The 1,039,217-nt window shown below is 37.5% G+C and overlaps 1 protein-coding gene and 3 long non-coding RNA genes across 15 annotated transcripts; 1 reads left to right on the top strand and 3 right to left on the bottom strand.

Annotated features, from left to right (window-relative positions):
- Window positions 1-53,923: 53,923 nt before the first annotated feature.
- On the bottom strand, window positions 53,924-77,475 carry LOC311608353. The gene is made up of 3 exons (XR_014782917.1): window positions 77,357-77,475; window positions 55,792-55,897; window positions 53,924-55,340 (listed from the first exon to the last, which is right to left on the bottom strand). It is a non-coding gene; the product is annotated as an uncharacterized lncRNA (long non-coding RNA).
- A 50,238-nt stretch (window positions 77,476-127,713) lies between these two features.
- On the top strand, window positions 127,714-623,581 carry LOC311609153 (uncharacterized protein). 12 transcript variants are annotated; one of them, XM_084801967.1, is made up of 9 exons: window positions 215,568-216,006; window positions 246,838-246,894; window positions 317,408-317,455; window positions 375,453-375,522; window positions 443,845-443,890; window positions 483,219-483,851; window positions 485,537-485,597; window positions 618,729-618,809; window positions 621,353-623,581. In XM_084801967.1, exons 4-6 carry the CDS (start codon window positions 375,464-375,466, stop codon window positions 483,522-483,524), a joined length of 411 nt encoding a protein of 136 aa, XP_084658093.1. In that variant the 5' UTR covers window positions 215,568-216,006; window positions 246,838-246,894; window positions 317,408-317,455; window positions 375,453-375,463; the 3' UTR covers window positions 483,525-483,851; window positions 485,537-485,597; window positions 618,729-618,809; window positions 621,353-623,581. The 12 variants fall into 12 exon arrangements, 9 of the variants coding, with proteins under 9 accessions (XP_084658091.1, XP_084658092.1, XP_084658093.1 ...); XM_084801965.1 differs by lacking the exons at window positions 215,568-216,006; window positions 618,729-618,809; window positions 621,353-623,581 and adding exons at window positions 127,714-127,984; window positions 128,623-128,906 and having other exon boundaries at window positions 485,537-488,759; XM_084801966.1 differs by lacking the exons at window positions 215,568-216,006; window positions 618,729-618,809; window positions 621,353-623,581 and adding exons at window positions 127,989-128,003; window positions 128,623-128,906 and having other exon boundaries at window positions 485,537-488,759.
- Window positions 579,372-587,303, bottom strand: LOC311609154. Its single transcript, XR_014783290.1, has 3 exons — window positions 586,431-587,303; window positions 582,732-582,845; window positions 579,372-579,817 (listed from the first exon to the last, which is right to left on the bottom strand). It is a non-coding gene; the product is annotated as an uncharacterized lncRNA (long non-coding RNA).
- Window positions 623,582-851,949: 228,368 nt separating the features above from the next.
- LOC311608781 lies at window positions 851,950-1,015,465 on the bottom strand. The gene is made up of 5 exons (XR_014783158.1): window positions 1,015,204-1,015,465; window positions 1,009,219-1,009,290; window positions 976,718-976,770; window positions 973,616-973,727; window positions 851,950-852,437 (listed from the first exon to the last, which is right to left on the bottom strand). It is a non-coding gene; the product is annotated as an uncharacterized lncRNA (long non-coding RNA).
- Window positions 1,015,466-1,039,217: the final 23,752 nt, after the last annotated feature.

Here is a 1,039,217-nt window from a genome sequence, read left to right as displayed (position 1 = left end):
TGGTTAATATCCACTTATAAGTGAATACATACCCTGTGTGTCTTTCTGGGTCTGGGTTACCTTACTCATAATGATTTTTTCTAGTTCTATCCATTTGCCTGAAAAGTTCATGGTTTCCTTGATTTTTAACAGCTGAATAGTATTCCATTGTGTAAATACACAGAGAATCCAGTCCCCTTGCTCAGATATAGCCAATGGACAGCTAATTCTCCATGTGGCAGGGGAGAAAAAAGACTGCTTATGAGCCTCTGACATGCACAGTGGTGTCCAGGATTTGATCATCGCCCATTGGCAGGGCAGTCTTGCAGGCACACAGAGGAAAGGGATGCAGGCTATCCTTATGAGACTTGATAGGCTGTGGCCAGATTATGTGGGAGGGGGGATCCCCTGTCAGAGGTCTAGGGAATATGTCAGAAGAAGGATGGAGGATAGTAACGGGTGGATAAGAGTGAGGGGATAACAATCAGGCTGTAATGTGAGGAAATTATAATACATAAAAATTGATGTTAGGAAGCTAAATATTTGAGAAATTATTAGACTCACTGTGAGGCATTTGCAATGATAATTTTTAACCAGTTTTGACATTAAGTAGAGATAATTTCCTATCATGACAGAAAATAAGAACATCTTACTAACAGGTAAGGACATTTGAAAGAGATTATAGACTTTTTTGATACATTTTTTTTACTTAGCTTTTGAATTTATGACAATTCCTCAACAGGATCACAAATATGGAAAACATCAATTCAAAGGGAAACTTTCACTGGGCTAGTACTCGTGTCTGAGAACAGTACTTACTATCCCATGTCACAGTTGTGCTTCTTCCTGCTGAGAGAACTAAATGATAGGGTATGAGAAATATAGTCAAAATCACAATATAATACATTTTTATTAAATTGATGCTTAATATTTTCTCAAATTTCAAATGTTGGATTTTATAAGAACAATTTTCTTCTGGTAAATAATATGCATAACCATTTCCCAAAAATGCATACAACTAGCCTCTCCTCAAATTTATATACATAGTGGTCCACTTAAGACTAGCCCTGTTAGAACTTACTGAATATAATATGCTCTTAATTTATAAATGGACTTCCCTAAGTATATAAAAATATAAGCACGTAGGTTACACATACAGAATAAAAATGTGAAATGAAGGTGAAATGAAAAAAATAGAAAAGAAAGTGCTTTATCCTGTAAGATATAGACAGGAAGCCATGATAATTAGTGTGATGGTGTAAAAGACCTGAATTTTTAAAATTTTGGCAAACACTATTCAAAAAATATCCAAGCTATGAGAACAGCAAATCACTAATAATTCTTTGGATGTTTCCATTGAAATATTCAGTGACATTGTGGTCTTCTAATATGTAGAGAAGAAGACATCTGATCTGTTAAAAATCAAACAAGCAGAAGGCCACTCATTTTGAAGAAGTTGGCAATAGTCCCTTCCTCAAACGTGTAGTAGAGGAGACCAAATCCAGGTCCACCAGCATCTGAATATACAGGATGGCAGATTCCAACAGACAGGATACAAATTTACCATAGATCTTGGCCAGAATAGCATTGGACATCATAATACTGGAGGGGTCAGCCCCAAAGGTGGCTGGCCCATCTGTTTGTTTTGTAGTAAGGAAATAAGAAAGTAATACTTCCTAATTATTTTGTTTTATCATTTCAGCATGGAAAATATTAATGTTAATAGAAAAACTTTTACTTGCAACTAATGGCAGATTATATTTCCTGTTTTGATTGTGCTGGTCCTAATTATTGAATCTGCTGGGTTTTACTGATATGGCTGCAATTTAAGTGGCATAAATATAGAAGGGTACTGTGAATTTATTATGGGACTGATACTTTTAAGCTAGTTATAGTTCTACAAAGGCAGGTTGAGCTAATTGTAAATAATGGGTAAATCGCTGTTCCAGTAATTTTAGGATAACATTAATTTTTCTACAGAATGAAAGATATATCCATGTATGAAAGTGTGCCCATTGATAATTAATGATAAATTTGCTTAAAATAAATTGACCCCTATTTCTTATTTACATTTCTCATTTACAGATAAAAATTAGGTTAACAGAGGTTGTTCAGCAGACACAACCGCCTTTTATTTAGCACCCGCCTTTTATTTAGCACTTGTTCATGTGTACTGAGGAGCTAAGTAAAAGCAGAAGTAGGTTCTGGAATGGTAAACACCTCCATCATTCTGTTAGAACAGGCTAAACGGTTTCTATCCAGAAAATACAGCCTCTGCCTTTGTCTACCTCAGTTAGTCAGTGAGGTCTGGGCATCATTGTTCCTTCATACTAATGCCAACATCTCAATATTTTGTTCTCCAACTGATCTGTAAATTCAATAATGCATTAAAGAGGCATTGGTTTTTTATTTGTATATGTGTGTAGGTACATGCCTATTACAGAAGATGGCGTCAGATCCCCTGGAACTAGGTGCAGGTAGTTGTGAAGCAAATGGGAACTGAATGTGTGGCTTCTCGAAGAACAGCAGGCATTGCGATCTGCCAAGGCATCTCTCCAGCTGCAGGAAAGACAAAATGTCCCTAGAGGTGGAGATGTGGCTCAGCAGAAATGTTTGCGTCTGTGAATGAAGCAGTGAACACAATGCCCAGCACTGCACAACAGCAAACAAAACACTCCCCATAGATAATAACCTACTATATCTGCGAGACATACAAGAATCCCGCTCAGTTAACAAAACTTTGAAACATAGATTTGGGTAAGATCATTATGCCATTTTCTCTGAGATGGTCCCAGGTTGTCGCTTAGAGAGAGCAGAGATGATAAACTGGTTGTATAAACATAACTCTCAATAAATAGAGAATGCTTTCTCATAAACCATAAAATACAATTATATGGTGCCAAATGCAATCAGCTACAGTATTTTTGAGAGACTTTGTAAGTCATAGAAGACATAAAGTACCAAAGGAAATAAACAGCAAGGCAGAAAAAAATGCATATCTAATTTGAAACACATTTAAATCTCCAAAAATGCCTGATAATTTAAAAAAATAAAGTATACTCAAACAGGGAGTGTTTCACAAAAACAGAAATACCCAAATGATGATAACCCTAGAAAGAGCCAGCTTCATTAGCAACCAGGAGAACTCAGTTAGGCCATAGGGAGAAACAATAAGCACATGAGATTGACAGCAAGCTTTGTTGTTCCTGCCAAATGCTGGGGAAGGATGTAGTATTGGGAAAATTCACCTTACATAGGTGAATGTCTAAATCAATGCAGCCACTCTGTAAGCAAAATACCTAAAGTTGATAGTACATTATTTAGGAATTCCTATGTATTCTTCTATATGCAATATATTTAATATACTTGGGGGTGCACACACATGCCTCAATTTATATGTACAAAACATTCTTAGAGATAATGTTCAAATATGGACACAACCTAAATCTGTCAGCAGTAAACTGAAGACTTATGCCATATGCATGCAGTGGACTGTGGTGCACCAGTAAAAGCACACAAACTTATATCAATGGGAATAACTCATGAATGAATGAAGCCAGCCAAAATTGTACCCAACATAGCTTCATTTATTAAATGTTCCAAAACCCAAGTCAAAGCCGAATTACAAGAAGGCACTACTCACAGATGGTTAATCTAAATTTAAATGGGTGGGGAAGAGATGACCAACTGTTTCAGGAAGTGGTTCCATTTAAGGGTGCTGTGTGATTGGAAAGGGATGTGGAGAGTCCTTTGGGATCGCCTCAACTATGTGGATTCATTGCAAACGTTTGGTGAGCATGCTTGCAAGTGGCACTGCCAGTTTGAAGAATTAGATGAGAAGTGTTAGCTCTGGGATGCACCAAGGTAATTGGGATGGATGCAACTTAAGATGATGGGACAGAGACAAGGAGGGGCAATAAGAGGCCTCGCCTCTTCACCACTAACTACAGGTTGCCCAGTATCAAACTGTAAGCCCTGAAACACATATGCAAGTAACATTACACAGACTGAACAGGTTATATTGAGGGATGTATATGCATGCACGCATACATGTTCATGCAATATCAATTAATGAAAAAACAGGTCACGAATTTGAAAGTGAGCAAGGCGGTGGATTTTTATGGGTAGAAAAAGAAAGAGAGAAATGATGTGTATATTTTAATCTCAAAAAGAAAAAGCAAAGTAAGAGGCCTGTCTTGGAAAGAAATCCACAGAATACAGAGGAGCAAATGAAGTAGGTAAAAATCTGAAGTCTCACTTTAAGAGACATTATTTTTTTTTTCAGAAGTAGGACATGGTCACCCTTGAGTAAGAGCACTGAGATGAGAGAAGCTGGTGACCTGGATGGTGACAATGAAGTGTAATGAAGTGGCTTCAGCAGTTCAGGGGTTGTGAGGGAATTAGTAACGACAGGATTGCTGACCACACAGCAAGAAAACAAGATGCTTCACGTGCTGGATAAAATGTTAAAATACGTCTAGTGCATCATCTGCCTTTTCAATGTCAGAAGAAAGGCCTGACTGTTTTCTAATAAACTGCTAAAAGAACCACTAAAATGTTCTATTCTCCACATTAAAAAACAGATTGAAAAAAGGGGCAGAAATGTGAGGAATATATTTCTGATAATAATCTGTTGATATTTGTCATCTTTTTGTAGTTTTTAATTTTTTCTTAAGTAAACATCAACCCATACTTTTCCTATTTTTCATCTGACATCCTTTTCTTTCTACAAGCTGGGTATTGGGGCACGTAAAACAAAAACATAAAGCCAAAGGCTCATGAAAAACGTACTGTTGGAAAGCAAATGGGGAGAAAGAATAAGTGACACTTTCCTCATTCCTGAGTTCTTCCAAGTGGAGGGAGTGATTTGCCACCATCAACCAAGTAACGGGAGATGTGGCCTTCAGGCTCTCATCTGGGACAACAATTCTCTCAGGTGATACCTTTTTGAAAAATTATGTGGTTCCAGGTTGGTGGTGATGTCAGAAACCTGGACACGGAGAGCTTAGGTTCTTTGTGGGACAAACAACCCATATGAACAAAGGTTGAAAATAAAAACTGAATAAATTTTATTCATGAGAAATTTAGTGTTGCCTTTGGTTTTTAAATAAATAAGCCATAACCAACAGGTAAATATAGACATCTGTGAAAGCCAGCATAAAGAATCCATGCAGATGCCAATGCGTAAAAGCTAGCCCTATACTGTGATGCAGACAGCACAGTGAAGGAACTCCGTAGACAGAAACAGCAGAGTAGATATCATGTTTATCAGACTGATGGATCTTACAAGATCATAGCTGAAACTTTAGATCCTCTCCTAATGCTATGTTGCATTTGAGTTGGAGAAGTGTCCTCCAGACTCGGTGACGAGAGAACTTGTAGCTGAGCTGTTTCAAGGATAGATTTGGCCAGAAGGTCAATTCAACGTGGCATATGGACTTCTCATATTCAACTATATCCTGGGTCCAGGGTTACATGGAAAAAATGTCAAGCCAATTTCTCTTAATACAGGACCAACATGCTTCAGAATTTTCTACTGTGTTCATTGAGCTTTGACCATAACAGTTGCCCATCTTTCTCTACTCAATCCCAACTTTCCCTTTTTTGCCTACAGGTGCTCATTGAGGTTGCTTCTTCTTCGGGGGTAGCCTGGGCTACATATTATGTTCATCCTGGCAGGGTCTTGTAATAAATTTCCTCATGTGTATTTTTGATATAGTAGCAAATTAACCATAGAAACAATTTGCTCTCATTGTTTAAGTCGTCAGATAAACAAACTGATTACCAGGTTTTTAAAAAATGTTATACGGAGTTTCTTAAATGACCATGAGGGGTGGGGAGAAGGAAAAGGGGAAAGGGAAAGGGTGCCCCAGAGAGAGAGAGACAGAGAGATAGAGAGAGAGAGAGTGAGAAAGAGAGAGAGAGAGAGAGAGAGAGAGAGAGAGAGAGAGAGAGAGAGAGAGAAAGAGAGAGGGGGTGGAGGAGAGAGAGCTAGAGAGCTCAACTACCAATTTTATTAATCTCGACTTTTTAAATTTGCATAACGGTGATCGATAATACTTGAGAATAAACAAAGTGGAAAGGAGATGGTTAAACTAGAGGCTTAACTAAAATGTAGATTAATAGGTTTGCCAAATTTCTCTATACCATTGTCAATATGTTTGTTGGTCATTCCTTAAATTTCTAACAACTAGGAAACCAGGAAACCGTTTATAGTTTGAGGAAAGAATAGTTACGCTGAGATATCTTGACTGTAGTCTTCTAAATTCCCAGTAGGTGGTGGTGTAACACTGCATTCAAGAACTGAAAAATTAAACCGCTCTGCTTTTAGTCTCAAAAGCAGTTTTGTTTATGTAATCAAACCTACGAATATTTTAATCCATGTATATTTATTTAATTTACATTTTTAAGTGTCTGTGCTTTGTTCCTTTATTCTCAAGGGTTATAAAAGCTACTTAGTGGAACAAGATAATCAAGAGAGTTGACAGAGTCCATTTTCCATGATCTTCTTGTACCCATGTATCTCGGCTGTAGTTAAAAAGACGGATGCCTATCCTGGAAATCAAACAGCAAGGCCGAACTTGCCCTCCTCACCATCGCACCCCTGTTTTGCTCACAGCCCAAGAGTACAGCAGTCAGATTGCTCTTTCCTAGAAAAGACGGCTCTCTACTGCATCAGTCTGTGTAGTAACTTGAACTGCCATCTCCTCATGACACTCTGCATTTTATTCTAAAGTCTATTTCATTTAAAAACTATTTCAGTTCTCTCCTTTTCCTCCCAACAAAAATCAAATATCTTTATTTCCCTTCCTGCAAATTCATAGCCTCTTTTCATTAATTGTTGTTACATACATACATACATACATACATACATACATGCATGAATGCATGCATATTACACACACACACACACACACACACACACACACACACACACACACACACTTGTTCCTAAATATATAAATACAAACTCCCAGGCTGTATAACATTGCTTTGGTCTTTGATACCCAGTTGGTGTGCCCTTCCCTGGGCACCCTTCGTTGCTCTCTGCTGGTAGTGCTGTGTGGAGGGCAGAAAACTCCAGGGCTCACCCTGTCCATGTCAGTTGTCTATTGCTACTGTCTTCATGCCACCTCAGAGCTAAAATCTATTGTCTCTGGTTAGTTGGTTAATTGTACTATCTTCAGCACTTTTAAAAGATTTATTCCAATATTTTTGAAGATATATGGGCTTACCTTAATATATGGGAATAGAGGTACTTCACTATGAAAGAAAGAAAATTTTGGTTGTGTAAAGCTACCAAGAGTTTGATAATTTCTGCAAAGCCACAGGAAACCAGTGACTCAGAGCATGCTTAAGATAATCTGAACAGGGTTTTGAGTGTGTAAAGTGACTACAGGACAAAACCAGCCAATGCCCATGGAACCTCCACTTCTATTATCCTGGAAAGGGGGGGGACCCTTTAGTTGAGGGTGGCACATCACCATGCCTGACATTTTTTGTATGATGGGATAGTGTTAATAGTAGTCTACCATGAAAAACTCAGAAAAGAGTACTACTTGAAATGCCTTTCTAGTCTTTGGTGGGAGGTTGCATAGTCCTTTTTTAACATACATACCAATAAGAGACTACATTCAACATATCTTCAAATATTATAGCCAGTTATTGTTTATGTGTTTTCTACAGGAGACTTAGACATTTTAGAGTGTGTACAGAATGGTATTTGATGCAAATGGCCATATGATCTGAGTTGAAGAACTGGCTAACCCTCTGAGGAGAAGGGGGTTTGAGTGGAAGGAGTAAAGGATAAAGGAAGGCTCCCAGCAGCCCATTATTTTCTAACAGACCAGTCCAACCTAGCGTTATTTCCCATTATGTCTTAGCCGACTGGTCCAACAGTGCCTGCTTCCCGGATCTCTGGAGGAGTTCTCCTTTGGGTCCTCCTGAGCTTCGCTCTCCAGGTCTCCTGTCAACTCCACATGACCTGAATACATTTTCATTTGTGCCTAGGCTGGATATCAGACAGGGGTGTTGCTTTCAAATAAATAACCATACATCTAAGAAGTTATGAAAATAAACTCTTGATTTTTTTTGTTTGTTTTTCAAGATAAAGTTTCTCTATATAGCCTTGGCTCTCCTAGACTCGCTTTGTAGACCAGGCTGGCCTCAAACTCACAGCAATCCTGCCTCTGCCCCCCAAGTGCTGAGATTAAAGGCATGCACCACCACACCTGGCCTAAACTCTGAAATCTTGAATGAATTCTGTACCAGACAAGAGAAAGAACGTACATTTAAATAGAAATGGATATGAAAGAGTTGATTTTAAATATGTGAGAGTGCTCTTTAACACCTTTAAATATTATCAGGATTCTTTTTACCTCAATGGTTGAAATGGTAGGGCATGGATTTAAAAAGTAAAGGTGTTTTGAACTAATATTCTAATGCAGAGAAACATACTCCTTAAAAATACAGTTAGTTGACAGGTTAGGGATGTAGCCAGTGGAAGAAGAGCACCAGCTGTCATGTGTAAGACCCTGGGTCTGATCTCCAAAACTGAGAAAGCGAATGTCAATCAACTTGCCATTTTTACTGATCTATATCTGTATGAATATTTTAGCAATATTTTCACTAAGGGAAATTGCTTCCAAAATGTGATAAGTTTATTAGTTTAATAATACATATTAGATGGCACATTTTTTTATTAAATAAAGATACTTAAGATAATGCCTACTTAAAGTTGTGGGACAACACTTTTGCTTAAATTTATTTTTATCAGATGCTAAATTTTAAAAAATGTGTTATATATTTTCTTACTCACATATTACATGTAATACTGTGACACATATTTCCATCGTATGTTTTAGCATTTAAACTAGTGTGAATGTGTATCATCTCAACTATCTTTGGTAGGATTTTTGTGAAAGATGGGGAGGAAGGATTGGAGGAGCAAGAGGCTTCAAGGATACCACAAGAACAGGGCCTACAGAAGCAATGGATCAGGACTCAGGTGGGATGTCAAAGATCATGGTCTGACCTAGGTCCTCCTACTATTTGTTCTGGTTGTGTAGCTTGGTGTTGTAAGTGTTTTTGTTTCCTCAGATGAGAGGATGAGATAAGAGCCATTCCCAAGCCCTTGTAGCTCTTTTTGAACTCTCCCTGGCTGGTTCAACTCAGCTGTTCTGGCCTAAAATGCTCCCTAAGCTGACTAATTAAAACTGGATTTTCTTGGCTTCTGACTGAATTTCTCTACCTGGCCTCAAACTAATTCTGGCAATATTTTTGAATATCCTGGCTTCTTATTCTGTGTCATCCTGCCTTCATCTGTGTCTAGTTTTTTCTCTCTGCAGCCTGTCTTTGTAACACTGTCCCAGTAAGAAATGCTTAAGTTTCTCCCTGAGCTGCTCTTAAGTAGCTTCTCTTTCCTGTCTATTCTCATGAGAACTGGGTGTATCCTATCTCTGACCCTTTCTGTCAAATCTTTCTCTGCTTGATCCCTTTGTCCACCTCTCAAGTAGATGCCACTTTCAAACGTGACTTCTTCCTTCTGTAAAATGATCATGCCTTTATTATTTGGAATTAAAGATACATACTAAGGGAGTGTCTGTATTCCAGCCAGGTCATACTGTAATCCAGAGTTTGTCTTCATTCAAAATGGATTATATAGACCTAGAAGGTCTTTGGATGTGATTCTTTGCCACAGCAGCCATGTTGCTGGATTAAAATTCCACTACAAGAGTCCATGTGGGATTCCTGTGGGATCTGTGGGAGCTGCCTCTGGCTCTTTCGCCTGCCTGCATTTGCCATCTTTTTCCTCCTCTTGGGTTGCTTTGTCTAGCGTTGATGGGAGAATATGTGCCTGGTCTTACCCTGAATTGATGTGAGACTATGTGTCTGGTCTTATTTTAGTTATTCCATATTAGGTTGATGTCAATGGAAGGACCACTCTTTTCTTAGAGGAGGAGGTGGAACTGGGGAAAAGGGAAGGAGGGCCAAGGATAGATGGAGGGGAAGGGAGGGAAAAGAAACTGCAGTCGGGATGTAATGTATAAGAGAAGAATAAATAAAAAATAAAAGTAATGTCTTTTTTCTCTGTCTAGCTGTGTGCAGTACACTGCTCAGTGCAGTCATGTTGCACCTGCTGTATTCATCTTGATGTTTCTTCTTCCTCTGGGATTTCTTCCTCTGGGAACTTGCTGCCTGTTGGTCAGCCTTCCTGTCTCCCTATGTTCCCCAGCCTCATTACCACAACTCTAATCTCAACTCCCTTGAGAAGAGACCACAGTATTTCAAAGTAATGCTTTATATTTTCTACATTATTGTAGTTTATAAGTGACACTTAAAATGATAAGCTTTGTACTTATTAAACCCATAGTGGCTTGGAGGCATGTATTGTTCAAGATCCAATCAGTAGAAAGAGACCATTAACATTATTTTTAAAAAGTTAAGGATAAACTGCTAAGTACGGTCTATACACATTCCACATCGATGGAGAAAAGAGCACTAAAGGATATTAAATCACGGATGTAGTGAAGAGCCATCATCTCTAGCCTGAGGCTCAGCAGCTGAAGACAGTGTAGTCTGATACCTCTTCCTTCTGTGGAGCATCATAGCCGTAGCCTATTATGACCATGGTCTGTTGGGTGGTAGAGAAGTTCTCCAAGACACATTGCCAGCAGAGATTGCTAGGAGACCACTTTCTCTGGTGCTTGGTAACTGTTACTTTGTACAGTTCCCTGGGATGGAATCTTGGGAGGCTGGATTCTAAAGTGTCAGTGATGTTGCCCATGAGAAATCCTGAAATGTAGCAGAACTCATGGGCAGGTCCCTAGTGAGCATTCTCATAGCCAAGGTGCGATGTGCTGCAGCACAAAGCAGAGACAAACACACTGGAAGTGACCCTCTTCTCCCTGGGTTGGCCCCTGGAGTGACCTGCTCACCCAGAGAAATACTCCCAAGGTTCACCTCCCAAGCGGAGCAATGGAGGATGGGCTTGGATGTGGTAGGCACTCAGTTTACAATTGGCAAAAGGCATGTGGGGTTACTTTTCCCTGTGCAAGGAAGGGGTTTAGCAAGACATAGAATCTACTAATTCTTGAATCCCGCACTATCATTTGGTGGGCAGCCAATTTTACACATTGCTTCATAAAGTCTTTAAACTGCATAAAGTAGAAATAGATAATGTGTCATTTTTGTAACTTGCATTTGAAATATTTAGTTACCTTTAGAAAGCAGAGACATGTCATAATTCTCATGTTCAGCCTGTGAAAATGCTCTGCTGGAGCATAATTTTCTTACAAAATAAACCACCGAGCCACAAACCGACCCTTCCCTGAAGGAAAAATCTGTGGTTTCTCAAAAATTGAGTTCAGATTGCAAAGGGACGGTAAGGGCCAAGATGATTTTCGTGTGTTGCTGAATCATCTAAGACATGGAATTGTACTCACCCGGTCCGATTGCATAAGAAAAAAAAAAAAGGGCCACCAGTTAGGGTTGCATGTGTAATACATTGTAAAGTAACATATGAAAGTTATTCCAGAACAATTTCTGTTTGCTCTACTTTTCCTAATGCCATTTAATGCCCATAAATTTTCCTCGTCTGTTTGGGAAGAGAAGTCTTCAGAGCCCTTGAAATGACTGAATCTGGACAGACAAATGCTCTTGGTAAGTCTCTATGATTAGAGAGATTTACATAAAAGAATGACTGTTGATGTCAGTGAGAGGGAAGGGAACTGTTTCCTGCCTCCATCTTGATATTAGTGGAACTTCACACAGCTGTTCATTTGTGGGCATTTTTGCACAAATCCTGTGCTGTGGATAGTGCCCTCATAATATCCTGAATTCTTACTGTTATGGGTATGTTTCGGGGTGGCCTCACAAACGATCAGGGAAGAATTAATTGGAAGCAATACTTGCCCCACATTGTATTACTCAGAATCTAACAAGTCATAAAAATAACATGAATATACTATCCAAGTAGGTGAATTGCTATGTTAAACTCCTGGAGCTTATGTAAGATTTCAGCCATATCTCATATTTTATTTTAAAAGGTTCAGCACTTTCTATATATTATTACTGAGTTTTGCAATCATGCATAACAAATTTGTAGTTTAAGCAGAACGGGAAAGGCAGTGTCATCAAAGCTGAGGCATTCACATGCCCTATTTTTCCTCTAAACTTCACAGATCAATGTGTATATGAATCTAAAACTACAGTTAATCACCAAACAAACCAGTGGCTACTTCTTTAAAGTTTCTGTTGTATAGTTCTTATCTGAATACCATAGATATTTATTCTAAAATCCCATATCTGTAAATAAAATAAACATTAGCTTCATTTTGTTTATAATTGATTTTTCCATTCCCTGCATTTTTGTGATTTGCTAGTTTTGGAATAATTATAATTTGTGTTCTTTACCTCAATTCTATGTAGTCTAGCAAAATGAAGTTTGATTTCCTATGCTTTGGATAATTCTTCCTTTTTGTATGGTAGAGTTTTTTATTTCTCTTCTCAGATAAAATTCTTCAGGAACACAGTAACACATTAGAACTTGACTATTAAGAAAAATCAACTTTCTTCTTTTGTTCTTATTAATAGTAATATTGAAATCTCCCTTCCTATTAAGACCCATTCTTGAGATCTATACACCTTCAAACAAAACCTACAGAAGGAGAAATTGGTAACTTTATATTATTTGTATTTGTTAACATTTAAAAATTAATCATCCAGATTTTCTTTGCTTTAGAAAACAGCAGTAGATGAATCTCATCAGGAGAGGACAAAGACTACACAGTAGAAGACACCACATGGCTCAAGGTCCACTGAGGTCAGCCATGTTTAGCTGACCCTCTGTAGTCTCTTCTCAGGAGAAGGAAAATTCTCAAGGCATGCCATTGTCCCCTCAATAAAGGCTTGATAAAAAATGAGTTAAAAAGAAAAGTATCGTAGGGCTGTCAAACTCATTTATATAATTTGAGTTTGCTTTTAGAGGAACCAGATCTGAAGGAAGCCCAAGAGTTTTGAATAAGTTAAATAGTTCATGGTAGACAGAAAACTACTCAAGTTTCTATTTTGATTGACTACTTTTCCTCACCTGTAGGCTTCATAAGTAATAGGAATAATTGTGCTTGATAGTATTTGAGTAATATTGATTTGTGAGCACTTAGGTATGTACCTATAGTAATTGCAATTATAATGATTATGAGATATATTTGTACAAGTTAAAAGGGTGGAAAAGAAAAATATGTATTTTTGAGCAATGAATGTTATCTATAATTTAGTTGAAAATAAGGTATGTGGATGAAAGCAAATAAATAGTTTATTGCCCTCATAGTTTTGTTTCATTTTAGTTTCTAAAAAGCTGTTCTTAATTGCTTCTCTAAACTTCTTTATGCTTTCTTGTATAGTGACTATTTTATAAACATGTTTTATAAAATATTAGTTTAAATTTATTAGATATCCTTTAAATCGAGTAACTTCATTACACTGACAAACCAACATTTATATTAAATCTTGCACATACAAATTATTACATTCCTTATCCATGATTCAACATCTGTACTATATTAGTATTTGCATCTGTTGGTTGTTTTTCCTAGTTCAGGTTGATATTTTTCTACTTCTTCTTAATGTGAGTGGTTGTATCTTAAGCATTTCTATACAGTTTATTAGAGGGGTGGACATTAGACACTGAGATATATCTGGTTAGCAGGCCAGCTCTGATGCTGAAGAGAACCCTGGAAACACCTTGTCATTTGCGAGAGGTGAGAGTTGAAATCTGGGCTCTCTACTGTGTAGGCGAAGGGAGTGTTTGGGAAGGGGACCCCTCATTTCCGAAGGAAGGGTGAGGGAACTTACATTATCTTGCTCCACCATTTTTAATCTCTCATGGCTAGAAGGCTTTCTTGTTACTTCCTCATATCCAGTACTAACACAGACTGTCAGAGGGGCGGTGGTGAAATTTCTAACCCTCTAGTAGGCCTTTTTAGGTGAAGCATGGAGAATGGAATTTCCTTCCTTCTCTCCTTTCTTCTTTGCCCCATTTTCTCTCTCTCTCTCTCTCTCTCTCTCTCTCTCTCTCTCTCTCTCTCTCTCTCATTTCTATCTTTCTATTGGTTCTTATCTTCATCAGGTAGTCACTGTGTAAAATGAGGAGTTCCTCTGTAGCCTTGTCACACATGCATATTATGAACTTTTTCATTCTTTATCAGCCTTTCTTGTTCTTCATTTCCTTTCCTGCTGGCCTCCCTTTCAACTTTCATGTCTTATTTATTGGTTTCATTACAACAGAACTGGGGAGAAAAATCAGACTGTGGACCACATGGATACAACAGCATTCAATAAAGCATGGTACAGGTGGGCTTTCCAGTTCCATTGACATTCCTTGACTTAGCACAGAAGAAGTCAGTTATGGAGGACTGCCTCTACTGCTTAGCCAGGTGAGAGGGGGAATTGTGCTACTGTGGAGTAGGGAAGTCATCTCCGATCGTTTGGAAAGAAAAAAAGCAGCTTTGGCTAAAGCATTATATTGACATTAGTAAACATTTCCAAATTGCATCTTCAGTTTGAGTCTGGAGTATAGGAAGAAAAGCAAAAGCAGTAAGCTCACTACAATGTCGTTGCTTAGGTTTTTGGGTTCATCATTCTTTCCAATCTTTCTCTACCCCTTTGATACCTGGTGTGTGTGTGTGTGTGTGTGTGTGTGTGTGTGTGTGTGTGTGTGTGTGTGTGTGTGTAAGGTGGGAGAAAGGGAAGGTGCCTGTCTTCCATTTCTCCAAACTAAGAATGAAGTTTTGGTAGATAAGGAGGAAAACATGGAATTTGTAGGAAAATCTACAGAAGTAGAGATCATTGTGTTAACAGAAGCCACACTCAGACAATTGCTTCATGCTTTCTTTTGTACAAATCTATATTTACATGCATATGTATATGTGCTATAGTTTATGAAACTAAAAATGGGACCTCAGCAAGGACAGAAAGACATCTTAATATGGGTGGCAGTAGAGAAATAGAATACACATGACGTGACATCAGATGTGTAAGGTGTATAAGTGTAAGGAAGAGGACCAGGAAGAGAACTTTGGGAATAGGAAAGGGAAATGGGGGAAAAGGATGAATAAGAACAAAATACCAATGTTATACATGTAAGAAAATGCCATAAAGAAGTAAGTTGCACATATGGTAATTCTAAGCAGTAAAAAAGCAACAATAAAAGTAACAAAAAGAGATTGATTGAGCATAATGAAGAAAAGGAGGAAGCAAAGGAGAATAAAAGCAGACTGGTACAAAATGCAAGACCTTGAGGCTATGTAGATCAAAGTGCATGAGTCTGGCTCTGTGGGGAACTGCATGTTGTCACTTACTCCCATCATATATTCCCAAAACAATGTCCTAGCCTTGGTCACATTGTCCCCACATGTATATTTTACCCTTTTACCCTCTCACAGATGAAGGAACATGAGTGTCCAACTTTGGGGGGGAGTAACTGATTGAATCAGTAGAGGTGGCTCATTGAACTTTTCTCCAGCAACTTTAAGCAGAGGACGCTCCACAGTCTGGGCCTGTGTATACCGTGGGTGTGTGCTAAGCAAGCACCACTGGAGGGATTATTTTCTCTTTACTCCTGTTGCCAAGTTGACATTTTTTTCATTATAGTATCAAGTGTGAGAAATGCAAGGCTTTGTGTTACCAGAAATTCCATTTAAGACAGAACTCTGTGACTCTGCCAGAATTGTAAGCACCAAGATTTCATTTCACACCACCGCTTGTAACCTCAAGTTATTCCAATCCAGGCAAATCAAGTTGTTTTACAAAGAAGTAGTTCTTGGGGAAAAAAAAAAACTTGATGTTTCAGTTTTCCAAAGTCCTAGTGTGGGGCTCTCAATCTGCAACCTTATTATATAATGATTGTATCTGGCTTTTGTTTTCTCATTCTTTAAGCTTCTCTAGCTCCATGAGATAGTGCCTAGGTTGCATAGTTAAAGCCAAGATAAAATTATGACCAGCTAAGAGTTATCTCAAAAAACTTGGTCCCCACATGCAACCTGGGATCAGTGTTGAAATGTGCTCTGTGTGTTTAATCAGGAAGCCTTCTTCAGTTGTGCGCTGAGTTTATGGTTTGACTATGTGCTCATTTGCCCCAGTTTAATGAAAGAGGCAGGCCTTGGGAACTCAAACAGTTACCATTTTCCTGAGAGGTCTGCATTAAGACAGGTCATGAATACTTTCCCCAGAGTGTATTTATAAGTCAAGATCTGACTAGAAAGGCTCAAAAGTATTGATAGCATTCCAACAGCATCATAGGAAGCCCCACTTATCTTTGCACACATCAGCCATCAGTTTGTAGAAACATCCATGGAGAATGATGGATGTCTCCATGCTTGAGGAAGGAAGCATGTCTCTATCAAGTATTTATATTTGGGGAAACTTAAAGCTATTATTTGACTTTCACTGCACTTTAGAGTATCATGTGTGTAGTGGACATTCAGTTAACATTTGTGGTTTGACCAGATTCTCTAATATTCTAAAGAAATAATAATTACTTTCAGTGATCATACTCTCCATGCTGGTCACAGACCCCTGGCAGATAAAGCAGTTCTTGTATCTGTGTTCTATTTGGCAGTGATCTGATAAAGTCATGGGGCACTAACTTGAATTTCTGTATTCTTTGCCACTCACCCAGTTAATAATCTGATCATTATTAATTTATTTCCAAAATATTTAATCAGTAGTGGTTTAGTCTCTTCAACACTGATTTTTGAATACGAATATTTCACAAGGAACCCAGGACTATTGACTTGTTTAGTAATAATAGATGTTTCTGGATCTGGGCACAGGAAGAGAGTGTGATGACAATACAGTGGGTAAATATATAATATCAGTCGTTGGGGGAACAGACACAGCCTTCTCCAGAATGATAGCAATGGGACATTAGAGCACAAGGGTTATATGTCATGTGTGTCCTATGCAGCCATCAGCCTTTCAGTAGAAGCCACACATTGGAGAGGTGGTTCAGAGATTAAGAGCATTGGCTGTTCATCCAAAGGTCTTGTGTTCAAGTCCCAGGAACCACATGGTGGCTCATAATCATCTGTAATGAGATTTGGTGCCCTCTACTGGCCTGCGCAGAATACTGTATAAATAAGGTTAAAAAAATAAAAAGACTTCCCAGAGTAGAAACCACTATTTAAATCACATAATTCTGTGAATTAGTTAGAATACTTTGGTCCTGGTAATAAACTGAATTACTCTAGAATTTTCTAGACAGAGTTTTATTTCTTGGTTCATACTAGTCATAGTGAATGTTCCATTGAAGAATTCCTGCTCTATTAGCCCAACGGGCATGTCCCACAAAAGCCTCCACTTACCAGGAAACTGCGACAGAGGAGAGGACATTCTAGTGGGACTCTAGATGAGAGAATCATGGGAGAAAGGCAAAGTAGAAGGACCCAGAGGGTCCTAGAAGCCTACAAGTAGAACATTATGATAGGCAGATTTGGGCACAGGGGTCCTGCTCAAATTAAGGCACCAGCCAAGGACAATACAGGTGGTAAACCTTAAGCCCCTACCCAGATCTAGCCAATGGACAGAACACTCTCCACAGTAGAGTGGAGAGTGGGATACTACTTTCTCACATACTCCGGTGCCTCACCTTTGACCATGTCCCCTGGACGGGGAGACCTGGTGGCAATCAGAGGAAGGACAGCAGGTTACCAAGAAGAGACTTGATACCCTATGAGCATATAGAGGGGGAGGAAATCCCCCTCAGGAACAGTCATAGGGGAGGGGAATAAGGGGAAATTGGGAGGGAGGGAAGAATGGGAGGATACAAGGGATGGGATAACCATTGAGATGTAACAAGAATAAATTAATAAAGGAGGAAAAAAATTGAAAAAAAAAAAAAGAAGAATTCCTGCTCTATCATTCAGGTAGGAACGTCCTTCCCAGCTTCTATAGTTGACCTGTAGGGTTTTGTTTGTCTCTTGGCAGAATAGCAGAAGAGTGAATAACATAGTGCATGTCAGAGTTTGGGATCCAAACTACAGATTCAGTGTGCATTATTTCTGCTTAGATCAGTGCCTAAAACTCAGATACATGTCTTCACATGTCAATTAAGGTGGAAGGATTATTAATTTGACTAAAAAAAAGTGGGCTTAAATGAATAAGGACATCTACTCACCTTATGATAGCATAATTCATTTAGTTCCTAGAGTTGGCACCTGAGGAACACACACACACACACACACACACACACACACACACACACACACACACACGTGCATACACAGAGGCATACACACACCAAGAAAATAAATAAGTTACAAGTATCTACATAGTATTTCTGATATGTTTATCAGGGATGTTCTTTACTATTGCTGACTTTAAGTATTCTATTTTGGAATTGGCAGCCCATGTAAGAACACATGTTTTCATTTGGAAATTTATGGATTAACCAAAGATAGCCTTGTGCTTGAAAATGATTGGAATATTGTCTAATACTAACCAGTAGTTAATTTCAGAATTAAAGTTAACTGTGACATTTTCTTAAATGAGATCTTTGAACTCATTGGCACAGGAGACAGCTTCTTGAACAGAACAACAACAGCCCAGGTTCTAAGGTCAACAATTAATAATGGGACCTTATGAAACTGAGAAGCTTCTGTAAGGCAAAGGGCACTGTCATTAGAATAGAACATCAGCCTACAAATTGGACAAAGATCTTCAACAACCCTACATCCACAGAGAGCTAATATCCAAAATATATAAAGATTCAAGATATTAATCAGCAAACCAAACAATCCAGTTAAAAATGAGGCACAGAGCTAAACAGAATTCTCAACAAAGGAATCTAATGACTGAGAAGCATTTAAAGAAATGCTTATTGCCTTCATCATTGGGGAGATACAAATAAAAATGACTCAGAGATTCTGTCTTATATGACCAAAAACGCAAGTGATAGCACATTATGGAGAGGATGTGGAGAAAGGTGAACACTCCTCCATTGTTGGTGGAAGTGAAAATGTGTGGAAATCATTCTCACAGTTTCTCAGAAAATTGGGCATAGTTTCACCTCAACACATATCACTCCTGAGCATATACTCAAAAGATGCTCGACAATACTACAAGGACAGTTGCTCATCTATTCATAGCAGCTGGAAGCAACCTAGATGTCCCTCAGCTGAAGAATGGATGAAGAAACTGGTACATTTACAGAATGGAATACTACTTAGCTACTAAAAACAAGGAATCTTGAAATTTGCAGGCAAATGGATGGAACTAGAAAGATCATCCTGAGTGAGGTAAACCAGACTCAGAAAGAGATACATGGTATGTACTCACTTATAAGCGATATTACCCATGTAGTACAGGGTAACCATTCTACAATCCTCAGACCCAAAGAAGATAAGTAACAAGGAGGGCCCAAGGGGGTATGCTCGAATCTCACTCAGAAGGAGAAATAAAATGGACATTGGAAGTGGATGGAAAGAGAAATGTGTGGGGAACAGGTGTGGGGAGAGTGGGGTAGGAGGTGAGAGGGCTGGGAGATAGAGGTGAAACCAATGCAGGAGACATCTCTGTGACTAGCTGGAGACTTGCCATGGGATAGGCAACTGAGAGTATATGGGGGTGACGCTTGCTGAGACTCCTAGCAGAGGAAGATATGGAGACTGAAGTGGCCATCTCCTATAGCCAGGGAGGACTTCAGTGAAGGAAAGGGGATACCAATCCAACCACAAAATCCTCAACCCTAAAGTTACCCTGCCTACAAGATGTCCAGGGATAAAGATGCAGCAGAGATTGAGGGAAGGGTCTACCAATGACTGGCTCATCTTGAGACCCATCCCGTGGGAGACAGCCAACCAGTGACATTATTAATGATACTCTGCTATACTTACAGACAGGAGACTAAGATCGCTGTCCTCTGAGAGGCTCCACCCAGCAGCAGATCAAAACAGATGCAGAGACCCACAGCCCAACAATTAGTGGAGCTCAGGGAGTGCTGTGGTAGAGTTTGTGGAAGGATCAAGAGAATCAGAAGGATCAACAACTCCCCAAGAGGTCCAACGGTCTAACATAGGCCCATGGGAGCTCACAGAGACTGAACCACCATCCAAAGAATGGGCACAGACTGAACCTAGGCCTCCTACACATATGCAACTGATGGCCAGCTTGTTCTTTATGTGGGTTCCCTAGCAATTGAAGTAGGAACTGTCTCAAGCATAGATCCAGTTCCCTGCTTTTGGATCACTTTCCCCCAGCTGGTCTGCCCTGTCTGGCCTCAGTGGAAGAGAATGCCCTTGAATCCTGATGTAACTTGATGTGTTGGAATGGGTTGGTGCTGGAGGATGATCCCCTTTTTCTGAGGAGAAAAGGGGAAGAGGGTGTAAGGGTGGAACTTGCAGGAGAGGAGGAAGGGGGATTTGAATGGGATGTAAAGTGAGTAAATAAGCAAATAAATGAGAAAAATTTGTCAAGACTTGTGTTTCATGAACTTAGAGTGTCAGCAGCTTCACAGCAATGAGTTTTGATGAGCAGGAGGACAGGATTGGATGCTAGTGGATGTTCCATGCCATTCCTACATGGGACAGACAATTAAGGCAGTCACAGGGATCAACAGTGTCCATGCAGAAGAGGAAGAGGATGTGCTACCTAAGGAATAGTCACCTACTTTCTGAGCCCTAAACTGTTTGTTACCATAGATTCTTCATGATACAGTAGGAAATTTCATGTACAGTCGTTCCTCCAGCTTTTAGAAAAAGATTCTAACCCTAATACAATTCTAATGGAACTTGTAAACAGCTTCACTGATCTGGGAACCCTGAAAGGCAATACATGTCCTGAAATTAAAGCTTAAAAAACATACACACACACCATAAATTGCAAATCTCATTTGTCTGCTGAGTGGTTGGACAGAAAGTTCTCTCATGGTGGGTAACAACTCAGATGACAGCTGACTTTTCTCAAGAGAGTTCTTTTATAGAAAAATACCATTAAAATACAATATACTTAGTAACTTTCTCTAATATATCAGACATTACAGTACTTCATAAAATTATGTTTTATATATACATTGGAAAATTTCCATAACCACACCCATCTACAATCACTTGCAACTGAAGTCATAGCTCGGAATTTATTAACACACAATCACAAAGATATTAAATATTTGTGCAGATAAGGAAGGTTAAAGATTAACTACTCTGTCAGTTGAATTCCAGTTGTTATTTTACTTTTCTTTTTTTTTTTTTTTTTTTATTATTAATTTATTCTTGTTACATCTCAATGGTTATCCCGTCCCTTGTATCCTCCCATTCTTCCCTCCCTCCCATTTTCCCCTTATTCCCCTCCCCTATGACAGTTCCTGAGGGGGATTACCTCCCCCTCTATATGATCATAGGGTATCAAGTCTCTTCTTGGTAACCTGCTGTCCTTCCTCTGAGTGCCATCAGGTCTCCCCATCCAGGGGACATGGTCAGAGGTGTGGCACCAGAGTGTGTGAGAACGTAATATCCCACTCTCCACTTTACTGTGGAGAGTGTTCTGTCCATTGTCTAGATCTGGGTAGGGGTTTAAGGTTTACCGCCTGTATTGTCCTTGTCTGGTGCCTAGTTTGAGTGGGACCCCTGTGCCCAAATCTGCCTATCATAATGTTCTACTTGTAGGCTCCTAGGACCCTCTGGGTCCTTCTACTTTGCCTTTCTCTCATGAATCTCACATCTAGAGCCCCACTAGAATGTCCTCTCCTCTGTCTCTGTTTCCTGGTAAGTGAAGGCTTTCGTGGGACATGCCCGTTGGGCTAATCAGGACCCAGCTATTCCACTCCTTGGAATATACCCAGAAGATGCTCCAGCACACAGCAAGAAAATTTGCTCAACCATGTTCATAGCAGCCCTATTCATAATAGCCAGAACATGGAAACAGCCTAAGTATCCCTCAGTAGAAGAATGGATAAAGAAACTGTGGTACATATACACTATGGAATACTATTCAGCTATTAAAAACAAGGAATTCCCAAAATTTGTGGATAAATGGATTGAGCTAGAAATGATCATAATGAGTGAGTTAACTCAGAAGCAGAAAGACTCAAATGGTATATACTCACTTATATCTGTTATTTTACTTTTCTATAAAAAAGTATTTCTAAAAATTGTTTGAGATTTTCTAGCTTTCCATACATGCATACGTATAGCTATTTTGATGAACTGCACCTCAGACCCTCTCCACGAGTTCTTGCCATCCCCACCACCACCACTATTTCCCAGTTTCATATATTCTTTTCTCAAACCCAATGAGTGCACTGTTTGTTCAAGGCATAGGACGTCTTCTAGGGCATATGTGGAATCTAGGAGCCATATTCTTGAAGAAAACAGACTCTCCTCTCAACATTCATTTTACCTATAGCTCCTCATCAAAGGAGGGACTTCATGACCCCCTCCTTTATCCATGCTGGGAATTTGAGGTTTTATCTTCCTCCAATTGCACCCAAGTCATGTCCCCTCAAAGCACATGACAGGGTTTGATTTCTAGATGATAGTATTTTGGTGAGGTAATTAAAGCTTTAGGAAGTGTAGGAAACACAGAAAGTATGACTGGCAGCACACCCTAGAAAGTTACACTGGGACCCTGGCCTCTTTCTGCCTCTTAGTCCTTGTTTTCTGGTTGCTGGAAGGTGAGCAGTTGTACTTTCTCCAACAATTTTCATGATGATTTCATGTCTTTCCAGAGGCCCAAAGCTGGAAGGACAAGCAACTATGAATTGATGCCTTGAAAACTAGTAGACAAAATTAAAGTTTTCTTTTTATAAGTTGGTTGTTTCAGATAACACATTCTTATTTAACATAAGACTGCTCCTAGGAATGGCACATTCATTGGTACTTCATCTACATTCTTTAGAAGCTTTTAACCCTGGTTTGTGGGAGGGATTTAGAAAAAATATAAGAACTTTGTGAAGTGAGATTAATGATCCATTCTGATGGGGGGGTGTGGATTTGGAAGACCAGAATGCTTGTAGGAATATGAACACTAAAGACTGTGCTAATGATGAAAGTAAAGGCATTGGTTGAAATTAGATTAGAGGTTACTGGGGGTTCAATTTGACAAACATACTTGTAGGTAATGGTATCAGTGGTCTTGCCCTTAGAGGGAGGCTGAGTTTAGATGTCCTGGACTAGTGTGTCTAACAAAATTTCAGGGAGGCACAGAATTCATGCAGTTGCATGGTTCTTGCTGGTTGCTTTGAAACTGATTTATAGTGAGGATCTACGTAAAAAGTCAGGCCAGGATTATTTGTAAACCTTGTGGTTTCTCAGAAAATATTGCAGCACTGTGGTGGTTTAAATGAGAATATCCCCCATAGGCTTATATAGTTGAGCATTTGGAGGCATGGCTTGGTTGGAGGAGGTGAGTCCTTAGTGGTGAGATTTGAGGTAGCAAAATTCCATGCCCTTTCCAGTTAGTGTTAATGTGCTCTCTGTCTCTCTCTGTCTGCCTCTGTCTGCCTCTGCCTCTGCCTCTGCCTCTGCCTCTGCCTCTGCCTCTGCCTCTGTGTCTCTGCCTCTGCCTCTGCCTCTGCCTCTCTCTCTCTCTCTCTCTCTCTCTCTCTCTCTCTCTCTCTCTCTCTCTCTCCTTTCTGCCAGGTGTTGTGGGTCAGATGTAAACTCTCAGTGCCATGCTGGCCTGCATGCTGCTATGCTCACAACCATGACAGTTATGGACTCACTCTTTGAAACTGTAAGCAAGCCTCCAATTAAATGTTTGTTTTGATAAGTTATCTTAGTCATGGCATCTCTTCAAAGCAACAACTAAGACAAACCCAAAAGGTGGCAGTTGCTAAAATGAGCACCACACAAAAGAAGAAAATTGCTTTTCCTTGTAGAATAGAATAGATTCCTTGGATGTATATAGAGTGTATGTTTGAGAAAACTCGCCATTCGTTGGCAATAGTTCCGTTTGCGTTTCTAATGACGTGATCCCTGCTACCACCGTGTCTTACTGGAGGGATACCTCCAGATATCTGTAGGGCATTACTCTACTTACAAGTGGTTGTTGCCACTAATGTCGTGGAGTCTTCCAGGGAATGATTCAGAGGTGACACCTTTGCCCTCTTTGAATCGAGGTCAGTAATAGGGGTACTACAGGAATAGTACAGTATGCTGGTGTTCTATGAAGTAAATTGGGAACAATTGTGTGATTAGGGTTACTTTGGTGTGATGGAACACCATGACCAAAAGTAATATGGACAGGAAAGGATGTATTACATCACTGTTTATCGTTGGAGGTAACGGCAAGAACTAAGCCAAGTAGGAGCCTGGAGGCACAATGGTGTGGAGGAATGCTGCTAGCTTGTTCCACATGGCTTGCTGAGCTTGCTTTCTTACAGCAACCAGAACCAGCACACAAGAGTGACCCCACCCACAATGGGCTGTTCCCTTCCACAATCGTCACTACTTAAGAAAGTGCTACAACTGATTTTATGGGGACATTTTTTCACCTGAGGCTCCTCCCTCTCTAATGAGGCTAGTTTGTGTCAAGTAGACATAAAACTAGCCAGAGAAACAATGTAGTCTAAAGTCATTTGATGCACTGTAGCCATCTAAACAGGTGTTCATAAGAAACTACTCTTATGTGGTATTAAATAGCCAATTCAGGTGCAGAATCTGGTCTTACAAAGTTAAAGAAAGCACTAGAAAGATGCTCCAGAACCCAGTTCAACACAACGAAACAGAACAAATAGAGATCACCATTTGTTATGAAATGTGACTTTAAGAGAAGACAATAACACAAGAGCACTTGATTTATGTCAATCCAATTTTCCCCATAAAATCACCATGTGTCTCCTGCACTGTGGCCTAGGCATCCATCTTGTTTCTGACTCTTTATTGAGTTCTGTTTTTTTGGAGGTTAAATTGGAATATGGGAAATTGAGCTTTTTTTTTTTAATAGCATGTCTTGGTTAATGTAGAGTTCTCTTATCAGAGCAAGGCTTTTATTGTAATGTAAAGTTCAGATTAAATAATATTTTGTTGTCCCTGTGGATTCCATTAAAGCTTCTATGTTTTCACTCATATGGTACAGTAGGTTCCTGATGACACAGAGTGTTGAGTTGGTATTTAGTCATATGTTTCTCAAGGTTTCTTCCAAAGATGGGTACACAAGAGGTTTGGGTGTATATTAGGTATCCCCAGAGATACTACTTTTCAGGCAATTAGAAAAAAAATTCTCACAACTCTTTTAATGCTCTCTGGGTTGTCATGCTTTAGCATCCAGTGCTGGCTAAACTTGGATGTCACATTGGTCTTACCCCTGGAACTCCTGGTTTATTTTGTCTGCATCTGTGATCTCATATCTTCCCCATCATCGCTAAGTTCCAGCTGACAACACTCCCATGGCAGACACAGTCACAACACTTCAGTGGTTGAAGCAATTGTTTCACTCTAAACACACGTGGGTTTTCCAGACCACCAGAGTAGAAGTTTACTGGGTAACAATGAGCTTTTCTTTAAAAGAATGTCTTATTCCACCCCCCACCCCCACACCTGCTTTGGTGGTTTTGAAATAAACTGCGTCGTTCCTCATGCCCAAACATGTCCGCTTTCAAGCTGGCCTTCTTGTGTGTCTGTTGTGAGTTCAGCTTTAAAGGAAAATTGATTGTTTCCTTTTTTAATTCTTAATGTGAAATTATGTGACGAGATTCATTTTCAGCTTCCAGGGAAGAAAGCATGTCTGAACTATCTGTTATTTAGGTTGCAGTAGCAGGCAGAACTGAAAACAGCTGAAGCCTCATGGAGGTGAATTGAGGACTGACTGTTTTTCCACTTGCTGTGGTTGGGTTTGAGTCAAAGTTTGTCAGTCATTGACTGAGCTCTACGGATGTTATTTGCTCTGGCAACTCTGGCTAGACTGAGTCTACCACTTTGGGCAGGATGCTTACTGTGCTTATTCTTACTGGTTGACAGTTTTATTTGTAACTCTCATTTAAAATAGAGCAATTGAACCCAGCCCTTAGACATTTGGCTTTGGTCAATCTGTTTTGGACAAGATACAGAAGGCTAAAGGAGGAGAGGGTGAATTTTTCCCTTCATAAACCTTTCCTCTGTGAGCTTGGCAAATAGTAGCCTACTAAACGGTGGGCAGGTTGAAGCAAGTTGTGCAATGCCAGCATGACCAAAAAAATTCTTTACCAGAAAGCACACTAGCTTCTTGTCATAGACTGTTTGGGTACTTTTCAGCCCAGACATCCCAGAAAAACCTCATTAAACTTTTGAAGTGTTATAAATATCAATTTGTGGCCTTGCTCTATGTAGGTGCTTTATAGTCACCGCTTGAAAACTTTTTTTCCTGCTAGGAACAATTTAGAATAATAAATCAGCAATTAGAACATATTAAAGAATATCACTAAAGCAAGCCACTCATATCTGTAGCAACGAAAAAGAAAATTTTCTCTGATTTTTGTGATTTTCTTTCTTCCTCATGCTCCTTGAACATCAAAATCAAAATGATTTTAAAAGGAGTCAAGAGCTAGAGAATTGTTGCGGTAGGCAAGAGCACTCTCTTTACAGACAAAATGATGTGTCCCAGAGTGTATGGAAGGAGGCAGAGACAAAAAAATTGCTGGAGCTTGCCGGCCATACATGTGTTAATATGGAGTTATCTTCTGCAGCATGGATAACCTATGAAAGTCTATGCCCCTGCAGAAAAATGACACCTCCTTTCCAATAGCCATCACCTGCCATAGTCCTTGGCTAATGGCAGAGTCTCCTGATGCCCTCTCCTACCCTTGCTGCAATGCTGACTGGCTTGGTCTACTGCAGAAAACCACAGGTGCTGGCAGTTCATGACTCAGTGGCCTTGCCATGTCCCAAAGTAACTATTGTGTAGCCACCTTGTCCTCTCTGACCTCTGACTCTTCCAGTCTTTTTTACTCATCTTTTTTTATTTTAGTGAGCTTGGAGGAGTCATATGAATGCCCCACCTGGGGTTGAGTACTGCAAAGTCACAGAAAATCCAAAGGATTGAACACTATCCTGTTAAGGGCACAGACCTTGTTCAGTCATCCGGATTGTACTAATCCTTCTCTATATCCTATCTTCCCAGTTCCCTCCCCCACTTGACAACCTCACCTATTATTTTTCTTCCCTCTTTCACGTTGTTTGCAGATATTTTTATATTGTTCTAAGGACTTCCAGAATGTGAGTGGGAAAGCCATCTGGGTATGTGAGTGAAACTTGTCCTACACAGAGGAAAGGCCACCCATGTGGTGTGGAATTCTAAGTTCATTCACACGGAGAGGGATATCACAGCATGCAATGAGGACTCTTGGACCTAAGAATACTCAGTATACTTCTGATATACAAAGACACATAGAAGACACAAAATCATCGTAGTGAAGTAGTAGAAGGGTTGGTAAGCGCTTGTGTGTTAATAAGTGCTTGTGTGCGAAAAAAATGCTATTAATACAATATTGTTAGTCTTAAAAAATAGATTTTTTCTGAAAATTTTCTTATGCACATTAACAATAATAATAATATACTACTAATAATAATCATAATTATAATATATGAGCAGTTTTTCCTCAGGTATTTTCTATTGGATAACAAACTGTCCCAAATTTAGTGTCTTATGCAACACCAATGAATATTATCCCAGTTTTGTGGGTGACAAGCCTAGAATTGTTTAGTTGATTTCTTTGCTCTGGGCTTCACAAAGCTATTTTCTATGTGTAAGTGGCCTAGAATTGTATCTGGAACTTCTGAGGGAAAATCAGCTCTTGAGGTCTCTTAGAATATTAACAGAATCCAGTTTTTGATGGATATAGGTTTCACGTACCCGTCCTGCACTTCTCCCATAGCTCTGACTGTCTTTCTCAGGCCCTCCATGTGGGTTCATGGTTTAGCACCAGAATCAAAATGAAGTCAAATTCCTTTTTAGAATCTCCCTGGCCTCTTCTTTGTCCCATGTTTCTATCTCCACATTGGGATTTCTTGCCTTGTGATCATGTCCAGACAATCCAGGACAAAGGATATTATTAGGAATTGTGATATTAGAAAGCCCAGTTGTGGTCTTTGTCCATAGTTCTGATGAAACTCTTGGCATTCTTGGAATCAATGTAGTGGCATGAATGTCCTCAGTCTGATATTCTTAGAACTGGTAGCTGTGGTTCTCGAGAGCCTCAGGGCAGGGGCATGGACACAAAAAGACTTAGTGACAGTTGCAAGGTTGGAACTTTCAGTCCTGTCCTGACACCCAGCTTTTCTGAGGGAAGTGGGAATAAAGTTTGAATTCACAACCCTGTAGTTGATAACCTACCCAACTATGTCAATGTAAGGATACTTCTACAAATCCTTAAATGAGTGAGTTGGAAGGAATTCTGAGCACATCGAGGTCCATGGAAGTTGACTTAGCCATAGAGGGCATAGACTTTCCATACTCTTTCACATTTACCTTGATTTCATACATCATCCATGCAAGCTGTTCCTTTATACTCTTGGTAACATCTTTGAAAAGAAACTAGTTAAGCATATTGGTACCCCAAGTTCTGTGAGTTACTCTAGAAAATTAACTGATGGTTGTCATAACAACTCCAATTTGTAATAGATCAAAAGAGCACACAAAAAGCAAGTTGGACCTGGAGATTGGCTGCTAAAATGATGTGTAGTTGTGGGACCAGTTCTGATATTATCTCCAATCACTAGCGCTGAGCTGGATGACACCTAGCAGTAATTCTTCTAGAGATAAATCTGTATAATTACTCCCTCCCTGGATCACTTCTTCCCTTCCCCTCTCTGTAAAATTCATACATATTGAGAGATAGAAATGTTGACTTAACAAGAGAATGGGTGTGGACTTAAAATAGTCCTAATTATATACATTACTAGTGCCTAGTATTAAAATACGAGTAGATGGATATCTATCTATCTATCTATCTATCTATCTATCTATCTATCTATTTATCTATATTCACTTTACATTGCAATTGTAGCCCCTCCCTTGTCTCTTTCCATCCACACCCTCCCTCGCTCCCTCCCTCTTCTGCCCTGTCCTCAGAGAGGGGGAGCCCTTCTCTACTATCAACTGACCCCAGCCTACCAAGTCTCATCAGGACTGCCTGCATCCTCTTTCTCTGTGGTCTGGTAAGATACCCCACCAGGGGCAAGTGATGAAAGAGCAGGTAACAGTCCATGGCAGGGACAGCCCCTCCTCCCTTTACTAAGGGATCTCTATGGAGACTGAGCTGCCTATGGGCCACATCTGAGCAAGGAGCCTACATTCTCTTGATGAATGGTTTTTGTTTGGTGCATCAGTCTCTGCCACACACCTCCCCCTGGACCCAGATTTGTCAGCTCTGTTGGTCTTCTTGTGGAGCTCCTGTCCCCTTAGTGTCCTTCTATCCCCTCACTCTACCATAAGACTCTCCACCCTCTGCCCAAAGTTTGGCTGTGAGACTCAGCTTCTGCTTTGATCCCTTGCTTGGTGCAGTCTTTTAGAGAACCTCTGAAAGTAGTCTCCCATACTTTTCCCTCTCTTCAGCTGTGTCTAGTGTCTATTCTATTTGCCCTTCTGAATAATATCTAATCATCTTCTACATGGTTCTCCTTGTTAATTAGCTTCTTTAGGTTTCTGGATTGTAATACTGTCATCTGTATGATGTGTCTAATATCCACTTACAAGTGAGTATATATTTTGTGTGTCCTTCTGGATCTGGGTTACTTCACTCAGGATTACCTTTTCCAGCTACATCAATTTGCCTGGAAATTTCGTGATGTCCTTGTTTTTGATAGCTAAATAGTATTCCATTGTGTACATGTACCAAAGTTTCTTTATCAATTATTTGGTTGAGGGACATCCAGATTGTTTCCATATTCTAGCTATTATGAATAAAGCTGCTATGAACATAGTTGAGCAAATGTCCTTGTTGTATGGTGGAGCATCTTTCAGGTAAATTCCCAGGAGTGGTATAGCTTCGTTTTGGGGTATCACTATTCCCAATTTTCTGAGAATGATCCAGATTAATTTCCAAAGTGGTTGTATAAGTTTGTACTCCCACCAGCATTGGAGGAGTGTTTTCCTTTTTTCTACATCCTACCCAGCATGTGCTCTCACTTGAGTTTTGATCTTAGCAATTCTGGTAGGTGTAAGATGGAATCTCAGAGTTCTTTTGATTTGCATTTCCATGATGGTTAAGGGTGTTGAACATTTATTTATTATTATTTTTTAATTTATTATAATTATTTCAGATTATATCCCAATTGTTATCTCCTCTCATGTATCTTTTCATTTCTACTCTCCCTCCTTCTTTTGCCCTTTTGCCCTCCCCTAGACATCTGACAAAAGGGGATCTCCTCTTCCACCTTATGACCATAGCCTATCAAGGTTCATCCACATAGCCTGTTTCTCCTTCCTCTGTGTGCCTTCCCAGCCTCCCCTCCAAGGGAAAGTGATCAAATCTGGGAAACCTGAGTTCATGTCAGGGGCAGTCCCCACTCTCCCCACAACCGTGAAGAATGAGCTGTCCATTGGCTAGATCTAAACAGGGGATTGAAGTTTATTTCCTTGGTTGGTGAAGTGGTTTGTGCAGGCCTCCCTGGGTCCAGATCCACTGGTCTTGATGGTCTCTTAATGGGTCTCCTGAACTCTCTGGATCCTTCCATCCCCCCATTCTTCCATAACACTCCCAGTGTTCCATCTAAAGTCCACCAGGGAGTACCAGCATCTGTTGTGATCTTGCACTGAGTGGAATCTCTCAGAGGACATCTATTTTGGACTAGTATCCACCTATAAGTGAATATATACCATGCATGTTTTTATAGGTCTTGGTTACCTCACTCAGGGTGATCATTTCTAGTTCTATCTGCTTGCCTGCAAATTTCAAGATTTCCTTGTTTTTAATAGTGGAGTGTTATTCCATTGTGTAAATTTACCAGTTTTTTTTAATCCATTCTTCAGTTGGGGAACATCTAGTTTATTTCCAGATTCTGGCTATTATGAATAAGGCTGCTATGAACATAGTTGAGCAAATGTACTTGTTGTATGGTTGATCATCTTTTGGGTACATGCTCGAGTGGTATGGCTAAGTCTTGCAGTAGAAGTATTCCCAATTTTCTGATAAAACTCCAGATTGATTTCCAAAGTGGCTTACAAGTTTTCACTCTCATCCACAATGGAGGAGTGTTCCCCTTTCTCCACATTCTCTTTCTCCACATTCTTGCCAGTATGGGCTGTAACTTGAACTTTTTTTTTATCTTATCCACTATGGTATGGGTTATGGAATCTCAGGGTTGTTTTGATTTGCATTTTCCTCATAAGTAAAGATGTTGAACATTTCTTTAGTTGTTTCTCGGCAATTAGATGTTCCTCTGTTAAGCATTCACTATTTAGCTCTGTACCTCCTTTTGAAAATTTGATAATTTGGATTAGTGATGTTTTGTTTATTGAGTTCTTTACATATTTTGGCTATTAGTTCTTTGTTGGATGTAGGGTTGGTGAAGATCTTCTCCTAGTCTGTAGGCTGTTATTTTGTTCTGTTGAGAGTGTTGTTGAGCATTTCTTTATGTGTTTTTTGGCCATTCAGTATTCTTCCATTGAGAATCTTAGCTCTGTACTCCAGGTTTAATCAGATAACTTGGTTTGTTAGTGTTTAATTTCTTGAGTTCTTTTTATATATAAGATATTAGTCCTCTGGTAAATGTGGGGTTGGTGATCTTTTCCCAGTCTGTAGACTGTTGCTTTGGTTTAAGGACAGTGTCCTTTGCCTTACAGAAACTTTTCCGTGTCATGAGGTCCTACTTATTAATTGTTGATCTTTGTCCCTGAGCTGCTGTTGTTCTGTTCAGGAAGTTGTCTCTTGTGTCAATGAGTTAAAGCCTCTTTACCACTTTCTCTTATAATAGATTAAATGTTTTTTGTTTTATGTTAATGTCCTTAATCCACTTGGACTTGAGTTTTGTACAAAGTGATAAATATGGATCTATTTTCTAAGTGTAGACCTCCAGTAGACCAGCATCATGTAGTGAAGATGCTATTCTTTCCATTGTATGCTTTTGGCTCCTTTGTCAAAAATCAAATATCTGTAAGTGTGTGGGTTTATTTCTGGATCTTTGATTCTATTCCATTGATCCACCAGTCTGATGCTGATGTCATGCAACATCAAGCTTCCTGTACAGAGCTCTTCCCATCACCCCAAGAACTCTAGAGAGCACCAAAAACTACCAGCCATCACCATAAACAGATGGCAAAAGGCCAGTGTAAAAACACAATCAACAAAATCCAGAGCAAGATAGGATCTCAGGAACCCAGTTTTCCACTGGCAAGCAACCCTGGATACCATAACGCAACCACGACACAAGAAAATGGCATTAAAGCTATGCTAATTTAAATGATAACATCCTTTAAAGAGGAAGCCATTAAAGAAATACAGGAAGATATAGTCAAACAGAGGCTTCAAGAGAGGAAATGAATAAATCACTCAAAAGATGCAGGAAAATACAAACAGGTGAAGGAAATCAATAAAATGGTTCAAGATCAGAATATGGAAGTGAAAACAATAAAGAAAGCACAAACTGAGGAAATCCTGAAAAGGGAGAACTTCGGAAGAAAGTAAGATACTGCAGAGTAAGCATCACCAACAGAATACAAGAGTTGGAGGAAAGAATATCACGTGTAGAAGATACAATTGAAGAAATTAATGCATCTATCAAGACAATGTTAAATCTAAAAGAATTCCTTGACACAAAATATCTAAGAAATCAGGGACACCATGAAAAGACGAAACCTAAGAATAAAAGGTGTGGAGAGCCACAGATAGCAGCGCCCCTTATGCGCATGCGCAGTGCGCCTTTGTGGAAGCCCCTTATGCACATGCCTGATCCAAACGCACCAACCAAGAGCGACAATGTGGCAGTCTCTCATAGGACCAAGCACACTATAAAGGTTCTGTGGGAGCTTTTCCCAGGGTCACTCTGGTAGTCCAGGATCCTGAATAAACTGTGGCAAGAAGAGTTCCCAGTGTTGGTGTCTTTCCTGCTGGTTGGGGGCGGCATCGACATTTTGGTGGCCCATACGGGGAATCTCAGAACTTGTGGCAGCCAGGACAGCTAGCTGGTAAGTTCCCGGTCAGTGGGGCATAACTGTTAAGTTCTCAGGCTTTGAGACAATAAAGTTCCGGGACTTGGACAAAATGGGGAATTATATTTCGGGGAAAGTGAAAGAGGATCGGTTTGAAGGGGATGATTCTGGCCCCGAGGGTGAAGAATTAGAGGAGTTGGCTGAATGGCTAGATAGCATTATTATACCAAAAAAGAAGGAGATCAAGATTACGCAGCTCCTGAACTAGAGCCACATAAATCTCCAGGCGGAATAAGACCCCTGCCCCAGATACCAGGGGGAGGTAGGTCTACCTGTCCTGAGGTATGGAGGCAATTTCATTTGCAAAATGCCCCTCATTGTTACCCAGTTTTTCAGAATGCACAAGAGAATCGTTATCACAAACCCTTGGATTTTAAAATTGTCCAAAGACTGGCTGAGTCTGTTTGTGCTTATGGCACGACTGCAGCCTTTGTTATGGCACAGTTGGAGTCCCTAGGGAGATATTGCATGACACCCTCAGATTGGCAAAATTTAGCACGAGCCTGCCTTTCACCTGGCACCTATTTAGATTGGAAAGCTTATTACATTGAGTTCTCAGCTGAGCAGGCAGCTGCCAATGCAGCTAACGGACAATCGGCATGGGACCAGGATATGCTTATGGGGCAAGGACGTTTCGCTAACCAACAGACAGGATATCTGGTGCAAGTTTTTGAGCAAATTAATTTTATTGGCACAAGGGCATGGAAAGCCCTTCCTAAAGGAGGGGAAATATCTGGAAATCTCACAAAAATTATTCAAGGAGACAATGAAATATTTGCCGACTTTGTGGCCAGATTAGTTGATGCAGCTGGAAAGATCTTCAGCGACCCAGATACTGCAATGCCTTTGATAAAACAACTTATTTTTGAGCAATGTACCAAGGAGTGTAGACAAGCCATAAATCCATACAAACATAAATCTTCAGATGTGTGGTTAAAGATCTGCAGAGAGATAGGAGGACCATTATCAAATGCAGGATTGGCTGCAGCCGTGATGCAGGCAGCCCAAGGAAGGAATAGAAATGGAATTACTGGTCCTCAAAATTGCTTCAAGTGTGGCAAAGAAGGACATTTCAGATGCCAGTGTCCCAAGGGGATTAATCAGACTAGTCAAAATCCTCATCCACGTATGCCTGGCCTCTGTCCCAAATGCGGGAAAGGAAATCATTGGGCTACTGAATGCTGGTCAGTAAAAGACATTTATGGTCAACCACTAGCAGCAGGATTTGGGGGAGCACGGCCAAAAAATGGGACACGGGCCCTCGTCCTCAGGGCCCTAAAATATATGGTGCAATGGAGGAGACCAGAGCTCCAGAACAGTGGCCGAGTCTGCATTCTCCCATAGAATGGCAATTCCCCGGAGAGCTACTAGAGGGAGTGCAGGCCTCGACCTCTGTTCCACCACCAGACTCGTACTGACCCCACAAATAGGGCCTCAGTTGGTAGCCATTGATTTCACTGGCCCTCTATCAAAAGACACAGTGGGACTACTAATTGGCCATAGTTCTACTATATTGCAAGGCCTTATTATTCATCCCTGTGTAATTGATTTAGATTATACAGGCACTGTAAAAATTATGATCGCATCTCCTCGTGGGGTGAGAACAATTTTACCCAGTGACCATCTAGCGCAGTTGCTCATTCTTCCTAGCTGTCATAATTTATTCCCGGCAAAAGATCAAACACGTGGAGAGAAGGGATTTGGATCATCAGAAGCTTCGGTTTACGTGGCTATGAATTTACAGAATCGCCCCACTCTAAAACTTTGTTTTTCCTTTTTTTTATTAATTTATTCTTGTTACATCTCAATGGTTATCCCATCCCTTGTATCCTCCCATTCTTCCCTCCCTCCCATTTCCCCTTATTCCCCTCCCCTATGACTGTTCCTAAGGAGGATTACTTCCCACTGTATATGCTCATAGGGTATCAAGTCTCTTCTTGGTAACCTGCTATCCTTCCTCTGAGTGCCACCAGGTCTCCCCCTCCAGGGGACATGGTCAAAGGTGAGGCACCAGAGTATATGAGAAAGTCATATCCCACTCTCCACTCTACTGTGGAGAATGTTCTGACCATTGGCTAGATCTGGGTAGGGGTTTAAAGTTTTACGGCCTGTATTGTCCTTGGCTGGTGCCTTAGTTTGAGCAGGACCCCTGTGCCCAAATCTGCCTATCATAATGTTCTACTTGTAGTTTTCTAGGACCCTCTGGATCCTTCTACTTTGCCATTCTCCCATGCTTCTTTCCTCTAGAGTCTAATGTCCTCCCGTCTGTCTCAGTTTCCTGGTAAATGAAGGCTTTCATAGGACATGCCCTTGGGCTATTATGCAGATATAAGTGAGTATATACCATTTGAGTCTTTCTGCTTCTGGGTTAGCTCATTCATTATGATCATTTTAAGCTCAATCCATTTATCCACAAATTTCGGGAATTTATTGTTTTTAATAGCTGAGTAGTATTCCATAGTGTATATATAACACAGTTTCTTTATCCATTCTTCTACTGAGGGACACTTAGGCTGTTTCCACGACCTGGCTATTATGAATAAGGCTGCTATGAACATGGTTGAGCAGATTTTCTTGTTGTGTGCTGGAGCATCTTCTGGGTATATTCCAAGGAGTGGAATAGCTGGGTCTTGAGGAAGCCCTATTCCCATTTTTCTGAGATAGCACCAGATAGATTTCCACAGTGGTTGTACTAGTTTGCATTCCCACCAGCAATGAAGGAGTGTTCCTCTCTCCCCATATCCTTGCCAGCATGTAGTGTCGCTTGAATTTTTGATCTTAGCCATTCTGATGGGTGTAAGATGGAATCTCAGAGTTGTTTTGATTTGCATTTCCCTGATGACTAAGAAGGATGAGCATTTCTTTAAGTGTTTCTCAGCCATTTGATATTCCTCTGTTGAGAATTCTCTGTTTAGTTCCAAGCCCCATTTCTCAATTGGGTTATTTGGTTGGGTGGTGATTAATTTCTTGAATTCTTTATATATTTTAGATATTAGACCTTTGTCAGATGTAGGGTTGGTGAAGATCTTTTCCCAGGCTGTAGGCTGTTGCTTTGTTCTCTTGACAGTGTCTCCTGCCTTACAGAAGCTTCTCAGCCTCATGAGGTCCCATTTATTAACTGTTGACGTTAAGGCCTGGGCTGTTGGTGTTCTGTTCAGGAAGTTGTCTCCTGTGCCAATATGTTCCAGGCTCTTCCCCACTTTTTCTTCTAAGTGACTTAGTGTCTCTGGTTTTACGTTGAGGTCTTTAATCCACCTGGATTTGAGTTTAATACAAGGTGACAAATATGGGTCCAGTTGCATATTTTTACACATAGATATCCAGTTAGACCAACACCATTGGTTGAAGATGCTATCCTTTTTCCATTGACTGGATTTAGCTTCTTTGTCGAAAATCAAGTGACCATATGTGTGTGGATTCATATCTGGGTCTTCGATTCGATTCCACTGATCAACCAGCCTGTTGCTGTGCCAGTACCATGCTGTTTTAATTACGATTGCTTTATAGTACAGTTTGAGATCAGGTATGGAGATTATGCCAGAGCACCTTTTATTGTACAAGATTGTTTTAGCTATTCTGGGTTTTTTGTTTTTCCATATGAAGTTCAGAATTGAACTTTCAATGTCTTTAAAAAATTGGGTAGGTGTTTTGATAGGGATTGCATTGAATCTGTAGATTGCTTTTGGTAGGATGGCCATTTTTAATATGTTAAATCTCCCTAACCATGAGCAAGGTAGATCCTTCCATCTTCTCATGTCATCTTCCATCTCTTTCTTCAGAGTTTTGAACTTTTTTTCAAACAAGTCCTTCACTTGCTTAGTTAGAGTAACTCCTAAATATTTTATATTGCTTGTGGCTAATGTGAAGGGTATGGCTTTCCTAATTTCTTCCTCTGCAAGCTTGTCATTTGTGTATAGGAAGGCTACAGATTTTTTGAGTTAATTTTGTATCCAGCCAATTTGATGAAGGTGTTTATCAGCTGTAGGAGTTCTCTGGTGGAATTTTGAAGGTCAGTTATGTAGACTATCATAGCATCTGCAAATAGGGATAATTTGACTTCCTCCTTTCCCATTTGCATACACTTGGTCTCCTTTTGTTGTCTTATTGCTCTGGCTAGAACTTCGATTACTATATTGAAGAGATATGGAGAGAGTGGGCAGCCTTGCCTTGTTCCTGATTTTAGAGGAATTTCCTTGAGTATCTCACCATTTACTTTGATTTTGGCTATTGGCTTGATGTATGTAGCCTTTATTATGTTGAGGAAAGTTCCTTGTATCCCCTATCTCTCTAACATTTTAAACATGTATGGGTGTTGGATTTTATCAAATGCTTTCTCTGCATCTAAAGAGATGATCATGTGGTTTTTTATTTCCAGTTTGTTTATATGGTGGATTACATTGATGGATTTCCATATATTAAATCATTCCTGCATGTCTGGAATGAAGCCTACTTGGTCATGATGAATGATATCTTTGATGTGTTCTTGTATTCATTTTGCAAGTATTTTATTTACTATTTTTGCATCGATGTTCATAAGAGAAATTGGTCTGAAATTCTATTTCTTTGTTGAGTCTTTATGAGGTTTGGTATCAGTGTGAGTAAGGCCTCATAGAATGAATTTGGTAATAGTCCATCCCTTTCTATCTTTTGGAGTAGCTTGAAGAGTATTGGTATTAGCTCTCCCTTGATGGTCTGGTAGAGCTCTGCCCTGAAACCATCTGGCCCTGGGCTTTTTTTTGGTTGGGAGACTATCAATGATTGCTTCAATTTCTGTAGGGGAAATGGGACTATTTAGCTTGTTTATCTGTTCTTCACTCAACTTTGGCAAGTGAAATTGATCAAGAAAATCGTCCATTTCCCTTAGATTTTCAAATTTTGTGGCATATATGCCTTCAAAGTAGGATCTTATGATTCTTTGTATTTCTTCAGTGTCTGTTTGTATGTCTCCCTTTTCATTTCTGATTTTGTTGATTTCAATACTGTTTCTCTGCCTCTTAGTTTGGCTAATGGTCTGTCTATCTTGTTGATTTTCTCAAAGAACCAGCTCTTGGTTTTGTTGATTCTTTGGACTGTTTTCTTAGTTTCTAATTTGTTAATTTCACCCCTGAGTTTGATTATTTCCAGATGTCTACTCCTTTTGGGTGTTTTTTCTTCTTTTTTTTTCTAGGGCTTCCACTTGTGTCATTAAGGTGCTTATGTGTGCTTCTTTTATGCCTTGCACATGCTTGGCTGCATTTTCCTGCATCTGATTTCGAATTTTATTTGTTTCCTCCATTATCATCCTCATTACCCAGGATTTGAGGTCATTTTCTTGTGTTTCCGGTGTATTTGAGTTCTCTGGGTTGTTTTTTTTTTTGGGATAGCTGGAAACTGGAGAAGCCATGTTGTTTTGGTTTTTTTTGCATATGCTTTTACGCTGTCCTTTAGACATCTTGCCATCTCCGTTTTTGTTGGGTAACTTCCAGTGTTGGGTGGAGGGAGTCTGATGATAGATTCACTTGTTTTCTCACAATTTCTGTAGGCTGGATGCTCTGATACTTCTCTGGTGTGGATGGCAGGAGGTTAGCCCTGTCGTTTTGGGCTCTCACAGCCACTGATCCTCAGCTCCTTTTTGCTGTGGGTCCTGTAATCGTTCTGGGCCTCTGAATGAGCGTTGGATCAGGCCAAGGTATCCACAGCCTTTTGGGTCCCGTGCCAAGTCCAGCCAGGGATACTGGGCCCAAACCACGCGTCGAGCTCAGCTAGATTCTCAGGGACTGAACCATCTGCCACAGCATGAGAACTGTGGCTGTGCTGAGCTGATGCCTCCGGTGGGACTGAACACTCTGCCCAGCCTACGTCACCACAGGAGAACTGCGGCTGCACTGAGTTAGTGCCTAGGGTGGAATTGAGCTCTCTGCCCAGCCTGTGTCATGGTAAGAGAACTGCGGCTGCGCTGAGCTGGTGCCTAGGGTGGAACTGAGCGCTCCGCCCAGCCGGTGTCACAGCAGGAGAACTGCGGCTGCACTTGTAGCTGAGCGCTCTGCCCAGCTTGTGTCACAATAGGAGAACTGCGGCTGCACTGAACTGGTGCCTAGGGTGGAACTGAGCGCTCATCTCAGCCTGTGTCACAGCAGGGGAGCTGTGGCTGCGCTGAGGTAGTGCCTAAGGCAGAATTGCTTGCTGAGCTGAGCCAGCATCTCCACGGCACAGTGCACTGAGCAAACCCGGGACTCTGGGGCTGAACTGTCTGCCAAGTCCAGTTTGGGTCTCAAGGCACCACGAGACCCAAATCCTGTCCACACTCCCCTCTCCTGCAGCAACTCCCACCGTCCACCACACCAATTGCCTCCACTGGAAGGCTCTGAACTGCAAACCTCAACCACCACCGCTGGTGTCACTGGTGCCGCTGGTGACAGTGCTGTCTCTGCTGCTGCTGCTCTGATCCGAGAAAATCCGTGCTCCTCCCGTGTGCAGGGGCAAGCAGGTCCTCTGTACCCTGGTCCCTCCGAACCGTGGAGTACTTCTGCTGCCGTGGTGTGGGGACCTTGGTGTTCCTGGCTCAGAAATCTGTGCAAAAATTCCCTGAATTGTTCACTGGAGCTTCCAAACGCGGTCCACACTGCTCGCCGCCATCTTGGATCTCCCCCACTCTAAAACTTTTAATAGAAGGAAAAGCAATCAGTGGCCTTATGGCTTCCGGGGCAGACATAAGTATAATTGCAAAAGGTGATTGGTCCCCCGGATGGCCTGTTCAAACCTCTAGTCACTTACTCAGAGGGCTGCGTTTCAAGAAAACCCCAAATATTAGTGCCAGAATGCTAAATTGGGAAGATGAGGAAGGACATGGAGGAGTTTTCCAACCCTATGTATTAGAAGTCCCCATAACCTTGTGGGGAAGAGATTTATTGAATGCAATAAGATATAAAATCACTAATCAGGAGTCCTACAGCAGACAGTCCCAGGAGATGATGAATAATACTGGATATATTGGAGGAAAAGGACCTGGAAAAAATTTGCGGGGACGTCCAGAGCCTATGGCTGGCATTGCAAGGCTTGACCATAAGGGATTTGGTTTTTCCTAGGGGCCACTGAGGATACAATTCCCATTACATGGAAAACTGAAGAACCTGTATGGGTTCCCCAGTAGCCCCTGCCCTCAGTAAAATTGCAAGCCATTCATGACCTGGTTAGGGAACAGCTGGAACTAGGTCATTTACAGGCCTCAGTTTCACCATGGAATACACCCATCTTTGTTATAAAAAAGAAATCAGGCAAATGGAGGTTATTATATGACTTGCAAGCTATTAATAATCAGTTGATGCCAATGGGGCCAGTCCAAAGAGGCCTCCCGTTGCCATCTACTTTACCTGAAAATTGGTATATTATTGTGGTAGACATCAAGGATTGCTTCTTCTCCATTCCTCTGTCTCCAAAAGACACAATGAGATTTGCTTTCACAGTACCGTCAATAAATCATACAGAGCCTGATCAGAGATTTGAATGGGTAGTGTTACCACAAGGCATGGCTAATAGTCCTACAATGTGTCAGTTATATGTTGCTGATGCCATTCGAGGATTTAGGAAAGAATTTCCTCAACTTAAGTGCTTTCATTACATGGATGATATTTTGATTTGTGCAAAGAGTGAGGAAGTTTTAGTTAAAGCTTACACCTGGCTAGTCCTGAGCTTAAAGGTAAAAGGATTGTTCGTTGCTCCAAAGAAGGTGCAGAAGGCTACAATTATTGATTATCCAGGAACAAGAATATGTCAGGATAGAGTTACCCCACAAAAAATTACATTAAGAACTGATAGTTTGAAAACACTTAATGATTTCCAAAAATTGCTGGGGGATATACAATGGCTGTGACCCTACTTAAAACTCACTAATTCCCAATTACAACCACTGTATAATATTTTGCCTGGGGATCCTGCCTTAACTTCCCCTAGAATTCTTACCCCTGAGACAAGAGTGGCCTTATCCCTTGTTGAGGATGGATTAATTACTGCAAGTCTTACCAGATGGAATCCCAATATAGCATTCCAATTATTAATCTTGCCCTCATATAGACAACCTATGGGTGTGTTTTGGCAATCGGCACCTTTATTATGGATTCATCCTAAGATTTCCCCAGGAAAAACACTCAGTCATTATCCTGATGCAGTATCACAATTGCCTTTGTAGGTTTACATCAAAGCCTTCAATATTTTGGATAATGGCCTGAGAAGCTTATTATACCTTATACAGCTCAACAATTTGAAGTACTTTCTCACACTCTGGATAATTGGGCAATACTTTGCTGCAGTTATACTGGTGATATTGATAATCACTACCCCAAAGATCTCATTCTCCAGTTTGTCTCAGAGCATCCTGTTATTTTTCTTGTGGTCACATCTAACAACCATTAAAAAAATTGCCCCACTATTTTTACTGATGGATCTAAAACAGGGCGTGGAGCATATTCAGTTGATGGAGGCCAGCCAGTAATAAATAAATTTGCCTCTGCTTCACCTCGAATAATTGAATTACAAATTGTCATCACTGTTTTTCAAGAATTCTCACAATCTTTTAATCTTCTCTCTAACTCCAAATACGTGCTTAATGTAGTCAAAGAGTTAGAGATAACAGGGAAAATTAATATGAAAAGTGTGATTGGAGAATTGATATCCCAATTATAAACCCTCATTTGGAAACGTACTCAACCTTTCTTTATTCAACATATTCGAGCACATACCGGGCTCCCAGGGCCTTTATCAGAAGGTAATGATATAGTGGGTAAAGCCACATGGGCCCATTTAATGCTAATTGCTTTGACTAATCTGGAACGAGCCCGTCAATTCCATTCTTATTTCCATGTTAATGCGAAAACTTTAGCTTCCCGCTTTGCCATTACATGCAAGGAGGCACGAATCGTGGTGAAAGAATGTCAAGCATGTGCTCCTTTTAGGCCTCAACTACCCCTGAGGGTAAATCCTCAAGGCCTATGTCCCTTGCATATCTGGCAGATGGATGTCACACATATACCAGAATTTGGGAAGCTAAAATATGTGCATGTTTTGATTGACACTGCCTCAGGTATTATATTTGCATCCCCACATACAGGAGAAAAATCTCATCATGTTATTGATCATTGCTTTGCGGCATGGAGTGCCTGGGGCATGCCAAAAACTTATAAAACTGATAATGGTCCAGCTTATACATCTGCTACTTTTACCTCCTTCTGTGCACAGATGGGTGTTACATTACTTCATGGCCTCCCTTATAATCCTCAGGGACAAGGCATCATTGAAAGAGCACATCGCACCCTTAAGGAATGCTTTCAAAAACAAAAAAAGGGAATAAGGTATAAAAAAACACCTAGAGAGTGCCTTTCTTTGGCTATGTTAACCATAATTTTTTTTCAATTAGATAAGTCCGGCATGATGGCCGCCAAGCATCAAGAGAGCTGAGACTCTACTTATAAAGGCACAGTCATGTGGAAGGATGTCCTTACAGGGCAGTGGAAGGGCTCAGACCCAGTATTGGTCTGGACGAGAGGATCTGTTTGTGTGTTTCCACAGGATGCAGACCAACCAGTGTGAGTGCCTGAAAGGTTAACTCGACTTACAAAAAGAAAAAATGATGATGTTTCAAAGCCTCTGGCAGAGCCTGATCCCATAGATGGGAATCTGGATGATAATGGTGGGAAACATTCCGGGCTCCATGACACAGCCTGAGTATAGGTGGGGAATCTTGTCGGGTTTTCCAAAACCATTACCAGGATTACATACAACCGCAATTTTCCCAAGAATCTTCACCACCAATGTTTTGTTAACAAAAGAGATTGCACCTGATACAGAAAATATGGGCTTTCCCCTTAAGGGAAGCTTATGTTTTCAGATTATTAACTTGTCTAGCAGTCTCTCCCAGTATCTTGCAGGTAACTGGAGCAGAAGCCTGGATAGTTCCCTGCAGGAACTGCATCTCTCCATGGTGCATATCAATTCTACACAAACTGACGTCTCCATGGTCTCTGGGCTGTCGCAGTGGTTCCAGAACACCTTCTCTCATCAGCAGGAATGGGCGGGAATAAGAGCTTTGACAGTGTGTCTGGTCCTTGTCAGTTGCCTAGCACTCTGGTGCATATGCAGGATGCACGCCCGCCAACATCGCACACAGGCCTCTATGATGCAAGCATTTGCTGCACTGGAGGCTGGGCAATCTCCTCAAATGTGGCTTGGCATGATAGAGAAGTAGTCAGTGATGGGTATAGATCCTCCGTTCACTTGGCAGACCAAGGCCATGACACTAATGTGCTTCTGTTTCCCCTTCCTTGGCATGGTGAGAATGGCATATACTCAGATATTGCCTGCCGTAAGGCATGGGCACCTGCAAGTGGTGTAGGACCCGATTGTCCGACTCTGAGTCCCTCAAGAAGTAAACCTGATTGCATAGAGGTTGATGTCAGAAACTGTCTTGTTTGCTGTATGTTGGGGATGCCCACAGACAGCAGATCAGGACCTCTCTCTCCTCCTCACAAAGACATCTTGACAGGCCAATGTGGCCCCAAGAGGATCAGGTCAATGCTTCCCTCCTCTGGTTAATGCCCACTCCCTCCGGGGACACAAGCTTACCTGTATATGATGGATCCATCTACCTCCTTTTCTAATAAAGAGAGGGAGGAGAAGAAGAAGATGTTGGGGACGGGCTACATGGCCAATGTTCAACCATCTTGTCAGCCTATTTCTCCAGTGCAGGGGTACAATCTACGAGGCATTCTCTGTGCCACTTGCTCAAAATTTAATGAATAAGGGGGAACTGTAGAGAGCCACAGATAGCAGCGCCCCCTGCTGCTTCCCTGGCACAATGCGCCCCTTATGCGCATGCGCAGTGCACCTTTGTGCAAGCCCCTTATGCGCATGCCTGAAGGCATAGCGTGAGGTGGCGTGATCCGAACAAGGCGTAGCATGAGGTAGTGTGATCCAAACGCACCAACCAAGAGTGACAATGTGGCATTCTCTGATAGGACCAGGCACACTATAAAGGTTCTGTGGGAGCTTTTCCCAGGGTACTCCAGTAGTCCAGGATCCTGAATAAACTGCAGCAAGAAGAGTTCCCGGTGTTGGTGTCTTTCCTGCTGGTTGGGGGCGGCATCGACAAACAGGAATAGAAGAAATGGGCATCTTTTAAATTCTTCCTACCTACCAAAATGTCCTACTGTGGGATGAGTCATGTGTTAACATAGATAATCTTTCTAGAGGAGGACAGAACAGAAGGAAACAATGGGGTCATCCAACTCCTATTCTTTAGAGAAAGACTGTTATAGTTGTAAGTGACTGTTATAGTTGCTGATGGTAAAACACACCAGGTTGGGGGACTCAGTATGAGTAGTATTTTAGTATAATTTTACATTCAGGTCAATGATGAGTAAATTGGAAGGCAGAGAATGCTGAGCGCCAAATGGACAGATGGTCATTATTGGCAGCATTGACCTGTCAGTAAGCATGCATCTCCCATGCTGGGAAATGCTCAGGACCCAGTTTTGTTCTTCAGGTGTCAAAAGACTGTATCAGTGAGCCTGGAGTACCAGGTGTGATAGAGGGCCAAATTAATTATAAGACTAATAACAGAATAAGACTACATAAGAAACAGAAGTATACTAATGGACATTTAGAGCTAAAGTGAGTTTTTCGTTCTAGTTTCTAAGAACTTTAAACATTATTCTTGGTACAAAAGGGGGAATATGAGTATATCTGGATGACTGAGAAGGATTCTTGGAAGAAGGCTCCGGAGGGAATATCTTAATTGTTCTTTTGGAGGAAACATCATCAATAAACCTGAGGAAGCAAGTAAAGATGAAGATTTCTAGGGTCTGGCTGAGAGCCATTTCTTGGGTACATTGAATCTGTACTCGTTTTGTGACCAAATTTATGAAAGATATCTATTTACTCTTAAATGTGAATGCTTAGGGAGACAATCTTAGGAGAGAAGGTAGCAATTATTGAGCACTTTACTCTCTTTCTTAGTCAACTTACAGCTCTGTAATGAGCAAGTTTCTGCTTTATTTTTTCCAGTTAGCTCCACTGGCCAAAACTTAATGTAGCAGATGATTGAGCATGACATTAGCCAATGCCGGACTGCCTCCAGCTTTCTGTCCTGGGCCTCCTGTCCTGGGATTATTATATTTCAAGTCTGATTCTTCTCCAGCTGGCTCATTACCTCAAAGATTGCTTTAACTGTGTCATGGACAGATTATAGTATGCATCAAATTTTAGCAATGTAACAACCTCCTTTTCTGCATCTCTTCACTGCTGGTCTCTTGCAAGTTACACAACCATCTTGTGTGTGAATCCATATATATTTATATTAGGAAAAATAAATGAGTTTAAAATACATTTTTAATTAAAATGGAATTACATTATTTTCTCCTTCTTTTCCTCTCTTCACCCCCTACCAAGTATCATTTCTCCAAATCCTCCCATGTACGCCAATCTGAAACTGATAGCTTTCATGAAGGCATGAATGGATAAAAATTATCACATATTTTCACAATGAAGTATTTATCAGTTAATAAAAATGATCTCATGGAATTTTCAGGTAAATAGATGGAGCTAGAAAAGATCATCCTGAGTGAATAGGAATATAATATTCTTTCTTCTTAAGCATATCTAGAGTTTATAAATAATGTTAGTTCAGAAATCTATAGTATATGTATTACAGAATTTTTGTAATTAGATAATATTTTATAGAGAAAATAAAGTGCTTGAGAAAAAGCAAAAATATATTTTGGCTTCTGGTTTGGGGTTTTTATCTGATTGCTGTGTGTGTGAATGTGTGTGTCTCTGTCCATAGCTCCACAGGTAGAAAGGACCTCATAGTAGGAGGTTGAGGGGCCCAATCATGTTCAGGAGACAACTGCCACTGTGAGTTCACAATTAAAACACTCATGTCATGTCCAGATGATAGCATTTTCACAGTTGAGTCAGCACCATCTATCAGTTTCTCAATTAGGTTTGAGTTCATTTAAGCAAGCATCCCATCATGTGGGTAAAAGGAGTGGCAATCTTTAAAAAGGCACCAAAAAAACATTCTTGTCACTATATGACCTCTATGTTCCCCACAGAGATGCTGAACTGCTTGTACCAGTTGGAAGATGTGTACTCATTTAGGTGCCTTCTCACACTGGACTGGGGGATTTGCTCACCCATGCACTAGAGATCTCACTTATGACTTATAGATCTGCAGAAGCTGGGATCAGAAATAGTCATTTTACTTGTTATTTGAGAAATGTGATGAGCATATCCTGTCCTAGAGATCTCAGCCACTTCACTGTACAAACATATCAATGCCTTTCATTGATGATCTTTTTATTACCTTTAAAATGTAGGCACATTAATTTGTTTCAAAATTATCTTTAATAATTAATATTTATAAAAATATTACGATTGTTTATGTAGTGTGCAGATATGAAGTTTTCTTGGTAATGCAATGTTATTTAACACATACCAAATGTTTCTGTGCACTTTTATGATGTATGATTACACTTAAAAGATAACTATGTAAGAAAATCTTATACTATGTCACATTAAAATTGTTTTAGATTAACAAACTTGTTCTGAGAGATTCTGACTTTCTGGAGAAAAAATATTATAATACACTAACTCAATTCATGGATGCAAAATGATAAAGCACTAAGTTCTTACAAATAAAGCAGCTTAGGTAACATTTGCTTCTTTTGTCAGATGTAGGATTGGTGAAGAGCTTTTCCCAATCTATAGGCTGTCATTTTGTTCTGTTGACAGTGTCCTTAAGGCCTTACAGAAGCTTTTCAGTTTCATGAGGTCTCATTTATTAATTGTTGATCTTAAAGCCTGAGCTGTTGGCATTTTGTTCAGGAAGTTGTCTCCTGTGCCAGTAAGTTTAAGGCTTTTCCCCACTTTTTTCTTCTAACAGATTTAGTGTGTCTGATTTTATGTTGAGATTTTAATCCATCTGGACTTGACTTTTGTGCATGGTGATAAATATGGATCTATTTGCATCTTTTCATATGTAGACATCCAGTTAGACCAGCACCATTTGTTGAAGATGATATTTTTTCCCCATTGTATGGATTTGGCTTCTTTATCAAAAATCAAGTGTCCATAGCTGTGTGGATTTATTTCTGGGTCTTCATTTCAATTCCATTGATCAACTAGCCTTATTTCTATCCTGGTACAATGCCATTTTTATTACTGTTGCTCTGTAGTAAAGCTTAAGATCAGAGAGAAATCCCTCTGGAGGATCCTTTATTGTACAAGATTGTTTTAGCTACTCTGGGTTTTTGTTTTTCCATATGAAGTTGAGAATTGATTTTTCAATGTCTGTAAAGAATTGTGTAGGTATTTTGATATGAATGAATCTGTAGATTGCATTTGGTAAGATGCCCATTTTTACTATGTTGATCCTCCCAATCCATGAGCATGGGAGATCTTCCCATCTACTGATATCGTCTACAATTTCCTTCTTCAGAGACTTGAACTTTTTTTTCTTACAAGTCTTTCATTTGCTTGGTTAGAGTTACATAAAGATACTTGATATTATTTATGGCTATTGTGAAAGGTGTAGTTTCCCTAATTTCTTTCTCAGTCTGTTTGCCATTTGTCTACAGTATGGTTACTGATTATTTTGAATTATTTTGTATCTGGACACTTCCCTGAAGGTGTTTATCAGCTGTAGGAGTTCTTTGCGGAATTTTGGGGGGTCATTTTTGTACATGACCCTACATTCGATAAAGCACTAATATCCAAAATATAAAAGCAACTCAAGACTGAACACTGCCAAACCAAAGTATCCAGTTAAAAATGGGGTACAGAGCTAAACAGGGAATTCTCAACAGAAAAATACTGAATGGCTGAGAAACACTTGAAGAAGTACTTACTGTCCTTACTCATCAGGAAAATGCAAATCAAAATGCCTCTGAGATTCCCTATTATACCTACCAGAACGTCTAAGATCAAAAATTCAAGTTCTAGCACATGCTGGTGAGGAAGTGGAGAAAGGGGAGCACTCCTTCTTTGTTGGTGGGAGTGCATACTTGTACAACCACTTTGGAAATCAATCTGATGCTTTCTCAGAAAATTGGAATAGTGCTACCCCAAGACCCAGCTATACCACTCCTGTGCTTATACCTGAAAGACTCTCCACCATACAACAAGAATATTTGCTCAACTATGTTCATAAAAGCTTTATTCATAATATTTAGAATCTGGAGACAACCTAGATGTCTCTCAACCAAAGAATGAATAAAGAAAACTGTGGTACACTTGCACAATGGAATACTACTCAGCTATTAAAAACAAGGAAATATTGAAATTTGCAGGCAAAGGGATGGAACTAGAAACGATCATCCTGAGTGAGATAACTCAGACCCAGACATGCTTGTATATACTCACTTATAAGTGGATATTATCTCAATATTGATGTCCTCTGAGAGACTCCACCCAGCAGGGGATCTGGACAGATGCTTCCAGACTCTGGGGTGGAGTTCTGACAGAGGTATGGGAAATGGGGTATAGAAGGACCCAGAGGGTTCAGGAACTCCATGGGGGGGAACCCAGGGGGAGCTGCACAAACTATTGCACCAACCAAGGACAATGCATGCAGTGAATCTAGTTCCCCTGTTCAGATATAGACAACAGACAGCTCACTCCTCAAGGTTGTGGGGGTAGTGGGGACTACCTTTGCCATGAACTCTTGTGCCCCTGATTTGATCACTTCCCCTTGGTGAGGAGGCCAGGTGGGCACCTAGAGGAAGAGGATGCAGGCTATCAGGATGAGACCTGATAGGCTGTGGTCATATAGTGGAAGAAGAGGTCCCCTTCTATCAGATGTCTAGGGGAGGAAAGTAGGGTGGAAGAGGAAGAGAGGACTGGAACAGGAAGATACCAGGAAGGGGATAACCATCAGGATGTAATCTGAATAAATACTAGTACAAATAACAAAACAAAACAAACAACAACAACAAAATCAATTTACTTCTTTGATTAGCAAAGCCATTACTAGGAGAAATAATTTTGAAAAGCAGCACAACTGAATACACAAAATACTTTCAAGGAGGTTAGTTTTTTATGTGATAAAAAAAAAGTGATTTTAATCAGTGTTTTTAGCCAAGCTTCAGGTGATTTCTAATTAAGTAATGGTCCCCAAACAGCTCATGCACTACATGGGCCTGTCACAAGCCTATTTCTGTTGGAAATAGCTACAGAGAAGTGAACTTTGTTTTCTAAAATGGAGTCAGAATATAGAGCTTATTGATTTTAAACATTTAATTCTTCAACAATTTCATGTATTTATACATTGAATTTCAGCCATTGTTTACAATTTCTCTCTCACCACTCTCCTACCTTGATTCCTTTACCCATCTTTTCTTTTTTTGGACGCATTAGATCCTCAGTAAGGCCTTGTGAGACCCTCCACCATGTATGATGACATGGTCGTGGGGCTAGTCTTGCACAGATATGGCCAAGATAATCTCAGATTCAATGAGTTTATGGGTACAGTGGTTCTCATGTGTGGAACTCTTTGCAGCACTCTTTCCTAACTCCTGGGTCTGTAATTATGATCTTTCTCTTCCCTCTACTGCAGTGCGTTCTGAACTGGAGGCTGTGTTATATAAATACCCCATTTAGGACTAGTATTCTAGTTACTTATTTTCCATACATTGTGCGGTGGTGAGTCTCAGCATTAATTTCTACCTACTACAAACAGAAGCTCAGGAAGGCTGAAGACAGCATTAGGGAATGAACGTAAAGATAAGTATTAAGAAGGTAGTCTGACACAATGCCTATTTATCATAACAGTAGTAGTCCTTTCCTAGGGTCAGTATCTTTTCAGACGCTGGTTCTTGACCAGATTTTCAGTGTCTACGTGAGTTCTCTTCCATGGAACAGGATTCAAAATCCAGTCTTAACAGCTTGTTATCTCACATGTCATGTCAATATTGTACCAGTGGGCATAGCTTGCCTGGTAGACCATGGTTGTAACTCCTGAGGTGCATAGCTGAGGTAGGATGTTGCAGCAGCTTCCACGGCAGCTTCAAGTGCTATGAAAGTTAACTATCATAGAGAAACTCCCAGCTCAGATTCAATGTTTTGCTACCCAAACGTGTAGAACCTTCTTCACAGTAGGGTCTTGCTTGTTCTGCTGAGCAGTCAAGAACACTGACAATAACCTCTAATATTTTGGGAGTCTACAGGGCCTCATAGTGATGTATTCCATGCTTTGGCCTCTTGCAACAGCACAACCTACCCATGCAGGGTTCTTCCATTCAAAACCTTAAACATTGCAGGGGAGGGGATGGATTATTGGTGTACAGGATTTATTTAGACTGGCTTGGAGCTCCCTCAGGTCATGCCAGCTTTGAACTTACAGCCCTACTGTTGGGTTTCCAGTACTGGGATTACACACATGTCATTATGCCCAGCATGTTACTTATTATTTAACTGCTTTGTACATATACATGTACATCAGAGCATGTTGCCTAGATTTCATCTTCTTCTAAAGCTTGTAATTGTGTCGCATTGACTTTATATCACCGAGAGGGACCTTCCACAGGGTCTGTCCATGCTACAGTTCTTTCCAAAGGTTTGAGGAATATACATGGTGGGAGATTGGAGCACTTCCTTAGGTGAGCTATAAGTCACTAAACATTGATTTGATAATGGTAAAATGTTTGCAAAACTTTGCCCCACACTTTCCCTTTTCTTTAAGGAAGGTTAAATCTTACTGTCATACTCTTAAGTTTAAGACCAAATACTCCATGTTCACTTTCTGAGCACAGAGAAGAAAGCTGTGCTGATCTCTTCGAGGGGATCTGCTAGCTGGTGTGAGGAAGCATGTCTGGACGGGTCTTTACATTGAGAATGGCTGAATTGAAGGGCGCTGGCAATTTTCCTCATTGGTGTTTGTATTGTAGTACACATGAATATATTGAATCTTCATTAAACCTTTCCTTGCCATGGCCAATCTGATAACATTCTCATTTAAAACACGGCAGTATTTGTTCATAGACATCTCACATCTCATTGGATTTTTAAATTTCTCTCTCTCTCTCTCTCTCTCTCTCTCTCTCTCTCTCTCTCTCTCTCTCTCTCTCTCTCTCTCTCTTCTTAAACTTCTGAAGTTATTAATGGTGGTAAAACATAGACAGAACATTTGCCATATTAACTGTTTTAAAGGATGCATTTTGGTGGCATTAAATACCTTTATAAGATGTAAATTCTAACACCATTCATCTTTAGAACTCATTGTCTTATAAAACTGTAAATCTGAAGCATTTAATAGTAACTGCACGTCCTCTCCTCCTATCCTACCTCATTCAAAAACTGTTTCATTCTTGATAATTTCATTAAATTATACAATCAACTTTAACCTTATCTACCCAGAATTTTCTCCTCCAACTTTCCATCGTCTGTCCTTACATGTCTTCCTCCCAATTTCATGTCTTCTATTGGTCTTTCTTGTTACTCTGATGAGATTCCCCTTTTCTTCATAATGTATCCACTGTTTGGTTACGTCCTTACACACGTTTCTAATAGATGTTTTGAAATTGTCTGTTAGCTTCAGGTTCCTGAAGTGAGGGAGTCCTTGGCCTAGTGCTTACACTTTCTCCTGAGGGGCTTTGACTTCCAGAACTTTCTATTGAGGTGCTTTGACGTTTGTCTTACTATGTAGTTAACCTGACCAGATTTTAACTCTACCTTCTACCTCTATTTGAGATTGTCAGCTCCTGACACCACTCAGTCCTTTAGTTTTCCTAGCTTTGAATTTGATATAAAATGAAAATTTACTTATTTCATACCTGGGCATACATGATGGTCTCTCAAAATGTTTGCAGAGTTTAAAAAACTTTATTTATTCACTTGTGTGTGTGTGTGCACATGCATGGGTACATGAATGTGTGTGTGTGTGTGTGTGTGTGTGTGTGTGTTTGTGTCTGAAGATATGCATGGAATCCAGGGCCAGGGGTTAACAATTATTTTGGGGGAGTCTCCTACTGAACTTGAAACCCAGTACTGTACTAGGCTGGCAGGCCAGTACACATTTCCAGCTCTGGTATGCTATGTGTGCCCACAGTATGCAGCTATTGTACATGTGGTCTGGAGATCAGGCCCAGGCCTGTGGCTTGAGCAGCTAACACTTTACTGGCTGAGCTATTTTTCCATCTCTGTGAGGTCTCTTGAGAGGAAATGTCAACAGTTTATCTGTACTATTGAACATATGGAGCCCTAATGTATGGCTGGGAGGGTGTTCCTTCACACCACATGAGCATAGCCTTTAATATAACTCAACGTCATCTGTGGATAGATTTTTCTAATATAAAGTACTTTGTCTTTCTCAATGAATATGCTTTTTCGTGAAGGTTCTGGATGTGCTTCATCTGGGAAAACTAAGTGTAACAAAAGAGCAAAAGATACAGTCTCTGGGAATGATGTCATTAAATTATTTCTCCAGTAGCAGCACTACAGTTTTTCTGAGAGAAATTTAATGTTTTTTGTTTTGCTTTTCTTTTTATGTTTTGTTTTGTTTTGTTTTGAGACTGGGTTTCTCTATGTAGCCTTGACTGTCCTGGGCTCACTTTTTAGACCAGGCTGTCCTTGAACTCACAGAGATCCATCTGCCTCTGCCTCCCAAGTGCTGGGATTAAAGGCATGTGCCGCTACCACCACTCAGCTGAGAAATTTAATTTTAATGCATAGTGATATGTTTATTGAAATGTGTTTGTTTGATTTAATTAATAGCATATGCAAAATAATTAGTTTAAGTGGAGAAAAGTTAGGAGCTACAAGTTAAGCAAACAGTCATTTACTGAATGTATTCCTATCTTTACAGTGTTTCATGAGAGTTCACAATGAGAAGTTTTTTTTCCTAAGTCCTCTTCATCATCCACTTAATAAAGACAAAGCAAGCTGAGATTTTGGGAAATAGCCTGGTTTGGGTTCTTCCTGAGTGTTGGCAAAAATCCAGAGTAGAATCCTAAATGAGCTCCTACGACCTCACATGCAGGATGGTGCATGAGGCCCAAGAGGCTTTCTTCTCCTCTATGGTGGCCTTCATGCTAAGCCTTAACAGCTTCCTTCCAGGTCAAGGGTTTGCACTAGGAGAGAATTCTAAGAGTAAGATACAGACTGAACAGGCTAACAATGGCAAGGTCAGAAAAGTCGTCGCAAGACTCAGGAGGTAGCAAGTTTTTGTTTTTTTGTTTTTTTGTACAATGTGCAAGCTATATTATTATGGATCACATTTGTTAACATATATCTCCTTCTTACATTTTCTTACCGATAGCTTTTTTTCTTATTTTAAAAACATCTACATTATTAGATTGAAGGCAATTAAAAAATAAGTCTGAAACTCGTATTTATTTCCTCTGCTAAAGTCTACCTTGGTTGAGCTAGGTAAAAAGGGAAATGGGATACCAAGAGACTCAGAGCCCTTATAACAATCACAAAGCAACAACAGAGGGCACCCTAGAGCCACAGAGCAGGAAAGACAGGCATCAGACCTTACCAAAAGAGAGAAGCTTGTTTTCCCTAAATGAGAAAAATTTACAATGTTGACTTGAACCTAAAAATAATTATTACAAATTAAACAAACGGGCATCAGACCTTACCAAAAGGGAGAAGCTTGTTTTCCTTAAAAGTGAAAAATTTAGAATGTTGACTTGAACTTAATAATAATCATTAAAAATTAAACAATGCATGCTATTTTTGCATATTTATATGATGTGGTATAATTCAGGACATTTCTATGCCATGCAGTCATCAAGTCATGAAGTCAGTGTTGCTTTACCCTTGAAGTTCTATTATTTTCATTTCTCCCAGGTATTTTGAAATGTATCACAGCTGTGCATTAATGATTTGGTTTAATATAGGAAAAAAGGAGCAAAGAGAATCAGAACTTCTTTAGAGATTAAGAAAAACTCAGAAGTGACTGGGTTTCACAGAAACTAAAGCTGAACTCTAATATTTCAAAATGTAATCCATTAAATATAAAAGAATTAAGGCTAAAAATGCATAAGCAATAAAAACCCCAATGATGGAAATACAAAAACACACTATAACACACTACTCTGAAAAATAAAATCTTGTCATCAAGGCTTGCTTTTTATGTAGACACACAAACATATAAATATAAAGGAGTTGACTGTTTATTGGAAGCTAATTTAAGTGTATGGCCATGTAAACATATAAAAGAAATCCTTCGTTTGCTTGTATCCAAGGTCAGAACTCTAGAATATACACAGATGTCTTAATTTTCTGTTATATCCCTTCTTATACCATGCATTTTGTCTAAAAATTTCCTGTTCTTCTTTGTTGTGTGTACTACATGAACTGGAATTTCTTTTATAAGGTATTTTCTTGAACAGACAGATACTTGATAACAAAAAAAGTATAGATTCAGAAGCTTGAATAAATTGACTCTGTTTCTAATAAACAAATCATATAGGAAGGATAGATCTTTCTCTTATCCATTTTTATTTTATTATTGTTTTGATAAAATCTCAAGGGATGATTAAATCTACCGAAATTCATCAAATTTATCATTTATCTGAAAGATGACCTTTTCTAAACTATTCTCTGCCCTAAACCCATTATATGAATGTGCACCATTCTGGGAGGAAAGGGTTTCTATTTTTCTAATATTACCTTCTTGCAATCAATGTTATTCTCAAGAGGATTTCTGTTTCTTACACTAGATGTTCTTTGTAAATTCTCAACATGACCTAATATAAAAATCAATGCATCTTTAGGTAAGTTCATTTCTATTATTAGATCTAGCTGTAGCTTCTTGCTAACGTGTTTTGAAATACAAGTAGCACCCAACTCCAGGGCATGGCTTTTCCCTGGTAATGCATCAAACTCCATTATGGTAAAAACCATTACAACAACAATAAAATTTGCCATAGGTTTTAAGTCTCCCTCTGCCAGCCAATTACAGGCAATGCTTGTCCCTTAATGTTCTCATTGAAATATTGGTCCCGATTGAGTTAAGGATGCTTTTGCCAAAGCTGTGTCTTTGTTAGCAAACTACCCTCACAAAGGTAGAAGCCGGAGTTTCTGGGTTAGCCAAGACTAAAGGAAACACTTCTCCGTGATGTTGGGGATGCAAGGGATAAACAGCTGACTGCAAGCCGAGAGACGACGCCCGTCAATGCAGAGTGTTGCTTACAGGACTGCTCAGTGTGAGGAATGCATCACGGAGTAAAGGGATGATGGTCCATTCTGCATTTGGCATCTTCATGAAGGGCCTTGTGCAAACAGAAAGAAAGATGGATGCTAAAAACAACAACCGGCTAGGCCATTGGAGGGGTGCCATATTTTGTTCACATTCTTACCAAATGGATGATAAATTACCCTGCCACTTGGATTTTTAGCCACCATAATTAGAATAGTCTAGCATGAGGAAAGGGTTTAGATCCTTTGAAGTGTTGTACAAAAATTTCCCTTCAATATGATTTTTTTCTACACTATAGCATTCATGGAGATCTGCTGTAACTGTGTTTTGAATTTGACTTTACTCTTCCAACAGATCACAACTTTTCATAGTCTCACATATATTTGAATTTCTGTGTCTATTAGTCACCCATATTTTTCATTATCCCTCAAATTCACTTTTATATTCTAGATATCTTAATTATGTGTTTGATTAAAAGCATCATATTATGCATTTTACATTTATTCTAAGGAGAAAAGACAAACCTTTGAAGCAAAACTGTAAAGAAAATGGTTGAGGGGTTCCTGTGACAGGACCTTAGTGCCAGCTTGCCAGGTGCTCTCAAGGTCAGTTGGGAAGTGACATAGAGAACTATATAAATACAGTGAAGAAAAAAAAAATCAATCTTCGAACCTCTATGGTAAAAAGCTTTGGGCTTTATTCCCTAGAAAAGTATAGAGTTTAAATGATTCTTGGATTGTGCTCTTTAACTATCATTTACAAAACAATAAGGTTACTGTTCAGTAAAGTATATTTTTCTTTTTTCTCTGTGATTACCCAATATTTAGAAGCTTATGATAACAGCTTAAATCTCTCAAGTGTAAGAACATAAAACATCTGTGGCATCTTCAATGTAAAGGGCTTACCTTCAAACTTTGAGATGCAAGGAAGGACTACAGCCTCTTGTTTTGGGAGTCTCATGGACTAACCTGGCAACAACACACAAGAAATCTTACCTGGTCCAGGATTTTTGTTATTCCACAATTCTATATAGTCAGGCCAAGTGGCACAGTTTCCTTTAAGGTGTGTGTGTGTGTGTGTGTGTGTGTGTGTGTGTGTGTGTGTGTGTGTGTGTGTGCATATTTAAATGTATTCTGTATAATTTTAGGTATATATAAAATAATATGAGTCCTCAAAGATATATTAAACAACCTCGGTATAATTTATCCCCCTTTCTCCCTATCTATTGACTGTCCCCACAAGGTATAGTTATACTTTCTGTTTTTTGTGGTTATTCCATGGTATATGCTCATATCTGAAGATTTAGAGCTAACAACTACAGATGGGAGAGAATGTGTAACATTTTTCATTTTGGGTCTGGACTTAGCTCACTTGATATCATGTTTCCTAGGCCCATCCATTTATTTGAAAAGTTCAAGACTTAGTTTTTCTTCACAGTTTAATAGCATTCTATTGTGTATACGTATCACATAGTCATTATTCATTCATCTCTTTAAGGCTATTTAAGTTGTTTCCGTGCCCTAGCTATTGTGAATAGGGTAGCAACGTACATTGCTGAGAGGTATATTTGGAGCAGGCTGTCAACTTCTTAAGGCCCATACCAAGAAGTTATATAGCTTGGACATATGGTAATATATATTCTTAGGTTTTTTTTTTTCCATACTGGTTTCCAGAGTGGCTGCAAACATTGTCATTCCCTCCAACCCGTGAGGGGTAGTTCATCTTTCCCCATAACCTTCCCAGCATTTGTCATTATCCCCAAAGGATACATCGACATCACAGATCCTACATCTATGACCCAGGGAGTGTCACAGAAGCGGGGCCAAAAAGATTGTAAGAGCCAGAATAGCAGGAAGTGTGTTGTGTAATTGTCTCTCTGAGAAATGTCTGTGCAAACAAGACCTGAACAATGGCAATGCTGACACTGAAGGGGAAAAATCAGAAGCTCACCCATAGACAAAGAACTGCAGGCAATGAATGACTGGTGAGAGAGGGAGAGCTAGCCTATCACAGAAATTATGCCCTAGTTTTTGACTCAAAGCAAAGCCACACACAGTCAGCAAAAATGTATGCAACAGGTTATATTTATGTATACCCATACATATATGCACATGTATACATAACAACCATACTTGGAAAGATAAGCTATCATTTTAAAAGAAATGTGAGGGGAGGGATCTAGGAGAAAGGGTACTAGGGGAGGAAAGGGGGGGCAATATGTGGTATAATTATATTTTAGTTAAAATATATAAAATTTAAAAATAGTAAAAATGAGTATAAAATATGTGATAAAGTTTGATTGTTATATTTTATGTGCAGTTTTCTTTAAAGCCACTTTATGTCCTATTTTATTTAAGAGAAAATCATTATCTTAAATTTTAGCATCCAGAGAGAAACATGCATTGTTTCTTTAATCCATCTGCATGGCTGTTTTCCTAAGTAAGGACCTTCATGCCTGCCGTAGGATAGTGACTGCCCTGGTAAGGGAATAGAACAAAAGCAAGATTTTTCTTGCCTCTCTTAAAGTTCTATGGTATAAATAAAGTCTCTCTGTCTGAAGATAATAGTAACTGAAATGATTGCGCCATGACTCTAACAGAAGATGTCAATATGATGCAAACGGATGTTGTGAATCAGTAAATGTTAAGTCGAAGCAGACGTTGGAACCTATGCAAACATATACAGCAGTCAAGCCTTCAAAGAGTACTGCTATCCAACAAGCAAGCCAGATAGAAGATTAGCAGTAACTATTTTTTAAAGAAAAGCACTTCCTGGCAAAAAGATACAAGTAGGCGTCAGTAGTGCAGCCATTTAAATCCTAGGTTCCCTGTTATCAATGACATGATGAGGATAAAGTTCTCAGTGTTTTATGATCTTCACTGTGGAACAAGAAGATGGGGAGTTCGCAGATGATTTCATCATAACATCCACTGAGGGCTTTTTATTTTAAACAGACATAATCTTAGAGAAGTTGTATATTTTCATTGGTAAGTGCAGACGACATTAATTTTATTTAATTCATCTAAGGAGGTTTTGTATAGAGCAGTGTGCAGCCTAAACAGCCTCAGAGAAGCCATTCAGTCAGCGTCTCTCCTGAACTCTTTATAGGTGTATTTATGAGGTTAAAAAAGAAAACCACGAAAATAAACATGCTATTCGGGTTACTTGTCTTTTAGTGTCAATGAATCATTGAGTAGTTTGAAGATGTTTTCCACCAGAATTCTTGTCGGGTCAGAAACTTTTTTTTTTCTTGGAAAAATAATGTCTTTTGTGCTAATCAATGTTCTTTGTTCAACTCCTGGACAGAAATCTTGGCTCTTTAATAACAGCCTTTTCTAATTCTGTTTTGTAATTGCAACAAGCCATGTTGGAGGATTTATCTGCAATGATGCACGCCAGCAGTATGTGGCCTTTTCTTGAACCCATCAGGATTGTGCCTTTTCTTTGAACTCTTGGCTCCTTGGTGCTACTGACCCTGTTGCTCATTTATAACATGGGTGCTATTTATCACTTCCAGACTTACAGATATTGTTGTGGAGAGAGACTGAATGCAATCATTCATGCCATTGCTGCTTTCTACTGGGGCCCTGCAACTTCCTTCCTCACAGGATACCTGATAGGGAGAGATTAGTGACGAGGCTGTAATTCTATTGAGGGATTGGGATGTAACTGGATTGTAAACTATAAAGTGACACTCAAGAGATTTGGGATCACCAGAATGTGGAGATTAAGTTACAGCAGCTACAGTCCATCTCTGTCAACATGTGTGATGTGATGGTTTGTAATCTGCCTGTAAAATATTTGCTACCTGTAGAGAGAAAAAAAAAGACTTCTTTTTACAGTACAGATATTACTATGGCTTCTGCAGTTTCAGAGCTAAAAGGAAGCATTGATGCTTCAGTTTTACAGATACTTACAGATATTTTAGAGCCCATTAAGTAAAAAAGCTTCTTTCTTGATAATATGTTTTTAATTATGAGAAACTTACTGTTGGTTTCTCATATAAAGAGTGAGATATTTGTTTTTTTTTTAATGGGATGGAATTATTTTTGTCCATATAAAACTAGGAGTTTTAAGTTGCTGAGGAAAAAATTTATTTGAGTCTTAAAATTACAAAGTGAAGGTGGTCACTGCAGTCACAGTGTTGCATAGCCAGCATCAGTACCTTATTCCTCAGTACTTTTCCCACTTAAGATTGTATTAAACTCTACACTCCTTTAGCTTTTCCTCCAACTTATGCATCCTGAGTGCGAATTGTGCAGAGTAAAAATAAACCAATTAATTGTCTGGACACTTTACGTAACCCCTAGAAGGGACTAAACCATCATCTCCAAGTTAACAGTTTCACTAAAACCCTGCCTCTGTGCCTTTAGCAACGCTTTCACATATAATTTTTCAGGAAGAGGTTCTCTGGGCAGTATTCAATCTTTGGCGTTACTAACGGTCATCATTTTTAAAGTGTGGTACAGAAAGTTTAGATAAGCTTGTGGAAGCAGATCTACTTACTGCAGACATTTCTAGAAACCTTGTGTATCTTGATAAACTCTGCCTCTCAAGACCAAAGGCATAGAATATATAGCACTTCCTGAGCCCTTTGCCTGGGCTTTTTGTAGCTTCTCAAGTTCTATATTGAGCCCACTCTGTGGCTTACTCGTGAAGGCCTAATAAGGATACTGCTAAAGCAGGAGACTTTTCACTCCAGGCATTTAAATGTACAGGTAGCTCACTAGGACATCATAACCTGTAAGAATGTGCAAGACTCAGGATTTAAAAAATCTTCTATTAAGTGAATACAGCAACTAACCTATTTTTAAAGCATTTTAATACATAATTTCTATATATTCAAGTCACACTGAAAACTTCTTATTGTCATCCTAGTCTTTCAGATGGATAAACTAAAATTCACAAACAGATTAGTGAACTTCAGATATGTCACAATCCCCTATTGGGGGCTCAGTATTCTTTTTTAACATTTCACATTTATAAAACTGTGAGTTGATTTCAACAGCATCCCGATTTTTCAATCTCCCTTTTATTTGGCAAGTCTGCTCAGGAAGCATAGATAGTCCGCTGCTTTCTGGGTCTTGGTTTCTATACTTATGAAGCTGAAGATGCTGGATAATCTTTAATATCTCTTTAAGCTTGGAAATATTATTGTCAATGTCCAAGGATGGGTTTTTAAAAGCCAGTTTCAATGTTTTAGTAAAAAAAGAAAGTCTATCATCTGTCCCACGTTCTCAGTAAAAGTGGTAAACTACTTCATTCAATAAATGGAGATTATGGCAGCTAGCCTTAAAGAAGCCTCATAGAACTGAGAGCAAGTTATAGGATCAAAGGCACAACACTGCTCCACTTTCATAACTACTAAAATGAATGTAAATATGCAACTTACCTGAAACTAAGATTTCTTAGACAGGAATTGAGATACAAAAGGCTGGCTTTTCCTGGCCTTCCTTGCAGATAGATAAAAAGGTTCAGTGGTGAAGCCTCACCTGTCTCTGGAAGGAGAGGGAGCAATGGCTAAACAGAACAGTTGTTAATTTATTAGTAAGGAAGAGTAGAGAACATAGATTTGGTCAAATGTCAAATGGCCTAATGGAGATATTTTCCCACTCTCACCCTTAGTTTTAGCCAGTTTACAGTGATTTTTCTCTGTTCTAAAATACGAATGTCAAGAACACCCTTAAAACTTTCTTCTCTTTGATTATGATAAATTATTTCAAAATTCCTCTAGTGTACTATTAAGTGAGAAAATGGCCTTTTTGTTTGACTTTTAGGGGTTGGCACTAAGTACTACTGTGCAATAATAAAACCTTGATTTCTTTTTAAAAATTTCAGTAGATAGCAAATTAAGTATTTTTCAAATTATGTTTTTTCTTTCTTTTACCATTCACCTTGATATTCTCACACCTTCCTTGGTCTAATTTATTTTGAATTAACTCCTCCTTTTTTATCTTTAAATTTTTTTTCATACAATAATTTTGATCATTGTTTTTGCACTCTACCAACTCACCCCATAAAGCTCCCACAAATCACACAAACAAAAGTCAAAACAAAATCAAACAAAGTCCTAGTAAGACAAAAGCATTTCCAAGTAGAATAAAACAAGACAAAATAAAATCACAGAGTTTTTGTGTTGGCCCATTATTCCTGGGTACGGGGCCTGCTCTGGAGTGTGGGTCAAATACCTAGTGTCACTCCATTACAGAAACTTATTTTCCATTAACCAGCAAGTATTAGTGAATAGCGTCTTGGTTAGGGGTAAGGCCCTATGTTTACTTCCTTCTCAGTCCTGGGATGCTGTCTGTGTTTAAGCCACTACAGGTCTTGTACACAGTGCCACAGTCCCTTTGAGTTCTTATGCACATTACTCCTGTTTGATTGGATGTAAGGCCAACTCCATGAAATGGTGTCCATACAAAACTCTGCTGAAGTGGCCAAGCATCTGACACTTGGTCGTGGGCCTAGAGGAAAACCTATTCCTATTATTCTGCTAGAGGAACTTAGCAATAAAATGTCTCCTAATGACCTCTTGTTATACCCATAAAAATGTGCCCCCTCAACGTACATAAGACAGGCTTCCTGCAGGATATGAGAGTTAGCACAGACAGTGATGGATAGTATGCAGGAAGTGAGCTATGGAACATGTAGTCCTAAGTGGGACGTCATTATCGGACCTATCCTCTCAAGGCTCAGGGATCTTTGCAGAAGAGGAGAGGATGAAAATCACAAGTTACGCACGGCATCCCATTCTGGAGCTGCCGAGTATATGTCTGATCTCATTTCATCTTCTAAAATGAAAGATAACTGCCCTACGGTTTTGGTTGAGGAAACTGAGAACATGGAGTTTGTACAGAGGACAGATGTGCACCCTTGTAAGCTACCATGGTATAACTGGATCACAATAGGAGAGACAGCAAGCTTTCAAAAGTTTTTTTTTTCCTCCCAATGATTAAAACCCACAGATATGAGACATTTTCAGAAGATATGGTGGTAGTTAATTTCATGTTGGCTTTTATAGTTATCAGTAGATTTATTTTTGAAAAACCAAATGCAACTTTTATAACCTTCCAATCAAACCCTTCTCTTAGTCTTTTGATCCTTAGTCAGTTACTTTGGAACCAAGATTTTCTTCAGTCACGAACTGGAATCCTTCTGCTATGTTTGTTCTCTCACTTTCTGTGGCTACAACATGAGAGATTCTAAAATCACTTTCACACAGCTCATAAAAAGCCCCCAAATTTTACATTTTACTTAGTTAGCAGTCTCCACAGTCTATTTTTCTCTGGCTTCTGTTTAAAAAAAAAACTGGTTTCATTAAGTAGCAAAGATGGGCTTAATGAAATGGAAGTTAACGACAAGAAGATGCAAGGAGTTTAAGTAGATTCTGATTTGTCTGTTTTGGTTTTTGGTTTTTTGATACAGGCTTTCTCTGTGTAGCCTTGGCTGTCCTGAACTTGCTTTGTAGACCATGCTGGTCTCAAATTCATAATGATCCACTTGCCTCTGCCTCTGAGTGCTGGGACTAAAGTCGTGTGCCACCAAGTCATGCTAGATTCTGAGGTTTCAAATCTTAATTTTATCATTAATTTTTTGATGTGATCTGGATTCATAGAAATGACAGGTGATAAAATCAGTAGTGAAGTAGTTTGTGTGTATATGTGTATGTATGTGTGTGTGTGCCTGTGTGTGTGGTATGTGTGTGTCTCTGTGTGTGTGTACCTCTGTGTGTGTGTGTGTGTGTGTGTGTGTGTGTGTGTGTGTGTGTTGTGCATTTCCCTTCCCCAGCACTGGAGTTACACAAGCACACCATCATGGCTGTGCATTTTTTCCAGGGATTGAACTTAGGCCTCATGCTTGTGAAGCAAGCTGAGTCAAGCAAGCTGAGCTCTTTCTCCAGTTCAGATGTCACCTCTCAAACTGGCTGATGTTCCAGGAAAAATACCTAGTATATGTGGTCTGGTGTTCTTTTCTCTCCTTTGGATATTTTACTTCTACCAAAGTTGCTTCTCTAACTTGGATGCATCACCACCCCTCCAGACTAAGTGTTCGATTCCAGTTGTGACCTGAACCCCAATCCATTCCTAAAGAGCAAGAGGTCAGAGGTGAAAGCTAAGGTCATGAATAGCTAACTTTCTGAATGTATCTCAGAGCTTACAGATTACTTCATTCCAGTAGGACTGACATTGACCTGTCATTGATAAGCAGCACTACTCTTTAATTGGACTTACAGGTCTTCTGAATCCACCCGGGCATGTGGCTTGTTTTAACATGTGAATAGCTTTATTAAATGACTCATGTGATCTGACCTATGTATTCTAGGCAAACGCCAAGACAGTGGCCCCTATGGTTCTTTCTCTATGTGGGAGCACATAGCATATCTCCCATTTCTTTTAATTAAGCAATGTTTGTGAAAATTATTATGATTTTTTTTCATTTTACAATGATTGATTTCCCCCATAGAATATATTGTAATGGGTCATGGGTATTGTATTGGTGATCAGGTCCATAAAACCTACAGCAACTCAAACCAGGAAAATCTTAAAATACAGTTATATAAATAAAACTCTTATTATAAATTTGATCCAGATAACAGATAACTTTTTGAAATTTTGGAGTTTTCTTGAAGTATATTTTACCTACTGTATAAATGACTCATTTAAAGCATACAATTTAATTTTTGGTATGGTCACAAAGTTATGCAACTATTGCCACTATCTAGATCTAAAACTGCTTTATTATTGTCACAGAGTGCACATAAACTAACATTTACTTTCCATCTTTTCAGCCCCAGGACCACTGTTAGGTTGTTTGATTCTGTACATTTCAGATTGTAGCGAGTTTTTGTTTTTGTTTTTTTTTTTTTTTACTCATCTGTATAGTCCTATAGCTTTATTTACTTACTTACTTTCTTTTTTGGGGGGGATTTAGTCTTTTTTTTCTCCTTTATTAATTTATTCTTGTTACATCTCAATGGTTATCCCATCCATTCTAGTGGGACTCTAGATGAGAAAAGCATGGGAGAATGGCAAAGTAGAAGGATCCAGAGGGTCCTAGAAACCTACAAGTAGAACATTATGATAGGCAGATTTGGGCACAGGGATCCCGCTCAAACTAAAGCACCAACCAAGGACAATATAGGCAGTAAACTTTAAACCCCTACCCAGATCTAGTCAATGGACAGAACACTCTCCACAGTAGAGTGGAGAGTGGGATATTACTTTCTCACGTACTCTGGTGCCTCACCTTTGACCATGTCCCCTGGAGGGGGAGACCTGGTGGCACTCAGAGTTTTAACAGGCTCTAAATGGCACTTTATTTCCTAAGAAATTAGAGACGCATTACTTGAAACAAAAATGTTTGAGCTAATATTAAATGGTATCCAGAGAAATTTTTATTGATGCTGTTTTTCTTTCTTTAGCTATATTTTTGCACAGCAAGCAGATACGTTTTTACAAAAGTAACTTACAATTTCCCCTAAAGAAGTTTATTATTATTTTTAGTGAGACATGCAAAAGAGTCAAAACTGAATAGACTAAATACTGGAATTTACCGAAAACATTTACTTGCTAGACCATGTAATTTTCTCATACAGCAATGCATATGGAAAGTCTTCTAAGTAAGCATTTGTGCTGTTGTCATGGATTTCTTTGCATGTGGCATGTTGAGGTCAACAAGTGGGGGAGAATAATACATATGAGTTAAGGAGGCTATCAGAAGAATGCTTAACCTCCATGCCTTGCCATTTCTCTTTCTACTCTCTTTCCATTTGAATATATTGGAAACAGGTCAAATTTCCCTCTTGATGTCTCGAAGTGAACTACAGCATGGTTGTTATGGCAGACTCTCACAAGCGGGAGGACAGGACATTTAGTTTTCTGTCATTCGCATTTGCAGTTGTGTGTCTGCTGGAAGGCACTGGTACACTCCAAGGCCGGGACAAACACCTGACTTACACAGCTCGGCTAAGCATACTGGCTCTAATGTAAAGACAGAGTGGGTATTCTCTGTAGAGATCTTTTCAGGTCTAATGTGAATTTAGAAGCATGACCTGAAAGACGAAACATTAGAAAAGAGTTCAGCCAAGAGACAATACTGACGTTTCCGCTGCTTAACGTGGTCTGCTTCAACATCCACAATTGTTGGCAGATAAGAATTGCCTCAGGTCTTTTTTTTTTTTTTTTTTTTTGCCATATCTGAACTGACATATACCCAGTATGTAGAGAAGAACACTTTTGGATGGCAAGGGAGCTTTTGGCAGTCAGTAGTTGCTAAGGGAAGAAAAGTCACTTTTCTTTAGAAATGCGGTTGCTGGTAGCTTGCCAGTCTCCACTGGATGGCCCCACTTCCATGCCTATATGGGTTTTTGAAACAACCAAGAGGGCATGAAATTAAAATGGAAATGTGTTGTGGGAAACCTGGGTGGCTGGACAGGGAGAGAGAAATATATGTGATCAAGGTACTTTTTATATGTGTATGAAAATTTCAAAGAACAAATTAAAAATTGATTGCCTTCATAGCAGGGTTGGGACTAAGGCCTGTAAGGGATGCTAAGGTCCTTCAGATGGAATTAACCCTTCTCCTGGAAGAGGCTGAGCTCTCACTCACAGGACTTGATTATTACCGCAAGTCATGATAGACTGAATTTACTACTCCACTCCCTATTCTTTTTATCTCTTCCTTGGGCACACAGATGTCCTACATTTCTTAGGATACACCAAGAAGCTGTGATCCAAATTCAAGGGATAGATAACTCTAGGAATGTTTTACTATTTTTTTCATTTTTATCCAGAAAGTTATAAATATGTTCCTGCCTTTTAAAATAAGACTTCTACCAAGACCTAGCCGACGAACACGATATTCTCCACTGTTGAGTGGAGAGTGAGATCTGATTCTCACGTGAACTCTGGTGCCCCTTTTCTGACCATGTCCCCTGGATGGGGAGGCCTGGTGGCACTCAGAAGAAGGATAGCAAGTTACCAAGAAGAGACTCAATAATCTTAGAGCATACATAGGGGGAAGAAGTCTCCCTCAATCACAGACATAGGGAAGGGGAGAAGGGGGGAAGTGGGAGGGAGGGAGGAATGGGAGGAAACAGGGGAAGGGCTAACAATCAAGATGTAATATGAATAAATTAATTAAAAAAAAAATAAAATAAGACTTCTAATTTCCCAGTGGTTCGATATAGGACACAGATACTTCATCGCTGCTCTAAAGAAACATCATAGAGAAAAAAAAATCTGCTGCTTGAGTTTTAATGTAAAGAGTAAAGTAGAAAATATAAAAAGACTCCACAGTTTGTTTCAGAGACAACCCCTCTCAGAGTGTGCTCATCAGCTAGACAAAACAGAAACCCAGAAAATTCCCTCTTCCTCAGTGTGAAGGCATGACTCCATACAAATCTGTCAGACATGAATACCAGATGATATAAGGAAGAGATGAAGACAGACAATACAAACCTTGTTCTTAATAGACTCTCCACGTAATGCTGGGGGAAATATTATGGCAAATACCAATATTATGAACACAGTAGACTTCTGGAGTAGAGATGGGCTAATGAATCAAGCTGTATCCAGATGTATCCAGATGGTTAAAAGTGAAAAATTAAAAGGCTAGATCCAAGCAAAGATGAAACTTTTGCTTTAATTCATAAAGAGCAATGTAATACCTGTAATGTGCCCAGCACTGTTCTAGGCTTTAGAACAAGTAGTGTTTAAAACCGCAACAAAAATCCTTGCCCTCATGGAAGTTTCCACTCTATGAGCAGTGAGGGTCACACAGTTAAAGCTGTGTGCCCAAAGACCCAAAGGCAAGGCATGCAGTAGCTAGAACATAGAGGAATAATTGAAATATTTAAAAGCACAGGAAGGTGTGGATATGTTTTCGGTCTTGTCCCAACTGAAGAAAACCTCAACCCTTTTCCTCCTGACTTAATTTTCAAAAAATTCATTGAACTTCATCTTCATCACAGAGGATTTTTTTTTTAAAAAAAATCTTTGTTGATCAGAACAGGGGCTTTATGATAGTGCAACACTGGGCATAAATTAAAATTTTCTGTATGATCTGTTTTGAAACGGGGAAAGTAAGAGGAAAAAAATCTGTATTAGATGGCTGGCTCAGAGAGACATAGTAATATATCTGTGTTATAAATGAACTCCTCTATGGAAAAATTTTGTAACTCTGTGTGATTATGAATATATAACTAGCTGGGATGAACTGCAGTGCCCTAGAAAGTTCTGTCTTACAAAGTATGTCTCCTACATTTTTCTCATTTATCCCTTTATACATAAAATATGGTCCTCCAACTCTCAAGTCTTTGACTTTAGTTTTTAGTTTAAATATATTGTATACATTGACTGAATACTGTTATTCTAATGTTATCTGAGAGGCTGTCAGATTTCAGACATCTAGGAAAAACTATTTTCTGAGTCTTCCACTTGCTAAAGATTAGCTCTCGTTGTTTTCTAGTTTCCTTCTCTGGCAATGTCCATCTGCACTTCATTAATTTAATTTCTCTATATTTAGCCGTTCTTTTCATTTTCCCAATTCCATTTCCTTTTTCTTCATTCACACTTTTTTTTTTTGCATGTTTGGAGACTTTCCATCCTCTATTTTCTACTACTGTGAGTTGAGGTTCATAATACTGCAGTAAGTCTGGAAAAGCATTAACCTGAACTTAAGCAGGTTAAAAAGGCAATAAAAGATAATATAGAGTGTAACCACATAACATGTAGTAAGGCTACTTATGTTTTTTCAAACATTTCCCACATATATGACATATGATATATTTTTACTGGGAGCCATTGTAAAAAAATTAAAAACCACTCAAGTAACGAGTGTTAAGGACTTGATAAAATTATGCAGAGTTAATTTTTTGAGTAGCATATTGTAAAAACTTCAACTAGGCATGGGCTATAAGACAGAGTTTATTACTGTTTTCCTTATGATCATTATTTGTTTTAAAATTTTTACAGTAGTAGAATTTGGCCTTGTTAACACTCTCTATAATGCTTATTCATATTATGTGTGTTCAGACTGGAGTGAATTCAGTTCTCAGAACAATCTGGCATTCAGGGAGGAGGTGAAATGAGGGTAGATTTTAAAAAAATATTCATACTTAAGAGCCTAGTCAGCTTTCTCCTCTGGGAGCTGTCCTTCACCTTCCAATCCATATAATTTTACATACAAGATTTATTTTAAAGGCTATTTTCCTCATGAAAAATTCTCAGCAGTATTTCATGAACCAACTTACTACTAATAAATATTAACATGAAAAAGACAGATGTGCTTTTGTAGTACTGAAGTGAGAATATTGCTGGATCTTGTTTTGAGATGAAAGGACTCATTCTTCTCTTATTTACTTTTCTTTTCACTAATTGCTGTGCAAGTTCATGTTAGAAGGGTTTTATTATTTTTACAAGTTTTCATTAAATATTTTACATATACATTTATGTTATCACACACACACGCATATATACAATAAGCCACCTACAGCAAGAAGAATCATGAAATACTCACGAATTATATAAATGCTACTTTCTTAGTGTTTTGGGTATTTGTATTTGACAGCCTTGAAGAAAACATCTTTCCTATCTTGGTGTGTCTAAAATTCTGAATGTAAATCAACGTCTATCATATCTCATCATTATCAACTTAAAACATCTATCTAGACCTAAAAACATCTTAACCCCTAACCAACTAAGCTTAATTGTAAAACTAAACTATCTGATCTTCAACCCAATCAGAGACTTGAGAAAGAATAAAATTAATTACCTGAGTAATTAACTTGTCGTATATGCTGTGAAAAGTTAATAAAATATGCATATTGCATATAACCTAAAAGTTTCCAATTATATACAATTATGAAATTTTACATACCAAAAATAAATATTATTTTTGTTTAAATTCAGTGTTCAGTCATACAAATAACTATATGATTCTTTAGGATATAAATATGCAGATTCTTAGACGAATGGAAAAGATTTTGTGTTAGATTTAAAAATATAAGTGTTTACAAGGCTTCCTACACAAGCATGAGAACCTGAAGCTGATGATACCCAGGACTCACGCTTCATATCCGGGACTCACGCTTGATACCCGGGACTCATGCTTGATACCCAGGACTCACGCTTCATATCCGGGACTCACGCTTGATACCCGGGATTCATGCTTGATACCCAGGACTCACGCTTCATACCCGGGACTCAACGCTTCATACTCGGGACTCGCACTTGATACCCAGGACTCACGCTTGATACCCAAACTCACGCTTGATACCCGGGACTCACGCTTGATACCCAGGACTCACGCTTCATACCCAGGACTCACGCTTGATACCCGGGACTCATGCTTGATACCCAGGACTCACGCTTCATACCCAGGACTCACGCTTCATACCCAGGACTCAACGCTTCATACTCGGGACTTGCACTTGATACCCAGGACTCACGCTTGATACCCAAACTCACGCTTGATACCCGGGACTCACGCTTGATACCCAGGACTCATGCTTGATACCCAGGACTCACGCTTGATACCCAGGACTCACGCTTGATATCCAGGACTCATTCATGCTTGCAATCTTAGTTCATAAAAGGAAGTACAGGTAGATCCTTGTGGCTCCCAATCTAGAGAAACTACCCTACTCAGTGAGTTCCAGGCCAGCCAGAGACCTATCTCAAAAATAAAGAGGTGACTGACATTTGAAGAACATATGAAACGAGCACATACATGGACACATATACACACAGATACACACAGACACACAGACACATACACACATCAGAAAGAAAGTTTAATTTAATTGTAGAAACATGATTACACAGTTTTATATTCAACATAAAATATCTATTTTGAATCTCTAATCATGATTACTGTGTGATATGGTCCCTGTTAAGTTAGTGCTGTATCATGTTATGCCAATTAAAATTTAAGGTAAGGTAAAATTTAAGCCAAGGTAAAAATTAAGGTATAATTTTAATAAATCCATGGGAAGACTACTGGTAAGCCTTCAGCTGATTCTGTATTTACGCACTGTGTTGGGACAGAGTGATAATGAAGTGGCACTGTACTTAGTGTGTGTGTGTGTGTGTGTGTGTGTGTGTGTATTTATCTTTACTTGTATTATCTTGAATTATGTAGGAAACTGAGAAATCTGTACATTTCCCAGTGAACAAAGCTAGATATATGGTAAAGTGAATGGTAAATATACATCCGGAATACTCATCTAGGATGAGTTTATAAGATTCATTGTGCTATTGATGGAACATGCACTGTGGAATGTATACAATATTGGATGAATACACTTCATTAAAAGTTATTTACAAATTTTTTACTCCTATTTAACATTAAGTTGTTGGTAGATTTTGTGTATATTTGAAAAAAGTATGATACATTGGGTAGGTTTTTAACCACATAAGTATGCACTATAAAATCTTGATTATCTCTGTGCAAAAATGACTACCAATACATCTTCATAAGGCTACAGTTGTGAAAAATATTACATTATGGTCATGAACTAGGTACTTCTTCATGGAATGTAACTGTGGATAACCTAAGCTGTATTATACATCTGTATATATATTTAAAGTACCTTTTAAAAATCCACAGAGGCTGATTTAATGTTGACAGTAGCATTAGTAACATATAATTGTATGCAGTATTGATATTAATAAGTTAATATAACAGTTGATTTCTAGAGATTATAAGCTAATGGTAGATAACAAGTAAAATGTAGGAATTTGCAATGGAAGTGAAATATAAAACCCTGAAAAACTATGGAAAATACCCCAAGTTGATGTTAGCTAGAGCACTGCTAAAATCGACCATAGGATTGTTAGTGAAGGAACTAATATAAACTTGCTAAGACGGCCAAAAGCTACTTGAGTAAGGAAGTAAGAGCTTTCTCTAATGGGGAGCCAGAGGCACATGCATATTATCTTCAAGTAATGAAGGAAAACAACTGTTGGTCAAGAATTTTATATTACTGAACTCTTGAGAAAGAAAGAAAGAAGAAAAAAGAAAGAAAGAAAGAAAGAAAGAAAGAAAGAAAGATAGATAGATTTGGGCAGAGAAGAATAGAAAACATTTCTGAGCAGAAGTCTTTTTTTAATTATTTAAGTAATTTATTCAGATTACGTCTTATTTGATATCCCCTAACTTGTATCTTCCCAATCCCCTTCCCTCCCTCTTTCATCCAATTCCTCCTCCTCTAGGTCTGTGACTGCAGGGCACCTTGTACTCCACTATAAGATCATATCCTATCAGTTCTCTTCCTGGTAGCCTGCTTACTCTTCCTCCGAGTGTCACCAGGCCTCCCCACCAAGGGGAAGTGGACCAATAAGGGGCACCAGATTCATGTCCGAGTCAGTCTCTGCTCTCCACACAATTGCTGATGTATCAGACAAGATCCAAGATACAAAAAGAAGTTGTAAGCAAACAATAGCAAACATGAGGGTAAAGTTTAGTAATCATTTATTACATAAGACAACTAAAATGCTTTCTAATTAGTGTTGTAAAATCAAGTACAATAAACAGAACAATAAGAGATTATAACTTGAGGAATTCAAAGTCAAAAATCATTGTGCGTTCTTTAGGAACGATATAAAGAAACATGAGCATTATATGGACTGAACAGGCTACATTTGAAGTACATGTGTTCCTTCCCCTAGAAGCATTGCAGGTGTGGCTGCTGTGACACATGTGTGTCAGGAGGTGGCACGTGGGAACCAGGCCCGACTGGGCTGCCTTCCTGTCTTGCGGTTGCATGTCCTGTTTTTAGCAGCTTCCGTGTGTCTGTGCTTATGTTGGTTAGCTAGTCTTGGTTACCACTCTGAGTACGCACGCACCCCTCCCTTCCTTGAGACTTTCCCTGGTGTGCGCAATCACCTCTTGAGAGATTTCACCTGCAAGTAGCATTCCTGCTTTGCTGGCTATAAAAAGGCTCTTTGGAAGCTGAATAAAGGCCGTTGCTCTCTTAGCACAAGAGATCCGCTTTTTTATTGTGTGTTAAATCCGCAGTTCCTCGCCCTTGACTCGGTACCGCGGTGGCGCCATAGTGGCAGAGAGAAGAAAGGCTACTTCTACACTCAGTGTTCTGACCTTTGAACATTTGAGTCGCCTAACATCCCCTGGACAAAAAGTAAGCCCGAGGGGACCACCAGTCCAGGGTCAGGGGACGTCAGACCAGGAGCTAGCCAGTCTGGTGCCATGCAGGCTCAGAAGGGCTCCTAGGATGGGAAGCAAGCTGCAGTCTAGAAAAATTCTACCTAGACTCGGAACCCTGGACAGGAGTGTGCCCGAGACAACCAGCAGACTGATCACTCAGGTCTGGAGGTTGAAAGTGGGGGCAGATCGTGCCTGAGATGATCCGTGCCTGCTGCCGTAATGCCTAGGTGGGACAAAAACTTCTGAAACCACTCCTGAGATAACCCCAGACACTCAGAGACTCCAGGCACCTCGAAGAGGAGCAAGTATGTGGTAGAGAAATGGAAAAGAAAGAGAAACAGTAGGATGAAGCCACAGTGGAGAGAGGCCGACCTGGAGACTCGACCGTAATGAAAAATAGCCTGCTGTGAGTAGCTGGTGACACCACATGGGACCATGGTGGGGTCCTGGCCTGTGCTGGCACTGGGAACCACTTTTGGGTCTGTGGCCCTGCAGGAGCAGGGGTCCGTTAGCACCAAAGGCCAGGCAGATGTCCCTTCTCTGGGCTGCTGCCCAGGGACATATTGATGTCTGAGGGCTGCGCAGAATTGAACCCTTGCCTGGGCATCCTGGGAGACAGCTTGCCCGGGGGCATGACAGCAGCAGAGCTGACCCTGGCCCTAGCCAGTTGCAGTACTCAGGGAGACCATCACATAGGCCAGGAACCACAGTAGAGTTGACCTTGGTTGTAGGGAGTTTAAAGGTATGAACATGGGAGAGCAGGCATATGGTGGCGTTGATGAAGGAAAGTTACACCCACTCCCCAACCCCCATGGTTGCACCTGTGAGATCTGGCCCTGGAGTCATGAGAGCAACAGAGTTGTCCCTGCTTCTCATCAGCTGTAGCACTCGAGAGAGGACCCTGCACCTCGCCTGGGCAGCATAGTAGAGCTGACCCCTAGGCATAAAGGTTGTGGGTGAGCTGGCCCTAGGTCATGACCATGAGAGAACAGGCTGTGCCTCTTGCCTACTTTGCAGTGGCACAGATACTGGAGGGATACCTTCCTCCCCTCCCTTGTCCCTTGCCATCCTTGGCAAGTAGGAGAGCTGGCCCTATGGTCATGGGAGTAGCTGAACTGGCCCTGGCCCTCATCAACTGCAGCACTTGGGAGAGTGGGCCCTGCACTCCACCTGGGCTGCAGGGTAGAGCTAGACCTGGTTTTGGGGCATCAGAGCTGGAGACCTAGCTCTGCCCCATGATGGCTAAGCATTGGATGGGCCTGCCCTGGCAGGGCAAGGGAGATCACCCTGGTGGTGTGAGTGTGCCAGAGTTGGCAGGCTGACTAACTAACTCAGATACTCCTTGGGCCCAGACCCAGGGCTTTTTGTTGGCCCACTGCACCATCTATCCCACTGAGGATGAATGGCTAAGGTGCAGTATAAAAGGGTCTAGTCCTACAAATCCAAAACCAGGGATCTCCATGACACAGGCCAACGACAGGATATCCAAGAGGAGTTCCAGTGAGGTTCCAGGACTGATAGAGTAGATAGAATACCATAAGCCAGACGCCTCATACCAGACAAAGAACTCATTGCAATGAACATTTGCATGCAAAGAAGCATAAACACAAGGGCATATTGTGGGACACACCATGGCACAATGAGATAATTTTCCTCTCTTTGGGGTAGGTTACAAGGGTGGAGGACAGGTACTAAGAGAGAGGGAACATTAGGATACAATATGTGAAATTCACAAACAACCAATAAAAGTTTAAAAAATATGTATATGTATACACATATGCATATAATAACAATTAGTGAAAAAAGAGGCCATGAATTTGAAGAAGAGTGGGGACAGGTATATGGAGGGGTTAGAGAAAGGAAAGGGAAGGGAGAGATGTAATTATAATCTCAAGCCACAGAAGGCATAAAACTAATGCAATATTTTAAGGTAAAAAAGAGGGACTGATTGTCAGTTGACTATAATGAAATAACAGTTTCCCAAGAAAGCAGATAATCAAGTAGAATAGAATGTTTAATGACTGGATTTTAAACTTGTGTGTTAAATGAAATTATTTGATAACTATAACACTGACAGTAGAGGGCAGGATATCCCTGATATTGAGTGAAGATTTTATGAAAACTGCAGAGCATCTCAATTATAACTAAAATCCTGTATCACATGTTTTACTATCAGAGATTTTACTGCCTAAAATTCTAACACAATTTATTATTTAAAAAATTTTAAAAAGGCCCTCAGAAGAACCTAGCTTTTAATAAGATGAATGTTATATGTGGTTTTTTTGCCTTAGAATTTTGTAAATCTCCTGGGGTTTGTGAAACAATTTTGCTGTTTTTTTTTCTTTTGTTTTGTTTTCATTGAAGATAATTTCAAAAATTGTGGGTTTAAAAACAGAAAACTTAAAATAACTTCTGAGTTAACTCACTCATTATGAAAATAACTAAAACTGAGTAACAAGCACCTCTATAGAGATTTTAGAATCTCTATAGAGATTCCATAGTTTCTACCGGCCATAGTCTTTAAATAATGGCCGGTAGTGTTTGTGATGAGATCCTTTACCTATGAGCTTTCATATCTCATAATACAGAGATCTATGTTGGTTTTGAATCTCATGCAACATCTTTGCAGTTAGTGCAGATAAAAGTCTTATGTTCTATTGTAAGCAACTACGCTAGTGTACGAGAAACAAGGATGCCTTTTTAAATTTTTGAGTGAGTGAGAGAGGTGACGTTGTGTCACATCCATGTTACTTAGTCTAACGAAAGTGTCACAATAAGAGTGTAACTAGATTTCCACATTTTATCAGTCAGTTGGGATAGCCTGTGTTATCTTGTGACAAGTCACCTAAACTATCAGTGAATCATAGCAGCAGCAGCATTATATTTCTCACACAAACTACACGGTGCTAAGGATGGTTGTCAGCATTGAGATGTGCTGTGCTCCCTCAGGACTTCAGGTTGATCAGTTGGCCCTGTCGAGAAGATTTTGATCTCATGATACAAAAGAAAAACAATGTGGCAAGTAGTGTTGTGGCTCTTGTACTTCCTTCCCATCTGTGACATGTGTCATGTTTCCCTTTTCACAAATCACATGTTCTGGCTGACACTGGAGAGTGGGGTAGTGCATCTCTTCCTGAGAGACAGGCTGCAGTGCTTTCAAAAATAACACTGCCCACGACAACATCCTTACCATATTTGTTAGAAATCTAGCCAAAAAATTTTAACTTGTTCGTATAAAAACTACTCATTACAAGCAGCTTGTGTTCCGTAGCTATTACTTTTGCTTTGTTGTCAGTTTCTGAGAATTTTGAAGCCAACTATTTAGGAATCTAGTGCAATTAATATTTAGAAAGTACCATAGTTTATGCTGGTGATTATTATCACTAAGAAAACAATTGTACTGAAAGATTGATAACTATGAGGCTAGAAAAGCAAAAATTCCAAACTTTGGGCATCTTCCGTGCTTCAGGCAGACCATATTATAGATTTCTAAGTCAAAAGAAAAAAACCACTCTAAAACATATATAACCTTTAAAAATTAGGATACCAAGTTTCAGAAGATTATCTTAATGAATATGATGATTTACATTGATAAGAAAATTTGTATTTTTCCATGTAGTTTTCATAGAAACTCTGGTAATTTGGTATGTGTATGGCTAGCATCTTCCATTGGAATATTCAGGTTTAAGAATTGCCTCAAAGTGTCTCAAATTCTGAATGATAATATAAACTTCAGACTCTTCTTTCATTTGTCCACAGTTTTACACAGTCTCAGATATTGTCTATGCCATATATTCATTCAGTATTATGTTGTATTTCCCAAATATTGTTTCTTTACAAATATAAGAAAAAACAAAATGAGATTAAAATAATGATTTCTAGCATTTATTTTCTGACAGCTTAACACGGGGACAATTATTCTGTCTGAGATTATTCTGCTTATGAGACAAATGTGTTATTTGACAATAAATTCAAAATTAAGAGAATAATATAAAAGCAATTTATGTGTAGGTGCATGTCAGTAATTCTATCTTAGAAGATGGAGGTGTGAAGCTCAGAAATTCAAGCTCCATATTCTCTAGTCCATTTCTTCAGGATAAAACCAAACAGAAAATCAAAAGACGGTTTTAGAATGAGTGAGTACAGAAAATAAAGAGAAAAACATTTATTTTGCTTTCCCTTATTATATTATACCATAATTTTGGACGGATAGAATTGATTTCAAGTCTTGATTTTATACTTTTTTAGTACTCATATTTGGCAAGGCATCCATGTCCCCTGTTTACATCTTATTCATGTGGGCTTTCTCCAGAGACAGCAGCAAAGCGGAGTAATAGTGATAGGACACATCATGTCATATCCAGCCCAAAATACTTACCTATTGTCCCTTTAAGACAGACGCTACTTCTAGTCTCAGTAGATGATCTTACTCATAATAATTAAGTATCTTCATCTCATTTTAGGTCAGAAATAGTAAAAATGTGAGTAATAGTTTTTACTATGTTTGTTTGTGAATCTAGTAAGTTACTCTGAATTTAAAATAGTAAAATGACAGACAGGAATAAGTGTATGGCTGAGTCTAGCTGTTGATAAACCCATAAGCATATGCAGAAAGTATAAAATGACCCATCTTTCCTCCTCACTTGCAGAACTGGTAAAAATGCATATAATGGAGTTAATCTTTCATTATATTTTCATATCAAGGATCTGGATTTTTTTTTCTGTTCAGTCTTGTGTGTGTGTGTGTGTGTGTGTGTGTGTGTGTGTGTGTGTGTGTGTCCATCCACAAACTTGTAGCATCATGTAAAAATACACAGACCTGGCACTTTTTAAAACAGCCCCCTCCGGATGATCAGTGGTAAAAGCTCTGTGTGTACATCTGGAATTGCTCAAAGGTCACTTTAAGTATGGTGTCCTTCTTACCTGCTTATTTCTCTCTCTCCAAGACTCTTTCCAATGTGCTTGGCGCCAGGGACATCCAGCTGAGAACCGTGTTGTGTGTTCATGTTATGGCTTTGTTCTCTGCTTGCTTTCTCACTGAAGAAGAGTCATTTTATTCTGCCCTCTGCTAGGCATGAGAACTTCTCACGACTTAAATAAAAATCAAGCTCTCTGTTGGGCAAATGTATTTTTGGCCAGTGTGCTTAAACATTGCAGACTAGAGCAAAGGTAAGGACTCTGTTTTATAACAGTGTCTTATGCGGCAGGATAAATGTAACAGCTTCTCTAAGTTTATGGCTTCTGATTTGTTTTTGCATTGGTTTTCAAATTACGAGTAAAATATATACAAGTATTAGTAATTTTAACAATTTTACCAGAGGATAAAAGACATTTTCATGGTCTTCTCCAAAAGTCTTCCTCTGATGACATTTGCTGCCACAAAACACCCCGTTGTGTTAGTGTGCTACATTTTCTGTATCCATTCTCTCTTGAGAAACATCTCGGTTATTACAAATTTCAAGCTATTGTGAATAGAGCAACAATGAAGATGGTTAAGCAAGTGTTTCTATTGTAGAATGAAGCATCCTTTCGGTCTTTGTCCATGAGTGGTGTACTCGGATCATGAGGTAGATCGATTCTCATATTCCTGAGGAACTGACACACTGATTTCCACAGTGGCTGTGCAAGTTTGTGCTCCTACCAGAAATGAATGAGTGTTTCTCCTACTCCACATCCTTGACAGCATACGCCATAACGAGTTTTGTTGATCTTAGTTATTCTGAAGGGTAGATGATGAAATCTCAAAGTAGTTTTGATTTGCATTTCCCAAATGGCAAAGGACATTGGACAGTTCTTTAAGTCTTTACTGGACATTTTGCTTTTCCTTCTTTGAGACTTCTCTGTTTATAAGTGTATCTTGTTTTTAAATTGAGTTATTTGTTTTCTTGATTTTGAGGTTTTGGGTCCTTCATATTTTTGGATATTAACCCTCTATCAGATGGGTAGTTAGTGAGTAAGACTAATTGTATTATTGCAACTTCAAAATTTATGAGAAGTTAATGTCAATATGGTATACCTCCTCACCACATATCATGGTGTTTAGAGTGTTTCTAGAGTAACTAAATTCCATTTCTTTTATATATCTTTAGTTACAAATAAGCATTGCTATGTATATTATTGACCAACTTTTTGCTGTTTTTTGAAAACCACTATGAAATAAAATTTGTTAAGAAAATAGAGCACAGTAGTGTAATGACTGGCAGTCTATAGTAGAACAATTATAAATATACCTGAATGGTGATTCCAATAGCATTACTTTCTAGATCACACTTCAGCCTTTATTAACACTATTATTCTCTCCTGCTTCTGAGATAAGAACCTTTTATACATTGGGTAACTTGTTTATTCTTATTTTAATTAGTTAATTAATTTACCTTATTGTGCAAAGTATTAAATTTCATTATGGACATTTGAAAGAAAACTCATTTTGTAGCTCCATCTCTTCTCTTTATTTGACATCAAAGATTCAACTCAGGCCCTATATTATGGGTATGCTCTACTATGAAGCAACCCAATGACTGCTTATCTTATTTAAATTTTTTGTTACAGAAATTTGTTTTCCGCATTTAGAGAAAAAGGCTCAAACTATAGTGTGAAGCTACAATTCAGCCTATGAAATAGTGTGTTAGGTAAAGTTTTATTTACCTAAAGTTTTATTTAGTGTCCATTCCATAATTATACATATTTTATTGGTGTTTATTTATTCATGTGATTCTTACATCAGCAAGGTAAAATATATGTAATAGAGACTATATAGTCCACAAATCCTAAAGTGTTTACTCTGACTAATTACAGAGTCCATGGTCCCTATGCCTGTACTAGTGAGCTAGTTTAAATTAAGATTATCAGTTTGAAGGAATGCCTTAATATGTATTTTTATTTGTTCCTGTGTAGAGTTTTCCATAAAATTAATTCTGAGTTAATTGCAATATTTATTCTCAAAAAATTTATCACATATTATTTTTCTATTAAGTCCTATTCTAAACCAACTTAAATTACTAGAACCTGGGATTCTGAAAAGATGTATTTAGTGTCCATTAGTATAGAAGGATTTTCATCATCCTTATCGCCATGGTTTGAGGATGCGCTTATTGCTATCTTGGTGATACCCATTCTCAACAAAATGCTTATTATCCTCAGAAATTGATATTTACATCATTTAGGTGTAGTTCTACCCTTTTTTTCTCTTTTGGTCATCTCCACTATCCACACCTTGCCTTTACTATAGCCCACTGATGCTGTTAAAGAGAGTGAAATGCTTAATACCCGAGTGACTCTAGGAAGGAGACCTTTGCCAGGATATCATGTGAACAAGAAGTGAATCTGTGCTGACATAAGACACTGAGATTTTGTGTCATGTTTTGTCACCCATAACTTCATCTATTCTTACAAAAGAAATGAATTTTAGAGACATGACTTAAATATAATGAACTGTATACATCTAGAAGGTGGTGCACAGTCACCGAGAGAGTTCATTCTGATGGAGACTAAGAAAATGCACAGTCTTGCCAAAGATTTGGTGAGACCATTACTATCAGAACTTGAAAAGCAGAGTAGATAGAGATGTAGGTAACTTCCAGCTCCTGGATAAGAGGTATAAGAAGAACAGTTGTTGAAGACAATGATATTAACTACTACTGGTCATTTTGCAAGTTATTATAAACTAAAAGTAAATATGGGAAATAGTCATCTGCTTCACAAACAGATTGGAAGAAATAAGTGGATCTAGAAATATGCATAAATGCACCATTGAAACCCAACGTTTTCGGAACCTAAATTGAAAGGAAGGGGGTTTTCCCAAGGCTTTGAGTAATAACTACTATTAAGACCTTTCAGTTGATTATTGTCCTAAAACTGGTTAAAATTTTCAGGGTAGAGAAATTTCAAGGTGAGATCTCTTACTTGTTATGACAGACACACTTGAGAGGAAATGGAGGGATGGTGTTGAGGCACCGAGGAGCTCTGGCAGATTTGCAAAGTGGGTGTTTGTGGTTAGTGACCTAGGACTGACTGGAGACAAGTAGAGAAGACATCTCCTAAGGATCTGTGAGAGATGTACTGCCAAAGAAACCACAGCCTAGCCTGAAGAGGCCTTTGACTGAATGAGGTTGAAAAATGACCTTGGTTCACACACACTTATGTGAGCAAGAGCTTAAAAGGCTATGAAGTCTTGAAGAAATGCTTTCCTAAGTACAACCAAAGTAGAAAAATGGACAAAAGGATCCCTTCATCCAGTGGAAAGAGCTGTGATCCGCTGGTGCTTTCAGTGTGTTCTGCAGAATGTCCGTGTTCTAATTGACTGCGGAACATGTGCCACCCATTCCTCTCCTTTCTAGAAGGGAATGGACCCTGTTAGAACCTAGGAACTCACAGTTTGTTGAGTGTCTGTGAATACATTTACATGGGTAGGAAATTCTAGCCTTTAAACATACAGGTCTCTGGATCACGAGAAGCCCCAAAGCTTACTCAGTGTCAATGCATTTCACCTGGACATGTGAAGGACTGTCGAGAGACCAGGTTGTTTCCATGTGGAGGTACTGGGTGTGTCTTATGTATAGAAAATGTAAACTGGATGTTTGGGGGGGGACAAAACAGGTAGTACAGTCTTTATTATAAAGGGCTCCTTTTTTTTTTTTTAACTTTTGTTTACAATGTTCCAAAGCACATCAGGGACACAGATGATCACTAATGAATTGGGAGGTAAGGGGCTTTCTTGAAGAGGAGCTTTAAGTTCCCTGAGCTCTCCTCTGCCTGGCCAAATACTGAAGCATCACAAGATGGAAGGCTCGATCATGCCAGGTCCTAAAGCACCATGGAGGAAAAAAGACCCTTGTGCTTTCAAGTCAGATGTCTATTAGGTACAAGAAGAGATCCTCTTTTAGAAATTAAGCTGTTCATATTTACAGTTAAACGTTTTTAAAGTTGAGTTTACAATGGATATTTTGTTTTGACACTGTCTTCTAGAACGGTCCAGGCCAACACTGATATAGGCTGTGGACAAGGCAGTGTTTCTCTGCATAAGTTTAAGATAGCGAAGGGCAGACACCACGCCCTTCCCCCCACCGCATGTGCATCTGTGTCTGTGTGTCTGTGTGTCTGTTTGTGTACATGTGTTTGTAGCTCAGAGGGCACGATGTTGTCTCTCTCTTTCCACAGTGTGGGTCATGGAAATCAAGTTCAGGATGTGGGCTTGGCAACAAGTGCCTTTACTTACTGACTTACCTCACTGGCCTAGAAACCTCTTTCCTGCTCAACAAAGCTCCCACAGCAAGGGTTCCTGGACCATGGCAGGAGAAGAATTAGTTGATTCTCAGCACATCACATCTTTTATTATTAGCCATTTTCCTCATCCCCCAGAATGCACCTAATTCTGTGTGTATTTTGTTTTTTAGCAGAGGGTACTGTTTTCCTTCTTTAATTATGGAGCTGCATGACACCTGATGTAATGAGATTGGGCTCATTTTCCAAATTAATTTATTTTTACCTAAGGATATAGGAATGCCTCACTCACTAAACATTTTTTTTTTAAGAATTTGAACAATCAACAGTTTTTACATCAGGGAAATAAAACATTCACTGTGTCAAAGTTTCTAAGGACATAAGTGCAGTGTAAATTATACACAAGTTTACAGTTGGTGAAGAGTCCAGAACAATTTGTCTAAAATAGGACTGTGCTGGAATATTTATTTTTTTTCTTGTTAGCTATTCTTTCAATGTTTAATGAAGAAGGAAGTTTTATAGGAAACGTAAATGTGACCGCTAAAAATAGATAGTGGGAACTAAGGAAATACAACTTTGCTTTATAGGAAACCAAACTGAATAGATTAAACTAATGTTGATTTATTTTTTTTGGGTAATATGCACCCATATAATTTTGGTTTTACAAATTTTCCTTCCTAACCATTTTGTTTGTAGAAATATATTTATTCTTCTGGTCCATAGACAAATGATTTATACCTAAAACTGGATAAACTGTGGATGGAGACTGGGCTCAGGCTTTCAATTCTATTTGCTAACCTCATCATTTTTCTCATTTAAATGTAGCTCATTTTTTGTTGGAATACTTTTTTGCCATTTTATTTTATTTTAATTACTTTTTACATATACATTTATATTTATTACATATATATACACACAATAAACTACCTACAGCAAGCAGAACAATCGGGAATTATATAAATGTTATATTTTTAGTGTTTTGGCTATTTGTATTTGGCAGCCTTGAAGAAAACATCTTTTTTATCTTGGTGTGTCTAAAATTTTGAATATAAATCAATATCTATCATATCTCATTGTTAACAACTTAAAACATCTATCTAGATCTAAAAATATCTTAACCCCTAAACAACTAAACTTAATTGTAAAACTATACTATCTGGTCTTCAGCCCCATCAGAGATTTGATTTTCTCTCTTTCTCTTTATTCCTATGTACCTCCTTCCATCCCTCCATTCCTCTCTCCTTCTCCGTTGTCTCCCCAAGCAATGTCTTTTTCCTAAACTGTCCAGGAATATAAAGTAACTTCGTCCAGGAGCCACTCAGTGTAAGCCTTATATTTATGTCTCACGGGAATGGAAATAGATCTGACTTTGAGGCTACCGTTGGAATTACAACACAGAATGTAAATGCCACAAGTGAATCCCAAGGACTACTGAGTTCACTGGTACTTTATTTACAAGAGTCTTGTTTCATATCTAAGCCAGAATGTTTACTACAATTGGTAACCTAGTTCTTTCCCAGTTAAAGAGGTTTTCTAAGGTACACTCAGGGAAAAGGAAGAGACAGTATCATTCACTTTTAAGAGTGAGTTTGTACTGCTGTTTTAAAATATAAAAATTTTATTTTTATTTTTTAATATATTTTATTAATTTATTCATAAATTTCATTTATTCATACATTTCAATTGTTATCCTATCCCTTGTCTCCTCCCATTCCTCCCTCCCTCCCTTTTTCCCCTTACTCCCCTCCCCTATGACTGTGACTGAGGGGGACCTCCTCCCCCTGTATATGCTCATAGGGTATCAAGTCTCTTCTTGGTAGCCCAGGCTACCAATATAAAAATTTTAAAGCTTAAAAAACAAATATAAATGGAAACAATGTTTGCAATAGCACGTTAAAAGTGTACTGTTTTTTGTTCTTTAATTCGCGTGAAATGTAAATCCTTTGTGTGTGTTTTCTAGTGGAGTAGAATGAATCTTTTCCTTCACATGGCACTCCATGGATCCTGTGGGATAATTCACTGAGACCTGGTTCGAGATGCTTTAAATAGTTTCTCTGCTACAGTAATAATTACGTGAAGCACTAGAGAGAAATACACTGGGGGAACAAATGCAACCCCAGCGAATGAGCAAAAAAGAGGGGGAATGTGAGCTGGCTAGAAGAGCCAATTCGGTCTAAGTGGCCATCATTGCTGCTTCAACAGGTCGGAGCAGATATTTTCTCCACATCTTTGTGTTTTAAACATAGCCGAGATAGTTTCACTTTGAGAGCTATTTTACATGTGCTCTAAACTCTAAAGGGCCTTTTAGCTGATTATCCTGTCGAAGGCATGAATACAAATCAAGACTTTCTCTGTGTTTCTCTCCACCAAATCTTCCTTTTTAACAAAAACAGGCAAACGTGGCATACTTAGGTTTTTTAGAAACTCTATCAAAGTTAAATAAAAATACCAAGTGCCAGCTGTGATGGGACTGTAAGCTGGCTCCGGAACAATTAATGGAAGAAGTGATTAGCTTTAATGAATTGCTTGAGAGAAACTGAATATGCCATTTGCGACTTTTTATATACTTACATAAGTGAGAAGTGCTGAAATTAAAGTCATTAAAACTGTTTATTTACCTCAACACTCTGAAGCACAAACTTACTTTACTCCGTTAAATGTGGTCTGTTCTTTCTGCCCTTAAATAACGACATGCATGTCAAATGTTCACTTTTGCTGGAAGAGTTTTTTTAAAATGTACCTTAGATTACCTTAGGGAATTGATTTACTGAACCGTCTCCAGATGTTCAAAGTCAAGGTCAAGGTGTAGAGTATCATTGAAATAAAGTGGAGTTTTCATGAAAATTAACTAAATCCCTGAAAAAATATATAAAGTATAAAAGGAAGAAAGTATTAGAGACATTTCCTTCCTCTGAGGGAGAGAGATGTCCCAATTACCAGATGTCCCTGAAGGACACTGAAGGTTTTATAGCAGAACACTGAGGAAAATGTCTCTGATTAGGAAATGCTTTGGAAGCATGCTACTCTAATACAATACTTTACAATCTGGAAATTCACTTTACCCTCATTTTTCTGTATTGAGAAATTGACTCTTAGCGTTTGCTTGTCCATGGTCACAAAGCTAAAGGTCTCTGAAGTGTGACCACAGAACTCGCGTCTATAGAAGTTACTTCAGTTCTTCAAGGCTGAGATTTGTTTCTGTGCACAGAGTGCATTCACTAAGACCCATCCAATAGGAAGCCTAGTGTGCGAGCATGGGGGGGTGCACATAAAAGTAGATGTTTACTATGTGTTTAGAAGTATATTTTTGCCCTTAATCAGGCCTGAGCATGTCATTCGAACTGGCCCTTACAGTGTTGCATTTAAAGTATCTGCATATCCTGTTTCTAAGCAGAGTGTCTGGGAGGAGCTGCCTAGAACTGTGTTTTTCTTCTGTTTCTCATTACCTAGCACTCACTGCCTAGCACAGAGCAAGTATATAGCTGATATTTGAGACTCTATAAAACATAAATGGGATATGGGGCAAAGGGACCATCCTATTGTTGCTTGGAAGGCAGCTGAACAAAATAGTTTACATTTAACTGTGTGCTTACCCATCAAGTCTGCAACTGTGCTTCTGAATATTTCTTCCAAATTGTGATGAGATTTGGGTCCAAGATGCGTTTACCCAGATGGTGACATAGATACTGGAATCCTCATGTTTTCTAATTTAAAAACCATGCAGTAGGCCAACAGTGGAACAATGTGGCATCCTTTAAAATGATATAGTTAATAGTTATGAGAATACCATGATATAGGTGAGTAAGTAAAGGCAGGTGGTCCCACACATATAGGAACTCCTATACTCTCTTATAACTCCTATTTATTTTCAAATGCATATATACATGTGTGTGTGTGTGTGTATACTCACACCCATATGAGTTCATAGAATAGAAGAGAGTATTGGATCTTCTGCAGCTGGAGTTAAGGTAGTTGTCAACTGCCTGGCACAGATACTAGGGCAAACCTTGCACCTTCTGGAAATATAGCAAGCACTATTAATCAGTCCATTATCCCAGCCCCAAGACTCCAATCTTAATATTACCCACTGAATTTGGGGGGCATGAATATTCAGATGATAGCAGTATGTTGGAAAACTTCTTTGAGAAGGAAAATAACAAATGTCAAGCACTTCTTTCATTCTAACATTTTAGAAGAGGTGACTTGTAATACAGGCTACTATTAAGTCAGAAGAATATTGGTTAACAATCAACAAAAGAACACTTGGTTCTTTCTGATCATGTCAACTCCAAGCTCATTTAAGAAGTTTCATAAGAAGTAAAAACACAACCCAAACCTTTCAGGGTTCTCTCTCGGAGAGAGTGGTGTATGGCAAGCTGTCATTCCTCCTAGTACAGCAGGAGATATGAAAGACAGTCCTTAAGTAGACCACGGCACTGGAGTGAGAAACACACAGAAAATAGACATAAAGGTGAGGTTAGGAGTCAGCAAGATGAGTCTGTTGATAAAGGGATTTTCTGCTGATCCTTCCAAATTTTGTTTAATCTCCTGAACCCACATAGTGGAAGAAGAAAGCAGTCCTGAAAGTTGTCCTCTGATCTCCACATATGTGCTGTAGATCATGTACACTCATGCCCACCAGTTCACACTATAAGTAAATACTGTAAGTTTAAAACAAGTTGAAAAATGAGGTTAGAATATGGGATTTCAGGAAACCAGCTTATTGAAGTAGCTGTGGAATAAACTTTTAGCTTTCATTTCAAGTTTTTTAAGAATGTTAAATCTTCATCCCTATGTCTGCAGTTGCAGGGAAGGGCCCTGCCTGTGTCCATGAGCGGGATTATTCTGAAATTTGTTATTCTTCATTATGGGCTTTGTAGTTGAATATTCCAAGTTGTCATAAAGCCCTGGAACTCTAAATGCTTCTGCCACGGAGGAATTTTACAGCATTGGCAGTCATCTTCTATGCTGTTCTGGTTTCCTTGGCAAAGACTGTGATTGCAATTTTAACAAATTTCATTTTCTCAAGGAGGAATGCTCTGTATACTACTCCAAACTCAGTTTTGAGCAGTAGTCCAAGAAGAGTTAATACTAGAGACTACCAGGTCCCTTTCATCATGTGACACAAGTGTAATTTCATGTAAGGAGATGCCCCAATTAGTCAGCTTAGCCAGAAGTAGCTCCTTTGTCTTTTGCAGAAGATATTAATATTAATTTTGTTACTGGAACATTTGCTTTTCATAGAACAGAATCCTCATGGGTGGCTGAGGCACACATATGCTGTTTGTTATGTTGCTTTATCAGTTCCTGATGATACAGCATGTAACTCAAACCTAAATTAAACTGCTTCCATGTGTCCCCCATGCCTTGATATGTGTGCACACACTGCTGGCTAAGAAACCTGGAGGAAGAATAAAATATGTCTCTTCACCGAATATAATACAGAACCATGAGAATCCTTTGTGGGATTTCATTATTGCCTTCCCTAATAACAGCATTATGGTGAGAAACTTGTTTCTATTGTACATCCTACTGTTTATGTGGTTATTTTTCCTTAGCTTTTAAAATATTTTTATAGTGACATATAGCAAGATGAATTTAAAATGTCAAAATTGGCTTAGTAGAACTAAGGACATTTTTTGCTTGTTTGGCTTCGGGTTTGTACCATATTTTCACTCTTTTGTCATGAGTGAAATAAAATGATTGGTTATGATGACATTCATTCAGATGATGTTTGCTCATTGATGGGGAATGTTATGTTAACTGTACTATTAATAGAATCTGGAGAGACATTTTTATTAGTAGGTTTTAATTTTTAATTGAATTTCTTTAACTGATGCATAAAATGCCTGAAGAGTAGCTTTCCTACCAAATTATTTTATTTCAGACCATACAGAAAGTGATTTTTGTGGCTATTTCTCATGCTTCCATAACCTGTATTTAAAGTGAAATCTTTATCAAACCTTTAAGTATAATATACCTTAAATAGGGCTACTTGTCTGATCTGGAGGCTCTCAAACTCCCATCTTGAAGATGGACAACTATCTCAAATATCACCTATGGAAATGTTTTCAAGGTTGATTGTGCTATTACTCATATTATTTTTCATTTCTTGGAGGTTGTCTTCCTTGCTTGACAGTGCTCATGAAGGTTTCTGTCTCTAGGATTTGGTTGTGAAGACAGAACACTTGAAGCTACTTCAATGTCTGAGCAAGAGGAATGTGATCTTCTGGATATGATGTGGCTACATGCATGAACTTACAGCAGCTGTAGTTATTTATACAAGATCTGCATGAGGTAAACTGAGTTAAAAATCCCAGTATTCATGGGGGAAATATATTAAGGCCTCAAAGGCAGAGGAAAAGCTATTGGTAGTTGATGGGTGCTAAGGGAGAGAATCATTATCTTTGGGGGGGGGCGGCGATGAGAACTGGAGGTTGCCCATAGCCCAGTAGGTGATTTCATATCAATGTTTATCTGAGAAACACTATCTGGACTCATTGAGATGTTATTACTATTACTATTATTACTATTTTTTAAAAGTAGAGATGAAATTGGGAGTGAATTTTGTAATGGGGTCCTACAGGGAATTAGAAGTGAAGAAGAGGAAGTTGAAACAATCAAGATATATTGGACACATGTTTGAAAATTTCAAAGAATAAATTTAAAATATACAATTAAAAAAGAATCTTCAGGGACTGGAAATGATCTCTCTCCCAAAGTAAAGAGGATAGTTCTCTGGTACTTTAATATCTCAACTTGGTATTTCTGCTTCTCTCTCGAGCTAGCTTAGTATTCTGCCACCCTATTGTTCAAATTCTCAGCATCTTGTCTCTCAGCCATCCACTGCTGAGCTTCTCGAATTACGTTCTGCAGCATTTTTCCCAAGGAGTGCGGCAATCCTATGGAACTCTTCATATTCCCTCATAGTTTCCATTCATCACTGGCACCTGCACACACAGCCTTCAGGAAAAAGAAATATCAGAATGACTCTTTGCTGTGCTGAAAAATGAATGATGCTGGATGGTGAATTTGGGGTTAATGATGACTTCAACCTGAGATTGAGGAAAGTGCTGCCTGGTATTTCTTTGAGACAGAAATAAAAATATCTATGTTTAAGAAATCAGTAAGATGAATGCTACATCAAACCCCTCCATTAATGCACTGAAAATATGCAACTTGATTAGTGAATTCTGTGTCGTATTCGTCATAGTTGCTTTGTCTCCTCCTGCATAGGACTCTTCTCCTGCTGCATTCTTTGTTTGCTCTCAGGCCATCATTCCCTCCTGTGCCTTTTACTCTTCGATCTGAGTAGTCTGTCTCTAAACTTCTCTGCAGGCCCTGATTCTGAGAATAAAGTTGAACATAGTTGAGGGTGATACCTGACATCAACATTGGGTATCTATGAGCATAGCTGGTGTGCACACATGTATGTCTACTTATGCTTGTGTCCTCATACATGTGGACATGAACATTCTCATTCATCGTGGACACAAACACCACATACACAACGGCAAAGATAGGAACATCAATGAAAACCCTCAAATTAACTCTTAGGAGTTTTGTCCCTGAAGTACTCAGACTACTATAATGATACAACTGTGCCAGCATTTTCATCTTTTTTTTTGCGATTACAAATCAGCTATATCCACAAAAATCTATCCTCTGTATCCAACTTCTTTGTTAAATTCAAGTGTCAAAACTACTATAATATCTGCAATTTTTGAAATGTCCAATGGGCTAATTAAAAGCATTTACAAACTTGTTTGGACAAATTGACTCTTCGTTTCTGTCCTTCATTCTTATTTGTTTATATTTTGTTTTTTCTTTCTTATTAATTAATTTACATTACATCAAGATCAGACCTTTCCCTCCCTCCTCTCCTTCCAGTCCCTCTCTCTCCCATCCCCTCTCCCCATGCCTCATTTCTTTCTCCTCAGAGGTGAGAACTCCCAATGATATCAACCTGCCTTGGCATACCAACCTGCAGTAGGACCAGGTGCATTTACTTCTACTGAGGCTAGGAAAGGCAGCCCAGTTATGGGAAAGGAGTAGAGAGGCAGGCAACAGAGTCAGAGACAGCCCCTGCCCTTGCTGCTAGGGGTACCACATGAAGATCAAGTGACACATGTTACATATGTGTAGGGAACCTTGATCTGTCCCATGCATGCTCTCTGGCTGGTGGTTCAGTGTCTGTGAGGTACTATGGGGCCAGCTTAGTTGATTCTGTAGTTTTTCTTGTGGTGTCCTTGACCTCTTTAGTTCCTTCAATCTGTCCAACCCTTCTTCCTCAATGTTCCCCAAGCTCTGACTAATGTTTGGCTGTGGGTCTCTTTACCTGTTTCCATCAGCTTCTGGGTGATTCCTATCAGGTGATCGCTATGCTATCCCCCTGTCTGCAAGTATAGCAGAGCAACTTTAAATAGTGTTAGAGGGTGGGTTCTCTGTCATGGCATGGGTCTTAAGTTGGGCCAGTCATAGGTAGACCACTTCCTCAATTTTTGCCACCTCTTCATCCCTGCACATCTTCTAGGCAGGAAAAGATTATGGATCAAAACTTTTGTGGCTGGGTTTTTGTCCCTAGCCATCTATTTATTATGTTAGAGAATCAGCCACTCAAAGTCAGAAAGGGGGACCAACAGGTGTTCACTGTTGTTAACCCTTAGAGGGTGGAGGTTTGAGTGAAAACGGCCCTCATAGGCTCTCATGCTTGAACGTCTGGTCCCAAGTTCACGGAACTATTTGGGAAGGATTAGGATGTGTGTCCTTGTTGGAGGGGGTATGTCACTGGGAGTGAGCTTTGAGGTTCCAAAAGCCCATGACAGGCCAGTGTCTTTCTACCTCCCCGATTCCTGAGAATCTAGGATGTAAAGTTCTCAGCTATTGCTGTAGCACCAGGCCTGCCTTTCCACAATGATGATCATTGGACTAACCCTCTGAAAATGTAACCAAGCTCCAGATTAAATATTTCTTTATGATAATTAACTGCATGGTCATGTCATGGTGTCTTTTCACAGCAATAGAACAGTAACTAAGACACAGTAAGTAATCTCTTTGTTTGCTGGGTCGTTGTCTTATTTCCATTCTTTCTGCTGCTAGATTGAAGCTTTCTTATTTCTCACAGGATTTTTACCTATTTGAGGAGGACTGCTCTCTAGTCAACCTGTCCCACTGCTGTTGAAGCAAGGTCACACTTAAACACTAGGATCCTTTAATAGCTTCTAGTCAGTCTTATTTCCTATGACCTCAACTATTTTCAGTCATCAGCATATTCCTCTTATCTTGGTTTTATCCTTCTCTTCTATGTATTTTCTCCCATGCCTGTGCCTGACAAAAATATATAGTGAAAAACCCTGCTTCAGGGCTCCTTTGGCTCAGAAGTACTATCCAACTTGCAGAACAGAAGGACTGTTAAAATTGACGAAACTTCAAAGTTTTTCCTATTCAATATCTTGTTCTTTAAATAATTGATTAACAATGGGAGGTTGGTATTTTTGTAGACTCAAATTTTAATAAGTATTCCTATTTGGTAGACCTTATATATGGCATACAAAATTGTTGTAGTCACAAAACTATTCCTATATAGTATGTTTTGATAGGCATGAAAGTGAATTGACCAAAATTATTTTTAAGCAATGGTAACATTTATAAAGTGGACTATGAGAAAACTTTAAAAAAAAAATATATATATATATACAAAGATTTCTATATAATGGCATGGGTCTTCTATAAAGCTTCTTTAATAACAAAGGAAATTATTTTAAGGCAATATAATCAAAACATAAAGAAGAAATGGAAGCAATTGTTTTCTCTTTATTTGTTTTCATTTTCTGTAACTCCATCATGATGTATATTTTGAGACTGGTTGCTCTTGGCTATTTTCATTTCCTGGAAATGTTTTTTTCATTTGCTTTGTGTATCTGAATTCTGAGGAAGTTTATTATTCACTCTGTCACTCTTCCTTACGCTGTTTCTTTTTTCCACAAATAAAATCCACTTGGGAAAATAAAAAATAAACAGATATTTCTAATAATCTTCTCTGAGAGGAAATATTACTGTGTGTGATTTCAAAATTTAGACTGGTTCATTCTAACGTCCTATTCAGGAAAGTTAAGTAGACAAGAGGATGTTGTGTTGTACAGCCTCTTCACTAATTCGCATATAAAATGTCTGTTTCCTATTGTTGCTGCACCAAATTATTGTAGGTCTCTGAGGGATCAGAATGTACTTGTCTAATTATGTACAATTATTGGGAAGTTAGAATTACAGGGATTAGTTTGCCATAATAACTAAAGTTATCTAGACTTGCAGATCAAGGTCAATGTTATGAATTAAAAAATGTGCTTAATCACTAGAGAACATCTCTCAGTTCTAGTCAGGGGCCAGCAGGGTTTTCAATTAGGGAGGACTGAGCACAAAGATAATGGAATGTAATAATGATTAATATTAATTTAGCCTAGAGCTTAGTCCTTATGCTTTACTGTTACTAGACCCTGTCTGAGAACATTTAGCAACCCTTGTCAGAATGAGACAAGAATCCCTAGGAGGAGTACTTGCCTTTTTATATCCCAGATCTGTGTTCTCCCTAGATGTCTTGCTCTCACTGTGGGTGTGGTGTTCAAGTGTGTAAGATCCAAATCCTAAATGTAGAGGAAATTTAATACCCCCTTCCCATACCTTGAAATTATAGCAATCACTCTGATGTGATTTCCTCATCAACATTTTCTCTATGAGAGCAGGTTTATCATATTGTATTTAGTCACACACACACACACACACACACACACACACACACACACACACACACACACACATATATATATCCAGTATCATAGCGAACATGTACAGCAAGCATGACGTTCAGGGAAAAATATGTCAAAAATAGTCTGCTAAATAAACACATTTTGATACAAATATTTGATATACTTAACATACTTTAAATATAATTGATTTAGCTTTATTCTTATCACTTTCATACAATTTTATTTTAATTTTCAATCCTCTACTATAACACAAGTGTTTCTTTAGATTTAAAGTGTTAGCTCTCATTATTTCACAATGTAAACTTTTCTTAATACAATAACTATTCTAAGAGTTGGCAAACTATTTTCTTACATATTATCACTGTGTATAGGGTGGTCTGTTAAAATAATAAAAAAAAATCCCATCCTTCTCACAGCCCTGCCTTCTGTCCGTAGGTTAAGTCTTGGCTTGTGATGAAAGGCTCATAGCTTGTTAATCCTTGCCTACTCAGTCTCTTGTCAGCCAACTACAGAAGCTGGACCACTCCCTGAATAGCCACTTGGGAAGCTGCAACAGGTGAGCCCAGATGAGCAGGCCTACATGGTTAAGTGAACTATAACTAATTGTTGTCTTTTTACCTAACTTTTATTTGGGTGCTAAGTCACTGCAAAACCAATTGATACAAATTTTCTGGAGAATAATTATTTTAAGCTTTAATTTATATTTTCCCCCCAAATCACTGTAAAACTTGCTTCCTAGTGTTGTCATTGTTGCTTAACCTTTAACAGAATGTTATCATAAATCCTTGTTAGATCAATAAAACATATTGGCATTTTGTTTTAATTTTTCAATGTAACTCTTCAAATTCATGTTCCACCATGGGTGGAGATAACAGAAAACCCACTAGAGAGGATATTTAGCCAACTAATCCTAGGAAATTGTTATGAATTTTTTAAAACTTGATTTTCATTCCACTGATGCTAAAAAGAAAGCTAGTAAGTTTGAGTTGCAATGATCAATACATTTAATTAACTACAACAACAGAATGCTATGCAAGACATGTACCTGCCCTCCGTGGCTATAGAAGTTCAGTGATAGTCAGTCACCACACGTAAATTGATTCATGTAGCTTCTATTCACCTACAAGCCTGGTAGATGCTTTCATGAACCATGACTGACCTTGGAGATGGTGCTGGTCTATATTACTACAGGAAGTAATCTCGATTGCATTTCCCAAACTGAATTGGAGGTAAGCTCAAGAATGTTCACATGGTGAGGGTAGAATAGCCAACACTCTAGGATTTTGTCTAACTTTGCATAAAATGTTTTATTAAAATATAACGTAATTAATGAGAAAAGATCATTAAATATGTTAAACAAAATAAAGCTGGAAAACATAATATATGTAAAACTAAAAGCATATATTATTTTAAAATCTCAGCATGTGTGTGTGTGTGTATGTGTGTGTGTGTGTTTATGCGTGCATATGTGCATCTATGTGTATATCCAAGAGGAGGTCAGAGGGAAACCTATAGGAGTTGATTTTTTTCCTTCTCCAAGGTAGGTTCCGGGCATGCAACACAAGTTGTTAGCACTTTTCCCCACCTAGTCACTTCATCCACCTAAAGTATATGACATTTAAGGCAAAGACATTTCAGCAAAAAGGATATTAAATATCACTAATAAATTATACAAAGTTAATATTTATAAAATTATTAAAATTGTTATATTTTAATTATTGTATCCTGAATTATTTTCCTAACAACTCTGGCTATATTTATAGTCTAAATATTAAGAAAAATTAAAATTAGCTATGTATGATAGGCCTGATAAATTAGTTAATATTTATTATACAAAGATAACATATGCTATAAGTTATAAATGTTTTAAATATAATTGAAATTTGTTTTGCTAAAATATATAAGACCCAGTGTATTAAATTATGGTTTTTGTATTTGAAGGAAAGTTCTCTACCTATTCATTCTACATGCCATAAAAAATATGAGTTCCCATGGAATTTTACAAGGAGTTGATGATTTCTTACTGTAAATATTGAATTTGGCACAAACATAATTTAGCTAGAGGCTGTTACACTAAAGAAATAGCATGGCACCAAGTCCTAAGATCTAATAAAGAGTTTGGGTGTTATCAGAATGCTTTGAGAAGATATATATACTATGAGTAATATTTATATCATTGCATTTATTATATAATAAGTTCATTTTGTGAGCATATGTGTTTATTACATATTAGTTTGCATATGCATATGTTCCATAGCATACAATTTCAAAGTTCATACAAACTGTTGTCTTATATGCCTGAGAGTCCACATACTGGAAAGGTTTGGGGGCTGGTTTGAGACAGGGTCCCCACCTGTTTCCTAATCAACATAATTTTATTCTCTTCCCTGTAGATTTTGATCTTAAATATTAGCTTGCTGTGGGTGGTAAATAGTTTGTACAACTTGGGCTGTTTTTCTTACACCATAACAAAGAGAGAGAAGCTTGCAGTGACTGTCTCAAAGTCTCAATGGCCATAGCTAGACAAAAACTGCTTCTGATTCTTTAACCCGGTAGAATGGTGTCTACCTTAATAACAGTACTGGGGGAAAAGAAAGGAGAATCACTATGAATGAGAAGTGAGCCTGGTTCACGTAGTGAGCTCCAGGCTAGTTAGGGATAGACACTGAGACTCTGTCAAAAACCAATTTTTTGGCTAAGATAAAAAATTCAAGCGACACCACATGCTGGCGAGGATATGGGGAGAGAGGAACACTCCTTCATTGCTGGTGGGAATGCAAACTAGTACAGCCACTTTGGAAATCTATCTGGTGTCAACCCAGAAAACTGGGAATAGGGCTTCCTCAAGACCCAGCTATTCCACTCCTTGGAATATACCCAGAAGATGCTCCAGCACACAACAAGAAAATTTGCTCAGCCATGTTCATAGCAGCCTTATTCATAATAGCCAGAACATGGAAACAGCCTAAGTGTCCCTCAATAGAAGAATAGATAAAGAAACTGTGGTACATATACACTATGGAATACTACTCAGCTATTAAAAACAAGGAATTCCCGAATTTTGTGGATAAATGGATTGAGCTAGAAATGATCATAACGAGTGAGTTAACACAGAAGCAGAAAGACTCAAATGGTATATACTCACTTATATCTGCATATTAGCCCAACGGGCATGTCCCATGAAAGTCTTCACTTACCAGGAAACTGAGACAGAGGGGAGGACATTCTAGTGGGACTCTAGATGAGAGAAACATGGGAGAAAGGGAAAGTAGAAGGATCCAGAGGGTCCTAGAAACCTACAAGTAGAACATTATGATAGGCAGATTTGGGCCCAGAGGTCCCGCTCAAACTAAGGCACCAGCCAAGGACAATACAGGCCGTAAAACTTTAAACCCCTACCCTGATCTAGCCAATGGTCAGAACATTCTCCACAGTAGAGTGGAGAGTGGGATATGACTTTCTTACATACTCTGGTTCCTCACCTTTGACCACGTCCCTTGGAGGGGGAGACCTGGTGGCACTGAGAGGAAGGACAGCAGGTTACCAAGAAGAGACTTTATACCCTATCCCCCTCAGGAACAGTCATAGGGGAGGGGAATAAGGGGAAAATGGGAGGGAGGGAAGAATGGGAGGATACAAGGGATGGGATAACCATTGAGATGTAACAAGAATAAATTAATAAAAAAAAGGGAAAAAATTTTTAAAAATCCAATTTTTTTTCTTGGTCATGAATGATTACTGTATCATCCTACTCAGTACTTTTAACAATGTAAAAGCAAAAGAAATGGAAATGACACTAATTACTGTAGACAATTGCTAAGATATTTAACAGCCATAAGCGATCTACTCACATCTCAAGGGTTAGCCAAATTACTTATGGAAACTCTGCTTTGTCAAGGCACAGTGGCTTCTTGCATTAACTAAGGAGAGCTTGAAAAGGCAGGGCCACTATTTCATTATATGTTATTTATTTATTCATTGTTATTTAGTATGTGTGAGTGTTTTGCCTATACATATGCATGAGCAGTACATGCATGGAGGGTCCACCGAGTTCAGAAGGTTTTACCAATCCTGGACTGGAGATGCCGAGTGTTGTGAGCTGCCGTGTGTGCTCAGAACCAAGCCCTCCCTGTAAGAGCAGGAGCTGCTTTTAACTGCTAGCCCTTCCTCCAACCAAACCAGGGTCTCCATATTTTGATGATTTTGTACATTTTCTCAACTCTCTCCTTCCTGAGTTAATGGTATAGGTATTAAAGTTTAGAGGTACTGTTGAGGTTTATTATATGTAGACTTATGTCATTTTCTTTTTTTTTTTCCTGTAATCTACTTTATTAAAGTATAAAGATTAAGAGTTTTTTTTTAAATCAAAGTTCTATCACATGATCCATGTCCATATGTAACTTAAAAACTCTTTCTGAGGCTCAGCTTCCCTTGAAATCTTGGAGTGAGCACAATTATCCAGCCTCAACAATGGCATCTGCTATTCTAATACATGTTTCTCTTGGTCTACCATCGTCCCATCTCGTGCCTGTGTCTGATGGCCACATGCCTACCCTCTGTCCTCTGAACATAGTTATTGCATTTGATTGCTGGTCTTTCCTGAAGTTTTATGACTTGAGGTGGTTTTCCTCCTATGGCTTCTCTCCAAAAAGTCTCTTATCTCTCTCTTATTATTCCTATTATACACTGGCCTCCAAAGTTTTATTGCACTCATTACAATGCTTTTAGTCCTTTTATCATTTTTTTTTGTCCTTGTAAGTCAGTGCTTTTATTTTAAACCATGTAAGTACCATTTAGGTCAATTTAGGAAGAGCAAATAGTGGGGGATGTCTACTGCTTGTCAAGAAGTTTCTGTCATGATATATTTTTGTACTGTCTGTGGTGGACAGAGCTCTTTGACCCTGGTTTCCTTTCTCTACAGAGGCTGGTCTTACCAGTTGTGTTTTACAGGAATGGATGTGTGTTGGTCACCTCATGAGGAGTGGTGAGGGATCGCTTAGTCGTTTCCTCTATTTTAGCAAAGGGAAAATTTCATGCGACTTAATGCTTTCCTCTCCTTACTTGGTTCCTCCTTATGCAATTAGTGACATTTGATTTTCATTTGTAGTAGAAGGAGTAGTCTCACATTTAAAGTCATCCCCATAAGGAAGTTATTTAATGCTCATCATCCTCTTTGAGGTAGGTTGGATGTTGCCAGGAGTTGACCTGTCTCATTGTCAGTGAATCTTTAAAATAATAAAAACATTTTTAAATGCCACATTCTGCATGTATCTGAGGTTTTGAAGACCTTATCTAAGTATCCTATCTTATCTTTCTATAGAATCATATTTATCTGCTTCACCTAAGATGTATATTCTTGTGATAAAAGTAGACTAATAATTGACTTGACCATGATTTGATCAACCTAAAATTAACTTGTATAACTTATTTATCCTAAACAGCTTGCAATAGCACTTTCAAAGTATTGGAAGTAAATGTTGTATTATAAATGAGTTATATGGGTACAATGCTTCATGTCCTTGTTTCTACAAGAGAGAGAATTCTGTCTAAAAAAAGAGGTCAAGCTTGGATGCAGGCAGAGTTGACTGCCAAACTCTGCCAAGACAGGGTATCCAAGTCCTCAATAGTTTCTGCCTGGCAAATACATCTCTCAGATATATTGGGCCAGAAGGCTGAAGAAGATGCTCCAATATTATAGAGGGTTTTGGGTGACTATTCAGGTAGCAAACTGTCTCTGTCATCTTCTCATTTGGAAAGCTACTAATCTGCACTCCTGGCGCTTAGATAATCAAGTTTATTCCTTCTCAAGTCTCTGATGGAGTTGAAGACCAGGTAGCTTAGTTTTACAATGAAGCTTAGTTGTTTAGGGGATAAGAGATTTTTAGGTGTGGATAGATGTTTTAAGTTGACAATGACAAGATGTGATGGAGCTTGATTTACATTCAGAATTTTAGACACACCGAGATAGGAAAGATATTTTCTTCAAGGCTGTCAAATAAAAATTGTCAAGGCACTAAGAATATAACATTTACATAATTCCTGATCATGTCATGGTTCTTCTTGCTATAGGTAGTTTATTGTATATATGTGTAATAATATAAATATATATGTAAAAAATAAAAATGTTTAATAAAAAAAGAAGGAGCATTCTATAATCTTTCTTTCTAAAGTAGAAGCTTTTCAGTGGACCATGCTTTTCAACAAAGGTGGTTTTTAAAAGTCTATAGTCCTGATTTGGACTTTAAGTTATTTTCCTTATTCACCTAGTCAGGAAAGGTTTGACATTTTTCCATATAATCCTTCTCTGTGTTAATTTTTGTTTGTTAATGAAAGATAATAAAAGAAATAACTGGAAAATACTATCTTATTTACTTTTCTATCACTGTGATAAAACATTATGAGCAAGGCAACTTATGAAAGAATGTGGTTAATTTTGGATTTATAATTTCAGAAGGACAGATCTATGATGGCAGAGCAAGGGCATGAAACACCTAAGAGCTTATATCTTGATTTGCAAGTAGGATGTAGAGGAACAGACAATGGAAATGGTTTGAGACTTTTGAAACTTCAGTGACTAACCCCATTGACATGCATCTTCCAACAAGGCCATAGCTCCTAACCTCTTTAAAAACATGCCACCAACTGTGACCAAGTATTCAAGCATATGGGCCCATTTTTATTCAAACCACCACATACTATGGGCATTTCAATCCCCAACTTTGAAACGAATAACACAATTACATCTTTCAGGAAAGAGTGTTTACATCTAGCTATGCAACTGGTTTGTGGTCAGTTATCCAGGATCTGAGTCCCACCCTTAGAGTGAACATTATCACCTTCAGTTGATTTTTGTAAAACATTGATAGTGACCTCTGGATGTTTTTGTTGTTGTTTTGTTTTGTTTTTGTGGTTTCGTTTTTGTTTTTGTTTTAATGAGAAGACAGTGTGCCAGAATAGATCCTCCCAGTTTTACATCCATGACAGTCAGTCAGCACATCAAAGAGAATTTAGAGATCTAGGAGAAATCCACATGAAATTTTAATAGGAGCTAAAACTACCTGTAGATGTTTGATTAATCTAGGGCAATAAAAATTTCAGTGTAAGTCCATTTGAGGTGAGTTTATTAGCATAAAAGCATCTAGCTTCTGCCTTGAGTTTGCCTTTATGAGATACCTATAGATTCTCTCTATTTTCAATTACAAGTGAGTGTCACATGGTATCTGGCAGGTCATTGTTGAAGTAGTTCATTGTGCTTAAGCAGATATTTTTGGTCTTGAGTTCAGACTTACTCTAAAATTCACAAATCAAAGCAGGTTTTTTCCTGGAGAAGGCTTAATTAGCTCACAGACAGAAAACCTAATAGGCTACAGTCCTGGATCACATCAGTCAAGGAAACTATATTCTCTATGGGTCCTTTAATATACACCATATGGGATATATATCTAATTTGAGGCATCTTCCAGATATATAAGTTATGGATACATATGTAAAATATGGATTGGTACAGATGCCCTTGACTAATCTTCATTCTCCAGAACATGTATAGCCATGTCTTTCAGAATAAGTAATTTCATCTGCGTCTTTTGTGAGTTGTGTTAAATGAATAGTTAGCTTTCTTTGTACAGCTGTTCTTTGTATAGTTGTTTTTGTTTTTATTTGTGTGCATGTGCATTTGTGTCTTTTTGTCTATACATGCACCATATCTGTGCAGGTAACCGAGGAGTCCAGAAGATGGTGTCAGAAATCCTGGTATTGGAGTTGTGGATAGTTGTGAACCATCTGATGTGGATGTTAGGAACTAAACCTCAGTCCATTTTTAAGAGCAGGAAGTACATTTCCCACTGAGCCAATGCTCTACCCCTATAACATTTTAAAATAAGGTGTAACTATTTGAGCTAATGGATATGGTAGTTTTCACTGTAGTGATCTTTTATTATTGGCTGTATACCCTCTAACATCATTTTGTATCCATTAAGTAGTGCAATAGAATGCATTTAAAGTAAACCGAATCATTTTTAAGCCACCAATTTACAAATCTTTGGAACTACATTTTCCTCACATTTAAAAGTAGAGATCATTATACCATATATCAAAATAATATTTAAGACCTGAGATGCCATCCATAATAACTAAACTAGGGTAAAGACCAACAATATAGTTTTTTTTTTTTGCTGTACTCAATATTTTTTTCTTTTTAATCCTTTGATATTATAAGTTTTGTTGAAATTTTTAGATTTGGGCCTCAATTTATTTAAGTAAAGTGATTAATTAAACTCTCACTGTTTTATGAGACATGGCATAATACATGCTACCAGTTGAACATCTGTTAACCCAGTCAAATTGACATAAGATTAACTGTCACACAGGTATGGAAAGACTACTATTTGTCTCAGAATCACAAAGCTTTCTGACCAGAACAGTTCAAAGACTATAGATTTGGTCATAATCATCAGATACATAAACAGCACACTGCAATCATGTAGCTATCTGACAGATATACACATATATATGTAGGTATCTATCTTGTGAATTCTGCTCTTCTTGAGAACCCCAACTGATACAATACAAATCTTGGCATTTGTCAATAAGTAGCATCATTTGACTAGAACTGGACAAATGGTTGCCATAGTTACTTTTTTTGTCAACACAGTCATACCTGGCAAGAAGGAATTTTAGTTGAGAAGCTGCTGCCATTAGCTTGCCCTGTGAGCATGACTGTGGACCATACTCTTGATTGCTCATTGATGTAAGAGGGATCAATCCACCACGGTCAGTACAATTACAGGGCAGATTGCCCTAACCTGTGTAAAAAAAGTAGCTGATCTATCTAGAGGTTGAAAACAGTGGTCATGTTCTTCCATGGTCTCTACTTCAACTCCTGCCTTTACTTGCATTGAATTCCTGCATTGTTTCCCTTGGTGATAGCTTGTAATGGTTAAGCCAAATAAACTCTTTCCTCCCCAGGTCGCTTTTACTCATGTTATTTTATCATAGAAAAATGCAAACCAAACTAGAACAGTTATACAGGCTGATAGTGCTGGATAATTTTATGTCAACTTGACATAAAGTATGGTTACCTGAAGTGAGGGAAACTCAACTGAGAAAATGCCTCCATAGGATCCTACTGCAAGCCATTGACTTAGGTAGTGACCAAGGGACAGGGCCTGGTCCATTGCAGGTGGTGCCACCATGGGCTGCTAGCCATGGGTTCTATAAGAAAGCAGACTGAACACGTCATGATGAGCAAGGCAGTAAGCAGCATGCTTTCATAGATAGCCTCTGCATCAGTCCTTGCTTCCAGGTTCCTGCCTTGTTTGAGTTCCTGTCCTGACTTCCTCTAATAATGAGCAGTGATATGGAAGTGCAAACAAAATAAACCCTTCCCTTCATTTCATCAAAGCAGAAGAGATCCTAACTAAACATTGGTCTTTTATTTATTTATTTATTTATTGAGTACTTCCTCCTTTATTTGGGTTCTGTGAAACAAGTTCAATTGATTGGGCTTGTAAGGCAAGGGCTATTGCCTATTGCAGCGCCACCAGCAAGTTAAACTTTATTTGTTGATATTTTCCTTATATTTTATTACAAGTTATTTCTTTTTATAAGTGATTTAGTTGTTTGATTTACTTTAGGCCCTGGCTAGACCTGAGAGTTTCTTCTGAGGTTGATGTATCTCTCTCATACATAAGTAACTTAATCAATACTGTCAACTATGAGCATGAATTATTTAAGGATAGGTCTATGTTCTTCTGCAAATCATAGGCAGTTTTGTCCCTGTGAGAGCACCACAGATTGAGCTTGTACAAGCCTACATAGTGTTGTCTTATAAAAACGAAAATCCCAATCTTTCAATTTTACCAATAGAGGCTCAGGAGGCAGATGCTGGGGTGAAAAATCTGCTAACACAGAGAGGCAAAGAGAACACCCAGCTGATCTTCTTAATCACTTCATGTCTCAGAGGAAAAAGCCTAAAATGTTCACTGGATCAGATGACAGCCTAGGAGGAAAAGGCCGAAAAACCCAAGGTCAAAGGCTTGCTAGCTCAAAGCTTAAAAGCCTAAAAGTTCTTTTTTTCTCTATGCTATCTTAAATACCTTATTTAATTATTATATTTCTTTTTTAAACATTTACATTTATATTATTACACATAAATAAGTATATTTATTTTAAAAAATAAACTATATACAGCAGGAGGAACCATGAAACAATCAGGAATTATATAACTGTTACATTCATAGTGATTTGGCTATTTGTATTTGGCAAACTCGAAGTAAACATCTTTCCTATCTTGTTGAGTCTAAAAATCTGAATGAAAATCAATATCTATCATATCTCATTTCTACTAACTTAAAACATCTATCTAACTCTCAAAACATCTTAACCCTTAACCAACTAAGTTTAATTGTAAGACTAAACTATCTGATCTTCAACCCCATCAGAGACTTAAGAAGGAATAAAACTTAATTACCTAGTGAACCAGAAGTTCAGGTTAGCAGCTTCCAAAATGGCACTGGCCTTTTATCTGAGATCACAATGAAGACATAAAACCTGGATCCTGTACTCCACAGCATTTTTAAAAGCTGTCTCTCTTACTTAGGTACTAGACGCTACATGTTTTACCTATGAAGCCCCGTGTTTCAATCATCATTACTAGAATGTCCTACTGGAGTTGACACATAATCTCTGAGCATAACAATCCCTTTACTTATCCCTCATGTTCACTTCACAGTTAGGTACTTTTTTATTTTAAATTTCACAAGCAGAACTGAACTTATATTCTTGACCTATAAAAGCAATTGTTATCCTGGAGTCGGGGTGCATGCCTGTAGTCTCTGTACTCTGGGAGGCAGAAGCTGAGGAAAGTGAGTTCAAGGCCAGCCTGGTCTACAAAATAAATCTTGGGCAGCCAAAGCTACACAGAGAAATTCTGTCTCAAAAAACAAAACAAAACACCACCAACAAGAAGAAACCAATTGTTGCCCATAAATGATTCTTTAGCTCTGTACCTTTCCTATTACTCCCAAGGGCAAAGACCTTGGTAAGCTTCTTTTCTGACTTTAGCTATTTTTGGCCATCCAGTTGCCTTCTCCATAAAGAATGGATTGTATTGAGATATTTAACTGTTTTTCTGACCTAAGAATTTATGAAGTACTGTTAAAACACCTTCTAGTTCCTGAAGACCTTTGGCTATGGGTTCTCATTTTTAACTTATTTACTTTTTTCCTCTACAGAATATTTGTGTGTCTATCTTTTATTCCCCTGTGTGTATGTGTGTAATTGAGACTTTGCTATATCCATAATTTTATAGCATCTGGTCTCTGGCATAGTCCCCCTACTTTGTTATACTTTAGTATCACTAGAAGGTCTGTCTTCATTGTCCCGCAGCTTGTGGGACATGGATAAATAAATTGTAACCATGGCTGAATGCATGGGCCATTGGAAGTTATTTCTCTGTATTCATAAACAGCCATGTTTGTTGACGTCTCTTGCTATGGGCTAGTAGCTATGTCATTGACGGAGCCATTCTAGATTTTAATTTATGACATATATTAGAGAGAAAATGCCAAATATTTGCTTTTTTAGGGTCTCAAGATTTATCCTGATACCTTTTGCTGTTCTTGGTCTTTAATGGTAAAGTGATTCCACTTCAGTTCTGATTTATATGGCATGAACTTACATCACATGCCTCCTAGATTTCATCCTTTTTCGCACTTCTAGGTAACAATGCAATCATCAGTTAGATCGAGTATCTTGCTGGAATTCCAGATGGAGTGGTACCCACATGCTCTTCATCTTCGAACTCTGGAAGGTTGTTGATTACAGTGATACTAATGAGATCCATCATGCAGATCCAGTGTGACATCCTTCCTTCCTTTTTTTCTTTCTTTCTTCCTTCCTTTCTTCCTTTTTTACATCCCTTCATCCTTCCTTCCTTCCTTTCTTCCTTCCTTCCTTCCCTCTCTCCTTCCTTCCCTTCCTCTTTCCCTCCTTCATTCCCTCTCTCTCTCTCTCTCTCTCCCTCCCTCCCTCCTTTCTTTCTTTCTTTCTTTCTTTCTTAATTTATAGATGATTTTTTTGGCTTCCATGGAATTTTTCGCATTTTGACTATAAAATTAAAACATGGTCTTCAGAAGATCAGTTTAGTTTGTGCAGTTGATTTAGTTTGATTCTAATTTTGGTGTAATGTCTGCTAACATTCTTTGAGTACCTCCCTAGGTCTAGAATTAGAGGCTCTCTTCTTTCTCTTCCAGTTTCAATTTCTCAGTTAATTTTTGTCACAGGACTTTAAGTCAAGTTTATATGTTTCAGTTATTCATAGAATTTCTTTTCATGCACTGCTTGGAAAACCTCTGCTTTCATAGCTTGACATTTCTGAGGATGTTTTATCTCATCACTTACGCTTTTTAGTATCCTTTTATAGCCTAGTTTATTTTTCTCTAATGGCTTATATTGCAGTTAGTACAAATTGCAAAACCATAATAAGAATGAGAAGTGAAAACAAATAAGAAATACATGCAAATTCATTTTATTTTTATATTTTTATCAGTAAGTCCTGTTTATCAAAGTTACCTCTTCTCAACATGAGTTCATCCTAACTCCCTCTCTGCCATCTTGAGAATATTTCCTACATTCCTCCTGTGGTTGCATATCAGAATATATGTTTCACAGCCTGAAGTATTAGGAAAGTGCCAACTAAACTGCTTTTGGGAAAGGAAATAAGGCCATTTCATTTGAAATATGTCATCACTCTCTCCCTTTAGCCCTTGCTTGTTTATAAACTCTATTTTGGTAGTCAGTACATTGGATATTCAGAATGGAGAGTTTTATTTTTTGCTTTGAAAATCATCGTTTGTGAAATATCTAGTGTAGAACTAAGTTCTAATTTTTCATAAACAGTAAGTCATGAAGTGAACTTCACTAATATTAGTTCAATTTTATTCTCTATTTGTGTTATATTTTCTTGTTATTGCTTTTTACTTTTCTTTGGTTTAACAATCCAAGTCTATTAATATATTCTTTTTTTTTAAGAAAATGGACATGAAGTTTTTACCCTCATTTGAAAAATCTATAAAATTTTTGAGCTTGCCTTTTTGCGAGATTCAGAGCTGTACATTTGGATGGTTACCAGTGAAGTGGGGACATCTCTGAACTGAGAAAGTCATTGCCATGGGGATCTTGCACACCCCCAGCCTCCAGCACTTTTAGTGTTTTTTTCTAGATACTTTCTTTTATGCTAAGAAATGAAGTAACTCTTTCTTTGATTCACTCTTCCCACATGCACTTGTATATATTATAATGAGAGGGAATCTCTTAGTCTATTTGGGACTAGCTCAATATAAAACCAGGAGGTATACACATTACAGAAGTTTATTTTACAAAGTACTGAAGGATGGAAAAAACATGATGAAAATATCAGTACAACTGGGACCTGGTGAAACTCTTTCCTGGTTCACTGGTGTGCCTTGTTATATGTTCTTTCAAAAGTCTGGACATGGTGTAATCCCAGTACATGAGAGTCTGAGATAAGAGCTGAAAATGAGTTTGATGGCAGCCTGGGTTATGTAGAGACTGCTCCCTCTCTTACCTCTTACACACACACACACACACACACACACACACACACACACACACACACACAGACACACAAACACACACACACACACAAACACACACACACACAAACACACACACAAACACATACAAACACACACACAAACACACACACACATGAATCTTATCTTCTGTTTTATTGCTGTCAGGAGATACCATGGCCAAGGCAACATATTAAAAACAAAATAAAACTTTTGATTGTGCTGGGCTGAGCGGTGCACACCTGTAATCTCAGCACTTGGGAAGGCAGAAGAATTCAGATCTCTGCAATTTTGAGGCCAGCTTGGACTACAAAGCTAGTTCAGCATAGTAAAGGCTACACACAGAAACCATGTCTCGAAAAACCAAAAATCAAACAACAATAACAAGAAAAACAAACAATAAAGAACACTTTCAATTGGGTGCTCACAATTTCATTAGCCACTACACACACATAAATATAAGGAGAACTTTGAACCTAATTATGGGCTTCCCTTAATACTAGTTCATTATTTTAAAAATTAGTTTATTATTTGGCAAATTTATACATGCTTTTAATACAATTGTTTCACACTTACTATCCAATATTCCCATTTCTGCACAAATCTGCCACCTTGGAAAGGCTCCAGTTTAAACATAGTGATTAGTTTTAACATGTGAATTTAAAGGGGTCATGTTTAATCTCTTACAGGAAGTTTTTAAAAATGATGAACACATGTTTCCCAAAATAAAAGAACAACAAATAGCACCTTGGGGAGAATAGAATGAAATTACATGTATTCTGATTTATTCTGTTCTCTCTAACTCCCAAATGGCTACTTCAACTTTATTGAAGACTAACTATTCTGTTACCCTTCTTTGCTGTATTACCTAAAGTCCAATCGTAAATATCATGTTGACATGTACTAGTGATCATCTATAACACATAAGGACTCAAAACTTCTTGCGGTGGACTTGAAGGCTTATGCTTTCAATCTCAACACTGGAGAAACAGTGGCAGGAGAATCATTAACTTCCAGACCAACCTAGTCTTCATGAGATTCATATTTAATGTAACAACACAATATGTGTGTGTGTGCGCGCACACACACACACACACACACACACACACACACACACACACACAGAGAGAGAGAGAGAGAGAGAGAGAGAGAGAGAGAGAGAGGAACAATAACTACAGCACAAGGTAAGTCAAATGTCAAAATAGTTTCCAGTAATTTTGTTATTAGGAAAGGAATCTCCAATTGTCTTGATTTAATTTAGTTCTTGTAATGATTTCTAACTATAAAATCTATAATTTGATCTTTAACAAAATTGTGAAGATTTGTAATAAAAGGCAATTATAGTCAAAATATAACATTTTTTCAGAATCCTTTCTGACCATCTCTTACAGAGTCTCTCTCCTTCCTCAGCACTTGGCTCTGATCAGTAGAAGATGGCCACTCCTCTCCTTTGCTCTACGTACCATCCCAGTGACACTCAGTGGCTCTCCAAAGGTTACAGCAAACTTAGAGCAAAGCTTACACCAACATCATAATGTGGCTTTCTGTTTCTCTGGGCATCGTCCCTGAGTATTTCTCTAGAAAATCTTGTACCAGTTGTTCCCAATTATTTTCATTTCATGTCACATCAATAGCAGAGAGGAGACTCTGTGTAACGGTCTTCCTACGAACATTAATCTTTCAACCTGGTGAAAATATGATGTTTTGGCAGATGAGCATGGGCCCTTCCACTTAACATCCTAAGCATATTAATATGCTTAACAAATACATAAGATTAAATAATCGACGAGAATACCCATTAAGAAACACAACAGTTTTTGAAAGGGATATGTTCATAAAGTTAACAAAAATAAATTTAGATGTTAACTCATGATATTGAATGATGTGTCATGGGTTGGAGATCAATGTATATGAGAAGTGCCCAGGCCTTAGCATGACATTTCACGTTGTGACATTCTCCATTAAGCCTGAGTTTTCAGTACTAAGGTAGATGTGATCTTGTCAGTGAGTATGATATTAAATCAGCTTTCTGATTCTCTCATGATGATCATTCATACATGTACACAACACACACACACACATACACACACTCATGTGTGGCTTTTAGAAGCTACTTTATGGTGTTGTAATTGGATTGAGGGTGTCTAAGACCCAGGATGTTTTGTTTGTACATTTTACTTTGTAAGATTTTGGAGAAATCTTCCTCTACTGTCCAAGCAACACACATTCAGTAATCACAGATTCTAGCTTGTATGAAGGGAACGGCAAAGATGCGGATGGAGTGGGTGCTCTGAACTGGTCCCTGAAAACCGACTTAGGGCGTCATTTGTCTGCTAGTGTTCTGCTTTCTTTAGCACTCAGTCTTCCAGATACTGCTTTTATACTTTTGCTTCCTACTCGGTAATTTATTTCAGATTCTCTACTCACTGAGTGACACTAGTTATTTTCAATTAATCTCTATACTTATTTGAATTTATTAGCTAATTTAAATTTTGTTTAGGGACACTTTCATACAAGTCTATGTTGATGCTTGGTGATCTTCACATCTTATTCCCCCCTTTCCTGCTGCTCCCTCCTCTGCCAAGACCCTCCTTTTCAACAAGCTCTTGCTACTCCTTTTTTTTTGTCATTTATTTTTGCTTTTACTTATATATATATTGTTAATTTATTCATATTACGTCTCAAATGTTATCCCATCCCTTATGTCCTCCTGTTCTTCCTTCCCTCCTGCTTTCTCTCTACTCCCCTCCCCTATGACTGTGACTGAGGGGGGACCTCATCCCCTGTATATGCTTATGGGATATCAGATCTCTTCTTGGTAGCCTGCTATCCTTCCTCTGAGTGCCACCAGGCCTCCCCATCTAGGGGATGTAGTCAAATATGGGGTACCAGGGTTTGTGTGAAAGTCAGTCCCCACTCTCCACTCAACTGTGGAGAATGTCCTGTTCATTAGCTACATCTGGGTAGGGTTTCAACGTTTACTGCACATATTATCCTAGACTGATGCCATAGTTAGAGCAGGACACCTGGGCCCAGATCCACCCATCATATTGTTCTACTTCTAGGTTTCTAGGACCTCTAGATCCTTCTATTTCCCCATTCTCCCATGCTTCTCTCACCTAGAGTCCCAATAGGATGTCCTCCCCTCTGTCCCACTTTCCTGGTAAGTGAAGACTTTCTTTTTTTTTCTCCTTTATTAATTTATTCTTGTTACATCTCAATGGTTATCCCATCCCTTGTATCCTCCCATTCTTCCCTCCCTCCCATTTTCCCCTTATTCCCCTCCCCTATGACTGTTCCTGAGGGGACTTTCATGGGACATACTCCCCCCACATAGTGTCCAGATATAAGTGAGTATATACCAGTTGACTCTTTCTGCTTCTGGGTGAACTCACTCATTATGATCATTTCTAGTTCAATCTATTTGCCCACAAATTTCGGGAATTCCTTGTTTTTAATAGCTGAGTAGTATTCCATAGAGTAAATGTACCACAGTTTCTTTACCTATTCTTCTACTGAGGGATACTTAGGCTCTTTCCATGATCTGACTATTATGAATAAGGCCACTATGAATATGGTTGAGCATATGTCCTTGTTGTGTGCTGGAGCATCTTCTGATATATTCCAAGAAGTGGAATAGATGGGTCCTGAGGAAGTCTTATTCCCAGTTTTCTGAGAAAGTGCCAGATAGATTTCAAAAGTGGTTGTACTAGTATGCATTCCCACCAGTCAATGAAGGAGTGTTCCTCTTTCTCTACATCTTGCCAGCATGTGATGTGGCTTGAATTTTTGATCTTAGCTATTCTGATGGGTATAAAATGGAATCTCAGAGTTGTTTTGATTTGCATTTCCCTGATGACTAAGGAGGTTGAGCATTTCTTTAAGTGTTTCTCAGCCATTCAATATTCCTCTGTTGAGAATTCTCTCTTTAGTCCTGAGCCCCATTTCTCAATTAGGTTATTTGGTTTGGTGGTGTTTAATTTCTTGAGTTCTTTATATATTTTGGATATTAGACCTTTGTCAGTGTAGGGTTGGTGAAGATCTTTGCCGAGTCTGTAGGCTGTTGCTTTACTCTGTTGACAGTGTTTCCTTCCTTGCAGAAGCTTTTCAGCCTCATGAGGTCCCATTTATTAATTGTTGACCTTAATGCCTGGGCTGTTAGTATTCTGTTCAGGAAGTTGTCTCCTGTGCCAATGTGTTCCAGGCTCTTCCCCACTTTTTCTTCTAACTGATTTAGTGTCTCTGGTTTTATATTGAGGTCTTTGAGCCACTTGAGTTTTGTGCTTGGTGACAAATATGGGTCTAAATGCATTTTTTAACATGAAGACATCTAGTTAGACCAGCACCATTTGTTGAAGATGTTATACTTTTCCATTGAGTAGATTTGACTTCTTTGTCAAAAATCAAGTGACCATATGTGTGTGGATTCATTTCTGGGTCTTTGATTCAATTCCATTGATCAACCAGCCTATTGCTGTGCCAGGACCCTGCTGTCTTAATTACTGTTGTTTTATAGTACAGCTTGGGATCAGGTATGGAGATTCCTCCGAAGGATCTTTTATTGTACAAGATTGTTTTAGCTATTCTAGGTTTTTTGTTTTTCCATACAAAGTTTGGAATTGAACTTTCAATGTCTTTAAAAAATTATGTAGGTATTTTGATAGCGATTGCATTGAATCTGTAAATTGCTTTTGGTAAGATGGCCATTTTTACTATGTTAATTCTCCCAATCCACGAGCAAGGAAGATCATTCCATCTTCTCATGTCATCTTCAATCTCTTTCTTCAGAGATTTGAAATTTTTTTCAAAGAAATTCTTCACTTGTTTGATTAGAATAACTCCTAGATATTTTATATTGCTTGTGGCTAATGTGAAAAGTGTAGTTTTTCTAATTTCTTCCTCTGCATGGTTGTCATTTGTATATAGGAAGGCTACTGACTTTTTTGAGTTAATTTTGTATCCAACCATTTGCTGAAGGTGATTATCAGCGGTAGGAGTTCTCTGGTGGAATTAGAAGATCACTTATGTACACTATCATATCATCTGCAAATAGAGATAATTTGAATTCCTCCTTTCCCATTTGGATCCTCTTGATCTCCTTTTGATGTCTTATTACTCTGGCTAGAACTTCCAGTACTATATTGAAGAGATCTCTCCAAAGCTTTAAACATGAATGGGTGTTGGATTTTATCAAATGTTTCTCTGCATCTAAGGAGATGATCATGTGGTTTTTTAATTTTCACTTTGTTCATATGGTGGATTACATTGATGGATTTCCACATATTAAATGATCCCTGCAGGCCTGGAATGAAGCCTACTAGGTCATGGTGAATAATATCTTTGATGTGTTCTTGTATTCATTTTGCGAGTATTTTATTGAGTATTTTTGCATCAATGTTCATAAGAGAAATTGGTCTGAAATTCTCTTTCTTTGCTGAGTCTTTGTGAAGTTTAGGTATCAGTGTGACTATGGCCTCATAGAATGAATTGGTAATGTTCCATCCATTTCTATCTTTTGGAGTAGTTTGAAGAGTACCGGTATTAGCTCATCCTTGGAGGTCTGGCAGCATTCTGCACTGAAACCATCTGGCCCTGGGCTTTTTTTGGTTGGGAGACTATCAATGATTGCTTATATTTCTATAGGGGAAATGGGACTATTTAGCTTGTTTATCTGTTCTTCACTCAATTTTGGCAAGTGGAATTGATCAAGAAAATTGTCCATTTTCCTTAGATTTTCAAATTTTGTGGCATACATGCCTTTGAAGTAGGATCTTATGATTCTTTGTATTTCTTCAGTGTCTGTTTTTATGTCTCCCTTTTCATTTCTGATTTTGTTGACTTGGATATTGTCTCTCTGCCTTTTCATTAGTTTGGCTAACAGTTTGTCTATCTTGTTGATTTTCTCAGAAAACCAGCTCTTGGTATGTTGATTCTTTGGACTGTTCTCTTTGTCTCTAATTTATTAATTTCAGCCCTATTTGATTATTTCCGGACATCTACTCCTCTTAGGTGTTTCTGCTTCTTTTTTTCCTATGGCTTCTAGCTGTGTTCTTAAGTTGCTTATGTGGGATGTTTCCAATTTCTTTATAAAGGCACTTAGTGCTATGAATTTGCCTCTTAGCACTGCTTTCAATGTATCCCACAAATTTGAGTGTGTTGTTCCTTCATTTTCATTGAATTCCAGGAAGTCTTCAATTTCTTTCATTATTTCCTCCCTGATCCAGTTGTCATTTAGTAGAGAGTTGTTTAGTTTCCATGTATGTATAGACTTTTTTTTATTTCTGTTGTTGAAGTGCAGCCTAAGACCATGGTGATCTGATATGATACAAGGTATTATTTCAATCCTCTTGTATCTGTTGAGGCTTGCTTGTGACCTACTATGTGATCCATTTTGGAGAAAGTTCCACGGGTACAGCGAAGAAGGTATATTCCTTTTTGTTTGGGTGAAAAGATCTGTAGATATCTGTTATATACATTTGATTCATGACATTGGTTAATGATGTTATTTCTCAGCTTAGTTTCTGTTTCAATGACCTATCCTTCAGTGAGAGTGGGGTGTTGAAGTCTCCCACTATTATTGTGTGGGGATTGATGTGTGGTTTAAGCTTCATTAATAGATCTTTTACAAATGTGGGTACCCTTGTATTGGGAGCACAGATGCTCAGAATTGTGATGTCATCTTGGTTGACTTTACCTTTGATGAGTGTGAAATGTCCTTCCTCACCCCTTTTGATCAATTTTGGTTGAAAGTCTATTTTATTAGATATTAAAATGGTTACACCAGCTTGCTTCTTCTGAATATTTTTCCAGCCTTTTACCCTAAGGTAATGTCTATCTTTATGGGTGAGATGTGTTTCTTGAATGCAGAAGAATGGTGGATCTTGTTTATGCATCCATTCTGTTAGTCTGTGTTTTTTTATTGGAGAATTGAGACCATTGATGTTTAAAGATATTAATGGCCAGTGACTGTTAAGAGTCTTAATTTTGATGTTGGTTCCAGTAGAGCATTTGTGTAGTTGTGTTTTTGCCATGATGTAGTTATCTATTTCCTGAGTAGTTTTGGCTGTAACTTGTCCTTTTGTTGTGGAGTTTTCCTCCTAGTAACTTCTGTAAAGCCAGATTTATGGATAGGTACTGTTTGAATTTGTTTTTGTCATGGAATATTTTGTTTTCTCCATCAATGGTTATTGATAGTTTCAGTGGATACACTAGTCTGGCTTGGCATCTGTGGTCTCTTAAGGTTTGCAGGACCTCTGTCCAGGCCATTCTGGTTTTTATAGTCTCTGCTGAGAAGTTGAGTGTAATTGTTGTAGCTTTGCCATTGAATGCTATTTGGCCCTTTTCCCTTGCAGCTTTTAATATTTTTATTTGTTCTGTATATTTTGTGTTTTGATTATTATGTGACAGGCAGTTTTTCTTATCTGATCTATTCTATTTGGTGTTCTTTAGGCCTCTTGTATGTTTATAGGCATCTCTTTCTTTAGATTGGGGAAGTTTTCTTCTATGATTTTGTTGAGAATATTTTCTGGACCTTGGAGTCTGGCATCTTCTCTTTCCTCAATGCCTATTATACTCAGATTTCTTCTTTTCATGGTGTCCTTGATCTCCTGCACGTTTTGTGTCAGGATTTTTCCAGTTTTAGCATTTTCTTTCATCGTTGCTTCAAGATCTTCAATTGTATCTTCTAGACCTGATATGCATTTCTCTATGTCTTGGATTATGTTAGAAAGGTGTTGCTTGCCTTCCTCTCTGAGCTCTCACGTTCCTGTTTTTCTTCTGTCTGTGTGTTTAACATTGAATTCATTTTAATCTTCAGATCTTGAACTGTTTTATTGAGGCCTTCAGAGTTTGAATAGTTTTACTGATTTCCTTCATCCGGCTGTTTGTATTTTCCTGAATTTTTTCCAGTGTCTCTGTATAGGCCTCTTTATGTCTTCCAACTATTTGGCTGTGTCTTCCTGCATTTGATTACAAATTTTATTTGTTTCCTCCATTATAATCCTCATTACTAAGGATTTGTGGTCATTGTCTTTTATTTCCCATGTGTTTGAGTTCTCTGGTTTGCTTTCTTTGGGATAGCTGGGATCTGGAGACGCCTTATTGTTTTGTGTGTGTGTGTGTGTGTGTGTGTGTGTGTGTGTGTGTATGTGTGTGTGTGTGTATAATTTTATGCTGTCTTTTAGTCATCTTGCCATCTCTGTTTTTGTGAGGTAACTTCCAGAGTTGGGTGGAGGGAGTCTGGGGATAGATTCACCAGTTTTCTCATGAATTCCCTAGGCCTGAAGCTCTGTTGCTTCAGGGCCCTGAGGCCACCGCTGTAGTTTGGGTCTCTTACAGCCAGTGATTCTCAGATCCCCTGTACTTTGGGTCCTGTTATTGTCCTGGGTCTCAGAAAGCATGCTGGGTCAAGCCAAAGTATCCACAGCCTTCTAGGTCCCCTTGTGGCACTGGAGCTCTCTAGGGACTGACACAGGTTGGGCAGAGGGGGGGAGGGTCTGATGGCCACTTTATTCCCTGTCTCCCTGAGATTTCCTTAGTCCCAGAGCTCTAATGTTCAGCTAGTCTGTGGTTCCCAGAAGAGTTTCAGAACCCAGTCTGCTCTCAGAGTCCAGGTTGGTGTCATGGGGCCCAAGCTGCACACACATTGAGTCTAGTTCACGTCTAGGGACCCAACCCAAGTGTTGAGTCCAGTTTGTATCTCTGGACCCGAATGGGTCTCGGTGCCAAATCCACATGCTTAGTCCAGTTAGCGCTGAGTCCTTCCAGGATCTCGGGCCCAGCACACACTGAGCTCAGTCAGGGTCTCAGTGCCTCAGGGCCTCAGGGCCCAAAGTGCGTGCTGAGTCTAGTTTGGGTCTCAGGGCCTGAACTGTGTGTGCCAAGTTGATCTAGGGTCACAGGGTCTGAACCGCATGCCAAAACCATGCGCTGATCTCAGTCAGGGTCCCAGGGCCTAAACCCTAAGCTGAGTTGACCTGGGGTCTCTGTGCTCAAACAGTGCACCAAGCTCAGCTAGAGTCTCAGGGGCCGAACCATGTACTGAGTTCAGTTTGGGTCTCAGGGTACTGGCCGCACACCAAGTTCAGCCAGGATCTTGGGGCCCAAATCTTGCACTGAGTCCCCTCTCCTGCAGCAATTCCTATTGGTTACCATGCCAATCACCTCTGCCGGAAGGTTCCCAGCTGCAAACCTAACCCTCCACTGCCACTGCTGCTCTGGTTCGAGAACATCCGCACTCCTCTCGTGTGCATGAGTATGCAGGTTTTTTGTATTTTGTTACTTTCAAACTGTGGAGTACTCCCTCTGTAGTGGGGTGGGGAGCTTTGTGTTCCTGGTTAAGAATTCCATGCAATTCCCTGAATCATTTACAGGAGCTTCTAAACACAGTCCACACTGCTCTCTGGCATCTTGGAGTCCCCTCGCTATTCCTTTTATAGTGGTTTTGGTGGCTCTATTGTGACCCACTGAGTTAGCTTGTGGTTTCTTGAAGGAGCATGAGTGGGTGGTTATTTCTTGGTAGATGGGCAACTTTCTTATTGAAGAAAATGACACCTCACTCCTAGCACCCATGAATTGAACATAGTTCCTCAGTAAGAAGTTGGCTCATGAACTAACTCCCCTGCTCCCTTCACAGCATGACAAAAAGGAGATAGGAACCATCTTTAGTACACCTGGTGCAGGTAACTGCAGGAAGAATAGGTATTGAAGTGAAGACTGCCCCTAGAATTTTAATAAGGATTGCCTTGAATCTGAAAATTGCTTTTCAGTACAATTTTTTTCTTATGGCTTATAGGGGTGTCTCAGAGAGACTTAAACGTTTGTTTCTGTGAAGGTTTCTTTCCCAAAGTTTTAATGTAGAGCTGTTTCATGGAGAAAGTCACTGAAATAAATTTAATTCAGTGAAAAAGGACCATTTCTGGGGGTTTTGTAAGGATGGTAAAGCTAATGCTCTCACCCTTTAAAAAAAAAAAAAGACAGTAATCTTGGCTTCGCACCAGGCAAGGCAGTCTCAGGAGCTATCCTCAATCATTTCATACACAGCCCCGAGTAAAGACCCAAGTTGGCACAAGTGAAAGAGAGTTATAATTGTGTGCAATTTTCATATTTTTGCCTGTGTTGGTTTTGTTTCTATTGTTGTGGTAAAACGCCATGTCCAAGGCATCATGTTGAAGAGTTTATTTGAGGCTATCAGCTCTAGAGGTACAGGGGTCTATCTATCCTCTTCACCTTGGAGAATTCAGCAGCAGATAATGGCACAATAGCAGAGGTCTCACATCTTCACCCACAAACAGGAAGCAGAAAGAACATCCTAGAAAGTGTCCAAGTCTTTTGAAACTTCAGAGCCTATTTCCAGTGACATACTTCCTTGAGCAGGGTTACATCCCCTAATCCTCCCCAGATAGTCACCAAGTGGGTAAGACGTATGTGGATGTAGGAAACCTAATATTACTCTCAAAAGTTCAGATATTGTAAAGCAAATTTGGCCAAATGCTGTCTTATTACTTCAGGTGAAAATCCAGGTTTATTTAACATTGGTGGTGAGAGAGGTTCAGGGTGTATATTTTTGCTTTAGAATAATTGATGAGAGAACCAACTTATTTTCTTAATTCTAAATGGTTTTTCATTTTTCTTATTTTCTCCAGCCTAGATATGTTATATTGGTCTTTAAGCTTACGAATCACATGAATTTAGAAAATGTTTTATTGTCAAAGACTACTTAGACAAGAGCATCATTTACCAGGGAGACTGAGGAAATGATATATATCAAGGGAACCTATTGGGTTAAACATCAGGAAGAAATTTTACTACATGCCACCACAACTCAAAATAAGTTTGTTCTGAGCCTATGGTGTTTCTTCCATATTTCTTTTTTTTCTATACAAAATGGTATATTTTAACTAGAATTTCTTTGGACCCCTTGCATTTATAAATATGATGTACTATCGAAGATGATGTTGCCTGCCAGTCCAGTCTCACATTAATGTTTGGAGACCATGCCAAGCTTTGACAAATGATGGAACATTCAGTTTTACACACATGTGGGTGCATTTCTGTGGCTAAAGGAGGAAGGTTGGAAGAAGGCAACCAGATACTGAATTTTCTTTCTTAATTATAATATCATGAAAAAATAAATTCATTTGACCTTTCTTACTGTTTTTACCTAATCTAAATCTTGATCCATAAAGCATATTTTTTTGGTAACACATTTCAAAGTTTTTTCTTTCAAAAATTGACTTAGTCACTTTAAAAAATATATTTATTCACTTTACCTCCTGGTTGTAGCCCCTCCCCATCCCTCTTCACCTCCCAGTCCCACCCTTTCTCCCTTCTACCCTTCCCCTCTCCTATTCCTCTGAAAAAGAGATACACACACCCCACTTCCCAACCACCCCAGCTCATCAAGACCTATCAGGACTGAGCTTGTCCTCTTGCCCTGTGGCCTGGAAAGACAGTCCCACCAGCAGGAAGTGATAAAAAAAAAAGCTGGCAAGAGAGTCCATGTCAGAGAAAGCAACTGCTACCTTTATGAAAGGACCTACATGAAGCCTGAGCTGCCCATCAACTACATCTGTGTAGGGGACCTACATCCAGTCCATGCAAGGTCCTTGGTTGGTGCTTCAGTATCAGCAGGCCTCTATGGGCCCTGGTTAGGTGACTCTGTTGGTCTTCCTGTGATGAACCTATTACCTCCAGTTCCTTTTCTCATTCCCCCCACATTTCCACAACACTCCCTATGCATCAAATAGCCCAATGTTTAGCTGTTTCAAGGTGCTACTGGTGGTTTCTCTCAGAGGACAACTCTGGTTGGCTCCTGTCTGAAAGTATAGCAGAGTATTGTTAATAGTGTCAGGAGTTGGTTCTCTCCCATGTGGTGGGTCTTGGGTTGGACCAGGTATTGGTTGGACATTCCCTCAATCTCTGCTCTATCTGATCTGTGTTTATCCCTACACATCTTGTAGCGGGGTGAATTTTGGGTTGAAGTTCTTGTGGGTGGTGTGGTGTTCATGTCCATTAGGAGACTTGTCTAGTTAGGGGTGTCATCTTTAGTCTCTATGGCCTTTGCTACTAGGAGAGTATATCCCTTCCACTCCAGAACATTCCATGACTTAGACCTCCAGCTTGTCTCCAGCTTGTCACAGAGATGCCCCATGCCCATAGTTTCTCTTTTCTCTGTCCTCACTGTACCCATCCTCATCTCTCCCTGTGCTTCCTCTCCTACCTTGTTTCTTCTCTTCAACCACTACCTCTATTTATTCTATTTTCCCTTCTGAAGCATCCTCCCTTCCATCCTCCTTGTTATTTATCTTCCTTGTGTCTCTGCATTGTACTATGTTCATCCTGTGCTATATGACTAACATCCATTTGTAAGTGAGTGCATACCATGTGTGTCTTTCTGGTTCTGAGTTACCTCACTTGGGATGATTGTTTCTAGTTCCATCCATTTGCCTGCAAATTTCATGATTTTTTTGTTTTTAATGGTTGAGTAGCATTCCACGGTGTAAATGTGCCACTGTTTCTTTATCCATTCTTCAAATGAGGGACATCTAGGTTGTTTCCAGATTCTGGCTATTATGAATAAAGCTGCTATGAACCTAGTTGAGCAAATGTTCTTCTTGTATGGAGGAGACAACGGTATCTCTTTGGTGTTGACTTTATTGTCTTTATATTTCAGAAGTACTTAGTTGATTACATCATGGAGAAATGAACATGAGAGGGAGGCTACTCATCTCTCTAAACTCCACACTGAATAGAATGTTACAAACATTAACATTCATTGACTATCAATTGACATACTGTTTGCATTGTTGTCAGCGTGTACTATAAAAGAATGTGGGTAAACATATAGAAAGTCAGTACCTATACATATATTTATCAGCAGGTTGTCATTATAAAGCTAAATCATATGTTTGGTGTCATTCATGCTTTTAACATTTTACTTACTATTATAATTTTATTAGAGTTAAAGCTAAGAAATAAATCTACTTCCTTTGTCAACTCATTTAAAGCATAGCAATTCTGAACACCTTGGTGGATAGCCTCTAAAAACCTTGAAAATTATATTTATAAGTACAGTATTCACTCACATATGCAGACTCAAGTATATTCATGATCTGCTCTTTAATCCCACTTGTGGATATTTCGTCAACAATTTTCAAGAAAGGTAACTGCCTCATATGCACTTAATATTTGAATGAAAGTTTGAGGTTGTGAGTAATTTCAACATCTCAATATGGTATGCTATTACAAATACTTGAAAAAGTCGCCCTTGCCTTAGAATCTCATTCTATTAACAGAAACATTCAGTAAGAAATAAAAAATAGTATACATTGTTTATTTTTTAATATTTCATGTCTATCTTCACTTATGAATTTCAGGGTTGTTAAAGACAGTTTGTGACCAAATGTTTATTATTGGAAGTATTTTTTTAAACTTTCATTTATTGTGTTTTAAGCTTACATAATAAGTTAAGATTCTATTTTATTGCATGTAATAAATTGTAGCTTTTAATGAGAGATTATGAGAAGCTGCTTCTGGCTTGCCTACTAAATATGTGAGGAATATGAGAAGGGCACCTTTCCTCACTTTAAATAGGCCTGCTGATGATATGTTAAGTAGGCCAAAGCAGGGTGTCACTGTGGGATAAATGTTCAAGAGACCAGAGAATGGCAGACAAGTGGGCACAAGTTTTCATTAATCCATATCAAAACAAAGGTCAAGGCAACGGCAAACATTATTGGCCAAGGTCAAGAAAATATGGACATGGGGAAATAGACTCAGTAGGTCAGAGTGCTTGCTGTGCCAACATACGGACCTGAGTTTAAGTCTCCAGTACCCAAGGCAAATGCTGAGCAATATCTCCATTTGTGCCTGCAACCTCAGCCTGGAAAAAAGCAAGAACAGAAATGTTCTGGGAATCCTCTGGCCAGCCAGCCTAACTCAAATGACGATACTGGGGCTCAGGGGAGATTCTGCTTCAAGGCCATAAGGTAAACAAAATCTACCCTCTTTGTCCTTGGATCATCATGATAACACAAACTTTCACACTAGCATGCATGTACAACATACATACATGATCCACACACGTATGCATTTCATAGCACATGTACATACCTTCCTCACATAGCACAGACAAATCTCTCTGATTGTCGGTCACAGTTCTTTATCAGTGAGTCACACAGCTCCAGCCTGTTCTTGTCTTTCCCCATATACAGTGAAACTTTTACCTCAGACCCTTTTTACTCTCAGAGATCTCCTACAGCCTCCTACTGTGTTACATTTTCTTAATTTTATTTCTCATATTTCTCATATTTTTCATTTCTGAAATGTCTGATTTTGATGAAATTTATATCACGCTAGATTTAGGGACAATCTTATAGTGAGTTGTAACATTTAAACCACCTATATCCGTAGTATACATTTTGAATTTCTCTATTTTAGGCTGTAGTCATATGGTGGGGAAGGAGGTATCTTTCTGTCAGAGTACTAAGGGAGGGTAATAGAGCAGAAAAGGGAGGGAGGATGAAAACGGGAAGATATAAGCCGGGGGATAACAATTGGGATGTAATTTGATAACACCTTGCATCAAGTGAGAATGTTTTGTCATTTCTTTTATGTATTTGTTAATCACCCAGTTACTTCTATTTTTATTTTGATATTTACAAATATGTCTTAACATTATTGTGTTAAATACAGGAAAACTTGGGTGAAAATAGGGACAGCCTGTCAATATGTGTGTCTCAGAAGTTATGTCTAGGACCTATTCTGGTTACTGTTTTTGATTTATTCCCATACATTTTGGGCAAAGTGCTAACTTTTAGAGCTTGAGGCATATCGCAGCACCCTGTATATTAACAAGGCTTCAACTCACATCGCTGTCTTCCCAGCACCACTTCCTGGGAGAAATTTCTGTTTAGATTTTTCCCCGTTTCAGATGTTTCCACCTGTGTGACTTTGATTCTGTCTCCTGTGCATGGAAAAAAGGGACTGTTACCAATGTGAGGGGAAAACTACATATGAAGTTTGAAGATCTAATATTATTTGTCTTTATTTTCATCCTGTGAGAATACCAGCATGTGTCAGGCACTCCAGTAGTTGTGATGTTGTGTTAACCTTCTGCAGTTAGTAAGATTCTTTTCTGTCTTGTCTCCAGTTCGCTGTGCTCAAGTTGGGAAATATTATTCAAGAAAAGTTGAGACAAATATAGAATTGTGTTGACATACACTTGTCATTTCCCAAGGGTCATAGCATTTCAAACCTCACTTGTGATGATTGTGATCCAAAGATTTCAATATTATTACAGATATTATACATATATATTCATATTCATATTTTGTTCAACTCTAAAATCATTTCCACTGGCCACATCTGTCAATATCAGCTACTCCATTTATGGTCGTAACCAGAGTCCTGTCAGGTATTTGGAAATTACTAATATACTGTTGCAAATGTGATTCCATGATCATTAATTTAGCTGGACACTTAGAGAACATTTTCTAGAGAAAACTCTTTCTCCAGCCACATTTTTTAGTTACAGAGTACTTACTGAGTTAGGGTACTGATGCCTTTCTTTGTCAATATCTTATTTCTTTAAAAACCTCCTATTTCTTAAAATGTGAATGTCCTAATATCATCTTGCAATTTCACTCTTTTTCTCTCCTTTTAGTATTTTCTTTGTTGGGTAAGATTTTGTCTCAAGTTTAACTTACAACTTCTTTCTGGATTTCATTTCTTATTAGCATGAAGTTAATTTAATTTTTAATAGCTTTTTTTTGTTTCTAAGTCTTCCTACTCCATGGGTCACATAGTTTTTGAAGTTTAAATGATATTAGAAATCAACATTTAGAAGTGTATTTTCTCTGAAGTAATGCTTTCTCTTCCATTCTGATTATTTTCTTATTGCATGCTTTCATTTTTATTTCTACCCTGTATTATTGTTAAATTTGACTTGTCTTCCTTATTAAAAACTCGGGTCTTTAGAGCTTGTAGAAATACTGTATTCATGATGAGATTTACCAACTGTGGCCTCATGATATGCAATCTGGTTCATACAAATGGTAATATGACACAAATTTTCTGTTATTCATTTACTTATTCTACCTAACATGCCACAGTTTTTATACATATAAGAGAATAGAACCAGTGCTTATACATTTGTGTGTGGAAGCCCTGTCCACCACATAATCATTTAGTGGTCAAGAAAAATAAAATTTTGATGACTTTAATATGAGGTGATTGTCAAGTCTACCCCACAGGCTTATCTGAATTTTAAACAAGGGAAAAGACTTGAAGGAATATGTTTAGAAAATGTGACTGTCCCATGTTTAGAAGAGATACACATTCATTTTAGTCATACTTCATCACCATTACTTTGAATACACATTTACAGAATGATGTAACTAAACACCATTTTTTGTTGAATGATACATTTTTATTATATTGTTTGCCATTGCCTTTACATGGTAAATTGGGAGATATTTAGTCACAATGCTACACAGAACCTTCCATTCATATTTCTTGAAGGTAAGCATGTAAAGTCTAGCATCTTAAGAGCTAACTTATAAATGAAACCGGTGTGGGAAGAGCTAGTGTTTACATTGTACGTAACATCATAGTGTGAGCAGTGGGCCTTCATTCTTATGTGTGTATTTATGGGGGAAGAATTTGCCCAAAATGTGGGGTGACTTCTCTGTAAATACAGTCCATACAGTTTCTTAATTCTACCTCTTTCTATCTCTGGTTCCAAAAGCATCTGGTAGCTCTGATTCTTGAATTCATTTGGGAATAATTTTTGTCTTTACCTTCTGCTGGTTAAAGCTAGTTTTCTTAAATCTGGGTTCAAAAACCTGTCAGTTGCTTGCATTCTACTTTCAAAATGTTATCTTATTTCCTTTGTCACCCCCCAATACCTCCCTTAAGAAAATAAAAGAGCACTTGGAAAGTAAGAAAGAGGATTCTCTGTAAGGAGGCTTTTCTTTCATAAGCTATCAGAAGAGTTGGGTTCTGTCATTTATTGGTGAAATGAAGAGAAGACTTTTCAGCACCATATAGATAAACAGACATGGACTAAAACCCAAAACCAAAAAAAAAAAAACCAATACCTTCTTCTTTGACTTCACTCAGTACAGAGTCACAGCAGTACAAAATGGAGGGCTAGCAAGCTTTAAGTGCTAGGGAAAGGAGGGCCTAGGAAACTCTATCGAATCACTAGCAGTGGTATAAAGGAGGGAGAGTCTTATGTACTCTGGTGGGGAATGCTGTGACAGTGAGAGGGTTGATTTTTCCCACAGAGGCCTAAAACCAAGAAGGAGTGGGGGTACATTATCATGAACATGTGCGCAGGAAAACATGGTCAGAATATGAGGATCAGCCTACATTCATCCTCACAGTTGCCTTCCCCTCCTGGAGTGAGCCCATGCCAACTCTGAATCATTGGTCTACTGTTACAACTTCTCAAAAGTCCTTTCTGTTCCACATTTCCACTTTTAAAAGAGTCATGGGATTATGGAAAAACAGGTTAGCTCATGTAGGATGGTTTTCTTATTGAAGAGCCCCTGGATAGCAGCCACTGTGAGCTCAGACTCTTACTTACTCTGATGCATAAGGAGACAGTATCGTTTCTGGGACTGGGAAGTGAGCAAGTGCAGAGGGTTGTAGTCTACCAAACACAGAAGGAGTAATTTAAAAGAAACCATTGACAACAAAATATTGGAAGAATCTAACTGGTGAATTAGCTTCCTATCTGGACTACTACCTGACCGGCAGAGCAGCCACATGAACAAATGTCCCTCATTTTCAGAAAGTGGCAAGACCATGCTTCCTTTGCATACCTGTGCTGTGAGTTTGAGCAGACTTCCTCTTCTGCATGGAGTGACATAATCTGTCAGGAAGCCCTGAATGCTTCTTTTTATTACATCTTCCGTCACCACCCATTATAAAACTTTGAGATTTATCATGTGGCAGCAGGAACAGGTTTTCACCCAAGTCATCATGTGAGTAAAGTGAGTTTTTGTAGATGAAAATAAAAATTGAAAACATGAGATGATTTCAGGACATTGGTGACAATTTCTTAGATAAAAGATTTCTTAAAAAGAAAAAATCAACCTTGGAAGTAGGACATTACTAGTTGAAATGAAGAAGTTTCTTAGCATTGGAGGGAGAGGAGGAGAGGATGTAGTGGGAGGGTGGAAAAGACAAAATTTCATTATATACATGTTTCAAAATTGTCAAAGAATAAAAACTAATGAACTATAAAAAAGGTTGCTGATTGTCTTTCCAAGTTTTCTTCTATTCCTTGTACTTTATGGGAGAAGAAATAGTGTTGATTACATCACATCATGTTAACAGTTGTTAAAGTTCTGTGGATTTTTAAAAATTAGACTCTTCTAATTTAGATGCTTTATTAGTTTGCAACAATTTTACTTCAAATATTTAGATGACACAATTTATTATACTATGTTAATGAAAAGGACCTTTCCCAAAACAATGCTACTTAAAACAATTGAAAGCTTTAAAAGAGAAATTATTCTTAAAATCCAAGTGTAATAAACTTTATGTGTAGGACACACTAGTAACTATGTAAACGGAATAAACAAAATCTTTCTGAGAAAACATTAGAAACTTATTACATTAAAAAAAAAACTTACGTTTTCAAGTCTCCCCCCAAAACAATCATTAGTAAAGAATTCAAGCTTTGCACATTTGGACTCTAAAACATTGAAATTCCAAGCTGTGTATTTGTGGGCACAGAAGCCCCTGGAGTTAGAGCCATTTTGATGATGAACTTTATCTTGTTCTTTCATCTGAGTGTTCGTCATTGTCAAGACAGAGCACACAGAATGGTTCTCAATGTTAATTATACTATGAATATTTTCCATACCTGTTAAACACGGTGAAGTTGTTTTTAAAGCATGAGCCACTTTAGAAGATTGACAACTTGTGTTTTAATTTATTGGTTTTGCATCTCATTCCAAGTTGGCTCCTCTTATACAAGCCATTGTATTATTTATAAGGTTAAGATGATTGGCTGTTATTTTACAGCCTTACAGCCAATTTGCGCCGACGTGACTCTTTTGATGAGATCATCATGATTGTAAATCTAAGGTTATGCTTTTGATCTTCATAAAGAAGTTTGCTGTCCTCCATCTTGTGAGCGCAGATGGCACTAGCTTTCCCCGTGCAGTTATCTTAGAAATGAATGTCTTTGATCTTAGGGGAGGAGGCCATCGTTTCTTATCTGTAGTAAAACTCAACCAATTAAGACTCTTCTGACAGGAGCAGGTCAAAGCTGTATTTTTAATAAGGAAGGCAGCATGAGGGTGAAAATATACCAAATCAGTTACTAATTTTCTTTGGCTGTCACATCTGAAATGAATCTTTTAAATCTTTAAACTGTAAACTAGGTCTAACTTCTCTCGTAAAAATAATTCCAAATGAGTTTTAACTGTAATGCCATTTCACATTTAGATAATATGATAAAATACAATAATTTAAAATTTTGATATTTGTATGAAGAAAATTAGTAATATTGAGTTCACATATCTAATAACACAAACAAGACTGTTACAAACGTGTCTGACTTTATGACTCATGGTATACATGATTTCCTCATTTGTAATATTCACTAGGTTATAAATACCTACTTCTTTAAGCTGGTCAGGTATAAACAATCATATATAGATATATAGATATATATGTGTGTATATATGTATATATATAAATAATTTACACATACATACACTCACACTCCCCTAATTCCCAAACATGTCCCATGCATTACTTCAATTTAAACTTTTACAATATCTTAAGATTTTAATCTATCTATATTTTTATTTAAAATTATTAGCAATTAATTATGATTTATTCATCTTTTTCTAATTTTTTCTAATAAAGAGTCAGATTAAACAATTTAGATGAGAAGGGAGATGGATTATCTAGTCTTAAAAAAGGAAGGCAGCTACAATATGTGTATATGTGTATGTGAATGTGTACACTTATGTGAATGCATATACATAAGTGTAAGTGTATATAAGAACACAGGAAGGAGAAAGGGGAGAAAGGTTGAATAGCTTAATTTTATTACACATTAATTTGCATAATTTTATCAAAGATTTAGGAAAACTGGGCTTTGATAGGAAAATCATCAATACAAATGGCAAGAAATTATCGAAATTTTTCTTCAACCAACCTAGCAAAAAGTCTTATATTATGTACCAGGTAACTAATTTGTACCTTTCCTTTCAGATCTTGTTGCTGTACCAGTTCAGAAATCAAATGTTATATTTTCTTATGTCATTAGTGTTGTTTATGATTGAGGCCTGCAATCTCTCAGTGTAATCAGGCTTTTATCATGCCCTTCCTTTTCAGTCAACTTCACTTTGGGAAGTATAAACATGACAGCCTGTGATTTTCTTCTAAGATGATTGTAGCACTTAGGAAATGCTATATTGAAATACAATATTTTAAAAGCTACTTAATTATATATTTCATAGAAAGTTTCTAAATGTTACAAAAGAGGATTATAAAATAAATATTCATGGAATGCTGTTTGGCCTTTCCCTCTCCAGTATGGACACATAATGCATTATATACATGTATTCATTTGAGTATAAATGAGGCACTGTTTCTTTTAGAACGCATACTATAATCATGAATTCGGTACTTATAGAATAGAGATTCATCAGCCAAAAGACAAACACTCTGACCAATATAGGTGAACACTGGTGAAACACCACCTGAGACAAAAGTCGAAACCTAAGTTATCATTCTAATTTGAAGAATGAAATATTCAAATTATGAAATAAGAATACTGAGTCTGAGCCATTTGATGATAAGGAACCATTCATTTAAAAATTCAAATTTTATCCACAATGGTCTGTGTCTGAAGACTATTTTACAAAATGCCTATTTTTAGGGGTGAGTGGTCATCAATAATACCAATTTTCTTCACTTTGCACGTTCCTTGCACTTGCATATATGCTGCCTACATATACATCCTTTATTTTAAAATGAGTTGCCCTAAGCTAAATGCCCAAATGGCTATACCTGGAAATTTCCTCTAGAAATGGACACGTCTGTAAGATGGAGCCCGTCTTTTCCTCCTCTGCTGCAGAATCAGTGGCTATCCTCCTATTTTCTTTATGAGTATGTAAATATAACATGCAGAGAAATAATAGCAGCTTCCACAGCAGACCATGCTATATCATGTGCATCTTGTATAAAAGTCACAAAAAATTTAAAATTTCAGCCATCAAATTAGTGCTGCAAGACATACCGTAATTATATGATATGGAAATGTACAAATGAAGCTTATGCAGATGCTTGTGACAAATGAACTGCAAATACATCAGCATCTAAGCGTAACTGGGGAGAGACATGCAGATTCACTAAGTTCCTTACTCTGACGCCGAGTGATACAAGAACATTTCTTTAGATCCTTAATTACCTTTTATTTGCTGGCTAGGTTCCACCTCCATAGCTCACACCAATAAATGACTAATGTTTAAGCCGCCCCCCCCCCCGCCCCCGCCCCAACATACACAAACACACTTTTCCGTTGAAGCGGAAAATGATGACTATATCCACCCAAGTGTTGTGGAGGAAGCATTAAGCTTTGGGAATGAAATAATCAGTGGATTTTATTACTGAAATAAGCAAGCATGTTCGTGCATATTCTTCCGGCATGCGTGCCTATGCGTTACTCGGTGCAAGCAGCGCTCCTGCAGCTTTTGCGCAGTAATTAGGTTGGGGTAATCACAGTGAAATAAAGACAGCCTCACTGATAATCTCACAGTGAATATTAAAGACATATGTGCCTTCCAGTGTACAATAAATGAACCTGAACTGCTGTCAGGGTCTAGGAGGACAGTGTGGCCAATGCACCTATTGTGTCCCTGCTTCAGAAAGGAGCCTGCCGATTGGCCACTGTCTGCAGCACATAGCACTGGCTGGTTATAAAGGACTTGTCTAGGGGAGAGACTGTAGGTACTCCATTGTCTGGTAAAGTTCATATGACTGCATTGTTTTGCCAGGGGGGGTTGGTTGGTGGTAGAGGGAGAACTGGGAGGGGTATCAGCTCAACTGTAAAAGCTGTACAGATCTCTCTCTCTCTCTCTCTCTCTCTCTCTCTCTCTCTCTCTCTCTCTCTCTCTCTCTCTCTCTCTCTTCTCTCTCGTTCTCTCTCTCTGCCTCTCCATAGATCATTTCTGTTTCATGCCCTGTCTCATTTTGCATAGCTAAAAAAAAAAAAGGATGCTAATTTAGATCCCGTGTCTTAACCTGAAAATAATGACTCGGCTGTAATTAGAAATCTGCTGAGAGTTAAAAAATTCTGGTAGAGGATCAAAAGCACCAGTTATGGTGCTTAGGAAGGAAACGAAGAAGTTATGTTTCTGTAATAAAGGTAAACACGGGAAAAGAGGGATTCCCCCATCTTTTTTATCCAATTTTAACCAATGGCATTCTGCTGCAGATGAGAAGATACTGTATTTCAAAAACGATTTTAACCATCAAATTGAAAGAACACAAATCAGTAGCAATAGAAGCCTTAATCCTCTTTAGGATGCAATTCAGATGAAAGAACTGCTTTTATTTTTCTTTTTGTATGTGTGTGTTATAGATGGATCTCAGAACGCTGTCTGGGCTTCGTGCCAAGGGCTGGTATTCACACAGCAACGACGGCCTCACAGAGGAGCTGTGGGAAGCAGGAGGGACAGCCTCTTAGGGTGCCACTACTATGGAGACACAGCTGGGCTGAACAAGATTTGCTTCAAACGACAACAAGAGAGACAGAAAGTATCTGATTCAACCGCTGCCCAAGCAGGCAGGCACCAGAAGAGCTAGCAGCCAATCCGGCCATGCTGGAAGCCAGTCCTGCAGCTCAGCCAATCAGTGACATCACTGGTGAGAAACTCATTTGCATCATGCAGTAATGAACTTTGTTTAACATAGCCTTCCCCCTTCCCTGTTACCCCCTCCCCCATATTAAGTCCCTTCCATTAATTATTCTGCTGGCATAATATAAAACGCTTTGCAAAAAAAAAAAAAATGTGGCTACATTCTCTCTGGTAGCCCTTACCCATTCTTCAACTAGTGTTTGCTGTCACAGAAGTGGTTCTAAGTACAATTCTATTTTGTTTTGGGTCTTGCAAATATTATCTGCTCCTTCTTAAAAAAAATCTTAGAAAAAGCCTCCAAGCTTTCATTTGTTAGATGAACCTTCTAATATAATACATGTTTTCTCCAAGTTGCAACTTAAAGCTGTCAAGTGTCATAGAGAAACAGGGGGTACATTGCCATGGAAGCTGTGATTTGGGGGGTGTGCTGCCATGGAAGTTGTGATTTTTTTTCCCAAAGCAATCTGCATCATAGAGGTCCCTCTCATGTTTTCGGATTTTATGTTGCAGTGGCCATTTTACATAGAGTGCTTTCTCAAAGAAAAAGCTCTGTGTACGTCTGTCACATGGAGGGAAGTTCTCTCTTGTTATATTTCATTCTCCACTGCTTTCAGCCAACGTGTCATTTCATTAATGAATAGAACTGAGGTCATTTCTGCACAGCTCTCCCCCTCCCCTTTGCAGCACAATGCACCTGATTTGCATCCATTTACTAGAAATACTGAATACAAGAATCAGCTTGGAAAGAAGTGAAGGGAACAACTTACACATTATTTCAGAATATGACACAACCATTTGTTTTTCAGGAGGCATAATATGTAACAGCTGCTTTAATGTTTCTCTGAAAATGCCTGATCTTCATTTATAGTGCAATACCTTTAGCGAATTTATGGGATCGTTATATAACCAGAGTTGAGCAAATGAAATCATAGTCACGAAGGAATTCATTTATCTACAGGAAACATTTGGAAGCACAAGGTTGTCTCACTCATTTGTATTTTGTTGGTCTGGAGAACGTGCTTTGATAGATGACTGAAAATGTCTGAAACATGTGGCTTGCGAACATTTTTGTTTGCATTATAGACTCCCAGAGAGCAAAACTGGGGCACATTTCAGCATGATTTCTATTAATTCCTATCTTCATTGCATTATTGGCATTAAAGGCATATGGTTGTCTAGAAGAGACAGTAAAGATCCATTGTCTATTTTTATTAAAAGGATGCCTTGAATATATTTATTCAAAGACGTGCGATTTTGAAAACACCAACAGAGGTTTCATAACTGCACACTTCGTTTAAGAAGCTTAGTGAGCGCAGTGACAGGCGTAGACACACGAAGGGTTTAGACAAGAAATCCATGGCCCCTTTAATTCATAAGGCATTCCATCATCCCGTCATCAGTATTCAGGGGGCGACTGTCCTGAATCAGTCATGAGGTCCCCTGCTGCAGATCCTGTAATTTGAATCATGTGTAATAATATATTATCCTACTGGGGGCCTTCTCTCAGTAGGAAAATGGTTTCTACATTCTGGTATAAGAGAACTTTTGGCTGTTAGCCGACTCACGGCCATTACTCACATGGACAGTCACAGTTGTCCCCCCCCCCCTTAAGGAATAACATCTGCACAACCTCGCCAGTCAACATTTTGCAACCTTCCCCCTTGTTATGAATTATGATTTCTTAGAATTGGGAACACTAGACAAACTGAAGCTGACAAAAGGTTGGAAGAAACGGATCAAAATTTTATTGAGCATGCCGTATGACAGCAGCACCAACTCCCATCCCTTTGAATTGGTGGAGAGTGGGGTGGATGGCCGAGGAGGGGATGCAGCGAAATGTATTTGCTTGCTTAGACACTATGAAAATGTAATGTGTTTGATGAGGACATGGTTGTCTGTGTGTGTGTGTATATATATATATATATATCCTGGCCAGGTCCTGTGAAGGGTGTGGCAACATGGAGGCTTAGCTGAGGATGGAGACCACAATGCAGGCAGAGGAACTGTCTTTGCTCAGGAAGGCAGTGAAGTGATGTAGCAAAGGCATTCTGCCTTGGGTGTTTATTCCAGTGTTGGCTCTGGTTCTTTTGTCGTAAACTTGATCAGATCACTGAATTTATCCCCATTTTCCTTACTTGTGAAAAGTAAATACTCAGGTAGCACCTTAGTGGTTTTCTTCCCCCCTATGGAACAGCTTTCCGTTTCTTCGCCATTATAGTCCTCCTTTCCTTGAAGCAGCTGGTTAAGTGTGCCTTCTGTAAAATGTTTGCAAATCGTGGCCAGATCTCCCCTTTCTCCCCCTTCTCTTTGTACCTCCACCCCTGCATTTGTGGCTATTAATATTTTTTATACAACTACATGTGTACATTTCTGTGACTAGACCCTTATAGGCAGAGACCACATTGAATTGACCTTGAGCCTCTGGGTCTGAGAATAATGAATTATATTCCCAGGTTTGAATTCATATTCCAGTTAATGAATTATAAATACATTGTAAATCATTACAGAAAGTGCAAGAGTTACAGAGACTGTGATTGTCCTGGAAGCTATTTCCACTAAGCAAGGTGGATATCAGTTTTTCCATTTCTGTGCTGTGCCATTCATTTCAACGGGACTTCAGGCTAAGGCTCAGAATAGAGGAACATGACTTAATTGTTGTTGTTTTGTGTTTTGAATAACCAATTGTAGAACCATATAATTCATTTTGTGTTTTAAATGCACAATTAAGCTCATAGAATTCGATGTGTTAAAACTTCAAAAAATAAATGAACTTTGTCACGTTTAATTACAAAGTAACCATGGCAAGAAAATTATAGTATCAAACTCTACTATTAATTTTATGAAGGAAAAATTACACAGGAAAGTTGAGCATTCAAAGTTGAGGTATTCACAAGGTTCAAGAAGTCAGGATATAGGGAATCTTGAATTTTATCCTGTTAAATTATATCTGTCACCTAGTATGATACCCTTTGAATACAGTTTTAGATGTTATGTATAACCTAATAGCACAAAGCCAAGTGTTCTTGATTCTATGCTACTTTTCTCCATAAGTTTCCTTTGGGATATGACACTCCTGATGGATTGAGATTAACTTACTGGTGAACAGTGATCTTGTTAAGAAGTTTTTTAGAAAAAAAAATTAAATTAAAAAAAAGAATTTTTAAAGATATTTTTCTTTAGAATTTGAAAAACCATTTCAAATTGTTGGCTCCCACATGTTATAAAAAGGAAGGAAAATAAGTAGAAAATCTATAATGTCTTTTTATAGTTTGAAAATTTAAAAACTTTAGAGTGAAAACCTGGTTTTACAAAGTGTATTTTATAAAAAGTCTTAGGGAAGAAAAATTTCTTAGCTATAAATACATCCTTATAAGTACCTAGAATAGCCTGAGCTGTGATTTAGTATTTAGCAAGACTGGCCTAATATGTATACTTTAAAAGTCAGCAAGATGGGATTCCATAATCATTCAGAACTAACTTAAATTGTATTTGCTGATGTAACTGGTCACTCTGTGTAGGACTTGGGCTCTATATATGGATGTAGAGGAAGGATAAATCTTATCGAATACCTTTAAAAATATACTATAATGTAAGGCAGTCCTAATAATTCATTTCTTATCCTAATATTTATTAAATAATAATAGTTTTATCTTTTCATTTTTTTATTTTTAATGTATTTTTATTAATTTATTCATATTACACCTCAATTGTTACCCATCCCTTGTATCCTCCCATGCCTGCTATCCTTCCTCTGAGTGCCACCAGGCCTCACCATCCAGGAGACATGGTCAAATATGGGGTACCAGAGTTCATGTGAAAATCCATCCCCAGTCCCACTCAACTGTGGAGAATGTCCTATCCATTGGCTAGATCTGAGTAGGGGTTTGAAGTTTACTGCACGTACTGTCCTTGGCTGGTGCCATCGTTTGAGCAGGACTCTTGGGCCCAGATCTGCCCATCATAATGTTCTTCTTGTAGGTTTCTAGGACCCTCTGGATCCTTCTATTTCCCCATTCTCCCATGATTCTCTCACCTAAAGTCCCAATAGGATGTCCTCCCCTCTGTCCCACTTTCCTGGTAAGTGAAGACTTTCATGGGACATGGCCCTTTGGCTAGTGTCCAAATATAAGTGAGTATATACTTTCTGCTTCTGGGTGAACTCACTCATTATGATCATTTCTAGTTCAATCCATTTGTTCACACATTTCAGAAATTCCTTATTTTTAATAGCAAAGTGTTATTTCATCATAGTGTAAATTTACCACAATTTCTTTATCCATTCTTCTACTGAGGGATACTTAGGTTGTTTCCATGTTCTGGCTGTCATGAATAAGGCCGCTATGAACATGGTTGAGCATATGTCCTTGTTGTGTGCTGGAGCATCTTCTGGGTATATTCCAAGGAGTGGAATAGTTGGGTCTTAAGGAAGCCTTATTCCCAGTTATGTAAATCTGACATTGGGTTTCAATTTCCAGTGGTTTTTAATTAATTTAATTCATTTTAAGGTATAAAATTGATTAAATTTGTGTTCTGTGACTTTCACTTAAAAATAAACAATGGGTTATGTTGTTTTTTACACATTTTATGCTGCTAAAATCTCTGGTTATCTCAGTAATGAAATGTTTCCATTCACACAGTTGTTAAAGACGAGTTTGAAGCTTTTGAATACAGGGAATCAACTTGTGGCCACTTGGAGTAAGTGCTGCTCAAAGGAGTTGAGTCTGCCTAGCATCGTTTGTTTATAAAGTCGGAGTACAGAGAGTGTCTGAGTAGATATAGAGCATCTTACATAAATAGCTGTTGTCCCACTTCATGGCTTGAGATGTGACCTTTTCATATTATTCTCTCTTTAAATGTATAAAATGGTAATAGACTAGAGAGAAGTAACAAAATTTCTCCCCCTGGGTTGGAATCCTTAATATCACCATCTGTGATTCTTGTCCTAAAATTAACTATTGACTTATGAAAGTAGGGATAAACACTTATGCAACCACAATTTTTAGATAAATTGACGAAGGACAAATGAGCTGTTTGTAATTTGGGAAAGCACTAGATAACGCTGTATTAAAGTGTACTCATGCTACTTTCAATCTAGCCATTAAAGCATAATAATCAATATTAAGCACAATATTCCATGTATTGGAACACATAACACATTTTTATACACAGTAACAAACTTTTTTCTGCTAGTATATGTGAAATTTCTTAATACCTGAATATAATACAGGAAGAGAAACAAAAAGATGCAGATTGCCTGCTACTACTTTCTGGGCACAGGCTATATTTCATGTTCCACACTTTCCAATAGGAAGTATTTCATTCCATTCACAACTTAGTCATGTGGTGTTATCAGCAGTGTTTTTCTTTTATCTTAAAAATTACAAAATAATCACTCAATTTCTTCTATTCCCTTTCTTTGCTTCAAACACTTCAATATAAGCCCCCCTTGTTCCTTTTCAAATCCATGTTACCCCTTTTCACTAGTTGGTATGTGCATATTTATGTATACATATATATTTTAAATATAACCTGATCAGCCCATATAAGATCATATGAATTTGTTATGCAACACAAAATGGTCAGCCCTGAAAGCAAACAGTCAACTACTGGTAAGAAAACTGATCTTCGAAAGGTTAAGTAATTTCTCAGCATCATATGTCTAATAATTTTAAAAAATGTAGCCAAACCACCAAGGATTGACCACCTCCCCTTGGTGGGGAGACCTGATGGCACTCAAAGAAAGACAGCTTTGAGGAGGTAAACCCTAGTATTACGCTTCTTATATAATGGAGAATGATGAATCACTTTTATTTAAATTTCTAATCAAAACTCCAATTAGTTCTCTGATTTAAGGGATTCTAAATGCAAGTTAATTAAATCAGATTGCTTTCTTATCCTACCCTAAGAATGGCTAAGACTAAAAATATTTATGAAGGTGATGTGGGCATTTCTCTTCTCTCCTCTCTGTCTCTCTCCTTCATCGTTCTCTCCCTCAGCCTCTCTTTCTCTACACTTTTGTCTTACACACAGCCTCAAATATACTGAATTTTCTGGAGTATAAAACAACTAGAGGTGACCCCCAAACTTTTCCGGTTAAAATACAGAGTTTTGGAATATACTTACAGGATAAGACTACCCCTCTTGCAATGTACACCCTGTGCAGCAGACTTGGGCATGTGTCTATTTGCAGGCAGGGCACAGACAGCCAGGTACTTTATTAAATGCCAGCACACAGCCAGTGCCAGCCTACACTGCCTCTGTAAGGCACACTCCACACTCAACCAGAAGATGTCCAGTGGGCGGGTTCTGGTGCAGAGCCAATCCGTGCTCACGTTCTCCTCCTGGAGGTAGAGGAAGATGTGTGCAGCTTTCTCTTCCCTGCTTCATACTCCTGCACAGAATGGGGAATTGGCCACAGCACCCCTGCTATATGCCCTGGAATATGAAGCAAGGAGAAGCAAGATTCAGGTAAGACTTTGGCACAGATATTTCGGGGTTAAAAAGTCATTTTATATGTTGGAAAATATGGTATTTGTGAGGACAAGATAATCTCAAAGGTTCTGATGATTGACCTCGAGAGAAACAGATGCTCAAATGCAAACAAATGTAACATCACTAGTAAAAATGCACAAGTGCAGATTAAAAAAATAAATTTCATCTCTCTATTAAGGTTTCATATTACTTCTTCAAGCTTTTTTTTTTTTTTTGGTGGTATCATTGCCATACAGAATAATTAAATGAAATTTGTCAGCACATAGATATAATTCGTTGACTTATATGTATAAGAAAAGCAAATAATTTACATATCTTTATTTTCAGCATGTAGTATTTGATTTTGTGTGGGGGTGTTGCATGCACTACTTGTGTATACATGCTTCTGGAGGGCAGATGCTGACATCACACATCTTCCTTGATTTTTCTCTACCTCAGCTTTTGAGAAATGGACTTGCATTGAACCTGGAGCACATGGGCTGGTTAGTAAGATATAGAATATTACTATCTACTTCCAACCTCTGTTGCCAAGGTTGTAAATATACATCCTCTGTGTATTTCTTTTATGTGAGTGCTGGGGATATGAATTCAGATCCTTACGGTTGCACAGCAAGAGATTTACCCACTGATCTCCCTGATTCTCATACTCCACTTTGAGTAATTAAGAGTATTATTGCTTTAAAAGAGTCCCTGTTGCATGCTTTTATTTTTAACAATTAGGTAACATCCTATAAAACATCACGAGAGATGGTGCTGGGTATCCTTTTGGGGGCATTAGGATATACTGAGCTTTTAATTTAGTTTTAATTGCTGAGATAGGGTCAAGCTGTGTAGTCAGGTTGGCCTGGGATTTGCACTCTTCCTGACTCAGCCATCCCCTCCCCCCAGGAGATTACTAAAGTCAGGGCATTTGCCAACACACCCAGTATAGCAGCTTTTCAGTTCCTAACAGGTATTCATCTTGCAATTACCTGTTACACTGATGGACATCCAAGTTTAAAAATTCTGCCATGCTCACTTGAATTTGATTTCTGTGATTGATTTAATTATCTAGAATTGACTACCTGGCATTTTCTCCCATGGATGCATCCCTTTTTCAAGAATAGACTTTAACATATTAGGAAGGACAAACCTCCATTTTCTCAGGATAGTTCTAGTTTATCATGTATCATGGTCATCTTTATGTTTTTTTATTTTTTACAGTGGTTTATTTAAATTATAGATGTACAGTCAATGTATAGCATAAAGTTAATGTTTGGCTACCTGATTAAAGTATATTTTCAAATATTTTCATATATGATTTAAAGAATGTTAAAAATACTTATTTGACTTTATGTGTATGTGCTCCTGAGCACATGCATGTGTGACAGATGCATGATGAGTCCATAGAGGTCAGAAAAAGTATTAGATCCCTTAGAACTATAGTTAGAAATAGTTGTGAGATACTTTGAAGGTATTAATAATCAAATATGGGTCCATATAAAGACTATACTGCTAAGCTTCTGATCTAACTCTCCAGCCCTTGTGTATAATTTTTCGTGAGGGTATTTGTATAGTGCAAATTGCAACCTGTTTTGGCTTTGAAATTATGGTTACTGTAGAAATAGATAATTTTTATTTACAAACTTTAACTTTTATTATTTTTAACGATGAGTAGGTGTGGGTGTGTGTGTCCATATATGGATATGTTTATGTGAAGGCAGGTACCCACTGAGACCAGAGGTGAAGTTACATTCACTTGGGAGCCACCTGCATGGGTGCTGAGAACATCACTTGAGTCCTCTGAAAGAATAACACTTGCTTTCAGAGATGACTCACCTCTCCTGTTCATCAATCTGTAGCTCTTCATACAAACTCATAGTCAAACCCTGGTCTCCCATCTCTGCCTGCTTAGCATATCTCTACCATCATAAACCACCACAGCTGGTGAAAAATTAAAGTTAAAAATCTGTGTTAATCATGCAACCAATAAAATCGACTGAAGATCACTCATTGTTCATCAGTGTTCATTAGTGCTGTGGTCTAGACTAATAACAGCAAAAACCAAGCAAACAAAAAATATGGCATGTTATTTTCTTCACGAAATACTCTTTGAGAAATGTTTTATTTATTGTTATTGCTGTGATAACACCCCATGACCAAAATCAAATTAGGGAGGAAAAGGTTTGTTGGCTGATGCTTCCACAGCACTGTTCATCACTGAGGGAAGTTAGGGCAGGATTCTTTACCAGGGCAGAAGCCTGGAGGCAGGAGCCAATACAGAGGCCATGGAGGAATGCTGCCTAGTGGATTTCTCTGCCTGCTTTCTTATAGTACCCAAGGGCAAGAGCCCAAGGCTGATACCACCCACAATGGGTTAAGCCCTCGAGCATCAATCACTAAGAAAATCCTTACATATAGCTGACTCTTTTTTAAATAATTATAATTTATTCATATGATATCCCAATTGTTATCCCTTCACTTGTATCTTCACCTTCTTACCCTCCCTCCCACTTTTGACCTATTCTCCTCCTCTACACCCCTGACAGGGGGGGGGGCCTCCTCCCACATTGTTTGACTACAGCCTATCAGGTCTCATTAGGATAGCCTGCATCCCCTTACTCTGTGTGCCTGCATGATCAAGAGGAGATGATCAAATTGAGAGCTGATGTCCTCTCCTGGTGTACTGTGCAGTTGGACATGCAGACAAGACATCCCCCATTCACAAACAAACAAACAAATACAGCCTATTCTTAAGGAAGTGTTTCTCAAATTGGGCTTCTTCCTCTCTGATGACTGTACCTTGTATCAAGATGACGTAAAACTAGCCAGAATGGGAAATAACAATATTTGATACATTATTGTGAATGCTGAATAATAGCAGTAAAGAAAGTAAACCAAATGCAGTGTCTCATACTTGTGTCCTATATGCTGTCCATAGAAGAACAGTCTTCATTTACAGTAGTCTTCCCCACCTTAAACTGACAGATATCCATTTCCAACCTCAGAATAGCTGCCTGAAGTAGGGGATATTCACAGTATCTACATATAATGATATAAAATAGACATGAAATGTTTCTCCCTTGTTTCAATGCTTGAAAACTTGAATCTCTGCTGTTCATGCAGCTTAGGAAGGGTGTGGCCAATATGTGGATAACTGGGTTTTGAGGCTTGTGACCAATATCTAGTTCTTGTTTTGTTTGTGGTTCAGCCACTACATGAGAAAATGCAGCCACATACTCTTGTTGCCATGCAGTTTCTTCACCGTGAATTCCCTGATATTGAATCTCTGAAATGATTAGGCAAAAGTAAACTCTCTGTCCCTTGAACTTCTTCTCTCAAATATTTTTTTGTGATGGTAAAACTAGCACACACACACACACACACACACACACACACACACACATGCACACGCACACACACACACACACACACACACACACACACACACACACAAATGGATTCAAGAAATTGGATTGTTGGCCTTGTGAGTGTTACGCAGTTTGTTTGTGGGATGATTGTGAACTAGATTGGAGATGTTTGCTGGGAAAGCCCCAGAAAGCTAAAAAGAGAGCTTAGTGAATGATTCTGTGGAGAATTTTAGGATACCAAATGCTGATGCCAATATTGAAACCTGTATACATGATGTTGCAGAATAGAGTAAGGACTGTGGTGGGAAAAGAATCATATGATACTTACATGTGTTGAAGAACTTATTCTGCTTATGTCCTGAAATTTTGAGTTAGATTGGATTAAAAACTTCTGAGAGAAAGCTCAAAACATCATAGAATTCAGACTATGACCTGATTGTTGCTGACTACTCTTAGCCAGGTTTACACAAAATCCAGATCAAACCAAACAGTGGGACAGAAGAATGTGAAAAACCTTCCAGTTTATGAGAAAGAGTATGAGAGCACATTTAAGTTGTGGACAATGGAAGTATGAACAAGACAGCTGTAGCTACAAATGATTTGCTTCACCAAAGAGAATCTATTCACTTAGCATTAAAACAATAGACAAAAAGTGCCTTAAAAGAAAAGCAGGTTACCAAGAAGAGACTTGATACCCTATGGACATATACAGGGGGAGGTAATCCCCCTCAGGAACAGTCATAGGGGAGGGGAATAAGGGGAAAATGGGAAGGAGGGAAGAATGGGAGGATAGAAGGGATGGGATAACCTTTGAGATGTAACAAGAATAAATTAATAAAGGAGAAAAAAATAAAAAATAATAAATTAAAAAATAATTAAAAAGAAAAAAAGAAAAGCACTACCCATCAAAGGCTCCATGTTATAACAATGAAGAGCATTTGTATGGCATTCCTTTGAAAAAAACCTAACCACAGGTCTCCATACTCAAACATGGATACTGCAGGAATGTTTTTCCAACTCCAGCCACACAGGCACTAGGAGGGCACTGTACTTTGGGTCAAATTGAGCCATTTTGTATCTTGAATTTGCAGCAGGACTTGGGATTCTCTACATGGCGCTAGTCTTTTAGACATGCTTAATGCAATAGTCATGGTGTCGCATAAGTACAGAAGTTTGAGGCAAGGTTCTAGAGGAACGCTGGGAAGGTGGAAAGTACGCAAAAACACCAGATTCCCAACATGGGGCACTGGCAATGGCTGTATCTATATCTAAAAAAGTGAATTCCTAAGTTCTGTTGGTGATTCCAAGAACAGGAAACATCTACTGAAGACAGCTTCAGGTGACCATTGGTCCAGTACACATCCTTGTGTGATAAACGTGGCAGCCCTCTAGGTGCAGGATATCAGAAGCTTACTGAAGCACAGATGACGTCAAGGCTGCAGATATGGGACATCCAGATGTGGGATGTAGAGCTACCTGCCTTACTCTACAGGGTTTCAACTTGCTTTTCTCTACTGCTTCTTTGCTTTTCCATTCTCCTCTCTGTGGCAATGGGAGTATTTTACTCAGTGTCATTATAAATTTAAAAGAAGAAATTTGTTTTGTTTATTGCAGAGCTACACACCCTCAGTAATGACTTTGTCTTAAGTCTCCGTAGAAACTCTGGACTTGTGAACAATGTGGACAGTGTTAAGACTGCAGTGAACTTTCAAATAGTTATGAAAGCACTGTGCATTAAAAGACTGTGGGAGCCAGGCTTGGGGTATGAGAGATGAGACCTGTAATGTCCTTACTGGCCTGTGTCATTGAATGCCTGGTCTCCAGATGATGGCACTGCTCTGGGAAGTTATGGGGACCAGGTGGCAGGGTGCATAGAGTAGAACTGTGAAGTCTGTGGTCTCATCTGCTTCTGGATCAATTCTCCTTACTCTCTGGTGAATCTACTACCTGAGAAGCAGCCTGGATTTACTCACACCATGGTGGAACTGCTCTGCCATTCCTTTCCTGTCAGAATGGACTATTCTGTTGAACTTATGTGCCAAGTAATCCTTAATCTCTTAAACTGTTTCTCTTGGATTCATCCCAACAATAAGACAAATAACTAAAAGAGTTATGTTTTCCTCATAGGCATATTTAAGGCTTAATGTACAAAATAGGCACATCAAAATATTAACAACTAGTATAAAATATATAACAAAAATATAAAAAACACATAAAATAAAAATATAAGTAAGACGATCATAAGCTATACAGTAAGAATACTTCCAACATTACTAGTATATGGTTTGAGGGCTTTGAACAGAAACACTGAGATCCTACAGCATTCTACCTGGTTCTGAACATGGCTAGTAAGTGACTAATGGTCAAAAGGTCAATACAGCATGAATGTTACCATATATAGAAAAAGAAAGATGCACATACTAGATAGGTTGTAGTGGATGCTATAACATAACGACTTTCAACTTATACTGCAGAGTACATAAATATTTTGAGATAGGGTCTTACTACGTAGCCCTGACTGGCCCAGATCTCATAGTCTTCCCACTTTAGCATCTGAACCATGAAATTTAAACTAAGTGCTGTCATTCTTGCTTCTGTGTGATGCACTTGGCTTGAAGTAGATCATGAACAATTAGAATGAGAGAAAGTTAAACCATGGGTAATAATGAGGTAATAATAAGCATTAAATTTTAATGATAAGATTCTGCTATCTTACACTTGTGTGTGCAAAACATGGCTGTATTTAATAAGTAGCTTGCTCTAAATTGTACCAACCCTTGGACTATAAATGAAAAAAAACACTAGTCTGGTTCATAAAGTAGATTAGCTTTTTACTATGAACTCCTACTGGGTACGTTCTTCTTCCTCTTATTCATTATCTTACCTGCATCTTAGCTCACTCAGTGGTGACTGTGCCAGCTCTCTATGACTTTCTATTTTCTTTATTTTTTAATTTTTTTAATTTTTTATTTTATTTTATTTATTTATTCATATTACATCTCAATGGTTATCCCCTCCCTTGTATCCTCCCATTCCTCCCTCTCTCCCATTTTTCCCTCACTCCCCTCCCCTATGACTGTGACTGAGGGGGACCTCCTCCCCCTGTATATGCTCATAGGGTATCAAGTCTCTTCTTGGTAGCCTCTATTTTCTTTAGCAAATGAGAATTTTAGAAAACAATTTTTTTCCTGGTAGTTGTCACATTTTCTACTGCTCAATAACTTTTAAATTTGCATAGAAAACTTATTTGTCATCTATTTCATCAAGAATAGATTATTGTCACTTATACCGAGATTCATAACTCTTCTTTTAAGAATGCATCCTGGATCTTTAAGGATTATTTATCTGCTATGGACATATGCTCTTTTGTTATTTATGTCTTCATAAAGCCTATGAATACCTTGAAATTTTAATGACTCACAATTGTAAAACAAGCAATCAACATTTTATATACTAAATCACACTTGTTTAAAATGAGAACAATCATATTATAAACAACTCAGAGTTTGACACAGATAATGGCTTAATTCTGTTATTTTAAAAATGTGCGCAGGGAAGTGTGGGAAACAAATGATTTTTGGCTTGTACAAGTTCACAGAACAATTTGTGGTCAACTCAGAAACAGAACCATAGTTTTTAAATTTGCAATTTTAGAAAGAATTCTAGTCATAAAAGTAACATTTTCTCTAGCGTAGATTTCAAAACTAAATGTGAAAGAAAATGAAAATGCATTGTTTTATACTGTAAATCATTTAGGCCTTACAAATGCTTTGAAAATTCATACATCTTTTAAAAAATATTTTAAAATTTCCCTCTATTGTTACTTATATATTTTACTGCTAAACATAAGACATGATAGTATTGTAGAGATTCATATGAGGAATATTCATGTGGGTTGAAAATAAAGATAATATTTATAAAATAGTTACTTTAAAAACTTTAATTTTAAAAATTTAAATGTATAATAGACGAATAGTAAATAAAACACAAATATGAAGATCCCATTGAAGTTTAATAAAATATTTTCTTTGTATGCTAAATCCAAATAAAATATGTCCGACAAGTGCTGTCTTGGATGCAGTACACTTTCTGCTGCTTGGGAAGTTGTATCTCATTTTAGGATTATACCTTCCATCAAATCAGGGAACTTGTTCAATTAATAATTGTATTTTCTCTTGTTTCATCATCTCTCTCTTAAATCTGACTTTTCCTTATGGCACTTAAAGATGGCCAGTTGCCATTTCCCAAAGATTAAGCCAGAAAAACAAAAACAACAGTGAGTGACCATTTCCTAGGAGTCGGCTTTGTCTTAGGTCAGTTATGCATCCTATCCCTGAACAGGAAGTGAGTGGAGCTAGGGAAATAAATAGCCTCCTGGGACAAACATTCACTTGAGACAATAGTATACTTCCTTGCCTACCAGTAGGAATGCTAGTTTGCTTTAGAAAACATAAAACTAAAGCTCTTCTCAATGTGCAGTTGTGTCTCCTTTGCCTCTAATACTAGTTTGGAAGGGGGTGGGGTGGGGAGGAAGTACCATGCACTTTTCCATTGTTACTTTTAAGAAGTTTAAAGCTAGCCAGGGGCAGTGACACATGCCAGTAATCCCAGGACTTGGGAGGCAGAGGCAAATGGATATCTGTAAGTTCGAAGCCAGCTTGCTTTAAAAAGTGATTCCAAGAAAGCAAGACTACACAGAGAAACCCTCTACCCAGTGGACAAGACATTCTCCATAGTTATGTGGAGAGCAGGGACTGACTCTGACATGAAGTCTGATGTCCCATATTTGACCACCTCCCCTTGGTGGGGAGGCCTGATGGCACTTGGGGAAAGAATAAGCAGGCTACCAAGATGAGACTTGATAGTCTATGATCATATAGTGGGTGAGAAGGTGCCCCTTGGTCTTAGACCTAGGAGAGGGGGATAGGGTGAAAGCTGGAGGGAGGGAGGAACAGGAGGATACAAGTGATGGGATAACAGTTGAGTTGTAATCCTAATAAATTAATTAAATAATAAAAAACATACACACACACAAAAAGAATCAGACGACAACAACAACAAAAAGAAGCTCAAGGCTGAAAATACATCACCTGTAATAGGTTTGCAATCAAAGTCACAACCCCACATCTACTGACTTATTTCACTAGTCTGTTCCCACCTAGGTTTCAAATACTGCAAGGGAAATAGATAGCAAGGTCAAGTGATTTTAAATAGTGGCCAAAGTCATAAGCCTGAACTCTGGTCAAAGAAAGCTGGACTTGAAGTCTCTTATTCTTAAAGTATTTCACTGAGAATAATTATCAGAAAAGGGTAGAGTCTGCTGTTCCTGCGGCACCAGATGTTTGTGTAATATTGGTAAACCAACATTTTTAGTGTATCCAATTTCAGGATGATGAACGTAGTTGAGGGGAGATATTCCAACATCCTGTTCTTCTGTTACAAGCAAGATCATTAAGGTAAATACATTTATAAGGGAAATATGAAACATAGGAAAGTGTAACTTCTTGAATTATATTCATTAGGACTTTAGCATAATGTCTGGCGTGCTATAATTCAGTTGAACCTCTCTACAGGCTGCCGCAACTGACATAGTTTATTATTTCGAAGGTATAGAATTTGAGAATTAGACTTGCTTTTGGTAGTCAATAAAAATAGAATTTAAAACTCCACTAGATGGCAGTAAATCAAGTCTTTGTGTAATAGCTTTGTTCTTGTCACTTTTCACTCCTATATTTAATCACAGATCTGTACCAAATGCACACCTTTCTAAAAAAAATTCCATTTCCTTATATTAAACTTTAAAATGTTTTTGCATCCTTTCAATTTGTTATTACTTGTTGTCTTGTTTGCTTGTTTGCTTTTTGGTATTTTCAATACAAGGTTTCTCTGTGTAGCCTTGACTCTCCTGAACTCACTCTGTAGAACAGGCTGGCCTCAAGCTCACAGAGATCCACCTGGCTCTACCTCCGTGAATGCTGGGATTAAAGGCGTACACCACCCTGACCCCTTCCCTCCTGCTTGATGCCCTGTTTTTGAGACACTATAAAACAATTAGTTAATCCCAGTTTTTACAATGCCTTGTAAAATATTAATTGTTATGGTCATGACATTTTGTAAAAACTGCTTAATATTCTAATCAACATATCTACATGAGAACATTCATTTATTACTAGCACACTGTTGATTTTTCCGGCTCCATTGGAAGCTAGATTTTTAACCCAGTGGTAAAGCCGGTTATTCATCTTTTTGAGTTCATAATAGTCCCTCTCTTCTGTGGCACTGAAATTGTACTGATAAGAGCAGTTTACGCTCATCAGGGTTTGTGGGTATTGAATTACCTTGTAGGGAGGGATTTTGGGTGACGTGACATGATAAGCATTCATAGGGTGGCTACTGTCCTAATTTACTTTTCTGTTTACTGTGATGAACACTGGGACTAAAAGCAACCCACGGGAAGAAAAGGTTCATTTGTCTTACAGTTCCTGGTTACCATCCATCATTGAGAGAAGTCAGGGAGCTGAAGCAGGAGCAGCTGCAGGAGCCCTAGGCAGGAAAGCTGCCTAATGCTTAGCTTGTTCTGTAGCATTTGCTCTGCTAGCTTTCTTACATAGGCAAGGACCTGCTCCCTAGCAGTGGTGCTGCCTCCTATATAAGCGGCGTGCCCTCCGATATAAACTATCAACTGAGGATGCCCTACAGACATGCCCACAGCCTAATCTGATTGACGTAATTTTCCAATTGGGACACCAACAAACGTATCAGCTTGACAAGTGCTAGAGAAGCGAGTCATCATAGATGGCTTCGCTCATAAGGTTCGATACACAAGGCATCACAGAGAGATAGTACACCTTTCTTTGGGACTCAGCAGCCTCCAAGAATGCAAAGAGGCTGCTAGTTTCAAGAGAACAGAGATACCCCCAAAAGCTGTCCCAGTTCTCATTATCAGGCCCCATTTACTTGTATACCTCAGGAGAAAAGAACACCTTAAATTAGTGTGATGTGGTCTTATGTAGGTCGTACGGTCATAGAATCCCCTCTGAATCTTCTTCAAGCTGCTGGCTCCTATGGAGGAAAGATCATATACTGTAGAAAAAGCTCAAAAACTTATGTTTATTTAACCAAGAGAGATTAGTGTTTGCTTCCAAAATTATTTACTTTCAAATTCACCTAGTTTTGATTAACGACCATGATTGGAAAAGCACTCAGCCATTCTTCCCTTGGTCAATAATTTCTGCTTCCCCGGCTTGGTTCACGGCGCACAAGACTTGGCCAGTGTCAACAAAGCTTTCTGAGGCAGCTCTTTTAGGAAGTCATGGGTGTAAGCATTTAGAATTGCTCGGGTTGAAAATTCTGTAGCTTTTAAAATAAAAGTCTTTGTTGGTGCTTCAGACTCCACTAACCAAGGACCATGCAGGGACTGGACCTAAGTCCTCTAAAAAGATGTAGCTGATGGGCAGCTCAGGCTTCATGTGGGTCTACTAGTAAGGGAGTGGAGGCTGTCTCGGAGGTGGATTACTTCCCCCTGGCAGGACTGCCTTGCTAGGCCACAGGGGAAGAGGATGAACTCAGTCCCTGATGCAGTTTGATGAGCTGGGGTAGGTAGGTAGGGGGCTCCCCTTTTCTGAGGAGTAGATGAGGGGGGATTGGCAAGATAGTGTGGGACTGGGAAGAGAGGAGAAAGGGGGCTAGGCCTTTGATGTAAGTTGAATAAATAAATTAATAAAAACAAAAGTCTTTAAAGCAAGCCATAACTTTAATTTCAAGTTTTGACCTCAGTTCAATTTTATCTGCTAGACAGGCACTTCTTTTTAATCAGAGCCTCATAGGAAAAAGACAAAACCTCGTATTAGAAATGTTAGCATCAAGCTAGAAATAAATATGTGACAATGTTATATTAGATATGTCTGAGAAAATGGCCAAATTAGAAATGCAAAGAGGGCTACTCTGTAATCTCTTAGGCCTAAATGGCAGTCTTAACTTTTTCTAAATTTTATTCTTCTCTCATACATTAAACCCCAAGCACAGTTTCCCCTCTCTCCACTCCTCCAAGCACTGCTCCCCTATTCATCTCTCCCCCAGATCAACTCCTGTTTCATTTCCTAGAAAAGAGGAGGCCTCCCAGGGATATCTACTGAGTATGGCCTAACAAGATATAATAAGACTAGCCACCTCTTCTCATCACGGCGGAGTGTGGCAAACTAGTAGGAAGGGAAGGGGCCTAAGTGCAGGTGAAAGAGTCAGAGACAGCTCCCACTCTTACTGTGGCAAGTCCCACAAAAACACCATGAGATACAATGTAAGGTCTAAGTAGAGACTCTAGTTCAGACCCATTCTGTGTCCCTGTTTGTCACTTCTGTTTCTGTGTGCCCTTATGAGCCATGGTAAGTTGATCCCGTGGGCCTTGTCAACCCCTCTGATTCCTACACTCTGGCCTCCCCCTCTTCTCTGGATTCCTCTAGCTCTGCCTATTGATTGGCTGTGTATTTCTGCATCTGCTCCCACTGGTTGCTAATTGATACCTCTGTACTGATGATTGGGCTAGGCACTGATCATGATTTTCTTTCTGGGTATGGGTTACTTCACTTAACATTTTTCTTCTTTTTTTCTTTGTTTCTTTCCTTCCTTCCTTCCTTCCTTCCTTTTATTCTTTCATTCTTTCATTTTCTCTCATGTATTACATCTTTCCCTCCTCTCCTCCAAGTCCCTCCACCCACCATTTTTTTTCTCCCCCAGATTTATTCCTTCATTTTCCTTTAGAAAAGAACAGGCCTCCTAGGGGCATCAACCAAAGCATGGCATAACAAGTTACAAGAAAACTTAGCAATTTGGATGGAACTAGAAATTGTCATAATGAGTGAGTTCACACAGAAGCAAAAAGAGCTAAATGGTATATACTCACTTATATCGAGACAGTAGTCCAAGGTGTACGTCCCCATGAAAAACTGTACCTACCAGGATAGTGGGTAAGAGGGGAGGATATCCTATTGAGACTTTAGGTGTGAGAAGCCTGGAAGAATGAGGAAATAGAAGGATCCAGCAGGTCCTAGAAAACTACAGGCGAGTCTGGGCCCTGGGGTCCTCTGCAAACTATGGCAACAGCCAAGGAAAATATAGGCAGTAAACCTCGAACCCCTACCCAGACTAGCCGATGGACAGGACATTCTCCACTGTTGAGTGGAGAAGGAGATCTGACTTTCACACAAACTCCGATGCCCCATATTTGAACATGTCCCTTGGATGGAGATGCCTGGTGGCACTCAGAGGAAGGATAATAGGTCACCAAGGAGAGACTTGATACCCTATGAGCATATACAGGGGGAGGAGGTCCCCCTCAGTCACAGACATAGGGGAGGGGAGTAGGGGGAAGGGGGAGGAAGGGAGGAATGGGAGGATACAAGGGATGGGCTAACAACTGAGACGTAATATGAATAAATTAATAAAAAAAAGAAATGGTTCTCAAAAAAAAAAAAGAAGAAGAAGAAGAAAGAAAAGAAAACTTGGTATATCCTCTTATCAAGGCTGGATGGGGCAACTCAGTAGGAGGTAACAGGTCCCAAAAACAAGCCAAAGAGTTAGAGATGGCCTCTGTTCCCATTGTGAAGAGTTTCACAAGAACACCAAGCTATACAATTTTAACACATACGCAGAGGACCTAAGTCAGACCCATGCAGGCTCCCTGATGTCAGTTCGTTCTCTGTGAGCTCCCATTAGCCCTGGTTGGTTGATTCGGCGGGTCTTGTTCCAGTGGTGCCCTTGATCCTCCTGGCTCCTACAATCCCCCCTCCACCTACTCTGCAGGGATCTTGAGCTCTACCTAATGTTCGGCTGTGGGTCTCTGCATCTGCTACCATCAGTTGCTGGGAACCCAGCAGAAGAAGGGGAGGAAAGATTGTAGGAGTAGAGGGCATAGAAGACACCAGGAGAACGTGGCTCACTGAATCAACTGAACAGGGCTGACATGGGCTCAGGGCGTCTGAAGCAAAAAACACAGGGCCTGCAGAAGTCTGTGCCAGGTCCTCTGAGTATATGGTATGGCTCTTCACTTGGTGTTTTTGTGGGACTCCTAACAATGGGAGCCCATTTGTCTTCGACTCTTTTGCCCACTCTTGGGACTCTTTTTCTACAGGATTGACTTTTCCAGCCTCAACATGAAGGCCTTTGTCTTTTTGTCTTTTTTTTTTCCCCCTGTTTGGATGCTGTGTCTTGGAGGCCTGTTGGCTTTTGAAGAGGAAATGGAGGGAGAGTGTATCTGGGAGAGGGGGAGGCAGGAGAGAGGAAGTGTGGTGGTGTGTGTGTGTAGAGGGGAGAGCGGGGCGTTGGGGAGCTGGGAGCCAGGGAGGGAAAGTTAACTGTAGTCAGGATGTACTGTATGAGAGAAGAATGTATTTTCAATAAAACAAATTTATTTTCACTTGTGTTTTCAGATATCACAGCCGATATGGTTTTGATTTCGTGTTCCTGGACCTGTGATGAGACAGAACACTTTAGTGGGAGGGGGTGCAGTGTGGTTTAGCTCCTCACTATGCTTAAAAAGTTAGTCAGAAAAAAAATTGGAAGAGCTAAAATACTTAAAGGGAAAAATATTTTTATATTTTGATTTCTTCATTAATTTTCTTTTCTGTAGTTTTTCTATTAAAAGAAATTCAAACTGAGCTGCCCAAACTGAAATTAAATTCAAGGATTAGTGAACTTTGAATGAATCTGAAGCTCACTTACTGTACATATGCCTAAAAACAACTTAAATCAATACTTTTAATGGATTCTAATTTGGGAAACAAAATCATTGAAAATAAATCTGTGAAAGCTCTTTGGATAATAAATTGAAGTGCATTGGTTTTTTGTTTGTTTGTTTGTTTGTTTGGTTTGGTTGGTTTTCTCTTTGTTTGTTTTGTATTTATGTGTGTGTGTGTGTTTTAGAGACAGGGTTTCTCTGTGTAGCCTTGGCTGTCCTAGACTCACCTTGTAGACCAGCCTGGCCTTGAACTCACAGCGATCTGCCTGCCTCTGCCTTCCGAGCGCTTGGATTAAAGGCACCACCACCCCCAGCTGAAGCACATTGATTGTAAAGGCTGAAAGGACACAAGTGACAACTCCTGGGTTATAAAATGCATGTGAGAGAATGATTTCTGTCCATTTCAGTCCTGCCATGAGAGTGCTCAATTTTATTATTTGGATTTTTATTTTAAAGTAATAGATATATTTTTATGAGATTTCAGCTGATGATAGTTAGGAGAAAGGTATTCTTTATCTCTTTAATTTATATCTTGTGTTCTTAAATGTAATCTGGATGTTCTGTTTTGATAGGGATTTCCTTATATATACACAGTCCTCAGTCTTCACTTTGCCTTTATTTTCTTATCTCCGATTTCCACTGTGCTCTTATGTATATTAAAAGGATTATGGGGCCAGAGTCAAAGACGCTTTGCAGATTAAATGCCAACATTCCAATGCTCTTCTCTTTATGTTTACTTTTCTTGAGTCACTATTGAAAAAACTAATTTGCAGGACACATCTGAACCTCTGTCTCAGAGTTATGATGCCTAATTAAGTAGAATATTTTTAGATGGAGAATAGCAATCCTAACAGATTCTTCCTTTTCATTACCTGTGTATCTATTACAGGTCCCAGAAGCCCCAAATCCTCATGCATTTAATTTATACCAACCAATATATTCAAAATTTTCTCCCAAGGCTGGGGATGTGATTCAGCCAGTAAAGGTGATTGCCAAGAAAGTGTGGGCCTTGAGATCATCCTTAGCACTTATATAAAAAGTCAGCCATGGTATTGAACACTTATACTCCCAGCACTGGGCTGGTAGACACAGGCAGATTCCTGGGCATTGTTGGCCATCAAGTATAGCTGAATTGATCATTTATCTGACACTAGGATATTTAGTGACTCACACTATGGGTCACACTACTGACCCCTGAGGTTGACCTTTGATTTCTACACACATGCATTATACATGCAAGGAATTCTCCCCCCCCCCCCCCACACACACACTCATGCTCACTTGCATAATACGTAAAATAAAAATTCTTGAGAAGCAAGGACTACTTGATTTCATATTCCTATACTTTGAGACTATTTTTAACTTTTAATACTTTACCTGAGTATAGACGGTTACTTTCCAGTCTTAGACCTAGCTGACTTGTTGCTTGACCTTACTTGCCATAGACTGTGATTCCTTTCCACTCTAGAAACCAGTCATCTGGTTCTTCGTCTTTCAAAATACTGTTCACTTTTCTAAACCCATTCAGTTTGATGCACTTTACAGATTACTTCTCGATAATGTTTCTGGGCAATGTATTTGGTGGGGGTTGAGATGCATGAAGTGAGTACTTACTGTGCTTCTACATCTTGTGCTGTTATCAGCAACATCACTATCAACTGCCAATCACTATCACCATCACTATGACTCACTATCACTCTCCTTGGCTTCCCCCTTGACCTGCTACCATTTGCTATCAGATCATTTAGAGTCTGTGCATCTGTGTACTTTCTATGGTTCCTATTGTGTGGACATCCAGCTTTATTCTGCCAAACTTAGACAGAATGTAGGATGTCATTTCAGTTTTACTACACTTGTCTCGGATCCTACTACGTGATCTATTTGGACTGGTGAGAAGAATGTGCATTCTTTAATGTTTGATATGTTTTGTAATTATATGTTGGGCTTATTTGATTAAGAAACTCCAGAGTTTCTTTTCTTTTCTTTCTTTCTTTTTCTTTTCATTTTCTGGAATGGCCTGTCTAGTGTTGAGAACAGGGTTATGTACATCACTCACTCTCACTGTGTTGGGTGTTGGGAACAGTCTGGAGGTTTAGAGCAACAGTGTTACTTTAATGAAATTAATGCATACATGTTAGGATTGTAATATCCTGATGGTGGGTTTTCTTTTAATGATTATGAAGTCATAAAAGAAATCCCTCCTTATCCGTTCTGCCTAGTTTTGGTTTGACGTCTTTGTCAGGTGATAGACTAGTGATGGCTTCTTGTTTCTTGGTCTCTCTGTTTTGAATACTTTCTTTCATCCTTTTTATGCTAAGATGGTATTTATTTTTGATGTGGGTGTTTTGAGAGGTAGCAAAAAGATGAATCTTGTTTCCTAATTCTTTCTGGAAGTCTATGTCTTTATTGGGGGATTGAGACCATTAATTTCAGTGGTATTGGATAAATATATGTATTAATTTCTATCATTTTGTTGATTTTGAAATAGATTTTCTCAAATATATTTTGCTTTTCTGTTCTGATATTATTTTTTAACCTGTAACTTCTTTGGTATATTTACCCTTGGTATTTATGATTAAAGATTTCTTTCTAGAATATTCTCTAGCAATGGCTTAGTATTCATATATTCCTGTAATCTTATTTATCATGAAAAGTTTAATTTATCCTTCAATTTTATTAGATAGTTTTGCTGTGTATAATAACATGATAGGCAGTTATGCTTCTTTAGCACTAGAAACACATTTTTTTCCAATTCTTCTGCCTATAAAAGTTTCTGTTAAGTAACCTAGTGTTAATACTAATAGGCCTACCTTTGTAAGTAACTTGACCTTTGCCTTTTTAAATAACTTTTTTTTAATCTGTGCATTTAATTTTTAAAGAATAATGTGCTCTGGAGAATTTCTTTTCCTGGTCTTAGCTGCTTGGTGTTTTGTATGCCTCTTGATCTAAGTAGCTATCTCTTTCTCTAGATTTGAGAAATTCTGTACTATAATTTTTACAGAAGATATTACTTTTATATGTTAGCCTTCTTATATTTTATGGCCAAAATTTGGAGGTTAGGTATTTTCATCTTGTTCCAAAACTCTCTTCTATTCTGTTCATAATTTCAAAAACCTTTCCATTTCCCTTAACTGAAAAACCCAATTTTTCTACTTTATCCTCTCTTTGTGACTCTAGTTTTGACATGATCTATACTGTTGCTGAGCTTTCCACTGAGGCTGTTAGCTGGCTTATTGAACTCTTCATTTCTTACATAATTTCAGCCTAGACTTTCTTAATTTAAACTCTGTTTTCTTGTCTTATTATTTTCCTTATATCATTGATTTCATTGCATTTGACTTCTTTGTATAATCATTTTTAAAAAATGATGGGATTTATAGAGTGGGATAATACAAATTACTTTGTTTTTTCGTGTTATTTTGATTCCTTCTTTATGTTTTGTGCCTTTGGGGCTATTTTGTTGCTTGAGTTCTCTCTTTCTCTCTCTCTCTCTCTCTCTCTCTCTCTCTCTCTCTCTCTCTGTTTTCCTCCCTTCCTCCCTCTGTCCCTCCTTCCCTCTCTCCTGTCTTTTCTACCTTCCTTCCTTCCTTCCTTCCTTTTGTTCAAGTCTCCTTTATTTTTTAGCCAGGCATGTTTACAATGTTTGAGGTAGGGCTAATTCATAGCAGGGTTTGGATGTCTCTGCCCGATATTTGGGGCTTTAACCTCTTTTACATGTATTCTGCTTATCAGCTTCAGTCTGGTGCCTTCAGTGGTTTGGGGAAAAATGTCTTCTGACAGTGTGGACCTGTCCTAAGTCTCCAGGATGGATAGGACAATGGGAGGAGCCAACTGAGGCAGCTGGTGGGCTCTGGTATATCCAGAAGAGAAGGTGTGGCGAGGGTCTCCCACCCATGTCTGCTTTCTAGAAATACCTGGGGAGCAAGCTGAAAAGTGGTGTGTCCCGATGTGAGAGCCAGCTGGAAATTGTGGTAGCAAGCAAGCAGGCAACAACTAACCTTCCTGTGTCTCCAAGCCACGTGGGCAGGTTAGAGGATCTCTGGATGAGATGGGTCTGTGGTCTGGGCCTGGAGAGGAAGAGGCAGAGAGGGGGCGGGGTGGGGGAAAGAGAGAGAGATGTTTAGAGAATACGGAGGACATTGTTACTGTTACCAAACAGCATAGGAGTGACTAGGATGGAGGCTAGGCTAAAGCTTTGTAAGAGTGCCTGACATATAGAAAACCCTATAATGAGTTGTATTAGTAAGTTTCAGTTGTATTACTTTCCTTTACTACTAACCTCAAGTTCAAAGACTTTATTGTACCTTACATGTAAGCATTTAAACACATGAAGTGTGAACTGTGTATTTTTAAAAATTCTTACTAAAAACTGATCATTCAAAAATTGTAACTGAGTGGAACCAACAAGAGCGAGCCATGCTGGTCTATTTGAGTTTGAAGAAGAAAGCTAGCTATGAAGTTAGCTCTTCTCCATGATTTTATTTTTTTTAAGTCCCTCTAGGTTAAATTTACAGGATTTCCATACGTTTTTATTCTACCCTCTACAATTTTAACGGCCCTCTTAATTTCTGTCTTCTTTCCATTTGAGTTAGTGCTTCTAGGAAACAATTTCAGATAACAAATTTTGCTCTAGAAAGCTTTCTACATGGCCACTGTACAGGAATGTGAGGAGCACTGTGACAATTGTAGAGCTATCCTGAAACACCTCCTTGTTCGGTTGGTTTTTCTATTGCAAGCTTGTTCCAAGCTACTTGTAGCCTGAGTGCCAACAGCTGTTGGCAGAGCAGCACTTCCTGGTTCTACCAAAAAAAGAACCATTTTTAAAATGATCTGTCACTGGCAGATAAACCCTGTAGTTTACACTGGTAAGCTCATGATTTTTTTTCTCCCAGCCCCTATGTATCAACGTGAAAAAAGACTGCAGTTAAAGAACTAGCCATCAGATCCATGTGTTTTAAAGTTAGGGAGGAAAGGACATGAGAAAAGATTTTATAAGCTTTGCTGAAATGAAAACTTTTGGACCACAGCTAAATGCATTTGCCAATTCCTCAATACAATTGGGTTCTCCTCCAGTTTCTGTAATTGGAAGCAGATTGCTATGCTAAGTGTGTGATGTGCAGAATGTTTTAACAACGTCCTTTGTAATGACCATTTGTAACATCAACAAATCTTTGGAAGTTTTAAAAAATAATATAAATAAATAATATCTGATGTAAAATATTCTAATTTAATTCAGAATTATTGTATAATTTTCTGAATATAATTAATAAATGGTTAATTTTATGATTGATTAATGATTGATAAAACATTATTGGATATTTTGACTTTGAAAGAATGTAAGATTAGTGCATAGTTAAACATTTAATGATATAGTTTTAAGTAAGCCATTTTGAAATTCTAGTTAAAGTTCCTTATTTAGACTGAATATGAGAGAAAGTTCACTTTTTCATAACATTCATAAAATGTTCATAAAATTTAAGAAAATTCCAGTTAGGGAAAAAGTAGCATATTTATATATTATGTTTATTTCACCAAAAACTAGAAATTTCTGAATCTCCAAATAAATAATTTAATCTTAATATAAGGGAAACATAATTCTTCCAAGCTTGTCTTTCTATACCTTATGATTTCACTGGAAGCTTAATATAATGTCTTAGAAGAACTTACGCTGTCAACAACAATTCAAAGGAGTTTTATAAAATTTAAAAACATAGCATTTCCTTCCTGAACTGTAACTTTGAGACACCATTTTGAATTGCCCTATATTTTAAACTGCTTAGATGAGTATGGCACCTTTTGTTTATGTTAGTCGTCCTCTTGGTAGGAATTTGAGCTGGTTGTTAGAAAATAAACTAATTTTTGAAATATTTTGTCAGTTTGTAAAAGCACATATAAAGTATCTTTTAAAACACTCAATAGAAGCAATCAAAACCAATATATATATTGGCTCCTGTAGTTTTGTTTGTCTGCACTCTTGGGGAGCAGTCCTTTCAGGTAATAATACTGATGTTAACAGAACCACTTAGGCCAATATATCCAATCTTTTAGGACTGTGGACAAACAGATTATGTGATTTGACTCCTGTATAACTGCAAACCAGATTATGTTCCCAATTCCTCTTTGCATAAAATAAATAGTTCCAGTACACTAAAGTATTGAGTGTGGCTTAATGAGTTCCTGGATTTTCCTGGGGTTTCATCCTGGTAATTTATCATGAATGTATGCTATTTGATGTATTTAAAATATTCATTTTTAAAATTTCAAGATAATTTGAGATACTACCAAGAAGAATTAGCCTGAGGTAGCTAGGCTCCTCCAACAGTGGCAAAGATTTCTATTTTCTAGTTTCAATGTAATTTAATATTATCAGCATCAACATCAACTTTATTCTAAGGTGTTTCTTAGATTAAGAACTCTATTGAGCTTTGCCATAGCCCTTGATTCCTTCCACACTAGGAGATAGGTAGGACAAATCCTACTGTTGACAATGAATTAGGAAAGGCTATAGTGAAATGCTTACTTACAATCCAGTAAATCTGGTGAACAACTTAGTACTCTCTACTCTCACAACATAATATATTAATGGATTTTATATTTTTCCTCAAATCTTTCTGCAAGAATTTCTTTCCCTTTTTCTTGTTCTCTATTTGCCATAAACTTGGAGAATATTTCCTTGGAGTCACTTAAGTTTTAATACATCATAGAATTATTGTGTAGAATTTTAAATCAGAATGTAGTTGGTAAAAAGAAAATCTCTTTGGCCATAAGATCCACATAATGGTCAACAACTAAAAGAATTATTTGAAAGTGTCAAGCTTCACTGAATACTAATTCACTGATATAAGAAAATAATCAGATATTTTAGAGCATATAGATGGTTCCCAGTTAAAAATAATAAGCAGAATAACAATTACATGGGTTGTTCTTGGTTAGCCAGAGGGCTTGAGTATGTGTAGTAAAGAATTGGTAACAAACATAACTGTAACATATTTCGTTGTTCCCACTTTGTAAAAAATATAGGTTACCTAACAGCCTGAAAGAAAATTTTCCTTTTCCTTTTTCCCCCAGGACAGTCCTGTTATATTTTATGTCTATTTGTTTTTTTAACACTCCATAATTTTAAAAGTGGCCTGGCAGGAATCCAAGTACATAGAAAGAAAAATGATCCTTGGGCCGATCCAAGACTAGGACACTAGCTTTTCAAAATCACTTTTATATGTGATAGTTTTGGTCTAGTCAGCAAATAACCAACACTGTTTCCTATTCTGACTCGTGGACCAAGTATTCACTTAGGAACAGATATCTCAGAAGAATAGCGAACTTCATATTGTCTAACATGAGATAAACATCCCGGCATACTTGTATTCTTGCAAGCAAGATTCTAACTGCTCCGCTGGCAGTTTAGAAGTGAACTGTCCTGTTCTTACTGCCGTAATTGCTGGGAACTGTTTCAGACATTCAGAATAACATGAGTTTGTTTCACTCTTTATGGGAAGAAAAAGTGGGAATGTAGGAAAAATATACACCAAGAGTTAGAGTGCTTCTTTATTGCAAAACTCTTGCTTTATAGAAAAAAATTCGAGTGGAATGCACCAAGAGTCTAAACTTCTTTCCGTTCCTCTAACTCTTACTGTTTTTTCTCTCTCGTGTATTGCTTTTCCAATGTCAGCATTTGTAGAACCATTTCTGGGAAATATTCATTGACTTTTTGGAGAGATTTCCTGAAATTTCTGTTTAATGAATCATGTTAATGTATCTTGTACATTTTAATACTGTAAAACTAATCTTTGCTATTATTTCATTTTATGAATTGATTCTTCATTACCTGTGTTTCTTAATAGCCGAAGTATAACTTTATGATGAACAGCTTTGAATTTTTCACTTAACCACTTATAGAACGACTGGGGGAATACATTATATCTAATACTTAAGGATTGGCAGCATTTTAAGGTGGATTTGTGTGTTCCAACAAAATCTGTGAGAACTGTGTGTAACGGGAGGTGAGACTGCTAGTTGTAAGCTCTTTATATAGCCCAAGGCTTGTTTGGTTTTCATTAGTTTTATTAGGCTTCACTTGGTTTTGATTAAACCTTGAGACAGACCCATGGCTTTCTTAAAACTGTGGGTCTCTTAAGTTAGCAAGTGATCCATTGGTATGGAAGAATGTAATGTTTTCTTCACTGGAACAAATATCTTGTCACAGACTATTGAGGGAGAGTCTATCGTGAGAAAGCATGTTAAATTTTGGAATAGTTGTCATTATCTTCCATTAACAATGGAAATTGTTCTATCACCTACAAAGTTATAATAATTAATATTTAATTATAAAAATATAACAGCATTTTCTATTTACATCAACATTATATAGAATAATTTGATTTAAATGTAAGTGGATATATTGGGGAATTCAGGAACTATTTAATTTATTTGTTTTAACAAAATGATTTCTTTTAATGTTACATAATCATAGACTATAGGGATAATTTATTTAAATTGCATATATTTGATTATACAAAACATAACAGTGTAATACTTTTTTGCATCAGATTTAAATTGAGCACATCATTCATTTGTGAAGAAAGTATGATGTTGTATTTTATTCCCCCTAAAGAGGAGAGCTGTGATCTACAGTCCCCAGAAGACAACTTGTTCTTTGTTTTCGGAAGTCTTTTTCACCTTCATGAACTATTTTATACACTTAAGTTTTAGTTTCCTGTTCATGTAAAGAGATAAGCACAGACAAGAAAGTGGAAGAGAATCCATTCGAACAGACAATAAACACCAAAAACTGACAAAAAAATGAACTCTCAGGAAAATGAACACATGGCTCTCAGAATGGGAGAAGTCTTTGCCAGGTATACTTCAACAGTAAACTAATATTTAAAATATATACAGAACTATAAAGAAAAACATTTAAATTGAGCTGCAGAACTGCAAAAGCAGTTCACAAGAAGAAGTACAAATGTGCAACAAATATTTTTAAAGTTTATGTAGTCTTAGGCATCAGGGAAATGCAAGTTAAAACTATTCTGAGATTCAGGGTAAAGGTTAGGTCACCATGAGAGTCCCCTAAAGTTGGAGCACAGAAGGGAAGGCTGTCTCTGGCTCTGCTGCCTGCCTTTCATCCCTTTCCCCTAGCTGAGCCGCCTTGCCTGGCCTCAGTGGGAGAGGATTACCTAGTCCTGCTGCCACTCGATGTGCCAGGGTGGGTTGGTACCCATAGGGGAGGGTCTTCCTTCTCTGGGGAGAAGGGGAGAGCAATGGGAGTGGATGGGAGGATGGGGCCGGGAGAAGGGGAGCAAGGGGGCTGTGGTCAGGTTGTAAAGTGGTTAAAAAAGTAAATTAATGAGAAAAAAAAACTGTTCTGAGATTCATTCTTACCCTAATCAGAAAAAGAACATCTGGAGAATAAATGACAAGTTCTGAAGATGATGTAAGGAAAGAGGAACCATTAATTAGTGTTGGTAAACTTACTAGGATTAATTCCACATCCATTCTAGAACTTAGTATGGAGGCTCTCAGAAAGATAAAATTAGAACTATCATATGACTTTACTATCCTTCTAGAGATTTGAAATGAAGTGCTCTTATTGCTATCGCGGAGGTATTTGGGCATCTACGCTTACTGGTGCACAACTCACAATAGCTAGGAAAATGAATCCATCAAATGTCCGTCAACAGATGCATGGGTAAATAAAATGTGATCCACAAAATAGTGACATTACAGTCGTCTGCACAGAAAGTTGAAATTAAGCTATTTACAGTAAAATGAATGGAACTGGAAAATTTTTTTGAATTTTATTAATTTATTCATATTATATCTAAATGGTTATCCCCTCCCTTGTATCCTCCCATTCCCCCTCCCTCCCATTTTCCCCTTACTCCCCTCCCCTATGACTGTGACTGGGGGGGGGGACTTCCTCCCCTCTGTATATGCTCATAATCTCCACAGTTGAGTGGAGAGTGGGGTCTGACTTTCACACGTACTCTGGTGCCTCATATTTGACCAAGTCCCCTGAATGGGCCGACCTGGTGGCACTCAGAGGAAGGATAACGGGCTACCAGGAAAAAAAATTTTGTACAACAAAGTAATCCATGAGAAGAAACATGAATGCTTCATGTTTGTCTTCATATGTGGAGGTTGTATTTATGTGTGCGTGTGTGTGTGTGCATGTGTGTGCATGTTTGTGTGTGTGTGTGCGCGCGCGCGCGCATGTGTGTGTGCGTGTGGGGTGTGTCCATGTGCATGTGTGTGTGCACGTGTGTGCATGTGTGTGTGCGTGTGTGTGTGTGTACGTGCGTGCGTGTGGGGTGTGTCCATGTGTCCGTGGGTGCGTGGGTGTGCAGGTTTGTGTACTAGTATATCTGTCTGAGTATTGGTCATGAAGCTATATATAGGCCTATGAGAGGGGCAAGCGAGGTTTAAGGAAGGTAGGGCAATAGAACACACCTGCCCTGAAAACAAAGCAGGCTACTATAGGAAGATTCAGGAATAAAGGAGGGGACTTTGAGCAGAAAGAAAAAGGCAATCTCCTAGTTTATCTAAAACATCTTGACCAATAAAGGTAATTACAAAACAACCCAAAGGTGCTATTATTATTAGAAGATGTAAGTTTCTTTTTCTTTCTTCTTTCTTTCTTTCTTTCTTTCTTCTTTTCTTTCTTTCTTTCTTTCTTTCTATCTTTTTAAATTACAAATCCCCAGCCTCAGACATTGGTGATTTTGTACCTACAACATTGCCAAAGACCTCAGTACCTGCTTAATACTATGCCAAAATAATATAAATATTAGACACATGAACTTAAGAACATTATCACAGTCCTAATAGTCTTAGCATCAAATGAAGTAATGAATATGTGACTGATTTTAGTGGTCATAACTGTCTATGTAACTTGTAATCGTAAAGGTGTTTGTTTATAATGTAAAATTTTAATATTTACCATGTAGAAGCCAAAAGCCAATCATTTCTTAAATAAATGTCTTCTAGCTCTGTGTTTTCCTTTTTAGAGTCAGGGTCTCTCTGTGTAGCCTTGGTTGTCTTGGACTTGCACTGTAGATCAGGCAGGCCTCCAACTCACATATCATCTGCCTTGCTGAGTGCTGGGATTACAGGTGTCAGCTACTATACCTGGCTTAGCACTGGTTTTAATGTTAAAAATAATAGCTCATATTTTCAATCTTTATAATCGAGCATTTAAAATATTATAGATTTAAGTTTACATAAGATCTACAGCTTCCTCAAATATTTTATTGAAAGTTGTTTATGATTTCCTTATGTGGGAGCAAAAGTTAAAATCAGTGACATCTGGAATACATGTGACTACAATTTTCATGGATTTTAGTTTAGTTTAATAGTATCATTTTAGCCATTCAATTAGTGAAGTTATTTTGGTTTACTTAGAAGAATATATGCTTTGCAAACTCTTACAGGATACTCTGTGAAATTCTACATTACTTTTGATGGTGTGAGTTTTAAATTTGTCTTGAAAAAAGTTGAAGTCATTATTTTGGTAAATATATTTATTTAGTATTTTACTGCAGAATCTGAATTAATATGCACCATGCCATCTTTTGACTAAGAATTTCCCTATCAAAATTCTCTAAATTATATCATGTGCCTATTGTTTTGTTTTCCTAGAACTGATCATGGTCCAAGAGGTAGGAAAGTGATGAATAAAAAAGACTCTGATTTTATGTTTAGTAGAATGTTAAAAAATGGCCTTAGTGCTATATAGAAATAGAAGCAAATAAAGTGCAACTTAATCAAACTCTTGTCAGATCTAGCTTTTGTTATTAGCAACTTTTATTAATGTAGAATTACCTCAGACTAGTACTGAATGCCAACATTTCTTTCAGTGCATTAAAAACAGAAATTTCTAAATTCTAATTTAGGGAGTGAATGTGTATTGCGGAATTTTAGTACGTCTTACAGAACTTAGACTAATAAAGCTGCTTATTTTTTGCACATAGGGAAACAAATGAGTGCACACCTTTTTAAATCCTAGCACTTGGAAGGAAGAGGCAAAGAAATATCTGAAAGTTGAAGGCTAGCCTGGTCTACATAGCAAATTCAAAGCCAGGGCCAAACTGTGTAAATCTCTTGTTCTTGAAAGGAGGAAAACTGGAAGGTAAGGACTCTGATGTTCCCAGGAGTAACAGCGGACCTACCTCATCATAAAGTACCTGTGTGCTGCATTCAAGCTCTGCAATGACCCTGGAGGTGACAAGAAGGAATCGTGAACGAGTGAGGAACGGACCGTTCTGATGGCAACCACTAATTGTGAGTAGTTGATGGCTGGACCAATGATAGGATGAAAAGCCTGTGTTTTCTCAAGACAACTGTGCTCGCAACATATGAGAATCAGTGGCATAAAACCTTGTGTTCTCTTATATCTTATTATACTTAGTATAAAGCTTTACTCCTAATATTCACAGGCTTGCCTAAGTCGTGGGATTAATTTAGGGCTTCGTTATAACTCATAGTCACATGTGCTCCGAATATCGAGTAGACTGAACTGCTTCTCTGGCTTCTGAACCCCTGAAGCCGAGGATGCTTGAGTGAAAGTCGACAGTATCCAGGGCACAGGGTTATACGTCCCTGTAGTCCAGATTTAAAGAGACACTCGGCAACACAGCACTGTCCCTGGAAAGCTGCAGAAACCTTAGCAGAGGGGCTGAGCAGCATCTGTACTTGGTAGACAAATCCGTGATCCATTTCACCCACGATTCTCAGGCTGAAGACTTCGCTAGAAGAAAATGCAATTTCAGATGGGATACATCAGATTTTTTTTCTTTAGTAAAATTGCTTCGACCACAAGCCATAGCACAATGGCTTCTGGAATGGACCGTGAGAAACAGTATAATACAGGCTGTGCTTTGTAACTAAAAAAATAAATAAATAAATAAATAAATAAAAAATAAAAAGTTAATTAAAAGTCCTTGGTTATGTTTTGATAACTCTTTTTCACTGCACACAATAACAAAATGCAAACTATCGTAATAAGAAAGAATTGTTGCTCTGCCAATTTAAAAAGGTTTTTGGGCATCAGTATGTTAGCCTCAAATATTTCTGGAGACTGTCTTATGGTAGGGTCTGGAAGTCCTGAGTCTGCTCCTGAAATTGGCACGTGCTATACTTACTGTCTTGAGCAGTCACCTCTTTAGGAGACATCATTAATGTTGAGTTTTCCAGACGCTCACCACTATTTCCTAGAATCCCTCATGGTTATATTAGTGTTATATGACCAAAGTCTTATTAATCTAAGGGACATTTGTACTTTACAATCTGAGGGAGTCGGGTGAGCCAGAATAGGAATGATATTTTCTGTCAGGTGCCAACGAGCAAACAGGGCTTTTGGTGGCTCCGTGCAAGACGGAAGTAAGGAGATCCCTGAGTTTCAGAACCAGATGAGTCCTTTGCTAATCCTGGTTCAGGAGCTTTTGTTGTATGAAGCCACTCAGCATTGTGGGCTGTTTGTTACCATAACAGCTTATCTCACACCAACTAACATCTCTGTGGGAGTCATTGCAAACTGTGGGGTTTACAGCCTTTATGTGCCCCAGTTTGTATTTCTGAGCTACCTTCCGGCCTTCATTTTGTGACAGAAGAAAGTAGATGTTTTCTGAGAATCGACTTGGGTCCCACACTAAGACTGATGCTAAAGCTGTGAGATCTATTTCTTTGCAACATGTCTGCCTCACTTCTCTAGCTATGCTTCTGCAACATCAGTGATATTAACTATGAGATCATTAAAACATACACTAAGATGTAAAGTGACGCTGTACCTCTCTAGTAGGTTTTGTTTGATTAGATATGATCAATTCAGCAATGTATTTAGTGATAGAGCACCCAAAGTTCTGGCTTGTAGTTGATGAACTTACCTACCAAGCTGTAGATGCATTTCATAGTACACATACACATTATATTGTTCTTATGTTCAGTTTTGGGGAAAATTCTACGTTTTCCTTTATTTTTAAGTTTTTCTTGAATTTTTTTTGGATTTTGAAAAAATAATGAATTAAGAAATATAATGCGTATATGACTAGTCAGCAGTTTCTTCCCTTGACATCTATGCTTGTAATCACAATGGTTAAACAAATGAATACAAAATGTAGTCACACAGATTTCTATGACAATTATGTGTTAGGCACAGCCTTATTTTGGACTAGCAGTTTGCAGATGCTTATTTTAAAAAGAGAAGTTAACACAATATTGGTCATGGATCATGAGACCTGCAGGTTTAGTAAGATCAGGTTGGTTACCTGTCTCATAGTCTTATTGAGTCTCAGGTATGTGCTGTCCCTTTTGTTGGTGACTATTTTGGGGTGTTAGTGAATATATTTAGATATTTCATAGTGATATGCTTTTTAGTTAAGAATACTCTATTACTTCTATTAAAAACGAGGAAAGGGTTTTGCAAGATTTCAGTACACCGATAGAAATAGCCGAGAGACAGTTTTGACAAGATGGGACAGGCCCTTTAGGCCTCGGATGCTATCTGATGATATTTTCAGATGTGGCTAGTGGTCGGAGAGCAAGTGCAGGGTGGGTGCACTGTAAATACTCTGAAAACTGAAAATATCCTCCTAATTCTGTCTTAGGAACTGACTAATATCTGGATATCTAAAGACTGTACTAGTTAGTTTTATATCAATTTGAAACAAACGAGCGTTATCTTTTAATAAATTTATTCAGATTTCGTCTCAATTGTTATCCCATCACTTGTATCCTCCCATTCCTCCCTCCCTCCCACTTTCATACTATTCCCTTCCCCTATGTCTGTGACTGAGGAGGGCCTCCTCCTCCACTACATGGTCATAGGCTATCAAGTCTCATCTTGGAAGCCTGCTTATTCTTTCTTCGAGTGCCAGAAGGCCTCCTCACCAAGGGGAGGTGGTCAAATATGGAGCACCAGAGTTCATGCCAGAGTCAGTCCCTGCTCTCCACATAACTGTGGAGAATGTCCTGTCCATTGGCTAGATCATAGTAGGGGTTTGATGTTTACTACTTGTATTGTCTTTGGCTAGTGCCATAGTTTGAGCAGACCCCCCTGGGCCTTGATCCACCCATCATAATGTTCTTGTAGGTTTCTAGGACCCTCTATATCCTTCTATTTCCCTATTCTCCTATATTTTTCTTACCTACAGTCCCAGTAGGATGTTCTTACATCTATCTCAATTTCCTGGGAAAGTGAAGACTTTCATGGGGCATGTCTTTTGGGCTAGTGCCCAATTATAAGTGAGTATATACCATGTGAATCAAGTGATACCACATGCTGGTGAGGATGTGGAGAAAGAGGCACACTCCTTCATTGTTGGTGGGAATGCAAACTTGTACAACCACTTTGGAAATCTCTCTGGTGCTTTAGCAGAAAACTGGGAATAGGGCTTCCTCAAGACCCAGCTATTCCACTCCTTGGAATATACCCAGAAAATGCTCCAACACACAACAAGGACATATGCTCAACCATGTTCATAGCAGCCTTATTCATAATAGCTGGAACATGGAAACAGCCTAAATGTCCCTCAGTTGGAGAATGAATAAAGAAACTGTGGCACATTTATACTCTGGAATACTACTCAGCTATTAAAAACAAGAAAATCTTGAAATTTGTGGGAAAATGAATGGAACTACAAATGATTATACTGAGTGAGTTAACGAGCATTATCTGAAAGGAGGAACCTCAATTGAGAAAATTCCTCCATAAGATCTGGCTGTGGGATATTGATGGGAGAGAAGCCAGCCCATTGTGGGTGCTGCCATTTTTGGGATGGTGGCCCTGGGTCCTATAAGAAAGCAGACTGAGAAGTAATGGAGAGCAAGCCAGTATGCAGCACTCCTCTATGGTCTCTGCATCAGCTCCTGCCTCCAGGCTGCTGCTCTAGTTTACTTATCTTTCTGACTCCCTTTGATGATGGCCAGGGATGTGGAAGTAAGCCCTTTCCTCCCCAAGTTGCTCTGCTTACTGTGTTCCATTACAGCAGTGGTAATCCCAACTAAGGCAAAGACCATTAGGAGCCATTGCTAAGGATACTACTTTTTGCAGTGATGGCTATGGTAGAAATGAGTGGAAATATGTTGCAAGGCATCATTCTCCCCACACCAGTGTTATCTTCTTGGGGTGATAAACATCAGATTTGTATTTCCCAAATGATTCCATCATTATTCTTCTTTAAAAAAATATGTACTTTTTATATGTGTGCATGTCTGTTTATGTGTATGCCACGTGCATGCCTGTATCTATGAAGGCCAGAAGAGGGAGTGAGTTTCCCTAGATCTGGAGTGTCAGGCAATTGTAAGGCAGCCAACTCAAGTGCTGGGGACACAAAACTTCTGTCAGAGCAGCAAGTGCTCTTAATTGACAAGCCATCTCTCTAAGACCACTCTGTCATGTTGGGTCTTCTAGCTCAGGGACCTCTGTGAGCAGTTGTCTACTAGTTTCTCTTTGTGGGTAGAGAAATCCTTTAAACACAGCAAAAAATAAGAATGTAATAGACCTAGGAACATGTGACAGGGGTTATTATAGCTAAATTAAATGAAAATACATTATAAAATACTACGTTCACCGTGGTGACAATAACATAAGTATGAGTGTCTCCAGTTTGCATGTTTATGTATTCCCAAATAAAAGAAACTTGCTAACAAATGGCATTTATCTTTTATTATTTGTAAGAAATAAATTGTTTTAAAGCCCATTTTTTGAAAAATTTTCTTGTATTGGTATTAGTTAATAACCATTATCCCTATTTTATCATAGATTATGTACCAAAAGACAATGCTTTGAAATTAGTCATAAGAATGAAGATTAAGCACATACATGTTTATAATTATTTTATATTTTTAATGTACTCAATAAAAAGTTTAGGGTTTTTTAAGTGATTAATTATCATTTATTAGGTCATCTAGAAAAATTTATATAGATATATACATTTCACTTATATATCATTATAAAAGAAATATGCTTATCTACTTTAGAAAAGTTTTAGGTTTTTTGGTAATTCAAATTATTCTGTCATAAAAATTATTAACATGTTAAAATTATAACTATACCTAGTTCTATAAACATTTCTGTTTCTTATATTTGCCTTTGAATGGTCTCTTTAAACTTAGCTGCAAAAGGCAAGTGGAGTTGAGTAAACAGAATACATAGTTTCTTCTGGTTAGTATTTTATTGGAAAAATAAAAGAAATGCACATTTTATGGCATTTTGTTCCTCATAAAACATTTTCATTAGGTTATCTCATTTTATCCCACTAAGTGTGTTACAACACATGGTATAACTATTTTCATTTTATCAGATGAGTACACACAAGTGATGCGAAATGGATCCATGATTTAATCCAGATCTGACACCAGGTGCCTCCGAATCAATGGCAATCAAAATGTAAATGAAACAGTATAGGAATATATAACACGAATAAATAAGCTGGGAGCGTAAAATTTATCCCAGGGCCGTGATCATTAATTTGTGTATTCTTGAGGGAGTTACAGTAATTGAATGATTCTTGATTGCTACATTGAGATTGTAAAGAATGTCACAACCAGGAAATGTAAAAATAGGAGGCCCAGCCAATATTTCACCACTCACTACAAAACAATTATGTTTCATTATAGTCATTTTAGTTTATTTACTTTATTTTTGCATTTTTGAAAAAATGTGTGCACGAGACAAAAATTTTCCTTTAACAATAAGACCTCACACATACGGGGTGTGTGAGAATTCAATGAACTGTATAGACTCCAAAGTGCAAAGATGCGATGCTTCTTGTGTTGTGGGTGAGATCGCGGCTGGGCTACTTCTGTCTTTCCTCTTCCTTCAACCTCTTCCATGTAGATCTCAAACCTAGAGTGCCCTGTATTCACCTCTCACACAGTACCACAGAAGTCTCAGAGAAATCAGCAGTTCCTGTTTGAGAAGAACTCTTAGGTTCAAATGCATCACAAATGTGTGAACCGAAAACAGCAATGGGGCAGACTATAAAAAAATCCAGGCAATAGTTAAGAGTGGTACACTTAAGTGACTGAAGAGCATAGTCATGGTTCAAGTGCAGTTTGATGCTCTGCCTTTCCACTTATTCTGCATCACCAACAATCCATAAAGGTCTTCTCTATCAGTTCTGCTAATGACTCAGATTTTCATTAGTTTTGTTTTTAAATAAGTCTTATTTGATTTTTTAAGCTTTATAACTGTTATATGCATTTGGAGTTTATTTTTGTGGAGTGAAGTATTGGTGCCCAGAGTATTGCCGTTTTGCTAACTACTGTGGCATTTTATTAAATAGATTTTGTTTCTTTGGCATAGCATATCCACTAAATATTCCATTTCTGCAGCTGCCTACAGCCAAACTCTTTTATTCAAGTGATCCATGATCTGGTTGTGTGTCAGCACCACAACTTGCAAAATAAAAAGTGTGACAGATCTGTGTATCACCTTAAGCCATGAACAGTACTTCCCTGGTCCCCACCACTCTGCCTTTCCATTAATTTCCTTCTCCCTGTGAACATCCCCAGCAGCACAGGGCTATTCTGTATTTTTACAGCCTCACAAGAATATATGTCCCTTTATTCATGCTCACAGATGATTATCTACCTGTATCTAGTTCTCCTGAGTCCTTTTAGGAAGACCGCCCAATAATTTTTCTACCTCCGGCTCTTGTCCTCTCAATTTTCTTTTAATTCATTCCCAGAAGGAGTTTGTCTCTAAACTTCTAAGGAAATTACACTGAGTTGCCACTGACCTGTATGTTACTAAACATAATGGTCAATTCTCAGTTTCCACCCTACTCAAGCACCATTTCATACAGTAAATGAATTCTCATTCTTGAATTTTTTCATAGTTTGACTTCTAGGGTTTGGCTATTGATTTCTTATGCCCAATTGACCCTTCCTTTACTCTTCTCTTTGATGTGCCTTCTTTGTTCCTCCTTCTTCAGCTTTACCTTAAATCTATAAAGAACCTGACAAGTATTTGGACCTGGCCTTAGGGCAGAGCAAAGCTAGAGAGAGGCTTTTATAGAATGAGATTTCTGAGGGCCTGTGATGGTGTATGGTAGGAGTTGCACTGAACTAAATGTTTCAAGGCAATTTTCACATGTTCATCTTCTTCCTTGGTGAAATTAACTGAAGAGCTCTCAAAGAATAAATACTCATTTATTATTATTAATCAAAAGGGAGTCAAGACACATTTTGGCTACACAAATAATTTGAATGCTCCACAAAAATAAATTACTTTGAGGAACTATTTCTCTAGAGTTATTTGAGCTGTTTAGACTTCATCATAATTTGGTTTACATTTAGATAGTCTACTATTTCTTTTTTACATTTATCCTTTGAAAATAGAGAAGGCAAAAAATATGTTTCCCTCTACTGAGAAAACCTTTCTGTCTGAGGTGATTGCTTGTCACCTCTTTCCTTGGAAAACATTGTGCCAGTCTTGCTGTGGTGACAACATCACTTTCATAGACAGCAGCTAAACCAGTTGGCCAGTGTTCTGCTGGGAGATGGCAAAGTCTGATGAGATGGATTTTGTTGTTGTTCATCCATAGACAAGTGAACATGTGACTGGGCCAAGATGAGGACCGAGTACTTAGTGTGAATGGAATAAGTTTTTTAAAAGATTTAAAACTTGATCTCAGTTTCTGTGTGTGTGCTTAAAATGTGGGTAGTTTGTGCCTCCTCAAGCTATTGGGTGTAATGAGGAAGCTCCTGTCTTAACCTGGAGCTCAGTGAGCAAATAGTAACTGTTCATTACTATTTTAATTCTACTTTTGCACAGATGCTCACAATTACAAGCTTTTTAATCAATTGCATTCTTTATTCTTTTCTTTACAAAATGTATAGCCTGAGTAAATAACTAAGAAATAGTTTCACATAAACTGAGTAATTGCTTCATTTTAAAATGTCCTACTTTATCTGGCTGTTATTTTTATATCACTTGTTAAAATCGTTTCCTAAGAGCTTAATATATTTATTTCAATAATTTAAACTCTTATATTTTAGAAGTAAAAATCAAGTTTTAAAATTTTATTTATTTTGTGGTAGGAATAGGGGTTCATGTTTTTGAGTATATGTACCTGTTCAGGTCAAAGGATCCTTTCTTCTACTAGGAGAGTCTTGAGGATCAAACTCAGGTCATAAAGCATGGTACCAAGTATCTTTATTGACTGAACTATATTGGCAGCGAAAGAAAAAATTTAATTTCCAATAGGGTTTCCAATGGCCAATGGTTATTTCTGAAATCATACACTGAGTCCTGAAGAAGTAGTCTCTAAGGCCAGGGAAGGGAGAGAGTTTCCAGCAAGGTGAAGGCAAGCAGGCAAAGAGAAAAAACTTTCTTCTACATCCTTATACAAGCATCCAGCAGAAAATTAGTTCAGATTAGATCTGGATTAAAGGCATTCTTTCCTACTTACAAGATCAGGATTAGAAGTGCATATACCCGAAAGATATTCCACCATACAACAAGGACATTAGCTCAACTATGTTCATAGCAGTTTTATTCATAATAGACAGAATCTGGTAATAACCTAGATGTCCCTCAACTGATGAATGGATAAAGAAGCTGTGGTACATTTACACAATGGAATACTACTCAGCCGTTAAAAGCAATCTTGAGATTTGCGGGCAAATGGATGGAACTAGAAAAGATCACCCTGAGTGAGGTGTCTCAGCCCCAGAAAGACAAGCATGGTATACATTAATTTATAGGTGGATATTAGCCATACAATACAGGATAACCACACTGCAATCCACAGACACAAAGAAGCTAAATAACAAGAAGGACCCTAAAGAAGAAGCTTAATTCTCATTTAGAAGGGCAAATAGAACAGACACTGGAAGTGCTTGAAGAGAGGGAACAGGAGGGGCGCCTACCATAGAGATCTTCTGAAAGACTCCACCCCGCAGGGTATGTAGGCAGATGCTGAGACTCATGTTCATACTTTGAGGCAGAGTTCAGGGAGTTGTAGGAAGATTTGGGGGGAATAGAAGGACCCAAGAGGGCAATAGTTCCATAAGAAAAACAACAAAGCCAACAAATCTGGGCCCAGGGGAACCTGCAGAAACTGATGTACCAGCCAAGGATCATGCACGGAGAGGACCTAGGTTCCCTGCTCAGATGCAGTCCCTAGGCAGCTCAGTCGCCTTGTGGGTCTCATGATATGGGGAGTAGGGACTACCTGTGACATGAGCTCTGGTTCCCACTCATTGATCACTTCCGTCTGGCAGGGCAGCCATGCCAGACCATAGAGGAAGAAGATACAGCCAGTCCAAATGAGACTTGGTAGGCTGGAGTCAGATGGTAAGAGAGGATGGTTCCCCATTTCTGAGGACTGGGTCAGGGAGGGAAAGGGAGAAGATGAAGGAAGGGGCTACATTCAGAATGTAAAATGAATAAATTAAAAATAAACACATTTTTTTTTTAAAAAGTGAATTTTCCTACTTAAAATTAACCAAAATCCTCACAAGTGTGCCCTCCATTTTTTGTTTTTAATTCCAGATGTAATCAAATTGACAACCAAGAAATATATACATACATATGTACATATATACATATACACATGTGTAACAATAATCAAAGAAAAAGAGGCTATGGCTTCAAAGGAGAGCAGTTGAGGATACATGGGAGGTTTTAGAGGGAGAAAAGGGAAGGGGAAATTATAAAAGTATAATCACAAAAATTGTTTAAAATATTTTATTATTGAGGTGTGTGTGTGCTGATTTACATGTAAATGTGATAAATGATAGGCCCATCATGCATGTAGAGATCAAAGAACAACCTTTGGGTGTCAGCCCTTGCCTTTCTGCCTTACTTGAGACATGGTCTCTGGTATGGTGTAAGCGAGGCTTAGCTGACCCACAAAGGCCTAGAAATTGTCCTGTTTCCACCTTCTATCTCCATACCGAGGTACTCTGGGATTGCACACATGAGTACCACAGTGTTTGGCTCTTATATGGACTCTTAAAATAGGGTTCTTGAGTTTGTCCAGCAGGTCCACTTACGCACGGAGCTATCTCCAGACTTTTGAAAGAGAACATTTAGGAAAAAAATGGTGTGTTGTACTTTTTAAGAAGTGCATGATACTTGGTTGAATTTTTAAATAACACAAGAAAACCAAACGAAACCAAAACACAGCAACAAAACTCCAAAACCAAAACCAAAGTATATCCTATGATATTCCATTAACTAAAGAAGCATGAAAAGAGTATGAATTGTTTAGTAAAACATTTGGGTATAAAAGCACATGGACATTATGGATGTGCTAGTTTCTCTTTTAGAGCAGATAAGCCTGAGTTATATGCAATATGAACATCCTTTCAACTATGATTATTATGTGTTCTAAGCATCACAGTAAAGAAAGCTTAATCAAAATAGGAGGTTTGTCAAAAACTGGGTGACTGTAGAGTTGTGCCCTTATATTTGTATCCTCAGTTCTATTCCATGGACCAGTATGCCTGTTTTTATGCAAAGATGTTGTTGCTTACAACTACAGTTTCGTGGTATCCTTTAAATAAAAGGTGGTGACACCCCCAGCAGATTTTATGTTTATGGTTCAGGATTGTTTTTGCTATCCTGGATGCTTTGTTTTTCTATATGAATTCTGGGATTACTTTTTAAATTTTCTATGAAGAATTGCATTAGTATTGTAATAAGGATTGTATTGAATCTATAGGTTAATTTTGGTAGGATGATCATTTTCATAATATCAGTCCTACCAGTCTGTGAATATGGAGGTCTCTCCATATTCTGATATTCTCTAAGTTCTTTCTTTGGTTTCCTGTGCAAGAAACCTGAGCAGCAGCATATGGAAGGTCATATCCTTTAGGCCATACAGACAGCCTTCAGATTTTAAAAGATCTGTATTTTAGACCATAGTAAGTCTCAGATCACGCTCAGTACCATGTTAGTGCAACATGACCGTCCTCAAGTGAAATCAAACCCAAAAAGCTATGTACTCACTGTAGAAGTTGAACCCACGTCTCTTGTCAGTTCTCTTAATTTTTTCATATTAATCCAACAGTTTTATAATAGTACTTATGTTTTTTCTTAGCAAAAAATTCAAAAATATTAAAAAAAGAATCTCTTGTTCTTCATAAGATGTGATTGCTCTTTTAAAATATTTTAACTTTGATTTAAAAATTTTTAAACACACACACACACACATATATAGTGTTTTTCAGTCAAAAGTAAAGTAATTTTACTCTGATGTATTTAGTAATCAAGTTTATTTAATAAATATCTCTCAGATTTCAAAAATAATTTTGGAAACTTATTGTGTAAGTTTTAAAAACAAGACTGTTACTTGGAGAATCCATTCTGTGATTGAAAACTAGTTATGTACAATTTAGGAGGTTTTAACAAGAAATGTTGCAGAAGAAATAGTCTTTTTACTTGAATGGCTTAGAGGACGTTTAAATTACTTATTTCAATTGGAGAAGGCCCAAGTTTGAATCTGGGCATATTGTTGAAATGCACTATTAGTCTAATCCTTCATTTACTTGTCAATTAAAGACTTATCTTTATTCTCTCATTCACTTATCAGTAATTCGCTGGGTGTTTTAAAGTTGGTTGTTAAAAATCCCTTTGTTTATGGCAATAAGGCACCATTCATTTTGTGAACTTTATAAAACCACCGTCTGCCAATTTTGGTCTTTGAGAATAGCTCTAAAGACGTGTTCCCACAGTAATTACCGATTCCAGAGACGTTCATTAAAGAATGAAGTCAGAGGCAAGCGTTTGAAACAGTTGTAGCCCACCAAAGCCAGCTTTTTTGCACACCTTCCCTACATCCACATTTCTGTGAATAAAATGAGGGTGGGGCAAAGCCCATTGGCAAACATTGCACAACATTTGCACTTTTGAGTGATATTACTTACAGTAGTGTTAAAGACACAGAGTATGGTTTTTTTTTTAACATGTGTCTATTTAAATCAAAGGTTCTATAAAGGACCACTTGCTGAGAGTGGTCACTGTTCCACTGTTTCTACATTCTATTGCCCACAGCAGTGGCCAGGGTAGCTAAAGGAGTAAACCCCTAAAGATAAATCAAATCATATTGGAGAAAGAAAAGAGCAACAGCAATGATTTTACAAATGACAGCGAAGTTGTCTATTTCTTTTAGAATAGCTCCGTGACTGCAAGACGCAGGGAGATGAATTTAAGTGTTATGGTAGCTTGCTGTCAGAACCCAAGTTGCTGGAATGTGTTTAGGTATTGCAGTAATCCTGAAATTATGGTTCGGCCTCACACTGAGACTTAATAGGCAAATATGGTGATGGACTGAGGGAGGGATTTTGTTTATCAGCCTGCAGTAAGCTAGTGGTATATAAATGCTTTCCAGAAATGAGCTCTTATTTATTTCTGTGGCATGAGAAAATACAATGGACAAAGGAAAGAGCTCTGAGAGCGTGGTCTTGGATGCATACTCTACATTTCTAGGTGTTAACCAGGTTAGAGCCCACCATTGGTAATGAGCACTTTCCTTCTTTGGGTGAAAACAGAATGGCTGAGTCAGCTTGAAGATGTTTTCTGGTTTGCTCTATCAGTCTTGAATTCTCTCACCTGCATTACTTCCCCCCTTTGGTCTAGTTAATATTATATCTCTATATTTCAAATATAAATGCTGCTTAGTCACACCTGACACATTGGTCTTTGAAGAATGATTTTACTGTGAAGCATAAAGGTCCTGACTCACTCAAAATTTAACACTGAAAGTCTTAAGGAAAAATGGCACAAGAAACAGGGGTTTTGTGGATGGCCCAAAAAATGTGGAGAACCCAGCATTTTGGCATTATGGTGTCTAAGTACATTTCTTTGGAATTTGGGCAGTCAGTACTTGAAATCCACTGAGAAATCACAGACCATTCCAAACCTCATCCTTTTCATCTGTAAAACAGGAATCCTAAGGAGACTTGCCTCAACTTTTTCTGCTGTCAAGCAAAAGATAGTTGTAATAATTATGGGAGATTCTTTTGTTTCTTTGAGTGGAGTCTACTGTAACAAGGATGACTGTAAACTGGCTGTGTGGCAGAAGGTGACCCTGAACACCTGCTCTTCTTGCCTCTGTCTCAACTGTGCTGTGATGACAGGCATTATCCCATCATTTCTGGCTTTCTATGGATAGGGGAATCAAACCTGAAGCTTCAGCTTTATGAGGCTCAGATAACTTGAGATGTAGCCAATGGACAGCTCATTCTCCACGGTTGTTGGGGGGAGCAGGGACTTCTTTCTGACATGAACTCTTGTGCCCTTGATTTGATCACTTCTCCTTGGTGGGGAGGCCCTGCGGGCACCCAGAGGAAAAGGAAGCAAGCTATCTGGATGAGACTTGGTAGGCTGTGGTCATACGGTGAGCTGACGATTTTATTGGGTTATTTGTTGTTGGTTTTTAGTCAGGATCTCTTTATGTAACCATGGCTGTGTCTAGGTAAACCAGGATGGTCTTGGACTCATAGAGATCTGCCTGCCTCTGACTCCCCAGTGCTGAAATTAGAGGTGTTCAGATTTTTTTATTTTTTTATTAATTTATTCTTGTTACATCTCAATGGTTATCCCATCCCTTGTATCTTCCCATTCTTCCCTCCCTCCCATTTTCCCCTTACTCCCCTCCCCAATGACTGTGCCTGAGGGGGACTTCCTCCCGCTTTTTGTGCTCATAGGGTATCAAGTCTCTTCTTGATAGCCTGCTATCCTTCCTCTGAGTGCCACCAGGTCTCTCCCGGCAGGGGACATGATCAAATATGAGGCACCAGAGTACGTGTGAAAGTCATACCCCATTCTCCACTCAACTGTGGAGAATGTCCTGTCCATTGGCTAGATCTGGGCAGGGGTTTGAAGTTTACGGCCTGTATTGTCCTTGGCTGGTGCCATAGTTTGAGCGGGACCCCTGGGCCCAAATCTGTCTATCATAATGTTCTTCTTGTCGGTTTCTAGGACCCTCTGGATCCTTCTAATTTGCTATTCTCCCATGCTTCTCTCATCTAGAGTCCCCATAGGATGTCCTCCCCTCTGAACCACTTTCCTGGTAAGTGAAGACTTTCATGGGACATGCCCCTTGGGCTAGTATGCAGATATAAGTGAATACATACCATTTGAGTCTTTCTGTTTCTGGGTTAACTCACTCATTATGATCATTTCTAGCTCAATCCATTATCCACAAATTTCGGGAATTCCTTGTTTTTAATAGCTGAGTAGTATTCCATAGAGTATATGTACCACAGTTTCTTTATCCATTCTTCTACTGAGGGACACTTAGGCTGTTTCCATGTTCTGGCTATTATGAATAAGGCTGCTACGAACATGGTTGAGCAAATTTTCTTGTTGTGTGCTAGAGCATCTTCTGGGTATATTCCAAGGAATGGAATAGCTGGGTCTTGAGGAAGCCCTATTCCCATTTTTCTGAGATAGCACCAGATAGATTTCCAAAGTGGCTGTACTAGTTTGCATTCCCACCAGCAATAAAGAAGTGTTCCTCTGCCTCCACATCCCCACCAGCTTGTGGTATCACTTGAATTTTTGATCTTAGCCATTCTGATGTGTGTAAGATGGAATCTCAGAGTTGTTTTGATTTGCATTTCCCTGATGACTAAGGAGGTTGAGCATTTCTTTAAGTGTTTCTCAGCCATTCAATATTCCTCTATTGAGAATTTTCTGTTTAGTTCTGAGCCCCATTTCTCAATTGGGTTATTTGGCTTGGTGGTGTTTAATTTCTTGAGTTCTTTATATATTTTGGATATTAGACCTTTGTCAGATGTAGGGTTGGTGAAGATCTTTTCCCAGTCTGTAGGCTGTTGCTTTGTTCTCTTGACAGTGTCTCCTGCCTTACAGAAGCTTCTCAGCCTCATGTGGTGCCATTTATTAATTGTTGACATTAAGGCCTGGGCTGTTGGCTTTCTGTTCAGGAAGTTGTTTCCTATGCCAATATGTTCCAGGCTCTTCTCCACTTTTTCTTCTAAGTGACTTAGTGTCTCTGGTTTTATGTTGAGGTCTTTAATCCACTTGGATTTGAGTTCTGTGCAAGGTGACAAATATGGGTCCAGTTACATTTTTTTTACACATAGACATCCAGTGAGACCAGCACCATTTGTTGAAGATGCTATCCTTGTTCCATTGAATGGACTTGCCTTCTTTGTCAAAAATCAAGTGACCATATGTTTGTGGATTCATATCTGGGTTTTCAATTCGATTCCACTGATCAACCAGCCTGTTGCTGTGCCAGTACCATGCTGTTTTAATTACTTTGCTTTATAGTACAGTTTGAGATCTGGTATGGAGATTCCTCCAGAGGATCTTTTATTGTACAAGATAGTTTTAGCTATTCTGGGTTTTTTGATTTTCCATATGAAGTTCAGAATTGAACTTTCAATGTCTTTTAAAAAATTGTGTAGGTATTTTGATAGGGATTGCATTGAATCTGTAGATTGCTTTTGGTAAGATAGCCATTTTTACTATGTTAATTCTCCCGATCCATGAAAGAGGAAGATCATTCCATCTTCTCATGTCATCTTCAATGTCTCTCTTCAGAGTTTTGAAATTTTTTTCAAGCAAGTCCTTCACTTGCTTAGTTAGAGTGACTCCTAAATGTTTTATATTGCTTGTGGCTAATGTGAAGGGTGTGGTTTTCCTAATTTCTTCCTCTGCAAGCTTGTCATTTGTGTATAGGAAGGCTACAGACTTTTTTGAGCTAATTTTGTATCCAACCAATTTGCTGAAGGTGTTTATCAGCTGTAGGAGTTCTCTGGTGGAATTTTGAGGGTCAGTTATATACACTATCATATCATCTGCAAATAGGGATAAATTGACTTCCTCCTTTCCCATTTAGATACCCTTGATCTCTTTTTGTTATCTTATTGCTCTGGCTAGAACTTCAAGTACTATATTAAAGAGATATGGAGAGAGTGGGCAGCCTTTCCTTGTTCCCAATTTTAGAGGAATTTCCTTGAGTATCTCATTTGGCTTGCTGTATATAGCCTTTATTATGTTGAGGAAAGTGCCCTGTATCCCCGATCTCTCTAAAACTTTAAACATGAATGGGTGTTGGATTTTATCAAATGCGTTCTCTGCATCTAAGGCGATGATCATGTGGTTTTTTATTTTCAGTTTGTTTATATGGTGGATTACATTGATGGATTTCCATATATTAAACCATCACTGAATGCCTGCAATGAAGCCTACTTGGTCATGATGAATGATATCTTTGATGTGTTCTTGTATTCGTTTTGCAAGTATTTTATTTACTATTTTTGCATCGATGTTCTTAAGAGAAATTGGTCTGAAATTCTCTTTCTTTGTTGAGTCTTTGTGAGGTTTAGGTATTAATGTGACTATGGCCTCATAGAATGAATTTGGTAATATTCCATCCATTTCTATCTTTTGGAGTAGCTTGAAGAGTATCGGTTTTAACTCGCCCTTGAAGGTCTGGTAGAATTCTGCACTGAAACCATCTGGCCCTGGGCTTTTATTTATTTATTTTTGGGGAGAGGGAGACTATCAATGATTACTTATATTTATGTAGGGGAAATGGGACTGTTTACCTTGTTTATCTGTTCTTCACTCAATTTTGGCAAGTGAAGTTGATCAAGAAAATCGTCCATTTCCCTTAGATTTTCAAATTTTGTGGCATATATGCCTTCAAAGTAGGATCTTATGATTCTTTGTATTTCTTCAGTGTCTGTTGTTATGTCTCCCTTTTCATTTCTGATTTTGTTGATTTCAATGCTGTCTCTGCCTTTTAGTTAGTTTGGCTAACAGTTTGTCTATCTTGTTGATTTTCTCAGAGAACCAGCTCTTGGTTTTGTTGATTCTTTGGACTGTTTTCTTAGTTTCTAATTTGTTAATTTCAGCCCTGAGTTTGATTATTTCCAGACATCTACTCCTTTTGGGTTTTTCTGCTTCTTTTTTTCTAGGGCTTCCAGTTGTCTCATTAAGATGCTTATGTGCAATGTATCCAATTTCTTTTTAAAGGCACTTAGTGCTATGAATTTTCCTTTTATCACTGCTTTCAATGTATCCCACAAATTTGGGTATGTTGTTCCTTCATTTTCATTGAATTTCAGAAACTCCTTGATTTCTTTCTTTATTTCTTCCCTGACCCAGGTGTCATTTAGCAGAGAGTTGTTTAATTTCCACATATGGGTAGGCTTTTTTTTTTATTTCTGTTGTTGTTGAATTGCAGCCTAAGCCCATAGTGATCTGATAGGATACAAGGTATTGTTTCAATCCTTTTGTATCTGTTGAGGCTTGCTTTGTGACCTACGATGTGATCAATTTTGGAGAAGGTTCCATGGGGTGCAGAGAAGAAGGTATATTCTTTCTTGTTTGGGTAAAAGGTTCTATAGATATCTGTTAAATCCATTTGACTCATGGCATTGGTTAATGATGATATTTTTCGGCTTAGTTTCTGTTTCAATGACTTGTCCTTCAGTGAGAGTGGGGTGTTGAAGTCTCCTACTATTATTGTGTGGGGATCGATGTGTGATTTAAGCTTTTTTAGCAGATCTTTTACAAGTGTGGGTGCCCTTGTATTGGGAGCATAGATGTTCAGAATTGTGATGTCATCTTGGTTGACTTTACCACCTGATGAATATGAAGTGTCCTTCTGCATCCCTTTTGATTAATATTGGTTAAAGGTCTATTTTGTTCGATATTAAAATGGCTACACCTGCTTGTTTCTTGTGACTCTTTGCTGGAATATTTTTTCCCAACCTTTTACCCTGAGGTAATACCTATCATTGTGGGTGAGATGTGTTTCTTGAATGCAGAAGAATGTTGGATCTTTTTTATGCACCCATTTAGTAAGTCTGTGTCTTTTTATTTGAGAATTGAGACTATTGATGTTGAGAGATATTAATGACCAGTGACTGTTAAGAGTCTTAATTTTGATGTTGGTTCCACTTGAGCATTTGTGTAGTTGTGCTTTTGCCATGGTATAGTTATCTATTTCCGGAGTAGTTTTGGTTGTTGCTTGACCCTTTGGGATGAAGTTTTCCTTCTAGTACCTTCTGTAAAGCAGGATTTGTGGATAGGTACTGTTTGAATTTGTTTTTGTCATGGAATATTTTGTTTTCTCCATCAATGGTTATTGATAGTTTTGCTGGGTAAAGTAGTCTGGCCTGGCATCTGTGGCCTCTTAGGGATTGCAGGATCTCTATCCAGGCCTTCTTGCTTTTACGGTCTCTGCTGAGAAGTCGGGTGTAATTCTGATAGGTTTGCCATTAAATGTTATTTGACCCTTTTCCCTTGCAGCTTTTAATATTTTTTCTTTATTCTGCATGTTTTGTGTTTTGATTATTATGTGACGGGCAGTTTTTCTTTTATGGTCAATTCTATTTGGTGTTCTGTAGGCCTCTTGTATGTTTATAGGCATCTCTTTCTTTAGATTGGGGAAATTTTCTTCTATGATTTTGTTGAGAATAGTTTTTGGGCCTTGGAGTCTGATATCTTCTCTTTCTTCAATGCCTATTATCCTCAGATTTCTTCTTTTCATGGTGTCCTTGATTTCTTGGATGTTTTGTGTCAGGATTTTTCCAAAAATGGCATTTTCTTTAATGGTTGCTTCAAGATCTACGATGGTATCTTGTAGACCTGAGATTCATTCCTCCATCTCTTGGATTCTGTTAGAAAAACTCACCTCTGTGTTGCTTACCTTCTTCTCTGAGGTCTCACATTCTTGTTTTTCTTCTGGCTGTGTGTTTATCATTGAATCCATTTTCATCTTCAGATCTTGGACTGTTTTTTTGATTTCTTTCTTCTGATTGTTTGTATATTCCTGAGTTTCTTCCATTGCCTCTTTATAGGTCTTCAGAGCTTGAACCGTTTTATTGATTTGTTTCATCTGGTTGTTTGTATTTTCCTGAAATTTTTCCAATTCCACTCTATGTACTTCTTTTATGTCTCTCACCTATTTGGCTGTGTCTTCTTGCATTTGATTACTAATTTAATTTGTTTCCTCCATTATCATTCTCATTACTAAGGATTTGAGGTCATTTTCTTATATTTCCATTGTGTTTGAGTTCTCTGGGTTGTTTTCTTTGGGATACCTGGAAACTGGTGATGCCATATTGTTTTTGGGTTTTTTTGCGTATGCTTTTACGCTGTCCTTTAGACATCTTGCCATCTCTGTTTTTGTTGGGTAGCTTCCAGAGTTGGGTGGAGGGAGTCTGATGATAGATTCACTTGTTTTCTCATGATTTCCCTAGGCCAGAAGCTCTGATGCTTCACTGGTGTGGATGGCAGGAGACTAGCCCTGTCATTTTGGACTCTCACAGCCAGTGATCCTCAGGTCCCCTGTATTGTGAGTCCTGCAAATGTTCTGAGTCTCTGAATGAGGGTTGGGTCAGGCCAAAGTATCCACAGCCTTCTGGGTCCCCTGCCAAATCCAGCCAGGGACACTGGGCCTGAACCACGTGTTGAGCTCAGCTAGATCCTCAGGGCCCGAACTGTCTGCCGAGCTCAGCTAGGTTCTCTGCGCCCAGTCCACCCACCGAGTTCCCCTAGCGACTCTGGCCCTAAAATGCATGGAGAGTCCAGCCAGAATTTTTGGGCTGGGACTGCGCACCAAGGTCAGATATTGGCTTTGGGCCCAAAGCGTGTGCTGTGGTCCGTTATAGTCTCAGGGCCTGAACCATCTGCCAAGGTCAGCCAGAAATTCTGGATTCAAACTGCGCACTCTGTCTAATCAGAGTCTTAGAGCCGGCACTGGGTCAAAAGCTCAGCTAGAGTGTCTGGGCCAACCAGTCGGCCAAACACAGTTAGGGACTCTGGCCCCAAACTGCACGCTGAGCTCCACCAGAGTCTCTGGGGCAGAATTGCGCACTGAGCTCAGCCAGGGTCTCTGGACTCACACTGTGTGCTTAATTCAGCCCGGCACTCTGGGCTTAAACTTCGTGGAGAGTCCAGCCAGAGTCTCAGGGCCACGATTGTGCGCAAAGCTCAGCTAGAGTCTCTGGGTCCAAACTGCCCGGCAAGTCCAGCTATGGACTCTGTGCCGAATCTGTGTGCTGACCTCAGCCTGTGTCAGAGCAGCAGAACTACACGCTGAGCTGAGCTAGTGTCTCGGGTGGAACTGCACACTGAGCTCAGCCTGCATCACAGCAGGGGAACTGCGGTTGAGCTGAGCTAGCGCCTCAGGCAGAACTGTGCACTGATCTGAGCTAGCGTCTCCACAGCGGTGGAACCACACACTGTGCTGAACTTGGGACTCAGGCGCTGAACTGTCCGCCGAGCCCAGTTTGGGTCTCAGGGCACCCAAATCCTGCCCAGATTCCCCTCTCCCACAGCAACTCCTACTGACCACCATACCAATCGCCTCCACCGGAGGGCTCCGAGCTGCAAACCTCAGCCGCTGCTGCTGCTGCAGCTGTTGCCACTGCTGCTGCTGCCGCTGCTGCTCCATTCCAAGAAAATCCACGCTCCTCCCATGTGCAGGGGCATGCAGGCCCTCTGCACCCTAGTCCCTTTGAACTGTGGAGCACTCCTGCTGCAGTGGTATGGGGACTTCAGTGTTCCTGGTTCAGAAATCTGTGTAATTCCCTGAATTGTTTACTGGAGCTTCTAAACACAGTCCACACTGTTCGCTGCCATCTTGGATCCTCTCAGATTTTTGTTGAGTTGACTAATATTTAATTTTTTTAAAATTACAGACTACATTTTGATGCTATGTCGTCCCAACCATAATATTGTTTTCCCTCTAACTCTTCTTCTTTAGTCATTGGTCAAAGAAGTTAAAATGTGACATTTAGTACTACTTGATACATTTAGAGTGAGCTTTGGAAGGAAGCTAGGGGCCAAGTGTGCCTTAATAAAGCACATTTTTGGCTAGGAAAATCCAAAGACAAAATACTACCGTGACCTTTTGAATAACAGAATGAACAAGGCTATTGATTTCTAGTTGCTATGAAAGCCTCATGCAAATTCTTAGTTGAAAAAATATTTTTCTGAGAACTTTATGCAGGAGTGTGATACTTAATTACATATTTCTGTGCTGCCTTTCCTACTCCAACTCCTCCATGCTCCTCCCAGCCCCAGCACTGGTGTAGAAATGGTGCCTTCTGAACATGACATCACAGTTGTACTAAGATATCTCAGTATCGGTGTATATGTTCATGGTTGTCCGTGTAAATGTCTTAGAAATTATATATATATATGTGTGTGTGTGTGTGTGTGTGTGTGTGTGTGTGTGTGTTTCCATATATATATATGGAGAGAGAGAGAGAGAGAGAGAGAGAGAGAGAGAGAGAGAGAGAGAGAGAGAGAGTCTGTTTCTAAGGAACTAAATTTATATAATTAAAGGACTTTTAACTACAGTTCATTTGAGGCAGTCTATTTTTTTTTCTACAAAATTGATACTGTACTGTTAAGTTCTAATTTGAGTTAGTTTAACTATCTTTTCATATCTGTAGTATAGTAATATAGACATTAATTTCAGAAATAACCCTAACAATTTGGATAATTGAATGTCATTTTCATCATATAACACCAATAGACCTGCTACATATAAGGGAAAAAAGAACTTCAAGCTACAAAGGACTACTGAGAGATGGAGAGTCAATCTCCCCCAAGGATGAACCACTTAATTGGTTATATGATAGTAGGAGGTCAATCCTGAAATCATACATTTTAGCAACATTAAATGAATTCAGCTGCTATATTTGTATAGTTTATATAGTTATGACTCTATATGTATACTATGTAACAAAAATAATCAGTAAATTTGAGACAATGTATTTGTAAGGGCTTAAGGGGGAATATGGGGAAAGTTGGAGGGAGGATTGATATAATTATATTTTAATTAAATTTTTAAAATTAAATTAAAATATTTTTTTCTAATTCCTAAGAAAGCCAGTTGGCTCTTTGGAAGAAGTTAATATGTGAGGCAATTTAATTGCCAAAAATAAACATGTAATTTTCTTCCATAATCCCCATAGGGAACAAAGAAGACATAGTGTAATTTAATAGAGGCATGCTTTGGAGTTTTAGGTTTCCTTACATATGATTTTACTAAACACCTTATTCCATACTGTGTGATTAAAGGAATTTATAAAGATTGAATAGGCTAACCTGGCTTGACACAATATTTTTTAATATACACTTTTTATTTTAATTTTGAGCATCCCAGCAAGTATATTATGCTATCAAATACTCTCCATCTTGTTTATTTTTACTAAAATTTTCCAAATTATTTAAGGATTAGCATAACTTTGCAGTAATCTGCACTGTAGGGTAGCAGTGCTCAACTGTAGCTGAACACGAAAGCCACCTGTGGAGATTAAGAACCTCTATGCCAAAGACAGCACAAACCAATTAAATAAAAATATTTGCTCCTAGAATGCTGGCCATACTATCTTGTTCAACTCTCTGGGCAATTCCAATGTACGGCCAGGTTTAGTAAGTAGTGCTAGTTGGAAAGAAATGCTTAGCTTTTTCATATTTTTTCAATTAGACATTATTGCAGTACGCTTTCCAGGAAGTATCATTTCTTTCCCTCAGTTATACACTGGAAAGAAAACTAAACTAAAACCAAAATAATGTTTTTGTTTTGCTTTTCCTTGATATGATAGCAATGCATTCTCAATAAAATAAGACTTTCGATAAATCCCCTGGTGTTCCAGGGGGAGAAGCTGATGGTATTCATCCAGTTGTCAATGTGATGGTTTTATGGTGGATGGGAAATTGTCTGGGGGAGGAAATCTGTCTTTATTGGCTTGCACTTGACCTTTACCCACACAAACAAAACGTGCCTCTCTTGAAGTGTTTATAACATAGAGCCAAATTGTCCATTAATGACTCATACTACACTAAACTATAAAAGTTCTGTGCACACTTACTTTTAAATCAAGCTAGCCACATGCAGCAGTGGAATCATTAGCTGTGATTCAAGAAGGAGTGACAGGACGCAGTCAAGCTGAGGGATTTTCTTCTCTTTAAATGGCTCTTCACTGAGGGAGGAACTGTAAAATGTAGTGGTTTAGAGAACCTTTTATCCAGCTGTAAAACAAAGTTCAGCAAGCAAAACTCTCCACTGGCCTAAGCGGGGCCTTCATAGGAGAGTGCTGAGAAATTGGGACCAAGGATTTTCTACATTTTTGTGTGTGTGTGTGACCTTTAAGAAGAAAGAGTTATGTAAGTTTTCCTTCTATTTTGAGGAGAAAAAGATTACATTCTAATTCTGTGTCCTTTTCCTAGGTTGTTCCCAGTACAGGATCTAACCTGAAAATTTGAAAATCTAAAATATTCTGAAATGTCCGTCTTTTTTATTGTGAACCGTGACAACATTCATGAAAATGTTCACATCTGACCGTATCTGATGCATCATGCTAAAAATATTTCATTGCCTCCAGGGTATGAGGTATGAATGGCGCACATAGAATTTGAGTATACAGTGGACCTCATCCTCAAGCTATCTCAGAACATGTACGTAATATTTTAAATCTGAAAAGAAATTCAAAATCCCTAACATGTCTGATCCCAAGTGTTTTCAATAAGAAATAGTGGCCTTACATCAGGTAGCATTGACAGTAGATAAAAATAAATCGACAGATTGCTCTAATTTCTATGGTATTTCATTATGTCCCATAAAAAGTATGTTTTTCCATCTACTCTTCAAAAAGAATCTAGAACTCACCAGCTTTATAGGTTTTTTTAAGAATTGAATATTTTTTTTCCAGAAAATTCTTCACCCGTGTATTCTATTTTGGGTTTTATAATGCTCAGATTAGAGGTGGTCAATTATTTGAGGAGGAATTGCACTCAGAAGGTTCATCCCCTTTAGTTCAGCTTAGCCGAAGCTTCACACTGGTGCCCACCAGCAGGACTGCATGTGCTGTTGCTTTCAGAGGCAGATTTGCTCTCCTACTCCTCGGTTTCAGAGGAAAGAAAGTCTGCTTTTGCCATTTTCCCAGTGATCTCAGCTTTTTTGTTCCCTTAGACAAGGTAAATTCAGCAAAGTTTCCTCACATGGTCCAAGTCTGTAGTAGCTATTTGGTCGGCTGTAAACTCAAAACTCCAAAATATTCTGCCTCACTCTTAATGTACACACCAGCAGATGAAGTGACTATACTGCAGTGCTTATGGCTGGCACATTTAGATGAAGAATGTCAGATCATCTGTGTATGTGCTGTGTTCTTCCTCGTTGCATTTAAACACATGTTTAATGAAACTTGTTGTTTACCTAAAGGAAAACTTCAGGTGGCCACTAAATAAATGAGATGATAGTTTCAGTGGCTGAATTATGCTTTTCTTATTACTTCAGAGACTCTTGAAATACAAGGCATGATGCAATGAATAGGTAAGCTAACCATTGCCTTTAAAAGCAGGCAGTAGGGGATTCTTACTGATTTTAATCAAGGACTAAGAGGGCACAATATTTCACTGTTTTTGGTAGTGTTACCCAAAATGTAAGATGCAAATTGATCATATTTTAGTACAAATTAATTAAAAGGGAACTGTGTTTAAAGTAAAGCTATAAAACTGGTGAAACAAAGTTTAATAAAGCACATTGTTACAATTTACCACAAGCATTATTTAGATAATACTGTCAATATTTCTGTTTTACAGAGATATTTGTATTTTCAATTTGAGGTGCATGATTTTTTAAATAATCATTGTGGATCCTGCTTCACAAACTAACTCATATTCCATAGATAATTCAGAGGCCTTTTTCTTTTAAAATTCTCTATAGGTAACTTTTAACAAAAATAAGTCTAAAATATTGTAGACTCAATAAAAATCGGTTTTGTTTTTTTTAACAAGTGAAAACAGCAAACTTGAGTTGCTTTATCAGAAAATGTGTTTGTTAAACAGCTGCTAGATCATCTCCTGTAGTTTACTGTCAAGAAACCATTGTGTTCTCTGGTGGCATCTGGGACGGGGTGCCGAATGCCCACTGAAATGCTTTGTTCTTCATCACAGAGTTTCTAGCTTTTAAAGAATTGATGTTTTCCCTGAAAATTCTTTCCTGGTGTTTTTCTGTTTTAGATTTTAGAAATTTCAGATTAGAAACAACCAGTTATTTGGTGAGAATTTACACTTAGAATGTTCTGGATTGACTGCTGTGACTGCTTTTTCTCCATTTAAATGATCTGCTGAGTTTTGGCTGAAGCTGCAAACTGACTCCAAGTTGCAGGGTAGCATCTACTGTCTCTTTAATGAACTGGGTTTGCCCTCTGGGTGCTGAATTGCAGAGTGCACGAAGCATGCTTTCTCCTCTCAAATATGTTCCACTCTTATCTCTGTTCCTCTGGCAAACATTGCTTCCAGTCCTCAGAAAAGTTGGTGCAGGGTTGTTTTACAGTAATGAGTTCATATCTATCTCCAAATGTAGTCCTGGGTTTAAAAAGAATCTCTCAACCCAGTTTGAAAATTCATCTAGAAGAGACTTTGGAGGATCTAGTGTGGGTCACGGGTGCAGTTATGAGAAGTCAGTTATGAGTAAGGAAGATAGTAGCATATGACTCGGAGCTACTCGTGACTCTGTGAGCCTTCCCAAAGGAAGAGGAACTTATGTATCAGCACAAGAAATGCCCATTGCAACCATGCAAGATAACTAGTGAGAATAAACAGAGTTTCACTGTAATCACATAAAAAGGAGTAGGTACCAGAGCAATCTGGTTTAAAAATATATACACTGACCTAGAGAGTCCATTCCCACGAATATTCATTTATTGTAGTACACTGAAACTTACTGGATTTCTACTTTGCTAGTCTGTCCCTTTGGAAGTTTCTATTTATTAATTAACTTTCTTGATTAAACTCATGGACCATTTCAGAAACAGAATGATAAATCTTGCATTTCCACCATTCTTTCTAATTCCATACAATTAAAGTGATCTTAAACTTTAAAATAAAATAAAATATGCAATGTCTAAGACATGGATATCATTTTAATGATGGGATATCATTCAGAACATGAGTATATAAAAGGTAATTTAGGTATGATCAAACCCAAAACACTTGGCACAGATAAGCAGGTAAAATGATGCCCAGAGGAGTGAAATGTTTTATTTCATGCTACAAATTGTTTCCCCCAAAACCCACATATTTGGAATTTCAACTTATGCTAGCTTCTGACTATATAGTAAAATTAGGCAGACCTGCTGTATGCCTGTCAATGAGGCACTTGTAGGAAAAAGCAGCCTGGGGACTTTGCGGATGCTCAGGGCTTATCCTCACGGCACTTTTAAACAACCATCTACTGTCCATTTATGACTCATGAGGTTTCATATGAGCACTGACACCAAGATTGATGCCTGTGGTTATACAGAGGACATACAAATCAGAATTTTGGGTTATTCGTAGCTTTAGGGTACTAAATAAAATTGTGGGCATCAGGAAAGGAGTTCATAAAATGCCCAAATACAGTTATAAATAAAACTTTCAACAGATGACTGTTTCACGGAAAAATAGTACAATAAGAAATATTGCTGAAACTTCACTTTTACTAGTTAAATTGTTAAAAAGCATGAGCCCACTTATTTTCAAGAGGAATAATTATATCTTCAATATCACTTATTTAACTTTAATTCTCTTTTATCTAAAATGAACTTATGAAAAGAATGAAAGCTGCAGTGTCTTTACTTATTATCTTTGCTTATGACTTTATTGTTTCAGGAATTATCAGTGAAAAACAGATATATATATAGATGTATCTCTATATGGATAAAGATAGATGTGGATATACACACATATATATTCTCCTTTAGCTATGGTAAGCATTAAATGTATGTGTAAACATATATTCCAATTTATTACAAAAAGGTAAAATCTTAAATCCTATTATTGAAAAATTAAAATAAACAACTAAATATTGTTTGTCTAGTCATTTCAGTTCCTGTTTTACTGTCCTCTACTTGGGAGAATCCCAAGAATTCACACAAGCAGCAAATAAAGAAATAAGTCAAAAAGAAACAATTCAGACACCCCAAGTGAAAGCCTATTTCCAGTGTCGAATATTGAGCCTGTGACATAATCATTGCTCCAGCTTATTTCCATTTCCTGCCCGTGTTCCTAGCCAGAAATCCAAGCAAGCATGGTGTTTAGGTCAAAACTAAAAAGAAGAGAAAAGGGGAAGAGAAAAATCACTATTTTTAACTATGGGGAAGGCCACTATTTTAAAAGAGAAAGCAAAGCACAGACTTGCAACTTTTCTGGAGAAATGTCATCTGTTTCTCTCCCCCACCACCCTTAAGATTTATGTATTTTGATGAATGGGCACACAAAAGAAATGAGCACTGTGTGGGACTTTCAGATTTAGCAATGAAAAGACAAAAAGGCAACCTGGGAACTTGGAGATGGGAACCAAGACCGTGCTGAGCAGCTCTGTCATACTCCGTCACTATCCCCTTTTGACTTCTGTCCCCTTTTAATCTTTTCCTAATTTGTTCAAGGCATGCAAAAATTCAATATTTTTAAAAGCAAACTTGAAGAGGAATGTGGATTTTCAGTGACACCTTCTCTTTCTGGCTTCTTTCCCATCCTTTATGAAGTGTTGGCTGCCAGCTGCATGTTAGACCATTTCCACGTCAGCCAGTTTACCTGTAAATCTTGCTCTCAGCATTACTGTATCTTCAGAGAAGACAAACAAGACATTGGGAATCCAACAACAACAAGCCAAGCAAGCCCTTCTTGGGAACAATAACTAGTTGGGTAATGAATCGTGATATGAGAAAGGACAAAGATGGGAATTATTTTTGAAAGGATGCTAAATATGCTGAAGTTTTGCTTTTTATCATATCAATTAAGCTGTAACATACACTTTTATGAAAAGATCTCCTAAGTGCCTTGGAAGCATAAAGGAGGGAGGGCCTATTTAGTTAATTTTAAATTGTCAGCTCTTTTTTCCCCATTCTTTGAGTGAAATAAACTGTTTTTTGGAATGAGAGGGTTAAGAAAAGGCCTGAGTGAGTCACTCCAATTTGTTTCCACATTCTGAGCAGTCAATAAAGGAATTTATTGCCTCATTAGGCATTTTGAGTAGATTTCTCCAAACCTGGGTGATGTAAGACCAAACAGTAACCTAGTAAGATGTTTTAGAAAGTGGTGGCAGAGTTGCCTATTAGGCTGGCCTGATATGGTGATGTCTTAAGAAGTGATGGCAGGCAACGAGTGGGCCAGATTCAGGGGTAGGAGGAGAATGAAGTGGAAACTATTTTTTTTTATCAAACTGTGAAAATCTGTGTAAACACTGGAATATAAAAAAAAAATACTGTGAAGTGATAGAGGACAGAGGACTTGAAGGAATCTCAATAACAAACATCAATAGGCTCTTGTCAGAGAAAATGCACATTGGGTCATTGAATTGGATGGTAAGCAAGACACACACTACATGTGCCACCCGGACATCCCCCTGTTACTCCCTCACAGTTTGTTTAGCTGCTATTTAGCCCAAGTGCATATGCTCAGACTTGCAGGCAGCCCTCCCTGGGCTCCAGGCACCTGTAAGCAGCCCGTCTCCCTGTGTGAGTCAGAGACTCATTAGAAATGCAGTGAAGGTATGTCCCTGCTGTGCTCCTGTTGTCGACATCTGCCTCAACTTTTTTAAAAAATATCTTTTATTAATTTATTCATATTACATCTAAATTCCTATCCCATCCCTTGTATCCTCCCATTCTTCCCTCCCTCCCATTTTTCCCTTACTCCCCTTCCCTATGACTGTGACTGAGGAGGACCTTCTCCCTCTGTATATGCTCATAGGGTATCAAGTCTCTTCTTGGTAGCCTGCTGTCCTTCCTCTGAGTGCCACCAGGCCTCCCCATCCAGGGGATGTGGTTTTCGCAATGACAGAAAAATCAAAGTGGCAGCTAGAAAAGTCCAGGCATATTTGTGAATTAATGTTCATTTTGTTTTTAAAATGTAAACAATTTTTTTCCAGGAAGGTGAAAAAAATTAAATTATTTGTTATTACGTAGAAGACAGTGATGTATTTTGCTTGACACTTTGGCAGAAAAGCACATTTGTCACAATCGGTCTGTCCTGCATCAAAAAAACTTGAATTACTCATAATCAGCTATAAAATGAAGACATTTAGGAAGTTGTTAAGATAAATGAAATGGAGATAATTGTTTCCCGTAGTGAATAGTGTGTGTGTGTGTGTGTGTGTGTGTGTGTGTGTGTGTGTGTGTGTGTGTGTTTAGGCGGGGAGATTTTTTATTTAACAGAATTGAGTTTGTGGTTTTTGAGAAGAGATAATACGAGACCTAATATTTTAATATGAATCCTATTTATTTTACATAAAGACAAATTTCTTAACATGGTTTCCTGCTATCACAAGGTTCCAAGTTTAGAAGTTCTATCCTCATCCTTAACTCTTTCAGTTCTGACATATTAACAACCATTTCCCCCTCAGAATATAGAAAGTAAACGTAGAGAGAAGAAAGCTGTGTTGAGAACAGGACATCTCGTTCTGGTATGGTGGATTTCTCTTGACATTTGGGGTGCATTTCTTCAAATTGTCCTAGAATAGTTTAAGGGAAATCAATAAATGTAAAGCTGTGTCATGGAGATCAAAATCTACTTACAACTTAGTATAATTCTTTTATACTTATGGATAAAGCATTTAAAGATCAAAATGATGCTGCTTCTGATTAACCTGTTTCTAATTAACATTATAAAAGTTCTAGATCTGTGACACAGCCTAATGTAAATTTTCCTGCTTTGTACATTCTCCAACATATGGTTTCTTTCTAAAGGAGTATTGGGCATTATTTTTTTAGTGATTATTTATTGGCTGTTATGTTCCTTAAGTCTGTTTGATCAATTGAACAACCATTTAATTACTGGGTAATGAGTGCTGCCAATTAACCAAGGAGTAGCAGATTGACAGAAAGTGCTTGATTTAAGAATCTTGGAGTGTGCCTGGTATACAGTAGGCACTCAACAAATACTCAGTGAGTTAAATGGAGTCATTCAGGTGAAATTTGATTATACTACTATAAAACTTCTAAAAATATTGGCATACAGTCTCTGTAAGTGTAACTTTTATTCACCTGTGGTAATTGTTGTCTTAGAGGCTTACTGCCTCTGTATGCTAACCTAGGCCTTGTCCTGGAAGGTCCTGGAAGGTTCCAACTGCCATACAATCTAATCTAGACCTACTGCTGAATAAGCTCATCCTATCTAGCTCTTTCTGAACCCTTGCCAGATGGCTCAATGCAGCTGTTCTGTCTCAAATTCCTCTCCAAGCTTACTGATTGAGTCTGCTTTCTCTCGGTTTCTCACTGAATTATTCTGCTTGGCTTCCAACTAACTCTAGCGATCTGCTGCAATCTTTTGGCTCCTTCTCCTTCCCTGACTTGTTCTCTCTTTAACCTCTCTTCTATAAAACTCTCCAGTAGCAACTGCCTCTGAATTCTACAAACTGAACTGCCACAGACAACTCCACTGCACTGCCTCTCAACTCACTCAGCCAGACTGCCTGCACACACCTCTGTCTCCCAAGTGCTGGGCTTAAACACATGTGCCACTACTCCTGGACATAAACTTTTCTTTACCATAAACTTGCTCTATACCAGGCTCACCTTGACCTTAGAAATCTGCTTGCCTCTGTCTCCTAGGATTAAAGGTGAGTCTGTATCCCAGCCAGAAGAGTAGCCATGTTGCAAGGTTAAAATTTCTCTACAGATCTAAAATAATATTTGCATAGTGTTGGAGAGGAAGTATGTGAAAGCTTTCCTTGTGGTATTCAGGAATATACTTAGAGAGTAGCCAGTGTTTAAGTTGAGTTGGTTCCCAACAACAACGTTAAAAGCACATGTTCACACTAACTTATATGTCTTGTTGTTCTCCGTGTGCACTGGTCACGGGAGGTTAGGAAGCCAGATAAGAGCTACAGAAAACTTTTCAAGTGGTTTTTGTACTATCAAGCTAAGCAGTTTATCTTCCTCTTTTGAGGTCCAGAGTCATGGTATGATAAATAATGAGAAGTCAGCTATTGTAAATTTACACTGAGAGGGAGATACTAGGGTTTGTTTTGGCACTAGCACCTGCCCGTCTTTTGACTGTTCACAGATGGCCCATGTCCAGCATTTTTAGCACCAGCTTTTTCATGCGTGCCTCTTAAACCAAAGGGAGCCATTCTTTGCCCTCTAAATGTTTCCCTCCTGTCACCAATTGGTGATGTGTGAGCGATGTCACTGACCATGTGGAGGAGATCTTTGTAAATGATACATCCTCCGTTGACATTTTAGAGACTCCAATATCATCTGATTTTCTAGTTTTGCCCCGCTTCTTTAACACCTCCTTTTCACCCTGGCAATTTTTTAATTTATTATAATTTATTCAAATTACATCTGGATTGTTATTTCCTCACTCTTATTTAGTGCATTATTTGCATGTACATCTGCATGCCGGGAAAGGGCATCAGATCCCAATTTTGGTGGTTGTGAGACGCCATGTGGTTGCTGTGAATAGAATTCAGGACCTTTTCCAGGGCCTTGGTTTTCCACAGCTGTAGCAGGCATTGCCCCTTTGAGAAACTCTTTAATTTATTTTCACTTTTTTATATCATATGTATGAATGTTTTGCCTGCATTTACATCTACATACGACAGTGTGCAGAGTCCGAGATGGCCAGAAAATGTCATCACATCCCCTGGGCTGGAATTACAGAGTGTGAGCGGCTAGGTTGGTGATAAAAATTGATCCCCTTACTCTGTAAGAGCAGTAGGTGCTCTTAACTGCTGTGTCATCTCTCCAGCCCCTGAAATCTTTCTTCACCCATGGGATTCTCTGAGGTTACAGGTTATAATCTGCCTGGGAATTATGTGATTTTCAGGGCTAATATTTTCCACTGGGCTTGGGCATCTATAATCAGTTTTTCTGGACATTTTAGATTCTCTCTGCTACTTTCTGGCGTTGAGAACTACAAAAGCCAAATCAAAATGTAGGTAACTTGGTGCATCTCAGTCCTGTTTCCTTTTACTGATTTCTCTTAATGTTGGGAGCACAGTGTCTGATGAAATAAGCATCAAGCAGTATCTGAATTTGGGAAGAACTGTTAAGACCATTTAATGGTCATAAACTTAACCACAGCATGTCATTATTCATTTTATCTTTTGTACATTTTTTTGTGACTCATTTGGGCAATCTGAAATATGCTAACCTTTCTGTTTTACTCCTTGGATTTTATTTAGATTTCGGAAAAATATTTAAGAGAAAAACACCCTGCCATCTATGATCTCTTATAATTAAAGTACTTTTGTTTCTTTTTCTTAAACCATTTTAAACCAATACTGGCCTTTGTTTTCTGTTTTTACTTGATGGTTCCATTTGTCTCATTTATGTTTGGAAAACATTACTTAGAAAGAGAAAACACTGTCTTAGCAAAATAACTTTATTATGGAAAAAAACACAAAAGCTTCAGCTAAAACAGGCAAACCTTGTTGAAGGCCCTGGAGATTCTATCTATTATCAGTTATCATTATTTTAACAACAAATTTAAATTAACCAATTTGTTGGATATTTTAGTCCAATTATACCAGGTGTGTAGTCCTCAAGAATATTTGACCTTTTGGGGGGGAGATCACACTTATCTGTCATACTATCAGGTAGCCCAGGTGATCTTGATTATAGAACAAATGAAGGCTAGGAGACAAATTTGAACTACCCACCTACCCACCATTCTGGACTTACTCATCCTTTGGATGGGTTTGAACCTATGACCATCAGTGGTTCTGCTCTGACTCTTCTATTTCAGTTTAGGAAGAGCTCTTTTCTAAGAAGCTCAAAGATAGCAGGTACTTTAGAGTAGCAACAGAGAATAGGCCTGCTTCATAAGTCCCTCTGGGTTTGGGTTCAGATTACCACCTGTGTTAAGAGAATGCAGAGACTAGTGGTTTTTTCCTCCTGGGTCTTATGCTCTAGGAGATGTATCGCTGTCTGGGATATGAAACCTAAACCCTCAGGGATGGGGCTGTCTACACTAAAGGGACAGGAAGGACATGAGAATATAGATAGGACAAACTGCAAGAAAACAAAGTGGATTAGCACAAAATACCATCAGAGAAGTGTGGAGCAAAGTTAAGAAGTGCTGAGAAAGATGACAAGAACATGACATTTGGCAGGGGATGTACCTATAGCATAGAAAAGTTTGGGAAGCAGGAGTGGTGTGGGTGGGGCAAAATGGCCAGGTATTTACAGAAACAGTAGTTGCTACCTAGTGGCACAGTGCTGTTAATGGCCTCCACCCACATATATCGATGCTGCCATCTTGACTAGCATTTTCATGGCAGTGACAACACAGGTACATTCATCTCAGCTGCCTAGAAGTATTCAGTGCATTCTGGACCTGCTGGGCAGGGTTCCACACGTGCTTAGCCATGGCCAGTGTCCTGCTGTCTGCTCACCTGTGGGTAGAAGAGTAGATATCATCGTGTCTTGTCTGTGGGCCAACTCCCAGGCTCTGCCCAGCGACCTTAGTGTTGAACCTAGACAAATTTATAGCAAACCAGAGGCTACACTACCAGGCTCCAACTACACAATGAGAAATGTTGAAGAGGAGTGAGATGTAGTGGGAAATGGGTCTCATCATTTGATCTTAGCTCTAATTGCTGTACCAACTCCAGCAACATGAATCCCACCCACAGTTTCCTCGTGCATGGTCATGGAGAGAGAATAAAAGAAGAAAGGGAATAAAGGAGAAAGTTTGGAGGTCCACTGAGGGTTGTGTGAAAACTCTCAGGTATCGCCATAATAGGTAGAACATTGTAAGAATTTAGAAACATATGTCTCCTATCCTGGCTGGCCGCTTGCCAACTATTTTAGGTGACATTTATGTCCAGTGAGTACCTGTGAGGTTTTCTGTGTCCTTGTTTTGAAACTAAACATTGGATAGGTACTTATGTACAACTGTAGAAAAAGAGATAGTCTGTTTAAAAAATAATTTCCTGAACTGGAAATGGACAAGAGCTATGAGAAAAGACTAAGAGCTCCTTGGCACTGGTGCTATTACATTGGGATCTTTACAGACTCTTTTTACAATATGTATGTTTTCTCATCTTCTGTTACATATTGACATTGGTAGGCAAAGTTTGCAGTTCTTCTACAGGCCAATAGTTACTTTCTTATTTCTGTCACATAAGTGTTAAATTACTATTTCTTGTTCTAATAAAATGTCAATATTTTATTATTATTTTATGGATAAAATGGTAGCTTTATTTTATTTTAGTAATGGAATTTTATGAATGAACAATATTGACAATTGGTGGTTACTGCCAAGCTATAATTGCCAATATAGCATCTTTGGGAATACTTGGCTGTATTGGTCATTGTTGTCATTCATAGGTGTTACATCTGAATAGGACTACTGATTGCTTTTCTCCATTGATGACTTCCATAACTCCTTTAGTCCTGATAGAGCTAGTCATCAGAGAGGAAGCTCCAGATCAGAGCCAGGGCAATTCCTCCAACTCATCTGTTCTAAGTCTGAGGTGTCTTCGTCAATAGGGTCTTAATTCTTTTTCTGGAAGGCAACCAAGGGCTATAGTAATAGTCTACATTGTCTATGGTTTCTCTTACACATCACTTACCAATAACTCAGAAGGAAGGTTTCCATTCCTGGTACTGAGGTCTTTATTAATCTATGGTTTTATAGGGGAACATTGTCACTGCAGTTACATAGCTACTTATTGCTGTGCATTATTTCAAACATTTTTTTTATCTAATTCCAGTTTAATAGTCCACAGAGTAGTCAGTGAGTATAAAATACACTTCCAAATCAGAAAACCAAAGCAAAGCAACATTTTATTTTGTGAACGATGCTTTATGAATCTTATTTTTAAAATGATTCATTGATTTTTGTCTTTCTAGATTTCTTCACGATGTATTTTCTTTTAACTCGCTAAGGGCAGATGGAGATTAGATGGCCTGGAGGTAGGGTGAGAACACCATTGCCCAGACTGTACAAGAGTTCAGAAAGCAAGCAACCACTCTGCTTCTTCACATGAGCCATTTGAGAAGCCACAGCCCCTTCTATGACAGCTTTCTTCCCCATCAACTTTAACCTTGAAGTCTTTTAAAACTTATTTTGATTACGTTTGAGATAAATAGGAAACCTGTTTAGAAGGGAAATCACTACGGAAGCTTCAGGGTACTCCTGATACTATACTAAATTTAAAAGGACTTAAAGTCAAGCTAAGGAATCCAAAGAGACTAAGGTTTGAACATGCTTTGTATGTGCATGGAGAAGAAAGTTCACTTCCTAGTAACTAAAGGAATTAATATATAATCAGAATATGTCAAAAGCGGAAACAAAGTAATCTGTGACAGATCTTGTGTGGATTTCATTTATTTGGGAATGTCAGAGTAGTATTAGTTTATTAGTAGTTTGAAATTCAAATATGTAAATAGTAAAATAATTTTTTAAATTATCATTTTATGCAAATAGACATTTTTTCTTCTTTCAATAGTAGCATTGGAGCAGTCTAGGGCATTTTCATTAATGCAAGAAAGTTGGTATAAGGTTTAGCTATTTTCTGATGGAGTTGAAGAACAGATACTTCAGTTTTACAATTAAGCTTAATTGTTTAGGGGTAAGATGTTTTTAGGTCTAGAAAGATGTTTTAAATTGGTAAAGATGAGATGATAGATATTGATTTACATTTAAAATTTTACATGCGCCAAGATAGGAAAGATATTATCCTCAAGGTTGCCAAATACAAATAGCCAAAACCACAATGAATGTAACATTTATATAATTCTTGATTGTTTCATGTTTCTTCTTGCTGTAGGCAGTCTATTAAATATCTGTGTAATAATATAAATGTATAGGTTGCAGAGAGAACAAGCTAGACAGAGGTGAAAACAGAATGAACCAGAGAATGAGACGAAGCCAGAACATTAAAACATATTGCCAAAATTAGTTTGAGACCAAGCAGAGCAATTCAGTCAGAAGCAGAGAGTAGCCATTTTGAATCAGTCAAAATGGGCCAGAATAACTGAGTTGAACCAGCCAGTGAGAGTTCAGAAAAATCTAGATCTTCTTGTCTGATGAAATAAAAACAACATTTACATGCTTGTTGGATTTTTGTTTGTTTGCTTGTTTTAACCTAAGCTGTGAAAAAACAAATGGCAATCTCAAATTGGCGGGATTAGTAGATATTTTGCTTTATATTTCTCTGAATACCAAACTTCATTGTTCTCTAAATTCGTAGATCATCATTTAAAACAGTCGTTAAGACTGGCAGATAGCTTATGGAAAAAAAACCTATTATATACCCCAAATAGAAAACCTACTTACTTTAATAGCATACAACTATAAGAAAGAAGAAAAATAAGCAAAACAGCATTTCTAGAGGCTGTGTGTAGACTTGATCATGTAGAAAAATGTTGCAGGTAAATAACATTTGTTCTTATTTATTATATTATATAACATAAGTGTATAATAGGCCATTTATGGTCCTTACATTGTTAAATTTGGAGAATTTCAAGGACAGCCATTTAAATCTAGTGCAGTATTTTAATCATCTGTTCTGACTCCCAAATCTTGATCAGTTTATGCTGTAACAGATCTTTTCTGTGTCTCTCCACTTTATGTCTTGTCCAAAATCTGTGTGCTCACTAGTTGAGCAGGGGGAGGTTTGCTGGCCTTACGGCCACTTTGAAAATCCACTCTGAAAGTCAGACCCCACTCTCTAGTCAACTGGATGGGGAAGCCTGGTATGATAGCAGGCTCAGAGGAAGGATAGCAGGCTACCAAGAAGAGACTTGATACCCTATAAGCATATACAGGGGGAGGAAGCCCCCTCAGCCACAGTCATAGGGGAGGGGAGAAAGGAGAAAATGGGAGGGAGGGAGGAATGGGAGGATACAAGGGATGGGATAACCATGGAGATGTAATATGAATAAATTAATAAAATATATTTTTAAAAAATCCACACTGAAGCTTACTGGAGCAAATGTAGGAATGTTTCCAAAGAAGAATTCTCCTGCAACAGTTTGTTTTAAAGTGAATAAATGTATATTTTAATTTGCAGTGGATTAAGGCACTTAATTTTGAATATAAAAACTCCATGATTTCAGTACAATGATTAAGATGGAAGTTTTCTTTTTGTTTGGTTGGTTTGGGTGTTTGTTCAAGCATGTTATCGTTTCTCTGGGACACTTGGGACACTCATTCTCTTTACTGTGCTCAGGGATGATGTCAGCTTCCTAATGTGTCAACATAATTCCACCTAGAATTGATGGCCCAGGCCTCAACATATGTAAACTCTTCTTTTCTGAATGTATAATCTTTGCTTTCTTGTTGTTTGTCTGAGGTAGGACCTCACTTTGTAGCCAAGGCTACCCTGTCATTTACTGTCTATCCCATAATGACCTCAGACTCAGAGCAATCCCCTTGTCTTGCCTTAGTCTTATGTGCAATAAGATCAAGGGCTTGAACCACAACATCTGCCTGGATGTTTCAATTAAAATTATATATCTCAAGGGTATGATGTTGCTCAATTTTTATACCAGAGCTTTGGAGCCAAATGGAGGCAAATTTCTGGTAGTTCTAGACCATTCTGGTGTACAAAGCAAGTTGCCAGCCATCTGGGACTGCACAGTAAGACCTTGTCTCAAGAAATTATATTTCTTTGGGGTTGAATTACTGCATCTATGTGCAGGAGTATAGAGGGTCCATAATGTCTATGAAAATTTCAAGGGTCTTTTCATAATGTATCTGATGAAATTCCTATGAGAACTAGAGAATGAGGCATGGCCATGCTTGCTGTACCAGGGAAGAAGTTAGGTTGAGCTCATGTAAACAAGTTCCCCAGATGTCTTTGGTAGAAAACAAAGGAGTGCACATCCAACATTATATTCCTTTTATATAAAAGACTATTTTTCTTCTATGGTGCCTTCCTTATATAGTACATCCTCTTACCTCCTTCATCTTTCTGAAAGTAAGGACTCCATCACGAACATTTTTACCTTCTAGGTCACTGTCAGTTATTCACTAAAATGAGACAGTATTTCTCAATTCCTATTATATAAAGTGGAAATTATTTAGATGAAATTCACGCACACACACACAGAGATACACACACGCACACGCGCGCGCGCACACACACACACACACAGAAATGGTAATTCCTTGCCTACTAAGCAAAAAGGAAAGAAAATATTCACATGACTAATGAAGGCTTTCAGAGGACCTATCTGTGGGTTTGAGTTAGTCAAGAATGTGAGTTTTTCATGCTTTCTAACTTTAATTTATATTTAATGAATTTTAATATGTGCAATTGAAAACAATTGTGAGTTTATACAGCACTTGTATAAACTTGTATAAACTCTTGTCTTGTACTAAGAGATAATACTCATTTTCAGACCATTTAAATATTCACTGAGGAAAATATCTTCAAAAGTACACAGAGACTCTGAACTAAATTTGAACATGCTTACGAATGTGAATATCTTATGAGTTTATTTATAGCTATCATTTATGAAGCAATCCAGTTTCAAAATATTGAAGTGAAACACTCATTTTCAAGATAACTTTCTGACCCAGCTCACTTTTGCATGGAAAGTTAAATTACAAAGTATGTCCCTGCTGATCATATAAATAGTGAGGTAATTTGTAGAATTACTGACACCTTCATAAATATCACCATGTATTGTTTACTGTTTCATTCTTGGCCAAAGTCCTACAGAATTGAAGAAGACTTTTAGTTTGGAAAAGATTTCTTCACAAACTTTATTTAAAAATTTTAAAAATGTATTACCATTCAAACAGGGTCTTTCTAATATCTCACTAAATGAAAATACTATGTTGATTCTCCTGTCAGTTATGAGGTCTTGACTATGCATGATGAAAATGAGAGCCTTCAGTCTGTTTCTCTGTTTGTTGCAGTTTTCACCATGGCAAAGGAGATAAGTCTTTAACCTAAATAGACAAGAAAGGGTTGGCATACATGGTTCAGATGGGAGAGTACTTACTCAGTATATGCTGGAGCCCTGGGTTCAGACTATAATATCAGATGTGCTGGTCCATGCTTATAATCTCAGCATATGTGAGGTGGAAATGGAAGGATCAGAAGAATCTCAAGGTCACCAAGTTCAAGGCCAGCCCAGGAAACATGGGACTATACTTCAAAGAACAAAAATATGAACTTCTCAATACAGCACACTATAACTGACAAGAGAGGGACACAGTTGAGCTGACTAAATAAATAATAAATACTGCCATGGGCTGGACAACTATGGCCAAAGGAAATTGTCACCAAGGACATGATTGAATGGCAGCTTCAGTGAGGTGCAGGTAATGGTACTTGAAAATCAGGCAGTGCAGCAGTTTTAGTTGTATGGGAAATTGAAAGTCAAGGAGCAGGATGGCGCGGAGGAGGCAGAGTGAAACATAAGGGATTTGCAGCCTGCGGGACAGATTTGGAAAACAGCAGAATGCCACATCGTGAACTGCAGGATAAGAGATAAAAGAGAAAGTGGCCAAAGCTTTTAATCTTAAAGCACTGCCCTCCCCCAGTGACACCACCTAACCCTCCCAGACAGCAGCAAAAAACATGGCCAAGTGTTCAAATGTCTGAGACTATAACAAGTATTGCTCATTCAAATCGCCACAGAAAATGTCCAGCAATAGCTATTTCACCTCAGTATGTGTTCCACTCTACCAATGCGATGTAAAATGAAATTAAGATAATGAGACATCCTTGGAAAGATGTGACATACACATAGGTGTAGGAATGTACTGTGAACTCGATGCAATACTGAAAAATGTCCATGAATCACCAAAGCTTTAAAAAAGCATTTGGCAGAATTGTCTGAATAACTAAGTAGAAGCTCACTTGCCCCTGCCCTCTCTTTCTTTCTGAGGCAGTCTCCCTCTCTAGATCAGAAACTTGTAGCAATACTCTTGTTTCAAGTGCAGGGTTTAGAGGCATGAGCCATCAAGCCCAGCTGGTTGTTTATTTTTAATTAGCTCACCTCCCATTTGCTCTAGTATAAATTATGTTTTCATTTCTTGGTACTTTAATTGGTTGTGAAATAGAAACTTTAAGTTTATGTAAGCAAGCATACATCTCCATCCTTTGATGGCCCTTGTCTATTGCATCCCTTGTCTATAACGGAACAGTATCCATCCATGCTACACTCCAATAGCATCCAACTCTTTTGAATGTATTGAGAAGAAAAACTAGAAGCATGCTGTTTGCTTCCATATATCCTCGGTCTCTGCTGAGAAGAAGCAAGATTTCTCCTGCATTTTATGAACAGACATTTTCAGATATCTTCTTTACCTCTGAGCTGCTAAAAATCACTCTGCTCTTCTACTACTTCTTGGAATGAATGAAATGTTTGACCCATACAGCTTACTATCTAAGAACCATCACACCCTTAAAGTTGTCTAAGCCCTTTTTTCTAATTAACAGTGAAGATCTTTCATAGATAAATGGAAGAAGAGACCAGGTTGGAATAGAAATTAGTGAGGCATCCTGTTGCTTTATACAAACCCACACACCCACAGGGCTGTGTCCTCCAGAGATGACCTGAATTTACCTCTTTGAAGTTGCACGTCATGACATCCCATGACATGTCTAGAACAAGGTGGGAAGCATTTTAGAGCTTTTTGTGTGTGTGTGTGATATCATCTTAGCAACTGTGCCTGATCCTGCCCTAAAAACTAAGGCCGTCCCATCCAATGCCCTGATGTTATAGTTATAGCCATCAGCGAGATTGGTAGAGTGGGATCCAGTAACTATTTCTCTTGGGAACACAGCAGGTGGGATGTTTTTACAAACTATGCTTCAGAAAGTACACATTTCTGTTTCCATTATGTTAGTGGTAGTGGAAACAGCAATGCTTCCTGATGTATTACTGTGATGTCCTTTGTGGCCATATTGGGTCACTTTCCCGAGGATACCACATGCTGCCTGACCCTTATTCCTGAGGAAATGAATAGGACCTTCATTGACCTCCTGTGGGTAACACAGTTTCTCTAAGAATGGCAGAAGGAGAAACATAAGAGTAGGATGTTTTTCCAGAAATAACAGCAGAGGGGCTCATCCTGTTATGTAAACTCCTTTTGTCCTTTGTTCTCAGTGTGCTTGGCAGGAGGTTTATTTTTAAAGGGCTTTGTATTCAGGAGAATATGATTTTATGTTTGTTTAAAAGAAAAGTGAGATAAACTAGGCTCTCTTATTTAGAAGTTGAGAAAAAATATCAGCATTAACATTACCCTTGGGAATTTTGTGAATGAGTGTCAATTCTGAACTTATCAGTCAACCTTTCCCTTTTTTGCTCATGTGATTAGAACAGCAGTAACCAACGGATAGTTCTCTTAGAGTCAGTCCAATACTTTGGAGACTAGGAAAAAGTAATGTTCAAGTTTTTAATAGAAATTAATATTGCCTTTACAAGAGAATTTTTAATGGAGCTTGACTTACATGTTTATTCAGGAAATCTCACTGTTAAGTGTAGTGCATAGTTATTTATAAACATATCAATTTCACTTCCCTGTGAAGAAAATGGTGTTTTACTAAAGCAAATATTCATGTAAGGGCTTGTCTAGTAAATCTATACTAATAGTAAAATACACTTATTTTTATTCTTTTATAATCACACCCCCCCACACGTATATATTACTTTGACCATATTCTCCTCTTTTTATCCTTTCATATTTCCTCTTTTTCTCTCACTTAACCACTTCTTTTTCCACATAATTACCCCTACTCCTTTCATGACCTTCTTTGTATATGTGCCTCATTGCATTTAATTGGGGTTGCCTATTTGAGTGTAGGTCAGGGGCTATTTACTTGACCAAAAGCAATGTACCATTGGCTACACCATTGAGGATTATGACTTCCCCTCCTCCAGAAACCATTAGCTAGTCATGGCTCCATAGGGAGGCATATATCATTGTGAGCCCCCTCTTATCCAAGATGGAGTGTTGACGGGTCCAAACTTTGCAGTTATCCACTGATGATGAGAATTCATGGGCGCAGAAGCCATGTCATGTCTGGAGGACAGCATTTCCCAGCACTGCATTTTATCCTTCAGGTTTAACATTCTTTCTTCTCCCCCTTTGATGTTATCTGAGCCTTAAAGTTGGTGATATTGATACCCTGTTTAGAGCTGAACACTCAACAGTCATTTATTCTCAGCACTTTGGACAGTTATAGTCTCCAAATTAACAGTTACTCTGTGGAAACAAAAGCATCCCTCACCAAGACTGAGACTAGAACTAATTTGTAAGTATAAACAAAAATATATAGAAGACATTTTTATAGCATGTTATTTGGCAAAACAAAAGAGGTAGGATCACCCCTTGAACCTCCCCAGTCATGGGATTTTGACAAGGGTTAAAGTACCCAATATTACTTCCGCCCTTGGAATGGGTCTGAAATTCAACCAGAAAATGGCTGGTTAATGCTATAATAGTACAGTTTTTAATGTACCATCGATATGTTTTACTACTGTGACTGAAGATGAGGTAAATATGTAAATGACCTGATCAAGCACGGTGCCAAGACAAAAGGACAAAATGGAAGAGTGCTTGTCTGAGAGGGCCACTGGATTGGGGTGTGTGGGGAGGAACCAGCTAGTGCAAACATCTGCTTAACATCTCATTATTCTGGATGATATTCCAAGCAAATAACATTAGCATTATCTTCATTTATTCCTCATGTCCTTTCATTAAGCTGCCACATATCAAGTTAATCTTTCAGTTTCCTTCCTTTCTTTTCCTTTTCCAATAATGTATCAACCACCTGCTAAGTGTTAGGCATTGTGGTAAGCTTCGAAAGTATGCAAATCTATATAGCAGCTTTCCCTCCCTATGTGGGATGATCATCTTATCAATATAAATGAAGAAAAAAAATAACATGGCGTGTTCAAGACATAACTCTGAAAAAATAAAGATGATTAAATAGCCTATAATCTCTGAGCACAGAGCTAGGTATACACACAATAGACAGTAGCCTCATAGGACACATGAGTGATCAGTTCTGACCGATAGAAAGACATTTACTAAGCAGAGCCTGAATGGAGTCTGCAGGGGTTCATTGACATTCCTCATGGACGTGTAACTCTATGTTAAACAGGATGTCATCCTAGATATGGCTTTTTTCATCCAATGATAATGATGATGCAATCTTTTTAGGAACTATGTTCTTCTTTTACTTGACTGTGTATCAGTGTAACTGCCTGTTGGCATTCATGGTCTGAGAACTTCTCAAGGTTCTATACACAGTAAATGAATATTTGACCAATGCCCACTCATTGGAACATCCAGACCTTGTCCAAGGCATGGTGGGCAAGGATCTGGAAAAAAGAGTTTGAAGTACTTTAAGAGACATTAGAGTTACCTACTAATATTATCTACAGGAAGAAAATATTACCATCCTGGGTAAACCAAACCATCATAATCCCAATCTATAATGTAAGAGGAACAGCCTTGGTACCAAAATTTGACCTGGGATAATGCTATGCTAAGTTAACACAGGAAAGATACTTTATAGAAAGGAATTAAGTTTGTGTTGATGAGTGTAGATTGCTTAGCATGTCAAGACATAGAGAGTTCCTGGAACTTACATTAAAGATAGAGGGAAGGGCAGGTTTTTATAACACATGCTGTATTACAAGACTTTAGTTAGTTTTTTTGTTTTTTTGTTTTTTGTTTGTTTGTTTGTTTGTTTTTGACTTTGAAAATCTTAGAAATAAAAGTTTTACACAGGAACTTGGTATGTTTCTACTTGTAATAAAAGGAACCGGCAGTTGTTTAGCTATTTCACTACTAAGGAGAAGCTGGAAAATCAGACCAGAGTCTCTTTCAGGAGACCAGGTGAGGTAAGAATGGAAATAACTTGATAAAACAAAGTGCCAAGACAAAGGGTCAACTGGGAAGAGAGCTTGTATGGAAGGTCCACTGGGTTGGGGTGTGTGCAGAGGAGCTAGCCAGTGCAAACATCAGTCCAGCCTCCCCTTCCCACTTCCTTTTTCTAAATCAACAAATTATTCAAGCTCATCAGTAGGTAAAAGACATATTATATGTTTTAAAGACTTTATTTTATTTTTTAAAGTATACAAATAGGCATTTCTTGGGATGTGTGGCCACGTGTATAGGTACCTAGAAACATAGAATAATATTGAAGCTGGGGTTCTAGGCAATTTTGTGTCCTCTGAAAGATAACTTTTGCTTTTCTTTTTTTTTTTTAACCAAATACCCATTTCTCCAGCCCAACACAAAACTTTGTATAAGTTCTCCATTACTCTTGCACACAAAAATTCACAATATTCTAAAAAATAAGAGGGAGAGTTTCACCATGTGCATAGCCAAGGAACAATTGACATTAGGTAGCTACTGACTCAGGGTGGTTTTGAATCTATATAGCCCAGGACAGACTCATATGGTTAAGAGCTTGGTCCCCTGTTTGCAGAATGGTGTGGCCTTGCTTGAGGAGGGTGTATAAGGGGGGCGGAGTTTAAAAGTTCCATGCCATTCTTAGTTCTTTCTGCCTCGTGCTAGTGAATCAGAGGGAAGCTGTCAGCTGCTGCCTGGCCTGCCTGTCTGATGTCATGAGCTCTGCCATGGTACTCATGGAACCTAACCCTCTGGAACCTTATCCCAAAATCAAAAGTTTCTTTTTGTGAAGAAAAAAAAAAAGACTGATAAGACTTTCTTTCAACAAATGATCAAGGCTGGCGATGTTGCTCAGTGGTAGAGTGCTTGCTCAGTATGCACCAGGCCCTGGCTTTAATCACCAGGGCCATGGAAACTAAGGCCCTTAACCAAAGAAAATATACCCAGAATGCCTAGCTTTGGGAATAGCCATCTTGATTTCAAATCTGTGTTTATAAAGTTTTCTGTGGTCACTGGTGTTCTTAGACACTTGGACATTTCTTAAGCATATTTCTCCTGAAAGGACAGGGGATAGAAGAAAAATGAATTTTGCATCGTGCTAAGTATCTAGTATGTTCCATAATGCTTTGGTTAAGATATTGATATATCTTTCTGATACATGTGATAGAGTCAAGTTTATATCTTTAAAAATAACTTAGCTATAAATTAGAGAAAACAATGGCAAACAAGAAAATAACTATCCTCAAGTCTAATTAAATTGCTTCTCAGGTCTGAAAAAAACAGCTTTCTGAACTGGAGTAAAAAAAAAGGTTTTTTGTTTGTTTTACTAATTACAACTTTAGGTCTGACTTCACCAATTTGGGATTGGGGACTCAGGTAAGCAGCATGCTGCTTATGATGCCCTATCGTGGCAAATTAGATCCTTTTGACATCATAGCCCTCTGGTCTCTGGGTACAACAATGTCTTTCAGGCAGGAAAGGAACTATCTCAAATCCACAGCTGCATTTATAGAAGGCTGGTCATTATCAACAATATCTTCAGACAGAGACTTTCCCTTCCTTGTCCCAAATCTGATTCCAACCTGGAACATCACAAGGAGACAGATGTAGTCTTTAGTATGCAATAGTTTGGTTTAGATGAGTTTTCAGAGACTATACTTTATCCTTGTAAGAATCAGTGTTTTGGTACCGCAAGGATTTGTGCACCAACATCTCCAAGGAGAATGACCAAGGAAATATAGAAGATACAGGGAAGATGAGTCTGATAGTTTGTCTTGCCCACAATCCTTAGCATGTGGCCCACAGAATGCTCTAAATTACTGCTCAGGAAACCTTCATTAATTTCAGGGATGTTACTATGTAAGTGATGAACTAGTATTCTTGTTTTGAGCATAGGCTGCCCTCAGTGGCTCCCTGTGACTATCCTATAGCAGAAAACATTAGTTTCTTAGTATACCTCTAACTTATTTTCCTCAACTGAACTTCTTACTACTCAGCCTTCCTGTATCTATCTCTGAATCTAAGCAAATTTAGTCATGCAATATCTCCGAATCTAAGCATTAGTCATGCAATAGCTATAGGGATATCCTGAAAGTGTAGTCTGTGGATACTGAGGTAGGGTACGGACTCTCAGCATCTTATATGTGATCTGAGACAAACTGGATAAGGGCATCAGTTCCCACCCTGGCATCATAAAGATTTTCCTTTGAAGCAGGTCATAATTTGCCCTTTTAGCAACTTCTTTCAGGTTCAGAGATTAGCTCTCTCTCTCTCTGCACAGTCCTGGAAGCACACAAAGTTGCTTCATAGTGTCGAAATTTTCTCATCCTCCTGCACTGCACAGACGCCTTTAGTTTCTTCTGTCTGAATCAGCCTCTGCCATGGACTTCAGTCCTTCTACTCCATTTCCTGTACGCTTCTTCGAAGGCTCCACTTTCTAACAACACAACTCGGAGTCACCAACCTTTACGCGTTCTGAGTCCAGGAGGCCTGCTTCCACTTTCTTCCCAGCTCAGCGCTCATTCTCATCTGAATCAATTCGTTCGTCTTATTCTCTTTCTCTCCTCATATTCAGATTTTCAATTTTGTTTTCTGATTTTACCTCTTTAAATAGCATCGTCCAGGCAACTTATCTTATATATTTTTGTCAAAACAGTTGTCTGACCAGGTGGTCTTGGATCACCTAATGTAACTCAATATCCAAGTCTTCATATACTGCTTTAATGTGAAGTGTCTGCATTTACATGCTTGCTTGCTTTTTCTTTGCATCTCCTGTTCTTTTGAAAAGGCAACTTCCCCAAGACCCCACTCTTCACTACTGTAACACATGCCTGAGCTACAGTCTGACACTGTCTTGCTTTCCCTTTGCTGTCAGTTCCCTTGAGACCCAAGCAGACAGTGAAAGTCTCAGACATGAGTTATTTTAGATGGTCTGGGAAAATCTAATTAAGGGTCAAAGCAGTGCATGCTGGGGAGAAGCATTTGTCACTGACTGAAAGAGATGACTCTTGCCATATGCTCTCAGAGGAGAAACAAAGGCCAAATGCATAAAGCAATATGGTTATATGCACTTACCATTTTTCCTGAAGACCTTAGTAATGGGGTAAAAGTAATGGAATTTTTTCCTATCAGGTTTTTGAATGAGTCATTGAAAGTATTGATTGACCAGACATTGGAATGTAAATAAGCAAAAATAAGTTGAAAGTTTTAAGATACAAGATTATACATTTTTTTAGAATAATCAAGATAAATAACCTGTTTCTCCTATTGCTGGATGCTTTTCTTTTACTAAAATATATTTAATTTTGAAAATATTATAAATAAATAGAAAAGAAAAAACAAATAATTGTGGACACACTGATACATTTGGCTATGGATATTTTTGATGCTTGACTGTTTTTAATAGAGACACTGCCGTCAGAGCTGGAGTGATGGCTCAGGGTAAGGATTCTCTCTGCTCCTGCAGAAGGCCTGAGCTTGCTTCCACATGCCCATGTCCATCAACTCATAACTGCTTGTAACTCTGGGGGATCCAACATCCACTTATGTACTTCGTGAGTATTTGACCTCAGTAGTCCAAATAACCATACACACACACACACACACACACACACACACACACACACACACACATGCACGCACATCAATTTTAAAGATGACCATTCATTTTTAATGCATATAATGAAGATGATTTATAAGACAGAAAAATTTGTACCCTGCAACCAAAAACCCTTATATTTTTCTCAAAATCTGACAGATCATTTTATTTGTCATATACTAGGTCATGAGGCATTTCAATGAGTACAAATCATGTGTGTCTATGACTGCTCTTTAACCTTGAAATAATCTTGAGCATGGGTTAAATGTCACTTAACAAAGTACACTATCACCTAGAAATAAAATAATGATATAAAATTAAAACCGACACAATTTTGGACCAAAGAGAAAAATAAAACTCTGTTTATAGATTGTTTAAAAAAGTAATAATGATGCCACAGACAAGAGCCAGTTGCTGTCACCTCTTGTGAGGCTAGGTCTGTAAAATCTCCTTTTATGTAGAGCAGTAAGAGGCAGAAGAGATACTTTGGTGGTTAAGGGGTCCTGCTGCTTTTTCCGAAGACCTGAGTTGGATTCCCAGTATCCACATTCAGGAGCTCAAAAGCACCTGTAACTCCTGCTCAGAGTGACCCAATGTCCTCTTCTGGCCACTGAGAGCACTGCATTCACAAACCCGCATAGAGAGGCATAAATAAAACTTTAATTATATGTTTCTTTTAGAAGTACAGTTGGTGATATGGTGCAGTCGATAGAATGCTTGCCCAGCATGCTAGAAGTCCTAGGTTGATCTCCAGCAACACAATAATGAGGTTTGGTGGTAAATACCTGTAAGCCTAACACTGGGAATGGAAGGGAAGACGCAGGAGGATTACAGGTTCAAGGTTATCCTCAGCTACGTAGTAATGAGTTCCAGACAACCTGGTACCCTGTTCAAGGCCCACAGTACACCCTGTTCTCAAAACAAAAACCTCTCTCTCTCTCTCTCTCTCTCTCTCTCTCTCTCTCTCTCTCTCTCTCTCTCTCTCTCTCTCTTTCTCTCTCTCTCTCTCTCTCTCTCATTGTTCAGGACAAATGTACTAAAGAAACACCCAGACATTGCCTCTCTAAAAAACATAACAAAATAGTCAGATTTTCACAAACATAACCAAGAGAGGAAAAGGTAAAACTACTAATATATTTTTCCATTTAAAGTTTTGTACTTCTTAAGAAAGTTTTAGCAATTTACATTTTCTTGAGGTCCTTAATTTGAACCAATGAAGGTGAACATTTATTAACATAGATGTTTTATAGAATTTTCTAATTGCTGTATCTCTTCTAAAAGATGGTCATTTACAGCCTACAGACTGGGAAAAGATCTTCACCAACCCTACATCTGACAAAGGTCTAATATCCAAAATATATAAAGAACTCAAGAAATTAAACACCACCAAATCAAATAACCCAATTGAGAAATGGGACTTGGAACTAAACAGAGAATTCTCAACAGAGGAATATCAAATGGCTGAGAAACACTTAAAGAAATGCTCAATCTCCTTAGTCATCAGGGAAATGCAAATCAAAACAACTGGGAGATTCCATCTTATACCCATCAGAATGGCTAAGATCAAAAATTCAAGTGACTGGCGAGGATGTGGAGAGAGAGGAACACTCCTTCATTGCTGGTGGGAATGCAACTAGTACAACCACTTTGGAAATCTATTTGGTGCTATCTCAGAAAAATGGGAATAGGGCTTCTTCAAGACCCAGATATTCCACTCCTTGGAATATATCCAGAAGATGCTCCACCACACAACAAGAAAATTTGCTCAACCATGTTCATAGCAGCCTTATTCATAATAGCCAGAACCCGGGAACAGCCTAAGTGTCCCTCAGTAGAAGAATGGATAAAGAAACTGTGGTACATTTACACTATGGAATACTACTCAGCTATAAAAAAACAAGGAATTCCCGAAAATTGTGGACAAATGGATTGAACTAGAAATGATCATAATGAGTGAGTTAACCCAGAAGCAGAGAGAATTAAATGGTATATACTCACTTATATCTGCATATTAGCCCAAGGGGCATGTCCCGTGAAAGTCTTCACTAACCAGGAAACTGGGACAGAGGGGAGGACATCCTACTGGGACTCTAGATGAGAGAGGCATGGGAGAATGGCAAAGTTGAAGGATCCAAAGGATCCTAGAAACCTACAAGAAGAACATTATGACAGGCAGATTTGGGCCCAGGGGTCCCGCTCAAACTATGGCACCAGCCAAGGACAATACAGGCCATAAACTTCAAACCCCTACCCAGATCTAGCCAATGGACAGGATATTCTCCACAGTTGAGTGGAGAGTTGGGTCTGACTTTCACACCTATTCTGGTGCCTCATATTTGGCCATGTCCCCTGTAGGGGGAGACCTGGTGGCACTCAGAGGAAGGATAGCAGGCTACCAAGAAGAGACTTGATACCCTATGAGCATATACAAGGGGAGGAAGTTCCCCTCAGGAACAGTCATAGGGGAGGGGAGTAAGGGGAAAATGGGAGAGAGGGAGGAATGGGAGGATACAAGGGAGGGAATAACCATTGAGATGTAATATGAATAAATTAACAAAATAAAATAAAATAAGATGGTCATTTAAAACTGGGAGCTATAAAATATCTGTAGTTTTTCTTATTTTACTTAGCTATCATTTAAATCTTATAAATTTTTAAATGATTTTATTAACTATTTTTACACATACATTTACATTACTACATATATATGTATACATAATAAACTACCTATAGCAAGAAGAACCACGAAAAAAAATTCTAATTTGATTTTAGTTATTTTTCTTATGCAAGTGCACTTTATTTGTGTTTCCACCATATTTACTTCTGTTTTTTTTTTTTTTTTTCTGATTTAACAGCTTAAAACAATATCACCCAGGCAATATTGCCATCCAATTATCTGGTCTTATTTATTTTATTAAAGACTTATTACTCTTATTGAGCATGTGTGTAAGTGTAGTATGAATGTGTGTGTGCGTGTGTGTGTGTGTGTGTGTGTGTGAGAGAGAGAGAGAGAGAGAGAGAGAGAGAGAGAGAGAGAGAGAGAGAGAGAAAGAGACAGAGAGAGATAGAGACAGAGAGACAGAGACAGAGACAGAGAGACAGAGACAGAGAGAGAGAGAGAGCTCTGTTTCTGACACTTGCATAGCACAGGACATGTAAGTCAATCAGTGGCCAACTCTACAGAGTCAGTCCTTTCCTTCGGATGCCACTTGGGTTCTGAGTATTGAACTCAGGTCATCAGGCCTCATTGAAAGCACATCTACCTACTGAGCCATATCCCTTTCACAAATCTTTGTTCTTTTTTTTTTTTTAAGCAAAACCCTTAAATTTTCCTATTGAATAAGATGCATGCCTTCATGAATGTTAAAATGCCTACTTTCATCTATGTAATTGATGACATGTATTTATTACTACCCTTCTGATAGTATTCGTATCCTATTTTTGCAATGTTTTAAATAGGCTTTTATTTTATATATTGTTCTCTATCTGTTTGGCTCTGGATTACATTGGATCTGTCTAATATTGGGCTTACAACCAGTATGTGCCATGTCCCAGTTATCCGCTGCTAGCCGGATAAATCTCAGGACAGTCCTGTTAGCTGAGACACTCTGGCTTGAGACTGGGAAGTATCTATATGGTCTAACTGGTCCCTACTGTGGGTAGCCTATGTCTCCAACTTTGTTTTACAGTATTGAGAATGGAAGCTCACATGTATGTGACTGCTCTTCTTCTTCTCTCTGCTACCATGAATATTACCAAGATTGAACCACTAATAGCAAGTAGGTAAAAATAATGGCATGAAGATTGTACGTAACCCAGAAGCCAGTGCTGTCTATTGGCAATGTGTGAACAATAACCTAAGATTGTGCCAGAACTGATTCGTGCATCTGAATATAATTTGTCAAGAACTATACAGAAACATCCTTGACTTTTGGATGCATACGATGGATATCCTATTGGTCTCCCTACTATAATGCTATCAATTTTACATGAGTGGCAGAGGCTAGGATGTGGCTCAGTGGTAATAAACTAATTTTTCAGAAGCAATGTATGTATATGACCCCTGATACAGTGGAAAGAAATGAAAAATTAGAATTAAGAGTAGCAATGAGAATTCTGAATCCGTCCATGCCTTTGGGGTTCTTGCTTTCTCTCTAGTTCTCTGTAGGTATCTTAACCAAATGTTGACTGAGTTTGACTAATGATTATGCATTGCTCATCACTTGTCATAAAATCTGGAATACTTTGATTTTTGCAGGTATGATACAAACCATGGGTTTTCTTTATGTCAGCCAAGCATTCTAACTATGGAGCTACCCCTCAACTCCTAGAAATTTATTGTATTATTTTCTTAAACATTTTATTTTATTTCTTTTCCATGAAAAAGTGACTATCTTCTAAACATTATGTTAGGGACAATATATGTAGATAAATAATATAATTAGTATAGAAATTAACGCACACTTTGTGGTTAATATCTTGTTTTATAATTCTTATAACTTATACCTATATAACTTCATATTAGCACCTTGGAGGTTATTAGTTTGAATCATTAATTGGAATGAATTAATGTATTCTAAGTTCGCACTTCTAAATATTCAAGGTAGTGTTTACATGGTAAAATTACTTGGGCAATTGACATAATTCTCAAATTAAATGAATTTAGCAGAACACAATCTACCATATTTGATTAGTTAATAAGAGCATCTACAGTAGCATACTTTTTCCTCATAAAGTAAAGATGGGAGTTGATGTGAAGCAAGCTGACAAACTCATTTTAACAGTGTCCTGGTACTGATATTTTCCAAATAATACCAGACTTCAGGAAAGAGGATTATTTTCATAACCCGTGTGTAATTCAGAAGTATCTATGGCCACATAAAAACTTGCAAACTGGTCATAAAAACTACATCATAGCCTGGGAAATCATCATGGCCTGTTCGAGGGCTGGCTTATGTTTTCTCCTTTGAATGGGTTATGAGTGACCTTTCTGAACCTATTAGAAAATACTTCATGTACGTAGAAATTTTGTTACAATAAGAGCCAGATCTTGAAAGGAGATGACTGTAGGCAACTGAAGGATAAGGCTAGATGCCTTTGTTGACTCTTAAATTAGCTGTAAATCTTGAGTGAAGGAAATGAGAAAACAATGAGAATGTAACCTGGAATATGGGATATTGTTGAAGTGTAGCAATCTCGGTGGCCTTGAGAGCCTTCCAACACTACTTAGGTTCTTGATTTTTGCTATGTCTAGTAGCATGAATATTTTTCAATGATGTTCAATTTCAGTATGCGAAACATACATGGATTCACTGAAAGGCATCAAATGTGTTTTATTCTTTGTTTTTTAAAACGTATTCAAGGGCAATATACATATCTATTGATGACTTCATGTTTTATATTTGAGAGAGCTGAAACCTCAATTTCTGTGCTAAATCCCACCGAGAGCTACTTTTTATACTTATATCTCTTTGTTTCTGGATTTCCATAGCTTATGCTCTATTAGAAAGTGTTTTTTAGTTGCTAATTTCGTGACTTGTTCTTTTTAGTTTGTATTTGATTTCTATCAGATAACGCCTAATTAAAGCTAATTTAATTTGTTAAGCAAAGGATAATGAGATGGGTAAAAGTTCAACATCCATAGATATTTCCCAGGCAGCACTGAATAGGATGGTGCCTTAAGTGCCTGTGGAATCACTTTGTAAAGTGGTGTAAAGTGTAAAGAGGTGGAGTATGAATGTTGGGCATCTATCTCTGTCTCTGAGTGACAGCTACTTGGAGAGGGAGGGGTGTCTAATACAGTCACTGTGACAACATGAGCTCTTTAGTTGGGTTGGATCATTCACAAGAGATGGTTTACTTTGAAGTACAGTTACTTGATATTTCCTTGTCATAACTTTGCTAGCGATGATAACTATTCTTGTAAAGCGTTTTTGACGAATATGAAAACTTAATGTATAGAATGCAGATATAGGTTAACAATATTGTATGTTTACTTAGTGCTTCATAGATTTTCTTATGGATTCTCAGTTAAAATGTACTAAAGAGGAGATGCACTCTTCTGAACTAGAGGAAATTATAATTAGTATAGTTCTGAAACTAAAGCAACTTGTGAAGTTAATGTTGCATGGAATCTCATCAGGGGTTATCATAACTATGCCCAGGTCCTTAAAATGAAGTAATTTCCTTAGACACTAAGAACTTTATTTATAGTTGAATTTTGCGTTAAAAAAAAATTTAAAAGTCTAAAGTAAAACCTTAATACCCAGGTGATACAATACATATGCAATGGTAATCACATGATTGTCTATATGTGCTCCTTTGTCATTTGCACATCCTCAGGCATATAATATCAAGGATATGTGTCACTGCTCTGTGCAAAATGCTGCTTGACCTAATGGGAAAAGACATTGTTTTGAATTCATCGAATTAAGCAATACAGACTCAGAAAGGACATTTGGAGCTTACCTTTGGTTTCCTTTACATCTTCAGCACATTTACTATTAAAATATTTCTAGATTTCAGTGTCTGCTTGGCTTTGGTTATCTAAGCTGTAGTAAGTAGCCTTGGGACCCCTAAAGGCACACCCCACACACTTATGCTGTGTGACCTCAGGTCACAAGTAATGGCTGCAAGCTAATTGATTGAGAAAGGCTTGTCTGGCAGGGCCCCTCTGCGTCCTGCCTGTACATTCCGAAGTTCTGCGAAAAGAGGCACTAGCCGCTCAGCCACGCAAGGCAGGAAAACAGAGGAAGTTTTTGCATTCTGATTACAGCCTGAGTTCCCTGTAGTGAGCTTGCTTCTCTCCACCCACTCCTCACCAAGAACTCTTTAAATTTAGGGCGGACGGCTTAAAGCTAGAACCTACAGCCTCACCTGCAAAGTGTGCTGCGCTGCGTATTCATTGAACTGAAAGTCCAGATCCACCTATGTGAGGCGGTGGGAGCCATATGGAAATTATATTAGGACTTCGGCAAAGTGCACAGCTGCAGCACGCAGAAGGCAGCACTCAGGCTGCCGGGCAAGTGGACCAGCTCGTGGACGGGGCCTCTGGGTGGCAGCTCCGGCCTTTTGGTTGTTGGACAACTATAGTCAAAACTGAAATGGAACAGGGAGCAGGAAAAACACACTCTTACTCTACGCAACTGTTGCTTTCACATGGTGAGTGCAGATTTAAGATGTTACTCAAACGGTCTTTCTGTGTTGTCATAAAAGCTAAGAATCTGTTAGGCTTTGCGGGGAGAAACAAAGCAGCAAAAATACCTAGAAATTCTGAAGTTACGGGGCTTGCCATCTGAAAAGGGAGATACAGGACTTATAACGTCCTGTTTTTTTTTTCTTCCAGTTCTTCTTTTGTTTAAGTCCTGCTTTTCTGCAACCAGAGTCAATATTGATTTAAGCAAATCATGTGTGTGAGGGATAAGGAAGAAACGAGAGACAGGATATGTATAAACATTTCATTTAGTGCAGCTTCTGTGTCACTCGGCAATGGCTTCATGTTTTGCTGCCTTATCTCAGGAATATGCAGTCTAGACATATGGAGCGAGCTTTGTGTAAGCGATCCTGGCCAGGGGGAAGGGTCAGGGGCCCGGCTTAGCTGACTGCCAGCCAGCAAGACTTGCTGGTGCGCCCTCTGATTTTTAATGTGAAATAGGAAATAAAGTACATCTTTACACACTGAAAAGTAACTGTGCTTTAATTTCCTTAGTCTCTTTCCGGTGGTTTCTGTGTGTTTATTCCTCGGAGAGGATTCTTTAAAAGTCCTTTGAGTAGCAGCGTGCAAACTTCTTTTGTCCCTGTGGGTCGTGTTTGCTCACACTGTGTGGTAGAACCTTTGCAGACATTTCTTTCTGAAGAAGCGTGATGAAATTACGCTGAGCACTTTTTGTTTCAGTGCAAACATCTTGGAAATTAGCAAGCTTGTGATTTCTGAAACTAAACCAACCAAGCAAAACGACAACGTCAGAATATAAGCTGAGATGAATCCCTAGTTTGGTCATACTTAAATCCTATTTTAAATGTGTTTTGTTGTTGTCGTTTAAAGAAAATCTCAGCATGCAAGCATGGCTAGAAATATGGGCAGAAGTGTCCTATTCTTCTCACCCCGAAACTCCATGTTCAGATTACATTGGCAGCAAGTGTTAAAATATAACTGCTGCTGCTCACTTCATTAGGAAATCGGTCTTCACTGCCACAATGTTTGTAATTGATACTATCAAAAAAGATAAAGTACAGGATGTATTGTCCATTTGCTGATTTGATGAAGTTTTCAGACTTGTTCGTCACCCTCATTTAAACATTTGACAAAGCAGAGAGATAATGCCGTTTTCTCTACTTGTTTTAAGCACAGAATTTACATGGAGACAACTTCCTTTTATCTGGAGCTGTCTCCCTTCTGTTTGCTAAAAGAAATCAATAAACTGAAAAAATAGGCAGTATGAAGCTACAGACCGGCAATGAAAGGACGGGGAGCATTAAAGAGTGTCAGAATGCGACTTCACTTACAAGGAGGTTCTGAAGGCATTGCTTAGCTACACTTGTGCAAACTTTACAGAAACCTGTTAGCCGCCGGCAGAGCTAAGTCCCGGGCCTGCATTTTGTACAGAGATTACGCACAGGAACGACAAGTTAGTTCTCTGCTGTGACCCGAGCTGCTCTATGAAAGCAAAACAGTGTGGACACATTCTTCCCTGAGAGATAAAAGTTCATTATGTCCTTGCCACCTGTTACAGTCACCCTTTCATTGCTGTGCTCACAGGCCCTGCTTGTTCCTGAGGCCAGGAAGGGATTTTTTTTTTTTAAGAGAGAAAAACAATGATTTTTCCTCTACATGTTTGTAAAAATTATGTTCTTACCCCCAAAGCACTCAAAATGCATTTTAGAAGGCCTTTTGTTAAGTCAACGTGAGCAGCAAGAATATATATACATTGTTTTTAAACCCTTGAATGTACGCTGGTAAATAAAGCAAAGGTCTAAGAATTTATGAAAAATATGGACATTTTGAGGATTATTATTGAAAACATGTACTCCTTAGTATTCCCCCAAACCAATTTTAAAAACTAGACAAACAAGGCAACTTTGTTGTTATTGTTGTTATTATTATTACATTATTATTATTTTGACATAGCTCAGAAAGATGGAGGTTCCCTGTGTTACAAGGAACTAAAGATAGAAAGAGGTGCTTAGAGTTAAGATTTAATTCTAGATTTTTATCTTTTATCAGTGCTGGTCATATTTATATATTGGTAGACTATAGAAAAGTTTTTTATAAATTAAAATAAACCACAATAATATTTTAATTCTATGTTTTTAAGAAGATATATTTTTTAATGCTTATCTGCTCTTGATGTTCTCGTGTTTCGTCAGCCAATAGGAAACAGTAGGTATATGTTCAATAGTCATGTCTTGTGTACATGTTTTTTAACATGTTAAAGCAGCATCTTCCTGTTGAGTGCCATGATTAACTTTATTCTTTGGTAGATTAGAATCTGCACAAGAATAATAAAAAATAAATACCAAATAAATATACCAAATAAATACAGAAAACACACAAAAAATCTTCTAATACTAAATAAAATAAGGGGAAATGGTGCTTTACCAAAGATCTGAAGGAGCTTGTTGCAGACACTATAAAAAAAAATGGTAGGTCATCACTTTCCAGGCATATTTCCTCCATGTTGGTGGCTAACTGGCCCATACACCAAAGCAGAGTGTGTGTTCCTCGTAGTGCTTGAGCTCATGAGTTCACATAAAGGGTTCTAGAGTGAACTGGACATAGCCTGGGATTATCAACCACTGCCTCCATTTTATGGTCACTAAATTTCAGGATCCTTCTAGAACCTTGTAGCAGTAGACATCTGTAGCAGAAGTTAACCTGAATCTACACTGATGAGGAAGGTATCGTATTGCTACATTTGTATTTCAGTTGAGCTGCACAATTTATTGTAAAGATGATTTATCCCACCCACATTATGGATTCTCGCAAGTCTGTTCTCAGAGAACAGTGGAATTTATTATTTTTCTTTACGTGAGCATGGAACATCTTCACCTTCATAGATACTTTGGTCTTAGGATTCTTGTCTTTTGTAAGAAATAGAAAACTTGAGGGTTTTTCTTTTCAAATAGTCTTCCTTCTAATATTAACGTTCAACTCCTTGTGCAACTCTATATTAATATACACCAAAATTCCATGCTGCAGCATATAAAATTCTGAAGTCCTCCTTCATCTTCTTTTATATATCTATTTGTGCTAAACATTGGGTAGATTACACAGAGATATCTTCCAATTTGCTAATTCCTTTTCTGACCACATCCACTATGTAAAATATGTAGAATGTATTTTAACTACCATTTTCTTTTGGGGGGATTCAAATAGATTCTTTTCTAAGAACAATGTTTGTTTCGTTACTTGTACCTTTACACATGTTATTTATTACATTGTCTCTTTGAGGATCCTACTGTGCTTATCTTGAAGTGTTTCCAAAGGTGCTCTGCTAATGACAAGATGTGATGGAGTTTGATTTACATTCAGAATTTTAGATGCACCAAGATAGCAAAGATGTTTTCTTCAAGGCTGTCAAATACAAATAGCCAAAACACTCAGAATGCAACATTTATATAATTTCTGATTGTGTCATGGTTCTTCTTGCTATACACATAATGTATATATGTGTAATAATATAAAAGTATTTGTAAAAAATAAGAAAAAATGTTTAATTAAATTTAAAAAAATAACAAGAGTCTATATGTTTGTACAGGCAGGCTAAAGGACAACATTGGGTGTCTGTCTATATCATTCCATACCACATTTTTTGAGAGAGTCATTTAATAAACTTGGAGCTAGCTCCCTAACCCGCTAGAGTCTTAGACAGGCAAACTCCCAGCATTCTCTACCAGCACTGGGATTACAAGCACGAGGCCCTGTATCCAGATTTATATTTGACCGCTGCCCATACAAACCCCCTCATATCATCACACTTTTGAAACAAATGTTCCACTAAGGAGCCCCTTCTCCAGCCCCTAACCTGTGCAATGTAGTTTCCTTGAAAGTGTGTGGAGTTGCTTGTATTTCATTCCAGTGATCTGTACCTCACTTGTAGTCTATATTTTGGTCCTGTTTTTGAGCATCACTTTAATTTCATTGTATCATTCGAAATCTATCTGTCATTGAAATACCGTATTTTTCAGATCATAAGGTGCACTTTTCCCCCCCAAAAAATTGGGGGGCGGGAACTATGGTGCGCCTTATGGTCTGAATCCTGCTGTTACTGTTTTTCTTGTTTTACTGATCTAAAAACTGGGTGAGTATTATGGTCAGGTGTGTCTTATAGTCTGAAAAATATGGTATGTTGGAAGCAAAGGAAAAGGGTTCTTGTCATGCAATCTTGGCAAGATTTTCCTGAACTGTGGTCTTCGGAATCAGAGCATGAGTTCAAATTCTCACTCATGAATGCTATCACTTTAGACACAGCCTTATATGTATTAAATGCCTCTATTTGTTCTCGTAAAAACTATCAGTTGAAACAAAAAATTATTTTCAAAAAAGTATCAGTTGAGCTGCTTATCTAATATGGCTGTTGTAAGCATTGATCTAAGACGTCATTAATTCTGTACTTGTCTATACTAGATGTGTACATTTGAGTAGGGAAAAAACAACAAAACCCCAAACTTAAGCCAGTGTTACCTACTATGTATTGACTCTGTGGCAGGCAGAACATAAAACCAGCTTGACTCTTCTATTCTGCATGAGTACACATAAGCACTTATGATAGCTAAAGAAATTTCCAGTGAACACTGGGTTCCATATTTAACAGCTGTTTGTTTCTGCATGCTGTTACACTACCCACAAAACTTAGTAAATTTAAGTGAATGTTACTCAGAAAATCTCAGTGAAACAAAAGAATGTTCAGATTACCTCAGACATTTTTTTTTTTACTGCCCTGAAGTTATTTTCTTGTTTGGGTTTTGTAGTTCTTTGTAAGTTCTGGGTATTAGCTTTTGTCTGACATAAATGATAAAGATTGTCTCCAATATTGTGGGATGGCAGTTTGTTCTGCTGACATTTTCTTTGCTATGTAGAGATTTTGATTTGTGTAGGCTCACTTATTGATTCTTGGAGCAAGTACATGTGTTGGAGTTTTATTCAGAATATTCTTGCCTATACCTATACATTATTTTCTTTTTAGGCCACTTTTAAATTGCATGTTAATTTTATACATGCATACACTGTGTTTTGATCAAATGTACAGCCATTCCTTCTCCTACAGTTCTTTCCCTATCCACCATATCACTTTTCTTTTCTTTTTTTGAATATTTTATTAATTTATTCCTATTACATCTCATTTGTTATCCCATCCCTTGTATTCCCCCATTCCTCTCTCCCTACCATTTTCCCCTTACTCCCCTCCCCTATGTCTGTGACTGAGGGGGACCTCCTCCCACTGTATATGCTCATAGGGTATCAAGTCTCTTCTTGGTGACCTGTTATCCTTCCTCTGAGTACCACCAGGCCTCCCCATCAAGGGGGCGTGGTCAAAAATGGGGCACCAGAGTTTGTATGAAAGTCAGACCTCCCTCTCCACTCAATGGTGGAGAATGTCCTGTCCATTGGCTAGGTCTGCATAGGGGTTCGAAGTTTACTGCCTACATTTTCCTTGGCTGTTGCCATAGTTTGAGCAGGACCCCAGGACCCCAGGACCCAGATCTGCTCATCATAATGTTCTTCTTGTAGGATTCAAGGACCCTCTGGATCCTTCTCCCATTCTCCCATGCTTCTCTCACCTAAAGTCCCAATAGGATGTCCTCCCCTCTAACTCACTTTCCTGGTAAAGTAAAATCTTTCATGGGACATGCTCCTTGGGCTAGTGTCTCTATATAAGTAAGTATATACCATTTGTCTCTTTTTGCTTCTGGGTGAACTCACTCATTATGATCATTTCTAGTTCAATCCATTTGTCCACAAATTTCTGGAATTCCTTGTTTTTAAAGCTGAATAGTATTCCATAGTGTAAATGCACCACAGTTTCTTTACCCATTCTTCTACTGAGAGACACTTAGGCTGTTTTCATGTTCTGGCTATTATGAATAAGGCAGCTATATCAAACGGCTGAGAAACACCATATCACTTTTCTCTCCCTACTTTATGTATTTTTTATTTATACACACCAAATATACTAAGTGCTCCCTGAGTGTCCATCAATTGGAGCATAGGTTGACTCTTAATGGATGTACCTATGAACAAAACTAACTGTCTGTGCCCAGCATCTACCAACTGATAAAAGCTCCTTGGCTAGGAATGGCATCTCATGAGCTCCTCTCCCAACCATGTTGGGATTTTGACTGGCTTGATGTTGCACATGTCTTATGCATATAGTCATAGTTTGTGTGAGTTCATGTGTGCAATAGTATTGTGTCCAGAAAATACCATTTCATTATGGACATTCAAATTTTGAGATTTTGCAATCTTCCTGCCTTTCTACCTCTATGACTCCTGAGCCTTAGGAGAATGGGTATGACAAGTGTGTCCCATCTAGGAGTGAGTATTCCATAGTTTCTATTTCTCTTCATGTTGGCCAGTTTGAGGTATCTGTAATAATCATATATATGACATTTAAAAAAAAGCTTCTCTGATGAGGGCTCAAAGATGCACTAAAGGGCAGAGATGCACTTTGGGTAAAAAGAAAGGAATGTAGTGAAATGTTTACTACTATGTCTATTTAGTATAAAAATAGTATGAATTCTCCTCTACAGTTTATGGCTTAGCTAGCCATAGAGTTTTCCCTAGTTAAACTTATTTGGAATGGATCCCAACTCACAGAACAGTACTTAAATCCAATTAAAAAGTATGTGGTTACTTCTGTATCATTTCTGCCACTATTATTCCACTGTACTTAGACCCTTGCTATTATAGCATGAAGAAATCATAGTGGAAAGACTGTTGATTACATTTTTCCCCCAAGCAGTTTTTACATAGAAATGTCCAGAATTCTGAAAGATAGATATCCAGTATGAATAAAGACTCCAAATAAGTATATTTGATTTCTGTATGTCAAATTACACAAGTGTGTGGTGTTTTCCACAGTAGGGTCTTATGTTCATATTCTAGAAAGTAACAAGGAGCAGTGACGATAGGGTAAATTGTTTATGAGTTCTGTGGAATGCACTATCCAACAAATCCTTGCAAAGAAGTAACCCATATCTGGCATTGGATTTTTTTATTTGATAACCTATGGTGTCTGAGAAAGGCATTGTCCCACTCTTTCAGGGTAACTCCATTTAAACTTCCTCTATGTATGTACATATATACATTTTAGAAAGATTCTAGAGTAGCAGATTTCTATATGGCTTCTCTAAAGGTCTTTAGGACTAGCTATTTTTTCCTCATTATCCCTCTTCAAGCCTGATATTTCATCCTCCACCCCACTTAACTCTTTCTGTTCCATTATTACATTTCTATTTCATACAACAGTGTTATATCACCCTTTCCTTGATATCACTGCAAAGTGCCCTCTTATGCATTTCAAACTTATATGAATTTAAAGGTGAGCCCTCTTCCCCTACATTTTATTGAGAATTTTTCTCTTTAATTTTTAAATTTTTTTTTATTTATAAGTAATTCACTTAACATCCCAATGTAGGCCCCTCCTTCCTTTATTCCTCCTCCCCCACCCCCTAGTCCTGAAAAAAAGGGAGCCCTCCTCCCCTACAAGGTGTGAGAAATTTTACTTTTTATTTTTTTATTATCAGCTAATTTAATTTACATCCCTATCATAGCCTTCTGCCTAGTCCCCCCCTTCTATATGACCATAGTCTATCAGGTCTCATCGGGAAGTCTGCATCCCTTTCCTCTGTGGGCCTGAAATCCCACCCCACCAAGGGGCAGTGGTCCAACCGCAGGCACCAGAGTTCATGTCAGAGGCAGTTGCCTCTCTTCCCCTTCCTCACACACATGGAAAATAAGCTGTCCATCAGCAACATGTGAACAGGTATTCTATGTATTCTGCATGTCCTTGGTTGGTACAGGAACCGTCTCGTCCATATCTGCTGGCCTTGATGTCTCCCTGTGAAGCTCCTGACCCTTCCAGTTCCTTCCATCCCCCCTACCCCAACTCCTCCATACAACTCTCAGCTCTTTGTCTAGGGTTCCGCTACAAGTCCCAGTATCTGTTCCAAACTCCTGCTGGGTGGAGTTTCTCAGCAGACCTTTCTATGTTGGACTAATATCCACTTATAGTGAGTACATACCATTCATGTCTTTCTGGGTCTGGGTTTCGTCACTTTTTCTAATTCTGTCCATTTGCCTGCAAATGTCAAGATTACCTCATTTTTGATAGCTGAATAGTATTCCATTGTGTAAATGTGCCACCTTTATTCAGTCTTTGGTTGAAGGACATCTGGGCTGTTTCCAGATTCTGGCTATTATGAATAAACATACTTGAGCAAATGTCCTTGTTGAATGCTGGAGCATCTTTCAGGTATATGCCCAGGAGTGGTATAGCTGGCCTTGAGGTAACACTATATCCAATTTTCTGAGAAAGCACCACATTAATTTCCAAAATGGTTGTACAAGTTTGGACTCCCACCAGCAATGGAGGAGTGTTCCCCTTTCTCCACCTCCTTGCCAGCATGTGCTGTCACTTGAGTTTTTCATCTTAGCCATTTGGATAAGTGTAAGATGGAATTTCAGAATCATTTTGATTAGCATTCCCTGATGACTAAAGATATTGAGCACTTCTTTAAATGCTTCTTGGCCATATGATATTCCGCTGTAGAGAATTCTTTGTTTAGTTCTGTACCCCATTTTTTAATTGGGTAATTTGGTTTGGTGGTGTTTAATTTCTTGAGCTCTTTATATATTTTGGATATTAGCCCTTTGTCAAATGTAAAGTTGGAGAAGATCTTTCCCCAGGCTGTAGGCTGTTGTTTTGTTCTATTGACAGTGTCTTTTGCCTTAAAAAGCTTTTCATATTCATGAGGTCCCATTTATTTTATTTTATTTTATTATTAATTTATTCTTGTTACATCTCAATGGTTATCCCATCCCTTATATCCTCCCATTCTTCCCTCCCTCCCATTTTCCCCTTAATCCCCTCCTCTATGACTGTTCCTGAGGGGGATTACCTCCCCCTGTATATGCTCATAGGGTATCAAGTCTCTTCTTGGTAACCTGCTGTCCTTCCTCTGAGTGCCACCAGGTCTCCCCCTCCAGGGGACATGGTCAAATATGAGGCACGAGAGTACGTAAGAAAGTCATATCCCATTCTCCACTCAACTGTAGAGAATGTTCTGACCATTGGCTAGATCTGGGTAGGGGTTTAAAGTTTACCGCCTGTATTGGGTAGAATATTACTATAGGCAGATTTGGGTCCAGGGGTCCCGCTCAAACTGAGGTCCCATTTTTAATTGTTGCTCTTAGACCCTGAGCTGTTGATGTCCTTTTCAGGAAGTTGGCTCCTGTGCCGATGAGTTCAAGGCACTTCCCCACTTTTTCTTCTAACAGATTTAATGTGTCTGGTTTTATGTTGAGGTTGTTAATCCACTTGAACTTTAGTTTTGTGCACCGTGATAAATATGTATCTATTTACATTTTCTACATGTAGACATTCAGTTAGGCCAGCATCATTAATTGAAGATGCTATCTTTTTAAAATATGTGGTTCAAGCAGATTGGTGTATAATTTTTGTTTTTTTATTCTTTATTCTTTACCTTGTTTAATAGTCATTGTAATGCTATCTTAATAAAAAGAATTGGGAAGCATTTTCTCTTTCAATACCATTTTATAGAATAGTTTGAGAGACATCAGTTTTAGTTCTTGAAATGTCTGGTAGAATTCTGTGGTAAATCTAGTGAGGCTTAAATTATTTTCTTGCTTCCTTCCTTTCTTTTATTTTTCTATTTATTTTGATTGGGAGATCTTTTATTACAATTTAAATCTTTATTTGTGATGAATTTAAGTTTTTTAAAACCTGTTTTAGTTTATCTTTGTTATATATATTAAGAAATTCATCTATTTATTTTTAATTTTTAAATTAGGTGGAATAAAGGTGAGGAAATATGTCATTATAATGCTAGATTTTAGCGTTGCCTGTTGTAGTATCTTCCTTTTCATTTCTGATTTTCACTAACTTTATTTTTATCTATCATTTTGTTAATTTGGTTAAAGATTTGTCAATCTTAAAAAAATCTTTTGTTTTTGCTGACTTTTTGTTTCTCTAATTTTGTTTTATATGTAATTTGTTAATTTCCACCTTGGTTTTGATACTCTCTTTTTATTTACTTTTTTGTGGTGTTAGTTGTTCCTATCATTTTCCAGGGCCTTCAAATATATCATTATTAATTCTGGTCTCATAGCTATTGTTTGTTGGTGCTTAGCTCTATAAACATTACTGTTAATTCTGCTTTCATCATGCCCATCTGTGTCTGCAAGTGTTATGTTTAAAATTGTGACATCCACTTTTGATGGGCTGTTCCTTTAATGAGTATCCTTCTTTTTCTCTCCTGACTAGTTTTGCTTTGAAGGCTGTCTTGTCAGAGAGAATAGCTATTATCTCAGCTTGTGTTTTTTTATTTCCATTTGCTTGCAATACCTTTATCTAACCCTTTTTACCCTAAGGTAATGCCTGTCCTTGACAAAAAGGTGTACTTCTTGGAAGCAGTATAAATATGGATTTTGTTTTATAACCCAAATTGCCTGTCTCTTTATGTCTCTTTATTGGGGAATTGAGACTATTAATATTAAGAATCAATATTGAACAATTTATCTTAATTACTGTTTTTATATTGTTTTGTGCTGTTTTCTTGAGCGGTTTTTTGAATAATTATTCTGGAACAGTTTATTAATTCACCATGGCTGCTAGTGTGTGGTTACCCTTCACTGCAGACTGAAGTACTTCTTTACTCTCGGTAGGGATTAATTTGTAATCATGGGTTCTCTTAACTTATTTTTATCATGAAAAGTTTTACTTTTCCTTCAATTTAAATGGATACTTTTGCTAGATATAATCAACTAGTGGTCTAATAAAACTAACAGATGGATTTCAAAAGAAAAAATAAACAAAAAATGTGAGTATTTTTTTACGTGTTCACACATACCTGTAAGAATGTTGAGGGGGAAACCTTCATTTTCTGCTGATGGAGTGCAAGCATGTGTGGCCATTACAGAACTCAGCATGTGGGTTTCTCAAAAAATAAAAATAGATATACAAAATAAACAAACAACAACAAAAGTTCATCTGAAACCAAAACCAACCAAAACTTGAACAGGACCAAGAGAGAGTAAGAATAAGTGCTTGGAACAGAAAGCGCATACTCTACGACAGCCCAGTCTCCTCTGTCCACTTGATGTCACTACCTGCTCTTCTTCCCAACCTGCTCTGGCCATAACAAACTCGGCCCTCACCAAGAAGTACCACATTTCATTTAAAAAAAAATGCCAGCAATGTAAAAGATCGGTCCAGTATCTTCTCACCCAAACAGACCAGTTCTGGCAAAATGCCTGTCAATGAGAACTACCTACGTGAGCTCCAGGACACTGAATTTAAAAGAACATTAATTTTTGATGCACTAGAGAGCTAATCAGTCTTGTACAAGCTAAGAAAACACTCTACCATGGAGTTCCCTCCCCAGAGCTTCATTTCTTATTTTGAACACGGTGCGTTCTTGAGGTGTTGTTCCACACATTTTTTAAAATACAATTTGGAATTAATTCACTAACTCATGCTGGTGACGTTCAAAATGCAGCTCTCCAAGGGATATTTACATATCTATCTATCTTAGATAGACATATAGATGGACAGACAGATCGATAAGTGATAGATCAATAGGTAGATGGATAGATGAATGACAGAGATACATAGATGACTAATATTATGCAGGGATCTTAACATTTAAAAAATTCTCTTCTCACATATTATATCCTGACTGTAGTTTCCCCTTCCCCTTTAGCCCAGTCTCTCCTCTCCACCTCCTCTTTCCCCCAGACCCAACCCCACCTCTGCCTCCCTTCAGAAAAAAATGGCCCCTCCCCACCAGGGCTATCAACCAAACATGGTATAGGAAGTCTCATAAGACCAGACACGTATAATCACATCAAGGCTGGGCAAGGCAACTCAGGAAGAGGAAAGGGGTCCCACAGGCAGGAAAAACAGTGAGCGACTGCCCCTACTCTCACTGTTAGGAATCCCAGAAGAACGTCAAGCTCCTCAGCCATTACATAGATGCAGAGGCCCTCGGTCAGATCCCTACAGGCTCCCTGATCTCTGAGAGCCCCCTTGAGTCCCCTTCAGACGAATGTATGGATAGTGACCTTGTGGTGTCCCTGACTCTTCTAGTCCTTCCAATCTTTCCTCCCCTTCCCCCTCAGGCCTCCCTGAGCTCTGCCTGATGGTGGCCTCTGGAACTCTTCATCTGCTTCCGTTAGTAGAAAGATGAAGTCTCTCTGCTGATGACTTTGCTAGGCTCCAGTCCCAGAACACTCTGCAGTCAGGACAATCTGTACAGAACGTGGCCGGTTAAGGCTCCATGTACTGCTTTACCAGGAGTCTTTGCTAGAGTCCTTCTCATAGATTCCATTGGGTTTACACCGTACTAGGTTTCTACCTTCCTAAATTGCCCCTTAATTCTAGTCTTTCCTCCCAGTATCTCTCCTTCCCTCAAACCCCACCCACACCAAGTCCACTGGCAAGACTTGTTCTATTTTCACTATGGATCATGCTTCTCTAACTTTCTGCTTATAACTAGTCACTTTCAGTCTCTTAATAATCAAATTTATGTATTTACTAAATGTATAATGGTTATTAAAAGGTTAATAACATTTAGTAAAAATTGATCTTTTCTCTACCCACTGAAGAACCAAATTCTAAAGGTTGATTAACATGCTCTGAACCTAGGTGATTTGGCCTACATGCCTGTGACATTCCCCCCTAGGTAATTTCTAGTGTGTAAACAGTACAAATGAATATTGATTGCAAAAAAAAAATCTTGCTAAATTGTGTTGTGATATCCTGCCTTGAAGAACATATGGAATCTAATCTTCCTAATTTACATCTGACTGACAAGGAAATATTGATTGAGCAGATGAGAACAATAAGAAAACCAATTATCAGTGGCTACATGATATCAAACTTGAAAATGGAAAAGCCTGATGTCAAAGAGTAGAGTATTCCATTTCAAGACTTAAAACGTATCCATCTCCTTTGCTGAGAGAGATAATCTAGAAAAAATAGAATGAGATTATTAATAAAGAGAGAAATGATTAGAGTTGCATAATGAAAAAGAAGTGTCTGTGAAAAGCTGCAAAAACACAGGACTTTCAGTTTAAGGTTTCAAATAAAAACATAATAATTTAAAAATCAGCTAAACCTTCCAGAAAGAAATGTAAATAAAGGCCAACAAAACATATAGTGCAATTGGAAGGTCTTAGGAAAATCATAATGACACATTTGTAATTTTAGAAGGAATGTCAAACTAATAATAAGTAATAGCGCCAGTACTACAAAAAATAATTATTAAAGATAAATGGCTAGCCTAAAAGGAAATAAACAGTACCAACAGTGATATCGCCACAGCTCTCTTCACAGTTTCTCCATTTGAGCTCATTTTTAAAATAGAAAGATGGGCATCAAGGACAAGAAGAAAGAGAAGATAGAGAAACATAATCAAGTAATCAAGGAAAATATCCCATACCTAGAGGAGCTACTGCTTTGGGATGTAATATCCATGAATCAATGAAAGATTAAGGACTATGCACCTGTGCCAAATTATCTATACCAACACATCTTACTAACCGTAGAGTTATTTTTTCCCTCAATGTCTATAGGTGAAATTTATTAATCCAGTGGGGGAAGATGTTAAAGAAGAAACAAAATGGCAGAATGCAATATTCCTAAAAAATGTTTATTAGTATTTTTTTATTCCTCCAGTTACCTTCATAGCTCTGACAATGAATTTGTATTTCAGCAAGCAACTTCATAGAATAAAAAGCAAGTTAAGTAAAAAAAAAAAAACACTAGGCAGAGGCAGGGGGATCATGGTAAGTTTAGTTAAAGCTATCTTAGTCTACATAGTTAATTATAGGCAAAGCAAGGCTAATAGTTTGATTCTCTCTCTCTCTCTCTCTCTCTCTCTCTCTCTCTCTCTCTCTCACACACACACACACACACACACACACACAGAGAGAGAGAGAGAGAGAGAGAGAGAGAGAGAGAGAGAGAGAGAGAGACAAACAAACAAGCAAACAAAAAGAAACAACAACAAAACAAGCACTGGTAGACTAAGAATGTAGAGACTGCCTAGCACCTACAATAATAAGTTCAACGTCTTTCATCACAAAAGAAATTTATAAAATAAAGTTGCAATTTCATTTCATTACAAAACACTATTTGTGTTCCATGTTTCCAGCCTTGACATGAGGGTTTGTGCCTAGTATTATTGTAAAGTGTTTTCCCATGTTCAATTGAGATCCCTAAGAACCTTGGTCTTTTCTGAAGGGAATGGATGATTAGTGGACCTGGGGAGAGGAGAGTTGGTGGTGAGGGACTGAGAGGAGAGGAGGGAGAGGAAATTCCAGTGGGATGTAATATATGAAATAAAAATTATAAGAAAACTTTAGAAAAAGATAACCTAGAACATCAAAGTGCCACACAAACAAATTATCCTAGAAACAAGAAAAACGCTTCCTCCATCATTTTCTCCTTAATGGGATGCATTTTTGTTAGAACAGATGCTAAGTTTTTTTATCCAACCCACCCTTATTCACCTTCTTTTACTAGAATAGCCACTGTCTACTGACAAAGCCAACAACTTCAATCATATGGTAGATTGCTTTCACAGTAGATTTGGATTTCCTATATACTGGAGGTTTTATGCGATAAGTCTGTATTTTTATAATTCTAATCAGGAACTTGTGCCAGCCAGACTTTGTGGCTGACATCCTTAAACTTATCACATGGGAGGCGCATGCAGAGGATGAATGTGAGTTGAAGCTAGCCTGGAATATATAGTGATTTTGAACCCATCCTCAGTTTTAGAGTGAGGGTGGGTATATCTCACAGGCCAAATAGGCAAGCATGGTGCTATGACAACTCTCAGGCAGAGAGAGAGAGAGAGAGAGAGAGAGAGAGAGAGAGAGAGAGAGAGAGAGAGAGAGAGAGAGAGAGAAAGAGAGAGAAAGAGAGGGAGACAGAGACAGAGACACAGAGACAGAGACAGAGACAGAGACAGAGAAGAGACAAGAGAGAAGAGAGAAAGAAGAGAGAGAAGGAGAGATGGAGGAAGGAGGAAGGGGAGAGGGGACTGGGAGTGAGAAGGGCTTTTGAACCATCCTACTTCTCCCCCAAACAGTTCCACCAGTTGGGAATCAAGCATTCAAATATCAAACCTATGAACGTCCTTCTCTTTCACACCACCACCACAAATAACTTTAAGGTGAAAATTCACTTTGAATTTATCTAACTCTTAAGACTACAGTACCTCCATTAAGCATTTATATTCTGATTTAAGTGTTAAGTTTGGAACAATTGGAATTATAATGCACTAATAGAATTCTGATAAAAATGCAGATAATTATAATGAACATTTTTTAATCCAACATCTTCCATCCCCCCCATGCACAGTATTTCTATACCAAGTGTAGCATTTCCTTTAATATTGAATAAATGTAAACATAAAAAATAAGCAAAGTTTGAGGTCAGCCTTGTCTGTTCTGACCCACTGCTTTTTAGGAGCCAGAAAAACTTTGGCAACACAGGAGAGGAGGCTAGACTAGACATGCTTGAGTCGTGACTTTGTATCCAGGATGACTATACATGCGCAGAATTATTTGGCACCTGAAAGTGTCCAGAGTGAAGATATAAAACGGCTTCATTTCTGAGAATTCCACAACTGTCTATGCTTGCTTTAGTTGTTTTTCTGGTTACTGTGACCAAAGTGGCTTACAAAATTGATTTAAATGAAAAGTGGATTCTTCTAGGCTCAGACTTTGAGGTGTATCGTGCATCATGACAGTGACGCTCCAGTGGCAGGACTCTTAGGCGGCTCGTCACAGTAAATGGGCAGAAAATGATAGATTCTGGTACCCAGAGGTCCCTTTGTTGTTTTACATATCCATCCATGTCCATGAGTGTATGTGTACCTAGGTATCCCTGGAGGCCAGAAGATGGTGTTTCAGTCTCTGGAACTGGAGCTACAGGCATTTGTGAGTAGCCTGGTGTGTGAGAGGAAAACAAAACCAGGGCCTTGGCAAAACCAATATGAGCTCTTACCTGCTGAGATATCTCTTCATACTTTTTTTTTTTAATGCCATTTGAGACTGGAGCGGATGACCTGGTAATGACCAAATTTATGATGGATCTTTCCTTCTCAATCAATTGAATCTAGAAAATCACAGGCACGCCTAGATGTGTACTTTCATGGTGATTCCACGTCTAGTCAAGGTGATAGAGAAGAGTCTCCATCTTAAGTAAAGATGTCATTCTCACGGCCGGCTGACTGTTCTGCCACTCTGTTCACTGAAATCTGTAGTGGAGTCTTGGTTCCCAGCCCAATACTGTGTTTTCATGTATTGGGAGAATGATTCATGTCTGCATCTTAGTTAAGCAGCCGTGGTTTAAAATGAACAAATACGGTTGCTTTCAAATGTTTCCTTCTCTTTCCACATTTCAAAATCTATCACATCATTCAAAACCATTTGCTAATGTTCTTCAGAGGTCCTGGCCTATGATTTGTTACTTATTCAAGTTTATCTTATGTTCTAGAATCTGGGATTTGAAAATTATCCTGAAAGTGAAAAAAGGATCAGTAGCTCACATTAAGTTTGTTTTCTCAGTCCATAAAACTACAATATAAGCCTTTTGTGTTTTGTGTCGAGGAAACAATGATTAATTCCAACTGATTTTTAGGTAGTCTACAGTTGTAAGAACTTTTTTCTGCATGTTTATACATTTTTGGTATTTCTTACACTATTTCTTGGCATTTTCAGGAGAGTATCCTAGAAGTACTTACAATTAAAAGGTGATCATTTACATGAGGCAACAGAAAAGAAAATAATTAAGAGACAGCAATGGAAAAAACCCTGTGAAGTAGACTTTGGTGTGAAATACTATGTATAAAATACTATGTATAAGTCTCTTGATGAACTATGTTGGGTAGTCACAAGGATTTGTTATATAATATAAAGTGAATGTCATAGAAGGATGATTTGGATTTGAAAAATATTTGTGGGCTAATATAAAATACTACCACATTTAGACTAAAAAGCACCCATTAGTACTAGGATAATTAACATTTGTTAAGGATTTCACATTGAAAATATTAGGTGAGTCACTGGCCAAAATATTACTTAAGATTAGAATATATGTGTAGGTGTCAGGGTTTACCATTCTTACCGTGATTCTGCTGTAAGTAGTGCTGTGTAGTGTCTGGCTTGATTTTAAGGGCTGATTTTCCTTTCATGTACAGATTCAAGTTCTATAGAAGGCAGATGGAAGTTTCCTTATGAAATGCTCTTTTGTAAACTTTCCCTTGCTTGTCAAAAAAATATCATCATCATCCATACACGGTTACAATAGCAGTGACATTTCACAGATAAGGAGAGGATTATTATTCACGGAAAATTTATAGTCACTCCTGGCTCTCCCAAATAGATAAAACAAAACAAACCACATTCTTGTTCTGCCGATGTGAGGTGACTCTTTCCAGTTCAGTAACAGTCAGGAAGAGGATGGATGACCTCTGTGGGGAAATGTGATGAGGCTGTGAAATGTGTCCAGTTGTGGAGGAAAGTTGAAAAGGAAATGGTGGAAATACCAACACTCATAGTAAGAGCCAAAGAGACAAGTGCTGAGCTGTATTCATTGCCATCGTTCTAAGAACAAATGTTTGTGAGAGCACTGGTGAAGTTCATTACTGAGGAATGAACAAGTGGGTGGGCTGATACCTCGGGGTCATATGAATGCTTGAAAAAATTCAGTTAAATCAAGAGGGATGAAAGATTCCACATATTATAAAATAAGAATGATTTTCCTCTCAGCAGGATTTGCTTACTTGTGATCCTGGAATACTCATAAAGTTCCAAAGTTCCTTTAATATTGAAGATGTAGTCAACATTCAACAAGTGTGTCACTTAGATCACACACACACACACACACACACACACACACACCCATACACACACACACACACAGACACACTCATATATGTATATATATATGTATATATATATATATGTATATGTATATATATATACATAATGAGAGAGAGAAAAGTACTAAGTTAAATATTTGGTTTAGTGAAACATATTAGTCCATAGTGTAAAGTCTTATGTAATCCTCATGAGAAAAATCTTGCTGTAATTCTAAATCAACAAAACAGATCAGCATGGTAGGTTAGAAGCAGAGGATAGGGGACAGGGAAATAGATCACCTAATAAAATGCTTAAAGTGCTTGCCTTGCATGTATGAGGGCTTGGGCTTGATTTCTAGAACCTATAGTTTTTTTAAAAAGCCAATGCCGTGTGTTATTTATACCAATGCTTGGCAGAGATGGAGTCAGGCAGATCTATGTGGCCAAAAATACAGCACAGCAACACCCATGGCCTCCACAGAATTGTGCAAGCATCCTATATACATTCATCTTGCCACATATGAACACATATACACACACACACACACACACACACACACACACACACACACACACACATCACATACACACAAAGGCACAGATGATGGCTTAGATGATCACATTGCAATATTAGCCTAGCGCGGCTGTTGACAATAATTACATGTGAGTTTCTCATCAGCAGGTATCATGTTTCCACTAATGCAGATTAAGGACATCTGTATGAAGTGTAATTACCTCTGTGGCTTGTGTATAACATAATTAGATTTTTGTAACGCAAAGTGTTTTTCTAAATGGAACATGATGCTTAAAATGTATTGCAATGGCCAAAGAGCAATTCAAGTGAAGACAGAAATGTTGGCGCACATAACAATGATGTTAAAAACATGCTTATATCTTTTGTTTTACAGTTTTCAGAAGTCCAGGTCATGATTATATGGCAGACACATGGAACCTGGTTTCAATTGTGTTCCCTTGCTGGAATTTGGCGTTTGTGTACCAGGTGTCCAGACCACAAAATGAAAAACACAATCTTCGTCTGCCTTGTATAAATAGTCCTAAGACTGGCTTGCCTTTAAAGTGCCTGGTTGATATTTCATTACAAAGTACCACTATTTTAATTAATAATAGTAATTAAAATATAATTTTATAACCCCCTGCTCCATCATTACTCGCACCCTTCTCATATCTTCTTTATTTTTCCTGATCCCTCCACAAATTCATGGACTTTTCTTTCTTAACCAGTGCTGTTATATGTACATATAAAAGAAAAAATGTATAACTACAACCTATTGAGTCAATTCATGTATATGTCTCTAGGGATGACTTCTTGGTCTTGGATTACTAAGCAGGGGAGTAATTTAAAAAGCATACTACTACCACAAGAACAGCAAAACAATAATACATTTTGGAGCTCTTTATGCATTTATCAGCATAGAATGTATATACTATATCTAATGACCTTATGTAATATGAGTTATTGTGTGGTAGGCAATAATGTGTGTGTGTGTGTGTGTGTGTGTGTGTTCTTAAATGATAAAATGCTTACTGTGCAAGTGTGAGGACCTGAGTTCAGATCCCAAGGACCACATATAACTGGGTGTGGCAATTCCATTCTATGATCTAAGTGTTCCTACAGAGAGATGGTAGGCAAAGAAAAGAGAGTCCCCAAAAGCTATAGTTCACCTAACATGTTATACACATTAATAACAAAACACAGTGCCTTAAACATAAGTGAAAAGCAAGGATCAATATCCAAGATTGTCTTCTGATCTTCCCATGTGTTGCTTAGCAAGCATGTACCACATTCGTGAATTTGCATGCTTCCAAACACATAAATATGTGCACAGATGTACAATGGTACAAAATACTACTTTACAACATCATTTTTGTTGACCTGTGGTATCTTAAAAGTCTATGGGGATTTTTAAGGTAAATACGGAGTGATAGTGTCTTATAGCTGAGGTGAACAAATGAAATTTCAGATGCTAGCCCTGAAATGTTGCTGTGCAGACAGCCTATAAGGCTTTCACCAAGGGCAAGCCTAACCTCAAGGGCAAACTGTGATTCGGTTAACCCTCCCCTTGATGTTCACATGCCTCTGCGGAATATTGTCGGGCAATCTGGTACGCAGAGGAAATACCTTGAGGTATCCTTTCAGGGGAGTAGCTCTCTCGTAGCTCTGAGCCCTTATGACCTCTAAAGCTCCAGAGAAGACCGAAGACTCTGCCCTTTAAATACACCAAACTGTAAAAGGAAGTCAGAATTCAGGTGTCTCTGTTCTAGAGCTGATGCTCTTCTTTTCTATGTACTCCAAGTTTTAGCTTTTAAGGTGTTTGGAGCTGCACTGGAATACTCGATGCTTTCTCTGTAACTCCATGTCCTCTGACCTACCACTGACCAACAGTAAAATGGTCCTAACCATGCCCATCTGGTAGGGCTGTTGAGAGAATTAGATAAAATAATTTATATGACTAGTCAACTTAGATTATGCATGTTTATTCAAGATTTCAAAAAATAATTCATAAGAAAATAAGGCTCTTTTCTTTCTTTCACTTCAGAAGAGAATATGTAGTAGAGTTAATGACAGTTTTGGGTAAAGCACTACTTGAAATTATCTTTAAATTGAGTGTTAATTTTTCCCTCATTCTGGAATAACCCTGTCCTTTGTCTAATCACTGCTGAACTGTTTATCCCATTCCTCTCCACTACACTGAGGAAGGGAAATACTTTCTAATATTCATATTTCTAAGAGTATTTCTCAAATACCACCTTTTATATCTTTTATTAGTATAGTTTATATTTTGGACTATTCACTTGACTTCACTAATGGTTTTCTAATTTAATACCTGAGTCTAGTTTGTAAACAAATGCAGTACTACCAGGTACTATGCAATTTAATCTTCAACCAATTCCTTGCAGACTGTGATCTTGCATATTTCTAAAGGTCAAGTCTTTGTTCTCAACTTTTACCATCAAATCTCTTCCTACATCTCAACAGGGAAGGCCATCCCCAAGATGGTGACTGAAAAAAGTGAATGCCAAGTGATAGCAAAAATTTCCCTATTTAAAAGTATGATCATATCTTTGTCTCATGTAATTTTCTGTTAAAAGCATGACCAATAATTTTCATCATTCAATAATTTGGCATCATTAATATCTATAGATGAGGTGAGGTGAAGTAAAACCACATTATAAAATTGACTGTTCTATTGGTAGTCTGGGAATAAGTCTAAAATATATGAAATATGAAAAATAGCAACACACTTGCTGTACTGCAAATGATTATTGGACATAAAGAATAATTAGAACCATCTGTGCAATTCACTTTTTACTTAGTTTATTAAAATTACATTTTAATTAGGAAGCAAATTACTTTAAGTATATGTAAGTGGTGAACACTGAATTAAAATGAATTCAATATCATTTCAAAATAGATGTCTTTTGATGTTTATATATACATATATACATAAATATTTAATATATTTCATTTAATAAATTAATATTATCCAAGAATATGTTGGACTACTAACATAATCATCTTAATTTATATAAATTAAGTTAGTTTATATCAGAGATAAAAGTTTCTGAGAAATAAATTTCATTTTAATTTAAGAACATGTTTAATGATCAGATATTTGTTTTTTGTATTCTAATATTAAATTATTATCAGTTTCAAAAGCTCATTGTTTGTTATCATCTTCTTAGTGGGAGGAGATTTCAAAAAAAATTTAAGAACTTCCTCTTAATCTGAAACATACCAGCAAGTTTTATAGCATTATTTTTATGACAATGAGTAGTTGACCACTGTTGATATTCTCTTGCCATATTTATGCCTGGAAAATATTGCCTAAAAGTAAAGTTGAGTTTATAAGCCCAATGGAACAATGCAAATACAGTTCTGTTTGTATAACTCAGCATACCAGCAGAATAATAATTCATATCATTATCGGTTACAATATATTTAGCCATTCCTCATTGCTACATGCTTAATTGTTTCTTTCACTTTATTAAATAGCCTGTAATAGACACTTTGTTTTCATAAATCATACCACTAGTTTAATGTTAAACTTTAAAATCATTTGTACCATTTTTTTTAACATTGTGATAGAATACCTAAGACAAAAAATATATTTTATAAATGATCTATGTGATTTTGTTAGTGAAATTTGCTCTTTGATGTTTTCATATATGTATAAAATCCACTCAGATCACTCTTAGATCACAACATCCCTTGTCACCTTCCTGCGTTCATCCCCTTCCTCTCTTCCCTACAAGGCCTTGTCCCTATACTCATGAGCTTTTGTTTATTCATTTATTTACTTGAAATGAAAAAATTCTAACCAGTGAAATTTGGGAGACTGCATTTGTAACCCTCCACCAAAGCCTGCTGTGCTCACCAGGGACTTCTTAAATGATGACAGAGGCTCCATTTCCCAGGCTATGCTATGTCCAGAGGATGACATTTTGTAACCTGTCTTCCTGCCTTTCTCCCTGTCCCTTATGCAATGCTGTCTAAGCTTCAGATGGGTTGATATAAAGGTCCTGTTTACAGCTGGACACTCAGCTGTCATAGACTTGAGCCGTACTTGAACAGTCATCTGTTTCAAACTCGCTTCTTTATATTGTAGAGAGGCTTCTCTGATTAAGGCTAAGAATAGCATTTATACATATTTAGAAGGTAGCTCGAGGCTATCCACCACACATTAATTTTAATTTTTTTTTATTTTGGGAACTAGAATATAATTACATGATTTCCCCTTGCTGCTCTCCAAACCTCTCATATATACCTACCCTTTCTCAAATCCATGGCTTCTTTGTTCATTAATTGTTACATGCGTATACACACACACACACACACACACACACACACACACACACACACACACACACATATATATATAAACATATTTATTGCTAAAACAAACAGATTATTCTGTATCATGTTTCAAACATATGTTCTTTGACAATTTCATAGATGTATTTTTATGATATTCTTTCCACTACCTCAACTACCCCAAGATCCTCCCCCACCTCCCCCATCACCTAATTTTGTGTTTTCTTTCTCTTTCTAAGAACAAACAAACCAAAGCAAAAGCCATGTGAAGTTTAGTTTGTATTGTCTGGGTACTTCTGAGTATGAAGCCAGCTCTGGAGTGTACCTGGCATACAAAGAGCAAGATTGGCTTTCTTTCATCAATTGAATGTGCTAGCTGCTTGGTTACTGGTGGAACCTCATGCCTACCTTCTTTCCTGTATGCTGAGAGGTTTTTAAAATTTTTTTCTGTCTTGCGTTTTCTCAGATCCTGGGCAAATATATCACAACCTCTGAGTTAAAATATGAATCTGCCCAGCTTTGTCTGGAAAACCGTGTTTCCTTGAAGTCACCTACTGTCTTTCAATGTTTCAGCTTTGTGTTCTACATATGTCTCTGAGCTCTGAGCAGAAGGATGTGGTCTAGGTATCTTTCTTAAGACTGAGCATCCCAAAGTCTTTTGTTCTCTATACACAGACTAGTTGTGGATTTCGGTGTTAGATGTCCGTCATCTTTTGTTATTGTTGTTGTCTGCAGTTTATAGTACCAGAGATGGATGTCATCCTGTCAGACAAGCCCCAAATACAACCAGAAAGTATTTGGCTATCCCCATAATAGTGTGTGCCACTATTTTCCAATTGACAAGTTGCTTGACAAGTTGATATTGTACTTTGTAGCACTGGGTAAAGTTGTTGGTATTTTCTTTCTCTCTCTCTCTCAGGAGTCTATGTAGTATCTTCCCAAAATATTAAGAGTCAGCAGGGAAGAAGATTCCAGCTTGGGTTCTCTGTGTTCTGCAGTCAAGGTGTACAGCGTCTGCAGCAATGGTTCTATATATGTTGATTTACCTTGTTCTTCAGGGGCAGCTCAGAGGAATGGCAAAACCCTGAATTGTTTAGGGGAGTGGCCTCTAGAGGCTCGCTGACCAACAGTCCAAAAAGGGGAATTCCACACATGGCACATGACTTTTAGGAATAGGTGTGTGTGTGTGTGTGTGTGTGTGTGTGTGTGTGTGTGTGTGTGTGTGTTGATGGTTATATCTTTAAATTAGGTTACAGGATCATAGGTTTCTGTGACTTTTCCATTTATATTTCAGTTTGTTTAATCTTTTCCCTTCCTGTCTTCTCTCCCATCTTCCCCACTACCTCCCTGTTTAAATGATGTGAACTTTCAAACCACAGATAGTCATCTTTCTACATTCCATGCTTGTATTATAGACATTAAATACTTACTTTGGAGAAAATAAATTAAATTAGAGAAAGTGGAGAGAGACATGTTTTTATTGAGCTATGTGTACAAAGCTTACAGTGAAAATTATTTTCTATGCTATAGTGTATTTTTAAAGTTAAGAGCAAAATTTAGATTCAATGTTAGTTATTATATAAATATCAGAAGAAATGGTGTGAAATCATTAGATCAAAATCTCACAGTACAAGTGTGATGACTTTCTAATTTAGATATGCCTTGGCATATCTTAGTTTCTAGGGATTTTCATTTCCCTCGCATGAATAATTTTATGGGAATAGTTAGTGAACTAATGAAACATACTAGGTTTACAGAAAACATTATTTTCATCAGTGCCACTAGGTATGTCCAGCTATAACTTATTCCTACTGAAAACATGAAATACAGTTTTAAAAATCTTGATCCTTTGGTGCAAAAGCAATACACATGCCTTAAGTGGAAACCAGCTAAGAGATTTTTAACCTTTATTTGGAAATGGTGTTGATTGAATTTAAGCCGAACATGCAAATTATTTTGATTGCTTCCCTTCTTCCAAAATTCCGGGGTTCAAAGTTGAACATGAAATTATTTTCTCAAGTTTAACCCCAGCCAAAGTGCAGGAATGCCTTCTATCAATCAATATTTGACTTAATGGATTTGTCCTATGTTGGCACTTTGTTCTTTTTATAATAGACAGTGCCTATGGGATAGCTCTGTTGCTCTTAGAAGGCTGTACTTTGAAATTAAAAATCTATAGAGAACTCAGTAATTATTTAGACACATTGTTGATTCATAGTAGAGTTTTGGAATAAATCATGTGCTTATTAATCCATTTTCATCCTGAAATGGCATCAATATTTTAGTAAATTCCAAGCATATTCATGAAGTTTTAAGGCAAGAACAGTATGATGAGGTCCAAAGTATGAAGTCAATGAATTATCTGAGTGTTAAGGTTGTTGCTTAGTATTAACTTTTGCAACAATCAGGAAGAATCTCTTCATCCATGTCATGAATAAGTTGGACAGATGATAGTTGGGCAGCTAGCTGACTCTAGATGAAATGGTTTTGGAGGTTTCAAAGCCAAGGTTGGTAGCATAGTCATTGCATAGGAAGCTGAGAGGAGAAAGCCAAGCATTAAATAACAAACCTGGCATGCATTCTACCGGAGCTTGCAAGTAAGGTATGCTAAGAAATGAATGCACACAAGACACCTTAGTAGAGTTCACACCTCTGAAACGATATGAAGCTGGGATGAACATCGTAGACTTTGGCTGCAAGTGGTGAAGATCTACTAAAGTCCTTTCAGCAGGGGAGGAAAAGAACAGTCTATTTTCAGAAGACTTTAAACAGGAGTGCCTAAGATGGACGAGGAGAGACATCAAATGATATCTTCAGGGCAAACTGAACTTTAAAACATTGTCAAATTGTGGGATGGGAAGGAAACAGATTGATGGTAGATATGATGAAAGCAGTGTTGGCAAGACCTCATGAGCAATAAAAATTGGACAGTATAGGAAATGCAGCATTATGGGTTAATTCCCAGACATCTGTTTTAAGTTAGTGGGTAGAGAGTTGGGCTAATCACACATGGGAATAGGAGGGGCGGTATATTACTAGTTTTATATAATGGGGACCACATTACTCAACAAAAACAACTTATGGAGAAAAGATTTATATTATCTAATTATCTAAAGTTTCAGTTTGTTATAGAAGAGAAGGTGTGGTGAAGCAGGTTACTCAGGGGCAGCTGCAGAGGTTGTGCAATACTTACCTATGAAAAATTGAATAACTATTTTGTAAATTTTATTTTGCTCTCATTTCCTGAAAACTCATCTTCTTTGCTGCACCAAGTTCCCTTTCCTGTCTCTAGGAGTTTACGTTTTGTTTTGTTACCCACTGAGTTTTACCAAGGCTATTTGCTGAAGCCTGGGAGGATAAATCAGTGGGTATAAAACTAAAGACAATGACTCCTTCTCTCCCAGAATCCATCAGGAGCCAGTAGTTCTGAGAGGGGGAATAAGGCACTGTGAGCCACTGTCAACCATGTTAAAGGTTGCTTCACATTCTTCTGAAGGCTCATCACAGACAACCGCAACTAATGTGAGATCATTATTTCAGTGTTTGCATGAGGTGCAAATGATGATGCTTTGCAGGACTTTTCTTTATCTTTTGGCTTTTAAATTTTTTCCAATGCTTTTATTGTGATCTTCCCTCCTTTTGAGGAAGGGTTGTATGTCTCAGTTAGGATTGAATGTTCAAAAACCATTTGTTCTCAACATGTTAAGCAGCCATTAGTTTTTTCACTCACCTTGTTCATCAAAGAGCAATGGTTCTCTGATTAAATCTGAGAATAGTATTTGTTTATGGTTATAAACATAAATACTTAGAAGATAGTTTGATGTTATGTCAACTAACCTCAACAACTGTATTAAGTGTCCACTCTAGGGCCTAGGACGCCCTCTCCCAGTTCTTTAAAATCAGATTTATCATGCTAGATATGAATTCTTTCCTGTGTATTGAGCGTCAGATAAAATGACAGAATAGATGATTACTCCTATAACTGTTGTGTCATTAGTACACTAGTGCACACATTTTTGCATATGGCACATGGCTGGGTAAGACTACTCACGGCCGCTTCAACCCTTCAGTATTCTCCATGTCACTTCTGACACTGTGAAAGCTTTTATACAAGGAGGAAGCTTCCAATTCACTTCTAATTTGATTTCTTTATTTTTTTTTTCAACAAAGTGTAAAGCATCTTAGCAACAGCGTCTTATTATCTAGTTCTGGTGGGCAACCAAGAGTATTAGCATGGGCCTGTTTTGTTTTGGAACATTGGGGAAGCAAATTTATAAGAAACTATTCCAAGCTTGGTACTTTGATATGTGTTTAAGAATTCACACGTTTTAGGTGCAGCCCTGTTGAGCTATGCAGGATATTACCTTTGTAATTCTTCTTGTTAACTTGTAATTTTTAACTGAATTACCAATTTCAGGATTAAATGTGGATTTTTCATTCCTCTTTCATCTTGGTCTCTCTTCTTAACCTCCTCCATGTCCTCACTAATCCAAGCTTAAATCTTTGCACCACTTCTTTTGGCTTGGGTGTCAAATGTTTCTGCACACCACACCACTCCATTGTTGTCTTTCTCCACCACAATGGCTCCTTCCAAGTTTCCCTGAATTCTCCATGTATTCAAAGTTAAACACACAAATTCAATTTCAATTCATGAAAAAAGAGAGAGCATGCATCATTTGTCTTTGTAAACCTTCAAATGTTATCTAGTATATTTTTCTAGTTCTGTCTACTCATTTATCTGTGAATTTTATTTTTCATTACATCTTAATAAAGTTCCATTATGTATATGTGACCCTTTTTTTTTTTTATCAATTCTTCAGTTTATAGACACTAAGACAGGGCTACATTGCCTACCAATGTGACTATAATGGCTATAAAAATGGATGTGCAAGCATATAGTAGGAAATAGAATCCTTTAGGTATAAATAAGGCTAGTCATGGTATAGCTGGATCATATGACATCTGTATTTCTAGCTTTTTGAAGAATGTCAATATTTATTTTATTAATGGCTTGACTAGTCTGAACTTCCATTAATGATGAATAAGGATCCTTTTAACACATTGTGGCTACCTTTTGTAATCATTTGATTTCTTAATGATGGCCATTTGGACAGGAGGGAGAAGAATCTTGAAGTAGTTTTAATTTGTATTTCCATAATGACTAATGATGATAATGAGAATAAATACTTTTTTAAAAGTATCCATCAACCATTAGTATATATATTTTTTATTTGTTTTAAGTGGAACTGGTTGGAGATACCAGACCAACATTTGAACATGTGGGACTATGTGTCAGAATGCAGAACTGGATATCTCTACTGTACTAGAGATGAAAAAAATGGTCATTAGCATTTGAGAGCTGTAGTACTAATACAACTTAAGCAGATGTTTAGAGGAAAAAACTTAGGAACAGTAACTTGGAGAAGTTTATTTAAAAGGAAGAGGTGAAATGATTATGGCTCCGTGGTAAAGTTACTTGCCACACAGTTCTGGCATCTATCCTTGGTCCTTGTCCCCAGAACCTAGTTAAAGGTAGAAGGGGAGAACTGGTTCCACAATGTCACCCTCTGAGTGCCACATGTTTGCTGTGGAACACACACAAATAGTAGTGATGTTTCCAACTTTAAAGGGAGAAAGAAGAGCCTTTGAAAAAGCTTATGAAAATCTACAGAGTGCTGCAACCAGGACCTATTAGTGATCTTTGTACAATTGTTTCAGCAACATTGAAAGTCAAAGTTAAGGGCTGGAGAGATGGCTCAGTGGTTAAGAGCACTGCCTGCTCTTCCAAAGGACCCGGGTTCAATTCCCAGCACCCACATGGCAGCTCACAACTGTCTGTAATGCCGAGATCTGACACTCTCACACCAATGCACATAAGTTAAAATTAAATAAAATATTTTTTAAAAAAAGAAAGTCAAAGTTAAGGATTTGATCACTGATATAGAGGAATGAGAAACAAGTGGAAGCAATATGTCACACAAGCACACACTCTGCTTTGAGGTGCTTTGGCCATCCAGCAAGATAAGAGACAAATGAACCTTACGAGTCATTTGTAGTATACAAGTTGGTAGCCTAGGAGATTTCTCATGAGGCAGGGATATAGAACTGTCAAGGAAGTTCTGGTTGATCAAGCACAAATTGTAGCACCTGAAAGTATAGCCTGTTAGCCATAGCTTATATAGCAAGAAGTTTTGAACCTTCGGACAAGCCATGCTTCTTTCTCAATATCATTTGCCTCCACCATATAAAGATGTTTCTCCATGGTCACATTGAAGAATAGGGTATACATAAAATAATCAAGAGGGCTGCTCTTTTCACAGACTGTCGCAGGGACCTCTACCACAGAACGCAACATTTGAGAAACTGGCCACATACATTTCTGTGACTTGCTATAATTTTAGAAAGAACTGAAACTAAAGATGAAACTGTTAGCAGTTTCATATTCTTAGGATATTATTTTGGGCTCTTACTTTTTCATATCTCAACTGATAATCTTATGCTGTAGAAAGTATTGCAATTGCAGCATTTGAAAATCTTGCCAATATATCTTAAGTTTTTAAGATAATATATTTAAACTTAATGTAATTCTACATAGCAGCATATCATTCTATAGACCAGTAAGAGGGTATGGGAATTGAACAAGAAATGTGCTTTAGATACCTGGAAGTATGATCTATCTTTGTATTTTGAACGATATCATTCCTTGGCAATACCGACTATAAACATGACATTTAACCCAGTGCCAGTACAGAATAGGAGTTAAGATAGAGTCTGCAGGATGGCTCTGAGGGCGTGATTTTGCTCTTGCACATGGTACCCTTTTTGCACATGGTACCCTTTTTACACATGGAACTTTTAATCTCTGTAGCACTTTTTCAAACCCCACATTGAACTTGAAAGTTGACCAAGATTTCGAGCAGCGATAAAAAAAATTTTTTTAAAGCATCTTATGGGAAATTTTTTTGTTTCTTGCCATTTTGAAAGATTTATCCTTGAGCAAAATGACTAGCAACAGGTCAAAGATACTCAGTTGTTTGGCTAAGCCCTTTGTGAACCAAATATTCTTCAAAGGTTAAAGAAAAGATAGTCACAGGAAATGAGGCTTGGCTCATGGTGCAGGTGGATTCAGCAGTAGCTTTACCTGATTACATTGCACTCTGTATGAATCAAGTGGATGTAAAAGTGTATTCAATATTTTAATGAGCTACGATCATTTGAGTTAAGCTCCATGAAGTCAGGTGATCTATCTTGTTCATTACTGAATCCTCAGTGTCCACTTCAATCCCTGGCACATATCAGAGCCTTAACAAAGGTGTTTTAAAATAATCCATGGAAAGACAATGAACTGAAGTGAGCATCAGCATCTGCTCCTCACAGTTCTGCCTCTGAGTTAATAGTTCATCCAAACAAGTTTTTCTTGCTTCATTGTTCTCATTAATTTTTGAAAAAGGATTACGTATTGATAATTTTTTCTTGTTCAATTGAAATGCTTGACACATATGTTTGAAATAACTTGGCAATTGCTACCTTAAAATAAATATATTTTTCCACAAGAGGTATAATTGATAAACTGATAAATTAGGTCATATAGTAAAAGAAATAACATAGATTTGAGGATATTGATTTCATCTCATCACAGTGAAACGTTACAGTGAAGCTTTCCCACACAGAAAGTTTTCAAAGTACTGTGAACAAAGGAGAGCCTGTGGGTGCAGTTTCTTCATTTTGTTTAAAGGAAATATTGAGTCAGAGTCCAGAATGAATTATTTCTTTTAAGTTCACAGTGTGATTCCTGCAGGCCAGGGTTGAGGCTGTGGGCAGGCAGGTGGGAGGGGCGCTCCTAGTCCTCAGGGTGCTGAGTAAATAGGAAATACATTAATAACAGCGGGTGACAATATTGACAGTGACTAGTATTATGACTTTGCGTATAACTTTATGGAAATCTAAACTAAGAATATGGAAGATCGTGGAATTAATACATGAAATAAATGATTGTATAAGTTGACCAGTTCTGACCCTCCTCAATCTTTCTTTTATCTTAGATCCTCAGGAGTGTTACTGGGATAACTGTTCAAATAAAACTCCATGCACCAATTGTGGTGAGTAGAACTATTTAAATGCTATTTTTTTTTGTGTATATCTGTAATTTTTCTTGCTAATCACAGTTTTCTGGTGATTGGTACAGGAAATTCAAAAAAGTACAAATTAGTGTTGTATCAATTATTGTGTAGGAATTATTTTTACTGAATTAATTTCCAATCTGACTCGTCGGATATACTATGTTGCCTATTTTGTTGAGCTTTACATTTTATTAGCATACGTTTATAAATAAAATGCCTTTTGCTTGCAAAATTATCACTGAATAAACTTGGTGGACTTTCTGATATTTTCAGTTTTCAGGTGCTAATCCTTGGCTGAGGAACTATACAAACTTGAGTGAATAACTCTTGTCTTTTTCTATTCCATCCAATGTAAGAATAAAGAATTTATATATGATAATAATTTATAAGATAGAAATGTCTTTAAATTACTATATGAAAAGGATTACCTTTTTATCTCATACACATTCTCAAAACATTAGCAAACTATTGTATTCAAATTATATTTATGCAACTCAAGGTATAATCAGATGCATTTTCATAGTAATAAATATTGTACATATGAATATAATGGATTAATTGGTAACTTGGAAAACAACACCAAGCAATAACTACAGGATGGAATGAGCATGCATTGACTGGGATTTGACTAGTTTTTTTATGTCAGTAGTTTGAATATTTTACTGCTCCACTTTAGAAATCCCAGGCTGTAGTAATTTTGTTGTTGTTGCTTATGTATTTTTTTCACTTTACATCCCAATCGTAGTCACCCCTCTCCTCCAGGTCTCACCCTCCACCCTCCTCTCCCTATCCTCATTCCCCCTCTCCTCAGAAAAGGGGAGTCTTCTACCCCCTAAAAACTGACCCCAACACATCAAGCTGCATCATCCACTGAGGCCAGGCAAGGAAGCCCTGCTAAGGAGAAGTAATTGAAAGCAGGCAACAGAGTCCACGGTACAGACAGCAGCTGTTCAACTTACTAGGGGACCCACATGAAGATCAAACTGCCCACTGTCTGTGTAGGAGGCCTTGATCCAGTCAATGCATGCTCATTCCATCCTGTAGTTATTGCTGGTGTTGTTTTCCAAGTTACCAATTAATCCACTATATTCATATACACAATATTTATTACTACGAAAATGCATCTGATTATACCTTGAGTTGCATTAATATAATTTGGATACAATAGTTTGCTAATGTTTTGAGAATGTGTATGAGATAAAAAGGTAATCCTTGTCATATAGCAATTTAAAGACATTTCTATCTTATAAATTATTATCATATATAAATTCTTTATTCTTACATTGGATGGAATAGAAAAAGATAAGAGTTATTCATGCAAATTTGTATAATTCCTCAGTGATCCATTTGGGTTTAACTCTAAAGTCTAAGCAGGTGAGCTATGTGAATAGATGGCTGGAAAGTAGAGCATTATGGGTATATGGAGGATCAGGTGCACTGGGTTGACAGTAGGTCCAGGACACAGGGATTAAGGATCTCTTTAGGTCTGTATTGCCACACAGAAGATCTTGACTTTCCTAACACTCCCTGTCTGACAGGGAAGTGTCAGTGTTCTAGTTAATTACCAGAGTTTCTCTCATCTTGAACTCTCACCCTAAGTGGATTTCTATCTCCTTTCATTTTGTGACACTCAACTGAAAAACATCGTAATTATTTTCTTTTGGGTGAATTAGATTTCTTCCCCTGCCTCTTATCTTTAAGCACTATTTTATAACTTGTAAAACCCAAAGAAAATTTCAGCCAGAAATTGAGACACAGGAACCATTCTGCTGTCCACTAAACACTTCACTGAAACCAACTGTGTGCCAAGCAACATATCAAGAAACAGAGACAGATAGAGCTTTAACAAGTCTGTGAAAGACACAATGTTCTTTTGTTTGAACTCTCCCAGGCTCAGTATCTCCACTTTGTAGCAATATATCTTTTACTTGTGAACCTGAAAATACCCCAACCTTGGTGAGTTTTATCTCCAACTTCCCTCTTACCAGTTCCTGTTTTACAAATAGCTACTCACAATGGCCAGCCAATGTACTTTGCATATGTAACCCAACTAATGCTGTATGCAGTATTTTTTTTCTTAATCTTACTACCTGCATCAAAATCCTACTGATTATATATTTGCATCTTTCTCAAACTTTCCTATATATCTCTTTAGATTCAGAAAATAAAATATGCCCTGAGTGTTCCATAAGCTGTGATAGTTTATGCATTCTGTTCTTCTGTGTCATCCAAACCTCCATAAGACGTTTCCTGAAACTGATCTAAAATGGGTAAATTTTGTGTCACCCTGAGACAAACTAGAAAGAGAGACTCAGTAAAGAATTATCTGAATAAGGACAGCCTATGAGAGATTTTCTTAAATGGGTTAATTGAAGTGGAAGCTACACCCTGAATTATGCAACACCCTTTCCTTGGCTACAATATGGACTGGGTTAACACAGAGATGGAACTGAAACTAGTGGATGTGTGTGTTCACATTCTCTGCTCTTGGCTGATAGGATGTAATTTACTGTCTCAAACTTCTGCCAATGTGACTTCTGGGATAAGATGGTCTATAGTCTAGAACTGTTAGCTGAAATAAACATAATCTCCCCAGTCTTGTTTAATGTCAGAGTGTCTTGTCATAGAAACAGAAATTATGATAGAGCAATATGATGGTGTCACTAATTCATAAGTTTTGCCTTTACATTTCCTGAATGAAAAACTTAAAGCATTTAGCATGTTACTCAATTTTATTCACAACTTACCATGTTGAACTCTCCTGACTTTACTCACCATTCCTATCTCGTTTCTCCCACTCTGATCTCATTAATTATCAAGGATCATAGTTTATTTGTATTTAGTTGCATAAAAAACATATATTAGTCATTATTTTAAAAAGAAAAACAATTAGAATAATTACTAACTATTACCTCTTACTTTAATCAGGTGGAGGAAACGTTGTTTAGTTTGGTAGCATAGAGAAACCCTTGAAGGTTTTTTATGAGTAAAGAATGGCACAGGAGTGAAATTCAGTATAGATTTAGTCTAGTCTGCCTGTTTGTGTGTGTGTGTGTGTGTGTGTGTGTGTGTGTGTGTGTGTGTGTATTCAGAAATAAAATAACAGAATCTTATGAAGTACTATAGTTAGCAAAGTTTAATATTTGTTGACCAAAATAAATAGCAACTTGAGTCTTAATTAGAATTTCAACATAATAGTAAATTATGACTTTTACATAAAACTACTAGAAGAGTCTAGTTTGGATTTAAGTAACTATGTATATATACCAGTAGATAGTTTTGCTTGAGGGCTATAATGTTCTTTTTCTGGAACATTCATACTGAGCAGTTTGTGAGCATATAAATGTCAGTATTGATTTAAGTATACATTTGTATATTTGATTTTATGACAAAAAGGCAGGCCTGGGATGGTTATAAATGCTCATGATGATGTCATAAAAGATGGAAGTTGGAGGGATGGACCTCAGGTTACATGAACTCTGCAGGTCTTCACAAAACCTTGCCTTCAACACACAAAAATCAGGCAACACAATTTTTCCTTATATTTTTGATAAGTGAAAACCATCTAAACCAAGTGCTAGACTTGCTTTGTAGACCAGGTTGACCTTGAATCCACAGAAATCCACCTGCCTCTGCCTCCCGAGTGCTGGCATTAAAGGATTTCCTTTCAAGTGTCAATATATGAATGCTTAATAGTGTGGTGTGTAATATTCTAAATGTTACTAATAGCAAAAATTTTCAAATAACTTAAAAAGTAGATCCCATGTAATATGATTTCACTAATTTGCCAACTATTAGTGGAATACATATTATTTGAAACTGACTCAGCTACTATCAACATATTTGTTCTAAGCCTGGCTTATTTTATTTATCATAATAACCTACACTTCTATCTGTTTTCATTCCCCAAAGTGACATGATTTTGTTCTTTATGGCTGAATAAAAGTCCATTGTACATGTATTCAGGTTTGATGTTATCCAGTTATCAATGAACATCTTGGCTGATACGAGATTAAACATATTGCATGTGGTCTCTCTAATGGATAATCTATTGTTAAAAACAAACATGAAAGTAGAAGGGGACATTTTGCTTTTCAAAAGGGAGGAACATGAGCAAAGAGTATAAGGTATGTTTCCAGAAAGATAATATGATCAAAATACATATGAGCACATATAAAAGAGTCGCAGTGAGGACCATTTTGTACAATTAATATTTGCTAATAAAAAAAATCTATAAAGAGAAATTGTTCTTCTTTCATGGGATTTTCTTTTATAAAATCATCTCAATTCTAGTTCAGTTAGCAAGGATAAATGGTGAGCTTTGCTTAATAGTTCTATATTCTGTGAATTCTTTAATATTTTATAGTTTTATAAGGGTAAAAAAAGCCTTTGGGATTTTGTAGGTATTTCAAAATGCATATATTTAAAGCTAGAAAGTATGCTATGATCACAATGAATGTTCAGAAAGGGTCAAAAACATTGTAATTTAAGGAATCCAAAATGATATCTAATAGCTGTAAATGACACTTGTGCCATTCTATTGCAAAAGGGCAGGGGGCTACATGTAGAATTATAACATACAATTGAAATGTTATGTAGTAGTAAGAGGGCATGTGATCTAATGCCCTATTGTGTAGCGTGCCAAAGAAACTGAGTGGACCAGCAAGTTCACTGATGTAGTCAGCAGCACAATTTAACCATAGTGATAAGTGGGTGAGGATAAGCACTATAGTTTGTACCATTTGTTTTAGATTTGAGTACAGACTTTAAAATCAGATTACGAGTAAAAGCCTGTTGAAAGCAAATGTGGTTGAGCAGACCCAGTGTATAAAATTCTCAAATGTATTTTGTCTAATCATGCAGGGCAGCTTCTCATGAAGAATAAATGTGATCTTTCACAAGTATACCCTTCTAATTCTGTGAAAATCACCACTACAGATGTCTTGTCAAACTTGTTATGTTATCTGTTCAATTTTTTTAGAGGGTATGGAAACATTATAGTCTCTTCATTAAAGAAAATGACCTAATTGACTTATTACACAATTAGTGGCTGAGATACTATGGGGACAATTCATGAATGTAAAGACTAACACAGCATGATTTTTATTTATGGTATAGAAAACTGGCTACTGAAATGTGAATCTAAAATTTCATAAGTACCAGAGCCTTTCATTTTCCCTGCATATATAACTAGCTGTGATCGGTGAAGCATAGAGCCCCAGCTAATTTGTGCTCAGAAATCTCTGTCATGATAGCACAGTGTAACTAAGTCACAATGAACTAGCTGCACTTCCTCTTCCTACTTAATGTGCCTAGATTTTCATAAAGCGTGCTCTTCTTGGCTTGACCCCTGAAGCCTGTGGAATAACTTCTTCCTTATTACTAGCTAGTTTTGAGGCCTCATTGGCTTTTGAGGCAGCCATCGGGTATTTCTTTTGCTTTGTTTCCGGTCAGGCAAGGGCCCTTTTTCTTCACTGGGCTAAACTTTTCATTAACATAGATGAAGATACAAAATTAGAAATGATCTTAATTAAATACTTTTCAGACTACTACCTTGGTCTGGCAGCCTTTTTGAAGGTGCTCCCTACACCTCTCTCCTTAGTAACATTACCAGTAACAGACTCTATCACTAAAGGCAGGATAAGTATTTCTTGTGCACACACAAAAAAGAAATCTAACCTGTCCATGAAGGGCAGGGGATGGGGGAGCAGACTGCCTCTGACATGAATTCTGGTACCCAAGATTTGAACACTGCCTCTTGGTGAAGAGGCCCTGTGGATATACAGAAGGGGATGCAGGCTATCCAGATGAAACCTGATAGGCTGTGGTCAGATGGAGATGAAGGAGGGCCCAGTCAGAGCTCTATGGGGAGGGGAATAGAGTGGAAAATGGAGGGAAGTTGGAAACAGGAAGAAAAAAGTGAGGGGATTATAATCAGGATGTAATGTGAATGAATTGTAAAGAAATTGAAATAAATCTGAAGGACCCACATTTATTTACTTTGTATTGTGAACACATTTCACCATATTAGGTTATTAGGGCTTTTGGATGAAACAATGTGCTGTTTAATGTTTTCAAATAAAACTGCACGCCCTAAGCAAATAGATAAAGTGCTTTCAAGTGTCCAGAATAAATATTTAAAGAATATTTGTTTTATAAATAAAGTCTCTGAGAATATCATATGTTGCACTAGCCATCTTTAGTTTTGTTCTTTTCCAGGACTGTGTAGCTTAATGGCTTTGTAACGTTGACAACTGCATATGTAAACCATGTTCACGTACAGAGTCATGGATAAAAAATGGGAAAAACAGATTGTAGTTGGATTAAGTAAAATTTTCTTGATGATCCAGAAAATTCTAAATCAAAATTGTATTGACACATTTCAGAATATGGATAGAGTAACTTTTGGTCAGCCATGAATAATAGCTCTTGTTATGTTAAGAACACAAAACAATTAAAGAGAGAATATGTAATTCATGTATTGTTCATGAATTTACATATTTCTAGAAAAAGTAATTATACAAGACTTTTAGGAATACTTGTTTTGATGAATATGCAATTAGACTTTATAATTTATTCTTTCAAAATGCATTTTTAAAATATTTAAGGGAAATAAAAATGTAAACATTTGGAATTACTTATTGTTTTAAGTGTTTTACTTTCATTACAATGAAATAGAAATATCTACCACTAGTTGTGAGCCACAGTCATTCTTCTCCTTAATTAACTTGTAACCTTTACTAACAAAGCACTCTCTTACAACTATCTTCACACACATGGATTGTTGTTTCCTGACTGAGCGATCTAAGGCCATCTACTATTTGGAGAGAGGGATGTTATCACAAATGTGTTAGAGCTCCTCAATTAAATCATGTATTGAAGAATTGTGAATATGTTTTTAGGATTTTTCTTTTAAAAATTTAAAAAAAGTTTAAAGGCAAAATACATTTCTCATAAAGTAAAATCTTGAAATACCTTGTTTATGTATGATATTTAGTAAGTGAAGAATTCATGTTTTTTTTTAAAGAAATGTTTTTTCTCAACGACTATAAGAATTATCATTTTCTGTGGTTTAGATTCTTATTTAAATGACATTTTTCTACATAAATTAAATATGATTAATTTATATTCTAATTTAAATTCTAATTCAATATCTATGAAATCTGCCTTTGTTCAGTTTTCTACTCTGATATTTTTCAAAGGGATCAAGACATTTAAAAAATGCCATGATTTTTAAAAGAGACGTTTTCTTAGAAGAGACATTTTCTTAAAATAGTGCCCTTTGGGTTTTTTAATTAAATAAGCTTGTGTTTATTTTTTTCTTTCTGAAAGAAATTATTTTTTAACTTTATGCTATTGCAGTAAAGGGCTGAATGGTATCATGTTTACCCCTAGAGATCTACTTTAAAAGTTAGTTTCTCAGATAAAGAATTTGCTTATAACTAGAAAAAGTTGTTTATTGTGTCTATTTTCCTGATAAGATTCAGATAGGCTCTTGTGTTTATTAAACATGTGCAAAGCATCTAAATCCCTAGTGACAAGCCAGCTATTGTTGAAATGGTTTCACTCCAACATCCTTGGGAGTTTGGTCAAGTATTTGCAGTTTCGGTGATAAGCTCCTCAGGCTGTAATGTTGCTGGCCACATGCTGGATGGCAATGTTACAAGGACAGCCTGCTGCTTTTATAGAAAGTTGGCTTTTTATGGGACTTTTAATTCTTACCAAGTGGAGGTTCTATGTATTTGTTAATAAATTCTGTTTTTTCTTTAAGACAAGCAGTATTTTTAAATATAGTTTGCAAAAGTAATTGTCAAAATGAAAAACTTTTTTAGCTTTTCAGATGTCTTCTGTATTATCTCCATTTTGTATTTTCAAACACCTAAGTTTCAAGTTGTTGTTTTTGTTTTTGTTTTGCTGAAAATTTTAGACAATGTTTCTCTGTTGAGTAAAAGCAAGGAATGCTTACTATAATATGGTGAGTTTGCAAATAACTTACACCTCTGATAAATTCAGCTTTTAAGTTATACTGTTATTTAAATTTTAGACTTATGATTTTTTTCTGATAATTAAAATTAGAGCAATGAGAGCTCAATTACCTGTCCGTTTAGACTGCTAAAAACATTATATGCAAAGCAAAACTTTAAAATCACAGACTAAACACTGCCTTGTCTGGCCAAAGAATGAGATACAGCGGCATTACAGTCATGGGGTTAACCAAATGCCCTCTGGTTGGACTTGAGGCCTGTACCTAGAAGTCTAGTTATGTTTTTAGGTCTAGCTAGATGTTTTAAGTTGATAATGATGAGATATGATAGATATTGATTTACATTCAGAATTTTAGACTCTCCAAGATAGGAAAGATGTTTTCTTCAAGGTTGCCAAATACAAATAGCCAAAACACTATGAATGTAACATTTATATAATTCCTGATTGTTTCATGGTTCTTCTTGCTGTAGGTAGTTTATTGTATATATGAGTCATAATACAGATATATATGTAAACCTTCTTAAAATTATTATTGATGATATAGAAATGTTATTACATAAAAACTGTAGCATGGAAGTACAAGGTAATCATTGGATCATTGATCCTTTTAATTTTTATCTTGAAAGTAATTAAATAATGTGAGAGTAACAATTTTGCTAATTTTAGACTTTATAATGCTTGAGATTTTTGGGCTGGAAATTAAGCAGCTTCTGAAAGCTCTTTCCTTCTTCTAAATACCACACTGATGCAGATCTCTGTAAGCTGATGGTGGCATGAGGTGCAGTTTGGTTACCTCTACCAGCTACTTAAACCCCTGTCTTGCATTTGACAGAATTATTTTAAATTGTATCAGGAATATCTCAGAAGATAAAAAGATCTCACTGCATTTGTCTTATAGTAATTACAGAAGGTCAAGATTTATTTAAAATTTTGATAGAATTTGGTAGAAAAATCTTCATAACAAGTGTTAAAATACCATATCATGGAATGAAAGATACTGATTTGAGTGAACAGTATTCTGTTTCATTTTCATTATAACTCACTCTGAAGATGTTTTTTGTCAACTCTGTAGTGGTTTTTTGCTGTTTTACCTGTTTTGTTCCAACTCTTAAGAGAAAGGACATGGTTACTGCTAGGTCGAATGCATTAAGCATACAGTGTCCAAAAAATTCCAGAACAATTAAGTGCCTATCAGGACCGTCTTCTCTCTGACTGTTGCTCAGGCAAGTTGGTGATGGCATTGTGTACAGCTTGGGTATCCCTACCAGATACATTGTCTAATTTAATGTATGTCCATCTGTCATGGCAGGACTTTGTGACTTTGTGACACTGCTAACATGTGTTAGAATATATGTAAATGTTTCAAGGTTATACTGCTTTTGACCAAAAAGTAGAGTTTCCCATCTATATTATATAGATGTAATAATAGTAAACAAAAACGGCATGGCAAAGTAATTGTATGTGAGGAGGAGAGTGTATAACTTTTCCCCTAAAAACTAGTGTTACTAACTTTCTGCAACTTGTAAATATCCGGAGTTATTTTCTATTTTGCATTTTATATTTATTTATTTATTATTTAGTCTGTGTGTGTGTGTGTGTGTGCGTGCACAAACATGCACACACATGTGGTTGTGTCTGTATCTGTATTCAATATGACCATATTGGAAAGAGGAATATAAGATGCATAGGTCCCATGAACCTTCAGTTCATTGTAGGATACAAATTCAATGGTTAGATTTCAACAGAGAACTTATTTTAGTTTATCATTATGCTTTAGGTGCTTCTTTGTTTTCTAATGAAGGATATAAAGGGTATGTATTCAGCTGAGAGGAGGTTGGAGGAGCTGGGGTAGGTGAAACAATAATTAAAATATATTGTATGAAAAGTATATCTTCACTAAAAGAAAAATAAATGAATGGATGGATGGGTGCATGGATGGATGTTTGGATGGATGTTTGGATGGATGGATGGATGGATGGATGGATGGATGGATGGATGGATGGATGGGTGAACAAATAGTGTAACCGAGCAGTCCTATCAAAGCTATGAAGCTGTGATCCTGCCAATCGCTGACTTCCTGGTCTATCCTAAAATTCATCAGCACCATGTAAAATCTCTTTGGGGAAAACAAGTTCCCATCAAGCCTACATCGGAGGCCGAATCTCTTCCACTCACACCATAAAAATCTTAGTAGAAATCCAAGGAGCCCATCTTCTCAGTAGCCCAGTGATATCTGAAGAGAGAGGCCCAAATGTCTGCACACTGCCTTTCCTCTTGGCAGGATGGTTAAATATATACCGTATAAACTGTATTGTTCAGTCTTTCATTCATGTGAGACAAATTGTCCTTTGCGTTTCACCTATTTTGATGACAACAAATAGAAACAAATAGCACAGAGCATACTATTTCACATAATCTCTGGGTACTCTACACTGAGTTCCCTCCTTTAACAACATACATGGTGTTCTAGACCAGCACACTGAATCATACTAGAAACAGTCTCTTAGGGATTCCTTTGTGCAAGAAACAAAAATTCTTACTCAAATAAAGAAGCCCTCAACAAATATTTGCTCATCACGTACTATAAGAAGCCTGTGATGTGGAGACAGGAAAAATACTGTAAAGAAAACTTGACTTTGTTTTTTTCATTCTTTGTTCTTTGGTATACACTGAGCTTCCTTTCCTCAGGTTTGCTCTTCCATGTGAGGGATGATCACATTACTTCTAGAAGCTTCCTGGCATTCACACTTATGCAGAATTAAGTAGAATGACACCTAGAAGTTATTCTGATAATGTAATTTAATTGCTTATGGGTATGGTTGCCTTTTGTGACTGGTTCAAGAAAGAATTCTACACTATACTGACAAAGGTCTATAGCTTCTTGGCCTCTATAGCACTACCAGGTGTGTCCCATCTCATGGAGTGAGCTTTAGAGCCAATAAAAAAGCAGCTGGTTACTCTCATAGCCTTCATAGTATTATTGTCACTATCGATGCCCATATGGTGTCATTCCAGGCAGTGCTGTATCTGGATGCAATCAAGGATTATGCTTCTCCTCCTGAAACATGCATAGCACCTTCTGGAAACATAAACACTAATAAGCGAGTTGAAACTTCCAGATGAATACTATATTGACTTCTCCATATTCTGGATCTCAAAAATGTTGTTTTCTTCAGCAATGAAGTCCTTTCAAATTCTAGAGAATAGTCAGTAGTGTTTGCAATACCTATAATGCCTGGGAGGGTCTATGTGATTCTATTAGCCAACAACTCAAGAAATGGCAACCTGTCCCTAGTACTGTTGTTTTCACATTACGGTGGCTTTTAATACAAAGGGGAAACAATAGCCCAGCCACACAACTTATTTTAGCAAGTTCTCAAACTATTGATGACAGAAATATGTCAGATCTTTCATAATTGTGGTATGGAAAAGGACTGATAAACAGCCAACTATGAAATTAGTTACTGGCTAATAGTAGTTTGTAATACTGTCTATTATATTTTATATTTTGTAGATAATTACCAAATGCCAAATCCCTAATGCTAAGATAATAGAATAATTAGAGGGTACCTGTCCCATAGTTGTTTGAAGAATGAGGGCATTGTTGAGGCTAACACTGAGCATTGGTCCTTGACAACGGTGGGATCCTGAAGTAGCTTTACTTACCTGGTGTGCATTCATGATATTCATAGGCTATTCTCTGTTCGAAGATGGACTGTTAAGAGTTATGTATGACACATATGTGGTGTGTTAACAGAAATTCACTTCAGTTACCTCTTCCTATTTTCAGTTCAGTTTTGGTCCTGGATAAACAAATGCATTAATTATTCATGTTTTCTCATCAGATACTCAAATATTGTTTTCACTCAACTTCAGATGATAGAACATTGTCTGTGATTTTCATCAATGACCCAGAAGCAGTCTTTTTGTAGATAACTGTTGAACACCATTAGCTATAATAGTTATATCATATTGTTTATTTTCTATATTTTTCCCTAACACCAATTATATTTATATTGTTTCTAGTCATATGTATTTAAAGCTTTCTAGCTAATTTTTTTACTAAAAATATATGCTTGAATAGTAAGTTCAAAGTGCCTGAATGATAGTGTCATTTACAGTACCATTTTAAATTTCAATTGATATTGACTTTTTAAAAATGTATTTCTGGCCAGAACATTCTTTTCTGAACATTTGGCATTTACTTTACATTAGAAATTGTAAAAAGTCAGTAAAAAAAAATCACTATCATTAACTCAGTCGTCAAGCTACAATCATATTGCCTGAAGATAGATTAGTTTATCAGATGTTCTTTACCTTTTCAGTTTATATGATGGCCTCATCTTTATAAAAAAGAGAAAGCTTAAATTTCCCCTCTATGATTTGACTTCATTTATTACAAAGATTCCAAAGTAATTGAAGGAAAATTAAAACTAAATGAAATAATTAAATAAGCAATCTGATTTCTAGGTGCTAATTCAATTCTGTTTCTAATCAGTTTTCTGTATTTTAAACTTCATTTAGCTTTCTATTTCAGTCTTGCCTGAAGGATTATATATCTCAAATTATGGGGTAGGTCCATCCCTGAGTAGTTAAGATGATGACACAGGGGAAATGTCATGGGCAGGACTAGACTAATGCATTGAACAGTTACTCTCCTCTTTAAAGGCTTCCATGTCCAGATGGCTTGTCTTGTTGCTTTGTCTTTGAATGTTAGAAATCTATATAGTGAAATTACAGAGCCAGAAATGAACAAATCCTGTGTTACTAAAGGTGATCTAGGTGATCTTATTGTTTCTGAAATATTTATACAGGGAAACAGTTCGTTTTCTAAAATGGAAATGATAATCAGAGTAAGTGGCAACCTTCTTCATGTGTCTTAGTCAGCAAATTAAATCAAATCGATTAAGTATACTGATGATTCTTATAATAAGGTTACCACATGTCTGTCTCCTACTGACACAATTTCAAATCTGAAAACATTTCACTGAAGAATTCTCTGAACTGCATGTGAATGCCTGCTGTGGAAGGACAGATCCTGTGAGGGTAGTTACACGTCTCTAAGCGGGCAGAGATGCTACTGCAGCAAGTTCTGTCCTTCACAAAGCAGAGCGCTAAGTGAGGTGTTTGGGTGCTTGGCAGTGAACATTATGACAAACATCCCCCTTCTTACACGATCAGAATATAAAGCTGTGATACCTGAATTTAGTAGATTTTGTCAGGAAGGAATTTTTCAAGAAGCAATAAGTAACTCCTTAACCAAATACTGGTTGTTAACAGTATTTGAAAAAAAAATGTGTACTTTCAAAGATATTTACTTTTAGATGCCATTTGAAACCCTTCATAGCTTTCTTACTAAGAGAAAAAAAATCCATAAAAATTCTAGTATAGCTTTTTAAAGGCTTGAATTCACATGAGATTGGTAATTAACCTTGACCCTATATTGGCCAAATAACATGTTTATAAGTAATTACAAATTTTCAATGTTTTCTTCTGACATATCTGCAAGACCAGGAGAATACTTGAGGATACAAAATATATAAATATATTTTCTAGATTACTCTGTATTATATTGCTTTATGAGAAAAACAATAGTCATAGTTTATTAATGCTGATGTGGCCAATATTTTCTCTTAATCAAACTGGAGATGTGTGCAAAGCTACCTGCATTCTATACAAGAGTGAACTAGGCTGTTTAAGTCTACTAAAAATATTGAACATTAAATCAGGTTTGTGTATATAAGAGATGGGAGGTGAGAAGCAGAAGGAGAGAGAGAAAGAGAGAAGAGGATGACAGAGAGAGAGAGAGAGAGAGAGAGAGAGAGAGAGAGAGAGAGAGAGAGAGAGTTATTTGTATCTTTATAGCACTCCTGAGAAACAAGTTCTTTATGCCTCTTGTGTCCTTGGGTTGTTTGTGCACACCTTTGCTTCTCTGGCCAGGCGTACATCCCTAAATTATATAATTGCAAGCGGCAGCAATCTCCCTTATCGACATCTTCAAGATGGATTAAGTGGGGCTGGATTTGTGGATTTTGTCTTCAGTCCTGTAAAGACCAATACCCTCCTATCTCCTTTGGGAACTTGCCCTACCCATAAAAGAAAGGCCATAAATTGTGCTCCCCACCCCTATCTCCTTGGTGCTCAGAATATGAGCTGTCAGTCATACATTGCCCTTATTGGTGCAAGTCTATGTACACACCATGTGCTCCGCTAGTGTGGAATTTTCCCCAGTTCCTTATTTCTTTATGACATGTGCGTGAAGATCTATTGAAATGTCCATTTTGTAATGTTTACTTATCTAGTAGGAAACTTTTGTTTTTAGTTGTGACAGTCTGAGGGATGCTTCCAGAGAAATCTAATTATACTTGGTCAGGGGCGTTCTTCTAGTGCTACTGCTTGCATCCTGCCTACTAAGCATGCACGATGCTGGGTGATGCATAAGTACGGTGTGACATTTCCCAGTGAGTTGTTTTGTCACGGGTTATCCATTTTGTCAGACATGTTGTTTCGTTCTGAGCTTTAACATGACTACCACATCACTGGGCCAGTTGCTGAGGATGGTGTGAAACTTGGCAGAGCTATTTCAAGCTTCAGTGAGGGTCTCAAGGAAGCACAGCTAAATGAAAGACTTTGAAAGATCAATTCTAAACTTTATATAGAAAAGCAAAAAAAAAAAAACCCAGAATAGTTGTTTGTGTTGTTTGTTTGTTTATTTTCAAGACATTGTTTCACTGTCTATCCTTGGCTGTCCTGTAATGCGCTCTGTAGACCAGTCTAGCCTCAAACTTACACAGACCCTCCCCTTCTGGCTCTGTGCTCTGGATAAAGGATGTGCCACCACATCCTGGGTCATGTTGCATTTTTAAAGTTAGTATTACTCGTGTAAAAGAAAAACATCACAAAACAAGTTCTTTATGAGAATACTACAAATTTTCAAAGAAATAATTAGTATGTTATGAGTGTCTTGCTTATTCTTTATGTCACTCAGGTCGTTTACACTTGTATTTCATGCATTTGTTATTGTATGTGTATGTGTGGAAGATTATGCCACTGTTTGCCTCTAGAGGTCACAGAGAAAAATGTGTAAACTGGTTGTCTTCTTCCACTATGTGGGTTGCAGGAATAGAACTTATCATGCTTAGCTGAAAGTGTCCTTACCTGCTGAGCTATCTTGCCATCTTGAAGACATGTCTCATAGTTTAAATCATAAACTCTGGTGCCCCATATTTGACCACGTCCCCTGGATGAGGAGGCCTGGTGGCACTCAGAGGAAGGATAGTAGGCTACCAAGGAGAGACTTGATATCCTATGAGCATATACAGGAGGAGGAAATCCCCCTCAGTCACAGTCATAAGGGAGGGAAGTAAGGTGAAAATGGAAGGGAGGGAGGAATGGGAGGATGCAAGGGATAGGATAAGAATTTAGATGTAATATGAATAAATTGATAAATTATATTAAAAGTAAAAAAATAAATAAAAAGGATGTCTTGTTCTTCCAAGTGACCCAGTTTTGTTTCTCAACATTCACACTGGGCAACTCATAACTTCCAGGAGATCTGATACCCTCTTCAGTGCCACTGCCATACATACACATGCAGTGCACACACAAGCAAACATGGACACACAAATAAATAAATTAATAAATAAAAATTAATCTAAAAAATAAAACTTTCAATTTAAAAAAATTGAATCATTTCAAAATTAACATAAGTCTTACTGGAACTTGCTATTGAAAATAAATTGTATTTCCAAGAATAAAATGTTATGAAACATATTTTCATGATATGCAGTTGTGCTCTCACAGTTAATCAGCAGTCCCAGTATCAAATACATTTTTAAGAGGCAGAGTTTTGAACCTTCTTAAATGAGATAGAATTTTTCATAAGGACGGAGTTTATTAGAACACTCTCTGTGTTCTATGAAAACAGGTACTGGAATTTTGGATGTGTTTTCTCATGTTCTGGCTTAAGTCTTTGCCACATAACAAAGATGAGTTTTACATATAATTGACATTTTTCTGTAGATTTTTGAACATTAAAGTCATGTTTTGTGCTTGACACATGGCTTTGTGGATAAATCGCTTAACCTACAAGCATGAGGACTGATGATCAGAACTCGCACAGAAGCCAGACAGTTGTGTCAGCAGCCGGTAATTCCAGCACTGAGGGATGAGTTACAAAGGATCCCTGGTAGACTTGCCTAGATAGAACGAGGAGAAATGACATGCTCTGGGTGAGAGACTTTGCCTTAATAAATAGACTTCAAGATAGCAAATGCACAAACACACGTGTACACACACCCACATACATGTGTGCCCAAATACAAGTAAGCATACATACATCAATGAAAATTCACCACACACACACTCACACACACACAAAAGGACAGGAAAAGTGTTTATGTTGAGTATTCAATAAATGAGCCATAAGTGTGAATTTTATAAACCTCTTCTAAGGCACATCTAATATATCTTATTTAAAAAAAAAAAGTCACATGAAGAATTGTTAAATCCATTCTGGTTTTATATGCAAGCACCCAGGGAGTTCTGTACATGCTGACACTTGAGATGGAAAGTTAATAATAGATTTTCAGCCCTTTCTGTGGAATATTATTTTGTCAACAGTGTAGAGGCATATTAGCAGATTTGTAAAATAAATTTCAATAGTTAGTTAGTTCCCCCCAATGAAAAGTTTATCAGTTTTCCACACTTGAATAAAATTTGGAAAGAAAGAAAATAACATTAAATGCACTTTATAAATACAAGTTAAGTCAGCTGTGGTGGCACACACCTTTAAATCAGCACTCAGAAGGCAGGGTAGGCTGGTCTCTCTGAGATCTAGGCCAGCCTCATCTACCAGAGCAAGTTTCAGGATAGCCACAGCTGTTACACTAAGAAATCCTGTTTCGAAACATGACAAACAAACAAACAAAACCAAAACCAAACAAACAAATCAACAACAAAACAAAAAAACAAATGGAAGGAAAAAATTACAAATATTCAAAAGTAGTTTTGCAAATAACAAATACCCCCATTTTCCTAGACCCCTTTTCTCTGTGGTTAGTAAAGTAGCGATGGGTATATGAAAGATTTGCAGCGTGTCTCTGCAGAGCTGATCTGTGAGCTCATTGTTTGGGAGTGCTCATCTCATCTAGATACCTCAGTGCTTCTCACAGGTCACTCCCGGTGGTAGGGCATGACCAACTGGAGCTTCGTGTTTGTTGGAATTGGAATTGACTTAACTCCATAATGTGGATCAATTGCAGTCAAAGATTTCTTGTCATTTTCTAAAGTTAGGCAAATTAATCACTATATCGATCTGCTGTAACTTAATACAATAACTAACCATATTATAACTGTATGTTAAGATGTAATTTCTAATTACAGACAATACTAAATATAGTTAACTATTTTATATCTTCTGTTTACTGTCAGAAATATAGACTTTTGAACTCCCTTGGACTCTCCATGGTTTCTAGAAAACAAACTCTTTAAAACTGCATTTCACAGAGTGAAAAGGTTGACTAGAACTTTTATTTCCTAAAGTGAACTCTCCTTTTGACCTTAGACTAATGCAGATGAGATTGTCAAATACTGGGAATGTTCAAAGACAACACTCTTTGTTCATAGCTTCGCACTTGAGAAAGGGTCATCAGAAATTCTTGGGGTTTGTGCCCACATTATAAAGTTGTGGAGGGAGGGAAGAATGGGAGGAAACAGGGGAAGGGCTAACAATCGAGATGTAATATGAATAAATTAATTAAAAAAATAAAGTTGGGACAATATTTTGTGCCATTGGCAACTGGAATTCTTGCTGTGAAGATTAAAGAATTAACAAAGTTCTTAAGAAAATAGTTAAAGGAATATCCATCCCTGTGCAAGGGCTTTTGAATCTTTTGTTGTTACTCATACATTTTCATTTATTTATTTATTTATTTATTTATTTATTTATTTATCATTTGTTTAATCTCTTTACAGCCTGATCCCAGCCCCTCCTCTCCTGTCCTCCCAGTGCCATCCTCATGCATCCTTCCTTCATTTTGCCCTCTACGAACCCACCCTGGTACCTCAAGTCACAGCAGAACTCAATGAGGCAGCCCAGCTAGGGGAAAGGGATCCAGAGGTAGGAAATAGAGTCAGAGACAGCCCCCGCTCTTATTGTTGACCCTACTCCCGCGTGTAGACAATACTGCATATCTCCTACCTATGTTTAGGGGTTCTAGGTCCAACTCACACATGCTCTTTGGTTGGTGGTTCAGTCTCTGTGAGCCTCCACGGGCACAGGTTATTTGACCTTGCAAGTCTTCTTGCGGTGTCCTTGACCCCTCTTGCTCCCTCTATCCTTCCTCCCACTCTTCCACAGCAGTCTGATAGTTGGGCCTGTTGTTTAGCTGTAGGTCTCTGTGTCTGTTTCCATCATCTGCTGGATGAAGCCTCTCAGAAGCCAGTTTTGCTAGACTCCTGTCTGCAAGTGTAGCAAAGTATCATTAATAGTGCCAAGTGTAGCTCTTTCCTATGGAGTGGGTTTCAAGTTGGGTCAACCATTGATTTACCATTTCCTCAAATTCTGCTCTACCTTAATTCCAACAGTTCTTGTAGGCAACGTCAATTTTGGGTCGAAGTTGTTAGGGATGGTTTGTTGTTCCCTCCGTCCACTGGAAGTCGCATCTGGCTACAGGAGGTGATGACTTCAGGCTCCTTAAGACGCTCCCCAGCAGTTTGATCCAGGGTCATCCCCATGGACTCCTGGTAGCCTCCCCTGTCCCAATGATGCCCATGACCACCAATTTCTGTTCTCTCTCCTGGTCCTCTCCTCCAACCCCCAACCCAGCTCTCCCCACTCCTGATCCCCACCCCCTTTCCCACCAAGTTCCCTCCCTCCGTCTACTTCAGATGTCTCATTTTATTTCCTGTTCTGATTGAGATTCAAGCATCTTCCCTTGGGCTCTCCTTAGCTTCTTGGGTATGTGGATTGTAGCCTGGCATTTTGACTCTTATGAATCTGTGTAAGAACTAACTTCTGTTGTTGATACAGCCTGAGTCAAATCAAATTCCAGCTTCCTTTCTCCCCTGTTTGGAATGGTTCTCATGTTGGGGGAATGCATTTTGACTGCTTCCCAGTCTAATTGCCTCAGTCAGCGTCCCTCTGAATGTATGCATTAGATCTTTTCTTGGATCGTTGGTAAAATATAATCTTACCAACACAGTTTTAGCAAAGTATGTTCTCTTGGTGTGTGCATTGATTTATGTGAGATCAAATTTCATAGGGTTATGGAAATTGTTCAATGGGAACTACTGAGTCAACTCTGAAGGGAATTTTATGAATGGTTAATACAGTTCCCTCCTTCTAATAGAAGTCCTATGCACCTCACATTTAGTTTATATTGATTGCTTTCTGCCATGGAAATAAACCAATCTTTATATTATGCAGGGTTCCTGTTAGTGGCAATATCAAGACTATAAATCTTCCCCTGTAATGTCTGTTTCTCTGCCTTTCTCCAACCTCAAGTGACCCTAATTTAAATTAGGTTTTTAATTAAAGTAATGGGAGCCACTGAGTGTGCCGTTCTTTTTATGCCTGACCAAGTTACTACAGAATAAGTACATTCCAGTCCTGTAATAAACTTGAACTTTCTGTATTTGTAATAAAAGTTTTCTTTCCAAGGTTGAGATTTGATTTCAACCTTTAAACAAGTCTATAGTCGCTTGGCAGTGTTTATGCAAACATGTAAAGTGTGAGTAATAGATGATGCACTACTATCTAGATATCTGTTAGTGAGCTTGAAAATGTAGACTCTGATAGATCTTTGAATTTATTTTCTCTGTTTATATGATAAGGTATAGTTTTCATTTGCCTATACTAGTTTATGTTTAATAGATTCTTTTGAATTCAATTAATCTGAGAGGTAAGAGTGTTTCTCTTTAAAAGAAGTGTTTTAGATTTTAATCAGTATTTCATTGCATACAGCAATAAAACCCTTGGTCTTTGGAGAAAAGTCTTTAAGGAAGATGGTAAACATTACTGTTCCTTGCTGTTAGCCCCATGTTCTGAATGCTGCCATCTGTGACCAAAAGTAGAAAAACAGGATAGGGTTTAAGAATCTGGTGTTGGCAGGTAGGTTATTCTCCAGCTCAGAGTAGATTTATCACCGTGGCAAGGTACTTAGTCATTCTTAGTCTTGACATATTCATTTGTAAGGATGAGAACAGTTGTATTTATATTTCTTGTGTTAGAGAAGAGTTGAGCTAATGCAATGGAAACAATAATGTAAACAAAGGAGTTGATCCAGACTATTAAGGAGCCAGAATTATTGATCATTCATTCAATGACTAAACACATTCTCTCTGTTTTCTTTTAAAATGTGGTCACTGAACACGGCTTTGGACACTCACTGTTGCCTTGTCTATGGTCTTATGATAAACAAAAGTTCTCTGTAGTGCTTTGAAATTCATTTGCTTCTATGCATACTATACTGTACTCAAAATTTCTGGCATATTTGTGATCAAATATCCTGCAACTTCCCCTCTTTTTATCTAAGTAAAAAGGAAATCTAACACAGTAGAAACTATTTACAGTAATGAAGTTGTTTCTGCCAAGCTTTCTATAATGTCCAGAGTGGCTATATTTGGCAGTCTTAGGATTAAGTATTGTTGAGTTCAAAATTCTGTAAGAATGTTATTTTTTTACATAGATGTATTTTATTTTATTTTTTCCCCAGACATGTTATCTAATTCCAAGTTGTCAGCCTTAAACTCATACATATGAACAATACTTTTTTAAAACATAAACTATATACAGCATGAAGAAGCATGAAACATGTTATTTTTAATAAAATATCCTTAGTTTGATTTTATCAATAAAGACAGATGCGGGGGGTGAAAGCCCACCAGCTCAGAGAGACAGAGAAATCACCCAGATGACCTTCCTCCTTGGCCAACATCCCAGAAGGAATCCTCCATCTCCAACCTCCTTCAAATTCAATGTCTATCCCATCTCTTTCTGTGAGCCTCTCTGTCTATCCTCCTGACTTCCTTTTCCTCTTTAGTTTTTTTTTTTTCTCAATAATCCTATGTTCGCTTCCTATTATTTCATTGCTTGCTCCACCTCATCCTATGGTTGACTTTTTAAAATCCTGTTTACAAAATTCAAGAAGAAACTCTTGGATTAAAGGTATGTGCTAAGGCTGAGCCACAACACAACTAAAAATAGTTTTGTTTTTGTTTTTGTTTTTGTTTTTGCAGTAAATAACACAATCCCAGGGTTCACAGTGTGCTCAAAAAACCTGCAACACATGTTCTTTCTGCTTTGTCATATGAGATCATTTTATTCTTTATTCTCTGGAATATGCTTGGGTTTTGTTTGTTGGTTTGCTTTTACTTAGCTGTGTTGTGTGATGCTCTGTACTTGGTTACAGCAACATAGTTGTTTAATTAAGATCTAGATGATATGTTCCCCCTCCCTTTATCCTTTCCTCTCTCCATCAATTTTCTGTCTCTTGCTTTTTCTTCACTACTATGTACCACTGTACCATTTTGTTTATAATTATCAAATATAATTTCAAATAATATTGATACATTTATATATTTTTCCATATTCCAAAGGTTTTTAATATATTTAACTATGATGAATGGATGGGTGACAGGTGGACAGAAGAATGCTACCTAGAGATTTATGGCAGGCATTGTAATAGGAGACACCTGTTAAATTTAAATAAGGAGCAGCATTTAAAAACAAATTTCTTATGAATTAATTTTTCTTCCTGATAAAGGGTGTCATTCTTATAATCCTCAAGGTACAACCTTAAATTTAACAAACTTTAAATAGGAATGCTGAATAATGCACTAAATGTGAGTACTTGGCTTGGTGAGAGAGAGATGTGGAATTTTGAGATTTGTTTTACATGTATGTTTTCTGTGTGTGAGGGGTGTACATGTCATAGCCTGCATGTAGAGGTCAGAGGACACCTTGAGAGAGTCTCTTTTTCTTTTACCTTGATCACTGAAAGGGCTAACAACAGGTTGCCAGACTTAGCAGAAAGCTCCCTTAGCTGCAGAGCCATGCTGCAAACCCAAGAATACTTGTACTTTGGACTCAGAGTGGCCATTTAATCTGGGGGTAAATCTGTGCTTTCCTAGACTATGTCACCTGAGGTTGTACCATTTGGTTCTTTGTTCAATAGCTGGTCCTCTGTGGATTGAGTGAATAAGCCAGAGAAGGTTTTCTCAAAAGGCCCTACATGAGCTTGAAAGAAGAATTTTGGGATTGCCTCAAACATCTTAAAATATTGTCTGAAAATAAAACTATTGCATTGATTTTGTGGATTGCTTTTGCTAAGAGTCTTAAATGTTTGCTAGTCCTCTAACAGACTAGTGTGTGTATGTGTGTTAGATCATGGTGGGAGGAAGAGGCACTGTCCATTTCAGTGTGTTTCATATCTCTAAATTCCCTGTGGACTTCCGAGAGTGTGTATCTGGGCCTTTGCTGTGCAGGAGAGGACGTGTAAGCTTAGATGCATGCAAGGAGCACATGCTTTTATATTTCTCTGCACAGGAATCTGACCTCTTACCTCTGAACTCTCAGAGGCACTGTGTGAGTCAACAAAGCCTACCCAAACCCTCACTGTCCAAATCATTACAAATTAGCAAAAATCTGAATTGTTGAAGGAGCATTTATTTCTGCAATGCTTTATACATATAGGAAACATACATTTTTATTAATTTTTAATTTTCATTTATACATTTATAATATTACACATATATACAATAAACTACCTACAGCAAGAAGAACCATGACACAATCAGGAATTATATAAACATTACATTCTTAATGTTTTGGCTGTTTGTATTTGGCAGCCTTGAAGAAAACATCGTTGCTATCTTGGTGCTTCTAAAATTCTGAATGTAAATCAGTATCTATTATATCTCATCATTGTAAAACATACATCTTTGAAAATAAGCTCTTCCATTCATTGATTGCTTTCACTGAGCTCTTTTAATAAAACGTGCATTGGACGTTTTTACAAGCTTTGCTGTGTACGAAGGATGCAGTTGGGCTCAAAACAGGCAAAAATCTTGTCTTTCTTGACTGACTGGCTCTTTGGGGATCACCTGGGTCCCTTTAACAGGCATGTGTGATGTGAGAATTATGCTGGTTTATTTTATTTCAAAGACACAAATCTATTGTATCCTTAAATAGCAGGTGGTCTGTTAAGGCCCCAAGACACGTTCATTGTTGTTCTTTAAGGATCCTCAATATCAATCTGTAGATAAAATAAGGTGATTTCTCCCCTGACCATTTTTCCTTTCTAGGGCTTTGTGCATGTGGTGCACACACTGGGAAGACCTGCACACCAGGGGAGATAGCATGAAATGGACCTCAATAGGAAGCAAACAATGTCTTTGATTTAGAATTTCAGAAAGTTTAGCAGTAACATTTGGTTGGTTACTATGATTACAGTCTGTAGTTTATTTACTGAGGAAATTTTCAAATTGTAATAGCATCATCGTGGCATTACTAACCACGTGTATCATTATACTTATTACTGGATTTCATGTAAATTTCCAAGAAGCATAGCCCTTTCATACATTTTATGTACCAGTTTTTTTCATGTTGTTAAAAAAATTGTGCAAAATTTGTATTTCCGTTACCAAACAACCTCTTAAACTACATCATATAGTGAAATACATCTGCTGTAAGGAACATGTTAGGTGCTAAGGTAAACAAGAGTTTATTGTTTGATTTCCCTTTTATTATAAAATAATCAGAACATTATATATTTATAAATATCAATTTTGCATAGAATAATGAGCTACAAAAATGTATTTTGTAACTTATTGGGTGTTTTGATTTAAAACACATGAACACTCACTTGCCTAATTGGAAGACATGATTTAGCTGGTAAGTTGGTGCTGGTACCCATAAAATAAAAATAAAACATGAACTGACAGAAATACATGGAAGAACACTGAAAATGCAAGAAGATGTGGGTAAAATGGCACTAGGCTTTCATATCTAATCATAAGCAAAAAAGAGAGCAAAATGAAAGTGTCCATTTGGACTGAAAAATCCTCTAAGAAAAAAACAACTATATTTAATTTTACTTTTTGTTTCTTGAAATCCATGTAGCAAGCATAGTTCTGGACAGTAGAAATGCTGGCCCAAATCTCACAAAGTAACAGCATTTCAACTATGTTTGAGTTACAAATTACAATAGTGAAAATTAAGATTTTTATAGAAACCACCATTTTGTTGTGAAAAGGGTGTAGGCTATGGTCTACATTAATAAAAAAACCTAAAATTATATAACACCTCTCTTTTAATATTCTACTTCAATTGGTTATATAATATTTACATTATACTTCAGCTACACATCTTAATGTGTTATAAGTAACCTGTAATATATATATATATATATATATATATATATATATATATATATATATATATATATATATATATCACCTACTTAACTCAGTTATTATTTATACTTTATCAAGTTTCATATTTCTTTTTTTAATTTTTTATTAATTTATTTTTTTATTACATCTCAATGGTTATCCCATTCCTTGTATCCTCCCATTCCTCCTTCTCTCCCATTTTCCCCTTACTCCCCTCCCCTAAGACTGTGACTGAGGGGGACCTCCTCCCCCTGTATATGTTCATAGGGTATCAAGTCTCTTCTTGGTAGCCTGCTATTCTTCCTCTGAATGCCACCAGGCCTCCCCATCCAGGAGACATGGTCAAATATGAGGCACCAGAGTACATGAGAAAGTCAGACCCCAAAGTTTCATATTTCATAAAGACTACTTTCTTCACCATCATCTATCACCTATATACTCTTCCATGCTTTACAATTCCTCTTTAATTCTACCTAAGAATGGTTTTCCTCATGTTTAGAACTTGACTTTCAATTGCACTTATAAGAGCTAGAAGAAAATTTATTTTTCCCACAATCAACTAAAAAAGCTCCCTGGACTTTGTACTTGAGCCTACTGAGAGATGATTTTCATTTATTCATACTTTCTTAAAGAACTTTTTAAAATGGAGATGGTTTCAAATATGCCACTGGACAAAATGCCCTCATTTCTACCACAGACAGAATTCTGCCTAAAAAAGGGCAAGCTTGGATGCAGGCAGAGTGGACAGCCAAACTCTGCCAAGGCAGGGTAAGCAAGTCCTCAATAGTTCCTGCCTCACAAGTATGTTTGTCAGATATATTGGGCCCGAAGGCTGAAGATGATGTTCCAACATTATAGAGAGTTGTGGGTGACTGTTCAGACAGCAAACTGTGTCTTCTTCTCATTTGGAAAGATGCTAACCTACACTCCCAGTCTACTCAGATAATTGATTTTATTCCTTCTCAAGTCTCTGAAGTTGAAGACCAGGTAGTTTAGTTTTGTAATTAAGCTTAGTTATTTATGGCTGAGATGTTTTTAAGTCTAGATAGATTTTTTAAGTTTATAATGATGAGATACGATAAATATTGTTTTACATTCAGAATTTTAGACTCGCCAAGATAGGAAAGATGTTTTCTTCAAGGCTGCCAAATACAAATAGCCAAAACACTAAGAATGTAACATTTATACAATTCCTGATTGTGTCATGGTTCTTCTTACTGTAGGTAGTTTATTGTATATATGTATAATAATATAAATGTATATGTTAAAATATAAATATTTTAATGTATTACATTTATTTATTCATTTATTTGGAGAGAGCACATTCCGCAGGACATCTGTGGTAACCTGAGGACAACCTGAGGTCGTCAGGAGTTCATTCTCTCTTCTCACCTTGTGAGTCCAGGAAGTCAAACATGGGTCATCAGGCTTGGTGACAAGATCCTTTACTCTGTGACACCTCACTGGCCAGGTTCTCACTTATTTTTGACATGGTAAAAGCCTTGGGACTCCTTGAGAAGAAAGTATTTTAGGGTTAAGTAAAGCAGAATGAGAAATATTCTATTACCGATTTCTCCTGCTACTGAACTCATAGTTATATTTTATAAAAGAGCCTAATGCTTTATAAGTAAGTGCTGGAAATAATCATATGCAAAATAGTTGTAAAAGTTGATTTTTATAAAGTTTTCTTAATCAAGAACATAATTTATTTAAAATTAGTTTACCAGGTTTTCTACAGAGAGAGAGAGAGAGAGAGAAGAGAGAGAGTTCTTTATTTTTTTTTGTCTCGATGGTGTCTTTACAGCTTCAAAATATGTAAGTGTGCCTTATTTTTCCATTTACTTATTCAGTTACTAGTTGGCACACACACATGCATGCATTTGTGTGTGTGTGTGTGTGTGTGTGTGTGTGTGTGTGTTTGTGTGTGTGTGTGTGTGTGTGTGTGTGTGTGTGTGTGTGTGTGTAGATTCATGTACAATAACATAGAAGTCAGAAGACAGTTGGTGAGAAGTGGTCCTCGGCTTCTGTGTTGTGAGTCCTGAGCCTGAACTCAGGCAGCAAGTCTTGACAAGCATCTCACTTACCTCCCGAGCCATCTTGTCACAGCAAGTCTTTGTATTTTAACTATTTCTCAATTAATATTAGGTCTTACATGGCATGTGACTTTTAATGCCACTTTAATAATTCTATTCATTTTTGCACTCTGGTAGGTAGAACAATCTTCACTGAATAACCCCACACCAATGAGTACATAGGCAACACAACCACCTCCAGCTCCCTACCATCTCTTGACTTAGTGTCTTCTTTTGTAATTTGTATGTCCCTGCCCAGTCCAATTTGTGTTGCCCCTGTACTCACTGATGTGCAGCTATTTAGTGGCGCTTGCTTCACCTACTAGAGACCACATCCTTAAGTTTGACTATGTTTCCATGCCACAGAAACATTGGTTTCCCATAGCTCCTCAGGTAGGGGTAGGAGATGATGAGGCACCCAACCCCCATATGCCAGACGGAGTCTTGGCTGGCATGATCTTGTTCAAGTCTTATTCAGACAACCACAACTACCTGTTAATGAGTTCTTAAATTAATGAGTACAATGGCCCTGTGATATCTAGAATACACTTTTTTTCAGTCTGTTCTTCCTCTAGTTCTGGCTCTCTCAATCTTTCCTTACTTAATTACCTACTTCCTCGATGGTATCTGAGACTTGGGAGCAGGAGGTGTGTTATAGATATCCTATTTATGGCTGAGCATCCGACAGACACTTGTTCTCTGCATTTTCACCAGTTGTGTTTATTGTACTATGTACTTTCCACTGCACAAAGAAACTTCTCTGATGAGGTCTTAGAACTGCTCTAACTTATAGCATAGAGACTCATATTTAGACTGCAGTTCGGAGCTATGTCTGTTTAGCAAAATAATAGTAATACGTTCATCCTGGGCTTATGAGTGGCCCAAACCAAGATTCTTAGCCAGGTTTACAATACAAGTCTTGTGCTTATTCCTGTGGAATGTGGATTAATTACAACAATGCCATTGTTTATGCCTATAGCATGTGGAACACTTTTGCATGCATGGACATACCTTGTCACAACATCTGTAATTGTTTTAGTTCACAAAATTCACATCTGGGCAAGACTGTTGAGGACTTCTCTCAAGCTGCCTGAAGAACACCTTCTTATACTATGGAAACTAGCCATCAGGGAGAACCCTCCTAGTCAATGCTACCTTGATTGCTCCACATCCTGTGGCCAAAATGTTTGTTATCATAATCTTGACATTTTGGTGAACACCAAGAGTGATGGAGGAAATAGTTTGCATTGTTTTGGTGGTCTCCAGGATACCCTTGACTAATGTGTGTGAAACTTATAGATCTTGGGTTTCTATGTGGCTTTTTTCAAACATCCCTACTGATAGTTATTTCCTTTGATACAGAATTGCTAATATATACTGAATGGCTAGTGTGTCCTCTGATTCATGTGACTGTTACGTAGCCACTCTATTCTGTCCATAAATTCTTTGATATTAAACCTGTATTACAGATAAGAAAATCAAGAAAAGTTTCCCCATCGACACTCAACTATTAAATAGCAATACTGTCTTTGAACCCCAGTTCCTAGTCCTAGATCCCCATGCTATATTTTTTTTTGCCTTTATCATTCTACCTATCTTCCAAAATAGATAACCCCTTCTAAAAGACAAGTAAAAAGAGGAAAGAAAAAGGGAATGTGTGGGGATATCAGTGAAGACATGCAATCACTTGCTATTCGGTGTTGTAAGGTAGGGAAAGAACAAAGTGTGTAAAAACATATCTTTTTCCTTTACAATGTGATAAGGTGTTTAAAAAACATATCTTTTTCCACATCTTTTTTTTCAATGTGATAAGGTGTTTTATAGAGGCCATTTTTCAAGGACCACATAATTGCGGAAGTCCTTAGGATTACCTTAGCTTCAGTTCAAAAAATGTTAGTTCTAGTTCTGAGCAGTGATGAAATTTTCAGGCAAATGATTTTAAATCATTAGGTTGTGTGAGTCCAAATATATTTGTGTTGGTGAATTAATTCAAGCTGGAAAAAAAAAGTGAAGAGGTTTAGAGAAGTATTAAAAGAAGGCATTCCTCAGTCATGTGGCTCATTAAAGTCACTTAGTGTCAGTGACAGTGGCACATGTGCAGCTTTGGCAACTGAGCTTGACAGTCAGTCAAAAGCATGCAGGTAGCTAGGTCTCAACTGCATCTAGATGTGTAGCCTCAACTCCAAACTCCTTATTGTTAAACTGTTTGTTCCTTTATTTCCCAGTTAGGTGTTTTATAGATTATGACAAAAGATTGGTAACTATTCTACTCTCTGGCTTAGGATTGCAATCAATAAATCTGGTTAGAGAGATCCACAGCCTGTCCAGAAAGTAGGTAACTGTGGGTTCATGGTCTCTATGAACAGGAGCAATTCAGACTGAAATCCGTACTCCCTTGCACATCTCTGAAAAAAAAAAACAAAACAGAAATCTACTTAGAATGTAGAGTTTGATTCATTTCAATTTGCTATTGTCATTGCTATTTTTAATGTGTTAATATTAGTCAGCTTGTGTTGATGTACAACATACTACAGGATGGGTAGAATTCTCACTGCTCTGAAATTGTAAGTCTATGATCCAGCACTTTGGCTTTTGGATAACAACTTTCTCTTTTTAACTTTTATGTGTTGAAAGCAAAAGAGATAATTTTCCGATGTCCCTTCTCAGGACTCCCACACAATCAAATCAGAAGCTCTCCATTATAAACCCACTTAACCTTAGTTACCTACATAGATGCTCTTTTCATAATCTTGCCCAGACTAGGAGTTAACGCTTCGATATAACACAAGAGTCTACAATAATATAAAAATCTAGAGCCTCTCTTGGTGGCTTACCATGTTTGGTTAGAGAACATCCTCCATAACTGTTGGATCCTCCCAATCTTCCAGCAATGTTCAGGTTTATCTTTGCTTCCTGTTTCAGCCAGATACAATAGAGAGTCCCTATGAAATCAATGAGACACATTTTTAAGAACAAGAATGACAAGTACACTCTAGAACTTGGTATCATGTTTTTAAAAAACATATATATTTAAAAACGTGTTTAGAGTAATTGCTCATATCATTAATTTATATTTCTCAGGAAATATCCATCCTGATAAGATTTAATTCTGTGCTAAAATATTAACAAAAGTAAAGAATCAGAATAAAGTCCTAGGTTGATAGAAGTAAGAAACAGGCTCTTTCTTATGATAGTAATTATTAAGTTGCACATAACTATTTCATAGTTAACCCATTACTACAAAAAGTCCTTTTCTCTTAATAGCTTTCCTTAAATGTTTGTTATGAATTTATAACTACGTTCTTAGAATTCACATTCTGTGTTCTTACATATTTAAAAATTAATTTAATTTGTCTATATTTGAAGAATGTTTAATTTCTGAGCCTTTGGAAACATAATTGTATACTATTTGCAATATTTTATATCAATGCTGAATAATAATTCTGAATGGTAGAAGTATGTTTGCAAGCTGAATTCAATGGTTTTCTATTTTTAAAGAGAATGTATTAGGTGATGTGATGTTTTGCATAAAACTGAAATTCCTATGTTTGAAAACTTGTCAAACTCCTGTCACTTTAGTTTTGTGACGGAGAATTTTTTGAACTATCAGTAGCAAGACCCATAAATGCAACTGATGTCTGTATATGCAGAGCAAAGGGACATGCTATTTATTTAAACTGAATGACATAATTCACTACATGGGTTTCAGTTGAGGGGTTAAGAAGTCATTGTTTTCCTTTTAGTTTGACTCTTTCTTTCCTTAAGGAAAGTGTGTGTAAGAAAATTTGTGTTTGTTTTCATCTTCTAAAATATAACTTAAGAGGATTTCAAGACATTTGGTGATAAAGACTCATATTACGTTTTTGTGGAATCAGGTTTATTTGGAAACATCATCTTTAAACAAAATTCAGGGTTCTTTGAGGAAGACAACTGACAGGAAAAAAAGTTTGATAAAGTTAACTTGGAGCTGCTTTTGTACGGAGCTTTGATGGTGCTGTCATTCCATTTAGTACAATAACACTGAGGAATCTGGATTTAACAGCTCCAGAATGTTAATTAGAGTGGAAACTATAACTGTAAAACCCGAGAAGAGGCCAGAGCTGGCTACGGCAATCTGAACATCTGAAGCACGGATGTAGATGAAGTTTCAAACTTTTCTCTTTCTCAATAAGTATTAAATTTAAGTAGAAATATATTAATACTTTTTTTTTTAGTTGAGAAGTAGTAGGTTTCCTTCAGGAGCCTGCTAAGAGGGACCCTGTTTTTTAATTCTATCAACCTAGGACTTTATTCTGATTCTTCAGGATCTAATTTTTTCAGGAAATTTTTATTTTTGTCTTCATCTTCCTCCTCCTCCTCCTCCTCTTTCTTTAATATATCTTCCCGATAATGCTAATTATAAATGAAGTGCATAATTTAAAACATAAACTTCAGGGTGTAAGACAAGCACTCTGTGGATTCAAATCTCTGCTGCTACTGCTGCTGCTGCTGCTGCTGCTGCTGCTTCTGCTGCTGCTGCTGTTGAGTAATTCATTGCCAGCACTCCCTTTAATGCACCTTAAAGGGCAGGCAGAAATTCATGTTTTTATTCATCAGCCCATCCCTCTGAAAGCCATTCGGTATTAAACCAGTTTGCAAGAACCAGAGGAAACAAGAGCCCCAGCTGGGCAGTAGGCAAGGTTAGAAGATACACATGAGATTGCCTGCGACACACTCTGGGGTTTGATCCTGTCCAGTATTTGCATGGAGCTCTCAAGTTAAATAGGATAGGACTCTGTTCTCCATGTTCTATGTGACCTGTTATGATATCTGTGCCTTGCTAGCTCATGTGGTGTCATAAAACTGTGGGAAAGTCCTCCCAGCTCTCTGACACAACCTGGGAAAATTAAAGCACTGATTATTGCCTAAAGGTTTGTTGTTGTTGTTGTTGTTGTTGTTGTTCTGCTGTTGTTGTTGTTGTTGTTGTTGTTGTTGTTGTTGTTGTTGTTGTTGTTTCAGCAATATTGCACAGCAGAGTCTGAACTGCCTGCTGCTCTGGAAGATTTTCTGAGGATATGGGAATGTTTCTTTTGTCTTTGTCCTCCCTGCTTTCCCTCATAATCAGGTACGAGTTAGAAAGTTGCTAGGAGAGGATTGGGGTGTTGGGATGAAGGGGTGAGGGTTAGCTCAGAAGGAGTAGCATGGCAGAATTCCCACGAAAGCTGGCAAAGGATGAAAAAGATAAAGAAATCTTTCCATCCACCCCCCTCGGAAGCAGAGGATTCTCTGCATGACTTCTTCACTGTTGAGGCGATGAGCTTTCAGGCTGCGATTTTATTAACGATTCATATGGAGATGGAGGGCAGTGGAAGAGCAGATTCTCACATAAACTTGATCTGTCCATGAATGCACTCCTCTGTTTGCCCTGACCCTGAATGGCTTAAGACACTGCCTGTGAGGCCAGTGTGCCAGACACAAAGAAAGAAATGAAAAGCAAGCACATTCCAGGAGTCTGCACAAAAGAACCCAGCAGTCTCCAGCCCTCTCCCCAGAGAGGGTGTTATCTGCGTGTAGCCAAAAACATCTCAAATGTTTATTTGTGTACCTTCAGTTTTTAAAAATCCATGTGCAGTTCCTTAAGCAATCCTCTATCAAGATGTTTTTTCCTCTCTTTTAAGTTTTGCTTTCTGAAGTTGTTTAAGCTGGATATTTTATGAGGGTGCATTTTCTAAAGTTAAGCTTCAGGAGTCATGGGCTTATTTGCTCTGCTGGGTAGTTACCTTGCCACAGGCATCCTTTCCAGCATTAGCAGAAGGCCAGAAAACATTTTAAAGCTGGGTTTGACATTGTGGTGCATCCCGACACTTAAGCTCTGAGCTTTGTGATTGATATGAAAACACATATGAAACGGACATGAGTTTAGTATGCCCATTGCTAAGATCATGAGCAGAATCCTAATTGTTACATTATGAGAAAAAATGGAAGAAGGAAACAGAGAGAAGAAGTTCGGGTGAGGTAAAAGAGTCAAGGAAGCTAGAAATTTTCACATTGCTCTTCTATAATCATCACCAGCTCACTGTGTCCAGTAGCATCCGTATCAAGACAACACAAGGCTTACAAGCTATCTCTGTGTAGCTTAATGTATGCTAAGCTTATTGTTGAGAAAACATGTAGTCTGGGGTGATAAATTTTTAGGTTCAGGGGACTAAAAACTGGATATGCTTCAAGGTGTGCCTACATTATATTACATGTTTGATGGATGCTCAAAAAAAAATCAGAAATTTGAAATATGCGGACTCTTGAGTCTTATAAGCTGTGCCAGTTGCTTCAAATTTTGTGCTTCGTTATTGAAATAACCACTTAAGGAATCCAGGCAAATGTCACTCATTATGATGGGGTTTGTTCCTTTCACTTTATGGTGGCTTTATTTCCATGAAATTAACTGTTGTACTTTGGCTAATTGTCAGTAATTGGGGATAAAATCACTTCATTGTTTCCCTATAGCATAACACTAATTAGGATCCTGGCATTATTGGCTCTGTCATGTTCTGTATTTTACCTTCTACACCGACTGAGTGAGAGGCAGACTTACTCTTGAATGCACCTCTTAAAGAAATCCATGAAATAAAATGCTTCAATGAATAACTAAGCAAGTATTGTAAGCAGTATGTCATAAATTAACTTTAAAACATTGGCATCAAAGGAAAGCTTTGCTGGAAACTTTGTGGGTTTCCTCAAATACTAACTTATCTCCCTGATTTGAATGGAATCAGACTCAAGTCATTTTTTAAATATTAAACTTCCAAATCTCTGCCACATAGTTATGTGCATTTTCATGCATTCTGCTCGTGTAAATAATATAGAGTTAGGATTGCTGCAAGGGGTTTTGTGAGATCTGACAGGGCTGGGAGGGTAGGTCATTCTCTGCATTCATGATAAGTAAACTGATTCTCTTACAATATACAATACCCAACCCCACTCGCTTTTCTGCTTTTATTTCTTGTTTTTTCCATATTAAAAAATAAAATAAAATTTGAACCACCGTATCTCATACAAAACATATCCAAATACTTTTAATCAGAAAACTTCACTTTGTATATTAGTTTTCACCCTAGAAAAGTGTGATGCATACCTTAAAATAGTTCTGGAAGAAAGGATTGGAAGTTATTCTGAATTTTGAAGTGAGATTTGATGTCAGTTACAGACAATATTCCAATAGTCTATATGCCATTGAACCTGTCACAGGCAATGAAGCTTTGCTCCATAAGACAATTCTTCTCCTCTGAGCTGCTTGTGAGTTTTGTCCATTAAACAAGTTTTATAACAGTTAGAAAAGTAGTCTTCTTGCAGAGTTCCCTTTTTATGAGAGACTTTTGACCAATCAAGGGCCAATTTGCAGTTCACAACTTGCTCAGTTTGTTTCCAGTGCATCCAGAATGCATAGCTTGAAACTGTTTCTCAGTCACCTCAGAGAAGAGATTTTTACAAAGCGATTAGGAAAATAATTGCCTATTAAAAGGTGAAGATTGCTTTGAGCAGCACGAAAATGAACTTTGAAACTGAAAGCACGCATTGTTAGCGTGGAACATACGCAGCAAATCTGAAATTAGTGAAGAACGCACGAAATACACCTCTTGGCAAGCCGAATTGTTTGAATTTTCTAAAGCTGTCAGCCCCTTTTGCTTTATTTTCTTTTTCGTGCTGAGGAAAAACTTCACATGGAAAGCTTCACCTTTTGCACAGAGTTGAAATGTTTCATTATTGCAGGATTGTTCTGCACTGTACAAAAACCAGAACAATTCAATCGTTTCCAGGGTGGGAGGGCCAACGCAAATGAGAATCTCTCTGTGATTGGTGAATGCCCCATAGCAAAGCAAAAATAAGTATAAAGACCTATAGTCACTGCCTCGAGAAAGGAATCTGTTGATTTCAGCAGTTGTCTGAATGCCCATTCAGGCTACTTTGTAGCAAGTTGCAATAATAGCACATCTAAATAGAGTAAAAAACTTAAGACATAAACTATGTTTACTTGTGGCATCTCAATAGGATACCTCATAAGACTAAAGAAAAGTTATTTTCTTCTCTGTCTCTTTTTACGTTCCTGTGCCCTAGAAATTTAGTTCTTTGGAGTAAAATCCAACTCACTCATCTCTCAACTTATTGGTGCACATAGAAGGTTTTTGTTGCCTTTTCATTTGTTGTTTCAGATGCACAGAATGTGATAATTGAAGAAATGAAAAGGACCCCAAATTTCAACTGGATAAGATATTATGACAGTCGCTTTGAGAAGAAAATCTTTCTCTTATGCAACCAGCCATATCAGAGATTCTGGAGCGTACAAGATAAAGTTTGTGTTCTGGGCTAGTGTCTTCATTATAGCAAAATAACAGAATGGAAGTAGGACTCTAATAAAACTAAGGACCACACCCATGGGCATGTGAATCCCACAAGAGGGAGAAAATATCCATGCTATTTCTCATATAATCATACTTGACAACCATACAGACTGTGCTGGAGCTAGCACAAGTCTCAGCCAGTGTAGTTGGCCACATTGGTCCCTCAAGGCTTTTATAATTGTAATCAGTTTCCTCATCACACCACACTCTGCCAACACCCCTAATTATTCATTGTCTCATTTCTAAACTTAAGAATATTATACATTAAATAAAATCAACAATGTCAGCTACCACTAAAACAGTAGCCATGGTGTTTATGGGAGTGCACACTAGCTCTGACCTGCATGGCCTTCTAAGGGTGTCGCCTTCTCACATGGGATTCACAGTACTTCCAACACCAGGGCCACCAAACTCTGGCGTCATGCTTATGTCTACATACAGCCTTGCCCTCACACTGCTAAACAGATTATCTCCCAACTAAAACAAGGAGCAATCAGCAAAGCACATTGAACCAGGGGTAGCAGTACTTGCGTGCTTTTTCCAGTTTTCCTTTATGCTTCCCAAATGAGTTCCACATTCTCTGAAACTTGTCCTTCTCCAAGGCTCCTGCAGCCCACAGAAATAAAAAAGGGCAACATTTGCGTTTATGTGTTCTGCGAAGCATTCCCAAGTTTGGTGTCTTACAAGAGGTGGACGACTTTACCTTGATAAAGACTTAACAGGATTTCTCTTATAAAGCAACTTACATTTTAAAAATGCATATTCGATAGGGCAATCCTTCTTTCTTGGGCAGCATTACAGCTACATCTGAGCAAGTTTATGAAACATCGAATTCAGGCCTCAGCAACTAAAAGACAGCTGAAACTCTTTCAAAAGCAATTCCTTGATTGAGCAGCCATTAATGCCTTTAGGTGGCCAATGCCTGTAGAGGAGTCCAAATTCTGTTTAGTACTTTGAGTTGAATTATTACCTATTTTTATCAATGAATTGTGAGTTTTTTTTTCTCTAGAATACAAAAGTAACTTGGGACTAATGATTTTACACTAAGTTACCTAGCTACCCATCACCTAAGAAAATAGTATTCTCATTTTTTTCATAGCAAACAGTGCATGTGATTTTTTAATTCCAATTATAAGGACAGAATAGGTTCCTGCTCTAATTCAGACTTTACCTCAGAATTCACACAATAAGCCATTTCTGGTGAGATATGAAATATATGATTTTCATATTTGAGACATCAGTTTCAAGATTCATAAGCAAAGTTAGACATTAACATTACTAGCAGTTTGTATTGTTAGTTAACATATAAAGTATAAAATTATGTATATCATCTCTATAGGTATGCATTATTCTGTGAATGGTAACACGTTAATGTAAAGCACTATGTGGAAACAGGGAAATATTCTACATCAACTTTAATTTCAATGTAATACAGATAAAATGCATCAGATATAAACTTCTTTTCCACAAATGACTTAGAAGCACCTCAAGATGTTGAGTGTTACACGGATTATTGCACCCCATGGCCTGGAGCATGACCACATTGTAAACTGTCAAAGACATAAACACCAAAGCTGCACATGTGATTTTGGTTAACACAGTCACCGAACATAGGGCATTCTTAACGCTGATTTTTTAACGTGAGCAGTTTTGTTCTTTGGTTAAGGTCTTCCGGTGATCGATTCCTGGCCAAGCCAGCGCTCTTCAGGAGGAGGATTAGATTAAAATGGCGTGAGCCTCTGCTTTAGCAGAGTGATGGGCTTATCAATAATGAATTGGAAATCTCAGGAACTCTGGGCATCAGCACAGTACAAACGCCCTGTGTTAGAACATTGTAAGCCTATCAGGTTTGAGCTGAAGCGCCATGACAGCTCTGTTTGAGCCAGTTGCTGCTGCAGTTAGAAGAAATCTTAGAAGCTTCGGAAGAGTGACTGAGATCGCTCCGTTGAAACCTTACATCGGAGGATGCCATTTAGGAGTGAGAATGCATCTATGAGATTGCTTTTTAGGGAAGACTATTCTACACTCGTTAATAACCTTTTGTCCCCACATCTACTTTCTAATACTTGTAACTTTTGTTGTTCTCCCTGACAAGTTTCTTCGTATCTTAACAGCTTGTCTGGCAGCAGGGGTCGTGTTCCTCACTTGGGCTTTCTGGTCACGGTGGTGGCTGAGAGTAATGGAGAGAGGGAGTGAGTGAGAGTGGAAATGCAAAGCTGTCTCTCGTTACCTTCTATCGATCTCGTTCCGGTGTCATTCAATTAAGACAGAAATGTGATGGATAGTCTGGAGGTTCCTGGGTTGCCCTCCATCCACTGCAGATAAAGCCTTTGTGCTTTGTTGTTTTTTTTTGGGGGGGGGGGAGGGGAGGGATAGAGAAAGGACATGGACATGAGGGAGGAATCAAAACTGCTATGTGATCTGAATTACAAATCAATGACTCTGCAAGGATGTTGCAAATGTCAAACATGCCATATTTATCTTTTCATGCACACAGCATTTTTCTTGATGTATGGCTGGGTAGAAGGTAAGGTAGGTTTAGTTTTTATTTGCTTATTTTCTGAGAGTCAAGATTATTAAAAATGAACTACATCTAAAAAAAACTTGCCTTACTCATGCCATTTTTAAAGCTGGTGGAAATGAGAAAATTCTCTCTCTTTTTTTTCATGGCCCTGTGAAAAATCAACATTAATCTTTTTAGCACACAGAGTTTAAAGGTAATAACATGAAAATGATGGTTAGTGTGTTTTTATAACTTATAAATAAACCATTTTACTATTCCGGTTTTACAAAGCATACTATCTTGAGTAAAATGCTAGAATTCTCACTGTGTGTGTTACAGTGATCTCTGTTGCCATGTGACACCTTAACTGTGTATCTTCTCTTTTAACTGCTGGTGATACAGTGAGATTGACAGGATTCCTGGATGTGGGAAGCCGTAAAAACTAGTAACTCATGTAAGAAAAATGTGTCTTTTAAATACATTAAAATAATTACTGTAAACAGATATCATCAAAGCAAGTAATGCTAATCAAACTCTCTTCGTTCTTCCCAAAGCAATACCAGAGTAAAACTGAGTATTCCTGGTTTTCCAATTCATGTTCTGGCTGCTGGTAATTAATCCAAATGAAAAGGCAGTGCAACGTAAGAGTAAGAGCAGGAGTTGAAAGGTTAGAGCAAGGTGCTGACATCCTCCTTTTTTACCTTCTCAGACTTTGACTTTGGGTAAGATACACACATGTTCCAGTTTAGCCTTCAGTTGTTTATCTAAAAGTCCATAAACACAAATATTACTAGAATTATATGACCAAGATTCCATGTTGTCCTATTGCTTTGCATATGGGGGGCATGAAGCACTTATTACCTCATTCTGAATTCTCCTTTATGGTTTTGACACTGAGTAATTTGGTCCTGTATTAATAAGCTCATGCAGTCATTTATGAAAGGGATGTATACAAAGAAAAACAATGCATCTGGGACCTACTACTGTGAGTAAAAGAATTTTCAGATCCACATTTACAGAAGCTAATTTATCTATCTTTATAAAGAAAAATTGAAGAATTCCTCTAAAAGTTAGTCCTGAAATATGGCTTATTGAATAATCTGTGTGCATTTAGGCCTTAATCAAATTTTGTTTTTAAAAAAAGTTTGAACTACTGAGTTTGTAATAAAAGATTAAAGCTCAACAGACTGTAGTTTGGAGTCTCATAAAGCATAATTCCATAATTCCAATTGATGCAGATCAACTAAGAGTTGTGGCAATATTTCCTTTCTTGACTAAAAATATAATGAAAAAGAAGGAATTTGTTATATTGTTTGCAGCCATCAAAAAGTTTAATATCATCTGTTTGGCTATCTACTTGAATTACTTCAGTATTGATCCAGTTTGACCCTGTCCTCCAAGCATAGCTGGAATGCTATAGGCCTGACTTATATCACATTGACTCAAAAGTGTAAAAAGTCAGTGTGGAAATATCCCTGAAAATTGTTTATGGGGATAAAAATGAGGACATTGTGCTTTCAACAGTGACTGAGGAAAAATAATTTCATTTCTCACAAACTTGGCATATAGACATCCACTTTTGACTCATTTCTTCCACATTAAATTCTTTCTTCGTTCTTGTTTCTGTCCAAGAGTATTTATAAAGAGGAAAACTCATTATTTTACATTAATGCACAATGGGATCTGCACCTTGGTTAAATCCAAATGTATTAGCACTTCTTTAGAAATGCTTACAAAAGTGTATGTAGTCATTTACTCAAGAGTGATAAAATCCTTAAGAATTAACTGTCACAAATTAACCATGATGTGGTATCTCCAATAAAGACGAAGAAAAAGAAGGAGGAGGAGGGGTAAAGGAGGAGGAAGGAGGAAAAGGAAGGAAGTACAATAAGGAAGAGGAGGAGGAGGAAGAGAAGAAGAAGAAGAATATTTCAGACAAGTGGGCACGTATATATGTTAGCTGGTCAAATGCACTTCTCAATAGAATAGACAGTCTTGAAACCCATACTAGTATTTTGCCCTTACAACTTATAAAATCGAAGTAAATACTATATTTTATTAGTATATACTATACTATGATTTTAATGAATACTTATACATAAGCATCACCAAAACCTCCAATCAGGTAGATGTTGTCTCCCATTTAATTGGTTAAAAGTTTTCTTTAAGTGAAATTATATGATTTAAAAAACATTTTTAGTACATAAATCAACAATGTTGCTAAGAAAAATAAATCATAGGATTGCCTAATATAGTTCAGTACAATTAGGCAAGTATAGTTTAATAAAAATAAATTTTACAAAGAACAAGACAGTTGACAAAAAAAACCAAAGCTCATCACTGGTGGTTACAGATATATGTGCTAGTCCTGCATTTGCCATTGCCAGTTGCCATAACAAAATATCTGAGGCTAAAGAGTGGTTAATAAAAATAGGCATATTGTGTTGAGAGCGTGTGAAGATGAAAGCTTAAGAGTAGCTTGGCACATTTGAAAGGCTTCTAAGGGTGTGTCTGCCAATATTGGTAACCTGGCATCCTGGTATAAGCACATGTGAGGAGCAGACTCAGGGGACACATGGAGTAAAAGGAAGCAGGTGGGGTCCAGAGGTGACGCCTGGTATTTTTCAAGCAGTTTATATCTTAGGGGAATGAAATAATCTGTCAGAATTTAATTGTAAAATATTCTCTATAGCCTCACATGTTTGGCCATTCCCCACCGCCCCCCACCCCCCGCCAGCTGTGGTCTCTTTTGAGGAGGTTATGGAACCTCAGGACTTGAGTCTAGGAAGAGGAAGTGGGTCATTATCAGGGCTGGCCTTGGCTGTTATAACTTATCTTGTATCTGATATGAGATCTCTGCTTCCTGTCTGTTGAGACAAAACAAGCCATCTGATAAGCTCCCACCACCATGTCTTCCCCAACGTGATGGACTGACAGTCCCCAAATGCGATCCAGAGCGCTAACCCCTTCCTTTGCTTCTCTTGGGCATTTTATCATGTCAATGAGAAACTAAAGAGTACATGAAGTCCTTCCACTATACTGATCTCTTCAGAGAATGTTACCACCATGCCCTACTTCCACTGGGACTCACCTATTAAGACTTCTACATCATGACCACACTAGATATTATGGCTAACAGACTTTGGATGACATATTCAAACCATGTTCCAGCTATGACAAATCCATTTGCCCATTTCTTTCTTTTGATTTGTTCAAGTCATAGTTTACCTGCTGTATTAGTCTGATTTCTGTTATTCTAACAAATATCTGAGATAGGAGAAAATTTTAGCTTATAGTTTTAGAGGCCCAAAGTTCAAGAGTGGATAGTTCCACTGTTTGCTTTTCTATTGAGGCCATTGCTGCAGATGATGTCACGGTGGGAATATGAGTAAAAATGAGAGATGGTAGGACATGAAGCTTACATTCAGGGAGAAGGTCACAAGAAACTGTTAATGCCTTCACCCTCTTAAGTGTTTTGTCCCATAAAGATCAAGCTACCAACACATAAAACACCTCAGAGTACAGTCAAAACTCAATCCATATCTAAACTACAACCCTTTTGCAGGATTTCAAGTGCAAAATAAAATTGGTTTAAATACCTGCCTATTTTTTCAAGAGAGAGAGAGCAATGCATGATTCCACTGGTATAAGCAAAAGTCCCTAGACAATTATACTGTTGTATAGTCTTTCTGGATTTTGGAAGGTAGCTTTCTCCCTGTCTCAATGAGCAAACCTGAGTCAATAGTTTTGCTAAGCCTTATGCACAGACAAATGTGCTGTGAGCACACAGAAGACACCTCATTCCCCTTGGGTAACTGACCATCCTCATATGCAGAGAGGCCATAGAAATAGAACTGATGGAATTTTAGGTGCTACAGAAACAAAATATGGGGATCCTTTTCAGCACTTCAGGACTGGGGCCCAGAGCAACCAAAGGCAGCTTCTTTGAGTCCAGGTTTTTAAAATAACCCCAAATGAAAGTTAGAGACAGGCAAAACCATGAGGGAAATACCCCAGAGAAGTATTTATGTCTGTTCCCAGCTTCACAATTCTCTCATTATGGGAATAGATTGATTATAAATGACAAAATTGATTGACCCTATTAAACATTGTCTTCAGACATCATAGGGCATTCATTGTACATCTGTTTTTTGTTGAACTTGAAAACTAGTTTGATGGTCAAATATATTTTGTGTTTTGAATTATATGTAGCAGTACTTTAAAACACCAAGGATATTTTGAATGACATATTGGTAGGTGACTGCATACATGTGGGCAGAACTTTTCATATTTGCATAACTCTAGGAGACTAGTAACCTTCAACATACTCTAGATCTTTTCCTTTATAGACTGAGATGTTGGAGGCTCAAAAGAAGGCAGAAACTATGAAGTGACACAAGAAATAGCAGCTTAAAGTATACCAAGTGTCCTGCTTGACCACTCTTTAAAATTTTGCCCTTTTCTAAGTGCCCATCTCACTGAATGGCATCAGTTTCCACTTGGTCTCAGTGAAGGGTGCCAGCATTTATTTGGTTTGTCAAGTGTAACATCTGGGAGTGATCTTGGAGTTTGCTTTCTTTCGGTATTTGCGTCTTTCCAATGACTATGTCTTGCTAGTTGAATTTCCAATTTGATTCTGGTTAACTATTTCCTGTCACCTCACATACTCTCCCTTCCACTTCAGCCACCTTGTAATTAGTTTGCTACCTTTTAGTTCTCATCAAATTTTCTCCATCTAGAGTTTGTCTTCATCTCAGAAATCTCAGCTATTTGTCAAAAGTACAGGTATTTAATGAGTTCTCATTAGAAAAAAACCCATTCTTGTTTTTCTTTCTTTTTTCTTGTTTTGTTTAGTTTGATTTGTTTTTCAAGACAGGGTTTCTCTATGTAGCCTTGACTATTCTGGACTTGCTTTGTAGACCAGGCTGGTCTCAAACTCACAACAACGGCTTGCCTCTAATTCCTTTAGTTTTGAATCTTTAAGGAAAACTGCAGCCTTTTCCCTCCATCTATCCCATACTTTTTTTTTATTTTTTCTCCTTTATTAATTTATTCTTGTTACATCTCAATGGTTATCCCATCCCTTGTATCCTCCCATTCTTCCCTCCCTCCCATATTCCCCTTATTCCCCTCCCCTATGACTGTTCCTGAGGGGGATTACCTCCCCCTGTATATGTTCATAGGGTATCAAGTCTCTTCTTGGTAACCTGCTGTCCTTCCTCTGAGTGCCACCAGGTCTCCCTCTCCAGGGGACATGGTCAAATATGAGGCACCAGAGTATGTGAGAAAGTCATATCCCACTCTCCACTCTACTGTGGAGAGTGTTCTGTCCATTGTCTAGATCTGGGTAGGGGTTTAAGGTTTACCGCCTGTATTGTCCTTGGCTGGTGCCTTAGTTTGAGTGGGACCCCTGTGCCCAAATCTGCCTATCATAATGTTCTACTTGTAGGCTTCTAGAAGAATGGATAAAGAAACTGTGGTACATATACACTATGGAATACTATTCAGCTATTAAAAACAAGGAATTCCCGAAATTTGTGGATAAATGGATTGAGCTAGAAATGATCATAATGAGTGAGTTAACCCAGAAGCAGAAAGACTCAAATGGTATATACTCACTTATATCTGCATATTAGCCCAAGGGGCATGTCCCACGAAAACTATCCCATACTTTTATATATGTCCTACTTTGCTAACTGTATTAATGAGGCTTATATATAACTATAATAAGAAGCATTAGCCAAAACAACTTGATGAGGAAATAGTTTTGCTGGTTTGTTTGTTTTGTCTTTTATGTCCTTATCCCAGTTCATCACTGAGGGAAGCCAAGGAAAAAACTCAGGCAGGGCAAAAAACTAGAGTAAGGAACTGAGGAAAGGACCACCAAGAAATGTCACTTTCTGGCTTCTTTTCCATGGCTCACTCTGTTTACTTTTATATGCAGCCCAGGCAGGCCCAGCTTCACAGAGGAGACACTGCCCATAATGTGCTAAATGCTCTATTATCAGTTGTTAATCAAGAAAATGCCCCCTTAGACTTGCCTCCAGGCCAATCTGATAGAGTCATTGATTGAGGTTCCCTGTGCCCACAAGACTCTACCTTGTGTCAAGTTGACAAAAAACAACCAAAACAGCAACTTAAAGAATCATTCTGTCCGCTGGGTGGTGGTGGCGTACACCTTTAATCCCAGCACGTGGGAGGCAGAGGCAAGTGAGTGGATCGCTGTGAGTTCAAGGCCAGTCTGGTCTATAAAGTGAGTCTAGGACAGTCAAGGCTACACAGAGAAACCCTGTCTTCAAAAACAACAAAACAAAACAAAACAAAAACAAACAAAAAACCCCAAGCAACCAACAAACAAAAACACAAAACAAACAAACAAAAAAAATCATTCTGTCTACTTTTATGTGAACTTGAAATGAGGTAAAGTCATCTGAAAGGAGGGACCCACGATTGAGAAAATGCCTCCAGAAATTTGTGCTATAGAAAGCTGTTGGCTCTGTTTCTTAACAATTAGACTTTATTATAAAACCCAACTATCTTATGCAGGAGGGAAAAGGGTTAAAATGGAACATTGACCACATCTTCTGCATGGGGAGGCCTGGTGGCACTCAGAGGAAGGATAGCAGGCTACCAAGAAGAGACTTGATACCCTATGAGCATATACAGGGGGAGGAAATCCACCTCAGTCACAGTTATAGGGAAGGGAGTAAGGGGAAAATGGGAGGGAGGGAGGAATGGGAGGATACAAGGGATGGGATAACCATTGAGATGTAATATGAATAAATTAATAAAATATATTTAAAAAAAAAACCTTCTGGGTATCAGCTCCAGGGGATGGATCTCTTGGTGTCTCTGGGCCTGCACGCTGATTCTCTCCCTGATCTGACCTGCACCCTCGTGGTCCGAACCTGTAGCCTTCAGGATCCCTCCTCCCATCGATGTTTGATTAGAAGCACAATAAGCCCAGCCAGAGTCTGCCAGTCCATTTCCTGAATTCTAGACCCAGGATGGCTCCACTCAGTCTATCACAATGTCAATCTCAAGTTGGGTATCCATGGTGTTTCCAAGGGGCAAAGCCCACCTAGACTGCTTTCACCTGGTACAATGCGTGCAGTCCTTCCACAGAAAACATGTAGGACATTTGTTAATTATTGATTAATGTGGGAGGGCATACCTAGCTCATTGTGGGTGGTGCCATCCCTGAGCTGGTGATCAGACTGAGCAAGCAATGAGGAGCAAAACAAGAGGGTCATTCCTCGTGGCCTCTGCTTCAGTTCCTGCCTCCAAGTTCCTGCCCTGTTAGAGCTCCTGTCCTAACTGCTTCCAGTGATGAACAGTGATGTGGGAGCAAAAGTCAAATAAACCCTTTCCTCCCAGCTTTCTTTTGGTCATGGATTTCCTCACTGCCATAGAGGTAAGAGGTGGCTCTAATCTGCTTTAGCCCTTCCCTCAGCCCTGTGTTTCTTCTGCATCACAGTACAAGTTAATACCTCATTTCAATTTCTTGTTGTGGTTTTATGGCCTTTTATCTAACAGCATTCTCATGGTTATAAAGACACCACTCACTTTGTACAACTCTAGAAGTTATATGAGTACACTAAAGGCGTATTAATAAGTACTTGTTGAATTAATTTACTAAGTAAAGTACAATGCAGTTTGGAAAGCAACATGTAAAGGAGAGAGACTGGCCAATAGCCAAGAGAACTTGAACTGAAATTATATGATACATACATGTGGGTTCAATTTCCGGATGCAAGGAAAACATTAGATAGCTTAATTTCCTTTTCTTTTAATACTATTTTTATTATTTGAAAATCTCATACAATTTATTTTGATCATCTTTACTCTTTCTCCTAACTCTTTCCAGATCCAAACCTACCTGCCTCCCCAACTAACTTCTTGTTCTTGCTTATAAAAATTTTTTTAATTAATTAAAATAAAGAGCTGATTTTGTGCTAATCTTGGGAGTTGATCTGCTGCAGATCATGGATGATCAATCAGTCATACCCTTGAAGAAAGTGGAAATCTCTCTCTCTCTCTCTCTCTCTCTCTCTCTCTCTCTCTCTCTCTCTCTCTCTCTCTCTCTCTCTCTCTCTCTCTCTCTCCTGCAGCTAAAATTACCAAAAACTCTTTAGCTAGGGGTGGGACTTCATGCCCATCTCCCCACATTCTTGACGGGATTTTTGTCTAGCTTGATCTTGTGCAGGTCTTCTGTGTGCTGTAAGTATCATTGTGGATTTACACATACGGGTGCCATGTTCTGTTCAGAGACATGACTATTACAACTATTCAGTACTTCAGCATCTTGCCATCTCCGCCCCTCCCATCCACCGCCCTATTCACACCCCGTTCCAGGTAATCCCTGAGGCTTGGGATAGAGGTGTGTATAGATGTTATATTTAGGGCTGGGTACTTTTTAGTTCTTTATTTTCTGATGTTGTTTATTGTCATCTACTGCAAGAAGTGTCGCTGATGAGGGTTGAGCGATGTGCTAATCTATGAGTATGGTCATAAATCACTAGTATTCATGTTAATATTGTGAGTTTCTTTTCTGTACAGACATGAAACTGAATTATCATGCTGATTTGTGAACAGGATTAACAGTGATGACTACATAACCATAATGGTTGGCTGATAGGAAACATCTATTGACACTACCACCATTACTAACAGTGTCCTAAATTCTATTGAGAAAAATAAAATAAAAAAACACCCACCTCTCAATTCATGATTAAAGACTTCTAATAGAAGCTGGAATATCCACCCTTGGGAAATGGAGTAAACACAAGTTAATAGTTTAAACTTGATTGACAAAACAATTAAAATTTTTTTTTAAAAAAAGAAAAAATCTTATATTAGAACAGAAATTTACCTGCTAATCTAATGCTACTTTGTATTATTTCCTGGACGAATACACATGTTCAGCTTATGTAAAATTTCAATGTACTTATGGGGATACACTCAGAGGATGTTTGCATTCCTATCACCACAACTGGATTTAAGAAAGCATAGCAAAGGTTTCAATACTGAAAAAGTTTTCTATATAGTGTATTAACGTTCATTAACTAGTTGAATCCTCATTTGAATTTTGCATGAATGATCAAAAGCTTCTTTCTCCTCTTGTCAGATGTAGTACTCTGTAGTTGTAGTTGAATTCCTGCCTTTCCTCATGTCTCAGGAGTCAGAGCCTGGGCTCCGTATGGCTCAACCTTAGTCATCTATACGGCGTATCTCACTTTTACAAAATACCATTTGCAATAATAAGCAGACTCAATACAAGCTGACATACAAGCACCTATATGCAGACAGGGACCCTCTAAAGAGTAAGAAATACATGTGTAGACATGAAATGTAGGGTGTCAAAGCTCAGCTAAGGCTTCCTTCTACTGGAGTCTTTGAAAGACATGCAGAACAAAAAACTGCATGGTTTTATATAGCTAATGGGCAGCACCTTACCTAATGTAGAGGATAAATAGTTAACAAATTTATCACTTAATTAGGATAGAGAGGGACCGGGAAGTGATCAGGAGTTGGGCCTGTATAATGCAAGCTGAGTGTCAGTTACCTGGAAGGCTTTGGGATCACAAGTGTTTCAAATTTTGTTCAGATTTTGGAATATATATATATATATATATATATATATATATATATATATAATCTAGACACAAATGTGAATATAAGTTTACATATACATCATATATAAGCACATAATTTAAAGAAAATTTATAAAACATTTATAGTAGTTTTACATTTGAAATAAAATTTTATCATGCAAAATTCTCAATTTGTGACATCATACCAGTTTTGTATTTATTGAAAGGTTATATTATTTAATTTATAAACCATAATTTTCCTTTCTAAATACTTTTTGTTATTTGAGAATTTCATATTTGAACATGATGCATGTTGGTCAACTTCATAAATACATGTCTCGTTTAAAATTGTTCATTTGTCTCCCCTGTACTTTACTCCCACAGTCATGTTCTCTCTTTTTGAAAGCCCACAAAGTTACTAAGCACTACCTATAGTCATTGATGTAGGACCATCTGATGAAACATGTATAGCTTCCCATTTGGAAATATTTAGATTTCTAAACGAGGGATGCTCAACATACTTTTAAAATTCCCGTACCATTTGATTTAATTCTAATGATGTTCACATCCTCTCCACCAGTGAACATTCAATATAGTAAAAACATATATGCAACAGGTTTTGACCTTTGCAAAACCTAAAAGTATAATATTAGCTTATGGGTCACTATAACAACCCTGAGTATGGTAACATACAAAGCATATTATGAGAAAAGGTAGATAAAAGGAGGGCATATCCGTGTGCTACAAGCAGATCAGCTGAGATCATTGTGTGCTGAACATAGAAGGAGGTGGGTTTCTCACTGGGAGACCTTGACAGGCAAGACCACTCTGTCATCTTAAAGTTGTATCCCAGACTTTGCATTACCGCTGATGGTTCAAGTTAATGAGACAATAAGGATCTTTAGCCAGGCAGAAACATCGTGGACAAAAGCAGATATGGAAGAGTTTGGAGTCTCTTTACGAAAGAGGAGACAGATAGTTTACTTCAGTTGGAGTTCTGAGGACAGATATGGAGAGAAGGCTGTGTGTTGAGGCAGACAAGGCAAGAGGCATGAGATTAATCAAGTTCTAAAGGATTACATTTTATTCTCCCTTTTTTGAGATAATGTGCTTTGATGGTTGTATTTTTTAAACACAATTAGTCTCTTTCAAGGAATCATTTGGTTTGTAGGAGGGGATGGGTCAGGGGACACGAGGAAGGCATTTAGGAGCATCCTTTTGGAGGGCCTTAGAAGGACTTGGTAATGTAACATGAAAGTGAAGATAAGAAAGGGGAGAACTTGACATGAATCTCTTGGGATTGAAGTAAAAAGGGAGAAGAGGCTAAGTCCTTAGAAAATTAAAGCGTCAAAGTATATAATATTCCTAAAAGGCCCACTTTGAACTCTAGGGACTTACAAAACAGATTTCTCTAAGTGTGTGAGTGAACTGGCTTATAGCATAGGTCAATTGTCATTCATTCTTATGGCCAGCTCTTACCTCTTTAAAACCCACCATGACAGCATTAACCCTTACTTTTTCATTAAAATCCAAGGCATTTATGTAGTATTCAATATTCCTATTCTATTTTATTTTGGATAATTTAATCAGATTTCATTGCAAATGAAATGGAGTTGGGTACTTCATCAGTGAAAAAGACCTGAACACTAAATACTATCCCTTGATGCTGATATTTGAGTATTTTCCACTTTTAGGTTATTTGTGTACATATACGTTTTAAAAGATATACCTTCACAGTACTAGATTTGTCAAATATTTTAAATGACATTTTCACTTATTCTCTGAAAATCCCACAAATGTATGCCATGTGCCTTCATCTTATCTATTCCCCATTCCCCTCCCCACTTTCTCTTATACCACATTTTTTTCATTTATTAATTTCTTTACATCTTGAACACAGCCTCCTTCCCTCCTCTCCCCCCAGTCCCTCCCTCTCACCCTCCCCTCTTCCCATTTCTCCCAGCCTCCCATGGATGTCAACCAGCCTTGCCATATCAAGACACGCTTGGACCAGGTGCTTCTTCTCCTATGGAGAGTAGACAAGGCAACGCAGTTAAGGGAAAGGGATCCAAAGACGGGCAATAGAGTCAGACAGCCCCTGCTCCTGCTCTTGGGAGTCCCACCTAAAGACTAAGGCGCACATCTGTTACATACGTGTAGGGGGCCGAGGTCCATCCCTCATATGCTCTTTCAATTGTGGTTCAGTTTCTGTGAGTCCCTGTGGGCCCAGGTTAGTTGATTCTGTAGGTTTTCTGGTGGATGAAGCCCTTGACCTGATGGCTCCTTCAATCTTTCATCCACCTCCTTCCACAAGACTCCCTGAGCTCCATCTAATGTTTGGCTGTGAGTCTCTGCATCTCTTCCTATGAGAAGCTCTGGGAAGCCTCTCAGATGACAGTTATGCTAGGCTCCTGTCTGCAAATACAGAGAAACCCCTGGCACCACATATTTTTAAGTTAAAGCTCTGATTATATCTCTTTGCTCTTGAAACCTTTCAAAGTCTGTTCGTTGCACTCTTGTAAGAAACTTTCCTTTGGAAGAGATTCAGAAGACTTTAATTAATCAACTACCACTCATCCCTTTCAACTCACATCTCCTTTTGCCCACAAAGGAATCCCTTGAGGCAAGGTGCCCCCATTCCAAGTGGTAGAAGTTAGAATCTTATCTTTGCCTCCCTTTGGCTTGCATTCTTCCCCCTTCATATTACCAAGGGCTTGCTTTGTAAGCTGTTGTAGGTAAAGCTACCAGACTTCTCAACTGCTTGGAACTGCCTTCAGAGTCATTCCCACCTTTTTGAGTGGGAAGTTGTGACAGTCTCCTAAGATGCTAGGGAGCACATCAGAGGTTACCTGAGGAGCACTTGATTGTAGTTTCTATATATTGGGGCAATTGCCCTCTGCCATTGCTGTGCCCTATGCAGATTGCACTTTTAAAGATTTGCTCTACCTTAATGTCTGGCTCATATGAGTTCTTTCATTTTTTTTTTTTCTTCAGTCTTCATTAGGCAGAGTTACTTGCTTTCAAGTTTTGCAATGCATGATTTTCCATGCAACTACTTGTATCCTTTACATTGACAAACTCTGGCAGTTCAAGGAGTATTGGTAGTGCACGAAGCTCTCTTTTGATAAGAAGCTAAAATATCTGCTACATATGCTCTTTATCTTCTGTGACTTATGTAGGCAGGGTTCAAACCCTTTAGACTCTGAGAACAAAGACTATAAATACATATCTCAGGTCTGCAGATTTCCGTTAAGTCCCACTGGGACATAAAACATGATTTGACCAAGTCTGTGAGCATGATACCTCTCAGTGTGAAACATGGAACCAAGAGGTCAGATGGTGGAAGACTACAAGTGAGTGGTTTACAAGAAAGAGCGATTGAAGAATGTTAAAAATCCAGTTCGAGAGGCACTTGAGGAAAGGCATTCTGGGTGCCTGGAGGTACTTGGGGAAAGGCATTCTGGGTGCCTGTAGGTACTTGGGGAAAGGCATTCTGGGTGTCTGGAGGTACTCGGGGAAAGGCATTCTGGGTGTCTTCCTGGCATATGGCACCATGCTCACCTGAAAGCTCTTACCTATATGCTATACTTGAAGAAAACTTGGTTATTTTTTTACAAGAGTTTTTTTTTTTTAGCAGTAAAGCTGACCCATTTCTGAATGGTAGCCTCAAAATATTTTTGAATAAAGAATAAAATCTTGAAAAAGCATTGTTGATTGTTGTTTTGATAATTCTGGAAACTCTCATTTTCAGGAGAGTTCTTGAATGGGGCAATATGGAGTTTACTCTGCATGTGCTTTACTGCTCCTATATGTATGCATGGAAGGGCAACAAGTTAATAAAAATATAGTTCTGATACTGAACCTGGGTGAACGGTAAGTTTTAATAGTTTTGAAATTTTTTTGCCACATATTTGAGAAAATTTGTGTTGCAGTGGTAATGGAAATAACTGTCATGAAAAAAAGAAAATATCTTTATTTATAAAATAAAGGCGTGGGATGATGGGAGAAGTTGGTCCAAGGGAAACAGTATCAAGAGGAGCACATTCAAGAGCATTATGTTAAAGTGTAGCAACTCTAGTTAAACATAAGATTACATAGCTTTGAAAAATGATGAATGCTGTTACCACAGGAAATGATAAATACATGAGGTAATGAACACATTAATTAACTTAGGTCACTGAGTAGTATATTCACATATCAAAGTATCAGTTTGTGTACCCTATATAAATATATATTGTGTATATCTATGCACACATATTGTGTATATATATATAGTATATACTGTATACCATATACAAATATATATGCATATATATGTAAACACACACACATATATATATGTAAATCTGATTTTCTTATACCTCCTTCACAAATCTGGGAGACAGTAAAATAACAATTTCTTAATCTATTTAACTATAATTTGTATTGCTGGACTGTTGTTTATCTTGTATTTTCAGATAATTTACATACAACGATGATTGCTATTTGTGATATTTGAGAATAATTTGTCAGGGTGCTTCTGTTATGTGTAAATGGAAGGCACAGTGGATGTATTTCTTTTGTTTGCTGAGATGATTTACACATAAACGAAGCTCACAGGTGCAACAATATTTGTAATTTTGAGTTAAGAACTGATTAATCCGAAGAAAGTCACTTTTGATAGATGGTATGAAGTGGCATGTGCAGTAAAATTTCCTTTACTAATTTCAAGGTCTAATTGTGTGTGTGTGTGTGTGTGTGTGTGTGTGTGTGTGTGTGTGTGCGCGTGCGTGCGTGTGTGTGTGGTGTGTGTGCAAACTTTCCTTAATACATTTTACGAATGTAAAATCATATTCTCCTTGTGTTAGAGTGAATTCGGGGAGAAAATTTCCTCCTAAGTTCTTATTGTTTGAAAGGGATGGTTCTCCTTTAGTGAGACTTCAGTGACAAAGCTGTTCTTCAGCTTTCCTTAGACCTGGGGTTTTATGTCACTTTAGGTGTGTTTTCCTGAAGTGACCATGTACGCTAATTAGAAAGAAAATAATTTATTGGGAGCTGTATCAAGTGTAGCACTGAAAATGGTATGAGCTTTTCCCAAGGATCCATATTGTCCTTGGACTTGGCGGTTGTATTATACTTTAAATGGAATTGATTGTGTGGTTGTAATGAAAGTAACAGATTGATTTCTATCCAGCCTCACAAAGAGTAAATAGGAAAGCATTCCTGTCTTGACCTACATTCAAAACCAGTGTGGTTTGCTGGATTTAGTCCCAAATTTTATGAGAGATAAGATGCAAACATAATGAAGTTGGTTTTGAAGTTTAAATTTTTTTAAACAGTCCTTAGTGATTTCTCAGGTTATAAGTGTTATGTTATTTAGATCATAGCCACCTAGGAAATACGTCTTTCTTTAAAGCCTTTGTATAATTCTCATTCAACTGGCATCCCTAAAAAAGTGTCTTTATAAATATACTAAAATATTGGAATGAAATATGAAACAATAGTATATCTTTTAACATCGCTAAATTTCCATGGTATTTTAGTCATTTGAGCCAATGAAATTTTTAAACTTTAGATTTATTGATGTCTTTATGACTAACATAGTTTTGTTGCTGAGGTACACCAGGAGATGTTAGGAAAGACACAATGTTACTAGCACATTGTGCTCAGGGTTTTTGTGGAGGAGTGCTTCTAGTGAATTCAAAATTATTTTATCCTTTACTGAAAAATGAAAGGTTTGTTTGCATTAATAAGCACAGTACATTTGCTTTGTCTTTTCTTCATAATTTAGAAGATAAACACACATATGCATTACAAATGTACATATTTTTAAAATTCTAATATTGAGGACTTTGAGAACCAGTCTATTTATCTTTCCATAATAAAACTCAAGCAAACATAAGAAACAGTTTTAAATGTGATACTTCATTTTGTTATGAGAAGAAATGGATGAAAGAAAGTTTAAAAAAAAAAACCTTACAGCACACCCCAACAATTCATCTCTTAGGAACAGTTCTTTCCCACATTATGTGACTCTTTTGAATTTGTTTTATGTTTGGGTAAAACACTTTAGTGTAATGATGCCTGAATGAGACAAAACAAAACAAAATAAAAACAAACCGAACCACATAAAAGTTAGAAATGGCAAAAAGATAAAACAAAAACAAAAAACCAACTAACACATTTGACTCCTGGTGTTGCTGAGTCGCAGCTTCAAGGGTTTTCTGTTCTTCCCAGCCCACTCGATTACCCTGCAGGTTGTGGCAGACAATGCCCAGGAAAAGCTCAGACATCGAGCCTGCAGGCTTCTTGACTCCATTTTAAACCTTTTGTTCACACCAGGGTGGCATTTTTTCACACCACATGTGGCAATTTTGACTCCTATCCAACTTGTCTTACAAAATCAAAGTCTGTGATATTTTTTTTTAACATTCACAGGGCGCTTCCTGGACTGTGACGGCTGTGGAGCCTGCCCTAGCTATTGGTGCACAAGTTTATGGCAAAATGTGTTTATAGGAGAGAGAGAGGGAGAAAGCAGCACTATAAGAAGTGTTTTGCCTTACACACTTGCACAGACAGTTTCGGATAAAATAGATGCTAACTCTACAAATATTGCATTTGAAAAAGTACAGTGAGCTCTATGCTCATTAATTTTTAGCATTATGCACAAATGGTCAGGACAATGAAAGAATACTAAGGTAGCATAAATTTCAGGATGGCTATTACCTTAAAAAAGACACCGCCATGAAATCATAAAACAAAAATATCTGCAGGTCTATACTGTTTTCTCCCTACATTTTACAATACTCAAGAGGGCAAGTGGGTGTTACTTTTATATATGATCATTGAAGATGCTGGATTTGATACTATCTCCAGCCAGGAGTAAAATAAAACATCCTTATAAAAATGTGTACTATGAACCACATCACTGAATAACTGGTCATAATTAATCCTTTTAAAATAATTTTCTTTCTTATTTGTTTTCTTTAAAAATTTGCCTCATTCATTCATATTTTATAATGACAAATTACAAGATTATATCCAAGGAAACATGTTCATGAAGGAGTAATAGAAGAAACAGAATACTCTACAAATTCCAAGGTCTATGCAGAGGCTATTCCTATATCTAGGAATGACATGAAGGAATAAAAATATCTGAATATGCATAATATTATAGATAATAAGGGATGTAAATTTATATGTGCATTTTCTTGGATATGCTTACCCTATTATCCTTTATTTATATAATTAAGAACATATAAAATGATGCATTAAGAACATGTGCTCAACATATATATTAATTCATTATCTGTGCAAAGATGGCAGTGGAAGGTTGCTATTTTAGTCAACAAATTGATGATAATTACATGATTTCTTAGGTTTTCTGCAGTAGTAAAGTGATTATATGTTTTAGTTGTAACTGACATACCATAAAGAGAAATGCAAAATCAGTTATTATAAGCAATAGTAAATATTTGTAAACTATCAAATATTAAGATCAAAGAAACTCATGTTTTTATATAAAGTTATACTAAATTTTTAGCCAAAAAAAAAAACAGCATAAAGGAATAAAACCATTTTAATTAATGTGAGTTGAATGCTTCATATATTAAAATAACCATACTGTTGTACTATAAGAAAAAATGTGTATCAGACATACTGAGCATTACCATTTTTATGCCTTCTTTCATAGAACATATAAGTAAATTCACTGTATTTGAATTATTCACTGCAGAGTTAAAAAGAAGAAATGTGTCTAGTAAATTGCAAAGACTTCAATTAAGCTGCACACACACACACACTCATGCACACTTATATACACCCATGCACGTGCACATATGCATTTTATGGATGACTGTAAAACAAGAAATGGTCGATAAGAACTTGGAAGAGAGGGCAGCCTCCTCCTCTAAGTTCCAACAGTGGGTGACTAGCAAGCAAAACCTTTTTCCCTTACCACGAGGCACTTACTTCAGTTAGCTTAGGAAAAGTATTGTAAAATACAAAGCATATGATTTCCACGAATAGGTAAATCAGGGTTAATATCAAAATAGGTCAATATCAAAAAATGAGGAACTACTCAAAAATTAGTTGCAGTGGGTTTTATAGTCTAATTTTATCGTATGGTGTGGAATACTTATCAAAGTACATCCTGTGCCTCTCAGTTAATTTAAAAAATAAGCATCTTACAAATAGAAATGGAAGAATTTTGGATTTAGATACAAAATTGGCAAAGGTCAAATAGAAGTATTTTCATTCAAAATGAAACAAAGAAGCAAAAGTAAAGAAAATATCTGTACATGCACGTACCCATGGGACTGAAGTCCGGTATTAAACCCTCTCAGAGTGCTAACCAGAATCTTAAAAACAAACAGACAAAAAGCTAGCAAACTATTTGTCCCTAGGAATCTAAAAGGGAGAAAAATATTATCTAAGGCACAGGAAGTTTATGAAATGAAAGTTACCTACTTTTCCAGCAAAAACATGTGTTGAAAAATATGTTTGTTGCATGTGCGTTCCAAAGAACAGAGAAATCCATCTGACTCCCTTCTCCCCGTTGTTAGCGAGAAGGAACAGCTTTGATTGCTTCTAAGTTTCTTCTTTTCTACCCTTCCTGACTATTCCCTGTCCTTAGACCCTCTTCTGGCCAGTGTATCTTCTATGTTGTGAGAAACAAAATATGATCTACAGACTGACACACGCAAAATAAACACTCCTGAGCCAAAGAGAACTAGGCTTGCTGCTTTTCCCCCCCTAGCTGCTTACTTTTTTTTTTTTCTTCAAATCAACTCATATATTCTGCCATAAAATTCAGCTCATAAGTAACCTTGTGCTGGATGAAAAGAGTACTCATTGTGAGTTATATTTCATCTGTCACAATGACCTTCTTTATTCTGCCTTGGACCTCCGCTTTGCCTGTAGCAATTAGAGAAAATAGATATGCCTTTAAGTATGAAGTACTGGTTTCTCCAAATCAAACCAAACCACTCCTGGTGACACATGCAGACAAAGCTTCCTAATCACCATGCTGGAGAGATGCATGCGAGACATCCCAAAGTTACGGAGTTTCCTAAGGACACAGTGAAACAGTGCATTTGAATGAGCAGGTGGCAAGTCTCACCAGCCCTTAACATCAGCTGGTGATGAGCAGCAGAGCATTTTAGTGATATTAAAAAAATGAAACACAAAGACCTTACCACAATTTGTACTTTCCAGTTAAATCATGTCATGAGATGGACATTATTAATATATTTATTCAGTATGCTAATCCACAGTGATTTTATTTGCCTTTTCTAAGCACAAAAAAATGAGTTATGTTCTTTCATGTATATTTCAATACTTCCAAATAATATTTTTTTACTAATATTCAAAGGGGAAGAAAACAAAGAAAACAAATTCCTTTTAAATAGAGTTTACCAAACAGTTTTGTTCAGCTTAAAATTCAATGTGATTATCCGGGTTACTTACTCTTAGAAATCACCTTGAGAGGCTCAAGTTCACCTTTCTGGATTTGAGCCTGTTAAATAACAGACACCATCAAGTCGTCCCCTTAAAAGGGTAACTCAGATGTCCGGCTTTATAGGGTGTAGTAAAAGTTAGACCATTTCTCGCTACAAAGCTACAAAAAAAGACCTAAGACAGCTACAAAGAAAAACAAACAGATGACGGGGGTGGGGTGAGGGGGAGAAAGAAAGAAAAAGTTCCATTTTGACACGAAAACAAAATCCCTGCTGGTACAGTATCCGTAGCAGTCGCCAGAACAGCTGGATAGAGACAGGCAAATAATTTAAGCCAACACAAAATTCATCAAGTCTGAAGAAAGGAAAAAAAAAAATCTTGAGACTAAAATGAAAACCTTTTGGCCCACAGCACAGGTTGGGCACAGAAGTGCTGGCTAAGCTATCTATTTCACACATGCAACGACAGAAGGTTCGATATTCATTCGATCGATGAGTGAAAAGGCACAATGGCAAAATCAGACAGACTTCCTTTCAAATACAGATCTCCAATGTCCCCCTCCAGTCTGCAGATGCACGGCTGGTGGTGTGGCTCAGACGGAGCAAGGGTTACATCAAGGCTGCTCTCTGGACCGTGCAAACAGTCTAGACCAATGACCTGCAGCATCATGCCCTTTGAAGAAGAGGCAAGTTCGGTCATGATGAAGAAGAATCGAGGCGTACCCCCTTTTAACAATAGGGAGCAGCTCGAGGCTGCAAAGAGGTAAGCAGGGTAAGAAGAAAACAGCATCTGCTTCCATGGTTACAGGCCAACTATGAGAACCTTGCTTTTCAAGGGAGTCTGTTCTCAGGCTCCCTCGTGGGGTATGCTGTGCATTGTAAGGGAAGGCAGGTTCAGCTGAAATCGCAGAGTTATTTCACAGTAAGATGATACAGAGCACATGGCTGGCAGGGGTAAAAAAAAAAAAAGCGAGTCACATGACTTACCAAGACTTGGGCTGTTTTGAAATAGAATTTTTTTCCCTTATAGCAGTTTTAATAAAAAGGGTAAAATTCTATAGAACGAACAGCAATGACAAACATGCTCTTAATTTCTTTAGTGTTTATGTGAACAAAGGTCAAGGGTCAAGACACTCTTCTCCCAGGGGCAGGACCAGAAAGCCTATTGTTAGTGTAGCTTTATGATGCTTATTATTGTAAAAGATTTCTTTCTTTTTCTTTCTTTCTTCCTTTTTATTTTGTTTATTTATTTTTGTATTTTTTTTTCCTGCGGAAGGTAACCTGGATGTGTAGTCTTCTGAATGATTCTCTCTGATTCATTTTCTCTGACGCTGTAACCAATAATTTCTCATTTTATGTTCATTTCCATGGCTGTTTCCCATCAGAAAACCTATGAGGTTCGGGAGAAACTTCCCTAGTACAGTGTTGTGTTTTAAGGAAGTGAAAGGATTCTTCTGTCTTTGCAAATCCTTAGCAAATGCACAGCCCCTGACAACTGTTCTATTTTAATTCTGGTCTTTGTATTTCACTCACTCCGTGCTCGCTTCAGCCCTTCCGTGGGTGCAGACCTAAAGTTTTCCTCTCTGTGAAAGGACCAGCCGCGGCTTGGACCTAATGACACCTCAGTAGCTATTGCCAAATATTTAACAAATATGAAGTAGGGTGCATTCTGTATCTTTAGTGATATCCTCAGTAGGCATACGTACTAACACAGACAAGGCATTGTTCCAGCCACGCACCACAAAGCAGGGTAGAGAGAGGGCAGGTTTGGTCATTTTCCAGTTATGTACTACAGTTATTTTGTACTATCTATTTTGGAGTTATTGTTCACATAGGGTAAAAATAGGAGAAGGAAGAAGGAAAGAGCGACCCATAGGATAATGCGCAAGACATCTGCAGGGTTTTTTTGTTTGTTTGTTTTGGGGTTTTGGTTTGTTTTTGGTTTTTTATTTGTTTTGATTTCCAGAAGAATGTCAGTGGGAATACTAAGATCGATCCTTAAAGTCGGGTTCTCAACTTGTGAGGTGGGAAATGGCTAAGAAACACACACACACACACACCCTGCTGTGGCAAGCTATGCATTTTCCCCTAAAGGAGCACAACATGGACTTGATTTTCAGAATTCATTTCAAAATACCTCCTCCAAAGGAATGCTCTTCTGAAGCTTTACAAAACCAACTAAATGTTTGTGAACATGATTGTGACCGTCTTAGTCTTTTCACTGAGAAATGAGAACATTGTTTCTGCTGTGTTTCTCTATTGTGGTTCTTGTTTTGAGCCAGATAGACATGAGTCCATGTGTAAATGTGTTCATGTTGGTTGCTTTCTTTGAATATATTGAGTTTTTTTTTACTTTTATGTTGAGAAAACATTTGGGTTAGAAAATGAAACTTTGAAGAATTGCTATTTTCATATAGTAATCACTCATTAGTATAAATAGCAACTATATTATGTTAATGCAACCACAGTGTTGTTTCTTTATAGAACAGAAGAAAAATGTTAAGGTAATTCAACCTCATAGAACCTCTGAAGCACCAACTGATCATGCTTTCTGCCAAGGGTCAGTGACCAGATATTTTGTAGATATATTGTGGAAAAACCTACCTGTCAGTTGTCCAAAGGAAAACTGAGCAAACCCAAATACACTAAGGATTACACATTGCATTAAAGTCTGTGGGGTGTGGCTAAAGGAAAAACAACTATTCCACTGTGTCTGGCATGAGACTGGGAGTGGAATGCTTTTTAGCCATTAAGCTAACCTTTTGTCTAGGCTTGCTCTTGGATTTTCAGAAATATATTTCATTTTATGACTATATGTATGTAAACCTAAGCTTCACGAACAAGAAATATCAGTATGTATAAATACTTGGAAACATACTCGGAGTAAAACTGATAGCTTATAAATTGCTATCACTTTAATATACTAATAAGTACATGAGAATATTTAATAATGAATGCCTAAAGGAAAATACTAGCTTTTTCCCATGAACACTTGCTTTTATATGAGGTATTAAGTGGATGATTAGAATCTATACTGTATGCCGATATACCCCTCTCATATCACAAGATATGTTGGCTGGAAACATTTCTTTAAATTAAATTTAAGGTAATTATTATGATATCCCATCACAATATTTTTGAAAAACAAATTTTATACTGTGTAAAATGTGTCCACAATTAAAGACATCAAAATCTTTTGTTTCCTCAGTATGTGATAATGTCTTGAACGTAGCACATGCTCAATAAATACCTCCCATGAGAGAAATGGCAGAATTATTTGCATTAGAATGGATATTACTTTTAAAACTGTAATGAATTTTTTATAAAAGTGAATACCTTTTGTTAATCATCAGCAATCATTATGCATTCATATAGATTTCATATAGTAAAATGGATTTTGTAAGTACATAGTTTTAATGACATTTAAAATATCAATATAGAGTCAAGGTCAGCCTTGTCTACAAAGTGAGTCCAGGTCAGCCAAGACTACACAGAGAAACCCTGGCTTTTATATATATATGTGTACCATACTTAGTATATCCCAAAGAGAGACATATAACTGGCAGCATTTCACCAAATGGTTTATTAGTCTAATTTCATGATCTACAAAAGCTGACTTATAAAAGATATAAAGTACCAATTAATATCTATACATTTCTATATTTCATTTTAATTAACAGAATCCTCTTTTTTAGCCTTGGACCAGTTTAAACAGAAATATCTATGACAGAATCACCAGTGCTTGGATAGCATGTGTTTGGCTTTCTTGGCTCTCTTGAAAACTGGTTGCTTTCTAATTCTGTAGCCTGATTTCTTCCTTGCTTTCTCCTCTGTATGTAAGTCATGACCACAATGAGGCAAAAAGTTCAAACTCCTTGAAACTCAAAACTCTTTAAACTAATGTAAACAGTAGCTGTAGAGGATGACAGCCATAAGGGATATTGGACAGTAGATTTTCTGTAAGTGTTTGGGTATTATATCAAAATTTATACTGTAATTTTAAATTTTATTTAAGTAGATAAACATTTGTATTTATCATTTCCACTGCTTCTATAAAAAAATGAGAATGTACTGGCCAGATGTGCAGGTCCATGCCTACACTTATTTCAAACTTGAAGAAAAGGTTAAAAGTTTGGGAGTTTGTCAAAAAGCAAAAGAGAAAACTGTCATTTCCTTCAATATACAATTGTTAAGTGAGAACCAAGTGATGCTCTGGTACCAAGGCTCTGAAAACAGACAGACATCTTTTAAAAGTATCTGTAGGCCAACCTCATCATTTGTCTTAGAAAGCTGAATGACTAATCTTTTAAAGCAGTGTATGATTGTCTATAAATTACAATTCAAATTTTGGAATTTTATCTAGAGTACTAACCTAATTTACATCTGGAGTTAAAACTTAGATGTGTACAAAATTATAAAAATTATAAATTATGGAATTTGTCTTTACCATCTGACAAATAAACCATTCTATCTCTGACTGATTTTTACTAGGGATAGTTTAGATGCTCAACCTCAAAATGTATGCCATTCTGGAAAGCTAATAAAGAACTTAAAATTCTAAATGGATTTAGTTCTTAAATTAGAGCACTGAATCCTTTGGTGACAGGTCTTGAAAGGTGTCTGGGTGTCTATTGTGAGAAACATATGAGGTATTCATAGGATGGTTCTAATTTACCTTCTCAAAGCATGCACTGTAAACACTAAACACTTCTCATCTCATCATATGCCATGCAAATGTAACTAAATAATCTAACTGTCCTTTTTGTTCAAATATTGGGCTGGTCTTTGGGATTACAGATTCATTTACACATGGTCTTGATTTTTGTATAACACACATTGTGATGTACAGACTCTTGGGTGTGCTTCTAGCATTGGAGAAAATCAACTGAATAGAATTCTTTTTAATTGAAAGTAATATGCACATTAATATTAGGAATTCCCAGAATCGTTCATGTTTAATCTCAGAACCCCATAGAGTATCTGGATTCAACTATTACTTGTGTTGGTCTGTCACAGGGAGATAACGATCACAAACATGATGATGAACAGAATTGGGGAAAGAAGGCAAAAATCCCTAATGAGACGTTAAGTAAAGAATAAGTGAGAGATAAATTATAGAAATATGTTGTCTCTGTTCGTATTTATGAGCACACGGGGGAAAACTTCATATAGCAGAAATTCTCAAAGGATACCTCCCATTCATCATAAGACAAATATGAATTCTAAGCATAATTGGAATTGGTACAAGGATTCTGTTTAGATGCCATGGTGTGCATGTGTGTCTGTGTGAAAAAAGTGTTTGAGTACTTACTGCAAGTTGGTTGTAGTTTGGACAAATCAATTGAACATATCAATATGATACTCTGCAGTCTCTATAGCCAATATAAACTTATGAGAGGCTTTATTTTAAACCTATACTGCAAGTCAATGAAGTGGAATGTAAGTTAAGTAAAATCTTACAAAGAAGTTGAACAAGATAAAATGTCACAAACATGTTAAACACAATGCCCGACTCCCAGAACATGGCAAACCATTAAGAGCAAGTGCTCTGGGAAATGTTAGGGGTCATCCTTGGGAAATATAAAAGCGTAGGTCAAACCACAACACTTGGTTGTGCTAAACTGATCACCCTACTGTTTGAAGATAGTGATGTGTCCTTGCAGTAGATGGTGACTTGACTATGAGTTCAAAGCTACAGAAGTGTGTTGTTTACCCAAGTGACCATCCTACTGAAACAAAAAGCATTCCAGTTCCTTTAAATCATTTATTCAGGTGTAAATACATTTACAAATATTCACTGCATTTAAGAATCATGCTTGGAAAATAAGTATGATGCGTGTAGAAAAAAAACCTCTACGGCAAATGCTGTACAGTTTTAGAACAGAAAGTCATCTTCTCTGTGCTGCAAAAGAAAAGTATTCTCCCATTCAAAAAAGTAGTTTCCAAATCTAAAAACAAATCAATGAATGATAGTTACACTGAGAGATACACATGATACTTAGTTACATAACATTTTCAAATGACATTTGTGATGCCGTGCACTGAACGGCATACTTGAGATATTTTTATATACAGTGTAAATCTATAGGCCGTACTACTGTCCAAGTAGAGTGGTTTTAGGTGGAATTTCATCTGCATATTTACTCTCATATTTATGCTTTCACCAAGAGAAAATAATGATAAACAGGTAGGAATATGAAAAATCTTAAAATGGACACAAAAATCTTACACTGGAAAGCTGTAATAATTGAGCACGAAACTCAACTCTGAACTTCCAACTACTATTAAAAAATGTTTAGTCTGATTTAAAACTTCAAACTGAAACCTCACTTTCCATGTGAAAGGAATCTAAAGCCCAGCCCCTAGTCCTATCCACGGTTTTATGTAGCGAAGAGACAAGTGTGTAATTATTCAAAGCCATGTTTAGGTTTCATGTGTGCAGCTTTCTAGTAATTATTGTTTTTTATTAATAACATGAGTTAAAAAAAACTATCACTCTCAATTGGCATAACAAAACTTCCCTCTGCCTGTGTAGCATCAAATCTACTCCACTCAGCTATTGTGTATGTCCATATTTGTATGCACACCCCATGATGTTAGCACATGTTAAAGTGAACATTTCACCATTACTTCATTTTGCAAATTGAATACAATTATTTTGTTTTTTGTATTCCCTCTGGGATTCATTTTCCCCCACAGCTAAATGATTGAATGCATAGACCTTAATTCTCACCAGACTGCTCAATTTTTTGTTTTAATTTTTAAAAGCTCATTTCTCTATTATTTCTTGAAGGACCATTTTGTGTTACTAAAATCTATTCCTTACACATATTTGTCATTATATACTTTATATAAATCATAGTGTCATTTAATTATGCTGAGAATTCTTTATAAAACATTATTTAAGCTATAGTAATAACAGTTATGTAATATGAGCGTTATTTATAAGAATACTTTATTTTAGATAAGTATAACATTTCTGTACAATGGTTCCTCTATTCCTGTGGGTAGTGTGTATAGGTGTGGCTGACATGGTCTATGCATTTAAATTAAAGTAGAGATACAGTTTCATACCAGTTAAACTGTAAATTTTAATTTCTAAACTAGAAAGAGTTGTGTTGGAGATGTCTCTCAGTGGTACAGTACTTCCCTGGCACACCCGGGCTCTAAGTTGGATCATCAACCCTGAAAAACAGAACAATATATCCATCTATAAACACTATTCATATGCAAAACTGTGGTTTTAGGAGGGGAATCAGAGATTTGGCAATTTTAATAAGTCCAGTGGAGGCAATAGTGATGTGAACAGAAGCAGCATGCCAGGGAACGTGGTTTGACCTGATCCCTGACTCTACTCCTAAATCTGAATTAGTCTTCCCAGTCTTTTCCTATCCTCATGGGGGTAAGTAAGTGGGTCCCTGGCATTTTTTCCTGACTTCTTGCAGAACTTCTCTGTGCTTTGTTTTAAATCAATTAGAAAAGTTCTTGGCCATGAAAAAAAAAATGTAAGAGAGCTAATCGGCAAGACATCCTAAGATTCATGCTTTCAATACAACATGCCATGCTAGTAAGCTAATTTCTATTGAAATCTGTCCACCTCTCTTAAACTGAGAGACTCGGAATTAAGGTAATCGCTTAATGGATTTTTGAGACAGGGTTTCACTGTGTAGCCCTGGCTCTTATGGTACTCACTTTATAGAAGAGGCAGCCTCGAACTTACAGGAATCCACCTGCCTCTGCCTCCTCAATGCTGGACTGAAAGCTGGATGCCACCATGTTTGCCAATAGTTACTTTTTTAATTCTCCTTTTGCTGGTTCATTCATTTGTTCATTCAACAGACATCTATTGTACATCTACCCTGCATAGCTCACTGTGTTAGTTGGGGCTGACACAATTGACTACTTCCGTTTACTTCAATTTTCCCAATCTTTTCAAATAATTGTATTCATTAACTTGGCTATCACTCTTTCTCCCATATTTCTTCCTTCTTCAAGAATCACAAAGTCAAAGGTTTCAATTTGTCTTCTTGGAACTAATGGTATTTAATCAGACCCTGGGATTGGCCAGCCAACCCAAATAACTAAATTCAATCTCTAGATTTAGTGAGAAACCACTAAGGTGGAAAGTGATGGAGAAGTTCCCCAAGGTCACTTTTGGCCTCTATACTCACATGTAAGCACACCACCATGAACTCATCTGCATACCCTCATGAACACATACCACATTCAAGAACATACACACAAACGCTATGTGAAGAAACACTGGAGACTTTCACTTAAGTTTCTCTCCTGTGCCTTGGATACTAGCTTTGCTTTATATGCAAGAAATGGAGGTCCTGGGGGAATCTTGAAAGTTGATCTTGGCACTGGCTTCCTTGCCAAAAGAGAACCTTAGCACCAACTTGTAGAATCCAAATGCTAACCAATTGTCCTCCTGGGGTCTGAGTTCTGGGGATCTGAATAGTTGGCGAATTCAAGGTAATCTTTTGCTGGTTTTCTCTAAGACAACATCCCTCAGTGGACACAGTACAGCAGGCTGTGTGGAGTCTCAGCCCGGTTCACTCTGTAACCAGTCTTTTACCTGCAGAGAAGACACAAAATGTGAGTGTTAGCACTTCTCACTGACGAGAAAAATGAACTCGGGCCAGAGATAAGTATATCCAGGAAATTTGTCTCCGAAAATTCTGAAAGTTTAATGCCTTATTCTGAGTATTAATTTCTCCATGTATTTTCCATCACACTACTTCCCTATTTCCCTGTGAATCAGGTGTTAGAAGATATAAATTATGAATCAGTGTGAGCCTTTATTGGACACATTAACAGATTATTTATTTTCACTGCTTTTTCTAGAACACCCTAAAGTCACTCCCAGAGATGCAGCCTTTTTCTTTAATCCCATTATGACTTTGTCTCCATGTGAGACTTTTACTACCAAACATAGAAATTCTGTCCTTACCTTAATGAACACTTCTTGAGATGTGCATTACTCATGAGACACTGCCTCCAATTCATGGGCAAGCTACCCTCTTCTTTCACTTGCTTCATGGCACTTTTCACTCCCTGGAATAATCACCTTTACTTATTTGCTTGTAGATTGTGTGCCTCTTTAGTCAATACAACTTTATTACTTCGTTATGTGATAGACACTGTCATGGGAATTAGCAATGAAGCTGAGTCAATGATCATGCCCTAATGGAGATGGTCACTAATAAATATTGATAATAGCAACTATCTATATGTAGACTTAGGTGCCAGGAGGCAAATGACGCTCCTGAAGAAAAATAAAACAAGTTGAAGGATTAAATCTTGAAGGTCATTTGTGTCATTTTATATCTCATGTTAGGGATAAAAATTTCTTCTTAGGTGCTATCAATTCAAAGGTCAAGAAAAAAATAAAATATTTAGCTGGAGAAAAAGTGTTAGCAGCATGGGGAACTGAGAGTACAAAGATGAGGCATGTTTGCTTAAGTTCAAAGATGAGAGAAATGCCACGGTGGCTTCAGGGCAGTGTGTCAGGTATGGGTAGTAGGTGATGTCAGGAAGGGTTTAGATACAGGTGTGGTGACTTTGAACTTTGGCCAAGATCTAAGACCGTACTCTGAGTCCATGGAAAGCCCTTGGGCACCTCAGTACCTGGCTGTATAGGACGAATGAAGGGAAATCAGCATGATGATCTCTACTCCCATCTCACCATGAGCTCTCCCACTTCCTTCTCCCCTTCCTTCCCTCTTCTCTTGCTGCCTTCTTTCCTCCCTTCCTTCAGTGTTCCCTGTTGGTCTCCCACCTCCTCTGTCTTATTCCTTATTTTTTCATCCTCAGTTCCCTTCCCTTCTCTTCCAGTCCCTTTTCCTTCCGTTTCCTACTCTTCCCTCCCCTCAATTCCCTTCCCCTCTCTACTCTTCTCTTCCCTCCTCTTCCATTTCCTTCTGGTCCCTATGTTTCACAAATTTTTCCTTTTTTTGGGGGGGGGGGTTTGTTTGTTTTGTTTGTTTGTTTGTTTGTGTTTTGAGACCGGATTTCTCTGTGTAATCTTGATTATCCTAGATTCACTCTGTAGGCCAGACTAACTCCAAACTTACAGAGATCCACCTGCCTTTGCCTCCCTGAGTGCTGAGATTACAGGACTGCACCACTGAATCCTGCTTCATGATGTTAAAAGATTTAATTACGTTTTTATATCACAAAGTTTTGTTAGAAAGTGAGTAAACTCGGTTTAAAAATTAAAGAAACACAGCCTCTGCCAAATGATGGAGAATTAAGAAAACATTTCTTAACTAAATAGTGTAGAAAAAGAATCAAACTTGGTTTCCAGAGTTTGGGCATTACGTAGATGAAGGAATGGTTATCGCTGATAAAGACTAACATATCTTCGAGTAGAGATATTTGGAGGATGAGCATAAAGAGACTGATCCTGGATATGTGGAGATGCTGAGTGCCATATTGGATACATAAGTCTCACTTTCAGAAAAGAAGACTAGATTGGATTGACAATCTCAGTTAGGAACAGTCTTTAAGGAGAATGGACTTCCTTTGTTTTCCATGATCAAAATTTAGGCCGATGGCGTGCCAGGTCTTCAAGGGTCTCATGCAGAACAAGGAGGCAGTGTCTGCACTGCCACTGGGCTTTCTTGAGATCGTGACAGATATCCTTTTGTTGCTTTTTAGTTTTAATTTAATTTAAAATTTCTGTGGGTCATCTTTGAAACCTAGGTTCACATTGTAGCTCAGGTTGGCCTTGATTTACTCTGCACCCTAGACTGAGACTGAGCTCAGCAATTCTCAGCCCCCACATGCTGGGATTATGGATGTGACATGAGCCACTGGGACTGGCTTCTTGATACAGGATTCCTGAAAGAGTTACAGCAAGTAAATAAAGTATGCTGCAGACTGGAACCGCCTCATGATCTCTCTCAGGTCTAAGGCTTCCACATGGCTTTCTACAACTAACCAATCAAGGCATCATTGCTCATAATTTGGTCCCAGGACTCAAGGACTGTGTTTCCAAATTAAGTGGGTACATTAAAAAAAAATGTAGGTCCCTGCACTAAAATACTAGGCATAGCAAATCATAAGAAAAGCCATGGTCCAGGGATCTTCATTTTAACTCATTTTTTAAATGCTTCACTGCCACTGATCTGCATAAATGATTTGTTAATTGTGTTGTAGCATTTCAATATAAGGCAAAATATTTTTATGTAGTTTTCTCACACTATTCCAGCACAAAAAATTAATGATTGTTTATATAGTTTATGTATTTGAATTGCCCCACTCATATTCTAGGTTGTTGGGATTAGAATAGATTTTATTTCAATCATATAGTTTTTAATGTCATTTAAATTGCAAAGCTACACTTAACTGTTTTGCTTTTCCTCAAAAAATATAATATTAGGATATATGCAACTTTATGATAAACTAATCAAAACAGGAAAATTTTTATATCATGAATAATGAGCTATACTGCACTTAAAGTATCAGATATTTGTGATTTCCTATTTGGGACACATGACACAATTGTGTTCCATTTCCCATCCCTCATATGATTTAGATAGAGAGAGGAAAATTATTGTGGCCAAGCAGTGTGGTGCTGTAGCCAGAACATTTAGTTGCCAGCATTCCTTCTTACTTAAGTCTTTTTCCATATTTGACATGGCAGCATCCCCACTACCCTGCTTGCCCAAGCTACTCCAATTAGTCACACTCTCATGCCAGCCCATAATGGGTACTTAGAGTTGTGGAGAAATACACTTTTGTAACTTTAACTTAATAATTCAAGGGCACGATGCAAAGAATCCTTCCAATTATTAGCGTTCCTAACAACATGGACACCTGACCCTGAGTGGACATTTTTTTTTTATTAAGAAGGCAGATAACTGAACCAGCCTAAGGTTTTTTTCCACTCCTTCAATAATCAGGAGGAATCTGTGTTGGTATTTTGACCATTGGTAATTAAAGAGATGGGAGCTGTTTACATTGTCTCAGTTTACTATCAGGTAGTTTAACAAATTAAAATAAGAAGCAAAAATAACCAAAAATGAAGCTGTAAATCAATTGCCCCAAAGGTATAGATATTTTTAGTAGTCACATCCCTAACAAAGTATCCAGTATCAGTAATTTGGGGGAAGTTTCTATTCACTGTCCTTTGAGGATTGTGGCCACATGTCTTAAAAGACCTCTTCTCTGCACAGGAATTACAATAGGCCTGCTGTACTTTGCAAATGGAGTATAGTCCTCCCAAATGAAGGGCTGCTAACAAGTCAAGTAGATTCTAGACCTATAACTTCTGAGATGTTACTCTTAGTGATGCTGTGTCTAACTTAGTGATGCAGCATCACAAGGGGAGGAGGTGGTTGCCCCAGATCTCTAGCCAATCATCCCTTTCCTAATCAATAGGTAATTACCTACAAGGATTGTTTGTGATTTACCAGGTTCCACATACAGTTTCATAGAACAGTACTAAGGCACTGTAGCATCACTTTCAAATCAGGAAATTGTAATCAGGCCTAGCATAAAAAGTAGATCATTGATTAGTGCTCCACAGAGATCCCATTTCTCCAGCACGCAGATTAAAGATAAACTAATATGCTGAAGACTCTACTTAAGGAGCCTTTTAAAGTAAATTACAGGCACTAACAGTCAATTAAGCATTTTGGTTTGTTCCCTTCTGTGTCTTTTTAGGAATACAAACCCAATGAAGCTTATATCATTTTATTCAATAAATGCAAATTTATTTGTACTCTATTGTTAACAGTACAATGATTTTATTATCAATGTTTAGTATTAGTTTACGTCATTAAGCAGACTAACAATTATTTGTTCATGAGCTAAAGAGATGAACTAAGTTGTATCCCTGGAATGCATGTATAAGCAAAAAGAGAAAAGCAACTTCAAAAACATGACCTCCACCCTCCACACATGTACTGTGACATGTGTAGACCTAAAGGCACATACACACATCAGGCAAGTTCATACATATTCATACCACAGCAACAAAGCTAAAAATTTTAAAGAAATTACTTATTCATTAAACAAAAATAATATCTGCTACATATGCATGTGAGTAAACACACACACACACACACACACACACACACACATATATATATATATAATAAAATATTAGACCACATTGGCTTGGAGTGAAAAAGTTGAAACATTGAGTTATAATTTTCCATTCTGCTTTTTGGGTATTTTCATGGTCTGGAGAGTAGCCTTACTTAATGTTTGAGTTTCCAAATATTATGCCAGCTCTGAATGAATTAGGTCAACAGAGGAAAACATGCTTTCTGCTCCCTACACTAACATTCTGCTGTCTGAAAAACTGGATTAGCTCATCAATCATCCTGTTAATATTTGCTACTTAGAACAGAGTCTCAGTGTGATCCGTAAAACCCCCAAATCTTCACCTCACTTAAAATTATTCTACTTTCTGTTATGGATAAATAATTTTCAACAGATATCACAGAAAATAAAAGTGGATATAAATGAGTTACAAAAGTTATATAAAACAATTTATTTTTAAAAGTTAAAAAATGTACTTGAAAAAATGTATTTAACATTGCGATGTACCACATTAGATTTTTTTATTTTATATTTCAAAATTATGTTATGAAGGTAGCCTTTATTAGTAAGTTAGTAATGACTGTGATTGAAAAAAGTGTTCATATATTTATAGACATTGAACACATCAATAGGCAGAATTTCGTATCTATGCACAGGCTAATAATTCATTTCTAAAATCATTTTACCATTCAATTACCAATAATCATGGAAGCAACAGTGCAACTTGACTTCATAGAAACCTAACTACAGTGGGCTCACTTTAATAATTTAATTAATTGTATTTTATGAATTTTGATGTTTAAAAGACATGTATTTTCAGGCTTAAGAACTAAATTCTCAATGTGTTAAATTTTTGTTTAATTCTTTTCCTATAGTTTACAAGTATATTTATAACCAGCACAATAAATCTGACATATGTTAAAAGTGGAATTTTTAACTCTATTGTTAATTTTATTTTAGGAAGGATGCTTTAGTTTAAGCCCTCTTGGAGAATGTACGTGAACAATTTAGATATTGGCTCAGGAATATTCTGAAGACTGATAATACTTCAATTTATTTCTTTTCCATTCAGATGCTGATTACCAAGATGACATTATGAAAGAATAAGTCCAAAATAAAAGTAAGTCTTAAATATTTGCTAGTTCTGTCATTTAACGTTGCACTATAATACACCATATACCTACTGCATGGCTTTTCCCATCCTAATTTTGTAGGTCTGTATAGGATGTGTCTGTATAGGTCAGACACATAGATTGTAAGGTACTTATAACAAGCCAAACATTTTAACTCAACTTTTCTTTATAATAGCTTTGAATTTGGCAACCTGCAGTATAGTCCTCTTTTTGAAGAATATCAATAAAAGTAATTGCTTTCCCATTCAATGTCCATTTTCACTGAAAGCTTTATTTTCCTTTTGGAATAGTGCTTTCAGACTTAGTAACAGTGGAGCAATATTAGAGTATTGTTTCCCTCTACTGTGTTGAAAATACTAATATTCATGGTGGAGTTAAATGTTATTGATCAGAAGAGCTGCTAATTAAACTTAATAAAATTGATGATAGTGGCCATCTCGGTATTGATATTAGGAAACTCTTCTGAAATGCAATAGGATGCTTACAACTAATTTTCATACATTATCATTGCTTTTTGGGAATTGTGATTCCTAATATGCTTATTATTTATAATAAATTTTTAAATTATCAATAAATGTATTTCTTGCATAGACAGATGATAGATGGGTAGATAAATAGGTAGACAGATAGATAGATATAGTTGATAGATGATAGATAGTTGGTAAATAAATGATGATAGATAGATAAATAAATGATAGACATAGATTTAATAAAGCTGGCATTTAATAAAGCACCTGGCTGGCTGTGCCCTGCCTGCAAATAGACACATGCCTGAACCTGCTGCACAGGTGTGTATTGGAAGAGGAGTAGCCTTATACAGCGAGTATAATCGAAACTCTACATTTTTACTGGAATACTTGGGGGTTGTCTCATACGCAGAAAAATATGGTGTGTATAGGTATGTGTGTGTGCGTGTGTGTATAAATTTCCTAAATATATACAAATATTTTAATATAAAGAGGCATAATTATATATAAATATACAACTAGTTCTTGATAAAATTCAAAATAGACATGGACAAAGAAAAATTCATAACACAAGCCAGTTCATCTTTTGGTTATTCTTATGTTGGGGCAGCAAGTGATGGAACACGGCATGTGTCCCTTTGCATCAATGCCGTTGAGCCCTACTGTACTCAGAAAACAAAATACAAGTTCACACAGCTCTTGTTGCCAGGGAGGATACACATTTGTTCATGTGGTTTGTTTTTGCTTACAGAGCACTAAGCACAATGTATTTTAGCTTGATTCTCATAATAGCTTTTCCAATTAATATATGCACCAAGACTCCATAACAACAATCAGCTACCTGAAGCAGAGAAATGGTAATGATCTGCAAAACCCACGGATGTGTTAATTCTATGTGTAATTACAACAAGGCAATGACTGAGGCCCGTAGTGAATCAGGGAGCTGTCGTGTTATTAGGAGAGTATTTCTTCTCTGCTGTGTGGGTCCATGTGATGGTTTCCACAGTCCTTGTTGATGCCTCCGGTGAAGCACATGCTGCTTTGCTTTGAGAAGCATTCTCTCACTTGACAGGAAAAAAAAATCATACAGAAAAAAAAAACATATCCCCTGCCCCCCAAAAAAGCCAGGCATAGTGGCACAGTTCTTTCATCCCAGCTCTCAGGAGGCAGAAGCATTCAATCATATATTTAATAATATTTTAATGCTATTTAGTCCTTTATGTATTTTTAGGCTTCACAGAAATATGTTGATAGTTTATACTTATCATACTATGACTTCATTTTGTCTTTACATTCTTAAATTTTCCATACCAAAAAAAAATGGATTTTGTAATCTTGCAGAGCTTAAATCCTAGCACAGTAGAGGAAAGTTTCGAGTACTGACTGTGTGTGTGTGTGTGTGTTTGGTTAGCTTTGAGGCTAAAGCCAAGGCAAGAAATGTGGATCAAGCTGACTTAGCTCCAGCGAAGCATGAAGACAAAGTTGACAAGAATGAGCCAGTTTAAACCATCAATATTTATTAAACACTTACAATAAACCAGGATCTTTTCTAAACATTAAGGGTGTAGCAGTGAATACAAGACCAGGAAACAAGCTCTTACATGTAAGTGTCTGAAGAGAAAGTGGAGAGAGGACAGATATTAAATGAAAAAGAAAACCAAACCAAACAAAGCTCTTTATAAAGTTGAATATGTAAAGAAACTAAATAAACTGCATAAGAGGCTAGTGGGAGCATATATCATTAGTTTCTTTGGGAAAAAAATTAAATTGGGAGTAGCTGAGAAGAGATGAGACCTGAAAGTAGAAGGAAGGTATAATGTAATAGTTATGCTAAAAGTGGCATTCCAGGCAGAGGAAAAAGACAGGATCCCTTTGCAAGTGAAAATAATGTAGTTTATTTAAATAGCAATAAGGAGACCAGTAGGACAAGGTGAGCCTCTGTTTATCATATCAAAAATTTTTTCTTCATGTGTGTGTGTGTGTGTGTGTGTGTGTGTATGTGTGTGTGTGTGTGCATGTGTGTATGCACTTATAGGAATTGATTTTCTCCTTCACCTTGTAGTTTCAGGGGATCAGACTCAGGTCATCAGGCTTGGTAGCAAGCTCCTTTACCTGCTGAGCCATTTTTTTCTGGCTCAGGAGTATTGAATCTTAGTCAAAAGGGAAGCCATTCACAGCACTTGATCAAGTATGGTAATTGGTTTACATTTTAATGGTTTCACTCTATTCGATAGACACAATTATAGTATATGTTTTTAAACCAAATGAATATAGTGAGTGATTTTTAATTTATTTAATTTTTAAAACAATGTGTTTAATTAATTTATTTATTCATTTTACATCCTGATTTGAGGCCCTCCCTCCTCTCCTCCAAGTTCCACTGTATTGTATCTTTCTCTTCTTCCCTACTTTTCATAAAAGATCTCCCAATACACAAGCCACCAAGTGCATTAAATTGCATTAGGACTGAGTGCTTTCTCTTCCATTGTGTTCTGGCAAGACAGGGGGAAGTAATCAAAAAAGTTATTCTTGCTGGGCTTGGTGGCACATGCCTTTAATCCTGCACTTGAGAGGCAGAGGCACGGGATCTCTGAGTTCGAGGCCAGCCTCGTCTACAGGGTGACTTCCAGGATAGCCAGGACTACACAGAGAAACCTGTCTTGAAAAAAAAAAAGGAAATAAAGTTTCAAATACTTACATAATGTATATTGGTCACATCTATCTGCCACCAGCTCTCTTCAACCATAGTAGACCAAATGTCTGCTTTTCATATTCTCCTAGTTATTGTAATTGTTATTAATAATCCTGTGAATTTAGTTATTCCTGTCCATAGAGTGGTCACTTTTAGGGGGAGAGGGGCATGAACAACCTATCCACTGCCATATCCCTAAAGGATAATGACTCACCTTTGGCAGCCATCAATAATACCTTTTCCTCTCCATGATAGAATTTTGACTGGTTTGATGTTGGACAGGTAACTAAAGTTTCTGTGAGTTCATGTGTACAATAACCATTCATAAGAGAATTAAGTAAACTATGGAATCTTTAGTACAATATTGGCAGGTACTAAGCTCTATGTAAATGCTGAATTTTAGCCTTCTTCCTCCTCAGCATTGTGACTATTGTTTTTTTTAATTATTTTATTTTTATACATATACATTTATATTATCACACATATATACACTAGATTACCTATGGCAAGAAGAACCATGACACAATCAGGAATTATATAACTATTACATTCTTAGTGTTTTTGGCTATTTGTATTTGACAGCCTTGAAGAAGACATCTTTCCTGTCTTGGTGCATCTAAATTTCTGAATGTAAATCAATCTCCATCACATATTGTCGTTATCAACTTAGAACACCTATATAGACCTAAAAGCATCTTAAGTCATGAACAACTAAGCTTCCTTGTAAATCTAAGCCATCTGGACTTCAACACCCTCAGAGGCTTGAGAAGGGATAAACTTGATTACCTGAGTATGCCGGGAGTGCAGGTTAGTAGCTTTCCAAATGAAAAGATGACAGAGACAGTTTTCTACCTGACTAGTCACCCAAAACTCTCTATAACTTTGAAGCATCTTCTTCAGCCTTCTGGCCTAATATATCTGACAGACATATTTGTGAGGCAGGAACTATTGAGGACTTGCTTACCCTGTCTTGGCAGAGTTTGGCTGTCAATTCTGCCTGCATCCAAGCTTGTCCTTTTCTTGGGTAGAATTCTCTCTGTGGTTGAAATGAGGACCTTTTCCCCAGTGACTAGTTTGCCACATTTGAAGCCATCTCCATAAGGAGGTTCCTTAATGCTCATCATCTTCTTTGAGGTAGGCTGGGTGTTACCAGGAGTTAACTTGTCTCATTGCAAATGAATCTTTAAAGTAATAAAAACATTTTAAATGCCATATTCTCCATGTCTCTGGGTTTTTGAAGGCCCTGTCTTTCTATAGCATCTTATCTATCTGCTGTGCCTAAGATGTATATTCTTGTGATAAAAGTAGACTAGCAATTGACATGACCATGATTTAATCTATTAACATTTAATTTGTATACCTTATTTCTCCTAAACAGCTTGATAGCACTTTCAAAGCATTGGAAATAAACCTTGTCTTATAATTGAGTTATATGTGTATAATAACTCAGAGTAGAACTATATATATATAGAGAGAGAGAGTATATATAGAGAATATATATATATAGTGTGTGTGTGTGTGTGTGTGTGAGTGTGAAGAATATCTTATATTTGAATTATATACCATTGTATCTAGAACTTATTTTGCATCTGTATACAAATTCTACATCAGTGAATTTAAAACTTTAGGCATTAAGTTGAGGAGTAGATTCACTAATCTACTTTTTGTCCTATCTTCCCTGTACATTTCTATATTCCCCCTTCTTTCTTTTCAACACTTTTTCCAAACAGGAAGTCAATATCCAGTGTGCTGTGAGGAATACATCCTGTCAGGTCTGATCCAATGTCAGTGTCTTATTCTTTTGTTATGAAAGCATATAGTTCCTTGCAAACATTATACAGTCCTAAAATTATAAGTGTATAAAAGGTGTGTGTGATGCATGTAACAATTAAGGCTGCATTTCTGCTCTTTGTATGAGCAGGAAAAGAAGACATCTGTAAATCTTCATTCACGCCATATGAAGAATGGCTTCTAATAGTAATTCATAGGGGTTCTGTAGTCAACAAGAAGCATTGTCTATGCCTAGACACTCATGTCTCAGCCAGTCCCAGAGCTAGTCCCATATGGTGGGATTAGCAATATAAGTTACCTGCTTGTTCTGCAGATTAAATTCTTCACATCCTGATTGTAGCTACCTCCCTCATTCTCTCCCGATCCCCTCTCCCTCCCTCATTCCCTCTCCCTCCTTTCCTTAGTATCATACAGGGGAGCCCTCTTCCCCTATTATCTGACCTCAGCATATCAAGTGTCTTCTGTATTAGCTATAACCTCTTCTTCTGTAGCCTGGCATGGCTGTATTGCCAGGAGGAAGTGATCTAAGTTTGGTGGCCAGAGTGCATGTCTGAAGTAGTCCCTACTCTCCAGACATGGGATCCACAAGGAGACTGTGATACTGCATCCAAGCAGTAGGTCTAGGTTCACATCATACATGGCCCTTAGTTGATGTTTCTGACTCTGTTTTGTAGTGTAGTTATCCTGTATTATGTGGTTAATGTCCGATTATGAGTGGACATTAGTCCATTAGTCATGTCCATTATGAGTGGACATGAGTATATACCATGCATGTCTTTCTGGGTCTGGGTTACCTCACTCAGAATGATCTTTTCCAGTTTCATACATTTGCCTGCAAATTTCAAGGTTTCCTTGTTTTTAATAACTGAATAGTATTCCATTGTATAGCTGTACCACATTTTCTTTATCCATTATTGAGTGGAGGGACATCTAGGTTGTTTCTAGATTCTGGCTATTACAAATAAAGCTGCGATGAACATTGTTGAGCAATTGTCCTTAATGTATGGTAGAGCATCGTTTGGGTATATTCCAAGAGTGGTATTTTTGGGTCCTGAGGTAGGGTTATTCCAAATTTTCTGAGAAAGGACCAGATTGATTTCCAAAGTGGTTGTACAAGCTTGCACTCTTACCAGCAATGGATGAGTGTTCCCCTTTCTCCACATCCTTGCCAGCATGTGCTGTCACCTGAGTTTTTTATCCTAGCCATTCAGATAGTTGTAAGATAGAATCTCAGAGTTGTTTTGAGTTGCATTTCCCTGATAACAAGGGATGTTGAGCATTTCTTTAAGGGTTTCTCAACCACTCGATATTCCTATGTTGAGAATTCTCTGTTTAGTTCTGTACCCCATTTTTAAATTGGATTATTTGGTTTGGAGGTGTTTAGTTTCTTCAGATCTTTATATATTCTGGATATTAGCCCTTTGTCCGATGTCAGGTTGGTAGAGATCTTTTCCCAGTCTGTAGGCTGTCGTTTTGTTCTGTTGACAGTGTTCTTCATCTTGAAGAAGGTTTTCAGTTTCAGAAGGTCCCATTTATTAATGGTAGATCTTATGGCCTGAGTTGTTGGTGTTATGTTCAGGAAGTTGTCTCCTATGCCGATGAGCTCAAGGATCTTCCCTACTTTTTCTTCTAACAGATTTAGAGTGTCTGGTTTTATGTTGAGGCCTTTAATCCATTTGGACTTCAGTTTTGTGCAGGGTGATAGATATGGATCTATTTTTATTTTTCTACATTTGTTGAAGATGCTATCATTTTTCCATTGTATAGATTTGGCTTCTTTGTCAAAAATCAAGTGTCCATAGGTATGTGGGTTTACTTCTGGGTCTTTGATTCGATTCTATTGATCAGCCAGCCTATTCTTATGCCAGTGCCATGCTGTTTTTATTACTGTTGCTCTATAGTACAGCTTGAGATCCAGGATGGAGATTCCTCCAGATCTTTTATTGTACAGGATCATTTCAGCTATTCTGGGTTTTCTATTTTTCCAAATGAAATTGAGAATTGATCTTTCAAGGTTGGTAAAGAATTTTGTGGGTACTTTTATGGGAATTGCATTGAATATGTAGATTGCTTTTGATAAGATGGCCATTTTTACAATGCTGATTCTCCTGATCCATGAGATCTTTCCATCTTCTGAAATCTTCTTGAAATTTTTTCTTCATATTTGAAGTTTTTTCATACAAATCTTTCACTTGCTTGCTTAGAGTTACACCAAGATACTTTATATTATTTGTGGTTATTGTGAAGGGTGTTGTTTCCCTAACTTCTTTCTCAGCCTCTTTGTCACTTGTAAACAGGAGGGCTACTGATTTTTTGAGTTGATTTTGTATCCAGCCACTTTGCTGAAGGTGTTTATCAGCTATAAAAGTTCCTTGATAGAATTTTCGGGGTCACTTAAGTAAGCTATCATATCATCTGCAGATAGTTTAACTTCTTCTTTGCCGATTTGTGTCCCCGTGATCTCCTTTAGTTGTCTTATCGCTCTAGCTAGGACTTCAAGTACTATTTTGCAGAGATACAGAGAGTGTGGATAGCTTTGTCTTGTCCCTGATTTCAGTGGAATTGATTTAAGTTTCTCTCCATTTAGTTTTATATTGGCTCTAGGCTTGCTGTATATTGCCTTTATTATGTTTAGAAATGTGCATTGTATCCCTGCTCTCTCCACGACTTTCAATGTGAATGGGTGTTGGATTTTTTTTAATGCTTTTTCAGCATCTAAGGATATGATCATGTGTTTTTTCAGTTTGTTGGTATGATGAATTACATTCATGGATTTCCATATATTGAACCACCCTTGTATGCCTGGGATGAAGTCTACTTGGTCATGGTGAATGATAGTTTTGATGTGTTCCTGAATTAGGTTTGCAAGTATTTTATTGAGTATTTTTGAATCAATGTTCATAGAGAAATTGGTCTGAAATTTTCTTTGTTGAGTCGTTCTGTGGTTTAAGTATCAAGGTGACTGTAGCCTCATAGAATGAGTTTGGTAATGTTCCCTCTGTTTCTATTTTACAGAATAGTTTGAAGAGAATTGGTGTTAGTTCTTCTCTAAAGGTTTGGTAGAATTCTGCACTGAATCCATCTGGTCCTGCGCATTTTTTGTTGAGAGACTTTTGATGACTACCTCTATTTCCTCAGGAGAGATAGGACTATTCACTTTGTTTACCTGATCTTGATTCATTTTGTTAGTTTGTAGCTATCAAGAAAATTGTCCATTTCCTTTAGGTTTTCAGATTTTGTGACATATAGGCTTTTGATGTAAGACTTGATGATTCTTTGGATTTCCTCAGTGTCTGTTGTTCTCTCTCCCTTTTCGTTTCTGATTTTGTTGATTTGAATACTCTCCCTCTGCTTTTTAGTTAGTTTGGCTAAAGATTAGTCAATCTTGTTGATTTTCTCAAAGAACCAGCTCTTGGTTTCTTTAGTTCTATGAACTGTTTTCTTTGTTTCTTTGTTTCCAATCTATTGATTTCAGCCCTGAGTTTGATGATTTTCAGTCGTCTGCTTCCTTTTGTTCTAGAACTTTCAAGTGTGCTATTAAATTGCTAGTATGGGATCACTCCAGCTTCTTTATAAAGACACTTAGTCTTTTCCCTTAGCATCGCTTTCATTGTGTGCTAGGAAGTTTTTAATTTCTCTTTTTATTTCGTCCCTTATCCAGATGTCATTGAGCAGAGAGTTTTTTTGATTGTTGAGTCCCATCTTTAATCCATAGTGGTCTGATAAGATGCAAAATTTATTTCAATTTTCTTGTATCTGTTGAAGTTTTCTTTCTGGCCGAGTATGTGATCAATTTTGGAGAAGGTTCCAATAGGTGCTGAAAAGAAGCTATAATATTTGTGTTTGGGTGAAATATCTGTAGATATCAGTTAGGCTCATTTGTTTCATGATGCATATTAGTTTCCTTGCTTCTCCACTTAGTTTCTGTCTTGATGATCTATCTATTGGTGAGAGTGGGGTGTTGAAGTCTCCCACTATTAATGTGTAGGGTTCAATGTGTGTCTTAAGTTTTAGTAACATTTCTTTTACAAATGTGGGTGCTCCTGTGGTTGGGACATAGATATTCAGAATTGAGAAAACATCTTGGCTATTATTCATTTGAGGAGAATGTAGTGACCTTCCCCATCTCTTTTGATTACTTTTGGTTGAAAGTCTATTTGTCATATACTAGAATGGCTGTTCCAGCTTGTTTCTTAGGTCTGTTTGCTTGGAATGCAGTTTTCCAACCTTTTACAACTGAGGTAATGTTTATCATTATTGCTGAGGTGTGTTTTCTGTATGCATCAGGATGATGGATCCTGCTTTCACATTCATTCTGTCAGCCTATGTCTTTTTACTGGGGAGTTGAAGCCACTGACGTTAAGAAATATTCATGATTTGTGTTTGTTAGTTCCTTTTGTTTTGATGTTGGTGGTGGTAGAGTGTGTGTGTTTCTGAGTTTTGGATTTGTAGATGTGGAGTTACTTACTTCCTGTGTTTTCCTAGGTGTAGTTAGCCTTCTTAGGTTGGAGTTTTCATTCTAGGACCTTCTGTAGGGCTGAATTTGTCATTAGGTACTGATTAAACTTGGTTTTGTCATGGAATATCTTGTTTTCGTCATCTATGGCAATTGAAAGCTTTGCTGGGTATAGGAGCCTGGGTTGGCATCTGTGGTCTCTTAATGTTTCCATGACTTCCATCCAGGCCCTTCTAGCTTTCATGGTCTCTGTTGAGAAGTCAGATGTAATTCTGATGGATTTGCCTTTATATGTGACTTGACCTTTTTCTCTTACTTCTTTTAATATTCTCTCTTTGTTCTGTACATTTAATGTGTTGGTTATTATGTGGAAGGAGGATTTTCTTTTCTGGTTGAATCTATTTGGAGTTCTGTAGGTTTCTTACATGCTAATGGGTATTTCTTTATTTAGATTGGGGAAGTTTTCTTCTATGATTTTTTGAAATGTTTTCTGGGCCTTGGAGCTTGGAGTCTTTTCCTTTTTCTATTCCTATTATTCTTAGATTTGGCCTTTTTATAGTGTCCCAGATTTCTTGGGTGCTTTGTGTTAAGAACTTTTTAGTTTTAACATTTTCTTTGGTTGATGTATTGATAACTTTGATTGTATCTTCCACACTTGAGATTCTTTCTTTCATTTCTTATATTCGATTGACATGGCTTGTGTCTGTTCTCTTCCCTATGTTTCCAACTCTAATATTGCCTCAACTTGTGCTTTCTTTGTTGCTTCTATTCCCCTCTTTAGATGTTGAATAGTCTTATTCATTTCTTTCTCTCATTTCATTGAATTTTCTTGTAATACTTTCTAGGATTTATTCAATTCCTTCATCTCTTTGATCTCTTTGTATGTATTTTCCTGTAGTTCTTTATAGGATTTATTCAATTCCTTCATCTGATTGAGTGTATTTTCCTGTGTTTCTTTGAGTGATTCATTTTCCTCTTTCAAAGCTTCTATCATTTTCATCACCTCACATTTAAAGCCTTCTTTTTGCGTTTCATGGGTGTTCATATCTCTAGGGCTTGCTGTCTTAGGATCACTGGTTTCCTGTGCTGTTATACGGTTCTCTCCTCTGTTGTTACACAGCTCTCAGTTTTGTTTCTAGTCTTCTTGCGCTGTCCTCTAGTCATCTGGTTGTCTCTGAGTTAGCAGGCATTGGGTTTCCTCCAATGAGATCGCTATCTGTGTCCCAGGTTGGCCAGGCAGATTGAGAACAAATAAGGAGAACTCCAAGCCATAGGTTGTTTGCTATCGCTCCCCAGATGCCTCCTTACGATGTTGGACAGTGGGTGTTAGAGCCTGACCACAGCTCAGCTCAACTGGGTTCTCTGACTTTATTCCAGTTGGGTAAGGCAGGGAAGGATTTATTGAGCTGATATATTTCTAAGCCCAAAGTTACTCAGGAACCCTATAGTCCTTTTCGAAATGGCAGGGCTCTATCTGCTGTGTTACAGATGGTTCTCTGTGTCTCCATTTGGGCAAGGCCAACGGAGAGAGATTAGAGCTCCAAGCTTCTCAGGAAATAGCAGTGAATGTGGGATATGGCCTGCACAAATCTCTGGTCTGTGACCTAGGTGGATCTGGCCAATAGGCTGTAGGTGGGCGTGGTAATATCAGGGCCAGAACCTTCTAGCAGGATTGCAGTTAATGAGTAATATGGCCCAAGCTGATGTCTGCTCAGTGGGCTTGCCTTGTGTCTTAGCTGTATCTGAGTGGTATGCTTCAGGTGGGTTGCATTTATAGACCAAGGCCTGAAGTTGCTGGATGGATGGCAGCTAATATGGACTGTGGACAGAACTGGATTCAGCTCTGCCAGCTACATGGTTTGTTCTCAGCTAGTAGGCAGTTTGGAGTGTTCTAAGAGATGAGGTCTCTAAGCTGCTCATAAGTTCCACAGGCCCTCTTGGTATGGCAGGGGAATGTTTATCTGCTCCATGATCCAGCCAGTGTAGGCCAGCAAGCAGCTGGGGTTCTGAGATAGCTCAGAGCTCAGAGGTTCTTGGGTGTCCCACACTCTTTTCTTGGGAGGCAGCTAGTGTGGATTGTGTCTGTGCTGGGAATAAGCTCTGCCCGTTCACTCTCTATCTCAGATCCAGGAAGGGGTCGGAACCACCCATGCTCCACACAGTTTGGATCCCTCTCACCTGACAGTCAGAACACTGGTGTTTTGTAGTTCTCAGTTTGGTCTTTAGGTCGCTGTGCAGTCCTGTATTTCCTGCTAATCAGATGCAGTGTGCCATCAGTGCTGCCATCTTGCCCTAGCTTCACAAGTACTCTGTGACAATTGTTTTTAATACCAAAGTTATAATATAAGCTTTAGGGGAAAATATCAGCACTTTGCATGCAGAATAGTATTTGGAAACTGGAAGCTAGTTCTCTGTGAGCTCTGCTGACATGCAGTTATTGCTTCTTCAGTTTTCTGTAAATCACTTTAAACAAGTTATAAAGTGTAGAGTTCAGTGGTGTCTTATTGTTATTGCTTTTATTATGGGTGTGATATTTTCATTTGTTAGTGTTGTTCACTTGCTTGTGCTTCATCCTGGAGAAGTGACTCACAGTGCTCATTTTAACTAAAATTTCACATATCGATTTATGTATTTAAACACAGAATTTTGTTAAAAACATAGAGGCAAATGGATACACTGTTCTTTTTTTTTTTTTTTTTTTTTTTTTTTTTTTTTTTTTTTTTTTTTTTTTTTAGGTCTGACACTTGAACTTACGTAGTAGTGTAGAAACTTTGTGTTAGTGTCTCTGGTGCATAAAGAAACTGGTTAAAGTTTCCATGTTGTTTGTTAAATTCAAGAAAAAAAACATGAAATCATTAAAAGCTACTAGTGTTGTTCTGAAATACATAATAATTCTTCATACTTGCCTTTTAGTAAATATCTCTAGCTTAGTAATAACTGAGTATGTCTGTTTATGTCCAATCCTGAGGCAGAACAGAACAGAGCTGAAGCTCAGCCTGGTCTCAGATGAGAGGTTTGCAACCACTGACAGGGGTGATCCTGAACTCATTCTGGATTTTAGCTGCAAATGCAGCTGGGAAAGTTGAATTTGAAAATACCAAGACTTTCAAACTGCACATGTCTATGTTCAAGCACTTGTATGTTTGTGTGTATGTGTATTTAAAATTAAGTATTTATTTATAAAAAAAATAATGTCACAAGTTCCAAACAGGATGGAGTGCTCAGCCACAGAAATGTAAATTCAGTCTGATCTGCCAGTGGCCCAGTACCTACATGCCTTCTGAAGTTTGTCAATCTGCATCATAGCTCGTTTTTCTCTTCATGTTCTTGCTCAACATGCACACATGCCTAAGCTGCCTCTAGACACTGTCACATTGTGTGAAAACACGATGCAGTTTTCCCCCCATAGGACTGTCAAGGTTGAATCTCTGTATCCTGCCTTGGTCATGAGTACAAACAACATGAACTCTGGTGCCCTGATTTGATCACTTGGCTTTGGTGAAGAGGCCTAGAGGCACACAGAAAAAGGGGAAGCAGGCCATATGGATGAGATCTGATAGGCTGTGGTCATATGATGGGGGAGGTGGTCCCCTGTTGTCAGAGGTCTAGAGAAGGGGAATAAGGCAAAAGAGGGAGGGAGGGAGGGATGGGAATATACAAATGAGAGGATAACAATTGGGATGTAATCTGAATAAATTATAATTTTAAAAAAGAACAAAAAACAAGGTACTTGAGAGCAGGAAATAGAGGCTAATAGTAGGCAATAGATAGGGACAGACAACAGTTCTCCTTACCCAAAATACAGATTCAAGTAAATCCTTGCTCAGGGATACAATTAGCCTCTTTGCCTGACAGTAATGCTTTGGAGGCTCCATTTTGTGCTTTGTGAAAATGCAAGTGTTGTAACGTGAGCATTTTTCTTACTTCATAGCCCTAAGTACAAACCAAACACGTGCTCCTTGATAGTTAAATAAGCCAAATGTTTTTTGGAAGAATAAAAATTCTAGTCAATGATAAACCAGGACATCCAGGGTTGGACTTTGTGCAAACCCTCTCAAGTTTGATTGGACTCAGCTCAGTCCCCAAGAATCTGCTTCTTCTAGAAAGCCATCCAGACCAAGGCTGCTTAGAGCACTGTCGAGGAGCCAGGGGGCTTCTAAGAACTGGCAAGTACCCATCACAAACCATAGAACATTGAAACCCAAGAACTGAGTGGAAGCTTCTAGAAATTTCGAAGACCTTCACATGACTCTGTTATTTTGTGCACATTGATTCAAATAATACATATAAAACATATAGATGTTTTAATATCTCTAATTTTAATATCTAAAATTTCTTGCTTATTTCTGGTTAGATATTAAGGTGTTGCTTACTACTCAGAAAGAGATAGGTGAGCTTTTCTTCACAGTCAGAGAAGCACTGGCCTTGTACTTCCCAGCCTAGCATAGGTCATTATAGGACAGCTCTGACCAACATTAACATGTGTTTCTCATAGCCTGGAACATCAAGACTACAATGAGATTGCATAATTATATCCCCAAAGGAGGTTACAGTTTGATGAAAAACCTCCCTTGCTTTCTTTAAGAAAATTGTTAAATATTCATGTGAAAACATGCAGAACACAAGCAGTCATATTTAAATGCTAAATAGGATATCAATAGAATTGCATTTGGATGTGCTAAAATCCTACATCATTTTATATGCGCTGATCTATTTCCTCCTACTATTTAACTTCAATTGGACATTTCCTTGTGGTGCTCATAGAGTATTTATGAAGACGATACCTAGCAAAGTATGAATTTTTCAATCCAATATGATTTTCCATGAACATCCTGAACATTTGCATTCAGAAATTATGTGTGGTCTCATAAATAGATAAATAAAAGGTCTTAAATCCCCAGAGATAAAGTGCTTCCTATATGTATGCTAAGGAAGCCTATTCTTCATAAACAGTTATTTATTTTCAAGATCTTACCAAAGACAATTATTTATAATGGGTTATTCTCATAGAAGTAAGACAAGGAAACAAGACTTTTTAATTTGAAACACCTGCAGAGCATAATTTGAACATAAATATCAATAAAAAGTTTTCACTAAGTTATCTCTAAGTCGTTGATCCTTCTATAGAACCAAAAGCTACTGAGACCTCGCCCACAAAGACTCATTGTTTTCTGGTGCCTGTGACAAGCTGGAACATGCTTTGTATTATTAAATTGTTGTTACTGCCCTCTAGTGGCAACAAGTAATCTTTGTTATTATTCCACCTATAAAGTCTAAGTCACGCAAGTTCTGGACATAAAAGGCTAGCCACAGTTTGTGTGTTGCAGAGAATTAAATATTGAACATAACCCCGTGTCATGTGATCCAGGTGTCTGCTCACTGAAAAAGCTAAAATAGTGTATGGGGACAGAAGGCTGGAGCTTTTACCTATGTGTCTGGTGGGTTCATCTTGTGAAGAACCAAACTTCAAATACTATTTCTCAAAGGACACAGTTTTCACTTTACATGTTTGAATTCAAATTGTCTTCCATATGCTCAAAAGGATGAGTCTCAAAAATTAAGATAGATTATATCAAGTCTGCCCAAAACTTACAGTGCATATTGTAAGGTGGAGACTTTGTGAAGTGCAGATTCGGGCTATAGGAGCCGGGATTCCTGCCTCACTGGTGTTGATGCTTTCTGGCTGTACATGGTCAGCTGTAATTTGAACAGCTTGTGTAGGTTTTCAGAGAAAGCTCAGGAATGAAGATCCTCTCCTAGAATGTTCTTTAGTGTGGAGTTAGCTTACAGTATGAAACAGTACTCATTCAATGCTTTGTTGGAAAAAGAATCTGTTGATGGGGTTTACTCTTTACCTTGTACGTAACCTCAGGGGGAAACTAAGCAAATCGAAGCTTTAGTCTCATCACTTGTGTATATACCTACATAGAATCATTAGTGCATATGTCAGCCACAGCAGTATCTGTGGTTCATATAAGATGTAAGTGACCTAAAATAAAATGTATTTATATATTAAAAGTAAGTAATTAAAACTTTATATTATATGTAAGACCCAGAGTGCAATAAAATGTCAGCATTGCCAATAAGTGTCACAGAGTAAATTTGCAGGCACACATAAGCATCTGCCCTAGAAAGTTCCCGTCAGCGCAGAGAGGATTTTGACATTTCCATAAAAGAAATTTAATATATGAATCTGTGAAAGGCGTTACCTTGAGGTTTCACCAAATGGTAAAATAAATAAAAAGTCAGAGAATGATTCTGTAATAAAATTCAGTTGAGTATGGGAAACATAAAGAATGATATTAAAGAAATGTTGAGACTATTTACTTTTGTCCTTTTTCATCACCTGGAACCAAGGGCAGAAGGGAAGGGAAATGCATCAAGTTTAACATCAAATTCCCACCGTGCCACAGCACATGGAACCCACATGAACATGAAAGGGCACAGCCCCTGGGTAAACCTAATAACGTTTTAAGCATTCTGTCAGGGAAATGGACCATTAAAAATATGTATTGTTTCTCAAACAAATCAGATTGCATATGTTTGAATTCTGTCATCATTGTGCCATTAATAATTTTATGTAGCTTGAATGCTGTGTGGCATCCATACTTTGTGATACATTATCCAGGTGAGAGAAGTGTTTGTATGTGTAAAGTTTTAAGTAAAAATAGAGACATTTTAACAATGTATTTGGAAGAAAGGGCATATATTTATGTTAAAAACACTTCTTTTTCATGAAGTTGTTCTCTAAGTTCATATGAGTTGATACTTCTTAATTTTGAACCCAAGGCTTACTGCTTTCTCTGGAGAGTTCTGAGCTTCAACTTATCATGTATTCCTACTGGACTTCAGAATAGCATGTAACATATTAGAAGGATCTCAAATTATGAGTTAGAACCAGAGTAGCTGAACCTAACCAAAGTTGATATTAACGGCTCATTCTGTGTGCTATCAATAGAGATGTTTTAAATCTCTATCCAAAAGTTCTTCCTTTTTATGCTGCTTTGTAGTGAAAGTGGTTCCTATAGCTCTGCAGTTTGGGAGTCAGGCTTGAGCACTGGAAAACCAGCGGGCAGATTGGAAGCCAGCGCAGTCCGTCGAACATGGGCAGCACGATGATGCGCTCTATGAACAAGGTTGTTAGACTTTATTTATTGGATGATGGAATTCAGACTGATGCTGTAATAAAAGGATGAAGGAATTACTGAATTTGGTTTCTAGAAATGCAATTCCAATGTCTTGTAGGAACAAAAGGCTGACACTTGGGGCATATACACAAAAACAAATGGCAAGCAATATACTTGCCATGTTTATATTCATAGCAGCATTATTTACAGTAATCCCCAAAATGGAAAAAAAAAAAAAACAATCCGGAGGGGAAAAAATGTAGCATATACGTACTTTAAGGTATCATTTCAGCCTTAAATAAGGGTGAATTTCTTGTCCACATGCTTTCACATCAAGGTACTTGCAAGCATTATGCTATGAAAAACAAGCCAAAAGCAAGAAGAGGGAGATTTTAAGATTTCAATCATGTGAGGTACATAGACTAGTCAAATAGATAAAGAAAAATACAGTAACTAGTGGTTGCTGGGGTAGAAGGATGTGACAAATTAGGTGTTGCTATTAAATAATGTGGAGTTTTAGTGTTGATAGTGTAGAAGTTAGTGTAGAAGCTGGATCGTGATAATCAATATACAGCAATATAAGTGTAACTGTTCCATTGATACATATATATTTAAAGTAATTAAAAGGATTTATTCTATGATGCTGTGTATATGTATGCTGTGTATATGCATGCTCTGTATATATATGCTGTGTATATACATGCTCTGTATATGTATGCTGTGTATATGCATGCTCTGTATATGAGATCCAAGGCATCTTGCCACAGAAAGATGACTATTCAAACCAAACCATTAATCACACAGAAGCTGTGTGCTTATTACAGCTGTATGGCGAATTTCAAGTGAAAAACCGTGCTTTACTTATCTGCAATTTAATAAAGATAAAAATTAGACAGCCCAGTTATGATACATTTACCTGTGTTCACAAAGCTCAAAGCTTCTCACCATAATAATGATAAAATAGCTCACAGTGGGAAAAATATGTTGAAAATAAGGCAAGAAAATACCTGTGGACATCACTTCCATCAAATTTAGTAAGCACTTGATAGCTACCTTGGTCTGATAAGCTACTCTGAGATCACATGGAAAGCTGGTTATTTTCTGAACAATACAAACATAGATCTCATAGATTCAAAGGCAAGAGATTCCAAGGCCAAGGATCTGGTATGTTCTAACTGGTAGAGGCTGCCGTTCTGCTTCCTAAAATGCACCTTCGTGCTTTTCTTTTTTACCCGCTGGAAGAAATTCAGTGTCTTCTGATCATCTTAAGAACATGGATCTCCTTTGTGCAAGCTTCACTCTCAAGTCCTAATTTTCCTCCAAAACTTGCCCTCACGATGGAGGGTATGTCTCCACATATAATGTGGGGATTTCCAAGGCAGACCTTAGTGCTCTCATTTTGGAACGTTTTATTGTGGGGATTACTAAAGAACCCTAAAGATACCTGTTGGCACCCCGATTCATGGAAACTACATATTTATAGGTGGTAATTGTTCAGCGGACGGTGTTATTGTTGGCACTTTGAACATAAAGACACAAAGCTGTTATAGATTACTGGAAATCCAAGAAATTATTGCGCTGCAAATATATGGATAAGTGTGAGAACTAAACACTAATATGTAAAATGGTTTCAATACCATATAAATTTAAGATAAACAACTCTCTTACTTTGCCACTCTTTCTACTGTCATAAAAATAGAATTAATAATATCATCAATTCTGAAAAAGTGACATAACGTGATATATGTGTGAATGAAATTCTCAAACAACAAATTAACAAAAACAACATGACAGTGAGTTAAACAACAGCCAAACCAAAAACAAATCTACAAGCAGAAACAAAATCACTAACCACCCTACATGATCATTTCAATGAAGCAATTCCACAGGCAGTGTAGCTCCCCTTCCTATCAAGCCCTGCAAAAATGCCTATGAAAATATGATCTTGAAATTTCTCAATCAACTCAGAAATTAGAAACCCCTAATTTAGGTAGAGAATATGCTTGGAAAGATAACGGTTTTGACAAGTTTCACAAAGCAAACCAAAGTGTTCATTATAGGGTTTTTAGGCCATGAGGAAATGATGGCAGAGCATCTTAATCCACTGTTCATGCGTTTCTTGCATTGGAGATTCTTGGACATACATGCTCACGTCAATTAAAAGTCATACCTACCTTAAGCCATCTCAGTTTAAGCAATCATAAAGCAGAATTATTCTTAAATTAATGCACACTGGACAGCATGGGCTTATCTATCTTAGGAGTTACCATAAGTGAAGCTGGAAGCAAAGGGCAATGTTAACTTCTTAGAGTAACATCACTGAAGGTTAGGGTTGTGGCACATGCCTGTGCGACCAGCATGGTTATTAGAGTCAGGAGGGTCAGTAGTTGGAAGACATTCTCAACTTCTTAGATGAGCCGAGGTCAGTGGGAACTACAGAGCCTGTCTTACCTTAAAACAAAAAATTTCAAACAAACACATACATGTTTGTTTTGCTTTGTGTTTTCTTCAAATACGCTAAGAATAGAGGCCAGAATGTCACATAACCTAGGCAAGTACTTCTGCACCACTGAGTGACAGTCATAGACAAATACAATGAATCATAAAACATTCTTTGCATAAACGTTATTTTCACCACTCAAGTGTGTTCAAGCAGTGACTTCATTTCCAGTCTGCCTTACTGCTCCAGATCGCGGGAAGTGAGGTGTCTTTTGTTCCTACTTACTCTTATGAAAATACAGGAAGATATTATCATTTGTTGTTTCTTCTAAAATTGTTTAGTTAGCACTCAGTGCTGAGTGTCCAACCACCTGTGCATTACTTTACTTCTGGAAACTAGTTGGTTTGTCTTTGCATGGATGAGTTGAATAAATGGCTTGCTACACTAAAATATTAGTGCTCAGTAGGCGTAAGACTTTAACTAATGTTTAAAAGTTTACTCATTTTTTTCATCCTTCCCCCTTATGAGGTTACAATCTTTTTTCTCTTTAGCATATAGGAAATATGAAATTAATTTATTCATTGCTGAATGCCACCTGAGAGCATTTTCCTCCAAACAAATTGGAAATTTTGGTTTTTTAAAGAAACATGTAGTGAACAAAATGATTAAATGTTTTTTAGATTATTTTGTCTTCTAGATTGTTAATGTAAAAAATACACAAGTCTAAAGTAAGACTTGTTTGAGGTAAAAGTTCTGAGAAATAGCAAAAGTATGATTGGCTGAAAAGAATAAAAGATTAACTGAAAATTAAGATATTACTCTCAAATTTTAGGATGTACCTAAATCAGCCAGTTTAAAAACCAAGGATTTAGTACTAGTGCCAAAAAGAAAGAATAAAAGATTAGGTAGAGAAATGAACTGTAGGTCATGCCTTAACAAATAAAGAGTGCAATTAAAATTCAGATTTTCACGTGACTGGTTACAAATACTGCCAGATATTGCTATTAATTAAATACTAGAGACAATAATAAAAATAATGAAATGTTATGACACAAATAAGATATTTTTGTACAAATGGTAAGTGTCCATTATATAATACAGCAAATGAAAATAAGTAGGAAATAGAGAAAATATTTACAATCTTCATTTTCATTGTAAAGTATTCACATTTTTAAATATGTGAACTTTCAAGTCTTTCTATGGAAATGTATATTGTGTATGCCCTAAGTAGTACATATTGTATATGACATTTCAATCATAATTTTTAGTAAAAATACAGTATATAAATTTTCCTCTTTGTCGTTTGACCTTTTTTTTTTTTAATAAAATCAATGCCTTGGGAGCTCAGTATTGTTGATTTTCCTGAGAAATACATTTGAAACTGTAGAAACAGCATAAAATAGTGGGTTTTTGTTTGTTTAGCACAGTAACTCCACCAGCTCAGGGTGGAGAGCCTGTGTGCTGAGAATTAAATTTCCAAGCAAGATAACTGTGTGTGACTTTTGAGGTACAAGAGCATTGTAGGACAAATTGATCAGAGGAGACTACCAGTGTTGGGTACCTGAGGCCAACCGTCCCACCTGAGGGCTAGAATACAAGAGGGGAGAATGAGCAAGGCCTACGGTGCAGTGCTTCCTGCTTCTCCTGTTGCTGTTTGAGACAAGTTTGCGTCAGTATAAGGTGTTCTCCATCAGAACTCACGAAGAGGCATTTAGGATGAATTGAATAGTTATTTGATGTAGAGCCTGGACCAGAACCCGAGGTAGCATTAGAATAGAAGATGAAATCTCTTTACAAACATCTCTGTAACGTTAACACTGGGATAAAAGGCTGGGCTGTTGTGGCAGAGCATTTGGCTAGCATGTGTGAGGCTGAGCGTTTGATGTGATTCTCAGAACTAAAGACAAAAATAAAAATAACAAATAACTGTAGCAAACCTATCTAACTGTGACGGTTACATCCGGCTGCTTTCGCCTGTGTAGGGCCTCTGAAGCTCGCAGCTTGTACGTTCCGGTGGCCCTAAGTCACTGGTATTTTCCAAAGCATAAGAGAGGGAGGGAATGTAAGAAGCCGGAGATTGGCGCTTTCCTTACTAACAGCTGCACACGGAGTCCACAGTTCCATGCTGTCCTTGGTGAGCTTGAGAGGTTTCTCGTCCACGTCAACAGACATGGAATTAATTGTTTTGGAGAGAATTTTCTCCCTTCGGTTAAATAAGTAATTACTCTGATCCTGATCGTTTTTCTTTGCCTTCCTTTATTTTTCTTCCTAACATAATGATCCGTGTTCCCTGTCAAGCTTCTTTATTCATTCCCTATTGGCTATAATAATGTACCTGAATATATAATGCTTGGAAATATGCTTCATTATGGACATGTACTAAAGTTTGGATGTTAAGTGTGCCCTGTGTATGAAGCCATAGCTCCCAGGTGGTGGCGCTGTTTTGGAAGTTGCTAGAAAATTTGAGAGTTTGTAGGTAACTGGTGACACATCCTGGAGGGTTCATTATGACTGGCCTTTCCTCTCATATTCTTTCGATTTCCCGTTCTCTATAAGGTAAGAGCCTTTCTCACCTCATGCTTCTTACCAATGTGATGTTCTAGGCTCCAGTGCATGGAGTCAAACGGCATGGACAGACCCTCCCAAGTTGTGGACTAAGACAGAACATCCCTCTGTTAAGTGTTTATGGTCAGGTATGTCAACGTAACTGATAGACCATACATTTCCTCAAGGTGTGAATTCCTTCAAATTCCAACAGGTTCAGGTTGGTACATTGAGTTCCTTGTTGGCTGGAGACAACACCTTAACCAAGCTGGTTGGTCTCCAACATGATTAATGGATCCCTTGTTTCTGTAGTTTAATATTTTACATTTCAAATCAAATTTTAAAGTGACTTTTTAATTCATTTTATGACTTTGGCTAGTGATTCATTCAAACTCTGCCAGTCCCTTAGAATTTTCATTGAAATATTTGAAATCTATAGATTGCATATGCTATATGTTTGATGTTCTTTCTGTTCCTAATCAACTTCGAGTTATCACATTAGTACATCATTAAGTCATCTTACCAAAGGAGTTCTCCTCATAATATGGCTGAAGTGGCTACCAACAGCAAAAGGGTAGGTAGTAGCATATAGTGTGTATAGTCTGTACAAAGAGTTCACTCTATATTACCATAGTAGATTTCCCCGAAGATTTCAATTGAAAATAGAATTAATTGGACTAAAGTTTTCCTTTTAGTTTTCTGTAATTTTAAAATGAAGAAAACATGGAGACTCTCTGTCATTTGGATATCACTCAGCTTTTAAGTAGAATATTAAATTTTATTTTTAAAGCTACTTTCCCAAACAGAATTCTCCATGTAGTTAAAGTCAGTACTATTTAACTTGATATAAAATCATGCAATGTTGCTTTCATTAGTGTTTTATCCTTGAGGCATCAGTATCAGCCACACTGAGTTGCAAGAATTTCGCTATGTAGAAGAATCACTTGAACTACCTTTACTGTAACTGTTATACGTTTCCTGTAAAGAAAGCAACACACCTTAAAGGTGCTGTAATAAACAGCTTTAGAATGTCTAGTGTGGATGAATAGCAATAACTGTTACCCCCTCTGCTTTAGATCATTGAAGGTGATAATGTAACTTCATGTAGTTAGAGAAATCTTGACAAATTGGTTTGGGGAATATAACAACAATTTTGGTGTCATACTGGACATGGGTGTAGCTCTATAACTTCACAGCTATAGGGGATAAATCTCTTTTTGTGGTTTCAATTCTTAACAGTCAAACCTGGTCCAAAAATGTTAAGTAGACTATTCCAGAAATAAACTACATTGTTTCATAACACTCTAAGTAGTGTGATTTTCATGACATCTTGTTTACGGCCCTAGGGTATTAAACATCTCTTTACTCAGTGCATACAAGCTCTATATACAGTTTTTTGTTACATAGTAGTGACCATCTGGCTTATCAGACTGACTTTCACAATGTCCCACTGTTTATGTTTAAGAAAATTTATTTTGGTTAATAAGGGACCAAAAGTGTAAGAGTAGTCATGTTGGTAAGTAGGCTGTAAGGAAGAGAAATCCTAAAAAGCTTTCTTTAAATTATAAAGCAGCTTGGTAGTGCTCACATCTCTGATAAGACTAAATGTCTTAACTCCTTGAGTGTGTTATGTGCTGGTATGTAATCCCACCACTAAGGGAGGACTATGGGTATCTAAGTTGTCTGACCAGCCTTTCCTTCCATTATAATATAGATAGTAGATGGCCAGACTTAATAAGATATCAAATAGATTGCAGAAAAGCAATTATAAAACATTGGCTCCTAATAAATGTCAGCTGTCTTCTTTTCTTCTTGCCTTGTTGCAAATTTGACGGTCCTGTAGCACTGTGCTGGCTTTTAACGCAAAGAAGCACCAACTCCCTCATTATCTTACTGATCTGAGGTCATTCAAGCAGACACTGTATGCTTCATAACAAGTTGTATTTGAAAGAGACTTAGAGTTGGCGGACTATAGTTTCACAAAAGACTTACAGTCTTTCATATTATATGTGAACATTGTTAATGCTGAAATGTCAGCTCACCACAAGTTTTAGAAATCAGTCAGAATTGATGGTCTAAATCAAATCCATTAACTAAAAAATATTTTTTCATACCTAAGAATAGCTATACTTTATGACTTTAATCTTGATAAGTGAAGAATTTCACTTTCTTTAATTGTGATACATATTTGTATACATTCTCCACTATACTGCTAATTTAATTTTGAAATAGGGTCTCAGTTATCCCAAGGCCTTTGACTTGCTACGTAGCCAAGGATGACCTTGGACTCTTGATCTTTATGTCACCACACACAGTTTATACATTGCTATTGCTATCCTCCTAATTAGAACTTGAAGATACTACTGTATTGTTTAAATATTTGAGAAAATAGTTTCCTTTAAATGCTTTTGCTACTTTCAACATCCTAATACTGGCACCATCTCTCTCCTGATGATGCAACGAAGGGCTGAAGAATCTGCCATGTCAACATCCTTTACATTTAGTATTTAAAATAGAAGTTCTTGAACTAAGAAGAGTGTACTTTACTTGAGTCACGTGATCAGGTAAGCAGTTGGAAAGCACTGCCTGCCATTCCTTCACAAATTGCAATATATTAAGATCATAGAGATTCCGCAATGGGAGATGAAGATACTGAGAGGTCTTCATGCGTATTCATTTCAAATACCCAGCAGTTCCATACTGTTTGTCCTAGAACCCGCTAGGTAGATCATCCTGGCCTCAAATTCCTAGAGATATGCCTGCCTCTGCTTCATGAGTGCTGGGATTAAAGGTGTGAGCCATCACTCCTGACTGGGTTTTCAACTCTTTTTTTTATATACTTTTATTTTTTATTAATTCATTCATATTACATCTCAATAGTTATCCTAACCCTTGTATCCTCCCATTCCTCCCTCCCTCCCGCTTTCCTCCTACTCCCCTCCCCTATGACAGTGACTGAGGGTGACGTCCTCCCCCTGTATATGATCATAGGGTATCAAGTCTCTTGGTAGCCTGCTATCCTTCCCCTGAATGTTTCCAGGGCTCCCTATTAAGAGGACGTGGTCAAATATGGGGCACCAGAGTTCATGTGAAAGTCAGACCCCACTCTCCGCTCAACTGTGGAGAATGTCCTGTCCGTTGGCTAGATCTGGGTAGGGGTTTGATATATACTGCACATATAGTCCTTGGGCGGTGGTAGCACATGCCTTTAATCCCAGCACTCGGGAGGCAGAGGCAGGAGGATCGCTGTGAAAGCTGCCACTCTAGGACCACACATTCGATTGCACTGGTTTATTGAGCACACATATAAGGATAAGCTGTATCAGGGAAAGATAGTTTAGAGATCATGAACATGCAGCGATGCACGTATCACTTTCTAGGTAAAGTCACATTGACTAAGTAAAGTATATTAAGTAAATTATTGCATAATTATAAGTTTCATAGAGAGGAGGATAGGGAGGAAAGGGAAAAGAATTGCCAAAGACAGTGAAGAACATTTTTTCTGAGTCTGTTGAAATTCATTACTTCCTACAAATAAATGCTTAGTCTCTCTTACTGTGATTATATGTCTAACTACTATTGTCTATGAACTTTTAAATCATAGAATTAGATTGATAGGAAATCACTTATTTCCTTAGGGTTCTGTTTCGTTCTTTTAATGTACATTTTAAATTTTTAAAAATTTGTTCACCTCACATCTGAATTGTAGCCCTCCCTCCTCACCTCCTGGTACCACCCTCCCTCCCTCATGCCTTCTCCCTCCCTCTTCTAGTCCTCAGAAAGGGGAGCTCTCCTCCCCTAACATCTGACTTCAGCCCATCATGTCTCATCTGGACTGTGTGTATGCTCTTTCTCTGTGGCCTGGCAAGGCTACCACACCATGGGGAAGTGATCAACATGTGGGAGCTAGAGTCCATGTCAGAAGTAGTCCCTACTCCCCATAATATGGCACACACAAGGAGACTGTGCTGCCTATCTACTACATCTGAGCAAAGGGTCTAGGTCCTCATTGTTCATGGTCCTTCATTGGTGCATCAGTCTCTGCAGCATCCCCCTCCTCTGCCTGGATTTGTTGGCTCCATTGGTCTCCTTGTGGAGCTCCTGACCCAGAAAGACATGCATGGTATATACTCACTTATAAGCAGATATTAGCCAAATAACCATGCTACAATACACAGACTTAAACTAAATAATGAGGACCCTAGGGAGAATGCTTAATTCTCACTCAGACAGACAAATACAATAGACACCTGAAGCAGTTGAAGATTAGGAACAGGAAAGGAACCTACTATAGTGGTCCTCTGAAAGACTCCACCCAGCAGGACATCCAAGCAGATGCTGAGACACACAGCCAAACTTCAGTGGAGCGCAGGAAGTCTTATGAAAGAGTTGGGGAGTGGAAGGACTTGGAGGGGTCAGGAGCTCTTTTAATGTTCTTAAATATGTGTTTTAAATATGTATATTGTATATAAGTGCAAAATATTGCTTGTTTTCATTATTGTTTTGTGTTTAAGAGATATTTTACTTACACTTATAGATGAGATGGAGTTGTGAATTTTTTTTTACTATACTGCCCATATTGGTTTATTGTTAAAGTAAGTTGGTTTTGTAAAGCACAGTCCATAGCCTTCTTGCATTCTTTTTTGTCTGAAAAATTTTTTAATAACAGAGAGGTAAAGAGATGGTGTATATTTTCTGCAACCTGATAATATTCATCATCAACTAATTGAAAAATTTTTATCTGATATTAAATCTAGTCTATCCCTTATCTTTAGAGGCTCCTAGTTTAACAACTATATGATTAATCTATAATTAGAGTAAATTGTTTCCATATCAGCCAATTAGTATTTTATTCCTGTTATTATATGATTTATGAGCATTAATACATACAACATATGTATTTTTACAAAATAAGCTTAATAGGAAGCAGATTGAAGTTAGTTTTGAGATGACGTGTGTACTTTCTGTTTCTAAATGAGGTCGTCTGTTTTGGTGTCTGGGTTGATAGGCCTATTCTGAGTGAAAGATGACACTATGGGAACTTTTTGACTACTAGTGTCCATTTCTTCCTAACTGCCTTTCTCTCCATTTTCTGCTTTTTTTTTTTTTTTTTAGTTGCTTTGCTTTCCTCTCCACCCTTATTTACTTTCCATATCCACCCCAGTGCAAGCCACAGAGCTGTTGTGTGGCTTGGTTGAATTGTTGATTTTTTTAAAAATCTTTTCTAAATCTTACACCCCAGAAAGCTTAAGTGTGAGCTCTTTATTTGGATTGCTTAGCTTCAGGGCGGTATCCTCCCCACAATTCTTCTGGAAGGTTCGTTGTTCACTTGAGAGGTGGAATACTGACTACTGCCATCTCCACTCACTCAGCTTGTGGGCTCAACCTCACAGAGTGCCTCACTCATTTGATTGCAATTTCACCAAGAGTTTTAGTTTGGCTAAGTCTTTTCATATGTTTTATTGTTATTTTACTTCACATTTCTATGTGTCAATGCGGTAAGAATATTTTAAAGTCTATCAAATCATGAATCCTTTCCTAACGTGATTTGAAGTCTACTTTTGCAAGATTGAAATCCATAACTTTTATTCTGAATTATACATATATATGTCAGAATAAGTGTGTAATCTTTCCAAATGCAGTCTCTATAAACACACACACACACACACACACACAGAGAGAGAGAGAGAGAGAGAGAGAGAGAGAGAGAGAGAGAGAGAGATCACAGACAGACAGACAGACAGACAGACAGAGACAGAGACAGAGACAGAGACAGAGACAGAGTCAGAGACAGACAAACAGAGAAATACAGAGAAAGAGACATCAGGATATTAATGTTTTTTTACAATAAATGAGACCATCCTGATCCCTGTAAATGAGACTTTTTAATATGACCCCAATTCTATGTCTCACAGTGTATTCCTCCACATTTTCTATGGACAATCTGACGCCATAGTTGTTGCTAGAAGAATGCAGGAAGGTATGTTATCTTAAAAGGAATGGCCTATGAGCAATGACAATGGCATCAGTGACAAGTATCCTGTTGTAGAGCTGCACGTTGTGCCTTCACTGCCCAATTACTCTTGTGTAGCCAGGACGCAGCATCCCTGCTAGAAAGGTCTCAAGTTGTGGACTGTGGGAAGAAGGCTCTTCCCAAAGCTTCCTTATCTCCTCATTTACTAAGCCTGTCAAGAAAAGATCAAAGTGCTGTCATAGGTTGTAAATCTCAATAGTTAAAAGATGACCAGAAAAAGCTATGGGTCTTCCCAGACTCACCCAAGGTGTCGGGGGGAGGGGCTGGGGGGGAGCACAAGGAAGCAGAGCAACATAAGTAAAAGGCAGTTGTAAAAGAAAAACGGGTTTATTTAGAACTTTCAGTCCACCTTATTCATTTAACTTCTTTACTGTTTTTCATGTACATTTTCCTCGCTGTGATAACTAACAGCCCAGTGCTCAAAATCTTAAAAGGATACAGGTTTGAAATATTCATGTGTGTTCAGAGTTTTTGATTAAACAAAAAATATTTAATGAAATCAGTCCTTCCAGATCTTAAATTGCGACCGAGCTCACATGAATTTAAATGAGTTTAAATGATATTGAATATGTATAAAAAGTCAAATAGGGAAAAATAAATCACTATCTATGCTACTGTTCAATTTTAAGGAATGATGAAAAGCGTTACTATGTCACGGCTCATTAACACACCACTATAAAACAAAACGTATAGACTACACTATATATAACATTTTATTTTTGCCTGATGATGTGCCCTTATAAAATATGCCTCTAAGAGCTTTATACATGCGGAAAGGTGTTATCCCTAAGGATTTTTATTGGCCATTCAGAATTCTCTTAGGTAAACTGTTTACCTAAGAGGACCTTATGAAGAGACTGGTTTATAACTTTGTAAGTCCACAGAATATACATATTGCTTTGCTGTGCTTTTTCTAGGACTGTCTGTATCATAATATATTCTCTGGATGAGGAAAGTTTTCATAAACTGTAAATCATCACAAGGCTAAATTAAATAACTTGGCTCCAGACTCATTTTTAAACCAGAGCTGTCTTCTATAATGTAGGGATATTTAATACTTATAAGTATAAATACAACATTTGGAATTGGTAACTAAACCATAATTGGTAATTATCAGCATCTACTTTCTTATTATGTCATTAATCAACATGGTTTTTCACCAGAGTGTTGTCAGAGTTTTTCTTTTCTTTATGGTTAAATACACGGAGAACTAAGAATATATTATAGAACTTTTGTTTCTTATTTATAGCCTTTATACTGACTGTGTTCTCCTAACTTCATGTCATGGCTATGGTGATACACCAATATTTCATGCTAGTAAGCACTGGTCAAGATAAGCAAAAGAAAGAAATTTGAAAATTTGAATAAAGATTCCACATATCTCACATGAAGGTACTGTTATTAAGATTTGTCCAGAATACTTACTATTAAAATTTGTACAGTAGCAGACAAGTGATATAAATAGGGGAAAAATAAATGTAGCACATCTCAAGATAATGAAATATGCCAAGGGAGGAATTTTTAAAATTTCAAGGGACATTGGAGGTTTAAGCCAATTTTTTTCTTAGTCACCATCTTTAGTTTGTGTTGAGGAAATGCAGATGAGTCATTCTTTTAAATTTTATTTTCAATAATTTTTAATTATTATTTTAATTTACATTAAAAACTGTTGCCTGACATAAGAACTTGCTTTTTGATCTTCTCTTCTGAGATACTGACTGAAAAATGTTAACTAAAGGTTGCAATCACTTACTTATGATATTTAGAGGTGACATGGCCTTAATATAAGTTATAATTCTGTATGTATTGAGGTTGTTCTATTGCTGTGCAGTGTTCAAAATACTGCTATAGATATTTCCTCTTCCAATTCCTACAACAGTCTTTGAAGTTGGAAATAGTAAATCTCTTGTAGGGTGTAACATTGTAAATGACTTTGATGCTAAGTAACTAAATCAAAATTCGTGTCAAAAGAGGCCGCATATCATCTGGGTCTTAAAGACAAAAGATCACTTCAAATTTGAAATTTACCCTTTACTGTTTGTACCGTGTGATCTCTTTGGGTTTCAGCTTTGTTAAGTGAGGATAGCAGAGTTGCTTATAAGGTGACATAATAACTTAATGAATTTTGATACCATTAAGTGGTTAGAATATGCCTGATGTAGACAATAAATAGCTGTTAATCATTGTTGATTCGTGTCAACTCATTACTGAAATTCAAAACTGCTTTTATTTGCTCCAAACTGTCAACCTCAGTGAGAGGTGTCTACAAAATGTTAGCTTATGAAAAAAATAGTACTCAAAATATTTTTAATTTTTAGGATGATAGTACCTTTCCTATCATTAGTCAATATTTATTTGGAATTTTTATATACATATCTATTTTCCTAAGATTTAAGTTAAATGTCCATAAGGAGTGAAATTAATAAAATAGCAAAGTCTGAAAGGTTATATAGCCAAGTACAGCCTGCATACCAATCAAGAGTTCCAGCTGTGTCTTTCAAAGTAAAGATGGGCCAGAGAGATGGATTTGTAGGTAAAGTCACATGTTGTCGAGTCCAACATCCTGAGTTGGATCCCTGAGAGTCACACGATGGAAGGAGAGAGCCTACTTCAGCAGGTTGACTCTGATCTCCATAAGCATACCGTGCTACGCATACCCACCCATGCACAACACACACACGCACATGCACACGCACATGCACACACACACACAAATACATAAGCATAAACATTTAAATAATAATGGAAGAAGTAGTAGATAAGACGAAAAGTGTTACCATGAAGATGTTACCATCCACTTGAAAGCTATATTGGATAATTCCAAAATATTGGTCAATTTAAACTTAAATTTCATTTATATTAAATTAGAGCTCAACATTTTTTATCTATTTTTGAGTGCATATATGTGTACATGTTCACATATCCATGTGCATACTTATATGGGTGCCATTTGGTTACTGTTGTGTATCTTCCTCCATCTCTCTCCACCGTACATTTGGGTGTACAAGATCACTGATTCTGCTAGGCTTGCTGTCCAGCACACTCCAGGGATTGTCCTGTCTCCATCCTCCATTACCAGGATGGTGATGGTGATGGAATTCTTACATGCATGCTTGTGATGCAAATACTTTATCAGTGGGGCTTCCTCTTTAGTGTCCCAACTTTAATTTGGTGAATTGTTGTATAGCTGTCATCTTTTAAAATTATTATTTGGTTCAAGAATTAGTAAAGCATATATGAAAAGTCACTGTGTTTTGTGTACACTTGCAGATTGCAGCTGCGAGTTAAGAGAACATCACTAGTTCCTCCATGCTTGAATGATCCCAATGTCTTTAAAGAACGATAGTGTATAATGTATTTTTTAAAAGGACATAAAATCCGGATTGGCTTCACAAATTTAATCTAATGTTAATGACATGTCTTACTTAGCTCTCTGTAAATAGAACCGTGCTGGCAATTAGTGTTGAACACCATACGGATTCCAGAGGGAATGTGTATTTGAACGTGCATTTCAAGGACATCAGAGGAATTTTGCTAGCCTACACATACATCTTAATATAGCTTACTTTGCAGACTCTGATGTCTTAAAATGTTTTATACATCTATTTCTTGATATGTTTTAATAATATTTTCTAAAATACTGAATTTTGAACTCTGCTTGACATCTGCTTGTCCTATGCTCTTAAGGAATTTAAAGTGTTTAGCATCATTTAAAAAACTATATACATAAATATTGAAGTTCCATACTTGAACCTTTCTATGTGTTTCACTGAGATGAGTACATAAAGGCAGAGGCTAAAGTCTTGTGAAGCTTTAACAATATCTTATAAAAGGAATTTTTATATGTTGGTTGTCAATATTTTGATATTTCAAACACATGGGCATTAAACCAGTTTTGGACATTAGTTTTGTAGCTTCCAGGATACAATAAACCTTTCATTCTAGGTTTTAAATTTTACTGACATTTTATTTACTATGTTTATTCACTTGCAAAGAGTGCATTAAACATATTTGATGTCATATGAATAATACACAACTAAGAATCAATGGCAGCTAAAGATACTCTTTTGACTGTGGAGAAAATCAATACTCATTCATTGAATGAGAAAAGGATTTGAGATAAAAATTAGACAAAGCATTATCTTTTTTTAGATTTTAGAAGATAGATTAATGGGCTAACTTTGCACTGATTACAGGGTAATGTGTTTTTAGGAGGGCTATCTAGAAAGATCAAGTGTTCTCACACCTGACTTTCTTTAAAACTAATAATGGTTAAATCATAAAGGTACATAGAATCCTTTGGAGGACCTTGAACTTGAAGGGTGAAGCATTTTTCCTTAAGTCCTCAGTGGTGGCAGATGAAAATAATAAGTACCAGACAAGGAAAAGATATATCATTGCTAATCATTGCTAGACGTCCTTTTCTTTCTTTCTTTCTGTCTTTCTTTCTTTCTTTTTTTTTTTTTCTTTTTTTCTTTTTTTTTTCTTTTTTTTTGGCCCTGGAGAAAGGCCTCAATGGTGAAGAGCCTTACTGCTGAGCAAAAAACCTGGATTTGGTTGATACCGGGTATCTCACAAACACCTGTAACTCCAGTTTCAGGGGATACAAGGCCATTTTCCAGTCTCTAACAAATGAGTCAATAAATTAACAAGTTCTCTTTTGTTTATCTACCTAAAGTCGGGTGGTTTGTATAATGGAAGGTCCAACAAAAATGAAAGGAATGGGGCATTTGCATGCCCCCAGTACACATACATACAGGTAGGCAGACACTCCATGCACTGAGGGAAAAATAAAACAATGCTCTATTCAGTTAACACTAAAAAATAGTTGGATGTGTATTTCCAGGATTCTTGAGTAATGTAATAATGTAAAGCTGCCAGGGCCTCATGAGGAAAAGAAATGCTCTGCATGACCTGTCTCCAATTCTCCTTTGAGGAACTAGTTCCTTGCCTTCCTGCGAGCTTAGTTAATACAAACAGAGATTCTGGTTTTGACAGGAGATGGAAATACATATCCTCTTTGGTTAAGTTGTCTTCATGCTCTGCAAGAAAGAGTGCGCTTGATGAAAATAGTACTGGTCTCTTTTTTCTTAAAGTGAGAAATAAGCCTTAGATAGGCTTTCCTTTTCTGTGTTTCCTAAAACCACTTTATCACAGCGCATCTTTATGTAGCAGATATTTAGGGAATTAATAAACCAATTAATGCCATGACCAAAAGGTAGTAGTACGTATGTTCAAAGTAAGTTGATTTAAACTCTTAAAAACTTAAACTGGGAATTTTGGCAAGTATTGTCAGGTGGCTGAAATGAATGAAGAAAATAGGAACAGTGCCAATTAGCACGCTGGAAGAACCCCAGACTTTATTCATGTAGGGAAGTGTTTAATGTGTCAGCACATGATATTGTGGCATATTTCCTGTCACCATGCTAACTGCATTTGATCACTTTAATAATCTTCTCTTTCACCATTTTATTCAAGGTTTTTACTCAAAATAATTTTACCACACATATTTTTATGTTCTCTGATATTTGAACCCATTAATTATGGTTGTTACTTTTGAATAGTATTTTTGCCTAGTTTCCTATACCTTCCAGTCTGAGCCCTCCCTAAAGATCATAAATTCCACAATAAAAACAGCTCCATTGGACCCAACAGTCCTGCTCAAACTATGGCACCAGCCAAGGATAATACATGCAGTAAACATTGAAGCCCTACCCAGATCTAGCCAATGGACAGGACATTCTCCACAGTTGAGTGGAGAGTGAGGTATGACTTTCACATGAACTCTGATGCCCCATATTTGACCATGTCCCCTGAATGGGGAGACCTGGTGGCACTCAGAGGAAGGGTAGCAGGCTACCAAGAAGAGACTTGATACCCTATGAGCATATAAATGGGGAGGAGGTCCCCCTCCGTTACAGTCATAGGGGAGGGGAGTAAGGGGAAAATGGGAGGGAGGGAGGAATGGGAGGATACAAGGGATGGAATAATAATTGAGATATAATATGAATAAATTAATAAAATATATTTTAAAACAGCCCCATTTATTTGGAATTCAACTGTATTTGAAAATCAAATTTGACATTACCTTACAAATGGTAGGATTATACAAAATATCCAAGTTTAAGTGATAATAAGTATTATTTGTAACTTAATCTTTTAAAATATTCTATTTCGAAGTAAAATTTAAATGTATTTTAATTAGAGATGAGTGGCAAAAGTATAAATTTAAAATATCTCAGAAACAGCATCACTCAAATTAATCCAGGCTCTGAACATCCTCAGTTATGTGATGTTAGTGTTGAATTTGATCATTAGCCTCTTTTCTGGTCTTTTCTGATAAACCTGGGAAATGAAGATTTGATGTTTATTTTGAAACTTTTCTTTAATAGGTAAACAGGTAGTTTAGGAAATATTACACAAAAGCTCTGAATTTCTAGCTGAAAATGGACATTGATACATATATGAGGTGTAATTTCAAATCTGTTAAATCTTAAAGCTCACCTTTTTATGTCCCAGAAGTGTTGGACCTGTGACTTATGGACTGTCCAATTTAGAGGGAGAGTGATGCTTTGTACAGAACGGTAGCTGTGGAAGTGGTCCCAGTGGTCTCGGGATGAAAGAGCCAATCAAGCAGCTGGGCCCTAATAGCCTTCTAAGAGAAAACTCAAAGAGCCTCATCAGCAAACCTTTTGCATTATCCTTGGGATGAACGTTACCCTGGGGCCTAACTGGCAGCAGCATCCTTACTTTCCTCCACTCCAAGACTTTCTATGATACAATTCCCCAACCCCCTGTATGTACTCTGCATGTGGAGGCAGGGCTGTACAAGTCTTTTCATGGTTCATATAGCAAAACACAAGAGTGGTCACATTAATGGTTATAACAAAAGCATTGGTAGTTTGGTGAACCCCAGACACCGATCTTAAAAGCCATGTCAAAAAACCCTTACATAATTTTTATTTTTAATTTCCAGCATATCAATTTAAATCTTCCATGCAGAAAATTCCATCAAGTGAGATCCATAGGCAGTTAAAGTTCAAAGTCAGAGAGCAAATGGAAATCATTGTAGCATTTCTCATTTCCCCATGGACATGACCACTCCAAATGTGCCACATGATTTACTGTCCCACGACAGTAATTGACAACACTCACTCTGCGCAGACTGGCAGGAGGGCCTGCTCACATTATTTTTGGCTCTGCTCTGCTGGTTGGCTTTTAAGTCTTTCTTTCTTCCTTCCTTTCTTTCTTTCTTTCTTTCTTTCTTTCTTTCTTTCTTTATTTCTATCTTATTTTATTTTATTTTATTTTTGAGATTAAATTTGTATCGCTGGTCCCATCCCATATAAACTGAAGCTTTTTCAAAAAGGTTAGTAGCAGCATGAAAGAAATGTTAAGATTTAGTGTGAGAAACATCAAGGACTCTAGGACAGGAGACTAAAATTTCTAATTTAAGATAAAACTATATAGTGACAATATAGAGTAAACTACACAGAAAAGAAATGACATTTGAGCTGGACTTTCTTGGGATTTAATGTATCTTAGTATTTAATATTTTCCTTAATAATTAGGAAAAATGAGATCATTTTAGGCAAATATTTAATACATTAAATTTTTATTTGGAGCTCATATTTTCTTTTTCCCTTCTTTCCTTCCTTGCTTCCTCTTTCTTTCTTTCTTTCTTTCTTTCTTTCTTTCTTTCTTTCTTTCTTTCTTTCATTCATTTGTTTGAGACAGGATTTGTGCAACAGAGCCCTGCATGTCCAGTACTCACTCTGTAGACCAGGCTGGCCTTGAACTTATAGAGATCCACCTACTTCTGCTGGCATTAAAGATGTGCACCACCACACCCAGCAGTGCCCATATTTCTAAACCTGTTCATTTTGTGTATTATATGATATTATTAACTATGGATTTGTGTGTGTGTGTGTGTGTGTGTGTGTGTGTGTGTGTGTGTGGTGTTTAATGTGGTTCTAAACATTGGAACTCATTTTGAAGACTAGGCTTACCACTGAATGATTTTTCTACCTCAGTTTCCCAAGTACTAAAACTTGTACATACACTCTGTCACCTGAAATCTCCAATGATACCTCTAGGGGTTAAAATAATTCATATTTTAATTGTTTTGTAATAACTTCCAAGTATTGAAAATGTGTATTAGGGAAATGGTATTGTTTCCTGACAGAAACAGTCATTTGTTCTTAGCTGCCATTTTTTTCTTCTTCTTCCACTCCTTCGTATTTTGTTTCTCCTTATCTGCTTCCAATTTCTTCTGTTTTCTTCCTTGTCCTTTACATCAGTGGTGTGAAGTGTGTTGGTACCCACCACAATGGTGGACATCGAACTAATTTACTCATTATGTTTACATTTATATAAATAAAGTGTTCCAGGTTATTTCCATGGTATGAGCCAAACAATGTACAGTATCACCAAATATCTTTCCGACTATAACCATGCACTTCAGTATTTTATTTAGGAAAAAGAAAGGGAAGGGTGAATCATTAGCCAGAATAACGCTCAAGTGAATATTTTTCCAGTGATTAAAGACAGATGAGAATATAGAGGAATAACTGAAGGGTATATTTGGTTATTTATAAAGAATATTTATGTTATTTTGTATGGTTTTCAAGCTGTGAAGAAAAACATATATTATAATAAAATATGTAAGATACAACAGTTCATTCCAATTAGTAATTATATGCTCTTAATCTTTGGAAAAAGAAGAAAAGAAAAAAGACTTTTAATAACAATTCAAAGCAATTATCATTATAATTATCTAATAAGTTTATTCTGCTTGCTTATATTCAGTTTATCGCGATTCTAACTGATTCCCCTTACCCCCCTTTACGTTGAAATTTTCATTTCAATACTAAATCACTGTCTTCCCCCCCCCCCGCTCTTTCATAAACATTAATTAATACTGTGTCTCACAACAAAATACTTTCATGGTTTCATACTCTACATGTTACCATGTTACCATATCAAGTGTTCTTATGTATACTACTCTGCATCCCATAATAAATTGCTATATATGTATAACTGGCAAGTCATTGAGATGGTTATTAGAGATTGTAAAAGAAACATTTGTGTATCCTTACAATGAATAATTCATATTAAAGATAATAAGAATAGAAATTTCTCATAAAATGAAATGCCTTCTTCCTTTTTCTTATCTTTTTTTCCTTGTATTGAAAATGGCTTTTTTTTCTTTTTTTAAATATTTTTATATTTTTACTTATACATTTATATTATTACACATATGTAAAATGAAACTACATACAGCAAGAAGAACCATGAAACAGTCAGAATTATATCAATACATTCATAGCATTTTGGCTGTTTGTATTCGGCAGCCCTGAAGAACACATTTTCCTATCTTGATGAGTCTAAAATTCTGAATGTAACACAATATCTGTCATATCTCATCTCTATCAACTTAAAACATCTATTTAGACCTAAAAACATCTTAACCCCTAAAAAAAACTAAGCTTCTTCAACACTATCAGAGACTTGAGAAGGAATAAAATTAATTTCCTGAGTAAACAGGAAGTACAGGTTAGCAGCTTCCAAAGTGAAAAAAAAAAAAATGACAGAGATAGTTTTCTGCCAGAACAGTCAGCCACAACTCTCTATTATGTTGGAGCATCTTCTTCAGCCTTCTGGCCCAAGATATCTGACAGACTTATTTGTGAGGCAGGAACTACTGAGGACTTGCTTACCCTGTCTTGGCAGAGTTTGGCCAGCAACTCTGCCTGCATCCAAGCTTGCCTAATTTTAGGCAAAATTCTGTCAGCCCTACCCAGTTCTTTAAATGTCTAGATATGGAGATAATGGTTTTGAGATGAAATTTATGAATGAGATAAATAAAGGGCAACAAGAAAGTGTCCAGGATGAATTCTCATGGCTTCAATATCTTCCTATACCAATCACAACATGCTATATATGACTCCAGCAAGGTCTACCATGATGTTTTTTTTTTCCTACTGGGTTGCAGGTTTCTGTACAGAGTTATGTCAAAATAAGGACAAAATGAAAACAAATGTCACTTAAAAATTAACTGAGATGCAACAATTCTATCGTAGTACACTACTACATATATTCATACGCCAAGAGGTTCAAAAGCCACTGTTGCCAATGACGTCAAATTTGCTGATTAGCGGCTGACAAGACTCCTTTCTGTCAAACCTGCTTCCTGCCACGAGAGTAGGTCATTTTTGTCTGTTCAGTGTTTTCTCTACTCTGCTATGAAATACGATGACCCTCAAAAAGGGACTGAAAGGAAGTGAAAAACAAACACATTAAAATTGAAGACATCTTGAAGACCAAAACTTTAGTTAATATATATCAAGTGCTGCCACCATCTCACATGCACAAATAAAGTTTTTCATTTCAGACAGTGCCTGGCTGTGTATCCCTGGCTGGCCTGGAACTTGCTATGGAGACCTGGCTGGCCTGATGCTTAGAGGTGTCTATCTGCCTCTGCCTCCTAGGGGCTGAGATTAAATGGTGGGCCACCATACTTGACCAAATGAACCTTTTAAAAAAATCACAACTTCTAACAAGTAAAAAGCATGCCTCACATTTTTATGATTTCTAGGTAATACAGCGTAGTTTGTGAAGTTGTGTCTGAATGTACTAGAAACTGAAATATGAGTCAAATAATATTCAAATGACTCTTACTGTACCAAGACTGGGTCCTGGCTATAAGACCAGTGACCAGTGTCTTTGTTCTTTCACTCACCTGGATATCAACTCTTGATGAAGACACTTCATTCAAAATGTGAGTGTTAAGTGGTTGTAGTGCCATGATCTGAGAAAGGTCACAATTTACCATGGTAACGGTATAATAGAGGGCAATCCCTTAGGCACTAAGCTGACATATCACTTAACCTTTGCTTCATCGTACCTGATAGGTAAGCAAGGGGAGTCTTATCGTATCTGTGCTGTATCTTAAGTTATTAAAAGCGGGGGAGTTGACTTCATTCCATGAAACATGGGGTAGAATGCCATACTCTCAATGACATGGCATGATCCACTTTCCTCTTACATGGAAATTTTGAATTTTAATACAGGTTATCTGCTATAGGGATAATCAGAAATAGTACACAGCCTAGACAGTGAGTTATTTACATTCAATTCAGGCATAATTTTACTTCAAAGAGTAACAGTATATCAATTATTCCCTGATTTTAATACTCACTGATAAAATACAATATATGCAAATCATTTCTAATATTTTAAACTTCATAGAAAAACTGCTCACGAGTTACCTATATCTGGTTATTGCGAAGTTTTGGATTTCTGGATGGTTGGGAATGTTCTTAACAAACCTAACTTTATTAATACATCATCATTAAATTTCCTTAATCATTTTGTAGATACACAGCTTTGCTTTCTGAATGCTCAAGATCTTGAATTGAAAGCTGTGAGTGATGGTTAAGAACACTGGTCATGCTTTGTTCTTATTAATATAGGGGATCTTTCATGGAAGCATTTATTCTCACTAAGCAAAATTCAGGTCTCTGAGATTGCAAATGCAAGACATTTGGACATAACTAAAGTGGAGGACAGTCACGCACCATTTAACCTCAATACATCTGAGAAGTACATTCTTCTGTGATGTGATCACTGCATGTACAATAAAGTGTGCTTATGTAACAGGGGAGCATCCTTGTCAACAAATGTATTAGGCTTCAGAATGTAGTCTGGGTGTTAAAACAGCATTTTACATTCTTACATGGATATTTTCAAGGCACAGTTAGGTGTGTGTGTGTGTGTGTGTGTGTGTGTGTGTGTGTGTGTGTGTGTGTGTTGTATATGGTGCCTGTCTGTCTCTGTGTGTGTGGTATATGTGTGTGTCTTGTATGTGTTTGTCTGTGTGTCTCTGCATGTGTTGTGTATGTGGTGTGTGCTTGCTTTTATGTATGAATGTATGTAAACATTTGGTATGTGTGAGTGTGTTTGTGTGCACATTAATTCATGGAAGTAACATGCATGTAATATTTGAACCCAGAAAAAAAATAAGATCATGCTGGTCCTGAAAACTCAAAGTTCTTTATTTTTTAACAATAAAAATTTAATGTTTCATATAATGTTGAATAACTATATTTTCATAATATCATCATACTGATCTTATATATATTCTGTAGTTGAGATAACAGTTTTAATATGTTCAAGGATAAATTGATAAGAGTGGAAAATCATTTGATTAAAATATTCATTCGTTCAGCCTTTACTCCAGGATGAATGTCACTAATATGTTTTAACATTTGCTTGTATAGGGGTGTATGTGTGTGGTGTATACCAGACTGCACATGTGGAGGTCAGAGCACAGCTTGTAGGAGTCCCCTCTCTCCTGCTTCTATATGGGATCCTAGAACTGAGCTCAGGTCTCGGGCCTGAGGCTTGGTGACATGTGCCTGGACTTAGAGACATCTCTCTGGCTCCGGGTGGTCGCATGGTTGTGTTTCACAGTAAATTTTAAGTTCTTATTTTTAAAAAATGGATAGGTAAACATAATGGAGAATGTTGCAGAAGATATTTATTTAATGTTTGAGTAAAATTTTAAAGATAATTTGAAATCATAAAAACAGTAAGATTCCATGTCATAAAAGTAAATAGAATAAAATAACTGTATTTAAGAAAGAGGATTTTAGTAAAATTAGGCTCCAAAATCAGAAACTAGTTGGGAAAATTTTAACAGAAAAGTTCAGTGCAGTAAACGTTCATCAAATAAACTTCTCTATTTCCACAAATTCATGAAGTGTATAAGTTGGACAAACAAAAAGCAATATGACACTAAGTCGACTATGTCAGAGATCTGAAAGGGAATGGCCAGCCACAGAGAATGCAGTTCAATCTGGAGCCCTAGGGAGAAAATAATCACACTGAACAAGACAAGCTAAAACCCAAATGAGAAATGAAATGCAGCCATAGACCAGTATACACAGACACAGACACATAGACACACACACACACACACACACACACACACACACACACACACATGTGCATGTCTGTAGAGCAAGTATGCTACTATAAAACAAAACAAAACATAGCACAATAAAAATTAAAGCTACTAAAACTATCTGTACACCCTCAATTGTTTACTCTTCGATTTAAAAAATATATTTTCCAATGTGTTTACATAAGCTGAAATTTACTTTTATCAACATAAGAAACAGGCAATGTAAACAATTTAAAAAATTGAGAAGAAATTTTTCTAAGCATTTAGGAAACCTGTTTCAGATCTAAACATTATCACGGAAATTGCATATTAAAAATCCTCAATGAGCCGATTAATTAACAGGTTCTCATTTCTTCAGCTAAAGTCAGGTGACTTGTGTAATGGAAGCCCCAGATAAACTCAAGGGGGAGGGGACAATTTACATGTGAATATTTACCTTAAATCAGACATGTCGCACCTAATCAATGGGTATTTATGATATATTGTTTTGAAAGTATGAAATTCTGCTTCCTTTTGCTTCCTAAAGTGCTAAACATTTGATTCTAGTCTTATACGTTGTCAATTGAAAAACCAAGCCTGTTTCTAGTTTAACTTTGTCTTCAAATTCTTGTCTACAAATGGCTTATTTCAAAATGATACCGCTAAGTGATCCACAGTTAAACCATTGACATAAAATCAATATCAGAATGTTAAAAGTGTAACCAGAGGTTCACTAATAATTTCATGACAAGTGCAGTTCTTATGTCTCCCTCTTAAATTATCACAAACCTGGCATTTCACATCTTTGAGAATTCCTATCTCATACTGGGAGGGGCAAGCCAGAAGAGTCACCTGAATAAGTAAGTAATAGGTTGATCTCAGTTTGCTTCTCCTTAGCTCACATTTATCTCTTTGGCATGATGAAGGGCAACTCAAACGTTGATTGTGAAAACAAACACAATTAGCACAAATGCAACATATGTTCACGCTGCCGTAGCAGAATGATGAATGAGCTGCAGGCGATGCCGACACCTGTTCTTCAGGAGGATGTGTGACACACAACCCCGGTGGAGTAAGAAGCTTTCAGCTGTGAAGTGCACATCCCATCACTGATAATGGTTTATGTGGCTCTGGAAGCATTCTCACTTTTACTAATCCATTCTCTTATTGCCTCTACATTGTCTTATTCATTAATACTTCACAATTGGATTTGACCGGTTCTTAACCCGATGTAGGGGCTTCTGCATAGCAGCCACATTGGAAAGAGGAGCTGCTGGCTGAGAGAGGTAGCTTGGGCCTAAAGACCAAGAGACTGGCACAGCCAAAATGGCTGTTATATAAGGAGCAGTCTGAGGAAGGGAAAGGCCAGCCTCTGGGTAGGGGGCAGGGTGAGAAGTCTGGGGAGGAATCCCAGGTACTGAATTATGCTGGGAGAGCTGAGGGGAACAGGCCAGAATTGGCTTTGGTAGGTTAAATTGGCACCTCAGCTAGCCACTTGTCCCAGGCTTCTGAAACCAAACCCTTACAGACCTGAGTTCAGTTCATGAGCCTGTATGGTACTGAGTTCTGGATGTAATGCACAAAATGCTCAAAGTAAGGCCGGCTGTTACATAAAATGGCAAACTATAAGCATACTGCTGGATATCATCTTCCACCTTTTATCCAAGGAATACATGTCAATACACCAGAAGTTGTCCATGGGAGGTTTCTGAAGTTCTCCATAGGAGTTGTATATAATACAAAGTGACAAATAGTTTTTAAAAAACCTTTGGATTTTAAATATGTTAAGAGGAAACTTGAATTAGAATATGTAAAGTACTTGTAAACTTTAAATATTGAAAGCAATGATGTTAATTAGCTCATTCATTATAGTAATGTCTCTAGTATTAGAAACTCACATTGTACTTGACTCAGCCCAGCTTTCAACCAGTATTGTGTTGGTAAATGAGTTAATGGTTGCTGTAAATAGCACAGCTGATATAGCTACAGTTTTATAATATTTATGCCTTTGTTTTCCTCATTATTATGACATATTTCTTTTGAAATTATCTTTATATATGCAAAAATTCATTTTAATTCTACTATGTAAGTTAATAGAAATCTGCCAGCACTGCAGAGTAGGGAAGGCATGAATGGGGGAGGAATGAAGTTATTAGTGCAATGGCCTCATGCCACGGTTTCTCTTGTGTCAACATTAAAAGAAAATCTTCACATAGCATCCAAAACAGCTATTTAAAAATATAAAGTGGGCCATGTTTCTCTCTTTCTTAAAAGCTTTCAGTTGCTTCATTTTATACTAAGAAGGAATGCCACATTTGTTATCACTGAAAATGAAATGCACACAACAGATATGAATGTGGAGAGATTTAGTTGGGGAGAAGGGAAGTGGAGAGGAGTTGGGACCTGAGTGGGTCATGAGGGGAGAGAGAGGGAGAGAGAGAGAGAGAGAGAGAGAGAGAGAGAGAGAGAGAGAGAGAGAGAGAGAGAGAGAGAGAGACAGAGACAGAGACAGAGACAGACAGAGACAGAGACAGAGAGACAGAGACAGAGACAGAGAGACAGAGAGAGACAGAGAGAGAATACCCTTAGAGAAGGTGCAAGAGAAAAAGAGAGACAAGGTGGCAGGTCAACCTTTTATAGTCTGGCACACAGCTGGCAGCATGTGATGATATCAGAGGTTGCTAGGCAGCCTAGAGACAGGTCACTTACATGCCAACATTCTTTAACAGAGACTCTGGCATTGAGTCTATATGCACCACTTGTCTTATCTGGCAGATCACAAACTCATATAAACCTTGATCTTTACAGAGGCTCAGTTCATCCTGTGCTTGAAATGCGTTTCCTCTCTCTACAGTGCTCTTCTGTGGATTCTGATGCACATCTGAATTGTGCTCTCGTCAAACATATTTCTTGAGCCATCCTTCCTCCCACTCAATCACACGTTTCTGCTCTATTTTCTTTCTATAATGATTAGAGGTTACCAATATACTTGGTGATTTGCTTATGCCTTTCAGTCTTTTCCATTACAGTGCAAGTTTCATGGTGGCAGGCTTTGTCTGTCTGACTCATCATTTTGGCCTGACTCTTTTTATTAACTATTTGTTAAAATATCCAAAGATGCCAGGTGCAGGAGCCATTTCACAAGGCCATTCCTATGTCTTGTCATACAAGCTGAATTGTAGCAAAAGGCAGCAGAAGCATCAGGAGATTTTGAAGATTGCCCCTTACATTGGAAGAGGCTCTTATGGAGAAAAAAAAGTTCGAATTTGTCCTAGAAGAATCAGTGGAATTTGGAGGAAGGGAAAGGTACATTTGAACGAGACATTATAGGATGACTACTGTCCAGATATACCACAGTTGTGAAGGTGATTTAAAGTCCTGTAAGCAGATGAGCCTGTAACTGCTGAAGTTTACCTATGTACTAGTGGTGATGGGCATATTTGATTGGCGATGGAATCTTGAGAAGTTGTTTCTTGACAACAGAATATGAGTTATCTTTTAGAAACTCTTAAAGCTCTACTACTGAAAATAAATGAGTAAAGCGCCCAAGAAAAATCCTTCAATATAAGAAAATCCTTCTAGTTATTTATATTCCCTCTGAAAATATTTTGTTTTTATTTGGTCCTCTGATTATAGCACCAGAAGATCTTTCAAAGCCATCTACCCCAAGTGTCAGTGTACATGATCTTAGTTCCAATGATAGAGTGACATTCCTAATGTCACAGATTAAAGTTTGCTCTTCAGACTTTTTAACGTATGTCCAGAGAACAGCATTCTTAAACTGTGACATCTTTCCATTTAAGTTTGTCAGTATTCAAGTTTCATATATACATATATTTCACATATATATGTGTATGCATGTGTGTAATATATGTGTATGTGCTAATATGTGCATTTACATATTTAATGTATATTACACATATGTGTATATATTATACATATATATTGTATTATCTACAAAATTAGTGCTATTGCTCAGTTAAAATTCCCAATCAAAAAGACAAAGGAGACTAATGAAAAATTCCAAAATATATCCTATATTGAAAATAAGCCAGATCATAAATGATTTAAAAACATGCTTTAACTAATACTTAAATTAAAAAATATATTTTTAAAATAACTTTGTTCCTGGTTTATTTTACCAGACTATATCCACTTGTTATTTTGTTCTTCAATTTCATTATTTTTTTTCTCTAAATTTATACACCTATTAGAAAAACCTCAGGATATTATCATTTGAATTTCTCTGATGTCCCATCACAGCTGCACCAGAGACATTTTTTGACAATCTCTTAGACGAAGAATGGCAGCCAGGACTCCAGCCACCAGCCCACAGATGGTGGTGTGCCAGCACCATCTTTGAGCAGCTAGTGTTTGCAAGATGGAACAGCTTTCCTTCCCTATTCTTTAGTAGTTTCTTCCTTCATCAGCTTTAGGAAAGCCACAGCATCTAAAGAAAGGAAGCACTACAGCATCAACAGGCTGGACCCCTACCACCTCACACCACCCCTGCCTTCATTAGACCTACCTTCTGTCTCAGAGAGGCACCTCAAGTATTTCTCAGTGCAAGGGAGAGCAAGCATTTCTGCCTTGGCCACCATTGCTAAACCCAAACCCTGTTCTTGGAACACAGGTGTCTCTCAGCGCTTACTTTCCTATAGCTTCTTAATTAGCCTGTGTCTCCATAAGCAAAAACACTAGCTCTAACAATCATTTCCCTTGTTCAATAATGTAAGAGATTTGAGAGATACTGTACCGATCTTCTATCTTCATAGCCACAGTTTCTGTTGATTTCCAGTTGTTGACAAAGGATCATTCTGGACAGCACACCTTTTGATTTACAGAGAGCTGTAGTAAAGGCTGCATCAAGTAGCACCCATGATGAACATGAAGACTTTCTTTGGGAGAAATTTTGCTCAGTTTGAAGTTCTGGTGAATGTTTGGGCTCATTTGTTTTCTGTACCTAATGCTGACTCTTTCAAATGTTCATTTCCTCTAATTATATTTTGTTTTACATTAAAATAATCATATTTTCAGTACATGCTGCAGGTTACAATTGAATGTGCTGTGAGGATAAAATGCTGAACAGTGTTGCAGTGGAGAACATTGGAACAATTCTTTTTTTTTTTTCCCCCAGAATTTGAGTTGTTGATCACATAGAGCCTAAAAGAGTTGCTTGAAGGAAAGTCATCATGTCTAATGTTAGCTCCCATTTTCCTGATAAATGGTCTTCTAAGAGGAATTCATCATTTGTATTTATTAAATGTATTTATTTTTAAAAATAATATTTAACTATTAATAATTTAATTTTAGTTTTAAAATATTATATTAGTTTTATTTATAATATATTAAAACATATTATACTTTTATTGATCTATATTAAAATAAGTTTTAGATTTAAATGCTTATTGTGTGGGCCAAAGAAGAAGCATGCATTATTAGTCTCTGTTGGGAGTGTGAAGTGAAAGCAAATTTAAAACAATTTTATAAGGTTCATCCATATGAATAATCACATACATAGCTGGGAGAAATCTAAATGAAGAAATACAAACACAAGTTTTCATATAAAACTCTACTTCTCTGTCCTAAAAGAGGAGAAGCCAAGTGGTAGATAACTTCTGTCTCCCATCCTCCAAGTATGAGTCAAACATGTGGAAGAAAACCATCTCCCCAGTGACTTGCTGGGAGATGTGTTTGTTGCTTTTGAGAACCTGAAAAATGCCTGCCTTCTGCAGTTGGAGGAGGGCAGGGCTGAAGCTGCCGTGCTTTTGTCCAAGTTATTTTACATATAATAGATTCATCTGTGTCAGATTTCTTATGGTTTTTTGAATATAAAATAAATGGATGGACCTAAAACTTAACTTCACATTTTTTTTTAACTTCCATTTGCTTTCCCAGGAGATGTTTCTATTCATGACATGGTGGTTTGTAAATAACTGTCTACTTAAAAATCATCTTTAAGTTTTTTCCGGATTTTACCTCATTTACTAACTCTCTTAAAGCACCTTTTTTTGATATACTAACATTTTGTATCACATACTTATATTTATCATGCTGAGCATTTTACGCATGTATATGATAATATATGATCATATTCACACCCCATTTCCCCTTCCCAGCTGCCCCATGACCTCCTAATTCCATGGCTTCATTTTTAATGCTGAAAAATGATGTAAATAAAGTGCATGAAAACTAATAAAAGTCCTATCATGTTGCTGACCTAGAAGATCATCTATTTATCTTCTTATCCAAATACAGCACTAGGAACCTTGTGGCTTTCAATGAGTACAGTACCAAATACATGATATAATCAACTTTTTTTTTACATTTTTTTCTCCTTTATTAATTTATTCTTGTTACATCTCAATGGTTATCCCATCCCTTGTATCCTCCCATTCTTCCCTCCCTCCCATTTTCCCCTTATTCCCCTCCTCTATGACTGTTCCTGAGGGGGATTACCTCCCCCTGTATATGTTCATAGGGTATCAAGTCTCTTCTTGGTAACCTGCTGTCCTTCCTCTGAGTGCCACCAGGTCTCCCCCTCCAGGGGACATGGTCAAAGGTGAGGCACCAGAGTATGTGAGAAAGTAATATCCCACTCTCCACTCTGCTGGAGAGATGGCTCAGCCGTTAAAGGCTAGGCTCACAACCATAGCTATAATCAACTTATAAGGAGAGAAAAGTCTATCTGTCTGCTTTTAGAGATGTTGACCAATAAGCAAGCAGAATCACTGCCTGTAGATGTTAGAAGGCAATGGTGACGCATACAGAGCTGCTCTTCATTTCATTATATTAAAGAAAGTTATGCCCCTCTGCCCTAAGGACCGTCCAGGCAGCACATCTCCCAAAGCTTCTGCCGTCAGCCAGTAACATCCTTTGCAAGAAAGGAAACTTTAACCATGAGCTCCTGGTGGACGATTATGGTTAATCTCAAAGTGGTCTTTTAATGTCATTTAGTCATTTTTTTTAAATCACAAATCACACGTGTATGATAACATTTGTATCAAATAAAACTAAATGTGTGGATATCATCCTATTAAAAGTAGATGAGCTACATTTATTTACAATTAGCCTATTAAATTGCACTGCTTTGTTAAAAAAAATTAAAGCCTTTTAAATGCATCTACAAAAATGACAAACATAAGGGTTTGAATGACTAAATTCTTGGCATTTGATCCATTGCTTGATATGATAATCTTTGCATATATAATTTATACATACGTAAATAAGGCTTTACATATTTTAAATTGTCACAGTTGTTGTCAAGTGAGTAACAGCTTCACTGTGGCCTTTATCCAGATTCTCCTTTGCACGCTGGTGTGCCGCTTTCCAGCCATAGCTCTCCTCACCACTGTATCACCTACCTTGCCTCTCCATTTGCTTGTCAGAAAACTGTACCCCTGAATGATGTTCAGGGGAGCCCCAAAGTTTTTCTAAGATACTTTTTACATGAGCTATTTCCTTTGGGTTTCAATGTACTTGTCGGAACACTGGTTCTCTGAAATAAAGAAGATAATGGCTGGTGTGGCTTTATACCAAAAACATTTAAGACAGTTAACATTTCTTTACACAAATTACGTGTTTTGGCTACTTGAAGATCTAACTTCACAAATCTCTCATAGGAAAATAAAAGTTTTGCCTCTGGAAATGGTTTGTTATCTTTTTGAGAAAAATACATGCCATGGTGTGTATTTTTAGCAAAAAAGAAAACAACTCAGAATACCTTTGTAATTCTAATGTAATCAAGTTTACACTGTGACATAGACATCCTAAGTATGAGTCATCAGCTTTCTGAAGTACTCAGCCTAGGAATAGAAGGCAGTCAGTTAATGGTAAAAATATTTGTGAATGAAAATGGACATGTTTTCGTGGGACATGCCCCTTGGACTAGTATGCAGATATAAGTGAGTATATACCATTTGAGTCTTTCTGTTTCTGGGTTAACTCACTCATTATGATCATTTCTAGCTCAATCCATTTATCCACAAATTTCAGGAAGTCTTTGTTTTTAATAGCTGAGTAGTATTCCATAGTGTATATGTACCACAGTTTCTTTATCCATTCTTCCACGAAAGCCTTCACCTACCAGGAAACTGGGACAAAGGGGAGGACATCCTAATGGGACTCTAGATGAGAGAAGCATGGGAGAATAGCAAAGTAGGAGGATCCAGATAGTCCTAGAAACCTACAAGTAGAACATTACGATAGGCAGATTTGGGCCCAGGGGTCCCACTCAAACTAAGGCACCAGCCAAGGACAATACAGGCAGTAAACTTTAAACCCCTACCCCGATCTAGCCAATGGTCAGGACATTCTTCACAGTTGAGTGGAAAGTGGGATATAACTTTCTCACGTACTCTGGTGCCTCACATTTGACCATGTCCCCTGGAGGGGGAGACCTAGTGGCACTCAGAGGAAGGACAGCAGGTACCAAGAAGAGACTTGATACCCTATGAGCATATACAGAGGGAGATAATCCCCCTCAGGAACAGTCATAGGGGAGGGGAATAAGGGGAAAATGGGAAGGAGGGAAGAATGGGAGAATACAAGGGATGGGATAACCATTGAGATGTAACAAGAATAAATTAATAAATAAAAATAATAATAATAAAATTTAAAAAAAGAAAATGGACATGTTTAATATTTTCATGACAATCTCTTGGATTTAAATTTTTAACCAACTTCGAGAGTGAGACTGCTCACAAAAATAATACTGTTCTCATTTTTATGTTGGCTATCATAAAAAAAACATGTCCAAAGTTTTCCATTGTGTCATCATATACAAATTTAGCTTAAGGTACATTACAGTCTTATAATAAAGTAAACAAAATACTTGACATTACAGTTCTACTGTAATAAATTGTGCAACTATTAATAAAAGTTGATATAATAGCTCTCTAGGCTTTTTATATTAGTAAGAGCAATGAATACATAATATATTTGCAAATTGTGTCCAAGGATAGAGCAGTTGTTTTCCTTTCTGCCCATTCTTTCTGAAAGACAATTGCTTCTTTACTTTTTGAATAGAACTGTTCAAGATTCCCCTAACAATATGTCTTTATATCCCTAATTACTTAACTAAGTACTTATCTCTTGCTATGTGATGTTGTTGTAAAGACCTGGTTGACTTTGAAATCGCAGTGCTCCATTCCCATGTCTCCAGATGCTGTCTACAGAATCAGCACATTTAAGTATATAATATTGGCAGGAAGCTGTAGTCCCACTGTCGTGTGTTCTGACAGTTTACAGCCAAAACCAGAAGAAAGGGCCATAAAATAATAACAAAATAATACTAATATAAATCCAAGTAAATACAATGAAATAACCAGACCTGACCTATTTGAATATGATCATTTTGGATATAAATGGAAAATATTGGGTAAACAAAAATTAAATCTGCAGCATAAATTTTAGAGTGTAATAGATAAGATATAGTCTGTTAGTATTTCTATCCTGTGTTCTCTCTGTTTTTGTTGTTTTTTTTTTTTTCTATTCTGTTTATCAATGCTTTCTGTGAAGGCTCCTTTACATATTGGGTGAATATTTACTCAAAGTATAAATGTGTGTCATTTTATTGGTTGATCAATATTCCATCATTTGACTATGCCACTGGGGCATGTGTGTGTGTGTGTATGTGTGTGTGTGTGCGTGCGCGCGTGCGTGCGTGCACATGTGCACACACAAGTATGCCTTTGGAGGCCAGGGGTTGACATTAGTTATCTTCTCAGTCACCTTAAACTGTATCTTTTGTCAAAAGGGTCTCTCACTGACTGTGGATCTCCCTTGTTAAGCTAGACTAGATGGTCAGTGAGCTTGAAGAACACTACTTGTCTTGTCCCCAAGCAAGGTGACACTGCTTCTGACTTTTGTTTATGTGGGTGCTTAGAATTCAAACACAGGACCTGCTGCTGCATAGGTAGCATTTTACCCACTGAGCCATATAAGTAACCAATAAAGCATTTTGAGTAGGTAATTATTTAGCAGAGCTGGACAGTAAGTGAGTACATAGAAGATGCTGTTTTGTGGTAGTGGCAGCCCATTCCTTCAACAATATTTATTAAACATTTTTTATGCTTCCAGGATAAAAACATTTACTTTCATGGACTCCATATTTTAATGATAAAACTATATTCAAACAACAAAAATAAGTAAATATGAATGTGTTAACAAGAAGCAAATATGATTGAAGGATAAATGAAAATAAGGTCACTTTTTTAAAAGACAAGTAAGGGGCAATATAACTCATTGTAGTCAGTGAGACCATCATGGAGAAGGTAACTCATAGTAATGGCTAGAAGGTTTGTGGACCAGCTCCAGTCTATAACTGAAAAAGGAATATCCCAGACCAGGAAATAAATGGCTATTTCCTTCATGAGAGTTGGATGCCCACAAGAGGCTGGCAGTGAAATAATGCTGAACAATAAGCTAACACTCAGTACTGAGAGAAGGAGACTTGTCACTTCTGAATTCAAAGTATATATATGTGATATGTATGTGTCTATATTATGTTACATGCTATGAAATATGCTATATTTTATAATATAGAAATATATGATTTATATTATACTATATAATATAGCATATTATAATATATAAGGTATATATTACTTTGAGTATATATACACACACACATATATATGAGTTCTAATATTTTGAATTCAAACATTCTATTTATGTCATCAAACTTTATTGTAAAAATTTTAGATACTGACAAACAATGGTTCTTACTATAGTATTTTTTTGTGTAGTGGAAAATGAGTATTGTTTTTTACATAAACCTTAGATTGATGTGTATCTATCTTTTAGATCAGTAAACACATATAATTTATTATAAGAAAAAGGAATATATCAAAAAATGTCACTTTAAATCCTAAGTAGTCTCTTGCAAGTAATTTATCTTATCAATAGGGGTTCAAAGACTGTGGAGGCCAGGTTGGAACTCAGGAGTTCTGCCTGGCTTTTGTCTCCACTGTGTTGGGATTAAGGGTTGGTGTCATTACCACCCTGTTTAACGATTTTATCTCAATTTAGTTAAAATCTTTAAGCATTGGGTCATTTGTGCCAATTTAGGCTTTAGCTAGTGAAATCCTGTCCACTATTTCATGGAATTTAGTTACTGTTATCTCTTTCTGGTTGGCCTTTACCAGAAAGCCCTGACAAACACCTTTTAGCTAAAGAGCTTTGAATCCCAGCCACTTTAAACTCTATAGAAAAAAGTTTAGTTCTTTCTTCCTTTTTGGTTGCTAGTAACTTAGTCTCACATTTTTTCAGCTCTCTGCCTTTCTCCATGAACCTTTTTCAAGAGGGTAAGGGGAGGTGTGACTACAGCTAAGTCCATTGCATACAAATTCATAAACACCAAAACAAAGCCAAAAAAGATCTAGGAACTTTCTGCCATGGTGCCTTGGAAAGGGACCATGGCAGTTTTTATTTTATTATTATTTTATGCAGTTAACTCCATTCCCTAGGTCAGTTTAGAAGACTGACAGCCTTCTAGTTCTGCATCTCCAACTGGCCATGGGTATGTAGCCATCTTTGCTCTGGCTCATAGACGCTCTTTGGGAGCTATTAACCTTTTTCAGACTATGACAAAATATGATTTTTAAGAGTGTGGATACATGTCCCCACTTTGGGTGCCACTTATTTTTAAATTATCTGTATTAACCGTATTATCTGTATGCCCGGCTAGCGATCAATCAAGACACAGACATTTGTTATATTTTAAAATAGCCTTAGTTAACCTGGGACAGGGAAGATATTAATCCTCTAACTATCTCCAATGATGGGGCCCCAAACTTATGCCATCTGCTTCCAATAACTTTTATCAAGCTACCTCCCATTCGTAATCCCAAACACTTGCTAACGTTGTTCATCTGGGCCAGACTCTCCATCCACACCTGCCATGTGCTTCTCCTCCATCTAACCCACGGCGGCCTCCTACTCCTCAGATCTTTCTTCTTCTCCCCAGAATTTCTCTTTCTCCAAACCCCACCTATTTCCTGCCCTGCCCAGGTGAGATAACTTTTATTAACCACAGAGACAACAAACAGTAATTAACATCAAAATACAGCAGACTATCCCCCAACAAATTCTTTTTTTTTTTAATGATGAAAAAATGGAATGCTAATGAGCTGGAGGGTGTGGCACAGATGCATTCCAACCTGGACTTAAAGGAGTCAGATAGGCATAGGCACTGACCTAAGACTTGTGTTCCTAAAACATTAAGCTGCTGGATACATTGAGATAGATCAAATAAGTCAATGAATATTTGTAGAAGGACCTGATTTCAATTCTATTTTAAAAAATAAAAAGGCTAGTTGAGGAGATGGTTACCCTCAGATTGTATTAAAACACAAATTGCACTTTGTTTTGAAGAATACACTGTGTCTGCCACGTGCCTAGAAATTATGATCATCCGTTTAAAAATGTATATCTTAGTGCTTGTTAATTGAGATGGCTAAAAACCAACATATGTTTGATTATGTAAATAGCCTAATGAAAGTGCCAAAAAGACCTTCACTAACATATGTTTAATTAAGAAATATGGCAACAGCTATGATAAAAAGCTTTAATTTCAGTTTCTTTATTACTACCATACAATATACATTTCCCAGCAAAACAATTCTGTGAGTTGGGTATGATGATTCATCCCTATACTTTTAGCATTTGAGAAGGCAAGAGAATTGCTATAAATTGAAATTCAGCCTGGTCTAGAGAAGGGTACCTTGTCTCCAAAGAAGCACAAAGAAAACAATCTGATGACCACAAGCTCACGCTCTAAGAATTTGATGTAGCAATGGTTTGGGTTCATTGTTGCATATTCTCCTGACCTTACCTGTGGAAATGTGTACAACTTTTTCTTCTCATGCTACAGAACTGTAATACATTTCATATAACATTCTCTATTAGATTTAGTTTCTAATAACTGAAATTATGAACCAAATCCAAAGTGTTGACATACAGTTATAGTTTATAAAGGAACTTTGTTAGTCTGTAGGACCTAGAGACTTGTGAAGGGTGTAAACATTCTCAATCTGGTTCTCAACCCTTTAAGCTCTAATTTTTCATACTAATCTCTTTTGCTTTGTTCCTTGTCTATTGTAATGATGCTTTTATTTTAGTGTCAGTATCATTTAATTTATGATTACAAATGGCTTTTTGCTATTAGATCAGTGCTGCTCAGATCTCCAGTTGGAAAGATCTCTCTTCCCCTCTCTCTCTCTGCCCCTCGCTCCCCCCCCCTCACCCTCTCCTCACTTTCTCTTTCTGTCTCTATGTCTCTCAGACATTAGAATGAAATATTTTTTTTTTATGTGCAGGAGTTGTTTCCTCAGAATTTCCAATGTAAGAGAATAGATATTTTCACTAAGTAGAGAAATTTTCTAGTAGGTGGCATTCATTGAGAAAGGGGAAATGACAGTACAGATATGTAGACTTGTGACTGTGTTAGAAAAATTTTCTTTGTAGAAAGGCATTTAGTTTAGCAATTCCATAGAATGATTCATGCACTTAAAATGAAGCCAAACAGAAACGCACTTTTTTCTAAGGTGTGTCATCTGGAACACTAGTATTCCCAGGTCTTGCTGACGTGACAATCCATCCCGATTCCCTTCGCATATCAACTATCATACCTTTCATAAATACTCTTTTTGTTTTGTTTTGTTTTGTTGTTTTTTCGAGACAGAGTCTCTCTGTGTTAGCCTTGGCTGTCCTGGACTCACTTTGTAGACCAGGCTGGCCTTGAACTCACAGCGATCCGCCCGCCTCTGCCTCCCGAGTGCTGGGATTAAAGGCGTGCACCACCACGCCCGGCTTCATAAATACTCTTAAAGTTATTTTGTCTGTGACAAAAAAGAAATCTGATTAATTCTCTTTCCACATTGTTTACCAATTGGAAAAAAATCCTCTTTTTAACATCAGATCAAAGATCATATTCTAGGATTAGTGTTTCATGTGTACTTACTGGTAGTTTACCTTAGCAACTGCTGGTAGAATAAAATGTGTACGTAATTAGCAAAGAGAATCTCAGCTTTGTTCAGCCTCAATTGATAGCTTGCTACTGTTTTTGGCTCTTGTGTTTTTTTACCTCTAAGCAGTGGGCAGGCCAATGGCAACTGGCTCCCTGCACATTTTGCAGCAAATGAAGTGTATCCTGCTTCGGAGACTGGAAATTCACTTTTGATGACAGTGGCACATTGACCATCACTGTTAGATCTGACCATGTTAAGAGCACTAGGTATTTACCTGAACATAACTGACTGAAATCACCCAAACTGACTTCCTCACACTCTCACTTCCTCACTCAGTAAGGTTTGACACTTAGAGCTCTTCCTTTTGTCATTTTGATTGGATAATACAAATGAATTTACCACTGTTCAGCCCTTTGACCTCTATTTAGAGGTATGGATATGCTTGTCCATATTTCTGCAAAGTAATCTTAATGCTTTACTCTTTGTTCTTATTAGGTTTCATTTATTTTCTTCCTTGCCACCTCACAGTCAGTGAAATATAATTGCCAGCACATGATTTCTCCTGTTCCCTCTTCAGAATCCAATGGCATAGTGTATGGAGTAGATACTCAAAATCGAACAGCATAGCAACTTAAAAACTGGCCCTGATTGCCCTTCTATAATAGGAAATAACATTTCAATTCAGATGGCAAAGCACATACTGGGTTTTCAACTAATTTGCACCAGAATATTTTATAAGAAAATGAGGAAATTCTGGAATTTATAACTCAAACATAATTGGTATGTTTTCTTATCGTTGCTTGGTTTTCTATGTTCTTCTAGTCAAATAAACACGTTTTAAATGGTTTCTGAAGTAACAAGTTTTATTAAGGAGAATTAAAGAAAACTGAGAAGAGAGAAGAAAGATGGTTTCCAAGAGAAACGTAGTCAAACTCCACTTTTATTGGGCCTTTGGCACTGAACAAAAACTGGGAAAATGTTTGTTGATATTGATTTGTTAATTGTCATAGGCCAAGCCAATGGAGGTTACACAATCTATGCATGTCACCTGGTCCAAACAGGCTAATGATCATGTGTTGCCTACCATTTTAATGGAGATTGAAGCTCCTGTCTGTCCATCTCTTGTTGTAGGTTATTTTTATATAACTGTGTTTGTTTGTCTTAGTTTATTTTTTAACCTGGCTATCATACAAATAGTTGAGACTATTTTATGTCTATTTATAATGCTATACAGCACAATCTTGAGCAGTTTAAGTCTGTTTTTAACCTTCTAAGTCATCCTAACTTCATCTTTACCGAAATCCTCAAGTTACTTGCTTTTCAGTTCTTTCTTTTCTCCAGCTGAATCTTCATCTCTCCCTCACCTCTGCCCTTGGCTGAATCCCCTACATCCTCTTCTAACTCCTCCTCCCCTGGCTAGCAGGAAGTCCAGCCCTATTCTCTCCCTTGCTCAGTGATTGGCTGTAAGTTGCTTTATTGCATACAAGAGTACAATTGGATAGCAGAGTTTATACAACATTAATACAGGAGAATCTCAGATCAAAGCTCGCAACCAGATATGGGGGATGCAGAAATCATCATTCGAATTTCACAATAACTTTATACCTACAATTCCTCACTTTGCTTTGCTCATTGCTGACCCTGACAATAAGCTCTTAATTGCTTGTTGCTGCCTCTTTCTCTAAGGCCATGGTTCTCAACCTCCTTAATGCTGCAACCTTTTAGTACAGTTTCTCATGTTGTGGTAACCCCCAACTATAAAGTTATTTTCATTGTTACTTCATAACTATAATACGCTTTTATAAGTTGCAATGTAAATATCAGTCAGATATGCAGGATATCTGACATATAACCCCTGTGAAAAGGTCATTTGACCCCTAAAGGGGTCACAATGCATAGGTTGAGAACCACTGCTCTAAGAGATGACCTCAGGTCTCTTTGATGAAAGAAAATGTGGCTTCTTGTTAGAAGCTACTCACAAGTTAGTCTGTTACAATTATTTGTATTGTTAAACTCACGCAGCGCCCTGTCCCTCTTACCTGTCAAGTGAGTTATCTCATAGCAAACTACAACTCCTCTTGTTCATCATCCACAGTGTTCTTGACTTTGTCATATTAACTCTTCATCTTTCTTTTTACCACAGCATCTGTTCTCTTACAACTCTGAAATATCTCTCTCAGAATGCCAGTGGCCTGCAACTAGCTAAGTGGATTTATTGTGTGTACCACTTAATTAAATTGATCAATCTCTATGACACACTTACAATCTCAAAATTTGCGAAACATTCTGTTAGGCTGAAATTAAATACACTGATTTTTATCTCTTTTTACTTTGTCCTTTTCAAGCTACCCAGTAGTAGTAGTAACAGTAGTAGTAGTTGTTTTTGTAGTATAGTAGTAGTAGCAGCTGCTGCAATAGCAGTCGTAGTAGTATTTTAAGCTAGACACCTCTCTCTCTCTCTCTCTCTCTCTCTCTCTCTCTCTCTCTCTCTCTCTCTCTCTCTGTGTGTGTGTGTGTGTGTGTGTGTGTGTGTTTAAACATGCCCACTTTTCACTTAGGAATGGCACACATCCTACCACAGGGATATATCGCTGATCTTCTGAAGGATGGTATTCTGGTCCTCTCAGTGATGTCATTGTGCCCTGTGGTTATAATTCATTGTGAACATGCACGCAATGCTTTCTTTGGGGATTACAAATCCTTCAGGTGATCTTTGTGGTTCCCATGAAGTAGTCCAAACCCTCCTTTCTAAACTGATTTGTGAACTGACCAGAAACAAATCCCCTGTGGTTTGGTTTCTTATGATTTGGTTTATTTAGTCATCCTTGAAGGATCATGCTCTTCCAGAGATGATGTAACCTTGGAACAGAAAGTCTGTGGGTTTTCTCTGTATCCATCCATCCATCCATCCATCCAACCATCATCTATTCAGTTATGCACTCTTATTATGAAACCCCACACATAACCTGTCAATCCCTGTCAATCCCTGGAATCAATACATTCAGTAGTTAATTAAGTAACCCCAAGTGATCTAAGGCAAGGAACAAAGTCAGGTATAGTTTTTTAATATTTCTTGGTTTTACATATACATTTTTAAATTGTCTGTTTCTCCCATTAGTGATCAGTAAAGGAAACAGGTACTTGAGTTGACACTTCAGTTTTGAAACTAAACACCGTGCTTTTCATTTATCCAATTAGGGCCTCTTAGCCCTTCAAGTACATGCTTACCAAAATGGCAGCATTTGTAGAAACAACAAAGCCAAGATGTTAGCCCAGAGACAAAGGAATAAATGCTAATTGAACACTTTTCAAAAAGAGACTATGTATATTTTTGATACCTTGAGAGCATTCAATAAATATCAAGTGTACCAAAATTAATCTACAGTTTGTCGATGGTTCTGTGTTTGTTTACCTTAACAAAGCTTGAATTTGGCTTAAAACACCGATTTGTATTTGAGATAAATATTCACATGTAAACGTGTAGGTGCAGCTCTTCACAATCTGAAAATCCTTTCAGGAGCAGCTGAGATGAAGAAGATTCCCACTTTCAAGATTCTAACAGCAAAAAGAAAGAAGAGAGCAAAAGAGTAAGTGAATCTCAAAGTCTGATTCCATTTCCAGTTTTCTGCTGAGTAGTTAATGGTGTGAAATGCTGTGTATGGACAGTAGTCACCCCTGCACGAAGTTATAAAACACGAACACAGTGGAATCAAAACTTTCCTGCTCTCATCAGTATTGCATGACACAAGGCTGTCAATCTAGCCAGTTATGTTTTTCTTCTGATTGGTAAATGGGGGTGGGGTAATCTTAAATTGTATGGTATTTCTACTTGGACAGGCATGGAGAGTCTTCTGATGAAATTTAGGAATATAGCATTGACATTCAGAGTAAGCCACAGATATTTTTTTTATTTTTAACAAGTATTGTTATATGTATGGTGTTCTGCCAGGATGTATGTCTGTGCACCATGCATGTGCAGTGCCAGCATAGACCAGAAGAGGTATCAGATAGATCACCTGGGAGCAGAGTTAGCTACAAAATGGTTTTTAGCTGCCACATAGCTGCTGGAAAATGAATCTTGTTCCTTAGAAATAGCAATAAGTCATCTCTAAATCATTGATCCATCTTCAGGCCTCAGAATAAGCAATGATCTTCATCTCTTAAAACATGACTATTAGTTTGGGTAATTGCAGTCTTCAATGTGTGTGCAACAGTTGATTAAAAGATGTTTATGTTAAAAAGAACTTTTAAATTATTTGCAAAATCAAGTTGCCATATTCACATGTATTTACTGGCATCGGCCTTTTTTTTTTCTTGACATATTTACAAAAATTGATATCATTTCCACAAGTAAATATTTAGTATATCTTTTTAAAAAATCTTCCCATCCTTTTCAGAAGTCTCTCTACAGGACTTCCTAAGACTGAGTGGTAGTGGACACACATAACAAAGAAAAATAAAGGAAGAGAGATAGAGTCTTTCTGGTAAAAGACTAGAGACACTTAGTTCTTGGACAATCCCTTCTACCATCTCTCCTCATCAAGTGCCCAAGAAAATGTTTTTGTTAGAGTGTCATGGTGGCACAGACTTTATTTTTCCTCTACTAGTTAAATTTCAGAAACCATTATTTGGTCTGTCTCAGTTAGAGTTTTTACTCTAGACTTAGTTCTTTTAAGTTTGGATCAAAGAGAAAGCCTATTTAGGGTATAGGTTGTTATGGTTTCTTTTCCTTTTTCTGTGATAAAATGCCCTGACAAAAGCACCTTCAGGGAGGAATGGTTTATATGAGGTTAAATTTTTTAATTAGTTAAACATTTATTTTTTACATATACATCTATATTATTACACACACACACATATATATATGTATATATACATACATATACAATAAACTACCTCTAGCAAGAAGAACCATGACAAGATTAGGAATTATATAAATGTTACATGCTTAGTGGTTTGGCTATTTGTACTTAACAGCCTTGAAGAAGACATCTTTCCTATCTTGGTGCGTCTAAAATTCTGAATGTAAATTAATCTCCATCACATCATGTCATTATCAACTTAAAACATCTATCCAGACCTAAAAACATCTTAACTCCTAAACAACTAAGCTTCATTCTAAAACTAAGATACCTAGTCTTCAACTCCGTCAGAGACTTGAAAAGGAATAAACTTTATTACCTGAGTATGCCAGGAGTGCAGGTTAGTAGCTTTCCAAATGAGAAGAAGACAGAGACAGTTTGCTACCTGAGTAGTCACTCAAAACTCTCTATAATGTTGAAGCATCTTCTTCAGCCTTCTGGCCCAATATATCTGACAGATATATTTGTGAGGTGAGGCAGGAACTATTGAGGACTTGCTTGCCCTGTCTTGGCAGAGTTTGGCTCTCAATTCTGCCTGCATCCACACTTGCCCGTTTTTAGGCAGAATTCTGTCTGTGGCGGAAATAAGGACATTTTGCTCAGTGGCTAGTTTGCCACATTGGGGTTACATTTTTAGGTCATAGTCCATTATGGTGGAGAGGTAAGCCTACTGGGAGCTTGTGCAGCTGGCCACATTATATCCTCAACAAAGAACCTCTATCAGAAGGGGCTATTGCACATCTCACTTCCTTCATTTCATGCATTTGGGACACCAGCTGAGAGAACAGTCCCATCCACAGTTAATGTGGTTTTTCTCATATCAGTTAATCTAATCAAGATATTCTTCCACTCGCATGCCTGAGAAGGCCATCTCCTAGCTGAGTCCAGCTCATAAGGAGTTAACACTTATTATTAACCATTGAGTATGACATATATGCCCTATGTGTATTACTTTTGTTCTGGAAGCACTGGAGATGATAAATGAGTTTTGTCAAGGAAACTGATGACACCAAAATATAACGTTTACTGAACCTTTGCAGGTTCAGTATGAATGTGATTAAAGCAAAAATTCTGAAGGAATTAACGATTTTTAGTGAATTTGTTTTTATTAATATTCCAAGTGGAATTAGTTATAAAATTCCTACCTATATCTTCTTTAAGGCTAGAAACCTTAGTCAGAGGCATAACAACTATTCAAAATCTGTTTGGTTGTTACGTTTGCTTTCCTCTCTAAAATGTGGAAAATACCAGTCATGTTTGCAAAAGAAAAATAATAAGACTACACTGAAATGTAGGCTACTAGCTTATTACTATGGGAATAGTTCATAGGATACCTGTTATTTTAAATTGTTCTGCCAACATTAGCCCTTGTTAGATGAATGTTTATTTCTGCTATTTCCAGGATTGGGTTGTTTTGTTTTGTTTTTGTTTTTAGGTTTTTTTGTTTTTGTTTTTGTTTGTTTGTTTTTTGGGTTTTTGGTTTTTTGGTTTTTTTTTTTTTAATTTTTGATCTTGAGAAGGATTTATTTATTTTAATTTTATGTATATGAGTTTTTACCTGCAAGAATGTGACCTTATCTCTATAGTCACTGAGGAAGAGATTTAGTGCTTTTCTACTTCAACATCATATTTTATTTTCACTGAATTCTGTTAAAACAGCCGTGAGTGGTGTCTATAGCTACTAATGCCTCATTTTGCCTTTTTCACTAAATGAAATGTGTCAGTTGTAAATAAGCAGTACAGGCATTTTGGTGATTTCCTTGGTGGGAGATACAACACTAGTCTCTGATAAACATACAGCAACATCATAGTGACCTGTAAACAAGGCCCATAATATACTGGATGTGTTCATCACGCAAAAGGCAAGTGACTCCGTTAGGTTTACTCGGCACTTTGAAATAATCTGGGTAATGAGCTTTTCCTCTCCAGTGAATCATTTTTTCAGGAAGAAATAGTAGAAATCAAATAAGATCAGTGCTGAATGCCACAAGGAGACCTGAGCCGTGGTGTTATTTCTCAGTTACATGCTCACATCTTCCGGTTCTCTCACTGTCTTTGGCCAGAGGGAAAGCAGAGGCAGAAGGAGGATGTGTTGCCATGTGTCCATGACCCCACCCCCCTCTCACAGCAAGTTTTATTTTCCCTTAGGACAGTCAGAGTTATGCGTTGCTTAACCACCCACCCCAATGCCTAGAATTTACTTTTAAGACAGTCAGCTAACATTTCTCAGACATAAACGTTTGGCTGAAATAACTGGAAACTTAAGTTTATTAAATTTTACATACTTAACTATGGCCCACAGGGTACTTTAAATCCAGCCCTTTGGCTCCAAGTCTACTTTCTTATCCCCACAAAGCGTACAGTATGAAGTAGATGAGAAGTAGATGATATAAAATACACTTTCCAAATCCTCACTATTACATCTCTGCTGGGTACAGAGAATAAATACATGATATCTATACAATAAAACACACTAGACATAGATTGAATTTCTAGGAAAATTAAAAAGTAGACTAATGATTAAGATCAGGGCCCCAACTGCATATGATAATAGATACAAATGTTTGGAAAATTAATTAGGGAAGAAGGTAAGACATTAAGGAATAGTTAACTGACCTGAGAGACAGTATAATGTAGAATATTAGGTAATTATTCCAAGAGGACAATATGTGCTCACTAGAAGATTTCCCATGGTATATATTTAGGGAGTAAAAAAAGCATATCCTTTAAGAATCTTTTTTTTTAAATAGGAAATACTATGTCAAATTAAGTCTTGTGAATACAGTTTTGGTGTATTTGTTTTGTGGAAATATTGAGTATATATTTGCTCACAAGATTAGATTTTCTTGAAAATTCTACCAGACTAAGGTTAAATTGGAGAACTGGAATGGTATATATTCATGTATATAAAACAAAATAAAAGCAGATATTTAAATTTAGAAAGGTATTGCTTTCTCATACTGCCCCAGTTTTTATAACCATTGAATTAATAGTCAATGTATGCTGTTAGTTGCCATTGTATTTAGCAATGGTTATTAAAAAGTCTTAAATCAATTATTCAATAACAAAAGAATGAAACTTTATTGGGCTAGGACAACATTCTTAAATGACATAAAGCTTTATTCAAATAAAGAATCTATTCTGCATTTTCCTTCTTTTTATTAATTATTCACATTGCATCGTGGTCATAGCCACTCCACCCTCTCCTCTGCCGTCCCATCCTTTCTCCCTGTTTCCTCATTCCCCTCTCCTACTCCCCATTGAAATTAACCCCCATCCAGCACCCACCTACCCTCCCATCCCAGCATATCAAATTGCATCAGGACTGAGGCATTCACTTCTCCTATGGCCCAGCGAGGTGGCCTGGCTAGGGGGAAAGCAACCAAAAAGCAGGCAGCAGAGTCCATATCAGAGCCAGTCCCCACTTCTCTCACTAGGGAGCCTACATGATGATCGAGCTGCCCATCGGCTTTCATCTCCTTGTTTTGTAGAGTACAAAGTGGCTGGCATTCCCTATGCCTTGCTTTGCTAGTTAGGACTTCATACATGCCTCCATCACCTGGGTTCACACTTGCTACTAGGAGGTCCGTCCTCAAGGCAGGAGAGCTTGACTTACGACATCAGTAGTTCTACTCTAGAGTACCTCTTAGTGTGATTTGTAGCAGCTCTATTTTGGTGGCTCCTCTTGGCAACGTATACCGGCTGGTTTATCATCCTTCTTAATCAAAATCCCGTCAGAATGTCTCCCACAAATGACCATCTTACAGCATCAATCAGTCTCATGCGGGCGGCAGGGGTGCTCACACCTTACATTGAAGATTAAGCTTGCAGTCCATAACTGTTTGGATCCGTGGGTATGAAAGTCATGGATACAGAGTACAAACTTTATCAAATTGAGTTTATGCAGATGCCCAACTTTTACATTTTTTTTGAAGATGACATGAAATATTATAACACAACATATTTAGAATTAAACTTGGCATATAAACATATACAATAAATATAAATGTTTTCATTTCAAATAAAACCTGAGGTGTATTATTCTTAATTGTTAATGAAATCTAAATATATATGACTAGTCATAATATTTTGATACTTATTGATGTACTGCATTGAATACTGATGTATGTGTAGCATTAGCAGATACTTATGGAAGATGACTGTGTCTGGGAAGGTATTTTAATAAATAGTCATTGTGTATGGCAGATTAAGTGTTAAAGCAGCTGTTAATTGTGATAAATTCAAATACAATGTTCATATTTTAAATAAAGATATGCCACTAACAAAATTAAAAACAAGACCTTGTTCTTTTTGTTTGTTTAAAAGATGATAATATGTGAAACCATTTTATAGACTATTTTAACATGAAGTTTATATTTATCAGACAAAAGCAAACACCCCAAAATATGACACTGAATTTCCTTTGATCCCTTATTCTTATTATAGATTTTGAAGAATCATCAAAAAGGAGAATATTATATACTAATACTTTAAATATTACTGAGGTTGGAAGTTATATTCATTTTGAGAAATGATTGTTTTTATAAATTCCTGCACTGCGATCAATTTAAAGATGAAGTGCCTGTGTCCATGCAAATATAGAGTGTGGGAATGTTACTTACCAAATAATAAGAAAGAGATAACATAAAAGAGTGACAGAAAAGGAAAGAGGGTGAGGAGAGAAACAGGGAGGAAGGGAGAAAGACAGAAAGAAAGAAAAGAGGAAAAGCCTTATAGGGAGAAGGATAGAAGGAGAGAGATAAATTTGAGTATAAATAAAGGCCACTCATATTTCCATTTTAATACATCTCCTCTTTATCCTCTAGAAATTAGATTATCACGTACTCAAATACTCTTGAAAGTATAGGTCATAAGTGCCTTTTACAATTTACTTTGAATTAATTTAATCAGATTACCAGACTAAAATTCTGCTTAAGATCTGCCAAAATCAACTTCCCTAAGGATATTGTAATTTTGCTCGAAACTCCCAACCTTCGAGAAGTTTGATATAAAGACTTAGGAATGTCTATAGACAGTAGAATTGTGGTGTTTCCATGAATTAGGAGAGCCCAGGGAGGGTACTGGAGTCCCTGGGCTGACTGAGACAATTCCTCTGACAAATTATTTTGGGAAACAGTGCTTAGAATAATGCAGAAAGTTGACGTAAATTTGTTAAATGTCTTTTTTTTTTGTCGTATTGAGGACTGTGTCCATATTTACCACTGCATATTCCTAACCTTACCTTCCAAATTGTTCTAAACAGATTATTTCAGCCAACTCCAAATTTTGTCGATAACATTTTTTTTCCTCTCTTGGATTAAAACTTTCTTTCTTAAAAAAAAATTATTTTGCATGACACAGCACGCTTTGCGCCATCTCTGTTGTCCCTGATAACAGTACATATTTCTTATACTGAATCACAGTGATGCTTAGGCTTCTGGAGATGCCACACATTCTCCAGGAGGGCGGCTGAAGGTTACCTCATCTGTCATCTTCCTTTCTGTGTGGCAGGTCAGCTTTGCACCATTCTAGCTTACCTTGGAAATGGACATTCATTATATTTCAGACTATTGCCCCCAAAGGCTTATGTAATTCAAGAAAAGTTAAGATTTTTAAACTTAAAATCCTGTCACTAAATCAAGCATTGTAGTTAACGCAGGGCTTGTAAGTTACAGAGTGGACCCTTCAGAACTGAAATAGGCCCTTTTGTTCCACAGGTTGTAAATGTGAAATCTAATGAGATTGTTTCAGGGATGAGAATGCTGTGGTGTGTGGTCTGACCAGGTGAAAATGGCTAAGTGTTTCCATCAATAAATCCTTTCCCTAAGACTATTAGTCTTTTTCTGGCCTATTTTCATTTGAGAACTTTTCTTTTGCAGCATGTATTTGTACTCCACCTTTGCCTACCTGTCTCAGTATTCTCCTTGTAAAGTACTGTATTACCTTGAGCTCTCCTGTGACTGCATTTAGTAGGAAGAATAGGTGGTTCACCACAGGCCAGATTATAGGGAAGATGTGGTTTTGTTTTCCTGAATGAAGTGGATAGGCCCTGTGGAGTTTTATAAAGAGGAGTCTAGAGTGTCCTATAGTAGGGGCCTACATTGTGGATGCAGAGGTTATCAAGCCTTGCACTGAACTAAATGATAAGTATTCTCTGATGATGAAATGAGTGAATTCAAACTAAATTAAACTATAAATTCAGGTTTGTTGGAGCTCTTGTGTAGGTCTATCAAGCCCAAAGAACCAGGCAAGGAAAGTCGCCATGAAGACAGGGAGCCATAAGGAGGGAGGATAAAAGAAATAGCATGTGCACGCAGTGAGAGGAAGGAGAGAGAGAGAGAGAGAGAGAGAGAGAGAGAGAGAGAGAGAGAGAGAGGTCTGGATTATATAGTGAAGAGACTCTCAGGCTCTTATAATCTCAAAAATAAAATAATAAGTCCTACAAATAACTCCATCTTCTACAAACTTTGTAATTATTCTAAAAGCACTAAAATTGAAAGTTCATTAAAATATCTGCTTTAAAATGTTTCAGAAAAATAAATGATAATCCCCGTGCTTCCTTTGTACGTAAAAAATATTTTCTTAAGGATTAAGACCTAGAAAGTAATTTCTGAGAAATGTGAACCAAAGTAATACAGCTATTTCCTCGGCTTCCATGACATCTATTAGGTTTTCATCTTAAATATTTTAGTTTTCAAATTGTTTTAAATATATGTGTTGTTTCAGATTTTTCCTTGGCTTCATTTTCTGTTTTGACTGTATGCCTTTAGCATTAATGCATAAATTAGCCTTTAGTCTAATAGTTTAATTAGTCTTTAGTGTTGGGATTCAAACCCAGGAAGTGTCTGAGGTGCCTGTTTAACCAAACAGGACCTGAACTCCAGGTTTTCCCAGCATCCCTCAGTCCCTACCTGTTACAGGACATGGCTGGCATAACTCTCTAACCCAGGGGCTGGGCTGTGTAAGCAATCTTTCTGCCCATTATTCCAAGATGTTTCCTCAGCCTTAGATGAAGGAATGTTTTATAGATATATTTGTTGGGACAGAGCTCCACATCTCTGTATTTTGATTTGTTGTGGTGGTTTTCTATACTGGTTTTCCCACATCTAATTTCTGTGATATTAACATGACATATTGATTACAATTAATGGAAATGTCCTAATAAGTTATTAGCCCATACTTTAAGACTCTTTAATACTTTTTTACTGCCGTTCTTGTTCTAGGATATCATCTGAGATATATTTCCCATTTCATCGAGTCTATTATAATGACATAAAATATATAAAATATAAAATAGTTACTTTAAAGTGGGAGATGCTAAAAGATAATAGTGAGAGACTATGAAAAAACTATCTCTATAGAATTTGTAGAAAGATAATGGTTTAGTTATATATTAGGCAAGAAATTAGTGAAATGATTGAACATTGTATATTATTTTGTGAGGTAACCACATTTTATTGAAGTTAGGGTATGCAATAATACATAGATAATATTTTCAATATTAAAACTGAAGGAGGGAAGACTACATAATGAGTTCAATGGTCTATAATGTACATATATGGAAAACGCACACAATTTCCTATCTCAAAACTCTTTTTTTCTTTTGTGTTAAAAGATATTTCGTGTACCAGAGCCCCAAACCAAATAAATATCTTTTTCAGGCAAAAATAAAAAGATATATTTCAATTAGTAGTTATGCCTCTAAGCTGTACTTGGTTCTAGTAATTTCTCAGATTTGATTTATGTCTCCCTTGGTCAGTCTGAGGTTTACTGATAAGTTGCTCAGTAAAATATCCCTTTGTTAGAAATTTCCTGATACTTTTGCATGTGCACATTGGAGTTTTTCACTTGGGCAAAGAATACCTGTAACAGTATTCAGTTCTTTCTTCTACTTCCATTATTTCCTCTTTGGAAAGAAACCAGCTGATAAAGAGTGGGAAGCCATGCTCCAGCCCCAGAATACAAGGTATACATATAGAACTTTGAATTCTTGTGGAAGATACTTGCAGACTCTCTGGGTATTTGTAAAAGCCATTTATGTGCACAAAATAGTCTGGAAAGTACTTATTTTTTTTTTAATAATTCAGTATTATTTACCTGTGTGGTGAACTTGTTCCAGCTTTCATGTCTGGAATACCTTAAGTGTTGTCTGTATCCTTTGAAATTGACTGGCAGTACATTGTTCTGTTTTATTTCCAGTGCTCTTTATTCTTTGTCACACACACACACACACACAAATGACCCAGGCCCATCCCATAGATTCCTGTCAAGTCCGTGAATTAATCTCCATTACCCTTAGGGTCCTTTTGTTGGAGGGATGTGTTAGAAACTAACATTTCCATCCAGATGTGCTCATTGCTACCAAGATATGCTTGTTTAAGACCTGCTAAGCAGAAGTGAAAAAACACATCCTTATTTGTCTTTTAAAAAATAATCTGTATCGATATTTCATAGTTTTCCATATTCTTTTTAAATTCAAATATATTGTTTTTAATATAATAGAAAATAGCATTTTTGGAATTTGAAACTTTAAGGCTTCATGGCTGATAAAGTGAAAGTCAATTGGCTTTTGTGTGTCAACTGTGTGTACAGAAAGCGTGTTATACTTTCTCCATTGTATTTTCTGTGAAGACAGTCAATAATCCATGACTACATATGGGTTTATGAACCTTTGAAATATTTATTTTAACTACTTTTCTTGTCTTATTGCACTGGCTATATTTATATGGGAGCAACTGTATGTTTTCACCCTTGAGGTGATTAACAATTGATTTTTATAGACATTCATCATAAACTAGACAGGAGTTAGACCAGAGTCTCCTTTATTTCTTGTTTGTTCAGTTTTTAGCATGACTGAGCATTGGTTTTGACAAATGCTTTGTCTTTGGGATTAGTTGATATTCCATATGATTTTCTTCTTTAGTGAGTTGATATGGCAGTTTCCAATAATTGATCTTTAAATGTTGAATAAGCCTGAAAACACTGCTTGTTATTTCTCTATACTTACATCATAAATTGGTAGGTTTGACTTGTAAATGTTTATTGAGGATTTTTGTTTTTCCTTCTTAAAATATATGGGTTTATACATTTCTTCCCTTTTAATAGTCTTCTCAGTTTTTGCACTAAAGTACTTCTTGCAGCATTGAATGGGTTATCAATTGCCTCCTGCTTTTATTCTTCTTCTAAAGGACTTAAGTAAAATGCTTATAATATTGTTCTGTCTGTGAAACCTTTCATTAGGGCTGATGATTTTTATTGAAGAGTATAAGTAATTCAACTTAATTGTGAGTACTTGGTTGTAGGTATTATCTGTTATTCCTATGCACTATTAGATTGTTTATAATTCTTTGGAAGGTATAAAATATGTGACAGAGTTTATCACTTTCAAGAATTCTTCACAAAGTAGAAAATGGAATAGTGAAATGGCCATCCTGAGAGTGTGTAGCTTTTACAAAAGTCAGTCTGATTATTAGAATAAATATCTTCTGGTCAATAGTTTTACATATGTCTATGTGTCTGTATGGATTTACATCTACCACCTTAGGCAAAAAGCAGAAAACTCTATTTTAAGAACTGTATATTATGTCTTAAGTAGTAAATTTTTTGTGGAAATAATTAATAGATTATTTCATATAATAATTCTTTGAATTATCAGATGTAGTTTAAACTTTATTACAAAATAATTTTGTAAACTTGAATCCATCAGACAACAATATTAACCATACCCAAAGATTATACAACTCAAAGAACTTTTGGAAGTAAAAAGGAATATAGTTACGAGAAAGATAGCAATCATAGTTTCTCATAAGCAATGATAGATTTGGGTACGAGGAACTCATTTGGTTTACAATGTCATCATGGCATACATTCTTAGTAACTGGCTCTTTTGGTGTAAGTATACTCAAAAAGATCTGATAGTTCATTGACTATCAGGATGTTTGCCACAACTTATATGAGAAAATAACATTGTTTATAAAAATAAATTTTACATAATTTTGTGCTGAGAACATCACTCATTCAGCAGAGTGTTTGCCACATGCAATCATGAGAACAGGAGCTCATATGCCGGCACCCACATGCAAAGCTAAGCTCGGTTAAATTACTGGGAAGGTAAAGACAATATGATCCCTGCCATTTGCCAGCTAACTGGTCTACCAGAATCTGTGACCTTCCAGAAGCAGTGAGATATTCTCTTTAAAAATCAGGTGGAGAGTAATTCAAGAAGATACCCAATATTCACCTCTAACCTCCAACTACATATACACACAGGTGCACATACAAATGAACATGCACCTGTGTGCACACAACACGCATATAACAAATCATAAAACAACTGGCTGGATTCAATAATAGAAAAAATATTCAGAACCTCAAAGCTAAATAAACAACTTACTGAAAAAAATCATGGGCCCTCTTGCAGTATGTATCATCGCTCCTCATCACAGTCAGATTAAAGATCATTATTTTAAATATTAGTTATTTCTTCTAGATTTAACAATGAAAGGTCAACACACAAAGCATGCTGGCTTTCCTCCTCAGGGTTTCACAGTCTAGTCGGAGTAAAAATATTCAGTTATTGTCTATGAACTTGCTCTCCTTGCAGCTTCTTCGTCTCCACACAATGACGGACTTACTAATGTTCTCCACATGTCCGGAGATTGGCATCTATTTCTTAGACAGTTGATTTTAATTATCCAATCCCTTCCTCCTAATTTTGATAATTGTAATACTGCGCTCCCTCTGGTTTCTTCATTTTAATCTCTGACAACCATGATGAGATTTCAACCCTTTGATTAATAAGTAAATAACATTAGAAACTTGGGGAAAGGGAACTGGGTTGCGTTGTGCCTTTGGTTCCTTGCGCCTTTGCTTGTAAAGAAACAACGTTCTCTGCACTTTACTTCATCCTGGCTTCTGAAAACTTTCTAGAAGTGGAGACAGCCACTGAGGAGATGTTATTAAGTTCTGGTATAATCCCAGCTCGCCATCTTCGACGGTGGAAGGTACTGGGTAGGAACAAATGGGCATTAGCCTTCTTCCTAAAGATATAGCACAGCACACCGGTTTTGGTTCATTTTTCCTTTAATTTCAACGCATTAGAAAACTTTAAAAGAAAATTTGGAATCTTACTTTCAAATCCCAACTCTCTCCTTAGACGTAAAACTATCACTCCTATTTTCAAAGATTATAAAATCATCACATTCCAGTGACCAGATGAAAAAGCTGAGGAACAAACAATCCATGTTAACCATGAGGCACAGGGTTAAAATTTTTCTATCCACTGATAAATCCCACCCCGGAACAGATTTCAGCAAGGCAGCTCGCAGAGCTTGCGGGTGAACTACACAGGCCATGTGGGTGCTGAGCTCAGAGCCGGAAAGCAAACAGCTGCTGTAGCCTGATTTGAGTTAAAATAGTGTGAGTGTTTAGTCTGGCGCACGGCTTCGGGGGAGATTGGCAGCTGGGTCAAACAAAGTCCTTCCGTTGGCTCCTTTCCCAGCCTGCTCTGCTAGTATTTAGTGGGTCCTAGAGCTCTGTAGGGTCCTTTTCTCAGGCAAAATCCTAACATCTGACCGCACCCTCTTTGCTATTAAAAAAAGAAAGAGAGAAAGAGAGAAAGAAAGAAAGAAAGAAAGAAAGAAAGAAAGAAAGAAAGAAAGAAAGAAAGAAAGAAAGAAAGAAAAAGAAAAAATAGCTGTGTTTCTGCTGCTTTCGTTATAAGATAAATTGTCCCGGAGACAATCTCTCCCACTAATTGTGTGTTAGCCATGCATTTTTATCTCAAGAGCTGACGCACTAGGCTCTCAACTGGTGTGGAAAGCATCCTGTTACAGTGTGGAATTCATAAAAGGGCCTCTATGGTGTGTGGAAGAAAATCTGTGTGCTTAGGCAGGAAACTTTTTGATCTACAGAAAAGCCAGAAGACAACTAGGTAAGGCTCTGGGGTCAGATCTACTTTGGGGCGGGGGAGGGGGGGGCAAACTTTGCTAGTAAAATTGGCCCATACAAGTGACGCGAGTTTATAGGGTGCGTACTTGCTCCTGTGGAAGACGAAATGTACTGAAGATTGTTTACTTATTTTGTGAGTTGATTTAAAACTTCTATCAGGAGTGTCTAGTAGGTCTTTCGATGTTTTGGTTTTCTGTTGTTGAACCGGTCGCAGTAGATATGGTCTGATTACAGAGAGAAATCTTTGCAAGCTGACACAGAAAAATAAAATGGTTTTTAGGAGGGAAATTGACAAGTTTTAAAGATAAATTGTATGAACATAGAGAGCAGGAGACATTGCATTAGACTAACATGGGTCTGATTACCTAAAAGAAAAGCAAAAAGTTTAATGCTGTTTTGCAAGGAATAGTAAGTAAGTTGTCTTTGTCTCTTACTTTTTAATTTTAGTGGCTGATTTAGCCTGTTGGGTCACATTTTTTGAGAGTGCTGCAGGCTGCCATGAATCCCTAATGAGGCCCCTTTGCACATGATTTTGGCTAAGTGCCAAAATCAACTTCCCAGAGGCGAGCTTTCTCTCAAAGAACCTGGAGCGATTTTTTTTTTTTTTATTATTAGAAATCATGTTTGAAAGCCGCCACAACCAGTTGTATAGGCATGTCAAAAAATGACTTTATACAGTAAATATGAAATAAGTCTTCAGTTTTTTTTTTCATATTGTCACTGTGGAGTCTTTGCCTGTTGCCACCCAAGCCACGATAGAGTAAGAACAATCTGAAAAAGAAGATGTAAGGACTTTTTTTTCTTCCTTCAGCACACCAGAGTAGGGGTGTTCCCGTCTCACTGAGCAGTATAAACTATGGAGAGATTTTACAAAACCCGTCGGGACAAACAACACATGAATTCATAAGACTGTCCATCTCTGTAAGTAACGCGCTGTTAACAGTAAGTAGTAGTTTACTAGAAGTTTGGTGCCTAAAATTAAGTTTAAAATTAGTGACTTAAGTGGGGTCTTTGTGTAAAACTGTCTTGTGTTTGGTATTTGTTGTTGTTAATATTTGTTACCTAATTTTAAAAGATTATGTGATACCTTGAAGCTTTTAACAAAGATTTTCGTGGAAATGTTTGGTATGCAAACATGTCTGAGTGATGATACAATTACGTTTAATTGCTTTCCTGTAAGATAAAGGATGAGATTTCCTGAAAGAAGGTGAGAAGCTCAAAGACACATACACTTTTCAGAACAGTTTTTTTCATTTTGATGTTTCTGCACCTGAATTCTGTCATGGGAGCCGTTATGTAATTTCGTAGGATAAGGCTTTTTGAATTACACTCACAAGTTGCAATGAAATAGTCTCTTTATCTGGTGGCACCAATTCTAGATTTTGTAAATGATCTTAAGCAATATCTTAAGACATTAAAAGCACTTAGTTTGAAAAGCACTTTAAAGTTAAGGGAATGGAATCTCCGTGTCTTTACTGTCTTAAGGAAATCCTTGTTATCACCACCCCCCTCACCTATGGTCTCACCCCCTGTGTTATAGTAATCTATCTAATGCTTAAATTTGATCTTAGTTAAACTTGTATTTTCTGTTTGTTATGTCAGTTAGTAGAAATATGAATTATAAATATCTTAATCGGTATGCTTATCACAAACATACCAATTTCCTCTTGACATATTATAACACATTGTTCATTTGCATTGTCCAAGAAGCTGAAATTTAAAAAATGTTAAAGGTGTTATGAGTACTTTTGGATTAATTTATATGTGTGTACATATAGAGAGACAATTTTGTTTGTAGTTTTGCATTGTGCTTGATGGCATTATTTACACATTGCTATTGACTGAGTAAAAGGCTGGAGTATATGAAATGGTCATCAGTCAACACTAAAATTCATGGAAATTAGAAGTTTCTAGAAATGTATCTGGATCAATCCTCTTTGTCTGAAAGTTCATGGCCGAAATACTATTTGATGTAACACTCTTCTCTAATAATAAGAAATTGATGTAGTTGGATATGTCACATTTTTGTTAAAATGGATCATTAAATTTGCTTCCATTAACCAAATACAGAGAAAAGAACATCACATTGTCCAGTTAGCTCTAAAAATGCTTTAATTTTTTGTTTTCCTAATATCAACTCTTGCTCTATTTTTATTATAATAATTTTACTAGGTATCTGAAAATGGTAGACTATTTCTCTAAAATTTACTGAGAAATATTCTGACTGACAGTTGTAAAGATTTTTCTTGTTACTGTTAAATAGAAACCATAGCAACATAAGTGGATTCAAAGTTAGAAGTCTTAGTGCTCAGAGATAGATACATTAGGATATAAGTTCAGAAGATGAATAATTGCATACTTGACTATTAGCAAATATTTTCTTTGTGGTAGAAATAAGTAAGCATTGAGAGTAATTTAAATTATATACCTCAGTGCAGTAGTTAAACATTTACTTTCATTTACTGTGCCAGGGAGCTGTTAGCTGAGTACAGCTATTGTGTAGGCTTTTAGGAACAATCACCAACTATCATTATTAACATTTTTAAAGTTTCTAGAAATACTATCAATTTGAAAAGGAAAATATTTCTGTATATTTTGCATTTATATTATTTGAGACTAATAGCTCATAAATGCTTCATTATTTGTTCATTCTTTTGAACAGTCTAAGTCCAATTCAATTTTCACGATGTAGAAACTTCAGAGAAATAAAACCCACTTCTAACTGTTCATTTAAAAGATTGCTCTTTACCCATTTTAGTATGAAAGGAAGTTTTTTTAGATCATACAAGAGGTACATAACATTCTTTTTCCCCAATTAAAAGAGACATTAAGTAATTAAGTGCTAACTTTATTCTTTATTGGAATGCACATGTGGACCGTTTTTTATCTATAATTTTAGTGGGTGAGAGATATGAATAATAGGGCATTTTAGGTGAACATTTCATCATTTCCATGAAGTGCATTGGTCTAAATGGTCTACATTCCAGTAATGAGATAAGCGCATTGCTACAGTAGATTGAATGGCATTATTGAGTTTTGGCACCACCTCAGTGACCTCAGTCATAAAAGATTAGTTACAGGCAAGAGGATTTGGGATTGGCGTAGTGAAAGTAGATAAGAAACGCATGTCAAGACATCAATTCTCCTTGCACTGAAGAAAGAATGCGCTAAAGTAAAAGGCCATCCATTTTATTCAAAAATTTTAATGGTACTATTTTGTCAGTTGTTCATAAAGTAAATCTTAAGACACTAATAAGCTGGTTGTAGCCTGAGCTGGGTTTTCAGATTTCTCCATAAGTGTAACTGCAACATTTTTCTTCCTTCAGTAGATGAATACCTACTGTATTTTCAAGTAGCCAAAATACGATTATAAATGTGATAGCCATTTTTAAATGTTTTCGTTGAATCTAATATTAAGAACACAGAATTATATTCTCTGATTATAAGTCATTTTCAAGTAAAGGAAGGGTTGATGTGCAGTTGTTACATTTTCTCTTATGGGTTTAGTCCTTAAATTATCATTAAATAACTAGTGCTATTTGATGTTTTTTTAAAAACATAGTGTTGCATTCATTTAATAAGTAACCTCATATATTATATAGTGAAACAAAAATGAATTGTGTACAGCTCTATAATCTTCATTGTGAAAATCTAGATAACACCTCAGCCTAAGTTCACTTTGTTTTTTTGTGTTTGTATGTTTTTGTTTGTTTGCTTGTTTGTTTGTTTTGTTTTGTTTCTTTAAGGCCAAACATTTTTTCTAAAAACAAAAAACAAACACAAAACTTTAAGAACTTTTCAAAGTTATTCTTGTTTGTCTGTTCAGATGTGTTGTCGGTCTGCATGCCACCAAGGCCCTGACACATCTGTTCTTGAACCGTCTTGTGAGACATCTTGCCTTGCCCTGAGTTTGTTTCTGTTTCATACTAGAATACACTTTTTAAATTGACCTTTTTACTGGGAATTAGTGGGGGAAAGTCCACCAAGTCTGATTCTTTAGATAGTCTAATTCACTGAATTGCTTTGCATGCATTATGGTCCTTGGCATGTTTGTGGCATGAATCATAACATGTGATTATTACTAATTTTTAGAGAGATTAATTCATGGAGACTCTGGAGTGCAGTGATTAGCTTCAAGTGAAATTGTTTGCTGAACCCATCAATACTCTACCACTACTGAACCATGACACAACCCTGTCTTCCAAAACACCTTGAGGCCGACCAGTTGTTCCACATTCCTTTTCTCTTGATGACAAGAAACCAATGTCTGTAAGGGGCCAAGGGGCACCTGAAATATTTTTAGATTTTTCTTAACCTTTACTGCCAACTTCACTATTGAAGAGATTTTTGATAGAAGTGATGGTCTTATGTGAACATCTAAACAAGTTTGAGGAGTATAAACTTGATTTTGGTCCATGGCTCTGAGGACGACATGCTAGCAAGGGGAGATGCTGGTCCAGCCAGTGGGGGCCATGCTGCTCTAGCTCTAAGCATCTCAAGTCATCTGTCTCTTCAGACCCCACAACATTACGTCTCTAAAGCCATGTCACTGCTGACCACACTCGTGCTGGTATTCTAGCCTCCATGCTTAGGGTTTCGTGGCAAATGCATAGTCAACAGCATAGACTGAGGTAGGTTGGCTCAGTCCATTGGACATACCAGAATAACAATCAAGCAGACACTACCTTAGGAACGATAATAAGCTTTTTCACTTTGCCTTCACCTGGGCATCTTCCTGAAATATGTACGCCTGGGCACAGAAGATCACATTGCTAACGATTACAGAACAAGCTTCTTTACTTGTGAATTAATAATCTGTATTTTCTTCAAAAGAGAATATATAAACATATACTGTGTTAAATTTAAGGTTAAAAGTGGCTTTATCCTACTCTACTTGACATATGGTAAATTGCTCTTTGAGAAGATTTTTGTTTGCTTGTTTTGTTTTGTAGTATTGCATATTGGGGCCAGGGGCTCATGAACTCAAGGCACCTCCAATGCTAAAATAGCTTAGTTACATTCCTCATGGATTATCGCTTTCTCAGGGAAGTGTGAGTTTTCTGCTCATACTGTAACTCTGAACATTATGTGCGTATTCCTTGGCACGTTCTATGGTTTTCTACCTTAACCATGCTTCTTTTCATTCCTGCAGCTCATTCATAAATATTCACCGCAGAGAGTTCTTTTTAATCAATGTACAATTTTAGCTGATCTATTCAGGGAACCTGACATTCAGAGAGGTTGGTGCATTGAAAACCCTTATTGATGTGTGATCTGACTATTTCTAAAACATCTTCACTTGTCAGGAAGTGAATCCTGATGGTTTAGAAACAAAACATGATTGGTAATTTTGACAGATGAGACAGTTATAATCAGGTCATATTTGTAGAATGATAACATTTTTATATTGACATAGTTTTGTGCCAACATGCTTAATTAGGAAACTGTATTTGTTACCAGAAGTCAGTAATCGATTTTAGTAATCAGTAGTTTGATATGACTGAGTCAAACCCTGGGCTGATTAAGCAAAGAGATAGATTTTCAATGAACTGTAAGCTCTTATATTACCTCATATCTAGAATTGGTTTTAATTTTCTACATGCAAATCTTTCCATATGAGTATAATGGTTTTTAGAATTGATATTAGCCCGTAAAGCTTGTTTTTTTTACCTTAGATATGAAAAAATTGGTAATTTTTCTTATAACTTACCTTTAAAACCTACTTAAAATCAAAGTTGAACAACTAAAACATGTAAAAAGTGTAGGTGTGTAAAGTGACCATAGGTGAAATGATGCATAGAGCGAAAATGTTCTCTTGGTTAGAAATCCAAGCATTGCAATGCAAGCAGGTAGAGTTTTCCCTTTCTCACTTGAGAGAAGCACAATTAAAAGTCATTTCCAGATGTGCAAATGAACATCTGTTCTCCTCTAACTAAATTGTGCAGGAATGAACTAAATTATAATAGGCTTAAGAGTCACTATATTTTTAATGGATTTTTAAACTGTTTAGCACATGACAGTAGATGAAGGGAACTGATGCTGATGAGCACCGGAAACTATCGCCATTTAAGTGTAATGGGTGCCCATACACAACTTTATAATATAGTGCATAAAAGCAGTGAAAGCTACCTAGATATTGCTGGAAAGCGTGTGTCTATATATGTTCATAAAATGGAGAGAGAGAGATCTTATATTTCCTTTGCCTACTGTTAAGGAAAACACCAAGAGAACTGTAAACGATTTACTTAAAATAGGGAATTCTAGGGCTTGGAAGATAGCTCAGTCAGCAGACTGCTTCCTGTATAAGAATGAGGACTGGCTATTGGTCTCCAGCAGGCTCTTAAGAACCCTGACATGGTAGCTCACATTGTTATCCCAGTGCTGGGGAGATGTCACAAGAGGATCTCTAGGGCTCTTAGGCTACCAACCTTGCCTGAATGGGGGATCCAGGTGAGGTGAGAAACCTTGCTCCAAACATAAGGCAAACCGTTGAGGAAGACACTGGGTATCAATATCTGGCCATCATGTACACAATGTACTCACAAGGCCGGGAGCAGAGACAGACAAAAAGAGGTGGAGGGAGAGACAGGTAAATCATGTGGGTCATTTTACAAGCAGTGAATATGGTGTTAGCTTTCTCTCACTATAGCAAATTACCTGAAGCAATCGTATTAGGGGAAAAACGATGATTTGCTCATGGTTTTGAAAGCCTCTACCCACAGTAGATTAATTAGTTGGCTTTTGATTAATTAATGAGTTGAGGCAGCACATGAAGGCCAGAGTCTATAGGATGGAAAAATATTCATACTGTATGGCCAGAATTCTACGAGGATAAGAGGAAGAGGCAAGAACTCACCAGCCACTTAGGCACATGTCCTAATGACTTTATGATTTTCTACCAGAGTCAACCGAGTAAAGATCATCAAAACTCCAATACATTGAGCCTTTTCAGTGGTGTGCATATTCAAATACAGCACGCATTATCCCATTTCTCTAAAAGTATGAACATTTTTCTTCACCTGCCCATTTTACATGAAGTTGCTAACATGTCCTGTAGCATAAGATACTGTTATTAATATTACAGAATTCGATTAAAACTTGTCCCTTACTAAGAATCCTGGACATGAAACAGATTTTTCCATGCAATGAAAATAATCTGTTTTTCTTTAGAAATCCATGGGAAAATGAAACTATGGCTTAACAGAAGGAGACAAGAGGCTGGGAGTCTTTGGTTTGGTTTGGTTTGGTTTTGGTTTTGATTTTTTGAGACAGGGTTTCTCTGTGTTATCTTGGCTGTCCGGGACTCCTTTTGAAGACCAGGCTGGCCTTGAACTCACAGAGATCCATCTGCCTCTGTCTCCCAAATGCTGGGATTAAAGGCATGCACCACCATGCCCAGCGAGGCTGGGATTTTTTAGGACTTTATCACATGCAGGTCTGCATAATGTTCAAGATCAATTCACCCACATTACAAAAGTAGTTGTATTTTTCTCAGAGAAATTTGAAAAGAATTTTAAAAATTTGACCCCAGAAATAACTGCAGAGGTGGCTCTCTGGTTATGGGTGTGCTGATGGATTCCTTTATCTGTCCTATCTACAACATTCTTTCAAGTAAATGACTCTGAACCTTGAAAGTACTATGGATTCTAGTTACAGAAACCCTGGGTCAGACTCCCTACAGAGCCTTTTAATATTTCATGTCCATCCTGCAAATGACCAGGATGAGTACAGTACCTCATTGTATAATGGGAAACCCCAAGTATTTAATTACTTTTCTCTGAGTTGTAGCTCTGTTAAGCATTGATGTGTGGGGGTTTCGTTTTGTGTTGCTAGGTTCTAGAGCTTCTTTGTATTGCTTATTATACTTGGTATTTAGTGATCACGGACCTAGACAGACTGAAGAAACCTTAACTACACAACTCTCTGATGTATCTCTCCCATCACCACTCCTCCACTCTCCCATCTCTCCCCTCCCCCTTTTCCTTCTTCTCCCTGCCTCTATTAATAGTTCCAATCATATGTAAATGAGCCACCAGTTAGAAAGTACTGAGAGATATTGGTCATTGGTACAGGAGGTTTTCTGAAGTCCGTTTTGCATATTTTCCAAGTTAAGCAGTTGTCAGTGACAAATTAACTTTTGTCACATGCAATTTTCTGTGAGGAAATAAACTATGATAATATCTACATGCTGGGGTTTCATTTTTAATGCGTGGCTCCTTTGCACATCAGTGACTTAAAATAATGAGAACTCTGGAATAGTATAATAGGGAAATATTTCTCAAAAAACTGCATTAATATGATTTGCCAACAACAGCTGCTTATGCATTGTTTACATAAGGATGGCTGGCTATCATAACTCAAAAGAGCTTGATCTTTGGTCAAAAAAAATTTTTTTCCAGCCCTCACACTGTTGAGTCCTTAAAGAACCATGGTCATCCAGCTTTTTATTTTATGCATGAGAAATTATGACTGCATTATAGTGGAAATGTCTTTTGTGTTCATGCTTATAACTCTGGTCCCTGCACAATGGACATTTCCCTCAGATTCTCACTCCAGTGTTCCATTCCTCCACCCGCATAAGGCTCTTTATCCTCTAAAGATGTCATTGAATTCATTTTATGTTGTCCATCTATTGCTAGACATGGGGCCAATACTTAAGAGTGATTTGTTACCCTGGTGAGACTCGTTTGGAGAAAATTATTTTTTCATCTCTAAATGCTTATCAACTGGAAATAGATTTCAGGTTACAGGTTGGGATTTCAGGTTAGAGACTGAGCGTAGTATCTATTTCTCCTCTCTGCTCTAGGAACACATCGCCTGTACAGATCTGTGCAAACCCTGCCCAGACCCCCACAATCTCTGTAAGTTTATACATGGTGCTTCAGTACTGATGACTTTAGCAGGCCTTGTTTTCTTGGTGTAGAATATTCCCTCTGGCCCTTGCACTCTTTCTGCCTCCTCTTCTACAGAGTTCCCATAACCCTGAGGGGAGAGATTTGGTGGAGACATCACATTTATGACTGCAGGTCTCTAATTCCCTGTACATTGTCTGTCTGTGAATCTCTGGATTTGTTCCCACTTACTGCAGGAATGGTTATAGCAGGATGTCATTTGGAGTTGTTTTATTGCTACATTCCTTTAGCAGGCAACAGAGCTTGATTTTTAGCCAGGGCCCTGACCTATCTATTCTCAGATTCTTGGCCACACAAGCAGTATGGTAAGGTTTCATCTCATGGAGTAGGTCTTAGCTTAAATCAAATATTGGTTATTTACTCTCACAAGCTTAGTGCCATTATTGCACCAGCACGCTCTGCAGGGAGTGTGCCATGAACACTAGTTTGTAGTGCTGAAGGCTCTGGATAGGCACCAGTTCATCTTCTCCATGTTCAATGAGGGGGATGTGTGTGTGTGTTTGCGTGTGTGTGTGTGTGTGTGTGTGTGTGTGTGTGTGTGTGTGTGTGTGTGTGTTTGGATTGTTCTTCGTACAGCTAACCAATTTGATTGGCACCATTTGTTGAAAGTTTTGTCTTTTTTCCCCAGTTTATATTTTTGACTTTATTATCAAAAAATATGTGTCCATAGATGTGTGGACTTACTTTAGAGTCTTCATTTTGTCTTTTTTTTTTGTACCAACACCATGCTATTTTATCACTACAGTTCTATAGTACAAATCTGAGACTAAGGATAGTTTTCCCTGCTATTATTTTATTATTCAGGAGTGCTTTATAAAGCTTGCTTGTTTTATCTTTTGCTAACTATAATTTGTGCATCTTTGTACAATGAAAAGTGAATACAAAAGAGTGTGTATTCTGGTTATTGTAGAAAATATTTTCAAGAAATAATTATTATTATTATTATTATTATTATTATTATTATTATTATTATTACTTGTGTTGTATGAGTATTCTGTCTGCCTGCATGCCTTTGTACCATGTGTGTGGTGTTCTTGGAGACTAGCAGAAGATGTCAGATAGTCCAGAGCTGATGTTACTGACAGTTGTGAGCCACGATGTGGCTGCTGGGAATTGAACCCAGGTCCTCCGGAAGAGTAGCCAGTGGTCTTACCACTGAGCCCTCTCCCTGTCCCCCATAAGTATTCTTGAAATAATGTCATTATTTATTATGTGTATATAAATATAGTTATGTTAGTAAAAATATTCATTTAACTTGATCAATTTATTGTTTTAAACTTAAGAGTTTTTTAATTTTTCTGTTGTAAGGCAAATACTTAATCTGTTTTTGACATGACATAATTTAGAATAAGCCCTAATATAGGTGACCCCATCATTGCGTGTATTATATAAGCAAAATGTAAGCCTCAATATTATGTTTTGTATTTGTACGTACACATGCATGTGCTCACAAAGGCCAGAAAGCATTGCATCCCTGAAGCTGGAGTTAGAGGTGGTTGTCAGTGACCTTTATTCGTAGTAGGAACTAGGTCCTCCACAGAAGCACTACCGCTTAACCACTGAGCTGGGTCTTCATTCCCCAAACCCAATATTTTGATCATAAAGATAAATACTTACTTAAAAGTTATGGGAATAGGTTTAGAGAAACTTTGCTTACTAATTTGTACACTTTTTTGACAGTTAATCATATCATGTGACTGTGCAAATTGAACATGATTTTATGCTACTTAGAAGGTATTAACATCATTAACATTTTTTAAATTATTGTTTGCAGAAAAAAATAATGTTGGGTTATATAGTTATCCTTAACCAATTCACCTAATAAGTTAACCTGGTACCCTCAACTGAATGCTTTCTCCAAGAGCCAATTTATATATTTATTTATTACTTTGGCCATTTTGATGAACACTATGGGATTATCATCTGGTTGTTACACAAGATTGCTAATAAGCAACTACTCCAATAAAATAAAAAAATATTAAAATCATATATCAAAAATGCAGTTAATATATGATACAAAATCCCCTCAGGAAGTACAGATTATCACTGGATGGAAGACAGGAGGACAATTTCCTACCCCCAACAGTGAAATAACTAGTATCTAAAGCTAGTAGAGGCTGAACTATGACATGTACAACATTTTTATCATTTACAGTGCTGCTTTGTTTTTGTTCTTGTCGTGTTTCTTGTTTCTCTTTCATAATGAATTAAATTGTGGTAAATATTGGAAACCCTCATAGAAAATCAAAGAGGAAGTGGTATTTTCTGAAATATCTTTTTAAGAAAACTGATTTCATTTTTGTTTACTAATCAACACATTGCTCATGTCTATCAGAAGTTAATTAATAGTACATTGTAAGCAATTTGCTTTTGCCTTTTCCTTCATAGTAACCTTGTGAAGACATTACATACGATCCTTATGCAACAAAACCATGTTCTGGTATTTTTGTCTTTAAATAACCAGCTCAATTTTGGCCAAGGTCAAAGAGACTTAAACCTTGTTATTATTTTTGACAGCTATACAATGCCTGATAATGGTTCTATTTCTGACACCAGCTGGCAGCACGTTCCTTTTCAAATGAATTCTTAGATGCCCTGGTCACAATCCAGACATGCAAGGGACACTCTGAATTCCACTGCTGTGCTTCTGCCTAATTAAATATGTGTCCCTAATAGGAAGAGAAGGCCAACTTTAGTGACGCTTTTTCTCTATGTAATTTTTTTCTTAGTTATTAAGTGTGTTTTTAAAACAGGTACAATGCCTGAAGGCGTCTGGATAAGCGAATTAGGACATTTTAGAAAAAAGCACTAGCTTGTCACACTAGTGACATGGTGTGATGTGGTGTGCATTTGGCCTTAAAAAAAATCTATAATTGACTTGGAGATCTCTCTTCCCTAACTCAGGATGTCATCATCTGTCAGTTGGTCTTTGCTAATAATGACAGTGTCTGGCATTCCTCTGATCAGGCTGTGTTATGGATCAGGTTCACAGATTAGATTAAACAATAGAAGAAATCACCTGAGAAGGAAACCTGACTTAAAGGATATGTAATATGAACTTACTTTGAATAAATCAGAAATAATGACCAGGGAAAAGACCAATGTAGATTTACACACACACACACACACACACACACACACACACACATTATTAAAGCATGCTATGCTTTTGCCCCTTTTTCTTTCAGAGACAAAGTCTCACTGTGCAGTTCTTCTTTCCTAGAATTCATTCTGTTTCTCAAATTGGTCTCAAGAACACTGCAAAGGCTTCTGCCTCAGTCTCCCCAGCACTGGGCTTGCAAGTATGAACCATCATGGATATTTTTATGTGCTTCCACTTAAGCCTCCTTGGTTATGTATGCCAGTGTCTATAGAGGTCCCTACAGGTTCCATGGCAGGCAGGGAATCATTCCATGAAGAGATGAGCATGAAAATACATTCATCCTGACTTAGGCTGGATCAAACTTTGGGAGTTTGATCCCATGTGACTTATTGTCAGCATACTTAAACACAATGTAATTTGGAAAAAATATAATATAATCACCAATGAACAAGGAAGCATTATTACATTGAAACTCACCTCAGGATACATATGATTTCTTCCAAGAAGGTGGGTTCTGGAGATATGTTACCTGTATTATCTCAAGGGTCTAAGGATGGATCTGACTTGGTCTTGATGTTAGAGATAGTGTAGAGGTAGTTTGGGCTATTAGCCACCCCCAGTCCTGTTATGTACAGGACCATACAGAGGTAGTGTAAGGATCATTTAGACTATTATCCACCACAGCACCTATCGTTGAAGCTTGGTATGGCCTGGCCCAACAGATAACACAGATCACCAGGGTTAATCACCACCAGCTCCCAACTTTCCAAGACACTTTACTAGGACAATTTCTTTTTTATTTTAAACACTTTTTTTTAGTTATTTTTATTTTAATACAACTACTATAAAAATAACCATGATCCTGAAAAATCAAGTGTAATTCAAGAACATGTCATTCCACCTGAGTTCCAGATAAACTATCAACATATATAGGTAAAGATACAGAGACAGATGTAGAGACAAAGACATATAGATATATAGGCGTTTTATATATATTTATGATATGATATAATTTCACTAAGTTTAATTCCTGGCAAATGTTTTGTATCTGGAATTTTTCTAAAGGTCTTTATCTTAAGATTATCTTTATGATCATGGAAAGATTTCTGTAGAGAGAAACAGTCCACTTGTATTTTTATTGATAATTTTATTTGGAATCACTGATATTCATATTCTGAAATTATTATATTTTTATTCATTTGTTTGATTTAAAAAATAAATAATCAGTAGACAATCATTTTACTCCATATTCACTTTTTTTGTAAGAGAAAATGAATTATATTTACAGTAAACAACAAAGTAGTGAAGTCTATAATTCTTTTGTCTTGAATAATTATATAATGATTAAGCACCAATAATCTAACCAATTAAATGTTGGAAGTACATAGAAAATGCTGTTTCCAATAAATTCCTTTATAAAACTCATAATAATGAATACAATTTAAATGGCTTGTTTTAATAGAAAAAGTAACTATGATGTGCTTTTTTCTGTTTCTTAACTTCTGGAAGTTAAATGATAATTTTAGCAATATGGATATAATAGCTCTCAAGATCCATTAGGAGAATTGTCATATACATACTGTTGATCTCCTGACCTGTAGAACTATTTATTTATTTTAAAGCCTGGTGCTCATGAATGCAAAGTAATATGTCATTATGATACATGACTAGGTTTAAATGTATTAAAATTCTAATGCAGAAGCCATGAGTTGTGGAACAAGCCTTTAATCCCAGCACTCAAAAGGTAAAGGCAGGTAGAACTCTGTGAGTTTGAGGCCAACCTGGCCTACATAGTGACTTTTAGAATGTCAGGGCTATGTAGAGAGATTCTCTCTCAAAATATTTTATACATACATACATACATACATACATACGTACGTACGTATGTATATACACACATACATACATACATGCATACAATGCATACAATGCAGAAGAGTGAAATCATTACTATCTATTCAACCCTTTGTGGTCTAGTTTTACTTATTTGATTACTAATGAAACCAAAGAATCTTAAAAGGAAGTGTGAAAAATTAGCCTATCTCTTATTCTTATTTCTGATGCATATTAAATAACTACTAGGTAAATGATTCAGGAAAGGAAATGACAAATAACCATGAGATAATCACATAGCACACAGTGTCTACATCCTTTGTGGTAGACTCAAACAACTTGCAATTAGATCTACTAAGCAGTTCTCCACCGTCTAAATGAAGTGAATATACATGTCTGTATTCCTGCTAAAGCCACGTATGTGAGTGTGGAATATTAAACAGTAATTAACCAGCCTTGCAAATAGGCTAAATTAAGTTAACCAAGCCTTTCGGCTTTTTTGAACGCTCTTGGATCTGGAGAGATGACTCAACAGTCAGCAGCAATTGTTGCTCTTGCAGAGAACTTAGGGTTCAGTTCTCACCAACTGCAAGATGCTCCACCAGAAGACCAGTGCTAGAGAGTCTGACACCCTATTCTGGCCTTCACGGGTATCAGGAACAGCTGTAATGTACATGAACAGTAGCTCAGACATACAAATTAAGAAATAAAAGGTCAAGTAAAAATAATGTTCTTTACCTAAAAGCGAGAGGAAAAAAATAAACCAACACAGATCTTTTTCTAAACACATTTTTAAGCAAAACATGTTTTTCCTTACTACCTGGGTGACTTGGAAGGTTATTACAAAAATCAAGAAACCATGACTAGATGGTCTCTTCAAAACCTGCGTAAAATAATATATCTCTCACTTGGGTCTTGCGAGTCTTGCCAAATAGAGAACGGGATGATAGATGATCAACAACTAAATGCCTAAATAAGTGGTTAGGACCATCTAAATAATCCTAGTAACGTGAGTGTCTTTTCTTCCGTTGTAACAAAATACTTAAGGCAGGCTTCTGAGGAACGAAGGGTTTAGTTTGACTCAGAGTTGAGAGGACTTTGCAGTCCGTGATGACTGGGAAGGTATGGTGGCTGAATCGTGAGAGAACTGGTCACATTATCTCTGCAGTGTGCAAGCAGCGAGAGGAAAACTGCTGCTTGCCTTGCCCTCTCTTTTATTTAACGTGAGATCCTAGTGAAGGTGATGGCGTCACCCAAATGTAGATAAAAGCCTCTATAGAAATGTCCTTCTGTATACTACCTAGGAGAGCCTAAATCCTGTCACGTTGACAGTACTGTAGGTTAACCATCGCACTCAACCTCTGACTGGGCGTTACCTTCTCAGTGTGGTTCATTTTCTTGCAAACTAAGATTTTCGTGTGGCTGCTTCTGGCACTTTTGTCTTTAACTGCTTTAGTTATATTGTATGTGAATTATAATCCACAGCCATCACGCTTTTACTTTGTAGTATTATCAGTTAAAGAAGATGATTTATGAAGATCAAAGTATGTACTAACATGGACACATTGTGGCTATATCTCATCAATGAAAGAATGACAACTGTTACCAAGGACTTAAGAAAGTAGTTCATTACACAGTTTCACATGTAGTAACTGAGATCAAAAAACATACTCAACATATGTTTTATGTTTGTGAGTTGTACCATGTTCTAATATTTGATTGCCAAAAGGTAGTAATTTTGGAGCTAAAGATGTAGTTCAGTGATGGAACACTGGCAAAGCAAGTGTTAGATCTCAAGAATTATGGGAAAAATAATTTGGCATATATGTGCTTAGTTACTTCTTTGGATATTTGTGAGAATGCCACAGGATGTATCTTTATAAAAAATGAGAAGTTTCATTTTGCGATTTCTTTAGTCATATGTACATATCTAATGTATTTTATATTGCCATTAACTATTTTTAATGTTTAATACATGTATAAAAATGATATAAACAATAGTGAATTGGAATAGTCTACTCTGGACTATTAGAATGGATCAAAAGATTCTTGTCTCAAAAGTTTGTTCCTCCTTAACTTATGAAAGCCCCAATTGTTCACAGTATTATGATTCTGACACTGATGGTTGCTGTCTTTGAATTTATGTATGATATTTTAGCACTAAGAGGTTGTTTAACTAATCTCCAAAAATGTTTGATCAAAATCACATTAATTGATAACCACTGTGTACAAAGTGTGGTGAGAGAAACTAAGGCAATGATGATTAAATTATATCAGTAATAAATTATTAGTATGTGTATAAAAACCTAGTACACTGATGATTTCAAAGCAGAGATAATTTTTGTTTATTTTATGTATTTATTTATGTATTTATTTATTGGTTTTTCAAGACATGGTTTCTCTGTGTCTGCCCTGCCCTGCACAAGCTTTTGTAGACCAGGATCCCCTCAAACTCACAGCAATCCACCTGCCTCTGGTGGGTTTAAAGGTATGTGCCACCATGCTTGGCCCAGCAAGGATAATTTAGAAAATGATACTAGAAGTTAGCACTGCCTCCTATTAGTCATCCTTAGGTCTTATAGAGCATTGTTTGGGTGAAAAATTGAATAAGATCACTCATGTTTAAACCACTGACTAGTTTTCAGATCTTGAACAGTTATTTTCTTGGTGTTTCATGTTTTTGTAAAAATCAACATTAGATTTTGGATTTCTTTTTCTGTTTCATTCTCTACTTTTTATTTCCTTTCTTCAAGGTTTCTTCAAGGAAACATAAGTACATTACTTAGGTCACAATTTCTAGTTACATTCTTTTTCATGGTGATAGTTCATGTAAGAAAAAGCAATTCACATAAATTACATGCATCCTGGCTTTCTAATTTCCAAGAGACAGAAACGTGCATTCTTTAGTGTCTTGTTGTCTTCTGAAGTCAGTCATTCTCTTGGTTTTCTTTTCTAGAGTAACTGGTTATTTTATTTACTGTCAAAGTTTGCCTGATATTCACAACTAATCTTCCATCCACCATTACTAATGTGATTGCTTAGGAAATGAGGAAGGAAAGGAAGAGTAGATGAAAGGGCACCTGGTAGTGAAAGTCTGGGAAGGAAATCACATTTCACTTAATTCCAGGCTTATGTACAGCCATGGATACTTGTATTTGGAGAAATCCTTTAGCCTTATTCAGCTGTTTAGATATAAAATCCCAAAATCAAATTAAACAAAGTTTAATAGGTTGTATTATTGTCACTTTATAAAAATCCCTCTGAATTTCTATTTTTAGTAAAATTTAAAAGTAAACAAAAGCTCCCTTGTAGAATATCTCCTAATTATTTTATTGCTATAATTTATTTTTCTCTCATATTGAATATATATATTATTTTCTCATACAAGATGTCTTGGTTACAGTTTCCGATCATCTCTCTACTCCTCCGAGTTCCTCTCTACCTCCCCTCCCGTCTGAATCTTCTTCGCTCTGTCTCTCATTGCGAAAGAACAGGTTCCTAAGACATAACAACAAAACATAACAAAATAAAATACAATAACATAAAACAAAAGCCTGAAGTTGGACAAGGCAAACAAACTGAAGGAAAAGAACCACAAGAGAAGGCACAAGAATCAGAAGCCCACTCGTTCACACATCCAGGAGTCCAATAAAAACATTAAACTGAAAACCATTACACACACACAAAGGCACTAGTGCTGACCTGTACAGGCCCTGTGCTTGCTGCTTCGGTCTCTATGAGTTCATATGAGATTTTCTCAGTTTATTTAGAGAGCCTTGTTTTCCTGGTGTCCTTCAACCGCTCTGGCTTCTACACTCCTGCCTCCATTTCCGTGGGTTACTTTGAGCTCTGAAAGGAAGGATTTTCTGGAGACATCCCATTTAAAGACTCATGTTCCAGGCAGGGTGTATCTTTCTGTTTATCTGCAGCAGGAGAAAGTTTCTCTAGTGATGACCGAATAAGGCACTGATCTATGAATATAGCAAAATATCTTTAGGAGTCACATTAGTATTTTACTGGGGGTTTTGGATTTGGGGTTTTATTTGCTTTTAGCCAATGTCTCTTTCTTGGTCACCCAGCAGTTTTGGCTTGGGTTTCATCCTGAGGGTTGGCCTTAAGTCAAATGAGACTTTGGTTGGTTGCTTCTACAAGCTTTGTTTCCCATTGCCCTAGTGTATTTTGCAGGCAGAGGTGATTGTAGATCAAAGTCTTGTGGCTAGGAATGATTGTTTACATTTCTCTTTCAATGTACTTTCCAATACCAAAGAGACTATAATATGGGGGTGAAGGCTCTATATAGATACCGGATCAATCTCTGTATGTTCAGTGAGTTGGGTGGATGTTGTTTTTATCATTGGGGCCTTGGTGGCAGCTACTATTTTTAATCCAATTGCTATATAGCAAGTCCAATAGATGATTTTAAAAACAGGAACCACTTCCTTAATATAAGTATCAGCCAGTGGAAGGTACAATATCTAATAGAAGAAAATCCAATGCTGACAACATTGGATGTGTTGCAGACAATGGAGGTATTGGTGGATTCATTCTTTCAATTGTTTTCTTGCAAAAAATGTCAGCTACTTGGTTCATTTTAATTGTACATTCAAGATCTAAACAGGGGCCAGTGTTGGAAACAAAAGAACTAAAATAAATAAATAAATGAAAGAAATAACTGTCTCAAGGATTAATCTGGTGGTGAAGGGGTAGGGTAAGTTAGAGGGCTAAAAAACAATAATGGTGCCTGAATTATTGACTGGAGAAATCATAAATTGGAAATCCTCACAGAAAATATGGGTGCCACCTGATTTTTTTTAAGGGGAGAAATATCCACCTATTGATCGTTCCATTTTTAAAAACATCTGTATGCTATCTTTCCAGTCGAAATCATGTGGTCCTAATCAACTGACCTACTTTAAAGAATAACCATCTTACTATGTTTTCCCTAGAACTTGAATTTCTACTATTAAGTTGATTTTCCATGCAGATAGCCACTGAATTATATACCTGGCACAACTTAACTTAAGAATTCCAGAAAAAAATTACTGTAATTTTTTCCAAAGGTTTTGGTCATGCCTTCTATTATGCTGCATAGTCTTTCCCATTTTTATGAATTTTCTTGGAAAATTAAGGTCATGAGCTATTGAGGTGGCTCCATGAGTAAAGCATGTGTGTTCCAGGTGAGATGAACAGAGTTTGGATCCACTGAACCCTCATAAAAGTCAGGCTCACATGGCTCCTCCTGTAATCTCAGCACTCATGGAGGCAACACACACACACACACACACACACACACACACACACACACACACACACACACACACACACCCCTCTAGTTTTCTAAGATATTCATTTTCATGGCTCTTGACTGAATCATCAGGTCTTCCTCTACAGCCCTCTCCCAGTGACTCTCCGCCTTCCTTTCTGGGCACATTGTCACATTTAGGAAGTGCGAAGCTGCTTATTTCTCTTCATGCATGGTATCGATGTCTACTTTTTGTTCACCCTGCTTTTGTTATCAAAATTCTTGTTTCCTCTTTTCTACAAACAATCCTGCTTATAATTCTAATTATTTTGGCAAGCGAATTAATTGCTTTGTGTATCAGCGAGAAAAGCTTAGACTCCCAGTATGTCCCAGAATTTAGAATCCTGTGAGTTTTATGAATGTAGTGTAGTGGTTGGATAATACATTGTCTATTAAAAATATCTCCAGGAGAGTCTAAGCTGGCAGCCTGTAACCAAATGTAGTGCTATCTTTTCATTGACATATATAGATCTTTACAATAAAATAAGTTAATACATAGCAAAACTAGCCTCTCCATCAAGATGAATGAGCCACAAATCTTAAATTTTCCACCAAAAGGATTTAGATTTTGAATTACACGTGTAAAAGTGAACTCTAGTGAAGATGGCAGATTCTTCCAGAAAATCTTAGGCAAGATGACAATGAAGAATTTGCAAGAATGGCTGGCATATAATAAACACCCATTACTATGCATTTATTGTCTACCCCTCTGGAGATGTGGAGACCTCACCTCAGCCAACAACAGTGTTAGGTGTGTCTTATGAGAAGGTAACAGTACAGTAGGTTTGTTTGTTTCTTTTGTTTTGTTTTTGCTTCTTGGCTTGATTAGACTTTTAATCTTTCTAGTTGTTCAATATTATAAAATATTTTATGATAAAATATTTAACATTTTCAATTGGACCTCAGGTTCCCAGCTACCTTCTGTAGCGTCTCTTCTCACCTTTTCTCTCTTAGTCTCGCTATAAGTGACTCTGGCTTTAAAAACAAAATAAACCTTCTTATATTAAAATGAAGATTTCTTTTATTTTATTATGAAATGATGACTTCTATGTCCTTCCAGACTTGAGACTGTCAGTAGCATCGATAGAGACAGACACCTCTTCTCGGGATAGGATCTGAAGTCACAGATGATAAGCCAGGTGCCATTGGAAGGAAAATGCCTGTAGACTTTATATATGTGTGTGTGTGTGTGTGTGTGTGTGTGTGTGTGTGTGTGTGTGTGTGTGTACACATATGTATATATACTTTTAATATTTTTCACAGAGACATTTTACTTCAGCTAGGTAAATAAAGTTTGAATTAACTACAACAAAGATTGTGTTTTGGATCAAGTCCACTAAAACTTTTGCAGTAAAAATTCAGTAAAATTTATTCAGTTTTAGAGGAGATGGTCTAATGAGACATTTACCTCACAATATGCTTTTATGGTCTTTAAAAAGTAGATCAATTTCTCCTTGCCAAGTACTCAAGAGTCTGACTTGATCTCCCAACCTGATATACATAATCTTCAGGTGTCTAGACTTCCAGCATTCTTTCAATTCTTGTGAGTATAAAGACATTATTCAAAAGTGAATTCATTTCAGAATGTGTCAAGACTAATGATGAAGTAGCTCCATCCATTTCGGTGGATATGTTAATAAACAAACTCCTTGATGTGGTGAACTCATAGGAAAGAAGATAAAATTTGGACTCGGGCTCTTTCAAAAGAAGGAAAGAAACATGAGGAATACTAAGAGAAAATGTGTTATCAGTACTGGAAGCATAGCCATTGAATCTGGAAGTGATGACTTTACCAGTTTTTGTTTACTTATATGTTACTCCATGTGTTTTTATCAGGTAGAGAGCTGCTCCAACTGAGTTTTGCAAAAAGTGATCATAGCCTCTATACTCAGTTTGTGCCAACTGAATTTCAACTCCTCAAGCAATAATTTAATACTGAATATTTTAATATTTGTATATCAGTTATAGTTGATACCCATAAATAACTGTGAATCAATAGCTTGTAATAATTGTTTTGGTGTGCAATATCAACAATTGAGCAAAATAATGATAACTTCTTATTTAGAAATAACAGAAAATGAGCAATCATTAATGTATGTACCTCATGCTCCAAAAGTGACGATGAGATAGCAGCAAGACTACAGAAATTTATCCAGCTTCCTGCTGCCCATGAAGCTGTTCCTTGGTCTTGGCTAGACAAATAAGTAGTAGTCTTGGGAGACTCGTTCTGTATCCCACGGTCTTGCTCCACGACTGTAAACCAACTCAAAAGCTCCTTAACATGCAGTAGAAGGAAATGCAGATGTGGGGGAGAAAATGAAGATGTGGTATAGAGCTTGGGAGGTGTCGTTTCACAATATGATGCTTTGAAATAACTTTCCTTCTTTTTGGGTGCCCCTAGCTCACACTCAGACAACCTCAGGATAAGGTCTTTTTCTGATTTTTATTGTTCCAGAGTTCTATTTATTTCTTTAGATTTTTTTTCTCCATTTCTTTTTTTTTTTTTTACTTTATTAATTTATTCTTGTTACATCTCAATGGTTATCCCATCCCTTGTACCCTCCCATTCTTCCCTCCCTCCCATTTCCCCCTTATTCCCCTCCCCTATGACCGTTCCTGAGGAGGATTACCTCCCCCTGTAAATGTTCATAGGGTATCAAGTCTCTTCTTGGTAACCTGCTGTCCTTCCTTTACTTTGTTCACTTTATATCCCGATTGTAGCCCACTCTCTCATTGACTACTGCTCCCACCCTCTCTCCCTGATCTCCCGTCACCTCTTCTCCACTCCTCAGAAAGGGGAAGCCCTCCTCCCCTACATCTGACCTCAGCCTATCATGTCTCATCTGTACTACCTGTATATTCTTCCTCTGTGGCCGGTCAAGGCAGGCAGAGTCCAGTTTTAAGAAACAGGCTACCAAGAAGAGATTTGATACCATATGAGCATATAAAGGGGGGAGGAAGTCCCGCTCAGGCACAGTCATAGGGGAGGGGAGTAAGGGGAAAATGGGGAGGGAGGGAAGAATGGGAGGATACAAGGGATGGGATAACCATTGAGATGTAACAAGAATAAATTATTAAAAAATAAACATTAAAAAAAGAAATAAATTTAGACTTTAAAGGCAAGAGTGAGCCTTTGCTTATTATCTCTGAGTCATGCCAAAAGTTGGGTAATAATCCTTCTAATATTTAGAGGTTTTCTTTGAGTTACTTTCTTAGTTTTGTGGCAAGATTTTACTTTTGTCAGGTTGGCTTTGAACTCTTGATCTTCCAGTCTCTACCTCTATATACTGTTATGAGATGTACTTATAGATATATCTTGCTTTATATTTTCAAAGATAGACTGTGGTCTTATAGAAAGAAATAAGGCATTACCCAGATAAGAATTAGAAGTTTGTTATTTAATTCTTCCACTTCTGTCTATACTTAAAGCACTATTCAACATTCTGTGGTGTATAAATCACTTGATATAAAACTGTCACTCCATTTTCATACCTCTATTCATGTACACATTGTTCTACACGGATAAAAAAATCATTGTGTACACATTCACCTGAAAAAATACTAATTAAAGGAACACTGAGCTAATAAATGGATGATTGAAACCTAGAGTGAGTGACATTTTAAGTTAAATCTGTTGGTATCATGCAAGGTATATAATGACAATTACAAGGCAAATCTTTCTTTTGATAGATTAGTTTTCTAAGTTACATTCAAATAACTTCAGACCTACAGAAAAGGCATGCAAATATCTCAGAGATTTCACACAACCTGCCACTTAGCTACCCCAACAGTAAAAGCTTGTAATAGCTATATATAGGGTTCTTTCATCTGTATATGTGTATGCACACCACATCCAGAAAATGTCCACAGAAGCCAGAAGAGGGCATTGAGTCACCTGGTCTTAGAGTTTAGTTACTTGCAAGCTACCACATGTGTGCTTGAAATGCTGATTTTAGTTTTTTATTGGTTTAGAGAAACATGTGAAAATTAGTAGGGCTTGAAGATCTGGACGTATTCTCTGTGTTTGTTCCCTTTGCCTTGCTATTTCCATGTTCCATTTTTTTCTTTCCATTCTTTTCTCTCCCATCCCTTCTTCATAGCCTCTCTCCCTCTCTCTCTCTCTCTCTCTCTCTCTCTCTCTCTCTCTCTCTCTCTCTCTCTCTGTGTGTGTGTGTGTGTATACATTTGCATATGTATGTGTGTCTTTGTGTATGTTTGTGTGTGTGTGTCTCTGTGCATGTGTGTCTACAGACGTAAGAATGCCTCCCCTCTCACTCTAATTTTTGGAGAAAGGATCTCTCATTAACCCTGGAGCTAACCAGGTCAGCTAGACTAGCATGACAGAAAAGGCCAGGGATTCTCCCCAGCTTTCTACATTGCTGGGGATCCAAACTCAAGTCCTCACACATATGTGGTGAGCATTTCATTTCCTTATTCCTAGTTTGTGTTCCTCGACTTTTGTTTCTGTACAATATGTTGGACAGCATTTCTTTTCATGGTTTTTATGTGTTTCCAATATTCTTTAAGTCAATACTCCAATAATAGCATTGTCTACATAATTTGTAGTTGTTGGATATAGTTTTAGGCTTTGTCTCAGAGGTTGAATTTTTATGTTGAGGATAGTGGCATGTGTATTTGGCTAAATATTGGAATCTGTAATACATTCTAAAATTTTCTTTCTTTATTAAAATTCTTCACACAATATGTTTTCATCGTGTTGCCTCCTACAACTACTCTCAACTCCCTACTCACTCAACTTCATGGCCTTTCTCTCTCTCAAAACAAAAAACAAAAAAGTCCACAAAAGTTCCCCCAAAACAAACAAACAAAAACAAAACGTACAAAGAAACCAATAAAACAGAATTAAAAAGCCAAAGAAGAACAAAATAAAATAAGAGGCCTGTGAAAACAAAACATGGAGGTTCCTTTTGTTTTGGCAAACCACCTATGGGCATGAGGCTTTACCTAAAGTATGCTTCATATACCCTGTGACATTTCATTGCAGAAAAGTGATTTCCTCTTTCCCAGAAAGTTTCACTTGCAAATAGCTTCTTGGCTAGGAATGGGAGTCCTGTGTCCATTTTTCCCTCTCTGTGTTCTAGCCAAGTCTAGCTTGAACTTGTGTATGTCTTATGCCAGCTGCTCTGGTTTTCTTGGCGTCATTCATGACCCCTGGCTCTTACAGTCTTTCCTCATCCTTTTCCACATAGATCCCTGAGCCTTGAGAGTTGGGGCTTGAAGAAGACATCCCATTTAGTGCTAAATGCACCAAAGTCTCTTACTCTTTGTACACTGCCCAGTTATGAGTCTTTGTGTTGGTTCTCATGTACTACAGGAAGATGAGTGAGGCACTGATCTATGGAGAAAAAATATGTTAGTAGGAATCATTTCATTGTGATATTCCTTTAGTAGAATAATGATAATAAAAAAGACTCAGATACAAAAGTTCTAAAACTCTATCTAGAGAACTGCTGATACAGTGAAGAGTTTTATAAGGGTTCCTGCCAGATGAAGCCTTTGTTTTAATTAACACATAATTGCAATGTGGCATACAACATGTTATCTTAATACATACATTCACTGAATTCTAATAAATTTAGAGTAATTAATGTGTCCTTCTCATTATTTATACATGTGTGAGGCCATTGTGGTCTATTCTTCCAGTTCTTCATAAAGCACATAATAGGTTATTGTGAAATGTAGTTACTCCATTGTGCTATTAAACACTGGAAATTATTTCCCCAAATAAATGTATTATGGTAGCTGTTGTACCACCTCTCTCAACTCCATTCTTCTTCTAGCTTCTAGTAATTACTATTTCTCTTCTACATGGAGGTCAACTTATTTTGTATTCCACACTCGAGATAGAATATTCAGAATCTGTATTTTTAAAAATAGCCTATTCCATATCTATTTCCATCCATCTTTGTGTCAAATGACAAAATTATATTGTTTTTAAGGGATGATAATATTCTATTATATATACATAATATATGCATGTATAAACAATCATATCTTTTGACACGTATTTATTTATGGACATCTAGTTTGGCTTTTGTAATAAAAATGGTCATGGGAGCATCTCTTCAATAGGATGGTATCATTTTTTATAAATAAGTCACAGAAATTTTATATAGCAATTCTAGCTTTTGTCTGCCAGGGCCTCATTGGTCTTGGGGAAGGCTATACCAATGCATCCCCACAAACATACAGAGTTCTCTATCCTCTGCTGTGCTTTCAGTGGTACCCATCCCAACTGGTGAGGCGGTATTCATTAGAGTTACTGTTTGCATTATTCTGATGGATAATGAAGTTGAGATCTTTGTATACACAGTAGTCATCAACGTATCTTCATTTTTTTTCTAGTGATGCAGATCCATTTTATTTATTTTCTTCTTTTTTTATTGATTTATTCTTGTTACATCTCAATGGTTATCCCATCCCTTGTATCCTCCCATTCTTCCCTCCCTCCCAATTTTCCCGTTACTCCCCTCCCATATGACTGTGCCTGAGGGAGACTTCCTCCCCCTGTATATGCTTATAGGGTATCAAGTCTCTTCTTGGTAACCTGCTGTCCTTCCTCTGAGTGCCACCAGGTCTCCCCCTCCAGGAGACATGGTCAAATATGAGGCACCAGAGTATGTGAGAAAGTCATATCCCACTCTCCACTCAGCTGTGGAGAATATCCTGTCCATTGGCTAGATCTGGGTAGGAGTTTGAAGTTTACGGCCTGTATTGTCCTTGGCTGGTGCCATATTTTGAGCAGGACCCCTGGGCTCAAATCTGCCTATCATAATGTTCTTCTTGTAGGTTTCTAGGACCCTCTGGATCCTTCTATTTTGCTATTCTCCCATACTTCTCTCATCTAGAGTCCCAATAGGATGTCCTCCCCTCTGTCCCAATTTCCTGGTAAGTGAAGACTTTCATGGGACATGTCCCTTGGGCTAGTATGCAGATATAAGTGAGTATATACCATTTGAGTCTTTCTGCTTCTGGGTTAACTCACTCATAAGTGTCTTTCATATCATTTGTCTATTTAATTGGACTATTTATATTTTTCATTAGTTTTTAAAGATTATTTTCATGTATTCTGGATGTATTTATCTTGCATGTTCTATTTCATTCTGAAGACAGCCTATTAGTATGTTGTGTCATTTGCTATGGAGAAGCTTCTTAGTTTGTAATAGAACTATTTGTCTAATTTTGCTTTTTGTTTGTGGTTGGTGGGTGAGGCTGTTGAAATAGTTCTTCAGGTAAAAGCCACAAAGTCTGATAATGTGTGTTCAATGCCCAGGATCACACACACACACACACACACACACACACACACACACACACACACACGTGCACAAACACACATGCACACATAAATAAGCAAATAAATAAATGGGATTTTGAAACTTAAAAAATGTTACCTAGCCAGGCAGTGGTGGTGCATGCCTGTAATCCCAGCACTTAGGAGACAGAGGCAGACAGATGTCTATGAGTTCAAGGCTAGCCTGGTCTACAGAGCAAGTTCCAGGACAGCCAGGACTACACAGAGAAACCCTGTCTCAAAAAGCAAAACAAATGAACAAAAAAATAATGTTTATAATGTTTTAAAGTGTTTTCCTTTTATTTCTTAGATTGAGGTCATTTCATAGCTTTATAGCTTGAAATCTCTTTTTTAAACATTTTTATTGAAAAATAAAATAGTTCATATTACATCTCATTTGCTATCCCATCCCATGCATCCTCCCATTCCTCCCTCCCTCCCGCTTTTACCCCATTCCCCTTCCCTATAACTATGACATATCCCTAAATATGATGCTAGGGTATCAAGTCTCTTCATGGTAGTCTGCTATCCTTCCTCCGAGTGCCATCGGGCCTCCCCATCAAGGGGACATGGCCAAATATGGGGACCAAAGTTCATGTAAAAGTCAGCCCTGGGTTCCACTTAACTGTGGAGAATGTTCTGTCCCTTGGCTAGATCTGGGTAGGGGTTTGATGATGATTGCATGTATTGTCCTGGGTTGGTGCCTTAGATCAAGCATGAAATCTTATAATTATGGTTTTGAAAACATTATTTTTGAGTTGACTTTTTGTGGTAAGAAATAGAGGTAAAGACTCATTTTATGTGTGTGTCTTTATCTTTCTTGCCATTTACTGAAGAGATTATTATCTTAAAAAATAATATTCTTATTACTTTGGAACTTCACATCATGGCCCCCAGTCATGCATAGTCTGTACTGTCACCAGAAGTCACACTCAGGTCTGTGGCATGTACTGATGCAAGAGTCCACGGTCTGTGCTATTCCCAGAAACAGCGTATAAACCCATGATCCATGCTCCTGATGACTGTAAAGGACAGGAAGCTACTTTTGCCATGGTATTGATGACTGCAGACTCACAGTTGAGAAAAATGGACATAGAAGGCCTTTTGAAAGCCCTACCCCCACCCACCAAAAGGAGACTATTCTTAGTGCACATTTTTGGTGTCTTTGAGAATACACTGGGTGATGCATGGATTTATCACCAATAGCTCTCATCTCTTCCACTTGTCTGTTGCTTTCTCTACCTGTACCAATGAGTTATAGGTTACCAGAGTAGAATGTTCCAAGGTCAGGGTGATGCCTCAGATCTGACTTCAATGCTCAAGATGGTTTTAACAGGTTGATCTCTTTTACACTTACATATAAATAGTAGAACCTGTTTTTCCTCCTTCTGTGAATATCAATGTTTATTCCGGGTTAAGAGTCTGAAAATACCACCAGGTGATGTTGACATTTTAGCAATTCACTCCATTACAGCCACATAGGATCTTCCCCATTTTTGTACCAAGTTTTTTAATGTTTTATAAATTTTGATGTATAGGTTGTACTTCTTTTTGTTTTATTCTTAAGTATTCTTACCTCTATCATGAATGATATTGTTGTTTTGATTTATTTCTCAATAATTTTGTTACTGGCATATACAAATATTAGCTAGGAGCTGGAGAGATGACTCCCCAGCGAAATGCTTCTTAAGCAACTCTGAAGATCTGAGTTCAGATTCATAGCTGTGGACTGCAGCACAAGGCAGGATTTCTACTGGGCGTTGGTTTATGGAATCAGGCAGATCCCTGTAGCTCACTGGCCAGCCAATCTAGATGAATTACTCAGTTCCTGGTTCTGCAAGAGAGTCTGCCTCTGAAAATAAGGTAGAGAGCTACCAGGAAAGATACTGAGTATACATGTCCACCTAATTGAATGAATAGAACATACACACACACACACACACACACACAGAGAGAGAGAGAGAGAGAGAGAGAGAGAGAGAGAGAGAGAGAGAGAGAGATATGCACACGCACACACACGTTATTAAGTAGTATTTAATTTCTCTCCAATAATTTTGTCATTGACACTCACTTAGACCTATTTTGGAGCTTTGAGTCTAAATGCCTTTTTTCTGTGCCTTGATATTTTGGCTTCATGTTAAGGCACTGAGTTGAATTATCTAAAAGTTACTTAGGTTGCCACAGAAATAGATGAGAGCGGTCTTCTTTCTATATAATGACAGTTATTTCCTAAATCTTTCACTCTTATCTCAGATAAGAGAAATAAAAATAAACAGATAAACTTGAAGCAAAATTAAAAACATAACACTGAGCATTGATATTATTTAACCTCTTAGTTCATAATACCTTAAAAATACTCTGAAGTCTGCCATGTCTGATATTTGGTAATAACTATGAGTGGCAAGGGAAATACAAAAACAGGGAAACGGATTATTTGTAAATTTGTGTAACATATCCACCACTTTTTAGTTTTTTTTTTTCAAACAAGAGGAATACGAGCTAGAAACAAAACAATAGGAGTTTGTGAGTTTCTAGAATTTGAAAGTATTAATGTCATATCTCTGTAGAAGATTGGACAATATTCTGATGTCTTTGCTCTAGGGTTTTAGTGATTGTTCCAATGCCTCCAGCTCAATTTCAACTGAACCCGGTTATAAAATTGTTAGAATAAAGTCACGTCCACTAAATGAGCAAAATGACAAAGGAAAACAGCCTGTTCCTGTAATTCTCCATGAAACACAAAGGAAGGGAACAGGTGATTTCAGTCTTTGTATGGGGTTTGGCTGGTATTTTCTTTGTGACAGTAGTAAGTGAATTATTTATCATCCTCGATTGCAAACTAGATGCAGTGTAGTAATTCAGAGGTTATTCATATGTCCTTTAAGATTGATGCTGTGTGTCTGTACATGGCACATTGACATTCATTTCTTCAAAATTATTCTGGTGTAGCTGTGAAGGGAGCCTTCAGGTATCGGTCTTATTTTCTCAGTGGTGAAATGGAAACAGTATTGGGAAACGCTCTGCCTCAGGCCATCAGTGTAGATCTCTGAGATGACGAGAGACTTGAAAAGAAGTTCAAATTCATCTTAATTTCCTAGACCAAATTATCCCTGCAAAACTAATTTTCCATTTCCATTAAAAATATAAGCCTTACTACCCTGAATAATACATATAACCATATACAGCCATTTTTTTTTCCAATTTTAGAATTCTTCACTGTACACTGTTGTGGGTAAAGCAAAAGTCGGGAGAATTAAGGAAAATTGAAAAATGACCGAATTATTATTGCCCTTGAGCTGGGCACAGTTGGAGTTTATCAATGAGTCATTTATATTCTCCAGTAATGTTTCTGTCTCCTGAACCTCTGTGAATACTCTGTATCTTCTGAGGCAATTCTGTGGAAACACTATCAACAAAATCATTTTTATGCACTGCAAGTCCTTTAATTCATTGGGGTAAAAAAAAAAAAATCAAACCATGTCAGTTTCTACTTTGCCATAGAATAGAATCTATAGAAAGAAAGTAATTCAGAGTAGATATAGATATTCAACAAAGGAAAACTTTCACATTATTTCTATGCTTGAAAATCATATGTTGTCTGACCACTGTTCTGTTACAGTTCTGTACTATGATTGAGACAAGGAATATCAAGAAAATTATTTCACATAATAATAATTAAAGTAGTTTTTTCAATATATGCCTTACACTGGCATATACAACACTGTTGTACTTACTTCAGTTAGATATGACACAATGCACAAATTAGATGCTTTGTAAATTCAACCTGTAAACAACAATTTATCCAAATATTGATTGCACCAAGGTCACTGATATCAACTCCTGCCTTAAGAATCTAGGTAGCATGGTTATAATACTATTACACAATATTCTTAGTGAGTCCTTTAATTAATACCCTAATTATTTTTTGTACTTGATGCATATGTCTATTAATTGTTACTTTTATATCTATTATTTCTTTTGCAAATAAACAATTCAGACAAGAAAACATTAAACAGAGTCCTAAGCAACTTTGGAATTAAGAATGGCATTTTTGAGTTATTAAGCATTCCTTTGGTTACTGAATGTATTAGATCTAAGGAATCAGACTGTACTACATGTACAGTTTAATGCTTATTTTTAATTGTTTGGTTTCATTTTTTATACTATGATGGGAAAGAAAAGAATTGTGAGCCACACTTTGCTGGGTTGATGCCTGATTCCTCCTGTTATGGTTATGATATTTCTAAGAATAAAAATGCAGCATGCATTACATATTTAACATTGACTTTGGAATGTTGCCATATGTTTTATGGAATTTTAAAATTAGTTTACTTATCTTCGATATCTTGCACATGTATTAATGTGTCCAAAAATTATGTGATTAGTGAAAGATTAACGCTTCTCCATAATTCATGCTCATTTCCAACAGTCTCTCCAACTTTTTTTTGTTGTTGTTTTTAAGTTAAATCATCGAGAAAGCTCCTTTGATTACACAATGGAATCACAGAACACAGAATGGAGAAAGGTGTGTGCCTCAGAGATAGATTGTTTGCGTATAATGTACAAGGCTTTGAATTTGGTTCCTGGTAACATACACACACATACACACACACACACACACACACACACAGGCACACACCACAAACATATATGGATAGAGGGGAAGAGGAGAGACACACAATAACAGCACAGTGACATAGACAGTGCCGACTCTTTGGTCTTTCAACACAGGGAATGTAGACTCTACTAGAGGGACATCCTTACAGCCTCGTGCTCAGTGAGGCCACTCTCACTGAGAACTACTTTGGCATGGGTTTTGTTTGTATTCACGAGCACTAGGCTATTCCCTAGAGAGAGTCACAGTGTCAGATGATGTCATGTGGAAGGCATGTAATAGTTATGCACTGCAGAATTATCAAGTGAGTATATTACTTCAACATAAACAAAAGATCTCACATACACTTCAATTAAACTGCACTACCTGCTTCTCTCCAGTCATATGATCATATCTCCTGTGTGTTCTTCCTACCCAAGGGAACTGTGGGAAAGCAGGATTCATTGACGTCAGTATATGTTGATGGGATCCTGGTTTCTGCTGTTTAAATTTTTTTTTACTATTTATTTATTTATTGTATATGAGTGCTTTATCTGCAGAAGAGGGCATCAGATCACATTATAGATTTTTTTTTTTGAGCCACTATGTGATTGCTGGGAATTGAACTCAAGATCTCTAGAAGAACAGGTGGCACTCTTAACCACTGAGCCATCTCTCCAGCCCCTCTGATGTTTAAATTTAGCTTAAGTGATTTATATAAATTATAATGTTCAAGTTCACAGAGCAGAGCTTTTGCCTGAAAACATGTCTAAGAAACATTTGCATAACCTTAACTTCAATGTTAACAACTCTATGTCTCTTATCTTAATTGACTCTTAGCTCAACAAGCTATGTCTTGTTAAGCTATAAAAAAGTAGGTAAGTGTCCAAAACTTTTTGTACCATTGGTCCTCTCCTTAAAAGTCTGTGGGCAACTTTAAAGCAGTACCTGAAACACTAAAGTGGTATGCAAATCATTGTGAGATGTAAACATTTAATTTGTGGCCTTCCTCAGATTCTCAAAAGTTTCCCAGTATAAGGAAAAGAAAAAGCATTACTCATCTACTTTGGAAAGTTAAATGAACTTGTTCTAGCTGGACATATTTTGATATGTAAAGATTTTTGGTTCAAAAATATTGCAACTTGCCTAATGCCAAGTAACTATGTAAAGGATAATAATAGTTGGTTACCCTTTGAATTACCCAGAATGGCTTCTCACCATGTCTTCACATGCTTTTACCCTCAAATGCTAGCCACATTGTCTGAAATCAGTTTTCTTTCATTAACTTCAACTAATAATGGATCCTTCATGTACCTCCACATTGAAAAGAGAAAAAAAAATCTAACCCAGCATTACATATCTAAATGTTAATCTAGATTTCATTTCAGCTCGTTTTTAAAAAGATAAGAATCCAATAATAATCAGAATTTTCACAAGAAATTTACCAGAGGAGACCTGATGTCAGATCATCATATAAACAAGTCAGTGTACCTTTCATGTATAACTAATTCTAGGCTGGTGTGATAAACTGTAAAAGGAAAACCACTCAATATTTCCTCTTCTCTCGGCTATCCAGGGTGGGGGCATAAGCAGCGTTTTAAATATTTCAGCAGAATGGGGAAAGGCAGTTATGGTTAAATCTATAAATGAGAAATAATAACTCTTAGAATCCCATGCTACATGTAGTCTAGTCAGTGGCACTTTGCTCTTAGCATTCAGGTTTAGTTTTTCTATGGATATAATTTAAAAGTACTAGAAAAGTGAGATTTAAAAGGTAGCTGACTAAAAGACAACAACTTATCGTGTTATTATATAACCTCGGACACTTCCTTGTAACAATGTTTATAATATTTACACAATTGTGCTGAAGGGTATAATTACTTTAAATTTAAAAATAGAAATGCATAATGTCAAAAGTAAAGGATATTTTACATTTTTTCAATGAAAAGAGTAAAGTTCACAACACATTTTATATGTTTAGGTACCAATTTTGGGAAGGTTAAAAACAAAGAAATTAGGTTTACCATTATAGAAGGCACTTTTATGCTGACTTACCACTAGGGGGAGAACATTGCTAGGCAGAGTCTAATATTACTGTACTGTAGAGTAAGCTTTTGTGTGTGTGTGATGTGTGTGTGATGTGTGTGTGTATGTGTATGTGCATGTGTCTGGTGCACACGCACCAGAATAGATTATCAATAATAAAAATTGAGGGTTTTGCCTATTGTGTTAAAGATCTGGACATGCTTAGTAAGACTGGAATCTAATACCAACACCGAGTATGTTCTGGCCTTTACCAATCAAAACCCCATCCCTGTTCCTAAGCCTTTGAGAGCTGAGGCTTAACACTGTGACTTGAAATCTCAGGGAAAGACTTGGAGGCAGGCCATTACGTATTATGGTCAAAAGAGCAGCTGCACTTTGGTCTGCATGAATACTATAAATCTACGTGGAAACGTATAAAGCTTATTTTTGATAATGGAATCAAACTCTACCCAGATATTGAATTTGACTTTTCATTTTGTGCTTCTTTGACACAACTTCAATTGAAGCCAAGCCCTAATCTCATAATAAGCAAACTTTCCTTAGAGACCCGGTGGTACTATTGTGGTTGAGAGCTTTTCTGAATGAAAATAATTTCACAATAAATGGTAGTTCAATGTGACTTTCAATTTCACAAATATTCCCCCCATCATCCATTTCTCTTGTCTTTAATTATATACTTTTAAATACTTAGAATATGCACTTTAATTGTCAGGTATAAAAATATCCAAATTTATAGATTTGTTCTGCTTGCAAACTGTAATCTTATTAAATTGGTAATTTTTATAAAAATTTGTAACTTACTCCATATTATATTGAGTGCATCTATTTCAAATGAAGAATGTATCCTGTGAAAGAGCTATGTCCTGCCCTGGTGATATTTTTTGTTTGTCTCTTCCCTTCCCCTGTTTTCATTGTCCTTCTTCATATCTTCTGAATTTTCAGCTCTCTTATCTTCCCCTGTAGCTTTACTGCCTCATTATGGCCCCTCCCACTTCATTCTCCTTCTGAAATGAATGCCCCTTCGTCTATTTTCTTAACAACCTCCTCTCTTGCATTTTACTTAATTTTTTTCCCAGTGATATTAATGAATCTTTATATCTTCCTGACTTCACCCCCTCCCTCCTGTTATACCATCTCATCTATTTCTCTCTCCTGAAGCTGTGATTTACTCAAGGGAGGGACTTTCTCATGCACACAGCTCACTGCTAGGAAGATTTCAATGGTGCCAGCATATTTTAACCACATCATTATCAAGGAGTCCCAAAGCTTTGCTCACAGAAAACACCCATCCTTAAAGGGATTTTGTTTCCATTAATCAGTTTTGGACTTCGAGATTCAGGCAAGGAACGCATTTATTATAATGTACTCTGCTGGTTCCCACAGTCATTTCATTTCCCCGACTATCTGAGAAGAAGGAATTGTGCAAGGGTCGTTTCCCGCCCCACGCTTACCTCTCTCTTTTCTATATCCTAGCGAGCCCCCCCTCCCAAATCTATTCTTCCGTACAGTAGTTAAATCAGAGCATGCAGCAAGACGGCATTGTGTGAACTGGTGGCCACACAAGTACTTTGTATTCACGAGAGGTTTAGAAGTTCAGCAGCTGCATATAAATATGCATAGTTGAGAGATTCATGATGGTGGCTCCTCATTCTAGCCCTGGTTGGCTGCAGCGCAGGCACTACAAATCAATGAACGCTTTCCCCATCCATCAGCTGCTCACTTGCAAGCAGACAAAACACTTACAATGCCAGAAACCCACAGAGAGCTCCTTAGTGAACGAAACCTCACCGTCAGAAGATTCAAAATAGCCATCTCCCTCCCACACCGAACCGCTACAGCTCTCCACTTCAAATGTCTTCTTCTTATCCAGTGGAGATCATAAGCACTTAAAAAAAATATCACCAGGAAAGAAAGAGGGGGGAAATAAGCTATGATAAATCAGGGTTTTGAGGGTCCTCACATTAAATTAGTCACCAGACAAAGGATTCTTTGAATGTTAACCCTTTAGAAAATAAAGGCATGAATCTGCTTATGTTGGCGGTACTGTTGACAGTCATAGGGTTGAGTGTAGCGGCATTTACATATGCAGAGCACTAGACCACATTGCAGCAGGCATTTGTAATCCATCCATAGTTATTAGATGACTTTGGGTATTGCAGGGTTAAGATTACTGAGTCGAAACACACACACACGCGCCCGCTTCATACTGAAAAATCACATTTCCTCTTGTCGATTGAGTACTTTTAACAAAGGGTTTAGATATATTTGTATTAAGATTATAAACATCTTAATAAGAGGTTAATCTCGTTTAATGCAATTTCATATACAACATAGTATAAGTCAAATGTATATTTCTTGGTGAAAAGATGTAAACCTATTTTGCCTTGATGGCCAGCTTTTTTCATTTTTAGGTGGATTAACCATAGTGAAAATAGCTTATTGTATTGAAATAGTGCCAGTGTATTAATAATTATTTTAACACTGTTAACTTAGCAGTGACATTTTCAATAATATAATTATCATAAGATTAATAATCAATTTGACTTTTTTCACTCATATGTTCATTTAGTCAGCTCTCAACTATTTGCAGTATTATGATAGTGTGTGGAATATAAAAGTACAGCACAATAGTATCTGCAGCTCTTGATTGAAGCCTGTGAATGTTGTTTGAAAGGAAGAAAGCACAAATACATAAATGAGTATGTGGCTGTCAAATTTAAGAAAAGTTTACTTCAAGACTCAGTATATATTGATTATTTTTAAATACCGATTTAATAATTGTATCAAATGTATCTGTCAAGATGAAAATGTATCTATCGAGTTAGCATAGTCAGTTACCATACTGCTGGAAGACCAAATGTAAATTCATTAAGATTGTCCAGCTAAGACTTTTCCCTGACGCACAGAAGCTGACTGACATTATCTGTGTCTTTTTTACTTATGAGAAGCAAAGCCAAAATTTGAGCCCCTTTCTGCTGAACCCCAGCACCCATGCACACATGCTTTTCCACTAAGCCATATTGAATTACAAGGCCGAATGTGATAATTGCTGCAGTGGATCAGAGGGGGTAAAGATCGCTTCCAGCTGGGATGACCAAAGAAGACATCATTAAGAAGGAGTTGCATTTGAGCAAGCCTTTGAGGAGTGGGCACAGGAACAAAGCAAACACAGCAGAAGGCTTAGCATCTGAGAAACCTGGGGACTCTGAAAAGCACTGGCCCAGCAGCCAAAGGACAGTGTTTGAGGTGAAAAGGATGCTGTAAATAACATTTCTATTTAAAGAATCAACAGAAAGAATTCTCACTTATTAGAAATGGAATTCATAAATAGATTTATGGATCAGCTGCAAACATGTCAGCCAAACTTCTAGAACCTTAGTTTCTTTATTTCTGAAGTAAAAACATGAACTAAATAAACTCTGACCTCTGTACAGGGAGACCAGGGCAAAACTTTCACTTTCATTTATTTTAGGGGAGAGAGAGAGAGAGAGAGAGAGAGAGAGAGAGAGAGAGAGAGAGAGAGAGAGAGAGAGAGAATGAAGTAGACAATTCAAGATATATCAGTCGTATCGTGTAAATGGACTTATACTTTGAACATAAAGCCTATCTATGTGTTTACATATCCATAGCCACATATCCATATACAAACCAATTATTTAAACTTTATTTCAGAGAGACCTTCCTGTGCCACGTAAATTTCCCTATTAGTTTAAAAATTCAAACTGACTCCTAGAACAATTTAATCAATATAAAGAGATTGTAAACATATATTAAGTATGTGATAAAGACTTGGACCTGGTACACTCTCTCCCGCTGTCTGATTCCATATTTCAGCCAAAGGGAAAGACAGAGACTACCATCCATAACAGACGCCCGTATGTTGATATTATGGTATTCTGTAGTATTCAAATATGTTTTCATATAGTCACAAATCTTCTACTTTTCTAACTAGTCAGACAATGCTCAGGAAAATTTCAGTATTTTTTTATTAAATTAACATTCGTGCATATGTCTCTGAAAAATCTCAAATTAGTATGTTTTAGCAAGAAACATCTCAAATGAGTATAGTTGTGAGTGTGTATGTGTGTGTGTGCATGTGTGTGTGTGTGCGTGTGTGTGTGAGTGAGTGTATGTTTTGTGGACACATGTAGATATGTGGAGGGAACAGGAGAACTTGAAACATCAACACAATGTTTAGTTTGTATTGATTTCAAAACGTATTATTGCTATGTCCAAGTTTTCCCTCCTATTTGCATTTGTAATTAATAAAATAAATGACAACAACAAGGAAATAGTTTGCTGGAATTTACAGTGAGAAGAAAAAGAAACACTATTTTCCCTATAGTTTTGCAAATGTCACTTAAAGGATTTCAGTAGGGAGGCCTTCTGCAAATAGAACCACATGGGATAGAATTCTACCCTCCACTGTGGCTGCCAAACACTCTCTAAGGGAACCTGGTGTTGTAGGTTTCCACACTCTTCGTTTCCACAGCACAGTTTATTCTGTGTCTTGATCATAATCTATTTAGAATTTAGCTTTTATTTATTTAAATTCCAACCAATTTCAGATTTATTAGTTTTATTTTGAGAATTTGAGTTAAACATAGCAAATAATACAATGCTTGGCTTGTATTAACTTTGATCCTAAGTAGGGATAGTCTGGGCTCAGTTTGGTTAGATCAGTTCATGGTCAAATTAGTTAAACTTGACAAATATTTACTGAGTACCAAATCTATTAATTAGCACTGAGTGTTACTCACTTAAAAGGAACTATAACAAGATTTCTGACCTTGATAATTTTATATTGAATAAAATGAAATTTTAGAGAGACAGCCAGTTTAACATATTATGTATCTCCTAATTGTTGAGTGGAAAAGTTTCTAGATTCTTTGAAAGCTTAGGAACCAATAATTTGCATAAACCCAGTTAAACAGAAATTTTTGAGCAGAAAATTACTTGTAGTAATGTAGATTATGGTAAACATTATTTTCACAAGAGAAGAAAATTGACTCCTTTTAATAAAAGCAGTGCTTCTAGAGGGTGGAAGGCCAAGGTAAAAGAATTTTCACTTTATAAACATTTCTAGTAAAAGGTTTAAGTTGTTTCCAAGTAGGATCATTTGTTTGGGGTGTAACAAAATTGCCATAGGTCAAGGGTCTTGTACATTGCTTGCTGTGGAGGTGTTAGGACCAAACTTGAGACTCCAGCATGCATGAAATAGTAGTGATGGTAATAAAATAACAACAGCAACAGTAGCAGCAATCCTGTGGCACAGGTCTATAGCTCCTCTCAGTGTGGGAGGAGACAGTCTGGTCCCTGATGCACTGTGGCCAATATTCCAGTCAACTGGTAAGCTCTGAGACCAGAGAAATACCCATGTCAAAAAAATAACATAGGGAGTGATTAAGAAAGAAAAGTGAGCAAATTCCTCTCAGTCAAATAATGGGTAAAGAAACTGCCGTTCATTTACACTGTGGAATAATACTCAGCTATTAAAAGCAAGGAAATCTTGAAATTTGCAGGCAAATGGATGGAACTAGAAATTATCATCCTGAGTGAGTTAACCCAGACTCAGAAAGATACACACGATATATACTCACATATAATTGGACACTAGCCCAACATGGATGTCCTCTGACAGTCTTCACACGGTGGGGGGGGTGGGGGGAGGGAATTGGGACAAATGCTGGGACTTTCTATTGGGACTCCAGGTGAGAGAGATATGGGAGAATGGGGAAATAGAAGGACCCAGATGGTCCTGGAATCCTAGAGGAAGACCACCAAGGCTGGCAGATACTGAACCAAGGGGCCCTGCACGAACTACTGTACCAATCAAGGACAATGCGTGCAATGAACCTGGAACCCCCCTATTTAGATATAGCCAATCGACAGTACATTCTCCACAGTTATGTGGAGAGTGGGGACTGCCTCTGCATGAACTCTGGGGCCTCCTATTTGGTCACTTCCCCTTAGAGGGGAGGCCTGGTGACACTCAGAGGAAAGGTAAACAGGTTACCCAGATGAGACCTGATAGGCTGTGATCATATGGTGGGGGAGGAGTTCCCCTTCTGTCACAGGCCAAGAGGAGGGGAATAGGATGGTTGAGGGCAGGGAGTAAGGAGAGAACAGGAAGATACAAGTGAGGGGATAAAATTAAGATGTATTTAAATAAAAGAAAGAAAGCAAGAAAGAAAGAAAGAAAGAAAGAAAGCAAGAAAGAAAGAAAGCTGGCATCACTCTCCTGCATCTGCCCACATGCATAGGTGAAAGCCCCCTGTCCCACATGCGTACATACTAAATATTCAATAGTAATTTGAATTTCTCATGTAATTAAGAGCTTATTTTTTAAGAAACCTCAATATTCATAAATATCAGAAGAGTACAAAGCCATGTGGAGACCCAACCTTACAGTATGGACCTGAGAGATCTTAGTACTCCTATTTTTCTTAGATATTTTTATGTAACATGATATAATTAGTGCCTAATGAAATCTTGATCTGGAAAATTAAGGCAGATTTAAACTTTTTTTCCCTCATTTTCAGAGTCAGGGTTTCTCTGTGTAACAGAGCCCTGGCTGCTATGGACTCATTTTGTAGACTGGGCTAGCCTCAAACTCACAGGTATCCCCCTGTGTCTGCCTCTTGAGCATTGGGACTAAAGGCATGTGCCACCATGGCCAGCTTTAAACTTCTTTTCTGACCACTGTTCATCTCAGAGATTTTGTATTCAATGCCAGAGGAATGGAGTTTTACCACAGCCTGCCTGGAATAGGACACAGTCTCAGCCAAGGACAGTCACAACCCCATCACATGTTTTCACTATGGCTTTTTTATTATTGCGTCCCATTGTACTTTACCCATCAGGGAAAGACAAAGCAACAATCTTTTTGTTGTCTCACTTCTCCTCAAATAACTGTTGTAGAAATCGCTTCAGCCATCTGGTTTATGATTGCTAAGAATGCAGGTTACCTTCATCAATAAGGAAAAATACTCCTAGGTAAGTAAAGGCACAACTTCCCAGCTCACACACACACACACACACACACACACACACACACACCACTTTGCCAGTGACTTATTTCAGTAATATCATAGAAACCATCTACACCTGAAGTCACTACAAAGCGTGACTATAAAGAAAATTAAAAGAAGATTAGGAGTGAAGCAGAACACTCTTTTCTACCTCCTCTTGGGCCTCTTTCTCTTATTTAGGAAAGAAAGAAAGTGACTAAGAAGAAGATATAATTGAAGAAGTATTTATTTTGATTACTTGAAATACTTTAAAGTTATTTAAAACTTTTTTATTATTTATTTATTACATTCTATTTATTCATAATATATTTATAATAAATATATTTATTATACTGTATTAAATTATATTATGTATTATATATTTAAAGTTATTATTACATAAATTTAAATCAGATAATTTATTATATGTATTATCTATGTCACAGAAATTGTGCTACGATATGCTTCAGTGTAGTGTATAGAATTGTAGTACATTTCAAAGTTGCTGGTATTATAATTTTCAATACATTAAGACACGTTTTTTAGTTCATTATTTTTACTTTATTTACGTGTGACACATCTCTGGCTCAGGTTTGATCTGAAAGCCTAAAACGATCACCAAGTAAATTTTAGAAACACTCCTAAACCCCCATGGAGTTAGGTACTTAGAATCCTTTAGGTGCCCCACTGGAAAAAAAAAAAAAAACATGACTGACAAACATCAGTCTGTGGCCTCTAACCACGTGCTGTCTAGCTGAAGACAATTCTGATTGGTAAAGGAACTTCAGGAAGAATTCTATCTCCAACAAGACATTTTATTGAGATGGGCTAAATTGAGAGTAGGGCTGAGCTCCTCTGGGCTGAGCAAACCTTGTCCCCACATTGTAGTTGGCTTCCTGCATATGCTTCCCAGGATGCCCTGACCCTGAAGCAACAGAAGAGGCTTTCATGAGTGGTTTAGAAAGACTCCATGGTGACATGGTACACTTTCAGGATCAGAAACAGTCTCTCAAAGTTTCTTCTCAGGCCATGCTTTGAAACCCCTTGACACTTTTAGACAAAATTATTGTAAAATTGATTTTGTAAAATTGTTGCCTAGCAAGCATTGTACATAGACTAATGGACTTAACTGTCTTCACCTGTTTAACCATGATCCACACTATGCTGTGTGGATAGAGAGATGGATGGATGGATGCATGTGAAATGCAAGCAAAATCCTTACGTATATCCCCTGCTTAAGTAACATTTGAAGAGACTTTATTATTGTATAACGTGCTTCCAATGACAAATGCAAAATATCTCAAATTATTATTTTTAAATGCTACAAATAAATACAACCTGCATGTTTCTTTAAAGTAGTAGTATTTAGATAGTTATTTCCAAAGAATGAATAATAAAATACAGCTCCAGATGAGGCACTGAGAGTGGTATGGAAGAGTTGGGGTATGGAAGGACCCAGAGCGTTCAGGAGCCCCACAAGGAGACCATCAAGGCTGGTGGATCTGGACCAAGGCAGGCAAGCCAGGGTTTGGACAAGCTGTTGCACCAAACAAGGACAATGCATGCAGTGAACATATACCTCCTAATCACATCTAGCCAGTGGACAGCTCATCCTCCACGTCTGTGGGGAGAGTAGGGACTGCCTTTGACACAAACTCTAGTGTGCCTGATTTGATCAATTCCCCTTGGTGGGAAGGCCTGGGGGCACACGGAAGAGGCAGAGGAGCACAGAAAAGGGAGGGAGCACGAGAACAGGCAGATACACTTAAGGGGATAACATTCAGGATGTAATCTGAATAAATTATAATAAAATAAAATGAAGTGAAAAATCAGCCCAGAAAAAAAAAAGACAGTGATTATAAAGAAGCAATAAAAGTGTATAATGCAATTGTAGGGTATCTGAATATTAAAGGTTTAACTCACTGGACTGGAGGCATCTTGAAGATCATAGATAGTACAGTGCAAAGACATTGCATCAGTATAGAGTAAAGATAATATAAAGTAGCTTATCTTCAAAGGAAATTTGCTTTTACATGTACATGGGGGAAATGAATCTTGCATCTATTCAGTAAAATTATTCATTTGCAAGCTTGTGTGCGTTCCTGTATTCTAAAATACAACCTGTATATAATACTGTGACTGTCCTTTAATATTTGCCCCCAAATCTCATAGTTGTTAAGTTCAATACACATGCATAGTTGTCCTGGTCAGCCTTGGTTGTCAAACTGACAGAACCTAGACATCACCTGAAAGAAAAGGCTCAAATGAGGAATGTCCTAGACCAGATTTTCCAGTAGGCAAGTCTGTGTGGATTTTCTATATTGTGAACTGCAGTTGGAGGGCTCTGCCCACTGTGAATGATACCTTTCTCTTGGCAGGTGTTCCTGGACTATTTTTGTAGTAATCTGTTCATATTGCCATTAATCTGTTTCACTACTCTGATTATATCTATATTCAACTATAATTTTCAAATTGTATTTGTATAACACCCTAATAGGTACCTTAAAATATATTTCTAATTTTGTGTGCATAGAGAAGACAGTTTTACAATTACTGGTACACAGCCAAGCACTGTATGAGTGAAATTATTCTAGAAGTTTTTTGACATATGGAAAACTAGGTTCATGAAAGAGAGTTGTTTGTTTTTCCTTAAAGCAAAGTCCACACACTCCTGATACTTACTCTTAGCTCCTTACAATTTACCCTATATCCATGAAGTAAATAGGCATAACTAAGTTGTTGTGGGAATTGAGTTTTAGGTTCTCATACAAAATCATCAAACAGTGAATATATTATCTGAAAAAAAAATGACACACTGGAATAGTAATGACAAAGTTACCTTATGTAAAGAAAATACTTTTCTTTCAGAAAGTGCTTCAAAGTATTTAAGCTCTAGTTTCCTTAGCCATAAATGTATTGTCACACATCACAAATCAAAGCAACATAATTTAATACTTTTTGCACCCATACACATTTTTAAGAAGGGATGCTCACTTTTTAGACATAAGTAATATTTGCACAGAGACATGCATTGCTTTCATATGGCTGAGAAATAACTCATGTTATATCACAGTTCTCATTACTTTTCTGCTGTTGTTAGTTAAAAAAAATTAGTGCTTAAGTTTGTAGATGCAAAAGTAGCAATAAGAATGCTATGTGTTCTGGAGAAAATTACTAATCAAGTTTTCTATCGCAATTTATCTATAGAGACCTTCTTTGAAATTTTATTGTCATTTTCTTTTGTAAAAAAAAAAAGAAACAAACAAACAAAAACAAAAACAAAACAAAATAATTCTCTGCCACTTCAGGAACTTCTCAATTGTTTGTGGGCTCAACTGTTGACAGAAGTGGTGTGTGTGTGTGTGTGTGTGTGTGTGTGTGTGTGTGTGTGTGTGTGTGTATGTGTGTGTGTATTTATATCCAACAGAAGGGATATGGAGAAGACTTGAACCTCCAGAATAAAAGCACTAAGTTTTAAAGTACAAATGATATGCATTTCGTTTAAATGGTATGAGTTCTTCTGCAGAGTATTCCAGAAACGAGAGCTCATATGTTTTCATGGACTTTCTTTGAAAATTTCTGGACAATAATTTGAAATGTTTGTACTTGTTTCTACAAAACCAATAAATAACAGAGTCATTTTCTCTTTGGTGTGTACAAATGATACACATTTCATTTTAATGATGTTTGTAATTTGTTAAACTATTACAGAATATGATTCTATATTTGTAGCCTGTAAAAATGACATTGTCTTTAAATACAAAATAGTATGTACAAAGACCAACTCCTAAGAAGTGAAAGCCCTCCAGAAGTACAGTGATAAAACAAATGGAAAGCAAACAATTGAAAATAGATATGATATACACTGTTAACTTGTTTTTAGTTATCCAGAAAAGCCAACACGTATAGGGAAAATAAAACCTATCCAATGATATGAATAATACCTGGGAATAGTAAGTCTGCATCCTTGGATGGTTGAATAAGTCTTGGGCATTTGGATATTTGGTGCCACTAGTGGAAATGCTTGAGAAGGATTAAGAGGTGTGGTCTTCACTGAAGAAATACGTTACTCGGTGTTGGTTTTGAGGTTTCAGAAAGTAGTGATATTCTCATTGTGCCTTCTGCATCTTGCTTGAGATTTGAGATGTGAGCTCTCACGTGTTTCTGCCACTGTGCCTTAGCTCTACCACCATGGATGCTAACCCTCTAGAACTGAGAGATCAATCTGAAGATTCTTTTCTAAGCTGCTTTGATCATGGTGCATTTATTGTAGGAATAGAAAGGTTAATTAAGACAATCACCATGCATGGAAATGTAGATATTAACACTTCCTCCAAATTATGTTACAGTTCAGTCCAAAAAGTTACACTTCAACATAAAACTGTTCATTTAGGTTCTTAAACTACAAATTTATAAAAATACATTCCAATATTTTATATTATGCATATCAGCAGAGTTATGTTTGTGTCTTCCTTAAGTAATTTTGCTTATGTTTGAAAGGTCGGATTGTTTACATTGAAGATGACATGGGAGGCAGTGTTGTAAATTACTGACCTTAGACATAAATGAAAACGCAGAAAGCCTCTGATCCCAAAATCCCTGGGAGGGTTGAGGCCTCCAGTCCTGCTTTGTTATTTATCTGAGCACTTCCAGAACAAGTCCAGAAGCATACCACCTCTGCCACTTCCTCCTCTGTTAAAAGTCTGGAACCTCGAATTAGACTTAGCTCCTTCATCCTCCTTCATAGTCTGGCCACCATTTGTCCTCTGACCCAATTAAATTTGTCTTGTATATCAGCTGTTATCTACTCTTATCAAATTGTTTCCTTGTTCCCATATGCCTAACATCAAAACAATCTTCACATCTGCATGTGAGTTGTGGTTCTGAGGAAAGGCTGATTCATCCTAATCAGAATGAATGGGGGGCACTTTTTCTGAGTGCTTTCAATCTCTGCAGATGTGAAAGGAGCATTGAATTCCTTCAGGACTTCTCATTCACTATGATGTTATTTTAATACATTCTTAGTCACACCACTGTCCATGCAATGTGAGAGTGAAGATATAGGTAATGGTTGTCTTGGGTATAGCCTTTCACAATGCCTCATGCTTAAGGTTAGTTTGAGTACAAAGATGTACTTACCTTAAAGAAAAGACAAGAAGTCATGCCAATAAAGAGGTACCTTGTCATGGCACTTGGTTACATCACACCTAGGCCTGAGGCATGGGACTGTACTGTCATTTCACATTGTCTATATTGAAAGATGTGTTTTTCAGCATCTATATGAAAAAAAGTACGCTAGTGATTATCACTGTTGCTCAGCCATAGTATGCAATAAATAAGTTAGTCGTAGGAAAAGGCTTAATTGAAGGACCAATTCAGATGAAATTTGAAGAATGGGCAGACATTAATTCAGCAGAAAGAGAGCCTCTTGAGAGCTTCACAGTAGCTTTGAGATGGGTACACACTTTCCTAGGCACGGTGAAAGCTCTGTCTTGAAAACAGATATAGTGACTGCTGCTGACATTAGACTAGCACAGAGGTGAAGTGAAGCACTACAGATGAAACTTGGCTGCAATGCATAGTCACCACGCGTCTTTCCTTCTAGGAAGGCAGATGATAAACACTTTAACAAATAAATATGTCACATGTTAGAAAATAATTCATTCAGTGAACGACAATAAAACACAACAAGACAAGCAAAGATTCATGAAGGAAACCATTTTGGAATAAGTGGAAATGGCACTCCTTTGAACATGGTTTCAGTGAAATGAGACTAGTGACTACATTTAGCATTTAAGGTTGAGGTCACTGAAAGCAAAACGACAAATTTCAAATGTCTATTAAATCCTGGCTTCACACTTGAATGAAGCTTGATTTTTACTTTGTCCTTTTTATTTTGTATATTGGAATTTTGAAGGACTTATGACACATCTACACCAGTCCTTGGTTACTAACATAGGATTTGACGTAGAAAGGTGTTTGTTGTTCTCCAATTATTGTGGTATTATTCAGAGAAGCCATGAAACAGAAACGCCAAAGAAATACATCAACAAAGAAAAAAATAACAAAAATATACACAAAGAAATTTTATTCAGCTCTAAGGAAAAATGAAGTCGTGACATTTGCCAGAAAATGGATAAAACTGGAAATTCTTATGTTAAATGAACCAGCCCAGGTTTGGAAAGCCAAATACCACATGTTTTATCTCATATACAGACCCTACATGATAAGTTTTATTTGTCTGTGTGTATGCATGTGAATGTGTGTTTACGTTGTAAGAATAGTAAGATGACTGACCTTGAGAAGAATAAAGATATTTTATATAGAGTGGAGAGAGGGTAATGGAATGCGTGCAACGTGGACAAGCAAAGGAGGAAAAGAGGGCCACTGGAGGAAAGGGTCAGGGGAAAGGGGACAGTGTGAACTGCAGAAATAAATCAAGATAGACACAGAGAAATAAGAGGATAACGCTGCCCATTAATTTATATGCTAATTTTGAAATAAACTAACAAAGATCAATACATATAAAAATTAAAAATATACAATTCAAGTAAAAATAATTTTTATAAATTTTATACTTGCTGTCACTGGAAGAGGACTCGTAAGAGATATAATTTTATACAGATTTTAAGTCTGTAGATAGAGATCAACTAGGCAGAATACGCTAACAAACATTTCCTAATATTGCCAACCTCATAAATTCTCCCTTCAGCTCTTGAAGCTTCATTTTTTATAAATTACTAAGTGGCGCAAGAACTTGTTGTACAAATTAAACAATACTTTAAAAACTAAGTGAAATATTAAGTTAGCAAAGGTCAATGCCAAAATATAGGGATTATATTATAGATTAATATTTAACTCATGATGTCGTTAAGCTTATTTTTATTTTAAAGACTCAACTTTTCTGTTTCTAAAATATACCCTTTATATTTTCATATTTTTTATTAAGCTACTCATTCCTAAGAAAATATTGGCATCTTCTTTTAAGGATAATGATGGATATTATAAATAATTAACCATATTACATATATTTTATGGAAATAAAGTTTTCATGGAATAATACCAAAATTAAATTTATGAGGTGATTAGATTGATTTGTTTGACTAAAAACAAACCAAATGAGAATTAAATAATCCTATGAAAGATTAAGAGTGCGAATGTTATCTTTAGAAAATGCAGGGACTTGATTTCAAATATTTTATTTATTATTGCAAAGGATCTGGCTTAAAAGGAAAATAAGGCCATATCTCTGATTAGGAAAGCCTATGTCTTACTTTTTTACTTGACATTTAGTCTAGTATAATGGGGGGAAAATCCAAAAAAACAAAGAAGGACTCTAGTAAGACTTAACCCAGCTCCTTCTTTTTCACTCTTAATGGCTGAGGACACTTTCCACCCCTTCTCCCTTCAGTGTTCTGAGCAGTTCTCATTTCATAAAAGGAGCGCCAATGAGTAGTTAAAGAATATGCCTTGAAACCCTTTAAAGGGTATCGGAAACATAAAGTTTGGAAATGGTGCATTGGTTGTTAAGCATTGAGCAAGTGGATTATTAATGGTGGAGAGAGAAAGAGAGAGAAAGGGGGGGGGAAGTTGGGGGGGCCTCTGTGTATCAGTAAGTGGATGTGTGCACTTCAGGGACAGAGACCTGTAAGAGCAACGTTCTTTCCCACGGCAGCCAGTGTGGTGATGTGTACATGGGATTGCATGGTCTTATGTGTTTTTCAAATCTATTAGCTAGAAACAGAGCATATTGGTAATGGTTTTCTAACATAACAAAACAAATAAAAAGAATATGCACACAGACACACACACACACACACACATATATGGGTGTGGGGTTATATATATGTATGTATGTGTGTGTGATAGGTGATATTACATAGATGATAGATGGATGGTAGATAAATAGATGATAGATGGATGATACAGAGATAGATTATAGATAATAGACAGGCAGACAAGCAGGCAGACAGACAGACAAACAGGTTAAAAGGGATTTACTAGACTGCCTTATATGATGTAATCAACAGTGCTTATCAAGTGATGGAAAGACAGAGAATCCACTTTAATTTACAGAATGAGTTTGGAGTAGTGCTGGGATCATTGAAGATCCCAGAGAGTGACTGGTTTTCAGTCTGTGTTGGAAACCTGAAGAAGTTGGATTTAATCCTGGCTACAGCTGGTTGCGGTGACAGGCTAGACAGACTTGGCAGTGAACATGAGGGCAAGATGCTAAGGGGCAAAGTTTCTTTCTTCCATTTCCTGTTATCCAGGCTCCCACCAGGAGGACTGAGCAAGGTTAAGGGTAGGTGCTTTTGCCCCAAATAATCTGATTGAGAATTTTCTCCCAGGAGTGCTCTGCAGCTTGGGTTTCAGTTAATTCTCGGTGTTGCCAAGTTGACAGCCAAAATTAGCTATGAGAAACAGTTATTATCTTATATAATATGTATTAAATATATGTAAGTAAGTTAGGAAATTGTCAAAACTAAAACTAAGAATAGCTTATTGAGTTGATTCCATTCATTTTTATTTAACTCCTGTGATATATGCACACATATATAATATGTTTCTTAGATATTTTCTAACCAAATATGTATTATAATAATTGACACACTACAGTTGCATGCATAGTCACAGAAAATTCACATAGTGGCATAAAGAAAATTCTCACTCTCAAACACAGAAAATAAGAAAAAGTGGTGGCCGATAGCTTTCAGAAGTCAGGGTAGTTTCTTCTTTTCCTCCATTATGTTGGGGGTTGGTGAAAGACTAGCCCTTAATAGCAGTAAGGAAAGACACACAGAGCAAGGGGCACAGTGCAAAAGAGCAAGGCAGAGGGCACTCTGGAAGCTGAAACGCAACGCAGCCTACCTTCTAGGGATAGAGAGATTTTTATAGATCTTCCCTCCTCCTTCAGTTCAGGGATGGTCCATTTGAACAAAAATAGCAAGACTGATAGATCTATATGTTTGGTGTAGACTGGCCCACGGGCACAGGACCCTTATGTGGGAAAGAAAAAGCTGAAGAAGTAGCAGCCACGTTGAAAACTCACCATCCTTGTTATCTGGTCATGGTCCCTCTCCCTCTCTGTCTGCTTAGGAATGTAACTAACTTCTGGTCCCTCATTTCTCCCTTGTAGAGGCCACCCTAATTGTTGTTAGGAGTTTTAGGGTGCAATCCGTTTTAATTGATTCCAGGCTGACAAAAAGGGAAATGATGGAACAGAAAATGCTATGATGCACCCACTTTATCTAAAAACATTAACTTTATTTCGTATTCTTGTTTTCCTGCCTTCTTTTAAATGACTTAATATCATTTATCTTAGAGATTTATTTATTTTTAATTACATTTAGTAGTGTATAAACTCCATTAAGATCAAGAAATCATTATTTTTACCATAATGTTAAAAATAAAGATTAATTTATACTTTTCAAAATAAAAGATGATATACATTTTAGTGATGAAATGCTATGCAGTCCATTAATTACATTCAAAATATACATATGCATTTCAAAAGACTACACAATATACAATTTTAGCAAATTGCACCGAACTTGCTCTGTAGTATATAAAGGCAGCAAGGTTATACATTACACATCTTGGCTGTCTGCAGTGTTAAAATACAGCACATTTTGCTTGCATGGAGATTTTTATTCCAGAAAGGTATTGAACATGACAATTTGACAATGTGTCCTTGGGACGCTGTCAGTTCTAGTATTAGATCAACTGACAAGACCTCGCTGTCCCCTACAAGGTGCTTAAGAACACTTCGGAAACCATCCTATTGGCCATGTTCCAGCTGTCACTTGGAAAAAATATGATCGATTGAGACCAATCTGTGCAGCAGAAAGCCAGTCAAATGACTTGCTCCAATAGAGTTTTTATGTAGAAAAAAAAACTTATCAAATTCCTTGGGCACGAAGTTACTGTTGGAGCCATGGCATTTGCAAACCATTCCATCACCAACAAGAAACTGAAGCTTTTGAAAAGTTACCTGTCCTTATAAAGATCTAAATCATGCTTTTCTTGTAAGGAAGAGAAGTGAAAATGGTGACATAGTAATATTGTCAAAGCTTTGCACATATACCTTTCAGTAGTGCTAGTTATATGGCATTAAGCAGATCACAGCATCCTGACGGAAATATTATTGATGCCCAATCAAGAGACTAACAATAGCTTTGACCCCATCCTGAACTTTGATTCACAGTGTAGAATTCAAATTAAAGAAATGGAAATAGATTTTGCCAAGCGGTTAGGTAAAAAAATAGACTTGGAATAATAATGGAAAAGAACTTGTATTTATTCTTCTTTGTTGATTGTATAGAAAAATATGTGTTAAATAAAGCACACTCTGGTAGAAGATGCCACTTGATTTGAATTCTAAAGATGACTTGGAAGACACATGTGCTAACCACTGTAACTAAAACTAAATTAGAGGGAGCATTTTCATTATTCTTATTTCTACAGTATAAAACTAAGCATTGCAGAAAATGAAAAGAACATAGGATGTAATCAAAGAATTGCACTTTACTCAAGATGTATACCAGCATATGTTTGGTTTGTTTTAACTCACTGTCTACCTGCAATGTGAAAGACCCTATCTTAAAAGTCAAAAGGTGCCTAACTCTGTTGGCAGATGATACTAGTTTTAGCATATGGATTTCCATAAATGTATTAGCCACAGTCCCTTGCTGTTGTTATAAAAAGCCACACCTCTTTGGTCAGAGGTGTGGAGGGCAGGCAATCCAAAACTGCTTACTTATAGAAAGTTCGGGGAATGAGGGGTAAACTCCGCCCTTACTCCTTCAAATGCTGAGTAGCCTTCTTTGTAGAACGGAAGCTGTGACTTCTTATAGTGACAAAAAACCCTGGGGTCCTTAGAAGTGGAATCTGGAATGCATTACACAATGTGTTAAATATTCTTCATAAAGCTTCATAGGATGCATAGGAACTGTTTAATGTTTGTCATGATGTCTTACTAAATGTTCTTTTTCTTAGAAGACAGGAAAAATGAGCAGAGCCTTTAAGCCATTTATGCTTATGAATATCTAGCAACTTACCTCCTCTTCGCCTTCCTCCAAACATTCTTTCATACCACATTAAGGAAAATTGTGCAATAAAATCTGTCAACTAGAAGTACAATTTACTACTCTTAAGTAATGTATGTAACAGTTGTCTCCAAAGCCAAAGGTCTCTCGTTAACTTACTCTCAAATATAAATCACTTGCAATATTGATACCACTTTGAAAGTCGTAGGTGTGCTTATTTACCATGATCTTGATTTGAGAGATAAGAAAAAGTAGAATTCTCCTCTATGTCAAAAACACTTGAAAACAGAAGCTGATTAATAGATTAGAAACCTATATTCCAGTGTTAAGTATAGTTGGAAATATAGAAATACTTGTAAGCACAATTCTATAAATAAACATATGTACACATTTTTATATCTGAAAATATCTGAGATTATATGTTTTATACTAATAACATAGATACATTTTAAACACTGTCTATTACTGGTGTTTCAAAAAATATATTTTTTTGTGATTCTTTCCATGACTGTATTTTACTTAAAAAATGGTTTGGTTTGATATTCTTTCTTCCATCTCTTGATTTTTTTCTGGAGGTGCTTGGTCTGTAGTTCCTCTCCTTTTCTCTAGGTTTTCCATTTCCAGGATTATCTCAGATTGTGCTTTCCTTATTGCTTCTATCTCCATTTTTAGGTCTTGAAACCTTTTATTAATTTCCTTCTCCTGTTTGATTGTAGTTTCCTGTCTTTCACAAATTTCTTTAAGCGATTTGTTCAATTCTTTAATCTCCTTCTGTGGGCATTCCTACTCTAGTTGGAGGGATTTATATTCCTCCTTTAGGCCTCTATCGTACATCCTAGGTTTTACAGAGAGATGTGCTTCTATAGATAGATAAGGTAAAACAGTTAGATAAGATCTTCAAAAACCTCACTGACCTACATAATAGGACATTTAAAGATGTTATTATTTTTAAGATTCTTTGACAAGACAGGTTAACTCCTAGCAACACCCAACCTACCTCAAAGAAGATGATAAGCATCAAAGAACCTTCTTATGGAGATGGCTTCAAAGGTAGCAAACCAGACACTGGGCAAAATGTCCTCATTTTGCCATGGAGAGAATTCTACCTAAAAATGAGCAAGCTTGGATGCAGGTACAATCAATGGCCAAACCCTGCCAAGACAGGGTAAGCAAGTCCTCAATAGTTCCTGCGTCACAAATACATCTGTCATATATACTTGGCCAGAAGGCTGAAGATGATGCTCCAACATTATAGAGAGTTTTGGGTGATTCAGGAAGTTAACTGTCACTGTCATTTTTTTGTTTATTTGTTTGTTTTTGTTTTTTGTTTTCTTTAACTTTAGAAGCTGCTAACCTACATTTCCAGTTTACTCAGGCAATTAATTTTTATTCTTTATCAAGTCTCTGATGGAGTTGAAGACCAGATAGTTTGGTTTTACAGTTAAGCTTAGTTGTTTATGATTTAAGATGTTTTTAGGTCTAGATAGATGTTTTAAGTTGATAGAGATGGTATATGATAGATATTGATTTACATACAAAATTTTAGACTCACCAAGATAGGAAAGGTGTTTTCTTCAAGGTTGGCAAATTTAATTAGCCAAAACATTATGAATGTAACATTTATATAATTCCTGATTATTTCATAGTTCTTCTTGATGTATGTAGTTTATTGTATTTATGTGTAATAAGATAAATGTATATGTAAAAAAGAAAGAAAGACTAATTTAAAAATTGTTAGGCTCAATTACTTAAACCTTGGCATAAATATATGTGTGCCAGTATTCTTTCTTAATGAATTGAAAAAAAATTGAAAAAGTGCTATAACATAACCTGGTCAATTTATCTTACTATTACGCAATGCCCTACATTATTAGGGTCATTGACCTCTTCCAGTTTCTAACTCTTTTCCTACATATGTATAACTCTTGAATTATTTAAATTCTTATTAAAATGTTTTGTTGAATGTTTTCTCTCATATCTGATGTAACTTTTAAACGTACCAAGTTCATCTTTGGTCATTCTGCAAAAGAAACATGAATTAGAGAGGGAAGGGGTGCATGTCATTGACGATATGAGGCTCCTAAGGCATGTACACCAGATGTTTCAGGGATGACAGCAGAAACACTTCTGCAGAGTGATAGCATGCTGAGTACTCCAGTCCAGGTCTCTTGGACGTCTAGGTCTTGATAGTTTAGAGGAGAGAATGCAGGCATATGTAGTGCTGTTTCTCTGATCTCACTGAGAACATGGTGCTTCTTAGAGAGGAAAAAAAAAGCCTAGTCCAGGGATTATTTCAGAAGCATTATTATTACAACAAGCAATTTGTGAATTTCTAGGAAAATTATGCTATCATTTATGATTCACAGATGTTTATGTATTTGTAAGAATGTGTAAGCAAGAGCCAGAGAACAAAGTTGTCACTCCAGTAGTGCCTGCATTCTCCATATGAACTTGGAATGGGGAAGCTTGTGGTAAAGTGCAAATGCTATGGTTTACATTGCTTACGCTCAGCCTGGGAAACATATCTTGGATCAAGGACTTCCGGATAGTTTCTTACACATCTAACTAGTGGTGGTGTTGACTAGCTTTGTTGGCTTTTTGAACATTTTTCGCCCTTGCTCTTCTGTGGCTTCCTCTCATTGATTTCTAGGCAGTTTATAACCGAGATTCTGTGAGGTTATCCATGGGTATCTCTCCTCAGAGAGGAGATTTTTCAAAGGGTTCGATGAAGTAATCATTGCTGATACAGAGAACCAACTCAGGCTGAACTATAACCTTCTCAGGAGCAGAATAGTCTTTGGTATATAAAGAATTAAATGACTCACTGCTGTGCAAAGATTATGAAACCAAGAAATCACAAGGCTGTTTTGAGTTCTGCCATGAGCCAGCCATAGGGCTTCTTTGGTTATCTGTCAACACTTCAGTTTTCTATAACTTTTTAGTTCCATGAGTATCTGTCTTCCTAAAGGACACCAGAGTTTCCTGGTGGCAGGCCCTATTCCAGATCATGTCCCTAGGCAGGGTCAAAAATGGGCAGCTTTGGTCACCCTGGGCAAAAGTTTTATCCTATCTCAAGAATCAACTGCTTTCTTAACACCTAAATTCTTAATAATGCAAAAAGTTGTATGCCTGTGAGTATTTAGTTTAGTTTTTTGACTTACTTATTTTCCTTTATGCATGTGAGTGTTTTACTTACATATATACATGTTCATTATGTGTGCTTGGTGCCCAGGGAGACCTTAGGAGGGCATCAAATCTCATGGAACTGGGGTTACAAATAGTTGTGAACCACTATGTCCTGTGGTGAGAACCAAACCTGGAAGTTCTGCAAGAATGAATTCTCTTACCTGTGAACCATGTTATTTAGTTTTTAATATTGTTATATTCCTTTATTTTATCAATATGGTGTGGCTTCTCTTTTCACCTTTCTAAGGAGTCAACAGTGAAATTAATAAATTGTGGGGTACCAAGAAGAGACTTGATACCCTATGAGCATATACAGGGGGAAGAGGTCCCCTTCAGTGACAGTCACAGGGGAGGAGAGTAAGGGGAAAATGGGAGGGAGGGAAGAATGGGAGGATACAAAGGATGGGATAATAATTGAGATGTAATATGAATAAATTAATAAAATATATTAAAAAATAAATTGTGGGGTAGTGATGAACAGCAAAGAGTATTAATGCTTACATATGTCCTATGAAAAACAGACAAGCTCAATCTATATAGGGTAGATACCTTTGTTATAATGTGCCTGCCCCTTGGTCATCACAGTGTTATCACCCTCATGAGCATGTGAAGTGGGAACAGAGGATGCCTTGAGACAGTGTATGGGTACCCAGCTTATTGAGTACTAATATTCACTGCGGGTAATGACTTTAAAGTTATCTAACCCTTGTATTTTCCCCCACGTCATCTTTTTTCCATTTCTTTCCCAGGTTACCCTTAATGGCCACTCAGAAAACATTTTACTCAACAATAACGGTAGGAAAAATCAAAATCCTTTTGATTATACATTTGTTTTAGTTGTTTCAAATATACTGTTATCATTAGATATAGATAAGATTGATTCTGCCAATTGTCAGTGATGTATTATCTCTACTTAATTGTAACTGGAATTTACACAATCAGTGTTTATCAATTAGAATATTTTCCATCATATTTGTTTGTTTTATTGTAGACATTACTCTGCTTTATATATGTAGACATTTCCTATATTATTTTCTCCATGGTTTTACAGTAACTTGTCTATATGCATACATATATATATATATATATATATACATATATACATATATCAGGAACCTTCACATGCATAATGACAGATAGATGGTAGATAGATAGATAGATTAGATAGAATGATTGATAGATGATAAGTAGATGGTAGATAAAGTAGATAATAGATACTAAGTACCTCTTGTGCACAATTTTATATATTTTTCTTGCTGTTTCATACCTAAGCACTTTAAAGAAACAACTCAAACATACATACAATACACAAAATCTAGCTGTGAATAATTGAACAAGATAATGTTAATTTGGAGGGATTTTCTTCTGCATTTATTTTGCTTAAAAGTACTGAAAATGCAGCCCTCTCCTTGGTTAAGGCGTACATGAGGATAAATTTAGAGTTTTAGTCTAGTAAATACTTCTCTGCTAATAACTTAATTGTAGCTATTTCAAACCAAATTGGTTAATTGTGGTGAATCATATGCAGATTGCTCAGATGTAGGTCAGCCCCCGCTCCCACATTCTAGGGCCTCTTTTCTAATTCGGGAGAGACTGTTTCATGCCTAAAAGAGCATAACAGCACAGATCAGAGACCTTGGATAAAACCAACAAAATAACATAAAAGTTAACAGTGCATCAGGAGTCACAGTGTTCCCATAAAAATGGGAAGATAGGCTGCATTTATTTAGACCTTGGTTAATTATTTCTTAGCTTTCTTATGTTGGTGGAGAGTTTGCCCACTTGCCATAAGATTCACGGCCACCAAATCATGGCCTGTAGGATGATGCTTTCCCACCTGTAAAGTACATGCGGTAACATCATTCTTGGCAACCCATTGAACCAAAATGAAGATTGGCTTGAGACAAACAAGAGGTTTGGGCACTGTTAAAGGACTCCTGAAGCTCCTGTGGAAATACTGTACCTGAGCTTTGGTACTCTGGATGATGATAGAGGAAGTGATCCCAGAATATTACAGGCAGCCCCCGGCAGGACCATCTGAGGAGCTGATAGGAGAACAGCATGTTGTAAGCCATGATGAGGCAGTCTGGATACAGTAACAGAAGCTCCAGAGCTCCCTCTTTCCAGCTGTTGTATACAAGTCGAGGTTGCAGGTGTCTTTGTGGAGAGGAGTTGTGTTGCTTTCTGATGAATCCAAGGTTTCATTCGAACTTTATATGTGATGTCTGTTTTGATTCTCAAGAACAATTTTTGATCTGGTGGACAACTCTGATTCAGATTGTCGCACTCACTGGCTTTCGTCTTTATGTGTTATTGCTGATGTTTTTGATAGGGGCTTGAATAGTAAGAAATGAAAAATTCTGCGCTGATGTGAACTTTGTAATTATAACTTCACTGGAATTTTGTTACTCTAGAATTTCAATTAGAGGCTGATGCACCTCAGTGGTCGAATATGTTCTGAGCATGTACATGGCTGTGGGTTCAACTCCTGGCTGTAAAAATAGAATCATTTATGACTATAGATAACTTCATCATCTGTACTGATGTTTTCTGAATTACTACAAAGCATTAATGAATAAAAATTCTTTCTGTAAACTTAGATAATAGAATTATTATTTTTAGTATTCAGTATGATATCACTGAATTATGTTTTAATAAATGTGTTTTTGCAAAATAGATTATATGCACCTTGTGTTTCTAATATAAATCCTTGCTGTGTGAATTATTTAAAACATAAAATAGAGAATTATACTATATAATAAGTGACATTTCCTCAAAAGTTAGCTTACTAACATTTGATTATTTCAGTCTTTTTTCATGTCCATAAACAACAATATTAATAATGGAAATGATACTTTCATACTGTCTGTATAATTCTGAACTTTTTCATCATTTAATTGTAGCTCTCCATCTAAGTAAGGAGTATCCATTTCCCCTTTATTAATGACTTGCATTAGATGATCTTTGATTGTATCATAATTTATTTAATAGATCCTCTAAACATTGCTTCTAAAATAGAATTTTAAAATAGAACAGATAGAAGCTTTCCTTAATTACACTCCTGGCAGATGTACAAAAGAATGCTTCCCATTTGTGTATTGAATCAAGAATATAAAGAGTGAAAAATATTTACAAGTGGCACAGAAAGTAGTGATCTGTAAGTGTGCTACTCTTAGAGTAAAGTAAATAATACAGATGATGATGAAAATGTGTCATAAGTAGGTAAAATGGAAAATCAAGCGATTTCCTCAAGATCAACCACAAATGATACCTGTTTTCATAAGCATTTAGAGATTCTTCTCTTTCTCTGTGATGACCATTTGTCACACCGCTCCATAGCAACTTGGGGAAAGATAGAATTCATATATAAAATTTATGTTTATCTTTTTGTCCACAGTAGGATATCTGCCCTAGAAGGTAATGACTGCTTATTACTCATCTTTGAAATGACTGAATGCAGAATAGGTGTTCATTCAATTAAAATGGATTGAAATGAGACAAAAGAGAGTTATCAAGTAAAACTAGTAAATCATACGTGAATTTTGTAAAGTGCCGTTTCTGACCCTTCTATTATCTCTGGATTAAGTCATAATTTTCCTATGAATTAAGCACAAAAATAATAAACATTTGGATTTTGATGTACAATGGAACTTATATTAAATAAATTTAAATGGTTCTTTTTTATTCAGGCACAAGATTATCCTAAAATAAGATATATAACATTCAAATATTTATGAAAACATTTATAATGTGATAGAATTACTTATATGTCTTATAATTGGAAATATAGTGGTTGATAAAGACTTGGAATTTCTGTTGTCTTTCATGAATTGTTTGCATGCATGGTGTGGCTATTTTTGGTAATACTATATGAAAATGGCACTGTTGATCATAATATTCGATACTTATTTACCAAAGAATGGTAATATATACAAGAAGAAACTGTGTGAAGACAACAAGTGTCACTTCCCATAGGTTGTGTGATGTAAATTAATAGCCATGCCATTTGAGTCACAAATATCTCAACCAACAAAATTGGGGTCATCACTGGATTGAGTTATAATTGGCAAAAACACCTCAGAATCCTTAGTCTGAGTTCAATGGTAATATTCATTTAAAATATGAGGGCTATATTTACTAATTCCTCAAGAAAAAAAATTAAAATTAGCCAGCATAAAAAATATTCTGAATAAGCTGAAAGAGATAAATTTGAAGCTCAGTGCTCCCGGTACATGGCCAGTGTCTCCATTATACATCAAGGCCTTTGGCAGAGTCATTTTGTTGTCTTAGCACTTTTTTGTTTTCTGTTCAGCTAGATTACAAACGAAGTGCCACCAGCACCAATGCACACAGAAATGAGTATTCCAAGACAGATATCAAATACTGAGAAATGGTGTGGATGACAAGGGAGTAGATGGCCACAGGATTTGTACCTGGATTCTGACACCTCCTGTCTTGCCATTTTGTTCTGATCGGTTGTATATTCCAGCCATCCCAACTTCTCAAATGATAGGACACTAGGGATTGGATGTTATATGTTACATACCATGGCTTTGATTGTTTACCCAAACTTTAAAAGAAGGAACAGAAGAGAACAAAAAAGGAGTGAGTAAATCATGTAAATAATGAAACTGTATTTTAAGTAGGCAGTTCCCCACACATAGAAGCTAGACACTCCATGAAAATGTTTTAAACAACGCAGTTGTAAAATAATAGGCAAACAGAAACAAATCATTTTTTGAGACAGGGTTTCTCTGTGTAGCCTTGACTATCCTGGACTCACTTTGTAGATCAGTCTGGCCTCAAACTGGGAGATCAGCCTGCCTCTGGCTCCCTGAGGCCTGGGTTTACAGGTGCACACCAGTGCACCCAGCTAACAAGTTATTCTTACGTAAGTCCCCTCTTCCATTTAAAATGTCACATAGTTTCTTAGGCGAGGATACAGAAATAGTACCTAAAAGAGAGGCACACCAGGTAAGCTCATCTTGAATTCGAAGAACCAGAAAGGCAAGACACAGAGAGCAAAGGGAACATTAATTAAGCTAGGAGAGTGTTGTTGCTATTTATCATGCAATTAAAATATTGTTCTTGATACTTTCTATGACTGCCAGTTTGGGCTGGAAATTTACTACCATCCTCTCCTTAGTTTAAGTTTTCTTTGTATTTTATGTTGTATTAAGCCTATGAGGCAATAGTAAATAAAGTTATTGCATCAACAGAAACTAAGGTGGCTATAAAAGTAGAGTTCAGGAACATATCTATTTTGTCACATGATTGTGACTGAATAAAACGGGTCTAATAGACCTACTCTGTTTTCTATCTTGTCTTATTTAAGATTCTATTTACAGGTCTGTCATTATTTTCTTCTGGACAGACTCACCCTTTGCTCATCTGTCAAAACTTCCTTGGGCATATTAGTCTATATTTCAATGGACTCAGCTTGTTCATACGTATACCTTCCCTGGGGGAACTGAGAGACTTGAAGCCAGAAGTCGTCTTTGAAACTGTTTTGTTTTAAGGAACTGGAATGGAATAGCAGAATTTTGAATTAGACCATAATGGCACCTGTAGCATAGATATGCTCTGGCTAGTATGTATAGCAGAGAAATAGATAATTTGCATATGAGAATGAGTATGTAAGTATGTGTGTATGTGCTGTTGTATATACCCATGCACATGAGCTATCCTTACATGGTTTTCTGTGTATAACCTGTAATGAATGTGTGTATATTGTGTTTGTTGGCATGAAAATGTGTGTTTGTGTGTGCTTATATATTTAAACAATTTGTGTGTATGTGTTACCAACCAAGCATAGTATGCTCTTACAACAAGAAGATCTTTACCTTAGCTTTTGCTATTTTAATTACGTAGTGAAAGTCCCAGCCACACACACATTGCTTATCAGAATTCTTTCTTCTTTTATGCTACTATAAAGCTTAAAGGAATCTCTCATATTTAACACAAAGGTCTACATCTTCCTCTGGGGCCTCAAAAACAAAACAAAGCAGGAAAAGCTCATGACTCTGACTTATAAATTCTTAGTTCTTTCTATTACTGATGACATTTCATCTCTAAATGTTGATTCTCCTAGAGTTTCTTTCCTTATTCTCTGCCTGCATGCTTACTTTCCATCAACCACTAGAAGCATCTAGAATTTCTACTCTTGGAGGAAAACAATATGTTCCTCTGACCATAATACTGGGAAATGCCATTCTTACATCAGTAAGTGACAGAAGAAAGTAGGAGTAAGAAATAAGAGAAAAATATGAACAGAAGAAAACAGATTAAGTGTAATGTATATCCTTAGTATTCAAGATAAGTAAGTTTCAATTTGGTTGTCAGGCACAAGACTGAATTCAGGAGATGTGGAAAAGAACACAATACATACTAATATTTTTATTTATCATGTTATTGCTATTTTTGGTTTATTGTGTGCATGCTCATGTCAAGCCATTTATTTGACAGTCAAAGGGACAACTTGCTGTTGTCAGTTTTATCCTTCCACTATAAATTGAACTTGGATTATCAGTCTTGGATATCTTGGTAGAAAGAACCTTTAGAAAAAGTTACCACACTGGCTTAAAATATGTGATCTTGACATATAATTACTTTAGGGTCTGGGACAAGAAACAAGCAAGTCATTTCAGTGTGACTGATTGAGGCACTTACTGGGGAATCTATTACAGACACACCTCTCAGTCTCCCTGTGGGTGGAAAGAATATCCACAATGGAGAGGAAACTACATTGAAATAGGAGGGTGATTCAGTCCCATGCCTAGAGCTTTGCTAGAGACTAATAAATATTTTGAATGAATGCCAGCTTAATTGAAATTGACTGACAAGATAAAAGTTAAAATAACTCATGAAAGAAGAGCTAGGCACTGAGGTAGAATCATTCAATAGCCTGGTGGTTGATGAAACAGACAGATCTACAGTTCCCCTAAGGCAGTTTACATTTTCTGTGAGGGAGGAAAGTACTATAGAATTTCCTCTGCAAAATGATGGCCCTTAATTTTTCTATGTATAAGAGGAGTATGCCATTGTAGTTTGTGCTACAGTTGATTGTAGGTGGCTACTTCCAATGGGGAGATGGGACAGACATGAAAACTAGAATGGTATTTCGCTAATCTTAGCAAAGAAGCTAAAGATATCAAGTCTCTTCTTGGTAATATGAACATATACAGGGGGAGGTAATCCCCCTCAGGACCAGTCATAGGGGAGGGGAATAAGGGGAAAATGGGAGGGAGGGAAGAATGGGAGGATACAAGGGATGGGATAACCATTGAGATGTAACAAGAGTAAATTAATAAAGAAGAAGAATAAAAAAAGAAGCTAAAGATGACATACACCAATAACCAAGGGTTTGAAAATCTATGGAGAAGTCTTAGTGCATGATTTTGGAGTCACTTGGGAAATGGAATCAGTCGAACTTCTCACAGGCATTCTGTCTAGTCAAGGGGGAAAGCAAAAATTGCAGCATAAAGGAACATGAAACCTTGGGAAAATCCAAAGATTTGTTCCTTATGTTTCTAGATGGATGACATTATCCGAAATTAAACTAAGGTATATGGGAGGACAACTGTGTGGGATGAAGGAAGAGACATTAAAAAAGAATCCAACTTTAGAAATTGCATTTGAGATGCCTGTTGAGAAGAGGTCAACACTAAAGAAAGTGCATATGTGTTTTCTCCATATGCATATGCAGGAAGCATTCCCCATGCCAATGCTGTCTGCAGAACAGCATGGAAAAGCTTTGCTTTCTCATTAGTTTATTGCCATCAAATTAATTTATTGCTTAGATATTTCATTTGAAACTCCAGTAATTCATTCCATATTTGCAAGTGTATGAGAACCAGAGAAAGCTGTAGCTTAAAACTGGTTCCAGACTTACGAAAAAAAATCCTGTGTCTCTACTACCCAAAGAAAATAGAAAAGTGCCAGGGACAGGCCCGAACCCGTTTCAGTTTCAATTACCTGGATTATGAAAGCAGAAGCAACCTTCATGCTTGATTTACCCTCATGATTGTCTTAGTCTTCTGCTCTGCTTTGCTTGGGGTACATCTCCATGATCTACTATTATTAGAAAGGAAAATTTACATTCCTTTCTTTGGTATTTCCAAAAAAAAAAAAAGTATTTAAAACATCTTTATTAGCCAGGCGGTGGTGGTGTACACCTTTAGTCCCAGCACTCGGGAGGCAAAGGCAGGTGGATCACTGTGAGCTGGAGGCCAGCCTGGTCTACAAAGTGAGTCCAGGACAGCCAAGGCTACGCAGAGAAACCCTGTCTTGAAAAACCAAAAAAAAAAAAAAACTTTATTGTGAGAGAGGTTTGCAAAGCAAGGGAAGTATTCACCAGGTTTTACTACTGTTACATTATGAGAGCTCTTCCTCCTCCTGCTTTTCCTCATCCTCCTAGTCCTCCTCCACTTCTTCCTCTTTTTCCTCCCCCTCTTTCTCCTTCTCCTCCTGCTCTTTTTCTTCCTCCTCTTTCTCCTCCTCTTCTTCTTCTTTTCACCATAAACCTCATGACTCTGTCATGTCACTATGAATTTTGAGCATCATCTGACTTAATATCCAAAAAGCCAACACACTGGAAATGTCCATGTTTGCGTGCGTGCTATGAAAGCCAACTGTCCAGTCACCAAAGGCTCCTGTAGAAAATTCATCCTGTGTCAAAAATACACTTCTCAGACATCCAAGCCAACCCTGGCTCTTAACAGAACAGCCCCAAATGTAAGGGTTTCAACTGAATTTACCTTAACAGTATAGCCTTGCTAATGTTCCACCCAGAACTACTTAGTAATTGTTGAAGCACTAGGACAATCAAGACTAGTAAATAAAGCACATGAGTTAATCAAAAATTTTGGATAATATTCTATGAGTGAAGTAGACAAAATGTATATAATGCCATTCCTTTTCTCTAACACGCCATCAATGAAAATATATGTCAACTTTCATTATTCAGTTTCCCTTAGGAATCTAAAAATAAAATTAAACATATACATATTGAATATTTTAAAAGTCAGAAACATTTAATCATCCAAAGTAAGTATGCAAGCAGCTTCTCCCTACTTATTTTAATCTATTAACATGCGTGTATATTATGACGTTAATATATTCATTTTTATTGCTTATTAGACAATGTAATAGACATTGGAGACTTAGTAGTCACAAGACACATTTATTCTTGGAGGTGTATATGCAGACCTTAAATCACAGAATGCAACCCAAGGTAACAGCTCCTAGTGTGTCCTGTAGAGGAGGAGATGTAAGAGGATTTTAAGGGTCAAGTTCACTAAATACACGTTTAAGATAATCCAGGTACCATAAGTACATAATACAGCTAAAGATATCCTACTTGAAAAATGCTAGTACAGAGTGTTTGAAGAGGGAAAGTGGATGAGAAGCAGGATGAGTAGCTATAGGCCAGATCTCGAGAGCTTCGCAGGCAATGTGATCTAAAAGGAGAGTTGTCATGGTGGTAGTTGTACAGGTAAGGAAGAAAAGGAGGAGGCAATAACGATATAATTACAACATGATCTCAAATAACAAAAAAGTCAAACATTGAGGACAATGAAAAGCAAAATGGATAGATATTTTAAAACTGTTATAAATCAACCAAAGTTTTATATTTTAGAAATCAATCTAAAATATAACATGCAGGTATGAAATCGATGTAACATAATCAATCAAGCAGGATAGGTCCAAGAGCATGAGAGTGATCCAAGAGGAAAGTGAGACGTTAGGGTTGAATGGATTACATTAGATAAGATTTTAAGATATCCAGTTAGGATCACTGCAATTGATGGGTGGAAATCTAAAGGCTTGGAAGAAAATGTGGGTTGACAAAAGTGTCAACTGACTACAAAGAACAGGTTTAAGTAAATGATGATGATATCAGTTAGGAACATATAACAGGCTAATAGCTGTGCACGTAGGATGTAAAATGGATGTATCTGTACCTTAAAGAAAGATAGGAGGCAGTGATTTGAATATAATTCGTATAAATTATTTTTAAATGTAGGTAGAAATTAGTCCACTCATGTAAATGAAATAGTCTAGCTATATGTTTACGGCTGGGATTAGGCCTCAGAACTATAGGGAATCAGTAAATCACGCCACATTATAATTTCATGATGGATGGCAAAAGTCTCATTCATAATCTTAGTGTCTTTGAGTAGTAGAGGAAGATGATTCTTTAACACAGGCTGCAGTGGCTTGAATGAGAAATTTCTCCCATAGGCCCATGCATTTGAACCCTTGCTCTCCAGTTAGTGCTGGTGTTTCCGGGGAGGAAGTATGTCATTTGCCATGTAGGGATGGAGAGTGAGAGCTTAGCTTTGCCCTATTTCCTGTTCCCTCTGCTTCCTGTGTTTGGATGGTAATGATTTCAGTCAGCCCTTGTTCCTGCTACTAAGCTATACCTGCCTTACCATTGTGGACACTCCTGCTCCTGAAACCGTAGGTTATTTTCAACCTTTCATTTACGTTGCTTTTGTCTGTAATATTTTATCATGACAACAGGAAAAAAAATAATACTGATATATTTTGAAACACAGGGATTCGAGATCTGAATTTTTTTTCCAAAATAAAAGCTTACTTAAATCTTGTAATATGTTTATATATCTCACCTTTCAAAAAATCAGCTTAAATATTAAATCACAAATGTTTATACCAATACAATGGCTATAAAACATACATGTCTCCGCATGCAGGATCCCACTTGCTGCTAGCTCATATGCGTAGAAGCACTTAGCTTATGTGGAGAATAACATTTTCAATTATGAATTTTTCAGTCATCTATCTCAGGCACACACACACACACACAAAAAAATCACATTTTCTGCAAAACAAAGTACCTGAAATTCCAATGGATCCTATCTCTTAAAAGCAAATTCTTTTAAATAGGTTTCCTGATGCAAAGTATAATTAAATAGTACAACGTTGTTAAAAAATGGTCCAGTCCTCTTTTAGCAAAAGGTTTCTATGGTATTTTTGTCAGAGGCTTCCCTGATTAGTATCTAAAAATAAGTCACCATTTAAATTAAATTACTAACATAATTTTCCAGTTTAGAATTTCATGAGCCAAAAAAATACGCTTATATTTTTGGTAACAAGAACACATTAGAAAATAAATGCTTTTGATATTGTGAGTCTAAAATAAGGAGTCTTCCAGGACAACATTTGGTTGTCCTGTACCAAAACGTCATTTTTAAATTTTTTTTAATTTTTTACATATATGTTTATATTATTACACATATATTTAATAAACTGCCTATAGCAAAAACATGCATACAAGCAATGCCATTCTTTACTCAACAGGTTATATGTGTATATACAAATGCATATACGCATGTAATAAATTTAATTTTTAAAAAGAGGTCACGAATTTGGAGAGTAGCTAGGGGCATATGTGAGAGTTTGGAGAGAGGAAGAGAAAGGGACAAGTGTAACTTAATTATAATCACAAAAATAAAAAATAATGCAAATAAAAACACAAATACAAAATGTCTTTCAACAAAGAGATGCAACCAGTTTAAGAGCATTTTTATAACCAATTGCATCAGAAAAGTAAAAATTTTCTTTGTTAATATTTGACATTTTTTCTTATAGTCAAATAGATGTGCAAATGTGTGTGTTTGTATGTTTGTGAGTGAGTTTGTGTGTGTGTGTGTGTGTGTGTGTGTGTGTGTGTGTGTGTGTGTGTGAGTGTGTGTGTGTGCACGGGCATATATAGATATACATATATAAGTATTATATTCATTTTGGTTATATGACCATGAGAAACGTAAAACTTCCTAATTCAAACTTTCTCAACTAAAACTGAAAACTCTCTGGATGCTTAATACTTACACAAACATAGTTTAAAAACTTTTTAAGAAGACGGCTTCTCATATAGTCCACTTTCTTGAGTTATAGTACTGCAGGATGCAAAGCCACACTGGTTTAATTCTTCACTTTAAAGGTGAATTTTTATTTATATTAGCTCTCCTGTAGTTGGTGTTGTAGTTGGTGTTGGGGTGTGTGTGTGTGTGTGTGTTTGTGTGTGTGTGTGTGTGTGTGTTCTCATGCACATTTTGATGTCTTCTTTTTTTCCCAAGATTGCCTTGCTCAGCCTTTCACCTTTTGAATCTAATTCTCAATTCTCTCCCACAACAATGCTGTCCCCGCAGTGAACTTCTGACCACAGTAGACAGACAATATCAATCACTCCTACTTACCCACAAGGTAGATTCCATATTTCTGTTGAAGGTCAGTGTGTCCTGTATATCCACAATCCCACTTCCCTTTCCTCATCTGCTTCTCAGCTCTCTCTGTAACACCTAACACTCTACAGTTGTAATCAAAATGGCGTGTCTTCCGATCACCCCTGCCTATAACTTTCGTTTCTACCAACAGAAGCCCTGCTTGTGGTTTCATATGAGATTTGGTAAATATGTGAAATCTCTGCCTGTCTCATAGTGTGTTAAAGTTTCTTGTTCTCTTATCTGGGTGTTTATTGTACCCAACAAGCCCTGTAATGGCAATTTCAAAGGACGTTGAATATGCGTCCTACTGCCAGAAGATTCAATTAAAAACACCAAGACGCCTTTGATACAACTTAAGCACTATATACCTAGACATAGCCAGAACTGTTTATGAGAGTTTGGCTTCTGTCTTCTTTAAAAAATATATAGAAAAGTACATATAAAAAGATATATGTGTATTTAAATAAACAATTATTATTAAAGTTAATGTAAGTGACAATTTACTATGAACAATATGTGTGCATTTAAGCTGAAGTGAAAAATTGCAATCATGTACAACATGCACCAAATAGCAGTCATTAAATCTATTTTTGTAACATTCTTAAGATGCTGTTTCATGTTTTTATAGTCCGCCTCTCAGCTATCTATATTTATTCCCACAGAAAAATTTATGAATAAAATAAACAATATATTTAAACAATTTATAGGCAAATAGTTACAGAATAAATTTATCCTTTAAGTTCTGTAACCATATTTATAAGAGCTTTGAGACTTCAAACTTGGAAAAATTAATATTTTCCATCTGTTAATATTATTTTTCCTGTATCAATATATCTATTTATTTATATATCTTTAATTTTCATGTTTATATTCATTTGTATATATGTGTTACTTAGCAGAATGTTTACCTCTTATAATTGTAAGAGGTTCCAAACTTTCTTTTGATAGACAGTTGGGAAAGGCATCAATTATTAAAAAGCTATATACGAAAAAAGGAGGAGCTATAGATTGTTTTAATATTCCATTTATCATGAAAAATGTGCTTTTACATTTTTAGGTGTTTCTGAAATTCACAGTAATGAATTGAGCTGATGTATCACTCTTAGTTTAGGAACCTTTAGAGTCAAAGCTAAAAGGGAAAAGATTCTCAGACCAGACACTGAATTATACAAAAGTAAGTATTGATTAATTGTTGGCTGGAATAGATTTTTTTATATTCTTTCACTTAATTTATCTAAAATAAATGGAGTGGGTTTTTTTTTTTGGCAAGAAATTGTTTTGGCATCCTAGATATGCACTTAATTCTTTGTCTCCAAAAGCCTCTGTCATGCAAGCTTCAGTTCTAACAGTCTTTATTCAGACATCACAAATGGTACAAATGGTACATTTGCCTTAAGAAAACAAAAGCATAATACTTTCAGGCTTGATCTGTTACATATTGGCCAGACTCATTAAGGCTTAAAGATCAAAGACTCTGAGAGAGAGAGAGAGAGAGAGAGAGAGAGAGAGAGAGAGAGAGAGAATATCCATGGTCTTACAGTTTGCCTTGCCACAGTTCCAACATTTTTTTTCTTTCCTTCTGGAATTTTCGTTTGAAACAAAATGAAATCTGCCAGACCTAAGAGCTGCCTGTGGCAGGCGTTGCCTTCTTTACAGCAGTGTTTCTCTTTTTACAATGAATGGGCCTCCTACATTTATTATTTCCATTCTCTTTCAAAATTCTTATATTCTATGTGGGCTTTGTCTTCTTCTCCCCTTTTTCTTCGTTCATCTTAATTCTCAAATCCCATGACTATATCTCCTAGTTCTCTACTGCATTGAAGTGATAGGAATAAGGAATACAAAAAAAAAAGTTTCTCAGAACCATTACACACTTCCACCATTTTCAAATTCTGTGATAATGTGTGGTTGACAGAAGAGTAAATGTTCTCAAGACGTGTACTCTACTTCCTGTAATTTCTAGCAGAGATCTAGATAGTAGTTTATATTCTCCACTTTTTAATAAATATTGGTTTTTATAACCACTTCCAACTCCTCAAAGTGTCAGTGTTCATCTTTATATTTCATATCAGTATGATATTTTATCACGTATCCTATCGGATTTTATCATACCACTATGAATATATATTTATATATTTAAAAAGAAACTATATAAAAAGCATGCCCTTGATTCATGGAATATAGAAAAAAACCTGAGTGCTTAAGTACAGTACAAATTCATCTCACGAGGTGGCATCAAACCACGGTACTTGAGTCCACGAAATGTATTTCATCAACAACTCAAATTTTGTTTTGTATTCTATAGCTAATAAGAAAATAAAATATCATTTTTCAAAAACAGTTTTTTGTTGTTTGTTTTTTGAGACAGGGTTTCTCTGTGTAGCTTTGGCCAGTCTCACTCTGTAGAGCAGGCTGGCCTCAAACTAAGAGAGATCTGCCTGCCTCTGCCTCCTAAGTGCTGGGATTACAGGTGTGCACCACCATGCTGGGCTCCGAAATATATTTTAAATTTTTCCTTCTTAGTTTTATATTTTTGTCATCTAACATATATGGTTATAATCACAGAAATGTCTTGAGTGATAAATGTTTTCAAGTTAAAGCAAAGCATGGTATTTCATTTTCCAGAATGAGTGGACATTTCAAACATGCCTGTGGCAGCAAGGCAGGCACTAATCTTAAAGGACAGTATTTTTCTCAGTTCACATGCTTTCTGCTTTGACACTTGTAAATAGTATCTAAGTTCATTAGACAACACTAGACATTCACCTGTATTTGAGGAGAGTAGGAAGGAGAACACAAAATAGACTTTGTGAATGTAACTATGTATAGTTTAATACTATGGTACCATATAAAATACTGTATAATTATATACATAATATTATATAAAATATGAGTCTTATTACTCTGCCAGTAGTTTGAGTTTCTGGCACCTGTGGATTGTTTACATGGAGTATTGTTGAGTACCGCCCTCATTTTATTAGACGGAGACTTTCTTCAAAGGCTGTTGAGCTACTAAACATAAGCAAGTTGCTCAGGTTTTCCTTCAGGCAAATGAAGCAGAAACATGTATAACTGCCTTCTCTTTAATGTTAAAAAAGATAGAGCAGTTAGTTTGGAAAACTGAGAGTGGATAAAACATAAAATTTAAATGTAAAGTAAAGTAATCTGAAGAATAAGATGATATGTTTTTGTGTTGATAAATTGTTCTTGATTCATTTCTGTCTTATGAGATTTTTCCTGCATAGAAAAGTCTTGGAAAAGATAAACCAGAGCACTATATTCCAGGAGTAGATGATTTCCTTTTCTGTTGTCCTTTCTGCAAAATGCCTTATTCAATTTTGAAGTGAGAAAAAATACATATGGAGGAATAATTCTCCACTTCTACAATGCACACACAAGAAATGAATTGGTTATCACAACTATATCTGTGCCCACTGGTATTACACACCTCTGGAAAACATATATTACTGGCTTCTTCAAAACACCTATGAACTTGACCTCTCCATAACCTTTCAGACAAGCACCCACTCGTGTGTGTTTTGAAGATCCTCTTAAGCTGCATATCTTTTCAGAAACCATGGCGTCCTTGTATATAAAGAAAATATTAATGTTATTAAATGTTGTTAATATTGTTACCATTCAGCATATTACTACTGGTATTCCTTATGTTCCACTCTTCAAAAAATGTATGTATAAAAAATATTTGGTTGGACAAGATTAGGTTCTTGAGCAAGACTGGACAGAGTGTAGAGCCATGTAAATATGTAATGACTTCTAAGAAAATGGAAAACTCATCAAGGATACTGTCTGCTGTGCTTGCTGCTGTTTTGTGATATTGACTAATTCAGTAGTTAATTCTCTTCTATTTACAAAATAGAGCTATTGTGAGTTTTCAGCCTTCAATTCTTAAATTATATAAGAATTATAATGAAATCTCTTTTCTGGAAATAAAAAAAAATTAATTTGAATAAGTATACTAGATAAAAAGAATAAATCAAATATTTTCCAAAGATATAAAATATTTCAGATTAGTCCAGTCTATTCACTACTCATTAGTGTAGCATAACTGAAGTTGATAGCCCCTGAGGTGTGTGGCATTGCTCTTGATTACAGAGTCACAAAATGTTTAACTTCTAATTTTTTTGGTTTTTAAAAAGTGAAAATAATAAAAAAGGATGTGTGATGCCATCAGCAATACAAAGATAATAATTTAATAAACAGTTAATGTAAAGTTGTTACAAGTACATTCATATTTACTAAAACAATAGTGCTAGATTTTTAAGAAAATATTATAAACTCTAAATGTAGTGTCATATGTAGGGTTAGTTTCTATATTAGGAAACATTTTGTAAACATTAATATTATAGAAACAAATTTATTTCATTAGGCCTAAAAGATAGATGTATGCTTTGAGATTACAGACATTAAACTAATTACCAATCTTCTCATTGTTCTTAAATAATAAAGCAAACATTTCATAAAGTTAAAATTTTTATTATAAAGCAAATTTACCCTTGAACAGCATAGTTTAACATATTTTCTTTTTTTAATATATTTTATTAATTTATTCATATTAGATCTCAATTGTTATCCCAACCCTTGTATCCTCCCATTCCTCCCTCCCTCACATTTTCCCTTTAGTACCCTCCCCTATATTTTCTTTTAAGGCAAATTTTTTATTATATTTTAAAAAATCATTTCCATTACTAGGAAATCGTGATGGAAATGCTTCAGGATTCAGATGTAGAGACTACCACAGTGCTCTATATGTTTTATTGCTTGTGGAAATGCACTACAATTGATCAATAACTTCTGAGTACTGCTGTATTTTAGGATTGTTATGTTACGGTGAAAGTTACGGAAGCCATTAGTATAGTACTTACCTTAACTGCTTTGATATCATCTGGGGAATATGTCTAAAACATATAAAAAACACAACTAAATAATAAAACTCAACCAGGAAGTGCCGATGGGAATTGACACTTAGCTGAGCAGAGATGGCTCACTAGGCTCTACTGAAGAAGTGGCTCTTGACTTACTCAGACTGTAATACTGCCTATTGTATATAAAGCATTGTTAGAGGAACACAGGTGAAGGTGGGATTTTGTGAGAGGGGAGGAGCATGAATGTTACAGTGTCCCTTCCAATAGATACGACCTGTAATGACACAGTAGGATGGAGGCTGGGCAGCTTTCTTGACTGTGCTGATCAAAAACGTTTCCATGGAAATTCTGCGAACATTACGTACGGCTTAACCAACTGAACGGAGAAGAGTTTGTCGTGAGGTCTGAAGAGGGTGACTTTTAAGCAAGGTGGTTATGGAACGAAGTCAGCACTAGAAGTGAATTTGTCTGGAAATAGTTGCACTGTCTATCCGGCTGTTGTAGGATGGGAACGGAGTCTGGAGGCACCCTGGAGCCAGGAGAAACCATAGGAACCATTTCCAGCGGTGCAGGTGTGACGCCGGTGATAAGCTCTGGTGTCAGGGGATGACAATTAGAGAGTACCAAACAGAGAGGATACCTGAGGCATTTAATTTACATAAACACTGTATATCTATATTTTATCTTATTACTAACTCCATATGCTTGGTTGCACAATTGTTGACTTATTTCTATGAAGAAAATAGCTACCACTAATGTGCTAATGTATTCCTTATCTCACAGTTAAAGGCACTATTTTTTTAAAAAACTGAGCAAACAACATCCTGCCTATATGAAGATAGCAGTACATGATAATATGAATTTACTCAGGGTGCGTTCTGTGCTGTTATATGGGAGCAGTGAAAGAATTCACTGAAACAGACACATCTCGATTAGGAAAAGTAGCTGGTCCTCTTGACACAGTTGATAATGATTAGGAACCCGTTAAATGACTTAAGACTGAGCTCAGTGAAGACATGAAATAGAGGTATCTAGTGCACATTGGATGCCATCCCTTAACAGTTCCCTAGTCATGTTATTAATTCCATCTACCAAACACGGAGGCAATGTACCATGCATAGTAAGGAAGGTAAGCTACCAGCCAGGAAGATGGGCAGACTCAAACTAAGCGGAGTTGTTTTCAATCTCATTGGCAAAGGCTGCTTTTGATTTTTAAAATTCCTGTGCAATTCTAAAACAGAATCTCCAAAGTAAGTTTAGTATCTTCATAAAGTTCATAAATGGAACTTATGTGAATTTCATTACTGGTAAAAATATATTTTGTACATTTCATTAACCCCTATTATGAATATCAGTTACGAAAGAATTCCATCATAGGTCATTCATTGCTGTGTAGAGGTCATACAGTCTTCAGGTCATGATCACAATATGAGAATTCTTTTCCATAAAATGTTAAATTTCATTTCTGCTCAGTGATAGTGTGAGGCTCAATTTGCAAGTACAGTGTAATCATGAAAACTGATGTTTTGTGATTGTTGTTATCATTCGTTAAATGAGATTAGTCAAAAAGCCTTAAGCATTGCAAACTGTCTCTTGCTGTGTAGTTTGACTAAGTAATTCAATAGAGGATGCCTTTAATGTAGCAAAGTCACATAAATTGCATCATCTGCATCCGTGCCAGCTCCACTTCTGCCGCTATTTGTCTTTATCAGTAAATTGACAACAGCATAATACAAATGCACAATCAAGGGGTTTGTTTTTTAATAAGGTTTTCCCTTTGAACATGTACAAATGCAGTTTCTACATTTCCAATTCTCTGTTTTGGTCAGGTATTGCTTCCTAAAAGGAGTCTATTTACCAAATGGCTATTTGTAGGTTATATTGCTATAATGAAATTATCTCTAAGTTGCCACTCGAGGAAGAGTTCCTGAGATGTTTGTAAAATACCATGTGAATCCTCCTTAATGAAGTAATTGGATCTATTTGAACCACATGTTTACAGCTTCTACTTTAGAGAAAACCTAGGGATCCACCCTTGGAAATCTCTAGAAACTTGTACTGGGAAATATAGGACTTTCATTTTAAAGGAGTAGATAAAACTTGTGTTTTTTATTTGCATTTGCCTGTGGAAAAACTATGTTGAACTTTTTCTATGATGCAGACAAGTGGCTGAACCATCCTTGGTTCTCAAGGACCCTAACAAATCTTCAGAGAAAATTTCAAACCATATAGAGAGCTCATTGTGGTTGGACCAATCTATCTATTCTGTTCTTGCATATAGAATGATAGTTAAACCGTAATAATCAGTGTGGATGTTGCCTACCAAAAGGAAAAAGAAAGGTTTCTTTGTTAATGATAAAGAAGAGAAAGTTGTAGAGAGGTGAGGTGAGGACATCAGTATGAAAAGATGAAGTGGTGCCAGGAATGTGGAGAAAGAGGGAGGGGAAGGGAGGGCATCGTAGGAGACTAAACACAGACAGCCACAAGTCATGCAGGCAAAAAAAGTGCAGTACCGAAGTTGTGTGATAGTTTTGATGACATCTTATTAAGAAAAGAAAAAATAAAGCATACTGAAAACATTGCATAAAAGTATAAATACCAAGACTATATCAATTAGATTATACTACACTAAAGGGAAAAAATTAAGTGAATTAGCTAACCCCATCACTAAATATACCAACTATGTTGATTTAAACGAGCTATGATATAGTCCAAGTTTCAACGTTATGACTCTGTTCGAAGGATGGATGCTAAACTGTAATGGAGTCATCCAGGGATATGAAATTCTTACTCTAAATATGAGTGTAAAGTATTTTTTTCTGAAAATCTTTCATGTAATAATTTATCTCATTAAGAAAAAAAATGGATGAATTAAAAAGACAGTGAGAAATTGTAGAATTTCTTTGAAAAACGAGAGAAACCAATAATGAAAACACCAAGACCTGGTCACAAACATGTTAGTAATGCCATATAATACCAGGTGCACAGAAAAGTTTATAAATGCCACTGCACATTTGGCACATGCTTACATGGGACTAGAGGGCAGAATGAAGAGGAGACGCTCACTGGTGCATTTTTTTTTAATCCATATTGATTTTTTGTTTGGATGCAGTTGCCCCAATGCACATCATGCTACTGTTTCATTTTTGTTTTGTTTTGTTTTGTTTTTTAAGGACAAAGAGTACTTTTACTTCTACAGCTATACTTAATACATCTTACCAACATTTGCTCCAATGCATTTCAGTGCAATTTGTCAACCTATCCTGTAATTCTTCATGAAGTGAACTCAGCGTGATAATTGCGCATCTGTAGTTAATTAGCTCAGTTGGTTGAATCACGGAGCTAATGAGGCCATATCCTGGGTCGGAGCTCTGTGTGGGCCACTGAGTTTTGCTCCCTTCCTGGGTCACGGACTACAGTTCAAACCCAGGCCAACTATCTCATAGCTGAATGCCACTGACCGTAAGGAAGCTGGTCCAAGAGACGAACCAGCAAGCTTGAAATAGATCGTCATCTCTACACAGTGCATGCTTGTCAATGCAGTCTGTAACGGCCATGTAGGCAGTGAAGCATAACTTATACACTCAGCGTGCTGCAGAAGGGCACACAGGAAACCTTCGGTGACCTCAAATGACACAAGGAGGGACAACTAATAGTAAGAGCGCTCTAAGGGAAGCAAGGAAAAATAGCTCATTCTAAACCACAAATTGAGTCTTTCTAAAATTGCAAAGAAATAAAAATTCCTGTGGTCCCCAGTGTATTGTTTCTTTTTTCTTTTTTCTTTTTTTCAATAAGTAGTAAGAGTCTTACATGGGCTTAATAAAAGGCACCTTTTAGACTCCCACAAGCTGTTTCAACTATGAAATAAGACTAATTAAAGGGGGGGTAGAGGCAGATGAGGGACCAAAATGTCTCTTTTATGACAGATAAAGGGCATTTCAGAAATTTAGTTTAAACAAGCTTAAAAGTGTCTACAAAGTTAAACAAACTTGTTAATACTTTTTTGCAAGAAAACCATGGTTATGCCCAGGGCACCTGCTTAAATTTAGTGACTAGATGGTTCCTTTTGCAGGAAGGTAATACCTCAAGGAGGCTGTGTAGTGGTTTACCCATTCGTGGAAACATTTTGTTATTTTAAGTATAATCATCACATTATATGCTAAGAAAAGAAGGTCATGAAGAAAGGCCTGGATGGCTTGTAATAAAAGAGAACAATTCCCTCGTCTTGTGTTTCACATACACTTTGAACTTTCAGGGATGTGGACAAATCTAACAGAATACACTTTGGAAGGTAGATACTACTAAAAGGCTTGTATCTAGTTTAAGAAGTAGTTTTCAAAGCCATTTTGGTGTATAGGCATCATAGCTAGAAGGACTGTTAGTTACTTCTCACCTTTAAAATAACTTGAATGGCAGCGATCAAGTCACCATTCAAGCTTTTAAAGGTGAGCAGTAAGCAACTTGTCAGAGTTCTAGGGGTGGGGGATGGGGAGGAAGAGGCTGGGAAGATGGGAGCCCGGGAACAGGAAGATAAGAGCTAAGGAATGACAATTGGCATGTAATATGAATAAGTTATAATTAAAAAAGATTGGCCGGCACCTTCTGCTACCACAAAAGCTAGTCCACAAGGAGGACGCTTTCAGATTACACACAGCACAGGGGGTCTCTGAGCCCCGTGTCTGAAGTGTGCGGTGTCCCCAGAAATAGATGTTTATCTTTTACCTCAGAGACAGAGATCTCTGGTATAAGATTTTACAAGTGTCCGCCTCATTCCTAAGAATGAAGAAAGGATTTGTCTCCATTGAGCCCTCATTTGTTTTTTTTGTTTTCAATTAAATTTCAGAATTATATTTAGTCAGTGGATATTCAGGTAAAATTTTGACATAAAAATCTCATTGGCTTAAGCAGAAAAATAACCTTGAGAATGTAAAAATTTTAACAAATACCTTTCTTTGACCCATATATTCTTCAAATTATGGGAGCTGTCACAGGGAGTATGAACACTACTATCTTGTTGGAGTTTCTCTGTGCTGTAATGGGAGAAGGTGGCTTTTCTTCCTCTTCTGAAGTGTCTGAGAGAGATTCCTCTATATTTAGGAAAATAGTACCATTGAAGAGTGTATAACTTCCAACCTTCACTGGTGTTCGTAAATCCAATAATTACTTCAAAAATAGGAAGACTGTGGTTTTGGAATCACATTTGCGATCATGTTTTAGAGCTAAAAGAATCCTGTATTTAATGATAACAAGGCATTTGGAACATTATTGCTCTGATCCTTATAACACTGTTAAGTTTTTATCATCCCTATTTCTTATAATCAATTTACCGAACTCATTACCTGATCCACCTGCAATGTATGAATAAGCATAACTGAATTCTCAGTTGTTAAAAATAGACTAAATTAATCATATTAATTACACAATTGGAACTCTAAAACTCTTATGCTTATCATAATGCATGTTTTATTTTGTCTAAATACAAGGTTTCATGATAACCATCAAAGTGCATGCACACATTTTATCTAAACTCCATATGTTTTCAATCATCTTGAATTAATATAGATTAGAACAGAGAGCATGCTATTCCCCTAGGAAAGAGAAAACCCTGATAATTACCCCAGAGTCACAATTTTTCCATCAAAATACTAAATTGTAATTACTATTTAAATAAGTGCCAGGGCAATCTTATGGGATAATTGCATGTTTTCCTTGGGCGATTTTTTGGTTTCTAATTTTTCTTAAACAGTGTTGCATCACATATCATCTAAAACTTTTCAAAATGAAATGTCACAATATATTTTAAATAAATAAATTCTTATTTATTTAAGCAAATTAAAAGATACGTTCTTTGAAAAGTCTTTTAAAAATCAACACGATACTTTTAGTTTATAAAAATAAAATGCTCATCTGTATTTAGATACAGAGTTCTTTGTACACATCAAAATGTGTTTGTGTGGAGACCTTCCTCAGTTCTCTTCCCCAAATTTCTATTTCAAGTAGAGAAGTGGTAACGTCTGGTTTAAATGCAAGAATCATGACCCTCTAGGTTCATACAGTACTTTTAACCGTGCATGTGATTCTTTTATCTTGGTAGATTCAACTTGGTATAGATACATACACATCTACATAAATGCATATTATATATATATATATATATTAAACCAGTGAACTTAGGTTCTTATTCCCATCTTATATAGCAATGATACATGCCTCTAAGCCATCGTTCTAACCTTCAGTATATTGATCCATAGAAAAATACTTTCATATGTCCTGCTTCATTTTTTGGATTTTAAATGACATAGTTATGCAAAACCACATTGATTCATACAAGCAAACAATAATAACAACATTTTTTACCTTTATTGGAACATGCTGGAAAATTTTACTTAATAACTTTTTATTAATTAACATATTCAATTGGACATAAAAGTCTGAAGCTTTGGAAATTACTATAACATTCCACATTATTTATTTATTTATTTGTTTTAAATATATTTTATTAATTTATTCATATTGCATCTCAATTGTTATCCCATCCTTTGTATCCTCCCATTCCTCCCTCCCTCCCATTTTCCAGATCTACCCAATGGACAGGACATTCTTCACAGTTGAGTGGAGAGTGGGGTCTGACTTTGATGCGAACTCTGGGGCCTCATATTTGACCATGTACCCTGGATAGGGAGGCCTGGTGGCACTCAGAGGAAGGACAGCAGGCTACCAAGAAGAGACTTGATACCCTATGAGCATTCCACGTTATTTAATAGTTACTATGGAGTAGGCATTTTAACCTCTGTGGGTAACTCTGCCTATTTTAACTTTTCAAAAAAACCCAGTAAGGTCATTACTGCTTTTATTCCTGTTTGGAAGGAGAAGAAAGGGGTTTGTTTTAGCTTATGGTTCCAGAGTGATCCATCATGGCAAGCAGGCAGAGCAGCAGGCATGGAAATCACAGAAATAGCTGGTCACATTTCCATACACATCACAGCAAGCAGAAAGAGAACTGGAAAGCTAGTGAGGTCTTAAACACTCCAAGTATGTAACTTGAGACATTAGTTCTCAAGCGAAGCTCTACCCTAGAAGAGTTTTATAACTTCATAAACAGGACCACTAAGCATTCAAAAACATGAGCCCATAAAGGTTATTTTTCATTTGAACCACAATAGCTTTCCTGGTCTACCTTCAATCTTAACTGGCCAGTCTCTTTTATAGGAATCTGCCTGCCATACAGTGCTCAAAGCTTGTGAAATTTATTTCAATAAGTGATGCATAACATTCCAGAATGTTCATCACTTTGTGAAGACTTCCTTCCATCGCAATGCTAGTTTTGTGGGTTTGTTTGTTTGTTTTGATTCGATTTGGCTGGATCACTTTGATGTATGGTTCTCTTAGGACTACCAAGCATGAGTATAAAAAGGAAGCTACTTTCACAATAGGTCATTTATTCCAAGGGAATTTTCATAAGCAATTGACAAAAGATAATCAATATACCATGAATGAACAACCTCTAACACAAATTCTGAAATATCATAATACAAATTAATAAACATAAGTAAGATGCTTGTCATGATATGTTTGGGAAAATGAATTAAATAAAAGCTAAGCAATAAGCTTTTTCAAATGAAGGGTTCACTCAAATTCATAGTCACTCAAGATACGTAGGAAGTTTGTGTAGACACACCTGTACAAACTACCACTTCATGATCTCAGGCAGAATAGTTAAATAGACACATTCCTCATGTCCTGGAAGTGTATCATAGTAGTTTCTATATGTACAGTACTGATTATTTGTTCAACACTAAAAAAAAAGTGAAGATTGTCCCTGGTATTATCAGGCCTAGAGGTTCCTCCAATGTTATAGAGAACTTTGGATGACTGTTCAGGCAACAAACTGTCTCTGTCATCTTCTCATTTGGGAAGCTGCTGAAGTGCACTCTCTGTATACTCAGGTAATTAATTTTATTCCTTCTCAAGTCTCTAATGGGGTTGAAGACCAGATAGTTTAGTTTTACAATTAAATTTAGAGATTTAGGATTAAGATGTTTTTAGGTCTAGATAGATGTTTTAAGTTGATAACGATGAGATATGATAGATATTTGATTTGTATTCAGAATTTTCGACTCACCAGGACAGAAAAGATGTTTTCTTCAAGGCTGCCAAATACAAATAGCCAAAGCACTATGAATGCAACACTTATATAATTCCTGATTGTCTCATTGTTCTTCTTGCTGTGGATAGTTTATTGTATATATGTTTATTGTATATATATAAATATTATGTGTAAAAATATTTAATAAAAAATTAAAAATTAAACAAAAGAATATGTAAGGTATGAACATATTATAATGAAACACATTATTATATATAATACATATGTAATAAAAACAACACAAAAAAGAAGTGAAGGATCCCTGACACTATTTTAATAGCTTGATTATGTAATGTTTTAATTGAGACCAGACAATTAAACTCATTAAGAAGTTAGCATAGACAGGATGTGGCTGCAGATGCCGTTAATCTGAACATTCAAGAGGCAGAGGCAGGAAGGTCCATATGAGTTTGAAGCCAGGCAAAGTTGCGTAAGGAGAAAATGTCACAAAAACACAAACATTAAAAAACAAAAACAAAAAACAAAACAAAACAGAAAGCCCACAAGCAGACAAACAAATAAGTAAAATAGCTGTAAGCCTTGAGAGTCAAAGAATTTTGACATCTTGATGAGTAAAGGAGATAAGTAAAACCAGTAAAACAAATATTGCAGGTTAAAAATATAGATATTGTAAAATAGAAAATATAAAAACATAAATGCTGATTTAGGGATAAATATAAATACAATAAAATATAAGCTGTAAAAATAAAAAGACATTGGGGATGAATATTCAAATTTTGTTCTTGACAATTTCTGTACACCTTTTGCTATGAATAATAACATACACAAGGGCAGAATGTTTTGGCAAGTGGAGAGAGCATAATATGTTAATTTGAAAGAGACCCTAGTATTGTGGTTTATTGCAAAGTTGGGATACTATGTATACATGAAGACTCATCCCCCAAAATAATGATACCTAACATACTAAATCTAGTTTTAAAAAACCATAAAAATGACCTTGCTTTTCTGCTGAATATGTGAAAATGTATAATGATTTCCAAATGTATACTTTATAGAGCTAGGAAGAAATTCAGTACCCCGCATATGTTCTTATGTTTTAAAAGTTATTTATTAATGGTGTAAAATATCAGAGTCTTTTTCCCAGTGTGTGATGGGCAATATTATCATGGTTAAAGAAAACTATAGTTACACAAACTTCTTGTTCATAAAGTTATAAAAGTGAAATTAATCTCTAACTATAGTGGAAGTTATTGCCTCATAGAAAAATTTCCTCTTCCATTGACTCACACTGCTTCCAACGGGCTGGCAACTTGGCTTCAGATGGTGCAAAAGGCAAAATTATACGCATGTTTAGTATCAAGTTCAGAAAGATCATTGATAAAGAAATGTATTGGGTATTTATGGACATGATAATGAATATTTAATACAGACTTCTATTTGTCATTGTGGAAGTTCTTGAGAGCCTTCCATTCTCTTTTGAATCTGAAATCAGTTAACCTGAGCCATAACCACTGAACTAATGAAAGATGTCAGGTATGACATTACCATACTTAACTAGTCAGCCTCCTGTAGGACAGAGGATCAGGTTATAAAACACCCATAGATAACAAAAATACTTTTCTTATAGAAAAATTAGTAAGACAGTTACAAGTTTTGATGATTATATTGTTTTGTTTTTTCTTTATTTTTTTGCAATTTTTATTAAATATTTTACATTTATATTATTAAATATATATACAACAAACTACCTAAAGCAGGAAGAACCATGAAACAATCAGGAATTATATAAATGCTACATTCTTTGTGTTTTGGCAATTTATATTTAGCAGCCTTGAAGAAAACATCTTTCCTATCTTAGTCTAAAATTCAGATATTTCATCAGTAGCAACTTAAGACATCCATCTAGGCCTATAAACATCTTAACCCCTAAAGAACTAAGCCTAATTGTAAAACTAAACTATCTGGTCTTCAACCCCATCAGAGACTTGAGAAGAATACAATTAATTACCTGAGTATACTGAGTGTGCAGGTTAGCAGCTTCCCAAATGAGAAGATGACAGAGACAGTTTGCTACCCAAATAGTCACACAAAATTCTATAACATTAGAGCATCATCTTCATCTTTCTGGCCTAATACATCTGAAAGACATATTTGTGAGTTAGGAACTATTGAGCACTTGCTTACCCTGTCTTGGCAGAGTTTGACCATCCACTCTGCCTGCATCCAAGCTTTCTCATTTTTAGGCAGAATTCTCTGTGGCAGAAACGAGGACATTTTGCCCAGTGACTCGTTTGCCATATTTGAAGTTATCTCCGTAAGGAGGCTCTTTTATGCTCATCATCTTTTTTGAAATAGGTTGGGTGTTGCCAGGAGTTAACTTGTCTCATTATAAATGTATCTTTGATATAATAAAAACATCTTTAAATACCATATTTTGTATGTCTCTGAGGTTTTCAAACACCTTATCTAACTATTTTACCTTATCTTTCTATAGAATAACATCTATCAGTTACACTTAGGATATGTATTCTTGTGATAAAAATAGACTAGTAATTGACATGACCATGATTTGATCAACTAACAATTAACTTGTATAACTTACTTATCCTAAACATCCTACAATAGCACTTTCAAAGTATTGGAAGTAAACCATATATTATAATTGAGTTGTATGGGTACAATACCACATATTAGAGTAGAAATATATATATTATGTGAAGAATAGTCTTAAATTTGAACTCTATACCACTATATCTAAAACTACTTTTATATCATTTAATAAAACTATGTTCTGGTTTTGTGTGTATGCCTGTATGTCGGGGTGTATGTCTGTGTAGCACTTGTGTTTTGTTGCCCCTGGAAACAGGAAAAAGGTGCTGAACCCCTTGGAACTGCAGTGACAGATGGGTGTGAGCTTCAGTGTGTATGCTGAGGATCAAACGCAGGCCCTCTTCATCACTGAGGAGTCCCTGCAGCCCAAAATATAGTTTTCAGTATTTTGTTTGCATTAGTTACAAAAATATTGGACTGCATTGTGACATTTTAACCACATATAGATCACACTCTCAACATACTGATTAAACACCCAAAATTATCCAATTTCACTCCATTACCACAAACGTAGGTCTCTTCCTTCTCAAACGGTTCCACTTCTCTGTATCATTAAAGATGTGCATTTATTTATTTTAAACAGGGCAAGAGTTATGCTATTCTTAAAATAGCAATTGAATATATTTAGTATCTCATGTAAAGAGAATATTTATGGTCTGAGTAGTGAATGTGTAATTTGGTTGTTATGTATTGAATGTATTAAGTATTTTTACATTTTATTTTTTAAATAATTTACTCAGATTACCTCTCTATTGTTATCCCCTCACTTGTATCTTCCCGTTGCCCCCTCTCTCTCCTTCTTTTTCCATATTCCTCTCTTCTAGACCTCTGACTGAAAGGGATCTCCTCCAGGGAAGATTTTTCTATGTCACTTCTTTACAGTCAAGGATCTAGCATTTCAGCCAGTTCTTGAGAGCCATATCTATAAATCTGAAAATGTCCAATCCAGCTACGCAAAAGGATCAAAAGGGATATTTAAAATATTAATAAATATTCATGTGCAGATAACTGCACAATATTGATGTTTCATTTTGGAAGAGTAAATTGAAATTTATAAATCTGTAACTATATACATATAATTAATACATTAAGTCACTTAAAATACCATTATTACACCATTGCTTAGTAATATTGCTCTTCTTCCTGGTGCATGATGGGTTGGGCTGTTCTAGAAAGAAACCTCTATTTTCATAAATAGGGAAACTAGTTGATTATAAACTGAATCACTTTATTCGAAAGGTTTACCATTATATTTATACGAATTGTATTATGCATGGGAGTGCCAAGAATATTATTATTCTATTTTCAAATATCTTTTAAAGCTTTGAGTACAACTTTTAATCATGCATACAGACTTACCTCAGAAGTGATTAAATCTCATTTTACATTATAGGTATTTTAAGAAATTGTGTTTCCTTATTAATTTTCCTTAAAAATACTGTCATTTTTATTAAAAATATTTTCATACTTTTTTTCTTGTAGTAAGATGGCATCATGATTTCCTAATGAGACTTGGTGGGTGTCTAATATATCATAAAACAATAGAATGGGCACTTTAGATTTGGCATCATTCCAAATCAGTGTGTTTTTAAGGGTGTTGTATGTCTAATCATTCAAACCTGCTAAAGAGATATCCAATATTATTGTCTGAGGACCCTAGAGTTTTTAATGCAATTTAAAAATTAGTGTGTATTTCCTATTCCTTTGGGGAGTAACCCAAGGCAGACAAAATGCATCAAATAGGTCCTGCAACGGGCAGTATTTTTTCTTCCTAAAACTATAAAGAAATGTAAAACAAAAGGTGATCTTGAGGAGATTATTTTTTTCTTCTTGGTCCCCAGTTGTAGAGTTTAATCAGTAACATTTCTGTTTTATTCATCAAGGACAGGATGAAGGGAAATAGAGATAAGAGACTATTTCAGAGAAAAGACTAAATGGGACAGTTAGCAGATACAGAAACGCAGTGGTTCTGAATGAGAGAAGGAAAAAAACTTAACCAAGAGGTGCCAGGCTCCAAAGTGGACTTTAGCACAGTAGTCAGGAACTGCATCCATCTGCTAAATTGAGACCCTTTTGTGTACAATTGATTCTTTTTTTTTTAAACTGGTCCTTTATTTTATTTTATTTTACATATACATTTATATTATTCCACATATATACAATAAACTACCTATAGCAAAAATAACCATGACACAATCAGGAATTATATAAATGTTACATCCTTAGTGTTTGGCTATTTGTATTTGACAGCCTTGAAGAAAACATCTTTCCTATCTTGGTGCATCTAAAATTCTGAATGCAAATCAATCTCCATCACATCTGTTTAAACATATGCTATATGTTATAATAGATATAGTGGTGAATTTAAACTTGTGTTTTATAATGGAACTCTTACTAGAAGGCGCTGTCCTCATATGTATGTGTACAATGCTCTGACAGTTTCTATGTTTCAAATGCAAGGCTGGGAAACTGGTGTAGACACCGCACAACACAGGGCTGTGTGCCGTTCTTCCATCATTCAGCCTTCTAGAGACCATTGCTATCCTCCAACTTAGGACAGTCTCAAGAGTAACAACCCATCCTCTCCCATGCACTGCTTCTGAAATACATCCATGAAAATTTAATACCCTTCCCCACAAAATGGGCAGTTTATATGTCCAGAAGTTTTTCTCTTGACTCTTTCTTTAGAGTAGCATTAACAGGTTCAAATAACAAGTAAAGCAGTAACTGATTTGGACGGGTAACTTTTCAAAGATTCTAACTGCTTATTCGGAGGCAGCTCAGGACTCAAATGCACTGTGAGAATTGAGAAAAGGTATCCTATCCTCTGGATGGGGAGGCCTGGTGACACTCAAGGGAAGGATAGCAGGCTACCAAGAAGAGACTTGATACCCTATGAGTATATACAGGGAGAGGAGGTCCCCTTAATCACAGTCATAGGGGAGGGGAGTAAGGGGAAAATGGGAGGGAGGGAGGAATGGGAGGATACAAGGGATGGGATAACAATTTAGATGTAATATGAATAAATTAATAAAATATAAAAAAGAAAAGAATAAAGGTATCCTGCGTATTATTTATTCTCACTGGTGATGTTTTGAAGATCATGATAATACAGTGGTGTAACGAAGTTACTGACATTGTTAATGTTATTTTCTACCTAAAAATCTCTGTATTGTTCTTCACCATGCCTATGTTCCCCCGACTCCTATCCCAGCTTTAGAGTCTTAATTTTTTTTTGTTTGGCCCTACTATGAAATTCTGAAAAATGTAGAAATGCAATCACATAGAATAATTTTCAGCATTGTTTTTTGACACCCAATATAATGCTCCAACCCATTTAGACTGTTGAGTGCATCATTAGTTTGTTCCTGAGTTCATTGCTGAGTAGTATTCCATGATATGCATATTTCAGCTTAGTATAATAAATCACCAGTTGAAAATTCTGGGTTACTTAGTTTTTGAGTGTTGTGAATATAGCTTCCATAAGCATTCAGATTTTTGTGTCAGCATAAATTTTTACTTTTGGGGGGAAATATACCCAAAAGTCAAATTGCAGGTCACATGATAACATTATGATCTCTAAAACTTTTGTTATTATCATATGAGCATGAAAGACAAGTGTCTGTGTGCATGCCCATGCCGTTGTATGCCCGTGGAGGCCAGTGGACAGCATTGTGGAGTCTGCTATTACTAGATAAGACACCACACCAGCTTTATTGTAGGGTCTTAAAAGAATATGCTAAACTACTTCCAAGTGGTGGCTTCAGCTTTCCCTCCTACAGTCTGTATGGGAGTTGTTCAGTATCCCTTTAGTATGGTCACTTTTCTTTTCTCTCCCCTCTTCCAATAAGCATGCATTTTCTCCCTGTGGCTTTTCTTCTCATTACATTTACAGCTAACGATTTTCAGACTCCACTGACAGGTTTATCAGTATCTATTTGTCTTTTTGATGTAGAAACCTCCCCGTTTCTTTTGTACGTTTTCCTTTTGGGTTAATGTTTTTATAGACTTGTGAAGCATCTTCATGTCTTGTGGAATCTGGTACTTCATTGAGTAGGTGGCTTGAAAATACTTTTTTTCCATTAGTTGCTTACTTTTTCAAATTCTTAGCAGATCCTTCTAAGAAATGAAAAATGTTTAATTTTTACAGGCCATTGAATCCATTTTTCTTTCTAAATATGTTCATTTACTTGAAAATAAAATATAAGAACATCATTTCCCCTTCCTCCCTCCAACCTTTCCCATGTCCCTCCTCATGCTTTCTCTTGATCAAATTCAGGACTTCTTTTTCTTTATTATTACACACACACACACACACACACACACACACACACACACACATGCACACATGCACACATGCACACACACATACTCTCACAGATGCACACACACACACACACTCTCACAGATGCACACACCCAAGCACACTCATACACACACATGCACACACATGCATATACACATGCACACAAACAAGTGCACACATGCACACATGCACAGACGTGCATATACACATACACATGCACATACACATGGCATACACACATGCACGCATGCACACACACACTCTCACAGATGCACACACACAAGCACACACATGCATATGCACACACACACTCCCACAGATGCACACACACAAGCACACACATGCATATGCACGCACACACACAGGTGCGCACATGCACACACATGCACATACACACTGTGCACACACACACACACACACACACACACACACACACACACACTCAATTAAACCTCCGGAGGGCTGACCACTTGCGGGCATGTTCAGCCTTGGGAAGGCTGTTCTGCTCTCAGCGCTCTCAGCTGCCCATAGTTCTCTTACTAAGGCTGAGCCACGAGCTTCCTCCATCCTTTTGTGTCATTTTTCTGTGAACTCTTGATAACTCCACCTAACCGCAAGTCCTGTTTTATGTTACTTCTTAAAGTCCTATGGATTTTGTCTTAGATTTGATCTTTGATTTTTAGTTAAAGGAGTGAAAAATAGATCAAGGTTCTCCTTGTGTCTTTTTTTGCTCATTTTAGCCTGTTTGTGTCTAGTTGTCCATCCCTGTGCTTTGAAGTATCTAGCACGATTTTATATCATTATTTTATATTACTATTTTATATTACTATTTTTACAACTTTGCTTCAAATCATTTGGGTATATATATGAATGCCGTTCTTGACTCTTTTTTCCAATTTGTTTTCTGGTGTATCTATTTTTCCACAATGCTATGTAGTTGTGATTGGTAAAATTACAATCAATAACTGAATTTGCTGTTATTATAGTTTTAGGTTCTATATAATGGTAATATATTATAATCATATACTATTTTGTAGTCTGCATCAGAATCACATAGATTTAATATTATCATAATCTTTTTGCACAGAAACTTTTTTCATCTAATTCCTTTATAAACTTACAAAGTTCAAAATAATTTTATATATTTATATAAGTAATCTATACTGTGTATGGAGTCACTTGGTCTACTCTGACCAAGTGTTTGAAAGGATTGTTTTTGGGGCTCAGTTCTCGGGTTTTTGTTAGTGTATGGTTCCTGTGTGGTGCAATGTCAGTCCAAAAGACTTAACTTTCTTTTAGTGTTGTGTGTGTGTGTGTGTGTGTGTGTGTGTGTGTGTTATGTGTGTGTGTGTGTGTGTGTGTATGTTTGTCTGTCTGTCTGTTTACATACATACACATAAATATATTGTGTAAAATATTAGATAACTATAAAATAATATAATCCCTTACGGTGATTTAAGTGATCCAATTTAAAAAAATGGGCTAGCAACCTAAACAGAGATTGCTCATTAGAAAAAAATGAAGTGTATAAGAAATACCTCTGAAGTGTTCTTCATCCTTAGGAATTAGGGAAATGTAAATTTAAACAACTGTGAGAAAAGATGCCTAAGATCAATGAAACAAGTAGCAACAAATGCTTCTGAGGTTGTGGGAAAAGAGTAATCCACGTTCATGCTGGTGGTAATGTAAACTGGTGCAGCTACTCTGGAAATATATATGCTATATGACTCAGCTGTCCCACTCCTTACTATATGCCCAGCACACTCCACATCCTCCAGATACCTGTTAACAATGTTCATGGCCACCATATACTCATGAGCCAGGGAGTGGAAACAACCTAAATGTTTAATAAATGGATGACAAAAACATGGTACATACAAGTGGCTTGTACCAGTTTACATTACCACCAGCATGAACCCAGAAAGACTAAAGCTGCATGTTCTTTCATCTGTGGTCCCTTGGTCCAAAGCCTCAGATCCGAGCATACAGAAACCAAGAAGGTCTAAAGGGACCATATGAAGAGAGATTTGGGGGGGGGGAGGGAATCTACACCTCCAATTCAGTCTCATTTTTTTTTCCATCCACAACTTAGAGACTCACTTTACTGAGTCACTGTTTCAGGCCTGATCATCCTCACCTTGGTTCTGAAATTAGCGGAAACAGTCTTTAGCATTTTACCATTAGGGATAAATGTAGTATTAAACACCAGGCTGGCCTTTTGTCATTGTTATAGAAATCTTTGTCAAGTTAAACTTTTTTTCTCTTTCCCTACTTATGTTTTATTGGGTTTTGGGTTTTTTTTTGTTTTGTTTTGTTTTTGTTTGTTTTGTTTTTCGAGGCAGGGTTTCTCTGAGTGGCTTTGGCTGTCCTAGACTCACTTTGTAGACCAGGCTGGCCTCAAACTCATAGTGATCTGCCTGCCTCTGCCTCCCGAGTGCTGGGATTATAGGCATGTGCCCCTACGCCCGGCCCCCAACTTATGTTTTAAACCATGCATGAATGGATGCTCAATTTTTTCAAATGATATTACTAGATTTTTATTACTTAGCCTTCTAATATTGTAAAGTGTGTTCTCTTTTTTTTTTAATCAGGTTTTTCATTTCTGTAATAAACTTCATCAGCTCATCCTGTGTAATATTTTTATATCTTGATTAATTGAATCTGATAATAGCTAATTAATGATTTCTTGTGTTTATATTCAAGAGTGATGTTGGTTTGTAGTTTTCTCTTTAGAGACTGTTTCATGTGGATTTAAAATCAGGATAATGATTAGCTTTATAAAATGAAAATATTTTCCTATTTTTATTTCATCAAAACAAATGTATAGAATTGGTTTTAATCTGTCAGGATTGTTTAGTGGTATCCATAGAAACCATCTGTGCCTGGACAATTTCCTTTGAGGAAACTGCTGTTATAATTCAACTTCCTGGATAGTTTTAAGTGAATCAAGATTACTTAGTTTATTTTGGAAATGTTTGGATCTTTTTGATTTTTATTTTAAAGAGTTGGATTTGTCTGGAGAAATGGCTGAACATTTAAAAATGCTTGCTATTCAGCTATGAGAATGGATCCTAACACCTAGGTACATCCTGGCCTCTCACAAACACCTGTAACTCAGGCTCCAAGGGTCTCTGCATCCTCTTCTTTCCTGAACAGATGGACACACACACACACAGACACATGCATGCACACACGCACACAAAACAGGCATGCATGCATGCAAACATACCTGATCAAATACATGCACAAATGTACATAACCATGCACACACACACACACACACACACACACACACACATAGAGGCACACACTCATTCAGGTAAGCATGCACACAAATAAAATATTAAAGACTAGATTTATTTCAACAGATATGTCCAATTCGTCTTCATGTAGTTTTCCCCTTACTGTCTTTTGACATCTGGTTGTGGCTCCCTCATTTCCTTCTAATATTGATGGTTTAGATAATCTTTCTTTCCAGTATTTCAGGATTTTTGTCCACTTAATAAGCACCATAAAAGAATCCAAATATTATTTCATTGACTTTCCTTACTTTTCTTTTTAAAAACGTATTTGTTTATGCTCATGTTTCCTTCCCATCTCTAGTTAGGTTAGTATTATGGGTTTTGAGGTCAGAGCATGGATTATGGACTTGAGTTCTTTTCAATGTACATGGCTACTGCTATAAATTTACTTCTGAACACCCCTCTAGAGACATCCCACAAATATTTGTATGTTACATTTTCAGTTTTTCTTTCTCTCCCTTAATATGTTATGGTTTCTTTTGTTTGCCTTGCTTAAGACTACCTCTGTAACCCAGGGATTACTTAAACATATGTTTTATTTTCAAAGTACTTGTAAATATCCTACTACTTTTCTGTCAGTTGGTGTCCAGTTCAAGTGTATCGTAGCACAACAAACCAAACACACACACACACACACACACACACACACACACACACACACACACACACACACACTTTGTGAAATCTAGGTATGGTGATACATTTTTTAATCTCTAGCAGTCAAGAAACAGAGACAGAAGGATTAGGAATTTTTGAACAACTTAAGCTGCATGGCAAGACATTGTCTTTTTTTTTTCCTTTTTTTATTAATTTATTCTTGTTACATCTCAATGGTTATCCCATCCCTTGTATCCTCCCATCTTCCCTCTCTCCCATTTTCCCCTTATTCCTCACCCCTATGACTGTTCCTGAGGGGGATTACTTCCCCCTGTATATGCTCATAGGGTATCAAGTCTCTTCTTGGTAACCTGCTGTCCTTCCTCTGAGTGCCATCAGGTCTCCCCCTCCAGGGGACATGGTCAAAGGTGAGGAACCAGAGTATGTGAGAAAGTCATATCCCACTCTCCACTCTACTGTGGAGAATGTTCTGACCATTGGCTAGATCTGGGTAGAAGTTTAAAGTTTTAAGGCCTGTATTGTCCTTGGCTGGTGCCTTAGTTTGAGTGGGACCCCTGGGCCCAAATCTGCCTATCATAATGTTCTACTTGTAGGTTTCTAGGACCCTCTGGATCCTTCTACTTTGCCATTCTCCCATGCTTCTCTCATCTAGAGTCCCAATAGAATGTCCTCCCCTCTGTCTCACTTACCAGGAAACTGAGACAGAGGGAAAGACATTGTCTTAAAATGAGTAAATATTTAAACAAATGTATCATCACCCACTGCTATTTCAATTGTTAATTCTTTGAGATTATTTTTATGCACTTACATTTTTATTTCATTAACTTTTTAGATTAGCCTAAAGTTAATGGTTTTTACCGTGGCATCTGTGTGTGTGTGTGTGTGTGTGTGTGTGTTTATACTTTGTTTTTATTTGTTCCCTTCCCCCAGGCCCTCTTCATTAACCCTTCCTTAGACTTGCCTTACACTATTCCTTTGATGTTGCGGAAAGGGCATTTGGCAGCATCTAGACTTCCAAGTTGACAGTTATAAGTGCGGTTAGACTGCAGTCATAGTTCCTTCTGTGTTGTTTGACTATATAAAATGGTGGTGTTTGGCTTTAATCCCTACACTCAGGAGGCAAGTGCATCTCTGAGTTTGGAGGCCAACCTGGGCTACAGATGGAGTCCAAGAAGAAACAATGTCTTGGAAAAAGAAAAATGAAAAGAATTAAAATAATAATGTCCCAACACTTTCTGTCCTTGTGGGCACTGTTTTCTTGAACCCGTGACTACAAAGAACCAGCAAAACAAACATGAAGGAACTGTCAATGATGGGAGTTTTTGGAGGCTGGGTCTCCAGCCTTCTTTCCATCTTCTCTTCATCTTCTGCTTTATACACATTTTCCAGAGATAATGGTGGTATTTAACAGAAGATTAGAAAAATCCGTGTTTATTCCATGTTCCTAAACACAAGTGTTTCCTCCTTTCTTTTTCTTTGTTTGTTTCTTTTGGAATTGGGAGGCCACCATACAACTTTTACATTCATTTATTTATGGAAGTTAAACATAAAATGATTAGAAACTAATGCGTTTTTACTGAAAGGGAAAACTTCAGATTGAGCAAACATTTCCTTCTGTAATTTATACTTAATACGCATTTCACTTCCATTCTTCACTTTCTTCCTGCTTGGTTTTTTTTTTTTTTAGAAAGTTTCACTATAATAAATTTACTTTGGATACTAGTTTCACTGTCTTGTAGTGAGTTTTTCTCATTTCAAAGTCCTTACTGAATGATAGCCCATGGGAGTCCTATCCATTTGGCTTATTGCTTTCCCCCTATGCCTACTGCAAGACCTACTAAACACTAGTGCTTAATTGCTGCATAACAGAACAGTCATTAGGAATTTAAATTTTCCTTTCTATGTCTGTCACCTATGTTTTACAGTCTGAAAATACAGGGCTATAGATTTGCATTGAACAATTCTCCACCCAATACTCTTTAGGCTTGTGGTTAGGACTCTAGCAAAATTTGCCCAGAATTTTTTTTACTCTAGGAGAAAAGCAATTGCAAAATTCAGCACATGTTTAAGGTCAAGTTCTACTGTGTAGAACTGCGTGTAATTTTCAATTACAGACAAGCAGAGTTCCATGATGTTTCCCATATGTGCATGTGATAGTCACCCTTATGGTCCTAAAGTGACCTCATTAATAAGACAATAACTTTTAAAACCATTGATAGCTTGTTTCCTACCACTCTGATTTTCAAAAATAATGTTCAGGCAAGTCATGGTGTGAATTGTCAAATATTATTTAATATATGTGCATTCCTGGAGAAGGATGCAGGTTCATTATTCAGATAAGGTACTGAACATAATTTGAGACTCCTTTCAAACATAATTTACATTAGATACAATCACTACAAATTTTTCAATGGCTTATGAAAGTGTCGCTCTTTTAAATTGTACTCTGTATCTTTGGCTTAACTGTTCACAATGCTTACTTTCCTACTTGGCTTTAGATTCTGCTTAAGGAAATATTTAAAGATTGAATTCACTCCACTTTTGTCAGAAAGTATGGAAATGTTTGTACATGGGAACTCTGACTGCGTGCTAGAATGCAAATTCACTAGGGAGGGGGAAGCAGATCGTTTTGTAGCCAAGGAGCTGTTGGTACACTCACTCCCTGCATCCTTCAAAGGCATCTTTCATGACACACAGGCAAACCGTAGCCAGTGAGAGAATAGAAAGAACACTTCTCACATGTGTCAGTCTCAGCAAACTTGCGTAGCAGCTGTGTTAGGTGGTGATGGGGATTATCACAAGACTCAATTGCAGGGGTTTGCCTGCTGGAAGAGACAACTCAGCCTCTCGGGGGACCACTTTGTTGGAGATGGGAGCAGTAACACATCTCTGTTGCTAGTGGATGTTGTGGCCACGGAGTACAAAAGTGGTGAGAGAGAAAAATCAGAAAGTAATAAAAATACAAAAAGGAAAACTCGGAGGTTTTGTTTTGTTTTGATTTGAGGTCTTAAAGTGGGAGAGTAAAACAAATGTCCTGGGATTGTTGCACTTACGGTAACAAAAAGAAAACATTAGATATGCCTTTAATGAAGAAAACTTCCAGGGCATTCATTCTTTTCATTTGAGAACCGTCTGGGTGCATTGAGAAATAAAGTTGCAAAGGAAGCATGTTCAAACCTTTATTTGCTACATTATTTGCTACTTTTGGTAGGAAAGATCTTCTCTCTCTCTCTCTCTCTCTCTCTCTCTCTCTCTCTCTCTCTCTCTCTCTCTCTCTCTCTCTCTCTCTCTCTCTCTCTCCTACAAGCCAGAGTTTTCTCTGCAAATGAAACAGGCGTTGCAAGAATGATATTCACGTTGGACGACTCTTCACATTCCAAGTCATGACTGCGTTAGGCAGCACAATCCCATCTCTGGTTGATGGGCAGAAAAAGTGGGCAGCTTGCCAGGTAGACGTTTCCATGACTCCCAGCCCCCAAAGGTGATGCGTTTTTCAGCTAATTCAATGAAGAGTGGGCTGAACTTTGGGTCTAAACGAGACAATAGCTGCCTTCGCAGTATCAGCAGAATGGTTGATGGGAATGCACTCTCTCTACATTTGGCAGAGAATCATGTGACCTGACGACTGAGATTTTGTGATGGTGCCAACGGAGACTTGGAAGCAGCAAACGGGCCTGACTTTTTTCTTCTTTTCTAGCAAGGATCAGAAAATGGTGGATCTTAATACTTGACTTTAGCCAGACTCAGCAAGCAACTGAGCTTTGAAGCACAACTTCGCCTTTATTCTGGGTTTTTGGCAGGCCACCAGGAGGCTGTCCCTTTCACGCCTGATAAATTCTGCTGCTTATCTCTAAAGAGAGAGAGAGAGAAGGAAAATAACAGAATATTAAGGCATAAGAAGTGAATCCTAAAATTGTATGTGCTTTTTTTTTTCTTTTCTGACTGCTGATTTTTTTTTTAAATTTTATGTTAATATCCTTTTTTGGTTACTGAAGAATCCAAGTAGTTGGGTTATTTATTTATGTGTGTATTTGGTTTATAATGAACAGGCATTTGAACTGGTCGAACAGGACGACAGAGCAGTGAGCATGAGATCATTGCAGCCGAGTAGGAAACTGGCACCCAGCCTTTTCACCCCTTCGCTTCGGGAGATGAACGTGTGCAGTCCTCATTTCTCAAGCCAGCACAGCCTGGAAGGATTCCGGGTCTCTCTCACCTTCTATCCTTCTGCTGCCTGTGGATGGCAACGATTGGTGCAGCTTCTACGCAGTTCTTTGTGCCTGGAATACGAAGAAGGAACAGAATGGAGACAAGCCCTTTGGACCTCCTTCTCTGAGCAATTGCAGGCGCCCTGAAGAAACAGCAACCAAAGCAAACCAAACAAAAAAAGCCCTGAGCGTCTCAGTACTTGCAAGAGTGCAGAAAAAAATAACGATAATGATGAGATGTGCCTGCCTGAAAACAAAAACAAACAAACAAAAATGCAAACCAAACAAACCCCCCAAAAAAGCAAACTTTGGCTTGGTTAACTCCTGAGACATCGGGCTTTGTAAAGCAGCTTTGAAGGCATCACAACCAAATCAGCCTCCTTTCTTTTTATTTATTATTTTTTATTTATTATTTCAAAAACAATGGCCTAAGAGCAGTACGTTGCACTTGGTGAACTCGCACTTTCATATCAGGTATAACTTTTTTTTTGTTTCTTTTTACGCTTTCTATTACATAAATCAGGGTCCTTGCAGTTTCAATTTACTCTTAACTCATCGCCCACTCTACACTTTTTTCTTTTGCTTTCTGACTCTAACTGTGATTAGCATAGGTACTAAACTGGAAAATAGAAAAGTTTCTATAGAAATGTACTCCTGCTTTGTTGTGCACAAAAGTTTCAGACAGACAGTAGTATGTGTTATCTGTGATTTTTGTGTCCAGTAATACTTCTCTCTTTTTTCTTTCTTTCTTTCTTTCTTTCTTCTTTCTTTCTTTCTTTTTCTTTTTCTTTTCTACAGAGAAAGGGGTTTGGTATTCAGTAGTAAAGAAAGTAGAACCTTTTCTGAGACTCATAATTTGAAATGCAAAAGAAGAAACTCCTCTAAGTTCTGAAAAGAGATCTTGCTTGAAAAATGCACCCAAATAAAGCTAAATAAAATCAGTTTGGGAGGAGTTTCATGCGTTTCCGTAGAAGAGCAATGGGTCTTGAAAGAGCATATCTCAATTGCTAAGGACAAAATAGCTCGTTCCTTAGTAATTCTATTTCTCAAAACACATGGAAGAAGAATTTGCACTAGAGCAGTTGCAAAGTGTTGCTAGTTTCTCTCCTCTAGTCTGGTGGAGAAAGTCTATATAAACTTGTTTCAAGTTCATAGTTGCGCTGGCTCGGCAGGTGAACACACTGCATCCTAATTACTTTGTCTATTTGCAGAAGGAAATTGCTGAACAACTTAAACAGCTGGTAACAAAAAAAAAAAAAGCAGTTTTCCTGCGAAAGGAATGGATTATATATGCTTCTTTGAAATGTTTTTATTGAAAATGTTTCCAAATATGCAGGAGAAAATTCTGAAAGAGGGAAATGCTTTGGGATATGCAGTGTGTTATCAATCGAGATTATAATTTTCATATTAAGAACTGACATTATCCATGAGAAATAAACTCCAGGGAAATTGGTGTGCTTTTAAAATTATATTTCATGATGTCAGAAACACATAGGATAAACAAAGAAATAGTATACAGCTGATTCATGTTGCCTTCCTTTTGGTTATTTGACATAGAATCATGAGACTTTCCACGTTATATACAGATAGCATTTGAATAAAATGTTTTATTGAACTTATTGGTGATTGTTCACTAATTATTTACAGAATGGCTCTTATTCCCCCTTTGTTAATGGAAAGTCAACTTTCAAAGGCTTAATTAATATTGATAAACCTGTTTTCATGTTTCATGATCCTTTAGCTTTAAAAAAAAAACATCATTTTGAATGTTATTTCAGGAGCCATTAATCTGCACACTCTTCATTATCTTATTAAGCTCCATGCCAAATCCAAAGCTCTTTTTAGCTTTCACTACTTCATCGTGCAGAACCTAGTGGCTTCCGTGAGAGCCATCTCCTTTCACGTTCAAACTGTTACTGTGAGCGCAAGCCAACCAAAATGGACACGTAAATGCAAACTGTGAGCCTACTTCTGTGTCATACGAGTATCCTGGGGTGGGGCCCTCGGACTCTGCCAAGCCTTAAGGAAAATACTTTTAAAGGCTTTCCCCATTCTGACATTGTGTTTCTTCCCGGCCATCTACTTTCATTCTCACAGTCCACACAGATGATCCTCGTAGGTGGCCGTTGTCTGAAATTTTTCTTTTGTGGTTGTTTTAGGGGAACACTTAAAGTGGACGTGAGAAGAGAAGAAAATGACCATAGGAGAAAATCTTCTCAGGTAAAGATGAAAAGCACACGTCTAAAGTGTAATTAATCTACACTATTAAAGAGAAAATTATTCTGTCTGTGTTTGGTGTGAGAAACTGTCCTTCCCTTTGTGAAGCTGGCTATCGGAATCTTCACTGATGGTTCCCTTCCAGAGTTTGCAGTATTACTTGTCTTTGTCAACCTTTTGTTTGGTTTTGTGATCAGTGCCCAGTTACCATCATTCCAAGGACATATGTATATATTGATCCAAACAACACAGGTATGGAGTGACTGACTAGGAAGCTAGTCAGTCAAAAGAAAAAAAAATATCTTTTAGTGGTTATACCATATAAAATGAAGTAAAAATCTGCTAGAAGGGTATAAACTTGTGGTTTGTTTCTTATCTTTTTCATATATCTAGTGAGACAATAAAGCCAAAGCTTTAGTAATAAAAGCTACAGCCTGTGTTTCCTCCTTTTTTAAAACATGAAATGTATAAGTATATGCTAAAATACATTCACTACAATTGGCTGCATAATTGTTGATTATTTACTATAGTTTTAATAAGTAGGAGAAGGACTCGAAAATAAATAATGGTGAAAATTTGTGTAGACAAAATTATCTGTATTAAACTCTAGAAAATGCATTCTATTTTTATTTATTTCAAAACACGCCAAATCATGAAGTAATTACTATGCAGTATTATTTTTCACAATGAAGATATAATTAAGAAAAGCTAAATCATTTTTAGATATGAGTGAAATGATTAACGATTGTACAACTTATAATTTTGCTGCAGATGAGCTTAGAATCCTAAAAAAAAAAAAAGTACTGGTTTTATGTGTGCTTACTGGCTTGCTTCCTTACAGTCTGGTAGTTGACAAAATTAAGAATCATTTATTTCATTTCAACCTGTTGAGCGGAGGAGAGTTATATGTGACTGTATATTTTGCTGAGAGGATGTAATTTTGGAATATAAATTTAAATATATTTTGTTGAAAGGGAATATATGCTCTTTGATGTAATAAGAATTAATACAAACAGTACAGAATAGCAGTGATAACACTCCTATGTCATTGATTCTGATACCATTTTTTTCTCATTGCTGTAAAAGTCTAGTTGCATCCCAGCTATAGACACATATCTGTACATTTAGGATTTGTAATTTTTGGGTCCTTTACCTAGTCTCTTCTGTTTTCTAAAAGCTTTAATTTTACTAAGCCTGTAAAATCATTAAGTTTTTATGTGAATGAATTCAGGCACTTTAGTGCAAATGCAATTAATTTAATAATTAACTTCATTTTAGTTATAGAATCATAATCCTATATTTATGCCTCACAATGGCATAACTCATATATTTATATATAGATTCTTAATTAGAACAGTTTAGCAATGCTAAAATATTCACAATTAAAACCAAAGCAATCTCAAAAAAAAAAAAAAAGAACTTGAAACACTGCTTTTTAATCCTCATGGTTATAAACCTGTATTTAGGTCAGCACATTTATGAAGATCTTTAACTGGGGATATGCATCCTGAGGACACAACCTTTAAAATATTTACACTAAAATATTAATATTATTTTTATTCCCTTCTTGCATTAGATGTTCAGACCAAACGCCACATTAGTAGAGTCCATGTGAGATGATGCCCATTGGCATAAACCCGTAGATCCGATCTTGTGGTGAAGTGGACCGCACAAGCTCGTTTCTATGGGTCTGTGGCACTGTGGTAATCTGACAAAAACACTGTGTAGAGTGCTGCTCCATCACATTTCAGGACCTTCCTGCTAACACTCCAGTTTCCTACATAGTCTTGAAACAATCATATTTCATTTGTTCTTTGTGTATATATTAATCCTCACCTGTTTTACGAGGCAAGTTTTAATTGTTGACTTTCTGGAAGGGTATGGAGCACAGCCATTCAAGGCTAAATTCAAGTGCAACAAACTGCTTTCAAAAGGTTGGTGTTTTTTAATAGTTGGCTTTGAGCAAAACCCAAATAGCTGGTGTTGAAAAACTTCAGCACATTCTCTGTTAGTTAATGTGCCCTATCCACTTCAAGAGCAGAGTAACGTCTATAACTAAATTTTGATGTTACAACTGAGCCTGTTTTTCTTCAAAATTGAGGCCTAATGCTATTGACTTTTCAATTTGTTCACTGCTAGTAGAAGTGTGGCAAAGGAGACGTAAGAAGATGTTTTACGTGACCTATACCATAAACCCACCAGATTAGGGTAGTCCTATACGATACAATTGAAGTTGATTGGTAAACCACTAGAATATTCTATCTACAACCTTGCCAAGCCCTTAGGTATTTGGCCGCCATATTTGGAGGAGCTGACTGAAGATATGATAAGGAGTTTGAAGCAACATTGGAAGCTGTGTGCCTCCGGGTTGAGGTAGTAGGTTGTATGGTTGAGAGTCACACCCTGGGAGTTAACTGTACAACCTTCTAGCTTTCCTTGGAGCACACTTGAGCCATCGAGGAATTCTTCATCTCTTTAATCTAACTGAGCAAGTTTCTGTGCAAGAAAGTAATGTGTCATGAGTATGTGAGGCCTTAATATGTTTAAATGATCATCTCAGACGTGTTTATTAGGACTCTGCTTGTGTCTGCTTAGAAACAGCGACACAGTAGTATTTCTAATGGGTTGTTATTTAGTGTTTACCATTCTAAAGAACTGATGGATAGTGAATTAAGTTGTATTCATGTTAAAATGTTGGGCTTTTTTCATCAACAGATTCCCAAAATTTGGCATTTCATTTTCAAATAGATTATTGGTCTGTTTTTATTTCATCCTTAGACACTACAGAAAAGTATGTCTGTGAATGTTAATAAATTCCATAATATCTGAGTTTTCTCATGACCCATTACTTTCTATCTTTTGTTACAGCTATAATATGTTTATTTATATTTTCCATATTAGACTGTAAGCCCAATGAGGGCAAAGTCCATACCTTATTTTTTATTGTATTCTTTTAATGCTTACACAGCTTAAATGGTAAATATTTACAGTGTCAATACATGGGTATAGATTTCACTCTGTGAAGCGTTTCTAAATTTGAATTTTCTTTATTGACTCAGTTAAAATTCCATGACTAAAGTTCCATACTCCTGGTACTGAGTTAGTAATATATCACTTCTTCTTTTACTGTTTTGATTTATTCTATATATACAATTTATAATTTGGGAATATGTTTTCCTTCACAATAGAAAGTAGAGTGAATTTACATTTTACTAATTACTCCATTACAGTTTATAGTTTTAAATAATTGATATTTATGTTAACTATTTTGATATATTTTTCCAGATAAACTGATTTTCTTTTTAATATCAATTATCCTTTAATTTTTTTCAAACAGCTGAATTTTATATTTTGGGAACCCAACAAACATGTCATAAAATTTATAATAAATAAATATTTAAAACGTATTTTAATTTGAAAACATTATTATTTAAAATAACATCATTTTATATTGTCACATTATAAAAAGCAAATGAGATATTTCAGAATATGTTTTGTCTAGTTTAGTGGATACTAGATTTGCAACATATTAGTGATTTCAGCTTGCATAGATCACCTTTCAACTCCAAATTTAGGTGGTTTTTTTTTATTTTCAAATGTTAATTTACTACTATCGCAATAACTCATGGAACATATCCTATAAATCATACATTTGTTTATATATGTGTGTGTGCGTATATATATATATATATATATATATATATATATATATAATTCTTGGCTTTGTAATCACTAATTTTTAGAATAGAATATTTGTGAATCCATAATATTTTATTGCTTAAAATTTACCAATAATATTACTAAACAAAGAACTTCTGAACACTGATATGCAAAATATACGAGCCTTAGAAATTGAACTCCAATTGTTTTTTGAGATGTGATTTGCTTAATAACCAAGGCAGGTCTGAGCCTCACTGTGTTACCCAGTATATATTTGATCCTGTGATTCCCCTGTTGTAGCTTTCTGATTGCTAAAATTATAGGTATGTGCCACGAAATGTGACCAAAATAATTATTTATATTTATATTTCAGAGGCTAGTGTCTCTGAAAAAAATTCTTTCAGAAATCATGCACAAAAAGCAAGAGTTCAAATAATAAAATGGACATTAGAAAATAGAAGGATATCCTGTCACATAGTGCTGGCTGAGCACACAAATACAAATAGGATAAATGGGAACGAAAGTAGTTAGCTAGTATGTCTTTGTCATAAATTAGCCCTTAAGAATCTAGCATCCATTTCGGGATATATATATATATATATATATATATATATATATATATATATATATATATATATATATATATATATATATCCCAATATTGGTTGTATGGATTTAGAGATCACATGTTAAACACAGAAATAATCAAAAACTACTGCAAAAGGAAGTCCTGTTTTCTAGTCCATGAGGGAGAATTAAGTATACTACAGAGGCTAATAATGATGTACAACTTAAAAACACATTAAAATACTGTAAGAGGGGACTACAAAGATGGTTCAGCCATTCTGAAGCTTGCTAATCTTCCAGAGGACCTGAATTTAGTTTCCAGAACCTACATACGTAGCTCACACCTGTAACTCTAGCTATAGGAGAGCAAATGCCCTCTTCTGGCCTCTGTAAGTACCTTAGCACATAACACACACACACACAAACACACACACACACACACACACACACACACACACACACACACACACACATACAATATCATATCAGATTATAGAATTCTGATATTGGCTTGTACTTTCTAAAGGGACCTGGATTTGTAGATACCTAGGAAAGAAGAATGATGAAGATGAAGCTGTAACTCATTATATTGGTTACACAGAAATGACAAATAATCTGAAGAGCAAGAGACATAGCATCAGCAAAGAAGAGTTAAAACTCCATAGAATAAGAAAGCTATATCTGATAATTACATTTTCCCTTTGCTTGTGACAAATTTTGCCGAGTCATTAAAATTACTGTATGTATCTAAATAAAAATGATCAGCAAATATGAATATAAAAGTTCACAAGATTAATTTGAAAGACACCAAGGTCTAGGACCATTGAGGTGTGTGTTAGAAATATGTAAACTAGATCATAAAAGTGAAGGAAAAAATACTAGATGTTGAGGATTGACATTTGGTCACACAGAATAAACCATCCAAATTGTTTCATTTCCTTGGGTAGTGAGTTTTGACTGTATGTTAAGCATTGTACATTTTATATGAGATGAAGCATTGCCTATAACAAAAAGCATTCAACTATTAATTAATCATACTTTACCAATGTATATTTTGTGACATTGTGATATATTTATGTATTTATATTGTTGATACAATGCAGTTTGTAAATGTACTTTGATGATATTTAAAGTAGCCTTTGCCTTCTCCTGTCACCTGTGGTTTTGTTGTTTTTCTAAATTCTTTGTTGCATATGACATTAAAGCCAGAAAGAAGGAAGGGAAAGAAAAGTACAACTAAATATAATCAATAAATTGAGCCTTGGGTGAAAAACCCAATCAAGTTCATAATATTGTGACTTCACAGTATTGTGAACTAAACTCGCCAGAATACCTATGAAGGGATCAGATAAATTACTAGGCTTGTGTCTTTTTGAAAACAGTCCAGCAGTACATAAACTATGCTATTAGAATAAGTGAGTCATTTTCTGTAAATAACCATTTGGTTCCTCTTACTTTCTATGACCAAACACTGACTCATAAGCAGAGGTGATTCCCCAAATGATGGGATACAGGGTCTGTCACCCTGAGCCTTAAACCCATGCTTCACTTCTTGCCAGAGCACATAATACTGAAGTGGGGTGACTGACCCCTGATTACACCTGCTTTTCTCCTAAGAGACCCATTGGGTTTCGTTGTGGAAGCTCTACAGGGGAGGCTAGTGGCATGCCATCAAACTTTATTTTGTGTTTTAGTTGCTACTGCATAAACAGAACAGCTACTTTTATAACAAGAAACTATAATGCTCATCCACAAAACCTTTACAGATTGAGAGAGACTGCTCTTGTGTTGATTCCCAAAGCTGTTGTACACCTTCCATTCCCACAGCAATTACTCTGACTTCCATTAATAATAATCAGTGCCCAGAGGGACTGTGATTTGCCGTTGTACTTTCTGTTATGTACTTAGAAAGAACCACATTTGTATTGAATCAATGTCTGTGGTATTGAGTTGAACTTTGGGTTATTTATGGGTTGTGTTGAGAACCTCTGTAAAAAAAATTGTGATAATTTGTTTCAGTGTAAAGTTCTATGTTTTTAAGATATTTCCAGACCCTCTGGAACATATCATTATTCTATTAAGGGCATTCTTGTGGCATCTGAAAGGTCTATAGCCTAGTCTTAATTAAAACCTATGATGTAATGTTTAAAGGAGTTTTATGAAACTAACCAGTCACTGATATTTATAAATTCAAAACCATTGTACAAAAAAGTAAGTTATTTTACCACTCACTTCTCTCATTGTATCATTAGGGTTTTAAAACACATTCAAGAGATACTTGGTGAATTTTTTAAAAAGTCAGTGATAAAAATGTATTCTGACATAAAAAGGCAATCATAAATCAAAGTAGACTTTTAAGGACCTTACAGTTTTAATATAGGAGACATTAGGAATGTCACTTTTAGTTTGGAATCGGTTAAAGGCTGTTCTCAAGCTCTGTTCATTTTCTTCATCTATACATGCCCTCGTCCTCATTTTATTGTGCTATATGAAAGGTGTGAGTGATGTTTATACATACTTACACCTCCATATGAAATCTCCTAAATCTCATTATGTTTCTCCCCTCCTTAAAATGATGAAAGCCACTATGAAAATCCTAAATTTCTGATAATAACATATTACATGTATTTGCAATTCTTCTATGAGCACTAGAAAACTTACTGACTAATGGAATCCACAGTTAATCGACTAAGCCAAAAAGATGTGTTTGTGTGTGTGTGTGTGTGTGTGTGTGTGTGTGTGTGTGTGTGTGTGTGTGTGTTGCACCTTTGTGTACATGTATATGGCATCAGGTGTCGAGTGTCATTCTTCTGCCCACTTTTTTCATGAGGCATGGTCTTTTACAGTCCTGGCACATGACAACAAAGGTAGGCAGGGTAGCCAGCAAACCTCAAGATCTGTCTGCTTTTTCCTTTCCAGTTCTGAGATGGCAGCACATACCATTATGCTTGGCTTCTGAGGACTAGATTGAAATTGTCATGATTACAAGGACATAACTCTATTAACTGAACTATCTCCCTATGCCAAGATAATTTTTTTAAAATTAATACATATATATTACATACTTTATAGAATTAAAAATCCTGGAGAAATTTTATATATAACATATAAAAGGATATATAAAGTTATATATATACATATAATTTATATATTTATAATATTATATCAGACAAGAATGTATTTTGGTTTTATATTGTTGATTATAACTATCAGCCATCTCTCTTCCTGTAAGCCTCATGATTTGTCACCTATGATCTCTAATTTTTGGTTGCTTCATGAGTGTTTTTAAACTAAAAAAGAAAAGTAGGAAAAATCCTCTTTTTTTTTTTGCAGTGTGTGCTCAAGAACAAACAAACAAACAAAGGAACAAACAAACAAAAAAGTGCTTCAGGGCACGTTTCTAGTTAAAATTGTAATATTCTAGTTAAAATTGATAAGCAGGTTTTTGTTTGTTTGTTTTAAATATATTTTATTAATTTATTCATATTACATCTCAATTGTTATCCCATTCCTTATATCCTCCCATTCCTCCCTCCCTCCCATTTTTCCCTTACTCCCCTCCCCTATGACTGTGACTAGGGGGACCTCCTCCCCCTGTATATGCTCATAGGGTATCAAGTCTCTTCTTGGTAGCCTGCTATCCTTCCTCTGAGTGCCACCAGGCCTCCCCATCCAAGGGACATGGTCAAATATGGGGCACCAGAGTTCATGTGAAAGTCATACCCCACTCCCGTCTCAACTGTGAAGAATGTCCTGTCCATTGTCTAGATCTGGGTAAGGGTTTGAAGTTTACTGCAGGTATTGTCCTTGGCTGGTGCCATAGTTTGAGCAGGACCCCTGGGCCCAGATCTGCCTGTCATAATGTTCCTGTAGGTTTCTAGGACCCTCTGGATCTTTCTATTTCCCCATTCTCCCATGCTTCTCTCACCTAGAGTCCCAGTAGGATGTCCTCCCCTCTGTCCCACTTTCCTGGTAAGTGAAGACTTTCATGGGACATGCCCCTTGGGCTAATATGCAGATATAAGTGAGTATATACCATTTGAGTCTTTCTGCTTCTGGGTTAACTCACTCATTATGATCATTTCTAGTTCAATCCTCTTTTCTTTGAGTTTCATTTCTAATCTTCCATCCACCCAACTCTATAGTACTTTGAAAGTAATCGAATTGTACTTATCCCTTCTGAAGCATTCACCTTAGAAGAATGTCTTTTAGTGTTGTACATATGTATTTCAGTTGGGTCTCACAGTCCTGAATGGCTGCGGAACGAACATAACCGACTCTCAGCAAGCATATACAGTAGTTGAATGACTAGAACTGAGGGTCAGTGAGGGTGTTGTTGCCTCCTGGTAGCCAATACGGTGTCATAACTGCTTGGGTCTACTCCACAGCACCACAAATAATGTAAGCAGTGAGCAAGAGTAATAATTTGTTGGATACATAAGTATTAACATAATTGTTCTTAAAGTTGTTCTCCATGTCACCCATAAAAACAGCCACTGGCCCCTACCTGACTAAAACAATTGCCATCTAGTATAATTGAAAAATGTAATTTTACATTTTAGTAAAATAGCCGGATGTGACTGGTGGCTAATGCATTCGATTTTGTAATGGTGAAGTTTCTAAGTGGGTAAAACTTGATCATTCTTATGGGCTCTTTGAATTGGTTAAAATAAATATTACATGTGTCCATTTTTTTTCTCAGACTAAGTGCCAACCTACCACTGTCCCCAGTAGTCCACACTGGCTTAGGAAAGGAGTGATCATCTGCATGACATGGCTACTTACCACTATCTGGATTTGCTAAAAAGCATATACAGACCTCAGCTCAGCTAGAACTCTCTTACATATACTGTCAACTTCTCATCTACCTTGCCATCTATTTGTATAAAATCTACATTTTACTTGTTATTAAATATGCATTGTTAAATTTTAATTTTATTAATTTATTTAGATTGCAACTCAATTATTATCCCATCACTTGTATCCTCCTGTACCTCCCTCCCTCCTGCTTTCACCCTAGTCCCCTCCCCTAGGTCTAAGACCAAGGGGGATGCATTTTTAAGAATATTGATCAGAACATTATTTACGTGGTACTTAATTAACAAAGAAGGTGCATATAATTAGCTAGATAAGCATACTGGACAATATTGAAAACATGGGAAAAAGGCCATGTTTTAAAATGACACAATGAATTTCATAGTTAAAAAAATCAGTGTGAGTTATGTTTGAACATCGCCACAGGAGTAGAGGAGCTTTCTCTAGGTCAGTAGAAACATGAAACTAAAACATTGACTGTGGTCTTACAAAAAGCTCAAAGACAACACCCACAGCTATCATCAGTGAAAAGATGTTTATCACTTGAAAATATTTTTAAAATTATAAAATTATGCTTTTATATATTTTGAAAAACAAAGTATTTGCATTTTATTTTTAAAGAACTGTTTTAGCAGCTCTCATTCTTTTTCATATACATTTATTTATTTATTTATTTATTTATTTATTTATTTATTCACTTTACAGCCCTAATACATCCCTGTCCCTCCTCTACTCTTGGTCCCACTCTCCAGCTCTCTTTTCCCTTTCTTCCCTCCCCTTCTCCTCAGAAAAGGGGAGCCCCACACCCCCTACCAACCTGCCCTCTCACATCAAGTCAAATCAGGACTAAGGCCAGACAAAGCAAGGCAGCTCAGGGACAGTGATCCAAAAGCAGGCAAAAGAGTCCATGTCAGAGACAGGCCCCACTCTTATTGCTAAGGGACCTTCATGAAGATCAGGCTAGCCATCAGGCATATATGTGTAGGGGTCTTAGAACCAGTCCGCGCGTGCTCTTCGGTTGGTGGTTTAATCTCTTTGAGCTCCCATACTCCTTCTCTTGAGCACACCAAGTGGGATGGTTTGTGCTGTAGTCCAGGCAGTGGTAGCACATGCCTTTAGTCTCGGTACTCAGAAGACAGAAGCATGACCATCCTGACGGACAGAGTGAGTTTCAGGACAGGCGGACCTACACAGAGAAACCATGTCTCCAACAAACAAAACAACAAAAAACAGGATATTATTTGTCTATTTAAACATGAGCAAACTGTGTGCATATATGTTGATTTGTGTAGACATGTGTAAATGTATTTGCCCCACCTACATGAATGGTAACTCTTTAAACTAAAACCTGGGTGGCTTCCATCGGTGACTCTGACTACTTTGTCACAGTACTTCTTTCTAGTGACCTGAAAGCATTCAGGATGCACAGTAAACAATGTGTGAAAGGATGGTTTGCCCAGCTCACTCACAGTGAGTGTGCAGCCAGCCTGATCCTGTCCTTCTAGAGGCATTTTCTAGGGCAATGTTTCAATTTAGAGATCCAAAGGATCAAAGGTCAATGAGCATTCCCTGGCCCTGGATTTTACAAATGGCCTAAGGTTACCAAACCTGCCTCACAACAGGTAGCGTATTTGCTCCTAACTGTGAAATTGCCAGTTCAGTGCAATTCTAAGTGGTGACTGTTTCTGTTCTGAAAGTCTTAAGCAGTTGAAAACACGGGGCTACAGTAATTTCAGCTCTGCATACTCCTTCTAACCTTACTGTTCAGGGAGATTTCCCAAACCTAGGATTCCAACACAGCTCACGTTTTCTTCTCCCATCTTCTAATGCTCTTAGAAGTGTGAACTTCTGCATTTTCCCTTCCTTGTCTCAATTCTAAAGTCTCTTAGATGAGTCAACTTCCTTTGAAACTTGCATCAGGAAGAAAAAGCAGTATAGGAAATGAGCAATCTAGGAGGTTCTCCAATGTTACTCGATTTACCCAGGCCTCCTTCCACTGTGAGCAGTCACTGATCACCACCTTCCAAGACGCAGGGATGGAACAAGGCTGATGAACAAAGACTGCAAAAGCTGGCTTTTCCAGCAGTGCTTCCTACTAAGGCATCATGTGTAAAGTGAAACTCCAACATCTGTTTTTTAAAGTACTAAAGGATTATGTGTATGACTCTGAGCGAGCATGGTGGCCAGTCGATAAAAGTATATTGTCAAAACACGTGTTTTATGGCACAATGCGTGTTTTATTGAAAAGCCTAAGGTGTAGTGCTGCAGAAGTTACATAGAGCAGGCAACTGCAGGAGGTACTTGGTTCGTATCTTTCCTTTTTCCTGAGCACTCCACCTTACCTTTGGAACACCATGGCTTGACTTCCTGGATTAATGTTTTGACCAGATCACATTAAAGAGCATCTTCATTGTCAGGTGACCCAAGACAAAATATGTCTCACATGTACTCTCTGAAATTAGAATCTGTCTTCACGCCTCTGCAGTTAATTTTTTGTTCCTCGTGTGTAACACCTGTTTTAAACATGGAGGCAATATTGTCATTGCTGTGCACATGCAAGGTTGGGAAAATAACAAATTGCTAGTCATCTCTGTGTTTCTATCTCTAAAATACAGATAATGATTTTTTATTTTGTTCTGTTTGTTTGTTAGTTGTTGTGTTGTTTTGTTTTGTTTTGAGACAAGGTTTCTCTGTGTAGCTGTGGTTATCCTGGACTCAGTTTGTAGACCAGGTGGGCCTCGAACTCATAGAGATCCCTTCCCATCCTGAGTCCTGGGATTAAAGATGTGACTACTGCACCTGGCTAGATAATGATCTCTTCTACCTGATTTCTTTTAGACCATGGAGAAAGTAAAGCCATTTAATAGAGAGAAAAGGAGCATCTACATTTTTATAAATAACAAGTCATTGACAATCACTCCTTTGCAGTCTCACACGTGTTTGCCTTAAAAAGGAGAAGGTACAATGTTTTCTGTGTTCACTTTAGGGTAAGAATGGCTCTCCTTTTCTTACTTATACTCTTCACCTTTGGTCTTTCCTTTACTGAGATGTGTTTCCAGCTTAAATGAAGCTGGATAATATTGGCATGATTTAATCAATAGGTTAATCGCCGGCCAGGTTTGCGTACCACCTTGGTCACGGCATGCCATAGGGAGCTAGAACAGTCTTGCAATTTTATCCTATTATTTTTTCCTTAACAGAGTCACCGTTTCCATGTGGGCCAAAAACGCATGCCATTCTGGTTTGCTAGGAGGTTTTGGGTGTGGTTGTAAAATTCTGTGAGGCTTTGCTCTTTGATTGGTTTTATTTTATATTTTTGAAACAAAGTCTTAGTAGGCCAGGAATGGTGGATTACAAGCATCCTCTTGAGGTTTTACTTTTATTTTAGTTATATTATAAATTGTGAGTGTGTGTGTGTGTGTGTGTGTGTGTGTGTGTGTGTGAATTTGCATTTGCATGGTGATGTCCATGGAGGTGAAAAGAGGCCATAAGATCCCTGAAGCTGATGCTATAGCCAACTGTGAGCTGCTCATGATGCTTGCTGGAAGCCAAAATTGGATCCTCTGCAAAAGCAATATTTACTCATAGACACTGCACCATCATTATGGCCCCCTTACTCCTTGACCTTGTAAACATTGTTCATTACTGCTTGTTTTTTTTTAGGGTTTTTAGACTGCTATGTCATGATCTTCAATGATTTTCCCAAGAAAGAATTCCTTTCACTTAGGGGGCAATGCATACATTTAAAGTTATTGGGGTAAAAAATAAATAAATAAAAAAATAAAGTTATTGGGGTATAATACATTTATATCACAGGTAAGATCCTTTTCTACTAATCTGCAGAAAGACTCTAGACCATCAGTAGGGGATGGGTAAAGGCCTTATACAGGATGGTTAATAACATTTTTGTTGACTTACGTTGTTTGCTCTGTTTCCTTTTGAGAAAGTCAGAGACTGGGTGAGCTGTGAAGGTGGCATTGCTTGTTATTATTTGCTAGGATTAGACATTAAAATGCCTTGGCCTAAAGAAAAGTTATTTCCAGATTTTGTGGATAATGGGAGCAGAGAAAATACTCTCTCTCTCTCTCTCTCTCTCTCTCTCTCTCTCTCTCTCTCTCTCTCTCTCTGTGTGTGTGTGTGTGTGTGTGTGTGTGTGTATGTGTGTGTGTGTGTGTGTGTGTGTGTCTCACTCACCAGTTTTCTTATAAACCATTCACCTTGTATAAAAGTGCTGGCAAGTTTAGCAAATAAAAAGTATGAGACACAGGTTTAATTTAAATTTGAAATATACAATTTTAAAGAATTTTCTTTTTTATGGTTGTGAGTGTTTTGCCTACCAGTATGTATGTGAGTGAAGTGTGTGTGGAGTCCACAAAGGTCAGAGAGAGTGTTGGATCCTCTGGAATTGGACTAATAGACCTTTATGAGTTGCCATGTGGTTGATTGTAACCAAACCCAGGTTGTTTACAAGAATAGAAAGTGCTCTTATCTATTTAGCCACCTCTTGTATCCAACAATGATTTTTTAAAAAAATATTATCTCTAAAATAATCTGTGTTTCTCTTGTGTACCTGAAATTTATATTCCTCTTGGACATCTTATTTTTTGGTTGGCACTGTGCTTACATGGTGTTCTAAATATGAAAGTTTTAATGTAGGGACATAATTAACATATTTGCCTTTTATTAACTATGTAATAAAATACACATAATTAGAGTATAATTGATGGTCAGAGGAAAACATACCAAATAAGAATTTATATCAGAGTTCTATAAAGCTTTAAAGAAACTGTTTTTCTTTTAATGTTAGGATATGTAAAATCAGTGCTTTCTATGATTAAATAGCTAGGAGATTACATCTGGTAGACCTAAATTGGTGATTAACACCATCACACACTGTAGTGGATTGTTAAAGTTATTTTTATAAAATTGTGTTTGTTCCTCAGTTTCTGCCTTAACCAGGCTATCACCCAAACAATTGAGACTCTATTATATTATTTTAGCAAGCTTTACAAAACAATAATTGAGTAGTTGTTATTCTATTCTTAACCCTCTATGATAATTTGATTTCCTCCCAGTGTAAATCCCAGAGATGCTTGCACTTTGTAGCAACTTACTCTCTCCTAATGTCTCCTGCACCTCGGCCATTGGCTGAATCCCTCACTTCCTTTTCTAACTCCTCTCCCCTTGCTGGTAGGAAATTCAGCTCTATCCTTTCCCCTGATCAGTGACTGCCTGTAAACTGAGTGACTGGCATATTAGGGGACAACTGAGGAGCAGTGTTTACACAACATTGTTACAGGAGATTCTCGGAACAAGGTTAGCAACCAGCTGTGGGATATATAGAAATCAGCATTTGAATTACACAGTAACCTTCTGCCTACAGTGGATAAAGAATTAGAAAGTGAAAGCCACATTGTATGGTAACACCCATGATTGCTTAAACAGCTTTTGCCAGGGTTGCACCAGCATTCTTTTGTAAGCTGTTTAAGAAAAATTTTCCCAAAAAACCAAACTTTGTCCAGTCTCAGTTAACATAAAGCTCATTAGTTTTGAACAATCTCTGCTGTTGTCAGTTTAGAATTGCTGCTACTGAAGAGACCCATTGCCTTAGCAAAAGAAATCTTCTACTTATAACCTGTGCTGTGTCTGCTAACCTTCCGCCTGAGACATCACATCTTCTAGACGTTTACACAGCCTGATTTCTCCTTTCTTCATCATCTCAACTGCCCCTTCTGCAGTGACTCCCACACTTTCCTGGTTTTTCATACACCTCTGCAAGGTTCAACTTCCTAGATGAGGCTTCTCTACACTCTCACCAGCTCCCCGTCTCTCCCTGGGTTTGAAGACTTGGGCTGGAAATTTTCAGTGTCACTCATCAAGCTCATATATTCCCATCTAATGTTCAAATACAGTGAATTTCATTCTTAATGAGGGAATTCACTGGGTAAAGCTCACACTAGTTCCTTTACTTACAATAGAAAGGCGTAAATACATAAAAAATAAGAGATGCTTTCAAGGTCATAGTAAAGGAGCATCAATTGTGCCATTAAGTTAGTCTTTGTGAGGTTGAGCTTCTCCTTGGTAGCATGGCATCATTACACTCACACAGTGGTATGTTTGAGATAAGAACATACAGTACTTAGCTGAACTAATTAGAGTGGGTGGTCAGAGAGCATTTGTTGTTACTGTCAACTCTTTTGACTAAAGGAAAGATAAGATGTTGGAGATAATATGTTAGACCTGTCACTGGAGCTAAGAATCATACATTTACCCATATGACTGATCCTTGACAAATAGTTACGTGTCACTTAATAATCAAGCATCATGGTTATAATTCATTTTTAGGAAATGTCATTGTGCGACCATCACACAGAGTGCACCTCAATAAAATGGTGCAGCCTATTGTACATGTCGGTCAATGCTTAGTTTTACAAGAATTATGACATAGTCATAGTGTGTTATGACTCCTCTATAATTTTTCTGTGTTCATATTTGAATTATGCAGCTGAAGATAGGTGTTCTTGAATGAATGAATGCATGAGTGCACAGCAGTAACCTATGTTGTCCCAGCTAATGACAGATTTTAGACAGATATGTATATTTTATTGTTTCTATGATAACTTAAAATTAAGTCATAGTGCATGCTAGTGATTGGGTTTTGTCCTTTATTCCTGCTAGATTTTTTTTTTTTAACCTACAGTATTTTATTCTGACCCACATTTACAACTGGTTGTCTTTAAACTTCTTAAGTTCTTTCCCTCTCTGTATTCCTTACTCAAAGAGCTATGTGTGTTTTTAGAAGGTCAATAAAACAAAGTCTTCTGAAAGACATTAAAGTAATTTACAGTGTGCTCCCCCTCAATCAGCGGAAGCTCATCTCATGCTTCCCTGACATCTCCTGTCTCTGCTGCTTCTGAGATCACACTTGCACATTACCACCATCCATTTTACTCACTGCAGGTCCGTGGCTGATGTAGTGTAACGGAAGGTCACTGAAGTACATAAACACAGGTTTGGGAATGATGCTGCTTGTGCACATGGATAGCTGTGACATTTGGTACTTGGATTGTCTAAAGCTTACACTAAATTCATTTGGAATTAGCATAACAAAATCATCAAGCTCTTGTAAGATTAAATGAGGTAGAAGCATTTAACTTAAGTTATAAATAATATGGAACAAAGGTGACAGTACGTTGAAGCTATTGTGAAGTAAGGATGAATATGAAATTTTCTAACTGTCCCATTCATTTTAAATTTTTAAAAATTTTACTATCATATATTATTTGTATAAAAGAATGGATTTCATGTTAAAGTGCTCATAAATACACACAGTGTGCTTTAGCCATATCCAACCCTCCTTTACACTCTCTCCCCTACTCCACCCAGCCACTACCACTATTTTTCCAGAAGACCCCTCCCCATGTGCGTGTGTGTGCACATACATGTCAATACTTGCATGCTCTATGCTTTTGAAATATTTTACTTCCAGGGAAACTTGCCTTCATTCTTCAAGATCTGATTATTCTCAGTGTTCACATTAAGATGTAGTTAATAACGTTAAAGAAACCTGCTCTGGCATTTCCACTCTCCTGTTTCTTAGATAATATTTCTTCCTTTTGAATTTAGTCTTATTCCCTAAACTATCACACACACACACACACAAAAAAAAAAACAGTCACAGATCACAGATAATAACTGTGAAAGAGAGTCCAGCACACATGGACTAAAATGCCCTCATTTAAGACAGTGGGTAAACGCTTGATGCATAAGCAGGAGGACATGAGTTCAGATTTCTGTACCCATTATCAAAAGCAGGTCATGGCTGCTCACATACCTGTAATTCCAGCACTCTTGAGATGGAGACAAAGGGAATATTGGAGTTGGCTGTCTCCTGTCTATCTGACTAGCTCCGGGTTCAATGAGAAACTTCATCTCAAGAGACTAAGGTGGATAGTGATCGAGCAAAATGTCTTCCTCTGGCTGCCATGTGGGTAAACAAAGATGTACCTAGCTGCACATGTACATGTGTACACACTACTACTCACATATGGACCTATATATACACACACAGATAATAATCAGATCACCAACTGATAACAGCAACAAACAGCAAAACTAAGGCTCAAACTCTTTGACAAACAATTTTTGCAAATTATTTCTACAATATCTGATAACATAGCAATTCATGAGTTTCTAAGAAGTAGAAAAACAAGTTTGTATAATTGGCTTGGTGTCCATAAGGTATAGAAGACAGCCCCACAGTGAAAATTATTTCAGGATTAAAGGGGAGTCTGGCAACAAGTCCTTTTGGACAAACCTATAGACCCTTGGTTAGTACTTTTTGTGCTGCAGTTTGTTTTCTGTTATACAAACTTTAGCTTTCTTACTGTTTTGGGTGGAGCAGGCTGGTTCAAACATGTGATTCCAAATGCTAATGATAGTGGTATGGCGTACTGTTGATGTTCAGCTTCAAATTTCATCTTATTTTAGAGATTCATTTTTTCATTTTTTAAATATATTTTATTAATTTATTCATATTACATCTCAGTTGTTATCCTATCCCTTGTATCCTCTCATTCCTCCCTCCCTCCCATTTTCCTCTTGCTCCCCTCCCCTATGACTGTGACTGAGGGGGACCTCCTCCCCCTGTATATGCTCATAAGGTATCAAGTCTCTTCTTGGTAGCCTGCACTCAGAGGAAGGATAGAGATTCACTTTTTAAAAATTGCTCCTGGAGTTATTTGGACATGGGAGAGTGGTCCCTGAAAGACTGATATTTGAAGAATCTGGAAATTCTTCTGATCCTCAGTCAGTTGCCTAGTCTCTGTATTCTCATGTTGACTTCTCTTAAAGGCCAACCACGGTTAAAGTGACCCAATGTTTTTAATGTTGGTGTTTGCATGTTTGTTTTCCCTTAATGAAGCAGAAAATATCAAGACTTAAGACTTCCTACTATTTATAGCAAAATGAAGTGGTCCTTTATGGGACTAACCTTTCCTTACTTTAACCTTAATTTCACAGTCATACCTAGTTTTACTAATAGTGGTTGTCTACAGATCAGTTGTTGGGGAAATTACTTCCCATTTAATGAAAAGGGAGAAGAGAGGACGAGGGGGAGGAATCATAAGGATTAGTGCTTAACTGATGAAGAAATGGAAATGTAGGCAAATCCAGTCTTCCTCTATTGCAATGCAGTGTGCTTCTGTGAACAAACTTCCCCACTGTCTCTCAAGGTGGCTACCTTAGTCCAGTGACAGAACATGTTCTACAACCCCAGCCCCAAGAGAACCTTATTGTCTCCCACACGAGTCACAGCACAGCACCCAGACATGCCACGGCCCAGAGCATCATTAGGTCCCTGTGCTGTAGCTTGCTTTGTCTTTAAACAGCTTTCTTCCTCAAATTGCGCTTTAGGAATACAGTCTTCTTTCACCAATTAACCTAGAACTCTTTGGAGTGAGAACACTTTATTGAGTCTTTGGCTTCCCTGGTTCCAGGGAGAGACATAAACAGAGGCTGAGCTTCCCCAGTGTCAGAGTATGAGAATTTGAATCTGTCACTGTGGCCAGATCTGTCCTTTTCTTCTGTGTGAAAGCGCTGGCAACATCAGAGGTTCCTGAAAATCATCTCTTGTTAAAAATATAGAACAGGGTCTGCCTTACACTCGTGGACAAAAACCAACAGCTATCATCATTATTATTATTCCTTATTTGTAAAAATTAAGTGAAGCATTGTCTGACTTGAAATGGGTAGTAAGTGTTCCTCTTTCTTCTAATATATAAGAAAAACCAATTCCTTTTTAAAAGAAAAGTTAAGGGGGTCGTAACTAACTTCTTCATGTACTGGGTGACTTTAAAACTGATTTCTTTATTTATTAGATGATTTTCCATCACTGTATTTTTAGAAAAAGCATTTTGACCATTTGGAAAAGAAATATATACCCCTTGTGTCATTGGTAGCACATCAAGAGCGTACATAAATTTACATTAAAAGTTCATCTTTGTCTTGACTTTTCCATGGAATTCATCTCTATAGGGATGATACATTAGTGACTTCCTGTACTTCCTGTAAGCATTTGGATTGGATTCAGACCCAGGTTTATACGGTCTTTGGTAAGCATAAAGAAGATGATTTCTCATTGATTTTATCATATATGTTGTCAATCTACCATAGTGTATCATTCTCATCTTTCTACTGAATCCAAATACTACTTTTGATAGGTTCTTTTAAAGCCCAGTCCTTTCACTTTATAGGGAACCAGAGGTCCTTCTACCCCACAAAGGAGAAAACCTTGTGTTAGCAGTTCTCAGTGAAAAGGCAAATTTGTCCCTACAAGTTTGTGTCATGCAAGCATTAATATTCTTTATACGACCATCATTTCTAGCATTTCATTTTCCAAATGCATTTTCAAAAAACAAGTTATATTATGGTCCATTACCAGCCACTAATGGGTAATTTTATGACTAACTTTTGGACCGAAAATGATTATTTGCTATGTGAGGAAACATTTGCAAAACTAGATATGGCAACATTTAAATGGCCACTTATTTCTAGTAGAATACTGCCCTTGCTCAATCCTAAAACTTAGATTTCCAATTTATGGTGTCATTATCTCCAAGCCCAGATGGATGTCTTTTGCACTTAAAGAGCATAAGTGAAACCAATCTGATGGAAATAGGCTGTTTCTTATCATTAGGAAATTTAGAAATCTAAATATAGTCACTTGCATAATAAATGTATGGTCCAAGGCAAGGTCCATTCCCCAATGTTGTTTTATTCCCCAAGAAGCAGGAGAGCAACATGCATCTCTACTAGATGTCCCTTTGTTCTAGAATGGTGGATCCAGTTTCCTGTGTGTCTAGCTGAGCTAGGTGAACTCTTTCATGTGCATGGTGAGCATTGTGGGGATTCTTCTCTGACTCAGCTTTCCCCTTCCATCCATGAAACTCACTTTATGCAAATTTTTCAGCCTAACTTTCTGAAGAAAAAATTAGAGCTCTTAAAATAATGACATCTTCGTTGTTTCTATCTTATTTTTACCTACTACATGAGCTGGGGGGAAATTCCATTAAATAGTTTTAAATCCTTTCTTTCTTTATTGATGCCTCTACAGTCCGTTTCCAACATTGATGAGGACAGCTGTAAAGTAAATAGTGATTCAGGGAGAGAATTTATATAGTGTTTGTAGTGTACATATTGCTGAAGAGAGGATTCTTAGTCTAGAATACATATCCTGAAAAGCAAGGTAATAGCTTGGGAAGAGTTTATGTCTATCTGTCTGTCTGTCTGTCTGTCTGTCTTTCTTTTTTTTTTTTTTAACTTTAAGATTTACTCATATTCGCATAAACCTCAAGTGTTTATTTTACAGCTAATCTCCACTGAAAGCTCTTCCAAACTACTTTTCAAAGTTGTTTAAAGTACAAAGGGTGGGATAAAGAAAACAATTATTAAATAAAACAGAGCTGAAGTGACCTGCCTGAAGCCTCAGAGCTAGCTGCTGACTTTGCCAAGAATCAAAGAGCATCTAACAACACTTTTTCCACTGTTCCTAAAGAGCTCAGCAAAATCACTCTTTTCAGAGTGTGGCACAATATCTTTATTTGTCAACATAAAATACCCTTTACATTATTAAGGAATTTAAATCATGTAACCCTATAAATGCTAATATGCCATGTAATGTATGATGACTAACCACCAGTAATATAATATGATATATATTTATTTAATTGTCAATTCAGGACAAATAATCCTGGGGAAAATTTTAAGTTTGTTTTCTTTTACTTTCAGCAAGTCACATAGTTCCAATAATTAATGGTAAATGAAACCATAACCTGATAAAGTACTGTCAGACTTTTCAAATCAATTTAGTAATAGGAATACTTAAGAGGCTTACTTTTTCCTTGTCAAGAGCATAAGAATGACAAACATGATTTGGGAAGTTGGATAAATTTTGGAAACATAGTTACAAATAGAAAGCTCTCTAAATGAAAGAAAAACAGTTGAGTGGAACATTTTTCTCTACACTTACAGAATCAGATTACAAAATATTCCTGAACACTCTTTGGAAAGGGTTCAAGGCAGGAGAGATTTAAAAGACCCCATTCCATGTGTGCATTGTGCCCTAGGTGAGGGCTTACCTTCCTGCCACACTCCTGAGCACATGCCTCACTCGTACCCAGACTCTCCCATATGCTTGACACAGGGTGCTGTGCATGCATGACTGTCTACCCAACCTTTTTGGCTACTGGACCCATGTGTCTGGGAGGACAGATCTAGGTCTCCAGCTAACTGAGGTGGCTTACACTAAGTTATCAACTCCTACTGCATGAAGATATTCGAATGTCAAAGAGATCTATGAAATTATTTATAACTCATTCACACTGGTTCTCACAGAAGGCTCTTGGTGACTTTTTATTTCACTCAAGTGACAGAGACAGGCAGAAACTCCAGCAGACCTAACAGTGTGAACGACAGAGGGAGGGCATGAGGCCCATGCATTCCCTCACGTGCTTTCTCATTCAACAGATTTGCTGTGAGAGAATCTTCACGAGTCAGACATTATGTCAGACCTGAGGATCTGAAGATGAAAACGTTACAATCCCCTGAAGCTCTGCCTCGTCAAACAGATAGACTATAAACAGTAATTATAACACAATGTGATAAGGGCTTTGACAGAACAATGCAGTCTCCACTGTGGGATTTCCAAAGAAGGAGTAAATGACTGTGCGCACCAAATTGCTCCATTTAATTTTAATACACTTTTAATATCCACTCTTGTCTGATTGTTTAGTGTGTAACTACCGTAATTCAGAAAAAGGTAGCAAAAGACCTAGGCAAATTAATGAAAGTTTAAATATTATAATTCTATTTCTAAACTAATTAGTGTTCCTTATTTTTCACATTATACATTTAATTTGAATCTCAAACAGAAATCTATATAAAGTCTAATCCAGGAGAGCTTTGGATGGCTTGCTTAGAACACTCATTATTATTGTCATTTATATAACTTTGAAATCCAAGAATTCTCAAAAAAGAATTATTCTGGTAGGCATTTTACAAGAATAGGCATGTGGAAGAATCAGGGTAGGAGCACAATATGGCATAAAGACAATTCAGAGTGAGTCAGAAACATAAAGACTGTTCTAAAACGCAAGTGGGTGCCTGAGCTTGGAGTACAAGTTCATCTGCGGTTTCTTTCATTTTTTTAGATTAAATTTGTTATAGAAAAAATCTTTTTTTTTTACTTGTCATGGTTTATCAATATTTTTAAATAAATAACTATAAGAAATTACAGCATTTAACAATAGCAATTAAAATATTTTTTCTGACTAAATAAAAAATAAACATAAAAATCAGCACATCTCTTAGCATTTCTTAATAATCACCAAGCAAGGAAAATGTCATTAAAAGCAAGACATCAACAGGCCAGAAATAAAAAATGTTTAAATAAGTCACCAAAATAAAATGCTATAGATTTATCATACTTATTTCTTTTTCTTTTAAAAACTTGAAAAATCATAGAAAACTTTATTAATTTTGGTCTCTAAAGTTTATTTTTGATAGCGACATCATACTTATGTATATTAATTGGTTATATTATATAGTTTTTCAAGGGAGAATAATTAGTATACACATAGCTTTAAAGTTCTATCATTTGCAAGAAGCGTACTAGAAGTCACATGTAATATTATTTTTAATTATTTCTGAAACTCCAGAATTTATTCTTCTAAACTTTAGCACCGTGTCAGAAGCCAGGCTTCTCTTAACAGTCTCCATGTCCCATACTCTTCTTCTAGCCTCTCTAAGAAAGCAACTCTCAGATTCCAAACGAATGGCATGAAGCAGTTTGTCTTTCTCTGTCCGACACATAAAATATTTTAAAAAAATACAGTAAACAAAATAGATTTGAAAAGGGCTAAAGTAGAGGTGGGCGTAGTGATGCTGTTTAAAAGCTTCGTTCCAAAAGTTGAGAGTGACCAGGAATCTCAGGTAAATACCTAGGAGCCAACAAGGAGCTTGGTTAAGAGAAAAGAGGAACTATGCCAAAGAAAAATGCGTAGAAGCCAATGGGGGGGGGGGCAGTCACCCCTTTCAAGCATCTGAGGAATGTACATTAAATATATTCCAGGATCACCTCCCCAGCAGGCTCTGAGGTTGCTCTGCCCAGTGTCTCTTTATCCACCTAAGGCTACATGGTAAAACAAAAGAAAACAAAGTAGCAGGAGAAACAGATGCTCTTCTGTGATTGCTATAGAGCTCTACACTATAAAGACTTTCTCCTGTAAATAGAAGGAGGTTGCAGTCCATTGTCAAAGGGAAAAGTTACATACCTTAAAGTTTCTGACAAAGGTAGTGGAAATAAACATAGTGGCTAGGATTTGATAGCGATGCTAATTTTATTTCTAATCATTCTTTAATTCTTTGTTCCCATTCCATTATATCACTCCAATTAAATTCTTATGTTTTATCAGTATGCAACAGGAGGTGTTTTTGTTAATGAGTGCTACATCTACCTGACTTGAATAAATAAATCAATTATGTGTAAACAGAATCAGTAGCAGAAAAAAATCTGCCTTCTTCCCAGTGATTATAAACCAACGATTTACTCACACTTCCCCCCAAATTTTTGACTCACCATGGTTGCAGAAGACCAAGGGTAGAAAGTGATTTCTGCTGTGTTTAATTATTAGGGAGTAACTGAGTTGTATGATTACACCACTGTTTCCATCAGATCTGTCTATGGATTCCCCAAGAGACTTGGGACTCTTGACCATGAGAAAGCCTGTCTACCTTCTTGATGAACTGCACTCACAGAGCTAGAGAGCTAGAAGGTCAGCAGCCACCAAAACTACCCTAAGCCTATGGATATTCTCATGCCCAAAAAGAATAAAAAAGGGAGAGCATGGAATAAGCAGGTCTATTAAAACCAACTAAGAAGAAAGGATCTTCATAGCATGGGAAGGAATACCCCTGTGTTGCCCTGCCCAGTCTTTTGTTTTTTTAATTTATTCTTGTTACATCTCAGTGGTTATCCCATCCCTTGTATCCTCCCATTCCTCCCTCCCTCCCATTTTCCCCTTATTCCCCTCCCCTATGACTGTTCCTGAGGGGGATTACCTGCCCCTGTATATGCTCATAGGGTATCAAGTCTCTTCGTGGTAGCCTGCTATCCTTCCTCTGAGTGCCACCAGGTCTCCCCCTCCAGGGGACATCCTGCCCAGTCTTTTATGGGACTTATGGTGAGAATTGAATGGAGATGGAGATAAGCTTTAGCGTCAGAGTGAGCCAGGAAAGAATATGCCCCTGAGTCTCACTCAGATGTTCTCATTCGTTCCAGTGGGTACTTTGGGGCTAGCTCCATTCCAACGTGGGCCCTACCTTACTATGTGAGAGAACTGCCTGCTGTCCCCCAAGGAGCCCAGAGTATCATCTCTTCTAACATGGTTTAACTTCCATTGCCTTTACTTTCCACTGAAGCGTCTTAGCAATACTATGGCTTGGAGAAGGAGAGGAAAAAGGAACCCTTCTGCTAAGTCTGGTTGAACCTTCTGGCCAACTGAAAACTAAGAATCCCAAAACCATTGGCAATAAATATTTAAAACTTTACTTCCTTCCAAGCTGTGATCTCTATGTATCTCACCAGAAAACTCATTTATATAAAAAAAAGTTATAAACTTCTCTTGCAAACATAGTAGCTCCTGCTACTGTAGTATTTAGTTATAAGCTGATCCAATACATCCCTAAAGCTATCCTGTAATGTCATTTATCAAAAAATATAAACTAGAAGGACAATGTTTCTCCATAACCATTTGAGGTATAGCTCAAGGAGTATATCTTATAAGGTGTCCAATGCTAAGATACTTGTGAGATCTATAGCACCATAGCTATAGCCCATAGCACCACTAACTGTGGCATTTTTTCCCTGACAATCACTCTCTTAAATTTTATGTTTGAAAGCTGTATAAAAGGTCACAATAAACAGGACTTTTTTTCTAAGAAACCTACACATGCATTCTCTCTAGTGTACTTTAATCTTCTCTGAGCAAATTTCTTTCTATTAGAAACACTTCTAATCTGCTTTATAGTAGTTCATCTATAAATTCTTTTAATATTTTAAATAATGTATTGACTCATGCATCTTTCATCTATCAAAGTATGCAATTAGCATAAAATTGAGATGGTATGTTATATATTGTTCTTCATGGAAGCCCATGATCTGATCTTACCTGAGTCAGAGTCTCTAAAACATTAAGGGAGCATCTCAGAGTACTGAGGGCCACAGCATAAACCAGCCCCTGATGCCCTCTACATAAAATATATTTTGTTATAATTTTTTTCAATTTTTAAATTATTTTTTATATATACATTTATATTATTACACATATATACAATAAACTACCTACAGCAAGAAGAACCATGAAACAATCAGGAATTATAATATATATATATATAACATTCATAGTGTTTTGGCTATTTGTATTTGACAGCCTTGAAGAAAACACTTTTCCTATCTTGGTGAGTCTAAAATTCTGAATGTAAATCAATATCTATTTATCTCGCCATTAGCAACTTAAAACATCTATCTAGACCTAAAAACATCTTAAGCCCTAAACAACTAACCTCCATTGTAAAACTAAGCTATCTGGTCTTCAACCTCATCAAGGACTTGAGAAAGAATAAAATTAATTTCCTGGGTATACAGGGATTGCAGGTTAGCAGCTACCCAAATGAGAAAATGACAGAGACAGTTTGTCTGAAATCACTCAAAATCCTATATAACATTGGAGTATTATCTTTAGCCTTCTGGCCCAATATATCTGACAGGTATATTTGTGAGGCAGGAACCATTGAGGACTTCCTTACCCTGCCTTGGCAGAGTTTGACTATTGACTCTGCCTGTATATAAGCTTGCCCTTTTTTAGGCAGAATCTTGTCTGTGGTAGAAACAAGGACATTTTTCCCCAGAGGCTTGTTTGCCACTTTTGAAGCAATCTCCATAAAGAGATTATTTGAAGCTCATCATCTTGTTTGAGGTAGGCTGGGTGTTGCCAGGAGTTAACCTGTCTCATTGTAAATGTATCTTTGAAATAATAAAAACATCTTTAAATGCCATATTCTGTATGTCTCTGAGGTTTTTGAAGACCTTATCTATCTAGTTTCTTATTTCTAACTGACACATCTATTATATACCTCCTATCTTTAGATCTCAGGGCTTGCAGAAGAGAAGGCAAAAAGTTTGCAAGGGTCTGAAGAGCAGATAATTGGCTGTAAGATTGTGTCTCCAAGAAATGTCAGAGAGGTTATAGCCATGAAGTCTCCTTTTTATTAAAAGCCAATGGAGTCAGATACAGTAGGTCACATCTGCAGTCCTATGACACAAGTATTCGAAGCAGGAAGAGTGAGAGTTGAGTTCAGCCCAAACTAACTAAAGAGACTTTGTCAAAAATGAACTACAACAGCAAAAACACCTCAAATCAGAAAAGTCAATAGGAATGGTAGAAATGCCAGTTAACAGTGTCCTGGATACAGGCAGAAGAAATGAGAAATATATCTAAGGATGTACCAGAGAACATGATGTCAATTTCTCAATATGGTGCTTCCATGGACTAATGAAAGTGAGATTGATTGTTCAGTGAATTCTAAGCAGAGGAGACTATATTTTTATGAGACAGGAAAGTTGGTATTGTAATAGAGCTCTATATTCTTCTATGCTACTCTTGGAAGCTCTTACATATTGTTGTTGTTGTTGTTGGTGGTGGTGGTGGTGGTGGTAGTGGTAGTAGCAGCAGCAGCATCCATTTCTAGTTCTCAGAAAGATGGTTCTGTGATGCTTCCTTCTCATCTGCATATTTATAAAAATAGTATCGTACACAATTTGTACTAACTCTCTTAAGAAGGTTAGCAAGGTTTCTTTGGGTTCCTAACTCCAGACTCTATTAAGATAAATCATCCTGAATGAAGAAACATAGAATGTCAAACATGTTTAAAGTTTAACTACAAGAAAGCGCAAAGTATCTGGGTTGTAAAGAATTATACAGATTAGGTAACTAAGCTTAAATTACAGATGTCAAATATGACCTCTGTGTTTGATGATTCAACTTCCAAAATGTCTTCTAGTTAGTGATGTATGGAAAGGATTTTTATTGTAAGGAGGGCATGAACAAGTGAACATTTTAAATTTATTAATTAATTAAATTGAGTAAGCTCTTTTTCAGTGCCTGTTGTCCTCCATTGTAATGCATGTTTCCAATATGTTCAATTCAACATGATATTGTCCTTTAGAAGAAATAAGCTTCAGAAGAGCATTTTTATTTCTAAATGGTGTGACATATCTATTTGAATTTTTCCTATACTTACCAGAGGCTTATTGTAGAACCTTGTTTAAAATACTGGTTAAAAAAAATGTCCCCAAATTATCTTTATAGTTTCTCCTAATAGGAAATGAATTGTATTCTGAAATTGATAAATACTTTCTCATTTCCTCACTCTGTTTCTTGGATATTTTCTAAATGATATATCAAGGAGGGAAAGAGTTTTTTTAACACCCAAGATTTATAGGAATGCACTCTGAGTTCATGATTGTATACGCTGCCTAAGTGAGGTTTGAATAAATCGTTACTGAGGCTCTTAAAGTGTTTGGAATTATTTCAGAATGTATATGAAGACTGTATTCCTACTTTAAAAGAAAATCCATAAAACTAACACTCATGAAGGAAAAAAAGCATGGTGTATGGAAGAAAACAGTAAGAGATTCCATAAATATTTGATTTACCTGACATCATTTATGTCACTTTTTATGCTTTTAAAGATGTCGTTATGTATACAAGTTATTTTAACAATGATCATAAGGGCTACTTTCCATATGCCTCTAAATCATAGTTTATATTTTCATTGGGTTTTTTTTAAAGCTGTGGCTATTTTTGGAAGGAACATAGGGCTTGATAGGGCCTTATCACAATGTGAAAATGTAATTAATGATTATTTAGCTCAACACAGCATGGTCTCCTGAAAATCCACCTAGATGTCTCTCCATTTCTTCTTTTCCCATAGGATTAATATATGTTAAAGTCAGATTGTACCCTTTAATTTTGGATCTTTTTACACCTTCACATATCAACAATTCTGTGTCTGCCTACATTTGGAATACACAAAGCAACATTTTAAAAAAGCAAGTGAAGTTAATTTAACTTTTTCCCCATTCAACAAAATTGGCTTTAAGGGCTAGTCTATAACATGCAAATATCACCTTACAATTTTTTTTTTTTTTTTTTTGCTTCCAACAGGCTTAGAGTACAAAACAGACATCCCATTCCAATGTAGTAACTTAAAGCTTTGAGGAGTCCAAAGCTCTGAAGGAGTAAGCAGTCTTTCAGTATTTCCTCAATGAACGCAGAAAAGACAAAGTTGGAAATCAGACTTTCTAATTTCAATGCTTTATTTCAATTGCTTCTCAAATTAGAAGTGTTCTGTTCTTTCTAATTTAATTTAGATCTCTGAAAAATACTTGTCTTGATCTATTTGTATTTCCTTTTCTGCATTGAAAGTGTTTGTTTCAAAAGCTTTTTTTAAAAAATCTGTTAGAAATGTGAATGTAAGAAAAAGGCTAAGAGAAGATGCTAAGTCAATAGATTTTATTTCTACAAAACACAATTAGAAGTATTTGTACAGACTTACTGTTTTATTCATTGACCTTATTACTCTAAAATAGGCATAATACTATATAGCTAATCCATCTACATTATCATGCAGCTTGAAATTATTTCATGGGATAAAAATGAATATTTTCCTGATAAAATTTTGAGTATTATTCAGTGTTTGGTTCCAAGAGTCAAGTGAGTAAAGAAAAGTCTAATTGTTACCTGAATATTTTATCATATCATCTAGTCTGCTCAGAAATAGAGGGACCACAAAATGAGCCCTAAATCAGAAGAAAGTGGACGGATTGATAGATGAAAGGATGGATGGATAAATGAAACAAACAAAAGATTCAGTGGAGTGATAGATACATGTCTGGTATATTGGAAAATAAAAATAAATAGAAGGGAACGATGGTTCATGCCTATAATCCCAGCACTCAGGGAGGAAGAGGCAGGTGAATCTCTGTGAGTTCAAAGCTAGCATAGGTAGTCTAATAAGCAAGCCTAGGGCAGCCAAAGGCTACACAGATAAACGTTATCTTAAAAAAGGGGAAAAATAAATAGAAAATGTCTCAGCAATTACTAAGCTAAGCCACATTCTTCAACTCTTTGAAATCATCACAACTTTCTTCTGAAGTTTCATACAAAGAAAAACATTTATTTATGTCTATATATTTTGAGAACATATGTATTTGTATCCTTCTCTCCCTTCTTCCCCGTGCTATCAATTCCTCCTATGTTCCCCCAATTCCTTCTCAAATTCATGGGTTTTAATTGTTTAGTTGTAATTGCTATACATATGCATGTGTGCGTGCAAGCACACACACACACACACACACACACAAACACACATACACACAATGAGAAACTCTTTCTTTGAGATAATTTAGTGTTGCTCATATGTATGTAGGGCTGACCTCATAGGATTGGCTGGCCTATCAGGGCCTACATCCCCTGAAAATGAATTCTCCTGGTCCCATTAATCACTTGTAGCTCTTTTTTTAAGGGTGAAATCTTGTTAGAGTTAAAGAAGAAAATTTGAATGAATGTTAAGGCACATTAGAGACAGATACTGGATTTAATAATAGCCACTTTTTGGAATCACTTGAGTCTTTTCAACATTTTTTAAATTGTAAGAAAATTATGGTACAATTCTTAGTTGCTTTTTTTTTTTACAGCCACTTATTTATTATAGCATGTGAAAAAAAGAAAGTACATGATTTGGGGATAGAGCAAACACACCTGTGTTTCAGTTTTCTGTGACTTTCAAAGTGTCTCATGTACAAAGGAACTTCTGAATTTTCCTGGGTGCCGTGAGATTCCATAAAGGTTTTCCGTTATATGACATAGATTGTTAAGAGTGGCTTATAGTAAGAGTCACATGCAGCGTTGTGTTCTCAGAGGCCACTTTATTTTTTCAGTGGCAGTCTAGCAAACACTCAAAAAGGTGGTGGAAGTGGAAACTAAACAGGTCACAGTCAAAGTGGTCACATTGGGAACATTCCATAACTCCTCTGAAGCTAAGATTCCCTGGCACTAATTGACAATAATTATAGCAGTTATCTACTGAGATTGTAGTGATAATAAAATGAGGTGAAGTGTGTTAGTACTGAACCAGGCAGGAGTTATGTGCAAATAAAAAGTAAATGTGGCATTATTGTTGTTTGTCACCATACTAGTTTTAAGTACCACTCAAAACCACTCTACTTTTATGTTTTCTGAATTTCTTTGTTTTTCAAGACAGGCTCTGACTGTGTAGCTCGGGCTGTCCTGGAACTCACTATGTAGACCAGGTTCAAACTCATGAGATCCACCTGAATCTGTCTCCCAAGTACTGGATTAAAGACAGGCACCACTATTCCCCCAGTTTGTTTCCTGAATCATTAACCCCTGCTTCCACATTATGCACCTTGTATCACAAAGCCCCCACTTGCCCATTGTCCTTTGCATAAATTATGTTCAGGCAATCCCAACAACCTCCATAAGGGATCAAGCAATGGCTTATGTCATCACCTGCAGCCATCACCTGCTGTCTCCATCAAATGTGCCTGGTGTTGTGAGCTGTCTATAGAAGGATCTGATCCTCATTCCAGCTCCCCACCCCCACCTCTCTCTCTCTCTCTCTCTCTCTCTCTCTCTCTCTCTCTCTCTCTCTCTCTCTCTCTCCTCATGGCTTTATTTCCTGTCTGTCTGTCTGTCTGTCTGTCTTACATGTCCACTTGTCTGGGTTTTCACCAGATCGGTTCCATGGCATAATTTCTCAGGGGCACACTTTGGCATGGGGCAACCAAAGGCAACCCCCTTGCTACATTATGTTTTATAACAAAATTAATATATTTTTGACACTCTAACCTTTTTCTTTTCCCCCAAAGTTGAGAATCTTCCATCTTTTAACCTTTCCCTGTGCTCAGCACACAACAAAAGTTTTATCTCCTTCCCTTTGCTTTTCCTTTCCTAAGTACCTCATCTGTAAGGCTCCTTTAAAGGAGTCCCCCTAATCCACCCCCTAATCTACCCCCAAGCACTCAGTGTGTGTTCCCTGCATTCCCAAGGAGCTTTGCATTCCATTGAACACTTCTCAGTTCTATATTTCCACAGTGTTGTCAACCTGACTCTTCTACCACATGCTAATCATTGGAAGCAGTGGCCATTTCTCCTTTCATTTTAGTAATTTTGTATCTGGTCTCTTGTGTTACATTGTATTACATCGATAAATACTGGAAAACTTTAGAAGGAGCTTGATGTAACTCTTCATGGGAGGTGTGTGTCATTTAAAGACTTCAACTTATTATATCTTTCCAATTATAAATATATGTATATATATTCACTTTTCAGTATATGTTAAAGGTGTTCTAATTTGAGAGAGTGGACGCAGTCACTACAACATGTCATGGGATCTGGAATATGTTGTGTAGTTTAAAATATTTACAAACAATACCAGAAATGCAGCCATATAAATTTATTTATAAAGAATATGTTTACTGTTACAGTAAAGATCAAAGTGATGGAGTTACCTAATTTTACTTTCACTTAAAAACTGGTACATTTAAGTGGTTAATTTTTAATATATACCTTTATTAATTCTTTGAGAGTTTCATACATTGTATTCATTCACCTCAACCAACTCCCCTGGGATCCATCCCCCATTTCCATTCTCTCCAGTTTTGGATACTTTTCTTCATGTATATTTAAAAATCCATCCAGTCCAAATTAGTGCTGGCCATATATTCTTACGTGCTGAAGCATTTTCCACTTACCAGGGACCACACTTTAAGGAAAAATGACACAGCCATCGATGCTAACTAGTGAGTAGCTCTTCAGCCGAGGTGGAATTTGTGCCAAGCTCCCCTCTTCATGCTAGGATATTATCTGACTTGATCTTTCACCAGTTTTGTGAATGATGGCACAGCCTTTGTGAGTTCATGTGTGCAAATGTCCTGTTGTTTCTGGAAAACACCATTTGCTTATAGCCATCCACCTTTCTTACAGTATATGGAGAGCAACACAGAACCCACACATGATCGCGATGCACTGAATAGGAGACTATAGAGTAACTGATAGGTTTTAAAAACATATATTCATGACATTAAAGTGTCTACTTACCAAACTTGCTGCTAAACGTTGAACTTTCTCTATTCTCATGGAGACTGTTAGCTGGTAGGCTCATGGTATTTCTCTAATAATTTGTTTATATCCTAATGAGGGAAGGGTGTGATTTGTTCTTAGTGGTAATTTATTCTTGTTTTTTCTTTATTTATTTGAGTTTTCACCCCTAATATGAAGAAAATAGCTCTTGACAGAGGGGAATCTGGGAATTTTATATTTCAACAAATAATGGTATAAGTAGATGTGTATCAAAAATCTTAAAGATTATTTGTGAAAGTAATCATTATATTTCTTAAGTTTTTTCACTTAAGAAGGTTTTACATAATCCCAGGCATGTAAGCATAGAAGAATAAGATTATAAACCAAACATTTGCTAATTATAAGTCATAAAGAGTAGAGCCTAGAAGGAACTCTTATTTTTACATAAATTATTAACTCTCAGCTGAATTTTGATAGTTCAGACCACAGAAAACCCTCACTTTTTTTCAGAGTCGATATTTTTATTTTAAAATCATTAGTGTAAAGGGCACCACCTCCCACAACCTGGTATAAAGTGGCAGATGTATGTTCAGGCCATTGTAGAAATTGCTAGAAATTCTATATTAATCACAGATCAAAATTCATTTAAGAAAGATTTTAGGAAACTCAAGTCAGAAATTCAAATATCAGTCATCAAAATCAAACATTCTATCATAATAACAATAGGAAGATATACTAATGTGATAATTACATGCTGAATAATGACATTAGCAAATACCAAAAATCTTGGTACCTTGTAATAAAAGCATCATGTTTCTATAAGAGCAGGAAACCTTGCATGTACAGAAAAACACACAACTGATTGTACATCCAAATCTGATCTGAGGTGCTTCAAGTGGCTGGCATTGATATTCCAGGGATGACTGCAGGTGTACAGCAAAGAGCACAAATTCTGGGTTCAGAAACCAAAGCCACACTGAGGTTGTCCAGTGTAGCATCGCCACTCACTAAAATGACCACCTCAGATTCTCATAGAATTTTGAACTAATTTTCATCATTGAGCATTCAAAAATCTATTACTTGTGCCAAATTCTTTGGAACCCCCGGACTCAGTAACAGGATGTCATGTAGGGCATGGCCCACAGTTGAAGAAAACTGAGCTATGGGATGAAAAGCAGTGAGTTTATATGCCTTCCTCATGTCTGAGATGCCCAGTGACAGACAGGAAGGCAAATTGCCTGTTCTGGGTGGGGTACAGTTTTCCAATGCCCTGAAACACTCAAAAGTCACCCTCACCAAGTTGAAAGCGCCATCCTTTATTAAACCAATGTCCCTACCTACTCCAACCATGTCTTTATGGTACATGCACACAGTTGCTTACACATAAGAACCAATGGTGTTTAGCAGATGAGGGAATGTGAAATCCCTTTACCTGAATTTACTATATAATAGGAAATGCCCATTCACTCGGTAATGGGGATTGGTCCCATATTCACTAGCATCTGCTTTACTCTTTCAGTTAGAAAAACAGCTCATAAGAAAGTTACTAACTTGATCATAATAATTAAAAGTTGACACACATTTCAGTAAGATGATTAAGTAAAGGAGCTTGGACTCTGGTTTTTATCAGAAGGAGAAAAGTAAAGTATCTTTGTTACTTCTTTGTATGTGTTTGTTTTGTTTTGTTTTTGTTTTTGGTTTTGGTTTTGGTTTTGGTTTTGGTTTTTACACGGGCTTGAGAATTGTGTGAGTCATGTGCATTCATTCTGCTAAGTTTCATAAGGTGCTTTATCATTTTGGACCTCATGAATGGTCCACAGGAGCCATTCAACTGAGCTACATCTGCAGGCCTACATGGTGAATGTCTTGCTGTTGAAGAAAATTATTCATTACATTGATCTTTGGATCATAATTTTAATGTCATGAATATACTTTCGTGTCAGGCTTTCTCTTTCGTGGAATGACTGCTTGGTTTTTGTTTTAGGGAGCAAGTGCTAACCTTTGTCCTGTGTGCAGTTATATGCTCCTACGGTAAAGCAGCCATAGCTCTTGCTTTTGAGTTTCTGTCTTTGTGCCAGAGTCAATCCCATGTGGAGCACTCATAATCCACACTGGTTTCTTCCTGGCCTCTGGCTTCTGAAGGGATTTACCTGCCTAGTTGGTGGAGGTACTCAAGCCCTATTTTATTTCAAAGAGAATGTCTCATTCATTTTACCTAAACAGGCTTAAGCACAATGGGCCTGGAGATATGATTAGGGCAGTTGGTGGTACTGTGTCTGGTTTTGTTGCAGGTTTTATGGGTGACGTTTCTGCATGGAACGTGGTGTTTTAATATAACTCTTCAAATAGCAGTAAGTCCCAGGAAGGAAAGCTAAGGAAGTTGTTTGAAAGAAATGGACATCTGAGTGCTTAATCCAATTAGAGCCTCTTAAGGTTTATATTGAAAAAGATGGCAATACCCTTTATAAGCATTAATTTCATCACACAAACACTTTGTAGAAGTGCATGTAGAATTTGTAGATCCTTCAGCAAATCCTCCCTGTTGGCTGAATTTATTTAAAGAGCTTTTCTGGTCACCTTTGAACCCCAATGATTTCTCCAGATGTACAGAAGTGAACAATGTAAAAATCTTGCTGCTTCAGCAGAAATGATTCCAGCTGGCTGGGAACTGGATCTGCAAGTCATTGGTTACAGCTGTGTTTCGATTTATGTGATGGTTGAAAAAATAAATTACCCGATTAGATGGCTAGAAAGAGGGCTCTTTGTTTAGCCCTCGTGTGGGGACTGAAACTGTTTATGGTGTCGTTTTCTCTGCAGCCTTTGCAAAGTAAACTGGACAAATAGACTTATTCAATGCTCCTAAGAAATGTTGCATATTCAGCTTTAATTCTTTACTGGAGAAACTGTATTTTTTTTTTTTATATAATGCTGTCACCCAGCAAATGTTTTAAGGGTCTAGAATTTAAGAGAAGCACAACGTTTTCTGTCCTACTGAGCACTGCCTTTAGGTGAGAAGCAGATTCCTTTGTTCAATATGTACTTTAAACATGTCATTGTCAGGCACGCGTGCAGGAATATGCTTTCTCTTAAGTTCAAGCCCTCTAGTCGCATGGGATCTGAATTTCATTTTTTAATTTAACTTATTTACTCCCTGAGCTATAGCTCATGGCAAATAAACAAAAGGGAAGAAAAGAAAGAACTTCTAAGGACACATAATCAAGTATTTCTATGAGAGTTTTTAATTTGTGAATATTGTTTCTCATCTCAGGGAAGGTTATACTGCTTTGAGGGGTTTGCTTGGCAAATTGAGCTGTATGCTCAACTCTTTTTCTTTTAACACAGGGTCTTGCTAAGTTGTTTCAGTTGGTCCAGGACTTACTCTGTAGCCCAGGCAGGTCTTTTAGATGTCTTTGCATCCTACTAAATAGTTGGCGAAAGAGGCCTGGGCCACCAGGCCTGGCTTAAATTTTAGGTTAGCAAAAATCAAAATGCCAAGAACTCTTGTAAATAAATATACCTTCCCAAGGCAGCTACTGTAATAGAATATTATTGCATAAGTGAAAGTTTGCTTGTAGAATTTTTTCAATGTAGCTTAAGTTGAGTCACTCTATTTAAGTTAAAAACAACCCGTCTGAATCTGTGACTTGTTTATAATTTAATCAGATCCACTGAAGTTTTTATACAATAGTTAATGGATATGGAAAAATCACAGGAGCATTTCTAATTTCCTGGATGGCACCAACGTCCAAAATTAATCCAACATTGTGAAAAATAATTTTTATTACATTCACTTAATGCTTGTGTGTGTGTGTGTGTGTGTGTGTGTGTGTGTGTGTGTGTGTGTGTGTTGTGTAGTGGTCTGGGCATGTCACAATATACATGTGGCAGTCAGAGAACAGAAAGGGATTCTTCTCCAGCCATGTTTATCCCAAGAATAAAACGCAAGTCACCCCAGTTGGTCACAAGCACCTTTATCCTATGAGCCATCTTTCCAACTCAACTACTTTGTGCGTGTGTGTGTGTGTGTGTGTGTGTGTGTGTGTGTGTGTGTGTGTGTGAAGTTCATTATACAGTCTTAAAAAAGGACTAAGTTTTTTAGTGAACTTGATAATGAGCCCAAGTTCCTGATCAAAAGTCAAAAGTCACATAGAGTTCATAGTAGCCGTATGTGGTGAAGACACAGAAACGCATCATATTATCCAAGAAAATGCATAATAAATGACATTTTAGCCATTTCCTTGCATCCTCATGCCAAATCCTGTGTGTGTGAGAGAAAGACCAAGACACAGAGAGACAGAGACAGAGACAACATTTAATAACATAGAATAAGTGTCTATAATGTAGCCAAGAGGAGACAAAGGTAGGATTGATTTATCTGGAAACAGCAGACACTTTGCTGTGTCAGGTTATTTATTTGATCAATGAAAGTACCCCCACTAACCCTCAACAAAATCAATACAGTTGATTGAAAAAGATGGGGGGAATGCATAAGAATGCAAGGCACACTTGGCCCTTCTCTGCTGAGACTTAAATGATGCCCATAGCCTATGAACCATTTTTTACTGGTCTCTTGAAGAGGAAGCTTCTTCAATATAGAGGAAAAACTAATAGACTTAGAGTAGACTTGAATTTGCCTCCCATTAGCTATACATTCAGGAGGTTATTAATCAGAAAAATATCCATCATTGAGCAGAGAGAAAACAAAATGTATCTGAGTATTAAAAAGAACATGTATGGTTCATTTAAGTTTAAATTATTTGAACTTCTTTTCAGTTATTTACTTATTTTATTTTTTATTTTTGCAGTGAATTAAACTTGGGTGAATTTAACCCAACTCCTCATGCATGCCACAAACCAGTCCTGAATTACTGCAATAGAAAAAAATTCCAGAAGATAATAAGACTATCAACAAAGAAATAATATTTTTAATTCATTATCACTTACATTGTGCTTTGTTTCTGTCACTTACGATTGGTAGACAAAATAATTTTCCCTTTTCAGTAAAAATTTTCAAATTTCCAGACATAGTGACTTAGTCCTATAACCAAAATACTCAGGAAACTGGGGCAGGAGAATCATCATTAGTTTTAAGCCTCACTGGAATAATATATAGTGAGTTCTAGGCCAGCCTGAGCTATAGCATGAGAATTTATCTGAAACCGAAACAACAACAACAACAACAACAAATAAACACCAAAACAAAAAAAAATAAGGTGTTTTCATATTGAATAAAGTTGTAAAGCAAATGTGATCATGTACAATTATCTTAAGTATCCACTGACAGCTTTGTTACACTTAATCAGCACTTTAAGCTGGGTATTTTTGCTCATTGCTGCCTGTAGAACTCAGGGCCTTCTGTCTGCTGTGTACCTACGGTACTCTACCACTTACCTAAATTCCAGCCCTTGCAGTATGACTTTATATAAACCAAAAGAACATTTTTTTGTGTGTTGATGTTGTTTTGAGATAATAGTTGGCCTGGGACTGGTAATCGCCTGCTTGTTCTTGAGTGCTAAATTCAGTACGTGTCACTGTGCCTAGCAAAAACTATGATTCTCAGAACTAATAGTGTCAGGGGCTTCCTGACTCATTTTTATTCAGAATACAAAAAAAAAAAATCTTCAGTAGGTTTGAGATATTTTCCCTTAGTATATTAAAACAATTCCCCATTAAAGTAAAAAATAAATAAATAAATGTTCATTCTGCTAATAAATCTTAGAGCTCTTTTGGCCCATTAAGGTAATTAGCATCCATTAACATGAGTTCTGCTCCTCTGCATACATTCTGTGATATCATATTCAAAGTCCAATACCTCTCCAGTTATGAATGTAAAAACATTTTAGATATTGTTTCAAATAACTGAAAATTTACTGTGAATAGGCAACCCACGCAAAAGTTTTAGTACAGTGTTATGATGTTGCCATGTTCTATAGCTGATGAGATAAAACAGTTTTGGGGTTCTTCCTTAAGTCATCGTGAGACTAACATGAGGCGCCTATGTAAGCGCGCAAAGCAATCCTTGGTAACGGTGATCAGTACAGATCTCACGTTTGTTTCCATCCCACTGCACAGCTGTTTCCAGCATAGCTAGTCCTGGTCAATAACCTAGTTCTTAAAGATTAGAAAGTTAAAGTTCTCAAGCTCAATGATTTTTGTCTAAGACCATGAGCAATATTAGCTCCTGAGCTGGCACTGGGGCCAGGTTCCTCAGGATGTAGATAAGTTCTTTTCTTACTAATCTTCCCATGTTTTGTCAAGGTGTGCGTGCTGCCATACAGTGAGTGGCTCTTTCCTACGCAGCAGAGTAAGTTAAAGCATAAATCATTATAGCTTGTTCTTGATTGGGACGGATCCTGTACCTTAACATTCCAACTCAAAGAACAACCACCAGTCATTCCAAAGGTATTTGCTCTCATTTTTCTTTCTGTTCAAGTCTTTTCTTTAAAATCTAGGATCCATTCTTTCTCTTTCACCTGTCAGCAACCTCAGGAACATGACAGAAACATGTGTTTTCTGTTAGTATGTACAATCCTGATAACTCCTCAAATGTACTCTTCCATATTTGAGTATAATTTGATATGCCCTGGTGCTCTGTCCTCTCAATGGCCCCACGGTACAATTAGCTGCCTTTTTAACTGAAAGAGGGACTGCCACCTGCAGCCACAAGAGCCGTGTGCTCCTGTGTGTGAATGCACTCCAGTGCAAAGCTCTTTGGCCTTAAGGTGTCTTTTGGGTTCCGGTTCCTGCCCCGATGGCTCCTGCCTCAGTTGGACTAGTCTCATTGGTGTGACTCTCAATGCCGATGTACTCCTGTGGACACTGATGAAGACTGGAACCAAAAGTGGGTTGTGAACTTTCAAGAGAGCTGAAAACGGAAGGGGGAAATGGATGGGAAAACTACAAAAGAAAAAAGGAGTTCTACAATGAGCGATGGCCAGGTCTCTTTAAATTAATTAATAAAAGATTGACATTAGACTTCCGTTCAGGATCATCCCTAAGAGTAAGAGAATCTGTGTGATTGTTAGTCTATGAATTGTGATAGTTAGCAGTTATACAGCAGGAGGGAGAGAGAGAGAGAGAGAGAGAGAGAGAGAGAGAGAGAGAGAGAGAGAGAGAGAGAGAGAGATTTGGCATCCCAGTTGCCAAGTGTCTGAATTAAACAGAGACATTCTCTCCCACAAATTAAGAAAGAAAATGTGACTCAGATATTTTCCTTGGTTAAAAGCCAATGGTATTCATCATGATAAAGATTTTAACATATATTTTTATTTTAGTGTATTTTTAACTTTCCTTGAAATCTGATTTGGGATATCATTTGTCCTCAGAGGTGTCGCGTTTAGACAAACACCAACACTGAGTGTTTCCTTTCATAGAAAGGTCCTAACCAGACCAACACCTAGTTACAGATACCTGATTCCCTTCTCTTTATATTTTAATTATTCATTATTTTTTTTCTGAAAAAAAAATAAAGCTAAACAGAAAGACCGTTTTCTTTTTATTTTGGTTTCTGCTATTCCTTTGTAATATGAATAGGAACTGGAGGGGAAAAAAACCCTCGGTATTTTTGCTTCACGCACTACTACTCCATGCCTTTTGGAAAGCAGAACTCTGTTTTGTTTGGCACTAGAGAGAACATGGTTCTCCACTCTGGAAAGGTTAGACAAGCATCACAGTGTACCCAGATCCCACAGAACAAGCAGATCCTTGAGCCGTCTGATTTTGTTAAGCCATTTGCATTCCTCGTAAGTCATCTTGCATTTTTTAAAAGATATTAGTAAACAACCACTTCAGCCAAAATTTAAAAAAAGAAAAAGAAAAGTTCTTCAGCAAAAAAGAGATTCTCTTGATTTTTAGATCCCTAAGTAAATCAGCACAGTTTAAGTCTCATAACAGGCAGCATAATGAGAACCGTGGGATCCAATCATGAGTTACTCTATCCACGTTTTCAGAGGAGTAAGTCGGAACTATACGGTAAGCTCTCCGAAAAGTTGGGGAAGTGTTTTAGGTTCACTGTTTCCAAAATGGTAGACTCCTAGCATGCGCTCCATCATCAGAGGTGCAGCCAGAGAAACAAAAGCAATGAACTTTGGCTTTTGCTTAACTTTAATTTATATTACATAGTACTGGTTGCAGCTGATTGCAGAATACAAGTTAAATATGGCACAAAAATATTAGGCGAGTGAATAATATATCATGTCCTCACTGTCAAGAATTTTTAGTCAAAATACGCATTAAATATCAATTTTATGTCATCTACCCTCCTTATTACAAACCTTATTCATTAAGTTAATATGCTTGTCATAATCACACTAACGTCATATACCCTTTAGAGGAAATACAACATTCTTTCCCTGTGAAAAAGGAGTAGGCAGACTGTTATTTCAAAGTACTGCTTCCATTAATTTGATTCAGAATCTGCACAATCAGACCAATTCTGACTTTTTAAAAACTTAGAAAACAAATATGCAATGGAATTTAAAAATAGTTAAAATTTCAAGACTGTACATATGTTACATCTTTCAAATCAATAGAAGTCAAAGTTGTTGTTTATAAGTACTTCTGCTATGGTAAAAGCATAAACCCTGATAGAGGGGAAAATCTTCAGTGCTAATGATTAGAAACTGAAACGTAGTAGGGACCTGCAGCTTGCATCTATGACAGTGGTGACCAAATTGACTTCAACATTCGCTTAAATTAAATGTTGGTGTAACCAAATCTGCTTTCCTAGAGGCCCTAAGGGAGGTCCTGAAAGAATCCTGGCCACTTGGAACTGGCTTATCCATGTCTGAATATAAATATTTTAAGCCTTGGTCATTCACTAATAATTATTTTCCTTCCAGCTTTTATTGTTTATCTTCTAAACTCCTTGGTTAATATATTTTGTGCTTTCTGTGGAGTCGAGTCATGTGTGCTTATCTGTGTGTAAAGAAAGAAGTAGCATAGATTAAGAGGAAAGGTTGAAGGTGAGTTTGTTGTTGCGGTCAGAAGAGCTGGGAGTGAGGTGCTCATCCGGCACAAAGTCCATAGAGCTGAGTATCAGTGGCCAGTTGCTGTAAGCACATGTTCAATTATTAAACTAATAGACATGTTATGTCTGATAGCCATAGCTAAGCCATGACACTGATTTACCAAGAGCATGGTGGGCAACTAATTGGGGGCGGGGAACAGCATAAAGAATACACAGATGCAAGAGTTTTTAAAAAATCGAGAGAGAAAGAAAGAGGCAATCAGGTAAATTCACAAAACAGGATGAATTCTGCAGGCTTCTTAGAGCCACTGGCAAGTGCTAAACTAATCTGTGTGTGTCAACCTTTGTTTCGACTTTTCATCAGATTCTGAACTCCAGTCACTTGCAATCTCCAGTCTCGAAAATCGTGCTTCATCTTTTCTATGTTGATTTAATGGCATGGTGGCTCTTTGCTATGTTCCTTTCTGTCTTTCTTTCCCTTCTTCTATATTTCATTTCCTTTTTTCCCCCCTACCTTTCCTGTTCTTTTCTTTCCTGTTCCTTTTCTTTTACCAGATACTATGCGTTCAACATTATCTTTCTTTCTGGTGGCTACTTCTTTTTCTTTTTCCGTCTTTGTGCTTGAGAGTTGTTCCCACCCCTATTTTTTTTCTTCCTTTTTCTTTCAAATCAGAAGCTTGTAAGAGCTGATTTTTAGAGAGCAATGTTCTACTTGCATCTCTTTATAGATCGTGTGATGTTTTCTTTGGAACCTCAGCGAATGGTTAGTTGTGTTTTGCGTTTGTTGCTACAGATCTTTTGCCAAACTGCCACCTTAGTTGGTCCTGCAGTGCCGCACTGCATGCTGGGATTGTCTGTGAGAGCAAACTGAAATATCTGCAGCACCAGACAGCATTGGCTGGAGGACGGTGTCCTTTGCTTTCCTTTTGTAAGCCTTTTTTTTTTTTTTAAATACCGTATAGTCACCGGCTGCTAGTTCTGTCTGGCAAATAATTCAGAAATACTGCTAGTGTAGAAAGGGAAGGTAGCAGTGTACCCACCACACTGGAGGGAGCTACGGGAGAACAAAGAAACTGGTGCCTCGTATGTTGTGAAACACTACCACCGGCACGGCCAAATGTTTTAGCCCTTTTAGTAATAGTGTACAGATGTACAAGGATCCACATTTTATTCAGATCTACATATTCAATCATTAATATGCAGAACCTGAACATTTCTACGACCTACATATTCACTAATAAATAATCATTTATTACTATTTTTTAAAGTCTTTAAAATTAAAGTATACTAATACCCTGTTGGTTGATCTTAGTCTACCAGCTTAGCATTTCAACACGGTTTTAATCACATTGATGAGTCAAATCCTGGCACGTCTTGTTTTTTAATGCCAGAGAAATGAGAACATAGCTAATAAAAACATGAGGCTATTACTTCAATTAAAATATATATAATGATATATAATATACGTATATTATAATTGATCTCTACTGACCCGCCACACTCTGGGTGTCTGGTGCTGGGTGTGGTCTTCACATAAAAATGGAAAGGCTCTCTTTTACTCTTTCTTCAGTCTAAGGGGGAGGGGGGAAGAAAATGAAACTGTAGAATAAAGTCTAGGGCTGTTAAGAAACTGCTGGCATTATTTCTTTCTGTGTCACGTGTGAGCCTGAGGTGGGGACCTGGGCGAGACTGTGCCAGAGTCTGTTTCCACACTGCACTTGCAGATCTGTCTTATTGATTAGCAGAGAAAGGGGTGGGGATTGGAAGGGAGGGGAGCACTAACTGGCGACTGGCTCATTGAAGCACAAGACATTTTCTTCCGGGAAGATGTCAAACAGCTGAGAAACAGCCACAGAGGAAGTAGAAAGGTGGAAAAAAATAAGGACGAAATGAAGGCATGTCTTAGGAGATTCTCTCCTCTCTCTCTCTCTCTCTCTCTCTCTCTCTCTCTCTCTCTCTCTCTCTCTCTCTCTCTCTCTCTCTCTCTCTCTCTCTCTCTCCTCTCCCTTTTCCCCCCTTTCCTTCCATCATCTGACCTGCCGAGGCTAGAGTGACAGCGTCATGCAAATGCCGCAGTCCAGCAGGTCTGGGAGAGGGTGGATGCCAGACTGTGCGTTAATGTTAATGATGAGCGCAGTGAAAAATACCAGCCGCCGCCACCCCTTGCACACAGAAGCGCTCTGAGTCAGCATCAGAAGCTAGCCTGACTCTCCGTGTGTCTATACGCCTATGTGTGTGTGTGTGTGCGCGCGCGCGCGCGCGTGCTCGCTCGGGCATCCGTGTCTAGCCGAGGGGAGGGGGTGGCGTGTGAGTGCGTGGAGGGTAAAAAGCCAGTCAGTCAGTGAGAAGCAAAGGTACGTTGGAGAGCAACTAAAATCTGACTGATTTCCATCTTTGGAGCATCAGATGTATTCCCTAAGGAGGATGGGTCTCCGTGATGGGGGTGGTATAATTATGTTAATGTCATATTTATGGAGGGGTGAGATTTTTCATTCTAATAATTGGTTGAATGCTATGGTCAAAAATTGTAAAGGCATATTCAGTTTTAAGGAAAAGCATGGACTTTTATCTAAGGGCTGTTTTTATTTTATTTTATTTTTTCCTTTTTTGCTTTTTGAGAATGCTGCTTTTGGGTTGTTTCTTTTGAATTTTTAAAAACTATTTATTTGGAGCCATAAGTGGTTCAGTATGGTAAATCAAATGATAAACAGAAAGAGATCTTATATAACGATGCATTACATCACGGAACAGAATATTTAAGTCTTACAAGGCAAAGTAAAGACCTGGGCTGGGGTGAGGGGGGTGGTTAGAAAGGGGTGTGGTACTAGGGTGGGGGAGGGGGACACTTAGCAAATATTTTGTTCAGCCTAGCTTTCCTTGCAGCTTGCCTGGAAATGGATGATTCACCTGCCTACAGAAAAACACTCTAATCTTTCAATTTCCTCTCTTTCCCTTTTTCTTTCTCTTTCTTTCCTTCCTTCCTTCCTTCCTTCCTTCCTTCCTTTCTTTTTTAACCTCCTCTTTTCCCTTTTAAGATCAACCACTTCAGAAGAACCAGATTCCACTTCTGTGACCAGGAGTTTTATGTTATGCTAATGTGATTGTTTTACCCTGCATTTCGTGTTACTAAACCCTAGATCATTCCTAAAAGTACAGATTCTGTTTCTGAACCACAAATAAGATTAAAAGATAGGAGGGAATTCAATTAAATCACAGGACTGAGATTGTGTATTTGCAAAAGTAGTGAACTTTATCATGTAATTATTCAAAGAAAAAGTCTTTTTTTTTTCTTACGATGTTGCCAGGAGTTTAAGTTACATGCTTATTAAGTGGCCTTGCTCAGATAACTATGGAGTGTGCATGAAAATATTTGCTGCCTGAATAGACTGCATATTTAAAGAGAAAAATCAAGATTAATAGGTATTACATTATGACATGTAGAAAGTTTTTGTTTGAATCTTAGCTGAAATGGTATACATTTAAATGAGAATTTTAAATGTTGAATATCCTGGGCCCATCGTAACAGTTATGATATATAAAACTGCAATAGAAGCAAACTTTCAATTAGGGTTCCATTAACTGGCATATAATCCTTTAATGTAACAGAAGCGGGTGTTGCAGAAAAATCTGCCAGCAGCAAATTTTAAGCTTTTTTTTTTTCTTTCTTTCTTTGGATAGAACGGAATGCCTGCTAACTGTCCACTGTCTGCTTTGTTTCTCATAGTCCTCATCTTGTGAGTTCTAACCTATAAGTGCTATCATGATTACTTGGCTCATCCTGACTTTCATGTGTCACATATGTTTCTATTTGTGTGTTTCAATTAGTATTTAGAAGGAAAAAAAAAAACTGAACCCAACTGCAATTCCTAAGCTGTCCTTTTCACTGGAAGAAGAATTCTCCTGCATCAAAACCAGACTTTTCCTAGTCCCTGAGACCCTAACTTGTGAGGTATTTTAGTAACATCACAAGTCAGGCTCTTGGGACCTAGGCGGAGGGGTACTAGCAGCTTTGGACCTTATTGACTGTCGGCATAAACCACCAGAACAAAAGAACAGACATAGATTCTGCCTAGGAGGAAAGAACAATGCTTTGCTTTTTAACCAGCAAGGGCTTCACCATGATCCACCCCCTCCCCAAAGCACAATGGTCAGACACTGTACTCTAAAGATATGGCACAGTAGTGCCAAAATAGCAATTGCATTTACTGTGATTGCTGTGTAAAGACATGGTAAGAGATATGTATAGGAAGCAGAATTAAAACACACATGCTTTTTACAACATTGCTTTGGGTGTATTTTAAGATGAATAAAAAGAGAGTATGTCTTTCATTATAAGAAACTTGTTTATGTTCATAAATTTGTGTATGCATAAAATATATACATTAGTTTGAATAGATTTGTGTGCTCTCATAGAACTGTGGCTTAGAATACATAATATATGATTCTATCATACTTGATGCCCGGAAAAGAAACAATTTGCAATCTTCTTTATTGATCCTATTCGGGTTGATACTAATTTGTAGAGAAATATTGTTTTATATGTGGTAGTTTTTAGCCAGAGTTTTCTTTACTCTTTTGTACATACAAAATAGTCTATATGTATTAAGAGTCCCCTTGTCCTGAGATTCACAAAGTCTATGTTTAAAGAAATACAGTGCTTTTTGAATGTTTTTCATTTCACTTTGTGTGTGTTATGGACCTATGTGAGATGATAAAGCACCTATAGAACCTGATACCCTAGCTCATGTGTGAAATGCATCTGGGATGCAGGCTTTGACTAGAATTTTTATTAACAGAAGAAAATATTCCAACCATAGCCTGTGTGACGTATTTGAATATTAGTCGCTGACATATCAAATGTGTGGTTTTTGGATCTATAATCAATGAATGTATTCCAAACTTGCGATAGCATTACAAAAACTAAGGCTTAGAATGAAATGGCTTTTCCTAACACAGGCAACAGAGTGACTTTGGTGGTTTAAGTCTAATGCTTCACCATAAACTATTTTCTCCATTCTTAAAATAAATCTATGAATTCATTTTAAGATACTGTGTGGAGCCTTTGTTCATTTTTTCCTTGAGGTTGTTATCATTGCTTATGACTTGAAATATTTAAAGCTACAAAGCATCCTTGTTACTCTTTAAAAAGAATACAAACATAGACTCTGTTTCACTAAGTGTTGATATTGCATCTTTTCAGATTCCTTGCTGGCTTTATCCTTACTATTTCTCTAGAAACTTGATAATTTAAGTGTCTGTGTATAAACATTTTACAACTCCAAGTAAAAGGAGTAAATAGAAATAGTGAAGGGTTTTTTTTTCTTATAACTAGCCTTTATCATTTGCTTCTTTTAACCTCATTCTTGTTGGAACTGATTAGTTGTTTTTTTTTTTTTAAAAAACAGGACTGTTTTAGCACAAAGAACTCTATGTATGTGTATCTATCTGTGATCATCAAAAATCTTGATTCTGTTTAATAGACGGTTTACACAACTGGCCGGAGCTATCCTAGTGAGCAAAATACCATATAGAGGAATGAGTTTATTGACACCTGTTTTTACAATAACCATACATAATATACACATGGATGTTTAATCAGTTTAAAATCAAAAGAAAGTAAGGAATAATATTCATTGGCTATAATGATAGCAGGAGATTTAGCTTTAAAGGTTTTTGTTTTTATGCTATGTTAATGAACTATCCTATATATTAACTTATATTTCATAAAAGAAAAATACCAAAATAAATTTCAGTTCTCCCAAGCAAATGTCATGTGTGTGAATATATATGAATATATGCATATTTATAATGAATATATGACTGATAAATCTTGCAGCTTTAAACATTCTCTGTGAAAATATCATTTGTGCCGTATGTTTTGTGAGAGAACCATTCACAAAGCTTCTGTCTTACTCCATAAAGGTGTGTGTAGACATCAGACTTTGTTGCTATAAGCTATGTTTTACTGTAAGTGTATGGATAGATGTGACTTTGCATTTCTCTCTCAGCTGTTACCAGATAATGCTGCTCTGCAGCTTCACAGTGGTAGCCTGGAAAACTATATCACTCTAAGCATAAAATAAAGGAAGAGATAAACAACAAAGAGTGAGAAAATGATGCGAGTTGCATACAAAAAGCAGTGATATTAACAATCCAGTGGCTGCTGGATTGGGAGAGCAGGCTGAGCCAGACGCATACATTAAGAGCTGTCGCTGCCCAAGTGAGCTTGCTCAGTGTGTTGGAAATGAGGGATCACCTTTTCTCTGCCACCAGCTTATTTGTACATTTTAATTCTGAAAGAGTCACTCTTCTACATACATCAACTAAAACCCCTGCTTTATTCTTTCTCTTTTATTGCTTGCTAAATTGCTGTTAACTTGACGTTCCTTTTAAAAATTAAAAAAAAAAATTACTCAACCATTTACCAAAGACTAATGAAATAATAGTTTTCCTTTTGTCTCTGCTGTGTGACTGACAATATTGTAATACCTGTGTTTTTAGTTTTAGATCTCTTTCAAGGGAAACACAGATTTTATTTTTCTAAATGATCATTTTTAAAGGATTTTAGAGTCCATCGAGGACATTCTGGAATTTTGCCAGATCTTAATGTGATTATGTTTTCTTTTAAGATTCATGAGATCAATACCGTGCTCAATTAAAAATTCCTAAACACTTCAGTCTTCCACTGACGCAACAGGAACGTAGAGATATTCTTAAATCATTTAATAGTATCTGGAAAAGTGAAAAAAAAACTCTCAGGGGAGTTATAGTACAAATTAATTACTAATGAAATTAGAAAAGGTGGGGTTCACCTTAAACTCGTCTTCAAAATGGCATGCTGGTACACGTGCCTAAGCTTGAGCTAATATACCTTAAATATGCAAATGGCCTTGCAGACCGTCATGTTTGAATGAGTTTGGAGAAAAGCAGTGTGCAAAGGGAGAGCTGAATCCCAAGGTTCCTTGCCATTTGTAAATGCAGCACAGCCTGCTTGTCCATAGGCAAGCAAATGCAGGCACAGTTTTGATGCCTGGATTCCTCTTTCTAATTTGTTAGAAGACTTTAAATTTAGTACTCAAATCCCACTGATCCTTGCATTTGGAAAAAGAAAACAAGGTTCCTAATATAGAATAGTTTTCTTTTTTTTAAATCCTGGGTGTTTGTAAACATTTGAAAATAGAGTTTTTTCCTGTAGCTCTGGAAATACACATTTACTACGCCGAAATTTAGTTGCTATTTTTATCTATGTGTCACTTTCTTGTTTAGTTTCCTTATTCATCAATGATCAAATACACATTAGGGTGTGTGTGTGTGTGTGTGTGTGTGTGTGTGTGTGTGTGTGTGTGTGTGTGTGTCTATGTATTTCTGTGCATCTCTGGAAATGTTTACTGAAAATAGTATAAACACTGAGACAGCTTCCTGATGTCATCCATACTGTGTGGTTGCTGAGTTACCTTCAATTTTCATTGAGTGATGTGTTTCCCATGTCACTAAGTGTTAAACATGCTACATGATAACCTGAAAGTGATATTGTACCTGTGGAAAGTTTGGAAGCAGAAGATTGAAGGCCATTGAGATTAATTTAAAATTAAATTGTTCCATTGTCAGCTAATTCCATGAATATTTATTGACGACCTCAAAACGAAAAATTCTGATAAGTTGGGAAACTTGTGCCACTGGTGATATTACTAATGTGATATTAAATTAGTTCCTTCAATAGTTAATTACTGACCAAATAAGAACAAAACCAATCATGGATGGTATCTGTTTGGTCAAGTAAGAATAGCCATTCCTGACTTGGCTATATAAAGTTTGTGGGTGTTTTGCAGAAGCAGCTTTAACAATCCTCTTCTATTTTTCTCCCTCATTGTTGACTAGCATCTGACAATTTGTGAACAAGTGAATTTTCTGTGGAATTATGTTTGCTTGTTTTTGAACTGGATACTGTGTTTACTCTCGGAATCAACATCAGTTTCATACATCCAAATTGACAAGTCCTTCTGGAAATCTTCCGAATATTTTGTAGACATATAAATGAAGTATAAGAAATTACATATTTATATTATGTTGTTTCCCATCTCAGTGAGAGGTTGGAGTAATGTTGAATTGAAACATTATCCAAGTGAAGCCATTGGCTTTGTAAGATTTTTTGATATAATGTCTTTCTTGTAGTAGACTTCCAAATCTTAGGTGGAAAAACAATCTTCGCTACAGTCTCATTCTGTTATTCATCACACTAAAAGGCCAGCCTCAGCATTTGTAAACTTTGTGGGAGATTTCTATATTAGACAGTATATTTTTTTTCCCTGAGGGATTATACCAGTCAGTTCCCTCCATTTTTCTCTCTTCCTGGCCCCCTGCACCCAACATGGAGCTCTTTCAACTTCTTCAAAGAAGTGGGGGTGGGTGAGGGAGGTAGACTCTTTATTAGTGGCAGAAAACAAACTGGCTGCTAGACTTCCGAGACAGCTCTCTAATAATGAAGCTGAACAGGCTCTGTGACAAAGAATTCTTGAATGTACTAAATATATAGAGAAGCCTATTTTGTTCATTAGAGGGGCTTAGAGCACAAGCGCACAAAGTTTAGAATTCAATTCAAGCCATGCCAGAAAATGAAAATGTGCTTTAAAAAGGATTTCTGGGACAATTGTTCAAAGAAATGTCAACTTTTAAGGTTCTTTCTAGAAGAATGAATTTTGTGCTCTCATTTTATGTGATGACTTTTTTTCAATTAAAAAGGAAATGATTAATAGAATCTCAAAGAAATTGTATCTTATAATTAAAGAAAATGTGTTTTCTTTTCACAGGACCCAGTCTAGTGAGGCCCACCAAGTACGTTGCCTAAAAATAACAGTTATATAGATGGAACACAGAGATAATCTTTATGACAATTACTCATAATGGACGTGCTCATCCTATTTCAAAATAAAAGTATTCATCTTTTATATGATTTCCAGCACATTTCCATTTAATCAATGTTATAATTTAAAATATTTTAAAATAATATAATCAATTAATTCTGAAAAAGAAGTTGATAAAAAGTAGGACCATGTGATTCTAAATTTACAAGATTAAAAACATTACCCTAACCTCATCTCATGGTTACTTTGTGAAGAAATTCTGCCTCTCAGGCTACCAGACATGACATGACTTCTACAAGAAAATAAAACTTATCAGACCTTATCCTGTAATAATTACTTCTAAAGTTTTCTCAGGCTACTATGAATGTGATTCCAGGATGAAACTTCTTGCAGAATTTTTCCTAACATTTTCTTAGGATTCACAGAGTCTGGAGAAAAGTTTGTTTCTGTGTTGCTTCTTTGGAAACATCACAGCTGAGAAGGAAAGACTGCAGAACTCACAAGTGTCTGAATGCACATTGTCGACTCAGTCTGACTGTTTATTCATCTGTCTATCACTCACTTCTCCGCGTTTACTCCGTCTCTGCCTCTCCTCTCCTATTCCATGCTGTTTCTTTCTTTCTTTTTTTTTTTTTCTCTTGACTGTGTTGACATTCTTAGGTGGGTTCTCACCATTGAGGACAAAGCAGACGAGCTGCACCATCTTTACAACTTAATATTCCAGAAAGAAATAAAAAATAGGGAGGGGAGAGAGAGGGGGGACAGACAGACACACACACACACACACACACACACAGACACACAGACACACAGACACAGAGACAGAGACAGAGAGAGACAGACAGAGAGACAGAGACACAGAGAGAGAGAGCCTGTTTTCCTAAACATCCATTCTGAAGGTAAGAAAGAAGCCGTGTTTTGCTCCCATGCCTATCAAATAAACTTGGCAGGCTCCAAGAAATAAGGAGATGCCCCTTGATGGAATATCATGGAAGAAATGCCAGGCCAAACCAAAACAGTGCTTGAGTAGCCATCACCAATTTCTGAATCATTTGCCACGACAACAGTTATAAGTGAAGGATGGTTCGCTTCATGGACTTGGTAGTACAGATCAACATGTGTAACACTTCCATCCTGGGGAGTGTGCTGTGTGCATCATGACAATGAGAAGCTGTCTTGCAAAGCTTAGCTTTGGTGGAGACTAACTATCTTTCTTAACATTTCCCATAGCCGTGTAGTTTGTGACGTCACGACAGTCAGCACACCTGCCGGTTACGGATCTGAAATTTTATAAGTTAGCATTCTTAGGAATAGAAGTTTGGTAAAGAAAGGATAGTGATTTACCTGTGTATCATAGTTACCATAGGGTTTGACCAGCTGGTTAATTCCTTTTCATTTTTATCACCAAAGTTACAGAAATCTCTGTGGCTCAGTCACAGAATTCTCTTATCTGTGGTTATTAATTGGCCAAAATTTCCCTTTTCCTTAGGACATATGTATACATATACATATTATATTTATAGATGTGAATATTTTATGTATGGCAGCTAAAATTAAGTGATTTGGAGGATAGAATTTCATACTTTATGAGGAACTAGTTGAGAAAACAGATTTAACAATGTAGCCCAGACTGGCCTTGAACTTTCAGCAATGATTCTGCCTCAGCAGTGAGCCATCTGGCTGGCTAGAATCTTCATAATTTATCCTTTACTTTTGGCATCGTTGTTTATCATGGTATGACCTGGGCAATTTTTAACATTTTACTATCAATCATGACTACTTAAGAAATCTTTCTCTCTGAAAGGAAGATTAATTTGCTATGAATAATGATTCTAATGCAAAACATTTTTACGATGTCGTTGAACAAAGCTATAAATATAATTTAGAGAGGTTTGAAATTGTATCATAGTACTTCTTACTAATTAATCAAATTATAAAATTATGCTATGGCTTCCAGTATATTGAAATTAAGCTGTCATACTTGGGATGTCTGTTTATGGGCCTGTTTTTAGTATATGTTTCTAAAAGGATGAAATATCGATTTCAATAAATGACATTTGTAATTTATGCTATAGAAGGAGGACATCTACTTCCCTTCATCTCTTCCAAAGTAAATCTTCTAGATTGTATTTTATCATTCCGTTATCAAGATAGAGGGGAAAAGGTTCAGGTCTTAGTCCCGCCTCCCTGATTGGTTAAGAAAATTGGTGCTGTCATGGCAGCCTTTGCAGACACTGTGTTGTGACTCCAGACAGTCAGCTGGTATTATCACTTTGTGTCAGCCATAAATCACAGTCTCCTAATGGCCAAGGCTGACACCGTGACATTTTCAAGAACAGTAAAAGACCTGATTTGAGTGGAAATCAATTTTGTTTCACAAATCTTGGGTTACTATTCCAAGCCTTTTTTGTTGTTGTTGTTACTTCTTCAGACTACATGGGGTTTTCATGATCATCAAAACATTTCAATTTTATATTATGAATTCTTTAATTGAAAAAATTCTCTTACTTCAAACTTAGTCATTAATTAAGGAAAATCTGTTGTTTTTCTTTTAACTTTATTTCTTAAAACATCAATATGAAACCAGAGTTTGTTTTACTTATTGATGAACTTAAAATGACAATAGCATTTCTATTTTATTATAGTTTAGGGAAAGTATGTGAAATGTTTCCTGATTTGAGAAATCATACTAGCTTTTGAATATTTAATAATAAATTATATAAGTTACCAAATATTACTGGGCTTTAATTAGGCAGGTCTCAAGCATGAAATTCTCAAATGACTTTTGTTTTTGTGTGACTACACATCAGTAAAGGTTTTGGGTGTTAAGTTGTAGTTAAGAGCCACTGATGGATAGTGAGGGATTGTGCTAGGTAGGTCTGCGTATTATATTCTATCAGCATTTTAACTCTCAACTCCAGGAACAGTGAAGAAACTCTGTGCCTGACAATGTGAAGAGAAGTTTCACTAGGGACTTGTATGACATGGATGTTGGATACTTAAAATATCTGACTTTCTTTCCATATATTTTGCACTTAGAGAAAGACTAAGGCCTTTAAAACCATAGAGGTGAAAAATATATTCACAATATCTTCCAAGAATGACTAAAGCATAATTTTTGGATATCCTAAGAAAAAATGTTAATTGAAAGTTTGGGAATCTTCTTTCTCGTTACCAAAAGTCTCAGTAGTCATTTTCTTTCATTTTTGTGATGAGTACTCAATTTTATCTGAAATTGCACTTTTAAGAGGAAATAATTCTTTATTGTGAAAAGAGTCATTTAAAAATGTCCAATGGATAAGTGTAATTATATCCAATTACAGACAAAAAACTTTCAGCCGTTAAAATTTTTATTCCTCCTTCACCATATCAACGCATTCATGAACAATGACATATAAAATCAAATTCCTTGCTGCCTAGGTATGGAATCCAAATGGAGGTAGAATTCCCTTTTTAAAACATAATACTGTGTACTTACAAGAAAAATAGAAGCTAATAAATAATTGTCCTCAAGACAGGAGAGATTCATAAGACAATATAATTCTTTGGGACTCTAAGGAAGGTATTTACGGAATCTAAACAATGTTCCCTACAAAAGAGAGCATCTACTTGATTCCCTAAGGATAGGAAGGCTGCTGTCCAGCAATAAGACAGACTTGCTGTAGTTTACATTGAATTTAGTTGTGTATTTTTTAAAAAGTTGGAATCTGGGTGCTTAATTAAGAGCAAAGGTCAGTTTGTAAAGGCTATACAATATTCACAGAGACTGTGCTCATAGGAAACTATGAATGCCTCAGGGCAGGTGTAAGGTTGCTTACCATCCAACATTAATTTGTTTCTTGTCAGCATGGCTAAAGATCTCAACTCAGATATTATGTCAGAGCTAAACAGAAAGTTCTATGAAGATACATTTTTCCTACCATCCTGAGAGTTCTAACTCAGCATGTTCAGGACAGAGAATACACAGATGCATGTTATGAATCTCCCAAGTGAATAAATAGCATTGTAACTGATCAAGAGTAGAGCAAATGATGCGGAAGTAAGAAAATGCAAGTGAATAAACATGTGAGGATTATTGAAGTTCTACTAAAAAAAAAAAAAAAAGATCTAAACTAGACTCATCCAACCCAAGCACAACACATCCTATGGATTTAGTAATTTTATATCCCCATATAATCTTGTCTAAAATTTTGAATGAATGCCCTCGTCTTTTATTATGGGTAAAGGAGTCCAATAGTGTATGTAACATTTCTAGGAGACCAAACTCAACCAAAATTTATCATCACTAATGCCAATCATGTGGAACAAGAGGTAATTATGAGAAGACTTATGCACACAAAACAGAGACTTTAGAGACAGAGTAGATTGCATGGGGACACAAATTACAGCAAAGAAGAGATGCTGTTTTATTCATTAACAATGAAAGAACAAGAATCATTATAGTCCTCTTTGAACCACAGACAGTTCCTTGTGGCCTCTTCTTTTCATATATGAGGCATGGGACTGTAGCTTGGATCTAGAATGGCTACTCAAAGCCTGTGTGTTTACCACTTGATCTCCAGTTTGGTGTCATTGTGATATGACAGAACCTTTTAAGTCCTGTTAGAATGACGTGAAGCAACTAAGGCTGTGCCCTTGGAATGGACAGTGGTGCCCCAGCCCTGTTCTTCTTCCTGTCTTGTTTCCTGGCTACCATGTGAATAATTTATCTCCATAAAAGTCAACAAAACTGATTGTGAAGTAGACCAATGTGAGTAAAAAGTAGCCTATTTTCCTTTAATAAAAACGAACCATCTCACAGATCTGTTATGGAAACAGAAAGGTGATATTCACACATGATGTGTATGTGACCCCAAACAAAGGTACCAAGGTAGGAGGAGAAATTTTAGAAGTGATTACATTCACCCAGAAAGACAATGGAACACTTGAAATTGGGGGTGCAGGCTGCTTCTATATTGGGTTATCTTTAATGACTTTGATTTTTTTTTTTGAGGCCATCTCAAGGTGATCAGCTGTCCTCAGATATGTTGTTTTTCCCATGCTATAGAAATAAAAGAAATAAAAGAAAGGAGGGGAAAGCACAAATTGGTATTCTAAAGAAAATATCTGAAAATTGCATAGCACCTCCTATTGCTCTTTCAGAATTCCGCCACCAAGAACACACAGTTTTGAGCTTGTGTGATAATGAAACATAGGCTCTGTTCTTGGTAGTTATTGACCCTGAGTGTAAATATAGTTTTTATTTCCTCAAATATTGGGGCATGAGATAAGAGCCATACTTAAGCTTTACTAATACCTGATTTGAGTTGAGCCCAAAGTGTTTCAGTCTCTGTTCTAGCTCCCTAAGCCTAGGCCTGGAATCTTCTAGCCTCTATACAATCTAATCTTTGGAAAGCCCAGATAATGAAAGGCTTCAGCTTCCAGCCTCTGTTTGCTAACCTAGGCCTAGAATGTTTCAGTTTACTCTAATATATGTAGCCAGTTGGAATACAGATTACTGTTTACTTTTGTACCTTTTTTTTGGGGGGGGGTTACCTAATGTAAACATGACTCTGAAGGTCAATACCCACTTCTGAAAGTATATGTAGTAGTCCTTTTAGGATGCTAATTGGGGCAGATGATAATTGCTTTAAAGAAGAAATGGCTTTTCAAATATGAAACAAGAGGGGTCAGAAAGATTGAGGAGGTGAAACTGACAGAGCCATGTTAAACTCTGACATGAAAGCTTAGAGAGTTGGCCAATGTTATTGCCTTTCCAAATTATACTAAGTTGTCTTATTTTTTTACTCTATTCAATTCAGTACTGACATTAATTTCTCTAGTGGATGAAAAGAAACAAGAAGAAAGTAAGCAGAATATTTCAACCATCTTTAAATTATTTTATTTAATGAATAGAAAATGCAATGATCTCAAACCAGGCTTGTTGCCTTAGATAAGAAATAAATAATCTTGTTTTTAATTTTTAAAGAGCATGGGCTGCTATATTAGTCCAGTTTCATACTAAACCTATCATAATAATCAATCATAAATTAAAGTAAAAATATCATATAATCTAGAGGTAGTTGCCTGTCATACAGAACACCAGGAAACATGGTAGCTTTAGAGCAGTGAAAAGAGGAAGGAGGGAGAAAAATGAATGTTAGCAAGTACATTGCTTTTTCATTCTTAGTGTCACCACCTCTGTGGGTAGCAGACAGACAACCAATGCCCAATAGATGGGTTTAGAGACATGAGTCATAATCCTTCCATCTGAAACCTGGGGAGGCAATTTTAATAGACTTGTGTCATTAACAGAAAGGAAAAAACCAGAGAGGGACTAAAATACCCATATCTCCCTCAATACCCATATCCCCATGAATATCCATTACCATCCGTCAACAAACTCTCGGAAGGGTTCCCATATAAGCAGGAAGTGTCAATGACATGTCTTACTATAGATGGGAAATTGTACCATTTTAGAGGACTCAAAACATAAGACAGGGTACAGTTTAATTGGCAAGATAGTCTCTCTATCAACAATATTACGGGACTCAGCAGTAAGCTGAGAGATAGTTAGAAGCAAGAAGCCCAGACCAATATATTATCAGAAGCTAATTGAGAACAGAAAGCATATGTAGCCTTAGCAGAGAGAAAGTAGAAATCATATTCTGCATTCTTGAATATTATGAACTTTGAAAGTCCACTCTAAAATGGTTGGCCCAATAGTGATGATGATGCTCTCTAGAGTTGTGTTGCTTGTCAGTTTCCAGTAGGTCAAAGAAGAATATGTAAAAATTAGAGAATTTGCTTTTTCATATAGTAGTATTTTTAGGTTTTCTATTTCTAAATTTCTGTCCAGTACTTCCCCCGCCTCCTTTTCTTTGAATACAGACATGCTCTTAGTCTTTAACAACTAGGTTCTTAAATTTTTCACTCAGTCAAGCAATCCATAAAATATCCTCCATATGGCAACCAGATTACTTCATGCTACCAAATAATTTTCAGCTATAATTTATTATATTGTATTTGTTTAATGTTAATTGAACATATCAGGGGCTTTTATGTTGCAAGAAGCATCTGTCTCACACAATTTTCACTCATGGATTCTAGGGTTCCATTTTCAAAACACATGTTCACATGCACACGCATGCACACACACACACATACACACACACACACACACACACACACAAGCTTGCATCTATTCCCACAGATACATAGGAAATACTATGACACTAAAGAAAATACTAAGGAAGAGTTTAGGTAGACTGTGCTCTAGAAAGTCAGGGAAAAATCCTGCAAAACTGACTGGCCTTGAGAGAAAAACTACGGTTTATTTATTGGTGCCTTCAATATCCTTCTTGGGAATTCAAGTAGAACAGAGAAAATGGTGAAATGTGGTGCTTTGTGTCCTTCCAAAAGCTTGAATCTGTAAGCTAATCATGCGTGCTACAGCTGAAATAGGAGAGCATTTGCTTCAATAGCTCTTGCAGATGCCTTTCTGATGGAACTGCTCCATTTCATATCCTTGTTAGGTCATACACATGGACAGATTAAGAGAAAAACACTCATAGTAGTAAGACCCACATAGTGTGTCTGACTCCATTGTTTTAGCTGGCATCTTTGCAAGCCTTTTAGTAACTAGATCTCAGAAACATCTGTCTTAAGAACGGATACTCTCTCTGGCTTCCATTTATTTGACAAGGGCTTAGGTAAAGGTCATACGCAGAAGGTAGGGCACTTATACCTAGAACTTAATCAGAAAATTTATTTTGCGCTGAGATGTGTTTTTTGGTTGTGTGTGTCTGTGTGTCTGTCTGTGTGTGTGTGTGTGTGTGTGTGTGTGTGTGTGTCTTTCCACCACCTTCTAACACATCTTGTATAGTTTTTGACCTTTTAATTTACCAGTATTTAAAGGGTTTGAAGTTGTAGGCTTCTATATTTACATAATTAAATACTCAGTGTAGAATAGGATGGGGTAGGTGTGTTTAAAGGATGTGACATCTTAAAGAAAATACACATATAATAAGTGAATCTAACTTATTGGGAGTTTCAGGCTGTATTCTTCTTTTTTTTTTTTTTCAGGCTGTATTCTTAATCATGTCTGTGCTGGGGAAAATCTACCTTTCTATTTTCCTTATTGTTTGTATTACCAAAAAATTATTCACAAATATGAAAAGATTATTATTTGTATCTATATTTCTTCCTTTATTTCAAACCTAATGTGTTTATGTGCTATACATAAACTTAGTTTTATATATGTATATTTATACGCAGCTATCTAAGCAATTTGATCCTGGCAATACAACTGGATAGCAGGCTTAAGTGACTATATTTTGTGTCATTTGTGTCTTATTATATCATTAATGACATTACAATTGTCAAATAGGCTAAAATCCAGTAATTATAACTGCCATGTTTTATCATGATGTGTCTCGTGGAGAATGGCTTTAAAAATAAAGGGATCTCATCGGACTCCTTCTAGTGTAAACGGCAGGTACACTTAGCATTTTTGCTGAGTTGGTATTCACACAGTACTTATGCTAAGTATACTAAAATACTATGTGCACAAAGCAGTCTTAATTCAAAGAGTCATAAACCCAATATCCTTCTAGAAACAACTACAAAGATGAACTCACAAGAAAAATAAAATGCCAAACACACCAGGGCTTACCTCCCTCTAATGCTTGATTCTTCTTGATTCAATATTTTGGGAAATCATTTCACTTGAAATTACAGGCAAGGTTTACTAAGAAAAATAAATTCTCTCCTACTCTCCAGTTCAACTTTCACACTTTAGAAAAACAAACATTTTTGCTTCCATTCCCAAAAGTTTTTCTCTCAAAAACATCTCTTCTTCAGGGAAGCAGAGGCAAACAGAGTGAGAATGCACTTGGAAGACTGGGAACTGCTGTGTCCTATTCTGTGTGTATTCCTGGGTGACATGGAAGAGGGGAGAGTGGAAGCTTGTATTCCCTTCTTTGAAATTAATTCCCGTTAGCTGCTAACAAGGGGGTCATTTTTAATCCCATGGGATGTTGTAATTGTATTTTTCTTTTCAATGATTGTTACAGGTATTAAAGTGAGAAGACAATGGTAGACACATACACACAGAATAACCAGGTTTTCTTGACCAATTCACTTGTCTGAGATCAAATGGCTACAGCACAGTTAGGGTTACAGTCTCCTTCCCTTCCTCCTTATTCTCAACAGCACTGGAGCTTTTTCCAAAGTTGCCATGGTAACACTATATCTGGCTGCTGGCTCCATCGTAAGTTATTGAACTGAGACTGGCTTTTGGTTTAGCAGATAATTAGGTTCTGTCTCACAGGTTCATTTTCCTGTGACTGGGACATGAATATGACCTACAGCTGGCCTCAATTTCAGTGTCACAGACAAAACTTTAACCCTTCAGAGCTCCCCTGGCACAGTCCTGAGCCTGGCTTATGAGGCAGAGGACGCCCAGTGCTACTCACCCATACCTTGGGGAGATTATTGAGTCCTCGTATAAAATTCTATATTCATTATAGCACTAAGGAGCATATGATCTGGAACACGTTAGGAACATACACTTTCAAAATTCCAAGAGATCAACAATATGATGAATATTTACTTATTGTGTATATAAAACACAAAATTTTCCATAGTTATTTTATTGTCATTATTTCTTGAACAAGTTTAAAGTCACATGGAGGTAGTTTCTGCCCAAATCGAGACTGACAACAGTACTAATATTCAACCCTCAGGAATATTAGCATGGTGCTTATTAGCAGCTTTGAGAACTATTTACATATCCCTTTGCCTTTAAATGTTGTGGATTTTAGCTAGTACCAAAAGACTGCTCTGAAGCAAAAGGTGGCCCCAGTTGACAGAGGACAACAATACTACTTTACTGAAATGCAAACAATGTTCATTCAGGCTGGAACTGCCTTAGTGTGGAAAACTAGTAATATTTGTAGAGTATGTTTGCTATGTTTTAGTTAACAATTTGCTCTTTGCTTAGAACAAAGGAAGGAACACAACACTGAACCTACATGTTAAATTCCCGGTACACACTCTGGCAGTGAGAGCTGTGCAGATAGTTAGAACAGGTATGCCTCTACAGGTAGAGCAATGGTAAAGGCCTTCAGAGTACCTCATATAGGGTACACTGCTGAATTTTAGCAGCTTCGTGTTGGTTTCTGTTATTGGACTGCCATCACAAGTACTGTGCTATGAACCCCTATATGACCTTGCCACGCCCACTTCTCAACATCACCACCTTGCTCTGTTCCCCTCTTTCATGCTTTATCTTCCCTTTCCTCTGTTGGATGAGAATGTGACCGGTAGATTATGCTAGCTACTGCTGTTCGCTCTGCAGGAAGGCATGCTTCCCCCTGTACTGTATTCTGTCCTCTCTGTTCAAATGTCATTTGCTTACAATTCCTTCTCTGGGCCATCTAGAGAACTGCTCTGTTCACTTTCCAACATCTTTCTTGCTTTAAGTTTTCTTTGTAGGACTTACTACATATTAATATTACCACATACAAAAATGATCGAACAAGTGTGTGCTTATGTTCCTTTTCAATAAAATACTAGTCCCATTGATTAGTCATAGATATAGCCCCATCTTCTAGAACCTAGGGGGACAGGTCTAAGTAATACCTCAATAAATACTGGTTATATAAAAAAAAATTAATGAATAAGTAAATGAGTAAAGAAGTTCAGGAGAGTGTCTAAATCACAACCTAGTGAGATGAAGACGTAACCACTCTTTGAACGTAATGATTAGAACCCTTCTCTATAAAATGAAGTTACATGAAAATTTAAAGATTCAATATAAGCACCTACATTTCTTCTGGGGGAGGGTCTTTTCTTTTTTAAATTTAGTCACTCTATAGCCTGATCCCAGCCCGCTCCCCCTTCTCTTCCCAGTCCCACCTTCATTGCCCCTCACCCTCATTCTTCCTCTCCTTTTCTGAGAAGGGGACACCCTGAGGAGTACCAACCAACCTTGGCCTCCCTAAATCACAGCAGAAAGTCTGCCCTTCCTGTTCTAGTATCCTCTACCTTATGCCCAGGAAACTGGAACTCTCCCCGGGATGTCGCTAGGCATCCCCTTATCTCCACCTACACTGGGCTGGGATTGCAAGCAGGAGAAAGAATTCCCTGGGTGGTGAGGACGTGAACTAAGGTCCTCATGCCTGCACAACAAGCCATCAGCCCAGCCCAACATTCTATTCTTGCATGAATGAAACCCAAAACAAAACAACACTCCCACTCAGCAGACACATTCAGGCCACTTGTAGCCATTCATGGACACTTTCATCTGTCCGTGAACAAGCTAGTAGGAAGGACAGCAGGCTACCAAGAAGAGACTTGATACCCTATGAGCATATATAGGGGGAGGAAGCCACCCTCAGTCACAGTCATAGGGGAGGGGAGTAAGGGGAAAATGGGAGGGAGGGAGGAATGGGAGGATACAAGGGAGGGGACAACCATTGAGATGTAATATGAACAAATTAATAAAAATATTTTTTTAAAAAGGACAAGCTAGTAAACAAGTTTTGCTTTGTCAGTCATAGAGTCCATGTTGCAACTGCTGTGCACTTTTGTGCAGGTATAATGGCCGATAGCACATAAACAAATGGTCATGGCTGAGTCCCAGAAATATTTATTAGGTCCAGAATTGAACAGATTTAGCTCATAAATCACAGTTTGTTGACACCCAATCTTCTGTTATTGGAGAATGCCTAAGGACCATTGCTCTCTTGCTTACCACTAGAAAGCAGTGAAGCTGTAAGGGTGGGTACCTTCCTGACATGCGTATGGCATAAGACACTTAGTTTTTTTTCTTTTATGTGCTTAAAGGCTATGTCTTTTCTTTTTTAATTCTCTGTAGTACTAATAATCTAACAAGGTCAGATATTTGCAATGACAATATCCATTCTTGGAGAATCAATGGTGCAGTACATGAATACAGTCAGTTGTTGATAAATATCCTCTGAAGTGGAGAAAAAGAGCTTAACTTACACCCGCAATACAAATTTACCATAAACTGCCAGCGCACATCACCTGCCATTTAGTTGAAGAGAGAAACCTTGCCTCTTAAATTAGAAGTTACAAATTCCAACATGTGTTTTTGAATTCATATTTAAAATTTTCAGCGGCCTCTCACAGCCATGCAAAGTCTGCCAGAAAGAGTGGTTAGCTTGGTGGAAGCAAGTGCCTCGATAATCATTTGCAGTATCAGTAAGTTCAGAGAAAAGAGTAGAGATGCAATGCTTTAAATAGTGGCCTGAGCCTAGAGTTCTGTTAAAATACATAGTCAGTCAGTGAAAGCTATTACCTTCTTATTTTAAGTTACTATAAAAGTCAAAATTAAATGTTTAGGTACAGATTCAATCCAAGTTTTATGCCTCTGTGTTAATAAGGCCTCTTAACATTGAAGCAGCAAGGAAAAAGGAATGCTGTGTACTATTCACAATTGTACCCAGCTCAAGGTCAAGATAGCATCAACATACTCCAAACAGAATGGAAAAGTCTCCACTTGACTACAGTTCTTCATAGCACTCCACAAGGGTCAAGCTGTGTTATTTTCTTTCAATGTTAAATAGAATGCATCTTAGGAGCACAGTTCACTTATTGATTGAAGAGTGGGTTCAGACTGACTATAATCCAAACAAACACACTTCAGTGAGTTCAGGACCCAGGATGAGCCAGCAAAGGGCAAAGGTTTCCCTCAAGTCTCAGCACAAGCACTCAGTGTGAATTAGTAACATGGATGTCTTAACATTATATGGCTGCATATAATACACTTCATACCAGTTTTCTGACACCAGCGAACTCACAGGCAAAACGTTGACAATGAAGCCAGGGCAGATAATGCATGTTTGAAATCTCAGTACAGGCAAGAGGTGGGGGGGATTATGGAGAGAGAGAGAGAGAGAGAGAGAGAGAGAGAGAGAGAGAGAGAGAGAGAGAGAGAGAGAGAAAGAGATTCAAGTTTCAAGTGGATGTTAGTCTGGAAAATATATTGACTTTATTAGAGATCAATGTACACTCTCCCTTTTTGTGTTTGAAGAACATAATATTTTCCTGAGGATGAGCAAAAAGAGCACTGTTATTTATAGACATGAAATGTATGGTGTTGGCAACCCTGTGGACTTCCTTTTTATTATTTTTGTGAACAAAAACTGGAGAAGCAAAATAGTGTTTAATTTAGAACTCGCCAGTGCAATGTAGCAGAATTGTAACCTCTTATTCTTTGTGTTACATATGAATAAAATACATTTTCACTGAATGTTCATTGGGGATAATTGAATTATTATTAGTCTTTCATTTATGTGGATGCTTTTGTGTTTAGTGCTGTTGTGGTATATATAAATAGCACACTTAATGAACAATGAATCATTAAAATTAGCCTTCTATTCTATTTTGAAATTGTTGGTAAAGTGTCTTGCCTTGACTCTGAAAGCCATATTATAGGTTAATGAGTTCTTTTCCAGTTTGAGGTTTCTCAAATCTATTTTAACACCACATCAGAAATTGGAAAGGTTTGTCCAGGAAGAGTTACATAAACCCGCAAAATAAAATGTGGGAGTCTCTGACCTACTTGGGCTTCCATTTTGCTCCAGCTTTTGTCCCCAGATAAGAATACAGATGCATTGCTCGTTTTGATGTACTGACTCTGCTTTTCCATGTACTCCTGTGAACACCCTTATGCGTATGGTGTATTGCCCATGTGTGCTGTGTGCAGTTTAAATGGAGGCCAGAGGTCAATACCAGTTGCCTTCCACTGTTTCTATGCCTAAATCCCTTGGTGTTGGTCTCTCAGTGAATCTGGAGCTTGCCATTTTTTTGGTTAGCTGTCTTGCTAGCAAGTGCTAGCAACCTTCTCATTTATTCCCCTGGTGCTTGGTTACAGACCCATGTGGTCACATCTTGCTTTACAAGTGGGTGGTGGGAAGAAGAAATCAGGTCCTCCTGCTAGCAAGCACTTTTCCCCACTGAGCCATCTGTCTTCACAAGCCCTATGGACATTTTAAAGCATAATTTTTCTATGAGTTAGTTAGGCTCATTTGTCTAAATCATTCTTTGGGATAATATCTAGATGTCTGCTATTGGGGACCAGAAGCAGTATAGGGTCTGAGAGCAAAAGGATGAGGGTTACTGTGAACATGCACAAATACAGCCATGAGAAACTCCAATTTCTACAAAACAGCAATGAGATGTGCTGGGCATAGTTGATCAGAGCATCTCGTACACTTCTTGACTAGTACAATCTTTTACTCAAAGGCTATGTTTTGGTGCCCAAGCATGAGAGCTACCCTCTTATATATTTCCAATGTATAATGCATCCTCTTGACTGTGAGCACAATGTGGTAAGATGCAGGACTAGAGATTACTATTCTTGTTTAGCAAAAACTCTGCCCATTGAACAGTCATTCTCTCTGTGCTCTTGGCCAACTTTCCTTACACAAATTGGCTATATTAGATACTAGTTCATCACAAAAGCCAATCAGGTGGTACCCATTCTTCTGAGACCAGTTTATTTCACTCGGCATAATAATTTCAAGGCCATTAATATTATTGTTTATCCCAATGTTTTGTATTAGCAAGCATTAATATTTTTACACACTTCTTACATTTACTTATTTAATTTTATGTGGAGTTTTTTATTTATTTAATTTTATTGTGATGATTAGAGGAGACAACTTAGAGAAATCAGTTCTCTATTTCTACCATCTGGGTCCTGCTATAGGATTCAGATCACTGGTATTTTCAGCAGGCACCGTTATCCCCACTAAGCATCTTACTTTATGAATAAACCTATAAGGAAAATCATGCTGCAAATGCCTATTTGGGATCCTGATTCTTATTATTCTGAATTGGTGCCACATAAGTGAGACTGCTGGACCACAGTTGCTGTATTTATAACTCTGCATGAAACCTCGGCTCTGTTTTCTTAGCAATGTTAGCATTCTTAATCCTAAGGACAATATACAAATTTTGCATTTGCCTTATCCTCAATGGCACATTTTCTTTGATTTTTGATAATAGCTACCCTGACTGGCTGAGGTGCTACTTCACTGGAGCCCTGGGTTTTGTTTCCCTAAGCACTGGTGCCAAGGCACATTGTCCACACACCTGTAGACTGTGTGCCCTCCTGATGAAAGCATTTACAGGGGGAGGTAATCCCCCTCAGGAACGGTCATAGGGAAGGGGAATAAGGGGGAAATGGGAGGGAGGGAAGAATGGGAGGATACAAGGGATGGGATAATCATTGAGATGTAACAAGAATAAATTAATAAAGTAAAAAAATAAATAAAAAATAAAAAAAATAAAATTAAAATATATATATATATATATAGGAGAATGACCAAAGGACCAGTTTTTTTTAAAGCCATAACAAAGAAGAATGAGACAAAAAGTCAAAAAAAAAAGAAAGAAAGAAAAAAAGAAAAATGTCTATTCAAGCCAGGCAGTGGTGGCGCACGCCTTTAATCCCAGCACTCAGGAGGCAGAAGCAGGTGAATTTCTGTGAGTTTGAAGCCAGCCTGGTCTACAAAGTTAGGCCAGGACAGCCAAGGCTACACAGAGAAACCCTGTCTGTCTCAAAAAAAAAATGTCTATTCAAGTCTTTAGTTTGTCTTTTCATCAGAGTTTTTTCTATTGCATTTAGATTTTTTTTAACTGAATATTTCATGATGTATCAGACCCACGGAATTATCTATCCAAGATGTTTTTGCCTTGTTTATTATTGCAATGCTGGTTAGAATGAACATTAGCATGATATGTGAAAGGAAGAGACAAGGCCTTAGTGTGGGCAGAGAGGATTGCCATGCAGGGTAGTAGGCCTTCCACTTGCCAAGTGGCCCAAGAACAACAGTGAACTCTTGAGTTTCTTGCTTTGATCTCCTGCTGCTGATATTGCTCACCAGCATCATGACCAGAATCACTTTGTCCAGCCCTGGTGAGGTTCTCTTTGACTAATAAAGCACAAATTCTCAGTATTTTACTAAGAAACCTGCAATACAGTGGGTGTTTCAAAATGATGGTTACTCAGGAAGTCTCAGAAGATATGTTTCAGCTCTTATTGATGTGATGGCATTTGCTGGCAATTATAGAATTGAAAAATGGTTCCATAAAACAAATATTCTTTCTGAATATATATTTTTTGTGTTAAATTCTGGTATGTAGTTTATGCTTTAATGTGAAAATATTAGATATTTTATTTCTGTTTATGAGTTATTTGACAAAATTTTTTCCTAATTTGATTGATTTATAACAGAAACGAATTATCTGTATTATTAATTTGTATAGATGATGGAGCAGTTTTTCAGAAAAAGTTTATATCCGTGATATCTCTCTCTCCTCTTCCCCCCCCCTCTCTCTCTCTCTCACACACACACACACACACACACACACACACACACACACACACACACACCCCACTATGTAGTCAGGTAATATCAAATGTAAGATCCTCTTGCTTATTACTCCCAAAGGCTGTGCTGGCAGAGAGAAGCCTGGTTCCCTTAAATGATCATTTGAAAATAAGCACTCCATAATTCACACTAATTAATGGCAAATTTTCACATAGAAACCCTTGAACTATCAAATGCTTTTTTCTAGGGCATCTCTCCTCCCTTTAAAAAAAACAACCTGTATTTGGACAGCTATTTGAACTTTATAGTCATCTGCTATTCTAAAGCAAAACAAGATGAAGGCACCCTCTTCTCTCAGGCTGAACTCAATTAGCAATGGTAGTTTGTAATGCCTACTCTAGGAATGAATGCTTTATAAGGTGGAGAAATGACCACTTTAATCATGACTTTTTGGGTCACTTTAACTTTGTAGAAAGTCCTTTTTCATACAGAACAAAATTTGCTGCAACAAACATGGCATTGCTTTGGAGGTCAGAGAGCAGTGTTCATGTGATAAAATTTCAAGAATATCTAGAATCACGGAATTTTTAGTCTGTTTCTCCATCAAATTAGGACTAAAGTCTTTCTTTTTTATTTAATTAGTTTATTAAGATTACAACTCGATTGTTATCCCATCACTTGTATCCTCCTGTTCCTCCCTCCCTCCTGCTTTCACCCTATTCTCCTCCCCTAGGACTATGACCGAGGGGCACCTCCTCCCCCACTATATGGTCATATGCTAACAAGTCTCATCTTGGTAGCCTGCTTATTCTTTCTTTGAGTGCCATCAGGCCTCCCCACCAAGGGGAAGTGGTCAACTATGGAGCACCATAGTTCATGTCAGAGTCAGTGCCCACTCACCACATAACTGGAGAATATCCTGTCCATTGGCTAGATCAGAGTAGGGGTTTGATGTTTACAACTTGTATTGTCCTTGGTTAGTGCAATAGTTTGTGCAGAAACCCCTGGGCCCTGATCCACCCATCATGATGTTCTTCTTGTAGGTTTCTAGGACACTCTCAATCCTTCTATTTCCCCATCTGTTTTATTTCTCTTACCTAGAGTCCCAGTAGGATGTCCTCACATCTATCCCAGTCTCCTGGTAAGTGAAGACTTTCAGGGGACACGCCTTTTGGGCTAGTGCCCAATTATAAGTGAGTATATACCATGTGAGTCTTTCTGCTTCTGGGTTAACTCACTCAGTATGATCATTTCTAGTTCCATCCATTTGTCCCCAAAATTTTGGATTTCCTTGTTTTTAATAGCTCATAGTATTCCATAGTGTAAATGTGCCTAAGTTTCTTTATCCATTCTTCAACTGTGGGACATTGAGGCTGTTTCCATGTTCTGGCTATTATGAATAAGGCTGCTATGAACAAGGTTGAGCATATGTCCCTGTTGTGTGGTGGAGCATTTTCTGGGTATATTCCAAGGAGTAGATGGCTGAGTCTTGAGGAAGACCTATTTCCAGTTTTCTGAGAATGCACCAGATAGATTGCCAAAGTGGTTGTACAAGTTTGCATTCCCACCAGGAATGAAGGAGTATTCCTCTCTCTCCACATCCTTGCCAGCATGTGGTGTCACTTGAATTTTTTATTTTAGCCATTCTGATGGGTATAAGATGGAATCTCATAGTCGTTTTGATTTTCATTTCTCTGATGACTAAAAATGTTGTGCATTTCTTTAAGTGTTTCTCAGCTATTTGATATTCCTCTGTTCAGAATTCTATGTTTAGTTCTGAGCCTCATTTCTTAATTAGGTTATTGGGTTTGGTGGTGTTTAATTTCTTGAGTTCTTTGTATATTTTGGATATTAGATCTTTGTCAGATGTAGGGTTGGTGAAGATCTTTTCCCAGTCTGTAGGCTGTTGCTTTGTTCTCTTGACAGTGTCTTCTGCCTTACAGAAACTTCTCATCCTCATGAGGTCCCATTTATTAATTGTTCTGTTGGTATTCTGTTCAGGAAGTTGTCTCCTTTACCAATGTGTTCCAAGCTCTTCCCCACTTCTTCTTCTATCTGATTTAATGTCTCTGGTTTTATGTTGAGGTCTTTAATCCATTTGGACTTGAGTTTTGTGCATGGTGACAAATATGGGTCTAATGGCATTTTTCTACATGTAGACATCCAGTTAGACCAGCACCACTTGTTGAACATGCTATCCTTTTTCCATTGAATATATTTGGCTTCTTTGTCAAAAATCAAGTGACCATATGTGTGTGGATTAATTTCTGGGTTTTCAATTCAATTCCATTGATCAACCAGCCTATTGCTGTGCTAGTACCATGCTGTTTTAATTACTATTGCTTTATAGTACAGCTTGAGATCAGGTATGGAGATTCCTCCATAGGATCTTTTATTTTATAGGATTGTTTTAGCTATCATGGGTTTTTTTCTCCATATGAAGTTGAGAATTAATATTTCAATGTCTTTTAAATTTTGTGTAGGTATTTTGATAGAGATTGCATTGAATCTGTAAATTGCTTTTGGTAAGATGGCCACTTTTACTATGTTGATTCTCCTGATCCATGAACAAGGTAGACTTTTCCATCTTCTGATGTCATCTTCAATCTCTTTCTTTAGAGATTTGAGTTTTTTTTCCAAACAAGTCCTTTACTTGCTTGGTTAGAGTTACTCCTAGATATTTTATATTGTTTGTGGCTATCATGAAGGGTGTAGTTTTCCTAATTTCTTCTTCTGCATGATTCAAGGCTACTGACTTTTTAAACTTAATTTTGTATCCAGCCAATTGCTGAAGGTGTTTATCAGCTGTAGGAATTCTCTGGTGGAATTTTGAGGGTCACTTATGTACACTATCATATCATCTGCAAATAGGGATAATTTGACTTCCTCCTTTCCCATTTGAATCCCCTTGATCTCCTTTATTGTCTTATTGCTCTGTCTAGAACTTCAAGAACTATATTGAAGAGATATGAGGAAAGTGGACAGCCTCTCTGGTCTCTGATTTTAGAGGACTTTCCTTGAGTATCTCTCCATTTAATTTGATCTCCATTTAATTTGATGTTGGCTATTGGCTTGCTGTATATAGCCTTTATTATGTTTAGGTATGTGCCTTGTATTCCCAGTCTCTCCAAAACTTCAAACATGAATGGGTGTTGGATTTTGTCAAATGCTTTTCTGCATCTAAGGAGATGATTATGTGTTTTTTTTTCCGTTTCAATTTATTTATATGGTAGATTACATTGATGGATTTCCATATGTTAAACCATCCCTGCATGCCTGAAATGAATCCTACCTGGTCATGGTGAATGATATCTTTGATATGTTCTTGTGTTTATTTTGCTAGTATTTTATTGAATATTTTTGCATCAGTGTTCATTAAAAAAATTGGTCTAAAATTCTCTTTTTTGTTTGGTCTTTGTGGGGTTTAGGTATCAACATGACTGTGGCCTCATAGAATGAATTTGGCAATGTTCCATCCATTTCTATCTTTTGGAGTAGATTGAAGAGTATTGGTATTAGCTCATCCTTTAATGTCTGGTAGAATTCTGCACTGAAACCATCTGGCACTGGGCTTTTTTTGGTTGGGAGACTATCAATGGTTGCTTCTATTTATATAGGAGAAATAGGACTACTTAATTGCTTCAATTTCAGCAAGTGGAATTGATCAAGAAACTTGTCTATTTGCCTTATTTTCAAATTTTGTAGCATATATCCCTTTAAAGCAGGATCTTATGATTCTTTGTATTTCTTCATGTCTCCCTTTTCATTTCTGATTTTTTTATTTGTATAGTGTTTCTTTGCCTTTTAGTTAATTTAGCTAACAGTTCGTCAATCATGTTGATTTTCTCAAAGAACCAGCTCCTGGTTTTGTTGATTCTTTGAATTGTTCTTTTTGTTTCTAATTTATTGATTTCAGCCTTTAGTTTGATTATTTTCAGATATCTACTCCTTTTGGGTGTTTCTGCTTCTTTTATTCCTAGGGCTTCCAGATGTGTTAAGTTGCTTAGGTGGGATGTTTCCAATTTCTTTATAAAGGTACTTAGTGCTGTGAATTTTCCTCTTAACAACACTTTCAATGTGTCCCACAAATTTGGGTATGTTGTTTCTTCATTTTCCTTGAACTTCGGGAAGTCCTTAATATATTTCTTTATTTCTTCCCTGAGCCAGGTGTCATTAAGTAGAGATTTGTTTAGTTTCCATATATGTGTAGGCTTTTTGTTATTTCTCTTGTTGAAGTCCAGCCTTAGACCATGGTGTCTGATGGGATACAAGGTATTATTTCAATCTTATATCTGTTGAGGCTTGCTTTGTTACCTACTATGTGATTAATTTTGGAGAAGGTTCCATGGGGTGCTGAGTTGAAGGTATAAATCTTTGTGTTTGGGTGAAAAGTTCTGTAAATATTTGTTAGATCCATTTGATTCATAATGTTCATTAATGATGTTATTTCTTGGCTTAGTTTCGGTTTCAATGATCTATCCTTCAGTGAAAGTGGGATGTTGCAGTCTCCCACTATTAATGTGTGGGGATTGATGTGCAGATTAAGCTTTGTTAATAGTTCTATTACAGATGTGGGTGCCCTTGTATTTGGAGCGTAGATTTTCAGAATTGTGATGTCATCTTGGTTGAGTTTACCTTTGATGAGTATGAAGTGTCCTTCCTCATCCCTTTTGATTAATTTTGGTTGAAAGTCTATTTTGTTAGATATTAAAATGGCTATGCCTGTTTGCTTCTTGTGAATGTTTGCTAGGAATATTTTTTCCAGTCTTTTACCCTGAGGTAATGCCTGTCCTTGTGGGTGAGATATATTTCTTTTATGCAGAAGAATGTTGGATCTTGTTTATGCATCCATTCAGTTAGTCTGTGTCTTTTTATTGGAGAACTGAGACCGTTGATGTTGAGGGATATTAATGACCAGTGACTGTCAAGTCCCTTTTTTTGATGTTGGTTGCAGTAGAGTGTGTGGTTACGTTTTTGCAACGGTTTAGTTATCTATTTCCTGTTTAATTTTGGCTGTAGCCTGTTACTTTGGTTTGGAGGTTTCCTTCTAGTAACTTCTGTAAGGCCAGATTTGTGGATAGGTACTGTTTGAATTTGTACTTGTCATGGAATATCTTGTTTTCTTCATTAATGGTTATTTATAGTTTCACTGGGTATAGTAGTCTGGCCTGGCATCAGTGGTCTCTTAAGACTTGCAGGACCTCTGTCCAGGCCCTTCTGGCTTTTATGGTCTCTGCTTACTTTCTTCTCTAAGGTCTCTCATTCCCATTTTTCTTCTGTCTGTTCCTTTATCACTGTTTCCATTTCCATTTTCACTGTTTCAGACCTTGAACTGTTTTATTGATTTCCTTCATCTGTTGTATTTTCCTGAATTTTTTCCAACGCCTCTCTATAGGACTCTTTTAAATCTTCCACCTGTTTGGTTGCATCTTCCTGCGTTTAATTATGGATTTTATTTGTTTCCTCCATTATCATCTTCATTACTAAGGATATTAAGGTCATTTTCTTGTACTGCAATAATGTTTGAGTTCTCAGGGTTGCTTTCTTTGGGATAGCTGGGATCTGGAGATGTGGAGTTGTTTTGGGTTTTGTGGTTTGCATTTTTATGCTGTCCTTTAGTCATCTAGCTATCTCTGATGTTGGATTGTAGGTTCTGGTGTCCTTCTAGTGTTCTCTAATCCTCGCAGTCTGTGGCTCCCAGTCCGGTCTCTGGTCTCTGTGCGGTAGATCAGATACATGCGTGATAGGCGCTGCCATCTTGGAATTCCAGGATAGAGTATTTCAAACCACAAAGTTCACCTGTGGCTTGTTAATGTCTGCCATGAATGACAGACACTATTATTACCTAGGTAATTTTAAAGTTAACTCAAAGCAGTCTCTAAAAAGCCAGATTTATTTTGGTGTGGACACAATATTTTCTTGGCTAAAACATTTCACTTCTTTAATATAAGATAAAGTATAATTTTAGAAGCTAAGCATATATTTGTTGTACTTCTCTGGATAATACATGTTGCTGCAAGTTTGAAGTACTAGAAGAATTTTAGTGGCACATTTGGCAGTAATCATTACCTGTTTTAAATAATTTCTAAATGAATTTGCTTAACAAAATGTTCAATGAGTGAAAAGATATTAATTCTCCATGAGATACGATAGCTATAAAATTATATCTGAAAAAAAGAAGGAGATAGAATGCATGCTTACTTTTGTATTAAAAATATATTATTGATCTTATTGGGTTGCAAAGACATTGTGTCAAAGCTGCATGGTTTAAAATCACAAGAAACTGTCCAGTGTCTAAAATGCCCTGGTACCTAATGACAGCTATACTGACCTTTATTCCTAAGATTCTTCACTTTTGAGAATAGTACATTCTCAAGAATGGCCCCTTTTCCCACTTAGCATAATTCTGTGTAGATTAACTTAAATGTTTACGAATGTACTTATGGGCTGGATGTAACATTATGTTTAGAGCTACTCATTTACTGTTAAACACCTGGCATGGTACAAGATACTGCTGTTATGAGTGTAGTTACTATAAACAGTACCACACAGGTTTAATTTTCATTTATCTAGAGAAATTGAGGAAGCGTCTAATTTCTGGTGTGTAGTGTCACTGCATAGCCAGACTAATGAGAAATTGAAATTCTATTCTAGAGTTTATCTACATTTTGTTTTTGTTATATTTAATATGCTAAATAATGTCTAAATGTCATGTGTGTTTCTTCACACTTCACTTTGGGCAAGAGTGCTATGGGCCTGATTACCCATATGTTCCCTCACTTTGATTCTTCCCATGTGTGCTCCTCTCTGTCCTGTGCATCCTCAGTTTCCCCTCACAAATGTAAATGGACTCTGTAGCACAACGATTATGTACAGAATCCAAGCTCAGAAAATGATCTGGCATTAGGTCCTAGATGTGCATCTTACCAGCTGTAGGACTTTGTTATGTAAAAATTCTCTTCTCATCTCTCTTCCCTGAGTGGACGATCACACCACACTGTTAACTCTAGGGTTAGACTGAGTTAGCATACAAGAAGTTATTTCCTGTGGAGACACTCCCGGCCTCCTTTCCATCATAATCATAATTCCCATATAGGTCCTTACAGGAGTGATGACAATTTTAGTTATGTGACTATGTTATGCTGGTAAAACGTAAGTACCATTGAAGGCAGTGGTGTCATCAATCTTACTCATCACCACATCCTCAGAGATAGCAAAGACTTAGCCACAATGAGGCTCTCAACATAATACTGTAGATGAAGGAAAGAATGAGTCACAAGTTTTGCCTTCAATGTTAATATTTGCTTATGATTTAAAGTTTTTAATTTTATTTTTACATGGTTATATATCAATCATACTTTAATTCTGACAAGGGGGCCTCTGCCTATAGGCTTTGTGAACACATTTACAAATTTACAAGATGCCTTCTGAATAAACTATAGGGTAAAGATCATAGAACTTCTGTATATATTAGATGTTATGGCTCATGTCTTTGGACATTTGGTCTATGGCTAGTGGCATTCTTTTGAGAGAGCTAGAGAGAGGATATTTAAGAAGGTAGAATATAGTTTTAGGAAATGAGTCATAGGGAGACAGGCATCAAGGGCTAGGGTCACTCTGTTTCTGACCCAGTTCTTCCATCCTCTAGACACAGAGATATAGCCACAAACTCCTGGTGTTGTGGACCCAGCTACTTCACCCACCATGTGGTCCATGACATGAGGGACTGAATCTTTTTAATCATGCTTCATCTGTCAAATATTCTATTTCTGTAATGAGAAATGTAACCAATACCATAGGATAAATTTTGATTGATAGTTTGGGGTTAAATTATTAATGTTAACTAATCCGTTGTTATGCTGGGACTGCATAAGGTTGATAGAAGTCATGTGATTTAAAATATTCCTTTGGCTTTATCAGCCTTATGAACCTTCAAAATCTTAGTTGGTAACATTGGTAAATACTTCTTTATGCCTGTGTCGATAAATTTAGCTCAGCTTTCTACTTGTTTAATATCTTAACTTGAACAAGAGCTCTGTGACATCACAAAGATTATTTCTAATGGACACACTATGTAGTAACCAAATTGTGAATCAGGCACCACTGTCAGCATCACAATCCCATTAACCCAACCAATCCTCTCTTTCCCACACATTTTGTCAATTATCTGCTCTTTCCATTTTACCTCCAAAAATCCGTTGCTCTATGGTCTTTAGAGAAATGGTTATCGTCAGTTTTTAGCACCCATTTCATTTGCTGTATGGCAGCAACAATACCTGGAACAGCTGTGGTTTTGTATGTGAGCTCCCAGCTTGCGGCACCAGGCTTCTCTGCTGTGATGGGAATGGAACTGTATTGCTCTGGGGCAGTAAGGCCAAATGAATCCTTGCCTTGGTCATTATGTTCTATCATAGTAATAGAAACCAAACTGGGGAAAATGAGTAAGTGCAAGGGTCCATCTGTAGAGCCCCAATAAACAAATGTCTCTATATTTGGTTAGTATGAAACCATGTGCTAAATTTTAAAAATATAATAAGCACATTCACTTTCTTCATTTTTTCCCAAATCTCTTCAAATACAGGTATCATTAGACTGATGTTGTATATTAGATACATTAAGAATGTAATTCAACACACTCAAACATACAGCAGAACTATGCTGAAAACCTGACTCTCAAGTTCAAATGAATTTAAGGGTTCCTTTTGTACAATGAAAGATTTGAGCTCAAATTTACATTAAATCATATGAACTTGTAAAATAAAAAATTATATTTGCAAGAAGCAAATTTATGTTAGTATGGCCACTTGGTAGTTACTTTCGTTATGTATGTATTAGTACTGAGGAATCAGGCTAAGAGAGATTAAAGAAATATCTGAAGGTCACTGACTGAGTAGTTGTTAAACAAAATATGAGTGTGTCTTGTGTGTGCAGTCCACCTTTCACCAGTAGTCCTCACTGCTCTTACTGCAATAATTCTGTTTCGTTATTTTAGCTAATGCTGTAGAATGCTGCTGTCCCTTTTGTTTTTATATTCCATATATTAAGTAGCATTTTTCATTCATATACAGTGTGGTAAAATGGAATCCTATCCAGTCCCTTTTATGCCTTTATGTTTATTGTTCTTCAGTGGCCTTTATAAATAAATCAAATCAGAACAACAAACCTTTGCCTGAAGTGATTTAATAATCTGCCTCCTTCTTTCATTCTCCTGTTGCAACTCAAGGACCTGAAGGTCCATCATAAACATCTATGTGCCAACAATATTTAGTCATCTAACTTCAGACTTACAAATATAAGACCACTAAAGCAATATTTTAGAAAAAAAAAACCACTATCATGTATTACTGGATCTGTATCTGTAGTTAACTGCTGGAATAGCAATACCATATGGATCATATGGATTAGATTTTTTCCAGTTTAAAGTGTTAAATCATTTTTATGTCCATTCGTGTACAGAGAGCACATAGCATAATGCTTTAAATTTGATACCTCCCTGTCTATTGTACATCTGCTCTCTGCAAGTTTTTGTATTTAAATAACGCTGCTTTATAAAGTATCTTTGCCTTTATGCATTGCTATTTTATTATCACTGGGCTTAATTGAAATGCTTCTAGGGTATAGCCAGGGACAGTTCTCTAGATCTAGGATTGAGGGTTTTCTGCAAATACTACTGAGGTATTTATTTATTTTCACATTGCTAAAATATCAACTTCGGTTCCTAATTATAGAAAGGCTTTGTTCCTCTTATCTGGGTGTCAACAGTAATTGGAATCCATATCCATATCCCACCTTGCAATCACGCTGCAAAAGGCCAATAAATTCCCGCTGAGTGTGTTACTTGTTAAATTTAGTGCATTACATTCAAGGTAATGAATAAAAGCAGTGGGCCGTTACTGTCTGCTGGCCAGAAGAGCCAGACTCCCCCGAGGCTGGTGATGGTAAAAAAAAAAAAAAAAAACAGTGACAGGCAGAATCAAGGTAGTCTTTAAGCAATACAGTTTGGTTTATCTCCTCTAATTTCCTCTTCTGTTAGATATTCAGGCTGTGGGGAGAGGAGGTAATCTTATCTAATAATTCACCACACTTTTATAAAATGCTGAATACTCTGGTTTCATTAACAACAAATGCAGGGTAGATAGATAGCATTGTATTTACATTGATCAGGGAGATGAAAATTCTGGTGAGTGTAAACTAATAGCTATGCCTCTGAGCAGTTCACATTTTACCCCATGTGTGTCTACTGTATATGTATCTAGGCTAAAAATGCATACACATATTATTATATGAATAAATAAACCAACAAAATAAGCTACTTTCATAGCATAGTTACTGAACATATATGAGTAGTTATTGAACACATGATACAAAATTGTCAAGAATAATTGCTCTTTAAAAAACTATCTCCATAAGTAAACATTTCCATATAAAAATACTCTTCCTTATTTGTAATATAAAATTTTTACCTATAATATAAATAATCAATGGTGTTGAAAAAACCCTTTCTATATTCTGAGTTAATAGATTTCTTATTCTTCAATACAAATAAATTAGATATACAAAATATACCATTAACTGCCAAAGCCAGTTGATATACCTAGTCTTTTGTATTATTGTGAACACTAATATCAATCCAAAAGACAAGTAGATTTTTAAGAAAAAAATTACAAGTAATTTATGTGAAAAACCCATTTTCACTTTTCTTGAGTGCTTTGGAAAATTTATCATAGAGTGCTCTTTGCTATCCATGAAAGACAGCTGCTTCCAAATAATAGCATGGCGTATCTCATTAGAGAGATATTAGACCTAATTACACAACATATGAGTGGGATCATTATAGCAACATTATCTCGATGATGTAAGTAAGGCACTCGTGAAATCCAAATACTCAGCTGCTTGAAAGAATATTGGAAAGCGAATATAAGAGATTACTGATCATTTCAGTGTATGTCAAAAGATGATGCAAGACTGTCATGAACTTCCTGTGAACATATTTTCATTTGCTACAGCCTAGCCATTCTCTATACGCAGAAAGTTGGGTGAGCTTATCCAATCAGGGAATCTCAACTACAGAGCACAACAGAATCATAGCCAGGACTTGATAAAGCAAAGATACTAATTCAGCAGTGTGGGTGGAGCTCAGGACTCAACATTTTAAGTTCTTTATTGGTAGTGGACTCTGGGAATCAAGGGAAGACGTATAAGCCTGGAGTACACTTAATTTACAGCATCTGCTTCAGTGTTTTTCTGTAAGGTAAAATGCAAAGATCCAACTCTGCTTTGGATTTTTAAATCAAGTGATACTTTCACCTTATAGATATTTTATGAAGAAATTTATCTTCAAAATATAACTGAGGCTATCTATCAAGTGCATTAAACATATTTTTAGCAAGGCATGTGTAAAAAAAGTAGCCTAAACACTCAGCTAATCAGCACTTACAGTTTAAATTCATTTGCAAAGGAAAATGCCAAAAAATGACTCTGCTTACTATAATTGGTGGAATTTATCTCTTTCATAGAATGTTTCAATATGTTTCCTGAATTGATTAATTCTGTGCAAAAAAAATGTGTATCAAAAATCTCAATGGAATCCTCATTATTATCTCATGTAAGAAATTATCTACCTCCCTTTGTTGAAAAATAAGTGATAATCCTATCTTGGATGGATTAGCTAGCTCATCACTTCATAGTGGGTTGTGGTAAAAGAATATTAAAAGTTCACATACAGTGTTTTATTAATTTTTTTGCCTTTAACTGTCTTTCTAAAAATGTCATTTCTTTATTGTGTCTGTGTATGTTAGCAGTGCACATGCCATGGTACAGTGCAGCGGAAAAAGGACAACCTGAGGAGTTGGTTTTCTCCTCCTACCTGATGGGTTCCAGAAACTGAATTTCCATAGTCAATAACTCTTCCCTGCTGAACCATCTTCTCGGGATTCTTAATTTTCCTATCTCAAGTCAAGCATTAGAGTTTCACAGATAGAACTGGCTCAGTTGATATATAACTTGCCTTGCAAGTCCATGAGGAATTGAATTGGATCCACAGAATCCATGTTTTGAGAAGATTTGGCCATAAGTGCGGTTAAGGGAGGCTCCCATGCCTAGCAGTAGATGACCAAAACAAAAGCAAAGTCAATGGTGTTTTTGCAGATTTTCTGTTATCATACTTTGGGCATTTAAAAAAAAATCTTTATTTATGTATTACAGTTTCTGATTGTTTTGTTTTATGGGGCTTCTGTTTATGCAAATGTGTGTCTATGTATACATGTATTTCTTGTGCTTTTTCATTGACTCTTGTTTTCTTTTGAACTACTCTGGCTTCTGTTTATTTGTTTATTTATTATTTCTGTTTAGAAGCCTATTTGTTTTCTAATGAGACAGAGAAAGAAAGGACGTGGATATAGTGGGGGAATGGGGAGGACCCGGGAGAGCTGGGGGAGTAGAAACCATAACCAGGATATAGTGAATGAAAAATAATCAATTGTCAATTTAAAAAATGTTTAAATTCCAATTAATACCTTCCCCCAAATAATCTGGGCATGATTATACATACTTGAAATACCAGCACTTGGAAGTAAAAGACCCAGAGATACGTCAGGCTCACCTAGCCAGAGCCTCACTTACATAGGGGACTTCTGACCACTAAGAAACTGTTTTAAAACTCAAGGTTATCAGTGCCTGAAGAACTAAGTTGAAAATATTGTTCCTTAGCCCTCACATAAAAGTGCCTAAAGGAGCACATGTGTCTATTATACACGCATGAAGAAATATTTACATACACAAATTTTTATTATAATAGTTGCTATTAAATGGCCTTTAACAAAGAGGTGGTAGTGTGTGTGTGTGTGTGTGTGTGTGTGTGTGTGTGTGTGTGTGTGTGTGCGTGCACACTCGCATGTGTTCACGCATGTGCACTTCCTTTCTTTCGGTTTTATGAATGTGGGCTTACCTATTTCCTGTGTTTTCCTGGGTGTTAGCATCCTTTGGTTGGAGTTTTCCTTCTAATATCTTCTGTAGGGCTTGATTTGTGAATAGGCACTGTTTAAACTTGGTTTTGTCATGGAAGATCTTGCTTTCTCCATCTATGGTGATTGAAAGCTTTGCTGGGCATAGTAGTCTGGGTTGGCATCTGTGGTCTCTTAATGTTTGCATGACTTCTGTCCACACCCTTCTAGCTTTCATAGTCTCTGTTGAGAAGTCAGATGTAATTCTGATGGGTTTGCCTTTATATGTGACTTGGCCTTTTTATCTTACAGCTTTTAATACTCTTTCTTTATTCTGTAAATTTAATGTTTTAATTATGTGACAGGAGGATTTTCTTCTCTTGTACAATCTATTTGGAGTTCTGTATGCTTCTTGTATGTTTCTAGGCATCTCTTTCTTTCGGTTGAGGAAGTTTTCTTCTATGATTTTTTGTGTCTTTGGCCATGATTTCCTAACCAAAATCCTTAAGAGAGGTTCTAAGCCCTGAGTAAGTGATAAGAACACAATAAGTGCTAAACAGAAAGCAGTTTACGTAATCATTGGTAATGTATTAATAAAATGAATACAAATATGAGCATTGTTGAAAATTATGTAACTGCTAAATATATTTTTATTCAAATATAAGTTATGTTGACAAAAATGTAATAGATTTTTGTAGATGCTGTAGGTGCTGTAGATATAGAGAAAAGGAGAAGGAAAATAAAGCAAAAGATATGGCAACATTATATTTTAAGTGGATGGATGGCTGTGCTGCTCATCTCTCAGATGGTTATGTAAATACAAAGAATTTATTTAGATGTCTCTAACAGAAAATAAGTGGAAATAAAACATAAAATAAATATGAAATACTTAAAAATGAATAGCTATCAAGTCAATGCAGATCAAATCATTTTAAAAGAGAAAAAACATTAATAAATGTCAGTGAGGTTTATACTTTATAAATAGAAACTCAATTTTTCAAGCATATATTGTTCACTCTCAAAATTTGGCAAAATAAAACTAAGCCCAGAACTTGCAGAACAGGCATATGGTCATAATTTAACATTACTAAATATTTTTGTACGTGTGCACAAAAAGATCTTCCAAAATACTTATAAGTAGCAGTAAAACAAAAGCACATTAAATAGAAAAACCATTTGCTTTAATAATTTTTGGAACTTGTAGGAAACTAAAACCATAGTTGTAAGCAAATATCACATTACATTACAGGTCCACATTTAAACAGAGACATATTGCCAATATTTTCAGGAGCAAACACATATTGCTAGTATTTATTATATTCAAACTAAGTCTTAATCCCAAATTTTAAAATTTTATAAAACTGAGAGAATAACAAATTAACACAAATTTAATTTTGAATATTTTACAATCATCAAATGAATTCTATAAATAAATATTTTAGAGCCGGGCGGTGGTGGCGCACGCCTTTAATCCCAGCACTCGGGAGGCAGAGGCAGGCGGATCGCTGTAAGTTCGAGGCCAGTCTAGTCTACAAAGTTAGTCCAGGACAGCCAAGGCTACACAGAGAAACCTTGTCTCGAAAAAAGCCAAAAATAAATAAATAAATAAATAAATAAATAAATAAATATTTTAGGAAAATATTTAATTGTAAATAAGAGCAGAAAGTAAAATTAATTATTAGAAAAAGCAAAGTGAATACAAGGAGAATTAAAAACCATCATATGATGGCAATCTTACTTAAGAAGGTAATTGTAAAGTTCAAGAAAGAATATTCATAATGCTAAAAATGCTGCCTAATACAGAAGTATCCTCGTTTATCCCAGAAATCTGTGGGTGACTTTAGCAACCCAAAAAATATTATAGAGGAAACTGCATAGTATTGGAGTGCATGGAAAGCTAAATCCTAAACCTTATCATACATGGAAACACTGTGTCTCCCCAACTAGTCATGTGTTTTAAAAAGCTCCCCAGAAATGTTTCTGCATATGTTTCTTAAATACATATATTTGAGAAACTTTGGATGAGATTTTTTTTATTAGAATTTTGAAATCTGAATCAAGAAAGTCACAAAATTCCACCTACCCTACAACTTGCACACGAACTGGAAAGATATCAACCGTAGTGCGAGCTATTTCTGAATTCCACTCACAGAATTTGACAGAATCGGTAAAAGTCTAGTGAGTCTACCCTGACTGAACACATAAGAAGATATTCAGTCTTTCTATCTTACTTTTTCCCTTCCTTACAATGTCTTCCTAAATCTTGCAGTCCACAAATGAACTGCCTCTGCCTCTAAGAAGCATCTAAATTAGTTTGACTCACATAAGGAAAGGCTTCTTAAATGTTGTTTGTTTTCTTTATAATCAATATTCAGCATTCTGTTACACAGATTTGGAGTGTTTTGTTTATTTGCCTTGGTCTCATTTTATAAAATACCTATTAGTTTTTTTTTTTTTAATGTGTCTTTCTTACTAACATTTTGCTACTTAGATTTTTACCTTGACTTTATTCACTTTGCCTCAGGAAAGAAATATCTTTTTTTGCACCAGTCACCCTCAACCCCTTCCCGCTGGCCTTCTCAACTGTGGCTCAGCCAGGTAACTGACATGTGAGGGTAGAGCTGGCAGGTTTGCAAAGTGGACCTTGGGATCTGGGTCCATATAATAGGAAGAGAAAGAAGGTATTTTACCCCTTACTCACAATGTGCCACTACCCAACCCAGTCAATGCTACTCTCCAGATGTTATATTCCTGGATATAAGCTTTTGAAAGAGTACAGTAAGGAAGTCCAAACACAATTAAAAAGCTTTGAAAATATTCTAAAATAAACAAGGATACAAGATATGCCACAGACAACAAAAACAACAGGCAGATTTGACATCCAATTGAAAGACACATTCACATTTGTGCCCAGAGATAAAGATTAAAATGTGTTATTTAGGAATAGACCCAATATGAAGTATCATGCCTAAGAACTCTGCATTTTACTGCTTCTGAATTGCCACCTCCTATGTAGCCCCTTCTATTCTTGCACACCTTTTCTTCCCTTATTTATTTATTTTCGGTTTCTTTGAATAAGGAAGCAAAAGTTTTAAAAGATCAAGAATGTAATCCTCCATGAAACAAGCAAATGGCTCCAATACCAGTTTTACTCCCTTGATGTTTAGCAGCAAGAATACTGCTATTTTTTTTTAACATTAATAGATGTTATTCTCAATAATTGAACACACTGAACCCAAACACATAGGAATTTAGTGAAGTCAAAATGTTCACAAAGGATCCTACAGATCTCCAGAGAAACAAAAACCAGCATTGCAACTGAGACTCAGGAGCATGGAGGACCAGTTAACACTGGCCAAGCTTGCTTTCTACCTCCTCTCCCACTAATGTCTCCCTTCAGTACTTACCTTACATCAGTTTCAAGATGGAAAGGCCAGTTTCTGTGACCTTCATTCATTTTAGTTCAGGTACCTAAAGCTCAAAACAATGACAACAATAACAAAAACTTTACTCACATTTATTTAAAAAAAAAAAAAAGCAGGTTATAGGTTTAAATCAAAAGCATCGACTAGGCTTAGGTCATTGCCAATTCCCTAAGAGTCATGAGTCCATTCCCTTACGTTAAGGATATGTTGAGAATGTGCTGTGTATCTGACACTGTCCTAAGTACTAGGGATATGAGAACAAGGCAGATAGACAAGACCTTACATTCTCTTGAGTGGGGAGAGAGTGAAAGTATGTAAATTTTTACTTACATTTACTTATAATATGTAAGTAAAAATATATAGTAAGTATCTTATAGGCAAGTACATATAGAAGCTAAATATAGAACACAGGCACACACATATATACAATATTTAAATACTACTAAATTAAAACAGAGGAAATGATGGAGTAGCAGAGTATAAGGCCAACATTCATAGAGATTCAGGGGAGGATTTCTGTTAAATTATGTGTGACTGTTGACCTAGATGATAAGAATAAACCAACTATCAAAAAATACAGAAAACACTAGTACATGGCTCAGTGTTAGAGCACTTGTCTAATATGTATGAGCTGTGACTTCAGTTTCCAGCACTATCCAAGTATAAAGCAGAAGCGATGAAAGGTATAAAAGCAAAGATGGGAGAATATTAGACAGCCAAGACAGCTAGAATCTAGTAAGCAAATAGGAGAGACAAGTGAGTTAAAGACAGCAAAATTGGAACTAAAAATACATATGGAAGGTTCTACAAAGCATTTGAGTGTTATTCAAAATGAAAAAGAAAAAGTTATAGCCAGAGGGAAGATGCTATGATATGCCATAGTTGGGCAGGGTGCCCCTTGGGTTATGTTTTAATTTGACTGATGTTGCTGCAGCCAGAGGGCTGCGGAATGAAAAGGGGCATATCCCCATGGGAGCCATGGTCCTGAGAAGATAAAGCAAGGCACAGTTTGTTTTTCTTCCCCAGTCTGTGGAAACACCTCTGTTAGAAATGCCCTCAGCAGTTCATCCCCGCACACTGTCAATCACAGTAATAACCTTTCTACTAATCTAGTACCATTCTATTTTTTCTATAAATTTACAATATTTTTAGATGTTTATGGTCTTCCTTATCATTTTAAGGCCGTCCAAAGAGACTCAGTTGGGATGTGATTCAATATTCATAAACCGTCTCTGTTATGCTGGTTTAAGCATTGATCACCTGGTGGCTAATACTGCCCTGGATGTGCTTGGAGGCACAGGTTTCCAGCTTGATTTTCACTGAGCTTTGTGCTTGCAAATTACCTGTCTTCCAAGGTTTGTTATTTGCCACGTTTATTTTCAGCTTTCTTACCCCAAAACATGATTGCATCCTGAGGGTGTTTTCTAGATGGATAGCAAGAAGCATCACTCAGGTATAGAGGAACCTAGCTTGGAAAGAACGGCACAATGTAGATGAAATGTTAGCAGAAAGGAGGTACTTTGAGAGCAAAAAGCAGAAGAATACTATGGGCAGATAGCAATCCTATCAGAAACCAAAGGAATGACCCAACGGTTGTGAATCGCAGCAGGAGAGTCAATGAGATGGAAAATTTTTCAAGGAAAAGAGCCAAGTATACATAAAGGAAGAAATAAACGCTATAAAGAAGAAAAAACTCAACATAGAGACAGAAAAAGAAAGAAAGAAAGAAAGAAAGAAAGAAAGAAAGAAAGAAAGAAAGAAAGAAAGAAAGCCCAAGAGCAAGGTAAAGGAGCGAAACAAAGAACAGACAAATGAAAGGGCGACGCATTGCATTAAAGCAAATATATTCTGTTGGCTTCTTTCTTATCGGTTAGTGGCTTTGCATTTCTCCAGTAGCAAAGCCAAACTGAAAGGATAATTTTGTTTATGTACCCAATTTGCATAATTGTGCAATATAAATTACAATGCTAATTAAGGACAGCCCTTGGGCTTCTGGAACTGGGTCAAAGTGGCTCCCTGAGTGCAGTGAGGTCGGGGGTTGGCTCTGTCCCCTCTCTCACTGCAGGGGAGCCAAGCATGAGGGAAGAGCCTTTCCAACACTGTGTGAAATCTTGTCAGAATTTGTTGTACACCCAGAATTGTATGTCTCACTCTCAGACTTGGCTTTTCAAATAATCCTTGTGCGAGTCTGGAATGGTGTTCCTAAAAGAAAAAAAAAAATTCTCCTAAAGCTTCTTGCTTCTCCTTCTGTAATATTTTTCCCCTTCAGCTTAACTTTTTTTTTTAAATTGAAAGCACCAAAATATGAAATTGTGATCAAGTGAGCACGAGCCTGGCATATTTTCTCACAGACCTCTGCCAGATTGTCTGAAAGCAGCAGCGCAGGCTGTGCCCTGCTTTAGCCCTTGTGAGACAGAGAGACAACAGGCTCGCGGCTGAGCTTTAGTTAAATCAGTGTCCTGAAAGCTAACTAAACATTAGAAATTCAGCCCCAGAGTTCCTTCCCTGTGCCGTTCCCATGAGGGGATTACTCATTAGAAGTTTTGTTGAATAACTACTTCTGGTCTTTGAAGGTAAGAGTGTCTCTGAGTTCATAGAGTGAAGGTTGGTGTAACTACAGTAAGAGAGCCTTGGGAAAGGCCTCTCCAGGAACAGTGGTTTCGAGGCTTCCATAGCCACCGATTGCTGACCTCAAGCAAAGATTACATGAAAAACAGAAAGAAGCAGGTATCACTCACTCACAAGGGTAAGAAGGAAACAATTGTGTTGGGGAGGAGACCCGCTATTCTATCCAAGGCTTCCCTTTTCTTTCTTATGCTCTATAAGAATGAATGTGGACCCATTTTTAAGGGATTGATTAGCAGTCTAATTAATAGTTAAGGGCTCTGGTTCTATATACCTGATTCCAACTTTAACATGCCAGGAGTTTCTATTGGTGAGGATCATTATTTGAATAACTGGCTATATGCAGTATATTTTCTGTCCTTGTGTTATTTTACATCCATACTAATGCTCTAGGAAGTAGTTTCTAATCATTTTACTGTCCACTTATATAAAGAAAATTATATTTATTACAAATAAGACTGGAGTTATTGGTGTTAGCCAGTGGATTCTTTTAGAGGTGGTGAGGCCACGGAGCAGGACAGTAAGCTCATAAATGGGATTAGTGCAGTATTGAAAGAGGCCTATTAGTACCTCATTCTCCCTTCTTTGGTGTGTAGTTAAAATAGGAAGATGGTTGTAAGTAAGGGAGTGATACCCATCAAGAACTGCATTCATGAGACCTTGCTCTTGGGCCAATCAGCTTCCAGAACTGTGACAAATAAACTGTTATTTTCAACTCAGCTTGTCTATGGTATTTATTGATAACACCCTTAATAGTTTATGTTGTAGAACAAATTGTGGAATTGGGATTTTGCGCAAGGTTATTATTATAGGAGCCCTGCTCAGAGTACTGGACCAGCCTAATTTTCTAGTTACTGAAGACTCTGCAGACGACATTTCATGGCACACCAGTGGATGCAGGGTCTCTTTCTGTTATTCATTCAGCAACAGTGATCAAGTCAACATAAAAAGGAGACCCCTGATCTACTCATACTCTCCCCCCCCTCACACACACACACACACACACACACACACAACAGAGAGAGAGAGAGAGAGAGAGAGAGAGAGAGAGAGAGAGAGAGAGAGAGAGAGAGAGAGAGAGATTTAAGCATGTCTAGAGGGTAATAGTAGTGAAAGGTCGGAGGGTTGGATCACTAAATACGTCTGAGAAATTACAAGTAAAGAGAATGAAAGCTTACCAGCAATCATACTTGTTTCAAAGGAGTAAACTCACTGTTTTCATTTTTAACAGATAATGATAATGGTTTCATAATAGAAAGAATGTAGCTAATGTTACTGAATAATACTCTAAATGGTTAAAATGGCAAATACCATGCTATATCTATAACAGCATAATGATTTTCAGATGTTAGAGGATACATGCAGCTCAGTGGTAGGGTTTTTTGTTTGTTTGTTTGTTTGTTTTGTTTTTTAGCATGGATGAGACTGGGTTACATCTGGAGCAGAGAGGAAAGAAGTGGGATGATTTCCATGGAGTTATGACAACATTGGGAAGGTCCCCACTCCACCCTGCTTGTTCCATTTCATGTAGGATCCACCTCTCTTCTCTCTCATAGGCACCATCATAGTTTGGGTGGAACTGGCTTACTCTGGCTGCAGAAGAGGGAGTCTTATCCTTACTTCCAGGGAGCTTAGCTCTGCCCCAGACCACAGACTTGAAGAGGTAACAGCAGATTAGAGTATATGATGTTGTTGCTGCTAGTTTCAAGAACAATGGGAGATTTTTGTCACTTTTTTATTTTTTTGAGCACATAGACAGAACCATAAAAATCTCCACATTTCTTTTCTTTTAAGAGATGATGATCCAAATTTGCTTACATTAAAATTTTTAATTGAATATTATTTTCAACTGGAAGAATCATGTATATAAGATTATATATATCTATATAAATATATAGATATATGTTCAAACACTTCATAAAATTTACAAGTAATGGATCAGTTCGGAAATACACTAGGCTCATCAGTGTATATAAAGATTGAATCTTTATCTAATCACTGCGAATGTATAGACTTAAATATAATGTGGTCTATATGTTCTCTCTCACTTAGTTTATTAATGATAGTGCTTGCCAAGAGTAGACAATGTCAGAGTTTCTATTCTCACTAGTATTCTTTATTATCTTACATAATAGCCTTCAGAAAAGGTGTGCATGTATACTCTTCTGCAAAATGGTGTGAATTCTATTAAACTTCCTTTCACTTTGCTGTTGTTCCTGCAGATAAGTAATTCCATTCTCTGGCCTGTTCTATAGTCTTCAATATAAAAGCACCATCTTGGCACTGTCCACATCTTAGAGACCATAACTTCGGATTGTTGTATATGTGGTAAGAGCAATTGCTATAGAGACTGATGCCCCAAGCATTATCCTTAACCAGCAGTGCTGATGTCATCTGAGAAATGAGTAAAGCACATCGCTGGCTCACCCTCACAACCATGGAATTGGAAAATCTCCAGAGGAACACCCAACAATCTTTATTTTAAAGGGTGAAAACTCTATTCACAATAGAATTCTAACCAATGTTGGTCAGGCCTAAAAACTACCTTTCTTGAGATACATAAAGCTTTACTAAATCCTAGTGGCACACGCCTTTATTCCCAGCACTCTTGAGGCAGAGGCAGGTGGACTGCTGTGAGTTTGAGACCAGTCTGGTCTACAAAGTGAGTCTAGGACAGCCAAGGCTACACAGAGAAACCTGGTCTCAAAAAACCAAAACCAACCAAACAAACAAACTAACAAAAAACAAAAACAAACAAAACAACAGAAAAAAAAACTTTATTTTACTTCAATTTTTATTTTTCTTAGGGAACTCATTCTAATTGTTTGAGTTTGTAATTTAACAATTTTGTGTTTATTTTCTATGAATGACTATAGTCAAGGTCTGCTTTCTTTGAAGTTTACCTAAAAGGCCAAAAATCAAACCTTGTAGAATTTTATTGCATAAACTAAATGAAGGCTGATGATTTGTGAATCCCAACACACCTTGTAACTGTTAACAAGTGTAGAATAAGGCCTCTTGTCCTCAATGCATTTTTCTTTCTGACAAAAAGAAAATGGCTAGATCTGGGTAGGGGTTTAAGGTTTACCGCCTGTATTGTCCTTGGCTGGTGCCTTAGTTTGAGTGGGATCCCTGAGCCCAAATCTGCCTATCATAATGTTCTACTTGTAGGCTTCTAGGACCCTCTGGATCCTTCTACTTTGCCATTCTCCCATGCTTCTCTCATCTAGAGTCCCACTAGAATGTCCTCCCCTCTGTCTCAGTTTCCTGGTAAGTGAAGGCTTTCGTGGGACATGCCCCTTGGGCTAATATGCAGATATAAGTGAGTATATACCATTTGAGTCATTCTGCTTCTGGGTTAACTCACTCATTATGATCATTTCTAGCTCAATCCATTTATCCACAAATTTCAGGAATTCCTTGTTTTTAATAGCTGAATAATATTCCATAGTGTATATGTACCACAGTTTCTTTATCCATTCTTCTATTGATGGACACTTAGGCTGTTTCCATGTTCTGGCTATTATGAATAAGGCTGCTATGAACATGGTTGAGCAAATGTTCTTGTTGTGTGCTAGAGCATCTTCTGGGTATATTCCAAGGAGTGGAATAGCTGGGTCTTGAGGAAGCCCTATTCCCATTTTTCTGAGACAGCACCAGATAGATTTCCAAAGTGGTTGTACTAGTTTGCATTCCCACCAGCAATGAAGGAGTGTTCCTCTCTCCCCACATCCTCCCCAGCATGTGGTGTCACTTGAATTTTTGATCTTAGCCATTCTGATGGGTGTAAGATGGAATCTCAGAGTTGTTTTGATTTGCATTTCCCTGATGATCAAGGAGGTTGAGCATTTCTTTAGCCAATGGACAGAACACTCTCCACATTAGAGTGGAGAGTGGGATATGACTTTCTCACATACTCTGGTGCCTCACTTTTGACCATGTCCCCTGGAGGGGGAGACCTGGTGGCACTCAGAGGAAGGACAGCAGGTTACCAAGAAGAGACTTGATACCCTATGAACATTTACAGGGGGAGGTAATCCCCCTCAGTCACAGTCATAGGGGAGGGGAATAAGGGGAAAAGAGGAGGGAGGGAAGAATGGGAGGATACAAGGGATGGGATAACCATTGAGATGTAACAAGAATAAATTAATAAAGGAGAAAAAAATATAAAAAAAAAAAAAGAAAATGGCTGGTAAATTTTAGCTAATGTTAGAGTTATAAGGAGCCAGCTCAGTGGATAAGACCACTTTTGTTTATGCAGGAGACCTGGGTTTGATTCCCAACACCCAACCCAGTGGCAGCTCACAACTTTTCATGACTCCAGTTCCATGGGCTCTAATGTCTTCTGAGGGACCTCTGAGGGACCAGGCAGAAATACAGTGTGATAAAATTAAACATACACAATTTTTAAATGACATCTTTTTAAATAGATACCCACTTGTAGTCATAGATTTTCTTCAAAAAACACACATAAAGTTATCTTTCAAAGATGAGAAAATTAAGAATGATTAGGCCCATATTAAAAAATGAAAACAATATATAGTTCTTATAAAGCGAAATGGAATGTACACCAATCCCTTGTAACTTTAATTTATATGCACCAAGACTTGGTGTAGTTTCCCATCTACCCAAGTCCAGGAACTCGGAGAAGCTCTGGCAAACATACTAGTCTATACTATTTCTCGTCTGCTGTCACTTCCTGTTTGAGGACCCAATGTTTTTCTAGTTCCGCAGAATTAGATGATACCTTCAGGTGTAGAGATGGACCAGTTTTGGGTTCTTTTTCCATGCCTGACAGCAGAGATTATTGTTCATGAAAAAATTTTCAAAGTGTGTAAATAGCTTGTATTTAAGATGTCTCTCAGGAACATGGGACGCTCTCAGGAACAACCAGATCTCCACTGGTTTTCTGCTTGGCTATCTTACTGACAAGTTTACTAATTTTCCATGTCTTATCATATTGACTACACTTATGTTTTCATAATTTCATTCATCATATGTTTGTAGTCTTGAAAAGCCACTTATATTATGTGCATGTCTGTTACTTGTGTATTAAAAATATCAACTGCCAGACAGTGTTCAAGACACTAAGGAAACAATGGTTACAAGAGCTGAGCTAACGTAAGTGAAATAAACTCTAAATTTCTTTAAGAAAGAGCCAAAACATGTTTTATTGGCCATGCTCTTCATGGTGCATGAGTAAATGCTAAATTAGCAAGCTCTGAATTCATTTAAATGAGCGTCGTATTTATAGCAATAGAAACAATATAGAAACTTAAGTTTGTCAGTGCTGAAGTTCCATTTCAAGAAATTCTAGTACAACTGATCAGACTTTACATGAGAGAGAGAGTTGTTTCAGCAACTAAAAACTTATTAAAATATCTTTAAGCAGTAGACTTCCAGCAGAGACGTGTATGGAGTGTTGGAAAGAGCATGAAGGACAAGTGAAAAGAAAAACAAGTTCTGAGGTTTGATTTTATTACCTAGCTGCTGTGTGACCAGGGAAGTTTAACACCGTGAAACCTATACCAAAGGCTTCCCATATGATTGGAGAGGAATTGTGGTAAGAACTGACCAGGGCAGGAGATGGTATTTGAAAAGACTCTGGTGACTTTTTCTAATGTTTAATATTTTCTAGTAGAAAGGATTCAGCTTGAAGAACGAGCCCAGAGATGAAAGGTGAAGATGAAGAATGTGGGAGAAAAGCAGGACTTCCTGATCCACAATTAATAAGAATTGAGATGTAATATGAATAAATTAATAAAATGTATTTTTTAAAAAAAGAATTATCCTGATGTCCCCTCTCCCCTCCGCCAGCTGAGGTCAGGGTACATAACTTCAGAAATATGTATTCCAAATGCTCAGGAGATAGCTTAGGCAGCCAAGTATTTGTCACATAAATATGAAGAACTGAATATGATCCCCAAAATACAAGAAAATTCTAGGCCAATTGAGAGACATTGTCAGGACAAACGCAACACCGCTTGTGGAATGACTACTGGCTTTGACCTCTGACTTCTGTCTGCACCATGCACATGCATATATGTGTCCACCCACCCCCGCACACACCCTCCTGACCCCTCAATACAGAGTACAGTCTTTGATTACCAAGAAATTAAGTCTCACATCACAGCATGTTTTCAGATTGGACCATTATTCTATGATACAGGCAGATCCAGAGTAGTTAACTCATTCTGAAATACCTGTACCAGAAATAAGCAGTTTTATATCATAAGATCAACATAGAAAGGAGCATATTTTAGGAACAACAACATTTTAGATCACAAGTTGGCTGTTTGTTTTTCAGTAGGCATAAACATATTGTGTGATGTACTATATTTATGAAACTCTTAAAAAACTGTGAAAAGATAACAGAATGCATTTTGTGTGAGCTGAATCAGTAGATGAAATGTTTCATTAAAATTAAGACTCATACTTTGGGTCCAATTCTTATTCATTAATACATTTAAATAGTATTGAAAGTGTTTTCTCATTCACACTTTTAATTATTATGGTTGTATAACCCATATGAGTGACCCTATTTCCCTATTTTGATACATAATAATTTACATTCATAATAGGATATATCATATAACTTAAGTGTACAAGTGTCATATCATGTGAGTATGTGGAAAACACTCTCTGTGATATTCACACAATGGCATAATCTGACAATACATTTCTCAAGATGTCTATAATTAAGTAATTCAGAGCTATATCACATTATTATGCATTTTTTATAACTAATTGGATTTGCTTGTCATTGTAATTTAGAGTGAAGAAAATAAACTAGGACTGAGTAAACATGGTGACTGATCCTTATTTTAACTTACTGAACTTGGACATTATGTATCTGCCTTCTTCGCACCCTTTTCCCAATAGAATTGTTTCTTCCATCATGCAATGCTTTAATTTGAGCACATCTTCCTTAATTTTTGTGTGTGTACTCACCTGCCTATGTTTGTATCAGGGAATAAATTATTACATTTTATTCTTAATACCTTTAGTACTGACCCTACACAGTGAGGATGCTTAATAAATATAGATGAAAATATATTAAATTGAATTGACTATTAACCTTTGTTAGTTCTGTAAAAATGTGCACAGCTAATTAAAATTTATAACAAATCTTTGCATTCCAAGTAAGATTAAACATTAACAAGAACTTCAGAAATGCTCAGCGCCCGCTTGGAGGCATGGGAATTCAAGAACATACCACATTTCGTTGTAGACCTCAAATGAAAGACTACTGAGATTATTCATAGGAGCCGAATGTAAGTTAGCAAAGTTTAGTATGCGTGCAGAATTTGGAGTGTAGATGGAATGCTATGACACAATGAGAGATCTGGTGTGTGGTCATTACTAGCAATAATGTGAACTGTATTACTCGGTAGTTACAAATAGTTCTCACTGGCAGCCGTGTCAGTCTTGTAAAAATGTGGCCACACCTGAAACTCTGTTTTGGTAGCCTTTAGTGGGAGTGAATTAATCATATGAAGCAATTCTTGCCAATAATTAAAACAATAGAATCCCCCAGGTGTGTAGCCTAGAGAAGATTATTTCATCCTATAAGAAAGATAAACTCAAGGGATAGTCTTTTAGTATGATTCTCATCAGCCCAGACAGATGGGAGTCTGGAGGAATAATCAGTTTGCAATATTGAGATAGGTTTCATAAAACAAACAAACAAACAAACAACAACAACAACAACAACAACAAAACATAAGAAATCTAGACCTTGCTTTTGAATGCCAGCAGTAAGCCCATAGTCTTCTTAACCATGATGCAGAAAAATCCTTCTTTTGCTTAGTTTTCAAAATTTAACTTATTATATTAAATGTAAATAGGTTGATGGATATGTAGCTGATAGGTAGATATAGATAGATAATAGATGATAGATAAATAGATGGATAGATGATAATAGATAGATAGATAGATAGATAGATAGATAGATTATATATGGATAAGTTTCTGTATGTATTCATGAATGAATGCTGTGATGCATAAGTAGAGATCAATGGTTTGTTTGGTCCCTTTCCAGCATGTGGTGTCTTTAGATCAAACTCATATCATCAAGCTTGTCAGCAAGCAACTTGTTCTTTCTCAGAGCCATCTTGCCAGGCACCCCCTTTTTTTTTAATTTGTTGTCTGCTGGGTTTTCATAAAACTGGCAAAAGCTTAGTACATTTGACTTTTCAGACAAAGTAAACCTGACTTTGCCAGTCTGTGGGATCCCATGCCTCCCTTCCTACTGAAGCAATTGTGTCTCAACCATGGTACGAAAGAATTGCCTTGACTGGCATATGGTATCTGAATTTTTTGCCATTGTTGTTTTATTTGGGGGTTTTGTTTTGGTTTTTTTTGCTTTGTTTCGTGTTGTTCTTTTTTTTTTTTTTTAAATTACTTCCTGACGTGTGAGTATAGAGTTCAGAAAAGTGGTCTTAAAGAAGTCTGAAATGCAATCTTTCTGGATACTTGCTGATAAATACAATAATTTGTGTCTCTAGCTTTGGCAAAAACTGAATGCTAAATATCTCTCCACAATACTGATTCAATTAAAATTTTTTTCTCTTTGGGTGTGATTCATACGGCAGAGACAAATCAAGGAACATTGACAACTTGCTTAACTCTTGCTCTTTGTCCTATTTATATAATTTATTGTGCCAGTGGTTCTGAAGTGGTGGCTCCTGCATCTCCTCGTCCATGAACACTTCCCAGATGTGCTGAAAATTCTCCATTAATTTGTGCGTTTCATTCCATTCTTTTGTAATTAAGAGCATACGGTTTTGACTGGAAGAAAAAAAAATACTGATTTAATCCCAGAGGTTTATTTGGCCTTAAGAATAATTGATTCATGTCTTTCTCAACCCCACCCCTGTTATTCAAATAGATATTATGAAAGAAATCCCTGCTTTGTAGATTTTGCTGATCCAGACATGAGACACAATGATCCATTGCTCTCAAGATTTCTTCAGGGTCTGTGTACCATTCAGTCTCTTAAATTTTTTCCTCAATAAGAGTCACATGCTCCTAGAAATGCTTTCATTGCTGATTTTAAAACTGGATCACAATCCTAAAGCAGAAAGCAGAAAGCTGTCTAGTGGTAATTATCTACTGAGGTCCTATCGCTTGTTTTAAATTTCAAGACTAGAAGCCAGGTCTCTGTCACATGCTTGTGGAATAATGGAGAAGTTTAGATCCCCTTTGTTGCATTACTAAGAATGGCTTCTCAATGGACAGCTACCATCAAGTATATTACTTATCTTTATGAATTATAACTCACTGTTGCTTCTTGTCTACGAATTATAATTCACTGTCTCTGAGGAGAGAAGTTATACTGTTAATCTCCAGTTAGGATATGCATGTACATGTATGTAAATATGTGTTTATATGTTAAATTATTTAGTTCTGACACTGGATAACTCGAAAGAATGAGATGGAAATATTTATACTGAGGAACTCTAGGATATAGTTCCTGGTGTTCTCACACTACTAAGAAGAATAAAATATGAAAGAAGTAGACTTGCTAAATTCCTTTGCATCTAGGTTTCTTGATGAGATCAGGCATGACCAGTCTTGTAATTGTATGAGCAGAAAGTAAGAAAGTAAGATCTCATTACTGTCCACTTCTAGTTATTTCTAATATGTCCTTCTGGTGCGTACTTTATATACAATACACTGTTCACATTTTAAGTTCATAGTTTCATGAGTTTATCATATTTGTAGACCTTTAGTATTATAAAAAATATCAAAGCATTTAAGTGAGTCCCTTTGCCTCTTTCCAGATAGCATCCAATCCCTGGACAAGACAGCCACAGACTTGCTTTTTATTACTAGACCTCTTGTCTTTGTCGGAATTTCCAAGTGTGAGCTACACTCAATATCCTTATCTACTGTTTAGTTTATTTTCTATTTAATGCTCAACCAATCATCTACTTACATTGATGCTTGTATGTTAGTTACTACTATAAAGGGATATTTTCAGATGCATTTGAAAATCCTTAATATTTTGTTTGGGTGATTTTCCTAAGTGAGGAAGTGAATCTTTAGAAAGAAATAAAGCTATGAAAAGTCTGGGAGAAATGTTCTTGTTGGCTTTTAAAGAGCAAGATTCCACGTTACAGACAAGTCCACATGGCAAGACACCTATGCTTTAAAAGCTGAGGACAACCCTAAGGAACAACCCACAAAAAAGCTGAATTCTCTCAACAAGCATGTGAACTCAGATGTCACATCTGAGCCTCGGATGAGATTATAGACCAGGCCATGCCCTGAATGCCACCTGGTGACACCTGTGCAGTGAACTGTTATGTCATGGCCATGCTGCTGACGGATTGACTTCTTACCTAAGAAGTGGGTTTCATTTGAAGTTGTGAAATTTGTCATGGCTTTTTGTTGTTGTTGTTGTTGTTGTTGTTGCCATTGTTATAAAACTGAAAAAAGGTACTGAGCCTTGGATCATTCTTTATAATTTGTGGGCAATTCAGGCATCTATTTCTTCCTAATGTTCTGGCACCATAAGGTCTTAAACCAATGGACATTTATTATATCATCTTAACTGGGGGGTCAGGAGTCAGGGTGTATCTTCTCACAAGCTACTGAACTTAGAGGAATCCATATTTACCCTCACTAGATTGGTTCCTGGCAACACTCAGTTGCTTATAGGATGTCCTGTTAATGGCCCCAGGTGGCCTTCTGGCTGTTCACCGAAGCTCAGCTTCAGTTTGTGGTATCTGAGTCTCTTCATAAGAGTCAGCAAAGGAGAACAAATATCTGTTAACAAGATATACGATCTCTTGTAAGAATTGTAGAAGTGATGTCTCCAAGCAATCAGGCATTTTAATTTACTAGAAACTACTCAAAGAAGGTTCAAACTAGTCTGTGAGAGTTTGGAAGCTGGGATCTCCAAGGACTGCTTATACTAAGCAGTACAGTGCTGTAGGATTTCCATTATCTGCTTAATGGTAGAAATTTCACTTCATTTGATCTGACCATTTATAAGAATACCCACAAAAGTTTCTACAGTGAACTTTCAAGGACACACTGTCTGTGGACATATAGTTCAGTTCTCTTCAGTGTAATTGCAGTGTCACACAGTAAATATTTGTTCAGTCTATTAGGAAGTTTCCTAAAGTGCTTTTCAAAGTGAGTTTATGGTCTCACATTTCAAAAATATCATACTCTGTCATTCTTATCTCCACAAGCAATTGACATCATCAGTCATTTTAGCTGTAGGCTTATTAATTAGTGTAGAATGGTACTGATATGCATGCTAATAGTGTATTTTAGGGACTAATTACTGTAAGCACTGAGAACAGTTCACATTTATTCCTTTATGAAATATCTATTTAAATGGGTCTCCCATTAGGATTGCCTTGCTTTTCATGATGTAGTTGTAGAATTCTGTATTTTGAAAATTCTTTATCTTTCATATTATTGTTAGTATTATTTCTTAGTTTTGGCTTGAATTTTCATACTGTTACATTGTGTATCATAGAGGAGGTTTTATGTTCATTGAGATCCATTTTTCTATTTTTTACTGTGATTAATGTTTTGTAAGCTACATCTGAAAGTACCACAATGTTGCACTAAAATCAATAATAAAGTTATAGTAAATAATAAAAATTGGTTATACCTTTGATCTAATCTGATTTAATTTTCTATATAATTAAAGTAAGAGTCAATATTTCATTTCTTTACTTACATGCACTTTATAATTTCCAGGGCCATTTGTTGAAAGATTCCTTATTTCAGCAGGTTTTAATATGTGTGCGTCAAAACCCCTCTGGAAGTTGAATGACCTTTTCACAAGGGTCACCTAAGACCATACGAAAACACAGATATTTACACTATTATTTGCAACAGTAAAAAATTACAGTTATGAGGTCGCAGCAAAAATAATTTTATGGCTGGAGGTCACTACAAACATGAGAGACTGTATGAAAGGGTCGTAGGATGGTTGCGAACCTCTACTCTATTTTCAATTAATTTTGTTTTATTTAAACTGTTATTTCTAAAGTAAGATCACTATGAACATGGCTTATTTGAACTAGTGTATTTCCTTGATTTATTAGCATTTTAATTTAAGTATTATTGTCTTAATTACCATATAATATAAATGTATATGTAAAGTTATATAACAAAAAGGAAAAATGTAAAACAAGAACTAAGGAGCACTGTTGAATTTTCATAGGATGGACTTAATTTCCATGAAATATGCATATTTATGGATATTATACAGTTTGTGAAACTCAACCATTTGTTTTGTGGTATAAATATTATATCCTGACATCAAGCATGAAAAAACAAACAAACTTGGCATTAAATGTAAGAATTTCAACTTGATTCTCTTATCCAGTTGTTTAGCTCATTCTAGGCCATTTTTGTTTCTTAAATACTATAAAGACTGGGTGAAATATTATAGAACACTTCTTTACCCTACAAGCCTTATGTAGTCTGTTGATGAAGGTAGGGAGAATTAGTCATTTCTAACTGAATATCATTGCCATAGACTGACATATACTTGGACAGTATATCAAGTTTAGTTCTGAATCTAAGAACATCCTGTCTCCATGTTTTATAGTTTTCATCATGCAGATATTGTAGATTCTTAAACAGTTCAGTTGTAATTCAATTGTGAATAATGAAATTTTTTCTCTTACTCTCTTCTGTAACATAGAAATACAATCTAGTTTTGTATTAATCTTGTGGACTTACGGTTGCTTATAAATTTCAGTAGCTTTCATGTGGAGTCATTAGAAACTTCTCTATACATAATCATATGACTTGGTGATTAATTGCTTCTTTATCTTACATCTGAGTTTTTATTCCTTTTATTTTCCTCCACTAGTATCGGGGGGGGGGGTGGTTTCTGTAAGGGTATTTATCGTGTGCTAATGCTGCTCTTTGAGCTGTCTGTGATTGTATAGACTGGCTCTTTCTGTCCCTAGATTACTGACACACTTTACTATAAATGCTGTTGAATTTCTTCTTGTCCTAATGATCTGATGTCTTCATCTCCTTTTGTTCTAATAATGTGGTGAGTACCGTGGTTGGTATTCAAAAGTTAAATTGTAGATTCATGGGAAAGACCCTTGTCATTATTACATTCCCTTTTAAAAGATTTGCCGGATTAACTTGCTAATACTTGTTACTGATTTCTGTATCTGATGTCATGAAAAAAAAATCTGTGCTTTTTTTTTTAATCTGTGCTTTTCTTATATTATTTTCTAAAAGCAAGTGCTAACTTCATGACTCTAGTAAAGGGAATAAACCAAACAAACAGAATAAACTGAATAAAGTCCTCCTTCAATTTACTCAAATGGTTTGCATAAGACTGGTGCTATTTTCCTTAAATTTGTCATAAGAATCACAGATTAAAGTCATCTGATCTACATATTTTTTCTGGAGTCATGTTTAAAGTGTTTTCAGTTTTTTAATTGATATAGTTTTATTCAAGTATTTCACTTCTTTTTTAGGGAGTTGGGTAAGTTTCACATCTAAAAAAATTGGCTCTCTTTTTTTTTAAGGTATTAGCTTTAAACTGACATATTATTCTCTTAGTGACCTTCAATGTATGTAGAATTTCAATGGATAATTTTCTTTTCATTAATAAAAACATTACATTTATTTACCTTGTATGTGAGAAAGAATGAGATAGAATGAGAGAGAGAGGAAGAGAGGAGGGGGTGGGGAGGGAGAGAGGAAGAGAGGAGGGGGTGGGGAGGGAGAGAGGAAGAGAGGAGGGGGGTGGGGGGGAGAGAGGAAGAGAGGAGGGGGGTGGGGAGGGAGAGAGGAAGAGAGGAGGGGGTGGGGAGGGAGAGAGGAAGAGAGGAGGGGGGTGGGGAGGGAGAGAGGAAGAGAGGAGGGGGTGGGGAGGGAGAGAGGAAGAGAGGAGGGGGGTGGGGAGGGAGAGAGGAAGAGAGGAGGGGGGTGGGGAGGGAGAGAGGAAGAGAGGAGGGGGGTGGGGAGGGAGAGAGGAAGAGAGGAGGGGGGTGGGGAGGGAGAGAGGAAGAGAGGAGGGGGTGGGGAGGGAGAGAGGAAGAGAGGAGGGGGGTGGGGAGGGAGAGAGGAAGAGAGGAGGGGGTGGGGAGGGAGAGAGGAAGAGAGGAGGGGGGTGGGGAGGGAGAGAGGAAGAGAGGAGGGGGGTGGGGAGGGAGAGAGGAAGAGAGGAGGGGGTGGGGAGGGAGAGAGGAAGAGAGGAGGGGGGTGGGGAGGGAGAGAGGAAGAGAGGAGGGGGGTGGGGAGGGAGAGAGGAAGAGAGGAGGGGTGGGGAGGGAGAGAGGAAGAGAGGAGGGGGTGGGGAGGGAGAGAGGAAGAGAGGAAGGGGGTGGGGAGGGAGAGAGGAAGAGAGGAAGGGGGTGGGGAGGGAGAGAGGAAGAGAGGAGGGGGGTGGGGAGGGAGAGAGGAAGAGAGGAGGGGGGTGGGGAGGGAGAGAGGAAGAGAGGAGGGGGTGGGGAGGGAGAGAGGAAGAGAGGAGGGGGGTGGGGAGGGAGAGAGGAAGAGAGGAGGGGGTGGGGAGGGAGAGAGGAAGAGAGGAGGGGGGTGGGGAGGGAGAGAGGAAGAGAGGAGGGGGTGGGGAGGGAGAGAGGAAGAGAGGAGGGGGGTGGGGAGGGAGAGAGGAAGAGAGGAGGGGGGTGGGGAGGGAGAGAGGAAGAGAGGAGGGGGGTGGGGAGGGAGAGAGGAAGAGAGGAGGGGGTGGGGGGGAGAGAGGAAGAGAGGAGGGGGGTGGGGAGGGAGAGAGGAAGAGAGGAGGGGGTGGGGAGGGAGAGAGGAAGAGAGAGAGAGATCCATGTGTAACAGTCTGTTTAGAAGTTATTTTTTTTTTCTGCCTTAATCCCTACCCTTGAAATTCTACTTTACATATTCTTAGATTTCTTGAATTCTCGTGTCTCTATTCAACTGTGAAGACAGTCATAATGTATGGAACCTGTTGCCTTGACTACCCCAGGCTTTGGAACATAACTTTACCTAGAAATTTGGGACCTTGATGAAGTTCAATTCACATTGTCCCTCCCTCTGGACTATACTATTTTCCACTGTATATTTTTTTAAAAATAGATGGCTTTTATCCAGGTTCCTAAAGTGAAAGGCTGTTCTTTCATTTTATCATGGAATCAGACATTTAGGCCTGTTTCTTTTTATCTTCTATCTTTTGCTCGTCTTTCTTCCCTCCCTCTTTCTTTTATTCCTGCCACTGCTACTCCTGGCAAGAATACTTCTGCAGCGCATGGTGCTTTCAAGGGTTCAGTTATTGTATTAATGGGTTTTGAGATTTGGCTACTATTGATAATTCTCAAGAGTAATGAAATAAATGAAGAGAAAAGCAGGAGGAAGTGGGAGGAAGGAGAAAAAAGAAAAGGAGAATGACAAATAGAATTATGAGGGGATATATTCTACTCACTTCCATGGTAAGGGGGCGGCTGGCTTGATGATGGCTGTCTGCAGGCTGGAGAGCACTGGAAGCCAGTCCTATTCTGTCACAGAAGCTGAAAATCGCAGAACAACAGGTACTTATGGTGCATCTCCAATCCAAGTCAAGAGGCTAAAAGGCTTTTAGGGAGTCGTTAGTACTCAGCCATGCTCAGAGGATGGCGAGCCTGGGGCTCAGGATTGCAGGCACTGGAAGTGACAGAAAACAAAGCTGCTGAAAGAAGAGGGGAGTGGGTTTGAAATCCCCCCTTCCTCCTCTTGTGTTTCGTTCACGCTCTCAGCCTACTGCATCCTCCTGCCCACTTTGGAGGTGAGTCTTTCTCATGGAGTGGACTGACCCATATGCCAGTCTTCTCCGAAAACACCACCATGGGAGTGCGCTTTGCCAGTTTAACTGGTATCTATCCAAAGTTAACTCTCACATCTAGATATAAGACACTAACTCTGTGTGCGCATGTGTGCATGTGTTTGTAACATATCGTTTGCAATAACGGGGCTTCTGGAAGTCTAGATAATGCCAAAATGGTAAGTTATTTTTGTTATTTTAATAAATATAATTTCTATTTGGCTAAATAAATTCTAAATGGGGAAATTATATAAATTTCTTTAAACTTACTCAAGAAAGATTACTATAGTCTCAATATTTATATTTCAACAAAATTTATATCTGGCTATTCTCACACAGAAAACAAAGCAATTATCAGGCAGTAGCAGCTGGACATTCATGAATTGGAATAATACTCATAAAAGAGGCCCAAAAGACCTATTCCTCCATTTACCACATGGAGATGAGGAATTCCTAGCCACCAATGAACCTGTTACACAGTCCTACACTAACTATCAAATCTGCTGCTGTATTGATTTTGGTATTTCAACCTTACGAATTATAAGAAATGAATGCCTGTTTATAAATCACCCCACTGATGGCATTTTGTAATGGCATCCCAGAAGGCAAAGTGAGACAGCAAGTTATTTTTTTAAAATATAGTTATGGCTGACCACTTGGGGTTGTATAGGTTATCAGGGAGCTCCTCTCTGGAGAAAACTGATTCTTCTTCTCTCTCCATTACTATTGATTGTCTGTAGTTCTTCATCAAGGTGAAGACTATCAGAAGAATAAATTAGAAATATACAAAACATTAATTACATCCATGAGAGAAAATAAAAAGATTTCCAAAGACAGTAACTTTAATTTTATAAAAGAGTTGAATAATATTAGAGAAAGGAGATTTGAAGTCTCTTTTTAATTGGGAACATTTCACAAATAATATTTGGGAAGTAGCTTGAATCACAAGGGACAGAATAGAAGATAGTTCTAGAAACAACCATGAGGAGATAAATCAGAGTAATCTCACTGTTAGGATAATCTTGAGCCTTGTTTGGAATAGAAAAGTATGGCCAGTCTGGTAACTAGATAGCTGACTATAGATTTAAGGCAGGATCTTGTTAGTCCTTAGTTCCCCAGGGAAAGAACTCCACTGGTTACCAGAAGAGGGATGTGAATAAGCTTTCTTCCCCTCCTCACGCTCTTCTCATTTTTTTCTTTTTTTAAAATTATTTTTAAATTTTTTACATATACATTTATATTATTATACATATCTAAAATATACTACATAAAACAAGAGGAACCACGAAACAATCAGGAATTATATTAATGTTACATTCATAGTGTTTTGAATATTTGTATTTGGCAACCTTGAAGAAAATATCTTTCCTATATTCGTGGGTCTAAAATTCTGAATGAAATCAATAGCTATCATATGTCATCTCTATCAACTTAAAACATCTATCTAGATGTAAAAATATCTTAACCTCTAAACAACTAAGCTTAATTGTGAAACTAACCTATTTGGCCTTCAACCCCATCAGAGACTTGAGAAGGAATAAAATTAATTACCCGAGTAAACAGAGAATGCAGGTTAGCAGCTTCCAATTTGAAGAAGCATTAGAGACAGTTTGCTGTATGAACAGTCACTCATAACTCTCTACAATGTTGGAGCATCATCTTCAGCCTTCTGGCCCAATATAGATGACAGACATATTTATGAGTCAGGAACTATTGAGGACTTGCTTACCCTGTCTTGGAAGAGTTTGGCTGTTGACTCTACCTGCATCCAAGCTTGCTATTTTTAGGTAGGATTCTGTCAGTGGTTGAAATGTGGACATTTTGCCCAGTGGCTGGTTTGCTACATTTGAAGCCATCGCCATAAGGAGGTTGTTTGATGTTTATCATCTTCTTTGAGGTAGGTGGGGTGTTGCCAAGAGTTAACCTGTCTTATTGTCAAAGAATCCTTAAAATGATAAAAAATAAAATAAAAATAAACAACTTTAAGTGCTATAGTCTGTAGGTCTCTGATGTTTTTGAAGACCTTATCTAACTGTCTTACCTTATCTGTCTGTAGAATCATATCTATCTATCTATTGCAGCTAGGATGTATAGTCTTGTGATATAGACTAGTAATTTACATACCCACCCTCTTCTTTTAACATTGCTCCAAGATTCCCTTTCACATGTCAACTCTGAATATTCAAGTCTTTGCTGAAATCATCTGCATGTATTCATTTTCTCCCTCAAGCCTATTTTGCTCTCCCTCCTACCTCAAAGCCATCTCTAGAAATTAACACATGCTCTAAACTTAATTTAGATGCTTTTGTTTCTAAGTACCCCTTGAGCCATAATACTGCCTGATCAGCATTCTCTTTTCTTTCAAACAGAGCTTACTTAGATAATGATTTAACTTGAATATTATAGTTGGAACTTACAAACTTCATATAAATTCAGTCTGAAGGTAATAAAATGCAAAATATATTTATATTTAGAATGAATCTGTTAAAAATGTGAGCAAAATCATATTAATGGTGTCCATACTGTGCAGAAGAACCATAGCTCTCCTCTGGCCATGCTTTAGTGCACTTTGACTACAGAGTCCTTTGTAACAGGCACACAAAGATGGGGTAGGCATGAAGTAGGCTATGACCACAGCAAGGATTCTGCTATGCATGTATTCACTAAGTACCAGCTGTGGGATATTAGCCTCAGCAGTCTGTTCATTCTCAGGGAAACACAGATATGGAAATTGTTGCTGCATGCAAGATATGTTTGTTTGTTTGTTTGTTTGTTTTTTGATATCAGTGTTTCACCTGTACCACACCCATGCCTGGTGCCTGAAAAGGTACAAAAACACTGGAACCTCCTAAACTGGAATTAGGGATAGTTGTGAACTGCCATGTGGGTGTTAAGAATCAAACCCAGGTCCTCTGCAGGAGAAGTAAATACTTTAAGCCACTGAGCCATCTCTCCAGCCACAGAGATAACTTTAATACTGCATCTATTCTCAATGCTTCCAATTTGGTCATTTCTAAAAATGAACACAAACGATAATTACAAGTTTCTCACCTCATCTCTACATTATGTGTTTCCAATACAACGAAAGTAGCTTAAAGGCCTTATAAGGGCGGTAGTCGTCTTATATGGATAATGTTTAGCCATCCCGAGTCTCAATAATAAAATGTCATTCAGAAGCTTTGTTTTTCACACATTACTCATTTAATCGAAACGCTTAACAACATATTGTCTCAAACAGCCTTGTGAGAAATATAATAACAGTGACTAGTTGCAACTGGAAAGCAATTCCAGTTTAATGATGACTAGAGAGAGCAAACAAACAGAATTAAAAATTTATAGGTCTGAAGTCTTTTTTTCACTTTAATCAACAACAACAACAACAAAGACTAAAGAACGGAGAAAGGGGAAAGAGCAAGCCCAGACTCTGACAAGAGCGCTCTAAGCTGTTGTGTTCATCACAGCTTCACTCTATTGCTTCCCTGAAGTTAAATGCGCTTACCCAGGAAGAGTAAGCTGGCTCCTGGTGGTCACTGTGTTCTGCACCATTTCCAGAGCCCACGCAAAGAAAATGACAGCAGAAGCTAACAGGTGTTTACAACTGCAGCACCTATCAAAAGACACACTATACACAGGTGTAATCATGGGCTTTGGCTGTGAGGAGGCAAGCTTCTTACTCTCAAAGGGATGAGGGTGGGGTTTAAACGAACCCCATACTGCTGTGGATTTTAAAGATTCAGACGTTATTACCAACGTGACTGATGCTATTATATCCAAGTGGTGCAATATGTGGGTTAAGAATTTAAATCGGGGACTTTAAGTATTTGCAGACATCAGGCTTAAAATGGGAACTGTCTGCATGCTTCTGTAGAGAGAGAAAGAAAATATTTTAGGCTTTGGGGATTCTGGTCTGTTCCAAATATGGAAATCCATTGTTGATGCTGTAGCAATAGATCCTATGTAAAATCATGGGTGGGGGTGTGTTCTCAAGGATCACAGCTGCCAAACCATGCTCTAAATTATTCAGAGCAGCCTGAATATGCCAGCGCATGCTTATAGTACCTGTGCTTGGGAGGCTGAGGCAAGAAGATCACTGCGAGTTTGGAAATAGCCCCGCCTACAGAATGAAACCGTGTCTTTAAAAATTAGATGAAACAAGGAAACAGATAAGTACATGATTTACTTATACAGGTTATGTAGATTCCCATACTTACTTAAATAAGTTACCAGAGTTAGGACAAAGCATACGAGTCAGTGAATGGGCACAGAAAGCGACTGGCATTGGCATTTATTGTCAAAGGGTAAGGTCGCATGTGAACCTAAATGCCATGCACTCATCTGTCAATGAAAAATTACAGTTCCAAAGCAAAGGAAACAGCTTTGCAAACTCCAAAGATCTGCTAACTCTATGGGTATCCTCAACCCTTCGCTGCAATTTTGCTACTTCCACAGTGCAGGAAGACACCGAGAATCCTCTCCCAAGAGAAGAAATTGCTTATGTGTTTTTCTGTGTCTTGACTATTGTAAATATAAGCCCAGTCAAAGAACTTCAGCAGTTTCAACAAAATTGAATTCTGATACTTGCACCATATCAGTGGTTTCCAAGAGTGGTTGATTTTTGCTCCCTACAGGACCTTTAAAAATAAACATGTGGAAATATCTTTTGGTGGTCACAACCAGGAAAGTATTGATTTTGACATCTCTTGGGAAAAGACAAGGAATATTACTGAAGGATCACAACAAAGGGCAATCTTTTACTCAAAACCCAAAATACCAACTGTGCTGAAGTTGAGAAAACATTCACTAGAGTTTAATTAAGTCTTACTTTAGTACAATAATTTCAGGACAAAATATGAAACCTTATTTGGAGTATCCGGGAGAGAAATAAATGCAGAAAGAAATGGTCCTCAGAAGCAAGACTTCCTAGGGTAGATTTCAGAAGGAACTCCTGTGAAAATATTTTGCTTCTCGAAACATCAGTTCAGGAAGTGAAAGCATGTCTTATACTTTTAGATCTAAATTCAGTGACTCTCAGAATAGCATTTGAAATCCTTGCTTGGGAGACAGCTTCTTTGAATTCAGAATGCTTTTCCATTTAATTAAATTCCATATAATTCCATCTAACACCAATGCAGTATACAAAAGACAAAATATAGAAACATTTAGGTTTCCTATTATTGGTGTGATGTAGTCCGTAAGGACAGCAAGGTTGAAGTTCCTTACTGGCCAATGCCGAAGATTGGGATGTTGGAAACAGTAAGAATAAAGTATGCGATAAAATAGAAGCAACACTCTTGTGGAGTTGGAAAGAGATTATTGAGGTCTTGGAACTGCCTGGAAACGGCGTACTTTCTTGTCAGGAAAGCAGGAGCTACGATGCAGCTGAGGTTGGGCTGACAGAATGAGGTCAAAGTGTTCTACTCTATTTTGATGTGTCTTAATACGGAGTCACTTGGATGAAGTTAAATCTCTATAACTCTGAGTCTGGGGGGAAGGGGAGAAAAGCACTCCAATACACACACACACACACACACACACACACACACACACACACAAGTTTCTTCCAGAAACTAACTTTAGACATGAATATTAACTCACCCAAATGATCAGGGGCTATGGAAACTTCTTGATGCTTCCAAATTATTCAATGACTATTGATGTAGGAAGTATGGGTACAGCAGTAAAATCCTCCATTGGATTAAATTAAAACCAACGAAACTAGTTATTTGCAGCAATGAAAGTAAAATTCTTTTTGCTGATCAATTGATATATTGTTACACAAAACTGAACCGTTAAAGTAGTTTCAGGTTTGCAGAAACCTTCCCTAGATAATGCAGTTTTAATACATGCCATTTTCCTCTACTGATAGTCTATACTCTATAATTGATATACTTGTAAGTTTCACTTTTGAACCAACATAGATATATTGTTATTTTATGATAGTTAGTTTTTACTGTTTGATAATTTCATATGTGCATATTTTGTGATTTGGTCAAGTGCAGTCTCTATTTCCTCATCTCCATTTTCTTCCCTATACCATCCATCACTATTCCCTCCCATTTATCATCTTCCTGGATTCCTTTTTCTAGGAATGTAATGGAGTTAGTATTTCCCAGGCATGTGCTACCTTACCAGTTGTTCACTGCAGAGTAGTCAGACCTGAAAAATATATATTTATGAAACAAAACAGAAGCAACATGTACACCCACACCCACACCACACACCCACACTATATATATATATTGCATACAACTATGTATATAACAATAGTAATTTTTAAAAGAGGCTATCAACTTGAGGGGCTGCATAGGAGGCACTGGATGGAGGAAAGGGAGAGGGGAGAATAATATAATTCTATTTCATTAAAATATAATTTTTAAAATCCCATCGTGATTATATTGGTTTAATAAGTACGTGGTTGAAGTTCTCCTATAAGAGTCATGACTTCACTAGCACTAAGTTGTAAATGTTGCTTTTGTTTGCTTAGATATAGGGATGAAATGAGAGCCTTATCCAAGCCTTAAGAATACATGGCTTGGGATGAGCCCAGAGTGTTTCTATATAAATATCCCCAGGCATAGGCCTAGTTCCTTCTAGTCTCTATAGAATTTAATCTTCTGCAAGCCCAGATCATGAAAGCTTCAGCTTCCAGCCTCTACCTGCTAACCTAGATCTGGAATGTTTTCAGCCTCTGAGACTTACTGCTGAATACGCTCACCCTTTATAGTTATTCCTGAATGCTGGCTGGCTGGTTCAGCTTAGCTGTTCTGGCTCAAGTCTCTCCTCCTAGATGACTGAATCAGACTGGCTTCTCTTAGACTCTCAGTGAATTGTTCTGCTTGGAAGACTGCCTTTGAACTCCACGAACTGAACTGCATGAACTCAGTTACACTCAACTGAATTGCACCAAACTGCACTGGACTGCACTGTACTCCTGAACTCTACTATACTGCCTCTATAATCTCTATAGCTCTCTGTACTGCTCTTATGTAGCTCCTCTTTCTTCTCTGTTCTTGTAAGAGTTGGGCATATCCTATTTGCCTTTCTCTGATTCATCACTTTCTCTGCCTCTCTATTAGATGTCATTATTTGGGATTAAAAGTGTGTACTAAAGGTATGTCTGTATTCCAGACCAGGAGTTTAAAGGCATGTAATCCATCTGCATGCCAGCTAGATCACAGGGGCCTGAAAATCCTTTGAATGTGATCCCTTGGCAGAGCAGCCATGTTGCTGGATTAAAATTTCTCTACAGTAGGAGTTGGCTAGGTCTCTGGTACCAGACATAGATTCCTTCTTGTTGAATGAGTCTTAAGTCTATTAGCTTTTGGACAGAAATAGTCTTCTCTATGGAAGAACATACAAATAGGTTATCCAATACCAAACGACTGGCCCTGGAAATACACATACAAATAGCATTATAGAGACTAAACAAGTTATAGTTAGAAATATATACATATATATTATACATATAATAATAATTAATGAACAAGAAAGCCGTGAATCTGAAGGAGAGCAATGAAGCATATATGGAACGTTTGAGGAAAGGAAGTATAATGGAGAAACAACACGTTTATATTCTAGTATCAAAAAGAAAAGAAAAAACATTGAGTCCAATTAGTGCTGCCGGTATGTGTATGGTTTGGGGCCCTCTACTAGAGTTGGCTTGCCTTTCAAGGCCCACATACTTGGAGAAAACTGATTCTTCCTCCTCTGGCAACAACCAATTGCAAATAGTTTGTTAGCAGGTTGGTTCTTTCTGATCCCCTTTCTACTCTATGCTGTGGTTTTGTATGGATTGATCTTGGTCAAGTCTTTTATCTTGTCCCAGCCAGTGTGAATTTAGATGGACAATTGCCCTATTCTATATGGAAAATACATTTTTTTTTTGCTGTGATCATGCACTCTCTCAGGCTCTTACGATCTTTATGCTCCTTCATCCTCTATGATTACCAAGTCTTGGGAGATGGTGTGCTGTAGATGTCCCTCCTCTATCCTGCACCTCCACCCCCCCCCCCGATCTCAGTCCTTCTTGCTCAGTTATTTACCATTTCCCTTTCATATACATCGCTATTAATTAAGATAAATATTGTGTTCACTTTTTTTCTAATGTCTTTTTTTCCAGAATTCCATGCAAGACATTTCCTTGGTTTCTCCTTGCTGTTATAACTTTTTTTTTGCTGTTTGTTTTTTAGAATTGTGTGTTTTAAATAGTAGAAGTTTTTGGTCAAGTATTTTGTCCCTTAATCAACTTGTCTGATATTTCTGACATTAGAGTTAAATTGTGTGTTTTGTGAGGAATTCCATAGAAAATGCCTAATTATATTTTTTCTTTTTTAATTTTTATTAATTTATTCCTATTACATCTCAATGGTTATCCCATCCCTTGTATCCTCCCATTCTTCCCTCCCTCCTATTTTCCCCTTATTCCCCTCCCCTATGACTGTTCCTGAGGGGGATTTCCATGTCCCACGAAAGCCTTCACTTACCAGGAAACTGAGACAGAGGAGAGGTCATCCTATTGGGACTCTAGATGAGAGAAGCATGGGAGAATGGCAAAGTAGAAGGATCCAGAGGGTCCTAGAAACCTACAAGTAGAACATTATGATAGGCAGATTTGGGCACAGGGGTCCCGCTCAAACTAAGTCACCAGCCAAGGACAATACAGACCATAAACTTTAAACCCCTACCCAGATCTAGCCAAGGGTCAGAACATTCTCCACAGTAAAGTGGAGAGTGGGATATGACTTTCTCACGTACTCTGGTGCCTCACCTTTGACCATGTCCCCTGGAGGGGGAGACCTGGTGGCACTCAGAGGAAGGACAGCAGGTTACCAAGAAGAGACTTGATACCCTATGAGCATATACAGGGTGAGGAAATCCCCCTCAGGAACAGCCTAATTCTATTTTAAATTCTACATTATTTATGTATTAAATGTCAGATGCTATATAATGGTTTGCAGGAACATTCACGTGGCATTCTCTCTTTTCCTTTTGAAAAAAAATCACATTTTTTTCTTAACACAAGTCACATGTTCCCAGCGATGATGAATGCATCTCAGAAGTGTGCACAAGTCACTCTCACCCTTGTAATAACAATAAAATGCACACACATAAGAATAAGATGCACAGGGATGCTAATAGTGTGACACGTCATTGCATGCAACTAAAATCCATCCCTAATTTTAAAGATAAATACCAGAAGAAAACTGTACAGCACATCTCCCAAGTAAATACAGCCTAAACTAAAGCATGTATAATGAGATTTCTATAATTTTTCAAAATTTTCCTGGTGAAAAAAGAACAGAGCTAAGGATGAAACAAGCACATTTTATTTTAACGAGTCTTATTAATTTGTAAATTATTCCACTTGTGTTATTATTAACATATATTCATATACTTCATACCAGAGATTCATGTAAAACAAACTGACTTTGAGTTTTAAAAAAATAATTGGAACATATATAGCAAAATAATAATAATAATAATAATAATAATAATAATAATAATAATAATAAAATAGTATAATCAGTAGCCACAGTTTTTTGCAACAAACAAGGAAAACAACATAGATCACATCACAGTTTGTTTTGCTTGTTGTAACAAAAATATATTAGGTGAAGTATTTTAATAAAATAGAAATCCATTGTAGTTTTACAGCTATAATCCAAGATCAAGGCTCAGATTCATTATGTGATAAGGGTGGGTGGGTAGCTTGAGTCATGGATGACATGTCTCTCTGGTAGAAAGAAATAATAAGCTCCCTTGGGCCTCTTTTTTAAAGACACTAATCCCATTTATTTGGGCTATGCCCTCATGATCTAATTACTTCCCAAAGGTCCTATCTCCTGTCTTAGTACTATTAGAATGCCAGTCTAAGATTTATGGACTGAACACAAATATTTAGATTACAGCAGTGAGTAAAGATAAAATTCACAGTGAATAAACAATAAATAAAATTTTATACATCAAATACTAAAGCATCAACAGTAACATAGTAAACCACAACAGAGAGTACTGATAAAATGATGCGTGTTCATTGGCAGTAAGTTTCACTTCTAACTGCTAATAAATGAAATCATCTTAAGATAAGCACCCCAAGATAAGCAATCCTCAGAAGTATAGCAATGAGGTAGGACTTATTGATGGTCAGTACATTTATTTTCTTGGTGTAAAGCACAAGCCTAATTTTTGGTTCCCAATGTTCTCCTTGAGAAACACACACACACACACACACACACACACACACACACACACACACACACACACAAACATCCCTCTTGAGCTAAAATAAATAACAAATAGAAACTAAGAAAGAAAATACTATAGTGGAAATCCTTGAGTTCTGGGAAAATTTTCGAATCAACCCTTGTGTGTCTTTCCATGCAAGGCCTGTTGCCAAAGCAGAGAAATACATAATGCTTGGCACATACACGGTGCAACTGTAAACACTGCAGTGTAATTTAAAACAAGTGTGAAAATATGTAGAATAATAGCAGCTTACATCTGGGCTGGACACAGCTCTGGTGCTTTAAAAAAATCATATTTCCTGGACATAAGCTTAAGCCTGTTACATTAATTTATAAGACATTTGTTTTTTTAGTTTTTGTTTAATTTAATTACATTTATTTCCTCCCTTTCCTCTCTCCAAATTCATTTAGATAGCCCTCCTTGCTCTTTCAAATCCTTACCTTCGTGTGTGTGTGTGTGTGTGTGTGTGTGTGTGTGTGTATAACAAGCATATATTCCAAAATATTCCTACTCAGTCTGCATAATTTTATTTGTGTGTGTGTTTTCAGGTCTGATCATTTGGTATTGGAAAATCTGTTCTTTCCCAGGGGAAGACTATTTCTCCTGCTTTCAGCATTCCTTGGTTTCCTGCAGTTCATTGTGTTGGGTGGAGACCTCATCAGAAACCCTCAAGCTGATAACTTAAATTTAAAGTTTATTTTCAGTTCAGGTTAATAGTGTGCTACTAATAGAGGCAACCTCAATGTATTTCATGGAATTCTTACTCTATTAGCGTAGTTTTTTACACGGATTAAAGAACCAAACCAGAGTTTATTAATATATGCCAAATATACATAAACCTAGCTCACCATAATCAGGAAACAAATAAACCAACATGGGTGTGTGTGTGTGTGTGTATCAGAACAAAACTACAGAAGAGAATAACTAAATATTTGAATAAAATATTTAATAAAATATAACTGATTGAGAAAAATGATCAACTTTCAGGTGACTGTTAATTAAAACACAATAAGTTATGGAAGGACTGGGCTAATGGCTCAGTGGATAAAACTGCTTACCAGGCAAACTTGATGACCTGAATTAGCTGCCTAGAAACCATGTGAGAGAGGTAATCCCAGTTGCCAACTTGACTAGACCTGAAATCAACTGAAATGCCAGTGTTTAAGCACACCAGTGAGAGAAGTTCTTGGTCAAATTATCTGAAACAGGAAAACTCACCCTAAATTTGGGTGGTTCCTTCTGGTGGCAGCCCAGATAAACCAGCGTGGAAGAGAGAAACCTTTGAGCTTTGCCTGCTGCCCTTAGCTCTTGGTAGCAGGTTCATCTGCCTGTTGCGCCATTGCTTCAATCATCCTAGCACAAGCTTCTTTAGGGCTCCAGTATAGACTGAAGACCTCCAGGACTTCAATGTCAGAGTGAGACTACTCAGATAGCCATCTTCATGGGCTGAGCACTGTTGGACCACACACACAATAGCATGTAAGCCAATCTGAGAAATCCCCCTTTAATATATATTAGTTTTGTCACTTCCGGTTTGTTTTGTTTGTTTGTTTGTTCGTTTCATTTTTTGAGAGCCCTCACCATATACTTCATGTAAAAAACTTTATACATATCTGTAATTTCATCACTCCCATAATGAGATGAGAGGCAGAGACAGAATAATCAATAGGGAACTGTTAGGTTAGCTAGCCTGTACTATACAAAGCAAAGTCAAAACTTCAAATATCCTGCTCTAGCAAGGTGAAAGGCAAAACCCTACTTCCAAAGGTTGTCCTTTAACCTCCACACAGGTACATGGGCATGTGTTTGTATATATACACACACACACACACACACACACACACCAAACTTCACGCTCAGGAACACATGCAAATTTAAAGAAAAAAAAGACATTGGAAATGTGTGAGTTTGTGAGCATAAGGTTTATGTAAATGGAAAGTTGCAGGTGTTCCAACAATTAGGAAAATTTGGGAACATGAAACGAAGCTGAATCTCTAAAAAGGAGATTGTGTGTGGAAAGAAATGAAAATAAAGTCTCGCCCTTCTGATTTCATGACACAAAGTTCCAATCCTACTTTTCTTATCAAAAGAACTAAAAAGCATCTCTCCCCGGGAGAACTTTTTTTAAAAGAGTTTATTGTCATATACATTTATATTATTACACATAGGTAGAAAAACTACATACAGCAAGAAGAACCAGGACACACTCAGGGATCATATGAATGTTATATTCAAGATGTTTTGGCTCATTGCATTTGGCATCCTTGCAGGAAACGTCTTTCCTATTTTGAGTCTAAAATTCTGAATGAGAATCAGTATCTATCATATCTCATCTCTGCCAACTCAAAACCTCTATCTAGACCTAAAAACATCTTAACCCCTAAAGGTTAAGGTTAATTGTAAAACTAAACTATCTGGTCTTCAACCCCATCAGAGATTTGAGAAGGACTGAAACTTAATTACTTGAGTGAACTGCAAGTTCAGGTTAGCAGCTTCCAAAATGAGAAGGAAAAGAAAAAAAAAAAATGACAAAGACAGTTTGCTGCCTGAATAGTCACCCAAAACTCTCTATAATGTTGGCAATTGTTAGTTGATCATGTCAACTACCAGTATATTTTTAATCACAAGAATATACATCCTAGCTTTAACAGACAGATATGATCCTATAGATAAGGCAAAATAGTTAGATAAGATCTTCAAGGCTGCAGAAACCTACAGAATATGGTATTTAAGAAGCTTTTAATATCTTAAAGATTCTTTGACAACAAGACAGGTTAACTCCTGGCAACACCCAACCTACAACACCCAGCCTACCCTAAGAAGATGATGAGCATCAAAAATCTTCCTTATAGAGATACCTTCAAAGGTGGCAAACCAGTCACTGGCCAAAATGTCCTCATTTCTGCCACAGACAGAATTCTGCCTAAAAAGGGGCAATCTTGGACACAGGCAGTGTCGTCGGCCAAAATCTGCCAAGACAGGATAAGCAAATCCTCAATAGTTCCTGCCTCACAAATCTGTCCTCAGCCATATTGGGCCAGAAGGCTGAAGGTGATGCTCCAGTGTTATAATCTTATTTTGAATATATAGGCTAAGTGGTAGCCTTTGCTTAGCCTCAGAAAATTTATTTAAGCACCTTGTTTATTTATTTACTTAGTTATTTATTTAATTCACTTTACAAACTGGTGGTAGCCCCATCCCTCCTTTCCTCCCAATCCCACCTTCACTCCTTCTCCATCCTTGCCCATCCCTTATTCCTCAGAAAAGGGAAGCCTTCCTTCCCCCTTCCCATCTACCCCAGCTCATCAAGATGCATCAGGACTGAGCATGCCCTCTTCTCTTGTGGAATGGCAAGGCAGTCCATTGAGGAGGAAGTGATCAAAAAGTTGGTCGGAGACAGCCAATGCTCCTCTTACTAGAGGACCCATATGAAGCCTGAGCTGCCCTTTGGCTACAGCTTTGTAGGGTGCCTAGGTCCAGTCTTTGGTCGGTGCTTCAGTCTCAGAAAGTCCCAGTTAGTGGCACTGCTGGTCTTGTGGAGTTTCTGTCACCTCCAGGTCCTTTTCTCCTTCCCCAACTCTTCCACAAAAATCCCTATGCTTTTCCCAGTGTTTGCTTGTGAGTCTAGGCATCTGTTTACAGCCTCTGTTGTGTAGACCCTCTCAGAAGACAACTCTGCTAGGCTCCTGTCTGCAACCATAGCAGAGTATTGTTAATAAGCTCTCTCCCATTGGATCTTAGGTTGGGCCAGCCATTGGTTGGACATTCTCAAAGATCATCCTGAGTGAGGTAACCCAGATCCAGAAAGACACACATGGTATACTCACATACAGGTGTATTTTAGCCATATATTACAGGATAAACATACTACAATTCAGAGACCCAAAGAATATAAGTAAGAAGGAGGATTCAGGGGAAGCTGATTAAATCTCCCTCAGAAAGTGAAATAAAATAGATAGAGGTAGTGGTTGAAGAGAGAGAACAAGGTAGGAGAAGGAGACTGGAGATCAAACCTTAGGAAAGTGGGGACAGGAGGACAGAGGCCAGTAGAGAAAAGAGAAACTGGGTGGGTGAAGGAGAGATAAACATGTTTTTTGTTTAGATCACAAGTGGGGGATGAGAAAACGACTTGTGAGAAAGCAGATAAAGTTTATCCCCTTAGAAGTCAAACCACCTTGTAAAGGAGATTGGTTGTTAACCAGCTGAAAAACATCCTTGAATAAATTCCGAAAGGAGGTATAAACAAAAACAAGAGGTGGGGCCTTTGGAGACTTGGAATATTTTGGCTGTTCATCACTCCACTTCGAGACGCTGCTAGAGAGAACCACTCGAAGGAAAGCTTTGGGGCCCTTGGCTCTGGCTGAGCTTCTGGGTTCTGGTTGCTCCAGGTTCCAGCGGAAGAAATCCTGCTGATTATGCTAGGAGAATCGTTCCTTGGAACTGATATCCTTATGGTTTCATTATGATATTCTTTAATCTCCTTTTCCTAATGTTTAGGTTAGTCAAGTTATAAGTGAGGTACTCTCGGTTAATAAGTTCATAATAAAATATATTTGCTAAGAAAATTGAGCGTACAGGTGGGGCCTTCTCTGAGACCTAGGGCAGGCTCCTAGAAGGATATGATGGGGACTCTAGCAGAAACTCCTAGTATCAGGTGCCATAGAGACTGAAGAGGACACCCTCTAACTAGACAAGATCCGTAGAAGAGGGAAGGGAACACAAACATACCCACAAAATCTTTGACCCAAAATTTACCCTCCCTACCAGATGTGTAGGGATAAAGATAGAACAGCGAAGCATCTTTTAAAGATGATTTTAACAGCTAAGCATCTTTTAAAGATGATTTTAACATTACTAAAAAGACAATTGCTAGATGTTGCTCACCCTTGGCTACAGTCATATATCCTATTGCCTAGAGACAAGTTTAAGCTTTTAAAAATATGGTTTATGGGTGTGTTATCTGGCCAACCATTGCATCTGTCAGCAATGTACTGTATAAACTTTATAGTTGGTTTTAAAAAAAGAAACTAAAAAACTTTAATATAGGCTTTTGTCCACTGAGATCACTTGGAAAAGATAATGATACTTACTGTTTTCCTCTGCTTTCCTCTTCCCTCCTCCATTCCTCGAGTCAGCAACTTCTGTACCTATGTGTTTGAGCAATGAATCGTGGCCACCTTGTACCTAATGTGTATTTACCATTTAGCAAAGACCCAAGAAAAAAAAATATCCACAGACTTACAATCAACAACCCAATTTTCTCAAATGGAAAGTGTATAATTTAAAAACAGAACCTGTACAGTCCCCAGCTCCTTCATACAACATTTGAGAATGATGCCTATATACATGCAATGAATCAACAAAATGATATTGAATGCACCCCAAAAGTTAGCCATTAAATTCTATCTTGAACCCACAGATGTGTAGATTAGCTTTTCTTGAGATAATCATTGCTACATGTTTGCCCTTTACAGATGTTCTGATGCATTTTTCCTATAGTAAACAATTGCAGCTTTCCAGTAAGATTGAAATTTGTTGTATTGATGGTATAACAAAGAGCCAGCTGTGTAGTTATAGGTATAAAAACTTTGGTCTTGTATGTGCTGATAAATCAATTCACACAGCAGCAATGTTGAGGTACATTTCCATGAGACTGGTCTCAGGAAGCTCTTTTTCCTGTTCTTTTTTTCTATTTATTTGGTGATTTTATACATCACCAAGAATAATAGACATTCTTTTAATATACAGTTTTACTTCATACTGGAGTCCCTAACCTATTGTTGCTTTCCTAATCTATAGGTCATAAAAAAGTGAAGCATCATTATTTTTTATTTAAATAATTTCCTCAGATTACATCCTGATTGTTATCCCCTCACTTGTATCTTCCCGTTCCCTCATCCCTCCCTCTTTCACTTTATTCCCCTCCCCTAGGTCTGTAACAGAAGGGGATTTCCTCCCCCACAATATGGTCACAGGTGAAGCATCAATTCTAAGAAAGAGGTATATTATCCAATCATTTGTCCGATGCTACTAGGATTGTATATGATTTGGTTTGAGATCCCCTACAGGGGGTCGTGTGTCAGAGCCTTGGTCCCCAGTGTAGGCATGATGGGAATTGACATAGAAAAATTAAGAGGTAGGGCCTGGGGGGTCAACCAGGCTGCTTTGGTTATGCCATGAAGGAACTGGTACTGATCTTACAGTATGAATTTGTTTCTAAGACAAGAAATTGGCAGCAAAGAACAAGACAAGCCTCTTTGCACTGCCTGGATTCTGGTGTAATCATATGATCTGTACCTTACATTTCCACTGGAGTTTTATTTCTTATAGTGTTGTATACCCAGTGAGGACCTTGCCAAAGCCTGTATTATTTTAACCTTTAACCAAAACTGTAAGCTATTAATATTTTTCTTTATAAGGTGCCCAGCCTCAAGTATTTCATTTTAACAATGTAAAATGGGCTAATTCGCATGTCATATAGGATCACTTTTTTCTGTGGGACTCATTTTTCTTCGTCTCTCCTTTTTCATTTCTGAATTTTGATATTAATGATAAAATGTAAAATTAATGTTTAATATGCGGTTTGTACCAACTTATGAATCAAGGGGTCATGGTAGAACAGGAGGAAAGCATTTGCCAGCCTTCAATCATTTTCTGGCTTTAAGTGAACATATTTCTCAGTGGGCAGGGGTTGTCCAATGCTGTGATGAAACACTTTCACCAACAGCAATTTGAAGAGAAAACAGTTTACTTTACTCACACTTCCGTATAGAAACTCATCATCTAAAACAGTGAGAGCAAGAACTCAAACAGGGTAGGAACCTGGAGATAGGAGCTGATGCAGAGGCCATGGAGGAGTGCTGCTTACTGGCTTGCTTTTCATGGCTTGCTCAGCCTTCTTTCTTAGAGATCCCAGGACCACAGTGGGCCAGGCCCTCAGGCATCAATCACTAATTAAGAAAATTCCTATAGGCCTGCCTCCAACATGATCTTATGAAGGTGTTTTCTTAATTGAGGCTCCTTCCTTCCTCTCAGATGTCTTTAGCTTGTGTCAAGCTGACATAAAACTATCCAGCACAGCGGCATTTAAAGTTCTGCAGTTGTTTCATGCTGCTGCTATCTGCTGCCTACGAGATTGTGGATTCAGATCAATCAAATTCCACAAAGAAAAAAAAATGTAGAACAGCAACAATGTGATAAAAGAAATGTAACAAGTGGTGTGCAACAAGTCAAACATGTAGACATTGATACTTTAAAATAAGAGTTAGATGTTTTGTAGTGTTGATGTATAGGAGACACTTCCAAGTGCTTCCTGTCAGTCTTACTGACAAGTTAGTTGAAGGATTCCTTATTGTGGAGTCAGTCCCATGATTTGTAGGATGTTTCTGCTGTGTCCATGCACACACACACACAGACACACAGACACACACAGACACACACACACACACACACACACACACACACACACACACACACACACCATTTGTGACAAAGTATTTACAAATCTGGTCCAACGCCATGTTGGCTGGGAGTCAACACATAAACCATCCGTAGTGAATGAACTACTTCAGATGAATCAGCCATTATTTCTTCAGTGGAAAAATAAATCCTCATGCAATAGAAAGGATCATTACATATAACTTGGCAGGAATTATCCTCATCTTTTAAAACTGTAGGAAAAGAAGATGCTATGATTATTAGTCAAGCACACACAGTTGTTAAATGGGAAAGTGGAGATTCATTCTGCAGAATTTTGATCAGATTATTTTTGCTAGTTTCATGCAAAGTAGTTTGATTCAAAAGTTAGTTGAACTCAAGATTGATTGAATTAATCTAAATATACCACTGTTGTTCTTATTTAAAAATATGACCTAATAAATATTTATTAGGCTAATTATTATTATGGCGGTATTTTCTAACCTGCTAACAATACATGAAAATACAGACCCAGATATATTTGATTAAAATAAGCTTTTTCTGGGTCATGGCAGATACTAACCTTTTAAACAAACTTTTCCTCCCAGCCCTGTCTCAGGCTACCTCCCGTCCATGATCCCAAAACACTTGTTAATGTTCTCTGTCTCTCCATCCATGCTGGCCCAGCCATGTGCTCCTTTCCCAGGCTAAACCCATGGCACAAGTTCTTTTCCATCTCCTTCGATCCTGTCTTCCTTCCTCTTCCTTCTCATTTTTCTTCATGGTCTCTCTCTCTCTCTCCCAAGATCCTCTCTGCCCTCAAAAGCTCATGACCCTTACCTTAGCCACGCCTAACCCATTTGCCTTCCCAGGTGGTTGGCTTCTTATTGGACAAACAGTACTACAGTTTTTAGGCAAGATAGAAATATCATTTTGGGGTTCATAACATGAGTCTGTTCATTTGGGAAGCAACCAGGCCAAGCCTTAGCACATCATTTAGTAAAAAATGTGCTTTACCTAAAAAGGGGCAAGCTTGGATGCAGGCAAAGTCAAAGGCCAAACTCTGCCAAGACAGGGTAAGCAAGTCTTCAATAGTTCCTGCCTCACAAATATGTCTGTCAGATATATTGGGCCAAGGCTGAAAATCATGTTCCAACATTATAGAGAGTTTGGGTGACTGTTCAGGTAGCAAACTCTTGCTGTCATTTTTTTTTTTCAAATTGGAAGCTGCTAACCTGCACTTCCTGTTTACTCTGGCAATTAATTTTATTCCTTCTCAAGTATCTCATGGGGTTGAAGACCAAATAGGTTAGTTTCACAATTAAGCTTAGTTGTTTAGAGGTTAGGATATTTTTAGGTCTAGATAGATGTTTTAAGTTGTTAATGATGAGATATGACAGATATTGATTTATATTTAGAATTTTAGATGCACCAAGATAGGAAAGATGTTTTCTTCAAGGCTGCCAAATACAAATAGCCAAAACACTAAGAAATTTATATAATTTCTGATCGTGTCATGGTTCTTCTTGCTATAGGTAGTTTGTTGTATATATGTGTAATAATATAAATACATATGTAAGAATAAAAATATTTAATAAAAATGTGTTTTAATTATGTCTTATAAATTTTTACAAGACTTTCCCTTGTACATTCATTGCCAAGAAAATACTAGCAATACTTTACCTCAGAGTAACTGTTGGTAGATGTCAGCATTGACAGCCAAAATATGTGGTTATTAAAGCCAACCCTGTTGTCTCCTAGAGTTAAGTCAATACCTAAAGATAGTTTCAATATCTTTCTTAAATACATGGTGGCCCTAAGGCATGAGCTAGCTCAGCACATCTCTATACAAAACTGCCTCTTATTCAAGACCACACCTGACCTGGACAGCTCTTGTAAGACACAGAAAGCTAGTTCTGACTCAGAGGAAGAGCTTCTGTGAGAATGACCTTAAATTCACACATTGCCATTTATTTCTTTACATTTCAAGAGCATCTCTTCCATTCCTCTCTTCTCCCATACCTTAGGAGTTGTGTCACACAAGGAACTTAAATATTTCAAAGATGAGAAAAGAACAAGAGTGAAGGGAGAGAAATTACTGAGGCAGTGACTCAAAAAAGCATTTTCCCACTTAGAATATTTTTAAACATATTGCCTTAATTTACATTAAAGACAAATAACTTTTAAAATTAAACAAGAACAAAATAGACTGGGAAAATATTTTAAATTAAAAAAAGATATATCACTTCACTCAGCAAAATAATTAAGCATATTTTATACTCACTGTTCTGCTTCTAATGAGCAAAAACATTTATACAATTTTTTCCTAGACCCACAAAAAATTTGCATTTCAACTTAAAAATATTGCAATATATAGTATAGAGTATATTTGTAAATCTGTAGTTTACTACTTAGCACATAAGCAAACTGCTGGATTTTTTAGACATTGGGATATTTTAGACATTAGCTAAAATAGTTAAATTTTGTGACAGAGATCTGTAAACTGCAAGCAATTCAAGAAGGCTAAAAAGAATGTAGTGGCAGTGGATTCACCATGGTCATAAATGAGTCTCCCTTTGTTCTTCCTAGGACATCTGCAAAGCTTTATTCTCTTAGTACAGTGCACATAAGGTGACATTTGTCAGCAGGACGACTTTTCAATTACCAATCTCTTAGAAAGCTAATGATAGCTATATGTTAATACTGCCAACATTGTGTTAGTCCATTAAAGAATCTGTGATATTAAATATACTGGTGTAAAATTATGTTATTTCTGCTCAGCCATGTGCAAACAATCTGCCTGAAGTGCTAGAATTATAGGGGAAATCCTCCTGAGACAAAAGCACAATGGAATTCTGCTGAAAGCAGTTAAAATGTTCCCTTATTTTAAGTGGCTTCCTGAAGTATAGAGATGGAAGTTTCAGACTTTAATTACATGTGATCTCTCATTCAAGACTTCTGGTTAAAGTTATAACAATTTTTGCAGTGTTATTCTTACTTTGGGTAGGGTTGGAGAAAGGACAGTATCATTAGGCATCGTTAATGTAATCATGCCGAGTTTTACAAAATCCATACCTACTGGACTCTGAAGTAAAATGATTGATGATGTTTAAGGTTCCAAGAGAGAAGAAGTGGTGATTTTTTTTTTCAAGCAGTTGATATTACAAGGATCTGAGACCAAATCTTTTCCATCACATAATTACAATAGCAAAGCTAGACTCATAGACTTTTATTCTTCACAGCAAATCCTCACCTATTGGTGATGAACACTGACGATTGTTCCGTGTGATGTGTCCCAGATGTATAAATACCATAACAATCAACTGATAAAATGAACAATACAGAAAAAATATCAAATAAGACCCACGTTTACCTCACAAGTACACTGTATAATAAATATGATATTTAATCACATATTTAAGATGTTACTCTTCCAAATTCTTTTGTCATATGTATTCCTTAGTTCCAGGCCTCTCACCTAATGCATTTATTTCAGTCAATAAATTTGAAAAATAGCTTTATTTCTAATGTAGAAAACACCTGTGTGATATTCTCAGAGAATGAAAACTTATATAATAAAAACAAATAAAAATAAAGGAGAAATGTTTTATTATAAAAACCATGAAAGGACATTTTAGAAGAGTAAGCTAGCATGATGTTTTGATATAGCCTTGTAAAATATGTACCAACAATTATATTGCAACATACATTCCTTTGGGATATTATTTAATAGGATTTTGTTACATTTCGTTAAATATAGCTTTACTTATACTCCAAAACAGAAATATCTAATACTTCTTTTCAGTTATAATACATACAGGGTGTATACAAATTTTTAGAAATTTTTATTAGTAGTATGTATAATTTTCATTAAATAATAATGGCTATGATAAATATTTATAAAATAAACAAGTAAAAATTAAACATAGTCATACATGGCTTTTTAAATTTTATTTACTATTAGTGTGTGTATGTATGTGTGTGTGAGAGAGAAAGAGAGAGACAGAGACAGGAGAGAGAGAGAGAGAGAGAGAGAGAGAGAGAGAGAGAGAGAGAGAACATGCACACACACAGGACATGGGATAGAGGTCAGAGGACAAATGCAACCAGTCATTTATGACCTGCCATCTTGAGTTACAGTGATTTAAGTCAGGTCTCTAGGCTTCCAAAATGAGCCACCCACCAGCCTGAGGTCATTCTAGTTCTGATAGAAATGTTTTTAGAGAAAGGGTTGGCATAGGAAGTGACAGACATACACAAATCTATTATGAACGAGTCTTGTAATCTCAATATTAAAGATTATTCAATTGAGGAGATAGCCAAAACATTTGTAAACAGTTGAACCATCAAAGGAAATGTTGTCTTGCTATATTTTGTTTATGATGAGTGAGGAGGCTCATGTTTGCATGATTAATAACCAGCTGCTGAAAATTACTCTAAGTGGCTATTATATCAAGTTATAGTGTGTGGTGACTTTCCTCTTGAATGATATGTCTCTCGAGAATTGGTTTGCTTTTGCTGTGTCATAATCTCCACAAGGTTAGTACCATAAGACAGCACCAGATTCAAGCTCCGGCGATGGCCACGGCATCACGGAGCTCTCCGCGGAGATTTCACAGAGGAAGGCAGGTGTCATCTGGGCTGTGTCCCTATGGTTCTCTCAGCGTCAGTCTGTAGTTGAGCCCTCTGTTGTCGCTCTGTCCCACTGAATTGTGACCACATTGAGAGAAGAACTTTCTGAAGTTATCTCCATATCTCATTGCGGCATTTCTACGGTCAACTCAGTGCTTGTGACCAACAAATTGGCTTAATACATGACAATTTTACTTTTTATCATTTTTTGTCAATGATAAAACATAAACAATTTGAATATTACTTATCTTGGATTTTTCAGTTATTTTATGAGTCAGATATATTCATATTCAAGTATAAATTTAAATCCCACAGAACTAATTCAACAATCAGATATATAAGTAACAAATGAGATAAATAGTAAATATTAATAAAGCATTAGTCAGAGTAACTGGGCAACTGGCACTGTTTTGAAATAAAATACTGTACTATTTTGGCTATAATTTATATCTTAACTTGTTTTTTTTTACTTTATTTAATCTGTGCCTTTAATAAAGTATCCAAAATAATTCCTATAAGAACCCATCCCTTTATACCTGTCAACCACACAAAACTGTGTGTATATACTTTTCCTTTCATCAACCCAGAGTAAACGACCACTCTCCCATCAATACTCTTTTACATGTTTTATTTCGTTTAGTGAATATAGAACACAGAAACTTTGAATTTTCCATGAATTACATACTATTTATGCTATTTATAGGTATTTCATCATTCACTGAGGTCACAATATTAGTTTTGCTCATAAAAATATATACCTGACAATGGAGATGACAGCATTATACATGAATTTTAAAGAAAGCAAGCTGTTAGTGAAATGAAGTACCAATTATCAAAACACACACACACATGCACACACACACACACATGCACACACACACACACACACACACACACACACACACACACTAACACATCCATTTACACCCCATCTCTACGAATAGACTTTTTATGCTGCTATGAAAGAATAAGAGCATAGCTCTGTTTACTAATCATTTTGAATGAAAGAACTTGGATAAGTTTTGAATATGACAAACTTAGCAGGTATAAACAAAATTATAAAAATAATGCATACAGTGTTTATATAACACATCAATAAGCTGCAGTCACAAAACCATCTCAAGCAGTCGCTCAAGTGTGGAAACATATTTAACAGCTTACACCTGGAGTCTCCAGAGTGCCTCAAGTCTTTCATTAGCAGGAAAAACAACTCTGTACCTTTCACCATGGAGCATGCCTTGCTCTTTAAATAGACAGGCTTTCTCTACATTTGCACATTTAAATAATTGACAGTTTATATTAGTTGTCAAGAATGTTAAAATATTCTAAATAAAATAAACATTTATAGATGGCTTTTAAACATCTGAAAACATTTAGAGAGCAGATCACCTTCTTCTTAAAAAAAATAGTGAGTCAATTAAAATGTGCCTTTTCTCTTCTTTGTGATTTTTGTTTGTAAGAAAGTTGTCCCAAGGACCATCTCAATTGTCAGAACTGCAGGAGCAATAATCTCTTTTGATTATAGATCTTGTTATTGGCTTCCTTCAAATAGAATAACTTTTACCTTGGGCGTTACCCTTTCACACGGAAGAGGAGATGACTACTACTGGAGAGTTTCACATGTGGCTGTTAGTTACACTGTCTGCATTCAGACACACTGAGGAAAGCCTGTTCCAAGACTTCTTGGTGCATCAACATCATTTTAGCATGACAAACTTTACAAACACATAAGTTTGTATTGATCGAGTATCTGCTCGAGTAAAATTCGAAGTATGATTCGTAGTTCTGCTTTTTGGTTACTAGAAGCACCTTGTGGGTGAGGAGCTTAGGACAGACACTCCCGCTGAACCGTGGATCAATTGCAACAAAGTGAGATGTGAGGACATTTCACCAGCATCTTAAGATTCCCCAGACACTTCTGGTGTCCAAAGAAGATTGAGGAAAAAGGCTCTTTCATTTTGTTGCACATTAGAATTGTCTATGAAGTTTTGAAACTTGTTTTTTAAAAAATAAAAACTACAGTGTATACCCAAAACAAACAAACAAACAGATGAAGCCCAATGGCAAGCATTTATAGTATTCTCGTTTATTCCATATTTAATAGCACATGCTTTTAAAAAAATTGAGCTGTGACTCTAAGGCAATGTGCTATTTTGCTTTGGCGAAGTTAAGAAAATATTGGGGGAATTGTTAGCCACCAAACAAAAAGTTCTAATTCATTTTTCTTTTTTTAAAATATGTTTTATTAATTTATTCATATTACATCTAATCCACTTTTCAAAATAAAATTCTATCTTGTAAATCATGGTGTTTAAAACATATATCTTGAAAAAGTATATGCCAAAGCTCAAGCACATTGACAAATCCACTTGCATAAAAATAAAGTATGTGTTTAATGGAAGACTTCCCTGAGAATCTAAAACAGTGTCTAAAAGAATTTACCATTATATTTTCCACAGAGGAAATATAGCATACTGCATAAAAATTATAAACTGAAATAAACATTCTAAAATATTTATTTTATTTATTTCAAATACATTTTTATTGAAAAAGTAAATTAATAGGTTTGCTTTGTTTTAATCTTCTGAAGTTCTGCAAGGAACACATTTCAAAATGTGTCCCAACATCTTAGTATGAGTTATACTTGGATTTCTCCATGTTTTATTACCTTAAAAGTGAAGTTTCAATCCAAGTTGTAAGATTCAACAGTCTATGCCATTTCCACAGTCATTCTAGAGACCAGTTAACATCGGACTAACGGCTTTCAGTTCATTAGAATAAAAAAGGCATGATTAGGACTGTCAGGTGGAGACACACTTTCCTTTAATCCCAACACTCAGGAGGCGGAGCAAGTGGATCTCTGTGAGTTCAAGGCCAGCCTGGTCAACATACTGAGTTCCAGGAGAGTAAAAGCTACGTAGTGAGTCCCTATCTCAAAAAAAACAAAAAAACAAAAAACAAAAACAAAACAAAACAAAAAAACCAAAAAAACAACAACAGAAAATTATTAGAATTGAAGTGAATGTGTGTGTGTATATGAGTATATATCACAACATGAATATTCACACAGCCATATTACATATATGTACATATATGCATACTTTTTGGTTATACGATCATGAGTCTAGTCATGACATATTTACAATCTTTTCTATAATTTTTTTTAACCTCCTGTCGTTATAACCACCATTTTCTCCTTCCTCTTCCTCCTCCCAAAGCTTCCCATAAACTCCTCCTCTTTTTCAAATTAACAGCCTCCTTTTTTTTTTTTCCATAAAGCTACTGACAACTGCACAGGCATGAGGCATTGCACTTACCCATGATCTGTCCCGACTTCTCTGATGTGGCACGGCAATCTAAGTTTGCAATGACTTTTGTGTTACACTTGTACACGATCAACACTAGCCATTAACTACTTAAGCTGGATATTTAAACTAAGTGCAATTTAAAAAGACTACATTAAAACATGCATTCCCACAGCCACAATGGCATAGTTATTATGCTCACTGGCAACATGTACACATTCACCACAACAGGACATTTAATTGAAGCGTCGCTCTGAAACATTAGGAGATATCTCTCACTATTTCACATTTTTTTCTCTGTGCTTCAGTTTCATTTTCCTTTTTGCTGTTTTTATCATAACTCCTCATATTATCAATTCATTAAAATTACCCTGGGGTTATCTTTTTTAAATGTTTCTCTTTTATACGTACTCTCCACACAGGATAGTAACTTTCAAAGACAAGGAAAATTGTAATGCCAAGTCATTAATAATTTGCTATTTTTATTTTGAGCATTGATGTGGAGTTTATTTGTAATTTTCTTGATTTACCACACCTTTGCTATTGCCACTAGATGCAAAAAGACATGTTAAGAAGCCACCTTTATTAATGGCCTTTGGTAGACCTTTTTTTCTGCAACTTGATGTTACACCCGGCTCTTCCATTGGATACAGCTGCATTGTGCCTTTAGACATAAAACAAATGGTTAGATTTGTACTCATTTCTATGGCTTCCTCTCTCGGCATGTTTATATATATAAAAGAAGACATTTAGTGCTGTGTTTTGAATTCGTCATTAGATTTAGAGGCTTTCTTGTTTATATTTAGAGCTCTATCTGGTTTCATATTCTATCTAAAAAAGCTAAAAATATACATCAGCAATAAATTTGTCTGGCTTTCTTACGACTTGTGATTTTACTGAAGTCTCATTTTATTTTCTTCCAAGAAATGTCTTTTACAGTGTCCACTTGGCTGCCTAGAAAAGGATGCCAAGGCTGACTCCCTTGCCACCTTTGACCTTCTTTCCTCACCAAGATTATTCACTTCTAGCTTTGACGTAACTTTAGACACAGATATATTTTTTTTACTTGAGCCCTTAGAACTATTCTTAGTTTAATAATTAGCCTACTGTACATGTAGCTGAAGGACTAGAAAACAGAACAAAAGAACAGAAATTGTGGACTGGGGACTGGAACAGGCAAAGCACACACCAATTATTGTTTGTTATCTTACCTGCATGCAGTTAGTGCTTCATGGACAACTGCAGTAGCTACACCAAAGACCCTTGATCACAGACGACCAAAACAAATACAATAATAAGGAGGAGGTTTGGGATACCAAAGGAATGTCAAACCGTGTGACAGCTACACACAGTGCTTTCTAGAAAAAGCCACTTGCTCAATGAACGGTCTTAGAATTTTTTTTTTATTTTAAAACAAAAATATAATACTCAAAATACAATAAATCAAAAGGGAAGAAAACGAGGTTTGTCTGCTGTCAGTTGTCCATAATCACAGGGAAATCTATACAAAAAGTTGTACGTGGTAGCTCCCCTATGGCAGGGAAGTCTTCCAGGTTATATCTTCAACCTATGAGACTTGATCATATGTCAGAGAAGTTTCAAAACGGAATAAGTAGAGCACACTAAATTAATGTCCACTGAAGAAATGAATACACACTTGCTGGTGTGGAGACATGCTCACACCGTTTAAAGTTGCGTGAGTCTTCTGTATTGTACAGTGACTGATCAGAAGAAGGAAAACCTGATTTTGAACTCGTGTCGAAACATGTAAGGCTTTTCCATAATAGGCACCTTCAGGTCTAAATCAGTTACGAAGCCAAGTAAGGCACATGGTGACACTCAGCATGAACAACTAGGGACTTCTATTCCTTCCCTTTTATGGAAGGAAACTACTGCAGTTTCCAGACAAAGACGGTGAACACAGTAAAACCAGAGACAGGACCACCAAGGCATTATTACACTCCATCTCATTGTAAGTTTGAGGCAGAAAGGGCATTTCCAAACTCTAGTTAACACCAGGAAGAAAGAGACACAACTAGCTGAGGACACCCTGCCTGTATGCACCACTAGAAATGTCCTGACATTGCAATCGTCCATAACCTGGGCACAAATGATGTTCTCTAGAACAACAAGATTTTTTTTAAGTTATAAAAATCCTCGATTTGATCACTGCCGCTTGGTGGAGAGGCCCCGTGGGAACCCAGAGAAAGTGGATGTAGGTTATCCTGATGAGACCTGATAGGCTGTGGTCAGGCGGTGGGGGCGGGGCGGGGGGGGCCACCTGTCAGAGGTCTAGAGGGGAATAGGGTGGAAAAGGGAGGGAGGATGGGAACAGGAAGATAAGAGTGAGATGATTACAATCGGGATGTAATGTGAATAAAATATAATTTAATGAGCATATACATGGGGAGGAGGTCCCCCTTAGTCACAGTCATAGGGGATGGGAGTAAGGAGAAAATGGGAGGGAAGGAAGAATGGGAGAATACATGGAATGAGATAACAATTGAGATGTAATATGAATAAATTAATAAAATATATTTTTAAAAATCTGGCACAACATGGCTATTCACTATGAGGCAAAATATGCCAAATACTGTGACAAGAGTTCAAAATTCACAGTGATTCCCAATCACGCAGTCATATGAAGGGCAGCCATATTCAGTCATTCCCATAAGTCCTGAAACCCTCCCAGGTGATTAAGTCTGAGCCATGTAAGAAAATGCAGGAGGACATGCTATAAATTCTGCTGTCTGTCTCAGTTGACAAGAGAGATGAAGCTGACCTACAGGAAGCCTATGCCTTTCTCTATGCTGAGCAGAAATTGAAAAAAAAAAAGGAAAACCAATGTGCTGGTATCTGCCACCCACACACCCTACTCACATATTATTAATCCCAACCCCATCCTGATTTTTGGGTTTTCTTAAATAGTGTCACAGCCTGGACATATTGGCGCACACCTTTAATCCCAACACTCAGGGAAGCAGAGGCAGGTGGATCTATGAGTTCGAGGCTAGTCTGGTCTACAAAGTGTGTACAGAGCTACACAGAGAAACCTTATCTTAAAAAACCAAATATAAATAAATAAATAAATAAATAAATAAATAAATAAATAAAAAGTCTCACATACAACTTGCAGGTATCTCTCACCTAGAGCACTACATGAGCTGTTTCCTTTACATTTGTAAAAGCAGAATACTATGCTGGTCTTTCATTATTGAATTCTTTTCTTATGTGTTGGAAGAGAGCTGAAAATTATAGCTTGAATTTCAGGCAAGTGTAATTAGCCTGAGATTGGTTCTGGAGTTAGTTTTTTCATATATATATATGGAGAGAGAGAGAGAGAGAGAGAGAGAGAGAGAGAGAGAGAGAGAGAGAGAGAAATAATGTTTACATTATCTATTCCTTGTTTTTTCCAATGAATGTGCTTTAAATCAATGAATATTCATTGTATTAATTGCAAAAAAGTATATTATGTCTGTGATATTGTGATACAAGGTATGCAGTACAGTACTATGACATCACTGGGTTTAAGGAAAATTCCTTGTTTTATTCAAATGAAGTTAATTGAAACTATCAAAAAGTAAGTCCAGGGTCTTGTGAGTGTGCATGGATAAGTGATAATGAGACAAAGTACAGCCTATTTTTCTCTATCAGCAGTATTTACTCTGAATAATATATCTGCTTTCTACATAATATAGCTGCTTCCCATATCATAAATAGAAAAAAGCTAGATTAACAACTTAAGCCAGAGACTGTAATTGAATTCTTTAGTATTCTCTGTCTAGTTTTCATCATCCAATTCACTTTCATCTTAGAAGAAAATTACTTGGGTCAAAAGCCATTGCTTTAAGTCTCTAGGTATATTATGAGAAGCAGAATGTTAAGCTGAAAAGCCATTATCGGGCTTCTGATAAGGGCTTTTGTGATAGGAATTCTAATTTTTGTGTGGTCATAGTTATTAGTGAACACTGGAGGTTTAGGGTATGGCTGCTCTGCTGGGTAATTCAGTGGGCCTGTATGACATCATGTCACCCTGGCAATATGCTTGAACATTTCCCTGAAGCATTAGGTTAACTCAATCTGAAGAGTGAACATACTTGCACATTGCCTCCGAAGATGCCAATGAGCTCTCTCCTGCATATGTATAATTTTTTCCAGAAAATGTTTCCTGATGAAGAAAAGGAAATGCTAACATTTATATGAATTATATCTAATTTCTAAAAATCATCCACCTCCTGGAGAATTGTTACAGGTTGACGTTTCAACTTAATGACCCCTGTCTTCTAGTCGGTTTGGCACTACTTATAAATTAATCTTAAAATGAATGTTGGCATGGCCTTAAATATAATCAATTTATTTTCATAGATGTATAGAGGAAGTACAATGACAGATGTATCCTGACCTGATTTAAGCCAATTTTGTTTTGGCCCCTTGGACAAGTATTAATAATGCATATGCAAATTTTCCACAAGTAATGTTTTTGAGCTTGGTGTTTCATATGTCCAGGTGATTTGGACAAGCACAAAAGGAAGGCAGAGCTCTTTAAATAGAGGGAAAAGTTTTCACCATGGAAACAAACAATGGAGTCCGTCATGGGTTATACCAGACAAAGTCTCATTTTTTATGTTCTCTCAAGATGACACAATGTGGTTCTGTAGAAGATGATGCAGGTACTGTTCTGTCCTTGTTCATTTTTCTCACAAATGGTTTTGTGTCTCGCTTTGTGTCTAGGATTGTGCCAATTAGTGGAATTAAAGTGATATGCCTCCTTAATGCCCTACAGAAAGCCCTATATGGATGTTACACAGTTATTACCTCTTTTCTTCTATAATCTTTAGCTGTCTTGTGCTTAATATTACTGCATTCCTGAGGAAATTAAACCTTTGGATAACTTCAGCTAAAATTCATATGCAATGTTAAAGTAACCAATTGAGATTGTCCTGTCATTGGAGGCTGAATGAAATGCTAGTGAGGTCCACTGTAAATTTCATCACAGTAAATTACTGAGAAGTGGTGAATTGCTACAACTAAGTGCTTTGGGGATGTTTTTCTTTTGTCCAAACTGACACCTTAAATTGAAGCTAGTCTTTTTTTCCGGGCCAGAATCTACCCAGGTAGTCATGTGGTGAGATCTGATAATGGCTAGAGCAGCTATTCTGCCTCCAAATCAACATCGTCACAGTGTGGCATCTCACAGCTCTGACAAACACTGTCATGAAGACTCCCATCTTCAAAGTGACGTTAAAAAATATTAGAGTATTCTACAAGGATGTGGAAACACAGAAGGAGAAAAGGGAAGGATAAGAAAAAACCATAAAGGAAAAAGTAGCATCACACAGTATATTCATGGATGCAACTACGATGAAATTCTTTTTTCACAAATTAATATACCCTTATAAAAATAAAAGTTCTAGAAAAAATAAAACTTCTAGAAAAGATACCATTTATATAGTTATAATTTGTCAAGTAGATAAAAAGAATAAAACATAGAAGAAGCAAATACTTTAAAGAATTGCTTTAAAGATTTATGTGAAATTCCATGCCCACACTAGGTGTGCAGATTGCTGTGTTTTGTTAAATAAAGTGTGCTAGAACCAAGGTCTTTCAAGTACAGAAACTTTTCTTCATCCCAAATTTTACCTCATGGCCCCAGTAGGTCAACTGTCTTGTCTACATGCTGGGTCACTTGTTCCTGAGGCATGATGTGAGAATTCCATGTAAATTTAAGCATATGGCATGGGGTTTTCTTTCACTCAGTGGGATGAATAAGTTCCATCCATTAGGTCAGTTATGGGTGTATCAGTGTCACATTTAACCATTTCTTTTCCAATTAAACATCAGTTTGTGTACAAGCTGTTGACTGTTATAAATAAAGCTGCCTGTAGGGTTTTTTAAAATAAATATTTATGTTCAATAATTTCGATTCCTCATTAGAAACACCCTGTATTGGAATGACTGTGCCACAGCAAAACTGCTTATTCAAAGTCATAGGATTCTATGAACCTCATTTGTTTTTCAATATGACTGCAATTATATATTTCTGTCAGTAATGTATGGCAGTTTTAATTGTGTTGTTCCCTTCTACCTGGCATTGTCAGTCTTTATTTCTTCTATTTTCGTGTGTAGGTAATTATATCTAATTGTGGTTGCATTTGTATTTCTGCAGTGACTACAATTGTTTACTGTTATGACTTTTGCTCTGTAGGCTCCCAGAATCCCTTGGGACTCCACCTCAGGTTGCGGACCCAGGGCCTTCCTAGTTCTTTTTCTCCATCTGTTTTTCCTAACCGAATTCATAACTTTTATCTCCATCCATTTCTTCTAGCCAACCTCTCTTGTTTATGTTTCTCCTTGAAACTGAAAATCCAATCTCTACAAGGGAGCTGCCTACTTGCCTGCAACCCAGGTAAGCCACTGTGCCCTCCTTTCCTCTTCCATTCTAAGGCCTCCGACTACACTCAGTACTGCCTGGACTCACCAGCCTAAGTCCCTCTTCCCAGTCACCATCGTCCCCTCAGGTCTCAGCCTTGGTACTGACCCATAGTCCTCCTAGTTTTTCCTTGCTGGTTTACAACATGACAGATTTTTTTTTTAAAGTGAATTGTATTGATCATTGCTTCTTCAACTATGTATGTTCTGTACTGGGACTCTAATTTCACATACACTGGTCAAATGGATATTGTTATCAAAGGTCCCAAATGAAGCAACTTTATTTTACCATTTTTTTTTCATTGCCTGTGCTATGTTTAATATAATTTCTGCTGGCATGTCTTCGAGTTTTATGTCTTACTTGGATTGCTACCAAAAGTCTGGGAATTGTTAATGCATCATGGAGAGGAGTTTTCACAGGAAAGAAAGATAGGAAGCCCTAGTGTAAAGCGTTAAAAGGGAACTACCAAATAGGAGGGGATAAATTGGGTTGGGAAAGAGCAGGACAGGGGGAAAGAGGAAATTACATGATAAAACACTATAAACTTCAAAAAGCCACACAAGAAGCTCTCTAAAATATATCTCTACACAAACACACAAAAAAAATTAAAATAGTTACCCTATAACAGGGAAATAATGGCACTGCCCGATATCCCATGAAATAAAAATCCCAGTCCCAGGGATGGGTTACTTCTTTTGGAGTTTATAGCCAGGGAGACCCCAAGATCCTCAAATATTACAGGCTATTTCCAAATATGTGCTTACCATGCAGAACTTGATGATAAAGCCTATTGCTGAAGGGAACTACATGCTTGAGCCATAGAACATGGAAAAATCAACCTGGTGTCATCCTAGGGGCTTCATCTCTTGATGGTGGGCTTTCCTAGTTCTAGAAGGAGCTATGCATGTACTGGAAGAAACATCAGTCATGCTCAGATGTGAACCCAGCAAACGACAGTAATGACTGGCCTGTCCCGATAGTGGCATGACCATCATGGGGACAAGCAACCATGCTCTGAGTGGATTTAAGTCCTGCTTCCCAAGACAAAATGAATTCCTGGTACCATTATCAAACAGGCTACAGGGGAGAACCTACTGTTATTACTAAGTCTGCTGAAAGGACATAACGTTAAACTAAGTCTGAGGGACTTGTTAATATACTGGTACATTAAGCACCTCTTAACTCATCCAGGAAGCCTCTGCTTGAAGCAAATGATTTTCAACGTTTGAGGCTTCTTTTTAAGCCGCACTGCTTAAAAACTGTTGCTTTTGGCCCTTGCATTCAATATGTCCAATCACCTCCCGTAGTTTCTGCTATTTAGTTTATTCAAACCACCCTATAATCTTCTTGTGCTCTAAGAACCAAATACACTTGTCACACTCCAGAAGGCTGATATATTATATAAACCATATAATACATACATGATATTTAATAAAATTAGAAATTTGAGGATAAATATTTTCTAATTCCAAATATTATGAATTTCCAAATTCACATGTGATTCCACAGCCTCATACTAAACTTCAGACCTTACCTTTAAATATTTGATGGACACTAGCACTTAGACAAAGCAAATTAATTCATGAATTATATTTACAAAATCTGTTGTTGGAAGGCATTGGTTTCAAGGATCAAGAGTAGAAAGCAAGGCTAGAGATGACAAGACTGCTAGATTTTATTACAAGCAATTTAATGTATTTTAAAAATTTATGTGTTGATCACTTTTATAAAATTTTAAAGACATTAAAAATAAATAATGCAAAAGGAAAAGAAAATGCTGCCCTCTGTTATAAAAAAACAAACACATCCCAAATGAAATGAGTCCTGACCACAGGGGAAACACATCATCTGAGAGTTTTGGTTTAAGCCGTGAGATATCACTCAAAAGAGGTATATGTCCTTTGTCCTAGTTTATTTTCTAGAGCCATAGAAGTAAGCCTTTTTAGATTTCACTTAAAAGTATGTCATAAACTACATTTTAAGAAAAAGAGATACATATAATGTTTACATAGTCTACTAAGAAGTTTACTTAAGAAAATTTTCTTTTAAAAACAAAATATATGACATGATTCTTAATGAATAATTGCCATTGATGGAAATCATGTACCATATATACTGAGATTGGATCATATAATTAAATTGAAACACCTCAGCAAGTTTGAAAACACAGTAAGATACTATACGTAATATAACATTTATGTAACATATTAAAGAAACTGGCCAGAGGCCATGAATTTGAGAGAGATATGGCATGGGGTTCATGGGATGGCGTGAAGAGAGAAAAGAAAATGGCAAATTGGGTAATTACACTAATCTTAAGAAATGAAAACATCAGAAATCATTCATTGGAGATTTTAACATGTGATCTCAAATTAAGGGAAAGTTTAACCTTCATTTATGAAAACTTACTTATACAAGTGACTTAAATATGTTATAGCACATGCTTTTAGTATAGTGGTATTATATATTATTTTAAATTATTCCTTCCCTTCCTTCTGTTTTAAATTCTGACATTCCAGATGGTGTCTTCTGCAATGACGGTTTCTGGATTTGCTGCAGCGTTTGCTACAAAGAGTGAAGAGACCAGCTGGGGGCAAGGTGAGCAGTAGGAAAGGAAGCTAAGTGCAGAAGTCACCTAGTTATAATGAAGAGCTTTTCATCCTGCTCAGATTCTGCACATCATTCATGGAAAGTTGAAGACTTCCCAGACCCTTTAAAAAGAAAGTTTTCTAAATATATAGCAAGCATTTTTCTTGCTACGTCCTTCTAAAGGAAAAGCTAACAAAAATATGATCATACCATCACCGTTCTTAGTTCTAACTCTTTCTCTTGTTAATTATATGACAATCTTAGAAACAAAGGGTTATGCTTTATTTTTTAATTTACTTTATTTTTATTTGATTGACAAATTTGTTCTTTATGTATACTTTAGTGACACAAATGTCCAGTCCAGATGTTTCATCGAAGCCTTATTCTACTGCCAAATTTGAGTCTATGTCCCCAAGATCATTGCAGGTGATGACAATTTGCAAATCATGGGATATGTGATGGTTAGGCCTGGTTGTCCATTTGACAGAATCTGAAATAAGCCGAGAGACTCATCAAGGCACACCTGTGAGAATTACTCAGATTAGGTTAACTTCTGGCTATGTATATTAGAAATTGTCTGAATTTGATTATTTGAGATAAGAAGACCCACTCTAAAAGAAGGTGGTACCATTCCCTAGGTTTTGGAGGGGAGGGAAGGAATCTAGACAGCTACCAGTATCCATAACCATATCGTTCGATACTGGTAATTTAATGCCACTAACTGCTTCAAAATCTTGCTAAGTTGACTTATCTGCAATGATGGTCTTTGTTCTTTAACAGTGGGTCAAAACAAAAGCCTTTCTTTGTTCAGGGTACTTTGTATGTCGTACAGGGTACTAGTATGTCACAGCAACATACTAAGTAAGGTTGTATTCTTAGTATAACTGCTTTTCACCAGTTTTGCACATAATTCATGTGTTTAACTTTGAGGAATGTGTGTATATAATACGTGCATGCAGAGACAATAAAACACAAAAAATTTTTAATCTCATGAGAAAATCATCAAACTTAACATTCTAAAAAAAATCAACTGACTTAAATACTATCAAATTTTATAAAAATGTATATTTTTCCGAACTAAACATATTTTAAGTTTCTCTACGATGTTATATATGCATATATTATGTTATATTGTTTCAATAGTAATCTATCTTTTGTACTTGGTTACAAGTATATATTATATGTTTTCATACATTTTGTTTTCATTGTGAATTTTTAAAGTTTTACCTACATTTGGTAAAATCCATGAATTAATTAAAAATTGTATATGGGAGCTTTACATTTCTTCTCTCTATGGGCAGAAAAGCTGTTAACTTATAAGCCAAATCTCCTAACACTTAGCATGAGATTTTAAAGGCTTGTGCAGTTATAAAATTGTTCCTATAAATAATTCACACACATATTCACACTCGCATTTTTATTAGCTATTCACAGCTAATGTTATTTAGGTAGTTTTCATTTACTAGCTGTTGTGAGCAGAGCTGCAGTGAACATGGCTAGCAAGTACCTGTGGCGTAGGACGCGGGAAGATGAATTTGCATGCTCTCTCTCATCTGAGACTCCTAGCCTCAAGTAGTAGGATATGAATACATATTCTGGAATAACTACAGGAACCACAAAAGACACCATTTCTGGGGTGAAGGGTAGGGGTCAATAGACATGAGAATAACAGTATATAAGTGATCTGAGCAAGGAAATAGGAAAACAGGAGGGGGGCTTTAATTTGGGAGAAGAAGAAGATGTTGGGGACGGGCTACATGGCCAATGTTCAACCATTTGTCAGAACCTAGGTTCCTATTTCTCCAGAAGTCTGCCATTCACCAGAAACTAGCTGACCTTGTCGTAGGTCAGCAGTTAGACACCTGTTGTGCTTTATTGTGGGGGCTGGTCTGTTCGGAGCCGGCCCAGGGTCATTCAGGGCTAAAAGAATCTACTGGCTATGGAAAAATACTGCCCTGTTCCAAAGCTAACTTCCCCCTTTCAGCCTCTGCATAACTTCCTCCTTTCAGCATCTGCATAACTTCCTCCTTTCACCCCCTGCAGATGTTGTTCAGCAGGATAGCTCGGGACTTTCCGAGAGAGATAGTGTTCCGAGATAAACCACAGGATGTTCCCCTGAAGGGATCATCTGGAGGCATTCCTGGGCCCCCACCCCCGCTGCTTAGCCCCTGCCTCCACCCCATATAAGCTTTTGCTTTTGATTCAACAAACAGACCTTGGTAGGAGCGCTACTTGGTCTCGCCTCCTCTCTTTCTCGTCCCACCCCTCAGGTATGGCTCCCCTCGTGACCCCGTAATTACTGGTCCTGCTGGACGGGACAGGGAGATAAATACAAAAGATGAAAAGAAGGGTAAAATAATAGAAACATCAAAAATAAAAAGGTCATAAAGAATCATACTAGTATGCATACCTAAAAACACCTATAGTACACATAGCTCGGTATATAAATATACATGTATAGTTTAAATGAACATTTCTCATCTAGGCTGACAATAGCCAATGCAAGAGCCAAAGAATGTCTAACAAATATGCCAACACCAGGAATTCCCGAAATTTGTGGACAAATGGATTGAGCTAGAAATGATCATAATGAGTGAGTTAACCCAGAAGCAGAAAGACTCAAATGGTATATATTCACTTATATCTGCATACTAGCCCAAGGGGCATGTCTCACAAAAGCCTTCACTTACCAGGAAACTGGGACAGAGTGGAGGACATCCTATTGGGACTCTAGATGAGAGAAGCATGGGAGAATAGCAAAGTAGAAGGATCCAGAGGGTCCTAGAAACCTACAAGTAGAACATTATGATAGGCAGATTTGGGCACAGGGGTCCCGCTCAAACTAAGGCACCAGCCAAGGACAACACCAGTCATAAGAAGTCTTTTTTAGTTTTTAATTTTTATTTTTAGTTGTTGGTCAGAGCTGTCCAAGAGACTCCCAAACCATCACACGCTATTGCTATTTTTCTTGATTGCCTCACAAAGGTGAAAGATAAGCCCCCATTGCTGAAGACATCATTCATTTCAGATGCAGGGTCCAGAAGCCCATCAGTTGGAATTGACCTGAGTTCCTCCTTCATGAGAAAGAGCCATTGCGGTACCAAAAGTTTCCATTAAAACTTCCAAACGAGGGAAGCAACCAAAAGTCCAACCCAGTTCTGACATCTGTGAGCCACAATAAGGACCGCTAAAGCATGATAACACTAAGGGTAGTGGCACATATACCCAGCCAGTAACCAAATGCTCGCTCTCATGAGACATAAGACTTACTTAGCAAGAGGGAAATCTTGACTGGTACCGTGAAGCAAGGCAACTACCCAGGGCGAGAGAACTCCTGAATCTTAGAGGAGAATGTACTATTCCACTTTACTAAGCCAGAGTAATCTCTAACTACATTAAGTAGCTGTGCTTACACCCACATATCAGTGTAATCCTTGCCCCTCGTCAAGGAAGCTTCTGCAGAGACCACTGCAGAAATCAATCAAGCAAAAATGATGCGCTGTAGATCTGAGCACGAGCAGATACATCTACAAAATAACCCACTTCCCCAATTGGGGCTCATGGATCATTTCAAAGGAGGGGTGGAGAGTTGTAAAAGGTAAAGGATCAGGGAGTTTGCTGTGAGGGTAGATCTGCCAATCATGTCAGAAGCTAGAGCCATGAAATTTCATCAATTTTACTGCCTAAACACGAGAAGAACATGGAAAACAATACACAATGCTAAAGTAAATGAAGAAAAGCCCAAGAGGCTTCAGCCCTATACAAGAACTACAGACAACTAAAGAATGCTTAAAGCAGGAGAAAAATTCTTCCCGAGGGAAGAGCACACCAACAGGTTATCCAATACCAAATGGCCAGCATTTAAAACCTACCTACTAGTAACAGTTTACAGACTGAGTAGAGTATACTTATGCATTTGCAAATATGTATATATATACGAATAACAATTAATGGGGGGGGGAAGACCATGAATTTGACATAGAGTCAGGAGGAGCATATGAGATGATTTTAAGAGAGGAAAAGAAAGGGTAAAATGATGTAATTATACTTTAATCTCAAAACATTAAGGAAATGATTAAGAAAGAAATGAGAACAAATGCTTAGCAAGGATGTGGGGGAAGGGGCAACATTTATTTACTGCTGGTAGAATTACAAATGGGAAGAGCTACTATGTAACTATATGTGGAGATCCCTCAGAAAGTGAAAAATGCATCTACCACATGATTCAGATATGTCACTCTTAGGCATATACCTCAAACATTCTAGAGCATGCTACATAGGTACTTGCTTATCCACATGTATGTTGGCTATATTACCAAAAGCCAGGAAATGGAAATAGCCTAGATGTCCATCCATTGATCAGTAGATAATGAAATTGCAGTTCAATTATACAATGGAGTACTGTTCATCTGTTAAAGTGGTAAATTATGACAGTTACAATCCAATGAAACCTGTAACAACTATTTTGAGAAAAGTTAACATAGACTCAGGAAGACAAATGCTTCCTGTTTTCTCTCATCTGTGGATGTTAGCTTTGATTATCCAGATATGTATTTGTTACCCATGGAATACCTACTTAGGTCAGAAAATCAGCAAAAGGCCGTGGAGTGCTTCACAAATAAAGGAGTGGAAAGATAACAAAGAGAACATGAAGAGAAACTGAGGTAGGAGAGGGGAGAATAGTGTAGTTGAGGGAGTACTAAAGAACTTTCAAAAAAGTCATATGAACGTCTATTATTGTAGACATTTTCTATATGTGTGTGGATATATGCACATATAGTTATACTTGAATTACAAGAGTAAAATGGCATTATCTTATATTGGGGTGTCAATGTGCCTGCCAGACACAACAGGATAACAAAAAATAGCCCAATGTCAGGAGAGGGCTGCCACTATTAGAATTGTTGGCCAGGGAGATCCAATAGACCCCCAAATATTACAAGTTATTGCCTTTGCTCTTAGTTATTCTCCATAACTTGGAGTAAGCCCCTATAGTCACAGAACATGAAGAAAAGGCTGAGCCTTGTAGAGTAAATCTAGCCAGTGACATAAATGGTAAGAAAAATATTCATGAAGCCAAGAAGAAAACCCTTGCCTGGAATGTGCTGATTTTGGAACGTATAAACACACAGAGTAATACTTGGAAAAAAGTCTGCAAGGAGACGATAGCAAGTCATATTATTTTGTGTTTTATACTAAAGCAAGCAGCTTTATAACAATGTGAAGAACTTATGAGTTTAATTTCAATTCTGGATAGGAATAGTTCCGTTGGAGTGTTCTCAAACCCTTGTGCTTACCACCTTAACTGGTCATCTGTCTAAAATGGGCTGTGTTTATAAGTCATGAAATGATTCTTCCATGATTTTACAGTTCTGAATTCATGAGATTTATATGTATACGTCTTGTCCAATTGAATCACATCTTTAAAAAGTTTATACCAAACTTAAGACGTCTTTAAGAAAGTGAGATATGAACACACTGTCTGGCTTTGTGGTCGATGAGGGAAGGCTATGAAAGAACAAGCAACTTCATTGCATTTATAGGCATGATACCAAAAAATGTACTAAAATGGAAATTTCAACAAACACCACCAAATGGAAGAGCTGTTTCAGTCACAGCTCAGGTTGGGAGAACCATTATTGTTCTTCTTAGAGCAGAAACAAATGTCTTCATTCCAACTGTGAATGAGACCAAGCCTTTCAGAGACACCATAACACGTCAAATGTGACTAATTATAAGAAACGGTGTTGTCCAAATGAAATAACCACATATTGGATTCAAGTAAATTAGTCTTGGAAAGATAGGATAATATTTATGAAAGTGTTTTATTTTGTTCTTCTATTACATATTTCTTGTAATAGGCTTGTTATTTCTTGACTCTATATTGGTTATGGTGCTTTTTGTGCCCTTAGTAGATTAAGGAATCAGCTAATTTCAACTAGAGGCTGTCATCTGGTAACTGAGGGATTTATGTCCCACTCCACTGGTAAGGCTGTTTGTTTCCCTGGTCCTTGTGTCATGGACTCTCCTCTTTTACACTGGTGAGCCTAAAATGCTCAACTAAACATTCAAAGAATACATACACAACCCAGGAATGATTGGAGATGCCTTAATTCCAGCACTTGGGATGCAGAGGTAAGAGGCTCTCTGTGAGTTCGAGACCAGCCTGGTCTACATAATGAGTCCATAGCAGTGCCTACATGTTTAGATTCTGTCTCAAAAGAAAATAAAAATACTTTAAAATATTTAGGATTAAAAAGAAGTTATTACTCTGTGTGCATTCAAAATATGTAAGTAAGTTCATGGTTTTCTAAATTAGTAATAAATATCTGATTAAAGCAGTGTATTCTGGCAATTGCATAACTATGTAGTGATGAATGTGAACAATATTTTTAAAGGCTCTAGAGCAGAAAACCAAGGTGTCACTGACTTCCCTCATCAGCAAAAGAAATGGTAGATTCCACAGGCAGTTAAAAATAAAGATGTCGTTTTTCCCACCCAGGCTCATACACGTTCTTCTGCCCACAAATCCCCAAGAACTAAGAATTTCAGCCTTGTTGGCTCCAAACCATCAGGAAGAAAAAGTAAGCTTGGAAAGAGTCCCTGTCCTTGTATAAGCCTTGTCCTAAAATAGTACAATTTTGCACTTAAAGCAACACAGCCATATAGCCATGAAGGATACAATATAAGTTTAATGTGTGCTCGGTTTAACATGAAGCAAACAGGAATGGGATGCAGTTGCTTTTGATTAAGTGGATGGATATTTCCTTCCAAGATTTACCGTGGAATAAGCATAGTGCTAGGTGCTGAGGACATGTTTAAATGGCTATGTAAGACAGGGCTTTTGTGACTATGGAAGCAGAAAAGAATATGATAATAAATTCTCAAATGAAGAGAAATTTAGGAATCCATATCTCTGACATATATTGCTTCATATCAAGGAACACATTATTCAATTTCTTGCATATGGACTTTGTATATCTTGAAGGCAAGCAACATAGGAAGATGGTCACAGTTAGTTACTGAAAAGTAGATGCTGGTTTTAGAAATGAAAAGAGTTAAGTGTAAACAAAATCATTAAATGTTTATAGATACCAGGTCTAAGAAAAAATATTTTTTAATACTATAATTAATTGACAGACATGAAAGAGAATTTAGGTCATATTGAATGAGGATACCGTTGTTCTTTAACATTGGCATATCTGTATATTGCTTTTAATCCCATTTTTGGTTATTGTAGCAAAATATGAGATTAAAATTATTGCTATAATATAGTATGTGGAGAAAGCATTATTTTCAGCCTTATAAAGAGACTGTTCTGGGTGGTTTTGTGTCAACTTGACACAGTTAAGAGGAGGGGACCTCAGTGGAGAAAATGCTTCTATAAGATCAGGGTACAGAGAATTTTCTTAATTAGTGATTGATTAGGGAAGAGACCAGCACACTCTGGGTTGTACCATCCCTTGCCTGGTGGTCCTGAGTTCTATGAGAAAACAGGCTAAGCAACCCATTAGCAGCAAGCCAGTAAGCAGCGTTCTTCTATGGCTTCTGCAACATCTCCCACCTCCTAGTTCCATCCCTGCTTGAGTTCCTGTCCTTAATTCTTTCAATAATGAACAGGGATGTGGAAGGATAAGCCAAAAAAACAAACAAACAAATCCACTCCTCCCCAACTTGCTGTTGGTCATGCTGTTTCACTGCAGCGATATAAACCATAACTAATAGCATTATTAAATGGTCAGGGTTTGAGGAGGTGACTCGCACATAGGGTAGTGCATGCCATGGATCTGTGAGGGCCTCAATTCAAGTTGTTGAAAGACCCCCCCAAAAGACCCCAGAACTAATATGAAAATAAAAATTAAAAAAAAAATCTTGGCGTGGCAGGTGTATACCAGTAAACCTAGTGCTGGACAGGTAGAGAAAGGAGGATGTCTGTGTCCTTTAGATAAATTGGAAAGCTCCTGACTCACTGAGAGATCCTGTCTTAAGCAAACAAACAGTAAAAAGGAATTGAAGAAAACATCCAGCATTGACTGCAGCCCTCCACAAACAAGCTACAATACATGCTGATGCACATGAAAACACAATACAATACATACAAACATGATGCATTAATGTTATGTTGAATGTGCATTCTTTGGTGAGTAGCACAGAAGGTGTTGTATGAAAGAACCCAGATAAGTCCTGGTTTTATAGCAGAAGAGGGAACAATTGTAGACAATAAAGTGAGATGCAGTAAGTATAGGGATTTTTGAAAAATTATACCACCCCCCTCCCCGCATATATTCATGTGTTCGAATGCTTGGGAATAGGAGTGGCACTATTAGGAGGTGTGGCCTTATGGGAGGAGGAGACTGGGAAAAGATCTTCACCAACCCTACATCTGACAAGAAAGTAAACACCACCAAAGCAAATAACCCAATTGAGAAATGGGCCTCAGAACTAAACAGAGAATTCTCAACAGAGGAATATCAAATGGCTGAGAAACAAAGAAATCTTCAACGTCTTTAGTTACCAGAGAAATGCAAATCAAAACAACTCTGAGAATCCATCTTATACCCATTAGAATGGCTAAGATCAAAAATTCAAGTGACACCACATGCTGGTGAGGATGTGGAGAAAGAGTAACACTCCCTCATTGCTGATGGGAATGCAAACTTGTACAACCACTTTGGAAATCTATCTGGCACTTTCTCAGATAACTGAGACTAGGCCTACCTCAAGACCCAGCTATTCCACTCCTTGGAATATACCCAGAAAATGCTCCACCACACAACAAGGACATGGATCTTGTTAGAAGAAATGGGTCTATGTTGAGGTGAGGATTTGAGATTTTAAATGCTCAAGCTATGCCAGGGTAAAACAAATCCAGTCTCCTCCTGCTGCCTTTGGATCAATATGAAGAATTCTCATTTCCTTCAGCACCATGTCTGCTTATATGCTGCCATGCCTCCTGCAATGATAAGAGCAGACTAAATATCTGAAACTGTAAGCAAGCCCCGATTAAATGTTTTTTGTCTTATGCGATGCCTTGGTCATTATGTCTTTTTACAGCAATAAAACTGTAACTGAGACATAAGTTGGTACCACAAGTGGAATACTGCTGTGATAGGCCTGACCATGCTTTTGTTTGCAAGAATGTAGATTCTGAGACTTTGGATTAGAAAATAAGTTGAATGCTTTAAGTGGAGCTTATTATACTGTCCTAGTAGAAAAATAGAAGATATTGGTGCTGAAGGTGCTTTGAACTGTGGAGGCCTATCTCAAGAGGTCTGAGAGGAGAAAATTTTAATATGTTGCTTAGAGATCATTCTTGTGAAATTTTGATGAAGAATGTAGTTGCTTTTTGCCCATGTCAGAATAGTCTGTCTGAGGCAAAGGTAAAGAGATGTAGGTTAATTGCATTTGCAAATGAAATCTCAAAACAGCCTAGTATAGACTCTGTCTTGTGATTCACCATTATAAAGAACATTTTGATGAAATGTAGCAAGCAAATGTGGGGACCCATGACAAATTCTGTCATGTCAGAAATCCTGTGCTTAGGATGTATGCTGTGACCTTCGAGTTGCTGACCCTTGCCTCACCACGAGGTCTTGTGTTCTAGGCTATCCTTGGACTATTTACCTTTGAAAGAAGTAGAGAAGTATCAACTTGGAACCACCCAGAGAATCTAGGAAGTTCTTACAAGGAACTACTCAGAGAACGAGGAAGTTCTACAGAGAGTGATTTAGGCTATTGTATTCTTGCCCGGAGGCTAGGGTGAGTGAGATAAGAATAGATCCTATTGACCTTGACCTATGTATGTTCCTGCTAGTTGGCAATAAAGTGAATCTTGATCAGAAATTTCCTGACTTGATTCGTTATTTCTCGCGTCTCTGTATCCTACTTTCAATCTCTACTCCCTCTTTCAGGTGAACCCTGATTCGATTTTTCCCGCAGGCTGAGACCCAACAAGCAAAGAAAGAAAAAAATACAAAATGTATGGTTAAAGGGGCACCAGGAAGCAGAACGGAGCTGTATCTGGCTCCTGTGTTCAAGGACATAAACAGATTAAAGATATTAAATGGAATTAAGGGAGTGGCGATGATGTTGGGTCAAGATCGCGCCCAGCTAAGCTCCCATCTTGTAAAAAGGAATTAAACAAAAGCTTACGTCAAGGTGCAGTGGTGAACGCCTTTCATGCCAGAAATCAGGAGTCAGAGGCATGTAAATTTCTGAGTTTAAGGCTAGCTTGGTCTACAGAGAAAGCTGCAGGACAACCAAGAATAAGAAGGAAACCATGGGAAACAGAAAGCTGGGGGAGAGCCTTATTCATAACAGCCAGAACATGGAAACAGCATAACTGTCCCTCAGTAGAAGAATGGATAAAGAAACTGTGGTACATTTACACTATGGATACTACTCAGCTATTAAAAACAAGGAATTCCCGAAATTTGTGGACAAATGGATTGAACTAGAAATGATCATAATGAGTGAGTTAACCCAGAAACAGAAAGACTCAAATGGTATATACTCACTTATATCTGGACACTAGCCCAAGGGGCATGTCCCATATATGTCTTCACTTATCAGGAAAGTGGGACAGAGGGGAGGACATCCTATTGGGACTCTAGGTGAGAGATTCAAGGGGGAATAGGGAAATAGAAGGACCCAGAGGGTCCTAGAAACCTACAAGTAGATCATTATGATGGGTGGATGTGGGACCAGGGGTCCTGCTCAAACTATGGCACCAGCCAAGGGCAATACGTGCAGTAAACTTCAAACCTCTACCCAGATCTAGCCAATGAACAGGACATTCTTCACAGTGGAGAGTGGGGTCTGACTTTCACACGAACTCTAGTGCCCCATATTTGACCATGTCCTCTGGATGGGGAGGCCTGGTGGCACTCAGAGGAAGGATAGCAGGCTACCAAGAAGAGACTTGATACCCTATGATCATATACAGGGGGAAGAGGTCCCCCTCAGTCACGTTCATAGGGCAAGGGAGTAAGGAGAAAATGGGAGGGAGGGAGGAATGGGAGGATACAAGGGATGGGATAACAGTTGAGATGTAATATGAATAATTTAATAAATATATTAAAATAAAAAAGGAAAAAAGAAAAATGGCCATGTTCCAGCCCCAGAAAGCACCAGAACTTGGCAGGTTTGGACACCTGTTTTGGCATTAGAATCAAGGATGGAGTCTCCCCCTCTGTGACTAAGAAAAGCTGCTGAGGCCAGGCATGTGCCAGGGATGTCTCTACATGGAGGGCCAGTGGGGACATTAGGTGAAGCTGTGAAATTAAAGCCTGTATTGGCTTGAAGATTTCAAGATGCTGGAGATGCCAAAGTTATGGAATACCTTTCAAGGAAAGCTGATAACAGAGAATGGTGCCAGCCCAAGAGAAAAAATTGTGCTGCAGTCAAGAAAGCTGAAATGAGTTGAACATCAGACATGGTGATATGGATTTGGGGGTTTGTCTAACTGGTTTTTGATCTTGCTTTGCTCTAGTACATCCTGACTATCGTGCCATTCCTCCATTTTGAAAGAGTAAAGTATATCCTGTATACTGGAATGTGTGATCTGTTTCTCATTATGATTTTATAGGGGATTACAGTTATTAGATCATATGACTCTCAGAAGAGACTTTGACCACGGAGACTATGATAGACTATAGATATACTTTTGAGGTTGTAGTAAATGCATCATATATTACGTTATGGCTATAAGCCTATGCCAGGGAGTTGAATGTGGTGGTTTGAAAAGGTATGACCCCCATAGATTCATGTGTTTGAATACTTGGCTCATGGGAAGTGGCATTATTAGGAGTGGCCTTGTTGGAGTAGGTGCAATAAAACCCGAAGACAACACCTGACCTCCGTAAGACCCTACTTTATTGCAGTGATGTTTCTGAAAAAGAGGCAAGGACTACAGAGATGGAAATAAGTGCATTAAACAGAGACATAATTTATACTTAGATAACAAATCACTGTAGTCAGTAGGCTTTAGGGATAAACAAAGAAGTTGGGGACATAATTTTTTATGCATTAAGCCAAATGTCACAGCGCCAAGGCTGTGCAAACCATGGTAGAATACAAAGAATGAAAGAGGATAGCAGACTCACTTTGAGATATTTTAGGTTTGCTATATTAGTAAAGCATGCATTTGATACTCTTAGACATAGCTGATGGGATAAATATGAAACTTTAGAAAGGGCCAAGGCTTGAGTCACATATCCCCTAGGAACCATTTGGGAAGTGTGAGTAAAAATCAGTTAAGAAAGGAATGTCACAAAGGACAGCAATCAACACAACCACCTATAAAAGCATTCCACTGAGCAATCATGACCTTCATATACTAGCTGGAATTCTTTAAAAGTTGAACTAAAAGACAGAGAATAAAAAAAGAAACATCAGAAGATTTATTAGGTTATGGTTTTTAAAAGTCATCCCTACTGCTTTCTCAGGGACCAGCTTAAAAGTTAGGTATTATTTTCTTTTTTGTATAGTTGTATTTTCCTTTCAGATGAAGACAAATGTGTTATTATCAGTACTTACATTTTAAGAATATAAGATCACACACACACAAAAAAAAATACACTGTGAGTGATGCCTTGTGTATAGTAGGGTTTCAATTTGTGCCGGAGGAGTGCATAAATAAAAAAGTGTGAATAACAACTGAGTCACACTTTACACATTTCTCTGAAAACACAATCCTCTAGGAATACTTTACCCTTGGCTGTTAGAAATATACTTTGTTCTGCCTTCATATATAAGTGGTTTTCAAATATTCTAGTTGTAGTTGAGTGAGAGAGGAAAAAAACCACCTATTTTTGAGGTTAAACTTTCTTTTTAAAATTTTGTCTTAGTTATTATTTGAGAAATGCATACATATATATAATGTACTTTGATGATACTTCAGATTCTTTGTTCCACCAAATACACCTGCTAACTTAATGTCAGTTTGTTTTGTAAGTAACCAGTTGAGTCCAGGAGAGTTGCTGGTAGGTAGAAGGATGTGGGGTCTATCCACTCAAGTATATGAAACCTACCATGGGCTACTCTCTTGAAGAAAACTGACTCTTCCTCCTCTAGAGGCAGTTAACTGACAAAAGCTTCTCAATTACAGTCTCTTGGACACCCTCCTCCATCTGGGCTGGAATTTTGACTGGCTTGACCTTGTACAACTCTTGTTCAGGCAGCTACAGCTACTGAGAGTTTATGAGTGCAACGAGCTTGTTTTTTCTAGAACAGAACACTTCCTAACAGTCCTATAGGATCGCACTTTAAAAAACTTCACTTTGTAAGAGAAGATCCGCAGTTTGCTTTTGTGGTTTTGAAGTTTGACACACTCAGCTCCCTAAGACTGGTTTTTGTGATCCTGATACCATTCCCAACCTTTTCTCTTAGGGAAAATACTTTTACTTTGTCAGCTTGTGACTGTTTCCTTAAGGTTTCCTTCTGCTATTAAGGCACCATTTAACTTTTCTCTAGGAGTGGAAATCAAATCTGATGTCTATCTCAGGGAATTTTACTTTTATTCTAGTAGGCTGTACATGAGAGCTTCCTCTTCAGAACTATAGGAGAATTCTCATTTTGATATGTGCCTGTTGCTACTTCTCCCTCTTTATTCAAAATTGGTTTTATTTGACTATAGAAAACATTATTACTCTTCTTTTCCTGGCTTACTGATTTATGATTTAAGGAAACATTTTAATGTTAAAAAAATGGAGGACACTTGCTCACCTATGTTCATAGCAGCTTTATTCTTAATAGCCTGAACTGGAAAAATCCTAGATGTCCCTCATCTGAAGAATGGATAAAGAAACTGTAGTACATTTACACAATGGAATACTATCCAGCTATTAAAAATAAAGACATCATGAAATTTGCAGGCAAATAAATGGAATTTGAAAATATTATCCTAAGTGAGGTAACCTTGACCAAGAAAAATACGCATGGTATGTATTCACTTATAAGTGGATATTAGTCATAAAGTACAAGACAACCATACTACAATGCACAGGCCCAAAGAAGTAACAAGGACATCCCACAGTGGATGCTTGAATCATACTCAAAAGGGGAAATAAAATAGGTATCTAAAGCAGATGAAGGGAAGGAACTGGGTGGGAGATGGATAGGGAGGGAAAGAGGGGGATGAATCATGAGTCGGGTTGGGGGAAGGCTGGGATAGAGAACTGAAATCAGTGGGGGGGGGCATTTCTGGGACAAGGGAGGCTTCTGGGAGTCTACGGGGTGACCCTAGCTGATACATCAGACAGCAGGGGATAGATATAGAGCATGAAGAGGTCACCTCCTGTAGCCAAGTGGGACTCCAGTTGAGAGAAGGGGACACCAACTCATCCATAAAACCTTTTATCAAAAATTTGTCCTACCTACAAGAAGTGTAGGGATAAAGATGGAGCAGAGACTGAGGGAATGGCCAACAAATGACATGTGGGAGAGAGCCAACTTCTTACACTATTAATGATACTCCGCTATGCTTGCATATAGGAGCTTAGCATAACCGTCTTCCGAGAGGCTTCATTCAGCGCTGATAGAAACAGATGTAGAGACCTACAGCCAAACAATTGGTAGAGTTAGGGGAATCTTGTGGAAGAGTGGGAGTAAGGATTACAGGAGCCATAGGGATCAAGGACACCAAAAGAATTCCTACAGATTAAACTAATCTGGGGCCATGGGGACTCACAGAGACTGAACCACCAACCAATAGTATGCATGGGCTGGACTTAGGCCTTCCTACACACATGTAGCAGGCATGTGGCTTGGTCTTCATGTGAGTTCCCTAACAATTAGAGAGGAGGCTATCTCTTTTTCTGTTGCCTGCCTTTACATCCTTCTCACATAGCTGGGTTTCCTTGTCTGTCTTCAGTGGAAGAGGATGTACCTAGTCCTGCTCTGTCTTGATGTACTAGAGTGAGTTGGCATACATGAGGAAGGGATTCCGATTCTCTGAGGATAAAGAGATGGGAAGATGGGGGAAAGATGTGAGGGTAAGAATGTAAGAAGAAGAGGGACAGGGGATGTGATCAGGCTGCAAAGCAAATTTAAAAATTTGTCCATTGCTCACCTGTAGCAAATATCTACAAAAGTGAAGTTTAGTTATTATAGCATATGACATATAATCTAGATGAAGTAGTTTAAAAGACCCAGAAGCAAGTTTTAGATCAATGTTCATTGTTTTATTTAGCTAGCAAGAACAATACATAATTATTTGCATACATTTATAATTTTTTGTAATAGCGGTTATTTGTGGATGATAAGAACCTTCATTTTCTTCTTATGTCATATATATAATATATATCATATATAATATCATATAATATATATTATATATATCATATAATATATATTAAGTTGTTTACAAAAATGTATTTTTGTAGCTAAAGAGCTCACACAAGAAAATTTCACTTTACAGTATCCATTATTTAATGCCACTGTGTAGAAATCCAGAGGTTTTATGTAGTATAGAATCATTATACTGTCTAATCTCATCTGAATATTCAAGATATTCCACTAAGGCATATGTTGTGGTGATATAGCCTCAGTCCAAGCTTCCTCTTCCTCTTCCTCTCTCATCAATGGACTGTACCAAAGGAAACCATGTAGTAGGGGATTACCATTAGTGTCAGTGTCAATAAAAGCATAGTCACAAAATTCATTAACTTTACTTTCATTCTGTCCATAGAAAACCAAGAGCCAGAAATAAAGTAAGTGTTGAAAGCAATGAATCCGCTTTCCAGTAAAATTTGTATAGAAGCCAAAGGTGTCCTTGAGGGCAGAGGACCCTGAGAGAATATGCATATCATATGAAGGTGTTATGTACAACAGGAACAAAAATGGGAAGGCAAGCCATTGCCCTGCTGTTGAGTGGATATGATCAATTGGTTTAGAAAGCAGACACCCTACATCAAAGCTAAAAGCTACCAGATTCCTGTTACAACCTGTTGAGAAAGTAGCAATGACAGGAAAAAGAAGTCCATTTTTCATGCTTTATTTGTGAATTGTCCGGCTTTTCTTAAGTAGACTTAAGACTGATAGTGGAAGACTGGACATGCAGCCTAAGTTATTGCAAGAATAGAAATAGCACTTACCTCGTAAAATATCTCTTGCCCCTGGCATATTTTATTTCATGTACAGATAGTTGACCTATCAATATATTACCATTGCACATTTCAGATTTTTGTTTTAAGTCTCCATCCTCAATTGTTTTGTGATAGTCTTCTCATAATAATGAATTTTATTTAATTATGTGGTGTTTAGAAACTTTTTCTTTTGACAAAATTTTTAAAATATTTTATTAAGTTATTCATATTACATCTCAATTGTTATCCCATCCCTTGTGTCCTCCCATTCCTCCCTCCCTCCCACTTTCCCCTTACTCCCCTCCCCTATGACTGTGACTGAGGGGAATCTCCTCTCCCTGTATAGGCTCATAGGGTATCAAGTCTCTTCTTGGTAGCCTGCTAATCTTCCTCTGAGTGCTGCCAGGTCTCCCCATCCAGGGAACATGGTCAAATATGGGACACTAGAGTTCATGTGAAAGTCAGACTCCACTCTCCACTCAACAGTGGAGAATGTCCTGTCCATTGGCTAGATCTGGGTAGGGGTTTAAAGTTTACTGCACGTATTGTCCTTGGCTGGTGCCATAGTTTGAGCGGGACCCCTGGTCCCACATCCACCCATCATAATGATCTACTTGTAGGTTTCTAGGACCCTCTGGATCCTTCTGCTTTGCCATTCTCCCATGCTTCTCTCATCTAGAGTCCCAAAAGGAACTGTCCCAGTTTCCTGGTAAGTGAAGACTTTCATGGGACATGTCCCTTGGGCTAGTGTGCAGATATAAGTGAGTAAATACCATCTGAGTCTTTCTGTTTCTAGGTTAACTTACTCATTATGATCATTTCTAGTTCAATCCATTTGTCCACAAATTTCGGGAATTCCTTGTTTTTAATAGCTGAGTAGTATTCCATAGTGTAAATGTACCACAGTTTCTTTATCCATTCTTCTACTGAGGGACACTTAGGCTGTTTCCATGATCTGGATATTATGAATAAGGCTGCTATGAACATGGTTGAGCAAATGTTCTTGTTGTGTGGTGGAGCATCTTCTTGGTATATTCCAAGGAGTGGAATATCTGGGTCTTGAGGAAGCCCTATTCCCAGCTTTCTGAGATAGCGCCAGATAGATTTCCAAAGTGGGTGTACTAGTTTGCATTCCCACCAGCAATGAAGGAGTGGTCCTCTCTTTCCACATCCTTGCCAGCAAGTGATGTCACTTGAATTTTTGATCTTAGCCATTCTGATGGGTGTAAGATGGAATCTCAGAGTTGTTTCGATTTGCATTTCCCTGATGACTAAGGAGGTTGAGCATTTCCTTAAGTGTTCCTCGGCCATTTGATATTCCTCTGTTGAGAATTCTCTGTTTAGTTCCAAGCCCCATTTCTCAATTGGGTTATTTGGTTTGGTGGTGGACAAACAAATATTTTACAGCCCTTATTATTAATTAATTATATTCAGCTACTGCTTTTACACATCTTTGAATAGAATAATTAATAATCCAAAAATGGAAATGATGGAAGGGTTTTTATAAAGGCTTTGTAACAAACTCCTAGAATAAGTGAACAAATAGTGACACAAAACATAACATCACACAATAATATGTTAATACAATGTAATGGTATATATATATATATATATATATATATATATATATATATATATATTATAAATATAATAAATTGTAAGGCCTGTCAAAAAAGAATCTTGACGGGTGGGAAGATATTTGTGGAGAGGTCAATATTATTCTGCATTGCAAACAGAAATATGCCCTGCATAGATTCCCTTGTACCAGGAATGTCTAATGAACAGGTTGATTGATGCTCTTTTGCTCTATTTATGCCATGGACTTCCACTCAAACTTCAGATTCATTTAATCAACTCAATCTGACATTTTCACCCTCTCAGTTACCTGGCCAAGTTATAAGTAATTTTAGTGAACTTACTTCTAAAATTTTGTGCTTAATAAAGAGCAATTTATATTCTGGGATACACTAGCCCACCTTTTATTAAGTTTGGGAGAATTGCCCTCAAGGACTCCGAATAAAGTTCATTAGATTTCAATCTCCTAGAGGGCAATAGTCATGTGTCCCTTGTCTTAGGATTCAATTCAAGAAGCCTCCATGTTGAGAGAGTTACTGTATTCATGCTTTTTAATGAAACTGTTGCCAACTGAAACTAGACCAATGTCAGGAATGTAATGTGGCTCTGCTGTTCTGAGTTGCTCTCTTCCTGTGTATCAGTGTCTCACTACTCTTACATTTCTTTGATTATTCCAAGTACTTTTGTGGTTATGGGAATGTAATATAGAGCACTAAGTGAAAAACCAATTTATTTTGGAATAGTAACTCATAGTTACATGCCATTAATAAGAAAGTCTCTTAAAATACCATTAAAAGGTAAATGATATTTTCCTTATAGCTAATCCTGTTACTGACAAAGAAATGCCAGTGCAGAAACTTTGTATTCTTGGATAGACTAATTTGGCTGCCATGAACTTCTGTCTGTAGTACATATATCATATGCGCATATAAAAGTCAGAATATATATATGTATACATATGATGTATACAAAGTCATATAATATATATATGATATCATAGAAATTTCTTTTCATTTTATAATAGCCTTCTATTTCTCATGCAAACTAATTGAAATCCATAGCTTATGCCCTGGGAAATAAAATTACATATATTAAGAATATATTTAATTTATGTTTTCCCATACTGCTGAGAAATTTCAGTACCCTAATGGGCATCACAAATTATTCTAATGAAGTCCATGTATAATTATCGTGCCATAATCTATGGAGTGTTGACATTTGCATATTTAACAAAGCCTAGAGATTTAGTTCTCACTTAGTCTTTTGTTTGCTACTGAATTCTTAAATGTGATTAAGAAGCTGATTTTACATTTGAACACTCAGATTCAACTGCAAGAAAAAGAAACCATGCTTCATGCTAAATTATGTGGTTTTAACGCATCTTTTGTGACTGGACAGAATCCTTGCCATAAAGTCGCGTGGGTGTCTGTGTCTTGGGCAGCTAAACGTTCTGTATAGCTCTGTCCTCTTGGCCCAGCATTCCCTTTGCTTGCATGTTTGATTCTATCAACTCTGAGGAGCTTTTTCTGAAAGATCTGTATAATGTTTGCTAGAATGATATCTACCTTCAATCATTTCATATAGCTTTACTGTCCTGTCTCATGTGCTACCTAATAAAAACCTCAAATTTTAATATTCTTAGACAGTGAAACATAGTTGACTCCGTGGTTTTTACTCTTGGCGTGCAATTCAGCTAATTATTGACTAAAACTTTAAAGTTATTTCCTTTTTGACACTATGAAATAGAGAAATAAATACAGAAGATAAAAATTTAGATAGTTTCAATGTATATAGTTACAATATTAACATATACAAGCTTTTCAAGGCTAAAACCCTTTCAATGACTCATATAGTAGAAATATTTTCCACATACCATTTTTATTGATTCTCTGGGAATTTCACTCCATGCAACCCAATCATAATCCCTTCTCAGTCTTTCCAGGTCTGCCCTGCCTTATACCACACCCTAAAAAAAAAAAAGTAAAACGAAAATTAAAAGTAAGAAAAGAACAAGTCCACTTTGTGTTATCTGTATACCCACTGGAGCATGGTCAAACTCTCAGTGGCCTGACCCTTAGATAGAAGTGAGTCCTTCCCCTCCAGCACCCTGATGGAAGCTGCCAATTTTGGGGAGGTACTGTGCAACATCTCTGTCACACTTTTTCAAGAGAAGATGTTTGAAACTCCCTCAGAAGGGGAAATAAAATAGACATTGGAAGTGGATGAAGAGAGAGACTGGATGGGAGAGGGGTGGGAAGAGGAACAAGGTGGGGACCAGATGGGAGGAGACCAGGGTGGGAGGTGAGAAGTCTGGGAAAGAGAAGAGAAACAGATAGGGAGGGTATCTCTGGGACAAGCTGGGACTTGCCATGGGGTAGGCTCCCGGGAAAATATGGTGGTGACTCTAGCTGAGAGTCCTAGCAGCAGGAAATACGAAGACTGAAGTGGCTACCTCCTATAGCCAAGCAGGACTTCCAGTCAGAGGATGGAGGCATCAATCCACCCACAGGAGCTGCAACCCAAAATTTACCCTGCCTACAGGTGAGCAGGGATAAAGATTGAGCAGACATTGAGAGAATGACCAACCAATGACTGGCCCAACTTGAGACTCATCCCATGACAGAGAGCCAACCCCTGACAGTATATCCCTAACCTGTTCCTTTAAGCATTTTATGCTTTATTTTTATCTCAACTACTCTTTTCAGTTAACCTTTCTCCTAACTGTCAAAGATACAAGGCTTCGGCTTACCAGTCTGCTATAGAATTCCCATTCCTGCTCATTTGTCACGCAGACCTTTCAAATTTTGCACGCTCAGAATTGAACTTATTAAACGTTCCCCAAACTCCATCACCAATGACTTCTCCTATATAGGCCTTGTTTTGATCATTCTCAGTGCTTTGTAATATTTCTAAATCAATGTATAAGAATACTGTAGAATTCTCTATTGGGCTACAACTATATAATTTACTCTTAAATCAGTGTGTATATATACACACATATGTAGACACATTTAGATTTGTAATATCTACCTATATCAGTAACCTGCCATCTATTTATCTGCATGATTATACTGTTCCTTAATCAAATTCAGAAAAGTTGATTCTTTTTATTTTTACACCTTCATTAGTTCAGGCCATTTTAATTGGCCCTGTAGAATTACTTTCTGATACTCAGCTTCCACTCTTATTTTCTGCATAAATGAATGCATTTTATTCATATTTCTTCTTCCTAAAATTCTTCTATAGCTCAATACTTCGTTCTACTTGAAACAGTAAAATTGTTTTCATTCCTGAATGGATGATTCTTTCCATGTGGTGAGAGTGTTGTGCATCCATCCATTGCACTTGCAGAAGTGTTTTTAGTTCTTTTTTCTATCTTAGTGAAGTTTTAGTTTCACCGAAAATGAAATTGCATTTCTTATTATTGCTTTTCATTTCTATAGTTTTATGAATAATTTGTCAATAGCTATTCTTCCATATGCATTGTTCTAATTCTTTGTCTTGTCTACGAGGTTATGAGCACATTTTAAAGATTTAGTTTCTTTACATAAATCTCTACTATATCCTTTAGTGTATGGCTCAAAATTTATACTCAATATACTTAATGAAACAAAACTAGTCAGGAAACGAAGAACATGTGTCTGTACTAGAAGAAATTCTGACATTGGAAATGGGCACTATAAAGGTCACAAGCATATAAATATTTTTATTCTTTATAGCTTTGATTCCAGATATTAAGAAATATTCCAGGTGTTTTTCATATACGAATACATCGGGCCATTGCACAATTATAAGAGATATGAACTCATGTACATTTCCACACAGGGAAACGAAGGCACAGAGAAGCTTACTTAACATCAAGAGTTTTCTTAACCTGGTTCTTCTGAAATTTCTGAGGCAAAAGTTGTCTTGCAAAAGAAATTTAGTTGGGAGTACAAAGCAAAGAATTGATAGATAGGAAAGTGAGTTGAGATTTGGAAAGAAGGAAACCTTCTTAAGCTGATATGTACTTTTATCAAGGTCAAGTGATCTGTATTTCACTGAACCATCTTTTAAGATGTTTTGTAATGAATGTATCTCAAGGAATCTAAAATCAAACCATTATCGAAGAAAAATTTAACGAATTATTCATGAGCTTACATGTCCTATTGGATAATTTTTTCAATAGTCTCTTTTTTATTAGAACAGCATAGTTGTTTGCAGGGTTCTCCAGCAATGTGTGCTCTATTACTAGAAGATAGAGTTGCATGGTGGGGCTCAGAGATGGGAATCCTGAGTGATACCCAAGACATGTTCCTGTTTGTATGTCCTGATAATCTAGTGTAAAACTGTGCTCCCAGCTTTCACAATAAAGTCTCAAAAAACAACAAAGTGACTTAACCCAATGACAATATAATAACTTACATACCTACGGGAAATCCATCATAGGTCTTTAACATTTCAAAAAGTGGATAGATCATAGTCAACCAAATGCTCAGACCTAAGAGATATCTACACAAACTATCCTGACATGTAGTGCTCAGAGAACACTGAAGAAGAGAGGCCTGCAGAACTCTGAGAGCCAGAGGACAGAGTGTTTGCTATGAGATGATGTCTCTTAGTGATGTCAGAAGCTAAAATTGTAGTCTGCTGCACATGACCACATAAACATGAGCTGGAGAAGTATGACAATTAAAAAAAAAAGTGTCATACTATGCTGGGAGAAGCCTACAAAGCCTCAACCCTACACAAAGACTTACAAACAACTAAGCATAGCTGGGAGGAGAGCTGGTTGGTCCTCCACAGAGAAGAGCCCACCAATTGCTTGTTCAGTGCCAAATGACCAGCTTTAAAAACATACATACAAATAACCTTATATAGACCAAGCAGGTTATATTTAGGAATGTGTGTGTATGTATATATTGTGTGTGTGTGTGTGTGTGTGTGTGTGTGTGTGTGTGTGTGTGTGTTGTATCTCCTGATAGTTACAAGGTCCCTTTGTTGTCCAGAATCCTTGATACAATAGAATAGCATCACCATTACACCAAAAACTAAAGTAACATATATTAACTAATGAATGGTATGTGTCCACAAAATACTTCAGCTTTATTCTATTTGTCTTGTGGCTTTGGTGCCTTTTCTAGTGGGCTTTTCTAGAGCACCATGTGCAGAGCTGGAAAAACACTTGTCTTATTCCTTAAATTTGGACAATTTGTTGTGGTTATAATACCAGTAATGCCTAATAATATTTATTATTAGGCCTATAATTATTACTCCGGCAGTATTTTTTAACCTGCTAGCATTCAATCAAGATGCAGACACTTGTTATACTTTAAAATAGCCTTAACTAATCTGGGTCAAGGCAAATATTAATCTCCTAAACTACTTACCATAGTGGGGCAGGTATGAAATCCCTGTCCCAAACCCATGCCATCTGGTTCTAATAATTTCTATCAAGATATCTCCCATCCATAATTACAACTACTTGCTAAAGTTCTTCATCTGGGCCAAATCCTCCATCCATGCTGGCCATGTGCTTCTCCTCCAACTAACCCATGATGGCAAACTTTTTTCTCCTCTCCTCTCCTCTCCTCTAGTCTATCTTCTCCCCAAGGTTCTTCTTGTCTCCCCAAGCCTGGGTACCTTAGCCACACCTACCCCATTTGCCCTACCCAGGTGTTATGGCCTTTTATTGGTCAAACAGGTTAGGCTTTTAGGCAAGGTGGATCACAGAGACAGCAAGCAGTAATTAGCATCAAAATACATCAGACCAACCTCCAACAAACACCAATTCTAAATTATAGTTAATAAGAATTTCTAAATATTATGCAGCTATTGTAATGGGAGCTTGCATGAATTCAGAAAGGTTGTATCCCATCCCTTGTATTTTTCCTGAAACTTATTTGTGTGAAAGTATATGTCTGTAATATAACGAGTTTACTCATAGGCTAAAGGGTGTTAATCCAGAATATATTTTCCAAGCAAATGACACAAACAATTTGGCATGTATCATTAAATATTGTAAGGAAAAAAATCTCTGCTTTGTGTGGCAATGTGGACATGTTCTTGATCAGAATCCTTATGTGGGAGGGAAAGCAGGTCATCCAGCCAAGATCAACTTTTCAATGCCAGGCAGCTTCATAGCTCTGAAATATGTTCTCAGTGAGATTGACCTGGCCCAGCTGGAATCAGCTGAGAGAAGGAAAAAAGAAAAGGAAAAAAAAAACCAAACTACTGGTGAGGGCAGATTGTCTCTCAGTTCTTGAGCTGATTTAGTTCTTCTATGTGGATAATCTACTCCAATTATTTGGCTACTAAATAAGAAGTTGTGACCTGAGACAATTTATTTTGTATAAGTTCTTGGCTGGTATCAAAGACCTGCGCAAATTCTTGCTGCAAAACAGATTTAATGTTCATAGTCCTCATGATTCCTGACACTCATTTGACCTCTGCAAATTACAAATATTCACAATGTTGGATTGAAAATGAAAACTTAAAACGTTTCAAACAAAAATAAATAATTAATTTGCACAGTTTGGGAGTATAAAATACTGTTGTTATTACTGCCTATACTTAATTTTTTGAGATTGTAAAGTTTCTTAATGTTAATAATATTTACCTTAAATGGGTAGCACTGAAGTGATGTAAAATGACTTCTTTCAATGTGGGGAAAATGACTATGAATAGATTATGGCTTTATGACTACATGTTTTAAAAAGTAGTCCTTCATTACAGAAACACATTTTTGAGAGCTGGTAATCTCTTATAAAGGTCAAATAATTTGAAACTCAAGTGGTGGAATTAAATGATTGAAAAAATATTTGGAATGCAAGTTTCTGCCTAGAAATTTGCCAATGGAAAATGTTAAGATAAATAGGTAAAACAAAAATTATTTGTTGAATTTAGGAGTAAAAGTGCAGGCGACGTAATATGTCAAACATCTGAAGTAATATGTCTACAGAGGCAAAGGCCATTCCATTTTATTTGACATCTTCTCCAATTATCATTAAATTCTTTTTATTATAATTATGAGCGTATGATAAACACAATGTATTTTCTAGTTCAGAATATTGGTAATACTCCAGAATCTCTAATTATCCTTCAAATACGAGGTTGGATTACATAAAAAGTATTTTTATTTTTCAAGTAGCTTCCTCTCTCAATTCATTATTTGTACAGAAAAATCCCTAGACTCTGTGCCTTTGTCTCTTTTGCTTTGTCTGGAAAATTCATTCAGCAAGACTCAATGCCAATCCCACAATTGTTTGAAAAGTGGTTTGGCCTCTGGACACAGTGAATTGTTTCTTTGCATCAGTTACTAACCTCTACCCTTATATTACAATTATTAGAAGACTCGGCTCTCAGTTGTAAGCATTGTGTTCCACCATTATGGAAAGCATTTGTGTTCATTACTCTGTCCTCAAAATTTCACAACACATTTGTCCACAATATATACCTTAAATGCATTTAGTGCACCACTGGTTAGAGAAACATTATTTTGCTTATTATCTACTGAGGTACTATTTTTTTTCTGTAATTAATAGTCTTCTCCTCTCTAGTTCTTGACTTTCTGTCTATATAATTACCCTTATTACAATGTACTATGACTCTTAATTTTGTAATTCACAAATGGAAAGTATATGCTTTTACTTTTATGGCATCTCAATACTCCTTTTAAAGTTTGGTTCCTTCAGAAAATATTGCCTTTTGTTAAACATTGCTGTTTCGCCTAGTGCTATGTTTAATTAAGCTCCAGTCAACTTGGGTGGTGAAGCCTTGAGATGGCAGAAAAAAAAATCTACGTGATTTGCAATATTTACACCAGTGTTAACAACCACTCAAAAGCCAGATGTTATGTACAGCATTTGCTTTTCAAAATCATAGTCAATGATGAATTGTCTCCTTCTTTTCATTTGGCGTGGATATAGAACTCCAGAGTTTCTTGGTTAACTTCGTAACACTTGGTAGAACTCGATTTGTATAAAGCTACTTAGGTGTCACCTATAGCAATGGAGGATTAATGGAAACCTCTTTCATTCTTCATCACTCTATTCTACTCTAGGATCAAGCTACTATCCTGCCATTCCCTGCCTCTTGCTAATGAAGGGAAATGTGCTAAGCTTCCTCTATAATTGTCACCTAGAAATGAAATGTATATGTCAGGGGGTTTTGGTTGGAAGTGTCATTCACAAGTAGCTAGATTAGTAGACGAGAGAGATTTTTTCATTTGCTTTGATAGCAAAGAATATCTAACCTATCATAGATAAGGATCCCAGTAATTTTTCATCATCTCTTTAAAAATCAAACTCCAATATACTTTTCTTGGCATAATTTTATGAAGCCATTTGCTCATTATTATCTAACAAAATGACCTTAGGAGTGGATTGCAGCATGTCTAACATAAACAGTATGATGTCGACTAGGATTTTTGAGAAAACTGAGCTGTCTAAATGCACACCCTTTATAGATAAAGGAAACACGAGCTTACCACGTTTAAATAACTTACATAGCATCATATACCTGAGCAGTAGTAGATGTGGTCCCACTTCTTCTCAGCCAATGTGCCCTCTGTAGTCTACTCCTAGAGCTTCTCCTTCCATATCAGAACTGTTTTCATCAGTGAACAAACCAAGTATTTCATCCCATTCTGCCACGTGGGGTATTTTAAACAATTGATGTGTATAACCTCAGCATCAAATACACAGATTTAAATATTTCTTCAGTTTTTAAGATTGCACATGCAGTGTTAAAAAAAAAATCCAACCAATGTGTTCATGAACTCTAACTTAGATACCATAATTCAACGTAGTATTTTTATAGAAATAAAGCAATTCCTTAAATTTAGTGAAGTTACACTGTACTAAATAGGTCCAACAACACAGCTCAGTTGTTTAGCACTTTCCAGTCTGCAGATAAAATTGCCATAGTGTGGAGAGATGAAAGAGTTGTAGCATAGCACCACAGTACACAAGTCACTGGCTCCTTCCACCTATCTGTCCAATGGCAAAGAGGCCAAAATATAATAGTGTTTGACATTCTTTCCTACCAGTGGTGTATCTATACCATTTTATGATACCATGCAATATTTAAAAGAGTAAACTGATAAAATATCTTAAAATACTAAAGCTAACTCTTAGATACCTTCTTTAAAATACAAAAGAGCTGGTACAATGCAAAGTTGTTTATTACTTTGTTGTTATCAGACATGTTTATTATTGTATTGTTTGACCGTTTCTAGTTTATTAGACCAAGCAATTTTTATTTAACTTATTTATTTATCTATTTATTTATTTAGTGTGTGTGTGTGTGTGTGTGTGTGTGTGTGTGTGTGTGTGTGTGTGTTCATGTGCACGTGCATGTGAGGGGGGAATGAGTGTGGGTGTGCATGTGGAGGTCAGGAGATGGCTTTGTAGAGTCAGCTCTCTCCTTCCTCCCTGTGGTCCCTAGGCATCACCTTAGGTCTATGGTCTCGGCAGCGAGTACTTTTGCAGCCGATTCACCTTGCCAATCCTAAACAAATATTTTAGCAAGCTTTGTCCTTGAATGTATGACTGTGACTGAAATGTATCATACCCTGATACTGTTAACAATCAGATGAAAATACTTTGAAAATCATCAATTAAATCACTGTACACTAAAGTACCTCTGGTAACAGTTAATGTGTTAATGTACTTTGCCATGAAAAAGAATCACCTAAATCATCTCTAGTGTTTTTTGGAAATACAAATTTATTTCTGTGAATTACAGTTGAAGAAATGTGACTGTATAGACTATAACTCTGAGCTAGAGTTAAGGGAGGAAGGAGGTGTCAGGAACTCCACAAAGAGACCATCAAGGCTGGTGGATCTGGACCCAGGGGCCCTGCACAAACTGATGCAACAACCAAGAACATTGCGAACAGAGTGCTTAGACCCCCTGTTCAGATGTAGCAAATGAACAGCCCATTCTCCACATGGGGAAGGGACAGGGGAGAGCAGGGGACTGCCTCTGACTTGAAGTCTGGTGCCCAGATTTGATTACTTCCCCTTCATGGGAAAGCCCTGTGGGAACACAGAGGAAGTGGAAGCAGGCTATCCTAAGGAGACTTGATAGGCTGTGGTCAGAAGATGAGGGAGGAGGACTCAATCTGCCAGGGGTCTAGGGGAGGGGAAAAGGATGGAAGATGGAGGGAGGGTGGGAACAGGAAAAAAAGAGTGAGAGTATTTTATCATCCCTATATACTTCTATATCCCCCTTTCTTTCTTTTGAACTCCTAACTCCATACCTATGAAAAACAGATAAAGGAAAAGAGACACATCCCTGAGTCCAAGTTTATTTTCTCTCTATATATTATACCAATAATAATTTGTAACCAACCCCTGATGAAATAAGCATCTGTAACCCAAAAGAGCAACCAAAAACCTATCCAACCCCCCTTTGAGGAAATGGGGCATCCTTCTCTTAAGATTTTTTTTCTGATTTGGGGCAAATAAAATTGGGGAAATGGTTAGACAAACTAGGAACAGCATTTGTGGTCTAGTTTCTTTCTTTTTTTTTAAATTAATTTATTCTTATTACATCTCAATGGTTATCCCATCCCTTGTATCCTCCCATTCTTCCCTCCTTCCCATTTTCCCCTTATTCCCCTCCCTATGACTGTTCCTGAGGGGGATTTCCTCCCCCTGTATATGCTCATAGGGTATCAAGTCTCTTCTTGGTAACCTGTTGTCCTTCCTCTGAGTGCTACCAGGTCTCCCCCTCCAGGGGACATGGTCAAAGGTGAGGCACCAGAGTATGTGAGAAAGTCATATCCCACTCTCCACTCAACAGTGGAGAATGTTCTGACCATTGGCTAGATCTGGGTAGGGGTTTAAAGTTTTAAGGCCTGTATTGTCCTTGGCTGGTGCCTTAGTTTGAGCGGGACCCCTGGGCCCAAATCTGCCTATTCATACTAGCCAGAATATGGAAACAGGCTAAGTGTCCATCAGTAGAAGAATGGATAAAGAAACTGTGGTACATTTACACTATGGAATACTATTCAGCTATTAAAAACAAGGAATTCCTGAAATTTGTGGATAAATGGATTGAGCTAGAAATGATCATAATGAGTGAGTTAAGCCAGAAGCAGAAAGACTCAAATGGTATATACTCACTTATATCTGCATATTAGCCCAAGGGGCATGTCCCATGAAAGCCTTCACTTACCAGGAAACTGAGACAGAGGGGAGGACATTCTATTGGGACTCTAGATGAGAGAAGCATGGGAGAAGGCAAAGTAGAAGGATCCAGAGGGTCCTAGAAACCTATATGTGGTCTAGTTTCTAATTGTTGAGAAATTCCAGGCTTAATATGAGTCCTGTGTGGGACAGTCTGAAATGCTGGACCAATTGGGATCAGAAGGGTTCTTCGAAGCTGTCCTGGAAGCTGTCCTGTTCTGATGGGTAGCAAACATTTTGGATTGATAGAGATGAGATGTGATAGATATTGATTTTCATTAAGAATTTTGGACTCACCAAGATAGGAAAGATGTTTTCTTCAGGTTTCCAAATACAAATATCCAAATCACTATAAATGTAACATTTATATAATTCCTAATTGTTTTGTGGTTCTTCCTGTTTTATGTAGTTTATTTTGTCTATGTATACTAATATAACTGTATATGTAAAGAAAAAGAATTATAATTTAAAAATTTAAAACAAAGAAAATAAAACAAAAAAGAGTTGCTGGATTACAATTGGGTGTAATCTGAATAAATTATAATAAAATTGTATTAATTTTAACATATACATTTATATTATTACACATGAATAAAATAAACTACGTATATATACTTGTATTTGTCAAACTTGAAGAAAGCATCTTTCCTATCTTGTTGGGTCTAAATTTCTGAACAAGGCAATATCTATCATATCATCTCTATTAATGTAAAATATTTATCTTCATCTAAAAACATCTTAATCTCTGACCAAGTAAGCTTAATTGTAAGACTAAACTATCTGGTCTTCAACCCCATCAGAGTCTTGAGAAAGGATAAAACTGGAAAACTTGAGTGAACCAGAAGTGCAGGTTAGCAGCTTCCAAAATGCAAAAATTACTGAGACAGCTTATTGTCTGAGCAATCACCCAACACTCTCTGTAATGTTGGAGCATCATCTTCAGCCTTCTAGCCCAATATCTCTGACAGACATATTTGCAAGGCAGGAACTATTGAGGACGTGCTTACCCTGTTTTGGCAGAATTCAGCCATCGACTCTGCCTGCATCTAAGCTTGCAGAAACAAGGACATTTTGCCCAGTAGCTTGTTTGCTACATTTGAAGCCAACTCCATAAGGAGGTTCTTTGATGTTGATCACCTTCTTTAAGGTAGGCTGGGTGTTTCCAGGAATTAACTTGTCTTGTTGTCAAAGAAACTTTAGAAAAATAAAAAAAAAATCTTTAAATGTCATATTCTATAGGTCTCTGAAGCTTTTGAAGACCTATTGTAACTTTTTTACTTTATGTATCTATAGAATCATATCTATCTGTTAGACCTAGGATATACATTCTTGTGATAAAATTAGACTAGTTTTTTTTACATGACCATGATTTGCATCAATATACAAAATTCTATACTAATGAATTAAAAATAACCTTATTTGTGAGTAACAATTAAGGCCTTGAGTTGAAGAGTAAATTCAAGAATCTACATTTTGCTCTATCCTCCCTCAATTTTTCTAAATGCCCCTTTCTTCCTTTTCAGTGCCTATCTCCTTACCTATGAAAGAAAGATAAAGGAAAAGAGAGATGTCCCTGAGTCTAACTTAGTTTTCTCTCTGTCTAAGACCAATAATAACTTATAACCACCTCCCTATGAAAATAAGCATCTGTAGCCTAAAAGAGCAAACAGAAACCTGCCCAACCCCCGTCAGAGGAACTGGGATGCCATTCTCTTAAGGTTTCTTCAGGCCAATTTAGGACAAATAATACCTTTGAAGGGGCAAAAAAAGGGTGGGGAGGGGATGGTTAATAAGCCAGGGATAGCATTTGTGGTCCAGTTTCTAAATGTTGAGCAATTCTAGGCTTAATTGGAGTCCTGTATTGAACAGTCTGAAATAAATGCTGGACCAATTGGGATCAGAAGCTTTCTACAATGCTGTCCTGAAAGCTGTCCAATTCTGATGGGTGACAGGAACTGAGGTGCCTGGGGATGGAACATGGAGGTGTCCAGCATGCTGAGAAGAATGAATCCTGTCAGTGTCTGGTTCTTTTCTTCTGAAAACATAATTTCTCACAAGCATTATACAGTTCTAACATTTTAATTGTATGAGGTGTGTGGGATGTACAGAGCAATTAAGGCTGGTGCTCTGCTCATTGTAGGAGCAGAAGTAAGACATCTGCCATATAAGAATGGCCTCTATTTATAAGTCATAGAGAATCTGTGACCAGCATGAGGCCTTGTCTGTGCATAGACATTCGTATCTCAGCCAGTCTCAGAGTTCTTCCCATGTAGTGGGATTAGCAATCTAACTTACCTGCTTGTTCTGCAGTTTGAATTCTTTACATTGCAGCCCCCTCCCTCATCACCTCCCGAGCCCATCCCCTCCCTTATTCCCTCTCCTTCCCTCCCCTAGTCCTTAGAAAGGGGAGCATTCCTCCTCTAATGGCTGACCTCAGCTTATCCAGTGTCCTCTGTACTGCCTATAACCTCTTCCTCTGTGGCCTGGCAAGGTCACCCTGCCAGGGGGGAAGTGAACAGCATTAGGAGGCCCAAGTCCATGCCAGAAATAGTCCCTGCTCCCCATATTGGGGGACCCACAGGACACTGTGCTGCCTATGCACTACAATTGAGCTGAGTGTCTACATCCTCGCCTTGCATGGTCCTAGGTGGGTGTAGCAACTCTCTCCTCCATTCAAATTTTTTAAATGTAATGTTTAAAAGTGTTCATTACCCTCCAGTACTGGAGGGTACCCTCATTACCAAGAAGAGACTTGATACCCTATAAACATATAGAGGGGGAGGTAATCCCCCTCAGGAACAGTCATAGGGGAGGGGAATAAGGGGAAAATGGGAGGGAGGGAAGAATGGGAGGATGCAAGGGATGGGATAACCATTGAGATGTAACAAGAATAAATTAATAAAGGAGAAGAAAAAAAATTAAAAAAATAAAAGTGTTCATTACTTCTGAAGTCTGAGTTTGAGTGAATGATAATATTTCTGCCTTTTGTATGAGAAGGATTAAGAAGACCACAAAATTTGAAAGGCTAAGATCTCTAGTCTATCATTGTACACCCTTATTTATTTACTATATGTATGTATGTGTGGTGTATGTGAATCCATGTGTGATACGTAATAAATTTTATCAAACGCTTTAACAAAATAGAACATTTATAAATATATGATAAATAAATAAAGGACTTTACAAATATAAAACAATCTCATAATAGGACTAATTTTAATCTGAATTTATTCTAAATTATTTTTTTTCTGCCATTATAATTTTGGCAACTAAAGATTTGTTTTCTTCTGTATAGAGACATATAGTTAGCTACTCCTCATAGCTATCATTAGAAAGAAATACTGAAATAAGTATGATCTTGCAAGGGTGGTAGTAGAATTCAAAAAGATAAACAGAAAGTAAATGATAAGTACAGGATTGGATACCACACAGTGGAATGTTATCTGCACTATTCGTTGTTAAGCTGGAGCGTCACAGAAGTACTGCATATGTGAGACAGAAGGATGGAGAGGTACAGCAAGGTTAGAACAAACCTCCCTGGGCATAATGACACATGCCTGAACCATCAGCCTGTGGGAGGACTAGGGAGGAGGATTACTAAGAGTCGGAGGCCAGCCCGGATTGCAATCATAATTCCCTGTTGCAAAAACAAAAGACAAAAAAAAAAAAAAAAAGGCAAGTGCACTGTTTAGATTTTTGTCCAGCTCGGAAATGATGACAAAACCCGAAACAACTATTTTGTTCTAAGATATATGATTGTCAGTGATGTACCAATATTAAGATACATAGAATAACTTGAAATTATTACAACACAAAGGTTTAGAGTCCAAAGCATCCCAGACCTGGGACTCATCTAGAATAACTCTTACAGCATATCTCTCATGTTGTGATGACTATTTTCTGTTCCTCACCCTTTCATCTTGTTCCTCAGGGTCATTTGTTCCCTCATTTGAAGTATTATATTATCAAGCAGTATTTATATCAATGTCTTGACTGAATTAAATTTGATGAGTTCTATATTTTGAGCAGTATGTTTGAAGCAATTAGAAGGTTTTTTTCCTTATAGAACATCCTTTCAACAAGTAAAATTGTCTGTCAAGCTATGTTTATGACTTGGTTGAGGACTGCAAATGTAAACCAATCATTGACCGTATGTTACAAATTCAGGCACAGCATGAGTTTTATCCAGATACAAATCCTTCAAAAAGATTGTTCCTGGGTCCATTATGCTCACATGAATGTTCCTGACAGATAACATACAGAAGAACAAACAATAAAAGTTTCTGAAAGGGAGAACACAAACTCACATTTGCTTCTAAAAATACAGCTCTATTTCATTATACTAAACAAATTATACTTCATGAGAATAGAAATTGAAAATTACAGAGGAGCAAAAATATGATCACTATGTTTTTCTCTGGTCAAAGTTTCAAGCAGTCTTATGCAGTTGTGGAGGGAAGTTTAAAAAAAAATAGGCATGCTTCAATTGGTCATCTTATGATTAGAGAGAGGTCAATTTTTTTTTACACAATTATGCAGAGAAATAAGATAAACCAAAAAAAAGGGGGGGGGGAAGAAAAAGAAAGAAAGAAAGAAAGACAGACAGACAAACCTAAAAGAAATTTGTTTTGGGGTCCTAGATAAACCTGACTGTGCCCCTTCTGAGCTGATTCTGTGTCATGTCCGAAACACACTAGACAAGGGACCGTCAAAGGGGAGATGGTGAGAATGCTCCTGCCTGGCCCATCAGTCCTGCCCAGCTATGCTTACTCCACTGTCAACACTTCAAATAGAAACCACAATATGAATATTGCCAGTGAAAGATTTGAAAAATGTGCCATACTAGTTACTCGCTCTCCTCTCCTCCTTCATGCCTGAATTCCTTCTCAAATAATATCATGGCTTCTTAGCAGGATACTGTGAGAAAAGTGTTGACAAGTTAGGAGTCACTTCCTTGCCTCATTGCTCCCTCAGTAGATGGCATTGGGACGTTTTCAAACAAACCATTTGAAGACAAACTTTAATGCAACATTACAACTCCAGAAAGAATGGTAAGGAATTTTAAGTGCAAGTCCTTTACCTATTTGTAGGATTTTCATTTATATTAAAAAATCTATGGGAACAGTAGGAAACAAACTGTAATTGCGTTACTGGTGATAAACTACAGAGAAAAATGAAAGACAGCACCATTTTCTCCACAGAGCAGTGTAACACACTGGCATTATCCCTTTGCATGGGAGTGAGGTTGATACACTACAGTGACACTCCATTTTCCTTTCCGAGCAGGTATTAGTTGCAAATTACTTCTTTGTCAGGGATGGTGACTCATGTTCACTTCCTAGTCTCAGTGCTGGGATTTTGTCTGGGTTTCAGGAGTTAATTCAAGCTGTATGAGACACACCTGACTTAGGGTTCATAAAAGGATGTGATAACTCACAGGAAGAACATAAAGAAACTCAGTGATCGCTCTTTGCCAGTGCAGAAGTAGCCATACACAAGTCAGGGAACAAGCATTCTCCGACTGTGATAAGAACCTGACTGTAGTGACTCGGACACCCGACTCGGGCTTGAAAAGCATTCTCAATTATAGGAACCAAATGTTGATTGTTTAAGTTACTACTCTGATGTGGTTTTCTTTGGTCGCCTGACTTAGCTAAGATCCAGGAATCCTTGAATGTTGACTCTGTTTACCATCTTTCTCATGGTACTCAGATTCCCTTAAGTATCTAGACTCAGCTCCTATTCACAACCAAACGTCTCTTCCCGGAGTCTCTTCTCATCCCAAGAATCTCCAGAACAAATACTGGAAAACTGAAAGTAATTCTATACCAGGAGTCTCTTGCAGGTGGCGCACAGCCAGCTCTCAAGTATCACTGTTTTTTGTTGTTGTTGTTGTTGTTGTTTTGTTTTGTTTTGGTTTGGTTTTTTTGGTTTTTTGAGACAGGGTTTCTCTGTGTAGCCTTGGTCATCCTGGACTCACTTTGTAGACCAGGCTGGCCTCGAACTCACAGCGATCCACCTGCCTCTGCCTCCCAAGTGCTGGGATTAAAGGCGTGCGCCACCACGCCCAGCAAGTATCACTGTTTATTCCACCAAACTGATCGCTTTCTTTTCATTCTTCCATTAGAGAGTCCCATTTTCAGCATCAGCTGCCTTTTCCCATTGTGAGGTGGATCTAGTCTACAGTACACCGTAGTGGTCTCAGTTGTAAGTTAAATGAGGCATCTGTCATTCATATCACCCTTAAGGAAGTCTGAACACTGCACGGCCGAGATTGGTGGGAGATGAGATGGCTTCATGAGCCTTTTTCTTTTAGCATCAGTTCCCCTAGCCACTTCCAGTTTTAGCCCTTCATGTAGGGACCATGGGGCAGTAACCTAACGCTCACTTCAATATCCTGACATCTGCTTTGACGTCTCTCCTGTTACGCATTGGTCAAGACTGAGAATTATACTAGCCAGAGATCCCATTTTTTTTCCACCTCCCGTATTGGCTGCATAATTTGCTAGGCCAAGTGCAAGATGAATATTAACGAAGGCGTCTTTGCCTCAAATTATCAAGAACTGCAAGGTGCTGATGGCGAAGCATCAGAATGATTCCCTTCTGTGTGGAGTTCTCTGTGATGAAGCCTGCGTGTCCACAGAGTCCACTAGAGAAAGCAGGTAGCACAGCATCACTGTTCATTCTCTCGTTCTTCTATTGCGTACCACCCCCGTCAGATATCCCTGTGGGGCAAGTGCCACACTGAGATTCTTAACAAATCTTTTCCAAAGACCCACTGCGGCACGTTACGCAGAATTTATCTCACGCTGCAGCAAGATTCAATAGAAGTGAAAGCAGCCATCCTCAAAATTAACTGTTCTCTTTCCCAATAAGGGATGAAGAATCTCCTAAGTGGGTAAGTAAAAGAACGAAAAAAAAAAAAGTAGGTGACACAAAAATGCTAGATCAAATGAAGAAACATGGATGAAATATTCATAGATAGTAATATAAATGAAATATTTTACTTTTAACATTTTATTCATAAATGATTTTAGCCAGTTCCATTTAATCAAATAAGGCAGAAAGTGTATTTAAAGCATGTAAAATATCACTACCTGACTGGTATCTTCTTCAGTTTTGCTTTGAAAAAAAATAATAATAACAGAACAATGAGACAAAGAAGAAAATAAACAAGAAAGCTCCGCTTTCAGGTATATGGAGGATGAAAGAGCAGTGAGCTATCCATCAAATCTCTAATGTGTGCTATTATTTCCATTACAGTATTGTGTACTGAGAGAAAATAAGACATTTCTTAGAAGGGGGAGGTTTGGCTTTCTAATTCAATGGCACACAAGCTAGTATCCCTGAGGTAAGGTTCAGCAGGAGCTCATCGCCAGCCTGGAGATGCAGACACTGCAGATCCCATCCATCTCTCTGACACACACGAGGCCTCATTGTGGGGCTGCCAGACACAGTCGCCTAGATGAGAATGTCGCAGAATACAGAAAAGGAAGCAATGAGCTGGGCTCATTACTGCTTCTATCTAGGAACAGTGCCACGATGCGAGTCTGAGATAATTATTCTGAAATGAAGAGGTGGAAATTCCACCCATGGCCATCCTAATCAACACAGGCAGTTAAAGAGTTAAGAGAATGGCCGAGTTCCATCCCAGGCAATATTTTTGGTAACGGGAGCTGAGTCATCTCTTCAGGCTTATTCAAGATTGATGATATTCCACCACCTCCTATTCCTCAGATTCTAAACATACACACACACACACACAGAGAGAGAGAGAGAGAGAGAGAGAGAGAGAGAGAGAGAGAGAGAGAGAGAGAGAGAGAGAGAAGAGAGAGAGAGAGAGAGAGAGAGAGAGAGAGAGAGAGAGAGAGAGAGAGAGAACACCCAAAGCAAAATAAGCAACCAAGAGCAATGACAAAGCCCATCCAAGCCTGCTTACTAGATATGCTATCAGGGAGGGTAATGGAAATGCAGCATGCAGGTAGAGGTGGATTGAATATAGCACATGGAGCAATTCCATTCCAGTTTCATGCCTGAGGCTTCCTCACCAAAAAGATAATAACAAAGAGTAAACTACAAGTAATCCATAACAGGCTGGGCCTGTAAGTCTAATGGGTTTACGCAAATAAATACGGCCAAAAGCAAGCATCATTGTATGGACATTAAAGACTCCATGGCATGGGGCACCAGAGTTCGTGTGAAAGTCAAAGACGTCCCCTGGATGGGGAGGCCTGGTAGCACTCAGAGGAAGAATAGCAGGCTACCAAGAAGAGACTTGATACCCTATGAGCATATACAGGGGGAGGAGGTCCCCTCAGGAACAGTCATAGGGGAGGGGAGTAAGGGGAAATGGGAGGGAGGGAGGAATGGGAGGATACAAGGGATGGGATAACAATTGAGATGTAATATGAATAAATTAATCAAATATATTAAAAAGAAAAAAATTTATCAAGTTTTTAAGGATTAAAAAAAAAGTCTCTGTGGCATGGAAAAGGTTTGAGAATAGCTTCAAAAGAGGAGCATTTGTAGTTAATCCCTGCTTTCCTTACCATACCTGATGGCCACTTTGAAGAATTGCATGTTTTACTGTTTCACTTTGGGAATTGTAATTTGACTTGTGACCTCAAAATCTATATACTGTTATTTCTTCCTAAACAGAACCCATACTCCATAAAGATCCTGACCTCCCACACACGCTCCCTGCTTTTTATTTTAAACAGAACTTCTTTGGGGGAAGCAGACAATTAGTGCAAAATCCATCAGAAGGCGTCTCAACCTGTCCTCCAGTCTCTAGCCAGGAACTCTCTGGAAGGAGGCCATTTAACTCTCATTATTTCTTAGGCCACGGCCTATTTTTCCAGGCTGTTGTATAAGGCAAATCCATTACTTCATTTCTCAAAGCCTCTCTACAGAAGACAAAAGCAGCCGGGTCTTCCCAAATTCAGACAGAATACTGTGCACGGCCAAGTGTGCTGAAAACGCAGGCTGCCAAGTTGGCCAGCACAGCTCTACACATCACTCCCTTTATGGGGTTTCAGCAACAACAAAGGGGCTGACCCCCAACATATGCAAGGGGTCCTTATATGTTTGTATTTAGATAGCATCTGGACCATCTCAAGCAAGCAGGAGTTATTTCCATCAAATCTATCTTCTTCAGATGTGTCATAGTATGGCCTGGAAACCAGCATTTACAAATAAATAAATCTGAGCTAGAACAACTTTATGTTGAGGAGACACAAGCTGAAATGGCGTAAGTCATAACAATACACAAGTCTTTATGTTCATAGGAGGATCTTGGGTCACAATCTGCTGACTGCCAAAGCGTCATCAGTGCTCACTAGCATCCTGTGCTTTCTATACTAACAAGAGTAGCTTCTTTTTTAGTGTTTACCAAGGATCTGGCATTGTGATAAGTCTTGGACATGAATCATCCACATCTCACTGTAACTCTGAAGTTGCTCTGAATCTAGAGTGGAAAATCCTGCAGCTCAGTGTTCAGACACTTTTTCCAGCTAACGCTCACAGAGCTCATCAGTACTCCCTCCCAGAAGAGGGCTATTCAAATGGCTCTAACTACAACACCGCCTGTTCATAATTTCGTTGCCTTTAAGGTAACCAATCCCAGACATTCCAGACTCATTTCTTTCATTCACACTTATGCACAGAACAGTGAACTTCCACGAGGTATGATGAGGAAATAATTTGCCTTCAAGCAATTTTGAAACTGTTCACAGCTTCAAAGTTGCAAGAAGGCTTGGAGCAGAGTGCCCCAGCACAGAAATTTCTCTTTTCCTAGTGGCGTTCATTCTTCCTAGAAATGTATTCTCTTCTCTCTCTCTCTCTCTCTCTCTCTCTCTCTCTCTCTCTCTCTCTCTCTCTCTCTCTCTCTCTCTCTGTTTCTGTTTCTCTGGGTCTAATCTCTCCCGTCTCGTCTTCATTCCTGCCTTCCTTCGCCCTCTTTTTTTCTCTATCCTCTCTTGGGAAGCCACAGTGTCCCCTTATCTCCATGCAGCATACTCTGAAGGCTGACTCCCATCTGCCCTCTTTTCTCATAGACCAATAAATAATAAAGCATTCAAACATGGTTGCAAAACCTCCAGCAGTGGTCAGGAGTTTGGAAAAGCTACAGTCTCCAAATACTCCATCAACTCATTCAGCCAGTGGCATTTCACATAATGCTACATGATTAAAGACTACAAAGGTTAAGCATTCTAACCGCATGCATATGCCTAGCAGTGGTCTTTTGAAAGCCTCCATTCTGAGGAACCATCTGGACATTCCAGGTGATCTCCATGCCTACTGGTGGGAACTCACTTCATCACACATAACAGGGAAATCAAGCGGAGAGTGCATCTCACAGCCTCCTTTGTTTTAGATGCTTCAAGAAGAGGCAAAGGTTGACTTTACTTCCATCAAAAGAGCAAGAATCTCGGCTATGAGAGCACTAGAAATTACATCTTGCTCCTTAGCACTTTGCAGGTGCAGACACCGAAGTTACAGAAGAATCTGTTTCAGGTGGGTTCAAGGAAAAACTTCCAAATAGCAAGAGCACTATGAGATTTGCAAAGTTTCTCAAGTGATCTGAGATGCTCATAAAACCAGAGTTGTGCAAGATGTTACTACCATTTATCACACTTTTATCGCAACAGGAAAGCATGAGGCTGCCAGCTTGGAACGGATCTAAGAGTCTCAGATTTCTGACTCTCAGGGTAGAAAAGCTTCCTAAAACCTTGATATGTCCAGACAGGGAGCTGTAATTGTTGGGCATGATGCAACTATGTGCCAATGTTTAGATGGGAGAACTGTGTCCAGTAGTATTTCTCACTTTAATGAGTTACGATAATGAAGCTAGGTACATCAGATACATGGTATTAATGTTAAGTAACAATACATGACATATCCTAAAGATTTTTTTCCCTGTCCTAATAGAATACATGGGCAGAAGCTATCTACAGCAAAGAAAAAAAGTATTCAAGATACATACATTAAACAGAATTTTAGTAAAACATTGCAGATGTGGTGAAATATATGTCTGTGTATATTTATGTAGGCATGTTTGTATGTTTATGTTTATGTGAGTATTGCATATTTATGTGTATTCACTCCTGTATGTGTGTATGTGTGTGCATGTTGCATGTATGTACAAAGGCGTTGTGTACACATGGGTATGTGTGTATATGCATGTGTGTTATCACATATTTGTGAATATAGAAGCAAAATAGTTCTATACCGAGAAAGTAATCACAGAATCTAAACAGACCTTTTACCAATATCAGTGCCTTTTCATTATTCAGGAAGTAATATTTTTAGCAAATTACTGTTTGCTGTGGATAATATAATCTTCCAGAGAATGTTAAATATGGCCTAAACTGATTTGTGAGGTGGAAAATAGATTTCCATTAAATGGGTATGGAACATATTACTTTACTATGCGGACCCCAGCATTCACTGATCTCATATGACCACGCCCCTGGATGGGGAGGCATGGTGGCACTCAGAGGAAGGATAACAGGCTACCAAGAAGAGACTTGATACCCTATGAGCATATATATACAGGGGGAAGAGGTCCCCCTCAATCACAGTCATAGGGGAAGGGAGTAAGGGAAAAATGGGAGGGAGGGAGGAATGGGAGGGTACAAGGGATGGGATAACAATAGAGATGTAATATGAATAAATTAATAAACTATATTTAAAAAAATCAATAAACACACCAAAATATATTCTGAAAGCCCAGGGCATTGTGTACAGTTTTGCAGAGGCATGTATGCAGGTCAGTGTGTGTGAAGAAGTAACATAAGAAGAGAAGGAGACTGTCCTGCAAACATGTTCTCACGCTTCAGCTGGATTCAGCCAAGAGATTTCAGACTTATACGAGCTTATTCTTTTTATATCTCCAAAGACTCACTCTAGGATTCTGAGGGTGTTTCCTATTTATGTGAACAATCTTACATGTTGTCAGGAGTCGTGAATTTGAGGTTTCTTGAGAAAATAATGCACTGTGCAGTATCGAGCCCTGATACTGAAGTTTTATAAAAGAAAGAATAATTTAGGATTGAAGAGTATAAAATTGTTAAGAGTTTCTGGTATTCTATTCAAAAGTACATATCACACCTTACTGTCCCTTATCTGTAAATTCTGTGTACACATATACTGTTAGAGACTAGCAACATATGAAAATACCTATGCTTACTTAAGGCTGACTCACATTGTCACTACTAATATTAAAAATTAATATGCTGTTACCTATTTCTAATAAATTTATTCTCTATAGTTAGGTGTTCTGGTCTCCTTGTCCCTGGTCAAAATTAATTGAATTTTAAAGAAGAATGCCTCAATTCAAGAAAACATCTTGTAATGGATTCATAGATTAGGAACCTAAAATGTCAGAGATTATCTCTGTTTTTTTTTTATTAGTTTTTTTCCATTTTGATTATACCCTTTCTCTCCCTTCATTCTTTTCAGATCTACAATCCCTTCCCTGCACCCCCAAAAGTGTCTCCTCTTTTATTTATTTACCTATTTTTATATAAACAAATAGATTTAATTTTATATGACAAAACAAAATTCAATAAGGCAAGGCAAAACGCCCTTACATTGAGGCTGGATAAGGCAACCCAGCAGGAGGAAGAGTCTCAAAAGCCTCAAGAGTCAGCGATAACACCCACTCCCATGGTTAAGAGTCCCACAAAAACACCAAGCTAACAGCCATTCCCTATCCAGAGGACCTGGCGTAGACCCATGAGGGGCCACCGCATGCTGCTTCAGTCTCTCTGCGCCCATAAGCACCCTGCTAAGAAGATTCAGTGTGCCATGTTCTCCTGGTGTCCTCCATCCCTTCTGACGCCTGCAGTCTTTCCTCCCCCTCTTTAGCTGGATTTCCTGAGCTTGGATGGGAGGGACCATAATGGGCTCATCCAATTTAAGCTTTCGACATAAGGCCTAGTTGTGGATTTCTGCATCTGCTCCCATTTGCTGCGAGGGAAAGCCTTTCTGATGATGCGTCCTCCCTTTTATTTAATTATTTTTTTTAAAAAACCCATCAAATATAATTTAGGTTGCCTCTATACTCTTGGATGTGTGGCCTTCCGCTGAAGCACAGTCACATGATGACGGTGGTCTGTCCCATCAAGGAAAACTGATGTTCACTGTTCCAGAACCTACACGTTGCCAATAGATCCTTATCTCGAGCTGGATCTTCACACACTACTTCTCTCCTCAATGGAATTTCGTCTGAGTTCCTCTTATTCCTCTCCCCCCACCCCCATGCTTTCATTTGTTACTATTGCAACATCTCTATTTTCTCATTTGTCCTACAAAACTGATATATTCTCTTTATTCTAATTCCTTCCTTGCCCCCATTTCCCTATACAGCATCCACAGACAATGTAAACCACATCAAGTGCAGCAAGACTTTCCGGTTCATAAGCCCTTCCCTGTCTGTCTTACTGAGAAACACAACCTATGCCTCAGATGTGCCAGAGCCAGTTAAAGGCTGTAGGACTTCTCTGTGTGTTAAGGAGTTGGCTCACAAGTAGCAAACATGAAATCAGTGTTGACTTTTTTATAGTTTATAATCCTAAGGATGAAATTGCCTTCATTGCTTACTGTCTATGCAGCAAGGCTTGTAAAACTTAATAACAGTTTGATCAACTGGCCAGGAAGTCAGCTATTACTTTCTCTCCTCTGTTAGCTGTAAGAAGTGAGGAATAAGAACCACCACTTTCTTGGGTTTAATATTATATCATTTAACCTGAGTAAAAATAACAAGTATGCCTTTGTTGTGATTAAGTGATGGGCTTTTGTCACATAGTCACATAGTCATTTCCCAGTTGTTTCCTTTGTTTGGAAAATTAAAAAAAAAAGGCAACTTAAACAAATTAATTTGTTTCAGTTCTTGATATTTAAAATAACTATAGAAAAAGCCTCAAAATGGTTAATTTAACTGAAATGTCTAAGCTACTAGACCTTTTAAAAGTGGGTGGCTTTTACAGACATGCAGATAATAGTTTAATAATATGTATTACCTACTTCAAAGTTGTTAGACTTGCATAAACAGTGGCTCCAGAACTATCAGCCAAGCCAAAAGTGTGCTGATGTAAAATGCTGAAAGCTTCCATTATGCGTTATTTTAGCCAGGGTAATGAATAGTGGATGATCCCTTAATGTCGAGGTAGTTTTGTGCTATTCTGGTGTCTATTATTCTTAGAGGAACCTTAAGTACTGTAACGGAGCTAAGCTTAAATGCCATTTTGCTGTTTGGGTCATTATTTTCCACTTTTACCTGCACTTCAGATTACATGAAATCCTGCTGATGCGAGAAGACATTTTAAAAGGTACAATAGAGTCCCTGTTAGCTCAGAGCACATCTTCCCTGGAAGAAACAAAAGGCATTTCACACTTGATTTCTAATTACACTGTGGGCGTGTCAAACTTGCCAAGTACTTCATTCCTGGAAGAAATAGAATAGGGAAGAAGAGTATATATATGTATATATATACATATATATATACGTATACATATATATCCAGGATTTAGGTGCCTTCATTATATGTATGTATATACAATCTCACCGTTGGCCCTCACAAATTCTGCATCTGTGGTTTCCACACACTAAAATATTATCTTAAATGTTTGTATTAAGTATTCACAGACAACAACTATACACATAGTATTTACATTATATTAGTTATGGTAAATAAAAATCAGAGGAAGGTTTAAAATATACATTAGTAGATATAATTATATGCTAACATTATGCCATTTAAGAAAGGGAATGGACGATGGAAAAAGTATAGCATCTTCAACAAGTGGTGCTGGTCTAACTGAATGTCTATGTGTAAAAAAAATGCAACTGGACCCATATTTCTCACCTTGCACAAAACTCAAATCCAAGTGGATTAAAGACCTCAACATAAAACCAGAGATACTAGGTCACTTACAAGAAAAAGTGGGGAAGAGCCTGGAACATATTGGCACAGGAGACAACTTTCTGAACAGAACACCAACAGCCCAGGCCTTAATGTCAACAATTAATAAATGGGACCTCATGAGGCTGAAAAGCTTCTGAAAGGCAGGAGACACTGTCAAGAGAACAAAGTGACAGCCTACAGACTGGGAAAAGATCTTCAACAACCCTACATCTGACAAAGGTCTAATATCCAAAATATATAAAGACCTCAAGAAATTAAACACCACCAAACCAAATAACCCAATTCAGAAATGGGGCTTGGAACTAAACAGAAAATTCTCAACAGAGGAATATCAAAGGGCTGAGAAACACTTAAAGAAATGTTCAACCTCCTTAGTCATCAGGGAAATGCAAATCAAAACAACTCTGAGATTTCATCTTACACCCATCAGAATGGCTAAGATTAAAAATTCAAGCGGCACCACATGCTGGCGAGGATGTGGGGAGAGAGGAACACTCCTTCATTGCTGGTGGGAATGCAAACTAGTACAGCCACTTTGGAAATCTATCCAGCTATCTCAGAAAACTGGGAATAGGGCTTCCTCAAGACCCAGATATTCCACTCTTTGGAATACACCAAGAAGATGCTCCACCACACAACAAGAACATTTGCTCAACCATGTTCATAGCAGCCTTATTCATAATAGCCAGATCATGGAAACAGACTAAGTGTCCCTCAGTAGAAGAATGGATAAAGAAACTGTGGTACATATACACTATGGAATACTATTCAGCTATTAAAAACAAGGAATTCCCGAAATTTGTGGATAAATGGATTGAGCTAGAAATGATCATAATGAGTGAGTTAAGCCAGAAGCAGAAAGACTCAAATGGTATATACTCACTTATATCTGCATACTAGCCCAAGGGGCATGTCCCATGAAAGCCTTCACTTACCAGGAAACTGGGACAGAGGGGAGGACATCCCACTGAGACTCTGGATGAGAGAAGCATGGGAGAATAGCAAAGTAGAAGGATCCTGAGGGTTCTAGAAACCTACAAGTAGAACATTATGATAGGCAGTTTTGGGCCCAGGGGTCCTGCTCAAACTAAGGCACCAGCCAAGGACAATACAGGCGGTAAATTTTAAACCCCTACCCAGATCTAGCCAATGGACAGAACCCTCTCCACACTTGAGTAGAGAGTGGGAGATGACTTTCTCACGTACTCTGGTGCCTCACCTTTGACCATGTCCCCTGGAGGGGGAGACCTGGTGGCACTCAGAGGAAGGACAGCAGGTTACCGAGAAGACTTGATACCCTATGAGCATATACAGGGGGAGGTAATCCCCCTCAGTCACAGTCATAGGGGAGGGGAATAAGGGGAAAATGGGAGGGAGGGAAGAATGGGAAGATACAAGGGATGGGATAACCATTGAGATGTAACAAGAATAAATTAATTTTTAAAAAAGTCAAAAAAAAAAAGAAAGGGAATGGAGATTATGTATATGTAGAAGGCTTCTTGAACCAGTCACCAGCAGATAACCAACAGATAGACAAATGACTGAACAGAATAGAAAAGAGTTAGACACTGAATGCTTTACATGTCCCAAGGCTTGACATCACATACTGACCTCATAGATGTGCTGTCTTTTCAAAGAAACATAATCTTATAAAATTTGGAGTCATGGTTACCAAACCTGTTCAGCCATCTTGTTTCCCAGCATTCCTCATACATTCGGCTGCTGTCCCTGCTCACTGGAGAACATTTTGCAAAAGCACCTGCCTTTGTTACTTCGTGCCAGACCATAGAGCCTAATATCCTTTGAGGTGCACTGTCCTCTATAACAGACCCACATGCCATGACTCTAATGCCTTTGTCACCTCCAACCCTTAGTGGGTACTTGAAACTGCTTCCCTTTGACCCTGTCATATCTGTCACCTGCTTCACAAATCATGTTCAGCTATGTTATTTACTTTATTAATGAATTCCTTTTAACATCTACCAATATCCATAAGGTTTATTTGGGAATTTTATCTTAAAGAGTAGAAAATCAAGTGGGTGCAGCAGCGCACACCTTTAATCCTAGCACTCGGGAGGCAGAGGCAGGAGGGTCTCTGTGAATTCGAGGCCAGCCTGGTCTACAAAGAGAGTTTCAGGACAGCCAAGGAAACATGAGAAATCTGTCTCAAAAAACTAAAACATAAAGAATAAAGAATAAAATAAAATCACAGCTGAGCCTTGTCTCCATGTAGCGATTTTCTGGCTAAGGGGTTGGACTATCCATTGAAGCTTGGCAGGAAAACACATTTTTTTCTTTTTCTTTTTCTTTCTTTCTTTCTTTCTTTTCTTTTTCTTTTTTTTTTTTTTTTTGATTGGCTTGTTTTCTTTAATGACCATTTTAAACCCATGCATTTCTTTTTCTCTAGTTATTTCTTTTACTTTTCCTAGTGATGCTTTCAAATTCAGACTCATTGTTTATATCTTACTGGTTTTTCTCTCTTCATATCCCTTATTCTACATCATCCTATGCCATATATATTTGCTTTTTAGTTTTACTGGCTTATGTGTATGAGTATTTTTGCTTGCATGTATGTCTATACACCAGGTGTGTCTTGCCCACAAAGATCAAAAGAGGCATTGGGTGGAATACAGAAAGTTGTGCTTTACCAGGCAGATGCTGGTAACCAAACCCAGGTCCTCTGGAAGAGCAGCCAGTGTCCTTAAGAACTTGGTAGCCACTAAGCCATATGAGAACACTACCAAATGAACTGGAATTTTTAATATAGTATTATAGGATTACATTTTATTCAGACTATAAAGACTTTATAGGTCATTACTCACTTCCTCTTCTTTCCCTGTTTCTAAGCCCAGTCTAGTTTCACAAAAAGTCGCATTTAACACGGGTGACAATTAGACCAGGAGATATGAGAGAGGCAGCTGTTCCTGAGTGCACATCATCACTTCCAGGCTGATTGTTCAAGCAGCAAGTGCAATGCATAGGTTTAAAGGTCAAGATAATAGTTGTGTGGAAGGAGAAATAGCAAAATCATATTGGTCCAGATGAATCTTGTAAATCATTATGTTAGTAGAGAGAAGCTCACTGCCAAAAAATGGTTTTTAAACCCTTCCTGTTACCAAGTAGTATGCTATTACAAAGACATATAATTATAAAATATACCAAATAATATAAATTATTTTCCAAATTTTCTTCAATACTTTGTGTTTTTGGCATCATTATTACTTTTTCATAGTCAGTTACAATGTTACAAGTTTGTCAACATGTGCACATGCATTTACTACCTCTATTTGATTAAAATTATAAAGCTAAAATGCAATAAATTTGAGTTTTAAGGATATCCAGGAAAGAATAAACCAGGCAGCTGGGAAGGGACCACCCAGAGATCATATAGACAATATTTTGTACTTTCTGTTAAGGAGTTAATAATATTGTTTATGGGTTCAAACAGGATATACAAGAAAAGATTAAAAAAAAACAATATAACTGTAGCATATTAAAAGTTACGGCAGCAGGATTTGATTATATTTCGAGAGACTTCCACTCAATGAGAGTAATTTTCACACATTTGAGAGAGTTGTAGGCAGCGCTTTTCAAATAACGCAAACGTAGAAAATAGTCTCTGTTACTTTTGTTTCATCATAGGCGCCTGGCACTGACGTGACCTGAACACTCCCAGCCCATGCCTACTTCATCCTTACACAGCCGCTATCCCAGCCCTGGTCCCAAAACTCAGGTTCAACTCAGAAATCTTAAAACATGATTCCCAATGCTTAACTACTTCCTTAGCTAAGTGCATCTTTTGAAAAAGAATCCCATAATTTTGACTTAATAAGATTCTGTTTTGAAAATGTAATATTTGAGGAAACTCCTCCCCTTCTGACTTTAAATCATTAATCGTTAATTTCATTTTAGTAAAATAACCACATTAAAAATAAAAACAATATAGCTTAAATGCAGTTAACAATGTAGAACACGTTGCTCGGAGTTTTACTCCAAAGAAATATGCTCTTGATTTCCCCAGTCTGAAGAAAATGGGGAGTAAAGAGGTTATGCTGTAGATTTCAAGGCAAGGCCAGCTGCTCTGGGACTGACTGGGAGTTTGAGGTCGGCCTACTCTGACTTCAAATGTGTAAAAATGGACTCAATACTACTGCTTATTCTTTAGTAACTATGATTCCATTAGTCAGTTGTGCAATAATGTCTCCCAGGTGCTCTCATCTATACAGATTTCTCTCTCTTAAAATACCTCAAAAGAATAAATTCCTTTAGTTTCTGCTATTGCTCTCCCGGGGATTTCAAAACCTGAGTTAATTTTTTTTTTCTACTTAGTGAAAAGCCTGAAAGTAATATCCATTTTCATTAGCATTTCGAGGATGAGTTAAATAGCGTCTAATGACTATGTGTGAATATGAGCTAATAATAACTTCAGGTCTAAAAACTCTTCATTTTTCTCCGCAAAATCAGCCAAACAGGATAAGTCCAGGAGGCCTCACCATTACAAAAGAAACTACAGGCAATTAAGAAATACTGATGGTCAGCCCTGAAAACATACTTAGATGTAACATTATACAGATTGAGTAGGTTGTACTTATTATATATTTAGGAATATATATGTATATGCATACACATATATGTATGTAATAAACAGTTAATGAGAAAAAGAGGTCATATATTTGAAAGCAAGCAGGGAGGAATCCACAGGAGGGTTTGGGGGAAGGAAAAAGAAGGAAATGATGTAAGTATATTATAATCTCAAAAATAAAATAAATAATTAAAATTTTACTTTGGCATTTATTTCTTGTGTCAGCCTATGAATAGACTTTCTGACTTGTAAGAAATATAAAATAATACCAGAAAGGAAAAAGAAAAAGGTGGAACTCTGCTCTCTGAGTACTGAAGGAGGGCTGTTATTGACTAATTCAAAGCATGCTGGGAAGGTGGGTTGCTGTTCTAATTTTTGGTCATATGAGTAGATGGATAGTAGTAGTGTTGGATTCAGGTTCTGTGCCACAGCTTTTCCCATGCTTGGTATAAGGGGAACAGTGATTTATATACAGAGGAAAACCTGTTAGCACTTGCTGTTGGCTGGGAATCACCACAGGGCGTTCAGTTGTGGTTTCAAACCAGGGATAGCTCAGCAAGATTCCAACGACTTGGCTCCTGGAAAAATGTACTATATATTTTAACGTTTTCAGCTTTCCATTGACATATACATTTGAACTTTATTATTCATGAACCACAAGAAAGAATTGTACCTTATAACTGTCCAGATAAATAAGTTGGAAGCATAAACCTAATCCAAAGTAAAAGTAACATAGACTTAGCCAATGAATTCTTTCAGCATTTGGCCTCACAGAGAACAGTAAAATGTTTAACCTATAATTATGCTCTGCAACTTGCCAACCATTGGTCCCTTTGATCACCCCCAAAGAGAATTCTGTTCTTGTCTGCCTAAAGAAGACTGAGATATGATGTACTTTGGTTACCATGGCCTATCAGCAATGTTCCCTAGTTGTTTCTGATGCAAAGGCTGGTACGTGTGCAAATTTAGAGAATAGTAGCTGAAAAGAGGGCGGAGGGGGGGGGAATAATTGCTACAGATGAATGTTTTCTAATAGGAACAATATATTTGTGACTAAAATTTTTGGTTTTCACATGTATTTCATATGATGTTTTCTCTAGGCAACTGAGAAGTTAGGCACAACTGTCTAAAAAAAAAGTTTACATATGAGTGAAAAAAAGTTACACTGATAAGGCACCATAGTCTTTTGTGTGTTGATCTTCACTGATAGTCAAGGGAAAACTCTCTATGGGCTAAACCACGCAATGCTTAAGAGGCCTCACTCTGATGCATGGACAGATAGTGAAACACCTCTTACTTCCTGAACAAAACTTCATGGAAAATCTCCAACTCAACTGGGTTTTCAACGTTTGGAGTCTACAAATAGAACATGGTTGTTCATGAGAACAAAATTAAATAAGCTTTACAGTACTTCATTTTTCTCATGAGCCTGTAAAACTCATACAGAATGAAAGTAATTAAGCACTGGCCTATGGGGCAGAAGCCTGGGCAGGAGCTCTCGAGGAGGAAGCCCAGTATAGTGGTAGTCTGCTGTACATCGTACACTGCACTGCCACTGGCTTTCACTTCCTTTCTCGTGCACCTCTCTAATGTTGCTCTGAACAGGCACTTTCACAAACTGCTCACTCAGATGTGTCTATAAAGCAAAGCTTTGCTGAACTTAGAAGCTGAAAAACCTGTAACATGACTGACAGGCAGCATAGGCAACTAAACTATTTGGTTTACTACATAATAAGGTTTTGGGAAAGATCTCCTAGTTTGGAAAAAGAAATGACAGAACTAATTGATTATATTCTGGCAGTATGAGTTCCTCTCCATAGAGTTTGGCAATGGCTTTTGGAAAACATCTATTACACTTACAGCTCAAGAATTTGTTCAAAACTTCATTAGGGACCTATGGTTCCGGGTTCATCAGAAGGTTATCATCCAAACTGATTGTCATATCTCAAAACTCAGCTACAGTCTTACAGATCTGCTTCTGAGTTCACTTGAATGTAAGCCAGAAATTATTAATTCCCTGCAGCCTGTTGAATTGGAAGGTCACTTTTTCATGGCATGAGTATGTCCCCACCAGGAGGCAGACAATGTGGCAGCTTGCTTCCCCAAGGCATTAGTAGTGAGGGGGAGACAATGCGAAACCCTGCAGACAGAAGGTGCAGATTTTAAAAACTAATTGTGAAGGTATCATCCATTGCTTGTACAATGTCCTGTTTATTTCAATGCGTGATATATTCTAGCTCACATGAGGGGGATGTCTTCAGAAAAATTGTAGATAGCTGGACAGAGGACTCTTGCAACAAAGGACTCATGGGAGACATTAATAGAGGGTAACAAATCCAGAAATCCAGAGGGATCTTAATAATCTCTTTTTTAAAAAAATATTTATATTTATTTATGTGTATGAGTGTTTTGCATGCATATATTTCTGGGTGTAGGCCCGTTCAGTGCCCACAAAGGCACTGGATACCATGGAACGAGGGTTATGGACAGTTAGCTGCCATGTGTGTCCTGGAAATTCTGGAAGAGGAGCCAGTGCTTTTCACCCTGAGAAATCTCCCCAACAGCAGATTATAATTTTCTTAGTGTAAGCTTCAAATGGCATTTTAATATTCCTACTTCCATTTTTAAAAATTTATAGCTAATTCTAAAATAATATGTATACCCAAACACCAAATTAAACATTGTGTCAAATACAAACATAAATTGTGCATCTAGCATTTTCTACTTATTTTGTACTTTAAATTTGTAATTTTTTTTATTTCAGCTACAGAAAGATAGCATAATATATAGAAACACATGGATTTAGATATGGGTGAATATACATAAATGTTTGTGTGTATTATCCATATGACAAGAAGAGGCATTATAATGTCCTAAAGAGGCATAATTTCTTAAAGCAGAAATAAATGTTTCCATATTTGACATTCTAGTATTCCAGAAATCACAAACATTAATAACTATACCTAAGAAATTATATATTTAGCATTTACTAACAAATGTTTTACTACTAAGATTTTTATTCCTAAGAAAACAGAATTAAATTTTTCTTAACAATTAGGTGAAGAATATAAATACTTTTATATTTCATGCATGTAATAATAAAATATAATTTAGAAATGGTAGTAAACCTTTGCAAAGATGCTTTAAAATTAAAATGTTATCCCATTTGTTAAGTACTAAGATTAAGAAAATATCAAATTAAGATAATTAATACAAAATACAGTATTCATGCTCAGTAGAGCTGCTCATGCTAGATCATAGTTGAAGCGGATGTCTTTTAAAAAGGCATACTAACCAAGAGCTTTGATTTCATCTTGAGAAGATTACATATCACTTTAAACTCAGAGACTAGATCTTTGCAATTATACAAATTGCCTTTCTAATATCATATCAGTATGAATATTATATAAATATAAAGCAATGAAGCTAAAGAGTTACCCCCTCCCCAAACCATTTTACTGCTGTGGAAATAATTTATAGAGAAGGTATACTGTGTGTCCTGCTAAGAAAATACTAAAGCTTCAATCTTTTATAGGTTAGTTAATTCCATAGTGGGAATTTTTAAAAGACTGTTCAACTAGGTAAAAGAAACGGATAAATTCAAACATTGCCCAATAAATCATTATGCTGATTTATTATTGAGATGGAAAAGATTTGCTATACCACTGTTTCAATTTTTTCTTTACATTGAATTATATGATGAGGTATATAGTACTACTTTCAAGTCATATTTAATGTATTGACTCCCCATTTAACAAAAATCAGTTCAGAAATAAATGACTGAAAATATGTGTTGATGGTTTAGATGTAATTAATTGATTTTGTGTAATTCTGCTTCATGTATTTTTTGTATGTTTTGCTTAATTAAGTTAAGAGAACATCTTAGGGGGTAAAGTCCTCATATTTTATCTATAGTGATCATAAAAATAATTGTATCACTGTTTTGGTACATTCATTTTTGAATTCCAAAATACACTATGAATCCCTTATTATGCAACATATACTGCAGAGAGCACTCTAATGAATATAAAGATAAATAAGATAAAAGTAAAGATAAAATAAGAAGTGATGCATAAAACACATGATGGATACTGTCATGAAACTTAAGTTGAAGTAGTGTAATCCCCACACCAGGATACTTATGTTGAAACTTACATTACTCTTTGAAGCTCCAATAAGAGCTACTGAGGGAAGTTCTTTGTACATGCCTGCACCTTTCCTTTTGCCCTTTAAGAATTCATGCAAAAACCACTTGGAGAATAAACTCAATTTTAACTTCATTTTCTTCTTCTATTTTTAGTGAACTTTATTACATATTAAACAACGTGCAAGTAAACAAAAACATCAAACACCAACATTAACTAAAAAGAAGCTGCATTTTCAATAGGATTCAGAAATGAAAAGTGTATATGTATGTATGTATGTATGCATCAGTGATATATTCATCAGGAGTATTGGAGTGAAATTATACAACTTAACATAATAGAAATATGAAAATAAATGTACCCAGTAGAAGCATCTTTCAGGAAGGCAGTAAAGGTATATTTCCTGAAAGCAAGTGGCCCACCGTGAATTATGAAATACTATTCCTTTGCATTAACCGTTGATGGTTAGGATGCCACCAACTGCACAGTTTTAGACTGAAAAACCAGAGTTGGCAAGTGTCTCTCTTCTCTCCTCCTTCCTTCCCCTGCTCTCTCTCTCTCTCTCTCTCTCTCTCACACACACACACACACACACACACAGACATATCTCATAAGAATTGTTTCGACCATAAGTAGTCTAGAGAGCTATTTACACAGGAAGAAAGAATTTGGATTTTGAAATCTAGAAGATACTGTAGGATACTTAATTCCTCCCCCAAACCCTAGCTATGCATAGCTCTTTACTTCAGGTTGAATAGTCACTATTTTCTTGAAAGAAAGCAGTTGTTACCTCTTGAAGAAACCTGTAGAGTTCAGGCTTACTAACGTCCCCCAAAGTGGGAGGAGGCAGGCTCACAAGGCTCACTAGATCAGGGCGCCTCGTCTTCTGGAGGTAATATAATAAGCCAACAACAATGACGGCAGATGGAAATCTTGGAGGCTCGCCTGCCTGAAAGTTGTTCTGAGATCTCAACATCCATGGAGAGTTTGTGTTTATCTAATATTTTAAGCTGAGTGTGGGAGTCTTTGGTAGCATATCTGGCAGTTGTTTGCCCAACCAAATTCTGGATAGGTAACGGCATTTTAATCACTCATGCTCCTTAGTGGAGTAAGTAATCCAAACAAATTAATGGTTCTTCACATTGAAAGTTGGTGGATATCCTATTCCACTCCTTGGAATATACCCAGAAGATGCTCCAGCACACAACAAGGACATGTGCTCAACCATGTTCATAGCAGCCTTATTCATAATAGCCAGAACATGGAAACAGCCTAAGTGTCTCTTAGTAGAAGAATGGATAAATTCCAAAATTACACTATGGAATACTACTCAGCTATTTCAAACAAGGAATTCCTGAAATTTGTAGACAAATGGATTAAACTAGAAATGATCATAATGAGTGAGTTAATCCAGAAGCAGAAAGAGTCAAATGGTATATACTCACTTATATATGGACACTAGCCCAAGGGGCATGTCCCATGAAAGTCTTCACTTACCAGGAAAGTGGGACAGAGGAGAGGATATTCTATTGGGAATCTAGATGAGAGACGCATGGGAGAATGGGGACATAGAAGGATCCAGAGGGTCCTAGAAATCTACAAGAAGAACATTATGATGGGTTGATCTAGGCCTGGGGGTCCTGCTCAAACAAGGGCAATACATGCAGTAAACTTCGAACCCCTACTCAGATCTAGCTAATGGACAGGACATTCTCCACAGTTGAGTGGAGAGTGGAAACTGATTTTCACACGAACTCTGGTGCCTCATATTTGACCGTATTCCCCTAGATGTGGAGGCCTGGTGGCACTCAGAGGAAGGATAGCAGGCTACCAAGAAGAGACTTGATACCTTATGAGCATATACAGGGCAAGAAGGTCCCCCTCAGTCACAGTCATAGGGGAGGGGAGTAGGGGGATAGTGGGAGGGAGAGAGGAATGGGAGGATACAAGGGATGAGATAACAGTTGAGATGTAATGTGAATAAATTAATAAAATGTTTAAAATTTTTTAAAAAGAAAGAAAGAAAGAAAATATAAAGGAAAAAAGAAGATAGGGGTTGAAAAGAAAGAAGGGGGAATATAGAAATATACAAGGAAGATAGAACAAAAAGTAGATTAGTGAATCTACCCCTAACGTAATGCCTTGTTACTCACAAGGTTATTTTTAATTCATTGGTATAGAATTTTGTGTATAGATGCAAAGTAAATTTAATTTTATATAAAGTGGTATAGAACTCAAATTTAAGATTATTCTTCACATGCATTATATATATTTCTACTCTGATATGTGGTGTTTTGCCCATATAACTCAATTATAATACAAGGCTTATTTCCAATATGTTTAAAGAGATATTGCAGGCTGTTTAGGATAAATAAGTTATGCAACTTAATTTTTAGTTAATCAAATCATGGTTATATCCACTACTAGTCTATTTTTATCACAACAATATACATCTTAGGCGCAACAGATAGATATGGTTGTATAGAAAGATAAGGTAAAATGTGGCAAACAAGCCACTGGGCAAAAAGTCCTTTTTTCTACCCCAGACAAAATTCTGAAAAAAAAAAAAAAAGCTTGGATGCAGGCAGAGTTGATGGCCAAACTCTGCCAAGACAAGGTAAGAAATTCCTTAATAGTTCCTACCTCACAAATATGTCTGTCAGATATATTGGGCCAGAAGGCTGAAGATGATGCCCCAATGTTATAGAGTTTTGGGTGACTTCTCAGGTAGCAAACTATCTCTGTCATCTTCTCATTTGGGAAGCTGCTAACCTGCACTGCCTGTATAATCAGCTTCTAATGGTGTTGAAGACCAGATAACTTAGTTTTACAATTAGGCTTAGTTGTTTGGGGGTTAAGATGTTTTTAGGTCCAGATAGATATAGTAAGTTAACAATAACAAGATATGATAGATATTGATTGACATTCAGAATTTTAGATGCACCAAGATAGGAAAGATGTTTTTTTCAAGACTGCCAAATACAAAGAGCCAAAACACTAAGACTTTAACATTTATATAATTCCTGGTTGTTTCATGGTTTTTCTTGCTCTAGGTAGTTTATTGTAGATAGGTGTAATAATAATAATCGTTGCATATGTAAAAAATAAAAAATTATTAAAAAATAGAACCAATTGTACCAGGAAAAAAAGAATAACTGTAAATTCTGAAGTTATGAATTTAGAATAGCTGGCCATGCAACTTGTCTGAGGTGATATGGATCAAGGAGAGATGTCCCATACCTCACCCCTTGCACAAATGGCAGGCAGGAGAGCTGACCTTGAGGTCTCTAAAGCAGGAGTTCTGTCCCAGTCGTTCACCTGTTGCAGCAATCACGAGAGCAGGCTCTGCACTTCACATGGACTGAGCAGTAAATCTGGCCCTGGATGTGGGGGGTTACAGGTGAGCCATCCCTGAGGATAGCTGACCCTGCCTCTTGCCTGCTAGACAATGGTACAGTCCAGGGAGAAATGTTCTCCTTCCTTCTCTCATCTCTTATAATCTATGGCAGGGAGGGGAGCTGGCCCCAGGTCATGAGAATGGGAGAACTGGCTATGTCCCTAAAGCTGCAAGACTCAGGAGAGCTGGCCCTGCATCTCACCTGGGCAGCAGGGTAGAGCTGACCCTGTTTGTGGGGGCTGCTGGTGACCTAGGCCCGAGAACATGACATCAGGAAAGCTGGTGGGCTGACTATCTCAGATACCTCTCAGGCTCAGATTCAGGACTTTGAAGTGTCCCACCCCAACATCTACCCTATTGATGAACTGCTGTATTGTGTGAAGGGGCCAGTCCTACAGATCCATAACTATAAGATCTCCATGACACAGAGCAACAACAGAATGTCAGAGAAGAGTCCCAGTGAGGTTGCAGTATTGATAGAGCAGCAGAAGCCAGAAGGCTCATACCAGACCAATGAGTCATTTCAATGAAAATTTGCAAGCAAAGAAGTGTGGACAAATGGCATACTGTGGGACACACTCTTAACAGACTACAGCTTCAACAGTGAGATGCTTTTCTCTACTGCAGGGAGAGATTGCAAAAGTGAAGGGTGGGTCTGAGAGGAGAGCAAGGTGGGTGATCTAAGGGTGCTTGATGTGAACTTCACAAATAACCAATAAAAATTTTAAAATAAATATAGATAACAATACCTATTGTAATTTTCAAAAAAGCTACGAAAATTATAAATGCTAGGAGAGAGACATGCTTAACTTGATTCAAACCTTATTTGATGTGCGGCAATATCTAAACCTTATACAGTACCTCAATAATATGAACAGAGTTTGTTTTATGTATTGGTAAAAAGTGTTTAAAAATAAAGGTGTATTACTCCCACTAAAAAACAGGAGTTAATCAGCTAAACAAACTGGATCTTAAGACAGAATATTTGGTCTTGGTCCAGGCTCAGTTGCAAACTTTAACTGTACACCAGCCAGTTCCTATCTGGAGTGCAGGTTCCCGATCTCTGAAATGATGGGCTGGGCTTGGGAATCTTCAAGTTTCTTTCTCTTTTAATATTCTGTGGGTCATGATTTAATGCAGTGTTCACCAAACTGTAGCCTAGGAAAATAGATTTGGAGGCCAGCCATTTTTCCACCATTTTATCAGCATGTCTGTTTTTTGCTTCTTTGAATCACACAAAGAAGAAATAGCTAACTGCTTTGCCAATCCCAAAAGTACTGAATCCAAACCATGTAAATAAAATATTAGAAGATTTAAGAGAGCACACTTTTAAAAGGAATTAAATCAAAACTACAGGACAACTTCCTAAAATCTGAACACCGACCTGCCATTAAAGCCATCATAGAAATAATAAAACCATAACATATTTTAACATACAAATTCAAAATAAATCTATCAAATATTTGGGTTATTATTTCATAGATTATGGTATTGAGTAAACTCAAGAAATATGTCTGATTTGTAAGAAACAAATTATAAGATCAAATTCAATTAAACCTAGGAATAAAACAATCCCTTCCTACCATGCTATCTTGCAACCTGTGATGTAGTAGGATCCATATCACTAAAATCAGTATTCTACTTCTGCATCTTATGGGATTAATTACTGCAGGGAGGTCTTACATCCTCAATAACATTCATAACACTACAACAGTATTGTTTTAATACCTACTCAAATATGAAGCTATACTGGGTGATTTATGTAAGATATGAGATATCAGCCAGGGCCAGACACCTTGGGAAATGGCTTGGAAATTTTTCTGCTTTTATGAAAATGAGTCAATAAGAAAATTAAGCCTAGCATCTTCTATATAGCAAGCATACATGAGAAAAATCATTCACTCAAGAAGGAGAACAGACGGTTTGCACAATGAAAATATTTGCACAGTTGCAAAATAGAATTAGTTTGCTGTCCAAACGAAGGGGAATTTGATATTCCAGAATTGCGTTTACCAGCCAGAGATGCATAACTGTGACATGAATGCGTAGCCTTTGTCTCAAAATGCAGAGCAAACACCACTTATTGAGAACAAGATTGCAACATTCACGACTGCCTGCACTTGCACTTTGCAAACAGCAGAGACAGCCGGCATGCCACTGCTAGTAGGATGTCAACTACGTTTCTTTGCTCATTAATCTAGAAGTGCTCTTTGTTTTCCATGGGGACTTTCCTGAAACTATTGCTCTCTCCTTCAGAAAAATGATACAACTTCTTTAAACCTTGCACTATTAGTGGAGCCAAAACTCCCTGTGTAAATGGCCCCACTTGGTCCCATGCCTATGTCACGGCAGGTTTCCTATACTTTTTCATACATAAAATATGAAAAATGTATTCCATATATATAATCAAATGATCTCTCTCTCTCCCTCTCCCTCTCTCCCTCTCCCTCTCCCCCCCCCATCTCTCTCAATAACAAAACCAAGATCCAGTAAAGTCAATAAAGACTGGAACTCACATCTTCTTAACCCTAAAAAGGCTGCTTTATAACATGAATCAACAGTTTAGGCATTTCTACTTAAAGGAATTTTATCTTTGTCCTAATTATCTTCAATTATCATGGCAAAGTGTGTGTGTGTGTGTGTGTGTGTGTGTGTGTGTGTGTGTGTGTGTGTGTGTGTGTGTGTAAATGAAAGGATACAAGCCAGGGCACATGTTTTGAGGTAAGGCTTACTGTTTCTACCTCCCTCCGTGCTTCATACTCCAGGGTAGGTGGCCCTTTAACTTCCAGCCAACTTTCTCCTCTCTGCCTCCCATCTCACTGTAGGAGCAGTAGGACTAGTAGGATTGCAGATGCATGTCATCACATCTGGCTTTTTACAAGGGTTCTGCAGATTGAGTCACCAGCCTCCCACCTCTCTCTCTCTCTCTCTCTCTCTCTCTCTCTCTCTCTCTCTCTGAGAATTTCTTTCTGTAGCCTTGGCTGTCCTGGACTTACTTTGTAGACCAGGCTGGCCTCGAACTCACAATGATCTGCCTGCCTGCCTGCCTCCATGAGTGCTGAGCTTAAAGGCATGTGCCACCACACCTGGCTCCTCTGTACTTTTTTATTACATTAAATTGGCACATTATTCCTATGTAAAAACCTATTACAACAACAGGTAAGCTAAAGTATTATTATAAAATATTCCAAAAATGCCGTATTAGGTTTTTAGAAGTTTTAAATTTATGTAAGACCTTCATGGAGACAAAATAAGAAATAAAACTCTCAATTTGTTCAGTTAAGTTCCTTGCCTTTCCCTTTTGAAGGTAATTCAAGTGTGCCATAAACCGAACTATGGAATATATTTATTTGGATAAAGATTTTATAGAAAATGCTGTATAAAGCATAATTTAAACTGCTTGTTCTTTCAAAACTCAAATCCTGACACATGAAAAAAGACCATTCTTAAGGGCTACTCAAGCTGGTCAGGAGTTGACAAAAGAAATGAAAGTTATTATTTCCACAGCAGACTAGAAACAAACAGGAGAAAAAATTAACTGACTTAAAAATAATAAAATGTTAGATTCATGAATTAATCATAATATTAATCTAGATAGACTCAAATGAAAAGAATTACTGTCCAGGGTGTATTCCTAATAAACATTCTTTTTCCTCCTATGGAATTCACATATATTATCATTTCAATATCAATATCAAACCATTCTAGTTTGTTACTTAATATTTATGCAGGTATATATTGAAATCATTTTAAAATTTCAGTTTAAACATACGAGTGTTTAAAAAAAAAAAATACGAGTGTTTGCAAGAGAAATCCAACCTCTGAGAAGTTTTGCATTCATGTTTTCATCCCTTTAATCTACTAACAACTTCCAAGAATCTTGGATACAAGCTGGCTTAGCAGCCATTGCTTTTTACCAAGCTGTTTGTATTTCATTTAAGGATCTTTAAGTTAGGAAACACCTTCTGGGACCTCCACATCACCAGAAAGCAAGTCTAGAAATATCTTTACACCATTCCCCGAGTGCCCCAGAACAGAAAATACTTGAATCTTTTCTGACGTGAAGGTAGAAAAGTTTCTCCTTGAACTCAAGGTATCCTATCACCTATTGATAAGAACACTTTTAGACATATGTAAACTTACTCCTCCTTTCCCTGTTTATAAGTCTACTGTTCAGTGAGAGACTCGGGTGGATTGTGTGAGACAAAGGCAGACATGGAGTAAAGCAGATTTTGTTCTAACCGTCTAGGACAGTCTACGGGCAGAGGTAATATTCATTTACACAGAAGCTTCTAGACAAATGGCTAAGTGAACTCAGACAATCAGTAGCATTCACAGTTTCCTTGGAACAACCAGGACTTTGTTACTTCCTGTTGTTATTTCATAACCATACACATTCCCACTCTAAGACCAAGTGTGAGAAACCTTTCAAAACCTTCCTTCTGCCATTTTTTTTCTGGACATACATGTCATGCTTTCAGAAAAAAAAAAAAACAATATTTCTCCCTCTCCAATAGCTCTTTGATTGGTTCCTCTCATCCCTTAACTTTTGCCAAATCCATTTCTGCTGTGAATGCCTGATCCTTAGCAATAACATCAAAGTAGAACCTCATCTCACTCCCGGCTACCTCTTGTCTTAGTTCTCAGTCTCCTGCCCCAATGCAATATATTTCCAGCTATTTGAACTATGTAATTGCCCTCAAAATGATTCAAGGAGTGCCTTTGTACATCCCTCTATCTGAACTGCCTCATGGCATGCTACTACATTCATTGTTTCACTATGACTTCTTATTTATCCTTCATTCTCAATTGAAGTATACTTTCCTCTGTGGCACATCCTAACCCCCTGTATAGCAATAGAGACATTTTATGTATGAGCTATTGCTCTATAGTAGGTAGCAGAACAATATTTCAAAATGAGATTGTGTTTCTCACCATATTTGTAGAGTTTGGTTGTTGTTGTTGCTGCTGCTGCTGTCTGTCTGTAGGTCTGTCTGTCTGTCTGTTTTAGATAAGGGCTCATGTAACTCAGGCTTCCCTCAAACTCTCAGTGTGGCTGAGGATAAATCTGAACTTCTGATCTTGCCAATTAGTGCCACCATGCCCAGTTTATGCTGGTGCTGGGCACTGAGACCAGGGCTTCAGGCAAGGTAAACAAGAACTCTACCAACTGACCCACGTCTTGTGATCTGCATAGTTTGTGACCTTCATCCTCACAGTGACTGTGCTTAAAGTTCCATCTTTAAATCTCCAGTACCTAGAATATCCTAATACTGGAAATACAATAAAAATTTTAGTATACATTATATTAAAATGCAATTACAATATAAAAACATAAGATAAGATATGCCAAGTGCTGTCACTAAGATATAGCTGAGTTGAGAAAGAATATATCAAGCTGAGAAAATGGGGAAGGTTTTGTGATGCACGTTACCATTAAACTTTGTCAGAACTCATGACTGGAGAAGTCACAGGCCCAAGGGGGAATCTACTGATGCTTTGCTTAATGGTCATATTTTCAAACTGCCTTCTAAATATCTATTTGTTGTAGCTATGGAATAATTCTGCTTTTAACTTTAATCAGAAAAAAATGCTATTGTAGTGGGTCATGGTTAATAAGTTCAAGTTAAAAAACACTCAAGTGCTAAAAATAAATGAATGTTAGTACTGAGTCATAAAGAGTATTTATAAATACCAACTTCATCCTTCAAGTCTCAGAGAACATTGTAGAAGAGATGACAAGAAGAATGTAAAAGTGACAGAATAGGAGAATGTTGGAACATGGTTCATGAATGGAGTTCTGTGAGGAGAAGTCTAAGAACTTGTAAGAAAACTCCAAGAAAACCAGACAGTGGTCTTCTGACCTCTGTTCTTTCTAAGCATGGATTTGTCCCTGGAAAACGCTTTTGTGCCCCTTCCATGTGTAGTAAATAGGAGTGGGCTTGCTTAAGAGAGATTGCACATTGCTGCTTACTTTTCTTATTCAAAAAATGTTTCCAAGCACGGGTTGTCCTTGTGACTGGACACAGCCTAAACTCATGTGAATTGTTCTCATGTGACTCTGCTTAACCGTCTGATGCTCTGTATAAAGTTGGCTATCGCATGGGACTTTAATCCACCTCATTTTTAGACTCTGCTCTCCCATGTCCATGCCACCAGCTAGAGCAGTCACAAGAGATGGCACAAAATGCCATCTTCTGGATATGACATAAATGTTTCACACATGAACTCATAAGAGCTGTGGTTATTTGCACAAGACCTGCATGAAGTCAGGCCACTTAAAAACTCTAGCATGACTTGGGACTCATGAAGCTCCATGGCCCATATAAATAACTCTGGCAGTTTGTGGCTGCTTGGGGAAGGAGTGTTGTAGTTTAATTGGGGACTAGCCATGTCTCCATCGAGTATAGGATGGCTATACTCCAGTGGGTGACTCCCACACCCACACATGTATGGACAGTCTCAACTGGACTTCATTTATTAGAAAAAAAGCGGGGGGAAATATAAAGTTAGGATTGAGATGTGCTGGGAGGGATCCTGGAAGAAAGTTGAAAGGGAGGAGTGGGTGTGGCTAGGATCGAATTACATTGTACACATGTATGAAATTTTCAAAGAATAAAATTTTAAAAGAATGGGTATAAGAAAACGAACTATAATAAACATAAAATTTATCTTGAGAATATATTGATAGAGATCTACATATACCAATAAAGAGCATAGATTCACTTTTAATATATAGGAAATAAAATATGGAAAAGGAACTGTAATATACTAAGCAGAGAAGTCAGCTAAGGAAGGCATCATGGGCATTTACATGCAACTGTTTTATTTTTTCATGAAGTGGATGAATATAATAAAGGACAAATATGTGTTACTTGGATGAGGTGGGGAGGAGAGAGATGGGGAGGGAGGAGGAGGGAGAGAGAAGGAGGGAGGGAGGGAGGAAGAGAGAGAGAGAGAGAGAGAGAGAGAGAGAGAGAGAGAGAGAGAGAGAGAGAGAGAGAGACTGACTCAATTCTTCATAAATTTAAAGTCACGAAATTTAAGCTCAGAATAGAATAGTGGTTTTTACAAACTCACCCTGAGTCAACCCAGTTCTGACTGCATACCATTTTAGAAGGCACAATACAACAATTTGATATCTGGTTGGAGAAGAGAAGGTTACAAGCTATAGAGAAAACAAAGCGGGTACAAAATAATGAGCCTACAGTTTGGAGAACTTCTAATTTTTATTATTTTTTGTCCATATCATTAATTTGATTTTCCACATGGAAAGATTGGTTTCCTGAAAACAGAGCCCTTTGTTATCCATTGGACACCCCACCATCCAACCAACAGTATGATTCATTTTGTGTAGGTTATATTGCATTGCCCTACAACACTGGTTCCTGGCTGATTAAGACTACAGTGCCCGTTACACTTTCTCTTCGTTGTTGTGTTAGATGTGTCAGACTGTGTCTCATCTAGTGAAGCCTGGTTGTGAATCAAATGTGCACAGGATGCCATTTGAAGGGCAAAGCACCACAGCTCTGGTGCAGCTTTGAGTTCAGTAGTTGCTGCTGTTCCATGGCACCAGACGTGGAAAAGGGGGAAGGAGCAGCTTGATCAGAGTCTTCATGTGGCCAGGCCACACATTGCTTTAGGCTAGACATACTGAGGTACTCCATGTTCAATGACAAAGCATTCCCAGCAAAAGTACAGACAATTGTGCATCGACATTGAAAAGTGTATCCTTCGAAGAATGAAGTATAAATTAAGAAAAAAACCTAATATTGAAATTGTATGTCTCTTATGAGTTTTGTTCTTTACAGAAAATAAACTATAGCACCCATAAAGTTGTACCCAGGGGGAAAAATAATACAAAAATATGTGTGGCAACTGCTGAAAAGATGCCCTACTTTTCTTTCCAAATATTTTTATTGTAATTTAGATCTATAGAGAAATTACCTCTTGGAGTGCACTAACCTTGGATATTACCTGTTACATGCAGATGGCTATAGCTTTTTTTTTTAATCCTTTTAATTTCTAAAGAGATGGGCTCCATAACAATGATTTTAATCTTTTTTTTCTCCTCCGTTTCCTCTGCAAATGCTAAAGTAATTGGATAACTTAAGCCAATAAGTATCTAATTTGAATTTTTAAAATATCAAAGTCTGTAGGGAGTTCTCTTTGGGTGATGCAGTGCACTGAAGGGAAACTCATAAATTGTTATACTTCTTTTCTGTGTCTATACATGACAGGATCTACTGTTCCTACAGTCGTCAGTTCAGTCAAAGAAGCCATATGACCTGAATGTCTGACCCAATGACCAGTGGATTGACTGAATTCCCAGCCATCAGCCTTGCTCTGCCCATGCGTGTCCAGGCGCTTTGTTTGTTCGCTGGCAGTTTCTGCATAGAGAACACACAGCATATGCCAGGTGGCCATGTGTCTGAGGCAGACAGGAGAGAACAAAGAAAAAAAAAAGATTTCATTTGGACAGAGATGCTTTTAGCCCTCCCAACTGCCAGTACCAGAGAAAAGAAGAAAATGCAATGATGCTTGAACATACCCAACAGTAAACAACATCAAGTCTGAGATTCAGATCACAAATCTCCCTCTGCCACTGCTGCTGACAGGCTCGGCATGCACATGGTGGCAGGAGACAAAGAAATCTGCTCAGGGAGGCAAACCCTAGAGAAGAAGCTCACCCTGACTGTGCTCTACCCTAGACACCTGCTCTAGGATATGATCGATCATAAGCATGTTCTTAGGTCAAAATTCTGCTTTGTTAAAGGAGAGCACAAGGCAAAGGGAATCAGAAGCTGCTTTGTGTCTTTCTTTTAGTATTTAATGCACTGCCCATCCTCTCCTAGCTCACAAGCTACAGAACACAGATAATGCCTTCTCAGAAGTGTTAGCAACTATTAAAATATCTTTTGATGCAGAAGCAAGAGGATGTGGATTGTTTAAGAAGAGAAATGGATTGTTTCCCTTACAAACATGCTGTGGTTTATTATCAAGGATGAACACATTTATTGCTCTCCAGCTATGTAGAAGGTGCTGTAGGATCGTTGGTAAACTACCCCACTTCCAGTCCTCTGATTTCCCCTCCATCACTTATTGTTATTCATCTTAAAAAATGAGAAAACTGGCATTCAGAAGTGTTAGTTGACCAGTCCAAGGTCACTTAACTGTTAAAAGAAACTTCAACCCAAGGTCTCCTGATTCTTAGCCTGCACTAGGAGCATCACAGCAAGCTATAACTTCGTTTATCAATAAGTCAGTTTGCAGTAATTTCTCCACGGTAGTGTACTTCTTCCCACAACTGTGCTATTTAATTAATTCAATGCAAATGTTCTGATGAAATATCATTCTAGATGTTTCCAAATGTTAGGATATGAAAGCTTTGGGCATTTTCTTTTTTGGGGAGAGGAATTTTTTTTCTTTTTATATTGAATCTGACAAATCCCTTTCACTGATTTTCCCAAATTCTGCATTTGATGTGTGTGATTAGTTTAAAAAGGCAGGTGCCCCGTGAACACTTCCCTATACCTATAACAAGGCTTTCTGCTTTTTCCCACACTGTACTAAATGACTTGTCTGTAGTTTTGGCTCCAGGCCACTTCTGATCACCCAAAAACAAAACAAGTTCTTGTTTCCTTTTGAACTTCGACTCAGGTCAATGTCTTATAATAGTAGACAGATAAATAAAATTTGCAGTGTATAAGTCAACAATAAAGTAAAAAGAAGCTCTCCGAAAAACATAGGTGAGGACAGGTGTGTGTATGTTGTGAGAAATGGATGAAATAGCTCTTACAGTGAAGGAACAGTGGTATTGTCTCTTATCTGGCTTTTAAGGTGATTTTGTTATGCTAAAAATCCTATATTCATAGAGAAGCCCCAACTGGGGTGTCAAGATCATCTATGATTCGTAAAAGAAGGAGTTTAAAGATCTAATTTGCTTTTTGTCAGGCACTGCTTGGTATTTGCATTCTACTCTGACAGAACACTGAAATGAGACAAGCCTTTATCACCTTTGTGTCTGGTCACGTCCCCTCCCTAGTCTCCCTATGCTAGCACAGCACTGCAATACCAGGCTGCAGGAAACAGCACAATGGTTCAGGGGGAAAATGGAGAAACAAGTGGGGGGTGGGGGAAGCAATCTGGATGTGCTCCTCATCAGATGAAAATGTATTTAATGAAAATATTTGTATCAGTAGCAAGCTTTTCCTTCATAAAATCTTTTCTGTATAATTTCCTAAAATGCAGACACTTGGCCTTAAATGCTGCATGGCTGTAATATTGGCAAGCAGATGAGCACAGCTTGCAGGAAGACGGAAACATAATGGGGAATCACTGTTATTTTAGAGGCCTTGTGAAAATGAGGGAATCATACAACCTGCATGAAAATTCCAAATAGCACCCGTCCCCGAATCTGCCCATAGAGAAACCCAGATAGATGTTCTTGGAATGGAAGCTGATTCCAGAAACGTGTTTAGATTTTTATTTCAGTTTACTTAGACATAACTACAGACTCATCTTGGCAAACAGATGTGTTGAAGGTGAACTTTATGTCTGTTCATTGGCAAAGGAAGTAGAATTGAGAATTTGAACTAATTTCCATTTTTATTATGTGGTATGACTTTTGCTTCTTTGTTCTCTCATAATCAACTTCAGTCCTCGTGAAAATACCCTAGCCGATCGTGTCTAACAGGGTTGGATTCCGTGCACTGAATGTAGAGTTGTTTATGAGTGTTATACCCACATGTACACCTGACAGACTTTTTCTCAGTGGAGTAACAAATTGGATTTTTCAAGAGCGGGAGAGAGCTACAAGCCCCTTCCAATAAAGTAAATATGATTCCACTTGTCTATGGCTGAATTTTTAAACTGAATTAAAAGTGAATCTTTGGGTCAGGAGGCATAAAAGAGCAGCTTCCACAACTTGCAGAAGTCGCTGCACCAACCTCCCGTAGCTTACGGATAAGGACTACTTTTCCCACCTCTTCATCTACCTTTGTCAGTGGAACCAATTTTTATTCTTTCCTTACGCTCACAGAAGCAACTGCTATGTGCTACATGTCCTGTAGGCTGACCTTCAGTGAGGTCTGTTTCAGAACACCAGGAGGAAGAGAGTGGGAAAACACACCAACCTATTATGGCTCTCCCTTTCCTCCTGGCTTTATGTCCTAAAAGTGACAGCATGTTCCTCTGTGACTGTTTCAATGAGAGTCTTCCACCATGGTCCTCACTTTAGTGGGCCAGCATAATTCTATTTTTCCTGGTGCTCTTTTGGCCTTTAGTGGGGCCATGCTTCTCTTACTGTGATAGTTGGATGTTGCATCAACTCTTGTTTGATCTCTTATTCTTGCTCACTATGTATCTTATTCCATTTTTCTTGTTACTGTAATAGGACACAGTGACTAAAGCAATTTATGAGATAAAGTGTTTAATTTGACTCACAGTTATAGATTACAGTCTTTTGCTGCGTAGACTTCAGCCTCAGCAATGGCTTAAGGTAGATAGTCACATTGTATCCACAACAAGGAGACAGGGATGAGGGTTTACACTCAGATCTCTTTCTCCTTCATATTTAGTCCAAAGCCACAGCCCGTGGGACAGAGGCACCTACATTGATGGTGAGTCTTTTCCTCCTTATCCTAATCAAGATCATTCCTCACAGACATGTCCAGAATCCTAACCTAGTCACTTCCAGACACTTGTCACCAAGGTGATGCCTAGGTTCTATTGCTCAGCAACCAGTATTTTCCATCACAACTGCTACGGCCTTTTATGTGAATCGTCTAAGATGAATAATGCTCTTCTAAAACATTTTATGATAACACAAGTATCTCACCTCCTTTCCTTTTCTCTCCTTTCTCCTCTTCTCCTTTCCTTCTGATATGAGGCGTGTTTTTGTGCTGTTGCCTGATGCTGATCTGAAACTCATGGGGTCCAGACTTCTCTGCACTCATGGTCCTGCTTATCCTCAGAATGGCTAGAATTACAAACAAGTGCTAACATGCCTGGCTTCAGCTTTTCTTCTAATAAATTACTTCGTTAAAATTATCTATTGGGTAGTTACAGATTGACTTAGAGTGACTTCATCACAAAGATTATTATGGCCAAAGCTGTCCAATTGCTTTCTCCTTAACATCCATGGCAAAGACTGAAAGCCTTGAAAGAGATTAAAGCACTGATTATCTCAATAAACTAAAGAATCTGTTAAACTAAATAGACATAATTTCATGTTGACTAAGAGCATGGAATACAGATTTGTGATTCTCCTGATTGTAACATACTGAATTTAAAGAGGAAGAAAATAATCAAGATCCAACATATCCATCTTTTATTTAAAAGGTCAGGAAAGTCCGACTCCAGGGCATACAGTCAAAGGACAGACTATATAAGATATCTTTTTGCCTGTAAATAAGTAAGCTCGCAAAAAGATTTGGAATGTGTCAGGTGGATATAAGACCTGAAGGGATTCCTATTGGCCAAATGAAGTCATTCTGGGCTCAAAATATGCAGAAACTTAAGTATGAATCATTGAATAAATGAGAATCTCTGAGTTCACATGTAATTAGGATGACAGATGAAAACAAAGAGAATTAAAGAAAAATAAAGCAAATTCCTTCTTCCTTATAAGAAAACGTAAACTAAGCACAGACTGAGGTAATAACCTATAGTAGATAATCACTGGATTATTCATTTCCATAGGGTGAAATTTTGATGAGTAAGAGAACATTTAAGAATCTTATAATCTCACCCACCCCAGTTGACTATTAAGAGAAAAATAACAACTTTACCATGACAAAACCTTTCAGATACCCCTCAAACCAGGGAGAAGGTATTACATCAATACATGCCACCTAATGCAAAGATGATTTTGAGTTGAAGAAACTTTTAAAAACAGAGAATGAAGAATCACAGAAATAGTGCTGTGATCACCCCCTTCACTTTCTGCTGAAAGCATGAGAAAAAATGTCTAGCGCATAGATGATGGTTTTCTAAATCCAGGAAGAAAGTGAACACTTATCATGAAAGACCAAAACTGAGACCAAAAAAAAAAAAAAAAAAAAAAAAAAAAAAAAAAAAAAATCCCACACAAACAGTCCCTGTCCAGGTAAGTCTTCTTTCTTTTCCCTCCCCTGACAGTTGAGTTGCTTTTCCACAGTTGTGTCTCTTTCTTTGTTCAACTTAATGTAAAAGTGTTTAGGCTTTGTTTCTTCTTTGGTTTTTTTCATTTACAGTATCACATAAAACTCAAATCAGATACATTTCTTTGTCTTATTTCTTCTAATTTATTTTAGATCCACTGTATTCTGAATCCTACCCACCCACATCACCAAAAATTTTTTTTCTCTAACAGGAAAATTAGAAACCTTTGCACTCCCTTGTCCTTTGCCTCCATAGTTAAAGGATCAAAGTTCAAATCACTGTTGTAGAAAACAAAACAAGATGCTCTTAGGTGCCTCCTAATAAAGAGTGCTGAGAGCAGTATACAATTTTGATGACACTGTTGCCAAAAGTCAATGAAAGATTCTTCTATCTTCCAGGGTTGTTGGTGTGAGGACAGCAGCCATGTGTTCATTTTGCTCACCCAACAGAAATTTCGATTTCATATATTGAAAAACAGACATGGCTGCAATGGTGAAACAGGGAGACTCTTCAAAGACTACTGGCATTGCAAAGAGCAGTGCCTAAGGGCAAGAGAAGAAATGTTAAGGCTTTGAAAAGAATGTCACCAGAAGACAGTGCTTGGAAGACAACAATGAAAAAGAGTGCACACAGGAAGGATAGCAGCCTACAAAGAAGAGACTTGATACCCTATGATGATATACAGGGGGAGGAAATCTCCCTCAGTCATAGTCATAGGGGAGGGGAGTAAGAGGAAAATGGGAGGGAGGGAGGAATGGGAGGATACAAGGGATGGGATAACAATTGAGATGTAATATGAATAAATTAATAAAATATATTTAAAAAAGAAAAAGAAAAAGTGTGCAATGTAAAGTTCAGTAGAGTAGGGGCCTAACAAGACTCCAGGTCTCCTGATTCTTTAAATATCATCTCTCTTTCTTATGGTTATTAGCATTCTAGATCTTCTTTCCAAACGTAATAACTGACTTCCTCTTTTAGAATAGATGAAGAGTTTATTAAATATTTTCTTTATCTTATTTTCATCTATCTCACTATTAAATTTAGTCCAGTACCCATCTACTTTTTAAAATATATTAGATGCTCACTTTTAAACTTGCTCATAATTTATAAACACTTCATTTATCTTATGTTTGGTGAGGTTACTCTTTATATCAGTGTTGATAGTACCTGTCAAAAAAGACTCTACATGGTTTCTCTTCCTTTTTCTCTTCAATTGCTTTAACATATATATTATTTATGTAGTATGGATATCTGTTATGTACCCAATCTTACCACAAAAATTACAGAATGTTTTACTCAGATTCAAAATCTATGAGAAACAAATAGAGAAAATAAGATCTTTTAGATACTTAAAGGAAACAGTAATGTACTTTTGCCCGTATCAGCCTCTATACATTCTTTACCTAGTACTTTGAAAATCAGGGAGATTTTTCCAGTAAGTTCAAAGTTGATTTCTGTATTGGTCAACCAGTCCCATATGACATGGTCAGCAATAGGGTCTTATCTTTAGTCACGGTGAGCAAACAAGGAAAAACGTCAATAGCCTGTACTGCTTGGGTGCCTCAGGGTCCTCTCAAAGGACCTAGTAGTAGGGAGGTAACAATATGGTTCTTTTTCATAAGAGATTCTCTTTCATATGAGGGTCCTAGCCTCTTCCATTCTTTAGTTTTGTATGTTGAACATAGAATACACATGAAAGATAGGAAAATGGAAATGGGTCAGTGGTGGAGAGGGAATGCATTTAGGGAGAGGGGATAGTAGACCAGAACTGAAGTGAAAGTCGAGAGGGGTGCTATTGGAGCAGAAAGGTTCAAGCAAGTAGTGAAATGATGAGGATGAGGAAACGAGGGACCAGTGAAAGGCGTATGAAAAAAGTCTTTTGAAACCCTACCTGTTTGTAAACTAATTAAAAATGTATTAGAAGCTTTTAAACTGAAGCACTCCACGTTTTGACACAGGTTGTTCTCAGAAGGCATGCATTATTAAATAGAAACATTTTAAAGCTAAGGTTCTCATACCCTATAGCAAGTACTGTCCTCTTACAGAAAGTTAAACTCAAAAGACACCAAATGTCTCCTACAAAGAAGTAATTATACCTTTTGTTGAATGTGCTTCAGCCTGTCTGTGTTGGTCTCTGATCATTGTGAGGTGGCCTTAAAGCCCAAAAGCAAAAGCTGTGGCTTCATAACTGACTTGCCAAGTGCTGTGGTTATTGTTCTTTATTGGAAAAAATGGGCTAGTCATATCAATTTTATTTCTATGTTATTATATTATTTCATTAAGTAAATTTTATACTCATAATATTTTAATATCTTTTTATGGCTATGAAGGCAAAATAATTGTAGAGAATTATGTATGTATTCTAGAGAATCTGTTTTTCTTGTTCTTCATTTCACTTCACAAAACGTTACTAAGTTTCTATGCAAATTTTGACATTGGTTTCCAGCCAATGTAGTAGTCAAGAGATTTTCCCCACTTCATATAGTAGACTTCTTTGTTCTTCCTTAATATGTGTTATTAGTTCATCCGAAGTTCTGCTTCCTTAGTCGAGTTTAGTTTTATTCTGTATGGCCAACCTCGGCATGTAGGAAAGCCAGAATTAGATTTCAGACTTTCCCAACTGTCAGCTTTGTACTCAAACAAACTAGTCATTGCTGTCCCTCAGAAGAAAAGCTGCCTCTCACATATAAAGAATCTTCGTCTTGGAAGGTTCTCTATCTTCAAAGGTTGTTTTGAAATGTTGATGTACCATATAAGTGAAAAAACTCTCCAGGCAGATTAAATGCATATATAAATATATAATAGCCCACTGCCTCCAGTTGGCAGAGTTATAGCTTTAGGATAAGAGGCAAAACACTTCCCAAAGAAGTTGAAGACTCTTTTTGTCTTGCTGCCAAGTCCTCCCCACTGACTCTCATGTGCTGACTAATGCATATGCTTGTATTGTAAGATTCCAGGCAACGGTCTTCACTGAGGCTGGGGTGGGACTTGTTAGTGAGGCCTCTGGGAATTTCTGACCTCTTCAGGGTTGGTCCTCTGTACATATACTTCTTTCTATTTACACAACCAATAGCAAAATGGATGTCCTGGAGCCCTTAATTCACATTCAGTAACATTGAATATAAAGTATATTTTATAATTTTTAAATGTTACGCACACATACAATATTCCATATCAATAAGAAAGAAAAGGTATCTGGGAAGCTGCTAATCTGTACTCACTGTATATTCAGGTAATTAATTTTATTCCTTCGCAAGTCTCTGATGGGGTTGAAGACCAAATAGTTTAGTTTTATAATGAAGCTTAGTTGTTTAGGGGTTAAGATGTTTTTAGGCCTAGATAGATGTTTTAAGTTGATAATGATGAGGTATGATAGATATTGACTTACATTCAGAATTTTAGATGCACAAAGATATGAAAGATGTTTTCTTCAAGGATGCCAAATACAAATAGCCAAAACACTAAGAATGTAACATTTATATAATTCCTGATTGTATCATGGTTCTTCTTGCTGTCAGTAGTTTATTGTATATATGTGTAATAATATAAATGTATATATAATATATATATATATATATGAAACTATAAAGGTATGAAACACCCACTTATTCAGTTATTTTAATCCTCCTACTCAAACAAAATTTTTACCATGGATCTCTTTTTGTTTTTAACAATCAGCATAGATAATGTCAACTTTGTCCTCTTCTGCATTAATGAAATATTAGATCTCTAAAATTTTCTTCCATTCCTTCCTAATGACCTCTAGCTTCTGTCAAGCCATTTTTTAAACCTTCTATTGTAGTAGCTTTCATTATCATTGCTATTCACTGCTGCAAAAAATTTCTATTTTATAAAGTACAATTTATTTATGTAATTGTTTGTTTATTATGTTTATTCTGTGCAGTTTCTTGTTTGAAATCTTAAAGCAATGCTCTTGGGAAATGAACATGTCTGTACATGATTTTTGTTGCCACAAACCTTAGTTTCTATTATTTACATAAATATGAGCAGATTGATTATGTATATGTTTAAGCTTTTGATGATATTGCTAATTATTTTTCTAATAAATATTATTGAATTAATTTGATTTTTGAATTGGTTTACCATTGAATTAATTAATTGAATTAATTTATATACTTTTTGTCTATCTATTTGTTCGCACCTCTTCTAACACTTAGTATATTCAGCCTTTCAAAATTGAAGTTATGGGCAGCAAGATGACTCAGCACCTGAAGCTCATGCCTTAATGGCCCAAGTTAGGTCCTCCTAAGGCACTTAAAGTCAGATGGAGATAAACAACTCAGCACAACTTTCTGATTTCTGTACATGCACTGTGGTACGTGGTGTACCATACAAATCATGGATGCACACACATGTGCACACTAAATAAAATGTTAAATATTTTAAAAACTAAGTTAAAGCTATTCTTCCAGATACAATGTTGTATTGGGTGGTTTGGGTTTATACTGATTTGAAGAAAATGAATCTGATCACATTTTCATAAGGCTACTAGTCAGTTTGCTATTTGATTTAAAGAACTATTAGTATTTGATCAATTACTAGTTATTATTTTCTTGATTAATTCTTTGGCATTCTTTCTATTTATTGCTGATGAGTACACCCAGCATGTATGTAAATGAATAGCATATATATGTATATACTAACAAAAAGAAATATTACATTATATAATATGCCATAATGCATAATTTCATTGTCCTGCTATTATGCTTCTTATTTCATTCTATTTCATTCATTTATTTACTTGTTACCTTTTCAGATATTGTATTTTAATTACAACATTTTCCCTCTTCCAAACACTCTGATATATTTCTCCCTATACTCCTTCAAATTCATGATCTTTTTATCATCAATTGTTATTCTATGTAGGAAATTTTTTCATGGTTTATGAAACAAATTAATTCAGAATTCATTTCTGAATAAAACAGCACTGAGGATCTAAACCCACAGCTTCAAATACTGCTAGGAGAATTAACATGGTTGAAATACTATAATGAGTTTAATTTATATGAAAATTAGGTAAATATATGTGTGTGTGTGTGTGTGTGTGTGTGTGTGTGTGTGTGTGTGTGCGCGTGTGTGCGTATAGGAGTGATAATCTCATGGGACAAATTACTGGAGGGTCTGGACAAGAAAACTTTCATTCTTAAATACTTATTTATTATTTCTTCTGTAAAAACATACTATATTTAGATTTAATGTCCATACCAACTTCACTAAAGTAATTTTTCTTATAGAGTGAATTTGTAAAAATAAGTAATACTATTGTTTGTTCTGGGAATGGGAGGCTCTTGTCCTCTTACCTCTATATCAATGGTCACAGAGATGGTCCAGTGAGCATGAATGGGAAAGCAGCCCAAGATCCTGACCATAGACACATCTACTAACAAGCTACTAACTTGTTTTGTAAGAATCAAGGATGCATGTAGGTACACTCTTAACAAAATTAGTCATTGAGTTTTAATTCATAAAATACATTAAAATAGATATTCTTCTGTAGTGGATGTAAACATGTTTCTGTTTTGATCCCAAGTGTGGGATGGAAAATAGACTTGTGAGAGAACAGGTAATGTTTATCCACTAGAAGAGGAACCACTTCTTGAGAGGGCTTGGTCTTTGCCAGCTGAAAAACATCTTAGTATGGATTCTGTATATATATTATGAGCCCAAAACAAGAGGCTGGGCTTTTTCATCTTGGCATTGTTTCCTATTTTTTGGCTGTTCATTGCTCCACCTCAGGATGTTCCTGGAGAAAACCACTCCAGAGAACACTTCGAGTTTCTGAGCTCTGGCTGCTGCTTGGGTTCCGACTACTGTGGCTGTAGTCACCTTTGCTGAATTGCCGGCTTGCTGTTTAACTGGTCTGCCGAATCCTGCCAATTACACAAGTGGAATCGCTCCCAAGAACTGAGTCTAAAAGTCTACTTCTCCTCGTCATTTAACCTCTTTTCTTTCCTACCTAGGATAAATGAGTTGGAAGGGAGGTATAAGCACTAAAGAACCCCAAATAAAGTAGGTTTGAAAAAGTTTGAATCCTACATTTTTCTTTAGTGTAATTAACTCCCTGTGATTTGAAAAGAATATGTACCCATTTCAATGTATAATTCATATACAAAGATCTGGTTAATTCACCTGGCTGGAGTTTGTTCTAATGATTGAAATATGACCAACAGTATTTAAGATTTCCACACAAGAAAAACTTCACAACTGTGTTCATATAAACGCTGTTTAAACATGATACTATTAACATTTCAGTATTATTTTATATGTCTTTTACATTTTTCCATCTAACCTTCTTTGATATAATATGCCTCAACCTATGAAATTTTAAACAAGATCCTTTGTCTGGGTGCTGTGGAATGAGACTTGACAAATATTGTCCCTAAAACTGTATTGAAATCTTTCCAGGATCTGTAAAGGCAGACATGACTTTTATTGCCTGTACTCCCAGGATTTTAGTAAGAAACCACGGCCATTTGCACTGTACACTAATGACAAGCTGGATGTTTGCACGAAAGCGTGTATGTTCTCACACCGCTTTCTGAAACAAGTAATAATCAGTCTGTCATCAACGTCGTGCTGCAATCAGGCTTTGACAAGGTTGGCAAATAACTTGAAAAGAACTACTCATTCCTGAACACTGCCGATCAAAACCAGACCTGAACAAAAACTCCAAGTCTGCTAAATGTCAGCTATTCAAGCTTAGGGATGTGCTGTGTGTAGCAGAAGCAACGGCAGAGAGAACAGCCAAGCCCTACCTTCCCTCCCACTGTTAAGTCTCTCCTTTCTCTGTCTCTGTCTCTGTCTGTCTGTCTGTCTGTCTGTCTGTCTGTCTGTCTCTCTCTCTCTCTCTCTCTCTCTCTCTCTCTCTCCCCCCCCCCCGTGTGTGTGTGTGTGTGTGTGTGTGTGTGTGTGTGTGTGTGGTGGGGGGTGTGTCTCCCTGTCTCCCTGTCTCTCTCTGCCTCTGTCTCTCTCTATCTCTTTGTCTATCTCTGTCTCTCTTTCTCTCTCTCTCTCTGTTTCTGTTTCTCTCTGTTTCTCTCTCTCTCTCTCTCTCTCTCTCTCTCTCTCTCTCTCTCTCTCTCTCTCTCTCTCTCTCTCTCCCCTCTGTGTGTGTGTGTGTGTGGTAGAGGGTGTGTCTCCCTGTCTCCCTGTCTCTCTCTGTCTCTCTCTATCTCTCTTTGTCTATCTCTGTCTCTCTTTCTCTCTCTCTGTTTCTGTTTCTCTCTGTTTCTCTCTCTCTCTCTCTCTCTCTCTCTCTCTCTCTCTCTCTCTCTCTCTCTCTCTCTCTCTCTCCTACCAATCTAGCAATGAAAAACAATGATTAGCTACCCTGACATGCTCCCTGATTGGGAGTACTGCTTGTACTATGCCTGAAGACCACAGGAAGCATGGAACACACCCTCATTCTTCCTGGAATATACATATATACATCTTTCACATTTAGGCTTAAATAGTCTCAACATATGCCTAAGACTCAAGCCAGACAGAATCCAAGCATGAAGGTGGGAGATGAGTCCCATTCCTACCAAAGAAGCTACTGGCCACTGATAGCTTCTAGGAAAAGAACAGGCAGTTTTCTTTAGGAGTGTATTCCTGGGATATCAACCATGCTCTGGTGGAAGGTGACAGCTACCTCCAAGAATTGGACCTGATATGTGTTAAAAGCAAAAGAATACATGAAGTTCACTGGGTAAAGGAGGGGAAGGTGGCATGGATATGGAAGTGGGAGGATGGGAGTAAAAACTATCAGAACTTTCTATGAAATCTTAGTTCATGCCTAGGGCATGAAAACAGATCCAAGTACAGATTTTATTAATTGTTGATTTTGTCTTAGCATAAGAGAATAATTTAATGCATAGCTACTGAAGTATGTTCTAGAAGGAACCTTGACCATCAGTTGTTCAGGGGCATAAGACATTCAAAGCAAATATATCAATGCAAGAAAAACAAACCTGTCATCAGCATAAAGTACACATTCCAAAAATAAAAAAGATATAAAACGCACTGAACAACCTCTTTCACGACATTGAAACTTTTTGAAACTATGGGCCAAATAATATTAAAATAATTGTTAATAAAGCATTCATTCTATAAATATATGCTGAACATTACATCGAGGACTCTGGACCATGTTGAACATGAGAGATAATTATAGCATACCAGAGTTAATTTCTGCTTTTGAGTTTATGATCTGGGTAGGGAGAAGATGCTCTTGTATGTGAACACTATGGTGGTTTGAATAAGAATGACCCCCATAGGCTCCTATATTTGAATGCTTGATCAACAGGGCATGGCACTACTTGAAAGGATGAGGAGATGTGTCCTTGTAGGGGTAGATGGGAACTTATTGGTGAATGTGTGTCACTGGGGGTGGGGTTTGATATCTCAAAAAGCCATGTGAGGCCCAGAGTCTCTGTTCCTGCTGCCTTTAGAACCATGTGTAGAACTCTCAGCTGCTTCTTTGGCACCATGCTGGCTCACAATCTGCCATACTTCCTCCCATGATGACCATGGACTAAATCTCTGAAACTGTAAGCAAACACCAATAAAATGCCTTTTTAAAGCATTGTCATGATTATGGCATCTCTTCACAGCAAGAGAACACTGACTAAGACACGTAACAGTAATTCTGTGAAAGCTCACAGTGAACACATCAAAACCTTGGACACAACAAATATCCACATTGTTTAGGAATATTTAATTACCCTCCAACTTTCCCAGTATTTTGTGACCATCTTTTACAATTATATAAACTCAAGAAACACAACTAGAGAGCATTTCTGCAGCTTTTGAGATTTTACTCTTCTTATATGTCTAGGCTGCTGTCACCACTCAATTTTGACTGTCTAGAGCTGTCCATCAATTATCCATTCTGTTATTGGTTGTTTTTACTGTGCCTGTTCTGTCTAGTTAATTAGTCAAATTTGTCTCAAAATCTAGAGAACTTACACATACTTTTTTCCTACAACAGCTTACTTGAGATTGCATATAGTTTAGCAAACTAATCAGAAGGCTTAATGATTTCATTAAGGTATAAAAATACAAAAATTTAAAGCTGGCTTTAAAGTAGCACACCTCTGACAGTGTGTCATTTGTGCCTACTCTCTATACATCTCAAGACTCTTCTGTCTTCTGTAACCTAACACTTATTTCTCACAACTACTAAATCCTCTATCTCTGATCTCTTCCCCTTAAATCTCCAAGACAGTTAATATGGCAACATCTTAGAGGCACGGTGCTACCCAGAAAGAAATGAGACTTATATATAATTGGTAGTTCCCTTTAAGCCCTTCTCAAATCAAACATGCTAGAGCATCAGCTAAGGACTTTTGGATTTATAACTCGAACACACAGGAGCGGAAAACAAAGAATAATCTAATAGCAAGACTACACAGACCCTGACATAAGTGATAGCTCTTTATACAAATCTTTATGGTTCAAATGATAAAGCCTAATGAAAGTTTGTTGAATTTTGCTTCAAACTTACTAAGACCATTTTGTTTTCGACATTCATCAATCATATAGACTCTACATTCACCAGCATATCTGAATATTTGAATGGCTTGTACCTGTACATAACTACTGAAAAACCTGAAATAATTCACACTTCACAAAGTCTAATACTTTCCCTGGAAAGGTTTTTAATTGTCATTATTAGAGACAATTATGTAATGAAAAATTTATAATTTACATTGCTGAAACTGTACAGTCATGTGCAGTGACAAAACTCAATTTAGACCATTTGTGTATCATCTAATAAGAAACCTTTGCAATTTCCTATATGTCATGTGAAAGTCTGTCCAAGTTATTCCTTCCTTCTAGAGTAGACATTGCTTATCTTTTCATGATAATACCCTCAAATTAAGTGACCTGAGAATTATCATTAAAGCATCTCTTCTTTGTGGAAACCTAGACTGCAATTGTATTTTAAACACCTTAAACAAGCCATGAATAAATATACTCTAAATTGTAAAATATAAGTCATTTTGGGTATTGTGCAATTTCAAATAGCTCAGTGAGCTTTCTAAACTCTTTAAAGATAACCAGCTGTTTTAGGAGACTCAGAAGTAATTAGGCACAGAATCAAGAGTGTAGTTCTGTGGCAATCTGCTAGAGACCTCCTGGATGCACATCATTCCTCTAAGTCATTTCTCAAAAAAATATTTGTCGAATGTCTGAGAAGATGCTGTGCTGGGAGCCAGTGATAATGATGAACTAAAAAAGGTAAGTGTTGACCTTTAAAGAATCTACATAATAACAGAAGAGAAAATAATAGCCAAGGACATAGATTAGTTAATTAATTCATTAATTGCACATTGCATTTTGTGCAACGAAGAAGATAAAGTTTTAGACTTGTGCATACAGAAATATAAATTCTCTTTTTATAATTTATTTACTTTTTAAAATATACTTTAATTATATTTCTCCTTTTCTTTCCTTCCTTCAAACCCTCCCATATACCCCTCCACAATCTCCTTAAAATTTCTGACCCCCCCTTTTTTTTTTTTTACTAAATCTTAAATCTAACCTGCTCAATCTATAATACTAAAGCTTTGACACTGGAAAACCAATTGGTGTGCTCTTCCCTAGAGAGGGCTACTTCTCCCATTCCCAGCTTTCCTTAGCTGCCTGTAGGTTTTTTGTTTTTTTGTTTGTTTGTTTGGTTGGTTGGTTGGTTTTTTTGGGGGGGAGTTTTGGTTGTGTTGAGGCATATGGGCTCTCCTCTATCCACTTTGGCAGATTCATTGATGTCACTCTTGTCCACCTCACGTTTGGGTAATAATGTTGGTGAGATGGTACAACTTCTGATAATGCTAGGGGAAGAATTTCACAGCAAATTTTCAGATCTTTGGGATCTGATCATCTGTCTGCTCCCTTTTCTACAATTTCTTACATATATAATATTCTGTGATCAGTGTTTTCCCCTTCTCCCACCCATCAAGCCTCTTCATCATATCAAATCTCCCTCCTACTTGTATGTGTTTTCTGTGTAGAGCTCCCTGCATGAGTCTGAAGTTATTTGCTTGAGTGGGACAACATACAAGTGTCCGTATAACTGAAAAACATGACTCCCTTTATTCTGCAACTTTTAAACATTTACAGTTCCTACAGGAACGGTTGGATCTTATGCGTGCTTGCCCTACCCATGATGGAATCTTGGCCCAGCTCATCTTGTATGTGTCTTATACAGGGTCACCACTTCTTCTCTTAGTTCATGGGTGCACCAGTCATGCCATGCCCAAAAGACATCAGCTAACAGCATTCACACTCACCCTTCAGCTCTTACATCCTCCTCCCTCCTTCTGCCGTGCAACCAACACACAACGTGTCCGTAAGCTTATGGGGGGGGGGATAGTGTATATGTACCATTTAGGTTAGAGCCTTCACAAGTAACCTAATCTCAGCACACTGGCTCCATATTAAATATCGCCCATGATATACAGATGCTTCTCTGAGTGAAACTAACAAAAGACCGCTTAGTGGGGAGAAACGTATTTCAAGATCGTTGTGTAACCATGCCCATTTACTGGAAGAAAAACAAACAACAAGAAAAGAAAGCACAGTGACTGTGTCCTCCCAGCCACATTTACAGTAACAGATAAAAGCTCCTTCTCTGGAGTAGGTCTGAACCCATTCAGAAAGTCAGTGGTTACTTCTCTAACTATCATGTGGCAGTTGCACCAGCATGCACATTTTGTCTGGTATGTGTATTATACTTTCTAAGTACATGCAAACTATCTGAACCTCAAAAAACTGTGCATTCAAATGACAAGATAGACTATTTTACAAACACAGTACTGAAAATTCCCCCAAGTTTCATAGCATAAAATAAGAAGAATGAAGAAAAGGGGATTTTAATTTTGGGTATATATAAACACATAAGCATGCAAAGAATTACGGCAAAAATCTTTCAGTATAACATTTCACTCAATTTAGAAATGGATACAATGCTTATTAGCCTATTCTTTTGTAAAAGGAAAGTTATTACACAAAAGGGTATAAATTATAACTTTAAATGTCCTTTAATTAAAAAGTCATTTTCATAAATTATACTAAAAATACACATATAAAATATAAGTTACTATAGCCATAATGCAGAATGAAAACAAATTGTTTTGTCTTCTAATAATATGATCTTATCAATAAGACAGCATTAAGTTAAAAACAGTTGCTGTGGGGTTTGTATAACATGCAAAAATATTTATATATTTTGTTTGTATATATTTCAAATAACCTCAGAAAGATCAGGAGAGATGGTTTTCAATGAGCTTCAGTTTTTGTTCTTTTAAGATTTAGAATTATGTAAATATACTATGTTTTAATATTTAATTTTAATAACATATTAATATATTCACATTTAATATTTTAAGATATACCTTTTGGTAAAGATAAAATTCCCAGTCGAATCTATTATAAGACCCTCATTACCACCTTTATAATCTGTATGCTTTAACAGGAGAGTTCTTGAAATATTCATTGATTATGTCAGATTCAACTATAAAAATATGCATCAAAATATAATGGTTTTAAGGTATTATACTCTTGAGATATACAATTAAATTAAAAGTCTGTACCGAGTGGAGGAATCATACTTTTATATTAAAGATGAACCGTGATTAATGCTATTAGTAGAACTAAGTTCTAATATATTTCAAAATTACTTCAGCATTTCAATGAAATAATTGGGTTTACAAAATCAATAAAAAGCTTCAAGCATCTTATTTGTATATTTTAACTTATTTTAGGCAAATCCCTAAAATATTACTGAGTGCAGACTTTATCACTGGCTTATATCAGCTGAAACTATTTTAACAGATTATTGTAAGAGAATCCTGGTAAAACCCTCATTATACTCTTACTTAATATACTTAATGTTTGTTCACACTGTATCTATTTATTACAGTAAATCTCACCACAGACATTTGACATTTATCTGATAAAGTATATAAACTAATCTCTAGATCATCATAGCACATCAGGTATATTAACTATTTTACAATGACTCTTCGCAAGGCACAGAGTGATGGGCAGTGGAGGGAAAGGAAAGAGATGGGAAGGGAGGGGAAGGGAGGAGAAGGGATTGGAAGGGAAGAGAGGGGCTGGAGAAGGCAAAGAAAAGGGAAGAGAAAAGCACAGAATGGACAGAGGAAAGGAAGGGAAGAAAAGGGTAGAAAAAGGCTTGAGAAAAGAGAAAGAAGGATGAGGAATTAAAGAGGAGAGAGAGACAGAGAGAGACAGGGGGAGGGAGGGAGGGAGAGAAAGAGAGAGAGAGAGAGAGAGAGAGAGAGAGAGAGAGAGAGAGAGAGAGAGCTACTGTTGGTGCCACACAGTCCAGTGGAAATAAGACACCAACAACCAGACTTCTTCTCGAGATCTTTACTCAGGATTAAGCTCAGTGGGAATGGCCCCGAAGAAGGGAAGGGCCAAGCTTACGTACAACTCAAGGGCCAATCAGCTCATGCCAGGCACCACCTCCTCATAGGTCTGCGTCAGAGCAGGACTGCTCGTCATCAGATCACCAGTTACCCTTGCACAGCCTTTTGCCATATGAGGACTTGTTTATCTTAGAGAGCGCTCGCCGTCGGGATGGCGGAAGGCGGAAGCCTGCGCCATGTTAAGGCACGGCACCTCGCAGCTCTCCACAAGCTACAGTATTGCCCTTTTGTATTATCTGGTGTTTCATCAGCTAATGGTGTCATTGGTTGGTTTTCAGTGAACACTGAATATTTTTGTTAGAGTTGTTCAGATATGCATCAGCCTAAAATGGATATAGAAGTAAACTACTCCCCCATACAAAAAGAAGAAAATCAAACATAAAATTTCAAGATAGAAATGTAGAGTTAGAGGTCTGGATACCCCAGAGTGGATGAAAGCGCTGACATGTTATCAGATATGGTTGTACTTCTCTTTGTCTTCAGAGTGGACCTAGAATCTGTAGAGCTTCCTGTTTCCTTGGTGACTGGAAGGTGGGCATGCAAACAAGACAGGTGTTGCTCTAGGTGAGGTGCAGGGCCTGTAATGCAACTCTTCCAAGAAGGGCTTCTAACCTGACAGTGCTTCCTTCACACTCAATTACTCTGCCTTTTTAGTTAAAAAAAAAAAAGTTTCCTTAACTTTCATTATCTGATATTAATGGATGAACACTTATTTAGGATGCAGGAAAGACACAGGTCTCAGTAGAGCAGAGTTGATTTTTAAAAAAAAATCCATTTCAGAACTGACATTACAGTCCCATGGATTAGGTTTGTTTTCTGCACTTGAAAAAGCAAAATTAAATCTGTCATTCCAGATTCACCAGATCAGACAGAAATTTTCTCACAGTATGTGACAGTGAAATTTGCATACTTTTAGCCTACATGTGATAAGCTGACAATTTCATTCATGGCCCACAAATGCTTGTAGTAGCAGTTGAGACAATTAATTCTCCCACAGTAGAGTATTTATTAGTGGGAGAGCATGCAGCTCTTCCCCTTAGACGCAGCCCCTCTCCAGTCAGTGCTGACTGCAGAGATGTACTGAATTCCCCTGATAGTAAGTAAAAGGCAGTCATTTATAAGCCTTCTCTCTTTCATTATGCCAGGGATAAAAACCAGCTTTGGCTAATTCTGGTAATGATGTTATCTTACTCTGAAAACAGGAAAAATGATGGGGAAGAGAGGAGGCAGGCATTCTGAGAAGCATCCCCTGATTATTGTTGCCAGGGTAACTGCTGCTTGGCATCCTGCAAGTAGTCATCGTCTGTCACACTTGGGGTATAATTCGCAGACATGCAACACATCGGAGTGGATCTCAAAGAAATAAGGGGAGACTAAGAATCATGTAAATGAACAAGAAAACTGCATGGCTAATATTAATATCTAGAAAGAGTGGTGGGCATAAATAGAATATATTTCTTACAATATAAGTGTCATTTCTATGCTTCATATTACACAAATTATTCCCCACTACATCCCACTAATTTTTCTACCAATCTTCCTTCTTTCACATCTATCCATTCTTACTTCAATAATAATAATCCTTTATAATGATGTTAGACTAAGTTTTATTTAAAAAAAAATTTAGATGACATTTACCTTTCACAGTTCTTAAGATCAAAAAGAATATTTTACAACACTTCATTTCTGTCAGCCTAACTGACTTAGAATTCAGTCTGGCTTATTTAATTACTCAAACTCAATGACAAAACAGCCAGGAGCCCGGAAATCAAACTGGATACAATTTAGTTAGATTCTATGTTTCTCCTTAAGTCTTCCTTCCTCAGAGCCAGTGTCTGAATAATCTTTGCAAACACTGTCTATTTGTTTTAATATTTTAGGAAAGTTCTCTTAAAGATTTTATTTTTTTTTTTGAAGCAATGTACTGCTGTTTCAATCACATAGCAGAAAGGAAGCCTTCTAGGTGTCTATCACCAACATATAAAGGCTCACCTTAACATTTGCCCAACAAAATCTCCTTCACATAGGTAAAGGTACCACATTCTGAAGATAGGCTTGATGTCAAGTGCATTTAGGATGTTAGTGGGAGGACAGATGAAGAGTTTAAAACAAATTGCAGTAAATGAATGTAGAAAAGTATAAAACACCAAAGAAATCATACAATTTGGAAAAGACAAAGTGCAATAATTTTATCCAAGATTTTGTTTGCCCTTTGAATTTTTTAAGTCTATTCTCTCATGAAAGCCAATGGGCAGAACATTCTCCACAGTAGAGTGGAGAGTGGGATATGACTTTCACACGTACTCTGGTGCCTCACATTTGACCATGTCCCCTGGAGGAGGAGACCTGGTGGCACTCAGAGGAAGGATAGCAGGTTACCAAGAAGAGACTTGATACCCGATGAGCATATACAGGGGGAGGTAATCCCCCTCAGGAACAGTCATAGGGGAGGGAAATAAGGGGAAATGGGAGGGAGGGAAGAATGGGAGGATACAAGGGATGGGATAAGCATTAGGTTGTAACAAGAATAAATTAATAAAAAATTTAAAAAAAGAAAGCCAACTAAACTTTTCCATATAACCAAATAATAGACTAAACACCAATTACATTAAGAAAAAAGTAATGCTTTAATTTTTAGGCTTATAATTGCAGGTAGGTTCAATCTCCCTGTTAAGCTGTTTAACATGTTGCTTTTTTAATAGAGTCAGCCAAATTTGTTTACCAAATATTTAGTACCTGGAACTCATGGAAGGAGTGATAACTTAAAGATATTTATAATACATGTGATTAATGCTTTTGACTAAACATTTTTCCTATGTTACTCACACCATACATAGTTTTTACAGATTAACACATTTAATGCTCACTTGGTAAGCTACTTAAATAAATCACTCCTATGCACATAAAAAGTAAGACATGTGAAAGTCATACAACAGCTTCAAAATTTTCTTGTTAAGAAAAATGATAGTTCTAACAGAACCTCTAGATCCACGCCTCATATTGTGTGCTGTGGAAATCTGGTTGGACATGCGCTCTCCACTTGGAATGTTCTTCTACTCACTGGGGTACTTCTGTTAGTTTGGGGTGCAGCTGCTTCCTCCAAGCCCTACGTTTCATATGGCGGAAACTTTATTGTATTGTCCTTGGTTAGTGCAATAGTTTGAGCAGAACCCCCCTGGGCCCTGATCCACCCTTCACAATGTTCTTGTAGGTTTCTAGGACCTTCTGGGTCCTTCTATTTCCCCATCTCCTATATTTCTCTAAGGCTTCCTCAAGACCCAGCTATTCCACTCCTTGGAATATACCCAGAAAATGCTCCACCACACAACAAGGACTTCATTCTCATTTTGTGGCTTCATTCTCATTTAAGATTTCACTTTCGACCCTGTCTGTGCTCAATTGCTTGGAACCAATCTAGGGGAACCTTTGGAAGATAAGAAGACTCTGACTTAACATTATAAGACAAATAACTTCAAAGATACCATAGAGTTTGTTTTGTGTTGGCCATCTACCACTGGACATGGGTCAAACCTCAAGAGTAGTTTTCCCCCCTCTAGACTCCTTTGAAGAAAATCTTTTCATTTGCATAGGACTATCAGTTAGAGATGGCTCTGGGCTAGGGATGATGGTGTGCATCCACTTCTCCTTTTCAGTCTAGGACAGCATCTTGTGCAGAGCTGTATAGGTCCCGTTTGTGCTGCACAGTCTGTGAGTTCATATGTGAGACAGTCCAGCTGTGTCAAGAAGAAAGATCTTGTTTCCTTGGTGTCCTCCATCTCCCTTGCCTTTTACAATCTTTCCAGTTGTTTTTCTAGAGAGTTCCCTGAGTCCTGAGGAGAGGGAGCCCATGGAGACATTCCATTTAGGGCTCATTGTCCCAAGAATCTCTCACTGTCTGCAGATGTCTGACTACAGGTCTCTCTATTTGTTCCCATCTACAGAAGGAAGAAGGTTCTCTTGTGATTGCTGAGCAAACACAGACTACGGTTACAGCAGAACGTCATTGTGTTGCTACATTCCTTTAGCAGAATAGTAGTGCTTCATTTTCCTTTAGGTCCCCAACCTAGCTATTCTCAGGTTCTTAGCCACACAGCAGTGTAAATTATAGGTTCTATCTCACGGAGTAGGCCTTATGTTGGTATGTTGTTGCCACAAGCTTTGGGCTACGACTGTACCACTTTAACTGTGTTCTCACTCCTATGGAACCAAGATTCTGGGTAACTGTTTCCCTTTCTCAATTGGCAGCCTGAAGGATACCTTCCAGTACCATGGATTCTAATCTATAGGGGTAAAGGCTCTAGGTAGACACCGTGTTATCAAGAGGTGCGAGACTTGAATGAGACTCCTCTTCTGCAGAGATAAGGCAGCACGCAAAATGGGATGTTGGATTTGCGCAGCATAGACAGAAAGAAGGTACCAGTATACTCAGTGAGCAGCAGGACTACTCGAAATCTCCTGGAGCACTTCTTACCTCTGGACCCAAATTAGTTCTTAGCACCAAAGCAGTGGCTCACACTTCAATTCTAAGAGATCTTATGCTATCTTCTGACTACCAGAGTCACCAGACATGTATGTGGTGCTCGTATGTACAGGTGGGTAAATCATTCATAAATAAATAAATCTAACCTTTTTTTGGTGCATGCCTTTATTTATTTTTTGACTTATTTTATTTTATTATTTTTTCTTTTTTAAATTAATTTATTCTTGTTACATCTCAATGGTTATCCCATCCCTTGTATCCTCCCATTCTTCCCTCCCTCCCATTTTCCCCTTATTCCCCTCTCCTATGACTGTTCCTGAGCATTTTTCAAAGAAAAGAAAAATGTAGCCAATAAAATGATTTAAAATTAGTAGGCCTCAGTAGGATGTCCTCACATCTATCTCAATCTCCTGGTAAGTGAAGACTTTCGTGGGACATGCCTTTTGGGCTAGTGCCCAATTATAAGTGAGTATATACCATGTGAGTCTTTCTGCTTCTGAGTTAAATCACTCATTATGATCATTTCTAGTCCCATCCATTTCTCCACAAATTTCAGGATTTCCTTGTTTTTAATAGCTGAGTAGTATTCCATAGTGTAAATGTACCACAGTTTCTTTATCCATTCTTCAACTAAGAGACATTTAGTTTCCAGGTTCTAGCTATTATGAATAAGGCTGCTATGAACATGGTTGAGCATATGTCCTTGTGTGCTGGAGCGTTTTCTGGGTATATGCCAAGGAGTGGACTAGCTGAGTCTTGAGGAAGCCCTAGAGAAATATAGGAGATGGGGAAATAGAAGGACCCAGAGGGTCCTAGAAACCTACAAGAAAATTGTGATGAGTGGATCGGGGCCCAGCAGGGTTCTCCTCAAACTATTGCACTAACCAAGGACAATACAATAGAAAGCATCAAACCCCTACTCTGATCTATCCAACAGACAGGACATTCTCAACAGTTATGTGGAGAGCGGGGACTGACTTTGACATGGACTCTCGTGCTCCATATTTGACCACCTCTCCTTTTGTGGGGAGGCCTGGTGGCACTCAAAGAAAGAATAAGCAGGCTACTGAGATGAGACTTGATAGCCTATGACCATATAGTGGGGGTCGAGGTCCTCCTAGGGGAGAGGAATAGGGTGAAAGTGGGAGGGAGGGAGGAATGCGAGGATACAAGTGATGGGATAACAATTGATTTGTAATCTGAATAAATTAATAAAAATTTAAAAATACGTTCAACTTAGAATAACACGTTAAAAAATTCGTAGGCCTCAATGTAGAGAGATATGTGTCTTTTTGTATAAAAAAACAAATTATATTTTTCTATGATGAAAAAGAAAGAGGTTATTCAACTTACTCGCTCACCATTGAAAGTTACAATTTGGTGACATCATGCACAGAAAGTGAGCAGCTGTCATCCTTACACCAGGAAAATATGACAAATTATTTCCAAATTATGTTGGGCTATTTCCTTTTCAGCATATCCCTCAAACTGAGTTACAGAGAAGTAGAGAAAAATTTAGAACAAGAATCACCAAACAGACTATCTAAAATAAGGAGGACTTCAGACTGATGATGTGGAAATTTTTATGATAGAAAATTATGCAATAAAGAAAGAAACCCAGAAATCTGTGTGGGTTCCTCCTGAATTTTAGAAAATAATATTTGTGTTTACATTGGATGAGATATTTTGTAGCCTGAAAAATAAGTTAATAAACACTGAGTTCTAACTGGATGAATAAACTAATAAAAAATTTGAGATTGCTACTGTTACCAATATTTAGATTAAATGATCTCATTGAAAACCATACCCCCCTTTTTTTGAGACCCATTCATTCTTTTTTAAAAATTTTTTTATTAATGTATTGTTACATCTCAACGGTTATCCCATCCCTTGTATCCTCTCATTCTTCCCTCCCTCCCATTTTCCCCTTATTCCCCTCCCCTATGACTGTTCCTGAGGGGGATTTCCTCATAGGGTATCAAGTCTCTTCTTGCATACCCCCTCTTTTAAAAATAAATATTCATTTAATTAAAATGTATTTATATCAGTTTCATTTAGATCTCAGGAGGGAATATTTTATACAAGGGCTATTCTAGGTCCTGCTTACGATCACTTTTTCAGAGTGTGTGTGTGTGTGTGTGTGTGTGTGTGTGTGTGTATGTATACTAAGTCAGAGAACACTGTAATATCTTTGCTAAAAATGAATTTTAAAGTACCCAAGTAAATGAGGATGTATAATAAATAGTACAAAGTTCAATATTGCTAAAATCCCAAATAGCCCCTATGTGCCCTTTATATTAATTACACTTATCCAATTTTGAATTTGTGTAGGTTTTTGACAAGCAGATTAAACATTACTTATAAAAATAAGTTTCTACCTTATCTAAAATAAGTTTGACAATGATGAATTTGCATGATTTAATCAACTTAAGACAGAATAAGATCATTAATCACAATAATTTAAGATGGCTTGAGGACAAATAAATTTGGTATAATGACAGACTTGAGAGATGGAACTAAAATGTATAATCAGTTAATTCTTAGAAAGGGCACTAAGTGGCATTTACTGGAAGAACACATGACTCCAAAAGTAAACATTCATAGATCAACAAGGTAAACACTGGTCATCTACCAACACAAAGAAAGTGGTCAGAACAGATCTCTGATCTAAGTGTGCACACCAGAAGCATGAAACATCTGTAAGAAATTGTTCAAGAACACTTACAATCCTTAGAAGTTTCTTAGATCACAAGGATGAATCAACTACAGAAAGGGGTACAAACAGAAAGAAAATAAAACAAAGAAGATTTTACCCTGCTTAAAACTAAAGTAGTTCATCATCTCAGTTCTCTGATATTTGTTGGTGGTCATTATTTCTCTTCTATTTCCATGAAAAAATGACGTGTAGAATCATTGTATTTAATAAAAAGCGTATCACCAGAACATATAAAGATGTTTACAACTTAGTATGAAGGACATAACCAAAATTATTTAAATTATCCTACTATTTGTATGGATTCCCTCATAAAGGAAATTATGCAAAAGATAAGTAAGTCTGAAAAATTACCATGGTTCATTAGTGACTGAGGAAATGCAAATTAAGGCATGGTATCACTTCACGCTCATGAAGTAGAATGGTTATATTTAAACTATTTAATACCTGTAGTTGTAGTTACTTGAAGTGCTACGACCTGATGATTGTGTCTCTGCTCAGTGTGTATTTTAAGATAAATAACACCAATGTAAGGGTGTTAGGCATTTGAGAAATGATGACATTGCAAGGATGAAACAGTATTGGTGATTTCTTATACATCTAAATGCCCATATACCCTTGACTAATTAGTTGAATTCATTAAATGTTTATCCTAGTAAATTAAAACAGATCAATGAATAGTTTCCAGAGGAATATTTAGGACCTTTATTTGTCATAACTCAAGGCTGGAAATGGCAATTATGTTTCTCAACATTAAAAGGGATAAATACATGGGTGAGTTTTCATACAATGGTATACGACTCAGAAATAAGAATCAGGACTGAGAAAATAGTTCAGTGGGCTTGCTAAGTGCACGTTGCTAAGCATGGGGAAGCAGGGATAATGTAGGTGAGAATCCTCAGTAGCCCTGGAAAGCCAGCATTGTAGTGGGCACATAATACTAATAGTCCAAACAAGCAGATGCAAGTGGGAGAAAGGAGACTCCCATGGAAGTTCACAAACCAAGTAACCGAGTGTACATAGCAACATACAAGAAGAGACGGTGACTCAAAATGGGTGATAGGTGAAGATGGAACCTGGGGTTGTCTTCTGACATCCACACATGCACTAAGCACACTCATGTCAGTGTTCAAACAAACAAAAATACATACACATGAACATACACATATGAACACATACACAAACATTTCAAATAATATTTTATTGTTTACATATTAAGACACAAAAGTTCTTAAATTTTATTTATTAAAAAACTTGTAATTCTGCCTTAAAAAGGACAAGCTTGGAGGCAGGCAGAGTCCACAGCCAAACTCTGCCAAGACAGGGTTAAGGACGTCCTCAATAGTTTCTGCCTCACAAATATGTCTGTCAGATATATTGGGACAGAAGGCTGAAGATGATGCCCCAACGTTATAAAGTGTTCTGGATGACTATTCAGGTAGCAAACTGTCTCTGTCATCTTCTCATTTGGAAAGCTACTAACCTGCACTCCTGGCATACTCAGGTAATCAAGTTTATTCCTTCTCAAGTCTTTGATGGAGCTGAAGACCAGGTAGCTTAGTTTTACAATGAAGCTTAGTTGTTTAGGGGTTAAGATGTTTTTAGGTTTAGACAAATGTTTTAAGTTGATAATGACAAGATTGGATGGAGATTGATTTACGTTCAGAATCTTAGAAGCACCAAGATAGGAAAGATGTTTTCTTCAAGACTGTCATATACAAATAGCCAAAACACTAAGAATGTATCATTTATATAATTCCTGATTGTGTAATTGGTTCTTCTTGCTATAGGTAGTTTATTGTATTTATATGTAATAATATAAATGTATATGTAAAAATAAAAATGTTTAAAAAATATAAATAAATAAATACTTATAAAATAAATGTCATACATCAAAATTCACAACATCCAGTATCTATACATCTCACTGAAATCTTTTTTATTATTTAGTTGATTTATTCAGATTACAACTCAATTGTTTTCTCCTCACTTGTATCCTCCAGTTCCTCCCTCCCTCCCTCTTTTACCCAATTACCCTTCCGTAGGTCTGTGACAGAAGGAGACCTCCTTCCCCAACATATAGTCACAGCCTATCAAGTCTCATCTTTCTTTCTCTGAGTGCCACCAGGCCTCCCCACCAAGGGGAAGTAGGCAAATATGGGCCACCAGAGTTAATATCAGAGTCAGTGTCCTCTCTCCACACAACTGTGGAGAATGTTTTGTCCATTGGTTAGATATGAGTAGGAGTTCAATGTTTACTGCATGTATTGTCATGTAGTTTGAGCAGACCCCCCTGAGTCTATATCTGTCCATCATGATGCTGTTCTTGTAAGTTTCTAGGGCCCTCTGGATGCTTCTATTTCCCCATTCTCCCATACTTCTATAATCTAGAGTCCCAGTAGGAAGTCCTTGCATCTATCCCCATCTCCTGGTAAGTGAAGACTTTCAGGGGACATGCATTTTGGGCTAGTGCCCAATTATAAGTGAGTATATATGATGTGAGTCTTTCTGTATCTGGGTTAACTCACTCAGTATGATCATTTCTAGTTCCACCCATTTGTCTGCAAATTTCCAGATTTCTTTGTGTTTTTAATAGCTGAGTAGTATACCATAGTGTAAATGTATCATAGTTTCTTTATCCATTCTTCAACTAAGGGATAGTTAGGCTGTTTCCAGGTTCTGACTATTATGAATAAGGCTGCTATGAATATGGTTGAGCATATGTCCTTGTTGTGTGGTGGAGCATCTTCTGGGTATATTATAAGGAGTGGAATAGCTGGGGAAATTTGTGTTGCATAGTTATAGTTGCCACTCTTAAGTTCTGAAGCCTCACACTGGATTTTTTACTTCCACTATTGACCATATTTTTAGTCATTTATCTACAAGCAAAAATATGCCAAAAATGTGGTAGCATTTGAACTAGAAATAATTTCTTTACATTCCATTTCATAATTAATGACCATTACCTGAATTCAATTCTTCCTCGCCCCCTAAGATTTGTCCTGTCTTGAGGTTCTTTTTTTTTTTTACATGCAATATTGTACCCAAAAAATTATTTTTAAAGACTTGAGTACTGATATATGAAAAACATGGATACTTCAAGAAATATCACATTCATATTAATCTGTAGAATAAACGTATACAAAGTATCATGCCAACAATCAAGCAACAGTTGCTTTTAGTAAAAAGAATTGACATCAAAGAAAGAATAGGAAAAAAATCATTGATGATAGAATGTACTTCCTCATGCAGTGTGGGCAACACAAATTTATGTGGGCAACACCAATGTATGTAGGATACACAAACGTATGTGGGCTACACAAATGTACGTGTTTACAAGACACTGTAGAGCACATGCACCTGTCATGGATGCTTTATTTATGAGTTAATACATCCCATCATATATCAGAAGCATCACAAAATACAGGAAGCAGAATTCTGTGTCAGAAGGCTACTCACAAACAGCATAAGGCAGCATTTTAAGGATGTCATAACTAAACTGCATTCTATTCCTCTTTCTCTTGTAACTCTGCAGATTAAACTTTACTGAGCATTCACTGTATAATGTGCAGTGTAACTTAGATTTCATATATCTGTTTTTTTTTCCAGGGCTCATAACAGGCTAGGTAATTATCTTTTATCATTTATATAATCATCATTGGGAAACAGCCAACTATTGGATTTTTTCCTATCACTGATTAATTAGTTATGTAGAAAACTTTGGCAGAAGAGGGTTGAAGGCTTCAGTTTTTCATGCTGAATCCTTACCCATGCTCAAAGAGTTTCATTGAACCACTGAAACAAAACCAAAACAAGAGCAATTCAGAATAAGGTTTATTTCAATGTCTTTTCTCATTCCTTGATGACAGAAAGGCATCTTTGAAGAAATGGAAAATTCTGTAAATTGGAGCTACTTTTATAGATTGTATGTGGTAAGGCCATATCATCAGAGTCTTAAAATATTATTGTAGAGAGCCAGGTTTTAGAAACATATGTATACACACACACACACACACACACACACACACACACACACACACACACACACCAAAAAAAAAACTAGGAGGCAAAGAGAAAGGCCTAGGATGCGGATCATCACAGACAAATCTAGATAACTACACAAGTGCCCTTCCTTCTTGATTCTTTTGTTTTTCCCTTTCCACTGCCTTTATACAGTTGTCCCATGTCACAAAGGCCAGAAATGGACAGAACCCAAAATTCCTCTTCTTTTTGTGACTGTTGCTTGACAAGGAAAGTTAGAAATTGAAAGAGGAGAAAAAAAAGCAGCAAAAACTAAGAATAAAGCATAAAAATACATAATTAGAAAGGACTTCCTCTAATAAAATACAGATTTATGAGCCAAATAGAGCTAAATTTAAACCACAAGCTAACAGGTCCAATTTACTGACAATCAAACCAGCCTTTGCTCCAATACATTGAACACGTTCTACTAATTAAAGGGTGATCAGGGAGGAGGCTCTTGAAACCTACAAATTACTCCTTAGGGAGGAAGTTAAGGCTAATATACATTTATAGCTGATCTGATAATTTTTAATATAACCTGAGGTAATGGTCATTGCCTTGGGTATAAAAGAACTGTAAAGTACATGCTGTTGGAAGAACACAGCAAAAGACACAATTCCAGTCTGAACTTTAAACAACTGCTTTGCAAGCATGGCTGCCAGTCTGACATTCTGTTTACAAACAACTTGTCTTTATTTCACTGATGCTCCTTATGAGTGCACTGCCTTTAAGAAAGCCCCTTCTTCTCCGGCTTGCTATTATCTGTTCATGGTGCCCTCTGAACAGTGACACAGTTGGCCAGTCTGGGACTTGGCTATAATTGTTATCCCAGGGAAGTTCTTTTCATTGGATTTATTTGAACCATCTAGTCTGGTATCGTCCAAATCTTGACCAGATTCCTTCTCCTCAGGCAAGCTTGCACTGGCAGGACTATTTCTTGTCTGAAAATTGACATCATGTGTATTAGGAAGAGCTATAGAGCTCTGGGTAAGCAGAAGTATTTCCTGTGCACAGGATATGTAAACGTTGTGTGTGGGATCATCAGTTGAAAAGAAGTAGAGGGAAGCTATGTAGGATCCGTAGCTGAAAAGGAATAGAGAGCAGACAAGTGGCAGATGGAATTTGTGTAGCCTCGGAAGGTACGTATGTTCACAATACTTCAGTATCATTTTGTTTTCTTTGTGATTGGTTTTTGGCCTTGGAGGAATTTAAGTCATCTTCGTCTCCTGCAATCTTCTCCGTTCTTCCTGTTACCTTGAGTAGCTTTTCTTTTTCTTTCTCTTTTTTCCCCTCCTATATATAAGGTCTAGGCTTTGGCCTTTTGCTCACTTAGCTCTACAAAACTATACATTATTCTGTGAATTTCCCTACTCTGTCTTTGTGATGTTTTAGTTATAACTCTGTAGTTTATTCTCAATACACTATTTCTTATTCTACTCTCCTTGAAAACAAGCATCGTAACTCAGCTATGAAGTTATTTTTTCTGTTCCTAGTAGAATTATGACAAGATTACTTGAAAAATAGCATTCAAAGCATGTGTTTTCTTTCTTTCCCCACCTCCCTCCTCAAGTCTCTCGCACCCTGCCATATGGTTTCTGTTCATGCCATATCTCCATCAACATTTTCTTTAGGGCCTTTTTGCCCCATTAATAAATAAAACTGATTTATTAATTACTATGATACCCTCTTAGTACACTTATGTTCTTTTGGTTCTGATTAAACTAACCAGGATGTGAGTATATTGTAAAGAAGAGGAGCATCAGTGAATCAAGGAACAATCTAAGAGAAGTGCATATCACAATTCACATTAATAAGGCTTTGAGAAGGCAGTATAACTGCTTAAATTACAGAGCTCTTCAGTTTCAACTCAAGAAATTGAAGTTAGGGATTTATTTGAATTTGAGCTTTAAACTTCATCTGCACAAAGTAATGGGAATATTTTTAGTTTCGACAATGCTGAAAATTTTGCCTGCATTGAATTATTCATGAAAAAGTACATTCATGTCTCAGTCATCTAACACATCTGTATATCTGTGTGTGTGTGTGTGTGTGTGTGTGTCTGTGTGTGTGTGTGTGTGTGTGTGTGCGCACGCGCGCACGCGTGCGTGTGTGTATGGGATATACATTCACGTGTGTGTGTGTGTGTGTGTGTGTGTGTGTGTGTGTGCGCGCGCGTGCGTGTGTGTATGGGATATACATTCACATGTGTGTGTGGAGGCCAGAGATCAAGGCTGGGTATCATATTCTAGAATGTTCCCAACTTATTTTGAAGACAGGCACATTCACTGAAGCTGGAATGAAGCTCACTGATTACCCAGACTAGCTACGAGCAATCTGCAAGAGGCCTCCTCTCTCCAATTCCTCAGACCTTACAGACTTTTTAAATGTATTCCAACACTGAACAAAGTTCCTAGTGCTTGTGTGGAAAATACTTTCCTGACTTCACCATTCCTCCAGACCTAGTTATCCAGCCCTTTCAATGATTTTATTTTCATTTTCGTACATCCTTTCTGTTGAAATCAATCACCAGAATTCTGATATCTGTTTACTATAGTGTCAGTGACTCTCTTGGAATTGGCTTATTGACCTTAATTTTGCTTTCTAAGTCTGTGTATAATGGTGTAGTGATGCCAATGTCAGTATACCAAAATTTAAGGTGAAAATAAAAACAAAACGTGGGGTATTTTATGCTAGAAGAATAATGTTCTGCTCGTGAGTAAATATTTAACAATTGTAAAAATATTAATCCAAAAAGAAGGGAAATGACTATTTTTGCAATTGTAAATAGAAATATTCAAATAATTTTCTCATAAATTCACATAAACAAAAACTAAGAAAGACTAAAAGGATTTGAATAACATAATTACAACAATTCTGATTTCAAAAGTTGGTACATATTAAATAGAAACACACAGGCAATATTTATAAAACATAGCCTAACACAGAAGTATGAATGAAGACCTTAAGAATAAAAAAATGAACAAAATTATATCATGTGCAAAAGAAAATCTACCAATATCAAACAGTTGAAAACTAAAAAACTATTATGCACATTTCATAATAATCAAGAGAGGTAAGACAAAACAAAATGAATCATATAAAAGAAATAAAAACCTTCTGGCAAACAAAAAAATTAAAACATTTAGTGAATACCATAAATCAAAAAGACAATGAAAAACTATTATGCACATTTCTAATAAAGGAAAAACAAGATTATAATTGTTATCACAAATATCTGTTTCTATACTAAATGTCTTAGTCTACACAACAGAAAATATTAAGTTGAAAAGAATAACTTATAAATGTGCTTAATTAGGAAAAGAACTATCATTTGTTATAGGAATATTAAGTTAACATTAGACATGCAACAGGATTAATGATATATATGCATGTATACATACATATATATACATATATATACACAAACTTACATACATGTGTGTCAATAGGTTTCTAAGACTTGCCATAATGTAAGACAAAAACAAGACTTTCCATGGTAATAACAAGAATGAAAATTAAGTGGTGAAATGCATACTGCTCTTGTGGGAGACAGGAACTCAGTTCCAGCTCTCACATGAGGTTGCTCAAGCCTACTTGTAACCCCAACTCCATTGGATATCTGATGCCACTGGCACCTGAACTAACATTGGGAGTCAGAAGCACGACTCTACTCAAAGTGCAAGTCCTGTTTGGACTACAAAATGAGTTTAATCCCTTCCTATATTCCTTTGCAAAATCTTGAATCAAAATACAAAATTTTCTGAGAATGCACACTAGTTGTATAGTACCAACACCAGTTGTACAAGACCCTGGGTCAATCTTTCATACTGCAAATAGATCAGCAAAATATCTGATCTGAGAAAAAAAGTCCCATATAAGCTCATGTATTTGAACACTTGATCCTCAGTTGACTGTGTTACGATTGGCTACAGAACAACAATCAGGAGGTGGAGACTTACAGGAGAAAGCTTCAAGGGTGTTGGGGGGTGAGCTTCAAGTGTACATCCTCCCTCCTCCCTCCCTCCTCTTTTCTCTCTGCTAATCACCAGGCTGTGCCTTCCCTGCTGTGATAGTCAGAGTCTTCCTCTCTAGCCCCATAAGCTAAAATAAACCCTTTTTTCTTATTGTTGTTTTAATCATGTTACTTTATTACGGTCAGTGAAAAATAAATAAGGCACTTAGCAAAATAGTTCAGGAAGTTAACTCTCACATTCTAAAAGTAAATTCTGCAGGAGACACTGTCAACAGAACAAAGTGACCGCCTACAGACTAGGAAAAGATCTTCACCAACCCTACATCTGACAAAGGTCTAATATCCAAAATACATAAAGAACTCAAGAAACTAACATCACCAAATCAAATAACTCAATTGAGAAATGGGGCTCAGAACCAAACAGAGAATTCTCAACAGAGGAATATCGAATGGCTGAGAAACACTTAAGGAAACACTCAATGTCTTTAATCATCAGAGAAATGCAAATCAAAACAACTCTGAGATTCCATCTTACACCCATCAGAATAGCTAAGATCAAAAACTCAAGTGACACCACATGCTGGCGAGGATGTGGGGAGAGAGGAACACTCCTTCATTGCTGGTGGGAATGCAAACTAGTACAACCGCTTTGGAAATCTATCTGGTGCTATCTCAGAAAACTGGGAAAAGGGCTTCCTCAAGACTCAGATATTCCACTCCTTGGAATATACCCAGAAGATGCTCCAGCACACAACAAGAACATTTGCTCAACCATGTTCATAGCAGCCTTATTCAAAATAGCCAGAACCTAGAAAAAGCCTAAGTGTCCCTCAGTAGAAGAATGGATAAAGAAATTGTGGTACATTTACACTATGGAATACTACTCAGCTATTAAAAACAAGGAATTCCCGAAATTTGTGGACAAATGGATTGAACTAGAAATGGTCACAATGAGTGAGCTAACCCAGAAGCAGAAAGAGTCAAATGGTATATACTCACTTATATCTGGACACTAGCGCAGGGGCATGTCCCATGAAAGTCTACACTTATCAGGAAAGTGGGACAGAGGGGAGGACATCCTATTGGGACTCTAGGTGAGAGAAGCAAGGGAAAATGCGGAAATAGAAGGATCCAGAGGGCCCTAGAAACCTACAAGTAGAACATTATGATGGGCAGATGTGAGCCTAGCGGTCCTGCTCAAACTATGGCAACAGCCAAGGAATATATGTACAGTAAACTTCGAATACCTACCCAGATCTAGCCAATGGACGAGACATTCTCCACCGTAGAGTGGAAAGTGAGGATTGACTTACACACAAACTCTGGTGCCCCATATTTGACCATGTCCTCTGGATGGAGAGGCCTGGTGGCACTCAGAGGAAGAATAGCAGGCTACCAAGAAGAGACTTGATACTCTATGAGCATATACAGGGGGAGGAGGTCCCCCTCAGTCACAGTTATAGGGGAGGGGAGTAAGGGGAAAATGGGAGGGAGGGAGGAATAGGAGGATACAAGAGATGGGATAACAATTGAGATGTAATATGAATAAATTAATAAAATATATTTTTTAAAAAGTAAATTCCATATGACTTTAAGAAATATTAAAGATATTCTTATGTTAATAAACATAAAAGATTAGTTTTTATGTGATTTAGTTTAGAAAAAATAAGCAAAAAGAAGTAGTAAAACATTTGTATGTAATAAACTCAAATGAATAGTAAAGGAACATCCCATTTAATTTAAGTGATATGCTGAGAAAAAGGTTTTAAATAATGAATAAGAGACTTCTGAAATGCTCTGTAGTGATGGCCAAGTTTTTTTCTATTTTAATATCTAAGAACTATCATATTTATTGAATGTATTAGGAAATTAATTACAAGGAAAATAAAATTAGGATATGTAAAATGTTAGTACACATGTTATATGAGGTTTTGTATCATAAAATTACTCAGCCCATTTCCTTTCAGTTTCTCTATCTAATTGTGAGCCAGTAATAAACTGTCAGAGCAACATAACTGGTCCACAGGCCATGTTCTGACAAAGCAGATACTTATATGCCCTGAAGATTAATATTAAAATTGCAAAAGATAAGACACAGTGGGTCAAGTATGTGAAATAGGAAATCTGAGAAAACCACACCATTTCAGTAAGCACATGAACTTGAGCTAATATCATTCTCATAAGCTAGATCATGGAAATCAATTGACTAGGTCATTAAAAAACTTGAGAGCATCAAGTCTTATAAAAATTTTCAGTGAACAGACTGATGATCATTATATTGTGCTTATGGGAGTTTAGGCTAAGGGAAAAAACCAATTTGATACTACCCCATTAACTGCAACTGAACAGTAATAAACCAAATGTCTGTAGCACATAACTTTTACTTTATCCTATGTTCCTGGGATGGGATGGCATATTTCTATCAATAGAGGTATATAGGGGCAATTCTTTTATTGTTTATTTGCGGTGTAAGTGGAAGGACAAAGAAAGTAATCCTGAAAGTCCATAATAGAATAAGAGGGAACTTTCATACTATAGACTAGAGCAAATCAGAATTAAAGCCCGTATTAAGGCCATGTTGTTATTTGAGTGTGAAATGTTGTTCACAGACTTAATCCCTGGTCAGTGCTGCTGCCTTTGTATTCACTGGAGACTTTAGTAAGTATAAGGGATAGAATATCACTGATACAAACTTCTAAATGATAAGTTGATAAATAAATAATTACACTAAATACTTTGAGTGGTTATTTTGGAAAGGAAATAAAGTCTATTTCAGACTTTTTGGAACTCTGGGGACTCATCAATGCATCATCCTTGCTATTTCATAGGTAAAATTGATAGATTTTTTTCTGTGTGTATGTATATGTGTATATGTAAGTATGTATTTATGTATGTATGTATTATGCATGTGTGTATATGTATGTGTGTATGTATGTATATATGTATTGTATTCACTTGTATGTGTGAATGGTGAAGTAGAGGACATATGTCAGTGGACCTGTCTTGCCTAATCACTTTCCACCTTAGTTTTTGAGACATGTCATCTCACTGAACTTGACACTTACTGATTTGAGTTAGATGACTGACTAGTAAACCCCAGAGATCTTTCTGTCCTACCTTCGAGTGTTAGAGACCCAACCTAGGTCTTCATCCTTGCACAGCAAGCATTTACAAACTGATCCATAAACCCCTTTATTCTGGAATGATTGCAATGGTCAACTTAACTTTCAACACAAAGAAACATTTTTGTTGTTGCTGCTCAGAGATTTTAATATCGTTTTTTAGGGATGGTTTGTTGTTGTTGTTAATGTTGGCAACTGAATCTAGTGTCTCATACATTCTACAAAGGTGCTGTACTATTGAGGCATAGTCCCAGACTAGACCCTTCCTTTATATAATATTATATGGCTGCTTTTAGGTGGCCAAACTAGCTTTTGTTGAATACAGTATCTAAAACAAATAAGTCATAGCAAGGGGGTGCCATGAGAAAAATACCCAGAATAATAAGGTAAAGGAATGATGTGTTAAATTATATAATTTTTTTGGTGAACCAGTGAGTTTTATTTAGGGTTACATACAAGACTATGGGTGAGGGGCTACTCCAGGAGCAAAAATTACTCAAAGGCAGTTGCATCACAAAAGCCCACCACAGTGTGGGTGACAGCTCACAAATGCTAGGAACTGGGGGCACATTGCACAGCCTCAACAGGTTGTAGCTCAGCTGTTCTTTGCTTCCCCTAGGCAGCTCAGATGGCTGGTCTCCTATTTTCAGGACTCTTGGCTAGTGTCCTGCTTTATCTAGGAAGCTGGATTGTCTCTCAGTCTCCTTTGCAGCTTGTCTGATCTAGGCATGGCTCTCAGCCATTGTCCCTTACACACTCTTGGGGAAGGGAGAGGCTTAGTAAATCTGAGCAGTTTCAAAGACTTCCCAAAACTATTTTGAGTTGTTTACTTTCTGTCACAATGAGGCTTCCCTGTAGGATGGAGTGTTCTTCCTCTCTCTAGAACAGTGGTTCTCCACCTTCCTTCCACTGCCACAATTTAATACAGTTCCTCATGAGGTCACCTCCAACCATAAAATTATTTTCGTTGCTACTTCATGATTGTAATTTGACTACTGTTGTGAATCGTAATGCAAATATCTGATATTCAGGATAGTTGATATGCGATCCCTGTGAACGAGTCCTTTGATTCCCAAGGGGGTCCAGACCCACAGATTGAGAACCACCACCCTGGAGCATCCCCTTGCTTCTTCTTTACAAGGTAAATTTAAAGTGAATGTCATAATGTTACGTAAAACAAAGAAACATGTCAATGCACAAACGTTAAAGCTGGGGGTGGGGAGAGAGAGACTTGATTTTGCTTTAAATGGGAAAAAAAAATAAAAGCAGAAGTAAAAGTAAATCTGATAAAACAATACAGATTAAGAATGGTGTGTAAAAAGCACAGAAATGCCATATTAATAGTAATCCCTTGACAAGTAATTTAAGGGTAAATAGAATAATAAGTAATAAATGTAAAGAAACAAGAAATTTGTAATGAGACTAGCAACCAGTCATTAAGTCTCTCACACAGACGTCTAGACACACAGACGGATGGTATTTCTGCTTGGGTTAATAAGGAAGTAGAGCTATTACACTTATTTAAGATGATACTTTTAGATATTCATAAATAGTTATTATATTTCATTACTAAATTATCAGTAGCTCCTCGATCTTTGGATTTCTCACAGAAGTATGAATCTTCCTACAATCAATGTAAAAAAAAAAACTCTTCATGCTCTTTACACATATGGTCAGATGCCTCTTACAGCTGCATGTGTTGTAGTAATGTCTGGCTTCTGGTTTCCACCTATGAAATGCCAGCCATACCCAACAGTGTTGTTGTTGTTGTTGTTGTTATATTACTGTGACTATCAATCAGTATCTGTAAACATTAATGGCATCCCATGGTGCAGAAAACAAGATAACCTTCAATTTTGAAACACTAGTGAACATGGATGGAAATGTAAAAAATTGGCCTTATAAAAAAGATAACAAACAGTGGGTTCTGACTTTCACACGCACTCTGGTGCCTCGTATTTGACCACGTCCCCTGGAGGAGGAGACCTGGTGGCACTCAGAGGAAGGATAGCAGGCTACCAAGAAGAGACTTGATACCCTATGAGCATATAAAGGGGGAGGAGGTCCCCCTCAGGAACAGTCATAAGGGAGGGGAGTAAGGGGAAAATGAGAGGGAGGGAGGGAGGAATGGGAGGATACAAGGGATGCGATAACCATTGAGATGTAATATGAATATATTAATAAAATAAAACTTTAAAAATATAACAAAAATGTAATATCGAGTCTATAATTATTCCTATTATATTTTCCTATTGATAAACTTAGAAATCTATTTTCAGTAGTTTCTAGACAAAATACTAAAGAAAATAAATTTTAACTAAGTTATTTCAATAGTTATTAACAAAATTCTATACTTATTGCTTTAAACAAAGAAAATAATTTCTGTACAGTATGGATTTTTATATGATACACAAAGATGTAACTTATGACTACTTTTGTTATCTTAGTTTATCTTAGTTGGTATATAATAGTTGTATTAAATGAATAGGGTTGAGTGTAACATTTCCTTACATTTGAACTTTGGGAAATAATCAAACTGAGCTCATAGCAAATCCATCAAACAAAATATCATTTTTCTCTGTGAGTACATTGATAACCCTCTTATTACCTATTTTGAAATGTAAAATAAATTACTTTGAACTGTATTCACGTAGGCACACCGAAAACAAGAATTTATACCTCACATTTAACTGAGTATTTGTGCCTATCGGTCATTGTGTCTCTTTTCTCAAACCACAGAGCTGCAGATTCTGGCAACCCTCAGAGTACTTCTATTTCTGAGCTTAGAGTTTTTAGATTCCACATGTAACTGAATTCATATGGCCTTTGTCTCTCTACATCTGGACTATTTTAGCTAGTGTAACATCCTCCAAATTTATCTGTGTTGTCACAAATTGAAAAAAAGAAAAGACTTGTTAAGGTTGAATAGCATTCCTTTCTACATACATAGTTCCTTTTTAATCTAGACACCCACTGATGTACACTTAGATGTTTACCATATTTTGGTTATTTTAAATAACCTGTCGGTTAACATGGAGCACTTTTGGCAAGTTGATTTTAATTCTCCAGCAGTAAGATTTCTGGGTCAAATGTTAATTCCATTTTTAGAATTTGCTGAAGGTTCTGCATATCTTTTTTAAATAAAATGCCTATATCAAATTACAATTCCATCAGCATTGTATAAAGGCTACATTTGTTTCAAATCTGAGTTAAAACTTGTCATTCTTCATACTTTGGAACATAGTAGAATGAAAAGCATAAAATAATACTTCATTGTAACTTCAATTTGCATTTTTCTTGTAATAAATGTTGATCCAAGCATAATGGTGCACACCTGTAATCCTAGCACTCAGGGAAGCAGAGGAAAGCAGATCTTTGCAAGTTCAAGGCCAGCCTGGTCTACAAAGCAAGTCATGGACAGCCAAGGCTATACGGAGAAACTCTGCCTTGAAAAACAAAAAGAAAAAGTAAATGTGAGGCACCAGAGTACATGTGAAAGTTATACCCCACTCTCCACTCAACTGTGGAGTAAATTTATCATAAAGAGTTTCTATGAATTCTGGTTTACTTCAGTCAAGTACATCACGTTGTGGCAGATAACTAATCATTTGATTAGCAAAAGTGGAAACTATGTTTTCTTTACTCCCACCCCTAGGATCTCCCGAATGAGCAAGTGGAGATAAAATTTACTCCTGAGTTACATGCTTGTCTTATAGCAAGAGGCTTTGGATAGAAAAAAAAAAAAAGGCTTATCCAAATAAATTAAAATAAAAAGCAAAGTCCAGATTATTTTTTGAACTATTGTAACAAAGATATGTAACAATTAAATATGTTTGTAGATATTATTTTACACATTGGTGAATATATTAGGCAAGATTCTGGTGCTGTTTAAATTCTAGGGTATAACTTCTCCTTCAGTGCACTCCTTTGTTGAGTACCTAGGTAGATACATAAAAACACCAAATTATCCTGGATAATGCTTTTAGTGACTAGAAGGATTGCACAAAGCAGATTTTAATTTTTTTACTCAGTGATTGCTATGTGACTGTGAATCTTTTCCTGGAAGCCCCAAAGCAAATAATAGACAGCCCTGAGATGAAAGTGTGCATGTAGAATTGTGGCAGTGTTTGTACTAATGGTTAGGATGTGTTTCACAGACTTTTTAGTTATCATAAAGTATATAGATATTTTTGTTTATGAAATCAATTGAAATATGCAGATATTTGTAAAGTAAAATTTAAAATCTATCATCACCTTAACCTGTTTCTAGCAGCCAAAAAGGTTTCTGGGAAGAAATACTCTAAGAATAGCAAAAATGTTTTGTTCATATCCCTACAGCCTGCCCTTGTTTTTCGACACTACTTTGAGAAAGATGGAGGACTTATTTTCTGTGCTGACAGCTAATAAGATTTATCCTTCTACCTTCAGAAGACATAACAAGACACAGGCAAAAATGGCTATTCCCAACACTTGTCTTCTTTCAAACTCTGAAAAGAAATCCCTTGTAAGAACAAAAGCAGGCAGCTGTTTGGGTTATTACTGAATAAGTACAACACTCAGCACTCTCATTTCCTTTAAACGTTAATTTAAAATATGCTTGAATCTGTAAAGTATACTGGTAAACTCAGCAATTCAGGGAAACTTTATGCTGGAATACATAAGTTTTTGTGTGGAAAAATCAAGGGAAGCAAACAGATGTTATATCATAACTGCCTTTTAGTTTTGGTGAAGGAGCAGTCTGTTTTTCTAGAATACAATAGAAAAGTAGTAAAGGAGTGGTCTAGAGCTATGCTGAAATCAGTTATATTTCCTCAAGTAATTATCACAACCAGTATTATTCCTCCAATGCCAACATCTTAGGTTTCTTACAGCTTCATGTCTTTTACAACCCTCTACTTTTAGTATGAAAAAAATAATTGTGAATGATTCCAAATGATAGCTAACAATGTATCTCCTCATCTTATAAAGAAATGAGAGATAATAAAATAATAAAATTACTTGAGATGCAAAGAATTAGAACATCTTCAAAACTTTTGGTTATTATGTTTCATCTCAATTGAAAATGGCTAGAATCCTGAGCTGCCCATGAGATACATCTTTGTAGGGGCCTAGGTCCACTCCATGCAGAGTCCTTGGTTGATGCTTCGGTCTCATCAGGCCCCTCTGTGTCCTGTTTAGTTGGCTCTGTTGGTTTTGTGCAGCTCCTGTCACCTCTAGGTCCTTTCCTCCTTCCCTCCACTTTTCTACTCCCTATGCTCCACCCAATGTTTGGCTGTGAGTCTCAGTATCTGTTTCCAGAGGCTGCTGGGTGGAGCCTTTCAGCGTACAGCTTGGCTTGACTCATATCTGTAAGCATAGTGGGTCCCCGAGTAAGGGGAGTGGGGGCTCTCTCTAACATGGACTCTCCTGCCGGCTTTTCAGTTACTTCCACCTGGCAGCACTGTCTTGCCAGGCCACAGTCAAAGAGGACACACTTAGTCCTGACACAACTTGATGAACTGGGGTGGATGGAAAGGGGGCTCCCCTCTCGTGAGGAATAGGGTAGGGGTGTAGGAGAGGAAGGTTGGGACAGGGAAGTGGGAAGGGATGGGGCTAAGGATATAAAATCAATCAATCAATCAATCAATTAATTAATTTTTAAAAGATTAAGTGATCACAGGACTATGTTTTGGAACTGTCAGATTCATTAAAGTAAGAAAAAAGAAAATGGCTAGAATCTACAAACATATCAGAAAAATAATTATATTGACTACTATTAAAAGGACATTCAAGCTATTTGGTATATAATAGTTTGGGGGAAACTGATTTATAATTTATACTCAATAACCAATAGATAGATAGATAGATAGATAGATAGATAGATAGATAGATAGATAGATAGAAAGATAGATAGATAGATAGACAGACAGACAGATAGAGAAATAAGTGTTCTGAGTAATGAATTAAGCATAAGGCAAAGTAATTGGGTAAGGAAAGTCTTCACCAGACTGTAGGTAGGAGATGATCCATCCAGAGTCAATATGGCTAGACTACAGGAAGAGATTATTGCATAAGAAGAATAAATCTTAAATTAGAGAAGAAACAACAAAGTTGAAGAAAACTGCACACAGTCCATTATGAGAGTTCAGTTTCATTTTAAAATAAAATTTGAATACAGAAGAAAACATTGCTAATTCTTAGAAGAGGCATTTGGTAGTTCAACAATATTTTTGGGTCACCTACACATAACACACACTGTTGTAAATCTATACACAAAGTGTGCTTTAAAACAATTTCTCTTTTATGAGCTTTGTAGTATAGTGGGAGGAAAGGTATAGTTAACAATGTCTATGTAAGGAAAGAAAAAAAATAGCAAAGCCTAGTAATGAAGTTTGTGAGCCATATTGTATAAATGTTATATTTAATAGCTTGATAGTTATTTTTTATTGACACCTTTATGATAACTGGAATTAACTAAGGCATACAGTTCTAGGAAGGTCTGCAAGGGCGTTTTATCTGAAAAAGATTTTTCCTTCTTCCAGACTGAGTGGCACCTTCCCATGCAGTTTAGATATATAAAGATCTTAGAGAAGAGCCCTATCTGCTTTCATTTATTTGCTGGCAAACGCATCTACTCCACTGATCCCGCTGTGGCTGCTGCTGCTGCTGCTGCTGTTGCTGTGGCTACTGCTGGAACACCTTCCTTTGCTCTTATCAAAACCCCAATTCTTTGGCTTTCCAATGTGAACTGATTATCAGTGTCTGTCCAAGAATCCTTCAAGCCATCCTTCTGTACCAGATCAGGGCTGCTGAGGCATGCAGCATCATGGAATGAGCAGCTACTGAATTTTCAGCCTCTCTGACTAAGACAACCATTTCTGAACTGCCTATCAATTGTAGGCTACTCTACTAAACCCTTTCTTGGTTCAATTCCTAAAGAGAATCCTGCCTATTGCAGGATTGTCTATGGTCTGACAAAGCCTTGCTCAACAAAGTAAAAGAGTGAAATATGTCTACTTATGAGACAAATGAAATCAAGTCTCCTTGTTGTGGAAAACAAAGTACTATAACATTATACATGCAATAACCTTCATTTTGTGGTTCAAATGTAAATGAAGAACAGCTAGAAATTGTCAGCTTTTATCACTAATAGACATGTGCACATATCTCAACAGAACCTAAAAATTAGGTTGTCACTGACAATAAGATTATACTTTTAAAACCAGCAGATTAGGTAGAATTAAAATATACCTGATTAAATAAAATTAATAGCAAAATTGAATAAAAATTAGACTCCTCAAAAAGATAGCCATAGGTTTATACATTTATATGCACATAAAATATGGCACAGTGTGTCTTTCATATATAAATGCATAAATGAAAAAGTGGGCGCTGTTTATGCCTTTGGAACCAATGATCATCTTCTAAAGAGTATGAAAATTTATTCTTGGAGGGTGTGTGTACTAATTTGTTTTTAGGCCAATTTCCTCCTATCCTTTCAACAAAATTTAAATTCTATGTTACTTTTTCATCTTTTAAAAGCATGCAGTGTGAGGCTGAGAGACAGAGAAGCATGGTCTGGGCAGCTGTGCAGCGCTTCATGTTGTGAATAGTCAACAAATATTAAGTGACATTGAAATATGAATTGATGGATAATGAATCACTCTAGGGGATTATCCTGCCAAAATGTTTTGCAAGATCCATGAAATGTTTGACAAATCCAAGATATCCCAAGCTTTGCCTTTGGTGAGATTTATTTGTTTGTTTGGGGGATGGGAAGACAGGTTCTTATTTTTCATCTGGCTCATTATGTCCTTCTGTTGGTGACTAATTCATACTCAAATCATATTACTTTAACTTTTGTTAGGCAATTGATTTCTTAGTGGCTATGTAATTGGAAAACCAGAGCATCTAGAAAAATTGCATCTTTTTATTAAGTACAGAAATAAAACTGATTAAGCAGAAATTTAATTATAGTAATGGGATTGACCCAGGGGTAGAAAATGAGCACAAGGAGAGGACAGACATACTGCATTTAGAGGGCATCTCCTAGGCATTACCTTACTTCGCATTATTTAAATTTTAAAAATCCATAGCTTGTAATACATTTTGTCTCTGTTTCTTCTGACTGCATTCAAATTAACAGATAGGATCCTTGTCTAATTAACTTTCTGGTGACTTTAACATAATTAGTTAGAAATTATCTCAGTTTAAATAACAAACTGTTGTGGCCACCTGAGGTTTTAGCACCTCCTGCCACATTTGTCATGGTTACATAATAAACTTACAGTGCCGCTGATATGAGTTGGAGGTATTTGGGGGGTTTAAAATTGCAAATTACAAAATCCAGTCCATTGAAGGAAAGAAAAGGGACTCTGCATCATGATAGAAAGGCTTCTTTTTTTCTTTCTTTCTTTTTTTTTTTCCTTTTTTTATTAATTTATTCTTGTTACATCTCAATGGTTATCCCATCCCTTGTATCCTCCCATTCTTCCCTCCCTCCCATTTTCCCTTTATTACCCTCCCCTATGACTGTTCCTGAGGGGGATTACCTCCCCCTGTATATGTTCATAGGGTATCAAGTCTCTTCTTGGTAACCTGCTGTCCTTCCTCTGAGTGCCACCAGGTCACCCCCTCCAGGGGACATGGTCAAAGGTGAGGCACCAGAGTATGTGAGAAAGTAATATCCCACTCTCCACTCTACTGTGGAGAATGTTCTGACCATTGGCTAGATCTGGGTAGGGGTTTAAAGTTTTATGGCCTGTATTGTCCTTGGCTGGTGCCTTAGTTTGAGCGGGACTCCTGGGTCCAAATCTGCCTATCATAATGTTCTAATTGTAGGTTTCTGGGACGCTCTGGACAACCGTGTAGAGAAGGATGCTGGTTGATGTTAGACAGCAGCAGGTACACTAGGACACTTTGACTTCCTGAGTCACTTCCACCCCATTCTTGTTATTCCTTTCTCTGAACTCTTACTCCATTACTGGTTTTATCATCCTGCTTCTGTTTTGTATTCTCTTCAACTCCCATGATGCCAGAGGATAAAGGATATAACTCTTTGTAATGGGATCGGAACCACAGAGAGACAGATTCTCTTTATCCTACTTTTTAAGAAAGGGACTTGGATCCAGTCAAGTTAGTGCTCCATCATTTCCAGTGGAAACCGGGGTGACGTTGACAAAGGTGACTGCTAAGGTGTAATGTACTGTGACTACTGGCAGGTCAAAAAGGAATGAAATCACCTCCCCATGAGAATAAGCATTTGTAGATCAAGTGAGCAAACAGCAACCTATAAAACCCCCCAGGTTTTGGTCTTATACAGAGAAAAAAATTAGGGGAAATGCAGAATGTCTCTCTTTGCCTTTATCTTGCATATGTAGGCAAGAAGATGGGAGCTGAAAAGAAAGAAAGGGAGATTTAGGAACATAGAGGGGGGATAGAACAAAAACTACATGATTGAACCTACTCCTTAACGCAAGACCTTAATTGTTACTTATAATGAAGGTTATGTCTAAGTCATTGCTATAGAATTTAGTATATTGATAAAAAACATGGGCATGTCAAATACTTGGCAGATTTTTAACACAAGAATATATATCTTGTCTAACAGATAGATATGACTCTATTGATATATGAGGTAAAATAGTTAAATAAGGCCTTTAAAAGACTCAGACACACAGAATATGGCATTTAAAGTTGTTCTTACAGTCCTAAATTTCTTTAACAAGACAAGTTAACTCCCGACAACACCCAGCTGACCTCAAAGAAGATGATGAGCATCAAAGAGCCTCCTTATGAACATGGCTTCAAAGGTGGCAAAATAGCCACTGGGCAAAATGTTCTCATTCCTGCCACAAACAGAATCTGCCTAAACATGGGCAACTTAGATGCAGTCAGAGTTGACGGCCGCACTCTGCCAAGTCAGGGAAAGCAAGTCCTCAACAGTTCCTGCCCAGCAAACAAGTCTGGCAGAGATATTAGGCCAGAAAGCTAAAGATGAGGCTCCAATGTTATAAAGTGTATTGGGTGACTGACTGATCAGGAAGTAAACTGTCTTAAGTCAATTTGTACAATTTGGAAGCTGCTAACTCACACTGCTGGTTCACTCAGGAATTTAAGTTTTATTCCTTCTCAAGTCTCTGAGGGGCATTGAAGACAAGATAGTATAGTTTTACAACCAAGTTTAGTTGGTTAGGGGACAATATTGTTTTAGATCAAGATAAAGAAGTTAAGCTATTAGAGTTGAGATAGGGTAGATATTGAATCTCATTCGGAAATTTAGACCCAACAAGACAGGAAAGACACTTACTTCAAACGAGACGAATGCAGATGGCCAAGTCACTATGAATGTAACATGTATAGAACTCATTATTCTCATGATTGTCACATGGTTCTCCCTGCTGTATGTAGTTTGTTTTACACATGTGTAAAAAAAAATAAAAGTATTAAAAAAATAGAAATGAGAATAATAAGTAGGCAGTTGTGGGTACAGAACAGTCAACAGGGCTCACTATGCTATACTCTAAAAGTTTGGTCTAAAGTTGTCTTCTCAACAGTTGGAATCTTCACATTCAGTAGCTTCATGGTAAAATTACCATTGAAAATTCAGTCTTTAAATCGTGTTTAAGTCAAATTAAAGAATAATTTATCGTACAGCAAACTTATCCTTTTAGATACAGTTATAATATGGGATATTATTAATGCAGTTACCAGTGAATTCTGGAAGCTGGACAACAAAGATGAGACTTTGGAAGATCCAAGGACATCACAAAATCAAAAACAGTAGTATAGCCTTGTGTCTCCTCTGGCTGTCCTGTTCTTTGAGCGTGGCCACATATCACAGCCACAGTGATAACGGTAAGGAGATGGTTCAAACTCAAATTGGAAGAGCTGAAACATGGCAAGAGGCACAGGGGCTGAGGGTCACTGAAGAGGGAGAGGGCATTGGAAGTCAGGCATCCAGAAAACACCATTGTAGTCACTGTAAGGCAGAAACAAGTCAATAACCACTAAACCATAGACTGGATGAGACTTTCCTGTGAGAAACAGCTCACAGTGTAACTCAGGGAGCTGAGCACAGACCCAGGCTGTTGCCTACCCATAGGCAAACTCATTTTTAGTTTTAACCTAGCTTAGTTATCTGCTTGTATTAAGGCAGAAGTATTTCACTTTTCAGGGAAATATATTAGAATTCAGATTATTCATAACGTAGTCCTTAAAATGTCCAATATAGTTCAGTATTGTTTACATACAAACTGTCATGAAAATGTGATATGACAGAAAAAAAGGACGATATGTAGGCAACACCAATGAGATTAGTGGAAGGTTTAATTATTAGATAAAGGTTTTAAAGAAGCCTTTTTTTAATCCTCAAAAACATAAACAAAATTACATACATATTGACAAAGTGGTCATCTATCTGAAATTCAAAAACTGGAAATCCTAAAATCAAAAGAATTAATAATAAAATGAAAGTTTGCAGGATAAACTAAAGCACTCATTATAAATTAAGGTAAAAGAGCTAGGAAATTTGAAAGTATATTCCGTGATATGCTAACTAATTTAAAAGAGCGTGATTGTATGATGAAGACATTAGTATATGCACTGTAACCAAATGATTGAATCAGAGGATGAGCAATGAGACAAAGTAATGCCGTCTTCTAATTGACATGTTACATTGGGAAGGTACAGGATCATTTTTGTAATGTTTTTTCCAAAACTGAAGGACCTAAATTTAACATGAGCAAACACCCAGTAAGCTAAAACTGAAAACTATTTTTGAAAAACAACCATAGGATACTCCTTAAGTATGTCAAGTTGTGGGAAACATTTTCAGAATGTTATAGTGAACGTCACTCTCTGAGAAACTCCATGCATGTGTGAGACAGTCTTCAGATGATGGTCTAGAGAAACAGTATGGTCAAAACCTGAATCAGGGCTCTGCATCACTGACCTGAACACTTAAGAAAAACAGCAAATGATGTGTTAAACCAACTTTCCAACACTTTTGTGGTATTTTTCAGTAATCTGGCCCTATAAAAACTCACATTTTTGTACAAACCACTTTAAAGCCCTTTGAACCTTGTAGTCATGTATATAATTCTTTAATTCCCATTTTTGTCTCTATTTCAAAACTTCAGTACAAAGGAATTTCTAATGTTAAATAAACACAATTTAAATGCCACAAAACCTTCTAAGAATTTCTTAAAGCTCTCCTCCAATGCCTTTCAGAAGCACTGCACTGTTTTCTTAGCACAAACCTATTCCAACATTACATGGTTCCAATTAGATATGAAACTCTAAACCCATGAATTTTGAGAGGGCTCTGAACTTGCCAAAATAATTTCTTATTAGACTTGATAGCTCGGATTATACATTCCCAGTGTATATTCAAAAGCTTTTACTATAAATCTTTCTTATAACAAAGGGAGATGAAAAGATATTGGAATTACAGAACACAGTCAAGGAATCTCTGCTGATGGAATATAATATCCATGACATTGCCTTACTGTAAATAGGTAGTAATAGATAGGAGTGTTATTAACCACAGAGTATCCATTCTGCTACTTATTAACACATAAAACAATAGCTTTTTATCTCAGACCACTCAACACTTCAGAATCTAAACCATGAAACTCTTTGGGAAAAAAATTTCAGTTGCAGGTTGGTTTCAACATTTTATGTTTTTAACTTCAAGAAAAAAATTTCTTCTGAAAAACAAGATCCAATGTCCTACCAGCCTGATTCATTGGGGAACCTAGAATAGGAAACTAGTGTGGAAAAGAGATGTCCTTACCAGTCTGCAAGCTGTTCTAGAAGTTTCTCTTAAGTGCTGAAGGCAGAAATTCTTCTCATTTGTATGTGATGCTGTGTAAAGCCTTACCTACCCTGAACTGGCTAGTGTAGACCAAAGTTAGAAGGTGGCAACTATGGTAATAAAGGACAGTTTATAACCCGTACAGCAAATGCTGCTGTTGCTTTTGTTTTAAATGGTCACCTTTGTCATTGGATGAAAATACATCATGGTACCCAGAGACATGCTAACAAATGAACAAACTTGGTCTTAGAGTTTCAGGTTCATCCCATCTTTGCCACTGGCCATCCTTTTAGAGAGGAATTATACACTCATTGTATCTCTTATTTTAATAAGGTACTTGAACTATCAATATGATTATTAAGGCTTTTGAAAGGGAAATGAGTAACTTCAGTTCCCAGGAGCTCCCTGATACTAGCGCAATGAACTAGGGTTTGGAAAAATGGAAGAAGCAACATACCACATCGCCTATGCCGTAAGAACTCTATTTACATGACTGATAGTTGTTGTAGAAGCAACCTCATCAGAGTTAGAAACCTTGCCTCCACTCCAGCCACTTGCTACAAAGCACACAAAGTGCTCCAGATAAAATTTCTAAGAAAAAAACTAAAACAAAACTGCTAACACAGCCAAATTCTTAACACTCTTGGAAACCCTTTGAAATGGCAGGCCAATGTTAACTTACAGAAAGAGGATACTACAGCAGAAGCAGAAGCTGCTGTTTAAACGGCAAGGTTTTGAAAACTAAAGCAATGTTTCTATGCATGCCAATGATCTTTTAGTGGCCATGAGTTGATTCTGCTTACCTTCAGGTTACTTTAAATCAAAACAAAGAATGCAATTTGCTGACTATTTCAATATTATTTTGTTTCCAGTTGGAAAATATTTTTAATACAGTCTGTGTGCCTGAGGGAACATCACAATATGGAAAATCTTCAATTCAAATACAGACCCCCACAATTAAAACATTGCAGGGGAACATGAAGGATTAGGATGGCTCTCATGTCTGATGTGGCCAAACTTAACATAAAAAAGTAAATTATAGATGGGACATTCACTTCCTAACTTGGTCTAGGCTCCGGGTTGACAACAAATCATTTTTATTTCTCCTTACACGTCTTCAAACTGTCCTCATAACTAAAAATTAATCAACTCAGTTTTCACTTATGAGACGACTGCTCCGTCTCTTTTGGTTAACAGTGTGGTAAAGCTATGGGTTCCTCAGATAAAATTCTTGTGTTTAATTTACCTCTAATTTCCTTGTATCTTAAATTATTTTGAACAAATTAATGGTCACAGAAAAAAAAGCTAATAATACCAGAAACTCTATTGCACACAATTTTATTTTTACTTATATCTGAAAAAACTATAGTACAAGACATATTATCTATAGATAAAATAAGTGCTTTATTCTTGTTATTAACACAAACATTTAACTATTTTTCTTATGTTTTCTTGAGTGTTGTTGTACTTTGTATGTTTGAATGTGTATGTATATAAGTTGCCCAATTAGTCTTTAATGAATAATTATATCATATGTTTGTATTACCTAAAACCATAGACTAAGAATAGATATTAGTTTTGTTTGATTAAACTAAAACCACTTTGAATAACCTGGAGTCTCTTTCAGGAAAACAAAACCTGAAACAGATAACTTAGAGTTAACTGAATATGTGCTATTCTTCATTTAAAATTTGTTTAATAAGATGTAGAACTAAATTTTAGAAAAAGTACCTACTAGCAAATCAGGAGGTAAAGATTTCATCTTCACCTAACTAAGTACTTCTACATGATTATTAAAGTACTTTAAAATGTCATCATGGCTAAAGAAAGGTGACAAGTCTTTCTGAAAATTGATTAACAAGCAACATATACAAGGAATAGGATCCTTGGTCTACTCAAAAGGAGGTGTCATGAGCAGTGATAGTGTTCTTATGTCTAAATGCAAAATAACAAAAAATGTGAGAGTAACCATTCTTTCCTACATTCATGAAATATGGCTTTTATGGAAAACATGAAATATAAAACAACAAAATTGTAATAAGAATGTAAATTTGATGTCATATTGTACAAACTGATATCATTTCTCTTTTTAAATATAGTTTATTAATTTATTCATATTACATATCAATTGTTATCCCATCCCTTGTATCCTCCCATTCCTCCCTCCCTCCCATTTTACCCTTACTCCATTCCCCTATGACTGCGACTGAGGGGGACGTCTTCCCCCTGTATATATTCATAGAGTATCAAGTCTCTTCTTGGTAGCCTGCTATCCTTTCTCTGAGTGCTACCAGGCTTCCTCATCTAGGGGACGTGGTCAAATATGAGGCACCAGAGTTTGTGTGAAAGTAAGACCCCATTCTTCACTCAACTGTGAAGAATGCCCTGTCCATTGGGTAGATCTGGGTAGGGGGTCTATGTTTACTGCATGTATTGTCCTTGGCTGGGGCCACAAAACTGATATCATTTCAACCACAATTATTGAAATTACAAGCCACTAGATATAATAAACATTTATGTTGCAATTCAAACATCTGAAGTTTTTTTCAATTTTGGTCCTTTCACTAACTAGTTGTTGAATTTTCAGACATTTTTAAGTACCCAGACCATTGTCTACTGATGTTTCTGAGCTTTTAAACCATCGCTGTCAATTTCCATACATGCTGAAAATTCTCTAATGTCTTCAAAACCACAGTTCTACTTGGGGATGAAAGCTCACATGTTATTATTACTATTTTACTTATATACATTTATGAAGTGTTGCATGATGATCTCATTATTAAGAACAATTAACAGTCGTGAGCTGTAATTTTCTTTCCTAAAACAATTATATTAGCTGAGTTATCAAAAAAGTTTATTACAGAATTTTGTTTGCACATAGATAGTAGATACATATAAATATATAGATATATAAATATATTTATTTCAGAGGTTAACTATTTTTCTACTAAGAATGTGTTGTGTTATATGTGTTAGTGTGTGTTCCTGTGTGTGTTTGGTTTTTTTGTTTGTTTGTTTTTTTCCCTTTGATGTGGTTTGGAATTCTTAGCAATAACTTTCAGCTATAAGAGAAACACATTTATATGAAAAGATTTTTAAGAGCATTGTTGCCAAGCTGGATTTAATGCTGGACTTTATAAAACTTCACAGGACCTATTTTAATAAGGTTTCCAACCATAATAATATGAGCTTGATTGCCTTGCTGAAGTGACCTGCCAACACTTTCCAATGTTTGTCCATGGTTACACTGAATATTAAAAGTATCAGTTAAAATACATGGAAACAGAACACAAAGCTTCATATGTGGAACAGTTGCTCCAGGCCTACACATTAGGAACAGAACTTCTCAGGCTATATGTAGAAACAGCAACCATTTCTTATCAGGTAACATTTACTATAAGTATATTGTGAGATAGTTAGCCTCTTATAAAATTGAATTTTCCTGGGTGTTTTGATGACATGAATTGTAGGCTCTGTGAATCAAACAACTCTAGTGGAAAATTATGATGAACTTGTAACTCTCTAAGACATCCCCGCTTTTGTTCTTGATGTCTGCTCAAATAAGTGCACACATTTGTTTCCAGATGGAAGAGTAATTAACACACAAAACTGCTTCATCCATAAATATGGTTCCTCTTGAAATTTTAGTAAGTTCACCAGATATATACATGCATTCCCTTAAAACAAATGGCAACAGACCTCGTACTGGAAAGAAGTTAATAAGGCATAACCCATTGTTTCTCTCTCCTTTATTCAAATCAAATAGAGATGCTACTCTAAATTGGAAATCTGCATCTTTGTTATTCTCATTATTTCTTTGTGCAAGGTGTTTGCTAGAAGGAGAATAAGACTGTCTATTTACAAATTTATGTGACAATCTGCATAATTATGTTGCATATGTGTTAGGTTAATTATGAATGATTAGATTGTTGTTCAGAGTTAGAGCATCTGAATTTTAGAAAAGTGACTCATTGCAAAATGAATGCGATTATTTTAGGCAGGAAAAAAAAAACATTTCCAAATTTCAGAATTAGACTGCCAGTATCAGTGGGATTTAGAGTGAGAAACATTATTTACCTCTATCCAGTAATGACACAGCTAAATGCAAGGAGCCACATAAACATGACAGTATAAGTCACCGCTAAGTACAGTGTAACTTAAATTATTTCTGTTCAAGTACATTTAAAGTGTCAATTAATTGCCTCCATTTCAAATGCACACCTTTTCCCCAATTATCAAATTAAAATTTGAGCTGAATCAATGAGCACAATGATAGTTTAATTATATTAAACCACATGAAATAAACAGTGAGGAAGTGTTTGTGCAGATGGCCACCCGCGTCTGACACCTCCAGGCATAGCCAATGACAAGTGCCATTCTCTTGGTAAATAAAATTGCTTTATTTTACTGTCATTGAAGCATCTTTACTTTTAAAAGATAGGCGAATGGGTCGCAATAGAAGGATTTAAGGGAATTACAGAAGGAGAAATTGCAGACACAGATGTACTTTTTTTTCTAAGGGCACCAGGTGTTTTAAATGCCACCAGAAGGGTGCTCCAGGCAATTCCGTGCTGTCCAAGATAGCTTGGCATAGATTATCTGAAAGCTTTTGTGTCTTTTCAGCTTTTGATTAAAGGCCAGTGTCAGGACTCCTCGGGGCTTTTGCTTGGTACAGTAAAGCTGAGGGATTTTTTTTTTATGTTGCTGCCAAAAAGATGCCAGTTAGGATAATTACATTTCAATTTAAATTGGTAATTTTATGAAAATTTAAAGCAGAATATGTGTCACCCAAATCTCCTTACTTTTATTCCTTCCAAACATGCATACACACACACACACCCCTCTTGTTTAGGGGAGACAATGACAGCAGTCCACCAGAACCTTCCCATGACCCAGAGATATGTGCCAGGAATTAAACAGATGAGCAAAAATTGAACAGAGATTGTTTTCCTCATCCAAATTCATTTCTAGCCTAGATTTATCACTAGTGTACATTGGAACCATCCCAGGGCAAACCTAGCTTCTAGTATCTTTCTTCCCACAGATGCCAGCTTTAGACCATCACTGTAGTATTTAAGGCCACTGCTTTCCATTCACAGGCGAGCTTTGTATTTGTTAAGAGGATGTAGAAAAGGAATCAAACCTACTGAGAGTCTCTCACCCTCTTGGTGAAAGGAAAGGGACACAAGTGGCCAGATGAACCCTGAATTTCCTGTCTGCCACTTTCTTTTTTCCAGGACACATACGCAAGCTTGGCAGCACCAACAAAGTGGAAGCAATGTGCCTTTGTTTAGAATGCAGTGTGTACGAACATTTACATAATAAAATACACACACAAATAACAGATGGTGAAGAGACACTCATCTCGCCACATGTTGTAAGCACAAGCTCGTTCCTTGATGAGCTCATTTCTCTTACCTCTCCCTACAGATGTCTACCAGCTATTTAACCTCAGGGGTTATTCAGATGGGAGAAGGGTTTGAAGACAGCCACAAAGCTGGCTACAGACTATTTCTTTTCCATCAGGGGCAAATGCCCTTTCTGGATGGATTTATCAATCCATAAAAAATATTTTTTTTAAAAAAATTAAAGCTTTCTTGTGTAAAAGAAAAAAAAACTAAAAAACTCCATTTTCCATGGGATTTGTTGGGCAGATATTGTCTACAATACATAGCTGTGAATACTGTCAATATGATGACTTGAAAGAGGTCATTTTCTTCTAACATTTTTTTTGTTCCAAGTACAAGGCGGTTTGTTAATACTTTAGGTTCTTAAATGAATAGCCTTTTTTTAGAGGTCCTTCTGTAATGGTTACACATCTCCCAGAGACTCTGTGCTCACATGTCAATCTGTTACTAGAGTTACACCTGAAATGTATAGTAAGCAATATGCTATGTAATGTAGGGTAATAAATATGTTGTATCATTAGCTCTCTTCAGTTTATTCTCAGATAACATTTCTCTCAAAACAGGAATTGCTTTCATTTCAATGGGATCCAGCATTTTTCAACAAAGCACATTGATAAAATGCATTAGCAATCTTTTTGTATATAAATGCACATCACTCAAAAGAACATAATAATTGAATGGCAAAATGTATCAAAGACAGCCGTACTCTACCCACTTTATAGAGTTGTATACATGTTTAGCTATTTGGACAATAACTGATGATTCAGAATAAGAATCTGTATTGATCCATCTAGAATTCATGACTTCATCTAAGAGAATGCATCTTTAATTAACATTTTATGTTAAAGTATACTATGGAGGTCAAACAAGAGTGCATCAACAAATATAGATATCAAAAATAACTCCCAAGCATCAATGTCTTTAAAAACTAACATTGAAATTATTCATGAAGGCTAAGAACAAACCAAAAACCCCAACCATCTACCATGCATATCCTGAAAATAAAAAGTAGGACTATTAAAAATGCTAAAATGAATGTTGAAGTTTACTGGAATGCAGAAAAGAGAGATAATTTCTCCATATTCCTGAGAGTTGTTTAAGGTAAAATGGTGGCCAATTGTACATAGATAGATTGTAGAGTTGGCGAGAGACTAACAGACAAAAAGTGAGAGAGGAGCGGGGAACCACACAACAATGAAAGTTCAGGAAAGAAAAACAGGTAAGGACAGAGGTTATCAGATGGTTGGATGAGGTGAGCAAAAGCCTTAGAGTTTGATCATTGGTTATAAGTCTTAAGCAAAGAAAATAAAACATGAGAACAAAATAAAATGTTTGAAGGACACAAAAGGAAGGCAAACATTGAAATGTTGACAAAACTTACCAGTCACTAGATTTGAATCACTAGATTTGAAAACTTCACAATCCCTATCATGTCCACATAGAAAGGAATGTCTTGGAATGGAGAATAGACAGCTGTGTATTCCTCAAGACAAATACTCAGGGAGAGGGTTCAATTTCTTGATAGGTATCTAGAAAGCAGACCACTTCCTTAAGCATAATTTCCCATCTTCTATACTCTTTATCTCTAAAGTTCAACAAGTTCTGTTACCCATGCTACTGTGTCCCTGTCTTTCTCAGTTCTAGGGGAATAGCAACCATTGAGATAAAGCAGTCATGGGACACTCTCCCTCTGTCACTGACATAAGGTCAAAGAAACTGGACTGTGAAGCTAATGCATCAAATGCTAGAAAAAACTTCAATTCTTGGTATTTGAATTCTTCCAAGGAAATAAGGTAGGAAATAGGACAACTGGAGGAAGTATGTACAATACTTAAAGAATTAAATAAACTGCATACCATTGACTAGGATTCCACAATAATTGCAGTCTTTCTAAGTGGACATGTACTTCTGATTATTTTCTTCTTCATAACATTGACAGGGACTCATTGCAGAAAAAGCAATGCACCCATCACTGTTTTCAATAACATTCCAGCCTCCTTTGCCCTCCTCTGGTGACTCCATTTTGCTGGACAAAGCATCTACATGGATGGCCAGATCAATTTCTCATGAACTCTTCTCAAGAATGTCCTTGCAGACAGGAACCTATCAAAGATGTCCTCTAAGAGGCCCCACCCAGATGCTGAGGTTCACAGCCAAACATAAGAAGTCTAGTGGAAAAGTAGGGGTGGGAGGGGAGGAAGGAGAGCAAAAGCTCCACAAGAAGACCAAGAAAGCCAACTAACCCGGGCCAGAGGGGCCTGATGAGTCTGAAGCACCAACAAAGTATCATGCATGGGCTGGACCTAAGCCCCCTACACAGATGTAGTGGATGGACAGCTCAGGCTTCATGTGGATCCCCTAGTATGGAGAGTGGGGCCTGTCTCTGACATGAACTCTGTTCTCAGCTTTTTGATCACTTCCCCCTGATGGGACTGTCTTTCCAGGACACAGGGGAAGAGGACACACTTAATCCTGAAGCAACTTGATAAGCTGGTATGAGTGGGTAGGGAGGCTCCTGTGTTCTGAGGAATATGAGAGGAAGGATGGGGAAAGGAGGGTAGTACTGGGAAGAGGGGAGGGAGGGAGCTATGACCAGGGTGTAAAGTGAATAAAAAAATAACGAATAAAAATAAAAATGTATGTCTTAGAGCAGTCTTTGTCCCACTTAGAAGAGATTCATCTGCTAAAGTATGAATTCAAAGAAAGGCCTATGTGGTAGTTTGAATAAGAATGACCTCCATATACAGTCCTAAAATTATACAGGTGTAAGGTGTGCATGATGCACAGAACAATTAACACTGGTTTTCTTCTCTTTGTATGAGCAGAAAAAAGATATCTGTAAATCTTCATCATGCCATACTAAGAATGGCATCTAATAATCATTCATAGATGTTCTGTAGCCAACAAGAAACATTGTCTATTCCTAGACAGTCACGTGTCAGCTAGTCTCAGAGTTATTCCCACATAGTGGGATTAGCAATATAAGTTATCTGCTTGCTCTGCAGGTTAAATTATTCATATCCTGAATGTATCCCCCTCCCTCATCCCCTCCCAATACCCTATCCATCCTTCATTCCCTCTCCCTCCCTCCCCTCAGCCCTCCTCCCCTAACATCCAGCCTCAGCCTATCAAGTCTCATCTGTACTACATGTAACCTCTTCCTCTGTAGCTTGGCAAGGCCACCCTGTCAGGAGGAAGCGATCAAAGTTCAGTGACCAGAGTACATGTCTGAAGTAGTCCCTACTCTCCACATTGTTGGACTCATAAATAGGTCAGGAGATGAAACAGAATATTGAGCATTCTAAATAAAGCTAGTGTCTCATAAGGAGGCAGGTAATACACTTAAAATGGAGTAATGGAAATTATCTTAATGAAGAGACTACAGTCATCAGGGAGAGCAGCCAGGATTAAAGATGAGTTATAATGAAGAAGGTAAGGCTTAGTGATGATAGGATGGCCTTATCACTCCAAATCAATGACCCAAAGAAAGAGAGAGTTATCATGATGCTATGAAACACCAGCTAAAAGAAGGATATGTCTCCTAAGGAATGTCCTATGGTTGCTACAATACATTTTTGCCATTTCTATGTTAAGGAGTCTGAAAATGTACATTTAATTCTCTCCCTTTATCTATTCTCTCTGATAGAGACATCTAATGCTGAGGAAACCAACTGAAAGGGTGACATCTCCAAGGCCAGTCTTTAGATAAGATATCACACTATAAGAAAACAATCTCTAGGAGGCAACCTACAATGTATCCCATGAGATGGAAGTTTGGAAGAATGGGGTTCAGTGATGTTTTTTGATAGCTTCTGCTAGAGTTAAAGTTTCTAAATGAGGATCTATCTAAGAGCAGAGTTTATTAACTAACCAACCGACCAACCAACTAACTATCTAGCTAGCTAACTAACTAACTAACTATGGAAGAAATTAACTTTTTTTCAGTTCAGCATTAGTATAAAGTTTCACTTTTAGTTCTACATTGAAATTTTCTATAATTTTCCAAAGATACCCAGTGTTTTATTATCCACGTAGAGACTCCAGGCCGATGTCTGGAGTCTTCCGTGGTCATTTTCCATGCTTTATTGGGTGAACTTGGGGTTCATGGGTGCAGCTCCTCTGGACAGTCTTCTAGCTAAGGGGTCCACGATCTCCACCTTTCAAATGCTAGAGCATTTGGTTGGCTGCTTCATCCACCCAGAGTTTATGTGGGATCTGGGGGTCTGGACTCAAGTTTTCACTCTTGCATAGTAGGTGCTTTCCCCGTTGAGCAATCTCTCCAGAGCTCATTTTATTTGACAGGTAAGTACAAAAATAAAGACCAATGGTCACCTGGCTTGATGCAGCATTATATGACAACTTGACTGCAGCACAGTCAGCCAATCTCTAGAGTTTTAAAGTGTGTGTGGGTTTGTGTGTGAGTAGGTGGTATCTATATGCATAAATGTGTTCAGAGATGGGTGTTGAGGGCAGAGGAGCACATCAAATGTTCTCCTTTATCATTCTGTATCTTATCCCTTTGAGACAGAATCTCGTTTAGGATCTGAAGCTCATGTTTTCAGTTAGCAGGATGGCCACTGAGCTCCTACTCAGCACGCAGGCTCACTCAGCCATTTTCTGTTTCTATGTGGGTACTGGAAGTCTGCACCTAGACCTTCATGCTGGTCCAGCAAATGTTCTTACCATGTTCCTATCTCCCCAGCATCCTCAAAAACGACTTTTAAAATTTAAATGTCACATAAGCACCAGAAATTTAGAGCAAGTGGTATTCAGAGGAGCATTCATTAGGAATGAGTGGCAGAACACAGATTAGTGCCAAGAAAAGTTGTCAAGAAAAAACTTAGTAAAATAGTTACAAAACTAACTAAGGAGACTGAAAACATAGACTGCTCCTCATTTTAGTACAAAGAAAGTGAGAATATAAAGAAACCACCAGTTTCTAAAAGCTTTAATTATTTCTGTTATATATATTATATATGTTCAAGAAAACATTGATATTTAGTATTGTATCCTGGGTGTGTGTGTGTGTGTGTGTGTGTGTGTGTGTGTGTGTGTGTGTGTGTGTGTATGTGTACGCATTTTGTGTTAATATTATGTAGAGAATAGGATTATCACATTACAATAATTATACATTACTTTATGGAACTTGCTAAGTAATCTTTCTTCACCATAAAACTGATACAATGTGAAACAGAAGTCATACACCCTCCAGTTGTGATTTAAACAGAAATAAGAAATAGTAATTATGATGAGCTGTTCTCAGGTGCAGATGACTAGAAACTTTTCTAAAGTTCATGTTTCCTTAGAACTGCAAAGATACCAAAAAAAAAAAAAAAGTCAAAAGTCAAAAGAGGGTGGTCCAGAAAATGTAACACAGGCCTTTAAAATTTAGAGAAGCTCAATAGAGCAAGAGGAAAAGGCAGCCTCAGGAAGGACCTTCCAAGGGCAAGATCATGACCAAGATGATCAAATTGTGAGAAGGCTTAGAGCTCTCTGCATGCGGAGGTCTAATAGTCCAAGTGGACTATTTCAGAATACTACTTCTTCTCAGCTAGCATCCTAAAAGAACCACAGAGTTATTTGCAAACAGAAGCAGACTGTTCACTTTTGGGTGGGTGGCTCAACAATCGGAGGAAGGATTATAAAGTTATTTCTCGGCTGTCTTGGTCAGGGCTCAACTGGTTTGAGGAGACAACATGACCAAGGCAATTCTTCTAAAAGAAAGCATTTAAGTGCGGCTTGCTTGCAGTTTCTGAGGGTTAGTCCATGATCATCTTGGCAGGGAGCATGGTAGCACACAGGAAGATACCTCCTCCAACAAGGTCACATCTCCTAATCCTTCTCAATTAGTGTTACTCCCTGATGACTAAGCATTCAAATATATGAGCTTATCTATGGAGGCCATTCTTTTTTATTTTTCACATATACATTGCTATTATTACACATATATACATAAACTACCTATAGCAAGAAGAACCATGACACAGTCAGGAATTATATATATGTTACATTCTTAGTGTTTTGGCTCTCTGTATTTGACAGTCTTGAAGAAAACATCTTTCCTATCTTGGTGCATCTAAAATTCTGAATGTAAATCAATATCTATCACATCTCATCATTATCAACTTAAAATATCTATCTAGACCTAAAATCATCTTAACCTCTAAACAACAAAGCTTAATTGTAAAACTAAAACTATCTGGTCTTCAAACCCATCAGAGACTTGAGAAGGAATAAACTTCTGAGTATGTGTGGAGTGCAGGTTAGTAGCTTCCCAAATGAAAAGATGACAGAGACATTTTGCTACCTGAATAATTACCCAAAACTCTCTATAACGTTGGAGCATCTTCTTCAGCCTTCTGTCCCAATATATTTGACAGACATATTTGTGAAGCAGGAACTATTGAGGACTTGCTTACCCTGTCTTGGCAGAGTTTGGTTGTCGACTCTGCCTGCATCCAAGCTTTCCTCTTTTTAGACAGAAATGAGGACATTTTGCCCAGTGGCTTATTTGCCACATTTGAAGTCATCTCCACAAGAAGGTTCTTTGATGCTCATCATATTCTTTGAGGTAGGCTGGGGGATGCCAGGAGTTACCCTGTGTCATTATCAGTGAATCTTTACAATAATAAAAGCATTGTAAAAATGCCATATTCTGTATGACTTTGAGGTTTCTGAAGACCTTTTCTATTTTTACCCTATCTTTCTATAGAATCATATGTATCTGTTGCACTAAGATGTATATTCTTATGATAAAAATAGACTAGCAATTGAAATAGCCATGATTTGATCATTTAACAATTAACTTGTATAACTTATTTATCCTAAATAGCCTGCAATAGCACTTTCAAAGTATTGGAGGTAAACCTTGTATTATAATTGAGTTATACAGGTACAATACCTCATTAGGACACTATGCTACTACATCTGAGCAGAAGGTTCTAGGTCCATATAATATATGGTCCTTGGTAGAAGAAGTAGATTTGGGAATCTACTCCTAACTTAATGCCTCAATTGTTGCTCACAAGGTCATTTTTAATTTACTGGTATAGAATTTTGTATATAGATGCAAAATAAGTTTAATTTTAGTTAACAGTGGTATAGAATTCAAATGTGTAAGATTATTCTTCAAACACATTAGATATATTTCTACTCTAATATGAGGTATTACTATTGCTGTGATAAAATGCCATGACCAAAAGCAATTTGGGAAGGAAAGGGTTTGTTTTCCCTTGTAGCTTACATTCCTTCATGAAGGGAGGTCAGGGCAAGAAGAAACGGTCATGGAGGAGTTCTATTTGCTTCCCCTCTCTCGCAGGCTCATATTCAACAACCTTTATTATACTTCCTAGAACCACCTGCCCAGAGGCAGCACTGCCTATAGTAATATGCCATTCTATATAAATGACAAATCAAGAAAATGCCCCCATAGGCTTGCCTTACAGGCAATATGATTTCATCAAGTCAGTTTCCTGTTATCAGATAGATCAATCTTATGTCCAACTGACCAAAAACTAACCAAAACACCTTCATAATCTAAAAGTGAAGATTTATGGAACTGAATAAACAAAATAAAAAATGTATCAGAATTAAAAGACACGTGACATGGATTAATCACCAGATTTCTCACTTCTCACTACGACCCTTCTCACTTCTACCATCCTGAGGCCACATTAGCAATATTTCAAGGTTATGTTCTTTCCTATTGCAGTAAGTTTAAAAGACTTAGATTTGATCATTGTTTTTCAAAAGTAGGACTAAAAATAAGTAAACTGAAATTCAGGAGTCATAATTTATATTTACTTTAAAAGTTAACCAGTGCATCTTTTCCTTGTTTGTGTCTCTTAAGGATGCTCCAAGCATAAGTAGAAGTATAGGGAAGTAATATAGAATTCTGTAATTGCTATCAAGTTGCAGTATTTTTTTTCTTTAACTTAGTGACTTTAAACCTAAGAGTATAACAACTGATGACTGAAGTTTGTCTTTGTGAGTCATATTTCACCCATAGTCCCACCAATTTATCTGGAAAACTCAAACAAAAACTGTTCATCTTAAAAGAGAGAAGCAACTGCCTTCATTGCTTTTATCATATTGATGAGTATTCAACTAATCTCAAACATAAAAAAGTGTAATATCTTAGAAGAACTAGATTTCTCAACATACCTCTACATGCTGCCATTGTAAAGAGTGTTAACTGCTAAAAAATAAGACAAAACAAAACAAATCACCTTGCGCTTTTGTGAGGGGATTATTAAGTATTTTCATCCCTTGAATTTTGCCAGAGACTAAATACACCATCAGTGATGGAATATTTCCCCAACTTTCATCCATATTTTTCCTATTCATCCAAGAATAATGGAGAACTTTGAGAATGATTCTTTAAATTGGAATGCCCATTAAAATAAAGAACAGTTGCTAGGTGGAGATAAGGTAAACTGAGTAAAGAAATATAAAGAAAATCCTTTCTTCAGCCTGCGTTCCTTTTGGGCTCAGGGTGACACTTGCAGTACCATATCAATGTGGATTTCCTCTCTGATATCCACCGCAGCCCCTGTCTCCTCTCACCATTCTGCCTTTCTTGTGCTGCGTGGCGAGTGCCTCAGTAGGCTTTTGAATATTGTGAAATCTCGCAAAACCTCCCTCCGGAATTTTACATGACTGAGACCCATTTTTACTCAGTATGCTGAATAATAAATTCCTTTTTAAGTATCTGCTTATTCCAGGTACCAACAATATATTTATAGTTCCTGTACACTATTCATAAGATAGTGTAGTTCGCATAGGTAAGCTCAGAATATTGGCAGCGGAAGGTGGAAAGACGGTAGGCGCTACTCCAGTAGAAACAAGAAATAAATTATATTTTGAGTTATATCTCCTGACACTCTTATGTCCCCTGTCAGCTGTCACCTGTTCACTTGTCCACGCTCTTGCCTCGCTAGTGCTGCCTCGAGGCACTGCTGTGGCTATATATTTGAAAGATGAATTCCTTTTACATATGTAACAGCTGTCCATATGAATAGAGCCCTGCTGCAACAGAACTGTAAAAGCCGTCACCTCCAGACAGGAAAGATCCAGAGTCAAACTTCAAAAAGTTTGGGGCTTTGCTGCCATCCCTCTCTCTGTTCTCCTTATGGATCTTCTCTTTCTACGACTTAATCTGAGATACAAATAGATTTTTTTTAAAAGTCCACATTTGAGAAAATAGATTCTGATGAGAAAGCACGTCAGAACCACGCCTTAAGAGGAAGAATGTGGCTCTTTTCCTTCTTTTGAGTTACCTTGTCCAGCTTCGATGTGCTGGTTTTGTTTTATATTATTATATTTCATTTCCTCCTGTTTGCTCGTTATCTCTTAGAAGCCTGTTCTTTTCTAATGAAAGATGGGAAGGGAGCAGATCCAGATGGGAGGGGAAGTTGGGAGGAACAAGGAGGAGTAAAGGGAGGGAAAACTGTAACCAGGATATACTGTATGAAAAAAATCTATTTTCAATAAATGGGAAAATGAATAACAATAGTAATAAATACAAATATTGACTGTGTGCTTCCCTGGGAGGCTACAAAGCCCTTTTCAGTATGATAAAAGTTAGCTAACAAGAATGAAGCATCCAGGTTGGTACCAGCTTGATTTCTCCAAGGCCTATGACTCAAGTATGTGGTGCCTTCAGGAATGGTGTCTTGTCATCTAGTTCTAGAGGGTAACCAAGAGCAAAGGGCAAGAGCTTGTAACGTTTGGGAGAGTGTCTATAGTACACCACTGATGGACAACGTAAAAAGAGAGAACCTATACTTTCCCTGGGATTTTTATTTGTTTACCTCTGTTGTCCCTGGAAGTCTTATTTGTTTATCATGGAGTCAGTCCATATAAATTTCCTTATGAATGTATATATTTTAAAAAGCTTCCACAGCAGTAAACTTCTACATGGCATTTTCAAGTGCATGGTATTGACTATCACTCCCCATATTCTCTCACTACCCTCCCCTACCATCTGCCACTGAATCTAATCTTACACCTTCCTACGCAGCCACAAACTCTGCAGGCTACAATTCTAACTGGCCTTGCAAAATACACCCCCTGGTGCAACATAGGCATGAATATTGCGCAAATAACTCAGCACATTCTGCTTATATTCAAGGCCCACTCTACATGGTGGGACTCCTGCCTGATAAAATCAATGGGGCCATGAACCCATGGCTAGGTAGAACATAATAGCATTGGGGGAGAAACTAATGCTATTATTCTGCTAAATAGACATAAGAATAAACTGCCCTCCAACTTTGTATCTTTATGTCATAGATTAGAGCATCTCTGAACTCTTACTAAATAGAGAAGACTCTTTTTACACCAGGTGGCAATTAATACAAAGCCCTACAACTGGTCAATAGGCAATAAATAAATAAATAAATAAATAAATAAATAAATAAATAAATAAATAAAGACCATCTACTTCTCAGCTCTAAATGCACAAGTTTATCACATTCCTTTCTACTAAGACTCAGGGAATATGGCAGAAGAGGGAATGGAAAGAGGTAGTAGATATCTATAGCAATCCGGCATTTGGTGAACACAATGGCACAGTTGTGCACACAAACTCTAAGTAGCTATGTCAGCAAAACTTGAACAAGATCAAGCCAACCACCCTTAGCCAGAGAGCTATGTAATTGACAGCTGCTAGTGGGGTAAGGGTCTTTTTTCAGCAGGAATGCAGCCCTGATGGTGTCTGTGCTCTCCTAGAAGGGCCTGTACCCATGCACACACAGGCAGCACTGAGCGGACTCGATGGGTTGAAAAAAAGAAAAGAAAACCAGCAGCAAAGTTGGGATGAAATGCAGAGGAAGAGAGAAAGGAGGAAGGGATGGAAAGAGGAGTAAATTTATCAAAAACACATTATATGCAAGTATAAATTTTACAAATAATGGAAAATGAAACTAAAGAATGTTTTAAGAGAGGAGGAATGCTTAGTAATAGGCTTTATCAACTATTTCCACTTGCAATCGCTTTTCACCTGAGAAATTTTATGTGATTCTAGGTGCATAAAGCATATAGGTATGTAAAATGGGTATTTAAAACAAATAGTCACTAGGTGTAAATCATAAAGAAATTTATCTTAAGACAACATGTAATTTTACCATGTAATAAAGACAAAAGCAAAGTTGCCTGCTAATGAGATGGGTGCTCTCACTTATGTTTATGTAAAGACTTCAACCTTGTATGTTTATTTAGTAACAAAGGTTATAAAATATCTTCAGTATTTTCTAGAGAGTCGACTAATGTTTGACTTATACTGATCAATACTGAGAATGCCTCTTTGCATAAACACTCAATATAAGATGGCAGAAGTATGTTTCAGGCCATTCCGAAATTGGTGAAAATTCTGTCCTTATCCCAAGCACAAATTTGTTTGATGGTTTTGTTTTGTTTTGTTTTTAAATAAGCCCACAGTGGAAAATCAAACAGAAGAATTTTAAATCAAGCATTTTAACTGTATACAACCCAAAGATATACCAATCTGGTACATAGATGTTGAGGAACTATACTAAAACAGTATTAAAAGTCTGATTTCTATGAGTAAGCCATTATGTTTCTACAAGTACGAAAAACTTTGTACATACAGTAAAAAAAAGAAAAAAGACCACAGTTTATAATATGCATAATTCTTGAACCTGAGCCAGGTTATTTCAGGCAGTGGTTACTGACATTGGGTGCAATGAAAGCATACTTGATGCCAAGTGCACATTTCTTAGGCTCAGAACCAAAAACGTGCAGTGGATTCTGCAATTCAACGTGAGCTAGCACTGCCCAAAATGTCTCCAATTCATTGTGCATTTTTTTGAAATTTTTTTCTTTATTAATTTATTCTTGTTACATCTCAATGGTTATCCCATCCCTTGTATCCTCCCATTCTTCCCTCCCTCCTCTTTTCCCCTTATTCCCCTCCCCTATGACTGTTCCTGAGGGGGATTACTTCCCCCTGCATATGCTCAAGAAGAATAGATAAAGAAACTGTGGTACATATACACTATGGAATACTACTCAGCTATTAAAAACAAGGAATTCCCGAAATTTGTGATAAATGGATTGAGCTAGAAATGATCATAATGAGTGAGTTAACCCAGAAGCAGAAAGACTCAAATGGTATATATTCACTTATATCTGCATATTAGCCCAAGGGGCATGTCCCACGAAAGCCTTCACTTACCAGGAAACTGAGACAGAGGAGAGGACATTCTATTGGGACTCTAGATGAGAGAATCATGGGAGAATGGCAAAGTAGAAGGATCCAGAGGGTCCTAGAAACCTTCATTGTGCATTTTTGTAACTAATTTTATGTCGTTTCCTGACCAATGTTTTGTAACTCTCAAAAAAATGTTTGTTGCCTGGCTTTTCACATTTCCCTTTCAGTGATATGGCCCCACATGAGGTAGTGACCTGCAGTTTCAGAAGCCATCTGTTAAAGCATAGTGGGGCTAAGCTGTGAGGTTTCATCCTTTTGTTTGTGGAAAATGGAGGAAAAAAATCTTCTTATCTCCCGTTTCTTACACTAAGCACACTGTGTCATGAATGTCAGAGTTTAGAATTAAAGATGTCACTCCACTGAAGATATACCACAAAATTTGTTAAACCTGATCTGGAGAATAAATTCTCTTCCTGGGTTAGCAATAGACACAGGATAAGCACCAATATCAAGAAGAAGACATCTTAAAGTCAGTGAAAGAGTGAATCAAGATGCTTATCCCTTCAATGTTGATAGCACAGTAGCACCACTTTCACTACACACACACACACAACAATGTCGTCCAAAGCATTAACAAGGCCATACACTGAAGCCAGCCTAATCCTGAGTCTTACCACAAGAGCTCAGAGGTAAGGTTGAAACACCCCACTCTAGAATGCTGTTGGCTGTGCTTCAAATCTAGTTGTCTCATGTCCTAGATCTGTAAATCAAAGTCAATTACTTAACCTTTCTGCGAAGTAGTTGCATCTGGGAAGTCATGATGATGGCATCTGCTACAGTATGCTCCATATTATTGGTTCAAACAGTACTTGAATATAGTAGATGGAAACTACACCCAGGGACAATGATTGCAATGATGATGCTATATTATAGATGATTGATGGATGTATGGATAGATGAAAGGTAGATAGATGGTAGAACCTAAAGACTACTTTTAATCAGCACTAATATGATGATCAGCTCCCTTGCAGGAAGTAAATAATGGAACTTCAATCTAACTTAGTCAGCTTCTACTTTTGGGCAAATTTAAGTGTGAACTACTCATATAACTTTGTTCTACCTAAGTACCCTTGTGTTGCCAGATCAGATAAAAAGAACAGGAACCAGAGCACTTAAAACTATAAATCTCAGACCTGGACCATTTTTTATATTTCCTGCCCATTATCAATGCTGTTTAAAATTATTTATAGAAATATATGGGTTATAAAATATATGGTGTACTCTCATACTATAATTGATATGATCATAAATATATTGGAATATTTATAAAATAACTATGCCAGAAATGGATCTGCTTTTTCCATGAAATCAAAGTTACTATTTTTCCCATGCAATATGACTCTTGAAAGACTCAAGAAACAGTAACCCCCCAGAAAAGAACTAATGTGCAAACTGTGGCGTTGTTTTTCCATTTTCCTCTCTCTTTCCAATAAGCCCCACCATGCCATTAAAGGAGAATTGAAGCCATTGTGTCCTGCATTTTCTCCAACAATACCTGATCTTGAGAAGGCGATCAATTGCAAAGGGTTGTACAATTTGAGCTTGGTATTATGCTATAAATGTGGAAACTCTGTCTTGGGAGGGATTTCATTTCATAGGCCTGTTGGTTTGCTTAGGAGATATAAGACATGTCTAACCTACAAATGACTGGAAAATGAGAGGAGCAGGTGTAAAATGGAGACTCAGTCTTCCCAAAGGATAATATCTTAAAACTTAAGAATCTGGAAACCATTTCAAAAGATTGTAGGTGAATACTGTAAGCTCAGAGGAGAAGTACGTAGAATTACATAGAGCACTCTAGTTATGTTACAATAGCTCAGGGAACAATTCAATTTCATTGTATTTTTCTGGACATTTTATAGAGATAAGGTTTAATATTACAAGATTTATAGAATGAATACAGTATAGCATAAAAATGGCAAGCAAGAGAGATGAAAATACTTTGGGCTCCCCACATACTCTGGAGCAGTAATGTGTAGCATCTGTGGTCAATCTTAAATTATCCACTCACTTCACAGCACTATGGCAGATAAGATCAAATTACCCTAATAGCTGATCTCTAATGTAGATACCAAACTAATGTTGACATTTGTGAATTTCTCTAGAGTTGCAGCAACAAATCAGATATCCGTGATTCCCTTAAAGATCATTAGAAAATCTAAAAGTCTTGGATAATTGTCCCTCACCACACATGTGATAACCAAATCCATATATAAACGACATAGCAGTGAGTAATAGTAAATGTTAAGACCAAAGATGAATGTTGGGGTGTATTCCTGGGATTTTAGGATTCAAAAGATGGAGGCAAGATGGTTGAGACTTAAAGGCCACCCTGGCCAACTAAGTGACTGTTGAGAACTGGCGCTTGATTGCTTGCTTTGTTCTTTCCTTTGTCTACTACAAATACTGCTGGCCTTGTGTATGAACAGTCACTGTCTCCTGCTGCAAGACGATGTTGTTTGTCTTCAGCCTTAACCAGTTTGATTACAAATCATCTTTTCATTCTCATTAGATTTAGTGTCATTAGACATATTCAAATATCTTGACTGTCTATTTTTTTTCTCATATTTAGTTAGATTCTCACAATTTTTCAAATGAGTCCTTTGTATCATTTCCCTACTCATTTCTTTCTAGAGTTTCTATACGTTAATCTAATCAATGGTATCCATAGCATTTAGCCCCTTCAATTCTCTTTACTTTTATTGTCCTGTTTATTCCTGATTCTATGATTTCAATAGCCTTAAAGTCATTAATCAGTTTGATAAGTTGCTATTAAAAGACAATGATAAATTTTTCTTTTATCTATACAATTGAAATTTGAAAATTGGATTTTGCCAAAAATAATTGCAAATTTACAGGACATTAGTTATAAGTTGAATGTCAAACACATGACACAAATTCATGTCTAAAGAATGAATCCCTAGCTGGTGGCAGTTTTGAGCTTCACATTTGGACTGTATTACTAGAAACTGACCTTATACACTCCACCAGTTGTGGCCTGCACTTTTGGTTCATTTCTCTGCATTCACAATGTGACCAGTTGCTCCCAACACTGATGCTCCTGCTCACCATACCGCCTTTACCATGATGGAATAAAATACCCTGAAACCATCAGCCAAGATGAATCCTTCCTCTTTTAATTTACTTATGTTAGGAATTTTGTCATAGCAGTGAGAAAATCATCAAAAAGGATATTAAGAGAAGTAGGGCACTTGCCGTGATTAAATGGGCCATGTGTCTCAGAGGATTTCAAACGTAGTTTGCATGTAGAATGTGGAAGAGTGTGGATCAATGGTCTAATATAACCATAGAACACTAAAATCAGAGTCTGGCAGGCCATTCTGGTGAAAGTTTAAAAGATCAGCATGCTACCATAAAGGTAAACAGTAAAGACTGTGCTCATGAAGCCTCAGAAAGGAACACGGGCTTTATTGGAAAATACAGTACAGGCAATTTATGATACATTCTAGCACGGAATCTACGCCTACACTGTTTTGGCGATTTAATTGCACTACTATGGATTGAATCCCAAGTCTCATGCAGGCCTTGCAAGTGCTCAGTACTGTCTGTGAAATTTGAGTGAGAGTGAATCAACAATAATTATTAGGCAATTTACTTGGTGAGGAAATTTCAAGACATTATAGCATTCTGGTTGTGGTATGGCTGTTTCTGGATTCTTTTAAGCTATGTTTGTAGTGGGAATTCAAATAACAGGATAGGATAAAACTATGTAAAGCATGAAAATTAATGAGAAACAAAAGAATAGACGGATTTAAATTTTAAGACAAAGTACAAAGACAAAGCAGCAATAGCTATTAGAGAGATCAATGCCATGGAAAAGAATGGATATTTTTCATTGTGGCAGTAGGAACAGTATCTGGAAAGCAAGATCCCACCAACTACAGTTTCCAATGCACAAAATATAAAGGCATTTCAAAGGACTTTCCTTTAAAAAGAGAAGACTTTGAGAGTGTACAGCAGTAGGAGGGGTCCCTGGTTCAAACACAACCGTCTATAAGGATAAGTTCCGCAGGTTAGCCAGGCAGACACTCAGTCACCTGAAGCCATGGCTGAAAGAGAACAGACCCATGTCCAGTTGGAATACGATGACAGGCTTTGAATTGTGGCCCTGACTGTAGCCTTTCTGGAATCCTGAATACAAGAGGGATGGGGGCGTGGAGGCTTATACCAAGCTTCCAAGAAAAAAACATCTGAGCACTCTTGAGAAACCTTAGTCTAAATTTTGAGGGAGAAGCTCATATTGAAATGAAAAACCTAAGGTATTGGAAATGACAGGAAAATGGGCGCTTGACGAGGAAGGCTGCACAGACTGCCAGCAAACCCTTTAGAGGTAACAATAAGTAATTGAGACAGCAAGGCACAAATAGCTGTGCCCATTAAGCGACCTCCTGCTCCAGATGCCACAAACATTGCTTCTATGTTTGACATTTCTCTTGCTGGGTTTTGGTCTCACTTTGTCCAATATTTCCATACTGTTTTCATTCCTTTACTTTGCCTTTTATGATGGGAATATTAATTCTGTTCTGCTGTATATCAAAAGTATGTAACTTGATTTTTAATTTTTAGAGAAGATCATAGTTACTAGATTGCTTGAAGAGAAGAAACTTCGGACTTTTAGATTGTATTGAGACTGTTGAGATTAAAAAGACTCTTAAAGTTGGACTAAGTGTACTTTATATTATGAGATGGCTGTTAGCCTTTGGGGCTAATGGCAGAAAAATATGATATGAATGTGACATAGACCCTGCCTGCGCATGTGTTTGAACAGCTGACTCCTAACTGGTGGTACTATTTTGGAGTGTAAAAGAAACTTTATTTTGGAAAACATTTCAAAGGAAAACATTTTATCTGGCATTGAAGAACCATGCTAAGTGTTGAGGACTCTAAGGTTTTAGACAAAAACATGAGTTTATATTCCTGGAAATCTAAAAGAGATTTCTCTAGACTCATCTCAAACTATTCATTATTCAAGTGGGGGCCGTAGTGCTTTTGCAAGAGAAAAACAATAATAAAACTTCTTTTACAAGTTACTTAATAATTCCCCCTTCTGTTTTGGTTTGCTTTAAATATCTCAATATAAAGGGTCAAAATTTTTTAAAAATATTAATTTTGTGCTTTTGATAAAATAATCAAAGGATATATTGCCCACTTAGTGCTCACCTGGTTTTCTCCTAAGTCATACAGAGACCCAATGGAGGATAATTGTGCTCCTGTATGGTTTCAGATAGAATTATGAGATAAATTAATCTATATTTAAATTAAATGACTAAAACTATATGTAAAAAGATTATGCTAAATTAGAAATACCTAAGTTTATGGTGACACTATATAGCCACACTGTAATTGATACTAGGCCACAGAGTTGGCTCTGTACGGTCAGGACATAGAAGAAAAGACAGTTTAAACTTGACATGCAAAGAGACAATTTTCTTCTGAACAAGTAAAATTGTCAAGTTCAACATACTTCGTAAACAGTGTACTGTTTATAAAAAACATTACTGTTTTTATAGTCTTAATATAGAATGAAATATCAAGTAATTATGCTTAATTTGAATCATGAGATTCTGGCAAACCTGTAAGTAGTGGGGTGATTAGAAATGTAGGCTACACTGTTGCAGAGTACTTTATCCCAATGTGATCCCTGAGATTGTGAAGTGTAAAACCTGCCTTTGATCCCAGTGTCATCCCTGAGATTGTGAACTGAAAAAAATCTATCTTTGATCCCATTGTGATTCCTGAGATTGTGAACTATAATAACCTGTCTTTTGTTTGGTGTGGTTGAGCCCTAATACACACCTTTAATCCAAGAACTTTCTGTACCAGGATTTAATAAGGTCCAGAGGTGGAACAAGAAACCAGCTGACGAGGATTAAAGAGTAGGAGGGACTTTGAGTTGAGGGGTATTTAAGACAGCTTGTAGAAGTAGACGGGCTTTAGCTCTTGGGGATTGGGATTTTAGGTCCCTGACTCCTTAGCTCTTGGGCTCTTTGGCTTTTAGCTCATTAGTTCTTGAGCGCCTCAGCTCCTTGGCCCTTGGCTCTTTGGGCTTTGAGCTAGCAAGCCTTTGGTCTTGGGATTTTTGGTCTTCTCTTCCTGGGCTGTCAGCTGAGCTAGTGAGCCTTTTGGACCTTTTCCATCAGGACTGGAGTTGAGTAGAAAGGTCAGATGGGTGCTTTCTCTGCCTCTCTGAACTAGCAGGTTTTTGACCACAGCACCTGGCTCCTGAATCTTTATTGTTAAAAATAGAATGATCAAGGATTTTCATTTAAAACAACACTCCACAGCTATGATTCTCACATGGCCACACACCTGCCCCCACACACATGACCACACACGTGCTCCCATCATTCAGAAATGATGAGATTTCTGTATGACGGTAGTAAGGCCAACATTGTATTTTGGCTTTTGGTCATCCTCTATGGTTCTCTAGTATTTCAATTCCTCTGACTTCCAATATCAGATATCATTTCCCTGGTCATAATTTTGTAAAAAAAAAAAAATGGCTTTCTTTCTTTCCTTGCACAAAAATAGCATAAATCTTTGCTTTTAAAGTATAAACCATTTTTAGGATCTTATCATTTTCCCATAAAAAAGAGATTAAGAAAATGTACATACTATTATTTAACTTTTAATTAAAACAACAAAGATAAAAGTTTAAGCAGCAGGTAATAACAGAAACATACGATGAGCAAAAGGAGAATGTACTGACGTTGTACTGAAGACTCAGTGGAAACCGATCCTCAGAAAGACTTCAAATGAGTTTACTAGTCATGAGCAGGGCAGCCTACTTTTGACTGATTGAGCTGATGTCCCGTTGAACAGATTTCCCTTTTATCTTCTCACCTCAGCTAAATTCAAATGCCACGTATCATTTATGTTCTTCAAATTCCTAGCTTTGGTATTGTTTATCGTTGTCCTCATTATACACCTTCATTTACCCCCTTTTCTATTATCACTTTCTCAAAACATAGCTCCAAATTTTACCTCACATATAATTTTTCTCTTTGAGACACCCATCATCTTTTTTGCACACCACCAAGAATTTATTCTTCCTTTAGTAGACACCTGTCAAATAGGTTTCTTCCAGTGTACCTTACATGCCCGTGTGTGCACATGAAAATTGCGTATCAGTGTTTCTGCATCAATCCTACCCAGATAACTTTTCAAAATAGTATTTCTACTCTAATAGCAAAGCTCTTGGAACAAGACTCTGAAGGGGGAAAAATACTCAATAAATTTGGAAGCATAGACTGTAGTAACAATAATTTTAATTATTGGCATAAAAACATAATTAGCACTTGTAGATCACATTAGGGCTTAATAAAGGCTTTCAGATACACCAGCTCATATGCCTATTATTTCGTAATATATAGTTTACTGTAGTTTATTGACAATTAAAGTGTATAATAGCAACAATTTGTGCTTAGCTTTGAAGTGTAGGGATTTCTTTTGTATTTATGCATGGAGTTATCTTGGAAATTCATAACGTTTCAAAGTAATAGTATATCATTTGGAAGGCTGCCACACAATTGCATTCTGCTTCTCAGCTTAAGGCTTATGTGCTGCGCATACCACCTACCTAAATTCAATTTCCAATTTTAAGCCACACTTTTCTTTGATCCATAGTTGAAAACAATGAAGATTTCAGTACTAAAAAGCTTGAGCCGAACCTAGTCTGGGCTTCTCATTCTGCTTTCTTTGCTTTCCTAACCAGGACACAGACTAATCAGAAAGCCAATTGGAAAAAGTTGAAAAAAAAAAAAAAAGAAGGTATGGGTCTGAACAGCAAGAGCTGACATTTGATGATGAAAGAAAAGGGAGATGAACAGATTAGAGGCGCAAACACCTTCTGAACTTTGCCTAGAGGAATTAGAAGATGACAACTGGTATTGGTAGTCTACTGTGACTACTAAAAACCTTTTCAGACAACTAATACATGTTATAGGACCTGGAACCAAAGGGAGTGGAAGCGAATTGTTTTCAAATGGCACTTTGTTAAGTGAGATAGAAAATTCTAAAAACAGTTTTTCTCTAACTAAGAACAACTATAATGCTTTGAGGTCCTCTTTTAAAATATCCCTAAGGGGGTGGGGGGAGGCTGGCGAGACTGCTCAGTGGTTAACAGCATTTGCTGCTTTTGCAGAAGAGTCCAAGTCAGTTCCCAGCACCTACAATGGGTCCAGGGGATCTAAAACTATCCTCTGGTACACATGTATTCACATACATACGTGCACATAACACATATTCACAAATTTCTTTTGAAAAACTACTAAAGAACAAAGAAAGAATAAATAATTATTTTTTAAATTATTTGTTCTTATTTTATGTGCAGTGGTGCTTTGCCTGCTTGTAGGTCTGTGTGAGGGTGTCAGACATTGTATTTACAGTTGTGAGCTGCCATGTGGGTGCTGTGAATTGAACCCTGTTCCTTTGAAAGGACAGTCAGTGCTCTTATCCACCAAGCCATCTCTCTAGCCTAAATAATTATTTGTAAGTAAGAAATGAATGGCTAGTCAAAAAACCCATCTATAATGTCAAGTCATTATACCATTTTCCATGTCATTCCATGTTGTAAGAAAACCAAGCAGATATTGAGTGGCACCACATCTATTAATGTCTCTGATCCTCACTGGGTAGAGATTCTGGACTTGGAAGAGGCCGGAAAGTATGTGTGTTTGGGGTCTCTAATGGGTAGCCTTACACGCTCAACTTGACACAGCCTAGAATCACTAAGGGAGTCCAATATGGTGTTTGCAACCTTGTATTGGCTTGGGGTGTGTCTTTGGGAAATTGCCTTAATTAAGTTAATGTTGGGCATCATCCCCAAGTCAAGGTAACTATAAAAGAGTAGAGAAACCAAGTTGACCACAAGCAAGCAGGCAAGTGGCCAGTGGCCATTTGTCTCTCTCTGCTCTGACTGTGAGGTGAGGTGACTAGCTGTTTTCCATTGCTGCCGCCCTGGAGTTCCCTCAGTTATGGATTAAACCTGGAACTCTGAGCTGAAATAAACCATTTTCCCCTTAAATTGCTTTTCTGTCAAAGCAAGGGGAAAAAAAGCCTATGACAGGGTCTCAGAAAAAAAAAAAGCCTAGAATATCTTGTTATAGTGATACCTAATATCCAGGTTTTCTTAGAATCTTCTTTTGTTTTCAAACCGTTGGTAAACTTCACATACTTTAAAGGGTTTGTTCTGGTAGTTCTGGGGACTGAACTTGGGGAGGATGGGTGTTAAACAAGTGCTCTACCAAAAGGCTAGATCCCCAGGCGTGGGCTTTAAAACTCAAAAGACAGCACTATCTTATTTTTTCTCTTTTACATATATGATAAAATATAGTATCTATTCACTGCTTTTCCTTCTTATTGAATAATTAGTCCTGTCGTTTTTATCAGTGCACAAAATAAGTCTTATTGTTTTACAAGTTTTACCTGAGTGATGCATTTGGCTCTATTTACTATTAATGTATGTTGTCTAAACCTTTACTGTTGTTACATCTTTTAAGTCAGTTTCTCAGTCTGTTGCCCAGATTGGACACTTATTCCCTTGCCTCAAGGATCACTCACTAAATACCTAAGACATTTGTAATCTTTATAGTTTACACATTTATGTAACAAAAATTGTAGAAGTGAGTTTGCTATGTAAATGGGTATTTATATTTTAATTTGGGTAGCTGGATAAAAATTATTCTAAAATTTATAGTGATAGAAAACATCCTGAAAAACATGTGAACTATTTTTAAAAAAAAAATCTGTGCCAACAGAGTAAACAATCAAGGCTCAGACCTTTAGCACATTTCTAGGTTCCTTGGTACAACAAATAAGCACTACTGGGTTGTACTCATATTTAGGAATAATTTGAATTTTCTTTTTTGCTCATGATTTTTTTTTCATTTTTTACTCTAGATATTGGAATATTTCTTCATTCTTAATAACATACCAATTAAATCTAAGTACTATTTTTCAAATTTTTGTTTTTATTTTCACTTTTGGTTAGGTGTCTGTTATTCAACAACATGTTCTACAGAAATTGAAATTTGTTATTGTTTAAAAGACCTTCTGTACTCTAACAATTTAATGAAATTACCCCCAAAAAATTTTATGGTTTATTTTCATGAATTTAATTATGTCATCATTTCAAAGTTTATTCAGTAAATGTATAAGGGTCAGTACTTGAGGTCTGATATCATCCTAGTCAGAAGAGCTATCACTGAGAAAACAAAGGACAAATGCTGACTATGTTTTAAATGTCTTCCCATTTGTACTCTTAAATTTTAGTAACAACATTAATCTGATTTTAGTAGCTTTGTATCTTGCTAATTATATAATTCACAACTTATAGATCTTTCAGTTTGGAAGCACAGGTAGTTTAATATCAAGTAGTTTTAGATTCATTGATTAATTTCAGCACATAATCCTTCTTGTGGCATCGAGGCTCCCTCTCCAAGCACAGAGTAGGTATAATATCCTTCTTTAAGACTTGTTTTACATCCCACACTCTCATTGAAAAGGTTATTTTAAATTTTTATTAAGCTATTTTTATTTGTATCTGTTTTGTTTAGTGCCTCTGTAATTTATTGATTAGCCTTATCTATTAATTTTCATGTATGTTTTCTGAATGTTTTGCTATTTCCTGAAGTCACAAAATATAGATGATTACTATCATCAAATAAGGCAATAAACTTACAGGCTCACCTGAACTATTGAATTTTAATATATCACTTTCATTTTTACATTTAACAGTATTTCTAAAGTACTGCAGCCTTTAAAATTCAAAAGAGTATGAAACAAAATAAATAAAAGTCACCCAGAAGTCAATAAAACTATTATTGATAAGTTTCCTTTGAAGAAAAAAATAATAACAGGAAAATATACCACAAAAAAAGTCACCAAATTAAATGTTGGTAGAAGTAGCTAAAACTTACAACATCCTAACAAAGCAAGAAGTCCAACCATTCAGTATTCTCAAATCAGAGAAAGAAATATTTTAAACATGGAATGACTCTCAATATCATTTTCACACAGTAATTACAAATTGCAATCATGTAACCCTTCACCTAGCAGCATGACATATATGAAAAGCTTTAAGAAACACTCTGACAAAATGCTAGCAAAACATAATTGACTGTCATAATATTGGCTCGTTCTTGACCCTGACCAACACGGACAGAGTCTAAACCAAGATATATTTTCTACCTTACTCATATGCTTAAACGTTACTGAGTCCCCACCTGTAGTTGTAAATCATATCCAGTACTTGAGGCTTACCTATTGACTAAATGCTTCTCATGTCATCATCACTGTTTCAATAAAGAACACACCATGCACCAAGCTGTGGAGAAGAGAGTAGGCAGTGCCTGAAGAAAAAGACCTACGTATGAGTCATTACACTATCAGACTGGAAAGGTAATAAAGTGATGGAGGCATTGAAAGGTCTATTCGTTGCTCACCAGGCAGCTACTGAAATTGAAATATAAATGATATTATTATCCTAGGGCTGGTGTTATGCATCTATTTATCTTAGAATCTCAAAACAGTGTTGTTCAGTGTCATTACTTAGTTTGTTTCAAGAAAAGATCTTTCCTTTCCAAATTCTTCACTCTGAGCTTCCGATTAATGCAAAAGATAAATTAGAAACACTGAATTCTTTAAATTAATTCACATACTGATTCCAAGTTCAGGATTTCTACAGTTGATTTTCTGCTTACTCACACTTTAAGTACAGCAAACCTTTTTTTCTTCCCTTGGGTCACATTGCTGAAGTGGTCCCTTGGCAATTTTCATTTTGGCTACCTGCTAGTTTCTACGGTGTCTTTTAAATAGCTGTACAATTCTTTTTTCTGTCTACAGATTTTTTTGCTGGTGGTGCCATTGTTTTTATAATGTACATTTTTCCTTGTGCTGCTAGTGTCGAAAGAACATCACGAAAATATCAGTCATCAACACATAAATAATAATCGCCCTGATGAGTTACGGCAGAGCTTGCTAAAGAAAAGCCCAAAGATCTGTTCATAGGATCACATTATCTGTAATTTTGAAAAGGCCTAAACTTAGAGTGCCTTTAATTGTGTTGTCTTACTCTGAATGGCATCATTTATATGCAATGTAGCTGGTTAAGAGAGCATTTGATCCTGAGCAGCCCCTGGTTGACATCACCTCCCCGAAGACCTGCTCGCTCCCCATTAACAGCAGGCTATTGAGCAACCTGTCTTTAAGAGAAACCTATTTGTCTCGTATGTTTATGGATAATGCAACCAGTTTTAATGGTAGATATAGCATATTAATATAAAAATCATTACAATATATCATCTACTGATTTGTTAAGAGGTCCGAGATTTCTTAAACTGAAGGGAAGTAATTCTTTGTGGTTGATCTTGCTTTTAAGGCTGTTATTCTCTGTATTCAAGACATCCATCACCATGACTATTTTTAAAGCAGTGGCTTTTAAATAGGCTGATGACAAATGCCTAATATTGATGTGTGGACTATAGAACTTGGAACATAACCTCCTTTCCCTAGCTCATTTTTTATAAACACACATTCTATGGAGTTCACATAAACCTTAATTATAGCATCTGCTTTCTCTTCCAAAGTTTCTCTTCCAAAGTTTAGACTGGTGTATCATATAAGGAGACCATTGACTGAGACCAGGTGATCAAACACCTTGATTAGATCAGATTCTCCCTCTGCTGCAAGGCAGTTGGTTTTCTTCCTAGTCTCCAGGGTCCAGTGCTGTGTAAATAGAGACCTAACACTCAAGTAAAGGACTAACCAGGACTCTTTGAATTTAATGTAGGGTTTTAAAAGGCTCCAAATACATAGAACCTGGAAAATATGATGTTTGCAGGAGTCTTTCAGTATGTATCTGCTAGATTTTCGGGAGTATTCTTGATGCAGATTGTTCTATACTGTTAAAGGGGTTATTTTTTAAATGAAAATTTTCAGTATGTATGTGGTAGGTTTAATGTAATATTATTTGATGCCTACTATTCTATACTGTTAGAAATGTATTTTACTAAATTTTTTCCTCTATCAATTAGCTCTCTGTTTAAAATGGTAATGCACAGCAAGGTGTTTCTTATAGTATTAAATGATAATTCTTTAGATATTCATAGACATGTTGCACAAGCACAAAACAGTTATAGTGGCATCTTCATGCCTCATGAGGCCCACAAAAAAGAAACAGAGGCATTGTATCTCAAGAACAAGACTAAGAAAAACTAACATTAGGGGCAGAGAAGATTGGTACCCAGTGATTGACGCCCAATGCTAATCAATTTCTGAAATGGCAGTCATTGTATGGACAGAGCTAGGAGAAGCTGGAAATTAGCTCCATAGAAAAAAAGGTATAGAAACAAGACTTTAATTGATCCCAGATACTTGTCTTTATTCTATTCATTAAATAAACCAAAGTATACTTTTTAGTTAGAGTACCAGAGTGGAACATTTGAATGAGTTTGTTGTTCAGCTTTCAGATTTATTTCTGACTTAGTTATTTTTATGTTGTTCTAATAAAGACCACAAGGTAAAGAAACTTGAAAAGAGAAAGGGTTATTTGTCTCGTAGGTTACGTCTCATAGGTCACTGAGGGCAGCCAAGTCAGGGACTCAAGACCAGACCTAGAAATAGGAAGTAATGCAATGACCATAGAAAGCACTGTTTACTGGCCTGTTTGCTTTCCCCGACAACCAAGGACCAACTTTGCCAAGTGTGCACAGCCCACTGTGGCCTAGGCCATCCCACATGATTCATCAACCAAGAACATGGACCACAGACATGATCACAGACCAATCTGACAAAGTCAATTGAGGTTGCCTCCTCCTGGGGGCACTAATCTGTGTCAAGCTGGCAAAAATTAACTAGCACAGAAACACAAAAGAAAACCAGACTCGGTTGCTCAGGAATGACGCTGAAATATTAGAAAGAAAGTATGCCAAAAGAAATGCCACAGAATTCAGGGATGAAGAGAAAATGTGCAAGGCAGCCCACTGTTCTTATTGCGCTCACTCTTCAGTTTGCCATAGAGTTCGCTGCAGGTTTCACATTCCTGTCTGAAACTCAGAGCTGCCTTCATAACGGAGCAAGCATATCAAGATCTTTTGAACTGAAACTGCAAAAACACTTACAAGCTCATATCTACTCATGCTGCCTTGAACTTTCGGATGTTCTCGTTGTTATGCAGGCCATGTGACTACCCCAAACATATTGTCAGCTTATGCTGGAATCTCCCACAAATATTTTTGTCACAATACACTTTCCGTTCTTAGTTGTATTTATTAAATAGCTTGTCCCAGTGTGACCTGGGAATCTACAGCATCTTGACTCATGTTCTTTCTCCTCTTTTGAATATGTTTATACAAGGGATATGTCAATGACACAAATTTATTTCTCCCAGAAACAAAAACCACATGCAGATGGTAAAATATCTTCCAGGACGGTATGAGTAAGAGAAACACAGGCACACCATATCAACAACAACAGCCCCAACAGAACGGCATCAACAGATTGCCAGAGACGTTCCACTGAAGGACTGAGAGTCCTGGGAACTCAGCACACCTACCTGAGTGTCATTTCTCTCTTTGTATCGTTTGGCCAGTGTTTTGGCTGTTGGAATTACCAGAATCCTTGTTCCCAATGAGCTGCCTCTGTTGGGCTGTCTTTCAGGCTATCACGTTGCAAAATCTGAAATTCTGTTGCAACAAACACCAGATTTTAATGGAAATTGTGGAAATACCAAGCATCATTTTGATAGCAACAGTGCTTGAGGGTATGTCTAAACAAAGCCTCCTCTCCCAGCACAACATTAGATCAAAAATGCACCGACTGTGAGGTCACAGTAAGAGAAAACATGCTTCAGCTTAGGGAGAATAAAGAGTTTGCTTCTGTATGAGAACAGTACAACTATCCTTTGAGCCCCTCTTGTAGAAGCTACATGCAAACATAACTTTAGATCTGTTATGCTTCCACCAATGGTATCAGTGTGCCACCATGCCTGACTGTACTCCCACGTTTTAAACATAAACGTAAGCATTATATAGGCAAAATGATTCAAGGGCACAACTCCTACCATTCTTATTTTTTGATTTTTAAATATGATATGACAAAATTTATACCAATTTTACAACTACTGGCGCTGACAGGTTACATACTGGTTTCAGTTAAGAGTGAGCAGAAAATGTAGAAGCCAACAAAAAAATCATAAAATATGAAGAGTGACAAGATTTTACAATTATTTCTCACAGTAAATATTTATTCTGTTTGCTGTTTTATATGTCCTTCATCCTGGCCAAATTTACAGTGAATCTGGTTTCTAAATATAAGCGATCTTAAATCATTTTACTCTTGTTCTCTAGAGAGAATCAAATAGTAATAACCTTTTTCTGAGAGTCTGTGAGCTTTTGTGTCTGTAGCCATGAGATTGGGGGATGTTACCTACAACACTAAGAGAAAAATGTAATCATTCAGTGGCCACAAATGTGTGTTCTATAAGATCGATCTTCAAAACTCACCCCTAAGTTTTCTTTCTACTCATTCTACCTCAAATTAACTCTTTGTGTATTTTAGGACTGACAATGTGACTTGGATATTTTTTTCTATTTCCCTAAGCCCTGTTGACACTAACAAACTATCTGAGATGTCTGCACCTGCAAGGTTGCCATCTCAGTGATTATCCAAAGGGCTTCTCTTTTGTTTACTTCCTCCTTCTCAGGGCTGGACACATGCAAACATGTGTTACAGTTCTGAAATAGATACCGAGACATCCACAAAGTTAAATGCAGGCCATCACGTAAAAGTGCATTAAAATATCAGGCAACTAGCCTTACCCACTAGGCAGAAACAACAAAAAGGATTTTTAAGCTGTATTTCTCTGTATGTAAAAAAGAAGTAAGAAAATATTGGAAAGTTTGGGCTGTTATAAGATATAAAAAGATGATTCAGGAAAAAGAAAATATGAATATTAATAAGCTGCAGTGGCTCATAACTGATGGACCCCAAACAGCACCAAAAAAAAAAAAAAAAAAGACAGCAGATCACAGGAATACAGTCCTTTAATATTGAATTTTTCTAGCAGAGAAAGCCATGATTTATTTTCATACAATTTATAATAACAATTTCATGACATTTATAAGTTAACTAATTTAAAATAAGAGTTATTTTGGTATGTTGCCATTCTGTGCATAAAGCTCTGTTGTGAAAGGGCTTGTAGAAAATGAAACATGACTACTTATTCCAGTTAAAAGCAAAATAAATCAAATAAACAAAATATATCATTGATGAAGGTATCAAACAATACTTTAGAAGAATCTGATTGATGGAAACATTATTGATCTGATGGAACTGTCCTAGATGTCTTTTTTTAACCCACAATTTTCATACCTTCACATATATACTGTTAAGGAATCCATGTTTATATTTTTACTCAGGAAAAAACTTAAATTCCTACATAGTTCCAATTCAATGTGAGTGAAACACGGGAACATTACAACACAAAAGGAGACATTTTAGCTCATCAGTATAATGCAACTATCATAATTCTAAAATGGCCAAGTGTTAATTATTGCCCTACTAAAATAATAAACCAATAAGCACAATAAATTCATGAAATCAGTGCTCAGAAACATAGAGAAATTTAACTGGAAAAGGTAAAAGCTAAGAAAGGTAATGATGTTTCTAGAAACTAAAACAATTAAAAACATGGAGTCAGCAGTGGAATAGTTATTAACAGAGTTTGGGGTGAAATGGGGAAAATGTGTGAGAATATAAATTTTTGGTCAGGAGGAATTTATGACTATTTCAGGTGATGAATATGTTAATTGGCTTCACCTAACCATCTCATATTTTATATAGTAAAAGTTGTCATCATATAGACAAACTTATTCAAGGGGGACAATTTCCACCATTCTTATTTTTCAATTTTTAAATAAATGTTGGCAAATTATTACTGTATATTTATGGATTAAAAACAATATGGATACACTATCATTTCCATCTCTAAAATTGGATAGTAGAAATATGTTAGACAATGATGCTGAAAAAAAACTTTCATTTGGGAAGCAAGTTTCTACTACAGGAAATCCTGTATATGTGTGGTTTTTATTGGTATATTCCTAGAAAGAACATGAAATGGACTAAGGAAAACAAAAATCAGAACAGCCTAAGATAAGCAATGTGTAGGTTAGGTAGAATCTAGGGCAGTGGGTCGCTGTGGAGAATACCCACACAACCATGAAGTTTGCAGGAGGAGGGAGGGCTTGTCCTGTAGGTGCCTGTGGAGGAAAAGGAAACTCCAGTCTCTCTACTTCTGAAACAGCAGCGTGATCAGGGTCTCCACAAGGGCCACCAGTAACTTCTAGTACACTCTGTTAGAAATATTGCAATTTATCCCTCTCAGTTTTTTCTTGAGTTTTCAAAATCTTTCCATATGAAGTTTCTGAAAATACATTTACACACAAACAGTGAGTGAAAATGGTGTTGACCTATAATGGGGAACCATGCTCCTATTTAGACACCTGAGACTACAAAGTTAAACTGACACCACATGCTGACGAAGATGTGGAGAAAGAGGAACACTCCTTCATTGCTGGTGGGAATGCAAACTAGTACAACCACTTTGGAAATCTATCTGGCGCTTTCTCAGAAAAATGGGAATAGGGCTTTCTCAAGACCCAGCTACCCACTCCTTGGAATATACCCAGAAGATGCACTACCACACAACAGGGACATATGCTCAACCATGTTCATAGTTGCCTTATTCATAATAGCCAGAACATGGAAACAGCCTACGTGTCCCTCAGTAGAAGAATGGATAAAGAAACTGTGGTACATTTACACTATGGAATACTACTCAGCTATTAAAAACAAGGAATTCCCAAAAATTGTGGACAAATGGATTGAACTAGAAATTAGCATAATGAGTGAGTTCACCCAGAAGCAAAAAGAGTTAAATGGTATATACTCACTTATATGGAGACACTAGTCCAAGGTGTACGTCCCCATGAAAAACTGTACCTACCAGGAAAGTGGGTCAGAGGGGAGGACATCCTATTGAGACTTTAGGTGAGAGAAGTCTGGGAGAATGAGGAAATAGAAGGATCCAGAAGGTCCTGGAAAACTACAGGTGGGTCTGGGCCCTGGGGTACTCCTCAAACTATGGCACCAGCCAAGGAAAATATAGGCAGTAAACTTCGAACCCCTACCCAGTCTAGCTGATGGACAGGACATTCTCCACCGTTAAGTGGAGAAGGAGATCTGACTTTCACACAAACTCTGGTTGCCCATATTTGACCATGTCCCTTGGATGGGGAGGCCTGGTAGCACTCAGAGGAAGGATAATAGGTCACCAAGAAGAGACTCAATACCCTATGAGCATATACAGGGCGAGGAAGTCCCCCTCAGTCACAGACAAAGGGGAGGGGAATGAGGGGGGGGAAGCGGGAGGGAGGGAGGAATGGGAGGATACAAGGGATGGGCTAACAACTGAGATGTAATATGAATAAATTAATTTAAAAATGGGAAAAAATAAATAAATAATAAGAATTGACTTGTCTGTAAAAAAATAAAATAAAATAAAATAAAAAATAAAAAAGCCCAGTCCCAGGAATGGATTGCCACTTTTGGAGTTGTAGGTCAGCAATGTCCTGAACATCCCCAAACACTTCAGACTATTGCCAATACAGTTACCCTCCTTTAAAACTTTAGGGTGAGTCCCTAGTTCTGAAGAAACCACATAGTTATGTATTGAACATGAAGAAATCAAGTTAGAACTGACTTGGCTAACGTTCATAATGCAGAGAGGTAGCATACACGCTAACAGAGGAAAGCCATAGAATCAACCAATCTTAGTGATAGACTGTGTAGCTACAATAGTGACAAGCCAGAAAAGACATGCTCACTGTTGCAATAATGGTACAACTATAAGCAAAATGTAAATCAACTAAACTCTGTGTAAGTGTATACTTAGTCTTAATTTCATTTACAGACATAATTTATATATTATTTATTTGTATAAGTAGGTCCCTTCTTTCTTTTAAAACAGGAATTTACATAGTGAGTGTTGATATTGATCTGAATTTCAATGTAGTATAAACACTAAAAAATTTGTGATAGCGAGAAATTTAATTCATTTAATAAACTATGAACACATATGAATGTATGTGTTTATTTTCTGTCTAAGATTTTTTGGTATGTTGAATGCATATTTACATAGTTAATTTTTTCAGAGGAAAAATTTTATTATAACTGTTTAGTTTTTTAAAATGCTTTACAATAACAAGAAGTGTTAAAATCATAATATGGATTGCAAAAATGTTCCTGTGTGAATATCATACCTTATGTTATAGTGATATAAACATGTCATGTCAACTTATTTAATATTGAAACATAACATACATCCACATCCGAAAGCAAATATCATTTTCTTAACCTTCAATCTGTAAATGAAGAAAGAAGTATTTCCTCCCAGGAAAACACATTCCAGAAACGAATAAACTGCATCTGTTTTAGCAGTCCTGGATGGGGCCCTCCAGGGTAATGAATTACTATAGATTTCAAAACTGTCAGTCTTCGCTAGTAGTTCTCAACATTGCAAAGGAGCAGAATTCTTACATGCAGGTTTTGTTTGTGAGATTTTTACTGTATCAGTTCAGCTTGTGGGTATATGAGCACTGCTGAAGCAACTATCTACCCTGAACACAGAGGCAGCCGTAGGAATCTCCTGAGAATACGGCCTGGCCACAGGCTCCCTCATCTCAGAGCACCACAGAGGGCAATTTGATGATTTGTTTGGAAAAAATTTTCACACTAAATGGTATTTTTCATTACATTGCAATTTTCATTACATTACAAAACAAGGCTTTCTTTAGCCTTAATGAGGAGTTAAGAACAAGTTCTCCTCTTGGTTGAGAGAGAGCAACTGATGGATGGATGATAGAAAGTATCGCCAGGGCATTTTGTGATTTCTACTGAATGAGTCCATGATAAAACACAATTAAAACCAACACTTTAAATTGAAGAGCCATATGAAAGCATCAGATGTGGACATTTGGATTTTGAAGAACACAGAGAGATGATTTCATGTCTACAAGGGCTTTTCTTCCTACCCCCTCTGTCTGCCTCTCCCATTTCCCCATCATAAACACATGCACATTCTTTTTAAGTGCAAGAGGTAAAGCCACACAAGCATCATAGCCTCAGTCTATGCCTCCAGGCATGGTTTTAAACAGAAACTGTGAGGATTGTTTGTTAATGCCAGAATACATAGATGGGGATAATGATTTTTAATTTGTAGTAATTGAACTTTTAAAAAATGAGGCCAAAACATGTTTATATGTGCATACGAGCATATATGGAGACACTTGTAAATTATAATATATTCATGCTACTAGTCTAGCTGGGCAATTAAACAATGTGCAATTGGGCATATTCGATGGAGGTCCAGTCAGCAGATGGGAGTGTATTTGAGAATAAAGCAGCCAATTTGTGCTATAGCGCAAAATCTTATACTAAAAAGCAACACCAACAAACAAAACGTTGTACATGAAAGAAAATAAAGTTTGCTTTCTTTGTTCAATTACAATCGGAGACTTTTAAAAATAGTTTTTATTTCAAAGAGAAAAGGCATTAATGACCTAATTCCCAGAAAACATGCATACAACATGAGACTGGGGAGTCTGTGTGTTTGGAAGGCATCAACATAGCTTTTCTCTAAAACCGTTCTTTTCAGAGTGCCTTTCCCCGAAGGGGAGCTGTCTCTCCAGCCTTCATCTCACTAATCCTCACGTGATGTGTGTTAAGGAGTCCAGCAGGCAGGACTTCTGTAGATTCCACCAGTCAAGCAGACAGACAATGGAGGCTAGAGTGACTTCACTGGAATTTTAGAAAAAGCCCGGGGCACAGCTGGTGCAAGGATCTGGGTCTGCTGTTTGCCAGAGCTTTCTTCTACCCGAAAGAACATATTGCCTAAAGCTGAGAATCCCACAGTGTCCTTGATTACGTACTTTCAAATTATAGTTCGCTTTGGAGGTTCCTATTAAAAATCGGATATGGCAGCAGGCCTGGAAATCATTTAGGAAACCCCAGGGTTCAAGCGGGTGGGAGAGTTAAGAAGCAAAGCTGGGGGCATAAAATATCTGCTCCTCGGTGGGGATGGAACATCTGAAAGCGGGTGTCCTGGATCTTTCTCTGTGGATGAATCAAGCAAGGTGCTGTGGCAGCTAATCAGAAACTTGCAGAGTCTGTCTGATAAGTGACTTTGTGACTGCCTCATTGCTACATCTAAACTGCTAAAGAAGATACCCCAAACTATCAGGAGATACAACGCTTCAGCCTAAGACCAGGCTGCTCCCCTGGTAAAGATTCAATGGGCTCCCTCCTGTCTCCCTTGAATTTTTAAGATGTAATGTAATAGAATAGACTTTCCTTCACACATTATTGATACTTTAAAGCCATTTTAATTGTTTTTCCTCTCAGTGCTATATAGAGAAATCCAGTAATGATTTCCACCACAATTTTAACATATATTTTAAGTGTGCCAAAATATCAGAGCAAAGCAAGTAATTTTCCTGAAACAATATGCTTCCTTAACTTTGGGATATACAATTTAAATTAGTAATGAAGATGGCAAGTTAAAATGGATTATAAACTTGTTTTATATTCTGCAATATTGTGCAAGAAAATAAAAGGGAAGATGTTTATGTACAACATGCAAGCATGGTTAAACAAACAAATACAAGATTTGTGGATAAATCACAATAAGCAGGTCTTTTCTTGGTTACAAATAGAAAAAGTTGAAGAAAATATCTTAGAAAGTACAAAGTTTGAGATAGTAAAATGTGATAATTGTTGGATTAATGTTATTTTTCTAATGTGCATAGTTGAAAACTATTTTAAGGAAAACTTTGTAACTCATGAGTTATCACACTATTTGACCTTACCACTCTTTCATTTGCTAAAAAAAAAAATGATATGGATTGGACCTGTCAATATTTAACATATTAGAAGTGAAAGTGAATAAAAATTTTCCAAAATAAATAATAAACATTTGGTGCATTAGCATACACAATAGGTTTTTATGAAACTGTGCTAGTTTACAGAAAAAGAAAGACTAATAGAGATATTTCCATTTACATCTTCATACACCTTTGTGTTGTTCAGCTTTATTGTCTGATTGCACTCTCATTTAATCCTTAGCCTCTTGTAAAGTCATATACAATGTTGGTTCTGGAAGACACCTATGTAAATTCATAAGAGAATGAGAGCAAGAAAGGAAAATGGTGTGGGTATTGTTATTGACAGAAAGAATCCTTCTAGATCCCTGAAAAGCTGTCAGGGTCATCAGGATCAGACACAGAGGCTCAGGATGTGATTTCTGTTTTGGTGCTATCACTATCCGGACATTTGAATATGAGCATCACATCCTCATCAATAAGATGTAGATGTTAGATCATATTATCTCTGAAGTCACGTCTATGCATTCATTGTCCTCAAAACCCATTTCGTCTCTTAATCAATATCCACTAATATATTCTGACAGATAAGAAATTAAAATACAAAGGGGAAAGTACAATTAACTTGTTATATAGTATTGAATATGAGTTTATCATTTCAAGGTGGAAATATATTTGGGCCCAAGTATATACTATTTTGCTGGAGAAATAATGACAAATAGCCAATCTCTACTTCCTTTGGCTGCTGAGCAGAATCCAGGAGGTAGGTGACTAGTACTCCATCTGAATTTCTATGCTTGGTGCTGAGGAAATCTCCCTGTGAAACTAGAGCCACATTCAAGCTAACCCATCTCTCAGATTCAGTCATTTTCTTCTATCTTAATGATTGTTTTCAACTTTTATAATACTGGAATCAGGGCCAGAGAAATGTCTTTTTTTGTCTTTTGTTGTTTTGTTTTGTTTTTTTCCTGGTCTTTCAAGACAGGGTTTCTCTGTGTAGCCTTAGGTGTCCTGGCCTCAAACTCACAGAGGTTTGCCTGCCTCTGCCTCCCTGAGTGCTGGAATTACAGGCATGTACCACCGCAACTGGCTGAGAAATGTCTTAATGCTTAAGAGTATTTGCTGCTCTCATGAAGGACTTAAGAGTGAGTCCCAGTACCCACATGGTAGCTCACAACTGTCTATAACTACAGCTCCAGGGAATAAAATGCTGTAGCCATACTTTTTTTTTTTTTTGCCCCACTTTATTGGGTTATTTTGTTTTGTTTTGTTTTGTTGGTTTATTTTTTGTTTTGTTTTGTTCTGTTTGTTTTTTGAGACAGGGTTTCTCTGTGTAGGCTTGGCTGTCCTGGACTAGCCTTGTAGACAAGGCTGGCCTCAAACTCACAGCGATCCACCTGCCTCTGCCTCCTGAGTGCTGGGATTATAGGCGTGAGCTCTTGATTGGTTTCTTATATCTCCCACCTTTCTCCAGCCCAATCCTTCCAAGCCCCCAACGCTAGGTAGACAAGAAAGAAGGTTAGAGGGGAAAGGGAGTGTAAACCGCTTTAGACTATTTCCTGTTGGTCTGGGCATTGGGTTTCTAGGGGCAAATTTTATCTTTGCTGACAGGATATCCCATCTCTTTTACCAGTCTCTTCACACACTACCATAAACTGCAACAAACCAAAGCAACAGAGGGAGGAGCAGCTGCTGCCACAGGCCCTCTCAGGGCTATCCAGTTTATACCCTCTTCAGAGTCCCCAGAATTTAACTATCTGCAGCTGGCAAAGGTCATGGCCCTCCTAGAACACTAGACCATCATATTTAACAGCTGTGGACAAACTGAAGCAGCCCAATACACCTGGGATTAAAACAAAAATGCATTTACATAATATATATAACTTTCGTAAACGTAAAATCAGTAATTCTTATGTTAATGGTGTCGTACGATTAATGTAAGGTTTAAATGAGAAAAAATCATATAGAAATAAACATTGCTATATCAACTTTAATCAAATAATAACTCTTGTTCTTCTTTGTGGCTAAATAAAGTTCCACCGTGAAAATAGACCACATTTTCCTTCACTCATTACGGTATTGGTGAACACCTAGGTTAATTCCATAACAAATATTATTTAAAGTATTGTGGTACCAGGCATGTTTCCCCTCTTGTACTATGAGTCTGCAGTCAGATAGAGAGCTGTTGGCTACTGCCAAGCTATGAATAGGAATATATATGTGTATACATATATACATTAACATCAATTAATAAAACCTGGTCATGAATTTGAAAGAGAGCAAAATAGGATATGTAGGAGATTTGGAGGGAGGAAAAAGCAGTTGGAAATAATGTAATTATATGATATTATCAATATTTAAAGAAAAATATTTACTGCGGCATTCTTAAAACAAATACATAGGAGTGGTATAGATGGGTCATACAGTAGATGTATTTTTGGAAGCTGTTAACCTGTATTACTGGCTCACTCAGGTATTTAAGCTTTATTCCTTCTCCAGTTTCTGATGGGGGTTGAAGACTAGATAGTTTAGACTTACAATCAAGTTTAGTTGGTTAGGGGATAAGATCTTTTTAGATCAATATAGATTATTTAAGTTAGTAGAGATGAGATGTGATAGATGTTGATTTTCATTCAGAAATTTAGACCCAACAAGATAGAAAGACATTTACTTCAACTTTGACAAATACAAGTACCCAAATCACTATGAATGTAACATTTATATAACTCATGACTGTCTCATGACTCTTCCTGCTGTATGTAATTTATTTTACTCATGTGTAATAATATAAATGTATATGTTAGAAAAGAAACATAATAAAATAAGGAAAACTCTGATTTTGTAGAAGATTCAGACAACTAATGGGTATTTGTCTTTTTCCATTTTCTATTACATTATTTATTGGGGGACAAAGAATACCCCTATGTTCAAGTGATCAGAACATAACGCTTAAGAGCTGGTTCACTCCTCTCACCAGCAAACTTAGGTCATCAGGCTTGGCAGCAAATGCCTGAACGAGCTGAGTCATTGGGCGGACTGAGTGAGATTTACTTAAAACAGGCATCTCTTGCCAAAAGATGAGAAGATTGGCATAGAACTGAAGGAAATAATAAAGCTAGGTTTGGCCTTACTTAAAGAGGAAGGGCCATGAAAGTTGACAACCACAAAAGGTTCCTGAACAAGGAACAACTAGCCTTAGTACCTCATACAGATGGCTGAAAGAGGATGGATCCGAGCGCAGGATAAGCTTCTAATCAGAGTGGAAAGGAATGAGCAACATATAAAGCCATCATGCACCAAGTCACACAAGAACAGAACCCCCCATTCTGACATCTAAATATCCCATCATTTCCACCTTTATATGAGATTCGTTTGTACAGTTTTTCGGAGTTTGAGATCCCACCTTTAAGACTTCCATGCTGGACACTTAGAAGTTTTCCCCCTTTTCAATGATGGCATAAATATTTTGAACACACCTTTGGTGGATTTGTTAGTATAATATTCTTAAAATCTTCCTGGAGTGCCTATACATTTTATTGACAGCTAATCTTATTAATTCCTAAAATTCTCTCCTAATGCTCACATCCATTCTTTCCCAAATCTGGGCACACCCATACTTTGGACACAGCAGGCTACCTTAAGATTATCTGAACGAACATATGTGTGTTACTGAGGATCATCTTAGAATCATCAGAACTTTATTTGAATGACTATGTAACTCAAGCTTTCAGTTGTAAATTTACTTTAAGAAAATTTATTTCTTTGTGAATTTTTCCAGCTTAGAAGAATGAAAATGAAAATCAGCTCTTTAACCCATAAATTGATGGCTACTTTCTATTATTAAATCTATTATGAGATAAAGTAATTCATATTTTTTTTAGTTTATAGCCCCCTTCCCATGCCTTACCATATGTAGTGTAAAAAGATAATTGGACCAATTGACACTCAGCATTGCACATTACAGTCTTTTGGGATCCACAATGAAATACATTTTTTAATCTTTCAAATTTCTGGAAATTAAAGTTTTGTCACAAATTCCATTATGATCTAACTTTGCCATTTTCCCAAACAGCTTCACAATTATGTTCTTTACTGTTGTTTTCAAACACTCTCTAATCTCCGAATTCAAAGCTAATATTCACTACCTTGTTTACTACATCCCTCATGTTGCTATGACAATATTTCAGTGCCAGAGCTAGTTTTATATGTGATAGTCTTGTATTAAGCCATTTGATGTAAGCAATACACATGTAGTATTTTTATACTCCTGGATGGTTCTTGTCTTTGCAGAATGATGGCTAATCAATGCTCTCAAATGGTTCCCTTTACACATCAGGTAGCTGTTAGTGGTGTGAAAGGCATTGTTTTGTGTCTCTTCACTCTACAGGTGAACTTTGTTTCATTCCAAGATTATGTTTCCCAAGATCAGAAATAAAATCAAGTTCCAGTGCTTCTATTAGTATTACTATTATTGTTGTTATTATTACTATTTCTTTTGGTGGTGGTGTGATCTGTGTGTCTTACTTTTAATCCATTTCTTGGTCCAAATCAAATCATATTCTCAATTCCAGATCTAAGAAGTATAGAAAATAATTCTACCTCATCATGAGTGGAGCTATAAAACCTTAGAGAAAAGTGATAGAGAATTAAGAGGCTGAAAAGTTTCCAGAAAATTTTGCAACCTAATCTAACACAGCATGCATATTTTAGGTGAGAGTCATTACAATGTTACTATTGCTAATCTACTTATAATATATTAAATTGTTATATTGTGTTTATGATAAAGATATTATTTCAAGGAATTTTTAAGATTATGAAAATCTAAACATAGATCTCTAACTATATTAAATTAGTGTTTTAAAATAATCTCTGAACTCAAGTCAATGCCACAAATCATGTGAACAAGCATTCTCTTGACTTTATCTTAATAAAATTATAAAATGTTATAACGGCTGATATTAATTCTGATTCTGTTGTGCTATGTGACCAGTTTAAATGGTGTCTCAAGAATCATTAACTTTAAGACCTTGGGCTTGTATTAAATTAAGTTAATGAATAAGTAATCTCTCTAATTAAAGTGGAAAATTCAGCAACTCATATACATCATCTTACGCAGATAAATTAATATTCTAAAGCTGAACTCAAAAGCTCTCATTTCTCATCTAATTATATGTTTATATAAGTTTGCATAAGCTTATATTAGATCATTAAATGAATAAAGCTTTAGTATCAGAAAGGGTGGATGACTGATAATCCAAAATTAATTTCATAGTACTTAAGATTTTCTATTAAAGACGATAAATTAGTTGTCATAATTAAATAACAGTTTCCCTTACTCAGCATGATTCTCCCATCATGCTCCAGTTAAGTTTTCATTGTACTTGTCAATCTTTTACTACTAATATTAAATATCTAATAAGCAAAATAGAAACTTCTTGAAGCAAATAAAACTATATATAATACATCAAAAACCTAGAGGCTATATTAAAAACAGTAAGAAGGAAGTCTAGCACTAAATGCTTATGTCAAAAGTGGACCTAGAAGATTCACTCTGACAACAGACACACAAAAGGTATTTTATGTCTCCAGCCCAGGAGATTCAGTATCCCCACACAATAACAAATAATGAACAAATTAGGTATGGAAAGAATATGTCTTACACAGTGGAAGCCATATAGAATAACTCGAACACTATCCTTGTGACAAGTGAAGAAAGGCTGAAAATCTTCATAAGATCTAGGAATAAAGCAGGACCCACCCTTTCAGCACTTTATTCAATGGGTTACTGATAGTCATAGCAAATCAGAAAAGAGAAAGAAATCATTAGTATCCAAGTTAGGAAAGGAAAGAACTCACTAGACACTGTTTACAGAGCCATGACATCTTACAGTAAATCCCAAAGCTCCACCATAAACGTATTAGAACTAACAAGTTCAGCAAGATTACAAGATTTTAAAAAAAATTGCAGGTGTTCATGGTTGCCTCCATGCCTCTTAGCAGCCTGTTTCTCTTTTGTTCCCATTGTCTTCAACACATGGTTTAAACATGACAGTGTATGTAGGGCTTTTGCCCTTTGTTTCCTGTTTCAGTTACTTATTGCTGCATAACAGAATGCTCCCAAGCTGACTGGCTCAAACAAGCAAGGTGCATGATTTTTCTGGTGCATTGGTTGGTCTCATTGAGCTTAGCTGGGTGCCTCTGTGCTCTACATGTGGTCACTCGCTGAGCAGCTTTGAGCTTGGAAGCTGGGCTGCCTGGCCTGGGGCTAATAAGACAAAGACAGCTTTCCTCAAATGACTGGGTACTTGGCACTCTTTCATGTGGCCATTCAGTGTGGCAGATGTGGCTTTCTCTCAGTACAGTGGTTTCAGGCAGGTTGCGCTCTCATGTGGTAATATCTGTTTCTTGTTAGAACAAAGGACGATAACTGGTTCTAACTCATATCCCATAGGACATTTCATAAGACGCATTGTAAATAAGACAGCTATTTTTATGGTTAAAGATTCTAGAAATCAGATTCTTTCAATAGATACAATACAAAAATCTCATAAATTATTGTCATATTGTTTCAAGGCAATTTTGTGCTGAAACAACCCCTTTTTAAGCCTAAAATTTCAGGCAATCTGGAGGGCAATGATTTCTTGTAACAAATCTTTTAGTGTCCACCTCTTGGGGCCTCATAGCTGGGTGAGGACACTTCCTATATCTATCTCTGTCCTATATCTTTTGTGACCCCTGCATTGAAGAAAAGGGGGGGAGGCAATTTCAGTGCTTAAAAAGCACAAAGTTTGCTGCATGGAGGACAATACTGGCAACTTTCCAGAAACCTGGAGGCCACGGCTCATCTGCAAATCATGTACATATATTTGCATGAATTTTATTTTGATTAGTAGCCTCAGCCCATAATGGTGCTTAGGATGAATGAAACATTTTACATATATGAATAAATAAAGACAATTTAGTAGTCTTACTGCTTGTGGCAATGTACTCTCTGTTTTTTTTCTCATTCTCTTTGTCCATGTACTTCTTGCTATACCTATTTTTAAATCAACAGTCAGTAGATGTATTTGTTTTTATTTAATACATTGACTCTGAATAGGCTTTAGAATGAAATTTGTCTTGCTTTGGTGTTTTATTGATTCAGTTAACATAAGTCAGTTATGACAAAAAGCTTTGTGACCTAGGAACAAAGTTCTTTAACCCCACTAACACAAACTGACATCTTTTGTGGGACAAACAGATGAACTCTACATTTGAAAGAATCCCACAAACTAAAGTATAATTCTATGGATAAACAAATATGTAAACCATCACTTATTTTTTTAATAAATTGAATAAAGCAGCAAATAAGGATTGTTACCTTAGCAATATTATTCTAAACTCTAATCCCCCTGAATGGGACCTAGTCCTCCTCCTCCTCCTCCTCCTCCTCCTCCTCCTCCGCCTCCTTCTTCCTCTTCCTCTTCACCTTCCCCATCTCCTCTCTCTCTCTCTCTCTCTCTCTCTCTCTCTCTCTCTCTCTCTCTGTGTGTGTGTGTGTGTGTGTGTGTGTGTGAGAGAGAGAGAGAGAGAGAGAGAGAGAGAGAGAAGCCACTGTCACTCTCTCTTCCTGATGCCTGCCTATCCAGATGTAGAAATCTCAGATACCCCTAGAGCACCATGTCTACCTGCATGCCACCATCCCTCCTGCCAGATGACATAAACTAAATCTCTAAACTTGTAAGCAAGCCAAATTAAATGTCCCCCTTTACAACAGGTGCTATGGTAATAGTATCGCCAATGATTTATTGTGTCCATAATACCATGAGAAACCTGCAACAGGATCTATGTGGTGCCTTACATGGCTCTCTGCGACTTCACTACCACTTTTAATTTTCACAAAATTACTTTTCTGCTTAACCCTAATATGGGACCATGGAACAACATGGAAAATAGATTAAATCAGTTGACAAAAAGGGACATTTTCCGTGTGTGTGTGTGTGTGTGTGTGTGTGTGTGTGTGTGTGTGTGTGTATCTGTGAAGTATATCTATCATCCAAAGACACATAATTCTTAAGCCACGCTTGGACAAATAACAGCCATCTTCTTTTGTACAATTAATCATATTCTCAGCTTCTCCTCAGAGGAAAACACAGCTTCTTTTTCTATGAATGATATTCATTCATCTCTTTTCTGTGGGTTCTCATATTTCAATATCAGCAATTCCCATATTGATTTAGAGGTGCTGTTCCTTCACGAGTATCTTATTTCTGCTGCCTCCAGATATCTTACTGCCTGATTTGGTTTGCACTGTGTTCTCAAGAATGTTTGGGAAAGGGAGTTGGCTATATTCTACAGCAGTGAAAGCAAAGATGTCCCCTCTCCAGAAGCAGATTATCACTACAAATGTTAGTGTTTCCACATTGAAAGGGTTGACCGGGCTTTACAGAAATGCTTTCTATAAGATGTGGATTCATAGTGTCAGTATTCCTTATCTGCAATTCCTGACATGCGATGAGAAGATAACAGTTTGCCTTCTTCACCTCAGGTTCTAGGAACTGGGGCTAGAAGAACACTGAATTGCTTCTGCCATTGATGCTCATGCATTTCCATAATAACCATCTTCTTTCTCTACCCAAACACTCCATGATTTCAACTAGAACAGAGGGAAATAACTATTAATTTGTAATTAGGGGAAATCTCTTACCCTAGACACTTTCAGAGGGTCCTGAGTATCAACTTCAAGTTAAGACATCTATTTAAGTACATTAAACTTGTTATATAATATAAAATATGGGAAAAATCAAGTTAACAGCTACAGAAAAATTTACAAGAAAATAATGAAGTCTATCTGTGACTGTTATAATCAAGTTTTTGACAGTTATGCATATAGTCATAGCTGCTATTGACTCCTTTTTTTCTGTCATTGTCGATTACATATCTTCTTTACACTCAGAAAACACTTTAGTTTATTGCGTTATGTTTCTCAGCATGACCCCATGCTGGTATTTCTTAAGGTGTTAGACTCAATTCATACGTCATTATTGCTCAAAACAACTTTATTGTCTAGGACATGTTGTACTAAGCTAAGGGCCAAGTTCATTGAATAAGTGATATGTGAGGATATCTAAAGTGAGAGAAATGGATTTGAAAATCTCACGAGGAATAGTCAAATATTTTATCTGTGGCCACAAGTTTCCATGTTCAGAAAATGAATGGATAATGAAAAATGATACATATACTACAGAATACTATACAGCTGTAAAGAAAAGAAATGAAATCATGAACTTTGCAGGTAAATGGATGGAACTAGAAAATATTATATTATGTGAGGGAATTGAGAGTCAGGAAGGCAAATGCTGCATTTTTTCTCTCCTCTGTGATTACAAATCTTCAGATGCTCTTGCTTGCTTTCTGAGTTCCTCCAGGCAGGCCCAGCAACAATGGGTCCTGTCTGGTGCCCTCCATGCATGCCATTTCCAAGGTTCCAGCTTTACCTAGAATCCCAGAGACTGGCAGCCATCAGGGACTACCAGAGGCCGGCTGCTGTCAGGGACGACCAGAGGCCAGCAGCTAGCATGAGCTACCTGAGGCAGTCAGCCATCAGGAATCATGAGAATCCTGAAGCCCTCAGGGTCTACTAGCTCTACCTGCAATTCCAGAGGCCTACCGACCACAAGGCATGCCAACACCAGGGAAAACCAGATGGCTGAAGGCCAATGTAAAAGCACGCTCAACAAAACCCATGGCAACACGGCACCTTGAAAACGCAGCTATCCTACTAAAACTATCCCTAGATATCCTAACACACCTGAAGAACATGGAAACAACCTTTAATCTTTCAAAAATGATAGAGGCCTTTAAGGAGTAAATGAGTGAATTCTTTAAGGAAATACAGGAAAATATAAGCAAATAGGAAGAAAAAAAAAAAAAACAAATGAAACTGTTCAAGACCTAAAAACGGAAATTGAAGCAATGAAGAAAACATGAACTGAGGCAATCATGGAGATGGAAAATCCATGAATGAGAACAGGAACTACAGACACAAGCATCACCAATAAAATACAAGAGATGGAGGAGAGAATCTTGGGTCTGGACGATATTGATATGTAAATCATAGGAAATGCTAAATCTAAAAAAAAAAAAAAATTCTAACACAAAAAGTCCAGGAAAGTTGGAATACTAGGCTACCGAAAAGAGATTTGATACCCTATGAGCATATACAGGGGGAGGAGGTCCCCCTCAGTCACAGTCATAGGGGAAGGGAGTAAGGGGAAAATGGGAAGGAGGGAGGAATGGGAGGATACAAGGGATGGGATAACCATTGAGATGTAATGTGAATCAATTAATAAAATATAAAAAAGATTAAAGGATTATGATTAAAAAATAGACCAAACCTAAGAATAGTAAGAATAGAGTAAGAAAAAGATTCCAAACTCAAAGGCCTAGAAAATATCTTCCACAAAATTGTGAAGAAAAGTTTCCTAACCTAAAGAAAGTTATGCCTATACATGCACAAGAAGCTTACAAAACATCAAACAGATTGGACCAAAAAAGAAAATTCTCCTGTGACATACTAATCAAAACACTAAGTGTAGAGAATGAAGAAAGAATATTAAAAGCCACACAAGATAAGGGCCAAGTAACATATAAAGGCAGACTTATTAGAATTATACCAGACTTTTCAACAGAGACTATAAAAGTGAGAAGGGTCTGGGAAAATGTCATGCAGACCCTAAGAGACCACATGCCAGGCCAGACAGAGGGGGAGGAGGAAGACCTTACCTTTCAGAGGTCTAGGGGACAGGAATAGGGTAGGTGTGGGAACAAGAAGATAAGAGCGAGGGGATTACAATCTGGATGTAATGTGAATAAATTATAATTTAAAAAAAGAAAAAAGCAAGAAATGTTCAACATCCTTAGTCATCCAGGAAATACAAATCAAAACAACTCTGCAATTCCATCTCACACCCATCAGAATGGCTAAAATCAAAAACTCAAGTGACAGCACATGTTGGTGAGGATTCAGTGAAAGGGAAACATGCCTCCATTGCTGGCGGGAGTGCAAACTTATGCAACCACGTTGGAAATCAATCTGCCACTTTCTCAGAAAACTGGAATTACTTCTACCTCAAGACCCAGCTATACCACTCCTGGGCATATAACCAAGAGATGCTCTACCATACTACAAGTATAATTGGTCAACTATGTTCATAGCAGGCTTATTCATAATAGCCAGAAACTGGAAACAACTTAGATGTCCCTCAACTGAAGAATGGATAAAGAAACTGTAGCACATTTACACACTGGAATGCTATTCAGCTATTAAAACAAGGAAATCTTAGAAGTTTGTAGGCAAATGGGTGGAACTAGACAATATTATCCTGACTAGGTAACCCAGATGAAGAAAGACACTCAAGGTACGTTCTCACTTTTAAGTAGACACTAGCCATAAAGTACACGATAGCCATTCCACAATCCACAACCCAAAGAAGTTAAGTAACAAGGAGGGCTTAAGGTAGGATGCTTGACACTCCCTCAGAATGAGAGCTAAAACAGACGTTAGAAGTGGATGAAAAGAGAGAAGCAGCTGGGAGAACAGTGGTAGGGGGAACCAGGGCGGGGATCAGGTGGGGACAACAGTGGGGGTGGCCTGTGAGAGGGCTGGGAGAGAATGGAAACCAATGGTGGGGGGCATTGCTGGGACAAGCTGAAGACCCACAATAGGGTAGGCTCCTGGGAGGATATATAAAGGAGACTCTAGCTGAGTATACTAGCAGCGGGGTTATGGAGACCGAAGTAGCTCGGGGAGTCTTGTGGAAGAGTGGGTGGGGAAGAAGAGAAGGAACTGGAGGTGACAAAAACTCCACAAGACCAACAGAGCCAATTAACTGAGGATGGGTGCTCACAGAGACTGAACTACCCACCAAAGAGCATGCACTGACTGGAACTCAGCCATATGAATAAAAAAGTTACTCAATTGACTCCAACTGTAGTGCATAGGAGTTCTGCCTAAGCTTTTCAGCTGTGCCTGCCCAAGGGCTCAAATACATAGCACAGAACTTTGAGAAGACACACACTCTGTCTGTCCCTGAAGACAAAGGTTCTCAGACCCCAGGCTGCAGGTAATGTGAAAAGTGTGCAATCTCACTCACAGTATGAAAGAGAAACTTGCCAAGGTTGAGATAAAATAAGGAACATTGCTTATCAATCCGTAAGTTGTTCATGTGCTTATTACAACAATTATAATCTACATCTCTAATCCTTTATTTTTACTCATTTAAAAGCAATGGGGTAAAATTATAAAAGATGCTTTATCCTTTTTCATCTTCTTTCTAGATATGTGCCTCCAATTTGGTTCTCATTTTGAGCTGTTTTGTGATTATTGGGAGCAGTGAGGAGAGTTTCACTCTAATAAAGTGTTCTGTACACTGTGTCCTGGCTATCGCACAGAATACTTCATAATAATTGATGTTATGACATAAATAATTACCTGAAATTTCACAACACAAAACCTGATCTTGCAAAAGTACAATGAGACTGCTCAGGGACATGGCAAAATTAGATGAGATCTGGTCTGAACCTAGTCATTTATTTCAAGTTTGTCTAGCAAACAACTCCATGGAAATGAAATCAAATAGAGTCAACTGCGCCAGCAAGTCCCTCAAAGAAAGTGAGTATCTGCTGTCACCTATACTCAAGCCCTAGTTTTCTCTCAAAATCCGGGTTTCAGATCCAATGGTGTCATAATTTTGCCACTTACCTTGGATGCTAACGATCAATGTTTCATTAAGGACCTGAAAGTGAAAACACATACTGAGGCAACCATTACTCTGTTTCTTCCCCTCACAGAGTACACGAGCACACCAATCTTACAATCTCAAACTTAAAATAATAAGGTCATTTTGAGCCTATAGCCTTAAATTTCACTAGGTTTTATTTTTCCAGTGCCCCCGAAGTTGGTTGCAGGAGTAGATGTAATCAGAGCCTCTACTTTTAGAATGCTGACTACTGCCAGTATACCCTCGGGTCTTATACTCTTTGTAAAGAAGGCAAAAACCAAAGATTTATAGAATTTTTGAAAACTAAACCAAGTGGTTCTATCAGCCTCACATTAGAAATGAGCAAGTTATGATCCTCTGAAGTTTAGGGACTTGCTCTGTGTCGTCAAGTCCTTTTGAGCGTGCAGGAACTTTATTCCTTGGGAATTTCAAGGCAGTGCATTTCCAGTAGGACCCAGGTGCCCAGAATGTGAAACCTTCAAGCTTTGAATGAGCTCTGAATATGAGCAACTATGATCTGAGGCTTTTTGCAAGTAGAAAAATTGACAAAAATAAGTGTATAACTTGCTTTTAGATATTCTTTTTTTCTTCATACAAATATGTCCAGTATAGCTCTGAGCTACACACTGTGAAAACTGCCTGATCAAGTTCACAAAGCCATGAACTACCTACCTTGATCCATATCTGCTTGATGATAGATTTTAAACAATTTGCAAATCACAAATAAATTTATTCTGCTGTCTAACCCAAGTAATCTATTTTGAATTGTCAACCTTCAAACTTCTTTGTTTATATGTGTAAATGTATCATTAAACTACACTTTAAGATAATAGTGTTGGGCCAAATTTAAGGCCACTTAGAGTATTAAAGATGGTCAAAGCTTCTATAAAAGTTTTATCTATTTATATCTCTAGAAAAAAAAAAGCAATGGTTAGTACTGTTAATCTCACCCCCACCCCCGATATTCACTGCTGTTTTAAAGCATATTTTCTCTTATCATGAGTTTGAACAATTTTCCTATATTTCATTGTGTTGAATGTCCTTTCACATCTTTCAACATTTTCCCTAAATGTTCATTCTAAGAGAAAAGATAATTATTTTATTATGTGGGTCCTGAATTTGGATATTAAAATATTTTGCCAAGGAACTACTTTTCCTGACAATACAGAAAAAATCTCAGCATAATTTCTTTTTTTATTTTTTTATTTAATTAATTTATTCAGATTACAACTCAATTGTTATCCCATCACTTGTATTCCTCCATTCTTCTATCCCTCCCACTTTCACCCTATTCCCCTCCCCTAGGTCTAAGACCGAGGGGGACAAAGTAGTAAACATTGAGCCCCTACTCTGATCTAGCCAATGGACAGGGCATTCTCCATAGTTATGTGGGGAGTGGGGATTGACTCTGATATGAACTCTGGTGCCCCATATTCGACCACCTGCCATTAGTGGGGAGGCCTGGTGGCACTCAAATAAAGAATAAGCAGGCTACCAAGATGAGACTTGATAGCCTATGATCAGCGTAATTTCTTATTTCCCTCTATTTAACTTGTATTCATCTCCTTACAAAACTACTTAAGGTACAATTCAGCTTTGAGAAGAAGAACACATGCTAGAAAGATGATTCTGAGAGCTGTGATTTAATGACTGTGTCCTTTTTAGGAATGTAGTTACAGATATTTTAATAAAATGTTTAAAGCTATGGGTATCATATACCACTGGTTCTTAAATGTGGCACTGTGACATATGTTTATCTTTATGAAATATTCAACACAATCCACCCTATCTTTAATGAAAATATAAGTAAAAATACTGAGAGTTTGATGTAATAAATGAACCTTTATTTAAAAATATCAAATTGATGAATAGTCACCATGTCATATGCATCCCTGAGAACTGGTATTTTCTGAGTGTCAATGGCACATCTTTTATTTATGACACTTTATGTCTCTAGCTGCAGCTATTGACAAAAACATATTTTAAAGAACATATAGTCTTTGGTGAATACAAAATAGTAAGAAGAAAAAAAATACCATGAGATGAGATCATTTCTAATGTATTACAGTTTTAATATAAATAATCTTCTTTTGTACATTTCTGGTTGTTTTTTATTTGTATTCTATTTCATGTGTATGGGTCCTTTGCCTGTATTTATATCTGTACAACACTTTTGTGCTTAGTAGCCACAGCAAAGGAGAGTGCCAGATCCTCTGGAACTGAAGTTACCAATGGCTGTGAGTTGACATGAGGGTGCTGGGAATTGAGCCTGAATTCTCTGATAAAGTGCTCAGTCCACTTAACCTCTGAGCCATCTCTCTAGACCCTATTTTATATTTTTAAACAGCACAGAATTTTATCAGTTGACAGAAAAAAAACTTAACAAGCTATTTCAATTAATAATTAATCATAGCATCTTATAAAGTGGCTAAAATTATAAGCTATGTACTATTATTTTACCCTAATAAATGGTACATGAAATACAAACCTGAGTATTCATTTCTCACCTTCTATTACTAACCCTTGGGAGTTTAAAAGGGGGCTGAAGAATATTTACATTACTTTTCTTGGCCTGGAGACTTGAAACATATATACAGTATAAGCAATCATTAAATGTCAAACCAATTGTTTGCCATTTTTATTCAGTGGAATTTTGAAAGCACATATGAACCCTCAACTGTGAAACAGGAATGCTATTCAAATAGTGAGGGAGACATTTTTCCTAATGCCCTTGTCAAACACTGCTCTAAAGTCATGTAACATGTAATTTTGAAAAGCTATAGATTAACAACAAAATGTCCAAATCCTGCAATATTATATAGTTTTTACCTCTGGTCATAATTTCCTGTTTGATGACCTTTAATTCTGTTTCTGAGCTCATATACATGTGCTTTGTCAAATTTTCTTGTGTAATAGAAATATAAAAGAGAAAAGGAAAGTTTAAAACTACAATAAGACAAGGAGGAAGAGTTTATTCCCACACAGCCCATCACTCTTCAGGTAATCCTGGTGAATTGGCACTCTGACAACATTTTAGAAACTATTGAGATCTACAAATTGAACGTTGAATTCTAGTCAGAAATTTATTGAAAATGAGTATAAGCTGTGTTGACTAAGTATTGTGGACTGGATATTTGTATGTTTCCCTTTCATTTGTTGAACTGAGTCCAGGCTCCTGGTTCAGTGATAGGCTCTGCCTCAATGAAATAAGACAGAAAAAGATGGAGCAAGACACTCAACATCCTTTTCTGAATTTTGCAGAAGCATGACAAGTATACATGTCCACATACTCAAGTATATTAGCATATACACTCACACATATACATAAATATATGAACATATTAATTAAGTAAATAGGTAAATAAAACTGTTATAAGGGCTGGAGAGATGGTTCTGTGATTAAGAACACTTGCTGCTCTTACAAAACACCTGAATTCAACCACAACCAGCCATAAATTCAGCTTAAGGGGATCTGATGGTCTCCTGTATATCCTTACACATGTGCTTACACACACACACACACACACACACACACACACACACACACACACACACGTACAAGTCTGACACATGTAAACAGACACACACTTACACCTAAATAAAAATAAAATAAATGTTTAAAAAACACCTGTTATACAGAAAACATTGGTGCCTTCTTTGCTCATAGTTGAAGCCTGTTATGGAATGAAGTGGCTAGTCATCCAAAGTTTTACTTTTAATCAACACAGGAAATTATGACTATTAGAGAGGCGGGGCTCACTGACTCTGTTCATGCTGTCAAGTTTCTGCCCTAGAGAATGCATTAATGGGTCCACACATACCTGTGTGGGAGTCTACTTTCTTCCTCTCTTCTTGCATCATGAGAGTATACAAAACCCATCCTCTTTTGCCCTTCTACCATGTGAGCATGATGCCAGAAGGTGTCGGCAGATGCCAATATCTTCAGCTAGGGACTTCTCAGCCTCCAAAACTATTTGAAGTGAATGTCTATTTTGATTAATTACCCAGTCACAGTGTTTCTTTAGAACCATTTGATATAAAGAGAACCTTCTTTGATGACGGGTACTGGTTAAACTAGTTTATGTAACATAAGCTTCCCAAATAATTCAAATGTTTCTGGATTTACTTTAAGTTAGTTTTAACTATAACTTTGTCTTTATATTTTAATTTGTTTTAATTTCCAAAAAACAACTCACTGAACTATTTGAAAACTGATGTCTTCTTGTGTTTGCTTATATTCTCTTAAAAGCTGTCAAAAATTATTTGATGTAATTTATATTTCTCAACATTGAGAATTATGAGAGGCTACTCCACTAATATGTTCAATAAATATATTTTTGTGTGTGATAAAAATTAATTTTAAGAAACTTATGAAAAAAGCAGAGATTTTAAAATGTCCAACTGAAGAATGAATAAAGAAAAGGTGGTACATTTATACAACGGAATACTACTCAGCTATTAAAAACAAAGATATTATGCAATTTGTAGGCAAATGGATGGGGCTAGATAAAAGATCACCCTGAATGAGATAACCCAGACACAGAAAGGCACACATGGTATGTACTCACTTATAAGTGGATATTAGCCATGTAGAACAGGATAACCATACTACAATCCACAGACCTAAAGAAGTCAAGGAGGGCCCAAGGGAAGATGACTGTATCTCACTCAGAACAGGAAATAAAATAGACATCTGAAGTAGATGGAAAGAGGGAACTGAGTGGGACAGAGGGTGGGGAGGGTAGCTAGGGTATGGATCGGGTGAGTGAAGAGGGTAGGGGTTTGGGGAGGGGAATGACCAGGAGAGAGAACCAAAGTTGGTGGAGTAGATCTCTGGGACAGGGGAAGCTCCTGGGAGTCAATGGGTTTGACCCTACCTGAGATTCCTAGCAGCCGAGATAAAGAAGTGGCCCCCTCTTGCAGCCAGGTGGGACTTCCAGTGGAGAGAGGGGAACACCAACCCACCCATAAAACCTTAGACCCCAAATTTGTTTAGCCTGCAATGTAGGAGTAAAGATAGAACAGAGGTTGAGGAAATGGCAAACCAATGACTGGTCCATGGGAGAGAGCTAACCCCTGACACTGTTAATGATAATCTTCTATGCTTACAGCAGACAAGAGCCTGGCATAAATGCCTTCTGAGAGGCTTTACATGCAGCAGCTGATGGAGACAGATGCAGAGACCCACAATAGGCCAAGGTCCGTTCTGGGCAAGAGTGGGAGGAATGATAGAAGGAACTGGATGGGTAAAGGACACCACAAGAAGATCTACAGAGTAAACTAATCTGGGCTGGTGGGGGCTCACAGAGACTGAACCACCAACCAAAGAGCACGCACCGGCTGGAACTTGACTCCCTACACATATGTAACGGATGTACGATGTGCAGTGTGGTGATCATGTAGGCCCTATCACAATGGAAATAGGGGCTGTCTCTAACTCTGTTGTCAGGCACTGGATCCCTGCCCCCTAGCTGGGCTGCTCCCAGTGGGAGAGGATGTGCTTAGTCCTGCTGTGACTTGAGGTGCCAGGGTGAGTTGTTATCCCTTGGGGGCCTTTCCCAATCAGGAGAGGGAGGGAACGGTGGCAGGGCAGTGTGAGGGTGGGACTGGGAGACTAGGAGGGAGGTAGCTGGGATCAGGTTGTAAAGTGATTAAATTTTTAAAAAATAAAATAAATTAGTAAATTAATAAATCTGAAAATTTTAAGTAAATAGAAAAATTTCAAAAAGAATTGTCTAAATGTTTAAAAACAGGAAATAGTGAAAGAAGGTTTTTTTTTTCCTTAGAACACATTGACAGAACATCTGTAAGTGCAGCCTGCCATGGTGTTTATTTTTTTTTTAAGTTCTAATTCTTGATCAAGACAGTATGATGAGCAGGGAGATTATTCATGCTAGATCCACACCACAGCCTAGGGATGAATCTCTTTACTGCCTACTTTCCTAATAAAAATTCAGTGACTGCTCAAAACCATGAGATGCAAAGGAATATTTTATACTGACTTTGAGCAAAAGCAACTGCAGAAAATGAAATGGAATTTATGAAAATAATAAGCCAAGAAAAGGAAAATAAGACCTCTGCTTTCTTATGCTTATTAGATTATGACGTTACAGCTAAGGTGTCTCTCTCAAGGGCAAGAATGATACCAAATAAACACAATGGGACTCAAACTTTGATATTTTCCCCTGGAAAAAATGCCAGAAAAGTTTGTATTTAATTATACATCAGAGTTATTTCAAATAAAAGAAGTACAGATGTTAGAAATTATGTTTCAAGTAGTTACATATTTTACAACTAATCTTTAAAATCAGTTTGGACCAAACTTATTGGAAAATACTAGTTTTTTTTTTACTAACAAAAATAGGAAGCTCTAATTATAATGAAAAAATAAATATATACTATTACTAGGAGTGAAACAAAGGAATGAAATAAATAGCAAATGACCACTGGTAGTCAACGAAAGTATGAATATAAAATGTGATGTTCTGAATCTATTACACTGCAAATAATTAGCCAGTCACAATAACACTATTCAGAGTCCAAATAGCACACTTATTACAAAGAATAATAGAAATGTTTTATTTTATGATAACTTCAGAATTTATGGTAAAATGCCCAAATACACAAAACATTAAAATAATAGAAAAGAGTGTCAGTATCTGAGCTGTATATGGTTCATACTTGATATGACTCTTTGCTTTAGACCTCAGATTTCAGAGCAAGTACTGGCCAGGGAACAAGGTAGAGCAAACTGCCTATATCACAGGCTCAGAAGCAAAGAGACAGAGAGAGGAGGGTGGATTCCTTCATTCCCCTCAAAGTATAATCTTCAATGGACTAAGCGCCCTGAGTGTTCTACCGCTTTCCAATAGTGCCCAGTCAGTGGACCAAGCTTTTAACAATGAGCCTTTGGGAGATATTTGAACACCTACACTATAGTAATCACCTTTGTATTTTCAACTTTAAATTATAAAATGTCATGCCCACTTTCTTATGAAGAATTTTAACAATATAAAAGGATAGTATTACTTTGTTTGGAAATTTGCTAGCTTAACATGTATCTCAGCAAAATGTAGATTGAAGTATTTGGGCCTACGTTTTTAATGCTCTCTAGATCTCTGAGATGTTACTGGCAGTCTTAATACTAATATCCCCTTTAAAATAGAAATACATTTCTGCTTTTAATTGAAAATTATCTTAGCCATTCTGATAGGTATAAGATGGAATCTCAGAGTCATTTTTATTTGCATTTCCCTGATAACTAAGGTTGTTAGGCATTTCTTTAAGTGTTTCTGGGCCATTTGATATTCCTGCATTGAGAATTATATGTTTAGCTCTGTGCCCCATTATTGGATAACTAGGTTTGGTGGTGTTTTCTTTCTATGGTTTCTATTATTAACATTTTTCATTAAAAAGTGAATGAGGAAAGTGATTATTAATAAGCATTAAAAAATCTGCAAACGTGTGTTTTTATAGCTGGTTAAAGACTTAATAAGCAACTATTCCAGAACATTCTGAGTATTGATCACTCTTGCCACTTACTGTCACAAGCTTAACATCCTTAAAAACAGACTCATATTTAGGAGTAGAAAGCATATATAGACATGTTCAACAGAGAGATACCAACAGGCTCAACAGAGAGCCTGTCCTATGGCCACAGTATAGAACGACTCCAAAAAAGCATCAGGCTCTGAAGTTAGCCAGAAGCATCATAACTGTTTAAATTCTCCCACATTCTACATCTGTTTCTTCACTTCTTAGCTTTTTATCATAAGCATGTCTATTTAAGTCACATTTCTTCTAAAGGGTCCATGCTGGGATTTCTTTTGTTTGAGTTGTCTATAACAGATACTTTTAAAAGTCATTGGCTAGGTTTGGTTATTAGACTTGATGGAAAGTTAATTCAAATGAAAACCAGACTTCTTATATGTTCTTTTTATTCAAGATCTAAATCATCATTAGCATCTTTGCAGGTCCAGATGAGTGAATGAGTTTGAAAAAGATGAATCAGAATAATGCACATTGCTTGAAAAGTCTGAAAGGGCACCATATGTGTCCCTTTCACAAGTTAGATAGAAATGGCTTGTCCTCTATTTCAGCAGGATTTCCTTTACCGTGAGCTGCTAAGGATTTCACAGTTATGGCATGCCATTGACCTTTGTTAACCTTCATCTTTTGATATTTGGCATGATAGTTCTTAATAGGATGTTTCCAGGGTTCAACAAGTGCATCTACCATTGTAGTTAGTGTAATGATTTCGATGGAAATGACTGAGAAGATAACCCAGGCCACGTTCCCTTGACTCCCCAGACCCACTAAATTGAAGTCTTCATTGGGACAGGAACCCCAGGTGACTGAGAACCACATCAACCTTGCAAAGCACTGCCAAGGTCGTACCCGGCAGGTGAGCAGGTATGGCACAGCCTTCGGACAAACACTGATGAGCACATATGCTTCTTCCCAGTAGGTACCTTTCTCAACCCCACACATAGTAATGCTAGAGTATCCACATCACACTCCTTTTCGTAGCATGACAGGCTAGTAATGAACTTTCTTAGGAAAGGCAAGTAATGAACTGAGGCTTATAATAAGACTTGCTGGTCTTCAGACTTATCTGCCCCATGGACTCATGAGGTAGAAGATAGCTTCAATACTGCAATGAGCTTCTAATTCTCCACAGGTATTCATGATTGCCTGTAAGCAGCTCATGCTTAAATTTGTTTATGCTCAGTCCTCTGGAATTATAAAGGAACTGAGAGACCCCAGCAATCTTACAGTCACTATTGTTACCATCTCCATAAGATAGTACAGCCACTCAATCGCCCTCCATCTGTGTTTCATCAAATAACACGACATGCGGTGCTCTATCTTATTAAGGGTTACCCATGTCCCATTTCCTAGAACAAAGAGCCTTTCTCTATGTAGTATTTGCTTATATTAGTAATTCCATTTAAAACTTTTGTTTTGCATGTCTACTTCCTAGAGCAAATTCCTCAGCCAATTACCTTATTAGTTAGAATCAAATAAAGTAGACAAATGCAATAAAGGTCGCAAATATGCACATCGTAGATGGACGTTTGAAAGACAGACAGATACACTCATTCAGAGACTGATCCTTATTCCTTCCAAGTGGAAAAGGTTAAGGGAATCTTAGAATAAGGAGAATGAATGTATAATAAAGGACCAATCAACTAGAATGACTAAAATAACAGTAAACAGTTATGCAATCATGTATACAAATGTGAGCAAAATAATTATTTGTTCACTTTACACCTGGATCATACTTCCTGTCCTCCCTCCCTTCCTCTTCCCCGTATCACATCCCTTATTTCTCCGAAAAGGGGAGCCCTCCTGCCAACCCACCAGGACTGTGTGCATCCTCTTCCCCTGCAGTCCTGCCAGCGGGAGTGACCAAAAGGAAAGCAACATTGGCCATGTCAGAAACAGCCCCTTCTCCCCTTATTAGGGGACCCTCATGAAGCCAGAGTTTCTCATCAGCTACATCTGTGTAGGAGGCCTAGTTCCAGTCTATGCATGGTCCTTGCAGGTGGGAGAAAATTAGAATAAGAAAAACTGAACATCTTTCTTAAAATTTTTCATTTAGTAGGTGAAGACAGATCATTGAGGCAGGATATAAACAAAAGCAATTTGACTCATTTTTGAGGATGCCAAATATGAGACCATCCTGGGACACATAATAAGAGCCTCTCATAAATAAAGAACCATCATAGAACCATCTTTAGTAACTCAAGAAATGGAAAATTAATATTAGACATAACGACCAAATGCAAACTAAAGCCCAGTGACTACACAGGCTGCTGGGCCAAGGTCATAGTAACAAGTTCACATCCATGATAACAAGAAACAATATTGAACAAGAATGAAATGTAGGTATGAAGTTGAACAGAACAGCTTACTGGAAACCATACTTAACTTATGGTTCCCTGGTCCAACAAGTCCTAGTTAGTGGCAGGAAACAAACAGGCAAAAGAGTTGCCAGTAGCCAAGTGGTAGTATTATATTAAGGGTCTTGAACAGGTCTCAGGTGACAGAACTCTCAGTTCTGTACCTACTACAGTGCTTTCACAGGACAAGGAAGCAGCATTTCTTCACCTTTGGCATTAGCTGACACTGAGCAGATCTAGCTATTAGTATTCCTCACCGTTGGCTGGCCAACATAGCAGCTCCCATGTTTATGGTGTGAGAGCCTTGGTCCTAAAAGCTCTTCCAATTTCTCCATCCTAGCTCTTTACAGACTTCCTTTCATCTTCAATCTCTGTCCTCTGTCCTCTCTCCACCAATCATATTTCTGTCCCTTTAATACTTACCATAGTAACCCCCCCCCACTGGGCTACCAGGTGGCACAGGCCACATCTGGCCCAGGTAGAAATATATCTACCATTCCTTGAGACTGAGAAACGGAAATGGTTCAGGTTGAGGGGGCACCTTCAGGAGAGGAAGCAATCACTTGCAACTGTGGAATTTTCACAAGAAGTCCACGGAGGGCACTTGCAAATTGCAAATACCAACATAAAAGCAAGCTAGCTACCTGTGTAACAAATAGTTCTCTTATTCAAGGCATCAAGGAAACAGAGAGAGAATCTAAGAGCTGCCAATTAGAAAGTTAAATTACCACAAAAACCCTCATCTATGTATTAGAAAGTATCAGGGAAAAACCACTATGAGAACCTGAAGGGCATGCCAAAAGCATTAATAGAGAGTTTAATAGATTTTAACAGTGCTTAATGCCTGCCCAGTGCCCCAGGGAGAGGTAAGTCTCCTTCATCTGTTTCAATTGCTGTTTCACTAATTACTTTTTGTCTCTTCAAATGACACCATTTTATGACTGTAGAAGATTGTGAATAAATGCATTTTCTCTAATTTTCCCTTTAAGCACTGCCTTGATACTTTCCTTGCCAGACAGCCATAGTTTTCCTTTACATCCAGAGCAAATAAGCAATGTGACAATATTGGTAAACAGGACCTTCAGACTATGAACTAGAGAACAAGTGCTTTATGCTCCATTAAACCTTGCCACACACTCTACTACAGCTTTCACTTATCATTTGTCTCCAATTGGATAGGAAGCCAAGCAAGTTATCAGAGTTCTTCCCTAGAATATTTTTTAACTCAATGGAGGCAAATAAGTCCTACCTTTGTTTGAAGAAAGTGAAATCATGAGTAGCCATGTGCCACCACTTTTGTTATGAGCTACTACTGTGAAAGGGAGCAAAGGTGAGATGTAAGCTTACAGCATCTGCTTACAGGATGGGGAGCCTTACATGAAATAATACATGGAGATCTTGTCTTCCCCCAGAGCTATTTGCTACATATACTTACACGTAAAGACAGTCTTGTGGATGCCCACAATGCAAAAATGAGAGATTCACAGAAATCTCCCATCCAACAATCATAGATAGACTTTTAAAATTAAAAACATTCAGATTTCTCCAGTCACAATGTAATCCTAGAGCTTAAGAGGCAGAGGCAGGTGGATCTCTGTGACTTTGAGGCCAGCCTGATCTACAAAGCAAGACCAGGGCAGCCAGGGATACACAGAGAAATTTTGTCTCAAAAAAAAAAAAAAAAAAAAAAAGAAGAAGAAGAAGAAGAAGAAAAAAAGAAAACAAAGATCAAAACAAAACATACAAAAAAAGAAAGAAAAAAATGAAAACATTTACATTTCAATTGATAATAAAGAAGCTGTTTAACACAAGAAAATTACTTTTATCTTAGACACGGTGAATAAAACGTCATCCATAAGAGACAGTAGAATTATCAACTTACAAAATGGAAATGTATTCAGTTGATGGAGGAATATTAAATACTGATTCTAGCAATATTGTGAGATGTATACAAAGACCATGGTATATGATGACATTTTCTTTATTTCATTGGGAAATTTGTTGAAACCTAGATATAACACACACACATACATACACGCCTATATATACCTATACATTGTTGTTGGCTGCCTCTTTTATTACAGTGATAAAATTTAGTGGTTTTAACAGTGACTATGACCCACAAAGGCAAACACACTTACCACTGAACTTTTACAGAATGGTTTTCGTGGACCCATTTTCACACTTTTGGTTTTGTGCAATGATATTTATGTCCTCGTGAGTTCTTGGATATTTTCTCATCAGAACTAAGTACACAAATGTCATCTCTCTTTTTCATGGAAGCATATTAACATTTTCTCTGAGGTTTTATCATCTGCCTGTCCAAAGTGGGTCACTGAGTAATTATAAACCAAGTGAACAATGAGCTTTGTGTTGTATCAGTGACACCAAATGCAGTACTAGAACCAGAGAAGAGAAAATATAAATTCATTTATATGGAAAAGAGTTGATATGTTCTTACAGAAAATACAGCATAAGAAGATTCTTCAAGGGCAGATGAGGCACAAAAGAGCAAAATACCATTGGTGAGCTACGTGGAAAGGAAGGGAATGGAGTAGAAACTAAGGTAGGCAGTTAGAACCCCCGGAAATGAGGTTAGGCCACAGCTGCCTCTCAAGCCTTTCACACTGCTTTGTGATTCTGACTCTGCTGAAAAGTCTGGACTGTGTATCATTACAGAGCAAGAAGAGAAAGAGAGAGTCAGCAGAGGGAACACCAAGGTAACCTGCTGTGACAAGCAAAGCAAATGAGAAGCGTGTTGGATAAAAATAAACTCTACAACACTGTGTCCGTCCCTGATGTTAACAGAGGCAGAAGAGATGAGCCTAACATTGAACATTTATTAAGGTGATGTCAAAAGACAGTGTCCCCTATGCAGGGAGTAATCCAGGGTTATGATTTACAAAGGACAGGGAAAGACATGTGAATGCAAAGGATGTTGAAAATAGCCAATAAAACTTTATATAATGTAATTACAAAAATTTGAGACAAACATGAAATACTCTCCTAAGAATAATATAAGTTTGATATTGATTTTTTAAAAAAGAATGTGAGATAAAAGATGTCCTACATTTGCCTCAGGCTGTGACACATAAGTAATGATCTCATACTTCTTTACTTTTCCATGAAAATCTTGATTATATGGTTTTCAAAGGCTTCATGGTACTTTAATATTTAATTCCCTTGCTTTATATCATTGTGGCTATTTATCCCATTTCTGTAATGTGGCAGCTAAAATTTTCAATATACAAATTGAGCACTCAAGAAATAGCATATAACCAACTATACCTCAATTTTATTTCTTTCCTATTTGCTCCCCCTCCTTTATACTTAGGACTATTCCCACCCTTAAGGTAACCTTGGGGCATCCATCAACTTGACTCAGTGCCAAGACACGGTGGGAAAATGTTCACTCTAGGTGCCAGTCACTTCTGCTCAAAGGCATTCTCTCTTTCCTTATCACAGGGATCTTTCAGGTCTTCCATTCTTCAATTTCCATCACCTCACAAAGGCCCACCAACTTCATATGGAAAAAAACCAAAAAACCCAGAATAGCTAAAACAATCCTTTACAATAAAAGGATTCTCCATCCCTGATCTCAAGCTGTATTATAGAGAAAAAGTAATAAAAATGGCACGATACTGGCATATAAGTAGGCTAGTTGATCAATGGAATGGAATTGAAGACCCAGAAATAACCCCACACACCCATGGTTACAGAAGCCAAAACCATCAACAAATGGTGCTGGTCTAATTGGATGTCAACATGTAGAAAAAAACAAATAGATCTATATTTATCACTCTGCACAAAACTAAAGTCTAAGTGGATTAAAGACTTCAACACAAAACCAGACACACTAAATCTGTTAGAAGAAAAGGTGGGAAAGAGCCTTGAACTCATTGGCACAGAAGACAACTTCCTAAACAGAACACCAATAGCTCTGGCTCTAAGATCAACAATTAATAAATGGGACCTCATGAAGCTGAGAAATGTCTGTGAGGCAAAGGACACTGCTAACAGAACAAAACAACAGCCTACAGACTAGGAGAAGATCTTTACTAATCCTACATCTGACAAAAGGCAAATATTCAAAATATATAAAGAACACAAGAAACTAAACACCACCAAATGGAATAATCCAATTTTTAAAATGGGGTATGGAGCTACACAGAGAAGTCTCAACAGAGGAATATCAAATGGCCCAGAAACACTCAAATAAATGTTCAATGTCCTTAGTCAAATGCAAATCAAAACAGCTGTGAGATTCCATCTTATCAGAATGGCTACAATCAAAAGCTCATGTGACAGAACATGCTGGCAAGGATGTGGAGAAAGGGGAACACTCTTTCTGGTGGGAGTACAACCCCTTTGGAGATCAATCTGGTACATTCTCAGAAAATTGGAAATAGTGCTATCTCAAGACCCAGCTAGACCACTCCTGGGAATATACTCAAAAAAATCAAAAAATGCTCTACCATGTAACAAGGACATTTACTCAACTATATTCATAGCAGCCTTATTCATAATAGTCAGAATCTGGAAACAACCTAGATGTCCCTCAACCGAAAAATGGATAAAATAAACTCTGGTACATTACACAATAGAATACTATTCAGCTATCAAAAACAAGGAAATCTTGAAATTTTCAGGCAAAAGGATGAAACTAAAGACAATCATCCTGAATGAGGTAACCCAGACCAAGAAGGACATGCATGGTATATACTCACTTGTAAGTAAAAATTAGCCTAAAATAGATGTCCTCTTAGAGACTCCACCAAGCAGGGCATTGGTACAGACACTGGAACTCTAAGCAGGACTCTGGATAGAATGCTGAGAGTGGTATGGAAGACTGGGGGTGTGGAAAGACCCAGAGGGTTCAGGAGTTCCACAAGGAGACCATCAAGGCTGGTGGATCTGGCCCCAAGGGAGCCTACACAAACTGACGCACCAACCAAGGTCAATCCATGCAGAGAATCTAGACTTCATGTTCAGATGTAGCCAATGGACAGCTAATTCCCCAGTGGGGTGCACATGAACTCTGGTGCCCATGATTTGAACACTGCCTCTTTGGCAGGATGGCCTTCCTGGCACAAAGAGGAAGGGGTTGCAGGCTTTCCTGATGAGACCTGATAAGCTATGGCCGGATAGTGGGTTAGGGCCTCCCTGTTAGAGATCTGGGGAATAGGGCAGAAGGGGGGGGGGGGAGGGACAGAAAGATAAGATCAAAGGGATAACAGTGGGGATGTAATATGAATAAATTATAAGGAATAGAAGGATACAAGGGATGGGATAACAATTTAGATGTAATATGAATAAATTAATAAACTATACTTAAAAAATTATAAGAAACGCTGTCCTTACTGCTTTTCAATAGAATCTGTAGTGGCCAGTGCTACTTTGCTTTGTTTATTTGACTCACTCTGCATAGGTACTTCTTGGGAAAAAGATGATCATCTCTCCTGATCCAGGAGTCACAGTCCTCCTACTCATTTCCTTCATACCAAGGCAATGTCTCTCATGACACTTGGAGATAAATGCCTCTTCAAACTGCTCTCGCGGGTTCCTTTTACCTTCTTTCCTGTGGGAGCCCGGCTGCTCAGGAGCATGAGTCAGTGGCTTTGTAGCTGGAAAAGTACTTGGTCAGCATATCCAGGGTGTTTTGCAAGGCTTATGCCAAATAAACGACCCAGAGAAAGTTGAACAAATAAGGAAGTGATGGAGTACTTGACTGGTAAGTGAAAGGAATCGCAACTCCATAAAGAAAAGGCAAGGTTAATGCATGGTATTTTATGTAGGAAAAATATGAGAAAATCATTAGAAGATTAGATTGAGACATCAAAAGAAGAGAGGTGTTGACCTGAAAAGACCCAGTGATTTAAGCTGGAAAATGGTTAACACCAAAACAATAGTAATAGTAATAACAGTAGTGTGCTATCAGTACTTAAATAAGTTATGGATGAGAGGAAATTGCCACCTTATTGTATTATGCGAGTTAACATAAACAAACTAGAAGAATAAAAATTACTATTTAACAATCATTTTTTAAATTAGTAAGCCAATGAGATGACCCAGGGACTCCTGGCATAAGCCACCAAGCCTGATAACCTGAGCTCCATCCCTAGGACACATCGTAGAGGAAGAGAATTTACTTGTGAGTTGTTTTCTGAACTTCACACATGCACTGAGGCATGCATGTGCCCTCCACATAAACATATGAGAGTAAATAAACAGATAAACAAATGGATTTTTTAAAAATAATACATAGATACACAAAACCTATAGATATATAGTTTTCAAAAGAATAAATGTCAATTGTGGAGGAAGCACTCTGGAAACAGAAGCAAGAGGCAAGTGCGAGGCCAGCCTGTGCTACATAGTGGAGCCCTTACTCAGGATACACAATGAAAATAGCGAATAAGCACACTTCAGTGCTGTTCCTCACAATTGAAATACAATGAAACACAATGATCTGCCACTAGCATATCTGTTAAAACAGCTGAAGTTAAGAAAAGACAGACATCGAGTGTTGATGGAAAAAAATGATACCTTCAAGATTGGATAGCCACATTAGAAAATAGTTGCACTGCTGCTCAAAAGATTAAACATTAAAAAAAATGATTAAACATAGAATTGCCAACTGTGGATACACAATCAAGAGAATAAGACATCTGTGTATGTAAAATGTGGAAAAGGGTGTTTTGTAGCAGCATTATGCACAATAGACACTGTTCACAAAATGTAGTGTGCCCATGCATTGGAACATTGTAGATTAATAAGAAGAAATGGTGTGAGGATTTGTGCTCCACAGCACAAAGAGATTTGGAGAGCACGCTAAGTGAAAGGAGCATGTTGTAAAAGGCCATTTATGTATGAGTCTATTACATGAAATGTCAAATATGTAAATCTGTGCATATAGATTACTCATTGCCTATGGAAGGGACATAAAAGATGGGGGATTGTGGGTGACAGTTAAGAACTATGTATTTGTTATTGTTGTTGTTATGATCAAGTTCTCTATAATTGGTTACAGTGATTTCTATAAACCTGTAGCTATTCTAAGAGATATAGGAATTACATCTCAGAAGAGTTATGGAACATTTTTAAACTAAAAGTGTAGCTCAGATTACAAATTTTATTCCTACTTTTTATTGTTTTCATGAACATAAAGCCCCATAAAAATCCTCTAAAGAAAATCCCATCCTTCAATCTAGATGTAGAATTATCGCAATGAAAACCCCGTAATTGAATTTCAAGCTAACAACATTATCTTGTATTCTCTGCCTGCAGCCTGAATTTCCTTGCCTACGCATCAGTTTTAGCATGATCCCTGAAGAAAACCGAAGTGCAACTTCATACTGCAGGTGTTCAGTACTAATTACTGTGACATCACAGGGTCGCCACATCAGACTCTAGGGGTCAGCTCTTGGCGCTCTGTTGCTATGGTCAGTCACGTTGCTTCTTGAAAAGCATGTTGTAAACTTTCTTTTCTGACACAATCACCTTTTCTTTTTTTTTTTTTTTACCTTTTTTAATTAATTTGTTCATATTACATCTTGATTGTTAGCCCTTCCCCTGTTTCTTCCCATTCTTCCCTCCCTCCCGCTTCCCCCCTTCTCCCCTCCCCTATGTCTGTGATTGAGGGAGACCTCCTCTCCCTATATATTCTCTAAGATTATGGAGTCTCTTCTTGGTAACTTGCTATCCTTCCTCTGAGTGCCGCCAGGCCTCCCCCATCCAGGGGACACGGTCAGAAAAGGGGCACCAGAGTTCGTGTGAGAGTCAGATCTCACTCTCCACTCAACGGTGGAGAATATCATGTTCGTCGGCTAGGTCTTGGTAGGGGTTCGAAGTTTACTGCCTATATTCTCCTTGGCTGGTGCCTTAGTTTGAGGAGGACCCCAGGACCCAGATCTGCCTGTCATAAAGTTCTTCTTGTAGGTTTCCAGGACCCTGTGTATCCTACTATTTCCCCATTCTTCCATGCTACTCTCGCCTAAAGTCTCAATAGGATGTCCTCTCCTCTGACCCACTTTCTTGGTAAGTAAAGTTTTTCATGGGACGTATCCCTTGGACTAGTGTTTTGATATAAGTGAGTATATACCGTTTGTCTCTTTCTGCTTCTGGGTGAACTCACTCATTATGATAATTTCTAGGTCAATCCATTTGTCCACAAATTTCAGGAATTCCTTGTTTTTAATAGCTGAGTAGTATTCCATAGTGTAAATGTACCACAGTTTCTTAGTCCATTCTTCTACTGAGGGACACTTAGCCTGTTTCCATGTTCTGGCTATTATGAATAAAGCAGCTATGAATATGGTTGAGCATAACAATCATCTTTTCTTTGAAACATCTAAAACACATATAAAGAAGTCCCTGGAAAGGAACATTTGCATAGCTCTTGTCTGTCAGGTGACCTGTCTTTTCATAAAGCCAGTTATCTGGTGACACTATGGCATGTTGCAGTTATTCTTTGAAGAAACACTTGATGTGTGTAACAAGAAAGACTGCACACTTGTTATGTGCTCAGTGACAAATTCTTGTCTCTTTCTACAATCTTTTCACTCCACTGTCAACTCTGTAAAACTCGGGATTCAATGAGCAACACGTAAAGAAAAAATGTGCTATTCTTCATTATCTTATCCTGCCACTGGGCTAATATACAACAAGGACAGGCACTTGTCTCCATGTTTTACATTTAAAATATAAAATAATAATTTCAATAATATGGCTACTGATTTTATGCAAACAAGAGATGATTCTAGGAAACTTGCTCCTGTATGCATCCTTATCAAGTTCTGTCTCTAAGACCTACGGCTTAGAAAATTTCAGAGTCTCCATCTTCACTATTGAAAATGTTGAATGACTCTAGAATTTATTCTTAAATACTTTGGCTTAAATGTTTAACATACAGAGGTTCATAACTACAAGTAACTAATTATAAGGGGCCTATTGTTTTAAGGCTTAACTAAGTATATTTTGGTTGGAAATGCTATTTTTATTCCATTTTCACAAACAGAAAAAAAATAAGACTTTAAAGATGTGCTAAAATTACTCTCATAATTTCAATTGAATAATTAAAATCCTAAGTATTTGTGAAATAATTTAATGCTATAAATAATATTTTAACATTGCTTGAAGTTAGTAATCTATGAGTACACAATTTTATAGTCACTATTAATTATTGAAGTACCTTAATTTTGAAATAATAGGTACATATTGCAATTATAAATGCAGGTTCATAAAATAAAACACTTGAGAAGATTTTTTCCATGCCACTTTGATCTAGAAGGGTCTATTCACCTCTTTTGCATATTCAGACATCAAGAACAAATTTACATTATATACCTGTTCATATTTGAGAAATTAGACGTAATGATACCTTGTTAGCAAATGATTATTGGTAATACATTGGTAATTAAAATAGCTGGTATATGAAGTATTTTTGTTTAGTACTTAGTATCACAAATACTGACATCAAAGGTAAGGTTGAAGGGGTATTTGTCGCTAATCACAAAACTAAAGTGGTTAATATTGTCATGTACCAAAGAAAGAACATAGGCAGCCAAGGCCCTACATTGCACTGTGCTGAGAATTTTCCAGGAAGTATCTCAAGTCGGCCACACAGATAGTTCCATGATGGGAAGAGTGAACCCTACAGTTTGTCTCAAAGAAATACATATAGACAGAAAGAGAGATTCTTAGTGATGGTTTGTATAGGTAGAAAACATCATTAGTAGTTATTTTCTGTTATAGCCACAGAGATTTACTCATAAGGTCTTCATAACTGTGGTTCTACCACACAGCTGGATTTCCAGACCACAGTAGAGAGTTTTCAGCATAGTTTCTTCCACTTTCTTTATTAACTTTTTAAATTGTATTTTACTCCATTTCTAAAATTGACTGGCTCTGATCAACTGAGCTATTGAAAACAAGTTTGACATATGTAACTCAGACCTTACTCTGCTCCTATGCACACTGTACACAAGGGAATCTAGCAGTTACCAGACTGTGTACAGAAGGCAGAAATCAGGAATCTTGATGATTAAGTAGTCTTGACTGTGTCTTGGAGACATTGATGCTTTTCAGTTAGGTGCCCACTGTTCGTATCTATATCCTTTTTCCTCATCATGTGCCATGTAAGCTAGTGCACAACCACAGTGATCAGCATTTGTACTGACACTAATACAAATGGTAAATCCTGAGGACCCAGTAGCAATCCTCTTCTTCCAGGTTTCATCATAAACATATTTTATTTCAAACTCTGTCCATACTTAAAGCATAGGTAGAGGGAAAATTCCCAGGGCCCACTATATCTTAAACTATCTGAAGCACAAAAGTAAACATACAAGGGATAGATCTATTTAAGTGCCGTGTCAATACCAGTGAAAATACTGGCACTAGGCTTTATAAAAATTTTAAGACTTAGATTTCTTCTCCTTTATGGAAGCTTTTGAGATAAATTTAAGTTAGTGTTAGCAATTTAATGGCTGGGGCACTTTTTTAAGTTTGAGTTATTACCTGACAAGACTTTAAGAATTATAGCATCTCTCCACAAGAGCATCCACAGAGATTTCCCTGTTGTCTCTTCTGAGTTGTGTGCAAGACAGAACCATTCTATCTTAGTGCAGCCCAGAACTCTTCCTGAGCTGCCTTATAATCATATTTCCTTTGGCAAAGAACAAACCTGAAAAAGGATATGGATGAATGAAAACCACTCATGAGATTTTACAAAATAAACCCATTGGTTTGTTTGAAAAACAAACACTACATGTTGTTTCAGGAGAGTCTTGCCATTGCAAAAGAGGTGGTAAAGCAAAAAACATCTTGACATCACTTCTGCATGTTCACTTTACAGCAGCACTTACAAGGAAAACCTTTCTGGTTTTTCTGTCTTCTCTTTTTTTAAGAACAGTTGATATTCTGATCTATACCTGACATAAAAAAAAAAGTACAAGCGTGTGCCTGTGTATATACCATAGTACTTTCTTGACAAAAGGTTACATGAAACACAAAGTATATGTCCAATCATTATGTATAATAAAAAGCCAAGAAAAAGAGCTCCCAGTGATTTCAAGGCCCTAAAATTTTGTCATATTACCTTTGTGAAAAACAAGACAAGCTCTTCATAAGCCACGTCAGCTTCCCAGCAAAGTAGAGTAAACTAGTAAGAAATGTGCTCTGGCAATGGGTACTGCTTGGTTGTCCTGCTGGCAATTTTGCCTCATTGTTTTGTACTCAGAAATCCACACCTGTTTACCAGAAATTGAAGTATTATCATAGGGAATAAAGTTATCTTTTGCCATTTTGATTCCTCGGAATAGTCATGACCAGGAGTTTGGCAGTGTTAACTGCTGAATCCACGTGATAATATTCAAGTATTCTCTCCTCTAAGGAGAGCTGACTTGACCTGAGTGTCCCTTCCTTCCCTCGGTCAATAAGTTTTAGTTTATTTTTTTTTCTCTAGTGAACTCATACTGTTTTTAAGGCATATACTATGCAGTTTCCCTCTTTGTGTGAGCAGTGTGGAACTACCAAGGACAATAACGTCTGACTCAGCATCTGCTTAGTGAATAAGTAACAATGTCACAGGAAGACAAACACAGGTACTCTCACTGGCAGTGAGTACTCCATGAGCCACACCTTAGGCTAGACACAAACTTTTAGAGCCTTGAAATCACTGGGAGCTCTTTTTCTTGGCTTATAATAAATAGACCTATACAGAGTATGCCATCCTCTGATTATTTCCCATATTGACAGAGCAAAGTAGACACTTTACAGCTAAAGACACCCATGTTCAAAAGGATTGAGATTTATACCGTCTCTCAAAAGTGACGAGCGATGGGGTTTCAACGTGAAACGCAGCAGTCCCTGACTGTTAAGTTCACCCTCTTCTTTCCTGAGGCCTGCTGTGTCTAAAAGGCAGCAGTCAACCTCGGAGTGGAGGCTAGAGAACACAAGCGTGTAGGGTTCTCTGAAGACCACTCAGAAGCTTCTGCACATCCTTAAGACTTTTTGCATCACTTGCCCTTTGACTATGTTTCTCTAAGCAACTGCTTAGCAACTCTAAGCAACTGTAACTGTCCCACACTACTAATTTTCAGCAAACATCAGGTGAGAGGGCTGACTAATCACAGCACTCACTTCAAGTACACTTCAGCCCTTGACCCAAGCAAGCCAAAGTGGTTTTGTATCCCACTATAGTCCCAAATCCATTGACTGTTATCCTCCCCATCCTAGGGAAACATTCTAATGAGTTCAAAGTGAGCTTGTTTAGGACTGTAGATATGCCTCAATTTAAACCACTTTCTGTGGTATCATATGATCCTGAGTTTAATCCTCAGCACTTCGCACCAAAAAGGAATAAGAAGTAAAATGTTCTTTTTAACTATATTTTGGGCATTTATTATACCGTACACTGTGATTTATATGTTCTGTTTTCATATATAATTTTGTGATCAATGAATCTTTAAAATATGTCCATGTTGCAAGGAACACATTTAATACATCCCTCAATGGTGCGTGCATATCTGCTTTTAACCTACAGCTACCTACAAATACTCACACCAGCCTCACCTATGCTAATTTTTAGGCATATAGAAAAAACAAAAGGAAAGAGGAAGCTCTTATGTCACCTAATCTCTCATCATGGACAGTAATACTTCCAATATAATATAATGTAATATTTTGAGTATATACATGGCAAGTTATGGTAGTTTGTTGCTTTGCTTTCTAACCCGCATGATGAAGTTGCTGAAGCCTACCTAAAAGTTGCTGTGAGTGTAAGAGATGGAACATACAAAGTTACAAGCACAGTGAGGGTTGGACATATAGTTTATATGTAGTGACTCACTCATGCATTCATTCTTACCAAGCCTGTACATTTCACCACACAAATGGGATTTGAGCCTAAGATTTCAGGGTGTAAATTCAGAAATTCCTCTGGGAAACTATTGCCTCTTTAATTGATCGCCATATAATATACTTCTATCCATAGCACTTGACATTCAAAATACATTTTATACTTTTATTTCCCTTGTTTGCTTTGTAAAGCCTATTGGCCTGAAAGACTTGTGCCTTAATTATAGTGCTAACTCACTCAAGAAGGACCAGTATTAAAGAACTGCAGCTGCCACCAACATTCACCTGATTCTACCATCTGCTATCCAAGCCCGGGAAAGTCGGATTTCCATTCACCTTCTTTACTTGCCTTTGCACGGTGATATCCCTGTCACTTTAGTGCAACAGTTTTCAGTGAGATGTGGGCTCGCCATGTTGCCTGGGCTGTCTGATAACTTTGAGTTGAATGAACCTTCTGCTCAGTCGCTTCAGTAGCTGAGATATAAGCAAGCACCACCAAGCACCACTAATTTCAAATTTGCAGCCATTCTTCAAGGTCCATGAGGGTTTTGTTTTTATTGCCTTGCACTCAACATTATGTCTGGTACAGAGCTCAGTTGCATCTTAGAAGAAATCTGAGCAGTTATTTTTGTCTACCATGGAAACTGTATATAATTCCAAATTGTAGCTACTTGTTTCTTTAACCCATTCTACCTAGGCAACCAGAGTCTCGTGAAAACAAAAAAAAACTTCTTGTTGCAATTAGTGTGTAGTTATCCTTATACAGATGGTGACTAATAAGTGCTAATTGGAGATGATTGGATTAACGTGTACAGATTTTCTATACCTGTTTCTTAAACTATTTCAAACTTCAAATGCTTGTCAGAAAACAAGACCGATGTTCAGAAAGATAACGAGAACAAGGACGGAGTGTAAAAGACTTAAATATTCAGAGAAGATAGTGTCATTATTTTTTTTTCTTCTCCAGTCAACTCACAATCAGCAACACAATTTAAAAATATTGAAGATGGCTGGGATTCTTGGGCAAACAGCATGGAATAATATCTCACCATGTCTCTACGTTCCCACAGTACGGTGGTTTAAAGTATTTTCCACTTGGAATCTAGGGCAACTTAAAAGGGTTATTGATTTTTCCTTCTACCTATAAATGAGACTCACATATTAGAGCTGCCCGCCCAACAGAATGACCTTCCCACTTGGCTTTTTCCCTCCCCTAACATAAACAGAGTTGCTTTGTTAGTTAAGAGTCTACCAAGGAGAGAGCCAGGTGTGCCTGTGCTTACTGGTGCCACAAAGATGAAATTTAGCCACTACATTTTTTAATTTAAAACAATTGCTCACTTATATTAGGAATCCTAGTGCAGAACTGTGTGTTTTCTCTTCCTTCTCTAATCCTGACAAATTCCTATATTGATTTCCCTCCACCGTAAGTTCAGCATCAGAGTCCCTGTGCCAGAGACATGAGAGAAATTGCTTGATCCTATTTTTTAGTCAATAAGTGTTAAAGTAATCTTATTATTCCATGCCACATTATCATAAGAAAAAAACTTTCCAAAATAGGAAACACTGGGGAGGGGGGAGAAATCCGGTATTAAAACTGCTCCAGAAGAAAAGTTACATATAATGCTGATAGAAATCATTAAAGCAAAATTGTATTTTTTCTAAAGTATTCATTTTATTTTGGGGAGATATACATTTATATTATTACACAAATAAAAAAATTACATACAGTAAGAAGAACCACAAAACAATCAGGGATTATATAAATGTTATATTCATGGTGTTTTGGCTAATTGTATTTGGCAACCTTGTAGAAAACATCTTTCCTATCTTGGTGATTCTAAAATTCTGAATAAGAATCAATATCTATCATATCTCATCTCTGTCAGCTTAAAACATCTATCTAGACCTGCCAGATTTCAACTTCATGGCTTAAGTGGGGACTTTGTGAAAACAAGTTGAGGCTTGGTAAACTTTGTATTCTTTGGTGCTATTTTTGGTGCAAAGATTTTTATGTAATTGTATTTTTCCAGCTTTCAATTCTATTGGAGTGAATCTGAATCAATTCTGCATGTGTTTTAGCAAATCCCTTTCCCCGGAACCCCATCCCACAGCTGCTTTTTTTATGTATTCAGTAAGTTTTAGTTTCTTATTTAATACTTAGAAAGATAACATGCTTTTGTGTGGTCACCCCAAACTACTTTACTGAGAGCCAGCAGAGACAGTTTTGTGATTTGGAAAGTTCCAGGTATAATATGATTTTTTCTGAATATATTTCCTCCCAACATATGACACATACACATGCTACTCACTGCAACCAGCTGTTAGATCTGATTCTCCCACTGAGCTTATATTAGTCCAGTCCAACAAATATGCATTTTCATATATTTCTGAGCAATATTCATGTGTGATACAAATCAATTGTTTTATGCAAATTTAATTTCCATTTAATCCTTGTATTGCAACAATCAGATCAGTACTAGATACCCTGCCATTTCTGCATGAAACAAGCTGTGGTCCAGAGAATTAAACAACTTACCATGTCACATACCTTGAAAGTAGTAAAATATGCAAGCAACCTTTTCTATTATAAATCTAGATCGAGATAAAGGACTTAAGTTAATAGAGATGAGATATGATGGACATTGAGTTTCATTCAGAAATTTAGACCCAAGAAGATAGGAAAGACATTTACTTCAACTTTGACAAATACAAATAGCCAAATCACTATGAATGTAACATTTATATAACTCATGACTGTCTCATGGTTCTCCCTGCTGTATGTAGTTTGTTTTATTCATATGTAATAAAATAAATATCTATGTCAAAAAAGAAAATAAAAATTTAGGCTTCTATCTGAAACTGATTCCATGAATAAAGAAGTCCCCATCTACAACACCAAGGACCAAGGAGAAAATAGGAATGATTCTTAGAACTTGAGTTTCAGAACTTTTCATTCTGATAACGATCTCATCGTAATGCATAAGAAATTAGGTTTAGAGACTTATCAAACTTTCTCAAATTTGACAGGTAAGAGAATTATCAATTTTAACAACTCAACTTCTATTTATATTTTTTGGAAATAGGCAAAGTGTATTCATATACCATAGGCTGGGTTGTGGAGATAAAGAACATTTATTTTCTCATGATTCTTGAGACTGGAAGTCTAAGATCAAGACATTTTTGAGAATGGATGTGCTGAGTCAGTCTTCATTTTCAGGCATACAGATGGCTGACTTCTCATTGTGTTTTCTTGTGGTCTTTTCTCTGTGGACATGCGTGTTTTAAGCTCCTCTTAAGACACCAAGAGACACTGAATTTAATATCCACCATCATGCTGTAATTTGCCTTAATTACCTCTTAAAGACCCTGTCTCAAACATAGGGCTATTCTGCAGTACTAGATGTTGAGACTTTGTAGTATAACTTTAGTGAGACACAGTTCACCCCATAATGCATAATCTCTTTCCTGTGCAACTGGCATAGTATTAAGCTTTGTCAGTGGGAGATCCTGAAATCACATTGAAGGAAAATGCATTTCTCTTACTTCTCCCAGCATGCTTTTCTAGACTGGCCCTGAAATATATGCCACAAACATTCTACAGTTCCAAGATTCTATGACCTTCAGCTTCTGTAACACCTGGGCCTGGCAACACCTGGTTCTGAGAGAAGCACATGGCATCACTGCAGAGAAGGCTGCTGTCAGGACTTTGGTGAAATCACTGGCATGCGCCCTACATGGACCGCTCATAAACATATTCCTGAATTGGCTTTACAGTGATCCCCATAAAGAGCAGGAATACCAGGCCGTTTCCTTCAGCACCCCAGAAAGGGTTCTCATGATATACTGACAACAGAGTGCATCTCAAAAGATTGCTTCTGATGGAACTCATATGCCCTGTTCAGCACAGCTTGGGTCTCAGAACACGGGCTAAAGCAGAGAAGAAATGAAAAACGACAGACTCCCCTAGAGTGAGGCTGGGATCAGGTGAGGTTCTATAATGGCTAACACTGCATCCTGAAACCCCAGTGTGTTTACCATATGGGTAAACTCTGCCGAGTCTCCCATTGGCCCAAGGCCCTGAGAACCTTCAATATGGCCCCGTTATCTCAAAATACAAATCCTTCAGGCCTTCCTTCACTCATGGTTTCCTCTACTCACACTCTTATCTACACCTTTCTTGGGTACCCTGGAAGCATTAAGTACCTGTGACAGCCAGTGATCTGTGGCTGTGCCGCCATCCTCCAGTGAAGTTAGCCATGAAGTCCCAGAATCGGAAGGATGCCCTAGATGTTTGCTCTTTGGCTATTTTCTTCTCTTTTTATAAGTAGTAATGGTTTCCTACTTTTTGTAATCTAATTTCTCCATTTTAAAGTGTCTTTATAGGTACTAGGCATTTTTCCATTTCTCCATTCTATGATTAAAATGTTATTAGGTTAACTATTCCTCAGATTGTTTTCACATTTAAAAACTATGTGTTTTCTTTCTCCAGAGTGAGTCCTCACTGGTAACACTATCCAGTGACGGGCCTAATACATAGGCAAGCCAATAAAAGACAGGAGACGCATAGCTGCTGTAAATGTTGAAGTAAAAATATCATTATTCCTAGAGGATAAGATCATCTGTGTTGGGGGCAGGCTATAGCTCAGCTGTTGAGTGTGTACTGCTCTTTCAGAGGTCATGAGTTCCTCTGGTGCCCCATATTTGACCATGTCCCCTGGAAGGGGAGGCCTGGTGGCACTCAGAAAAAGGATAACGGGCTGCCAAGAAGAGACTTGATACCCTATGAGCATATACAGGGGGAAGAGGTCCCCCTCAGTCACATTCATAGGAGAGGAGAGTAACAGGAAAGTGGGAAGGAGGGAGGAATGGGAGGATACAAGGGAAGGGATAACAATTGATATGTAATATGAATAAATTAATAAAATATTTTTTAAAAGAGGTCCTGAGTCCCTTCTCATCACATATCCACATTGGCCACATCACACCTGCTTATAACTCCAGATCCAGGGGATCCTATGCCCTCTCCTGGCTTCTGCAGATACTTACATTCATGTGCACATATACACATGGACACAAGCAAGTGCACATAATTAAAAACTTTAAACGTATTTTTAAAAATCTTCTGTGTAGAAAATCCAACAATAAGACTAGAAAAGATACTAAAACTCAGGAAAGGTAGTGTATTTCCTGACTGCCTCATACAAACACAGCACTCTTGAGAGCATTCGAGGTAAAATGGCAGGCTAGGGCCACATTAGAGTGAGTGACTGCTAACAACAGGAGAAACAAAAGGGAGTGCAAATATTTTGTCATTCCGTCACTTCATTCCCCAGTCCTGGAATGCACTTAGTCAACACTCAGACAAACCTCTTCAACCATCACACATAAATAGTAGTTCTCTACTCTTGGACTGAGCTTGCTGCAGTGACTAACACCCCCGTGGTAGCTGTCTTTTCCCACAGGATTACTGGGCTTTATCCACAAAAACAGTGCCACCACCAGCCACCCTGGACCCTGAGGGAAAGTGGCAACCCAGACTAGAAGAAGTTTGCTGAGCTATACATAGTCCACAGGAAAAAAAGTGAATAAACACAGAGAGAGAGAGAGAGAGAGAGAGAGAGAGAGAGAGAGAGAGAGAGAGAGAGAGAATAGAACTAGTTAAAATCAACATGGAAAATCCCAGACAAGAACACCATGCAGACAAAGTAACAGTTCTACCAAAAGTTGAAATCAACCCTCAGGCCAAGAGACTTATTTTCTTATATCTCTGTTCTCTCACCCCTACAACAGGTCAACACAATCCCTATCCATTCTCTCTCTCTCTCTCCCTCTCTCTCTCCCTCTCTGTCTCTCTCTGTCTCTGTCTCTCTCTTCTCCTCTCTCTCTCTCTCTCTCTCTCTCTCTCTCTCTCTCTCTCTCTCTTTCTCATTTTCTTTCTTTTATTTCTATATTCCTCTTCTTTCCTTTTTTACCCTAATAATTCCTCTCAATTTTACATCTTCCAAAGCCCACAGTGGCTATATATTTTGCATTAACCTCAACACAGCAATAACACAGAATATGGCCATTAGACAGAACAACTGTATAAAAAATGAATAAACACGGGAATTACACAACATCAAGATCAATTTGCCAAAACAAGCATCTAAAAAACATTCCACCTAAACCCCAAAGGATACACATTTTTCGCAATACTCCATGGAGTCTTCTCTAAAATATACCACACTAAAATTACACAAAGAAGGGAAGTTGTTTTTGTGCAGTGGGCAGTGATTAATACATAATCCCACAACAAGTCCAAGTACAGAAAATAAATGTCAACCAGGTGCTCAACTACAAATAAATAAGACTCCTATATCATTCCCTCTTCCTGCTATTCAGAGACAACTGCAGACGAGGAGGTGGAAAGATTGCAAAAAGCAAGAGGTGGCTCATGCCTGTAATTCCAGTACTCAAGAAAGCAGAGGCAGGCTGATCTCTGTGAGTTCGAGAACAGGCTGGTGAACAAAGAAATCCAGGACAGCCAAGGCTACACAGAGAAAAAAGAAAAAAAAAATGAATGAATGAATGAATGAATGAATGATTGTAGGGCCTAGAGACCATGAATGACAAAATTTTAAAAGTCTTCTGGCCATGACAGAACCATTTCACATGTAAATTTGTGTTAGCCTGCTCAAGACCTAAACAAGATCAACATTTTAACATGAAGAAGAGAGGGACTCATGAGGCTCTCCCCATAATTGTAGAGTTGTGAAGATTTGATGGTTTCTGGAAGAGGGAAAGTCACTTTTCTTTGAAGGTGTGGCCCATAGGCAGTCAACCACACAGGTAGCACAAATTATACTTAGTGGTTCATTAGAAAAGAAAATATTACATTAAAATATCACACTGTGCTTTGAATAAATGTAGAAAACTAAGTCAAAATATAACACACAGAATTTTCACATAATAAAAAATTCTATAAGGAGTCTTAAAAGGACACATAAGATCTTTATAAAATATTTATAACAGGAGGAATATTAAATGTGTAACTAAAAAGAAACATGAGTGTTTGTAAAACAAATTATAAGAAAGTCAATTGTCCAAAAAAATCAAATTTAATAAGTTCCATTCAAAACAATCATTACAATTTAAGCGGAATGTTAAGTCTATTTTTAAATTAAAAGAAACTCTATGCAAATCTTTAAAAGATAAATACAAACAATAGATAATATTGGGAAAATTCAAGGTGATATAGACATAAATGACACACATAATAAGGATTAACTTCACATAAAGTAGCAAAATTATTAAAACAGTATAATTTTGCAGGCCATAAAAAGTGGACCACTGAAATATGATGATGTGACAAAGTAAACCATTTATGTATAGAAAGTTGACACATGGTCAAAAATGAACCACAGACCAAGAAAAATGGAATAAGAGTTTGGGTAGATAATTCTGGAAGAATTGTCTCTTAGCAAGAAACAAAGCAGAACACAGGCAATATTTTACAAACTATATGAAGAAACAGCTATAATTACCTAGCCACAGGTGAAAAGAATATTAAGGAAAGTAGTCTGCAGGGCAATGAAGGAAAAACTATTCCAAGCAACATGCTTATTGGGCTTTGGAATTGGTCTTTGGTGTGGCAGAATAAAGCATGAGAGACGTAACATCGTGGTATATTACACACATGTTAAAAATTAGTAGAGGGATTTCATTAAGAACTCAATGCTTGTAAATTCAATAACTTACATGAAAGCAGACAAATGAAGAAATAACCTGGAAAACCATACATATTAAATAAATTGAAATTTTAATTAACAATCTTCTCCAAAAGAAAAATCTAGATCCAGATGTTGCTAGTGAATTCTAATTCAGTATTTCTGAAGAAAATTCACCCACTCCACATTACTCTCCATAAAGCTAAAAGATGATGATTTACCATTGAATTCATCTCGGATTTCTATAACAAAACCATATCCTTCCTAAACAAGAATGGAAGTATTCTAAACCAAAATCTTATTGATCCAACTCTACAATATAGTACAATAGCAGTATATTGTAATCAAGTTGCATTTTTCACAAAAATTCGTGAACACAATTCACTATATTAACAGACTTAAAAATAAAGGTCTAACCAAATAACCCAATTGAGAAATGGGGCTCAGAATTAAACAGAGAATTCTCCACAGAGGAATATCGAATGGCTGAGAAACACTTGAAGGAATGCTCAACCTCCTTAGTCATCAGGGAAATGCAAATCAAAACAACTCTGAGATTCCATCTTACACCCATCAGAATGGCTAAGATCAAAAATTCAAGTGACACCACATGCTGGCAAGGATGTGGGGAGAGAGGAACACTCCTCCATTGCTGGTGAGAATGCAAACTAGTACAGCCACTTTGGAAATTTATCTCACACTATATCAGAAAATTGGGAATAGGGCTTCTTCAAGACTCAGCTATTCCACTACTTGGAATATACCCAGAAGATGCTCCAGCATACACCAAGAAGATTTGCTCAGCCATGTTCATAGCAGCCTTATTCATAATAGCCAGAACATGGAAACAGCCTAAGTGTCCCTCAATAGAAGAATGGATAAAGAAACTGTGGTACATATACACTATGGAATACTACTTAGCTATTAAAAAGAAGGAATTCCCAACATTTGTAGACAAATGGATTGAGCTAGAAATGATCATGAGTGAGTTAACCCAGAAGCAGAAAGAGTCACATGGTATATACTCACTTATATCTGGACACTAGCCCAAGGGGCATGACCCACGAAAACCTTCACTTACCAGGAAAATGGGACAGAGGGGAGGACATCATACTGGGACTCTAGGTGAGAAAAGTATGGGAGAATGGGGAAATAGAAGGATCCAGAGGGTCCAAGAAACCTACAAGAAGAACATTATGATGAGCGGATCTGGGCCCAGGGGTCCTGTTCAAACTATGGCACCAGCCAAGGATAATACGTGTAGTAAACTTCGAATTCCTACCCAGATCTAGTCAATGAACAGGACATTCTTCACAGTTGAGTGGAGAGTGGGGTCTGACTTTCACACAAACTCTGGTGCCCCATGTTTGACCACGTCCCCTGGATGGGGAGGCCTGGTGGCACTCAGAGGAAGGAATGCAGGCTACCAAGAAGAGACTTGATACTCTATGAGCATATACAGGGGGAGGAGGTCCCCCTCAGTCACAGTCATATGGGAGGGGATTAAGGGTAAAATGAGAGGGAGGGAGGAATGGGAGGATACAAGGGATGGGATAACAATTGATATGTAATATGAATAAATTAATAAAATATATTTTAAAAATAAAGGTCTAAAAGGCCATAGAGTTAGCTTAGTGGTTAAGAACACTGTCTGCACTTCCAGCAGACCTGAGTTTGGATCTCTGCACCCACATCATCTGTGACTCCAGTTCCCGGGGAATGTGACATCCTCTTAGGGTCCCTCTGGGCACTGCACAAATACGGTTTACAGATATATATGCAGGCAAAACGCCCATTCCCATCACATAGATATTGGAAAGCAATAATCAAGGTATTGGTGGCATTAAGGGTAGCTGGAAAGAGGTAATAGTAGACTCTTATGATAAAAATACTTTGTTTCAGCCTGGCACAGTGGCTCATGCCTATAATCCCAGCATTCTGGGAGGCAGAAGCAGGTAGATCTCTGTGAGTTCAAGGCCAGCCTGGTATACAAAGCAAGTCCAGGATTTCCAAGGCTAAACAGAGAAACCCTATCGCAAACAAACAAACAAAATTTTTCAAAGAATAAATTAAAAATTACCTTAAAAGTCATATGACAATCACAGTGAATTATAAATTCTGTTTCCCCTTAAAAAAAAATCACTTCTTCAGACTAGAGATGAAAGGTAATTTCTTCAGCTTGATAACCTATCTACGAAAAAAATCAATAATTAGTCCCATATATAATTATGGAAGGTTTCTATAAGTTGTATTGATCTCAGCTTCAAACTTCTGATTTCATCTTTTGGTTGCATCTCAAATATCACCTTTGACAAATTATATTGATAAGGATTCTGAGACAACATTAAAACCTTATAAGAAACAGAATTTTCAAGCGACACCACATGCTGGCAAGGATGTGGGGAGAGAGGAACACTCCTTCATTGCTGGTGGGAATGCAAACTAGTACAACCACTTTGGAAATCTATCTGGTGCTATCTCAAAAAATGGAAATAGGGCTTCCTCAAGACCCAGCTATTCCACTCCTTGGAATATACCCAGAAGATGCTCCAGCACACAACAAGAAAATTTGCTCAGCCATGTTCATAGCAGCCTTATTCATAATAGCCAGTACATGGAAACAGCCTAAGTGTCCCTCAATAGAATAATAGATAAAGAAACTGTGGTACATATACACTATGGAATACTACTCAGCTATTAAAAACAAGGGATTCCCGAAATTTCTGGATAAATGGATTGAGCTAGAAAGGATCATAATGAGTGAGTTAACCCAGAAGCAGAAAGACTCAAATGGTATATACTCACTTATATCTGCATATTAGCCCAAGGGGCATGTCCCACGAAAGCCTTCACTTACCAGGAAACTGAGACAGAGGGGAGGACATTCTAGTGGGACTCTAGATGAGAGAAGCATGGGAGAATGGCAAAGTAGAAGGATCCAGAGGGTTCTAGAAGCCTACAAGTAGAACATTATGATAGGCAGATTTGGGCACATTGGTCTCGCTCAAACTAAGGCACCAGCCAAGGACAATACAGGCAGTAAACCTTAAACCCCTACCCAGATCTAGCCAATGGACAGAACACTCTCCACAGTAGAGTGGAGAGTGGGATATGACTTTCTCACATACTCTGGTGCCTCACCTTTGACCATGTCCCCTGGAGGGGGAGACCTGGTGGCAATCAGAGGAAGGACAGCAGGTTATCAAGAAGAGACTTGATACCCTATGAGCATATACAGGGGGAGGTAATCCCCCTCAGGAACAGTCATAGGGGAGGGGAATAAGGGGAAAATGGGAGGGAGGGAAGAATGGGAGGATACAAGGGATGGGATAACCATTGAGATGGAACAAGAATAAATTAATAAAGTAAATTTAAAAAAAAGAAAAGAAACAGAATTTTAACATAAAAATAAAGTGATATGCCTTGTATGTGTTTGTTATCCTTGCTATGAACACTAAAAAGTTACTGACAGTATGGGAGGTGCATGGAGAGAATAATCGACTCTAAAGCTTAAGGTGCTATAAAATCAAAACTTCTACTTTAAAATGACAACTTTGATGAGGGAATACAGGAAAGCTTTATAAAGAACTAATGAGTTTTGTCTTATTATGTACTCAATAATGAGGTTCTTTCTAGCAAGCAGGAAAAGAATAGGAGATTCTTTTGTCTATGAGCATCTGCCAGATGGTATCCCAAACCGTATTAAAGAGCACAAACAATTCTTAGACTAAAACTTTACAGGAACGCAACAAAGGATCATTTTCATATCTTAAGAAATAATTGAACAAAGATGGGGTAATTAGTACTATAATACAGACACTGGAACACCAAGCATGCCAGCAGTTTCAGGTGAGCTACAGCATTCACCAAGTGAATGGATGTGCAAGGCTGTAAAAGGAATCATGTAGCACTGATGAGCTACATGTTGTCTGACAAGACTGATCCTGTGGAAACACAGAATACAACTCTAACCCACAATAAACTAAAGTACAGATACCACCAACCATCAATTTGGTGAGCCACTGAGTTTTATTGAGGTTACTTACAGGAATATGAGTGAGGAGTTACTTACAGGAACAGAAACAACTCAAAGACAGCTGCATCACCAAAGCCCCCCCCCCCAATCATAAAAGATGAGAACCTAGAGCACACTACAGAGCCTGAAGGGAGCTGAACAGGTTGGAGAGTATCATTTCTAAGTGACTCAGTTTATCTAAACCTCTTCTGGGCAACTAGGCTGGTTCTATTCCTTCCAGGCAACTGCTCTGGTCTCAGAATCTCTGTGCAGCTTGGCTTTGCTAAGAGTGACTCTCAAATGTCTTTATTCCTTTCTCTGGGAAGGAGGAATCCAGTGAATCTGCTCAGTTTCAGGGAGTTCCTGGAGTGATTTTGAGTTATTTATCTTCCTGAAGGTAAGGAACATTTCAATCTCAGAGGAAACGTGTAATTCTACTCGTGTTATAATCATGGAAAGCCCCCACAGTGCCATAGCACTAGCAAACCAACAAAATAAGTTCTCTAGTTCAATTTTTCTTTTTCTTTTTTTTTTTAGATTACACTTATATTTATCTAGTATTGCTTCATTTGGTTAAGTCTCAGAGCCCTCTAAATTTTTGCCTGTCTATACTTTCCTATTTCAAATGCTGTTCCCACTCTGAAGTACTAAGACTAAGTGACAACAACTATGCAAATACTGATGCATCATTTTCTATCTTTAAACTGTAACAAACAGTATCATTTTGGGACGTGCTCTTCTGTAAAAAAAAAAAAAGGCAGAAGACATTTCTGAGTATGGTAAATATTTAGCACCAATTCTATTCCTGTGCACCTCAAATGTGGTTTCAAATTGTATAACACTATGAGACTACGGTAGGCGAGGTGAAGAACATATCTCAGCTGCTGAGAGTGCTTGCTGTTCTTCCGGTGGTCCAGAGTTCGGGTCCCAGTGCCATGACAGGTGGTTGCTAAGCAGAAAGGGTTCTGAGGTCATCATTTCACCTTCATAGGCATCGGCACACATGTACATATGTGCACAATCACATCAAATAAAAATAAAGTAAATCTTTTTAAAGAAAGAACATTGCAGGCCTGCTAAAAATTACTTTTTCCATATGCTTATGTATTGCAGAAGTAAACGAATTATTATGGAAGATAAGGCATGTCCTATAATTACAATTGTCTCATGAAATAATTTTCATTCTTCTGCTCTTTCTGGTGATTGCAAAAAAAAATGTAAAAGTAAAACCATTTCCAGACCAGACATGGTGACGCAAGCCTTTAATCCAAGGAGTTGGGAGGCAGAAATAAGCATATCTCAGTGAGTTCAAGGCCAGTTTGGTCTGCATAATGAGTTTTAAGACATCTAGGGGTACATAGTGAAACCATATCTTGAAAAAAACAAACAAACAAAAACAAATTTTAAAGGTAACTCATTGAAATGCAACAAACAATAACTTACTTAAATGTAATTATTCATGATGCATTACTTTTTAGTAGGTCATATTGCTGTATTGTTCTACATACTGAACATTTGCATTATTATCCCCTTAAATCACTTTGTTTTAAGTAAAATATAGTTTTACAGCTACACCTTCCCTCCATTAGCTCTCTTTAATCTTGTCTCCCATAGAGGCTTCAAGGAATATTGTTATTAATAATTTCCCACATTACTCTGTCTTATTTTTAAATTGCTTCTATAGACATGGAAACAATACCAGTCATACTTTTTGGCACTTGTGCATTTTGAAGCTGACAAATTCAGTTCAAGATAACAAGCTGCCAGGGACTGCAGGGAAAACAGCAAACATGGAATGTGCCAAAGCAAGTTGCTTGCCATCAGTCATGTTGACATAATGAGCATACACTGAGAGAGACATAACAGCACCCTGCTAAATAATTCTAGGAAAAGGGGCAAATGCTTAATAGAACAATTAGTGGGATTTTTAAAAACCTATTTAAAGATTGGTTACAAAACAGGTTCTTCATTTGGAGTTCTGTTCAATATTGACTCATTCACCATCAGAATTTTTACCTCCACACTTGGGGAGAGCAATGTGATATAGAGCTTAAGGTTTTATTGCTGGTTCCTTTGTTGTTGACCTTTGAGATAAGCCTTGAACAATGTAAGGATAAGTTCATCACAGGCTTACACCCATATTGAAAAATCTCTTTTATTGATAGCAACAATAAAAATATTTTCATGTCTTAAGCTAAAGAGATCTGTATACTTCCTTTTTCCTCCTCCTTGCTGAGAATCTACATATAAAAGCTAAACTAGTGGAATTTTGAGAGCCCAAAGATGAAATCTATACAAAGTACAGGAGAACTGGCTTAGATCTTATTGTGGGAAGAGACTATTCATCGCAAAGGCCTGGTCAGATAGTATTGACTGAATTTGCCTGATAAAAAGAAGGTCAGGCAGAGGGCCATCTACATAATGGAACTGGTGGCACAAATTTTTTTGAACTCAAAGAGAAATTGTCACTTCTAGTGATGGGTACAAATTAGGTATTAATAAAAATACAAATATAGGCATTATATCTATCATGGCAAAATAAAATTTAACCAGAACCTGGTTGATGTCATATGGCTATATTTTACCTCATGTAATCTCAGCTTGTTTTCAAGATTCTTAACACACAAATTTTAAATTGGGTAGACAAAATTTCATTGTGATGTCCACTCTACAAACCAATCAGACTGAAAATGAGAATCACCACATTTTCACTTACAACTTAGTTTTGTAATTTAAAGAATGTAACTTATTCCTGTGTTCAAAAATTACAGTTTCAGCACTAGGAGGAAGATTCAACAAGATCAAAAGTTATAGCTTTCACTATAAAATTAATTCCAGACCAAAGAGAGCAGTATAAAAATTTCCTTTCTCAAAAGAAAGACAAATATATGAGCCACATATATGACAGAAAACCAAAGGTTCGTAGTTCTGGTTACTCTATATATCAAAAATAGCTTTTATAAAATACTTTTAATTTCATTATATACATAGTCATCATTCAACAAGTACTTGAGTAAAATACTCTTATTACACATTTCTTATATCAGAAGCTTCCAATAAGAGTATGGTACAAAATTCTTAGTAGTCTGTAGGATCTCTACAGTACTTTCCATCAATGCCAGGAATTTGACCAATAGAATAAAAGCATGCTACTGTCTTTCTTGGGGAAAATAGGCAGGGTATGTTGGGTTATTATTGGTGGGTGGTTGGTTGGTTGGTTGGCTGGCTGGCTGGCTGATTCATTTGTTGGTTCATTAGTCAGTTAGTTGACAGGTTGGCCAGTTGGTTGACCAGTTGGCTGGTTAAAATAAGACAGAGATTCTTTATAAAGGGCAGGGCAGCCTCAAGATCATAAAGTTTCTGCCTCTCATCCTGATCACCAGGACTAAGACATGTACCACCAAACCTCTGAAGGTAAATATATTTAATCCTTTTTAATCTCCCTGACAGGTATCTAAGAGAGACCATTTAAATGGAGAATGGATAATTTTTGGTGTGGGTTCTCAGCACTCTCAGCTCAGCTTGTGGTTGCTGGCTCTATTGCCATAAGCTTGAAGAAAGAGTGTATATCAGGAGGAGACTGGTGAAAGTCTTACTTTATGGTAGAAAAGAATCAGAAAGAGGCAGGAAGGAGCTGGGTCAAGATATAGGCCCCAGTTAACTACTTCTTCCAAGGAGAAGTCACCATCTGTTTCTCTCCTAACTTTTTCAATATATTTAATTATACACAGGGAAATCATTGCTTTAGAATACGTAATTTCAAAAGAAGTGGGATTATCTTGATATTTGGTTATACCAAAAGAAGTATTCAGAAATTAAAAGATATGTGAATTTAGGATTCTAGAAACTAATTTAAGCCAGATATTTTGTTGTTTTCTTACTACTGTTGATTCCATGGAATGATTTCTACTATCCCACACAGGCAAAATATGAATATTCAGACATGAACATTTACAAAGCCCATTGTTACTGAAACATGAAAATTTTTATCTCTTTACTTTTTATTATTACCACAAAGTCATATGATATTCCTCTTTTCAACATTTTTGTTTACTTCACAGTCTGTCACACTAATTATCATTTCAACATTTTAACCAAGAGTCTGAAAAATAAAATAAACCAATGAAAAAAACAAGAAACTTGATCCTCTTCAAAATTAGTTCTATATTACTTAGAGATGAAGAAAAACCCAGCACATGTGTCAAGGCTAAATTTGTTATAACCTATTTTTTCCACTTTTCAAATACTTTTTCAGTATGAGAACTTTATATGTCTCAAAAATCAATAAAAACAAGCTAAACTACTGGAAAGAATAAGTCTGAAAATACTTGGTTCTTTTATTTTATAATTAGTACGTTATCTTTTCAAAGTTGGAATTAATCTTGAATACTACCAAATTGTCCTGATCAATCCCTAATGATAATATTCCAATTTGTAGTTGCTTTTCTAAGGCCGAGTGCCACTTGTAAAATAGATATGTAATTAATAGAACAATCACATTCTATTAGGATAAACGAGGCTGAAGTAATAACTGAGCTTGATTTTTAGTAGCTTTATACAATTTAGAGCTCCTGCTCAAAGGCTTGTGTTCCCAGTGACTGCAGGTTCTTCAGCCTGCAGCTTAGGACACAGATGTTACTCTGTAGGGCTTCTACTTCCTTAGCTGGCTCTAAGTATACAAAGGAAACACTATTTCCCCCATGAAAGTCTTACCTACAAATTAAATGCAGTATTTTATTTTACTTTCCAGAAGCATTTACAAGCTGTATCTCAAGGGGGGATGTCTAAGAAAAAACACTCCTCTAGTAGTTTAACCATACTTTCATGTCATAAAACATGCATAAAATTTCATACATAGATTGCTATCTTTGTCACAATTGTGCTTATATGATCACAAAAGAATTCCAATCAAGAAGTGTAATTATTGGACATGGAGAAAAAAAAGAAAGTTAAGCCTGTGGAACAAAATCAATATTGATATGTTCATACAAGCTAGTGGCTTTATTTTGGTATTTTAAAAATGTTTTGAAATTAGTACTTTGTTCAACAAGGGCATCGATGCATTCATTAAGAGTATTTATCCAAACAAGACAACTGCACAAACATGTGAGATGGTTCAGCAGTATGACTCTGACATATTCCTTAATGATAATTTAATAACTCTTCTATAAATACAAAGGCACATCTGTTTTCTGACTTTTATTTATGTATCTGATGGTGTGAACACTGACATTAAAAACTAAGAGAAAATGTAGTGATGGTTAATATTGACTATCAATTTGACTGTATGTAAGTCACCTAGGGGACAAACTTCTGGACATGCAAATGAGTGGTTTTCTAGGGTATGTTGAAGTGTGACTCAACTACTCTGGCTCTATTTCATGGACTAAGGTCCCAGAGTGAGGAAAGAGAGAAAGCAAGCTGAACATAGCATTCATCACGCTCTGCTTCCTGGCTAGTGATACATGACCAGCTGCCTCACATTGCTGTAGCCATGGCTTCTATACAAAGTTGAATCTACTGTCAAATGGCAGGTAACCTCTGATTATTGGCCAAAATAAGGCCTGGGTTTTTTTAGGTTGCTTTTGTCAGATACCTTGTCACAAAAATGAAACAGTTAATTAATACACATATCAATTAATTTTTGAAAACTTGTCTACAAGACATAAGAATTACCTTTAATATGCATATGATATTTAGCACCAAAGGCATAAATTCCAGATTAACTTCTAGTTCGTTAAATTTACAGTGTGATATTCTTTAGTTAAAAATTAGTAAGTCTAAAACTATGTCTATCTTTTTCCTCTTGAAACATGAAATTTTCTGGCTTTAAGAGCTTTGCAAATGATCTGCCCATGTGAACAGGGTTAGTGCCTGCTCGGAGAACATTTTGGAAAAACATTTGAACAGTGGCCAAAAGAAGCAATGCAGCATGATTCTTGGAATTAAAAAACAATCCATTCTTTAAGATTTAAAGATGATCAACACATAGAAATTGACGAGACAGAAGAAATTGAACTGATTCCAAGTTGAAAACACCATAAGACCTCAACCAGTTATACACATCTGTACTGACTGCCATTGCCCTGTACAGTGAGAAGTTTCTCTGATCAAGGTCGAGAACAGCCAGGTCTATGGGTGTGTGTGTGTGTGTGTGTGTGTGTGTGTGTGTGTGTGTGTGTGTGTGTATTTGACAACATGACCATTTGTAAAAGTAGCAACAAAAAATTCTGCCCTAAGACCTATGATTTCCCCAATCACAGGTTTTGACCTTCAATACAAAGGGAGACCCTTAATCTCTACACCAAATGAAAGAGATATAAAAAAATGTAAGACCTACAGGATGAGAGGAGGGCTGGGGAAATATGTCTTCTGAACATATAAGCACTAATTATATTTAGTGAGATATTAAAAAATGAATGAAATTGTGAGGGGACATATTAAATGAGATATAAAGAGAGTTGTAAGAGGAAACTGGATAGATATGTTATTTCATTGTATTTGTGTATAAGATGTCCAAGAATAAATAAAAATGATCAATGAAAAAAGGAAGAGAACAGCAACTCAAATGAAATTGTGTCAAATAAATCAGGTAAATATTGGCTTAATGATGAGACTGCTGGAGATATAAAAATGTTCTGGAAATGAGAAATAATATTCTATTAAATCATCAACTACATATTTTTAAGTCTAAGTTATTGTATTAGTAGAATTTGCAGAAGAAAAACAGAATATCTAGCTGGATTTGAGCTTCAGGAGAATAATGAAAAATACTTTTGGTCCACGTATGTCACAGGCATTATACTCCAGTGTTCTGTGGAGTAGACTGATTAAAAGGCCATGCACACCTTCTATAAAGTTCAGTCTGGTTCTCTGCCATTATTTTTAATTGCTGTTTCTATCAGTTTTGTCCACTGACACCCCAGGAATGGAGATTAATCAGTACTATGCTCAGAGAATATCACAAAGTAACTATAAATACAAATGTTAATTCATCCATTTAAATGTGGTTTTCATATCAAAAGTTAAATTACTGAATAAAAGATGTCACAGAGCCAAAGACTTAAATAGAAGTTTAAAAGAGTTGGTTAATTCTCCTATAAATTATATTTTTTAAAAAAGCAGCAGGAGAATAGTAATAATATTACTGAATACTATTATTATTTAGTACAAATATACTAAAATATTATTTTTAAATAGTAATATTGACTCAGAGTTATATGTTATAATATTTAATCCTATGATAATATATTTATCCTACATTCAGATTAAGGGTTAAATGTAGTGTTCCCAGAAAACAGAAGGGAGAAAAACAGTGAGTTAAGTAGAAAAGGAAGTAAAATAAATTACAAACAAACTATTGACTTGGTTACAAATAGTGACTAAACAATCTGAGAGTACTAGTCAAGCTCCCAAAAGAAAACAGCAATTAAAAGTTCTACCCAGGCATAAAGCCTATAAACCCCAACAATAACAAACAAAGCGAGATATCCTTAAAGGTACAATAATGGCAGTTATATCTAAGGAATAAACAACAACCAGACAGCTAACTGAACTTAAGGCTGGGAATTCAAATTTCTTGTCGTAAAAACTATCCAATTGTCTATGTCCCATGACATCATGGATCCAAGAAGAAAACTAATGCCACCCCTTTCTTAAGCCAATATAATTTCCAATTACATTCTAAATACCTATCCTTATAGCTACAGATAAGTGTATTTCTCAATCCTCATCAAAAAAGCTTCTTTTCTCAGTAGACCAAGACTATCTTAGAAATCCACAACTGATCAAAGTGCATGGAAACTGCGTATGAGGTGCCCATCTCCAATTGAGACTTCTAAAACACAACACTTATGTGTAATATTTAGGAAACATGTCAGTAGAAGGGGTGGAAGGATTCTAGGAGTCAGAGTCAGAAGGCCAGCATGTCTACTATGAGGTAATGGCTTCTGTATATGACGGAGAGATGTACCCATGAAATGTTAATAATGCGGTCACCGAAACAAGAGCTGAACAGTGACAACAGTAGTTGACATCCAATATGAAGTAGGGAAAATCTCACAAAAAGCCTTTAGATGAAAAGCTATATGCAATTAATGGTTCCTAAGTGATAGTCTTCTCTAGAGATGGGCACCCTAATAGATTATTCAACCACAAGTGGTCACACCTAAACATATGTGTATATGAGCAACACTAAATGGACTCACCACATCTATTTATATATGCATCTAATTATGTATGTGTAATACACATAATTGACAAAAATAATTAAAATGTAAAGAGAGTTGGGGGATATGGGAAGAACTGGAGACGGGAATGTGGATATGAAAATGATGTAAATATAGGTACTTATGTTTGAGATTCAAAAATAGTAATAAATATTTTTTAAAACTCAAATCCAATATATTTTCTTAGGATTCTTAGGTAGATAATTTTGTATTCATTTCCCAGAAAATGGGAGGAAAAAAACCTTAATCCTTCCACTCCATACCCCTATAGATTAAATCCAATAATGTAGCCCATTAGTAATTTAGAATATCCTTTACTATTAACATGCCAGTCCATATTTCTGCATATTTTAGGTAACATTATAATTAAGACCTCTCCAAATACTTTGAATTTCCAAACTAATCTATATTAGTTAAACTGGGTGTGGTGGCGCATGTCTTTAATCCCAGCACTTGGGAGGCAGAGGCAGGCGTACCGCTGTGAGTTTGAGGCCAGCCTGGTATACAAAGCAAGTCCAGGACATCCAAGGCTACACAGAGAGACCCTGTCTCGAAAAACAACAACAACAACAACTAAAAAAATCTTTTGCAGCCTCACAGGTTCCTTTGTATATGTCTCAGATAAATACACGTATCCAACCTGATTATGATTGAGTTGCTGCTTCTTTGCCTGGGTGGCAAAGGCTGATCTCCTTTAAAGAGTGTTTATTATCATCAAGTGCTTAGAACATGCATGACAATAGTGTGTAATGCTGACACATAAAGGTTACAACCTACAGTCCAACATTTCATAAAGGGCTATTTCTAATGACAAGTTTATGTTCATCTTGAGACTAAATTATTTGACTTTTCATATATTAAGTTTAGAGTCCTTTTTCTGCTTGTGTTTACAGACATACAGGTTTTTTTAAAGGAGCTATACAATATTTTCCTAAATATTTATAAAACTTAGTTCACATGTTTTTCTATGTTATTTACTATAGATTCTTTGTAGAATCTTTTTTTAACAGTGTAAATATAAGCCCATTATAATGATTTCTGAATTCCCTTTTCTATAAATCCTTATCATGTTTGGTATTAATGTAAAACAACTTTGCTTATCTCTATAAAAAATAGAAAATTCATTTACAATAAAATCCTTATAATCTTATTAAGTGTTCTTCAGCATTAAAAAAAAAAAATAGTATTAAAATCAGGACAAAGGTTCTTCTGTCCCAGTGGAGTACCTCTCTACAAGGTAGACTTATCTGATTCAAAGTAATTGTCTGTGCTTTGTTCCCTTATAAGTAGTTATATTATATTTATACTTTTCTGACAATATTAGAGAAAACACTTGAACTTTGCTGCCTGCATGTTACCAGAGGCATGAAACAAGAGAAAATGCAATCATGGTATTGGCAGCTCTGTCCAAATGTCCTCCAAAGAAGTCTGGTAAGGGCAAAATATTGCTCTAAAATAGATATTTGTAAATTGCTTTCAATTGCATGACACCTTTATTCTCCAAAGGAAGTGATTCTAGTAATATTCAGTCTCTGGCATTTCAAAAAATTGATTGGTTTCGATGTACATGTCCAGAAGGCCCAAGGATATTAGCCATCTTTTTTCACAAACTTAATCAGTAAAATTAACTTGGAGCAAAAGCCAATGATTGTAAGCCAATGCAATCCAGTGGTCATCAGGAAGACTTGAGGGGCATGTGTTGCTCACCTCATGAAATGTTTTTCTCCTTGCTTCAAAGATGTTCATGTTAGTGAACTTTCTGTTCCTAACTTCATGCTGACTCAAGAACTGACATTAGCAAAGGAGTCACTAACCATTTTGCCATTGAATATATTTATTTACTAGAAATTAAATTACTGGTAAGCCGTGCTCTAACAATGTTACCTGCCAGAAATTACAGTGACTGATGAGATCATACTGTAAACAAATTAGAGTCCCTCAGAGGATACAGAGGATAAGAAGGAGCAAATTATAACCCACTTGTCCACTTCTTGAGTGAACAAAGGAGAGCTCCCACCACAGCTCCACCCAGGGCGCCCCCCTCAGATCCTGGACATGAATATTCCTGTATTGTCGTAGAAACGTTTGCCTCAAGAGAACGGAATGATAATGCCTGAATTCAGACTACTGTGATCAAGACTGTATAGAGCATAGTAACAGACTAAGACAGGAACTCCCGAAAACAATGCTAAAACCCTCAATATGTACAACTCATATCATATTTATACTCAGATTTTGATTTTTATTTTTTTTTACAGAAATGTGATATAGTGTCAAAGACCAGCTTTGACAGGTCAAAGTAGAATGAGAAGGTGACAGATGCCAGAAGCTGAAGGCTTCTGGTGAGAAACTCTGAATTCTTTAAACTCTTTGGGGGCCAGTGAGAAAGAAAAGAGGGAGGAGGAAGAAATCACACACACACACACACACACACACACACACACACACACACACACACACTCACACACACTTGGTAGATAGAGCAAAAGCAAGCTCCAAACCAATAACCTCCAACAACCTTCAACAACTACATACATACAAATATACACACATACACACACACACAAACACACACACACACACACACACACACACACACACAGTCTGGCTTGGATTGGCCAATTACTCCTGAGCATCGGGCATGTCCTGGAATGTGATTGCCATATCCTGAAACACTCCACTGGATCTTCCCCTTCCCAGCAGGTAGCAGTTGAAAATGGCTTCTTGGTTAGAGTGGGGCTTTGTGTCCAGTTCCCTTTCTTAGTGTGGAAACTTTGTCTGATTTAAGCCTGTGCAGGCCTTGTGCATAATGTAACAGTCTGTTATTTCATATATGTATCTGTCCTATTGAGGGGTATGACACTGTTTCTGTGGCATTGTCTACCACTTCTGGCTAGCAATTTTCTACTCTTTACTCTGATAATAAATACAGTTCAATTTAGTTAAATTAGATTTGTATGAAAAACACAAAAAGAAAAAAGTGTCATCGTTTATATTTTTCAATTTGAATCTAGAATCCATTTATATACTTATTAAATATTTTTCTTTGTTTTGTCTTATGTAGCTGGCGATAGTCTGTATATTTCTTGGGATTAAATTTCTCTGCATTAATATATTACCAAGTGGTGTATTAGACACAGAGAAGGATGAAGGAGTGCAGTATGCATGGTTTTATTTGCTTAGCTGTGGCTAATGATGACTCAATCCTACTGTAAGTAAAAAGCAACTAATGCATTAGGATAGATGTTACCAATCATTCTCAGTGGAACCTGAGCAGGAATTAAAATCTGGGCTTAGGAGATAAAACTCCGTGTGTGTGTGTGTGTGTGTGTGTGTGTGTGTGTGTGTGTGTGTGTGTGTGTGTACTTTTTTTCTCTATTTTTCCCACTGCTTTGTTCCATGAGGCTTTACCCCTGGCCAATAGCTAAAGTTTGATCTCATATTTCTTACATTGTTCTGCCGATGGAAGCAGTAAGTCCAACACTGCCTGACAGTTCAACTCGGCACTTTCCACCTATTTTTTTTTTCTGATGTCCCCAGGCTCCCATATGCTAAAATGTTCTTATGTTTGAGCCATTTGCTAGAATCAAGGAAATATATGCACTAAGACTGCTCTTCCAAAGCGACAGCCTACAGACTGGGAAAAGATCTTCACCAACCCTACATCTGACAAAGGTCTAATATCCAAAATATATAAAGAACTCAAGAAATTAAACACTACCAAACCAAATAACCCAACTGAGAAATGGGCCTCAGAATTAAACAGAGAATTCTCAACAGAGGAATATCAAATGGCTGAGAAACACTTAAAGAAATGCTCAACCTCCTTAGTCATCAGGGAAATGCAAATCAAAACAACTCTGAGATTTCATCTTACACCCATCAGAATGGCTAAGATCAAAAATTCAAGCGACACCACATGCTGGTGAGGATGTGGGGAGAGAGGAACACTCCTTCATTGCTGGTGGGAATGCAAACTAGTACAACCACTTTGGAAATCTATCTGGTGCTGTCTCAGAAAACTGGGAATAGGGCTTCCTCAAGACCCAGCTATTCCACAACTTGGAATGTACCCAGAAGATGCTCCAGCACACAACAAGAACATTTGCTCAATCATGTTCATAGCAGCCTTATTCATAATAGCCAGATCATGTAAACAGCCTAAATGTCCCTCAGTAGAAGAATGGATAAAGAAACTGTGGTACATTTACACTATGGAATTACCAAAATTTGTGGACAAATGGATTGAGCTAGAAATGATCATAATGAGTGAGTTCACCCAGAAGCAGAAAGAGTCAATTGGTATATACTCACTTATATCTGCATACTAGCCCAAGGGGCATGTCCCATGAAAGGCTTCACTTACCAGGAAACTGGGACAGAGGGGAGAACATCCTATTGGAACTCTAGATGAGAGAAGCATGGGAGAATAGCAAAGTAGAAGGATCCAGAGGGTCCTAGACACCTATTATGATAGGCAGATTTGGGCCCAGGGGTCCCGCTCAAACTATGGCACCAGTCAAGGACAATACAGGCCGTAAACTTCAAACTCCTACCTAGATCTACCCAATGGACAGGACATTCTCCACAGTTTAGTCGAGAGTGGGGTATGACTTTCACACATACTCTGGTGCCTCATATTTGACCATGTCCCCTGGATGGGGAGACCTGGTGGCACTCAGAGGAAGGATAGCAGGCTACCAAGAAGAGACTTGATACCCTATGAGCATATACAGGGGGAGGAAATCCCCCTCAGGAACAGTCATAGGGGAGGGGAATAAGGGGAAAATAGGAGGGAGGGAAGAATGGGAAGATACAAGAGATGAGATAACCATTGAGATGGAACAAGAATAAATTAATAATAATAAAAAACAAAACAACAACAACAAAAAAGACTTTTGTTCAGCAATGTAGATTTGAAAAGAGTTATATAGATTGGATTCCCTTGTAGAAAGATTGCAATATCTAGTTGTGAAAAATGAAGATTCCAGAAGATCTTTAAATTCTTCTGTATCAGTCATCTTATTTCCTTAAACTGGCTTGATATGCATCTTGAGCTTTAAAAGACATTTTTATCATTATTATCATTTATTATTATTATTATTATTATTATTATTATTATTATTATTATTATTAATGGCTATTTAGACTGGAATTATTTCAACAGTGACTGCAAGTGTAGATAAAAAGTCTGTGGAGAGTTGGATTTATCTGGGCTATTGTCTCCTCCCAGAAATAAAACACAACCACAAAAGGAGTTGAGTGCTATGACCAACAGTGTCAAAACATTGTTGATCTCTTTTTACCCTCTAAATTGGAACCTGCTTCAAAAAGCACCCTTATTACATCTGGGGTAATCTGTTTTTACTTTTACCTCCAAGTTAGAACAAGAATTGTATGTGTTTTTTTTTTCTTAATTTCATTTGAAAGCTTTTATGTGATCTATTTCAATCACGTCTTCTTCTTTCTTGGATTCAGTCAGATTCTCCAAGGAATACAATTTTTCCATAAATTTATTTATTTATTCAGTTTACATCTGGAGCACAGCCCCCTCCCTCCTTTAATTCCAGTCTGACCCTCACACTTCCTCCCCACCATGCCCCCCTTCTCCTCTGAAAAGAGGAGCCCCCATGGATACCAACCCACCCTGGCACATCAAGTTGTAGCAGTGCTAAGTGCATCAACTGCCACTGAGGCCAAACAAGGCAACCCAGGTAGGGTAAAGGGACCCAAAGGCTAGAGAGAATCCTAATTCCCATTGTTAGGAGACCTCCATGATGACTGAGCTACATATGCATAGGGTGTCCAGATTCAGCGCGCGCATGCTCTTTGGTTGGTAGTTGAGTCTCTGTGTGCCCCATGGGGCCTCGGTTAGTTTATTCTGTGGGTCTTATTGTGGTGTTCTTGATTCCTTTGGCTACCTCAATCCTTTCCCTCAAGATTCTTCCACAAGACTCCCTGACTTTGGCTTATTGTTTGTCTCTGGGTCGCTGCATCTGTAGTGAATACAATTTTCTTAAATATGAGAATCAATGCATTTATGAAATTGTCTAATAAAAAGAACTTGACCATGCCCTCTAAGAGAAAGGGGAGATGCTTAAGCCCTAAGATTGCCCTATCTTACAATGGGCCAAGAACATTTCCAGCACAGAATGATGAAGTTCCAAGCAAACCTATGAGTGATTTGAAGTTGAGAAGATAGAAGCAGAATTTTAGAAATAAAGTCATCTAGAATTCACAAGACAGAGAACATGAGATAAAAAGGTACTCAAAGAAAACCTTAGAAGTCTTCAGGGGGTCCTGAAACAACCTCATGTGAGTTGGAAAGCTGGGAAGGAAGGAAAGCGGATTCCCCAAACTCTCTGGTCTGAGTCTGACCTAACACACTATTATATATAATATAGTATATAGAAAATGAGTGCCAACCTGGATCTACACTCTACACTACATAAGGAAAGTCTGTAGCTTGGCAATAAATAGCTCAAATTTTGTAAATTGGCAAGAGGAGGACAGGTTACAAATGGAAGAGTATAGACAGCCAACAAGCGTAAAAATCTCCTCAGGGTCATCAGTTACTATGGCAGTCCTAACAAGAAGATAGAACCACATACTCATCTGCAAAACCTCAAGTTAATTTAATTACCAAGGAAGGAGGAGGAGTGGATGAATTTACAACTATCATTGGTAAGTATATAAGATTATACAATCACTGTGACAAATCTAACAATTAGATCATGTTTTTAAAAGCTAAACATATGATACTATTTAGCTCAAGCATTCTATACTAATTTACCTAGAAAAATATAATCATATCCACAAAGGGCATATTCATTAATGCTTATACATTTTGATATGTAACAATTAAAAACTAGACATGATGCAAATGTCTATCAATAGATGAGTGGATAGATAGGCTTGCTTCTGTCCATTCAATATAATATGAATTAGTAACTAAGAGTGGTGCACACAACAGTAAGGTTGTAATTTCATTTCCACACTGTAGGCAACTGGGTGAATCTTAAAATAATTATGTGAATTGAAAAACCTTAAGTAACCATGGATTTATAATACTATTACATAAAATTCTAGAAAATGACATTTAAAAATTAAAAGAATGGAGGAAAGGGACAGATGATCAGATTATAGAGGGGAATCAGATTATTGAGACTAAGAAAATTTTACTCTCTCTTTTTTTTTTTGGTGCCCATACATACAAAGCTGTACAAATACAAAAAAATTCTAGACTTTGCCTTTAAAATATCACTATGATGTGCATTCATTTCACTTGAGTGAAGTCTGCACTGAAAACCTTTCTCAGATACAATCCTTATAGCAACAACTTCTACAGTATAATTATTCCTAGAGTGTCACTTGTGATGGGAAAAATAATGACCAACCCTGACCAACAATTGAAGATACAGGCACTGTAATTCAATCAAAAAGTGAAAATAATATAAGTATAAAGCATATTTAAAGAACTATCCTGACTATGTTGTAGTGTAGCCATGCAATACCCTTGGACAACAATTTTCAAATAGCTTACTGCTCTCCCAGAAAAAAAAAAATCAGACTTTAAAATTCTAGGTATGATGCAAATAGTATGTGTATTCATTATACACTAACATGGTCAAAATAGCAGAAACCATGCGTGTGTGCGGGTGGCTGCCTGAAAAATGCTGTTCATTTAATCATTCCACATTGTTGTGTGAGGAGTGACAGCTTTGCCACTGCATGTGTGCTTGCTCAAAAGGCAGAGTAATTTCTCTAACCAGTCACCAACCCAAAGCAGGTGCATTTTTAAAGGAATTCCATATGATTTACTTGCATTTTAAGTTTGAGAAATAAATGGAACAGGCAACCACTTTTATTCAAATAAATAGTGACATTCGATGAAAAGTACATCTCAGAGATGTCATTCATCGGATCTGTGGATTATATCTTGATATTACTTCATCATTTTTAAACAGCATTCAATTCCATATTCCCATAACACCATCCATTTGTAAAAAGCCTGCCACCACATTCCACATGTTCTGTCTGCTGTTGCTGCCTCCTTAATACCATAATGCCATATATGTATATGTATGTGGCATTTGGGAGGCAGTGTTAGAGGACAGAAAATTATATGTACATATTATATGAATAAATATTATATTATATATTTATTCATTTTTCATACGTGACTGTCTTGATCTATTTTTCCGATGGCTCATAATTTTGAAGTATGGGCATGCATCTAATGAAAGACTTCTAGGTGTGTCATAATAAAATGTGAAGGACAGGCATCACATGTCCAGAGAGCCACCAAGAGGAAAAAATGCACCTTAGCTTAGTCTTTTCAAAGTCAGCCACTTACTAGATCACTAATATGGTCATGCCTTAACAGCCTTAATCCATTCCAGAAGTCTTTACTGCCAGATCATAATAGTCTCCCAAAGGCGCCACATCATAAAACTATTACAGTGGCAATTAAGTCTCAACGTGAGTCTCAGAAGAGGGACTCAAACCCCAGAGGTGATGGTAAGTGGTAATGGTACATGATTACATCACTTAAAAGTCACGGGAGACTCCATGCTTCCATCCTCCCCTCAGTTCTTGAACATTTGGATAAAGTGGGATAAAGGGCCATTTCAGAGACCTAACCATTTCACTTGTTGGACTAAAGCTCTCTAAATTAACACCAGAAGTTGGTGAGGAAAATAACTGAGCAAAATTCAATCATACAAACAAATAGCTCTCTTTAATTCTTCTATAATGAATTTTGAATAAGGTCTAAGTACAACTCAGACATAGGAATAAAGGTGTAAAGAACAATTCACAATACAAAGCACGTGTGTTCTCCCCGGTGGCCACTCACCAGGAAAAACATAGTCCTCCATTATATCCTTTGTATATATTTTACCAGATTCTTGAATTCATTATATAACCTGTTTCTGTAAATCTACATAGAAAATCAAATATTATCACCATTTTTTTCAAAACATTGTGTAATTTTTCAATACCATTCAGCCAGATGCAGTTCAGTATTGTCGCTCTACTAGCCCACACTAGACTGTGAACTACCCTTGGAAGAATCCCTGTGAAGATCCCTCAAGTAGACAGGTAACTGGTTCAGATGAGAACAAATACCCCGAGTCATTGGCTATCATGGTGAGCCAAAATCTAAGAGTCCAGTGCTAAAATCAAAGCAACCTTTGAGTTCCAAAATCATAAAAATAGAAGTTTATCTTTTAGATGGTCTTCACAGCTAACTGAAATAACAGGCCTAGTTAAGTTTCATTTGGTTAAAATAAGAAAACTTCTGGACAGATTTTTTTTTTTTGTATAACATTCCTCCCTCAAGCCTATAGTCTTAGTAACTTCCAGATGTAGCACTATAGACACACTTCCTACTAACAAAAGCAGCTCCTCACCACAGGGAAATGTACCACATTTTCTCTAGCTGTTAGCCTACAGTTAGGAAACATTTGTATTCTTTTTCCTTTCCTTATTAAAAGGCTCATCAGAGGTGAAAGCTAGAAAAATCATTTCAGCTTTGGAGGATCATAAAGCTTCACATTGAAGTCGGAAACTCATCTGAAAAAGCCACAGTGAGTGCAGAGCAAACACAATGGTAGGATTCCTTTCCTTTCCTTTCCTTTCTTTGTTTTTCTTTCGTTCTTTGAAAAGTGGGGGAGTTGTTTTGCAGTGCATTTGGTCAGCAGGCACATTGTGCATTCAAATAAGATATGTTTAACCCCCTTTCTCATTTCAGTTGCTTTTGTCCAACTAATTTAGACGTGGCCCTAAATTAACTTTTCTTTGACTCTTGAAGGGGTTTGGCTTCCATTCCTGACATGGAACAACAGTTCATCTTGGGCATGACTGCCACATACATATATTATCTGTCCTGTCTTCAGTGTGGCATTGCAGTTTCTACTTAGAAAAATTAGTCACATGGATTTTTTTTTGATTAGGGAAAGGATCACAAGCTTTACTTGTCATCTTTAATTTGAGTGACAGTTGGACCGTTCTTCTCGTTTCATGTCTCCTGTTTCCTCATTTTAGACTTCTGTGGATGCTTCACCCTTTATCCACAACAGTCGAGATGGAGCCTATCTTTTGGATGCTCTAAGAACTAGAGACACATTTAGCCTGTTAATGCTACAGAGTTGGCCCAATTCCATTTAGGCTAATTACACCCTGCTCTTCAAAAATATCTCCTTGCACTTTCATTGGGTGATGAAAAAGATTGTTTTTCAGCCTCCTTTTCTAAAAGAGAGCTCAATCGTCAAAAGCCCAGCATGTATCCATCTGAAGTTGCCTAAGGATATATTCCCCGAGTGTGGGAGAATCCAAAAGAACACAGCCATTCCCAGAATCAGTATTCAAAGAAAAATATATGACGATCTGGCTGCAGATGCCAGCCCTTCGCTTTTAAAAGAGATACTTCTTCACCCAAGGGTAGGGATGACATACTTAAGGATTCACACTAAATACCATCCCAGAGAGTCAGGAGTTCCCTGGAAACACATTGTCTGTTTCTTGTTCAAAAATGAAAAGCATTGCAAGTAATCCAAAAAGTCACATTCCTACAGTTTCCAACCGCCTTTTTTGGTGCCACATGTTGCGTATTCCCACAGTGTCCGGCGTGCTAAAAACTTCAATGAAATTCGTACATCTGATCATGATGTCTCTTCTTAGCTGCAGTGTTCATAACAAGGACTTTGCACGTTTGTCCCGATTGTATCAAACAAAGTGAGGTTTGCTTTTGTTATTCTAACCTTCTTTCAGAAGTTTCTGTAATGCTTGTCTATGCAAGATTTTCTTTATGTTAACACGTGGGAAATTTGCTTTGGGCTCTGCTGACTTGACGGTTAAACGTTTCTCTTATGATGAAGTTGCTTGTTTTAAAACCAAATGATGTCATGCAACTAAAACAAAATAGAATTATACTAATTATGATCTAGAGTGACAGATTTATAAGGAATCGTACTGTAGGTCTGTTCTTGGAATATACAGTCATTATCTATCAAGTATTCACATGTGCACTGGGATTTTTCACACTAGCTAAGACTCCAAACTTAACCACACACAAACTAAAATAAAACTTCAAAGGCATGCAGGTTTCATTTGAACAACAGTACCAGGAATGAATAGATTCATTCTGCCAGTCTGTGACTAGCCAGTTCCCATGATAAGGATTTTTTTTCCTTTGAGAGTGGGATAAAAGAGTATATCTAACTTTATGATTCATGAACTTAAATAGGTTCACACAGGCTTTTCTGTTACTGTTAAACTTTTATGTTTTTTTTCTTGCAAGCTTTGTATAAGTGTAAAATTGCATTTGCTTCTCTCTCTAAATAACCTAGAAAGGGATGAATCATAACAGAAGCAGATATTTCCCCAAGATACCAATAATAGCAGGGTCTCCTGAAATATACTTGTAGATGACAAAGAAGGAGGATGACATTGTGAAATGTCCCAAATTCAGTTACCAGTAAGATTTTTCATATGCAGAAGATGAAAAATTGGAGAAAAAAGTTTCTAAGTTTTATGAAGCAACATGAAGGTGATAGCAGTGATCTACCACTTAGAAAGAAGTAAAAGATAATCTATTTATCAAAAGATGGTATGTGAATCACACACAGACAGTTTCTAGCAGGCAATATACTTTCTTTGAGACAGAGTTTTTAAAAGTATAATTTTGCATGTTTACTGAAACCTAACTCCTTATCTTTGGCCACCACAGTGAAACTTTCCCCTGAATTACAAAAGAACCAATGCTAAGTCTTTTTTTCTAGGAAGGCATCTAGAACAAATAATAACAAAGTTATTTCTATCTAAAGAAAGAGCAGCTCAGATGCCTTTATGTAAAATGTAGGTACCTTCAGAATATGTGATCAAACTAAAACATTTTCTGAAGATTGTTACCAAGGGAAAAGTCAAGCGTTAAGATGTTAGGCCTGGGTCCCTTCCCAGGATTTGAAGGACATAGAAGTAATAATAAAAGAAGGGGTTTTTTTCCCCACAATATAGAGTAAATTTGTAAAACTTCCTAAGCCAAGAAGTTAAAAATGAGTGTTGATTGTTGGATCAAATATGCATTTCAAACACCAATGAGGATCTGACCCTCACTATCCTTTAGTAGTTAGTTTACTTCTGTATTAGAAGAGTAACAGCCATGTTCTCTGCATACCATAGTTTTACTTTCAAAAGAAAAATGATGAGGGAAAAAAATCCCAATTTTAAAACTCATGAGAGTAGGAAATAGAAACTGCTCAGGTAGGGCAGGAGCCCCAAAGCAACAGTTGGGACAATGTCTGCCTTGAAGACCAGTCATGCTTGAGAGAGTTCTTCTTCCATTTCTTTGTTTTCTCCTCAGTGAGCACCTTTTCCTAAACACTGGAAGGGGAAACCTGGGCAGGCAGCTGTGCCACTGGACTGACCAGCTCATCCCCCACCAACCCCCATACCTCATCTGGTTTCTGTATAAGTCTTTTCAAAAGCCCACAGAGTAGAAGCCTACTTCTGAGTAGAGTAGAGCACCTATTCCTGGGACCTTTCCAGCCATACAAGACTTCTGCTTTCTCTTCTTCTTTTTTTAAAATATATTTTATTAATTTATTCATAAACAAGCTGAAAATAAAAAATCACATGACCATCTCCTTAGATGCAGAGAAAGCATTTGATAAAATCCAACACCCATTCATGTTTAAAGTTTTGGAGTGATCAGGGATACAAGGCATATACCTCAACATAATAAAGGCTATAATACAGCAAGCCAATAGCCAAAATCAAATTAAATGGTGAGATACTCAAGGAAATTCCTCTAAAATAGGGAACAAGGCAAGGCTGCCCACTCTTTCCATATCTCTTCAATATAGTGCTTGAAGTTCTAGCCAGAGCATTAAGACATCAAAAGGAGATCAAGGGAATCCAAATGGGAAAGGAGGAAGTCAAATTATCCCTATTTGTAGATGATATGATAGTGTACATAGGTGTCCCCCAAAATTCCAACAGAGAACTCGCACAGCTGATAAACACCTTCAGCACATTGGCTGGATACAAAATTAATTCTCTTCTTCTAAACCCCTTACTCACACATCTATAACAAATTTCTCTCTAAAACTCATCCTCAGAGGTACATTAAATTCATTTCTTGAATTCTCAACATAAAAACCATAAGGTCATTTGCATTGTGAAGGTTTTGTGTGACTGTAGGTGTCTGTTGCCTTATCTGAGCAAAGCCAAACCAAGAGACAATAAAAGCTCTACCAATCTCAAAAACTCCAAATATCTAAGAATCAAATTCAAATAATATTTTTTAAAAGTTTCTATATAAAGATACAATGATTTTACTCTCTAGGATAAATTTCTGATGGTAAATGGGAACACTAAAGAATAATCAGTGGGGAAATTTGAGTATGTGTAAGAATATTTTAAAAATACAGAATCTGTTACTGTTCTTTTTGCCCCTTGGCCTCAGGATGCTCTTTGGACATGACAAGATGCCAAACACTTTTTAAAAAATACTAATAAAAACCTGTGTTCCTGGTTAAACTGTCAAGACTCCTACTAAAGTTCTATTGTGTATCTTTAAGTTTCAGAGAATATAAAAATAATCCCTATACTTCCACTCCTTACATATAGTTCCTAGCTTCTCGTAGTGGGGCCAGGGTTGATAAAGTGGCCCTTAATATTTTCACTTACTTTACTTCACTATGCTTACTTTACTTTACTCCTTTATTAATAATTTGTTGTTTTGCACTACTAAAGATTGAGTGTGGTGCCTCACTCACATCAGGCAAGTGTTTTACAATGGCACTCTACCAGCATCCCTTCATATTCTTTGTTGGGTTTCCCCCTATTACTTTTCCCATTTCAGTAAATCTCACTGAAGATTTTTTAAAAGGGTTTAGTAAGTCTAAAGCTGTAGGATATTCATAATTTAAAAAAAAACTAAATTATGGGCTGGAGAGACGGCTCAGAGGTTAAGATCATTGTCTGCTCTTCCAGAGGGTTCACAATCCCAAGCATGCACGTGAAAGTCCCCATAAAAGACCCTAACTCCATTTTCAGGGGGTCCAGTGACCCCTTCTGGCCTCTGACAACACTGCACTCATGTGTTGCATAAACATTCATGCAGACAAAACATGCAAATAAAATAGAATGTTTTAAAATAAATTATTTGACAAAAAATAGAGCGTTTCCTTTGTCTTCTTGTGCTGGTAGACAAGTGTCATCATGCTGTCACTAAAACTCAAAGGAGAAAAATACTGGAAAGCTAGTGAGCTCTACTGCCAGGTGAACAAAGAAATTCAGAATTAAAGTCTCAAAAGTAGTCTGGAGCAATCACCAATTGCTAGATGTAATCATCATACATTTTACACTTGTATTAATTATACCACACTGTCTCCTGAAAATGTGCATGATTGTTGTGTATCAAATAAAAGAAAATACATAAAATATCAGCAGAGTTTAACATTATACATAGTCAGGCAATTATTACTTTCACCAATTCATTAGGTTTAACTATGTCTTTTACCTCATTTAACCTGGTAATAAATAGAAATTAAACAACATGGCCATTTATGGCTTATAAAGCTGTCTGTCATAACTCATGAAATTATTCCAAATTCTAACTTTACCCAAAGGATGTACTTGCATGAAAATTGGCCTGGGTATTTTGGCTTAAATTTCAACTTTTGCAATAGCTGTAAATTTTATCCATCTGAATTTTTGAAGTCAAAATATCTTCGTAAATAAGCAAAACCCTGAGTGTATGACACTCCCTGGAAACAGAAACCAGACATGTTTTTGAGAGCAGGATTTCTCAATTATACACGGCGGAGTGCAAGCCAGCAAGTTTAGTTAGCTGTTTTCTTAATTAAAGGTGTGCCTTTATTGGCCTTCTTCCAGCCTGCCCACTTGGCCTAGGTGGCATCTTAGGGAAGCCTAGGAAAAACCACTGACAGAGTAACCTCTGTATGATTGTACAGGATGGTTTTATTCTGTGGTCTTCTGACTTAATTCAAGAGAGACTTTGGTAAGAAGTAAAAAGTAAAACTTTGTGGCAAGTTCATACACATCAAAGATTATGAATGAGAAAGGCACGAAGTTGATAATCTAGACAAAGTGATATTGATATTTGAATAGGAGCATATAAATGACAAAGCATGGTTTCTCCTGCCTAGAGTCTCAGAGTTCTGGGGACTGAGACAGGAAGAGTAGCTTTAAATTGAGATCAACCTAGGTTCAAAAGAAAAAAAAAAGGTGGGGGACAATAGAAACAAAAGAATGAAAGTCTCAGGAAAACTGGAAGTTGAAGCAGAAGATGACAAATATCTTTAATTATTGAAAATTATAGACTAATGGAATGTCTGCAGGAGCTTCTCTAAATTTAGGTCCTCAAAGTCAGAGCAATGTGCTGTTCTAGCATGTGTTTTAAAACAGGTGTATAGCTCTAGCAGTCAGAAGTGGAGGTAAAAGGATAAGGAATTGTAGTCTAATACATGCAAGTGTGGAAGCAGCCTGAGATGTATACCAAGACTGTGTCTCAAAGGAAAAGCAAACTAGACACAAGAGAAAAAGAAAACCTGTATTCAACTATGACATCGGTTTTCAGAGAATGATTAACTGCTACGATTCAAATGTCCCAGCCACGCTGAAATGCGAGATGTAATTGTCATGACACTCATATTAGGTGAGGTTTCCAAGGAGTCATTTGGTCATGGGGAATATGAATGAATTAATATAGCCCTGACGGTGAGTTAGCTAAAAGAACAAGGCTTGGCCTGATTTGTGGTTCACATGCTCACTTGATCTCATACATTTCACCAAGAGGTGAAAAAGCACAAAACCCTTCATGAGATATCAGCACCACACTCTTGATTGGTCAGACGCCAGATCTGTGAAAAGCATTTTTTTTTCTTTTCTTTTCACATTACTCAGTATTGGGTATTCTATTTGAGTCAGTGTGCTGGCCAATTTGTTGTTGTTGTTGGGGGGGGCATGGGGTAAAATAGGTGAGAACAATAATTGAAAAGAAATGCTTTCTTTGGCAAGACATTTGGGGGATTTCAATTCATGGTTAGTTGGTGAGTCTTATTGTTTCTGGATCTGTGACACAGCAGTGTATCAGGGCAGGAGCCTAAGGTGGAAGAAGGTTGTGAAAGAAAAGAAAAGAAAGAAAAAGGAAGGAAGAGAGGGAGGAAGAGAGGGAGAGAGGGAGGGAAAGAGGGAGGAAGGAAGGAAGGAAGGAAGGAAGGAAGGAAGAAACGGGAGGGAATGAGGGAGGAAGGAAGCGCTTCTCTCACAAGAGAGAAGAATAAGAAACCAGAATGAATGAGCACATTTTAAGGCAAGCCTTTAATGAAATAATTCCCATTGAAGTAGTTTCTGTTCGCTAAGCCCCATCACATACATGTTCCACTATCTCCAAATAGCACCATGAGCTGAATATGAGCCATTACATTAGAAGAACATATTAAGACCCAAACTATAGCAGATAGTGACTAACAGTGTCATGTTCATAGCATATAAGACATCTCTGTTGTTTTTCTTCCTTGGAACAATGCTTTGAAGAAGAAAGAAAAAGGGGAAAAGGAAATTACCACTTTCTGATGGCTCACTTTAAACCTTTGGTGTCTACTTTATAATATGCTGTCCGAAGTTTACGGCCTGTATTGTCCTTGGCTGGAGCCATAGCTTGAGCGGGACCCCTGGGCGCAAATCTGCCTATCATTATGTTCTTCTTGTAGATTTCTAGGACCCTCTGGATCTTTCAACTTTGCTATTCTCCCATGCTTCTCTCCCCTGGATGGGGAGACCTAGTGGCACTCAGAGGAAGAATAGCAGGCTACCAAGAAGAGACTTGATACTCTAGGAGCATATAAAGGGGTGGAAGCCCCTCTCAGTCACAGTCATAGGGGAGGGGAGTAAGGGCGAAATGGGAGAGAGGGAGGAATGGGAGGTTACAAGGGATGGGATAACCATTGAGATGTAATAAGAATAAATTAATAAAATAAAAAAAGAAGTTTCTAAGATAAATCAAAAGAAGAAAATGCTGTCCGCCTCACACAGGGAAAGGACTAGAGTGTTGACTAATCAGCATAGGCAGAAAGCATGCTATGCAGAGCTTCTCCAGAACCTCAATGCTCTGGTGGAGCAAGAAGTGACCACTGCTCTACTGGGATCCTGGAACAAAACCTAGTAACTGTTGGATTTAGTGTTCCCAGCTGCAAATACTGCACCCCAACCAGCCACCTCAGGCAGCCTAGCAGGGCCAGCCTGGCCTCAGCAGCCAGGAGTGGGATTGGAACACTGAGATGGATCCAGAAGGTATGCCTGCTGCTTTAGTTTTAATTGATTCTGGATACAGTCAAGTTGAAAACCAAGATTGGGCATCATAGGTGGCTTCACAAGTTGTAACCAGAAACCCCAAAAGATATCATCTGGATCTCATTTTTTATCTTCCTTTGGTTCCCAAGAACTGACTAGTTTTACAGAGAGAGACTCCTGCTCAGTTTTCTGCAGGACTTGTGGGTGGTGATTTTTTTCCACCGGCAGGCCACCATCACGGGACGAAATGACAGTCCTTACCAAGGAGGAATTTTATTCCTGACCTTCCACTGCCCTATGGATTATCCTTTCAAGCTGCCAAAACCTATCACCCTCATATCAACAGCAATGGCCGCACTGCCAGGACAGCGATCCCTAGCATTGACTATGTCCAAAAGCAGAGACACTGACATGTACTCAGCCTGCCTGTCTTATGTGTTTTTATCCTCACCCCTTGCTGTCTAGTGGGCATAAGAGGTCAGGAAGAACAGATGGCTTCCCCAGATCACAATGGTCTGCACAGTCCTGTGCCCACCTCCTTCTCATACTGTAAGGAGATGTCATTGTAAAGCATAGTATCTGTATCCTAGTAGCTCTCAGTAGTCAGTTGCTGTGTGGTGCTCTGACTGCCAAATGGGTACAAGAAGACAGTGTCAACTCCACCTGAATTTTTCACTTAGAAGTTAAAAGGCAAACATCAAACTATTCCCTTTCCTTCCTTCTTTCCTTCCTTCCTTCCTCCTTCCTTCCTTCCTTCCTTCCTTCATGAAAAGGAACCAGCACTCTGTGTGAGTTCTCCCTGAAAGGACAGATACAAAACCTGATCACAAGAGTCTGTGAAGAAATTTTCCGTTCCCCAAACAAGTGATCGTGAACATGTTGGTGGATGAGACTATGAATTCTGTTTAGCTGGGCATGGTGGCACACAGCTATAATCACAGCACTCAGGAGACTGAGGCAGGAGAATCAAATGTTCAAGGCCAGCCTGGGAGAGACTGACTCGGAAAATCCAATCTAAACCATGCTATACAACTACGGGAACTCATGAACTAAGAGTAGGTATGGGTATGGGTGGATGGGGCAACAAAAGCCACCCATCCCCAGATAAGTGGAACATAAGGCAACGTAGCAGAGCTTTGGGCACTGGGAGAGGCCTCACCCTGAGTGGAACAACTGGCAGGACAGGCTTTGGATGCTAGAAAAGGCCTGCAGAAGTAGATAAGGTAAATCCAGGACAAAACTATGACCTCTCTGCCATGCAGGATCACAGTGGAGTCTGTCAGGCTGACACATCTAAGAAACGAGCCAACATTCTGCCCAAATGGGCCTTCTCTTCTCTGCCTCAGGTAGGCAGCCTTATCCCACTGGCCAGGAACAGCAGGGGCAGCCATCAGAGTCTGCCAGCGCCCAGGGCCAATAGGATGTTAGGTAAGGACTCTGAAAAGAGGGAGGAAAGGCACTTGAGGAAGGACAGGCAGCCCTGAGTGGTGTGGTGGGAGGTACAGAGCCCTCAGGGGGCAGACTTTCAGAACATTAGACTAGTTGAGTGTTTTCATTAATGAGGAGCTGCCCTTCCCATGGGGAGCTTTCCCTGTAGGACTATGGACTCTCTGAAGCCCTTTGTTTTGAATCATGGTGGATTCAAGGCAAAGCACAAATACAATTCTCAGAGTTTCATCAGCTCCTCAGCAAGCCCCGGTAAATAACTTCCGTTGTCCAAGTCATTTGACATTGTCGTCAACACAGGAGAGCACAGAAGAAGGAGGATGCATTGGCCTTGCAGGCCTGGTTCAGAGTTTCACTCTAACTTCAGTATTCTGAACTCCTGCTTTCTAGCTAGTAAACAGAGACTGCTGGGGCACTTTAAAAAAATTGAAAGTTGACAGCAGACATCTAATATGGACTTCCAAATAGCAACAAAACAAGGGACTCGCGATCTCTACAAAGACAAATACATACTTTGACATATTTGTTTCTTACAGTGTCGAGTGTTCTCGCTCCCTGTTTTATGTGTCCCTCTACTTTCGTGACTTGATTGGCTTTAATGCATAGAGGTCGCATCCCCTGACTCATAACATAAATAGATAATTGGAGAACAAGCATCTGATTCAGGGCAAACCAGAGAAAGACATCCACAAGGGGTACTTGAAATTGCATTTGCTGAAACCCAAAGGAAACTGAGAATGAGGGAGGAGTGTGTGTAAAAGAAGGCTCTGCTGCAGCCTATAAACTGATAACTGATGAAGCAAACAGGCATTACATCAGTTAGCGGTACCAGGGAAATTTGGGCTCATGGAAACTTTGTGGAATTCCCAAAGTCCAAAGTCATACATCTAATAGGTGGTAGACTTCAAATCCAAGCACTGTTAAGATCTGCTTTAAAGCCCGAACTCACAGTCTTACATCACAGTCAGAAGCTGGAACTCTTAGGACAACAAGAAGTAGGGAGCAAAAATGCTTCTTACGCTACTTCAGTACAAATCAGCTCAGCTGAAAAGCTATTACCAAGTATAAAATGTCACAACATGAATATTTATTAATCTTTTGCTGCAACTATCAAAGACTAAAATTATAGAACCCCTTAATGTAACATGAGTAAGAGTGATTTGTAGGCACACACTGTGCATGTCACGTTGAGAAGAGCTGGGTTCTCTTGTCACTTAACAGAAACTGTATCAGAGCCTGCTTTAGTTATAGCTGTACTCTACTGGACATATTCATGAGCTTGGGGAATATGAAAGAACATGAGCCTGGAGTTGTGATCCCCAGATTGTTATATGACTTATAATAAATCAGTTCATGGGCTGTCTGCCCATGAGTTTTCTAATCATAAAAAATGAGACAGTTGTCAAAGGTCACTAGATACCATACATGTCAAGGTTTCATGTTTTTAAAGCAGTTATTCGGTTAATTTCAAACAGGCAATGCAATTAAGAAGGACAAAAATAAAGAAATAAATATTTCCCTTGAACCAGTAGATTTATGTTTTAAATTAGCCTGGCCTTAAAATATGTGGAAAACTATCCAGGAAAGAGATTTCAGCATTTCTCTTACCATATTTCCCAAAACTCTATACTTTAGAAATACTCTTTTAAAAGACATCTCTAGGGAACACTGCGGAATGATGGATCCTGCACATAACATGTTAAGGATTCAATGACATTGCTCAAAAAGAAACTTGTTTAAAGTGAGTGTTATAAGTGGCCTGAAGACACTCTTTCACCTCTAGTGAATTCCTGAAGAAACCTTCTAACAGGATTATAAACTCACGAACTCTGTGGATGTTAGATTAACTATATCAATGTCCTTTGGTGTTCCAAAATGTTACCTACTAGACAGTGGTCCTCGATGAATATCCCTTCCATAGACTTAACAACAGCATCCCATAAGCACAGAAGATGTGATGCAAAGTATTGTTAAGAGGGAGAGGGGTGACAAAACACACTTAAAAGGTTTCAGCAAAAATAAAGTAAAATAAAACAAATTTGAGTGAATGTAGGCATATATGCAAAATACAGTGATGTTTTATTTCATCTGTCCTTGGTGGACTGCAGCTACATGAGCCTGAAGTTCTGATTCCCCAGCTTGGTATATGACTTATAATAAATCAGTTCATGGAATATCTGCCCAAGCTGCCCATGACAAGCTTCCTACTATTGGTCCATCTTATTTCTGCTTTATGTTTCTCACCTCAACTTTTATCCAAAAGCAAAAGAATATGAGGAGAGAATGTTAGACTTAGTTGTCAAGCATTCATGCGCCTACCTGTTCTCCTCCAAATCCCGGTCATCAGTTCAAGATTCTTTTCATAAGCCTTTACCTTTAACTTTAAATCAGAGTTTTTCTCCATATTGGTACCTGGTACCACCGGCACATCTCCTGTACTGTAAGAAGACAAATAGTGTGGCTGGACTGATTTCCACTGACACATGCACTAATGTTGTAAAAGCCCTTCTTGAATTGAGAGTAACTTCATCATTCACAGATAATGCTAAAATCACTAAGGGAAAACAGTGATTCCATTAAAAAAGGCTGATATCACCTCACCTCTACAACTAGCATAAATTGATAGTTATTTTATATGTTTAACACCAAAATGTAAGATTGTTGTCCACAACACCAAATGGTCAGATTCTTAACCTGGCCCTGATGCTCACTGTTACTCCTTGAGAAAGACTCTCTACTCTTGTCCCCCAAAACATCTGTGTATTAAGGAGATTTCTGCTAGTCTATGCATGCCAAAGATGCACTGCACCATTACAAATTGAAAGGATAGCTTGATTTTTCCATCCAAACCCTTTAGTATGTACTGCCATCTATTACAGTAGACCATTCTCTATGTTGTGTACAGTGTGGCTGATAAGCTAATGCTGGAACGAACACTCCAACTGTACTTGTCATTTTGGACCATAAATTAATCATTCTAAATATATGATCTATACTTATCCTCAGGGAGGGGGAGGGGCAATACTAAGAATTCTACCACCCGGTGTGGTTTAGGGAAAAAGTTCCAACGATGGCAATCAAAACAATGCGCGAGTTTACAGTGTTTTATTTATGTGAAAAAAAAATAAATGGGGCACAAATTACATAAGAGAAACTTGCTGAGAGAGAACATTTTCTAAACTCCTCTGATGGTCCACAGAATGTGGAACGTGCAGACATCCAGCCTAGATTTAGTAGGGTTCAAGGGTCCATAGCGTGGATAATGAGAACGTGCACAGAGGAAAACAGAAGCTGTGCCGTACCAAAGAAGCAGAGCGACTACACACATGACTGGAATACAGCTCAGCAAGGCAAAACTGGCGAGTGCTTAGGAAGAGATTATTACAGCTTGAGTTAGAGGAGATAACGCTGCCTAACCAGGATCAGTACTCTCTCCTCTCCATCTTGCAAAACTGTCTCTCATTCTTTGATGCACTTTTGGCTCTTCTGATTTTTTTCCATCTCTTCTTACGATGGTAAAAATCTGTTGGAAACATTAATATTTGGGTCATAGTCTGGTTGTGCTCTGCTGTGGCATCTGGAAAAGGAGCAGATGCATTATGAGCAGTTTAAAACCTATAATTAAGTTCATTTTAATGATAAATACCAATCCTACATATTCTCAGTAGTTTCCCATGCTATCCAATAAAAACATAATATGAGGCATCTATGTAATTTAAAGTCTCTAACAAGATAGCACTTGTTAAAACAGTAAAAGGACACAGAATTTATTTTAATGACATTTCATATTTTGACCCAATATACTTAAAATGGGTCATTTTATTTGATGATGACAAAGATCCTACAGAAAAATGTGGGTTTTTTTACTTGTGCCACTAGGCCCACCCAACAACCTCATGGGCACAGGCAGGCAGGCAGCGCATGTATTGAATAACGTAAGAATGAAGAAAACAGTAGAGACACAGTGCAAAGAAAAATGTCTGTGGGGAATGGAGGGGTTAGTGCAAGTAATTACTGAAAGCAATGAGTACAATGGCCATATCCAGGTGTTTGCAAAGAGCTCCACTGAGAATGCCAAGAAGGAGCAGGTACAACAGGGTGTAAGGTCAACAAAATAAAAATGAGAGCTGAAAAGATGGTTCAGTGGATAAAGTGCTTGTCCTATAAGCATATGGATCTATGTTTGACTCTCGATGTCAAAGTTACGGGTACTTAGCTAGAAGTCCCTGGGGCCCTATGGACAGATGAGACACAGTGATGGGACAATCCCCAGATTCTCAGAGGCCAACTGTCACAGAGTATGTAATCAAAAAAGACCAAAGCCAAGGCATCCCTGCAACCTCCACATATGCACTGTGGCATGTGTGCACCTACACACACACACACACACACACACACACACACACATCCATGTATACCCACAGAAACTTGATATATAAATAAAATAATGCTCTCTATGATGTGAAGATTTTAATTTTAGAATAAAATGAATTTACTTATATCCCTTCTAAGTATTAAGTCAAAATATAAATCAAAACATAATTTTCAAAACTTCTAGCAATTGTCATATTGTTCAAATATTATGACAAGATAAGAAAGCATGTTACTGCAAGCTGAAAGAAAGTGGTTGACAACACTTAGGCACTTCTGTGACAATTGAAGAGCCTAAGATTCAGAATGACAAGTGGAGAGCTTTACTCAGAAACACAGCAACAATGCATTCCTTTATTGGAAAGACTTTCATTAGTATTTGTTGTATAGCTAAAGCTTTTTTTAGCTCCTGGGACAAGCAGAAACAAAATTTAAAAGTCTATGCTCCCCTTCCTAGGGCAAATATTCTTGGTTAGATACACACATTCATTTGTTAAATGTCTTTTATAGGAATTTCCTTCTTCCTTCCACAGTCAATGTGGTCTATACTTTACTATTATAAGGAAACATATTCAAGAAATCCAGAAGATATTTTACCTATCTCTGAATCTACCTCAGTCCACGACAGAATGCTGCAGGAATTATTTAATGGTAATTTAAAGTAGAATAAATTTGAATTGCTTCAATTTGAGATTAATTGAATTGATGAAAATCCTAGCTCATCACAAGGCCTCTCTACCCAATGTTAATACAAAATAGCATTATAAGGAAAACTATTAACAAATATCTGTGATAAGCACCATGCAAGTATTCTCAAAAAAATATTAACAAGTCAAATATAGTAATATGTCAAAAGAACTATATTACACTCCTAAGTAAAAGTTATCATAGGAATATCATAGCTTTTTAATCTGTTATAACCATTAATATAAGTGATCATATGAACACAATTAGGGAAGAAAGTTTATAGAATTTTGTCAATTGGCTTAAATTTTCTATATTTTAACTTTTATCGCTATTTTGAAAACATTTAGCAAGCAAAAAGTAAACAGAAACTGTCTTGCCCTGATGAGTATAGCACCTAACAAGGTAAAATACAGTGACAAGGGGTTGTCAAAGGGCACAGGAGCCTATTGAAGCACCCCCTAGGGTACCAAAAAATGGAACAAAAATGACAAAACAATGGTGCATCATTGGATTATAACCCAGAGGATAAAATAAATATGTATAGGTACATCCTAATACATATAATTGAGTCAGGTAATAAGGAGAAGTGATATAAAGCTCTCACACAGTACAATTCCAAATATAATTTAGATATGCTGCCCTCAGGGAGGGTTAGTCTATATCTCCGATTCACAAAGTAATTTTCTTCCAAAATATACAATATGGAAAAGAAATGGGAGCGTAAAAAGAACAATAGATAAATTGCAAATTCTATGACAGTCAATTGGCCAAAACCAACATTTATAAACTGTGTGATTTTCATAGGATCTGGATAGTCTGCAATAAAAAAATGACATTTTACCTCTGTGATCACCTTTTCAAAGACTATCCTTCCAATCTAATAGCATAAAAAACATAACATTACAATGGATGGAGAGGAATATCCTACAATATATGTAACTGGCACTGTTCAAACCCATTAAGGTGAACAAAAATGGGAAATGTGAGAAATCAAAAATAAGAAGAGGCTAAGGAAACATGCCTATAGAACAAAAAAGTGTCATTGGGCCAAAACTAAGGAAGTATGAACAAATGATGAAATGGAGTCAATTATATATATACATTTAATATACATATATATATCAACATCAGTTCTTTAATTACAACAAATGAATCATTACCTATTGTGTGCTTCATCTACCTATAAGTCTAAGACTAACATAAAGGATAAATTTTACTAATAAAAACTAATGTAACAAATTAACAAATCAATACTTTAATATGAGATAATTTTGGAACCAACATACTTGTTAAGCTGGATGTCACCCAAATTGCAGTGTTGTTCCATGAAGTTTGGAAAGGTTGATCACAATTCTTTATTATGAAAACTAGATTATGTACAATATGGTGTCAATTCCTACGAGGATATAACATACTGAAATCACCTCCCTAAACTCCACACTCAGTCCAGAAACTGCCCTTTTTACCCATTCACAGCTAATTTAGAAAGATTTCCCCCACATTCACGGTCTCCGTCTCCTTATTTTCCACTTATTGTTTAGTACGCAATTATCTGGCACATGCTCCACTTCACTTCCAAAGTCAGTAACGATTATCTGTTGGCTGGAACAAGAGGCACTCAGCCATTATCAGACTTTAGTTCTTGGAATCACTGGACACAAGGTCTAGTTCTTCCTTTTCAAAACATCCCCTTTTTTTCCTTTAAATTCAATACATTTCATTCTCCTGGTTTTACTCTCACCTATCCTGTCCATAAAATTCAGTTCAGCAATTTATGTTTTATTCTGCATTCTTCAATGTGTGATTACTTATAGCTCTCGTGGCTTTAGTAAATACTATATGCTGCTGTCTTTCTTAACTTCTGTCTCTAACATAGAGGTCCTTCCTAATCTTAAGAAAATATTAACATCCAGCTTACACTGATATTTCCATTCTTCAGCATCATTGCATATAAAAACCAGCAAATTCAAGAACACCCTTACTTTCTTTCAAACTCCTAGCCTTCTGTTGTGACCAGTCTACAGTACAGACTTCTAATCCAGCTACTTAAGCGGGTAGGGCAGAATGAGGGAAAACTCAAGAGCAACATGGATGAAGGGTGAGGTCAAGGTTACCTAGGAGCTCAAAAGACTGGCTCAAAACAGGCGTGGTGGCACATGCCTTTAATCCCAGCACTTAGGAGGCAGAGGCAGGCAGATCACTGTGAGTTCGAGGCCAACTTGGTCGACAAAGTGAGTCCCGGAGAGCCAAGGCTACACAGAGAAACCCTGTCTCAAAAAACCAAAACCAAACAATGTAAAACTTAAGCCAGCAAGATGGCTGAGCTCATAAAAACTCCACTGGTATTCCTAATGAGTAGAGTTTGAGTTCCAGAGAAAATTAGTTCCAAAAATTGTCCTGTGACCCCCATAGTTACACCTCATCACTGTTTTACACATATACACAGACATGAAAACAATACAAACTAATAAAAAATATTGATTAAGGTATTTGTTTACTTTACATCCCAATCACAGTTTCCCCTCCCTCCTCTCGTCCCAGGTCCTTCCTCTCACCTCTCCTTCCTCCCCACTCCTCCTCCTTTTCTCCTCACACAAGGTGAGGCCTCCTAGAGACATCAACCAGCACTGGCATATCAAGTTGCACTAGGACTAGGTACATCTTCTCCTACAGAGGGTAGACAAGGCAGCCCAGTTCAGGGAAAGGGATCCAAAGGCAGGCAATGTAGTCAGACCTAGCTGTACAACTGTTACATATGTGCAGAGGTCTAGGTCCATCCCATGCATGCACTCTGCTTAGCAGTTCACATGGCATATACCCCAAAAGACGCTCCACCACACCACAAGAACATTTGCTCAACTATGTTCATGGCAGCTTTATTCGTAACAGCCAGAAACTGGAAACAGCCTAAATGTCCCTCAACCAAAGAATGCATAAAGAAAATCTGGTAAGCAAGAAAAAAAATGTTTAAATAAGATTAAAAAGTAAAATGGACGTTGGGTCAATATGCGCAATGGAGGTAAAACTATTTGGGCCTAGCATATGCATAGCCATAAATTTAATCTTCAGTGGGAATATAAGAAAGAATCCTGTATCTTCATTTTTCTGAGTTATGCTTCAAAATGCAATGAAATTCCAGTTTTAAAAATTACCACACACACACACACACACACACACACACACACACACACACACACAGCTAAGAACAGGGAGATGGTTCAGTGAGTCAAAAGATTACTATGCAAGTATGAAGATCTGTGTTCAGGTCCTCAGCATGCACCAAAAAGCTAGTGGTAAACCCAGTGCTGGTGACCTGGGCCAGAGACAGGAGCATCCCACGAGATCACTGGCCTGCCAGTCCAGCCATTTTGTGACCTCCAGGTCCAGTGAAAGATCCTATCTCAAATAGTGTAGATGATAATAAAGACACTCAACGTTGACCTCTGGCCTCCAGACACGCACATATCCATACATGCACACAAATAAAGAGTATCAGAGAGAACTCCATGCCAAAACAACTCCCTACAGTCGCAATTAAAGTAACAGAAATCTTTCCTTTGTTTCTCTAAAGCCCCCTCTTATTATTCATTAGTGACTTTGTTGTTGTTGTTGTTGTTGTTTTGTTAGGGTTTTTTGTTGTTGTTGTTGTTGGTTGGTTGTTTTTTCGAGACAGAGTCTCTCTGTGTAGCCTTGGCTGTCCTGTACTCACTTTGTTGACCAGGCTGGCCTCGAACTCACAGTGATCTACCTGCCTCTGCCTCCGGAGTGCTGGGATTAAAGGTGTGAGCCACCACACCCAGCTCAGAGACATTTTTTAGTTGAGAGCATTTTCAAAAAAAAAAAAAATTGAATGGCTGTCCACTCATCAGTTTTGAAGCTGTATTTCTTCAGCTACCTTCACTGATGTCAGCTGGATGATCTACAAAGTGCACGTGGGATGAACTGTCTAGCCAAACACAGATGTGTGAACTCATTTACTCTCTAGATGCAACGTATGCTCCTACAAGCTGCCCCTTTGTCTCTAATGCTGAGACTTGACCTGCCATGTGCAATGAGTCCAGGAGTATGGCTTGTTGTCCCCACGTTCACCAGTAAAAAACAAAGACATGCATTTGTAGTTCTAGAAAGTACTAGTGTGGAGAATGGATAAGTCATCTACAAAGAAACGTCTGTTAATCTTTAGCTCACATTGTACATGCCTAGGTTGATAAATGCATCATATATATCATGTATAATTTATGCATATTTGTATGAAGCAGCAATAAAAGAAAAGAGGTCACAAAATTTTTAAAGTACAAATTGGGATACATGGAGGGGTTTGGAAGATAAATGGAAAAGAAATAAATGAAGTTATTATACTATAAGTTCAAGAATAAACAAATGTAAAACATAAATATTTATATTTATATATTCAGTAAAGAAAATGTAATATCTAATGGAAGATCCATACCTCCAGAATGGCCACTTGAACTGTACAGAAGTCCATTGAGATATAAAGGGTTTGAGTCTGGTTAATTTCAGTGTGTAATTTTTTTTATATTATTAAGTTTTTTGTAATAGAGCTTATTTAATATTTTAAATGAAAAGGATGGGTCAAAACATGCCAGGCCACCCAAGACCCACCCCACAGGAGAGAACTAACTGCTGACACTATTAATGATACTCTGCTACACCTGCAGACAGACAGAAACCTAGCAGAGTTGGCCTCTCAGAGGCTCCACCCAGCAGCGCCTCAGAAAGAGACCCTGAGACTCACAAGCTAAACGTTGGGCAATATGGAGGGAGTCTTGTGAAAAAGTGGGCGGAAGGAGAAACAGACCTGGAGGTGACAGGAGAAGACCAACAAAGCCAGCTAACCAGGGTCCAGATAGGCTTGCGGAAACTGAACCAGCAAACAAGGCTATGCACGGACCGGACCTAGGGCCCCTACAAAGATGTAGCCAGAGGGCAGCTCAGGCTCTGTGTGGGTCTTCTAGTAAGGGGAGCAGGGGCTGTCTCTGACATGGACTCTCTTGCCAGCTTTTGATCGCTTCCCCCTGATGGGACTGCCTTGCCAGGCCACAGGGAAAGAGGACACTCTGAGTCCTGATGCAATGTAACGGGCTGGGGTGGATGGGAAGGGAACCTCTCCTTTTCTGAGAAACAGGGGATCAGGGATGGAGAGAGAGGGTGGGACTAGGAGGGGAGGAGGGATGGGGATATGACCATGATACAAAGTGAATAAATAAATTAATATAAAAACCAATTTCATCATGGAATGGCCATGAACCTGTAATTACAAGGATCAGAATGAAGTAAATTGAATAAACCGCCTCTCAGACAAGGGGAGGCTTATCTACATTTTACCCACAATGCACAGCGGCGAACTCTTAATTTCTGAACAACGTGAGATACTTTGCCATTACTTTTTTACTACTGTCTTTTAAATTTTCCTTCTTGGGTTTCTATTTTGTATGCACTTTGTTTCATTTATTTCTGCATATTAATGACTTTTAATCCATAGAGTTGTTGTTAAAAATAATGCTAATAACAAGCTAATAATATTAAGTTAGATAATGACCTTTTTCCTTTGCATAAATGTCCTCTGAGTTTGTGTGTGCCATCAACATGTAGACTAGCATTAGAATAAACTCCTTTCTGCCTCAGGAACTAGAGCTGAGCTGTGACATTCTTGAAGTATTAAACATATACTTGAATTTTCATGAAGAATCAAATACCAATTACAGTAAAGTAATGTAGACACTTAAAATCTAAAGGTCTAATGCAGTGGGTAATTTGGACTTCAAAATTCATGGAAATAGTGATTTCCTAGACATCTGTAACAACGAGCTCCCCTTGGCTCCTGTGCCCATCAGAACAAACAACAGATGCAAATTTCATGAGGAAATTTCCATGTTGTAGTTGCACTTGTTTGCTCTTTAAAGACCAATAAGTAGCATGATGTAAATTCCATACCTGGGAACATAGGTGTTTAAACACTAACTGTCTCATCTTTCTAAGGATGTAAAACTGGCTTATTCGTGTCTTGAAATTCATGAAGAATAAGTTTGAGCTGGTGAGATGGCTCAGAAGGTAAAGACACTTTTTGTCTATCCTTTCCCATTGGCTGCTGCTGCTTCCTCCTCCTCCTCCTCCTCCTCCTCCTCCTACTTCTTGTCCTCTTTCTCCTTTTTCTTCTCCTTCTTCCCCCCTCCTCCTCCTTCCTCTTCTTCTTCCTCCTCATCAACCTCCTTCCTCTTCCTCTTTTTCTTCTTTGTCCTATTTGACTAGCTAAACCTTTGAGCACTGTACCGAAAAAAGGTGGAGAGAGCAATGTTCTCCATTGTTCCTTATTTAGTATAATGTTGACTCTCAGTTTATTACCTACAGCATTTATTATGTTGATTGTGCTGGCTAGCCTTGTGTCAACTTTACACAAGCTAGATTCATTTGAGAAGGAAATGCAACTGACAAAACAAACAAATAAACAAACAAAAAACACCCTCCCATCAGACTGAACATGGGATAAGTCTGTGGTGCATTTTCTTGATGACTGATATAAGCATCACCCCTCCACGGCCTCTGCATCAGCTCCTGCCTCCTGCTTGCTTCTGTTTTTGAGTTCTTGCCCTGATTTCCCTCAGTAGGGACTGTGATATGAACCTATGAGCTAAAATGAACCCTTTCTTCTCTAAGTTGCTCTTAGTAGTACTATTTTTTATCTCTAACTTTTAATGGCATTCTTTACATGAGTAGAAAAGTTGGTTTTACCATATGTTATGATGAACATAATGTAACAAACCTATAGTAATCAAACCAATCGGATATCAACATATAATAAAAGTCTCACAGGCTCATGGAACAGAACTTATTTGGCATACATGAATAATTTTGGCAAGGGTGTGGATGGTGTACACATGAGAAAGGGGAGATGGTCATAAATGAACTACAAAAATCAAATTTTCTCACACACACACACACACACACACACAAGAATATTGCAATCTTATTCCTTCTTGAGGTCAAGGAAGAAAGGATATGTCCCTGAGTTTGAGGTTCCTCAAATCTGCCACTGTTACTGGATTTGTGGTCTCCTTCCATGTCCAACAAACACTAGTGGTTAAGTTATTCGGTCCTTTAACCTTTTCTGAGGGGCTCCTCCATAGCTAATCTTCATTTGTAAGAGACTTCTTTGCACTTACACAGAAAAGCCAGCTAAGTCTCAAGGTTATTCACTTAATTACACCTACCTAAGCCATTTTTCCATGTAATGTGACATACCAACAGGTTTTAGAAATTAATACACTGACGTTTTTGCAGGGTTTACGCTTTATTCTACCTACAGATTAAATCCTTTTATTCGCATATAAACAAAATATTTTTATAATATTTTTATATTTTACATATATGTTTTTATTATTACACATATATAAAATAAACTACATACAGCAAGAAGAATCATGAAACAATCACAGATTATATTGTTACATTCATAATGTTTTGGCTATTTGCATTTGGCAACCTTGATGAAAACTTCTTTCCTGTCTTGGTGTGTCTAAAATTCTGAATGAAAATCAAAATCTATCATAATATTTTAACTCAGCAATAGAAACTGTAACTAAGACATTGATGCTGTTTCTGTTCCTATTTTCTTCAGGTCTTTTATGATGAAGGCATGGAGAGCTTATCAGCTACCTTTTTTCCATCAATTGGGATAATGTTTCATTTCTGTCTTTTAAGTTCATGTTGAAGTGACTTCCAAACATAAAATTATTTTCTTGCTAAATCATAAGTGTAATTTTACAACTATTATGAATCATAATGTAAGTATCTGAAATGCAGTTCCAAAGAGCCACAACCTACAAGTTGAGAACCTCCAATTTACACTAATTTTTTCCTAAAGTCTTTTTTGGCATATACATTTATATTATTATACATAAATTAAAAATGCATACAGCAAGAAGAATCACGAAGCACTCAGGGATTATTTAAATGTTACATTCATGGTGTTTTGGCTAATTGCATTTGGCAACCTTGTAGAAAACATCTTTCCTATCTTGGTGAGTCTAAAATTCTGAATGAGTATCAGTACCTATCATATCTCATCTCTGTAAACTTAAAACATCTATCTAGACCTAAAAACATCTTAACCTCTAAACAACTAAGGTTAATTGTAAGACTAAACTATCTGGTCTTCAACCCCATCAAAGACTTGAGAAGGAATAAAACTTAATTACCTGAGTGCAGACTATTCTTTTTTTTTTTTTTTCCTAAAACAAGCTTAATTTTCACAATGACCAAGGAATTTAAATGCACCTTTGAGTTTATGTGATACTTTCTGAGTCACGGTAACAAATTACTAAAAATTAAAACCTATTTCATATCTATGTTGATTTGACAAAAAACTGACTTACAATTTCTGAAGAAAGTGTTTGATACTCAGGATTTTATCAGTTGGCCTTCATTTCTCATTTTAACTCTAGTAGCAGAAAAGGCCTGTAAAGGACAGAGTGGGAGCCAGCCTGATGGCACAGCCTGTGTCCCTCAGTGTGATGGCAGAGCTTGTGTCCCCAGGCTGATGGCAGAGCCTGTGTTCCCAGCCTGATGGCAGAGCCTGTGTCCCCAAGCTTGGTGGCACAACCTGTGTCCCCAGCTTGACGACACAAGCCTATGTCCCTCAGCCTGTGTCCCCCAGCCTGATGGCACAAGCCTATGTCCCCAAATTAGATGGCACAAGCCTATGTCCCTCAGCCTGTGTTCTGCAGCCTGATGGCACAAGCCTATGTCCCCAAATTTGATGGCACAAGCCTATGTCCCTCAGCCTGATGGCACAACCTGTATCCCCCAGCCTGATGGCACAAAACCTGTGTCCCCAGCCGGATGGCACAAACCTGTGTCCCCCGCTGGACGGCACAGCCTGTATCCCCAATTACTTGGGTGGCTGAAAATGATGGATCAAAAGCTCCATCCTTCTTGGGTAACTTGGGAAGGCATTTCAAAATAAAAAAGTAAAAAGGCTGGGGATACAGTTCAGTAATATAACATTTTATCCAAGGCCCTAGGGTTTAATTCTTTTTTTAAAATATTTTTATTAATTTATTCATATTATATCTCAATTGTTATCTCATCCTTTCTATCCTCCCATTCCTCCCTTCCTCCCATTTTTCCCTTACTCCCCTCCCCTATGACTGTGACTGAGGGGGATTACCTCCCCCTGCATATGCTCATAGGGTATCAAGTCTCTTCTTAGTAGCCTGCTATCCTCACTTACCAGGAAAGTGGGACAGAGGGGAAGACTTCCTATTGGGACTCTAGGTGAGAGAAGCAAGGGAGAATGGGGAAATAGAAGGATCCAGAGGATCCTAGAAGCCTACAAGAAGAACATTATGATGGGCAGATCTGGGCCCAGGGGTCCTGCTCAAACTATGGCACCAGCCAAGGACAATACACACAGTAAACTTCGAAACTCTACCCAGATCTAGCCAATGGACAGGACATCCTCCACAGTTGAGTGGAGAGTGCAGACTATTCTTAAAGGATGCTGCTCTCCTCTCCAGCACATTCACTGTACTGCCAGGCCTATACTTTCCAAGCTTAAAAGCACCAAATCTATAAGAAGAGGCCATCAACATTATGTCTCATGACATTTCTGTGAAATTTTTAATGTCTAGAAGAATATTTTCTATATGAAGAGTGAAGAGAAACTGATGGACCACAAAGCCAATGTTTATCACTATTTTAGATTTTAAATTATTTTCATTGCATTTTATTTATATCTCTGTATGTGTGAGTACACATGTGTTACAATGTATGTGTGGAAGGCAGTGAATAACTTGTGAGGTTTGGCTTTTTTCTTTCACCATATGAGTCCCAGGAATCAAACTCTAGTTGTTAGGCTAACAGCAAGCACCTTTACCCTCAGAGGCACCTAGCTGTCCATTAACATCATTTCAGACAGTAAAGGGTAGCATAGGATTCTAATAATATCACAATATACATACAAGGTATAATGTCTGAGTGCAGACTCAGAACCTTCTATTCCATCTGGCTAACCCTGCACTTTTTACCTTATGCCTTTATTTGGATATTGTACAGGCAATCAGATTACATCATGTGAATATAAATTGACTCTATCTCCTGAAACAGCAAGTGAATTCTGCTCATAGAAGTCCTTATTTTCTGAAATCCTTCCTCTGACTACTGACTGAAAGGAGGGCTCAGAACCACGTCACCTCGTGTGCAGCATCATGACAGCAATAAGAACACATCTTTTAGCATTCGTTAGCCTTCCAGGCTTCATAAGCCTTCATTACTGTGAAATTTTTATTTTAATATTGATTAGACCTAAGTTTTTAACCAGGTATAGGTGATGCTGTAGGTACTTAAAAAGATTTCTGACACATACATCTAATCATATACAAATCTAGAGTGCCGCAAACCAATGAACATAATAAAGGCCTACAATAAAAGCCTTTCTGAATACAGGAAGCAGAAGAGAAATCTATTACAACAAGTCTTATCATGTTGGGAGATCCCTCATTGTCAACATAATGTGAGAACAATAATAGGTCAAGAGAGGGTATTCATAAAGAACAGTATATTGTTTTGATGTATTTTGATGTAAAGTTAAAATGGTACAGATATCTTAATTAATTCTTGCTGCCATAACAAAATATGGGAACCCCTAAACAATATTTCTTTCTCACAGTTCTGGAAGGTGAGAGGTACTTGGTAAGGCACCAACAAATCTGATGCTTGATAAGGGGGCTCTCCTGACTTGTGTGACCTCAACATGGCCAAAACCATAGGAGACATATAGTAAAATTATGATTTAGTCAACAAAATTGGCATACCAATGCCTTAATTAGTGATTTTTTTCCTTCACATTAAAAAATGTCTTTAAAATCTTGTGTGGGGCCCTAGAGAGATGGTCCAGTTATACAGAGTGTTTTCTGCTCTTCCAGAGGCCTCAAAGTTGATTCCAGAACTCACATTAGGTGGTTCACAATCACCTGTAATTTCAGCTCAGAAGACCTAATGTCCTGCTCTCACCTCCATGAGCACCCACATGCAGTTTACATATACATACAGTGAAGCTCCATACATATAAGGAAAACTAAAAATAAATCTTTTAAAAAAAGAATCTTTTATTTTACTTGGACTCTGTAATAGAATCTCCCATAAAGCTTCTCAAAACATGAACACTGCAAGGCCACACTCATGGGGATTCTGAGGGTTCTAATTCCTAAGGTTTGGATAAGATCCAGTATCTGATCTTAAAATGTGTTTTCTTGCCCTGTGCAAGTTATTTCTAACTTGGTGTTTTCTCCTCATCTTTGAAGCTAATATATGTATCTCATATAATGGAAACAATAAAGGGCAATGCATAGCCTAAAAACCAAAATTTAAGAAAAAAGATAAAAGGAACCTAGCTGTGAGATTGGCGGTATAAATAATTTCTAAATTCTCCAATTGTCTACATCACTCCAATTTTGATATTATATTCTAGAGGTGAAAGGAGCATGTTGGTTTCTTGTAGAATTTGGTTACTTGCATTATGTGTGAATGATGGTAATGAAATGTTCATATGGTAATGGCAGCTGTGATCATTTGGCCTTCCTATAGAGTTTAAAAACTCAACACTATTAAGTTGACCTTAAATATTTTCCACCATTGTCATAAAATTAAGCACAAAGAAATCTCGTGTGCACTCCAAAGTCATAAATTTTAAATAAGGTTACATCAGTTCCCAGCCTCTTCTGCATTACACTTTCATGCATTAGCCCCAGCAAGGCAGCCCTCTGCCCGAACAGGGACTGAAGAAGCCTGGCACCTTCAAATGCCATCTTTAAACTTAATTCCTTCTCTCATTCTGAGTCTGCAGTGTGTTGGATGTTGCTCACCTTACCTTGAATTGTGGTTAAATTATTTCTTAGGCACACTTTCGTTCATCTACCCACAAAAAAAGTGGAATTAAGATGTCTTAAATTTATCTGAGACTGTATCATTTATTTATTTATTTATTTATTTATTTATTTATTTATTGTTTGCTTTACAGCCTGAACCCAGTCCCCTCCCTCCTCTCCTCCTAGTCTCACCCTCAGGCACCCTGCCCCCACTCTCCCCTCCTTCTTCTCAGAAGGAGAGGCCCCCAAGGTGTACGAACCCATCCTAGCATCTCAAGTTGCAGCAGTACTAAATACTAAAGGTATTATCTCCCATTGAGGCTGAACAAGAGAACCCAGCTAGGGGAAAGGGATCCAAAGGTAGGCAACAGAGTCAGAGACAACCCCTATTCCCATTGTGAGGGGACCCACATGTTGAGCAGGGTGTGCATATATGTAGGGTGTCTAGGCCTAGCCTGTGCATGCTCTTTGGTTGTTGGGTCAGCTGAAACTGTATCTTTAGGATTGGTTTGGATTCACATCATGTACCATCTCTGACAGCATGCCTGGCAAGCATCACTCTCACTGACAAGAATAAAGGTAGAATTTTTTGTTGTTGTTATTTTTCATTATTGTATGATGTTAGCAACCATCTACTGCAAAAAAAAGTGCATATGGCAAGGGTTGAGAGATACATTGATCTATGAGTATAGCAACAAGTTATTAGGAATTATTTTATTGCTGTGTCTATTAAGTAGAATAAAAATAGTAGGTTTTCCTACAGTGCCTATGACCTATCTAACCACAGATTCTTGGTCTTATTAACAGTACCAAGTATTGGTTTTTATCTTGTAGAGTAGGGCTTATGTATAGCCAGACTATAGCTAGTACCCCCAAAACATCTGTGCCAATACGGTACCAGTGGGTATATCTTATCAGGCTTTGTCAGATTGTTATTGTAACATTCAGGGTTCACAGCTAGGGGAGATTTCTCTTCTCAAGGAGGATGCCTTGCACCTTCTACCACTATGAAAGCTAACTAGATGGAGTGAACCTTCCAGATCAGCACACATTTGATTTCCTTATGTTCTTTATGAGTCAATATGTGATGTCTTCAGCAGTAGCCTTACCATCAAGTTATGGAGGGTAACTAATAACAGTGGTAATATTCTGTGATATTTGAATGTCTAGAGGATCTGATTGGCAAACAACTTACAAAAAGGTAATCCACTTCCAGCACTAGGGATTTTCATTTAGCAGCATATCGTGTCTATTTGGTGTGCTGTCCTCCTATTCTAGGATAAAGCCTTTTAAATTCTTTTTATATGTGCACATATTATAGGAAGTTTCTACTAAGAGAGAGTTCTACATGGCTGAACTGAACTGCTTAGAGTTGTACATATTCTGTTAAAAACATGTGTTTTTTAGATGCTTCCTAACTTCCAGCTGAAAGACACTGAATATATCTTCAGAAGTAAAATTGAAGGTAAAAGTTATTCTTAAATATACTTGGATAGATATCAATTCATGTATACATTTGGCTTTCTTGAACTCTTCATGAGAATGGTATTTTTTAATGAACAAATATGTACATACATATACCAATGTAGGCAACATGAAGTTGATAGACTTCAATTAATATTTCCATACATTTTGCCAAAGTACCTAGTTCTAAGTTTTATCTTAGTTTGATAACCTATGCTTGAAAAAATATAGACCTGCTAAAATTGGTTTAGTGAGAGCTGTTAAACTCAGCAAGGTCCCCTCAGACATCAGCTGACTCACGCAGGATCTGGACTATCGAACTGAGCCCTTAATAACACACAGTGACTCTGAACAGTTCCAGAACTCTCTCTGGTCCTCTGACTCATTAATTCTTATCTTTCTGATCCCATTAGTCCTCAACCTATATCTGACATGAATGAAATCACATAGATAATTACGAAGACAAGGCCAGTCAGTAGTCCCAAGAAAACCCCATTGTGTTTCTCCTTTAAAGAATCACAGAGCTTACGTTAAAAAAAAAAAAAAAAAGAATTTGTAAGTAGAAAATGGAAAGCATACTGTGTGCATTTGCAATGATTTGAATATAAACGAAATGCCTTTTATACTCTATTTTTCCTAGCAATGTGGACATAAAGCTTCAGAGGGAGCCAAGAGAGCTGTAAGACACCAGAACATTTTTTATTATTCCAAATCATTATCCATATGTGAATTTTAGAAACAATTACTCCTATGAGATTGCCTTTCCACTTCCAAACTCTATAGAGTATCATTCTGATTTGAGAGCTGAATTATTCCCTCGTTTAGATCTTATAAAGCTACACATATGTGTATGGCTTATTCTCATATGGGAATATGGTCTCCATCTCAGGACAAGATATTAAATTTTATTCAAAGGTCACCATTGCTATATTATTTACAAAATGTGAGTTTTAATAGTGTCTCTTTCTTATTCTGTACCCTCATCATCCATATAAACTAGTGTGAAAAGGAGTTTATTATTCTAGCAGTTTGACTGCGAAACACTGGAACTTAACTTTAAGTGAAATTCGTTTTCCATGAGGTTTCTGCTCATTAATGTTTTTGTAAGCTTTATGGAAGCTGCAACTTGTTGCATTGTTACTTTGTTTATGGAAATAAGGTATTTTCAAATATATACTACATTAGACTGATGTTAAAAGCCCTTTGACTGTAAAGGGTACATAGTCAACTCTACCTACAGAGAAGCTAGGAAAGAGAAAGCTGTGCCTGTTGAATTTAGCTATTTGGTAAGCAGTTGATAATATTGACGCCAGTGACCTTAGTTAAGTGTTAGCCAAAGCATTCTCTGGGTTTGTGTTAGCACATCAAAGGACCCAATAAGGTATTTAGAGAACTAAATATACTTAGATTGTTCTTAGTAGCTTGTGTATTACTTTTCCATCTTTAGTTTTCATCAGCATACAAAGTATTAGGTTTTCATGACATTTTCCAGAACAGAAATGTGTTCATGCTCCCTCTCTCCACCCCTATTCTCTCCCGCAGCATTATCACCGCTGCACCCTTCCACACACAGTAGCCTCCTTACGGCTTTCATGCCTTGAGTGGCCATTTGCACAATTGCCCTTCTGCAGCTCCTTTTTTCCTTTGTCTTGGCCTCCTTTCTGGTTTCATGGTTTATAACAAGATTGGGTACCTTTAAAGAACTTTTTGTGGAATAAGGTTGTCTTAGCATTTAAATGTGTGTGTGTGTGTGTGTGTGTGTGTGTGTGTGTGTGTGTGTGTGTGTGTTCTGCTTGATTAGCAAGGCTGATAAAAAGGTTTGTTTCTTAAAAGTTAACAGGACCCTATTCTACTGACGCCTTCTAACTTCAGGTCAATAGAGTGTGAATGTTGTTTCATGACGTTGCTGTAAAACAAAGCATTCATTGCCAAACTTAGAGGCTGAAGATGGTATTCAATAAAATATATAGTAAGTACTGAAAGCCCCACTGAAATGGCAATTCTATTTTAATCTTTTATAGAAATTTATAGTGTTCTCATAAAATGTTACAGTGGAGACACTCAAAACCTGTGAGATAAAAAAATGTTTATTGGTCACATACATGTCATAACAGGGCCTCACATTAACCAACAAATAATAGTGATGACTGCAAAGAAAACCAACGGCCTTATTGGGGTGACTAGGTAATCCTCTCCAAGAGCCACTTTCTCTTCTTCTCAATTATACCACCTCCTCCTTTCCCCTCTCTCTTTCTCCCCTACCCCAACTTTCCCTTCCTCCCTCTGTAGCACGTAAACTGTTCTAAGACCCCAGACATCCTCCACACATTCTTCCTCCCTCATCCCCATTTTGCTGTTCTACCAAATATCTCCCTTTCAAGTTTCTTTCCAGTTTCTTAACACCTCTCGGAAGGTCTGAGCGGAACCTCAGGTGTCTACTTTCATCCCTGATGCAGGCATTGTCCCCTTGTCATTTAGAGCTCAGTTTGTTCCTGAGAAAGAATCACAGTTGCCACCAATACTAATAAGAGCTCCAGTGAGCTCTTTGGTGATTCACTCTGGGACTTTGAGCTGCTCACTGCTCTCCTCATGGCTGTCCTCCTCTCCTGAGTTTCCGTGCAGGTATTTGATACCAAATGACTCAACTTCAACTTACTAATGGCCATTAGAAGGATTTGCAGTTTCTGAAAACAGAAAGACTTCTGAGTACAGACACACACACACACACACACACACACACACACACACACACACACACACTTTCCACAGACACATACAAACACATATTCATCCAGTGCACAGCTTCATAATAGATTCTAAAATGGACTACAAGAAAGTGAGGAAATTTTCAAAATAAAACCCCCCTTTACCTTGTATAGACATCACTTAAACAAAAGGTGTGTCATTAAGTTAATCTCTAAATGACTATCCATCCTCATTTCACTTTAATGGCATAAGCTTTAAATACACCTATACCCAGAGCTGTTGTCCCTTCCCTTTGTACCTGCTAATGAAAAGGTCATAAATTGTCCTAAACCTGTGTTTCTCTCTAGACACTTGTTGCATATTCTACTGAAACTAGAACATGATAGTTAGTGGAGGAGTTTGTAATACTACAAACGTGTTCTGTTCCCTGGGAGCATAGCGCAGCCATTCAGTTCATTAAAGACGTGGTTCTAGCTTGTGTGTGGTATGTGAGTTAACTGCATAGCTATTTGACAATGTCATCCTGCTGCTTCCCTGTCTCTCTTTGCATACTCCTCTTCTAGTCTGAGGGATTTATTTTCCTCCTTAAAGGCCTCAGCTATCTTCAGTTACAAATGCTAAATATTTTTTTGTTTCTTTTATTTACAGATTCACCCCTTAAGTAATACATGGATTTTGGCCATTGTGTCTGTTAGGAAGAAAAGGAAGTGGTCATAATTCAACCAACCAAAGCTGAGCAGCAGTTACTACTTTAATGGCCGATTGCATTACAACTCCTAAACAATAACAGAATTGGGGGGAAGAAAGGAGAAATCTGATGATTTAAGAGTTCTCATTTATCAGTTTTGAAAGTCGTTTGTTCCTGGAAATAGAAACGATTTTGGAGCTAATCCAGTCCAGGCCTATGCGGCATCCCACAGCTGTTCATCCAGGATCCAGACTCCACAAGGGACCTGGTCACACAGGCTTCTGGCTGAAACCTGTGGCCTCTGTGATTGCAGCTGTACCTCAGGTGCTCAAGAACGGACTTGATAATATATTCAGGAAGATATTTTTCCATCAGTCATTTTCTTTTATGGTGAGAAATTCAGAAACAGTAGCAAAATGATTGTCTTCAGGGTAGGTTTTAATTGAAAGAATGTATAAAATAATATTAATGTGAAAATATCCAAAGCCAGGCAGTTTCACCAATGCATACAAGTGCTCAATGTTGAATGAGAAAACTTGAATCAATATTAATGCACTTGCAAAATGTGAACTCCTACCTCAAATACACATGTGAATTGGCTGTTGATAATTATTTGACAGGACACATTTTACCTGCAGCAAAATTCAACATTTTCCTATTCATAGCTGTATGTGAAAGCCAATCAATAGGTTTTTCTAATGCTCTAGGCACTAGATGCTAATCAAATGCAACACTGCTGAATAGAAAACACAAAATCAGATTTATGTGTATCTTGCTCACTTTAAAGTAGTAGTCGAGTTGTATAATTACCAGGAAAGGCAGGCTATTGAGCCATGGGGGGTTGGGATTAACTGTTCAGATACAGGCATTTCAGCAAACATTGATTATGCTTCTGATAATATTTTTCATACTTAATGAGATGGCCAGTGTCAGGTTACATGTAAGAGAGCCTAAGAACTATATTTTGACTCAGAGTAGCAGAAAGATGTATTTTCTGACGTGACTGCACAAACCATTTTGAAGGACCATGATCCAGCTGTTAACTCAATATCATAGACAAGAACTTGAAAGGAACTTCCGATTCTAATCCAGGCACTCAAAATTATCTAGGTACCAGGAGAACTTCAGACTCAGAAACCTAAGTTTATATGTGATTAATTGCAAACATATAAGTGTACTTGGAATAATTATTCACCAATAACACAATTTAGACTCATTAATCGCCAGTGAGAAAAAAGGGGGGGGGGTTCTATTATTTTTTCCAAAACACTTTCTAATTTAAGTGTAGAATAGTTGAAGAAAATGTTTCTAAAAACCTTAAATCCATGTCAACACTCTTAATTATGTGTTTTAAAACTTGGTTTCTAGTAATAGTAAAGACTCTCTGGCCACATCGAATAGAAACACAAAGAAGAGACTCCAGCATCCTGACACAAAAGATGAATTTTTTAACCATGTTTTGTCACTGTTCTTGTATTTTAAATATATGGTCATTTTACCTTAACTGTTATCCAGCCTTAATTAACATTTTACTTCTTTAATCTTGTAATAATAAGCAAGCATTTTTAGAAAACGTGCTGGTTTTCATCTTAAACCCAACTCCCCATCCAATACTTTATACAAAACCAGGCACTGCAGTACACAGCATTAGCTTTTCCTTGATAAAACACCAAGGATGCTTTTAAAAACAAAGCCAACTTCCTGACGTAATCTATGAATTAATGTGCCTTATAAATATGCCTTGTTAACTGATTAATGAAATGCTTATAATTGCAAATTATAAATTAGATTGAGGCAGATGGATAGGCAAATGAACCTATCTGAGATGTAGGTCCTATTACACTTAGGGCTTAGTTAATAGTAAATTCTTGGGTAATTTGGGGTGATTTTCTGTCCTGAGCACTAATCATACCATTCATCAGCCTTAGTAACTAGGTGAGCCAGTGCCCTCCACTTCTACCTGCACCACGCTAACTAAAAATTGATTTTTTTTTCCATTCTTATTTTCAGAAAGCGTAATCAGCAGGTGATACTTCAAGAAGAAAACCAATGTCACCATTTCACTTTGCTATTTTTATTTTTACCATCCTCTTAACAATGATAGCATGCTAAGAGCTTGCTAACTCACCAGAGGTGTTAGTTGGATTTCTTCAAATATTCTTTTGAGAGGTCGGACATCATTTATTATTCGCCACATGTGAAATAAATAGTGGTCACACAAAGCTCTGACATGATTTTTTAAAGGAAAAGCTATCCTATGTGGGAGATGGGTAAATGGAAGGTTTAGCTGAATGAAATACAAAGAAACCTGACGTGGCAGCTGGAACAAAAGTAGCAGAGATTAAAAACTTAGTAAGAAAGAGGATGATGACCATTTCAACTAGTTTTAAAGATGAAGTAGAATTTTGTCTGCTCTTCAGATTTACATTGCATTTAGGTTAAAGAAGATATTTGACCAGATAGCACAAAGTTTTATTCCCTCTCATAAAGTTTTTGTGAAATTGTATCCCTAGTTCTCATATAAAACCGAATAGAGCAAATTAAATACCACTTCTAGTACAAATACTTAGAATAAAGAAACTAATTCAAAGCATAAAAACAAATATTGTCAAGCAAGAGCTGAGCAATAGATGTGCTTACATGAACAGGAAGAAATCCCCTACACACACAAAAAGCAGGAAACTATGGAATGCTAAAGGTAAGAGAAATAGTCTTCCCCAGGGAAGAGCACACCAACTAATTTTTCAATAAAAAGTGGTCTTCCTTGAAAACACACACATAGCATCACCATACAGACTGAAAAGGGTATATTCATGTACTTAGAAGTAGGTGTGTGCGTGTGTGTGTTTGTGTCTGTCTGTAAAATAAATATATATGTATCAAAAAATAATAAAAAAGGAGACCATGAATTTGTGAAAGCAAGGATGAGTATATGAAGGGTTTGGAGGGAGAAAAGTGAATGGGAAAATAATGCAATTATATTATAAATTTAAAATAAATAAATAAATGTTGTTTCAATGTATTCCAAAGGTCTCAGTCTGCACTTGTGCATTTTCATATTCATTATGATATTTTTGTGATACTCTAGAGTTTCCATTAATGTGACTTTCACTTTTTTAATCAAGATATAGTTGAAAAAATCATGTTTGTAGAAAATGTATAAAGTAGAGGCTAAAGGGTGTTATAAATTTCTTGTAATTGGCATTTTTCTCTCTGAAATTACTAGCTTCCTTCATTAAATGAGGAAAATAATAATATTTACCATACTCAATTCAGTAGTCAAGGATTAATTATGCTCACTGCTCATTTGAACCCCATGAGCCTCTCCGTGGAGAAGCACACTCTATGTTCATACACAATGTCAGAAATCTATGATCACCTATAAAGAGCCATATTCTCCAAATATTCACCAACAATCCAAGAGAGCTAATCTTCCCCTCTCTTCCTGCTCTTGAAACCATACATAGCCTGATCCCAGCTTTTGCATTTGGCACCTCTGCTATCAAACTCTACATGAATATGCTTACCCATCCCTCCACTGCCCATCTCATCCTCTGGCATGCTCCTGAAGCTGGAAGAAAGAATGACCGCTTCATTACACTCACACTCCTTCCTGATTGGAATAATAGGGATGGGGTATGTGTAATGGACAGAAAACTATGCTGTGATGAGTTTAGCAGTCCTAAAACGATGACACTAAGGTGCTCACATTCTCATGGGTAAGATACAAACAAATAATTGTAGGAATGTAAATTAAGCAATGTCTAGGGGTAAAATAGGATGACCTAATAGTCATAGATAAGGAGCACCTGGAACAAAAAGTGTTAGAATTTTGGATCAACGAAGATAAAGAGCCAAACCAGAGAAAAGACCATCTCGGTGTACATAGGAAACACTTACACTCTTCTCTTGCAGACAAAAAAAAGGCAAGGGTTATATCTTTTTCCAAGTTAGTTTGAGTAATTTTTAACATACTATAGATGAAGACATAAGTTGAGAGATTACCATTAAAAATGGTAGCAGCAATATTAGGCAGCACAGGCACCATTAACAAGTAAGAAACTGACAAATCACTTTCTCTTTCAAGAGTGTGCACTTTCTCTTTCTTCAAGAGTGTGCACAGTTTTACGATGTCCTCAACACTACTTATCAATGTAAGAATCAAACTTAGATCAGGGCCAGTCTGGCACAGTGAAGAAAAAGTCAACATTAAAGAAGGCTAATCCAGGAGATGTGTAATATACATCGGCACTGAAGGCAAAGGCGAGATTCTCTACTTCAAAAAAGTACAAATGAGTAGATATAATAAAATAGTACATTTAATACATGTAATACTTTTAATACTAGTATATTTAATAAAATGTGCATGTGGGAGATAATATTTTTAATTATTACCACAATGTTATTAAACTATTTTGAAAAAGACTACCAATGACAACCAGATTTTGTGTGTGTGTGTGTGTGTGTGTGTGTGTGTGTGTGTGTGTATGAATTGTATGTTTCGGATGTCCTAATTTAGCAAAAATATTTAAAATTAAAACCTGAAATTTTCCCGTGGAAAGTTTATTGTCAGTTTCAAGAGACACACATGTAATTAGAGAATATCAAAGTCTTATAACAACATACTAAAAATGGAGTCACTCCATCCAGTCTTCTTCAAGTGTATTATGTTGAGAAAAATATTGCAGTATGTGTAGGATTTGTTAGAACAATAGAATATGTTCTATATAATTCAAAAAATAACCTACAATAGCTTTGTTTCCAGCCTATAGTGACTACCAAAGTATATAGAAAGAAAGAGGAAACTAAATAAATAAATAGTAAATAGTAGATAACAAGACACAAGACACAGACAGAAAAACATTCACTACATCCAGCAGAGATGACCATAATAGCATGATTGAAAGGGGAACAAAAATAATACCATAAAGTCAGTGCTTACAAGATCCATCAGAAATGAACTGGTAAGTCATGGCAGTCATCTGTAGTTCCAAATTGAGCTTTGTCTCCATACGTGAGCTTTCTATTTCTCACAAAGTCATTTTTATACCATGGAATAAGCAACAGTAACCTCTGTTAGTAATAGTTCACCTTCTTGCTCTTTTGAAGAACACAGTGATTTTAATGCCCTTATCTTTAATGCCCTTGTTCTTTACTTCCCCCTGGTACAGAGTTAAGGGACCAACTTACTCCTGGAAGAGCTATCTCAGAAAATACTTAAACATGCTAGAGTATGGAATATATGGTACCTCCTACTCCCAGAGTCTGTCTCTACCAAGGCCAAACATCTCATGACAATTTAACAATATAGTATGTATTACGAAAGATACTTCAGGAAAATGTAACTTCATTAGAAGAAGGCAAGAGTCTAGGGAGAGCATTCATAAGAAGATCCAATGAACCACTTGGTACAGCAATGTTCACACCACCTTTAAGATAGTGGTAAAGCCTAGGAGAAGAAACACCAGGCACAATTGTTCAATTACTGGTTCCTTTTCTCTTTTCTGCTGTGAGTATACTCATATAACTGTTGCATTGATTTTATCATTAGCTATATGATTAACTCCAGCCTTTGGGATACTAGTAGAGATACAAACAGAGACATGAAATGTATTCAATGGCAAGTTTGTCCCTTGCAATGAGAAGATCATGTCCTGATTCAAAGAGAGTGAAAGACATGGAGCAGAGCCACCGACTCGACCCACAGACTGAGACATTCAAACAAACCTTTTGAGTACCACCTAGGTCATCTTGTTTAGGAACTAGTTAGATTTCAGCTAGAAGGACATTGGGAGCTAGACGTTTCTCTCATAGTCAACAGCCTATGAAAACAGGAGTGGAATAGCAGGATTTTAATGGGATACAAGTTATATAACTGGCCTTGGAAGAAGATTGACATGTTGAGCGATTTTGTACACCATTAATGAATATCCACAAAACCCTGGCTCCAGGAACCCCAAACTTTTTAAGATTACTGTATAGTAGGAAGTCTTCTGATAGAGAAATAAGAAGTATCACTACCCAGTCCTGTAAGACTCTATCCAGATATGTCTCTTAATCACCTGGGCAGGACAAAAGTCTTATGAAAGTATTTTTGAATAATTTAAATGTAGATTGTAATAGTTATCTCTCTGATAATTGTTTACTCTTTCCCCTGGAAATAGTGTTCTGCTTCTTAATAAATTCTGCCTGTATTCTATACTACGGGCTGCATATCTTGTCTCAATATTTTTGGATCAACATCACAGGGGTTAGGGAAACAATGAGCTGAGATGATGCTCCCAGCAACAAGCTTGCTCCAAACTGCCTCATAGATACAAGTGAATTTCAATGATTATTTGTTTTGTATCTCCCTATTTCATAGTGGGTATTTTATAGTACCAGATACCTACACATCATTGAACATGGGTAACTTTGTTGAGAGGCCAAATGCTTTTTGGTTTCTTATTTTTATTTTATATTCTTTAAAAATGTATTGTTTACTTTTACAATAAAAGAAAATCACATGTGTATATTATTCATGGTGCAAAAACCTTGTATCTGTTGTCTTCCTTTTTAAACAATTTCAGTCACTAACTTTATCTTGAGAATTATATTACAGAATTTTCTCTGAAAATAGCGTTGGTGGGCCAAAGATGATGAGGTAAAATCCTCCAAGATTCCAGAGGCTTTTTTCTCAAGATTTTTTTTCAGTAAATTTTTTAGTAGTTCTGGTATCTCAGAAAGAAAAAAAAAAAAAAAGACGAGTCCATCTTTTAGATGGAGCTATAAAATGAGAGAAAAACCAGATCCAGGGATATTGTTTTAAGAGATAATCATATGTCAGTGTCTCGCATGGTGCCTTATGCATAGGAATAGATGCTCATGTGGAATGAGACTCGTTTGCACAGTCTCCTCTAATATCCCATTAGTCAGTTTGGGGGAAAGTCTGCCTGAGGGTTTTCAAGTTCATACTCATTTGCATTTGTGATGGTGGCCAAGGAAAATTGCACTGTCTTTTTACAGATGCAATTAAGAGAAAAAACTTGGGAAGGTCCTGGCCTTTTAGATTTTCATGAAATTTTCAATGTCTGATTTGACATTTGAGTTTCTGATTTTCTGTGATCTGTCATTTATGAGTGCTGCAGTGAATAAGTGAGAGTCATTAAACAGCTGCACAATTTGGGGGACTTTTCACAGCCCAGTCATCAAACGCAGCAGGGGATCAGCGAGGATTAGGCTCAGGGAAACAGACAGGCATTTTAATTTGAGTAATATTAACATTCACAAACTGTCATATTATAAAAGTCACTGGCAGCCTGTGAGCCCTGCTATAGAGGCAAAGGCTGAAAAGGATAAAGAAAGAACAGCAGCAATTCAGAAGTGTCACCAATGGCCAGAGGGTAGGAAAGTCAGGTGAGGCAGGACTCAAAGACACACTGAGGGGAAGCCCCAGAACATTCCCAGCTTCTAAAACTGCCTCATCCTATTAGAAAGCCTTTCTGTACAGAGATTGCTTTTTCGGTTGTGGGCCAGCAGCCAGCAGTGTTTCTTTGTTATAATGAGGACATTATAAAGACATAGGGAATACAATAAATCCATAGCATGGCTCCTGACTATGTGAGTAAGTAGGAGTCATTAAACAGCTGCACAATTCGGGAGACTTTTCACAGCCCAGTCATCAAACACAGGGACTCCTGACTTCAGGGACTCAATGAAACTATTTACAGATTCAGGAAGCTATATACTGAATCCTTATCTGCAGTATACATGGGAAGGATACCATGCGAGTGAATTTAATGAAGCTCAAAATTCATTTCTGAATACTAATGCCATAAAGTTATAAGCAATACCCATCTTGGATAATCATGAATAACTCCTTGTAATAAATTAAAGATGAGTTTTGACAGATGCAGGATGGGAATTGATAGAGAAAATTGAAAGTACACAGACAGTTAAGTGACAAATTAACTGCCAGTCTAAAAATACTAAGATTAAAAAAAAAAAAAACAGTGTGCAAAGAAGAATGAACAAGTGTAACTGGTGCTGAGTCGGCCTGCTCAGCCTCACAATCTGTTGGCAGTTTCAATAGTTACTGATCTAACAAGGCCTTTGCTAAATGCATTGTTTCTTGCTCTACCTCTGAAACCATGGACTCAGGCACCCACTGCTCCCCAGAAGAGAACCAAGAAGGGCAGACTGGAGGCCTTCTCCTGTGTACAAGGAAAGTAGGTTGTGGGGGAAAGGTGAAAGAGGTCGGAAAGGTGAAAGATTAAAGAGGTTACACCTCTCTAATCAGTCAATGGTCAACTAACAACATTCTTGTTCCTTAATTACATCCTAGTGATATAATAAGGGAAGAGAGCTTGCATATACCCACATAGAGTATGAAAACACAAAACCTCTACATGGTGTTCCCTTTAGTCCTACAAAAGGTCTGTCTGTGTGCTGCCCTGCTATGAAAAACAGCTTCAATGACAAGCAAAGTAAGTGAAAACAGGAAGCCCATCATCCCGGCAGACAAGTCAACTGTATCTTCTAAAAAAAAAAAAGTGTCCAATAGCTATGAATAGATAAAATTGACAATTCACTTCAATAATTCCAGTTTGCTTTCAGTTAAAAAAAAAAAACGCCTCCTTTTCTTATTTCAATTAAAATCTGAGAACCAAAACAGCATTTTTTAATAGAACCTGGAATTTCAGTTATTTGGCACTTCTTTTCAGGCCCTTCTTTTTTTTTTTTTTTTTTTTTTGGCCATAGCATCTACCACAAAACTAAAAATTACTTATGTGTAAAAGAGTTATGTTCTTATACTTCTTTTCCTTTATTTTATTATTACTCTTAGCATCTTTATAGTTTGGTGTATCTGGTATATTTTGTATCTTCCAAACTAATAATATATTAAATAGCAAAGTCCATAAGCATATTTGTGAAGGAGAAATTCCAGCCATGCAATCAGTCATGGAAAACTGAATTGACAGGATGATGATTTCTGAAAAATGATGAATATTTATGTCACTATTTCTTAACTTTCAGAGTAATATATCTCCATAACCAACATGCATATATGTGTGTATATATATATATGTATATATGTCCATATATATAAATGCATGCTCAAATTACTTCAGAAACCCACCAGGGAGAATAGGAAAACAATTTTGGAAACAGGAGTCATCATTCATAAACTTTGCAACAGTGGAGTCTTCTTAAAACATGATCACGGAGTAACAGCAGAAAGGAGAGTTGGAGATCGGAAGAAAACATGGATCATGCACAGAAGAAGGACTGAAGAGAGCAGCAGCAGTGGCATATAAGACACCCACAACACAGGTGTGACATAGCATGTCACACATACTATGAGTTCCTCCCTGCCACACACACCGCAACTCTCCCGAAGCTAGCCGTGCATTAGGGTCAGTGCCTTATATGCTACTCTGACAATGATACTCTCGCTTTGGGCTTGGAGGCATCTTATTACTTACGGAACAGAGCTCCTATATACTCCATCAGGCCTTATTTTTCACTCATCACCTCATAAAATTCTCCAGTAGAATCAAGCAGCATTTTTTGTATCCATTCTTTCTTTCTACTCTTTCCGTACCCTCACTTTCTAAACTCATTCCAAGCACTAAGCCTTTGATTGTACCCTGTCTTTTGGGCAGAATTGTTTTGTTTTCTATAGAGCTAATTCCCTCAATGTTTTTACTGAATTATACAATATAATAGCCAAATTTTCTCTCTGCCTTGTGAGATAAATTTCTGAGAGAAAGAATAAATATTTCAGTTCAGAGTTTGTGCATGCATATCTAGTCTATGCTCCTGTCTCGCTCAGATCTTTACATACTAGCTTACAGGAAAGGTGTGTGTGTGTGTGTGTGTGTGTGTGTGTGTGTGTGTGTGTGTGTGTGTGTGTGTGTGTTGTAGATGACCCATTTCTTCATAGGGCTTCTATTTAATAGGACCTTTCTGTGGGGAAAATCACAGATAGGGAACTGTGGTCTCTTAATGTTCTTGACTATAGGGGTAGGTTGCTAACTTGGTACTGTTCCCTCTTTTTAATCAACAAAGAACACTTTCTTTCAAAATCAGTATAAAATATCATGACACTGACTATCTAATGCATTTAACACTTTCTATAAAATACCTTATCCAGGATCACATACAATTTCCATAATTGAAGAAGACATACATGTCGTTTCTAGAGATAATAAATTTTGGCTGGATATAAAACAGCCGTCAACCCTAATCCTGAAAAAGTCTGGCTTGATGCCAGAACCTTACACTATCATGCCTGTTTTAATCCAAGTATGCAATGAGAGTGACATATAACCCCACACTTGGCTTTTCCTACTTTTCAGGAAAGCTCAAATGCCTTTCAGGGGGAAATGATTGGTTTCAAATATTATCAATAAATGTTATTTCAAAAATGCACTGTTAAGCATCACACATCTTTCCAATAAGTACAATAATTTAAACTTCCTCTGTGATTTCCCCCCATGGAGTGCTGTTGGCTTTTGTAATAAGTAAGGGGGGGTTGTCAGAACTTAATCATCAAAGCAAGAATTCCTCACTTATTCTTTTCGGGGGGAAAAAAAGCAGTGCTAATAAATTTTTCTGTGGTTTATACCTTCAGATACGTTTAGGTTCTAACCCTAAGGAAGCCATTTTCTCGTGAGAATTACAGAGATCTCAGTTGAATTTTGGGCCTTACATTCTCTACATGTTTATTTCTTCCCATCTCAACAAAAACCCAATTTTCCATTTCAAAGTCAGCTTTTAATTTAACCTTGATGAAGCATATTGTCTTTTGCAGACTGTGTGGCCTATGAAGAGCAGAAATGCGTTTCATTGTTTCAGGGCCAGAGGCTAAGAATATTATCAATATGGCTTGGTTCTGGCGCAGTACTAAAATGCATGCTAAAACCTCATGTGGCATTTAAATAAGACACTAGAATTCTCTCTAGGGTCCTGTTATGAAGAAACCCATTGCATTTATAAATAGTCTGCTTTTGTGACCCCATTCCATACCAGAGGCCCCACCTCCTCCTTGCGAGTTGGGATATCAAGTCAATCTGGGGAAAACATAAATTTTCAATCAACTGAACACAAACTTCAGTTAAAGTATCTTCTTCTCTAGAAGAATGCCCTCATAAACTTATCATATAGGGGTTAAAATGTTATTATGTTTTCTCTTTATCTTACAGTATCCTGTAGCATTGCCTTTCCAGCAGTTAATTAGTGGGGTGTGTGTGTGGGGGGGGGGGTCTGGATGGATGGATGGATGGATGGATGGATGGATGGATGTGTTGTATAGGTAAAGCCTGAGCATAGTACTGAATAATCATGGAGGGTAAGTTGAAGAGTCTGAGTCAGCGAGGGACCTTTGTGCTTGATTTTATTTAAGTTAGTTACAACATTCACTGTTCCTATAAATTTTACAAATTTGACTTTGGTCTTATAACTCAGTCCTCAACTAGCGCGCGTGCGTGCGTGCGCGCGCGCACACACACACACACACACACACACACACACACAAAAAATAAGCATATTTTGTTGGACTACTGTATAGAAGAGACAAAAGTGGCATATGTCAAGAAAGATGTGTGCTATCTTGCAATACAGAGCAGCTGAATCAACTTGAAAATTAGTGGTCATGTCTGCAGGTCAGGGGTAGGGCTCAAGGAACCTGAACACTAATCACTTTCACACACATTAAATAAATAACCTTGTCCAATATCTATGAGTTTCACTCATTAATATAAATTCCCCTGCTCCTTTCATGATATCCCTAACTAGTTATCAAAGTTAACTTTCCCCTACTACTATTATCCTTAACTCTGGAGCCTGGTCATCAGTCTCTCCTGCCTTTAGGCGGAAGAAAATTAGAATGTCTTTGTGTGTCTATAAGAAGTCCCTTTAGCATTCACAGTTAGTACTTTATTGACAGTTAATCTCTTTCAATCTTTCATTTTCTCTTCCCAGAGCACCACTTGCCCCTAGCAAGAACTATCCAACACCACTGCAGTTATAATTAGTCTCTCTTGTGTATCTTAAATGTTTACTAAAGCAAAATCTCTATTGTGTTTCCTTTTACCAGCATAATATCACCTAGGTAAACACCTGTGGTGAAAGATTTATAGTATATACTTGGCCCAGTCCATCCTTTTACTCTACTTCTTTGTCCTTGACTACTACTCAGTGAATGACTCAGTTCCAAAGTATCATGTTAATATGTGTTTTCTCGGAGCAACTGTTAAACACACTTCTGCAGAACATGGACTCTGAGATACAGAAACTGTGGGCTGAGTATTAATTTATGACAATGACTTCATACAATTTCAATATAGCAACATATTGACCAATACAGGTGGGAAATAGCACTTTACATTTTGGTCTGTTTTGTAATTATTGTCTTAATCATGTGCTCAAACTTACTATCACCAGTAAAAAACAAAATAAAAACTGATCTTTCTGACTTAATACAATAGGAAATACAGAACATCACCAATGCATCACTTTTGACAAAATAATAAGGAATCTAAACATAAGAAATCAACTGGACAGATAAAATTATGTGTTAATTCCCAAGACCACTAGCCTATGTTGGTGAAAATAAGACAGTTATGAAAACCAAAAACTAAACAAAAGTAAGAAACTGCCTTAAGTTCAAGAAGTTTACAGAAATATGATGAACGATTTTACTGTAGGATCATTAATCATATGCAAAACTGAAGATAAAAAGAGATAAAAAGAGCATGTGGGCTCAGTTTGATGAGCCTGAATACTGACTGCCTATTAAAGATCATTGTACATCAATATTAGATTTCCTGGGTATCGTAAGGCCACTATACTTATGTCAGAGTGATCTTGGGTACATAAGGATCAATTGTCTTGATACCAACCACGTGACTGCAAAAGGTTATTTTAAAGAATGACATGAGAAAAAAGACATAACAAAAGTTCACAATTGGAGGATCTGGCAAAGTTTGCATTGGTGGTAGTATCATTCTTGCAATTTTTGTTGGCTTCACTTTATTTTTTCAAAACAAGGAGGGTCAACATTCTAAAATCTATTAGAAACCCAAGTTGTGATTTGGCTTCAACCAGTTTCCCAATCATAAAACTGAGCACTAAATCCAACTCTTGTTCTGATTAGACCCTTCTCCCACATCACTGCTTTCTCTGTAGATTGAAGGCAAACTAGATCAAGTTGAAAGGGGATGCAATTTTTAAAAAGTACATAAAAATAATATTTTAAAACAGAGAAAATGTGCCAATGCTACATTTATTGGGAATGTTCCTACAGGGCTCTGTGTTTATTAGAGCTTATTCGCTGTACAAAGTAACAGTTTTTGCAATGGCATTTTTATTGGTATTGTTATCTCTTAACACTCATTTTCACAAATTCACATAGACCATCGACATTAAATCTCACCATTCCCCTAAATGTTTGCTTTGGACCCCAGTTTTTAGATTTTGAGTATCTGCTTCCATTTTCTGAGGTAAAAAAAGACCCAACGCTATCTCTGATAAAATATTTCATGTTTTATAATCACAACTTTTTACAGCTTTCTTTCCAAAGCAGTGCTTTTTCCTGTCTCACCACTTCTTTCAGCCATAATCACATATCCAGCCTGTTTTCAAAAAGAACAGAAAATAAAATGTAAGTTCTATAATGACCATCGTCAGGGGGAGTATAGGAAAATTGCTGTTAGAAACACAGGCATGTCTGAAAGTATATAAAATAAAGCTTTGAAAAAAAACCCTTTTTATCTTTGGTTTGCAAAGAAGCAGTAACTCTATCTTGTCATCTTTGTAAGAGACAATTTTAAGCAGCATTTTTCTCATTTAATGAATAACACGCGTTTAAGGAATGTCTCTTTTTAAATTTGAACACTTCACTGTACTTACGGACAAGATATGTCAAAGCAGCAAAACTCATATTTATGAGATTCAGGCCCTGGTGCTTGTGCAGTTTCTGAAGCATCCCTGAGGTTCAGATTTTAGTTCTTTCTTATGGGAAGACTTCTTCCCGTTCCTAGTGTATTTCTTCAACCAATAACACTTTGATGGAGCCCAAGTAGATTTTAACAAGTATATATTTCTCCAACATTTTTCTCACTTTGTTATTTAAAGGCTCTCTCTAGTCTCACAAGTAGCCTTGGAAGTTCAGACTCATATTTTAAAATAAATGCACATAAGCATCTATGAACCTTTATAATACAGCCATAGAAAGGTGCCCCTCATTCTGTGCATAATGCAGGTGAACTACTTTTAATTTTATCAAGGGAAATATATGAGGCTAATGTGGAAGAAGATAAAACAGAATCTCAACTCAGTTTTTATTGGCAAAACACTCTAGATGGTTTATGAGCAAAGAAGGGAAAGATCTCCATAGGGTTGAATTGCCACAGAACTGTTATGTAAAGCAGTTTTATTAGAAATATATTGTTTCAGGCACCGGCAAAGAGAACAGTTTTAATCCAAAATGCTTCCAGGCTTAGTCCCTTCTGGCCAATTAATTTGATTTCAGTAATGCTCTGGTTGCCTTGGCCTAGCAATAGCTATTAAATATAGTGTTGTGCCTTTCAGAAGACGTTTACTTTACATGAGAGCCAAAAGGTAAATCTGTACAAAATTGGATAAGGGGTTGAAATATGATTTTTGAAATGGAAAAGCATATTAGCTCAAACTATGATAAATGAGAATCTTCTTGGTGGGGAAAACGGGTGGCAAGTGCCAGTCACCATACATCAGCCATCAGAATCATTTATACGAAGCCTGAGCAAGGCTCACCTATCTACCTACCCAGATGTTATCAAATGTTTCTCTTTTCTTTATGTCAAGGCTGGGCAGAAATGGCAACATTTTCTAATGTGAGGATTAAACTCAATAAATATCTATTAGAAAACACTGAATAGGCATCTTTACAAACACATCTGAAATAGATTGTCTCTGCCTTTGGGGCAATCTAATGTGTGATGTTAGGTAGGTTTCTCATTCCCGGAGAGAAAGGATTATTCTGCTGGTAATATGGCCCAGCACTCACTAGTTTAAGGAGCAGTTATTCTACCCACAATTCTGGGGGTTACTGCTGCTCTCAACCACAGGTGAGCTAGCCTGGGCTTGGTTCCCTGTCTGCAGCATCTACAAGCAAGTATCTGCCTGCATCATCTACAAGCAATCCCAAAGGACTTGCCACATGTTTTTCATTGAGAAATAATAATTCCTTCTATGATCTTTTGGGTGGGTGTGACATACTTAAGAAATTAAAAGAGTTTGTATTTTGAATTGAAATCATACACTATCAAGGGCTGATCTTAATTTACTTTTACGTGAACTATTTTATACCAGTTCATCTTATTGCATCCTAGTCATCTCTCTTTTTCTCCCACAAATAGGCAATGTTTTACAGTCCAGTAAAGACATCCCTTTAACCGGCAATGCCATAATTTCTCTCAAACTCTTCAATAGCAGGTTGGAAATGGGCAGATATGATTTGCTTCATTGTTTTTCAGTTCACTTTCTGTATCTGATCATGAGTTGTCAATGTCCTCTGTTTATTAAGTCCGGTACGTATCCTACCTTCACTCCTACTGACTTCACCATATCTCAGTTCCCACTTTCTTCTTGCCTGGGCTGCTGTAAAATGGCCTTCAGTCATCTCAGTCCTCCCCTTCAGGCCTTTGATATGGCTACCCCCCCCATATGTCCACAATGGGCTTTCTCCTCCTGTCAGTCTTTATGGTGCCATAATAATATCAGTCTCATGGACTATTTCCAGCATTTACAGCTTCCACGCCTGAAAACGATTGATTACTCCAAAAATATGTATCCTCATTTCCAGTGCTTTATTTTGAAATCCTGACTAGCTATTGGACCTCTCCATGCATGTAAACCCTGAGGTTCCCAACATTTGCCACTCATCATTCAGCATGAGTCTTCTTAATGTAGACTTATTCTTTACCTCAAGAATACTCGTTTCCAAGGACAACTCTTCTTTAAAATGAGGCTATAATATAAAAGTACTTTAATGATTTATAATGACTCATAAACATTTTGAACAGTACCCCTGGGACCTGAGGCCTAGTGCCAGCCAGCCAAAATAAAAACACCATAGCAGCCACCACTATCAGGAGCAAATGAATTTGTGACCGAGACAATCATGAGCAAATGAATTTGTGACCGAGACACAGGAATACTAGAGTATGCAGTGGAGCAATGGGTGAGAAAGTAAAGCTGAACAATCTGTGCAGTGTGGAGAGAGGTGGAACTGAAGACATAACAGCAGTGCAGACCAGGCAGATGTGAAGAATCTGTTCAAACATCTAAGGCCATGGTGATGTCTGGATCTGGGCTGCCATCAAGGGTGATTGATGTCTCTGTGCATGGCCCCTACTACAGCCGGGGTTTCTGATCACATCTATGGCCAGTGCTACCACCAAAAGCCATTGGATATCAATGGTCTGGGCTGTTATCTGAGACCATGTAGTTGTCTGAGGACCATGCGGCCGCTGTAGGACATACTGATCTGACTGGCCTATGCTGCCACCTGAGGCCAGGAGAACATCCAGGCCTATGCTGTCATCTGTGGGGCCATATCTGGGTCTATGCTATTATCACAGACAAGATCCATGCTTATGTCTGAGGCCTATGTTCCCACCAAAGGCCATGCATATTCATGTCTGGGCTGCCACCTGAAGCTATGTCTGAGCACTATGCTGAGTTTGCTCTGCCCCTCACCTATAGTAAGAGAACTGGCCCACCCCCTTCTTTGCAGCAGCACGTGGGAGATCAGCCTGCATATCTTGCCTGGACAGCACAGCAGAGCTGACCATGATGGCAGGAACATGGCTGAGCCAGTCCTGAAGGCATGAACACAGAAGAGCTGGCCATGCCACTTGTATTTCCTTTAGTGTCGTGGGTTCAGGAGAGCTGGCCCTGTTGGCAAAGGAGAAGGAGTACTGGAGGGCCGACCAATTCAACTTCCACCCAGGCCCGGATCCAGGGCTCTGAGTTGGCCCATCTCAACATCTACCCAATCTATGAACTGCTGGAGCATGTGAAAGGGCCAGCCCTGAAGAACCAGAGCTACAGGGTCCCTGTGATCTTACAGAGCAACACCAGGATATCTAAGAGAAGCCAAGGGGAGACTTCAGTATTGATAGTGTACCAAAAGCCAGAGACCTCGAACCAGACTAAGGATTCATTGCAACGAACATTTCCAAGAAAAGCTGTTTGGACCAAGGGTATACTGTGTGACACACTGTAACACACTGCCATTTCCACAGTGAGGTTGTTGCTGTTTTTGTTGTTGTTGTTGTTGTTGTATTTTGGGGGTTTTTTTTTGTTAGTTTTGCTTTCTTTTGTGGGGGAGGTTGCAAGGACAGAAGGAGAATATGAAGGCACAGGGAAATGAGTGGGATTGAGGTATATGATGTGAAATTCACAAAGAATCGAGAACACAGAAAAAAGAAAAACAATATGAACAAATGATATGAGAAATTTTGGGCATTTTGACATTTCATTCTATAAACTAAATTTAGCAGGAAGGACCATGTTTAAACAAGACATATCAAAAAAATTTTAGCATTGTAATAAATACAAAAGAAGCTACTCATGACTGATAATTTCAAGCTAAGAGTTTGTTGAGTAATCAAATACAATTTTTTAAGCTCTCTTTTCTCTTCCTATACTTACAGGACATCATAGTGACCCTGGCATCATCACCTCATTAAGTTAGTCTGACTCCAAAGGCTCGGCTTCCCATTATGAATGAGAGGCAGATGGGCACTCAGACCGTGCCATTCTCAAGACTTCACGGTGCAATAAAGACAAGAATAATAAAGAAAGTTCACGGGAGATCCCTCGGCTGCTTTTCTTCCTCAGAGCCACATTCCCTGCTAAAAGGAGGCAGATCGAGGCTCTTCCACACATCCAGCTTTACGTACGGAATCTTGAGCACAACTATATGAAGTGGGGGCCAAGAGAAATTAAAACCAAAAACTCAACAAAACATACTAATAAGTATCAGTTCCGTGTGTGTGTGTGTGTGTGTGTGTGTGTGTGTGTGTGTGTGTGTGTGTGTTCCTTCCTCCTGTTATTCTTGCATACCCTACGTGGTAATATGCTGTGGGTAAGAGAAATGCCATGTATTTTTAAAGCATAACATATGTATTTAGGATACTTATATAGAATGGACCATCCCTGAGACTGTCACAAACTTGGATACCACTAACATAGGCTTCCCGACTTTTGGTGACATTGAAAGAGTAATGCAGCCAGAAATCTCCTAAACCTAAATGGAATCACATGAATAGAGAAAACTGGGAACCTAAGAACTGAGCAACAGTTGACTAGGTGAGTGTTCATAGTACAACAAGAGAGATTAGGGCTCAGGCTAAGTCTGTATAAAACTATCATTCTGCAAGCAGTCAGGAAAAGACCCAAATCCTACTCACTCATTCTATACCATGTTCTGGGCATTTCTCTGCCTCACTAACCTACCTTTCTCCTTTTCAGGCGATGGTTGACAAATCCGTGTTAAAATCTATGCAGAGGACAAAGCATGCCTAGAGAGGTAATAACTGAGCTCCTGGGAACAGAGCTTTTAATGACCTGGAGACTTTCTAGATCACCATCTACATCATATACAGTTTTAATATCTTTGTTGGGTCATCCTCAGCTAATATAATAAATATAAGCAAAATGTAAGTGGTTTAGCATAGAAGTCTGATACAAGTGTTTCTCGGTGATAGGCAAGTGTCTTCTATGCGATGTAGACATGGGCTTCTTCTCTGGATTACATTTCCTACAGCCCCACATCCTCTTGGCAAAACATAGTCGCTTGGCTGTATGAAAGGGGAAGCGGGTAAAGAGTAATGTAAATCTCGGGCAGCTGCTCTGCATCGATAATTCAAACCAAAATTACATGTTAAGAATTAGCAGCTCTAGTGTTCCAAAAACCTTGTCATAAGAGTAGGAAACTATGGTGGGGCTGGCCCAAGTGGGCTGTAATTTATCCCCCGCACTCTGGATGCTTCGGCCAACCTGAAGGCCATTAACTTGCACCCACGCACGAGCACTGTCTCCCTCCATAATCCCACACTAAACTCTTGCCTGTATTTAATTATTCTCCTCTTCATGACCCCCAAATCCTCTCCGTTCATCAAATGTTCCTCTAAGCCGTAAACTTCTCATGTTATAAATGTCACTATACTTCATAAATATTTTCTGTTGAACTAAATTTAGACCTGTATAACTGTTGCAAACATTGGTCACAGAGATTTCATACATTCCACCATTGGTTCGCTCCAATGTAAACATTTTTAAACATTACTCAAAGTACCAAGAAAGGCCATATCAAGAGGTGAGAACTATCTCTGCCTCACTAATGTCTATTTTCTGTGTTTGGTGAGGGATATTTAAGAGCACTGGTGCGTGTGTGTGTGTGTGTGTGTGTGTGTGTGTGTGTGTGTGTGTGTGTGTATTTTGTACACAAATACACATAAATACTAAAAAGACCACTGGGCCTGTTTTTGATGTGTGTCCACATGCTTTCAAGGCTCACTACTCTATAGTGAACAACAAATAAAGGAGCTAGTCTTGGGAGAGACTAACTCATCTTCTCCCAGCAGCCAATAGTTGCCTGTAGCTCTTCGTCTAGGATTAAGACAACCCAAAATGCTCTTCTTTCCATGCTAACCTGTCCATTGATACTTCCATTGTTAGTCTTGTTTAAGCAGTCATTTCTAGGAAATAATGTTTCAAAGTTAACTTCCTGCTATCCTGGCTCTTACATTCTTTTCTGTCTTCCTCAATGCCAGGAGCTGTGGTATAAATGGGTTCCTCAAGGCTAGAGTAGCTCCCCATGATCTACAGATCTCTGTACTGTTCCTAATTGTGGTTTCCTCATATGGTCTCCATTTATTATAAAAAGAAGATTCATTAATGAGGAGTGATAGTCATATTTATCTGTGGGTACACCAGTGGTTTTTTTTTTAAAGCCTCCAGGAATCATATTATTTTGTCCTTATCTACAGTGATATACAATACATATACGTGTATGTGTATGTATACACATTGAGAGAGCAGAGAAACACACACACACACACACACACACACACACACACACACACACACACACACACACCTTAAAAGAAATTAAGGGGTGAGAATGCTCCCAGTATCATGCGTGGCAAACCTTTTATATGGTTGGTCAGGGTACTCCAAGAGATTTCCCAAGCAACATAGATTATAGATGTGGCCCTTGGCTTCTGCTCAGGGCTTGAGGATGGACCCTTCCTGCCAAAGACACTGACTATTTAGGACAAAAGACTCAAATGACTTGAATTAGATAAGACCTGAAAGCCTCTTTCATCTGTCTTCTATGATTCCAGAAAATATTATGAACAAATGTAGTCTTGAGTTCTCTATACATTCAACTCTGCCCATCTTTCTCTCTAAATCAAATAATTAAAACTTCCTTGGCTGTTCCTTTGCTCTGTTGACAGTGTCCTTTTCCCTTACAGAACCCAGACCCAAAAAGACACACATGGTATATACTCACTAATGAGTGGATATTAGCCCAACATAATTGTCCTCTGAGAGACTCCACACAGCTAGGGGATTGAGACAGATACTGGGACTCAGTGCTGGACTCTGGGCAGACGACTTAAAGTGGTATGGAAGAATGGGGGAATGGAAGGACCCAGAGGGTTCAGGAACCCCACAAGGAGACCATCAAGACTGGCAAATCTGGACCCAGGGGAGCTGTACAAACTGTTGCACCAACCAAGGACAACACATGCAGAGAACCAAGTCCCCACATTCACATGTAGCTAATGGACAGCTCCTTCTCCATGGTTGTGCTGAGAGTGGGAATGCCTCTGACATTGGCATTGGTGCTCCTGATTTGAACACCTTCCCTTGGCAGAAAACCATGTGGGCATACAAAGGAAAGAGATGCAGGCTATCCAGATGAGATGCGATAGGCTGTGGTCAGATGGTGGTGGAGGACCCTCCCCTACCCTTACTTCCCGTTGTCAGAGGTCTAGAGGAGGGGAATAAGACAGAAGAGGGAGTGAGGGTAGAAATGGGAAGATACACGTGAGGGGATAACAATCAGGGTATAATATGAATAAATAATAATAAAAGTTCCTTGAACTGTATCCTGATTGTAATCTATCTAGAATGTTATATATAATTTTTTTACACATTGAAGAATATGTGAAGCATGGCATATTTGTTAAATGGTGTCCAGTGGCATATCTTCAAAGAATTACAGAACTATTGTATGGAAAAAACAGTGAATAGTATGTAAAGAAAAGGCATACTAATCACAAGGTACTATAGAACCAAGAGTTTTCAATAGACTGTTCATATGTGGCTCTCAAAAGAAAAGTAACATTAGTTCAAAAACATGAAAAGAAAATTTAAAAATTCAAAACCAATGAACATCAATTAAATTATTTACTAATGCTATTATTAAAGTAAATTATGAATATCTTTTAGATTGAAAAAGCTAAGAACAATTAAAATACATCTATAAAATATATAGTTTATGTTCAGAAAATTTTAGATTTCATATGTAAAATAGTAGGTCTTTGTACACTTGTGGCTTCAGGCAACACCAGGTAGTTTATGCTAACTCTATGGTTTATGCCTCATATTCTTGACTAGGAGGTGTCAGATTTTCTTTTTTATGAGGAGAGAATAAGTAGAGGACAGTCATGCCAGCAACCCATGCCTATGAGACTGTTCTTCAGCAACTACCATGAATGGAAAACCTAAATCATTTTTGCAAATTGTAGCAATAATTATATCAAATTTGCAGATTTCTATGATGATAAAATGAGATGGCACATTTTACATACTTAGATAAGTGACAGGTACAATCTTAACAATAGAGACTCGTTAACTCTTAAGTGTTGAGTTCCAGAAATCCAAAACCAGAAATCAAAAAACATATATCTAGTTTCATATTTGGGGTGATATGGGGAGACAAAAAAGAGGAGAGAAAATATAAAAGAAAAAGTGGAGAGGAGAAAAGAGACGAACATATAAATATGAAGTACATTGGGAGAGGCTGGACACAGACCACAATGTAAGCAATCCTATTCAATTTTTTTCTGGTCTGTGTATGGCACTTAAAAGAAAAAGCCTAAACAAATATATCTACATGCATTTTCCTTACATTTCACAGCAAATACATTCTTTAATGTTGTAGCAGCACCAATCGTGGCTTTTGTAAAGGAAAATATGTCCTTCTCCTGAAAGCCATACAAAACACACAATCTACATAAAAATGGTGATCCATTTATAAGCTAGCAATTTCAGAAAGCACCATTATTTTTCTGCCTTCTAGTCATTATTCTCCTTCCACTTAAGCTGGTCCTGGAGTTGGTATCATTAGGCAGATAGGATGAAAGATGATGGACCCGTAATTGTGTAGTTTATCATAAAGCATTAATAATGAAGAAGCTGGAAGAATCTCAGAAAGTAATGACAGCAGGGTTTCCTTTGTAGAACTATTTATACTGTAACTGTGCAACTTTAAATGCCACTCCAGATGTTAATAAAGCTGATAAACACTAAAGTTTTTGTTCTGGTCCATAGGCAACACCACTTTATCGGGAGGCAGGTGAAAACCTTTGTAGGTTTAGTCATGCAGTTACATGGTCACTGTCTCCTTTTCTCTCTTATCAGATCAAGGTACTACTGCATCCTTTGTACGTGATGAATATATATTAGAATATATGTGTATTCAGTCTTGACCACTCTAGTATAAGTCTTCTGGCTTCTCACTTCTTTGACATGCTCAAATAGTGCCTCTTAAAGTCCTAGGACTTTGCTGTGGATACTAGAATAGATAAAACACTGAATTTCAAGGAAATCTGAGTTATTTCTGTTCAACTATCAAGAGCCTCAAATGCAAGAAATATTTGAATATTTCATCTTATGGTATGAGTCAGGCTTTCTGTTTGTGTCCTTCCTTACCAGCCAATGACTGTTTCTACCAGGAAAGGAACACAAAGGCCCACAGTTTCTTAAGGGACAGATACCAAATAGATGAGTTTCTCTCATTTAATTGAATTCCAACACTTTGTATGAGGAAAGAAAAGTAATTTGAAGAAGGTCAATTTGGTTAAGATATCAGTTTCATCTTTAATTAGAATTAATTTGTCATGTAATAAACATAGTAATTATAAGAACTACACCCTGAGAAATTCTATCTAGAGCTGTAAACACAAATTGTGTCTCAGCATCCAAGAGAAACAAAGAGCTCTTTTATTCAGAAAGCTTCCTGGTCTGGATGCTGTTCCTTAAATCTTTGAGGTTGTCAATGAAGTGGTGTCTATGACAACCTTAAAGTGTTACCTACTTAGAATGACAGAGTGCCCTATGAGTATATAGTAATTGGGGTAGCTTACATGAGAATGACCCCTATAGGCCCACAGGTTTGAATGCTTGGTCCCACTTGGTGGAACTGTTTGGGAAGGGTCAGAACGTGTGCCCTTTCCTCTCCCTCTCCCTCTCCCTGTCCCTGTCCCTCTCCCTCTCTGTCTGTCTGTCTGTCTCTATCTATCTATCTATCTATCTATCTATCTATCTATCTATATCTATCTCTGTCTCTGTCTTCCTGTCTCTCTCCCTCTCCCCCTCCCTTCATCCTTGCTCTCTTTCTCTACATCCCTCAAAATGGCATATGAAGATGTAAGTTGTCAACTGTTCTTGTTGCTATGCCTTTGCTTCACCATTATGGACTCTAATACTGAAAAACTGTAAACTCCAGATTAATACTTTCTGTTGTGAGTTTCCTTGGTCATGGTATTTTATCATAGCAACAGAAAATTAAGACAGTGCTTAATGTCTTTGTTACATCATTTTACAATGTTTCTTGAAAACAAAGATGATACTAGAAAGTAATAAAAGGTTATTTTAATTTTAAAAGTTGAATTTTCAGCCAGACATGGTTGTACATACCTTTAATTCCAACACTTGGGAGGTTGTAAGCTAACTTTCATTCACTGTATTAAGGTGTGTCTGTGTATATATATTTGTTAATTGCTGACCTGGCAGTGAGCTAAATCCTAACAGATTCTGGTATTGTCATTGCTATTGAGGAATCTCCTATCTCTATGTTGTCCAAAAATTACTCCCAATTATCTCTGGTTGGTTACTAAAGAAGCTGAAAAACCTGTGACTGGGCAGAGGAGATAATAGGTGGGACATCCCTTTCTCATCTGGAATTTATGTGGTGAGAGAGAGGAGGTTACTGTGCCATGAAGAGGAACTCACTATGAGGACAAGGATGGAGCAGAGGAAGCCAGGGAGAGACTAGAGGACAGGTTAACAAGAAACATCCGGGGAAGTAGGCCAGGCTAACAGATGGGTTAAAATAAATCAATATTTGCCCAGTTATGGTCTTTAAATCTTATTTATAACTCATTATTTGGAAGCTAGAGCAGGCATAGAAAAAACATTTGTGTCCAATCGGAAGTAAAAATCGGCAGATCCCTGAGTTAAAGTCTAAGTATTATAAAGAAAGAAATATAATACGTTAAATGTAGTTGGTATGTTTTGCATAGAAACCAAAAGCCTCTAAGCAATAGAAGGATTGAGTGTTGCTATTGCCAAGATACAATATTCTGGCAAAGCAATCTGATAGAGCAAGCATTTGTTTGATTCACATTTCAAGGCTATAGTCCATCAAGGCAGGGAAGTCACAGTACAGGAGTTTGAGGAAGATGGTCACATTGTATGCGCAATCAAGAAAAAGGCACAGAGCAATGAATCCATGCCCAACTTGATCTCCCTATTTTATATACCCAGAATCTTCCGCCCAGGGAATGGTCGCATTCACAATTAATATGGGACCTACCAACATATTGGCACAGAAGACAACTTCCTGAACAGAACACCAACAGCCCAGGTCTTAAAGTCAACAATTAGTAAATGGGACGTCATGAGGCTGAGAAGCTTCTGTAAGGCAAGAGACACTGTCAACAGAACAAAGCGACAGCCCACAGACTGGGAAAAGATCTTCACCAACCCTACATCTGACAAAGGTCTAATATCCAAAATATATAAAGACCTCAAGAAATTAAACACCACCAAACCAAATAACCAAACTGAGAAATGGGGCTTGGAACTAAACAGAGAATTCACAACAGAGGAATATCAAATGGCTGAGAAAGACTTAAAGAAATGCTCAACCTCCTTAATCATCAGGGAAATGCAAATCAAAACAACTCTGAGATTCCATCTTACACCCATCAGAATGGCTAAGATCAAAAATTCAAGTGACACCACATGCTGGCGAGGATGTAGGGAGAGAGGAACATTCCTTCATTGCTGGTGGGAATGCAAACTAGTACAGCCACTTTGGAAATTTATCTCACACTATATCAGAAAACTGGGAATAGGGCTTCCTCAAGACCCAGATATTCCACTCCTTGGAATATACCCAGAAGATGCTCCAGCACACAACAAGAACATTTGCTCAAACATGTTCATAGCAGCCTTATTCATAATAGTCAGAACATGGAAAAAGCCTAAGTGTCCCTCAGTAGAAGAATGGATAAAGAAACTGTGGTACATATACACTATGGAATACTATTCAGCCATTAAGAACAAAGAATTCCTGAAATTTGTGGACAAATGGATTGAACTAGAAATGATCATAATGAGTGAGTTAACCAGAAGCAAAAAGAGTCAAATGGTATATACTCACTTATATCTGGACACTAGTTCAAGGGGCATGTCCCATAAATGTCTTTACTTATCAGGAAAGTGGGACACAGGGGAGGACATCCTATTGCAACTCTAGGTGAGAGAAGCATGGGAGAATAGGGAAATAGAAGAATCCAGAGGGTCCTAGAAACCTACAAGAAGAACATTATGATAGGTGGATCTAGGCCCGGGAGTCCTGCTCAAACTATGGAACCAGCCAAGGACAATATGGGCAGTAATCTTCAAACCCTTACCCAGATCTAGCCAATGGACAGGACATTCTCCACTGTTGAGTGGAGAGTGGGGTATGACTTTCACACAAACTCTGGTGCCCCATATTTGACCATATTCCCTGGATGGGGAGGCCTGGTGGCACTCAGAGGAAGGATAGCAGGTTACCAAGAAGAGACTTGATACCCTATGAGCATATACAAGGGGAGGAGTTCCCCCTCAGTCACAGTCATAGGGGATGGGAGTAAGAGGAAAATGGGAGGGAGGGAAGAATGGGAGGATACAAGGGATGGGATAACCATTGAGATGTAATATGAATAAATTAATAAGATATATTTTTTAAAAAGGATGAGACCTCCCACATTAATTAACATGATCAAGAAAATCCTCCATAGGCTCACTCAATTTCCTCAATGATTCTGGTGTCTGTCAATGAGATGGTTAATATTAACCACCACGCTAGTCATAACAACAATGTTAGCATGGAGAACAAATAAATGGTGGTTGTCAAATAGAGGTGTTTCCATAGCAGCAGATAATTGATAACATTTAGAAACATTTTCATTACCTCAGTCAGAGAATATAGAAGAAAATTACTTTTGGCATCCATATAGACCACAAAAGGTGCCAAGCACCCTACAATGCACAGGATAACTTTCTACAAGGAAGAGTTGATCAACGCACAGTGCCCACTGGAAGCTCCTGAGACTTCCTACTTTTCACCAGTGAGGAAAGATTTGAAAAATCAGGTAATAATCGTCGCAGTTATACCACCTGCTGTGTATGATTCTCATAAAAAAACATTCAAAGGAACTTAACAAAGTCAAAGTTGGGCTACTCAAGATAGCCTAAATGGAAAGCTAAACTTATTGACTAATATTTTGTATTCAAGACTGTATTAGTATTATTATAAAAATATTGATCTTATTCTAAAATCACCAATAATAGTTGAAGTTCTAGCTAGAGCATTGGACCAACTAAAGAAGATGGAGGGGAATTTTGTGCAAGAGTCAGAGGAAGGGATTGAGGGAGCCAGAGGAGTCAAGGGCTCTACAAGAAGAACTACAAAGTAAACTAATCTGGTCCCCATGAACGTTCATAGAGATTGAACCATCAGCCAAAGTCCTTGTATGGTCCAGCCCTAGACGCCTTACACATATGTAACAGATATGCAACATGGTCATCATGTGGGTCCCTTAACAACGGGAGTAAGGGCCATCTCCAATTCTGTTGCCTGCTTTTAGAATCCTTTCCCTGAGTTCGGCTGCCTTGTCTGGCCTCAGTAGTAGAGGATGTTCTTAGTCTAGCTGTGATCTAAGGTGCCAGGGTTGGTTGGTATGTCTTAGGGCACTCCTCTTCTCTGAGAGGGGAGGATGGGGACAGAGGGCCGTGATGGCAGGACTAGGAGGAGGGGGAAGGGGCTGGGATCAGTCTGTAAAGTGATTAAATAATATAACTAATGAACAAAGTTAAAATCTAAAGACTATATTAGAGGCATTATAAAATTATTGATCCTACCCTAAAAATCACCAATAAATTTTACATAGTACATATTTTAGATCATTATAGTTTGTTAATCTGATGCTAATGTTCTTACTTATTTGTTTTATCATTATTGTATTGTGAGATATTGGGATAGGGTCCATGAGTACCATGCACAGACATAAGGGTCTAAGGATTTTTCGAGATTTGAGTCTATCTTTCCACTTTAGGTTCGGGGGATCAAATTCAAGTTGCCAGGCTTGGGTAGAAAGCCAGACATTTTTCCTCGAGTGTTGTCTGGGAAATACTACTGTCAAGTTTGTGTAATGGTTACTAATCTCTCAAAGGTTACAATATAAAGTAATATCTCAGTGGCAGAGCACATGGTTAGCTTGCAAGAGTCCCTCATTCAATCCTCAGCTCCAAAGAAGTAGAAGCAGCCTAGGTTAGCTGTAAACCCACTTTACAATGTGATACTTATGGGCACTGATTTCCTAGCTCAGAGCCAATTGTCATAATCTTTGATATGTGCAGTTTAACCCACTTGAAGATAACTAAAGCTTTTCAAATTGAAGGAAAAAAATTGTATGTCATGCTCACCAGGAAATAGCTTTCAAAACAACATTAATGCTATCTCAAAAGCATCATTGTTTAAAATTATGCACACATATAGTCACACTTAAAATACAGTCTAAAGCATCAGATACAAAGTTTTGAATGTCATTTTTCCTTTGTTCCGCCCTGACGCGACATTCTACTAATTTTGGTACATGCTTTATATCAAAACTCCCTAATTCTAATCTCCCAAAAGCTCATTAATCTACATTAATAGCCTTTCTGGGAAGCTGTAAGTTTAATCAATTCTTATTTGATAAGGGTCTCTAATGCGTTCAGTGATGGCGGACCTTCTGAGATGAATGCTCTTTCAAAGCCGTCAGCATTTTCTGAGCCATGTCAGATGTTGATAAAGGAAAATTCCTCTTCTGCTGCAGGAGCGCAAGTCTCAACTCTTTATCCACAGAAAAGGTTAATAATACAGGAGGCCCTCAAAATGTTATCAAACTACTGAAAAGAGATAACATTAAAACCATGTCTTTTTAGAATCGGGATACTTTTGTATTCAGATAGTGACAGCTCTCCCTTAGTAACCTGAAGGAACTGTAGAAGTTGCCATTTGCTTAGTGTTTAATTGTCTATTTGCCATAATGAAGGTGATAACTGTGGTTAACAGTCGCTCAGCAGAAAGGCCTTCCCTGAGCTGCATTCCAATTGATTATTATCTACACAGCTTTCTCACTGTGTGCATAACTGCTTATATCAGTCATTTTATTTCATCCACCATTCAGCTCTATAAAGAAGAGCAACATTGGTATCACCAATGTGGAAATTACCTCAGTGACCTTAAGCAACAGAATTTTTATCATGTACTTTGCTCTCCTAACATAGTCTCCTAGGTAAGAACCACAGTAATTTGGGAAGGAGATAGACCAGATATTTTAAAAAGAAATTTCAACACATGGACATGGTATTTTAAGAACTTTCTTTAAAGGAATTTTTTCATCATGGTTATTTAATAAGTCAGATAATATTAACTGACTGTTCCTTATAACAAACACGGATGCTACAGAACTGCCATCAAAATTACATGTTTGCTATTTGATTTCTACAAAGTTTAATGATTTTATTCCAATTAGTGTTCTTTTTGTGCTCTGCATGTTCCTTCCCAATGCTCAGGGGCTTGATGTGAGCAAGGTACAGGTATTACATTAGGAGCAGCTTGGGAGCAAAGCTCACCTGTGCCTTTGTCTCCAGTGCTATGTCCACTGCCTATTAGAGAAGAAATCTTCACCACTAAATTCCTAACTGAGGCTTCTACAATACAATACAAAACAGAGGGACAATAGTTAAGCATTATAGGATTCTTACACGGCAAAGAGATCAAGACCTAAAGGAGTGGGTCCAACTGTATTGCTGGTGCGGTCTTTAAGGCAGAGGTGGAGTCACAGAGAAATCTGACTGGACAAAGTGCTTTGATTTATCACAAGAGGCTGATGGGATGTAGGTCAGCCTATGCATTCATTTCCTACTCCATGTCCTTGTATCATCCGTGCTTACTGCATGGAAAGGGCGCTTATTACAACAGAGTCTTATAAAGTGGAGGACGGGAGCTTACAGAGTGGCCTTCCTATTTTTCAAATCCATATGTCCTAAAATACTTTACGTTGATGATCCCTGAAGCCTATCACATATATATATTTAAAATAATTTTCATATTTTGATGCCCTGGCCTTCTGTTGTGAGCCAGTACCTCATAGGCCTCCATTGTTCTACCCATCGCGTAGATGCCCATATACTTGTGCTTAAAAATTATGAAGTCACTTCTTTGGCAATCCGCAACTCTAAACAGTCTGCTCCTCCAACAGCCACGTGTATTTGGCTTTATACCTATCATTCCTTATCCTGCTTGCCCTCCTGCAGAATTCAGTCCCCTTCAAGGCACAAAGCAAATGACACTTTCCTGTGAAGGTATTTTGTGACTTCAATTGTAGGTCAGATCACAAAAGGAAGTGTCTTTTTTTTTTTCTAGACACGAACACATTTCACTTCCCTCAATTGCTTCAGAATACAAAACTGTGTACTTCATGTGGATGTATGGTAACACTAAAGAGTGTTTGAAAAACAGGAATAAAAAGGTTCTGGTTTGATACTGTTCAAATACATGATTACAAAGATGCTTCCCTAACCTGTATTCAACTGGAATTTTTAATCTCCAATGATGGCCTTCTTTAAGACATGGATTAGGAAATTAGTTCCAGAATGTCAAAGAAGACTGTTCCAGACATTTTTCAATGTCAAGTAGCTTACAAGTTTCCAAGAAGTCTTGATCTCTCACATCACACAAGTTCAACATGACCTTGGGTGGGAGGGGACAGCACGGGCAGGGCAGGACAGAAAGGGAAAATAGATCAGGATCTCAGTTGGCCCAAAGGGATGACTCCCCCACACACTACTCAGGCACTACGACGAACAGTCTGCCTTTCTTATTGCCTATGAAATTAGAGCTATTATAGTACATCCTAGATAAAAAATCGATTTTCACGTTTATCTCGTACTACAATGTTTAAGCATTTCTATCTATGAACTGAAGATCTGGGCTCTGAGAGCATAAACAATGCCAAACTCGAAAACTCCTACTGACAAACTCTTTTGCTGTTGTTGCTGACATAGAAGAAAGGATAATTGGGTCTGGATTTGTCATACTGAGAACTAACAGTACAATGACATTTTAGCGTGATGTGGCCAAAGTTAAAATAATTTCACAAACAAGACTTCAGTCACCTTTTCTGGCAGCCTCTCACATTTACATCATTCTCCTTACTTAGAAGCATCTATTTGTTATATTCCTGGTGTTTAACCAAAAAGTTTTCCTCTGGGGATTTTGTTCTATTAGTGTTTTATTTCCTGGCACCATTTTTAAAAGTTCTGAATAGCATCTGAACTTTCCAAAGGTGGTTGGGTCGACATTTGTGTCCTCTTTGTTCTCTCACTAGGCCATGTGTGTCTGATATCCTTTACTTCCCCTTCCAAGATTGCTCCTAGTTTTTCAGTCATTCTTGTGGCTCTTCTCTAAGCCCTTATCCTCAAGGATTACTAGTAAATGTCCAGTGATGAGAAACTCCCAAAATAACCCAAATTAACAAATCCTGTGCAGCAGGTCTCCGAGTCCTTTAGCACCGATCAAAATATCTAACAGCTCTGTGAGGTTACCCTAGTATTTCAACAATTTTGCTGATGAACAAATTGGAAAATGAAAAGATTAAGTAATTTTCCTAAGTGTCTTCTTGGAAATAGAAGAGCAAGGCTTAGAAGGCAAGTGTTCCAGGCGAGCAGCCTATCTCAGCCACTATACTACACCACAGCGACAAATGGCCACATGCATAAATTGGAAACTTTCAATTCCCACTTACATGACAAAAGCACGTTTATGGAAAACAACAATTTAAGGCAGAGTCTACAGAAAATATGCTTTCTTGTCTTTCTGGTTGTCAGCCTAACCTTTAATGGCTGAGCCATCTCTCCAGTCTGAGACTATGTCTTCTTGTACAATATGATCCAGTATATATTCTATCTTTTACTGTTAAGTCCCAAGCCCAAATATTTATTCAGCAGTCTGTTTTTCTCTCATTGTTATTTTGTGGAACCTTAGAAATATTCTTGACTCTAGGATCTATTTTTCATAATACAAATATTCCCAGAGTAGCTACAAATTATACATTACCAATCATTCATCATCTACTGTCACAAAAGCGCAAAAGTTAGCACAAATTGGATATTACTGTATGTCATGCTTATATTTTTCTTTATTTTCCCATATTTATCATTTATGAGACTACAACAAACACCTTCTTTATTTTTTAAAATATATTACTCTGGATAATACCTCATCAACACAGATGTCTGAACATGACCTGAACAAGGTGACACCAATAGACATGTTCATAAGACCGCAACCACAGTAAAAAACAAAGCAAAACAAAACAAAATTTTTAAAAAATAGGAAATTGAGGAATGTTGAGAGCTGGGGAAGGAGACTAATCTTCTCCAGGAGAAATAATATGAATTGCCTATCTAATAACAATGGACAGCGCGGAGAATAATACATACAAATAACATTGTACAGACTAAGTAGGTTATAATTCTGTCTTTAGGAAATATATATATATGATAACTTTCTGTACAATCCTGGCTGTTGGGCTTCAGATCCTGGACAAGCAGCTGAGGTGCTTATTTAGTCAGTGCAGACCTGGCCTCCAGGCTGCCCCAGCATCCCTCAGTCCCTGCATGTTGCAGGGCATGGCTGGCATACCCTGCCCTCTACCCTGAATTCTCCAGCCCAGGGGTGGTGCTTCCAGTCCCTCTATATAATCCAGACATTTTGGTCCCTCCTCTCCTCCTCCTCCTCCTCCTCTTCTTCCTCCTCCTCCTCCTCTTCTTTGTCTTCTTCTACCCTCCCCCCCACCTCCTCCTAACTTTCTCTCTCCTCACCACTCTTCTGTCTCTGCCTGCATAGTGACTTCCCTGATCTATTCCTTGGAACCAGCAAGCCCCCGATAAACCTGAATTTATACACGCTACCTTGGATTGAGTTAGCTCATTTCATCAAGCAGAACAATGCTTATCACTGGTAACCTGGTTGGGAATCACTGAAATACACATGAAGATGGCAGGAGAGAACCAATTCTACAAAGTTGTCCCTTGACCTCCACATGTGTACTGTGGAACATATACACATCATGCATGCACAATAGTATTTTAATTAGTTGTTTATTCATTCATTTATATATCAATATTTTACCATACATAATATTGTAAACGTTAAAATAATTATGGTAACTTTAAGGGTGATAGGACACAAAATCAAAAATAAATCTAATAACTGTTTTATGCAGGAATGGAGTAATGAAGCTGAAATAAGACTATAAAATACATAATTATAGTAGGATCCCAATAGAAAGAGAATATTCCCATGAAAAGGACAAATTAAAAGATATTATTTTAAATTAAATTTAATTAAACATGCACATAGTTAATAATTAGATTACTATAAAGCTCAAATAACACTATAATAAATTGTGTACTGCAAAGTTAACAATGAAAATTTCTCATGATAAAATGATCAACCCAAAGTACTTTTAAGAAAATATATCAGAAAACCTGTAGATGGGCAAGTAACATTGTTAATTTTAAAAGTCCATTGGGCACAATTTTTTTTTCTACTCCGACTTGTATGGTGAACATGTCATCTACCTTCCCTTGGGCATCAAGAAAGAATTGAATCACCACCATCACCATCATCACCATCATCATCATAGTGAAACATTCTCTTTCAGGTAAACTCAGTCTCTAAGCTCTAATCTTTCAACAATTTTTCAAGCCACAGACCACAAATGTTAAACAAACCAAAAAAACCAATTTGCATACTCAAATATGCACGAGCCCTTGTCACTCCTGCTCCTAGCTCTTCCTGAGTGCAATGATGTGTGCTGTCCTGGTCAAAACTGGTCAACTTCAACTGTTCCCTCTCAAGTCCTAGCTGTCTAAATACTGTTTCCTCTTGGGCTTGTTACTTTTGTATTGCTGTGACAAAGCATCATGACAAAACCAACTTAGGGGGAAAATAGAGTTTAGTTGAGCTTATGGTTGCAGAGGGGTAAGAGTCCAGCATGGCAGCAAAGCCGGGCAGCCAGGGGCAGGCATGGCAGCAACAACTAGATGCTGAAAGTTCACATCCGTTACTGAAAGCGTGAAGCAGAGACAACAAACTGAAGTAACTGAGATATTTTACTCTCAAAGCCTGTCCCCAGTGATGTACTTCCCCCAGCAAGGCTGTCTCACCTAAACTAGCCCCTAAACACACCACCAACTGGGTAACAATTATCTGAGACTATTGGGGACATTTCTCACGCAAACCACCATGCTTTTCTCCTAGATCTCACTGAAGGAGTCTTTCCACATAATTTCTATTGTTTGTTGACCTGGGGCTTTAACTGCATCTAAGTAGCACATTGGGTGACATCCAAGTGCCCTTCAGGAAAGCTCTGATATCTTGTCTTACCTAAATCCCTTTCACATATGTCAACAGGGTTGAATGTCATGATCTACGAGAATAAAAACTACAAATCAGAATGAAGTCTTCTTAAAGCACCAAAATCACTTCGCTGCCTCCCTGTTCAGGCTTGTTAAGGTTTGCTAGTGTCTTCTAAGACATTTGATGTGCAGAATCCATTGAGTTTAGCCCACGTTACTTTTTGTAAGATATGTCCAACTCCTAAACGAAGGTTTGTACTTAATACAGAAAAGCATGTTTTATCTTTTCTCCATGAAAAATTGAGTGACCAGCTGTACTTGAATGTTAGTTTCATTTTCTTCCCTTGTTATATTTATGTGGTGGCATGTAACTTTAAAGGGAATAGAAGTAGAAGTCAGAGAAATGCACTGGGACGGTACTATCTTTATAACCTCTCTGGGCTTGCCCTTCCCCTCATCCTCGGTTTTGGAAAGAGACGACATAAAGCTGCACGCTGGCAAGTTGATCACAGTCAGGAAGGGAATGAGCTCAGCTGTGTATGGTGAAACTTGGTTGTTTTTCTTTGATTCATCTGATAGCATCACACTGGGTCAGTCTCTTGTTTATGCTGTCTTTATTGTTTCTGGTCTTAGAACAATAAACATCCCTAAGTGGTTTCAATTACTGCCGAAAAAACTGTGCAAATGAACTTTGGCTTTGTTTCATATTGAATAGAGGGTTTTTATGATTTTATAAATGGTGATGATGTTTAGGACTCTTGCCAAACCTGTTCTATAAACAATGAAGAGTCACATTTACCAGCTCTAGGCCTTTAATCACTCAAGTATCCTTCCCTTGATATGGATAAAAATATTTTAACCTCATTTCATAAAGATGAATGAGAATGATGAAACTATCTGTGGATTCAGCAACAATTTCCATAAACAAAGAACAGGAACATTTGTCTAATCCTGTATCCATGCGCTGATGCCTTTCTTTTTTTTTTTTTTTTTACTTTGTATACTTTCTTTACTTGCAGGAAAACACTGCTTGGTTGTCATTCAATTTTAACAAATTCAGCATACAATCATATCAGAAAGAATAAATGCTACGGTAAGAGACAGTCTTAACTCCATATCTTACAGATTTCTCAGAATAAACATCTTTATCTAAAAGTACCTTGTCAAGATAAGCATGTGGCCAGAGGAAGTCTATTCTAGAGACTATTACATCAGCAACTGAGCCCTCCAAAACTAAAACCCAAGGCCTCCATGCAAGAGAGATCTGAGAAATTTTACCTTCCATTTGGCTCAAGGGAGTGCCATAGTAAGACACACAGACACTCAGTGCCATAGAATGCATTTGGACAGAAGCTGTCAGTCATTAAGGGAATGAGTCTTGTAAGCCTGAATTAATAAAATGTGTAGGTGAATCAAACAGCATGTTCATTCCTTACAGTTTTAGAGGCTGTAAGTATAACTATAGTGCTAGCAATTTTGGTCTCTTCTGAGGCTTCTCTTCGTGGCTTAGAAAGGGACACTTTTTTGTGGCTTCACTGTATCTCTGTGCATATGAGTACTTAGTATCTCTTCCTCTTAAAAGGACACCTCCCAGATTAGACTAGGGTTGTCATTATGACCTCTTAGAACCTTAATTGTTGTTTTGCTGGCAATACTATAAAATGTGCTACATTCCATTGCACCGTAGGTTAGAACCTCAAATTATAAATTTTGTGACACACAGCTCAGCTTGTAGCAGTGAATGAAACCATCCAACCATCCAAATATTGTCGGGGTGTTTGGTGAGTTCATATTTTCAAGCTGAAGTACTTTGTAAGCAAAAGTTAAGCCGACCAATATTGTGAAGCCTCCATGTGGATTTAAAAAGTCTTGAGTATGAGAAAAATCTCTTAACCACAATTAATTGAAAACACTGGATAGGATGTTTAGGACATTCCCTGTGATGAACTAGCTGCCTTGAGACTTTGCGGGGTATACTCTTTCCATTACCATTAACTATTTTCAAAAAAAGAAAGCCCCGATTAAAATGTACTTAAGAAATTGTGTTAGCATTCATTTGCTTTTGGAGGATCATCACGTATCCTCATTCAGGAGCGTTAGGAAAATCTGGAATGGCATGTGTATATATGCTAAATATTGTCAAAATGTGTTTCTGTAGGATGAACCTATGTTGCATCATTTGCTCTCAGTTAAGCTGGCCAAATTTCCATTTCTTTATGTTTATGATAATAAAAGTAAGACCGACTTTTCAGCTTTAACAAATATACTATTTGAAAGTGGGCTGGAAATAAACACCCATATAAAATGCTGTGAAAGTCAGCTTCAGAAGGTGAAGATCCCTAAGACACAAATGCAATGCACAGTTTCATGAGAGGTAGGCAGGGATGTCTCACCATCAACAGTGAAGCGTTGTTATTTTTATAAGATTTGCTTGTTCTCTGCTATAGTTGTAGTGACAAATGTAATAACTCAATTCAGATTTCTTTCATTGGATCCTTCATTAAATCATAGACCTATACTTCAAATGATAGAAATTTAGTAGCCTCGGACAGGGGTTATTGTTGATCATGTTAGCACTAATCAATTCAAAGCACACTGCAGATGTTCCTTCCAGGACTGTGCTGCTTTAAAAATATGTTTTAAGGTACAAACATTTTCACTGACAAAGCAATGTCATTGGAAAGGACATTAAATGCTATTTGTGAGACTCAGGTGCGGTGGCACACACCTGTAATTCCACCGCTTGAGGTGGCAGAGGCAGGTGGAACTCTCTGAATTCAAGGTGAGCCTGGTCTACAAATCAAGTCCAAGATAGCCAATACTATACAAAGAAACCCTGTCTTGAAAAATAAAAACAAACGAACAAAAAAATGTTATTTATGAGACAACAAATGAAGCAAAATTAGTCAAGTAAGATGAAAGACTATAAGACAACTTAGCTTGTTGAACTGAGACTGTACAAGCATATACACAGGAGATTTGGGCAGCCAAATATGATTGTGGGATGAGAACAGATATGTAGACATAAAAGAATACAATTGAAAGCCCAGATATATCTATGGAGAACAATAAATACAGTTAGCATCCTTCAGTCCTGTATCCCTCCCCCTTCCTCTCCCTTTCCTATCGTGCTCTCCTCCTTCCCATCCCTCCTTGAAATATTTTAAAGAGAATAAAAGCTATCAACCATTTCCTTTAAGCCTGAGCTTTCGTCTCACAGTTATAAATAAACCATCCACCTCAATAACTACCAAAGATTACTTTTATTGCCATCATTCTGACAACTTTGTCGGTTTTTAATAGCATCTGTTTAGTCAGTTATCCAGAGAAATGGAATCCATAGGATAGGATGTGCTTATATAAATAAAATGAAACTTCCTGTAAGGACTTCCTCTTGCAGTTAGAGGTTCAGAGTCTCCCTATCTGCCATCTACACACTGGAAATGCAAATGAAACAGTTCACTCAACTTTGCATGAAAAAGAAGTACCATGCAACATTTGCCCTATGTAACAAGGGAAGGATGCACTAAATGGGTTGTATAAGGTTAGCACTTAACTATTGTAGAAGGTCAGCAACGGCACAAGGTTAATAACAGCATTATAGGTCGAAAGCTTTACCCTCCCTTCTGCAGTCCTTAATACTTCCTTCATCCTTCATAACATTTTCTACTTACTCAAATCTATTTCTAGTATATGTTTCCATCCATTGATCACTTAATCAGATCACAAAACAAACTGATGCTGTAATTACCATAACTAAGTCATTATGGTTGAATACTTAAGCAGGCTTATGCCCCCATTTTACTCTTCACAAACTAGCATTGTGCTTTCATTCCAGACCAGCTCTTTTGAACTAGTCAGCTGAGGCGGTAAATGGTGAGAACAGGACCTGCTTTGCAGCAGATTCCAAGAATTACTAAATAAGCAAGCCATCCATCAGTCGGCTACAGCAAGTCAATTTAAAAACCAGTTGTGGCTGGTGATGCAGATCAATGAAGAGAACTGGCCTAGCTTGCACAATCCGTGGTGGGGCAAAAATAAATAAATAAATAAATAAATAAAAATCTGAAAATGAAAATATTGAGGAAAAGAAAGCTTAAATATAACCAGCAGAGCCTCATTTCTAAAGTATACCCCCACATATTGTAGGAAAATAGAATGGAAAGTCCTAAACACAGCTAAGGAGAAAGATGCTCCAACACAAAAAGGGAAACAAGAAGGATACGGAGACAGAATGCAGCACATGTTTGCAAGCCACTTTTCTCCCAAAGGGTCGTGGGCTCCGACTGGGTACACTCACTCCTTTTGACCAATCAGTGGGCCAGAGTGAGAATCAGTGGACATGCTAATCCAGACATGTAGTGTTGAGCAGAGTAGAAATGGATGGTGCGGATGAACACTGGGGAGAAGTATAAGATGACGTCATAGCCAGTCAGAGTGACCAAGTTCTATGAACAGGAATGATCAAAGCCATGTCTTAGGTAATCAAGGCTTCGAGTTTGTTTCAAGATGCCACTGAGTAGAGAATTTTGGAGGACCTATGGTGTACAATGGCTCAGCCAAACCTAGACTATAAACCAAGCACACTACTGTTACATCTCAGAAGAGGGACCCTGAACCTCCAGATGAGTCAGAGCTTGCCTCAAATACAGAAAGGAGCTGATGGCATTCTCAGAATCAGAAAGGGGAGAGGAAGCCTCTCACCACTTCTCAGTCAGGTTACGTTTCCAAGTAAGCTAAGTGATGGCATGAAAGGAAAGGAAACACGAAGAAACCACAAATATTGTCTCCTGGCAGAGGCTCCCTACCCACCAGTCAGAGGAGAACAGCTTATCAATGGGATGTGCGCGTATCACAATGTTAACAAAGCTGTGTTGTTCTGAGGATGGCTCCCGTGGCTTTGAACAAAAGCCACAACCATGCGGAGCTTCAACGTACAAGTCCTGTATTTCTAGGGATTCTACATAAGGATCAAGTGGTGATAAATCTGTTTTAAGAAGGGCACTGCATGAAATAGAAATGATTTCTAAGATTCATGCTAATGTTTTAACACCTTACTATGTTTACCTAGGATTATATTCCATAGAAACACTATAATAATTCAGTAAAAAAAACATGAAAGACCTTTTTTCCCCTATTTTAGTGCCATTCACAGAATATTCTTCCTGATTTTAGAACAAGGAGGCCTCACGGTTTCACGTTGGGCTGGGCCTTACAAATTACATCAAGGCCCTAACACACCTACTAGCTGATTGGTTTGAACAGGGGATAATTGGTTTGGAATTAAGTTCGTTAAACATCAAAACCTCAGAGGAATTCAAGTACATTCTTCCTCTTTCTTCTTGAAGACAACTGAGTTCTAAATGCCCATTTTTGCCTTGCAAGCCTCAAAGCTTCCTTTGTTCTGCCAGGACTTAAATCTCTAGACAGTTAACCCTTGTGCCACATAAGGACTGAAGTGCTGTCTTCCTCATGTTACCTGGGTGTCGTGACCTTCAGTCCCAGGCTACCAAGCTATAAATCACCCTTTCTCCTGTTAAAATGAGAAGCCAGTACGTGCAATGTACTGAACCCTCTATGAGAGCCCTTGAATAAATCTTTTGTGGCCTTAATTATGGGGTAAGGTCATATTAAAACTGGTTCTGCTGGACTTTCCCCATGAAAATATGATAGCACAGTCATTTTACCAGGGGTGTTAAAATCAACAGTGTTTTGAGGGAAACTGTAAACTCTTGAAAGCTGAGCCCTGTGTAAGCCCACTGTGTCCTAGTGGGGCTGTTTCTAATGCTGGCAGTCCAGAAGATGTGTGGGTTTACTTCTCAGAGGAAAACGTGTCGCTTTACATTTCAAACTAGACAGGGTTCTCTTGGACCCCAGTAAGTGTTCAAAGGTGCAGCTAAGGCCAACAGAGAGATCTGCATCGGGTTACCAGCACCTTCCACTTTTCTCCTATGCCTCCTCTCCAGCTTCACCAGCTCTGTACAGTAAGCTCTTCTTTGAAAAAAAAAAGACATTGTGAGGATTAAAGAGGAAGAAGACAATAAATAGCAAGCCTCTCCCATCACCTGAGTGTGACCAGCTCACTATAAAACAAAAGCAGCCAAGGCAAAGAGAACTGAAGGATTTCCTACATTTCTTCCTTTAGTAATTATTTTTATGAGATTACCACTGATATAACAACCGAACCTAGACATGTTGTGCTGCTCTTACACTAAATACAAACACAGAACAGGTCTTCAAAATCGGAGCCCCTGGAGAATCATTTTTTTATGTTTGTTTGTTCCTTCATTCACTTAATGATCTTGGGACTGGAGAGAAGGCTCAGTGGTTAAGAACTCTTCTAGAAGCAGTGAGTTAGGTTTCCAGCACTGACAATAGACAGCTGACAAGTGCCAATAACTCAAGCTCCAGGGGCTCTAATGGCCTCTTCTGGCCTCCGTGGGCACCACCCACATCTGGTATATGTGCATGCATGCACACACAAACATACATAAATAAAACTAAATCTCTTTTGAAACCATACTTCATGATGCCCAAAGTATATTAGTGGCTACCACAGACTGGAGAGGACAGAGAGTTGTGGAGCTACTGGCAAGGTAGCAAGATGTAACTAGAAAAGAATCAGAAGTTCGGGAATTCTTTTGCACAGGAGGATAAAATGAGGTAATGATACTGCAACCCATATTCCCAAGTGTCTAAAGAGATTGTTTTGGTTTTTTCAATTGGACAGTAGAGAAATGATAAATGTTTGAGGTCACAGATACATAATTTTCCTGACTTTCCATACATGTAGTTATATAAATGATTTTTCCTACAGGATGATAAATTATATGTACTTTTTTACATAAATTCTGGCCATTTAATAATACTTTACCAGATAAGCGATGTCTATCACTATGAAGTATTGTCATCACTAAAGGGACTTTCTGTAGACATGGGTTCCTCCTTCATAGAGAGAATATAAAGCTCCACATTTTTAAATATCCCATTAGCTCTCTTTCATTAAGTTCCAAGATAGAGAATTACCAGCAAGGTTTTAGTCTTTTGACTACTTATTGTATTTGCCTGGGTAAATCATGCTACTGTTCACATTTTCCTATGCCCATCCCATGAAGAAGATTATCCATGTTACCACTGTGGTTTACCGTGTCTTTCTTAGAAAGAGTATTTATCCTTGTCCCACTAACCAGAAACCACTAGGCATAGCTATACTGTTCAGCTTAGCCAATAGTATACACAAATCAGGACACTGCTATGTCACAGTCAGACCTCTGAAAAATGCTGTGGTTTTGGCCTGGCCCTATTGCCCATTCTTTTCTCCTATATTCTAACTGCATATTCAGGCTCAGAACTGTTCCATCAGCTTGGACTCCAGAAGGCAAAGAATCCTTGTCCCAAGCTCTGAGGAGTCAGCTACAGCTGCTTCAGCAATGTCTAGCCAGAGAATATGGTCTCGGCCATGAGCAAAGAGAACAGAACAAAGGCCAGCACAAAACATAGACATGCTTGATAAGATATGCTGAAGAAACAAAGGGAAGGGAACTAAGAGTTCAAGCAGAGGCTGACCTTCATCTTTGGGAGGTGGAGAAATGACTCAGCAGTAAACAACTTATATTGCTGTTACATAGGTTCTGAATTTGGCTCCTAGCACCCACATTGGGAAGTGGGAAGCCAGGATTATCAGTGGTGGCTAGCGGTGTGCCTGGAGAAAGAGGGACCACATACATAGGGTTTTCTGTGGTTGTGGTTGGAACTTCCCTGATTTCCAAAGGAGAAAGTAGAGAGCTTCCTTAGCAGCTCTTCTGGATGGGAAAAGAAGTGAAGAGGAAAGTATGAGATTTTTCAGCTACAACAGCCAAATATCACAAAAATGAGTCAGACAATTACTGTGCACACTTCTGAATTATGACTAAGATTCCTTCCTTTGAGAGGTGCAATGTTTCCTCGACTGTTTGATTTTGGGTTGGGCTTGTGAAATACTCTATCCAATATAACTTGCCAGGAGGGATTTTTAAACATCCCAAGCCTAGAACTCAAACATCTTTACTTCCATCCTTTTACTCTCTTAGAACCACATCACTACATGCAAAGGAGCCAATTTCCTCCTGTGGATTGTGTGAAGGAAACCCTCCCTATGCCAGAAGTCATCCTAGAGGAGCTTACAATCATCCAGTCCAGACATGAGGATAACTGAGTTACAAACCCAGATATACGACCATAGATATATGATCCAGACTAGCCTCGACTGGACAAACTTCCCAACTGACTCTGCAAGTCACTGATTTTTGTTATCAGTTGTTATGCCCTCTACTGTTGGGGCTAAACCAGGCCTGTCCCAAGTTCTGGTTTAGTGGGAGAGGTTTCAAAATGTTAGTTACTAGGGTAACTGAAGAAGCCACTTGACACTCACTGACTTCTGTCTTCCACACATGCAAATATGTGCACCCAGACCCATACACACAAATACATAATACATCAGACAGAACAGGGACAGAGACAAATGGAAACAGGAGAAGGGTTTGTCAGGCAGATTTGAATGTGCTTTTTTTTGTTTCTTTGCTTGACATATACAGATATCTCCAAATCAATAAATCTAAAACTAAATTCCAGATACCACTCCCACCATCAGAGAGCTTACTATATCTGCAATCTTTTCTGTCTTTGTCACTATTCCAACGGCTCTGAATCAATTCTCAAAGTCATTCTTGATTCTTATTTTTTTCTCAGGTCCCTCATAGCCAAGAAAGAAAGAAACAAAGGAGAAACCTAGTAATTTTGTTACATCTACATTCGCTATGTGAAGAAGACAATAAAATTAGAGGGTTCCAACTTCTGGGTGAGATGGAAGACTGGAAGCTACCTCCCTGTGGCCTCACAGAGGAGGAGACAATATAAGCAACAGCAATCCTCACTCCAGGGTAACGCCACACACCCTTCGAAATCTGAAATGCACTTGTGAGTTTTGATGAGATAAAGATTCCCTGGCAAACTACCATCCATGGCCAGGGAATTCCAGTTTGCTTTCCTTTTTGCTTTAAGCGGGACATGACCACAGGGCATCTTGAGAAGGAATCTATTGTTTAAAACAAAACTACGGAGGCTGTGAGAAGAAAAACCACTAGTCAGGAAGCATGAATTTAACCTGCCGTAACTCTGGGTTGTGATACAGCCCTGGGAGGCAACTGCAAAGTGAAAGGGAGAGACACTGAAGAGCTGAAAAGTCTACACTGCAGGTCCAAACATCCAACTGTACACCACCACCCTGTGCCTGGAAGCAGATCTCAGCAACAGAGGGTACCAGCAGAATTTGGGAGCCTGGAAATGGAAGTCACCACATAAATCCTGTTGGCACTACCTGCTGTTCACTGGCTGAGCAGCTGGAGAACTCAAGTGCACCTGTCCAGCTTGGTGATTAATATTTAATACTTAAGACATCTTGAAAAAGAGATTATAGATCCTCCAGTGGTACAAATCTTAGTGATGTGGATGTCTCCCACAGATCCAATGACTTGAGAGACAAGAATACACACACACACACACACACACACACACAGAGAGAGAGAGAGAGAGAGAGAGAGAGAGAGAGAGAGAGAGAGAGAGAGAGAGCACTAAGACACAAAGACACACAATCTAGGGAGAAACTACCTAGCTCACAGACTGCAAACCTAACTGTGGGCATCAGAAGCCCCTAAATTCAAATGAGGAAATGAAGACAGCTTCGATGGGCACCAGACCTTTGTCTATCAAACACAGGCTCAGCATGGGCACGTGGGAGCACATGGAAGCCAGGAGTGAGCAGCTCAAATGACCCTCTGGTCCCCTGCTGATTAATAGTCCTCTAGAATTTCTAAGGACCAGATGACTGTACCCGCATCACACCTTCTCTATTGTTTTGCTGTTGGTTGAGCAGTTGGCTTTGGTTGGTTGTTTTGTGAGTGGGTTTTAGTTTCTTTTCCTTTTTGTATTTGTGCTATTTCTTTTAGTTTTTGCTATACTTTCAGCAGTGTTTTTGCTCCATTGCATTTTTAATTATATTTTTTCTAAATGCACTTACTTTTTAATGTATATTTTCATTATTGGTGACCTTTTTTCTTTTCATTTTTTTCTCTTCTGTTTCTTCCTGCTTTTTTCCTCTCTAATGTTAGTATAATTCTCAGTTTTATAAATTTTCTCCAAAAATCTCATGTAATTATTTTTGTTCCCCTTTTCACATTTATCTAACTAACTTTATTTTAACTTTTCATGATTAGGAAATCCGTTTGGGTATTTTTTTGCCCCTAATCTCTTGATCTTTTCTTCCTGCATAACATTCTTTTTCACTCTGGGATTATTTCCTTGGTTTAGTTGGTGATGGTTTCTATGTTTTCATTTTAATTTGATTAATTAAATTTTTGCCCTTCAACATTTCTTCTCCCACCTCAATTTCCTCACTATATTTTTCTTCCATGGATCTGAATTTTTTCTCATTTGTGTTGATCTTTTTTTTTACTGTTTGCTGACCTCCTTTTTGAACCTTGGTGTGAATTAATCTGCTTATTTGTTTTGTTCTTAAGGTCATTGATCATTTTTGTTAATAAACCTTTTGAATACCCATCTCCTGTTCCGTCTCTTTCTGTGTCTTTTCAGTCAGTAGTTAAGGAGCTATAGTCTTTAGGAGTCATGTTGTTTTGCTTTCCCATGCTTCCTGTGCTGTGTGTTGCAGCATATGTGTCTTCTGTTTTGGATGTCTACCAGCTTTATCTGGGGATCTCCTTATTAAGTAGCCTATTGTTAACTGCTTCATTCTCTGTACCAATTAGTGATCATCAAAGGAAAGTTGAAGTTCTACACCAACAACATCAAACTTTATGAGATATAGAAATGAACTTTAAATTTAAAACATGCTACACTATCAACAAATTAGCTTTATATCAGGAAAACAAGAGAGGTTTGCACACTGAATACCTGTGTGATGGAATTAAGAAGCTGATTAAGAAGTGAGAGGAGGGCTCAGAGACCAAGCATGTGCCTTGCAAATGTGAGAACAGGAGTTGGGGTGCACAGAAGCCCACCTGAAGGCCAGGTGGCTATGGCAGCGCTCTTGTAATTCTAGCCAGGAAAGGTGGAAACAGGATACACAGTGCAAACCAGTGAGAAAGACTAGTCATCCCAGCAATCTCTGTGAGATCCTGCCCCAATTCGTAGGTGGAAAAACAAGAGAGGATGATTCCAATGATCCCAACAGCTGCCTCTGCTTTGCACATGCATAAGAAGCACATGAGCACACATCTCTCCGCACGCAAAAGCATGCACAAGCATTCACACATGTGCATATACACGCAGATACTGCACAAAAATAGAAAACGGGATCATATGATTAATGTTTTATATGTAATAATTACATTGCAATTGCATTTTACGTGGGCTTCTTTGTAGACACTTAGTGTTTTGTCATCATTTCAAAACGATTCACTTGAGAGAAATGGAGATGGCTGCAAATGAAAGCAGGCTGTCCATGAGAGGAGAACGCCTCACACAAATGTCAGAAACTCACATAAGAAAAGCTTCTTATTAACTTTCATGATAATTTGAAAACACAGAGTTGGGGCTGAACAGATAACTCAGCAGTTAAGAGTATTGTCTGCTCTTCCAAAGGTCCTTAGTTCAATTCCCAGCAACCACATGGTGGCTCATAACCATCTACAATGAGATCTGGTGCCCTCTTCTGGTGTGCAGGCACCCATGCAGGCTGAACACCGTATACATAATAGTAAGTAAGTAAGTAAGTAAATAAATAAATAAATAAATAAATAAATAAATAAATAAAAGAATTAAGTACGGGCCATGGTGGTGCATGCTTTTAGGGGAAAAAAAGAAACAAAGAAAACGCAGTGATAAACATTGCATGACTAGCCAAAGGGGACAGATTTGTGCCAATAAAAGTGTTTTTATTCAAAACATTTTAAGAGAAACATGCTTCACCCTAAGATGTAGATGTAGAAAGTAAAATGGAGGGACTGTCACATTTTGTCGATACTTTACTCAAAAATTCTGAAGACATAGTTTTTTTTTAAATAAAATTGTTTAAAAAGTAAATGCAATAACTGCTCACGAAGCAAAAGCTCCTCTGTAAAATAAACAACTCAAGCATCTTTATTTCACATTTAGCACAGAGGTGAAATTTGATTCAAAACTCTCTGAAGGAATGTTAAAACGTATCTCTGGTCGTTTTCTCATTGTGCACTGCATGACTCTGTGCTATTTTTACAGAAACACAATTTGCCAAGTGCAAAAAAATTTATGTGCTATAAAAGATACAGAGCTTTTATTAAACCAGCAATGATTTGTACATTGACCTGTTTTGCTCTCTGGGTATTAATCACAATCGTCTTGCTCATCTCTTCTCAGTCTGTTCCAGGAAAGGAAAAGCACATTCTTAGTGAAGTTCAAGGCTACTGAACTTCTAAGATCAGAGCTTTAATCAGCCATGCTAATACCTGTTTCCAGACCAGTCCACATACCATCATGGCGCTTGCCCAGCAAGCTCCCGGAAAGCCCACAGTGAGCTTGTGATAGTAGCAGCTGCCAAGCATCATCTCTTGGGTTTGGAAATAAAGGTCCTGCTTGGGTGTGGGGGTAGAGATTTCCTTGGCAGGAAGAAGTCTGCTAAAGCGGAGGAGCCAGTGTCAAATGAAACATGCCAGAAGTCATCTGAGTACAAAATCATGCTCACCTTAAATGAACACCATAAAAGCCCATGGGATGCACTGTTCTTTAGACACGGGCTACAAACTGAAGGGAAAGTAGACCATAATAGCTAAAGCTGCCCTCAACCTCCAGGTTGGAGTCTGGAAAAGTAGAATCAAATTCCATTCATTTATTCCTGACGATCCTCCATACTCAAGTATATATTTTCAGTATTACTGATGTGTCCAATTGAGGATGCACCATGACTGAAAAATACTCTGAATCCACTTCAGAATCATGAGAAGTTAGCTATTACTTATGAAGCACATTTGGTAAGTGAGAAAAAAATCTTTTTGTAAATATATTTTATTAATTTATTCATACTACATCTCAATTGTTATCCTATCCCTTGTATCCTCTCATTCCTCCCTCCCTCCCATTTTCCCCTTACTCCCTTCCCCTATGACTGTGGAGAATGGGGAAATAGAAGGATCCAGAGGGTCCTAGAAACCTACAAGAAGAACATTATGATGGGTAGATCTGGGCCCAGGGGACCTGCTCAAACTATGGAACCAGCCAAGGACAATACATGTAGTAAACTTCGAACCCCTACCCAGATCTACCCAATGAACAGGACATTCTTCACAGTTGAGTGTAGAGTAAGGTCTGACTTTCACATGAACTCTGGTGCCCCATATTTAACCACGCCCCCTGGATGGGGAGGCCTGGTGGCACTCAGAGGAAGGATAGCAGGCTACCAAGAGGAGACTTGATACCCTATGAGCATATACAGGGGGAAGAGGTCCCCCTCAGTCACAGAGGAAAAAATCTTAACAGCCTGCCTCCGCCTAAGATCCAGGGGAAGCACAGAAGAGCATGCTTCCAAAGGCTTAATTCTTTCCAGTCCATTGCCAGACACTATTGCTGCAGTGAAAATGCAGGTACAACCGATCCACCTCTCTCTGCAATGCTACCTTCTCCAATTGATGTTGCCTAAATCCCCAAGGAAAAGAAATATAGAACTTCAATCTCTCTCTCTCTCTCTCTCTCTCTCTCTCTCTCTCTCTCTCTCTCTCTCTCTCTCTCTCTCTCTCACGCACGCACGCACGCACGCACACACACACACACACACACACACACACACACACACACTCCCCCCACCCCCACCCCACCAGTTCCTCCCTACCCACCCCATCCACTCCTCTGCTGTTTCTCTTCAGAAAAGAACTAACCGGTCTCCCATGGCTATCAATCAACCATGGCATATCAGGTTGCAGCAAGACCAGGCTCCTCTCCTCAAACGGGTTCATGGTGCCTCACAGAAACTGATCTCCAACCAGGGAGCCTGCACAGGACTGACTTGGGATGTTACGGCCGTATAGCTTGACCTCCTTGTGGGCTTCCTAACAGTGGGATCAGGAGCTGTCTCTGACTCTCTTGCTTGGTTTTTGGACTCTTTCCTCCTACAGGGTTCCTTCAAATTCCTCTTTAAACACCAATCCCCCAGGTCTGTGCTCAGCAAGGAAGCCTCCATTTCAAGGCCACATGTCAAGGCCACCCCTCTGCTCTCACGATGATTCAGCTGTGTCCTGAACACCCTCATTGTAACCCATCCTAATAACTCCCAGAAATGCATCATCCACTCCATGAACCAGCACACTGTAAAACTGTTGTTTTCACATTTCCCACAATAAAATCCAGACAATAAATCTGGTTTCCGTTATATTTTTAATAGTAGAAATGTGCTTATGATTTTAAACTAACAGCATCAGTCCGAAGGAAGTAGTCAAAAGACTCAGAACTGTCTGTCAAAGAGAACTTTCAGAACATAGCATGGTAAGCATCTATACAGGAAAATAACCACTAAAGTAGATATATGGTTTTAGCTAAGAGGCCCTTCCTTACCTGAAAGCATTTCAAATCAATATTTGTCACCAACTAACCTGGAAGTTCAAAGGTCATGTTATGAGCACTGCTGGAGAGGATGAAGAACACGGAGATTCTCTTCCCGGGATTTGGTTTTAACATTTCTCCAGGAAGAGGCTTGTGGGATTTAGAATCATTCCTTAATAGCAGACACAGGTCCTATATTGCTCTTTTAGAGAACTACAAGTCACACATCAAATAAGGAAGAGCGTGCAGACAATACAAAATAAAGGCTTGCAGCTGTACTCAGAAACTCGACTTGAAACATGAGGCCCACTTTAAAAGACTTAAATATAATTTGGAAGAGAGAAACAGCGAATGCCTTGTTCAGCCATCTTTGCTATTTTTATTCTTTGAGCGAAAATTAGTGCTATTGGTTGACTTTAGAATATACTGGCAATCTTTCAAGATTGTTCTAAAGTTTGGCTTCAAAATCATTTTCTACCCCAAGACTCTCCATTTAAAAATAATGTCCTACATCAGCATTTACTGGATATATTTTATTATTTATATTGACACAAAATACAAAATAGAAGCTCATCAAGTTGATAGGCTATATTTATTTTATGCATTCTGGGAAACACTATTCAACTTTATTGTCCTTCCTATCATAAATACCAAGGAAAGGAAAATATAAACTACTTGTACTAGAAATATACCTCAGTGTAGGGCACCCGCCTAGTGTGTAGAAAGTCCTGCATTCTATTTCCAGCACTGATATATATAGTTTCCTTTTTTAGTTGTAGTAAGTCACACATACATACATACATATTATATATATGTGTGTGTGTGTGTGTGTGTGTGTGTGTGTGTGTGTGTGTGTGTATTTCTTGATATGATAAAGGAAAGCATATACAAGCAAATTAATATTCTGAATGATAATATAGAAAATTACAAACTAAACATAATGTGAAAGATTCAAGCAATTCTAAGTGCATAAGAAAGCATTTTTCTAGTGATCAAAGGCACTCGTAGCTCTATTTTAGGAAGTTGATGAGCAAGGAAGACCAATTTACAGAAGTGTCTTCCTTTCCAAGACAGGCCAGTTAGGATGATCGACAACAGATGGCCCTGAGCTTTCCACGAAGTGAGCACTAAATTTCATACTATTTTTTATGATGCCATTATCTTAATCAAGAAATGTGATTAAACTGGTATGTTTAACTTTGCAGTCTTTTGCTTTAAAAGACAATACAAGTATTGATAAAAGCCACACAGATGTTATTCACTCTAAGAGGGTTTGACAAGAAGATAGGCTAACAGACACCGCCTGAGACACGGACTACAAATAAAGTAGGAGAGAACGCTACAGAAGAGCAGCAGGATTTCCCTTCTACTCAGCTCACAGAATGGAGAATCAAAAAAGCAATGGACTTATAATTAATATTGATCATTTTTTATTCTCCACCATTGAGTGGAGAGTGAGATCTGATTCCCCCATGAACTCTGGTGCCCCTTTTCTGACCATGTCCCCTGGATGGGGAGGCCTGGTGGCACTCAGAGGAAGGATAGCAAGTTACCAAGAAGAGACTCGATAATCTTAGAGCATACATAGGGGGTGGAAGTCACCCTCAACCACAGACATAGGGGAGGGGAGAAGGGGGGAAGTGGGAGGGAGGGAAGAATGGGAGGAAACAGGGGAAGAGCTAACATTCAAGATGTAATATGAATAAATTAATTTTAAAAAGGTAAAAAAAATATTGATCATTTTTTAATTTGTTTATTTTTTGTTTTATGTACATTGGTGTTTGACTGCATTTTGTCTGGGTGAGGATGTCAGATCCCCTGAACAGGAGTTACAAGACAGCTGTGAGCTGCCTTGTGAGTAGTAGGAATGGAACCTGGGTCCTCTGGAAGGGCAGTCAGTGCTCTTAACCACTGAGCCATCTCTCCAGCCCTAATTAATATTGATTGCACTTGTGACACAACAAGTGCACGTTAAGAAAAATTTCAGGATAACATTAAGAAAGTCTTACTTCTTTAAATATGCAAATGAACTGCACATATTATAGGGATCCACGAAACAAGAAAGATGTGAAAGAAAAGTGAGCTCAGGGCACTAAAAAACTCACCCGTGCAGGCTCTAGCGAGACTTACTGTATGACCTTTAAGCCATTTAGCTCATCTGTTCTGTCTCAAGTCTTTCAAATGAGAAAAGCAGGACATTCGTTCCTGGCTGCCTAGCAGGATGGTTATAAACATCAAATGAAACAATGAATATTTATGTACTTCATAAAGTATGAAATGCCTGCCCAAAATGAAGTGCTATTTTTATTGTGTGTGCTGAATGAGAAAGGAAAGTCTGAGGCTCGCAGCTAATTGTCTTTAACATATGAAACACATGTTGTAATAATTATCCTTTGTGTGTCTTTCTTTTCTCTAGAATTATTAAATGATGGGTACTATTGTTCTGAAAATCATTAAAACTGAGTGTTTCCACTGCTCACAACCACCACAAATATCCATGCATCAAGCAAAGCTGGATGTTGAAGTCCCAACTGCTGCTGGGAGAAGCCAAGGGCCTGCAATGCTGCTTGAGCCTTTAGAAAGTTCTGCTACTTCTAATTGCTTCCTAGCTGTTTCGGAAAATCATGAGCTTATTTTGAAGCAACCCGGAATGATTGTATTCTAACCCTCTTTGTAATTTCTCATTGATTCTGGAAGTTTCCATAAAATTATATCAATGGAGAATTCCCTTGCATGGGATTATCTTTATCACTAGAAATGATGTTCATCGGAATAAAAATGAATCACTAAGATGTTTGTGGTGAAAATGTATCTAACAGAACTGTTTTTCAGCTAGAATCAAAGTGGCGTGTACACATCCAAGAGAGCAAGAGGAGCCAGGGAAATAATGAAGAACACACTAAAACTCCTAATGACTGTTAGCCCAAAGCTAAGACCGTGACTGCTGAATGTCGGACATGTTACAGCAAATAAAATAACCACACTTACCTTGCAGAGTGTGTGTTTGCTCAAATACTTTTCACTGATATGAAATGCCAACTTAGACAACAAGGCAAGTTCTCAACTTAGTTGTGTTCTCTCTGGGTGGCACTTTCCTGCTTTGCACGACAGAATACTGCAGAGCTAGCCTTCTAGACAGAAGTAACACTAAGATGCTTGTAAAGCACTCACTCCCACCTAACTCACAGGAATGGCACACAGCAAAATGTAGTTCTGCTGGCTCACCCTAAAGATGCAGGCAGTGAGTATCAACAGATCACACAGCCTGACTATCATCAGGCGGTCATGAGCACTAACCTAGAAAAGCTTAGACTCCAGAACCGCTCCTACCTCTCCATCACTTTAACAATTCCATAATCTCTTCCTCATTGATTTCTAGACCTCTGTCTCTAATCACTTATGCTCCTGCACTGAGCTCACCACATTGATTTGAAATGTACCTATTGGGAGGGTACATAACTTGTAAGAATCTCAGATCTGTGGCACACTTTCTCTCTGAGCTGCAGTGTTCCAAATACGATCATGACACTCTGTCACACAACGTTTAGGAAACATTTTTATATAGAGATGGATTTTTTACCTTAAACAATGATCACTCAGAGACCTCTCCAGTTTCATAGACCTCAGAGGTACGGGAAAAGGCAAATGATCAAGCCATCAGAACAAGAACTGTGTTAAGGATGATATTGGGGGCATCCAGGAAATATAGAAACACAGACCTGACATAATGAGTTGAAATTTTTCTCAAAGGGATTTATAAATAAGCTTATAAAAAAAAATCTCAAGTCAAACCTATCCTGTGGTACTTCTTCTGAGAAGAAATCGTGACACTGTAGGCTATATGGCCTCCCTACATAGTCCATGAATGTAGGAGGAACAAGGTTCCTCCATCACTGAGTTCATCATGAGTGAGATGAGAAATATTTATGATAATGAGATATATGGTAATTTGATACTGAGAAATAATTTATGGTAATATTTGGGGTTGGGAGAGTTAGAAGGGGAAACACATAAAAAGGACATTGTCATTTAAGTGGTGTGATCTATAGGCAAATATCTGAAGCAGAGAAAGAAAAAAAGCATTCATGTCTCCATTTTGAAGAGATTTGTCCTTTGTCAGATGATTTTTTTAAATTTCTAGATACTATTCATCTGCTATAATCCTTCATATTTTACTTTTTTCCCTCTGAAATCTTTAAAATGTACAATTCAATAAGTTTTACTTTAAAGCCTTTGTCCTCTATGTTTGACATCTGGGTCAATGACTTTTCTTTCTCAGTTAAAAGTTACGGTTCTGTCTTGTGTGTGTGTGTGTGTGTGTGTGTGTGTGTGTGTGTGTGTGTGTGTGTGTGAACTATTAAAATTTATTTTTAAGAAGACTCCAAGACAAAGAATATATTTATCAAATGATGGCATTAAAGACATTTTAGTTGCTTTACTGTTATATCACTCCCCTAATAATTCTTATATATTTAAAGTATGTAGGACTTGGATGCATCAGTCTTTATTCATTACGCCCTCTATATGAGATTAACACTTCAATGCATTTGTGGAGCCATGAACAGCTCCTGAAACATCCTTGCAATCGGCACAACCACAGACATCATAAGCTTACCACCCATTAAAATCTAACAAACAATTACTTGTGCCTGTATCACTTACAGTTCACAGAACAGAGCAACGAGAGAAAGCCTTATGAGACTTTACAGAACTCTGAGAAGAGCTTGGCTTTGAACGAGGTATGCTTTGAGCGTCTTGAAATCTAGGATGTAGAAAGAACTGGTTATTTTATGCTCTGGGTGCTTGTGATTCATATCTGTCCCAATTAAATCGATCATCAGGGCTTCCATCTCAGGAGGATGGAGTTAGGGGAAAGCATGAGGATGGCAGAGGACGCTGTTCCTCATGTACCCTCTTCCTTCTGCAAAGAGAATGCTGAGATTTTTGGTGGCTTACATGGTCACCCATTTCCTGTTTTCCTTATGTGGGCACAGCTATGGTATTGTTTTCACCAAGGCAGTTCTGAGTGAAGATGACACAACATGTCCTTGAAGAAAAGGGTTCCACTGTTCATTCTCCCTGCTGCTCTTGTAAGAGAGCAATGATTTTTTTTTTGATTGTCAGAAACATTGCTTTTATTATGGTTAAACAAGCAATTCTACAGGATTACATGATGAAGAACTGGTGGCATCTTTTTTCTGAGCAGCAATGGCTTTCTAAGTCCTCTCCTCTTTGTCTCTCTGAGACTCTATTCTTTAACTCACTATCAACATATATCTTCCATTCAATGTCTACTTTCTAAGAAACCAGAATAAGACATGGCTGATGCTCATGGAAAATTAGTACTGAATTTTTGATAAATTTGTTACATGTATGTAAGTATGTGTGTTTCCTTGTCTATACTATGCAAATGCTCACATTATTCATTTGTTTTTTGCATCAGTATTACATAGTCACACACTTCAGTCCAATAATAAATGATGAATATATTCAAAGGCTTACTCACATAAGGTTTATAGGACAACTTAGTAGTTCATATGCACCTAGGTACTTCTCCACCATCCTGCTATTCACAACCATAATAAAGAACAAACGTGTGATGCTGAGCTTCTCACTTCCCTTACTAATTATGCCCTTTTTGGGTGGAGTGAATATTATGGTAAATATGGTAGAAGGTATGAATCAGTCATTTTTGCTTCTTTCACTTCAGTACAAATCTCTGAAAACTGAGTTATCTCATAGGCTCTAAGTCACTTAAGCATCCATCAGGAAGTTATTCAAGAAGGCCAACCTGATCCACAGCATCAATGGCTAAATGTAAGAAACTTGGTAGTTGACACTTAAATGCACTTAGTTGCTGTATACCTAAGCCATTTTCTCCAAAGTGTTCTAATTAATAAACTAATATAGAACTGTATTTTTTCCTCAAGCAACATATAGCCAAAGACTGATAGGAAGTAACAAACATTAATCACTTGTGAATGATAAAATTGTGAATATAGTAGGGATTGTCACGTTGAAGAGAATTATATAAATGTATTTTTAAAATAAATAGATAAATAAGAAAATAAAATTAAGTTTTAAATTTAAAAAAATCACACCATACAACAGTTCTAACTCCAGAGATGATAAAGGCCATCTTAGAGTAGAGACATGATAGAGAAGACAGACAAGGAGGCAGACAAATAGAGAGAACAAGACAAAGAGGGAGATCAGGAAGCAGTTAGTTATTCCACCCCTATCCAACCATTGGGTTAGCCAATGTTTAGCTCAAAAACATCTGCCAATGTGATGTTTTAATGAGAATGGACGTCATTGGCTCATGTACTTAAATGTCTGGTTCCAAGTTGGTGGACAATTAGGAAGGATTGGGAGACATGGCCTTGTTGGAGTGGGTATGTCACAGGAGGTGAGATTCGGGGTTTCAAAAGCCCATACCATGTTCTTCCCCCCCCCCCCCACCTCTCTCTGTTGGGAAGTGCTATTGTTTAGAAACCCTGGAACCCATGGACTGAAACAGATGTTAAATGATATCTGGTAGTTTTCTACAGTATGAGAATCACAAAGAAAAGTTATGGCTCTACCCATGAGAAATGACAATACTTAAGTTAATATATTTTAGTGTAGCAGCAACCCTTATATTTGTGGTTCAGACAACACTAGAACACTGGTTCTCAACCTTCCTAATGTTGCAACCCTTTAAGGCAGTTCATCATGTTGTTATGATCCTCAAGCATAAAATTATTTTATTGTTACTTCATAACTTTAATTTTGCTACTGTTAAGAACCATAATATAAATATGTGTGCTTTCCAATGGTCTTAGATGATCCCTGTAAAAGGGTCTTTTGACCACAAAAGGGGTTGCAACCCACAGGCTAAGAACGTCGGCACTGGGAGGATATTACTGTATGACTGTGATTGATAATTACATTTAACCTGGGTTCTTCAAAGTGCACATAAAACAAAGGGTTATGGGATAGTGCTTAACTCAGAAGTATGACCAAAAAGATTTAAATACAAATAACATGGAGTCCCTGAATAGACCAGGAAGTAGCCTTTGGAACAAGGTAGTGGCAGAATGGAAATTTGATTTTTCTTATATTGTGTGGTTAGTTAGGTTTTGGTTGGTTGGTTGGTTGGTTGATTGGTTGGTTGGCTGGTTGGTTGATTTGTTTTAGGAAAACAACACATAACAGTATGTGGAACCAGCAGAGGCACTGTGGAACCATGATCAAAAATTGAAAATGCTTAAGACGTGGCAGCATCGATTGACGTACACTCTGACAGCTCTAGGGAGAAAAAACAGATTGGAAGAAAAAAGACAGAAATATGTAAGTGTCCCAAAAAGACAAGAAGTGAATATGGCTGAAAATAATTTATTCTGTTAATGAGAGTATTTAAAACTGGCCCAGCAAATTCGGTCACTCATCTCTCAGAAGGTACATGTGTGTGCACATATGCATGTGCACACATATGCGTGCGCGTGCACACATACACACACACACACACACACACACACACACACACATGCACATACAGATGCTCATATATATTTTTATGAAGGCTCTGGTAATTAGAAGTTAAGGGGTACCTGACAATAATGATAATTCTATGATCTAACTCCTAGGCACCACAGAGTTCTTGCTTCTTGCTTTTCAGGTATGCAGCTGCTTACAGACCCTGGCTCCACTCTGCCTACTGTGCTCTCCCTTCCTTAGCCAGAGCTCCCTGGGATAGGGTGCTGTTGCAGGCCGCTTGCTATCTACATCCTATGTATAACTGGAACTACATAGGAACCAGTCTTTCCTGGGAGAAGACTAACCAGTCAATCATGGAAGTCAGTGAATATCTGTTCCCCACTGCTGCTGCACACAGAAAATGTTCAGCTATAACTCTTAGGTGGTCCTGCTACAGTGAGAAACAAGTCCATGCAGCGGAGGACAATGAATTAAGTCATCCTTTCTTTCATCGCCTCTTTCTTCCTTCTGTCTCTCCCCACGGTCACCCCCACGCCACACTCACACTCTCTCTTACTTTTATATGAGTTCTTGGGTTGTACACCAGAATTAAATACTGGCTTGCTGGGCTTTAATCCTTTCTTTTAGAAGAACTGTATGTATGGAGAATTCAGGTTCAAGGCAATAATGTTTATAAAATCAACCAACATGGTTGATACTTTATTCTAGTTTTGCAGGTGAAATAACTAATGCAGGAAAAGATACAGTAAATTTTGGCAGTAGTCACTTGCCAGTAGGAGTATAGAAAGGAACTCATTGATACTTTGTTTTTCCATCGAAAAGATGAAAGAAAGGAAAACTATGTAGCTAAGTAAACAGACATTGTCGTCTGTTATAGTAACAGATCTAACCCTGATTTGAATATGTTACAAAGTGCAGTTTTTAATTACTCATTATCATCTCATTAATTCTAGTTTTATTTATTTATAACTGTCATCATTTGAGCCATTCACATTGATATCTAAGATTTTTTTTTATTTTAAATAATGGCATTCTGGAGACAGAATATTGAGTTGGTAAGCACCTTACTGCGTGTCTTCAGGGTATACATTAGCTGCTTCCCACAGGCTTCAGCGCCTTACAGATTATCTTAACAACGCATCTCTAAAGCACAAAAACATGGAAAATGAAGAATCGAATAAACATGAGATGACGTTTGCACTTCTTCCTGAATCTTTGTCTTTGTACCACATGCAGTACAGGCAGACAAGAATGCATGCATTACCAAGTCACTGTCTATAATTGGTTCATTCTCCTTATTGCACTAACAAACTCTGGGCTCCAGAATCCACCTCTGCTAACAGTACCTCCTAGGTATTTATGCTGGAGCAATCCTCAGAGGTATTCTTTCAGCCAAGAGTTATGAAGATAAAAGAACTTGAGAATCACTGGATACTTCTTCAGGAATAAAATGATGTCCTTTATGAATTGGTTAATGTTATTAAAATCTACAGTAGATTATATAGTCTGGGCCTATTGTCAAATTTTTTTTACAGGTTTACAGGTTTGCTTCAGGGAATGGATGAAATGCTTGTCAGGAGTAGTTTACTGTTATTTCCACTGTGCCCCTGTTCTGGTTTGCTCTGCACAACGTTCCTCCTTGAGGTGCCAGGCCACTCCCATGTTACACCACTTCTGTTTTAATGATTGCTTCCTGATATCAGAGTCTGTGGTGTAAATGTGGTGTGATTTTCTAGTTAAACGTAGAGTTTATATCTAAGTTTACAGTTTCAAACAACTAGTGAGTACTACAGATATTTTAAGATCTCCCAATCCTTTCACCACAGTGTTCCGTAAAATGACAGGCAACTGCAAAGTAGTGGTACCTTCTCCCCTGCACAGCACCTCATCCACACCATCCCCTTCTTTTGTATAACTGATGCTCTTTCTGGCTTCTTACATTTACAAGTTGCCTGCCCTATACCACGGGATCAGGTTGAGATCAGTTGTGGAGTAAAACATATAGAACTGAGTTATTAATAACAGTTTGACAAAATGGAGTTTAAAGATAGATATTTAGTAAACTAAAGTTTGTATGGAATTTCCAGTATTCACCGCTGACATAATGGTTAAACACACTAAACACAAAGGGTAGTTACACCATTTGTAGAGAAAGAAAGGGGTGAAGAGACAATCTCTCTTGCAAAATAAAAGAAAAATGGTAAACATTACAATGTGAAAAAAAGAAATTACAGAAAAAAATATAAATGACCAAAAGATTTATAAATCTACAAGTAAATGAGCAATAACTGAATCAATAATTACATGAACTAATGAAAGTGTTTGGTTTGTTGAAAGTCTACTACTAATAAGTCATTAAAATGCAAGCCCATACCCTTCACTCTGACAAATCATCCTAAAGCATTTTCCACTATAGATATCTTAAAGAAATTTTTTGGCCAAGAAATTCAAACTGTTAAGCATTCCTAGGGAAGACATTAAGTAATTATATTAAATCTTAGCAAATTAACTTCCTTCACAACTATACATATAATTGAAAAATATGGAATAAGCGTGGCCATTTTATGCAACAAAATACTGTGCAGACACCGAAATGAATAAATAAGACATTTTAATCATTATGGACTAATTCAATTTATGTTATTGAATTTTAATCTGTAATGTACAAATTAATATAATCATACTTCAAAACCTCATGTATATGTTTGTTTTTTAACATATATATAAATTAATTCTAAAATATTAGTAGTTCTATTAATATTACATAGATTGTGTCTATGTAATAAGATTTTATAATATTGAATTTTTCTTTGCCAGTGTTTTTAATTTGTTACTGTAATCCCAGACAAGTAATGAAATCTAATAATACAAAATATAAGTGATAATTCTGATGAAATTCCTAGCAGAGGAAAACAGTGTACAATGCTATATTAGTTTTCTGGATTCGTTCCCACTCTGTTATAGTCTACAAATAATAATAACTTCTTCCTTCTCCTAAAATATAAATGTGATTCCAACAAAAGAAGACACTTCCTAACAAACACTGTGTGGAGGAGACTTCCAGTTTAAAATCACAGTCATTTGAAAAAGCCTAATGGAACATTCCCAAGCTTTCCTTTAATGTATTTGCAAATCCCCTAAAAGATGCAAATATTTACAACACAACCTAAAATCCTCTACAAAAGGACACTTCTTTACTTATTAAGTGTTTCAAATTCAGGAAGAAATAAGTAGTTTCTGTGCTATATTTTCCTGGAAATGTGACTTGGGTCCACCTTTCCACTTCAAAATTTTACCTAAGTGCCACGGGCAGGGGCGCAGTGCAGCGGCTGAGCGCAGAGAAGGTCTGTGCTTACACAGTCACGTCTGCAGTATTTCGTTTCCATGTCCTGACTTCATGGCAACGTGATGGTAATTTTTCAGGTAATTGAAAACAGAGAAAAGCAAATTCTTAAGACCTTGAATGATTTCTGCATTCAAAACTAAAGGACTGCCACTGTCTTGCTAGTCAAAAGTCAAAATTGTAAACACAAATGTGCATCGTTAAGGATAAGAGGGAATCGGGCGGCGGTGGCGCACACCTTTAATCCCAGCACTTGGGAGGCAGAGGTAGGTGGATCGTTGTGAGTTCGAGGCCAGCCTGGTCCACAAAGTGAATCCAGGACAACCAAAGCTATACAAAGAGACCCTGTCTCGAAAAACCAAAGCAAACAATAAATAAATAAATAAATAAATAAATAAATAAATAAATAAATAAATAAGGATAAGAGGGAAGGGCGCAGCACAGCCTCCAAAGCCCAGGAGTGGAGGAGTACTGCCAACTGTTATGAGGAGCTTTCACTCTTGGTAGTGAAACCGGGCATGTTAAGCAACTCTCTTTAGTCAGAAATAGGGATTTCTTGAGGACTTTACATTAATTACAAACTAGAGTAGTGGGTAAAGTATTCTTTACCGTAGACCACAGTGCCTCTTTGGGGTTATGCGCAGATATAGCCTTCTGGATTCAAGTTTAAATATAACTGTCATTGAATCTTGCTATCTTATTACCACAGGTCACCTGCTAATTCATTGCTGCTAATAGGATATACCTAGCCTTAAAAATGACATATCATGAGAAAGCTAAGCTAGCGAGCGTATCTTAACTCCAACGGGTACATGGGGCATAGAGCTGAATCACTTATGGGCCTGATGTTCTGCTCCACACTGCAGCAGTTGAGCCAGCTTTGTAGTCTTCTTTACTCCATGGTGGATCCTGTTGACACTAAGTCGCACTACAGTCCCCCCCCCCCCAGATTCAGTGTCCAATATGCTCAACCATGTTCATAGCTGCTTTATTCATAATATCCAGATCATGGAAATAGCCTAAGTGTCCCTCAGTAGAAGAATGGACTAAGAAACTGTGGTACATTTACACTATGGAATACTACTCAGCTATTAAAAACAAGGAATTCCCAAAATTTGTGGACAAATGGATTGAACTAGAAATTATCATAATGAGTGAGTTCACCCAGAAGCAAAAAGAGACAAATGGTATATACTCACTTATATCAAAACACTAGTCCAAGGGATACATCCCATGAAAAACTTTACTTACCAGGAAAGTGGGTCAGAGGAGAGGACATCCTATTGAGACTTTAGGTGAGCGTAGCATGGAAGAATGGAGAAATAGTAGGATCCACAGGGTCCTGGAAACCTACAAGAAGAACTTTATGACAGGCAGATCTGGGTCCTGGGGTCCTCCTCAAACTAAGGCACCAGCCAAGGAGAATATAGGCAGTAAACTTCGAACCTCTACCTAGACCTAGCCGACGAACAGGATATTCTCCACCGTTGAGTGGAGAGGGAGATCTGACTCTCATATGGACTCTGGTGCCCCTTTCCTGACCACGTCCCCTGAATGGGGAGGCCTGGAGGCACTCAGAGGAAGGATAGCAAGTTACCAAGAAGAGTCTCAATACTCTAAGAGCATATATAGGGGGAGGAGGTCTCCCTCAATCACAGACATAGGAGAAGGGAGAAGGGGGGAAGTGGGAGGGAGGGAGGAATAGAAAGATACAAGGGAAGGGCTAACAATTGAGATGTAATATGAATAAATTAATTTTTAAAATTTTTTAAAAAAAGATTCGGTGTCCAGCCTTCCTAATTGTACTTTTGTAATGAAACTGAAATCAGGCTGAGTGCAGTTGTTTAAATAACACTGAAAGTGCAACCAGATATGTTCTCTAAACTAAAAAGCAACCTTTCTGCTTAAGTGACACCAGCATTTAACAGGACAACGTCTCATCATTTTCACTGCAATTTGACTGCATGGTTTGAACCTACAAACAGAACCTGTTTATCACCGATGGAGATTTTCCAAAAAGAAAAACTTCATCTTAGTGTAATTATTTAGCTCAAAATGTCTGCTTGCCCTTTTGGCTGATGGCTACTCTTTCCATACACGTGTTTAATAATTCCTGTTGTTTCTATTTCAAGGAGATCTTGTGATCACGTGATTTCCAGCATTTCTCTTCACTTTCATTGGGGTTTTCTTGAACACTCAGTGATATGGGAAAGAACTGGTGTGAAATTGAGAGCCAAAATCTTTTCAAGTTCTGAGGCTACTGCACGTATCATTGGCAAGGTCCCCTAGCTCTCATGTGCTGCTGTTTCTCTGACTGTAAGATTAAGCAGTGATGGTAATTAGCAATTATGCCATCACTGTTAATATGAAAATAACAGTAAACAACTAGCATTTATTGGGTGCTCGCCATATGTTGCACAGTAAGTGCTTTTCCTGCCCAAGCTCCCATTTAATCACCACAGAGGCTTCACCTCATAAGAATCACTTCCCTGTTTATCTCAAGGTTGCTGAGATACAGAGAGCTCTTGAAACATATCCGAGCCATCATAGCTGACAAAGGGCAGGGCCTAAAAAGTAACAGTGTCTGAATTAGGAATAAAGCCTACAAAAATTGAGGTTAAAGTGGGAATCGCCCACTCAGACTTAAGTGTGTGGAAGTAATTGCTTTAAGTACATGCATTTTCAAAACTTTAGACACAAACATACTACCTGTGTGTCTAAAAGCTGTTCCCTGTTGGAATGTCCTTAGAACTGTGTCTAGCAGGCTTGGATTTGCTAACTTTCTGCACATGCACAATTCCTACTTGAAAGGAAGATCACCTGGATATTTTATACAAAATATCATGAACTATAATTGTACTTTATATTAATAGTCAATTAACCATTTTTTTTTTAGTCCCCATCAATCATGATAGCTATCTGTGCCTTTTTCAGCTATGTATCTGAAATCTTTGATGGAGATATCATTTTATCATTTGTAAAGGCAGCAACAACGAAGCGGCTTGTGCTCACTTCAACTTCCTTGCATGCTAACCAGTTACCCTGAGCCAAGACATTCATGCCAGTTCTGGATAATGTGCACTTAGAAGTCTCAGAATTAGAATATATTGCAAAACTCAGTCAAAGATTTGCAATTTTTTGTTCACCAGGGCTGCCCCCCTCATTCCACACCCAAGGACAATGAACTATGTGGTGGAGTTTCTTTTTTAAATATCATCTTGGAGCTTTTAGCTTATATTTCTCTCCTCCTTTGTATACTCTCACATATCCTTTTCTTTAAAGACTCATTTTTGTGTCCCCTCCTGCTAAACCTAATTCTTCATTGTCCCACTAAAATCCATACAATCAGATGGTCATAGTGCACTTGGTGGCTTTGTACAGTGCTCTTCACTGTACTATAAACTTTAGCATGATTAGCTCTATATCTGTGTAGCCTTCTTCTGCACACAATAGAATGTTCTTTTTTTTTTTTTCAGGAAGATTCATATGTCCAAAAGTAACCCATAGTTTGCTTTATGTAGCCTGGCTTTCTGGCCAATTGTGCATAATGCTGTAGTCCAGGCTGTTCTTATTTTCTTGCTTAGAACTTCATATGTGTGTGTATGTAGATAGATAGATAGATAGATAGATAGATAGATAGATAGATAGATAGATATGTGTGTGTCTGTGTGTGTGTGTGTGTGTGTGTGTGTGTGTGTTCTCAGGACTAGTTTTTATTTACAGTAGTAAAGGGGAAATAAACTAAGACCTGATTCACAGACAAATTCTATGCAGTGGTTTCTACTACAGCTGCTACTTTTCTTTTGGCCAATATAAGATGTGTGACCAAAACTTCAGCTCAGAAAGACATGGAAACGTTCTCCGCTCTGCAAGGCCACGACAAGGGAGTGGATACGTGAGATCACTGTAGAAGAGTGAAGAACTGTGTCTTCATCAAACACCGTGGCATAAAAAACATCTGCAAACAAGGCATTGGGGAAACCACCAAACTAGACCATTCTGTGGGTAGAAAGAATGGTCTTTCTTAGGGGACAAGCTGCCAGGTTGCCTCAGAGAGAAGAGACATTACCCACTGGGAAAGTCTTGTCAGTGTCATGGGGACAGGTACTAGGAACAGGTAGCATGAGAGCCAGACCAGCCGGGGAGTAACTGTGGGGACTTTAACTGCTGCAGGCCACTAGGGTAATCAAGAACTAAATGTACTTTATTCAAGGTAGTTTGTCGTTGGAGCAGAGAAGGGAAATAGAGGCCTTCCTGAGAGAGTCGCACATTACGATGCTTCTAAGGAATGCCGAGTTTACATTCTGTCTGCCTGGTAACAAGCCCTCTCTGTCCTGTAGGAATCCAACCTGCATTAGCCCTGGGCTGTTACGCTTGGACAATATCAGTACCTCCGCCATCTTGGAGGACAGTTTCTGCCAAAACAACATCCACTTATCTTTATCCAACTTCCCGTGGGGATCTGTACTTAGCCACAGTGGGTACTTAAGATGTGTCTGAACAGATACATGTATCTGGTATTGCTAGGAGTATATCAACAGTCCTGCATTCCAAAAGGCAGACTGCAAACCACATCAAACAGCCAAAGATCTGAAAGATAGGATGAAGAACCATTCACTTCAACTGACTGGCATGTTCACTGCCTCCCAAACAGAATACAAAGATACGGACTTTCCTATATTAGTACCTGCTGGACTTAGGGCTACAGTTTGAACAGAGGCACATGCAGAAACCTTAGAAATGTGATATATTCGTATATGCTTGTTGTACAATCCTAGCACTCAGGAGGCAAAGGCAGGCAGATTGCTTCGAGTTAGAGGACAGCCTGGTCTACAAAGCAAACCTAGACCGCCAAGGCTACACAGAGAAACCTTGCCTCTAAAAAAACAAAAAACAAACAAACAAAATAACTGCAACAATCTCTCCTTCCCTACAGCATCCTTTGTGACAGGACCCTGTCACTTCCTCCACACCCCAGCAAGTGGCAGGGTCCATTTCCTCTCTCTTTGAATCTAGGATATGCTTGTGATTTGCTCGGCTAGTACAACCTGGTAGACACAACTATATGAAATATGGGCCTATGTTGTAAAAGACCTTTAAACTTAGAATTTTTTTTTCTCCAGAATTCACCTTTAATTTAAAGAAACTCAGGAGAAGCAATTGAATGAGGAAGAACCACACATGAAGAAAGGTAAGATACACCCTACAAACATATGCCACCAAAGCACCATCGCCCAGACACAGTAGAGAGGCTGTCTTGGATCCTGTCTGAGGATCCACTCATCCAAACAAAGACAAACCATCCACCCAAAGGACCTCTTGGATTCCCAAGACACTGGAGTATGAATAGTAAATCATTTGCTATAAGTGACTAAACATCTTCTTTATCTTTTAATGTTTTATTAATTCTTGGAGAATTTCATACAATGTATTTAGCCCATACTCTTGCCTCAACTCCAGATGCCCAGTCTACCTCACTTACTCCAACCTCATGCTCTCCCCTTTTTTAAAAATAACCCATCAAATATAGTTTGTATCGCCCATATATCCCAGGCATGGGGCCATGTGCTGGAGTATGGCTGACCGACTTGGGTCACACCCTTAAAAAGAACCTGACTCTTCTCTAGAAGCCTTTGTCTGTCCCAACTTCAATTGCAAGAGTGGGGTTCATCAACTTCTTCTTTGGGAAATATTGCAAAAAAGTAACTAAAAGATAAGCCAAAAACTGCTGCTAAAAGTACTGAGGAAAATGTGTTGAGATCTCTGAGCTACATGGGCTGTCATCGTTTTATAAATCAATGTTACAAAACTGGGACATTATGAACAAAGTGCATTAACATCTAAGCACCAAATTTCAAACAAAGGGAAAGCAGACCTCCCAGTGCGTCTTGTCTAAACTCAAATATATGGGTATAAATATTTTTCAGTTTAATGTTGTTAGAAAAATCATCAAGATGTCAGAGCAGCTAAACATTAATAAGTGTGATAAAAATGATCGGCTTGAGTGACTATCTGCTGTCTGTGATCAAATAAACAATCCCTGTACCATTTTTTTTGCGAATCTCCGATTTCTGTAAACATTCAGCCCATGTAATGAGTAATCAGTGAGTAAGTAAATTAAGAAGCCTAAGTTCCTGGCAAAGTTCCACTGGCTGTTTTTTAAAAGGCCACAGAATACTATGAATTTAAACTGGTGTTCTAAAAGGCACAATTTTAACTCAACCAGAATGAGCCCCTGTTTTAGGAATGCTTATTATTTTCCATTTTACTGAGATTTTTTTAAAGTTTTCATACTTATGTCAAATTTCCTTGAGAGCCAATGTAATGAGTGTAAAAATAAATACAGTTGATGTTTAAATTCAATTTTACCTGAATATATTACAGCGCAAGTATGTCACATCCTATACTGAGGGAAACATGGGGCTTCTTCAGAAATGCCAGTGTTTCTACTTCCCTAGGTCTAATCTGGTTACCCATCACCAATGAGTGAAAAAAAAAAAAACTATTTGAGAAAGTATCCAAATATCATCCAAGGAGACAGTAAAGATGATGTGGATCTTACATTTTGACTACACCATTAACAATGGGAGATCATTTTAATTAAGGTTACATTCATTTCACATTTTATCTCCTAATTTGGTGAGGAGATTGTAGCCCTGGCATACTAAAGAGACTCTCTCTACATGGGAATTATTCCTCTTGCAGGCAAATACCAGGGGTGACTAAGGGAGTCATGGATTAGCTGGAGGTTTGCAGGTTTGGTTTTCATATGAAAAGGCTCTGCTGTCTGTAGCATCTGCTGTGTCCTGGCTCCTCCCTTTGAGCAGCTCAAAGCTTTATTTGAAAAATTCTGCTCCACCTCAGAAAGGGTATAAAAGGCTGGTCTAACAAGGCTCCTGCCCCCAGCAAGCTACAGTCCCCATCTACTGTTAGGAGTTCCTCACAGCTTCCATTAGCCACAGTTTCAGTTTTCAATTCCTCTCTTTTCAAAGAGTATGTGGTTATTTAGCTTTTGTCCTTCATTAGGCTAATTCCTGTTGTGAGATGGGTGAGTTGGTGGGATACATTTTCTTTCTTTTTTTCAGTTGGAAAATTTATTTAAGTTAATTAAAAGGCAATTATTACAGACTTTCGAATAACATAGCACATGAGATATTATTCATCCCAAATCAGCCAGAAGAAACCCTAAGAGAACAACGCCCCATTTCCCTTAAAGGGGGTTGGGTAGGGTTTTGGTTGTTTTCTTGAGCTATAGATGTTTACTTTCATTGAGAGTTGGTTATAAGTTACTATTGGTCTTATACTGTGATGCGTTTTCATTCAAGACCCTGTTTTGTCACGTTGCTGGCTTAATGATATTAGATAGTCTTGAGTATGTGCCCATTATCTTCAGGTGGCTTATTTACTGTGAAGATTGTCATTTGCTGTATCCGGTTCTTCCCACATGCAGACATGGAGCACATCCTACCACCTCACGCTCCTTGTGAGATATGGCCAGCTGAGTGATTTTCACCAAAAATGTAAGACGTGTACAACAATATGGAGAAGAAACCATATTTTCCACATGCAAATCACCACATTGCCTTCCTAACAGAGAATTCTGAGCGATTAGGGGACTCGTGGCAGCCTCTATCTCTATGTGGTCAAAATACGCGAAATCCTCAGTCAACAAAGATGGGTGTGTAACAGTCACACTTGAGGTCACTGAGATTTGGCTTGCTTCAGAGTAGTTTAGTCTAGCCTACTGCAGCTTGCTTGTGTGAGTGCAGCATTCACAGTACTGACTGAGGAACATTCCTACGGAAGCATCCCTGATCTGTTACGTATAGGATAAAAGACACAAAGTAGAAGCCTGGACATCCATAAAATATTTCACTACAGTTGTTCAAAACATCCCCCTCAAGAGCAGTTCAGCAAATACCAACCTCGTCACAGAGGAAAAGAGAATGCTATGTGAACACAGAGAAGAAATTGAGTTCATTGGACTCAGGACAGATGGAATTCTCCCAATCTTAAATGAGAAGTACTCTTTAGCAACTGCGTGACAAAAGCTGTGTTTTGAGCAAGCCCATGAGGAGAGACTGATATTAGAAGGCAGTTACAGAACTGTGCCACCCGAGTATGGAAAGCAGTGAAGGAGAGTGCCTCAGAATGAGGATGTGAGCCAACACATAAGAAGAGCAGCTGTTCAAAGAGGACCAGAAACAAAATTGAGAAAGTAGATTTCTATCTCAATAAAATAGAAATTTCAGTAAAATTTTAAGATACACAATTATGATTATTATTGATGATTGGGTTTTATTTAATTACAAAACATAGGGTTGCTTTTACCATTGTTAAAATGAAGAGTACACAAAGAAGCACTTTAGTTACTAACATACTGTCAGGTGTCTATCTTGGCCCAAAGTTAACAAAGCAAAGAAACAGGACTAGCCACAGAGTGCTGTTATGCCCAGTCATGACGCTGTGGGGCAGTGCATCTCACAGAGCACAGAGCCTCCTCAGTACTTGAGGATCCCAGGGGGGTAAATGAACCTAAATCTCATTAGGGAGATATATCTGAGAATAGTCAGACTAAGGTAAGGTTGTGTGTAGAAGTGTGGGGGGGGCTGTGTAGGTGTGTCTATTTGTGTGTGTATATGTGTGTGTCTGTGTGTCCAAAGGCTTGTATGTGGTCTAGTGTTGAATGTAATGCTGCTATATATGCTATTAGCTTCAAAACTCTGAATTTATTTTAAATCCAAGATTGTAATTATAAAAAGCAGTATGATAGAGGGTAGTTGTGTCACACACCTTTAACCCCAGCACTTTGGAGGCAGAAGCAGGCTGATGTCTGACTTCATGGCCAGCCTGGTCTACAAAGTGAGTTCCAGGACACCCAAGGCTACAGAGAGCAACCCTGTAGTATATCACAGTGTGTCCCATAGTATATCCCACTGTCCACACATCTTCACATGCAAATGTTTCTTGGAATGAGATCTCTGGCTTCTGTGACACCATCAGTACTTGATCCTCATCAGGGCTCTTCCCAGCTATGCTGTTGTTGCCCTGTGTCATGGAGATCCTGCAGCTTCAAATCACCATGACCGGCCCTTTCACAAATCCCAACAGTTTGCAGATGATACAGAATTTGGGGTGGGCCAACTCAGAGCCTGAATCTGGGCCTGGCCAGTATGCTGAGTCTCCCTTATCCACACTACCACTGAGAGCTCTCCAGCACTGCTCTGGCTAGGCCATCCAACGCCCCCATCTGCAGGAGGCAGGGTCAGCTCTCCTGCTCTCATGCCCTTAGGCTGTTCACCTACACCCTCACCTCTAGGTCCAGCTCCACTGTGCTGCCCAATCAAGAATTGGGTGACCCATTATCCAAGTGCTATAGCCTGTGAAGGGCTAGTCCAGCTCTCTTGCTCTTACATCCTTAGGGTTGGCATACTGATGCCTTCACCATCAGGGCCAGTTCCACTGTGAGGAAGCAAGGCTAGCTCTCTTGCTTTCATGCCCTTGGGTCCAGCTCTCTCCACCACACGTGGGAAAGGCAGGAGGAGTAACCATGCCACCTCACAGCAGACAAGTGGTGAGTCAGCTCTCCCACACTCTTGCACTGCCCTGAGGCCAGCTCACCTGCACTCCCTCCACCAGGACCAGCTTTGCTGTGCTGCCCAGGTGACGTGCTGGGCCCACGCTCCAGAGTGCTGCAACCAGAGACTGGGCCAGCTCACCAGCTCTCATGATCCCAGGGCCACCTCTCCCAACCAACTTTGTGCCATAGGTAGCTAGGGACAAAGGGCAAGAAGCATCACCACTGCACATATGACACCTCACACAGACAAGTGGTATGGGCCAGTTCTCCCCCATCCCTCAATGTCAGGGCAGACTCACCTGTGTCCCACCACCAGGGTCAGCTCTACTATGCTGTCCAGGCGAGGGGCAGGGCCTGCTCTCCTGAGTGCTGCAGCTGATGAAGAGCAAGGATAGCTCTACTGCACTTATGGCACTGTGGGCAGCTTTCCTGACTGCTGGATTCAGCTCTCCCGCACTTACACCCTTGCTGCTGCTTCCTAAGACCAGCTCCAAGAACGGCGGCGAAGAGGAGAGAAGAGAGGTGGATCCACCATAGGGAGAATTGAGCAGGCGATGAATGGCTGGTTAAGGGAAAACAACCGTTGGTTAAACAACTAGGTAGTGGAACCAGTTGTTGAGGAGTGGTTGAGGAATGGAGGAAAAAGAAATACTCAGCTGTGAAGAATGTCCGGTCCATTGGGTAGATCTAGGTAGGGGTTCGAAGTTTACTGCATGTATTGTCCTTGGCTGGTGCCATAGTTTGAGCAGGACCCCTGGGCCCAGATCCGCCCATCATAATGTTCTTCTTGTAGGTTTCTAGGACCCTCTCGATCCTTCTATTTCTTCACAGTTGAGTGGAGAGTGGGGTCTGACTTTCACACAAATCTGGTGCCTCATATTTGACCACGTCCCCTGGATGGGGAGGCCTGATGGCACTCAGAGGAAGGATAGCAGGCTACCAAGAAGAGACTTGATACCCTATGAGCATATACAAGGGAAAGAGGTCCCCTTCAGTCACAGTCATAGGGGAAGGGAGTAAGGGGAAAATGGGAGGGAGGGAGGAATGGGAGGATACAAGGGATGGGATAACAATTGAGATAAAAGAAATACTCAGACATATACGGTACAAACTGAAGGTCTCAAAGCCTAGGAGAACTGTTCTTCTGGCTCTCTATATGTCTCTACCTCTGTCTCACTTGCTGTCTGTCTGACTCCTTGCTCCTTGCTCGCTTACTTGCTTGCTGTCTTTCTTTCTACCTATCTTCTTGCTTGCTATTACCCATCTACTTACCTCTCTTGGCCATTCCCCATCCCCATCTCTCTTGCTGTTCCACATCTCTCTATTTCTCTTGCTGTTCCACATCTCTCTATTTCTCTTGCTGTTCCACATCTCACTCTAGCTTACTCTCACATGTCTGTTACTTGTTTGCCCCTTCTCCTTGGGCCAACCCCAGTGTTTTATTGAAATGAAGTTCAATTGTTTTCATTACAGATTACATCATGATTTTTTTTCCATCTTTATAATCACTAGGGCAATCAAAAGAATCAACAGAGTAACAAGGAAATATAAAAAGTTCTGTAACCTACAACAAAGCATACAACAAAAATCAATTAATTTTCAAGCAATGGTCAGCATGACCTGATTTTTGTTTTTTTAAACAATACATGGGACAGTTTAACCATAAATTTCCCTGGGTTAAAGACAATGAGTTTACAAAATGGCCATAGCAACATAGCTTGAGCTAAATGTTCTCCAAAGAAAGAACTTGACCTACTCCCAGTCACAAAGCAACAGGTGTGCTATCCAAGCCTAGGCTAACTGCCAATGGGTCCTCTATTGCAAAATATCTGTAAAGCATGATGTTCTGAATCCACCTTCTATTGCTCTAAATACAGATACTAAAGAAACATTTCTACAGATACTGTTATGTCTAGGTCTTAACTTTCTTACATGCAGTTTTTGCTTGGGTGCTCACAGTCAAAGCAAAAATCTCTATCATTGTCTCAAGCCTTTGGCCAGATGCCCTCTTTCAACTTCTCTGTGGGAAAGACTCTTCCCTGTATGATTTTCCTTAGGGATGAGAAATAAAGAGGAAAAACAGCAGTTTTTGAAGAAATAGCAGACGTCTAAACAACATTACACTTAGACCATACATTATATTTGCGGGTGGTGGTGATCCGCCAAAGATCTTTGGAACTTCATCAGGCAAAGCCTCAATAGCTGCTCTGGATGTGTAGTGATCACACTGGACAGTCAGAGGTATCTGGAACTCTGTCAAGCAAAGCCTCTATGATTTATCCTCATGTCTGCAACACACCCTCAGGGCTGCCTAACCCCTACCCCCACCACCAGGGCTAGCTCTACTTTGCTACCAGGGTAAGGCACAGGGCCTGCTCTACCAAGTGCTGCTGCTGGTGAGAGATGAAACCAGCTCTCCGGAGCACTGAAGCCAGTGAGAGGTAGGACCAGTTCTACATTGCCGCTGGACCACCATGGTCCCTGACAGCTGGCCAAAGCAGGGATGTTTCCATGTTCTCTAGCTGTAATATGAGCCATGGACACAGACACTGAGTAGCCAAGGACGTGGCCCTCAGCGGGAGTTCAAGCTAGGACCTCACCATGGACCCAGGTGGTAGGGCTGACCACTCAGCAACAGGCTACTCCTCCTCTCCATCTTGAGTTTGCAGTTCCATCTCTCTTCATAACGCTCAAACTGCTCCATTTATCTTTCTTGCCTATCTGTCCTCCACGTACTTGCACACTGTGGTTGCTACAGGCTAACCACAAGTATGGAAGCCCTCTGAGTGTCATCCTCTGTTGCGCTGCGTGGTGGCAACCAGGCATCTAAGACTCTCCTGAACTGTATACAAGGGGCCAGATCTGTGGGTTATGGCATAGTGTCGGTCTTCCTCCTTCCAAATTCTACTGCCTGGATTCGATTTGATTTTTATGTGTCATAGACATAAATTAGCTTTACCCACCAAGCCACTCATCAAGCTATGATGAACAGAGGACTGCTGTCTGCTGTGCCCCTGACTGATATAAGCACAACACCACCAACAAGGTATTTCTTTGTTCATTGTTGTGTGGCAGAGAGAGGGTAATGACAACATTTTTAGGATTATCTTTGAGGGATGAAGAGATGACTCAGTGGTTAAGAACACTGGATGTTCTTGAAGAGGACACACACCACGTTCAGTTCCCAGCACCAAGCCAGAAGTTTACATCCAATTCCAGGAGATCCAGCATCGTCTTCTCACCTCAGTGGGTAGCAGGTATGTCCACAGTGTACTTACATACATGAGGCAAAACACTCATACACATAAAATAAAAAATAAATGAGTATTTTTAAACATAGTTTTGAATCCGTGCGGAAAATGTGTATTTACGTCATTTCTGTTATGATAGCGTACAAAAAAGGTGGAGCTAAGGTAGAACAAAAAGATTATATAATAATGAAGTCAACTTAGTGATATATCAAGGTAATTTTTTTAAAGTTCAGATGATAAGTATAATCTCACAGCAGCTAAGAAATAAGAAAATAGCACAGTGAAAGTACAACAAAATAGAACTTGTTTGAAAAATATTTATTTTTAAAGGAAATAATGGAAAAATTAAGGAACAAAAAATATAATAATACAAACAAATAAATACCAGGACAGTAGACACCAATCCAACTTTATTAGGGATACAAAAGCAAATGACTGAAAACTACAGAGGCTGACAAAACAAGGGAAGAGAAAATGAGCAGCTATCTACAAGCTATGTGACACACCAGAGTTTCAAAGACAAGCAGAGAGAAAAGGTAGGAAACAATAAGTTCTTAGACTACCATCCAAGAAAATGCTCTAGTGGCTACAGCCATGAGATGACGAATACACTTGGGGTCTTAGTTCTTGTTGGCTCCCTCCATATAGAGCTGTATGATGGCATAAATGTCATACTGGCCAGGTACAGCAAAGGAAGACATCACACCTTATGGCACTCAGTGGGGATAGCCACAGGGGCAGTGCAAGAGAGAAAAGAAATGGTAGAAGAAAAAGAAGATCCAAGAACAACTTGGAATTCTTCAAAAGCAAATTCCAACGAGCCATGTCTTCCAACTACCAAACTTCCTTAAAAACCCACTCAGCTGTGAGCCCCCTCAATCCTTCATGATCCAGTCACATCTTAATGGTGTCACCAGTTGAGAATCTAGCTTTCAGCTCATATAAGTCATTTGCAGAAACACTTAACATCAGATCTTAAAGGCGCATGCCTTTAATATGTTATGAAAGAACATCTGCAAAGTCATTGGCACACTACGGAAAGAAATGAGAGTGGCATGAAGTCTATCAAAGAAAGTTCTCAATACTTCTTTTTCTACCAAAGTTCTGAGAAAGTGAGATGATAGAGCTGAAATAAAGACAATAGCCCAAGTGACTTGAAAAGCAGTCAAATCCTGTCCTATGAATGGTGCCATGGATAAATCTGAGCATCATCAATCAACTCTACCTATGGCAGGATCATTTTTGGTTTTATATATATATATATATGAAAAAAGAGATGTGTAATGTGTGTTCTCACTTTGCATGTAACATAAAAATCTAACTGGAATTGAACTAGAAAGTTTCCTACCTGCTGGCAGCTTTCCCAGGGCCAGATGCTGTTTTGCAGGCTACTGGGTGAGTAAAAGCATCACACTCTTAGCCAGCTGTGAACTCTATTAACTATAACACTAACCTCCCAGGCAAGATGTGCACTGGTGCCATAGTAGTATAACTGTTATAACAAACCCCTCCCAACTGGATATGAAGACTGAATCATTGAAGAGTCCATCTATGTCTCACACTACAAACATGGCCAAAACCCCATGTTTCATGAGGTGGTAGGCCCTAAGGAAGGGCCTACTACTGTTCTGGCTAATTTGACATTGTATCAAGCCACCTTCTGAGCATCTATACTTACACCTTCAAGGCTATTCTCAACCTCAATCAGAGAAACCACTTTCTGCAGTGAACAGGGTTAAATGTCTAGATCCATGGGTACACAGAATGTAATAGTTAAAGACAGTTAAGGGCTGAGCCCTAAACAAGTCAATTTTACCACCCATTAAGGCTCAAGGCCATTGCAGAGGAAAGGGCAGAAAGAATGTAAGATCTGGAAGATAGAGAAAGGGGGTCAAACATGTCGTTTTCTAAGCATCACATGGCCTTGGGCAATCATGAACTCACAGGATCTACACCTACAGGCAAGAGGCCTACACAAGTTGGGCCAAGCTAGCTGCTAGCTATGGGTATGGAAGGGACTCATGGATGCCTACCACTTACCACTGAACTCTTGGCAACTAACAGATGCTGGGAGAGATGGATGTACAGTGCCTATTTGAGTGTCCATGGGTTAGCCCACAAGGTTCTGATGAATAATTTCAACGCAAAACAAAATAAAAAGTTATGAACACGGGAAACAGATTTATGGGAGGAAAGAAGGGCTGACAGGAGGGGAAGGATGATTTTAAAAGGAGGGAAGGGTAGAGAGCATAACCAGAACACATTGTGTGTGTGTGTGTGTGGTGTGTGTGTGTGTGTGTGTGTGTGTGTGTATGTGAAATTGATGGTGAACAAAACTTATTAATAAAAAAGAATTTGTTCTCCACAAGACTTGTCCAGAAATATTTAATACCACAAAACAGAATCTAAAAACAGCATTCATTTGCTTCATTTTTCAAATCAGCAAACCCAGATTTGTTTATTGAAAATGATCAACAACATTGGCAGATATTTAGCTAGTTTAACAAAGAAAAAAGAGAAGACTCAAATTTAATTTAAAAAATAAAGAAGGGGAATTACCAAACTAACAAAATTGTTCAAAAGATTGAAAGGACGTGGTAAAGCAAACTGCATACAAATTAGAGCATGCAGAGGAGATGAATGCATTCTGGGAGTGAGACAAACTATGAAAATTGTTCTAAAGGAAACAGAGTATCTTAGTAGACAAATAATACACAAAAAGATTTCTAATTCACTGGTATAGAATTTTGTATATAGATGCAAAATAAGTTTAATTTTCGATACATTGGTATAGAATTCAAATTTAAGATTATTTGTCATACACGTTATATATATTTCCACTCTAATATAAGGTATTGTACCCATATAACTCAATTATAATGTAAGGTTTACTTTCAATAATTTGAAAGTGCTATTGAAGGCTGTTTAGGATAAGTAAGTTATACAAGCTAATTGTTAGTTCATCAAATCATGGTCATATCCATTACTAGTCTATTTCTATCACAAGAATATACATCCTAGGTGTAACAGATAGATATGATTCTATAAAAAGATAAAGTAAAATAGTAATTAGATAAGATCTTAAAAAACATCAGAGACATACAGAATATGGCATTTAAAGATGTTTTAATATTATAAAGATTCACTGACAATGAGACAGGTTAACTTCTGGAAACACCCAGCCTACCTCAAAGAAAATGATGAACATCAAAGAACTTCCTTATGGAGATGGTTTCAAATGTGGCAAAAAAGTCTCTGGGCAAAATGTCCTCATTTCTACCACAGACAGAATTCTGCCTTTAAAAAGGGCAAACTTGGACGCAGGCAGAGTGAAAGACCAAACTCTGCCAAGATAGGGTAAGCAAGTCCTCAATAGTTCCTGCCTCACAAATATGTCTGTCAGATATATTGGGCCAGAAGGCTGAAGATGATGCTCCAATGTTATAGAGAATTTTGGGTGACTGTTCAGGCAGTAAACTGTCTCTGGAATCTTCTCATTTAGGAAGCTGCAAACCTGTAATCCCTGTATACTCAGGTAATTAATTGTATTCCTTCTCAAATCTCTGATGGGGTTGAAGATCAGACAGTTTAGTTTTACAATTAAACTTAGTTGTTTAGGGGTTAAGATGTTTTTAGTTCTAGATAGATGTTTTAAGTTGATAGAGATGAGATATGATAGATATTGATTTACATTCAAAATTTTAGACTCAGCAAGATAGGAAAGAGGTTTTCTTCAAGGCTTCCAAATACAAATAGACAAATCACTATGAATATAACATATATATATATACATACATACACATATATACATATATATATACATACATATATAAAATTCCTTATTGTTTCATGGTTTTTCTTGTTGTGGGTAGTTTATTGTATATATGTGCAATAATATAAATGTATATGTAAAAAATATTTAATAAAAAATGTAAACAAAAATGAAAAAATGATTAAACGAACAATTTAAGTCACAAAGAGAAATCACTGAGCTTGTATGGCTTCACAGGTTAATTGTATTACATAATTTTAAAGAGTTAGCATTGATCATTGACAAACAGTCCGTGAAAGATGGAAGACGAGAGAAGACTCCCCAATTCATTCTCTTCAGTATTATCAAACCAAACCATAGGAATCGCAACCAAGGAGAACCACAGACCAAGTCCCTCATGAACATTAATGCAAAGCCCCCCAACCCCACACCAAAAATGCTACAAAAACAAATCCAATAACCTAAAAAACTACCCAGTGTTGTTTCTAGGTGAAACTTACAGCAGCAGTGCAGATTTGGTTTGACTCATGAAAAACGTTCATGGGTTGTACCATGTTAAAGCAATGACCAACTAAAGTACAGCGCCATCTTTGAGTCCGCACTCCCTGTCCTCATTCCCTCCCCCTCTCTCTACTTGCTCGAAGTGAAGCACCTTTACCATTTGCTATGATGTGACATGGGAGAGAGGGCTTTCCCCAGAGCTGAGTCTGTGCCACACACTTGCTCTTGGGACTCCAAAACTGTGAGCTAAATATAGATCTCCATCTTCATTTAAAAACCTTCATGAAAGAAAAGTACTTCATGTAAGCCATCCAATTTCAAATAAAAGGCTATCTGCACAAAGACCTTTCTAACTAAGGCTATCTACAAGAATACAAACAGCTCAGACTCTTAACTGTGAACAACTGTCTCCTTACTAAGATAAGAAACAATGTTATAATATCCTCTATTCAACACTGTAGCAAAAGAAAAATAAATAAATAGCATTTATATATAAATAAAAGAAATAAAACTATCTGTATTTACTGATGCTAGAGTCTTTATGAAATCTTAAGGAATTGATAAAGAAAAATATTAAATTAAGCAAGTTCAACATAAAAATGATTATATCTCTATAGAGTAGCAATATAAAATCTAAAAAAGAAGTTAGGAAAGCAAATACACTTATAATAGCATTGAACAGAATAAGCTGCTTGTTAATATCTTTCAAAAAGAATCCCATGACAGGTCCACCATAAATCATTACTTAAAGAAAGTAATAAAAAATACCTGGAAAAGCATTACATGTTCATAGATTGGAATACAATACTGTGAAGGTACACATACTTCCAAAGTTGATCAATAGATTCAGTATAATCCTAATCAATCAGTCAGCTGCCATTTTGTAAAAACTGGCATAACTTATACTTGACGTGAATATAAGAGACCCATAGTAGAAAAATAGCAACAACCCATGGAAGAAAGCAAAGATCAGCTTTCAATATCTACTACAAGTTTCCATAATCCTATGAACTTCTTTGGGCACAGTTATAGGCACAGAATCCAGTCATATCAAATGGTGAGTGTACAAACACTTACTTGTGTGGTCGATGGGTTTCCACTGAATGTCAAAGAACTTCAATAGATTAGGAAAAACTAATGGGAGGTAAACCAGAAAACCTGAGTTTGATTTCTAGTACCACATAAGTCAGACTTCAGAAGGGCTACCATTAGTGATCAAGCCAATAGGTGAGTCACGTCAACGAAGTTGTCCAGCTGAGGCATCCCAAATGCGAAATTTCTAAGGCACACATCCCAACAATTCTATGGATCGGAGGTAAGAACCACACTGAGAAATGAGAGGAAGCATTCAGATGTCTACAGGCCAGGACCAGATAGTAATATGGCTCTCTGAGCCCTGAATAAAAACGGACATCTTGCCTTCCTAGAATAAATCAAACATAGAAATATGGATTTTTTTTTTCAGAGCTTGAAAAGACCTCACACGGTATGAAAAGCCACCAGCTTATTTGATAGAAGAGACAGGTGGTGGACAAAGTGAGATGGGGTCAGACGTGACTCATGTGCACGACAACTTGGGGGTCAGGTACTTGCACGCAGGCTTCTTTATCCATGGATGTTCTTATTGTCTCCTTGGCAATCTCAGCTCATCTTCTTTAAAGCAACTGTGAATTGCTTGTGAGAGCAACATACCCCACTTTTTTTTATAACCCCACAATCTGCCACAGGGACAGCATTATGAAGTTTAGCTTACTCCCCTCAGCAGCAGTGTGAAATATATTTTTCAGTTACCTTTAGACTACAACTTGATTTAATGATATAGAAGCACACTTAGTTCCTGAGATGACAGCAGAGTCCCTGGGTAATGTGCTTCCTCCCAGAATCCCACTTCATCTTTACTTAGAAGGCTGGTAAGATGACGCAGACCTTTAATCCCAGCACTCAGGAAGGTAGAGGCAGGCAGATCTTTGTGAGCCAGCCTGGTCTACAAAATGAGGTGAGGATAGCCAGAGCAACACAGAGAAACCCTCTGTTGAAAAGCCAAAAACGCAAAACAGAATAAAACAAACAAACAAAAGAAGTAGTTTTCTTTCTGTTTTTGCTGTTTCTTTTTCTCTTTGCTACTTTTAAGCACTTTTCCAATTCCCCTAGCTTTCCCCCTATTTCTCTGTCCAAATATACAACACAAAGGATGAGACCAAGTCGGGGATTTGAACAATGAACATTTGTTCCTTCTGATTCTTCTGAGAATAGATTTCTCTCAACCCCAAATGTGTGAACAAGTCATGGGTCCTTCCAGTTTTCTATCCAACTCATCCTTGTTTATTTTAATCTCCCCACAGACATATTAAGCAGGAGAACAAATCACTAATACGGTCTCTCACGATCTCTGCATTTAGAACATTCGGCAGTGGGGGAGATGAAGGTGGACTCTGACAGTCTCTGTTAATGGCAGTATTATTGTTGTTTTCCTTTCCTTTTATCTTTAACAAACTGAAGCTGGGACGTGTTTTGTTTATCACATCAAGTTCTTACCAAAGCATCTGAGCTGGAGTTCATCCAAAATCTATAACTCACCATGTAATGCATAATTTTTCTGTCAGACAGTTGCAAATTTTGACACTTAGTTTGCCAGAAAACACAGGCATGGATACGAAAGAGGGCCCCTCTGGGATTCACAGCTTAGGCTCTCGCTGGTTCTCCAGTCTTCCATTGTCAAAGCTCTGCCACCCACTGCATATTTCCACGCATATTTCATTGCCCTTTGTTTCTGTTCAAATTTGCTTGAAATCGCCCATTGAAAGGCTCCTTAGTGAGCTCGTTTAATTGTTAATTTATTCCAATCTGTCAAAACGAAATGCCATAAACTGCTCCTGACAAAGGATAGCATGACAAACATACCTGTCAATAATTTTGCAGTTCTCTTAAGATGGAATTTAGTTGTTAACAGTAGATATTAAGAGTGTAACTTTCCTGTTTATCCAGTTTGATCTAGAAAGTACTCATTCCCTTTCTAGTTATCTGACTCAATGGTCTTTGTTTGAGGTATATAAAAAAGTCACTCACAAAAGGTACATTTTTAAACTAAAGAAATATTAAAATTTAAACAATAAAATTCTTATGCTAATTTTTTAATTTAGATAAATCTAAAATTCAGCATTTCCTGGGTTAAATTAGTGTACTACTTGAGTATCTGCAATTCAAATAAGTCATCTGAGAAATTGGCCCCACAACCAGTGACGTGCTGCTTAACTGAACAGCTCTCCAAACTATCCTAACAGATTTCTTTCTTTCTTTGTAGAATTATTTCCATCTGGTGCTTAGATATTAAACCTGGAATATGGAAAGGCTCTCCCCTCTCACCCTGTTTGACTTCGAAATGCTGGCACGGAACTTGCATGGTCAATAAATTGAGTGTTAAAATTTTGAACTTAACTGTGCAGTTGTAAGATGAAACTTTTTAAAGCAGTAAATATCTATAGAAGTGAGCTTTTCTATGGAGTCCTGAAAGGCTCATCATTTATAGAGGATTCCTCAGTGTTTGAAAAGAATAAGACTTTTCCCAATTTTTTTTCAAGTTATGGGTATTGAAACAAATTTATGGAGAGTGCCATAAGCCATACTAAACATTTTAAATTTTAGCACCCAAAACTTTAAGAGACTGAAATGTATACATGCATGGGTTTCTATAAATATAAGTAAATCGCTATTTGCATGCATGTAAGTGACACTTGTCACCGATAGTGATTTTCTTCCTGAGAATCTTAAGATAACAGTAAGTAATGCCTAGCTTTTAAGCATAGCAATGTTTTTTCATAGCATCTTGACTGGAAAGCACAGAGTTACTTCTAAGAAACATAATTGCTTCCAGAAATTTTTAAACCACTAAGAGAATGTTTATATGAGATGAGCAAGTCACAAGGAGTGAATAAACCAGCTCCTACGCACATGTCAGCTCAGCCCGGGCACGCACCAGAACTGCAGGAGAGCCGTGTGCAGGACACACCGCTGTGATCAGCTTCTTCCTGCTAGCGTTATCTTGTCACCTGCACCACTGCTCTGCTGCGCAGCACTGGAAACCACAGTGCTTCCATGGCTAAATGAGTCCAGTTCACCTTCCCAAGTCTTCACCCTGGCATCTGTCCTTCCATCGTTCCTTCCTTTCAGAAGTCCCATCATCCTTTCTTCACATTGTCTCTTGCTCAGTTGCTTCCTTTGATCTCTTAATAACGCTGATCTTCCTTGATCTTCTGAAATAGTCTGACGCTATGAAGCAAAACCGTATACATCCTGTACTTCACAGCTAATGATCAAAAGGATGCCGAGTTACTACACAGAGCATGGGACTTTTCCTCAGCTCAGCTCCAGCCACATCTAACTTTGAAAAAGAAAACATTTTAAGTGGGATTTGTTGTCCCAGAAGGTCTTGACATATCCCATCGTGAGATGTCTGGTTCTTTGTCTTGATGAATCAGGGAAAATACCAAGGATCAATCATAAAAGTATTGAAAGTGAATGTAAAAGAGGAAGTGCAGTCCACAGGCTAGAAGTGGGCTCAGCAAACTCATGCTAATGATCTCAGAGTTCTTTTCCAAGCTCTTTGTACCAGGGAGGAGGTAGAGAAGCCCATTCCCAGGTTAAGAAATAGACTATATCCTTACCCTGAGATAGATAGATAGATAGATACATACATACATACATACATACATACATACATACATATACACACACACACACACACACATATCACATCACTTTGGACCATCTGCACATGCATGGGTCATACATCCCATCATTCTAAGCATCTGTAAAGACCTATCATGTATAGTAATGAGGTTGTAGATATAAGCTTTCCCCTAGTAGGTCACTCTAAGGTCAGAGCCATATTCTGGCTTAAGCTAGCCTTGTTTATATTTCTTTTGACCATAAAGTACCTGACCCCCAAATTACCCTCAGGAGAAGAGGTGCTGAGTGTTGCCCCTCCAAGACAGGGGCCCCTCAAAGCTGGGCTGTGCCTACAGTCGCCTACTTCAGGTTCACACAACCTGAAAAAGGACAATAAAGAATATACAACTACTACATGTTAGTCTTTATTTCATTAATGTTTAAAGAGATAAAAAGATACACCAGCAATTTGGTCATTATATACTACACACATCTATCAAATTATTGCATTGTACCCAGTAAGTCTGTACAACTAAAACAATGATTTAAAAATAATTTTGATAGCAGAATCACAGAGCCATGAATAAATGGTCAGAAATGCCAGGGGGAGACTTCAAAGCATCTCAGAACAGTTAGAACTTAGAAAGACCCGGCCACATGATCCAAAAATCTCTAAACACGATAGAGCTATTAAAATAAGTGAGAATCTTCCATAAAACTTTAAGATGCCATAGAATAGATTTTTCCCATTCCCTACCATGCAAAATGTTACTGGCCAAATTCAGAGTTAGTACGCAAAGGCTTTCATTCGAAATTTAAGAAAAACAAAGCAGTAATGCCCATTGCAGTTTACAGAAAAGTCACAATGTGTGCTTCTGGCTCGAAGCAGCAAACAAAAAGGTTTGTGTTGAGAAGTGATTGATGTAGCTGTTTTGTATCTTTCATACTCCAGGGCAACAAAAAGAAAGCAAGGAGAATTTAATTTCCTCTGATTAAAAGTTGCGTTTTCTTTTCTGTCTCTTTCTTCTTTCTCCCTGCCATCTGCCTCCACATCACCCACCCCCCACCCCTCCGCCCCAAGTTTTCTCCATTTGTACCCTAGTGGCAGAGATTCAGAAGAAAGGTGGAGTCTGAACATTTGGGTGGTCCGAGTAAATCTTTAGTCTTTGGCTAACCTCTCCTTAGACTGGAAAGTGGCCAAGAATTTGCAGTATTAGGGAGAGTCACTTTGAAAGGCTGCAAGCGTACATCTGGGTGCATGTCAATACCGTTCCCCTGGCTTAGTAAGAAAAGTGAACAGTAACTTCCCAGTTAGAACAGCAACTATTTCCCCCCAACTTAAAGTGCACCCTTGTATAAGCTCTGTCCCTTACTGGTTATAATGTTCCTTTATTTCAGTTTATGGCTTGACTCCTCCTGCTAGCTAAGCCAGGAAACTCGTCAGTCTAAAGAAATGACTCCACCCACATGAATTCCCTTTGTTCGGACTCTACTCTCTGTTACCCTCACAACGTTTCATTAAACACAGGCTCAGGACAGATGGGATTTGCTCTTTGTATCTCAGTATAATTTTAGGAACTATACATAAAACATCTCTCTCCGTAGCACCTCCTTTTTATTATAACGTTAAATTAGGTTCAGATTCACTCTGAAAGACCAGTTGTATTTTTTAATTAAAAGAAGAAATAAAATCTCCTTTTTCCATAAGTAGGGTCACAAAGAATGCAGGAGTTCTTTCTCCCAATAGTAACTTAACAAAAGAGATTTAAATCCTCTGAATTAGAGTGAAGGTTTGAGGGGGAAATCACCTGCATAGTGAGAATACTTTAACAGAGAAGTTAAAGGCGATGCATCAAAGCTAATAAATATATCCACACACATAGCAATAACACTAATATCATTTCAGTGAAAATAACCCAAATTGCTACCAGAAGACATGCCTAAATCTACTTAGGCTCATCTGTGCCTGCCTGGAAACTTCTAATGAAGAACTGCACCAAAAGAAGATTTCAACACTTCGTGGAAGATCAAACTTGTAAAATTAACCCAAACTGGTGTGAATTTTGAGAGTGACGGATTCCCACTGTTCTAATCTAATGATTCCCACTGTTCGTAGCTCTTATGAACACTCTTGACTTGTTATATGTCGGGTGGCCAACAAGCAAGGAAGCTGATATTAGACCCAGAAGACTTACAATGCATAAATAGTCTTCATTGGTGTGCAACTCCCTCCAGAAATCCTAATGCTCTAAAATGTGATCAGAATGGTCCTGAGAAGATAAGCAATATTACACTGTAATAATGCAACTATTTATCTGGGTTAAAACAGTTATATTAACCTGGTTCTTTTAAAAATTTTTCAGAGAAATGATATTAAAAAAAAAAAAAGGAAACATTTCAAGCTCACATATGAAGATTTACTTTATTCTATTTGTTTTTTTTTTTTTTGTGTGTGTGTGTGTGTGTGTGTGTGTGCAGAAGCGTGTGAAGGTGCATGTGGAGGCCAGAAGAGGGCATTGAAATCCCTCAAGTCACACACTGTAGATGCTGGGAACCAAAGTTGGGTCCTCTTTAACAGCACCAAGTGCTCTTAACCTCTGAAGTATCCCTGAAGCCCCTCAAGTTTGCATTTGAAACATTACAGGGAGAAAATCCCTTTCTAGTTTTTAGTGAATTTTCTCTATAACAAAGCAGAGCTAAACTGACTAAGCTTCAAAAAGCAGTACATTCAGGTAATGCCAGACTAATGTTCTATAGAATTACAAACTATTACATTCCAAAATGCATTTATATTTTTGAGTATCTTTATTGGAAATGGGTTTTTTCATATATTATATTATATATAATATATATTTCATATTATATATATATATTTCATATAATATATAAAATATGGTTACAGTTTTACCCTCTCCCCAATTCATACCAGATCTTCCCCACTTTCCCACCCAGTGAAAACTACACACCTTCTTTCTCTCATAAGAATATAAAATAATCTAACATGATAATAAGAAAAAACAATAGTAACAGTAATAGAAGGAGGAGATGAAATAAAAACAAACCAGAATAGGACAAAACAAACAAAAGGAAAACAGGCAAAGAAAAAGATCAAGAAACACATATATAGATAGAAATACACACACTCATACCCACAGGAGTCCTAGTTTAAAAAGCATATAAACAAAAACCATAATATATACACAAAGGACAAGTGACCTGGGTGATGGCTACTCTTGGTTGTCAATTTACCTACATATGGAATTAACTAAAATGCGAGAGGCTAGGTAAACCTGTGAGGGATTGTTCTTAATAAAGCATTTTGAGTGGGAAAACGTACACTCAATCTGGATCTTTTTGAGGTGGGAAACCCTACCTTAAATCTGTGACATACCTTCTGCTGGCAACCTATAATATAAAAGGCACAGAAGAGGGAAGCTTGCTCTTTCTTTCCCTGCTTGGCCTCACTCTGGCTAGCAAGCCCAATTCTTTACTGGCATTACAGCCTACTTCTTCAGGATTCCAGCATACACTCAAGACTAGCTCAGACATCCAGCCTCATGGACTGAACAATTACTGAATTCTTGGACTTCCGGTTGGAAGACACCCATTGTTGAACCAACTGGGCCACAGCCTGTAAGCCATTCTAATGTATCCCCTTTATTTATGTGTATAGATGATTAGATAGATAGATAGATAGATAGATAGATAGATAGATAGATAGATAGACAGACAATAATCATTTCTGTTTCTCTAAAGAACCCTGACTAATACAACATTTAAAGATGATAGATAGATAGATAGATAGATAGATAGATAGATAGATAGATAGACAGACCGACAGACAGACAGACATCCTTGACAAAGCATTATGAGGCAAAGAACCTCATGGTGACAGAGGGGTTGGGGGAGTCTTCCACAGCAGGGAAGTGCAACAGAGCCGGTCAGTGTATGGAGGCAGAAGCACATCACAGCAGACCTAGAAGTCAAGAGTGAGGCAGGAACTAGGAGTAGATACAAATAAGCGTCAAGGACCTTATTCCACTGACCCACTTTTAGGCTCCACAGAATCCTAACATAGCGCCATCATCTAGGGAGGTGGCATCCAGGAGTCTCCAGGAGATATTACCAATTCAAATCATGGCATTCTGTTTCTAGACCCAAAAGGCTTTACGCCATTTCATAATGTATATCTGCTTGATTCAACTTCTAGCTCTGAGACTTTTTTTTCTGGTCAGAAATCTAGCTTCATTGTTTTGTAATTTGTGAGCTGGAACAAGCTATTTAACTTCTTTTTATTGAAAATAGATTGTTCTCTGATACTATTCATCATCCCAACCACAGTTTCACCCCCCTTCCGACTCCCTGCTCCCCCTAATTTAATAGTAACAACACTATTCAAAAGTCTAAGTGCAGACTATCCATCAAGACTCTAAGTAACGCCCTAACTGTAAAACACTACATAATAAAAAACAAGTTTTGTGGTCCCAATATACAAACATATACAATATAGACCATGAGCTATTCTCAAACATTTTGATAGAGGCCTCAGTGACCCTGTAACTCATCTGCATAACTGTCAAACTGGAGCCACATGCAGATATCAAGATCTGCTTGAAACTGTTGCAACAACCAAGGACAATGCATGCAGTAAACCTACACCCCCTGTTCAGATCTAAGCTCACTCTCCATGGTTGTGGAGTGAGTGGCACTGCCTCTGACATGAACTCTGGAGCCCCCAATTTGATCACTTTCCCTTGGTGGGGAGGGCTGGTGGCACTCAGAGGAAGGGGAAGCAGGCTATCAGGATGAGACCTGACAGGCTGAGGCCATATGGTGGGGGAGGAGGTCCCCTTCTGTCAGAGCTCTAAGAGAGGGGAACAGAGCTAAAAAGGAAGGGAGGGAATATGGGAACGGAATGATACAAGTGAGGGGATAAAAATCAGGATGTAATCTGAATAAAACATAATAAAAAAAATTTTTTGAAGATCTGCTTGAAGCTGCAGTAGCCAGGCTCATTTGGTCATGGCTGCCGTACTTTCTAAGCACTATGTGGAGGACTCAAAAAAAAAAAAAAAAAGATCCCTTGGCATTTCCTTCTGGATTGCCACTCCTACAGTCCTATCTTTTTAAACTAAAGTCTTTCAAATGACTTTGTCATTTAATTCTTTGCACTGTCTAGTGTGCGGTATCTCAAGCACTAAAAAGTGATTGAAGCATTAGTTCCTACTGTACCCCACATAAATTGTTTGGCTTCTTGTTTATTTATTTATTTATTATTTAGTTTTGGTTTTTGAGACAGGGTTTCTCTGAGTAGCCTTGGCTGTCCTGGACTTGCTTTGTAGACCAAGCTAGCCTTGAACTCACAGACATATACCTGCCTCTACCTCCCAGAATTCTAGAATTACAGGAATGTGCCACCACATTCTCTTGGCTTCTATTTCTTGTCACTAACACATTCAACAACTATAATCTCTGTCCACCATTTTTCATATGCTTATGTTCCTTTCTTGTAAAAAAATGAATATTTTCATATCTTTGAATGGGGTGTGTGTGTGTGTGTGTGTGTGTGTGTGTGTGTGTGTGTGTGTGTGTGATTTTCCAGTAAAACTACCCAATCTCAACCAACAGTAGCCATGCCACACCCTGAATATTAAGTTGTCTTAAAGTTCCCCGCACTAAATTAATTAACCTGTTACTTTTAAATTCAACCTCATTCAATTTTCAGGAAATGGGCAAAAAGAACACAAATTACTTTCCAGAAGGTAAAATGAATGCAATCAAATCCAATTCTCTATGGAGTCATCCCATCTGAAACCTCATGAGCGTAGTCATTGCAGCTCATTTTCCTGTCATAGTTTTTATCTTCCAAAATCCCACTAGAAGTCGCCATTAAGCAAGGCTTAGAAGAGTATGAGCGTTTCTAGCATAAATCTTGAATCCATCCTAAATAAGTTCCAACAGCCTAAGAAACGGGGGTCTAACCATCCCTCAGCCTAAGTTTCCTCTTCCCAGATGGCTCCAGCATTATGTCAAGTTCACAAAACTAGCCAGAGCATCCACTCTACCATATTCTGTGTAGTGTGGTGCCTAGCCATGCCAGTTAGGTAAGAAAGAAGAATAAGATCTGTCTTGATTGGAAGGGAAGAAAAGTTGCTTTTTAACAATGTGACCTTCTGAGGTGAAAGTTCATTAAAAATACATACACTGAGTTTCTACATGTAATAATTAAGCTGTGAAAATTAATGATGTAGCTGAGTAGTGGAGCGTTGCCAGGCATATACATCCTATCTTCAATCTAAAAAAATCTAATACAACAGGCAGAAATAGAACTCTTTAGAAATATCATTTATAAGAACATCAAAACAGATAAAATGCTTAAGTAGTAATGGCCAAAATATGATTGATCTATAGAAGAACTGTATTTTTAATGTTATGAAATTTTAAAGAAGGCTTAAATAGAAGTGTTCTTGAGTCAGAAAAAGCCATGTTGTTGAAATTAAATTTTTTCCCAAATTTATCTATACTTCAACATAATCCTAATCAAAATTCTAGGTTTTGAGGGAAATTTATAAACTGCTTCTTAAAATTATGAGGAAATGCTAAATAACTAAAATAATAAAAATGAATGTCTACATGGGAAAGAATGAAGCTAAATATCTATTTTAAATACCAGTTATAAAAAATTACCTCACAATGGACTAAGAGATTACCTCGAAATGGACTAAGAACTTAAATGTACAACCTTAACTCATTATAAAACAAAACAAAGTCAGAATATTGGAATACTGTTGTGAACCAGGGTCTGCTGGCCTAGGTAAGTCACCAACAATAGACAAAGGACATGGTTCCACACAGGTCTAGCTTCAAGTTTAGTGAACCAATGAGCTCATTGAGCTATTTATAGGTAGTTATGACCCAATAGCAGCTTTTTCACTAAAATCCCACTACCAGCCTAAGTGACAATGTATAAAAGTTGCATCCCTCAGGCTGCCTGCCCAAATTGCAGGCAGATCCATCAAAGTCTCCTCACCATGGATTGATGCTCCTCCTTTAGCTGTGGAGAGAGGCCTTGTAAATTTTGTGATCCGAATTTCCAGAGCCTCAAAAGTTTCTTGAACCTTGTTACCTGAGCTTCTCTCCTCCCTGCAGCACTGAGCACTGACTTGGAGGGAACGACCTTAAAACTACAGGAAGCAGAAAGCAAAACAAGGCAGTATATGGAAGCTTCTGCACCTCAGATCAACAAGCGAGTGAAGAGATGATCTAAGAATGGAAGATATTTTTATACTATACATCAGGCAAGGTGTTCATAGCCAGAAGATGAAAAAAACAAACATTAAAGAAAGAATGAGAAAATAAAAAAACCAAGTGAGTAACACAGTTCAATAGTGGCTAATAATGGGTCTAGGGAGATGTCTTGGTGTTTAAGAATGCCTGTTGCTCTTCCACAGGACCCAAGGTAAGTCCTCAGGAAGCACCTTTCTCAGGAAACTCACAACCACCTGTAAAGCTGCCTGCAGAGAACTCAATCTTCCAGCCTCTTCAGGAGCCAACACACATGTGGTATATACACAGACACAAAGCTACATAAAAAAAATGTTGAATTGGTAATAGGTTTAAGGAGACATTATTCAAAAGAAGACAAATAGATGACATGTATACAAATAAATTTTCACCTTCAGCAACAATCAGGAAATTTAAAACTAAAACCACAATGAAATAACATATCACCCCCAATAAAAATGGCTGCTTTTAAAAAGCCAAATAATCACAAAGTTGTTGAGGATTGAGAGGAAACAGAACCCTGGAATATTTTAGTGAGCACGCTAGTTAGTAGTGAAGTTATGAAAAACAACATGGATGTTCTTCAAAACATCTACCATGTGATGCAGAAATTGGTCCACCCTCCAAATATCCAAAAGAAATACCATCAGCATGTCAAAGAGACATCTGCATTCCTATGCACACTTTCCACAACAGCTAGGAAATTGAAACAGCCTAAAGGCCTAAACATGATTAATGCATTAAATATATGCAAAATAGGATGCTATTCAGCTGTGAAAAAGTATGAAATCCTATCATTTGTATCAACATGAATGAAACTATAGACCACTACCCATAAAAGACAAGTGCTATAAAATCTCACTCATATATAAAATATAAAAATGTTGCTCTCCTGTCATTGAGAGTAGAATGGTGGTTATCAGAGACTGAGATGGAAAGAAACGGATCAGTAGGTACTTATAATTAGACAGAAGTATGTCCTGGACTGACTGCACAGTATTGTACTAGTTAATAATGATGCACTAGGTATTTCAACACAGAGGGAGAGTGGATTCTGAAGTATGAAAAGTATTTAAGCAATTATATATGTTTAAACATATTAAAGCATTATAAAATACATATCTGTAATGAAACACTGTAACCCATACACCAAGCATCTATAAATTTTTGTTTATATAACATAAAAAATATTAAAATAAAATAGTGAACATAACTTTTAAAAGAACAATATAGAATATAATGATCATTTGTAAAACCACAATAATCAACATAATACTACGTCACCATGAAGACAGAGAACGCAAATCAATGGAGTAAAAAGAGTCCATGGATAAGCATCTCTTTGGGGAATGAGCTTTCACAAAATTGAAAAAATGAAATTGTAAGGTCTTTGAAAAATGATAGCAAAAAAATAGAATATCTATATGCAAGATACAAAGTTTGATCTCTTACTGATATAAAAATTAAAACAAAATGGTTCAGAAATTTAAGTGCTAAATTATCCTAGCCAAAAAAAACTTTTCAAAAAAAGTGACTTTGAATTAAGCATTTTTCTTATATACTACAGTGAAAATACCAGTGTGTTAAAATTTTTTTAAAAAAATGGTTTTACTTTATCAAAATTCAAAAAAGAGAAAAAACTCTTCAAAAGATTGTTAAAACCATGACACTTATTGACAGCTCACTGTGGTGAGAGTGTGGAGAAAGGGGAACACTCCTCCATTGCCAGTGGGCATACAAACGATTACAGCCACTTTGGAAGTCAATATGGTGGTTTCTCAGAAAACTGGGAGCAACCAACAGAGTGAAGTAGCAATCTTTATACAGAATGAGAGGGAAGAATTTGCCAGGAGATTAATATCCAGAATATGTGTTTTAAAACTCAAAACTTTGACAAAAGGAAAACAACCCTGCCTGGAGAGATGGCTCAGAAGCAGAGGTCCTGAGTTCAACTCCCAGCAACCACATGGTGGTTCACAACCATCTGTGATGTGATTTAATGCCCTCTTCTAGCATGCAGGTTTACATGCAGGCAGAGCACTGTATACATAATAAATAAATAATCTTTAAAAGAAAGAAAGATAAAGCCCAAACCATCAATGAACACTAAAATTGAACAAATACTGTTCAAAAGAAAATAAATTATCAAAAATACATAAATAATATTCAGCATCCTCAGCAATTAGGGAAATGAAACTATACAGATATCCCACCTTATTCCCTTAGAATGGCTATTGCAAGAACACAAGCAACAAACGTAGGTGATGATGCATATAGGGTGAGGGCTTTCTTCAATGTCGGTGAGAACATCAATTTATTTAGCTATTGTGTAAATAGGTAAGATGGTACCTCAAAGAATCAAATATATAATTTTCACATTATCTGGTCATAATACTCCCAAGTCAGCTTACGATAGAGATACCTGCCTACCAAAGTTTATCACAGCACTATTAAATCACCAAACTATACAATCAACAAAACATCAGTCTGTGGATGACTGGGTAAAGAAAATGTGGAATAGAATTTATGAAATAGAATGTGAAACTGCAATAGAATTTTATTCATCCAAAAAGAAGAATAATTTATGTCATTTTGTGGAAATGAGTAGAACTAGAGATTATCAGGTTAAATTAAATAAGCCAGACCCACAAAGAAAAATGGTCAGTTTAAGATGACTGGCCAAGTGCTACATAGAGAGACTAGAGCTTTCATCTGCTGCTGGTGAAGAAGCAGAAGAGTTAGGCTTCTCCAGAAAGCATCATATTTTTCTCTACAGGAGAAAAGAAAAAGAAGGTGAGAACAGGGTGAGGGGGCACTGAAGGTGTAGAAAGGAAATGGAGAAGAGGAAGGCAGCTGGGAAAGATCAAATAAGGAATGGTCAAAATAAACTATATGTGTGAGTGTAAAAGCCATGACATAAGTCATTATTTTGTACAATTAATACAGACTAATAAAAACTTTAGAAAAATGCTACAGATGAATAAAAAGACAACCCATTGCTGGGTGTGGTGGTACACGATTTTAATTCCAGCACTTGGGAGGCGGAGGCAGTGAGATCTCTGTGAGTTTGAGGGCAGCCTGGTCTACAGACCAAGTTCAAGGACAATCAGGTCTGCTACACAGAAAAAAAAAACAAAAATAAAAATAGAAGACAAGCCATGTCCTAAAGTAAAACATTCACAAGTTATATATCTAATAGTAGATATTTGCCAAAATACATAAAGAAATCAAACACAATAGAAGAAAACAAACAACCCAATAAAGAAGATGAAGACAAAAAATTTGGATAAGCATTTAATAAGGACATTGAAAAATACACTTGCTAACTTCACCTGGGGTTAATAAATATCATAATAATATTCAATTTTATACCTACTAGAATGGTCAGTTTAAGATGACTGGCCAAGTGCTACATAGAGACTAGAGCTTTCATCTGCTGCTGGTGAAGAAACAGAAGAGTTAGGCTTCTCCAGAAAGCATCATAAAGTGACAAAAATAGTCACTGTATATGACCTGGCCATTCTACTCCTAAATATTTGCCCAAGAGATTTAAAAATATGTTCACAAAAACACTTGCACATGAGTGTTCTTTTTTTCTAACAGGCAAAAAAAAAAGTCAAAATTCCCCCCACTGCTGACAATGGATACACAAACCAACATATCCAAATAACAGACTACTACTAATCAATAAAAATGTGTGTTCTATTGATATGTATTATATAATAAATCTCAAAGTGTTCTGAATAATCAGCCAAACTAAAACAAATGCATACTGTTATTCTATGTATCTAATTCGGGGACATAAAATAAAAGAAAGGGCAATAGTGGTCTGGACAATTACATCGCAGTAACCCTGTTGAAAAGTAAGACACCAACCGCAGAGAAGTTCAATAATAAAACAAATAATGATACTAATGTACTATAACAGTAAAAATTCTAGTTGATCTAGCCATGTACTAAAGACAAAGAAAAGCCAGAACAGGTGTACGACCTTCCCTGGATCAAGTTGCCAAGTGAATTAAAAATGAATAAGATAATCATAAAGTAGCAACTATCAACCTTCAGTATAGTAATGGTATTAGGTAAAATCAGTAATTGGTGCAATAATATGCCTTAACTACATTTTGTTTTGTTTTCTTCTGAACTCATGGAGGGAGAGGAAATCCTGTTAAGACTAAGAGAACCAGGGAATTCCAGCAGAATCAGGAAGCTTGGAAAGCCCTGCAATCGGCCAGGCCCCAGGCAAGTCTGTGAAAGCAGTGGCCAATTTCTTGCCTATAAGTTGGGTAGGAAGCTCCAGAGATGCAGGTTTCATGAGACATCACCCAGTGATGCAGCTGCCTTGGAGTCATCTGTAGCCTGTAAGTAACCCCAACAGCCTCATTAGCTTAGCAAGCTAGGCTTGGGTAGACCAATTTCTCTGCCACTGGTGCCACTGGTACAATGATTAGGTATTTGTTCACATTTCCCCAGAAAGGCACAGGACAATTCTGTGTTTGTTTTTCAAACATTTTAAGAACTAGTACTCATCTTCAGTGAGTATATACAGTTGTCATTTCTTACCCACACTTATCTCCCTCCCATCACTTTTGCATGAATGCAACCTGGTACACGTCTCTTGGAATGGGCAGCAATTCTGATTGGCATGGGTGAAACTATAAAGGGGTGGTGGCATTTTTTCAGAAAAGACTTTGTGTGATGCAAAGCTAGGATAAAGAAGAAATCATTTATAGGTCCTGGTCTACTGAAAAATAACTTAGATGTCTGTTTCAAACCATTTTCACAAATAGAGACACACATATCCACATGAGTCCACAGAGTTGCTTTTATGTTGTGCTTCCTGGGGCCTTTGTGCTAAGAACAAGGATGGGTATAAAATGTTCTTCAATTCCTACACATCTTCTAAAATGGCCTGGAAGCAAAGTGGTTGATAACATTCATCTTTTATTCTTTTTTGTTTTTTCCTGTCTTGGCAGCTGGTATTTCTCTTTTCTATAGAAAGAAAACCAAATTTTAAAAAAGACTCAAACACTGCTGATATGATTTCAGCAGTTAACTGTACAATTTGCTCATTTCACCTCTAGCAATTTCAGAATTATTTTATTTCAATTAGCGAGGGAGCTACTGCCTTACACAGCTCCAGGTGCACAGAGTAGTGGGATTTCCTCCAGTGGCTGAAGCTGCTCTCAGTATTTTGCTAGGATTTTGAACACATTTCTCTAGAATGAACACATTAACTCTAGAATACCTGGGGGGATTATGTAAGTCACAGAATGTTTGTGTTATACTTAAAACCCATCCTTAGTATTAATTTTGTAATTAAAGCTTTACACCAGTAGAGCATTGCACTAGACATTATTAGGAGAAAGAAATGAAATGGCCATTTTAAAGCAAGATTGTGCTGTGTGTTTCTGAATTGATATATTGTAATAATTCTAAAGCAACTAAGAGATTCACTGACTTTTGGTGTGTTCATTTTGTTTTTGTTTTTGTTTGTTTTTTTAATGACAAGATATCAGAATATCCTGTTTGCTTCTGAACTCATCACGTGACCAAGAATAACCTTAAACTTGTGACTTCCCTGCTTCCACCTACTAGGAGCAGAGATAACAGGCATGCACTGCCCTACCCAGCTGGCTTCTGTTATTTAATCTATAGCAGAAAACTATTTTTCAAGTGTTCGGTTTTCTCTTTTCTTTATTTACCATGTATTTGCCAGCCCTGAATCTTATATCTTCTCAACAAAGGCAGCTGGAAATGTGCTCCCAGGAATGGAAGTTACTTCTTCATCCACGCAGTACATACTGTTTCTATCTTGGGGCTCTTATAATAGCTGGTGTGTTACTTTTCAGTTAGGACAACAAGTAAATATTAAATCTGGGGGACTCTTGAGGCACAAAGCTGCTCACTTAGAAACCAGTACCAAGCACTGGAAGCAGAGATACCCAGATGACCCGCTCAGCAATCCACTGGCTATTCCTCCAGGATAACCCGATTCCTCCCTCAAGTTCTGCACACACTAGAACAAATCACAAGGGCAGTGGTAAGTCCTAAACTTATTATTACAGTCTTATTACAAGAGATACACATAGGAGTAGCAAACAAATAAATAGATTTAAAGTGAATTCAGTTTTGTGTTTGGTGTCATAGAGTCAATATAATGTCATTTTTAGAAAAGGACACAGAACACTGATCCTTTTTTGCCAGGAAGCACATTTATTTGTGCCAGCATTGGCTCAGTGGATTTCTTTTTTTCTTTTTTTTATTTTATAAATAAATATATTTAATAATTTAAATATATTAAAATATTTTAACTTTATTTTTTTTAGCATGCAAAATAATGAATTTATTTATAGCATCTTCATGTAAGTATGCCATTATACTTTGTTTTCATTTCCCTACTGCCCCTTCCAGGCAGTTTGCTTTCCCCCATTACTCCCTTCTGCCTTCTTTTTTTTTTTTTTTACTGATTTATTCTTGTTACATCTCAATGGTTATCCCATCCCTTGTATCCTCCCATTCTTCCCTCCCTCCCATTTTCCCCTTATTCCCCTCCCCTATGACTCAGTGAATATCTATCTAAAAGACATGTATCCGTTAGCACAATGAGGCTTTGCCTTATAAACACTTTTAGCCTTTTTGTTCCCCTAATGTGGTAACATACATTTTCAATGGGTATTTTATGTCTAGAGCACTCTGACACTAAGGCTACACAAATTCCATAGGGCTTCTGTAACATTAAGACATTGAGGCTGCAGGGTAAAACAGGGCTGCCTTGAAACTGAGGACACAGAAATGCCATAAGGTACACGTTTGTAGTGACACTGAATAAGCCACATTGTTTCTTTGTTCTAAGAAGACCCTTAGCACATCAGGGTATAGATCACATCTTCAGCATCCTATGTGTTTACTAGCCAGAAAGCTCCAAATAGCTGTCAGGTCTCAATATTTTCTAAAGAGTTCATTTACACAGGGGCTAGTGAGATGGCTCAGCACATAAAGACACTTGCCGCCAAGCCTGATGACCTGAGTTTGATCGCTAGGACCTGCAGGGTTGAAATACAGAACAAACTTCTTCAAGTTGTCCTCTGCCCTCCACATGAACACCATGACACATACATGAGCGTGCACGCACACACACTTACACACTCAAAAAAATTGGAAGAAGGGAAAAAAAGAAGCAAGAAAGGAAGAAGTAGAGGAAGGAAGAAGAGAAGAAAAGGGATTAAAAAGTATTCACTTAGCTAGGCAAGGTTGAGCCAGTCTCTGGTGGCCAGGTGAAGATCAATGCCCAACCCTATAGTCCCTTGAGTTCCTGTGAGCAGTGCTCTACTAACGTTGTCGGGCAGCCAGGGTGTCAGGCACCATATTATCCTAACAAAAGATACTCCTGACACTCAAGAAACCCATGCCAAGAAGCCAGAACAAGAGCTGGTCCTAGCACTAGATTTATTAGCTATAAATCTGTACCCATCTCCATCCGCTGCCTACCATCTGTGCTATGTAATCCCACCTGCTCCAGATTTGATTCCCATCCTATTTGCTCTGCCTTTCTTGCTGTTCATTTCACAGGTTGGTCCTTCTGCCATTACAGCCTTGGTTATATCCCACAGCTTTGCCCATATACTACAGCTTTTCATGTTACTTTGTTATTTTTCCTGCCTAGATATCTCTTCCATTTAATCAATAAAATTAAATCTTCAGATTAACAAACTAACATCTTATGAAAGCAACTTAGCTACCACAGAACATTCAAATATTTACAGGGTCAAGAGAAATGATATTCAACAGGAATGTGATCATCCTATTGCAGGAAAAACTTAGCCAGTAAAATAATTGCAAGAATATGAAATTCCATGCCATTTAATTAATTCCCCCCAAATGCTCATAAGCAAGTAGCTCCTCTTGGGAACAATGATATAGCTCAAATGGGTAACTTTCTTGCTTCCCAAAGAGTTGTTAATTATCAAGATTTACTTTAAAGGCTGTCTCCTTGCTGTGTCTACTATTCCTAAACTGTTACACTGTATACATTTCCCAGGCCCAACAGACCCACCAAGAATCCAGACTCCAAAGTTTTCTAAGTCTATGACCTTCATATCTCCAGCTCAAAATTTTACTAAGTTTCTTTTAGAAAGCCACTCTCCATTTCTGAATAATTTAAATTGTTTATTCAGTTTCTTTCCATGGCCTTTTGAAAGTGAGCATCAATAGCAACCATGGAAACCTCATTTCTTCTAGGATTTTGATAACCATAAGTTTCCCCATTTTGACCAGTTTTACCCAGTCTCCTTCTTCCTCCAAAAAAAATTATTCTGGTATGTTATACTTTTGACACTCTGAACAAAAAAAAAAAAAACTGTCCTTTCTCTGACCCAGCAGTCTGTGTCTTCAGATGACACTTACAAAAGAAGCTATAGTCTAGCATCTTAGTTTGCAAGAAACAGAATTCTAGACCTTTCCTAGCTCTTAACAAGCTGCTATGTTAGAAAATAGAAATACATGTGATAATACTCAAAACTGGCTTTTTATATGAAAGGGTAAATGAGAAAACTGGCTTGACCCATTAAACCTAACTTCTAGCAGATCAGAAATTTGAGTTTAAGTAGCATGCAGAATTGTGAGCCATCTTGGAAGCAGATTGGGATTCCTCATCAGACCAGAAAGGACCTTGATTTTGGAACTCCTCAACCTAGAAACATGAGGAAGGAGACATGTGTTCATTTTAAATAGCCCGGCCTTCATAGCATTAGACTAAGACAGGCAATAACTTTGCATCAATCTTTAAGAAAATAATAATAATATATAATTAAAGTATGTAAAACACTATACCAACTGATGTCTTACTATGTGTAAGAATGTATTTTATACTGCATTACATTTCCATTTTATTTCCTAAGAAAATAATCTTTACGTTACATTGTCAGAACTCAGTTTGCAGCACAGTGGGGAAAGTGGACAAGCATGCAGCAGAAAGCTAATCATCATAGACGGAAGAGCAGGATAAAAAGTGAAGCAGTATTCGCTCCTAGCGACTGAGTCTGTCATCCACATCACAGTCTTGTTATGGCCAATGAGTCATTTTCCTTTGGAGGTTTGGCCACTAGAAGGTTATATGTGTTCCAGCGGATACCATACCCAAGAACAAATAAGCAGACTGATTGGATTCATTAGAAAAGAAGAGGAAGAGAAGGAAGAGGAGGAGGAGAAAGAAGAGGAGGAGAAAGAAGACATGAAATTGGGAATGGGTATTTGGGGAGAGGACGAAGAGGATATGGAGGAGGCAAATGAGGAAATGATATATATACAGAAAAAATATTATTTAAAAAACACAGGCTTATAAGTCCTTGGTTTCAACATGGACAAGCTAAAACTCAAAGCAGGTCCATATGTACAGACTATGACAGAACTGTGAACATAATCCATCAGTGATTTGCCCCTCCCTTTATATCACATAATCATCCATCACGTTTGCATGCTTTTTCTCACCTCCATTCAGCCACAGTCTGTTTAGACCTCAGAATTCTGTAACTGCCATCTCTTATGTAAGCATTTTCTCTCTCCTCAAAGTTGTATGCCTGATTCCTCCAAATTGAAACATTCTCTCCTGGAGGAAGGTGAGAAGTTCTAAGGCTTCAGAGACAAAATAAACATGCAAGGCTCAGGAAGTAAATAAAGCTGAGAAGGCTCAGGTAGCCACAAGAGTCACAATGTCTCTCCCCAAACTTATATAAGCAGTAATAATTGAAAGGAAGAGGGAGGGTCCTACCACCTACCCTCCCTTGAAAATTGTGGAGAGCTGCAGGGAAGTAAGTTTCAGTGATGCCAATGCTTTTGAATCACCTACGCTCCTATAAGTAACCCTTCACCTGTGGTCCTGTCAGTAAACTCCAGTAACTTCCCTGGCTCACTCAGATAGATTTGCATGGATTGTTTCTTTGGTCTGTCACTAGTGCTTTATCCTGGGTGAACAGACATCTGTTTACATCCCTCCAGGAAAAGTCACCCACCAGGGATTTAGATAACTCTAATCTGTAGTTCCATATCATCATGTGAAAGAAAATTTCATAATGTTCCAGCATGCATCACATCCCACCTACCACTATTTTAAGCTGTGTATCTTCCTTAATTGTTTGTTGTAAGTACACGGCTTCTGCTTTGATGGCATGACTATGACAGACATTCACTTGAGAAATTTAGGCCACAATTTTAGTGACATATTTTTAAGGCTTCACCAATGCTTCTACCTTTTGTACTTAGGCAGGTTTGCCTGATTTTCTTTTTTAGCACAATTCACATGCTGAAAACTTCCTGATGCAGTCCCACCTTTTTCATGTAAATTCATCCAAAGGATTCTAATTTTACATGTAAAAGATGTCTTTGTTTTTCTAAAATATCTTTATTATTATGGAGATGCTTTCTTTTCCTTTTTTTCATTATTTGGTTGGAAATATGAAGATTGTTTTTGTCCTGATTTACTGCCCGTTAATTGGCACATTTATCCTAAGCCTAGAATAAAAGAATCCATCAGAGACTAAAACAAGGAAATCAACAGGCTATCACATCTTTCCTTTTTTCCATGAATGATGTTGATGGCAGAAATCAAAACAATTGCAAGCAATGTGACTTAACAAATCAAAGCAATTTTTTTTTGTTTTGCCTTAAAATGCTTGTGTTGAATCCAATGAAGCATTTATTCTTGCTGCACACCTGTAATCTCTCCAGTCTATGCAAAGGTAATTGTGTATACAGCATGGTGGTGAGACCTAGTGAGGTAGTTTAGAGACAAAGACTTCAATTCTTGTCCTTAGTCACAGAAATGTCCTTGGCTATGTCCTCTATGGAGGCCATAATTAATGACTTTAATTCCTGGTCTGATTTCTTGTCATCACTCCCTCCAGTCAATTTCTCCATTTATTCCATTGCCTGGAAGCTGTCCATGGAGCTGTCACTGGAACTGTAGTCCCAAGACTTAGGAAGGATCCACATGGATGTCTTATGAGTAGAACTGGACTGACAAGCTCATCCTCCATGCTACACCCAGAAAAACCTCATGAGACCCTAGACAACAGCCCTTGGGACTTACCTTTGTTAAACAGGGGTTCTGTTGCTTCTTAAACTCCTGCCTGCGAACCTAGAATAAAATCCTTTCTAAATTCCATCCTACTGGTTGTCTGAGAAGCTCATTCTTCAAGCTCATGAAACAAATGACCTGGAAGCCAATGGCCATTGGTTTTCTAATACCCTAACCCTCCAAACTACTGTTTTTATCTTAAGCATAAAAAAAGATAACACTTTAACTAGACTTTATATGGCATACATATTATATGCCCATCAGAAACTGTGATGTATCCATTGGACTTGAGATCCTCACAATATGTTGATCTGCACTGAGGTTTCCTGTGATGGTCTCCACTTGTTATAAAGAGAGACTTCTTTGATGAGGTGTGGTAACAAGAGTATGGTAAGAAATTATGCAGCTCTAGCAAAGTGGCAATAGATTCTTTTCTAAGGACCATAGCCTCACCAGCACCTGGGGAACTCGTTCTGTTTGGAATGTCAGACATCATCTCCATCCTGTTAGTGGGCCTTAAGTCTGATAGACAGCTGTCGTTTGACACCAACATTTGAACTCCACTTATTGCACCTTTACGCTATTCTCACCATGCTAGCAATTGTCTTGGCTCATCAGTGTTGCAGCCGGATAACACTATGTAATGGCTCCCCTCCCATTCTAGCTTCATAGTATTTTCTGAAACCATGGAAGCTAGATATTAAGAGAGATGCTTTTGCATCAGGTCCAGCTCAAATCAGCAGAATCCTATGCCCCAAGAATGCACTGTCTTCAACAACAGGGACTCACCCTCAACCACTGAGAGGGAACCAAGAGCCACGTCTACAATCTGAATTGTTTTGGGAGTGATTTGGACTATAATAACCACCAACCCTCCTGTCTGCCTCGCCCAGCACTCAGGTAGCAGGCATGCAATCGCACTGTTTTTCTGTGTGGATGCTGGTAATCTCAGCTAACATCTTCATGCTCATACGGCCAGCAGTCTTAACCACGGAGCCGTCTCCAAGCCCAAATTACAGAATAAGAAGGATCTATGGTCTCAGAAAATAAGGGAAGAAAGTTACGAGCTCTATCTTCAAGTACAACAGAGTAATAGGTTTAGGTGTGGTTCACCCCTGCTGAGGGATATATTTGACGCGTAACGTTAAACAACCCATTAAACTCTTTGAAAATCCATTGTCACCACTCTACAATGGTAAAATTAACAGGAAGATTTGTGGTAATTTGGAACAAGGTGAGGAAAAGTATTAGGATGGTATCAAGTACCTAGACTGCTTCCTCTGTGTCATCACCCCATTGCCTGCTCTCAATGTATGTATGAGATTGTTAAACAAGTCAGTCTTGCATCTGTTTCCACCTTTCGAAGTAGCACACTCTCGGTCCTCATAGATAATTAACCAGCAGTTTTAAAGTATCTCGTAAGAAACTTCCTACTCTCTGGCATCTTTCTAAGCCCAAAGAGGAGGGTTATATTTGATCATTTGTTCTACACTGCTTATTTTCCCCCTCCCCCAATTTTCCTCCATACAGCTGTTTTCAATCAGCAGTCTGGCTAAGAGTAACTTCATTGCTCCATATTGATCCACTAAAGCACTTCCCTATCCATGAGCTTTTAGGTTTTCCTTCATACCTTGTATTCAAGCAAAGATCAAGATTTTTTTCCATATATGTTGCAGAGGGTTTTCCTCCAATCCCCAATCTCCCAAAATCATGGCTCGTGAGACTCAAAATATTTTTAGAAATACCTAGGACACGCAGGTAGGCTCTTCTCTGACTAGCTCATAACTTAAAATAGCCCACTTATACTAATCAACATTTTGCTATGTAGCTGGTTACCTGTGCTCAGGTACAATGTGTCTGTCCCCCTGACATGTTGTTGGCTGAATCTTCTGCATATGGCTTTATGCCAGGTTCCCTGCTTCCTATCAGATATCTCTCCTCCTATCTCCTGCAGCAACTATAGGCCATTAGCTTTTTATTGACTTCCATACAGACACAAGATATTCCTACTACACACACATTTGAGTTGCTTCTGCCCTAGCCTGAGCACCTTGTATCACTCAGTGTTTGATTTTGGCTGTCTACTGCTCCTGTGAAAATCAGTGACTTCTTTGTAGAAGAGAAATTATCTCTAGATAAATAGTTCATTGCCTCTATACAGAGCTTTGAGAACAATACCAGTTTGCAAATGTCTTAAAGTTTAAATTTACTCCTTATCGGCCAATCTCCACTGTTGTAAATTAACTTCCAACCCCAGCATTGTAACAATTGACATGGTAAAGACATAAAAAGTGCTCATAAATGTTAAATATGCATGTTGTTATTGTTTTATTCATCCTAAATTTCATTTAACTATTTTCGGAAGCCACTATCAGCCTCATCCAGTATTCCCATACTGATTTTAATTTACACACATTATCATTTGGCGGGCAGAGATGTATTTTTCATTTCATTGATTACCCAACAATTTATATCTTTTTATTTACATGTTTGTAATGCCAATCATCTGGTAACCTGTCTTCCAGTAGCACGGAATCATAAATAATCACTGCCATAACACTCTTACACAATCTTTTCAAGAACTTCTCCTTGGCTTTACTCTTCATGTGTGAAGCTGTGGTCATTCAAAACCACCAATCCAATTTGAATTTTAATGAACTACTTCAGTAAGAAGTCAGATCAGTAGTGGAGCAACGGATAAGATGCTTAATGGTTCTGGCTAATAGCATCAGGAAAGGAAAGAACTAAAAGATGGCGACTATTTGGTCCAGATACCTCAAACAAGCCCTGATAACTACAACTCTACATATTTCAGTTATGATTTTATTATAAAAACAGATGAACATTTCATCCGCTGCTGTCCTATAGAATATTTTCAAATATATTTGTAGATCTTGGACAAAACAGAGGAAAAGGTGTCTTGAAAGTTTAAGTGTAAATTATGAACTCAATATAGTACACTTCAATGATTCCCATAGCTAGTGTTTACTGTTATTCTAGTAATCAAAAGGATCAGTATTTTTTTAATTAATTTAAACTATGAATAGCTATGGAAATCCTTAAAGCATGTGACATAGAATGAGCAATTCCCAGTTAATGGGATATGCTTTTTTAAGTTTACTTTACTAATTTTTAAAAAAAAGCATTATCTGGGGCTGAGAGATGGCTCAGCAGTGAAAAGAACATCCTGCTCTTACAAAGGGCCAAAGTTCAGTTCCCAGCTCCTACAGCCAGCAGCTCACACACACCTGTAACTTCAGCTCTAGGGGACTGTGATGCCTCTGGCTTCCTGAACTCACATGCACAAATATATACATGGAGAGAGAGAAAGAGAGAGAGAGAGAGAGAGAGAGAGAGAGAGAGAGAGAGAGAGAGAGAGAACTTAAACCTTGGGGTGGCAGACATGGCTCAGCAGTTAAAGGCACTTACTGTACTCCCAAAGATCTTGGTTCCTTCATTTGCCAGCACCCACATCAGCAATTGGTACCCAACTGCAACTCCAGGTACAAGGGATTTCTTGCCTTCTGGCCTTTACGGGCACCTGTACACAAGTGGTGAACATAAACTCAAATATGCTTACACATACACATCAATAAAAATAATAAAAGAACATTTAAAAGACGAATAAGACCATCTTTTAAAACTATGTGTCATTACATGACAAGCTTATTTTAAAATCTGTTTTCTGCTTTCACCGTTTCTCACACCAAAGGCATCAGTTTCTCTTTGTGAGTGTTAGTGAAGTTAGGGACTCAGTTAGGTCCTGCATCTCAAGTGGACCCCTCTTCTGTTGACAGTGTCCCTGTTCACACCACCTCACTGCCATCGTCATGTGGTACTATGACTACACATTATTTTTCTGCCAATTCTGCTGTTGCTGTCAGTGTTCACATGTACAGCTAGAGGCCAGCATCTATAGGGTACCTGGAACTCACTTACTATTCAGCACAGGTGACTTCATAATAAGTCAGCAAAGGTGGCATTAGATTGTCCATGCTATCCATAGCTTTGTCAAGAATTTAAAGCGGAGTCGGAATCAAACCATAAGACTGTTGGTAAGTGATTTTGTTAGAGACTACTCACATTACTTTCTAGGCTAAATTTTGAGATTGTTTTGGGGTGTGTGTGTGTGTGTGTGTGTGTGTGTGTGTGTGTGTGTGTTATGTGCTGTGTGTAGTGTATGTTTGTGTGTCTGTGTCTGTATGGTATCTGTGTGGGGGCGTAGTGTACAAATGTATGTCTGTACGTATATATGTGGTGTGTGGGTGTTTGTGTGTGTGTGTGTGTGTGTGTGTGTGTGTGTGTGTGTGGTGTGTAGTGTATGTGTGTCTATGTCTGGTTTTGTGTGGTGTGTATGTATGTGTGTGCGGTCTTGTATATTTATGCGTGTGTGGTGTGTAGTGTATGTGTCTGTGTCTGTTTTTGTGTGGTGTGTATACATGTCTATGTATATGGTGTGTGGGGTGTGTGGGGGTAGATGGGTATGGTCTTGTGTGTATATGTATGGGGTTTGTAGTGTGTGGTGTGTAACTGTGTAGTGTGTTATTTGTGTGTGTGTGGTGTAGTCTGCTATGTGCTATAGTATGTGAGGGTGAGGTAAGGGTATTATGTGGGTGTGTTTGTGTGGCGTGTGTGGGAGTGTGAAGGTGTGGTGTGGTGTGTGGTGTGGGCATGGTGTGTGTGTATGGTATGTATTGTGTGGTATCTGTGTGTGTATGCTGTATAATCTCGTATGTGCGGTGGTATATGTGTGTGGTATGTGGTGTGTAGTCTGATATGTACTGTGGTGTGTGTGGTGTGTATGTGTGTGTGTGTGGTATATATGGTGTGTGGTGTGTGTATGTGTTGTTGTAGTCTAGGAAGTACTGTAGTGTGTATGTATATGTGTATGTGGTTTGTATGGTATGTATGTGTTCATGTGTTTGTGTAATGTATAATATAATATGTGTTGTGGTTTGTGAGTGTGGGGTGTAGTGTGGTGTGTTTTGCCTTGTTTTATTGCTAAAGTATCTATGGCTGAGCCCTCTCATCACCCTCTTTTTTCATATTTCTCTTCTGTTCACAAATATTACCTTCATTATCCTACAACAATTAACTTTATTGCCCTGACATTATAGGAAAAATTATACTTATTATGTTACTGGTATAAAAGAAGATCAGATAATACACATTTTGCTAGAAATAACAATTATGTTTCAGTAGACTATTTATTCCTAGACTACTTTCAAAAGGCCACCATCATCCACCTAGGAGCCCACACACTACCTTTGATCTTAGATATCAGTGATCTGTTTCAAACATGGGTGTATCCACAGGTGATGCTGTTGCCCCTCTATTCACATCATTCCTAATAATAGCAGGGTTAGCTGAATGGGGACATTAAAGACTTATCACAGGTTGTTCTTCTGTAATTACTAGATAAACTTATAGTATCTACAACCAAAAAAATATATATGTAACTACACAAAGAAGAAATTTCTTTTGGGGGGAAAAGCACCAATGATACACCACTCAAACTATCAAAGAGACTAACACTTCAAGACTGATGTAGGGGTAGGCTGACTATTTGCTAGATATTTGGGCAAAAACATAAGTGGGTAGCTCACTGATAACACTTAGGTTCACTGTCCAGCTCCACAAAAAGTAATAATAATACAGTGTGCTTGGGAACTAATAAGAAGTCTTAATTATTAACAAAAGTGTGTGTGAGAGAGGGGGTGAAGAGAGAGAGAGAGAGAGAGAGAGAGAGAGAGAGAGAGAGAGAGGGAGAGAGACTTAGGATGAATAAAGTCATGGCAAGCTTCATATGCCTTGGGAAAAGTTGTAAGTTTTATCTTATTATAAAAATTAAACTGGGAGTTAAGCAAAGAGCAGCAGGCTTAAATATTTTGCTCATTTGTCCCAACACATGACTAGTATCAGTAGGACTATTACACAAAAGCAGGGGAAAGGAAAGAGACCTGTACATCCATTTGGAAGACTTTGCTTATGCTCATAGGGAAGCAAAGACAAAATGACAAAGTCAGAATGTGGCCTTGGCAGTGTACTTGATTGGAAGGTAGCACAGGTGTAATAATTTAGGGTTCAAACTATGCTTCCTGAATCTGCACCTAGATCTATAGCTATGGAACATTGGTGTAACTAACTCCTATGCCTCAGTTGCTCACAGTTGACCAGTACTTCCAAGATACAATATCTGATACAATACAGGTGAAAGTACTCAACACCACTGTTGCCATACACAGTAAATTGATTGTTAAGTATCACTTGGTCTGGTAAAAAAATAAAGAGGTAGGAAGATAACTCATTTTCCTGACTGAATAATGAAGTTCACAGACATGTTAGGAGGTAAAGAAAATTTGAAAAATAAAGATTTTTTTCGCTCTCTCACAAAACTATCATTTACTTCTTGTTCTAGTGCAAGTGCCTGTCTGCACAAGGCAGAAAACTAGGGCTCCTAGAAATCTTCTCATTGATACTTCAAACCCACTTTCCATCTGCTCTGTGACTGTATATGTCTATGCACTATACCCGTGGGCCAGCTCCTCCTTGGTCTTTTTATTGGGTTCAGCCAATGGGAGCACCTAGAAATGATAAAGAAGACAAGCGACGTAAGAGTACTTATTTTACCATTTGGCTGTGAGCTGGGTACATCCATGAAGGAAAGATGCTTAACTCCCACTTAACACTTCTGCTGCTTCTAGCTCAATCTTACACTACCTTTTATTTTCCTCACCTTAAGATTATCTCTAGCCAACTCTCTTGAAGTTTTCCAAATAAAGTGTATCTTTTATGGTTCTGCTAAGACTCTCACTGGCCCACAAAGAATAACATAATCTATAATTAAGAGTTCCAAAGGATTAGGAATTAGAGAAATGTAACTTGATATATGAAACATAAATCTTTCCTGGGCCCCAGGGGAAATTTTCAACCAATTAAAAATACCCAAGAGAGGTAGATGGGACTTCATTCATGGCACAAGTGCTGCAAAGTAGTAATTAATGAGAGAAGTACCTACCCAGGAGGGCTAAGGGCAACCATACAAGATTATTTCTCAGTTAAGCTGGTACAGGACGGATAGGCTCTTAAAGTCCACCAAGTACACAAGGATAACTCACATAATTAGAGAGAGCAATGATTTGGCCAAGTGAAGTCACAAAAGAACATAACCCTAAAATCTGGGGGTATACATTACACTTACGTGGAGATTAGCTTATGATGTGAATGAACAATATGCAGCAGAGTATTGAAGAAAGTTCACAGACATATGCCAAACACCAGGTAAGTGGTGAGCTCAGCAAGAGATGGAGGAGGGGTGCCGTGGCCTAGGGGGCCCTCTTCCAATGACAGAAGAGACATAAGACAGAGGAGCACCATGGCCAACGTGGTCCTTTTCTAATGACATAAAGGAGGAGAAACACCACTGTCAATGAGGCCCCCTTCCAATGCCATCAGAACATAAAGTTTCCTCCTGTAGAAAAATGCCATCTTGGGTAGGAAAAGGAAGAGGAAAGATCCCTTGAAAGTGAAAGGAAATTTTAGCAATAAAGAAAAAAATGACACTAAGGTTCAAAACAAATGATCTATAATCTATAGTGTTTAAATGGCAAGCTCTGGAGGTTACTAGGTACCTGAGGACTAGGTAAAATATAATTAGCTATAATATAAACATCTCACTTATATCCCATTTCTGCTTGTCAATTTGTGATCATCCAAACCAGTCTTTACTATATAGATACTCATATAGTATATGAGAAGCCTCTGTGTATGAACATGGTCTGAGACTGCAATCTTGTCATTCAAACAGTTTGTGTGGAAGCTAATCATTCTGTGAATGGGATCAGTTGAGTGGATCGCTATAATACCCAGAGTGCCCTCTGAACTAGAAAACCAGCTTCCTGGAGGATTGGCTGCCAATAGATCATAGCAGATAGAGTTCCATTCCTAGAATCCAAAGGTCACATGACCACACTGATGCCCTTCCCCAGGTCAGTTTCTATCCACTAACTAGTTAGCTAGCAGAGAAGGAGAAATGGAGGTAAGATGACTGATTCTACAGTGATTTCACCGGGAACACTCTTGAAGAATTTCACAAACTTCGGCAAGCATGTCCAAACTTCTGACATTGCAGTGCAACATTGTTATCTATAAAGTTCATGCTCAAGAGCTGAGCTACCAAAAAAACAAAGACACAAAAATGTTTTAAATAACTTTAAATTTTTTTTGCTTGGCTACATCTCCAGTTTTCCTGGCTATGGCTGCCTGCATCCCCACACTGCCCACAGACCACAGGTTGAGCATCACTGATGGCCTACACTGCCTTTGCAATCTCTTCCTGTACCTGGTCCTGTTTCTTTTAAGGCCTTCAACTCTTAATTCCTGAGTGCAGTCACAATAAAACTCCTGTGTGAAAAGCTACATCTCAAGGTCTATTTCCAGCCTGCTACCCTAAGGCAGAGGAACTCTGCAGATCCTCAGGGAAGCAGATCCCAGAACGGGACTGTGGAGTTGAGTCATATGTTGATGGTTAGCAGTGAGGAGTGCCACCAGCCCTTGGCGTGTAATATCAGTGCAGCCTGTTTGTTTGGGGAAATGGTAATCATAAACGATAAGTGTGGAATCCTCTTGGCTAAGGGCTATTGATTTAGTAGGGTACAGCAATAAGAATCTGGGAACAATTACCAATTAAAAGTCGAGAACAAAAGCCAAGGATAGTCTTTGGCAGGATACAAAGAATATCTATGGACTGAGGATGTGTGTGAGTGGTAGAACACTTCCTTAGTACATGCAAGGTCATGATTTCCATCCCTAACATTGAAAAAAATCACTGCTCTTCTAGAGCTGAGTGTCATAAAAGAAAGCAGAGGCTCCTTCCCGGAACTAATAAACTGTGTGAACAGAGCAGATCTGTAATGTCAACATCAGTTATCTGCCTTTGTGGATCTAAAAAAGAAATCTCCAGGCTTTTCCTTCAAAACCTTGATCACCCAGGCTGTCCTGTGAACCTTCTGGGTCCAACAGCAATGACTTGCTGCTTCTTTTGAAAGATCAGTGTTGACCCTGACCTTTCAAGACAACTTGGCAAGCCCCGCCCAGAAAATTCAACGTCCCCATTGATTATTCAGGAAATCAGCATCATCCGGAATTCCTTATCAGGATAGAGGCCTTTAGCAATAAGCAGAGCCACTAGCACTGGGATTGTAGAACATGCCAACAATCTTTTTCTTTATCCTTTACCTTATAGTAGAACTGACAGTCTCCTAGTCTCCTGCTCCATGGTGGGTTTGCTCAGCCTTTGGGTATGAAAGTTCTTACAGAGAAAGCAAATTGGTGTTTCTATCCATACCTGACAGTAAGTAGTTAAGCTATTGATTAGCCTGAGAGAGGTATGGCAACCCATGGTCAGAGCCCTGGGTGGGGAGGGACTACCCAGTAGACAACCCACCAGTACTAGCAGGAATGCAAAACAAGGGTGAAGAGTGTGAGAATAGCTAGAACCAGTGCAGCCTGCAGACCAGCATCATATCAAGGCTGTTGGCAAGCACACCCATAACAACGTAGTGATGCAATATTGTATTTCCACTGGACAGAATGGCTCCATAATATCCACATCAAGAAATAATTCACTTGTTGGTTAAAACCTTTAACCAGGCTGGGCAGTGGTGGTGCATACTTTTAATCCCAGTACTAGGGAGGCTGAGGCAGGTGGATCGCTGTGAGTTCGAGGCCAGCCTGGTCTGCAAAGTGAGTCCAGGACAGTCAAGGCTACATGGAGAAACCCTGAAAAAAACAAAAAAAAAATTTATAAAAGTAATCAGTATGAACTCATCAGTAGCTAAATATGTATGACTTAGCTAATAAAGTAAAGGCTATTCAAAAAAAAATCTCACTTGCTACAAAGAAATAAAATACATAACAAAAACTAGTCAGGAACTGAAAAGAAAGATCTCTCCAGCTTATTCTGAAGAAGTGAAGAAATTATTATTTTATAATTTCAAAACATAATGGCAATGTTTCCTTAATATATTATCAAAACTCAGAATTACAAATCTACACCAACATCACTCTACCAAACAAATAACTATAGCAATTGAATCCAGTTAGATTTCAGAGGTCCTATAGAGACGCATGTATGGGAGAAGCACATCTTTAAAATGAAAGTTCTAAACAAGATAAAGTGGTTATGTTTTAAAAAACAAAGTTTGAAATGATGCAGTAATGGCAACAATCAGTCACCCCCTCTAAAATTATCTGTTGTAATCTCCACTTCTGCATATGGATAGCTAAATAACAAATGTATAAACAAACAACATCAAAGTGCCTTTTTGGCTAACTGCCACCCTGCCACTTCTGAACTGAAGCCAATTATAATGACATCACTCCAGTTTTGTGTCCTTTACTGGCCTTCCTACATACATTGCTGTAATGTATTAAATGTCTTCCCTCCAATTTGTCTTTTATTTGCTTTGTCTTTCTTTTCTTAAATAATGACAAGCTCTTGACCTCGACCTACAATTTTGGGTGATATTATCACTAATCAATCCATCTACAGAGATGGCCTTGCAGATTCATCTGTTATGTCACATGTGAATCTGAACAAGAAAAGATTAAATTTATATGACAAATATTTTATATATTTTAAACATATAAAAAAAACTCATTTTCTTTTAACAGGTAAAACAGGATGTTCCTCAAAGTGAAAAATATAGTTTCCATGGTACTGTCACTATGAAAATGTATAGATAGCAAGCCTATCTTCACAGGTGTTTATTTAGTACTCTTTAACTGAAAAATGACTATGACCCCCTCAGTTAAAACCATCAGTGATGTCTCATTTGCTAGGCTTTCTCAATACAATTAAAGGCTTGACTTCGGCTCTCCACAATAAGAAAGGAAAATTAAGTAACCCTCCATTTAAAATAAAATTATGTTTGAAGTAGTGAAGCCCAAAGCTAGTTTTACCAAAACTATGGCCCAGTTAATAAATATTTCCTAGTATAATTATTATATAATAAAGTGTTAACTCACCTATTTAATATTTTCTTACCATCTACTCATTCACACATAATAATTAAGCAAAAGTGTATCAATATTGCTCAAGCAGGAGAGGCTTTTTTTTTCCTTGTTAATAGTACCTAAAGAAATTTTATGTTTTTAGTGTGCCTTCTACTTCATAATTTGACAGTAAGGTTGCAGGTGCTTGACAGTGCTTTAGAAAGTGAAGGCTGATAAAAAGATGGCTGGCAAGTATTCATTTCTAGTTCCTACATGGAAAAATAATATGAAAGTTATATTTAGTTTTGAAAAGTATAAATGATTCCAATAGAAAGAATGAACATGATATACAGTTGGTAAAAAGTGGGAGCTAGTCAGGAACCCACAGGTATCGTCACCATTTGCTCCAAACGCTGCCCTGTTTACATTCTGTGAGAAGTTCCTTACATTACTAATATCCTTTAGTACATTCCTTAGTTCTCAAGTCTTGATTCTTTCTGAAACAGGCTTTGCAATTTAAAAGATAAACTTGTAAACACACCAAATCCATATCCAACTCAAAATATCCCCCTTCTCTTTAAGCCCTTTGCTTATAAGCACTAAGCTTAGCCAACAGATGAGTCTCCTTCAACCCCACTTCATATATAATTCATTAACACTATGGAGGGGGCCTGGGAAAAAGAGTGGAAGATCAAGGTGTAGCTCTTCAGTCCTTGGAATTACTTGGTACCATTTATAATTAACATATCAGGAAAGAAAGGCACACTTACATACTAACCATTGTAATGGCAACCACCAAGAAATCCACACAGATAACTGTTCGCACTATAAAGATGGGTTTTCCTATCCATGATAAAGCATAATATGCCCTATAGCTGTATTAACCTGTGCATATATTATCTATGGTGGAAGATGGACGAGCTCAATCTTGTGTAGGTCCTCAGCAAGTAACTGCTGCTGCTGTGAGCTCATAGGCACAGCAGTGAAGCCATGGCACGTGGTAAAATTGGCCTAGGTACATTATTTGTTTAGAAACAAGAAAGGAGTCTAAGTTTTTTTTAATAAATATGAAGAAAAATCAGGGCTAGGAAGAGATAACGATTAGGAATCAGGTACAAGAAGTTCCAACTAGAGGTGACTAACTATAGGGCATTGAACATTCTACAAGCCTCGTCAAGAAGTGACTTTATAACTGGACCTGAAGGTGCTAGAACTCCCTGACTCCAAGTGATCCAGGAAAGGCAGAGGCTAACAGTGAGCCATTGCCCAAAGTAAACACTGAGCAGAACAGTAATAAGCCCCTGACGTGATAAGTATAATACCCAAGGGTTTTCCTATCCATTGTTGTCAATCCTAGTTTTATCGTGTGATTTTCATTTAGATGAACAATCAAGATACTTGATCATTGTACTGGTTTCATTGGATCACATAAATACAAATGCCACTTTCAATTCTTATTTAAAGACAACTGGAATCACTTCAGACTGCATAAGCAAGGTTAGTTAATAGTCTCAACCCCTCTTCATATTTGAAATCGGTCGGCTTCTCTAGCATTCTCTACCATCCGCCACAAAAGCCTGCCCAGCTAGGTCATTTCCTAATGCTATCAACTCCAATCAAAAATCATCCTTTTCCACCTACACATACTTAGCATTCAAGTCTAAAACCCACAGAAGCATTTAAATTATTAAAGTCAGTCTTGTGGAATGTATTTATCTCAGTGTAAAAGAGCTAACTAAAAATAAAAACATGTACAGTGATCAATGTAAGATCAGTGTAAATGATCTTATATTGTCTAACCAAGACTCTCAAATCAAATTGGTAAAGTGATCAACACTATATTCTTTGGATGCTATTTTTAATAACCAGATCTGGGCATTACTTTTTTATTATTTTGCAATATGGAGTTCATAATGGTAAAGTAACTACTTTAACAGATAATCTATTTGTTATGAGTACTTGACCTGACTTCAGGTTTCCCATACTTTAAAGAACAGAAGAAATAATTCTTGTGCTTTAGGTTCTGAGTGTTCAGGATACAGGAACATCATAAGTCGACCTTGCAATAGTTCTTGAACTAAAACAGAGGGGCACTGGGGCTGTGGACTAAAGTAGTGATAGGCTGCATAAATTGGGAACTCAGAATGAAAAAAGGAGACATTTAATGTTGTAAAAAATGGACTCCAAAAACCTCTGTATATTTTAAACGAAGTCAATACATGAAAAGAGTTCATTTTGGCAGAAGCTTGATGTTTAGAAATAATAAGCTGCTCTGTGGAGGAAGGTGATAAATCAGTTCTGAGAAATTTTAGAAGGTTTTAGTTAAAAGGAACTGTGTGACATGCAAATAATGATGTCTAGCAGGCCTTTCAGAAGGTGTGGCTGGAGCTTGGGTGCAGTGGAGAAGCAAAGCTACAGAGCTGGGACTAATTTGCATGCAGCAGTAAAAGCGGCTGTGATCATGGTGAGAACTGGATAGAAACAGACCGTGCATGAGGTGAGACGGTGGTGTGGAGACAGAAACGTGGAATACAACAGGAAGAAGACAGAAAAAAAAAAAACATGACGGCAGAAGGACAAGACACCAAATCACTGGTCAAGTAGCCAAGGAACTAAGGTAATGTTAAAGACATCAGAAGAAAGAAGTTCATTAAGGACATGATGATCAGTCCTGCCCGATGGCAAACAGATGCTGAGAATAAATCATGTATGAAATCACTGGGTTTCAGTTGCCTTGAGAATACAGAGTATGTTACTTCTAGAAAGAACTGTTAGCATTAACTGATGTCAACCCGATAATTATATTTGAGTTCTCTTTGCAAGTTGAAGATGGGGGCATTCACATGAGTCTGAGCATGAGCTGAGTTGTTCCTTTGCTAGACAAGGAAGGAAAGTTCCCCAGTAGCAATGACTTCTTCTGCATTATAAGCACAAGTCCTTTCCTTACTATTTCCCTTGAATGCCAATGGTTGTAGAAGATAAAGGCTCCTCTCCTGACCACACTGAGGCAGCAGAATAGGGCATTTGCACTGTTGAGCTCTGTTTCAAGTGCATGTCTCACACTTTGAAAGCATCTCTACTTTTGCTCTTAGCGCGTTGTCTCCTTCCAGTTTCTTTGTTCTAGGACACAAAAGCGTGGAGCCCCTCTAAGGGTGCCCTTGGAACTCCAGTATGCCCATGTTACTGTGACAGCTAGACACTCGCCTGCTTAGCATTTGCCACTCAGAACCTTGTAACAGTTGGACAAGGATTGCTAGCAAAATTATGGGCCACAGCTGCTACAGTTCTAACATTTGCACTTAACATTCTAGCCAACTAGAAAAATGAGTTAAAACCCAAGCCACATGTTCCTAATGGCCATGACACTCAGTTGAGAATGTACTTAGGAAAAAAAAAAATCACTCCTCAGAAAAACTTGTAGGAAACTTCTCAGTCAACTTATTCTAAAACTGAAGTTCTTGTGTGCACAAGTTTGATTAAGATGATTCTGTGACTTTTTTTTTTGCATGTGTAAATGATGTTTGCATGGTCTTGTGTGTAAGCACATGCGTGGGCATGTGTGCTCATGCCTGTGGAGGGGGCCAGGTTGCCCTCTAGTGTCTTTTCAATGCTCCCCACTTTATTTTCTGAGAGATAGGATCTCTGTCCTGGAACCTTAAGCTCACTAATTTGCTGGTCTATGCCGCTTGTAAGGAGGGCCTGTGTCTCTGCCGGGATAACAGACAAAGACGACGCCCATGCAGCCCTCTGTATTCATTATCCTCTGGGGTTTTAAAGCCACACCGTAACAGTCTTATTGCAATCTAAGAATCACATTTCTCAAGAGATCAACAAAAATTTGGAAGGTTTTGAGATATGCAAATTAAAGCTGCTTTTAGATTTCATCTCCTTCTAGTCAGTATAGCTGGCATCAAGAAAACAAAGAACAAATGTTGGAGAGGATGTGGGATAAAAGGAATCACCAGTCACTTTCTAGGAATGTAACTTACACAGTCACTATGGAAGTCAGTGAGGAAGTTCCTCAAAATCTATATGATCTATGGATACATACCCAAAGGACTCTAAGTCAACCTGCCATAGAGAGATGTGCACATTCATGTTTATCGCTGCACTATTCGTAGCAACCCAGGAATGGAAGCAGCCTACATGTAATCAACATGTGAGTGAATAAAATAACTGTCGTACACATGTACAGTAGGATTTTATTTTTTTACTGCCTTAAAGAAAAGGAAAATGAAGTCAAGACTTTTGCAGGAAAATGAATAGAAGTCGAGATTATGTTAAGCTACTTAACAGACACAGAAAGACAAATACATTCCCTCTCATGTGAATAATCTAAATTTTCATGTGCATATATTATATGCGAGTGAGTGTGTATGTGTGCACATGCACACATGCGTACATATATAAGTCATATAAGTACAAATGGGAAAAGGTAGTCTTTAGAGACAGGACAGGGAACAAGAGATTAATACAGTACAAGTAACATGATGGCAGATGGGAGAACTGTTTAGGGAAAATAAATAGATCCGAAAGAAGCAGGAAACAAGTAAAGGAAAGCTGAGGCGAAGAATGAATAAGAAAAAGTATGCAACTGGGCACCCATAGCACACACCTATAATCCCAGCACTTAGGGAGGCAGGGGCAGGTGGATCTCTGAGTGTTGGAGGCCAGCCTGTGTGGAGAGAATGTGACTTTGCCTTAGGCTGGGCCCAAGGTGAAAGCAGTCTTGGGTGGCTTGACCCCACTGGGACCTTGTCTCTACAAACTGATAAAGGTCTTAAGCTCAGAGAGAGAGGAAGTCTCAGCCCAAGACAAAAACAGGCTCTGGCGACTCTGTCCAGGGTATTGGATTGCAAATAGGACCATCAATTAGGAGGAGAAGGACGTTGGGGAATCTGAGGGAGAGAGAGATGAGAGAGAGGTTCCTGCCTGCTGGCACAGAGTTGGAGGATTTGGCAGCAGGCAGTGAGCTCGGTGGATTCCTCCAGGTTCAGTCCGTGCAAAGTGTGGCTTCTTCTGTGGGATAGAGGATCTGCTAGACTTCTGAGAATTATGCCAGAGGATTTGCCCCACAAAGTTTAGTTCTTGTTCTCCTTTATCTCCTTTCCCTCCTATTTAGGGTAGTTGGGTTGTAAGGGAGGTACATCCCTTTAATAAATTCATGATAAAGCAGAATTGTTAAGGAATCAGAGCCAACCAGCCTGGCCTTCAAAGTAAGTCCAGGACAGCTAAGATTACACAGAGAAACTCTGACTTGGGGGGAAAAGTATGCTATGATATCTACATAATTAGTCACTGTGTACACTAACAAAATTACTGTATTTATATATATATATATATATATATATATATATATATATATTTGCAGGATAAGTGGCAGCTTCTACAGTCTTTCCTTTTACATTCTAAAGGATCTTCTAGGTAAACCTAGAAATGTCTTGCCAGTTTTTTCTAGCCACCTCTTTTCTCTAATAGCAGTCATCAAGGAGAAGCCTCTTCCCGAAGCTCTGAGTCACACCTTCTCTTCTCTCCAACTATTGTGTCTTATTCTAGGAAAGTGTTTCAAGTGTCCTGTCCTTGGTTTTTGGGTTTTTTTCTTCCTAGAATGTAAAAATAGATGTAACTAAAGTTGAGAAAAATCCAAACTGACATTCTAAAATATATACTTAACAAATAGATTTTTAATAGGTCCTGGGAGAAGAGCCAAAGAGAACAGAGAAATGGGAGTGGCTTTGGTGGGCTACAAAGGTACCATCAAATACAAACGGAGCGGCATGCCGCCATGTCTTTAGTAGTTCTTATTGAGTTTCCACCATAGAAAACCTTTGCTTTAAAATAAGTTCTCTTAACCCCAAACACTCATTTGTGCAACTCAGAATCTCATACGCATTTCTCCACTGCTAGACTGAACTCAATGGGGAGAGTGGATCAGTGACCCACACACGGCTCAGCTCCAACCAGTAAAACAAAAGGAATCTGGAATTTTTCATTGCTGACTCTTTTTATTTTCCCCACACCATTGCTTCCTCCACTGTTCACCCTGAAAATGTAAACACACACACACATACTTACACACATACACACACACACACACACACACACACACACGCGCGCGCGCACACACGCACGAAAGCAGTGTGAAACAGTTCTCAGAAGGTCCTGAGGCCGACAGCAAAGGAACTTCTTGTAAACACAAAGTGAGATAAAAGACAACAAGTCATCAACTTGTTTGGCTTATTAAAAGAATAATTTCTTTTAAGTTGTAGTTAACATGAGCCTATGCCCTAGGTGTTACAATTTAAAGTCACATGTGTTATATTGTTTAAAAATAATGTTCATCACTCACTCTGGCTTACTCACGATAGTGTTTAACTTAGGGCAAATAGGTAGTTTTGAATAAAAGTACTAAGGTTCTTAAAAAATAAGAAAACCAAAGAGATTAATAATGGCATGGAAACAGTACTACATCTTATGAATTAAGATACTGCCTGGCAGTGGTGGTTCACACCTTTAATTCCCAGCATTTGGGAAGCAGAGGCAAGTGGATCTCTGAGTTCAAGGCCAGCCTGGTCTACAAAGTGAGAACAAAAAATTAAGTAAGATATTACCTTTATGCTTTGTAAATTCATCTGGAAGTTGTATGTATAAACAAACCAACAAACAAAGTGCATGGGGAATCTTTCGGCTTTAGATAACCAATCCCTCACCATGTGCAATCACCTATCGATTCTGGTTCCTGAGTTAAACCATTTAGGATGAAATCACTCTGTGTGTCCATCCTTAGAACTTTGCGGAGAAGTGGAAAGAGCACTGTCTTTTGGAAATGGAATCTTAATTCATTCCCACACAGATTGTTTTTCTTCACCTACTGTCTGCAAGCTCAATCTAGCATTTTTGCAAATCTAATGAAATTACCATTTGCTAACCGTATCTACGCCAGTGCTTGCTTCACTTTTCAGTGAAAGCTCCCCACCCTTGATTTAGAAAACAACAAAGTCAAAGGCTAAAAATGATTCTTTCACTCCTAAGAAAGAAAAAAAAAGAAGAAAGAAAGAAAGAAAGAAAGAAAGAAAGAAAGAAAGAAAGAAAGAAAAATCTAGTGTCTGCAGGACACTCTGCCTTTTGATTCTTGCGTCATGTGACAGAGGATGAAACTGAAACCCAGACTCTTAGTGTCCTAACCACGGTCACAAGTCGGGACGAATCTCTTCTCAAGACAAAAAGATGTACTCTGAGTTCATTGAAACCCAGTTACTGGTGCAGCTGTGCTGCTTCTTCTGCACATTTCAGAAAATATTAATGTAGGAGAAGAATCTCCTGTGGCAAACCGGCCGCGTGACTCTTGATGCAATAAAGTATATTATAATATCCAGATGAGCCCCCAAGAACGGCTTCATTTGGAAACATGGCTCAAGTCCTCATCACTGAGGTGTGGTCCTACACTCAGAAGCTTCTGGGAGCTCATTAGGAATGCAGGCTCTTGAGCCTCACCCCACAGCTATGACATTACTCCTGCCTTCTAACAACGTCCCTCAGGTTAATGCCTGTATGTGGTAACATTGGAAAGGCTGTCTTAAACGACACTGGAAGAAATTTTAAAATGTGTGAGCTAAGATGTATGTTTAAATGACACCAAGAGGGTATTATTACTCAAAGTAATTAGGGTGTAGATATTTTTATGACCTGTAGAATCCCTTCTAACACGAATGATCTCCAATTTATCTTAGATGACAGTAAAAACTTTTGTAAGCCAACTCTATATTGCATAAAACACAAGAACACAGAAAAGCAGGCAGGAAGAAATAAAATGCTTTTAAAAGAAGCTATGAGACAAGCCATATATAAATTGCTCTTATTTGGAAACGTACTTCCTCTGCAGCCTGGTGTTTCAATCTTGATCTACGCAGAATTTACTTTTATGTAGTCAGAGTTTAAGAGAAATTCTGGTGATTGCTTTATAGATTATGAAGCCTCTTAAGTATATAATTCTCAGGAATCTATTTGGGGAGACACAACTTTATTTGCACACACCTCTTTGTTATGTAAGCAAGAATAAGTATTGTTTTATTCACACAGTCAACTAATAGCAAATGATTCTTAATTGATAATTAAGTAACTTTAAGAAGGCAGCATTTGGACTGCCTGGCTGTTCACATAAAAATAATAAGACTAGAACTCTATTAAATGATAGATTATCCATGATTTTAGACAAAGGCAAACTGGGATAATTAGTGAATTCTAACCAATAACTCCATATCTGAGTGTTTTCTTGAGATTCTTGCAAAGTATTAAAACAGTGTTATCATTTCTGTCTGATGAGCTTTGCAAAATCTAAACTAAGTAGGCAGTATGTTTCTATCCAATCAAAAGCAACCTCTTAAATATAAGACTAGTATCTTAACTACAAATTCAAAACCTTGTTTCATAAAACAAGAAGTTTTATAGGCTTAAATGAATAATTTTATTAGTTTTATATCTACATTTCCTTTTAGGTATTCACTGGTTACCATCTTTTCAAAAATTACCCACTTTTAGTAACTGTTTCATATCTGTAGCAATATAATTTGGTACATATTTTAAGGTCTTTGCATAGAACAAAAATATTACACTCAAAATAGAAAGCAGTTTTTATATTAGAGTGCAGATCTTTTTTGAGAAATATGAAGAAAGGGCTGGGTTACATGTGCCTGAAATTCCCACAACTAATTCTCTACTCGCCATCGGAAAATTGATTTAGAAAATGCATGCTGCCTTATTATTATTATTATTATTATTATTATTATTATTATTATTATTACTAGTATTACCACTGTTGGAGTACCATAAAAAGCTGCATTTTGCCAATTTCTACTGACCTATGTCATTTGTTTATTTTGAAAATCTGTAATCACTCTAGAAAACATAATTTCACATTACTTTTTAAACAGCCTCCAAATGTTAAACTTGCAAACAGCCCATCTCAGAACTTTAGTGATGCATACATGGGATGGGTTCTTCCTGCATTTAAGCCCTTGAACTTCTAGATTTATTTCATGTATTTAAAATCTTTTGTTAAATCAAGAGTCCAAAGGTCATTAATAACAAACATCTGCTGGCTATTTTCTCCCATGTGTCGCACAGATAATATGAAGTATTATTTATTTAGCAGCCCTGTTTAAGTATCTCCTTTCTAAGGACCTGAAAGAAAATGATGACCAGAATTACACACAGAAGAATTAAGAAACAGGGCCCACTCTTCTACTCATGGGTTGTTTATAATAATTTAAATGAAGATGAGAGGAAAATGAATACCCTCTAGCACTCTCCAGCAATAATAAGTGGGGTTAAGGAACAGGCTGGGTAGCCAGGACATTTAAAAGTAAGCAGGGCCTGTCAACAGGCTGACAGTTGCCTCTCATGACACTATTTTATGAAAATCCTATGGAAAAGTTTTTTCTGTTTGTGATGTGCAAATATTACCTCAGAAAGCGCCATAATTCAGCTAAATAAGTCTGCAAAAGCATAACGGTGTTTTATGTTGGTGTGCTTAGTTTTGCTGCATTAATTCAGAGCTCAAACCACGGTTCCCTCAACACACTCTGTAAAGTACTATTCATGACTTCACACCATGAAGGATGATATTTTCCTTTATAAATGCCACATAAAATCTGTGGTAAATTTTTAAATAGAAAAATTGTGAAAACCCCAACATAACCACAAATTGCCCTCCATCCGTTGCCCAATAAATTCCAACTTCAAGTTTTTACTCCCTGACAGAAATCCTTTGTGGTCTTAAAGGAAAAGGTGGCCTTTTAGTCTGCATTTGATTGTGTGACTTTCTGCATTCCAGGTGAGAATGAATAGACAGCAACACTATAATTTGTATCCACATAGGGAAAGTGGATGGGAGTGTTTTCATCAGAAAGCATACTTGGAAAACCTAAAACAAAATTTTAAGACCCAGAGTGGACAAATAAGCAAACATAATACACACATATTTACCGAAAACGTGGTGAGTTTTTTAAAAATAATCAGGCCACAAAAAGATAGCAACAAACGTACATTAATTTCCCTCTTAAACGGAACAGTCATGAATTACAGTGTATCAAGACTGGAAACCTGAAGCATAGTTTATATGTCTTAATGCTTGGGTGTAAGTTGAAGGTTTTAGTCATTAGTGAAAATTAGCATTGCTGAAAGATAAAACAAAAACTCACATAGCTATAAAACTATTATATTTTACCTCATATTAAAATATTAGAAATTGTATATTTATTCTCAAGATTTGCTAAAAAGGAAGAAAATTATGTTGCTTTATATTATATTATTGACATTAAAATTTCAATGGAAATTTAAAAATAGGAGCATATAGGATTAAAACTGTTACCTGTTGCAAGTTTATATTGGTGGGAGCTCCTTTATTGCCTTAAATTTATAAATATATCCATTTAAAAGATAATAATTTCTATCAATTATTGATATAAAATTGAATTTTTGTTTCTACTTGACTAAGCTAAGGTTAATTATATTGACAACCGGTTGATAAGGTTTTATATCATGTAGCAACCTTTTAGATCTTTCTCTCCTATACATTGAGTGACTTCTCTCCCCTCATTTTTGTAATTGTTTTACATGCTTAAGAAAAATATTTGTATATGCATACTATTTCCTGACCATGTTTAGGAGTCGGCTGTTTTCTGCCTCCCAAGACATTATGGAGAAAAGTCCAAAAAACAATGTGCTCAGTTTACTATTACGATCTGTCTTCTGCTGCTACCAGAATAAAATATCTTACACTGCAGACATAGGGTATAAAGTACAAGAAAACAAAAACTGTATTCAGCAATAAAAAGGAGAAGATTTGTCATACACCAGGGATTTCTCCACTGACCAATTAAAGTAAGGAACACATCTCCTCTTCTATAAACAGAATATAGCCTACAAGAAGGGCTTTTTTTTTTTTTAGTATGATATAAACTAGAAACAGATGAGCGGCAGGAAGGCTTCTCAGGGACATTAAATATCCCTAACGAAGACCAGAGGAGACACACCCATATGCTGTCTGTTCTTTAAAAATGTCAGAGCATCATAAGGATGGACTAGCGACAGTTTGCCTTCTGGGGTCCCAGCAAAGAAGTGGTATATTCAGCAAGTTCAGACTCACCTCAAGAAAAGAGTCGGAAGGGACATAAAAGACCTAGCACACTATGGTTAATATTTGTCTCCTTTTATATATATCACATAATCCCAAAGTTAGGAATTAAATATGAAAGTACTACTGGTGGCTAACCATGAATGTGGACGGTATTTTCACTCAGTTTCACTCTTGTCAACAAAGTTCACCATACCTCAGCCTATGTCTTAAATTTGCTATTGGATTATGGAGCAAAGTTAGCTTCTTAAACACAGTTTATGCTTTATTTCTTTATTAACTATTTAAAAGTTAAAAAGAATGTTAAAGAAAACCGGCATATGGGACCAAATTTTCTGCTACAGAAAGCTTTCTTTGCCTATAATGGTTAAAATATTAATAAAATGAACAATCAGCCATTTAAAGAGTGAGGCTCACAGCCAAACATTGGGAGTCTTGTGAAAAAGTTGCAGGCGCGGGGGGGGCGGGGGCGGCAGGGGCGGCAGGGAGTAGAAGAGACAGGAGCTCCACAAGAAGACCAACAGAACCAACTAACCAGGGCCCAGAGGGGCTTGCTGAGATTGAAGCATCACCCAACAACCATACATGGACTGGACCTAGGCCCCCTACACAGATGTAGCCAATGGGCAACTCAGGCTTCATGTGGGTCCTCTAGTAAAGGGAGCAGGGACTGTCTCTGACATGGGCTTTCTTGCCAGCCTTTTAATCACTTCTACCTGCCAGGACTGCCTTGCCAGGCCACAGGGAAAGAGGACACACTCAGTCCTGATGGAATTTGATAAGCTGGGGTGGATTGGAATTAGGGCACCCCTTTTCTGAGGAGTAGGGGAAGGGGTGGGGGAGAGGGAGGGAGGGATGGGGCTATTACCAGGATGTAAAGTGAATAAACAATTAATAAAAAATACATAACAAAAGAATGAGACAATAAACATGAGAAAAGAAAGTTGTTTTTTTTTTAATTTTGGTGATGTGGCCTATCAATTACCAAAGCTAAAGCCTATTTTAAGCAACTAATTACTCTCGCCCTGCCTTACTGTCAAAACCAAGAACAAATTAGAACTTCCTTTGTAAATGAAATTTACTTTATGTAAATGCATGTCTTATCTGCATGTGTGTAAGTGCACTGCATGCACGCCTGGAGTCCATAGAGGCCAGCAGAGGGCATAAGGCACCAAGGAACTAGAGTCATAAATGACCGCATCTGCCACGCACACTGGGAACTGAACCTCCGTCCTCTGTAAGAACAGCAGCAGGTGCTTTAAACCACTGGGCCATCCCTCCAGCCCCACGGTTGTTTTCCTTTAAAAACGGCTCCCCTGAATAAAGTAATAGTAAAATGAACCTAGCTAAAAATATCCTCAGTCTTTGCTTATTGAAAGAGGTCTATTAACAGCATGGATCATAAGCATTAAGTCAATAGCCATAGAAATCCCTCAGGGCATCTAACAGCTAAAGGTATCAATTGTCAGTTAGTGGATTTCATCAAATAGCCGACTGTAGTAATATGCGTCCATTTTTTTTCAGAATAGGTAACTTTAAACTCAAATCACTAGAGCTAGTAAAAGCTGATGAGGGGAAATTTACTATATTCCATTCTTTGAAAGTTCTACAACTCATTTTGGGGAATATTAACTCATCATCCTACTAAAGCGTATGAGAAATTTATCATTGGTGGGTAGTAGTGAGTCAGTGTTGCATGTGTCCTCCTTAGGAGTTTGCATTTTAAAAGAACGTTGAGGTTAATGTTAAGTAATAAACTATTAATCATAAGTCTCTCTCCGGTACTCTCAGAAACACAGTAAAAGGAAATGGCTTCTATAAAAACAAAACAAAACAAAAACACTGGCATAACTTCTCTATACACATTGCAAATAGCTGGTGTTCACTACCAAAAATTGTAGAGCTAAACTTGCAGGTATTCATTTCTTCAGCTCTTGGGCAGATACTTACTGTTGCAATTTCGTAACTGTTAGAATTCATATATTTCTTTTTCTGATCCTGAATCTGCAAGTGCTTATTTTTCTCACCGTAATTCAACTTTATCTTTTAAAGCCCTGTCCTCACATCACATCACCTTCATCCAAATGCCCACCAACAGTTTAGTACTTGCATCCTTCCACATTTAACTTTCATGCGTGCAATTTATTTCTCTCTTACTTGAACATAATTAATTTAAAGTGATACTCATAAAAGTGTGGAATAAATTTTTCCTTCTGGCTTTCTGAGAGGCTCTGTGTTCTGGCTTGCAGAACCTCCCTGATAGGACCTTATATACTTGCTTAGCCTCTGCCCCCTTCGCTCCAAGGCCTCCAGATGACCAAATTTATCTACTCCTGCACACTATATTATCTATAATTTCTAATTTCAGTAATAAAACAGCTTTGAAGCAACGTTTGAAGTGGGTTTATATACTTACAGTGGCTCCTCCTATAACGTGCACATTGAAAAGCTGGAAGATGAGCAGCCATTTGAATCTACCAGGGCTGTGACCCACCTCAGTTAATCATGGAAAAGTAAACATTACAATGTTAACTACATTTGCTGTAATACATGGACATTCCTATGACTGAATTCACATTAATTCTATTTGTTTGAAATATTCTTGGAAAAGCAGTCTTAGAGAACAAGCCTCGCTTCACTCATAAAAAAATAAAAAAGACACGTTTTCATCTCTTGTTTATTTTTTATAGTAGATAAATATAGAGCACTAGCTGGTCTAAATATTTCTTGAAGGTCATCTGTACTTCGAACTGAACTCCAAGCATATCTCTCTTTTTGGAAAAAAAAAATCATTCAGTAATGTCCTAAATCTAAGCTAAACCAGGAGAAACGCAGCACCTGAACTCAAATGAAGCACCATTGGTGAGAATCTGTACTTCGCACAGCTACCTGCAGCTTGACCTGTGTTTGGTATTCAGCAATACTTGCTGCTCTTCTCAATGCTAAGACGTTCATTTTCTTTTCTATCACTTTCAGAAGTAATTAGTGTGTTTAAAACTTTTCTACATGACTCAAATTTTCTCTCATTAGCTTTTAACTCTATGTGGTAGCCAACATTCCCTCTGCTTTTAGAATGTATTTCAGCAACCTGGAGTTCATACTGGGTGTAAAGAGTTCTTTTATTTATTTATTTATTTTACAGTGGATAATAATTCCTCTAGATATCTATTTTGGCAAACAAATATTTCTTTCCACCTCTGGATACATTCAAAGCAGACTTAATGAATCTTATTCCCTCATTTAAGGTTTTAGGAAATAACTATTATTTAGCAACTGATAATTATGGAGACAATTGTTACAATAAATCATGCCAAATTATTTCACTAACAAAAGGGCTTTCTTGGTTAATAATGTAAAATCTTTACTATTCTAAATTGCTTCATGATTATTCTCTACTACTTAAGCAATATATATCAGTAACACCATAAATGTGATTTTACACTTCTCCAACTCATTAACATAATCATATGAAAAGAAAAGAAAAAGAAAAACATTATTTTCCTGAATATTCAAATGAAACTTTCCACATCTATGAAAAACTTTCCTTATTATGTGTTCATTGCAATTATTTTAGACATTCTTACAAATAAAAGGAACCTTATCATAGCCAAAAAGATTTTTATAAATATTATGATATTCGGTCTGAGTGTATAAGGCAATATTTTATGGTGACATAAAGTTAAGAAAATACAGCTGTATCTTTGAAAAAACACCATTCAATGGAAAATGTTTAGTTCACTCTAATAAAATTGTCATTTCAAAAATAAAATCTGACTACACAGTTACTTATCAACTGAGTTCCAGATGTTAAACTAAATCTGAACTTTTTTTTAATCCACGCAGCACTGGCAATAGTATTCGAAGTTTTCTTTTAGGTTAACTTAAACTTCAAGCTAGTGTTTTAAGTTTTCCTTAAGTAGCCATTGATCACAATGACTAGCCAATATAAATAAATTATGGAATCAAATTATGGACCTAGGCAGTCTTCTGAACTCACAGTCATCACGCTGACTGAAGAGAGGGCAGTGCAATTTCTTTTTTTTTTAACTGAAAACACAGCAAAATAAAGAAAAGAACGTAAACCATAGCACATTCCAAACGTAACTGTACGACCAAAAGAAGCCATTCGCATATAAAATGCGCGGCTAGACTAAGGCAGATGTGTAGACGATCTATGAAGCACCCTAAGATGGACTATAAAAAGATCCTGGAAAATCTTTTAGTCTATCACTAATTATTAAACACAAAGAAAGTTTTACATATTTTCTAAATTTCTGGTTGATAACTTTAATACTTTGAAAAAATAAGTTCAGCACTGCAAAGAAAGACTTAATATTTCTTCTCTATTCATGAAAGTTTGTTAACACAAACATCACGAACTCTGTCGCCTCTTCTCTGAGGCATGGCTTTGGAGCCACTCTCTTATGCTGTTTCTCAGTGTGACTAGATCTCAGGAGCCTTGAGGGACTTAAAACACGGCAGGGGACCTGTACAATCACACAGACATGCTACCAAAGCAGAGGACTCACATTTGTACCATTCACTGTAAATAATAATATGACTTTAATGCATTTTATTAAAAGAAAATAATGCCTTAAAAAATTCCTTCTATCAGGTTAGCCGTCAAGAATTTTCAGACAGACTAAATTATTACCACAAAATTAAAACCAATATCGGAGCCTGTTTATTAAAATCACCCGTTCAGTGTGCAACTTTTCTTTTCATTTGACATTTTTAAATGGTCTCTTGTCTTCCTTTGTGTTTTTAGATGAATTTGTGTGCAGTTCATTGATCAAAAAAAAAAAAGCTTTAGAAGAAGGCTTGGCAGCCTGGGGGGAGGCAGTGAGCACAGAACTCAGTGTTCTGCGGCTAATAATACGAGGAGCATGTGAATAATATTTGGAGATCTAGCACACCTTAGTGGAAACAACTGTAACTGCAGCTGCTTCGAAGACATTGCCACTTTCAAGCCCATTGTTTCAACGAAATGTCATTGTACCAAAATAAAAGGATGCTGGTTAGGCTCTAATCCCCTTTAATTATGTATGTTTCCCCCCCACTGTATCCTCACAGGGATTGCGTAATGAGATAAACCGGATCGTGAATTTCAAAACCTAGAAAGCCTCCTCTCTTTTCAGAATATGCATGATGTTATTAACCAGTTCCCCTGAAGCTACTGCATTAGAGACAATCCTATTTCATGTGGCATCATGGTAAAGTATAAAGTCATATTTTTACCCATTAAACTATTGATGTACTCTTGAGCCACAGAGGTTTGTCAGATCAGCTTTTCGAATGCTTCAAAGACTTTTGTTTGCAAGTGAGTCTGTGTATTCTGCTAGTGGTGCCTTTTAGGCCATGCTACTGAAATGTCACAGAGAGCGCAGAAAGGACATCGCAAACATCTATCCTGCCATCAAGATAAGCTTGAGAGCCTTTAGTTTACATCCTATTCCATCACCCCCTGTTGCAGAGTTGAGATAGGTTAAAGCACTACTGTATGAATACTTTTTTGTGTTCTGAAACTGGCGCTGAAAGCCCAACGTGTTTAGAATGGATGGAAGATGTACAAAACAAGTGTCACTGTACGGATGCTGTGGCAGTGGGTGTGCTATTGTCCGCTCATGTACCACATGAAGATGCAGCGAGAGGCCCCTTACAGGACCACAAGATGTTGACATATTGATCCTGAAATTTCTCAGTCTACAAATCTGTGAGAAATACACTTCTGTTCTCCATAAAGTAACCACTTTTGACTCTGTAGAGACTGCTTTTTGATTGACTGCTTTCTGCACTATCAGAACTGAAGGGATTTGGTGGAGAAACAAGCGCTGCTTAGGCAGTTCCCACAGCCACAGCTACTAGCCAGCGGCCTCTGGTGTAATGGGCTATTCAAGCAGGCACCCACGGGCTGGCCTCTCAGAGCTGGCTGGAGAGTGGTTCCTATACTCCGGGCATCCCTGGAACTGCACGTGGACAGCAAAGACAAGAAGTCAGCCAAGCATGGGTCATGATAACAGTGCACTCAAGTAGAAAGTGTAGAAGAGATCTCAGCCTCTTTTATGCTGTGACCTGTTGGAACTTCACAAGAAAATCATTCAAAACACATCACACACACACACACACACACACACACACAAATAACATCTGTTATCTATCTCCTCAGAGGGGGAACACTCAACATTTTGTATTGTTTTATTCAGTTCTATTTCTGTTTCATTTTGTCCTCCCTTGTATATTAGTCAGGAGTCTCTAGAGGAACAGTACCTATAGGATGAATATATATATATACACATATATATATATTTACTACATTTGCTTGCACTGAGTAGTAACTACAGTTGTCTCCACCTGAGACGCTGAGAACCGAGCAGTTGTTCAGTCCTTCAGACCTTAGCAGTTGGGGCACTCCCCGTCTCACATTGGAGAGGCCAATACCAGTTGTATATAGTCCATGAAGCTGTCCCAGTCTGGTGTCCTGGAGAGCTGCTGGTCCTTAGTCAACAAGGGAAGCCTGAAAGCTCTGGTTCTGATACCAGTGAAGGAATCAACAGCCACAACACAGAAGGCTGAGTGGGCAGGAAGGAAGACCAATCTCTCAAAGGAAGAAAATCTTCTTTCTACCGTGTCCTTGCTATCTATGGTGCTAGCAGAAGATGCAGCCCACGTTCAGGGTGAGTCCTCCCGCACTAACTAAGGCAATCAGGACAATGCTTCCACTGAGGTTCCCTATTCAGATTATTCCAGTCCACGGCAAGTTGACGTGAAGGCCAGCCCCTCACTACTGCTTCTCATAGTTTCACCCAGTGTCTTTTTTACCTTACATCCTTTTTTCCTATCTCTGTTTTTTCATTAATTAGCAATCGTACTGTTCTTTCTAATTTTGACATCATTAGTTTATTCTGTATCTTGGATCCTTTCTTTCCTATCCTGGTTGAGGATGGAGTTATTTTCAACTGTTTGTTCTATTGCTTTCAAATATCTAGTTTGTTTCTAGAGGAGTGGTTATTGCTGAAGCCTTTCTCTCTTATAGATGGCAGTGGCAAGGAAAATTGCTAGAGAGTGTGTCTCAATAGAAAAATCCCTGTATAAAACTGGAAAGGTATCCATCCCAGCAATGTAAATTGTAATACAGAAAGAAACACAATAAATACAGTAAATCTAGGGGGTATGGCTCTCATAATAGTAAAATCTCTCCATTGACTCAATTCAAAGAGATCAAAATGGTTTAATATTAAACAAAGAATTTGGAAGTCTAATTTAAAGTTTAAAAATAATGAATGACCTCAAAAAGGGGACAAATAAATAGATGAATGAAATAAAATAAGTTTAAGACTTCAAATATCCAAAGACATTCTACACAATATAGAGACAATCCTAAAATTCATGTGGAAGCACAAAAGAGGCTGGAAAGCCAAAGGAATCCTAAGCAGAAAGAACATTATTAGTGATACCACAATATCTGATTTACAATTATATACAGAACCATGCAAGCAAAAGCACCATTCTGCCTGCACAAAAATGGACATACAGAAAAATGGACAAAAATAGAACAGACAGAAGGAAGTTCATGCAGCTACAGCCACCTATTCTCAACAAGCTCCCAGAAACATTTATTGGAGAAAAGTCAGCCTCCTCGATAAACAGTGCTATAGAAACCATAGTCACATACAGTAGAATGTAATTAGATTCCTATCTCCCACCTTGCTTTCTTAAAAAAAAAAAATCAATTCAAATTACATTGCGGGCCTTAACCAAGCCGTGAAGCTGCTAGAGGAAAGCACTGCAATGTGTAAATGTAGACAGTGGCTTCCAGTAAAGTGCTCGGTTGAGTCAAGAAGCAACAATGATTAACTAATAGGAGAGCACCAAATTGAAATCTGTTCAGGGTAAGAGTAAATTACCAGAGTAAAGAGAAACCCTACATAACAAAAGAGAAAATTTGCTAGCTATGCATAGAAAGAAGTAAGAAAAAAATTAAGCACCAAAATAAATCAATAAACTGAATAAAGATAACTGAATAAAGAAATCTACAAATATCCAGAAAATGCACTAAAAGGTACATCTTTAGCCATGAGGAAAACACAAATTAAACCTATACTGAGATCTCATTTCATTCCAGTCAAAATAGCTACTATCCAGGAAAAGAAAAAGTTAAAAAAAAAAACTGGCAAGGATGCAGGAAAGGAAATCTTTATACACTATAATGGAACACAAGTTAGGGCTTCTATTGTGGAAATCATTACACAGACACTGTTTAAAAAACTACATTGCACTAGAATGCCTCTTCTAGGTTTGTAGTGAAGAGACATAACAGCTTACTACAGAGATAGATGCACACCCATGTGCATCATTGCTCTTCTCAATTTCCAACTTACAAATCAACCTATCAACAGATGAACAGATAAAAAATATGATTAATATTAAAGTATTTTACTGCTCTTTTTAAAAGTTTATTCACTTTATATCTCAATTGTAGCCCCCTCCCTCAATTCCTCCCAGTCCCACTCTCCCTCCCTCGTCCTCCCTCCCCTCTCCCCTAGTCCTCAAATAGAGAGAGCCCTCCTCCCCTAACATCTGACCTCAGCCTATCAGGTCTCATCTGGACTGTCAGTATCCTCTTCCTCTGTGGCCTGGCAAGGCCGCCCCACCAGGAGGAAGAGATCAACAAGTGGGCACCAGAGTCTATGTCAGAAGTAGTCCCTGCTTCCGCTATTATGAGACCCCAAGGACAATGTGCTGCCTATTGACCACATCTGAGCAGGGGGTCTAGGTCACCATGCATGGTCCTTGCTCAGTGCATCAGTCTCTGCTGCCTCTCACCCCCAAGCCTGGCCCAGCACTGTTGTCTCCATTGGTCTCCTTGTGGAGCTCCTGACCCCTCCAGGTCCTTGTAATCTCCCAACTCTCACATAAGATTCCCCGCACTCTACCCCAAGTTTGGATGTGAGTCTCAGCATCTGTTTTGATCCCCTGCTGGATGAAGTCTTTAAAAGGACCTCTATGGTAAGCTCCTGTCCTATTCTTTCTCTTCAACCCCTTTCGGTGTCTTTTTTGTTTGCCCTTCTGAATGAGAATTAAGCATTCTCCCTAGAGTCTTCCTTGTTATTTAGTTTCTTTAGGTCTGTGTATTGTAATGTGATTATCTTGTATTATGTGGCTAATATGCACTTATAAGTGAGCTTACATGATGCATATCTTTCTGGATCTGGGTAGTAGAAAAGTATTTCTCTTGCAGGAGAATGGATGGGTCATCATAGAAAACAAAATAAACAGATTCACAAAAACAGGTACTATATGTTTTCTCTCATATGTGTAAATTCAACCTATTCTTAGTATAGTAAAGTATAGTAAAGATTCTCAATGGTGAATCTTCCAGGGAAGAATTAAGATAAAGGCTTCTTCTGTTCTGTTGTATTGAGAGACAGAAAAGGAGTAGATCAGATAGGGGAAGGAGATAGTGAGAAAGTAGGAGAGGTAGAAAAAGAGAATCCTTTAATCAAGATAGAGTAGTATGAGAAGAGGATATATTTTTAACTAAAGGATGAAAATGAAAAGTATGGGACAGTAAAAAGAAGGGAGAAATGTTGTAATTAAATTATAATATAAAAAATTAAGTATCTCCATTTTAAAGCAAAAAAATTCAAACTTTTCAAAAAAAAGTTAACAAGCAAGAATAATTCCCAACTCAGTCTATGATACATTGTTGTGGTTCCATAGTCAGAAAGAAACACTAAAGAAAGAAAAACACTCCAGACCAAGCCTTTATTAGCATCAATGTAAACTTACCCCCCAAAAATATTAACAAACCAAAATCAACATTATATTAAGAAAGTTAGCAAACACCACAAAAGGGGGGGGGGTTGATTGTAAGGGTAGTTCTGTGAAAGAAAGCCAGTCGAAACATACCACATGAGCCTAATGAAAGATCAAGGCCTGCAGTCCTACTTGGTGTATATATGCAAAGGACTTGAAACCATTATCCAAGACATATTTGCAGTTACATCGTCACAGCAGCATTATTCGCAATGGCAAGTTCTAGAAATAACCATAAAATCCGCCAAAAAGATAATAAGAAGCGAGTGTGTGGGTATGGGTATGTGTGTAAAGGAATACTGTGTATTCAGAAAAAAATGAAATCCAGATAATTGCACCAACAAGGATAAACCTAGGGATATTATAAGTCTCCTTATAATAGAAAAAGAAGAGAAAAGTGGTTACCGGGGTTGTGTGGTAAACAAAGTGGGAACATTTGTGCCAAACAGTTTTAAAGAAGTCTGCTATAAGATAAATAAATTCTGAAAACATATTGTAGAATATTATTTTGAGAGCTAATCATGTATCATACAATGGAAGTTGATGAAAGAGGATGTTGCATGCTCTCAAAAAAAAAAAACAATGATTATAGGTGATAGGTACATTAATTATAGTAGCCACATCCACAAAGCATATGAATAACAGAGGCCACATCACAAGTTGTGAACAGTGGTATATATCTGTAATCCCAGCCTCTGGGACATGGAAGCAAGAAGATCAGCAGCTAGGACACAGCCTGGGCCACAAGAGACTCATTTAAAGAAAAATAGACCGCCAGGAATGGTGGTAGACACTTGTAACCCAGCAGCTGGGAAGAGGCAGAGGCAGGCAGGTTGATCTCTGTGAGTTTGAGGCCAGCCTGTTCTACACAGCAAGCATATATAAAACTTCAAAGAAACTAAGAAAAGGGAAATTTCTCATAATAAATCACCATGTACCTTTAACTAATATCATACTTATCATACTTAATAAAACACAAGCTGCTTTCCCTTTACCACTAAACAATGGAAGGCCTTCCACTGCTGATTTTTCTACTTGTTGCTGTTAATAATATATCTACAATTCTAACCAATTCACTGAGGCACAGTAATTAGAAGGGAGTGATCTTAAATCTTCCATGGTGGAAAGAAAGAAGAAATAAACCAGACTTGACTTGCTGATTATATGATCCCATAGGAGAGAAATTCTTAGGAATGCACTAGAACTAATAAAATTTTAAGTGTTTCAGAAAATACACATTCAATATATTATATTAAAAATGTTTTATATCAGTGTAACCGCAATAAAAACTAATCCAATGTTGAAATTTAGGGAATTCTATTTATATTAACAGAAAAAGGAATGAACAACTAGGAATCATTTTCCCTCCAATGTGCAACACTTATCTGATAAAAACTCTGAAGTATTGCTGAGAAAAATTAAACAACATCTAAATAAATAAAAAGCATTTTTGTGGACTAGGCTACAGTATCAAGATGCCAATGATCCTTACATTGAACTTCATATTCAACATAATTAGTATAAAACCTCAACATAGTTTTACAGAAACATTAGGAACAAAATGGAAATACAAATCTTTTCCTAAAATCTAGCCAAAAAAAACTCTAAAAAAGAATTTACAAGAACTCAAGGAGATGGCTCAGTGGTTAAGACTGTTCTTCCAGAGGACCTGGGTTCAAGTCTCACTGCCCACCTAGTAGCTTACAACCATCTTCAATGCCAGTTCTAGGGGTACCAATGCCCTTTTCTAAATTCCATGGACACAACACACATGTAGTATACAAACATATCTACTACAGGAAGATAGGCAGCATATAAAAGAATGTAAAAAGATCAGTAAGAAGGTATCACAATTTGAAAGTGAACAAAAGACCTGGAAGCCACTAAACCTAAGAAGGTACCTGAATGGCAGATAAGCACGTGAAAAGGTTATCAGTGGCACTGACCATTAGGCAAACACAAATTAAATGGCTACAACAAAAGAGACAAAGAATAATAAGCAATAGGAAATATGTAGATAGATTGGAGCCTTCATAAATTGATATTAAGAATATAAAATAGTAGAACCACTATGAAAAAAAGCTGAATATGAACTTACCATGCAAGTCAATAATTTCACTTCCAGAAATTTATCTACAAATAAATAAATGCTGCTTATAGCAACATTATTACTAGATGGGCAAAAATGGAGACAAAATTTACACTCACCAGTGTTAGACATATGAAATGAATGTGTAAAAACTGAGCAACAAGTGGGGTAAACTACTGATACACATCTCAACAATAAACCTCCAAACCACATTAAGTGCAAGAGGCCAGACATGAAAGAGAGGATATAGTAAGTGTCAGTCATAAGACATGCCCAGAGACGGCAACTCAACAAATATTCAAATGTTAAGCAGGGCTGCCTTGGCTAGAACGGCAAGTGTGGTTTTGCTCTTTAAAAAAATCAAATCTTTGTAGAGCCATGGAAATGTTTCCAACTTGGCCTGTAAGGATTATGGCAAAACCATGGATTATTATACATCACAGAAGTTTACATTTATAATGGGTGGATTTTATGTTGAATAAATTAAAAGTTCATTAAATTAATGAAAAATAAACATTATTACTACGTGCCAGATATAAATTTTACTCAAAAAAAAAAAAAGGCATTCTCATGGGCCGTCACACAAAGAGTCACCTCCTGTCTTTGTTTGCTTCTTTTGTTGCTATGATGAAATTGCCTAAAAGAGTTAAAAGTGCTTTCCTCCAAGCCTACCTGAGTCTTATTCTCAGCACCTACATGGTAGAGGGCGAGAACTGACACCAGCAATTTGTCCTCTAAATGCCCCATGCATGCATAGCACATACGTGACCTTCTCCAATAAATGTAATACATATAAAAATGTAATGAAAATTAAAAGAGAAGAAACCAGTACACTGTAGAGGGCAGAAGAGCTTATTGAAATACTTCAGAACAGCCATGGTGATCTGCATTCCTGAGTGGGAACCGAGCCACAGGAAGGCAAGTCTAGCTTCTGTTCCCATAAACACCTCAAAATAACACTAGAGGGGACCTGAGAGCACATTCCTCCCAAGGCAGAGCTAAGTACAGTGTCAGTTGGAGTTCTTGTAGGCACTGGTGCCGAGGATGTGTTTAATTTGAACTCTAAATGTAAGACAAAGCCTCTGCGCATCTATCTTCCTGCATATCTGTGTGCTTTAGAGAATAGTTCAGAAGTGGGAAAGTTTTCACAGAAATGTACATTAACAACTATTTGAGTTGAAAATTGTATGGTTGGAACACTGTATACATAATAAATAAATAAATCTTTAGGGAAAAAACGGTGCAATCACTGGAACTCGCATGTCAGTAGCCACCAACAGACTCAACAGAAAGGAAAGCATTCCTTGTGCTAGAAACTGAACCAGCTTACTGGAGCTGGCGAAGTCATGTCATGGACCTTTAAGAAGCATCTACTTCTGCTACTTTGTTAGACCAACATAATTCTTTACTACACTCTGATTTCCTCCTTAGATCCATAGATAAATGTAACTACCACCTCTCATCAAACAAGCCTCTCTTTACACAAGTGAAGATCATCATAGAAAACCACAACTGCACCCAATGAAAAAAAATCAACAGGTTGTGGGTAGCCAAGCCCCACCAAGCACATCTACATCACAGCTCCTGCATCTTTGGCTCGGGGAACATAAAAGAAGGGGGGGGGGGGGCAGGAAGATTGTAAGAGCCAGAATAACAACAACAGCAAAAGTCAGCTGTGAAACAGTCTCTCCTGAAAATGGCTGAATAAACAAGATGGAAACAATGTCAAAAAATGGATATGTTGACATGGAAGGAGGAAAATTCTACAGGGTCCCACCCCTAGATAAAAATTACTTCCTGCTGGAAGAAGGAAAAAAATATTCTCTCTCAAAGCTCCCTTTTTGGTTGCCCATTGCAGAGTGGTCAGGCTTGAAACCATATACACACAAAACAAAAAAAAAGAACTCAATATAATATATACATACATATGTATATATATATATATATATATATATATATATATATATATATAAAACAATAATAAGCAAATAAAAAGAGGTTATCAACTTGAGAGTAGGTGTAATGGGGGAGGCTTGAGGGCAAATAGCTGGGAGGGGCTAGATGGAGAAGTGGGAGAAAATGATATAATTCTATTTCCATTTAAAATAAAAGTGTTAAAAGGAGTAAAATTCTGACTTTCTATTCATTGCTAAAGTTTATTAGTATAGTTTTTTTTTCATTCATCAACTGTTACATTCATCTGTTTGTTCTCTTTTCCTTCTAATGGAATAATTAGACTATTTTCCTACTGAAGAGAGGGAAATCAATGAAGTGTCTGACACCTGCAACTTTTTGCTATATTCAATTCTGTTCCCATAGGCCCCAGAGTAAGTATCAAGTGTGACAGCTACATCCCAGCTTGTCCTTGGTCTTGCCTAGAACCTCTATTCCTGAAAGATCTGTACCAACCCTCAACCTGTCTGTTTGACTTAGCAGCCTTCCATTCTCTTTCAGCAGAGAATATAAAGGTAATTCCTCATACCTGAGTGGATTTCCTGCCTTCAAGAAACACTCTTTTAAAAAATTAAATTAAATTAAATTTTAATTTTAAAAAAGAAACACTCTTCTTTGCTGATAATTTTCTCTTTATGGTCAATAATAATCATCTTAGATCAAAGGACTAAAGGTATTAGAGAAAGTCCTTTGCCTGTTGATTTCTCAATCTTAATCCAGAATGTCAGGCTCAACTTCCCAGGAAGTACAGTCATTGCTCTGTGGTTAAGTACAATCACTTTTCCCAAGGACACAAAACCTCATCCAGTATGGCTCAAATTTTTGGAGAAGAAAATATAAACATGTTTAAATTTGCCAATGGATTTCTCTGGTTGAACAGTGAAAGGATTTACTCAAATCCTTTTATTTCCCAAACTGAGTATTGAAAAATAAGAGAAATAACAATGCAAATCATCAACGAATTTAGAAAATACACTATATCCTATGCGAATGGTAGACATCCAGATGAGGGGCTGTCAGCCACCACCTAAAGTGTCCAAAAGTCACCTCTCATATGAACAGCTGCTTCCATGTGAGGAAATGTGGCTTGGATGGGGACTGTGAGAATGAACCCACTACTGGGTTTCACTTGCTGTAATATGAGTCCTTGGTGAAAGGCGGTATTGTATGGAATGCAGTTAAGTATGAACATGTTTATCAAGTTCATGATTGGTAGTTTCCAGAGAAGTAGTTCGAGGAAAAAAATGTCAATGTGTGTTCACTGTAAACTTCTGTTCCTATAAGAACAAAGGCCAGCCTTTTCAGGATAAAAACAGTCCTAGTCACCAGGTAACTAATGCATAAATGTTCTGTTTGTCTCTGGTGTGGGCAGACTGAATGGATAGGAACCAATGCCTAAAACTAAATGTGCTTAAAGGAATTGCAATCTGCACTGCCAACCCTCTATGTAAAAATCTCTTCTTACACCACCATGGTTTCTTTGTTTATGAGCTCTCCTGCCAAAGCAGGAGTGGTAAGGTTAGAAGGCTGACTTATGCCCAGAGAATAGGTCATCTTCTCCACTAGTGTGATGATTTTTCTTTGTGTGAATTGTTCTTTGAAGCTCATTATATGAGACTCAAACTCTGAGGGAGAGCTACTGATGGGCTTTTTTCCCTCAACATCTATGTCATTGATTTTTCCAGTCATATATCTTCCAAACATTAACTTCATTAAGACAATATCTGAAGCTCACAAAATAATGTAGCTCTTTACATCCTGTCATTTATCCTTCCTGGGAATAATGACAAAAGTCAACAAAAATGCTTAAAGTTCTCCAGCTGACATTAGTACCATGACAAAGTGAGTGTATCATCTTGTATCCATCTTCCCAGGTTGATGTCAGCATAGACTGTAGAACTTGATAACTGACAATGGAAAATTCCCATTAGATCATTAGCACTGAGAGCAACCAGGCACTGTAAAAAGAGTTTGGACCATGCTCCTCTGCATAGTTGTATATGCAATGCCTTTAAACCTTCAGAATACCTATTTAGTCCAAACACAATGTACAACTAACTGTCTGGTGATGGAGTGTTACTGTGCACAATGAATCTATAACTTGTTTTGAGAAATGCTCTGACTATGGGCCAACAAGTCACCATGGAACCTGAGGTTGACATCATCAACTGGCACACCAGTTTATGGAAACTCAGGTTTCATAAAAGCTTACTGGCCAGATCTGTGCTGTTTCTAAAAAAGAACAGTTATCTGCAGAAGGTAGAAATAGTTTTGTTTTAAAAACTTGAAAGTGAGTGTGCTGTAGTTTCTCTGGAGGGCTCTGCTAACGATGCTCAGAGGAAGGATAATAGGTCACCAAGGAGAGACTTGATACCCTATGAGCATATACAGGGGGAGGAGGTCCCCCTCAGACACAGACATAGGGGAGGGGAGTACGGGGGAAGTGGGAGGAAGGGAGAAATGGGAGGATACAAGGGATAGGCTAACAACTGAGATGTAATATGAATAAATTAATAAAAAAATTAAAAAATTTAAAAAATTTAAAAAAAAAGAACAATCCTAATGCCACGCACACATCAACGATCATCACATCTCCTAGATTTCCACAAGGGGCAGAGCATCTCGCACAGTAGTCTAGACATCTTATAAGGATTTCTTTTCAAATTTTCTGGCTGATAGACCAGAATAGCAATAACTGAATGGGTATGTTGCCTGCAAAGCCCAGAGGTACCCAGTAAATGTCATCTCTCTTCCCTTAAGATAGGAGAAACAGCATAAGGAACTCTGAACTTCACAATATGGAAACTACATCTTTGGAAATGTTGCTATAGTTAGACTACTAGTATGATTGCATGCATCTTGTCTCATAGAGGTTGAAAACTTGGTCCTAAGTGTGGCAATGCTCAGAGGTATTAAAGAATAGTGAGAAGTCATAAAGCTTTTGGGGGACCCATTTGCAAAGGACTAGCTTATTTCCTACAGAATAGTGGTTTCTCTCTGGATCCCTGTCACACTTTACAATGAGTCTCTCCAACATGTACTCACAATCACGGCATTTTCCAGAAGGATCTCACCAGAGCAAACAGAAGCTTCTGCCAAGTGCTTCAGTCTCCAGAACTGTGAGGTAAATAAACTTCTCTTAGTCCATAAAGTATCCATCCATAAGTATTGTGTTATATAATATTATTAATTAACACAACTATTTCTGATATGGTTATAATTTGCATGCCACAACTAATGTATCATTTGATATAAGCTCTGTGGAATGAAGAAATAATCCTACAGACCAGATTAGTACATAAGACGGAGAGCCAAAATGGCCCCGGGAAAGAAAAGGAAGGTACACTGCTCTCCTGTCAAGACACAGTAACCAGTTTATAATAGCTTTACTAAGAGATCTAAAGAGCTTGTTTGCCCAGTTATAGCTTCATATTGGATATAAAGAGATCAGTTGACTTAGTCCAGGAAAAAAAAAGTTATAGTGGCAGAGTCACTGGAAATCAATGTTTGAGTGAGTGGGTACGATCACTGTCACTCTTCAAGATACACCTGTCTTCTGGACAGGCCACAGAGATGACTTAAATTAGCTCATTTTAAGAATTGCCAGTCCTGCTGCATCTTCCAGTCTTTCTGAAAGTACTAACTTCTGAAACTTCTCCAGAAATAGTCTATAATTTGGGGGTACACTGTCTTGATGCAAAACTAGGTTGACATCAGATTATCTACACTAAGGGCTAAAAGATAGGAGGCGTGTGTGCTAATTCAGCCACTTGCTGAGCACATGTTTGCTAGGTGTGCATTAAGGAACTGGTGAGTAAGTACAGTGAGAGCTCAGACAAGCACTGCATCTTCCTGAAGCCACTTCCACCCAGAGTCAGTGTCCAGTGCTGGAAAGTGTGGTGGGTTTTGGGGGGGATAGGGATTGTTGTTGTGTTGTTTTGCTTCTGCATTGGTTCTTGTTTTTGTGCTTACTCTTCCCTGGCATTTGTCATCATGGTCAGGAGCCTTGGACCTCTCTCAAAAAGATTTACATTACACTTCCATTTTTAACGAGGTCCCTCCTGAATGTGACAGCCCTCTGCCATTCATGCAAGAGGTCCCAGACTATGAAACTACTTAAGTCTGATAATAGGCTGCAGAATAATTCTATCAGTCACCACTCTTTAAATGCTCTCCCACGCCGTCCCCATGGTGCTGATGCATCTCATTCAACGCTCACATTGTAGCATCCTCTATGCCTGTGTGTGGCTTCATGTGTCACTTGAAATCAAATACCTTAACTTTTCTATTTCGAGTTCAGAACACTCCTCTGCATTAATGTTTGTACACATAGTAAGTAAGACACCACAAAAACATATTTCGGAGTCAAGTAGCCCCAAAATGCACACACAGCATATGCCACCACTCACTCAATTAAAAGAATGACAATCCTTTCATTATTAACACTTAGCTCCACTACTCACCCATCACTCATATTATGGATTTTTATCTCCTATATATTTCTCATCTCTATCTCCATCTACAACTATCACCCTTGTCAAACTTTTCCCCTTACCATTCCTATTCTTTAATCCTCAAATTCACTTTTACTTTTGCATTCTTCTCCACACTGTATACAGAGTTCATAAGATTAGAAGCTAATCATAGGCCAGAGGCAATGTATTTATTTTCAACTCAGGTACCTTGCACAGCATCATTCCTAATTAGTTAGAAAGTATTTGTTAGGCTGCCGTGCCTGCAGCGGATGGCTATTACTGCAAAGACATTTTAAGTGGAAACAATACTGCTTTGTCCAGAAACCTTGAAGAAACAATAAATAATAGGTTAGTTATAGATAAGCATTACAGCATCCACTTTAAGATTCACATGCACGCAGAATGCCTCATCATTTTCCATAGACCTTGGAATACCAATAAAGCTGCACAAACAAGCTTTTGTGTGATCCTGAGATTCACTGAAGATTAGCTGGCTTAAATATCAGAAAGGAGTTGGATGTCTGAGCCTTTGTTCCGACTGAGAAACCTTTATTATTAACTCAAAGATACTTCATTGATTTTTTTTTCTGCATCATAATTCTTCTAGCTAATATTGACTTACATCTTTGGCTTTATATGCACACTTATGTTCAGTTAAATCAATTTCTGGCCAGAATGTTGTCACCTAACCTCATCTATAGAGGAGGCTAGTAAACATTGCCTAGTGCTGAGGAATAAAACAACAGAACGGACAAAAGATAGCATTGTTGTGAGTAAAGGTTTAGAAAATTTGCTTTTATTTTTGCTATTTTTTGTATGGAGTCAATAAATACAATATGATGACTTGTTGTGCATATATACTATAAGATGACTATTGTAGCCAAGCTCAATAGTGCAGCTGTGTGTTTGCATGTTGTACAATAGAAGGACAGAAAATGCACTCTCTTGACATATTTTCAATCTATAATATAATATTATTATTATTATTATTATTATTATTATTATTATTATTATTATTTTATTAATTAGCATAGTTCTCACACTGGCTCTGTACTTATTCATCCTATATTCCTGCAATTTTGATTTGCTTTCTCCATTTTACACCTACCCTTGCCCCTTCATACCCACTAATCTGCATTCTGATCACCTGCATGCGCCATTAGATTCTATGTATACTTGAGATCACACAGTCTATCTTTCTGTCTTTATTATTTCATTTATGATAATAACCTCCTACTTTTCCCATGTTGACACAAATGGCACTATTGCTATTTATTAATTATCTAGTATTATATATGTAACCATATACTAAAACTTCTTCATGCATTCATGGGGATTTAGATTACTCCATGGCTTAACTATTGTGACTAACGCTGTGGTAGACAAGTGAGTGCATATCCTTCTAAGAGGCACTGGTTTCAGACTTGGTATAGAGACTGCCGGGGCATATAATAGATCTTTTTTCAGTTTTTTTTTTTTAACATGATAAAGGAGACTTTATTCCAGAGACTAGAGGATTGTTCAACATATGAAAAACAGTACATTTAATCAACCATATAAATAAACTGAAAGTAAAAAACAACAACAACAAAAATCTTTTTTCAGTTTTTTGAGAAAATTCTGTACTGTTTTCCATAATAGATCTCCCCACTTTCAAGTGGTCCTTTCCCTCCGCATCCTCACCAGCACTTGCTGTTTTTCTTAAATTTTTATTATATATACATACATATCTTCATTGTACATGGTACTGTACCTCCTAAGGACACTTTTACACAAGTATACACTGTATGCTGGCTACCCCCCACTTGTCCTTCCATCCTCCCCCTTTTCTAACCCCACTGCACTCACATTAGTCTCTTCTGTTCCCTTACTCATTTCACTTCTACTTTTGCATCAGATATACATAAATAATTTCATATGTCTATATAATATCTAGTAACCACAAATTAGAAAAAATAAGAAAGTTATCTAAGTCTGACTGAATTTGTTTAATTAGTTATGCCCAGTTGCATCCATTTTATTGGCAGTACTAGGAATAGAAGGAACATCTCTTTCAGCCTTTGACAACAGTCATCCTAACGACTCGTTGTGGTTTTCATTTGCATTTCCCTATTGAGCAATGATGATAAATACCTGTCATAAATTGGATTGTTCTCTACTTTATTTTTTAATAGATTATTACTGTCATGAAGAAATGCCAGTGATCAAAAGTCTTCAATAGAAAAAAAAAAAGCTTGGAACTATACGGCTTCACAGCTGAGTTTATTCAAACATTCAAACAAAAATCATCAATTCTCCTTAACTTCTACAAACTTTCAAATGGGTTATGCTTCCAAACTTATTTTATTATGATGCCATCACTGTGATACCAAAGCAGAAATCACCACAAAAAAAGAAAGCTGTGAACTAATATCTTTGCTGAACATTGATAAAACAGCTGTCAATAAAATATGATATCCAGCATGGCAAGATATTCATATAGGTGCAATAGTGGCACTTATATCTTGGAGGTAACCAACAGTCTCAGCAGGAAAGAATTCATCCCTGGCATGGTAAGCTTAGCCAACTTCCCATGGCTGGTGTGGTCATAGAGACCCTAAAGGAATCCCTGGTACTACCAGTTTTCTAAACCAGTTTAACATTCCATGGTCTTGTAAATACTCACCCTTACACCCATAGGTAATCCAGCTCTCACCCCTCATCAAAGAAGCCTCTTTTTATACCTGACGGGGACCATTACAGAAAGACACAACTCTTCAAAATTCAAAGATAGGGTGCCCACACCCACACAGTACGTTTTACAACACAACTTCTACATCTCTGACACAGAAGAGGGGCATGAAGATTGGGAGTTAGTTGGAAATGAAAGCATTAAAATGGCCATGCTGTTTGACCCTGCCATTAAGGTCAACGTCTGGCATTACTGGAAAAGCCCCTGAGCTCAGTGCTAAAATGATGGAGTCTGTTCCTCAGCTGGGTTCCTTCCTCTCTGCCTCTTCTCGGGAAGCTCCAGATCCTCTCAGGAATGTCTAAGGAGCCCTCAGGGAGATTACAGGCTCTCTCCCTCCCTCCCCCACCCCCCACCCCCCACCCATAAGAAACAAGTTCGGTGTGCACTTGGGGATTCCTAGAAATACCCTCACCCATGTTAATGAGATGTCTTGGTACCTTAGCTTTCAGCCAATGACATTGTTATATACCTCTAACTGTGCCTGGAGTTCTTCCCCCCACCCCTCCCCCATGGTAGAAGAGTGTTAGTTCAGAACATGGCTGTTCTGGCAAGAGATCACATCTAAAGACCTTCTAGGTCTATGTGGTCCGGCTGCCAAGACATCACATCCAAAAATCTTCTAAGTCTGTGTGATCTGCCTGGAATACAAACACGCCTTTAATCCAGGAGACAGAGGCAACCAGATCTGAGTTCAAGGCCAGCCTGGTATAGAGCAAAGAAAAGCTTAGATCCGGGCATGGTGATATATGCCTTTAATCCCAAATGAAGGTAAAGTCAGTTTGTAGAAAGAAGCACCCCAGTTTGAAAGTGATGTCTAATTGAGTGGCAGAAAAGGTGACAAATCAGAGAAGATTTGACAGAATAGGATACACACAACGCTCATGAGAAGAGAGAGGAACGGGATGCTACTTTAATAGAGCAGTGCAGAGAGAGGACGCAGGTTTACCACAACAGAGATAGAGATGGGCTGCAGAGAGACAACTCAGATGAAGACAGAACAATCCAGAAAATGAGAAGCCAGGAGATTAGAGCAGGTTGCTGAGTTAGTTTGAGGCCAACCACAGCTGAAGGAGAAGCCAGATCAGTCATCTGGGAGAAGAGTTTGAGTCAGAACAGCTGAGCTGAACCAGCCAGCCCAGAGCTCAGAAAGAGCAAGTAAAGGTGAGTTTATAAAGCAGTAAGTCTCAGAGGCTGAAAACATTCTAGACCTAAGTTAGATTGTACGGAGACTAGAAGCTTCCAGGACTAGGCCTAGGTTAGCAGAAGGAGGCAATAAGCCTCTCAGATGACAATTGAGGCGGGAGAATAAAAGTTACTTCTATTTCTGCCCACAGGACAATTAAGTCCTGTGTTCCCCCTTCTTAAGAAAGGACTGTGCCTTTCTTATATAAATGGGGTATTCCTGGCACTCCTAGCCCCATCTAATCAAATATATCCACCCCCTAAAACACTCCCACTGCCCAAGGTTTATAATGTCCCTGATGGATGAAATAAACTCTCATCCCATCCCCCATCCCTCCACAATGATCATATGACACGGGTCATCTATTCTGGGGGAAAGAAGGGTTCCCCTTCTCCCTAAAGAATCTGTCCCGGGACCCCAAGGCTTGACTTCCAATCAGGTAAGTCACACGCACCACAGGCAGCCACGAGCTTCCACCATTCACTGGCGTGTTAGCCCGGCGCACCTTCTCACACACCACAAAGCCCATCTGCCGAGCCAATGGGCTGGCAGTTCTCAGAGCAGCCAAACTGGGTTCCCGCCACTGCCGTTCGGTTTTGGAGCTCCTTTACCAGCTGTTCTGGAAGTAGCCACCGACTTACCTGAATCAGGCCGAGGCCTTGTGGTCGCCTGGCTCAGGTTTCGGAGCCCTGAGCCTGGTGCTGCAGCCCAGCTAAAAGAGCACGCGAACACTTAGCTGTGGAGAAATCTTTTCTCTTTCACCTTCGGCTGAACAGATCTTCTGTCACAGATCTCGGTTCCATGTTCCACCCTTCTTGGCCTGGACACTGGCATTCCCAGGAGACATGAAACCTCTGACCTTGTGCTTCACCCTTTTCCACCCAGAAACCACTGGAAGCACTGACTGACCTTCGAAAGAAGGAGCATGCACTTCCGGTTTCATGCTGGGCGGAGCTGGGGGCAGGGCTGCGGGGGTGGGCGGGGGGTGGGCGGGGGTGGGCGGGGGTGGGCGGGGCGGGGGCGCTGGAGGAGACGGAGGGTGTTCCTCAACAAGACCCAGGTTCCTCCCAGATGCAGAATGACCATGCTCTTCCTGAAACCTTTGAGAGAAAATTCTTTCTTGACCCTTAGTAGTTTCTAGTGATTGGTGGCAATTCTCGCTCCTTAGTTTGCAACTGTAGCATTTCCATATCTGCCTCTACTAACATTTTCAGGCTACGTCCTGTGTTCTGAGAACTTCAGTCCTAGTGGCTCAGTCACCTCAGCTGAACTGCTTACATCTACACTGGCCTTTTTTCCAAATCATACTCTAAAGTATGCGGCATTAAGACAACACGGGGAACTAAAGGGTAAAGCGGGTGGGAAACAGCACACTCTTATTAGAATTCAACTCCTACCTGACAAATGGATAAACACTTGGCCCAAAACAAGCTGTCTCAAGTGACAGAGTAACAAAACTTGTAAACAAAAAGCCGGGCGTGGTGGCGCACGACTTTAATCCCAGCACTCGAGAGGCAGAGGCAGGCGGATCGCTGTGAGTTCGAGGCCAGCCTGGTCTACAAAGTGAGTCCAGGATGGCCAAGGCTACACAGAGAAACCCTATCTCGAAAAAACCAAAAAAAAACAAAACAAAAACAAAAAAACAAAAAACAAAAAACAAAAAACAAAAAACAAAACAAAACAAAACTTGTAAACAAATAATTTATTGGAAAGTAAATCCTGTGAGAAGGAGGGAAAAAATTAGAATAAATAAGAGCCATTATTAAGGGAATTTATTAGTGCTGCCAGGGTGGACACGTGGACTCATTCTGCTTGAACTTCAGAAAAGTGTACAGAAATCTCTCAAAATCACACACAAGAAGGCTGAAGAATGGAATCTTTATACTTTAGTACGTATTTATCATCCTGGAGAGGGTGTTACTTCCCAGGGAGATTGGGCCCTGAGTTCACAGGACATCCACAGTATCAAAGAGGCTCTCAGGCAAAAGCCAACCTCCCGGGCAAGACTCTATCAGCTTTAAGTGAAACCTTCATCGTGTATCTGGAGCCACCTCTGCTTTCTTCAGAATCTTTTAACCCATTCATGCCCATCATTCGTGTGAAATTATGCCTTCACTGATATCTACAATACCATGAAATGTCCGTAAGAATTCACCACAGAAGAACAAATACTGTGTGGTTGCACTTACATAAAGTGTCCAGTGTTATGAACCTCATAAAGACGGGAGGCAACTTGGCGATCGGCAAGACCTGAAAGGGGACACTGAAGCGGCACTGCTGATGGGAGTAGAGTTTCTAATCAGGAGATGGGCGATGGTGATGGTTTATCAACAACATGAATCACCTTTGCTATATATGTTTTACTGCAATTCTAAATAAATTAAATGTATTTTTTTTTTAATTCTTGAGTTTCATTTGATGTTACTGAAATTTCTAAGGGTGCTGGAGAGATGGGTTAACTGTTAGGCATACGTCCTGTTCTTTGAGAAGCCCTGAGTTTGGTTCCCCCTCTCCATATATACCCCTAACTCCTGTAGACCTGGAATCTCTGGCCTCCGCAGGCACCAGCCCTCATATGCGCATCCCCATATACACATACACACAAAAACACATAATTAACTTTCTAATGTTTTCAAGTTAAGTTTTGAAACTTGTCACTTCAGTTCCCTCACTCCTCACTCTCTTCCCATTAGTGACACTCTCACCCTCTTTTCTCATTTTCTGAGCACAGTAAATTCTGCTTCTTCTATGATGAACATAAACATCTTATAAGTAAAAATATTTTTAGGTAAGAATAATTCTGATGGTTATCACCTAGACATGAAATTATCCCCTTAATTACCTTTCTGAGTTTTGGAGGCAAAAAAAAAAAATCTCTTATTAAAGCACAAGTATGGAAATACATTTTTCTCTAGAGGAAGTAAGATAATCTTTGCTCAGTCAGGCAGCCTTCAAGCTCAATGTGTGTTGTCTTAATTTGACTGGGACATGGAAAATGCTGCATGTTACATACTAACATTTCCCGTTGCTCTGGACTAAGCTCTAGCAGAGAGAGATGAAGAAGGATGTTGGAGGAATTGTAGGTTAGACCTTTATCTTCTGCCTTCTGCGTTACAAAGCTATGCTTGGGGATCCAAACATAGCAAACAGGAGAGCTTGTCCCTTCTAACTTAATGCCAGACTCTCAGGAGTCCAAACTGTCAGAGTTCCTTCCTGTGTTACAAAGACGAGAATTGGAGAGCTCCAATACGATCCATATAAGCTTCTATCTCCCTCTATTTCACGTCATGTGACCAATAACTGGATCCTTCCATAGGCTGTTACCATCCTTTTATTGATACACTTGGCAACTGAGTTGACGTCCATCAATCTCGTCCTAAGTTCTAATCCCACTGGGAATTAGACTGTTGACTCCCAATCACGTAGCACTCTTGGGCACTTACATTTCATAAAAGTTCAGCTTCCAGGTGTCCCAAAAGCCTTTTCCATATCTGGACTAGAGTCTTCGAAACCATTTCCCATTCTCAGTAACTGAAAATAGTTGTCATACCTTAATAATACTCCCCGCTGTTTCGCACTACATACCGTTAAAGAGAGAAGAATATGCCACCATTGTTCACAATTGCTAGGTATGCCTTCCAGTTTGAATTGTTATCTAGCTGCACAGAATTATAAATCCCACTGGAGATTAGTTCAGTGGGAACCAATGTGAGGCTAGGGGTATAAATGGTAGTTAGTATGCCTGCCTAATATGCAGAAAACCCTGCATTCAATCCCCAACACCATATAAATCATATGGGGTGGTACATACCTCTAATCTGAACACTAAGGAGGTATACGCAGAAGAATCAGAAGTCCAAAGTCATATTTTACTACACAGTAAGCTCAAAGCCAGCCCAGGCAACATGGGGCTTTTGTCTCAAAATTTAAAATAAATGATTAATGCAAACATCTAAAACTGCTTATCTCGAGAATAAATCTGGTTTGTGGGGATGTATTATTTGAGTATGCAATTGCCTGTACCATTTGGATTGTGACACATTTTCAAATACAGAGATTACCATGGAAGAAGTGGCAAAAAAGAATTGAAGAGCTAAAGGATGAGGACTAGTGTAGTGAGATGCTGTCTTCTGGCCATGACAAAGCCATAGCACTCATGACTCACAGCAGCGTGGTTGCCTGCACAAGACTTGAGTATCTTGGGCCTTTCCATTTTCCATCATGCATGGGGATGGGTTCATTAAGCCTCACCCTTTAAGGAGAAATTATTGCCAATTAACAGTTTCAGCAAAGTAGCCACTGGTAACGTGCCTATGCTCCAGTAAAAAAAAAAGCTCCTACCCATGCTCATGAAAGCAACCCTAATTAAACTCAATGGGATAAGCAAACACACACATACACACAAATTAAATTAAAAAAAAAAAAAACAAGACATGAAAGTGGGAGACAGCCTTACTGATAAGAATAAGGAATTGTGTGGAATAGAACTGGGATGAGAAAAAGTAATGAGAGATAAAAACAATCAAAATTCATTTACATGAGTCAAATTATCAAAGAGTAAAAATTAAATGTACAGAAAGACTATGAGTCGGTATGTTTTCAAAGATTCATTTGTTACTTATGTATCCATATATGTGTCTGCGTGGATGTATGCACATCCAGGGATGATGCCCATGCTTATGTGGGATGAGGACACCAGAGGGCATCTAGTGTCCTCCTCTGTTACTCTCCACCCATTCCTTTTAAGCCAGTGTCTCTCCCTGAATCTAGGGCTTGAAGTTTCTCAAAGAGTCTAGAAGCCAGCAATCCCCAGAGATCCTTCAATCTATACTTCCCTCTGAGCTGGAGCTATGCATGTTCATAGAATGCGCACTTTTTACATGGGTGCTGGTATCAGTACATTGGTCCTTAAATTATCACAAACTAAGCATGTTTGACTACTGAGTCATCTCTCCATGGCCCTTGATATGAAATTATGCTGGGCTTAAATACATGCAGAGTCCTGGGAATATAGGTGTCAACAAACATCACCAGCTCCCACCAGATGACTTTTGGATTTGCTGTATTTGGAGGTTCCATAGGTCGACAGAAAAGATGGTGTCATCATGAGGCATGTAATGGTTTAGTGAACTGAAAGCTGAGACTTCCCTTGCATTATTGTGGTTTTTCATTGTTGTTGCTGTTGTTGTTTTGATGTTTTCTGAATATATTAAGGCCATTCAAATTTTGTTTTCCAACAATCATATATCAACATACTCACAAGATATTATTAGCTCAACAGTGAGAAAGCCATGAACCCATATGCTCTCTATAGCAATACCCATTTCACTATGAAAATAGGAATCATTATTGTGTTTGTTTACAATTCGAAAAAGAAAGGCATATCTTAGAATAAAATATTTTTAGATTCTGAGGCCATGTTAAATAATGAGAAAACAAAAATTTTGGCTAGCAGTAAGGGCTTCTTTGGATATAATGGGAAAAATATTTTCCAGCCCCTGAACTATTTTGAACTGCTCATGCCTCTGAAACAGCAATTCAAGGAAGTAGATTCATTTTCCTGGAAGATATGAGTTAGCTATGAGAAGGGGCTGAGATTAAAGTAGAGTATATCCAAACCATCAAGAATGTCAGCCCTCCAAGAAAGACCTTTTGTGTCCCTGAACTAGGTCAGCAATCACAAGCAGCTGAGATGTTGAAATGACAGTTAACATAGACTCGAAGATGGAATAGAGGACCTTTAGCTACCAATTTAGGCTCTGTGCTGTGCTCCTTGCTATATGTACAAATACAGCAATGATATTCTATGCTGTCTAATTTTTTATTTTATATAGACAACATGAATACTGGCTAAGTTAGGTTTCAGATGGTGACTGACTATATTGGTATCACCCCATGATGATAAAAAGAGTCATCTCCTAATATTAGGAGCATAACATTGGCCCACATAGGAGAAGGTGATCTGTGAGGTTAGCTACTTTGTTAGATCCTCCATTGGTTCTTACAAGTCCTCTTTCCCCTCTAAAAGTAACTTTTATTCTCTTGATGTAATTGTCATCTTGGAGGCTTACTGCCTCTGTTTACTAACCTAGGCCTAGCTCTGGAAGCTTCTAGCCACTGTATCATCTATGCACAGAAAGCTTTCAGCTCTGGAACTTACTGCTGAATAAGCTTACCCTTTCCAGTTCTCTCTGAACTCTGGCTGATGGATTCAACTCGACTGTTCTGACTCTAAGTGCTCTCCAAGCTGACTGCTTCAAACTGGCTTCTCTCACTTCTGACTGAATTGCTCTGCTTGAACAAACTGACCCTAAACTGCACTGGTGCCACTGACTGCATGAACTGAAGGAATCTGAACAGAACTGAAACACTCAACTGAACTCAATTGACAAGTTATGAACAAACTCAACTCCACTGCATTGACTCCACACTAACTTCTAACTGACTGACTCAACTCAACATCTTTACAGTACTGTCTTCTCTACTAAACTCTCTACTGTGTTGTACTGTATTGTCTTCTCTTCTCTCTCTCTCTCTCTCTCTCTCTCTCTCTCTCTCTCTCTCTCTCTCTCTCTCCTGTACCCTACTCTCCCTCTCAACTCTACTGTACTGTACTGTTAAGTATCTTCTCTTTCCTCTCTGTTCTCCTGAGAGTTGGGTATATCCTATCTCTCGCTCTGTCAAATCTTCACTTTGTCTGCCCTTGAATTAGACATCCATTTCAAACACAGGTGCTTCCTTCTACAAACTAAGTTTACCTTCATTGTTTGGAATTAAAGGTTTGTACTAAGGGTGTGTCTGCATCACTCCAGCCAGATTACACATACCTAGGATATCTTTGGATATGGACCTTTTCTTTCCAAATACTGAAAACTCATCTCCCTGTCACATTATTCTGAGTCTAGTAATGGTGTATGATAGTTTTTATCTCTACTTAGTTCCAAAATGAGATAGTGTCTTAGAAAGATCATCACTGGAACAACAGATCGGTGAGAAACCATTTTGATGAAAAGCTTATTTGGTTATTTGGTTGGTGGTTTTAGAGGTTCTGTCCATACATTATCTGACTTGATTACTTTGTTTCCCATACTTCACCCAGACAAAATAGGAGAGAAGGTGTGATTGGGTAAAGCAGCCTATCTGATAACAGTAAGAAACTGTAGATGGTACAAAATAGGTCTACTATTCAAGGACACATGCCTACTGATCTACTCCCTTCAATGAGACTTCATCTTCTAATGTCTATATCTCCAAATATAGCCATAAAATTATGAACCCATCAATAAATCAATTCATTGAATAAATCAGAGTTTTCAGGATTCCCCACTTCCAAAAATTCCCAAGTCAAGAGGAGGATACTATCCACCCAGAGACAAGTGGGTGGATATCAGTAAAGAATGCATCACCGGAAATCCGCATTGAAAATTTTACTATAAAACCCTGTCCCGTGGCCTGAATGTTTGTTTCTCCCTAAAATTCATCTATTGAAATTCTAATGCCCAAAATGATGCTATTAGAAGGCTGGGTTCTTAGAAAGTTAACAGGCCATGGAATGAAGGTGAGAAGGTGAGAAGACACCTATATACCAAAAGGCAGGCTGACAGTTTCTGCCTTTGGACTTGCTGGACTCCAGAACTATGACAAATAATTTCCATTCTGTAAAGTCTACCCAGTCTGCAATGCGTACTGTTGTAGAAGCCTAAACTAATACAACCTTTATCTTCCATTTATATCCTCTATATATTTACTTACCCAGCAGTTAATCTCCTTATGAGCCTGTCTTTCTTCAATGACGTCTTCAAGATTGTCCATACCACTGGACCTGGGTGCCCTGCACAGATGTAGCCAATGGTCACTTCAGTCATCATGTGGGTACCCTAGTGAGGGAAGTGGGGGCCGGCTCTGATATGGACCCTGCTGCCTGCTGTGTTTGTTGCTTTCTCCTGGTGGGGCTGCCTTGTTGGGCCACAGGGGGAAAAGGATGCCCTCAGTCCTGATGCTACTTGATATGCTGGGGTGAGGTTCCTCTTCTCTGGGGAATAGGGGAGGGGGGAAACAGGGAGAGACCGTAGGACCAGGGGGAGAGGAGGGAGGAGGCTATGACCGGGATGTAAAGTGAAAAGTTTTTTTTTAAGTTTTAAAAGATTATCCATACTATGAACATAGCATAAAAGCCACAAGTCTAACTGTTTTGGGTCTTTATTTCTGTGGCAGTATATATACACTTATTTAATCAACTTCTGCTGATGTGTTTATTGCCAGTGTCGTCTGCTGAAGCCCAATGTGTGAGCTGGGATAGCAGACACTGAAGGTGTTTTTCATCTTTTGACACTGACATCAGCCGCAACCCATACAAACCATATATTTTGATTCATCCAGCCATTCCTAACCAAAGTCTCCATAAGGAACAGTACAGGGGCAGGTAGGGGCCAATCCCCTCTCCCTGAATGTAGTTTTCAGCTGTCTGAAATGACAATTCTCCTCTTTTTATAGTGGGGAATGCTGTGTTTATTTATGAACTATAAACACATTGTGTCAACCTGACAGCATAATTTCAAACTGTATCTTAGCTTCAGAAATTTGACATTAAATTGAGATTTGTTTTTTCATTCCGAAGTAAATGTCTTCCTCTTTAGTGTCCTCAAATTATTTCTTTCTCAAATAATATTTCAAGTACAAGTCACAAATATCCACTTTAGAACTAAAGTGGTATCAGACATAAAGAGGTAGTCAAGCGTTTACTTGAGTACTTAGAGGGCACGACTTGTGTGGCTGGTCGCTGCTGCCCATAAGGTCTCCAGACGCTGTATGTACTTGTTGCTTATATAAAAGATACTTGTATTGCCAGATCAGTTTAAGGTGTTTTAAATATGTGTGTAGAGTTTCTTGAAGCAGACAGAATGCACCTGAGAAAAGATGTTGAACATAAATGAAAGATGCTCAGGTGTCTGCTGGTCTTTCCATCTTAAGGATGGTTATCAGTGAAAATGCAGCATTTTCAAAACTCTCTGGGACTATCTAAAACCCAGATGGTGTTTTTTTGGTTTGGAGTTTGTTTGTTTGTTTGTTTGTTTGTTTGTTTTCTAACAGCTCACGTAGGATAGATATTCTATAGAGTTAGATTTGGACCAACCTTTGAACCTGATAATTTTGATGACTCTGGCTTGAGGAGTCTTTTAAAATTTCAGAATCTCTGATTCTTAACCTTTGTAATGGCAGTTATGTAAGCAGTTTACACAAAATAAGGTTGAGGCACGGTGTGTGTGTGTGTGTGTGTGTGTGTGTGTGTGTATGTGTGTGTGTGTGTATGTGTGTGTGTGTATGTGTGTGTGTGTGTATGTGTGTGTGTGTGTGTGTGTGTGTGTGTGTGTGTGTGTGTGTGTGTGTGTGTACTAGTCACATTAGTGTTCTAACTTCATTATAATGCAAGGACTTACATTAGCTACTTGTCTCCTTGCTGTGACAAAATACCTGACAAGAAACAAACTGAAAGGAGGAAAATCTTATTTCAACTCAGAATTTAAGGTTCCAGTGTGTCATTCAAGAAAGTCATTGTAGCAAGAGTTGCCGACTCATTGTTACATTGTACATTGTGTCCACAGTCAGAGAGCAGAGTAGTGAATGCTGGTTGTCAACTTACTTTCTCCTTTTTAAATGGTCTACAAACCACCACAAATCTTTCCATGACAATTAATCTAATCTAGATAATGTCCAAGGCTTGTCTTTTCAGTGATCTGGATCCCATAATGTGACAATTACTGGAGTTCTTTTTTCTTTTTTATTAATTTATTTATTTACTTTACATCCCAATCAAGGCTTCCCCTCCCTTCTCTCTTCCCAGTCTCTCCCTCTCACCTCACCTCCCTGCATCTCTCCCTTTCTCCTCAGAGAAGGATAGGCTTCCCATGGATATCAGCCTGCCTTGGCATGTCGAGTTACAGCAGGACTGGGAGCATCTTCTCCTACTGAGGCCAGACATGGCAGCCCAGTTCGAGGAAGTGAATCCAAAGGCAGGCAGTAGAGTTGGAGATAGGACCTGCTCCATTTGTTAGGGGACCCACATGAAGACCAAGCTGCACATCTGTTACATATGTGTAGAGGGCCTACGTCCATCCCATGCATGTTCTTTGCTTGGTGGTTCAGTCTCTGTGAGCCTCTATAGGCCCGTGTTAGTTGATTCTGTAGATTTTCTTATGGTGTCCTTGACTCCTCCGGCTTCTTCAATCCTTCCTCCCCTTCTTCCACAAGATTCTCTGAGCTCTGCTTTGCTCAACTATATTTATACTGCTTCATTTGTAATAGCAAGACACTGGAAACAGACTAGATGCCACTCAACCAAAGAATGAATAAAGAATGTGTGGTACATTTACACAATGAAATACTACTCGGCTATGAAAAACAATGACACTAAAAAATGTTCAGGCAAATGGATGGAATAAGAAAAGATCATCCTGTGTGAGGTAACCAAGACCCAGAAAGACACACGTGGTATGTACTCACTTATAAGCAGATATAGTCATAGAGTACAGGATAACCACTCTAAAATTCACTGACCCCCCCCCAAAAAAGATACATAACAAGGAAGGTCCAAGGGAGGATGCATGAATCTTACTGAGAAGGGAAAATAGAATGGTGGACATCTAGGGAGGATGGAGGGAGGGAACTGGGTGGGTGAAGGGGTGGGGGAGAGAACAAGAGCGCTCAAGCATGGGGTGGATGACAAGGAGAGAGAATGAGCAGAGAAAACTGGGTTGGGGGCATCTCTGGGACAAGCTAGAAACGTAGGACAACAGAAACTCCCAGGAATCTAAAAGGGTGACCTTAGCTAAGACTTCCAGCAATAGGGGATGTGGAACCTGAAAAGACCACCTCCTGTACCCAAGCAAGACTTCCAATGGAGAGATGGGGACACCAACCCACCCACAAAACCTGCAACTCACAATTTGCCCTGCCTACAAGATGTTCAGGGATAAAGATGGAGGAAAAATTAAGGGAATGACCAACCAATGACTGGCCCATCTTAAGACCCATGCCATGAGAGGGAGCCCACCCCAACACTATTAAGGATCTTTTCCTAGACTTGCAGACAGGAGCCTAGCATAACTGTTATCTAAGAGGCTTCACCCAGCAGCTGATTGAAACAGATACAGACACCATTATTGTTAATCATCTCAGGAATGGACTAAGTTATAAAGGCTCCCTGAGCCATCATTTTCAGCAAACGACTGGTCCATAACAATAACAGCAGTATGTACAGAGTTTAGATTTTTTAAAAAATCTGCTTATGTTCTTTTCTTAGCTCTAAGAAGATAGACAGACAGACAAGTGATTGTTAGGTAGGTGGGTGGATGGATAGATGATAGAAAGAAAGGAAGAAACAAAGAAATATGATAGATGAATAAATGAGAGATAAAAGACAGAAACTAGAAGCCAATAAAAATTTAGTGCATGGGAACACCTCTCTTTATTCCCAGTTACTTCTTTTTTCTTTTTTTAAATTGGACATGTTAAAAAGGGGTCTAGTCAAAAAGACCAAAGCTCATATCATCATCAGACTCCTCAGATTCTTCTTTGTTTGCTTCCACTTTCTTCTCCTCACCTGGGGCAGCAGCTGAAGCTGGCCCATCAACCCCTACTTTGCAGACGAGGCTCCCGATGTTGACCCTGGCCAGGCCAGAAAGGCTCAACACTGACTCTGGCTGCATTAATGAGCACCTTGATGTTATCCTCTACGACCATCAGCTGGTCCTCGTGAAGGATGAGGGTGGAGTAGATGCAGGCAAGCTCACAGATATGGAGGCCAAGTTGTGGACTGCCAGCATGGTGCTAAACCCCCAATAAAGTGAGGCCCTCACCCCAATGCAACCTTAGCTTCCACAGAAGGACCGAGCACCTTGGCAGCAGCTGAGGAAAAGCTCCCAGTGACTTCTTAAACTATTCAAGTGTCTTGAATCAACTAGGTTTGTTTGTGTGCTTGTTTGGTTTTCAGGGGAAAAAATTAAATTGTCAATGTGGTTAGGTACAGACAGGACCAGCCACGGGCCAGCAGTGAATCAAAATATGCAGACCTTAACAGAATTATTAAAAATTTCAAACTAATGACAGCTAAATATTAAGCCCAGTACGGGGTCCTTCTCAGACAAAATCCCAGCACAGCCTCACAAATCCACCTGCCTTGCTACCATCTAGAAACTGCATAAGGGACTGGTGAGATGGTTCAGTGGGTAAGGACTGTTGTTAATAAGTCTGATGAGTGGAATTTGATCCCAAGAACTCATGTAGTGGAAAGGAGAGAACCAGCTTCTGAAAGTTGTCCTCTGTCTTCCATATGCATATCCAGGAATTTTGAGAGAGAGAGAGAGAGAGAGAGAGAGAGAGAGAGAGAGAGAGAGAGAGAGAGAGAGAGAGAATATAAATAAATAAGTAAATGTAATAAAAATACTTTCCTAGAAACTACGACATTCTATTGATGTTAACAAACCTGCTGCACAGAATGAACCAACACTGGGTATCCCAGTGCTGTGTGAGCCTCCTGACTGCCTCACAGCAACTCCCACAAACATCTTCATGCTAGTTTGTCTTATTGTGCAACAGAGAAAGTTCTCCGTAGTCTCTGCACTTCTGTAGATTCTAACTTAGTTTCTGGCACAAAAAATGATTGAATGATACTGTCAAAGCCATGTGTCCATCCCTCTGGCAAGGAATGCTGGGAAAGGAAGGAGCCATTATTTGGTGGTGTCCACTAATAGGTCATAGGAAACAGGGGGTTGTCCAGAACAAATAGTAAGTTGTATAACACATCAAAGAAGATGACAAAAGGTCCTTTAGAAGAGTGAAATGTATTTTCAGAAGATGAAAACAGTGTGGTTTGCATAACTGTCTACTTTATCCGAAAATTCTGAGATTCATCATGTCTAAAAGGATATACTCATGACAGAGTGACTGCATGGAGAATGTATCATGTGTAAAATACACACATGAGAATACACCTGAGAAATCTTTCAAAAATTTCTCAGTAATAACAGTTGCCTAAACCAGTATCACATTTACCACTGCAGAAATAATGTGTTGGTTTTCTTTGTCCACCGACAAGCTTCTCTCACCCTAACCCTGAGATTGGGATGGAGTCCACCTCCCCAATATCCTGTAATCATGTGAATGCCAATGACTTCCCAGACAGTTACAGAAGTCCACTCCCCATAGATGTCTCTGTGGACACTCCTTAACATCAGTGTGCACATCAATTACCTAGGGATCTTTTTTTTTTTTTTTTTTTTTTTTTACCTAGGGATCTTTTAATATGTACATTACACTTCAAGACATGAGGCCACACCTGACAATGTGTGCTTTCAGCAAGCTCACAGGTAATATCTACTCTATGTGACTCATCTGTCTAAAACACTGAGAGTAGAAAAGACAGGGTTATCTTCTGAGCCCTGAGGTAGAACATTTTTGACCATGCCAGGCCAGCTGGAACGCGAATAGAAAGTCAAAAAAGTGGAGTAGGGAAGTGGAGAAGAAGGAAATGGAAAAGTGGGTAAAAAAAAACATATGATGCTGTAATAATGCCATTCAGTCTTGTTGTGCCTAGTACCTCATCATCCCAGTGCAGAGACAAACACCGATGACATAAACCTTCCCTCGGTAGTTAAACTTGCAGAATCAAAGCTGTCCCAGACAGAACTATTCCACATGACCCCTCCTTTGCAGTTAAGAATTGTAACTCATGACTGTTTTAAATAATATAACATGTGTATACCATTCTTTTTTACATTTTATATTTTTTTATATTACCTTTCTTGAATAGGTAATGTTAACAGTGTATATTTTAAGGCTTCCCTTTTATCAATTAAGTAAAAAATGGTAATCATTAACATTTTTTTTCGGCTTTTGTGGGTAAAATGCTTGTCCTGCAAACATAAGAACCAGACTTCAGGTACCTGGGACCCACATAAAAACCAGGCAGGCTTAGCAGCCACCTGTAATCCCAGAACATGGGTAACAGAGGCAGCTGTGCCCAGGGTAAGTTGGCTAGCTAGACTAGCCAGGACAGGCCGGTTCGAGGTGGAATGAGAGACTCTGACTCAAAAAGGTGGACAGTGATCAAGGAAGCCACCTGAAATTAACTTTTTGACTGTCACAGGCATGCTCATACATGTGTACAGAGAGAGAGAGAGAGAGAGAGAGAGAGACAGAGAGACAGAGAGACAGAGAGACAGAGAGACAGAGACAGAGAGACAGAGAGAGACAGAGACAGAGAGAGAGAGAGAGAGAGAGAGAGAGAGAGAGAGATCCTTATCACTCTCCTAGCATCAAGTACTTGTCTGTTGATCTCCATAGGAAAAACAAGTATGGCTGTGGCCAGAAAAAGTAATACAACCTAATTCCAGTATCTTCTGGAATACAAACATTTATAGAGGTAAACTAGTATTCAAAACTGACTGTGAGTCAGGTGCAATGGCACACACCTATAATCCCAGGACTAGAGGAGGCCAGCCTGGTCTGTGAGGAGGCCAACCAGGTCTACAAAGTGAGTCCAGCACAGTCAAGGGTACAGAGAGAAACTCTGTATCGAAAAACAAATACATAAAAATAAATAAATAAATAAATAAATAAATAAATAAATAACCTGACTATGGTTCTATAAACTACACTTGTTCATAAGAATAAAACCTAATTGTTTCTAACACTAAAGAGGAGACAATTTTGCCGTTTTAGCACTATGCCCTTATTACCTTCATTGTCTAGTAGATCCACCCTCTTCTATTCGAGAGCATGAATTATTAATCCGTGGAGATGGGTGACAGTTTTAAACACAGGTGAGCAAACACTTGGAGAACTCTTCCTGTCAAAAAAAAAAAAAAAAAAAAAAAGGACTCACTGTCATTGTGTTAATGTCACATTTCTCAGAGACAAAACAGAGAAGACACAGTCTTACCACAAGGACAAACAGTAATTAGCAAAGTCAACGAAGCCTGATTGTTATCCTTTTTGTTACAGCATCTTATTTTTAACCCAAACAACAGTTCATTAGAGCCTTTGTTTATTTAGACCAGGGTAAGTTAAACAGCAACAGGCTTTAGCAATCACCTCTGCCTCAAAGGCTTCGCTTGTTTCCTCAGCCCGGGTCCTCTAGGAGTGGAGGAGGGGCTCCTCATGGACCACACTGCACCTTGTCATCCCTCCCACACCATCCTCAGAATCATGCCTACTTGCTCATCTTCTAAATCCTTCCCTGCCTACTCTCAAATCCACAACAATAAGGGATCTTGGATTGTAGCACAGAGTGTGTTTTGTTTTGTTGTTCTGTTTGGTTGTTCTGCTAGATGGGCAGGAAAGTCGGAACATGCTTTACTACAGTTTATAATCTGAACGGTCCCTTGTGATAAGCTTCACTCATTCCTTGCATCATTATGACATGTCCTGCTTTGAGAAAACTCCATACACTTAGTTTTTTCTAATGTGTTGACCTGAAAAGGGTTTGATTTTCTTATATAAAATAAAACCATACAGTGTTGCTTAATTTTGCCTTAAAAGACACCGGTGTTGTTGTATCAAACAAACTACAAACCCAGGGCCATAATCAAGAGTTTAATTGTATCACTGAAATTAAGAACGAGTAAGTCCCATTTAAATACTGTCTCAAAAAGTTTACAGTCCTTGGCTTGCCGTTGGTTACTTCAACAACTACCACTAGGGGGCGCTTCGCCTCTTCTGTTTGCAATAAACAGCCTGCTGTAGTTAACCGCACATACACATTGACTTATAATAGCCATAAACTGACGCTTCCCTTCCGTGTGTGGGCAAATTAGCATAGTCTCATGGTTTATATTAGCCTTTACATATCTTAAATCTATATGACAAAATAATTTCCTCTCTGTTCAGTTAATACACACCTATTTATATTAAATAGTGACTTTCCTTGATGAATTTTAATTCTGTGTGGGATTTTTTTTTCCTGTTTTCATATTCCCACTGACACAAGAAAATCATAGTCAAGTATTAAAGGTAGTAAAAATCTCAAATCCAAAAACAGTCATTATATATGCTTAAAAGCTTTTAAAAGTAAAAGCATGTTTAACTTAATATGGTTCCCAAACTTCGTACATGATACACTACACAGCACACTGTCTTGGAATCTTACACCCTATTCCTACTGGATCCACAAATACCCACTGTTCTGTTTGCTAAGGCCTCAGATTTGAACAATATAAGAGTATTTAAGCTCCACCCAACATTATATATGTAAATGGGGGAGGTACTTCATTATATCTCACTGGCCCTGTTAATTATATTTAATCACTGTATTACATGACAGTGTCGTGGGTGTGGAGTCTGGAAGGATTTCAGTTCAATCGCTGAGGTCTCTGGGGAGGGTGCGGTTAGGATTGACTGAGGACGCAGACAGACGACATTTCCTTGAGACTGGGAGACACACGCTCCTAAAGATAAGTCAGTCACAGGGCCCCTCGGCTCTCTGCTAAACGATGGTAGATCGGGCCAGTTCCTCACCACGTGGACTTCTCCAGAAAAGGACTTGCAGGCCCTTCCTTAGTCGTGGCAGCTTCCAGAGAAGAAAGAGAAAAGTGAAGGCTCTAGATCGTCCTATTACTTACGCCTGAAAGAAGCATCGCCCACTTCTGTCATGTTACATTCCTAAGAACCTCGTCAGAAGGTAGAGCCACAGTGGGGGGAAGGTTAGAATCTACCTCTTTTTCTTTTTCTTTTTCTTTTTTCTTTCAGTTTTTAAAAATTAATTAATTATTTCACTTTATATCCCTATTGTAGCCCCCTTCTCCGCTCCTCCTATCCCGACCTCCCTTCGGCTTCCTCCATTTCCATTCCCCTTCCCTATCCCTCAGAAAAGGGGAGCCGGAGGGGGGGGGAGCCCCAGGCACCTACCCATCCCACTTCATCAAGTCACATCTTAACTCTTAAAGGGAAGATTGTCAGAAGAATTTTTGGCAGTTTTAAAACCATCACTGACTGTACCTGTCAATCACCAGACTGAGATTAGCAGCGCCACCATCACTTCCTGCTTCACGTATACTTTCAAGTGGTCTCCGCTTTTTCCCCACAACAACCACTGAAACTCCACTTCGCTGATTTGTCTGTCTCATGATGGCAATGTGGTGTAATTTGCCATCTCCTCTGAACTTGCAGTTCCCACGGTGGCCAACAGATGTTGCTGTCTTCTCTCAAAAAGTGTAAATAAGCCCTATTGCCCCATAAGCTCCCAAAAACTCTCAGTGAAACGAAACCATTTGCTTCTTGATGTAACGACCTTTTTTGCTCACATGCAAAAATGAAGGTTGGAAAATAGTGAAGCACTCTGAAGGGCCTATTGGGAATAGATGGGCAGGACAAGGCCGGAAGGAGAATAAGGAAAATCAACAAAAGAAAACTGGCTGGGAAAACACTGGAATCTATTGCTTGCATGCTGAGTGGGTTGAATGCTACTAATGAACTTTCGTATTTACCTAAAACTCTTTTAGATTTTTCTATTCTAAAACTGAGAATCCTATACCACATCAGCCATCCTTTTTTTTGTAGTAGTAGTAGTAGTTTTTTTTACTTTTTTAATTTTTTAATTTTTTTACATACACATTGATTTTATTCTACATATATACAATAAGCTAACTATAGCAAGAAGAACCATGACACAATCAGGAATTGTATACATGTTACATTCTTAGTGTTTTGTCTATTTGTATTTGACAGCCTTGAAGAAAACAGTAGTAGTAACTTTAATAATACTCAGAGGCAAATTAATGGAGCATTAAATGAGAGACCAAGAGAGACAGAAACACAGAAAGAACTCAGCAAATGAAGGTGCCTATCACCACACCTGACTGGAACTCCACCCCCGAGACACAAGATGGAAGGAGAGAACCATATCCCACATACACTCCCACAAACCCACGCCCCACCCCCACACAAACACACACAGATGTGTGCACACATGTGCATGGGGAGGCCAGATGTCAAGGTCAAGTATCTTCCTTGATTGTTCTCATCCTATACAAGGACGCAGAATTTTTCAAATGAACCAGAGCTCAGTGGTTAGACCAAGCTAGCCCACTGGCCCATTGATGTGCAAACACTCACACAAAAATAAACTAATGAATTTTTTTTTTAAGATTTAAAAAAAAAAAGCCAGCGCATGGAATACACCTGTAATACCAGCACTTGGGGAGGCAGAGGTAGGTGGATCTCTGTGAGTTTGAGACCAGTGTAGTCTACAAAGTGAGTTTAGGACAGCCGAGGCTACATAGAAAAACCCTGTCTCAAAAAACCAAAAGAGAGAGGGAGAGAGAGAGAGAGAGAGAGAGAGAGAGAGAGAGAGAGAGAGAGAGAGAGAGAGATGATAGGTAGAGATATATATTTTTTTTTAAAGAAGATGGATTTCTGGTCATAAATGGGGAGGCTGTTTCTATCTATGGGATAGATATTTTAACAGAAGAACCTTCTTCCACAGCTTATGTTATCCCTTTTTCTTTTTCTCTTTAAATGAGATATCAATATATACTCTATTCTAGACTCAAATTTATAACCTTTCTGCTTCCTAAGTGTTGAGCCCAGTGACAATTTTAACCACAAAACATCTGGATATGAGGGAAAAGCCCTTCAAGGAGAGAAAAAAAATCAACTTAAAACTTTAGCTTTAAAAACTCAGGTGTGGGGACCTGGAGAGATGGCTCCGAGGTTAAGAGCACTGGCTGCTCTTCCAGAGGTCCTGAGTTCAATTCCCAGCAACCACATGGTGGCTCACAACCATCTATAATGACATTTGGTGCCTTCTTCTGGCATGCAGTTGTACATGTAGGCAGAACACCGTATACATAATAAATCTTTAAAAACAAAAACAAAAAAACCTCAGATGTGGAGCTGGGTGTGGTAGTGGCACACACCTTTAGTCCCAGCATTCAGGAGGCAGAAGCAGGTATATTGCTGTGAGTTCAAGGCCAGCTTGGTTTACAAAGTGAATCCAGGACAGCAAAGGCTAACACTGTTTGAACCCTACCCTCCCCCCCCCCAAAAAAAAACTTAGGTGTGGAGGCTCTGAGTTTGATCCCTGCTGTGCAAAAATACAAAAAAGGGAAAAGTGAAATGAATCAGCAACCAATAAAATTTTATCTCACTTATGTTCTTCAAAACTTGTCTTTATTTTCTTCTCTAATATAATGGCATTTTAGTGCTGGCCTGGAGTCTCCACCAAATGATCCCATAGCCATTACCTCCTTACTCAGAGAAAGTTAATCTTTAATAAGAAGGACAAATATTTGCAGCAGATAAAAAGAAATTCTTTTGTACTTCCCTGGGGAAAAAAAATGTTAAAAACTAGTTTAAGTTACAATCTCACAAAAGCAAAAGGAGCAGAAGTGATTAAAGATTATTTCCCACAAAATACCAAAACTTAGCAAATTCTTGCTATTGTGAAAATAATTAATAACCTAATGGTAAAATGACTTGGATGTCTGCAGTCTCTGCTTTTCTCAGTCCCTGAAATAGACAAAACCAACCAGAAATGGGTGGACTCATACCACAGAGGACACAGAGAGCTAGACTGATGCCATCAAAGAGGACGCTGAATTCATGTCATCACAGAGAATGTGGGGACTCCAAACAAACTAGGTTTGTAAGCAGGACTGAAAATTGGGTCATTTTCTCTGATATGAACTCTGGTGCTCCCCTATTTGACCACTTCTCCCTGGTGGGGAGGCCTGGTGGCATGCAGAGAAAGGGGAAACAGGCTACCCACATGAGACCTGATAGGTTGTGATCATATGATGGGGGAGGAGGTCCCCTTCTGTCACAGACCTAGGGGAGGGGAATAGGGCGAATGAGAGAGGGAGGGAGGAATAGGAGGATACAAGTGATGGGATAACAATCGGGAAGTAATCCAAATAAATTATTTAAATAAAAAAGAAAGCTGGCTCATTTTGTTAAAAATTTGAGTTAGTAGGCTTTCTTGTCCCTCCCCACAATCAATACAGGCAGGTGACTTCATGTTACAGAAGAAAGCAAGTTTTCTGCTGGTACGAGTAGATGTTCAATGAGTCTACAGTTAAAAGAGTGAGCTCTCTAGGGCTCTTCTCCTACTGAGCACTGAGGACACTGGTGGCATCTACTCTGTCACATGACAGTATAGGAACTATTAGGAAAACCCAGGTGTGTGTGTTTGTGTGTTTGTGTTTGTGTGTGTGTGTGTGTGTGTGTGTGTGTGTGTGTGTGTGTGTGTATTGACAGGCAGAGATCATGTGACAAGAGTGTGCCTTTTCTCGTGTGTTCTGTGATAATCCTGACATGACACCAGCTGGTGGCCAAATGTATCAAGCTTGCAGCATTTCAGTGCCTCATTCTTTCTAAAATCATCTTATCTTCAAAAAAAAAATACTCCCATAAAATTTCTAAGCTATGTTGACTACCAAATCCCTGTGATTTATTATTAGATGCCATTCTTCATATGGCATGAGTGAAGATTTACAGATGAATTTTTTTCCTGCTCATACAAATAGCAGAGAACCAGCCTTAACTGTTCTGTGCATCACACACACCTTATACATTTATAATTTTAGGACTGTATAATGCTTGTGAGAAATTATATGAAAATTGGACACTGACATTGGATCAGACCTGACAGGATGCATTCCTCTCAGCATGCTGGACACTGACATCCTGCATCCTTCATGTTCCAGCACCAAGTGCTTCAGTTGCTGTTCCTCATCAGAATAGGACAGCACCCAGGACAGCTTCAAAGAAAGCTTCCAATCCCAACTGGCCCAGCATTTCAGAGTGTCCTACACAGGGCTCTAATTAAGCCTGGAATTTCCCAACATTTAGAAACTGGACCACAAATGCTATTCCTAGCTTGTTTAACCATTTCCTCAATTTTATTTGGGCCCTACAAAGGTACTATTCCTCCCAAATCAGCCAAGAGAAAAAAAAAACTTTAAGAGAACAATGTCTTATTTCCTTTAAGGAGGGTCAGGTAGGTTTTTGGTTGCTTTCTTGGGCTATACAGGGTTATTTTTAATGGGAGTTGATTATAAGTTATTATTGGTCTTATTCGGAAAGAAAACAAGGTTGTACTCAGATAAGTCTCTCTTATCTTTCATCTTTCTTTCTTAGGTTTGGAGATAGAGGTTGAAAAGAAAGAAGAGGGAATATAGAAATATATAGGGAAAATAGAACAAAAAGTAGATTAGTAAATCTGCTCCTCAATGTAATGCCTTAATTGTTACTCACAAGGTTATTTTTAATTCACTGGTATAGAATTTTGTATGTAGGTACAAAATAAGTTTAATTTTAGATACAATGGTATAGAATTCAAATTTAAGGTTATTCTTCACACATGTATATTTCTACTTTAATATGCAGTATTGTATCATACAACACAATTATAACATAAGATTTACTACCAATTCTTTGAAAGTGCTATTGCAGGCTGTTTAGGATAAGTAAGTTATACAAGTTAATTGTTAGTTGATCAAATCATGGTCATATCAGTTACTAGTCTTTTTTATCATAACAATATACATCCTAGGTGCAACAGATAGATATGATTCTGTAGAAAGATAAGGTAAAATAGATAAGGTCTTCAAAAACCTCAGCATTATGTAGAATATGGCATTTAAAGATGTTTTTATTATTTTCAAGATTCATTGACAATGAGACAGGTTAACTCCCGGCAACACCCAGCCTACCTCAAAGAATATGATGAGCATCAAAGAACCTCCTTAATGAAATGGCTTCAAGTGTGGCAAACAAGCTACTGAACAAAATGTCCTTGTTTCTACCACAGACAGAATTCTGCCCAAAAATGAGAAAAATTGGATGCAGGCAGAGTAGATAGTCAAACTCTGCCAAATAGGAGGTTAAGGTCAGAAGCTGAGTCTTGTAGTTAGAGATCAGCTTGTGCAACATAGTAAGGGCCTGCCAATAGGTAAAGAAAGAAAAGAAAATGAGCTCTTGAGGCATCATAGTTATAATGTAACCATCATACTGTATTTTGAGGAACTTCAATCTGTCCCTGGTGACTCTAGGGACTTAGTGAAGACACAAGCACCTCAATTTTTGAAAGGCTTCCAGGGGCACAAATCTATGCCATGGATCTTTTTTAAATATATATTTTATTAACTTATTCATATTATATCTCAATTGTTATTCCATCCCTTGTATCCTCCTATACCATGGGTCTTAAGGAAAGCTAGTTGCAAGAGCTCCATCAAACAACACTGGAGGTACTTCTGACTGGCTCAACACTCCTACACACACTGGGTCCACTTGATATCCTTCTCAGCAGACACTAGAAGGAGGAGGTGATCTCACTGCTGCCACAGAATTTTCAGTAATGTCTCCCTCCTGCTCTGGGATGTGTTCAACAAAGAAAGCTTGACTTTGTTCCAGCTTCCAGGCTGTTAATTCTTAGGACCTAAAACAGTTGAAGAAGTGAAAAAGAGGAAATTTATATATTTGCCCAAAATATACTAAGTCAGCATATAGGTAGATAGATGATAGATAGATAGATAGATAGATAGATAGATAGATAGATAGATATATTGGTATATGTTTTGTATACATATATACATATATGTATATGTGTATATTGATATATGTATGCATATATAAACACTATAAATGACTACTTCTGCAGGGACAAATTAAAGAATCTGTAAGGAGAAGAGTGCACTTCCCTTCCTACTAATATTTTTTTTGTATCACAATGGACCTATAGATAGAGTGAAAAATTAAATGTGAAATCACAAAATTTCCTTTCACACTTTTCTTTATGGCTAACTGAGTAGCAAAATGTACTGAGCATATTTAGTACTTTCAGTAAGGAATTTTTTAAAGATTTATTTGTTATTTATACACTATTCTGCCTGAATGTGAGCCAGAGGCCAGAAGAGAGAACAAGATCTCGTTATAGATTGTTGTGAGCCACCATGTGGTTGCTGGGAATTGAACTCAGGACCTTTGGAAGAACAGCCAGTGCTCTTAAGCTCTGAGCTATCTCTCCAGCCTTGTTTTCTATTTTAAAAACACACTATGTCTGCATCATCCTCTCCATTTATAAACTGAAAACTTTCCCTGTAACAGAAAGTGTTAATAGAAATCTCAAGTCTAAGCTATCCTGAACTGGATCTCCCATGTTGCTTTTGTCAGTGGAACAGAAACAGTCAGACAAAGTCTGTAAATGAGAAGACTTTAGTGTTTATAAGACTAAGCAAAGGAGGGCAAACCAATAATGCCTTGGAAGTATATTTTCTAAAGGGAATTATTTAGCACTATTATTTTCAAAGCCGTGAACACAGTAGGATTTGAGTTTTCTTAGTTTTTCAATATATAATAGACATTATTGGGCAAACTGTCAAAGGAAATATGAAAATAACTGTCCTGTTCCTGGCTCTGTTCTGCAGCTTCTGTGTCATGCTTGGAGATAGTTGCCTTTTTCTGAAAAGTCGGACTGCCTAATGGTAGTTAGATTTTCAAAAATTTTAAATATCAGTTTCTAATTAAATGTAAAGATATAAAGTATATGTCCATACAGTTGTCAGCTTCTCATCATCGATTGATCTTTTGCTTTTTTGGGTTTTTTTTTTCAATTCCCACCAATCGATGCTATCATATGCTGTGTCCTGGTAGATGAACATCTTTATGTCCCCCCGCCTCCCCACCCCCAACCTCCCCACCACAAATATTCTAATATGAAAATAGCTTTTCAACTTCTCTTGAATGCTGTTGATCTATAGACATAAAGACCTGATACGTACAAAGAATCTCAATTAGTATAAATTCCTAGCATGGGTTTCTAAAGGACTCATGTTTTGAAATTGAACTTCATGTGTTTTACTTGTTTATAGTTGCAACTTAAGCATTTGACCTGAGAAATAGAGAAAACCTAAGATGGAAGAGAACTGTAGGTAGTGGATTTCTCTGAGGGGGGCCCACTGTGGAATGAGCGTGATAGGACAACTAAGCAGAAACACAGAGACCTCAGTTTTCTCTGTTTAAGAGCTCTGGCTGCCCTAGAAATCACTCTGGAGACCAGGCTGGCCTCGAACTCACTAAAATCCACCTGTCTCTGTTTCCTGAGTACTGGGATTAAAGGTGTGCATTCTTAATTCTGAGAGTAGGTACTTCTCCACTCTGTACCTTTGTCATTTTATCTGTAGCATAAAAACAAAAACAAGCAAGCAAACAAGAAGACTTCTTTATAAGACCTGACTATATAAGATCCCCTTTTAAGCAGAACTCTCAATAAAGATCACAGGTCCCTTGCTTCTTATTTCCTGGGGGCAAAGCTGTGCAGATGTAAAGCATCCTTTCCTTCGGCCAGGGCCCAGCCTGCACACTGCCTCCTACGACTCAGAACATGAAAAGAACATGGAGAAATTAACCCATGAAGGGACAACTCATGAGTTCATGAGCTGGAGCCATTGAGTTTATATTAAAAGATCTATATTGTCAGCTGAACCCAGGCTTATACCTTCACGCTGCCGTCTAAATGCTTTAAACTGATGACCCTGTCAAACGGAAGAAGGAAAAGTCAGGTGGAGCCAGCTGATGTCCTCTTTAAAACAGATAGCATCGCAATGGCAACTCACTTGGCTCCATTAGCAGAAAAGCTAATAGGAAAGGGTAGTGAAAA

Source organism: Acomys minous, assembly GCF_964271855.1.
Source record: "Acomys minous genome assembly, chromosome: 11".
NCBI lineage: Eukaryota > Metazoa > Chordata > Mammalia > Rodentia > Muridae > Acomys > Acomys minous.
Note: the sequence above shows the minus strand (reverse complement) of the source record. Positions and strands in the feature narration are given on the sequence as shown.

Bases quoted from the DNA above. Each gene is read 5' to 3' on its own strand.
- LOC311609153 (XM_084801967.1), top strand. From the start codon at position 375,464: ATGAAGAAGATTCCCACTTTCAAGATTCTAACAGCAAAAAGAAAGAAG. The intron at 375,523-443,844 runs GTAAGTGAATCT...TTTCTTTCCCAG, and splicing joins AGAAAGAAGAGAGCAAAAGA to GTTACCCTTAATGGCCACTC. The intron at 443,891-483,218 runs GTAGGAAAAATC...TATAATGAACAG, and splicing joins CATTTTACTCAACAATAACG to GCATTTGAACTGGTCGAACA.